General features: G+C 48.2%; 11 protein-coding genes and 3 long non-coding RNA genes across 56 annotated transcripts; 11 read left to right on the forward strand and 3 right to left on the reverse strand.

Moving 5' to 3' along the window:
- The first annotated feature begins 200 nt into the window (after positions 1-200).
- Positions 201-154,863, forward strand: LOC110353386 (uncharacterized). Of its 2 annotated transcripts, none has more exons than XR_011804907.1 (3): positions 201-349; positions 81,461-81,587; positions 153,663-154,863. It is a non-coding gene; the product is annotated as an uncharacterized lncRNA (long non-coding RNA). The 2 variants fall into 2 exon arrangements; XR_002403818.4 differs by lacking the exon at positions 153,663-154,863 and adding an exon at positions 141,250-144,694.
- TRIM29 (tripartite motif containing 29) lies at positions 130,112-155,365 on the reverse strand. Of its 8 annotated transcripts, XM_072027673.1 has the most exons (10): positions 155,268-155,365; positions 154,155-155,184; positions 146,741-146,836; positions 145,270-145,503; positions 144,666-144,864; positions 141,002-141,085; positions 137,956-138,015; positions 136,685-136,786; positions 135,514-135,590; positions 130,112-132,490 (listed from the first exon to the last, which is right to left on the reverse strand). In XM_072027673.1, exons 2-10 carry the CDS (start codon positions 155,013-155,015, stop codon positions 132,428-132,430), a joined length of 1,776 nt encoding a protein of 591 aa, XP_071883774.1. In that variant the 5' UTR covers positions 155,016-155,184; positions 155,268-155,365; the 3' UTR covers positions 130,112-132,427. The 8 variants fall into 8 exon arrangements, with proteins under 8 accessions (XP_071883774.1, XP_027300123.2, XP_071883775.1 ...); XM_027444322.3 differs by having other exon boundaries at positions 136,685-136,783; positions 154,155-155,330; XM_072027674.1 differs by having other exon boundaries at positions 130,112-130,230; positions 154,155-155,330.
- Positions 155,366-182,659: 27,294 nt separating this feature from the next.
- OAF (out at first homolog) lies at positions 182,660-193,330 on the forward strand. Its single transcript, XM_027444212.3, has 4 exons — positions 182,660-183,089; positions 190,471-190,605; positions 191,125-191,305; positions 191,770-193,330. The coding sequence occupies exons 1-4, from the start codon at positions 182,859-182,861 to the stop codon at positions 192,042-192,044; spliced, it is 822 nt and encodes a 273-aa protein (XP_027300013.1). The 5' UTR covers positions 182,660-182,858; the 3' UTR covers positions 192,045-193,330.
- A 3,558-nt stretch (positions 193,331-196,888) lies between these two features.
- POU2F3 (POU class 2 homeobox 3) lies at positions 196,889-238,154 on the forward strand. Of its 3 annotated transcripts, none has more exons than XM_013103115.5 (14): positions 196,889-197,346; positions 201,146-201,199; positions 201,928-201,996; positions 212,326-212,360; positions 225,498-225,602; positions 227,127-227,229; positions 230,119-230,201; positions 230,321-230,503; positions 230,853-230,994; positions 231,824-231,960; positions 233,178-233,339; positions 234,732-234,798; positions 235,285-235,417; positions 236,259-238,154. In XM_013103115.5, the coding sequence occupies exons 1-14, from the start codon at positions 197,061-197,063 to the stop codon at positions 236,296-236,298; spliced, it is 1,599 nt and encodes a 532-aa protein (XP_012958569.3). In that variant the 5' UTR covers positions 196,889-197,060; the 3' UTR covers positions 236,299-238,154. The 3 variants fall into 3 exon arrangements, with proteins under 3 accessions (XP_012958569.3, XP_012958570.3, XP_071883909.1); XM_013103116.5 differs by having other exon boundaries at positions 196,893-197,346; positions 235,306-235,417; XM_072027808.1 differs by lacking the exon at positions 201,146-201,199 and having other exon boundaries at positions 196,897-197,346.
- Positions 238,155-241,610: 3,456 nt separating this feature from the next.
- Positions 241,611-244,428, forward strand: LOC101802115 (TLC domain-containing protein 5). 4 transcript variants are annotated; one of them, XM_013103114.5, is made up of 3 exons: positions 241,611-241,731; positions 242,349-242,548; positions 243,120-244,428. In XM_013103114.5, exons 2-3 carry the CDS (start codon positions 242,353-242,355, stop codon positions 243,656-243,658), a joined length of 735 nt encoding a protein of 244 aa, XP_012958568.3. In that variant the 5' UTR covers positions 241,611-241,731; positions 242,349-242,352; the 3' UTR covers positions 243,659-244,428. The 4 variants fall into 4 exon arrangements, with proteins under 4 accessions (XP_012958568.3, XP_027300020.2, XP_027300018.2 ...); XM_027444219.3 differs by having other exon boundaries at positions 241,625-241,731; positions 242,352-242,548; XM_027444217.3 differs by lacking the exon at positions 241,611-241,731 and adding an exon at positions 241,851-241,938.
- Positions 244,429-245,271: 843 nt separating this feature from the next.
- Positions 245,272-253,786, forward strand: LOC101801660 (TLC domain-containing protein 5). Of its 8 annotated transcripts, XM_027444215.3 has the most exons (5): positions 246,628-247,278; positions 247,506-247,564; positions 248,121-248,199; positions 249,390-249,589; positions 249,953-253,786. In XM_027444215.3, the coding sequence occupies exons 4-5, from the start codon at positions 249,391-249,393 to the stop codon at positions 250,489-250,491; spliced, it is 738 nt and encodes a 245-aa protein (XP_027300016.2). In that variant the 5' UTR covers positions 246,628-247,278; positions 247,506-247,564; positions 248,121-248,199; position 249,390; the 3' UTR covers positions 250,492-253,786. The 8 variants fall into 8 exon arrangements, 7 of the variants coding, with proteins under 7 accessions (XP_012958562.2, XP_012958566.2, XP_027300017.2 ...); XM_013103108.5 differs by lacking the exons at positions 246,628-247,278; positions 247,506-247,564; positions 248,121-248,199 and adding exons at positions 245,272-245,644; positions 245,830-245,943; XM_027444216.3 differs by lacking the exon at positions 248,121-248,199 and having other exon boundaries at positions 246,627-247,278.
- Positions 253,787-259,754: 5,968 nt separating this feature from the next.
- ARHGEF12 (Rho guanine nucleotide exchange factor 12) lies at positions 259,755-334,093 on the forward strand. Of its 4 annotated transcripts, none has more exons than XM_021274916.4 (41): positions 259,755-260,858; positions 290,090-290,113; positions 290,597-290,685; positions 292,273-292,329; positions 299,498-299,596; positions 300,073-300,122; positions 300,954-301,011; positions 301,698-301,876; positions 302,507-302,584; positions 303,228-303,347; positions 303,965-304,099; positions 305,281-305,352; positions 306,131-306,223; positions 306,844-306,954; positions 307,445-307,543; positions 308,175-308,217; positions 308,615-308,720; positions 309,537-309,674; positions 310,154-310,186; positions 310,950-311,067; positions 311,803-311,908; positions 312,143-312,355; positions 312,812-312,941; positions 313,093-313,128; positions 313,754-313,908; positions 314,166-314,312; positions 315,072-315,157; positions 316,809-316,934; positions 317,730-317,844; positions 319,164-319,264; positions 319,517-319,594; positions 320,991-321,066; positions 321,478-321,645; positions 322,152-322,239; positions 323,099-323,188; positions 323,340-323,416; positions 323,799-324,026; positions 325,889-326,374; positions 328,047-328,363; positions 329,110-329,182; positions 329,793-334,093. In XM_021274916.4, the coding sequence occupies exons 1-41, from the start codon at positions 260,827-260,829 to the stop codon at positions 329,801-329,803; spliced, it is 4,641 nt and encodes a 1,546-aa protein (XP_021130591.3). In that variant the 5' UTR covers positions 259,755-260,826; the 3' UTR covers positions 329,804-334,093. The 4 variants fall into 4 exon arrangements, with proteins under 4 accessions (XP_021130591.3, XP_021130592.3, XP_071883884.1 ...); XM_072027783.1 differs by having other exon boundaries at positions 259,756-260,858; positions 310,950-311,064; XM_021274917.4 differs by lacking the exon at positions 292,273-292,329.
- Positions 334,094-344,529: 10,436 nt separating this feature from the next.
- Positions 344,530-505,185, forward strand: GRIK4 (glutamate ionotropic receptor kainate type subunit 4). 4 transcript variants are annotated; one of them, XM_038167658.2, is made up of 20 exons: positions 344,530-344,676; positions 401,344-401,475; positions 448,665-448,829; positions 454,725-454,822; positions 457,241-457,406; positions 460,468-460,646; positions 463,379-463,432; positions 471,792-471,953; positions 476,127-476,279; positions 476,735-476,839; positions 482,030-482,137; positions 482,858-483,061; positions 489,884-489,997; positions 494,561-494,670; positions 496,315-496,488; positions 496,839-497,004; positions 498,795-499,020; positions 500,321-500,449; positions 502,943-503,061; positions 503,526-505,185. In XM_038167658.2, exons 2-20 carry the CDS (start codon positions 401,394-401,396, stop codon positions 503,889-503,891), a joined length of 2,880 nt encoding a protein of 959 aa, XP_038023586.1. In that variant the 5' UTR covers positions 344,530-344,676; positions 401,344-401,393; the 3' UTR covers positions 503,892-505,185. The 4 variants fall into 4 exon arrangements, 3 of the variants coding, with proteins under 3 accessions (XP_038023586.1, XP_071883886.1, XP_038023588.1); XM_072027785.1 differs by lacking the exons at positions 344,530-344,676; positions 401,344-401,475 and adding an exon at positions 444,021-444,147; XM_038167660.2 differs by lacking the exons at positions 344,530-344,676; positions 401,344-401,475 and adding an exon at positions 444,051-444,176.
- Positions 505,186-514,634: 9,449 nt separating this feature from the next.
- Positions 514,635-535,881, forward strand: TBCEL (tubulin folding cofactor E like). Of its 3 annotated transcripts, XM_038167576.2 has the most exons (9): positions 514,718-514,742; positions 517,708-517,857; positions 518,700-518,768; positions 520,076-520,215; positions 523,415-523,596; positions 524,672-524,928; positions 527,038-527,164; positions 527,620-527,736; positions 532,451-535,881. In XM_038167576.2, the coding sequence occupies exons 3-9, from the start codon at positions 518,759-518,761 to the stop codon at positions 532,767-532,769; spliced, it is 1,152 nt and encodes a 383-aa protein (XP_038023504.2). In that variant the 5' UTR covers positions 514,718-514,742; positions 517,708-517,857; positions 518,700-518,758; the 3' UTR covers positions 532,770-535,881. The 3 variants fall into 3 exon arrangements, with proteins under 3 accessions (XP_027300092.2, XP_027300093.2, XP_038023504.2); XM_027444291.3 differs by lacking the exon at positions 518,700-518,768 and having other exon boundaries at positions 514,635-514,742; XM_027444292.3 differs by lacking the exon at positions 518,700-518,768 and having other exon boundaries at positions 514,667-514,742; positions 517,711-517,857.
- Positions 535,882-540,074: 4,193 nt separating this feature from the next.
- TECTA (tectorin alpha) lies at positions 540,075-564,050 on the forward strand. 3 transcript variants are annotated; one of them, XM_027444324.3, is made up of 23 exons: positions 540,075-540,277; positions 542,718-542,851; positions 543,805-544,092; positions 546,506-546,643; positions 546,961-547,126; positions 548,816-549,228; positions 549,513-550,083; positions 550,644-551,236; positions 552,364-552,937; positions 553,887-554,497; positions 554,817-555,378; positions 556,713-556,912; positions 557,595-557,978; positions 558,600-558,886; positions 558,968-559,248; positions 559,356-559,466; positions 559,568-559,770; positions 560,149-560,312; positions 560,426-560,674; positions 561,270-561,432; positions 561,718-561,805; positions 562,024-562,140; positions 562,409-564,050. In XM_027444324.3, the coding sequence occupies exons 1-23, from the start codon at positions 540,214-540,216 to the stop codon at positions 562,507-562,509; spliced, it is 6,462 nt and encodes a 2,153-aa protein (XP_027300125.2). In that variant the 5' UTR covers positions 540,075-540,213; the 3' UTR covers positions 562,510-564,050. The 3 variants fall into 3 exon arrangements, 2 of the variants coding, with proteins under 2 accessions (XP_027300125.2, XP_027300124.2); XM_027444323.3 differs by lacking the exon at positions 540,075-540,277 and having other exon boundaries at positions 541,679-542,851; XR_003492472.3 differs by lacking the exons at positions 540,075-540,277; positions 560,149-560,312; positions 560,426-560,674; ... (2 more) ...; positions 562,024-562,140; positions 562,409-564,050 and having other exon boundaries at positions 541,673-542,851; positions 559,359-559,466; positions 559,568-559,590.
- A 154-nt stretch (positions 564,051-564,204) lies between these two features.
- On the forward strand, positions 564,205-568,039 carry SC5D (sterol-C5-desaturase). Of its 2 annotated transcripts, none has more exons than XM_038167673.1 (5): positions 564,205-564,330; positions 564,917-565,134; positions 565,873-566,005; positions 566,346-566,446; positions 566,608-568,039. In XM_038167673.1, exons 2-5 carry the CDS (start codon positions 564,925-564,927, stop codon positions 567,028-567,030), a joined length of 867 nt encoding a protein of 288 aa, XP_038023601.1. In that variant the 5' UTR covers positions 564,205-564,330; positions 564,917-564,924; the 3' UTR covers positions 567,031-568,039. The 2 variants fall into 2 exon arrangements, with proteins under 2 accessions (XP_038023601.1, XP_038023602.1); XM_038167674.2 differs by having other exon boundaries at positions 564,236-564,330; positions 564,920-565,134.
- A 4,219-nt stretch (positions 568,040-572,258) lies between these two features.
- On the forward strand, positions 572,259-612,891 carry SORL1 (sortilin related receptor 1). 2 transcript variants are annotated; one of them, XM_038167690.2, is made up of 48 exons: positions 572,259-572,581; positions 579,522-579,638; positions 579,940-580,065; positions 580,352-580,513; positions 581,391-581,458; positions 582,088-582,268; positions 583,882-583,983; positions 584,109-584,278; positions 584,368-584,560; positions 584,639-584,756; positions 585,325-585,398; positions 587,059-587,147; positions 587,253-587,431; positions 587,991-588,177; positions 588,898-589,026; positions 589,199-589,284; positions 590,400-590,572; positions 590,782-590,913; positions 591,592-591,683; positions 592,167-592,413; positions 592,747-592,885; positions 593,066-593,239; positions 593,405-593,518; positions 593,899-594,021; positions 594,655-594,774; positions 596,934-597,056; positions 597,212-597,319; positions 597,564-597,695; positions 597,906-598,037; positions 598,785-598,919; positions 599,159-599,314; positions 599,534-599,683; positions 600,162-600,290; positions 600,949-601,075; positions 601,650-601,819; positions 602,020-602,132; positions 602,391-602,495; positions 603,467-603,539; positions 604,369-604,451; positions 604,677-604,773; positions 605,388-605,572; positions 605,834-605,953; positions 606,054-606,218; positions 606,678-606,852; positions 607,077-607,183; positions 607,860-608,052; positions 608,347-608,559; positions 608,982-612,891. In XM_038167690.2, exons 1-48 carry the CDS (start codon positions 572,366-572,368, stop codon positions 609,047-609,049), a joined length of 6,570 nt encoding a protein of 2,189 aa, XP_038023618.2. In that variant the 5' UTR covers positions 572,259-572,365; the 3' UTR covers positions 609,050-612,891. The 2 variants fall into 2 exon arrangements, with proteins under 2 accessions (XP_038023618.2, XP_071883773.1); XM_072027672.1 differs by having other exon boundaries at positions 572,261-572,581; positions 596,931-597,056.
- LOC110353382 (uncharacterized) lies at positions 572,959-901,344 on the reverse strand. 11 transcript variants are annotated; one of them, XR_011804905.1, is made up of 18 exons: positions 898,128-901,344; positions 894,308-894,364; positions 860,297-860,468; positions 837,387-837,454; positions 836,587-836,699; positions 832,221-832,327; positions 823,420-823,579; positions 801,645-801,706; positions 792,825-792,856; positions 786,844-786,923; positions 784,374-784,577; positions 766,892-783,486; positions 763,361-763,417; positions 762,856-762,985; positions 760,654-760,731; positions 754,214-759,965; positions 575,299-575,382; positions 572,959-575,053 (listed from the first exon to the last, which is right to left on the reverse strand). It is a non-coding gene; the product is annotated as an uncharacterized lncRNA (long non-coding RNA). The 11 variants fall into 11 exon arrangements; XR_011804897.1 differs by having other exon boundaries at positions 762,856-768,066; positions 769,806-783,486; XR_011804904.1 differs by lacking the exon at positions 763,361-763,417.
- Positions 901,345-901,490: 146 nt separating this feature from the next.
- On the reverse strand, positions 901,491-910,858 carry LOC139999427 (uncharacterized). The gene is made up of 3 exons (XR_011804906.1): positions 910,200-910,858; positions 905,870-909,093; positions 901,491-904,113 (listed from the first exon to the last, which is right to left on the reverse strand). It is a non-coding gene; the product is annotated as an uncharacterized lncRNA (long non-coding RNA).
- Positions 910,859-937,012: the final 26,154 nt, after the last annotated feature.

A 937,012-nucleotide genomic window follows, 5' to 3' on the forward strand; every position in this document is an offset into this window, starting at 1 on the left:
CCCTATTCACGCCTCGTTTCTTCAATCTACTAAAAATCACCCCAATTCTCTCCCTTCCACCTGAGATCGATGTGCTGCAGAGCTTTTTGCCCAGGTGTTTCCAAGGCCCTGGGGCTTCACAGGCAGCACCTGGGGGCACTGTGCAGGGAGGGTATTTATGGAGCAGCTCGGCCCCTCCTCAGCTTTTTGTATGGCAGCTACAGGGCTGTCTGCTGCCTCCTGTCCCACTTGGGCTCAAGCTTTTGGCTGTTTTTATTTTGTGGTTACATCTCCCAGTGGCTGTAGGGGCAGCCTGGCTTCTGGATCTGCCCGGCTCTGCCTCCCTCCATCTCCCAGCTGCGTGGATAAGGTAGGAAAAGTTTCTGTTGCTTCTATTTTTCTGTCTCATGCGCCTCCCTGCAGCCTGGAGTGCTAGGGCAGGCAGTGGAGAAGTGCAGCAGATCTGTCAGTGAGATAAGTGTGTTTTAAAGAGCAGTGATATCTGTCAATGAGACAGCAGCTGCACAGGAATTCATTTCCATCTCTGCCTCCTGATCTGGCCCAGAAATGTCGATGCAGCACTTTTCTCTCTGTGGTTGTTTCTTGGGTGTTTTTTTCTTTTTTTTTTTTTTCTTTTCTTTTTCTTGCTCTGTGTATCCAGGGGCTATAACAAGGGAAGGACAAAAAGCTGGAAGAAGCTCTGATGACTGTGCAGCCTAGCCCCAGATCCCTCCCTTGGCTTTTTTTCCTCGCTCCATAGTGGCAGATGAGTGGAAGTTTACCAAGGTTGTGCCTCAGGAGGTCTTGATTTGTTATAAATAGTATCAAGGGGAACAGCTAAAAATTCATCCAGAAATGCCCATCTGTTGGCTTTGAGCTTGCAGTCTGTCCCTCTGCCCCTCCATAAGGCCAGGCACTTCCTGTGCACCCCAGCACAGCTCAGGGTCCTGTTTGGGGATGCTGCAGGGCTGCATGGGGCAGGGAACAAATAAATGGCTTTTGTGAGATGTAAAATGTGGCAGGGGTGTTTCAGTATGTGCTGAGGCCATTTAACCCTGTGGCTTTGCTAATGTTTTTCCCACATCCCAGTGTCTTGCTCCTTTGCACCTCCTGGCCTCTCAGGGTGCCTGTACCAGAGATCTCCATTAGCACTTTGTGCTCCTGCAGCTCCCCTGGGTCAGAGTGTAGGGCAGAAATTGGGCAGGGGTTCTGGTCCCCTGTGAAAACCCCCATCCAGCTCTGAAGCCAGGATGGTTTTGCTAAAAACTGGAACTTTGTATCAGTGTGAGGCCATTTGCAATCGCTTTCTGCAAGGCTTAGGAAAGACACCCCTGGATTTGGTGGCCAAAAGTTGGCAGGTAGCCCTCTGCATCTCCAGGCACCTGCATTTGTCTGAGTAGATGCTCCCCTGGGCCTGGTAGTTCAGCCTGTTTGCTGGGCTGCAGAGCAATGCTGTGGTGTCTGATAGCTCCAGACACCCTGGGTGATGTTGATTGAAGAGAGATTGGAAAAAGTTATTTACAAGCCATCTTTGCAAAGAACGAGAGGGGGAAAAAGCAGCACATGTAGCTAATGCAGGCAGTGGTGTGATTAAAAGCAGCAGGCTGAATACTTTCCGGAGTTACCTACCCTTTCCATGGGTGCTGATAGCCAAGATTGAAGGCTCAGTGTTTCCAGGATTCGCTTAAAAAAATATATATGTATTTTTGCTGGCCTGGGTGGGGTGGAGGGAAATATCTGCTGAATGTATATGTGTATTGGGAGTGCACTTGGTGTTTCTGCTCTCATTTGCAAGTCTGTTTTAAGCACCTGTCCTTTAGTCTGTGTTACTGCATGCAGTCAATCAGCCCGGTGCTGCTCTCTGCAATGCAAACAACATACATCATATGACAGGGGAAGTTAGAGGAATGCTTTGTTACCTGGTCCCGGTCATTTGCAATGCACAATAGTAGCTGTGATGCTGATGAATGCGCTTAAGGCTTTAAGTGGGAGCAGCGCAGCTTTACCCAGGCTTTTGGCTGGGGTGATTAAAAATGTTCATTGCTTCAAGTTAGGAATGTGGTGTAATGGCTGTTTCTGCTTGGGGGGGATGTTAAGGGGGCAAACACTCACCTGGTGTAAATTGGGAGAGCTGCTCTGGAGTTGCATCCTGCACATCTGAGCCTCGAGTCTTGTTTCAGTGGAACTAGGCTGATTTATGCCAAAGATCCATTTCTAAAACTGTTTAAAGCTTAGCATCCCTCTCGCAGCATCCCTGTGAGATGAGGATTTATTGCAGCTGTTTGAGAAATGCAAATTTTTTCAGGAAATATGCTTTTTCATAAAAATGCTTTTTCAGTTGGTGAAAATATTTCATGAGCATCTTTTAAGGTTTTGATGGGAGATAGAAATCCCAGAAAGCAAAATATTTTGAGCTTTCTTTTTAGAGCCCTGCTTTTGCCTATGGTCTCAATTATTTACATTTTCTTCATGATTAAAACTGATAAATGAAAACTGGCAAGTTTCTTGTTCAGACAGAAAGGGGTACTTGAGAGAAGCCTTTTTTTGGTGAGAATTATGTTGTGTTATAGTGCTCCAGCCAGCCCTGTGGCAAGCCTAAGATTAAAATATGAAAATCGTGGGTTTGGTTTTTATTTGGTAGTTTTTCATTAGCGTCTGCAAACCAGTCCATGGTCCCCCTCCTGGTTAAAAAACAGAATCAATACCCAGGAAGGGTCAACCAGTTTACAATTCATTACATGTATGTGTTTCTAACTGACAGTGCAATTCTTGTTTCTCATTTTTCATGTCAACTGTTTCTTGGAAAAACAATAAAAGAAAGAGGAGCAGAAAGACAAAGACAGAGATTTATCCAAGTCATCAAGTGAAATGAGAGCTGACAGGTTCTCTAATGTTACATGCCCAGAACAAAGAGGATTCCTCACTCTGCTCTTCTGTAAATGTTTGAGAATCCTTTGTGTGCAGCTCTGCTATTCACTGGGAACTTCAGCTGCAGGATTCCTCACTAATTCCTTCAGAAATGTGCCCAAGATGCTCCTTGGCATTGCAAGAAGCGTGGCAGATCAAAGGCAAGCAGCAATGAACTGTTTGGATCCTTTCCCATCTTTGTCATTGAGTGTACCCAAGTTCCCCCAGGCAAGTCAATGTTTTTGCCTTGGTTCTTTTCCTTCTTGAAGGAAAAGAGTACAGGCAACTTTGGGCATGGTGAAAATTCAAAATTTGAGGGAGAAATCCCTGTTGGTGAGAAACTCCTGTGTTAGAATTGCTGTTGATTAACTTAGACCAAGTATCTGACCACAGGAACCAGGTTTTAATTGAGTTCAAAATGTTCCCAAGTTCAGAAGTGCTCACAAGTGCGTTTGGAGGTCACAGCCATCTGCAGTCAGACACGTGGAGTCAGAAGTTATAAATCCAGGAACAAAATCTTGGTTTGTGGTTCACACTTCGGCAGATGGAGACAGATTTCCTGGTGCTGAGGTTGCAGGGAGCATCAGAAGCTGGTGGGGATGTTACTTCAGGGCTGGGCTACATGGCTAAGGGGGAGATATAAAATAAGGCCAAGAATTAATAGAGCCATGGAAATCCTGGGTTGTCTTCCTGCTGTGGTGCCAGCTCTGCTGTCATTGATGAAGCTTGTCCTGCTTAGAAATGTGGGCTGAGATCTCCCAAATGAAAAACTCATTGATTGGAGGTGGAGGCTGGGCCTGGGTCTGTTCCAGAGGTGGTTTTGGGTCCACTTGATTTGATCAAGTGTCTGGGAGGGCTTGGTTAGAAGAGCTTTGACCTTTGTAAAGGGCAGACAGGGACTTTTTCCACACAACATCTTCCTGAAAGGTATTTTGAGGCAGACTTAATTTATCTGCAATGGCTGGAGGGGGGGAAAAAAGAAGTAATTTGAGTTTGGGCTGATTCCAGCATGGTAGGTCCCTTTGCATCCCTTCCTGCCTCTCTTACCCTGCGTGATTTCTACCTGGGAGCTCAAGTGCTGAGGGAGTGAGGGGCAAAGAGCCTCCATAATGTTTTCTACCCTTTTCCCTTGAGCATACAGTGCTAGTATAGATTTATTCCAGTCTTGCCCTGTCCCCATAGGATAAATCAGTCTAGAATAGACCTGAAATGCTTTTTTACTCTAAAGAAGCTTCTCTTAGAAGTCTCTAACTTCTGTGCAGCTGCGTTTTGCCTGCTTTGGTGCATCAGGAGTTGGACCCAGCTACAGATTGGACAGTAGGTGGGACACTGAAACTCCTCTGGACTCTGGTGGCTGTTGCTCATGTGTCCAAGGATTGTCTGGACATGGGCAGTGAGGGCAGGAAGGGAGGTGTTTCTCTTCTCCACCCTAAATGGGAACTGCTGGAGGGACTTTGCTTTGTGACACCAGGCACAGCCCCTGCTTTTGGGGACCATGTGCTGGTTTTCACATCGTGTGTTCCTTTGTATGTGGACAAAACCCTCAATTTGTCCTTCTTGGTTCATTCTTTGCAGAACACTCATTTCTTTATTCTGTGTATGAAAAACAGAAGAAACAATCTTAGAAATATGGGGTTGGTGGGACTTCTAATCCATCCCCTATCCCCTGCACAACTGACTAGATGACACCAACCCTGGCAGATGTTCTTAAAATCCTCCTCTGACAAGGGCTCAGCCCCCTGCCTGAACAGTCTGTTTCTGTACTTATTTTCCCTCAGCACTAGGAAGTTTATCCAACCAACAAACCTAAATTTACCTTTTTTCCTATTTCCTCCCTTGCAACTTCACCCTATTCTCTTCTGTTCTGCCTCTAGTGGCCTAAAGGATAATTGCTCACCTCCCTTTTCAGACCAACCTTTTACATATCAGAGGTCTGTTATTATATCCCCAGTTCAGAAAACTCTTATCTGGGCTGAGCAAACCTATTTCGTTTGACCTTTCTTTGAGGTTGCGTTTAAGCCTCCCATCCTGTCTCCTGGGTGAGCTCAATGTGCGAGCTGTTGATACGGAGCTCGATGTGAGCTTTTGCCCGCCAGAATTTGACTAAGCAACTTGCTTCCCGTGGCTCCCCGGGCTGGGAAAAATCACAGATATTTACAGCCCTGTGCTAAAAGCCCTGAGAGCCTTTTTTTTTTTTTTTTTGTGTTGCTGAGCCCCAAACCAGCTGCTCAGCTGCACCAGAGCACCTTGCTCTGCCAGGGGGTGGGCAGCCAGCATGGGCTGCTTTTTCCCCATCTGTTTTTTTGATGCAAAAAGTTTCTGTTTAGACAAAACTGGGTGTTGGGATCTGCCCACATGGGCTGGAGTTGGTGTCTGCAGAGCAATTAATTCCCCTGGCCACTCAGTGCTCAGCTAAAGGCATGGAGATCAGTCGCATCCCTCATCCCAAGAAGCTCTGGATCAGTTCTCTGCCTTGATTTTCCTCCACTACTGTTTTTCTCTGGTTAAATAGAATTGCTATCACCGCAGACAGATTCAGTTTCCATATTAGCCGCGAAAATATGCAGGAATAAACCACTCATGCGTCTCATCTCTTACAGCAGCACGACTTCCCTGTCATGTTCTCAATGTTTTCCCCTTGTACTCGATGTTTGCAAGGCCTCTTTGCTTTAAGCCATGTCAGCCACAGGCCCCGAGCATGGTGTAGCTACAGTTTTCTTTCACTGCCTTCCTCCCACTCTCCTCAGCTTGAGTGTTTAATTTGCTCCAGACTCTGAGCAATTTTTGGAGAGCACAGTTTATATTTGTGTATGCAAATAAGCTGAGCAAATATGCTAAGGAGCGCCAAAGATAGATGGGTGCACTTAAAGCACACGCCAGCCCACAGCAAAATCAGCCCAGGCCGTTTTGGGCTCAGTTAACCCTTCTGCCTTCACAACTTGGAGTCTGGCGAGCAGGCAGGGCTGGAAATGTTCTCCCAAATCCTGCGGGGCTGCAAGCAGCCCAGCATCACTGCTGGCAGCGGAGATGCTCAGTGCCCTGATCCTGGGGCTGGACACGATGCTTTGCCTGTGGCTACTGCACTTATGGATTCAAATATTGTCTTTCATGTCCCTTTTATTGTTGGACAAGCGGTTCCAGGAGCTGTGAGTAACGCAGCCAGCTTTCCTCCAGGCTTGTGATTTACGTTGGACTCTCTGGTGTGTAATAAAATGCACGCTCCCAATGCTCCGTGCATGGTTGGAGTCCATAAAAGCTCTGCCCCGTGGATGCTTGGATGGCCAACACATAGCTGAGCTCCTGTTGCCTTCTCCTTGAGGGCAGGGAAAGAATTTGATCCTTCTCTAATTATCTGCCAGCGATTATAAAACTCACACACACACCAAAATTGTTTCCTGTAAACTGGTAGATCTGTCAAATTAGTTGAAATGTCTCCTGAAGAGCACCAGCTTTCCTAATCTGGTTTCCTCCCTGTAGGAGGGGAAGTGAGAGATCATTGTCGTTTGGGGAACTGATGGGAATTGCTGCTGCCGAATAAGCTGTTCAGCCGGAAGCCTTCCAGAAGAGCTGCCTGCATGGACACTCTTCTGGAACAGAAGTGACTTTGCTGTAGCATAATTACTAATTACTTTGGAGTGTTTTTTTATTCTGGAATGAAAACCTGCTGTCGTGATGTCCTCTGGGAGGCGTGATGAAGTGGTTTCTCCATCAGTCACCGCTCAGACAGCTTCCTCCTGGAGATGGGGTTGGCTGTGAGAGGACAGCAGCAGTTCTGGTGCTGAACCTGCTCAAGCTTTCAGGACAGAACCTGAGCAAGCTTTTGCGGTGCTTAAAATAAAGGGTCCTTTAACCTTGGAGCATGTGGAAGGTGGTGCGGATTTCATTGCCTTTTTTTAGCCTGGTTTCTTAAAGAAATGAGGCTTGCATAAGTGGTGTCTGTGTACATGCTTCTCATAACTTCTGCACCATTAGCCTGTTTCAGCCACATTTAGCAGAGGACAGGCTTCAGGTGTTGGATTGCTGCAGGTTTGGGGCTCAGCTGGGGACAGATTGGGTGGCTCCTGATAAAACACCAAAGCATCTGTGTACCAGAAGGGCTGGGTTCCTTCCCCATCAAAAGGAAAGCTGACCACTGGAGGCAAACACCTTCCCAACACCTTCCTCCAGGTCTGGTCCTCGTGTTCACAAAGACCTATTCCTGGTGCTGCTTCTCTTTGGCTATGGCGAATGGTACGTGCTTGCAATCTTCAGCTGCTCCCCGTGCTTCACAAGCTGTTCTCTAATGCTGAAATGTAGCCAGCTCTGGGGAGGACGAGCTGTTGCCCATTTTCTCCATTCGTGTGCTGTCCCAGCCTGACTCACAACCCAGGCTCGCTCACAAGAACACTTTCCTTGCGGTCCTCCCACTTGTGATTGTTTTCACGGAGCTCTACAAAAGGGGAGCTCGGCAGCAGACGTCCCTAAACGGAGTCAGATGGCATCTCAGGGTGGTGTAGCGGTTCTGCAAATGTGTTGCTGTGCTCGCAGCCAAAACCAGGCTCATTAGAAGGCCTCGCTAGACAGTGCCATCTAAATCCTTCCCCCTCAGGTCTGCACAGCTGTAGCATGGAAGGAGAGGAGTGGAGGAGCCCTTGTTTGCAGGGCCCCATTGCCAGAAACAGATGCTTCTGAGATTAATCTTGCTTATGTTGCATGGAGGAAGACAAACCTATGGCTACAGCTGTTTATCTGCTGCTTCATCGTGGTGAAGGGGAAGAGGAGCAGATCAGGCAGGTTCGCAAAGTCCAGGTGTCTGCTTTGGGTCATGCATGGATGCAGTGCTCCCTACAAGCACCTGCTCCTCTTGGTTCACTGTCTAAGGTCCCTGGATAACTTGCTCAAATGCAGATCTGGTCCTGGTCTTGTCCTTTAACTTTCAGATCCTTCTTCCTCCCTGCCGATGATCAGCAACAAGAGGTCCCTGAAGTGATAAAATCCTAAAAAAACAAACAAACAAAACAAAACAACAAAAAACAAAACTCATCAATGAGTTTTCCATCAAAATGGAAGGTGTCTGGGGTAGATAGGTGGTGATCACCTGAAAAATGAGAAGCCCCAGGGCTGGGAAGAGAAGCTTTGGAGTATAAAAAAAAAAAAAGACAGCTCAGCTCGTCCCTGTAGGTAGATCCTAACTGCACCTGCTGAGGGGAGATGTCTGGATGGAGCCCTCAAAGTCCTGTACAGCGTGTGGGGTCGTTCTGCACGCAGGACCTGCTGCTTCTGGTCATTTCATCCACATGGTAGGGATTGCAAGAAGAGTAGGGCAAGTGCTGCCCATGGAAAGGGAGGTTTTGGGGTCTGGGATGAGCTGTGTGTGACTGCAGAGCTCCTGCTGGGGAACGGTGACAGGCAAGTGCCTGCTGGAGGGGCTGGCACCTTCCGTGGGCTCTGGGCCCTGTTCCCAGCTCTGGGCACAGCAGGAAGCTTCTGCGTGTGTCCGTGTTCGAAAGCACCAGCCAGGCACAGGGAAATATTGAAGGATCTCCTGCCCAGCCCAGCTCTTGTGTTTTATTTGTCAACATTTGTGTTTGTTTCCTGACACGGAGCGGGAAACATTTGGTCAGTGCTTTGGCTGAGGTTCCCAGGCTCCAGCTGCCGTGTCCCTGGTGATGATATTTTTGCCTTTTGGAGCTGTTTGTCTGCAGGCCCTGACACCTAATGAAGCTGTAAATGCCTGGTGCAGCCCCTGCTCCGGGCGGGGGGAGCAGCCTTCTGCTGCCAGCAGCCGTTCTGCTAGCTCAAGCAGCAAAGGGGTCGTCCTTGGGTGGGGGGAACGTGGTGAAAGCTCTCCGCAGAGCTGTGAAATTCTGCTCCTTCGGCGTGGCAAATGAGACGATCGTGCACTGACTTGTGGAGAAGTAAAAATAATTTGCCGAAGCTTATGCTCAATGGTCCAGGTCTTAGTGTGAGTCTTAATAATTTTAATGCAATTACCCTTAGGATTGTGGACTGATGAATCAATGCTCAGAGCAGTGATAAAGGAAGACTTGGGTGTGTTTGCTCTGCTCCCTTCTCCCCTGCTTGCTGGGTGCTGATGTGAGGGAGCGTGGGTCTGACCCAGCACAGCATGGTAAGCCTGCAATTAAGACATTGAATTCACCCTTGCTATCACTTACTGGCCTGACAATCAGAAGTGCCTGGTTTCCTCTTTGAATAGAGGACTCAATTTGAGCTCTCTGTGCCTTTGCAGTGTTGCTGCTGTGCTTCCTCCACTGCCTTACTCCGTGGTGTAAGGGGCAGAGCTGCTTGGTGCAGAGCCCTGCAGTAACCAGGAGCACAGGTGGTGTGTGATCTCGATGCCCAGGTGCTTTGCTAGCTTAATTCTGTGTCAAATGCTCTGCTGCTGCTCTGTCACTTCTTGGCATCAGTGTGGTGCCTGCAGTGAGAGACGGCTTCGTGCAGGGAACTGCCGGCCCTGGGAGCGAGATCAGGAGCCTGCTGCCTTTGCTTTGCAGGCGTGCAGAGACTTGTTCCAGTTTATAGCACCAAAGATGTGTCCCAAATATCGAGCCATGACACCTCTTCTGTTTCTGCTTTTATCGCAGGCATCTTTTGACCTTAAGCAAGTGTTTTTTCTCCCGAGATTGAGTTTCTCCATCCTTGAATGGGATCTCTTGATCCCTTTCCACCTGCAGGTGCATGGGGTTCAGCCTCGCTGATGAAGGTTTGTAGTGTCCTTTGGGGGCCCTGGACAGCAGTTGGAGCACATAAACACAAGCTGTATAACATTGTACTTGATTTTTCTCTGAGAAGAACATCGAGGCTGAAAACATCAAATAGAGGTTGCTTTAAATAACTTCAGCTCTCCCTGCTTATCCCTCTATCTTCAAGCACCTCTGACTTGCTCTGCATGACCCGTGGCTCTTTCCATGCACGAAAGCTGTTGGTGGTAACTGCAGGGCTACTCTTATTTTTTTGGTCTCATCACAAGCTGTCTGTCTGTATGCATTATTTATGATGCAGTCTCTAATCCTTGCTCTGACTACACAACACTGAATTTCCACGAGAGCTTCGCCATAGTGCAGTTCTCAAAATATCAGAGTGCTTTGTGAACTTTAATGAGTTTCTATTTGCACAGCCACTATATCTATTTATTCTTTAATTATTTTTCTTCAGTGATTTCCAGTTTTCTAATGATTTTTCTATTAGTACAGAGACCAGTGTAAAGATTGAGCCAAAGCATTGTTTTTTTTTCTTTAGCTAAAACGTGTTTTTTCCCCTTCTAAAATAACCCATTTTTCTAAAAACAGCAAACTTATTCCAAAAGCAACTTCCCCAAAAGAATTCATGGAAGATACAGGCCCCTGGCATGCAAAGCTTTAGATGAACTGAGCTTGTGGTGAGTCCTGAGCTGAAAATGGGGTCATAGAGCAAAGTGCTGGGCTGCCCACCTACACATCTCACCTGCACTGCCTGAGTGAACCTCACAGCAAAGGGCTGCATCCAAATCTGGCATGACACCAAAATGAGGAGCCAAAACTGGAGGTGAGGCTTCTCTCAGGTCTGTGGTCGATGGCCAGAAGCTACTGAAGCAACAGGGTGTGTTTGTGCGTCGACATGCTTAAAGAATTGATTCCTTCTGGCAGGCTCTTGGAAAAGGCAGCACATGTGAGCTGGTGCTGTCAGGGGAAATTGGAGGCTCGCTGCTGTTTGACAGGTATATTATTCCAGCTGCCCTCGACTTATTTACAAAACAAGGAGCTAAGATCCCCGAAGTGATGCAAGTCAGCACTCCAGAGCTGCAAGAGGCCTGTTTTTTTTAGCCCTTCAGAGCTGGCCTCGATTTGCTTGACATTTGGAATGGATGAAAGAAGGAAGGAAAAACCTTTGCTTCACAGCCTGCTCTCTCAAGGAGACAGACTTGAACTGAAAATGCTAGGAGGGGAAGAACCGAGGTTACTTCTCCCAGCTGGTGCTTCCCCACCACCACGCTCCTCCAACCAGCTCGGTGGTGGCACTGGCACCAGTATGAGTGTCCTGATGTCAGGGTGTCCAGCAGCAAAGGCCCCACAGATCTGTAGGGCTGGGAGCAGCTCTGACCCCAATAGCACAGCCACGGGCACTGGTTCATGCTGTGCCCTGAGCCCGTGGGCTGCCAGCTTTAAGAACCCTATGTTGGGAGCCTGGATTTATGGATTTAGCCTCATCAGGCTTGAGGTCCTTCACTTCCCTCTTCAAGCTGTCCAATTTCAGCTCCCAATCTCCCCTATTTCCTTTATAGCTCTCATTTCTGGTCCATCTTTGGCCATCTTGACAGGTTTTGTAAATCACCCTGGGAGAGTTTTTCTTCCCTGGCCACTGAGGAGGGCTAGAAACACTGGGCTGCAGTGCCTGGGATTCAGTGATGTGAATGTTTATGCTCTTGCTGCATCACAGCTTTTCCAGGCTTGTTTTCAGGCAGTTGAAGCCTGAAGAATTGGTTTTGAACAGTGGCTTGGAGCCTGCCTGCTTGAGGGAACTTCTCTGCACCCTTGAAGAATCACCTAATGCGGTGAGATGGAGCTGGCTGGCTAAGTGTTGCTTCCCTGCATTCCCAGAGAGGAGCTGGTGACTTTTAGAAAACAGGATTTTGTGTCAAATATTGATAAAAGCTGTGCCTCTGCCTTTCCAGATGCCACAAATCTATCAGAGCAGAGGGGCTGAGAGGCCCCTCACTTGATGCTCTTGGCGAGAGCTACATTAAGATAAAATCCTGTCCTTGCCACAAACCTTCCTGTAGGACATCTGTCTCATTTCCTTCTGTATACAAAGCAAATCCTTGCTTGGCTAAGTTTACAGAACACTTCAGCAGGATGTTTTTTCCACCCAGCACAGCCTGGTCTGGGTTCCAGGTGAGCAGTGTAGGTCCTGCGCTCCGAATACTAACAGGCAATTCACTTGGCTTCTTCTCTGGCATGGGTTTGTGTTTTTTTTTTTTCATCTCTCCTTTCTGAACGAGGAACAGCAGAGCCTGAGCACTGAGAGTTTTTGTACCCAGACAGCTCCCTGCAGGGCTGGGTTCTTCTTCATCAAGCTGTGTGCTGCCGGAGCTGTTTTCCTGGGGTAGGGCCCTCGGGGCTGAAGCTCTGCCCGTGCAGATGTGACAGCAGCCCCCAGGGGCTCTCGCTGCTCTTTGGGCTGCTTTGAAGCTGGCTCTGTGTGCTGTACGCATGCAGTGGTGTCTTTGTGGCAGGAGAGGTACTCGGGCATGTGTTTACCTGTGTGCTTTCACCGAAGGTGGCTTTCCTGCTCAAGGTGTGTTTGTATGCACAGGAGCCCTCAGACAGCGGTGAGAGGCAGAGTCCTTGGAGGATATGGGATGATTAAATGAAACATTCACTTACGTGTTCCCGGAGAATTGAAATGGGAATCAGCTCCGACTTGGTAGCATATTCAGCTCATGTCTCCCATCTTCAAACTCCAATGCAAAATTCATCAGGCTACAGAAAACTACTGAGACATCCTGGGAAGCGCAGAAATCGTGCTGTCCTGAGAGGGGAAGCACAAATAGACCAGGATAGTGTCTACAAAATGAGAACACTCGTTTTGCAGTGTCCCTTGGCAGGGTGGCATTGTGGATATGCTTCAGTCCAGGTGTATGCTTCTCTATCCATCTCTGTCCTGGGAGCATGGGCATCCATTTCAAACTCCCTAGCTGTGCCCCCACAGCTGGCTTTTTCCCAAAGAGGCTTGGTGGTAAGGATTTGCAGTGCCCTTGGGATGAAGGTGTCATCTGTGGACTCTCCTGACCTCTGAGGCAAGGAGAGATGGAGTGTGTAGCTGGCCAACACAAGGAATTTTCATTAAAACATGTGAAAACCTTGCTGTTTTTCAGCAGTGATGAGGTGGAACTGCACACATGCACAGAGACCTGGGCTCAGCCCCGTAGGCAACAATCTGAGCTGAGAGACTGCAGAAATGAAGTCACTGATGTGAATTCACATGCCCCTGGGTTTGAGGGTTTTCCTCTGCTTGATGACAATACAGGGAATTGAAGTTGCTTTGAAGACAAGAACACAGGCAGTGTCTGGCAAAAGGGGGATTTGCCACGCAAAGGCTCTGCAGGTTCACGTGTTCTTGTCTCTGGTGGGTTTCATCTCAAAGCTGGTGCCTTGCAAGGGAATATCTCTCTTGAAAGAGCCCCGCAGCCCTAGATTTAAAAGCTAAATGTTGACATGCTTCGTGTTCAGCCCTGCTGGCCTTTGTGTGTGAATTCTGAGTGTTTTGTGGGCAGAAGCAAGCAGGGGATGCTGCCTGGGGGTGAGGGGAGCTCCTCTGCAAGAAGGGTGCCAGAAACCTCCACCTCCTGAGGGGATCCCATGGGTGCTGCACTGGAAAGACCCCATTCTAGGGGAATATGCTTGTGCTGAGCAGATTAGATGTGGAAATGCAACTCTGTATTTGGGGACTGGGGGGCTGAGACTGGTGCTCTTCAGAGCAGCGTAGCGCTGCAGTCGTCCCTCTGAAGCTGGAGACATTGCATCCTTGGGTTGTTGCCCTCTGTGCAGACTGAAGATGCACGTGTGCCTCCTGAGATACTGGCCTGAAAGTCCTTGCTGGTGCCTCAGCACCCAAAACATGCAGGTTGTTCCCAGGTGGGATGTGGGCTCTCTGCCTCTGCTCATCGCTGTTACTAATAGGAGGTTTTTAGGCCACCACATACTTCTGGATGCTAACTTGGGACCTGAAACCATGTTTCTTTTTCCCTTTTCTCCCTGTTTTATAGCTCACCTTTAAAATCTCCTTAGGGAACAGAACAGGCACAAAAGCAGCACAGAGGGCAAGAGATTATAGCATCCTTAGTGTCAAAAATAGCTGCCTGAAAATTCCTCATCCTGCTGCTTCAGGCTAAAACATGACCATAAGTTTGTGTTCCTGACTTTACAAGGCAGTCTCCTTCTCTCCACAGCTCCTGCAGATGGGTCTGGCTGGTCACTGCCCTAAAGCACAGCTGGGGTTGTCTGTTAGCTGGGGCTGAATGCAGCCTTCCCTCTTTCACACCTCTAAATCCTCAGGGCGAGTTTTGCCCAAATGTGTAAAAAGGGGACATAACCTGATCAGGGCGTGAGGAATAAGCTGAATTTGTCAAGAAATTTGGGTGATGGAAAGCAGAGCAGCTTGCTTTGGTGCTGTGCATGGGTCTATTGCTTGAGACTTGCACAAAAGGCATGTTGCAGAGCAAGGTTTCTTGGCTTATCCTCTTCTTTTGGCAAATGCCATTATCCCAATCCCCAGAGCAGAATTATGAGCCCTGAGGATTTCTTTGCTTCACTAATCTCCTTGGCAGCCCCTTTACCAGAGGGCCAGGCTGCCAGCATTAAACCCCTCGTGCTGCACGTGCCCTGGTGCTGAGCATCGTGCCTGCATCCCTGCAGGCGGAGCAAAGCATCCCTGCAGCTTGGGTCCCAGGGATGCAGTGGGACTAACTGGCACCAACTTCCAGTTTAGGATGGCAAATGCTAGGGGCATTTGCTATCCTAATACTTCTGATCTTTTGCCATTGATACTTTGATCAGCACTGCGTGCTTTGCTGTGGCTTTGTCGCTTGCCTCAACTGGGAAGAGTGGAAGAGATTAACGGGAGCCCATAGAGCCTCACTTTATGAATAATTAACTCAGTGAGCAAGGGAGGGGCTTGGAGAGCAAGTGAGGAGCAGGGGTAAAGAAGGGGATGGAGTAGGAAATGCAAGACCAGGTCTTTCAAGCTCGGAAGGACCCTAGCAGCAGCTTTCATGTCAGCGTGTGATGTGGCTGCTTCTGATCTGAGGCAGGGAGCTGGGAAGCACAAAGCTCAGCCGATTGGTGCGAGCTGTGACCGCTGGATTATTTATGTCGTCCCCCCCCCTCTCTTTGGCAGAGCTTCTTTTTAACTGGTGCTGGAGGCTCGCTCAGAATGCCAGCCATGCTGCTGACAGCAGTTGCAGGGAGTTCTTCCTTTGAATCGTAATGAAAGTCCTGGGACTGCTGTGGCTTTCTATGTGCTTTTACTTTTTTTTTCCTTTAAATAAACTTATCGCTGTCCACAATGTTCCAGACGTGAGATCTAACGGGGAATGCGAGGCTCGCAGAGTCCCAGGGCTTCTGGAAATCAGGGCGACAATCTTCAGATACCTGACGGTGAAACTATTTGAAGTGTGGACAGACTCGTGTGTGCATCCACAAAAGATTTCTGATGTTCAAGGCAGGAAAGTAAGCTTTTGGGTATGGATGTGAGTCCATGTGATATTTTTTTTCAGATTGTGAGTGAGAACGTGGGACTTGGGGGGAAGGGGGAGGATAATCTACCTGCAACCCAGAAAAAGGTGGTGTTCTGGAGTGATTCAGGAGTTTTGTTATGAAATTGAAAAATTAAGGGCAAAGGAGGTCTGCCAGCATTGATGAGATCCTAAACCATCCAGGCAACAGGGTTAAAAGCTTATAGATGTGGAAGGTAGGGCTGTTTGTAAATAACTTGAACAGCAATATGCCTCGATGGAGAGTGGACAGGGCAGAAATCTCTCTGGAAGCCCGTTTAGGTCCTAACATGAAATAAATATACGCCTGTTCTCCATGTGCAGAAGACCAAGTGATGGGTTTCACTGCTGGTATTTAGAAGGACCCTGTTTGGACTTGACCTGGGAAGCAAAGATTATGATGGGGATGAGGTCTTTTTCTGTTAGTAGTGAAGAAATGATATTGGCAATAAAAATAGTTCCATTTCTCCTAGCCTGTTTCCCTGGGCTTTGTGGGACCGTGTTATTTGATTCACTTTCCGGATTCCATTTATTTTTCTTGATGAAGTTGGAATTGCACGTACCAGAGATATTGGTGGCTGTAGGGGGACAACCTGCAGCCTGACACGAAAATAAGAGATGGCCCAAGCTGTTTGAATTGCTCACACCTAGTCAGGTCTTGAATGTGAGTTATTCAACCTGGCATCTTCAGGCTGAAAGGACCATGCTACATGCTCCAGTGCTGTAAGCCGTCAAATTTCCTCCTTCAAAGCACATTCAGCTCAATTTGTCTCCAATTTTACATCTCTTATTTCGATGTAGCCCTTGATCAATAGGTTTTCTTCTGTCCCAAAAATAAATTGGTCTCCAATTAAGCCCTTGTGCCTTGGAGTACATCCAGATAAAATTGCTCTACTTCCTGTTTCACTTGTCATAGAGAGGAGATGAAGATTTCTTTTTAAAAGCCTCATGCAAATGTTCAGCTCTTGCTGCTGTTCAATAAAGTTGATCATTTTGCTCAGGAAATATCAATGCAATTTTCCACACCACTAACTTAAAGATTGCATCTCGGCAAATGCGTCCATTCTTTTTCTCCAATTTGTGGGGAGAACAAACAAAAGAAAGAAAATGTCTGATGTCTCCCTGACAAACGTATTAGTAGCTTATATAAATTGCCCAGAGTCTGTCCAGAATAGACACCACCAATGCATTTCTGCAAGTCCCTATTCCATCTGTCTCAGCTAGAGCAGCGATTGCAGAGCTAGGGAATGTCTTTCCACCCCATTACATTTCCTGGTGAAATATGTGAGAATTACCTCTGATGTTAGTAGGAAGCCATCAGGACATAAAACACAGAAAATGAAATATTAACTTTCCTATCCGAGCCAGTAAGGGCTGTTATGTTTTGTATTATAACACATTAAGGTGAAGTTACTGAATGAGAAATAAATAAATAAAAATCCTCGGCTCCCATCTAGGCAGTATTGCACATAAATGACACTGATGGTAGATGATAAAATTGGAAAGTTGGGGAAAAAATAATATATTCACAGTTTAGATGACAGTGAATATAAAGACAGACTGAGCTTAAGTGGAAGTTGCAAAATATCCCCGAGAAGTCTTATTCCCTCCAGATTGCTACAAGTTATGCTGGTACATATAAATTTGCAACGGAAAGAAAAGCAAAACCTTATGGATCCATGAGCTAAAAACACCTCTGTGTAATGCCATTTAGTTTATGGAGTTCATGGGGAAAATTCAATATTTGTCATCCTTTCTGGTCTCCTTTTCCTTGTGTGACAATCCTGGTTAGGGACAGATTGCCCCGTACTGTGCCTGGGGTGCAGGATCTGGGCTCAGCTGAACCTGCAGGGGCAACAGAAGCATCTTGAAGGCCAGCATCCAAACTTTTAAGGCAGGATGGGTAAAAGATGCTTTTGTTCACTGCTTTTCCTTCAGTATCTGCTTGCTTTATCACTTGTCTGCACTGAAGAACTCCTTTTGGTACTTAAAGGGAAAGCTAACTGGGAAATAATCCAATCCCTTTCCTGTCCCTCCCCACCCCCAAAAGCTAAATATACCTACAACAAAATGCTGCTCATTTCCATGAGCCTCAGTGAGAAGGATAAATGCTGGGTCGTTATCTCTAATTGCCTCATTTTGTTGCCTAGACTTAGATTACTTGCTCGGGTAACAAGGACCTCGTCTCTGTTTGGGGTTCTTTGGTACTGCAGCAATTTCCTTGCTGGAGAACTTCTCTGTTTTGTCTCTGAAATGTAAGGTTTGAGGCCACATTGCAGAGATGTGGTTATCTGATTTCAACAGGAATTGTAAGCTCAAGTGCCTTTAAAAGGCTCTTGCTGAAGGTCTGCTAATTAAACAGGCCAGGGATTTCAAGGACTGGGGAGAAAAAAACAGGTGATAAACATAATTCAGTTGATAATGTTCAGGATTCAAAATGATCTTCAATTAGTTAGTGGGGTACCAGGTGTTCTAAAGCAGCTAAATGAAAGCTGATGTGGAAATGAAAGGCAGGTGATAACATCAGAGGGCAGAGCTCTGCCGTGTGCTGAGATCAGAGCTTTGGCTCAGAGCAGGAGTTCCTATCTCCAGCGAGCGGTCCGGGACCAGATGGGCTTGATGGAGGTGCTCTCAGCAGGGATTTCTCCTGATGAATGCCTCGGTGGTAACATTCATCCTCTGTTTTAGTTCCTGAGTGTTAACTTAATCTCTGGAGAGGCTGCTTTTTCACTTGGGGGTTGCAGGGGAGTGTCGTGGGCACTGGGCACACTTCCATTTTAGAAGGAGAACATTTTCAGTGGATTTCAAGATATTTTAAATCAGCTGTGAGTCTTGTTTTCTTCTGGTTTGGTTCTTAGAACTGGTGGCTCTGCAGAAGTTATCAACCATGTGTGGGGCCTGAGAAATCCTCCTGCTTCACGGGACGACCACCCTGCCTCCTTTCCTGAGTGGCAGGGCTTGCTAGGATGCTCGTGGTTTGGTGATGGGAGAAGAGGAAACCATCTTCCAGCTCGTTCTGTTTTCTTAGGCATTCAGACTAGCTCACAGCATGCTGTCTGGAGCGATTACCTTTGTCTCTGGCTTCCCTGCTGGAGGAAGAGATGAACATAGCTGGTAAATTACAGAGCTCTGTGCTGGAGCACCAAGGCGCTTTCATTGCTACAAGTTGTTCTGCTTGTCTATGGCCCAGACAGTAAACAAATCTCAGATCATGGCAGTAATGGGCTGATCTGCAGCTGTCTCTCCACTGGAGCTAAGGCAACTCGCTGCTTTGGCCTTTCATCTAAGTGCTCTTGACAGACAGTGCTTGAAAAATTGTGGGTACCTCCTGCGGCACGGCCGGCTAGGAGCGATCTGTCTTGGAGGCTGGTGGGAGGGAAGGGAGACCTCAGCCCTCGTTTATACAGAGAATGCAAGATCCTGCTCCGCTGGGGCCACAAACCAGAAAATAATGCATGCAGGCCCTTGTAAATGTTTGCATTATAGCATGGGGGAATTGTATCAGGCTCTGTGATGAGCAGAAAGGAAAGGCTTTTGGAAAAAGTGGGCAGCAGGCTCCTTGCTGGCTCTGTGCATGGTAGCAGGGGCACCTAAGGTGCTCTTGTGCCCTGCTCTCTGTGAGCATCCTGCCTCTGTGGGACCATGGTTTAACCCTGGCTGGGCCCCTGCAGCTCCACTGTCACCAAAACCTTGTCGCATAAACCCAAAATTGCTTTGTCCCTCCCCATGCAGAAAGTGGCCCTGCCTCGTGGAGATGCTGTTTCTGGGCTGCAGTCCCTAACTGTAAGTGGAGGAAGGGGGAGTGCAAGTGTCTGTCCAGTCCTGCTGCCTATCCTTCAGGGTTAGTGTCTGTTCCTTCCAGTATTCCCTTCTGTGTTGGGAGGGTTCTCAGAGCTGTGTGGCAGTGGTAATAAAACAGCTGGATTGTTCCAGCCTTCTCCCAAATCGCTGCCCTGCAGGCACGGAGCTGCTTCAAAGGAAAGCACGGTCCTTCACGCTCAAGGAGGGCTTTTCTTCCTTAGCTGCTATCCATCTCTGTTTTCCTCCTCACTGACACTTCTCTTCAATTATCCCTCCTTCAGCAACCTTTTACTGCGGTGTTGGATGGGCACCAGAACATCTGCTGGGTGCTCTTGAGCCCATTTGAGGACAAAGCGAGAGGCAGGCAGGGCTATCATTTACATGTTGATCTGAATACGCTCCGTGCAGGGTACAGCGACCATTCAGCACTTCTATTGCCACGTGCTCTGCTTCTACAGTCCCTTAGCCAAAACAGTGGGTGGATGTGAACTGGTGCAGGAGAAAATTGGGAGCCAGGGATGGGGGTTTTGGGGAGAAGGAGGGAGGAGACTCAGCCTTGAAAAAGCTTGGACTGCTGGGGAGGCTTTACCTGGTGCTGGGGAATTGGGTGTGCGATCTTTCCCTCTCGGAGCAGTGTGTTGTGGTGCCTAGCCAGAGAAATCAGTCTGGTAAAAGCAGCCGTGAAGATGCTGTTTAAATGGAGAGCATCGCCCATAATTTCATTTGAGGCCTTTCCAGGGCACGCTTTGTTCGCGTTATGCTACAAAATCCATTTTGATTAGGAGGCTTCCAGGGGGCTAACAATAAGAAACAAAGCCGTAGAAAAGTGCAGACAAAAGCCACATTCCGTCATCAGAGGCCGTGTGAGGTCCACCAGATCTGTTAATGCCCAAAGCCTTGCGGGTAATGAGTCCCACAGAACGAGAGCCCTGAGGAATTGTGCTTTGGAAGTAAGCAGTCAGCATACACCGAACGGGGAGCTATTTTTACAAGCGTTTTATCTGCTGTTAAGGACACACGAGCTGGAGGAGATAACTATCCCTATAATATTGATTAGTCCATTATATATCCAGAAGTGATTATGGTTTGCGGTGCTCTTGTTTCCCCGTGGGAGGGAATGCTGTCCTGAAATCCCTGTCTGTAAGCACCGGGCTGCCTTTGGCAAGAGGTAATTTATGATAAAGCTTGGAGGTCTGGCTGGAAACAAATCGAGGGGGTGCCCGGGGTGGTGTTTTGGCAAATCTCTGCAAGCTCTTATGCACGATGCTCTTCCTACTCTTGTGATCCATCGGTGCCACTTCTGGTTGGGCTTCCTCATGGATGGGGCTTTTCCTGGACTTTCAGTTCCTACTTAAAAATTAATTTAATTTCCAGGTCATGGAGTCTGTGGAGATGTTTGGGATGTTTTAAGGCTGACAGTATGCTGTTAGTTTCTGCTAATGTTACCCTGAAACCCTCAAAATGCACCTACAGAGGGTAGAGCCGTGTCCACGGCTTGATAGAAATGCTTGATACAACCCATGCCTGGTAGTAACACGGTCACTGGGGAGTTTACAACCCTATTATGTTGGAACAAACTGGGTTGAATATGGTGAGAAAATGGCTAAAAGGGGATGTGCAAAGAACAACCTCCCAGCTTTATCCCCTCAATGGGGTCATCACTTGTCCCTGGGAGTGTTTTAAGGTGCACAAGGGGAGGAGAGGAAGGAAATCCAGGTGCAGGTGTTTCACGGGATCTGAAAGTGAAAGAAACTCAGAGGTGTGCAGGGTGCAGCAGCCCCAGAGGTGCTGGGAGCTGCTTGAGACAGGGAGGCAGCACCGACACGCTCTGCTATAGGAAGCAGGCTATTAGCAGAGGCCTCTTAATCTCCGCAGTAAGTGGAACACACTGCCTGATTACTTCCTCAGAGAAAACTTAATTTCTTCCCGGAGAGGTGAGAGTGTTTTGTCTGTGCTGGGATTCCTGGGGCAGCCAGGAACACGAGCTGGTAATCCGGCAGCAGCTGGGAGAAGCAAAACCCAGGAATTTTGTCTCACCTCTATGAGCAAGGCTGTCCCTGGGCTGGGGGGAAAATGGATCCAGGAGGGCCCATGAGTGGTGCGGGGTGCTGTGCTGCTTGGGGTGCAGAGGTGTAGGGGAGCAGAAGGGAACTAGGAAGATGTGATGTGTCCAGCTGTGCTGGTAGGGCTCTGGCCCTCTTAATTCCATCCCAGAGAAGCCGCTGTGATCACTGCCAACTAGTCTGAGCTCCAGATTGCTTGTATATTCTGAAAATGTCTGCACACTTACCCTTGAGCCTGGCTTTAGGAGCGTTTTAGGTTTTGAAACCACACCTTGGTCTGTGGGGAGCAGGTCTGAGTGTCCCCGTGTTTCCCACAGAGCTCTGCTCCCTTCAGGGGGACTCCAAAGTGCCCCAGGTGTAGGTTTGCCTGCTGACGGTGTGATAAGGTGGAAAGGCTGTTGTTAAGCTGGGTTTGAGGAGGGAAATGCTCATGAATGTGTTGGGAGAGTAGCACAGCACAATTCCCAGGGTCCAGCAGGGATTTGCTTGCTCTTGTGGGTGACTCCTCTGTGCCACCAGTGTCTGTGGGCATCTGAATTAATCACAGAGAGGGCTCAGACAAAGATAGGCAAGTGTGGAGCCAGCTCTGCTGCAGGATCGCCTTCCAAAACCGGCTGTGGATTTATTCCCCCTCTGGGTCTAGAATCACTATGTAAATTCCTTCTCCCCATCCTCAGCGCCTGCCTGCCGCATCCGAAATGCGGCTGGGAAGTGCCAGAGCCGGTGATCTACGGCTGCGCTGGCAGCAGTGCGGAGAGAAGGGATCCAGAGGAAACAGCTCGGGCTCCCTCAGCCCAGCATCCCCGAAACAGCAAGAGATCATCGCTTTGTGCAGGGCTGTGCTGCAGCCAGGGCTCGGCAGCTGGGGCGAGCACAGCGGCAGGAACGGGGATGCTGCTGGTTGTGCGCTACCACGTTACCAGCTCTGCATTTTGAGTAGTTGCGGTGCACTTAACAAGGGTTTGACTTCGCTCCTTTGTTGTTTTTCTGTTCCCAGTAATGCTTCACGTGGAATATATCGATTCCATTTAGCGGCGAATTCCTTCCTTAAATATTTTTTTATGTAATGTCTTGCACCCGTTTACTAAATGGCTTTTGCAATCCTTGTGTCTCAGTGGCACCAGGAAAGCAATTCGGCTTAAATTGAACTCAGGGAAATGGGATGGAAATTGAGGAAGGAAAAAAAGCACAGGTAAAGTAAAGGCAGGGAGTGAAAGAGGTGGATTTCTCTTAGAGGAGTGAAAGAAGGGAAAAAGTGAGAAGAGACAGAGACGTGGAAGTGTTGGTGCTGACTCAGGGTTATCCAGTGTGGTCAATGTTTGGGATGGGAACAAACATCCTGCTTGGCAAGGACAGTGGGAATTTTGCTTGTGAGTTTCTCAGCAGGATTATAGGGTGGAATTTTCCAGTTCAGCACTACGGGCGTTTTGGGCTCTGAGAGGTGAGGGATGGGGACAGGTCGGGGTTTGCTCATGTCCCGAGCCAGCTGGGGGATGGGAGGTGCACACAGTCTGTGGGACCACAGCACTGATCCCAAGGTTTGGGAGATGGATGGCAGCGTTCCTGCTCCAGAAGGTTCACGTCTGCCCTCTCCCACAGCAGGATACATCAGTCTTGGGATAATTCGGGCCCGCAGTGCTTTGGACCACACTGTACAACTTGTTTGCTTTCATTGTCTCTTCCTCTTATCCTTTTCTATTTTTTTACAGGGATCTTATTGTAGGTTTGATCTGATTTTTCTGCTTAATTGACAGGGATTCAATTATCTCCCTGAATACAACTGTCATTTACTCAGCAACAGAATTGTCAGGCATCTTCTGAAGTAAGGGGGGGGGAGAGATGAATGTCACGTTTCCATCCCTCCCTTCCCCCTCCCCTTCTTTGGCTCGTTTCCATCCTCAGGTTCTGTTTTATTGTTGTTGTTTCCATCGGAGAGCAGTGAAACACAACACGGAGATAGCAGATAACGAGGCGGCAGGAAAGGCTGAGCTGCAGCGGGAGCAGCTTGTTGGAGTGGGCTTCCCTCAGGAAGGGCTGCGGGGCTGTACCACTGGGGTGAAAAGCACAAGAAATAGAGCAGCTGGAAGGCGTCCTTCTCTAGCAGGGCCTGGGTGGCCGAATCCTTGTGTAATGTGGAGCAAAGGGGGCTGAGAGTGGATGCTGAGAGCCCAGGAGCCGCCACTGTTCCCCATTTGCTTCCTGGAAGGAGATGAGCCCAGCTAATGGCATCTTGATATTTAAAACCAGGCAGGAGTTTGAAGCATCTCGCTCTTCACTAATTTCAGAGAGCTGTTGAATAAATGCTCAGGTGATTAGCTGAGGAGGTCTGAGCACCTCCAGCTATGCTCAGGTCCTTGCCCAAGCCGAGCACCAGGTCTGGTGGCCGCGGGACATGTCCCTGAGCTGCTTGGCTCAGCCTGGCAGTGCCAGTGGTCCTCTTGGGACGGTGATCAGCTCTCACCAAAATCCTCTGCTCCTTGCCCTGTTGTAGAGGAAATGTAGGCAAGGTTTTGCCACTTGCTGCTTCGCTCTCTGAGTTCACACAAACCAGGAGCATCTTCCCCAGGGTCCCCTGGCGTGGCTCCCAAAGGGATCCCTGCCCCTGAGCGCAGCCAGAGGGGCTGCTTTAGAACTTTCTCAAGCCTTTGAAAAAGGAGAGAGATGTCTTGGAGGCAAAAGAAGCACCGAGATCTCCGCAAGGGCCTTGGCTTCGGTGCTCTCAACGTTTCCATATGCCTTGTAATTAAATTGTAAGTAAAAGTAAGGAGCCGACTGCTCCGCTAATAGCGGCGAAAGGAGGCAATCGTGCGACTTCCATCTGTCTGCAGATATAGTTTATGGTGGAAATACATTAGCAACCTGGAGCTGTGTGCCAGGCTCAATTAGACTAAACAGGATCAAAGGGCACCCTGGGCAATAAATATCCTTGCGGAATCAGTTCGGAGTCTTTCTATTTATTGCTGGAGGAGATAATAATCATTAGCGAGCTGAGGTGATATGCAGCGACCGAGGCAGGCTCGGCTCGGGGAGGGAGTGACATTACATTAGAGGGTAAGAAAGCACGTCCCCTCGGCAGGATTACAGGCAGGATGCAGTTATCTGGGCTGCCTTTTATATTCCGCCAGAGTTTGGGGAAGGAATATAGCCCATATATCGATTGTGGGGCTGTAATGGGAGAGAGGTGGCTGAGGTAATTGGGGAAGTGTTTAAAATGTACACCGGGTAATTGAAAGCTAATATCAAAACCCAGCTCAGGCAGAGAAGAACCTCTCCTCTAATGAGGCATAAGGTGAAAGGAGATTGACTCTGACTTGTATTGCTACTCCCAGAGAATTGCTTTGCTCCACTGCTTTTAGGTGCCTCTGTGTGTGCATGCATGCCCGTGCTTTTATTAGCACGCTTGTAGGTAACATTCCCGAATCAGCAGCAAAGCTGCTGTGACACTGGCTACGGAAACATATACCAATTGTTTCTGTTTGGTCACGGCCTTGTAAAAAAAGGAGGGGAAAAAAAAAAGCTGAACTAAATCCTCTTCCACTTCAGAAGCAAATAAAGAGGAAATCAAAATATTTTAGTATCAAGGCTTGCTTTTCTTCAAATTTTCTCCTACTCTTAAAAACCAGCCCAGCAAAAAGAACTATCCAGAGGGAAGGAGTGTTTTCATACGATGAGCCTGTTATGCTATCTGAGTGAGGATTCAATGATCCGCTTATTCGGGCCGTGTTTTCTGCTGCTGTAACAGTCACTGAGGGAAGAACATTGCTGTGAGATTTCACTGCCTCTTCTAGCTTCATCCTCTGCTCAGACTGGATTTTTGGATGAGCTCGGTGTAAGTATGGAGGCAGATAATTAAATGGCCATATTTTAGAAAAGCTTTCTCAGGATCAGAGGGAGGCTTCTCAGGAGCAATGACAGGGCACAAGTTGTCCTACCCCAAAATGTCAGGAGGCAGCAAGCCCGCTGTCTTGGGGTGTCCCTGCCCTTGGCTGGCAGCTGGGGAGGGCACGGGTCTAGCAGGCACAGAAGTAATTCTGAGAACCTGGTGCCTAATGAGCATGTAGCTTGCATCTCCCTGATGCAAAATTACTCCTAATGAGAACCCTTGTGCTGTGATGAGAAAGTGCAGCCCTCGATGGAAAGCACTTGGGAAGTCAAAGGTGTCAGTGTGGCCCATTGGGGGACACCTGCTGACACTGACCACAAGGTTTTTGCACTTTTCTTCTTTCTTTTGCACTTTTTCTTCTTCTAAGGTCCAGGCAGGGCAAGCTGCCTGTTGAACTCAGCACACCAGGCAGGAGACCTCACGAATTCCCTTCGTCCCTCTCCCTTTCCTACTTCCAAGGCCAGCAATTTCAAAAGACAATAAACAAACCACAGGCTCTGCAGTCTGTAAGTGAGCACCAAACTGTTCCTTCCCCGGGCTGATTTGCTTTTCTGCAGAATTTCCCCCTTCTGCCCATCTGTCTGCTCATGCCATTTGGCTGCAGACGAGCTCTTTGCTGTGCTAGCAATGTGCCGGGGATAACAATGCCCGAGCTCTGATTTAGGACATTGGGAAGTGACCAGGGTATCTTCGTGGTGATATATACACCAACTTTTGATAAAGGACGAGCTAAAACTGCCACCGAGTGTACCAGGTAGTATATTCTCATTGATTCAACGTCTGACAGGCTGTCTTACAGCTTCCACCGTTAACCTTTGTGGCATGCAGCACATTTCTGCTCTGTACAACGCCTTCTTCCAATTTTCCAAGGCCCATTACGTTCTGCTCAATGCATGTAGTTACACCCAGAGCAATGCTGAAAACAAGGGAGATGCACACATTGTATGCTCTATAAAAATATTTACCTCCTGCTTCTTGTAAATATTGTTCTGCCTTCCTGTATCTTTTTCTGCTGGTGTTCCTACTGTATTGTCGCTCTGCTTATCAAATGTGATCCCATTTGCACGCCAGCTTGCTTAATTTCCAGTTTTAATCTGCTAAAGAGCATTGAGCTAACTTATTTCTCCCTGTGTTTCCTCCCAGATATAGTCCAAAATATTTCTTCTCTTTTCGACCTGCAGCTCAATAATTCTTATCCTTCCAAGTAAAAGATTGCTGGTTGTCCTGAAATAATTGATTTTCTAGTGAGATCTTCAAAAGTTGTATTTTCTGACAGAAAATCTTTACCTTCCAGTGCACTGTCCTGTGTGCTTCCCATGTCCTGTGTGCACGGGGAGGAGGAGGAGACGGTCCTAAGGGGTGTTGGGGTCTTTAGGGACCAGGGCTCCATCTCTGCTGCTGGGTATGACTTGTGTCCCACCATGGCCATCTCCTGTGCCTCAATGTGCTTCAATGCAAGCAACGAGAATAAATAAGTGAAAAGTGATAAAGCTGGGGATGGCCCAGCCTGTCTTCTGCTCTGTGTAAGCAGGGGGGTTGCAAGTCTTTACATCCCCTTGGATAGGGGTTCTAATACATGCAGTAAGGTTTAGTGGTCTCAGCTCATTCACAATGAGAGGGGATGAAAATATTTTTAATTGAGAGCCTTGTTTATATGTCAGAGGGTGGAAAAAAATCCACCTACCCGGTTACGTTTTGTTTTGTTGGCTCAGCATTCACATTTTTGGTTACTTCTGCTGTTGGGAATGCCCTGAGATTGCTGTCTCTGCAGGCTTCAAATGTCTGCTGTGGCTCTAGGAAAGCAGTAATGCCAGATGTGAATTCGTATGGTCAGTTGGAAATTGATTTGGGGAAGATAAAATACACCAGCAACACATTCCGACAGTTCATCTAATGGCTGTGAGTTTACACACTTCCATATCTTGATGCTCTTGTTTTTCGCTAATTGGTGTTTCTTTTTTAGCAGAAGCAGTGAAACAGGGCATTCTTGTTCTATATTTACTAAGTTATGCTTATTAAAAGGAATGTAATTATGGGAAAATAAGAAGAATCTGAAGAAAAACCTGATTCAAATGATGGCCCAGGGCAGAATTTCTGGATGAGATCAAACAAACCCTCAACTTGGTCAAATGTTTTTCCTCCTTGTGATTAAATTCTTTCTTTTACCTCTTGCTGGATGGGGAGTATTCTGAAAGATACTGCAAATGCTACCTGAAATTTTTCTACCTTTCCACAAAGCCTTGGAATTCTAATGGTTTTAGGAAATATTTTGTTCTTAGTCTGCTAGCAAGAGAAGCAGAGCCTGCTTCTGGTTTTGCTGTTGGGCTGTGAGATTATTTGGTCCCAGCTGTGGATGCAAATGGATGATTGGGGTGCTGGATGTTCTCCCAGGATCTCCAACCCGAAGCACTTCCATGTCCATCACCTTATCAGTAAAATGCTCACATTTCCTGCCTCTTTTTGTGAAGAGTTGGGAAATCTGTGGTTTTGTTTTCGCTAACTGCCTATCCTTGTCCAAGCACTGCAGCCGGAGGCCGGTTACACTAGGTGCTAAAAAAAAAAAAAAAATACCAACCACTGGTCTCTAGCCCAAAGCATTTCATCTAAAAGGATGATGGCTTAACAGCAGGGTTTAGAGGGCGATGCTTCATCCTGTCAGCCTGCTCTCCTTCTTGCTGTCCACGGTTAAGATCTCTGTTCAGCAGCGGAGCTTTGAGGAGAATTATCTGCACGGATGCTGCCTGGTGGGAGGCTGGAAGGGTTACGAGCCCTGCTGGACCTAAACGTAGACCTGGGGGGAGGCAAGGTGAATGCTGCCAAAGCTGTTGTCACATTCTCTCTTGGTTCATGCTGGTTGGATGTGGCTGTGTACGTCCCTGTGGGCTCTTCAGCAGGTAGCAGTGCTTGTTTTGGGTGGAAAAAGTGAGGGGAGGTTTGTTCTCACACGCAGTTTTGGCTGCCTGGGCACCGACAGAGATGGAGACAATTCCTTCAGCCCGCTGGAGGGTGTAAGGATGTGGCGGGGAAGGGCAGGCTGCTACAGGCACGACCATCAGAGAAGGGCATAAATAACTTGCCCTTGATGCTACCAAGCCCGACCCACCCCAGACATCTCCTTTGGCTCCCAATTCAGGAAAATTTTGCTTTATTTTTGCCAGTCCTGTCTATATCGAGTAACACTCGTCTTGCCATCTCTGAGGGCATCTCTGATTCTTCTGCTCCTGTAATTAGAGCTGATTTAAGGAGTGGGGGAGGCCACCTATTTTCCTGTGCTGGAAAACACAATTTGTTGACTGGAACTATTCGTGAGCTCACGCCACATCGGACTAATAATTTTCAGCAGAAAGAGCTAAACATTTTGCACGACTCCAAATGCTATGATTGCACATACAGGGGCTGTGAAGGATGGGAGGGGGGAGGAAGGCATTATTTCCATGAGAAAGTGGTTTATTTTCAATAGACGTGAAAAGAACATTTTTAGCTGCTTCAGTTTTGGCTGGCATATCAAAATAATTGTTCTGCACCGAACTCAATTTCTAGTGCTCTTTGCTGTTGTATGATAACCTATTTGAGCTGCCATTTGGGGCAATTTGGACTTGAAGCTGGCTGCGAGGTGAACAGCAAACCTTGCAGCAGGCTTTGGGGTGGCAGATGAGTCCTGTCTGTGGCTCGTGGGGAGGAGCTCTGGTTGTGACCTCCCGTGTAACCTTGGGGATTATTCCACGTGCTGCTGGCTGCCTGCAGAGGAGGGTGATGCCAATGCTGCTGGCAGTGGGGTTGCTGGGTGTGTGGAGCCTGGGAATTGGCTGGCAACTGGTTCAGCTGTGACCCCAGTGCTGAGAACTGGTCCCTTCATCCCTCTGAAGCAGCAGGTCGCAGCCCCTTTGCTGCCTTTCCCTATTGCCATCCCTCTGGGGAGACTCAGAGCGGGCTGCTGAGGCTCCTATAAAGCAGCAGTGAAGCTGGGAAGGGAGGATATGGGGGAGGCAAGCAGGGAAACAGAGCTGGAAGCCGGTGACCCTGTCTGACCCGGCGTGCTGTGCCTCCAGAGGCAGATCACCGCGGATCAGTGATGCTCGGCAGCTCTGTCAGCAAGCCCGAGCCGCTGGGGTGCTATTTCCAGGGCTGATATACGCTCAGGCTGCTCCGCTCCGTGAATTGCTGAGACATGGATTCCTGACAGGCACATAGCAAAAGGGGAAATTAGCAATGGATAAAGTGAATTAAACATAATAAAAATAAAAACGTCCAGCCGGAGCATTCATCTATTATACGAACAGCTTTTCAGCTCGGGGAATAGTTGAGGCGGAGAGATGTTACATAATGCAAAAGGCAGGGCCTGGATTGAAGGGAAGAGCTCTTAAGGTTGTCTGTTAGCAGGCTGCTAGCATTGGTACTGAATAAATTGGGGCCAACGAGAGCTAGCCAGCAGCACAGATGACGGGATGGCTCTTGGCACCGGGCTCGGGCACTCAGCCCCTTGCCACTTGATTTGGGAAGTCGAGATTATCTCAGCAGGAAGAAATGGGAACGAGTCTGAGACCAAGGGCTGCTGCCTACAGTAATTTTTGGAGTCTGCTTTTCAATTAGGGAGAAAGGGAAAACAGAGGATGTCTGAAGTAGTTGTGATTCAGTGAAATTGGGGAGGCTTTGAGATGGACTGGCTGGCACAGGAGGCTGAGGATGGAGCCTGGGGCAGTGGCACACACCCTGACACCTCCCTTTCCTGGAGAACAGGGAACATTTAATGTTCTAGGATTGCTTTCTGTTCCCCAAAGCTCTTCCTCCTTCAAGATTTGCTCTGGTTTTGTGATTCTTTCCTCCCATTTACATCTGAATGTTGAACAAGTTCAACCCCATCTTTTTTCCCTTTGGCACAGCGTGGACATTCAGTATCCCTGGGTCTGTCCGGCTCCTGCCACTGAGCTACAGGCTGCCCTTGACCGAGGCATTTCTGTTTTATTTTCCTTTAAATGGCAGGGTCATCTCCTGAGACAGATATACACAGTCCCCAGGGCGTTGGGGCTTTGATCTTGTCAATGTTCTTTTAACAAAACCTGACCTTTAGAGTTATGGATGGGAAGAGAAGAGCCCTCCCCAGCCTGGCTGCTGGAATAACACGAGCTACGGAGCTTTCTCCGGCGACGGCTGGCGTGGAGGGGATGGTTTTGCCCTCCCACATAAGTGAGCTCTCTCAAACCACCTACTTGCAGCCTATAATTTTGCGCCCATCTTAGTTGTGCTTTGGCTGAGATTTATGGCACGATACGAGTTTATTTTGTGTAGCATCTTTTATACAAACACTGTTCCCTGGACTCCTCTCGGCGGCAAATAAAATGAGTCAGTGCAGAGTGTAAATTAGAGGAAGCGGTGGTTTGGAGATGCTGGCCAGTGAAAACACGCAAAGTATCCAGTCATGATTGGCAAAAGAAGGAGAGAAAAGCTGATGAGGGATGGGGAAAAAAGGTGCATCTAATCCTGAAGGTGAGGTTTTTAACGTGAGCAGGACAGCTGGAGGCAGGAGGGATGCGAGAGCAGCTGCTCCAGGAATCTGGTGGAGGTGTGTGCCTGCAGCCAGGGGGAGAGGAGGGCCATGGCACTCCTCCAGGAGTGCTGGAGAGGAGCAGCACTGAGCTGGTGGAAGCCACTCTGAAGATGAGGAGACATATGCTAACTGTGTGTTGGGTGCTTTCCTAGGGTGCTGCAAGACACAGCACAGCTGGAGCCTGTCCGCGTGCTGCCTGGCATGGCGTCTGTTTCTTGGTGGCATCTCGGACTTGTAATTTCTTTCTTAAAAAAAAAAGGAAAAAATAAATTGACTTGTCATTGATGTAAAAGTGCTTTAACAAAGCCCCACCTCGGCCAGTAAAACCTTCTTTCTATAAAACCTCCATTACATGGATCAGGTGCTTTGCTCTCCAAGGCCCTTAGCACTGTCCCTCTGTCCCCCAGGTGTCCTGGTGGCAGTGCTCCCATCCCTCGGTGTGAAGGGCAGTGCTGGACCCACCCTGAGGCCAGAGGCATCGCCCCAGGGAAGGATCAATCCTCCTGGGCTCGCTGTGCGCCTCTGAGCAAGGCACAGCCAAGTGGCAGTGTACAAATGTAAAATAATGAGGTAGCAGCAGAGAGTGTCTGGAGCAAGCGGGGAGGAATGAAGATGGATGACTGTAGCTAAGAGACAATTTGAAAAGGGATAAATACAGGCAACAAGTTATTCACCACAGCAATTTGTAAAGAGTGCTGAAAACCTTCAGACAGGATTGTTTCACATCACCTCTTTTTCTATTTGCAGCCTGACAGTTCCCGTGTAAATGGTGCTGATTGATGGCTGCAAACCAGTCCCTTAATCTGTTCCTCTGGTATTGATTAGCTCCCAGCATCCAGGCCTGGGGTGCTGGAGGCTGGCTGGGAGGCTGAAGCCCCAGAGATGCTGGAAGCAGGGTTATGGGGTGGGAGCCTGGCCCTGGGGTTCCCTGAATAAGTCCTGTGGGGCAGGGGAGGGTTACTGATAAGGAACTGTGGTTAAAAATTAATGGTGTGAAGCACAGGGAAGGGTGAGCAGGAGATGGAGCATTTCCCAGTTCTCCAGTTGGGATCTGCACCGACTCCTCCATCACTTGGTCTTTTTGTGCCTTGATTGCTGGGGTGTGGGGTGAAGCCGTGTAACACCCTGACGTCCCAAATACGCTTGTTGGAGCGCGTTAGGCTGGGATAATGAAAGGGAGGCAGCACCGTTTGGAGCGGGGAAGTGAAGTGTAGCAGCGAGGACAAAATGCAATTACCTGCTCTGGGAGCTGGCTGTAGCACCTAAGTTAATCTCCTGACAAATTACCTTTGGATTTTTAATTAATAGAAATGCACAAGAATCGTAGAGGCTGAAAGGAGCTTGTTTTCCTTCATCTCTTTTAGTTACCCCCGATGTAGGCAGCACCTTTCCAGCAGCAAGCCCTTTTCTCTGCAGTCCACATGGGCCAGCCTTGAGCCCAAGAGCTGGGAACTTGTCCTGGGAGCCTTGTTTTTTTTCCCCTGTCGTGGCTGTGGCCTGGGCTGAACTTCTTGTGTCATATCCTAGGGCTGTGAGGATCACAGTCAGCACCAGTATAGCTGGAGCAGCTGGGGAAAAGGCAAAAAAAAAAAAATAAAAAAAAAATGATGTGCATGAAGATGTATTTAATTTGATTTAGCGTTTTCCTCAAGGAAAGAGGGGAAACTGCTGTGAGCTGTGAGAGCAGGCAGGAGCTTTGCAAAATGAAGACAGAAAAATTGAAATAGGTATTGTAAGAATCCTTACATCAGCTGGGCAGAGGTGAGAACTGTCCCATGGTAGGAGGACAGCGATTTTCAGTCAGCACTGCTGGTAGAGGCTGGATTAACTCTAGCTAAAGGTTCTGTGGCTGGAAACAATAAAACAGATGATGCTATCTTCAGAGAAATTGCAGAATTGTCTCCCAAGTGCTTCATTGACCTCGTTCACAGACTCTTGGAATGGGTTGTTATACTGCAGAGCGAGCAGATCCAGCCCCTGCTGTCCCAAGATTTGCTTGTAGTGTGGAGACCTGCAGATTTCTTCTTTGCTGTCACTTCCACGCGATGCAACGCGATTTGGGATGCAGAAGTCCCTGTCAGTCCGGTCACCTTGCCCTTTGCCAGGAACGTGACTCACTGCAGGAGCATCTGGCTGTGACTCAGCACTGGGATAAATCCAGCCCTCCCCTCTGTCCTGCAACCAGCACACGTCCCCTGGGGCTCTGAGAGGAGCCAGCCTGGTACAAGTTGTGCTTTGGGCATCTCCAGCAGGTGCCCACTGCTCCATGACAAGAGAATTCAGGCAGCTCTTGAGCAGCCTTTGAACACGGGGCTGTGTCATTCTGAAATCAGTGCAGTGGCTTCAGCACAACTGTGATTTCAAAAGCAATCTCAGATTTGAAAGTGTTCCTCTAGCAGGAGCAGCCATAATCTAAGTAAAGTCTTGAAAAAATGGGCAGCACTGCAGAATGTCCTGGCTGAAAACTGGTCAAAAAAACACCTTCACCAAAGAACTTCAGAAAACTGCGAATGTTGTGCCCTCCACGTGAATCAGACCATGTAGAAGGAGCAATCTGCTCAGCTGAGCTCATCTTCAGTGTGTCCAGGCCTTGCTTTGCCTATAAAATCATCCCTTGGAGGAAGTTTCTTTCTGTCAAGTTCTAGGAGTGCAGGTCCTCACTTCATCTGAACTCCTCCTGTCCTTTGAAGGCTGATCTCCAGCCCCAGCTCCACTGGGGGTCTGCCTCTTTGCCAAACAACAAAAACTCAAACCTCTTCAAGCAGCATCAGGACCTGGGGTAGCATTCCTGAGGTCCTCTGCTGTACAAGGTGCTACCTCGGGGGCATTTCCTGGCCGTGGGCTGTGCAAGGAAGAGCTGTGAGCTTTCTGGGACGTGGGGTGGCAGGCAGTGACCTTCAGGGCCGTAGTTTCTTTATTTCCACCAAAGAGCTTAACTAGGCGTTCATAAAGCAGTGAGATTTCGGAGTGAAAAATTCCAGCTCCCCTGCCGGGAATGCTCATGAATATTAAAAATCAAATAAAGCCTGAGTGAGAATCGTCCCTCAAATTTGCCTCTCCTGGTTCTGTCTTCAGAGCCTGCTGCTGATGCTGTTACCCCGTGGAGGAGGCCTGTTGTTACCTAGTGTTGTGTGCAGACATTTCTCTCCCCAATTTCTCTCCCCGAAATGCCGTAGTAGGAAGACACAGTACTGTGGTGTGGGGCTTTGTGCAGCTTCTCCATGGCCAAGAGCATCCTCCCTGCTCCTCCTGCAGCCAGGGGCAAGGTGGGACCTGGGGGCAGCGTTCCCATGGGCTGGTGGAGAGGTTGTCCTGATTTTGGAGGCCTTGGAAAGGAAAAGCGTGCATCTGGGAAGGAGAAAGTCCGTGATTTCCTGAGCTCTGTACCAGTTTGTCTCTGTATAAATATATATAAATTGTACTTTGTTTCTTTTCCCTGCTCCTGGAAGCCTCCCAGAAATTCTTGCATTGATGGAGCTTCTGCAGGAACCCAAAGTACCGAACATATGTGGAGGTGGGCTTGGTGAACGTGGAGAAAGTGAGGAGAGCCAGAACGGGCTGGGGTCCTTGGGGCAGCAGCAAGGGGGCATCCAGGATCCCTTTCAGAACTGTAGACTCCCAACAAGTCCCAGAACAGCAAGGTTGTGTTTTGGGACTGCAGCACAGCCCCTTCTGCAGGTCGGGTGTTAGCAGCGTGGAAGGTCTCAGGGGGGGTGGAAGCAGGAGGAGCATCCTGCTCCGTGCCGCCTCTGCAGCAACCTCAGGGTGCACAGCACTTGGCACTTCTTGCCTCTCCAGGACTTTTAGGGTCAAAATCTAAAAATCTAAACATCGATCTGTTTCCCCCAAGTCACCATTTGGCTTTGCTTAACTCACGATTGCTCCTTAGACTATTTAATTCTCTTCATTTCACTCCTATTTCTTGCACGATCGTATCAATAACTCCTAGGCCCCAAGCAGTGGAAATTCTGTTCCTTCCTACAAGAAGCCTTCACTGCTGCCCTTGGCTGGTCTATCTGCTGTAGGTCTCTTAATATTTCTGACATTCACATGCCTTAACTGTCAATCCCTTTTTTTTTCCTCCTTTTTAACTTCTAACCATCTGTCCAGAAAAAAATGCCAGGGCTGCTCCCACTGCTCCTTTCTGAGCCTGAATCCAGATTTCCCCTGTGAAGTCCTAGCTTTTCCCACAGCTAGCTTTTATCTTCCTGGAATGGCTGCGTTCCTCCTTGTTTGTTTTTGGCTTTGGCCAGAAATCCTCTCCCTGGGAAGAAGGCTGGCAAGGGGTAACAGGAGCAGGAGGCACAGGGGAGGGAAGTTGTCTGCCTGGAAGAGAGCACGCTGTGGAAATGAGTAACCTCAGAGAGCTGCGGTCTGTTACGGCAAGCAAATTGACCTTGTGTTTAAATGGTTATTGTGTGGACTCCGAGGGGAATATTGGCTGCAAATATATTACTGACATAATTAAAATGTAGTGACTGCCTGCTTCTTCCGAGTGCAGCGGGCTTGCAGTGGAGCGGCAGGCACGGAGCTGTGGGGTGGGAGGAAGCCGTAGCCTCCCCTCCTCGCCTCGGTCCTTCCCGTTGCTATTAATTTTCATTATGGAGGAAATGAAACTCAGCCCAGGAGACCCCCTTTGGCTCCCAAGGAGGAAAGCGTCGCGCTTTATGGCAGGAAAATGCACTTTAAAATGCCTTTAAGCCCCCTTGCAGACCCATTTGCGGTGGCAGGTGGCTGCTGCTTCCCCTGGACGCAGCCCTTGTCCACCTCCAGCTTCTCCCCGTGGTGTTCCTCTCCATGCTTCAGGGCATCAGGCGGCTTCTCATTAATTGGGGTCAGGGAGAAGATTTCCCTGGGGAACGGTTTCGTGTCCACCTGCTGTAAGGCTTCCTGCGCCTTCCAGCAGAGCCCTCGGTGCTGGCTGTGGGCAGGGACCAGACTGGGTTAAACGCCCGCCTGCTCTAACCCAGCCTGACAGTTCCAGGGCTCGAACGCTTCCCGATATCTCAGGGACATCTGTGGCTTTCAGTGCTGCCTCTGAACTGGCTGCAGATAAAATAGGAAGCTTTGACCTTCTCTGAAGCTTTACCTTTTGGGGAAATATCTTGCCAGCAAAGGTCTGATGGAGTCTGTGCTGAGGTGCAGCAGAAATTTATCCTATGGAGTGTGAAGGCTGACAGTGGGGCTGGTTTGCTACAGGAGGCAGCTCACTGTGACCTTATTATTATTTTTTTTTTTCAAGCAATAACACTCCAGAGGGCAGCAGGACCAGGGAAGGAAGGTCTGTGCGTCCCCAGGGTGGGGTACCCTTTGGTGCCAACAGCCTCTCCCTGCACTGCTTTGGCAGGAGACAGACATTTTGCGTGCTGAGAAACCTCAAGAAGGTGGGCAAACGGGGAGAAAAGGATTGTTCTGCTCATCTTACAGCATGGCGAAGCAACCTGTCATAGTCACGGAGGGGACTTGATAGAGATGAACACAGATCTCTGGTGTCCCCACGCAGTGCTTTAGCCCTGCGGTCATTTCTGGTGGCACAGATGATGAATGGTGCTCCTCAGCACCCGGTGGCAGATGCCTTCCCTCAGCCTGTCCTTTCTAATCTCTGGGGAAAGTGCAGGTTTCCCCGTCAGGTTCCTAATCAGGGAGCTCAGGGTTTCCAGAAGCTGCTCCCTTACATCCTGCTCTCCGCAGTGCTGTGGACAGGGAGTTTCAAGGGCTCTTTGAACTGCCAGCAAATAATCCCAAGGCACCAACTTGTCCTTCAGTGACTCCCCCAAGGAGCAGCTTGCTCAGAGTCAGAGCTGGCAGGAGCTTGAAAAGGAATTTTAATGGGGGCTGCTGGTTTCTTCTCAAGCAGCAACTGCCCTATGTCCTGCTCCAGCAAAGTGTCTGGTCATTTAGGACTCATCACACCCATCCTCTGCCCGATCCATACATTTCCCTCCCTCCCCTTATGGATTTGAGCAGCCATAGCCAGGGACTGCAGCCCCAGCCAGCTAACGCTGTCTTTGGGGGCAAGCATTGCTTTTCTTTTTGTTCTCTCCCTTTCTTGCTGGCTGGCAATTTCAGATGCAGCAATGTCTCCTGTTGGGGTTTTTTATTGACTTGGCCGAATTCACATTGCATTAGCGATGCAGCAACAGCAGCGAAGCTGCAGCGATTCGGAATTCAAAGGCGAGTGCGTTCAGACTTTGTGAATAGCTGTGTGCCAAGCTATTCTCATCTGAGAGAGGGAGCCGGGTCAGGACGGGTGGAGAAGTTGGAGGGCTTTGGGAAGGAGGGGATATGGGAGCCACCGGGGTGAAGTGGATGAAGCGCTGCTGCAAAACACAAAGCACTTCCTAAATACAGCAGTCGGTGAAGGCAGTGCAGCTGGCGACCTCGTGCCTTTCTGCTGCTCCTCTTTCATGCCCTGCTGCTGCTTTCTTGCTGTGGAGAGAATGACAACAGAAGGGACCGCGTGGCAGCCAGCTCCAAGGGGAGAAAGGGTTTTTCCATAGGAGGTGGCACTGAAAGTGCTGTGGTCAAAGGACATCCCCCTGTCGGATGGAGGGGGTTGTGGGAGCAGGGCAATCTCCATTTCTTGGAGAAATAAAATCTGCTTAATGGAAGAGGCTGCAAATACAAACACACCTGTAGAATTTCAAATACGAACTTCCAGATTTCTATCCAGACAGATGGGGGGGCTGGGGAAAACCAGCCTGGCTGCCTGTGAGCTAACACTGGGTGCCTAGAGAAACAAGGGGCAGCAGCTCTGTACTGTCTGGCGAGGAAGCAGAGGTCAGTTTTTCTCTGCTTTATGTGGGTTTCAGGCTGCTTTGCCCTGTGACTTACTGCGTGTGGTCTCTGTGGATCTCAGCACTCCTGTGGTTTTCCTGTGGGAGCCAAGAAACCAGCTCTTCTCGGGGACAGTTTGTGTGGGTAGAAGGATGGGGAATGGCACAGAGCTCCCTTGGCACAGCTGGTCAGCAGCGAGCCCTGCAGGACAGCAGCAAACCCCAAAGCTGCAGTGAGCAGGTGCATCTTGTCCTGCACAAACACCATGCTCTGAGCCTGCTGACACACCAGCAGCTTTCCATCCCATTTTTGTCCACGTGAATCCAGGCTGTGGAGCGCGCCCTGGCAAGGGAGAGGCCCCTGAAGCTTTCTTGCACGAGTTTCCCTGGACCAGGTGTGACTGACAGCCCCAGAGAGGGGAAATCTCATCTCTCTGATATTAAACTTAACCTTTCTGGGCTGCACTTTAAACAGCTGTGGAATTACACTGTCCCTCCTTTAATCGCAGGGGGGTTTAAGGTAATGTTTTTTGTTTAATGCTGCAGCTCTCTCAGATTTACTCCTAATGGGATGGAGAGGGCAGGGGAGGCAGGGAAGAGGAGAGCCCCTCTCCAGCCCCCACACACAATGGACAAATCCTCCCCCAAACCTCACAGCCTCAGGAGAACCCAGCCCGTGAGCTTTCTTCTCTGAGCAGTTTTTGAATGTCCCCGTTTTGTGTTGGAGCCAGTTATCTTTAATTAACACTCCTACATTCTCCCTTCCTCTGGTTTCCAGACTTGCTAATATTTCTTGGATCTCATTAATGTTTTTTTTTCTTTGCAAATTCACTTTTTCTTTCCAAGTCAGACATTTTAACAGATAATGAGTCTAATTTATTTTTGGAAAAGGAAAAAAAAAAAAAAAGAGAGAAAACTGACCTTCTAGGACTTGCATTGCAATTAAATAAAAAGGGGAGGGGGCTGTAAAATATTGCCAGAAATGGCTGTGGGAACTGAAGGAAGACCCATCCATCTCCCCAGTCAGTTCTCAGCTTTTTTGCACAAATGGATAAATGACCAAAATCCTGGCCTCTCTGCAGCAGGAGTGAGATACTCCTTGAACCCCCAGCTCCCTCAATCTGTTCCTACATCCCATCCTGGCCGTTTTTGCCACCTCGTGCCTTGAGGACAAGGTAGAAGCCGACAGGGCTGAGCGTGTATCTGTTGGCAGCACGGAAATAAGCGATGCATTATTAGAGGCTTAAAACTTTAAATACCTCACCTATAAATAGCTGCCAGCAAGGTGAGCTGGCGGCGGAGCAGAGTCGGGCGGTTCTGCCCCTTGTGTCCTGTCCTCAGGCAACCCTCGAGGTCCCTGGGGTGAGAGCTGCCTCCTGAAACAAGGAGAGGGGCTCTGATGTGTGCTGGGTGCCTGAACGCAAACAGGTAATTGTGTAAAACACAGAGCTGGGTGAGATGGGAGGGATTTTGCTGGAGATGTTTGCAGTGTGCAGCATTCAGGGCAATGAGCTCCCTGGGCTCGGTGCCTTCCCCAGAGGCCTCATTCTTGTGCATGCTCTGAATTGTGGAAGCAAAGAGCAAGAGGGGGCAGCTCATCGGGAGCAGCTCATCACCAGGCAGGGCACAACACCCCTGGGTACCTGCTGGGTGCTGCTGCAGGAGGGGCTTGTAACCAGTCCTTCCTCTGGTGGAGATGTGCCCGGAGCAAATGCCAGCTCCTGGGACAGAACCACAGCTGGAACTGGAGGAGAAAAAGTCTTCATGGCTCTCTGCTGAGAACATTTTGGTCCTCAGCTTCCCACCTGCAAAGCAATGCTCCCGTCCTGCCGTTCCCTTTCACCATCAGGGTGATACTCGTGGCTGCTGTTCCTCCTTCAGCGGCAGGTGTAGTGCTCCCAAGGGCAGCGTGTGGGATTTATTGCTGCCCTCAGATCTGTCTCTGAGCACAGGCACTGGGCCACCAAGTCCTTCCCACGTGGGCTCAGGATCAGGCCCAGCTCTGCAGCTGAGCCTTTGAAAGGCAAACAAAGGTAATGAGAGATGCTGCTGGAGATGCCAGCGGAAGAGATTCAGATAAAAGTTCATCGGAGGAGATTTTCAGGACCTGGGAAGGCTGATAGATCCCATTGTTTAGCCTAGGGCTGCTGAATGAGAGGTTTTATCTCCAAAACAGGCATCCGCTGCTCGTGGATGGGATTGAGTTTCTCCACAAAAGAAGCGTGCAGCGGAGGGGAGCAGGGATAATGCAGAGAGCTGCGAGGGGGGATGTCTGCATCAGCTCCACGGGCTTGGGTTTAATGAGAATTGCTGACCTGGCATTTCTGCTACCAGCTGCACTGAAATCCAATGTGATAAAGCATGGGGTGGTTGGAGCAGGGGTCAGTCTGCTTTCCCTGCCAGTAATGCCATGGTGGGGCTGGCTGTTCCTGCCATCCAGCTTGTCCTCAGGGGGTCAGGCATGGCCAGGGATCCTCAGAGATGCCCTTAAGGGCTGCAGACGTACCCATGCAGCACAAAAGCCTTTCCTCAGCTCCTTCCCCCACTGCTTCTCTCTATGCCTGACCCTTTCTGCATCTTAACGCCTCCATCTCACACCTAGAGGATCCGTAGTGACTTGGTGGCTCGCTGTGTTCAGCTGGCCAGGAACAGGCTCTGAGAGCTGGTGGCATGAAGTGGGGCAGCTGAGCTCTGCCCTGCTGCTGGGTGAGCCCTTCCCAGCTGCTCTGCTGCTCAATCTGTTCTCCCTCCTGGTGCCAATGCCCTTCAGATCTGCTCCTGGAGCCTACTGCAGAAGGTCTGCAGAGCTGAGACATCCTCTGAGCGCTGCAGAGATTTGGATGTCCTCCTCCCTGCTGCTGACCTGCTCCCGGAGCAATCCTGCCAGGGAGAGGCTGCCGAAAGCAGCCCTGCATCGAGGCAAAATCCCAACCTTGCTCCATGCAGCAAAGCTTTCTGGTCTCAGAATTAACGAGGAAATCACAGACAAGGAGCTGCCTGGCTGGCTGTGGGGTTGGTGTCTGAGCTGACAGAGTAAACCCAAGTGTAAGGCTGGAATCAATAGCCAGGGCAGTCCGAGGAGGAGGAGATGGGATTCATTACAGGAAGGATAAAACAGATATTGCCCAACCAGCCTATGGTGTGTGCAGGAGAATTAAAGACTTTGACTCTCCAAGCACTGATAACAGAGAGGGGGATTTGCAGTAGATGAAGTCCAACCTGCACAGCTTTGTAAAGGCTTAAACAGAAAGGGGAAGACAAAATTTTCCTCTTTTACTGAGCAGTTTTCTCCATAACTTCTTTTCCATCCTCTGTAGTGCAGGCAACCATAACCTCCTGTTTTTGTTGGGAAATAAGACTTTTTTTTTTTTTTTAAACTTCTGATTCAGCATCTAATCATTTTTTCACTCCTTGCAATGTCTCCATCCTCCTGTTCCTTGGGTGGGATGTCTGTGGCCACCCAGTACAATCCGTGCCTGCTCTTGCTGTGACTACTCTGCTGAGCTTGGAATAACAAGAATACTTCCAGTGTTTATAATAAGCTTTGTATCCCAGCTATGGGCCAGCACCTCAGGGTGTAGGAGCTGAATAAGTGATTTTTTTTTTTTGCCTTATCTGCTCGGTTTTGTGCACTTCCCAGCACAGAGGAATGACTCGTCCTGGGCTTTGCATCCTGTGGGGCTTGCTGGCCCTGGTCTCACATATAAGCTCTCAGAATAACATAACGAAGTTTGTGGTACGTGTCCTGTGCCACCATTCCAGTGCTGAGATTCAGCAAAATCCAGGGAGTTTTTTCAGTGGGTTCCAGCTCAGGAACTTCTGGATGGGGCTGCCCCTTGTACAGGATAAGAAGCGCAGCGTGCCTTTCGCAGCTCTCTGTCCGAGGTTATTTCGTTCTGTGCAACTGCAGTAACAAATCTTACCCGCAGCCACCAAATTTAGCAGGCTCTGGTGCCCACCCCAGGAATCTGCGCTGCAGAGCAGCCAGCCCTGATGGCAGGGAGGGAGAGGGAAGCCAGGAGGATGGAAAAGCGAGGAGTCAAGAGCACTGAGCAGAGGAGGCAGGCGCTGCAGGGACCCATCTGTTCTCGTTCTTGATTGCTACATGCAACGGAGATGATTTTTTATTAGTGGAGTTGTCTGGGAGCTTTGCTGGGATTCCTGATGAGCTGTACCTGAAGGTTGGGTTTTGTGCAGAAAAAACCCTGTAGTTTAGATAGAAGCTGGCAGCTGAACAAAAGTAATTCCCTCGTCGTGCTGCAGTGTGTGCTTGCTGGTAGAAAACTGGGCTGGTGCCCATCCACAGTGCATCTTCCATTGAACTGGCTGCATGGGTGAGGAGCCTGAGCAGTTTTTTTCCGGTATTTCCTAAGCTTTTTTCCCCGAGCTTCACACCTGGTGGGTGAGACAGGCAGCTGCCCCGTGGCTCAATGAGGATACCTCTCAGCGTAAGGAAAATTCTTGGCAGTGGCCTTTAAGCATCCGTGTGTCTCCTAATATTTCCATACCCATGGGTATCTGAGGAGTGTGAAGGCTTCTTTTTAGCATCTGTTGTGCTTAATCCCATAGGAGCCTCCCATTTGGGTAAAAAAAAATATAATTTTACAGCTTTTTCTCTCCGGGGAGGTGGGAGAGAAGAGGAGATAAAGGATTGGGGGAGCAGGGGAGAGGTGATGAATGCAGCGGTGTAAATGGACAGGTAACGGTGCACGTACAGAGGGGAGGAAGAAAATAAATGAGACATTAATCTGCTTCTGGGAGGGGTGGATGGAGTGAGGAGCTGAAAGCAGAGCTGGCCTCTCGTCTGGAGCTCTCTGTGTACCTGTCCCAAGGGGCGGCCTCATCGCCCACCTCTCATCCTTCCTGAGTGATAAATGAAAGGGGAGGGGGTCTCATTTTTTCCCCGTACACAGTATGTGCCCAGACCCCCTAGCATGCAGAAGAGGGCAGCTCAGAGCACAGAAGATGGATGGCAACTTTGTGCAGGGGCTCTGGCAAAGGGCTGTGTCAGAATGATGAATATTCCCAACACTTTAACTGACTGGAAAGAAAGTAGTGGAGAAACTCCCCCAGGCATGGCCATAGGTCAAGGAGAGGAGAAGATAGTGCAGGAACACTGAGATTAACTTCAGGGAGGGAGCCAAGGAGAGGGGGAGTTTGGCTGAGGAGCTATTTTTCATCTCCTCCTCCCCAAGGGACATTTGTTACACGGGAGGGGGACGCCTGTGCGTCAGACACAGCAGCAGGAGTTCGAAGGAGGGTGATGTGCCGTGTTGCTGTGTGCTCCTGCTTGCAGCCAGCCAGCGAGCAGGGCTTTTTCCCCACCCACCCCACGCTGGTGTGATAGCTGGGATCAGCTGGCAACAGCCAGCTCTGAAAGCCTGGAGCTGGGCGTGATAACAAGGCTGCTTCACGCAGCCCAGCTGATTTTTCAGCTTGGTGCTCGATGCCAGCCTCTTGTCCTGCATCCTCAGCCTTGGGGCATCCTGGGGGTGAGTGCGGGGTGATAATGTTGGGACCCAGCTCTGCAGGATGCTGTGCTGCTGGATGAGGAAAGCTGTTGAGCTGGCTCTGTCCCTCCCTCCTGTTGGGCTTTTGTGCAGGGGAGTCGTGTTCTTTCAACTGGGCAGCACCTGGGATTTTTTCCCCTGCCACATCTATCTTCTCTTCATTACTTGCGTGTAGCAAGTGCTCCCCTTCCCAGGGACAGGGACAATGTGGCAGCCTCAGCTAATCGCTGATTAAATATTTCATGCTTCTGAGCAGAGGGAAGCAGGGTTACAAGTGTCTTGGCGGAGCACAAGTTCTCCCACTTTGCTCTGAAGAGGCAGCAGAGCTCTGTAGGGCTCATTGCTCCTCTGGGACCAACGATCCTACCTACACCTCTTAGGGCAAACCCCTCTGCAAGCACCAGCAGCAGCAGCTCCCTGTGCTCACGTTGAGCCTCAGGCTCCTGAAATCCTCCTCTGGCCTTTTCATTTCACAGTGGCTGGGGATGACATTTCCAAAGGACGTGGAAATCAGGTGGGCACATCCCGATGGGGCATGTGGGTTCTGTTCTGAGATAAGACCAAAATGAGCTATTGGTTTTCTGTGAATATCCCTGTGTATAACCGTGCCAAAAGCTGCCTGATCTTAGGGCTTTTCAACGTGATCCTTGCTCCCTCAAATCCCCAGATGTGCCTTCCCAGGAGCTTTGGGGTCTGTTATCCCAGGCCATAAGAGTGCATGGCTGAGCTGACACCAGCATGGGAAGGCACAGCACCGTGCCGGGGATGACAGCACCCAGGGAACCCGGGGGGCAGACTGCCTGCTGCTTGCTGTGTATCGCAGGGAAAATAATTGCTTTCTACATCAAAAACCTGTTGGATGTGCCTGGATGGAAGCAGCACAGTCAGCACCACGAGGCGCCGAGCACGCCGGGTTAGCCAGCGCGTGTTTGCTGGCGGAGCGCTGAGCGCCTAACACGAGGGCTGGGCTACGAGGGTTTTGTACCCCTGTGATGTAGCTGCCAAATGGAATTAATAATGAACAAACCCAGCCCCGCTAGATGCCGGGGAGAAGGAAGCAGCTGTTGTTTGTTTGTTTTTAATGGCTCTCAGGAACAGGAGGCCATAAACAGTTAAATTTCTCTTGACAGCTGGGGAGTGCTTTGGATGCCTAACAGCCAGCGCCGTGGGTTCCTTGGCACCTCCGCCTGTTTCCCCTGCAGAAGCCGATGTTTTGCTGCCCATCGCTTTCTTGCCTTGATCAGAGGAAGAATACAAATGACACCTTGATGATTACTCACATTTTCAAACGCTGTCCAACAGCAATAGCTGTCGCCTTTCATAACTCCGCTCCGGGCTCCCACCGCCCCGCGCCGTGGCTGGCCCACAGCTCCTGCAGCAGCCGAGCCCACACGTGTGATTTCTTGCAGTTTTATTTCCTGGAGAGCAGTGGGTGAGGGAGGGGGATTTTGTAGCTGGTCAAGTCATTTCTATCTGTGAACGTGTCTGGAGGATGACAGAGATTTGAGGAGTTCCATCAGCTGGGAAAAAGCTGGGGACTGATGGCACGTGCAGCAGCTTCCCCTCCAGGCGCTCAGCGCTTCCACGTGATGGTTATCGGTGAGCAAATGTGCTGAGGTCAGCTCTGTTCGTGTTAGAAAAATGCTTTTTTTCCCCAAATTTCCACCATGATTTCATTAGGTTCCTGAAGCTGGAACAGGGCAGCGTTTCGTAGCGGGCGAATATTCTGCAATTAAGTATTTTGGGAGTCAGTTTTATGGTTACTGAAATGATTTATGGATTAGTACTGAATTTGAGTAGTTTCGGCTGGAAGGAGGGAAGGGGTGGTGTGGGGAGCCAGGCCTGCACAACTAGTCAGGGAGCACCAAAATGGTACAGGCATGGGGCTGGCTCTGTTTTTTTTTTTTTTTTTTTTTTTTTTGTTTTTTGTTTTTTGTTTTTTGTTTTTTTTTTTTTTCAACGTCCTGGTAGATTCAGGGTGCTGCAGAAGGCAGTCTTGGGACCGTGACTATCGTACGGTAGTATATCACAATCCAGGTGTGAGAACTGTTCAAATCAAGTTGTTTTATCCTCAAGATAACGTGATTTGGGTCTCAAGTCATGCTCCTTTCCTGCTGAGAAGTGTCATAATTCTGTTTTCAGAGCAGGGCTAAGTGGCAGGCCAGGTGTGCCTGGGGAATATTTCAGCCTTGGTCTGTCTTCACCCAGTTTGCACACCAGCTCCCTGCAAGCAAAATGCACGTAGCTGGGGGTGGAAGCCCCGCTGTGCCTTCACCTGCCTTGGGAAGTGCTGGACGAGGTGGTCCAAGCACCGCAGGTGCTCAGCTTCCAAAAAAGAGAGGGTTAGCCTCGTGCTGCTGCGTGGCTTCCTCATGGTAAGGACTGCCTGCCTTCAAACCGAGGTCCTCGTCTGCCCTCAGCCTCTGAGACAGCATCCCTGAGTCAGCCCCTCCTTTGACATTTCTATTCCGAAACCTCTGCTTCTCCTCCCATCTCCCGGCTCTCCTTCCCCTCCTTTTGGCTTCCTGAGCGCGCTCACCCAATTTCTCACTCCTGCGAGCAGCTGAGGCCTCTGGAAACAAATTGGAGTGTCTTTGTTCCTCGGAGGTGATGCATGGCGCCAGCCAGCTGCCCTTCCTCTGCTCCGGTGTCCGCGCACACATGCTCACACACACCTTGACAGATGGCGATGCTCTGAGCGACTGCTTCAATTTTTACTCTTTTCTATAATCCACGGCTGGAGTGCCAAATACTTTAAAGCTGCTACTGCTCCATAGATCACCCCAAAGTGTTAGAGTCCAGCGCAGTTAATAACCCTCTGGAAACACCATCAATCAGCAGAGGAAAAACATCTAACAGCACACTCCTTAGCGCCCGGTGTGCCTGCTGCTGGCAGAGACAGATGGGGCTGCTTTTCTCTTCCCTTCTCCCTGAGCCCTATCGGAGATTTTCTGCCTGGAGTTTTTAGGCTTGGGGAATTTTTAGGTTTGGTGGTCGCCTTTTTTTCCCCGAGCATTGGATGTGTTTTCTCTGCTCCAAGCCACTCCATGTGCTAAGGGATGAGGGGCAGGGCTGCGTGTGTTACAGAGCTGAGGGTGGGATGGGGTGGGAGCTCTCCCTCAGAGCCCAAGCAGGTTTTCCTTTGGTGTTTTGGCAGAAAAACCTGGCAGGATGCCTCGGGGGAAGACCTGCAATGGGCAGGGAGCCAAGACCCTGCTGCTGTGTGGTGGGACTCTTAAAAACTTACCAGTCTGCTGTCAGGTGCTGGTGGGGTTTGCTGGCTGTGTTAAGGCAGGGAATGTGCCTCGTTGCTCTTATTTCCACAAAATAAATCCCTTCGCCTACTCCACGCTTGCCTCCTCCTCCCCTTGGACAGCAGGCTCAGCGTGTAGGGGCTGTTCCTGCCTACGGATGCATGCAGTGCCTAGCACAGAGGGATTTTTATCTTTGCAGAAGCTTCTAGACCCTTCTACTCAGAAAGGATGCTTCCTTGTGGCCTTATTGCTGTTTGCAGCTCCTTCCTGTACCGACACAATTTCTCAGCTGGGTAGCTGGGTATTCTTTCATCTGTAACAGCCGCTGTGGTCGCAAGTGCTGAATGCCACGATACGCACTTGTCCCTAGCCGGAGCAGCAATGTGGTGCTTGGCAGGTAATGTTGCCTGTCCCCCCGTGCAGCCTGCCTGCAAGGCATCATTCCTCTGAAAACGCTCCTGCTGTGGTGCTGGGTCAGGGTGCAGGATGGGGGAACCAAGCCCTTCTTTCTGTGCACTGGTATTCCAGCAGCACTGCTGGGTCCCACCAGAGGTCAGGGTGCTGGGTGCTGCGCTCCGGGGCTATGATGAGAGAGCCACGTGTGAAAAATAAGTCACAGTGCGGAAAGGGGTCTTGTCTGGGACAAAATAAGAAGCAGAAGGTCTAGGTCTGGTTTTACTTACAGGGTACGGGCCCCCATTTTGTTCTTCACCAGCTCCCAGGTGTGCCCTCTCCCCCGGCTTCCCCCACATTCACCCAGTCAAGGGAAGGCTGCCATGCCCCGTGAATTCCCCCTAGCTGCTGGAGGACGTTCCTCTCCTTTCCCCAGACCTGTCTCTGAAGTCAGGCCAGATGGGGCATGCGCAAGGGAAAGAACAGCTTGGCTCTCACTGTGCCTGAGGAAACAAGCGTCGGGCAGATTGTGGTGGGAAGTGAGAGGCTGAGCAGGTGACCCCCGCCGCAGCAGCCTGTTGCTCTCCTCCTGCAGCATATGATACCTGCTATGCCAACCTGCTCCTTCCTCAGAGGTAGGTGCAGGGGCCAGATAGGTGCAGGACAGCTTCAAGTCCTCTGCTGGAGATCGTTTGCAAATCTCATTAAAGGGTAGAAGCAAGCAGGTGGCAGCACAGACCTCAACTCTTACCCTTTGGACAAGGTGCTGGCCCGGATCCTGATGCTCCTGACCTTTCTTTCCTCACACATTGCTTTGCTCCCCGTTCCCTTTGTAGCTGTAGCACCCCATCAGTTTCCTGCTCTCATCCTGCTTTGCTTGTTTCCTGATGGGTTAACAGCATATTAACACGCTGCCTCATAGCAGGATGTTTGGGATAGCTCCGAGTCCATCCTGAATTATTAGAAGCAGATTTTATTGGCCACATCACATCGCTTCTGTCATTTCCTTTTGGCTCCTGTAATGTTCGCGGGATGTATTGTTCATTCACCTTAAACAGCTGCGTGTAAAAGACCTCCAATCTCTTTAAGTACTCGCTATTGAAAGCCAACAGGACCCCAGTGATACGGAGCTGGATCCACAGATCATTGCGTGCAGTATAAATAACTACAGAGCTAAGCCACTTAATTAAGCACTGTCTGTGCCCGGTAGCAAGAAAGCCCTGTGCTGTATCATAGTGTGTGTACGAGGTGATCAAAAAATCTATATCAAATACCGAAAAAATTCCTCAGGATTTATTGAAGTGGATGTAGTCTCCACGCTAAATGGCATGGCCTGGGCTCCTTGAAGAGCTCAGGAGGGAATATTGCCTTGTCCAGGGCCCCTTTCCTCCTATCCCCATCCCGTACTCTTTCCAGGCAATATTACGTGCTGATCTGAGCAAATGCCTGCAGCATCACCTAGGAGGCTGTGCTGGCACCAGGTAGACAGGCTGTGTTGCTGCTGAGTTGGTTTTATTTGGTCTTAAATATGGGAAAAAGAAAGGGTGCTGAAGGAGCACTGGCAGGGTTGCCGTTCCCTTCTCTTGAGAGCCTTATCCTACAGCAGTTGCTGGCGTTGAAGCCAAGGGTTGGTTTCAATTACAGCCCGTTTCTGAGGCAGGGACACTAAATCCAAACCAGCTCTCTTGGATCCTTAAGCCCTCCCCACTGTCCTGGCCCCACGGCTGATCTCCTGCTGCAGTTTTCCAGCTGTTTCTGCCCTGCTCTGGCATCTCACCTCCACCTGATGCTGAGGTATCCTGAAGCAACTCTACCATAACGTTCAGGATCTGAATCCAAACCCCACTTTTTTATTGTCTCTGGTACTTGACTGGTCTTGACCCTTGTGATCCTCAGCTGAGATGAGAACTGAGGCTGTCAGTCACATTTTGAGAACAACTTTCTTGTCTAACTTTGCTGCTTCTCAGTTCTCTTGGCTCTAGAGAATTCAAGCCTAAACTAAGGCACGGGCAGTGTCGATGATGCTTTAGCTCCTTTTTCTTGTGGCTGACAGCACTGCAGGCCCGTCTTGGTGAGATATTCTCATTTACGTTTTAAAACCAACATAATCCCAGAAAGAGGCAGGAAATCCTGGACCAGTTGCTTTACCTTTTCCCTCCTTGCTTGGTCTCTCTGTTGGTCTCCACTAACTCTGCACCTCAGCTCCCCTTTCCCAATTTCCCAAGCCAGGTACATGAAAACCACTCTTGGTTTAGTACCGAGTTGTGCTTCTAACCAACCTGTTAGATTTCTCTTTTGTCTTTACAAAGGCAGAAGAGAAGTGGCTGAGCATCTAATGCACTTGTCTGTGTCGTTACGAAGTAACCATAAATAAAGCAGATAGTAAAAGCAGTCTTTTTTACTGTCTTCAAATAGTGACAGGAGCTTCCTGGAAAATTACCTTTTTTCTTTTTTTATTTTTATTTTTAGTACAAGTTAAAAGGGTTTGATATTTCTCGACATCTAATAAACAACCACTTTCTCCTCATTTTTCCATCCACTGAAGTAGGAGTAATGAATGCATTTTATTACTGTCTCGAGAGAAGACAAAGTATCAGGGATCTAAAGCTTTATGCTTTCGTGTATGGAAGGAGACGTGGAATAGGGGCAGGCATCTTCTTCCATTCCTGTAGTCTGGCTGCTGTCGGGGAGCTGTGCCTGACAATCCCCATTTTCCACCCTGCCTCGAGAATGACTGAAACCAGTCTGTGCCGTGTTGTTCTCCATTGAAAATGGAACAAAGTGAACAAGCGCTTTTGAGATTTCCCTGCAGCAGAGGATGCTAAATATATAAATACTTCAAGATCCAGAAAGTGCTGTCGTGATAGCCAATTAGGCTATCAGAAAAAGAGCCCTGGGAGAGAGTAGAAAGGAGTCAGGTTTGGAGAGGGGAAAACGGGTGTAGCTTTGACACAGCTTCCTTGACTTCACCACCGATGAGTTTCTTCATCCCTTTGTGCCTCAGCTCCCCACCTGCAAAGCAGAAATACTGTTTCACGTACGGCATTTAAAAAGGCTGCATGTCCCTGGATGAATTTCCTTTATCAACCATTTCTCGGTAACAATTTCTCAATAAACAGTCACTCGGGGCGTGCTTTGAGGCTTTTGTCAGCACCAAGCAGGATGCTTCGAGGAGGAGGAGGCTGCAGCGCACGCCGAGCCCCCTTCCCTGCCTGCAGCTCCCACCTCCCTTGGGAGAGAGAATTGGTGGGAAGAGAAGAATAGGAGCTCTCACAGCTAAGAAGGGTGAAGCAATTCTGCGGCAAAGGTTACTTTCTTTTCCTAAATGGAAATGTGTTTATGAGCTGAGAAAAATGATTTCAGGCAGCTCAGTTCAAGGGAAAAAAAAAGAGAGAATAAAGGGATCGGGTGAAAAGCAAGTGTTTAGAGTTACTAAAGGTCTGGAGAAGCCATAATCACTGAATACAAAGTTCAACCTCATTTCTTTCCCCAGGGCTTGTTGAATGAGGCTATCAGGGACTCCACGTAGAGCTCGCAGATGCAGAGGTTTTGCCCCGCTGTGGAGGAGCACCAAGCTTTGGTGCTTGCTGAAGGTCCCTGGCTGTCATTCAGCGTGGCATCAAAAGGAGGCATGGCCCTAAATCATGGTGTCACTTTGCTGCTAGCTCGGTGCCAGGTCCCACCCTGGGAATGGTTGCTTTCTTGTGTGATCCTTAAATCCATAGTTCAAAGGCATTTAAGGTTCTGCCCTGTGCTGCCCTGCAGGCCAATTGCTGTGATGGAGACTGGGTTTGGGTTAGCCTCTGTATCCACCCTCCTTTGAGCCCCTTGGGATGCCAACAAAGGTCCCTAAATAATGTACACGAGTGCTTCTTTTAGCAATTGCTCTTGACTTGGGATGAGGCATTATATAGGATTTATTGTCACTGTTTCTGACAGAAATCAGACAGCGCAGCTGAGGCCTGCACTGCAGGTGCTGAACCGCAGCAGGAAAGAGCCTGCTCTGTTTTAGGGTTGGTGTCCTCTCTTTCATAGCACCACCTTGAATTTAACAAGTGCAGAAAGCTGCTGGCATCTTCCCTCTCTACTTCAAGCCCTTCTCGTGCCCACCCCAAGGAGGCAGGTGGCACTTCTGCCCAAGAGTGACGCTTTCAGAGAATGAAGTGACAGGTAATGAATGCACCAGCATTTAGGAGCAGAATGGTTGTGTGCAGGGGCATCGCTGGAGATGGGCACAGCAAGGAGAGGAGTGACCCCATGCCCTGCAAGCCAGCAGTTATTGGGGCCTGTTTAGTGTTGTGAAATACCCCAGAGAAAGGAGCGTGGACGTGCAGCAGGACATTTGTTGTTGCAGTTAACCGAGGGGCTCGTGACTTGGTCTCTATTCACAGGAGAATTTTTGCTGCCAGGGAACCATAGATCTGCTGGCTGAAGCTGTGGATTAGGCTAATAGGAGCTTAGTGGGAAATCAGGAGGTGAAAAGGAGCAGGAGGGCTGAGAAATTAGATCGTGTTCCCCAGGGCCTTGGTGCCAGGCTGGGCCCTGCAGAGCTCAGTGACATGAGGCCGTGTGCTCGCCAGGATGCCAAGGGACGGATTTGGTCCCAAAGTGGTGCCATGCGGGCTGTGGGGAGGGAACGGGGAGGAGAGGATGGAGATGGGGCAGGGAGGACAGTTTGCAGTGCTTTGCTGCCTCAGGTTGGGCTACGATCAGGCAAAACGTGAGGGCTGGGGACCTCTGCAGGAAAGCAGCCCCCCGATGAGGGCCTGGCCTGGCGCTACTCGCTGGGCCGTGAGTGTCTCACCCATGGTGTTCTGCTCTCGTTTTGCCTTGAGGAGCAGCAATTCTAGCTACGGCTTCATACATGCTCCAGCCTCCATCACTATGGTTACTGGTGCTCCACCAGTGCCCTGGGCTGCTGTGGACACCAGCCCTCCGTCACATCAAGCTCTGCATCCAGAGTCACAAATGGCCAGCACAGACAAGGGTGGTGTTGATTTTTTTTTTTCCAGTAGTTTATGGGCCAAGGAGGATTAAGTGACTTAGCCGGGATCTTGCAGGGCTTAGTGGCAGAGCTGGGAATAAGCCTAGACCTCCTGCTCCCCCTCCAGTACCTCCAGCTCCTTTTTCTTTGAGGAATCACCCGAGAGCGCAGGCTGATGTGCTGAGACATGAGTAGGTTATCGAGCAGCCAGCTGCAGGCACACTACCCACCCTGCCAAACCCCTCCTCGTGTCTGAAAACCAACCTGACCTCGATCCACCAGCCCCTTTGCTGAAGGAGGTGCTGGGGAAGGCTCGGTTTCCAAGCCCAGCCTCCTCCTCCGACGCCGTAGCTTTTGTTAAACGGAGCGCTTAAACACATCGCTGCGGATAAGCTCGGCGGGCTCCTGGAGGGACAGGGCTGTGGCAGCTCAGCTCCCTTCCCGGCTGCATTGCAGTGACATTTGTCAGGCCGGTGTCACCCAGGGCAGAGCCGTGGCTCCGTGCTGCTCTCCTGGCCACTCTCCCACCACGGCCACGGGCTGAAGCTCCCCCAAGACATTGGCCTGTAGGACCAAGCTGACATGTCAAGCTAAATAAGTTCAGGGGCTCCTCGTGCTTGGTAATTCAGTGGGGTGACCTTGGAAGCCACTGGCGGGAGGGCAGGAAGCTGTTCCAGCCTGACAAAGCAGGTTTTCTGGGTTGGCTGGCTAAAACAGCGTGTTTCTCCCCAGAGCAGCCTTGAATAACCTCTGTACTGTCTCCTTGAGTTAAGTCAGCCCAAGCAGCATCCCCCACTGGTTCGTCTCCATCCCACTGCTGGCGTTTTCCCTTTCACAGCTTCTGTTGGTGACGGCCATGCTCGGCGCTGAGCTCTCACCCATGCTCCCCTCCAGCCAGGAGGAGCCCCAGGGTATGGCGAGGGACATGCCCTGATTTTAGGAGGTGCCTGTCACTCTGAAGGACAGCTCTCTCGGGGTGACAGCCTTTCTCCTGAAAGTCCTCCGAGGCACTGTGCAGTCTGGAGCTTCTTTTTTTTTTTTCCCTCTCTTTTTTTTTTTTTTTCTTCTTCTAAAACACTCCGTGAGCAAACTGAATGAATAAGGAAAAACATAGATGGTGAAGATTATCTGACGTTACCTCGTCTCCTTTGTAATCCTGTTTGCAGGGATGTGTCTGAATATTTAACAATAGATTAAATTATGCTTCCTTTTCTTTCTGTTAATGAGGTAACCAGAAAAAGCAGCGCCTCTGTTGACAGTGCTAAATTGAGAAGGAACAGACAAATATCCAAGTACGTTTTCCCTTTTCCTTCATCTGTGGTCTTCATCACTGGAGGATTCTTGCTCGTACATTCTGCTGCAGGAGTCATTTGGGAGGTCAGGAACCTCGTTCCTCCATCCATTTCCTTGGGTAGGCAGCAACAGGAGTTTTAGAGAATAGCTATGGCTTGGGAATTAGAGTTTATTATGTTTTGGGTGGATCTCTGTACTTCCCTCTTTCACCATCACCTTTCATAACCAGCCAAGGAGATTTCTAGCTCTGAGTAGTTATTTAATTGAGTGTCAGAAATCTTCAGAGGGGACCATCAGAAGTATTTAAAATAAAAAAGAAAAAGCAGAAAAGTGATGCTATATAATCTTGAGTAAGCTCCATCTGTCATATCTGGCCTTTTACTGTTTTAATACTACTGATGATTCCAGGCAAATGTTGTTGAATTTATGTTGAATTTATCTGTGGTCTAATTAGCCAGTAACTTCAAATCCTTCTCATTGTAGAAAGCAATAAACAGGTTCCACCCACTTAGCCATCGCTAAGTTAGCATCTGTCAGGAGACAGGACATTAAGATCTGAAGGTAAGAGAGTGAACAGAGCCACGCCGCTCTTCAAAGGCCTTCAGATTCACAGGAACTGGGAAAGTTTCACTAAAATCTTCAGAGAAATAGCAGGGGAAGAGCCCAAGCTAAGAGGCAGAATGGGAAAAAGAGTAAGGGGCACTTCCAGGCTGTCCTGGATCCTCGTGCCTTGCCCCCACCACTAGCAGAACCCCGTACTGCTGCCTCCTGCATGCAGTGCTCCCGTTCTCCAGAGCATTTGTCAGCTGCTCATTACCAGGAGCCTGGGATTGTGATGAGCACATCACATTACCCGCATTACGCCTTGTCCTTTCAATTGAATTTTCTCTAATGTTCTCCTTTATCGGCAATAGGCGATGAAGTTATGGGATGCTGTAAAACCGGGGCTGTTTACCTGCCTGGTTAACCACTGCTGTCCTCCCCTCTCCAGCCTCCATCCCACCCCACACCGACCCTACAGCTTTCCATATTGCCACATCTAGAGGCAGATAAAGCAGCGCCTAACCCGTTAAGGGAGGAGCGTGATGCTGAGCCTCGCTGGCTGAGTTTGCTGCAAGCTACGAGCACGCCTGACTGCCACGCAGCAATACATTAAGCTGTGGGGATGTAACTGCAGCTTTCAGCTCCATTTTGGGGCTGCCAGGCATGGTTTCTGATCCGCTGCGTGCCCTTGAAAAGGCACTCGGGTTCTGGGTTCAGGCTGAAGCAAGGAGGGTTCAGAAGTCGCCTCACCCATCTGACGTTTCATCTTCCCAGGTGTAAACCCCCAGCAGGGAAGGGGAACAGCGCTTTGTGGTGCTGCTGTGTGATGTTAACTGGGTGTTGTCATTGACAGCGATGCGTGGTGTGGGAAGGGAAATGGAGCTGTGTGTGAGCTGCTCCTGTTTTGCTGCTGTTGGTGTGCCCATAAACAAATCCAGCATTTCATGTAGCAGAGAGCATCCTTCACCTAATCAACACAGTAACAGGGAGGTAATTGTTGCAGCTGAAAGCTTTAACTCCCTCAGTTTGTGGCTCTGGAAGGGTTTGGGGAGTAAAGGACAGCACAGGGCTCATCAGCAGCCTCCTCGTGTGCTCCACGAGCCAGGTCCACTATCCTGAAGCAGAACCAGCCTGAGAGCCCCAGGTGTCCTTCTTCCCCCCTAGAAGTGAGCTACGATGCTGTCCACAGATTAAGGAGCTGCCCAAAGAATGGCTTTAGCTGTGAGTAGGGAGTAAATGTATTTTCCTGGCTTCTCTGGTGAATGTTAATGTTTCATCCCTGGAGCGGTGAGGTTTAGCACAAGATCTTCCTGCGGGAGCCCTGTTCGAGTGCGCAGTAATAGAACTGATAGCCCAAGCATGAATGGAGGAATTTGTCAGAGGCTTTATTTGCAGTTTTGATGGAAATAAACAGAGGTGTGAAGTGTTTTGGAAAACACTCTGAATAGCTGCTTCCCAGCAGCCAACCACAAACTGAGCACTGTAGGTGGGTGAGCGCTATGGGAGGGACAGGGTGAGGGTTTTGAGGAGCTTTAAGGATGGTTTGCTCCCTGTCCTTCCACAATTTACTGTCACAGCTGCAGAATATCCACATCCACAGAGCAGAAATCATGCTCTCCATCCAAAGGGATGCACCTTTCCTTCTGTCTGCATTTGGCTCCTTTTGTTTGCTGACATCTGGAAGAATTACTGTGAGGCAACAGCCCCTTGCCCCCATCCCAGCCATGGGAGCTCCATGGTCATGGGCTTTGTGCTGCACATCCCCAGCCTCAGGGACGCTGGGGGAAAGGGGCTCCCCTCCGTGGAAGCTGTCTCCTTTGCTTTTGTAAAGGCACCATATGGAAATACAGCACAAAACTTAGGCCCTCAGCACTTCTTTAATCCTCTTCAGCAACACAGGAGTCGTTCTTTATGCATCCCGTAATCAAATTTCTCTGGGTTTATCTGTCACTTGCAGACCTTCATCACCCTTACCTGGGAGCAGGGGGAGATATCCCAGTGACTTGTCACACCAACCATGTCCTATTGTTCCCATTTGTTTGCTGAGCGTGAGGGTGGAGAGGCATAAATATTAAAATCTACCTATTATATAGCCAGGCCTCCGTTGATAAATGATGTATAAAATCAATTTACAACCCAGGAATAAAAAGCATCCATGGAAGCGGTTGCTAGCTCCAGGTACTAGGAAATTATTCCTCCATAACTTGCTCTGACTGGAACTCATTACACACTCTGTCCACAGAATGATTTTGTTGTTAAAAACCATCACTCAGAGCTTATTTATCCCCTCTCCTTGCAAGCCTCTTGGAGCGCCTGCTGCCTGTAAAGCAAGGAGGTGCACGGCTGTCCTGTCCTGGTGAGCATTGGGCTGCTGGTCTCATGTGCACCAGCACCTCGATGTGTGCAGACGTAGATCTGATAAGTCAGGATGGAGAACTCTTGGCAGCAGGGATCCAGCTTCATAGTGACCTTCAGGGACACCCATGTTGCCACTGCCTTCTGAAGGATTGAGCTGAAATTTAACCACTTTTTATCTATTGGGTCATGCTCGCAAAAGGGAAGCTATCTCCTGCCACGGCACAGTCTGGAAAAAATACTTCTCCGATTCTCCTTTTTTTTTTTCTCTGTGAGGCTGCTTTTGCTGTGAGTTTTAGGGGAGCACTTTCCATTTTATGAAGGAGCAACAGCAACACGGGGACTTCAGAAGTCTGAATTTGAAACAAAATCTTCCACGTGCTCCCATTGTATAGCTGGGGGAGGCTGGGGTTGGCTGCTCCCACAAATGCTCTGGGTATTCAATGCAGGGACAAAAAGAATCAAAAGAGTTTCTTGTGAAAGGTAGTTTGCCACCAGGCCTGCGCTGTCTCATTGCTGATGTTTTCACCCAGTTTTATGGGTCTGAATGATCCAACAAGGAACATTTTCCTCTCCATCACAAGTTGGACCTGCTATCCAGCTGTATTGTACCTAGAGCTCTACTCTGCTCACAGAAATACGTAAAACAGAGGCATTAAAATTGACTTAGCAAACAAGGTGTTAATTTAGGCTCTCCCCCCTTTACGGGAACATCTACACGGGTAGGTGCAGACAGACATGAGCTCATTGCGCCCTTGTTCTGATCTGGCTGGAGGCGAGCCAGCTCTGGTGTCTAGAAGCCATAGAGCTACTTTAGCTAATGAGGCCTTTTGAAAGACGAGGTGTGTGTGTTTGAGCACAGCACATGTCGGCGTGCTTATATGGCTTCCAGCCTTTCTGGAGACTAAAACCTTTCACAGTCCTTGCTCTGAAGCATTCTGCCAAATCCTCCAGAGATTTGCAAGGTTTGAATAGAAAGGGTAGAAGGAGGCAAGCCAAAATGGGAGAGAGGTAGTAGTGAGAATTAAAACTTGAGGTACTTGGGCAACAACAAATCAGGGACTCAATGTAGAATTCCTGCAAGTTAGTACAGTTTCCTCCAAGGTAGGCCTTGTCAAATAGACCTGTTGTCCTTTTGACAGATGGCCAGCTCTGGCTGGTAGAGCAGCAGTGTTGGTGGCTTATCCTTGGTTTCCTCTAAGGCATTTGGCTTGGCATCACCTGACATTTTGATTAAGAAAAACTTTCACGGGGTGGAATTAATAGGGCATGTTGTGGATGGATGAGAGCCTGGCTCAGCGATGGAGCTCAAAATGCAGTTGTTCAAGGAACAATATCAATAAACAGGGTTGTTTCAAGCAGGTTCTCCAGGGATGGATTATTTTGGTCCACAGCTATTCAATACTTTTATTAATGATTTAGCTGATGATCCATGTCCTTTGCAGGGCTGGATTGCAGATGAGCTAAAGATTTGTGATGTTACACTGTGACAGTAACTGTATTATTTGTAAGGTGAATTGCATGGTTAAATGGTCTTAATCTAAAAAATTGCATTCCAGCACCTAAAAGCACACAGTGCCTCAAGGAACTGGGATCTCAAGGTTTGGGAGCTCGTGTGTAGCTGGACTGTTTTACCTGCTGTGTAGCGCTGCTTCTGCCACCGAAATGTTACACAATATTCTGGTGTCAAAGCCTCTCTACAGCTCAAGGAACACAATTACACGCTGGCTCAATAGCATCCTGCTCACAGCAAAACTAATCCCCAGCTAAGTGGGTGCAAACAAGGGGAGAACCCAGCTCCTGAATGAGATGTTCTCAAAGCGCAGACTATTTCTGGGGCCAGGCAGTGACAATTCTGGTGCCCTTGCAGTCTTTGGCAGAAGTGACACATTCTGTGGTGTTTTTAGGGTCATTGTTGTGAATAGACCGTGTCTGGGTTAGCTGGGTTTTATCTGGTGGCTGTGGGAAGAATGTTTCAGCAGCTCTCCAGCCAGTGGCAAAGCTGGTCGCCTTCACTTCTTCATTCCTTGGTTTATTCTATTAAAAAGAAAAAAAAAAAAGTCTCGTTAAATGTAGCAATAAAGTTCAGTGAATTAAAATCAATGCTGTCTCCTCCTCGCTGTGCCCTAGCTCTGGGGGTGGTGGCTTTTGGAGCCCTAGGCAGAAATCTTTTGGATGAGCACTGTTTTGTGCTGAGATACTGTTTGAATAGCCAAGGAAACCAGGGCAGGAGAGGAGGGCTGAAAGCAGAGATGAATGTAAGGCTTGCTGGCCCTGGAGTAGTCTATCACCAGCCTGTCATCACAGTGTGATGGCTGCATCCTTGGGCTAAATCTGTCCCGTTTCCCTGCTCTTCAGGGACCTCTGCGCGCAGCAGGAGGGTTAAAAACACAGAAGTGACGTAAATTAAAATCCAGCCTCTCTGAGGGGTGCAAGCGGTCATGAAAGCTGCTCTGCTACTGTTGATCTTCCCTCTTTCAAGAGGCACAAGTGTAGGAAAAGCTTCTCCATGTTCCTTTCTTCCTCCTCTCCTCTAAGGCAGGGGTTCACGGCATTCACCTTGTTAAAAAGCCATTCCGTTGTAAAACGATATCTCTTAATAACTATATTAATTTTAAATGCCAGAGATATAGTCATAAAATTTCCTTGTAGGTTGTAACAGCCGGCCAGCCCTTTATCCGGCGTGCTGGCAAGCCTGAGACTTCTCCCAAGCCCCTTCCTCTGCAGGTACTGGAGATAACTGTAGGGAAATATTTTACAGCAAGCACTGTGTTTGAAAAGGTCAATGGCTGACGTTATTGGGAAGGGAGGAGGAGGAGGGAGAGGGATCTTCCAGCCTCTCCTGCATTAAGTTACTTCGTTATTGCACCTCCTGCAAAGAAACAGGGGAGCGAGGCTTTTCACGTGGCGCTGGATGCTCAGGAAAGGGCGATCTCAAAGTCACCGTAGCCTCTTCAGAGCATCTTCCATGTTTCCAGCAGCTTCCCATGAGCTTGGATTTGCAAGCTGAAAGGAAAACCATTCACTGGTGGATTCCACCCCAACCTGGACAACTTCTTCTGGGGCTTTGAACCTTTCTCTTATAAAAGAGAAAGGTGCTAAAGACTGTTTTTTTTTTTGTTTTTTTTTTTTTAGTGACAAAGCACCTGGTCAGCCACCAGCACTGAGCATAGTAATGTTTGGGGTGTAAAGGGTTTTTAGTGGAGGAGGCCAGGAGGAGACCTGCAGCCGCCTCTTCTTTGTGCCAAGGGAATCCATCATCAGAGAGCTACGGACACCGCAGCCAGATGGGCAGCCCAGGTGTGCTCCAGTTGTGTTGGACAGGAGGTAGGGGAAGAGTTGGCCTGAAATCAGCCCAAATATCTGCCATGATCTCAGCCAGGAACGTCATGAGCCTTAATAACCGCTCAGACTTCCCCAGGCTCCGCACGTTATGGGACTAACAGCGAGTGCTGTTTTTCTCATAGCTCACATTTGCTAACCTTGATTTTTCTAAGCTGGTCTGGAGCCAAAGCGGTGGGTGATCCTGAGATCGGTTACATTTTCTGCAGCAGAGCTAAAAGAACATTAGGATCATGTACTCCAGCCTTCTGTGTAGCCATGGCAGGAAACACGTACCAGTAATCCCTCCACCTAGCCTGTAAGATTTCCATGAGTAAGAGAGCTTTGTGGTTATTTTTTAAGGTGAAGATGGGCAGACTGAACTCTGAAGACAGAGGGACCCAATCTGCTGCGTCCCCTAGGCCAACAGCTCCAATGGCTTATTGCGTTTTCTGCTGGGAAAATAAATAAATGAACCCTGTCCTATTTCCAGCCCGAATGGCTTTAGCTTCAGCTTTAAGCCACTGGTTTTTGTGATGCCTCTGTCTGCCAGATTAAAGAGACCTTTGCAGCCTGTGAGGTGGGTTAGAAAGGCCAGCAAAGCCATTCGCTCTGTCAACAGACAAATAAAGCCTGGCTTTGCTTTGAAGTTCAGCATCCCCGAGGCTCGTACTCATCTCTGCGGGGTCTGGACATCCTCCCCCAAGGCGTTTATAAACTCGGGGCTCCTTGTTTCATTCAGGGGGGTGATCCAGCAGCCCGTATTTACACAGCCAACAAAAGGGGTAGGTCAGCAGCAGAAAAGCGCCGGGCCTTTTTCTCCCTCCTCCTCCCTCAGACAGGAGTGCCGGTGAGAAGTGGTACTCAGGTGTCAGGATTTTTGTGAGCATTGTCAGCTGCTCGTGCCTAGAAAGCGAAGTTAATTGGAGGGCTTCAAAGCAGACTGACAGCTGGAGTGTAATAGTGTCCTTTTTTTGCCCTGGCGCAGCCTGTGGGTACTCTCGGCTTTGCTATGAATTGCTCAGTCAAGTGCCTTTTGCTGACATCTTCCCCGTTTCACCTTGTATATTAAATCTCTAACTGCCAATTTACTGCCGAAAGACCAAAAGAGAAGGATGGGAGCCACCTAATCAAGGACATGAGGTTGTCAGGATTCCTTGAAAGGTTGAGGCTGGCTCGGTTTAGGTCAGCTCGCGGCGGCACGCGGAGAGCTTTGCTAGACAAGGAGCCGGGTGTGGGGCTGCAGCTGGGTGCTGCTGTGCTGAATTCAGGCTTCTGCTGAGCACACCTTCACTTGGCATGTGGGTATGGAAGTGGCACACAGCAGTGCTGTGTGTGGGCTCACATCTCAGCAGGAAGGCAGGCAGAAAAAAAGAGGGCAAAATACACCCTTCAGTCACAAGCATCGGGTGCTTTGCAGGCAGCGTTTTGCTCAGTTGCAAGTTCGTGTTGGATCAACCCTGCAAACTATGCCTAAAAAGCATCGTGCACAACCTTGAGGTTGGCTTTCAACTGACAAAGATGAAATTACCCGGAATTCTTGTCAATACTCTTTTTTTTTCAAGGAAAACCACCTAATTTCTTTATACCTGGTGTTCTCCAAGTGCTCAGGCCCATGGGGTTGATGTCCGAGTACCAAATCTGTCCTAAGTCTGCAGCAGCATTTTGTGCTTTAGTGGTAGGTGAACAAAAGGCTTTAAGCACTCATGACTCTCGTGGTTAAATTATGGGTAGGTGTAGCTCCTGCTTTCTGACAATAAAAGATAGAGATGAAATAAATAATTAAGAATGCCGGGGAAAACTGGAACTGGAATCAACAGAGAGAGATCCATTCAATCTCTAGTACCTGGACCTTGAGGGAAGTCAACAGAGTGGTATCAGAGTCTATAAATTTTTTACAGAAAGTCTGACTGCTTTTAACATTGTCACTTTTGATCCCAAATGCCCGTTTGGATCACAACAAACAAGTAAACATTCTTCTATTTCCTACGTCTGCCTGCTTCTCCCACACCTGTATATTTCAATAACTTTATGCACGTACCTGAATATTCAGCTAATGCCTGTTAAAAACGATGAGTGGCCAGTTTCTCCGTGCCACGGCAGAACAGACAGCCTCTGAAGCCAGGGGTCAGATGAGGCAGAGAAGGGCCGTGCCACCACGCGTGCTCTGGCTGCCCTCCCGTGCCAGCCCCATGTGCTGCAGGAGCCGGAGCATCGTCCTGGGTGCTACCTTTGTGACAGGCGAACCTGAGCAGCAGATTTAATCCCAGCTGAGCTGACAGCAGGTCCTCTGACAGCCCAGGCAGCTGCTGGTGTCCGCCCTCCACCCCATCACCCGTGCTGCAAGTAGGGTGCTCGCTGCTCGAGTTTTATGGCCCACATCCATGTGTGACAAGGAGCCGTGCCAATCACTGCCTTTATTCTCCCACCTGCAGCTCTGCTAGGGGGAATGCTGGGCTGATGGCTGAGCCTTTCAGCATCAATTCTGCTGCCTGGCTGGGTGAGGAGGCTGCTGAACGGCGGTGGCACTCCAGCGTGAGCCAGGCAGCTCTCTTGGGACCCATCTCACTGCCCTCTACAGACCCAGGTATCTGGGGCAGGCTTTCCAGATGAGCGTGCTGGTCTGCTGAGGGCTGCCTGGCCCAACAAAGTCATGCAGAAAACGTCCACAAGCATCCACGACATGGTACAACCTCTGGGCTGCGTTCAAATTAGTGGCTTCACGGCCAAAGCCTATCAATCACCCTGCATTTGTACCATCTAGTCCTCTTCTCACAAATGGAATAGTTTCAGGGCTTTATCTTTCTGCCAGCCTCCTAAAATCTACGGGCTAGAACTTCATTGAACATAGCCGTGCTCATAACTGGGGGAAAAAAAAAAAAAAAGACTCATTTTCTAAATGTTTTTCACCATTGGATGCTTCATCTGAGTACCGAGATAAAGCCAGATGCCTCTCCAAGTCTCCTTGCCATTAACTTTCTCCACCTGTACGCTGACAGCAAACTGTCATTTCAGTCATCTGTCAGTTGTCATTCCAGCTGCCCTTCCTTGTACCTTTCCAAATGTACTATATTTTCCCTGCGATACGGAGACAAGGAGAAAGCTGAGGGGAGTTATGATAGAGGTTTACAGAATCACGAGGACAGCAGATAAGTTGAGCTGCTATTCATCAATTCCCCCAGCACTAGAACTAGCGGAGCACTCATTGAAAATAGATCAGTTTAAAGCAGACAAAAGGAAGCGTTTTTTTATGCAGTGGGTTGTTACTTTTCGGAATTTGAGCGTGATGCTCGATGGACTGTTTTGGTTGATCACCTCCCTTGCCCAGCTCCCTAGGCAAAAAGCAGGGAGCGGAGGGGACACGGTGACTGTCTCTTCTCAGGGGTAATTCAGCAAGCAAAGATGATGAATTTCACAGGCTGGGCAAGCGAAGTGGAGCCGTGGCTGGCGCAGAACGGTGACTTTTCCACCCCATCAAGATCACCTGCTGGCTTGGAAGCCTTCTCCCTGGGTGCAGTGCTGGGGGCTCTGTGCGCTGTGTGGATGAGGAGCAAGGAGGTCGTTTTGTAACTGAGTCACAGCAGATTGTCTAGGCAGACCCCTCTGATCTGAAGGTTTCCATTTATTTGTATGCATTCAGGCTGCTTTGACCAGAAGTTGAAGTGCCTGGGAAGGGAGAAGTAACAGAAGTGCCTCCCTATGGTGGTGGGGAAGTTGCACGTTCAGTGCAAAGCCTGAAGCTGCTGCTTTGGAGTGCAAGCTGTGGTAACGAAATTAAACTTATGGCCTCTTCTGGGAAGTAGAAGGCATCTCTTTAAAGTAAATACGAGTAATCTCTGTGGCTTTTGGAGTCCTCTAAAGGCAATGTTGAGGTGAGCATTGCACACCCCGGATGCTGCCTGCTCGAACCCAAGTGAATTAGGGCTCTGCTGGTCTGTTCCCTGCCTTGGGTGGTGGGCAGGTGGGAGCTAAATCGATGTGGCTTAGGCTGGGCCATCCTCCAGCACCAGGAGCAGGAGGCTCCAAGCTTGCACCAAGAAGTGGTTGCCTGCAGTGTGCCGGCTTCTGGGCCCCAGAAAAAGCTCAGCTTGGGGTTTAGCTGGTGTCTGGGAGCAGCCAAGGGCTTTCAGCCAGCTCAGGAGATGGGAAGGGCATCGCCTGGCTCTTGTCTCTGATGGCTTTCTTGGGAGCCATCTCTTTCCCTCAGCTAAGGGCAGCAGGGTTATTTCTTTGAATGGTGCCTTGTGAGGAAGGAGGAGGAAAAAAAAAAAAAGGCAGCACTAAGTCAGATACAATAATTTTCAATCTGAGAGTTATTTAGACTTTGCGTGTCCTTTGTAAGACACAGAAATCCTCGGTATAAGGTTTAATGGCTCAAGGGCCGAGAGAAGAAGGTAAATAATTCTTACGCTTGATATAGAGATGGTTTTCTCCTTGTTTGTCAGATATGATAGATGTCACCCACTGGTCGCCTATTGTTATTCTGTTGTTGCTTGTCACAGTCACACCTTCCATTGAATCCTATTCTTCTCTCTCTTTCCTCTCTTTCTCTCTTGGCACCCGGCTTGCAAGTAATTTATGTATGACAATATGAGACTAATTCTGTTATTATGTCAAAGGGAAATTGAATCTGGGGCTTTAGAGCTGCATCTGGGAGAAATCTTCAAATGAATCTGGAGTGCGGGAAAACTCCATGTTCGATTCATTCGCTTGTCACACTGCCTGCCAGATTAAGTCATTATGAAGGGCAGAGGAGGAGAAACGAAGAAAAAAAACCACCGGAGTTAGACTGAGGAATGAAAAGGAAAGGAGGAGAGGACAGAAGAACGAAGACTGAAAATAAAAGGGACAAGCTGAGATGGCAAACACAGTAAACTGATATCAGTAACCATTCAGATAAACCTTCAAGTGCGTGCTTAACATCAGGTGAAGCAAACGTTTAGCTGAGTAAAGGGCTTAGCTGGGTTTTACCGTATCGGTGAAAATGGAAGCAGAAACACGGGGCTGATAGGAGAAGGGTCAGAGTAAATTTAGCAAGGCCTTGGCTGCTCTGCAGGAGGAGGGTTTTTTGCATTGCCTAGCAGGGCCACAGCCGTACAAGCAGTAGTGGGTCTGTGTTCAATAACATTTCATTTAATGCTGCTCCTGCCCTCGTTCACTGGCATCTGAGAGGTTCCTGCAACTTCTTTTTTTTTCCCTTTTCAAAACCCTGAGAACCACAAAGATGCATCCAGTCCACAGCAATTTCCACCTCCCTTCCCATAAATACAGCTTAACGAGGCTTCCCTCCCTGGTGCCTTTTTGGCCCTTGGTCTCTCTGCTCGAGGCTGAAAAGGAGGAAGAGACGGTGGCAGAAAGAAGGATCTTGTCTGCTTAACAGGTGAGGGAGAGGCAAAGCCACCCAGCAGGTGCTAAGAGGTAGCTTTTGGTGTTTTAAAGCTGGAGGGAAGTGAGGCAGGTGAGACGGCAAGGTCTGAGATAAACAGCAAGCACAAAAGATATCAGGATGTGGATTTCATGCCCGAGACCAAGGTACCTGAGTTGAGTTCCAAGTTTTTTTCTAGGCTGAACCCAAAACAACTGATTTAACTAAGACTTCGAGTTTCCCTGAAGGTATCCCAGCCCTGCTGAGGAGCTGGGCTTTAATGCTCCAGGGCCTTAATTGCCTACTTATAATTTGGAGAAGATAATCTTTTGTTTTTCCCATCCACACAGCCTGCCTTCTCTGTGCACACAGGCAGTGCTTCCACTTTATCTCTTCCGTGAGATCAAGATCTCTGCTGAGGAACAGTTGTAGAATAAAGCAGGGTAATCAGCAGGGAAATGTATTAGAGGGAAGATGTGTAAGGCAGTTTCTATAGCAAGAAAAGGAAGATGCTGTATGTACCAAAAATGGGCTGACATGGCTTCGGCTTTTCCCCGTAGCTGGAATACTAAAGGATATCCTCTGTCTCTTTTGCCAGGTAGCTTGTGCTACATTAAAACAACATGTTGAAGGAGCAAAACTCATCAATACCCTTTTATTCCCTGTGCTCGGCGAGCTGTGCTTTGCTGTGCCTGAGCTGTAGCTACAAAAAAACATCCTTCTCACTTGGCATCTTGGTATTAACGTGGCTCTGCGGCCTCCTTCGTGTTGCCCAGGCACAATTTGCATACAAGCGTGTGCGTGCACATGTGTGCATGCTTAATTACCTTGGGTTTGTTCACGATGCCTTTTTGCGGGGCTTTGCCCCCCGTCTGCTGTAGAGTTGTGCTAATCCCGCGTGTGGAAGGATCGGCAGCTCCACCACCCTCCCACACCTCTCCCATTCACCGGCATCCATCACTTCAGTTCTTGATGCTGCTTTACTATTAATTGGCTTGTGTAATCTCTGAGATTGTTATTTATTAATAGATTGTTCTGACTGTAGGAAAGTTCATTATTTAAAGCAGGAGAATGAGAGATCCAGAGGAACAGATGGATACATGGAAGTATCAGAAGAAGAGCTAGTTAAAATTCTAGGCATGTGCCGAGCTTTGACAAAGGATGGAAAACAGAATCAATCATCATTATCTAGGAGAAAAGCCATCAGTCTGTGTTAAAAATAAGCACTTTGTGTATTAAGCCCGTGATGCCAGACTTCCAAGAGTTTTGACTGGTAGCTGCAGACCCCGAGGTTAGACAGCTGACTGGGGAGCACTGCTGGGCACACAGAACAGCAGAGGAAAAGGGAGGAAGAAATGTAAGCTGGAAAACGCAAAGAGTTGCTTTTGATGTCCATCCAGTTCTGACTGGCTGTAGACAAGAGTATTCATTGATGGCTGTGTTAAAAAAGTCCCCCCTGAAATGCTTGTGCTGTTTAAAACTAGCGCGAGCCTTTCAGCTAGCGGTTAAGGGCTGCTTTGTGCATCAGCTGGGGAAAGCAGGCTGGGAAAAGACCCCTAATCTGTATCCTAATAAAAGAACTTCCCCGGTTGAATGATTTGATTTCCCACCAGGCTTCTCAGCTGTCTTGGCAAGGTGGATTCTCCGTGGAAACTCTGATAATTGCCTGTGAGCGCTGGGAAGGTGTCAACGCTGAATGCGGGGAAGCGTTGGGTGGAAGGAAGGGTTTGCTGGTGAGTCAGCCAGGCCTTGAAGGTGGGTAAAGTGAGTCAGAGCCAGGCAGAATTACTGTCACACTGAGTCGATGACAAAGATGAGACAAGAATCCAGGATTTCAACCCTGGACAATTCTCCAAAGCCCAGCTCGCACTGGTTCCTTTTTTTTTTTTTTTTTTTACCGAAGTTGTTGTTCTGGTACTTGCAAGCAAAAGCTTTCCTCCGCAACAAATACAAAAATATTAAACATTATATCTCTGTTGGACCCCTGCATGCAAAAGCAAAGGTCAGTTCCATTCTGAACCATTGCTAAAATGATTCTAATTGCCTTCAATTTCCCACAGGGGAATTTATCTGCCATTAGCAGGCCCTGAAATATTCAAATGCAACAGGCGAGCCAGCAAGCAGCGCTGCTCTGAGCTACCCCGCAGTAATTGGTTAATGGCAGAGCTGCTGGGTAAGAGGTAAACAGATCTGCTTTTTTCTAAACCTGAGGCTTGTGTCATGGCTTTTCCTCCAGACAAGGTTTTTTCTGGCTGCGTTTGGGATGCACTGAACCCTTTGTGTATTTCTGGACCAAGGCAAGGCACACGTGACATCTGCTTTTTTTCTCCGTGCTCGGTGCTTGCCTGGACTCTGAAGTGTTTGTCCATGCACAGAGAAACCAGAACCCAGACCCAATCTGTGTAATTACCTAAAGACCTTTTTTTTTCTGGAGAGAGACAAAAAAAAAATCTTCTTCAGTTTCCTTCTAAACTTGGAGATTTCCTGGCATGTAACCTCTTAAAACAGCAACGCTTTTCCCTCCCCCAGTGAGCACTGCTCCCTTGGAGCCATTTATGGTTTTTAAACTCTCGCTGTCTCCTCAGCTGCTGCTCTTTGCTTTGCGAGGGCAACCGAAGATCATCTAATAACGTACAATTTCACTTTTCCTTTTTTCCCCCTCTCTTATTGAGCGCAGACAGATTGCTCTTAACCTACGCGTCCCCTTCATACCTGGCTTCCTTTTTTATACCTGAAATGTCAGAAAGGGAGGAAATGAATAATGCTTTGTGTTCTTAACATCTGCATCTTTTACAAGAAAGGGGCGGGGGAGAAGCTGTGTGAAATTTTTTGTGAAGATCCTTGCAGAGTTTCTGTAGGAATTAAGGTGATGGATTCAAGCCTGTCAGAGCCATCAACGCTTTTGGGAGACGTTTGGCAGAGCACGGCAGAAGAAAATGATAGCTGGACATGCGGGAGATGAATCCCGAAACAATTTATTTGATGTTTTCTTTTAGTCCTTGCTTGGGGCAAAACCATGACTACTTTCCGTGAGTTTTGTCTGGGGCAACAGAGAAATAACTATTAGATATGCAGAGGGTTTTTTGCCACTGATGATACGAAGGGGCCTTTCTCTTTCTACATACTAGATAAGACAGCTGGTAATGATAGCTGAGTTGTAGGAGATGCTGTGTGTTCTCTAGCAAACGGGTAGTTTTAAAGTGTCCTGGTGAGAGTAAAAAAACCCAAACCAACAAAAGAAACAAAAAGAACAACAGCAACAAAACAAAAAAGACGAATGCTAATCTGTCCTTCCATATTGTTTTATCCTAATATCTGAAAGAGAAGAAGTTTACGACAAAAACACAGCTCTTTAAGTCCAAACTTGGTCGAGATTAACCATAGTTCTAGATGCTGCCACTGCCTGCAGCATGAGCCTCCCCCTGCCCAGCCAGACCAACACAGGCCACAAATAGCACTTGCTGGCAAAGATAGCCCAGCAGAAAGCAGATAAGTGGGTGTATCTGGGGGTTTGCATTAGTTTCACAAGCTGTCTCCTCGTTCTGCTGTACCCCTCTTTGTGCACGACGGGGCTAAATGGGGGAGAGGAGCCGAGGGCGGTGCAGTTTGGGAGGTGACGTGACCTTATCAAGGCTCGTGTCGAGGCTGTGGCCAAGCTAAAAAGGGTGCTGAGATGTGTACCCATCCCCTGGAGGAGGCTCTCTTTTCGGAGCTGGTTTCCATGGAGGTGGAGTGATGAGTTGAGTGGTGGATGAGCTGGAGGTGGGCTCCGTCTCCCATCATCAGTTTCTCACCCAAGCAGGCTGGGGAGCTCAGCTTGCTCAGGGCTTCTTTTGTCCTTCAGAAGAGGCACCCTAGTAGGGGGAAAGTAATATCTGCAAGTGCTGCCAATCCTTCAGAAAGGCAGTGGATCAACCCAAGTTCCCATCCGCCCTTGGCTCATAAACCATTTGGAGCGTGGCCCTGAGAGACAGGACACTTCTCTTTAGCCTCCCCTCAAGGGGAATTTGAGTGGGATTGGTGGGGGTGATGGATGGTGGGTTTAGAAAACGAAGTCTGAGAGATCAATAGAAGAATATACAACCAATGCATCATGCAAGCTCTTCTTGTCTGTGCAGCACTAAATCAAAAATAATGAATGGCAGGCTTTTCAACCTTGGCACCTCCAGTCTTCCCCAGTGGAACAGCAGCCAGTGACTGATATGGATTATGCTGCTTTCTAGCATATTTCCTTTGCTTTCCTAATAGTCTTGGCATTGAATCATGATGTTCTGTTTTTAATATCCTTTCCTTCCTCCAGTGCTACCTACCTCTATCCCCATGTAATTTCCATCTTGCAGGCGCCTTGCCCATCTTACACTCCCTTTGCTCGTCGTGTATCGAGGCAATCTATTGCAGGCTGGGTTCCTCTGGAGCTCGCGCTGGTTTATTTCTTAATTTCCGAGTGAGTTACCTCTCCCAGGGGCTCTGTTGCAGCCGTGAACAGTCAGGTGCATCAGGAGCTTTAAATTCCTCTCTGGTTGTGAGCCAGTTCCTGCCGGTGCTTGTCAGACCCAAGACTTCTCTGTGTAAGGGAAATGCACAAGCAAGGAAGGAGAGGACATTAAGGTGGCACAAGCTCACAGCCTGGGCTCTCCACCACCGCTGCCCTAAGGGAGAGCAAATGACAGCTGGAGTTCCTCAGGAGTTAAAGTTTTTGAATCCGAGCAGGAATTCACCAAAGAGGCACGGAGATTGACTGCCCTCTTCTATCATCCCTCTTACCTTTGCAAGGTCATTTACACCATGAAAAGCAATTGCCTTATTTTATTGCGTTATATATTTGTAATAAACTCTCTTGGTAGCAGCTAAAGTGACACTGATCTAAGCACTGAAAATTTCCTGGATCAGATCTCTCTGCTTGCTCCAGTGGGAATATTTACATCCCTCCGTACAGCTCGCTTGGCCCAGCTGCAAATGACGAGCGCCTTGTTCTTGTGCTCTTGACGTAAATCAGCTGCAAGCTGTGCCCAGCCCGTAGACTTATGCCATTGCGACAAAAACACGTGAGGATACGGTCAGAACATTAGCTTGGCAAAAAGCTCCCGAAGTTACTCCTAAAGATGGTGTAGATAAACCTACTTTGCTTTGTCGGAAAGGGGATCGGTCGTGTCAGAACAGAAGAGGCCAGGAGCAAACTGCTGAAGGGCTTCGTAAACATCCCATTATGTGCCATGGAAAGCCAGGTCTAGGCTTGTGTTTAAATTAAATATATATATATATATAAAGCCTTGAGAACCATATGGGAAATTTCTATTGCATTACATCATGACTGCCCCGAAAGCAACAACAAAATTATCATAGGCTTCTGGAAGGACAGGATTGAACAGCATCTTAAGAAACAAGTGCTCCAAAATTTTATTACTGGATGGGGACAATGAGAAAGGAAAAACCTAATTCAAAATCATGACAACAGCACACCCCTGGAGAGAATGCTGAAAACACACATCCAAAAATAAACTCCAGCAAGAGAGAGAGAGAATAATAGAATTGTATCTTGATCTGGCTCTGAATGAGAACTTCTAGAAAGAAATAAGAGAGGCAGAAGATCTGTGTTATCTATCAAGTCAATTGATTGTTGTATCCAAAGCTTGGCTCAGTAATAAATGAGGATGCCACTCATCTGGGTTTCTGGTCTATTTAGAATATTTTTAGAACTCTTTACAAAAAAATATTCTGATTAATCTCTTGAATTTTCCTTTGCTCACTGAGACTTAAAGCAACATCGGATGTAATTATCCTGTGACTGGAAGGGATGTAATGAAGGCAGATACAAATCCTTGTGACAGCTTAGAGCGGCAGTGAGAATATTTATCCATCTAGGAACTAAAAGGATGAGTGCTGTGTTAGTGCCTGAGCCTTTTTCAAGCAAAAAAAAAAAAAAAAAGGGGATTTAGCTGCCAGTGTGGGCAAAGCTGGTTTTTTCTGTTTTGCAAACAGAGGAACTGAGGTGGAGTCGGAGCCCCAGAAAGATGCAATCACAGATCTCAGTCAGGCCTGGTGTGGTACCAAGAACCCAGATCTCTGCATCCTACCTTAGGGCTTCAAACCTTCCTCCTGATCCTCAAGCAGCCCAGGAATTGGGTTTCTCAGCGTGATAAAACCAGCTTTCCAGGGGCCAAGAAGATTTTGAGGGCTGTGTTTTTTGGGATGCTGAATCTTGAGGCTGGCTCTTGCACCAAGCAGGCTGGGCGCCTGAGCAGATGCCTCCTTCCCTCCCCACGTGCACCCAGCTGTTCCTGCCATGTGTCTCCCCCTCCTGACACCCCAGTGCAGATGTCTGGACAAGGAGCTGGTGCCTGGCTGTCCCTTCAGCACATCTCCTGCAGTGCCTTGCAGCCTGAAGAAGATAAATGTTTGTTAAGCCGCACCTGCTTGCTTGAATAATTCCCCACTAAAGGAGGCCACTTACCAGTAATTCATTACCAAACCTTTATTAGCATAAACAAGGCTGTGAGAAGTAAGCGTAGATTTCCCTGTTCCTTACAGTTTATCAGTTGTGGTTTCTATTAAGATTTACCAGTACATCCTCCCCTCTCTTGCTTTCCCACATCTCAGCTCTGCAGCATAATCTTGTCATATTGTGGACATTTATATCTGTTTTCCTGGCTTGTTTTTATGCGGTAGACTAAAGAGGAAAAAAAAAAAAAAAACAACCAACAAACCAAAACAGAGCTTTCTCATTTGGAGGAAAGCAAATGTGCAGCCTGCAGTCTGCTCAGCATCACCTGGCAAGAGGCACGCAGCTATTGCTCAGCATTTCTCCCCCAGCTCTGCAGTGCCTGTTCCTCCCTCCCAGCTGAGGGTACTGGCTGAAGGGTGAAGGTTGGACCCTTCGGTGCCACCAGGTAGCTGCAGCAGCCTGGGTGGTTATTTCCAGATAAAGCTTGTCATAGCTGGACCGACAGATAAGGTGTTCTCCCTCCCTGTAGCTGCGAGCTCTGGCCCTTTTGGTCTGCTGCATTAGAAACCTTTGAGGCTCTCTCTTTTTCCTTTGCGTGGCTGCTAGCAATTTAGAGAAAATAAAAAAAAAATGTGGTTTGCTGGTTAGAGTTTGGCAAATCTATGCTAACAAGACAAAGTAGATGTTCCCAATACCCATTTTGAGGTTCTCTTACCACAACGTGTCGATAATACATAAGGAGCAATTGGCGGTCAATGTTGATCTCCAGTAATGATTCTCTGCAGCTTGAGCCAAAAAGCCTTTGGCTTTGTAAAGTTTGCGGAATGAGCATAGGAAAAGAGAAATGATGATTATTGTCCACTCCGTTCTCTTGTCACCTCTGGTTGTGGTCTCTTTCAAAGCTGCAGGTGTTTTGTCCTTGCCTGTTATCCTCAAGACATTCCTGGAAGCTATCTCGTTTCTTTTGCAAAAGGTTTATTGGCACATCCCCTGCAGTCATTAACAGGGATACAAGCAGCATCTAAGCTTTGTCCTGGCTCACAGTTCTGGCTCACTGCAGTCATTCCTGAGATTTCCTACATGGAGGCATTCCTGCCTCCAAATCTTGTGCTGAAATCTCAGCAATGAATGGGTTTAAAGAGCTGCGATGAGCCATCCTGTGACAGGAGCTTGTAGCATCCACTGCGAAGCTGCTGTCACACCTTATACCAGCCAGGGTGTCAGGAGAATTGTCAGAAAAACTCAATCTTTGCATTTTTGTTTCTTTTTCTTTCCAGTTTCTAACTTAAACCGCTGCTAAGAATACACGATGCTACTTGCCATCTAGAGCTGAGGAGGTTCCGTACCAAAAGTGGTTTTCCATCACTTGCTGCATACTTCTGAAGCCCTCGAAGTGCAAACAACTTCTGCTCTTTCTGTATGCATTGTACTCGTTCTTTGTGGAGCACATTATGCAATGTACCTCTTAAGATTCTGCTCCCTTGTCACAGCAGAGAGTGATCTTAATAGAGGGAGATATTTTAAATGAGCGTTGCCTTAAACTTTTCATAGGGAAGGCAGCATGTGGGGAAAACAATGAAACTGTACCTAACGCCGTGATTCACTTTGATTTGATTCTTGAGCTTATAAACCAAAGAACCCATGTTTTGTAAGTAATGTATGCAATAGACCAACTTCTCAGCTGGAGTAAGCTGGCAACATGCTAGGGTCATGGGAAGGATGGGTTTTGCTGTAGCTGAGAACGTTTTCTGATGTCAAGTAGAAGTACTTCAGTTTCTAGGGAATGTGATCCCATCTGCCTAACATGGAGGAGTCAAGTGAGCTGAAAGGCACTAATTGGTTCTCCCATCAGGGGAAGATTTGTGCTTTCAGCTCTGTCCCAAGTTCAATGTCAAGCAGAGAAAAGAGCTGCAGCTCTGCAACCGATACCACGGGACAAGCAGTGGTGCTCGTCCTGTTCTTTTCTTTAACTGAAGCTGTGCCTCAGTGAGTGCTGCTCCTCACCAGGACCAGGTGCTGCTTCAGTGTGCTTTGATTCTGGGGAGCACCAGGTCACTTTGGGGTCCCAGGTCACCAAGGGAAGCGTCTTCTAAACCAAGAAGCATCTTGCAGAGGAGGTGCTGGAAGCCCAGAGAGCATTGGCTGCCCCCCTGCCTTCAGAGAAGGTGCACACCATGGTAAAGATGCAGTTGAGGACCCCCTGCTCTTAATTTAAAGACGGAGAAGTTGATGAACGTGAGTCTTTCCATGTAGTTTCTTGCTGATGGTGGGATGGGGTGGCTTTTTGCTTCAGTTGTTCCAAGTCGCTGTGCTACAAGGAAGGAGCTGAACGTCCCCTGTCCTGTCCGGTCTGCCCCTGACCTTGGAGGTTTGGGAGAATTGTCTGTCCCTGACTCTCGCCTACTGCCTTAGGCCTGGGGGGTGCACAGCAGAAACGCCTCTCAGATCAGAAGGAAAGATCCAAAAAGCCATTCACCACCGTGATTACATCAGTGCATTAGCAGGAAGCTGGGGAGGGTTACACAGAAGAGTCCCCTCCCGACTGCAGACCCAGAGAAGCAGGATTAGAAGGAAAAACTTGAGAGGGGAAGGAGAGGAACATTTTCCGTGGTATTTTCAGCCAAAGAGCTTGGTCTAATCCTTGTCCTCCCCTGAGGCTCTGCATGACCTTAAGCCAATCGCTTCCTCGCGCGCTAAGCAGGGTTTGATTGCGTTGATCACTTCAAGTCTCAGGATGGCAAACGCCACGCAAGAGCTAAGCACTAATACAACTTTTAATCAAACGCAGCTACAGGTGCTTTACTGCAACCTTTAGAGAAGCGGTTCCTCCTCGTGCCAGGGTCCTGTGGGAGGGAAACCTGCTGTCACCCCCTGCCAGCCCAGGGCTCAGCACCTCTTGGGGTGAGGGAAAGCAAAGCCACTGCTCTTGTGACACCTGAGGTCAGGTAATGCCTGGCACCAGGAGACTTAGCCTTAAATATATATGTATTAATCACTGGAAACCCTTTTTAGTGACCTTTTGGAGAACTTGCCAGCAGTCAGGGTGCTCCTGTCCTGGTCTGCAGCAGGAGAGCAAAGGTCTCCCAGAGTGATTCTCTCGTGAATCATTCGGCTTCTTTTGCTCTGGCCCAGCACCAAACCGTGTACAACTCCAAAATACCTGTTCACAGGGTGGGAGCAAGGAATTAAGTTTAGTGTCTGCAGAATTGCATGCAATTCTTCTCCCAAAGCCGTGCACTGCAGGGAATAGAGAAGAGTGTATGTTATGCTGACATCTTCCAAACTCACCAAGAGATACAGCGGCTGTTTTAGACTTGCTGAGACACCGTCAAGCAATTTGGCTCTGCAAATGGGCTCTCAGGCTTTAAGGGCTCAGTTACTCGGGGTGATGTGAGCAGCATTTGTTCTCTGGAGGGATGACGAGGAGGGGAAGGTGGATTCTGTCTCCCACAGCTGGGTGCCCACCACCAACTCACAAGATCCTCGGGTTTCCTCTCTATAGAACGGAGCCATAAATTTCCTGCTGTCTTTGGAAATCCTAGGATGAAATAGGGAAGCACAAATCAATGGTTATGGGGAAGAAGGGAAGGATATAGAGCAATATAATTGATATTCTCATTTCTCAGGCAAAATGATTTAGGGCTTTGTTTTTAAAGAGCATTGAGATTTATAAACTCACAAGGCCAGGCTGTCTTCTGGTGTAAATTGTCATTGCTATTTCAGTTAACATCAGCTGTGATTCTGGGCCATGGCTGAATTTCTGTAGCTTATTAATAGGACTCTGTTGACTGTTATCATTTGGTTTAAGCAACACTTTCTGTCTCATAGTCTACATATCTCGAAAGCCATTCTTCAGCTGGGGCTGTGTTGATAAAACTGATTAGCAGAAGGGAGGGAGGAAGAAATGTGTTCATGGTGAAAAGGGCAGTACATCAAGCTAAAATGCTGGAGAAATGCTGAGTTCACAGAACGCACCAGGAATTATTAACCTTTGCATGAAAGCTGTGCTGCACAGCGGTAGGAAATTTGCCTAAGTTGGACTGCAGCATCTCTCTGACACCCCTTGGCATACGGGGAAAATAACCGCAGCAGCGTTGATGGAGAGCCTGATTGTTACTCTTCCTTGACATCTTCATCCAGCTACTTCAGAGCACCCCTGCCTTAATTCAGCCATGAAACAACGCTTGGCTCTCCTTGAATCTTTGCCAGGTAATGTGTTAGAGGGGAATTTCTCTGCGCAGCAGATTACAGTGGGCCTTTCCAGTATGGGCATGGATGCTTTGAGAGTCTGGAAAGAGTTTTCAGCCACACGTATGGATTCATCTGGAGGCACTGTAAGAGCATCCCAGTGTCTGTCACACACCTGTGACAGGCTAACGTGGTCAGATCAAGGTACATCTGTACCCACGTGGGGAAAATTCAGCTTTGGCGACCTCCAAAGAAACCATTTTGGGGTTAGTTGTGCCCTTCTGCCCTTTTATAAAGCAATGCGTACATCAGTTCTGGCGTGGAAACCAGAACATAATCAGCTCTTTGGAGATGTGCACAATGAAGAGTTTGAATCCTTTTGAAATAAAATGTTTTGGCTTCGGATGCGTTCAAATGTTTTGTCTTTCCAAAAATAAATAAATAATGTCGCTTCCCTTCCTACCTCTTCCCCTGAAGCTGCATTATTTAGTAAATAAAGTAAAAATCTGGTTTGGGGAAGAAACAAATCCCTTGAAAATTAAATAACAGCTTAACAGGCAAGGTTGATTGATGTATTGTTTGACATCTAGGAGGTAGGCAGCTATCTAGATGTGGCGTGTCTGGCTAAATCGCTTTCAGTCTCTTTTCAGAACGTAGTGTTACCAAAGGTTACATGCTCGGGAAAATAAAGCATAATTGCTCTGCATCACCATCTAGAGAGCACAGTTAGAATTAAGCCTCTACATTCTTGCCAGTAAATGGTATAACATCATAATTTTGATGGGTATCCTTTCTGGTTTTAGTGCTATTTACTCTCTAAAGCAGCCCCTATTTATAATATATATTCTATTGCCACATCTGCTTTGTCCATATGGAAAAGAATTTTCTGTTTTTACTCCCCTTCCATATGGAGTAGGAGGCGGGCTTTTGGTGAGTGTGGGCAGGTTAGAATGGGGATAAATAATAGGAAACACTCCCCGTGTCAGCCACCTTAGAAGCAAAATATTTTGGCCTGCTCCAGAGCTGGCCTTCTCCCAAAGGGAGCTGTGATCTACATCTCCGAAGCGCTTGAATATTGCCAACGACAAAGCGCGCCGCTGAGACGCGCGTTGTGATTCACATTGTGTCGCGCGTGGTTATGTGTTGCTACAAGAATTAATGATGAAATGATGAATGCTGAGCTTTGTTCCGTCTCTCCGGGAAAATGCCTCTATTTGGCTAGGGTGCATTGTAGGATTACTTGTTGTTACCGAGGTAAAGTCCCGTGGGCCAAGGTTTCCCTCCTGACAGCCCGCTGCCGCAAGCTGCCTGGGGTCTTCCTGTGAATAATGGCACGTTTGCGTGTTTTAATCAGCTGCAATTTTGCAAACGGTTTTTATGATTTAGCAAGTCCATTAAAACTGACATTTGTTCTGCTCTGACACTCGTGAGGAGCTCCACAGAGCATAAACACTGGAAATTACTTGTAGGGAAGAAGATATTAAAATTCCCCAGCCCTTTCGTGCGCTTGTCTGAGAATTTCTGCTACCTTGTGCGGTGCCAGCTTGGAGCTGAGCCACTTGGTGTGTGCCTGAGGTTTTTCTCTGTGTGCTGACTTGGGGCAGGGTGCTCCAGGCTGTCGTAGAGACAAAACACATGTATTTATGGTGACGTGCCTCCTGCGTGCTTTGCAGAGCTATATCTTAAGGCTGAAGCAGAGGCTAAGTTGAAGTGGATGGGGGACGTGACCCTTGGGAGCAGAAGGGTTAGTAAATGCAATGTGTCTTATTAAATGTGTGTTGTGTGAAAACAGCATATGTACCAACTGTTCCTTCCCATCGTCTCCTCTATTTATGACCTGAATTTATCCTAGTTCCACAGTAGATTCTTTGCAGGTTTTGCACAAGGCTTAAACCAAATCCCATCCATATTTCTGTTGAGTCCAGGGCAGTTTCAGAGTGAAGGTTGAGATTGGTCCCCTCCTGTTCTCCATCTAGCCCTGTTTCCCTAGAGAAAACACGTTCCTGGAGTTCAGGTCCTGTCTGTCCCTCCAGGGCTCCTCTCCAGCAAGAAGACCTGCCCCTTCATGTTTGAATATCAGCTTGGCACTAAAAACGAGTCCTCCAGAAGCCTTGTGTCTTTGATATGAAGCTAACATCAACATTTCAGCTGTGAAACACAGCCTGCAGATTGACAGCTTTCAGGAAGCAGGTTTTTTCCATCCCTGATGCAGTTCTTCTCACTCATCCTATTCAGACAGCAGTACGAAGCCCCTCTTAGAGGGAAAGAGCTCTCCAACAGCGTCTGGAAATGTATCAAATAGTCTTTTTTTTTTTTTTTTTTTTTTTTTTTCCCAGCTGTCATTTTTTTGCACTGGTTTATTTTGTGCATTTTTTAAAAATGTTTTTGCATATCAGTTGTGGATTATTTCAAGCCATACCTTCTCTTGGCATGGAAAGCTTCTCTGAATTTACAGCTGTCACAGTGGTCCTTGCCAGGAAGGGCAAGGCTGGGGTTTAGGCAGTTGAGCTTCCACTGATTCCTCTGAAGTTCTTTCCAGCCTCGCGTTTGAGCATGCGTGGACTTTGTTTCTGATATTAGGACTAAAGGGTTGTTCTTGTTTTCCCCTCTTAAATATTTAACTGTATTTACTATAAAACCCAAACAAATAAACAAAACCCTAACTGGCAATTGTATAAAGGCTTGGTGGGCAGTACGAATATACCGATAATGGCCAAGATATAATTTCTCGTGCAGAGGGCAGTGCTAATTGCCCCTAACTCCAGCATGACCTGTGGGTAAGCCTGGGAATGAGGCTGGCATTGAGGGGTGGGCAGGATTTCTTTGGCAGGTGTGTGTCCTTCAGGAACAGATCTGTAGGTGCTAGATCTTCAGTGGGGATCTTGGTGGCATCTGTGGAAGTGGGAAGCGCTGGGAAGAGACAGATCAGCACGTAGGTGGCTGTCTGAAGTTACCAAGATACAGGCAAATGCCCAGCTGGGGGGGAATCTGGCTGGCTGGAAACAGCAACTTGGGCTTTGTGGGAGGGGGGGAGGTGATGAAAAATGATGGAACCTGTTGCGAGACGTTGAGAAGCGAGGACTTGTCTTGATTAGGGAACATGGAGGCTGCAGGCTGTGACTGGTTTAAAAATAAAAATAAAATCTAGCCTGATTTCATTTGAAATATGGTGAGGAAGGCCACAGGATCTGATCAGAGGCTGAATGTGAACCCACTCCAGAATTCCAGGGCAGCTTCTCTGTTGCTTTTCCCACCCTCTTATGGGCTTCTGCACTTCTCAGTTCCCTTCGACCACGAGCAGATGAATTACTGCTCGTCTTATCCGCTGCCAGCAAGGAAAAGCTCGTGATGTGTTCCCTACCTCGAGGGCAGTGTTACCAGAAACTTCCCCTTGCTGTTCCGATCGCTCCTGTTGTACTTCAGAGCAGCATGCAGCAGGATGTGCCTGTGATACCTGCAGCCTTCATTTGTAGTCCTAGGAGCTTTAGATAAGCATCAGGAGCTGGATCCTTGGGCTGTGCAAATTGGCTCCATTTCGCCGCCGAAGTAAGTAGAGCTATTCTCTGTTAAAATACTCGAGAAAAATCTCACTTATCTGCTCCCTAGGGCTGAATTAGGTGAGCATCACATAATCTTTAATGTCTTTCTCCTCCCTCCCCCCTAGGAAGACAAGGGAGCCCTATTATCGCTAATTTTCCTGATGGGAAGCTGGGGTCGGGCAGGCTGCGATGTGCATGCCGTGTCTCATCCCGAGGCCCCGCGAACTCTGCGCATCTCCTCTGGCCTGCCAGGCCCTGCTCCTCAGCCACGCTTAGGTGCCTAATTTCTCCGGAGGTGTTTAGAGGTTTAATCCTTTTAAAGAGGCGATTCAAAGTTGCTGGCTGAAATAATCGCATTGGGTTCTGTATCAAAGCAGGAGCTACACCTGGAAGTCAGGATTAGCAGGCTAAACACCACTCCTGCTTTCTCCTCCCCATTAGTAGAGAAATCCCCGAATCAAGTGCCCAGCCTCTTGCAGTCCCAGCTTTCCCAGCTTGGTGACTTCCAGTTATTTAGGAAGGACCTTTCCTTCTCCTTTTTGGAGCCTGAAAGCAAAAGCAGCGCAGGCTGGCAGCTAAAATTCCCCTTACAAAGGCTTCCTTGCTTCTGCTCAGCTTTAAACTGTCACCACAACGAAGCACCAGAAATGAGCAGATTGAAAAGCAAAAGCTGTGTGATGCTTGATGTCTTGTAATGTGTTAACAAGCCCCAAATTTACACTGTCAGTAAGAACCCCCAAGGAAAAGTGGAAGTAATTCCAACCAGGGGAGTGTCTCCCGTCCTGCTGCTCTGGCTTTCACTTCTAATTTTGGCAAACAAAGTAAACACGGAAAACACAGTGTTTGTGCAAATTGCTCTTAGAGAAATATGGACTTATTCTGAGCTTCTTTTGAATTTGTGTTTTAGCCTGTGATTGCACAACAAAAGGAAAAGTATTTTGAGATCAAGGCTGAAAAGGAATTGCTGTTTGCCCACAAAATAAATGGTGCGGTTATCTTCTCATCTCCGATCAGTTTTGATTTAAATTAATCTGCCACTTGAGTGTTCAAATCCCTTGGGTTGCCTAAGAAATGATGCATCGAGCTGATAACATGAGCTGTCTACATTCTGCTCTGGAGCTGTCACCGTTCCAGCACTGCAGACCCATGTTGGGGTGCTGGGGGGCTGCTGGCACCCCCCATGCCCATGCTGAGTGACCCAGGTAGGGTTTAGAAACAGGTCTCGTACTTAGAGCAAAATACTCATTTGTCCCCTGCACTAATCTCAGTTCTCTACTCTTTTTTACTTTTTATATTTCTTATCATGGAAGCATTCGTTGGGGGATTTAGAGGTTAGGAAACCGATGCACCTTATTGCCACTGCAGGAGCGCAGCGTGCGTGGAGGTGCTCTGCTTTCTGCAATCTCTGCTGCCATCGTTCCTAGAAGCAATTGAAAAGGGAGAGAAGCTGGAAGAGGTACAGAGGGGCCATCCAGTTTGCAGTGCCACAAATGAAACATTATGAAAAATGCCTGCCAACTGAGAGAATTTATCATCAGGGAGCTGTCAATCAATTGCAGAAAAGTAAGGGGGAGAGAGGAGAAGAAACAATCAAAAAAAAAAAAAAAAGCACAAGTCCTTTTATAAAGCCCTTATTTTAAGTAATGTTTGCTAAATTACTTTTTTCTCTCAAGCTCAAAGAATAAAATATTGGTTCTTTTTTTTTTCTTTTTCTTTTTTTTTTTTTTTCTACTTTTGATTCTCAGTTCTGGAGTATGTTAACATTTTTTTTAAGGGAGGAAAGAGATGAAAGGATCAGTAGATATTGGGGATCCCAAAGCCACAACAGTCATCGTTACGCCCCACAGTCAAACACGACTGCCCCTGAGCTAATGGACCTGCAGAGTTCAGTGGCTGGAAAGGGAGATAAATATTCAGGTCTTACCTTTAATGCAAAAGTCTGTGAACAGAGATGACATTTCCTGTGTGTTCTCTGCATGTTCAGCTCTTCCTTGTATTAATGTAAATAGAAAAAGAGCTTGGATCTGAGGGAGAGCTGACCTCACCTCCTGCCCTTCCTTATTTTTGACTGACAGGCACTGAAATTGCTTGGTTTGAATGTCAGGAGGAAGAGGTGCAATAATACCCTTTGATATTAATCATCATAGGTGCATGGGAAATAAAAAGAGGGGAGGCATCAAAGTGAAATAAAAATGCAAACTAAGCTTGCACATCTTTTGGCTTGCTAAGGTTATTAGGTCTTGCCTCTAGTGCTGTCCTGCCTGGTATCCTCATGCAAATCCAGCCTGCTTTCCACTGCTTTCAGGCTTTGCTGCCCACACAAGAAAATTGTGTGGTGGCTTCATTCATTCACTACTGCACTGGCACTGATTTTATTTCAGTCGTGCCCTCCTCTTCCTGTGCTGGGAGGGGGAGCAGAGACACGTTGGGTTTTGTGTTTGCATTTCAGCAAGTGCTCTGCCTGTAAATCTTTACTTAAAATCAGGAAGCAAAACCAGCTTTCCAGTGGCTTTCCCCCCTCTTGCAGCACGAGAACATTCAGAACTGCAGTGTCTTTAGTAAATATCCCGTTTCTTCAATTTCCATTTGTCTGTTTTTAAACCAAAAGCAGCAGGGAAACTTCTAGGACATGTGCAGCTTGTGGACATGAGTCTCCAAGTGTATTTATTCTTTGGTTGCAGAGGTCTGCGATCCCTCCAGGGTTTTTTTTTGTGCCGTGACTCGAGGGGCTTGGAGCAGATCTCAACAGGCAGCGATTGCAGGGCATTCATTCAAAGCAGGGCAAAGGCAATTTTTGATGGCCAGGCAAGGCCATCAGTTGGCTCCCGTTGGTAAAACCGAGGCCGTGCCATTTAATTTGCTGTGTAGGTTTAGTTGGGTATAGGGAGCTGAACAAAAGCCCAGCTAAAAAGGAAAATGAGCCTGGAACAGAAAATCCGGAGCTAACTAAGAGGCATTCAGCACCACTACAGCTATGGGCTCGCCTTTTTTTGTGACTGTTTTACAGATGTGCTAAAAGCCTAAATCAGGTGGCTCTTATGGGTTGCTGATTGCCTTTGCTGTATTCAGATTGCAGGGCACGGAATATCATCCTCAAACAAGGGTCTCATCCGGAGAGCTCCAGGCACGCTGGCAATGGGCAGGAGATGCAATCTTACCACTTCTGTATTCCGGACAAGCGGTGCCAACGCTTCAGGTCAGCTTTTCACCTCCCTTTTCACCTCCTTCTGTTCCTTGGTGGGATTTGGGCTGAGGGTCTGGAGATATTGCTGATAAACTCGTGAAAACTGCAATGAAGTAAGAAGGTGTTTGGGAGAGAAAGTGGACAGAGGTGATTCCTATTTTGTGTTCTGACTGCGAGGCTGGGAAGGAAGGAAGGAAATCTTGAAACAAAATGTGATTGCTTTTTCAAAGCCCTGTAAAGCTTCAGCTCAGTGTAGGAGATCATGACAAGGTTAGATCGGTTCTTTTATTTAATCCAATCAAATTCATTCTGGGTCCTGATTTTCTAGCACAGCATGAAAAGTCCCTGATGACTCTGATACAAGTCTGTTATTACCTAATTGCTTTTCCATAAGGCTTTCACCTGATAATTCAGATATTGTTACAGCTGCTGAAACCTGATAATTCTTCTGCACTGCAATCTGCCTATATTTATTATTACTCGTGCTGTGGGAACAGTTTAAGGCTCAGAGAGATCAGGTCCTTGTTAATGACTACTGCTGCAGGCACCATGAGAGACATTCAGAAAAAAAAAAATCACAAAAAATCAAAATGTGTTGAGGAGGAACATCAGTGTCCCAGGAGCTGGACTCGATCGATGATCCTTGTGGGTCCTTCCACCCCAGGATGTTCTGATTCTGTGATTCTCCCACAAGGCCACTCCATCAGCAGCGTCTAAAAGAGGACCCTGCAATCCTAAAAGTGACTGGCAATATTTCATGCTAAGCACTACACAGTCGATTTGTTCAATACTATTTTATTTATTTATTTATTTTTAAAGTCTCTACCTGGGAGTCTGTCCCAGGCTTTCCCCAAGCTGGTGAGGAAAGAATTTCTCCTCGGGTTGCTCAGCAGTTAATGGCTCTCGGAGGGACGCATCCAGACTTTTGCAGCTCATTAGAGGAGTCATTAAAGGCTTTGGTAATTAAGCAGAAGGATACCGAGAATTTGATACAGCAAATTCTTCCCATACCTCTTTGTACTCAGCAAAGGTTTCTCTCTCCTTGGATCCCTGATGGTGTTTATGGGTTCTGCATAAACATATTTATCGCTGTGCCTGTGCCAGGGAAGGCTGGGAGGTTCTCTGCAAGCAGCACCTCTGCAAGAATCATGGTATTATAATAATCCATGGCTAGGGCCTTGGGGTGCAAAGCAAAGCAGGAAGCATAACGTAGAGGGACAGGACAGGGTGCTGGAGCTGACAGGTCTGAGCAAGTCTTAGTTGGACCTGAGGGTTGCTCTTCAGAGTAAGGCAGCTTTGTCTTTTGACTTGTTGCAGGGACTTTGAATGTTCAAGGACAGCTTTTATTTTATTTTATTTTATTTTATTTTATTTTATTTTATTTTATTTTATTTTATTTTATTTTATTTTATTTTATTTTATTTTATTTTATTTTATTTTATTTTATTTTATTTTATTCCCCCCTTTGGACATGAAGTTGCTTACAATGCCTTACTCTCCTGAGTGATGCAAGTGACACGCTCTACTGTGACATTAGGAAAGCTTTTGGCAATGCTTCCTAAGGCTTTTTAACGTGGAAACTGAGCAAGTGGACTCTGGATAAACAGCTTGTTAGGTGACAACTGACTGTGATAACATGAAGCGGCTGTAACTTGGGAATGGGACGGTTCAGACTGAACACTGGGAAAAATATCAGTAACAGGTCCATGTGAGATTGAAATTTGTTACCTCAAAAAGCAGAAGAATCTTAATCTCTGCAAGTTTTTGAGAGGCAAAACCAGAACTGAACTGGTCTGATTGTGATAATCCTGCCCTGAGCAATAGGTTGGGTTAGGTGCTGTCTGGAGGTCTTTTCCAACCAGCTTCATGTGACTATGAAATGCCGTAGTGGTTCCATGTAGTGGAAGTCAAAAATAAAGTGTTGGTAGGTGTGAAACTCAGAATTAACCCCCCAGCCTGGCTGCCTCTGTCTGAACCACTCAGGAGGCTGCTGTCCCTGGGGGTGGGCAGGTGGAGGGACTGGCTGCCAGTCCCGCAGAAGCAGTGAAGTAAAACACCGTGCAGCCTCCCCCAGAAGGGGGGATGTACATGTAAATCTCCATCTGGATCCTAATAGAGACGATTAACTTGCTCAGCTTCAGCACAGCGGCTGACGGGCACCGTGGGTGTCTGCAGCAGTGCGAGGAAGAGGAGAGATGGGCACTCGGGGAGCTCCTCTGCTCACGCAGTCATTATATACTCAGTTAGCAATCACAGATTCCTCTGAATCCCACGGCTGATCGGTAATTTCCACTTGCTCTTGTCGTCTGAGCAGCCAGTGTCTCTTTATTCCCGGCCCCGTGTCACTTCTCTCCGGGGGGCAGCTAATCACTGGTTTCTCTGTGAGATGGAGAGGGCTCGATCTTGCTGTGGCCTGCCGTGTGCCGAGCTTCCCCGCTGAGCTGCCCTCCTGAAAATGGGCAGGGCAAAGTGTGAATGCTCCAGGGAATCTTTCCTACCTGTCTGACACGAGTTGGGTTCTCTGCGGGCCTGCCTTAGGCACCTGCAAAGCAGCCCTCGTCTTAAAAAACTATGAGCAGAGAAAGGATGCTGTCAGGAGAGGGGACGTTAGGGGGTCGCCTTTGTCAGTCAAGGACATTAAGCCAGGCAGAAAGGGAGCAGGTCCATCTGAAGATGTCCACAAGGCCAAGTTTTGAAGGAGTGCAGCCTGGCACATCACCAGTAAATGAATGCAAATTGCCTTGGATTCATCTACATCTTCAGACCTCGGTTAGCCTGTACCAGCTCATGTTATAGCCCACCTGACTTGGCGCTGGCTGGGCTATAGATGGGGGGTGACAGTGTTCCTGAAACAGTAAGATCCCCTAGAGGAAGGTGATTTTTTACAAGAAAGTTTTTAACCTGTGGAATTTTACAACAGAATTTATTTATTTATTATTTTTCTTGAGACGAGAGGCTTGTCTGGAGCAATCCTGAGGGGTCATCTCGCTGTTAAGGGTGGTTTTTCCTCTCTTCCATCAACGACTCAAAGTATCCTGGCATATTAGGGAGCCCTTTGATAGCCATCTGCCCTTCCCCAGGGTTTTTATGGGAGGGAAAGGCAGTCGAGTGCTTTTTTCTTGGCTTCTTCTCCATCTCCTGGAGCGCTGCACAGGGCCTGGCAGCCAGGTGCAGCAAGAAGCAGGGGGTGAGGATGGGAAGGGGTCGTTGGGACCCCTCTGTGTGGGAGAGGAAAGCAAGCAAGCCCTAAGCCAGGCAGGAATGGATCTGTCCTTAGGCTGGAGCCTGTCCAGAGAGCTGTATGCGTTTAGGCAAAGCTAATGTGACAGTTGCTGGTTTCTAGACAAGGACTGCTCTGGCCGGATCTAATAAGAAAAGCAATATATAGTGTGAAACCAATACAATTTCAGCCTATGAAGGAGCTACCCAAGCTATGTAGGCCTGAAGGATAAATGTATAAAGCTCCCGCAGCTGCCTACAGCGCTGTACGTGCTGTCCATGCTCCATGACAGACACAATTATTTATTGTTTGTCTTACACCAGCACCTAAAGGCTCCCGCGGGGACCTGGACCCTTGTGCAGGGAGAGTTGCTGTCATAAAAACTTTGCACATCGAACTGCTGCTGGGGAATTGAGACCTGGCACAGCTTGGCTCTCCCCCAGCAGGCTCTGATGGTGATGGCTTGAGATGTTTGAGATGCTCCTGGCTCATGTTCCCTGCAGTAGGAACGCAGAAGCTCTTGCTACAGTAATGGTCAGAAATGGGGATGGGGGGGATGTGGATCAGGGCAAAATGCTGCAAGGAGCTGCCAGCCTGAGACCTGAGGCTTAGCCAGGGAGCGGGGTTTGGGCACTGCCTGCGGGGATCCCAAGCTACAGCTGAATGCCACAGCCGTGAAAAATGGCAACAGGAGACCTTCTGTACAGCGTCAATGATTTGTGTGGGCCCTTGTATTTGCTTCAGGAAAGTCAAAGGCAAAGCTGCAAACCCCTCTCTCTGTGCTTGCGACTCTGACAGATTTCCCAAAGCAGATTTTTAATTAGCCCCTCCCTCTGCAGTGCCCTCTGTAATTGTCACCCCCAAAATTTCAGGCTTTCCCCTGCTACGTAACAGAGATTTAGCAGCAGAAGGCTGGAGGGGAGCCCTCATATTACTGAGACTTTAACGAATTATACTACAGAACATTAACTGGTATGCCATAATGTATTATCATAATTAATTACAACTAAACTGCAGTTGTCGAATAAATGAACAAAGTACATTTCATGATGCATTATCCCTGCTTTTTTATTGTTTGTCCTCTTACTTGTTAAGCTAAAAATAATCAGTCTTTTGCAGTTGGTCGTCTTCTTGTCATGTAGTTCCACCACATCTGTAGTGTTTCAGGGAGGCTTTTGTGTGCATGTGCCTAAAATGAATGCGCTAACAAGCATGAACATATTAATGAAAAAAAAAAAAAAGCTCTAATGATAGCAACACAGAGGTCAGGATAACTTTCTTTTTTTGTCCTTTATGCAGTAATATAGAAAAACAAAGTGTTGTGGTGTTAAGTCAGGCTTGTGCTATTTTGTCTGCTTTTGTCAGAGGTAAAAGAAAAAAATGGCATGCCATCCACGCACTTACTGCAAGGAAGAAGAGCAATAATAAAACAGGCCCCTCAGGTGATATATAGACCTTCCTCTAGGTATAGGAGACAAGATCTTTGCAGATAATGTGTGGAATGACCTTCCCAAGGTCTTCTGAGCATGATCTTCAGCTTCCAAATATCGGCAAAGCTTCACTGAAGGGGCTGGGCTTCATCTGATTTACTCCAGTTAGAGCTCATTTGGCAATTGCGGATAGCAGGAGGAGAAAGTTATGCCTTGGGTTAGTCAATTTGGTGGAGATCATCAGGCAGCCCAGTCCTTTTCCATGGGTGTGATTGAGCTCTTCTTGTTCAAAATGGCCTCATTAGCTTCTAAAGAAGAAAATTGATCGTCTGAGCACTAACCTGGTGGAGCAGGGGGAGGTTGTGTGCAGAAATCCACAAACTTGGTGCACAAAAACCTTGGGTTTGAGTGCGTGCGCCTGCGTGAAAACACCCAGAGCCAGCTGTAAGAGATACAGTGCCACTTTTATAACCAGGGCAGGAAATTTCCCTGCTGAACAAAGCCTGTATCTGCCCCTGAACACTGGCACAAGTCCCCAGGCAGGTCCAGGGCCGGTGGCTGGCACCTTGCCCCCTGTGAGGACGCAGCAAGGAGCCCGAGCTGCTTCTCCATCACTTGCTGTCGCTAGGTGGGCACCGTAATTTTCTGGGAGGCAGATGCTCCTGTCAGTTGTTTTGTTTCCTTGCCAAGATGCATGTTACCTCCGGGAGCCCTTAGGGGTCCATTTACCAGGGATAATTAATTAAATTAACAGCCTTTTGTAGGCGTGCTGGAGGTTCATGTAACAAGTGTGCTTTGAAACAAGGCGCTGGATTCCAACAGCCGTTGGTAAACTGTGCTGGTTGAAGCTCTCTCGGCCACATCTTTCACTGGCATTAATCAGAAAGGAGTCAAATTCTGCCAATTTACCTTTTGCAAAGACCTGGCCCCTTTTATCTTTCCTCTTCTCTTTCGTATTTTCCCCTCTCTCGGCTCGGTATAGAAAATCTGTTTTTTCACGCATGCCAAAGACCAAAATCTTTAACCACTCCCTGTCAGCATGATTGCACATTGATTGTTCATCATCTTTCATATAATAGAATTAGGCCTCATTAAAATAATCTCTTCCCCCATGAGCCAGACTTGTTCAGTCTCCTACAGCCTGCCCAAATTGCCCCTTGGTCTAATTAAGGGAATCGACCATTTGCATCCGTTCTCTCCTCCTTGGGAGACGAGGAGGAGGACGATGGGCAGGATGAGGTGCTGAGGATATCATTTCCCACCTGAAATAGGAAACAGCTGCCAGCTATCCCAGTAGCTTCGTGTTTTAGCAATGCTGGCCCTGGTGGGTTGTAATTATCCACGCCGCCCAGGGTCATGGATCATCGCCCTGTAGCGAGACAGGCGGTTTGGCAGAAAGGTCAGCGGCTGCAGGGCTGCCTCCTTTCCTGCTCAGCTGCCAGGCGGTCTGCATGCCAATGGGCTCCGTGCTGGGTGCTGCGGCTTTGTTCGGCCTCGGAGCTGCTGGGATGGGTGAGACCAGGCAGAATAAAACGAGGGTTTCACCCAAATCTCCACGGGCACCGGGGAGAACTTCAGGCAACTGTTTGTGTGGGGGTTTGGAGAGCAAAATGTGTACTCTCAGGGCAGATTCTCTTTTGACCAGTCACTTGTAGGAATGGAGGCAAAAATAGGGGCAAAAAAAGAAATATCACCTTTTTCTTTTTAACCATTATCCTCTGTGAAGAAATGCGCTCATCTCATGGCATGGACTTGATCCTCTCCTCCTCCTACCTCAGTTTTGGGCTCCTTGCACTCAGGCTCGCAGCTGGACGGGAGGATTGTGGCGTTACTCAGGGACAGCAGCTGCTGACGTCCCTTGGGAGGTTTTAAACAGTGAGCAGCTCTGCTGCAAGGTGGTGGCCGCCCACTTTGCTCATCCAGCTGAGCTCAGAAGGGCCCTAGGTAGGGCCAGGTCAGCTGGGGAGGGATTGGGGCAATTTTTAACATGCAGCACTGGCTCCTGCTATGGAAAAGGGTCCAAGTGTGCTGAGTGGAGCCCAGACTGCAGGAGAGCTGGGACCAGGCTTTGAACTTTGCACTTGCACTACACCCATGTTGGGAGGAATCAGGATGCTGCAGCTTTGCAGCTACTTATTACGTATCCTCCCAACACAGCAAAGCTTTGCCTGCTTTTTTTGTAGCAATTCAGGATACCAGGAATGTCTCACAGCACACCGCCAGGCTGTGCCAGGTCCCGTGTTACACCTGCGTCTTTTTACTCCATGCCCCGCCGATAAGCAGCAAGATAAAACCACGGTGGCAGCTTTCTCGTGCCTGCATGGTGCTTGCTGATTATGCCAAAATCCCCACGATCTCCTCTGCACATCTCACATATCAAAAGTCCGCAAATGCAGGACACGCTGCTGGCTCCAAACGAGAGCCCCTGGAAAACTAATGGCGTGGGATCAATTTCTTTAGCATTAGTGACGTTTTTATATCACCTCACAGCTGGGTGACTCTGCCTTTGTGATATAAATAATCGGCCGTAATAAAAATGAAAGAGCATCCGATTTGCTGCAAAAAAGACTTATGATGCAAACTTCAGCAAGGTTTAATGGAGAAGAACGCTAAGGGAGAGAGCTGGGTGTTTGGTGAAGGCGATGGACCAGGACTCCTGGTTTTCTTCCCAGTTCTGGCATGTGGTGCACTGCCAAGGCACTGCAAGAGTCAATATTCTGGCCTCTTGCTTCCTCCGGAGCTTTCTGCATGACTTTGCCTACATAACTGATTTATCCATGGTCTCTGACTAAAGTAGAAACAATTACAGAACTCGAGTGTTGTGATTTATCAAGGCTGGTAAAGTGCTTTCCAAATGAAGCATTAAAGTCAGAACATCATTTCTAGGCCTCCTCCAGATGCTCTGTCCCCACTGCTTTTAAGGTCCAGATGGCAGGTTGGTCTGAAAAAAAAAAAGTGGACGTAGGTTTTATGCTAATGGTAGGGTGGCAGGCCTGAGGGAAAGCCAACACTGCCAGAGATGGAGAAAAATGATCTGTTGGTAGGGGTTAGCCTTGTGCACGAGCTGTATTTTGGGAGAATTAAATCCCCACCTTCAAGGCTTTCCTCTAAAGTTCATCACTGAGCCGCAAACCCATGCTGAAGCAGGTTTTTGGTCCTAAAAACAGCTGAAGCAGGGTTTTGGTCCCCCAAGTGGTAGGAGCTCCAAGCTTGCTGTTATTTAGGGTGTCTTGTTCTCAGTGAACCCACCAAGCCCAGATGTGCCACGGCTGAGAACCTGAACTCCCTTTGGCTCTGGGCTTTTCCCCTATAGCCTGAAAGCTGCAGAGGGATTGGGTAGGAGAACACGGGACTGGAAGTGGCTGAGGATGGGTCTGTTCTGTGAGCAACCCCTTTCTCCTCTTCCCTTGCCATGCTGCCATAAGGCATGATGAAAGGGCAGTGAGTGCAGCTGGGCTCTGCCTGCCACGGGATTCATTTATTTTCATAAAGGAGTCAAATTTCCACCGTTACGTTTTCATCTACAAACCATCAATATTTCAGGGCTGTGGCAAAGCCCCGAGTGGGGGAGGAGAGCTCCCTCAGTCTCAGAGGCTCTTTTCATAGTTAAAAGTTCACTGCAGAAAATCTGATGCTTAATAAATTGGAGCCTTCTCTGCTTTAAATCATTTTTACAGCAATTGCGGAAGAAAATATAATTATTACAAACTGGTCATTTGTTACTGAGAAATCTCATTAAATTGACTCCATGCTGGAAGGTTTGGTGAGGGGTGAGAGGGGGGTGAGAGGCAGAGACCTGACAGAGGGGTGGGAGAGAAGGCTCTTAATTACAGATTGATTATTTCTTGTGATTGAATGTGAAACGTAATCAGCTCATCCTTTCTAGTGGGGCAGATGGGAGCTTCAGGGACCTTTTTGTCTTCCTTGACCCACCAGCGTGGCATACTAATGACCTGGGGGTGCAGGGAGGAGCCGGTGCTGCTGAAGCACGTTTAGGTGAAGTCGGGCTGGGACAGCAATTTAATGCGGTCACGTCTCATCATCATGTCTCTATTTCACACTGAACTAATCCTCCTGTACACTACAACCAGTCTGCTTTGCCCCCATTCAGGGTAGGTGCTTGGATAGACACATCCGAACCAGCTTTGAGGTGTGCTTGAGGAGCTGGGAACGCACTGGGCTTGCTTCTGCTGAGCTCCTGGCTAACGTGGAACTTCAAAAAACCTCCTCTTCTCTGTATTCTCGGTCCCACCAAGAGTGATAAGTGTGTATGAATGTGTGTCTGCAGGCTGACCGAGTGTGCAAGGTGGCACTGCTCTGAAATGGGGGGCGGCTGCAGGAGGGCACTGCCCCCTGTAGCAATCCAAGCTCCCCGATCATCCCCGTGCCGGGTACCCGCAGCCCCGGCGTGCAACAATAAGGAGGAAATCACTGCTGCTAAGGGGGACGTGATTCCTCTTATGTTCTTTCAGAGGAGAAGAATATTGTGTGTTTTGACATCGAAATGGAGCAATTGTTTTTGCAAAATGATTTTTCTCTAGTTTTAGACCTTTTTAGTGATTTCTTCTCTTGGATTCTTAAAGGAAAAAAAAATGCTGAAATATGACAAATTGATAGACCATAATGATCTAATCGTGTGTGATGTGTTCTTGAGAAAGAACAAAACGAAAAGCAAGAATCTATGCTAGGGTTTTAGGAAAATGATTCCCAGACATGTAGATTGCCTCTTATTAGGATTAAGAACAATACCTAGCACTTACCAGGGTATTTTCCTTCACAAAGATCCCCAAACTTTTTGCACTCCTGAGTGTAGAAGGTTATTCAAATATTGGAATAGTTGTTCAATGGTAAAACCAAATATTAGTGGAATACATTTTTGTCCAATTACCAGTATATGCATAGGATCTCGGGCAACAAAGCCTCCATAAAAAATTCATAATGGCTCAAGCACTCAGCCAGCTTCAGGGGAGCAATTATCTTTCCTTCATGGGTTAATACATTTTGCTTAAATAATAATAATCAGAAATAGTTGTAGTGACAAATAAATATAAAATAAAGGTTTGACAGTTCTGCATTTTTACAAATGCTTCTGTTAACTGAAAATATTCCCTAAACTCACCTTGACTTTGCAGATATTTCCCCTTGTTTTGCAAGTGTTCCTTTTCTGTTTCTGGCTACATCTCAAAACCAACAAAAATAACGCACACACAAAACCACCAATAAAACACCTGAAATGCCACCCAGCTTTGGGATTTAACATTTTATCCCATTTTGCATCTGAAGTAATTGAAATACAGAGAAGTAATTTGCCAGACACCGCACACAAAGGAGCGCACGAAGCTGGAAGGAAACAGAACCAGAAGTCCTGGATTCTGATCAAAACGGGGAAGAATGGTGCATTTCAAGGGTTTGGATGAGCTCAGGGCCCTGTGTGGTGTTTCTGGGAGCTGGCTGTGAGATGCCTCTGCCTACTTGCAATGTTCTGGCCAGTTAGCCACGAGATGATGCTGAGCAGCCAGGTTTGGATGGGCTGGTGCTCTGCAGTGCCGAGCTGTGCCGTGCTGTTGAAAGCAGAGAAGTGGGATTTAGCACCGTTATTTAGAAAGGGAAACGGGCCTTTCAGGCACATAAATATGTATCTTTCTCCGAGTGTGTGGTAACATGAGATTGCAAGCTTATCTTGTGCCGTTCCAGGCTTTTTCATGAGCGATGGCTTTTTGCCTTGCATTCAGCAACGGAGCAGTCTTGCAGCTGACAGTGGAGTTGGCTTTACTTGGGTATTTTTGGGAGACCCAGCGAAGGGACGGTGACAAATATGATGTCCCATGACTGCACAGATGCAGCACTGTCCTTCAGCAGCGTTGCTGTGAGCAGCTCTGCTCCTGGAGGCCGGGGGGAGCCGCTTGCCGAGCTGCTCGGGCTGCAGTGAGCCAGGTTTTCCTCTGCGCTGCCAAACCTTGTGGGTCTCCTCTCGCCAACGCCGAGAGCTGCCAGCCTCAACGCCAAGCAGGATCCGTGCTGGACTCTGCACAGGGCAGCCTGGTGGATGAGAGGGGTCTGAGTTACTTGCAAGCAACTGAACAGGGGGTGGGTAAGCAGCTCCTGGATGTTAAAACTAGTTTGGGGATTGATTCACGCTGCAAAACCCAGCTGGACACTCAGGGGGACTCTTGGAGGCTCCTGAGGCCAGTAATGAAATGGGAAAGCTACAGTCCTCCTCTCACTGGATGATAGCAATAAATAAATTAAAAGGCTTCCCTGTTTAGTCTTAGCCTCGTAACTACAACATGAGCAAAGCTAGGGAGAATAAAAAGAAATATCCCTTGGAAGACAGAGTCTGGAGAGCACCAGCCTTTCCGATGCGCCCCGCACACAGCACACTAAACTCATCGGGACGGCAGGATTCGCGTAGCTGAGTTGTGCAATGCACCAAAAAAGAAATAGCACAGTGCCCCTGCTGCCCCCCAGCAGGATTGGGATGCACCTCATGCTCCGCACGCACGGTGGCAGGGGGATGTCGGAGCAGCCCTGGCTGCGTGCTCTGAGCCGCGTGCTGCTCTGCCTGTTGTCTGATGTTCGAGCTTCATCTCAGCTGTGACAATCCTATCTGATCATTAATAATACAATAATGAAATAGCGACTGGAGAGACACTTGGATAATCATCTGAGCAAAGGCTCATTAGTGCTGCAGAACAATCTCTGCCGTGTAATAACAGATCCCAGGAAATTTCAATTAAAGCTGGAACTCTGTTGCAATTTCATTTTATTTCCAGCCAGACAGCGGATGGTGTAATTGCAATCAGCCAACGCAAGGCAAGCTCCTCTAACTCAAACCTTCCCATGGGGCAGGAGGTGGGCTGGCTGGCTGGATGCTGTAGGTTGGTAGGTTTTTTTTTTTTCCCCTCTGCATTTTGTTTCACTTCTACCTTCACAGGGCAAAGTGTTCCTTACAACATCGTACCCTCTTCTGTTGCTGTCCTGTCTGACTAAATTGGGGTGTTCCACTTTGGGAAAGCTTTTGCAATATTCTTACATTCTGTTTCCTTACATTGTTCTGACAGCACTTGTCTTCTTCTTGTAGGGTGGGATGCCAGCCCCCTGCCTCAGTGCCTCCAGCTTCCCATCCTTGTCCTTGAGCAGGATAGCTGTGTCTTGCTGATATACAGCAGAGGTCCCCAAACCCTTTGTCCGTTCAGATCTGTGGTATTTTGCATGGCTATTAGCTGGCAGAACTCCAACGTGAGTAATTGCATCCCGCGTTCTCATTAAGATTTTCTCTGCACGTTCAAGTGGACGTTGAATTCTCCTTCGTTTCCTTGGCTGTCCCCTTCTGGCTTGTCCTTGTGTCCTGCCTTACCCAGCTGCTGTGCTCCACCTTGGGAAATGAATAGATTATATGAGCTAGGCATGAATTTAGTCATACACTGCCTGGAGAGTGTGTTCAGTGATTGAGAGGACAGTTATCGTCCCCAGGGAGCAGCCACACAGATGTTCATGAGGGCCAAATGCAAAGAACTGTTGTTCCTCTGCTACGAACCCCCCCCTGGCACAGGGGTGCTGTTTCTAAAGGCCCCTTGTCCTCACGGAGCACCCACCAGCCCTGGACACTGGGTGCCACGACATTCCCCAGAGCTCTGGAAGAAAAGGAGCACGAGGGCAGACACATAGGAAACATGGGCTGTCCCAAAAAGGGGCTGAGACCTCGCTTCATGCTGAATCAGAGCTGGAGGAGGTGCCCAGCAAAGTTTCTGGGGAGGAGGGGAAATCTCAGAAGCCATAAATGTCTAGCTTTACTTGCGGAGATGATCATTTTATGCAAACAAGATGTGCTCTCTTGCTAGAGGTCTACTTAGCAGTCACCTGTGGAGGCAGCTACTGTGAATGTTTGGAATAGAAAGTGGCTTTTGTTTTAATGGTTTATCAAAAACCTTATTTTTTTAACTTGGCTTTTCCTGTAAGCAGAAAGATCTTAGTGGAGCAGAACGACGGGTCAATGTACATGCAGCAGGCAGCAGCATTTAACTTAACTCTTCCATGGCTTGGGCTTTTATCTGGAGATGCATAAAATCAAGTCTCTTAATATCATCTCTCCCTAACTTGTAGAATCACTTCTTGCATTTCTGTTCTTCCTTCGGTATTTGCTGGCAGTGCTCTCTGAGATGAGCAAGGGGCTGGATGGATCCACAGCCGTACCCAACCCTCCCGTCCTCATGTTGTTACAGAACTCTGCATATCCGTGTTAGAGATGGGGCTGAATCCCAGATTTTCTGGACCTCAAAAGGCTGAGAGAGCACCACAGGGAGGAATTAAACCTGGCATTTACAGGGACTTGATTGTTAGAGGCGTGTTTTCAGTGCATGAGCTGCTCACCTTCTTGGAATTCTTGCTTTGTGCTCAAGAAGAAAATACATGTATATCTTTGTCCTCCTTCTCCTTGGTTCTTGCCAAGGTCCCTTGGGGGAAAATTCCTTCCCGACCACAACCATCTCCATCAGCTGCACCCTCACAACCCGGAGGGGAATTCTATTCCAGCCTCAGATTTTCTTTCTTCGTGATTCATTTGTGCGGTGCTGGACTCTTCCCAGCGGGTTCCACCCCCGTCTCTTACAATCGGTGGTTTTGCACCTTTACTCTCACAACTGCTGGTCCCAACTGGCCGCAGACCTTCCTGTGGGTGCAGAACCCGCTGGTGCCTCGTTTCCATCAGCTCTGCCAAGTGCTGGGAGGCTCTGGCTCGCTCCCACCCATCCGACAAGCCGTAGAGGTGCGAGGTAACGAGAGACAGGAATGCCTGATAGCTGAGAAGGAAACTTCAGGGAAGGGAGGGGACAGCTTGTGTTGGATGGGAGAAAGGGAAGAGCATTCCAGAGAGCGTGCTGGCGAGGAGGAGAAGTGCTCCTGGCACGGGAGGTTCATTGAGGCAGAGAGAGGGTGCCAGGGATGCTCTGGGGCTGCACGAGGAGATGCAGGCACGGTGCCCCAGGTTGCCTTGGCAGAGCTGGTGGCCCAGGACTGCTTTCCCTGCTCTTCTGCTCTCCCTCCACGTCCCATGCTAGGTGAAGCTGTGCATGTTCAACCCGGCTGCTGAATCCTATCTCCCCCTGACAGGTCTCTCCTCTTGCATTTTGGCTGCGCTCGTAGCGCCTGTCACGTCAATAAAGTATTTTTCTCATTTGAATTTATATGAGCGTTTGTTTATCCCTGTGTAGGAGCATCTGCATGTGAGAGGGAGTGTATTTATTTCTAGAGAGGGATGTGCAAGTGTTTACCAATAGCTGGGAGTTAGGAACGTGTTGGTACACCCGTGCCCCCATACTAATCTTGTTCTATTGATCCCCCTATTGATTTGTGCAGCACCCAGCACACTGCTGTGACTGAATGTTTCTTGTTCTGATTTTTCAAATGTGACAGCAGCTCTTGTTGAACCGCACAGGTTGCTTAGCACCTCTGAAAACCAAGCCTTAAACATATGCTCCAATGACCATAAAAGCAGCACGGATTTGCACGGCTCCCTTGCAATCAGGCTCTCCTTGCAGTGCACCTGTGGGCAGAGTCTGGGGGTGCTGCTGGAGCATCAGGTCCTGAGCATCCAACCTGCCTCACAGCCTTCCTCCCCACCTATGCCAGGGGCTGGTTCTGCTTTCCGATATTTTTTCTCGTGTATAGTTTTTTTTTCTCTAATTAGCTGCCCGTTTTCCCCCTCTCACTTTGATCTTGTTCTGGTCTGCCCGGATAATCAATAACCTTAATGGAGAAAATGTGCTTTTTTTGGCTTTGAGATTTCTCCTTCCTTTCTTTGAAACAGTTTTTGGGGGGGAGCGAGCCAGAGGAGGGAAGGCAGATTACCATCATTTTACCCATCTTGTCACTTTTGTCTAGACCACTTCCGTATCTGGTTCTTGAGAATAAAGATGAGGAGGTGTTTCGTGATCTCTCCCTCCATCTGCTCGCTTCTGCATCTGCAGATCACTGATCCTTGCCCTCAGCCTCCCCGCAGGCTCCCGGTGTATCCAAACGGGGCTCTGCTGTGCTCAGAACCCAGCAGTAAACTAAAAGCACGCATCCCACACAGAAATGGGTCACATCCAGATTTGCTTCTAGAACACGTGCACGCATCTAGCTGAATTTACACCAGGGACAGATCTGGCCCAGCCATATGTCCCAGAGCTAACTTGCTTCCCTCCCACCTTTCGAGACTGCTAATGAAGCACTATCCCCTGCAGAGAAAGCAGCGTGTTAAAATAGGACTGTCGCATCCCAGGGGAATGGGTGTTAGCAGCAGAACAGAAGGAGAGAGAAAGATAATGGAAATCGATGCGCGTCAGGACCTGATCTGCGCTATTAAAATCAATAGGAATTTTTCAGGGCCATGAAATTTGAAGTCCGGAGCACAGTCTAGTTTTCAAAGTATCCGAGTTCAAGAGTTTTCCTTGCGTTGAATTTTGTAGCTTCTATTTTTTTATTATTTTTTTCTTTTTTATTTCCTGATCTATCTTCATTTATTCTGATTAACAGCTGCAGCAGCTGGGGTAGCTTGGGAATCTCCCTCCCTGCTGTAACCAGAGCACCCCGGTGTGCCTGAAGCGCGTGTGCCTGCTGGGGAAAGCAGAGCGGGGAGGGCAGGCTTTAGCCCTGGCTGCGTGCTGGGGAGAGGAGTGAAGGGGAAAGAAGGAGAAGTTTGACGGCATCACGAACAGAGTCAACACGCTTGTTAGCTCCTAGATCATCCTCTCCTAATTATTATAATTAGCGATTTGATGAGGATCTGTTGACATAATGTTCCTCAAGGGAGAGTAGCGAGGAGGCTTGCCCAAGCCTTGAAGCCACTAAACGGACTGCTACAAACAACATTTTCTGTACAGAGCAGGGCAGAGCACAGGAGAAGGCATGACTGGTAATGGGGAGCCCGACACGCCTGGATACTAGAGCCTGGTTACAGCTTGAAAAATGCAGCATCTCACCAGCTCGTAAGCCAAAACTGCATTCAAACCTTAATGGTGAAGAGGGTGAAGGAGATGCTTGCATCCTGACTCAGAGCTGTCACCGCTGGTGTGCAATGCAGCATCTTCGTTTTGGAGTTTTATGATGGCTACAAGGAACATTTCGACCCTTGGCTACTGATGTAATTCGATCAAAAAGGAACCAACAGGGGAGTGGTGGTGGGAAACAAACCTTTAAATTCCATATAAAAAGAGATAAAAGCGGCTGGCTTAAAGGATTGCATTGAACCTTATTTAAGAACTTTTTTAAGGAGCAGAAAAGGAATTTAGTGCACACAAACTTTTCTACCTTTTCCATCAAAGGGTCAGAAATTCTCATTCGGGTCCAGATCAGAGCCAGATTCAAAAGGTCACCAACAGGGGGGAAAACATCTGAATAGGAGAGGCAGGGAGCGAGGCCAGCTATGCGGCGTCCCCAGCATCCTCTAATCACATTTCCCTCCGCTTGCCAGATATCAAACAGAAAGGAGCGTTTGAAATAATACATCCATTAAGATACCTTCAGCGCCTGTCAAATTTTGCTCTAAGAGGATTGTGCTTATTACACAGCGGTAAGGTTTTATATTCTTAAAATTCCTTTGGAGCAAGCAAAATGAAAGGAGGTAGGAAGAAAACATGCCTCTTTCACGCCTAGGAATGGGGCTGGGCGAGCAATTACAGTTCTGCCCTGTGCTAGCCTTCAGCAAAGGATGCAGGCATGAACAGGTTGGTCTCTACCTCTTAAGGGACTGTTTCTGCCTCTCTCCTCAGAGGGAGAGAGGCAAAAACCTGAAATAAGAATATGGGAGCATCAGGGACGTGCAAGGGTTTGGGGATTTGGGATGCTGGGGCACTGCAGTGCCCCTGTTTGGCCAGGAGAGTAAGAGGTACGGGAGCTCATGCAAGGAGGGAACTGTCCCGGAATGACCTCGGGATTCACTTTTTCCATTGTTTTGAGCTCTATCTGCTCGCTAATGCTGCTGGGCCTGGACAGGGGCTGTGAAGTTACTCCTGTTGCTCGGTGTGGGTGATGGAGCAGCCTCTGTAGCTCTGCTTCAGACAGTGGCGAGACAATAGCTGCTTTCTGGGAGGACAGCTGAGGCATCCGATGGCTGCAGCCCGTCTCTTTCCTACCTCTCAGCTTGCTCCAGTGGCATCTTCTGATCTTTCCCTCACTGATCCTCTCTTCAGCTCCTGATCTTTGTTGACTACCTTGGTTCTTGTTTGTAGTTTCAGACACTCAGGCTTAATCTTGGCTTCAGATGTTGGCTCTAACTTCAAGGCTTGCCCACCTGCACCCGTGTCCTGTACAACTCTCTCTCTCTGATGGCAGATAAGAAGAGTTGTCCATATCACAGGTTAGGCAGATGTTCTCCCTGACCCTATGAGATCCTTCAAAGAAAGACTGTAGGATTGCTCTGTGTTTTTATTGTTAGAAGCATAATCGGGCAAATCAAAACCCTGAGCATGCACTGAAAAGATGAAAAGCTCTGAGGATGAAAAGCATTATAAAAAGGGGCTAAGCATTTTTACTATAGATCAATGGAGATGCCTTTTCTTTCTGAATAACTCTGTTTCCCTGGGAGTCCTTCCTCAGATTTGCACCTCTGCCACTTTGGACAGAAAGAAACCACCTCTTCCTTCCTCTTGCTTTTATTATTTCGGGCTGAATCTGTCAACAGACGAGTCTTAACAGCCTACACAAGCAGTAGTTTTATTTAACATAATGTCTTTTCCTCATCATCACTGTTTTTCATTTAATCTTTCAAACCCATAATTATCTGATATTAATGTTCTCATCATTATAACGTTCGTGGGAAGACAGCGGGTTTTTGTCCACAGAGACTAGGATCTTGGAAATTAATATAATACTTGTTAAGGATTGATTTCAACCTTGTAGGTGCCCACAGCCAGAGGGACCCATCTGTTTAAAAATATCAGATACTAATTACCCAAAGAGCTGTTATTTGGCTGTAGGATTGAGTGAAGTTGTCCTTCATACGTCATACCCACCTACAGATCATTTCAAGCTTTGCTGTTTTTATGTGTCTTAAAAACCTTAAGAGAGATTTTACAGCCATTCAAGAAGGGAAAGAGTGAAAGTATCTTGGAGCTGAGCTATACAGACCCTAAAAATGGCACCTATTTTTTCCTGCAATGAGGCATTAGGGAAAATGGACACCGGTTTGTTCCCACCTTCCTCCAGAGCTCTGAGAGAAAGTGGTGGCCAGATTTGGAGATGGGTGACAATGCAATAAAGAAAAAAAGGCTGGTTTGTTTTTTCCTATAGCCTGTGAAGCTTTAGAGCTGCAGGACGAAGCTGCCTTCCTGGTGTAGGCGTTTCATAACCACAGAGCCTTTGTTGTGGGTCGTTGCTTTAATTGTCCTGTACCCCAAGAGCTATGGAGAAATCTGGCTGGCAGGGAAATGGTAAAGGAAGGTTTTGCATCCTTCATAACGCTAATGCTGGATCTGACCCATCTGCTGAATGCAGAGATATCTCCACCCTTTACTTTCTCCATATATATGTTGAAAATCCTTCCTAGAAAAAAAAAAAAAAAAAAAAGAAAAAAAAAAGCAAAAGTTGACTCCTGGCTAAATTAGGCTCCAAATAGATGTTTCGCATCTTCCTAAATTGCTTACATTTCTCCATATGGTGCTCAGCCCACGCACTTGCTGTGCTAGCTGGGTGTGACGCAGCGCCGGGAGATGTGCAGCACGACGGCGGCAGGTACGCGGCGCCGGGCCGCAAAGACCCAGATTCATCAGCCTGCAGCAGGACGCCGTGCTGCCTTCGCTGGGGAACAGCTAACTTGGCTACAGCAAAGCCAAAGAACTGTTTAAGGGGAAATATAGACCTGCATTAACAAAGGGATGACAAATCCCCACTTTTTTTTTTTTTTTTTTAGGGTTTGATTCATCAGCAGCCAAACACTTCCTATAAAATTTCATTGGATACCCCATAAAAATATAGGTAATAAAGGTGTCACCTCTTTTTTTATGAAATAGTGAATTATTTAGTGGAAACTATGACTTGAAAGCTGGGGCTGTTTAAAACCTCATGACATACTTAGCTCATCCGTCCGAAGCATTTCAGAGCTTTCCTTTGCAAAGAACGGGGTTAAAAAAGAGCCAGATTTGTGCCGAGGTCAGCGTGGGGCCCGAGTGGACTGATGCAAGCCTTGGCACCTCCACCACTTCTGGTTGCTGTGCTAGAATTCGCAGGAAAGTGGATTTTAACCTTCCCATCTAGAAATGGCTGGGTGAGAGCGCTTAGGGGTGATTTTTTTTGTTTTGTTTTTGTTTGGTTTTCTGTTATTCCTATGAGAAATGTCTTTTTTTTTTTTTTTTTTTTTTTTTTTTTTTTTTTTATGGCTTTGTTAAAATTGTTCTGCAAGTGAGTGTGCGCACACATGAGATTAGGCGTGTTCGCAGCCATTTTTAGAGCATGTAAAACATGGTTTTAAAGACGTTTTTGCTGTCAAAAATAATTTCTGTTGTGAAAGTTTTCCTCTACATTACCAGTGTCTGATTCCCCCAAAATGTAAGAAACCTTAGTTTTTCTCCTTTTTTCTTTTTTCCTTTTTTTTTCCCCTCAGTGTTGATGAAAGCATTTTACTCCAGGAAAATCTATTTGGTAGAAAAAAAAAATATTATTGACTTCCATGTTCCTTCTTGCACATAATCTCCCCTTTCTGCTCGCCCTTAAGGTCATGCAATAGCTCGTGTTCAGCGCAGCGGTGTTATGAAGGATTAAACCGAGGGGAGTGAAATGGGAAGTTTTGTGTGCAGAGCTGTCTGCGGATGCTCAGCTGCTCTATTTTAGGACTGGCACTCGTGCAAGTTGCTCAGAAACGTGCATCACCACTATTCCTGTGAACTCGAGGAGCACTCTTCATCACGCTGCCCTGTGGTTCTGTAGGCTGCTGGAGGGCTCCACACTCAGAATTTATTTGCTCCTGACAACCCTTTTTGTATTCCCTTCCAAATGCAGCTATCAGGATCCCGTGCTGACCCCGTGAGGTAGCCAAGTATCCATCTTCTTGCCATTCCCCACCACTGTAGGGTCAATAATTAAAGCCCTTTATTCTTATCCTTGACGTAGCCCAATAGTGGAAGTAATTGGAGACTCCCACGGGCCCCAGTGGAAGTCTGCGATGGCTGCTGGTAACATTAATTTTCTTCGTGTGTCGTCGAGGCAAGTGCAGAATGAGCCTAATTAAATTCAGAGAATCAGAAAAAGGAAGGAGCTGATCTTTTTTTTTCTACCAAAAGGCAATTCACGGCCAGCAGCGTTCGATGATGTTGGAGGTGAGAGGGAAAGGAGAGATGAGAAATGTTGGACAAGTGGAAATTGCTTGTCTAGGACAGCAGGGAAAGCAGCTGGGACCACAAAAGACCCTGGGGCCTGGACTGCCCACCTTCCCCAGAGGGCCAGGGCTCCTGAGACGAGGAGCAGGAGAAAGGAGAGGACGCAGCTTCTGTTTGCCTTGTGTCAGGCAGGGCTGCAGGCTCAGTTCCCGGGCTGACACGGGGATGCTGACGGCAGTAAAATGATGGGACTTTGCATTTTGTTGTGCACAGCTCATCAGTTTGCAGGTCTTCAAAGCATTCTGCAGACCCAATTAGCTGTTCAGGTCTCCTTTCCTCTCCTCCCATTGCAGGAAGGATGGGAAAGATCACTGTCTGTCCCAAAGTTTCTCCCCAAAATTTAATTTCCAGGACTAGTTTTGGTGGTGGTGTATGAGAGAGTTTGGGAGAGGAGGAGAGCAAAACCGAGTGGAAAATCCAGGAGTCGTGGCTTTCTCTCTGCTTGGACAGATCAAGATGTGTCTTGCTCTTGGGATCTATGTATCTCTAAACCAGGACTGTAAATGTCCCAGCCTGATATTTAGGGACATTTTTTGTACCTTAGTATATAATCTTCAATGTAATATGACCATGGAAAATGATGCTCTTTCATCTGAAATGATCTTTTAAAGGACATTTTTCTCTCTCCCTTTTATTCCTCCCCGCCTCCTGTCTGCAGTTTTTATTCATTTTCAGGGCTCCTTGTGAAAGTATAATGAAATGTCTTGCTCTGACTCCGCTCTCAAAGTAGCCAGGCTGTGCCTGTGTCCCTCCCTGCCCCTTTCCACAGCTTCATTGCTCTGGAGGTGGACAGAAACCTTTTCTTTCTCAACCCAAATATATTAGTGGAAGCTTTATATCTACTTGTCTGAATTGATATATAGCCATGTGTGTTTAGAAGTATTTAGCATTTTGATTGTAGTTATCACCTGTGAATTTTTTCTTTGTTTTCTTTCTTTATGTCCCCTGCTTCCTTGCTTGGTCCTCGCAGGCTGAACGCTTTTTCTCTGGATTGAACAGACTCTGTTCTGAGTCTTAATGCGATAAAATAGGCACGGTTTGGAACAGGGGAAGGGAATAAGGAAAACTTACGTCCTCAGATGAGATGTGTTACTGTGGAGGTGAGCGCTCTGCTCATCTGCCAGGATGCAACTATCCCATTTTGTAGGAAATCCAAAGGGCTGAGATATGCCCAGGTTCCAGAGAGAAGCAAGGGTGAGACGAGAGCAGAGCTGGACCTGTTCTTACCTCTCCTTGTCCTCATACTCCTGCTGGCATGGAGGAAAAAGGAAGAAGGCCAAGTGAGGGCAAGCTAGAAGTGAGGGCTTTGGAGCTGCTAAGAAAGCTGGCCAGCTCCATTTCAGAGGCAAGCAGCTGGCTGGAGCTGGTCAGAGGAACAACTCCACCATCTGAACCAGGAATTCCTTTCAGGCCAAGGCAGGGTCTCCATTTCAAACCTTAGCCCTTCGCATTAGTTTACAGGATTAGGGATGCAGAGAGCTGGTGATAAAAGCACTGTTAGTGATGGGTTTTAAAGCAGGAAAAAGCAGGCTGAGAGTTTATTGTCCTGGAGGAGCCTCCCCTCTCCCTCTGCCACTGCAGAGAGGGCAAAACACTCACCTTGCAGCACAGGCAGAGGTGTTACCCACCCCACGGCAGTGAGAACAGGGTCCCCAGGATGGTGGAGAGGTCTTCAGTCCCGTAGCGCTCTTCTTCATGCACTAATTGACTCTACCCAGCAGCCCTTCTATAACCAAGCCCCTGTACGCACAAAACCTCTCCAAAATGCGTGTTGCACTGCCAGGAGGTGGTGCTTTTTGATCAGGGGAGTAACATCATTAAGGATGGAAGATCTTGTTGCAGCTTCGTCAGCTATTCAGCGCCGTGGATGTGCTGGAGCTGCCCTCCTGGCTCCTCCGAGAGCAGCTGCTCCTGTCTCTGCTAGCTCAGAGCTCGTGCGTGCTGCAGGAACAGCCCTGAAAGAACAGCAGCAGCGTTGCTCTGAACTGCCTGGCCACCACAGGAGAAAACTATGGGATGCTTTCATACGAGGCCTTAATTAATGAGCCCATACAGAGAAGTAGCAAGCTGAAGTGCCCTCCCTAGCATTTTGCCTGAGTCTGTCAAGTCCTGTGAAGCTCTACTGAAATCCAGGCATTCGATGGGAATTCTCCTCTCTGTATACGTGTTTTGTTGGAGTGTTTTTCAGCACATGGCTGATACAAAATGACTAGTCAGTGCTGAGATCCTCAAGGGCACTGTGCTGTTATCAAAGCACGGTGTTACTCTAATCCTAGGGAACCACCAGGATAGGATCTGAGATCCTGGTGCCACAGCTGCAGGCAGCCTTCCCTGCTGGGCACACAGTGCGCATCCCCAGCCCCCTGCCACCCGAACGGCTGTCCCCTTGGAGCAAGGGCAGCTCTGCTCTGGTCCTCGTTGCTTTTTTTTGCCATGGAGATCATCCCACGGGAAGCAGAGGGACCTCTCTGCCATTGCACCGAGGGGATGGTGCCAGCCTGGGCAGCGTGCTCCAGTCAGGAATTAGAAAGCATTCTTGGGATCCCTCATCTAGAAGTGTTTCCAAACAATACAGTCACAGTTTGGGAGCTGGGAAAGCTGGGGAGGGCAGTGCGTCTGTCGTGTTTTCATCCAGACATCTGCTGGTGACCCCCACAGGAGAGCAGGAGCGGGCTAGATGGGGGCTTGTCTTTTCCAGACGAGCTGCTCGTGTTATCTGCTAATGACGCTGGCACAACCAGTCAGCTGTAACCTCTGGGCAGATAAAAACCTTGCTCAAGCAGCTGTCTGGGAAAAGAACAACAACCGAGGTGTTGCCAAATGCTTTTCTTTCCTTTCCCTTTGTTGCATGAAAATTCTTGTCAACTGCAAGCACGAAGAAGGGGAAGAAGTTTAATTCCCACTGAAATACTGTTCGCTGTTTGGGTTCCAGTATATCTTACCAGCACAGATGTTCCTCTGTCGTTCTCCCTCTCCTGAATGGCTTTCAGAAATAAATTGGGAATTGGGTGATTCACAGCACTTTAGAGCCCATTTTGCGAGGAAACGAGCAGGACTTTGCCAGGGCTGCGTGGGCTGGATTCACACCTTGGTCTTTGCTGCTGTTTCCTGGGGTGGTTCCGCGCACCAGCCGCTGCCAAATTGCTTCTTTACAGCGGTGGCTTTTTGCTGTGCCTGGCTCGTAGCCCTCGAGAGGCTGTTGTCAGTCATCCTGCTCCCTGGCACAGCCCGAGAGTCCCTGCTCATGGGCGTGCGTGCACTTGCACGTCCCTCCATGGGAGCTTTGCTCAGCTGCCAAAGTTTTGCTCTTCTTCCACAATATTTATCTCAGCTGTTTTCTTGTGTTGCTTTCCCAATCTCAGTGTGCACCACGAATTGTAGGACAGGGGCAGAGAGGGAGGAAGCAGCGTGTGCCCCTCAGGAGAGCGGCAGCAGGGGTTTTGGTGGGGATGCAGGGCAGCTGGCTGGCTCCGCACACCGCCTTTCCAGACCCCAAGTTTAACTCAGCAGTGCCTTCTCCCACTTGTGTGTGGAAAATAAAGCATGCAGAGTGGCATTTCGCAGTGCTCTTGTCTATATTATACTCAGCTCCAACCTGGTGGTCACTTTCCCCTGGGGTGCAGCATGACGTCCCGTTCTCCCAGTGCTGGAAATGACGGCGTGTGCTTCGTGTGTCTGCATGGCTTCAGGCAGGAGGTGCGTGTGGGATGACCAGAGGGCGTCTTACACCTTCCACTCCTCATTTTAATTGAGGTTTTGAGGGTGGGAGAGATTTTCCCATTCGAGTTCTTGGTACGCTGAAGCCACACGGGGATGAGTTCGTTGGCAGCGTGACGCCTCCCGGACAGGCATCGTGTTCCAAAACGCCAGCTGAACTTTTGGTGGCCGCAGATGGGATCAGAGACAAGAAATGTCATCAGGCACAGACCTTTCCCTCTCGCCCCCGGGTGCTGAATTAAAAGCCCTGTTGCTCAGAAGTGCGAGGTAACAGCAGGCCAGCCCTGCTCTCTGCTGAGGCAGTCTGTTCTGAGCAAGGGGGACTGCTGCTGCTGAGCTGACTTTCGCTTTGCCCTTTTCACGTTGCATTTAGCTCAGCGGGGTTTTACATTTTTGTCACTTTTAGAGTGGCTCGGCTCAGAGACCTTTGTCGAAACCTCCCTCTGTCGTCTCTAGGGGATGCATCCACAGGTCACCCACAATGGCAGGTAATGGCCAGGAGAAATGGAGGGAGAAGCTCAGAAATGGGGGTAAAGAATAGAAAAGTGGGCGAGTGGGATTCCCCAGTCAGAGGCTGAGCACAAATAGTCTCTTTTATCACACAGAAGGGCTCTAAAGCATTTTGTCCATGCAGGTTACCCGGTAGGAGAGCAGAGCTGGTCCCAAATGTGTGGGTGAAAGGCTGCGGACAGCCCCAGCAGCAGCTCAGGACATGCAGAACCACCCCCGGTTTGTTTCATCCTTTCAAAACGGGGATGTGAACCAAGAATCAGGGAATTATCCCAGCAAAAGCAGTTTGATAATCCATCACGGGCTGCAGTCCCTCCTGTGGTCGGCTCTAGAGGTTCTGGAGATGAGTTCTTGTCGTTCTCGGTCCATGTCTCGTTGGTTTAAGCTAAAAATGGACCTGACAGATGGGTCTGTGAACACATTTAGTTCAGACATGAGGTGGTTTTTATAAGGAGTGATATAACAGGAACAGACACAAACTCACCAAGCTGTTTAGGTGGACCTTCATCAGTTGACAAAACTGTAATTGTTTGCTTCAGTGTTGATGTTTAGGTTTTATCAGGTAAAAAAAGTAGAATTTAAATAATTTCACAAGGAAACATCAGAGACTGTTATGCTAAAAATGCCAAACCAAGACATCTCATCATCGTCAATATTCTTTTATATCCCCCAGTCAAAATTAGTGCATTTTCACAACATATTTTGATTTTGAGAGAATGACATTTTCAAATGGAAAACGGTGCCATTCAGTCCTCACATTCAGTTTATTCAAAAGGAGTTTTGGTGGCAGTTTCAGCCACTTTGCTTTCTGTGAATACTCCGTGATTGCAACTTTCTGAAACATGTTTAATGGCAACATGATATTTAAAAATAGTTTCTAACTGATAAATCTTGGCCTAAATCTTGTCAGTTAAGAGTGTCTGGGAAGTGTATTTGGAGCAGCTTTGATTCTTGTCTGTGGTTACACGGCATATTTTAAATCCCTGATTGGATAAGCATAACTCTCAGCATCAGATTTCCTGTATAAATGTTTATGATTATGAAACTCTGAATTTGTTTTTTAGGGATGTTTCTGCTTAAAGTGGTGTTTAATACATTATTTTTTTCAGGCCATTCATTAGCTATGGTTCTTAACAAAAAAAAAAAAAGAAAAAAAAAAGCAGCCTCTGGGCACTCCTTATCTTTCAAGCTTTTATCCATTTTCTTTCATTGCCCACATTTGTTTGTTACTTATACCTGTTGTGCTTAATTTAAATTGAGATCGCAAGTGCTTTTTAGCAGCACTTATCTTACCGTGTGTATACACAGTTCCTAGCGTAACAGGAACCTAATCTGGATGGCATTTACTGGCGTGCAAATAAATAACGATAGTGAAATAATGCTGCATCTTTATTGTAATGGTTGTGCTGGTGACTGCTCATCTGATATTCCGAGCATATGTTAGACAGATTTATTAACTGGGTCTTCTCACTCGTACCTTGAAAACGATGCCTCCTAAAGGCTTGCTTTAAAAAATGGTATTTAATTTAATTACAAACACTATTTTTTCTCTCAGAAAGATAGATGAGTTTGCATCACTTCACTTTAAGGCTGAAATCCTTTCATTCAGGAATGGAGGTAGGGATATTTTTCCTCTGCCACGATCACCAGACTCAGTGATGCCTACTTTAATCTGCATCCCATGACAGCCAAACCTGGTGCTGCTGTTTCAGAGGACAGAAAGTGTGTGGTTCCCAGTAAAAGCCAGCAATAAAATTACACGAGGGCATTCCCTTCCACCCACACCAGCTATGGACAGGAGAAAACCCCTCTAAAATGAAAGGAAGTCTTTGGGCCAGCTGTTATGAGCTTCGGACTGAATCTCTTGCACTTGATTTATAGGCCAAAGCAGGAGTCTGTATCCCTCTAAGCCTTTTATCCTGCAGAGCTCAAGATGAGAGCTAAGATGCTCTGCCTCTGAGAACACGCCCTCTTCTGGGGCAATCCTAAATTCCTGCCTCTGCAGCACCTCGCACTCCGGAGTTCCGCTGCCTAATTGCACGTATGTGAAAAGAGTATTTCCTTTCATCAGTTTTAAATGAATAGCCTTTTAATTTAATTGGATTCTTGTATTATGAAAAGTAAAACCAGGAGCCTCCAGCTGACCTCCTCTGTGCCATTTATTACCTTACATGCCTCTATCATGTCACCTTTTATTCATCTCCTCCCCGACTAATCTAATCTTAATATTTTTAATCTCTTCTAACAGAGAATCCTTTGCAAGCTCCACATTATTTGCGATATGGGTCTCAGATCCTGAGACCTGCGGTAGAGCCCAGATGTTCTAGGCAAGCTGTTAACACTGAAAACGGTGGCAAGCATCTAATGAAAATTACACGGTGATGTGATGAGTTATTCCAGCTTTCTGGATCATTATGGTGACATAAATGGTCTTTCTGCTAGTCTTAGAATCCAATACACTAAATCTTATTAATAAGCGTCTCCTCAATTGAAATCAATGATGCATGGCATTACCTGACATAAATGAAGATTTGAGAGAGTGACCTACAGCCACAGATTGGCTAACAGCGAGCTATCAGGCTCCGAGCTGCTTATATATTGGGAATAAAGGCCTATAAACAGCTTTGCTCTGTGTTCTTTGGGAGCCATTTCCTACCAGTGCTTTCAAAAGATAATACCAGCCCAGGCTGCTACCGTGGCATAGCCTAAAGGTCAAGTTTAATCGATCCCAAAGCGTCTCTGCTTCTGGGGGATGCCTTGGTGTTGTTCCCAAAGGAATAAATCCCACTGCTCTGTCCCTTCCCCTTCCACCCCCCCAATCCATAGTGATAGCAGCAAATATAGAGGTTTACGGGACCAATTTGCGACTGGTTTCTGGGGGAGGAGTTCTTGTCACACTGCCTCCAAGCAGCACTCAGAGCGCTCCCTGTTCCCTCCTGCTGTTCCCAGTGGCGTTGCATTTGAGGTCCTTCTAGTTCAAGCCGAAATATACCCCCTCCATGCACATTTCAGGCTGGATGAACCCTCTACATGAAGTTATTCCAAATTTAACCATTCCTATTAAAGTCGGTGGAGTTTTTCCAGATTTCAGATGGGATAATTGGTATCCGAGCCTGGCTGTTTTCCCAGAGAAATAGCCTTAGAGGACCGAGCCATTGGGCTACCAGAGCAGCCTGTGCCTCCTGCAATAAACGGTTCCAGATGCTAGGGAAGAAGGCACCAGTGGATAACTAGACCCGTTTCCCCATGGGGAAAGCTTTTTCCTTGTACATACCAATTAGAGGCTGGCCTGACCACTGAGGCATAAGGGTTTGCATCTTTAAAAAAAGTAGGAACAAAAGCTGATTACTGAGTTCTACCCTTTGTCTTTAAGTTGTCTTTGTTGAAGCTTAGTGTTAATTGCGTAGCATTTAATTGTCCTGTATTTTTATTTGTAATCCATTTTTTCCACCGATCAATACAGTAATTCAGATAAAAGATTGAGAATCAGAACCTCAGCTAGAGAGAATTTATCATTATGCTATTGATCCCTGTGGCATCACACTTGGCTTTAACAAATGAAGCTCTTGTCCATATGATGAGGGAGAAAAAATACTAATACAAAATGGAATAGATGCAAAGAGCAGGGAACTGCAGAATGGATTTAAATAGGAGTTCATATGTTTATGTGTGGCCTGTGTGATCCAAACAGGAACTGCTGCATTGTAGCAGCAATCAGCTCTTGGCATCCTCTCAAAACCCCTAATACAATAGCAAAACAGAGCCTTCAGGACTATTCACAGCTCTTTTAATCATCTAACCATGGGCATAAATATAAATACAAGTGCGTGAAAATGGTATGTGTGTATCTTTATATATTATGTATGTATTGTTATTAGATCCCAATGAAACACCAGGAGACTGCCCTCATTACTTTGGTCAGTAATTACATATAAGCTGATTGCATCAATCATCTCCCTGTATGTCCAGCTGAGGCTGGTTTGTAGCTATTTACAAGGTGATGGCAAGAAGAATAGGAAAACAGTTCACCGAGCAAGCCTGTGATTATTTGGCTTAGCTCTGTGCTAAGGCTTCCTTGGCTTGTGTGACTCAGCTGCTCTGGGGTGTGCACGTACTCACAGCCCCTCCAGGACCCTCTCCTTACTGCCTCAATGACAGCACACCTTCCTGATGTCTGTTCCAATTTTTCAGGGATGGCCTTGAAATCCCAGTCATTTAACAGGAGGTACCAACAGGAATTAATTAATGGTAGGACTTTAATTCCATCACATGTATCCTCAGGACTGTCTGCCCCTGTGCAAGCACACACACGCTCCCAGGCTGTTACAGGATATATCTGTGAATACAGGCAAAGCAGAAACGTGATTTTACATTCACCCTCAACTTGGACCCAGATCAGCATCAGTTCCTTGCCACAGGTTGCCTCTAAAACCTTGGTCACATCACCCAGTGTCACCAGGGCTTCGTTCCCCAGTGCTACCCCAACGCCCTGCTTACCTTAGGATACTGTAGCTTGCTTTAGAGGGGTCTTTTCCTTACCTGTTTGGAACATAAGCCAACATAAAGAGGTTGTTATAGTGTTAGTTGGAATTGCAGGTGTTGAAAATTTGCACCAGCCCTTGTGTTTGCCTGCAGTCCCCTCCTGCATGCCATTGTTTTCTTGTTCAGAGCACAGCACCCAGCCGGTCGTGGAGCTGGATGCTGAAATGCTTCGAGGTCCCTTTGGCTCCTGCTCCCCTGTTGAAACCACCATGAAAGAATTATTACGTTGCGATTTTAAAAGGAAATTGAAAATTCCCTCTTTACTGCCTTCTAAATGAACCCTGTAACTTTTTCCCTGTCTGTTAGCAGCGCTATTCAATTCTCTCCCTGTCAAACCGTACTGGTGAGGAGCAAGAGTGCAGGCGGTGGCAGGAAGGATTTATTGGCCTGTCTGCAAAGGACCCGGCTCCCTCCTGCGATCTTGTGTTGTGCAGGGCTGGGTCCAACCCAGCTGCCAGACTGAAGAGCAGACTGGGATGTCCACCACTGCCTTCCCAGTTGCTCCGTTATGTCCCTTGTCTGGGGCTTGCCACGGCTCAGCCCAGTTAGTTCTGCGCTGAGTGTTGGAGCTGATGACATGTAGTCCTCAGAGCCTTGTTTTCTTTCTCCTAGAAAGGACTGTGTGAAGCTGCAGGTTAGAACTGGAAATCTCAGCTCATTGCAGTATTCATCTCTGTGCTCGCTGAATCACAGTGAGGAAAGCTTTTGGCAGTCTTCTGCCCTCCTCTGCTGTGCACCAGGTTCCTCTTCCGTACCTGTTTGGAAGTCTCTCTGAAACAGCCTGATTACTCCTGTGAGCACAACGAGCATCAGATGAACACAGCACCTGGATATGATCACTGTAAATTTTCAGCTTACACTAATACGATGCAGGGCTCGGGATTAGAAGCAATCATCTGGCTCATCAAACCTCGTCCCTTGCAAATATGCAGTCCCATAATGGATGTGTCCGCGAGCATCTTGAAAATCTCTTCTCTGTGCACAAGTCTTGGAAACATTCCCTTAGGATACGCACACACTAGGATAATACATTTAAAACGAGACCAAAAGCTCCCCAGCTACAGAAACCTGAGGGAAGAAAGCAAAACAGATCAAGGACATCAAAAATGTCCTAAGTTACTGAAATAGCAGGGAATTTGTTAGGCAATAAATGATACCATGAATCTTGCACGTGGGCTGAATGTTGAGGGTTTCCGTCCTTCCGCTGATGCCTTCATTACCAGTCACTCACAAGAAAATGACGTGGGGCTGGCTGGAAAGTGAGCCTGTGGTGGCATTTAGCCATCTGCAGCCAGTAGGGAAGGCAGAAGTGAGTCCTGCAGCCCTGGCTGCGCCTCAGCCTTGACTTTCCCCCTTGTTTTGTTGCTTTGCCAAGACATGAACACTACTGAATTCAGTGCAGGAGGGTGGGTAACATGTCCCTGGGTCGCTGGCGTGGCAGGCAGTGTGATGCAGGAGCTGGGACAAGCGGAGATCTGCGTGCTGTCAGCGCCACGCTCGCTGCGGGGCTTGGCTCCGGCAGGGGAAGGCACAGTGGGAAGGGTGGCAGCTGTCTGCGGCTCTCCAGTCATGAGCTTAACAGCCTGATTAAAATATTAAGAAAGCAAGTGTCATCAGAATGAAATACTGCACCCTTGCCAGCAGAAATCCCTGCGTGGCTCACAGCGCTGGCTGATGGGCTCCTTCAGAGGTTGCAGTGCCCAGCTCCGCGGGGAAGTCACCAGCCAGGGCACCAAATGGGTGCAGACAGCTCCTGTGCCATGCTGAGAGCTGCTCAGTCCCTGGGGAGAGGGCTCTGACCCTTCTCATGCTGGTGCCAAAATTGTGCAGAGCTTGTGTCCGAGGCTGGAGAGGAGGCTGGGGTGCAGAGCAGGACAGCAGGACAGAACCCCTAAAGATCTGCATTCAGTTCTTTATTTATTAATTCAAAATGAATTAATAAATAAAGATCTGAATGCAGAGTTTGGGGGTTATTTATACCTCAGCACCATCGGAGGTGATGTTATTACTATAATGGGATTGCGTTTGTAAGTCAGATGGATACCACTTGTGTAGTGCTTTTGCCCAGGAGCTTCAGGTAGAGCTTGGTCCCTCTGGTGCTGACGGAGGAGGAATGTCTCCAGGAAAGATGGTCTTCTCAAACGGTTTAAATTAAACATGCCAGGAGATGGAGTGAGCACAGACAGAAAGGAGGCGAGGAGCAGGGGTGCTTTATCACGACAGGCTTCGGATGCAGCCCCTGGGTAAAGCTGCTTGCTCGCTGGTTTCTTCACCAGGATGCTTTCGGGAGGCCTCCAGTGTGCCCAAGGGTGCACTAGTGAGCCCTGCCAGGCCTCCAGAGGCCTCTGCATTCCAGGAAGAGTCCCTATTTTGCTTCTAGGGTGCAAAAGGAGGCTTGTAGGGCATCCTAGAGGAAACTGGTGCTGGAACAGGCTGGGGAGGAAGCAAAGGGGTGCTGAAACATGTTTGTAAGGCACACGGGACTTTCTTCACACACACACACAGCCCTTGCTTGTAAGGGTAACACAACAGAAACAATTAATATAATGTCAGCCAGGGGCTGGAGTGCAAGTCCCAGCAAGAATAAATAAAACCCAGGCTAATCTGGCTCAAGGTTCAAACGCATTCCTGCCCAGATTTAACACGTGTGCACACAAAAATCTATGACAAAAACAAAGGTGTTACAAGAGCATATGAGGATCTGGGAGAAGCGAGCAGCTCAGACACTGCTGAAGAGGAGAGAGGGCTGCAGCACTCCCAGAGCAGGCAGCTCAGCACCGTGCTTGGTCCCAGGCAAAAAACTCAGGGTGTGCTGGGCAAGGAGGAGATGAACTGCAGCCCAAAAGTGTCCTTTTTTTCTTTTTTTTTTTTACTCTGCTGGTTTAAAACACAGCCAGGTGATGCTGCCTAAGGGGCAAGCCCAGTTCTCGTGTTCACCTGAGCAGCTCTCACTGTTCCCAAATAGTTTGAGTCCAGCCCTTCTTAACTGGCCTTGGTCTCCTGTCTGTGCTGTAGCCTTCATCCTCTGAGACTTTAGGAGGTGGAAGCACTTGGCAAGGTGTGCACAAGCCCAGCATCTTCTGGAAGAGCATCCAGGCTTTCCCAGCCCACCAAAAAAGGGATGGAAGTCAAAGGGTGTGAGATCTAGAGAAAGCAAACATGTTAACTAACCTTCCAGGTTTGTTCTCCAGCATTTCTTGCTGCTATCCAGATGGGACCCTCTCCAAGTGGATGCTTGTACAACTCCCGAGGGGCATTAGCAACTCTAGATCCGCATTTTAATCTTCATTCAATTTATCTTCTCTTGTATGGCCCCTGGGGACCATCGCAGAGCTTTTAGAAGAAGCGGTAATGGGAGATTTAAAAGCATGGAGAAAAAGACTGAAGGGACCAGGGGGTAGGAGAAGGGGTAGGAGATGCTGACCCCAAGAGGAGAACTTGAACCAAAAGTTTCTCAGCAATGCAGATGTGAGCAGGGTGGCTGGTGGCTGCTGTCAGAGCCATGCTCAGCTGAGGGAATATGCAGGCATGGCTGTGTTGGAGACAAATCCTCCCTTCCAGCTCTGGTGTTCTGAAATACTCCAGAAAGAAAACTCCACACTCTCAAAAGCAAGCCGCAGGTTTTCCTGAGCTAGGAAGTGACTCACTCCATAAATGCAGTCTCAGAAGACGAGTACAGGACTCAGGTTCTCATCCAGGTATGGCTGTGGGAGCACTAGAAAATCACTTAATTAGGGTTGTGCAGGGAAGTGCTTTCAAGATCTCAGATAATCGGCTTGTTCTGTGTTTGTCAACTTTTCAAGTGCAAAGCGATGCGAGCGCTTGTTGTTCAGGAGCATGGCCTCAGGTCTGTGCTAACCACTTGCAGCCGCTGCAGGCAGGCTGTTTGGGGACAGCAGCACACAAATCTGCTCGGCCCCGCTGCAGGAGGCTCAGCTTGGTGCTCCCCATCAGGGCTGGGCTGTGTGATACTCATCTGAGCACCGAGGTACAGACAGCATGGGCAGCATGTTCATGGTTTTTTGGCAGCGAAGCCGTAGCTTCGGGTAATTTCAGCCAGCCAGCAGGGCAGATCCTTCAGCTAGGGTCTTTCCCCAGCACTCAGCCATAACACGAGGCTGGCTGTCTTTGGCAGTGCCCAGGAATAATGCTCTATCTATTTCTATTTGCACAGTACAGGGAAAACTGGATAGAGAATGACAGAAGAACAAAACAAATCCCAAAATAAGCTCCTGTCCTTGCCTTTGTTCTGTTACTGGATCCCTTTGGCTCCGTTGTTTCATGGTGGCTGACATTCTCTCTTGGGCATAATCATATTGATTACATTAATATTATTCTGCAGGATTAGCCGTGTTGTTCTGGTGCTTGGGAAAACAAAAGCAAAAAAACCCTCCTGGGCCTGGCTAACTGGGTAGAAGGCTCTCGTAAATAGAGAGCACAGGTCTCCTGGGTGTTGGTTTGGCTCCTTCTCTAGGGGGAGGAAAAGGGGGGTGATGAAGGTAAAGAGACGCTGCAAATGTTGAGGTCTGTGACTTGAGGTCTTGTCTACCTTTGCTCACCTTCCCATGTGCCTTCCTTCATCTTCCTGTGTATAAATTTGAGCACATCCCTAGTCCCCACCCCGGTGCTTCCGTTCCACCAGGGAATTTTCTCATCAGCATTGTAAAATGCCTCATTAGGAAGGAAGCAGGCAGAGCAGGCTTTGCTGAGACAGAACCTGGGGGTGCAAGATGGGTTCTTCTTTTGGTCTCAGTTTTACCAGTGGTATTTTGCTTGAATTGACCTAGTACAATCACCTTTCAGCTATGGGGGGGGATTAATATTGCTATTTTTTGGCCTGCTTGTTGAACTGGGTGACCACAAAGCTGTCTGTTTTGATCACCAGCTCCCAAGACCTGTAGTAATAAGTACTAACCAGTTTCTTCTTCCCCATTTATCGTCCCTCTTTGTAGATCTATCAGGCACTGAGCTCGCTTCTCCAACACCCTGTTGCATGAAAGGAGTTGTTCAAATTGCCGTATATACATGCACAAAAATCCTGATCTGTTTGTCTGGTGGGAGTAGATGTTTCTCTTAGGAAGCTCCAAGTGAAACTTGGTCCATTTTCTCCTTCTGTCTTTCCTCTGCACTGGCCTGAAACAGACAGTTTCATCAGATTTCATTTTCTTGATTTTCTTCTTAAAGCTCCAGCTCCAGGAATCATGTGTTTATCTTTAAAATCAAGAAGGAAAACTCTCTAGCTCCCCCCTTCCACTTCCATTAAAAATTCTAAAAGCTATGTAGCCTTAGAGAATCGCCTGACTAAAGACATGAAAAAGAATTGCTGATTTATTTATTATTTATAGATCTCATTATATTTTAACTCCAGGGGGTGGCAAATACAGGATAGACTCCTTTAAACAACTTGTGGGCCCTCCAGTGGTGCTCGTCATGTTTCTGCACCAAGGAAGGTAGCAAAAAGCAGTCCAAGCAGCGATGCTGAGCAAGGACAGGTAGGAAGGGACAATTTTTATGCAATGTGATACTTGTGGGGATGAGACAAGTGACAGTGCAGGCTGGACAGGACAGATCAGGATGATATGCACTGGGATTTAGCAATCTGGGAGCGCTGGAGCTGGCCCAGCACCACCCAGCAGCGTTGCAGAGCTCAGTGTTTTTAAGCAGCTTCAGCCCTGTGAGTTTTACATCCCTTTTCACGCCTCCTTGCAGTGTCTTTGCACGTCCCTTGCACCGGCTCCCAATTCCCTATGTGACACTAAAGGTGTCTCCCAAAGCTGACAATTAAATCATGTACCTGAAACGGGTGCTAATGAAGCACGGCTCTGGCCTCTTCATTACAGGTGAGAAGCTGGTGTGACTCCAGCAACCAAAAAGCCAAACCTGTGAAATGCAGAAGTGCAGTGCCCGAGGTCTGCAAAGTGCTCTGTCCTTGTGCCTCATGGAAAAGGTCACCCCAGACAGAGCTCTCCTCCTGTCCCACCACAAGCTGATGGAGCCACTGCTCCATGGAGCCCTCCAGCCATAATATCAAGGAGCTGGGACCTGCTACAGACCTCCAGGGTGTTCATAACAGGGAAAAACACCAAAGCAGAGGGAACAGAGCTCCATGGAGGGGGCTGAGACCAAAGCTGCTGCTGTAAAGGTGCACTATTGGCCTACTATAGGACAGAGCTGTGCATACAGTATGATGACCAAGATTTTGCTGCCTCAAGGTTGTCTCCACTTCCAGGAAAACCAGATGGCAAACCTTTAACTTTAAAAGATGGGAAAATATGTTCCAAAGCTGCTGTGGCGTGCTGCCTCTGCCCACGGCTGTGCCTCTGGGTCAGAGCTGGGGAGGGACGGGCCACCTTTCAGTCTGGTTTCGCCTCTTTTCTCCCACTGTCCTGTTAAGCAAGCAAGGGCAGAGGAACTCATAAATAAAGCCATGGATTTAGGGCAGAGCTAAAATCTTATTTGAAAGGATTTGCTCTTGATTTCATTTTTTTGTTCAATGTATTTTTATTAACAAGTCTATTCAATCAGAACTGCAACTCGTTGCCTCCTGTGCCTGGGAGATCTTTTCTCAATGTAATTTGTCAGCTGGATTCCTTCCCGGTTGTGCTCCTGGTTTTTCTCAGCACATTCTGATTCCCCCGTTTTTTTTGCCAAAAGCAGACGCTTCCTATTGCTGGGGCACGGGAACATTTCAATCATCATTTTTGTCCCAGACACATCCACATGCACATATATATATGTATGTATAGGCATACACATCGTTAGTTTTTCCCCTTCTGGCCTCAACTTTTAATTGAGTTTGCCGTGAGTCCCTGACAACATCAGACAAGAAATTATAGTCCTATCATCCACTTCGCAGAAATTGTTTGTGAGCCTTGCCTACACGGGCAATTCCCTGCTGCTGCTGTAGCAATGCTGGCAGCAGGAGGATGCACCGGCACGCTGCGTTATCACCCAGCCAGTGAGGTCGGGGGCAGAATAAACCATCATCTCCTGCTACCCAGAGTCTAGAAATATCAATTTTCTGGCTTTTGATATGCAGAGGGGAGGAGAACATCCTGGCTTTGTGAGGAGCCCAAGTTCTTGTTGAAATTCTGTAGGAGAAAAGGGGAGCTGATCAGAGGAATGGAACTTTCTTGGGAGGAGACATCCAGCCTCAGGAGTGATGGATTGAAATGGAGCTGGTGCTCAGAGCTCCAGGCTAAAGAGGGAACGAGGCAAACAAGGTGACTGCTGCAGTTCTCACTGCGCTGCAAGACAGCTGTTAGGAGCAGGGCAGTATAAAACCGTGTCAGAAATAGATACCCCAAACCTTGTTAATCTGTACTCAAATCCCTCCATTCCTAGGGCCCTGCAAGACACACGGTACTGCTGTCGTGCTGCTGATGGCAATACAAATATGGGCCTGAAAATATGAACAGACTGGTGTCCCAATTATTTGATTTCCAGCTCTGACCCTTGAAGCTTTCACTTTTCTCTGTTCTCAGGAGCTTTGTGATGATGGCAGACAGAGGAGTGGTGAAAACCAGCAGTTTCCTACTGATTGCAACTCTGTATGAAAACTTTGATTAAACTTTTTCCAAATCCTACTTGTTAGCATAATTTGGGTGGATTTATGCTGTGTCATTGCAATATATCTGATTATTTACGGGAGCTAACGGCCGATTACAATTAACTTTGATGAATGTAAAGCTTTCTGGAAGGAGAAAAATGTCCCCTCCCTTTGCCATAATTTATGCTGCAGGTTAGTTCGTGAGTGCAAATAAATAGAAGTAGGTCATAAACCATCCTGACTTAAGGCAATGGGAGAATCTTTGCATTACCCATCAGGTGGTGTAAACCAGAGAAACTTCAATAGAAGTTGAAGAATTTGCACAGACTTGATGCAGTCTGAGGATCTAGTCCCTTATCTTTTATCTGTTCTTTTCTGGTTTTCTGCTGATTAGAGATTTACTAGATATCGAGGCAAGAGGGAAGGGGCTAATTTATGTAGATTTATGTGCACTGGCAATATTTATATAGGTGCTAGTGTGTGCACACCAAGAGAATGGGGGAAAATTGTATCATCCTCAGATGTCCATAGCTAGCAGAAACTGTGATCCCTGGAGAGGCTTTGCCCTGGGAAGCAGTTCTCCATCTAAGCTAAATGAGAAATCAATTTAACCTCAAAAAAAAAAAAAAAAAAAGAGAAATATTGTGCCTGAACAGAGCAGCTTTGAAATGAAAAAACGCCCAGAGAGGTTTGCAGTTGAAATTGTGGGGCAAGGGGAAAGGAAGGTTTGCCTGGAAGCTGGACGAAGCCCGTGGCCAAGCCCTGAGTACCACTCCGTGTCCTCGTGTGTGATCCGTGGTGGGAAATCTGTGCCCTGAGCAGCTCTGTGGTCTCGCTGCCTTGTCAGAGAGGAGGCATCACGTCTTGTTTGGCATGAAGGGGGCTGCACGCTATTGTCTTGGTTCTGCTAATGACCTACGGATAAAAATCTTGCATGTAGCGTTTCATCGGCTGTAGTAAATGTTCTTTCTTTATTAATTCTGTTTGGGATCAATAATTAATGCTGCTGACTCCTTTACAATTCCCCTCAGTGTGAGAGGAGCATGGAGGGAGGATAGTATTTCATAGCTTTACTGTCAGAAGAGCTTTGTTTTCCTTGAAGACCTCTGCAGTCCCAAAGCACATAAAGGTTCTCATACTACCAAAGTCCTTTCCTTGTTTAGGGTCAGCAAGATCCTCGTTTAAGTAGGCTGGCAAGGTATATAATTGGGCATATAATTCCCACCTGAGAGAAAATGCAGCAAATGCACTGAGCAAAGGTCTCGCCATCCCTCCCTGGTCTGCTACAGCATAACAGAAAGACTCGTTGTGCAGAAAGTCAGCTTTGCATTGGTAGCACAGGCAGCAACAGAGAGGATTTCTCTGCCAGCAGCCATCTCCCCACTGCTTAGCATTTTCTGATCAAGCCTTTGGAGTCTTTTTGCAGCGATCACCAAATTTCAGGTTTGGACTGCGCAGCCTACAAGCCCCATGCCACCGGTGATTACGAGGTTGTCGTTCCTCTGTGACATCCCGCTGCTAACAAAGCAGAGCGGGTCTGCTGCCAGCCTGCAGGTGGAAAGAAAGGCTTTGTGGTCTCTTGTCAGCCCCTTGAGCCATGCACATCCCTGAAGCATCTTTTCCATGAAGATCAGTGTGAATTTGATTCTGTATTTTAGAAAACAAATAGGTCAGGACTGGGGAGACAGAATTTCTTTAGCCACTAGCTAATTTCTTTCGCCCGTTAGCTCCCCTCAGGTCAGTCCGTGGCACATCAGGGTTCCTTCTCAGCTGCCTTTCTGACTAATGCTTTCACCACCAGGAGAGAAATCCTAAGCTTATAGGCTTATTTCTCTTGCAGACAAAATGCCAGGATGGGTTCTTTGTGCCGGCAGCGCAGCCCTGTCTCAGCCACACTAGTGGCTGTTGACCCTGCTGCGGGTAAAAGGAGGGTTTCAAACAAGTTGGCAGGGTATCAGACAAAGGCTCGGTTAATACCACACAGCTCAATGGCCCCTTTCATGCAAGAATAGCAAATGGATTTTGCACACACTGTTCGAGCAAGCTTGCTTCCATCCCTCAGCTAGAGATGCTGTCATCCTTTCACGTGGCAGGGAAGCAGGCACTGAGTTAGAATAAATTTTTTCTCAGTTCTTGTCTTTTCAGATCATTCCATTTTGGTGCTGTCTTCTCATGTAGAAAATACAAGAAAATTGTGAACTTCTCCATTCTTTATTTTTATTTGCCGTGTTAAGGGAAAGGGATATGCTGGGACTTTCTCAAAGCTGATTTTAGACTGCATCTTCTGCTTTCTTGCAAAATGTGTAAGCAGCACAGTCTGGAAAATGAAAAAAAAAAAAATTGAATGCTTTGGATCAGAAAGATACTTTTGCTGGAAGTTTGAAGGAGAATGGGTAGAGCTGGTTAATATAGCAGTCTCCTACAGCAGGGACTAACTACTGATGGTGAATCTTTGCACTTCACGGGTACCACAGACGGTGCTGCAGTACAGAACCCCAAAGCCCCAGTTCTTTAAGCTGCCAGAGGAGATAGAAACTGGCTTCCTCCCTTTCCTTTCCCCTCTGCACTTGATGAAAACAAGCCATCCAACCTGAAAGAGCTTTGCTGAGCTCTGGTGTCACTTGGTGTGGTCCTTGCAGCTCAACCTGCTGCTGGGCTGGGGACTCTGATTTACGGCCACATCCCCGCTAACACGCCTGCAGCTCCAAGGGTTGGCCAACACCCAGCTCGCAAATCCAGCTGAGAAGCTGTCGTGCCAAATGCCTTGCATCGATTACTGAACTGATGTCTCCGTGGCTGCAGCTCGGTGACTGCTCCTCCCGAGCATGTCTTGGCTTCTCTGCAAGCCCATCATTTATCTGCGCCGCGAGGCGACAGACACATTTGCTCCAGTTTTGCTTCAAGGTTGCTTCCTTCGTGTTGCACAGATGTAGGAGACAGCTCATGGATGAACTGATCCTCTTCCCTTTGGCTTTGTCCTGCACATGGAGACAGCAGCTCGCTGGAGCTTTCAGCCCATGGATAACCCAGGTCCCTGCACAACCTGCTGGAAATTCCTCCTGCCTCTGCTGTCCTTGTCATTTGTCACTGAGGTTTCCACTCGCACCTACGGGCTTTGCCAATGGTCTTTTTCTTCAGGTACCTTGTCGCTTCTCTTTGTAGTCCAGTTGTCTAGTTCCTGGCTCACGTTAAAGATCTTCCAAGAGATCTATAAATTCAATGAGACAACCAGTCCTCGCCCCATGTTTGAGCTGGGCACAGGGGCCGCATAGTATCGATGGCATTAGCATTGCCTTGGCCATCCTCAGCATCAGCAAGCAGGCTCCTTCCTGCTTCAGTATTCAGTCCTCTTTGTTTTCCCCTCCTCCTTCACCGAAGGGGTAAATGGGATTACGCTGTGGCCCTCCAGATATTCGCAGGCCCAAACCATGAAAACAATAGAGCTATCTGCCAGCGTAAGTGAATATGGGACTCGGAGTCTAATTAGATAGGGAGACTGGGAGCAAATATGTAAATACCAAGATGAGTATTGTAAAAAATATTTTTAGATATTTGTACTGCAGGATTTCTTGATTTGCTGCTGGGGCTGTGAGGTTTATCTCTGTGGTCTCTTAGGAAAGAAAAAAATTACATGCAAAGCCAACCAGTGTTTGTCTGGTTTTGTTTTTCAAATATTGTGCTGCAAATAGGGAGGGCAGGTAAGCAGCACTTGAGGAATATGAGGGAAAGGAAAAAGAAGGTCTCAGAGATGCTCGGCAGTCTGATCTCTCTGAATACTGTGCACGTGGACATAGACACGTTGTGACTGTATAATATGGGAAAGATGTATAATTCAAATAGATCCAACAAGGGTGCTCTTCCCCCTGCCACCCCCACATCTGCAGAACCCTAAGCAACGAGAGAGACTTTTATTTTTGAAGTTAGAACTAGAAATGCCTGGCTTGGAAGAACAGTTTAACAATACTGCTTAATATAATGGGGCAAGGATTAATAGATGCAGGGGTATGTGACCCTTTGGGGTCCCTAAGGACCTTGTCTGGGACCTTGAATGTCCAGATACAGGAACATGCTCAGAATGCCATAGAAATACACAGATTTTCTGGTGGAGACATAACACCTGGCAAGTGGGCCCAGGACATAGCTGGGGTACCCAGACTGGGGCTAGCAGAGGGCAGTGGTTCCCTCCCAGTTGGCCCTTCCATTTTTCTGCCTGCCATCCCGATCTCCCTTTAGCTGCTAGGTCTTGAGTCACAAGCCAAAGCAGACCTCAGATGGAGGGTGCTCTCCAAAATCAGAGGGATTTGGGGCTTTAAAAGCTGCTGGAGCATCAACCTCAGGCAGGAATTTTTGTTCCGTGGCAGGTAACAGAGTTTGTAACACGCTGATGGGCAGAAATCAGGGGAACTGGTCACACTGGTAATTCAATTGCCATTTGAGATCACCCAAACAACCTGTGAAAAAGAAGTTGCCTAGAGGAAAGTCTGGCCTTTGAGTAAAAGCTGAAGGAAATTACTGTGGTACCTCAGGGGAGTCTCTGAAGAACTGATTTAAGATGGGGTCAGAATAGTTCTTAGTACAAATTGCCCTGTGTAATTTTGTGTCTGCCAAGTGCCAGCCTATCTCCACTCCCTAATCCCTACATCTCCAAGAACCTTTCCTCCCATGATCTCTTTTCATCCTCCTTTCCTGAACTGTTAACCCACCTGCTTTAAATACAAGGCATCTTTCCCTTCTGCTATGAAAGGCAGACTTAGTTATCCTGAAAGAGGAAACTCCATTTGAACAAAGCAGAGTTTCTACTTTGCTTGAGCTCCAGCTATCCTTCCTCAGCCCGCCAGGGACCTCCTTCCAGGCAGGAAGATGCTTAGCAGTGGAACTGCATCCCAGAAGCAAAATTATAAATGCTCTGAAAGGAAAAGAAAAGGAGAATAAAATCCAATGAGCTGGACACTTGTTTCATTTGCCCCATGACCATGTTTTTTTTGTTTGTTTTTCCTGTGGCATATTTCTCACCAATTAGTAACAATAGGAATTTAAAAGGAGATTCCCTCCAGAAGCAACAAACTAGGCTTAATCATGTTGACCAGTAATGTTTTATCAATGTTAGCCACAAGAGCCACAGGAACCTGTGGTGTGGTGCCTGTTCCCTTTGTAGGAGCCCTCCCCATCACCCCCGATTTGCGAGTTCATCTCTCAGCCCTCGGAAATTGTCACCCCAGCTCCTCCAGGACCCGGCATTGCTCTCTCCAGCCCACTGCTCCTACAAGAGCTGGGTGCCTGCGTTTCACCTCCAAGCTCCATCCAGATCCAGCTCCTGCCCAGGCTGGGGGTCAGGGCTGCACCTTCTCCCTGCCGTAGCTGCAGCGAGGGGAAAGGCAGGATGGAGCGGGAGCCGCGAAGACGTTTTGCCATTAAGTGGTGTAATTTAGTCTCTGCTCGATGTTTTGATTTTGCCCAGCTGTGTCTGTGTGCATTTAGATTAATCCTGTTAGCTGGCAGGAGCGGGGCTGCCTGCTGTTTATCAAGAGTGCTTGTGTGATTCCTATTTGATATGCAGTTGTCTTGGAGAGGAACTCGGCAGCCTCGCTGCTCGCTGGGGCTGGGCTCTGTTGGGCAGAGCTCTTTGGGAGTCCAGCAGCAGAGCTGCTGCCTTCCTTGGCGCTGAAACGGGAGGGAAAAGTGACATTCCCTCGGTCATTCAGAGGCATGGATGTGTGGCCATGGTGTTTTGTCAGAGCAGAAACTGGCCAGTTGGTCTGCAGCACTTTGTGATGCTGGGGCTGGCACTGGGGCTTCTCCACGTCGTGCTTCAGTCACTTGCCACGAGCAGACAGAGAAGTGGCAGGAGCATCTGAGGAACCAGACTCTCCCCATGCCAGGGAAAGTATGGACTTCTTGCTGAAATTAATTGCTCCTTTAACAAATTACCACTCATTAGCCAAGCTACTGTGACGATGTGCGTGCTCTTAGCCTGTCTTATCTGCAAAATGAGAAGACATTACCTTTAAAAAACCCCTAACGATTAGCATAAAGGAGTTGGCTTGCCATAACTCTGTCAGCATACGATAAAAAGTGATGCCCTGTGTTCCTAATAGCCATACTGATAAAACATAATAATACAGCACATGGCTTTGAAGTCCCGAGTGGCTGGTTTGGTGTGGGATATCTTGGCGAGTCTTACTGCAAAATGAAGAGTTCGGCAGGAGGTGGGTGCCCAGAATTGCTGTCCTGGGTTGGAGAGATGAGCTCCGCATTTTTAGTTGTACAGAAGGAGGTTTGTGACCTCATTCATGCACTTCATTCATCTAAGTCAGTCTTCTGTCCTAGACCTTTTTTGTTTTTAATCCTATGTAATATTTCAGTGGAACTTGCTGTCGTTAGGTGTGATGGAAGTGGAGCATCTAGAGAGGTTCAAATGGGGATTAATCTTTTCTCTGAGTAATGAAAACACAGAGTTATTACGTTAGTTATGAAGGACAAAAGTCCCTTATGCCTACTGAACATGAGAGTAGGCTGGGATGAGATTTTTCTTCTTGATTATTTCCCTATGTTTCCCACACAGCTGTTCTTTCAGCAGAAGCTAATGGATTTGGGAATATTCAGTCATTACATCTCCCTGAAATTATTTTTCTTTTAAGTATATCAAATAATAAAAGCTTCAACAGGGAAAATTTTCCCTTTCTTATAATATTTTTTTTTCTTCTTCAGAAAATGCATTATTCTGTTTAAGTTCCTCTAGTTCTTTGATCGGGTCTATTATTCCATCTTCCCATCATCTCCCAAGCATTGCACTCAAAATATTAACCTGATTATCCATATTCTGTGTATCAATAGTTGTTCTGTTTGCCATGCTGAACTTGTATAGCAATTCAAAAGGCACATGGCACGTGTCCAGCTGCCCGTGCACCAAAAACTGCCTTTGCCAACCCCCAAATCTTGTTCAAGAGCTGACATCTGAACCTGTGGGATTCCTGTCCCCAGCAAACTGCAGGTTCAGGGCATCCCTCCATCAGTCACGTTACTGTGGATGGGAGGTGGTGTTGTGCCCTAACCGTGTGTTCCCTGCACTATTAACACCCATAATCTGCCAAGCGGCTTCCGAAGGTGCTAAGATGTCAGCACAACTGTTGTTCTTGGAGAAAGGTTTTTACAAGATGTGGCTCTTTGCCGCCACACAGTCCTGAGCTGAGGGACAAGTGGATTCAAAATGGGATTAGGTATGTTTGAGGAACACAATCCCCTCCTGACAGAGATTAGGCCTCAAGTCTCTGCTTTGCTACAAACTCCTTTTTTGACCTTAAGCAAATCTCACCTCTCTGTGGCTTTGTTCCCTGTGGTCTTGGAATTGAGGATTCACATTTGCCACAAGTGCTGGGAAAATAAATGCACCAAGGATCCTGATGCTCAGCTGTTACACTAACAGGGAGCCACATCAGCCATGTCATTAGCAGGATTTAAAAACACTAATAGGGATATTAATTAAGGACATAAGCAAAGTACAAACTGATAGGGTTAGGAAAAAACAGCTCTCCCTAAACACAGCTTATCCCACATCTGTCTACCAGCATCCTCCACTGAAGCATCTGGTACTGTCAGATGGGTTACTGAGCCAGATGCATTTGCGCTGCAATTCACTCTAACGCTGTCTTTGTTCTTGCATCTCCTGACTGATTGCTCCCTAAAAGTTTGCATTTTCCATTTGCTCTGTGTCAGTGGGGATTGATTACGACAAAGCGGAATCTATACCCATCTCACATGGAAGCCTGGTACATACAACAGTCTTGATTGGGATTGAGGCTTGTTTTTTTTTTTTCCTAATAAATTGGAAATCATAATTGAATATTTCTGGCTGATGTTTAGACTTCGGTGATTTAGCCAAAATGGAGTATGATGAATGAAAGACAGGAAGAATTGCAGAAAATGTGTTTCCTTTTTTCTTGGAAACACGTGATGGTACAGGAAGGTCAATGTTAGAAATCTGCTTCGTAAACCCGTGTCTGTCTGCATTAAATGTGTATCTCAGGTCCCTCTTGCCTGTTTTCCTCCCCAGGAAGTTATCAGCACAAGCCCAGCTGTGTGTGCTTGCTAGTCCAGCCAGGTGTCCGCTGTCATTGCCATCACATGTCTGGGAAACGAGCTGCATGGAGCACTTTTTGGTGTCTCTGCTCAGCCCCCAGCACCCACAGACCCAAGCCCAGCACCTGCAGCTGAAGCATCCTGGCTGCTCCCTGCAGCTTTGGTAACGGGTTGGGACACGGAACTGGATGCTCTCAGTGATAATCCCTGGCCCAGGCAGAGCCAAAACTTGACAGATGAGAGCCACAGAAAAAAATAAAAATAAAATAGAGCTCAGCGTGCCGCTCTTGCTGGCATCTGTGGAGGTGCAGCAGGAGCAGGTCTGATAAAGCAGAGCCAGGTAGGGAGGGCTGTGGCCCTGCTGTCCCAGCCACCAGCTCCACTCAGGTCCTGATGTGCCTTCAGCACTCGCAGCAGCAGCCTGCCGAGTATCTTGCCAGGAACAGCTGACTGGCGTATTTTAATTAGAGGGAGAGTAAACTACATTGGAGTCCGAGAGGCTGACTTTTTCACAACGGCTTGGGGAAAATGGAAAGACTAGCATTTTCAATTTAAGGTTTAGTTAGATAATGCCTGTTGGTGCCAGTAGATTACAGAGTGGATATTAAATCCTCCAGGATTTGCAATGGGAAAGTACTCACAGAATCCGTAAGTAGGCAGGAGAGCATGGCTATGGAGCTATCGTCCCCTGGAGGTCCCGAGCGGGAAGAGAAAATGCGAAGTAAATCTTTTCTTTGAAGGAGGCTCTGTGTAAAGAGCACACATATGCAGGCTGTGGCCTTTAAAGGTTTCCCTGTTAAGAAGCTTTCTTGCTTCTGACAGCAGCCAAATGGCGTGTGAAAAGGTAATGGGGTCTGTCAAACTGCTGGAGCAGGGAAACGCGAGGCAGGGCTCCTGGTGCTAATGCGCTCGCTGAGGAGTTCAAGGCAGGTTTCTTTCAGGAGTCCCCCAAAAGGACGTTCTCAGCACAGCCCTGTGGAACCAGGACAGCTGTCCTGTGCCACTTGAGTTCCCAACGCAGATCACAGCAGCTCTGCCTCTTGGCTATTTCATAACATCAGTGCAAGCTGATGCTGGTGATGTGCGGGGGCTGGTGAGTGGGAGGCAGCAAAGCAGATTCACTTGTTGGTGACCTGGGATCTCTTGGCCAGTTCAGCCCACTCCAGCCTTAGCAGGGGGACCTAGGACACAGCAAGTTCTTGCTAGAGCTCACCAAGGTTCCCATAGGTTTTTTTGTTGCAAAACAGTGACAATCCTGTAATGACAAGAGCTAGAAAAGGGGAAGAGTTTATCCCTCATTACTATAACATGCAGGTAGTTTGGCAGTGCGTGGTGACTATCCTGGGACTAGGTACATAAACTGTATAACTCTGCCAGTTTAAATGCACTAAAATGCACAAATTAACCACTACAACCATCCTGGCGTGTTTGATCTGGTTCGAATGTTTACTTGCAGGTTAAGGGTGAATATTAACCTGCAAGGCTTCCCCTAGGAACAACTCTTTCTATTTAGAGCAATTGTTGCAACAATTCTTTCAAGTGATTTAACTGAAAGAGGGACACAGGAAAGAGTGGTTGGGTAGAAAGAACATGAGTGTTCTTCACCAGACTCTGCTGGGAAAATATTTGAGGTTGCAGTGAGCTGTTTGTATCAGAAGCACAGCAGGTAATGGCACGCACCCCAGAGTCCCACTGCCATTGCCAGTGTCCGTGAGCCATAAAGGACAGCTCGTGGGGAGTTAGGATGGAAAAGGTTCTTGTTGTGACGTGTTCAGGTAGCAGAATTACAGGTTATGTTGTATCTGCAGGTGATAAATGGTTCCTATGAGTTCCCAGCCCCGGTCCCACATGTGACATATCCCCGTACTTAACTTGGCATGTGGTAAGGGATGTCTTGAAGGTAGGTCCTAGACTAGCTCCCTAGACTAGGAAATTCTCAGAGCTGAGTTTGGGGTTGATTGAGAGCCTGCAGCTGGTGCCAGAGTGCCCGCTGCCTCCTTCGTGGTCTGGAGGAAATTATCTAGTGATGGCCCCAGGTCCATAGCCCCAACACTTTGCAAAGTGTTTTTTAGATTTTATCTAAAGATCAGATCCCTGGCAATAAAAACTCCAAATCTATCATAGACTTTGGTTTGAACATCCCAATAGTTTTATTAAGAATGTGTCCCTGCATTTTACGCTTGCTAATTTGCAAATTCAAACACTTTATTTCTGTGTTATCTTTGTGCAAAAGACTGGCAAATTTATGCCACAAAAATATTGCAAAAACATAAAGGTTCACAAGCAATTAGATTTTATTATTCCTGTTTATGCTCCTGAAGAATTGTTCATTTAAAAAACTTTATAGTCAATATGTATGAAGATAAAACAATGGTCTGTCTTGCTCTGGTGGCAGAAGTCAAGTGATTAAGTGAGCTGAATGAATTATTACAGACGATCAGCTTTGGGAGCTACTTGCTTTGATTCTTAGCTGACTCTCGCAGCCAATATCCACCCAGGGAGAGGCTCTGTCCCCACCTTATTTACTTTTCCCTCGCACTAGCTTGGATCATGCATCATTCTCATTCAGAAGCACAGAATTGTGTATGTGCTAGGAAAATTCAGCACAAACTTGCTGCTACCAGTGAGGGACTGTTTCAGTCTGTTCTCCAAACAGCCACCAAGCCTCATTTGCAGGCTGTGCGCTCTGGGTCATGATGGAAGCAGGGCTGCAGATGCTATTCCAAGGGGTGCTGGCTGCCTTGAAATCATCCTTTCCCGAGCACATGGCCCCCAGGTAGCCTACATCAGCTTGGGACAAGGGGGCAGCATTTCAAAAGGGGCAGAGGATGTGGGAGCAAGGGTTTTTTGGGTTTTAGAGCCTCCAACATCTCCTCTGGATGTGAGGACAGATCTGGCAGGTAGGGGGATTTGCAAATAGAGCTTGTGGGGAGAAAGAGCCAAGGAACTGGACCCAGAAGCCTGAATTTTCAGGAAACCACAGAATTGCTGGGGGTGAAAGAGGGAGAAGACCTCGATTTATGGGATTCTGGGTGATCTGGGGACCTCCTAGGGATGGAGAGCTGATGGCTGGCCCTGGGTCCAAGCTGAGGACGGTCTGAGCAGAGGGAGCCCTGGTCTCAACCCATGCTTCCAGGCTGTGAAACTCTTCGTGATGCCTCCAGGGTTTCCCTGCTTGTCCTCCCCCTGCTGAAGGTTCATTTCCATGAGGTTTATTGCTGCAGCCCCCCTGCCAGTCCTGCGGGCTCCTCAGCATCACGGAGGCCGGGGGTGCAGAGCGTGCTCGACGCTCGCTCTTCTCATGCTTAAGTGGTGGAACCGAGGCGTTCACAGCAATTTTAGGACAGGAAGGAGATTCCTCTCTGATTGCTTTTTAATCACAGTAATAACAGTAATGGAGGCAGTGAATGGAATTGATGGGAAGGAGCTGAGCTCGGCTCTCTGCTAACTCCCATGTGGGGGTAAACAAGGAGGATTTACTGGCTTCTCGAGTGAATCCGCAGTACCCTCGCTGTCCAGGAACGGCTGGCAGCAATGTTCAGGTGGTACCCCGAGCCCAGGAGAAGGAATATTCCAGAATATTCCAGACATCCTCTGGAAGCTGCCTGCCTCAGTGCCTCAGGTAAATGAGCAAACCTTGCCTGCCTCTTCCCACCCCCACAGGCACTCACACACAGTCTGCATCTAGCAGCACACGGGGGATTTATCCTCTCGCTCATAGACAAGAGAGGGCATCATATGGACCAGAAATCGGAGAGGTCGGCAGCTCTCCTTGCAGAGACCAGGCTGCTCGTGTGAGCCAGCACCTTCCTCTGGTGGGAAATGGTGAGGCTGGAGGGGGAGAGGCACCAAAACCTCAAACAGCCACAGACTGAGGGCTTGTAAAATGCCCTCTGCAGGGAAGGACTCGCATGGGAGCAGTACATGGGAGCTGGTCTAGCTGGGTACCAGAAAGCAGCGAAAACCAAGCCTCTGGAAACTGGGAGAATGCATTTTTGTTCTGTTGTTGTTGTGGGATTTGTTTGTTTTCGTTTGTTTTTCAACCCCCTTGCTCCTATAAAGAATATTTGGAAGAGACCTAAACTCAATGAGGCTGTTACGAGCACGTCAACACCAAAGACAGAGACGTTGTCCCCAGGGGGTTTTGTCAGACATGGAGCTTTCTCCTTTATTTCTGCAGTATGTGTTGCACACGTGAAGGGCCTGGTTTACATCAGCGCAGTCGTGTCCTGTCTGAGGAGATGGAATTCCTCTTGCTTTGCTGATCGAGACAAACACGATAAAAAGAGTTCATGCAGAACACACCTTGAAGCGAGGGACAGCAGGGGCAGGAGCTGTGCCCCCTCCCCAGCACCCCTGCTGGGGATGCCAGCAGGGCTGTGGGGAGAAGGATGGGGACACCCAGCCCGGAGGGAACGGGGAGCAGCTCCGCTCGTGTCGGGTTTTATCGTGTGTGCGAGATCTGAATGAGGCCCTCGAAGTGAGGAGGAGAAGGGGAGAGAACAGGGTGAAGGAATCGGGGCTGGGGAGGGGGCAGCGGGAGGAAGGGACCCTCGGTTCCTTCACCCTGTCATGGTCTCAGGGACCCCCGGGCACTTCGGATGTGAGCTGGTGCTGCAGCAGAGTTTGTTTAGGGCAGGCAAGAAGGGTGGGGATGTTAATATCCAGGTTCGGGAGGAGGGGGGATTGTGCCCACATTTTGGGAAATAGGAAGGAAGAGGTGGAAGCTTTCACTGGAATGGAAGTGACCCAAGTGAATGCAAGATGCCTGCTCAGGGGGGAAATAAAAAAAAAAAAAATAAGAATAAAGTCAGTGAGATTTCGGGGTGTGTGTTAGGGGCTTCTTCTGTCCTTTCTCTCACACTCGCTCAAGCCCCACAGTGCATTTCCTAGCAACTCTTCTATCCTTTCCTTTCCTCTCCCCTAACTCCTATCCTCTGTCCCAGTTTCTCCTTCCCGTCCTTCCTCACCATGCTACCCACTTACCCTCCGGTCATTTAAAACAAAAAACCAAAAAACAAAAAAACAGAATATAAAATAAATGCCATTTCAAGTATTCTGGAGCAACCAGCTTCCAGCCTCAGAAGTTTAGTCTGAGGTGTAAGGATTAAAAAGCAGTGAGCATCATTGCACAGGGATTAGCAGGAAAGTAATTTTCAGGGAGCAATGGGTGTGACCTTTCTCAGCCAGGCATTGCAAGCGTTTGGGGTGGGAAAGGCAGGGAGAAGCCGTTCCAAAACCACTTGAACAGAGCAAACCATGCAAAGGAGCTGTCAGGTCTCATTTTTCCCCTCCGCAGCTACGTGGCACCACTGGAGGGCTTTGGTCCTGCAAGGGGCCATCTGCTCCCCTCGGTGGGCTGCGCAGCACCCAACCTCTTGACTTTGTCCAAGGGCAAAGAAAATAATCTCAGGGAGATCACGGCAAGGTTAAACCAGCTCTGGCTGTTCTGCAGCCCAGGTGCTGATGTTTTTCATCTATCCGGGGGACAAATAAAAAGGACTGTCCTCGGCAAACTAATTCCCACTGCTGAAAAAAAAATAAAAATAAAAATCCACCAATTTTGTTTTAGGGGAATTTAAAACAAACAAAGAAACAGAACCGCCCAACACCTGTGGCACCTAATCAATCTTCTATTAGTAGGATGGGTTTTCTCTCTATTTTTTTAATTTGAAAGGTGGCTGGAGGGGTGCTTTAATTGAATAGAAAACCTCTCTGCCCCTCCACCTGTAGCTGGCCCAGGGCTACAGCAGCTCGAAATAGGTCCCGTTGCTGGATTTTGCTAAGCATGTGGAGCAGGGCTGAGCTGATGAAGGGCCTGGGGAGGGCAGAGTGCCACCACAATGGGACGGGGGGGTCTACGGGGGTCTCGGGCACGTGGTGGCACTGGCACTGCTCTGAGTGAGAGCTGTGCATCCCACCCGAGGCAGGGCTGAAGATGGGGCAGAGAGGCTGGGGAAGAGCTTGGCTTGTCACCGCTCCTGGTGGCTGGGGGCTCCACATTCCAGGAAGACCCCTGAGCCCCCCCAGCTTGGGACCTTCCACCAGGACTATAAGAGCTGTGGCCATACAACCACTCGGGACAGCAGGGCAGCTGGTAAAACAGAGCGAGGGGAAGGGGTGGGTGCTACCCAAGCATGCATGCTTCCCAGGAGAAGCAGAGCAGCCAGCTCTGCAGAGGCAAAGGGAAGGGTGGTGGCAGAGAGGGAACGAGGAGGTGGCAGCAGAGGAAGGGGTTACGTTGTTAAGGCCTGCAGAGCTTTCAAGGCGATTAGGTGATTTGAAAAAAAAAAAAGAGTCCGTGTTTCCTCTAGTAAAAGGCTATTCCCTTCTGCACCTTCCCTCTCCCTGGCAGAGATTAGAGCAGCAAGGTTAATATAGTAGCAGGTACATCCACGAAAATCCGCAGCTGAGTCTTCACTCCAAGTGCTGCCAGCTCTTCCCTAAATCTTCAGGAATCAAGGTGCCTCGTTGGAGGTGGCTCCATTGCCTTTGTTGACGTAAAAGGGGCGGTAATGTGACTGCAATGGAGAATTTGGGGCATGTGAGTTTGACCTACCTTCTTTTTTCCTGGCCGCCTACACTTCACCCAAGCGTATGCATCTTAGCACGCTCCTATCTTAACACCTTCAGCCTCCCGTCTTGCGGAGAGCACCACCTCACCTCGCTGCTGGAGCGATCGAATGCAAACGGTGTTGCTTTTTGATTTGCACATATGCTTTGCATAGGCTTCATTCCTAAGCCAAATGAGTCTGTGCATGATATAAAATCTCAGACTGTGACTCACGGCTTGATGAGAGGTTTCTGGGAGAAGAGGAATGTCACCTCTAATTTTACGCTTCTGACAGTGCCTTTTAATTGCTCGCTAACCTGAGAGCTCATGGGAGTTTTCACACTTCACGCCGTGCACAGTTATGTGAGCGATGGACTGGCTTGCACGGTGTTTATTTGTGCTCCCTGGCTGGAGAGCCAGAATTCCTGTGCATGGAAATTCGCACACAATGGTGCATTGTTTATTTGCACCTCCACATGTTGCGGGGCCCTGCATAAATGTTTGTGTAAACAGGAGCATAAGCGGAGGAGACACAAGGGCAGAGCCTGGAGGAATTGCCATTTTCCTGTCTCTCCAGCTCTATTTACCACAATCCCTAGCTGTCTGTCTTCTCATCAGGACCTACCCCAGGAATTTCATGCTTATCTGCACCATTACAAATAAGCAACACGTGGCAGAGGTGTGTTGTACAGCCTGGTGTTGGCTGGGGATGACTGCAGAGCACAAAAACCCCTTTATTAGCTAACAGTGCTTGTTGTTTGCACCGTTCAAGGTGAAATCTTTAGCCTGGATCTACCAATACTGGGGCAATCAACCGATTCCTCCTGTCGTCTTTGTTGTCCCCTGCATTGCAGTGCTTTAAACTCGAGGATTAACCCGTGTTGCTCCTCCGAGAAACAACTCAGAAAAATGCTGCCTTGGACACTGCCCTTGAGAAGCACCAAAACATCCCGAAGCATCTGTGAAAATGAGGATGTGCTTCCACGGGTGGTAGACAAGGCAGTGAGGAAGCACCTCGGTGTTGCAGCATCTGCTCTGCCTTAGGTTTGATCTCCTGCCTGGATGTCACTTGCAGGAGGTGTCCGTATGGCTGGGTGCAGTGCACCAGTTAATGCTGGGCATGGCAGGAGCCTGGAGGCATGGGCAGAGCAAATCCAACCCACCCTGCTGCTCGGTGCTGACTCCCAGTACCTCCTGCTCAACGCTCCATTTTGGTGAAATTCTTTTCATTTTATGGCTTCGATTTCCAATCTAATTAAGAGATGCAAGGGAGGTGGGGGCTTCATTTTAAAGAACTCCCTGTGGGCTAAAAAGACATTCCTCCTTATACAGCACAGTCCTTTGTAAAAAATCATATTTACAGACCTTTTAGAGTGTGTATTGCTTAAATACATGTTTAAGACTATTTTTAAAGCTAGATTATTGGCCCAATAGGCCATAAAAGCTCCTGCAGAGCTCCTGCAGCCTGGAGTGTATATTTCTATTTTGGGACTTTTTAATGCTCGTATTTATCAACTCAATTGTTAGGTTCAGGGATATCTGGTGAATAGAGGCTATAAAAATAAAATGGCCACTACAAGTGTATGCATGAGAGGGACAAAAAGGCCAGTGACGTTGTGGAGAAGTTAGCCAGGCTTTCTCTGGGGGGGGGTTAAGGCAAATTCGGGTTGTGTTCACAGAGCACAGCACGCTCATTGCCAGGCAGTGTGGATATTTTTGCTAGGGAGACCATACTCACAGCCACCAGATACCAATGGTAATAGAAACTTGACTTTCCCGACCAGATTTCCCAGTGTAACAGCCCCGTTAGGGAGGACAGGCTGGCGTCTAAAATCCCAGGATGGGATCTCCATCTGGGCACACACCATGAAGCAGTGGCTCTTTTACAAAGGTGGGGAGCAAACACAAGACAGAGGAGATACTGCAACAAACTGCTGTTCCTAGGAGATATGCTCGGCTGTCACACACTCAAAGACTCAAGGCTGGATTTTCTGAACCTGCTCCAGGCTGTCCAGGAACATCCCTGTCGCTGGCATTCATCTGCTGGAGGGGCCTTTTAAATTTAGCAGACATAGAGCTGCAGTCCTTGAGCAGCCACTTGCTAACTGCCGTGTATTTTCTCTGTTTTCTTCCTCCAGCACGAGAATGCCATCAATTCTTGACCCTCTCCTTCTTACAAGTCCTATTTCCAGGGAGCAGTAAATAATCTTTCACAAATGTATAATGAGAATTCAAAAAATAGATCTCAGCTGTGGAGATGAGGGCAAAATCTCGATCATCTTAATTCAGATCATGCAAGATCTTAATGCATCACGGTGCAAAGGGATGTTACGAACAAGTGGATGAACTTATGTGGCTGTGCATTGATTATCTGTTAACTGTGCGCATGTAAGAATAGAGGACCTAAAATACTACTGTACTCTGGCCCTTGTAGTGTACTGTTACCTGTTTTGTGGTAGCCGTGGAAAATGAGTGATTTGTAACTGTTCTGGTGATTTATCATCACTGTCTGACCTCTCATCTTTGATATTGTCAGCTCGCCGTGGGATGTAATTAGTATGATCCTTTTATATGGTTATCTGCGGCGTTACACAATTTGTGTTTTCGAGATGTCACAGACCACTAAGAGTACACAACATCCACGCAGGGAGGGAAAGTTCTGCAGATCCCAACATGTCTGCTGTAATATTTGTAGAGCTTTTGGAAGCCGGGATCAAATTCTAGACCAGGGCAAAATCCTTTCAAAATGTCATTTTGAAATATCGATTATTCCTACGACCCAGAGCTGTGGTGGCAGGGGGATTAATCTGTATCCCTGTCTGGATGCAGCTAACCACAGGAAAAACAGCAGAAGCTGCTGACCTGAAGCTTCTGCTTTCCCATTTCCAAAGGACCCCAGCCCTGGTCCCTGGAGCCTCAGGTATCCTGAGGACAGGTATTTCTCTTGCTGAAGCTGCGCACGTGCTTTCACACCAAGGGAATGTTTCTTACCAATACAGACTGCTTGGAGGATTTCCACGTCTGTGGCGTCACCTTTGCAGACTGATGTCTCACTATCGAGGGATAAGCTGTGACAACAGAAAAGAGCCTGTTACAGGTGGCTCCCTGACACCATCCCCGCCTCCCCTCGCAAGCATCGAGGCAAGCAGCAGGACTGGACGTGCCACGTAATTAGTATTGCACTGCTTGGCATGGAAATGCAGCCGGTCCTGGGGTAGGACACAACAGCCATCGGACAGGGGCCTGCTCCACCGCCCAGCCGGTTGGGAGAAGGGAGTGAAGAAGGGCTGGCTAATTAAAATGTCTGAGGAATGCAGGGAGGCGGAATGCAATCAGTCCAATTAAATTTAGGCCAAGTCCTGAACTCAGCACTCTGACTGCTGCGAAGAGCACTATAGGCTATTTAATTAGTGCAAAGAGCCGCGGCCTGGGTTTCATGTCAGAAATTAATGACAGTACCTCTGGCAGTGCGATAAGCCCTAGCCCCCTCCTGCTGCACCAGCTCAGCTCTGATTCAGGACTAATAGCAGCCCTGCTGCATCACAACCCGCTGCAGCACTGCCGGGTGATGGGCTTTGGGCTTTCCCCACCACCTCCCAGCTGCAAATTAATCGGGCCTGACTCTGCTTGGCAGGTGCTGATGCTCTTGGATTCAACCCTTGGTGCCCTTGAACTAGTTGGCAGTGCAGAAAGAGGATTAGGAGGCAGTGGACAGGGGACCCTGGTTCAGATGAAGGAGGATTGGCAGCTAGCACATGTTTTTTTTAAAGGTTGTGCTCCATGGCTGTTATTATTTTAGGGTAATAGCTGTTTTGAAACCCTGATGAAGCTAGGGGGTAAAGGAAATTAATCTCATGTTCTGGTGTTCCTCTCTCCCTGGTTCCTATGCATCAAAAATAATCTAAATTCCCATCTCTACGCCTTACAAACAAAATTAAAACCCCCTCCAACTACTCCCTAGATAAAACCACACTTTAGTAAAGTCCTTTTGCCCTGGTTCAGGGCTGTGTGGTGCTCATCTGAGAGGCTGACAGCCCGGGCAGGAGAGGTGGGCCAGCTGCAGGACTGCTCCAGGCCCCCTCGCGGGAGGAATTTATGTTAAATTCCTTATCACCTAAACGAGGAGCAGGAGGAAGGAGGGGAAAAACCAAATGCCTAGTACCGGTCTTAGTGAAGAGGCTCCCATCAGACTGTTTGCTGAAGTCACCGGGCGGATTCTGTCCCACCGAGGAGAACTGAAAAGGCAGCTTAGTGCCATTGCCTACTGGAAGACAGAAGAGGTTTTGTTATTCCACGGCGCTGCGTGCTGCACTGGGGAAGCCTAAGCACTTCAAAACACACCCTGTAAAACTACCTCCAGCCAGCCTGGGGGGAAATGGGAACTGGTGGCTTTGTCCCTGTTCTTTTCCTTAAGAAAAAGCAGATGAGAGTGGTGGGGTCCTGGTGTACACCGTGTGTGAGTGTGAAGAGGTCCCAGTGCTCCGGGCAGGGAGGGAAGAGCTTTTCTCTCGTGAGACCCAGAGTGCAGGTGTGACCGAAGAGCTTCCTTGCAGGAAAATTGCATCTCCAGGAACTGGGGTAGCGAGGCCAAACTACATGGCTGCCGAAGCACTTGAGCCTTATTCAAAGCCTGGTGAAATTAAAGCAAGGCTTCCTCTCCTGGCCAACTTGGGGTCAGGCCCTGGCTGCCAAAAGGAGTCTGAGAGCAGAGGCGATGAGAGGGAGAGAGCCCTGCCTGTGACACGGGGAGCGGGGAGGGCTCAGCTGTGGCTGTGAGCCACGAGAGCTGCCCCGGCTCGGGCTGAGTGGCCACGGATGCTCGTGGGCTGCCAGTGAATGAAGGCAGGAGTGTGAAAAAGCAAAGAAAAGACGGGAGAGAAAAGGGAAGGTGGGGAGCTGGGCAGAGAAAGCACGACTCGCTGCTGCTGGTCTGCACCGTGCTACCACTGAACATCCCCTCCCCATCGTGCTGGTGCTGAACAGGGGGCAGGGACATCTTTGAGAGCTTATGAGCTACATGAAAAGTGTATGTGAGAGGGAGAAGAGCAGCCTTGTGCTTCTTAAACTGCCTGGGGGGAGCCACAGTCAGCTCCAGTTCCTGCCCCCAGCTCCGCAGCTCGCCTCGGACAAGTTGGTGTTGGCACTCGTGTCGCAGCTGGGTAGGTGTCTCAGGGGCTTTACAAACTCTTTTTTCCATCTTCTTTTCACTGTTTGAACAAGGAGGACCGGTGCTACCCGCCCCTCCTATACAGGCAGTGCCTAGAGCAGAGAGACCTGGGCGCTGGGTGTGCGCAGGCAGCGCTGCTGACCCCGGATGGCTTTTTGGGACAGTGACAGGACAGCTGAGAGGGGAAGCAGAGGTCGGTTAGCCAGCTGGAAAGCTGTGGCACGGGGGGTTAGATCCTTTCAAACTGAAGGCGGAATTACCCGTACCAAGTGTTTCCTCAGTCGCTTGGAAGGAGGAAAATTCCCATGATCGTGGGTTGAAACTGGCTGTAAAACAAGAGCATCCAGTTCAGCAGTCGGCTCCTGGTGAGCTGGCTCCAAGGCCTGTGCCTGGCGTTGCTCTCTGAAACAGTCCCCACCGTTTTGGAAGCAGCCCCAAAGCAGAAGTCCGGGTTCAGGGAGGAAAGCCTGAGCTTTTTCTCTACATTTTAGGGGCTGCTGAGCAGACTTTGCAGCACTCACAGAACAAAATCCTCAGTGCTGCAGAGCTGCCTTTAGCCACATTAAATTGCCAACTTCAGTTTGCCTACCCGACGTGACTCTTTGGCAGAGAGACCTGCAGGCAGAGGCTTGGATTTAGAGCACGAGAGGCACCAGCAGAGGAACGTTTCTTGCTCACGTGAACTCTCAGCCTCTGAGACAGGTGTGTGCTGCAGGGCTGCACGCCGTGATGCAGCCTAGTGCTGCTGTACCCCTCTTGTGAGACATCAGACTCCCAGAGGAGCAAAAAACGTGATGAATGCTGTGAGCTGTTTTGCTGCCATCCTGTGGTCTGTGTTTCTAGTTCAGCAAGGTTTCTGTTGAAGCAGTTACCTCTCCCTTCCTATGCACCGAGTCCCTCCTGCTTATTTAAAGACCTGCAAAGGCACAACGTGATCTTTCCAACCTTCCTCTGGCTTTGGCCAAAATGTTTGCAATGTCAGGAGAAGAAAGCTCACCAGAAGAGGACAGAAAGGAGCGTTGAGCAGTTTGTTCCCTAAATTTTAGGCAGCGTTAGAAGCCCTTTATGTCTCCCCTATGCCTCATTTTGTCATCACTGCAGATGATGGATGCTCTGTGATATTGTCTTTAACGACAAGAGCAGTGGAAGGCTCCTTAAATTTAAGCAGGACTTAAAGACCTACAGGGTCAGCTCAAGTCCAAGCAGTTTCTTGGTGTGGGCCACTGCAATTAGCACCGAGCTCTGCTCGGGTAGCATTCCTCAGCACAGCCAGCATACGTGCTGCTGTGGCCTACGGCAGGACTTGCACTGATCCAACCCAGCAAGAAAAAGGGCGTGTTAGAAAACCATCACGAGATATTCAAGGATTCTGTGCACATTGTGCAATACAAAGGGTGGAAGGGGCCCTCATTTTTTTTTTTTTCTTCCATTTTATGGAATTCCTTAGAAAAAATGCAATCGAAAGCATTTCTGGACTTCTACACAAGACACTGCTAGGGGACAGAAAGCCCTAGAGGGTTAAATGATTATGGCTACAGTGCATTATTCATCAGATAATCCTTTGCTAGCCAGCATACAGGCTTAAGTGGGTCATGTCTCCTGTTTTGCCTACTGACTCATTCTGTTGCCAAAGTCCCCATCAGTGTGGTTGGAGCAGCTGGTTCCTTTCCATCACCGTGTTCCCATAAGGGATCATTTTTGCACCCTCACCCTGGTGGAGAGCCCAGCCCTGCTCAGTCCCCATTTCAGCAGGGAGGGACTTTGTGTGCAATCACATGCTTTGTTTTTTTGGGTGAAGTAACTTGATCGGTAACAAATAGAGGACGAGCAGCTTTGGGAAGCAAAATGTGGCTGCTCTCAGGACAATGTAGGTGTGTGGGTGGAACAAATGCTCCCCCAGCATTTGTATATTCAAAAGCCCATTGCAGGAAGCGATGGGTCACGGAGCTCCTAGCCAGTGTGCAGCGCTCACACACCTCTGCAGCTGTCTGCATCCAGAAAGTGGCTCCACTGGCTCTGATAACATGAAATAATAAACCCCATATCCAGCAGTCCTCGCTGATTTCCCCAGTCTCGTGGTCAGTCCTTTGGGAGGCTGGGATGCTGGGTCCCAACTGGGGATCGGTCATGGATCTCAGCAGCTCACCCTCTGGAGAGGAGCAGAGGGGAATTTGGGCACCATGGCCCAGAGCAGCGAGCAGCCTGGCTGAACCATGGCACTACTGCAAATGGTTTCCTCCTCCTCTCAGCATGTCGGGTTTCAGCCTTGTCCCAGACACACGTGACAATCTGAATTTTGATAATTTAACCAGGATCTGCTCCGTGTCCCCATGGCACCAGGCAGGGTTGCCCGCAAGCTGCTGGCCGTGGGCTGCTAACGGAGAATGGGATCTGGGCTCTCCCCACAAAACCCTACTGTTGGCAGAGGCCATATCACACCCCACACGTGCCTTTGAGGGGTGCCACCACTAATTGCAGGCATTTCAGTTCACCCTGCCATGATCTGGTTGTTCAGAGCAGCAGCTGCAGGCACCGGGAGCAAACCCAGGTGGGGCCTCGCTCGCCAGGGACCAGAGGAAATGTGGTCACTGATTTTGTGCCGTGCTTTCTGCTCTGTCGGTAACACAGGCGCTGCTTTGCCTAGGGCTGTATCACTCTGTGCTTCTCACTCTGGAGGTCCTGATGCTAATTTGGAAGTAGACAGCTGCCATTTTACAACTGAATGTGTTGAAAAGGGGCATTCGCTCATCTGGGAGTGTTCAGGCAACAGCGGGGCCATAAGCAAATCTCAAGGGCTCTTGTTGTCAGTGTAAGAAGTCAGAAAAGAACCCCAACCTCCTGCTTTTTTAGGACACATTACTCACTTCTTGCATCCTTTCCCTGCCAGGAAAAAAAAAAAATGTTTTCTGGTGAAAGTAAAATCTGAGCTCAGATAAAGCCTGGTGTAGCTTTCACATTTGATAGCACACAGGGGTGAGCTTCTGGTGGAGGTTAATGCTTACTTCGACCTGATAACGCGTGTTAAAACTCCCCTGTCTTCACAAACTTCCCTCCTGAATGAGTTCAGTTGTTCCAGCTCTCCTGCTAAGAGCCTTTGCTGCCTTGTTTGAGATGGAAAGGCAAAAACGGCTCAAAGCTTTGTAAGCTGGAGGCAAGACCTGGCATAAACAAATGCAGGGGGACCGATCGTGGTCCAGTCCAGAGGGAGCATTGAAATAAGTGAAGGAAACCAAATTTTGGGACAAATCACTAATGAAATTCCTTTCCTATGCTGAGCTCGGAAGAAAGCTGGCCACCATTGGGCTGCCTTACCTTTGGGAGACAGGAACATGGAAAATCTCTTCAAGTTGTCGGGTTGGTTCCACTCGTAGTTGTTCATCATGAACCGGTGGTCGCCTGCGGGAGCAGAGCAGGAGCTGAGTGGCCTTGAGAGGGACAGCAGGAGGGGAAGGGGACAACAGGCTGGAAATGTGTCCTCAAGCATGGAGGGAGAGGTGGTGGCGCCCCTTGGAAAGAAATTGCTCTACCCTTGTAATTCTGTCTTTGTAACTTTGCCCTAGGACTTGCTGGCTGCCAGGTCGAGCTGCCCCAAAATGAGCTGGCTGCCCAAAATTCTGGGATAAAAGAGGTTTAGCACAGCTGAAGTGTGAAGAGCGGAGGAACAGCCCTTCCGCCGAGATACGCTATCTCCTGAGCATCCACAGGGACACTCCAGGGCTGAGGCGTTTTCCGACCAAAGGACTGCTCCGTGGCTAAAATTGGATCCCACTTCAAAGGTGCTGGTTTGGGTTTGGCTGCTTTTGTGTGCTCAGCCTGTGCACGGAGCTGGCTCTCAACCAGCCCGTCTGGAACTGCAAGTAATGCAAGGCTGGAGAAAATCAGAGTGCTGGGAGGGCTCAGTGCGTTGGTTTGTCCGAGTTTTAAAGATGCTAAACCTGAGCTGCAAACAGCTCCAGCTTCCTGGGCTTTCAGACAAGGATGTTTGGTTCGAGCTTCATTCAAAGTGAATGAATCCTACCCTTTTGCCAGGCATTTGCACAGCCTGGTTTTGGTTCTCTGAGAATGATCCACAAGAAATGATGCTCTTTCAGGTCACTTGCTCAGAAAAAAAATTATAAATATATACATATATATATATATATATATATATATATATATATATATATATATACACACACACACATATATATATTAAGTCCTCAAGTCTTCTATAAACCTGTTGTTCTCTGCAACTTCTCTGTAAATTTGGTTCCCACACTTAGATAGTTCAATTGTTAGAATCTTAAGTCACTGAACAAACTTTTATGTTATTTCTGCAATTTATTTCTGTGCTATTTAAACTCCCTGGATGCTCTCTGATTATTTGCCTCCTTGCCACACTACTAAGTAGGTACCTGTTATGACAACTGAAAGAAAGTGGATTCCCTTTGGAGTCTGCTATTAAGCAGGTTTCATTCCATTAATATAATATTTCTTCCTGGGATTTTTTTTTACACTAGAAGATCAAGCTGGCTGCAAATGAATTTGTTGCAGTGACTCAGGGGGAGTCTGAGTTAATTAAATCCATTAAGTAATTGTGGAGTTATTTCCTTGCAGTCACTAGATGCCGAGTGCTGTCCTCTTTCAAGTGTAACTGTGGTTTGAAAAACGGAGAGCTGCGAAGTTTTGGAGCTGCACCTTAAATAACATTTCCCAGCTGAGTGGATGCCACTGTTCTTCTCATTAGGCAGACTCCAAGCTGTGTCCATTAAATCCCCCATAAAGTTTCTGAAAGCGCCCAGGTTTCTGGCAGTGGTAAAGTGTTGCCCTGCTCAGAAGTGCTTTGGCACTTGATTCCCACGGATTTCAAGTGCCATTGAGGATTTCAGCATCAGTAACATGGAGGGGAACCTAATTAAAAGTGATCAACTGATCAGGAGGTAGCCAGCCTTTATCTAGAGCTGCTGGAACTGAACATATGCATACTCTTGGGTTGTACAAATGGCCAAGTAAAGTATATTTGCTTCAGGATTAGCAAAAATCTTTGACTGCAATGTGTTGTTGCCTAACCTTCAGAAGTGCTGTGAGTAGTTGGGGAGTTTGGAAATTCTGCGAAAGTCCAAGTGAACAAAGGAGAAGAAAGAAAAGTGTACAAAAATGATTTTGGGATCATTTTCTTCCATCTACATGTATTAAGTTAGGGCCATATTTCTCAGCAAACCTTAGCATACAAAGTGTTGAGAATTTGACCATGTAAGAATTTGGTCAATGTAAGAATTTGACCAGCACGGCAGTGGTAAGTGCTGGAAAAGAAGTGATGTTCAATTTCTGCTCCTGTTTAAGTGTATGGGACTTTAAAAAGCTGGCTCCAGCTATGCAACCTCAGCACTTTGAATGGGACTCCTGACTTTTCTCAAACATTGGTTCTATGGACCAAAAATACCTTGTCTATCTCATTCATGTCTAATGGAAAACGATGGTGTTAGGTAAATGTTAATGAGCTGTTCGCAGTGCAGGCTCCTTGGGGCCAGGGACTCGCTCTTTCTCTCCGTACTGTAGGAAGGCAGCACGCTGTCGCCTGATGAATACCTGTGATTTTCATTACACGTTCACATGTACTCTGGGCCATGTCACCTTCATTCCTACTGCTATAAATTGCGAATGTCAGACAGGCTGGTTCACAGAACCCAGGCTCTGAAAAATGTTGTTTGTTCTCCAGTAATGGGTCCTGTGTTGTTCTGATCTGTGTGCATCTATTTCATAGATGTTTTTTTTTTTTTTCTCTCTCTCTTTTTTTTTTTTTTTTTTCCCCTCAGTTATTTCTTCCTCTCCTCATTTATTGTATTATCTTGTAATGTGCATCTATCTTTTCTGGAAGTTGGACAGATTTGCATGACCGCTGCCCAGGAAAAATGTGCTGTATTAATAGTAGAGGATTGTTTAATGAGTGCTGTGAATTGGAATGAAATAACAGTGATCTCACAGGTTTGCAGCAGAGTTCCTCAGCTGCTGGTGCAGTATAAAATGGACTTGAAAGCTATTCTTGCATCTTTTTGAGTCATATCTGGACAGCAGGGTGCAATTTACCCTCGGGTTACCTATCCAGCTTCTTGACCTTTATTGCTCTGCTATCTGAGGTTCCACAATTATTAATAGGCTATATCCTCATAGCAGCCCGGTGAGATAAGGCTTTATTTCCATCCCTATTATTCTTTAGTGCAAGAGGTCATTCAATAGGATTAAGTAACTCGCCCAAGGTTACAAAGGCCGTTTTTGGGACAGCTGGGAAGTGAACTGTGGTTGTGGGGTCCTGGTCTGGTGCTCCGTCCTTCTGTCCTACGTGGGGGCTTTGTGATTCACAAGTCCTCTCTGCAGAGCTAACTGGAAGAGGCAGAACTAACCGGAGGAGACAGATAGAAAGTGGGTTCAAAGGCTCAGAAGATTCCTTGCAGTGCTGTGGTATTGACCCTGCCCTCTCTATTTACATAAGAAAGATTACTCAGCCCTAAACACTGCTGAAATGCAGGACCCGTTGGGCACCCTGTGTTTGTAGGAAGCAAAGCTCTGCCCAGTGGGACCTGTGGAGCTGTGATCAGAGAGCTCTGCCTCTTCAACACCTAGCTTAACCAAAATGGAGACTTTTTCACTAGAAAAAAAACTGTTACGAGACTTTCAGTAACAGGTGCTTGTGGGACATTTCATGTTTCAGGCTGAAACTTTCTGTTGTAAAATGATATGTGGTAGCAGCACAGCAAATATGGTAGCTGAGATGGACAATAGATTTAGATAGATTCGATTTTATATATATATATATAAAATCAATCCTGCCTTCTCTATTTATGTAGTGAGCTACTGCATTGTCTTGATGTTGGTTGGGATCCCGTGGTCCCCTACACATGAGGTGCTTTAACTCCATGGCAGGACAGCTGGCTCCATCCCTACCTATGGCTCTGTCCAGGGAGGGATGGGGCAGTTTGGGGTACTTTGGATACTTTACCGTTCTCCATGTGGTTCCTCTCGATGAAGTTGCGGCCCAGGTCTGCCTTGCAGATCTTCTCCACGTGCCTCATGCAGACGTTGAGGAGGTCATCTCTGAGCAGCCCCATAGAGGGGCTCATGCTCTCCCCTTCAAGCAGCACGCTGTATGTCGGGAGGGATGGAGGGGGGACATAGTTCCGCATCAAAGCCCCAAACTCCTGCCAAAAAGAAAGGGAGGGATGTTACTGAGGAATACAAGATATGCAGAGGCTAGATCCTGAGACTGGCTCCAAATAATATGAAGTGCAAAGGAGAATAGTGAAGACTGAGGGTGGAGCAGTCAAATGTTTTGACTCTGAGCTTTAGCCACAAAAAAAATATATATATAAATAAATAAAAGGAAAAAGACAAAGAAATATGAGAAGAAATATGAGGCGTTGGCATGCCTCTAAGTTCATTCTTCACCTACCAGAGCAGGCATGCTTGAAATGTCAGGGCCAGTTCCTGACATCCATGTGCATTGAACTGGAGAAGATTGATGCTTCTTACACCAAATGGGGCTTTGTCTTTGGGACAAATCCCACCCTCATGGGAAAAGGGAAGGCAAATGAGGTGTTTCTGACCTGGAGGAAGAGCACGGAGTCACTGATCTGGTGGATCTGCTCCCTGTTCTCCTTGTCCTCCCGCAGCAGCTTCGCCCTCTCTTCCAGCTCATCCACAATCTCCTTCACGTTCTCTGATGCAATCTTTTCCCTCTGGTCCAGGGCAGCCTTCACTTCATCCCTCTGCCTCTCCAGGTCACGGATCAGCTCTTTGAAATGCTGGTCTACTGTGGCTTTCTCGTTGGTGGTGTAGTTCTGCAGGGGGAAAGGGTCGGAGAAGGGGGCAGCAGAAGAGATGTGGGAGAGGGCAAGAGAAATGAGATGTGAAACTTCATAGGGAGACACTTGCTAACAGGGGGATGCAAAGGGGGATGTGTCCTGGCATTCTCAGCACCCAAGACAGTGAATATGGAGACTCTGGATATGCAAGTCTTAACACCAGAAAGCTGTGCTGAAATAAATAATGTTAATTCTTGCAATAATTGTGTATATATATAATCTACAGTGCATGCTGTAGTGCATGCTCGTTATAAGAGCATATCTCTTCAATTCATGAACTGCACTCGTAGGTGTAAAAAATATGTGTTTATATATGTTTATATGTAAAAAAAAATGTTTAACCTTCTAAATCATGGCTCTGGCTCCTCAAGGATTTACGGATGAAATTTCCTTCCATTCCAATGGAGGAAAAGTGCCGAAGCACTTTCTACAAACCTGATCTCCACGTCCCTCTGAAATATTCCTCAGAGTGACTGTGGAGGTAACTATATTCAGAGCTAAAATTTCTAGGTCATATTTCCCATAATAATAATAGGAGTAGTAATAATAATAATAATAAAGCAGACGAAAAGCAGAACTGGCAAGCCAGTGTGTGTGCACCACATGAAAGGGAGAAGAACGGCTTTGCCTATTAATATTATGCAAATTCTCTGGGGTGTCTCCAAATAGTGTTTTCACTGCTCTATTCAGTTAGGGTGTAAATGAAAAAGAAAAACACCATTACTATATTCTAACCCTTCGTGTGGTTGAAAGGATTATAAAGAAGCCCTCCGTCAGTACGGAAATGAGCTATTCCATTATAAACAAGACAAACGCTGGTGTAACTGCATCTATTTCTGTTGCCTTATCTCTGCCTGGGCAATCCGGAGCCCTTCTGGAGTTGATTTTTGTAGGTGAGCTGGTAAGAAAGAAGCAGCACACCTTTGTTTCTGAATCAGCCTGGCTACAGGTGATGGGAGAGCTGTGGGAACCCAAGCAGGGATGTGTCCCGGGTGACTCTGTAAGGAGGCTGTGCTGCCGCCTCTTGGTCTCCTGCTGGGTGTGTTGCAGGATGAGCTCAGCAGGAGCTGTTGTTTCCAAGACTTGGAGTGAGGGAGTTTGGGAGAGCGACGAGGTAGGGACTAGGTGAGGAATGGAGTGAGTAAGAGCTGGGTATGTCAGAGACATTGAGGACAGGAGAAACAGAGAAGCGGACTTAATATCCCATACACACCTTGATGCGGTCCCTCTCCTTCTGCCACTTGTCCATTTCATCCTCTACCTCGATGATCTTCAGCTGCAGTTGCTCTTTCTGCAGTGAAAGCTCAGCCTGCGAGAAGAAGGGAGTCTCATGAGCAGGGGCAGAGGGTGGCCTGCTTCTAAGGGGTGCTGTGCTCCCACCGAGCACCCGGCCCTGAGCAGCAGTGGCTGGGAGGTGTGGGCTCCTGGCACTGCTTGAGACCAGGTGCTGACTGTGGACACCATCCCAGAGCTCCTGCCTGGGTCAAGAGGTTCAGTTCCCTCAGCAAAGCCAGCAGCAGAAGCACCCACCTACCCGGCTACTGTCATGGAGCTGCTTTTAATCACTTTAGAGTCATTAGCTGGAGGGAGAAGAGGCCTGTTTCAAAATTCAGCTGTGTGTGCAGCGAAGGGCCCATCCCAGGGTGTGCCTCTGCAGCAATAACAGTTTTCATGTAATTACGGAATGACGTTTGACGAGTGTTGCAACAAGAGGACGATGCCTCCGGCAGGAATTCTGTTTAGACAGGATTGTGGATTAATTTGCTCTGAATTGAGAGCTTTCATGTTATGATGAAGCTGGGGAATGCTTGGAAAAAAAAATATATATAAGAAAAGAAAAAAAAAAAACACAAAAGGAAGGGGAGAGGAGGCGTAGTCAACCATGCTTGGCTTAGATCAGCAACTTCACTGGGGTTCATTTGCATTTTGTTTTGCACTGCCTTCCCAGGGAAGCATGGCCCAGACATGGGAGAGGGTTCGTGGAGCTGGAGCCCAGGGCTGCCGTGCACCTCTGGATCAGCACCCGGCTGCTGAGCTCAGCCTCGCGCCGTTACCTCCAGCAGCCCCTCCCTCCATCACTGCTTTTCACCACCTCCCTGCCCAGCAGATCATGCCAGAGCCTTTGTTTACGTGTCTCGAGATCTTTCCGTGTTTCGTGTGTGGTTGATCGCAGCACGAGGGTAACTACGGGCAGTCTGGCTGTGCCACACATCCCCAGAGCTCTTGAGGAGCCATGTATTCCACAGTGGAGATGAGGCATATCAGAAAGTCTCTGAAAACCCACGGTACGTGTGAGATCCTTTGGTAAATGCCTGCATTATCCAAAAGCACTTATATTAGGCCAAAAGTTAAGGCAGGGGAGATGAGGGGTGGATGAACCCAGCAGCTAACACAGTGAGGTCTCTGCTGTTGAAGCACAAGGCGTAGCTCCCACTGCTTTGCCACCAGTCCAGGAACATAATACAACATGAAAACCTGGGTCTCCTCTCCTGATCATGTTTGCCCTCAGGGGTGGGAGTTAAAAAGTTTTCACTCCTTCATTCAAGGAGGAGAAAGGAGCATCGCGCCGTGAGGAGCAGGCAACGCAGTGTCAGCCAGCTCAGGCCAGGGAAATCAGCCCATCAAGGCTCTTGTCTTGGTGCCAATCACCCCGGTGTCTGAACATCCTCTTGAGCTTGAATCAAGCACAGCTGCAGCTGAGAGCCATTCTCTCTAGCTGTTCCAATTTAGAAAATCTCTATTTATAGAGGGAAAACAGTTTGGTGGTGGTTGTATTGCCCTATAAAAGAGCAGAAAGGGCAAACAAAAAGGGTAAATGCACTCAAAGGTATCTCAGTGCCAGGAGAGCTGCATCCTTATACCATCATTGCAATTGCCCTTCTTTGTGGAGAGTTAGGAGACCATACACCTTGACAGCCTACGGTAGCCAACTCTATGCAGCCATGAGGTCATATTCTACAGGGATTTGGGACAGACATGGGAGGGTTTCACAGCACAGATTCATAAGAGAGCCATGTGGATATCAAAATAAGAAAATTTGCTCTACTACTTATCAAGAAAGTAATGGAATGAGCTTGACCCTGCACTCTCCACATTTTCAAGACAGTGACTCAAAGGAATGCATGCTTGTGTCCATTCACATGTGTGCTGCAGCAAGACAAAAAAGTGTGCAACCATCTCTGCATGGCAGGGAAATGTGATGAGATAAAAGCACTTCAGATCCAGATATCCATCCCACTCCAGTAACCAATCTGAGATCTTACAATGCAAGCTCTTCCCTTGAGCCACAGAGCTACATCCAGATTATTTTCATTGTTTGCAAAGTAAAAAGAAGTCTCCTGAGCAATAGAAGGACTTGTTCCCCTCCTTGTCCCTAACTATCAGGATATTCTCATGACAAAACTGTGAATGAAATAAGATAGAGAGGGGCTGAAGTTTTCTTTTGAGAAGGGCAGACATTTCACAGCCACATCGACGTTCCTAATCACAACAAATTTGAAAGGAAATGTCACTGGAAAATTTTCCAGATGCTGGCTGTAAGGTGGTGATAACAATATTATACTCTTTATGGTACTTTTTAATTAAGACGGGTCTCAAAGGAATTTTGCAAACTATTACTTGCTCAAAAGTGGTAGCTAACTCTTAACAGCTTGTTGGAGTTATAATACCCCTTCACCCAGAAAGGTAGTTTGGGTGCCTCTGGGATGGGATGTAACAACTATTTAAGATCAGCCCCACACTACAATTTAAAGTAAGAATTATGATTTGCAAATGGAAATTACAGAGATAGTTCCAATAGCCAGAATGCAAATCTCACAGTCATCCAAGTTCAGCTTGGGTTAAAACACCCATAATGAGGGCAAAAGGAAATACTAGTACAGACACCAGGCAAGGCAGGGGAGATGAAGGGAGGCTCTCCATTGCATGATGGCCCAAACACAAGAACTACTCTTACCAAAATTACCAGGAAAAAGAAAAAAAAAAAAAAAAGAAAACATGAAGAAGAGGTCCAGGGAGACTATGGACTAGTACAGGAACTGGTGGCATGGAGGCAGATTCGGTAAGGAGAGACAGAGCACAGCCAGGCATTCAGCAAAGATGATTTCATGATGGTTTTAGGCCCTGTTTGATCTAAGGTGGGATGGCAGATTGATTTACAGTAGGGTCTCTCAGATTTTCTAGGGCCCATAGTCCCCAATCCCCCGCTACATCTCCCCACCCCATTGTGTGAGACTCAGGTTTAGAAGTTCCTAGTGAAATTTTATATAGGAGCTGCACCTATCTTTGGAGAGGTCACTACAGCGCAGAAATAAAAATAGCAGAGAAAAAGATCTAGGAAATACACATTTAAACCATTAAGTTTGACTCCAGCAAGCTGAGAAATGCTGGCACTGAGAGTCTTGGAGCTAAGAGAGGATCCCCTGCTACAGCCTAAATTAATTAGGACAGTCATGAGGCCTAAGTGAAAGTTCAGAATGTACACCTAAACATCCACAGCTGAACCCAGCCCTTGTGCTACAGGACCTGGAGATGTGAGATTATGACTCTTGCATCATGATGCAACTCATTTTTGCAAGGCAGCAATACAAGCATCATCATGTCTTAATGCTCTGGGAACCCAGTCCCTGAATCAGGAAACACCCCTGTGTCACCAGCCTGGGAGAGCTATGGTAATTACCCGACAGCAACAGCCAAATGCAATAATGAAGCCAGGGAAGAAGTGTTTAAACTAGTTATCCCAGTACAGGGCTTATATTGGAAATGGCATGGCTGAGAAATTAGTGAATTGCTTGTTTGAGATGATTTCTGCTGGATTTGCCATAGGTTTTTCAGTCTAAGCTTGCGTCAAGCAGAGGCAGGTGTCGGTGGGCTGTGACTTCTGCAGACTCTGTCAACACCCTACAAAAATGCCAGTGGTAAGCATCTTATTTGAGGCTGTAAAAGGCTCTCTGCTTTGCACAGTTTGAAGGAGGTGGAGGATTCCTTTCCCACAAGCTGGCGGATTTTCCCTGCTTTCTGCTCCCACTGTAGAGGCACTAATGCAACAAATGGGCAAAGCTTACTGTAAATCACATTTTTCTGCCAGGCCAGGCAGAACGGCGTGCAGGTAGCCGCACTGCTGCTGTGGGAAGAGCATTTATTTTCAGCTGTGTCCGCAGAGCAGCCACAGCTGGTGTAGATAAGGTCTTGTGGCCACACTGTGCCCTAGTGGGAAATCGTTCCCATCAGTGGGAAAGGTCAAAAATCCTTCCACACATCAGCACACTCCTGTGTGCTGCATATTCAGCCAGAACAATGCCAAGAAGGCCCAGATGGGAACCCCCCTGCATCATCTCTGCGGATGGTTGCCTTCAAAGCCTCCTTTAGCCTGTGAAATCTCCCCTTTTACAAGTTGGCTCCCCTTTCACAAGCGGCTCCGTTGCAGCCAGGAACACCCAGCTCCCGTTCCTGCCCAGCGGTCCTCTGCTGCCTCTTTAAACCTGCTGCACGGTGTGAACTTTTCTTTAAAGGTAAAGAATTAAAGGGGAAAAAAAAAATAAAATCAAAGTGCTTTTCGCTAGATCTGACCCGACACGCTGAGTAGTGAGGCTGGCGATGGAGAGTAACGCCAGGTTATTTGCAGCCCTGTGGCTGGCAGGCATACGTGGAGTTGTCTCCTTCTGAGAACAGGCCTGTAAAACAGGTTCTGAATGAAGGATCCCCTTCCAAAATGAAGGATGCTGTCTGCAAGGGGGGGCTCCAGTTCTGCTGGTAAATCAAGCTGGCCGGAGGGGTTTATCTGAGTGTACAAGCTGCTATTGACAATTCTCACTTCTCAGTAGAGTGTGGTTATTACCCAGCCTCAAGGATTTTTTTATTTTTTATTTTTTTGTGGTCGTTTCTTGTGCTGATTCTGGGGGTCATTACTCATCCTTTAAATCTGTAGCAGGAAATAAATGCAAAGTGGATCTCGGGAAGGCACTGAATTCTTCCTTTGTAAAATAACAAATACCACTGGATAGAAACTCGGAAAATAAATCTCCATCCTCTGTGCCCAGTTGTCTCTGTCTGACCCCTTGTGCCTTTGTCTCTTGGCTTCTCAGCACCACGCCAGGAAGGGCACGAGGGGCTCTCACCCTCTGGAGGGGGGTGCTGCTGTGCTCCCCCTGTGCAGACAGAGATCCCACGCTTTGCACTGCCTGCCTAAATGCCCTAACCAGGGGGTGACTGCGTGCTGGCTTGTTTGCATTCCTCTCCTCTTAAGCTGGGCTGTCTGTCTGCATTGTGGGGCAAACCTGACACTACAATACAGTAGTATTTATATATCCTTGCTACAGGCTTGTAGCAGGGATAAATTCATGAAAGACACCGTAATATGCATTAATTCAGCAATATGGAAGGAATAGGAGCACAAATACTACACGACACTTCTGCAACCCAATTGCCAAGCATCCAGGCTAACTGCCAAGTTTCAGATCATCACAGCATGGAAATCCCCCAGTTCTGCAGGAATCCCCTCCAGGTGTGGCATCACGGTATGGCCAGGGACTGGGAGATCCTTGCAGATAAGCCAGGTGCTCCTTGGCACTGGGTGGAAGTACAGAGCTGTGTTCTGGTCACCAATCGAGTGCTACATCTAGCAAGTATTGAGGCAGCAAAGCTCCCCTGGAGCTGCTTGGGTGCCAAAAACGCAGCAGGGCTGGGGTTGACCTGGTGTGGGGTTTGTGCTTATTCTTTCCACAAAGGCAGCAGCACCGGGCGCACTTTGCCACTCTTCCAATTTGTGGTTGCGTTCTGGCTCAGCTGATTTGCAAGACTTGAAAAGGGATAGGTGGTGCACACAAGGGCCTTGGAAATGCCCATTCCTCTTTGTGGTTCTTGCTGAGCTGTATTCTTCACCAAGGGTGAATACATCAGGGCTAGGAATAAACATTTGTAAGCAACAGCTATCCTGTGAATTGCTTTTGTCTGAGTGAATGCTCGCTCAGGTTACAACACGATCACAACTCCTTGCACATGTCTATGATTCATTGATAAAGCCCTAAATCCCCTAGGCTTAGCAGCAGCAGAATCAGCACAGGAAAGGCGTGGACCTAGCGAGAGTAACGCAAATACTCTGAGAGACAGATCAAACACCATTTAAATCTCAGTGAAGGTTCCTCTGCCCAGATCTGCTTCCCTGTTCACAAGCAAGGTGTCGTAGGTCCACCCAAACACAGGGAGAAGGCTCTGGCCAGCTTTGGTTCCTCAAGGGAGCAGCTGTTAAATTCTCAAAGGAAAGGGCCAAGAGGAATTGGACAACCTGGCAGACACTAGGCACAGCTTTATGAAGGTTAGGCATACGCTGCGGAGTATTTCCGAGCTGACATCAAAACACGAGAACAAACAATCATGAAACAAACAGCGGGCTAACAACCCCTGCAGGAACGTCTTGAAGAGAGACTGTCTGAGACATGGAAGAAGCCTTGTCTGGTTTCAATAAGGCTGCAAGGTGGAGATGGCATTGGAAGAACAAGCCAAAAATTGTGCACAGGAAGACAGAGAAGAGCTCTGAAAAAGATGCTCCTCCAGCCCAGCCTCATGAGTGAAATCTTCCTAGCACTGTAGAGTTAAATTGTTCCTCTGAGTTCAGGGTAACTGCAGAATTTCCACGCACAGCTACTTGTATGTGCCTGTTTACCACATCAGAGCTCTTGCCTGGGCTGTGATTAAGACTGGGATTTAGCAGGTCTCAGTGCCTGTCCAGTTCCTGACATGGGCTGGTTGTGTGACTCTAGGCAAATTGTTTTATGTTACCGTTTCATTGGGCTCCTTTCTGTAATCTCTTCTGTCCTGTCTGGAGACATCAGAAGGTCTCCAGGCCAGGACATGCTTTTGCTACAGATGCGTGCAGCACCGAATTGTGGTGAGACCCTGATCTTTACTGAAGCTAGTGGAATAATCTTACATCCACCCAGAAAGCAAACAGCATGGGACTTTAGGCAAACAAAGGTGGGAGACTTCTCATTAGTGAGCACTGGTTCCCATACCAGTCCCATCCCTTTAGATGTCCATCTTCTGAACCTATTGTAGTAACACTTCAGGGAAAATTAAAATGCTCTGTGTTTGCACCAGGTTTTTTTCTTCATCTAAGCTTCAAAAGGCTCTTCCCATAGGTGGGGCTCAACATCATTATCTCCATAACAGAAAAGACAAACAAGAAAGCAGGAGCTCGCTCCAAGAAGCTGAGATTGCAATTTTCTGCAGTAACCGCAAACCGGAGCCGCCACTGGTCGCACTCTTGGGGTCCTGAACCTGAGCGGTGCCCACCTTGCTGGCTGGGGGCAACGCTACACAAACACTGTCAAAACCTGAGGCAGAGTTTTGGAAACTGGATGGAAACCAGGTTCTCTACCCCACCTAATGACCTGGTGCTCAGCCCCACGGCTATGCTGCTGGAACCAGTCTTAGATGAATGACGGTCCCATTGCAGCAGAACCCATGCAACATCACTTCTCCACCAAACGCTCCCCATCCACCACCCTTCCATCCCAAAATTACACTGAACCGTGATTTTAGGAGACCGTAGGCTTGAGAACAAAAGCCGAGGTGTAGCATTGAGACCCGTTGGAAAGGCCGCTGGGAACACGCAATGAAAAGAGCATTACCTCTTTACCCGCTTTCTCGATCTCCACCGTCACCGTGCTGTGGTTCTTGTGCTCCTGGAACATGCAGAGGTAGCAGATGCACATCTGGTCTGTCTGACAGAACAGCTCCATGGTCTTCCCATGCACAGGGCATTTTCTTGCTTCAAAGTCCCTGATGGGGTCCAGGAGCTGGTGGTCCCGGAAAGCCGCTCCCTCCAGGTGGGGCTTGAGGTGCAGCTCGCAGAAGGAAGCCTGGCACACCAAGCAGGACTTCACGGCCTTTTGCTTGTTGTCGATGCAGGAATCGCACAGCACATCCTCCAGCTTCACCCTGGGCCGCGACCCGGCTGCTCTGTCGGGCACCTTGTTGAAGGTGGCTCTTCTCAGGTCCCCGGTCTCCACCAGAGGCAGGGAAGACTTCTTCATGTCCCCCATCTGCCCGCCGGAGAACAGCGGCTTCCTCCCTTCCCCTTCGTTAGGCAGGAAGCTCTTTTTGGAATCCAAGGAGAAGAGGGACTTCCTGAGGTCGCCTTTATCTGCGAAGGAGAGGGGGGGTCTCCTCATGTCTCCTATCTGTCCGCTGCTGTACTGCATCTTCTTCGAGTCTGCCGAGTCCATGCTGAAGTAGGTCGATCTCTTCTCATCGGACGACTCCACAAACTGAATGATGGGCCTCTTCCAGTCACTCCCAGAGAAGAGGGAGCTCTTGATTTGCCCCGTCTCCAGAGAAGTACCGCCAGTGCCCTTCATTGGCTCCTTCTCCCCTCCACCAGGGTTCGAGTTCTTCTTCACTTCTTCATCTTTTTTGGGGGCGGACGGGCTCTTCACATCCTCTGGCTTGCCGGCGGTACCATTTGTCCTTGCTGCGCTCCCCGTTTCCATCGTCTAAACAGGGCGAATTGGTTGGCTTTGCTGCTCGGCCCCTTCTCCTGTTCCCGTCTCCCAGCCCTCTAGGAAGCGGCTCCGTCCGCGTGCCTGCCCGCGGTTGTCCCAGCAAGGAATGACGGTGGAATGCAGGGAAGTTTCTGCCCGAGTGACGCACCCGGAGCTCCTGCAAGGAGGAGGAGGAGGAGAAGGACGCCCGGATTATGCTAGGTAGAGGCAGGGAGAAAGGAAGAAAGAAACAGACGTTACCAGGGATCAGAAGCTACAGCTGTGCAGTTAATTATACAAGGCGGTCCACACCCAGGAACATTCTTGTCTAACCAGGTTTGGGAGGAAGGGCTGTTTATATACATAGAAATGCTTGGAAAAAAAAAAAAAAAAAAAAAGAAGTCATTTTCATTAAGATGTAGCAACCAGTTCTACCGCTTGTTTCAAAAATAATTTTGCTCGTTGTTGCCAGGAGCTGAGGTTACCTCCTTGCAGAGATGGGCAGGGTCGGAGAGACCATGAGATGCCGAGGATGGGTTTGTTAACTGGGTCATACACATGCACAAAAATAATTATGGTTGTAATTAAAATGAACGCCTAGAATAAAGCATTCTTAAACCAGGCTCCCCCCAGGGCTTACTGTATTCACTGGGAGAGGGAGGGGAAACATGGATAATACTGGGTTTAAAAGACCCCTCTTACCTTTATTTTGATTTTGATGTTGGGTTTGTGCGAGGTCCATCCATCTGGACCTGGGAAGAGCCAACCCGTGTATTAGAGGAACATAGCAGACCCAAAATAAAACTCAGCCAGAGTCCTGTTTTCCCACAGGCCATGTGATCCCCACTTAGGTGACTAATAGAATAACCCCCACTGCCTATTTCATTGCCTGCTCTCAGTAAAATACGGGTTCAAGTGTGCCTTCTGCAGCTCTTCCCATAAACATCCACTGAACTGAGAGACGCATACCTGGAAAATGAAATGTTCTACAACTAGATGGCCAAAATATTTCATGCAAGAACAAAAGAAATGCAAAAGAGTTTTTAAAATAAGTCTTTCTCTCTCCATTAGCTGTATTCCTGGAAAATGCTAAACTTCTTGCCCGAAACAAATATATTCAGATAAAACAACTTAGGTGGTTTTACTTTTTCTCTTCCTCTGCTTTTCCCTTCATTTTTCACCTCCCTGACTGGCAAAAAGAGGGTACATTGGATGGGAGATTCAGCAAAATCATTTCAAAGCTCATGAAATGTTCCTTTCATTAAAAAAAAAAAAAAAAAAAAAAAAAAGTCCACACCCCATAATGGTTCGTATTCAGCCAACTGGAATCACAGATTTCAGAAGAAAAAGGCTCTTTATCAGCACTGTTGAATTCCATTAACTTCAAAAGAAGGAGGTGGACCCTACACTCATTTCATATCAATGTAACATAGATTATGCTCTGAACTTCAGTGAGATTGCTCTGAGATTAACACCCAGGCTGTAAATTAACCGTGCCTAAGATTCGTGCTTAATTTCTTCTTCTTTTTTTTTTTTTTTTTTTTTTCCAGAATGGAATGGTGTTACTGCTGGAGAATGTAATTTTTACCCTGCAATAATTTCTCATTAGAAATCTGTAGCAGCCCCCCTGCTGGAAGTGCTCTAAGCAGTAGGGGCAGGATCCAGGTCTGTGCTTTGCAGCCCTTTTTTAGGTGTGGAGGAAATAGAAGTGCAGCCCAAAACAGGAACGGCGTACATTTTGGATCTGATATGAGAATGAGATATCCAGGAAGCACCAGCCTTATAGATATGATTTATAAGGGCTTTGTCTATGCAAAAATGAGAGAAAAAGAAAGAGGGAAAAAAAAAGGCCTTCAACTGAGCTGCATTTGGAATGCTGGCCCATGGAGTCAGCCCCTCTTGCTGCCTGTTAGGACAGTAGTAGTTATGGCTTGCTCTGCATGGGGAATAATTCAGTAAACACTATTGTTTTGGGGTAATAGTTGATGGGAAGTGCTCCCCTTTTGCAGTGATGTCTAATGGACAGGTTTTTATCAACAGGAGTCTTTCTTGACTCAGAAGTCATTCGCTGGTGTAGGAAAGGGCAATTCTACTTTTTAAAAACAATGCTCATAAAAGGAAGAGATTGGCTGGCACATCCATACATACGTATTTCTTTCCTCTTGGCTTCCCAGGCTGAGCTGATCTTTATAACATCAACAGTCCTGGAGATCTCCAAGTAATTAAAAATACTGCAGGGTGGAGGCGCCTGTTCTCACGTGTACAGAAAAGGCTCAGCAGAGCTTTTCCAAGCCACCATTAATACCTAGGATACAAAAAATATCTATATGAGGAGATCTGACTTGGAAAAGGAATGTCTTTGTTTCTCTAGCTTTCCCGACTCCTTGTTATTTTTTGGACTACATAAGGCAGACAAAAGCTTAAGGACTGATTATTATTTTTTTCATCACAGTTTTACCAATGCAAATGCAAAGTAAATGAGTTTAATGCAGCTCTCCCAGGCAGACTCAAGAGTAGCTGGGCTCAGGATGAGGTTGATTGAGTTGGAACCGTTGTAGGCTCTCGTGGCAGTCCGTGCTTCCATGCAGCCTCTGGTTCTGGGCTGTTTTTTGAGTAGGTTGGGTGGCATCTGTCCTTGCTTCTTAGTTTTGAGGATTCTCTGCTTAAATTCACCGTGCCGGAGGACAGTCATGTGCAGATGTACTTGTGCAGACTAATGGAGCCAAGTACAAAGTGGATTTCTCTAAGAGCAACCTGTTTGCCTGTTTCCTGGCCTGAATTTCCCTTGAATCTGCAGAAAGCAAGCGAGGCTGTCCCTCCGTGTACACAGGGAGCATTCCCCGCTGCTGCCAGGCACTTCTGCCTAACGCCACTTTCACTGGTCCCTGCTCAACCTCAGCTTACGCTCACACCATCCCACAGGCCTGGCATTAGTGCCTTGGGCACGTCCTGCTCGTAAATACTTGCAAAACCGTGGCAGGCCCTTGTGTGACCAAGGAGAACTTAATGCATCACCACAGCTGCCACGCGTCCTGGGACTGCAGCTCGGCTCCGTCGCCAGAAGCCAAGCCCACTCTTTCCCCATCATCTCTCTGCACCTCCTTGTCTTTGCTTATTTATTTTCACTGCCAAAAAATCGCTTGCAGATGGGGCCCACCTCCCACTTGTTATTTCTGGTTTGTGCTGGGAAATCAGCCGTTCACACCTGCCTGGAAGTTGAGGTGTTCACAAGCACCATCACGCTGGCCAGTTCCGCCAAGGGAGCTCGGGAGGGCTGTTGGGGTGACAGGGCAGGCTGCTAGTTAGAGGGCAGTTCATCAGACAATCTGTGTTTCAGTTCTCAGCCGTGTTTAGGAGGCTTGCACACACACATTTATTTCAGGCAATTTGGGAGTCAAGGTAAAGTACAGACCGGACTTCTCTTTATTGCAGGCTGTATCTTTGCACCTCCCTGGAGGGTGGCTCCTGATTTCTCTAGCATGAGTTCACACTTGTGTAAGCACCAGCTATGATTTTTGCACCGACCATCCCTCCATTTCCTGCAGAGGACAACTGTCTCCTATCTGGTGCACTGCGTCAGGCCGATCACACAATATGCCCATGTCTGTGCCTCTGACTCAGAGCATCCACCCACGTTTGGCATCTGCAGTGCCTTTCATCTGAAAAACTCAGAGCCTTTTTCAAAGGTTCACAAATTAAACTTGACAACACCTTTGCAAAATAGGTCTGGGTTGCTAACCCCATGTAGCAATTAGGGAAACTGAGGCATGTACTGTCAAACTGGCTGAAAATTTTCAGGGAAAATGAAATATTTGTTCTGAGATTGCTCTGCAGCCTTTTGCTTGCTTATTCTCCTCTTGTTATTTTTCATAACTGTGATCCCTAAATCCTTGATTATTTTTTTTCTATTCCCTGATGTTTTTGTTCTTGATTTCAACTTCATTTTTTTTTTTAACTGTATATACACAGGTAAATTTATGTCTTTTATTGCTTGTACTGAGGTGTTTCTGCTGTGCAGTGTGCTGCACAACAATCACCATCAGCAGGTACCTAAAAAAAAAAACCTCCCCCGGAGTGAGAAAGTGAAAAAATTGGGTCCATTTCAAACAAAATAGAACAGAAACAGTTAAGCCAACCCTGGGGCACTCCTTTAGACAGGCTCCGGAGTGGAGCTGCAAACACCAGTGTCAGATGAAGTCATGGGGAGTCGGTGAGAATGAGATCAACCAGCCCGTGATTCACTGGTCCCAGTTCTCCGGCCGAGCTAGGAGCAGGGAACCTGCCTGCTCTGTGCTCTGCCCACTGCTCCATGCTCCCCTACACGTCTTAAGTCCTTTTTCCCTGCTTCTCATCAAATATATCCACAGCTCAGCAAACTCTGTGCTGAAACACACGCCGGCTGTCCCTGCTGCAGGAAAGCCCAGGGCAGCGACCCACCAGGCGTGCAGGCACCTCCGGGCTCCGTCCAGGCATTACCAGCTCCTGGTGCAACAGCAGAGCAGGCAGAACGAGTTCAGGGCTTCGTGCTGCTTTCACGGGTATCTGATTGTCAGCGACGCAGCCAGATAGATCAAGAGAGCTACCCTGGCATGAAGAGAAAATAACGACGCTGCAGGTGTGCTTAAAGCAGATCCGCAGAGATTCTCAGCGCCGTGATTGACACGAGATAAACTCCATTTATACGGCGTGAGCTCGGGTACTTGTGAAAGCACATGTGATAGTCAGCTGTGCTTGTCTGATGATGAGATGAAGGGACGGAGAAGTGAATTAGGAGGATCCAGTCGTTTGAGGGATGCGTTATCACCTTACGGGGCGTGCTCAAATGAGAGCTCGGGGAAGCTGGTCGGGACCTGGCTTCAGAAACAAAGACCAGGATTTTTGAGGCAGTGTGAACACCTCGATAGCTCCTCGGTGGCAGGCCAGACACAAGCTTCCCAGGGCTTAAATCAGGCCTGCAGGCTATGAGCTGGACCATGGGGAATCTTAATTACTGGAACAAGTTGCAAGCGGGACAGAATGGCCCTTGTGCAACAGCGATACTCGGCGAGCTGCGGCAGGGGTTGATTCACCAGGGAGCCAGGACGAGGGCATTATGTGGGGGATACGTGGTGCTAGGGGACGACCCCTTTCTAGTGGTTGTGCTGAGTCTCGTCTTTGAAAAGGCTGAAGGGAAAACGACGACTCAGCATTAAATTCACGTGGAGGACAGGAAAGGGAATTCCAGCTTGGGAAGGAAATCTGGCTTGAAGAGCAGTGCCAGCGTGAGAGTGAATAGGGTAATTTTTTTCGGTAAAAACTGCAGGTTTGGAATGAGATTTCTAGAGATCACAGGAGCAGAGTGCAGGGATGGCCTTTGAAACAAACTCTTGGACACCAGGATCCAAAGTGGCTTCGAGATGAGCTTGCTGCAGTCATCAACACGTTGCATAACAGTGGACGGATGATACTATATGCCTTCAATGTGCTTACAGGACTTGTTGCACCATGTTCATATTGTTTTTAATTAATTAATTAAGCCTGTGTTTCAAGGCTTCTGCTTGCTGGTTGCCTGTAGAGGCCAGGAAGGATTTTTTTTTTTCCCTCTTTGATGATTAACTTGGTTTCTGTGTCATTGGTTTTCAGTTTTTGTTTTCTTTTCCACCTCCTTTTCATGCGCTGGAGATTGGCACAAGCTGAGATGGGGAAGTTGGGTGGAGCTGGTCACACCTCTCGGGTGCCTGCTCAGCACTAAAACACAATCTCCAGATTTGGGATTGGGAAGGACTGTTTCATGGGTCGATTGGCAAGGACCACTGGAGCTCTTTGCCTTCTGTAGGCTGGTGTACTCGCTTTTGGCCTCTTCAGAGTGGGGTCACGGGCAGTTTTTAGGGCAGGTTCAGTAACCATGCAGATGTGATTTCGTGGACTTGGGAGGTTGGGATTTTGTTCTCCATCTTTCTCCAACCTGGAGACGTTAATATTATGCATGTAAAAGTGACGATTCATATAATTTGATAATAATTAAAAAAAACATTCCTTGATTTGTAGGCAGAATGGCATTTCTTCATATCTGGATGTGTACAACAGATTGTACCAATCCTTCCAAGAAAAAAGATTTGGTCATGGGGTGTAGGTGCTAGCACGGGTCAATAGCCCCCAGGAGCTCTTTCTGTGCTCTCCTATGCAGACGTTGTTGTTTCTGTGATGCTTAACGGTGATAACCTTTAGCAGAATTTGCTAATTGTCCCCAGCATTGGGAATTATTTTGTCAGCTCTAATTCTCTACGAATTTGGATCCCAGCAAAAAATGCCCTCCGTCAGTCTGCAAGGCAGGGGAATGCCATCCCCATTGCATGCCTCAGGAAACGAAAGCCTGCCAAAGCTGAAAAACTTCAGCTTTCTAGCTGTCCAAAAGCAGGGACTGGAAATCCCCAAACAGAAATATCTTTGTCCCTGTCCCACTGCTTGAAATCACGCTTCCCCTCCAGAGCCTATTTTAGTGGTCCATGAGACACGACCGCAGGAAGTGAGCCAACGAAGGGATTTCTGATAGAGTCAAAATACAGGATCCCAGGCTGGGAGAGGGTTGTGGGCACCACTGTAAGGACTTTATTGTGGTGGGAGATACGTGACAAGTCAAGGGACTGGTGGGACTGGTGGGTTTCCTGACATTGAACTGGGAGGAGGCAGGTGGAAAGAGGAGAAACGTGGCTGGGTGAAGAAGGGCAGAGCAAGGACAGCCAGACAAGGCAGAAAAAGGGCAGAGAGTTATTAATAGTTTCCCAAACACGCTAAATACTCTGAAATCTTCTGGATTTGGCAACATTGAGCAAGCTTCCCTCCAGGCCATGGCTGGTCCTAGCACGGGCAGCACAGAGGGCACTGCAAGGAGCTCTCCTTGGCCTGGAGACAGAAACCACGGCTCTGTCCCTCCCGAGGTGACCTGGTGTGCGTGGTCCCCAGGCAGCCTAGCATGGGATGGAGAGCAGGATGGGGCAATTCCTGCCCTGGAGCTGCTTCCTCTGCTGGTGCTGTGCTTGTTCATGGTCTGTGTGAGCGGCTGGGGGTGGCAGCGAGCTCAGGGCCTTGTGGGATCAGCGACTTCCAGGCTAAAAACAAGTGTTTTCTCCCCAAAATCTCTCTTCACCTCTTTCAGGAGCCTCAGTGTCTTGAGTCTCACCCCTCCACAGAAAACTCAGCCTCCTGAGACCTGCCTCCCCTCAGTGCCTAGAGGGCAGAGGAGCCTTGGACAATTACCTACAGAGGTTTGTGGGGCCCAGCAGGGCTAAAGGGGCAGGAGGCTGCCCCAGCCGGCCTCCCCAGCCTCCAGGGTGGCTTTGGGGGAGGCTGGGGGTGGCCCAGGTCTGTGTCATCGCTGGGGTTCCTGGAAACCTGAGCTTAGGACGGAGGGAAGCCTGCGTAACGAGGCCACCACACACAAGAAGAGGCGGCGAGCTTGGCTCTCGTGTCTGGGCATTCAGAGGAGTTCTTGTGCTGAAAAGCCCCTGGGAAGTTAGATGGGAAAACATGCTGGAACAAGGACGCTTATTCACCGAGTGACTGAGCACGGCAAACATCCAGCGTGTGTGCGTGCGTGTCTTGGGTTACTCCCCCCCTTCCCTTCCTCTTTAAAAACAGGGAAATGGCAGGGCAGAAAAAGAGAAATGAGAGCTGGAGGGGGAGAGACAAAGGAGAGGGACAACGCTGAGGGAAGCAGGAAGGAGAAAGGGCTGAGCAATGCTGAGAGAGAAGCATAAAATCTAGATACGAGGGTGAGCCTGGGGCCTGAGCGTGCCTTGCTCACTGCCAAAAAAACTGTGGGATAACCCGGCAGGAGCCGAGGCAGGGCCAGGGTCAGACCCAGACCTCGAGGAGGCTGAGCATCGCCACTCTTACTCATCGGCAGCACACTGCTGCGTGCCGTGCCCGGACTTGCTTGTCCTTGGTCAGCAGTATCCCTCGGCAGCCGAATCCCACCCTCTGGTTTTAGGGTGGTGGCAGCCGCCTGGGAAAGGGCTGCGTCACGCCGTCCCCTTCTCCAGGGGAAAAACAGCAGGGTCAGCAAGCTGCCGGGGAGGCCAGAGAGGTTGCTCTTCCCCCGGCAGCAGCACAGAGGCTGCGTTTTGGTGGTTTGGCTGTGTTGGGTGGGGATGGGAGCAGGGGGCAGGCAGCCCTTGACACAGCTCGGTCCCTTGGCTGCTCGTGGCCCGGTGTTTGGGGCTTGGGAAGGGCTCTGCGATCCAAACACCAGCCCTGGCTTGCACAAAAGGGAGTGAAATTTGGCATCCAGGGCGAGCAGCGCCTGTTGGAAAATGTCTGATGTTTGCCTTGGAAAGGATCTGGGGACAGGCTGATCGTGGTAGCTCTTACATCACCCGCACTGAGCTCATGGTCCTTCAGCACCTGTTTACGCCTCCGTCCAAGCCCCACTGCTAAATGGCAGGAGCTCAGCCCCCACCTCTGCTCATCCTCCCCACGTCCCCCTGCTATCCCAGCTCTCTGTCCTGCCTCCTGCCTCCCTCTGGCTGCATCCTTGGTGCTGTGAGCAGCCCAAAGGCTCCCTTGCACCCTCAATCCCATAACAGCCCTCCCTGCAACCAGCTCCCACCTTCCTCCCAACCCCACTGAGGCCTCTTTGCTCCACTCCTGTGTGGCCCAGAGGCAGAAGCAGCAAACCTCTGAAGGCTTCTCCAGCTGAAGAAACCCCCCAGCAGGACCTAGCTCACAGCCAGAGGACAGAATTGGTGCCACACATGGGCCACGGCCACCCCCTGCACCCTTGCCCATGGATACCTGCCTGCCCATCCCATCCTCTCACCCCAGGGCAGGGCTTTCTGTGTGGCTAGCACAAGCAGCTCTCCTCCAGACTTGGTGGCAGCTGTGTCACCAAGTCAGCAGCTCTCCATGGTCAGCTAAATGCCCGTGACGAGGCACAGGGTGGCATAAAGGACACCGGCAGTGGCAGCAAGGGGCACAGCCTCTGGCCAGGCACCCGCCAAGCTCCCCGTGTGCCACCCAGCTGGGTGGCTGTGACTGCTTGCCATGCAGAGCAGGGGGGCCAGCCAGGTTGGGAAACTCTCCTGCAGCTGCATGTGAGCTTTGGAAGGTGCCCAGCAGCCAGAGGGCCCAAAAGCTCTTGCATTCCTGCCTCCCCACCTCGCTGCCTCCTGGCAGAGCCCGAGCCTGCCTCTCCAGTACCCAGGAGGAGCCTGGTCTCCTCCTTGGTGGTACGGTTGTGAAAGAGGAGAAAATGATGGGGGAGATTCCCAGGCGGCTGGCACTGCAGCTCCACGGGCCGCAGGAATGCCAGGGAGGGGAGAAGGGAGCAGAGCTGCTGCTGGTCCTGCACGGGCAGGGAGCACCCGGAGCTTGGGCAACGCCGGGAGCCGTCCCTGCTGCTCCGCCTGGCTCCGTGCGTGCGCTGGCTGCTGGTCTTCATTACATTAATTGCGTTGCACTTTAAGGCTCCGTCAAGTCCAAACGCAGCCCCGCGGAGCGTCACGGGGCTGGCTGGCACCCAGCAAGGAAAGCCGAGGGGGTGGAGGAAGGTTGGGTGAGAAAGCGGCGGGCCCCAGGGAGCTGCAGCTCTCCTGGCGCAGGGAAGGGCGTGCTTGCCCATGCCTCGTGCTCTCGGGGCTGGCAGGGGCAGCGATTTGGGGTGAGATCCACACGTCAGGGGAACAGGTTGCCACCCAGGGACACCTCCGTGGCTGCAGGAGAGGGAAGGAGCTGCCCTCACCCTTGTGCTTGTGCCTCTCCTGGGGCTGTGGGGCTGCAGGGGGGTGGAGAGGGGTGGTTGTGCAGGGTGGGCACACGCACAGGGCACCCTTTGTGTGCCTAAGGAGAGCTTGTGCTGCCCTGCACTGTGGGAAGAGCTGATGGCCTGTGACAGGGTGGCTGTGACAAGGTCTCAGGGGCATCGCCGGAGGGATCCCACGTCTCTTACCCCAAGGGATTTTGGCACCCAGCTCTTCCTGGGCACGTGGTGCTCACATCTTGCTCATGCAGCAAGGGGAAACAAAACTGTGACCAGGGAGGTCCCTCCCAGTGCACTTTTGGTGACTTTTTTCTTTTTATTTTTATTTTCTTTTTATTTATTTTTTTAATTTAAATTTTATTTTATTATTATTATTATTATTATTTTTATAGAGCAGGGCTCTCTGAGCATCCTGACAGCGGGAAGCGCTCAATGTAAGGGACCCCCCAGCTGGCTGGTACAATAACCTCCCAGACCTGAGATGGGAGCCCCAATTGCCCCCAGGGATCCCCCAGGACTGGGGTTTGTGTGCGAGCTGGGGAAGCAGGGCGAGGGAGCTGGGGATGGGCGAGCTCCTGGGGGGCGAGAGGGCGAGGGCGAGCATCTCCAAGGCAGGGCGAGCATCTTCTCCAGCAGGGCAGCATCCCCGTGGCAGGGCTCTCCAGCCGCTAGATGTCCTCCGTGGGCCGCACACGGGTGTCGGGGGCCCCACAGGGAATCTGGGGGCTCCAGAAACGTGGGGGTGTGGGCAAACCCCCGGGACAGGACGGGTGTCCCCTCCCTCACCACCCTGCCCCGAGGCAGAGCTCTGCTCCCCCGGGGGCTGCAAGGGGGGGCATGGTGCTGAGCCCCCAGATTTGGCTGTGGGGTGGATTCCTGGCTGCATCCATCCCTTTGGGTGCTGGTGGGAAGAGGAGAAAGGGTTTTTCCTGTGCTGCTATGGAAGGCAGAGGATGAGGCTGGAGCTTTGCAGGGTTTCATCTTCCCAGCCCGTGTGAGCTCTGCTAGGAAGTTAAACGCATCCCCTGCCAGTGATGTGCAGCCAGCACAGGGAGATGCTGAGCTTGCCCAGCACAGGAGGAGCAAAAATATCTGAAATATCTTTCCATCCTGCACCCCGAGCCCCTGTCTGCCCCCCAGGGTCCCAAGCAGGGCTGGCCAGGGGACTCCCCGTGATTATTTGCAGCAGGTAGCCAGGGGCTGACAGGGCGTCCTCCCTCCTGCTGGGAAGCCCCAGATGATGGGATGGGGAAATTGGGTTTATTCCTGGCAATCCCAGCTCTCCCAGCCTTGTTTTTCTCTCCTTAAAAGACCTTTTCCCTAAGTGTCCCCGAAATAATACTCGAGAGTGAACGCTCTTGCCTCTGTAGGGTGTCAGCAGGGTATTTCCCAAACACCTTGCAGAGCACAGCTAGCAGCTTCCCCGTCAGCATATTCCCCCTCGTTGGAGTCAGCGAGTCCCCCCCGCACTATCTTATCAGCACACTCATTATACCCTCAGAAACACAGTGTAAACATCGCCAGCAAACTGCACTCGATGACAATTTCCTTGCCAAATAAGCCACTTCCCTGCTTGAGTGATGGTTATGAGAGAGGATTTCTGTAACTGCTGCTGTTTGAACAAGTGCGAGGTAAATACAGCTCCCTTTCTGGGAGCTCACAGTGCACCTGCTCGGCCGAATTTCATCACAAGCAGGGGTAGGAAGGTGTCTGAGAGCTGCTCATTAAAATACTGGCAGCTCACCGCCGCTGCTTTGTTCAGTTTCTAACCTGGAATTTGGCTGAGGGAGGAAGATAACGCTCCGGAGGGAGCTGCCAGGGGAACTTTCCCAGCCCAGGCTGTCAGGCAGTCGGTTTTACAGCTTATTCCGAAGCGGGCACCTCCAGGAGTGCAGCAGGACGCTGACACGGGCTGTGCTGGGAGGAGATGGGCACTGCTGTGGCTGAGAGAATCACAGTGCTGCTGCTGGGCTCCGGTCAGAGCAGAGGAAAATAGCAGAGCCGGAGCAATGCCAGCTTCAGCCCCTGCCCGTCTCCACTTTCATTACCAGCTATGGGGCTTCGAGCAGTCCTCGGGCTGCTCTGCTTTGCAACAGGTAATGCAGCTGGATGCAGGCAGGCCAGGACCTGCTGGGGATCTCGAGTGCTTCCTGTGCTGCTTTTCAGCATTTCAGCCCCAGCACAGCCAAAGAAAGCCCCTGCAGCCTCCCCTGCTGCTTACAGCCCTGCAGAGACCCAGCCTGCCCCAGCACAGTCTGCCAGGGGCTGAGCGCCGCGCAGCTTGGCCGCATTGCTGGCCTTCCATTCAGAGGGAGAGGGAGGCTGAATGGGGTGAAGGGAAGAAAACAGAAACGAAATTAGTCTCCCAGCTGGTAGCAGAGCTTCCGTGCTCCGATTGCAGAAGGCTGCCCAATTCCCTCTCCCGTTACAGGCTTTGCTGCAGAGCCTTGCAGCTCGCTTTTGGCTCTCCCAGCTCTGCAAATTCCTGCTGCAGCCGGGGCTGGGCTGCCTTTCTCGGATGGGTTCCTTCCCACCCGGCTCTGTCTGGGGCTCCCTCTTTTCTCCCAGCTCGTGTTTCACAAAGATTTATTCCCCCTTCCCTTCCGCGTGTAAATAACCCCAGCGATGGCCACAGACGGTGTGTGCTCAGCCAGCAGGGCTCCTCCTGACGCAGCCAGCGCTGAGCTCAGCCAGCGGCCCCATTCAGCAGCCTTGGCCTGGCGCCCACCTGAGCGGGCTGAAGTCATGCTGGAAGGATCGTGGAGGAGGGCAGGAGCATCAGGAGACGAAGGGGAGGGCTTGCAGAGAGGAACTCTTAATCCAGATTAAAGGGGGGGGGAAAGAAAATCCCCCTGATGCTCTGCATCGATTGCTTCGCTTGGTTTCTTTTTGCAGGGGTGATGCAATACAATCGGAGGTAATTTTTGTGCCCCATGGTGACCCCTGTGACGCATCAGAGCATGGTACCCGTGCATGGCATGCCTTGTACTATTGCCCTGTGTCCAGCCCTTTGCACTGAGATATCTGGCAGCTGCCCTTGCTACAACTAACAGCAAGGTTTCAGAGGAACTGCAATCCAAGCGTAGCCCTTTGCTTTTTCACTCTGTTTTTGGGGCTGGGGGAAGGAAAGCAAAGGCAAAGCCTTGCCCACTCCGTGCTGAACCCTGATTTCAGTGGAGCCCTCGTTCAGGGAACTGCATTTCATCACCTCTCGCAGCGTGCCTTGCTTTCCAGGCAGAGGATGTGTTGCACCACGCCGTGCAACCTCTGCCTGGGATGAGGTGTGCAGAAACTTCGCTCGGAGACGAGTTCTGAAAGCACAATTCCCTGCAGGTAGAGACAGCACGGAGCTCACAGGGAGAGTCCTCCAAGTCTTGACACATCATAAAACAAATCTAGTGGGCTTAAGGTCAGTAGGGGAGCCTGGCATCATGAGGGGGCTGTGCTGGAGGTTTTTGGGGTCAAGGTGGGACATGGACGGGGTCCTGCAACAATTATTACCTGACACAGGTTGAGAAAGTGAGTTGGGACTTAGGAAGTGAAAGACTCTGACTCAGCACACCAAACCAAGGTCACCAATAACTGTAGGGAATATTCTGGCATGGGGCAGGGGGTGGATTTCTTCACCAGCGTTCCCCGAACCTGTGAGGAAAGGTTCCCCAGGACTGGATTTAGATAAACGGTGAGGGCACAGTTCTGAGAAAGCAACCTTGGATTCGGAGATTAGCTGCTAATTCAATTAATGTGAAATGGAAAGGCAAACAAAGCCTGCAAATCGGGCTCTTGGTTTCAACTAGGCAAATCTTTGTTGACTGAGGGAAATCCACAGGAATGAAAACTGGACTTGGGAGCTCAGAGAGGCTTGCGATTTTTCAAAGCCCCCCCCCCCAAAAAAAAAAAAAAAAAAAAAAAAGCAAAGTCGAAAATGGGTGAGAGGTGTGGGGGCAGGGAGAACCTTCCCCGGGAGGTTTCCAGTTGCAGCTAGCTGCGAAACCACCTCAAAGGGATGCTGGCAGCAGGATGCCTGCAAGGGATGTAGAAACAGGCCAGGTCAGCAGAGAAGGCAGCAGCTCAGAGGTCGGCGTGTGGAGGAATAAACGGGGCTGGTAAAAGCCGGATGAGTAATCCCACCGTGGGCATTAAAACGGCCGGCCCCAAGTTCTTCGGGTGCAGAACAAAAGGGGTGAGCAAGGGAGGAAGAAATGGTGATGCTCTGCAGTCAGTGAGGGGTAGAGATTGAGGCATGTCTAAATATCGCCTTGGAAGGACTCATTAATGGGAAAATGGGGCTAAACGCGGGGCAAGTGAAGGCAAGGGTATCGAGGAGAAAATTGCCAAGTTCCTGGTAGGAATGAAATTAAAAGCTTGTTTTGTTGGGGGTGTAGGGAAATACCTTCTGCCCCCTGGTTGAGGCTGCGTGGAGGGAATCACAGATCCTTCACCGGGATTTCTGACAAGTCTGCCTCATCTCAGCACCTCCATGGCACCAGAGACCCAATTTCATGCCTACGTTTGGAAAAGGGGAGGGGAGAGGTTAGCCTAGCTGAGCACAGAGCTGCTAACTCATCCTCAGCGGGGTGTCAGGGACGACTTTGGGAGCAAGATGTGTGAAGGGAGCCTGCGGATGAGAAACAAACTGCTCCGCGGCCACCTCGGATGAACCACTTGTTTTTCTTTCCTGAGATGACTCAACTTCTAGATGGATGCTGAAAAAAAAAAAACAAAACAGCCTCTAGCTTGCTCCAGGGGGTGAAGCTCGAGCTCTTTCCAGGAAGGGAGCACCCAGTAGGGTTTCTCCTAGGGTGACTGTGTCAGATCCCCTCCTGCTGCCGGAGGAGGAGGCTTCCGAGAAGCGCCGATGCTTTCTGACTGCAGCACACTCGGGGCTGCCTCCTCCGCTTCCCTGCTCGCTCTCTCGCTGCCCTAAAAGCTCGCAGTAACCCGAGTCTGTCCTTCCCCTTTTCCTTACTTTCCTCGTGCCCGAGCACGTTGCAGAGCAGCCACGGGAGGAGGGCAGGGAGAGGTGGCAGGAGAGGGGAAGGCGTGAAAAGAGGAGAGAAAAAGATAAGAGAAAGGGAGAGAAAACTTTTATTTTCCTGATTTGGGGGAAATCTCTCCTGATTCGGGGGAAATCAGGTTCAAAGTGTCCCAGCAGGGCCCTGCACTCTCTCTGTCTCACCAGCAGGATTAATCATTACCCCAAAAGCAATGCTTCCACAAAAGCCTGAAAGAGCAGCATATAAAAACCCGAATGCCTTCAGTCACCAGCTCCAGCTGGATCTCCCTTCTCTGCCCTGCCCTCCCCGTGCCTTGTGGCTGCAGGAGCAAGGTGCTGGGTGCCACACGTGTGTTTGATGCTCCTGGCACCAGGACGGGTGGCAGGGGCTGTGCCACCAGTGCCAGGGCTCCCCTCCTTGCTGTGTTTGCTGCTTCCTTGCTCGGGACCTTCTGCTGTTTTGCTTCGCTGGGATTTGGTCCCGGAGAGGCTGTGCGTGAAGGCAGGAACGGGTCCGGGTGTGTTTGGGGTTGTGTTTTGAACACAGCCCCCTCTTGCTGACCCCACCTCCCTGCCCCTTTTCCGAGATGCTGGCCTCTTTCAGCTGACAGCGGGTTTTCCTGCCAGCCTTGTTAGCTGGAGCTGGAACAATTTCCTTTGAACTCAGCTTGAATTAACATCGCCATGGCAATGGGATTGGGGCTTTGTCTCTTGCAACCTGCCCTTCACCCGCAACAAGAGGTCCCGCCAGGAGGTGGGAAGGGCCCAGGGTGCCACGCTGGCCCACGCCACCACTTCTCCTGGGGGAAAGCAGAGGGAGAAAGCCCAGGGCTGGCTCTGCTCCCTGCAACGTTCCCTGGGGAGAGGAGGCTGCAGCAGGTCGGCGCTTGGTTTAGATGAGTTTGCAGCATAAAAGACCTGGAGAGTTAACGTGTGCTGGGGGCGAGAGGAAAGCAGCACCTTTCACTTCACCCTAAATAGTCGCCCCTCTGCCCTGCGAGTGCCACCCAGTGCCACCCATCAGCCTCTCCTCCCTCCCCAGGACCCCTTTTTCCAGCACCTTGACCTTCCCAGCCTTGCCTTGCCCCCCAGCCTAGGCACCCAGCCCCAGATAAAGGACCCTTTATTCCCTGTTTAGCACCAGTGGGCTCTGGCTAACAATGTGGGGTTTTCTCCTCTCCTAGAGCGAGAGGCTGGCTTTGCAGCCAAGTCTGTAGGTGGGAAAAAGAAAAAAAAAAAAAAAGCAAAAAAAAAAAAAAAAAAAGCGCCTTTTCCTTTGAATGCCGGGTAATTTCTCTGAGAGCTGCCTGAGGGAAATCAAATCTCAGTTTCTTTTTTTTTGGGGGGGAGGGAGGTAGTAAGGGGAGCTGTAAACACGGCAGCAGCCACTTCCCTTCCTCCTGCTCTTCCTCTGGGTCGGGTGCCCTGCACCAGAACAACCCCGGGGAAGGCAAAACCCTTCCTGCTCCCCCCCCGGGGATGGGCTGCAGGTGGCCGGGCAGGGGAAGGAAGCCCCAGACGGATGCTTTGGGTCCGGAGGGGTTTTGCTGGGCGTTAGCTGCAGTCAGGGTCATCGCAGCTGTGGTCCCCTGAGGGGTTTGGGGAGCTGAGGAGCAGAACCAGCTCCTCTCTCTGCCCCGTGCCATGTCTGGGGCTTCGTGGGGTGCACCCCAAGGCTCAGGGCTCTCGGTGCAGGGTTTTGGGGTGGCTGTGGCTGCTTGGGTTCCTCTCCTGCCCCCTTCTCCCCCCGCAGGGCTCCTTCTCCCTCCAGCTGGGCCGCAGCAGGCAGCTTTCCTTCCCTGTTAATGAGAAACTCCTGCACTTTGTCCCTTGAAACGCAGCCACGTCGGCCACGTGATTGCGGGGAAGGGCTTCGGCGAAGGCTGCGGGGAAAAAGAGGGAGGCGAAGGGCTCAGCTGGCTCCCCTCGCACACCCCGTCCTGTGCCAGGGGCCGTGCCGGGAGGGGAGAGGAGAGGAGAGGAGAGGCTCCAGCTGGAAACCAGTTGCTGGGGAATGGGAGCCTGCCCGGCCTCACCCTGCTGACCCCACGCTGACTCAGCGGCTGTCTGCGCCTCTTCCCTTCCTACCCAGGCAGGGGAATTCAGCCCCGCACCCCCACCACCTCCCCCAGCCCTGTCCTCAGCTGTGATGAGCACATAGCAGCCGCCGTGCACGTACCAGGGGCTGTAAATCATAAACTGGGGGGCAGCTTCCTGGAGGGGGGAGCAGGGGTCAGCCCTCACCTCCTGGTACAGCTGGGCCTGTGTTTGGGAACAGATTTGGGTCAGGATAAGGGAAATCCCCAGCCTCAGCTTCCTGGTCCCCGGACATCACAGAGCTGCTCGGCATCCCTGGGGGGGCAACTTTCCCTGCCAATTCACCCCCCTGCTGCAAAAACCTTCCCTGAGCCAGCCAGCAGGGCACAGAGCCCCTGTGAGCATCCCTCTGGGTACAGGACGTGCGCCACCAGCCCCGCACAGCGCCGGCCCCGCCGCCCCCCCGCCGGCCCCAGCTCCTCTTATCTCGAGCTGAAGGCATCTCGTCTCTCCCTGATACGGACGAGGCTGCCCCGACCCCACTGTGGCTCCGTGCCAGTCCCGGATCCTCTTTCTCTTGCACTTCTGCCCCAAGAGCTGGGAAGCGAAGAGATTTGGGGCTGCAGACCTCCTGCGGCAATGTGTGATGGATCCTCGTAGGGTTGGCACTCTCAGTGGCTCGCAGGCTGCCCAATATCAGGTTTGGTCCTTCACCAAGCTCTGAGCTTCGTGCCACAGTGCCCTGGGCAATAAAAAGGGGGCTTCCCAGCTCTGTCTTTTGGTTTTCCTTCACGCCACCCTGCTGCCATGAAGGATTATGAAATAGGATGAATTCGGGATTTACCCCCCAGCAGGACCAAAAGGGACATCGTAGAGTTACTGCTGGAGCCGAATCCTTTCAGATTTTGGGGTATCAGAGATTCAGATCCCAGCTCTTTGGGTGAGGGAGGGCTTTGGGAACAGGCAGCATCCCAAAAGGTGCCGCTGGTTTCTCCCACGTGGCGCAGGGCAGGCAGAAGAAGGGCACGGGAGGGAAGACAAAAACTCCCCAGCTCCGAAGGCTCTTGCACTGCTGCTTCCCCCACCTCCTCCTCTTTAGGGGGGCTGCCAGGGGGGAGGCAGAGCAACAGGAAACTCTCAGCCAGCTGTGATTTTTCACCAGAATCCGAGAAACCGCCTGGAAGCGGCAGCTGCGCTCAATAAAGCTGGGTCATTAAAATGACACAGCAGCTCCACGGGGAAGGGGAGCCAACGGCACCAGGAGGGGAAAGCCTCTTGTCTGAAGTGACTGGGGACAGAGCAGAAAAGAAAAAGGCCCTTGGAAAGCCTGAGGAGGGAGAAGGAAAATAATCCTCAGCTCCCTGGCCACGTGCCCAGCCGGTGAGATGCCGCAGCTCTTGGCCACGGGTCCGGGAGCTGGGGGCAGGACGGGGCGGTGCAGAGGGTTACCTGGAAGAGTTGGGTTTCCTCTGCTGGCCTCGTGCATCTCATGCTTTGTTATCAGCCCCCCCCGGGGAGCCCTGGAACCGAGGCCAGGCAAGGAGGGGAAGATTTTTTTTTTTCTTCTCTGCTCCAGCCGCCGAACGCCACATCAGCAGCGAGCTGCAGGATGACCTCGATGAGGAACAGATCATCCCCTGGCCTGCCGCCACCTCCCTGCCTGCGGGGACACCGGGACCTTTTTAAATAAATAAATATTTTTTTTTAAATTTTTTTTCCCCATCTCATTTCATTCCATCCCCCTTGGGCTGCATCAGCCTTGAGTTTTGGGGATGCCGAACACCCGCCCACCTCCTCCACCCCAAAACCCAGGCAGGGAGGTTTCGGTGGAGGCACCCCATGACGGCGGTGAGCCTGTTGGGTCACTGCCCTGCCCAGCCCCAGCTGGTGAGCCCAGTTTCAGGCTGATCCCACGGTTAAACCCCCGCATGGCTTTGCTGAGACGTTTACATAAAGTCTCTTTCCAAAGAGCTTTAAGGCCACGTAAGATTAGGTGACACAAAATGCAGGGCATCTGTCCACAGAGGATGTGAATGGTCCTTTCAGTCAGCCTGTTGCTTTTTTTTTTTTTTTTTTCTCCTTTTTTTAAATTTTTTTTTAAAGCTATTTGGTTCAGTGGGCCCTCCAATCCAACAAACTGCCTAATTTTGCATTAACGTTCCAGGAAAGCACAGGAAACGTTTCCAGCTAAATCTGCAAGAAAAATATTTGCATTTCCCTCCAGGCTGATTTCTAACCTAGATTGCTGGGGTTTGGGGGGGTGGGGGTAGGGGGGCTGCTTTTTAGCAAGTTTCCACAAAATAGATATTTCGCTTTACTCTGGAAAAAAAATGAAATTCAGACCACTGCAGATGCTCCAGTGCCAAATGACTTTCAAGCATGATAAAATTCTGAGATCCGAAGCATAAAACATATGGCACTTTGCTTTGGAATAAGATTGAAAGGGAAAAGCTCAACTGTAAAGCTGAGCTGAGGACATTTTATTATTCAGAATGCTATGAAAAAGTGTTTTCTTTTAGCCAGAGGAAGACAGAATTGTGAGCGGGTCTGTTTTCTGAAATTGATTTTTTTTCCGAAGACCAGCAGCAGCCTTATTATTTATTTGCATTGTGGTCGTATTAGGTCAATTATGAAATCGCTTAAATGAAAACCAAAAGCTCCTTAGGAATTTATTTTATGTGAAAGTGTGGATGAAAATGGAAACAGCCAACCAGATTTTTCCAGTTTAAGAGAGAAATATTAACCACTGCCTCCCTCTGCAAATGCAGATTTGGGGCAGTTTTGCCTTTTCGATCTGGGAGGCGAAAGAGGGGGGAGGCGTTCGCTGCTCATAACTGGAGGGGAAAAAATCCCCCGGATATGTCATTTTCTTTCCTTACCGTATAGAAGAAAGGTTTAAATGGAAAAAAATGATGGGAAAAAAAAATAAAAATTCTGATTGATTCAGATCTCTTTGAGCCGCCCCGAAACGTGGCTCTGAGCCCCCGGCCAGCATTGCTGCGTCAGGCCCCACAGCGTCGGGCGAGCGCGCTCAGCCGTGCAGGGATTAGGCACATTCCCACGAGCTCCTGCTCAGCCGAGCATCCCCCAAATCCCTCCATCCCCCAAATCCCTCCATCCCTGCTGCACCGGGACACCAACCATCCCCAGAACCTGGGGCTGGGGGCCCCTGGGGCTCCCCCGAGCAGCGCTGGCTTTATCCTCACCGCCTTACTCTTGCCCTCTGCGAGCTCCCCCAATTTTGCCCTCCTGCCAGCCGCACGCCGTGAGCCAGAAGCGGCTGTGGCTCGGGGCTGTGCTCAAAGAGCAGTTTCCCTGACCCCGTCTGCGACTGCAGATTGCCCCAGAGCACCGTGCCTAATTAACCTTGGTTTGTTCTTTGTAGCTGCAGGTGTTTTCCTCGCTCATAAACCCGTCCCGGTCCTTTCTCCAACTATTCACATCTTTTGTGCGCCGTGATTCTTTTCCAAATGTCCATTTTATAAATCACTTTAATTAGTTTTATATCACTCTCTTATATTTATATCACTTGATTTAGTTTTCACGCTGCTTCCATTACATCCTATATGTTGCTTTGATTTTATTTATGGTGTTTCTAGTGCATTTGCATTACTTTCCCGAGATGGATATCATTCTGGCTGGATTTACAGTGTATTTCTTCAGTTAGATTTATATCGCTTTAATTAGATTTATATCCCTTTAGACTTTGAGGGCTTCTCTTAGATTTATAATATCTCTTTTACTAGGCTTGTCTTGCATAGGAGATTTGCATCCTTTTTTTGTTTTAAAGGGTATTGCTTAACTCCACACCGGCGTTGTTTTACCAGGACTTTGGTCAGTGTCCCAGTTAGATATATGAAGCAAGAGCTCACCACCAGTGCTTCCATCCCCCATCCCCCCCAGTTTCCACTGGGATGGTTCCAGCATAAATTGTGCTGATGTAAATTGTCTAAATTAGCCTCTTCCAAGTTGGCACCGGCTTGACTGTAGTGGAGATCTCACTAACCGGATTGCGTAGAGAAACCAGGGAGAGTCCAGTGGCTGAGATGCCATTTCGTTCCCTTCCTTTCCTGCCCTAAACGCCCCCATCACACGAAGCTGAGCATCCTCTCCCAGCACGGCAGCAGACCAGGACTCTCCCAGCTGCAGGAGCAGCCTCCACTGGGGGGATGTGGGCTCCAAGCTGGGTTTTCCCTCCCCCCAAGTGCCCTAATCAAGAAGAAACTGGGTGTTGAAAGAGCAATACCATTTCCTTCTGCACGTTTCTGTTTCAGAACATGAAATTCCCAGCAGGAGGGCAGCAGCAGCGCTCCCTTGAGCTGCTCTTCCCCCGAACAGCCCCCGAGGACCTGGCTTTGTGTTTCCACCCAGCTCTGACCACATCAGCAGAAGAAATCAGCTGGAAGGGCTCCAAATCCACATGCTTCGGAGCAAAAGCCGACCTCTGGCTGAGCAGGGTCAGTGGACATCCCTGGGGGCTGCTGGTTCAGATGCTCGCAGTGGGATATTCGGCTGCTTTCCAGCAATGTGGGGCTCTGTCGCAGGGCAGGATGGTGGACCTCTGCTCCCAGGACTTATCCAGGTTTGTCTCTAAACCCACTGAGGGCCTGAGCTGATGGGAGTCAATTTTTGTGAAGTTTCCCAGCCATCAGCACTCAGTTGGCAGGGGGGGATGCGCCCAGGGGTCTCAGGGACAAAACCAACCTCCTGAATCTCTTCTTGCCCAAAACACAGCAAGACCCCGGTGCTTACTGCGTGTCCAAAAAAAAGTATTAAAAGAGGATTAAAAACAGTATTAAAAGAGATGCAGCACTCATCCAGCTGCAGCTCTGGGGGCCTGGCCATGGGAGATACCTGCCAGCAGCAGAGCAATCTGCCCGGTCACCTATCTTATTATCCCATCCCTTCCTCTTTGTTTTCACTCCCCCTGTGAACAGGACAAGCCCCGTGAGGCACAAAGCAGCGAGGGAGGCGAGGAATGTGTTACAGAAAGCCTCTTGTTTGGTAGTTGAATCCAGATGTGAGGGGAAGCGGCGGAGTTTGCACGAGCGGGACAGAAAAAGGCTGGAGCAGGAGCAAGGCGCACGCAGCTGCCCTCCCGGTTACCCCATGAAATGCTGAAGGGAGCTGAATTTGACTCTTTAGGAGCAAATTCTGGACCAAAAGGGCAGCTGGTCCAAATCTTCAGCGCAAGGGCCGACCCACAAGGAGCACAAAATCCTGCTTTTTTACCCCAGGGTGATGTAACTCTCCATGAATCCACCAGCAGGAACGGGGCAGAAGCCCCCTGCCCCCTCCCCAACTGCTCTTCCCCACCCTCTGCCTCTCATCCTCCCTGCAGCCGCAGCCGACCTCTGCATAAACGAGCGTGGTATCCCAATTAACGTGCAGCTAATCAGGCCATCGGCATCTCTGGAGGAGAGGCTGCATCCCAGGCCTTGGCTGCAGAGGTCTGAGCACGCTGCTGCCTTCCCCGTGCTCTGCCACTGGGCCCCTTTCATTTAATTACGCCCAGGCTGCCGTACGCCTCAGCCTTTTAATTGCCCAGGGCAGAGAATGGGGCGAAAAACAGGTTGGAAGATGGATAAAAAAAAAAAGGATAGAAGATGCTGGGTATTGTTTTAAGACAGTAAAGCTGTTTATAAACACCACGGAGAAGCCAGCTTCATGTAATTGCTGAGAAAAGGAGGGCATTAAGGGGGGGCAGCAGGGAACACCCCAAAGGGATGCGGAGGAGCTCTTAATTAACAAAAAATGACTCGGAGCCTGATTCACCTCTGTAACAGCAAGATCCCCATTGAACACCACCGCTACAAATCCTTTCCCGGAGCTTCAAACCAAGCCATAGGTCTGTAGGAATAGTCCCAGTTGTAGCTGGGATTTAGTCAAAAATTTGGCTGAATTTAGGGGATTGGGAGGGTAAAAAAATCCAGCTAACTCTCCCTGAGGTCTGTTAGTGCTGTGGTGCTGGGAACAACAGAATAAAGCTGACTTTTATGTGTTCACATCCCCAAAAAGAGTTGCCCTGATTGAACACTTCAAAAAGCACTGGTGATTCTTTCATGTATCTTTAAAAGTAGAGTTTGGCATGGAAATGAAAACGAAGGATGGAAGATTAAATAGATCAAGGCAGAGAGTTTGGGTCGGATCCCTGACCTCAGTTACACCGCTTTTAGTAGAAATTAACACCAGCACGTGGAGGCTGAGAAACTCGGGGACTGAACAGGCAGCAAAAGCTCGTGCTTGGTTGGTTTTCATTTGGAAAGCTGAGATCTCCCAGGCTCTTCTGGAGCACGGCTGGGTGGGTTTTCGGAGCACAACCACGAGCCTGTTCTTCCTCCCTTGCCTTTTTGCTCTCCTGATCCCTGTCTGCGCAAGCAGCCAGCCAGAGTGCTGCAAGAAAAACTCTGCCTGGCTCTCAGTGTGTGCGCACAGCTCGGTCCAGCAAGGGAAATAAACCTGATGAGGCCAGGGCAGGGGATGGAAAGCCTGGTAAGCCACAGGCAGGCTGCCCGGCGGAGGCTGGGAGGCTGTCGGGATGTGCTCGCAGGGTTAGCAGCCTGCTGAGGGCTGCAGCACCAGGATGTTTCACGGGCTTCTGCTGAGCTTTGCAGGCACACAGATGAGCTAACTCTGCGGTGTTTTCCCTGCTGAAAGCACTGCAGGGAGGACTGCAGGGCTGGGGGAAGCTCCCGGAGAAGCGCGTGGCCCCAGGACCATGGGAAGGCTGTGCAGAGGTGTGTGCAGCAGCTCTGATGCCAGCTCCATCCATCTCCTCCACCAGAGCAATGCACAGTTCCTTACACACAGCCGAATAAATCACATCAGTGCTTCGTTTGAGCTCTGGATTGGAAAGGACTCTGGGCAGCATGGGTCCTGAGCACTCCAGCAGGCACTAATTGCCCTAACGAGCTTCCCCAGGCCTTCCCCATGCTTCCCACTGCTCCCCCAGCTCCATTTAAGCTCAGACCCAGGTTCCCTGCCCTTTTCTGAGCAGCTGGAGTGGGACAAGGCAGCATCTCCTCCCTGCATGGTGATGTGAGCAGAGCAGGGACAGCTGGCACAGCCCCGTGTCACCAGGTGAGGGTGGGAAATTGAGGCAAAGACAGGGGATGCTGAGGACACTGGTCAATATATCAGATGTAAGAGGGACAGGCGTGGTTGGACCTGCTGTGGGGCTCAAGTAGGGGCTGGGGAATGGGGTCTGAGCTCTAGCAGGGCTCTGGAGGCAGGGCAGAGGTCCCAGCAGCAAGGTATGCCCTGGACTTTCTGTGGGTGCTGCAGCTGGAGCTGTGCCTTCCCCCGCTGTTTCATTGCCCATGAGCTTCTGCTCCACACCATGCATGGTACTAGAGGCAAAGATAACCTTGAAAGGTGAAGAAGGAGCCTTCTGAAGAGGCAGGGAGGTTACGTGGAGGAGGGAAAGCTTCCTGGGAACCGCTGTGGCTGCTGATTCAGCAGGCTGAGGGGAACCCCGCGGGCAGTGACCAGGCTTGTTTCCCAGCAGCAGGGAGCTGGGGGACCTGCAGGAGGCTTGGTGCTGCATCTGCACCAGCCCCTTGCACCCCTCCTGGCACCCACAGAGCCCCTTTACCCCTGCCAGCCTGTAGATGAGGACAGGAGGCCACAGCTCTGCCTCTCGCCCCTCTGAAGGTGATGGATACAGTCCCTGGCGAGCTGTTCTTCCCAGTGCCCAGCTCCCCGCTGCCTTCCCGAGGTTGTTTCTCAGAATAAGTGGCTCATTCACAACAAACATCCCCGCTCTTTGATGTATTGCTGGTGCTGTTGTTGCGGTGCGTTAAGTATCTTGGTTTCGTGCTTGTAATAAGGAAACTGGCCGCAGAGCCTTACTGTAAGCTGATGAGAAAGTAGCAAATAATTATTGCTCTCTCCTCCATGGGAGGGTGAACTTCAGATGCTAATGGGCTCTGGAGTACTGGCAGCTTACTCATGTTGGGGTGAAACAGCAAGGACCTTCATTTTCCTTGGTCTTAAATGCTCCTGTTTTGGGGAACAGGGCAAGAAATACCCTGAAGTGCGCAGGAGGTGGTTGCAGCAGCCTGATTTTGGGCTAAGGGAGGGAAAATTGCATTGTGTGTGGGGCGAGGGACAGGGCAGGTGTATTCCTGGAACAGGAGAGGATGCTGCAGGTGTTTATACCTCATCCAGCTCAGCACCAAGTGGGTGGCAAGTGGTGAAGACAGGGTGGCAGCAAACATTTCCATTCAGCTGGTAAATTTGCATGGGGTGCAGGCAGGGCTCTTGCAAGCAGCTTGCCCACAGAGCCCGAGGTGGGATGCTGGAGGACTTCTCACACTTTCTACTTCTATTTTCCCCCCTGCCTGCTGAGGTTCTCAGCTTCTGCAGTCCAGCTCTCAGTGCGCACAACTCCCTCCCCAGTTTTCCACGGTGCTGGCGTGACACTGGGCTGTAAATGAAGTTTTGAGGTGAGGAAGAGGGAATGAAGACTTGCAGCCTGGCCAGATATTAGTGGTTTTCCACAGGGATGACGAAGGATGCATCCGAGGCACCGAGGCGAGCCCCGTGTCGAGCTAATCCCCTGCTCCCACGCACTGCCCTGCTGGAGCTTCACAACAAAGTGCAGCGGAGAACATTTTCTTTTACCAGCATATTTTTCCTTAACCTCGTTCTCAAGCATGGCTGAGGTATTTTAATGGAAATTTCCTCCCAGTAAAAAGGGCGGCAGCACACGCACGCATACCAGCGACGAGATCATTAACATTCAGTAAAACTATATGCAGCTCAGCAACTGCTCCTGCCGTGGGGGCACTGAACCAGCAGGCAGTTTCCTTCCCGATAGCTGGGAGAAGAGGTTGAAGAGCTGCTCCATTTTAGCAGATGTATAAACAGCAAAGGTAGAAGAAGCTGACACCAGCGAGGAATCGGTTTGGTCACTCAGGCTTGTCCCAAAGCTGTGCTTCCTCTTCTCCAGCTGCCCTTCACGGCCAGTAATTCTCCAGCCCCCGCTAATGTGCCCAAACATCCCTTCCTGGGATGTGACCCAAGGTGTCTGTCCCTTCAACAGCAGTTTTTTAATCCCAGCAGAGCAGTATTTCTCCTCTCCTCTGTTCCTTGGTAACTTTTCTGCTCTGACTTCCTAATGCCAGTGTTTTGGTTCCCCACCCCCTGATATTTCTTGTCTCTGCCCATTCATTTTGGGGCTGGGATTGGATCTTTATTCCAAGAGTCAAGGATCGGTTGTGCCTTGGTCAAATTGCCATCTGCAGGGCTAGGGTTTCTGGTGATGTGCTCAGCCTTGGAAAGAGCCCTCTGGGGCAGTCCCCTTTCTGATTTCCTTCCCTCTGGGAGGTACCAGGAGATAAAAATGATACCCCTCACTCCAATCCAGGCAAGGATGGCCCTAAATCACTTATTGCACCCTAGGGTCCTGGTATGCAGTGGGCACTGCTGATGCCTGCAGCCAGGAGCGTGTTGCTGTGGCTGTGCAGGGAGCAGAGGCTGTAACCTCACTCACCTCCCTTTGTCCTCCAAAACAGACCCAGGACCACGCTGTGCTCCAGTTCTGGGGGCTCAGTGGTGAGGTGCTGGACCCGGGGTAACCCCATGGTGATGGGGAAGCTGATCCCAGATTTGAGCTGGGCAAGGAGCGCAGCCCTTTGGCTGGAAGCTCTCCAAGGGTTATTTGTGCGCGCTAACCTCGTGGCACTCTTCCTTCCAGCCCCTGCTGGGGTCCTCCTGTCTTTTTGCATAATCTCCTCTGAATAAATAGACCGTGAGTGGGGCCTTCTGGGCAGCTTTTGTCAGGAGGAGCTGGTGGGTGTACGTTTCTACCTTGTGGGCCCTCCCTCTCTTTCTGTGGCAGAGCCGAATCGTTTCTTTCCTCCCGTTTGCACCTCTTAACTTTCTCTCCTTGCCTGCTCTGATTTCTTGGCCCTGCTATTGTCCTGAAAAGCATCTGGAGGGTATAGTTTGTGAGAAAGCCCTTACATTTTCTTACATTTTCAGTCTAAAACTTAACTTGTGCAAGGTCCCATAAAATAGTTACTTGGACAAAAGTGATCTCTTCTCCTGGAAGCGTGGATTTAAATGGTCGCTCCTAGACATTTCCGTGCTTCTCCTTGCAAAGCTCTTTCTCTGAGGCCCTAATCCTGCTGCCACAGTGACCTTTGTGTTTGCAGGGAGACCTTTTGAAATCAAAGGGGCCCTTCACAAGCATCTGCCCATCTGGAAGCGATTGCAGGAGTGGGCGGGTGAAGGGCAAATCTGGAGCCTTGTGGCTGGGCTGCGGAGTCTGAAGTGCCCCAGGTCTGCGTGGCTGGGAGAGAGGGGACAAGGAGGGCCCGAAGTGGCTTGCACGACATCCTCGGGGGCAGGAATACCTCCGGTGTGCCTGAGAGCAGCCCTGTGAGCCTCCTGCGTGCAGCGTGAGCCCGAGCAATCATGTAAATGTTGTTTGATTCCCAACAACCGCATGTTTAGAGGACTCTGATTTGTGTGTGTTTGTGCAAACAGGAGCGCTGGGCTTTGTTATTAACGCTGACCTCTCCTTTCCAACTGCACTTTGGGGATAATTATTTATCCCATGGAGTAGAAAACAATAATAATAATAAAAAAAAAAGTGCAGGAGAGCCCAAAAGCTGCCCGGCTCCTGCTGGAGCAGCCCCCCCTCCATCCTCCTGCCACCCAGAGCACCGGGGCTCACTGCAGGGCGGCTGCTTGGGCCAGCTTATTTTTTTTCTCGCCCTCGGGCGAGCTCTGCCTCTCTCCTTTTTTTTTTTTCCCATTATTATTCCTCGCTCCCCTCCTCCCCTCCGCAGCTGGGGAGCAGCTGCGGGCCCGGCCTGGCCCTTTAAAGGCGGGGCGGCGCGCCGCTGCCTCTTTAGGGCCGGTCCTTGCCTTTGGGGGAAGGAAGTGTGGGCCGGGGGGGGGCCCGAAAAGCAGCGGCCGAGGGCTCTGCATGGCCGGGGGGGGCGCGGCGGGGCGCTTTTCCCACGCTGCGCTCCGCGCCCCCCGCCCCATGCGGGCCGGGGGCTGCCCCGAGCCGTGCGCGCCCCGCCGGGGGTAACGGTGCGGGGCTCCGGGGAGCAAAGGGGGGGGGGGGATGCTCGCCCCCCGGCTACCTGCGCTTCCAGCCCTGCTGTGGCTAGCGTTAGCCCCGCTGCCCGGCTCTCCCGGCCCCGCGGCTAAGGCTGAGCTGCGGGTGCGGGTGCGGCTGCCCGGGGGGCAGGTGGCGGAGGAGAGCCTGCAAGCCGACAGCGGCTCCGACTGCATCAGCCTGGAGCTCCGCAAGGCCGACGGCGCCCTCATCACCCTCACGGCCGATTTCAGACAGGTGAGGCTCCGGGGGAAAGCCGCAGGGCGGCCCCGGGATGCTGAGCTCGCCCCGCGGTGGAGCGGAGCGCCCCGAGCATCCCCTGGGTGCTGGGGAGCCCCCGCTGGGGTTTGGTGCTGGGGGGGGGTCTCCGGTGGGTCCCAGCTGGGAGACGGGTGCAAGGGGCTGGGCGCTTTGAGCCTTGGGGTGGTGAAGAAGAAGCTTGGGGCAGGAGCCTGGTGCTCACTTGGTGGGGTGATGCTGTGCAGGAGGGTTTTGGGGAGCCGGGATCTGCCTGGAGCCTGGGGAAACCCTGCTGGGGGTCCGGGAGCCCGAGCTGTGGCTGAGGATGGGGTCCTTCAGAAGTCCTTCCACCGATGAGCACTGTTGGGGTCTTTGTGGTGCACCCCGCAGGCAGCTCCTGGGCATTTGGGCAGGTTCCTGGCCCCCTGTGGCACTGCTGCAAGCTGGGCTGCCCGCTGGTGAGCGTGGTGGGGAAGGGTTTTGGCAGGATGGGTGGCAAAGCCTTCTCCGTGCCCGGCTGAGCGCAGCAGGGCTGTGTCTCCTCACTGAGCCGAGAGGAGATGTGGGTTTGGGTGGCAGACAGCAGCGGGGCCAGGGCAGGAGTCCCCAGGAGCTGAGGCTCAGGTTCATGGGGCTCTGCTGTGCCTCCAGGACATCTCGTTCCAAGTGATGGCTTTGGGGAGCACGTGCATTTGGGGTGTGGGCACTGTTTGGGTGGCAGCTCGCTCTGGGACTGGCAGAAACCCAGGGGTCCTCCTGGCCCCCTCCCAGGCCACTCTGCAGGGAGGTGATGCTGAGACCCCCTGCTTCTCAGCAGGAGATGGGAGCTTTGGGGCCAGCGTGGCGTCCTTCAGAGCACCCCCAGCCTGGCTGGATGCGGTGAATTTTCATTTCTCTTGCTTGGGGATGAGCTGTGAGCTGCTGCGTGGGTGGCACGGCCACGTTATCTCGTTCCAGCCCTCTGCTCAGGCTGTTTGCTGGGTGGACTTTGGTTCATGGCAGGAGGAAGCTCAGCCCCATGAGGTAGGACCGTGGTGTGCCCCGTCCTGCTGTGAACCTTGGAGCCCTCTCCCAGGCGTGTTCGGCTGGCTCTTCCCCTTCCCACTGCGAGTTTTGGTCCTGGTTTCCTCGTGAGGCTCTTGGATTGCCCTTGGCCATCTGGAGGGAGCAAGGCCCGAGATGCCTTGAGATGCTCGCAGAAGCCGTGGCATTTCGGGGTGTGATGGTGTGCTCTGTGCCAGCACGCACGCAGGGAACCAGTGCCACGGCTCCTGGGGGAGCACGGGGCTCCGAGGAGACACCGCACCCCAGGAGGCTTTTAAACCTCAGGAGTGCAAAGCTGCACGGTGTGTTCCCGAGCAAGGGAAATCCCAGCTCTGTGCAGACCTTCTGGGTGGGCCCTTTGGGATGTGACGTGGGGGATTTAGGTGTCCTGTTCATCCCTCCAACTTTTTTCCCCTGCTAATTTCAGCTCTTGCACGGGGTTGCTGTCAAATCTCATCCCCAAACCCAACAGCGTGTGGTAGCTCTTGTCCTGCTCTCATCCTGCTTTCAGCTGAGCTGCTTCTGGGCAGGTTCTCTGAAGGTTTCTGTCTCATTTATGTTGAATGCTCAGCTCCATGCAAGCCCTCAGCTCCTGGGAGCACACAGGAGACGGTCCCTGGAAGGCTTGCAAGCATCAGCCTCCCAAAATCTGCTCCTAACCTTCAGTTTTCCAGCAGTTGGGTGCTGCCTGTCTGCTCGTGGCTTTGCTGGAGCAGAGCTGAAGAAAGCCAGAGACAGAAGGGACCGAGGAGATGGATTTGTGGTGCAGTGAGTAATGATGTGAGCAAGCAGCTGCCTGGCCAGGCTTCCCCCTCTGACCTGTTCTCCTGGCTGCACGCAGGCATTTCCCTGCCCTGCTGCTCGGCTCTCCAACGTTACACAACTTCTCCCCTCCAGAGAGAAGGTCTGGAGGCTCTCAGCCTTTGTGAAAGCAGCTGGGGTTGTTGATCTGGGTTTCCCAAGCAAGATTGTGTGGTCATGCTGTGGCCAGGATGCTGGCTTTCTGCACAAATGATTTTTCCACTCCTCTGGCTTAAACTGCAGGGGGTTAGTCCAAAGGCAGATCTATTTTTTTTTTTAATTCTTTGCTGACAAAGAGTTGCTGTTAGACCGTGGGCTGGAGAGGAGAGGAGTTACAGTGAGCTCATGGCTCAGTTCTCCCTCCTGACCCTGGTGGAAGCTGAGCAGTGCTCCAGGGGCACAGTTCTCCTTTCTCCTCCATCCCTGCCTCCCATCCAGAGCTGAACCTGGAGGAGCAGTGTCCTCAGAGCACACCAGCCTTTATTTCATTCCCTAGACCACCGCAGACTGGCCTTTGGGGCTCCAAACTGGGCCTTGCTGTTTTCTGGGTTTTTGAACTATTTCTTCCCAGGCGATCCGAATGGGCGCAATGAAAACCCTTCTTTGTCTACGTGGCACCGTCAGGGACAAAACTTCTGTAAAAAGGATCGAGGGGGTGGATCAACCCTAAATGTTGAGTCTGATTCCAATAACGTGATCTTGCCAGTTGTTAAACAGCGGCCTGAGAACGAAGTGGGCGGTTCTAGCCCAAGGTCAGCACACAGATGGAGAAAAGTTTCTTTTTTCCTTCTGGTTGCTGGAAAAAATGCGTTGGAAGTGGCTGCTGGTATTGTAATGCTTGCATCGCCAGTCCTTTTGGGGTCCTTTGTTAATAAAGCTGGAGTTCTGTGATAGTCAGGGGGTGTGGAGGCTTTCCTCGTGCCAGGGATTAATTGTGTTAAGTGCTAAATGACCAGGGGGCGCAGGGAAGCACGTGGAGGAGATGGTGGCTGTAAAATACAGGAGGCTGAGCTCTGCCTGCTGCCAGGGCTGCCCTGTGCTCATGCCATGGCTTTGGGCAGGTCGCTCACGGGGCAGGACCCGGTTTGGGAAGCAGCTCTGGGATTTACTCGTTGGCATCCCTCAATTTGTAGGTGCTGAGCGTGAGGATGCTTCACTAGGGGATGTTCTTCCAGGCGCTGGTAGGAATGAGGCTTTTTCTGGTAGGAGAGGGGTTAAAAAGCATAATCCCCTCCGAGTGCGGGTAAGTCAGCCGGCTGGCCCCCCAGCGAGGATGCAATAACACATGCTCTGTGCTGTACAAGCAAAACAACTTCCCAGCCAGCTCCAGCTGCTCCCCGGGGGAGTGCAGGCAGGGCCACGGCCACAGCAGAGGCTGCTGGCACGGCTGGGACCTGGCTCTGGGGGTCCCCAATGTCCCCAGCTTCCCTTTCCTTGTACCCCCCCCATCCTGCTCAGACGTGGACAGCAAAGACAAAAGCAGGTCCCACGGCAGCGCTGAGCTCCTCGGGGGGAGAGAAGTTTGGCAGGAATGCTGCCTGGGTCGGAGGGAGGGAGGCACCGAAATAATTTATTTCCCTGGGAACGGGTTCGCTCCACGCCGCGTGAAGCCGAGGCGCCGGGCTCGGCTCTGGACCACACAGGCTTGTAGGGCTGCACGGGATCCAGCCCCGAGATGGAGGCTGGGTTGTTCCTGCACCCCAGACGGCAGCCCCCAGGGGGCTGGCTGAGAATGGGGAGAGAAAACTGATTTCTCCATGCCTCCACGCAGCCTGGTTCTGTGCTGGAGTTTCATACAGGCAACCCAGGCTGGTGGGAGCTGGCTGCACGGATTTCCTTTCTCCCCATGCCCCAGGAGCCAAGGTTGTGGTTCCCTCCCATGGCACGGCAAGGATATGGCCCCAGAACTGCCTGTTCCCTGCCCCGCCAGCGCTGTGGCCAGCCCCAGACCTGAGCTGTAACCGTACCCAGCACAGCAGCGCGGGTCAGGGCCAAGGATTCTCACCGCCCCCGGGATGAGTTCATCCGGAGAGTCCCCGCGTTGCAAGGCGATGCTCTGTCGGGGCTTGTTCCCTGCTGGGAAATTTTGCAGAAACCCAGAATTGGAGGTGCGTTTCGCTGCCTTGGCACCGGCTGATCCCGCTCTTCCTGGTGGGAACCGGTGAGGTGCCTGGGGAAGGGAGGGGAGGGCGCTCTCCAAGCACAAAAAACTTCGGTGGCTCTTTCCAGGTGAGAAGCGTGGCATGTTTTTGGTGTGAGGAGCTTCGGTTCTTGCTCCAACTGGTGTTGTGTAGCCAGGGAAGAGAGAGCAGGGAAGCTGGGCACGGGTTTGAGAGAGGGAGGTGAGGCAGGACCTGGAGAGAAGAGGGGGGCTGACCGCTTGGTCAGGAGAAAGTGGCCCCTGCAGGGCACGAGACTCCCAGAATATGGTTAGCTTTGCTCAGGGATCCACAGGGAGGATCAGTTTGGGTTTGTTTGGAGCCGGGTAAAGGTGGGATTTCTCTCATCAGAACAACACGTGCCTTAGGAGCCCTTCCTGACTTTATAGAGACCCCAAAAATGATGGGAATAAAGGGACTGAAGGTGTCCAGCAAGCTCAGCTCGACCCCAGGAGCCCTCTCGCAGCGTCGCTGTGTTCCCAGGGAGCCCTTTGAACAGAGCTGCTGGAGAACAGAGGTGGCCAAAAGCCCTGGGGACACAGGGAGGAGAAGAAATGCCCCCTCCCTGGTGTCCTGAGCCTGGCGTGCGTGGGATTGCAGCTTTGATGGTGGCGGCTCGGGGCAACAGGGTTCGTGTAGATAAGGATCTGGCCTTGCTGTTTGATCTAGGGGCAGCCAGGCGCAGAGCCGCCTTGGTTCGGCACCAAGGGGCGAGCCTGCTGCCTGGGGGGAGGAAAGGATGGGTCACGGGCACTGCTCCCCCTCCGGTTCCTGTTGATCTTTACAGTTTTACCCCCTGCTCCCTTCTCCTCCAGCTGTACCCCGCTGCAGCACCACCTTTCCCTTTCTCTCCCTCCTCCCCTCCCTTTCCAAGGGGCTCTTTCAGGGCAGTTTTTGCAGGGATCTTTACCCGAGGTTCCGTGGACCTGTTGGCCCATAAATCAGTAAGCACACACAGGCAGGCAGATAAATATTTAGAATAGCTGAGCGGCAGCCCTGGGCTGCTCGCTGGCTGGGGCTGGAGGCACTGTGGTGCTGTGCGGGTGCTTGTGGTGCTTCCACCCTGCTCCTGCTGCCTGCCTGGGGCTGGAGGAGGGAGCAGAGGCTTGTATTGATGCCTGAGAGCTCCTCGTTTGCTCCACGGGTGGACTGTTGTGGTCCTGAGCTTGGTCCTGCCTCCCTCCTGAGCTCGGGACCCTGGAGCTCGCAGCAGCCGGGTGCTGGGCTTTGGAGCCAGAGCCAAGGACTTGCAGTCGCACGCATCGCTTGGGAGCTTCAGGACCGCTCGCAGGGAGAGTGGTGCAGATCCCAAACCTATCGTGACAACGAGAGGCAGTTGGGTGACTGATGTCTAGCTCTTGGACCCACACGTCGGAAGGATTCATGGGTTGCTCGGCGTGTTCTCGTGTTGCAAAAGTCGCTTCCAAGCTGGGAAGCGCTGCGCTGTTGTTAATCTCCTGCATCTCCTTGAGGTTTGCTGTCCCCATTTGCTTTTTCCAGACGGGTTCAGAGTGAATTGAGATGAAATCCACATGTGGAGGATGTGCCAGGGTGAGCTGCTGGTTTCAGTCTTCTTGGACCAGGCAGGAGCTCGCAGCAGAGCTCAGCTGGGAGGCAGCTGGACTAAGCACAGATGGGAACGTGGCTCCTTCAGTGGTGCCAGGGGCTCAGTGGGAACTGTCCCCATTAAAGCAGGCAAGAATCATGATTGAGTCATAACATCACATGCGTTTCTCTGGAAACTTCATCCTGGATTTTTCTTGGTTGGTGGGAAGTTTGGGAAATGTTGCTTTCTTCTCCGTCCCCCTGCTGTTGTACTGTTCCAGCCGTAACCCTAGCCATTTGAAAAAGCTTAGCTTCTCTTTTCTCATATTATTTTTGTTTCCCTTTGTGTTTTTTATAAATGCCTTCAGATGCTCTTTTAAGACCCGGGAGAACGCAGCAGCTTTGAGCTGCTGGTGATGCCTCCCAGGCGATGCTGCACTTTCAGATGTTTCCCATGTCTACACAGAGGTGTCAGTCAAACCAGAGCACTAAAGGCAGTGATTAAGAAACCCTCATGTTTGTGGGCAAAAGCAATTGGTATCCATTTTTCCGAATCCCCTTCATGTCCTGTTTTTGTGCTTGAGTTTTTGGTGCATACAACAAAGGCACCCAGCAAAATCCTTTCCCCTGTCCTGCGACCATCCCAGATTACAGCTGTCCAGATGTGCACCGAGTTGTGCATCCTTTTCTTGTGTGGACAGGGAGTAATTCCTCCTCCAGGACACCAAATTGCTCAGAAGCAAGTGAGGGAAGGCAGCAGAGGCAGATCGGGACTTCTCGCCCCCAGTAATGCATGGAGATAACAGCTATGTGATATTCATTTAACCAAAAGAGGTTTGGGCTGTGCTCAATCTCAGCTTGTTATTAGCTCGTCGGTGAAAGGAGGACCTTTGCTGTAACGAAGACTCGGGATATTTTTAGTTGGTGGCAGCAGATGGAAGCTGTGACCAGCTGCCCCCAGGGGGCTTCAGTTACAGCTCGAAAAGATTGCGACCTGGGGGGAAAAAATGGGCCTCCCTCAGTGCGTGGCGTGATGGGGATATGGTTACGGAGGTTCAGGTCCCTGTCCTGCTGCTGTAGGAGAAAATCCTCCAGCCACCCAGTCCCAGTAGTCCTGGTGCTGCTGTGCAGTGGGATTTTTGGACTGTTTCTTGTCCTTTCACCCATTTCATGCTCACCCCCGTGCCTTCCTGCCCACGCTTGTGCTTCCTCTTGCCCTTTCCCCTTTGCCTTCTGCTCGCACACCAGTGGCCCCTAGCAGGAGAGGCCACGTTGCATAAACTGGAAGCAGCAATTGGCTTGTTTAACTCCAGCAGTAGCCCTGCCTCTGGGGTTGGGGAGAGCCTTTGGGGCTTTTCCAGGCTGAAGGGCAAAAGAAATAGCCTTGAGCAGCGTGTGGCTATGTGATATCCTCTCTTGATAGCGGGAGAACCCCAAGCGGTCAATCTGAAGGTGAGCATCTCCTCCTGGGAGAGGACAAGACTCCTGGGAGGCTCACCTCTCCTTGTGTTCAAGGACAAAAGCCTCGAAAAAGCCCCAGCCTGCTGGCTGAGGGAGGCAGGGATGTGGGATGGGAGCTGGCAGCGACCTGTCCCTGCCCCGGTGGGATTGCGAAAACCCTTACAGCAGTTGTTACGCTGCAGGCTGGGGAGGGATGGGACCTGGGAGAAGCCACCTGTGCTCAGGGAGCAGAAATATGAGACCTTTGACTTTGTTCTTTTGGCTGGAGCCTTTCTGCAAGACCCTGACTTCTCAACTCTCCAAACGATGCCAAAGGCCTGGGACTAACGGCGATTTTTTTTTTTTTTTTTTAATTCTCCCTCTGCCAGGAGGTGAAGATCTTCCGTGCCTTAATCCTAGGGGAGCTGGAGAGGGGCCAGAGCCAGTTCCAAGCACTTTGCTTTGTCACCCGACTTCACCGCAACGAGATCATCCCCAGCGAGTCCATGGCGAAGCTGCGGCAGGTAGGAGGCAGCCCCGTGCCCCAAACCCACCGGGGTTTTTTGGAGCTGCCTGGAAAACCTTCCCATACAGCTGCCTCGTGGCTTGCCTGGCTGATAGACCTGCCTTTGACCTCCCCTCCTGCTTGAGGAGCTCGGCATTAAACTAATTTCAGTAATAGTATTGATCCTGATCTGCTAATAAACATGAAGGGAGCATGATTGAGTTCAGCCTGAATCAAAGGGCAAGCAGATGCTTTGAGTAATCACCAGGCAAGCTCCTGCCCGACATTGTCCAGTGAATTAATTACTGGCACCATCCATCACGACAGAGCATTGATAAATGATCCCAGGCAAATGGGAGCAGCAATAAACCATCACGTCCAACATCACCCAGAGGTTTTGTACACCTCCCATCCAGATGGGATGCGCTCAGAGGGAGCGTCCACTTGCACATCTTCCGATGTCGGTGTGAAATCCTGACATGCTCCAAGGGGTGATTTGTGGTTTTCTTTATTTTTCTTTTTTTTTTTTCCTTTGCAGAAAAACCCCAGGACAGTGCGGCAGGCTGAGGAGGTGCGGGGCCTGGAGCACCTCAGCATGGATGTAGCCGTCAACTTCAGCAAAGGGGCGCAGCTCAGCTCCCACATCCACAACGTCTGCGCAGAGGCCAAAGAAGCGATTTACACGCGAGAGGACGATGTCAAATTTTGGCTGGAGAAAGGTAAAAGTTTCCTGTGGTTCGGGTAGAACTGCTTGTGTCAGCGAGCTGGGGTGCTGCTGTGCTCTCCCTGGTGACCTGCAGAGAACATTTCAGCTTTTTGTTTGCTGTCTGTGCCGTGGGCAAGGCGTGGGCACTGCTTGCTGGCATGCCATGCCGTGGTCATTGGTTCTTCAGCTTATATCTGACCTTGTTGGTGTCACCCTCCTCCTGAACCTACCTAGGCAGCATTTCCAAGGCAATCTTTCACCTGGTCCCTCACCCAAAAGAATGAATTCTTTGCATTCTTGATACCTCCTGGCCTGTTTCCCCTAATGCCCTTTCCTCTCCCAGGGTTCCCTACCCAGCCGCGTGCCCCACCACCCCCTGAAAACATTTTTGGGCTGGTTGCACCTAGCACGGCACTGGTTCTGCACCTCCCCTCTCCTTCCAGCACCTCCCTGAGCAGGATTTGCTTCCTCCCGCAGGGGTGGACGGCTCCATGTTCGAGGTCCTGCCGCAGACATCCGACCTGCCGGACCTGCAGCGCTGCAGGCTGTGCGCGGACCGCTGGAAGCCCTGCATCTGCAGCTACTCGCTGAGCATCGAGTGGTACCCCTGCATGCTCAAGTACTGCAGGAGCCGCGACGCCACGGGCAAGGTCTCTTCCTACAAATGCGGCATCCGCAGCTGCCAGAAGGGCTACACCTTCGATTACTACGTGCCGCAGAAGCAGCTCTGCCTCTGGGACGAGGAGACCTAGCAGAGCCAGGCTCAGCTGCCTCCTGCCACCGCTCGCGATGCTGAGGGCCTCCCGCAGCATCCTGCTGCGAAGAAGGAACGTGGTTCACAGCGGTGCCTTGTGCCAGGATTGCTCTGTGTGTGCCTTTCCTTCTGCCCCCCCCGTGGCTCCCTCCTGACCCCATACCTTGTACTGGGATAAGCGGGCTCGGCTCGCTGCGTGGTGAAGCCGCAAGCAGGAGCCGCAAGTTTTGGGGCTGAAGCACCAGAAGGGCTCTGTTCTTCCCTGCTCTGGGGGTGGGGGGTGTAAAGGGGGGCACTTCTGGCCAGTTTTCAGCCTCCAGCATCCTGAAGGGTGGCCAGGGCAGGGAGAGGAGCAGTCCTTGGGGTGTCAGACATCACCACGGACTTCGCCACCTCCTGGTGACACGACAGCATTTCCCGATGGGAATATGGCTGAGTTATGGGACCACATCCCCTGAACAAGGAAGGTACGAATCCCACCCAAAAACAGAGCCTGCCTGTAGCTTTTTTTAGTGTCTGCCTAGCTGGTGTGTCCTTCCCGTGGCTACGAGATGCCCTGGGGGGATATAGCCCAGCAATTACTTCTGCCCCAAAGGGCTGCTAATTAGGGCTCGAACTTATCCCTATTTAGACTAGTGAAGGCCAACTTTTTGTGTTGGTTCTGGGACTCTCCTGCTAGGAAAGAGACATCTGGAGATTTGTGACTGCCATCGTAACCTTGTGGTTGCAAGGGGGGATGATCCCAGATGGGCATTGCAACCGTCGTTTGGAGGAAGATAACGTCCTACACCTACATCCACTTTTACGTCCTACTCTGCCAGCTATTCACAAGAAGCTCTTAGTTAACTGGACTGCTTTGCTGTGCCTTGGTTTCCCCTAAATGTAAAGCAGGGACGACCTTGAAGCTGACCCTGGCCCTGGTGTGTACCTGGAGGACATCAGACAAAAAGTGCTGTAGGAGTGCTGCCTGCGTCCCAAGCCGTCTTCCACTCAAGTTTAGAACAAGCAGAGAGGGGAAAGAGGCTGTTGGGGTCATTGCGAGCCCCCGTTCCTCCTGATGAAAAGCCTTCACAATGTGCCTTTTTGCCTAGAATCCAGGAATTTTTGACAAAAATGAATTTGGTCACGATTATTTTTGTATTGATCAGTTAAGGGGGGGGGAGAAGGGAAAGGTATTTTAATATTGCAACATGAAGTAAAACACACTTGAATGATTTTTTTAAAAAAACAAATTATTTATCATTTGTAAGGTAAAAATAAACTTTTTTTTTTTTTTTTAAAGCATGCCTGGTCTAAAAGCCTCTCTCATAATCTCTGGAATTGGGGTTGGGAATTGCTCTCTGCTGGGTGCCAAGTTTGTGCCTTGGGTGGTGGAGACCTTGGGGCTGGAGGGGGCGCATCCTGCATGAGCACTACTCAGCACGGTCCTGTATTGCAAGGGTACCAGCCATCCAGTCCCTTGTGTAACTGGGAGCTCTGGGGAAGCAAAAGAGCAGTGATGGGGACAGAAACTGCTGCAAGGGTCAGGCAGGCTGGGGTCAGGGGGGTCCCAGGGGTGTGTGTGGTATGGCTGGGGAGTTTTCTGGGACCAGCAGCATCAAATAATCTGTTTATTCCTCTACAGCTGAGGGGAGATGAGGGTGGCAGAGCCTGGGGCTGGTTCAGAGCTCCCAGCTCAGTGGTGGATCGCAGGAGAAGCATGGAGTGCTGATTCCCCCTAGTGTGGTGAGGGATGAAGGTGTCTGCAACCTTGGCCCTTCTGCACTGGAGCAGCTTACTGGGATTGCTGCTGCTCCACTTACGTGGTCAACATTTACAGGGGTTTGGTGCTGGCAGGCTGCCCCTGCTTGCTGGAGTTAAATCCAGTTGTGGGGAAAAAAGGGAGAGGATAGCAGGAAAGCTGCAACCTGCTCAAGCCCTGTTCCCACCTCTACCTCCTGCACAGGGTTGTTAGGAGTGGGCACGAGCTCTGTCTGGGAGCCTCTTGGTCACATCCCAGAGAGCTGACTGATTATTTTTAACAGTGAGGCTCTGGGGTGCTGGGATCATGCACAGGGAGGCTGCTGGATATGCAGAATGAAGGAAGAAAGGCAGCCCTTAAGAGATATCTCAGCTATTCTCCACCTCTTTTGGCCAGGGGCACCTCAGGGAGGCACTGCCAGACCAGATCCTCTCTCTGTAGGGTGACCGAGGAGCCTGATATGAGCCAGACCCGTGCTCAGCAGTGCAGGTTGTTGGGCGTTTCTGGGGCCGGTGCTGTGTCATGGGAGCTCTTACCCAGGCCAAGTAAGTGAAGGACGTGAATTCCATAACAACAGACAGTACGTGCAGAGCAAAACTCGATTGCTGCTGCTGGATTTGTGCTCTGGGTCTGAGGGGAGCTGAGAAACCAGGGCACGTCCCTAAAGCCTGGGGGCTTCATGCCCCAAATTGCAGTCTTGGTCCTTGTGAGAGCTCGCGATCTCCCCGTCCTGCAAGAAGAGAACTGCAGTGCAGTGCAATTGCCTTTCCAAAGAAAAATTCTTCTTCTTGATATAAATAACACCCCTGAAGAGCAGCTGCTGCAGGTGGAGACAGGAGCAGTGCCTGGCACAGAGAAGTCGCAGTTGGCCGGGAGCACTGCTATAAATCCTCGCTATTAGGAAAAGCAGGAGAGGATTTTGTAACATCTTTCTGCAGTCTGTGCTTTCAGACCCATCCACGCTGCAGAAATCAATTGCTATCTGCAGAGCCTGCCTTCCTCCAAGAGAGGAATGAACACTGGCAGCACGAGTGGAGGAGCACATACACGTGCTTAGGGTGAGAGCAGATGGGTCAGTCACTGATGACCATGGGGAAAATAATCAAAAGAGCAGTTGATTTCTAGCAGCAGCATATCTGCTGGCTTCCAGGAATAATAATTTCAGGACAAAGTTAAAATAAAGCTGCCTTTGCCTGGGGAAGGTGGTCTTATTCCCTCAGCAGACAGGCCTGATGGTGCTGTGGTCCTGCCTCTCTTTTGCCCCTCTGCTCACTGCAGAGTTGTCTCAGGTAGTTTAATGAGAAAAGCATTTTTTTATTATATATATTTTTTATTTTTCTTTTTCTCTGACCACAAAATAAAAGCCAGAAGCAGCTGGAGGGTTCCTGGCTGCAGCCGGCGGTGTCTGTAGGGCCAGGAGAGGGCACTGCGGGCCTGCCTATGGCCGGGATAGCATCTTAGGATGCACAATGACACCTGCCAGCACCCCAAAGGGGACAACCTGGGGCTCGGGGACGTGTTGCTGGGGTCTGGGAAAAATAATAATACGGATAATAATACAACAAAGCAACAGGGAGCAGAGGGAAAAGAGCTGCAGCAAGGGGAGCCGCCAGCTGGTGTGTGAGATGTGCTTTTTTGGGGGTGGAAGGAGCACGCTCATGGCTCCCCCCCAGCCCTTACAGAGCCTTTCTCCTGCCCCTTGGAGGCTCTTCAAGCTGGCGAGGTGCCACCAGTAAATCCATGTCTGACGCAGTGCGGCCACCCGGGCGCGTCAGCCCTCGCCGCGGGGAAAACCCAGCCATGGGGGTCAGGCTGGCAGCAGGGGAAAAAAGAGCAGCAGCGGCCCAGGAACGCCCTGGGGAGCGGGTCTGAATGGCTGGGGCTCTGCCACGGAGCGGTGGCAGCAGTCCAGCCCCTCCAGCAGCTGGGGACAGGACGAGGTGTCTGCGCCAGCCACCCCGTGTCACCTCCCTGCTTCCTGGAGCCGCTCTGAGCGCAGCCCGTAGCGCTCCCCCTTTAGTTCCTCCATCCTCAGACCCGGGAGCCTCCTTTTTGCTTCCCCCTTTCCCCAAATTTCCTTTTTTTTTTTTTTTTTTTTAATTCTTTTTTAACACATCCTTGCTGCCTGCTCCCCTCTCCCGCGGGCCCTCCGGCCCCGCAGCACCAGGCTGGGTTGGAGCTGAGGCCCGGGGAGCCTGCCTGCCCGCCCACCCATCTCCTCAGAGAAACCTGTCTTTCCAGGGAGGGAGAGCAGCATGTGGGAAAGCCGAGAGCCCTGGAACGTGAATTAGCCAGGGAGAGATGAATGTGCGATAGCTTGTACCTGGCAGCTACCAATTGAGCGTGTTAACACTTTCAGGAGGGGGTTGAGCAGGGCTGCAGGAGCTTCACGCAGTGCTCCCCACCACCCTGGGCATGGTGGAGGGGCACCCAGGCGGCAAATATGGCACCCAGACCTGTCAGGGTGACCGCTTGTCCCTGTCACAGCGCGGGGAGCAGGCCAAGGGCCTGGCCTGCCCGCAGCACAAGGCAGCTGTAGGGGATTTTGCTCCCTGCTTTCCCTGGAAGTGGGCTGGATCCTGCAGCTTCAACCAAGATGGCGGAGGAGGAGGAGGAGGAGGAGGAGAAGGAGGAGGAGGAGGAGGAAGAGGAGGAGGAGGCTGTTTGCCCCTCCATTACTTTTCTGGGGTGCTGTCTTGGCACAGCTGAGGCAAAAGGAGTCCCTGGGTGCTGACCCTGTGCCTTCAGCAGCAGCAGGGCACCTCTCTGCCCCGTGCTGAGCTCTTCATATGGCACCCCTCACGTTCAGCCCAGCCCCACAGCAGCCAAAGACCACGCCGTGCAGGCCACACTCATGAGCTCAACCCAAGCAGAGCCCAAAATTTATCAGAAAAAACATGAAAGGGCTGCCTCGCGGGGGGCTTCTCTGCCACCTTCCCCGCTGGGTGCTGCCCAGCATGGCTTCATGCCTCTCCCAGCTGCAAAGGACAGAGCCAGCAGCCTCCTTCCCCTCACCAGACGGCTTTGGGGCTGGTGTCAGAGCCCCTACAAAGCCCCACGAAGCCCCCACGAAGCCCCCACGAAGCCCCCACGAAGCCCCCACGAAGCCCCTCTCCGGCTGCCCGGCGGGCAGGTGCTGCGGGGCGCATCCGAGGCGGTGCGGGCGGGCGAAGCGCCTCCTTCCTCCCTCCTTCCCACCCCACCCCACACCCTGGTAGCGCTGCAGGGACTCATCCATTCCCGAGTTACTAATATGCAAATGGGTGCTTTTGCATGGGCCGGGCGCCAGGCTGCTGGGTGTCAGGGCACCCGAGGGAGCCGGAGGTGGGGCGAGGCGTGGCGCGGCGCCGCATGCTCACCTGGCCCTGCATGGCAACAGGCAATGGAGCTCTAGGTCCCTTGGGGAGCGGACCCACGGCCGGTTTGAGAGGCAGCGGGTGGCAGAGGAGGGAGGGCAAACTGGCAGCCCCTGGCAACCTGGGGCTGACGGCAGGAGGCTGGGCGCACCGTGGATTTCCCTCCACCAGCAGGATGGTGAACCTGGAGTCTGTGCACGCAGGTAAAGGGCGCTGGAGGAAGGATCGGGCTGGGGCTCACCACGCAGATGAAACGTGGGCTCGGGCAGGAAATGGGGTTGCTCCGGTTCCCGTGACCTTTCTTCCCTCCTTTCCCTCCTCTTCTCTCCTGCTGGAGTCGGTGACGGCAGCCAGTGCCTGGTTGAGAGCCAGCTGGGGGATGGATGCTGCCCTGGCCCTATTTAGGGGGCTGCCGAGCCGTGCCCACAGCCTGGGAGCGCTGCTCAGGCTGCCAGCCCCAACATGGGTTGTGGGGCAGAGCACAAATATCTCTTGGGCAGCTGGAAAATGGGCAGGTAGTGCCTGACCGGTGTCCTGAGTCACTGGGATAAAGCCAGGAGGAGTGAGAGGGGGGTAAAGTCCCCGAGGGATGCAGAACGGGTGGCAGGGGGTGGGTGAGTGTGAGCGAGGGATGGGACTGGGCTGGAAGGAGGAAGGTTAATGACAAAGAGGGAAAAATGAGCCAGGGAAGAGCTGTGGGAGGGCGAGGTGAGTGAGGAATGAATGAATGGGGACACTCAGGAGGAGTATCCGCGCCTTGCAGGGCTTTGACACGGAGGCGCAGCCTCACGTCTCCGCAAGCAGCAGGGGAAGCAGAGCCACGGCTGCCAAACGCCTCGGCGCTGTGTGGAGCTGGGGCTCATCCCGCGGAGCCACTTCAGCTCCTGCCCTCTTCTTGAGCCCCCGTGCTGGAGGAGAGGGAACATCCCGAGCACGTGGGGCTGAGGGCAGTGCTGGCACGAGAGCTGAGCAGGGCTATGGCATGGGATGGATCCCGACAGCCCCTTCTGTGGCATGGGGGGTGCTGTGGGCAGGGGGCCACGTGCAGGCCGAGCAGGGCGGCGTGCGAGCCCGACTCGTCCGAGCACCTGCGATGGGCGTGCGTGCGTGAGCGGTGCCTCTCGGGGCCGCATCCCCCGCAGGCTCCCCTCCGCCCATCTGCTTTGCTTGTGGGCGACTCTTTCTTCATGAGAAGATTCCCCAAATCGATACTGTGCCCTCTGTCAGAGCCGGCGGCACCGCTCCCAGGGTGGATTTGGCCGGGAGCTGCGCACGCTGGGTGCACGCAGAGCCCACCTGCCCCCACAGCATCCCACCCCGCTGCCCTCCGAGGGGTCCGAGCTTCACGCCGTGGTTTTGCAGGGAGGGAGATGAACCTGGGCCCAGCTGCTTTCACGTGCCAGAGCCCAGGGAGCTTGTTCCCATTGCTGCAAAGGTGCAGGCGTGCTCAGGCTGGGGGTGCCGAGCCCTCTTTCATCCCCACTGCACAAAGGGACTGGGGGCTCTGCTCGCCCCCTTCCCACCCAGAGGCTCCCCCCAGCAGAACCTCCTCCTCTCCTCCTTTCCTCCTCCTCCTCCCCAGGCGTTTGGGTGTTCTCAGCTTCCTGCAGCCTCCGCGGGGGCTCGGGCACAGAAAATGCAGCAAAATTCACCAGGCTCCAGGTGCTGGCCCCAGCCAACCCAACTTCTCCCCGCTACCACCACTGGCTTTCGTTTTTTCCTCCTAAAGCCACCAGGCTGGTTTATTCCGGTGCCCATGTCAGGACAACTACTAGGAATAAGGGCTTGGGAAAGCTTTATTTGCTGACACCATTTGTTTCAGCCAAAATATAGATGCAGATATATCCCCAGAGAACTGTCTGCACTGGTAGAGTTTCTTTGGTCTGGGTAAACAGACCAGACTGCCTCTTCTCCAGGGATGTTTGCTAACTGAGGTAGAGCAGCACATTTTTAATATGGCCCAGGCCACAGTGGCGGCTCCTAATAGGTCTGTGGTTAAGTGTTAGGCAGTCCCAAGTTGCATTATTTTTCCCAGAGTTTTTTTTTTTTTTTTTTACTAGCCTGCCTGTATATTTTTACTAGCCTGGGTGTATTGCAAAGCGGTGTGGTAGGAGCCTACATATTTTTTTAGCCTCAAAGCCTCGCAGCCCGTTTAGTCTTTAGAAATTTTGCCACATGTGGGGGTTCAAATCCAGCTGAGCTGTGTCTCGCTCTCCCTGGTTTAACACAGAGGACAAAGAGGAGGAGTTTCCATCATCCTGGCTGCACTTGTGTGGGTCACCCCTCTGCATCTGCTCCCTGTTCTCAAGGAGCCCTTGGAGGATGGCTGCTGCAGCAAGGTTATCATAGGTGTTTGAAAGGTGGGCAGCCCCAAACGACTCCTATCAAGCAGGATTAGATCAAAAGGACTTATTTTTTCTTCCTGTTTTGTTGTTGGCTTATTTTTTCCCCCCACAATGTATTTAAACTATAATAACTTTGGTAGGTTTATGAGTGGAAATTGACTCTTTGTGACACTAAAACTCTTCTGCTCTGTGTCAGAGCATCACGGGTACCTCGTTATCTCCTGACTGCAGGAGGAGGGGATTTCTCTGATGGCCTACAGCTGGTGTGTAAGCACTGGCAGCTGCAGGGTTATTGCTGCTGGGGGCTGAGGGTGGCTGCTGGCAGCCTAGGGCCTCACCTGGCGTGAAAAGAGACAGGGCTCCGAGCACCAGCCAGCTTATTTTACTGCCCATACACAGTACAAAGTGCATGGGCTGTGGGAATTGGCTCCCTTGGGTCACTGAGGCTCCTGCAGAGCACCAGGAGGGTGCTTGGGTCCATGCAGAGGGGCAAGGCACAACTGCTGCTCATCCCTCCCTCTGCCCCTGTGGTCCTGGGGATGCGATAATTTTCTTCTACTAAGGCACGTTTGTAAATTGTGTGCCCACAAGGAAGCTTGCAGGAGGGCTTTTTTTGTTGTTATTTCTGTTTTTTGTTTTTTTCAAACGTGCAGCCGTTCTTGCCAAACTTCTATACGGGTAAAGGTTTTCCCTATTTTCTGAAAACTTGGCTTTTCTTAAAGCTTCTTCTTGGCAGCAAGCAAAACTTTGTGCTTTGTAGACTGCCTAAGTTAGGGTCCCTTGGCAGTGTTACAAGACAAGAAGATGTTTATAACTGAAGATAATTACTCTTCCCGCAGTAGCAAGGCTTAGAAGCCCCACTAAACGTTCACGTCTTAATTGCAGAGGGATTGTTTGAAAAGCAACGCTTTTCTCTCTCCTTTTCCTCCCTCGCTGCTTAGACAATTTCAGGAAAGGAAGTTTCTGAAGTGCGTGGATGTTGCTGCACTCCTGTGGCGTAAAATCTTACCTTTTTTTGCTTCTTTTAGTCATTTACTGAGGGAAAAAGTTTTCCAAGCTTTAGCCTAAATAAAGTTATTCTGTTTGGGCCAAAAAGCAGAGAGTTTGCCATTTGCACACCGGAAGTTTCAATAGAGGGGAAATAAATAAATGAAAGCTCTGCCCACTTCATCGTGAGTGATAGAGGGAAAGTGGAATAAAAACTTAGGGGTCTCTCTTCTCCCTTTTGGCCACTTGGAAATAACGCAAGGCACACATAGGAAAGAGGAAAAGCTTTGCATGATGCCTTTAAGAAGGCTTCCACCTGCCTTTTCTACCCCAGCAAAACCACAGCAAACACTCGCCCCGCTTCCACGCTGTTGTTATTCCCCGATGCAAATCGGATGCCTCCTGTGGCCGGGATTGGCTGCAGGGAGCACATGCAAATCACTCGGTCGGCTCTTTATAAAAATATATTCTTATCTTTTTTTCCCCCACCCCAACCAGCCAGCCTGGAAAGAGTTAAAATTCCCATGCAAAGGGGAGAAGAGGGTGAGGGGGTGTCCGACTGAATTTGAATAGATATTCTTCCTTCTCTCACCCAGTGTGTACTTTGCCTCTTTTAAGGAGGCAGGAGCAGTCCAGTGCAAAGTTGACTATTCCCACCCTTTTCTTTCAGCTGTCCCCGAAGGAGAACGTGGCCCCGGGTGTGGTGGCAGCCATCACTTCAAGGGTAAATGACAAATTTATTGGCCTTGGAAAGGATGGAGGGAAGCGTGGTGGCAGTGTTCTCCTTGGGGACATTGCTCTGTGGTCTGAGAGGGCTGTGAGCACGTGCGTGCGGGGCAGCACCTTGCCAAGAGGTGTTCTGGGGAGAGCAAGCGGAGTTTGAGAGGAGGTGAGAGAAGAGAAGAGAGCTTGCTTCCCTCCCTGAGCATCCTGCTCTGCTTCTGCATCTCCAAAGCTGGCCCTGGCCGATTGCGCCCTGCACAGCACCAAGCTCTGGCCCGGCTGCACCATCCCCAGATAAAAAAAAAAAAAAAAAAAAAAAAAAAAGGAAGGGATGTGGGAGAGGGGAGAAAGCTGGGAGGGATCCCCTGCAGGTGTGGCAGTGTCACTGGCTGCTCTGGGAAGCCTGCATAAAGCTCAGGGGAGAGGCCAGCGGGGCAGGGAGGGCTCCTGGTGCTTCCCGAGCCCCTCACAGTGCAGGAGGTGAGAGGCACAGCAGCGAATTGAGGAGGGGGGAAAGGAGCGAGGGGGGATGCAAAGAGCAACAGGAGGGAAAGTGCATCCTCAGAGCTGATGAATATTCTAGTGCCTGTATGTTGAGGAATCAGAAATTTGAAAGTCTGATGGTTTATTATAATTACACATTCATTTGTGCTGTTTAGTGGAAGCCACATGTGCCTGTTGCCTGGGACTGTGACCTGTTATTAAAATCAGTTGTGCCATCTTTTCCAGAGATCAAGATGAGCGGCGATGCGGCGGATTCCACAGACACTCGGCACGAGCCCGACCAGGTGGAGCCAGGTAAGGAGGGTCTGGGACACGGGGGGGCACCAAGGGAGGGAAAGGGATCGGGAGGGCTCAGGTGCTGGAACTTTCTGCCGGTGCTTTGCTCCTGTTGCTGCTGCCTTGCGTCCTTCCAGCCAGCCGGGGAGTTGATCAAGAATGCGCTCTGGGCTAGGGTTGCATCGGTATCTCGATCAGCATGCAAGATCCTTCTGGGAGAGCACTGAATCGGTGCGTGGCCCTGAGGTTTGAGCATGGAAATACGCTCCCTTCTCTCACCAAATGAATAATGGCACCGAAATGGTCCCGGTCCGCTCAGCTCAGCACAAACAGCTCTCCGTTGTGCGCAGGGTTTGTGTCAGGAACGTTTCCCCAGACAAAACTCCCAGGGACGAAGCCTGTTTTGGCCACGTATATGTAGAAGAATGGGAGGGACTTCTGGAATAGTCAAATCCAGCTTGGTAGCTCCAGCCAAAATGTATTGGTCTTCTTCTTGAGGCGTGATTGGGTTTCTCATCCCCACTACTCCCACCTGATGCTCAGCCTCTCCCTGCTCCGTGGCTAGAAGCCTCAGCTCTCCTTGCAGATGGAAAGCTGAAGAACTGGGCGATCCCATGAAGATAACAGCACTGGCACTACTGCTGATTGCTGCCAGTTTGCCTACCAATTCCTGCACTGCCACAGGGTGTGAGATACCCCCCAAAAAAATCCGTGTCATGTTTTCCAGTATCACTTCTGACTGCCAATGCCCTCAGTGGGTTGAGTGCAGGATCTTGAGGATGTGGCTTATGGTCAGCCTCCTTTCTAGGCAAATAAATAGCAATAAGAAAGGCATTAAGCACCCACTGGTTATAGTTGTAATATAAGAAAGGTTATTAGAAACAGTGAGACTCATCTATAGGCTTGGAAATAAACACTCTTCAAAACCAAAACTCATAGAGGCAATGCGGAATTGTTCTCTGAGTCATGAAGAGCCCTAAGCTTGGGGTGGGGGCATGTGTAACAATAGCTAAAAACTTCACATGGGATGATTTTACTTCTCCTTTTATCGATTAAGAGGATTTAGGAAAAAAAAAAAAAAAAAAAGAGCGAGATATCTTGGTAAAGGCAGAGAAGCCTAGGCATGTTTTAATGGGACTAAAACTGCCCCTTTATTTACACCGTACATTGAGGTCTAGAAATCCTCCGAGCCCTTAAGTTGGGTTATTTGACATAATCTAAGGCAGAGATAAAATCTGGTTCTATTCACGTCCGTGAACTCCACTTGACTTTGGTCAGGCCAGCCTCTGTTCATGGCTTTCAGCTGCCCCCGAGCTGGTTTTCTGAGATAAATCATCCAACGCCGCCCGGCAGCAAGCGTGTCCCGAGCCCTTCCAAAGCTCCCCGCTCACATTTTGGGGGAAACTTCCAAGGGGGAGGCAGCGGCTCCCCAAGCACCCTGTGCCCCAGCAGGGGCTGCTGGCTGGGTGCAATGCGGTTTTTGGTGTAAGCTTCCCAGCCAGCCATTAGTGTGAGCTGTAGCACCTCTTTCTAGTGGTAATTGAGAGGAGAATGCGGAGAAGTGGAGGCAATTTGTTTTAAAATAACAAAAATGTTCAGCACTGCTCCGGGAGCCTTCAAATCAGGCAGGGAAATCAGAACAAGTAAATCTCCCTCATTTACAAAAGAGTGACACTTCCCTGCGGACTGATGCAAGCAACTTGTCTCAATCAGGCTCTCCTCCAAGGCTTTCCTCCAGCGGGACTGGTGGAGACCTTACAAGAACACACGTTGGGACTGTGGGATGAGAGGCTGCAGCTGATGGGATCCTACAGGAGATTTGGGGCCAGAGCAGCCCCATGCCCTGCTGCCACCAGTGTCTTTCAGGGCCTCATCCAGCCCCAGCAGGACTCAAAACCAGCCAAGCCCACGGAGGGCTGCCTCGATGCTGCCCCAAAGCTTTTCCGCCCCTTTGTTGGGTTTTTCCCCTCTTCCCGAGCATCCCGTTTACAAACAACAGAGGGCTTTGTGCTGAACTTCCCTGAACGTTTTTATTTTCCCCGATACACGTTGTTAGAGGGACATTTACTGCAAGAGTGTTTCGTTTACCAGTTTCATGTGGGAAAATCTATTTTCCAATTTCTGATTAACTGAAGACCCATTTCCCAGTGAATTGCACCAATGCACTGCTCCCCAGGAAATTTGTTCCCCCTGGAAGGAGAGGGCAGTTACCAAACTACCAATATTACAGCTTATAAGGGCTGGAAATCTTTCTAGGTGCAGATCTACAAAGGCCTTTCATCACCAAAAGATGTAGACTGGCTCCAAAAAGAATTTAAAATAATAATAATATTAAAGAAAAAAAAAAAAAAAGGGAGTTGGGTGCCAAAATGCTTTTGTAAACCAAGCCCTTGATCTAAAACTGATGCCTAAAGATCTGATGGGAAGTGGCAATAGCAGAAGCATAATCTCATCCTTTCATATCTCCGCCAGTTCTAGGCTTAGAGGGGGAAAAAAAGGGTAATTTGGGGCATTATTTTACTTTGGAAGTGTTTAAAATAATTGTGGGACTTTTTTTGAGAAAAAAAATCAAAATTTTTCCTTTTTCATAGGAGGCTAGAAAAGCTTTCTTTTCTTTCTTTCTTTCTTTCTTTCTTTCTTTCTTTCTTTCTTTCTTTCTTTCTTTCTTTCTTTCTTTCTTTCTTTCTTTCTTTCTTTCTTTCTTTCTTTCTCTTTCCTTTCTTTTTTTATTTTTCCTCATCCACACCAATTTTATAAAAAAACAAAAAAACAAAAACAAAACAAAACAAACAAACAAAAAACACTTCAAAGCTTTTAGTAAGATGTCCTCCAAAATTCTACATTTCTTTGTATTCCTTTTATCCCCCTGTCTGCTGGTTGCAGCGAGGTTCTGCCATGGTAGAAAAAGCCACGACCTCAATAATAATTTAAAAAAAAAAAAAAATAGGATATCCCCTACCCACTCCTGCAAATCCTAAGCCCTCCCTTGCTTCACCCCTGCCTTTCCTATCGCGGCACGTGTGTGAGATGCTCAGGTTATGCCCGTGGAGCCGTGCCGTGCCGTGCCGTGCCGTGCCGTGCCGTGCCGTGCCGTGCCGTGCCATCCTCTCTGCCCTTTCCTGCACGCTGCCAGCGGAGGCTGTGGCTGGGCTCGCCGGCAGCCCCGCGGACTCCATGGGGGGTAATGACAAGCGCGAGTTTTGCGCTTGGCTGCGAGCTCTTTTCATCTTTTTAAACTGATGAAAGCCATGCCAGCAAGTTCTGGGTTGAGTTTTTTTTATGGGAACTGTGGGGGCTTGGCACTGCCGAGTGTCGCCCCTGGTCTTCCAGCCGAGAGGCAGAGATCTCCCCCTTCTTGTGGTTTATCTAAGCCCTCTGTATCTGATGCAACAAAATGCTGAGGTGGGACTTGCCTCTGTCTGTCTGTTTGTTTGTGTCAGACACTTGTTCCCCGTTTATCTGCTTGATCAAAACAGGTTACACCAAGCAAAGCTACTTCCCTTTGATTTCATCTGTTGAGGCTATGGGGGGGAAGCCAAAGCCTTAACAAAAGGGCGATAGGGAAGCTCTTCAAACACAACCATCGGTAACTGAATAGCTGCGGGCGCTCCGAACATCTTCCCTCCCCACCCTGCAACACGGGGAGCTGGACAGGCTGCCAGGAGCCCAGGGCAGGGTGCGCGATGGGCATCCCGGTGCACGGGGAAGGGAGCGGGGCTGCGGGGCTGCACGCAGCGTGGGACGGCCCTACAGTGGTCCCACGGCCCTAAAGCAGCTGGTGTCGCTGCCTGGGATGGTGGCGTGGCAGTGTGCACAGACGAGGCGAGGAGTGGGGTTGTGTGGCTGTCATTCCTCTCCCCCAGCTCAACTCCAGCCAGCTTGTGGCAGTGGAAGGGTGGCAGCAAGAGGTAAAAGCCCACCTCCAAACGCTGCCACCAGGCCCCTCCAGGTACCCCATCTCCTGATGTCTGTCCATGCTTTCTGCATCAAAACCACACGGTGGAAGACCAGAGCCCTCGTTACAGTCTCTCTGCCACCTGTTCCCTGTGCAAATGGGATTTTCAGCCCCAAAGTGGGGGTCCCCAGCTCATCCCCCCCCCCTTTTGGCCGGGTGTAAGCTCCCTGCTGCAGGCGCAGCTCTCCCGGGGGCTGGGGTCACCGGTGTTTGTCGTATTGCTGTGGCAGGGCTCTGGGCTTGCTGGGAAGGCTTTCTTTTAAACTTCACGGCTTATGCTCAAACAGGATACGGAGGCTTTCACCTCTGCATCTGCTTCCAGCTCAGGTAGAAGGAAACGTGCCCAAACCACGCCAGCAGCGTGAAATGGGTCGGGGGGTGCTCAGGCTTTGCTCTGCTCGCAGACACCCCCCAGCAGGTGAGCCCGGGGATGCCCAGGCTGAGCCTTCCCCTTTCTTCTGCCGTTACCTCTGCAGACAGGGCTGGAAATGGGCCGTCAGGCCAAAGACTTTTGAGGAAACTTGGCCTTCCCCAGCCCCACGCCGAGCCCCGTCCTTGGCCGTGCCTCTGCTCGCCAAGGCCAGCTCTCCCCGGTGAACCTTCCCTCCGAGCCTCCAGGATTTCTCTCCTCTCTTTCCCCCACAGCCACGAACAGCCCCAGGACAAGTCCCAAATAAATAAAAGCAGCAGCAGCAGCCGGGCTGGAAACAGCTGGTTGCTATGGCAATTGGGCCTGCTCGGGATTTGCATAAGGCTGATGATTTTCATAGCACAGCCACATTTAAGGCAAGCAGGAGAAATTTCCATATTCCCAGCTCCGAGTCAGTTGGGGCGTGGGGGAGGCCAGGAGGGGGATATTTGAAATTCAAATGAAGGTGATTAGGGTTTGAGGTTGGGTTATTTTATTTTTTTTTCTTAAACATCCCATTATGGAAGAGGATAAAAAAGGATGGGGAGGGGAAAGGGGAACAAAAGGCTGGTTTGACTTGAATTAGAGGGGCAAAGGAAGAGCTGGTCTGATCTGCCTCTTGCCTCTGGTCTAAGAGAAGAGACTTGCCCTCTCCCAACACCTGCAGGTGAAATGTTTTCCGTGGGAACAACTGCTGCCCTCGGGTTTCCTTCTGGAAGCTGCCCGAGTCTCCCACACTCGCTGTCCTGCGTTCCCCCCGCGCCCTGCCCCACACGAAGGGTACATCGCGCCCGGAGCTGCGGTGGCACCAGGAGGTGGGAGTTGCGTGAGGCTCACAAAGGAAAGGCAATTTTATGTCCCAGGGGGTTTCCACCCAAATGAAACGCTCGAGCCTTCGGCGAAAGCTTCCCCTGCAGCCGTGCAGCCCTCTCACTGAGTCAGCCAGCACACATTCACTTTTCCTGCTAACCAGCCCTGACTTTCCCATGGAGATGCCCCGATGCCCCGGTTTGGTCTGTTTGTGTTGTTAGTGCAAACAGCAGGAAAGCTGCAGCCCGATTTGGCTGCCTTGAGAACTTCCCATCCCGCTCAGACTTTCCCTTGCTCCTTTTAAGTACAACTTCTGGAGCAAACCTTGGGAACAGGGAGCATCCCGGCAGGGCAGGTAAGGGTGCAGGGAACCAAGTGGTGTCTGCTCAGCTGCGCTTTCTGCTCCCCATTACCACTGGGCACAGGTGGGGGAATCAGGGCCAGCCACTCGAGTGATGACAAGGTGATTTAAGAGAGCTTGTCCCAGCCAGGGCTTGTGCTGCTTGTTCTGCAGAAGTGGCTGGTCTGGCTGCTGGGAATGGCAGAGAGGTTGCTGATGGTGTTTGCTCGAGTATCCAAAGCGAGCTAAATTACTGAGGAGCTGAATATTTTTGGCTTAATAGAACCCCATCCATCTCAGTGCAGGTGAATGTTTTGCTTCATTTATGGTGTGTGGTTCGAGTGTTGTTCATAGCTATAATGAGTGTCGCTGCTCTTCTCTTTAACTGCTCTTGGATGTTGTTTTAACTTTACATTGTGTTTTTGGTGAGGGACTGGATTCTTGCACCAGTCAACGTGAACGAGTTAATTCCTTAGCCTCTAGAAAATGTGTACTGAAAGGTGCTCTGCATCTGGCCTGCTTTGTCAATCTCTAACGGCATTGTGCTTTATCAGCTGGGGTGCCAGAATACTTCAGGATAGGTGAGATTAATCTTAATTTGAGATATTCAGCACTCTGAGGCTGAAGCCTGACCTCCTCACCCCGGGCGCCTTGTGGAGTCAGCGATGAAAATAGGCATCAGCAGAAGGTGATTCATCTCTCTGCCCTCTGTCTTGGGGGCGAGGTGAGTTGCCCTCTGGAAGCGCCGGCTTCCTCTCCGTGGCTGTAAAGGCAGCCTAGAGCAATTGGCTGGGAATTAGACACCTAAAAGTTAGACATCTGAGCCTGAATCCCCTGCCCGGTGTCTGCCTGGCACTGTTCCCCCATCGCCGTTCAGCTGTTCCGAATTTCCCTCCCAAATGCACGGGCAGAAAACTGATTCCCTGTGGGAATTCCCCAACACCTGCTGCAGATTGAAATCGCCTCCTCATTCCCTGTCCCTTCTGCGAGATCAAACTGCGGGGCACATCAAGCGTGTGGCTGGGTGGGAAGGGGAATGAAGCTAGCCTTCTGCTTGCGGCCCTGCTTTGTCGCTGGGCGAAAAGCCACGGGCGGCTGTCACAGCCCGCGGGTGACATCTGCATGTTCCTGCATATGTTGGCCTCGCCGAGGCGAAGCCGAGCTGCGATCTTGATTTTTTTTTTCCTTTCTGCCATGGTTGGGGCTTTTATCCTCAAGAGCCGGACTGGCTGGGCAGCTTCCAGTGGGAATTGGGGCGCGGGGGCTCGGTTTTCACAGCACGCGAAGCCTTCCAGACAGGGGGGGAACAGCAGGGGTGGGGGGAAAGCCGTCCGGAACTGAGCTGCTGCTCCCATCCCCAGAGAAACCTCCCCAGGCAAACTCGCACCAGATCTGATGCCAGTGCTATGCAAAACAGCTGCCAGGTGAACCAAGGAGAGCAGCGCGGCCCTCGGCTGCCGTGCTGCGGGGAGCCGGCGGAGCTTATCGCTGCCTCTCCCCCTCCGTCCAGGACACCCACGGAGAGGGCAATGGATGGGGAAGCTCCTGGGAAAGGTAGAGCGAGGAGCTCAAAGCAGCCCTGCTCCCTTTAAATCCCAGAGCTTCCCAAATTTGCTGCAGCTGAAGGAAGGGAGGGCCGTGGTGCCTGGCTGGCGTAGCTGGAGCACGTTGTTGGCTGGTGCCGAGCTCCACCAAAACGAGCGGCGTTCTGGCAGTTTGCAGCAGTTGAGAATCTGCCGCCACTTACACTTTTCTTTCTTTTTATCTCCTGGAGCTAGGAGAGATTAAATCTTAAGTGCAGATCCGTGCTGTTTGAACAGCCCGTTCCTTTAAGGAGAGAAATGACTCCTTCAGCGTGGGTCCTGATGTTGATAGAACCGGGGAGGAAAGCAGCCTGTTTTTTACAATATTTGTAGGAAAGTCAGCGATTTAGCTGGAACAAGAGAGTTGTTATCCCTATCACAGCCAAACCTTGGCTTGCAGATGAAGTCATTTTAATTTCACTCGCCACACAAGCTTTTGCTGAAACAGAAAAAGCTGAGATTTGTTTGCAAATAAATCTGCGCGCAAACACTCACTGATCCTGCTGAAAAGCTGCAGAGATTTGTGTATCCAGCCCCCATTTACATAACCACTGGGAGCAGAAATCACCTCGCCCAGTTTTAAATATCACACTATTGGACATCTAAGCCTGAACTAGTTGCCCCTGGGTCCCTTTGTAGTCAATAAAAAGAAATTGTCATCTCCAGAGGGCCATTCATCTCGACTTAGATAGGCGTCTAAGATAGGTCAGATGAATGGCCTCTGGAGGTGCCTATTTCTCCTCGTTGTCTACCAAGACAGCCTGGGGCACTTATCTCAGACTTAAGACACCCAAGCTACAAATGGGTTCCTGTTGATCTCCATGCATATTTCCAGCATGTTCCACTGTCACGGAAAATGAGGTACTCCCGAGCACCTGCCCTCATCTGGGGCGGGATGTGGAGGGTGCTGAGGCTGGAAGGAGGAGAGGAAGGGAAAAAGAAGTCTGAGGGCTGAGCTTGTTGGTGCAGGGAGGGAAAAGAGAAAAGTGGGAAGCTTGGAAGAGGAGGAGGGGATGTGCTGGAGAGCTTGAGCTTGGGCGCTTTGAACCTGCTGTGTGTTTTGGCAGCCTCGTTTGGAGAGTTTGGCTCGTAGTGGTAGGGATGCAGCACGAAGCTGTGCTCCAGCCGCGCATCCCGGGTTCCAGGAGGGATGTACGGTGGTGACTCAGAGCCCTCAGCACTGGGACCCAGGGATTTCCCTCCAGGTCTTTGAATCTTGCCTCATCAACATGCTGCACTTGAACGTGAGCGAAAGCCTCACATCCAAGAAAGCAGAAGATTACCTTTTCCTTCCTGTTCTATTTTAGCAACTGGGAACTGCGTTTCCTTCTTCTCTCCTTCTTGCCTTTCTCCCCTTCAGCTACTGCCCTCAGATTGCATCAACCCCCCGTGGGTTGCAAAGGTAGAAACTGCAGGCCTTGAAGATCATCACGCAGCCCCGCTCAGGTGTGTGGATGCTGATTGCGATCATCTATTAGCGCTATCAGCATTCCCATCGCTTAGATGAGCAGTCGTTGGCTCTCGGGGCTTGGAGCTGGAGCGCAATGAATGAACAAATTCCTGGGGCGGGAGCAGCTGGGGAGAGGTGGTCAGGGGGCAAGTGGCCATGGCCGGGGGGCTCACGAGTGCCTGGTGGGTCAGGGGTGGCAGCAAGAGCAGGGAACTGCGGGGAAGAAGAGAAAGACCTGAGATTGGGAAGAGAAAGAAAGCTTTGAAAAGCAGGTCGGGAGGAAGCCAGGAGGGGAGGGCAGGTTCCAGCACAGCAGAAATGCAGACGGGCTGGCGGAAAAAGGAGCAGACCTGGATTGGGGTTGAGTTGCAGGTGGTGAGAGGATAGAGATTTTGGAGCGGGGGGCAGCGGCGTGCTCTGGTTGTGCCTGATAACGAAGACCTGCAGCTCAGCCTAACGAGAGCAACAAAGGCAGCTCAGATTCCAACGCTGCTGCTGTTAACGTGCTGCAGATAAAATCTGCAGAGCAGTTTCTAGATAGCAGAGAACAGGGTGCCATGAAATGGTTCGAGTCGGCTCTAAAAGCATTCTGCCATCCGTGAGTAATTGTACCGAGAACACTCCCCCTGAGGATCTCGGAGCCCTGGTGATTCACCTGGGAATAGTACGAGCATGGCACGAGCTGAAGGACTGCCTGCTGGCTCGGGGTAGAGGCTTGCTCGGTTAAAAGCAAGCAAGTCAACGGGAGAGCTGGGTTTGCACTCTTGGGTTTGCACTCCTGCCTGCACAGCCTCCCCAAACTGCTTTCCAACTTCTTGCAAGAGCCACGAACTCCCGAAAAACACGATGTGTTGAAGCTTGATCAGATCACAGGGCATGGGCTACGCTTCATGGGGAACGTTATACTGGAAAAAAAAAAAAAATAAAAAAATAAAAACAGGAGCAAAAGGCCCCCAGGGGCTTGTGGTGGTGGGATGTGAACAATTTCGGAGTATTTATCACAAACTCGATTGGGCTGGAAGAGAATGACTTAGGGGATCGGTTGCAAAGGGGAAGGGAAGGGGTTTCTTGGGGTTGCCTTTGCAACTGAAGAGGCTTCGTGGAATCCCTTAAAGCATTCATATCTGTGGAGCGCACAGCCTTTCCTCTGTGATGTTCTTGATGAATTTGGCAGGTGTGATGGGGGGGGGGGGGGATGTTTATCATCAAAGGGGAATGAGTGAGGGCCTGTGCGGTACCTTCAGGCTGAAACCTGTCTGATTTTCCCCCTGTGCCTGCCAATCTCTTTTGGAATCAAGGAGACGCCTCTTGCGCACAACCCCACGGCACCCTCTGTTCCTTTAGATATCCCGTAATTACTTGGTACCACACAGGTTCCTAAAGATCCCTGGTTAACAGCCTCGGCCACCTGTTTGCTGGCCTCTCCCACAGTTAGCTCTTGCTTTATGCACGCTCCTGGCTCCCGGATTTCCCTGGAGATTTGCAATATCCTCCAGTTCACCCCCGCTGGAAGCTCCCTTTGTCGGTGAGCTCTCCCCCACTGCTGCTGCCTGGCCGGGTGTCTCCCAAGCAGAAAAACTCCAGCAAAGGCTGGTACCACCAAATGCTGCAAAAGCTGCCCTCGTGCTTCCCTGGCTGCTTTCGCATCGACTCCACCTCCCCGCTCCTCTCCTTGCTCTGATGCTAAAGTGTGCTGGGCAAGCAGTGCGTCTTTGGTTACGTGGTTATGAGCTGTGGGAGGTTTAGATGGATGCTCTCTGCCATTAATACTGAGACCTTTTTCTGTCTGTTTTGTTGTAGGAAGTGAGCAGAATGGGCTGGACTTTAACAGGCAGGTAAGATGCTCCCCGGATTCTCCGGCTTTCTCGAATTACAGTTCGTTAACTGCTCATCTTGCTGAGTCCCAGGCAGCTACTGCTAGGAGATACAAACTCTTAGGTCACAAGCTGCTATTAAACAGGCCACAAAAGTCCTTCCTGATTCCCCTTGTGGGACAGCGTGGCAGATAAAACTTCTGGTTTGCAGGCCTTGCCATTTCATAGAAGTTCAGTTAATTATAGAGTTTCTTAAAGTCACCCTTTGCTCGAGGCTTTTGCTGGCTTTTTAATTTTTTTCTGATGCCATTTAGAAACAAAAGAGACCTCGGTTACACTGGCGAACGTGCAAATCCCGCCCCAGAGCTCCATGCATTTGCACCGTGTGCGACACTGGTGCTGAAAGCACTGCGGTATGCAAGTCTAGGAGCATGGGCTGACTCACAGGAGTATCAGCAAGGACTGCAGATGAGGTGGTTTGAGGTCTTGGAGTGCCTGGGTCAAGACCAGGCCTGCCTACAACGGCAGATTCCTCTTTGCAAGACGGTGGGGAAAGGGACAGCAGATAAATGCAAGCGTGTCTGATAGCAGCAGCCCTGGCTGCAGCACGTGAGGCTCTGGCGAGCTGTTGTCTTTGCTGTTAGATGTTATCTGCTGGCTTCATGCAGCTGAAAACAACCCCTGTCTCATGGAGTGCCTGAGACTTCCACACCTGGCTCTCTGAAATCCCTGAACCTCAAAGCAGAATTGCAAGGGGAGGCAGGTGACAGCCCTCCCCAGATCCCAAATTTGTGCAGAGACGTGAGAAAAAGTGCCGAGTCCAGAGCCAAGGACTGTTGTGGTCGTCAGTGGGGCTGGGCTCAGAGCTCGCAAACAAAAAGAGGAGGTCTGGAGAGCAAAGGCACCCACCTGCTGCAGCGCCCTGGGGAGCTGGAGCGAGGAAAGGCAGCAGGGCTGCAGCTCCACGGACAATTACTAGCGTTTGAAGCAGATGTTGGCACTCCTAGCAATCCAGCAGCCTGTCTGCTTCCAGCTTTGCCTTCCCCGAGTTCAAGGGTTGCGATCCTTTGCAAAGGCTTCCTGCTAGCAGCAGGTGGGCAGCTGATGCCTCTCCCGTGACTTCTCTGTCCTCCGAGCTTGTTTCGGTGGCTCTGGTCCGACAGATGTCAGCAAGCTGCTGTTTGTTTGTTTGGTTTGGCTGCTCCGGCTCTGGGTGGGTTGTTAACTTCCTATCAAAGGTGTCTTAACACGTTCAGCCATCTTCCAGGTTTTTGGAAAACCCAGCTGAAAACAAAAAGTCTTGTGTCTCCAGCTCTGTGGATTGCAGAGCCCAAAGCACAGGCTTTCTACAAGCCAAGAGAAGAATCCAATCTGCTTATAACGAGTGATAAAAGAAAATTCCCTCAAGATAGAAATAAGCTCTGAAAGTACAAGATCATTACATGTTGCAAACTTTTCCTATGGCAACACCACAAAGATGTTAGAACTGGATCCTGGGCTGAGGTTAATCGAGGAGACGTTAGTGATGGTGGTGAAGCAGCGCTGGTTCACACCCGCTGGAGATTGGACTCATTATCTTCAAGGTCCCTGTCCCTTGCATGCCACTGAATGAGAGCTGCTGGTAAAGGAGGGAGGCAGCCTCATAGTCACTAGGATTTGGGCCAGAGTCTGCTCAATTTAAACGTCCTGCTCCCAAAATGAGGTTGTGGTTGCATGGCACCACAAAGTCCCGTTCATTCGTGCCAGCACACCTGTGTCACCAAGCAGCAAACCAGGTGGGGAACTGATCAAGGCTAAAAAAGCAAAAAGCTCCGAATAAGCTCATTTTGGTGGTGTTTTTTAGCTGCTTTATAAATCCAGGCTGTAGCACTGTGGGTGAGTGGACGCAGCGGGTGCAGGACCTGCAGGCAGTGTGGCTCTCTGTCTCCCTCTCTTGGCCCTCTCCAGGGCGAGTTGAGCCATTCTTGGTATTATTTTAAACCAGACTGAGCCCAAACGCACACCGGTTGTACACTCACGTTTCGGGTTGACCTCAGCTATTGGTGAATTTATCTTCAATTCAGCAAATAGATGCCGAGCGATGAGAAAAAGGAAGAGGGGAGATACGGGAATATCAAAGTGTTTTCATGTAAAACCAGATGCCGAGCTCTTTCATTACGGGTGGAGGTTGGTGGGTTTTTAATTTTGGTTTGGGGTTTGGGTGTATTTTTTTTTTTTTTTTTTGTTACCTTGCAATTCAGGTTTTCAAACCGAAGCCAGAGCAGCATGGTTTGAAACCCAACTCCAAGCTGAACGCGAGAGCTGCCGAGCTCTCTTTGACTTTATTTGGAGTGCTGGGCGCTAATCACTTTGAAGATCATAAATCTCACATCGTTTAAGCCTCTCCCCCAGTCTTTGTAGATGGCCTACATTTCAGGTCTGTTTCCCTCCCCTGTTATGCTCCAGGCAGGAAGGGAAGGGTGGAGTGACCTGGTTAGACCCCTTACTTGCCTACCCGTTCCCTGCTGCGGCTGCTCTCACCCAGCGAACGGGGAGGAGGGAAACTCTTGCGGAGTTTGAGGTTTTCTCGCAGTTTGTGGGTCAGCCCTGTGCCTTATGAGAAAGCTGCCTTCTGATCCCTCAACCTATTTGGCAAATGTTCACTCCCCCCCCTCCCCGCTTAAACTCTCCTCCCACCTGGATGCAACAGTAATTTGTATGTGAATGAGAGGGGAAAGGGTGTGTATGGAAAAAAGAAGCATCTTCTGCCTTGCCTATCTGGTTTGGCTTTTTATTTAGGGAGTCTAATGCTTGTTGTTTCCTGTTTATATCAAGGGAAATGCAAAGAGAGCGTAATAAACTTTCACCTTCAGTGCTGGCAACCTGGATAGGGACATCTGCTTCTTAATGGGTTGGGATCGTGTCCAGAGTGTGTCAAGGAGAGGAGCGAGGAACTCGGCGGTGGTGGCTTCAGAGCCTTCAGACCGGGAAAGGTCTGGCTGAAAGCGTTGGAGTCAGAGCTTTTCTTCTGTCATGTGGTGATCCTCACCAGGTGGTGATGCTCTGGTTTGTTTTATTTCCCCCCTTGCTAAATGCAGTGGTCACACTTCGGGGAAATACTGCACGGTTTGTTTTCTCTGTTGCTCTCCAGAGAGCTGTTCTGGAGAGCCGTGTATCTTGCCCTTTCTCTGGAGTTATAACTCCATTGCCTTCTGCGATCCGCACAAGGAGCCAGGGCTGATGGTTTGGGGAGAAAACAGGTCTTGTGTGTATGGTGTGCGTGTCGGCACCCAGTGCCATACATCAACCCATAGCTAGGGAAGAACAGATTCAGGATCACTGGTTTCTTTTCCACCAGGGAAGTGATGTGTAGGATTGTGGCACTTGCTGGCCCTTGCAGCAACGTGAGCACTGAAGGCTCACATCTCCTTCCAGAGGAGGGAACGAGATGTCCCCTCCAAGCCCCTCATGCTCTCAAGCACAGAGCTGAGCTCCAGAGCTGGGGCAGAACGTGTCCCTTCTGAAATAAAGCTGAAAGGTTTATTTCAGGGCAGGAAAGGATCTGCGTGTGCTCTGCGTCCAAATATGTCATGCAGTTTCGTTCCAGCAGAAGGCTAACCCTCGCAGCCAGGCTGTCATTTCATTAATGATAATGACAGGTCTGATATTTGCACCAATACAGAGGTGATCCTGCCGTGAGACTTACCAATATTGCAGGCACTCATGTGCCTGAGTAGCCCAGGGCTCCGCATAGCTTGAATTTTCCTCTTGGTTCTTTATTACTTTATTTTCTTTGTTTGACACCCATTAGGGGATGTAATGTGGATACAGCCCTTTCCTACAGGCCTCCTAGAAATAGGATTTTGGGAAGGATTTACCTGAGGAAAGGAGGGAACTGGGAGATGTGGTGGTGCTGCAGGAGAGATCTTCAGAGCACAAAGGAAAGCGTCCAGAGTAAAATCAGGAAGCAAGATACACGACTGAAGTGGGCTGGTATTTCACGTGCACATGAGCTCTATGCTTAAATTCCCACATCGGGTCGTACTCGGTGCCAGTTTGACTGTTCCTTAAGATGGTAACGGACAGATTTCAAACCCCTTCTCTTCCAGTGACCGGTCAGCATCAAACCACTGAGCTGCTTAAGATTCCCAGTCAGAGGTACTCAAGCAGATTTTTTTGGGGGGGGGGGGGTCAGCTGAATGTGCCTGCTGGTATACCCCAAAAGAGCAGTGAGGAACTGGGCTATTGGAAAAATTCTTCCCTTCCAAAAGGATCTTCCCCCCACCCCAGGATCTGCTTCTCTAACCTCACCTCCCTGCCCTGTCCGTGTCTGGCAGAGTCATTTTCTGATGGACCTTGAATTTCTGGGGTTTGGGGGGCTTCCAACAGTTTTTTAGAGGTAAGAGACTGAGTTGTCTCAGGCCTTCGCAGCTGATGACCTGTAGATGTGAGAAAGGAAAGCAGGCAAACTGCATCTGCGATGTGAAATCACAGGTGGCCCTTCTTCAGAGCCATTAACGCCCTGACCTTGCTGGGTATTTTCCGCCCACACGTCTGAAGGTTCTTTGCTAATGAATTTAGCATCCTCCAGAAGGTAGGGAGGTGTTTAACCCTGTCCTGCAGATGAGGCAGACGGAGGCTGACTCCCTGGCTTTTCCCAAAGATGCTGAGCACTGTGATTGCTGCTGAAATCAGTGGATGCTTTACGGGAGAGTTGCCTGTGGACATTGAGGCTTATTGTAATCCAGGGCCTTGCTCCCTGGCGGAGCTGGGATACGGACTCCGATTCTCTGATTCATAGTCTTGTGCTCAACCACAGACAAGTTCTTCCTCCCCTCCATCCTTTTGAAGGTGGAAAGAAGGGCCCAACTTGCTAGGTAGTTTGTTATTAATATCTGGGATGCAAAACTCCCTGCAGATTTAATTTTGCTCAATCAGGGCTTCCCTCCCCCCGGCGATCTCTCTCATAGTTTTTCATTCCACTTTGAGTTCCCACCTCCCCCCTAATCTCGTGTGTTCCCTATATGTCATTTCTGTTCCTGCTTGGCTCTTCCCTGTGGGTAGTTCAGGTTTCAGTCTGCCCTCCAGATTTCCATCCCAGTCCTGTTTTGCCCTCCTCTCAAGGGGAGGTTCACATCCTGCTTCCTTCTCCCCTCTGGGGATCAATTCAGATTTCACTCTCTCTTCTTCTCCGCATTGCCCCAGGGTGTCAGCCTAAGTCTTGCATCTGCTTTTCGTCTCTTGAGCCTTCTCGAGTTGGAAGTGGGCCCAGCTGTCCATATCTGCCTTGACTGACACTGGATCTAAGCTGAGCGCTGCCTTGGCCTTTCCCTTTTGAAGTTCCCTTGCTCCGTCCTAGGGATAGACTGATTGCATAAATTTGTATGTGTGCTGGTTCTTCATTGAAATGCAGCCCTTTGGGAAAGCATCAGAGAAAGCCCTGGCTGGAGGGAAAGTCCTCTGTTTCTATATCTGGCCCTGTTTTGCTTAGGACAGATATGTAGAGGAACCTCTTCTGCAGGCTAGTTTTGTTTTGGAGCCTTGCAGATGAGATTGCTGGGAACAAACTCCAAAACGTGCCGGTGACTCTCTTGCAAAGTTTGTAGGGGAGGAAAGAGAGAGAAGTAGGAGGAAAGGTTCTGAACCCCACACCCTCCGCTCCCAAGGGATGGATTGAAGTCACCAGATTTGTTTGCTTAGCCAATAACTGCTGACAGCAGCCCAGCATCACTCCTGAGTTGGCAGGATTGTGCCTGGTTCTCAGATCCAGCCACAGCCCGTTCACAAACCCCTGCTTTCCTGCTTCAGGCTCCCAAAGAGCAACCTGTATTTAGAAGGTATTGCCCACACATGTTGCCTTGGTCCACTGGCAATATATCTTGTGCTGCTGTTTCCAAGCTCTCTTAGAGATGAAGCAGAGACAGACTGGTCTTCTCTTTGTCCAAATTCCCTGCTCAGCTGGGCTATCGTCTCTTAGTGAATATTTTCTAAGCTTGCAGGCAACAAGCCCTGGTTTCATGGACTAAAGCGACCTATTGATTGTTTCCGCAATAGAAACTGAGCTCAGGGCATGGATGTCACTGTCAAGGTGCTTTTTAGGTTGCTTGGCACCTTTTTAAGTGGTGAGCTGCATGAACTACCATGCATGGTTATGACTCTTCTGCCTGCTGGAGAATGGCTCATCGGTAATAAGGAGAAGACTCCAAATTCTTGAAGGCCTTTCATCTGGTGAGCTCCAAGAATTCAATCAAAAGCCTGCACCACCCAGCGAGGGTGGGGCCCTGCACCCATTTTGCAGAAGGGCAAGTCATAGCATAAAAAGGTGAAGGTGATGGGGTTTCAAGCAAGGCCTCTAATTTTGGAAGCCTGACATCAGAGTGCACTTTCTCCCGGCCCAGAGGTGCTGATGTGCCAGCTCTCCATGTGAAATCAGTGGGTGAGCTGGAGCTGCTCGGCCCCTTGGGAGGCAGACGCTGGGTTTTCTCTCGCAGGACACCCTCTCGCCTGCTTCCCCGGCACGTGGAGGATGCCAGAGCCCCCGAGCTGGGAGCAGAGAACCGGCTCCCTCTTCCCTCAACCTCCAGCCTCCTTCCTTCCACCCCAACCGAAAAATTATGCGATACTCTCCAGCAAAGTTGATCTTTCTCACTCTCCCTTTCTTTTTTAATTATATGACTTGTGTGCGCTTAATGCAATTCCTCTAGCTGCTCTCCTTGTGTCCCAGTTCCCCGGGGCGCGGCAGCGGGTGCCAAAACTCCCCCGAACCAATCAGAGAAACCTGCGGAGCTGGGATGGAGCCAGCCCCAGTCACGGGAGCCGGCTGGTTCCAAGTTCATTCCTTTTCCAATGTGGGATGGGGCGGAAAGCGAAGGCTCCCTGCGCCACGACTCCCGCGTCTCGCCCTGCCCTGCGCGCGGATGACTGAGCCGGGGACGTCGGTGCTGTGCAGCAGGGAGGCAGTGCCAGGTATTTAGGTGGTTTCTGACTGGTTGGCAGCCAGAGGGCACAGAGAATACAGGATCAGCACGGTCTGCTCCCCCCTAGGCAAGGGATTCACGGGAAAGGGGAAATTTTTCACGTAGGGAATTGGTTAAAGGTCTGGTTCTGGCCCCCGTAAAAGACCAATAAGGCAATTTTGCTGCTGACTTCAACAGGAACATGACGAGGCTCCAGGGAACCTGTGCAAGCATGCAGGAGGGCATGGGAGAAGCAACGAAGCCTGGCATGTGTGAAATCGGATTGATAAGGAAAGGGGCAGGGATGCAGCCCAGGGTGGGAGCGGGGAAGATAAGCGCAAAGGTGTAGGCAGAGGTGGAGTTCTGGAGAGCTTTGGAAGTTGGGCAAGTGGAATCGGGAGATGCAGGAGCAGTGCTGCAACGCTCGGCGAGGCTGGGGCAGCAGCAATGGCAGCACCTCCGGGCTCAGGGCTGGGGAGGAGAGTCCTGGAGCGGAGCCGTGGGAGAAATCGCAGCCTTTACGGTGGTAAAACAATTTTCCATGTTCTGTTTGGAGGTTCTCACCATTCTGACCAAGAAAATGGCATCTTCCCCTCCCCCCCCCCCCCTTTTTTTTTTTTAAATACTTCCAATTTGGCACATCCACAGGCCTTGGCAGGGAAGGCACCACATGCCTGAGTACCAATAGCAAGAGCGAAGATGCTCCAAGCTGTTGCTTTCCAGCATCCTTTTGCCAGCTCGGTGCTCTCTGACCACAGGTCACCACTCCAAGCCCTCGCTGTGCTCCTGGGGCTCACGCAGAGGCAGCACAGACGTGAGCACAGCCTCTCGGGGCAGGTGCTCACCCCACCTCTGCCTTCAGTTCTCCTCTCCCGTGCCTGGTGGCTGCTCTGGAAACCTGCTGTGCTGCACGTGATCGTTTGGAGGCTTATCGCCCGGCGTGGAGCAGAGGGATGGCTTCTTTCTTTTTCCTCTTCTCTGCTTCAAAGCAGAAACACTTGGGAAATGCTGCATCAGAAGGCTTGCGAACGCAAAGCCGAGCGTGGCTCTGTTTGTTTCCCTTTGTGAAGCGCGTAGCTCGGTTACACTTAGTTTTGATTTCCCACCCCCACTTTTACTACGGCTCCGGCGCAGCCATTCACGTCCTGAGCTGCAGCTCAGAGGGTGAAGCATATCAGATCAGACCTCAATTAACAGACTCAAACGCCTCAAAGCTCTGATGCAGGTGTGTTGAGGTTAGGGATTACATTCTAATTTTTCAGTGTGTTGCCATTACTGAGTTTTAGGATGTTGTCTGCTAAGCATTCAGCGTGGGATTAATTCTGCTTTTGTCATGCTGACAGCTTCTGAAAATCCCACTCTTCACCGTGAAAGGATACCGAATTTTATAGGGTGAATATTGTCCTATTAACAGGAGGGCTTTCTGCTTTCTTCCTGAGTGTCTGTTAAGCCTCGCTGCATGTGCAGGATAGTACATGTGGAAATAGTAATTGCAAGCCCATTATTATTATTATTGCTATAATTCATTATTAGTGTGTGTTTTATTTTATGGTGCCCACGTGTGCAGGTAATTCACAGAAGTACACTTACGCCATTGGAAGGTGGGAAGGCTCAGCTGCAATAGCCTTGGATCCAGTTTTGATACCTGTTTCCATCGTAAGACTTCCTCCCTTGACTTCAGGCAACCCAGTTGTGTGAAATAATGCTTTGGGAGTGATTCAGCCCAGGAAGAAATGTGCTGCTCTCCTTCACTGAGGGGCAAGCGGCTCCAAAGCCTCTGCGCAGCCTCTTCCCAACAGCCGGAGCCCTTTGCAGCTGCAGGGGGAGGGATGTGAGCAAGTCCAAGTCTTAAACAGTTGTGAATTGCTGACTCTCAGATAAGCCAGATACGAGGGCAGATAAATACCTGTTTCAAAGAGGTTGCCGTCTAAATAGAAACTGCACAACAAATCCGATTGTCTCCGGTTTTACAATGACGACCGCAGCTGCTGCTGGAGGAGGCTGGCGTGGCTTTCACTGCCTCTCTCGGGCAGGGTAGGGGCACCCCTTATCTGGGTTTGGGGAGAGCATCCCAGACGGGTGCAGAATCAGCCCGTCCCACCTTAGCATTGCTCTGCCATCCTCTTCACTAATGTCACCTGCAAAGTGCTCCCAGCCAGCAGCAGATGCTTGCTGGCCTGGGGACCACGGCTGGTTGCTTGGTGCTCGTTAGCTGAATTGCTAATTGATCCTGTAAGCACAGGAATGCCGTGAAGCATCCCAAGCCACCTCGCTGGGTTACACCAGGAGGCTGCAGCCTGGGCCCTGTGCAACCGATGGCATCCTGCTGTGGCCTCATCGGATCAGGTGTGGGTCAGTCCGTCCATCCGTCCGTCTGTCTGTTTGTCAGACAGCCTTCCACACGCTGAGATCGGAGCTGCTAACGTGAATCTTTCCAACTTCCTCGTGTAAGGCTGGCTTTTTACAGCTTTGCAATATGTCTGCAGGATGTTTTCATGAGCCGAATGTTTGCCAAAAGTTCACAGATCAGTTACAAAACAGATGTACTTTTTTTTTTTTTTTTTTTTCCTCCCCTTCTTCCTACTGGTAAGGAAGAGTTTGTGCAGTAATTGCAGGCAGGTTGGGAGATGTTTTCTTCATAATTCTCCTTCTTATGAAATGTTTATGAAACACCTTCCACAAATCAGTTGCGCAAGCAAGCTGAAGAGCTTTGATCATTTTCCATCGCCCTCAATATGTTTCTTAGTTTGTTTTGCTTTTTGTTTTTGTTTTCAGGCTAGAGATAGGTAAGAACCAATCCATCATTGGCCGTGCCCAGCAGACGCGCTAGCCAACTAAGGAAGGGACTCCTTCCATCCAGTCACCCTTCCTGTGTTTTTCACAGGGATTGCTTGGGGGCAGCTGACCCTATTTTAAGGCTGTGAAAACATCCACTGGAGATTTGCAAGTGTGATTTCTCTCCCCAGCCCTCGGCAGCTCAGCGTGCGGGTGCCGCCACCTGCCGTTACCTGCTGCCCAGGGGCCCCAGCCCTGAGACTGCCCAGGTGCCTCCGAGCACTGCCTTTTTCCCCCCTCCTCTCTTCCAAGTTCATTTTTTTTTCCTTCATAGCATTATTTTCCCAAACCCCATAGGACAGGAAGAAACTGAGGTTTATTCTCAATGCCTTCTTGTTCTTGCCCTGGCCACAATGTAAAAGGAAAGGACTGGGGGACCACAGCAAGACCTGGCCCTGATTTTAACCCAATCACTCTTTTTTTTCGTGCACAGTCATCTAGCACGGATCTCAGCAAACACCTACACGAGCTGATTTTGTTTTAACCTTCTTTGGTTCCTTAAGGAAAACTCTCACATTTGCAGAAAACAACAGCAAACGTGTGTCAGATGCACTGGGAAAGGAGAAAGGCAACTCCTCCCCTCGTTTTATTAGTTTGAAATTTACATTATTTTAAGGGAGTCTCATGATATTGAGTGGCCTCGCCCACAATGTGTGTGGTTTTTTGGGGTTTTTGGTTTGGTTTCTTTCTAACGTACAGTTGGTAACAGTGCCGGTTTAGCTGGGGAAAAAATGAAGGTGCAGGATTTGCATAAACCATCCCCAAAGTTTTGGATATGCCCCGAACTCTTGCTAATGAACAATTAGCCAGCTGCAGGCCTGGTGGGGAGAGGAAGAGGAGGGAGAAGTAAAATTGAGCCTAAAACCAATGAAAAAAGGTGCAGGGGAGAAGGATTTGTCAAGAACACCCAGGTTCCCGCCCACTGCGCAGGAGAGAGCCAGAGAATTCCAGGGCCGGGGGAAGGAGCAGTGGGAGATGTTGTTGTTTTTAAATGGGGAACCGGTCCTTTGCCAAACCCACCTCCCGTTCTCATATTGTGCGATGCCGGGATGCAGCTACACACCCCTTTCGGCCTGGAACGCTTCCAGATCATTCCGCTTGGCAGCTGTAAAAATTGATTTCAGTTTGGAAATGGCTTGCGCTTCGACAACACTCCGCTCCTATCGGGATCGTAACCCAGGCGGGATCAAGTGCCTCGTCCTCTAACACGCGGATATCTTTTCTTTTTGGGACTGTTCAGCCTTGGATGACTGCATTGTACGAGGCAGACACGCGTGAATTGCAAGCAGGAGTAGCATTTATTTATTTATTTCCACTTTTTGGCTCGGATGATATATACCTGTATTTTTTTTATATATTTTTTTAATGCACCTTCAGGAAAAGAAAGTGCATAAAACCATTTCCCTGCGGTGACTGGATGGCTCAAGGGTAACGGTGCATTCTCCCGAGCCCTTTGCCTAACATTTAGTAACTTAAACACTATCCGCGTTGATAGTGATCAAGAAGCTCTTTCCAGCTGATTTTTTCGCCAGGCTAAGCGGGATGATCATGCCGACCTGAAAGGTAGGAAAGAACTGGAATTCACAGCATGTATAAGCCTTGTTGCAAGGAGCTGGTCTTATTGCAAAACTAGTTTCGGCAGTATCCAGAGCTGTAGTTTAATTGAAGGAGATGTTGTAACTCTCTTCCCTTTGCACAGTACCTTCCAAAATGCAGAGGTTAATGTTTATCGGGTCGGCTCCCTCTGATCGCACTTTCTCTTTCTCTTTGGGGCACAGAGGGGTTGTGTAGTTGTTTGCTTTACTCAAACTGAAATAAAAGATCCTTCAGCCAAGAAAACCCACATGGACCATTGTTTTTAAAGGGGCATTTCTTGTCCCCCTCTGCTGGTAGAAGGCTGCACAAAACGCCGGCAAACACAACCCCGCTCGAATTCTGGGCGATTTTGGGCTTGGGGGTTAATTTATGAGAGATAGCAAGGTTCAGTCCTAGTAGTAAGAGTGAACCTGAGATGCTGAGTCTGTGGACAAGGTTTTCAAGACCTTTCCTATATGTTTTCATCCTGTTCTTTCCAGTTTGGGGGAACCGGAGCCTCTTCTTGCACTGGAAAGGCTTAAATTAGGAGGGGACTGCCGATGTGAGCCGTCTTGTAGGCATGTTCATGCTCGGGGAAAAACTTGAGCCTGTCTGGGAACTGTTTGAGTGCATCTTTTATTAGAGAAAATGTGTTATAAGAGATCTCTATGACTTTTCTCATGCGTCTGCACAGCATCTGCACACAGACGCTCCTCAACTTTCAGGAATTATTCTAAAAACTTCTAAAATCTCCCCAGCCAGGTTGCTTCCTCTGAAGCTTTGTCTGCTGAAAAAAAAAATAAATAATAAATATATATATATATCAGCTAGTACAAAATGATGTAATTTTATTATTATTTTTAAATGTAGTAGCAATGTTAAAAATTAATACTGTGACTACCGTGTAAACCAAATATAAGGATTCAGTTCTGGTCCCTGGGTAAATTCTTAAGAACCCATATAAGAATGTGGACTCAGAAATAATGGTTTCTGTAGACTGGAATCTTTCTTGAACATTAAAGTAGGCAAAAATGACCACTGGACAAAGGGCTGACACCTGTGAAGTTTGTCATTTTTTTCCTCACAGCTTCTTTTAGCTAAGGAAGCAATTTTTTTCCTTGCCAGTACAGCAGGATTCCCCATTTCTTGTTGCTTTCTCATAGTTTGCTACATGTGGTGCCCACGGGTGGTGTATTTTCAAGTCTGGAAGGGTATACTGCTTTTTAAGGTCTTTTACTTCATGATCTTTCCTTTTCTTTTCCCTGGTACCACTCTCTGCTACCTGCAGAACAATGTGTGAGGCCATCTGCAGACACCCACTGTCAGGTTATGAGTGGTGATCTGTAAAGGGGAATTGCATCGTGTCTTCCTAACACCACCACAAAACGTCTTAGGGTTTTGTCTGAGGAAAGCACTCGCATGTTTTAAAGCCCGTGAAGTGACTGGAAACTTTCTCAAGTGTTTTAATTAATGTGATTTAATTGAGCAAACTGCAAGCTTCCCCTTGGTTTAGCAGAGCAGGAAGATTGTTCTCCTGTTATAATCGTAGAATCATTCGGGTTGGAAATGACCTCTAAGACCATCTAGTCCAACCTTTAACCTAGTACTGACATAAAAACATATAAACTGGAGAGCAGGAGTGGGGAACAACCCCTACCTTTCTGCAAAGCCAGAAAGGAGCAATAGGTCCTGATTTCTCCCCCTAATCTGAAAGCAATCCCTTCCCCGTCCCTTCCAGCCTCTCTAACTTCTTACCATCCTGTGGCCCATGTCTGTTCCCTAAGGCTACAACTGCTTTGCTCTTTTTTTTCAGATTAAAACCGAAGACCTCAGTGATTCCTTGCAGTCTACGATCCCCCCCAGGTCAGGACACCTTGTACAGGGATCATCAATGATGCCTGGAAGTCAAATCGCAGGGGTAAGTGCCTTTGAGGCATTAGGGGCTGAGTTAACGAATCTCCAGGGGAAAGGCTGGTTTCAAGAGACACTTGCCAAATTAGATGCACCTTTTGGCAGTGACAAATGAAGACTTGAGGACATGATGGACAGTAAATTGGCAAAGTCTCCTCCTCAGCCTCTTTTTGCAGCAGCCAGGAGACCTGTGTAATGCCTTGCCAAAGGATGCAGAAAGTTTACATGGGTTCAAAGGCAGACTGGACACGTACTTGGAAGAGATTTCCTTTGAGGGTTTTCTAAGCAGGCAAAACCACACCATGCTCAGGAAATCCCTTTGAGCTGAAAATAATTGGAGACTGAGACAATACCAAGGGGAAGTGTTGGATATGCTTGTCCTGGTCTTCCTCTTTCCTGAATGCCTGGTTAATGTCATTGCTGGAGATACAATCCCAGGTTAGATTAACTCCTAATCTGAGCCATCCTTGAATGTGTTGGCTCCAACTGATTTACATCAGAGAAGAAATTGATTACTTGAGTTTTTATTTTTTTTTTCCCTAAGGTAAAAAATTGGAGTTTAACACTTAACAATTGTTAAATTCTAATATAGTTAGATGCTGGAAGGCCACATGGCTGCTCAGTAATCTCTTCCCCCATTCTTTCCTGGGGTAATCAGACCTCTTACATGACACAGCCTTTTTGAAGTTCCCCAAGACTTCATAACAGTTCTTGAGAAGCTTAAAGAGCTCATCTTATAGAGCAATGAGCTCCTTCAAGAACACACCTCTCAGGAAAGTTGGTTTTATTGCAGCATTTTTCTCTCTACCCCAAACAAATGCAAACTCTTATCCCTAATCCCTACAAAAGACGTGGGACCCCAGGGATGTGAAGGAGCTCTGGGATGCACTCCCTGCCTCTCAGTACCTATTGCCTGCTCTGCTCAGTGCAGGGTGGGGAGTCCCCATGGCAAAGATGAGAAAACATTTTGGATGAGGTGGCTGTGGCTATTGCAATGCGTTTTCTGATGGTGCAGAGAATTGGGCACTTGCTGGGCTTTGCTTCTTTCCCATCCCAGCACATGGCTGGTGGGGAAGTCAGCCTTCTGTGCCAAGCAGGCTCAGAGCTGGGAGATGAGACAGCCCACTGCACCTTTTCTGTATTATTTTAGGGAGCTCATTCTCTGAAAAGAAAATATCTGTAAGAAACTGAGATCCAAGGGCTTTTGCTGTTGCTTCTTAATAAGGAGATTTTGATTTCCAGTCCCTCAAAAATGTTGTTTTTCAAGCATTAACTTTCTCAGTTAAAAGTAGACGTTCTCCCCGTGGATGTCTGTGTGCACAGCATTTTTCTTACAAAGCTGAAAAACTTCATATCCTTGAGTAGCTCTGGATCTGCAGCTCTCCTGTGCACGCATGTGATGTGTTGGCAGCTAAATGAAAAATGAGAAAGGGGTCAGGGACAGTGCAAAAGACCAGGGACGGGGGGAGATGATGCTGTGTGGAGAGCAGACGTCTCTGAGCGTTGCTGTTCCCTTTTCTTTTTCCCATAGGATATGAGCTCTCTTCATACCCTGCAGCAGCTGGTATTGCTCCCTGGTCACATGCAGTCAGTTCCCCAGTTTCTTCTCTCTCAGTCCCAGGCAGGGCAACAAGGTAAGAGCAACCAAAACCGAAAGGGGCGTTGTAATACATGGGCACGTATCCAGGGAGAGCCTCCCTTCTCCTGACTCTTGCTTTCAAGCTGCCCTGTTCGATTTCCCCATCTTGATGGTGCCTGGCCCCTTCTGCTGCCAGCACCCACAGCTCCTGCATCCCACGAGTGCCCCCTTGCTCTGGTGGAAGGACAGTGCTGGCACCAAGCAAAGAGGTCCAATCCAGCCAGGAGCATCGTGGGGCTGGGAGCGAGCTCCAAAGTGGGGCTGCCACTGCTTGTTCCCAACCTTGCTCCAAGGCACGGGGCGGGAGAGGACAGGAGAGATAACTACTTCTGAAACAGAGTGTAATCAGCATCATGAAAGGACAGAGGATTTAACGCAGTGCTTAAGAAAGACCTCGTGTTTCTATTTTTATCCCTGATATTTTCATGGCATTTCTCCAGCCTCTGGGACACAGACATGCCATTGATGAAGCTTCATGCTGCTTGTGGACAAACACAGACGTCGATCCATAACCTGGCAGATGCAAAGGGACTTGGGTCCTTCACTCATTCTCAGCACAGAAGTCCCTCTATAGGAGCCCAAATTCGGCATTAGAACCATAATGTCTCTGCAGCTCAAATGCAATTGTACACATGCTCTGCAAGAGAAATATCACACTGTAGGCAATTGGGAAGCCTATTTCTCATTGACAGTACATGCACTCTTCTCTCTGCCAAACAATGCTGAGCGATGCATCAAGAAACCACTTGATGTATATTTAACAGTAGTCTAGAATTTAGTTTGTTTGAGCTGTCAGGGTCGGGATAATCTATTGCTCGCTGCCCGATTTTATTCCTGTATACGAAACGCACGATGCTGGAAAATAGCATTTTGCTTCCTTTTATAGAACTACAATTTCTTCTGTTAAGTGACTTCCTTTGGCAGCTGCAGCCCTTCCAACAGATGGCCACTTGTTTGGCCATGACCCCTTTTTGGTTCCAGACTTGCTGCAGACTGGGTATTCTGGCCAGCAGCCAGCTTTTTGAGCAAGATCTCTTCCCTTTGAATGGACGATTGTCAAGTTTTAATGATCCTCCGCTGTGTGCGTGCACTGAGGGACTGAAAGTGAAGGCACAGCTGGGTTTTGTGGCACGAGTGGTTTGGTAGAGATGCAGGTGAAGCGCTCTTCATGCCGGTGAGGTGCGTGGAGTGTTCCTGAAGCCATCCCTGGGGCCACCCCTCAGGAATATAGGAACATCTCCAACCCTTCCTGAGCTCTGACTGATGGATGCATCCGTTCACGGATTTCACAGCCAAAGGGACTTGGTTGTGGGTTTAACCTTTCCAAGAGGCCACAAGTCTGGGTTTGATTTCAGTGTTTTAAAGTTCTTTTTTAGCCAGATAAGTTCCCAGGCCTGATTCATTATGCGCTGATCTGATTCACTGTGCAGCCCTTCAGACAGCTCATGCTGGCACGCTCGGATGAGAGGGTGAGAGCTCAGTGCTGCAAAGGTGGAAACAGGCAGCCAGGGAGATGCTGGGAATACTCTCAGCCAAAATATTGCTGCTGAAGACTTCATCTCACGAAAACACAGCCTCCATCTCATCAGCTGTCAAACCGGTGATTCCTGAATCCAGTCCATAATTTTCATTTGAGCTAGAGCTTAGCTTTTGCAAAGGTGTTCAATCATGTTTTTAAAGACTCCAAATGACAGAGCATCCGCCATGTCCCTAGGCAAGCCATTCCAGTGATTAATTACCTTCACTGTTAAAAATGTGCACCTCATTACCAGCCTGCATTTGAAATTCAAAGTTGTTCCAGCATTAGAGAAGGCTTATTGAAACACCAATCTAAATAAATAAATGGGATCCTGCACATTCAGATCTAAATTAAAAAAGAAAAGACGGAGAGGGAGAGAAAGATATTTCGGAGATGATCTTTTTTCCTTTTTCAGCAGAAGTCCATAAATGTCTATAGATTTCCCTATAATTGTCAGTTCCAATCAATTGAATATATTGCCTGTTTCAGGAAAGGTTATAAATCCTCTCTAAATTCTATAAGCTTCAACCACAACAGACTTGAAGAACCTAACTAAATTTATATGGAACTACATTGCTTTGGTCTCTACTAAATCCTTTAGGACATTCCCTGTAAGACATATGGGCTTGCGCTCAGCAGCTTGTCAACTGAACAATTACACAGTGTCCATAAATACTACTTTTTGTTAGTTTTATAGATTTCCCTTCTTTTTTTTTTTTCCTTTCATCACTTTGTGTCAGTGTATAAATTCCAAAAGAAATTCAATTTGTTTGAAATACAGTAGGGTAGAATAGAAAGGGTCAGATGGCTTTGAAATGACACTTCAAAATGAAATGCATAGTAGAGAGCAGATTGGGTAGGCTCATGAGATTAACTGTAGGATCAGGACGTTTTTAACATGATAAAGTGCCTGAAAGTTGGAGTCAGCAAAGCTCATATTGGAAATAAGATGCACATTTTCAATAGTTACAGAGATTAAGTACTGGGAGAAATCACCGCTAAGGATGTGATAAATTCTCAGCTACTTGACATCTGAAATCAAAGTTAGATGTCTATATAAAACGTCTGTGTCCTAGTTCAACCTCACGCAGGGATCAATGGCTGAAATATTTTACCTCCATCATCACTCTAGAAATCTCTTTCAGGTTAAAAGGCCATGGAAAGAAAGAGAAATAAACCCTTGTCAGTCTCATACCCCAGCTCAGAGCCATCCACACTTGCGATGGCCAAAATTCTCATATTTTGAACAAGAACAAGCTGACGTTTTCCATTCAGAGCTTCTCGAGGCTGTGCAGGGCGATGCTCAGCTGCCTAGGTGCTGATGAAGGAGCTGATCTGATCAGACATCTCTTTTTCTCTCCCCAGCTTTGCAGCCAAACCTCCTCTCCTTCCCTCAGCAGCAGGGCAGCCTTCTCCTCTCCCAGCCAGGACCCAGCCTGGCATCACAGGTAACTCACCCACCCTGAGAAGCTTAAAGCACTGCTCTACTGAGGGTGAATGGCAGTGAAAACCGTGTGTTTTTCTCTGTCGTTGTGACTCCCTGCATTTGTTGCTGCTGTTTTAACAGGCTGTGGGCCGTTCTGGGCTCCCTGGCTCATCAGTTGAACCTCACCTGGATGTACCCCAGCATTTGCAAGTGGCCAAGCACCTAACTCCGTCGGGAGCATCTGAGGAGCCCAGTGACCTGGAGGAGCTGGAGAAGTTTGCCAAGACTTTCAAACAGAGGCGAATCAAGTTAGGGTTTACACAGGTGAGTGGCCTCGTCCGTAAGAACATCGGTGTCACACATGGTGGGTTGGGGGATTCTGTGGCAGAGGAGTGGATGGAGGGTGGGCTGGGTTAGAAATAAATATCCCCTTCCAAATACATGGAGAGACAAACCTTTCCTAGTATTTCATTATCACGACCTCATCCCAAACCTTCAATATACAAAGGCTCAGGTGCATGGGGAAGACTCTGGTGGGAGGAGAGGTCCTTTTCTGTGGAGGGTGGGCATGGACACTCGGTGACTTCTCTTCTGGACAAGAGGTGGTGACAGCAGGGAGCTGTGAGGGGTTTTTTTTCTGACTTCATGTTATGATTTGGGTCTTCCCTGGCAGGGAGACGTTGGACTTGCCATGGGGAAGCTCTATGGCAATGATTTCAGCCAGACCACCATTTCCCGCTTCGAGGCTCTCAACCTAAGCTTTAAGAATATGTGCAAGCTCAAACCCCTGCTGGAGAAGTGGCTGAGTGACGCAGGTGGGTGACATTAGATGCAGAAACACCGCTGATTTTGACCAGCACAGGCGAGGATCCATCCAGGAGCCTCCCACAAAAGCCAGAAAAATTTAAGACCTCTGACAACAGACTTCTAACTTCTGTTGCTCACAGCCTAGACAGCAAAGCACATCTGCTTTTTTGCTTTAGCTATGTGGGCTTCCCGTTGCCACTTGGTGTCTGGGGCAATCCGCTCCTGCAGCCTCTGTTGCATGGCCTGGGGCAAATCTCTGGGCTAGTCCGTCCTGTCCCTCCCTGGGCAAACTGGCAAGAGTAGGCAGGGAGTGCTGTGACAGAGATCAGCCCATCAGCCCGTGAGCAGTGCCTAGAAAAGGAGGATATCACTGGGAGGGGAATCCCCAGCAGCAGCAGTGCGGGGCTGGTGTCCTCTGCTGGCTGCAAATCAGCGCAGGAGTGGCACTGGTCTCGTGTGCCCGTCAGGAGCTGTGTGTTTGACCAATTTACCACGTCAGGAGGTGTCTCAGCTACACGAGGCCTGACCCTGGGGAGGTAAATCAACATCCTTAACTGTGTGACGTTAAAACGTCAGAAAATCTGTGGTCCGCATCAGAGCATGGTGGAAATTAAGATGGAAGAAGAAAAAACGGTGTTTTTATTAACATTTTTATCACTTATATTTCTTTATTGATTGATGGATCTGGAAGTGCTGAAGGAGTTTTAAGAGGAATTATGCATAATGTAGGAGCACTTCACTTATTTAGGGAGGTGCTGTAGTCCCCAGAAAGGATCTGGGAATGCAAATAACCTGTGATCTTCTTCAGTATCTCTTTTCCCCTTTCTCCTTCCCCAGAATCTGCTCCTTTGGATTCTTCCATGAGCACTCCCAATTCCTACCCCTCAGTGAACGAGATGTTTGGACGGAAAAGGAAGAAGCGGACCAGCATTGAGACCAACATTCGCTCCACGCTGGAGAAAAGATTTCAAGATGTGAGGGGAAAATGTTCCAATGTGTTGTGAACTGTCCCTGGGTTTGCCATTTGCTAGGTCATAGTAGCAGCACTAAATAGTCAAAAGTAAATAAATATATAAATTGTTTTGACAGCAGGTTAGAAAATGCTCAAAGGAGTTCAAGGGAAAAGTCAAAGCAAAGAAATTAGGCCCCATTATTTCCTTGGTGGATGTTTTGAAAGCAATTACAGTTTCAACACCTGTTCTCTTGCACTAATCAGTGCTCTGGCCAAAGCTGACCTCCTACACCCACCTCTTGGCAATTGGGGTCACCCCTTGGCAATTGGGGTCAGCTGCTGGCCCCAGCACTGCAGAGATGTGGGTGCCTGGCTGAGCAGCTCCTGCGAGTGCAGCAAGGAGCAGAGCATCGCTCCTCAGGGTGCTGCTGAATCCTTTCAGAAGCAGAGCCCATCACCAGGACCGCATCACCCATTGAGAATATTTCCTCAGAACTGTTTTTGACCAGCCCTCATTTATTCCTGTTTTCTCCCTCATATCTGATCATATCAAATTTTCCTCCTAAGACTGTTGATGAGAACAAAAGGCAGTCATTTTCAGGTTGTTATGGGCAGCTCATTTTTTAGCTAGTACGAAGCGCTCTTTGTAACAGGAAAACTGTCTTGGCATCTCCGTGCTGGGTATTATTTTTCCCTTGAAGTCTCCAACTCAGATCAAAAACCGCAGAGCTAAATGCTGTCAAATGCACCAGAAAATAAGTGAGTCAGAAAAAAAAGGATGGGTACTATTATTTCCGTTTATAAATGAGGGATGGAGAAAGACAAAGATGAAATGGTTGTTGTGAGATGGTGCAGGTAGGTGTACAACCAGCACTCGGAGCTCGTGTGTCCTGTGTGGTGATAAGAAGACCACCAGTCATTAGCTTCCCCTCAAGCAATGATTTAGGGTGCTGTTAAGATCAAAGAGCTTGGTGCTTTATGCAATAGCAGGGCCAGGTACTGACTCATCCCCGCTGATTCCATGAGATCTGATGTTGAATCAGAGGCTCTTTCTGGTTCACAGAACATAATCTCTCACCCAAATGTTTACCCTTTGCCTTAGAAGCAAATATTCTCCCCTCTCCAGTTTACTTCCAACCCCACCCTCGTCCTCTGCCTTTCCAGCAGCAGAAGCAGGCAGTGATGCTGCAAGTTACAGACCTTCGAGGCTTTCTTTAACCTCCTGCCCTTTCTTAGCAGAACCCCAAGCCCAGTTCAGAGGAGATCTCCTTAATAGCAGAGCAGCTCTCCATGGAAAAGGAGGTGGTTCGGGTCTGGTTCTGCAACCGGCGCCAGAAGGAAAAACGGATCAGCTGCCCGATGCCGTCCCCCATCAAATCACCCATCTACAACTCCAGACTGGTGAGAGACTTTGGGCTAAGGAGCTGCATGTGCTGCTCATGGAAGGGAAAAGGGGATATAGAACTGCCTTTATAGAACAACATTTTGCATTCTTTTAATGAAAACACTGGTAAGAAATCACAAGAAAAAAATGCACGTTTCCCAGAAAGTATAAGTTGGTCTAACTGCAGGATAATTTATCCAAATAGGGGTGCTATCCCCAAAATTCTCACTCTAAGACTGGCAAACAAAACCTTTCCAGAGTTAATGGAGGAGGAATTCAGCATTCCAGAGAAATAGAATTACATCCAGTGATGTCAATTTGGTTGAGTCTGAAACCTGATAGTAACCACTTACTTCACAGTGTGGTGTTTTCCATCTGTTTAGAAATGCAGAACGCACTTCAGCAGCGCTATTTGTCCTTCTCCCTCATTGTACATTCACATTTTGACAAGTGTATTTTCATTGCCAGGAAGGATGAGAGAAAGAAGCTGCTGTGAGAGTTAGTGAAAGCATGTCCCTGTAATCAGAGTGGCTGTTCTGGATAACAAGCTGCTATTGCATTTCTGCTACTTAATAGTTGTTTAGTTGCTTCCATGTAGAAAAGTGGCAGGAACCTCCCTACGGTGTTGTTGGTGCTGCAGCACATGTGAGTGGGAGGAAGAGTACACACGCACAAGCAACATTTTATCTCGAAATCTTCTGGGTTTTAGAATTATCCATTAGAAGGCAGAAAAACATCACAAGAAGCTTGGTCACTTGTTGCACAACACGTTTGGGCTGCAGTCGCAAACACAAAGCGCTGCTTGCAAGCCGTGAATTTGTGAAGCAGCAGCTTTGGTGACTGGCTTCCCCGTGAGCGCGTCGCACAAAGTATGGCTTTGCTCATCAGTCTTGCCTGTAGTTAAAGTATCACGGCTGAACACCAGATGCCCCAGGCTCGCTTTGATTACAGCCACCAAATTAGTAATTGTCACATGAGGATTCTCACCCATCCAGAGCTCCTCAAAGGAAAAGGGGTGATTTGTGCCCGAGACCAGAACGAGCCGGGGTGTTTCTGCATGAGAACATCCAGTCTGAAGCATCCAAAGGGCAGGGGCTCCTCCTGGCTGGAGCTCAGAGCTTTCAGGAAGCGCAGCAATTTCAGGCTTTTCCACAGCTGATCCATAAACGTAGAGCTGTGTGGGGAGTATCAGGCACACATCATACTCATCCTGGTTTCTTTGCCCGACCCTAGATATGGGAACTGTGCTGGCAGAATAGAGCGTGAATAGAAGCATTGGTGGGAGGCTCAGATGTAGATAAGTCTGCCTGGGAGCCAGCACACTCCAAAGGGAACACGAAGGAGTGGCGTGTTGTGGTCTGCATCCTCGGAGTGCCAGCTGCTGACTGTCTGCTTCTGTTCCTCCCCAGGTCTCTACCTCAGGGTCCTTGGGGCCCCTCTCTGTCAACCCGGTGCACAGCACCATGCCTGGGACAGGTAAGCCGTGACAAACTGTCTCCCCCCTGTTCCTTCCCTCCTTCCTCTGCTCTTGCTCTCTTGCTGCTTGGCTTCCAGGCCACCTCTGCAGGCCCCTCTTTAATAGACCTTTGGTTTGGGGCAGGGAAATTAGCTTCATGTAGTGGGTGGATGGGGGATGAGAAGAGCTGAGTTTTTTCTTGTCTGGGACAAAGACAAGGAAAGCATCCTTGGGCATTGTAACACTCCCAGGATAATCCTAGCCAAAAGTGACTGGGGTGGTGAGGTTTGGGAGCCAGGCACGCACCTGGAAGCCAACCAAGAGGGTGCTGGGGGGGCAGGTAACTGCATTTCTTCAGAGGAGCAGTGGCAGAGGTGTGGTTTGCTCCGACAGAAACCAGACAGAGCAGGGTGCAGGACGAACAGGACAGTGGAAGGGCTTGGGCTTGGGCTTTCCTTGGCAGGAGAAGGGGATCCCAGCCTCACTCTGCTCTCTCTGCCGTGCAGTAACATCATCGTGTTCCCCAGGGAACTCCAGCAGGCCCTCGTCCCCTGGCAGTGCACTCCATGCCAGCAGCCCCAGCACAGCCCAGAGCAACTCCAAAGCTGCAATGAACTCATCCGGCTTCAACTCTTCAGGGTAAGGCAGGGGGGCATGTCTCACTCTTTGGGTACTGGGGGGCTTGAGAGGAAAGCAGGGGGGCTTTAGAGAAGAGCTTGCAGCCCAAAAACAAACAGTAAATCCGGTTTGCCTGAAATACTGTGCTGGTTAAAAAGAAAAACAAAACAAACAAACAAAAAAAAGAATTGGATGGAAGCACTGTCCTTAAGGACTGTCTTGAATTAATTCTGTGTGTGGAGGAAGCAGAGGAAGGCTTATTTTGCTGCTTCTGCTTTGATAAACTTCTCCACAGCCAGGTTTCTCTCCGGTAGTGCCAACCAGAGAGCTCTGCTGCAGCGTAATGATCCCACACTGGCAGATAAAACAAGAACAGCAATTTTCCTCTGCCCTGCCTTTAGATGCTACAAAAGGATTAAGCCGCACACAAGGGCTCAGAGCCCTTCTAGTTATTTCACTGACTGCTCCCCTGCTGCAGCCTGTGCTGCTGAGCTCTCTCTGTGCTTGTAGTTTCCGCGGCTCCTTGCACGTGGCACCAAGGCTGCTATGTTAGCAGGAAGGCAACCGAGAGCAGAGGGCATTACGTGTAGCTTCTGGGCTTTCTGAGTCACGGAGCATCCCGTGCCATGAATCAGACCTGCTCTCACCCAGAGGAAGTCCAGCAGCGTGTGAAATCCTGAGCTCCGTGCAAGCTGCTGCTTAGAAAGACGGGGGCTTTGCTCCGAGCTTCCTACGGGAAAAAGGATCGCTTGCTGGCTGCCAGGTCTAAGAAGGGTCACAAACAGAATAGGAATGATTGATATTTCAAGGGAAAAAGTTAACAGCATGCAATTGTAGCTCTTACTCCCTGTGTCGCAAACAGATCTTGGTACCGATGGAATCAACCTACCTACCTCCACTGAGATGACTCCTCCACCGTGTGTAACAGGAGCTCTGACTTCTAGCTATGGACCAACTTCTCTAGGAACAATGCTTGGGGCAACATCTGGCGTTCCAGTGCCTTCAAACTGCTGCCAAATGAAGGTCTTGTTTAGGGGAGCCCAGAGCAGCAGAACTCTCCAGGGACTCAAACTGCAGCTGACCTTCCCCAAGGATTCTCACCACCACCAGTGACATTTTAGTACTCTGCCATGCATTCACTTCGAGAACGAGCCCTTGCTTAGCACTATTAGCATGAAACACTGCCCTCTGCTTGCAAATCTCTGCATTCACACTGGATTGCCTGGCAATCCCTGATCTGGAAGGATTTCTGTGTCAGGACCCTCTTTTTTTTTCCCCCTCACTCATTTCAGAGCTTCCCACAAGGAGGGTCTGCCATGCTGTTACTATCACGCACACGTACCATAACCCCCAAACTGAGCCGAGGTTACCCAGTTCATTTCACCAGAGACCCGTATCTAGATGTGAGCCTTGGTTTTCAATAGACTTCCAAGGTCAATGGCACTGTGCTTTATCCACCACCAAACCTGCTTTGCTTTGAGCCCTTCTGCCCTGTTTCTAAAGTTTGTTTCCTTTTCCTTTTTTTTTCTTTCTTTTTTTTTTAAAGTATTTTAGAGCCTTTTTTTTTTTTTCCTTTAAAAAAAATTGCCTCCTTTTGCAAAATCTGTGTCCAGGTCTTGTTATTGCTCACAGCTGGCCTCGCTGGAGGATGTCACTGTAGTAAAACACTGGGTGCACTTCTGATCCAACTGAACACAACAGCGGTTTGTGTTGGTTTGATGGGACGAGGATTAGTCTTGGCCTCCCCTTCTTCTTTCTTTTATTCATCCTTTGGGCTTTATCTGGTACCAAACGAAAGCAACCTCTCCGGAGCAGAGGGGTGTGTGTGTTGTGGTTTGTCCTGAATTGTAAGTGATGTAGCCGGCCTGATCCCTGCAGCGTGCCCTTCGTTCCTGGGGGACAGGTTGTACTGCTCAGGTGTGAATCTCGAGGATTTTGTGTGCAAGGTTTCTTAATATCATCAGACGCCAAAGCGTAGGAAGCTTCAACTGTCACAGCATATTGCCAGGGAAATCGTGGTTACTTGCAACTCGCCTCTTAAGAAGAGGCAGATATTTAATTTTGTAAAAGCAGACTTGAGTAATACAAATTCCTGGTCAGGTTGTCAATGGGTACAGGTAATTAATTCAGTGAAACTAGAGTAAATGAGCATTTGGTTCAGAGGTTGTAAATAGACATTTTTGAGTAGTAGTCTTTTTTTTTTTTTTTTCAATTACTTTTTTTTTTTTTTTTAGGCAAATGTGAGCTTTTTTTTTTTAATAGTAAAATTTATCCTTTGTTACTTCTTTTGGGGAAAAATGTATTTGATTTGGTTGTTTCTTATCCTACTCCTTCAGTGCTGTGTGATGACACTATTGCCGTAGTGGGTCTGTGGACCTTAAGAGTTTCTCACTTACCTTTATACAAAGTGTTGAGTCCTACAAGCACATTGTACGTGGAACTGCATTTTTCGCTTCAAGTGTGGTATGGTATAGAAGCAGACACTGATAACAATGAGAAAGGATTGAAAAAGATTAAGGTAACATCTCTTGAAAAATAGAATTTGAGAAATATTTCCTTTTTAAATATTAAATCACTTTTAAAAAATGTTCTGACATCAGCAAAAGCAACAGCAACAAAGAACGGAGAAACTGTATTTCTGTTTCCTGCATTCCCCACATCACCCATTTACCTCTAACTAAAACATTTTCGTCATACCATTTTTTTTTTCAGTGGAAACATTAAAATTAAATGAAACTTTCTATTTTTTGCAACAAAATCTGTTGTGGTTTAAAAAGCATTTTCTGGTGGGAAAGCAAGAAATGTAGGTGGGAAGTATTCATCTAACTAATTGCTATGGCCCTTCTCTCTGCCATTAATTAAATGCTCTTACATGCTTGGAGGGTTGATTTCAAGCCTTGCTCTCTATTGCTTTCCAACTTTATTTAGAGATGGGAAACAAATTATTTGAGTATAATTATTCTAAAGGCTTTGACAGGTTTGGTACAGCCACGAGGGTGGGTTTTTGTGGCATGTTGTTTAGGGTTCCCATTGCCCCCTATAGCAGGGACTCTTACCAGACCAGTATTGTGCAACTGGAGTAGGAATTATTCGTGATAGGAATTAAAAAGATATTTTTTTGCACTCTGTGCCTTAAGCACGGGATTTTTGGTTGGGGGTCAGGGAGAGAAATGAGTCATGAAATGATCCTCCAGCAGTACTTCCACGTGGCTGGGGCTTGGAGGAGCGATGCTGCGCATCCCGAGCATGAGGCGTGGGTAAGTGGGAAACTGGTGATCCCCCTGGAGAAGCCACCTCTGCTCTGAGGCCTTGCATAGAAACACCTCCCTCTGCACTGAGGATCCTGCACATTAGGGTGAAACAATCAAGCTGGGGGGTTCATGCCAGCCTGAGAAGTGATTAGCACGTGGCTGCACCGAGCGTGCCACCAGGCTATGAATAACGTCAGCAGGGGTTGGGTTCTGAGCAGGGCTGAAAAAGAGCTGTGGCTGTCACCTGCTCTGGCACTAAACAGACCCCTGAGAAGATCCCGGAGTCAGCAATAATTTTCTGATCCTTATTCAAAGCCAGCTCCATCCGACAAAGGTGCTCAGGTAGCACGAAGGGGCCTTGCTGTGGCCTCTCCCTGCTAAGGTGCAGAATTCTTGTAGCTAAAGCTGTGCTGCATACTGGAAACGTGTATCACGCTGCTAAGACAATGACTCTAATATTTACAAAAATTCTGGCAATTACAAATATGTAAAGGCTAGCGTAAGGGAAGAATGAATTTAAACCTGATTCTGTGCTTTCGGGCCACCTTTCTTAGCTTACAGCCTATTCACTCACTTCCTGCATGACCTTGGACAAACCACTTAATCCCCATTAGGCGATGACAATCCTCTCCTCCTCCCAGTCCTCAATTTGCGCAAAACAGCACAGGTCACCACTGACGAACATCACAGCGGATTCTGCTGCCGTCAGAGGAGACATTTATTATACTAAGAGGAAAAACTCAGGTTTCAAGCTCATTTGTACTGTGAAAAATGTCCGGTTATTTTGTAGACGATTAATTAAAAGCTCAGAAGTGGCTATTTTGATTGCCTTCATAACCCTAGCCTGCAAATTTTAAACAGCGTAGCTGGTAGCTGAGCTGTTGATTTCAGAGGCAGCTGAGAGTCTGCTTAAGCCCTCGGTGAAGGGTCCCAGAGGTTTATGAGCCTCTTTGCCAAAAAACAAAGAAACAAACAAAAAAAAAGAGAGTAGCAAAAGGTAAATTACCATTTGCAATCATGTATTTATAAGTTTCTGTACATGTACGTATTTTAATAATATAGACAAGATGCATCAATATCAAAATCCAGCTGTTAACTAATATTTCATTTTCAGAAATTCCCCTACATAATTTCCTCCCACAAAAGCAGCATTAAGTACATTTTCAAATAGGAATCCTGAAAGCTGGGGAGGGGAATTACAAAGTTCTTGGGTAGCGGCACCTGCACATTAGTGTTGCAGCTGAGATCAAAGCCGTGCTGTGCCAGGTGTCGTGCAAACACAACAGGAGAGCTGATATCCGCTGGGAGGTTTGCCGACACAATAAAGTGGCTCTCAGGTTTATTGATAAACCAGTCCTGAATGGGAAAACAAACCTAGCAGCTTATCTCTTTCAGAAAAAGCTACGGTTGGAAGGGAAAGGTTTTCATTCCCCTGTCTTCTAGGAATAGCTCCAATCTCTCAGGAGCAGCTAAGGGATTAAAAAATACACAGGGCAGGAAATTCCAGCTTTCCAAGACCAAGAGTCACCTCCCACAGCCATAAATAAACAACGCAGGGAACAATTGCTCACAAGCAGAGGTGCCTCATGGTGGCTTCAAGAACTGACACCATCTCCTGGGCCTGACCTGCTGCCAAAGCAGCCCTGGTGCCCGACAGCAGTCTCCGCACCCCGTCCCTGCCTCTTTGAGGAGAGCTCCTCCACGTTAGGACTCAAGCATTAGTGATGGGACCCCTGTAGTAAATGAAGAGTCGGTTGTCAGCTGTCCCCCATCTCTATTCCTTCTGAGAATGAGGAGTGCAACCCCCTTCATCTTTTATCTGTTGTCTGGTCACTCGTAAGCTTGCTGGAGAAATGAGCCAGATCCCCCTTCACACAAAAACCAGGGGAAGGACATGGCATGCTCTTGGAAGTTGGGCTCCTGCTCTTCTCAGCCATAGGCAGCTAAATCAGAATCCTCAGAATACATGAACAAGTTCTCCTGATTTTCCTCTCTGCTGCCAGATGTCAGGGTGCACGTAGGAGATGCTAAAGCCAATACTCGTGGCTGACATCAAGGGCGACCCCTCCATGCGACTGCTGCAGCGACCCCAAAGCACTGAGCGAGTGTGCAAGGGGCAGGGGGTGGGATATCAGGATCCAGAGGTTGTGTCCTTCCTGGTACACCCAAGCTGTTTGGCTGTGCCTGAGTTCAAGCAAGATTGGGAAGGGTTGGAAATGGAATAATTTGCTGTTGGTATTTCTACTCATCCTCTGCTTTTCCTCCTCTGCTTTCCACCTGAGAGGAGTGAGAGCAAGCAGGGCGAGCAGGGCTCAGTCCTTGCCCTTCCCAGTTTTCCCCGTGACCTGAAGGGTGTCTTTGAGCATTTTCTAAGTGTCTAAATGCTCCCTTCGGGTGCCCTCATCATCCCTGATGCTCACAGCCTTGGGGCTTACCTTCCTGGTAGCATTAGTGGAGAGCCTAACCCTAGCACTCCTACACAATGCCATCAGAAGCTGGGCTTAAATTCAGGCTCACTTTTATAGATCTGGGTAGCTTGAGCCTGCAGGGCTAGAGCTGCAGTGAGATCCCCCCCCCCCAAAAAAAAAGCACCCTTAGGTGAGGTCCTAAAGCTCTCCGTGATTGCTTCCACTCCCTGCGCGGAGCTCTGTAGGAAGGTTTGGGGTTGCTGGGGGCACTGAGTTTCCTTCAGGCAGATTTTTACGTGACTTGAATGAACAGAAACAGCGTGGCACTGACTCCAAGCTCATCACAAGGACGTGGAGGAAGTGCAGCCCTTCATGGTACAACCCCCTGCCCTCATCGTTTGCCCCATCATTTGCCCCATCGCTCGTCCCATTCCCTGCGTCCTTCCTCTTCCTCTCCCTCTCCCCTCTCCTCCTCTTCCTCCTCCCTCCATGCAGTCACCTCCACCAAACCACGCAGGAAACTTCATCAGGGACTCCAGAACACTTTAAAAAAAAAAAAAAAAAAAAAAAAAAAAAAAAGGAGCACCTCCCCTGCTTGCCTGAGCACCTTTGTTCCGTGCTTTCTTCCCCTCCACTAGGACGCAAAGCTGCCAGCCCGGAGGTCGGGACTCTTGCGGTGAGGAGGCTCCCCAAAAACCTCTCCCGATTTACTCCCGCGACCCTTTTCCCCCTCGGGGCAGGGCAACGGAGGGGCAGGAGGTGCCGGCCGGGGGCGGGGAGCAGGGAGGGACGGGGGGAGGATAAAAACCTCTCGGGGAGCACCAGCGCCGCCTCCCCGGGCGCTCCCGGAGCCCGCAGCCGGTCCCCAGTGGCCCTGAGCTCGGTAAGGAGCCGGAGGGGGCTGCCCCAGCCCCAGCCCCTGGGGGGTCCCTTCCTTCGGGGGTCCCTTCCCTGGAGGGTTCCAGCCGTGCCCGAGCAGGGCAGGGAGCTGTGGGATGTTTTGGGGCTGTGGGGATTTGTTCCCATTGGTGTTAGGGCTGTGGAAAGGAGGAAGGGTGTGCAGGAGAGTGGTGCTAAAGAGGGTCCAGCTCTGTTCTGCAGGGTGCTGTGCTCATGGCAAGGGTGCGAAGCATATCTGGGACTTTTTTGGTTGTTTGCATGTGGCTTTTTTTTTTCCCCTTTTCTTTTTTTTTCCTTCCTTCCTGTTTTTTTTCCACATGAGTAAGCAGGGCCAGGTGATCACCCCTCGGTGACGGAGCTGCTGTGCTCACAACTTGCTCTCTCTGCCTTCAGCAGGATGGTGTCCATCGTTCTCGAGGTGGCGTGCAGCCTGCTGGCCTGGCTGTCCCTGTATGCCGCCTGCTGCCACTGGCACAGGCACCGCTCCCATGAGTGGAGCTGCCGCTTGGTCACCCTGCTGCACGGCGTGGCTGTCACCTGCCTCTCGGGCTATGTGGCTCTCCTGGATGGCCCCTGGCCTCTAACCCATGCAGGTATGTTTGGAGTTTTACCCTGACACACGTCCTTGTCATCTGCTGGCGACACGACCCCCCTGGTTCTGTACACGACTTTGTTCAACTCCCCGGCTTGTTCTCCAGCTCCTAGCACTTCTTATTTTTAATCTTGCTGCTGTTCTCTTCATGTACTTACTGAGGACTTTCAGGCTGAATTTATGGTGCTATTACTGCTAGGTGTGGCAATGTGGAGAACAGACTAAACGCTGTTTGCATCTTGAAGGGCATAATAACTCCTGGCACTTGACTGTGGGTTTGTTCTTTTCTATCGTTAAATCTCACATAGCTCTGCTGGTGGGGTCAGGCTCTCCCACCCTGCTTTCTGAAAGGGTGGAGAGAAAAGGAGAAGCCAAGCGTGGTGGGATGGGATGACCTGCCTGGGTTTTCTGGGCAGGGTGAAGGGAGAGCAGAGCCAGGTGTCCTGGTTCATGTCCTGTAGGATAACCACGGAAAGCAAGGAGGAAAGAGGCATGCTGGCCACCTGTTTGCTATGTATTTTAGAAGTCTGTCTTATTTAAGACCCCAGGCTTATGCACGTCTTTCATTTCAGGTTCACCAAACACACCTCTTCAGATCCACGTGCTGGCCCTGACCTTGGGTTACTTCATCTTTGACCTGGGCTGGTGCCTGTATTTCCAGACGGAGGGGGACCTCATGCTGCTCCACCACACGCTGAGCATCTGTGGCATGATCATGGTGCTGGGGCTCGGCAAGTCTGCCACGGAAGTCAACGCAGTTGTTTTTGTTAGCGAGATCACCAACCCCCTGCTGCAGGCCCGCTGGTTTCTGAGGGAAATGGGCCGCTACCACACCTTGCTGGGCGAGGTGGTGGATTTCTTCTTCGTGCTCCTCTTCCTTGTGCTACGCATTGTGGGGGGAGCATTGATCATGTACGCAATGCTGGCGTCCCCTCAGCCCAGCTGGCTCCTCAAGGCCGGGGGCCTGGCCATGTACCTCGTATCTCTGGGGTTCCTGGTTGAGATCTGCCACTTTGTGAGGAGGAAAATGTTGAAGAAATTCCCTTCCTGGACAAGCCTGAGGAGTACGAATGCACCTGTGAAAACGAACGGGCACCTGACAGCTCATTAATGGTGGTTGTGGAAGGGGCCCTTGGGATGGCTCCTGAGGCCCATTTTGGTGATGAGAACTCCTGAAAGTGGCACAGAATTGACTTTCTGGTGCCAGCAGCTTTCTGCCACCCACAGAGAAGATGAATCAGGTGTGCAGAAAAACTGGTAGAAAGGAGATTTAAGTGTAAGTGTGAGGAACTGAGCATGTCTGCTGCCTTCTCCAGCAGCGGTGCAGCCTCTAGCAGGGCATTAATGCTGGGCCTGACCGGCCTGCAGCTATGGTGTAGGGCCAGAAAGTCTAATCAGGAAAATACCATCCCCTTGCTGGTGTAACCAGATAGTGGGGTGACCTAGCCAAGACTTAACTCAGCCTCACTCTTACCTAATCCAGAAACTGGGCAAAACATTTGACCAAGAACTTGGATGAAAGTTTGAGAATCAGAGTAGTCGTAGGAGTACAGTGGAGTTGTCGTTTGTGTGAAACGATGGAAATGGAGGGTGAGGCTATGTTTTACCTCATTGTTTTTACTGACACATTTCTTTTTATTTAGATGCTTGCATTCGAGCAGATATTGATCTCAGAGCACTGTGACCTCCCTGAGTTTGACTCTGGCGCTTACAAGGCCCTGTTCCTTGCAAACAGGAATCCAGAACTGGGGTAGTGCTGATAAACTCCATAAGCAGGTGTTTATCTAGTCTTGGATTATTGTTTTTCTTTAAGTAGGCACTTTTTGTGTGAGAGATGATAGATCTGAGTCCTCTCTGGCTGCTCTCTGTTCTGGGACTGATTTATTACAGATCAATTAAGCTGAATGCGAGGCCAACAAGAATCCAGTGCATGCCCACATTGTCAGTGGTGACAGGGACATTTAGGCAGATCTCAGTGTAACGTCCGCTCCATACCAGCAGGTCTCGGAGTATGGACCAGTTCTATTGTTGTCTTTACCTCTCAGAATTGTGTTCTGACTTTCCCCTGGGGTTTTAATGTGAATTTCCCTCGTTCTGAGGCTGCAGTTTGGATCCCTCCGCTTCCCATAAAAGCCTTGCTTACAGCTGGGAAACAAATGGCCTCGAGTTCCCCTCAGGCTCAGCGAGGCTGGTTGCCTTTCCTTCCCTCCTGCTTTTGAAGACTTCACTGAGAAGAGCATCTCTATAGACCTAGGGAGCCCTGAGGCTGCTTGTGTGGCACTTTCTCCTCCTGCTGCAGAGTCACAGGAGGGGAAAGGTGGCGGTGCTGCTGTGGTGGGGTGGTCCCAGCAGCTCCATGCCTCCTGCCCTGCCTGGTGCTGATACCTGCCTTGGCTGGGGGCTGCAGGAAGGTGTCTGGAGAGCTTAAATGGCATGAAGTAACTTTAGAGGTGCCCCCTGAATGCATTGCAGTTGTGAATCCAGGCGAGGAGGTGGATTAATATGGTCAGAAAGGCAGGAGGCTTGCACTCCTGATGGGTCTCCAGTGTGGCGTTGGGGGCCTGGCCTGGGGAGGTGGCAGCTCTTGGAGTCACTGTGCTCTTGTGAAAACTCCCCTGAGTGATAATAATTCCAATAAAGACATGTTTTCTTTTTAAAAAGAAACAATTGCTGTAATTTTCTTTTGTTCTGCGTCTTAAGGAGGGCAACTGAAGTTTTTCCTGAGCGAAGCAGGCTTGAGGGAAGGCTAAGCATGCCAAGGCCAGTAGTCACAGGCAAAGCTCTGGCTTGTGCCCTTTTGTGCAGCTTGGGAAGCAGAGAGCTGGTGGGCAAACAAGCCTGGGCAGAGCCATGGGCTCTGGCTCGAGGTCTGGAGGATGGATGAGGGTCAGCTGAAGCTCACAGTTGTGACTAATGAACCCATAACCTGCCTTGCCAATGAGTCAGGCGGTGCTTGCTCTTGATGGGCATGGGTCATGGAGCTCCTGTTAAATTTTGGCCGTGGCCTACTTCCCAGGCTGCCTCCTCTCTGCAGCACTGGTGCCTTTGCTGCTGTATATTCCCAGTTCATTTCTGGACAAATAGTTTCCAAGTGAAGGTAAGCTAATAAATCCTGTGACCCTCTTGGTGCTATAAGCTCTTGTTAGAATAGGTACGGAAAGAAAAGGAAGAACTGAATGATGAGCAAGGGTATAGCTATACTATAATGGGCAGTAGTGTGCAAATAACTGTTAGGAGAGGTTCCTGTCCTGAGCTGTTTTGCTGAATGCTATTCATCTGCAGGCAAAGTAAGCCGGTGGAACTCAGCCTACCTATGGAAACAGCTGACTCTGCACGAAGCAAACAAGAAAATTAGCGTAGAAACTGCACCTAATTTCTGGTACAGTCCACTGGGAGGTGAGTTAGCTTGCCACCTTGTATCTCACTGTATGCAAATATTTCACATCATATGATCTTAAAAATATAAAATAAATACACAGAAAACCCCTCCTCTAAAACCACCTCTGGCAGTAAATAATCCTTGCCTTCTTGTGACTCTGTTCTTTTGTGACCGTCTCTGCTGTTCTTCCTGCCTGCTCAGTTTCTGTGCCGTGAGTCAACATTAGTCCTGTAGCTTTCTGTGTACCCGTGCTGTTCTTTATCCTAAACTGAACGTCAGAACAGCTCTGCCTCATTTGTCATTGAGGCTATTAGGGCTGGCCTGGTGCCTGGTCCAACAGAGGTGGAGGAAAGCAAGATGAGACCTAAGATTTGTCAGGGAAACAAGTGTGCTATTAATGCTAGTAAGGATGTCGTGTTGAAATAGCAGAAGGATGAGCGTCTCGTAGCAATAGGAATTGTGCCTGGCTTGAACTGGAAAGGTGAGATAGGGAGATACCCAGCTGAAAACAGGATGGTTACAAGTGTCATGAGAGGCTGACATGACACTCCCACCATTTGTATTTCAAAAGGTAAAACCCGACAGGATGAAAATACATACTAATCCAGGGTGTGAGAGATTGCTTTGATTGAAACTTAAGAAAGAAATAAGTCTGCTGGTCGGAGGAAGATATTTTTGTGAGCTACTTGAAGCACCCTGTTTTGCTGCTCTGTGGGGGGGGGGAAGGTGGAAAAGAGGTGTGTTTGTACCGAATGCTTGCAGTGAGAAGAAATTACCAGGCTTTGCAACTGCTGCATAAGCACAGGCTGGGAGGGTAGGCTTAGGGCAGGGGTGTGTGCTTCCCCAGCCTGCTGAAGCTGCACGCTCTGTGCTGTGCTGGCGATGAACCCCGCGGGGTACGCTGCTTTCACGCTGCTGCGGTTCGGCAACTCCCGCAGGAGAGCCAGCTCACGTCCCCTCCTGCCTGGATGCGAGCAAGACGCGGCCGTGGCCGTGCCTGTTATCTTTGGGACGCGAGATGAGTGATGCCGTGGCTGCGTGGGGCTCATCTCCCATGCCCGCAGGCCAAAGGGATGCTCCGTGCGTGCCTTGTGGCTGCCTCGCTCCGCGAGCAACACCCCGCTGACCACCAAAACCAAGGCCTGTGAGGACCGGGGGGGGCACAGCCCTGACCCCAACCAGCCCTTCCTGGGGCTGAGGGTCTGGGGGCGAGCACAGGGCCCCTTCCCCAGGGCCAGCCGCCGTCCCTCCGCCCCGCCAGCGGGCGCCCCTCGGCCGCCGCCGCCGCTTTCTCTTCCCAGGCACGGAGCGTGGCCCAGCAGCCGCGGCGGCGGCCGAGCCGCTTCCCGCAGGTGGGTTCGTGGGGAGGCCCCTGTAGGGCTGGGGGGACCCCCAAGGGCCCTCCACCACCCCGGCCCTACAGCCCCGGCCTCGCTTGGCTCCAGCAGCCGGCTCCGGGTGCAGCCAGGCTGGGGAGCACCGAGGCAAGGCCCACAGCGGGGCCTCCGGGGGCTGGAGGGGATGGGGCCTGTGCACGGTTATGGGGTGATGTTGGGGTGTTTTTTCCCTTTTTTTTTAGAAAAAGGAGGAAGTGATACTTCTCTGGAGATGTCCGTCAGGGGTTGAAGCTCTTTTGGGGTGAGCTGGGCTGGGATTTGAGGCGCGTTGGGTTGTGCTGCTTTTATTCGTGGCTCCGGTGCTGCTGATAATGCAAACGCTGCTGCTCCTTCTAAAGGGGTGATATGGATAATAATATAATTACCGCCTGTTTTAAAGGCTTTTGCCCTTTTCAGTGTGCAGTGAGAGGCATGATTGACAGATAAAATATATATTGTACATGCTAATGACAGGCATTGAGCTTTGATGTGTAATTGAAAGAAAGCCCCTTCCTTTTTTTTTTTTTTTTTTTCCCTAGGGAAATACAGAAATATTTTTTTCAGGTGTAGGTGTGGAAAACACCTCGACGTGCTTGCCCTCTTTTGCAGGTTCAGGTGCCCTTCCAGCAGGCTTATTGCCCTCTTCTGCAGGTTCAGGTGTCCTTCCAGCAGGCTTTTTGCCCTTTTTTGCAGGTTCAGGTGCCCTTCCAGCAGGCTTATTGCCCTCTTTTGCAGGTTCAGGTGCCCTTCCAGCAGGCTTTTTGCCCTTTTTTGCAGGTTGGGTATCCTTCCAGCAGGCTTTTTGCCCTTTTTTGCAGGTCAGGTGTCCTTCCAGCAGGCTCCTCAGCCCATCAGTCCCTTCTGTCACATCAGGATTCCTCCTGCCTTACCCCGACTGTGAGTGCATATGGGCCTCGAGTACCAGGGATGCCAATGGAAACGCCCAGTCAGAGCGGTTAATCACATCCTTATTTCATCTCCCCGTGTTCCCGAGGCCCATTAAAGCGTAATGGTTTTGTTTATCCAGCCTCCTAAGTCATGCCTGGTCACACTTAAAACAGGCCAGGCAGGAAGGTCGGGAGCTGCACCTCTGACTCTGCACCATCCGTATCCTCTCGGTGTTCCCCAGCTGCGGTGCTCAGCGAGCCCCAGGACCGGCGGTGCTTTTGGCACAACTGGAGACCTGCGTGGCCTGAGTGTGACTCAGCTTCTTTTGCTACACTTCCCTGAATGCCCAGAAATGAGACGTATCTTGTATGTCTTGGAGAGCTTTTATAAACATCAACAAGCATGAGGGAGGACATAGAAAAGAAGGACTGGTTAAAGAGTCTTTATGGGCATACCTGCTAATCCTGTTGCATCAAAAAGATTTGGAGGTCTTGGTGCCAGAAAAAAATGATGTGAAGTCTGCAGGTGGGAGAGTTCAGTGTGTGGACCTAGCAAGAGACTGTGTTTTTTGGGTTTTCTTGTCTTTTATTGCGGTAGAGGAGGAACCAGCCTAGCAAACAGCAGGTGGGATAAGTAGGTCTGGTGGGGCAACACAAGCAGACCATTGAAGTGCAGACTACGTGGGCAGGGCAGAAAAATGAAGGGGCTGGAGTAGCTCTGGATCAAAGCCTTGTCGCTAGATGTGGAGCTCCTCAGCCTGTCCCTCAGGCAGTGCAGAGGAGCACTAAAATATCCCAGCAGATCCTGCACTGTAGACTGGTTGGGGAAGTCACCTGAGGTGCGTTCCCAAATTCTGACGTGTTTTCTCTTCAGTGAGCTAGGAACTCACTGTCTTGCAAGGAATTGTTTTCGATGCATGCTAATAGTTGAGGGGGTGCTGGTGGGGTCTGTGTGCTGCTGGCCCCATGGTGAATCTGCCCAAATTGGCACGAATTACTCTTTGGTGTGGGCCTTTCTCCAGAGAGACTGCAGTTCCTCTGCAGAAAAAAAAATAAAATTGTTAGGAGCAAACAACACCATCAGGAAACAGCCCTGTACGTGCAGTGCTGGGATGGCTGCTGGTGAAATGCTCCACAGGGTGGTGTTAATGTTGAAGGTGAGTCCTTCTGATGCGTTTTGTGCTTCTGTTCCTGTGTCAGGATGCTGTTCGCCCTGCCCCTGCGAGTCGCCTGCAGCCTGCTTGCCTGGCTCTCCCTCTACGCGTGGTTCTGCCATCGCTACAAGCACCGGAGTTACGAATGGAGCTGCAGGCTGGTCACGTTGACCCACGGCATCCTCGCTACCTGCCTCTCTGCTTACATTGGCTTCATCGATGGCCCCTGGCCTTTGAGTCACCCAGGTGAGTGGTGAATTTGTGCTCCTGAGCCCTCCAGTGGGTGCTGGCACAAGGTGGGATTTTCCTGTTGCCTTGATACATAGCCCACGTGAGGGATGTTGGTTGCAGGGATATCTGAGGTGCTTTGTGGTTGAAGGTACTGGAGAAAAGGGGAGACTGGTGCTGTGTTTTGCTAGCATAACGCCTCCCCCAGCTGCAGTCTGGCAGAGCGTGTGATCACGTTCTGACTCCTCTGATGGAGCTGTGACCAGTACGGGACAATATCAGCCTGCCTGTGCTGAAGGTGAATCCCCTCTCCCCATCTCAGAACCTGCCTGCTGGTTGCCTCCTTGCTCTAAAGCTCTCCTTGGTGTCTCTGTGTTTCAGGATCACCAAACACAGCTCTCCAGGTACACGGGCTGTGCCTTAGCTTGGGCTACTTCCTCTTCGACCTCTGTTGGTGCGTGTATTTCCAGACAGAGGGTGCCCTGATGCTGGCCCACCACCTGGTGAGCATCCTGGGCATCACAGCATCCCTGGCACTCGGGGAGTCGGCCGCAGAGGTCAACGCCGTCATCTTCGGCAGCGAGATCACGAACCCGCTGTTGCAAGCCCGCTGGTTCCTGAAGGAGACGGGGTGCTACCACAGCCTCACGGGCGACGTGGTGGACTTCTTCTTCGTGGTCCTCTTCACCGGGGTGCGGATCGGAGTGGGAGCCTGGCTGATGTACTGTGAGCTCGCCTCTCCCAAGCCCAGGTGGTACATCAAGCTGGGCGGTGTCATCATGTACGCCGTCTCCTGGGTCTTCATGGTCAGCATCTGTCGCTTCGCTAGGAGGAAGAGCATGAAGAAGTACCACGCTTGGAGGAGTCGGAGGAGTGAGGAGCTGTACTTGAAAACGAACGGCCATCTGAAAAACCACTGACTGGATGCTGAGTAAAAACTTCCTCGAGTTCACGGGCTGGCAGGAAGGGGATCATGCCTGAGATGCCACTGTCGGGAGAGGAGCCAACACACGTTAGCAATTCTGGAGCCAAATTTATCCCTGGCATAACTCCATTGAAATCCATGGAGCTGTGCCACGGATTCATCGGATCTGCAGTGTTTGGCCTGGCAGAGGCTAGCTCGGTGTGTACGTAAGCATACGCTAAATGATAGGGGTGAAAGAAGGGCTAATTTTACTGACTAACTGTAACTGGTCCAGCAGTGCAGGTGTAAATAGCAGTGTTAGCAGCTAACTCCTTCGGCATTGCTATGGTCTTGGAAGAGATGAGAACATAACACTAGATGTCGATGTTCAGTGTCCTGTACAGTCTAGGCAGCTGGAGTGACGACGTGCTGCTAGGAAGGAGTGTGTTTTAGTGTTTTGTGGGAGCTGGGATTCTTGGCTCTTCCACCAACTTGTTATGTGACCTTGGGCAAGTCACGTAACTCTCCAACTCTGTGCCTAATTTCCCCATCTGTGATTTGGGGGTGATGGAGCCGATCCATCTGTGTTATGCACTTTTAGATCTTCACTTGAGAGGTGCTATGTAAATGCAGAATGGTGGTTGTTACCTGCACTTTGTTCATTATCCCCATGGTTCCTTTGGGAGAAGTGGTTCTGGTGGTTGAGCTAGAGCGTGACTCTAGAAGGAACAGTATTTTAAGCAGGTCACTCTTTCCTACCCTAATTTCTTTCAATAACTTATTTAATAACGTATTGGTAACTTATTTTTCAGTAGTGTCCAGAAGCTCTGGTCAGCACTGGCACCTTGCAGGACTCGGTGCTCCATGAACACACCCAAAGATGCAGCCCCTGATGGGAAGCGCTTTTGTGACGTTTTCCCCCCTCTTCACTCCTGACTGTTAAAGCTCTGCCCACGCTCTCTAAATTCTGCTCCTGGCTCCGTGAGTGACCAACGCTCTCCTTTATGAGAAGCCCCATCAGGACTTGTAAGTGGTTTTCTGACCTCCAACACGGGCCCAGCACTGCTGTGTCTGCAGAACAGCAAACTTCCCTCTGCTTTATTTATTGGCCCAAATGCAGGCATAGTTTGGAGCAAGCCTGAGACCCAGTGGCTTGTCCTGAGACCCTCAAATACCTTCCCCAAGCTGTAACTTCTAAAAACGAGAGCAGTAAATGTAGGGTGCATTTGCAGATCACTGCAGAATAATCTGTACTTGCCGTTTCTGGCAGCCTAAAGGGAACAGGGTGCAGAACCCGACTTGTAGTAAAGGCTGTGTGTGTATTTCTGTTGCTCTTGAAGGTGTCAATCCAGATTCCTGTCACTGTGTCTGAATCCAGAGTCTGTCCCAGCGTTTAAAGACAGTGGAGGACTGTAGGTGGAAGTATAAATACAGCTCACTTCAAATGAGCATTGATGTTTTTTCCAAGGACCACAGACAACAGTTTTGACAAGAGTTTCTTCAGATCCAAACTGGGATTTTGGGTTAAAGAGTAATCAGGATACATCATCAAAACCCACTAGGTAGGGTGGGAGAGACACCCAGCTCCAGATCTGTCCTCTGCCCTCTTCAAGCCAGAGACCTAATCTTGGCTTTTCTTCATCTGCATTGATGCTTTGACCTCTGGGCTTTAGATTCACTTCTCTCTTCCTGATTAGATCTGGTTCACTTGATGAAAGTGAATGTTTACAGGGTAAGAGAGATTTATTTTATGGCCCAATAATTAAAGAAATGAGAGGCACAGAACCTGGCATTTTTTTTTTAAGAAGAGAAGTGTACTTGTCCAGAAGAAAACATGTTAGTTATCTGTCTGGTTCCATTTACAGGGGAAAAAAAACCTGCTGCCCAGCTGGCAGCAGCTGCTGTTTGTTTCCCTGTGTGTTCTTTAAGCTCTGTGCTCAGCACCAGGGCTGTCGTGCTGCTGCCAGCCTTGCCTGTTGCAGCCAAAGGGCTTCCGATCAGCAGAGCCAGCTGGTGATGAGCTGGTCCTTCAACCCAAACTTGACTCATTCGGCACAGCAAAGTGATGTGACTGCCTCGGAGGGAGGCAAGAAGGGCTAGTCAGGGCTCGCCGGTTCCTTCCCAGCTCTGCTGCAGGCGTGGGATGTGTCAAGGAGGCTTTTTGCCTCAGCTTACCCCCCTCGTGAAGTGGGTACAATATTCAGCTACCTCGTGGGGCGTTTTCATCTGTTACCACTAAGCCACCTTTGAGTAAAGCTTGGTGGTCTCTGTCAAGCTGCGCTGTATCGAGGCGAATTGCTGTTGCTTGGAGTGAAGCACTTCTCTCTGTGGCCCATATTTAGTTATTTCTAACCTGAACGTGACACTTCCCAGCATCAGGCTTGTTTAAAAGCATGACTGCAAAGTGCTTTGCAGCAGTGCTTATGGGTAGGAGTCGAAACAAGTGAGCTAGACATCCATATAAAAGTGAGCCCAGGTCCTTCTTGTTCAGCTAGACTCCCAGGTTAAAGAAAGGATGCCTGGAGGGTGTTCCCTACTGAGGACTGCAACAAATCTGGAGTCAGAAGAGTTTCGGCAGCCAGCCTGACCAGGGAATAAGGGCTAAGATCGCAGGGAGGGCTTTCAGCAGCAGGTCCTGAGGAAGCGCAGCTGAAAATGGAGCCTGTTCATTTCTCAGTGCACTTGTCTTGCCCAGCAGGAGCAGTTTCCTGAGCAGACTTGGTGATTCGGACCCCAGCCTCTGGTGAGATTTGGTGTGCAGCTTAATGCGTGGCTGTAGCCCTTCTGTGCACAACCTCCCCAAGCAGGAATGGAGAATTGGGATGCCGGTTAGTGATTGCAGGTATCTGTGAAGCACTTTGCATGAAAATATTAAGGTAATGCATTTAATGGCTGAGGGGCCTCCTTCTTTGAACTGTGAGGAACTGGGTTGGAAGAAGTGATCAATGTCGAGGCTTTAGATGTTAAGCAAAGGCACCAGAAGACAAAAGGGCAGTTAGGAATGGCTCTGTGAGGTAGAGCTAGCAGTGATGTTGCAGAGCAAGGCTTCGTAGTCTGCCTGGTGGGCTCCAGCATAGAATCACAGACCCAAGCAGAAGTATAACCTGTAAGCTGTGGAGCACGCGGTGGGACCTGTCCTCAGGCTAGTCCGTGGTGCCTGCAGCAAGTGTAAAAGGAAACTGCAGAACTAGTGTGAAATAATAACCTGTGTTTGCATTACTGTGTAATAGCAACTAATGTTCCACCAGTGAATGGTGTAGATGCTTTGTATTATGTTTTATAAAATAAAGATTATTTAATTATATGAGGAATTTGGTTTTCTGTCTTTGAATGGAGTTCTTCTGTGTGCTGCTGCATGAGTTGGCGTTGAACAAAGCTGGGGGCTGAGAGGTGCTGGTCTGTCACTCCGTGTGCTCGCCAGGGTATTGCTTACATGCTGGGGGGCTGCTTTCACTCAGGGCCAGAGAGAAACTGCAGATCTGTGCAGCTGCAGGGAGCTGTGTACATCCTGTTCTGTTCGTGCCCCAAAGCTCCCCAGGCACTTTGTCACTTAATCTGCTGTGGGAGGTGCGAGCTGCCAGGAAGATGCTGCGCAGGGCTCAGATCTGTTCACACGGGGGTTGCTTCTGCCCTTAATGCGATAGCTTGGCACTTGGAAAGCCAGTGACATGGGGAACATCTTCATCAAATGTGATTTGGAAGGGTGTCCTTTCAAAAGCTGTCTTCAAATGGTGCTCCTGAAACAGGGGAGGAAAATGTCAGAGTGGTGCTTTCAGTGAGACACCCAGGCACTGTGCAGACCCGGAACCAACTCTGCCTTGCTTATGATCACAGTATTTGCCAGAGATCTATCATGCCAGAGTCTGTTTTCTATGAACAGCTAAGTGAATTTTGTTTGAGTGTAACCCTAAATCTACCTCAAAATCCTCCAGCACTGTGGAGCAGCTGTGTAGTGTTGAGTCCTCTAGAGTTACTGGCCTGTTTAACACTCTACAAGCAGCCTGGCTGCATGGTGAAGTGGTGTCAGGGACTTCAATAATTTATCCTGGGAGTTTGTTTAACCTCTGAGGTAGTCTGCAATCGGAGAAGAAAGCACAGTAATGTTCTGCAGCTTTGCTTTGGAGCTCCAAGCATCTTCCAGGTTTCACAACTTCAAATTACACACTAGAATCTAGTCTTAAGTTCATGAGCAAAGGTGCTTCACTGCAAAAAGTGACATCTGCCTCTGACCCAATTTATTTCATTTTACGTCTTCCCATTATTTCTTTTAAACCCATTCCTTCCCCACTGCCTGCCACTAGCTTCTACTGCAGGCCCTGCAGTGGAGCTTTATAAAGCTAACTTCCTTTTGGTCTTCTGCCCTCTCTTTATAATTAAACTCCTTACTTGTATTTGAAGAAATTGCTATTTTGTGAAATTGGAGGCTTTATTCCCTTGCAACAGTAGTCCAAACACTGCTCTAAAAGCATGGTGGTTTAGGTCTTTAGAGTCTGGTTTTAGACTAATACCAGTGCTGTCAGCTGGCCTGTTCCTTGGGTATAAAAGATAAGAGAATGCTTTAAGCTTCATGGTAGTTGTGTGTATGCTCCTGATAGTTGCAGACTTTGTATAGCTTAGCTGGAAGTAAAATAACAAGTCTGCTGCCATTCCTAAGGAAATCAAATTTCAGAAACCAAGAGAGAATTAGAGTCAGCATTAGCCTCGCGTTGCTTAAGCAATTTCTAGACAAGGAATAACTTCTTCTTGGTTATACCAAAACGAACTAATGCTTTTCTCTTTCCAAGTCAGCTTCAATATGTGCTCTTGTAAATCTGTGCAAGAGAAGAAGGTGTCAGCTTTTGCTGGCTTTGTCCTGTTTCCCTCAAGTCCCAGGGGCAGTTTGGCAGCTGGTAAGTTGGCAATCTTAGGCATCTTTAGAGAATGACTTCCAGAAGCAACTGAACAGATCTGGAAAGTGTGTGCAAAAACTTTCACAAAGTTAGAGCAGCTTACTGGTAGCTAATCTCACATGGAAAAGAGAAAGTGTCCATTTCTGTTGGTTTTCATGTGTTACAAGCTACAGGTTTTCAGGAAAGTTTGTGTTATGTTGTTTAAATCCTGTATCACTTCAGAAGGTGAACATCTGTTCAGTGTAACTGATAGTCCTCAAATGTGGTAAGAAATTGCATTCTTTATTTCTTTAGATTTTACCCTAATAACAAATACCTCTTTTTTTCCAATTAGAGGGTGTTGATTCTAGCAGGCAGCAAGAAGAGTCCATGGCAGAACGTACAGCAGCTTTGTCCTAACACACACGCTGCTGCTTTATTTATGCTGATGTGGAAAGAAAGCTTAGTGCTATAAAAATGCTTACTGTGATGTGGCTTATCCAGGTTTAGGCACTTAATAAGCTGTCACAGTGGAAACCCTGATAGATTAGCCTATCTGTATCTCAACAAAGTCAGCAAAGTATTGCATGTGTCCAAGTGACTTAAAAGCATGGACCAGCCCTGTATGCATTTCCAGCATTTCCAGCAAACTGGACACAAAACAAGCTGCCTGTCTCTGTAGGCAGTGAATCGTGGGCCTATTTTAAGGCATGTGAACTAAAAGGCTTTGAAATATCATAGCGATGTGGAGTGCAGCACGAATTCATTATTATTAATATATATTTTCTTTCAAATTAGCAGTGCATCAGCATGGCCATTAGTGGCTGTTGGATCAGTCTTTGCATCAGCTTCTGAAGCAGGTGGCATCCGTGTCGCAGTGTACTTGGTGAGGAACAGCCCAGCAACAGCTGGAAAATTCAGTGGATGGCCAAGCAGATAAACTGTCTGAAATCCAGTGTCTATCATAACATATTCCACTCTCTCAAAAGCAGAATCTCAGCAATTAAGGAAATCCCCCACAACTTCTCAGCTGGCTCAGCAGGATCTCAAATGAGAGGAGTTCCCTGAAATCTTTTTTTTTTTTTTTTCTTTTTTTTTTTTTTTTCCCCCAGAGCCTTAGTAATTTGTGGCATTATCAACTGAAGTCTAAATACCAGTACAAAACCCTGGTGCATTCTGACACTGGTTTTAAATTGATTACCTGTAAGCAGCAAAGCACAAGAGGCTGAATTCCATGATCTGCGCCTTTCAAATCATACATAACTTAAGGTTAGAAGAATCCTTGTCCATTTCATTTTTATAATGGAGGTCAGCAAAACTCAGCTAATAGCCCATCATGTCTGAGTGGCAGCAGGCAGTTTTACAAAGCTATCTATTCTTTACTTAAGGTCTGCAGGGGATCCTTCGCACTCGCAGGTAAGGTGCTCTAATGCTTGATTATCCCATCTGAGATGTGGTACAAAGTTTTCCCAAAAGAATGATTGCATTCACTGATGCTCAAAATTTGAAGACAAGGCAAAGCCTGATACATCTGGCATCACGGAGTTAAAAATCTATTGCCTTTTGCTGTTTTCCCACCTGTGTTTAGACTGAGCCCATAGTGGTGCAACTCCGGATCAGAGCGCAGCACCTGGAGCACCAGAAACTCCAGAAGCTGACTCCGGTTTCAGGACTCGTTTCAAAAGCAGCTTGGCGGTGAGAGGGCCCTGGCTGTTAAAATGCCGGAGGAAGGTTTCAGATGAGAGCAGCCATACGAGGATCCTCCAGCAGATGGCATCAGGTCCCCGGGTGAGCCTCTGGTGCCAGGCTGGGAAATGAGGTCTGGGAAAAAGCCTCAGTGAAGCCTTTCTGTTTGGGTATGTCTTTCCAGGAGTCCTGTATAAGGCATCTCCAAGGATTTTTGTGCCATCCTTTACTTAAGGCACAATGGGAATTTATAGCTCACAGCACTCGACATTCTTCACATCAGGGTCCTCATTATTTCAGCTGTTTACCTCTGCTCTGAACCCTATAAAAAATACAATTGGGGGGACGGGGGACATTGGTGCTTGGCCCCAGAGACACGGAGTGATGAGCTAAATGTGCAGCTCCCACTTCCAACATCTACGTTTGTATGACAGTCCTAGCTGTAAATTCAGGCTAAGTGAGGACTTCAGAGCTACCAAACGAAATCTATTTTAATTGGTACTGCACAATGTAATTGCTTATCGATTTTTTTTTTCCCCTGGATTTCACATTGTAAAACTGCCCAGGCAGCAGAAGTGTCATAAATAGACATGTATATTAACATCAGTACACAATCAGCTTCCCCACAAAAATAATCATGTGCAGGAAGGAGAAGCAATTATGGTATCAGAGTCTACTTTGGAATTGTTTTATTATTGCTTTTTCTTTTTAATTGTGGCATTAAGCGTAGCAATATGAATGCAGCCCATTATGAGCAAGAGTTAATCTACTGAACAATATGCTATAAGGGTTTTATGCTTCCTTCTTGTCTTTGGTAGAGTTTTATGTGATGCTTCTTTTGACAATACTGAGTAGATTCTTTGGCAAATGTTAATCAGTGTCACTCCACTGAGTTTTATGTCCTTTTACTGCAGCTGAAGAAGCTTCCTACTTTCCTACTCTTTATTTTTTTATTTTTTTAGGATTTCCTCCAGCTAATTGTTATTGTCATTATTTTGTCACGCCCAATAAAATATGATTAAAGTAATAAAAAAGCATCAAGGCCTAATATGCAAATGCTGGGCCTGTCCTGAAATAAGAGGTCTCCCCAGAGCCTTCCTCTCTCTCAAGGCACAGTACTGCGTGTTCCCTGCCATAAAGGCAGGGAGGGACTTATTGCAGAGAAGGTGCAATAAAGAATGCAATAAAGAGATATATGATAAATATAGATAGATAAATAGAGATATTTAGGTACTTCATTAACACCAAGCAGTGTGTCGCACGCTGCTGCAGCGTTGGAGGCGGCTGTGGGTGCACGACTCGCACCCCCCTCTTTTTCTTTTCTCAAGCCTCTATCTTCCCCAAAAGGAAACCAAAAGAGGAAGCGTAAATGCTCTGCGTGTCTATGTCAAGTACCATCTAGAAAATGATTTCATCCCACACTTCCCCTCTTTGCGCCGAACTTCTTCAAAACAGCAAATTCATCAAGCTATCAAAGAGCCCCCGGGCTTCCTGATCCCGGCTCACGTCTCCGCACGAGGAAGCAGCTCCACGTCGGGGTCCCGTGAGCGCCTTGGGGCAAGGTATGGTGCTTACTGCCACGTCTGCGCCTCCCTCCCCAAAAACCTCTTTTCCAGGCTCTTTCCAAGTGCAGTGCCTGGCTTTGAAGAAGTGCGTGGAGGTAAGGCTAATTAAAAAGAAGGAAGGTGGCCGACATGACTGGGATTAGCTAATAATATTCCTATTTTGGCCTCTTGTTGGCATCTGGTAGGAGAGGCTGACGTGAGCCTCACCCCAGGGCCTTGCCCAAGCTCTTGGCTCTGGGAGGCCGGGCAGGGATCCACGTGGAGCCGTCCCCTCCATTTCACATCTGGTGGTCACTGCCTTCAGTTCGTGGCCACGCGAGGCTCGGTGGCTTGGAAGGTTCACGAGCTTCTGGTATATGGACACACTTATCTAGGTGTTTGAGAACAAGTGTGCCTGCCTGAAATCTGCTCATTTATCCCCACACGTTGGCAACAGATTTGGGGATTAGGTAATGAACCTCCAGCTCAGCATCTGGTCTGTTACCACAGTTTGCCCCAAATGCAGTGTCCCAAACAAGCCGTGCTGTTTAAACCCTGATGGCATCGATGCAGATGCTGCTCCAAACATTTATTTGTTGTACGTGGTGTAAGCACCAAGGAGCTACAGCCAATATCGACGTGGGTGTGTTTCTGGTGGGAGCTATGCCCCATCCGTGCATCTTGAGGTGCTGCTGTGTAAATATCCTGCATTTATTTATTTATAATTTATTATCCTGCTGCTCACCCAAAGTGCTGTGGGAGCAGGAGCGGCCTGAGGCGTGCTGGGGGGCATCCATCGCGCCGGTTTTGGGGTTTTGATCACCTCAGCTGTGAGAAGAAATCCTGAGGAGACGCGTTGTGTGCAGGGGTACGGGGGGAAGGAGGGTACAGGGGGATGCACATAGGGGCTGTGGAGGCTGTGATGGAGGGGTGTGAGGGGATGAAGGCTACAGGGGGATGCACACAGGGGCTGTGGGGCTGAGCTCCTGCCCCCGCCGCCTCCCCGTGCCACATTTTCCACACCGCGCATCGCCGGCTCCGGGCTGGAAAGAGGAGGAGGAGATGAAGGAGGAGGAGGAGGAGGAGGTGGAGGAAGAGGAGGAGGAGGAAGAGGAGGAGGAGAGGGCCCTGGGGGGCGGAGCGGCGGCGGAAGGATCCGGCCGGAGGGGCGGGGAGGAGCGCTGCGGCCGGAGGCTGAGCCCCCCCCTCAGGAGGCCAGGGGAGGCCCCGGCTCGCTTCGGCCTCCACGGGGAGGCTCCGCTCCCCCCCGGCAGCAGCGGGGCCGGGCCGGAACCGGGAGGAGGAGGAGGAGGAAGAGGAGGAGAAGGAGGAAGAGGAGGAGGCAGCAGGAGCAGGAGCTCCCCTCGCAGCAGGACTTTGCCCCGCCGCGCCGTGCCCGAGGCCTCCCCGCGGGTAGAGGCCAGGAACGGAGCCGAGCTCCCCCCCCCCCTTTGCTTTTCTCCGTTTTTTTTTTTTTTTTTCCTTTCCTCATCGCTCTCCGGTTTTATTGGACAAGCGGCGAGAGAGAGGCCGGGCATGGAGCCCCGGGCCTGAGGACAGCCGGACAGACACAGCCTGACGGACAGACAGGCAGCCGGGCAGCGGCTCCCACCCGCCCGCCCCCCCCTCCCCTCTAAACGGGCGAGCCGGCGGGCGGGGGGGGGGGGACACGGGGACACCGAGGGGACACCGAGGGGACATGGCACCCGGCTTCGTCTCGGCGACCCCCAGGACACCGGCAGCCGGCGGGAGATAGAAGGAAGGGGAGAAGAAAAAATAACACAAAACAACCCAAAAACAGCGGCGGGGAGGGGGCACCGCCTTCCCTCCCCCCCCCCCCCGGGGCTAAGCCCCCTGCCCTAGGAGCACCTGAAAGCTCCCCTGAAGCTTTCCTCGCCCTGCAGACCCTTTTCCCCCCCCCCTTCCCATCTCTGGGGGAGCAGCTTTCTTATTATTTTTTTGGATTTTTTCCTTAAACAATTCCCCCCCCCCCCAACTTCCCCTCCACTTCCGTGGTCTGGATATTCTGAGTGACTGCAAGAAGAGTTTGGGATTTCTTTTTTCTTTATTTTTTTTCCTTTTTTTTTTTTTTTCTTTTTCCTCGCCCTCGAACTGAATTTCTCTGTGCATGCCTCTTCTGGAGCGAGGCTGGAGCCTGAACCTCGGTGCGTGTGGGGGGCCGAGCCTCAATAATATTCCTGCACTAAGAGTAAAATGTAAAGTGGATAATACGACTTCTTGCCAAAGGCTCCAATGAGTGGCACACAGTCCACAATCACGGACAGGTCAGTATGAAATAAGTTGTGTTTTTTTTTATGAAGTTTAGGCTCTGCCTGGCACTCGCGTCCTCCGCGCTTTGACTTCGGTGACGGGAGGAGAAAATGGGGATTAAATCGTATTTCTGGGAATCGGGATCAGCACGTCCCTGGGGTGGCAGGCTGTCAAGGCGCCGGGGTTGGCTTTGGAGAATTTCAAGTCCAACTGCTTTCACACCTGCCAGGGCTTCTCGTTCTGCTCCCGGCTCCCAGGCCGGCGCGGTGCTGGTAGGAAAACCCAGGGGAACCGCTCCTGCGCCAAGCAAAGCAGGAAAAGCAGCACGAGTTTAGGGCACGGCTGAAGGCTCGAGCTGGAAAGCTGAGTGGAGGACACGCTTGCTTCTCGGCAGGTCAAGCGCCGTAGCCTTGCACGGAGGTCACATCAGGTGAGGGCAGGAGGAGCAGTCGCCGAGCAGGAATGGTGCTGGTGGCTGCACGACCGTAGCAGCCAGATTTTTCCTGCCCGAGATACCTGCTCGGGCCTCTGGGCTCCCCTGCAGGTGCTGCCACGTGCATTTTGTTAGCAGGCTGGGATTCTTCTGCTCCGATGCTGCTGAGGCAGGTGAAAAAATGTGTTTTGTACGTTGAGGGGAAAAAAAAATCCAGTAGGAAACTCCTTCTGTGCTTTGGAGATGGAATTTTAGATATTTGTTTTGGTGAGAAGGAAAAACAGCTTGGTTTGATGCTAGCGAGCAAACCCAAGTTCTCTTTTATTATGGATTTCATTGAGTTTTCCATTTCTGTGAGCGTTTGGTGGTTACGGTGCAAATGTGTGTGAGATGAAGGCCTCACCTCTCGGGCCTTGCACGACCAACGCGAGCAGCTCTGGCAAAGGAGGTGAGGCAGGGCAGGGACAGGGATGATGCTTCTGGGTGCCTGAGAGCCCTCGGAGATCCCAGGTGTGGGCAGAGAAGAGCAGACGTAACTCACCTTTACACCTTTTTGCAGAGGTTGAGCAGGACAGCGAGGAGCCGCGTCGAGGCGGTGTTTATTTCTGTGCTGTTCTCAGAGCAGCGAGACTTTGAGATGAGCTGCGTAATATTTTTGTAGCAGCAGAGGAGGTGAAGTTGTTGCTGCCTGCTGTTTCAATTCACTATTTCTTTTTTTTTTTTCTTGTTTGTGGTGTATGTGTATGAACACTGCAGATATTCTGGAGTTGCAGGACACTTTTCTACATCAGGCAAGACGGTGGCAGTGAAAAGAAGGTGATGTTTCAGTGGCTTTGCAAGAACATTGTACTTAAGAGCATGTATCTTAAGGCAGGCTGTGAGATACCAGAAGGAACAGCAGGATTTTGGTACCAAGAAGCAGTTGTGTTGCATGGGAGGGGGAGCACGAGGACAGGGAGTTACATTTGCTTGTTAGTGAAAACAAAATACTTCCTATTATTGAACTGGAACAGCCAAATTAAAACTGTGGCAGAGACCAAAAAAAAAAGAGAGAAGTCTCCATTTTCTTTTCCTTTTGGTTACGTGGAAGCGCCTGTTTCCGTTCGGTGACCCGTTCGGGTTTTGGTTCAGGTGACTTTTAATGCCGAGGATTTTGTAATGCTCGCAGGCTGGTGGGGACAGGCTTTGGGTTCCCATTGTGCCCAGGAAACCTCCGTGCTGCCTCTTTAGGTCCCGCTCTCAGGCTTGGAATGCAAAGCAGGTGCAATATAAATAAACCCCGAGCTCCTGGTGTCACTGGATCCTCATGGCACAAGTCATCTGACGTGTTTAATGCTCCCCTTATTTCCCGGTGACCTTCCTTAGTGCGACCGAGTTGGGAACTGCCTTGAAAAGAAACCCAAAAACTCAGCTCGCGCCTCTGCCAAATGGCATTGGGAGCATAATGGGGCAGCATGGGCCTGTGTTTTTCTCCATATTAGCTTTCTGTAGTTGCCTTTTGGGTGTGCGTAGCTGCTTAAGACAGCAAATACTTCCTTTTGTGTCCCATCGGGTGAAAATGAAATGAAATCCTGCGTGTTTTGGTAGCTCTTTGGCGTTCCTGGTGTCCAGGTAGCACTTGTCCTGTCCCTCACGTGCCCTTCGGTGATGAGGTCATGCAGGGCACTGAAGTCTGCAGAAATGAGGAGGAATGAGGAGGAACGGCCGTTTCTGGTGCTGCTCTCTAGCCAGGATGATAAAGGAGATTTTCATTAATTGGGAACTTTTTTTTTTTTGTCTCATGGTGTTTTCTTCCTTTTCCCAGCAGATTTTAGTAGCTGCCCATCTGGCACAGGCCCTTCCTGGTCAGCTTCTCTGCTTTTGGAGAAACATGCAAAGGGTGCAGGCAGAAAAAAAAGGATTAATTTATGAAGTAGCACTTGAGATTTAAGAATACATGAGATTTAGGAATACGTGCATGAGCAGAGGGTATCCCAGGACAGCCGTGGTGTCCTGGGTGGCTTCTGCTGCTGCTGTGAGAGCTGCAGACCCCCAGGCAGTGCCATCTACTTCCCCTTCTTTCTTTCAGGATGTTCTTGTACTTTGTCAGCTGCTTTTTATAACGCCGGTGCCCAGCGGACCATATCACACAGTTCATCCTCAGTCTTACTGCTCTGCCACCTTGTCTGTAAACATTCACGCCCTCTCAATTTAATCATCTCTGAGCTCTCCTGGGTTTCCTCGGAGGCCTCCCGGGGTGGCATTTATCTTGCTGAACGTGGTGAGATTTTGGGTGGGCGCCTGTATTTGAGCTGGGGGTCAGATTGCCTTTGGGGTTGAAGGAAAACAGGTGAAGGGACCCGGAGCAGGTGGGTGAGACCGAGTGCCTCCAGCTCTGGGTTTAGGATTTAGGAGGGAGCTGTGCCTGTTAGCCTGCAAATTCACAGAGTTTTGTCCTCAGGCTTCTTCGTTATTGCTCTCACCAGGCTGGCTCCTTCACAACACAAACTCCCAGCACCCAGCGTTGCCATTTGGGCAGGGGGATGCTTCCCAAAGTGCCCCCTTGCCTCGCAGCAGAGCTCTGCAGCCGCCCTGGGCGTTGCTCTCTGCGTGGCAGGCGACACATGGCCGGCCGAGATAAGGCTTTTATTCTCCGCAAGGACGTCCCGGAGCTGGGATGAAACCCAGCCCTTCGCAGGCCCCGGTTGGCCGCCGAAGGATGATCACCACTGGGCTGTATCCTGTTATGACACTAAAGAAACATTTGTGTGCGATTAATATTTTTTGCCTCGCAGTTAACTCTATTTTTCTTCCTGTCGCTGGTCCAAGCGCTGCAGAGCGAAGCAACTGCACGGCTCCAGGACTCGGCCGAGGTTTCTCCCTGCTTGCTGAAGCCCTCCGAAAGCAGGGATGCTCTCGGGTGTCTTTTTGGGAGACCTGAAAAAGAGAGGTTCCCATCGGAGGAGCTTTATTTATAACCCTGCTGTAGTTTCTGTTGCTACGATTGGAAAATAGGAGAGGTAGAATTTACACATAATTATCCTGGAGAGGCTTTTAATTGCTGATTCGCTCCTCGCTTGGTACTAAAATAGGCCCTAATTGTTTCTTATCTGCTGAGATGCACTTTCGCTGTCTTTGGCTGTTTGCAAGTCCCCTGGTAATTGGGGCTCCTTTAACCCCGTGGTGGGGGAAGAAAGCAGATTTTCTTCACCAGGGTAAGAGTGAGAACTTCTGAAAAAGTCACACCTCACTGCCACCGAGCAGCTAGGTGCTATTACTGTGTGCTTTCTTAATTAGTGGAGTTTGTAAGATTATTTAAGGAAAGCAGGCTGCGGTGAAACATCCATTTCTATTGACTAAAAAGCATGATTTTAGGGGTGAGTGTCCCTGCCCATGCAGGTTGCATTTAAGTAATCTTTAAGGTCCCTCCCAGCCCAAACCATTCAGTGATTCCCTGATAATGGGCATCACAGAAAAAGTTCTTGTTTTCCCTCTGTTTCACTCTGTTTGTAAATCAGCAGTTGACATCATCGGTGCGTAACCTCCTTTTTTATTTATTTCTTTTTTTCACTGAAGCTGTCAGAAGGGGCTGCTGGCTGTGATGTTTACTACAGGCTGGGAGAGAAGCGAACGCTACCAGTTGGTGCTGCATAATGTATTAGGGTTTTTACTAGAGACAGAAGTTGAGGTGAGCTTGATTTTCTAGTTTTGAATAGAGCTGTGGGCGTCGTGATTATTTGGGTGGAGGCAGGAATGATATTTCATCTGTTAGCCCAATTGTATAATTCTCCCTGCACACAACTCCTATTATGGCATTTATTAGTGTTTCAAATGGGCAGATGGGGAACCGGACCGAGATGTTGGCTAGTTCAGTTTCAGACTTTATAAAAAAAATCTTGTCCAGATCCGCAGGAGTCAGGGCACGATTCGTTTAGCTGCAGCAGTACTTAGCAGAGCTAATTATGGAAAGCCTAGAGGGCACGGGGGATTGCAGGAAAAGCCTGGAGAAAGGGTTTGGTGAGCTGAGCTCTGCAGATAGATACCGGGGCTGCCTCTGCCTCCCCGTTTCTTCCTGGGAAAAACATTTGCACGTCAGAGTGCTTCAGGGTCACGGTTTGCTTTGGTGATGTCTGCTGCCGGCCTATAAAGATCCCTGGTAAGAAGTGGGCACCTTGGAGCAGTTCCCCTAGGACTGATGAGCTCTGTGGGTGTTGTTGGTCTGTGTCCTTACACCAAGCTTTGCAAACCTGACCCCTGTGCTAATGAGCGTGGCACGTTTAGGGGAAAAGTTTGTTGGTCCTAGGAAGACTGCTCGGTGCTGCTGCTCCCTGGTTGCTCTCAGATCTATTTATACATCAGACAGTAAAAACAGTGATTGAGGCATTGAATTTAGGCATTGAATATTATTTGGCAGCCCATCTGAAGGTGATGGAGAACAGGGATCACACCTGTACCCGTTATTTTACATATAACTATATCCCAAGATCTTTTCGGGTTATTTCAAGAAGCAGGTCTCTGGGTGAATTTGTGCTCAAAGTGCTTCGTGTGAACGCCGTTTGCTGAGTATTTTCAGTGTTTCTTGCTGCCCCAGTGCTTTCCTGAGAAGCTTTGGTGTATAACCACGGGGATTTCTGCCACCAGCTCTTTTTCCCCCCGAGTTCTGGGTGGCATCGCTTCCCTCTCAGGGGTTACAGCCTCCATCCCCCACCCTGGCCAGCAGCGTGGTTATGCAAAGTGTCTCAAAGAAGTAGTGTTTGCCTTGGTCTGGAGACTGAATTCTCCACTTAAACCTCTAGGTGGTCCTTCTGGGTCACCGGGGAAGTATGTTGGCTCTGCTGCTTGAAAGATAAGCTTCGGTTTTTGCTTTCAGGGCTTTAGCCTCCAGGTTTCCCACTTAATACCTCTTTCTCCCCCCTGAAAATTGTTGGTGGGAGGCTCAGTGATGCATCCCGTCTGTATTATCCTGGAGTTTGGAGGCTGGGTGATCCGAGATGCAGGTAGCGATGCTCCTGGGAGCATTTGGAAGGCTGCACAAATATTCCTATAAGCACTCTTTTTTTCCTGCACTCTCTCTAATCCTGATGTTTTACCTACCTGGAGAAAACCAGATTTTGCTCCAGTAAGAGACACCAGTAGCACTAAGAGAAAATAAACCTGAGTGCATGCTTTCAGCTAGGTGATCCTGTGTTCTGTTCTGTTCTGTGGCCCTGTTCTGGATAATTACTAGGTGGAAAGAACAGAAATGTTAGTTCATGTCTCAGCTTGATGAAACGAAGGGTCAGGAGCCTGTATGTGGATAATGTCTCAACGTAAGGACAAGGGAAGGAGTAGCAGTGGTCCTGGTTAAATGAAAAGGGATAAAAAACCTGCAAGAATGTACGAAGGATAAAGGCAGGATACCAAGAAAAGGTACAAAATAGGAACAGCGCATTTAGAAAAAGGCAGGAAGAAACATGGTTTACTTTTTTTTTTTTTTAATTAAAATAAATACATTAAAATGACAGGAAAAAGCAGTGTCCTTATTTTATGTTGAAATGTAAGCATAATTATAAATAGTATAAACAAAACAAACAATGTTCAGGCTGTGACATTCCCAAATAGTCTCCTAAGCGTCGCTTGTGCTTTGTTATTATTCTGCATCCTTTTCTTGAGTATTTTCAGCGTTTTGTCTGTTTGACTTTTAAGACCAATGGGCAGGAACCCTTCCTCGCACAGCGGCACCGCTTTGCGAAGTCTGGTAAGTCAGAAATGATGCTGTTTACATTTGCTGGCAAATGCTTCAAAATTATCTGCGGGGCTATTTTCAGCTTTGTTTTGACAACGCTGAAGCTTGTGGGGCTCTGCGATGCCCGTCGGTAAGGGACGTCGTGAAACCGGGCGCTGGAAAAAGCAAATGAATGGTGTCATTGCTGGGGCCGAATACGTGAGCTGGAAAAGACCCGAAGGCACAGCATGTGAGTTCCTGTGCTCCCAGTAATTGGGTTGTAAGCCACCCGAATCGTTGTCACGTTGGTTAGCCGGGTGCTGTCGAACGTCCTGCTGACGGTAGGTGCTGGCCTAGAGTGTGCTTAGGTCCTGTCTTCTAAGCAGTTCAGAAAAATTCATGTTTTTAGGATGAGAGCTGCCCCAAAGATGGGCTGAGCTGCGTGAATTGACCAGAAAGGGCCTCTTTTGTTGGCTGCAATGACGTTGAAGTGTTGATGTTAGGAACTTAGGCGAGCATCCCAGGGTATGGGAGGTCTGGGTTGCGTGCAGTTGGCACAAGAAATAGGGTTTCTGCCAGGGCAAGGCTTGAATTGATTTCAGTCTGCTCATGAAGTGTATATGAGGAGTCTGCAGAAAGGGTGGTGGAAACCTGTCTTTTTGTCCACGTCCTGTTCCTCCTGGAAACCGTGAGCAGCAGCACAAATAATCCCGTTGACGTGAGAGGCTGCTTTGGCTTCTATTTGTAAACTCTGAGCCTCGGTTTTGTGGTATCGCAGGCAATCACGTTACCAAGAGCTCGGTTGCCTTCCCACCACGAACCAGTAACCTAGGAAGAGCCAGGTGCTCTTTTCTGGAGTCCTGAGCGAGCTGCAGTGCTGGAGGAGCGTTGGAAGGCTTCGGTGGGACCTGAATTGACCTGCGCAAGCATTTCCCAGTCTGGAGGACGAGACCCATCTGAATAAAGCTGCAGTCTGCTCCAGGAGAGGTACAGGATTGGGAGTCCACCCCTCCCATAAACATACAAGCTCCGACCTGCAAGCCTCCCTGAAGGATCTGATGGCTGCTTGCAAGTCTTTGTACCGTGTTATGATAGTGGCTGTTGGTGTAGCTTGTTGGCAGCACATCAGACGAGGCGGCTCCTCTCGGTGCTGCTGTGGCACAGAGGCACCATCGCCTGCCCCCGATGCGCCCAGCTGCAGGAGGGCACAACGAGGAGCTGGGAGGGAGGTTAAAGCCACCGGGAGAGCGTCGGGGAAAAAGGGGGAGAAGGAGAGAATCGAGAGAGAGGAGCTATAATGAGCACAGAGCAAAAGGAAATAGGAAAAAGCTGCAGCGTAAGACATGCGAAAGTCAATAGGAAATGAGTGAGAGGGAGAGAAACGGGAGAGGTGGTGGCAGCGGCCAGATACGAGGGAGGTTTCCTGCCTGTCGCTGCCTCCCGAAGGCACACGCCAGCAGCAGAGGGCCAGGACCTGCTGCGTAAGGCAAAAAAAATGACAAACGGTGCCAGGACCACAGCCCTGCTGACTGCTGGGGGGGGGACGGGAGGTGTTTGGTGCCTGGCTACCCCCTGTTCCTCCAGGAGGGTACTGCGGTGTCTTCCGAAAGTGTGCTCTGCTCGCAGTGCCAGCAGTCCCCCGTAGCAGTATCTGAGCTGTGCTGGTGGCAGTCAGTCTTGTTCTTTGGGTACGTGGCTCTCAAAGAGGAAAATAATGTGGTTTTCTGAGCTGTGCAGATAAGGCAGCTCTTTCCACCCTCTGAAAAATTATTATGCACAGCCTGAAAGGAGATGATGACTTCAGCCAAAAGCAAGTCGCTGTTCTCGGATCTTAAAAGTGTGTTTTTTTTCCCTGCTGCTCCAGAGCATGTAGCCATCTGACCTGTCTCGGGCAGCATCATAACAACTTTGGGAAAAGTAGTCAGGGGGTGCTGTAAAAGAGAGGAGAGGATGAATTTGTACGATGTGAACTCCCGAAATGATGGGGTGAGAGGGAGCGACGGCTCGCCAGCAATACCTGTGTCAAGGAGAAGAGTTCTTAGACAGCTCGGAGATCTCGCAAGCTGGCAATTTGTTCCTGCTGTATGTTGAGAGACACAAAATGATAGGTTGTGGTTTGCCCTGTGTAGTCCCTGTGGTTTCGGCAGCGGAAGTGGTTCGTGTGGGTGCAGATCGGATCTTAGCAAACCGACGAGCTCGATCGTTTTGGCTGATGGAGGTGGAACGGGGATGCTGCAGAGAAAGCCATCCGCACGCGTGGTGTTTCCCTCGGTTCTGTCGAGGCCGTGCCAAAGTCTGCAGGGTGCTGCTACCACGGACACCTTTGTCATGGGTTTCTTTTCTCCCTTTGAGACTCTGGAAAGTGCCTCGTGATAGCTTGGGGATGGACACGGGCTCGGAGAGAGGTTTGCTTGGTGTCTGGTCGAGTCGCTGCAGTGGCAGGTGCCGTGGTGTGTGGGTGCAACGATCCTCTCTCCGCAGCTGGGAAGTACAAAGCAGCCTTCAGATACTCCGGAGAAATCCCAAGTTTTGTGCTCTGTGAAGTTCTCTGCAACATTCAGCCCGCTTGCATTACGGACGTTGCTATGAGAAGAAAAGCCTGGAATACTTTAAAAAAAAAAAAAGAAAAAGGGGAAAAAAAAAGAGCAGGCATGCTTCTCTGTTCTTCCAGCGTGGAAAGATGGAGGAATGTTGGTGATAGCTTTAAACTCCGGAGCGGTGTTTACTTTGGATGTTACCCAGTGCAGCTTCAGCTGTATGTATTGCATAGCAAACCTTGACCTCCTCTCCCTTTTCCTTTTAGCAGGCTTATTATCAGGGTTTGCAGTCGTCGGGGAGACGTTAACGGTGGTTTTTTGGTCTCTGCACCTGTTCACCTGCGCTTCTGCCTCCCTCTCTGTGGCCAGGGCATCAGCACGGCGGGCTCGGGCCAGGAAAATAACTCCTGTCCCTGTTCCTGAGAGGAAGCAGCCTTGCGACAGGTTTGAGTTTGGGGCTGTCTGCAAGCCTAAATGCTTTTTGGCTGGAGTTCAGCCAGATGGAAAGGACCTGCCCCTTTCCCCCTCCTTTCTTTTTTTTTTTTGAGCAGCGAGGCTGCCTGCTTCCTGCAAGGACGGGAACATCGCGCTGGCTCGGCGTGCTGGAATTCCTGCTCCAGCTGCTGCTGCTGGCCGACGGGAAAATGGCTCCTCCGGATCCGTGAGGTGCTCCCGGAGTACGAACGGGTTTCCATCAGGTGGAACAGCAAGTGACTTCAGCAATTGTGCGAGTTTAACGCCTCCAAATGTGCCGGTTCCTGTAGTTTTGTTGGGAAGTCGGAATATATTGTCCGCAAAATGAGTGTTACGCTAGGGTGTAGGGATTTAGGGCTCTCCCTCTGCCTTCCTTTCTCCCTCTCAATGAAATTTCTTTTAAATCAAAACCAAAATTGGCCCCAAAAGATCATTTTCAGCAACTAGATAAAGAGGAAAAAATAACAAAGAGCATACAAATAACGAACTTTAAAGAAAGAGGGGGGTGGAAAGATTTGTAATTAGCTGCGAGGACAGGCACAGAGGGGCTCTGGACACTGCACACAAGGAGGGCCCTCCTCAGGGACCTTGTTTATTTAAATCCCTCCATGAAATCTCTTCATCTCCAAGTCACGTTTGGATCAGTTCGCCGTGGCAGTAAATTTAAAACCCACTGATTAGCTGAGAAGTCTACTGAAGGATCAGGAACTCCATATGGAAAGCTCGTTTCCTGCGGGATCTGAAGATCTGCCTGCGGGATCCGTGAGCACCGCATCCTCCCTTTGTCTCCATCACCTCTCCAGCTGTGGCCACGCTGGGTTTAGCTGTCAGTCTGCATGAGTCTGGCAGGAATAACCCATCTGGGGGCAGCCCCTTGGCACCGAGGAGCGCTTGGGCCGTCGCTGCAGCCCCAGGATCTGTTTCTCAGTGGCAGCCAACCCAATTCGGTCGCGTGATAACGCCCAGCAGCAAATGAATTTCGTCTTGTAAGGCTGCGCCCCTCCTCTGCTCTCCCCCTCCTCTCCCTCTTTTCCATCACGTGGAGATGTTTGCTTTAGATAAAGCACCTCTGGTGACATCCTCGTGCTCTCCGTGCCGCGCGGGGTCTGATTGCAGATATTCCCTTTTGGAACCCCGGGCAGAAAACGCCTTGGAGAAATCGCTTTACTGCAGGTGGGGCGTAAATGCATAGAAAATCTTTTCCTTCCCGATGCGATGCCCTGGGTGCTGATGTTCCCCATGCTTCATTTTCACGTTCTCTGCTTCCTTGCACACGTGGGATCCTGAATCATCGCAGCTGCCTGCTGTGGTGCTGCACAACGTTTTGTTTCATCCACCGAGGGTGTTTGAGCGCGAACAACCACTGATGGGTAGCCAACGTGTTCAGTAATAGTGGGAATCGGAGAGGGAGGGCTGTGTATTGGCATTTAGGGCATGCTTTGATCCAACACTGAGGGAGCTGTAGGTTTCTTGCAAGCATGGATGGCTTTCAGCCGTAGCTGCTAGGATGGGCGAGTGCTTTCAGGTTTCTGTAGGCAAGGTGCGTGTGTTCCCTGCTGAAAGGGAAGTGCTAATTGAGTATATTTGATGAAATGCTCTCAGAGAAATAGCTGCCGTTGTTGTGTTCGGATTTGCTGGGCTGCAGAGCTGCTCTCGCTGCAGAGGTCAAAGCAGGAAGCCTCCTGCCTGGCGGCAGCGGTGCCCAGCTGGTGAGCAAGGACGAAGGAATTCGGGTGAATCACCTCCCAGGCCCCATCAAGGTGTAGCCCTGCCTCGTCGAGGAAACACACCGTCATAATTACACCGGTGTAACGAGCTCCGTGAGCGCTCTGGGTTTGGGATTGGAAAAGAAAACTCTTGTAATTACAGTGGTAAAACTTTCGTTGAGAGATCCCAAACCTTCAGTTTCTTCCTGACCCCTCGCGTGGCTCCGGTGGCGCGCTGCAGGCACGATGCTCTGCTCCAACGGGGAGATGGAGGGCCCTGGAAAAGACTGCTCATTATGCATTGGCTTCAGGGCAAAGGAGAAATTGTCAATAGGACGGACTCTAAAATAAAATTAGTTCTGGGGAAGCTAAAGCAAACCGGGATTTGGCTCCCAGACGATGTCTGGAAATACCGCAAGCTCGCAGCATCAGTGCTTGTGCTTCCCTTGTCGTGCTGAAGCAGTGGGAGGATGAACGGAGGTGGTAGTGCCTTGAGGAAATGGATCTCTGCGTTTTCAGAGTCTGGGGCTGTGAATACAGGTACTGCCTTCTGCTTGGTTTTCGTCCTCCTTTCAGCATTTGGAAACATGAGGCTACAAATGGGGAACACAGGAGTGATAAAGCAGTGCTGACTGTCACTTGTGGGATTGAAATTGTGATTCATATCCTGACATTTTGGGTCTTTGTTGTAGTATGAAGCTGGGGAGAGCTGAAATCTGCAGTGATTTGAGAAGGATCTGCACAGTTCCTGGGAAAGAATGAGTCAAGCTCTTTTTTTTCTTTTCCCGGTTCTCGGTACGTTGTGAGCAGTTGGTAGAATTTATTAGGCCTCAAAGTATTTATTACTGAAAACTTCCTGCTCTAGAGCATTCCCTAACAAGGTGTTATCAATTCTAAAACCGTGTTATTGGTCTTGCTTTTTATCTCTTTAGATTGTAACACAATTTTAGCAACTATGTTCAGCAGCCTGCTGTGAATGAAGTAGACTTTGTCTCAGAAAATGGGGCGTCCCTGTTCTCATTTTCCTCCCTTTTGAAAATGTGAGCTATACAATAACTGCTTGTCTCCCTCTTTGATTTAGTATGCTGCTTTGGCATTGATTCACATTTGAATTTAGTGACTGGCATAAATTTTGCGTTTTGGAGCTGTTTTTCCCCCCCGCTATTGCAGGCTGACTGAAATCAGTTGAACTTACTTCAAAGGCAGGATAAGCAAAAATTTGTTTTTATACGGGCTGTTTCAAAATGTTTAATGGCTTCTAAAATTGCTCATGGTAAAAAATTAAGGAAGGAAACAGTGTGACCTTTAAATGAAGCTCCATATATCCCATTTTCCTATGCCAGAAGTCAGCCCGGACAATGAGAGATTGAACGAATTAGGGTTCGTGTTCATAAAGGGTCTTTTGCTTTTTGCTTTTGCAGATAGGTATTTTTTTTATTTTCATCACAGATTGAGCAGACTTTACAGCTGCCTTTTAATCAGTTCCCATATTTGAGCCAAAACTCTTACTTTAATTACTGTCTGTTGGAAATGGAGTAGCAGTTGTGTGTCACAGCAGAAAATGGTGGGTCCTTCTGTAATTCTTTTTCTTTGGTTAGCAGATCTTTACTTCAGCAAAACCTCTTATTAAGAAATGATTAAGCTTGATAATTGTGCTTAGAGTTGTAATAACTTTGGCGTTTTCTTAAAAATAATATTTTTTAGCAGTGCTTTTTGCCGAGGGTTAATGCAGCCGTGCGTTAAAAACAGACAGATGTGGTTCGGTCTTGCAGTGATCGACTCTAAAGTAGGTTGCCCGTCTAATCCCAACGTGTGCTGATAGCTGCTGCTGGTCATCAGCTGGAGCAGAGGCAGAGGATTTGTGCACCGATACCTCCGTGAGGTCATGTCTCGAGTAATAAATTGGGAGCTGTTGTGTTTTATCCTCCACCCCTATTTCTGTACTTTTCCACCCCGCTGAGTTTATCTGCTTTTCCAGTACCTAAATCATCCTTGCTCGTTTCTTTCTGGGTAGTTCTCCTCTGGAGCTTGTCTTACGTTTGATTTCATCTCCTCGTTTCCTTTCAGACAGCTTTCAGTTTGAATTTTGCCTGGTTTGAGTTTTTGCCTGGTGGGTGTTAGAGTTTCATGTAGCAGGTGGTGAACCTGTGGCCACTGCTGTGCTTAGAAGTAGAAGGAGTTTCTTAAGGGATTTTCCTCTGGTGTCCAGGATCCTAAAAGCTTTCGGGTAACTCATGTCAAACTACTCTGAAACCTGGAAGTCTGCAAATCTTTTAGTTTTTTTGTCCATTGGTAGTGCTCAGTCCAGCTTTCTGTCCCAATCCATCGTATGCACGAAGCGGCTGTGGCTTGTTCTCAGCTCCTTGCATTGCCACACAGGCATCTCTTCCTAATCTTTAAAAAATAAAAATAAAAAATTACAGATTTAAGATGGAATGGCTGGTCAGAGTCTGGGTAGTAGTCATCCTTCAGCGATTGCTTATCTGCTCTTCTCCTGCAGAAATAATTCCCTGTTTCTCTACCTCAAGTTTCCTATTTCTCAAACGAAGTTGAAGTAATTTAAGGCAGGAATAATGAAAGGTATGTCTACTACGTGAAGCAGCATCTTTGCAAAATTATTTGTGCATTAAGCCCTTCCATGAAGCATGCTGGAGGTACATCTGCTAGTCCCAGGGTGCTGGGAGCAGGCGGAGACAGCTGGAAAGAAAGCCAGAAAGTGGCTGAGGGGTCAGCATCCAGCCCACAGACATGGGTGGTGGGAGACCGAGATGGGTCTGGAGCAAACCTCAGGAGTGCACGACTTGAAAATAAGGCAGCAGGCGTGGAAGAGGTGTGGTTTCAGCGCCTGAAGTCACAAGGAAGAAGTGTTGTGGTGTGTGAGGGATAATTCTGACCCTTGTATAAGAACAAAAATTGGAAGTCTTGTGTGCGGCTACTCAATAAAGTGGATTTGCACCAAATAAACGTTCACCTTGCTTTCCACCACTACGGTGAAGTTCACTGGCTCTGATCTCTCCGCAGCTTCTTGGTGGGGTATTTGCATGCTGAAGAGCTGCCTGCTATTTTTGTGCTTGGAAACACACAGCTGTTTCTCAGTTACATCCAGAAGGTGCGGGCGATCTAGTGGGCTCCGTGTTCTTGCGGTGTCTTGCTGAAAGAGGTGAGCTTTCCTGCAGATCTTTGCCTGTACTCTCAGATTTATTCTCTTAAAAAAAAAAATAAAACAACCCTATGCTAACGAGGCTTTTGCAAGTTCCTGTTTATTTAAGATGAGGGGATATCTTTTGTTGCCTTATATAAAAGATAGGAAAAATCAACATCCTGAGCTCGCAGCGCATGGCTCTGTACCACGTTGAGACCCCCCGTCGGGGCAGCTGGACAACCCTGCTGCCCATCATGATGATCCTGTAGGGCTAAGGAGGTGTCATATGGAGCTTTCTGTACGTTGATGTGCTGTGTTATAATCCTAGGGGCTCACTGATGCGAGATGCACGCCTCTCTGCCCGGTATGCTGGTGGTGTTTGGACCGAATCCTTTTTCAGGACCAGATTTCTTCATCCTCTCTGAGCTTCTCCTAAATAGTGAGAGGTTTGGCGCCCCGGTGCTCAGCCCTGGGGTGTTGAGGCATCGCGTTTTGTGGCCCACACTCCTCCCGTGATGGCAGTGATGAGATGTGGAGCTCTTTTTTGCCGCACGGATGCTGTTTGCAGGGGTGTGGAGCCCGTCCCTCGGGGACCACTTTGCTTCCGCTGTAGGGAGCTCTGGGAAGCTGCTCTTTTCCCATGCCTGGCTCCTTATTGGGGTAAAGGTCTGTGAATGCCGCATAAATATTTACCATATCCCATCCTAACCAGCTGAGAGCTGCTGATGCTGTCATTTAGCAACAAGGAGAGCTTTGCAGGGTGTGTGGTTTGTGCATGGGGGTAATAAGTAAAGAGCAGGGGGGCCAAATTTGTAGTTGCTCGACAAAGAATGGCACAGCAGAGGGAGGAAGACACCGGGAAGCTAACCCTGAAACGCAGAGCCTTATAACTTCCAGTGTGAGGTGTTAGAAGCACTTAAAAGTAAATTTTCGGTCTGAATGTTTCGTTACGTTGGCTAAATGAGGAGCATCTGCTAATTCTTTCACCGCCTCCCCTGTGTTCATAGGAGGTGTTTATTTAAATGGTGATATCCCATCTACAGTCCCAGCCGTATCTTAGCTGCCTCTCATTTCTTCTAAAAACCTGGTTGTGCCAGACGGTCTTCCTAGCTTTTTTTGGTCAAAGATTTATTTATTTTTTTCCAAGCTGTTTTCTTCTTATGTCCTGTGGCTGAGAGAGTCGGGCGGGAAGGAAATCTGGGAAATCAGAGTAGGAAGCAAGATAGAAGCTTCCATTCCTGAACCTTTCTTGTTTTTACATTGTTTCCTGGCAGCTGCGTTGGGTCGGACTTGAAAGGAATGCATTGTGTTGCCTTTTATTTTTTTTTTCGCAAAATCTCTAGATAAAATATAAATCAAAATTAATACAGTCAAATTATAAGCTTGGTGTGTACCGGAGCCAAAAACTGCAGCCAACAGTTGGGTCTTGCGTCACCGGGCTGTGTGGTTCTGTGATGGTGCTGGATCATAATCCCGGGGAAAAATCAGTTGTTCCTCTGCCCATCCCTGTCGTGAGCGAGTCCAGAACTTTGTCTCAAGTGCTGATGCGTGCCACGTTTGTGGGATTTTGATCCTGGACGTAATCTGCTACAAAAGATGATGGTTGGTGCTTCAGGAAGCAATGTTCTTCCAGAAATTGGGTATTCCAGGAAAGGAGCAGGCTCTGGGCTGGCTCTGCTTCCCCCGGCCTCCTCGGCGCTGGTTTTGCAGTGGGAAGGAAACCTCAGAGCAAGAAGTGAACAAAAGTGCTGGGAGGCTCAGGAGTTAGAAGCTCATTCCTGTAATAGTTTTCCAAAAATGTTGCTGCTGTGTCCTGGGCTTAAATCCCTTCTCTACTTGATACTTGCGACACGGTGAGATTTGAGTCTCTTCACAGTGTTTATGCCTTCCTTGTGATTCAGAGAAGGCTGCAGGACCTATTCCTGAAGCTTTTAGCACTGTTTCATGGTACAAATGCTTTTTTTTTTCCTTTACTCACTGACCTGAGGGGCTGCAAACCAAAGACTTCACCTCCAAATCCGAAAAAGCAAGCGCGGAGTTTTGCAGGGAGGTAATAAATCCTACCCTGCAATGTTATACCTGTTGTTAAGATTGTAAAGCAACTTAAAGATGTTAACCCAGTGGTGTTTTGCTCTCGTATGGCAGGGAAACTGAGGCACGCAGCCATGAAATGTGGGTTTGTGTGGAGGGGAGTAGAGCTTGTTGCAGGGGACAGCAAATGAATGAGCTGCTCTGAGCAGTGAAAAGGGGGAACGCTGTGTTTTAAGCAACATGCAGTTTGCTGAAATCAGGTAAATCCGCCTGCTCACGGCGTTTCATCAGTGCTTCGTTTACCAGTGAGCATTAGGGACACAAGGTAGGAAATCCTGCATTTTAAAACATAAACCAGCTTTCAAACTCCCTCTGCTTTGGTACTCTCTTTAATGTCTCAGCAGTGGCTTTTTGCGCACGTGATTCTCGCTCAGGCATGAGTAAAGTGGTGATGAAACTCTGCCCTGGGATTTGCAACGATTTTTCCCTCACTTCCTAAGGCTTTGTGATTCCCTGTTTGCTTAAAAAAGGCACTGGCCATTTTTTTCCGTGCTTTAAGTCAGATACCAGGAGTGTTAAAGGAAGAGGTGCTCGCCAGCGAGTAGCTGAGCAGCTGGCTACTCGCTCTGGTTTTGTTTTTTCCTTTCCTCCAGTTACCATTTTCTTTCTGAGAGCTGGCATTTTCTCGTCTGATTCGCGAAATTCCTGGAAAATGAAGAGCTGAGCAAATCTTTCAGAGTAAGAACCAACTAAATACAGCTTAGGACTCTTTAGAAAATGACAATGCACGCCACAGGGAGGATGGAAGCATGGAAAATACAAGCTCAGGCTGGGAAATTGCTGCATGTTTAGAGCCGTGGAGCAGATAGGGGTAGGAGTTGATTTCTTTGGCTTCCCGTCTGCTGTGTAATTGTAGCCTTGGTGCAGTTGTGGCTTTGAGGTTATATTTGGTACCAGCACGCACTGGACTGGGCAGCACACGAGGTACGGTGAGTGCACTCTGTAATATAAAAAATCAATCCTGAGTGACTCTTTATTAATATATTAAAGTGATTCATGCAGATTCATCTGTTTAATAGCCCCCATGATTTGAGGAAGACGTGGAGGTTAGGGGTGGCAATTCAAATCCTCCTCCCCCAGATATTTCCTTTGAATTAGGTGTTTTTTCGGCAAAGGCTGAGATAGAAATGGTGCTTTTTGGTGCTTTTTCCCCTCTCGTCCTTCTGCGTGTGGCGGCTAACGGAGCGCCAGGCATCACAGCGCCCGGGGCATGGTTGGAGCCCTGGGAAGATTTACATTAATCAAACACAAACAGACAGTGTAGCGTGAAGAAATTTCTATCCCGCTAGCAGCGCTCACAAACTTAATTAGGTTATTGGGGCAGAAAAAGAAAACAGCCCCTTCACCCCTCCGGTCCTTCTTCCCCAGGGCTGGAGCAGCCTCGGAGCCGTACGAGCTCGCTGCCCCCCTGCTCTGACCTCCCGGTTCCCTTCCTGGGATGACAGAAAGAGGCGTGCTTTCATTCTCACCCCTTTTCCTGCCCTCCTCTCTCCTAAAACAACACCGGGGCTCTGTTTTCCTGCGGCCGTGTGCTTCTCAGGTGCCACGCTGGAGAGGGGCGTTTGGAAAACGCCCGCAAACAGGAGGCGTAACGTGGCACGGCTGCGAGGATCCAAGGAAAAATCTGGCTGTGAGAATCCAAACCCTTTGCTCACATGCCTCATGCGAGGCGGTTGCTTTGATTGGGGATCTGATTAAAAAAATTAAAAAAAAGCAGAATATTTTTGCACGCAAATGCCTAGGCACACACACAGAACGCATCCAGAGGCACCACACACAGCTAGGTGCCTTGCAGGTAGGTGTTGCTCCGTCCTTTGGCAATGCAAAATGTTCAAATCCCAGCTCCCTGCTGGCTGTGCCGCCTGGAGCAGCTCCGCGGAGGAGGTGGGAAGAGGAGAGGTGGAGTTTGGTCCCATCCCTCGAGTGGTCAGCCGGGCAGATGCCTCCCAGGGAGGCTGGATAAAAAATAAATCGGCTTCGCAGGGGTGGTTGAGCTCCTCCAGGGGCTCGGTCTCAGCGTGCCCCCCCTGGGAATGGGCCTTTGGGATCTCCCTGTTCAGCTGTGTCTGGTGAACCAGGTAATAGCTGAGTCTTTGTTCCTTTTTTTCTGCGCTCCGTGAATATGCTGAAAGATGAGAAAATAGCTGCCTTGAATGCAGAGGAGAGGGGAAGAATTTTTCTTTCACTGTCTGTCGGAAAAAGGAGGGTGGGAAGGTGTAGGTTTTTCTCTTGGAGGGCTTTTTTTTTTTTTTTTTTCTTCTTTCCATTCTTTCAATGGCTGCTCTGTGAACCTTAGTTACTCTTTTGTGTTTCCATTGTAAAAAATTTGCCAATTAAATATGATCGTCGGGAAAATCTGCCTCGGCATCTCAGCTGAAGAACAAAGGTTTTGACAGCTGGGAAAGAAGCCTTGGGTGTCGATGCAGGCAGCGGTACCTTCCTCCCAGTTCCCCGTGCTGGATTACGTGCACGCTACCAGAGCCTTCTCGCCAGCAGGCTCAGGGGCTGTGCTTTGATGAGCTGAGAGCTGAGGACATTAAATCCTGGTGCTCAAGAAACCATCTTTGAGGTGCGTTTTTTTTCCCCTGAAACCCGTTTTGTCTGAAATTTTCCTCTTTTTTTTTGGATTTTACTGTCTAATGTTTAAAAAATTAAGCAACCCGCATCAGCAGAGCATCTCCAAAATGCTGCTCAGGGCAGTGCTGCTGGTGCAGGATCGAGACAGCGCTAACATAGCCACAGCCACCGGAGCTGCTAGCGAGAGCTGCTGCTGATGCAGGGCACGAAGATTTGATGTAAAAAGGGTTTGGCATGTGCTAACCCCTGCTAGGGCTTCTGTTACACACAGTGTGTCTACATTTATATATATATTTATTGTTTTTTTTGGAGTGGGTAAGCTGTAAGGTGGAGAGATGCTCATTCCCCAGGCAGGCAGGTGCGTGGGTGGCTCGGCCACCGAGAGGTGACCCCGAAATCCCGAGGGACAAATCCCAAGGGACAAATCCCGAGGGACAACCCGCAGGTATTGCAATTGGGGCCGTCCCTGCGGCGCTGGAGCTGGCGGTGCCCGCGGGGAGGAGGCAGCAGGAGCTGGTGGCAGGGCAGGGGGTGGGGAAAGAGCTGATCCAGCCGCTCCCGAAGCGTCCCATAGCCCGATGAGCTCTGCACCGCTGCCACGTCTCGAGGGATTTCGCTGCCATCACCTCCTGACAGCCGGTAGGTTTCCTACGTGACTGATTTTTTTCCTTTCTTATAGCTTTATTTGAAGAGAACCAAGAGGGAAACGCTCACACAAACACATTCGGAGACCCTTTAATAGCCGGGTGTTTGACTCATGTTGTTCTCAGGGTCTTGAGCCATTTTACAAGCAGCGTGGCTTCACTACTGTCTTTTTCTGTTGTTCCTTCCATTTTATAGTAGAAGAAACGGGGCTTGATATTACTGTGAAATCCTAATCCTGCTGCCCCAGCCCTTTACGGTTGGTCTCTTTGGATTTATCCTGGGACTTGGAAGGGGAGGATGAAATGCTGGGGAGGAAAGCTGCCTGTCAGTGGCGGTGTGAATTGTTTCACTTTTCACTCCGTGTATCCCGAATCAGTCCTTTGCCTTGTGCTTTATGGGCGAGACCTGCGTTTCAGGGGAAGAGGAAGTAATGGCTCTGTGTGTCACAGACACGGCTTTGTTTTTCTTAGGCAATGCAAATAAGGTAGCTGTAACTGTAACTTCAGTGGATAGCTCAGCTAATGTCTGTGCCGTTCACTTTACATCACGCACTTTCTTTTTTTTGTAAATTCTGATGAACAGGCACATGCAGTTGGGGGAAATTTTCCATGGTTGATTTTAAAATCAGAGTTTATACCAAGAGAGAATCCTTCCTTGGAAGTGCTGAAGCGGATAACACAAAATGTTCAATTAGCTGCAAATGCTTAATTTGGTCTCAGGTAGTTGAGACTCGTGATGTCACGCTGATTTGGTCGCCCTCGGTGTTTGCATCTGCCTTAGTGAAACCAGGAGAATTAACTAAGTTAGAAGCTGAAAGGCTACGAGCTAATAATCCTCTGCACAGGTTAAGCAACAATGTGGTAACGATTTCTTGCTCCTCTCTCTGCTACTGCTTTCGTTTGCCATGTAGTGCGTGCATCCAATTTTTCCTCGGTGTAAATTAGGCCACTGGGAGCACTTTGCCTTTGGGTAGTTGAAGATGTATTAGCTGTAAATTAGTTTATTGCAGCTGGCAAATATTTAGAAGCTTTGCAAAGGTCGTAAGGGTGAGTGTTGTCTGCACATCCTATGCAGGATGGGCGTAGTTTGACCAAAGGTTCACGACTGGGTGGGAGAAGCAAAGGCAGGGCTGAAACTGCTTCGTGGTTGAGCGCTCAGCTCTGAGCTGATAAATTCCTCCTGATGAGCCGGCAGGTCTTGGGTCTGGAGTGTTGGCGTTGGGTTTCTGGAGCGGTTGATGCACGTTAACCTTTAAAACAAGCTGCCAGGAGAATCCGAGGTAAATCCAAATGAAGACAAGGTGCTCGTGGAGCTGGTGTTCGCCATGCTGACCACATCTCTTATAGGGGTAACATAATGACCTTCTGTGCTGTGGGGCAGACAAACTATCCTGATTCCTTTTCAAAACCTAAATCCATCAGTGAGGGTGTTGCTGATCTATGTTCTGCTGTTAAGGTTTCCAAATTCCAGTAAAATTGGTATCGAGACCAACCTGCAGCGAGCTGGGGTTGAGTCAGATAGGAGCTCGCGGTGCCAAGGAGCAGGAGGACTTAACCTTGCTGGTTCTTTTTTTAAACAGCTCGTGAAAGGCACATCGGAGGAGAGTAAATATTCCTTAATGTGATGTTAAATACGCATAAATTTAAAAAAAAATAAAAAATGGAGACAGATGGTTTGTCTCTGAAAGCTACAGAGGGAGAAAAGTCCGCTCACCTCTTGGAGTCTACGCTGAGAGCTGGGTTGCAAGGGCTCAACCTGTCCTGCATCCCCTGATGTTTATGTCAGATCTCTTTCAGCAGGACCAAAGCTTCTAATTCCGAATTTTGGCAGCTACTGGGGAACAGAACCGATTTCTTACCGGTATCCAGAGCCCGGGATACGCGTGGGTCCCACAGGCAGCGGAGGTGCGGCGTTCCCGTGCCAGGCACTGTGCTCACTTACCAGAAATGTGAACTCTGGGCCAAATATTCAAATGGGGCTCTGAACCTTGTACATATATTTGCAAAACTTAAAGCTGGATAATTGGACTTAGTGTTACGGTCTTTTGAAAGCTACATTTCCAGTTGTATTGCATGCGCTGTTGTGTTTTTTTTTTTTTTTTTTTTTTCCTCCTCCCTTTCTAATTGCTGTCTTTTGCTGTTTTCAAGCCCTGCTTCCACACAGCAGCCTTGTTGCTGCTTCCCAACGACCACAAGCGAGGCACGGCATCAATAAGGAGCTGGGCTGGGTGCCTAATGAAATGCAAAAAGCGCTGGGGCAGCGTCAGGAGCCATCTCCCAGCCCTTCTGCATGCGCCGGGTGACAGCAGATCCCACGGCACTCGCTGGCTTCGGGTTCCTACGGTTGATTTAGGAAAATCAAATGGTCTGCCGCAGCGCCCCGCTTCCTTTGTGCCTTGCTTTGATTTTCCCGTGCATCTAACTAGAAAGCTTTTGCAGACTCCGTGTAGGAGGAGTGGTTGCAGGGAGGCGGGGAGCGGGGCTGCCTCCATTGAGCCAGCTCTGTATTGCAATTACTGGCAGGCCAAGCAAACATTTCATTTCCCCGTAATTAGCTACAGTTTACGGAGGCAGGTTAATTTGGCCCGCCACGCCCTGTCTGCGCAACAAGCCCTCTTGCTTTATGGGATTCTTCCATAGGCAAAGGGTTTTTTTAATGGATTTTAATGGATTTCAGAAAAGAAAATTAGGGAAAAAATCACAGCACCCATGTTCTGCGCTATTTCCCCCCCCCCTCAAAGAGCTGAAGCTCAGGTTGCCAAGATTATATGAAAATGGGGAGAAAAAGGCAATTTTGGAGCTCCTGTTATATTGTCATGCTGTGTTTATCTCAGCTGCTTTGCCTTATTTCAGCTGCTTTCCCTTCCTTCAGGGAAGCTTGGGCTCTCTGTGCCTGGGAATCTTTCTCTGTCGCCTACTTAAAAATAAATAAGCAAGAAAAGTGGGTCATAACTTCTGAAATCACAAGGCTTGACCTTTCTACTGTACGTGGTCGATGCTGCTACATGCGTAATGCGAGAAAAACGTGCAGCAAATGAGTGAAGAAATCAGGGGCAGTTCTTCTTTGCAGAGCACTGGATTTTTGTTTAATTTTTTATGACGTTTTCTGAAGGTCTTTTAGAAAATATTGGGCTTTTTTTTTAAAAAAAACAGTTTTTTTTTTTTTAAAAAAAAAAGGTTTTCTTAATGTTTAATTCATTTATTTATTTATTTCCATTTCAAAGATGTGAATCTGGCTTTCCCGGCGGTGGAAACCGACTGAATTAGGAACTCGTAGCCAGTCGCATTGGGAAACCAGCAGAAAATCCCCCAAATCTGGCAACCTCTCTTCTCCAGCAGTTGCTGAACCGTGTTTTGAGGGCAAACCTCATCCCCACTGCTCGACTCTTGCTTCTAGGCTCCACCTGAAGGCAGCAGGGGGGACACACGAGCGTCTTGGTTTATTTATGCTCTTTTCCAGTGTCCCCCTCCCCAGCTCTGGTTTGTTTGTCTGCTCCTACCCGGTCGTGGAGGCAGGAAACAATCGGTGGCCTTGTTGGAAGGCTGGAGCTTCAGGCCCCGAGATGCAAAGCTGATGCTTCTGAGCCTTGGAAGTCGGTCAGGAGCGGCAGAACAGTGCCGGCTGCTGAAAATGTCTCCGTCCCCTCCCCTTTGTAGAGTTTCTGAGGGGACTGAGAGTTCTCGCAGGGTCCTGGCTTCGGCAGCGGAGCAGCACAAAGGCCACATTGAGAATAGCTGCTGGGGAAGCCCTCCTTCCTTGCCGGCCCTGTAAATGCAGTTCTTTCTCCATGAAAAGCCCTGACATCAGCTCTTGGAAAAATCCAAGTGCTTGTGTCATGGAAAATAGCTGAGGCACTTGCTTGGGCTGGGACTGAATGAGCGGCCTGTGGATAAAACTCCTCTGGAGATGCTTTCCTTCTGCCCCTTCCAAGTGCTCCTGTTCCTAGAGAAATAGAAACCCTTCCCTCCTGGACGTGGGACAGCGAAGGGCTTGTCAGAAAGAACTAGCACGGGCTGCAGGAGACTTGGACTCTATAATTTAGTTATCTGTTTAACAGACTTTATTGGAAGCTTCTTTAAAAGCTGAATAGATCTAACTGCAAAGTCAGATTTCCAAAAGGGAAGAGTTTTGATTTAGATGGACGTCACTACCTGCATCATCAGGAGATCCCATGGACCTCCTTGGATGGAGGCAGCATCTCCATGTTTTTGCAATACATTTCATGAAGACCTACCTTTGCATTCTGGTTTTCTTTCATTTTAATGTTTTTTTCCCAAAAAAACAGTGCAGCAGCACTCCTTCAGAGCCCTGACCTTCTCTTCTTAGGCCCTCAGAAACCTGCTGGCTTTCCAGACTTGCAAAAAAAGCATCCTTTTCCCCCCTCAATTTTATCAGAACTGATCTTAATCTCATCTAAATGCTTAACTCAGCGCTTCTGGCTGCCGCAGTGGTCTCTTGTATTGATCCACCAAGAAGCACGTTGATGGGCCATGGCTTTATGTTTCCTGGGTTCCTTCTGCGAAGGCAGAACTAAGCCTGCTGGCCAAGCCGTCGGTAATCTAAAGCTAATAATGCCACGAACGATTCTTCCATGAGTCATTGCGTCAGCTGGGGTTGTTGCCTTGGACTCCTACAAAAATAACACGCAAACTTTTATTGCTCAGCTCGGTTTCGCCTCCTTGTGCACTTGCTATGGTTTGAGGATCCCTACATCAGCTCTGGGTGGTCCCAGGGATCCTTTTGGTGCCCTCCATCACTCAGCTGTTACCTGCACCTTGCATTGTGCTCTGGTTGGGGTATTTTTTGAGGAAGAAAACTGTTTTCCTCAGCTTATTTTGTCCTTTGACATGGGGAGGAGATGGTAGTGCACCAAAGACCCAACGTGTTGAATCGGTGGCATCCACAGCAGAGCTGCTGTGGTTGCAGCTGCATGTTGTGGGCAGGGCAGGGGGCTGGCAGCCTCGTGTCTGCGTTTTTTCTTGCTTGCCAGTAGTGGCCCACTTGCTGCATCTGTGTTTCTCTCGATCCGCCTGTCATTTGCTATCTCATCAGTTCCTTTTACTCGCCCGCCGCCCTACACAGAGCGCGCCTACCCCTTTTTGTGGCGGCAGAAGACTGCCTTTAGCTCTCTATGAAGGTCACATTGGTACTGCTTTTGTTCGGGTCGTGTCAGCACTCTGCCACAATACCTTTCTCAGGGCTTTTAAGCCCAGCAAACAAGTGGCTGGTGGCTCTGTGCATCTGCAGACCGGGGGAATATGAATATACAGATTTTATTTTATTTTTTCAAAATCAAGTTGTGAAACCGGTGATGTTTAAGCAAACAGGCTTCAGTCCTTCCATTGCAGGATCTCTTCGGGGCAGATGAGGAAGAGGAGAGCAGGATCCGGCTCTTCCTCCCAGAAATAGAGGGGGCAGCCGACCGATTCTGTCCCCAGCACCCACGGAGGTGGTGCCAGCAGAAGGCCTCCCATTGCCTCGTCATTTGGTGCAAAGCTGCTGAAGTAGGATGTAATTTTAAATAGCTCCGCTTTGGGGCTTTTATTCGGGACGAGGATAAAACTTAACCTTTGGTTTTCCTCTTCTAAGTGTGTGGACAAGACGGATGACCTGTAATTATTTCTCATCTCTCTTGGGTTTGGGGTAGTTGGGTGCCTTTGTTTCTTCTTTTTTCCAAATGCAGGATTCTCTCAGAGGGTTGGTCGGCAACGAAGCAACGCCTTATTTAAATGAAACTAATAAAGCAAGGAAGGAGCTTCTATTGCAACTGTTCGTCTCCTAATTAAAGATTAGTTCCGTCAAGCAAGCAGTTTTGGGCTGTTCTCTTTTGTGTGGGTTTCACAACATTTCTTACTCATCTCAGCACAAGTTGTAGTAATTTAGGCTTCCACCGAAATACACACAAGCTTCATTTCAGGCATGTGAGTAGTCCTGCTGAAGTAAAGGGAACTAAAGTTAGGCACATGAGTAAATATTTCCAAGGTTGAGGCTCTCATCTGAATCTAAATATTTTTTTCTTTGATCAGGTTTTGAGATAGCAAATACTTGAAATCGAGCAACGTTTTAGCATGGGAGGGGAAAAAAAAAAAAGGCAAAACAACAACAAAAATCACACCAAGAAACCTAACATGGTTATCTGAGCGCTGTGCTATTTATGGGCAGATATATTTTCAACCTCCAGGGCTGGAATGGAATGCTTTGGGCTGCAGGGAGCTGGGAATCCTTCCTCGCTCTGCTGTGTTTTGACACACGAGGTCTTAAAACTATCTTTTTTCGCTCTTGGCTCAAAGGTAGCTCTTAGGCAGTGGTCCAGTACTGAGTGGAGCATGCATGTGTGAGCTAACTTGGGGAAGTGTAACTTTTAATCCGCAGTCGTACTGGTTGTAGGTACATTTTTTCTCACTTGGCTTTCCGGTAAATAGATTTTACTAATGCAGCATGACTAACAAGCCATACTTTTCGTAATTTGATGCATTTAAATTGCCGAAATTATTTGACCCAGTATTTTAAAAACAGAATGTGACTTGGCTTTTAATTGTTCCTGGTATTTGGGAGTCGAGCGAGTGGAACAGCTTGTTTGAAAATGTGCTGATGTTCATCACTTATCAGACAAAATGTCTACGGGGTTTTATCGTGGAGCCTAAACTTGCCAGCTCGATCTGGAATTAAAGCTCCAGCTGCTAACCGCGCCCTGCCGTGCCTGCAGCCTGCCTGGTGTTTGCAGCAGTGGGTGAAATCCATTTAATACGTTATAAATGGTGCTGAATGAAATAAAGCGGCGAGGGGAGGCTCGGTATGACTTCCCGGCTTAATGCGGTGTCCCAGTGAAGGTCGGTGGCACTGGGACACAAAGAGCCATGGAAGAAACTCATGGGGGGCTCTGTTGTGTGCTCTGTGCTCCGTTTATCCAGTGGCACCGTGCCATGGTGTGTGAGGGATGCAGTGACTGGGACATCTTCAGCTGGGAAATGTCAGGTCGCGTTCTGCTAGGGCTTGGGGAAGAGAAAGGGAGCTTCTCCTGGCTGGCGTGGATCTTACAGGTGTATTTATACTCTCAGCCACCTCTTCCATCTCTCATTTCTGTGGCTTCACGCCTTGGTGGGCTGGAGCTGTTGCAAGCCTTGGAGGGGAGTTTTTTGGGGGTCTTCACCTCCAGCCCAACCAGCCCTTTTCTTTGCTGGCAGCTTCACCCAGCACCTCTGTAGCCACACTGGGTGCAGGATCATCAGGGGACAGGGACTTCTCTGCTCCCCCTTAACGTCAAAGCACAGGAAGAAATCCTGAGGATTTCAGCTGGGGCAAGAATACAGCTTGAAAAAACTTCGGTGTTTCCTTTATAAATAACATCAACAGCTTGTGTACAGTAAGTTGAAACGCTGATCGGAACTCCTAGACCTCGAAAATCCATCATCTGCACTTGGTGCTTGAACACATAGTAAATAGCTCGGAACCAACCAAAACAGTGCAGCGGGGAGCTAATTTTGCTTTAGAAATGGTTTCTTTTGCTGTAGGAGCTTAAGCCTGGAGTTCTGGGTGCTTGAGAAGGAAGCCTACGGAATAAAAGTTTTCCCCCATCAAAGTATTTGTTAGTGGTGCTAGGAAATTTTTATGCGACTCACAAGCAAGTGCATTAGATTAAAAAAAAAAAAAAAAAGAAAAAAAGTATAATCTTAACCATCTTTCCCTGCCTTTGAAGGGATGATGGTTTGTCTGCCCCTGGGTTTCTTTGTTTTCCTTTCTGCTCTTTGAAAGCGATGTGTGGTTATTGCTGCATCTGCTCACCGTGCGGCATTCGGGCCGGCTTGGCCTGGGATGACTTTTGTTTTGCTTTGCTTTGGGCTTTTTGGGCTTTTGTCCCACACGGAGCAGCTCTTTGCTGCCCAGGATCCACGAACGGCAGGGCTGGGTGCTGGGGCTTTGCAGATGGAGCAGCGCGAGGAGAGGCTGCGCTCACAGAATTGCCTGGGTTGGAAGAGACCTCAAGATCATCGAGTCCAGCTCGCTGCACCTTGCTTATCCGAAGCCGTCGATTTCCCAGCTTCTGAGGTGAAAACAACGATTCCTGGCTTTTCGTGGGGGAAGAAGAACCAGCAATTCCATGGAGTCTGGGTCCACCTTTCCTTTAACCGAGAAACTTCACCCATCGGTTCCTACAGCTCATATCATCCAACCTATCCATCCCCGTGGTTTTGAAGCCATCGGAGCGTTTCAGCTGTGTTTGCTGCTGCTCTCTAGGAGATGGCAGGAGTCTGGCTGCATGTAGTTATTGTCAGCAGCAGGCACACACCGCTGCCGGTGTCATTGGAGTTTCTCTTGCCTCGTGTGTCATCGGGTGCTCATCTCGGAGCCTTGCGTAGGGGCTCGGCGAGCGTGAGCTGGCCAGCGCTTCGTCTGCCCGCAGTTAAGTTGTTCTTGGAAGCGAGGGATTACGTTGGGTGCTTCTTCGCTGTATCCAGTTATGTTTTCCAGGTAATTGGGAAGGAGTTCGCAGCTCTCAGCCCGTGCTGCTCCCGGCTGGGCCGCTCAGCGTGGCACCGAGGACAGGAGGACGGGAGGTGCTCCTCCTCGGAGAAAGGAGCCTGAAACCCGAGGTGTGCGTCGGGGCAGGCTTGTGGGCAGTGCTCGAGGCATCTGTGTTGTAATGCTGGAGGTGCTCCTGGGGAGCGCTTTGCTTCTGCCCGTTGGAGCAGCTTGGTTGGGCAAGGCTCAGCTCAGCTGGATGCGGTTGGAGGTGGTGCCTTTGGGAGCGTCCTGCTCCGGTGGCAGGTTTGTTTTCAGCTGAGGAATAGTGTTCTTTACTAAATAGGTCAGCTAAAAAAAAAAAAAAAAGGCATTTAATGCCCTGTTAACTTCTGCGGTATTAGATTTGTTTTTACTTGAGTCTCCTCCTGACCCTCACCTCGTTGCTTTTTGGAAAGCCTACGTAAACAGGAAAACCCAAGTGCAGTAAGGATAACTGGTGTGTGGGGGGGAATTATCAGCTACAAGTGTAGATGTACTCGTCGAGAACAAAAGGGGATTGATCCTTTTTTCGTCAGTACTCATACAGGTCTAAATGTTCGTATTGCTTTCCAGCCAAAGGACCTGAAAAACATTTAACAAGTAGCCATGGCGCAGCTAAATTTCTGAAAAGTTTTGAGAATAAAGAGTTGTTTTAAAAAAGCAGAGCTTGGTACCTTAATTTAGGTGGTGTACACCTTGCTCTGTCATTTTTTTGGTGATAATTCAAGGGGAAAAAATCCTGGTTTGATGTCTTACTTGGTTTTATACGTGTTATTTATTAATTAAAAAATGCATATACACTTCTGCCTGCCTTTAACTCAGAGTTCCTGTTGCTTATGTTCTTTGTGCGTCCCAGAAATAATATTTGGAAGAGTTAATAGAATTTCAGCTTCACTTTGTGCTGCTGTACTTGTCTCAAATTTGGCAAGTTCCTAGTTTCATGAAAATAGTTCGAGGTCTTGTTAGGAGACGTCAGCGTGAGCTCTGATATTCCTGGACACCACAGAACCCACGTGGGAGGGACGTAATGGGAATGTCGCAGCTCCAGGAGAATTTTCAGTGGGATTTTGGGCTTTCTTGGACACCAGGAAAAAAAAAAAATCAAGTTATAGTAACTTGTATTGTATGGAACTAGTTGTTAGGAGGGGAAGGTGATCTATGAGCTGCTACGCTCTGATGAGGAAGGCCTACTGGACACGGGATTTGGCGGCACGAATTCAGCTTCTGTTCTTTGTTCTGTTTGAAACCTTAATCTTGATATTTTTTTGCCTAGTTGAATCAATGAACTAATAATTTGCTGAGGCAGAAGAGTAGAAAAGCCTTGGTTGTTCTCTTTGGAAGACATTACAGAGGTGTAAAATAACTTTGTATTTAAGAATAATTGTAGATCAAGCATAATATTGAGAACCAAAAAATCAAAGACAGTTCATTAAACTTGTTGTTTCTTCTTTTCAGGTTTCCTCTCAAAAAACCTACAAGGTGAGTAGCTGCAGCTTAATTTTTTATCTATATTACAAATTACGGTACAGCATTTTTGAAGGAGGAATGGGGCTTGAGATGGGCAGAGAAACGATGCTGTGCTGGTGCATGATGTGCGGACACTTGCTTCGGGGGCTGTGGGGTGGGTATTCTAAGTCTTTTTGCATCTCTAAACATTTACTGTTTGGTGGGAGAGGAGGTGGAGTTAAGACTCGAGGAGGTTTTTCAGTCTGGAACTATTCTGAGGGAGATGATTTTTCCCCTTGACCTCGCTCTGGGAAGAAATTCAGAGCTGAACCTAATGTGTGCCTTCTTATCTAGATGGCCTTAGAGGTCATTCCCAACCTAAATGATTCTGTGATTCTATGATCCAAACTTCTTGTTAGCAAACAGAACTAGTTAAGGTAATTTCCAGAACTAGTTAAGGTTGAGCAGTGCTTTTGTGGCGTGATAGTCAGGATCATCTGCTTTGCTTTGACGCAGACACGGCAGCATTCTGAGCAGAGAGTCTCCAGCTGACAAGAAGCAGAAGGTTGAACGCTGCAGCAGCACACACGACTTCGATCCGACAGGTAAAGCCTTAAAACTTCACGGCTGAAGATCTGGGCTTTGATTTGAAAAGTGCTGGGGATTGGAATGAAACCGGTTTTAATGTGTCAACAAATGTGGTTTGTGAGAGTCGTGCTCTTCTGTGCTTGCAAAGCCCTCCGGAAGCATGCAGGCATTGAAATGAATACGGGCTTGCTTTTAAATGTGCTCATCGACAAAGTCGCTGTTAATTATGCAAGAATAAACCTAGATTAGTGGTATCAGTGAGTAATTATACCTCCTTCCTCTTTCAGAAAAGTTAGTCTGAAATTTCAGGAGGCCAATACTGTAATTAGTTGTGAGCAGTTCCCTGGCTGTTTTAGTACAAAATAGTGTGAAATCTGAGACCTTATAGACTCGACTAGCTCTGGTATTCCTTGTAAATTTTTTCTGAAGTTTAGTGGATTTTGAACCATCTCCGCAGAGGGAATTTGTGCTTTCCGACATGCTGTATTTTAAGATGAACTTCTGTTTTTTCAAGGATATGCTATTCTATTTTTTAACCTTCTGAAAGGTTGGATCTGGGTCAGCTTGGTCAACCTGTCCAGTGCTGTCATGGAAATTAGGATGCATGCAGGGATTCTTCCTTCCCTCTGCGAAACACTAACCCAGTGACTACTGTGTGTGTTCATGAAATGCATGACAGGCTCTTGCCTGAGCCTCCTGGCCCCATGCAATGTGCTTTTTTCATGTCTGTGCATTCTGCTGTTTAGCCCAGTGATTTCCCTGGGGCTTGTGGAAGAGACAAGAGTTGAATCTAAAGGTTGTAGAACTTGTAGAATGTGTTTTTGCACAAGGCATTTGAAGCTGATGTTTATAAACCGTCCTGTTCGTTAATGCTTCCTGCCACTAGCTGCATGACTCCTTCCTAGTGTGCACAAAATAAATTAAAATGGGCTTTTAACATTATGTTTAAAAAAAAAAAAAGTCCTTTAAGGGAGAGAACCTAAATTAGTGGTTGTCTTCTTTTCCTTAGTCCTTGGGAATACAGAACGTAAAATTATGTTGGCTGGGGGAGGTCTCGGGCTCTGAAGTTGGTTTGCAGAAAGAATTCTTCAGAAGCAAACTTCAGGAATCTTCTCATCTTAAATTGATGAAAGTAATTCCGATTTGAGAGCTGCTGCCTGGCACCACTGTACAATGGTTATGATGTGGTCTAACGGATGAACTCTGTACTGTAGCCTTCATAAAATTCCTTTCTTTTTAAGGGGTAAATTCAGAATGCTGAACCACTGTGCACATGTTTATTACTTACTCTGGAGGTGAATGTTACCAGAGTTTCTATGCTTGGACTGTTTTTTATCCAGAATATTTTCTGTAGTTCGTAACCAAGAACTTCTTTTATTGTCTCAAATCCTGTAATAGATTCTTTGTGGTGTTACCTGTGTCTTCATGCTTGTATTATTCACCCCTTATTCCAAGTGTTTCGCCTACGTTTTGTTCACATCCTATTTGTGTTTTGCACGATTTAACCTAATAAATCAGTCTGTGTTTTTCATTGATTTTTTTTTCTCATGTTTGGTCTCCATATTTTCTATATCTCTTTCTCCTTTTCTCCTGCTCTCGTGCAGATAGCTCCTCCAAGAAGACAAAGTCTAGTTCGGAGGAGAGTAGATCCGAGACGTATGGTAAGCTAAAGCAGCCGCTGCAAGCCTTGCACCTTTGCAGTCTGCTCCATGCTTTCTGTCTGTGCACCCGAGGCTTTTATCCTTTACGTGATCCGCATGGTTGGCTCTGCAGCAAGGAGTGGGAAACTGGGTTTACGTGTTGCTTCAGTGTATCAGCTTGTAGTTCTTGTAGTGGCTGGAAACTAACCCGTACATGGCAAGCACAGGCTGGCACCTATGTTCTCCTGTTCTCCGTTCCTAACTGGGAAAACCTGGTGGGGCTGCTGTTCTTGGAGATCTTGTGCCACCGAGTGTTTTTGGCATTGTGCGAAGACACGGCTCGTGCTGGACTCCAGCAGAGATTTTGTAGTTGGAGAAAAGTCTGGGTCTTGCTCTAACTGTAGAGGTTAATCTGGGTGAGCTGGTAACTCGTATTTTGCATTGTCTGTAGAGGATCTTTTATCAACTTATTTTTATTTTTCACAGAAGTGAAAAAAACATAGTTGAAAATATTTTTTTAAAATGTGAGAATGTGAACTTAAATCATTCCTCATACGAATTTAACCGTTCTTCATTGCAAAGTGGGGCTAACTTCCCTGGTGCTCCTTTATTACTCTATTACTGTGTAGTGAGCATGTAGGCTGGAACAAATTGGCGTATAACAATTTGGGATAGGAGTAGCTCCACGTCATTATGTTGCCAGCACACCTTGAGCGGTGCTGCTGGAAAGTGTGCACCAAATGGAGCCTGTTTGCTCATCTGCCCTTCTTCGCCTTACATCAGAGACGTCAGTCTTCAGACTGTGACACTCTCTCCATCCTACCTTTATGCCAATGACCTGTTGAATTTGTGATCCCTATTTGTTCTGGTATTTAAAATAGTCTGTGATATCTTCCGATTTTTCTCCTGTTGATAATTTTGCTTGCTGCGTAACCTTCTGTGGGCTTTTGGACAGAGGCACCGACTCTTCCAGTATCAGTTTTATTATTTCACTAGAATAAAACTGCCAGGTGTTACTGTGAACCAACATCATAAACCAGCTGTGTAACACAAAATGATGCTGGCGTAGCTCTGATTGGAAGGAACGTTGAAAAAAAAAAAGCAAAACAAGCAACAAATGTGTAGAGTTCCTTCTCAACCACTGTAGCCCTTCAGTTGACACGGTTTAGGGAGGTGTGTCTGTTCTTCTGTCAGATCTCTCTTAACTTTCCCTGGAATTTGGAATCACATTTCTTATTAAAAACAACCCAACCGACCACAACCAGCCAACCAAACGGGGTAATACAACAGTTATGCTCCTCGGGGTGTGAGACTTCCACAGAGACTGCAAACAGGTTTGGAGAGAGCTTAGGTAGGGCTGGAACCTCATCCCAGAGAGACCTGGCCTGCTGCAGCTTACATCTTCCTCCTCAGAAACAACAAACAAGGAAACAACCTGCTCAGAAAGCATGTAGTTTAGGATGTTTCTGATGAGCTTATGCTGAATCCCTGACTAGTTCTTCCCTTCGCCAGGTTGGTGCTGGCTGGGGACAGCGCAGGTTGACTAGCTCCCTATGGCTTGAACCTTCATTAGGTTTTGCCTCACGCTGCTTACCCATAATATACTGGAGGTGCTGTCAGACTATTCTAGTTTAATTACAGGAAACATTTGGTATGCTTAATGGAATGTATCTGTGTTTATACTTCTCCCTCAGTCTGTACAGTGTCCTGGTTTTTCATGTATGGCAGAAAGAAACACGACTTCCGAACTTAAGCCTTCACTTCCCCCAAAGTTTCCTGCAGATGCTCTGTCCGTGTCCAGTATCTATGGGAGCAGTTTCCACTCATCCTTCCTTTCCAGTGGCCTTTTCAGTTGTGGACCTTGCCCTGCCTTTTGTCTCTACCCTCTCCTTTTCCCAGGTTCTGTGGTATGTGTAGAGAGCTTTGCTGTTTGCTTTGGAAGGGACCAAAATATTTAAAGACCTGCAAGTGGAAATACTGTACTGATATTTTTCTTGCTGGTGACTGGATGGTTACTGGCTCTTTTTTGGCTAGCCCTTGGAAGGTGACTAATAGAAAAGTCTTGAATGACAGCAGAAAAAGGAGGTGTGGCTCCGTGTGTTTGTTCTTACCTCTCAAAATTCTTAATTAAGGAGCAATAGGCCTGAATTCAAAGAATATAAGTGGCTTGGCTGGGGAGAGTGGTTAGGTAGGGAAATTGTTCTGATAGACAGAAGTTGATTTATAGCCGTATCAAACTTAGAGGGAGGTGTTTTCTCCCATAAATCCAACCATCTCGTATCTGTGTACTCAACAAGGTCTAGCTGATGAGAAGAGAGATTGAGCGTAATTTCAGGTATGCTGTAATTAACTAATTAGTGCTATAACCATCCACTATGCTTGACACCTCTTTCTTGAAATAGAATTCCCATCTCTTAAACAAACTTGAAAATTGATTATAGCTTCGGGGGTGAGAGGTTAGATATTGGTTACTTGCTTCCTAAAGATACCTTCCTTTATATTTACTAATTAGAAGTTTCTGACTCCGATGCTGGACTAGACCTTCTGCATACTCTTCCGCATATTGCCTCCAACTTTGGGGCAGGTTTTTAGCTCTTTTTTGTTTTGCAAATCCAGATTTTGCCCCTGTTGACATGTGTTTAAATCGAACCCTGCAGAATCTGTCCTTACTCTTCCTGTTTTGTTCCTCGCGGTTCTTGTCAGCCTTGTGTCTTTATGTTGTGACCATTTTTCCAGCCTCTTAAAAGGACTCTGGGGAGCCCCTCATCGCTCCCCTTATAATAGCCAGAAACGGCTCGGAGTGCAAGGGGCACTCGACCACAGGGATTGAATGTGTCGTTGCCATGGGAGCAGATAGTCCTATTTTTAATGGTTAAAATACATTGTTCTTTTCTTCTAGAAAGGTTACCAAGCTTTGTTTTATGAATGGTTTTCAGTGCCATTGTTATTAGCAGCCTTATCAGGACATTATATGCTGCAGTAATTTCCAACAGGATAGTTTCTGCTCAGGCTTTACATGACTTCTGTTACCAAGTTAGTGGAAGAATCTGAAGAATGCTGCAAATATGTCATTTGGTATGAAGAACATGGTGATAACTCGAATGAAGTGAAATGCAGAATTTCATGCGATGAGAAATTGTCGTTATAAAAGCCGATAGTTTTATTTATTTTGTGGAGCAGGGTTTCTGGAAATCTTTGATGGAAATAAAGCCTCCCAACTGAAGTGAAACAGTTGGACAGTCTCAAAACCCCAAGGAGTTTGTTTTTGTTTATTGAATGATTCATTTCAAATCACTATATTAAATTGCATTTTCCCATTGTGGCCTCATGCCTCCAGGGAGGTTAGAGTTCACGAGGCTCCTCCCGTGCAGTGTCCCACACAGTTTGATCAGAGGAAAAGCCCCATTATGTTATGGGAGATGTAATTCATGGCTCCATTCTCTCTTGTGAGTTAGGTTTTCAGAACAAACTCCTGCTGTATTTGTTATGCCCTGCTGGGGAATTGAAATTTCGTATTTAACTGAATAGCTTCAAAATATTTAGGATCCGTAGAGAAGAAGATGAATGGTCTCTTAACTGAAGAAGTTCATGGACATTCAAAATGTCTCTGTCGGGACTGTTCAGACAGTCATTTTCACCACCATGTGTAAGTGACCTTGAGAGGCTGGGACTTTACCCTTTCCTGCTACCCAACAGGCTCACTTGTAAGGGGGCTGGAGAAGTGGCCACAACGTCTCGGAGGGAATAGTGCCACCTATTGAAGAGCTGATCGTTTTAGCTTTTCCTCCAATTCCTTTTTTCGGAGACTGGTAATTTCTAACAGCTTCCACTTCTAATCTTAAACCTCTAACTACAGCTAGTAGCAGCTGATGCAGTTAGCTGCTTTGCTGCACTCATGGCTTGAGTAACAAACAAGTTTGGGGAATTGCAATATGCATCAAGATGAAAAAGGATTTTTAAGATTCATTTTTCTTCTACAAAATGTTATGAATCCACTCAAAATACAAATGTCTGATTTATTTTTTTTTTTGTACTTAAAGCACAGTCACAGTGATGTTTCCTTATTTCAAGATACTGTCATGTGAAAGTGAATATGGGACTAAGATAATTATTGATTTGATTTGAATGTTGTCAGTGATGAGTTCCTTTGACCTTGTAACTTTTCTTAAACTTCAGCTGGAAAAAAAATGAAATACCTTGGTAAGGTTCTTCAAAAAGAAAGACTCATGATTTCCATCCAGGAAACACTGAGAGTTGGAACACCCAGGCAAGGAATGAATGAATCGTGCACCAAAAGCTGATTGCCACTTGCTAACGTGGGCTCTTCGGTGTTGCACCGACCTCGTAGACTTTACTTGAAGAGGGTGAAGTTGCTGCTCAGTGTTTTAAAGCACGAGTTCCTGGAGGTACTTGTGATATCGAGGCATGGCAGTAACAGCTGCTGAAAACCTCACGCTGTGTGTCACTGGGCTCTGGGTGGTTTGTGCCATTCTGGAGTGTCTAATGAGGTGCTCAAGGTACCAGATCTGGTGATGCAAACACCACGGCTCTGCTCTTGAAGTTCCCCCACGAAGCAGATTTCAGGTGGAATGTGTTTTATACTGAAAGAACAAAAGTGAGCGAATGACGGGTTTGCTGGGGAGGTCCTGTGTGGCTCTGTCCCCACAGCACAGCACTGGAAGCTGCTCTTTTTGGGTTACCTGCCTCAGCCTGGCACTGCTGTTGAAGCTGCCCTGGTTCTGCAGGCAGCGGTACCTTCAGAAAACTTTCACATTCATTAAAATCACCGTAAAGCTGCTGCATATCTCCGTCAAGCATGGTGTCTCAGCTGGCCTGTGTGGTCCTCACTATTTTGTGTTAAACCCTTTTATATCATGTTAGGGAAAGGGCTAAGTGCTTATTTCTGATCTGAGGTGAACAAATACAGGAAAAAGGCAATCCTGGAATAATTTGGGTTCTGTTACCTAATTTCTGATACCTTCCCATTGTCAAATTAAAAGGCGGTCTTGGGTGGGATTGAGACCTGTGGTTTGAAACTGTTTAATTCGATCATTCCTAGAACTGAAGCCATACTCTGCAAGGCCAGCTTTTGTTGCATCTCCTAACGCACTGCCTCTGCCTTGGCATCACGTTAATTCCGGGAGGGAGCTTATCAGTAGCCTAGATCCAAAGGTTGTTGGTGCTGGTAAAGAGAGAAATTCCGTGGAAGAGCAGCGAGTACACAGGGCTATGCTGTGCCTTTAAGCAAGGAAAGTTCTTATGAGTCAAAAGATTAGTTAGTGTCTTACTCATAAAACCTGCACGTCTGGCAGCAAGGTTTAAAACGAGCTGTTTTTATGAAATAGCATATGTTCTCTTTCCCACACCCCGCCCTGGGGCATCATTCTTGTGAAGTGAGACTTGAAGAAGCTTGGTCATATAGAAAAATGGGAGGTACAAAAGGGAGAGGCATGTTCTTTCACTTGAGCATATAAAGAGGGTGTGAAAGGTGGTGTTTTTTTTCCTCTTGTCTGCTTTCCCCTTGCATCCATTCCATCAATTTACTGCGGATTGCTGCGGATGGAGTAATTTGTTTCTCCTTTATCAGCACAAGGGGAGTTAGCAGGATGGGATTCTGTGACCAGATGGCTGCAGAAGTGCTGGAAAGCAACCTTTTCCACCGCTCCCACACCTGTCTTCGTGTATGCCACACTCAAGGAGAACAGGGCTGACTGGGTGGACAGTGTTTGCACTTGAGGCTCCTCATTTCCATTAGGAGTTGCTCCAGAGACATAAAAGGAGCTGTGCTGGTACAAGAGTGATTTAAAGCATGGATGTGACTCCACAGCCTCTTCCAATTCATTCCTTGAAAATGATTCCAGCAAAGGCAGCTTTGCTGGGGCAGCATCTTCTCAATTTCCTTTGCCCCCTCCACGCTAAATGACACTGCTGCAATTTTGGCAGCTGATGTGGAGGAGAACTCCAAGTCTTTCTCGAGATGCTGGTGTCAGAATTTCGCCTGATGTGGCTTCAGAAATGAAGCAGCAAAGCAAGCTGTTAGAAAGCAGGCTGATGTTTAGTAGCTAGTGGTTTCTGCTATGTAAATAAAAAAACATCCTTGAAGCATTTTGCAGAGTTCCTAACGTTGCTTTTCAAGATAAAGGCTCCATTGTGGTAGGCTTTTGCAGCTGCTCTTAGGGAAGTGCTCTGCAAGGAATATGCTGGGGCTGCTGCTTTTTTTTCCCCTTTTTTTTCCTTGTTTCATTTTCAGGTGAGCAGTAGACATAGCTATTGGACTAGATGATCGTAGAGGTCTTTTCCAACCCGGATGAGTCTGTGATTCTGTCTAGCACTTCACCTTCTCAAAGTGCTGTACCTCCTGAGGACATCTGTCTCTGCTGGCTATTAATGTTCACAGCGTGCTGAGGATTCCTGGGAAAACAAAAGACAATTTGCCTTTGATGTCACACAGCAAGTTAGAGGAGGAGCAGATTCAAACTCACATCTCCTGGGATTTTGGCCCAGTACTTAGCCCAGTAATAGCTCAGTGGGAAGCACGGTCTTGATTTCAGAAGACTAGTTAAGTGTAGCACACGTGGCTCGTGCTTTGTTACTGCTACTGAGCTGCTTCTCTTGAATATTCTCACCTGGAACAGAAGGTGCCCTGAGATGAGATTTTTCTGGTATCAGCACAAGCTAATTTTTCAGTATTAGCACAAGCCATTTATGCTAGTTTGAGAGCTTTGTAACCCGTTTATTTATTTATTAAAAGTAGCTTGTAAAAATCATTTGGTGCTTTTGATGGTGTACGGGAACATGACAGCCCCATGCTGCACTTTGAAGACCTATTGATACAGACAGAGGGAAATTGTGCTCATTGGTTCGTGGACATTGCTGCTCCTCTTTACAAGCTGCTTTTACCTCAAGTTGTGTCTGATGTGCCAGAGCTGTCTGCATCTCTGCTGTTGTATATCTCTGTTTTGTGTAACTGAAGCAATAAGCTTGACCTGTCTTGACATTCCTATCTGTTTCTGGACTGCTGCCCTGTTTCTGTCTCTCATATATTTTTCCCTCTGTTGTCTTGTACCAGTTTCTTTCAGTGCTCTGTGATTATCTAGGAGGATAAGGTTTTGGACTGATGCCTAGCTTGTGTCTCTTTGTATTTCTCTCCTTCTCTTTCTTCTGCCCTTTCCCCACCTTTCTTATGCAGGTCTTGTTCAGCGGTGTGTTATTATCCAACGGGATGAAAATGGATTTGGGCTGACAGTCAGCGGAGACAATCCAGTCTTCGTGCAGTCCGTCAAAGAAGGTAAGCAGACATGCTAAATATGCTAGCCAGAGAGCAGCCTAGAGGGTTTTCGTGTGAATCAAAGAAATATGTGCATGAGTTGGAGGAGAAAACTCCAAATTCTTTCCTTATGGGTGGGATGGCTGTAGCTATCACAAACTTGGGAATAGATGTGCAAGGACAAAGAGTGGCACACTGCTGGGATGCAGTGAACCGCCCCTCCTGTGTCTGATGGAAACGGAAACTGACCTCTTGCAATTGAAGGGAAGTAAGTTTATGCCTGGTAAAGCGGTGGATTGTGGTTTAGCCTAGCCACTACAAAACGGGAACAGAACTACTTTAGTGTAGATACTCAGAGATGTTAATCTGACAAAGAAAGAAGAAGCTTGGGTGAGTGTGGGAAGTAGCTTTGCATGGAACTACAGAAGTGCTTCAGCTGTTTTTGGTTTGTATGATTTGTATTGAAATTGGAACTAAATGGTTTCTTGCCCCTGTAGATGGAGCAGCCATGCGGGCTGGAGTGCAAACAGGTGATAGAATTATCAAGGTAAGGGCATTCACATCATCCAAGAAACAGATCCTTTGTGTTTAATGAGCTCTTTCCCTGAAAGAAGGTCATTGAAGGCTCTGCACTGATGTTTGCTTTTTGCCTGTGGGATAGAGGAATGGTCTACGTTTCCCTGTTCTGGGCATGTACAGTAACCACTGAAAGCCCACTGCTGAATGTTAGTTTTGTTTTGGATCACTCTTATTTCAGAACCTCATTGGCAAGTTCAGCATCCGACAAAGTTCAGTTATCACATGTACAGAGAAATAGAGGCATCACGGGAGAGGAGCAGTGTGTGACTGATAATTACCTGCAAATAAATAGTTGTCTTGGATTTTATTGTTACTCACATAAACTGCACCCCAATCAGTGTTCCCTTTTAGTCCCAAACAACTAAGAAATTAAGTCATTAGCTAAAATGATTATCTAAATCAGTGCTGCAAAATGATGGCTGTGCTAGAGCCGCTTTGACACAGATAGAGCTGGGATTTCAACCAAGCATATAAATTAATGAATAAAGTTAGCTACCCTGAATTTCCTTCTGCCCAGTCGGAGGTGGGTTGCTTTCTCACGTTTGGTTGCTTATTTTTCTTTGGTACGTGTGTATGGCTTTCTTTTTGTAGAGTTCTGCTCGCTGAGATAAACTTAGAGGGAGAAATTGTTTCTCTGTTAGTGTCTTGAAAGACACAGTAATAGAGATGAGAAGAAGAAAATATTGTTGCTTGTTCTATTACATTGCTTATTGTGTAGTGTGTGGGGACCCAGTGGGATTTTTTCCTTGGTTAGAAATCAGGAGCTAACCAGTGTTTACTTTCTCTCTCATATCCCCAGGTGAATGGCACTCTTGTAACACACTCAAACCATTTGGAGGTGGTAAAGCTGATCAAGTGTAAGTAAAGGCATGTTGCTATTTTCGTCACTGTGCTCCTTGAAAAAGCATGAAAAGCATAATTTTAAAGGCTTGATGATTGATTCAGCTATCAAGTGACAAGGACAATCACATCCCATGCTGAGAGATAAAGGGTGTGTGTAAAACAGGCAGTGAAGTGAAACATGGGCTAATTTTGACTTCTTGGACTTGAGCTGATCCATGTTCCTGTAGTTTCTCCTTTGCTTGGAGAAAATTACCATCAAACCTTGCCCATGCATCTTCCAATTTTGATTTCACCTTAAATGCCACAGCTATTCAGGCACTGTTAATGCAGATTACTTTAAGTTGATTACAAAGTCCTGACATTTCCAAATAAGTGAATTCCTGGTTGATTTTCTTGTACTATGAAGAAGGTGTTAGCAGTTCCTTCCACCCCGGCACAGTTTACTTTGTGGTGTGAGCCTATGCATACTGTAAATGTAACCTGGTAGATTAGAAATTGCCCTGCATTTTCATTAAGGTTGGCTATCATGAAATGTTTTGGATTATCTGATATTTAAATAGAGATTTCTAAAACTGAGCTGACAGTGCTCAGCGGTGTGAAGAGCAAACAAATGAAGAATGGTCTGAGTTGTGTCTCTAGGGGTGAGAACCTTAGAAATCTGCATGTGTGTCTGAAATGTGTCTTCTTCTTCTCCTTGCAGCGGGTTCCTATGTAGCTCTCACTGTTCAGGGGCGCCCACCAGGGTCGCCCCAGATTCCCTTGGCTGAGTCTGAAGTGGATCTGGCAGCATTTGGGCATATGTGTCCCGTCATGACATCGCCCCATTCGCCTGGCACATCAGGAAATACAGAAAGGATTACTAGCCCAGTGCTTATGGGGGTAAGATCTAAAGTACTCTTTCCAAAGAAACAGTTCAGCAGTGGAAAAAATGTAGTCATTTTTCTCAAAGGAATTGTTTTGAGCTTCTTGCACAAATAATAAATTGGAACTGCAGTATTTGTCTGGCCACCCAGTGGGCATTTAATCACATGGGAAAAAACATATTGCAAGGAAATACTGAGATAATGCGAAGAGAGTTGAGAGGTTATTCACAGGTTGTCTTTGAGACAGGCTGCAGTTTGTATGGTGTGAGTTGACACAGTGTCTGCTCAAAGCCAGGTATTCTGTAATTTCTTTTAAAAATTGGGCTGTAAGACATGCAGACATGACAAGAGTAAGGAAAGCAAAGACGCTTTTTTTTTTCCTTTCTTTACCTCTTTCCTTCCTTCTTTCTTTCTTTCTTTCTTTCCTTTTTGTTTAACATAGATAGCTATGTTCAAAAGTAGGAGTGAGTGATTACATTCTACATAGGATAGGATTTGCAGAAACTTGAATTGCCTTTTGTTGGTCTTTTTCTGGGCCCATGTTTAAGAAGTAGGCAGAAAGCAGGCATATCCATTTTCCTTATCTTCCTTCACTCCTTACAGCTCCACCAAAAAAATGAACCCTTAATTTCTCCGTATTTTCTAGGAGGAGAATAATATTGTCCACAACCAGAAGGTGGAGATTCTGAGAAAGATGCTACAGAAAGAGCAGGAGCGGCTGCAGGTACTGGAGTTGTTGCATGCATGCAGGAGAGGTGGAGGGAAGGGGCTGATGCAAATTAAAAAGATGAGTTGTTGAATCACTATTAAGTAGCTTATTCAGCATTCCTTTGCATGGCTTCTGTTTTAGTTTAGCTTTTCTATATACTGGCCTAACATCAGAGATCTGTCTAATTGCTTGGACTGGTCAACTCTTGAATTTTTAATCTTTGACAGGACTGGGAAAAAAAAAAAAAGTGGTAGTTTAAGTGGAAACGTACATACCCAGTCAATCTGGTCTAATCCTAGGACGTGTAAGCATCTTTTGACTAACTGAGAGTGAGTCATTTCTCACTAGGAGCAACAATTGGCCCTGTGCTCCTCGGTGGTGCTGAGTTATTGTGTCTGCAGCTGTATGCTCGATGCGGTTGTGATTAATTCAGTAAATCTCTAGAATGGAGTTATTTTCATATGGCACAAGGCAGAGGAGAGCTGGATAAAACAGACATTCCATAGCAGTTATCTGATATGACAGTAGGTGTGCAAAGGTGCTGTTTCTTATTTTAGATGTGTTAATGGAATGAAGATTAGTAGTAGGCTAAGATTAGTTGTAAGCTTTGATATTGAGCAGATACTGAGTGATGAAAGCTCATAAAATTACTTTTCAGTCTCTGCAAGAAGAGTACAGCCGATCGTCCAGCTCACGACTGCTCAAAGAGATACAGGAAACAAAGAAGCACATTACTCAGCTGCAGGAGCAGCTGTCCAAAGCCACAGGCTGTACTCAGGTAACACAATGTGTCAGGCTTCTCTGTGGTATGTTCTGGTTGAAAATTCTTGGGGGATGATGGTGTTCTGGGCAAGCAGGAGTTCCCTGCCACACTCTACAGTGCTTGTACAGCCAGATTGCACCCTCTAGAGTTGAGACTGGTAATTAGGCTGGCAGAAGCTGTCAAGTAATACAGTGGAATGGCAGTATATGAAGTGGGCTTTACAATGAACTTCAAATCAATCTATGAAGAACTGCTTTTAAAGCAGTAAGTGCAAATTGTGAAGTATATTATTTTGTCAGTACAACCTAGCAGAACCCTCTGTAGTCGTTCTTGCCATGAAGAATAAATAACTGGAGGCTTAAACCAGCTTTTTTTTTTCTTTCCCTTTTTTAAGTTGTATTATTTTTCCTCTTTTTTTTCTCTGCCTTTAAGGTTATAAGTCCTGAAAACTTGGTGTGATTTTCTATTGTCTTCTCTTAGAAGAACATTGCAACTTTTTAAAAATACATGAAGGAAGTTTAATAAATAATGTGGGCTGTCCAGGTTTTAAAAGAGCTAGTGTTTGAGTATAACAGTCTCTTGAAATATTTTACTTGCTGTGTGCTGCTCCCAACTCACTTTTATCTTTCTAGGATGGAGTTTTGTCCTCCAGGTCAGTGACAGAATCGCTGCAGATCAGTGAAGTGGAGGCAGAGAGTGGGGATGGTCTGTGCAAACTAGATTACAGCAGTGACAGCCCGTCCCGACCAAACAGTGACATTGCTGATGTGAGTACTGAATGACACCATGACTTTGTTTCTATACCTCTCGGATTTGGTTTTCTCGTGCAGATTGTTTAAGTTTGTATTGTTCTGTGTATTATAGATATGTAGTGTCTCAGTAAAGGTGTGTATTACTAGGGTAGGCTTCTAAATACACACCAAAAATATTTCCCTGAGGAAGCATACTATATTGGTTTTCCATTAGGGACTGAGAAATAAATAGTGTGGGTTTTGGGTTTTCATCCAGGATTAGATTTTCCTGGCACACTCCCTGTAACCAGACAAAGAAAGATGGATGCCAGCATCTTTCTCAAAACTGAGAGATGCCAATTAGAGTATCTTTTAAGAGCATGTTAATGTTCCAATTGCGGTAGCTGTGACTCAGATCCAGTCACTGGGCAAGTTGCCATGAAAGTGAGAAAGAGCCTTACTTTTACCAAATAAGCTTCAATTATTGCCAACAGTAAATACTCCTAGTCTGTTCACTCATCAGTTATCAATCTGTGTGCTCGTATGGTCTCCTTATTGCAGTGCCTTAGCACCTAATCCTTAATTAAGCTGCTATCTGATTAGCGCAAAGGAATTGAGACTCTTTACGCGCACTTTGGCCTAAGTTTGTTGTTTAACTTATGGAGGTGGGAGCTAAATCTGTACGAGCAGTTGGAAGGGAAAGGAAGATGGGTCAGATGTGCCTCCAAAACATGAGCACAGATGACTCTATTTTGAAACACTCCCTCACCAACTCCAAATCTGACTAAATGTCACTCGTGTTTGTGTATAATAAATGCAGAATAGAATTCAAAGCTGTCTTCCTTAATTCTGTCAGAGTTGATGATAAGTGATCACTGGAGGTGATTGACACACCAAACTTGCAAGCATTTCAATCCAAAGTGATGCCGAGAAGCTTAAGGACTGGGGGTAATGGAAAGCTCTCGAAATTCATGGAGTCCAGAGTGCTACAGTTAGGGTGAAATAACTGCATGCAGCAATACAGGCTGGGAACCAACAGCTGAGCGGTAGCCCAGCTGAAAAGCCTTGGTTATTACTGTGGGCACACTGAAGATGAGCCAACAGCTCATGCTTTTTGCAAATAAAGCCAAATGTCTGCAGGGCTACATGAGAAAAAGGATTGCCAGGAGGTGGAGGGAGCTTACTAGCCCACTAGTAGTTACTTTCTTCTTCCCCAGAGTCCTCGCAGTGGCCTGAAGGAGCGGGTTTATCTGGATGAGAGCCCAGAGAAGACTGAGGTTCAAGATACTGTGAGTCCAAACCATAAAAAATAACGACAGCATCTCCTGTAATGGGCCTATTAACATCTTGTTTTCCCCCGCTTTCTAGATGAAGCACACATAAACTTAGCTTTAGAAAATGAAATGCAATTAAAATTGTGCAGGGAATGTTAATTAGCTGAATAAATGTTTATGGAGCTTAAGAGCAGGCCCATTTAGAGACGAGAAATAGATAATCAGCAGTAAAACAGCTGGACCTAAAATAGCTGTTGTACATGTTTTATTCCTTGAGTCCAACCCTAAATGAAAACCAGTCTTTAGGATATTCAAGTAATTATAAGGCTGGTATTATCAGGGATGGCCTCGAGAATGGATAAAAGTGGAACGTAGCAGGAAGTTCTGAGCTATCTGAAAGTACTGCTGTCTTCCACAGGATGACTTCTGAAGTATTTTTCCTTCATTTGCATGACTTTCTGTAGTCATATTTCTCCATTTGTACAAAGCTGTCATTTGTCATATGCTCCATGTTTAATGTACTGAGAAGTCTGCAGATGATGCAATTGGTTTTGAGTCATCTGATTTGACATTTCTGAATGCTTCCAACTTGGGAGAAATATTCTAAAGTGGATCTCGCAACTATAAACTCGGACAAGGTTGACTAAAGGCACATGGGTTTCTTTTGCAATTTGAAAAGAAGAATTAAAGTGATGGTAATATTTTTGACTAGGTAAAGAAAGTTTACTGTTGCAAGACACTAACAGAGCTGTACTTTTCATCCTTCCCTTCTCATGTTTCTGACTCGCCCCAGGATTCTCAGTCGAGTGTTGGAAGTCCTTCGTCCCGCATTGGGCCTCAGATCATTGGAGCAGAGGATGATGACTTTGACACTGAGCAGGAGCAGGTGGGAATGACTTTTAGCCCTCAGTCGTCCCTTCTTACTACCTAAACCAGAATTCTGTTTTTTTTTTTTCTGTGCGTAAACTGAAGGACTCCATTGCTTCTTTTTATTTAACAGTTTTCATGTGGTGAATTAAGAATTAAGGCATATGATTCTCATTACTGCTGATCATACCAAGTAGTAACACTTGGGGATTTTATGACAATATGCCGTCTTTGATTCTTTCTGTTACTCTTTCTTCTTACAACTTCAAGCTTTTTAGAAATTCATTTGCCTTATTTGATTCCCTTTCGTTTATTAAGTTTCTATTAACAGTTCTGCATTATTGTCACAGCAGTATAGCTGCTATGGCTTTTGACATACTTATTCTGAGTTATTTTAGCTCTCCTTTGCTCCGAGCTATATGTCATTATATTGTAGTCAGTGTACAGGGGTGTATTTAAAAGAAATATTCCCATTGTAAACTCTTCCTGGGATGTTAGAATGGCATTGCAAAGGCTCTGGAATTTTTCAGTTTTTATTTTAATTAAACAAATGAGGAGCTAAGCTGTAGGAAGAAGCTTGTTATTTTTTGCACGGTAGCTTTCTTGAATAATTCAAATAGTTTCCTTGTATCTCTGCAGATTAATGGACAGTGCAGCTGTTTCCAAAACATTGAGCTCCTGAAGTCTCGCCCAGCTCACCTTGCTGTTCTTCTGCATCATGTGGTGTCCCAGTTTGACCCTGCAGCATTGGTAAGATGTTCTGGAATTGTTTTTGTGGCCAAAATTTGGAGTCTTAACCTGAGTATTTCAGGATCTCCTTGTTCTTGTGTAGCATCACCAGTGACACTGCTGGATCAGCAAGGAGAGAAATACAGGTCCTGTGCAGGCATGAGGGTATTTCAGATAAAGGAAGAGAAGGGCAAAGAGAGCTGTCTTCCTTACATTCAGCTGTTTACAAATGAATATTTAGCTCTAGAAAGCATTTAATTCCAGCCTAAGGTAGTGGGATTAGTTACCTACAGGGAAGGTCTGATTTCCATCTCTCTTTTCCCTTCCCTCCTCCACTGATTACAGGGTCAGTGATGAGCTTACCTGTGAAGTGTAGTTATCTGAGGGTAACTAGGAAGTCTCTCAATCCGGCAATGCTGAATTCTTTGAAACAGAGCAAAGGAAGATTTGAGTTAGGTGTGTTAGAAGAGTTCTCGTGGTATCCCTTAATTTCTTCTCCTCTTTCCCACAGTTGTGCTACCTTTACACAGACCTGTACAAGCAGACCAACTCCAAAGAGACTCGGCGTGTCTTTCTTGAGTTTTACCAGTTCTTCTTGGACCGAACTGCAGTAAGTTCCAGATCTTTCTCTCGTTTTTGTGTATCCAGGAAGTTGACTTTTACCATTCTCCTGAACTGGAAGAAACTCAGGAGTTACATAAGTCCTCCAGAATCAGTAGTGTTTTTTTGTTTTTCCTTTTGTTTAAAATGATACCACTAAATACGGCAAAATAAATGATAAATAGGCTCAGATGCCTGGGTAAGTCTGTATGTCACAGAGAATGCATTGTCTGATAGGAGAAGTATTTCTGTGATGTGTAAGCTAGCGTTAGTTGTTCTACATTCCCTTTTTGTTAATAACCGCTGCGTATATTGACGTGGCAAGGATTGGGCCATTTTGTATGTCTGTTGGAAAGCCTGCGAAGCTTCTATACCATCATAAATTAGACTACCACATAGTGTAGCAGCAGCTAGTATCACAAGCTTAGATAAAATAATTGTGTAATATAATACATATTTGTGTAGTATAATACATATTCAAGATGGGAGCCTCCTTCATTATAACTTTAGGTGTTGAGGTTGTAGGTTTTGTTTTTTAAGGGGATTGTACTGTACGTGTTGTGTGTTTAATTGGGGTGCTGTTTGTTGTGTATGTTCCCCCAGTCTTTTTTTTAATGTCTGTCCATTTGTCTTTTTAACAGAATCTTAAAGTTCCAGTTCCAGATGAAATCTCTGTAGATCTAGGTAAGTCACTGTCTACTTCTGCAGCTTCTAGCGTTGGAGGCAGTCCAAGGAATTTTCTGAAATGCACTTGGGGTTACTTCGGATACACATTATCACGTGTTTACAGGAAGAGACAAATAAATATTTGTTTCTTACAGAGGGCATTATGCTTGCTGTAATGCATGCATTAATAGTGGGAAGCACTGGTCACATTGGCATGTCTATTTTTTAGTTTAATACTGGATGTGACTAAATCTGTTTACACTTAATGCTCTAAAATTCAATTATCAGTAAGTGAAAGGCAAAAGGGTACTCTTGGATGGGTTAAAGATGTGTATGAGTGACTTTATTCTAAGGTAGCATGGGCTATTGCTGTTCTCAAAAGAATAATCTGTTAACTTTCTCTTCTGGCTTGCAGACAAAAGAAGGCCAGAGCTCATTCCTGAAGAGCTTCATCGCCACTATATACAAACTATGCAAGATAAAGTTTGTCCAGAAGTTCAAAGGAATCTGGAAGACTTCAGGTAACAGTTGCCTGTGCAGTTTTAGTTAAATTCATACCTGCCCTCAGTCAACATGTCCATTACGGGGGAAGTCCAAACTCAAGGGATGTAGTAATTCATCTTGGACTGAACAGGAAGGTGGCACTGAATAGGTCCTACAGGGTCACCCTGATCAACACTTGAATGTCTTTTGACACTGTGTTGCAAGTAGTTCTTTGCAAGATCTTTGTTAGAGATTCGTTTATTTATTCCTAGAGGTTATTTTAGGCAATTTCAGAATATTATTACTTAGGTGATATTACATGAATCTTTCTTACTAAGCTAAGTAAGCTTACTAAGCTTACTATGTTTGTAATCGGTTTATATCTTTTTCTTTTTTTTATTTTTGCTCTCCTTTGGACAAGAAATAATTCACTTTAGAGAGCTGTCATGAGCATATGGTAGAATTTAATAATTGATATGCCCTTTTGTATACAGTTGCCAGCATTCTGTGCCAACATGAGATGCTGTAGCAAAAGAGATAATGGACTTTTCCACAGTTAAAAGTGTCTCAGTTCAAGTAGATGCTTCAAATGTACAACTTGGGATACTGCAAAAAGAACAGCCACTTTTGCTTGACCATTGCCATGGCTACCTCTCTTGATAAATATCATACAACTTTATTAGCTTTATTTTACAGTGAATGCAAATGTTGTGGAGAACTGTGATGACCCCTCCTTTCTTATTCAGAAACCAATAACGCAACTTGTTTGACATTCTGAATGTCAAGAGGTTGCCTTCCCTTGTTACAAGTCACTACTCAGTTTCAAGTGCTGCTTCCCTCTCTCTGTATTTCAGGCAGAAACGTAGTATGGGATTGACGCTGGCAGAAGGAGAGCTGACCAAGCTGGATGCAGAACGGGTTCGTGATCGGAACGCGGTGGAGAAGGAAAGAGCATGTGCAGAACAGATTATTGCCAAAATTGAGGAAGTCTTGTGAGTATCAGCAATCATAATTGTGGGAGGTTAAAACTGTTGCACCCTGAATCTTACAGCAGCAGAGCAAAGGAATTAGTAACTAGAAGTAATTTTACACTACTACATTTATATTGCTTCCCCGTTTTGTTACCAAAGTGTATTTCAGTAATGATAGTGAAAAATATGTTAATATTTAGCTGAAGTCCATATACCTTTTTAAGGGAGGCTACTGTTCAGATAGCAGAGGCGTGCATGCTTTTGTTGTTTCGTGCATTGTTAGGTCAGGGTCCTTCTTCTGGGTTGTAGAAACCTGTAGTTTCATAACCTGTTTTTTTTTTTTTTTTTTTTTTTTTTAACTTCATTTTTGTTTTCTTTTCCTGGGGCTTTTGTATATGCCAAAGAACACTTTGAACACTACTGCTGACGCTCTGGATGGATATGACTGCCTGTTAATAGTTAGTTTATTGTTTCCTTTTTACATTCTCTCTTGTTTTTAGGATGACATCTCAGCCTTTGGAGGAAGAAAAGAGGTAATAGAAGTTGTGTGGGCTTAGTCTGAAGTAAGAATCCCGTTGCTGATGCTTGCTCTGCTGGCTCTGTCTTTGCTGAACAGAACAAGGCAGCCCTCTGCTGGCCATGGCTCCAAACTCTCATTTTCTAAATCTGCTGGCATAATTAACTTGAATTTGAAGTATCAATCTTTTGTTTCCAACCTCTTCTTGTTGTGAAGTTTGTTTCCTTTGTTTCAGACCAGAAAAAGTTACTGTTTCTGAGAGCTCATCTATTTCTTTGGTTTGGTTCTGTAGCTGCTTCAGTCCAGTCTAATATTTATGTTATGACTTTCCCTGTTCAGTTTGTTTGGCACCCTACAACCAGCTGGTTAGCATTTACTACACTCATTGCAGCTACTATACCTTTTACTGTTACAGATTTTTACTGTAACTCCCGGAATATGGCTTCGGATATGTGCTTAGTGCATGAGCTTAGGACTTTCTGTGTAATTCTTAAAAAAAAAATATGTATTTTTACCTCTTAGGCTCGTATGCCTTTCATAAACTGCATCTGTTATTTACAAAAGGATAGATTATAATATTGGCTGAGTATTTTCCATTGTATGTAACACGTAGTTTCATGTTAAAACAAACAAAATCACTCAGCTTCTTTTAATCCAGAAATGGTTCATTTCTCCATGGAACCTTTGCATTTGACCTATTTCATTTTCTTGACAAGATGGATTGTCCCCAGTACATTTCTCCTTAACATCCATCTTCTTTTCGCGTGTTTATTTGGCAGTTCCACAATGCAATACGTGATTCTTACTTACATGAAGCACCTGGGAGTCAAAGTTAAAGAGCCTCGGAACCTGGAGCAGAAGCGTGGCCGTATTGGTTTCTTGCCAAAGATCAAGGTAGTAGTGTTGTGACCAGAGCACATTTGTTTAAAACTGTCTGACATGGGTGCTTCAATAGAATTCAGAATAGACATTTGCATGACACATTACAAGTTGGTATGATTTTACAGTCTTCATTGCACCAACAGGATATAGCATTATCAATCTGCACAGAAAACCTAACGGTTGAGATTGAGTTGTACATATGTTTTCAGACACCTCAATTATAAATTAATTACCTTCCTTTTCACTGTTGAAGACTTACTAAAACTTCGGGTGATGTTTCACATATTACAATATTAAATAATTTGAGGACCCCATTAAAGCTATCAGAACTCAGGACCTCATTAAACCCATCAGTCTGTTGACTGGTTTACTTCTTTTTTTTCTCGAGAAAGTTGCCCAAAAACAAAGGCTTTGTGGTGCAGGAAAGCTACTTTTCCTGCCACCCACATTCCCCCATTTATATAATGAGTTCTTTCACCAAAACTTCATCTCCATGGGTGTGTTCAGTTATCTCCCACGGTATGGCCATGTGTCTGGTCACAGCAGCTATGTGCTTTCATCAGCGTTCAGCCTTCTTTGAATGTTAAGGCTGTCATGAGCAGTTCTGTCCCCCTTTATGACAAATAAACTTTTATTGTACCAAACTGCTGCTGCTGTTTTAAAGAATTAGTCGTTATCTCAGTAAATAATTGAGTCTGAAGAAGTGAGTTTACTGTTTACTCTGCTTTTCTTTGTTGTATATTAATGCAGCAAAGTATCAAGAAAGAGAAAGAAGGAGATGAAAAAGGAAAGAGAAGAGGCTTTCCGAATATTCTTGGCCCACCAAGGAGACCAAGCCGACACGACAGCAGTGCAAGTATGTCAGACAAGGAAATGTATGCTCCCCAGCTACTTGTATGAAAGCCAGTTAGTCTCTGCTGTTTAACAAGAACAAAAAATAATAAAAAGACTTAGTAAAATTTTTGATTTTAAACCATGTTTTTAAAGACAGACAAATCTTAATTAAAGTAGTTGTCCTGAAATTCATCTTTTGGTTACTGGGAACAGGTAAAAGCTCTTCCAGCAATGTAATGACTCTGTGTTTGTTTAGTTGGCAGAGCCATGGAAATGCAGAAGCAGCGCCATCCAAAGCACTTACCTACAGCGTCTTCTGTTAGCCCAGAACCACCAGATTCTGGCAAGATGCGCCAGAGTGGGTCCTCCAGTGATGGAACAGATGCACCCTACGCACCTGCCAACCCAATGTCTCCTTTGGCAACGGGTCCCTTTTCATCTCCAGAGGGAAGCAAGGACAGTGAAGCAGGTTAGGATGATACCACTTAAGAGGGACTATTGAAAATTGTGTTGTGAATGGGATATGGAAGGCACACTTCTAATGCAAGAAGCCTGACAAATTGGACCATGTTTCTATGTCACTAGACATGATTTTCGTGGGTGCTTAGTTATGTTTTCTGACTCTGGTTCAAGTCAGGAAGTCTTGTCATGGCCAGAAATTGTTGTCTGGTGGCTTCTGTCATGGTGGTGTTGGATCATCCAACATGAAAAAACCATTCCCCGGATGCCTTCTTTTGTAATCACAAGTCACTATTACCTGGTAACACTTACCATGGAGATTTTTCTTGCCAAGCTGCAAATTCACTTCCTCTAGCTATAAGTTGAAATGAGGCTGTGAATCAAGAGGCTATGAAGAGATTGTGAAGTTCTCTTAGGTACTCTAATTTGATACAGTTCTTGACATTTTGTACTCATTTTTTCATAGGCTCAAAGCAGACTGGAGAAGCACCACCTGCTAATGACTGTGTGGATGGCACACCCCGCACACCTAATAATACTTTTGAATTCCTATCTCCCTTGGAAAACTTGCCAGAGGAGGAGGGAGAATCTGAGAGGTAACTGAGTGCCCTTCTTGCTTGGATGGGGCAGTGGCTGTTGGACAGCTGTTGCTGGACAGGCCTGTACTCTGAAATTATGCTGGATGTCTGAGTGGGGGGAAATTCTTGCGTGGTTCCCTCATAATTCCTTTATTTCTTTTTTTTGTAGAGTTGTCGACATGGGAACGCCAAAGCCTTTTCGCAAGTGAGTGTGCTTATAACTGTTTGAGCTTCACTGAATTTATTGAGATTTTAATAGGTTATAAAGCTGAGTGCTGCAGCGTTCATTGTTCTGAGGCAGTATGATTGCCTGCCTGATCTTTCCTGTTCTTAAATAACTCATATGAAAAGAGACATTGGCATCTGTGTATAGGACAGGTGGAGCAGATCATATGCAGATAAGCTCTTTGATCTATGGGTGAAATATTTTAAGTGTTTTATCTACTGATTTGAATTGATGGGCTATGGAATTGAGATTCCCAGGTTTTCTTTTTAAGTGAGTGTGTTTCTGTTAGCTCTGTATCTGCAGATAAGCAGAGGAAAGAAATTGTAACCTGCCCTTTCACTGGCCTGCTATTTGGTCTTAAGCAAATTATTTTATCTGTATCATTAAAAAGAGGTTTATGAAAATACTGGAAGAACAGATATTCACTCTTAGTTGTTCTGTAAAGGACAAAATTACAAAATATGTTTTGTAGCTTCTGACATAGCTTACTGGAGAGTGTATTCATAATGCTTTACAACTGCTATAAGTACTTAGATTTTTCTTCTTTCTTTTTGACATCCGTGCCTAGAATGGGAGTTATCTGACCTATTTTTAATCTTCTTAGGATGGACAGTGTCGGTTTTGCAGATGTACAAAGTGAAGATGAGCTGTATGATTTTGACACGGACATGGACCCTCCCAACTGGCAGCAACTTGTGAGCCGGGAAGTGTTGATGGGGCTGAAACCCTATGAAATCAAGCGCCAAGAAGTGATTAATGGTGAGATGGATATTTTTTTCTAGCTCACCAAGTTAAAATCTTGTCTTGCAGAGTTTGAGAGTTCATAACATCTAAAAGAAAGTCTCTTTTCAGCAATCTATCCAAAGTAGTAGCCATGTATTACTTTTGGTTTCCAGAGTGCATGTCTGTGAAACTTGTATTTACTACTGAAAAGTATCCTGAGATGGGGCTGATCCCACATTGCTACACCTCTTCAAGTCAGTAGTTAACAATCCTGCCCTCCCCTCTCTCTTCAGAGCTGTTTTACACTGAGAGAGCTCACGTCCGTACTCTGAAGGTTCTACATAATGTTTTCTACCAGCGTGTCACCCGGGAAGGGATCCTGAACTCCAGTGACAAGCGGAAAATCTTTTCAAATCTGGAGGATATCCTTGGGCTTCATGGTAAGAGTAGCTGAGATGCTTTGCAGCTTCACAGTTTCAGCTGAAATTCAGGATACAAATATCTGAAAAATTTATGCAGGTGAACAGGCAACAAGAAGCAGCTTCCTATAATGCTTCTTCCTTTCACACACAATTCTCCCATTTCTAATTTACAAAGATATTTTGATAAAGTATCCAGTGTTTCAGATGCTCGCTTTTTTGTATCTGTTTATGCAGACTCTCTTGTGCTAGTTCATGTTTTGATGGAAAGAGCAATGCTTTGATGAATGGTCTTTCTAGGCCAATGCTCCAAAAGCTATAACTGTTGTTGAAGAAATTATGAAAACAAGTGAAAGGATTGATGTCTTGCAGGTGGTTTTGAGGGGTCACCCTTTCTAATTGTTTAAAGAAAGGGCTGTTCAGAGTCAGAATTTCAGCTCTGCCACTGAATAAGTTGTAAAATGTTAGGCAGGTGGCTTGAAATGTGTTCTACATTATTCTTGCGTTTTTAAAAGTCAGTGATATTGAGCCTAAGGAAAGATAAGACTGGAGAGGTTCTTAAAGGTCATTTGAATACAGGTGAGATAGAAGTGCAAAGGAGGAGTGTAACGTTTTCGTAGATATTCTGCTAAATTTGTTATGTTGCAGGACACTTTAAGTAATTGAAATAATTCTAAGTCTAGTCTTTTCTTCAAATAGGTGTTATTTTAAAATAAATGCTGAAAATCAAACACAATTTAATTGATATTAAATCTTCTAATCTCTTTTTTTTCCCCTAAGTTGCATTGAATGATCAGATGAAAGCAGTCCGAAAGAGGAACGAGACTTCTGTTATTGACCAAATTGGGGAGGACTTGCTTTCTTGGGTAAACTCCATTTTTTGTACTTGAAAATACATTTCATAAAATGGGAATCAGAGGTTAATTAAGGTCATTCCCAGCTAATAGGAACTGAAGCTCTGAGAGTTGTCATTTCTATGGAGCCAACACAGAGCTAGAGAAAGGGTGTTGAAGAAAAGCAGGAACAACTCATAGGATTTTAATTTGTCTAGAGATGGAAGCCATTTAAAGAAGAAAAAACATTGCCTCTTGATGTGTTGGTAGAATAGAAGCTTAGTTCTGGAGACGTAAACCGAGAGTAGGATTTTGAAAAATGTAATAGCACAATTTATTGCAATAATATTGAAATATGCCTGTGGTGCAGCTAAAGGTATTTTAAAATACTGTTTTCCAATCCTAGAATTTACATAGCTGAACCTCTTCAAATTTGTAGCACTGTTGCAGGCATCGTTTCAGACTCCTGAGATCCAGATGACGAGCAGGAGAGATGTAAATTCTTTAAAAAACAGAAACCAAACCCATCTCTCTTGAGAGTCTTCTGTTTTGTTGTTTGTTTTCAGGCCTACATAATTTAGGATTTAAGATTGATCTGCTTATTCTTTTCAGCTGTTCATGCAGAAGTCTCTTGTGAATTATTATTTTTTTAATCCCACTGCTTGTCTACTATTTCAGAAAAAAAAAAAAAAGAAGATCAGACGTGGCTAGTAGAGAAACACCTCCAACCCTCTCAGTTCTCCCCTGTGTGCTGTGAAAAAGCAAAAAATACCTTATGCATTAATTTTTGAGCAAACTAGAGCAAGCTAAGCGTTACAGATTGATAGTTAAATTTTTTTGACTAGTGTCTGGCTAAGTGACTGAAACAAAAAAAACAACAAAACAGGATCTTGTTCTGCAGAGTGAGTATTTTCAGGAGTTACTATAGTGCATCACAGATTGGGTAGCAGGAATGGGAAAAGTTGGAGTGACAGATTAGCCATCTGTCATCTGCGGCACATTTCTCAGCCCTGCTCATGGCCATCATTTTCCCCTGCCATGCTTCTATAATATTTTCATTTAGGAAATAAAAGATTATGTTATATTTTGATCTTTAAGCATGGGTATCCCTGAGAAGCAAGACCTTTGGTCTTGGCTTTGCTGGCCAACAGTGTGGTAAATAATCCCTTGTCATTCATCTGGGTGCAGTTTTTTCCACTTCTCTTACAGCTAACAGTGGAGACATGGCACTGTATTCTCTCCCTGAATCAGCAGCACATTTATAGAAATGATTGGATGTGGTAGGAGCTGGAGACAGGAGAACTGTAGAGTTTGACATGTAAGGGGTTCCTCAGTAGACTGGGATGACAAACCCGTAAAGCCTGGATGTTCAAAATGCTGTCTTACATAGAAATACTTCTCATGCATACATAGAACTCAAGGGAACAGCACAAAGCCGTGTCAGGGGAGATTGAGACTGGATATTAGGAAAAAAATGTTTACTGTGAGGGTGGTCAAACACTGCAACAGGCTTCCTAGGAGGTGCTTGATATTCCTGTCAGTGTTTGAGGCATTTGGATAACACCCTCAAGAACATGCTTTGAAGACCTTTGTAGGTCCCTTCCAACTGTTCTGTTCTATTCTATTCTATTCTCAATTGCTGAAGTTGGGTCTAATTTTGACTTTTTGTGGCTTTCTGGCACAGTTTAGTGGAGCAGCAGAGGAGAAGATAAAACACGCAACTGCCACGTTCTGCAGTAACCAGCCCTTTGCTCTAGAGGTCATAAAGTCGCGTCAGAAGAAGGATTCCCGTTTCCAGACTTTTGTGCAGGTGAATTTTATGCAAGGGTTTGAGCTGCCTGAGGGTGCGGCTGGTGGCCAGTATGGGATAACGAAGGGCTGGAGATAAAGTTGCTATCAATAATGAGATTATGCTTAACATTGCCTTCAGATTGGGATCATTTCCAGCACTGTATTTATCTCTTCTAATCATTTCTGGAGGGAGAGGACTGCATAATGTCCCGTTGCAATGCAGGAAGGAAAAGCTATCCTGGGCAGGAAAATTGCATGTCACTTGGGGTGGCTGTTTCCTAAAGATGAGTTCTTCTGCGGGGAAAACTGCTTATAGCAGTGCAATTTTGAAGCATGCCACAGTCAGAAGACAGATGCTGTTACACCTATTCAGCCCACCAGGAAAGGGACTCGAATACTTGTGGCATTTGGAGAGGAGAACATTATCTTCATTACCACAGGCTGGGAAGAACTGCTGTAATATGAGGGTTGACGTTATTTTGAAAAATGTACTGTAGTTTTGCTATAGCTTGAAAGGCTAAACTGATGTCTTCCCTGTATGGCAGTGACTGAGATTGATTGGTGATAGCACCAGGCCTCTGTGAAGTAATGAGGGAAGGAAGCTGCTGCTTTTGTGATGAGCCTCTCCTATATGTAATTGCAAATGGAGAGGGGATGTGTTGTCTGAATGATAGATCTTGGCATTTCTTGTCTTGTATTTAATTACCAGAAAGTGAAGTAATAGACATTTATGTGATGAATAGATGTTACACGTTCAGGTAATTATAGTCTTAATAAAAATGACAAATGTAGTTATTGTGCTGTTTAATTTTAGGATGCTGAGAGTAATCCACTGTGTCGCCGGTTGCAGCTGAAGGATATCATTCCCACAGAGATGCAGAGGTTGACTAAGTACCCACTTCTGCTGGATAACATTGCTAAGTACACAGGTAAAGCATTTCCACTAGGTCGCCCATGGTTGGTGGTTGCATCACAGCAGGTTTTCTAAGCAAATGTGATTTCAAAGCTTGTATTGAAGTACAGTTCAATTTGATGGGTCACTGTTTTCATTGTGACCTGACTGGAGAGCAAGTTAAAAACAAAACAAAACAAAAATCCAGTCTTTGTTTCTCAATTAAAGTATTTCTTTTTCATAGGGAAAAAAAAGGGGGGAGGGTGAGAATTGCGTTTTGAAGTAGGTGAATGGCAGTCAGTCTTGGGTCTAAACACCTCGAATACTGTGTTCAGTTTTGGGCTCCTCACTACAAGAAGGACATCAAGGTGCTGGAGCATGTCTAAAAAAAAGCCTAGAGAAAAGGAGGCTCAGGGGAGACCTCCTTGCTCTCTACAACTACCTCAAAGGACGCTGCAGCAGGGTGGAGGCAAAAAGAGGATTAATAATACTGCAAAATGCCTTTTCACGTTTACTAACCAATACCTGCTGCAGTCTAATTTCATTACTCGTAAAAAATATACTGCGCTTACAAGTTCACTCTAAACATAATTAAGAAAGCATGTGATACTCCATTATCCTTGATGTCCTTGTTTATTTGCCAGTTAACTAAATGCATAATGTGGCTTGTGGTAGTGAGAATTGATGGGGTTCACCTGTGTCTATCTGTGTATAATCAGGAGACATTGGCTGGAAAGGTGGCTGTTGTTTGTTCTTCCTGTAGTGCAAGACTGGTTTTTATAGTAAGGCTACATGTACATAGCCAGAGATAAATATTTTTTTAAGCTGTTAAAATAAATACAGAGTATCTGGGTGGAAAAGGTTATTAGGTAGCAACTTTTTGATATTCTCTGTTTATATTATCTTTGTTTCTCTCTTCCAGTGTAAATAAATAAAGAATTAATGCAGAAGCCACTGGTCGCTTGCTGAAGCAGCCACTCAGCAAAGCTGGGACTTTGGCTAGCTGGCTGTGTGAGACTTTAAGTGCTCTCTTTGTACCCCAGTGGAGTCTTAGTAAACTTTTTGTGTTACTCAGAATACTTCACTGATTCATGTTTGTGCAGTGAACAGTTGTCATAAGCCCTTTAAAAAAAGAAATAAAAAAGTGCAGTCTGGGCTGTCTGTGGTCATCATCAGAGTAGGGCAGACAGAATTCTCTCCCATCATTTCACCTTTGAAATGGAGTGCTTTTATTGATAGGGTGTTCTGCAGATCTGAGTTCCCTTTCTCGAATTTTTGGACGGCAAACTGTGCTAGATTTGTGGCCTTTTCATCCTTTATCGGAGGATGTTACTGTATTTCCTTGTCCTCTTACAGAACTGCCTGAAGAGAAAGAGAAAGTGAAGAAAGCAGCAGATCATTGTCGTCAGGTTCTTAACCACGTGAACCAGGCTGTCAAGGAATCCGAGAACAAGCAGGTAGGAGGTGAACGGAGTGAGCATCAAGGGCTGGGGAGAAGAGAGACAGATGAAGAGAAAAAGGCTGCTTAAGGTGGCTAGAGTCTCTGTGCTAGTGACTGTATATTGTGCTTAAAGGTGCTTTGTGGCCCACGTGTTCCTGTGAGAGCAGGAATCCCAGGCCTTTGGGAACCTAGAAGTATTCATGATTGCTTGCTCTCTGGCTCTAGTAGTGAGTTTTGCTTATCAAAGTGACCAATGCATTTTTTTCAGCATTTGGAAGATTATCAGCGTCGTCTTGACCTCTCCTACTTGAAGCAGTCTGAGGATCCCATGATGGATGAGTTCAGGGTAAGTCACGACACTGAAGTAATTACTCGGTGCACCATTATTGCAACGCTGTTGTTCAATCTGTGGCTCTTTCTACTGCAGTCTTCTGATGTACAATCAAATGGCCTTTGGCATATACATTTCTGTACAAAAGTTAAAGTAATTAGGTTCAGAAACTTGAGTTTTGCTGTCTTCCTGAAGATCTCTGTGGATGTAACAACATGGTTCTGCATATAGAAGAGCTGATAGAGCTTGTAAGTTGTGTGAGATAAATGTTAAGGGCCTGCAAGCTAATGCACTTCTGTATCACGTAGGAGCTACTTAGTGGATGGTAAATCTTAGAGTGGGTATGCCTGTCACGTAATCACGTCTTAGTTGTGCTGTTGAAAATGGGACGGCCTCAGGGAGCCATTAGATTAGGCTTTAAAAGAAGAGCTGATACAGGTGCTGATGAGCATAGGAGATCCACAGGTATAGCCAAGTAAAAGCCTAAATCCATTGCTACAAGTACTGTGGCTCCTACAAATTCTTGCAGTTCCATTAATAAAGCTGGTTGCTTGGTGTCAACTGATGATAAATGAAATGGGCAAAAACACCCTCAGAGTAAAATTAACTCTAGGAAGCTTTCATGTTCCAGATGGATGGTGATGTTTTGATACTTTAACCCCATTTCATTCTGACCACTATCTATGTCTGTCTCATGCATAGATTCTGTGTTGTTTATTTATCACTCCCCTATCTTTCCCAAAGTCAGCGTGTATTTTTATATGAAGACTTCTCTGTAAAACTGTATTATGTAGTCTTCCACAAATAAACTTGCAAGCATTTAGTTAGGAAATGAAGAACTTACTGGCAGTTACAAAATCTTGCTGTTATTGATTGTAGACTCTGAGACTTGGAAGGGATGACTTGTGAAAATTGTCACTTCTACTTGCCTGCAGATCTAAATGTCACAAGCACTGAAATGTCTGAAGAATCCATTGACATTATAAAGTCCATCAGATCATTGGAATGATTTTTATATCAGTGTGTCATTTGTAGGCATACTTGACTTGCAAATAGAGTGCTGAAGCATTAACCTGTTATAATACTAGAACTGCAAACTTTGTGTGGGATATCGGAAAAACTCCTAGAAACCAGAGGGCAACCTAATGCATTAGGAGCTTGACTTGGCACCCCCAGTATCTGCAGAGCAGTGAATGAGGAAGAATGACAACAAACATCTCTCCCGAGATTTTGGTTTACAAGCATACCTCAGTCCTGATCCACGTTTCTTTTTCTATACTAGGCTTAGCTGCTCACTTCCACACTGGAGTGCCTGTCTGTAGCTTTCCTTCTGAAATTCCCATGCTTTACCGTTCCTTGATTCTGTAGCAATTTCATAGTGCTATTTTTTTTTCCTTTCGTTTGCTGACAGAACTTGGATCTAACAAAGAGAAAAATGCTTCATGAAGGACCTCTAACTTGGAAGGTTAATCGCGACAAAACTATTGGTGAGTCCCGTTCATCAGCTGATGTGGAGTTGGGTTTGTATGTGTTTGCCGAGAGGGAGGGAGAGAGAAAGCATTTATGCAGTTTCCAATTAGGATTTGTACTGCCACCTATAATAATGTGTATGTGTTTCTCAGAGCTGATTAAATTATTCTTGTCAATTCTGAAATGTGCTGGAGTATCATTAAGGCCATGCAGGGACACAGCAGTCAGTCGTGAGATGATCCAATCCCATCTGTAGCTCTCTGCTCTAGTTTTGATGAGGAAGATTTGCAAGCTTTGCCTAGAATGGCATAGCACTGATTAGTGCCTCTGCATGAGTAATCAAAAATGCAGCCTTTTTCTTTCTGCAGGGGTGTGATAGAAAACCACGAATCTTTAACTCATTCTGGGTTCTTTTGCGCTCTGTGCAGATCTCTACACTCTGCTCCTGGAGGACATTCTGGTGCTGCTGCAGAAACAGGATGATAAACTGGTCTTGAAGTGTCACAGTAAAATCTTGGCATCAACAGCTGATAGCAAACACACCTTCAGTCCTGTCATCAAGCTGAACACGGTTCTGGTTCGTCAGGTGGCAACAGGTCAGTGTAACCAATGGGGAAAGCAAAGGAGGAAGCCTAAAATGAAGATTAGATCAGTTGAGGACAGTTGGTTTTGTCTAGAGTTCCACAGCAGAACATGGAGAAATGCGTAGGCTTAATTCTTGGTTGTCCAACGTCTTGCTCTGTAATGCTGTATGAGCTGTTTAACTTCTCTGCATCGTTAATAACCTTTTTAGGCACAGCTTGAGTTATAAATAGACCTCTAAGTTAAAGTAGTCTGATTTTATTAGATGAAAGGTACTCTAGAAATGCAAATCATTATGAGGGAACAGAGGGGAAAAATGTGTCTCAAAGCAGTTTGAACTAACAGACAAATCTCCTGGACAGAGAAAGATTTATCTTTGTATATGGTAGCATTATAGGTTTATTTCATGAACTCTTCTCTCACTGCTTCTGGTTGGGGTTATGTCCAGTTCTAGGAATTTTCAGAAAGCTGTGCAGAACAAAGCATCTAATTAAATTCCTCCCTCCCTGTGTTGCTCCAGATAACAAAGCTTTCTTCGTCATCTCCATGTCAGAAAATGGCGCTCATATTTATGAACTGGTGGCACAGACAGTTTCAGAGAAGAATGTGTAAGTAATTGGTTCGGTTCCATCTGCTGTGTGATTTGTTGCACTTGAGAGAACTTTTACATCTGCTTGTGTGTAGTAACTCTGCAGGTGTCCATGAATTACCTGAGCTCCTTATCTAAGCTTAGCTGAAAACATAACTGTTTACCTCCATGGGGTGTATCCAAGCATAGTATCTCCCAGCTTCTAAAAAGCAGGGAGAGGGTGAATACACATAAATGAGTGTGCTTATATATACAGATATGTATAAAACAAAAAATCATACCCTTGCAATTCTGGTCTTCTGTGACTGACTGCCAGATAAGTCACTGAAATCATCCTGCATCTTCCTGCAGAACCGCTTTTTAGTTTTGCAGAGTTTGATCCTGGCATCATCAGCATCCACAGTCCCTGCATGTGAGGCCCTCCCTACACTTTTTCCTCTCTGGTACAAGTGCTTTTCCTCCAATCCATAAGCAGGGCATAGACTTGTGTGATATGTAGCAACTGCTGTAGTGTGTCACATATTAAACTATTCAATTCTGTGTGAAAGGTTACTGAATGCTTTCATATGTATTTATATATAAATATAACTGCTTCACTTGATGGCTCCTGCTAAGGTCCTGTCATTCATTTCCTTCTGCTGAGCAGTATCCTGGTGAGGTGAGCATTAAGCTGCGGTGTTTCACTTGTGGCTGCAAGGTATTACTGAGGCACTGACTGTAACAGGATTAAAAAAACTAATGCAACAATGCAACAGGATTAGTCGTTCCTGTTGATAAGAAAAGCAGTGATGATATTAGCTGGATTTAAAAACTGTTGAATGGAGCAGTATTCGTTGTGCTTCACATCTTGCATATTTTTATTTGATATGTTTATACAGGTGGCAGGACCTTATAGCTCAGATGGCAGGGACTGTGAAAATGGAGAGCACCAGAAGAGTGATTCCATTACCGCAGTCGGGACCTGGCGAGTAAGTAAAAATAGCTGGAGGAGAAAGGGCTGGTGTTCTTTTTCTGGTAACCCCCCTTTTACTCAAAGACTGTCAGCCAGCACTCTGCTTGTCATGCAGTAATTCAGATACAGGTGACTAAAAGCTTGTGTTTGTACCTTCCTCCCTGCAGAGAAGAGCGTGAAGAAGAGGAGCAGCAGAAGCTCAAAGAGCAGCATGACATTCCTGCCAGTAGTCTGCAAAGTCCAGGTAAAACAGTGGGCCAAGTAAAAGGTGTCCGTAAATTTGCTACATAGAGAACAAAGCCATATTCCTTGTGTCTTGGGGCAATTTTGGTAGCATTGGCGTTTTTATGGAAAGGACTGGTTTCTTTATGAGTCATGTGGAGAAGTGATACTGAACGTCTTGGAAACATCCCTCTTAGTATTTCCATCTCCTTTATAAATTGCTGAGTAAGAATCCTTTTTCCCCAGGAACAAATCAGCCTTTTACCAAGCCCATGCTCAAGAATTGTATTTTTCAGTGTTTGCAGAAGCACTGTGAAAAAGTTAATGTGAAGCAGAATTTTCTGCAGTTTAACATCATATTTTCCATAGTTGCTTAACCCGAATGTATGTTTTCTATTTACTAGACAAAGATTTGGGCCTAGACTCTTCCTTGATACTGAATGCTCAGACTTCTTCACCCACCATGTCCGAAAAGTCGGAGGTAGAAAGCCTTCTTGTGACAGAAAGACAGTTTGATAAAGTGCAGCAGGCAGACCTGACGCTTAAAGATACTTCTACATGTTATGAACATGCAGCCACCGATTTACCGTCGGTACCAGGAGGGCAGTGGGCATTGGATGCCTTAAGGAACTGTAAGTATCGTGGAGCAGCATCTGGAAGCATGTGGTTTGGAGGTGGAGATTGTTAGGTCAACCTTTGGAATCAGTAAGCTAAAATAATGCCCACTTCTATTAAATAAAAAATTTCTTTGTGCTGTAGCACAGCGTAGCAAACCAAAGTGGATCTGACACGAAGGAATTCTGAGTTCAAAATTCATATGCTGGGCCATTTGGATGCAGGTATCTTACTGTTTTGCTGTGGTTTTCCCGTGTATAAAATGCGGGTAGTAATGAATCGTTACTTACTGCCCAGGAAGTGCTTTGATGACAAAATCACATTGCAGAGCTTTGTGCAGTGCTGTAAAGTGTCACGGCTAGTCAGCAGTTTTTTTAAGAGACGATGCAGTTAGCCGGTGGACTTAACATTCAGAGCACCAGAGGAGTAGGAGAAGTTGCATGAGTTGCAGAATATGTTTCAGCTTTTCTTTTTTTTTTTTTTTTTTTTTCAAAATCATGCAAATGAAGTTGGATATTTTACACAAGCTTAACAAAGTCTAGGTTCAGATCTTCTGAGAGTCTGGAAGCTGTTTGGGTATAATTAGATTGACACTTGTGTGTACTGAAAGGACTTTTTCCCAATGCACAGATAATTCTGTAAGATCGGTTTTAGATTTTTAAGTGTTTCCTCTGTTTGGTGGTACACCTTTCAGAGGAAGGATGCAGGGCTCCGCAACCTACCTGATCAGATCCAGCATTCCGGTTCCTTGATTTTCTAAATATAGCTTCCTAAAATTTGAATGAATTCATTACTTCCTATCTCTCTCCCTGGCAACTTTGAAATGGACGTAAAGTCCCTGAATTGTACTTGAAGGGAATGGACTGTATTGCTTCTCTGTGGATCATTTGCTGTTACTAAAATGCAGAGCATTCATATCCTTGGCCCCAATTCCCTCTTCTCCCTCTCTCTTTTTACAAGTAATGACAGTCTTCTGCAACCTAATAGTTTACCTCGGATCTTTTGATCCATTTGTGCTTCTCCTTTTTATAGGATTCAAAGCCCTCTTCTAATTCTGAGTGCTGTACAAATGTTCTTAGGAGGTATTCTTAGAGGCAGGTGATAGAGAACCTTATTAGTAAGAGAAGCGTGTAAAGATGGTCTTAGTGACCTCGCATCTCATAACTGCTCAGGCTTCTTAGAGCAGCCCTCTAGCAGCAGCTGTGGGTCACTCACGTTTTGACAAGAGCCTTCCTCTTAGGCTGTTGTGTTGAGTGAACTCACAGCTTTTACTGGGAGCTACGTGAGCTTAGTGTGGTGAGAACGAGCAGTGTACTTAGGCTCTTGGCAGCACCGTATTTCTGTTTTGAACGATGTGTACTTATTATGAAGTGTTTGGCTGGGTTCATTTGAGAGCTAAAGGAATGTGGGTTGAAGTTCAAATAAGCATAAATTTAGATGAAATTTTAGAGAAAGTGTCTTCTATGTTTTGATCTGTTATTTGATGTCGGGTGGCATGTTCTCAATATGCTGATTTCTAAGGTGGGAATCCCCTGTTAGTGCTATTGCTTTTTAGTTCATTTAGGGGCAGGTAACACCCGGGCACTCACCTGCACTACGATTCACTTGCTGGGTAATTTCGGTAGATGATTTCTCTGTTTCTCCTAAGCAAGATGGAACTTGTACTGCTGTTTTTGCCTTTACTTGTAAGATGAGATGTGGAATAAGGTATTGGTACAATGCTTCAGACCTTTAATTTATTTTTACCCATCTTTTCTACCATGAACAATGAGAGGGCTGGCTGCTCTGAGATCTCTCTGCTTGGCCTTTTTGTCTAGTTTAATCACTGTTAGGGAGATTACGGTCTGTGAAGCTTTTCCAACGTTATCTCTACTTGCAGTGGACTTGCTGAAAAAACTGTTGGTACAGCAGCTTGGCTTTTCTGAGAAGGGGACCCTTGAAGACCGGCAGCGCTTTCCCAGGTTTAGGACCGTCTCTCAAGAAGCCCAGACGGGGAGTGGAAGTGAGCTTGGACTACAGCACTCTGACGATAGCAAATTCCACCAGCCTGGAACAGACCGCATGCTTCCAAGAACCGAAACTCATGAATCCACAGCTAGTTATGGCCTCCGGACTTCAGCTGAATCACCAGCTTCAGGGGATGCCATGCAGCTGATAGGGAGAGACCCCAGATCGAGTAGTAACTCAGCAATAGACCGCATGAGTATGAATCTGGAGATCTCAACCGCAGAGCTGGAAGGGGTGGGTGCTGATGAGAGCGGGGAGCATTTTTTTGACGCTCGAGAAGCTCACAGTGATGAAAATCCATCTGAAAGTGAACTAATGGAAAGGAAGGAAGACGAGGATGTGCAAATACGGATCTCAGGTGAGCATATTTCATTCCCTCGTTGAATGATAGGCTGTCCAGATTTGACATTAGAGACCTGAGTTCAATTTTAAATAGGAAATACTAAAGAAAACCACAGAATGTTTTCATGGTGATGCTTCTCCTGCTGATACAGTTTAGGACATTTATTTAAAGGTAGTTCTCTCGTCCCTGGCAGTTATTCTAGCCCCGAAAAGGGCTGTACCTAATTATTTTTTCTATTTCATGAAAGAAGAAACTAAAATCCTGTGGGGTTAATACATGGTGACAAACTGTATTTACAGAGCTTATGGGCACAGTGCAAGCTCTCGATTGCTGTGGGCACCACTGGATCATATTGTATCCCTGCTGACTGTTGGGCCCTATAGGGAAAATACTGTCCCTGAAGGCAAAGCCCTGCCTTAGTCCCTACACACAGAGCCCCCGTGACTCATGCTATTTTTTGTAGCTATTGTGTTGGGTTCTCCTGACTGAGCTTCAGAAAAGAAACTTAGAGTTTAGCTTTGCATTGTAATTGTCTCCAGCGACCTCACCCTCAGTCTGAAGCTCTTAAAAGCTTATCATTATTTCTATTATTATTACATTTGCTATATTTGGCAGTTACCTGAGCGGCATCTCAAAGCATCTCTCTTCTACCCTTCAAGAAGGTTGTAGAGCTGTTAACTCAGCAGAAAACTAGCTCCAAGGCAGCAGCTGTAAGCACCTTCATGGGACTTTGCTCACTTTGTGTTTGGAAAGTCCTGTGATTTTGATCAGCCCGAGTGGTGACCCTGCACTAAATTTAGCACACAAGTTGAGGTGTATCTTGTGCATGTTGTAACAGAAGTAGGTACTAGCTGGTAGATTCTACAGGACTGTTAGTCTTGAGATTTCTTATCTGTGAATATGAATTTATGGATTCTATCATGAGGCAATAAATAAGCCAATTTGTGACTGTCCAAATGCTGCCTTCCAAGTGTATTTGTGTTTCCCTGAATTATGGAAACATTTTAAATTATTAAAACTGAGCCAGCAACTTGAAGGATCTAATTTACTTGTCACCACTTATGCTGTTTACTTTCTTAACTGTACAGGGACATCAAAATTAGATTGACCTGTTTTCAGTCATTTCTGCTTCCACATGCTGGCTTTGCTATAATATTGTAGAGAAGTTATTCAATATAATGCTATTAGTAGGTGCAGTTGTGAGTGCGTTTCTATCTGTAATTGCTTTGTTTTTTTAATTATCTTCAGCCGGCTAAATGTTGAAGCTAACCCATCTAAGGGGATGCTCAGTAGTGTAACCAGTAAGTGTAGGCTCCAAATCTAGCAGCCTGGTTTGTGGGTACCATTAGCATTAAGTGAAGGTTTTTCAGACATTATATTGGAAACAGACAGTTTGGAAAAACAGGAGGGAAAGCAATTAGCTCATCTAATCACGTAACTCTCAAACTGCAGTCCAAAAACCAGCCTTGATCTCTAAAGTCCCATTCAGAACCAAGCTAGTCTGGTCTAATATAATCGCTATTCTGTGTAGTGTTCACAAATGCTTTTTCTTATCCATTTTAAAATGCCTCAAGAGATGGGCCTTTCACCACTTATCCTTCTTAAAGTCTGCTTAAACTGTCTACAGGTCAGTGGTTCTCGGTGATTATGGAACTGAGGTGTTCATAAAAATCTGTTCTCTTAACAGGAAATTATTTGATCCTTGATGGATATGGAACAGTGCAGGAGAGCTCCACGGATGAGGAGGTATCATCTCTAGTTCTCCAGTGCACTGCAGGTGGCCACACCTCTTTGGACTCTGCCCAGCAGCAGCCTCTTTCCCCACGGGACACGCAGTCAGATGGAGGAAGCTCCCCGTTTGCCGAGGAGATGCTGGTCTCACGCTGGGGGGGAGTGGAAGAGTCCTGCTCAGTTGTAGCAAGCCCTCACTTCTTGTCTTTAGAGTCGCGTGTGCAGATGATGCAGTATATTCAGAAGATAGAGAACAACCTTGAAAAGTTAAAGGTATTGTATGTTTCCATTTGCAGTATGAAGAGTTTTCGTATTCCTTAGATTGTGTTTTAGAAAAGAGCTTGAATATAATTTTGTGGAGGAAGGCAGACAGTCATGCCTTTTTCTGTGTTTGGCTCTGGAAGCTTTTGAAGGAGAAACTTGGTGCCATTTTGCTTTCATTACCTTGTGGGGTTACAAGAAACTAGGAGTTGTAGAGGCAGGAGGTATGTATATTACTTTGCATTTGGAGAGATTCCTCAGGGGTAGGACAAAACTGCATTTCTGCAGCAGTGGAGTTTTGAAGGGACCACTAATGTAATGAATGTGACTTACCGACACGTAAAGGCTTGCTGAATCTGTTGTGTGCTGCTGCTAAGGTTAAAAGAAGGTGGTAAGTTGCAGGAGGGGAATAACAAAGTTTTCAAGCTTACTATATCCAAAATAATTTTTTGTATGTACTGGGGCTTGTCCATCCATCACAACAATTGCTGTACTGACATGTTAAGTCGGCAGCCAGACAATCTAACTGAAATCTGAGGAAGAGGTAGAATATTGAATGGGAATGGAAGGCCTAATAAAGGTGCTGCTAAAGGAGTTGAGATCCATTGTGGGTCACAGTAGCATCATGGTTGATTCCAGTCACCCGCAGTCCAACTTATCTTTTCCCGTGTGAAGCCCTCTTTGTTCACTTGATAAAGGAGAAAAAGCCACTTGACTTTCGGTGTTCTTTTTTTTTTGTTTGTTCATTTGTTGTTTAGGAGGTTGAGGAAGACTACATCATCCTCCGTCGCCAAGGGCTGGCTGGATCAGCCTCCACAGGAGAGCACTCAGGTACGCAAGCACACCTTCTGCACTCAGTAGCATACACCAAGTTGGCATCAGGCATTAACCAAAGAGCACAAAGTCAATTTTTAATGTTTCACACACACACAGAAAGAATTTCATCTGCTTCAGCATCTCTCACAGGGCTGAGGCTGTGCTGATTCCAAGAAAGGTCAGTTGAATCCACTGAGATTCACGTGTGCAGAGGAGTTTGTTCCTTCCTCTGAAAAGGTTGTTTGTGAGCTATCTCACCCCTACCTGCCAAAGACCGACATCTAAGGACGTACAACTTCTATTTCAAAGAAGGCTAGATTGGTGTAAAGTCCCAAACGAAGATTTTTGAACATGTAAAATGATTCCAATCTGTCCTTTCTTTCTCTGGGGTGTCTCTGATACTGTGTAAAGCAGCTGTCATGGGCCTTTTTAAATTTGCCTTAGGCATCCTCAAGATGCAATTGCAGGTATTACTAACAAAGGTCTTCAGGTTAAATGTGCTTTCTCTCACATTAGCATGCTTTCTCTGTTAGTACCAGTGTTCAGAAATGTTAGGCATTCATCTCTCATTGCACCCCCTCCCTTTCTCATCACCACCCCTTTTTTTTTCTTTCCCCTCCATCAGAGAAGAGCTAGTCATGTTTTCAGGAGTGGCTGAAGATTGGATGAAGAGTATCAGGACCCAGCACCTATTGTCTTCCGCGTGGACTCTGAGACAAGAGGGTTCGGACCATCCAAACGTGAACCATACTCTAGCGAAGTGGGCATGGGTGCTTTTCCTGTGGAGCATCTGCACTATCTTGTCAGTGAGGGAGCCTGTTCTATTCTACTCCTCCTCTCCTTGCTACCAGAAATTCATTTTTCAGAAAGAAAAACCAAACCAAATGTACAGAGCTTTGGGTGTAGGATATAAAAATGTATTTAGACATTTAAAAAAAAAAATCAATGTATTTATTTGACTTCATTCCGTGTATCAAAAGCACATTTTAATTTTTTAATCTGCCTTTTTTTTTTTTTGTTCTATTTTAATTGGGTAGTGACAGTTCTAGCCCTTTGCATACAGTACACCCTGCCTCCCACTGCTCCTGAACCAGGTCAGGTCTGAGGGGAGAGGGTGTGCCTGTGTGCAGGTGTATCTTTACTTCACTGGACTGGACTCTGCACTCCCTGCTGGCAATCAAACTGCCATGCGAAGAGCTACTTATGAAGGTGTTAGGATGACTTGTGGCTGGAACTATCTGTATTAAAAAACTGCATGGGAAACACTCATGTCACCAAGCGTGTAACAAGAATTTTCCATGCACTAAATAGCCAGGCACTTGGGCAAACTTTTTTTCCCCCCTCTCCCATTAGAGGTCTCCTTTGTTGACATGCAAGATTAGGCTGGGAGAGGAGAAAGATAGGTTTAATTTTTTTCTTGACTTTGTTGGCTTTGATCATTGTCTCCTTTGTAAAGTGATAAAAATACTTGGACCTGCAGCACTTTTGTAACTCTTCTCTGGATCAAAAAGAAAAAATGCAAACCCAGAAGTGTTTCAAAGATGTGGGGCAGATGGGTCTCTGCCCCTGATTCACTACTGAATGAATAAGGGCTGCCATTTGAGTTAGCCACAGGTACTGCTGATTATAGGGCCAGTAAATTTTAGTACCTGAAAGTATGTCTTGCTGAGGGCTTGGGGTGTTATTTTTTTTTTTTACTTTATTTTTTTTTTTTAAACACTGATTTGTGCCAATGTGTTCTAAGTGAAACAGAGATGTGCAAAGCAAAGAAGGCTGAAACAGCTCTCTAGTACTTCCTTAGGCCTGTTCTGATGGGTTTTGCTGTTGTAATTCCTTCCAGTCTGGGAACAAGATGGTAAATACCAGCCTGCCAGCAGAGCTAATGCTGGACAGCCTAAGCTCGCTGTGCCTCTGCTCTGGAGTTGGCCCTAGGGCAGGCACCTGCTTGGCACAGGGTGGTTCAAGCTGTGTCCCCAGTGCCACAGACCAGTAAATCCCATTAACACATCAGAACTGCAACAGCAGCTGCGATTGCGTGGATCGCGAAGTGCTGAGAATCTGCCTTTGGTCAGCGTAAAGATCACACTCCCTGCTCCGTTAAAACAAATGGTTTCTCTTCAGCTATTGGCAAAGAATCAGAGCTCTCTTTTTTTTTTTTTAACTCACGCTGGAAAAAAAAACACGGTTCTTGTTCTTCCAGTTAGAAATAACGTGAGGGATAAATTCATGAAAAGACAGACGGAGGTTGAACAAGAAAGGATTTGGGACCTGATCGTACGATGGAGCCGTAAGCCCTTGCAGAGCAGGGAGGCGTTTTCTCTCTCTTTTTTTTTTTTTTTTTAAGAACCAATTGCACAAAGTGTCATTTTTCACCAGCAGGAGCATTACACTGCCAACACAAGCCAAAGTGTTCTCTTCCATGCTGGCAGGAGCTGCTTCTTCCTTGGGACCCACTAAGGCCTGTCCTGCTGCACCTGCATGAATATACTGTCAGTATTAGCCGAGCGCTTCCTTTCTTACCTGGTGGGACCTCCCCCCTCACCTTCAGCCCTCCAGTTCCTTTGGTTATAAGCATTTAGACTTCCTCTGATAAGCCCCCAAAGTAGAATGCTGCCTTCTGCTGATGTGGCATCTTTTTACCTGATCCTGCCAGAAAAAGAGCTGGGCTGTAGCCAGATTTGGTGTTCAAAGCCCTTTTTTTTTCCCCTGTAGACAAGGACTCGTGTTCTCCCCACCCTCAAATCCCCTTGGTCAGTTGGCACGATGCTGGGCTGGGTTTACACACTCCAGAAACGGGAGCAGTTGTTACGACCTTAGCTGTCTAAAAGCTTTCCAGCAGGCTCCCATGCTTGATTGAAAGTCATCATCAAACCGAATTAAACAGCTTGCTCTGGCTTTTCAAGACTCCACTGAAAACCAGCCAGGCCAGGACCTGCAGAGGCCTGGTTGCTCACTTCTCTTCCCTTGTAACTGAAGCCAAAATCCGTGGCTCTCTCCTTTCTCCAGGTTGCATGAATTTTCAGGGTGCTCAGATGGGTCGTGGAGGGGCGATCGCCCACACAGCCTCTGACTTTTCCACTTCTGCTTAAGCATTTTGTAGCATCATCCACCGCTGTGGTGTCTCATCCCTGAGGGTGTAACAGCAGTGAAAAAGCAAGCTGGGAATGCAGAGCATTCATTTTGCCATCTCATCCTAGCGTTTGGAGCTGCTGGAGTGAAGTTCTCCACCATCCCCTAATGGATGTGGGCCAGGAGGAGGTGAGGTGCGGATCTGTCCCTGTCTCCTCTTGGGATATAGAAGGGGAAACAGCCTCGCTTTCTGCTAGGCTGGTGGCGATGGCAGAGGAGCCTTTGGGGTGGGTGGCACAGGCAACGTGGTGCTTTCAGGAGTGTTAGAGAGGAGCAGCCCATTTGAACCCGGTTGTATGGAAACTATGAACGTCACGCTGTGCTCTGTCCTGGTTGGGTTTTGTTTTCACCTGGCCTTCTTACACTACATCGATCATCCTCACAAATAGGGCATTACTCTAACAAAGATGATGGTGGGGTCAGGGATCCTTTATCTCCTGTGTGCGGTTACCTGAAATGACGAGGGGTTCCTCGTTAACTCTCTAGCACATCTACTGTACGGCAGACCTCAGGCCATGGCTTGCTGTGTGGAGGGAGCTGGAACTCAAATGCACTTTTCAGGATTCTCATTTTTCCCCCCCCCTCTTTAAGCCATAAGATTACCCTGTTTAAAATTCCAGTTCCCAGTGTAAGAAAGCATTTTAATTTGTTCCTGGCTGGTGATTGTACATTCCCTTTTTCAGACTGGACAGCAGAGCAGGACGGTGATCTCTGGTTTGTTTGCCCCGGCCCCTCTGCCCCAATGTTTTTTTTTGTGTGTTTGTTTTTTTTTTTCCCCTCTCCCAGTATAAGATGAGCAAGGGTTTCTTAGCATGGGAACAAGGATGTAGTACAGCAACCATCTTTCATGTCCTTCTGAGATGTGCTTTCTCTTCTCTGCTATTAAGGGTTCTTCATGGACCAGAAAAAAAAAAAAACCACAAAAAAACATAAAATTAAAAAAAAAAAAAAAGTGGGCTGGGTGCTGTCTGGAAAGGGGAGTTTCCTTCTCCCCTGGAGGGGTAGAGGAGGAAATGGCAAGCTGCTCTTTGGCCACTCTGGGTCCTTGAACGTGCCGTGTCTGCAGGGAGGGAGATTTCTTTAACATCCTGTAGGTGGGATCAGAAGGGAGGATGTTGGAAGGTGAACCTGAAGAGCTCAGAAGTCTAGGTGGGTTTGGTCAGCTTTCAGCCAGCACTGTTCCTATCTCCATAAAAGAGATGTTCTGAGTTCCAGACACTGTCCCCGTTGTTAGAAGAGGGGTCTGATGCTTCTGCAGGTGGCCCTTGGTTGTGCTCTCAGTGCTCGATGGTATCTGGTGTTGTTTTCTCTCTCTGTTCCCCAAAGAAATCCCTGACCTCCCTCCCCGTCCCCAAAGGTGCCAACTGACAAGCAGATGTACTGCAAAAGGGATACTGCAGCCAAAACACTGCTGTTTTGTTTTGAATTAAGTCTTTTGGAGCTCTCTTCATACTAGAATATTTTTATTTTCTTTGTACAACATACAATCATGTACTCTTAACAGAGATTTACTTTAAAGAGAAGAAAAAAAAATCTGGAAGTATTCTTTAAAAAATACACAAAAATCTTTATTAATAATCCTGTATTTTTACTGATTATGTTTGAATGTCTAAAAAGACTTTATTGTTCTAATTATCCAGATGTATGTTTGTAAAATAGCTCTTTTATGACTTAGCTGATAAGGTTGTATGTTTCTGGAATTAAATATTGGTCACTTAAAAAAAAATATCTGTTTTCAGGATCTGGGAAATAGAAAATTTAAGCGTTTCAAATATCATTAAATAAGCTTAAAGGAAACGTGCTTTGACTGCTGGATTTTGGGGTGGTTTTATTTTAATGACTTGGAGCATTTGGCAGGACAAGCTGTCCTGACGGGCCAGGGAAGCTTTCATTTGGTGACTTCGCAGGATCTGTAGCTGCTCTGGTAAACGTGGAATTCCCAGTTCTCCCAGTTAGCACCATTTGTGTGCGCTGGGGCTCCTCCTGGAAGAAGGAGCCTGAGCGATGCTCTCCTCTGCTCAGGAAGTGTTTGGGCCAAATGGCTCTAGGCAATGAGTTCACTGTAAGGACCCCAACCTCATCCCCATCCTAACCTCACAGCGCAAGAGAGGGATGTGCCTGGACTCAGAGAGCATCAGCACGTCTCATTTGGTGTGGCTCCTCCAAAGGTGGGTGCCCAAGACGGTCCTTTAAAATGAATATCCGTAGGAGAAAAACAACTGGAAAAAAGGAAAAAGCGTGGGTGTGGTTTTAGCAGCATCATCATAGGCAGGCAGCAATCTGATGGGGGTGTGGACGTGGTTTATAGTAAGAGTTAAGCTAAGCCCGGGCAAAAGAAAGTTCCTGAAATCACAGCAGAGCAGCGCCTGCTTGGGAGCTGCCTGTTAGGGGGGTGGTGGCCGGTTCCTTGCCACACGTGGTCTCTGTTGGATGGGGAGGGATGTCCCTGTGTCTTCCCTCTAGTAAGGAGGAATTAGGACAAAGCACAAACCACAAGAAACCACAGATCTGCCGCTTGATCTGAGCTGAGAAGGATGCTTCAGGAGGCTCCCCACGGTAAGTGATGTCCTGGTTGTTTGGCACAGCTCGCAGTGCTCTCGTGGCCATTCATCGCCTGTGTTTCTGCAATTGCTGGATGCGATTTGGAGGTGGGATCTTGCCATTTGCAGTGAATTCCTACCTGGCTGCAGCACTTCTGTGTTCCCATAGCTCGGCACCTCACCTGCTGCTGTGGTTGTTTGTAAGTCTCTGGCAGCGTGGTTTGAAATCCAACCAGAACAATTACCCAGGGAAGTTAAGTGAGTTGATTTTATTAACTTACAAGCTTATTCTTGTTTTTAAAGCGGAATCTAACCATTGGGGCACCAGGGGCTGTCAGTGTGTAGCCTTTCAACGTGATGTTAGAGCTCAGTACCTTGCCAGTTTTCATTATTGAGTCTTGCTGCACTAATTTTTCCCCTGAAGCATAACTGCAAGCGCTTGCTGTTCAGCTGGAAAAAAAAAGAAAGCTGCACCTTCGTATCAAATGTCAGCCAGGGTTCGTCGGGCTTAAATGGTAGCTTGCTCGTGCTCGGTGTGAATTTTTTTTTCCTTCTGCATGCATTTGGTTTTAAACTTTTTACCTTTGAAGAAGTTCGGTTTCCTCCTGCAAGTTCTTTTTGAGGCTGCCTTTGAGCAGACAGTCTCAAAAGCGTTCACAAAGACAACGCGTATGTGCGAAGCGATGTGTGCAGCAGAAGGCTCGTGTTGTGCCTGGCTAGGCTCTGCTCTGTTTTACCAAGTTGGAGTTTCTAGAAGAAGAAACTTCCCCCTGGTGCTTGGCAGCCCTTGCCTCCTTGCAAGATGTGGGCTCGAGCGCCTGCGGGGACATCGCGTATCGGGAGCTTTGTGTTAGGCAGCACTGGAGGCTCCTCGTTCCCAGGCATTTGCTGTTTTGTTTTTTTTTTCCTCCACTAGGATCAAACAGGAATTTGAAAGAGAAGCAAAGCTGAAACTTGCCGTTGAGGGAACTTGCAAATTTTTTAATAGGGAACATCTGTGCTGTGGGTTTTGTGCCAGGGTCGCTGTTTTGCTGTGTTATCCGCAGAGGATGCTTTCCATGAATCCCTATCATTTAGCAGTGTTCCCATTCTCACCCTTCCACTTCCCTGGTAAACGATGTCCCCACATTTCTGGTGGTCAAGCCAATAAAAGCAATTGAGTATTTTAAAAAAAAAAAAAGAAAACAGCACCCAAACAGAAAACAAACTAAAGCAGATAGACTTCTGAATATTGAGCTCTCTTTTTTTTTTTCCCCTTCTGCAGTATGCATGTGAAGCTTCTTGAGAGATTACTTTATTATAATTGGTAATCTGAGCTCTATTATGCTTTCCTAATGATGCTGTTCGTGTTTTGCCTATTTAAATGTTATTTTATATATTCCCTTTACTGCGCTGCTGTAAATAAATGATTCAAAATAAACAGCTGAGATTCTGCTTTGTGTCTGCTCCCGCAGCCTGTGCCCTTGAATCCCAGCTAGGGATGGGGAAGAGCCGTACCGCATCTTTTAGAGCTTTCACACCCCCGATCGTGGAATTAATCTCTCCTTGCTGCCTGCCACAGATAGGGGAAGAAAACACCGGCGAGGATTCAAGGAGCCTGCCTTCGGATGGGTTTGTGTCGTTTCTGGGTTGTGTGTGAAGTATTGCGGTCATGCAGCGCGCTCCCAGAAACGTTGGAGTGCTTGGTAGTGGCTGTGAATATTTCTTCCGTGGCCATGCCTGGCTCTTGTAGCCGGAGCTGATGCAGGTTTTACAAAACTGCAGCCTGCTTTGGGATGCCGAGGTGCAGGCAGTGCTTGCTTTGTAAGGCAGCTCCTGAGCCACCCACCTCCCACCCATCCTTGGGAAGTCTCTCCTTGCCTTTACCCAAGGGTATTCACCTGGGTGTAGGGATCTTTACCCACCTAGAGGTATTTTCTGCTCTTGCACAGCCACTCATTCCTGGATTGTTGCTCTGTAGGGTTATTTATTGTCCAATTAGTGTGGCCGTTCTCTCCTACCAGCACCATCCCAAATGGCAAAAGACTTCATTCCGTTTTATTCCAGGAGCATTTTTGGCGCGGGTGACTTTGTATTTCCCATGGATTGTCTATAATGACCTTTTCTTTTTATCGACTACTCGATGCATTTCAGGTCGTTGCTGTTTTTCTTCCCTGAAAATATTTATGAAGGCTGGAAGAGAATGGAAGTTGCCTAGTCCCTGGCACGTGTTCCCTGCCAGTTGGTCTGGTTATTGTGCAGGCGAATGCATCACCAGATAGATGAAGCCAGGCAGGGCACGGCTTTCAAAAAAATGAAAGCTTGGATGAGTTTGCTTTGTGTGATCCAACGTTTAGGTGTCAAGTGCCTGAGAGCAGTGGCACAGCACGGGATTGATAGCTGCTGGGTGTCTGCGCTGAGCTGTCGGCTCAGTGGCTGCTCCAAACTTTTTAGACACCTGTGGTTTAAAGAGGAACCCTCCTGCATTTCTCCAGCACAAACCGATGAACCATCAGGGCTTCCTTCTCTGCTTCACTCGCCGAGCATCTCTTCCTCCCCGTCTTCCTCCCCAGATGGGCGTTCACAGCTGCAAATCATCAGCTGGGCTTTTGGCAGGATGAAAGGCCCAAAATATCTCTGCCGCTTTCTTGCAGTAGTTTGTTTGTTTCCAGATGTCTGCGGCTTATTCAGCGTGAAGTATTTTCCCTGATCAATATTTTAACCTTCTTGTTGATATTTACTCAGTGCTGCTGAATAAACTGCATTAAGTGGAGCTCCATGGATGGGAGAGTAAATCTACATTTCTATCAGCTCTCTGGAGGTTTTGCAATAATTCATATTATCTGAGTTTATTGTTATACTAGGATAATAACGAGCACATTTTTCCTTCCTCCTGTCTCTTGAAGCTTCAATTTGGATGCCAGAGCTGGTGCTAAAACAACATCTCAGCTCTGAATTAGCATGGAAAGGAGAAAGCTTCGCGCTGGGCTCGCCAGCTCCAGTTGGAAACGCTTTGGTTCTGGCGTTATAAAGATGTCTCTGATGGAAGTCCACCTGTCCTCCCTTCGACCTTGGTGACGAGAAGGAGATTAAGCCCTTCTCTGTGGGTCTTCGCTTCTGAAATGGTTTCCCCTCCTCCTCCTCCCTTCTGCCCTCTCCTCCCCAAAACTCGGAGGCCTGATGAGAGCGCAGGGGGCAGCAGCGGCGCCCTCCCTTTCCTCCAGCAGTTCTGGTCCTTGCTTACTATTCAACACGAGAAGCTGATTAAAGAACTGCCTGTTCCGTGTTCTGCCGCGCTTGCCCTTTTCCTAGTATTTCACCTCCAAATATTGAATTTCTGTTTGTTTATTTATTTACCATAACTTCCATCCTGGGAGAAAGAGGCTCGCAACGTTTCCAAAGCCTCCCTGCCCCATTCATCATCATCATTTCAGCAGCTGCGCGCAGCCCAAGTCAAATAGCCTCAATCGTATCTTACACTGAACTTTTTTTTTCCCTTTATCCCTGTGCAATTTCTTTATTTGGCTGTAACAGAACTGCCCCTGTCGCTGCCAAGCCATTGCTTATCTCTTGCATGAGCCCCACACGTCCCCATCACCAAACGGGAGAGTTACCGGGTGCCTCCCAAGGCTCCTTGCCTGGTGAAGTGAGCATTTAAGGGCACGCTGGTGTGTCCCAGAGCAAGCCACAGCTGGATCAGGGACTTCTGGGGTGAATTTTGCAGCCCTGGAGAGAATTTTGCAGCCCTGGAGCCTCAATTTTCCTCCCAGGGCAGAGGGGACATTGGGCACGGCAGAGCCCAGAGCATCCCTTGCTGCCTTCCCTCGCTGCCATCCCTCACTGGTGGGCCCATCACATCTCTGAAGTCAGTTTTCTTCTTCATCACGCTCTTTGTTTAATTATTTCTCACCTGAAAGTCTCTTGAACCTTCTGCTTTCACCGCGTTTCAAAAAAGAGGTGGTGTTTTTTTTTCCCCCCCTTGCTTTATAAACGACTGCTTTTATTTTTCTTTGGTGTGTGAATGGAGACAACATCTTTTGATGGCAGTAATTACAAGGGAGAGAACACCAAACAGCAAGGAACACAAAGATCCAAATGAAGATAAACGCTCTGCAAGTAATCAGCCCAATATTTATTATTGTCTGAAGAGGCTGGATCGCGCTGCGACGGCACCGGGCTGCCACCAAAGGTGCTCGGGGATTTGCCCTGCAAGCCCGTGTGATGCATTGGGCACTAACTATGTATTTATATAAAAAAAAAAATAATATATATATATATATATAATATGAGATTAAATGGGAGCCACACAACACAGGGGCTGCGGGTGCCTGCCCCAAATCCAGCTCCAGGATCGCAGATGCCGTTCCTGACTTGAGCTCCCTTCAATTCACACCCATTTCCTTTTTTGCATAAAAAAGAAAGCAAACAAACTGTTCCACAAAATGTTCCTTATTTATCTAACTCGTCCTACCAACTTTCTTCGAGCCATCTAAATATATATATATAATTAGATGGGCTTTTTTATGTAACTACCACGAGATACTTATTCCACTAACCAGTTCTTTCAGAGCTGCTCTTATCTATAAAATTATCTAATTTGGACATATTCTATTACCACTAGAAGGTTGTTATGAATCTTGAAGGAAGGAAACCTGGCACGTCTGTAATAGATTTACTTTTTATATTTCAATCGAAAGAGGAATCTTGCCTTTTGCAGCGCCTTTTATCCCCGCCATCTCTCAGCGCTTCGCGCGTTTGACTGCCTCTTTATACAGTGGTGCTGTTATTTACTCTGCTGCTGAAATCCAGACACCTATGAAGATAAATGTGGCAGTTGTTTAAATGATTCACGGCTCAACTTGGTGTCAGTCTGAAATCAGAGCCCCTCGTCGTGCAGCTGAGAGGGAGAAGGTAATTTAATTGCTCGGGTGCGTAACAGGCAGCGAGGCGCACGGGGTGGTTGGGTTTATCCAGGCTGGATTATCACAGGGGACAAACCCTCTGCGAAAACAGGGGCAGAGCCACCCACCTGCGTGGCACAGCCTTTTTTACACCCTGCATGGATGCAGGGAGCAGGGCTCTGCCCCCAGCACCTCTCGGGGGCTTTGCCATCCAGCCCCAAACGGCATTTTCTGGGTCATCGCAAGCAGCTCTCAGATAGCCTCATTCAGAAAATGACCGGACTCTATTTTAAAGCCAGTCGGATGCTTTCCCTCCCCCTGATCTCCCCACACACCATTTTTTTTTTTTTTTTTTTTTTTATCAGGAGGCAGCTTCAAAATCTCCCTGAAGGTTACGGTCTTTATTCCCCAACCAGATTTATTTGCAGGCAGTTTAAACCCCGTTTGTTCCCTCGCTGAATTATCTCGAGCACAAAGATACCAGAAGCTTTTAAATAAAGCACAACTGTCTCAGAAACCGGAGAGAGCAAATGAAATTGGAAATAATTGGAACCCAGCTATCTTGGCTCAAACTTAGCGGCGAGACTTGTGGCAGGAGAGCCGGTTTTTTTTTTTTTTTTAAGAGGAGGGGAGGAGAAGAGCAGGGCTCAGCACATCAGCTGTGATGTCCTGAGTGATGCTCCTCGGATGGGACCGGTCCCAATACTGGTGTAAAGGAGGCTGTGTGACCGTGCCGTGCCGCTCCCTGCCTGGGTAGGTGAAAATCGTGGTCAAAATATCACAAAAAGCGAGCCCACATGTTAGGAAATGCTCTTCTGTGCTGGGAACAACAAATCCCTGGCCTGGTGTGGGCAGGGTCCTGGTGCAGAAGCGCAGGGATCTCCTTGTGGCTGCTGTCCTGAGGGAATGATGTGCACAAGGGATGAGCTCAAAGCACCCCGTGCCTGTTACCTGTGCGTCTTATGAGTAATTTGTCTCTGAAGCAGAGGCGTCGCTTTTCTTTTTTTTTTTTTTTTCTTTTTTTTTTTTTTTTCCTCCTGTGAAGTTGTTTCTCTTCCTCCAGCTTATTTCGGTTTCCTCGCAGCAGGAGGGGAAGATGAATTCCCAGCTACCAGCAGCTCATCGCTCCTCACGCAAGAGTCCGGTTAATTGATGGTGTGGAAGCTTTGTTTTTTTCCTCGCCGTTAAAAAAAACAACCAAACAAACAAACAAAGTGGAAAACCGAGCTGCAGTATGGCAGGGAGAGCTGGAGCATTGCAGCCCATGGGGATGCTGCTCGGGAAGCCGGCCCTGGCTGCTGCATTTCTTGTCTCACTGCTGGCTGCCAGCACTAGGGGATGCCTCTTGCCCACCCGTGTCACTGCTCGTGGGGCAAAGAGGAGATTAATGCTTCATAGGGAGATTTTAGGAGGTGGGTGGAAGAGTGTCTCGTCCTGTCCTTCTCGGGCAGGGCAGGAGGAGAGGGCACGGGGCCCTGGCTGGGAGCAGGAAGGCTCTCAACGAGAGCTGGGATGCGTGGGGAGAAGGTGCAATCCTTCCAGAGATGCAGTGGTCCTGCCAGAAGTGCTGGGGCTGGGAAAACTGCTCCTTATGGGGAGCTGCTGCTCCGGTGCCCCCTCCATCCCACCTGCCTCCATCCCACCTGCCTCCATCCCTCCCCACCTGCCTCCATCCCTCCCTGCATCCCACCTCCTTCCATCCCAACACCCCCCATCCCTCCCTGCCTGCATCCCTCTCTCCATCCCACCTCCATCCCCCCATCCTGCCCCTAATCCCCTCCCCTATTTCCTTACCCTCCCACCTTCCCCATCCCATCCCATCCCATCCCATCCCATCCCATCCCATCCCACCCCCCTGCATCCCTCCCTCCCCGCATCCTTCCCCATCTCCTTTCCCCTCCCCACCCCCTGGCACCCCCTCCTCGCCCCCTCCTTACCCCCTTCACCCCCTCCTTTCCCCACGACCCCCCTCCCCACCCCTTGCCCACCCCCCCCCGACGCCCCCCGCCCCCTGCACTTCCCCCGCTGGCCGCCGGGGGCCCGGAGCCTCCGGAGCGGGGCGGGAGCAGCAGCGGCAGCCGCGGGCAGAGCCGCGCCGTGGGCAGAGCAGCGCCGCCAGGTAGGGACCACCGGGGGCTCCCCCCGCATCCCACCGGGAAAGGGCTGGGGGGGGGGCTGCACCCCCATATATCCACCCCCCCACCTCGGGGGTCGCAGCTCCGGCCAGGGGGTGCGCACCCGAGACCCCCCCCCCCCTCTCCATCATACCCGGGGGGAGCCGCTCGGCTCGGCGCTGAGACGTGCCCGGGGGCGGCGGCTGGTGCTGGGGGGTGCCCACCTTTTTTGGGGGGGGGGGCTCGGCTCGCTTCCCCCCCCCTCCCCACCTTCGTGTTGTTTTCCGCAGCGTTTTAACGCGGCGAGAGTTTGCGCCGGCTTTGGGGAGAGCTGAAGTTGAGGGAGTGCGGGCTGGGGGGGCGCAGGGGGGGGCGCAGCTCCCGGGGCTGAACCCGGAGACCCCCCCGGGGACCCTCGGCAGAAGCCCGGAGCCGGTCGGGGGCTGCCCCCTGAGCCCCCCGGTGCTGCTGCCCAGCCCGGCTGCCGTGGCCCTGGGTGCAGGGAGGATGCTCTGCTGCAGGCATCCTGCCCCGGCACACCAGGATTTGGGGTTTGGGGTCTGGGGGCGCGTTCCGGCGGAGTTGGGGCTCGTGAATAATTTAGAACATGCCAGGCGCTCGTGGCGTGCGCAGACGTGCGGGCTCGCTGCTGGCACAGGCTCTCGTAAATGAACCCACTGTGGGGGCGAACTCCGCGCGGGGACCTCTCCCTAGGCCCAACTTCATCCCAGGATTTGGGCACTGCCCACCTGAGATGCCCCAAGCACCGTCCGACACCCACCAGCCCTCCCCTATTTCCCATCCCCAGCCTGGCAAGACCGAACCCCAAAGGCTGAGACCCTCGGGGAAGTTCCCCCCCAAACCGCTCAGCCCCGCTTCGCCTCCCCCACGTGCCCCCATGGCAGCGAGGCGCTCCCGGAGCATCCCCGGGGCCCTGCTGCTGGTGGGCAGCGATGCTTTGTCTGCCCCCAACCCCACCAACCCCTGCCAGCTGCGATCCCTTTGTCTCCCTGAGCTTCTCCTCCCAGGTTGGGGGCAGCAAGGACGGAGCCGTCCCGGGGGTGCGAGCATCCCCACGGAGCCGCCGGTGCTGCCGGGGCCAGGACGTGCGTGCTCGCAGGTAGGAGGAGGAGGTTTTTTGGGCTCGGTGCTTTTCTGCTGTGGTTGGTTTCGTTCTTCGTTTCAGCACTTAACAGGAGCGTGCTCTCCGGCAGGAATCTGCAGTGAGGCTCCCACCACGCCAAGGCGTTTTTAAAGCGTCTCGCTGCAAGCCTGCCTCGGGGTTTGGGCATTTGGGGGTTTGGAGGGAGCCGCCTGGGCAGAGGGATGGATGTGGAGAGGCTGAAGCTTTCCCCGCCGGTTCCCATTTGGGAGTCGGGGCTGATCAGCAGAGCCAGAAGTTGGGAAAGTTGCCGTGCAGCTCGCTCGGGTTCGCAGGGGTTTTCCTTGCTCCTGCCCGGTGTTAATCAGAGCCGTGGGCAGGGAGCTGTGCCCGGGACGTGGGGCAGGGGGAGCCGGCAGCCTGCGTGAGCAGGAGCACAGCTGTAGGTTTGGCACAGCGAGCGCTCCTCCTGCCTTAAAACAGCCATTTCAGGCAGCCCCGCTGGGGCTGGTGACACTGGTGGCACCGGGCAGCCCCGAAACGAGGTGCTGGGGTGGCTGGGGGGGGGGCAGAGGGCACGGATGCGGGGTGAAGGCAACCAAGGGACCCCGAGCAGAGCCGCCTGCAGCTCGGGCAGAGGCTGTGCTGCTGCTGCCCGCTGGCTTCTTCTTGCTGGAGATTTCTTTTTGCAAACGGTGCAGGGAAAAGAAGCCAAGGAGCGCTGCGGGCTGGCAGAGGCCTGGGGGCACGCGGCGGGCAGGGGGGTGGCAAGGCTTTGGGGAGCCCCGCGGGGACCAGGCAGGTAGGTATGGGGACGTGTGGGGGGGCTGGCTGGGAACGGGGGTCTGTGGGGGTGAGCTGAGGGTGGGGAGGGGAAAAGGGGACGAGCACAGGGGTGACAAAAGCTGTAAGGGACTGGGTGCGTGCTCAGGAGCAGATATTGCTGGGCTATGCGGGCAGAGAGCTCACCCCTCCGACAAACTTCTGCTTCCTTGAAGCCCGTTTGAGCTTCATTTCGCATTCGGTCGGTGCCGAGGCCGTGCAGGTGCTCAGTGCCTGGCCCTTTCTAAAGGCTTGCTGCTGGGGCTGGGCTGTGGGTATCGATTCTCCCTGACCCTGGGGGGAGATCTCCGTGCACGGCTGTCGGTGGGGTCAGATTTTGTTTTGCAGTAAGCAGAATGTGAGACGGGAGTTTCTGTAAGTCTTCTCTTTTAGTGGCTTCGTGGTGAAAGCTTTCTGTAGGAATGGATCTCCTGGCTTTTGGCTGTGAGGAGGAGACTGCTGGCACTGCTGCAGAGCTGCTTCTGTGCACAGGGGAGCACAAACTCCGCTTTGGCTGCCTGGCTGCTCCCAGCAGAGGCACCGACATGGTCCTGGGTCCTTGGATGGGAGAAATGAGGGGCCAGGGGAGGAGAAAAAGAAGTTGCAGGACCCATGAGGAGGTGCTGGAGGTTCCTTGCAGCAAGTTTCCACCTGCCCTGTGGGTCAGGGGCTGGAAGGGCAGCAAACACAAATGCTTTTTGCTTGTAATGGACCACAGGTGCTGTAAATCTGTAGGTCCCAGGTGGTTCATCCAAGGGCCCTGAGTAAATGGGGTGAAATCACAGCAGCTGTTGGCAAAAGGGATGGCTCTGACCCCATGGGGCACTACAAGGCACGGTCCCAAGCGATCAGAGGGAGCTGCCAGGTACCCCAGGAGTGGTTTTACAGAAATCAAGCAAACCTGAGCAAGGATATGAGGCAGGTATGGTAAAATTATCACTAAAATATTCTGATGGGTCTAACCTCTGTGGTCAAATCACCATCGCTTATGAGAGGACGGATGTGCAGCAGGGAAACCTGCCTGGTGCTGCTGGCGGGTTGGGAGGTTAATGAAAGGGGAACCGAGGACGTACCGACAGACCTCATTTATTTGGATGTTTTCATTACATTCAGCCCAAAGAGACTATTTTAGGAAATAAATAGCAAAATGCAGGCAATAAATAGCTGGGTAAGGGGAAGAGTCCGGAGCCAGCTTTCCTCGTTAAGCTCTAGGAAACAGAAGTGGAATGGAGGAGCGCAGACAGGTGATTATGGGAAGGTTCCTCGTGCTGAGGCTGGGTTTATTTGTTATCCTTAATGATTTGGAGGTGGAAATGGATCAGAGCTCGGTGAGAGACAGAGAGCATGCCAAGGGAAAGGGCTGGATTTGCTGCTGAGCGTTTGGAGGAATGAACAGGTAAGGCTGCCACGTTTGAGCACGCCAGTGGTTCGGGCTGTGCTCGGGTCGTAACTCAGCCTGGAGCACCCCAAGCGTGTGAAAAAGGAAAAACTGGAACAAATGGGGCTTTTTTCTTGCTGGTGTGGCCAGTGGTGCTTCTGTGGGGCTCTGCCAGGAGAAGGAGGGGGGACAGGAGATGCTCTGACCCAGCAAACTGCTGCCTGTCCCGGGCACGGCGTGCTCCAGTGGTGTCCGTGGGTCTGTACCCAAACCTTGGGCATCAGACCAGGGACTCCTCCTGCTGGAGCCAGGCAGCTGCCCTGGATGGGGCCGTGGTCATGGGCACCCCCAGCGGGCTGGCTGGCTTCCCAAAGGACACAGGGAGCCCCGCTGAGCTCCCCCAGCTCCTTCCCGAGGGGACAGATCCCGTGAGATGGGTCCGGGGAGACTCGGGAAGTGCATTTGGCACAGGGAGGGAGCGAGTTATTGCCAAGTGGTTCAGGCGCGGGTCAGGGAGAGGCTGTGGGCTCACGGCGGTGCTGGAGATTATCGAGCCTGGAGGATTCGTGCTCCTGCCCGGCTGCAAATCCCCGAGCCAGGGCTCCGTCAGGTGACGGGCTTCGATATTTATTCCGGCCGTCCTTCGCGTGGCAGCGGCTGCATAATGCAACGCCCGCGCGGCGTCTCAGCCGAGCACCCGGTGAGCCCTCCAGCGCGAGGGGATTTTCATCTCTGCTGAGATCTCCCGGCTTCAAAGTCTGCAGAATTTATTTGCATCCTTCATGAGGAGGAGAGCCAGGCATACGTGTGTTTTTTTTTTTTTTTTTTTTTTATTCTTCATCCTCTCCGTTCCTCCCCTCCCCACCTGCTTTCCAGTTTATTTGGTTAGCTCAGCGTCAGCACAATGATGTGGAAATAAAGCAAAGGAGCTTCGTCGTGGCCTTATTGCATATGCATAAATGAGAGAAATAGATCACCCGGCAATCCCTAGCTAGGCTACCATTAAGGGAAATTCTCCTGTGACCTTATAAACCCTGCTTTGCAAGGGTTTGTAATGAGTCTGCAGAAATTCATTCTGGGCACAAACAAGTCATCTGAGGTCTTAGACCCCGTGAGCACAAAGTAATAATAACACTAATTTCCCACCCACTCGGGCATGTGCTCCTGGAAGGCTTGGCTGTTTTTTACAAAGCAGGTTTTTCCTTGCTGGGGCTGTCACAGCGGGTGGGAGCGAGGGTGAGCGGCTGCGTCCCCACCTTGGAGAGCCTCGTGGAGCCTTCCCCTGGTGGGGCTGGGGGCTGTGGGGTTGTAACTCTGCTCCAGCAGCTGCTCGGCTCCTCACCTCATCGTGAGGCTGCACCCATCCCTTCCTCCACGCACATCTGACCCTGAGAGCAGAGATAGCCCAGGTCTGAGCAGGAGGGATGGACTGATAAAAAATCCTGCAACATTCCGTGTTCAGCCTCAAGATTATATATTTTAACTTTTTGCTGGAAACCAGGGCGGTTTTGGTTCAGTGGCAGAAGCTGACGTTTCTCTGAAGAATGCGCTGCCTTTTGGTGCAGTGGGTTTATTTTTTGTAGTGCTCCCTGGCCCTGCTCAGAGCCAGAGGCATGGCAAGGCGAGTTGGCACCGATGCTTAGGTCCGTGGTGGGATGTGCGCTGGGCATTGGCCTCGTGCTTTCCTCATGTAGATGATAATGAAGAAGGAAATTGGAGTGTGTGAAGGCATTGCTCTGCATGTGGCTCATCCAGGGCACAGTGGTGGGGTTGGGGAGTACCGGAGCTCCTGGCAGAGCACGGGGCCGCTAGGACGTGTTTGTGTTTCTCTGAACCCAGTGCTCACCCACCAGCTGTTACACATGCCAAAGCTTCATTTTTCATCCCAAACCAAGTTCATCAAACTGTGCTTTACTCCCCTTGTACTCACTACTTGCCCTCGATCTGTTCTTTGCTCTCCTCTCCTTCCCCATTTTGCTCCACCTCGGGTGTGATCCGCTAACATCTGGCGTTGAAGGGCTGTGTGTGTGCACGGACAGCGCTGAGAGCAGGCTATCACATCTCTTTTTAGGCTGAAAAATGTTTGGGGCAGAGACTGTGCTAACGTTCACAGAGCATCTGGTCCTCTCCAGGTCCAATTCATCACTGTCTTGCAGTTTGCATTATTGTTCACACCAAGGGAAAGTGGGTGTGAAGCTGGAATAATAATGTTTCACACTTGCTTTGCATTGGTTTTGATACACAACAGCATTTTAACCTATCGGGAAAGGCAGAAAGCAACCGAGGAGACGGTGAAACTAGAAATTGAGGAGAAGCCTACAAATAAGGAGTTAATTACCTCTAGTGAAAGAAATACCCCTGGGGTCAACTCTGTACCAATGGCAAATGTAAAGTCAAGGTGGGATTTTTATATTTGAATGTAAGGGTTCAGGTTGTGCAGGAATTGGTGGGTCTGTGCATACGAGCAGGGCTCTGTAATGGTTCTCCTGACTTCTACCTGCCATAAATCTTAAAACCCCACCTCGAGCATCAGTGGGGAGCAGCGATGTTCTCCTGAGTCAGCAGAGAGCCCTGAGTGATGTCTCTGTAGCGTGATGTGCCCTGCTCATTACAAAAGGCACTGATGGGGACACTAGCCATTAAATGTTGTGGTTTCTAGTCAGTGTTGTAATCTCGTTAATGAAACCTAATGACAAATAAAAAAGAAGGAAAAAAAAAAAGAAAAAAAAAAAAGAAAGAATTTAATGCTACTTGGCGTGTCTGAAGTTGTGTGCTCGAGAACCGGTGCCTCTTGGTGTTAGGATGGTTGGGCTTCCCAGGAGTCTTTCAAGTAACATGTCTTTCGCTGATTTGGACTGACGTGCCTTTTGTTCTGTTCCTGCTGGGTGTTAAACAAGATTTAAGTCTCCTCAGTCCCTATTTAGTTGTTGAAGAACATCGCAGCCAACACAAACGCAAACAGAACTGTCTGGTTGTTTGTTTATGCAACAGATCATTAGAAAGTCTGTAGGAAAAAAAAATGTTCTGGTCTGTTAGATAATTAATCTGCATTTTAAGAATTGTCTAAAGACATATTTGCAAGCTAGTCCATTGAGCTGCTGTTATCTAGTCAATAATCCCCATATTTAATAGTCCCTAAGAATGTATTTCCATAATGTGCTGCAAACAGTTGAGAAATCTGCATCCTTTTTGTCTTAAGATGTCAGCGCTCGCACATTTCCTATGACAAATTTTTTTCCCGACGATTGGTGGAAAAATCCAGGCGTGTTAGCTTCCAACTGGTAGGGCTGAGAAGAGGGAGAGAGGAGGCTTCTTAAAGCAAAACCCGGCTCCGTGTGCCCTTGAAAATGGAGGGAGTTTGGGATTTTCATCTGGTGTTGGGTGCCGGAGCCCTGGCGGTGCTGCCCAAAATGTCCTGGTGGGTTTGGGGTGTGGGTGGGGGATTTTGGAGGTCTTTCCTTGACCCACGGGTGTCAGAGCAGCAGGGGCTGTAGGTGCAGGTATGAATGCTTTGCTTTAGGAACACAAAGCGTGGTTTGGGACCCAGCCTGCCAAATGAGCTCCCTCGTTTTGCTTTGGGCCCTGACAGCGATGAAATTCGCTCTTGGTATTGGAGCAGGCTCTGGGTTTGGGGTTTGTGCGGCACAACCCATGAAGCTGCGCTCAGGTGATGAGCGTGAGGGTTTTTGAGCAAGGGCGTGAAGTTTAGTGGAGTTATCAGTTGTTTATTGTAGGGTAGAAAGGGTAAATGTGCAGACAACTCAGTGTGTGGCTGGCATGTGATAATTTACTAATCCCCGTTAACGAGAGCAGGGAGTAAAACCCACACTTGGAGAGAGGAACCCCTGGGAGCTGCCGCGTCAAGGTGAGAAGCTGGAGCTTAATTTCATTATCTTATCACTAACTGGCTGGTCCTACGCCGTGGTGTGAATTCTCGGGGAGTGTTGGAGCTATCTTTGGCAGCCCAAGTAAAGAAATAATGAATCCAAGTCAGGAGAGCATTGTGTGCAGTTCTGGTATCTGTACTTTAAAAATGATGTTGGCAAACTGGTGAGAGATAAGAGAAGAACTACAAGGATGATTTGAGGTCTGTAAAGCATGCTGGAGAGAGAGGCTGCAGCTCAATCTGTGTCTTTTAATGAAGAGAAGGTTAAGGGGGGATTTGATTGCTGTCTGTAAATACTTAACCAGGGCAGGAGGCTCCACGAGCCGAAGGTTCAAAGGCAGGACACGGTTCTGTGGCTGGATGCTCGGGATAAATCAATTCAGATGAAGAAAAACAAAGGCCTGTTTTATTTTTGTACTGCTTTATCGTTAGGCACAGGGGCGAATTACCTGTGACTTTGGGATATTTGGTGTTTTTAAATTGAAATGATACATCTGCAGGAGCTGCGTTGGGTCAGCAGCATGCTGTGGTGGCTTGCTTTGGGAAAACTCAGCAGGAGTAAATAACAAATAAAACAAGGTTTTCAAAGTGGTTGTTTTTGGCCTTCAAATCTTTTAATTAATTTTTTCTTATTTTTTAAGGCAGAAAGCCACACGCACCAGGGAACGGGGCTGTAGCTTGGAGGAGATGGGGGTGGTGTCAGCAGAGCCTGTTTCTGGGATTTGGCCAGAAGCTGTGGCATTATTAACAGGGTGCTGCTGGGTCCGGGCACGTGCCGACCTTCTGTTATATGGTCAGCGATGTGCAGCAGGCACCCCTGGTTTCTTGTGCTCAGGGGTAACACTCTTCCCCTGCTGGGCCCTGGTTTTCCATCCCAGCAGCTGCTGTGTGGACATCTGCAGGGTGGGTGATGAGGTTGTGATTTTGGGTGGCAGCATCCCAATTTTTTCCTATCGATGTTTCATACCGGTGCATTGAAGCAAATGAAATCAGGATTCATCTGTACGAGGGAGGGATTGCCATTTGTAAAGCCACGTTTTGCTTAAGTTAGTAATATTGTAGCTGTTAATTGAGTGTTCATTGATTGCCTGTCGGTGTCTGGATGTAACCTGGTACTCCCCTTTCCGAGGGGTGCCACTGATAAACCAGCACCGCTGCTCTCGCACCGCGTGGCTGTCTCGGCTGTTCGTATTTTTCCCCCCCAGTGATTCCATTTTACCAGCAGTATAATTAGTATCATCTCCTCCTCTTTGGAGGCATCTCAGCCTGCGTGCCAGCCTTGTTCTCTCGCAAGTACCTTTAATGCACCTAATACTTCAAGGCTTTTAAGTGGCCTGAAACGAGAATTTAACCAGGGGATGCGTTTGAACGCGGTCCAGGAGCTGTTGTCTGGGAGGATTTAGGGGCCTGGTTTCCCCAGAAATTGCTTCATCCGTTAGAGGTTCTTTGTTGCTGAAGGTTCAATTATGGGAGTAAATAGTGCTTTACGGGGGAAAAAGAAAAACCAAAGCCTAGCATCACCCCGCTGCCGTGCGGGGAGGCGGCGGCAGGAGAGCTGCGGGGTTTGATGTAGCTCCCGGACCCACGAGTCCTTGAGTGCTTCTGTAACACGAGGCGAGGAGCTGGCAGCACATCCCAGTAATCCCCTGCACTCAGCGATGCTCCTCTTCTGTATCCACTGCGTGATCTGATGCGTCCGAAATAATTGCATTTTTTTTTTTTGCAAAGAATGAGACTCGCGGCGTGACGCGGGGCCGGCGCCGTGGTTTTGCATATTCAATTTCTTCGGCCAGAATTTGCAGGAAATCTTCAAGATTTGCAAGGAGCTTTTCTGAAGCTACTGGCTGGTCTTTAAGATCTTTCTGCTGCGTGCTTGGTGGACTCGAGCACTTGGGAAAGATTAATTAACCCTAGGTGAGAAACTGTGATTTAACATTTATATAGGGGGGGAGCGAAATTAATATTCCTGCTGCCACGCTGAGTATGTTTAAACTTCTGCTTTTGGCTTGTCTGACTTGGAATAGCTTCTAACTAGTACAAATGATAGAACAATTTATTTTGGATGATGAGTTATGAGAATATTGCTCATACACCCAGAACACGACATTTTCAATCACATCTTCATTGCATTGGTAAAGGGGGAAAAAAAAATGATTTTCGTATCTTGACATGTTTATCCTTTGGAGACTGAGTCAATTATCGTATTGTAGAAGAATTCGCTCTATAGCTCTCAGGTCTCTGGGAATATCACCGTGTCAGGAGGGAGATCCTGCAGGTTTTATTCCAGCTGTTGCAAAATGGGAAGGATGGTGTGAGTTAAGCGATCCCTCCAGGTGACACCCAGGAATAGGAAAACGACTTTATGAAAGTGTGGTGCTGGAAGATAGGAGTTAGAGCCCGTTCAGTTCGGTGGAAAAGCTGTCATGAGGCAGCAGATCTGTCCTCAAATGCTCTTCTGGTTCCGACTGCTTTAATTTCGTGACTGGAGCCACGCAGACAAAGTCTGAGAGGGGCTGGGAGTTACCTGCCCAGCGTCTCTGTGGATTTATCACCACACTGCGAGCAGCGGGCCCTGAAAACAGGGGGGGCTCTGGCCAACCTGGGCTCCTGGGGACCTTGTCGTAAGCTCTGAGCAATGGTCCCATTGCTGCCAGGTGGCGCTGAGAGTCCCCGTGCGCTCCCTGCTTGCTTTCCTTCCCTCTCCAGCCCCGACTTTGGGGTACAGGTCCATAGTCTCCTAAATCCCTCACCACAGAGATGCTGTTCCTTCAGCATCTCTTTGTATTGCGCTGAGCTTTTGGTCTCTTGCTTTTGGGCTTCCTCTGGAGGCTCAGGGAGTGGGTAGAGATGCTGGAAAATGCTGGGAAGGGGCTGTTCGTGTGGGGCATTCCCATCACTGTCTCGTGGTGTTGCAAAAAGATGAGCGAGTTCAGCCCAGCTATTGATCGGTGTCCTCGGAGAACAGCTCCTCGGGCTTGGACTGCCAAGCACGAGCGCTGCCGCCTCCCAAAATGCCTTTGAAAGAGCAAAAGGGGTTAGGAAGGAGTGATGTATTCAGCCTCGTTCATCTTTCATGCCCAGGGGGAGCTGTGATGCCCATCTCCTGCCTGCTGTGGGGTTGTGCCCCGGCTCCAGCTCCCTTTTGGACGGTGCCGGGGCAGCACGGTGCAGCTTTAAACTTCCCTCTAGGGCTGCAGGAAGCAGAAAGTTATCCTCCAGCAGCTTGTTAAAACAAAGCTTGGGATTCTCTTACAAACTCTTGAGCTGGGGATCTGGGGCTTTTAGAAATCATGAGACGAATGATCAAATCAGCTTTGGCTTAAAGCTCTTTGTAGCCCTTATCTGAGGTAATTGATGGAATTTGTGTGTTGCCAGTAGTGGTCCGCAGGGTTCATCCTGCTTCAAATTTCAGCAATTTGGGTTCTTCTCCATGTGCTGGCTGTTCAGTGGGGAGCTCCGCGGAGGAAAGCCCATCCTCGCCTCGCCCTGCATGCAAAGCGCGGACGAGATTGCGCTCCCAGTGTGCGGCAGATAAAGGCGAGGCGATGCCACGGGAGGCAGAAATCCTGTTCTGAAAGCACAACCCAGCTCCGCTCTCTCCTTGGCGGTATGTTGAGCAAATCTCCAGCCAAAAATCTCCGAGCCCATTTTGCAGACGCTGGTGTTAATGCAGCCGATGCGCTCCGTTTGCTTCCATAAGTGCAGCTCTTAAAGCCATCACGTACGGCCGAGAGAGTTGCTGCCCCGCATCCCTTTGGGATGGCGACGTCCAGAAGGGTTTTCCAGGACAGTGGAGGCGATGGTTGGGTTGTTTCTGTGTCTCCGTGCAGATGTTGGGACTGGAAAGTCCCCGTTCCCAAGCTGGTGTGTGTAACAGCTCTCCAGGTGAAATGCTCGAGCCGCAGTTACACAGATGGAAGTTTTGAGCTATATGCCTTGGCTCAAGTGCTCCTGTTTCTGTAGGTTTGTTTACGTGGAGGCTTTGTGCTGGCTTTTGATTTTCCCATTATTGAGGTTGTTATGTTTTTATAGCTTTGCATTACTCACTGGTTCCTTTTATTCCTTTCAAGTTTGCCAGCCATGACTAATGAAGAGTTTTGCTGCAGCCCTTTTCTGGAGTGGAGGCTCCAGCTGGGTGAAGGGGAGCCTCCTGCTTTCCACCACCCGAATTTGGCACCGAGAAGCTGGTGGGGGTCCAAGGAAACATGCTGCCTCTTCCTGGGGCAGTTGCAATAGCGTTTATTTTATTACCAGGGTGCATGCGTTTACCAAACCAGTAAATAAATGATTCTTTTTACTGCTTAACTTTTTTTTCAAGTGAAAATCTGAAGCAGTGAGCGTGTAAGCAACTGGCCTGGCTTTGTGGTGTGAGTGTCCCTGCGTGTTTTCCCAGCTCCAGTGTAGCCAGCGACCTGTTTGGGCTCATTTGTTGCAAACACTGCTGGTGTTTTCTGTTTGTCAATGGCCACAGTCACGAGCACTGGCCCGAAACATCTCAGCAAGGTCAAATGCAGCAACTTACACCTGTGCTGGGGACAGCTGAGTTATTTCTGCTTGACTGCAGGGTTGGTGCCATCATTTTTGTCTTCTCTCAGCCTTTTTCATGCAAGGCTTTATCTTCCACGCTGAGAAGCCTAGCAAGTGACCTGGAGGCTGTTGTGCCTTCTGTTTGGGTCAAGTCCCCACACCCCCACCTCCTGCAGGTCGGACTGGTAATTTCTTTGCATTTTCAGAGTCAGACGGCACTGGGAACCCTCCTGGGGAGGGGAGAGGATGTGAGCAAGAAAAAAAGTTGAGCTGATGTGCCCCCAGAGGACTGACCGCTTTGCAGTAGGGGCACCTCGAGCAGTTGGGTATTTTCTCTCAGTCCCAGGACACTGAGGAGTTAGGATGGAGATAGGAGAGAAGGGAGCAAAAGGAGGAGTGCTGCCAGCAGTGGGGTTTTTGCTCGGTGTTGCTGCTTGCAGAGGGTTAGCAAGGAGATGTGGAACACGGCTGTGCCATGGCACTGCCCGCGGTGCATTGCTGCAAACAACTGCCCACCTTTAGGTGAGGGTGTTACCGTTCCCCTTTTCTTCACCAAGTCCTGGAGTTATCCTCCAGGAAAAAATGAAAACCCCGGGGCAATTCGAGAGCTGATTGAGCACCCCCTGACCCTGCTCATCCCCCAGACCTGCCGTGCCGCCCGCTGCGAGCATGAAGTCACCGCTCTGCAATGACATCCCTGTGCATGTTTCCTCTGCCAGCCCTCGGCTAATTTTATTTCATTTTCCCCCCCGTACATCCTTCTCCCTTTCTCACATACAGCCTGTCGAACCAGAGCTGCATAATAGACTTTTAAAGGCCACTTAACGATGCAAACTTAAAAGCGCAGGGAAGGCATGGTGAGACAGAGCAGAGGAGCTGGCGCAGGGACAGGGGAGATACCAGGCTCATCTCTGATCTCTGAGAGCCTCCTGCAGAGCAGGTGAGTGTGGGAGGGCCCCACGAGAGCAGGTGATAAACTGTGCCTGGGAGGGCTGTGATTACTGCTCCGCATCCGCACCGTGCTCGCCCCAGGGGCCCCGCGCATCCATTCCCTGCTCTGGCTTTCCCAGCTCTCCTTTAATTAGGAGGGCTGTGGTTGTCGCGAGCAGCCCGGAGAGCAGCCTTTCTCTCTGCTGCTTTTCAAGACCCAGGCACGCTGAAAAATGCGGGGCCAAGTGCCTGTTTTGAAGGCTGAGAGGTTTGGGAGGGAGGGAAAAGAAGGGATATCCGCAGGGAGGGCTCGGTGGTGCACGACAGTCGGTGTCACCGTGCAATCCTGCTCACTCCTGCTTGTGCAAGCAGCCCCTAAGGTCATGGCTCAGGGAATTGCGATGCTTTCTGTGTCTTTTCTGAATGGGGAAGCTCTTCTGACATGGGACATGAATCCCTGAGCTGTGTGGGCAAAGCTGTCCCATGGCTGTGGTGCACCTACGGAGCGCTCCGAGCACCGGCACAGGGTCTGGTCCTGTGGGATCCCAGCACAAAGGGGTAAATGGCTGGAAAAAAATGAATTTGGTGCTGGAAAGCGTCTATGGAGTTCAGCCTTATAATGGTGGACAAGCTGGCTTTGTGACCACCTGTGGTAGGATGTGGAGTCACGGCATTTTTAGGGTCTTGAGTTAGCGTGAGGCGGTGTTAGGAACAGCAAGTGCTGCGGGTAGATCCATTTCAGTTTGGCATTTCACTCCATCTTCCAAAAATACTGTGTTTATATATTTAAAAAGGGAGTTGTCTTTGCGAGAATTTGCATCTCTCTGACCCAATGTCACCCTCGTCAGCTGTGAATAATCTGGGATGTAGAAACAGGTAGCTTCGGACAGGCACGTGGCACCTTAATTTTTAATAAAAATTTCAAATATTTCAAATATTTCCTTTTTTTTTTTTTAAAAAAAGTGGAAAACAGATTGAGATGACTTTTTTTAGCTGAAGGAAGCTGTTGACTTGTATACTTGGATGCTCCCACTGAGATGCCTAGCTTTTGAGTTTTAATTCAGTGCACATTTTTCTTCACTTTCTTGCCGGTTTTTGTACTGAACTTTGCCCTGTGGGTGGAACCGGTGTTAGCCTCGTTAAAGCATCTAAAAGCTCTAATTATTGGAGAAATGGCTTTCGGTGGATGGGAATCATCAAGCCAGCTGCTGTGTATATGTTGGCTATTTTTTTTTTCCCTAGGTGTGGATGTGCCTACTTAATTTAAACAACAGGGAGCGTGCAAGTGTGGTGTGATCGGTGTCTGCATTGCCTGGTCGAGCAGAGTGAGGGGTGTGAGAGCTCGTGTCATGCATTATTCCAGTCCAAGAGAGCTCAGAATTGTTTTGTGTTTGGGGCATTGTTATTTTGCATCAGAACTGAAGTAACAATGGAATATTTTTAAAAGGCACAGGGTAACGTGGAGCCTCCGGGAGCAGTTAGTCAGTGAATATGAAAAGGCACCGGCCCTAATGATGACAGGGGAAAGTTCTTTATGGGATCTGGGAGCAGAAGGCAGGGAAAAAATGGATACAGCCTGCAGAGGCACAGGATGGAATTCATCAGGGGAGCAGGGCTGGCAAATAATTGCATATGCAGTTGTTAACGTCGCGGATGATGGGTTAGGGCTGGCTGCCCCATCCTTCTTGGGCAAAGTGTGTGTGAGAAGGAGAAGGAAGGTTGTGAGAACTAAAGGAAGATAAAGAAGTGACATGATGGGGGTAGGAATGTTAGAGTGTAGCCTACAAGAATGAAAAAGAGGAGGAGGAAAGGTGGTGTTAAGGAGGAGGAGTGCTGCAGAGATGTGCTGAGGGCTTGTCCTTGCTCCCTCTGAGGCCCGTAGGGGATGTGGGTGCAGTTGTGGGTCCTGGGCCTGAACTACAGACCGTGTTGAACCAGTAACACCATTTTCAGAGCTGGGCGTACGCAGGAGGCAGGGGATCAGAGCTGGGCAGACAGGGAAAACCTCCGGGTGTAAGGGAGGTGCTGGGAGCAGAAGGGCTGCTCGGCGGTCCTGCTTTAGCAACAGCAGTGAGATTTACTGCCTGCTGTGCATCGTGGCTACTCGGAGAGCTTTGCTTCTCCTGCATTCCCTTCCCACCGTGCTCCTGTCTTTCCCCATCTATTTCTTTGGTAAAATCCCAGCCCGTGTTGCCCTGGCCCTGCCTGGCGGTCGCTGGGTCCCAGCTGTCTGGCACGGTGCTGCTTCGCTCTCCTCCTGCCTTCCCGAGGCCACCAGGCAGCGTTTCAAAGTTGGGAGATTGAGGCTGAACTCCGCTGTCCACAGTCAAAGCGTGAAAATAACCCTTTGGCAGCAGCATCTCCGGAGGCAATTAGCTCGGCTGGACAGAAACTGCCCCCTCTGGGCTCCTGGACCTCAGCACCGGGCTCTGGCGTGGTCAGCGTGTAAGGAAAAACGAGGCCATTGCCTTTGGAGAGAGGCTGTTTGTAACTGCTTCCATCTTGCTCGCCAGTTTGAGACCTTAATGCCCAGAGCTCCCATTTGTGCTCTTGCTTGAGCCCTGCCATATGCATGGGCTGGGATGGCAACGCAGCGAGAGCAAATTTCCGAGCTGGGCTCGCGGAGGGCAGCTGAAATCAGATGGCCCATCAGTGCTGCTCTGTAATGTTTGATTTATTAAAGCATGGAAACCTGCGGCCATCTCGGCACTGAACACATGCCCGCAGGACTCCACGAGAAACAAGCTCAAAGCAAGGGAATGAAATCTTCTCAACAGCATAAATTGCAGCAAGAAAAACTGAGGCTGGACATCATCAGGTAACGCCGCCGAACAGTGGAAAGAGCAAAGCACTAAAACAGATTGCTAAGGGAGTTTGGGGAGTTCCTGCCACTGGGGATTTTAAGGAACAGGTTAGACAAATGGCAGGTGGGCTGGCGGAGCTCTTCCTTCCCTCCCTGGGTCTGAACTCGTCCCCCGTGATTCCTGCCAATGCAAATGGGACCAAACTTTGCATAAGAAACCATTATCAGCACCTCTGCAGCCTGCCTTGCGCACGCTGCTGGGGTTCTGCTCCCCGTGGCGTGCAGCCCTTTATTTTCAGGCAGGCTTTATGGAAATTGGGCCGGGTGGTGTATGGAAATGTCGCACCTTGAGACTTTCAGCACCTCTGGAAGGGTAAAAAAAAGTTCGGAAAATTAAATATTTCTGTCAAAAGCATGATAAATCTTTTGCTGTTTGGGAAGGTGAGAAATTAAAATTGCAAAGCAGGGAGCGAGCCAGCGTGCGCGGAGGGGCTGGCTGGGGCTCCTGGCTTCAGAGAGGCTGTGCGAGGGAATCAGCGGGGAGACGGAGCTGAGCCGTGCTCGGAGGTCCTCGCGGGCACGGGGGGGATAGCAGCGAGCTCTCACCGTGCAGCGCTGAGCCTGCTTGTGTCTACAGCTATTGGAGTGCCTTACAAGTGTTTTCCCTGATGTTTGCAGCGCTACGATACGGGAGTGCTGAGAAGACTGGGGGGCATGTACGTGTGTGCTTTGGCTGTCTGTTTTAATCTGCAAAATCTCCGCAAAGAGAAGTTGGGGAGTGAGGTGAGCAGCGGGTTACAGATGAAAATCCAATTTACAAATATATGAGCAGGGGGAGAGGAGAAGAGGAGGAGCGCGTGGGTCTCCCGGTGATCCGCTGAGCGCCGTAATGTGCCGCGAAGCTTACGGATCGGGCGTGCGATGGGATAACTTGTAACTCGTCCTCCCTTAGCAAGGAAAATCACAGGGTGTTTTATTTGGTCTGGAGAGACTGCAGTCTCTGTCTTAGAGGGCTGTGTTGGCACTCTCACTGTACAAAGCACAAATTATGTCCTCCCTGTGTAAGAAAACCGCTCTTGTTCAGCCTTTTCTGGTCTGCTGGATCCCTAAGGCCAGGTTTTGCTATATAAAGCAGAAGACATCGTTGTGTTTTATTTCAGACTGAAGTACGTTCTTGGGGAGAGAGCTGACGTGTTAACCTGACAAGCATCCTTACTGCCATCGTGTTCAGTTGCATGTCTGGACATTCACACGGGGGAAAAAACCTTTGGAACAATGGGGTGACAGTTCTGGGGCTGCAGTGAGGAGCAGAGCTCTTGGGGACAGGGTGCAGGCAGCGTGGTGTCCCCATTTCACCAGGGATGGAGCAGTCCAGAGGCACCCCAGGACACTTCCAGCAGGTGCCAGGAGCCAGTTCTGTGTTCCCAGGGGTCTCACCCTTTTCCTGCTCAGCTTCGGGGGCTGAGCTTATCCTGCAGAGGGTCTGGGGACCCCTTGGCTGTGTCCCCAACACTGGTGGGGATGGAGCAGGGTGCCAGGCTGCAGCCCCATCCCTCCCCTGAAGCGTGGCCCTGGCAGCTCCAGCGCCTCCGTTACTCTGGCAACTAACTGCGATCAGGCAGCACCAGGCAGCTGAATTCAGCCCCTTGTTCCAGGAAAAATGCTCTCATTGAAGCCGAGCCCCAGCAAAACCCTCCTGCCTTTCTGCCGAATGGCACCGACATCCCTGTGTGCGCCCAGGAGCGCGCGCGGGGCTGGGGAGCCGCTCGCCCCATGCCACGTTCCTGGAATTTGGAGGTGGCCAAGTCCCAGGGAACCAGAAAAGGAGGAGAAGGGTGAAAAAGAGCCCGGGCATGGACAGGGGAGGGAAGATGAGGGAGAGCTGTCACCGAGATAGAGGGCACGACGTGTGCAAGAGCTGGAAATCGTGCCCCTGTCCCGCGGGAATAAAGGAGGTCTTGCAAAGCGCTCGCTCCTCTCTCTGCCTGCCCGTTTGTCAGCTTGAAACGGTAACAAAGGCACTGGTGGCACTGGGGATGTGCTGCTTCTCTGGGATTGAAGGAGCTGCCCAGAATGATAATTGGGTCTTTTTTTCATTTTTTTAAGAAGCTAACAGGCTACTGCACAAAGTAATTAACTGGACAGATGGATACAGCAGAATTTGTAAACGTCGACAGCGACAATAAGGCACATTTTTTATAAAGGCCTTGTGTCAGCAAAAGGGCTCCAAGTTCGGGCTGGCTTTCAGGAAGCCAGCTAAAATAAATGAGACTTTTAAAAATTAATAATCTTAATAGCTACATAGGATGCAGGTGTCTGGTGATGGCTGCAGGGATAGCCAGAAGATGGAGGGGAGAGCAAACAGGCCAGGATTTCGGTGTACCTTCTTGCTCGTGTCTGTGTTTTGTTTTGCCTATGGAGACATCCCTCCTTTGTGCACGGAAAGGGGTCGTTCCCCACCAAATGTAGGAGAGGACTGAAAAAATAGAGTTGCTGCAGTACCAAGCCTAATGGATGTGTTTCAGATTGTCACCTGTGCTCTGCCACTGTCAGGTCTATTCCCGTAAGAAATGATCAAAATGCTCCATGTGCCCCTTCTGTGCACCTCCCACATGTGCCCCTCTGCCCTTTTACATGCAAGTCTGGGGCTTTTCCCCTGCAAAGGGTCCATCTCTTTAATCCTTGCCATTTTCTGGCCTCCCGTGGCAGTGAGCTCCATGGGTTTAGTTAAGCGTGGGTGTTTTATTTTCCCTTTGTGTTTCAGAACTGCTGGTCATTGCCTACAGCAGTGGCCTCCCACTTGACGGGCTGTCAACGTGTTACCAAAGGCACATAAAAGAGTAAGCGGAGGGCAGGGCTGCTGGCAAACAGCTCATGCAGAGCTTGCTTGGGCAGTGCTGGACCAGGCAGCACCCTGCAATTAGTCTGTGCTGGTGGTGGCTGCAGCAGGTTATTGGCCCTGTACCGATGTCAATCAGTCCGGCGAGCTTTGAAGGATGCCATCCTCCAGCATCAGCGTCCCAGGAGACGTGTTAAAAGTTAGGTGAGAAACCCATTTTCCCTGACAGCTCACTGTGTATCGTAAGAACATCCATCCTCCGGATGAAATATTGTAGACACAGGGGAAGAAACCTGTTGGAAATGTGTCCCTGGGAACACAGACAGCAAACAGGCTCTCGGGTTTATTGACATCTCCAGCCCTGATTTTTATATTTTAGCACTTGCTGCTTTGGCCCTGGAGCTCCCCTTCCATGTCTCACAGTGCTGATGCTGAGGGATGGCTGCTGAAGGGACATCCCAGAGCCCTGGGATGTGTTCCCCATACCCTGAGGGACGTAACGGGGCAGCTGGTTTGTGTTTTAGCAGCATAAATGTGTGTCCTGCGTGGCTGGAGTAGCGTGGGTTACAGTAACGCCACAGTGAGCCCAGTTGCTGCGAAGATTTTGATGCTGGAAAGCAAAAACCCAAAGCAAACATCTCCCTGCTTAGCACAGGATCTTCCTTTGCTTTAATTAGCAGGCAGGGACTGGGACAAGTTGTACCCACTGGGGAAGCAGGGGGATAGGGGGAAGGAAACCACTAAAATCTGGCTTTCTATTAGCGTGGCAGGCTTTATTAGAGAGAGGGCGAGAGCAGCACCGGAGGCAGGCGGTGTGCGGTGCCTGCTGAATCCGTAATGACCCCTCCTCCAGCTGCAGCACCCCAGTAAGGGGGATGCAAAGCATTTAACAGATCAAACACTGCCAGGGAAACAGGGCAGAGCAGTGGGGGAAGCTCGCCTAAAAGAGGCTCGGCTAATCAAGGTAACTGATTTATGGGATTGTGATTACAGCTTTCGATATGCTGATGACAGAAGCACCTTTCCTGGGGTTTGTGCTTCTGGTTTCCTTTTTCTCCTCCTTGTAGAGGTGCCCTGCTGTTCCCCCCCCTGAAAAGAAGTTCATAATTCACTGCTGAAAGTGGATTGTTTTGATTAATTGATCTGAGAAGGATTTTTAAAAGTTGCATTGGAAAAGAGTTTGTTTTTCCTCTTTTTTTGCTAAGAAAGTCCCATCACCTCTGCAGAAGGGGGGGAAAAAAAAAGAAAAAGAATGACTTCCTGGGTTTTGGATGTGAAAACTTGAATTAGCGAGTGCCCGAAGCTGCAAAGACCAAGGATTATGCAGTTGGAATTTATTTATTTTGGAAAGGTTTGAAGTCTTTCTGGTGCTGGATGTGGCAAAGGCTAGGCATAATTCCCCCTCAGGACAGGTTAATCCGTTTTTCTTTGCAACTTCTTCCAAATCTTCTTCTGCTTTGGTTGGAGAGCAGGTCTAAGAGTGGGCATGGCAATTCTATCATCTTCTGAAACAATCCATAAATTTTGATGGTGATCTCAGTTTCTAGAAACCAAACTTCAGCAACCCCCTTTCAGAGGGGCCACTAGGCTCTCTGTGGGCTACAGACAAAGGACCCAGCATACCGAAATCTTTTCCAGCCTTGGTAGTAAAGCCAGCTTTACAACAAATTGCAAGTTGTGGATGAATTGTCTGCAATTAGTCTAACTGCTCATGCTCTTCTTATGGGAAAAGCCTCTAGTCATTTCTGAGTGGCTTTACTGTTAAAAGATGATGCAAACAGGTAAAATCCCATTTATCTGGAGGCTCTTTCCTAGGACTGCTGTGAGCACGAGAGTTGTGCATCCACTGGGTTTTTGTGGTCTGTGCCAAATCGTTCAGGTCGCTGATTCATAAGAGAGAAAAGACTCCTGACTTGAGCATAACAGCTCTGCTGCAAACTGCTTTCATTCATTACGGTTGGGTAATTACTAGGCCCTTTTTCACACCTGCAGGAGCTGCTGTAAGGCAGGGAGCAGGGGCAGGACAGGAGCCTTTCTGCACACACAGCACCCTCGGTGGGATGCTTTGTGCGCAGCACTGGGCTCTTTCTTGCACTTCTGCCAATCGCTGCACCTTCTGCCAGCAGCAGATAGATGGAAAGGAATGGAAATATTTGCAGTGAGTCAGTGACAGCATCTGGAATAAACCTGCGATGCTTTTCCTGGTGGAGGATTTGGAGGAGAGCAGCCCAGCAGCAAGGAAGGGCCAGGCTGGGCATCAGCGCTCAGGCAGAGAGGAGCGGTTCCGAGCTCTTATCAGAGGAAACTTCTTCAGGCCATTAAGCGGAAGGGAAAGCAGTAATTTTTTTATATGTAAAATATATGAATCCTGTAATCAAGCAGAGTATTAGCTTGCATTAACAGCCTGGAGTAGCGCTGCGTCCGTGCATTAAGGCAATTGCCTTGCAGGTCAGGGGATCAATTGCGCCGGGGAGAGGAGGCAATTGCAGGTCACGTCCCTGCTGCTTGTCAGCCCCCTTGGCTCCTCCAATTTGTGTGTGTGCAGGGCAGGGAGGGCTGCTCATGGCCACCACGCTCAGCTCCTCGTGCAGGAGCTCTCCTGAGATGCTTGTCCCCAACGCCTTGCAGGGGAAGCTCCTCTGCCCTAATCCCAGGCTGATCTGGCTGGACATCGCCCGTGGCGTGGAGGAACCCGAATTATCCCATCTGCCTCTTGCTCGGCGTGGGCTTGAATAAACCTGGGAGAGCTGGAGGAGGCTCCAGAATGGGGAAAAATACATAACGTGGAAAAATAGTTGCTGTTTTGGAGGTGACAAACAAAAGCCATGTTCCTCCTTCTCACGGCCTCTTTTCCCTTCTGCTCTTTTTTTTTTTTTTCGTGTTCTTTCGTTTTGGTAAAAGCTTTTTTTTTTTTTCCTCCACTAACCCCTAGTAAAGGAGATGGAAACTGAGAATGTTACTTGAAGGGCTTGTGGGAAAAATTGGAAACTTCGTGGTGAGGGGGCTGAATTGCAAAAATTATCAATTTTTGGAAGAAGGCCATCCTCTTGACAAAAACTATTTGAGAAATTCTCCCCGGCTCTAGCTGCAATGTGTTTTGGCCACCATCCTGTGTAATCACAGATCATTATTTCTGAAGCACGGATGCTGCCTCGTCTCTGAAATATTGTACGTGGGGAGTGGTTGGGCAGCAGTAGAGCTGCTCTCCCCTCCTGACCCTGCAGGCAAGGTGCAATGGCTCCCCTCTAACCCCAGCATCCCACTTCTGCAGCCGGTCTGAGGACAACCTAATTTATGGGCTCCATAAAACGCTGCACGCTTTGCCTGGTGGAGATTGAGCTTTGCAAGATCCTGGGTTTGCAGGGATGCTATCCAGCTCCTTGGTCGTGCCTGCAGCACGGTGTAGCAGAGCATCATGGCTGTTGAGCTTGGTTTTGGAGGAATAAGGAGCTCTGGTCAGAGCATGGCTGTTGTCTTTCCCCACCTTGCTGCCACCTTCCTTTGTGTAAAGCTCTTGGAAAGTTTAGGAGATGATCAGAGTAAAAATGAAGTGAATTAAGGGATGTTCTGCATCATTGCTTTGAAGCAGGACTCTTCCTTCCTCCCCTCTGCCCCTTTTCCTACCATCGCTGCCTCCATCCCCAAAATCCTCGTGCTCCTGCTGTGCTCCTGTCTGTCCCCTGGTCCCCAAACGTGACCCAAGGTCAATCTGCCTGACCTGGGCTGCTGACGTTTTGCAGCAGGGCCAGAGCCTGATGGAGACATGGCTTTTCTTAGACTCTTGCTCATGGGTTGATTATGCAGTTTAAAACTCTACATCTCCTTCTATTTCTTCTCCCTGAAGCAGACAAGAGCATTTTGAAAATGTTTTGAAGTGCCAGTGACAGCAGCACAATGCCGGTATCGTTCTATTTAGTTGCTTGCTTTACCTCTCCCGCCTTCCCCCTCCCCTCAGCCTCCACTCCTCCCCGAACACCTGCCTTTTACCCAATTTAATTTTCACACCTCCTCCCGCTGCTGCTGTCCTTGCCAGTTATCTCCGTGGTTCTGCAGTGGGTGTCTCTCCCTTTTTGGAGCAATTGCCTTGGAGATTCCCGTCCCATCCCAAGCTGGCTTCCGTGAGCCCAGGAGATCCGGTCCTGGAGCTGACCCAACCACAGCCTCCCTCTGTGTCTTGGGGGAAAAGACCTCACATCCTCATCAAGAGAACACTAAAGCATGAAGTTAACTCCCAATTTGGGCTGAAGCCGTGTTGGTTTCAATATGAGTAAGTCTGTTCATCGGTGTGGTTGTGTTACTGCACCACCAACATGGGAGAGCAGCACCTTGGGTGCAGTTGGTGGCACAGCTGCTGTCCCAAAAGCACTGCCAGGGACTGCTTCCCCCAGTTGGGAAGAAGAAACCTTATTGCTATAAGACATCTTTCCAGCTCTCTTTTAAGCTTTGATGGTGAATGTAGGGAGAGTGGTTAGCATGGGTTTCCTTAGTGAGGCATAGCTGTTCCCACTCTAAGCACAATACCTTACCGTTCTCCTAAACGTGCATCTCCTCCTGATGGCAGAGCCCATCTGACAGTCACTTTAATGTATTTTCACCCTTAAAACACCCATGGGCTTTCAGTCAGACCTCCTCTTGGCTTATTTTCCTCCTTGTTCCTGCGAGCCCTGCACAGCAGCTGGAGGAGAAGTCATCTGCTCCGGCTCATACACCAGCAGAAGTGCTAACAAAGTCTCAGCTGAAGGGTCAGGCAATTGCACTTCTCCTTCCCCAAAACCAGAGCCAGAACCTCCAGGGCCCTGGGGCCTCACCAGCTGCATTTGGCGAGCGTGATCTTTATGAATCATGATGGCCAGAAAGGCGAGGGCCCAGCATGAAGCTCCAGCTCCGGTCTGAGTTTGCAGGATTGGCAGTTAAGAGGAGAGACAGAGACAATGATGTGCTCTTAACAGAGAAATCTGGAGCCATTTGATCGCAGGAACTAATGTGCCAGTAGGGATGCTTTCTGCTCCAGCCTATTTTTCAGACTGCTCTTACCTTTTAGAGCAGGCTGGGAAGGCAGAGGCAGAATAGCCGGGCTCAGAGGGGCAGTGGCTGTGCAGAAATCCTTTGCCAGAGGTTAATGGCCAACAGGCTGCTCCTCACTAGATGCGGGACCTAGTCCCCTCTAGTTTAGTGTCCAGCACAAGGCTAGTGAGGATGTGGTAACTCTTGTTGGATCCTGCTTTATCTCCTCAGAGGATTTTCCTAACTCAGCTGGGGCAAGGCTAGAAGAAATGGGAGGGAAATGTTGGCACTGCTCTGTGCGGACACGCAGAACCTCATAACCGTGATGATAAGGTACAGGTTTGTGGTACAGAAAAAGGAAAAAGCCTCAAAGCACGATGGTCACAGCAACATATCCCCAATTAAAATGGATGGCTATTCCCCAGTTACTTTTCTAAATACTGATTTTGCTCTGTCTGTAACACTTAGCACTCACGTGAAATAACGTGCTGTGATCTGGCCGTCCCTTGGAGGCATTATTCCGGAGAGAACAAGAATTTCTAATTTGCTGCTGAGGACACGGGGGCAGAGAGGGGTGGTGACACCTCCAGGGATGGCGAGGCAGGATGAGCATCCAGGCCTCCCATCTCTCTGTCACCACCTTGCCTTGTTTCTGCTAAAATCTGAGCTGGTGTAATTGCAGCAGGGCAGCTGGCCTGCGTGTCCTGAATCCTACCAGCAACACCGCTTGGATCCCTACCTAGCTGAAATCTCTGTGTGGAAGTCTGCAGCCCCATGCTGATTTATTTGATAAAGGATGCAGTCCAAGATGGTTATGAGGGACCTTGATCAAAACCACAGAGGTTATCCTAACTGTGAGGAAGAGAAGATGGTGCCTGCACAGCAGGGCTGCCTGCAGCTGGTAACCTCCCGTGTGTCTCCAAGCTGTCCTTCCCAACCGAGGAAGCAGGGAAGGGGGAAAAGTGCAATTTTTTTTTTACTAGGTTGAAAAGAAAGCAAAGTATGAATGGTCATAATTTAGTGGGCTCTTGGGTGAATTTGTATTTCGCTCTGATTATTGAGTGCATTCCCTAATTGCAGCAATAAAAAGGAATAGTCCATCTTCTAAATGCAAACGGTAGCGCTGATTGTTATTTAATTAGTTGATTCCAGTGGTCGAGGGGTGAGCTTGGAATTACAATTGCATCTTGTATTATTTCACTGCGATTGCCGAATTAATTAGGAGAACAATGGGATTCTTCATTGTTGACGTCTTAAGAACTTGTGAGAATAACTTTAAGACTGAAGGAATAATAAAAGGCCGTAATGGGTTTTTCTCCTGACACACGGGAGACAGGAGGGAACCGTAGTGCCCCCATCAGCACTTTCTTTCCCTATTGTAGAAGACGAGATGTTTACAGAGAAGTTCCTAGCCTTGCTGGGAAGAGCACCGGAGTAATTCTGCAGGAGGGAAGAATCAGCTCTGCCACTTGACAGCCATACAAGTGGCTGTGTGTGGAATAGCAATAGCCACGGCGTGCTCAGCATCGGGTGCGGGAGCACAGCCTGTCATTGGGATGACACGAGAGCGTGCAGTCCTACAAGGCGGAGGGAGGAGCACTGCATGCAACTCTCGCTTGCCAGGGTGTAATGATCACCATCACTTCATCATCCTTTCCCTCTTCCCCGTGGCTGTATTTGACTGAGGGAAGGTTGGCAGGGTACCCAGGCAGGGAAACCCAGAGAGTGATGCTCTGACGGGTGGTGCTGCTGCAGCAGGTGGCCTTGCTGCTGCATGACTTTGATTTTGTGTGGTGTCAGGGGGCATGGGGCTGCCGAAACTCCTCTTTTGCCATGCACCAAGCTCCCCTGGGCTTTCTTGCTCCTCTGCAGTCAGCCAGGCTCGCAGGAGATGTGCTGTGAAGCAATGCACAGCGGCACCATGATTGCACTGCTTGTGTGGTGTGACGGTGTCAGCCTCAGAGGACTTCTGCTAATGGGATCTGAAGACCAAGCCCCACCTGACAAGACGAGTTCAGACCAAAAAATTGCGTTGTTGCATTTTAAGTACAAAGCTTCCTCTGTGATGAGCAGACAAAAATGCATGGATGGATCATTTGGGCAAAGCCATCAGGAAGGACAAGGTAATTTAAAGTCAAACTTGAGATGCTGACGTGGGTTAATTCCTAAGTATTGTGGAAAAATAGCCCTTGGTATTCATTGTCACACAGTATAATTGAAGCTGAGAGGAGATATTTATGTGGCTTATCAGACTTTTTACGAAGTTGTAAGTGTAAAAGCATAAGTGAATAGAAAGTTATACATTCTTGTGCTGCAGGATATGACCTAACTTCTGCTTAATGAGAGCTGAGCAGAAACCTAACCTCAGGACAAGCTGTCTCTCCTCTGTCTCTGCTCTTTCTTCTTCAGCACTCAGTGCTGGCTGCTGTCAGCCCATGACAGCCAGACCAAAGGGACCACGAGGCTGACCCGGGGAGGCTGGGTCCCTGCTGGGAAGCATTATCTGCAGCTTAATGACCTGCTGGCCCTCCACCCCACAAGGTGCTGCCTTTCAAGGCATCCACCGTGGTGGTTTTGCACAACGGGGGAAGAATCAGGAACGTGTCCTGTCCTCCTTGCTGTGCTGATGAGGATGACTTGCACGTGTGTCAGAATATTGGTCCAGAGAACAAGGTCTTGTCCTCTCCCACATCCATCCAGGCGCACTGTCTGGGAACGCAGACTTGTGGCAAAGTGTGTTTTCCTAAGAGCTGCGAAAAACTGCAACAAAACAAAACAAAACCTTCCTAAAATGAAAAACAGAGAAATCTGGTAAAACTGAGGCAATTTGCAAGTATGACCATGGAAGTGGTGGGCAAGAGGCATTGAGGTTTCTCTCTGAAAATGGTAGCTTTATTGTTTTTCCTCTCTTTTTTTTTTTTTTTTTATAATTTTATTTTACTCAGAATGTTTCATATAATGGCCTTTCAGCTGGTTTATTGTGATGTAGGTTTTATTGTAGCCGACTGAGTGTTTGTGGGGATATTACAGCCTTGCAATAGAAGAAAACACAAAACAGGTTTTCTCAAAATACATGGGGGGCATTATTACGTTAAAGTAATCATCTTTCCTGACTGAACTTGCCTTCCCCTTTCGTGGGTGCTCTGCTGAGAGTTGCTCCTTTCTCATGTATGTCCTTGTATTGTCAGGATTAATTTTGCAGGGAGAGAAGTCTTCATAAGCCAAGTTTTGTCCTTTTCTCCCTTTTTAAGTGAAGGAAGATTTTTTTTTTTTTCTCTCCCTTGCCAAAATACTGCAGTTTGCATCTACTGTTGCTCTCTTGCATTGAGCTTCCCTTCCAGGAAGGGAATGAGTATGAGCTGTATGAGTTCCCTGTGTTAATTGTAAGTACTTTAGGGTAGGCTCCTTACATCCCCAGTGTCCTGAACCGGTGGTGCAGGAACGAGGGAAAAAGTGTGTGTGCGTGCAGGGGGATCGGGAGACAGGCTGTGGTGGTGTGAGGGCACAGCAATGGGGAGTGGAAATTGTAGGGAATAAGTTTTTCCTGCCCCCTCCTCTGTTTTTGATGTCAGGGTGCTTCAAGCTCTGTTTGCTCACATCAGAAGGAAGAAGCTTGTGGCGTCGGTTTCTTCTCTTTACTCAAAATTGGTTTGAAGTACAGGGCAGAGCAGTTTTTGCAGTATCTTCTCTTTGTAGTCTGGCTTCACTCTTCTCCTGTCTCTTCTTTACTTCTCAGCCTATTTTCTCGCCTTAGCTTCTACTTGTACCTGACAAGTGAATGTCTCCTCTTCCTCCCCCGAAGTACCTTTTCTCTCTCTGTTCACTGTTTTTCTCTCCAGACTCCAGAACATCTCTGATCTCTGTTCCTGCACTGCTAGGTAAAATGACTCGTTCTTTTCCCTAGCCAGTAAGTGTTCAACTCGGACAGGGTTGAAGGGCAGCTCTGCTCAGGCTGTGATGGGCAGGGGATCTTTTGGATTTGTAGGCTGTGCTGGTACATTTGGGAATTTGTAACCTGCAGAAGAAAGGGTATGTTCCATTCATTCCCAGAGGGCAAAAACCAAGGGCAAGGAGAGAGTGACCCGACAGGGACATGGCTGAGATCAGCCTCGCTGGATGTTGGTCTTGATGGCCATGAGTCCATCAACCAGGAGCTATGGAGATGAAGAAACCTCAGGGGAGAGGGGGATGAACTGGAGAGATGAAGAAAGAGCAGCAAGGAGGAGGAAAAAAAAAAAAAGAGTGATACTCTGGAGATCTGGAAAAGGGCCAGAAAGAGCAGTGTATGAAATACCAGTGAACTGACAGATAATTTACAGCCTCCAGGAGAAGAAATGGAAAAAGAAAAGGGGAAAAAATGTCTTTGTTGCAAGGAAGCAAGTGCTATGGAGGAGAATGGTGATATGGGAATACGTGGAATCTTCTTGCCTCTTGGGTTTCCTCCTCTTTCTACTGTAGTAGTCCCAGGCATCCTAGTCAATGCAAACTGCATCTTCCTGAGGATCTGAGGGACACCCCTGTGCAGGAGCTCTCCCCTGCCACCAAGGAAAGTTTTGGGTCAGACAAAGATGGAAGGGGCTGAAGCTGAGCCCTGAACAGGAGGCACAAAGCAGGAACTCAGGCTACCTGCTTCTGTTGCAGATCGCAAAGGTTGACTTTAAAGTTAATCCAGCAGAAGGAGATGACTGAAGAAATCTGGGGGAATGGCAGCAGGTTTGGGCTTGGGGCAGCAGACCCGACTATTTTCTTGGTACTGGTTCTAAGGAAGTTGACTAGGAAAGGTTCCCTCTTAGATTTGTTGCTTGGAGAGTCTCATGAATGGTCATTGGTGGTTGTCTTGGCCACAGTGACCATGATGTAGTTGAGTTTAAAATCTTTGGTGACAGGAGGAAAACTGTCCCAATTTTCAATAAGAGTAAGAAAGAAGACCCTAACTAATTACAGGCCTGTCAGTCTCACTTCAGTGCCTGGTAAAATTATGGAGAAGATTATTCTGGGAGTTACTGAAAAACACTTGAAAGACAACACGGGTTGGTCACAGCCAACATGAGTTCACAAGGGGAAGGTTTTATTTAACTAATTTAATTTACTTTTATGACAAGATTGCCCATCTAATTGACCAAGGGAAGCCAGTAGATGTAATCTTGTGAATTTCAGTGAAACTGTTCCTCGCAGTATCCTTCTGGACAAAATGTCCAGCACACAGCTAGGCAAGTACATAATATGCTGGGTGAACAGCTGGCTGATGGGTCAGACTCAAAGGGTTGTATAAATGGGGTTACATCAAGCTGGCGGCCAGTCACTACTGGCGTCCCCAGGGCTCTGTTTTAGGGCCATTTCTCTTCAATGCTTTTATAAGTGGTCTGGAAGCAGGACTGGAATGTGTAATAAGTTTGCAGTCAGTACTAAATTAGGAGGAGCTGTTGACTCCCTGGAGGGCAGAGAGGCCTTGCAGAGAGATCTTGATGGAGTAGGGCTGGGCAGTCACCAGTGGGATGGAGTTTAACAAGAGCAAACGTGGGATTCTGTAGCTGGGATGGGACAATCCTGGATAAATATATAGACTGGGGGATGAGCAGCCCTGTGGAAAGGGATCTGAGGGTTCTGGTCAGTGTCAAGTTGGACAGTGCTCTCAGACACAGGGTTTGGTTTTGGGGTGGTCCTGTGTGGAGCCAGGAGGTGGAAGTGATGCTCCTTGGGGGTCCCTTCCAACTCGGGATCTTCTGTCATTCCAGTCTGTTCCCTTTTGTGATTCAAAACAATAAGTTTAAAGACAAGGCATGCTGGGGGGGAAGAGGAGGGAAAGCTCTAAGTAATTTCTTTGTCATTTGGGTTCAGAGTTCCCTACAGCTCTAAGCTGGAGCTGTTGAGCGAGCAAGTTTTGAGGCATATGGTGACACCTCTCATGCTGCTGGTCCCTGCTGTTCCAACCAGGATGGCGGGGCTGGCAGTGAGGAACCACGGCTCCGGCACTGCCTGCCTCTCCAAAGCCTCCCTGGCAGCTGGGTCTCTGGTCTGTGCTGCAGGACTGGTGCTCCCTGCTGGCGTGGCACCTGCTCAAGCCTCCTCTGCAAACATCTCCTCCATCCCTGCTCAAATAAAATCGCTTCCTGCCTCCTTAGCTCCCCATCTCCCAGCTCCTGGGACTGCCAGCTGCTTCTCAGTTGTGCATGTCGAGCACAACCCTTCAAAGCCAGCATGTCCCCATGTCGCCCTTTGCCATAATTGACTTTTGCTGAATAATTCACCAATGCTGCATTTTCAGGTACAGTGTCTGTTCTTGGAAGAATCCCCATTTAGGTTAATGGGAAGCAAGGTACTAGGAAAAGATGGGGATGCAGTGGCGATTCAGCATCCTTACTGCTAAAAAAAGGGTCTAGAGAGAGGTTTGGGATTTTGGGAGTAGCACAGAGGATGTGTCCAGGTAGTTCAGTCACTGTCCGATCAGCCACTGTCTCCTTTGACAGGAATATAGATGCAATGGTTCTTTTTCACTCTGTCTGAAATTGCTTTGTAATAACAGTAGGAGTTGGAAAGGCATTTTTATTGATTAAACAATTGAGGCTATTTGTCTTTACAAAACCAAAAATACAGAGGTGTCTTTTTCGTCCTACGTATACATTATACACATTTATTATATGCAGCAATCTCTGTAATCAAGCTGATGTTTGTGATGGACTAGTTTATAACATTGGGTTGAGATGGTACAACATGAACTGAAGTGCAAAGGAAACCTGATGTAAATATGCCAGCTAACAAGAGCTGGAGTCGAGCAGCCTGTGAGGACGGGGAGGGAGACCAGGTGCTGGCTTCTGGCAGGAGCCGAGTGATGCAAGTGAAGAATTACTTTTGAAATGTCTGCTCCTATTCTTTCCACCAGCAATGCATCAGCGATTTCCGAGACATCCCTTTGATCAAACACCATTTCAGCTATTGGAAAATTTGTAGCTGCATCTGTCTCTTGACCCTTTTTGCCAATGGTCCTGCATGATTGCAGAGTGCCAGCGTTTCTCTAAGGCTAAGGCAGGAGATATCTGCAGTACACGTGTGTCTGTGCAGAGGAGGAACAGCCCTGATGCACGCAGTTTTGGCTGCTTTGCCTTTGTAGTCCTGCTCTGGGCCTTTCTCTGCCCTCCCTCTTGCTTAGTTTTTATCAGTTGGTGGCACCCATGGTGTGACAGTCCCAGTGTGCTGGTACAGATCCAGTCTTTCTATTTGTGTCTGTACTAGTTCCTATGTAACTGAGTGCTCAGGAATTATCTGACTGCATTTATTTTTATTTTATTTTTTTGTTTGTATTTCTTTTTTTTTTTTCCCTCCTTCCATGTGTTTCCATGTGCTTCCATGAGCACACGAGTGTTTTCTGCAAGCAGCAGGGAGGTGGTGGGGAAGCTTGGGTGCCTTGGGGCACATACGGACTTTCAGAGGTCAGTCACTGACGATGCTTTGTGTAACCTTTTCCAGCTGTCAAACGCCAGAGCTCTCTTAGCATCGTGTCTGCCTGCATCCCCAGCTGTGGGCTGCTAAAAGGGGCTTATTTGGGCAGATCTGCATTTTGGTTACAGCCAGGATCCTTCAGGGGGCTGTGTTTCCCCTTTGGTTCACACCTGCACATTCCCTTACCTGCCTCGCTAGGCAAAAACAGCCCAGGAAGGGCCCCGTGCCCAGACCGTGGGTGGTTTGTCCAGACAGAAGCGAAGCAGCTTGAGTTTGAATTATTAAGAGATCATTCAATTTTCAGCACTTGATGCTGGCCGGTTTGTTCTGGTTCTTTAGGTCTCGGGAAAGGCTCAGCCGAGGCTGGAGGACTGAATTGATGGTACTGGGTTGCTCGCCCAGAAGTGGAAGCTGTGGCGTACAGGCTGGAGAGGCACCAGTTCAGCAGGAAGCGCCTTTGTAGGTGTGTTTGTTTATGCGGTAGCTCGAGTGCACAATATGTCTGTGTATGCCACGGCTACCTTCATCTGCAAGAAGTGCAGGGCTTGGCTGAAAACACTGCGTGTGGCACATATGTATGCGTTGCTCTGTTCTCTCCGTGTGACGTGTTGAAGGAATATTGGATGTAAGCCCAGAAGGGGACCTTCGGAGATGTATAGTCCCTGTAATCACAGGTGTCTGTCTTGGTAAAACTTAGCAAGCACCATCTCAAAACTACTATTTTATATATTATACTATAAATTGTTGCTTTGGGGGAAGGCTGTGCTAGATCCTTGCTGCTCTAATGGATGGGAACACCGGCCTTAATTAATTCTGAGCTTGGTTAGCCCCATTCATTTTTGTGCCAATATTATCCCTGCACATAAATACTCATACAGAGGTGTCTTGGTTACTTCGTTTGGGTTTTGCTTGAGATTCCCATTTAGAATGAAGTGAAAAAGGTGCCCTTGCCAATGCTGTTCTGCAGGGGATGATTTACAATTCCACAGAGCCCCACTTCAAAAGAACTCTTCAGGCTTTCCCAAGTTAAGATGATAATGAGGAAAAACAAATACAATTGATAACAAAAAGGTACCTTGTGAGAAATGTTCTTCAACGGAAATGTCTTTTTTTTTGATGTGACAAGCTTTTGTGTGTGTATGAAGCAACATCACAGCTTTGATTTTTGCATAGTTGAAAAACCACCAACTTTGTCACGTTCTGGGAGGGAGGGAAGGAAATTGTACCAGAGCAGAAAGGCGTGCGTTGGGTCTGTTTGGGTGGAAGCTGCCAGAGGGCCAGAGGAGGAACCGCCACTTCCTGCACATGGCTGCAGCTTTTAGACTGAAGCCTGAAAACAGATGGCTGGAAAAATGTTAACTTGCTATATTTGGTGCCTGAGAAGCTTTCACCTGAATCTTTTTATACAGCACCTTCAGTAAACGGTGTGTTCTGGTCCCTGGAGCATGGCAAAGGGTGGCCAGATTCACCACCTGTCTTGGCCGTGCTACGTTCAGCATGGAGACAGCAGGACTGTCTGCTTTGTTTTGTGTTTGTTTAAATCTCGTTGTTGTATGCAGATTTTTATACAGTTATTTCAAGCATGCATGGTTAATCTTGCAGTATAGGTATTTGCTCAGTGATGGGTGGAAAAAATTCCCTTGTCACCTAGTGCTTTGTCACTAGCAAACCCAGCTGGATCTGCACCAACACCTAGGGTGGGTGCGATGAGCACCTGGCTCTGATTTCCATCTATTTCCCATTGTGAATCCTTGTCTCCCTCCATTTCTTCTGAGCTGAGGTGGCCTTTGCACTATTTTCCTATCTCCTCTGTCAATGTAGTGGGGCACAAAAAAAAAATAAAATAGGACGATGTAGGTGGTGTGTGTGTGTGTGAGGTTGAGGGCTAGGTGAAGGGCTGAGCACGAATCCCAGTGGCCACTTTGTGCTCTCTGGCTGGCTGTGGCTGCTTGCAGGGCTCAGGGCGCTGGCTGCCTTCCTCCTGCAATGGTTTAGGATGCATCGAGTCGTCTTTATTCCACCACGGCATCCCTTCATACCCTTCTTGCTATGTCTGCCTTAATTGGATACCGCAGCGGTAATATATGTTAAAATAAATGAACTTTTTACTGCAAAAGGGTAAGAGAAGAAAGAAGACAGATGATCCCTCAGCAACAGCTGTTTGGAGAAAGAATCCCACAGAAGCTGCTCCCTTCACTAATTAGAAATCTGCTTTCCTTTAGGAAGGATAATGTCTACGTTCTTGACTCCTGTTCTGGCTTCTAATTACTTCGAGGAGAAATGAATAAAGACTCCGTTTCATGTGTTTCACTTAGAGTTGCTGAGGCAAAGAATGCTGGATGGAAACGTCTTCTGGAGATGGGGAGGAAGAAAAGAGAATGAGATAAAGATGTCAGAGGCGGTTACTGGCACTTGAATAAGAGGGATGGGGGGATTGTGGTTGCTCCAGCAGGAGCTGCAGAGCACTGGGTCGGAAACGCTGCTTGTGCTGGGGAGAGGATGCTGCTGGGGAGGAGGACTGACGCTGGGCAGAGCAGCCTGTTGCTGTCAGCAGGGACACAGGACCAACCCACGTGTGAAGCTGGATCTCCATTTCTAGAGGTTTCATTGAAGCGAGGCAACTGCAGAGCGCTTTCAAACAGCAGCCGAAGGGAGCCTGTTGCAGGCTGTGGTGGGTGGCAGCCAGCGAAGGTGCGGCGGTGCTGCAGAGCAGGAGGAAGGTGAGTCACCAGCACGCGAACCTGCGCCTTCCCAGGGGCTGTGGCTGCCTGGTGGTGCTCAGCACCCTCCCGTTAGCTCAAGGTTTGCTTCGGAGGGAGGCACAGAGGGGAGGAAGGCAGGTACCTCAGTACCCTGCCATCCCCGATCGTCCTCGCTTACGGTGGGAGTTAATGTTGGACACCACTTCGGGGTCCTGGCTTAGGGATTAAAGCACAGGTGGTGGCTGTTTGATGTCTGGTGAATAGAGCAGCTCATTGCCAGGGTTTCTTTAGGAAACTCATCACCCAAAAAAAAAAAAAAATTGCTTAGAAAAATGGAAGGGTGAAGCTAAGATTCCAGAAGAGAGTAAATTGTGCTAGTTTGGCACCTTATAAATAACATGCTTTGATTGTTTTCCATTAAGAAATAATTTTGTTTTGAAATGTGCTTCATCTTTTTATTAAGGCTATAAATATTGAAATTGGAACAAAGCATTTTATTCAGCCTGAAACGATATTTTCCCAGCTGGCTGAGGAGCAGGCGGCGAGGCGCAGGGCGTCCCTCGTGCCGCTTGGATAAGGGAAAGGCACCCGGGGGTTTGTTGGTCTGCAGAGGTGGTGACATGAGCAAAACCTCTCTCTGTCTCTGCTGAACTTCCCAAAGCCTCGAGCAGGTGTTAGTTTGCAATTCAGCAAAGCAGCAATTCAATTACTCTGGGCAATAAATTTCAGGGTATGTGTTGGAAGCTCCATCACTTCAAGTAGCAATGTTTTTCTTTTTCCTCCCAGTCTTTGAGCTCGTATCATCAGCGGTGGAAGTAATGAAGCCTGGTTTCCTATGGATTTCTTTCTCATGGTTGGATTCTTTGATAACTAAATAAGTGCAAGCTTTGACTGAATACCTTGGCCATGGAAAAAGCTTCAGAAAAGCTGTATTGTGTGTGTAAATTCGCTGTTAAGGAGTGAGCTTGCGTTGCATCCTGCCCCTCTGTGAGGATGCTGAGGGACTGCCTATTGTCTGGCAGCTCTTTTTCTGAAACCGGAGGTATGTGAGGGAGCTGGCTCCATCGGATTTGGCTGCAGGTGGCTAGTGGGTTCATTCCTGGTTGTGGGCGGCTGGCAGACAGCTGCTCGGCGGAGCTGGTTTCCATAGGAGAGCAGGTTAGAAAGAGGTGGGTAGGGAGCGATCCGAGAGAGAGGTGCCTTCAGCGTGACCCCGGGGGAGGCGGCAGAGCAGCTTGTGGACTGCCAGGGGGAGGAAGGAGCAGGTTTTTTACTGGGGAGTGGGGTTGTGGGAATGAAGATGTCCTTTAAAAGTAGTGACAGACAGGATAAGGCTGGGGCAGGTAGAATCGGAGCTGCCAGCTTAGCCGGCGGAGGGGGGTTAGATGCGTCAGGTTTTGTTTTGGGTGAGTAGCACATCCACGCTTATCAGGGGTTAGTTAAACGGCAGGCAGCGCATTAAAAAATGATCCATTCCTCCGCTGTCGACGCAGCCTCCATAAATCACTTCACCTTTTCAGCGTTAGTCATTTCCAGGAGCGTGCTTAAACAAAAGCAGCGACGAGAGGCACGCGGGCGCCTGGGCAATGCGAAGCGAGGCACACGCTGCTTCTCCTGCACAGACACCGGCCCTTCTGCCGAGCCTGTGCTCGGCTGGGTGAGCTCCCCCGGCTCTCAAGTTGAGGGTGCTGCTGGCGTTCTCCTGCTGCTTCGTCTTCGGCAGCCAGCAAGGGAAAGAAGAGAAAGCGGGGCGGGCAGGCAAGATGAGGTTGGGAGAGTAAATTGACAAATCTCCCTCCGCAAATAACTGTGGGTAAATTGATAACTGGTGACCCAGATAAGCAATTAACACAATTGGTGGAATTAACTGATTGCAGAGCTCTCCTTTATGTAGAGCTCTGTCCTTTCTGAAGGGTTGTGGGAAAGAGCTGTGGACAATAGACATCTTCAGAAATTAACAGTGACTTTCAAGCAGAATAGATGATTAATGAGAATTTATTGCACTTGATGGGCAAATGAAGCACCTCCAGTTTTCTTGTGAGTGATGTTCGCTTGCTTTTCTCCAGTAAATGATCCAGCCACTCCAACTTGGCTCTGAGAACAATTAGAGGTAAAGAGAGGGGAGAGAAGGGAAGAACTGGTCCCTCTCAGCTTGATTTATTATCTAACTGTTTTGTAACAAGACTTCCAGTCTTGTAAAATATTAAATACATCCTTATATTCAATATCACATTTTGAAACATTTCATGCCTCATTTGCCACCGGAGTCAAGGACAGCTTCACATTTTTCATGGCACAAGGCCCAGATTTGTCTATTTATTTATTTTTAATCACTACATTTTTCTTTATTTCTTTTTTTTTTTCACCTGTATCAATTTGGATTAAATCTTGGCAACCATAGCAACCTATTCCACTGGGTGGTTTCAGGTCTGGAGAACGTAGGAACCTTGTTGGCTTGGCTTCTCCCCCATGGGATGCTGAGCTGTAGCCATCTAGAGAGGATTGTGGTTCGTAGGGATGGGCGAGGGGTGGGTTTGTGCTGAATGTCAGAGCGAGGCAGGCAGCTCTGTCTGTCACTGGCAGTGTCACTTCTAAACAAAAGGCTATTTTGTTTAACAGCTCACGTGATGTAATGAGGGGGATTAAGTGGAATTCGCTGCCACAGTTAAAGGAAGCAGCACGTAACTCCTGCTAATTAGCAAAGGCTCAGTATTTGTCTTTGCCTGCATCTGTGTGGGAGTTTTTTGATTATTGCGTTTCCCATTGGGGAGCAACAGCTGAATCCTGTCGCCTTCTGCATCAAGTCACCGATGCGCACAGCGGCTCTGCTCCTGTCTGCAGGTAGGGATGGCAGCTTGGGATGCGACAGAGCCAGCACTGTGTCTTTGAGACTGGAACATGAGCACCTTCCTATTTCAGGTGTCTGACCTTGTGTGCATCATTCGAAACTCCTGTGTTGAGCCGTGGACTTTCTATGGGACTATTTAAAAAGCCAAGCTCTATGCAGGCTGAGCGGTGAAATGTCTTTGTTGGCTAGGGATCAGATATTTTAGGGTTCAATTCTCATGTGGATACCTCATCTTGGACCCATCCCACCTATGTTCAATGAGGCATCGTCTCCCTCTTAAGCCAACAGACAGGAGCTGGTCTGTGGTTCCCCTGGAGGAGGTATCTCAGGTGTGAAGCATCCCCCTGGGCTCAGTGTCCGATTTCTCTTTACAAAATCCTACTTCTTCCAACTGGAAGGTGACTGCACATCTTTGTCTAAGAAAGTACAGTTGGAGCCACTTGTAAATAACTGGAGCTCAAGAAACCCTGCCTGGAAATAACACATTTTTGAAGAGCGAGAGTAATTAGAAACTGAAATACCTCCCCGAAGGCTTGCGGCCAATTGTCCATGAATGGCAACTCTACACTGCGATCGGATGCTTGTTCTGAAAGACGTGCTCTACTTGGAGTTGGATTGAGTTCAAGAAGGCCCATGGCTGGTTGTTTTGGAAGGGGGCCTGGATGGCTGCGGGGATCCTCGCTGATCTGTAAGTGGGAGCTGGATAAGCAAGAGAGCCGTGCATTAACATGTCTGTTGGTGGTTTTTTTTTGTTTTTTGTCTATGAGCTCTTTCAGACTGCTCCAGCTTTGCCACTGAAGCAGAGTTCTTGACAGAATGGCCAGGAGAGTCTGAAGAGTTTGGCTGGATGGAAAATTTCGTGGTGAACCTGGCAGAGGTGTTGCCCTCCCGGTTCTCAGGGGTGCTCTTCTATCCACTTAGAAGCAGGCAGCACCCAGAAATTAAATCCTCTCAGGTTTCAGTGATAACATCTCCCAGCAGTGGGTACTTGGATGCCCTGGGGCAGGTGGTCACCAAGGCATGGAGCCCGAAGGGAGGCACTTTGAACTTTTGGTCCGTGGCAAAGGGCTCTGTGAAAGAAGAGAGCTTCACAGATGATAAACAAATAGGCTTTCTCCATAGGAAAGCTCGCCTCTGTACTGGAGAGCTTCTAAGATTTTGGATCAAAAAAGCTTCAAAGCTTTTCTTTTTAAATGAAAGTATGGATAGGAGTCAGGGGCCTTATTAGTTTAGGGACTCCTGAATATCCCACGAGGTGTTTATCTGCCTCTTTTAGTACACAATATCCTTTGAAAATCTGTCCCAAAGTACTTGAATCACTCCTGGAAATGGAACTTACGCCTCTAAATTACCTGGTTGCATGAAAACATTATCCATGGCTTCGGCTTTTTCTAATAGCCACATCAATTAAAAGCCTTTCAGCATCTCGCCGCCAGCAGACCCCTGTGTACGGTAGGAGTGCGGGAGTTTAACTCAGGCTGCTCTTTATGATCCCCGTGCTTTGCAAATGAAACAAAATTTAGTGAGGGAACCTGTCTTTGTTCCCCTCCTTCCCATACAGCAAACTAATTGAAAACAACATGAATGTTAATGATGCATTTCGCATTTGGAAGTTAGAGGGGTGATTAATATATTGTAGAGTGTATATTAACACCTTCTCAGGGGCATAATGAAGACGAAATATATGCTCTGAGATGAGGCTGTTTATTTCGCGGTGTGTTTCCTGTGTTCCACCATCCCTTTTCACATTGAAATACAAGCTTTCCGATCCAGAGGGTTTTGTTTCAAAGCATAATTTTAAATCAATCAATAAACTTTTATGTCTTAATCCTTTTTTCCTTCCCCTTTTGGTTAGGTGGCTGAAACAAAGTGAGTGGAGATGTGAGGGAGGCAGGAAGGGGGAAGAAAAGCGAAGGGATGATGTGAAAGGCCAGGGAAGCGATGGGTTCTTGAACTCGAAGCTGTCATCTCCTCGTGTTGGTTTGAAATGATCTGTTATTGGAGAGAAGGCTGATAGAAGGTAACCCGTTAGAGTCCAGCAAGGCATTTTTCCTCCTCCGCTCCTCGAGTGATGGCTGTCTCCACAATCCTTGTAGTGCTTTTTTTTTTTTTTTTTTTTTTTTAATTACTGTGATAAATTGCTCTGAAGTCTCTGGCATGGCTGGAGGCTGAAGCTTTTGATTAATCTACAAGGCAGCCGGATGCACTGAGTGCACCCATGTGGCAAGCTGCGATCAGCTGGCCCCTGCTGGTGTACCAGTACCACGGCTGCTGGCTTAACTGGGCTGCTGTGGCCCGGGACTTCTGGAGGACCTTCCTCGTGCATGCCCTCACTCTGCAACTTTGGCTTCTGGAGCAGTTTGGAAGTTGTCACCTTCCACAATTCGTTGTATGAACGGGCGTGTAATTTTCCCAGAAAGCTGCAGTTCCTCGAGCCCTGCATTTTTCATGCAACATCTGCGTTTCTTTTCTAAATGAGAATAAGCTCAGCTATTTGTTTATGAAAAAAAAAAGAAAATGGAATAGACCGAAATGTTGGTGTTTGCCTCTTGCCGTGTCCTAATGGGCTTCCTGAGGACCACTGAAGGTGATGAGCATCTGTCTGTTTGTGTCCCTCCATAAAAAGTGCTGGGAAATGACTGCTTAGCAAGATCTGGCCCTTGTGCTGTAATGTTGTTGTTATTGTAGGTGGAAGCGTGTGGTTGTGGCTGGTTCTGTAACTCACTTCGGGAAAGGAAGGAGATCACGCAAGCTGTAACACGTCTATAATTAAGTACAATGAACGGCTATAAAACAACAAACACTTTTAAGTGCCATTCTTGGCCATATCTGAATTATTTTTCTCCTTTGGCAAAATCATTAAAGGAGAGGGAAAAAAAAAAAAAAGCAAGTGTGTATCAATCCACTCTGTGTGTTTGAAAGGTTTTTTTTAATTATTTTTTGATGAATGAAAATTGAAATGTGAGTATGGGCACAAAGTCCCGGTAGGAAGGGCCGAGTTCCTCCAGCCTGTAGGCAGCCTCTTATTAATAGCACCTGGCACTGCTATTCCCACCGGACTGGTGATAAAGAACCCCAATTCTGACATTTTTCTCAGAAGAGGAAGGGTGGGGGGGAAGAAGCAACCCATGATAATTACGACTCGGCAAGCCCAGTATTTATTGACTTTCTGAATGCTGATGAATGAAAATGTGCTTCATTAATTAAAACACATAAAAATGCCTTTTTTCTTCAGAACTTGCTTTTTTTTCCCCAATGCTCTGGCATCCCTTTAACTCTACTTTTCTCTCAGTTGGGTTTGTATGAGACTAGCTCCATCTCTGTGTGTTTTGCCTGCAATGATAGTAGGCTCAAATTAAGCCTCTTGAGCTTCTTGATTTTCTTGGCGCTGTCTCCCCGCCTTAGGAGCAGTGTCCTGTGGCTGTGTCCATGATCTTAACCCACTGCAGCTTGGCTTTATCTTAAATGGTTTCCTTGTTTGGGTCTAATTAATCTTCTTATAGTAACAGAGCCCGAATGATAGAGCTATGGATTTCAGCAGTCCACTTGGGAAGATGTGAAATTCAGAGCGATTATACCAAGAACATTCCGGCCAAACCATGTCATCATGCAGGATTGTGTAACAGAACAATTTTATCCTTCTTCTGTAATTTCCAAACCAGCTGTGGGAGGAGGCAGGATTTACTGCCGCTCTTCTCTGGCAGGCAGGGTTGTTCCCCTGACCTTCTGCTCCAGCAGACGTTCGAACCTGGACATAAATCTGGGGCTACTGCTTCTCCCAGGCATCTCGGTGATCTCACTGCTGCCTTCTGCTCGCTGTTGCATATCCATCTGTCTGCCCGCCTCTGCTCTTGTGCTCACTACCAAGTTTTTTGGGTCATGGGGCTGTGTCCTTGCTTATCTAGTTTGGGTTGTGGCTATCAGGGAGCTGGAAACATGCATGAGAGGGAGAATTACGCTTTCATAGCTTTGGTGACATACTGGGTGTGTAACTTCGTTGGTCTGAGGGAAACTTGGTGCTTTGGAGAACATCAAGGAGGGATAACTGGCTGGAGCTGGGTTATAGTAGATTAGGAAAGTGGGATGGTGCAGGAAGCCCTAGGGAGATGCCAAGGTGTGGGTACCATCTGTATCCTTGAAATTATTGATTATTTCCTACAAGGGAAACGCTTTTAGAGGAGGGAGAGGTAAGGTCCTGTATTGCCCAGCTGCTTGTGGTCAGAAATTTCCCAGCCCTCTTCTGTAGGGTTCTGTAGGGTTTGGCACAGTTGATGCTATCCTTCTGTGCTGTACCAGTGTCCGTATTGTGTTGGCCCAGCTGCCAGCGCTCAAAAGCCCATGAGGGTTACAAGTTAGTGATGGCTTTGCTCAATGATCTTGATGAGATCAGGTGGGTTGATCCAATGACTGCATCGGCAATTGAAGTGTGCAGGAATGGTCAGGCAGGAGCCATAAGCGACTACTCGTGGAGCTATTTGTGCCTGGAAGTTTCCATACCTTGACGCAGTTGAGCAGAGTGACTCCGAACTGTCACAATCCATAAGCACAAGTCCTCATTTTCAAGCTCTTTAGCAGCCTGCAAGAGCTGCTTCCAGAGCAATAACTCAGGCAGTAAGGAGTCCCTTGGTTCAGCTCGGTAATGGCTTGTAATGACTCCAAGGGAACGATTTCCACCTCCGTAATCCTCCCAGCCATACCCACCTTCTGCAGTGGCATGTGTGAGGGATCACACCTGTGTCCCTCGTGGAAAAGCTGAGCACGGTGGCGCTGGTGGGGAGCCCAGGTGCAAATTAGAGGGGGTTTCTGTTGAGGAGTCGGATTTGGTGGGTGGGGAACAGCTCTGGGGCAAGAGAAGGCAAAGGGCTCTGAGCTGGCTGATAGAGCAGGTACTGGAGCAAACCTGAATGTCATTTTGGAAACCTTGAACCACAAAATTCAGTCCAAGAGACTATTAAGACCAGGAGGAAGGCTCAAATCAATGGGCTTTGAGTGAATTCCCATAAAAAGGAATAATCAGGTTTTGACTTTGTAGGCACACTGCAGGAGAACGTAATCCATTGTCCCCAAAGGAGCCGTTTCAGCCCTACTCTCATCAAGACATGCAAGGATTTTAAAACCTTCCAGGTTTTAGTGGGGTTGGAAAAGAAAAGAAGGTGGGGGAAGGTGGAAATTAAACCACAAATGTTCACAATAAAATGGTCAGATATGGAGGTGGATGGAGAAGAAGAGAGCATCTCAATTTAGTCTCTGGAGACCAATAACTTTCTAGGGCGTTTCTGACTGCTCTTAAGTCTTCTGCCTGTGTGCTGCAAAGGCTGAAGTCGATCAACTGTTGGCATTTTGGTGTATTTTGGTGTCAGATGTTGTGATTCCCACCCAGCTAAATGCTTGGGTGCCCCCCACCTTCCCATATGAGAGTCATCTGTGCCCAAAAGCCAGGCATTGAAGTGAGCTCCGTGGTGGTGAGCACATGCCTGGATGTTTTGCTGGAGCGGGGCCAGAGTTCCTGGCATCTTGTCGAATCCAACCTCTCCAGGCATATGTTCTGCAAACGGAGAGGGTTCCCACCTCAAAGCTGAGCTGTGCCTGTGTATATATGGAAAACTTTTATTTTTTTTTAGTGATATTTAATTTTTCTGGGGTGTTTCTCATCTCCAACTCTCAAACCTCTTTAGATAATGAGCTGTGACCTTGTCAGCACGAGCATATGTTGCTGTGCACTCTGAGAATGAGTTGAAGGCATCTTCTCTCTACGTAGCTGGTAAGGAGTCATCACAATCCACCTTTGAAGCAGTGTCGGGACTTCCCGGCAAGCGTATGGCGCAACAGAAAAGGTGTTTCTGAGGCTCATTTGACTAGATCCATGCAGTCCCTATAGGCATGAGGACCTCATAGGGAATATTTCCCATTTCGTATAGGGGAAACGGTAGGAAGAAGAGGCAGCGAGTTATTTAAGGATAGGGAACAGGGCAGTTGCAGAGCTAAAAGTGGATTTCTGGAGTCCCAATTCAGTAGACCAAACCACCACGCTGCGCGTGTTATCTTTTACAGGCTCACTAGCAGGCACCAACATGTACCCACCCACACAGTCTTAATCTCAGTTGCTGTGTCAGACATTGCTGATGGGTGAACCCTGAAAACTGTGAGGCAATTTTGGAGGCATTGCCAAAATTTCCCTGGCTGTTAGTCTAAGAACGTCTGCCCCTTGGGTCTACCAAACCGAGCTAGGAACCCTTGGAGAAGCATCTGTTATTTCTAGCAGCTCATTTCCTGGGAAGTGGATTCCCCCACAGACTACTGAGCTGTGATTTTGTCCCCTCCAGTCTTGTACAGAGCCTAAAATGGGAATGGAACCATGAAACTTGTGCCTCTCCCCACCCTTGAGCATGCCGAAATTGGAGCCTTGTTTCGGTGGGTGGAACGGAGCGTGCGGCTGAGACCAAATCCTCTGTACATGTATTTTCTCAAACCTTGCTGTGTTGGCACGTGCATCGGGTGCTGCCAAACACAAATCTTGTCTGAATGCTCTGAAAATGCTGTCATTATTCCTAGACCTGCCGGACTCCTACTGAGTGCAGACATTAGGAGATCAAAACCTGAAAGGAGTTTGCCAGCTCCGTCTCGTGAAATCTTGTTCGTAGTGTTTTCTTTGGCTTGTTTCAGTGGGAAGAAGAAAACTGGAATGTTTCAGAGCTCGGTGATCCCAGGTTGATGTCCTGGCAACTGCAGGCTCCCTTTGTGGTTCTGGACAAACAGTTTTGTCTCTTTGTGTCTTCTGCAAAGCGAGGATGGATGCTGGTACCGAGGGCTGGGAGGAGAAGCAGCATGCCAAGCAGGCTGAGGAGGGATCCTGGTGTTTGCTTCATTCTGGCTCTTGCTGGTGGTGAAACCAGGTTTATTTGGACGTGGATGTTCAGCAAGGGCAGCTTGGGCTCCTTTCTAAACCCCAGCACATCTACCCGCCAAGAGCTGCCGCCCAGCTTTGATACTCTATTTGCAGATGACAGAAATGAATTGTAGACACAGCGGATGGCTAAACAGATTAGTTACCACGTCGTTAATTACCTTCAGCCCAGCGCTGTCCTGGACGAGGCTCTGAGGCAGAGCGGTGACCTGACGGTACTGGAGCCGTGTCGCGTGTCCTGAGCCGTCAGCGGGAGAGTTATGAGAATCGCTCGAGCTGGTAAATTGCTGGCAGATGCTTTTGTTTGGTGTGAGGGAGAGAGACTCTGCAGAAGGAATTTGCCTCGCGTAATCCATTTGGATTGGGTTTACAGTCATCTTCTGCTGTTATTGCTTTTGGAGTGGCTTTCGTATGCCCTGTCCCACTGCAGAGGGGGATAGGAACGGCCAAGCTGCCTGCAGGAGGAAAAGCTCTGTGAAATTCAGTGGAGATGGCAGTGGTGTTAAAACATTATCTTGGCATTTTACTAGATGTTAGTCTTCTCTCTGAGCTCTGGCTGGAAATTTAAGGCACGCGATGTTAACGGCAGCATCTTCTGGTGAGCACGGTGGGGGCTGCCCTCTCTCCTGGGTTTCCCTTCTGACTTTGATTGCTGTGTGGCCGTGGGCTTGTGGTGGTTTGGCTGACAGAAGCTCAGTGTCTGGGGTGAGGTTTTCATTTGGAGTCTCAGGTAAAATAACTGATGAAGGCCGGTGAGGCAGAAGAGCAGGGCGTGGGTTTACTGGGGTTTGAGGGAGGGAAATGTGTTCCCAACACAGCTGGAAAAGTGCTCCTCCAGCTTTCCAACCCCCAGGTTATTCCTGCCTGGATGTGACGATGCTGTGAGTCTTGCAGAACACTCTTCATCACGAGACCTCAAATCCCTTCACCGAAGAGGTCTGCAATGTGATTCTCTCTACGTACGGTGGTAAAAGTAATGCGTTAAGAGGGAACAGTTTATCCAAGCAGCAAAACTGGGGCTAAAGCCTGGTTTCCTGGAAGCTGGAGTCTTGCTTTGCCTCAGAGGACCCATTGCATTTTCCAGCTCTTGAACTTTCCTGGTACTTTGATTTCGGAGTCAAGCCCTGCTGCTGTGGGAGGTCAGCAAGCTTATACCTCTTGTTCATGAGTGCTTCCTGGCCCGTTAGCTTCAATGAGCCCCCATAAAGTGCTCCTAACCCCATCTCCCAGCATCTGCTCTGTGCTTACAATGGCAAAATCAAACACGGGTTTATAAACAGTATCACCCTTCTGCTGAGCAGCTGCTGTGAGTACCGCATGCCAGTGCTTTTACTCTCATAGATTGCTCGCAAAGCACGGGCAGAGGTGTCATAAATTTGCCAGGCTTTTTTTTTTTTTTTCTGGGATATGAGAGCTTCTGTAGCTTTAAACAGCCCTGGGGAAAAGCAAGCCTCGTGGCTGATTTGGGACTGTGCTCTCCCTAGGATCACGTCCCTGAGCATCGTCTGGTCGTGAGTTTTGCAGGGAAGGGACTGCAAGCACAGAGGCTTTGCTTATCAGCCAGCTGGGACGTAATCCTCAGATTAGTGTGGTCAAACCAGGTGTAAGGGCTGAGTGATATCAGTGAGCCAGCCCGGCACACGGGCTGCTCCGGGAACAGCTCTGTACTCCTGTCTCCTCCTGCTAGAGCGCACAGCAGTTTGTGTCCCTCTGCTGTTCTCTGCCCCCTGCCCTCTGGCTCTCAGCTATTAACAGCCGAAGTCTGTTTACGGCAGCCTCTTTATTTTGTTCTCCAGCTCCTTTCCTTCAGTGCATAACCTTCATAGACCCCGAAAAGCCATTTCACACCATCCCAGACATCTGCCAAGTGTGTTCCTGGCTCTCTGGCTGCAGCTAACACTGTGCCACCCTCGCTCGAGCCCCTGTGCTAGCTGTGGGCATCTTCCTCATCCCCCAGGCTGGGTCCGAATCTCTCGGTCCTCTCCTGTTGAGAATAGCGGGGCTGGCTGCGGGATTTTGGTTTGATTTGAGCCTCAGCCTCCCTTCTGTATATAGCAACACTGCTTCTGCTACTGCCCTGCCAGGGTGGGCGTGTTGGGCCCTGAGAAAGCCAGGTACCCAAGCTCTTTGGCTTGGTTCCTCTGGTTGCAGCGAGAGGTTTTGGTGCAGGTGAGGACATCCCCAGCACATCTGCACTTCCCTGGGGGCATCCTGGGCTGGTCCCAATGTAGCCACAGCAGCTCCTGCAGTTTTGTTCTTAATTGGTGTTGTGGCACGGCTTGTCCAATGTCTGCTGATGGACACTTGAAAGAGAATCGCGGCTCTGTGGGGACGCTTCTTGTTCATTAGGGAGTTCATCACTTGAAAAAGTCACTGGGGTGGAAGGACCTATTTCTGTCTGTCACAAATCCCTGCGGCTCGTGAGCTAAAGGTCAGCGTGGCAACCTCCCCTATTTAGATAAGCCATGAAACCTCCCCTTCCCTGCTGCCAGCCACCCCTTGCTGGACCATTTTTGGCTATTTCCTCCTGCAGGAGGAAGCAATGGGTCTTGGAGATGTTGGTGCTCGGGTTTCTTGCTAACTTGGAGGCTTTTCTCATGTCCCAGCCATGCGCAGATGTTGCTTCTGCTGACCAGGAGCTGATTAAATGCAACACATCGAAGTCAGAGAGAGCTGGAGATTGCCCCTGCAGCTGCGATAGGCTGACAAGATGCTGCACAGCCCCAAATGCTAGTCAGGCTAAAATCAAATTAAAGTTTCCCAGCATGATATTTTAGGAGGGGAAGAAAAAAAAAAATAAAAGTAAAAGGAGATAGGAAAAGAAATACCCAAAACAAAAAAGCCCCCCATGGAGTTCATCTGGTGGATGGAGTTACATTAAGTGAATGGAAATTAAAGGCTTTTCATAGAGATCTTCAGCATAATTTGATGGAAGACTTTAATTATTTCAAAGTGTCTAAGAAAAGGAGCTTGGAAGGATTGGGTGGGGGCTCATAAAAATCTCTCTTCGCAAGCTTTTTGAGCTGTTCTTGGGCTGAAAGGCTGCTGTCAGCTCAGGAAAGAGGGATTGGAAAATCCTGTGCCCCCCGTTCTCCCCAGAGACCAATTCCTGCCTGAGTGGCAGTCGCTCTCACAAGAGGAGGCGGGCGAAGGAAGAGCAGAGCCTGCAGTGCTGCCAAGCAGCTCTCTACCAGCCTCCTCGAGGCACGTAGGATGAGGAGGGCTCCTGGCCCTTAAGGTGAAGACAGCAGGCTGTGGTGGGCTTGGATCTCTCTTGGAGTTTCGGGCAGCAGAGCCAGAAAGCACATCTTGCTGGCACCCCAGGGAGATGGTCCATTGAAGTCGTAATGCTCAAGTTGTCACCCATCCAATTCTCCCTTGGACAGCCCAGGAATTAATGGGTCTTTGTCTAGTCTCCAGGTTGACATAAATTCAAGTAGCTGGAGACCGGCCATCCTTACCCTGGGACTTGGATGCTCTCCTCCTGTCTCCAGCCTGCTGCGTTTGAGGCAGAAACGGGGCTCTTCAAGCCCTGACTGCTCGGCTTTTCCACCTCCTCATCCCCGTTTGGAGCTGTCCTCTTCTTTCTCCACCTACACCTGCCAGCAGGGTGGCCCGATGGCACTGCAGGAAGGTGAAGAGGGGGTTGGAAATGTGATCAAGGAGTGTTTTTTGGCTGAGCAGAGCAGCCCCAGCCAAAATGCCCTGCAGGGCAGAGATTGCAGGATGCTGCCCAGAGCTGCTCTTGCTCGGACAGATCCGTGCTGCGCTCCTGGACTCCGGTGGAGGATGGCAGTCAGAAATGGCATCATTACAACAGAACTGGGAGTGTTGCCTAATTTGCTGCAGCCCCAGGGTTGTAAAGCACCAGGTAATTCCCATCAGACCCCCGGATGTCTTTCCTTGTCGTATTGGTTCTTGCTGTCCCTTCCGATGGTGTGAGTGGCCCTGGTGTCAGTGTGCCTGCAGGGGTTTTATGGGGCGGCGTGTGCCCACCAGAAACTGGCTGGGACCCTCCTGAGGTAGCCGAGGTGCTGGTAGCAGCACTGCCCTGCTCTGCAGGGGTGATCCAGGGATAAACACAGCCAAGGGAGTTGGGGAAAATGGGGCTGTAAGTAGGTGAGATGGGGAGGAGAGAGGGATCCGCTCCTGGGGGCTGCATTGCATAGGGGTAGAGGGCAGGTGCTGGTTTCTCCTGCCCTGAAGATGGGCAGAAAGGGGGCGAGGAACACGACCAAGTGGCAGAGGCAGGTGAGGCTGATGTCTCAGCAGCCCATCGTCCGAGGGGCTGGGGAGCCACAGGGCTGGGAGGCACCCCTAGGGATAAACGTCCCCACCAGCCCTCCAGAGAAATGGACTCGGGTTTTTGGAGGCTTGAGTGATTCAGGGACCATGCAGCAAGGAGAGAGGCAGAAGGCACAGTGATTTCAGAGAAGATTGACCTGGAGGGGCAGGGCATTTGTGATGTTGAAGGGCACTGCCACTGTTCATCCCTTAATGAACAGCTTCTGGGAAGCACCATCACACCGGGTCCTACAGGGTGATGTGGCTGAGGCCATCCAGGGCCCAGAGTTAATCCAGCACTTCACGAACAAGAAACGACGTGCTGTTTATGCTCTTTCTCTTCCTTGGTGTGTCAAATGCTTTCCGTGCCCATCTTTCTTGGCTGCATCTCTGCAGGAATTTGCTCGAGCAGGAATTTGTGCTGTGCGTGTGGCCAGGCTCCTGCGGGGTGTCCCTGCGGGTCGGGGGCCGTGCACTTACCCAGCGCTCTGTCATCCTGACACCTCCCGAGCCACCTTCCTCCCACACCGCCTCTCCTGCGCTGATGCACACAGCATCAAGCTGATGCTTGGGGAGAGCGAAATGAGCCCACAGGTCGAATCCGTGGCTGAAATCCAGGTGTGAAATTGCCCTCCTCATCTCAGCAGAGGAGCCGCTTCGGTAGCGCAGCCGTTTGAGCACAGGAGTGCTGGCTGCAGGCGGCTTCATACACAGCATGCCTCCGGGTCGGGCGTGCTGTTTGTGTTGCAGAAGGCGACCGAGGCGACTTTTGCTCATTTTGGCTTTAATTTAAGGGTCTATTTGCACGCCGCAGGCTGCCCTGGTGCTGATGGCACCGGCGGCTGCGTGCTGGGGTCACCGTCTTGGCACGCTCTTTGAGGGTTTGTGGTTTAAGTGTTGGTGTTTGGGGGGTGCCACTGCTGAAATGCCCCCCCATGTCTGTGCTTTAACTTCTGGAAAAGTCAGATGAGCAGTGGAAGCAGGGACGAGGGCCTGGGGCTGAGGTTGGACGTGTGGCTGCTTTCATTCACCACCAAAATGTCCCTCTGTGCATTTGTCCCTCCCCACCAGCAAAGTCCAAGCTACTTTTGGGAAAGGATAATGTGGAGAGGAGCGATAACAGCTTTTCTTCAAGGGGTGGGAGAGGGACGAGGCTGCTGTGCTGGCATCTGACGGCAAAACCAACTGGGCTGACGGCAGCAGGGCAGCTGGGGTGGTGGGAAGCCTGCTGGGCTCCAAACTGGTTCAAAATGAGCTGGGCTGAATCACGACTGCTCCAAATTTCCTGTGCTTGGAGGGAATCTGAGCTGAAGCAGGTCCCAGAGGGTGTGGGGAGAAAACCTGAGCAGTTCCTGGGAGCTGAGGCAGCCTTGCTCGTGGTGTGTGCCTCGTGGCAGAGCTGAGTGAGCGGTAATTGATGATTTCTCCTATATTTGGGGCATGCATAATGCCTTCCCCTTGTGGATGCCTTGGTGCCTATGGGAGTTGAGCTGAACTCGCAGTTCTTTCTCCTCTGCTGGAGTGTTATTTCATGAGGCTCGTAGTCTGATAGAGGCTGGTGGTTTGGGGAGCCTGCATCTGCCTGAAATTTGGTTGAAAATTGGTCATCAGATTGCACGTTGATTGGGAATGGGCACGTCAGTGGGTATGGGAAGCACGGCTGTGTAAGGCACACGTGCTCTGGTGCTTGAACAAAACCAGCAAACTGTGGATCAGAAAGAGCAAATTGAGGCTGTCAAATGTCTGAGCCCCCTTGGCTCGTCTGGCCAGACCGCGAGCTGAGGCTTCGGGATAACAGCTGCAGAGTATGGGATAACAGAATATGGGGCTGGAGTTTGGATGGATTATAGGTCAAGATGCAAACATTAAAGTTGGGCTAAGGCTGGCTAATGAGGACAACTTATGCTTATGGCTGGAAGAGAATGATGTGATTGGGGTTTTCGGAGCGCTCAGTGTGGGCATAACTTAGTCCTTTTGTACTTTCCTCATTTAGCCGGAATTGATGTTAAGCCAGTGATGAGAACGGCTGAAAAGCCAGCCCTGGACAGGGTTGCTCCTTGCTCGGTTTGGAAATTGGATGTCGCTGATGAGGATGAGTGCTCTGGGAGCAGTTCTGAGAACGCTGCAAAGCCAGGAGCGCAGGCAGCCTGATTAGAGTGAACTGAGAGCCATGGCAAGCAGAGGTGTTCAGAAGGGATTTATTCTGAGGGCATATTTATTTTTCACGGCGAGGCATCGTGCCTCTGCAGACCTGCGTGTTGTGCTTTGTTGGTGAAGCCGAGTGATCTGTGCTTGCTCCACATTGAACCCCAGGACACAACCCACAAGCACGGTGTCTTTCTGCATATACCACGCTGCAGAGAGGAAGGAAAGAACTAAGGAGAGGCCCTTTCAGGCCCTGAGATTTATCCCATACCTAACCCTGCACAGTGAAGGTAAAGTGCAGGCTCCGTTTGAAGCAATGGTGAAACTCTCTGCCAGGTCTGGAGTTTTACTCCGGGCTTTCTGAAGGTCAGGATTCATGGCAATTTAAAGATCCTGTTGGCCTCCGGGTGCAGCAGAGTTTAGGAGCTGAGATCTCTCGCAGGGGTGGCTCAGACGGGGCAAATTCTCTGCAAGCGAGAGGGCTGATGGCGTTTGGCTTGCAGGAGAGGTGATAAATAACTTACACAAAACCACATGTGAAGTCCAGAGCTGTGCACAATTTATGTGTGTTATGGCCATCAGTGAAGCCAAGTGTCCAGATATTAGAGAAACAAAGGAGAAGCCAGACGGAGCAGTTATCTTCAGGCGTGTCAGCCTCGAGTGCTTTGTTCAGAAGCACTTCTCGTATCATCAGGCAAGCTGCTCCGTGCCCAAACTCCCCGCAACGCAAAAGACTCCACGAGAACAAGCACATTAAAGGCCACGAGACGGAGAGAAGAGGATGGTGAGAAACTGAGAGGTGCCAGAGCCAAGCCTGGGGAGAAGTCACGTCTCTTGCTGCGTTTTCCGCGCTGTCACTAGGCAAAAATACCTCTCTGGTCTTTTGCTCAGCTCTGTATCAGCAGAATAAGAATAAATTCCTAATAAGAATTTTCCTTTGGCAAACATTGCCTCTCCTCTGCCTGCTCACCGTTCCCAGCAGCAGGGTGCTGCTCCAGGAAGGAGAAGCTCTCTTCCCAGCGAGCTCTTCTTAGAAACCTGTCGGAGAACCTCATCCCTCAGGGTCCAGTGCTGTACATGTCCCGGTGAGAGAGGTTAGTGTTTATTGTTTTTTGGCAGAAACATCATACATGTGCACTTTGTCCGAGTGGCACTCCTCACCTGCCCAGGGATCCCCTTGCTCTCCCCTCTCTCCAGCTCCCCGTGGGATCTGCTCGTCCTTGCAACAAGAAGGGGAAAAACGCCAGTGCTGCCCATCCTGCTCCGTCCCCCTGGGACCTGCATGTTTCATCCGAGCAACCCAGTAGAGCTGCACCTCTAATTGGATGCTCTTTGGTGTTAAACTGTTAATCAAACACACAGGTTTCTGGTTCGAAGCCTTTTTTTTTTTGTACTGCTTATGTTACAAGCAGGATTAAAAGCTTCTCATGCAAATTAATTCCTGTTAAATGCGACATCGGTTGCCGGCTTGGACTCCGGTTCTGCTTTCTTGTGCAAGACTATTTATTCCTGGCTACAAACCATTACTGCCCCAACTCAACTCTTTTGCATCTGGCTGTCGTGTGCAGCCCTGCTGTTGCATGGATGTCCATCTGCTGGCTCCTGTGGTGGTTTTCCGTGGGTACCTTTGGTTGTGCAGGTTTCCTTACCCTGGTCTGCAGAGATTTCCCCCATGCCCCTCCTCTGCTCTGCAATTTATCACCACCCATGTGTTTTGTGCATGTTCTTACGTTGGCATCTATCCTCTTTCCCATCTCCTTTCAAATGCGTAGGCTTGCTGTCTTCCAAGTGCACACCCCAAAATCAGTGCCCCATGACGATACACAAACCAACCAAGTCTTCCGAGCATCTTCAGCCAGTCCCAAGCGGCTCCCTCCCAACCTCAAAGAGCAGGATTTTGGAGCTGGAATGTATCAAAATGTTCTTTGGGCGATAGATGGCAGATTAATCTATTTGTTTCACTTACAGGTTTGGCAGCTGTAAAAAGAATCAAAAGTAGCTTTTTTTGGCCATAAACCACTTCTTGCAGGTTGATTTGGTAGAGGCTCCTTTGTTTTCCTTTCTTTCCCCTCTTGAATCTGCCAGGGATTTAAGTGAAATAAATAGATTAATCTTCTTTCTGTAGCCCAGAGATCAGGTTGATGCATTTAAGAGCTTTTTCTCCCCCCAGACTCCCGAGATGTTCACGGATCCGATTCATATTTTAGAACTTCCTTCATGTGTAAAGAGACTCGGCGGCGGCAGTAATTCTTTGCTACCAGCAGTAGTGCTTGGTGGGTTTCTTCTCTTCGGAGAGAGCTGAAGATTTTCCATCAAAGCTTTTTTGATAAAAGGAATTTTTGGGTGTAAATATCCATCTTTGAGGGTGGGGAACGCTGAAGATCTTCAAAGGAAAAGTGGGTATTTTTCAGGAACGTGTGTCTTCAGGAAGGTTCAATTGCTGCGACCCAAATGGCTGAAAGCAGCTTCCCCAAAGCGCGTGTATTTATCAAGAAAGAGCTCTGTGGAAAGAAAAGCGTGGCAGAACTGGAAAAATCACCGGTTTCGAGGAGGATGGAGAAATGATTTTCTGAGCAGCTGTTTTCTGCAGCAAAAGGGCATCGCTGTGAGAAGGCCTCGCGGAAGGGGTCTCGGCCAGCAGTTCATTCTTAATACTGGCACAGGGTGATGCTGGGCTCCTGGAAGCTCTTTTTTCCTTTCCAACACGTGCAGTCACATCACGGCTTGGTGGGAAATAGCCAAGCAAGTCTGAAGCACTGGAGGTTTCATGCTGTCCAGGTACCTGGGTCTTACACTGCTTTGGGATTAGATACATGACCACTAAAATTGTGTCCTCTCCCAGCAAGATTCACGTGGCAGCATCAGGTTTGTTGTGCACTAGGACAAAACAGTAATTTCAAACCTCTGCTCTTATTTGCCAGCTTTTCAAGTGAAACAGCAGTTGGTTTTGAGGCTCTTTGTTTTGTCTGGTTAAGCTTTTTATGAAGCCAAGGCTCTGGCTGTGATAATTTCTTCTGGGTCCCCCAGGTCTCTTTGTAAGAAGAGGGTTGTTGAGCAACCGAGATGCTGCTGGCCCTGGAGCTTCCCCGTGCCACCATGGCTGGTGGTAGGTGCCCCATCCTAAAACCCTCGATGGTTCGGGGCTGGATGTGGAGCAAACCAGCTGCTCCTGGGCACCAGAGGTGCTTTAATGGAAGCGATGACCTGCGGAGGGGGCAGGATGCTTCTGCTGAATAAGTGTGGGATAATGGTCGGTAGGAGAGCCCCGGCCCCTTTATACGGGAGGAACAGCTGGTGCGAGGATGTATGCTGAGGCTTTCATGTGTGCCAGGTGTGGGAGGCAAACAGAGCTCTTCCTGCTGCTTTTTTAGGTGATTTAGTCTCAGGCATGGCCAGAAACTTGATCCAAGGTTAACAGCCCTCATCTTTGTAACGATCATTACCAGTGGGCTTAAAATGGCCAAAACATTGAGGTGAAGTCAAGAAATGCAGCTCCTTAAATCCCAGGAGCGGTTATGGTGAGGACGGCTCCGGCCTGTGCGTGATGGCAGCTTGCTGGCCTCAGCTGGAAGCAAAGCTGCCGCTCTCCTCCCACCTCCAGACGCTCCCCTTCCCCCAGCCTCGTCGTGATTTCTCCTGCAAGATAACAGCTCCAAGCCAATTAAGAGTGTCTGAAGTGGGTAGAGCAGACGTCGCTGTGTGAGACCACAGTGCTTTTAACTGCTATTGTTTGCTAATAAAAATAAATTGTGGGCACCAGGGAGGAAGAAAATCCCACATGATCTGAGCTTTCTCTTTCCTTTTTTTTTTTTTTTTTTAATTTTTATTTGTATAAACTCTTTGAGATGTGAATTGTTAGAGCCAGGGATGCTTTTGGCATCTGATCTCTGGTGGTGGTGCTGGGGTGCTTTGGCTCCTGGCCCTGCAGCCCCTTGCACTGTCCCCATCCCCTTGCTGTCCCCGTCCCCTTGGCTCAGCTGCTCCGATGCAGATCACCGCTTACAGGCTGGATGCCCATGGTGCTGTACGAGCCCATCGTGTCTGCTCTGTTGTTTTTTTCATGCTGTAGTGTTTGGAGGCTTTGTGCTCTGCAGGGTGAAGCAGGGCAGTGAGACGGGGGTGCAGCACGCGGGCAGGATCCCCCGAGTGCCTCAGCCACCGCCTGTCCTTGCGGCATCTCCGAGGAGAGAATCGGCTTAAGCCAGTCCCCAGACTAACATAAGCTGCCCCAACAAATGAGTTTTAATGCTATCAAGTCGCTGCCTGTAATGGGACTTCTGTAAGCATGCCTGGGGAGGGCAGGGGGGGGCGTTCACACTCCTAATTCACTTGGCTATGCCAATAAAGCTTTTGGATAGTGCCCGGCCCTGCAGGGTCTGGTAGGTCGCACGAGGAGGCTGCAGAGGAGGAGATCTCTGAAGGAAGCCACCCTGTGCTTAGCCTGGGACTCGAGCCCCCCAAATCTCCTTGTGTTCACAGCCCTTGGGGTTGAAAATGCTGCAGAAAATTTGACTTGAAGGCGGCTGAGCCCATACGCAGCTCGGATGAGGAATTAGAGTGGGTAGGTATTGTTTTTATCCCTAAGCAGTGATCGCAGAGGTTGATCAGGCTTTGCTAATGCTGGGGAGGATTGAGAAAGGTGAGGCGAGAACTCAGGCTTGTGGAGAGAGAAAGCTAAAGAGAATAATCCACGGGAATGGGAAATGTCAGGAACACACGTGTCCTTCTGCTTGGCTGCCTCCAGAACTCCCTGCGCCTTGAAGTTCCTTGCTGCTTTTTCTGGAAGTCACGAAGGGGGAAAGGAGGAAGAAAAAAAAAAAAGATAAAAGAACACAGCGAGGAAAATGGAAAAAAATCCATTTCAGGTATCAGCTGAGCAGGTGGTTATCTCCAATATCACCTCCCCTTGAATATCACCTACTGTGGTGCTGGCTGAATGTCCCTTCTGTGCCACCACTGGCATGGGGCTGGAGGTCCTCCTGCACCCCAGCGAGCTCACCCAGCACGAATATTGCAAGGACAATGCGAGAGGAGGGAAGGCATGGTGGCTGAAAGTCAAACAGCCGCCTCCGGAAGGAGACATAGGAACACAGAAATTGCCAGACTGGAACCGAGCTGCTCCTTGTATTGTTAAGCCTCCCTTTTCAGAGCTGGCTGCTTCCAGAAGCGGGGCGAGGAGGCTTGCCCCAGGGGTGATTCTTCCAACCCTCGAACGCAGGGAGTTAGCCTGTGCCTTGCAGCATGAAGGGTTTACACACCATCCAAAAGCTGATTTTCTCTCTTGCTCCTTCTTTTTTTTTTTTTAACTTTACTATTGTAATAGTAGCTATTCATTCTCTTTATAAATGCCTGATCCTTCTCTCAATCTCGCTGAGGTTTTGACTGCAACAATACCTAGTGGTAATGATTTACCCATGCTAATTATGCATTTTGCAGAGGAAAACATATTGTTCGTAGCTTTAAATGGAGTGATTTTTCAGTTTAATTGAACTTACATCTCTGTATCCCTGGGGCAGGCTCGCAATTCAGTTCCTCCCCTCCTCCTGAGCCACGCAGGCGCTTTCTCAAGCCCAGCACCAGTCACCTGTTGAAATGTTTTTCAGGTTCTTTCCCTCTTGTCAGTTCCATTTAAATCTGAGGCTCTCTGCAGATGAAGCTTTGCAAAAGGAAACAGCTCTTTGCCTGTTGGAAGAATGGGAGAGGCTCCGCTAAGTTGTTTGTTGATATTTCCTGACAGCTTTTCCGAATTCCTCGCTGTTCTGCAGCTGTTAAATTTGTTGTCTCAGCTGCGAGGATTACTCTAGCTTTGCTCGAGCTGCGTTTTCTCACCATTCATCAAGCTTCTGGTGTTGCACAGAAAGATCCATCAACACCAGAGCCACCTCCAGAGCAGCGTTTGGGTGGAAGTCTGCTTCCCCTGCCTGGGACTGAACTCGCTGCCAATTTTTGAAGGGTGTTTGTGGTTTCTTAGCGAGCCTCAGACCACGGCGGAAGGGTTGTGCCGTAGAAGTAAAAGGAGGTTGGATCAGGAAAAGGCGTGTATTGGGGTTTTTGAATGCCTGGGCACATGGAGCAAGGCTTTTGTGGGGCAGGTGCATCCTTGGAGGTGCTGAGCAGAAATAGCAGTGCACCTGGATTTCCTGAGTGGCCTTGGCAGGTTGGGCAGGGGGAGCAAGAGGCAGAGATGAGCCCTGGCTGGTTCTCAGAGGTGTCTTCGCTACTGGAGTGGCAGCTGCAGGAGAGATTTATGCTGTGATTTACCATTTTATTCTCCCTTTTGGCTCTTGCTGTGCCGGCGAAGAAATTTCCTGCAGAAATCTCAGCGTATCAGGAGGACGTGGCACTAGCAGCGGAGAAGAGCACCATCTCGCACGGTCGTTAAAAATGTATAAGTAGTTTCAGAAGCGAGTTGCTTCCTCTGAGAAGCAAATCGTTCATAATTCTGCCTCGTATTTAGAGACTTTTATCTCCAGAGAGAGCTCCAAACCGTTCGGTACAGTCTTGATTTATTTTATTTTATTTTCCTCCTGAATTTTCAGAGCTAAACTAGAAAAGGGGCTTAACAGGGGAAAGAAAAAATCACGTGCTTGTACTGAGCAGAGAGGAGCTAACAGCCTGTCCATGAGCCACCACCAGCTTTCCAGCAATGCAGGCACCACCTGGAGTGACCTTATGAAATATTTTTTTTCCAGCTGTCCCACTCATTTTGGGGGATTCAGAGGCTTTGGGGGGGGATATAGCGGATTCAGACTGCTTTATAAGCAGCTGTCCCTCAACCAGGCTTGCTGGCTGTCTTAGCAAGTTGCCAGCACAGCGAAGAGGAGCCACGAATGCAGGAGCTGTAACCGTGCAGGCTGAATTTAGTAGAGGAAGTTCATCTGAAGCATTTCCAGCAAGCTGTGGCGAGGGTGAGTCGGGATAAGTCATCTTCACAGGAACAAGAATTAGTGTGGTGAATCGCTGAACATCCCTGCTCTCTTCTGCTCATCCTTGGCTTCCGAGGTTTCTTGCTTTGTGCTGTGTGAAAGCAGAATGCCATCGCCGTCCCTGCCCGTGAATAATTTTAGTCTGCATCGGGCAGACCACCCGGCCATACCTGTGGTGTGTTGCTGAAGCTGGGCAGAAAATGTTTTAAGGCTTCTGATGGGGCAATGACAGAGGCAGATGCACCTCGCAGCCGCAAGGAAGCAAAAGCTGTTGGGAGCATGACTCGCTCAGCAAGGCAGGAGTGACTCGACAAAGGGTTTGAATCGTGTTTATGGTGCTTTCGTGGCAGAGTTTAGAGAGGAGGGAGCAGGAGGAACTTGGGACACCGGGGAGATGAAGAGAGCCAGAACTGAAACGTCTCTCTGCTCCTTTGAGAATAGAAACCCCAATGCTAGGCTAGGAAGAAAAATCCGCTCTCTCCCCTCCCTCTCATCCCACGTCTTGAGTTCCTCTGTTTATTCCCACTGCTCGGCGGCTCAGGTGTGGTGCTGGGGAAGTGTCCCCGTGCTGCACTCGGGGTTTTGCAAGCACCTCCATCCACCAGATGGGCTACAGGTGGTGGGAGCCCGAGCGGTTCTGCTGTCTGGTGAACCCCAAGGTGTATTTCTGTAGCTGACAGCTGTTCCTTGGGTTCGTGCTCGAAAAGCAAAGCTCTGGGAAGCTGCTCTTAGCGGTGGGTAATGTGTTAGGTGAGCGCAGCATCCCTCTGTGCTCCATGTTCTAGGTAATTACAGCCCCGCCGCTCGCAGAGCAGAGCACAGCGGGCGCCCCGGATTTCTTATTTGGCTTTGCTATTAACTCCGGGCTGGGGATGCAAAGGCAGCTGCTTGCCCATGGATCGCGTGCTTTGCCTCTTCACCACACCCAGCTGCAAACAGGAGAGGTGGCCTTGAGCTCTGTCCCTCAGAGCTGCAAGTCCTGGGTCTTCTGCCTGCATCCTCATGAGGTTGCCTTTGGCTGGACCCCACTTTTTCTATTTTTTCCTCTGCCTTTCCTTGCTGTAGCCCCGAGGTACAACGAGGCTGCTGCCTTGTCCTTCGCCATTGCTGCCTTTTAGATGCAAACTGTTTGCTGCAGGTGGGCTGTTGCATTTACCTGCACAAAATTAATTCTCAAGACTCGCATGCAGCCACGTGGGAGTGCACCCGTGGCGAAGGAGAACAGGGGGAGTGCAGCCCCAGGCTGTCATCTCTCCGTCCTGTCGCAGGAAGGAGCTCAGCACGATGATGAGGAGATTTCTTTTAGCATTGCCATCTTCCCAGGCCTGCCTGGTTCTGCATCTCTGCTGAGAGGTCTGGGAGGGGATGTGTGTGGTATCGGTGCCCGTTCTGCAGCGCCTGTGCGGTAAATTTGACTCGATCCTGCTGTTTTTCTGTCTCTTAGAAAGTTTTGAAATAACGGCTTCAAAGCACTCAGATGATATGTTGCTCCACAATCTGTCTCTGCTGCTGCCAGTGCTTCTGAGGAGCCAATTTACCATGTGCTTAACCTTTTAGGGCTTTTCCCCCGAAGGCATTACTATAACTCCCACTGAAAAAAAAAAAAGAGAAAATTGCCATTGCCCTTTGCAGAGGTGGCTAATGATTTTTAGGTGATTTCTGGCAGCTTCTGCTGCATCAAAATGTGCTGAGCAGGCACCTCCTGAAAGCAGGATGCTCCGGAGATGTCCAGCTGGCACCCGAGCATGGGGTCCCCTGATTTTCTCTGGGCTGAGAGCACTGGGGCTCAGCTTCCCGGTAGTGATGTGATGCAGGAGACTGACCCCAGGACCTATAAGTGGTTCCTTTTTCAGCCCCTGCATTGTCTTCATCCCTTTGGCCACCTCTCAGTATTTCTTCTGCATCCATTCCCTGCCTGTAAAAGGGGATTTGCCCCTCTGGGGAGCGCTGAGGTGAGGTGGCAGGGATCTAAACAGAGCCTAAAAGTAGCTGCATTGGAAAACCACAAAGAAAAAGCTACAACTTTCTCGAACAAAACTCCTGGTAACTTCAAAGGCAGATTAAAGACTTTGCCTGTGTCAGGACTTCAGCATTTGGCCCAGGAATTAGACAAATGGAATAGCGCGAGAGCGATTGCCAGAAAACTGGAGAAGGGAGAGATAAGGTAACATGAAATGCTCAGCGTCAGCATTTAGGGACATTAGTGCTTGTGGAGATAATTTTATCAACATGAAGGACAATAATTAAGTAAAATCTCTGTGTCGCTGTTGAGAGTGGTGTTTGTTAACAACCTGTTCAGCTGTGCTGTGCTGCGGGACAAGGTGTGCCAGTACCTGCACTAGTGATAGCTCTGTGGGTTCGTCACGTATCCCTCGTTGTTTTGTCATTTTGGACTTGGAAGGTGTTGGGAATGGGGCTGCCTGGTGGGAGGAGAAAGAAAGAGACCTCATCTTTGGCTCGTCCTGAATCCCAACCCTTCTGGGCATGAAGGGAAGGGAAGGAGACGGGGGCTGCTGCAGTGTCAGGAACTGGTTTCTGGTTTGGTTCCCAAAGTGACTCAGTCCCTGCCTCCCATCTCTCGCTGCGTGTTTTGCTCTGAAAATGTTGGGTCCTACCCTAAAAGCCGGAGTCAGTGTAATATTTAAGTAGCTGGCTGCTTTAAATTTAAAAGAAAAAAAAAAAGAGAAATTAAATAGATGTGACTCAATATTGATTTCCACTTGTTTTTGTGGAAACTCTAAAAATGCCAAGATGAAATATTTGGACTTTTCCTTGGGTTTCTTTTCCATATTTTGTTAGAAGCTCTTCGCCCAGTTTGACTCGAATTCCTGAATAATTCATAGTCTGTAAATAGCTTCCTCCTCCTCTGGTAAATAGACTCTTTGTCCCCCTGCCTTGGCACGCTCCGAGCAGTGTCATCGTGCTGAGTCGCTGCTTGGAGAGCCGGGGTGCTCACGGTGTGTGCTCTCTCCGCAGAGTTATGTCATGCCCAGACCACCGAAGGGCTCCATGAGGATTTATAGAAGATGCCCCGTGTCTTGGCGCCTCTGGTGCTCCTTCTGCTGTGGCTGATGAGGATCGCTGCCAGCCCCCACTCCCTGAGGATCGGTGAGTACAAAGCTCGCTGCGACCTTCCTCTGGCTGCTCGGACCGCTCCGCGTAGGCGTGCTCGGAGAAGGCTCTGCCCGTGTGGTTTTTGGGCTGCTGGTGGTCGTGGTCGTGGCTCAGATGGGGCTGGGTCGCTTCCAGAGCTCCAGCCTCGTGCCTGCCTTCTTGAAATGTGGTCCCCGTCTCGTAAATGCGATGCGGTGTACGGCGAGCGTACGCATCTGCATTGATTTTTACGGGGGTAATGCTCCCTGATGGGAATCGCTCTCTGTATAAATGTGAAGTGAAAGTCACTCCTCGAGGAGACACTGAGGGATGAGGCTCTTTCCCCCACCCTGCATTCCCCCCTTGATGCTCTCCTAAGCTCCAAGCAGAAGGGAATGGTTTTCTGTTGCAGATTTATTTGTCCCCGTGTTGATGAGCAAGGAGTGTTTGAGCCCAAACTGAAAGTGTCACGAGAACATTAATAACTCCAAAATGCTCTGTTTGTAAGAGAGTCCTCGCATTTGTTCTCCTCTGGGCTTTATTAAAAAGTGTTCAGGAAGAGGCACCGTCGTCTTCACTCCCTGCCTGTGCGGATTAGGGAAAAGAAATGCATCTGGAAACCTTGTAATGAAACTTGCTTCACAGCACTGACACCGTGCTCTGCTGTTTGGAAAGCAAACTGCTTCTCCTGCCTGTTCTCTCTGGAGCCACTAGCTGTTTTTATTAACTATTTGTTGCAGATAAGCTAATCTATTCCCGTCCCCATTTGCAACTTTCACAGGTGACACTTGAAATAAAATTACTTCTCCTTTTTGCCAGCAGAGCATGGAGCAACTCAGAAATACAGCGAGGGAGGGTGAGTGCTGGCAGGAGCCGGGGTGGTTTATAGCCCCAGCATCCCTGATTCATGTGGAGCACTTGTGCAGGACCATCTCTGCTCCGCGGGCTGCATTTCACATCGATGGGCAGATCCTCCACTTGGGGCAGGGGATGGGGATGGGGGGGTTACGTGCCTGCTGTGGCTCAGTTTGTGCATGCTCAGGGACCTCCTGAGGAATTCGATGATGGCCACAGTGAGGCCAAGTCCCTGCTCATCTCTGGGGGCAGGTAAGGTGAAGTTGGGGTCTCAGTGTTTGGGACACAACCCACAAGCAGCTGCAGAGGTGGTAGGAAGTCCTCCTCCCTCCGTCTCTTCCAGGTATTGGTTTTGTCTTCTGGACCTGGTAGCTGCTACTGGTAAAGGAGATCTTGATGCTCTGCTGGGGTTTTAAGTCACATCCCTAGTATAAATGACTCTTGGGTATCATTCACGTGTCCAAGTTGTACTTAGCAGGGATGCAGGGTGGTGAACAGCACAAACACGCTGGGTACATGTGAGCCTCTCCCCGTCAGCATCGTGTGCCTGCAGAGGCCCAGGGCTGCAGCAAATCTCTGGTGCTTTGGTCTTCATCCCAGAGACGGCTCTGCTGGTGGCTCTGCACTCCCTCACACTGCGGTCACGCTCCCTTGGACCCGTCTCTCCAGTTTTAAAATCATCGGGCGTTTAGGAATTCTGTGCTTTTGACTTTTCTTGGCAAAAATAATGGAGCTGCTCCAGAAATCGTTGCTCTTAAAATTACAGCACTGTCTATGATAACTGGACACTGGATTTCCTTAGCCTGTGGAACCCTCCTAGGACTGAAGAATTTGCATTTGGGTGCTGCAGAGGGAGTGGAGAACTCAGGATTTCAGCAGAAGGAGTAATGTTGTGGTAGGAACAGTAAGGAGCAACTCTGAACCTTCTAAAATGCACCAAAGGTCATGGCTTTTGTGCCAGGTGGTGTTAAATTTTGGAGTGGCCAGAGACCCTGCGGTCAAGGTCCGGGGGTCTCCAGGTACCTGCCACCTCCTGGGAGTGGGACACCAGCACTCCTGACCTTGGGTGAGCTGATGAAGGAGAAACAGCTTCTTAAGGAGTGACTCTAGGGGTTTGGGACCCAGTGAATCCTCCCCCACTTAAGTCTAAAGCAACTTCTCTGAAAAAATGGAGTCTGAAGCAGATGGGTGAAGAGCTGAGGAGGGGTTGAGGGGTTTGGGGTTTTGGTTTTGTCTCTTTGCGACACAACTTTATTTTAAAAATATATCCAGCCAAAAAGTTAATAAAAAATAAAGCACAACATAAAAGGAGAGAAAAATATTACTGGCAGCCCTGAAATCATTCCCCAAAGCATGCTTTTGGCAAGGCAGGGGGATACGGTATCTAGCGACATAAATCAATGCGCTGCATCGCGAAGGGAAACAGAGCAGCACGAGCCTTTGAATATTCAAAGAAAACGCAAGCTAACATTCAGAATAATTCTGAGAGCCATCTGGTAATGGACCACTGAAAGGCGCAGTTTTATGATCAGTGCGTGAGGTGAACGCAGGCAGTGCCCTGCCCTGCTTCCTCCCCAGGTGGCTGGAGAGGTTATTGCTGCTGGGCACGGCTGGAAGGAGGCAGGATGGTGCTGAGCCTGGGGCACTCGGCTTTTACACCGAGCTCTGAGCCCCCCTGCGGCTGCTTTCCTGGGGTTTCAGGTGGCTCTTGGTCCTGACACCTCTCGGTGGAGTTTCTGCTAGCGGATTGCTTCGAGTACACGCTGAGGAAGGGCTGCGTGTTGCATTGCAGGGAGCTTCAGAGGCATCGTCTGTGCAAAGCAGTGAGCAGAACATGGGCTGTGGGTGACCTTCCTTGCAGCCTTGCTGTGCACAGGCACAGCTTGTAGCCTGCTGTACACCTGGAGCTGTTCCTGTTCTGTTTCTCTCCTCACTACACAGGAACTACCACTGGTTTGGGCCTTTTTTTTTCAGCATTTTTCTCCAGGCTTAAACTCTGCGTTCCCTTCTGATCCCATCCTAGAGAAAGTCTCCTAAATCGTGTTGTCTGGGAGACCTTTGTGGGGAAAAACACAGACCTGCATGCTCCATCCACGATAGCTCCTCTTTTCAAAGAGCCTCTTGTTTATCAGTCAGCTCTCCTGGTCCGTGTCAGTGAGGTTTTCTCTCCATAGATGCTCAAATATTGATTGAGATCAGGGGATGGAGAAGCAGGCAGGACTGGGCATATTCTCAAATACTTTCAAATGCTCCAGGAGATGTGTAGGGAGCGCCTCAAGACATGTGGTGGCCTTTGAAAGGGCTCGTACACATGCTACCAAAACGTCCTGGGAGTGAAACCTGGTAGCTGGTGCTTGCCCTTGCAATCGTTCTGGTGTTTTTCTACCCCAAAAGCACAGAAAACATCAGCTCCCTCCTGCCCGCCCCACAGGCAGGCAGGGATGGCAGATGCAGCATGCTCTGGGCCAGCATCTCCTCCAGCTTCCTGCAGCTTGTCCCGTCCCGAGAAGTAATCCTGGTTTTGTTTTCTGTTTGTTGACTCGTTACTCAAAAGCGTAAATTTACTTGAGTTATTTACTAAGTTATTTACTTGGTCTTACAGAGCAGGCTGTCAGGGCCCTAAATTGGTATTCTCTTGTGAGATTCACTGGGCGCTCATTTAACATTCATACACAAGCCCAAGCTGTGATTTATTCACAGCACTGCCCTAACTAGCCGTAGGCTCAGCATCCCTGCCACATTGTCCACAGACAAACTCCTTGCAAGGCCTTCAGCCCCTGAAGTGCTCCTTTCGGTAATTGTCTCCATCTGCCTGCCCAAAGCCCTCCCAGCTTCACAAACATCCCGCAGAAGCATTGAGCCCCAGCATTAAGGATGTTTTGTGTGGTGAAATGTAGGGTTCGTCTACCCCATACCTAATGCATCCACCATTTGATCAGCGGAGCAGTTTGCGTGGCTGGCCCAGGGCTCGTGGTAGGGCTTTGTCCACCAGAGAAGTCTCCAAGAGTCCAAAGTGGCCATGGGGTGGGACCAGGAGAGCCAGCCTGGGACGTTTGTCCTTGTTTCTAGGCACGGTTCCGAAAATCTGGAGTTCCAAAAGGGCTGTGAGTCTCCTACACCTGCTCTGCTGCTGGAACTGTAATGTCAGGAAAATGTTCCTGGGATCCCCCAGCACCTGTGGGGTTGGGGAAAACACTGATATTTTGCTGGGTGTGCTGAAGGAGGTGGCAAGAGGCAGACAGGAGCCTTGCAGCCAGCTTTTTCTGCATCCCTGTGTCTCCCTTCCGTACGCAGCGCTGCTTTCTGGCAGATCGCAGCCCTTTGTGGATGATAGCGATGCGAGTGCAATAAACTGCTGCTCACCAATTTGCTGTTCCCCGGCAGAGAAATGGCCTTACCCTGGCTTTGAACCCAGCAGCCAGGCTGCTGCCATCAGCTGAAAGCAGGGAGACGACGGCTGGGGCTCACGTGGTGGTGCTGTTGCTGGAAAACCTTTCTGCTGGTAATTATGATGAGTGTTTCATAAAACAAAGCTGCTGGCAGGGGCTGGGTGCCTCCTCTCCTCCGGTCAGTTGTCTCCTGGGTACAGGAGGGGAAGCACCGGGCTGGGAAGGCAGCGGGTCACCGAGACACGTGCGATTATCCAGCTTCTCTGTGTGCAGACCTCTTGTTTTTAAAGGCTTACAGAATAATTTAATTTGGAGAACTGAGAGCTGTGCCCACGCTGCGCTGGTAGGAGGGAGGCTGTGCTGCAGCTGGGTGACATTTAGGTGGGGGGAGCTGCTTAAACAAATGTGTGTCGGGGTCCCAGTCCCCAGGAGCCCCAGTTTGAGGCTTGCTGGAAGTGCCCTGAAGTTGCCCATTTCCCAGGGACCCTCCTGGATGTGGCCACCAGCAGCCCCAGTGTCTGAGCCCTGTGCTATGGGTCCCCGAATTTCCTTCCCCTGCTCCATTTCTGCTTCGCTGGGCTCATCCGAGCGCTCATGTGTAGGGTTCGCCCTCTATTGATTTTATTTTTTTAAAAGGCTTTCACAGGACCTTCCTAGAATCTGAGCGCCTAAAGAAATAGAGAATCGGGCAGGAGGAGCCGTATCCACGTCTTTGTTGATGCATGACTTGCTAAATTTGTCTGGCTGAGCCATTATAAATGTTTCATTTCCCCCAATATTAAAAAGGCCCAGTTAAGTTCATTTAGGTGAAGTAGATCGGTAGTTATTTGTCATTCGTTACCGAGTGGGGAGAGGGAGAGAGAAATACAATATCAATTTGTTAACTATTTGCCCTTTTAATTTTGTTTTCGTTATTCTTCCAGGAGAGTGATATTTTATTTATGTTTTCTGAGTTCCGTGCATAAATCCTTATTTAGAAAAAAATCACCCGTGGAGATGCCAGGCCCTTGGAGCAATTTGTTGGCTACGAATCCTCGCGCTTGTCCCCAGATGTCCCCTGCCTGGGAGGCAGGGGTAAGGGGTGTCTGTCTGTCTGTCTCCAGGCTGTGCCTTTGCCACACGAAACACAACGAGCTGCTGCTCCACGGCTAAGGAATCCAGCCCTGCTGATAATATGAATAATGAATTATAAGCAGATTTATATCTCGGATCAATGTTACAGGGCACGGCGTGAAAGGAGGCATGGACTCGGTGAAACGGAGCATCTCCTGGTGTGTTTGCACCTCCATGGAGGAGTTATCTTCCCTGATCTGCTCCTAGTGCCGGAGAGCCAGGCTACGTTGCACACCCCGAGAGGCCCCGAGCCTTGTTTTGATTCATTATTACATCCACATGCACGTTGCACAGGTATAGATCTCGGGGCTGGGAAGCTGCCTGGCCATGCTGCAGCTGCTAATTCAGCAGGAAGTGGAAAATTTGCTGGAGAAGAGGGGCTGATGGCTGCAAATGTCACACAACACCCTTACAGGCATGCTTCTGTGGCAGAGGATGGACACAGAGAGGTGCGTGTACAGAGCTCTGCTCTAGGGGTCTGCTTTTTGCTCCTGGATGCTGAGGAGTGTCCCCGAGCCAAGGATGGAGATCTGAGAGCCACACCGCCTGCTTTCTGTCTAAATACCATCCCAGCCCCTGGGCAGCACTTTGTGTGTTTAGCCACTCAGACATTTTTACCAGGGATCTTTTTCTTTCATAGAGTGAAAGCTCGTAATAGCAAGAGCTACTCTGTCATGCCTTTCATTATTTTTTCATATATATATATATATATGTGAATAAAAAAGTCAATTACATGAATGAAAGATGCTTGGTTCCCTGCCTAAACAGCTGCCAAAATTAATTCCAGCTCGGAGCCAAACTCGGCAAAGCTGGATTTTCTGCAGAAAGCTCCTTGAGATAGGCTCGTGCGCTGCTCCGCGTTACCGACTCCCACTGCCCAGCGCCTCACCCTCGCCTTTGCCTGTGGCCAGTTGAGGAAGGATGGATTTTACGTGCTCTGGGGTGAGCCTGACTTCACGACAGAATAAAGCAGAATTAAATGTCCCTAGCAGCCCCTGGCTGGAGCGAGCACCATCACACTGCAAAGCCACGCTCATTTGATGGAGAGCAGCTGTCTTGGCAGCTCAGAGCACCTGAAAACTCAGCGCCGGCGTCAGCAATACTTTGAGCTTTAAATTTGTTCCTCCCTGTGGACCAATTACCTTGCATTTAAAGCACCACCTGAATTGAGCAGGATGTGGACAGGAGCTGTGCTGAGTTACACAACTGGAATAATCGCGCAGGGTAAGCAAGCCCTCGCTCCAAGATGCAGCTTCTGCTGCAAGGCTGAGGCCGGGGCACCTGGGGCTGAAGGACGTGGTTGCTCGTCCTCAGGTGCACGTCCCCAGTGACTGGGGCACGATTTTAAAGGTGTTTTCAGGACATGAGGTGGAGGATAGCCTTGCAGCTTGAGGCAGCAGCCCAAGTTCCTGAAGGTGAGCTGAGCTGAAGCTGGAGTCTTTGCTCACGAGCTGTGCTAACCTTCCCGAGAAGGCAAGCTGCAGGGTGGCAGATGGGAGGACAAAGGCAGCGAGGCGACTCCAGCTCGTAACAGCCTGTTGGAGCAGAGCGAGGTCCCCATACTGCGAGTGTAAGGTGGGGTTTCCTTCTGTTTGAAGCGTGATGCCTTGTGCTCCGAGGTTCATTCCTCCTTCTCCTGCTGGGTAGCTCTTGGCAAGTCCATTTGTCCTTGCCCTGCAGGGCTGCAGGCTCAGGGAGCAGCTCTCCTGGGTGCAGCGTGTGCGGCAGGCAGCTGGGTGAGGTGTTAAAGCCCTCCTGCAGGTGTAAGGCACTGCAGGGCTGTCGGGCAACCTTCCCAGAAAGGATGCTTTTGACCCAAAAGGAGGGCGCTTATCTCAAGTGCCCCCTCCGCAGCTAATTGCTCGTGGCTCCGTGCAAGATAAGCACAGCCTGGAAGGCTAAAAGCCCAAATTGTCCTGGCTTATGTTCAGAAGCTCTTGATATCCAGGTGTTTTGAACCTCTAGCACTGGAAAAAGCCCCAAGACCCGAGGTGGAGAGCAACCTGCTGGTGGAGCAGCTGGGACTGATCCTGGCACTCTGCGAGGGGCTGATCCTGCCCTTCCCCACGCAGCCTGCCTCCTGCCTTTGTGCTCCTCCTGCTCCTGCCCTCCCTCACCAGGACCTCACCGGGCTGGGACTGAAGCTACTGGCTGAGGGCTAGGAGAAAGAGCTCAGGAAAAGGGATGGAAGACCTTGAAAGAAGGAGTTTTGCTTTTCTGTAGGGTGTTTCCTATGGAAAGCACGGAGCTGCGGGCTGTGCTAGAGGGCTGGAGAAGCAGTGTGCGTGTGGGAGGTGAGGGGAGAGCACCCAGGGCATAATTCCCACCTAAAGCAGGAGGGATGGGTGTCCTCAGCCTGGATTTTGTTTGTTGCTGGGAAGGTCCAGGAGGGTGAAGTCACATCAAGGGCAGCACCATTCCCCAAAGCCCCCTGGTGCCCCCAGGAGCATTCAGCTCCCTCTCCACAAGAGGTCTGGGGGCGCAGGCTCCTGCCAGGGGGAGCAGGCTGGGAGCAAAGAGGCTCTGGGAGCCAGCAGAGACCTCCCTGCAGGGGGAAAATGCATCCCTGGGCCACGAGGGAAGCAGGGAGCAAGCAGGGCACAGGCTGCAAGGTTTTCGCTCTGTGGCTTGTAGATAAAAGCACAGTCTTGGGCAGAGAAGCAAAGAAGGCAGATGCTGGTGTGTCGGCACGGAGGGGACCTGAGCAGGGAGCTGAAGAAGAGCATCAGGGGGCATCTGCTGTGGAGGAGCAGCTTAGCCTGACAAGTGCCAGCTCTGCCTCGAGCCCTGCCAAGCGAGGCCGGTGGCTGGAAGGAGGCTGCAGGGAGGGATGGCTCGTTTTCCCAAAGACACCGCTAATGAATTCCTCTTGCACCTCCAGACGCTGTAGGGATTTGGAGAGGCTAAACGGAACTTGATGTGAAAATGATGGCTGAATGTCAATTCTGCTGTCGAAGCCAATTTGGGAGCCGGAAAGTGCTAAAAGAATTAAGATTGTTAAATGGAAATAAGTCTACTTGGTAGAGATGAAACAGGGTTTAAATGAGTGAAATTATCTGTGGATTACCCTTATTAGAGCACTGCCTTATTTAATAAACTGACTTTTAATGTGCTGTAGGGCTTTTGGAGGAAAAGCTTAGCCTATGGGGTACGTGCATGAAGGGAAGGACGGGCTCGGCCTCCATCCTCCAAGAGCCACGAGAGTTGAGGGGAGGTGATGGTTTGCCCGTGAGTGCTTTGTGCTTTGTGAAGACCTTGCTGACTGCTGGGTAAGTGGTTTGATCTTTGCTCAAGCTTGGGCACTTCTTTTGCTGGCTTGCTAGGAGGCTGGTTAGGCGATACCTTCTCTGGGTACTGCGTGTCCCTGCGTGGCTTTCCTAGCACGTCGTGCTGAATAAATGTGGTCAGCCCCCCCCCAGGGCTCTGGGAGGGAGTGCTGCAAGGGAAGGAAACCTCGCTGGATGCAGGAGGAGGGGAAGAGAGCCCAGGAAATCTTGAGGGCTGCAATTTCATTATGAAGAGAGCCTAGTAATTATTAATAGGCCCTGATTATCTGCTTCTGCAAGAGCGGATCTGTTGCAGGAGAGCAACCAGGTGCTTCTAGCTAACTTTAGCTGCCCACCTGACTTAATGCAGATGTCACCTGTCATCGCACGTGTTTCTGACCCATCTCTCTCTAGCGACAGTCACGAAAGCATAATTGCTCCAGATGCTTCTAAAACCGCCCACGGAGGGAAGGACCTGACCTTAGCCTGAGCAGTCAGCTCGCAGCTCCGTGTGGCTCTGACTTTTGCTGCTGCAGATGAGACCTGAGCCTTGTGCCTTACAGCAGGCTGGGGGAGAGGTACAAAGGGGTTTTTACCCTCTGCCATCTAACTGTGGGGTTTCACCATATTGCTTGTTCTGTACTTGGAAAATCCCAGAATTTTCAAGCAATTTTAGGGCTGGGGCAGCAGGGAAGGGTCTCTGTGCGCCCTTATTTTGTCTCTGGCTGAGGGGTTTTCAGTTCCAGCCCTGTGCTCTGGCACAGTACAGACAGCAGGGCTGATCAGTATGTGCTGTGTCCTCTGCAACGAGTCCTGGTTTCATGTTGCAGAGGTGCAGGCCAGGCTGAATACCGAAGATCTAGCCCTAGGCTCATCCCCCATGAGCTTAAGACTTCTGTGATCTTCTTGCCAAGCCTAAGGGTAACCAAGTCGGAAAAGTCACAGCGTGGTGTCAGGTTAGATTTGTCTGAGGATGTCTACATTGGTTGCAGATTCCAACCCATTCCCAGCTCCAGTTTGTGGCTCTTCTGCTTGGCAAGACAAAAAATGCACCAACCTGTGCCCAAAAGATATGGTGATATAGTCAGCTGTCCCATCTCGCTGCTCAAGAGTTTCCCAGTCATCAGCATCCTACAGGACTTGTGCTTCTGAATACGTGCGCACCCTCTGTGGTGTCCAACAACACGTTTGACAGATCCACCTTGTACCAGGTTTGATTCACAAGCATTTAATTTTAGCATGGCAGGATGCCCCTAATCATTCTTGCTCCTCTCCTGCCACTGCGGAGTTGTTTTCTGGCCGTACCCAGCTGCCCTGTGCATCTTCCCATTTGACCAGCGGCAAAAGTCTGCTCTGTCATTTGGCTCCTGCACTTCAGAACATTTTGTTCCGTGTCCCTTGCACAGCTTGGCAAGTTGCGAACCTTTAGCATTTATTCTCTGCTGTGGTTCTACCCATTTCGGTCGCATGTGGAATTTTTTGGCATGCTCCTTTCATTGGGGCCCTGGTACGGTGGGAAGAAGTGCTTCATTTTCCTGGGCACGCTCAGAAATGGGATCTGGGTGATCACACAGCACAAAGCAAAAGAATGGTTGAGTTGGTACCAAAATATTGCAGTATTTGTGCAAAGTCTTAGCTAACCCATGCCAGAGCCTCCCCAGCTGTGCGGGTTTGTTGCAGGAGCTGGTGCTGGGCTGTAGGGGCTCAGTGGGGCTGCAGTGGCTTCCCCTGGCACCAAAAACTGCCTTGTCCAACTTGGCATGGCTGAGGAGCATTGCTAGGGTAGGACGTGGGGCTGAGCACTTGGGTTTTGGAGCAGAAAGCTTGTGATCATCGCAGTGGCTGAAAAGCCTCTTCTCTCATGCGTTTAAATCCCATGGAGCATCTCATTAGAAACAAATGATGCCTCAGGCAAGCGGAGCTATAGCGAAGTAATCTTTATTAAGCACCCTCAGTGGTCAGAGTTACTTGATGAGCTCCAGAGTTTTATTTGCAGGCAGCTTTGGGTTGTCATTTAGCAGGGAAGCTCTTTGAACTCCCTCCCTTCCCCGTCTCTAGGTTACTGTTTTCTATTTCTGTGTGTTTTCGGTCCCAACAGCCCTGCAAACGCTGCTGGTGGAATTGTTGATACTGGGAACAAAATGAATGGAGGAGACGGGGTGTGCACAGCTCAGCAACACGCAGCCAGGCTTCAGGAAGGGGATGTAAGGTGTCCTGAGTGCATCACAAATTGCACTGGGGGGACACAGCCACAACTGTTTCCTTGGGAATTGGTGCCCACAACCCCTGAGTCGCTAGGGGAAGTTTTTCTCTGATTGCTTCACTGTGTATATTTGGGGCAGGAGAGCAGCAGCTCCTCTTGGGGCCATCCTCCCTGCCTCTGGTACCTGCAGCAAGCTGCATGGCCGTGTTTCTTTCATCCCTGGGCTTTGCAAGCTCTCCGCAGGTGATAGAAAATGAGCCGTAAACTGTAAGCACAAAGGGCAGTGACAACCAAAATAAATTGCAAACAGCATCCTGCCAGATGCTGTGCATCCTGCTGGAGGGAGAAGGTGCAAACAGCTCTGAGAAACGAAGCAGGAACACGGGGTGTGAGCATGAAGGTGCCGCTTGCCTCAGCCCTGCTGCTGACCCCGCTGCTCCTCTGGGGCTCTGCTGCTGCCCGGAGCTGCAGGGGGTGTTTTTAGGGTGACATGGAGACAACCCCAGCCTCGCCCTGTGCTTCAGAGATATCAGGGCATCTCCAGGTAAGTCCGGGAAGAAAAAGGAGAGAGAAAAATTCATCTGCGGCCACTGTGCTTGGCTTTATGAAAAGGAAATGAAACGAAGGCAGGAGGCTTGAGGTCCGCCCGTGTCTGTCTTGTCAAGCATGTGAAGCTGACACAGCGATGGAGTCATTACAGGCTCCTGTGTAAATACAGCCTCCTTACTATTTTTTTTCCCCCCTATAACATGTCTCATTTACTTGATAGTCTATAATAGCTCTGGAGGAGCAGTCACTGCTCAGCAAGTCACAGCCTCTCCTCGGTCATCTCAGCCAGCTCCAGTGCTCACGGTCCACGGGAGCTTTTTGGCAGCCAGCCTCTCGCACGGAGGTCTCTCAGCAGATGCTTTCAGACCCCCAGCTCTGCAAGGTGATGGGGACGGGGCTGCTGGGGCAGTTGTGCATCGCTGGGGATGGCTTTGAGCTGCTCGTGGCCCCTCTGCTGCTTTCTCTTCTCCTCCTGGCCTGGGTCCTGTGGGTTTTGGTGGCAAACTGCAAAGGATGGGGGGCTGTTTGTTGTCCTGGGAGGAATGTTTTTATTGCGAGGATGTGGGGAGCAGCTTCAGGCAATAGTTAGCAACGCAGAGAGTCTCTGAGCAGAAGGTCGTGCCACCAGGCGTGCTTTGACAGACGTGCCCCAACACCTAGGGAAGCAATGAACCTCCCAGAGGTCTGGTGCCTTGGCTTAGGAGGCACCTCTAGAGTGGAGCATGGATGCTTTCTAACCCAGGAAGGTAAAACTGAGAACAAATATCAAATCAACCAAACCAAACCTCCAGCAGAAATGCCAGAGAGAGCATCGGAGTGACTAACACCCAAAGCCCTATTGAAAAACAGTCATTTCCTGAACATTGCTGCACACTTTCATTGTGAATGTCCTGGCTCTATTCTTTGCTGTCCCCCACCTCTCCATCTGGAAACAGTCCAGCGTTATTCATGCTGGAAAAGGCAGAACTGGCTCTCTGTGAGCTGCCGGAGCTACAGCCAGCACCTGCAGGGAGCGGCGCAACAGGTTGCTGTCTGCTTGCCTTGTGTTTTATTTATTTTATTTTATTTTATTTTATTTTATTTTATTTTATTTTATTTTATTTTATTTTATTTTATTTTATTGCCAGCCTAAAGGGAGAGGAATCTGCGGGCAGTGGGGGCAGCACACCCGCAGCCACGCTGTAAGTGCAGCTTTCCAGGGCTAAACCTTGCTGCTCTCCCGGGAGGTGCAGGAGCACAGACTCCGCTGTGCAACGTGATAGTTCACAGTGGTTCACTCTCAATGCTCAGGATATTATCTCTCCTCTCCTGGTTTTATACATCTCTTTACCAGAGTGGAGTCAAGCAGCCTCTCCAGTGCTTCCTGACCAGAGCTCCTAGCCACCCCGAGCATCCTTCCTGGTGGTGCAGTGCTGCTGAGGGGATGGAGTTTGATTTCAGGTGCATAAATGGAAAATGCGGTGGAATTAAATTCAGGCATTGCTTTTTCTTGCACCTCTCTTTTCTTTCCATTCTGATTCTGGCAACAGACTTCAGCCAAGTGCACAGCTCGGTTCAGAGACCTTTGGGCTGGCTGCAACATTTAGCCACTTCCAGACGCAATATAAAACACGGTCTTTCCCTTTACAGAAAATCTTTGCCTAGCTAATAAATCTAAAGGTATTAAGTTGAAAGCTGAGCATTTGGAAATATATATGAAAAGCTAGCATAGTTTATATGTGTTTTTCTAGCTGGGAAATTGAGGTGTGAGTGCTGAGACTGAGCAGACTTCTTGTTGTGCAGAAGAGTTTGTCTCCTGGGGAGCAGCAGGGGCTGACCGCTGCACTAAGGGACAGGGCTGTGCTCTTCATTGGCTTTTTTTTTTTTTATTTTAATAGGCCTGGGCATGACACACCATGATTTGGATTTTAGTCTCAGCTCGCTAATGTGCTCCCTGACCTATGGTGGAGAATAGCACATAATTATTTCTTTACTTTGTGCAAGAGCTGCATTAGAAAAGGCAGCCTAGGTGATTAGTAGAGGAGGATTATTTTGTTTTCCCTGTCTTTTGGTTTGGTGAGACTGGATTGCTTGGCTTTGCCATTTGTGGGAGCCCTGAACCCCTTTCCTGTGTTAAATCAGTTAAAAGGGGAACCAACAGCAAAACCCTCAGTCTGAAGCAGTGAGGGGTCGAAAAGCCGGGGCACGTGTGCTGTATTGGCACCATAGGGAGGCAGGAGGTGAGCAGCCACCTCCACTCAGCAAAGCAGAAATGCACCGAGCAATTTGAACGGGACTGTGAGGCACAGAAATTGCTGCAGCAGGACCTCCTTTCCCTCATATCATTCCTCAAAGTCAGGCTGATCCCGCTCCGCACTGCGTTTCCATGAAAGCTGGAGGATGCTGAGCATCCTGCAGAAGACAGAAACTCTCTTTTAGGCTGGGATTATTCGACTAATCTTGTGATTATGATGATAATCCCCTTTGCAATGGTGTCCCTCTCCAAGGAGTTCTTCCCTTGGGGACTTCCTAGTCCCAAATCCCATTTTCCCTTAATGCTGAAGTGCTCTGTATTAAATTAAGGCTCTCCAAAGGATCAGAGGTCTGCAGGTCCTTTGGTATTTATGGCATCGGCGTCTCTGGTAGCTCAGCATTATGGCCTGCTGCCGTGCTGACCCCCTTGGGGTTTGGGGTAGGGATGGAGCCTGAGAGGCTCTCCTCTTGGAGATGGCTTTTCAACCTCAAATCTGTGTCCTAGCAGCAGAGAGGATGAGATGGAGCTGCCCCACCAGCCGTGGGCAGTGCTGCAGCCTGGCCAGTGGTGTCTGGGTCCTGGTGGATGGTCAGATATTTTTAGAAGGGATTTTTAGGGCATCCACAGAGGGCAGGTAGCTGGCATGCCCCTGCCTGCGAGGGTGGGCAGGGAGGCAGTGGAAGCAGCACTGCTCTCCAGGCTCTAATCCCTTCCCTCTCCTACTGCCAGGTGCTTGGCGGCAAATAAATATTTTGCTCACAACTCATTGGAGGTGGCACCTAACCAGATGTGCTCTCACTTGGTATGGCAGGAGATTTATTTGGTTGTCCATTTATAGCTTATTATTTTCTTCTCTCTCCCCCCCCCCAACTTAATAGCAGTTTACTATCCACCAGGGTATACATTTTCTTCTGATTAAGTGCCATTTAGCCGCTGGCTGCTTGCTCATTTTACTTTTATAGACACATTTACAGCGGCACAGACAGAGGCACCAGCGCCTGGGAGCGAGGGGAAGGAGAATGGAGAGGCACAGCAGCTTGATTAGATTGGATCCTAATAAAGTTTCTGGCCAAGCTGCATCACATCCAGATCCCGAGGCGGAGGTGCTGAGGGTGCACAGCCCCTGGGACAGCCGTGCCGGGTCTGGCTGGAGGCTTGTCGTGAAATCCTTGGCCATCAGGGGTTGTTTGAACTTCCCGTAGCTCGGAGCGAGTCTCTCCGGGGCGAGGAGTGATTTCCCAGCTTTCGGCAGCTGCTAATTAGTTGCAGATGATGAGATAATTTATAAAAATTAGGAGCGCTTTTCTCCATTGTGCTAATACCGCCTGGCAATAAAACGGCTCTTTTAAAAGGGTGACTTTTCTCTAATGCAGGGATCAAGGCTAAAAATACACCCGTGTGTGCAGCCGGGGCGAGGGAGCGCGCTCCTTAACCACACACCACGAGGTATTCCAGAAGTTCATCTCAAGCGCGAGAACGAACTCAAATTGAAATGCAAATTTCGGCGGCGGCTCGGAGCGCTGTTTGGAGAGAGAAAAAAAAAAAATAATAAAAAAATAAAAATAAATGTTTGATCGTGTCACCTTGCTGGCAGGGCAGTGGCGAGCCGCTCTGCAGCCTGCTGGGGGGGAAGGCAGCGCCGCGGAGCAGACAGCTTGCGTTGCGGGGGGGTTTTGGCAGTGCATCAGTGGAAGGAAGGGAAGGTCGCTTCTCTCCCCGCTCTTCCCCAGGAGCAGCGGTGACTCACTGCCAGCGCATGGCGTCATGCAGCAGCGGTGACTGGCAGGGAGAGAGCTAAGAGGGATGTTTTGTCTCCTCTGAAGTGTGCCTGGGGGAAACAGGAGACAGGAGAGCGGCAGGGAAGGGTGCAGCACCCTGAGCTGGTTAACCAGGGTGTAGGATTCAGCTCCCCGTGCCACGCCGGGGTTTGGAGGGCTGCAGTGCTGGGGTGTTGCTGCTGAACCCCCACGCTTGTCCCCACCTTCAGGTGTTGTTTGCCCTTGAGCTCGTCTAAGAGCTGAGCCCTGAAACATCCACGTGCGTTTCTGGCTGGTCCAGGGGGATCCGAGGAGCAGGGGCGGTGCTGCTGTAGCTGCTGGGAAGCCGGCGTTCACGAGGCTGAAGGATGAATTTTCTGCAAACTCCGAAGGCCTCCGGTGCTCCATCAGGTTTCTAACGATTTTGTCACGGTGTTAATCCCGCAGGTGAGTGGCAGCATTTTGATATCAGCAAACAAATTACGTTTCCGCGCAGATAATCCAATCTGGAGCCAAGCAGGAGAGCAGAAAACAATTCATCAGCTGGTAATGGGGCTGCAGCTTTTGGGCAGGGCCAGACTCAGCCACTGTGCAGAAGGGAGCCTGTGCCCGGAGAAGCCCTGAGCAAACCCCAGGTGTACGGTGAGTGTGTGTCCATGCTGTACAAGTGAGCACTGAGAACCTTTTTCCACTAATTTTCCCAAATTGTGATGTCCACAGTTTCCAGCTGAGGTGGAGCCCCCTCGGTGCCACTGCTGCACAGTGTTATTTATAGAAGGAGGCAACGTCTGTACCAAAGCCTTTACAGGAAAGGAAATTGTGAGCAGAATGGGCAAGGTGGAGAGCATCACTGGCTCTGCCTGTCTCCTGCTTTGACACCTGGGGAGTTTAAGCTGGGTATCAGCAAGAATTCCTTCACAGGAGGAACAAGCATTGGAACAGGCTGCCCAAAGGTGGAGTTGCCATCCCCAGGGGTTTTTAAGATCTGTGGATGTGGCACTTAAGGACGTGGTTTGGTGGTGGACTCGTAGTGTCAGGTGATGGTTGGATTTGGTGATCTTGTGGGTTTTCTCCAACCCAAATGCTTGTATGCCTCCATGCTGGTTTTGTTCAACAGTGATTGACATGTTGAGCTCAAAGGATGTTTCAAGTACAAAAAGTTTCCATACATTTTAAGGCTCTGGCCAAGCAGAGAGAAGAGAAAAGCACTTAAGAGTTATTAAATATATAAACAACATCGCTTTCAGAAGTTTCCTAACCTGAGAGTAGCTGAAGGCTGGGAAGCTATTAGTGCGAATTATTGGATGGACTTCGGGTTTGACGGTAACATTTGTTCTAACGGTCTAGATATGAAGCAGAGGCACAGAGAAAATGAAAGGAATCGCCTGTAGCAAGCTCTCAAATTAACACCTGCAACTCCCAACTCCCCGGCTGGTACGCCGTCCTTCAAGACTGAGAGGTGCTGAAATCCACCGGGCTGCGAGCAGCAGGCAGCAAAACCTTGCAGCAGCACAGAAGCGTGTCAGCGGGTGCAAGGGGCCAAGCAGGTGCCAGCAGCTGGGTGCAGCACCTGGAGGGGGGAGCAGGTTGCTGTCTGCTGCTCGCTGGTGTCCGTGTGTGGAGCTTTTGGTGCTCGGGGCATCTGGTAGTGATTGCCTGGGAGCGTGGATGCACATGTAGGATGGAAAGCAGCACTGCCTGAGCATGAAATTGTAGCAAAAGCTTGCAGCAAAGCATTTTGAGGAGGCCTTTGCACAAGACAAGCACTGGAAACTACTGCTTTGAAATCACTCCCAGGTTTTGGGGAAGCAGAATTAGTTTAAACCTAAGTTCGTTTGTTTGTTTTTTTTTCTCGCATGAAAAAATGCCCTTCTCCCATTTCCATAGTTTCATGTTCATTTCTTCCGTTTAATGCCATCCTTAAATATCTCCTTCATCTCTAAGTGATTTTCTCTCGCGCTTTATGGCAGAGCTATCTTGCTCTCCCAATCTCTCTACCCTCTCATGTGTCAGTTTTAGTTGCTGCTTTTCTAGGAATAGCACGTTACGCTCCTTCAGCCTCCACGTAGATGTTGACACATAATTCTTTCCAGCATTTTATTAACCTCCTTTGGATCCCTGCTAATTTCAACATCTGTTTTTATTGTTGTGGGTGCCTGGCTTTATCTTTCCGTATGTACACGTAGTGCTGTGAGAGTAACCTCGCTGAGACTCCATTAGGAGGAGTTATGTCCTGGCCTAATGTTATCCGTGATATGCCTCTGAATCTTTCCTTATTGCAAGTCCTTTTCTAATTCAATCTCCCCTACCTCTTTTCTTCAGCCTTATTTTTCAAACCAGAAGCCTTCTGATGCACCCTTGATGCCGAAAGCCCAGGAGATGAGGCTTGGTGATAGGTACAGGCAGGAACTGTCCTAGCTGGTGCTGGGAGACGAGGACTTTTCTTTTCTTTTCTCTGGAGGTTTTTTTTTTTGATGTCTTCCTCCCTGTGTCCTCCCAGATGCTGGATGCCTGACTATTGCCAGAGACGGTGTGAAGTCTTGCCTCTTGTAGTCCAAAGGAGTGATCTGAATAATAATTGTTAACCCGAAGGATGCCAGCTCTACAGGTTTGTAAATATTTGAGGCACAGAGAGGCTGGAAGCTGGCACGAGTCCTTTCCTTGCTTTCCAATTTGACAACTGAGCAGGAGTGCAGCAGACTCTTTTCATCACTCTTGCAAGAATCTTGGATAGCATCTGGCTCTGGCCTCATTGAAGCGGTGTGGATCAGAGTGTTTAAAGGAGAGAAAAAAAAAAGTGGGTGAAGGGAGGCAGCTGATGTTTGTATAGGGCCAATTTCTGAAGAAGCACTGAGTGTCAGGGCTTTGCATCAGGCTTCTGCAAGGAGCTGGGGTCTGGTCCAGGGAGGGAGACCTGAGGTGGGTGGGTTGGGAACTTGCTGTGGCAAGAGACGAGTGGGGATGAAATGCCAGTCATTGCCAAGCTCTCCGTGGGTTTCAGCAGCAGCTGGACGAGGCAGAGAAGGGAAGGGTGAAGCAGAGAGATAATGAGGAGGGAACCAGGCCATCTCTCATTAGCAAATGATGCTTGCTGCTTGGAAGGAAACAACACAACAACTCAGTCCCGTTGCCCTTCAGGTCAATAAAATGAGCACTTACTAATGCGTGAATCAGAGACTCAACAACTTTATTACATGGGTAAAATCAATTGCCATTATCTAGCTCTCTTTCTATTGATCTGTGCCGTGCTATGTCAACATGTTCTGGCGGGTGGCTACGAGCAGACAGTGGCCCACTTAATACGCGTCCCCGTGCAGGGTTGCTGAGGCCCATTAGGAGATGTACAGAACAAATTGGCCTCTTTCTGCTGGGTCAGAGCTTCTTGGGGTCTTCCCTTCGGGCTCCCTGCAGGTGGGTGCCCCATGGCCATGCTCTGAGCCAGGGGGGTGCCGCAGCAACGAGGCCACAAGCTAAGCAGAGCGGTCAGCTTGCGATGGAAAAGGCCATGCAGCCTTGCAAGAAGGGCTACCGGGGTAAAGCTGTAGCTTCAGGACTGCTGCTGAGAGCCTCGGATGTAAATGACAAAGTAGCTAATAAGGCCTAATTGGCTATTAAAGGAGGAAGCAGCCCCGGAGATGCAAAGGGCCAATTAACCCCAGGAGCTGGGAGCGCGGCACTGTATCACTGAGCAGTGGTGTGTGCAGGAGCCTCTCAGAACTGGGCACAGCAAAGCACTGGAGGTCCTCACCAAAATCCTTTTGAAATACCTCAGGCGTGCAGCAAGTTGAGTGCTCGCTTGCTTTTGTAGCTGACTGAAGGCCGGGTGAGCGGCTGCGTCTGCGGGCACACCCAGCGCAGATCTCACCGAAATCCTACGGGGATGAAAGGTGCCCTCAGGAGATGAAACACCTCCAATGGCTTTTTTATTATTTATTTTTTGGATCTGCTTAGCTCAGAGGAACTGAAAGCTGTACCTGGCGAGACAGATCCATGGGGAAGGCTTTTTCCTGCGTGTTGCCGTGTGTTAGCGGTGCGTGCTGATGCTGGGAGGATGCTGCAGGCTGTGCACGACGCAAGCACTCACTTAAACCAGGTACGTGGTGGTGCCTACTGGTGCAGCAGCCCCGGGCAGCTCTGCCAGAGGATGGCCACAAAGCAGCAGGGAGGTTCTGCTCTGGTAACCGACGGGCCTTGGGAAGCCGAGATCATCTCACGAGTGAGCCAGCCCAAAGCCTGGTGGAGGTGACGGGGGGCTGGGAGCTCCATCAGCCATCTGGCCCCAAAACCTCTGCTGAGGTCTGGGCCACAGGGAGCCTGTGTTTTGACACAGGCTTGTCACTAATTTGACTAAACAAATTTCATCTAATGGCTTTGTCTTCTAATTGCCGCCAGTGTGTCTTATTAAAGGAAAACAGATGCATAATGTTGCAAAGCAAGCTACCTTTTTTCATCAACTATTTTTTTATCTGCTTGGAGAGCGCAGGCAAGGAATTGGTGCATTCGACTAGGAACTGGGACCTGGCGATCTCTGCTTAACGTGACCCGTGGGGCATCCCTTGGAGTCTCTGTGGGACAAGAGACTTGTGCTGGCGACCTCTGGTTTGTGCACATGTTGATCTGGAAGTGAACCAGCGCGAGCTGAGGGCACAGACTCACCTCCTTCCCCCAGCAGTGGAGTTAAGGATGCCTGAGGAGGCTTTTGCATCAGCGTGGTTGCAAGCAGTGAGAGCTGCCAAGCTGCTCTTTGCTCTTGTGCTGGAGTTTGGGCTCCCAAGAGCCAGGACAATGCATTGGGCATGGTGGACCAAGCCCCCCATGGCCTTGGGGTCTGCTTGAGCCTCCATGGACTTGAGGTCTGGGGAAAGAGGGAATTCAGGGGTTGCTTTCCAACTCGACTTGACTTCTGTCTCACAGAAGAGACAAAAGCCGCTTTTCGCCAAATAGCCTGAAGTGCTTTGCTGAAATAATTTCTGTTATCTTTTATCTGCCTCAAAGGAACACTTAAAAAATTATCGTGCCCATAGCGGGTAACCTGATGAGCCTAATTTGGTGCTATGAAAACACAGCCACTCGCTGCTTCCCGTTCCATGTTCTGGCTAATTAGAAACACCTCCCCTGCTAGCTTTTGCCCGCTGCGCAGCGTTGCGTGTGTTCAAACACCCCATCAAGAGCAAGAGGTGTCTGCAAGTGTGTGTCTTGGCTAATACGTTTGTGGAGGTAGGAGTTGACGTTGCTAATAGCCAGCCCTACAGAAAATAGGATGTGGCATCTCCAGCTGGAAGGGGGAGCGTGCATCTCGCTGCTTCCCCAGCCCCAGGCAGCAGCGTGCAGGGGGAGCATTGCTGTTTGCTTGTCTCTTTTGCCTCGAGCTTTTGTTTATTTCAGTAACCTGTTTGCAGGCAATGTTGGAAGGCTCTGGGGGGAAAGGAAAAAGTACTTGTAGGGCTGGGGAGTCGCTTTCTGCAGCTGGTTGGAGACTGTGGTGGTTGAGGAGGATACGAGAAGGATGGTACTGCAGGGCTTGGCCTGGATGAGCACAACTCAGGGTCGCTGCCACTTCACGAGGATGCCCAGAGGGTGCAAGGGGATGGCATCCCATCCCCAGGGCCCTCAGAGCACCGAGGAATGTTTGGTCCCCCATCGAACAGGTTGTTTCCCGTGGCCACTTGCAGGTGCCCTCAATACACCTCATGTCAGCACCTTTACTACAAATACCAGCAGTGGGGGAAGGGGATGGGAGCTCAAAGGAATCTGGCTGAGGTTTTCACTGAGGCAACAAATAAACTGGCGGCTGTTGCTGGTCTCGTCTCCAAATTGTTGGTACCTGGAGCAGGGCCAGCTTCTCCTTTCTCTGGGAGACACCTACTGCTTCTTCATGGAAATCTCTGATGGGACCTGGGGAGCAACACGGCCTTGTGCTCGCAGAAAGTGGTGGCACATTGCAAAGGTTAATTGCATTTGGCTGGGGTGCCGCTGCAAAGCAGCGTTTAGGGATGAAAAATTACTGCAAAATTGAATCCCTGGCATTGCAATAGCCTCTGCCCCAGGTGTGCAACGCTCCCGCCCCCTCTATCTCCGTAGGGGGAAGCGGGCACATGGTGTAGGTGCCTGGGTAGCAGTTTACAGCAATATTCTCATCCGTGTTCACACCCAGGCTCTCCCACGGGTGAGCATTCGCACGCTGACGAGCCTCAGAATATTACCGGTTGCGCCTCTGATGGCTGAGAGCATGCTGCAGGTTTTTGCTTAAACAAAATGCGATGTGTTGAGAAGCTGCACGCATTTCTTAAGGAAAATGAGATGTTAGCAGGAAGTCTGAAGCCAAACAGAAGGCTCTATTGACCGTCGGATGCTGTTGTTTGAAAGGCTGCTGCAGGTGGCTGTTCGAGCGGAGTGCGACACGTAGGGTTGGTCTCTGTGTGTTGTTGTTGTTTTTTTTTTTTTTAGACAGTTAAGAAACCAATAAAGTTAAATTGGTCGAACTGTCTAATGTGATTACAGCGAGATGGGGATAAATGTGGTTTCATTAGATCTTGTTTTGAAGTAGGAGACTGTCATTTTGTGATGGAAAGCCGAGATGACAGGGAGTATTGGTATTTGAAGTGCCTTTTTTAAGAATGACCTGCTCTGCCTTTTTGACATCAAACATATGTATGCAGAAAGAGAGCACTAGTTTATTTTTTTTTTTTTCTGGTGCAGCAGAAAATGGAAAGTTCCATTTTTAGTCTTAATTTTCTATCAGAGCATTTCATGAGGGAGGGGAGAAAACCTTGGGATAAAAATGCCTCAGTGTGTTTTTGGCGGGGCTGGCGCACGAACCCTGGACCGAAACCAGAGCGGAGCTGGCGTGGTGGAAGCTGCTCAGTTGGTGGTAGGACAAGATGCTCTTAGATCTTTTCTCCCTCTCCTTGAGGTTTCGGGGAGATGGAGACTACATCTGGGTATAACACAGTCCTTGACCCACCTGGAGCAAGGAGTCTGAGCTGTGAGACTCCTGTAGTGCGAGCAGTCCCCTTACCCTCAGCACCTGATAGAGACCCCGAAGTTGCCCCGTTGGTGCCTTGCCTGGTGGTGGGAGAGGGCTCAGAGGTGATGCTCAGCTCCAGGCAGGTTTCATTGCCCCCTGCCTCAAATTTCGCTGTCAGTTATGAACTGGTTCAAAGGGACAACCCCGAGACTGCAATTAGGAGCTCTCTAGCCTTAAAAACCCCTTTATACTGTGATTTTTTCACAAGTAGCTACAAAGTAGATTGGTGTTTGTGCCCCCTGTTGTCTCCGTGAGGCCAGCTCTGGCTGGAGCCACGCACAAATCGATCTTTCCTGGTGGCTGGGAAGGGAGAGAGATGCAACAGCTGGTGCCCCCTGAGCAGGAGGGGAAATCTGGGAGGCCGTGGGTAGAAAAGAACCGAGGAGGGCAGGACAGAAAAGGGATGGCCTGGATCCTGTTATAGAAAACACGATATGCCATTAAATGACTAATGCTGATGGAAAATGTAGCAAATGACTAATGTTGCAGGCAGAGTAATTGTTTGGAGGACTGGCATTTCTAGTATGGAAAGATTTAGAGTGAGCTTTCAGTAAATAAAGGAGAAATTGGTACTGAAGTTCAGGGCCAAGATTTGGCAGCTGAGATTGGAAAAGGGGGAGCTTGCTTTATACGTTTTAAGGAAGGGAAATAATTCTTCTGGCTGTTTTACTTAATTGAATAGCATCAAGAAGGGCTGGACCAAAAATCTCTGTTCAATAGAACAAAGAGCACAGGCGTCACCTCACCTAGGCTGCTCGTGGCAAAAAGCCCTGGCCATTAACCCGTGCCCTGCAGCGCTAACGGGGACCTTCTGCATCCCTATAGAAGTGATCACAGGTAAATATGTTTTGACTCTTTTTTTTTTTGAGCTGGTACAAGCATTAATTAATTTGGTCCGTGGGCGATCTGTGGTGTAAGTGCTGGAGCAAGACTGCTCGTGCAAGGGTTTCTGGAGCTCACCGTGTGCGTGGTGGAGCAGGGGCAGCCTTTCTAAGCTGTGGATGTTCTCCAGAGAGCTGGGATTAGTTCATTTCCTTCACTCGGGTTGGGGAGCTGTGGCAAATGGGAAAGCCTTTGTGATGGACTGGCTTTGTTTTAGTCCATAATTGGGATTTGAGGCTGTCTAGGAGAGCGTGTTTGTGTAAACTAATGATCCCATCTTGTTCCCTTATCCATCGTGATCTCTCTTCTTCACCATTACCTTTTCCACTGGGCTAAATCAAAGTGCAAAGCTCTGGTTATCCAAGTTAATGACCTCAGGATACATAAGACTGGCACAAATTGGGTGCCATCAAACAGCAGCTTTTGACCCTCGTTCCCCGAGGCTTTTACCCAGAGCGTGACCCAGGACATCCGTGGGTGGGCGCAGGGAAGGGGTTCGTTAACGGGGGCACACCAAAGGCTCTGATAAGCTGCCATTTGGGGCTTCTGTAAGGTCTGTGGAAGGTTTCTGGCTTCCAGGGGGGCAGGCTTAACCTTTTCTTCCTCATTTCTCCCCAGACTGCTGTGGTGAGAGCAGCTGAATACTGAGCACAGTGCTCTGGACCTGGAGCCTTGGGTTCAGCTCCCTGCTGCCTCCAGCCTTGGTCAGTATGGGGCCGGGAACGGGGCTGTTTGCAAAGCCCAGAGTGACACCAGGAGCTCAGGGGGTGCCCAGTTTAGCAACAGACAGCAGGACGGGAAGGGAAAGAGCTGATTCTTTCCCATCCCAGACACAGTCTGGTCGGTGGTGGTGCTGGCAGGGAGCCCATGCCCCTCGGTCGTGGGAGCCCGCGAGCGCCGCGCCGAGCCGCGGGCTGCTGCCGCTCTGATTAATGCTGCAGCAGGGCTTGTTATGCTGGAGAGGAGCCTTTACTCCAGAGACATTAAATATTAATGGCAGCAATAGAGACACAGATAAACAAGAGCAAGTTATAAACTGTTCATTCTGAGGGCACCGGTGTTAACTCTGGCAAACTCGTGTTACAGACAGCTCGGGAACACGGGCCAAAGACCAGTGCTGCTGTTAAATCCCTGCATTTCCACCTTTCCTTAGAGTTCCCGAGTGTTTACCCAGCTGTGCCCTGCAGCAAAACCTTGCCACCCACCATCAGGTCCCGGGTGCAGAGGGACAAGGTCTTCAGCCTGACACCAGTGCTCATGCTTGGTCTGAGCCTCCCCAGCAGCTGACATCTGTGCCGGGTTTTCTCCTTCTGCTTCAGTGCCTCTGGTCTGCCCGGGAGTTTGTTCTGCAAGTTGCTGGGCTTGGCAGGTAGCTGAAGGCTTGCCTTCAAAAATCAGCCTCTGGTCTCGTGTCTCATCAGGTAGCAGGTTGCACATGTGCAAAATATACCGCTTAGTGGTGGAAGCTTCTAAGGCCGGTGCATTAACATCAGCCGTGTGGGTGGGACGTACCTCCAGGAGCTGGGCATGGAAGAAAAATGCTGAATATTTCCAGTGCAAACTCTACCAGCAGCAAGCGTGTGTTTACCGTTCAGATTAACCGGCTGTGAGATGAGAAATGAATGTAAACCCGTATTTAGTAATGCAAAGTGCTGCTGACTGAACTCAAACCGCAGTCGTTTATAACATCACGGCAACATTTCCACTGTGATAAGCGATGGATCCTTCCAAGGGGTGGGATAGGAAAGGCTGCCTCTTGGTGGTGTCTCACACCAGGAACAGCTGCATTTCGGTGTCTTGTCTGGTTTTGGTTGCATTTTTTGGCTGCAACCCATCGCTCAGGGTTGGATAGGTAGGTGAGAGGGGTGTGAGCCTTTGGGCCAGGCTGCAAAGTGCTCGAGGTGCCTCCTCGAATGAGCAGCCTAAAAACCACTTCTTGCTGAAGAACTCGGGCTGGAAGGAGCCAGGAGGGGCTGGAGGTTCCTGCTCCTCCCGCAGGGTGAGATGATGAAGCTCTAATTGCGGGCAGCCACCAGGCCACAGCCGCGAACATCTCGCTAGGTGACCGGGGGAACGCCAGTGAAGCAGAACCGTGGAACTGGCCGGCTGCTGGCACGCAGAGCAAAAGCCATCATAATTAATATAAGAGAAAACAAACCCCAACCAAGGGCTGCAGAGGGAAAAGAGCAATAAAACGAGCTCTGCCCTGCCATCCACGGGCTAACCAGGGGGGTTTAAAATCCCCTCTCAATAATGCATTCAGCAGCAAGGCAAACCAGGCTGGGAACCCAAAGGTTTAATATTAGGAAAAAAAAAAAATCAGGCAAATAAGACTTTGTTTAAAAATTTGCTCCATCTGTGAGAAAATTATATTCAGTTTCTTTTTTTTAATGCCCGTGGGACAAATGCCTAATTTAATCTCTGAATTTTCACCTGGCCGTACTCGGTGCGTTGCGGTGGTATTTGTGCAGACCTTTTCAAGCATTCATAGATGGTGGAGAGAAGGTGGTTTTTTGGTTCAGGATCTAACCAGTCCTTACATATACAGTACTTTCTTCTCTCAACTGGATGTCAGCACGTGCCAAAGCCTTGGCAAAGTTTCTACACCATTCCTGAGAATAATTTAATGGTACTTGTTACCTGCCGGGGCAGCCCGTACAGCGTGTAACTATAAGCATGCTGCTAATCAAACCATGCTTATAAGCAACCTGCGGAACTCTGTTGTAATAGATTATCTGTCTTCAAAGCATATATCTATCTTTTATTGACTTTCGTGTTTACAGAGAACATGAAGGATACATTCCAGCCCTTTTTACACATGCTTAATAATCCATATTGATGAATCTTGCCCTAGGTGTCCAACATTTTTATAAAAGCTTCAGTAATTAGCTCAGTAAAGCAACACTTCATCTTCTGTTTGATGGAGCTGGTAGCTGCTATGAAACAGAGCCAGTGCGTGCGCTCGGTCCTTGCTGAGGACGGCTTTGGGCATTGGGGCGAGCTGTCAGAGCTCGGTGCTCTCTGCCCTTTGATGTTCTCAGACCAGGACTCGGCTCCTTGCCGCGAGGTCTGTCCATATGCTGTCAGATGTTGGGTTTCCTGCACGTGCCATGCAATGGAGACCCAAGTCTGGATCTCTGCCATCCATCCGTGTGTCCTGCCCGAGCTGTCCTTCCCTTGCTCTCAACCCTGGCAGCTTCCCCCACGTCCCTGCGTGCGCCGCTGCGGCTCTTGGAGCCCTGCTTCACCGCCAACGGAGAGAAGGGTGTTTTAGGGGATTGGATGGCGTACTTAGAACTTGGCCCTCGTCACTTATATTTATGTTATTAATTCACTCCCCTGCGATAATTGGCTATTGTACAAGGCCCCCGTCATCCTCGCTGGTTAGAGCACTTTAACGCAGTTTGTCTCGGCGTGATTTATGGCCCTGGTGCTCTAAGGGTAATTGAGGCTGCTGCTGCAGCAGCTTCTTGAGGAAACTCTGAAGGATATTTCAGAGGGTCAGGGGGAACGAAGGGTACACACAGGCTGCAGTTAGACATCTGACTCGTTTTCCCTTGCTACCTGCGAAGCCGGCAGAAACATCTGGAGGTCGCTTGTGCAGAAACACCTGCCTCAGCCCCAGAGAGACACATAACCACCTCCTCCTGCACAATATAAAGCTTACTGTCTCTTCTCGAATGAGACAGCTTAAAAGGGTGAGAAAAATATGGAGTGAAGTGTTTGGCTAATGCTTGCTTTCAATGCACCAAGACCTGTTATCATTATTCCTTCCAGGATGGCTTCTGGTGGCATGGCTGGGAGATGGATGGAGCTATTGCAAACACTGCGATGGGAGCCGAGCAGCGTGCAGGCAGGGGAAGAGGGCTGTGAATCTCCTGGAAGTGTGTTTCAGCCAAGATCCTACATAGGCAACAGATGCTGTGCTGGTTTAACTGTTGATTTTTATAAATCCATTTCACCCTTGCTTGGATCCGTGGGTAAATCGCTGTTCTTTACGGCCACAGCGGTCGCACACGGCTAGCCCCACTTACTGCTAGGGGCTGCGCACATCCAGGCAGGGAGGGAGACAGAAGACCTTAACGCCGAGCTGTGAGCCTCAAAATAAGCCAGCCCCTTAAAATCAGGCACCGTAGATCATTCCCTCTAGCTCGTGGCTTGTGTGTTTGGCTCCAGCCACCACAGGCGAGGTGCACGCACAGCCCACGGAGCTGGAGAAGTCACTGATGTTTCCAGGCTCTCCGGTGTCACCTCTCTGTGTACCCAGCATTAGCTGGCTGAAGTTATTTGTGCCTGACTTTACCTGGGAGCTTATTCTGCCCGACCTTTCCTTTTGGAGCTCAGCTGGCGCTGCCCACCCAAGCAGGGGGACCTGCGACCCGAGGAGCTGCCGGGGCTCTGCTGCAGCTCAGGGTTCCTGTTCCAGGGGGGCTCAGAGGGCTCAAGTGAAGAAAAAGGAGCCCAGAATGCAAATTCATAAGCTGAGGAAATTGATGAAAAAATTAGAGCCAAGAGAGCAGAAACTCTGGGCATTTTGTGATCAATCCACATGTAATGGAGGCAGAAGAACGAGGAGAAAGCTGAGCTGGAAAACCTCCCTTCTCCTCCTCCTCCCCCCCTGTCAGGGATCAAACCCAGGACTACTCCATCAGCCCATAAAGCAGGCTTTTTAAAAATCATTGTGTGAATGTCGTACACCCGCAGTAAACACAAGACAGTTAACGATAGCCATGCCTGGAGCCTGAGTTATCGTAATACCATTTGTCTCGGTTATTGCAAAATATAACCTGGTGCAGAGCTTCGCTGAAGGGATCGTAAAGTTGGCGTGAAAGGGCTGGAAACAAAACAGAAAAGAGTTTTACAAAAAAAATAACTAAATCAGCCTCGGCTGGGGAGGAGGGCACGCTGGAGGGACGCTGCAGTTGTCAGGTCTGCGGCAATCCTGCCAATTTGCTCCTTCTCCGCACTGCCGAAACAACCTGCATCGGCCCCGGGAGGGCACGGTGCCCTCCGCCTTCCCAGGCTGAGCTGGATCCCTGCAGGCTTTGAGCCATTTTGTGAGCAGAATTGCTCAGTGCTTAAATTCTTGAGCCATTTGTGAGCAGAAGTGCCCAGGCAGGTGATGCACAAGCAGCATCTTGCTTGCAAAGCATAGGGGAAAGGGCAAGCTCTGCCCTTGCAGTGGCTGGGACGAGTCCTCCTGCTCATCCTGCGCCATGTGGATGTGTCCCAAAAGCAAGTCACCGTCACCCTGGGCCACCACTGAGTGCTCACATGGTGCTGAGAGCGGGCTGGGGATGAGCAAGGAGTGGTTGGAGCAGCACAAAGCCTTGTGCCCTACCTCTAGTACCAACCGATGGACCTGGCCCATGTCCTCCATGCGCCCTGCGAGCTGCCCATGAGCCTCTGTGATTTTTTTTTATTACGTTATTTATTAAATTCATCTTTACCCAACTCCAAAGCAAACGTTGAACTCTTGACTCCCACGCTTTAGGGCGGACCTGTCGGTGACAGGGCTGTTTTAAAGAGGAAATAATTTCCCACTTGGAGCGTTCTCTCTGAAGGTGGTGAGCAGAAAGTTCCTGCCCAGGAATAGCCCCCAAATGAAATCTGTCTCGTGGAGAACCGGGAGGTCTCCTCTCATCCCCCCAAGTTTATTTATAGTTAATAAGACTGCTTGTTCCCTGGATCTACTCCAGGCTGAAACCAGGCTATAGATTTTGCAGTACTTTGGAACGGGAAGCCCCAAATTAAATGAAACACATTTATTTCGAGTATCTGTCTAGGCAGATTATCTGGTAGCAAAGACGAAAGAGGAGATGTCAGGTATTTTTTCTTTTGTCTTTAAAAAAAAGTAATAAGAGATTTTAGGTGATGCTGCTCATGTGATAGCCGCAGACAGCTTTTTGTGTGATATATTGTGTAGATATTACTTTTTATTCAGCCTGACGTGTATAAGCCATGTATTCAATCTTGGTTTTGTGAATCTTAGTTTTGTTTTTCCCTGCACTAGGTCTTCCATCCGACACAGCAGGGGGTAAGGCACCGACTGGTGGTGCTGGCCTCTTGCAGAAAGCCTTTCCTTCCCCATCCTTCCAACCTCGAGTTGGGCTTTCCTCTGGCACCTTGTCCTCTGCGAGGTGGCTCAGCTCTCAGGGCTCCTTGGGAAAACCCCGGTGTCCTACGGGAAGGGGCAGCACCGTGCCTGGCTGGGAGGACTCCAGGGGTGGGGATCTGGCCCGGTGCTGTCTGTAACCTGTAAGGAAAAGCATTTTCCTTTTGCAACTGTTGGGCTAATTGTGTTTGTCAATTGTAGACTCGCTCCAGAAATCAGTAAACAAAGGGCCTTTGTTTGCCTGTACTCGATGAGCTGCATTCCTACAAAGCCTTCCCTTGTCCCTGCAGCAAATAGAGGTAATAACAAATCCATATTTCTGCTCGCCGTGTTTTCTATTATCAGGATGTCTTCAGTGAGATAAAACAGGGAGCAAGAAACCTAACTGCTCTCTTTTTCCTTCTACCTGGGCGTGTGTTCTCGTGTTTTTAATTAACCTTATCAACTCGGCACTGCAAGCACCGCTTCGCCAGGTCCGATGGCAGCTTGTGCAGGAGGCTGAGCCCCACCGGCTGTGCCTGGTGCAGATCAGGGGGGAGAAATTTTCCATCACCACCAGTCTCAGAGCAGACACTCAGTAGCTGTAACCTTAGAGGTATCAGAAACCACTTTGCTGTCCCCACTGCCCTTCATCTCCCCCTCCCTGGGCTGTGACAGTGATTTCTTTTGTTTCTGTCATCCACATAGGTCTGTCTCGCAGATGCTCTCACCTGTCCCCCTGGGGAGTTAAAGCTGCACCGAGGCTTTGCAGGGCATGTGATTCTTCTTTTTTTTCTTTCTTTTTTTTGTGTGTGCTTTAAGCAAGCAATATATATTCAAGACTAAAATTAAAGATACGCAGGAAATGAAATTGCTAGCGTTGCTTCTGCTTGGCAGGGAAACGGTTTCCGTCCTGGCTAATGGAGGAAGGGTGCTGGTGGCTGGTCTCGGCTCCAGAAGCTCCAAGATGGGAGCAGAGCAGCAGCAGGAGCCTCAGGCACAGGAGAGGAGGAGGAAGGACGGCTGAGTGAGGCCAGGGATGCTTTTGAAGGTGCTTGTACTTTGGCTGCATCCAGGCTCCGCTCCATCCCCTGGGTTTCCCTGTCGTCTGGCTCAGCTGGACGCGTGCCCAGCCCTGGATGGGGATTGTCACCAGGAGAAGTACTGGGAAAAGAGGCAGAGCGCCGTGGCTCTGGGAAATCTGTGCCAGAGCCGTGCACATCTCTGGCGTCGTCTCCCCGGGCGCGCAGAAGGAAGAACATCAGGTTAAATAAGCTTTTTTGGAAAGGAAAAACCAAAGAGCGAACAAGCTCGGAAACTTAAAGCCAGGGGTTCAACTTTCTCTTGCTGTTGGTTAATTTAATGTGAAATGCGAAGAGCAGGGATGGGAGAAGTTGTGGAGAGGTTTCAGGATTGTCTCTAAACAAAGCCCGGTGCAGTAGCCCGAGGGCTACACGAGGCTGAGCTCGGTGAGGTCTCTGTAAGAGCCGAAACCTGGCAGCTTTCTGGCCAGCTGCTGAAAGCACCTCGGGCTGCGGATGCTGGATGAGGAAGGAAAAGCAAGGAAGGACCCCAAATACCTGCTGGTTGCAGCCGGGGGGCTGTTTTGGAGCCTGCCTCTGCTCGTTTCCCAAAATGCCATCCCTGGGTGCCCGCAGACATCCCGACCTCCTGGGGTTCGGTACAGCCTTGGCAGTCCTGGGGGCATCGCTTGGTTGGTGCAAACCAGCAAATGGTGCTGGGAAATGTACAGGAGCTTCTTGATGTTTTTACTTGAAAACTATGTTAATGCAACAGTTCTAAAGAAGATAAAGAAATGGGGCTGGAGGTGAGGAGAGGCACGCATATGATTTCCAGTTGCTGCTCTCGTAGCTTTCTCAGTTTGAATGTTTCCCCTCTGATGTCTGAAACGTGAGCCTGAATCCAGGCTTTCTCCGCTCCCTCTCTGTTGACCTCGTCAGAAACACTAAATGCAAGCAAAGAAAAAAAAAAAAAAAAAGGAACAATAAATTGTTTCATGTAACTCCAGACAGGAAAGCCCTGCACTTTCCCTCCCGGGCAGCCCTTCCATCTGTTACCTCACTGTGCTGGCTGCAGGTTACCTCAGTAAGAAAACTTAATTGAAGCAGTGTCGTGTCAGGAGAGAATGATGCTTCCATTTTCCCAGGCTCACTTCTGTAACCTGTTTTGCTCTTAGCAGAATTACGCCGGGCTTCTCATCTTGTCAGACTTCTCCCATCTTCTTTCCAATAATGAGCTCCTTTATAATACGTTTTATTCTCGCACGGGCAAAAGTGTTTGGTGCTGTTGCTTCCTTTGTTTTAATAGCTGTGTTGCAGTAGGCGAGGAACCGTGTGTGTTTAATACGTAGGTGCATAATGAGTGCTGCTGCTGACAGGTTGGACTCGACTGAGTGTGCGAGAACAGAAGGATTATCCTCCTGCTCGTTCAGACAGGGAGATGACATAAGGAAACTAATAGGAGGTTTTTAAAGGTAGTTAGAGGCTTCACTGGCTCTGAGCATCCCCTTCCTGTCATTACGATGTGAGGTAGGGAGCTGATGTGCTTTCAAAAGTTATGGCTGAGCCCGTCCTGTGCACGTTCTGCTCGCTTTATGGCTGGGGCAGGACCTCAGTCATTTTTTTTAAGCACCTTTGTAGCACGGGAAGCACAGCGAGCTAATTTGGCTGCCCCAGGGGTGCTGATGTGCTCGCTGCCTTTTCAGGTGCTGCATCGCTTTGGATAGCTAGAGAAGAGCGATACAGACGTGGAGCACAGAGCTTGGTGTCTGTTTCCTGCCTCTTGCCTTTAAAAACCACTGTCCCAGACAGCGTTTTGTGCAGGTGGGTTTCCCTCCCTGCGCCCCTCCTATGGAGAGCACATGTGAGGAACAGATCGGAGGCGGTGGTGATGTGAGGATGAAACCCACCAAACTCCTCTGTGCTTGCAGGCTCATGATGAAGAGCAGAAAATGGGAAGCTTTGGGGCTCTGGCTTTGGCCAGGGCTCTCTCCATGCCTCGCCCATCACATCCTGAGAGCCCTGTGGCACCCTCTGCAGCTAGAGCACAGCGAGGGCTTGGAGCCCTTCGCACCACACAGCCCGATCCAGCGCCTCCCTGGGGCACCCTTCTGTGCCGAGAGGCTTCTTGAACTGCTTTCCCATGAAAAGTCCTTGCACGTCCCTCTCCTCCCTTTTCGGAGTCAATATTAGGAAGTGGCAGTGAACGGGGGAGCTGTGTTTATCCCGCCGATGCCAGGCAGACAATGAACCTCGTCTCGCCCAGATGGCACAGGCTCTCCTCCAAACAGGCAAACGGGGCCGGCGCCTTTGAAACGGGCCCAAACGCGCGCAGTTACGGTGATGGGATGGCAATTACAGCGCCTCCAGTGACCATCTGGACACACAGACTGATTTTCTACTTGGATAGTAAAGCCTCTCCTATGTCTCCAATATTAGCCGTGTATGGGGATGCTAATTGATTTAATTGAAGCTCTGAATGTTGAGCCGTGGGTCTTGCCAACCTTTTTAGGCTAGGTACGTGGCGGTTTTTAATATCTGGGGTGAGAAAGGCAGGGTGGGCATGCTTAATTTCTAGCTGGGTGCAGGAGGAAGGGATGTTCGAGGACCTCAGGTCTGAGACATGCTCTGGAGGAGAGGGGAGGTGAGGCTGCTGCCTCCAAGCTCCTGCAAGCAAAGGGACAGGATTTTACTGCTCCTGGTAGCACTGGAGTCCCATTAGCCTGATGGTTGGTTGGTTTTAAACTAAAGTCATCATTTCGTGTTTTATTCATATTTACACACACACATATGTATTAGATTTTGGTTATATAACAAATGAAGTTATGGCCAGGTGATTTACATCTGCTGTACTGTAGCAGTGTCTCGTAGCTCTTAACAGGAGCCACGTACCAGCTCCTGCACAAATACCGACACACAAAACAAAACAGGCATTTAAGAGATGTAACGAGAGCTCTCTGTGAAAAAAAAAAAAAAAAAACTATTTACTGGGCTTGTTTCCATGAGAAATTTCAATGTCTTTCGTGGTCTGAAACAAAATAGTTTGGGCCTAAAAGACATTGTCAGGGGTTTTCTTGCCAACAAAAGATTACTGGGGTCTGTCTCAGTGTTTTTATTCCTTATATGACCTTCTTCTAGTAAAAAATAAATGAATAAAACAAAGAGGAAACAGCCTTGTGGTAAAGTTACCCACCTAAAGAAACAGCAAAAAAGAGATCTCATGCATAAGTGACATAGATGGGACTGGTTTTATTGGAAACTGTTCCCAGAGGAGCGCGGGTTATTGCTTAGCACCAGTGATGTTAACGTGCTGCTCGTTAACATGCTTCATGGGGTTAAGGATGTGCAGGGGTGTAAGACGTGATGAGTGTTCCCCAGGGTAAGTGGGGTCTTTGGCACTTCACCTCCTCCCATGTCGCTTTCTGCCACTCGTCTTGAGGGAAATGTTTGGGAAATTTTATTTTCCCTGTGTTTTCTCCTGTTTAAAGTAGGAGAGCTGTAGTGGCATATGGCCTCTATTTCCTGTCCGTTTTGCTCTATCCAGACTCCTCATTAACTGCTCAATCGGGAACGCAAGAAAGCAGGCCAGGCATTTTTTGGGAGAGGCATGTTGAGTTTGGAAGGAGCAAAGCAGCTCAGAGGAGCTGCAAACAGCAAAACTTGGCCCGAAATCTTAAAAGTGCCGCGTAGGAGCTGAAGGATGGGGCATGTCTTGCTGATGAGGTTTGGTGTGAGCAGGTCCACGAGGGCTGCAGGTAGGCACTGCAGCATCAGCTATCCTTGGGAAGAGATGGGGGTATGGCAGCAGCTGATCAGAAGCAGGACGACTGCTTCAATGGAAAATAATGACCATCCACAGTGCTTCACAGGAGCCGAGCATCAACCCTCTGCACAACTTACCCCGTTAAGCCCTATCTGAGGGGTTACAGCAGCACATAGATGCCTTGTTGACCTCTCCACGTGGAGGTTAATCCAGCATGAAGCTACCAGGCCCGGTGGGACGCCCCGCTGCTTCCACACCTAACAACCCTGCAGGCTGCTGAAAAGACCGGTAGATACCTAATCGATGTATCTCAGAGCTCAACGGGCTTGTAGGGTCAGAGAGCAGGCAGATGTTCCCCAGCATGCAAAATGTCCTCTGTCACCACGTGAGGATGCTGCAAGGCTCCCTGGGGGGGTGGTTCGGAGAGGGCTGGCAACCTGCTGGGTTGGCAACCTGCCCCATGCTGGGGCTTGCTCGTGTTTCTCCAGGGGGGAGGCTCCTGCCAACTGCCTCGCACAGGAGGCTTCAGAAATCATCTTCCCTGGTGCTGGTGCACGTGTTAATTGGACTTGACAGATGCTAATGAAGACGAGGCTGTAGCTGAGAAAGGGTAGAAGGAAAGTCACAACTCTTAGGAGCAAAACAAAGAAGTCCAAACGTCCTGAAGTTACACAAGTGACTTCAACGCTGTGCCCCAGGGCAGGGCTGCTCCAGGGATGCAGATTTTGGGATGGGGAAGATGCACGTTCAATTCCCTCTTCCAGATGACAGGCAGGTCCTTCACACCCTTGGGGCTTTATAATTGCACGAGCCCAATTTTAATAAAACCCCCTGCAGAAATTAGATCTTTGGTTGGGATTTCACCCCCTTGGGGCAGGATCGGTGTGGAAATGCCACCGCCAAATTGAGCTGCAGCCGTTTTCTGCCTCTGCTCCCCACGAAATGGGGCTGGCAGCACTTCTCCCTCCCTGCTGAGAAGTGGCGCAGGGGTTCTTGCCTCGAGTGCTGTGGGCAGGTGGGTAGGTGCACACTCAGTTGACCTGTGACTGCGTAATGAAATGAACAGCCTTGTTTATCGGCATCAAATCAGCTGAAAGTGGCATCTGGCAATTGCATTTGTAGCATGCTCAGAAGAGGATGCTGTGTGCCAGAGGCAGCGTTTCCCCGCGCTAAGAGCCTGCACAAGGACCCAGCGCCGCGGAGGTGACTGGCACCCTCGGATTAGTGCAGAATAACCTCTTAGCAAAGTCATCCTGCACGGCTCCAGGGAGGATAGAAATCCTCCCATCACGGCTCCTTCAGACGTGTATTTCCTGATTGTGGGCTCTCATATTTTTTCTTGTAATTACCAGCAAACTGCCTGAAAAAGAGCCGAAATGCTTCTCCCTGCCTGGCAGGAGCACACCACCCACTGATGAGTCAGGGGAGGAAGAGCTCCCACCGCACGGTGGAGGATACTGGGGGAAAGGGATGGGAGAAAAGAGGGAAGAATAGCTGCCAGAGAGTTGTGGAATAAATGACATTTGTTTAAAGACACATTAGAAGATTAATGACGGGAGTTAAAGTATGAAAGCAACAGGGCCTAAGTGAGGTATTAATGGAACCCATTTTCTTTGCCATCTCCTGCAGGAACTCTTTGGAAGTACAGAGGGGAAAAATCACTTTACTGTAATAACTGTTATTTATATAAGAGAACAACACTGGATGGATCAAAATGCGAGGTTTCAAGGTAATAACTGGACCCTCACAATCATTGTTATCCATTTAAAAGGCAATTTCTGGGATAGTGAATAGATGGAGGGAACAGCTCCAATCCTGTGACTGATTGTAAACGAGGTTTATTTTATTATTGTTGTTATTAGCCAGTTCCCAATCTGGTAAGATTATGTTAAGAAAGAGGGAAAAGCCTGGGAGAGCTGAAGGGGCTGATAATCATCCTTGCAGAATTTGCTGGGACCACTTGATGGGCTCGGCGGTGACTCAGGGCCGCGTCTTGGCTCCCCCCAGAGTCAGTGCCAGCCGTCCCATTGCAGCACCCTTGATTCACATCCCGTAAGGAGCAGCAAGCACGTAGAAGGCACGATCTTGTACTCCCCATGAGCAGCCCCTTCTCTCCGCCTGTAATTCACTTGGGCAGGAGGTGACTGCGGCGAGGCCGCGGGCACGGCGTGAGTTACTGGTGCCAGCCGGGAGGAGGACGGTGCCCGTCCCCAGCCACCATCCATCCATCACCCGCCGATAGCTGCGTGCCCGTCACGTATCCGAGCCACGTGCACTCCCAGCACAGCATCTCCTTTGGCAGGAGCAGGCTCGCAGGCTGAATTCAGCCCCTGCATTGTCACATCCGTCGGTGGCACGAGAGGGCATGAGCCCAGCCCTTTGCAAGCATCGGGATGGATTCATGAACAATTCATGAGAACAGGCCAGGGGAAGCAGGGAAGGCTGATAATAACGTTCTCCATGTGGTCAAAATATACCGGTAATTAGACCAGCTTGAGTTTTTAATGGCCATAGGGTTTGGGAGGGGCTGTGAGAGGTGAGTGGGAGCAAACCCCAGCCCCCAAGCTGGCTTTTCGCTCAAGGTCGCTCCCTTAAGCACTCGAGGTGTGAAAACCTCCCAGGCTCAGGGAGGAAACACTAAAAAGTTACAAAACAGGGAAAGGAAGGGTCATTCCTGTTTCCTATCGAGTCTCACGGAGGGAGATTTCACTAGGACCAAGGCTTTCCCCTTTAACTCTGTGTGCTCCTTGTCAGCTGAAGCGCGGAGCTGGATGTGATGCGGGTGGAAAGAGGGATGGCAAGGAGGGGTTGATGGGGATGGGAGGCCTGAGTGTTGGGTGTGAGGCGGCGGTTTGCTGTCCTGGAGGAGGCCCTGGGCACCTCTCACGTGGGCAGAGGACGGCAAGGCAGCGCTGTTTCTCCAGGCGAGTCCTGCTGGCTGGGATAATGAGAACAAATCGGATCAGCGAGGGCAGTGCACGCAGCTCTCTGTCTCAGAGATGTTCTCAGCATTGCATTAAGGTGCCTTTTTCAGATTTTGAGATCCAGGGGGATCGTGGTGCCACCTGCGGCTAGCAGCTCTAGCTGTCCAAGTGACAGCAGCAAGAACAGCCCCCAGCAGAGAAATCCAGGCTGCCCGCGGTGGGAGCCCCCCACCCCGGTTTGTGCCCAGCCTTGACAGTATCGAGATGTCTGGCTAGATTCAGCTCCTCATTAAGGTGGTTGGACGTAGGAGGATTTAATGGTCTGAACCATGACTTTATTTAATTAATCAACATAAGTGTTGCGTATTTCTAACAGAAACCACAGCCTATGGATAACTCTGTTGTTTAATTAAGCTTATCACTGTGAACCCGATCCCGTTCCGTGCTGCATTAATGTAACTAATCCAGCATCCTCTTGAAGAAGCATCATAATAAACTGCAGGGGATGTAATTCACTCTGCTCAGCCTCTGCTTTACAAGACAAGTGTGGCTGGTGCTGGTGCGTCTCATTTGTGACCCAGTGTTGGTGCCAACTTCTCTCTGCTCCCGCGTGAGCGCGGTGCTGCTTCCACCACCCCTCGTACCTGAGCTGCTGGAGTCTGTGGGATCTTTCCCTATGGGTTTCTTCCATCATGTTCACTAAGAACTTTTGTGTCTGGTTTGATTTAGTCCGTGCCGCTGAGCTTTTTATTTATCCTTGCTTTTTATTTTCTTTCTTTCCACCCTTTCCAGTTTTACATATTTCAAACTTTTCTCTTCCACGTTGCACAGATGCAGGGGAATCCGTAATGAGCTCCCAAGCTGAAAGCAAAATCCATTTGCCTAAAAGTGGTTCTTTTCCTACAGAAACGTGGTTCTAGAAACCTAGAGACACTGGGGGAAAAGTTTGAGTGATGTTTGAGGATATTGCGGTTACTTTCTGTTGTGCCAACGATTCTCCAGGCGGTGTTTGTCACCCCGCACAGGCACGCTCTCCAGAGGACAAAGACAAATTGCCTCAAGCAGGGATGTTATTGCGCATCACTTCAGGCACGAGAAACCCTTAGGTCTCTGTAGGTTCCTCGTCTTAAAAAGTAATCTAGCAACAAAGCGGAGCTGCTTTTTTTCCAAATGAGAGCACCCACATGAGAATGTAATGTACTGTAACTGATGCGCGTTACCTGCAGGTCTCAATTCATTTCAGCTTCCCTGCGTACCCACGTGTTTCTTGGCCTCTTTTGAAGGGGCACGGCAGTGTTTCTTTGCTTCGTGGAGGTACCCCGGGGAGAAATATTCAAGGAAGTTGTGTTAGAGATGGTAGAATTTGCAGGAGGTGTCAGAAGGCTCCGTGCTGAAGGCGAAAGATGGGCTTCTGGAAACCTTGGTGGTGAGACTGTGCCTTTTCTGCTCTAAGTCTGAGTCTTGGTGTTGAGCACTGGCGTGCTGCAGTCCTGCATTCAGCTGCAGTGTGGATTCAGCATTAGGGAAGTGGGCACAGGCACTGCCTGGGGGTTGGACAGGAGCCACTGTACACAAGCAAAGAAAGAAAAAGCCGTTTTCCATCAACACATCATCATTTTCGTATCAATCAGGTATACAAGCTGAGTGTAGATGAACTAGCATTTTGCTACTACAAGGGATGCAAAGGGAGGGAAAACCATGTCAGAATCCCGGGCAACGAGAATTCCTGTCTTGTTCTCCCATCCAGAAGCTGAAAGTCAGGGGAAAAAATGCCGTGAGCAGAGCACGCCAGGGAGGAAAGGCAGGAAGACATTAAAGTAACCTATTAAATCGCTGAGGGCTGAGTGGCAAAAAATAAATAAATAGAGGCTGTGTAGATTGATGGAAATTGGATCTGAAGGGCTTCCACATCTGGTGTGGCAGCTCTTTAGCATCTCATTTCGGTGTGACTCAGCAGGAAAAGTTGTTTTTTTTCTGACAGTAAAACAAAGAGACGAAAACGATCCTGAAGGGCTCAGGTGTCATTGTTTGGTAATTGGATCAAGCTCTTCCATGTCACTTCATACATCTGGGCCATCTGCAGCCGGGGCGAGGTTTCCAAGGTCACCTTCTCCCACCCTTGCTCATCTTTTGCTCAGCTTCTCTGCAGCCACCTCCTCCTCCCAGGCCACGCTCTTCTCTTGCAGCTCTGTGCACCAACAGCTGGGCAGCGTGGGGACAAGGAGGTGCTGGCAGGTAGGACGTGGTGCTCCCCATAGGGCCAGGGCATGGAGCACTGACCCAAAAGGCCAACTTGTGCTTGTTAGGGCCAAATTGCAACCTGTTTTAGGGGCCATGAATTGTCCTCTGTGCATCCCGACCCTCTCGGCTGCTGGTAAAAGCTCCATGTGTAGTTTGAGCCTTCCATCCATCCATACCCAGCCAAGTAGCACTGACCAAGGTCTTTATTTATCTTCGTACACGTATCTCTCAATTTGCTGCCTCTCCTGGAGCTTCCAGTCTCCCCAAAGCTCAACTAACGGCTCTTACTTGGCTTTTGCGATGCACCTGGGTGCCTGGGGGCTGAAGCAGAAACATCAAGTTTCAGTGGCACCAAATAAAAAGGCTGAGGTGCTAGAAAAGGGATTCTGAAGTCTTTTGGCATTTTACCTCTGATTGTTTGCCATGTGGTCTTACAAAACCTTGGGGAGACGCTTTATCTCACCGCGCCTCTGTTTTTCATCCATCACAAGCGACTGAAAACCATTCCACCTATCATTAGTCTGTCTCCTGTCTCTTAAGGCACTGTCATATTTGGGATCTGCATCCAGCATGGCAGGTCCTTGTCCTTGGGTATAGCTGGTAGAGATTTGTAATAATAGCAGGGGCTAATGATTTGTAACAGGAGCAGAAATGGTGCAAAAAAAAAATATGGTGTAAAAGCAGAACCCCAGATCTCTTAGTACAATTTTTTTTACCTCTTCTCACCTTGACTTTGGGGACACATCCAAGGCTATTTGCTGTCGCTGTGTATGGAATTAATCAGCTGGCTGGGGGGAGCCTGGAAGTGGGGCCTGGTACTTCTCTATTCCATCACTTGGTCTGAGCTGTGCCTCCTCTGCAGTGCGCTCGTGTTTGCCAACCTGGGAAAAATCAGCAAGCGGTGCCAAAACCCCAGCTAGCATCCTTGAAAGGAGGGAGGTGAAGAAAGAAGAGCAAATCCGCTCTTAAATGCAAAGCCACCAGGAAGGGCTAAGGGAAAAATGGTCACAAATGGCCTTTTCCAAACCCCGCTTACATAAATGAAACTCCACTGGCCCTAAATTCCTCTCATCCTGATGCGTTCTGGAGATTCAAGAAACGGCTCCACCTGCAAGAGGAGCAAAGTGCCCGTTTGGGCAGCGTTGCTCTCATTACATCGTTGTCGATCCGTAAATCCCAGAGCGCTGCAGAGAGCCGCGTGCGCTGGAGCAGCCTTGGCTGCCACTGAAATACGGCCACCTCTGGGGACAGAGCCTCGGGCTGTTGTGATGATCTGTCTTGTAGGTACAGAACATGCTTTATTGTGTGTATGTGACCGGGAAAGCGTGCAGCATCGTCTGGGGCTCTGCAGCCACTTCCCAGCCTCCAGAGCCCCATGGCTGCGTTGTGCATTGCCACCTCCCCGATCTCTGATTAGAGCTATAAATCCTGGTGGATTTTCCCCATTTGTTTGTTGGTGTTTATTTATTTTTTTTTAAGCTTAGAATTTTCTGCATTGTTTCTTCCTTCGTTATTGTTTTTTTTTGTTTGTTTGTTTGCCTGGCAGTGGCACTTGGGGTTTGCGTGGTTATTTTTCTTGTATTTATGCTCTCTCCTGACTTAATTAAGATCTTGCTTCTTTACTGGGCTTGCCAAATTTGCTGGCCCCACCAGGTCTTCCCACTGCTCTCTTCCTAAAAACCACAGCTGCTGCTGGTCACCTGGGACCAAGAAAATGGGCAGAAAACCTTGCTCGTGAAACTCAACTTATCTTGACGTTACTGAAGCAAGAGACAGGCAGGAAAACCATGTTCACAACTTCAGTGGATTTAGGCTGCTTTCCTAAGAAAACAAGATTTAGGCACTAATATCGACTGTGTGTGGATAGGGGTAAGTGTCCGGCCAGGAGCTGCAGTTCTGTGGCAAAATCGTCCCCTCAAGGGACCTCGTCCCCTCGAGGCCTCCAGCATCCCTTACTTCCAGAGCCCTGACTCTGTATCCCCTGCCTCAGCCTGACCCTGCACCTCAGGGAGGTTCAAGCAGCCATCTCTCCTTCTCCCTGCTTCTACTCCTCGTTTTTGGGAAGCCCTTCGAGAGGTTTCTCAGGGGATTAAATGCGACTTATCTGGCTGCAAGGACGTTATTTGAATTTGCAGCTTGGGATTTATTGGTAGCTGTGGTCTGGGGCCGTGGAAACCCCCAGCACTTTGCTGGCTGGCTTTGGAGGAGCTGGGTTTGTTGTCCTGCTTCTGCACAAGAGGAGAGATCGAGGTCTGGATGTGGCATTTCCATGTCAGAGCCCTTCCTCGTCCCTTTGTGCACCTCTGCTCCTGTCTCCAAGCTCAGGTGCTTTGCTGGCTGCCTCCTGGCAAGCTTTGTATTTGGAAAAAGCAGGCGATTGCGGTGGGAAGAGCAGGACCTTGTCTCCTGAGTGGGTTTTCCTCCTTGCACATGAGCAAAGGAGCGAGAGGATGAGAGGAGACCTGTCTTGCAGATGCTTTTTCCTTGCCAGAGGACTCGGCAGAGCTTTTACCTGCCCACAGCAGCATGGCCAAGGGGTCCCCATCTCTGCAGAGAGAGCTCGAGGAGGGAAGCAGCAGCATTGCCTGGCTCCCTGGAAACTTCCCCCTCCCAGAGACTGCCATTCTGCTTTTATGTACACAAAGCAATTATTAAAGAAGAGAAAAGGGAGGCTGCATTTCAAGCAGCAGAAACTAAAGCCCTGAGCTGTTTTTATCACGTCTCCCCTTCCCCGTCTCTCCTGAATTCGCTCTCTTTGGATAGCAGCAAGGAGAGGGAAGCTCCATTTAAATGCAGATTTCAAATGTTGGCCAAGAGCAATAAATAGCCCTGCGCTGCGCTGATCAGACAAACATTATCCAGTCTCTTTGTCTGTGAAGGAGCGAGTTTATGTTTTTAGATTTTCTTTTTCCTCGATGAGATCTTCTCTCCTCTCCGAGTGATAGCATATTGACAACTTTTTATTTTAATTTTAAGCAGCACTTCAGAGATTATAATGGCAACACAATCCCACCTGTTTCTCCACTGGAGCTATACTTGGCAGCCCCGTAATGAGGAAGTCTGCAAATTCCCAATCGTTTGCTGTATTGACAGCCTGAGGGGTGGATGCTGCATGCAGCAGAGGGAAGCCTGCAAAACGAGGCAGTCCTGCACCCATCTTTAGCCTGTTGTCCCCCTAAATGAGCCCGGAGCCTCTTGTTGGTTGAGCTAATTTGGTGTTAATGAGGTCAGGAGCAGGCGCAGGTGGGTCTGGGGTGGTGATGGTAGCAAAAGGGGTCGGGGAGCAGCAGGCAAAAGGGCAGGAGGAAGAAGAAGAGAAGGCTTGGAGCTGTGGGGATAATTTCTCATGGCCCAGGGCATCTCCTGGGGCTGGTGAGTCCCAGCAGGACACCTGAGGACATGTGAGCTTTGGAGGCTTTCTGCTGTGTCTTGGTTCCTGGATTCAGGACCAGGATCGGCTCCTGGGGGTGGTGTTGGCTCTTTTAAGTGTTGAGATCTGGTGGAGCTGAGGTGACAATTCTTGGCCGTTCATCCCAGGAGCACAGTGGGTGTGTGGACTGTGCTTACAGTATGAATTGGAAGAGGTCAGAGGTGGGATCTTACCCTGCCAGAGGAGAGACCAGAGAAATATTGTGGGGGGCTTTGCATCTTCCTAGCTCAGAGGAACAGTTATGGATGGTGGAATCCCATATCTGCTCAGCCAAGCCTTGGCTAAACCTCCATCTCCAAGCCACCAGAGCAGAGATGTGTTTGCACATATTTGTGTTTCTGAGCTTGGCGTTACATCTCGGCGGCATGGAGAGCCTCTGAGGAAACCCAACAACGCTTAATAAAGTTAACGGGGAAGGTCAGCTGCACTCTGCTTGTCGTAGCAGTGTACAAACCTCCCTGTAGCATCTGCTCCCTGCTATTACTATAAAAATGCTGCTTCGTTAGATGTTGCTCGGGCCATGAATTAAGCAGGGATATGCAGTAAAACTGGAACCGTGCTGGGCTTGTTGGTGTGTGCATGCCGTGAGCCTGGTGGCTGGCACCCTGGGGAGCTGCATGGCTTAGGGGAACGGGAAAATAAAGGTTTTCTGCTTTTTTTGGTGCTGCTTGAAACCCAGCTGAGGATAGAAATGGGGTGAATTTGGGTGTCTGTGAACTGGCTGGTGCATTTAATAGGGTGAGTTGCTGTGTCTCAGCTGTTGAACCACGCATGCTGACGGCACCACCGGTCCCCCATCAGCTTTTTGGCCAAAGGCAGTGGGACTGAGTTGTTCAGGGCAATGAATGGCCGTCCTCCTCTTGGAGGAGATGATTCTTCAGGGCAAGAGGAGAAAAGCAGAGTTGGAGCACCTGCCTCTCGTACTGCTGTGGCTGCTCTCTGCCTAAGAGGAGTGGAAATGCTGCAGCCAAAGGTCAGCTCCCCAGGGCACATAAAGGCAGCCACGTGTGCCCGTGCCACGGGTCAGGGCTTCTGGAGTTTAAGGAGGTCACAGCTGGGGACAAAGCTCATCTGGACAAAGCTCTCGTGTTCCTGTGTCCCCAAGGACTGGGGGATCCCGGAGGGGAGCGTGATGGATGGGGGAGAGGCGAGGGGTGGATGCTGTGGTTCCCAGAGGCACCGTCGTGCCACCTTGCATGTCTTTGGCTACCAGCGATGCCTCTCTGCTGGTCCTGGCTATTGAATCACCAACTCAGAGTGTTTAATTTGAAATTTGGGCTTGATGGAAACTTCAAATAAGAGGTCCCTTGTTGCTTGAATCCTGAGTGACCGTAAGCCAACTGTTTCCAGTGCACATCCAAAGCAATAAGCTCTTCTGGCTTCTAGCCTCTGAGATCAGTGGGCTTTGTCCTAGATGTAAGGAAAACCTGGGCATAGCGACTAAAATAAGAATTATTACTCTAACAAGGAGTTTTATCCATCATGATGGGAATATCCCATGGAAAAAGACGTTGCCAGCCAGCTCCTCCTGAGAAAAGCTCAGCACCTCCGGTCCTTGCTGGCTCCACTTGAGTCTCAGCCCCTGTGAAATCCTCTGCAGCCCGAATCGAGCATCGCCAGCCCCGGTGCTCTCAGCTCCTTCTGAAATATTTCCCCCATAATTCGTGGCGAAGGCAGTCGAGATTGGAGACATTTATTATGACGGGGAAGAGAGAAGTGATTTTTGAGGCCAACAAAGTTCAAAGACTTTGCTGTAAGTTTTCAGGATTAAAGATTTACTTGATGCAGCTTCCCATTTTTAATAGACAGGAATAGATGAAAGGGAATTTATATAAAGATTTTCGTTCATACTTAATGATGCCACTATTAGATGAGCTTTGGCACTGCATCCCAAGACATGAAGTTTTAAAACCAACCTTTTTTAAACATTAAATGACCTTTTCCATCCTCTCGCTATAATACATAAAGATTAGCTTGGTCTCATTACCCAGTCTGTCCTGGGGACTGGTTTAATATGTGGTTAAAACTAACTAGTCTCCTAGAATTCAAGGAAACAAATTGTGTGGGGTTTCTGCAGATTTTGTGGGGTTTCTTCTGCAGGAAGATTGGAGACGGTGCTGCAGTTTGCTTGGTGATTGGTCCCCATGTGCCACCACCACCTCTATCATGGCATTTGGGCCGTCTGGTTTCATCCTGCGGTGTGCAGAGAAGAGGGTTGGAGCCCCAGGTGGGCTGCAAATCTCAGTTTCTGTCAGAACTGAACAGGCAATTTATGTATTTTTTACCAGCCATAGGGAGGGTTTCAAGATTTCCAAAAATAACAATGAGGAAAAAAAAGAGAGCCATCATCCAGAATAGAGACGTAACATCCCTGTGCAAACATTTGTACTTAGCTGACCCGAGGAGATTATTAGAACCACTTCAGCTTCAAGTCTTTCATTTTTAAAATGTGTTTAACTATGTAGTGGTGGAAAAGCAAAGTGAACTTTGTTTGGAAAATGACAATTGACGTGGAAAGGCTGTCCGGCTTAGTGACTGTTGAAGCCCAAAATTGCAGAATAATGAGTGTAGGGTGCTGACGCACGCTCCCCCCGCCGGTCTCCAATTCTGCTCTGTCAGCACCTGGGAGGCAGGAGGCATTTTGTGATGCTCATCTGACTAAGTGCAGTGCTCTACCCTTTCCTGGAAGCAGAGCCAAAGAGAGAAGTGCACAGACACCAAACAGCTTTATGGATGAGAAATGGGGACGGTTCAGGACCTTCTGCTGAGATATGGGGATGGTTCAGGACCTTCTCTGCCTGCTGCTGCTTTCCAGGAGAAGGGGGGACCTGAGTAAGCTGCTTGGTTGGCCCCTTCCTCTCCTGGCTTCTTAGTAATTAAGAGCGGTCACCAGCCGCATCGACATCTGACAAAACTTGTGATCCGTGCTCCTGGCCTCGGAGGAAAAGCCCAACCTTTTTCCTTGCCTAATGAGATTGAGATTAACGGCCTGAGCCTGCAGATAACGCCAGTGTGCGCGTGCCTGCGGAGCAGGGAAGCTGGTGTCGCCTGGAGGACCGGCAACGTTCGCCAAGACATCTGTGCATCTCTTCCGAGAAGTATTGCTGCATCTCTCCTCATCAGTCCTGAGTTCAGCCACGTTCCTATAAAACTTGGGAAGAGCAGGAAGAGGAGTTCCCGAGTGGGTGTTGGTGGGATGCGAAGTAAATCGGGTTAAGGGGGGGCCACCTCTGCCTCACTGGCGGGGTTGGTGCCCAGTTATCTTCCATGATGCTTATTTTCTGATTCACAAATGGTGCAGAAAGGTGAATTTCGTGGCTGTCCCTTAAATTATATGGAATGCAGGACTGCTGGACACTTCTAGAGTCCAGGTACACGTCCGTCCCTGGGAAGCAGGCAGCTCTCCTTTTATGTATGGCTGTGCTACAATCCCACCCGCATTTTCTAACCAGCCGTGTGCTCCCAAGATTGAAAATGCAAAACTGGGTAAATAAAAAGGCAGAAAAGGGAGGAAAAACCAGCACAACGATGCATTTCAGAGCTTTAAGAAGGCAGCCAGCTGCTGCAGTGAGCTCCACAGTTCCCTGCCACACAGCCCAGCAGAGCCCCACTGATCTGCACGTGCAGGGCTTGCTCCAGCCCAGGCAGCAATTCTGAACGACGTGGCTCCCTCTGGAGTGACTTTAGAAAAGGAAGACAAGTGTCGGTGCCTTTCTGATATACCCCACAAAGCCCAGGCAACCTGGAGGAGACCCCACAGGCACTGGGGGGGCTGCAGAAGCTGCGGCAGCTCAATGAAAAGCTGTGATTAACGCTCGGCTCTGGCTGCTTGTTGCCTTCCGTCAAGAAAATAAAAATACTACCCCCTACAATCACCCTCTGCCTAACACAGATTTGAGTGGGTGGGCCCAGGAGCTGAGTTCAAGAGTCAAGTGCTTTCTGTTTGAAAAATATTTGTCCCTCCCCACCCACGGCTGCCCACGTGCTTCCCAAAATATTCCAGCTATCAGCAATGATGGGCTGCTCTCAGCGCAGCACCAGCGCTTTTTTATGAACAGAACGGGGCTGTTTGGGGACGTTCTTTCATTATTGGTGTGTCGGGATGTGGGGCAGTGCCCTGGTCAGTGCTGCCGGGGGCGGCACAGCCAGGGGTCCCCCTGCGGGAGCATCTGGAGCGCGCAGGTGCTGGCACCACCCGGAGCTGAGCAGCGTGGGCAGCCACAGCATGCCGGCAGGTAACGCGGCCGCTGCTGCGGAGACTTCACCGCCCCCGTGTCTGGCAAGGCCTGGAGGTGGGCGAAACGGTGCGAAAGGCCGGGCGCAGGAGGGAGGATGCGCTGGCAGGAGCAGCGACGCTGCTGGCACGGCGCTGGAGAGCCTGGGGGGCGCACGGCCGGGGGTTTGGGGTGTGTGAAGTCCTCCTGAGCCTAACCTCTGCCATCCCCTTTTGATCCCGCAGCTGCCATCCTGGATGACCCGATGGAGTGCAGCAGAGGGGAGCGGCTCTCCATCACCCTGGCCAAAAACCGCATCAACCGCGCGCCCGAGCGGGCGGGGAAGGCCAAGGTGGAGGTGGACATCTTCGAGCTGCTGCGGGACAGCGAGTACGAGACGGCAGAAACCAGTGAGTATCTCTCCGTGGGGCTGCTCCTCCCCTGCTCTTCTCTCTGCCACCTCTCTGGAGGCTCCTGGCACACTGCACTCGCTGCAGAGCGTAAATTTATCATAGCTGAGGCTTTGACCCAGGTCCCACCATGAGCGTTGCCACCGCTCAGCTCAGCAGCTCGGGACAAGTTATTTTCTTCACTCCGTGTGTCAGTAAACAGGAGCAGTGATACAGGAGGTGCTGCTCCGTTGTAAAGCCCTCGATGGTGCGCAAATAAGAGACTCTGGGCAAGTTCAGTGCAATTAAGTTATTTTTAACACCCCGCGGAAGGCTGTGTGTCAGCAAACATGATGGCTCTCTCAGAGCGTTAGATTGGCAGCGGATTTGTTTACACAAAGTGGAATTTTCAAGTGATGTTTGAAATCATGTGGATTGAAAAGAGCTATTTTTGAAAGAGCAGCACGCCTTCCATGTTACTTAAAATCCTCTAATGCAAACAGGTCTCTGGGATAGGTGTTCGTGTCGATGCCCAACGTGGTAACTGCACGCTGGTGGATTAAAAATCCCCGATGGTCAACATCCCACAGACCTCTTGGGAACCAGAGTGATAGAGGCCAAAAGGATCTGCAAGAGATTCTTGTTGTAAAAGGGAAAAATGCTTTGCAAGATGATAGCTTCTTTTTAGGATGTTTTCTGCAACAACCATTGAGTTCAGGGGAGGACTACGTGTTTTTTTTTTTATTACAAGTTGTCTTGGAGAAGCTGGAGAAATCATTTAAATGAGGATTTTGGACTCATTCCCCCATGGTTCTCACTCCCAAGCCTGCGTAGCCTGCAGGGCATCCCAGGAAGGCACAGCAGGGTGCTGTGGGTCGGAGCAGGCTGCCTTTTCCTGTAGCTTTGGCCTTGGTGCTGTGCAGTCCCGAGCATCCCCATGCCTGGGAGCCCAGCAGGCAGGTGCAGCTCCCCAGGCAGCTGGCAGGATGGGCCCAGCAGCCTGGCATGGCCAGCAGGTAGCACCTTCCTTTCCTCAATTAGCATCATCATTATTTATAGAAGCTCTCAGTTAATAAAGTGCACGTCAGCAAGTACCTGGGCACCTATTTATAGCGCCATTCGCCCATCAGGCAGGCTAGATTAAGCTCGTCACGTGCAGCAGCGCAGGGGGTTTTTAAAACAAGCACTTCTGTCTTTTTGGATCCCTCTCTTTAGGGTTTTTGTGGTCTTCCCATCTGGTGAGGATTGCGCAAATCCAAGGACTCGGGCTGGGTCACCTGTAGGACGGAAAAGGGACGGGAACAGCCTGTGTGTTCCCGAGGCTGTGCCCAGCTTCTCCCAGAAAATACTCTCCGTCTCCCAGCGAGCCTTGTAGGAAATGAGAAAATTGCCAGCTTGCTTTAGCCTGCTGTGCCTTTGAAGGAAACAGTTTTCAGATCCATTCATTTTCCTTTCTCCTCAACCCGTGCCGTGCAGCAGTGTTTCTGCAGGCTCGATCACCAGGTGACCCCACAGCTGTGGGGAAGATCAGCAGCTTCTGGGTTTCTTTGTCGCTTGCAATGTTGCTCTGGGTTTTTTTCTGTTGGGATGTTTTTCTAGCAGAAGAATACTCATTTGCCGAGGAGGAAGTGTTATGCGCAAAATTGTTGATTTCAGCAAATGTGGTGTTTGGGAGAACGTGGAAATGGGATAAGTGGGGAAGAGGCAATTTTCCATTTCGAATTTCTACCTCGGGGAGATTTTCTTTGTTTTCTTTACTTTGATTAAAGAACATAAGAAGTAGAAACTGGAGCAAAACGACTTGATTTTGGTGAAGTGAGAGCTCACAGCATCCTGCAATATGTTATTTGCCTTTTCTTCAGAGGGAAAAACGTCTGGAAGCATTTCTTACAGGAGGAAAAATCTGGGTTCTGCATGATTCCGCCATTAATGTCACTGAAGTTATTCCTGATATATTCTGCTAGCAGAGGCAAATCAGATCCTGTAACTTAAATACCAAGCCTTTCATGGCTTTCAATTGTCTGACTTCAGTTTTAACACTGCACTGATATTTGTTATTGCACGTAATATTAATAAAAGCACTTTAGGTATTCTAACCTATGGCTGCAAAGCAGTTGGACGGCTGTTTAATAATACTGTTCTCAAATCTCATGCCCTTTGAGATCCCCTTTAAATATCACAGCACGTTCACCTGGCCGCCCTAGGAGTGCTGCTGCCACGTCCCATCGCGGTGTTATGTGTGCAGCTGGAGCTTCAGGAGGGGAAAGACTTCTTGCGACTTGGTTTCCAGCTTGGCATCGAGCTATTTTCCTTCCCTTTTCCTCCTGACTGACTCAGACTTCTTCCTGTCAGGGACCACAGAATCACAGTTCCCGTAGCAGGTAAAATCTGAGTCAATCTTAATCATATTCCTGCCTGATTTGCTGTTTCGGCTCTGTGTATGAATGAAGGCAAACACTGACTGTTCCCGTAAGCGACACCTGTAAAGCCCCGTGCTTGGAGATGAGTTTGCAGTGGAAGGCTGGGGATTGAGCTGTTCTGCCCTTCTGAGTAAAGCTTGTTTTCTCTTTGTGTTTGATGTTTCAGCTCCTTTTACAGAGATCCAAAACAGCTCGTTTAATCGTGTCTTTATCTAAAACACCTTATTCCTTTTGATGCCAAGGGAGGGACAGGTTTTCTACTTGTCACCCTGTCCCCTATCGTTTCATCCTTCTTTTCAGCATCCCTCTGTTGTTAATCCCAACATTTCAGGGCAGGCCAGCAGTCAGAGTGAGCAACTAGATGATTTTTAATTTCTATTTATTCACACCACTGCTTCAGAGCCCATTCAGTGACATTGGTTTGGATGTGCAAAGAACCGTCCCATCGTTTTTGTGATCCTGTTGGATTTTGCATTTAAGGCAGCTGCAGCTGATGAGGTGGTTGTGTTGCTGCTAGGAAGCACGAAGGGTGCTGCAGGGAGCACTCTGGGCACTCTCCATGCCGCTCTCTCTTTAATCACTTGGTGTTTCTTGCACAAGAAGCCCATCCTGACCACTCCCCGATGTTCAAGATCCCCTGATTTATTTTGCAATCATGGAAACGCTGAGGTAATTGCATCCCTTCCCTGCTCATTTATTTTCAATTAGAGGCAAGAGGCTTCTTCGCCTGCCACCTCCAACCCTCGCAGCAGGTATCTGTGTGCAGCGAAGGAGGTGCTGTGCCTTGCACCACAGGGGGATGCTCACACTGGAGCACTGGCAGCTCTGCTTCCTGCAGGCAGGGATCACGTAAAGGTTTCCAAAATGCCCCGAGGTCTTGGGAGGGCACTGCCTGACCAAGTGGGTGTGTGCACGTTTGTCTTTGAACCCCAAAAGGCACAACAACAAATGGGTAGTTCTTGCATTATACGTGTCTGTGCATCCATGTGGATGGTTTTTGACGTTCACATGCACGTGAAGTCACCCTGGGGTCTGGTATTTGCTGGGATTTTGAGTTCTGGAGCACGTGAAAATTGGATGCAACCTTGGGCAGAGGTATGTGAGTTTGCATCGACCGACACTGTGTCCTGCACTGCACACAGCCTGCGTGGCACCCGTGTGCTGGGGTACAAGAGGCCAGGAGTGGCAGGGGCTGTGCCAATGTCTGGGTTTTACCCTGTGCAGTTATCAGAGATGGGTTTTGGTATCGAGCTGGCGTTCCTGAAAGCATCTGTCTGAATCCACCCTGCCCACGGTGGTAGCAGGGTTAAGACTTCTCCTCCTGCAGAGACCAACAGCACCAGGTAATGTTGTGAAATGGGAAACGTGTTTGGATTACAGGAGAAGCAGCTCTCCTCGACATGGTCGAGGCCTTTGCCTCGGGCACCTCCGCTTTGTTTCCATTCACTTTCCTTAATTTCGCTGGATGTTACACCCTTGGAGAGCGAAGCAGGTTCTTTTTCTTCTGACAGCTGTTGCATCTCCGTTGCTATGGCTACTTAACCCACTTCTTGTTCTCCACGGGCGAGATGAGAAGAAAAGTGCTCGCCAAACTTTCTCCTGCGTGCTCAAAGCAATTCCCCCCCCCAGGACTTTTGCCCCGCTGACCCTTGGCTGAGCAGGGCTCGGCAGCCCCTTCTTGTTGGTGCTGAGCAGCAGAGCACCCAAGGGGCCGCTGCTGGCTGCTGAGTGCCACTGAGACGGCGTGCGGGGTTTTCAAATGCCAGGGCTCTTACTTGAAAGGCTCTTCTTGAAGAGGTATAAGTGCCTGTAAATTTTTAAGCAGAGAGGAGAAGCGAGCGCTGGATTCCTTTGAAGATGCCACAGAAAAATATCGCTCGTGTTCTGCTTCAGACTGAGATGGTGCAGGGCGAGAGCGTGGAAGGGAGGAAAACCCCAGAGAAGATGTTTGCATATCATGGGCACTTTCTGTAAGAAGTCGGGACCTGGAAACGTATGGAGGTTTTTTCTAAGTAGTGCTTGGAGAGATAAAATAAAAATCCCCAAAGGGACAAACTAAACCCTCAGCTTTTGGCTTCGTGATCCAGCCATGAAGCTGTGGAGGCTGGAAGGAACCACCTCAACTGTCTGATCGGGTCCTACTGAACACGGCACCCAGCCCTATATCCTGGTGGTTTAAAAAATAAAAGAGAACAAAAAGCAGCACAGTGTGTGCCCTCACCTCCTGTCCAGTCTTGATTTAAGGACCTGAAGCTGATAGAAGACCTGCTCTGCTCCGTGGTATGACAGTTCCGATGATGAATTCTCTTCACTACAAAAAAAAATGTTGAATATGTTGTGGTTTGAGTTTTTCTAGCTCCTCTTTCCAGCAGTTGAACACAGCTAATTTCTTACAGCCACCGATATGTAAACCAGAGACCTGAAGGGGCTGCGCGCTGGGACGCACCAGCCGTGCCGTACTGAGGAGGCAGCATCTTTAAAACCTCAGCTTTTTGATATCTTGGCTTGGTTTTACGCATGACAACGCTGTGAGATTGCTCCTGACAGTGCTGATAAGTAGTTGTGGTGCCTCGCTTCTCCCCCGTGGTATGGTCTTTCTCCAGAAATAAGTCACTCGGTGCTTATTGAGGAAACTCAGCCTTGTCTGCCTGTTGTTCCTGTGGCTTCTCCTACCCAGGGAGAAAGGATCCAAGCGTGGTGGTGCTGAGGCCACGGCTGGCAGCAAGCCTTCCTGAGCCCTGGGATCCAGGCATGAGGGGCTTTGCCTTCTGTTTGCAAGCAAAGTGCTCCAGAGCAGCGTTTTGGAGCGGCACGGCGGGTTGGGATTGCAGCGGGCAGGTGCCACCAGCTGGGGTAGTCCTTGGAGCGCCACTCGGCCGAAATGTGTGCTGCAAATTAAAAGGACAAAAGGTTGCAGTTTAGCCCGGGAAGCTTGAGGGAAGAGATTTAACTTCTTCATTTTGTCAGGGCCTTTTTAGTGTTTTGCTAACCTTGGTGGCACGGAGCCAGGAGATCAACTACTGCCAGAAAAAAAAAATAAAAAAATAAATCAAACCCGGTAATGTGATTCTTAGCATTGCCACTGAGCTCTGCAGAGGATGAGGGACCAAATTCAGACAAGTTTGTTTGCTGCTGGAGGATGCTTTGAAGCGAGGTCACTGCTGCGTTTAGTGGCCTCCATAAACTTCAGTTTACATCGTCCCTGGTGCGTAACCGTGGGGGCCAAGAAAAGCAAAATTTTAAGAGAGAAATTCTTGTTCTGAGTCGGGGATGGGGATGTGGGGTTTGGGGGGGATCTGGAAATTCTGGGGAGAGACAGAGAGATGGATGTTACAGGCAGGGTGACTGCTTCAGGGGGATGTGGTGGGTGCTCAGAGGGATTTGGGGGACACAAATGGCACAGAGTGTAGTGTGTGTGTGCAGGAGGTGATGCTGTGCCAAGCAAGGTGAAACAGGACGGGGTCTAATGCACGTTTCATCTCTCTGCTACCCACAGTGTGCCAAATCCTTCCCAAAGGGGTGGTAGGTGTCCTGGGACCTTCCTCCAGCCCAGCCTCCAGCTCTATCATCAGCAATATCTGCGGGGAGAAAGAGGTAAGTGGGCAAATCCCGTACTGGGGCCCCGCAGAGATCCTGCCCCCACACCCTGTCCTGCACCCACCAGCTGCTGGGCACTGCTGGAGCTCCCTGGCGCAGCGTTTGGCCTCCCTTGCCCTTGTTTTCATCTCCATCACCTTTTCCTTCAGCTTCCCTCATGTGCAACACCGATGTCAGGGTCAGTGCTGATGGGTGCAGAGACCCCAGGTGCTCTGGAGGATGCAGATCCCAGTCCAAGGGATTTCGTGTGTGTTCCTCTGTGCACTTTTTGCACAGTCCCCTTGGAAAGCTGCACCCCTTTCCCTTTGCTGCTGCTCCACCAGTGCGAGCCCTATAAATCTGTGTCCAGGCTGTGTGCCTGATTTAGTGCTTTACAAGCCTTGAACTGTTTTACACTGATCTAGCTCTGGTCATGGGGAAGAAATTGAGTTCTCCTCTCCCACTTCATCCCTTTAAAGCCAGATAACGTCTCTCAGCCCTTCGGTGGGCTCTGCCTCCAAGCAAGGGGAGTGCCTGAATGTGAACGGAGCACTGGAAATAACTCGCATTCACAAAGGAGTGCTGTCCTTTGTTCCGTGAGAACTGCAAGTGTTGAGGAGATGGAGGAGGTCTGTTAGACCTAGTGCTCAGGGCTACAGCAGGATGGGTCTCCTGAGTGTATTTTGCAGTGTTTTCTGCAGTTAAACGCCCCAGACACGTGCTCCGTCCCAGGCAAAGGCAGCTCTGCAGTAAAAGATTTCAAATGTTTTTCCCCTAAAATTCCCATTGAAGTCCCTTTATTTTCCCAGAAATGGAAGGTGAGTGCTAGCACACTTCTGAGGTACTTGATTCTTGAGTGCCATCCCAGCTGCCCTCCCAGTGATTTATATCACAGGAGCATCGCTTGGTGCCGTTGTGCTAAATGCAGTGCAGCAACCCGGCTGGAGACATCACACTCACAGAGCTGCACAGGTGGAGGAGAGAGAAAATGTCCTGTAGTGCTGCTCGGGCACCGGCTGGAGGAGTGACGGGGCTGATGGAGCCTGTAGGAAACCTGGGGAAGGCACCTACATCTCCTGCGGTGCCTTGTCTTCCAAATATTCCCTCCCCTCCTGCCCAGGGAGGGGAGTTGCAGGGGCAGAGCCCTGGGGAAGGAGAAGGGGGCTCGGAGAATGAGCTGCAGCCGGGCTGCCATCAGCTCGGGGTGGTGGCTGCTGCAGGTCTCTGACTCAATCTGGTTCCCAAAAGGGATCAACAGGCTCGTGCAGGAGCTGCCCTGTCTGCTTTGCTTCCAGGAATTTGTCTTTTCTTGCGTTCTGCTCCTCCCCTGCTGACAGAGCTCGGGGTGAGGGCTGCAGCGTGAAATCGAGGCAGATAGCAGCTTCTTGCTCCTCAACTTTCCTGTTGCTAACCAAGCAGCTTACACTGTCAATAAAGCAGCCATCACAACCTACTAATGGCCTTTCCCAAGAGGGGAGAGATGGGAGGCACGGGATGATAGCTTCTGGAAGGGCTAATAATGGAAGAAAAGAGGACTTGACAGTCCTCTAATGAAGCAGAAGCAGATGTTTCCCTTTCTGGCCTCCATTGCTTCCAAATAATTCACTCAGCAAAAGGGAAATGATGTTACTGGCCCCCACTTGGTGCCCCCGTGGTGCAGGGTGGCAGCGGAGCTGCTCGCAGGGAGCCCAGGGGCTGTCCCACAGCGCTGTGACATCCCCGTTCCCCTGCTCCCAGCTCTCTGGGAAGCAGCATCCCTCTCCCTCCTCCTGCTCTGTTTGATTAACGACAAGCACAGCGTTAGCAGGACTCGTGGTTAGAGCCCTATTGGAGCTTACCCACTGCACAGCCACCTGTTACCCCTCTGCTGATCAAAAAAACCCCAAAGCTTCTGGCTGCTGCATCTGTTCCTCTCTCTCACGAGCCTCAGCGGTGCAGGGTCATCGTGTTCCTCCCGTCATCTCTCCTAATTACCTGGGCTGCAGGCAGAGGTGGCCAGGCAGTGCTTCAGCCAGGCAGCAGAGCCCAGCACGGGCTGGGCACCTGCCTGCGAAGCAGCCTCCGCGTTCACCCAGGCAGCAAGCCCGAAACGAAGTGCGGCCCCGGCTGCAATTAGTACCCGATCTCATTAGGCTGAAGTCATCCGGAATGGTTTCCTGTGCTGTAATCACCAACCCCGTTGCCTTTCTCTGAGTGGCTCAGCAAGACTTTTCCTGATCCACTCCTTCCCGTGGCTGCGATAATTATTTTCCTCTGCTCCTGCACAGACCCCACCCTCCTCTCCCTACTCCAGCGATGCTTCTGCGGTTTTATTGGGATATTTCGCTTTCTGCATGCTGTGCGTTTCGCACCGAAGGTCCTTTATGGTAGATTTACTTGTTTTGATTCCTTGTTTCCCTCTCTAATTATATCCCCTTTCCCCTCCTCCCCACTTAGGTTCCTCACTTCAGAGTGGCGCCGGAGGAGTTCCTGAAGCTGCAGCTCCAGCGCTTCACCACGCTCAACCTCCACCCCAGCAACACCGACATCAGCGTGGCCGTGGCAGGAATCCTGAATTTCTTTAACTGCACCACCGCCTGCCTCATCTGCGCCAAAGCTGAATGTAAGTCAGTGCCAGGCGGGGTTAGCAGCCCCCCTGCTCCTGGCTGCCCTTTTTTTTTATTTTTTATTTTTCATCTCCCTTTGCATGCTTGGTGCCTGTTGGAGGATGACCGGGGTGGCTGGAGGGCTGTGCTGCCTGGCTGCTGTGCAAGGTTTTGTAGCAGGGGTTCTTCGGGCAGAGCAGCCCGAAACAAGGCAGACCCCCCCCCCCCCAGGGCACGTTTTCCACCCTGGTGCCCCATGGAGGTGTTTGTTGGAGGAGGAAAGGGCATGGGGAAGACTCGCCCGCCTTCTGTTGGACTATCTGTAGTGTTTTGCTTGCACAGATGGGTTTTTGGAGGGGGAAAAAAAAAAAAGTCTTAAGCTTGTTCCTGGAGATTATTCTAGGCGATTTTTCACTTTTTTGAAATATCTCTCCCCAAACCCACGTGCAGTTTGTGGCCTAAAAGCAGGACTTGATTAATAGCCTCTACATCGCACACCCTCCTGGGCTCGGTAGCCATACATCTGCTGGTAATTGTGCATCTGGATGCTGGAGTGTTCACCTCAACGAGCCCAGATTCATCTCTGCATAACTCTCCTAGCGTGGCAGGAGCAGGCTCTGCATCCCAGAGCTTCGAGCAAAGCATGTCCTGGGCCTGGAAGGTCAGTGTGTGGCCAAGTGGCTGCTACGGAGTAGCCCAGCCCATTTTGCTTTTAATTTCAGGGAGCCAGATTCATTAGTACTAGAGTTTATGTTACAAACCGGCCTAGAAAGGGGCTTTGAGGGGGTGCATGGATCCAGTGAGAGCCCTGCAGTGCTGGCAAGAGCTTAGCAGTCTCTGCTGGTGGGGCTGAGTATCGAGGAGAGGCAGCATCCTTCCTAAATTGGGGCAGGCAGACTTCACACCGCCAGCTGGGCTAGTGGCACACTGTTGTTGCAGACTCCTGCACAAGGACAGAAGGAGTAAGACAGTGTTTGCCTTTTCTTTTTGCTTTATGCACTGAGGAGATGACATCCTCAGCATGTGTAATCATTAAATTGCTTTTTGGTAGGCTTGCTCAGGTTTTACCCCAGCCGAGGACCTGACCCAAATCCCACAATTAAAATAATTCAAATAGTCTTCTGCGTTACATTTAGCGCTGGAATTTTTCATTGTGTAACCCTAACCTTCAGAAAAAAAAAAAAGGGAAGAAAAGAAAAAAGGAAGGAAAAAAGAGGGAAGAAAAAATAATTGGGTGTCCCGACCTGCCGTGCAGCGTGCTCTCAGTCCTGCCCTTGCTGCTGCCAGGCACAGAGCACACACACACCAGCTCATAGCCCTTTTCCCCAGCTACCTGGAAAAATAAAAATTAAAAAAAATAATAATAAAAAAAAAGCCTCACAGGTGTCTCCACTTGAATGCAGCCTGGTGGTAGTGTGGCTCTTCATTTAACTGGATCAGAACCTCAGGAGCCAGATGCTGGCATTAGGTTATCACCCTTTTAATTGAATCAGCCCCGTTTATTTTCTTCTGGTGTTCCTGGGTAAATGCAGGATGAGCTGTGCAGCCCAGAATCCAGCTTTGTGTAGGAGCACAAGCCCTTGTTTTCCCCTAGGACAAGCAGTGCTCCTAGGCACAGTCCTTAGACAACTGACTCGAGGCACTCAGGGCTTTGGGAAGGTTCCCCGGAGGCAAATAAGGGACTATATGAGCTGTCTGCTCATCAGTGAGAGGATCTTGTTTTGAAGGATGTTATTATTTAGCTCCCTGGAGGGAAAGTCGTCGCTGTTTTGGTTAAAGTACAAGGCTGTGTGATGGGACTCTTGGGTCCTATCCCGTCGTGCTTGTACTGGCACTGGAAGAAGTCGCATCCTTCCTCTGAGGACTGATTGTTTCTGCTGGCAGAAGCAGAAAATGACCCTCAAAGTCGATGGAGTTAGGCCTGCGTAAGGGATGTGGAATCGGTAGGTAGCTTGTGGATTGTCCTGACCTGGGAGGCTTTGTGTGAATCTACAAAATCCCTGGCCTGAAAAGTCAACTGCAGAGCAGCACCAGGGTGGATGCCATCGTAAGAGCTACTCTGCAAACTGTGACCACCAAGGGGAGGGAATAACAGCCAGGATTTAGGAACTGACCATCGGGGTCAAGGATTGCACCAGTAGGAACCCCACAAGCAGCAGAGGCACCCTGGAGGAGCAGCAGAGAGCTTAGAGGTGGCTCGATCTTTCCCCTCCAGTCTTCCCCCCCTGTTTTGTGAGTTTGTGAGGATCAAGAAGAGATGTGATCGAGAGGAGCCTTGGCTGCTGCTGAGACCCTCGCTGAGGTGTTAGCACGCTGCTTTGTTACCTTGGGGAGGTGCTGGGAGCCCGTGAAAGCAGTGCTCTGCTGCTAACCACGTTGGGTCAGGTGGCTCCGTGTCCCCTGGGCTCCTGCTGAGGATGGGGAAGGTGAGGAGCAAGGCTCTGACCCAAGCCTGGCCCCTCCGTTGGCTGGTCCTGGCGCCTGCTCATGGTTCTGCTCCTTGCATTTCCTTCAGCTGAGCTTTTCTCCTTCCTTTTGAGCCACGCTAGCTGTCTGTGCCTTGCTAATGATTAAATCCTGTGGCCTCCGGTCAATCAAAGTTGACAGAGGAGGTTATTTCCCGAGGAAAACCAGCAGCTGGCTGGAAGAGACAGATTCTATCAAATATTCTTCCTCCGCTACGAAAAGCTGCAGCAGGAGCTTTGACGTCTTGTTAGACATCAAAGCAGCCATGCTGGAAGGAGCCCTTGCAGTGACCTCTCTGCAGGGAGAAACTTCAGCCGGCCGTGCCGGAGGCGAGAAGGCAGAGGCTGGGATAAAGCCGGGGGGGTTGCAGGCCTCCCTGCTGCAGATACTCACGTGGAGGGGCTCCATCCATCCTTCCCCGGTCCTTGCTGCCCCACAAAAGGAGCCTGGGCTGCAGCCACCTCTCCTTTGTCATGTGCAGCCGTGGGGCCGCTTCCCTTCAGGAGTGACTGTGGGGCAGGGTAGAGCTGCTTTTGGAACCAAGCCCAAACCATTTATTTAGACATATATATGTCTATTTCTTTATTTTCTCCTCTCCCTTTTTACTTGCAGGCCTTTTAAACCTCGAGAAGTTGCTTCGCCAGTTCCTCATCTCCAAGGACACGCTCTCGGTCCGAATGCTGGACGACAGCCGGGACCCTACCCCTCTGCTGAAAGAGATCAGGGACGACAAAACAGCCACCATCATCGTGCACGCCAACGCCTCCATGTCCCACACCATCCTGCAGAAGGTAGGTGCCGACCAAGCACCACGGCATCAGTGCTGCTGCTTCCAACCAGCCAGAGCCCGCGTGCAATGCACGAGCGTGCACGTGCAGGTGTTACTGATAATAACATCTAAAAAATCCATCGGTGATGCTGGAAATGCTCTCTGCCGAGAGAGGAATCGTCCCTGATGGAGTTTCTGGGGGAAATAATTTCCTCGTGCTTTTCAGGACTGTAGAAGCAAAGGTTTAATTGCTCGGAGCTGGTGTGTTTGCTCTCTAGAAGCGGTGCCTGCCCGTGGCTCCTGGTGCCATCAAACAGCCCCGGAGGGCTGCTGAGCGCTGTGAAATTAGTCAGTCAGTCCAATCCGTTTCCTTTTTTTTTTTTTCCTCCAAACACATTTCTAACTTTTTGCTTCCTCTCTGATTGTCTTATTAACCAAGATTTTATTTTAATCGTGTTTATTTTTAAATGGTCTCTTGCTGCAATTTTTAGCATTTGTTTTGATAGCCTACTTCAAAATTGAGCAGTGGCTCCAGATGGAGCCCGAAGTTGTGTGTAGTTCCCCACATCCTGGAAGGAACAAGAAGTACTTTTTTTTGAATCAAGGCCGAATACAAGCAACGGTGTCCCCCTTCCCTTTGGCTGCTGTTGCAGGCATTACCCACGGTGTCCTCTTCATGTAATCAGGGCGCTTCAGCACCATCTCAGATTTATCCCTGATGACAGCCAGCTGAAAAAATTAGCGTGGTTTCATTATTCCCACCCTAACAGAAGATTTTTATTCAGCTTCTTGCAATTTTGCATTTCTAAATACTCACTTTGGGGTATCCTGGGGGCACCTCCCTTCTTTTTTTTTTTTTTTTTAATTTTGGATTTTTTTAGCCCTGGTCCCCATGTCAGGAGCCATAGTGACTTCCCACAGGCACACGGCAGCGTTTGGGCACCTGCAGCCTCCCTTCTCCTCCCGAGCATCCTCCTGCCACCACTGATGGAGACGTCAGAGACTGCCGCGATTTTTCAGCAGTTCAGTAAAACCCGGTGTAATCTTCCCAGCCAGAGGACTGGAGGAGTGAGAGGCTGTAAATAATGAGCTTGTGGTGTGGCGTTCTCGCACCTGGGGAGGCTGGGGAGTGTTTTTTTTCACGGAGCTGCAGCCGGAGCAGGGGTGAGGAGCTGCGCCCTGCCCAAAGGTGACCGAAAGCAGGAGAAACGTGCCAGCGTTTTGAAAGCACCGTGTGTCGGAGCTGCCTCGGCACAGCCGGCCTGCCTTTGGACGATGAGGGAAATGGCAATTTCTCATCTCACCCTCCACATATGGTCTGGAGACACATGGTTGCTTCCTCGATTACCAGCCTGGCCCGGCCGCCCACCTGGCCGCGGGCACGGCGAGCGGCTGGGAGCGCTGCTGCGGAGCCGCTCCGTGGCTGCCTTTGATTTTCTGCCCTTGAAATCAAACAGGCTGACTTCAAAGTAGGTCACAGAGCACTGACATTATCGCTGTCCCCAGCAAGGGAGAAGGGAGGGACATGGGTGCCATGCTTTATTGTGCAGGAGGCTGGAGACGAGGCAGTTTTTGAAAAGCCGTGGGGTCGCGGTGCTCTTCGGGTCAAATGATTTTTTGCTGTGGCCTTTTTGGCACCTGTTTGAAGGACACAGGGTGCTGGTGTGCGACTGACGGGCTGGGCACAACCAAAGCCACCATCGGTCCCTCCCTGCCTCCATCGCCTCCGGGTGGTCTGGGGCGATGGGCAAACCTCCTCGTCAAGGTCCGGCAGCTGATTTGAGACCAGCTGTGCTTGGCAGCGAGACACAGGCTGTCGGGAGGATTTGCAGATTAATCCTGAGCATCTGTTTCAACAACCAACTCCTGGTCTAATGAGAACGTTGGATTTTGGAGAATAACTTCAATGATCTGGTCTGTGGTCTCCAGAAGAGATCATCCCACAGACAAATCCACGTCCTCCCTGCATCCCCATGCGCTCTCACCCTCTTCTTTTCTGCTCCTGAGGCCATCACAACCCTTGTTAAATTCTGGAGAGCGGTTGGAGTTGCTGGGTTTCATTCATGTTAATTAATTTTCGGGACTGAGGATCGAATCTGGCAGATGTATGTGGGGAAGGCACTGCTGGGATGGCTGTCCTTTCTCTGTCGTTCCACGGGAGCTTTTCCAGTCTTGCTCACAGCATCCTGGTGCTTGTAGCAAAAGGAGATGAGCACTGAGCCCTTTCAGCTGCTGCGTGCCCTCGTTATGTTTGAAAATTACATTAAAAAATTTCCCTCGTTAAGTCGATAGTTGAAGAGGAGAGAAGTAGTACCAATTAAGCAAACCTCACCTAACCTCTCTTTCCTCAAAACACAGCAAAACCAAGGAACATCATCCAGGGGCTCTGGAGGCTTCAGGATCCCATTCAGGGGGCTGGCATGGGTTGCTGGGAGGGGGACAGAAGCTTTTGCTCCCAGGGGTTTCCTCCTAGCAGGGTGTTTGTGTGGTGTGGACCCAAAACCACAGGGTCTGGAGCTACAAACGGGTGCTTTCTTCATGCCAGACACCCCGTGCGGGCGCAGAGAGGAGACCTCAAGGTAGGTTTGGTGCTGCTGGACTTAATTCCCCATTGTGCTGCCGTGTCCCAGCCGTCCCGACACAGGGAAGCAGCAGGGATAAGGATGGGAAAGGAAACGTGGCCCCGTGTCCGTGCTGGAGCTGAGATGGAAGATTGCCAGGCTCAGGTCTAATCTCTTTTCCTCTCCTTCGCAGGCAGCCGAGCTGGGAATGGCGTCTGCCTACTACACGTACATCTTCACTAATCTGGTAAGACGTTTTTCACAGCTTTTCTTGGATGTGCGTGTCGAGCCATGTTAATGGGAGCTGATCTCCCCGACCCCGGGGAGCACGGGGAAGAGCTGCCTACGTGCAGGGCGGCGGGGGCAGGAGCTGGGGGGGGTCCCCACACAAACCCCATTAGCTAAAGGAAGGCGTGGGGGGGGTGAGAGCACTGCTCCGTGCTGTGCAGCGGGGTTTGTGGGTGCAAAAAGGGGTTTGGAGAGATGCGATGAGATTGGGGGTCCACCAGGGGATGGGTGGCTCCTGGGTGGTTTGGAAGGGGCACGCTGGAGGTGTGAGCGCAGGATCCTGCTCCCTGCTCTGGGAGAAGAGCAGGATGGAGGAGGGATGGTGCTGTAAATGTGGAGAGGCAGGGTGGGCATGACTTCAGCACAGCCCCTGGTGACTCGGCTTTATAGCTGCTAATAACGCTAATTGGGGGGATTGTGTGGCCAAATCCCTGAGCGCCGGGCTTAGGAGGCAGCAGGGGGAAACCCAAAATAACCATCAGAGAAACTTCTGGTGCTGCAGGAGGCTCTCCAACGGGCTGCCAAGTGGTGGGGGGAGCGCTGCCCACAGGGAGAGCGGGACCTGCCCGGGGCTGCAGGTGGGGGCTGCTGGAAACCGGAGCACGCGGGACGGGCTGGATGATGAAGTGGCGGTGCCTTCCAGCCCCCGGTGATACTCATAGTCTCTAATTTCTATTAATATTTATGCCAGGGTGTGCTTGTGCCAGGAAAGCCGAGAGCTGAATCACGCTTTGTGTTTGGGTGGGAGACAGACGGGAGCGGATGGAGCCAAACGTGTGGGAAGGGGAGCTCGAGGGAAGGGGAGGGGAAAGGAGGGGAAGGAAGGGGGTGAAAGCCAAGGCAGCAGTTGGGGTGGGATGGGGAAAGGTGTCAGAAAAGGCAAAAATACAAAAGAAGGGAAAATCCACGTTTCCTACCTGGGCTAACAGCATTTTGGTCCTGCTCAGTCCTTAGTTCCTGACCTTGCTCAATACCAGCCCCACAAGGAAAAGCTCTGCTGCTCTGACTTATCCTCATGTAAACGCTCAGCACTGGCCAGGGAGGGATGGACCTGGGGCACAGCTAAGCCCCGGGACCTGAAGATCATTTATTTTAAGGCAGCAGCTTCTCCTCTGCGGTTTCTCACCCCTGTGCCACCCAGTGGAGCTGGTAAGGAGCAGAGTCTCCAGCCCATGTAACCCCTGCCCATCTCACACTGCAGCCTGGACACATACAGCATTGCTGGAAAAGATGCTAAATTTTGGTTAGTCTCAGCCACAGTGGGGCCTTAATCCATAATTTGGGTTTGTCAGTGCTACTGTAGTAGACATAATCAGAGATCTCCACTTGCACATCACCAGCACAATGCAGTCTGTATTCATGGATGGTGCTTGGACAACGAAAGTAACTACAGAAATTAAGCTCCTCACTGCTTAATTAAGCTCATCACCACACTAGTTTTAAGCATGGGTGTGATTAAGCATTTTCTTGGGGTCGAGGGGTGATGTTTGTCTCTGAAACCCATTCATCCAGTGTAACGAGGATACGAGGCAGGTGAGTCAGAAACGAGTTTTGTTGCCATTTGTTCCCACAGGATATTGTTGTTTCCCCTGTTTTATTTCACCACTTTATCCAAAAGACCAGCCCAGAGCAGAGCTGACTGAAATTTTGGCAGGGCCTACCGAAGAAGAAAGGTGACATCGGGCAAAACCTGGGCAGATGGGCGAGGTGGTAAAGGAAATTAGTAATACTTAAATGGGGACGAGAGATGGGAGCGAGCAATTTAGACTAATAAATCTGGAGGGATTATCAAGCCCCTAATGAACCCTCTGAGGTTTTACAATCACTGCCTAATAGAAAAGATAAAATCAGAGCGAGCTGCTGCGAGGGGGAGCAAGCAAGACGAGGGCTTTAAATGGGGAGAGAGCCCATCAGGAGGGGAACAGACGGTCTGTGCAGCATTAAGCTACCTGAAGATGGAAAAACGGGCCAAAAAAAGGATGGAAAAGGGGCGAAAATACGGAATTAAACACCTGCCCTGCAGCATTAGAGGGGGGTTCTGTTCCTGTCTGCTGGCATTAATTTTATTTAACGAGCATATCCCGGCCGGCAGCCAGTTCTCTGCGGAGTGCTGCGTGGAGGCGAGCGGCCACGGGCCCTCTGCCACCAGCCTGTGGGGACAGGACCGGGGGTCCCTGGGGTCCTGGGGTGCCATCGGTGCTCGGAGGGGAGGCAGAGCAATATGTGAGAGCAGCTGCCAGCCTTTGGCACGAGGCTGCGGGAGCAAACCAGGAGGAAGCCCTCAGCCCCCAGTGTGTTTCCATTGGAGCCGAGGCGAGCAGCCTGATGTAAAAATATCCACGGGCTAATTTACTGCGTGCGAATTCATTATCAGCCGCCTTCAGCCAGCTCTGGGGACCCTTTCTGTCAGCAGCAGAAGCTCCACAAATTTTCCTGGAGCCCAAATGAAACCCGCAGATCAGAGCAGGGCTGCTGCCTGCTCCTTCCCCGTGTCCATCATCTGCGTAAGGGTGCTCTCAAGCCAGGGTGCGACCGAGCCCCCTTTTGTCCTCGTCCCCCTTGTAGGATGTCACAGTGGGACCTAAGCTGAAGAACAGCACTAGGCAATGTCTGAGAGGGGAGGGGTACAGCTCAAAGCCCAGCTGACAATTTGATTTATGATAATGCTGCTAATAAGGCCAGTGCATAGGTAAAGCGTGGCAGGCTGCTTCGAATTGGGACAAAAGGAAAAAAAGAAAAAGTTTCTCCTGGTGCTAGAAATCCTGGAGATCAGCAGTGCAGAGCAGAAGGGGTGTTGGATGCCTCCAAAATCCTGCGGTACAATTAATTCTTGTAGCTTGTTAATTCTCTGTGGCTTGTTGTTGTTTTTGTCTTTTTTTTTTTCCTTTTTTATTTTATTTTTTTTCAATATAACATATGGACCCCGGGCTGGGCTTAAATTTCAAAACATTTATCAAGGAGATTAGATGGAAATAATTGAAACAATTAAAATTATTACTGTAAGGAGGGAGGTGTAAAGGAGTTTTACTCGTGCTTTGAGTCAGGCGGTCTATTGAGTGGCTGCAGGTTTGTTCCCCGACAATATTGTGCGGAGGTGTTGTTGCTGATAAAACAGCTGCCGTATTCGATTTCCAGAGCCCAGATAAATCAGCTTGGCTTTGTTTATTTGTTTCCTATTGTTCCTTCTTTGTTAGTGGTTTATAAAGAGCTTGCTCCTCATATAGGACGAGTTTTCCAAAGCTCAGTTGTCGCTCTGGATGCCCCGTTGGGACCGGCAAGCCAAGCAGCATCCAAATGGCCCAGGAAATGTCACAGATTTCGGCTCCATCACGGGCTGTGGTGCTCAGCCCCACTGCACGAGGTCTGTAGGCATCCCTCAGTCTCTCCTAGGCTCTGGTGCAAGTGAAGGGCACAGACTTTCTTGTTAGGTTTTGACAAATTTCACCCCAAAGGCCAGCCTACCTGCCCAGCTCCCTGTAGCTGATGCAAAGCTTTTCGAGGAGCCTCGGCCGTTCCCAGAATTTATGGTGGGTTCCCTGAATTTATGGTGGATAAATTCCCTGAATTTATTGTGTTGTCGGTGACACGTGGTAGGAGGGCAAACAGATCGGGTTGGTGCAAGGATGCCAAAGCCATTTCTCCTTATTTTAGCTAGCAGGAGAAGAGGAGGAGTTCGGCAAAGCAGCAATTTGTGCCTCTCTGCGTCTTGCTGCCTGCCTGTGCTACCTTTTACCTGTCTTGCATCTTCTTTGTGCATTGTTCAGAGTCCTTTAGGAAGCCCAGCGCATGTTTGATTTCCAGTTGTTGAGTAAATCATTCTCTCAGATCCAGCCCAGGCCCTCCGCTGTGAGAGCAAACCTACTTTTTTTTTCCTCCCTCCTCGTGCTTTCTCATCCTATTTGTCTCAGCCCCCCTACCCCGTTTCCACATGCCGTCCCTTTCAGGCCCCAAACTCTCACTTGACCCCTTCTTCTTTGAGCCTTTGTCACTCCTCAGCCCCAGTCTCCCTGCGGGGAAGTCGAAGTCGCTCTCTTGCACTAACGATGCAGGCAGCGTGTTTTCCTAAAGTGCTCTGTTTGAAGAGCAGCCTCCAAAATCCAACAGCTCTCCTTGCATGAGGAGATAAAAGGCCTGTCCTTACCAGCACATGGCTCCGATGCTTTTGTGATGCTTCAACTTTGGAAGAGCAACCAGATTCTGTAGGGACAGCTCCCCTGAATCATCACCAAGTTCACCAAGATCCCGGTTCCCCTTTAACTACGTGAACAGCCAAATAACACGGTGAGTTGGGTAGGTCATCCACATCCACGTATCCCCTCAAAAGGCCACGATTCGTTCCCATGATGAGGCTTTTTTTTTTTTCCTTCCAGAGAAATTGATTTCAATGCGTGGTCCATTATAAACTTACTGACTCTGTCGATAGTTTATAAATAAACGGAGCCTTTCAAGAAAACCATAAAACGCTTAACATAATATCGCCCACTTCAGTAAATAAGTAAGTGTCTTTTTGGAGGAGCTTAGGAGTGATTAGCATGCTCAGCCCCGAGGATAGCAGGATGCAGAGTGCCAGGCTGGGAACTGTAATCAGAGGTTGGAGGGTGACAGCTTTCTGAAGCACCAAACACCCTTGTGATGGAAGGTTTGCCAGCGTGAGGTCTTAATAATAGAGAAATGGAAGCCTTGGCCCAGCGTACTCCTTCCTATCCCACATAAAAATAGAGGAGGAACAGGACAGCGTGTTCTGGAGCTGCTGGTGTAAATCAGCATCTGTCAGGGGGGGACGGATCCTTGGCTGGGATGGGGCTGAGCTCAGTGCAGGCAGCTGAGAGCTGCACCAGGAGGCTCTGTGGGTGACCACGGGCTGGGACAGCATCAGAGGGTCTCTGGGGCTGCTCACCAGCAGAGCCAAAGCTCCAGCGAAATCCTTGCGGTAATTAAGAGAGGAGGATAACACGTGTGTGGGTGTGAGCAGAGGGAGGGGTGAAGGCATCTTGGTGTCAGTGCGGTGAGCAAATCCTGGTTATTGCAGGGCTTTGGGGTGAGGTGAGGTGGAAGTCTGACCATATGGGTGAAAACAGCAGCCAGGGAGGACCTGGGCAATGTTCACGGGGTCTGCTTTGGTCCACGAGTGGGTCACTGAGGAGCAGATCTGGGAGGATGCTTCATGAAACTGCTTGAATTTAAGCGATGGCTTTGATGCTTTGCACCAAAGGGCAGGTTGCTGATCCCTGTCTCCTGGAGGCTGAGTCCTGCTGTCAGGTTTTTCACTGCTTGTTGTTTTTTTTTTTTTTCTCAGCACCTCAGTTTCCTCCTCTGTGCAATGGGTACAAAACCACCTGGCAGCTGTCCCTGGAGTGTTGCTGCTATGAAGTGGGCACGGAGCGATGTGCCTGCACCCTGTGGTTTTGTGCTCCTCACAGATTGGAGATGACTGCGTGTAAATCTCCCAGCCGTAACTCACCGCCGGTGACGCCACAAAACCCGAGCTCGTGGCTTTAAAATCATGAATTAGCGAGCTTGGCCGGGTGGCTTTTATTAGGCAGGTTCTCCCAGTGATCTAAACGCTCGGGTCGCTCCCAGGGTTTTGTCTGCTGCTGTGAAGTGAGAAGGCAGGTCGAGTGCCGCATGGAGCACGCCAACCCAAGAGTGACTTCATCCTCTAATAACTCCTCCAGTGCCGTCTCCCAGGGAACCCCTTTGTATTCAATTAGCTAATGTGCGCCTAGTGCTTTGAAAATATGGAGTGCCATAGAATCGCTAAGTGTTGTTATTTAACGGCACATATTTAGCGGTTGCAGCCCTGTAGCAGAAGTCAGAAAATCTGCACTGTAATTGCCTGGCGCTGCTGCAGACTTTGCTGTGATCTGAGCAAAGCCTGGGGACTTTTCTTCTCGAAAAGTTCATTAATTCTGGCTGCGGACCTTCAGGGCCTGCTTTTTCTGCCATCTCAGGAAACAGGATATTGACTTTTGGTGGGTGTGCTAAAAAACCGACCTGGAGAGGGGGGAGAACTCAGGCAGCCAGGATTTGTATATCTGAAATTAGACTTGGAGGCAGTTTTTTATGGTCTTTGTGCCTCGGGTTGCAGGGGTGGCATAAGGGAGCTGGTCCAAGATGTGCTGGTCAGGTGTGGTGGTTGTTATGGGGTAAGGAGGAGAAAAATCATTGGGAGCAGAATAGAGGAGAAGAGAGAGGAGGAGAGGAGAGGAGTTATTTTGTGTCAGCTCTGCTGTTGAAGATTCTTGCTGGCTTAGGTAAAAGCCATCTTCAATGTGTCTTGTTGAGTTGACCTCAATGAGCAATTCTGGGATCTGACACCAAATCCCTGCGCGCCCTCTATGGAGCCATTTGCCTGTCTGAGCTTTGTTTCAAAAATACAAACTGTATTTCTCTACCTCAGTCTGAAAAGGTGGATGTGCTACTGCTTGCATGCAAATACCTGGCAGTGCAGGGATGGGGCTCACCTCCCGTGGTGCCCGTGTGCTGTCTGAGCAGGACTGCAGCAGAAATGGGGCTTTCTGCAGCTGGAGTTTTGCCTGGAAGTAGACAGATACAGAGAAGAGAGGCTGCAGGAAAAGCCAGAAGCTTGCAACGAGCATCCACCTCCAGCACAAGCTGGGAAAACGCTGATGTGAGGATTTTCACCAAACAGATCCGGGGCTTTTCGGTGCACAGCATCTCGGTTTCCTTCTGCATGTAGGGCACTCGGGAGGCCGCTTGCCCTGTGCACTGTTTGCCTCGCAGCTCTGCTGGGGGAGCTGTTGTTTTGCAGGGGCTCGGCGCATCTCCTGCTGCTCCCTTTGCATCCAGGAGCTCCTCGGGCCCCGGTCCTCATTAGCCATCTGCCCTCGCTGCGCCGCTTGACAGGATGCTGTGGGTAAATGGATAACCTGTCAGCAAGGCAGGAGGATAATATCATTCAAATGAATCAATAGTTCACAGGCAATTTCATGTTACCTAACGTTAATGCGGTTGTGTCCAAAACGCACTTAATCCTGGGTCTGATCGCGTTCTCGGGGGAGTTTGCCAGGCTGGAGCAGTCTTGTAACTCTGTTTTTTGGAGATTTACAGGCATTGTTCCTGCGCGCACACATACGCAGGACAGATAAAAAATGACTTGACTCGCTGAGATCTCCTAGTCCACGGAGCCAAAAGACATTCATATTAGTGATGGAAGAGATTGGGCACCCAGCAGTTTCTGAAACTATTACTCCCACCTTCTCGCTCCATTTTAGCAATTAGCAAAAGAGAAATTAGTGAGGAAGGCACCATTATTTCCTGCTAATAGGACGGGGAGGGCTGGACGCTCCTCCAGGAAGCCGGTCCTGCTGTACAACCGCTTCCATTGGCATCGAGCTCTCCCTTTTTGCTTTGCTTCATTTTAACACCGTCCTTGGCCAGTTTGCTCCCTCCCCGGGGACGTAGGGTTTTCTGGCAGGTGGCATCTCCTCAGGGCACCTGGAGCAGCACCACAGGATGGTGTTTTCCATGCAGCCTGTCTTGGTTTATTAGCTTGAGCTTGGTGTTTCTGCCTTGGCACGGCGGTGGTGCAGTGCCGTCGCTGCGCGCCTGATGTCTGCAGCCCAGGATGGGGTCTGGGTCAGGCGCTCTCAGAGGATATTAGGAAGAGCAAATGGCATTCATTTCTTTCCAGACGTGGCCCTTCACACTCTGGTGGTCTTGCTGGCCTGGGGATTCCTCCTGGTTGGGGTTTGGATGGACAGCCCGTGCCCGTGTGCTCGCGCCATCTGGGGCTCCCAGCTGTATGGGAGCACTTGTCCCGGAGATGAGAGCAGAGCTGGGGCATCCCTGAGATCCCCTAGGGATGCAAGGTGGCTCTGCCTTCCCCATTGCCCTCTGTCAAGAGAGAAAAAGGCCTCTGGCTCTTTGTTTGCAGCGTTCCTAGCAGGTTGCCTGCTCTGCCTGAAACATACCCGGTGCCTCCCTGCCTGCGCTGAAGCAGGGAAGTCCTTTCTGCCAAGCCTGCTAGCACAGCTCAGGTGTGGCTGGCAGAAATCACAGCTCAGAAATGAGCTTTCCAGAACCTGCTTTGGAGGATTTAGGGTCTGTTTTGGGGAAAAAATAGAGTGCTGGACTTGGTTGACATCTTCATTACCAGCCTGCTGAGCCCCATCGTGGTCAGCACCCAGGATTTCCTTACAGGCTGGTGGGAGGATTTCAGGCCCAGCTTGGAGGTGGTGGGTTCCTGTGCTTTTGGCTGCATGGCACCATCTTCCCTTCAGTTATGTTGTCTGGTTTTGAACTTTTTGGTGCCTGTTTTCTTTCCTGACCCTGCTTTCTGTTTTGGGCTGCTTTAGGAGTTTTCCCTCCAGCGCCTGGACAGCCTGCTGGACGACCGAGTCAACATCCTGGGGTTTTCCATTTTCAACCAGTCTCACGCTTTCTTCCAAGAGTTTGTGCAGAGCCTCAACCAGTCCTGGCAGGAGAACTGCGACCACGCTCCTTTCACTGGCCCGGCAGTAAGTAAAACCCTTCCATCGCCTCGGTGAGTCAGAAGCTGCTCTCATCCATCGGGACCGTGGGGCAAAGGAGGGAAAGACCAAGGAAAACCTCCCCCTTTGGGGTGAGAGACCTTCGGGAGCCATGTGGATGGAGAGCTTTAGAGGGCTTGGTTGTACTTGAACGGCTGTGCAGTTTTAAATTAAACCTAATCCAAATTTGATTTGTATTTGGGTGTGAGTGCAGGGGATGGTGAAGCGTTTCCCAAGGGAAATTAGTCCCTGTGTATTTACCTTTGGAAAGTGGCTTGTGCAAGAGGAAGAGGCAGTCTGGATGCACGTAGCGTGGAAAAAGCTTGGGCTTAGGCAGCTGCCACGAGGCTGTGCGGTGCTGTGCGCTCTGGCATCTCCCTGATGGGTGCAGACCAGCCCTAAAATCTTCCCCAGGGACTCCTGGAAGCTCAGAGGGTTTGCACAGCAGCCTTGCCAGATTAGGATGCAGGGGGCTGCGGCTGGAGCTGGGGGGAGGGAGGCAGAAAATGCCATCAGTGGAACCTTGTGCAGCTTTTTTAATGAACTCCGAGTCTCCTCGACAAGCTGCAGCAGCAGTGTGCTGCTGAAAATCTTATTATCACTACAAAGTGATCTTAAGCAGGGAAAATAAGGAGCTTTCTGCCCTTTGTGTCCATGTCCTATTGGCTTGACATGGTGCTCAGGCCATGCTAAGTACGTGCCTGGGAGCCTCCTGCGCTGAGGCAGCTGCTGCCTGCCCTGCTACATCTCTGTAGGGTGGCTTCCAGAAAGCTTTCCCTTTTTTCTGGTGGTTGCAGGACTGTTCCGAGGCATTAAAAATAGATTTCCTTCTAATAGCACAAGGGTAAGACAATAGGCAGAGGAGTGCTGCAGGTGTGATGGGGAAATAAGAGAGCTCATTGCTCCTTCTTACCCTGCGTTGTCCTAAACGACCGGCAAAATCTGGAGGTGGAAGGATGCAGGTGTATGCCTCATTGCAGCACTTCTCTCTTTTTTTTTTTTCTTTTTTTTTTTTTTTTTTTTTTTTTGGAAGAGTGAATTAGTTCAGAGCTGAATGGAGCTGTTTGGTTTGTGAGCCTGAACCTCAATCACCCATCAGTGCAGTGCTAAGCCAGCTGGATGCTCCTTTCATTCATTCCTAAAGCACGTTCAGCATACAACAGGCTTCCTCGTGGTCCATGCATCTGGAGAGGGGGCTCAGCCAGGCTGCACCACCCCAATCCTCAGCTGCTCCAGCCCAGGAGCATCCCAGGACCTGCCTGAAGGCTTCCCAAGCTCAGTTGTGTGGCTGCTCTTGGCGCATGCCATGCCCCAGGTGATGAGAAAAATATCTGAGGCTGTGAATATTCAGAGCGGGGGACAGGTGAAATATTCCCAGGTGGGATGTGTTTCCCCTCCTGCACCTGCCAGGTAAATCCCCTTCTCCTTCAGTGTGCTGGTGGAAGTCTGGCAGGTCTCATGTCCTGGACGTCCCCTTTTTCTCTTCCTAAAAAGAGAAAAGGAAGCTCAACAGCTGGAAGTGACAGGAGGGAGGTTTCCTGCGAGCTCCAGGATCCAAGGGCTTTCTTGAGGGAGCTGAGAAAGCATCTGAGGAAGGAGGAGGGAGCTGCTTGCTCTAATGCCATTCTCATTAATCACATCGCAAAGAAAGGAAATCAGAGAAAATCATTCAAATTACAGATGGCTAGATTAGGTAATTAGAATTTAGGCTAAAACAGATGTTTGTAATTAAGTGTTTATGTCATTGAATAAAATCCAGATTGTAAAGTCTATTTCACAGGATTTTAATGGCTTTAATTCTCTGTGTTATGTTTGGGGCAAAGATACAGATGACAATGTTTTAGTAGGAAAAGAGGAAAAAAAGCCTGGCAAAACCTGGACTAGCCAAAGCCGCTCACATTTCCCTGGAGAGCAGCTTGCCTTTAAACACGGCCTTTATGTGGGGGATTTCTGTACCTAGAAAATAAAGGGATGTCTTTCACTTAGCCATGTTTTACCCATGGTTAGCGCCTGGAGGGGATCTGGGGTTGGGAGGAAGGTGTGCGAGGAGCTGTAGGGTGCTGGGGAGGAGGAGATGGGGGCACAGGGGTGCTGCACACAGCAAGTCCCCCACTTGCAGCCCGTGGCAGAGCCGTGACCTTGCAGAGACACCATGCAAATCCAACGGGGATCGGCAGGGATCAGCCGATGCGAGGAGGAGAATCGATTTGTTAGCAGGCAAATTGGCTCGTGGTGACAGTGACAAAGCTGGCGGCAATGAGAGCGTGAAAGAAGTGAGAGGTTTTATGGGCGACGCGAAGAAAGTTGGGATTTCCTGGCATGTAGGAGGCAGCTGGAAGCAGGGAGCTGGTGTCCTCCCCCAGGTAACCCCACAAGAAGGCACCCACCTACCCCCAAAAAAGCCAGAGACAGAAGAACAGAGAAGATTTGGCACAGGGATTTACCAGCAACAACAATAATAATAAAAGAGGTCCATTGAGGGCACAGGAGGGCCTCTTGTTCCCTATGGAGATGGCTCAATTTTCTGCATCACAACCCCCTCCCCGCTCCCTAAACTGCTTGAAAAGCACACGGGAACCACCTGAAATCCCAGCAAATTGTTCGAGGCTGAGGATAAAATATTCCAGTCAATAATGTCAAATGCTTCACCAAGATTTACAAGTCTCTCACTCAGCAGCTAATAAGAGATCATTAACTGCTCGGGAAAAAATGGAAATCAAAACCCAACAGGAGGCAATTACAAACACAGGGCCGATGTCCTGATTTGGTATGAGATGGTGAAATTTTGATGTCATAGGGGTGGTTGCATTTGCTGTCACAACATTTTTGACTGGCCAACTGCGTTGAACGTGGTTCCTGATCCAGGAAAGCAATTGCTAATTGTGTATGGTGTAACCAGAATGGGATCCGGTCCACAGTCAAAATTAAATGTTTGCTAAAGAGCTTCATTGATCGGGGGCCAAGGATGGGACAAGCTGGAAAATCAGACCCAAGACTGCTCGGGGCTCATGGGGAAGGTGCTCGGATACTATTTGAGTAAGGCAGGAGCATCAGCTACGTGCAGGAGGAGAGATGGAGCAAACGTGAGTCAGTCCCAGGGGACAGGAGTTGGAAAAAGGAGGGATTACGGGTGCTGTTAGAGCTACAGGTCGGGGTTTTGCTGGCATTAGGCTGGAATCATGCCTTTTTACTCCTGCCTGCTTGTATGTTTTAAGGCTTTGCACTGCTCGTTACCTGCCTAAGCCCGGGACATTGCAGTCGATGAGGTTCCACCACTGGTCTGCGTGAGGTCAAGCAGGGTTAAGTCAGGCTCTCTCTGTCCAAATTAGCGATGTGGTTGAAACCCGGGGTTCCTGGGGAGGATTGAACTGGGTGAGATTGTCCCCACAAGGCAGCTGGCAGAAGTGAACAAAGCTGAGCAAACTTCGGAGGAGGAAAGGGGCACGAGGCTGCAGCTGAGCTGCCCGAAGTCACCAAGAGGGCAGGGCAGGGGACAGGAGCCCCCGGCTGGAGCTGGCCCAGCCCACGGCCACAGCTGCAACTGTAAAGGATGCTTTGGGAAAGAACCATGAGGAAATCATAGCCTTGGCAGTAATGAGCTGCAACAGCTTAATTCCAGCCGAGTCAGGAGGTGACAATAATTAGAAGTGAGATCTTAGCCACGCCAGTGAACACAAGGGAGCAAACGGCCAATTATTGACTAGATCAAACCCCTCAGAACGACGGCGTGGGCAAAAGGCACGGTCTGTGCGGCTGGATGGCCGAGGAAATCTGATTAAAGGCAAACCGAGCAGAGGTGGGAAGGCGAGGGAGCGAGCTCTGTGATGCTGGACATTGCAGTGCCACTGCAGTGCAGGTGACAGCAGGATGCTGGAGGCGGTGGCACGGGACAAGACGGTCTCTGTTGCACCAGAAAGCCAAGATGATGTTGTTTGGGAAACAGCTCTATGAAATCCTCATTTCTCATGGATCTGGCACTCACAGCAGTGCTGGAGGAATGATCCTCTGGCCCCTAATGATGGTTCATGCAGCCCAGTTGTGTTTCCTCCTGTGGGTGCAGGGTTCCCCTGGGGCAGCAGATCGAACGGGTGTCCCCAGAGGACCAAAAAAACAAAGCTTGCTTAGAAAAAGTGAGTTTCTTTCTCTTCCTTTCCCCCGCAGCTCTCCTCCGCCCTGCTGTTCGACGCCGTCTACGCCGTGGTGAGCGCCGTGCAGGAGCTGAACCGGAGCCAGGAGATCGGCGTCAAGCCCCTGTCCTGCGGCTCTGCCCAAATCTGGCAGCACGGCACCAGCCTGATGAATTACCTGCGCATGGTGAGCGGGGCTGGAGCTCGCCGGCAGCGAGGGGTGGGCACGTGGGAGCTGGCACAGGTCTCGGGCACGCAGCATCCGTCTGTTTGAAGCCAGCACTAGCAGTGAAAAGAGAGGAGATCTGAGGGCTGGTTTGGTGCTAGCCTTGGAAGTACATGAAAACTCCGTTTTTCAGGTTTTGCTGCAGAAAAGCTGAAGTTCAATGATTTTTATTTTTTTTTTTAAGTGGGAATGTTTCTAAGCGGTGCGAGTTCTGTTTTGAGTGAACTCGGGCTGATGTGAGGTTGTGCAGTGCAACTGCTTAGAGCTCGGTGGCCAGAGGTGAGCTGCCTGTGGAAGGCTTTGGGTCCCTTTGAACCCAGAATTGTGCTCCCTAGGATCAGGCTGAGTTTATCAATCTCACCCTCAGAGCGCGTGCCCACCTCGACGGGCGCTGTAACTCACTCTCTCTTGGACAGGTAGAATTGGAAGGTCTCACCGGCCACATCGAATTCAACAGCAAAGGCCAGAGGTCCAACTACGCCCTGAAAATCCTGCAGCACACGCGCGGTGGCTTCCGACAGGTGAGGGAGGTGGTTTGGGCTGCTGGGGACGCGCTGGGTGCATCCTTGCAGGATTTTGGCTCAGGATATTGTGGGTGAGGGGGGGACAGACCCAACCCCTGGCAAGAGGAGGTGTTCAGCAAGCGACAAGGTCGCACATGAGATGCTTTTGTACTCAGGCTCTCGTTTGCTTTTTGGCTCAGTGCTTGTCGGTTCCTCACTGCATTGGTCCTTATTCTATCCATTACCCTCTCGCTTTTCAAGTGATGTCTTCAGTCAAAATTAAGGATGCTGTGGGGGCCGGAGCTTGGTGCCACTGGCATCAAACTGTTGAGATTATGTGACACAAGTCCAAGGAATTAGGCTTTCACTAGTAAATCCAAACCTCCTTCAGGAAAAAGGGGAAAAAAAAAAAAATGAAGCCCTTAAAGGAGACTTTTTGTCTGTCTTATTTCCATGCTGACAGCACTACAGCTGCCCTTTTCTTGGAGATTGCTGTATCCCCTAGATGCTGGCAGAGAACAAAAGCTGTTGTGTCTTACTGTCCTGTCCCACACCAGCAGAGCGTTCTGGCTTTAGGAAATCTTTTGGTCTGGCAGCAGTGAGCTTTAGCCTCGGCAGGACGTTGCCTGCCAGCCCTTACCTGTCAAGTGACAGCTCGGCTTTGATGCTGCCTTTAGCTGGCTCCGGGTGAGCCGGGCTCAGGATGGCATCCTCCCCACAGCAGGATCTCTTGGAGCACCGATGCCCTTTGAATCATTACCCAAGCCCATCACGCTCTGAGTAAAAGTGACAGCTCCAAGCCCGGCTGCGTTAACAGGAGCCTACGTTCAGCTGAAGCAAGGGAAGCAAATGCTGTAAGCCTGGCTACGACTGCTGCATTTTCCACGTGGCAGGGAGCTGGTGTGAAGTGTGCAGGTCCTCCTGGAGCAGCGCTGCTCAGGGAGCTCCACGAGGGCTCTGAGAGCTGCATTACCCCTGGCAGCCCTGCCCGTGTAGCTCAGCTCCTCACTCGGGTGACAGAAACATCACAGAATAAGCATCCCTGCTTGGATCTCCCCTCCCTGGGCAGCTGAAGGTGCCAGGTTTCTGCCTGTACTTCAGAGGGTGCTGGCTCACTCTGTGCTATCCCTGCTGACCCTTTCCCTAGCTTGCAGGCTTGCTTTGGGGTTGAAGGGTGGTCCTGGTTCCCATCCCGCTGTGTTTGGTGGCCGCGAGCCCTCTCCCAGCAGTTTTTCTGCCTAAAACCCGCTCCGTCTGCCCACAGCAGCCTTTCTGCCACCTGCTCTCCCCTTCTCAGGCAGCCCCACGGAGGATCTCGCCTAGCAGCAGGGCCACGTGGGACCTGCTCGCAGGTTTTAGGGGCTGTCACCCACGTACCCAGCTGGGATGGTGGCCCCAGACCCTGCTGTGGTCTCCTCCATGGCTGCAGAGGGAAGCCAAAGCCCTGGAGGCTGCAGCCTCTCCACTGCGCCATAGGTGGTTATCTTCTGCTCGCCAAGCAGGCTTCCCGGAATGAAAATAACTAAATAAATCATTAGAAATCATTTAATTAAACCCATCGCGAGGGGACAGGGTAAGGAACAGGCATTCACATCCTGGGGGCAATCTTGTTCCCAAGGGTTGCATTAGCTGATTTGTCCGGGCCCTCGTTTGAAATGCTCCTATTCCCTTCTTATTTTTAATCAAGCTCACGCTCTCTGCCCATTTCTCTCTCTTTCTCTCTCCCACCCTCTCTCCTTCCATCTATCGAAGCCACAGGGACTTCCAGCTCATCAGCTTTGATAGAGAATTCACCGAATCTTGAAGCTGATCCAGGTCTCAGCCAGCAAACAAATTAGAGACACTTAGATTTTAAAATTTGCTGTTGCTTTTGGGCAAGGAGAGACAGGGCTTTTTGACATCCAATTCTTAATACATTTATGTAATGCACCGAACGTGTTTTTTCCTGATTTAGCTTAACTAGTGGAAATTTTTCCCCAGCCATATGAAAGCTGCTCTCTGCTCACAGAATGCCCGATAAAGCACAGGCTCATTAATGTGTCGGTGATCCATAGATCTGACAAGGACTGAGTCGGTAAATGTCATCTTTTTATTTTCTCCCTTTCTTTCCCCATACAAAACGCATCGCTCAGGCTGCTGGGCAGCGATTTGCGCTGAATGCCGAGCTGAGGTTTGGCAGCTCAACGAGAGGGAATGAAGAGGGGCTGGGACTTGCCTGGCCCTGGGGCAAGCGAGAGGAGAGGCAGGGGGGGAGCTGGAGCCCCACGAGGGGCAGATCGTCCCCAGCTCTGGCTGCGATGTCCTGGCGTCTAGCTGACTGCTGGCATCCAGCTCGGGAGCAGTGGAAGTGACGGGGGTGCCTAATTGCAGCGTTGATGAGCTGCAGATGAGCTACCAGCTGATGGCTCCGGGACCCTCCGCAGTCCCCACCGCATCAAGCCTTTTTGACGGGGAAGCGGCTGAGCGGTCTCGGCGGGGCTTGCTCCTCTTTAGCAGAGGTTCAGAGACGGATCCTGCAAGGGGGCAGCGAGCTCGGAGCCTGCCAGACACCATCCATCCGTCCTGCCTGGGTGATGCCAGGTGTCATTTGTCTCCTCTGGGGGACAGGGGGGCTCTGGGGGGGGGCTGCGTGTGTGCCCCAGGGATGGACAGGTTTCTGTAGCAGGCTCTCTGCGTGTCCCCTGCTGACTTTTACCCTCTTGCCTCCGTCTTGCAGCGTCCTTCAGGAGTGCCAGCCACTTGGCAGCTTTGTGCAGCGCCCTCTGAGGGTTTTCCTTCATTTGTTTGCTCTATTCCCTTATCCACCCCTCTCTCCAGCCATGAATTCCCTCCTTTCTGGGCTGGCGGAGGCACTGTGTACCCAGTACCCACTTAATTACATGTCCTACTGGCACAGCCCCTTCCCGACAGTGCCGACAAGGATTTCCAAGTGTAGACCTGATGAGAAATGGGAGCAGGCCACAGAGGAGGGGAGGTGATGGATGTGCTCCTCAGGACGGTGCTTGCTAATTGTAGCCCAGAGGGGAGCTGGCTTCGCTGCACTGGAGACCTGCCTGGTTTAAGACATCCACGTTCAAGGCTGGCTTTACCTTAATTTTTAAGTAAAAGAATTAGGGACTCCTGAAGTTTATGGAGAGGTCTCGCCGTGTTGTCTCTCGCTGCCATTCGGACCCGCGGGGCAGCGAGCAGCAGACTTCATTAAGATCATTAGTGCGAGGGGCTTTTTGTCATCCTGTGCCACAAGGAGCTCGCGAGCCCAGGCATCATTAACGGGGCCGTGTCTGAGCGGAGCAGCTGAAGGATTAAGGGAGCGAGCCACACTTGCGTTGCTTTAACTGCTGGTAATTTTCTCCGGAGATAAGAAATCTTTAAGTGCCAGCGATCCCAGTAATGCCTTGTGCAGAGCAGCTGATTTGAGGGGCCTCTCCTGCCTGTGGGGACGGGGCAATGTCAAGTCCTTGCTTGTCCCAGGCTCCAGCAGCTGCTTTTTGGGGTGGTTTGCCCTGAAATAGGGTCTTTGCTCCCTGCTGTCCACTAGGGCTTGTATCAAGAAAGGTCTCACAGAAGGTGCTGAGGGGGCTGCAGGGGGCACGTACAGAGCTTTCTCCGTCCGAGCCGTGCTGCCACCTGCCCCCAGGTGCTGTAATCCCTCTCACAAAGGTCTCGAGCTCCAACTTGCAGCCAGGTAGCTGTGTCGCCCCTGCTGCTCTCTCGGGAAAGCTCTGCCATCGTCGTTTCAGCTCCTCCCATCCTTGGAAGCCCTCCTTGGGATTTTTCAGCCTGTTTATTTCTGGCTGGTTTCTATCTATTTATTTTTGCGCTAACGCTGTCGTTTTAGCTTCGAAAGCTGTTCTACCTCTTTGCTATGGGCCTCCTCCACCCGCTGTATTTTTACAGACCAATCACTGCCTCCACCAAAAACTCCCGCGTACTAAAAGCTCCTAAGTCCTAGTCCCGAGCCTTAACGCCACAACCATCTTAACCACGTCTGGGCAGAGCGTTTGATTATCCCCTAACGCGCTCAGCAGATGAATATGTTTTCTGTTTTCCAGAGGCTCTTTATCCGTAGCTAGAGATGATTAAAATCACCTTGACATCCGTCTTGCAGGAAGAGGGGGAGAGCTGAGGATCCCCGCCGTCTCCTGCCACGTCAAGCTTCAGATGTGGATCAGCACGAGGAGACAATTAGTGGCACTGTCACCCTGCGAGGGGACAGTCAAACAAGCCAGGATGGGGTGGAAGGACCCTGACACACGGCAGTGCTTGGCTTCAGTGCTGTGTTCAAAGCAAGGTCAAAGCCACTGCGCTGTCAGAGGAGGAGGCAGTCAATTAGTCTCAATGTGCCAGCAGGGGAGGGAGGAGTCAGAGAAGAGCGAAGGCTGTTAAAATTAAAGTTAATCTGTCACTAATCTCTGCTTGTGAAGTCTAGGAGGGGAAAAAACAACGAGGCAATGTTTGTGACTGCTCCCAGGCTCAGAGGCAGGTGGAGCAGAGGGGGTTGTGTTCAGCAGCCGCTGCAGGAGGTGAGCACCTTGGTGCAGAGCTGGGCGAGCCCCCTGTCCAAGAAGAGACTGGTAAATCCCCAGTTTGAGGCTCTTGTTCCCAGAGATGAGTCCTGCCCTGCAGTTTGACCGTGCAACCAGGATGCCCAAAACCTGCTCCAGTACAGCCATCACCGTGCCTCCATCCCCCATCAGGGGCTCAGCGCCCCCGTTCTGGGTGCAGCCCCCAGGGGTGCTGGCAGCATGTTCAGAGCTCCTTGCTGGAGCCCTGACCAGGAAAGGATTTGCTTGAGCCCCACGTTCATGGAGGAGCTGTGAAGACACGTGTGCGTTTTGGGGTCAGCCACCACCTCTCTGAGCCACGCTTCAGTGGTGTTGGAGCACTTTGGCTGGGCCAGCTCTTCAGCAAGGGGTGGGCTGGGACCTGGTGGGATCAGAGAGGCTCTGCAGAAGGAAAAAGGGAGAGGAAAGGGTCTCGGGGAGAGCGAGCTGGCCTCTCTCAGCTGCAGGTCTACAAATGAGACAATAAAAGGCTCTTCTAGGGGGCATAAGGGAGCAGGATCCTGATCTGTATGCTCAGTAACGGAGTGTTCATAAATACCTTTTACAGGGCCAGCCGGATGCTTGTCAGTCACCGGAGCCATATGGTGGGAGTGTACAGTGATTTGTCCTGTAAATTCCATTATCGTGCTGCTTCTCTCTCCAGATCGGCCACTGGCACGTTTCTGAAGGACTCAGCATGGACAACAGGATCTTCTCCTCCAACATCTCCGACAGTCTGTTCAACACCACGCTCATTGTCACCACCATCCTGGTAAGCAAGGGGGTCACCTACAGTTCCCATTAGCTCGTCGCCAGCCCGGTGCTTGGGGGTGTCAATCAGCTGCAGTATTATTCTCTCCTCCTACCCCCCTCTGCCCCCAGCATGCAGTGTTGCACACTGATTTCATAAAGAACAGACGATCAAATCTCTAATTACAGCACTGAGGACAATTCATGACAGTGTAATTAAACTCAAGTTGATGTTTCATATGGAAATGATATTTGATGAGTTCAGAAGCAGCTGGGGAGAGGGCTGGAATGGGGATAAGTTGCCATTTTACATTCATCTCTGAATGATGTTCTTGTTCTGTGTACAGCTGGTAAGTTGGAAGGGACAGTTGTCCCAGCTCCCCATAAAAATTACTAAAATTGGCTAAGATGGGTGCAACTTTCATGAACCAAGACCTCACAGGTACAGGCAATCCAGGCAATTACCCTTATAGAAGTTCCCTGTCCGGAGCTGGGCTGGTACCCATGACTTTTTCCAACACTTCTGCTGGAAAACCCTCAAAACCCCGAAGCGCTCTGGCCATTATTCCCTTACATCCCACTAAGTTTGCTGAAAGAGAGGCCGAGCTGGAAAAGTCATCCCAGGTGCTCCATCCCAGAGCTTTTGCATCCCAGCCTGGGCAGGGAGCCCCTTCCCCGCTGCTCCGTGCTGCCGGGACGCCCCGGCTAAGATGGGAATGACAGCTGCCCAGTTTCGATGCAGGAAAACCCCTACTTAATGCTGAAGTGGAACCATCAGGAGCTGGAAGGCAACGACCGCTACGAGGGCTTCTGCGTGGACATGCTGAAGGAGCTGGCCGAGATCCTGCGCTTCAACTACAAGATCCACCTGGTTGGTGACGGTGTGTACGGAGTCCCCGAGGCAAACGGCACGTGGACAGGGATGGTCGGGGAGCTGATTGCTCGGGTAAGTGAATTAACAGCTCCTTTTAGCCGTGCTTCAGTGGGACTTGGCTACAGCAAAGCCTGGCGCTTTATTAAGTGCTCCAGGAGGCTAAGGATGGATGGGGGTTTTCGTCTGCGTGTAAGGCTCTGACCAGAGGATCCCTCTTCAGTGTTTTCTCCTGGCTCTGTAAATGCATTTGTTGTGTCAGTGTGACAGTGTGCAAAGTCGTGGTGGGTGTTAGGGCCCCTGGGCGCTCTCAAGGCTGTTTGCTTTGCCTGCACTCAGATCCCGGCTCGACACCGAGTGGTGTTTGGTTATTTTTTTTTCACAGCAGAAAAAAAAATAATGGAAATTTGACATTAGGAAAATGTGCAGGTACCGGCAGGGTGGGCAGTAGAAATCAAAGCAAGCTTGCAAAAAGGCACTGTTTGAGCAGGGAGGGAAGGGGGTAAGAATCCCATTTCTACCCAGAAAAGTTTGGGCAGGTTCATTTCAGCACCTCAGCTTTCGGTATTGTTTTTGGAGAGGAGCAGTTTTTGTTTGCTCGCTGTGCATGGATCGAGCTCTGTTCACGATTCCTCTCCGTGGCAGTGACGTAGCCCGAGAGCCACCTGCTTTTGCTGGGTCTGGCAACTTCTTGCTCCTGTGCCCCGCTCCCTGCTCTTTGTTTTCCTCCACAGCTGAAGGTCCTTTAAGCTCCTTCCCCGGAGCTTAAACACAGTTGATGAAATGCTCCAAGATCCCTAGTAAAACAGGCATAGCCAAAGCTAACATTAAGATTGATGCCATTTAAACCGATCCTTCCTCGCTGGGTTCCGCGCTGCCTTGTCATTACCGCCGTGCCTGCGAGGACCCGGTGACAGCTTCTCAGCTGGTGGCAGCTCCGCGGGGAGGTGTGGTTGTGATAATCCTCAGCGCTGTGCCAGAGGAGCACCCGAACCTCCCTATCATTACCCTTACATCAGCAGCGTGTCCTGCTGCAAAGCAGGGGAACAAGAACCCGATCCCATCCCTGTAGGGCGAGCATCTCTCCATGATGCCCCCCAGCATCCCTCTGCTTCTCCCCCAGCAGGCAAAGGGGGCCTGGCTGATGCTCCCTCCTCCCTTAGCAGCTCCGTTTGAGTGTCCCAAGCCAGCTGGGACACCTCTGGGGCTGAGCAAGGTGCAGGATACGTGCTCAGGTCCCCATTCAACCAGTGCCACCTCCTGGGTCACCCTTCCTGGCACAGCGCGAGCTCGGCACCAGCTGAGATTCCTCTGGTGAGGAGCCTCCTGTTTGCAAATGCTCAGGGCTATTGGCACAGTTTTTATCCGCCTCTCGCTCTGTGTATCCGCACACAACTACGTGTCAAACGCTTCTGCAGCAGTTCTTCTGGGAGGCGAGGAGGAGCGGGGTGTGATGTGTGAGCTGGGCAGGCGAGGAAGGGAACAGACCCTTGGGGTTTTTGGCCTGCTGGCCCTGGCAGCGCCTCCCCGTTGGATGGGAGCTCCTGGAGGGTGCTTTTTGGTAGCAATAAGTGTTTTAACTTCATCTTCACAGAGAAACAATTTGTTTCTCCTTCAGCTCGAGCTTTATTTAGGAGGATTTTTATTTCTGCTTCAGCAGGGCAGAGCTGGCAAATCTGTGCGAGGCTGAATCAGAAATCAGAGACGAGAACAGGCGTTCTCTGCTTTCTTCTCTCTAGGCCCTCCAGAAGCTTTATAAGGGTGGTTTCAGCGAGTTTTTGATGGGTGCCATGGCCTGGCAGGGCAGAGCTGGCCGTGTGCGTGCTGCTTTCCATCCCACCTGGAGGCAGAAGCAGCAGAGGACGTGTTGGCCACCCAGTTCCTCTGCCAGGGGATTCATTCCTTGGGCACTTTTCTCCCTCCAGCTCAGCTCCGTGCAGCCCTGAGCACAGAGAGGGCATTAGTTAGGACACAAACCTGCCACTGGGGTCAGAGCATCCCAAATCCTACCCAAAAGGAAAGCTCTGCACCCGACTCTTTATGCAGTGCTGTATTACTATAAATTAGGGGTTCCTTCCTCACCCCGATCAGCTTCCCATGCAGTGAGCTTTGACCAGGGTGCATGGAAGTGTGCAGGACCAGCAGCTATGGGCTATCTGGGAAAAACGTTTCCTATTACTGCTTCTGGATTGACCAGCTATTGATTCATCCCTAAGTGCTGAAAATTCTCTTACAGCTAATTGCGGGCTGTGGTACGAGTGAGACGCTTTCTGTACAAACATCCGTGTGTTGTTGACCCAAATTCACAAGGATGAATCCAATCGACCCGCTCACAAAACCCTTTAGGAGCTGAGGAGCACGAGGAATGGGATGTCTGGGGGTTAGCGGAGGAGCTGCTGAGGTCCTGGGTCCGGGTCAGCAGTACTGGGATCGGGAACCCTGTCAGCGTTGTGGACAGGAGAAGGAGAAGCAGCCTGGGAGAAGTCACTTGGAAAGACTCAAACCCCTTCCTTAATGAAGATATCACAAATTTGGAAACAGCCAAGCTAAGCGGTTGCTCTGTGCACACGGGGCAGGGCGGCTCAGCACTGATCCTAGCCCTCGAGGGAGCAGGGCAGCAAAGCTGCTCTCGGGATGGAGCAGGCATCCCCGATAGCCCCGCTGGGTCTGGCACGGACAACTTCAGCCTCCAGCAGCTGGGCTGACACCTTGCACGCCTGCTATCCATAACAAGCAAACGAGGGGGAACAGCAAATCTTCCTCTCGCCTATTGTTTGCCTTTGGAGCCTTCGGGGACAACAGCACGGGAAGAATTACGCCTCACTTCTTCCTGCCGCGGTACGGAGCCCGGCTTTGCCTCCCCGATGGTTGCCTTGTCTTCCCTTTCTCTTCCCCAGCACGTCCTGAAGCCGAAATGAATTTTGCTAGTCAGCTACAAGCCAACGAGTGTATTTTCCAGGCGATGTGACAGCTCTCTCTTTGTTCCAGCACGGCTCTACTTGCTGGCTGGGTAGCGGAGCACCTTGCTGGCTGTGCTCGGTGCCTGTATTTCGCCTCTCAGCACGCTGCTGGTGCTCAGCACCCTGCGCTCCTCCCGAGGAGCTGTGGCTGTGCCCGGGGGGTGCCTGCAGCAGCCACAGCGCCTGCCGTCACCCACCTCGGGGCTGCTCCCGGGGAACTGAGCTAAGCTGACAGGAGATGGTGTGGTTTTGCCAGTAGGCTTTACCCACAGGAATGTGATGCTGGGGTTTTCCTGTGAGGCCTCCAGGTGCCTCTCATCCCACCCCCCCGCACGCTCACCTGAAGGACAGCACAGCCTGGGCAGGAGCACGCTCCATGGGGATGGAGGAAGGGGAAAAGAGGGAGAAGTTCTTCCAAAATTGGCAGAGTCCTGCAGTGGGTGTTGGTGTTCAGCGAGAAAAAGCTGTGCGTGGGTGACGGGAGGGAGGGAGGGGGGAGTCTGTGTGTGCCGGGGGGCTGCCAACGTGCTGGGGGGGAATGGTGGAGGTCGGTGGTGTGCTGCTGATCTTGTCCTGCACATGGTGTGCACGCTCACATCGCTGTGGTGTGAGCTGGGTGGGTGTCCCTGCCGGCCCTGGGTGGCTTTTGGGGTCGCCGTTCCCCCTGTGTCATCCCAGCTGGCTCTTGCCAAGGGCACAGGAGCGCCGGGCAGAGTTTCTCCTCCTGCCCCTAGAGATGGTGCAGGGGGAAGGCAGACCCGAGGCTGGTGTCTGCGCTCATTACTGATCCTCTAACGGAGGGTGGCAGCCCCCAGGGCTTTCAGGCTGTCGCTTTGCATACGGCAGAATTCAGACATCCTTCAAAAAAAAAGCAGTTTTGAGTGACCCTCACCTGGCCCTGGTTTTAAATGCAAGAATATGCATCCCTGGCTGCCTGCACAACCCAAAATAGCTCCTCTTGGATCAGATGGGCAGTCTGTGCAGCAATCCAGCCACCAAACTGTGCCACAGGACAGGTCTGCAGCCCTCAGGGTGAGGGAACAGAATAAGAAATACCTCCCCCTGCCCTTGGTCACAGCGTGTGCTGTTGGCAGTGCCAGCAAGGAAGACACTTGTGTGCCCAGGGGATTTAGGAGCCGAGGTGCTGTTGAAGTCAGGGACTCATCCTCCTGCAAGAAATCCCAGGTTTGTGCTGCAGGAGCCATCCTCCAGGCATGTTTCACACCAAAGCCTGGTGCAGCTCGGACTCTCCCCGCTGGCTCGAGGCTCGTGGGTGGCAACAGGGCTGCAGCAGGGCCGCCCACCCGGCCCTGATGTTTTGGGAATTTCGTCAGGATCGTTCCCGGCCGGGCTGCGCCTGACGTCAGGCCCCATTCATCACCATTAGCCTCCAGATGAGCCTTGTCAGCATCCGCAGCGAGGAGGCGGCTGCCTCCTCCGGACTGGCAGTCCCCGCAGTTTCCTCCGTCAGCCTGCTTTAATTGTTGTTCCTCCTCAGGAGCCCGGCTCAGCCTCTGTGTTTAACATCTTTCCTCTCGCCCGGTGCGAGTTTTGGCCTTGTCTGAGCGGTGCTTTGTTAAAGGAGCTCCTCTTCCCACCCCCAAAATGCTCTGGGTCCTCTTCTAAGCCGATTTCATGCTGACATTTAAAGCTGCAACTGTGCCGACGGCTGAAAATCCCCCAGCGTTCGCCCCTCTTCCCCCCATCCCTCGCCTCCTGGTTTCCCTTCCCCCAGAGCTGGGCCGCGGCTGGAGCGCAGAAACGCGAAGAAAAACCCCGTTTCTTCCCCAAAATGCATTGTTCAGGCTATAAAACGCTAACTCCTACCCGTGCTCAGGTGGGGAGGGGAGGAGAGAGCCGAGGGCTGCAGCGCTGCCTGTAACCAAGATACGCTGACCCCGGTGAATCACACCCGTCGGGTGCACATCAGGAGGCGAAGGAGAAAGCATGAAATGGATGCTGGGCAGGCAGGGAGAGCGCCGTGTACCCTTCCCAGATCAAAGTTTCTTGCTGTCAGAAGGCAGCCCTGAAGTTGCATCGCTTCTGAGCCTGGAGAGGAAGAGGGAGAGGGAGCCCGAGGGAGCGGAGCCGCGGACGAAGCCACCAGCAGCCAGGTCTCTGCCAAAGGAGGAGGCGAGCGGGGCCGTGCGGGGGTACCAGCAGCCTGCAAGGGGCTGGGGCTCTGCTGCTGCCTCCTGGGAGGACAAAAGTTGAGCAGGGAAAGAGCAGAGGGAGATGGGCTGTAATTGCCTTCACACCATCCAGCACAGGCAGCCCGTGCCCATGGGATGTTCTCCAGGTGCCTCAGCCCAATCCTTTAGCACCCCGTGGCACTTTTTGGAGAGCTGGGAGAGGAAAGGCATTGTCAGGATGAGCTCTATCTTCACCAGGGGCTCTGCTGGCGGAGCTCTCCCCAGGACAAGGGTACCTGCAAAGCCTTTTGACATAGACAGGAGAGGGTTAGGAAGCTGGAGGCTTTCCCCGCAGATAAAATTCCTCACGTGCCACGTTCAGCGGATGAATTGATCCCATCTTTGTAATCTCCTGGTGTTTACAGAGGGCTCAACTGCTCACACACGATGCTGTGATTGCTGGTGCCTTTTAAAAACCCTGTGGGTAAACTGGCTAGGCAGAAACCCTCCCCAGCTCGTAACTCACTCCCGTCTGCACCTCCCAGGAACCCGTAATAGCTGCTGGGAAACAATTGCAGAAATCCAGCAGAGGGCTTGTCCAATAAAGCCGTCCTGTGAAATATCACCTTCTCCGTGCCCCCTGCCCCTCACCTGCTAGCGGGCAGGCTTGCTGATCCCTTGCTTTTCTCTCCCCTTTCCCCCTGCCTGCAGGCTGCAGTAAGGCTGCCCTTTGCTCCTGCAGCTCCTGCCTTTTCTTGGCCCGTCCTCCCCATCTGCCTCGAAGTGGTTTTTGGGGGGTGCAGGAGCGAAAGACACGGGCAAACCTCAGCCAGGAGGCACTTGGCCCTGTTTTTTTTTCCTCGGGAAAGCGAGAGCAGCAGGGGCAGAGAGCGTGGCACGAGCGGTGCACCAGCAAATTTGCCTTTGAGTGGTGCATTTGCAAGTAGGGCATGGATCCAGGGAGATAAGCCGCATATTTTATCGGGTCTTCAGGCCTGATGGTGCTTTAGCTTCTGCACAGGCCTCATGAAACTCGGGGACAACATGTGCAAATGGCTTTTCTTCCCCCCTCCTCCCCTTTTTCTTTCTTTCCACATGCATAATTGCCATCCTGCAAAGCAGGCAAACAAATGTATAAGAGAATGGAGGAGGTTTCATTTTTATAGAAAGCAATTACCGACATTAAAAGAGCTACAGTAATAAATATTATATTTAAAATTCAAATTCCTTATCTATATTACAAGGGTATTAACGTTGGAATAAATTCTCCCCCCCCGCCCTCCCCATCTCATTTGGTTTGCAAGGCAATCTGGAAATTTTTACGCCAGTCCTCCGAATTTTTTGGAGTCGGAGCTGCAATTTCGGGAGTCTGGGTTTGGCAGGCTTGTAAACTTCATGGCTCGGGGTTTGTGAGCAATAAAGGTGCTTTGTTGTGATTTCCTACCTATGGTGCTTGCAAGTAACAGCAGCCTTGTCTGGAAGGGGGTGGCTGCATTAAATGGGGGCTGTGGAAGCGGGAGGCTGCAACCCACAGCTACAGAGAGGTAAAGAGTGGTCTGGAGCACGAGGTGGGTTATGCTTTGGGGTGTCTGGGTGAAATACATGCAGGGTGAGCACGGACATCACCAGGAAAACTCCTGCTGCTTTCCCCAGAGCCACGTCTTGCCCTGCAGCAACGCACCCCGTCCCATCGGGATAGGGCACCCACCTTCCAGGAGCGGGTGCGTGGCCCTGGGCGTGCTGTGCCCCCTTCCCTGCCTTTTCCCAGGCTTGGGGTCCTCATCTCTGCTCTCCTCTCTCTCCAGAAAGCCGACTTGGCAGTGGCAGGGCTGACGATTACAGCGGAGCGGGAGAAGGTGATTGATTTCTCTAAGCCATTCATGACTTTGGGAATTAGCATTCTCTACCGAGTTCATATGGTAAGCGACTTATTTTATAGCCATTTACGTCCCTCCATTATTTGCAATGCAAACGCGCCTAGTTACAGAAGAACAGTGAATGACTCATAAAAATATTTTCTTTTCCTATTTAAACACAAATGTGCCGGACATTTATTTTCTTTTTCACCCCGTGTCAGCTCAGTGCTTTCGGTTCCCATTGCTGAACCCGCAGCCCTGCTGGCTGCCTCCTTGGGCACAGCTCAAGGGAACCAGGAGGTGCCCAGGGTGCTGCTGCCTTGCAGGGGGGCTCTCAGAAACCCTTGCTCCTACATCAGCTTCGGGGGGGCGGAGCCCCCAGGAGGGGCTTTGCAGCTCCAAGCCCCCATTTCCCAGGTGTTGCAGAAGGTGAGCGCAACGGGACGTCCTTCTGTCCCCAACCCGGGGCTTTGCAACGTGCTTTGTGCGATGCTGAATGGGTTGAGAATTTCAGTCCTGGTCTCCTGTCAACCCAACAATAGCAGCCAAAAGGATAAAACAATTAGAGCTGCCTCTCCCTGCCCCCTCTCTCCCTTCGCGAGGCTGCTGGAGATGCAGTGTTCTGCACGAGCATAAACAAACTTGCGCACGCATCTCTCCGCGCTGAGTTGCTCCTGCCAAGAACAAACAAGTAATTAAAATCTAGTTAAAATTCCATTTCTTCTGGTACGTGCAGAATTTAGGATCAGTAGTTAACCGATCAGAAGGAGCCAGACCCTTTAAGCTTCGGCAGCTCAGCTGTGAGCAACTGTCCCTGCCCTGCTACCTTTCCCTTCCTGCTGCCAGCTGCCCCGTGCATCCGGGGGTGTTCCTGCCAGCATCACTTGGCTGGGATTATAATCAAGTTCCTGACTTTCTCACATGGGTTTTAAAGTTTGGGGATTGAGTCCCGTGTGTGTTCTGCCTCCGATCAACCCCACAACCTCGAGTGAGGTCCTGCTCCCCGAACAGCCTGAGGCTGATGGGGTCCCCCCATGGCAGGGGGTCCCCAGCTTCTCCTGCTGCGCTGAGGAGTGGGGCTGAGAGCTGGGCAGAATTAACTCAATATCCTGGTAAATATGCATTTAACTCAGAAAGGCTCATCGCTCCCATTTTCCTGGAAGGATGGGGTATGCAGAGCAGCTGTGGGCGGCCGCCCTGCCCCTCCTTCCCCTTCCCCACCCCAGCAGACGTCTCCGCAATGTCAGAAATTGCAGCTGACGTATGTTCGTGGCGGCACAGCTCCGACGGAGGCTAATAAATAACCACAAATGCATCGCTTGCCGAGGAGTAGCCTCCGTGCCCTAGTCTCCTCCCAGCCTGATGACATTTCATTTTAATTTCCATACAACTCCGCTTGCTAATGCTTTCTCCCCCTTTTCTCCTCCCCACCCACCCGGCCCAGCCACCACGCTGCGTCTCTTATCACACATAACCGAAGATGGCAGCTTTAAATGGGGCTGTCATTTTTCTCAATTCCGCTCGTTGTGATATAATCAAGTATGGATTTCTGACGCGGGGGCTCTAATAGGCTTTCTGCGAGGAGAAAAGGCTCGTTTTGTTTATTGCCTTCCCATCCTGGTGGGCTCTGCAGAGGGCAGGAGGTGATGACGGGTCCTCCTTGGCAAGTCCCTGGCGCTTTTTTCCTGCTTTGTTTGTAGCATGCACTTGGTTTTGCTCACACCTGCCTCTGTGGAAGGGATTGAGGGACATTGAGGGACCAGCTTGCACGTGGTCCTCGGTCATCAGCCCTGGAAGCCTTTGCTGTGCTCTCCCCTGAGATGGGAAAGCGTCGATTTAGTGAGCACACGGGAAGAGCTGAGCTCAGGGCAGGTGAACTGAGGCTCGAAGGGGCTCTCTGACTGCTGCAGGAGATGCAAGAACTGGGGCACCGATGCCACGGCTCCTCCCCAGACAATCCCTCCAGGCTGTCCTGGTGCTGCTGGGGGGCAAACAAGGAGCTCAAAGTGTCTGCCATGAGCCTGAGCATCGCTGAACCCAGCAGGACATTTGGTTTCCTCCTCTTTTCCCCACATGTCCTGCACAGTCAGACTCTGACCCCAATATCTGCCCCCTCCAGAAACCCACCGCCTGTCTGGCCAAGCACGAGGACTTCCAGGAACCCCCGAAGAGGGTGAGTGAATCCCTCTTGCCTCCTTCTGAGGATCTGCGGGAGGCCTTCATCAATTATTGGGCACTTTGAACGTTTCTATTCCAGGCAAAATAGCTCTTCCAATTAACAACGCTGTACTGGGACCTGCTAAAAATATCTGACAGACACCAGATATTGTCAATCCCATCTTCAAAACAGACAGATAAGAGAGAGTTTGTGCCCTCCGTGGGAACAGAATATCTTTATTCTTATCCACGACTGTGAATGAAAAGAATATGTAGCAGCAGCCTGGAAATGACTGAAGAGAAGCAGAGCTACTACTGCTGCAAGTCACAGGAGAGACTCGCTGCCAAGCCTGAAACTTCGAGCTTCCAACGCAATTTCCCTAATGAGCATAATTTATTGACAAACTGCCCCGGAAACACGGAGGAGATGTTGAGGCCCTCATTACAGAGAGGGACTTTGCTGCAGGAGCATCTCACGAGGGGGCCTCGGCTGAAATGCCGACGATGCCTGGGAATTCCCTGCTGGTTTTGGGATGTCAGGAAAGGATGAGCTGCTCGGAGATGGGTTTCTTTTGGGAGAAGCTCCCGTTTGCTTGGCTGAGGGCAGGAGGAGCCTTCCCACCTTGTGATTCCCCTTTCCCAAGCTCATTCCTGAGCCTGCAAACCCCTGTGGAAGGCGAGGCAGAGGAACGAGCCTTGCTCTAGGTGATGAAGGGGATTAGGGGGGCATGGGGCACTCAGGAGAGCTGTGTGGTTGCTGAAGAAGCTTTGGTAACACCCACCCTTGGCTCCCAGTTGGCATCACGAGTCGAAAATGGGCACGGGAAGGTCTGTACCACCAATTCCTAACTCATCTTTTTGTTACGAGGCTTAACAAGCCACAACCTCTGAAAATACTACTGTAGATCCCAGCTTCCAGCTCCTCTCGTCCTTAAGGACGAGATGTTACGGCGGAGTTCTTTGTAGGGCAGAGTTTGCTGTAGAAGGTTTCGGAGATACTACGGTCCCAGCTGGTGACTGGAGCTGAGAATATCACAGCATCCTAGATATTTTTGTCAGAGGAAGGTCTCTGTGCAACAACTATTGCCTTTTCTAGCAACTTCTCAGTCTTCAGAAGAATTTCGAGACCTTGTGAAATTCAGTTTTTGCATAAGTGTAGGAATATTTCAGTAGTAAAACAGTCTTTTTATAGAAAAAAGGGAATTTAAAATGCCCCTCTTGTCTCTGTGTAAGGAAACAAAACTCGTCTATGTTTCCTGGGGACTTTTGTGAAAACAGAAAATCGTTCACTGCCTTGGGATTAAGTGCACTTCTAAAATGCTTTGGTCTACCCAAGGCACCGGGCTTGCTACAGCAATTGCAGTGAGGTGGTTTTTGTTACCGGCTGCTGTTTATTACTTTACGTGTGCCATGAGCAGAGGGAGGCAGTGGATTACAGAAAAATGAGGGCTCCAAACCCTGAAGTCTGAGGTTTTGTGGTGCAAGAACTGACTTTGCTCACCTCTGCGCAGCCTTAACACAACCTTTTAGCCCCACGTTAGGAGTTGTGAGTTTTTGCTGGGAGCCTTTTGGAGGAGACAGTAAGAGAAGAGGAATGCTGAGTCCAGTGAATGGTGCACGGAGCTGGAGGCGGCAGCAGAAATGCTCCCAGCGGAACAGGAGGTGTTCAGCTTGCGAGAAACTTCCAGAAATCGATCCTCCCTTTGTACCGACGTCGCTAAACTCGACGAGATTTCGGTGGTGGCAGTGTCCTTGTGCAGCTTGGGAGGTACTTTGGGAGGAGGAAGGTGTGCCTTCCCAAGGTGCTGTTGCTGAGGTAGAAGCAGGAAATTCTGACGCATCCCGAAGATAAAAATATCGTGTTCTCGGAGATAAAAGTAATAATTTTATTGAGTTTTGTACAGCAGGAACATTTCAAGGCTAAAGAAAGCAAGCCAGAAATATTGCAAAAAGTGTTTTTTTTTTTCTTTTCTTTTTTGCATTAAGATGTTTTCTCCCCACTCTGTCACTCCCACCCACCCACTGCTGGCACCCAGGGGCGCCCCTTTGCAGCCACCACGTGTGGTGTGAAGCCTGGTGGGTGACCGTGGGCTCCCCCCTTGCCGATCCCGCAGGTGAGCGGTGCAGCACGCCCTGCCAGCGAGGAGAGGGCTGTGGTTTTCATGCTTTTCCATCAATTCACCTGTTTGTTTGCCTGGAGGAACAAAAACCCTTGTTTTTGTAGGGGGGGAATAGACTTAGGAGAGGGATCCCAGTGGGGAGCTGCTGCAGGGCGCACTCACTCGTGGCTATGTCTCACCCCTGTGAGACTTTTGCAAATCTCCATTTTCTTTATTTTATTTCCCTTCTGTCACTCCCAGCCACTGTCACCATCAGGCCCGGTGTGTCTCTTTGTCTCCTTTTTAGAACGAATTGCTCGATTTATAGAGAAAAAAAAAAAACTCAAACTCACTTTTGCTTCCTTTCCAGGGCCGCAAGCCTGGCTACTTCTCCTTCCTGGACCCCTTTTCCCCTGGCGTCTGGCTCTTCATGCTGCTCGCCTACCTGGCCGTCAGCTGCGTCCTCTTCTTGGTTGCTCGGTAATGTGGCCGCCACCGCCTTTCCTTTCCTCGCGGTGCCATCTAGCGTCACGCTCCCAGCCCCGTGGCGAGGGGCCGCACGTGGGCACGTCCCCAAGGCCACCAGCTCAGGGGACACAGAAATAGGGGCAGGGTGGTCCCAGCTCCTAGCTGGGGACGGGGACTTTGCTGGGAGAGCATCACCAGGTGGCAGCGCTGGGTGGCCACGGGCATGGCTGGGTTGGGGGGCACAGGAGCGTGCGTGGCCCCCGTGGTGCCAAAAACTGCCTGGGAAGAGTGGGAAGGGGATCGGGATCAGGGCAGGGGCTGTGAAAATGGTGCTGCTGGCTGTGGGTTCTCGGATGGCAAGAGAGAAACCCAGCGGCGTGTCTCGACCGCGATGGGCAGATGCCAGCGAATGCGTTGAGAGATCTTAATGCGAAGTGCAGGACGTGTGTCAGTCCTTCAAAACGCAGTGTGTACAGAAAGGGAAGTTCATTAATATCCCTCCAGAGCCTCCCAACTGACGTGCAGAGCCTCGCCTGACAGCTCTCAGTTCATTTTCCCTATGACTAATTTAAATCAGCCTTAAAAAATGTCACCGAGTGCTTTGCGCTTCTCCGCGGCGCGTCTCCCATCGAGGCCCGGGGTCAGCGCTCCAGGGGCTCCTGACCCTGCAAACTTCAGAGCACTGTCCCAGCTCAGTGCTTGTCCTACTGCCAGTCCTGGGCCCCAGCACCAAGTCTTCAGGAAATAACCTCCATAACCAGCACTGCAGTGAGGTTATGGGAGAGGCAGGGCTGAAAGCTGACAGCTTTTTGGGTGCAATGCTGCACAAGCTGGCCCAGCCCTGCAGCTGTACTGCAGTATCCCCAAAATAAGCTGCCCGGCTCTGCTAACCACCAGCGATACAATGAACTGCAGCGTAGGATTTAGACGACTTTCTTAGCAACCAGGGAACCGAGCATTGAAAACAGCCCAAAACGAGAGCCGGGCTGCCATCACTTCGGTGACGTGCTGTCATTTGTTGCAGATTCCCACCCCTGTCCCATCCCTGTGAGTGCTGAAAGCTCGTGGTGCTTTGAAACACCAGCACCTGGCTTCAAACCAGCCCTGGGACCTAGACCCAAACCTTCCTGGGGCAACCAGACCTTCTTGGAGCAACCTTTTGTGACAGTTCTTACTTGATGATGATGTTCGGCCAAGTCTTACACGTTTTGCTTTGGAATTTCCCCTGGATGCTCCTTCTCTGGCAGGGAACACAGCAGGAGCTGCCTGATTTCCATTCCGCATCGAGACCATGCGCTTCTGGAATTATTATTGCTGCTCTTGTCTGCGTTACAAATTCACACGGAGGCCTTCAGCCTCCCCGCAGCCCTTGGCCAGGTTTTAGCACAGCCTCTCAAAACTTTTGCAAGTCTCACAACAAAACCTCTGGCTCCTGAATCACAGAGCAGGCATTTCACACAGCTCTGAGCCCTGGGCATCAACTGACAGCAAAGAGCTTCCTCCTCAGAAAAAAAATCTGCTTCCAGGAGAGTTAGGGCTTTTCAGCTTTCCTTTCTTTTTTTTTTTTTTAACTTTTTTTTTTTTTTTTGCTATTTTTCACCCGAGTGCCCCATTTCCTGGCAAGTTACCTGAGCTACCTGTTATTTCTCCTTTCAGGCTGACGCCGTATGAGTGGTACAGCCCCCACCCCTGCTCGCAAGGCAGATGCAACCTCCTCATCAACCAGTACTCGCTCGGCAACAGCCTGTGGTTTCCCGTCGGGGGCTTCATGCAGCAAGGCTCCACCATCGCCCCCCAGGCGTTGTCCACACGCTGCGTCAGTGGAGTCTGGTAAGGTCAACCCTCCTCGAAAGGAAGGCAGCCCTCGGGGTCTGATGGAGGCAGGGGATGGGGATGGAGGTCAGACCCAGCCTGTGGAGAAGTTTAGGTTGGAAACGAGGAGAGATTTATTCTCAGAAAGAGCAGTCAGGCATTGGGACGGGTTGCCCAGGGAGGTGGTGGAGTCACCATCACTGGGGGTGTTCAAGGAAAGGTAGGACGTGGTGCTTGGGGACATGGTTTAGTGGTGACATTGGTGGTAGGGGATGGTTGGGCGAGGTGATCTTGGAAGGCTTTTCCAACCCTAATGTTTCTATTCTCAGCTCACCGTCTCTCACCGCCCTCTCTTCCTCTCTCCCTAGGTGGGCCTTCACCTTGATCATCATCTCCTCCTACACGGCCAACCTGGCAGCCTTCCTCACTGTGCAGCGGATGGATGTCCCCATCGAATCCGTGGATGACCTGGCTGACCAGACAGCCATCGAGTACGGCACCATCCACGGCGGCTCCAGCATGACCTTCTTCCAAGTAAACCCCATTCTTCTGCTAAGCGGGGCAGGGGGTGCGGAGGGCACCCTTTGGTCAGCTTTGGATGCTGCCCCAGCCTGCCAGGCCTCTTCCTGGTGTGTTGCAGCCTGGTTTCTGGCATTGAGGAGACATTTGGGGAGCTCCCTGGCTGTTTGGTCGCACGGGGCTAATTCCATCATGGGTGGTGATGGGGTAAATGGTGGAGGTGGCACAGCAGAGGCCAGGGAAGGCAGGGATTTGTGAGGCAGCAGCCAGCATGCTTTTGGGATGCTGGAGGACTAGGCTCATCTGTGCTCATCCCAGAGGAGCAGACCTTCCTGCTCAGACTCAGAAAGTGACTTAACGTTTGGAGTTCCCCACCACGTAGGTAAGAAAGCCGTGCACGTCCATGTGTCAGCGATGGCATAGCGTGGACCTCAGCAACCGAGCGTTTGCGGTTGTATTTCCACGTCCCTGTGCGTGTTTGATGTGATCTTAGCTTCTCTGTGAGAGTCCCTCAGGTTGGGTAAGCAAAGAAATGTTTGCAGTCCCCTGGTAGGCCAGCTTATGGAAATGTGCTGGTGCAAAGCGGAGTTTGCAAGGGGTCAGGGACACTGAAAACACACAAGTCAAGCATGTGCAAACTCGATACGTGCTGTTTAGCCCAGTTTCATGTCTGGCTTCCCTCCTGGATTCAGAAGGGAAACAAATGAGTGAATCCTTTCTGCGGTGCTCTGATGGTACACAGAACTGCTCGAGGATTATTTGTTTATTACATGTTGAAATACCAAGAGGAGAGAAAGAGAGAAAGCTTTTCCCACTCCTCTTTTCCACTGAGTCTGAGCTGAACTGGGAAGAAGCCTGAGAAACATCTCAAGTGAGCCTGAGCTTTTCAGCCTAACTTTCTGCCCTTCAGGGGTTTGGCAAAAAGCTGCTTCTAAGCAGAACGACACATCTAAAATGAGCCGAAGAGCCCAAGTGAATAAAGTGTCTGTGTACAAGGCACTCGGTTCTTCCCAGGCAGACTTTAAAGGCTAAAACCCTGTCTGTGGCTCTGCACTGTCTGGTGCATGCTGGAGTAGCTGGTGGTGGGAAATAAATGAGTGCAAGGTGCTCCCAGACCATTTGCAGCCCCGTTCGCTGGGATCCCTTTGCCTTGGGTGTCAGGATGGTGACTCAAGCACAGCAGCATGTTGAGTAGGCAAGGCTGAGGCTGTCCTTGCCCTACAGCACCTTGCTTTGCATCCAACCTCCATTCAGCCAAAAGCCTCCAGTTCTCATGAACAGGCACTTCGATTCCCTTCTGCAGCAAAATCCAGATTTTAGGGAGCAGCAAACTCCAGAGAGCTTTGACTCTGTGCCCAGACCTCGGTGCTCATTTCGGGCTGGTGGTGTCTGGCTCTGGTGGCCTGCTGAGCACAAGGGCATGGGAAGCGTTCAGTGGCTTAAAGAAGCCATCCGTGAGCTGTTTCTTCTGGCTGATTTTGGTTGTTTGCGATACAGTTACGGAAACTGTATTTTTTGCAAGCTGAATTTATGCAAAGAGACGTGATGGAACTAATTGGGATTAGGTATGCATTTCATGCCCAGCCTTGCCAACAAAGTCTCAAATCCACCAAGACATTTGGGCCTCTAAATCTCATTGGAATAACTGGAGGGCAGGCAGCCGTGTGCGAATCAGGCACCGGATCTGTTTCGACTCCCTTTTCCCGTCACGAAATGGGACCCTCGTTTTCCAGGAGGGTCTGATTGGGGGTGTGCATCCCCGTAACGTGCTCCCACTTATCCGTGCTGCCTCCTCTCTCCGGCAGAACTCCCGCTACCAGACGTACCAGCGGATGTGGAACTACATGTACTCCAAGCAGCCCAGCGTCTTCGTGAAGAGCACGGAGGAAGGGATCGCGCGCGTGCTGAACTCCAATTACGCCTTCCTGCTGGAGTCCACCATGAACGAGTATTATCGTCAGCGCAATTGCAACCTCACGCAGGTCGGGGGCCTTCTGGACACCAAGGGCTACGGGATTGGCATGCCCGTCGGTAGGCAGTGAAGACAAATTCTAGTCCTTCTCCGCTGTCAGCAGAGGACCGGAGCATTTGAAAAGGCTGAACCGGCTCTAAGGCCGAGGTCACGTTTCACGGCTCTGCCCAGGGTCATTTTTTTTTTTAAAAACTCAGGAGGAAAATCAAATGCACTGCAGCTGATGGTGCACGCTCAGGGCCAGATGTGCGAGACCCTGCTCTGGTCCGGAGCCAGGTGACACGTGACTGCGGCTCTTTAAATGATTCGTGTGAAAGCTGTTTCAAAATTGCTGCTTATTTTCTGCATATATGCTCTTTGCTGACTGTTTCCCTTTTGAACCAGTGGGGTTTGAATCGTTTTGTGCTTCTCGTTTCACCTCAGAAGTGCTGTGAAAGTAATGCTGGTGCAACTTCTGTAGTGTCTTAACAGCTGGTGGTTCTTAAAACTCCCCGACAGAGAGAGAATGGGACGATTCAGTCCTATCTCACCTCCTGATCAGGTTCCACCAAATGCAGGGCTTTTGTCTTTCGAATAGGAGAGCTAACAAGAGAAGCCCATCTCCCAGGGCAGCAAAGAAAAGGATGTAGCGGTTGTTATCCAAAAACGATCGCTGATCTTTGGGCCAGTCTCCCAGGCTCGACGCCTGGTCCCTGACCCCTGAGCACCCCGGGTAGCCACACAAAGTTGAGCTGAGTGACGCAAGAAGCCTCGCACAGGCAGCCACTAGAGCTTAGCTGACATGAGTAAGCTTGTAAAGTCACGGTAACCCGATCGTGAGTACAAATCCGTACTTTCATGACTAAATTTGTTCTGACATTGTCTTGTTAAGCAGTGAAATCGTAGCAGATAAGAGGAGCAGAAAGCTGCTCGCTGGGACAATGGTGCAGAGTTACCGGGAGAGCTGCTGCCGTTCCCACGGCCCTTCTTCTGCAGCTCTGGCCCCAGGAATAACGGGGCCTGCAGTGGGGCTGGGTGCTGAGCATCCTCTCCCGTGAACACAGGTTGGATCCAGCGCCGTTTTAGTGCACCAGTTTGAAACAGGAGCCTTAGAGCAAGCCTAGCAAAGCTCTCCCTGGCTACAGACTCCTTTAAGTGCGATATTTGGGTCTTGGGGTGCAGGCAGAACTTTTGTCTGCAAATGAGGTGAATTTATGGACAGCCCCAGCAGGGGAGCAGGGGGTTTCGAGGGCTGGCACGGAGCAAGAGAGCTCCCAAGGTGCCGGGAGGAGCGTTCGGGGCAGGCTGGTGGCAGGGCAGTGCGCGGGACCGAGGGGTGGACCGGAGCGGTGCCTTAGCGCCTGCCTCTTGCTCTTGCAGGCTCCGTGTTCCGCGACGAGTTCGACCTGGCCATTCTCCAGCTGCAGGAGAACAACCGCCTGGAAATCCTGAAGCGCAAGTGGTGGGAAGGAGGCAAATGTCCCAAGGAGGAGGACCACAGGGCCAAAGGTACGCTGCGCCCCCCGCCCGTGGCTCACTGTAGGGACCAGGAGGTAGGAGAGCATCCTTTAGTGGTGCAAGGATGAAGGTCCGTCCGCACATGTGCACTGTTGGGTTTTCTGCCAGAGAATCGCTTTTTCCCCTTCTCCTGACCCGAGGTTCCTTCCTTCACAATTCAAGGAGAAAGCCAAACAGCTCTGCGGTGCCTCATGCTGTGTGTTTTTGCCTGGGGCAAAGAGAGCGGAACAACCAAATGACAAATATTGGAGGCATATGGAGGGGAAATTAGCTTCTAATGAATGTCTGCAGCATTACATGGGAAAATGGATGGCTGAAGGGATCAGACCAAAATCCTGGGTTCCTGCACGGGAGATGGATCTCCACCGCAGGCCCGCTGCTTAATGGCTCCGAGTGAAAGCGCCTTTCAGACAGCTGAGGGAAGGGACACAAGGACTTTATTACTACATCTGTAAACTGAGGAGCAAATTCTTTTGGGTAATGCTATCCAAATTGCCATAAAAGCTACCACATTAGGCTGATGTCCCAGCGTGACAGCAGTTGCCAGCTTCCCGCAGTTGCTGCATTTTTTCCTGTTGGCAGTCGCCCTTTCCTCGGCGAGCATTTTCTGGGAGGCCAGCAGTGCCCAGCCGCAAGGCGAGTCCTCTGACCTCTCTGAGTGCAGACACAGAGCCGAGCTGGCTGCACGACTGTGCTCGTGTTTTCCTGACATTGCAGCAGACGTCGGGGTGTGTGTGCAGCTTGCGAGCTGGCTGGATGAGGCCCCAAAGGGATGGGGTGCTGCTTATCCCCCCTACTGCCCCACATGTAGCCCTAGGTGGTGGTTTGGAGGCAGGAGGTGCTGTGCCAAAGCAACAACCTAATAAAATAGTTGGTTTGAAGGCAAGCAGGCAGGATGGAGGCTCTTCTTCCACGTACCTAACCACGGAACAGGGATTGGAGAAGGTTCTGGTGGTTTGTTCGCCTTGTTAATAAATCCCCAGCTGTATCCTATCAGAGAGAAAGCGTAGGTGTTTTCAAGGATTTGGGCAGGGAGGTAATAAAGGGGATAAAAACTGCCCACAGAGGAAAGAAATCCCTCTCTGGTGATCTTGGAAACGGGTATCTGATCCGACACCCAGGTGGAACCATGGAAGGATGAAGAGAGACTGATCCTGGCCTTAAATTCCGATTTGAGAGATGCTGGGAGGAGAGGATGGCCTTTATCTTGGGTCTAAACTGTGATTATGGGATATGTTTTCTGCCCTGTGATGGCTGTCTTAGTGGAAACGTCTCTGCGATGGGCTGATTTACAGAGTCACTGGATTGCTCTGGAGGCAATGCCAAAAGAATGATGGAGAAGGAGGGAGAATTGTGACCTCTTAAGTTTTAGAACAAAACAGGTCAGCGATTTACAAGGATTTTGGTGAGATTTAATGTCTAAAAGCCATGCAGAGATTAAGTCAATAAATCATTGATTCTTGCACTTTGATTTAATGTTACAGAGGGGAGAGGAAGGTTTTTATAGATGCGCTGGTTGAGTAATGGCCTCATACCGTCACCTCGGTGCAAAACACCGCATGCTTTTTAGTAATCAGCCCAATCAGGAGCCCTGGCCACTTGAGACCCAAACCCAAGAAGCCAAGGAGAGCAGAGCTGGTTTTTGGGCAGTGTGTGCTGAGAGGCAGGCGCTGCTCCCTGGATCTGCTCCCACCCCAGCACCCTTTCGGTCCCGTCCTGCAGGGCAGTTTTGGGGGGACAGGAGTCACGGTGGGAAGCAAGGGGACATCCCTGGCATGTGGAAAGCTCAGGGTGGGTTCCTGAGGGCTGGGTTTTCCCTCCAGCAGTGAGGTTTGTGTCCTACAAGCTGTATAGGACGGGGCTGGCAGCCCCTAACCAGGTACCCCTGGGCAACATCCCCATGTGGCCACCAAGTCATGTCAAGTAGCTCTGGGTTGTGGTCTTGTCTGGAACCTCTCCTTGATACGGCAACACAAGCAGCTGTAATCATTTTTCACCAGCACTTTGTAATGTGATCAAAGGAGGTTTTCTTAATGCCAGCCTCCTTTAAAGCCCTTTCTTGTCTTCCTCATCTCTGCCTCCTTAACAGCATTGCTCATCTGCTGTCGCAAAGTTCAAAGCAACCAGAGCTGGGTGAATAATTTGCAGGGATTAATGTACCCGATTGATCTCCCGTTTTTTCCCCCCTGTTTTCGGTTTGTCCACAAATTGCTTTGTACTTGCCTCCAATGTATTTGCTGTTTATCTGCAAAATCATCATTTCTGAGAATGCGTCTTCGATCGTGCAGTTATTGCAAGTCATTTGGTTTGCCATCTGAGTCATGCAGCCAGCTATTAATAGGACAAGTGCTGGCTCCATGGTTTTGGTCTCTGGCTGGGTGTGCGCAATGCTAACAGCAAAGGGTTGGGATTTCTGCACAACGATGCCTGCAATTTATGTTGCACCTGCCTCCCCACAGCGCTGTCCCTTCTGCTTTATTTCAGGCCTGGGGATGGAGAATATTGGTGGAATCTTCGTGGTTCTCATCTGTGGCTTAATCGTAGCGATTTTTATGGCAATGCTGGAATTTCTGTGGAGCCTTCGGCACTCTGAGCAGTCAGAGGTAGGACCTGAAAGTGTCCCGAGGGGATAGAAGTGCTTATGGCATTCCTAGTGCTGAGACCTCAAACACAGGAGAGCTCTGGGTAGGGGTCTGAAGTTCAGGAACATCTCACCTACACCTGCACCCTAAGATTTGAGGTTGTAGGGATGCTCCAATGGCTGCTGAAGGGATCAGAGGTGCACAAGACCCAGGTACTGGATCCAGGTTCCTGGAGCCTGGAACATCTGAGAATTTCTGCCTCCAACAGGTTTGGATCCCAAGCTGATTTGGAGATCCAGAAGGGTCTCCACCAAGAGGTGGAACCTCTTGGGCTAAAACAAGCACGAGGGTCCAAGTGCTGGTACCAAAACCCAGTGGCCAAACTCAAACCTGAGCCTGTAGCGTTTTGGTATCAGGATCTGGAGCAGAAGCAGGGTGGCTGGGCTTGCAGCACGGTTAGGTGAGCAGCGTGCTCTGCCTTCCAGGTGTCGGTGTGCCAAGAAATGGTGACGGAGCTGCGCAACATCATCCTCTGCAAGGACAGTTTCCACCCCCGTCGGAGGCGAGGGGGGATGGCACGGACTCGCCCCGTTATCCCCGAGGAGCGCCGAGCCCGCAGCACCACCACGCTCAGCAACGGGAAGCTGTGCAGCGGGGGAGAGCCAGACCCCCTGGCACAAAGACTGGCACAAGAAGCTGCCCTGGTCGCCCGGGGCTGCACGCACATCCGCGTCTGCCCCGAATGCCGCAGGTTTCAGGGGCTCCGGGCACGGCCGCCTCCGGGCTCGCCCGCGCAGAGCGAGGAGAGCTTGGAGTGGGAGAAGACCACCAACAGCAGCGAGCCCGAGTAAAGCCGGGGGGCAGTTGGGGGGAGCCGGGGTGGGCCGAGAGGGTCCTGTTCCATTTTACAGAACACGGACTTGTACAATGTCAAACTCGTTTTTAAATTAAAAGCAGTTACCCAGCTTCTCCAGAGCACGGCAGGCCGCCTTGGGGCTGACGCACGAGCCCGGCTGGAGGGTGGGCTTTGGAGAGGACGCGCGGCTCGCCGGACCCCGAGGCACCAGGAGCGAGCTCCTCCGGCTGGGCTGCCTCCAGCAGCCGTCCCCACGCAGCTCCCAGGTGGGAAGGAGGGGACGCGGTGGGTAATTCGTGTAGCAGACATCGCCCACCCGGGGGGGCGAGAGTTCTTCTTGGAGCTTCTCCATCCCAGGCCAGCAGGAAGGCCGCTGTCTCCCCATCACACAGACTCACAGCGGGGCGTTCGCATCGGGCGGGGGGAGGGATTTTTTTCTTTGACGTGGACGAGGGATGGGAAGGGAGGAGTTGTTATTTCGTTTCGTTTCATTTGGGGTACTCCAGGACCTAGTCTCCGAGGCACCAGGTTCCAGGTGCTAAACTTCTTCCTTTCTAGAGCGGGGCGGGCGGCCTGAGAGAGGGAGGAAGGGATGGGACGTGCTCCCTGCGAGGAACAGCACGTGCTGAAAGCCCATCCGAGGAGTTGTTAACGTACATATATATATACAAATATATATATATACATAGATATATATATATTAAAATGCCAAAAACCAACCAACCAACACAGTGAACTCAAAGAGGCCTTGAAACGCCTGGAATTTCAGGGGTTCTGTGTCTTTTGTTTAGTTCTGGGGTTATCTTCAGCTTTTTCATTTTTTTTTTTTAAATTCCCTTCTGTTTTTTGGGGTGTGGGTCGGGGAGCCCTTGGAGGAGGGGGAAAAGAGAGCAGGGAACGGGGAGGGAGCACCCTTCCCACCAGCTCCCCTTGCCCGTGCCCCACACAGTGCCCGGGGCAGCTCGCTGCCCGCGTCCAGCAGCGACGGTGCCGCATGTGGTGTCAGAGAAACCCCATCGGGGTGGGATCTCGTGCGAGGACAATATTCACCTCCCTAGCAACAGCAGCAGCTCGCCCTCCGCTCGGTGCAGACGTGGGTTTCACGGCGACGAGTTGAATTTTCTGATTGAAAAAACAAATTCTATGCAATTTCTGATTGTAAAAGGGAAGAGAGGAAAATGGAGAGGGGCAGGGGAGATAAAGCCTTGAGTGAAGGTACATCCTGTTCTCGAATTGTTTTCTTTTCTTTTTGTCTTGAATGTACTGAAATAAAAGATGTCCTTGTATAATTATGCTTATTTTCCTCTTCTCTTCCCCGTCCACACTCAAAAAAGTCACGAGATGGCTTGCTTGGGGAGAGACCCAGCGGGGAGGGAGGAGGTGCTGTGGCTGTCCCCAGGTCTCTGCTGCCTGACTGCATCCACGCCCAAGGTGCTGCCGTTATCTGTACCTGAATGGGAACAGGAGACAACAGAAAAAAAGAAGCTACAGCCTTCCTAAACCAGTTAACTAGTGCTGAGGTTTAGGTGCAGCAGGTCAAACCCGTGGTGTTATCTCCTGCAGGAGCTGGTGCTTCTGAGGACGGGCAGGGAGCGATGCCCTGCTGGTGGTGGGCATGGTGGGGTTGTTGATGGTGTTGATGGTTTCCAGCAGTGCATGAAATCAGTGTCCTCCACACAAACAGCAGCAAAACGTGCACAGCAGGAAGGAGAGGATTTAGAGCTTGTTACACAGGACGTCATGTGTCATGTCCACAAAGGTCCCTTCATGCCTCCACATCCATAAATCCACGGGATGTTAGAGGATGTTCGCCCCGCTCTCCATGGCCAAGCGGAGAGGTGACGGTGTCAGCGTGAGGCTGGAGATGAGGCCAGGCTCCACCAGAGCCCGGGGGGGCACAGGGACAGGTCCCCAGCTGGGGCCAGGCAGCAAAGCCACCACCTGGAGCTCGGCGAGGAGCTGGTTTGGGCTTCCCAAGTACCGAGAGCAGCGCCAGAGATGTCTGAGAGCACGCATGTTGCTGCTAAAGGCCGACGTGTTTGTACGAGCAGCGGAATATATTCATCAAAAAGAAGCTGCTTTTTAAAATTTATTTACAGATTAGCAGAAGAAAAGGCTCCATGAATCATTTATCAGACCTGATGTTTTTTCACCCCATCACCAGAGTGAATAAAGAGGGAGCTTGACGGAGCCAGGCATTATTCCTCTGCTTCTCCAAAGATCTTGCAGTCATCTCCTCAGACAGGGGATGTCAGGAAAAAATGATGAGAAACCACCTGGTTTCTCTCCATCTTTGCTTTTTATCTCTCCTGTTAGCTTGTTCCACCTATATAGCATTTTATATCTACGTCTGGATTTTAAGGAGACTTTTTTCATGTCCCTCTCACAATCTTTTTTTTTTTTTTTCCCCTATGTTCAGAGTGTTTGCATTCAGAGCAGAAATGTGGTGGATGGATAAAAGCTGCTGTCATTTTGGGTACCTCTTCTAGTGTCTCTGGAGTGTCCTGGATTTTCAGCTCACTGGTAAAAACCTACAGGTTTCACCCTCTGGAGGGACCCCTTGCAGAGACGCCATTCTGCACATCACCTGGGGATTGTGTTCGGGTGCATTTGCATGCCCGGGATGGGTTTACATCTCTCGTGGTCTTTCTCTCCCACTTTCTGCTCTCATCTTTGAAACTATTGTGGGGCTTCTTTTGCTCGATGCTAATGCGGTTCAAGATCTAGAGCGCTTTGCTGTCCAAAAGGCACTTTCCCAGAATGGCTGTCTCCTGATAAAACTTGAGTAATTCTAGTAAGATATCTCTGCAAATTCCACCGGGAGCCAAAGATTAGATCAATTAACATGTAATACCTTGCTTTCTCCTTTCTTACCAGTTTGCTTGATCTTCCTGCTGCCCCCCTGGCTGTTTTCCAGCCCCCATTCCCGGCTGGCCCTGCTGCACTCAGGCAGGTTCCTAACCAAAGGGATCTCTCCTCCTGCGCTAAAACCCCACATTTGTGGTTTTTGTCCAGGCAGGGCCATTTTCACCTAATGATACAAAGCTGCTTTATCCCCTGAGGTCACACGGGCAAGGGTATTAGCAAGGCTGGGGGGCACTTACTGAACCAAGTAGCACAGGCAAAATAGAAAAGGGTTTTTCTGTGTCCTGTGAGAGATGAAAGATAGGAATATTTGCAGTTATTTCAGATCCACAGAAAGCTTCCCTGCTTCTGCCATGCCAAGTCTGCTTCTCTCCTTGAACCTTAAGTGTTTCACCAGCTAAATAACCCAAAGGGCAATGGAAGAGGCAAAGAGAAGAGCTGCTGGTGGGGTTTGCTTTTTTTTTTGCTGAGCTCCTGAGTTGCAGAAAAGGTCTGGAAGACCCAGCATCATATATGAGCAGGTGGAGATAAATGTAGTGCTGGGAAGTGCAGCTGTGGGCACAGGGTGATCAGTTTTTGTGGTTCTGGGGTGATTGTCTGAACGGCAAGGATACCCTTTAGGAAAAGGAGGAGACCTGTGGGCGAGGACTCCTTGGTGCTGAGCTTGTTTCTAAGCTTAGGAAAGAGTAAAGAAGCAAAGATGGGCTGCTGCAGTGGGTGATGGTGTCACAGACTGGCTAACATGAGTGAAAGAAGTCCCCTCCATCAGCTCCTGTTTAGCTCTGAGATTAATTACCTGCTATGTATTTGTTTCTCGCCTGTCCTCCACCTGTGTACATACCGAAAGTGATGAAATTTCTCCTGGTGCATAAAATATGGCTTCAACTTGAAGGAAAAGGCAGCCCTGCCCATCAGATGGAGAGCCAGCCTTTGGAGGCCAGATTGTAAACCTCGTCGGCCGGGCACGTCTCCAAAGCCAGGGAGATGCCCTGCTGCCCCACGGGCATAGAGGGAGGCAGAATCAGGCCAGAGATGTGCAAAAGGAGTTGGAAGCAACCATGGGGAAGGAACCGAGGAGCTGCAACGTGAAGGGAGGCGGCAGAGCAGTGGGGCAGCGTGCTGAAACGCCTGCTGGGCAGAGCACAAAGCACCCACGGTTCCAGCAAGCCCATTAGAGTCTGATGGCCGCTAACTGATTGAAAATACAGAGCTGGGCTCTCCTGGGTACAAAGTAGCCCTGATGAATTCGGTATAAATAGGCTCCTCGGGAACTTGATACCACACTGGGAAAATCAGCCCCGTCCCTGCCGGATCAGACAATGGGCAGGTTTATTCAGCTTCCAGGGAGGGTTTTTTTTTTTTTTTTTTTCCTGCAAAGGGGAATCTGCCGTGCTCCAGCTGAGTTAATGGGCTGGTTTGTGGCAGGACTGCCACAGCTCCTCTCTGTAAGCAGCCCAGGAGGATCCCCTGCCCTGCCACGATCCACAGTGGCCTCGGGGCTGGCGGTGCACAGGGACGTGCAGAAGAGCAGCAGCTTTCCAAAAGCCCTGCAAAGGCCAGATCAGAACAAAATGAAGGAGGCTAGCGTAATTAACAAAGGCTTTCTCCTCTGCTATGTTTAGGTCTGCAGTTATCAATGTAGCTGGCAGTTCCCAAAGACTGAAATGACAGGAGCTGGCTGTAAAAGAGATAACTGTCAGATTAGCCAGGACATATTTCCTGCCTAGGTTTTCTATATCATGCCTATCTTGAAATATCTCCATGTATTAAAGGCGCTGCGTGGCCATTTGTGTTTAAAAAAGTACCCTTTGCAACGTGATAAACAATGTTTTATTGCAACTGAAAGACCGAACATTTCTTGTGTCTTGACTTAGGCTGCTTTGAAATATTACATTTTTCCTGCTTCAGTCACTTTGTGTGGACCAAGGCTCTTTGTTGTTCTTATTGTGGCGGCTGGATTTTCGCTTTCTCGGGTATTGAGCTTAGGGTACTGGGGAGAAAAAATGCCTGGGCATTGGTGAGGAGAAGGCAATTTAGACTCACCATGGGCAAGAGCCATGCTCTTTCAAACCTCTTATCTACCTTCTTTTTTCTTCCCCTATCTCTGCCTTCCAAGCACCTTTCTCTTTCCTATTCATCCCCCAAATGCTCCTCCTCGTGTTGCTCAGCCTCAGAAAGAAATGTCTCCGGTCGGCTTTTGCCTGAACTCCCAGGAAACGTTCATGAATGTAGTCCTCTGGCTTTTCAGGCTTAGCTCTTGCTGAGCCGAGATTTAAAGCAATTTATTTCTAAGCCAAAAGCGAATGCAAATGAGGGGAAAGAACTGGGGGAGGAAAAGAAAAAAGACCTTTTATTCCCAGGTGAGCACTAAGATGACTGATCTGTCTGCCTAAAACCGATTGTTCTTCCAGAGTCTACAGCAAATACCCCTGCGCGTTCCTGAGAGCAGCTGTAGACGATGCTCTGATTGTTGCTTGCTGAACTAAACTGGGACAAGTAGACGAGCACACAGCCTCTGGTTTTATTCCCTGGCCATGGATCAGCCACGATGTCTTTAGCCCTCGGGCAGCCGAAATGGAGGTCATGGCATGGTAGGGAGCCAGGCATAGGAGGAGGCCACCAAATGTCTGTGCTACAAGGTCCTGCAAATCAAATCGCTCTTTTGGGAAAAAAAAAGTTTGTTTGCTGCCCATTTCAAACAGCCCTGGCACACTGCTGGCTGTGTGACCGGGCCAGGTGGATGGATATTTCTTTTTGAAGTTAAACTTAAAGCATAAAATGCTTGTACAGAGTGCCTTTGTGGAGAAAGTTGCTGGTTTAGCAGATGAAGTAGTTGCTCTGAACAAGCTATTCCATTATAATTCCCTCAAGTGGACATCGTATTTCAAGGGAGAATCATCATTCTGGAATGAAGCCCCTATTTTTTCATTTTTATTTATTTTATTTCTTTTTTTTTTTTGTCCCCAAGGAGATGTTAAAAAGCAGCAGCAGGATGGCAAACCAGATGGCCAAAATGCCACCAACCCCAGCAGGTGTGACAGGTGATGCTGTCACAGCAGACAGCTCTGGAAACAGCCCTGTGCCGCCCTGGGTCTCAGCTCTGCTGCATGAAACGGGGCTGATCCAAGTCCTCCTGAGCCTCACGGTGGTTACTAAGTACCCTATCGAAGAATAGAAGTGAAGGAAATGTTTTGGATTAATGCGTAGGACTGGAGGGGGTCTGGCAAGGTTTAATCTGTTCATGTTTGCAAAGGACTCTGAAAGCTTGGGATGAAAGCTGGTGGAGATTTGCCAAGTGTTTGCTAACATTAATGGTTAATTATTATGAATGCTGGCAGCCTACATGCTCAGCCAGCATCGTTCTCCAAGTGAGATCCAGACCTGTTATGGAGTTGTTATGCACACACGACAGAAAGAGACAGCTCGCTCTTTCTGCCCTGCGCTCCCAGCCAAAGTCCCATTCCAAAATCAGAGAGCAGCAGCACTTCTAGGTCTCGTCATAACAACTACTTACAAACCCAGAGCATTTGGCAGGAGAAGACCTAGCCATCTCCATGTCTCCACTCATTTCTGTCTGCTGGTTCCCTTTTTGCCTGATTTAGCAGAGTGGAAGTAGTGATCCACGTGGAGATACGTCCCAAACAGGGTGGCAAGTGGGTGTCACACACTGCTGCACTGCACGGGCAGATCTGAGCCATCTGGAGAAAGGTGCTGGGCATGACTCGTGCCCGAATTTGCCCTTGTTAGGGCTCAGGCTGGGTCAGCAGGAGCCTCCTGGGCACTGCAGGTGAAGAAGAAAAAGAGCAAGGCTGCCCAGCTGCCCCCAGCACGGCGAGAGAAGCTGTGCTTTGGTGGAGAGGGTGAGGGAGCAGCCAGCCAGCGAGTCCAGCCCCGAGCACGTGAGATTTGATTTGCCAGATATAATTTGATGGCCGGTAGCATTGCAGAGGCACCTGAGAACCTGCCTTTATCTAATAGTAGTCATCCAGAAAATGAAATCGGATGAATAAAAGGCTCGAGGTCCGTTTGGTCCTGTGAACACGGCTAGCAATTCCCAAACTATGAAAATCCAATTGATCTTCAGTCTGCACCAGCTCTGATTTATTTTTATTTCTCCATTTGAATTTGCAGCCTGAGTTTCTGGAGCTGAAAGCAGCATCCTTCCTATCTTTTGGCTACTGATAGTATTTTAGAATTATGACAGCAGAGTAATGTTTGCTCTAAAAGGTAACTTCAAGCTGCATTAGTCTCAGATAATTGACAGAGACCAAAGAAGTGATTTTGGGAAGCACTTGTGCGGAACCAAAGATCTTAGTGAATTGTTACCTTAAATTAATGGTGTAGCGAGAAGCTGCTTGGAGTTGATCAGCTGGCGGTAGTACTAAATGAAGCCGGGCTTTAAAGTTATTAGCCAGGCAGCCGCGAGACAGTGCTGCTGTGGATTTATGTGCTCGCTTTGTGTCTTATGGAGCCCAAATCCACACTGAGCTCCGAGTCCATGGGACTTCCCTGACTTCAGTGGGAGCAGCGAGAGCTCTGCATCTCTCAGGATTGGGCTCTCGCATGCTGGAGCTCGGCTAGGCCAGCGTGGCTAACAGGATTCACACCTTTAGCACCCTCCTTAATCCCCAGACAAAATGCAAAGTTCTTCTCTCAACACTTATTAAAGCTTCAATTTTATTTCTCATTATTAAATCATTAAATTGGCCCAAAATGTTTAAGTTAAGTGAAAGGAAGAGAGATTTGTGAGAAAACTGAAGACTCTGAGGAACTGCTGAATAATCTCTGAGGATGAAGAAAGCTGCGGTTGCCAAACCCATAAGCAAAAGGATCAAAAAGCAAAAGAAAAGTAGAAAGTTGTAGGTGTTTCAAATCTCCCCCCATCTTCCCTAAAAACCTCTGGTGATTTCAATGGGGGGAGGGAAATTATTCTCGTAAGGAACAGTCTGCCAGATGCTCCTGCCACTGCTGATGCCATTAGCTTGGTGTGCAACCCTGCATGGTTCTGCGATCTCAGTGTGTCCCCACGTGTGACACTGATGTTGCTTTCCTGGGCCTGCCGAGTTCGTTATCAGTGTCAGCTGGGAATTAACTGGGTTTAGGTGCCTCAGACTAGTATGAGGCCCTCTTGCTTTTTAATTATTTAACATTTTGAGTAAGTAGCTGTTTGATTATTTTACAGGCTGCGTTTGATTCTCTGCCTCAGGAACTTTTTCAGAGTATATGTATTTTATTTTATTTTATTTTATTTTATTTTATTTTATTTTATTTTATTTTATTTTATTTTATTTTATTTTATTTTATTTTATTTTATTTTATTTTATTTTATTTTTTTCCTGCAAGATCTGATCCAGATCTGATGGGACTGAAATCAGGGGAGTCTGGGGCTTGTATTCTGGCTGTTAGCAGTGGTTCTCTTCTGGTCTTGGTGTCTACAAACCCACGTACCGGCTCAGACCCTAGTAAGTGCCACCCTTGTTGGTGGGCGATATTTATTTGTGGCACATAAGAAGTGAGAGTCAAAGGGGAAGGACTGTGACTGGAACTTTTTTAGATATTGAGGATGTTTTTCCTGGTGAGGTTGATCACATCCAGCTCTCAATGTATGATAATAATGAAATGGGGCTTGGATTGCTCTGTCACATGAATCTCACTGGACCGTGGGCACGAACTAGCTCCAGCATGGATGAGAACTGCTGTAGGTATCCCCTGCCCGAGCAGACGTGGAGTGAGCAAGCTGAGAGGTGACTGCAGATCCCATGGCCCTTTTAATCCTAGGGGAGGCAGCTGTGGGAAAGAGAGGAGCCTGCCAGCGAGGGTCACCCATGGCTGTAAAGGCTTTGGCAAGCGAATATTTGTCTTCTAAGGAGGAGTAGATTGAGACCCATCAAACTTATTTCCTTTGAACAATGAGGCAGGCAACAGATAAGTGCATTCAGTCGGCACTAGCCTGGGCTGAATTCAAACTGGCACCTAGAGGTGAAAGACTGTATTGTGTTACCAGCTCTCCGACTTGTCCAGTCCCCATTAAGATTGTCTTTAATTTAGGCCAGGGAATGCACCAGTCACTTTCTCACACTTGCAGCACTGACCCAGCAGAGGTTAACACAGAGATCTGTTATTATCTGCTTGATCTGTAACTATAGAAAGCAGCTACTAAAGTGTATTTCAAATCCAAATGTAGCCTGCTGGTGCCAGTTACCAGCTAAAGTATGCTCTTTCTCCCTTCTAGCTACTAAATAGCACAGGTAAGCTGTGCAAAAAAAAAAAAAAAAAAAAAAAAAAAAAAAAAAAAAAAAAAAAAAAAGTACAGATTGTTAGAAAAAGAGTGTAGCCTCTGAATGCAATAGAGTTCTTTATCTCACTGAAACAGATACGAGAAGTAGCAGGGAAAGGAAAACCAAACAGAGACAAAGCTCTCTCCGGAATGTATAAAAAGAACCAAATAAGCCATTCAGAGCATGCGAGGAGATGTTTTTTTTTAACGGAGCGTTAGCAAGGCAATGTTCATCTCTGCTAGCCTGCCTAGGAACAAAATAAAACCAATGTTGTGTCAACAGGGTAATAAGAAAGAACACCAAAGTGTTTTTCTCTGTATTAAAGAGAAATCAGGCCCATGAAAGCCATGCATATATTTCAGCAGTGACAGCTTGGGCTCGGTAACAATGCAGTTTACTGCCTTAAGGAACCTGGGGTTGACAGGGTGGCATATAGCGGAATTGTAAGGAGATATAGCAAGTGATTTGGACTGTACTACCTGAAAACCCTGACACCTTTCACGTAGCAGCAATGGTAGAATTTTCCCCAGGATGCATAGCAATAATGTGAATCTTTCATAATTCTGCATCAGGCAATGTTGGGCAGTAAATAAGTCTTTCTCCACCACAGTCTTAAAGATGCATACCCAATGCTTTATGTAAAAAGCTGCTGTGTGGGAACAAAGTCCAAGCATAGAGGGGAAACAGAGAAAAGGAGACAAAAAAGCTGAATTTCAGGAATGGTAATAGGCTGGGGCACTTCTCATTTCCTTAGTGCAGCTTTTAACTTTGCAGTTGGTGCTTAGATAATGTGCTGATGGCTCTAACTGATGGCCCAGGACAGGGCAGTGCCCGTGGTGAGAGAGCTTGGGCAGGGCTGGCAGCTGGGAATGCCCCTGCCTGTAGCAGGACGTTCAGGCATTTCTGACCTTCCTTGTAACCCTAGTGAGGACGAGGTGGGAAACCAGGGAGGCGTGCTGCCAGGCAGACTCCTCTACCATGGCCTTCCTTCACCAGATTTACTGTCATGCCTTGTCCAGTACCCACACAAGGGATAAAAAAGGAGAGAAACAGGCAAACTGGTCATGTGGGACTGCATGTTTCTGGCAAGGGCGTGTAGCTAGGTCCATGCAGGACATGCCCAGGCTGTTTGTGAAAGTGATGTCATGCACATAGGATACATGTCACCCTATGTGTTGTGTTTTATGCACTGGGATATGGTTTGTGTTTATGCAGTGGAACGTGGTTTGTGTTTTACGCACTGGGACACAGTTTGTGTTTATGTATTAGGATATGGTTTGTGTTTTCTGCGCTGGGACATGGTTTGTGTTTTATGCACTGGGACACGGTTTGTGTTTATGCACTGGGATATGGTTTGAGTTTTGTGCACTGGGACATGGTTCATGTTTTACACACTGGGACACACTTTGTGCACTGGAATATGGTTTGTGTTTTATACACTGGGACGTGGTTCTTATTTACACCCTGGGACGTGATTTACATTTATACCCTGGTCTCTGTGCTGTGTTTATGTGTTTATGTTTGTATATATTTACATGCCACCACCACCGCGCCCCACACACCAACTAGGCCGCGCATCCCCGTTGCCATGGCAACGGCGGCCGGCCGGTGTCACGTGCCGGGGGGTTGGGAACCGGCGTCACGTGATGTTTGGCTACCGCCGAGCTCCTTCCGGGTCGATGCGGGACGCGGCCGGGGCCTGGGTGAGCGGGGCCGGGCGGGGGGGGAGGAAGATGAGGAAGAGGAGGAAGGGGGGGGGGATGAAGAGGAGGAGGAGGAGGCCGGGCTGAGCCCCCCTGTGAGGTCCTTGCCCCCAGGCTTGGCTTGCTGTGGGGCTGCAGGGCCTGAGGGTGGTTTTGGGGCGGTTTCTGGCAGTTTTGGGGCCCAGCACCCCCCCCCCCCCCCCTCCAGCCCCGCCAGCTTGAGGCCGACCCCGTCCCGCAGCGCCTCACAGGCAGCCTCTGGGGTGGTGGCTTGGGCTGAAAGCGAGCCGGGGGCTGCCTGCTGGGGGTGTTTGTGCTGCAGGAGCGCTCCCCGTGCTGCGTCTCCCACCTGGCAGCCCTCAGCCCGTGCTGCTTCCTCCAAATGTTTCTATTTTCAGCCACAAACCCGCTCCCGAGGCGTTCAGGTGGCTCCGGAGCCCACAAACCCAACTCCCAGGTGGCTCTGGAGCCTGCAACCCCACTCCTGCATGGCTCTGGGCACTGCCATTAACGTTGTCATTCTCTTCCAGGGGTTCTTGTGCTCCTGGTTGCCTTCCAGCCCTGCCTCCGAAATATTTCTGGTGTCATCGCTGTGCCCTCCTTTCTCTTCTCCTTTCTCTTCACCCCCCAGTTGCAGCAGCCCGGTGGGTGTCCCTCGGATCTCCACCAGCTGCAAGCTCCTCTTTGCAGATGCTTGGCAGTGTCACTGGGGCCACAGCCTTCCAGCTGAGCTTAAATGCAGCCAACAAAGACTCCTTGTCAACATCTTTCAGAGACCGAGGACGTCTCTTGCAGTCTCTGCTGTCACTTAGAGAACCCAGAGTTATTTTAGGGTAGGAGCTGTTCTTGCGCCATCAGTAGGACAACGCTCGGGAATGGGCACCTTGCAAATTACACTGCTGTGCTCTCGTGCAGGCAGCATTCGTGTGGAATGCGTCACGCTTTCCTGGCGTGTTCGTTGCTCCGAAGTAATGGTGGTGATTCAGAGAAGCCACGTGTGATGGGTTATTATGGTCAGTACGAAATCTGACAATGTAGCTAGTAGAGAACTGCCCCTGACGTTATCGTCCCCTGGCAATGGCAATGGCTTGCGAAACTAAAGCTTGAAGAAGACAACTTTTGTAATTCAAAGGTGCTAAACGTGTCTGTTTGAGGTTTGTTTCAGTTGTGGAATATTTTCATATTGCAGCTGAAAATGTGATTTATTTTTTCTTTCCCCTAGTTTGATGTCAGAGTGACTTTATCGTGTGGAATTCCCAGCTGGATGTTTGCTCAGCAGATAAGCAGGAATGGAGGAGGTCAAAGAGCTGCGTGAAGGACAGAAAGCTTTGTGCACGGGGGAGTTCTGTGATTTTGGGCCCAGGAGGGCTGCGTGTGCGTTTAGAAAGCAACGGTTGTCTGTCCTATGATACTGAGCTCCAAAGCTGCTCTGGATTGAGGATCTGTCAGCCTAAAGCCTTGGCTGGCCGTGCAAATTGTTCCTGCCATACGCTGAATGGTGTGGCGTGGAGTTAAATACCTTGCTCCTGACACAAACTGTGCTTTCAGGATTTCATTTTCAGTTGTAGCTGCATATTGGCCAGCAAGCTGAGGCTGAGCTGTGAGTTGGCCAAGTTGTTGAGGGCTAAAAAAGGTGTGCTTCTTTTAGATTAGCAAGCCTAATTCTTTCAGGCTGTGTTTGTAGCATGTAAACTATGTATTAGGTAAAAAATTATAACGGGTCTGTCAGCTTGCTTCTTATTATATCAAAGTCTTTTGTGATGGGGGAATTTTACGCAGTCTGATCAGGAAGAAGTGAAGTAGAGCTGGTTAAGCAGGTGAGTCTCAGCAAGGGGAGCCTGAATGCTAGCTAAAACTTCTTTGTTTAAGATTTTATACCTGCCGTTGCCAGTTTGCCAGATGTAGTGTCCCCCATGAACACAAGGTGAGGGTTTCTGGCAGGCGTCCTGCAGGTGCAGGTTGATGTCCATACAGACGTGAGCTGGGTTTTGCTGGTGTTCTCACAATGAAGTTGTGCAGTACTTAGGCTAAGTGCTAAGGACGAGACCCTTGAGAGATCCTTGGTGATTTTACTCTCAAACTCGAGTACTTCCATGACGCCCCGCGGGCCAGCTGATGGAAGTCTTGCTAGCAGAGGCTGCTGAGCTCCGGGCTGTTTACTGCACTGGCCTGATTTTAAAAAAACAAACCATAGGTTGCTTTACATAGTATCTTTATAAACGAGTAGGGTGCTGTGGATCCTTCTTGTCTTCCCTTTTTTTCCCCCATCCAAAAAGCTACGGCTGAAGCCATCACCTTCGTTTTGTCTGCCTAGCTGGAAGGCAGGCACCTCTGGGCTGAGGCCTCTCTGTATCACTCAGGTGTAATCAGGGTGCATTGTTATCTGTCAGAGCAAATGACTGTGGCTAAGTATTAGTGACAAAAGAGTTGTTTTACATCAGGGTGTAAAGATCAAGCCATAACTTGAGCACCTAGCAATTAGGATCCCCAAACCTGATCTTGCCTAATGGTCCTGAGTGAGAGAGTAGGGAAGTGACGGGATGAAAATACCCTTCCAAGCAACCTCTTGCTTGATCATAAACAGCTTTTTGCTCTTTCCCCATCCTTGCCACCCTACAAGTGTGGCTGAGAATATACATACGAAAATCTCACAGTCCTCTTGCGAGACACAGAAGTAAAATCTTTTGCAGCTTGGAGTCTATTATCTCTCTGTTTTTTTTTTTTTTTTTTTTGTTTGTTTGTTTGTTTGTTTGTTTCTTTTCTTTCTCTTTTTTCTTGGTCTCCCCCCACAAGTAACGTATCACCGTAATCTTAAATTCGAGACCTGTTAGACTAACCTGCAGGTGAGAAGAATGAAGATGTATGACCCAGCAGGTCACTTCAGGTCCTGTGTCCCTAAAGACCACTGTTGCAGGTGATGACCAGCTGCTGACTGTTTGTGTGCACTGTTTTCTCTCTTAACTAGAAGTCCAAGAAAGGAGCATGGACCAGCCCAGCGGAAGGAGTTTCATGCAAGTGCTTTGTGAGAAATACAGCCCTGAGAACTTCCCTTATCGTCGTGGTCCTGGCATGGGGGTGCATGTCCCCGCAACTCCGCAGGGTTCACCTATGAAAGGTAGGAGCCTGTGGGGTTTCAGGTGGGATCTGTTTCACAGTTGCTGTTGCCTATGTTGAAAGAATTGCCCTGAATTGCACAGAAAAAGGAAACATCGTGCTGTATTATAAAGTGTTTGCTACGAGAGAGCTGAGACTGTATTCTAACAAAGACAGAAAGTGGATCTGGTGCCTGAAGTCCTACTGCCTTCCTTGTCAGCACAGCAGAATCAGAATCTTTTTGATGAAAAATGGAAACAAGACCTTGTGCAGCACCAAGTTTTGAGGGCTAGGTAGTCCCTGCTGCTTATTTTTTTCAGCCTAGTGATATTAACTGCTTTATTAGCAGCTGTAGCAACGTGCATTTTGGCAGAGATGGCTTAACAAATGCAAAAAACTTGATCCAAATGTGAGGTTATTTCATATGCTGGTAGTATCACGCAGCAGTGCCATCAGCTTGCATTGATGTCTGTAGGTACAGAGGGAATCCACTGCACACGGGACTGGATTTTATGTCGAGCCAAGTGATGAGCTGCAGAATCTCCAGGACTTTTTTTGTGACAAGTGGCTCAAGTGAATTTGTGGTTTGCTTTGGCTCGCTTCTCAAGGCATCAACTTATCTCTGCGACTGCTTTTGCTGATCTAGTGGAGAAATCCTCTCTCCCCTTTGCTTCTGACCTTACTGCCTGAAGGCATTTTCAGACGGATGTGTGTCTCAAGTGCTGTGCTGCTCATGTACGTCCTTCAGCCTTCTAGACTGCAGAATCTATGTTGCTACTTCACGTTCTTTGAACTGGATCAGTTTGACACCCTTTAGTCTTCCCTCCAGCTCTGATGTTAGCATTTGGTTCTCTGTTTGTACAGATGACTGAGATGCCCATTTGTCCCACCAACCTGCCGCTTCTTTGTTTAACCTCTTGCCCATGTTGAGCTGTAAGTCTAGTTTAATTTTCCGTCAGGTCAATTTGTATCATAACCAGCCCCAGAGGGGAAAATAGCCGTGGAAGTTAGCTGGGTGAAATGTGCCGTAACTGAGTTTGACAGAGGAGAAAAAGGGGCCTGAGTTCAGCTGAGGATAAAACGTACAGCATGTCACTCAAAATTAACACAAACAGAATCTGCCTGATGGAATATTCAGCCAGGGCTCTCTGTCCTGTGTGCCAGCACACGCCTACCTGGGTTGTTTAGATGGGGAAAACAAAGCAGTTGTTTGTAAGTCTTAAATTGTGATGGAGATGTGACCTGCAAGTGCATCACAACTAGTGCCCAAAGTACAACACTCTCCTTTAAAAAAGCCTAATGCTAGTGAGCCAAATAAAACAGAAAACTCAGATCACTCCAATTACTGCCTGCTGATAGAATCCCTTTCTGTTCATGTCGTTGTCAAGCATTAAAAGGAGAGAAAAAAGGCCGTTTTTTTAGGAAAAAGCTTGTTGCTGAATTTTAGTAGATTTTGATACTCAACAGAGATGAGAGAGCTGTATTGTATGTGGAAGAGAGTACGCCTGATGGCTTGCATTGCCTGAATTTGGATTTCTGGGGTTGACATGGTTTCCTGTGACAAATCCATACCTTTTTAGTTTGTCATGGTTTGGCCTTAGCGAATCAAGCCGTGACTGTGCTCTAAAGTCCTTGTCTGCGGAATAACTCTAAGAATGTTTACCTGCATGAGGAGAGACTAAAGCGAAACTGAAGCAGAAACATGAAGGGCAGAGCAGAGACCTTAGCTTTTCCAGCCTCTTCTAGATAGCTGAAAAGGAAGAGCTTAGAAAAGAACTGCTTAAATATATCCTTGCCCGAAGTGGGCAAAGTACAGGAGGATAAGGAAGTCTGGCTCTGTGCAGCTAACAGTCGGGCTGGTTCTGTATCCTATCTGCAGCAGCAGGTGCCTGAGGAAGAGCATAAGTTCTGGCGAGAACTGATATGAGGCTGACTGTAAACTACAGAGGACTGGCCTGTCCCTGCTGCTGTGCTGCAGACAGAAATGCGTGTAGTAACTGAAGAGCATCAGTACTGGTGGTATGGCATGTTGAGATGCAGAAAGGCTTCCTGGTTTATGTTGGTCACTTGTCATAACATCCGTATTTATCCCAGTTTCTCTTAAATGTATGTAAATTGTGGAATTTCTGGTAGATCCTTCTGTTTGCTGAATTTCACACTTATCTCGATTGCACTGGTTGAGACGAAGGTGTTGGTTGCGATGCTGACCATGGGGCATCTTTTCATCTATCCTCTTTCAGACCGTCTCAACCTTCCAAGCGTGCTAGTACTGAACAGCTGTGGCATCACCTGTGCAGGAGATGAGAACGAAATCGCCGCCTTCTGTGCTCATGTGTCCGAACTAGATCTTTCTGACAATAAACTGGAAGACTGGCATGAGGTAAAATGGTTACTTGTGCATCTGTCTGAATAGCTTTGATGACTACTGTCATGACAGCAAATGCATCACAGGTCATAGGAGTACTTCATTCATATAAACGAGTTAAATTTCTGTTTATTTTGTGAGTTCTTTCTATCATCTATGAAGATGATGCTTATTTACTTTGACAACTACAGAGCCATAAACTTGATGAATTTAATCCGTTTGAGCACTTGACTCCATTTGCCTCATGACTTATGATCTTGGCCTCTGGGTGACAAATATATATTTTTTATCGTGCAAAGCACTGGAGCTGGCATTTCCAAAGTCAAGAGGTTAATGAGCGGTGCGGGTTTTTAACAGAGTAAGAACCAAGGAAGTCTGAGGAATTGATGGAGTTGGTTTCCAGCTTTGCCACTGATTCTGTGATGCTGGGCAAGATATTTATTTATTCTCTCTCCTCTTTTGCTTTGGCATCTGCAGAACAGGTTTAATAATATTTATATCAAAGGATATTTATGAAGCCTCATTAATTAATGCTAAATGCTACTGTAAAATGCTCGGAAGTGCTTGGCTGGAATATGCTTGATAAATGCAATGTAACCTGAGTAAAATAATCACAGTCTGTTGTTGTTCCTTATTGACTTATGTTCTGCTTCTCTGTCAGTGTTTATCCCTTAAAGAATAGGAAAAAAAGAAAAAATAGAAGAAAGGACGATAGAAAAAATGAGAAATGGGGAAAAAGAAAGGATGAGCATTGTAAAAAGTGTCACGAGTTTCTGTCCTGTTAAGCTCCTGCGTATTTGATGTGTAGCAAACAGTGTCTGCAGAAATGTTGCTGCTCTGACACAGAGGCTGCCCTGCCATGAGGCCTCCCCTCAGCCTGCTCTGCTCTGGACTGAACAACCCAAGGGAATTCAGCTGCTCACCTTGCCCTCTAGGCCCTTCACCACCTTTGCTGCCCTCCTTCAGGCACTCTGTAACAGTTTTGTCCTTATTACCTTGTGCCAAAGCTCCAGGCAGTGAGGTGAGGCCGTGTGATAAGGCTGGTGCCTCCTGACTTGTTTTACTGTGACCCCAAAAAGCCTCCCACAGCAATGAGGTGCTGCTTGCCTGCTCCCTGTTCTGCCTCTTCCCCTTGGTGTGGTGAGCAGCTGGGGTCACACACAAGCTTCATGCCTCCCACCCTGCTGTTTGTTCACTCTTTAGGCTGCCCCTGGGCAGCACAAGGTGCTGGCTTCTGCACGAACTGCAGAAAAGCAGGAAATGAAAGGTTTTCCATGTGCTTTAGCCCCTTCCTCTGAGACGGGATTAGGTTTTCTTAGCCTGTCTCCAGCAGATAAATATCTAGGTGGCTTTTAAAAACTGCTGGTGATGGGGATTGCAGACCCCCAGGTAGCCTGGTCCCATGCTTAGCTAATAACTTCCTAGTCCAAACCAGGTAACTTAAGTCTCCCATGCTGCAAATTAAGGGAATTGCTCGCTCCCCTGTGCTCAGCAGATATGGAGGAGCATTTGATGCTGTTCCCTTCACAACAGCCTTTTATACCCACAGAGGGTATTAACGCTTTCCTGTCTCCTTTTCCAATTTTAGTATAACATTGAAAAAAATCCACTTAGTCCTTCCTTTGTTTTCAGGCCATCTCTTTCTAAATCCTGTATTGTTTTTCTTGCTGTGATGTCCTTCCAGTTTGTCTACTCTGTTATTAAGGCATAGAGCCCAAAGCATGACCTCACCTGAGCTGAGGCTTTGTTAGTGCAAAGGGAGGCAGGGTGTTTGCCTCCAGCATCACGTACGTAATGCATGAATTAAGGCTTTGCAGGAGACAATTATCCTCTGCTAGCAACTGGGCCCTATTGTATGCCTGTGTGTCACGGTCTTCCCAAATCTCCTCCCATCCCAATCGCTCTGTGGAGTGGAGCTCTCCAGCCAAGCGTTTTGTGACCCCTAAGTATTTTCTCAGTGAATGCCCTTTCCCAACTCAGGCTGTCCTTGAACTGCACTTCCATCTGTTGGCATTCAGGTGGCTTTGCTGTGGCCTCTGCTCTTGTACTGCAACGTGACATCAGCTCTCCCACCTTAGCATCATCCACGGATTACAAAAACACCTACCGTTCAATTCTTTTGCCAATTGACAACGTAACGAGCAGCAATCTGCTAGAAAATGCCCTCGGTATGTCTGCTAGTTCTGTATTGAACTCCTAACTGAGAGTGATATTCCAGGGGCTGTAAGTCCTCAGTTTGCCTATGTGACGGGCATGCAGAGGGCAGCAGGCGCTGTCGTTCCATTAGGTGACTTGTCACTGAATCAGTTACCCAGCCGAGGAGGAAAATTAGATTGACGTGATGTGTTCTTTGCAAATTGGTGCTGCCTGGCCGTTCTGGTCACTGAATCATTTTTAGGTGGCCACAAATTGATCATTTAAATAACCTCTTCTGGTATCTTTCTGGGTATTGGCAGTATCTAGGTCAGCACCTGCCCCTATCACACGATCCATTATGTTTCCTGCACTCCACCTCCGTACCTCGTTGCCTCTGGTTTTTCCTTTTCTGCATCGTTCTTCCTTCCTTGTCTGCTCCTGTGCCCTCAGGTACACAGAAAGTAGCCCCAAGCATTGGTACCTAACGTTTGGATTGATTGTAGGAAAGCTGCTGTTTTCAGGGTAATGGGATCAACTAAGGAACTCATCGTGTGTGTAGGATGAGCTTCTGTCTGGCCCTCACGGCGGGCAAAACAGCGAGGGCTGGGGCTGGTGGGGAGCAGTGGAAAGGTGAGTGGGAAGTGGAAAAGTGATCAGCGACAGCCACAAACTCAAGGGATGTGCCCGTGGCCCCCCCTGCCAAAAGAGGGGTGCAGCAGCTCCCTGAGCTGCTGGCTCCTGCAGTGTGGGGCTGCTCGAGCGTGGTGCCCAGGTGGATTTTATGGCCGCTCCCAAGAGACTTGCTTTCTCTTATCAAGCTGCTCCGAGAGTGTAATTAAATGAACTGCTGAGGTGAATGAACAATTAACCAATCAATTTAGATCAGTGAATAGCTGGAGTATGAATTGCAGGTAGTTATCCAAAAGCCTTATTTCTCTCCCCCGCCCCCATACAATTTCCTTGACTCGTGGTCACTCCAGAGGGCCCCCTTTTGGAGATGGGACATTATTGCTCGAGGTCCAATTACTGCCTGATACGAATTTCTTTCTTTCTCTTTTTTTTTTCCCTCCCCACTTAGGTCAGTAAAATTGTGTCCAACGTCCCCCACTTGGAGTTTCTAAACTTGAGTTCCAATCCTCTCAGTTTGTCCGTTTTAGAGAGAAGGTGTGCTGGGTCTTTCGCTGGTGTTCGCAAGCTTGTGCTCAACAACAGCAAAGCTTCGTGGGAAACAGTCCACACGATCCTGCAGGAATTACCAGAGTAAGCACGGGGAGCTGGGCCTGGAAAGGGGCACTCACTGCACGCAGGTTGAGGCTGTGTCATCAAATCTCGTGGAGAAGGGTGTGAGGAAGCAAGCGTGATGGCTAATAAAACACAATTTCTTTGGGAGCTTGGGAACGGGCCAGGGGAACACTTTACACTGTCATAAATGCTGAACTTGTGCAGTGCTGCAAAGCCCACCAAGGCTTCTTCTCCGAAATTAAAGACTGGTGTTGAGAGATTGCTAATGATGCTGACACTGGAGGAGGTGACACTCTTGCTTGTGAGTCACTGCAGAATGAATGGCGCAGCGCATACCTGTGCTAATGGCTTTTGAATGGGATGGAAATCCGAGGGTCTGGCCACTTGTCAAGTAATATTTCATCGTGCTTTGCTGTGCAAATGTGTTCGTTTCTGTGGTTTGGCCACGGTCCACCTTAGCAATGGCAGTCAGCTTCGCCAGACGTCCTCAGTGGCTTTAGTTTGATATCAGATTCCTCTTCTTACAGCTTTGTAAGGGGAGATGATGGCAGCAGCACATCCCCCGTGGCCAGCATATGCTTAACTGGGAGGCAGTTTAGTTGTCTGAAAAGTTAGTGAGACCTATTTTTTCTTTCTTGAATGGGAGCCTTTGGCAGAACCAGTCATGTGGGTAAAAAGTCTCATCTATATTGTATGAAAGCACCTTTTAAAATGAAGTGGTGAGCACTGGGTGTAGGTACCAGTCACTAATGGAGCTGGGTTGGTGGCTCGTTGGCCACAAATGTGGAGCAGCCTCCCAAATGATCTGTTACACAAGTATTTGTGTAACCAATAAAAGTATTTGGTGGGCCAGGAGGACATGTAGAGAGGTTTTTCATCTGTTGGGGAAGCTTATGGATAGGAGCAGAGCAGAGAAGTAGTTGAAATACTCCATTTGGAGGGGTGAGGGGCCCTCTCTGCCCCGAGGTTTCAGGTCATGTAGGAGCCGTTAAAGAAAGTTGTGTTAAAATCACACGTGTGTCCCTCTACCCGAGGTGTAATCATTTCAAAAGGTATGCTAAGGTGCTGATACGATCCTTCTTCCCCTTTGCAGCTTGGAGGAGCTCTTCCTGTGCCTTAATGACTATGAAACAGTGTCTTGTTCTCCGGTTTGCTGTCAGTCTCTCAAATTACTCCACATAACTGACAATAATCTTCAAGACTGGACTGAAATTCGAAAATTGGGGATTATGTTTCCATCACTGGACACGCTTATTCTGGCTAACAACAACCTCACAACCATTGAAGAGACAGAAGATTCCCTAGCAAGGCTGTTCCCCAACTTGCGATCCATCAATTTGCACAAATCGGGTGAGTGCCTTGAACTGGTACACCTGTTGTTCTCAGTGGAAATGATGGCAAATCAGGATATTTCCTCCCAAGTAGGTGAAAAACACACTTGGTGCTGATTGAAGTGCCTGTTGCTGGAGCTGAGATGAAAATGCCCAGTTACCTTCGGCTCAGTCTACCCTGGCAGATGCACTGAAGTGCATTGACCTGAGGAATGCAGCGTTAGGAAAGGATAACAAGCAGGAAATCCACTTGCTCATTTCTGTTGGCTTTTCCTGCTGCTTTTGGTAGTTAGTCATTACCTAAACGATGAGTCAGAGCAAGGTGGACTGGTAGTTATTCAAACTGAGCTGGCACAGAGCTTTTTTCCTTAGTAGTTTCCTTCTATTTTCTGTCCCTGCCCCAGGAGATTCTGGCTGGAGGAAAGATAAATAAGTGCCTGATGGTGCAGTGGATGAGAGAATCCCATTTGCCGTTCAATCTGTGTTTTATCTTGGGTGAAATGAGCACACGTGTAGGTACGTGGCACATAAGGACCAAGCATACATCAGCCAAAGCTGTCCGTCAGCCATGCTCAGTTATTGGAAGCTCACCACAAGTTGTGCTCGAGGTGACTTGACACTTCAGCCCCAGAGATTTTCCAACTGATGCTCCAGAAGGAGAATAAGGAATCGGTGTATTGGGCAGCGCACCCTGTGCTCGGACAGGGGAAGCTGCATCAGGGCTGTGATGCACTTGTGAGGTGGCACGTACGCCACAAGCTCTGCTTCAGAAGTACTTAATGCATCATCACCTTTTGTTCTCTACAGCTTTATATGCAGTGCAACTGACAGTTAAGTGTTCACCTAGGTAGAAAGTACTTTGTTAGCGTGCTCTGCAATGTAAGCATCAAAGAATCCATATAAAAAAGGCTTAAAGCTAACCAGAGGAAGAAAAGCTTGTTAAGCTGGATTTGAAAGCACCGTGGCACTGAGGAGCAAGTGCTCCCATGATAAGTAGTTTTGCAATTTTGATGCCAGTTCTTTAAGAACCCGGGGTTCTGCATTGCATTTTGGTGGTTAGGGAACTGTTGAGTAGAGACCAGAAACAACAAAGCAGAGAATAATGCTGAGTAGGGAGAGGTCCTGAGCAGCGATCCTTTTAAAATTGTCTCAGCACCCGAGGAAGCAACCCAAGCAACTGAATAAAAACAATTAATGGTGATCAGAAAGACGTCAGATGGCAAGTTAGTGGATGTGAACGTGCTACAAAACAAGTTAGTGCACCAAGTATCGATGCAGGTGCTTTTGGACTCCTCCCTTTTGTTATTCTTCACTCCTTGAAATAGCATAAAGGACATTGGTACAGATGCTGATTGAGTATTTGTTATTTCTGCCTGTGTGTGCATTTTTTTTTTTTTTTTTTTACAGAAAGCTGCAGCACTCCAAAATTCTGTCATCTGAAACACAAAAGGATATGCCCTCTTGAAACTGGCACCTCTTAGCAGACCCTTTTAGCTTAGTGGAGATCAGGAATGAGCTAATGATAATGCTTTTTTTTTTATACTGACGTTGTAGCAGAACAGGGTCACAAAGGGATGAGGAAATTTGCCTGTTGGCGACATCAGTTTCTCCTTCAGATGTGGCCGTTTCTCTGCAGTGGCTTTGTCCCACCTACAAGAGCCCTGTGGCTGATAAGAATTTTGTTTCTGCTCTGAGAAGAGCTCCTGCTTCTGAGCTGCTCAGTGATGCACAGTTTGGGCTTGAGTTTAGCATTTTCTGACAGGTTTATCTTAAACAAGACCTCTGTGTTTGTTTGTCTGTTTGTTTTAGCCAAAAGGTGGAGTGGCTTTTTTTTGATATTTTCTTTACTGTATGGATGAAGCTGGATGGTGTGTAAAAGCTAAGCTCCCAAGTCACCCATACAGATCATCTATCCAGACTTGTACAGCAGCACGAGAGAATTCAAACTACTGCATCTTGCAAGCAAATGAAGGAGGTCTTTTTGCTCATGACACGCTGAAAACCTGACTTCTCAAAGAAACTTCAGTTGACAATTGCTTGTAACATATGTTGTTTGTCTGTGTCTGATAGTCTCGGATACATAATTCATTACCTCTGAGTGTTTAAGCAAATCTTCTCTTCCAAGCAGGTCTGCATTGCTGGGAAGACATCGACAAGCTAAATTCTTTTCCCAAGCTTGAGGAAGTGAAATTACTAGGAATTCCTTTGCTGCAGTCCTACACCACGGAGGAACGCAGAAAGCTGCTAATAGCCAGGTCTGTTGCTTGTTTATTCTGCTCCAAGACGTGTTTCGTGACAATGAGTGGCTGGGAGCTCCTAATTGGAGGAAGAGGCTGTTAGGAGCTGGGCTTTTGTATGAAATCACCACTCAGAAAGACTGGAGCTGGTTTTTGCTGTTTTAGAAAGAAAGAGAGGAGTGGAAATCTGTAGCTTAACCTCTCAACTACCCAGAGAAGGATTTGACTGTCACGCACACATATACACATCATACATTCATGTGGTGAAATGAAAATGGTAATGCTTGGTTTTGAATGTGCTTGGAAGCTGCGTGGCATTCACCCTCTCTCCTTCTCGAGGGAGACGAGGCTACGTGGCAGGATTCTCCTGATGATAACATTGCAGCTCGTAGCTTTTGGAGGGGACAGTCCTGTTGGTCACCCTGTCTGGGTTTCCCTCCTTTCTGACCATATTTCTCGGTGTCTGCAAGCAGGTTGCCATCCATTGTCAAGCTCAATGGGAGCATTGTTGCAGATGGGGAGCGAGAGGACTCGGAGCGATTCTTTATCCGGTATTACATGGAGTTCCCAGAGGAGGAAGTCCCATTCAGGTACGAATTCGTTGTCTTGGAATGGAGAACGGGGCAGAAAAAGCAGTCAGGCAAAAGGGAAGGTGACCAAGCAGTTGATGTTACGTGGAAAATCTGGGCTAGCTGGTCCATGACAAAAACATCCCTCACACCCTTCCCGTCTTGCCCTCCTTCTGTTTTAGTTAATGCCGTGACATTAGAGCGTTGTCTGATGACTTGTAGAATCACTTTGGCGTGAAATTCAGTCTTAAAGTGTCCACATCAAGTGCCATTACACAACATGACTGTTCACTTCATGATCTTCATTACTTCCTGGCCTCCCAGCGGCTAGCTTCATAACCCACCTGTGTTTGGGAGTCCCCAAAAGCCAGTTCAGATCATGCTCTCCGGTGCCAGGCCAGGGCATCTAATTCTCTTGACCATCTGGTGTGTGGAATAAGGCTGGCAATGGGAAGCTGTCCCCTCACTTTGAAGCTTGCAAATCACACGTCTGATGGTTTTTCCTTGCCAAAAAGTATGCCCAATGACCTGTTCATCTTCGTAAACTAATGAACTTTGACAGCTGCTGTTCGGGCAGTATCTGCACCAGCAACCAGCATCTACTTACTGCTTCTTAATGGGCTGAGGAAGGATCGTGGAGTGTCCAGCCACTGCCTTGATGTGCCTTTTGCCCTAGGATCCCCATGTGCTTTTCGAACAGTGAAGCTTCAGAGCCCTTTCTTTACAGAAAGAGAGCAGGACAAGAGCGTCGGTGTGTGTGTGTGAGCTGGCAGGGGACAGACAGAGGTAGGAACGAATCGAGGAGCAGGAGCTTAAAGGTATGGCTGGGTAGGGAAGGCGAAGATGTGAACAGAATGTGTTTGGTGTTTACGCTGGTCAGTCAGTGTTTCTCTTAGCTTAACTCCCAGGTAAAACTGCCTCTTGTTTTTCGGAAGAGCTGTGTATGTGACCTGCCAGGACAGTGAGGGCATCAGAAGGCTGGAACAGGGAATTGAGGGCACGGCGGTCTGTAGGAATACTAACAGGTCCAGCAATTGTAGTATTTGCTGAAGGCGTGCTGGGGTCAGTTCTGAGGCGCAGGGTACTAATGTAGTCAGGGAGACAAGACAGCTGGAGAGCCCTCCTGGGCCTTGTTCTAAGGACAAGTTCTGGCTTGTAATTTTAGAAGCTCTTGAAGCGGAAAAAAAAATGAAACAACGGTCGGAAGGGATAGCAGCACAGGCAGAAAATGCTGGGGAAAGGGAGGGGAAGGGGAGGCAGGGACTGTGAGCTCGTGGCACTGTTACTAGAATGGATTCTTTTCCATAACATCTTATTTCTAAGAAAACTGCTTTATGTCTCGGTGTTCATGGCTCCAGAAGGAGAGAAGAGCCAGGCAGGTGAGCCCAATGGCTGCAGCTGAGTCCTGCTCTTTGGCAGACAGGGCTCTGGGTGACTTGGAAAGGCAGCTGGGGGAAGGCAAAGCAGCACCTTGTGCTCGTATTTTCAGTTACAGACCAGGAGAGAAACTAAAGAGCAAGCAGTCCTTTGATCCTGGTGGGATGGCTGTGCTGCCTTTAGCTCTCAAAGAAGGATTTGAGGAGGGGAGGGAAGGTAAATACATAGCTGGTAGGCTTGGAGTGTGTGCCTGCTTGTTGCTGTGGGCTTTTGCCTCTAGGCATTGCAGTGGCAGCTGCCTTGTGTGTCCAGGAGCAATATATTGTGGAGAAGGACGGGCTGTGTGTGCCCGTGTAGTCACACAGAACCACACACAGCTGGGTGCTTAACATATTCTGGCCAGGTAAGAAATCACTAACACCTCACCCATCCCACGAAGCTGGGCTGATCTTGACCAACAAGCCGTGTGCTCTTACAGTCAGGTACAGGAGAATTTCTTCTGCCTCTTGATTCCTTAACCTTTAAGCCCTGTTAGTGTCCTTTTCTCAGTCAATGGCCTCTTTGTCTGAATCCCTTCAACTGTGCAGTGTATCCAAGAGACTTGTGCGGCCGCTGAAGGGGGTTATTCTCTTCTGGAGGAATTGTGTGCCACTACGGAGTATTTTCTAATGAGGCTGCAGATGGCTGCGAGTGTCCCTAGTGCCGAGGGCCGGGTTCAGCTCCTGGCCCCGTGCTCAGCAGCCCTAATAGGACCAGAAAGCAGGCAGCGGGATTTTGCATGTGCTCGAGCTCCCTCCGCTTTGCTCCAGCTCTAGTGTGGTCCCTCAAGGTGGTTTGTAATTAGAATCGAATCAGGGCACACGCACGTTGCTGCTGGGAGCACGGCATCTGCATTGCAGTGCTGCCTCAAGCGGAGGAAGGCGACACAGTGGTGCTTGGAAAACACGTAAGTGAAGCAGCCCCCCTCAAATCTATCGAGGCAGAACATGCGGCAAACACGCAGCGTGCTCTGTCACGGCAAGCCTCCCTGGTCGGGCTGCGTCTTTTCGTGGGCTACAGCTCAAAGGATCGGGGGGAAAAGAGTGAAATAAGCAGGAATAATTCTCTCTGGGTGACGTGGGTGAGGAAGGAGTGCTGAGCCTACAATCCGATATTGGCCGGCTTCTTGAGTGACGTCTTTGTGTCTGTGGGCTTTTAATGAGTCCTCAGCGTGTCTGGTCTGCTGTTTATCTGCAGAATATCAGAGGCACTTTTAGTCAGGCTCGGTTCTCCAGCATCCTCTTCTCTGGCAGCCAGCGTCTGTCAGGCTGCGAGGGTGATTACAGAAGTCTCCAGGGTGCCTGTTACCGGGGCACAAGGAACCAAATGAGCAGCGTGCCTTTGTCCTTATTGATTTGAGGGGTTCCAGTCTTTCAGACTCCCAACTTTCTTTACAGACTGCAGTTAGAGGACAAGGAGCAGGCTGCAAAGCTTGTTCTGCCTTTCCTCGGTGTGAGAAAATAGCAGACAGCGTTGCCTGGTCCTCTGCATATTTACAGCACAGGTTTGTGTAATCGTAGCCCATTCTTCTCCCTCTCAGCCCGCTGGAGGTTTGTGTCTCTCTCTGTTCTCCCCAGCATCAGCCCCGTTTGCTTTTAGCCTGTCTTTCAGGGAATTGTTGGGAACTTAGAGCCCTGACAGCAGTGAGTCCTTGCAGCCCTGCACACTCGCTGTCCCTGCCTCACCGTGTGGCTGTTGCTTCAGGTAACACACAAATTGCAGCAGCACTACAGCCAGCACGTGAGAAATTGTTGCCAGTTCACAACGTGAGGAGTTGGTGAGAGTTTCAGGGGCATCCCAAAACGGGCTGAGGGCAGCAAGGGGAGGTTTGCTCCCTTCCCCATCTCCCATCGGCTGTTTGCTGCTGGCTGCGTCCTTCTGGAGGTGGCAGAAGCAGCACCGTGGTGAAATCCTTCCCCTCGGTGACACACCAGCCAGTGCTTGTGCTCACTGTGGGCATAGCCAGCAGGTAAAGCACAGGGAGTATTTTCTCCTCTCGGCACTAAGGGCTCTCCTAAATCGGCCTGATTCTATCAGCCAGGTGACTGCGAGAGCAGGGCAGCAGCCTGCGTTCGGACACTCAGCCCCGGTGAAGGCTCGCTGTGGCTGCGAGACGAGGGAAATCCTAGTGCCTCGAGGCCCTTACCTCACTCCCCGGCAGACAGAGGGGCTGCTGTTCGGCAGGAACATTCCTGCCTCGAGCAGGACTCCCTGGGGTCGCCCGTCCTGCCAGGTCCCGTCATCTCTTGACAGGGGCAGTGACACAGCACCGATCACATTCGGCTCAGGATCGGATTGGGAACAAAAAGCTTTCTGTACGGCATGTAGTGGAGGGCCTCTGAAACGTTACCTTTCTCTGCAGCTCTCGCTCTTTGTCATTGCAATTACAGTGTGGGTTGTGTTGCCCTACTGCCCTTTTCCCAGCCAGGCAGCAGAGAAGCAGAGATGCTGCATCCCCGAAGGGAGCTTTACCTGCTGAAGGCAGCAAGAGGGTGAGAGGGGCTTTCCATTCAGAGGATGGCTCCTTGGGCTGGACCTTGGAGCCATTGCAGCTCTGCCAGTAAAATCTCCATGTCATTTCTTAAAAGACCAGTTGTCAAGAAGTCCCCCATTTTTTCCCCATCAGTTTCCAAACCATGCAGCAGCTCCCCTTTGTCTGGCAATCTTCTCGTTCCTCTACTCAGTGGAGTAAAACATTTGGGACCTAAGTGTCCTCATGGACAATGTCAGGAATTTCTGAATATCAAGTCAGCCCGTGAAGCCACAGGTCCTGGGCATCTCAGCTGAGGGCTCTGTCACTTGTGGTACCGCTGGCGTGGTTATGGCACCCCTTAGGGAAATATTTGCACTGCAGCAGGACATGCAGAGTCTTGTGTCCTCTCTTCCTTGCCAATCCCACTGTAGTCACGGTTGGTGTGTCCGAAACTGTAGGAGCCCAGCAGAGAGCATTGCTGTTAAGCTTTCCTTAAAGAACTATTCTGAGACCAGTCAACTCGAGCGTCTCGCTTGGTGCTGTGGTGCACCTGGGGACTGCGAGACAAAGCAGCGGGACTGGATGGGCTTTCTGCTTTGTATTTTCTCCTGCTCAGCGTCTTGCTTGAGAAATACCGTGTGCTCTGTGAAGTGTCAGGCTAGCTGAAGAGAAAACAGACTGCTGCCAAGCCAGATTTATTCCTAATGGATGTCTGTCTGGGTTGTCTGACTTGAATCAGGGACAAATGTTGCTTCGTGTGATGAAAATACAGCTCCCTGAAGTACCAGAGGGACTATGTATATGAGGGACTGTCCCGTAATTCTGGACTTCTTTTTTTTTCCTCAGGTATCATGAGCTGGTCACGAAGTATGGAAAGCTGGAGCCCTTGGCAGTCGTGGATCTTCGGCCGCAGAGCAGCGTGAAGGTGGAGGTGCACTTCCAGGACAAAGTAGAGGAGATGTCAATCCGTCTCGATCAGACTGTGGCAGAATTGAAGAAGCACTTAAAAACTGTGGTGCAGCTGTCAACAAGCAACATGCTGCTCTTCTACTTGGACCAGGAGGCTCCCTTCGGTCCCGAGGAGATGAAATACAGCTCACGAGCGCTGCATTCCTACGGCATTCGAGATGGGGATAAAATTTACGTGGAGCCCAGAATGAAATAGCCTCTTTCGACCTTGTGCGTGCATCTGTGTGCACGCACGCACCCCACACGCCCACACACATGCATTTAAGGAGTTTTTTGCAAGGTTTTTATTTCAGTCGGTTGGTTGAGGTTTGGTTGTGTTTCTATAGCAGGTAATGTCTTAGCCCAGAGAGCGCCCTGATCTGAGAACCATGCCCGCCATCCACTGCAGGTGACCTTGAGGTGACAATTGACTTCCGTGCGTGTGTTTCAGTGTGTGCAATACCTTGAAGGTTTCTTTGATGCTCCGGTATACTCGTGATCTGGCATGAATGGTCAGTTGCTCAAGCTAAAGAATGCTAGGGCCCATAAGGGTGAGGGTAGCTCGGTGCAGAACTTGACCTGTTTATTTTTTCTTTTTTTCTAAAAGAAGACTTAATTTTTTTTGGCCGAGCTATTCAACTGCAGCTTGAGCAAGCTGAAGAATTTTATTTTCTTTCTGGGTGCTGTCTCTTACCCTTTTGTCACGCTCAAGTTCCCTGAAAAGATCTAAAACAGTATTCGGTTTGAATCAGAGCTCAGGTATTCAGCATGTCCACTTAGCTCCACTGCTTGCTATGAGTGTGCAGGGTGGGGGGAAAGAAGGAGACCCTGTTAGAAAGAAATGATTTCTGTTGCAAATGCATGCCTTAAATCCCTGCCATCCTATTCTGAGTGTGGAGAAGGAGGTTTGCTTTCTGTAATCATGGCACGTAGTGTCTGCAACCTGTGGCGCTGGCAGCCTGGAGGCAAAGCTAGCCCAGCCGTGTAGTTTGGGAAGTGAATTTTGGAAGGTGGTGGATTGGCATCGCTTCGTTGGAGGAGCTTCTAGGGTAATGGGTCAGAAAGGTGTTGAAGGGCACATTTCCCCAGTTGGCTAGGAAACATCCCCACGATGCTGAAAGATCTTCCAGTAAGCACTTAACCTTGCACCAGTTTGTACTGAAAGTGGAATGGCTAAAATTGCTCTCCTGGGAGAGAGCAAGGCTAGAGTTGAAGTTTGTTTGTTGATGTTGCACCAGAAATGAAACCTGGCACTTTCCCTGGGGACCCCTGGCTGTGGGGTCCCTCTTTAGGGTCCAAACTAGCAGAATGTGTTGACTTGGATCAGTTTCTTAGCCGGTGAGTCCAAAAGCACCTCCAGTCACGTTTCTTGTAAAGCAGGTGTTCACTCTGTCAGCCTCCCCCACATGCACCTCGTAGGCATTGTGTGCTGCTGCTTGAATTAGCCCCCTGTTCCTGCTGCAGAGCAGATTCCCTTTCCCGTGCGATGAAACCCTCACTCCTTGGTATCTCTTGTAAATCAGACAGCCGTTTCACTCGACTGTGTCCTCCCTCGTTCCTCTGTCATCCTGACAAGTCGAAGACTTTTCACGTTGCCTAGTTATAAGAACTGCATAAAAAGTTTTTGAAGCTGTGCAGCGAGGGCTCTTGTTACACTCGAACTTCTGACCTTGATTTTGAAATGCTTCCTGTCCCCACATGCACTTTCTTTCCCGAGATGCTTTTGTCCATGCCACTGAGCTCCTTTGTAGCCTCGGAGCTGTGTATTTCTCTTAATATTTTACCTAGTTTGTGGGGTGGGGTAGAATGGGGATAAATCATTATCACATAACCTTCAGGTTCAGGATGTAGGGACCGTTGGGAGGGGGAGTAGTTCTGCATCCACACTAATGATTAAAAAAAGGGAGGATTTAAGACAATGAATTATTCGTGCCTCATCCCCCGGCCAAAACCATCAATTTCCTGGCACCGTTAAGACGAGCAATAGGAGATGGAGCAAGAGCTGCCATAGGTAGCATAGAGGCTGCAGCCCGTAGCTGCAGAGCTGTGTACCCCTAAAAAAAACGAGCGGGGAGATGGTGGCAGTGTAATATAAGATGACGCTTTTATAAGCTAGAGCTTTACTGAAGATGTATTTTCCATTTGGGCAGCGAAAGGCACTTGCTGCCTTATAGCCGAACTCTTAAGCCAACACTTCTGTATGATATATACATAGATACGCATAGGAAAAGTTGTGTTTAATAAGATATTTTGTTATAAAACAAAGTTTTATGAAGATATGGTTGTTTAATATTAGAAGCCTATTTCTCCCGTTGACCTCCCGTTTAGGTACGTTATCCATCAGCCGCTGCATCGTCCGAGTTAAGCGACCAAGGCAGATGGAAAGGAATCTCTGATCTAATTCCATAGAGCAGTAATTGCCTGTGTGGGTATATTTATGACGTTGTAACTGGTATTAATGAGATGCTGTAATTATTGACCAACTTCCTCAGCACAATTAAATGTCTCGGTTGCAGAGAAGGAAATAAACAAAGTCCATTAAAGAATTGAATGGGATTTTAAAGAAGACCCAGCTATGTGCTTGTAAGTTTGTTCGCCCACTAAAGGTTACGCTCGTCCTCGTAGCGAGCGGTGCCGTCGCCGCGCCGGCTCAGAACTGGCAGGAAATGATGGTTTTATTGACACCGGGCCTGGCAGGAACTGGAAGATGGAAAAAGAGAACACCTCGTGGCCTGCGATGTCAACACGTGCTGGAGACTTGGCACCGCTGCCCAAATTGGCTCCCCCAGTCTGTTTGGGGCTGCGGTACAAATGCTGGCTGCCTCGCCGTGTTGTTGGGGAAGGTTGTTCCTGGACGGCGTTCTCAAGCTGTTCATGCAGCCAGCACAGCACACATTGGGGGTATCCAAACCCCTCGGTTGGCTTCCAGAGGAGAACGAGCCATGTCTGAAGCCCAGGAATGATTTACACATCCTCATGATTGACTTTGAAAAGTCGGGTGGAGTGGCACACACGCAACACACCAGAATGCCCCGAATTGGATTGCTTTCCTCTTGTAATGCCTGTCGGGGAAGGGATGTGTGTTTGGGCAATGCTACTGCTTAACGTGGCTCGGGGATGAAGGGGAGGGCTGTGAACAAGAGGGATTTTGGGGCCAACGGCGGGCTCTGACAACGAAGGAGGGTCCCGAGGTGGCAGGAGGCTCGCTCTAAATGCAGTGTCACGAGGGGCTGCATCCCGGTTTTGTTGACGTACCCGCATTGGCAAAAGGTCCCTGGTTCTGTCACATTCCTTCCAGAAAGCAAAATACAGGCTTGCAAGCTTCTCTAGCTCTTGTGTCCTTTTATCCAAGCGCTACTTTTGTCAAGAACTGTTTTGTTGTTCATGCTAGTTCATGCATAAAGATCTGCTGCGGGCAGTCTGCGCAGTGGAAAAAGCACCTGGTTCGTCAGGAGCTAGGGAACAGCTCTATACCAAAGTTTTGCACGGCTCTGCGGATCGAGATTCGATGCTGTGCTGTGTTTTTGGGGACGTTCCTATTGAATATCCACGTTTTTGACCAGATGTTGCAAGCGTGTTGCCGTCCTCTGCTCCCTCCCTGTGGTTTGCCACCAGTTTGGTGGGGGGATGCCCGCATCCACCTGGTACCAGACGATACAGAGCAGTCCACGGGGGGGCTCGGGACAGCTCGGGAAAGCTGCTCCCAATACCTCTTGTTGTTTTGGGGATAAGCTCTTGGTTTGCCATCACCTGCTTGGGTCTGCAGTCACGTTGCCTCCCCCCCTCACCATTTTCTGCTTGTAAATGAGATTCCCGGATTGAAAAATGCAAACGATCTGCTGAAAGCAGCCCGGAGGCTAAAATATGTATTCCTGGCAGCTGTGCCACCCTCATTTGATGGTGGCGCTTCTGCAGGCGGTAGCGAGGCGCCGTCCCCAGAGCCCTGTTCGAGGCGGCTGCGGCCACCTCCAGGAGTTGGACTCGATGAGCCCTGTGGGGCCCTTCCAACTCGGGATGTGATTCTGTGATCTCAGGCCTTTGCCGCTGTGATTGCTTCGCTGCGCTTCCTGGCATCTTCAAATATGATTTAAACATGAAGGTCTATTCTCGCACCCTATTAATTATGCATCCGTGTGTAATTTTGAAGCAAAAGGGAAAGCTGTAAGTCTATCGCAGGTTTTGTTCTGGGTTCTCTCTTGGGGACTCCGCTTCCCGCGCCCGCAATTTGCCTTCGGTTTGCTCGCAGACCGAGCAGTGGAATTCAGGCCACTTAGGTAATTGGTTTGGATCAGTTCAATAAACTTCAGTTTTTGCACAAAAAAATAAAAAAGAAGAAAAAGTGTCCTGAGCTTTGACCTTCCTTGCTCCCTGAAGCAAAATGATTCCCTCTGTCTCACCTGTGCACCTCTGGGAGAGGGCGAGCTGCCGAGGCTTTTTGCTCCGCTAAATGATGTGGGATCCTGGAATAAACCCTCACCAGGGCGTCCTCCTCGGGCTGAGTCCCACAAAAAGGGGATGCCACATGGCTGAGCACTGTCTGCCGCACCTCGTCCTTTACCGCTTGCTTTTCTCAAGGCTGGCCGTGGGATGGAATTTTCTCTGGAAAATAAATGGATAGCGGCTTGCTCGGCTCCCAACGTGCTCAGCACCGCAGGGTGCGAGCATCCCCTGCCAAAAGAAAATCGCCTAGAAGGGAAAGTCTTCCCCAAAGAGGCGGTGAAACCTAATCAAACTTCATCAGTGTAGACTTGCCCAGGACAAACAGCACCAGAAGATTAAACTGAAAAAGGAGCAGAGGGAAACCTGCCGGCACTGGGTTTTCTCTGTCTTACAAACCAGGATTAGAGTCACTGGGTTTTCCTTTGCTTTTAACTTAAAATGTGGATGGGAGGGAAGGGAAGAGCCAGGGTGCACAGAGCGGCAGGCTGGAAGTAATCCAGGGAATATCAGAGCCCTAAAGGCACTACTGGTCTAGAAAAGAAATAATAGTAATAGTAATAATAATAATAATAATAATAATAATAATAAAATGAAAGCTTCCTGCTGGCAAGGCCATGTTTGGAGGATAAAGGGCCACATTTGGGGGGATGAAGAGGAAGTGAAGTCTGGGATTTGCTGTGGCAGTGGTGCTGGAGGGAGGATTTGGCTAAGCTGGCCTTTCCAAGGAAGGGGTGAGCTACCTGTTTTTTTCCATTGAGTTTCAAAGCTTGGGGACGTGGAAATGTGCCTGGGCTTTGTCGTTTTGTTTTTTTTTTTTGTGTGTGTGTGAACCAAATTAAATCGCCGGAGATCTTCTCGCAGGCTCCAGCTCAGGCTGCTCTGCTCCCCGCAGCACAGCTGGAGGCTCGCAGCCCGCACGGAGCTGGCAGGTGTGTGACAGGTCCTCAGCTCAGCCGTGCCTCGGTTTTGTCCCTTGAGATAGATGCGGATCAAGCAAAACCCAAGTCCTGCGGAGATGTGCAGCCGCTGGAGGTGGAGGGAAGGGGAGACGGAGCAAGAACATCCCTGGCTGCTGCGGGCGCTTGCCCACGAGCCGTGCAGCCCAGAGGCAGGGAAAAGCCCCATGAAAATTGTAGTTTTTATGGGGGAACCAGGGCTAAGGCTCGCAGCAGTGCCCCACTGAAACATCCCCTTTGGCTCAAATAAAACCCAAGTCGGTCCCTGCCGAGCAGGCGGCAGTGGGAGCAGCCACGACACCCTCTCATCCTCTCCAGCACCCTTGGGGAGCACCTACGGACGCACTGGGAGGCTTTTCCTCTCCCACCTGTAAAAGCAGACGTGTGTTGTGCTTGAGAAACCGGAGCAAGACTTTGGTGGAAAAGTAAGAGCATTGAAGCTTTGGGGGCACTGCCTGTGAATGGTGCTCTAAGCCTCGCACTGTTAATGCTAATCCTGTAACACTATATAGAGGGCTTTTTTTTTTTTCCTTCACTTACACAAAGGAGGAAGGGGCTCAATTCTTTGAGTTTTTTTTTTTCTCTCTCTTTTTTTTTTCTTTTTCCTTTAGCAAAAGGCAATGCTGAGCAGAGCGGCCGCAAGCCCAGCTCCGGCTAGCTGACATTTCCACCTGCACCCACCCGAGGGGTGAGCATTTGGGGAAGAAAGCGGCTCCTCTCCCTCTCCAGGCCAGAATCTGATCTCCAGATTAGCCCGCCGGTTATCAATAGAGGCACCGCTTGTGATTTGCAACTCTACACTCCTCCAGCCCCGAACCAGCATTGACGAAAAGGGACTTTTCAATTGCCAGAGCAAGGGGACCGAGACGTCGCTCCACTCATCGGCAATAATTGGCCAAAGAGCAGCGGCATGCGTTCTGCGTTGACCTAAGCCTTCTCCCTGTTCTACCAAGACCGGTCTAATATTTCAGACCTCCTTGCTCCTCTCGCCTACGAAGCAGGTGGGTAATTTTTTTCCATACCTAAAAAAAATTAAATAAATAAATAGTATTTTTGTATAGGGCACGTTAAGTGATATCTTTATGTGGCACCCGAGCGGTGCTGGGCTTGCTTTTGTTCTCGGGCTGCTCTAGTCCCTGCTAGTCCTGCCTGCTCTTTGCTAACAAACCCACAGCAACTGGGATTTGCCACCTCTAACATCCTGTTGCTTGCTTTCTGCCTTCCGAAGTAGGGAATATGGTGAAGCTTTTCCTTGGGGGAATGAGTTTTTCTAGGAGCTAGGTCATGGGCGGCAGATTGTGGCCGTGAGCGGTGCCCTGAGCAGTGGGGCAGGGAGAAACTCCCCTCGCCCGGGGCTTTGGGCTTCCCAAAGCCATGTCCCCTGCTGTATCCCTGGGCTTTATGTGTGAATAATCAGAACTAGCCACATCTGTTGCTCCCTGTTGGTTATAGGAATAAATCCCACGGGTGAGCTGCAGAGATGCTGTGTTTCGTGGCCATCGTGGCCATGAAATTGCAGCTTATGGGCCATAGGAAGGGAGGCTGATCCTGCCTGGTGTAGGCAGGCTGCACACGAGGTTTAGGGGTAGTTTGAAGCCGCTCATCTTCTCCTGCACGCACATGCTGGGAGCAGTCGATACCTTCCTGCGAGCCGTGCCCGAGCCGTGCCTACGTGCAGCGAGCGAAAGCGACGGGCGAAGAAATCAAAGCAGGTGTTTTAGCGATACCTTCGATTGGATTAATAATGACGAACAAATTGCATTAGGCACGGAAGGAATTAAAGCTGGCACAGGGCTTCGCTTCCCGTTTCCCAGCCTCGTATCTGCTCCTGTCTCGCTCATTGATTCCTGTACAGCAAGAGGTGCCCAGCTGTGTAAATGTTTGTGCATCCTTCATTGCAGCCCGAGGTGTTGGGGATCGCTGTGCCAGCAGCCACCCTGGGGGGCTGGTGGGGCCGTGGCCCAGGGCTCCCCCCTGGGGGGCAGGAATTGCTTCCGAACCATGGGGACACACCGGGCTCTTGGCAACTTCCCGACACCTCCTGAAATTAGCAGCTCTTCCATGTGGTTATGGGCTTGTCGTGACATACCCGAAGGGCGATCTCCCATTAGCACCAGGGAGGTCTCCTTATGGCCCTTAACGAAGGAGGCATCTCGGGTCTGCCTGGGGGCAAGAGACCCGCAGCTCTGCACCACCCGGCGCCTGGTTGGGGATGGGATTTCCCAGGGGAGTGATGCGTGTCCTCCTTTCTTTCTGCCCTTTAGGATGAACAAACGATCGTTTCTCGGGACCTGGGTGGCCCTGCTGGTGATGACCGTGCGGCACCAAGGTGAGTACCGCTCCCCGGCTGAGAGGGGAAAGCTTCGGAGCAGTGCCGTGCCCTGGGACCACGAAATACGGTGATTTTCACCCTGAAAATTCCCCTTCCCTTGGTTGGAGCAAGTGCAAGGGTGGATTTAGCATTTCCCCGGGGCAGAGGGCTGGCGGGTTTTAAGGGTGAGGGACACCCGGGGAGATCTGTGCGCCCCTGTGGGTGAGCACCGGCACCGGATCTGCAGCAGGGACAGAGCGCGTGGCGGAGATGGATCTCCCGCCTGTGCAAATGGCCCTCGCCTCGTTGAGAGCAATGAAGCACGGGGAATTTAGGCTAAATGAGGAGCTGGCGTGCTGCTCTGAATACGAAGTCAGCAGCAAAGCCGACGGGTATCCGGCCTCGCTGAGCACTTTATGTATGGGTGCGTATATCGGGGGGAGGTCTGTGTGCGCACACAGGGTGCGTTGGAGAGGTTGCAGCAGTCTTGCCAGTGCTACAGAATAAAGTATGAAGAATTTCTTACGACCAGCCAATGCCACCTAAGGAATCAATCAGTGAGCAGCAGCAAAATGTCAGGGTTTGCTCATAGCCAGGTTTTCCCTTGGGTGCCTGCTGGGGACGAGCGGGAGCAGAGGTGCCCATAGCCTGGTGGGGTCTCAGGGGCATCTGCAGCAGCTCCTGCCCAGTTCTCACAGCTTTGTGTGAGGAGGAGGTTTGGAAAATCAGGCTGGAAGAATCTTGGTGACCTGCCTGGGGTCGGGTAGGAGCCCTGAGCTGTGGTCTGATAGGGTGGTGAAAAGCGCAGGAGCAGCTCCCCAGTCTCATGGGGTGATTAATTTTGGTTACGTGCTAATTTAAAGAAGGGCAAGCTGAGTTGCTACGGACTGGAAAAGCCACGTTAGGTTGGTATTGTGGCAGATTTGCACCCTGTGGCCAGTGCTGGGCGTGGGGCTGACCCCAGGACCTCCAGGATGGAAACAGGGAGCCTGGAAATACTGAAGACGTTCCCCAAACTGGCGGCTGAGGTGCCGTGGGGCTGAGCTTGTCGGGCACGAGCCGGGGCTCTGCGTCCTCAGGCGGAAAATGAGGCCGCCTGGTTCAGCCATGAGAAACGCCACCCAGGCAAAAATCATTATCGGCGGGGCCCAGCGGTGCTCGGCGAGGCGCCGTGCCGCATGCAAAGCGCCGCGGTGCTGCTGAGGGAGCCAGCCCTGGGAAGTTTGTGCTGAGCTCCCTGTTTAGAGAAGAAGTCAAATCTGCGTCTGGGAGCTCTGCCTCGGCTGTAATAACCCGTCAGTTGTGTAGCAGCTGTGAAATGACTGGCTTTACAGGCTGCCAGCGAGGAGTTTTTGGATATATCTGTGAAACCAGGCTCGCGGACGCTGTCAAACGTCGCCTCCCTTTATGTCTGGCAGGGCACTTGGGTTGTGTGTGTGTTTTTTTTTTAGGATGCAGCCAGGTCAGAAAAGGTTTCCCCTTGTTTCCATCCCCCTTAAGGCTGGGTTGGAGACACGAAGAGGGGTCAGCCGGTGATGCTGGCTGGGCAGCCTTGAGGAGGATGCTTGAAGAGAGCATCCCGGCCCCATCCAGCAAGCTGCCTGCAGCTGGAGGCCTCCAAGGGGCACAGGTTGGGACCTAGGAAATAAAAGCATGTCCCGAATCGAGGTAAACAGAGCCGTGATTGTTCGGAGCCCGGTGGCTCCCAACAGCTGTGATCGAATATCACGAGGGCTGTGCGCTGCTCTTCTACATCAAAGAGGGGAGGAGGGGGAGGAAAGGGCACAAAGTCCCCGTTTGCTGGGTGAGGAGCCACGCTGGTAGGCAGCTGACAAAAACAGGGGATGAGATGATGGCAGAGACCTGGCAGGGGCTGCAGCGGAGAAGGACACGTGCCCTGGGGACAGAAGTGTCTGCTTGTGACGAGAGCTGATTGGAAAATGGATTTTAGTCTGGTAGAAAGCAGCAGGCTTGTGCTGCCACACATCAAAAGCATCTCCTAAAATGTTTCCAGGAGAGGCAGTTACGCTCACCAGCAGAGCCTTTTAGCAGGAAACCTGCCCGTGCCAAGAAGGGCACTGCCCCTGGTGCTCCAGCCCTGCTTTGGGGGCTTTGGGGGCACGGGCAGGAGGAGCGTGGCCATGGGGTTGCCTGGGTCTCAGTTGGTCTCTCTGAGCACGGCATGAAGCAGCACCTCCGGCACATCTTGGGGGCAGCAGGGCTGTTGTGGGTGCTGTAGCGATGTGAAGCTGAAGCACAGGCTTGGGCACAGTCATGCAGAAAGCAAAACGTGCTGCTGGGAGCTGTAAGCGTGGCTGGCTTGGCCCCAAAGGACCCTTGGGCGATGCTCTCTCTCCTGCCCCTGCCATCGGGGGCAGGAAAAGCCACGGTCCCCACCGTGCCCTCTCCAAAAAGTCAGGACTTAGCCGTAAGGACTCCCTCCTCTCTCTCCTCGCAGATCACGCCATGGCGAGCCTGTATCCCTTCTGGCACAACGACACGAGGACACCCAAAGTCGATGATGGAAGCTCTCCCGAGATCAAGCTCTCCATCCCGTTCATCTTTTTTGGAGCCCCGTACAGAAGCGTTTATGTAAGCGGAGCAGCAGACCTTCCTTTTATTCTTTTCCTAGCCATTAGCTGCTGCATTTTAAACGCGCTCTCGCTGTCGTCAGGAATGGGAAGATTTATTAGCACCCACCTGACAAGTTCTTAGATTTCATGAACTGATAGGTTTTATGATTAAGAAAGTCAAAGGTATAGTTAATGGGCTAATGTTCAAGGGGAAGGAATATAAAAGGCAATAAATTGTCTTTGTAGGTGATTAAATGGTACAGCAAAGCTCAGGGCTTGACACAAGGAACATTATTCCTGTTACATGACAAGAAACAAGAACACGCAGAGACCCACAAGGAAAAAAGAGGCGGTGGTTTGGCCGCACGTGGAGGTGCCCACGACAAGGGCAGGCTGCTGCTGTTTGCAAGCGATGGAGCAGCAAGATCCTGGCAGAGGGAAAAGGGGCTCCTGCAGGCGGTGCTCGGGGATGGTGAAGCTGGGCAGTTTTTGTAGGTTTTGCAGGGTTTTGTCCTGCCTGGGGCTTCCTGCATGCAGCCATTGTGACTGTGCTGGCCTCCACCAGTAGGGTGTATGTGCCTCGATCATAGAATCACAGAATCAGAGTCATGAAGGTTGGAAAAGCCCTCCAAGATCATCTGGTCCAACCTTTCCCTACTGCCAATGTCACCACTGACCCTGTCCCTAAGCACCGCATCCAGCCTTTCCTTTAACACCCCCAGGGATGGGGACTCCACCACCTCCCTCAGCAACCTGTCCCAATGCCTGACTGCTCTTTCTGAGAAGAAATATCTCCTAATTTCCAACCTGAGCCTCTCTTGGTACAATTTAAGACCATTCCCTCTTGTCCAGGACTTCTCATGGGCTGCCGTTCCCATCAACCATCCCCCTCCGAAACGCTCACCCCACGTTTTCTGATGCCCCAGCAGCTTGCTGCTAGGGCTTTCTCCAATCCCCCCGTCCTCTTTATAGGTCAACAACAACGGCGTGATCTCCTTCAACGCCCTGGTCAGCCAGTTCACCCCGGAGGCCTTCCCCCTGACAGACGGCCGGGCCTTCGTCGCGCCCTTTTGGGCAGACGTGCACAACGGCATCCGCGGGGAGATCTACTACAGGGAGAGCACGGACCCCGAGCTGCTGAGGAGAGCCTCCAAAGACATCCGCAAGCACTTCAAGGACATGTCCTCTTTCTCTGCCACCTGGGTCTTCATCGTCACCTGGGAGGAGGTCACTTTCTACGGAGGGAGCAGCACGACGCCGGTAGGAGCACTCGGCCGTGTGCCTCGATGGGTAGTGTTAGATGGTTGTGCATCCATCTGTGTACAAATATACACCGGGGTGTAAGGCTGGGTAGGGCGCTTTGTTCTCCTGTAGCTGGGCACCAGGGTCCTGTCCTTCTGTCTACGAGCCCTGCTCGGTGCTCGCAGAGCTCCAGGGACAGCATCGGCTGGCAGGCAGCGTGCCAAGACATGGCTCTGACGCCGCTGAGGATCATTCAGCCTCAATCATCTTGTGGCTGTGCAGATGCCAGCCTCCCTCCGTGCCTTGAGCACAGTGGTAATGCAGAGATATTTTTGTGGACGGGCACCTCGGACTAAAAGCCTTCATGCAGGAGCCCAGGTTCTGCTCCAAATGGTGGTGGCTCTTCTTGTGGCACAGCGCTAATTCCAGGGGGCAGCAAGGGCATCGGGTGTAAGGGAGGGGACAGCTGCTCTGAAAACCTGTGCTTGAAACAGAAAGGGGAAACTCAGAGGGGCTGCTGGCTGCTCTGTGCTGACAGCTGACCCCTCCAGACTGACCAGAGCCACACGTGGATTTTGGCTGTGGGCTCTATTTCCATAAGGGTGCGAGTCCCATCGTTGAGGATAGCGATGGTGCTGAGATGGTTTTGCAGACATGAAAGGCTTGCAAATTGCTGCAAGCAGCTGGCACAGGGAGATCTGTGCCACTGGCAGGACCTCACAGGAGGCTGGGGTGCAGGCAGCAAGTAAGATCTGTTTCCCAGACTGTTGTTTGGGAAAGTAATTTTTAGTATTTGTGTGCATTCTGCGAGTGCCAGAAGTTTGCCGTTTCTGTCTCGAGGAGTTGGCTCTGCTAAACAATTCAGCTCTTTTCCATTTGTTAGAGAGGCTCAAAATTTAATGCATATTTGTTGCCAGTCCTGGCAGCACTTGCAGAAAAAAAAATACATATATATATATTTGCAGACAGCAAGCAATATAGAGGTTCGTGTATTGCCCGAGGAATTACATTTGCAACACAATGCAATTTATTTTGTTATAGAGCAGTCTTCCCACTCAGTAGCGGCCAAGGCTCGGGGTTGGCACGTGGAATAGCACAATGCAACTTAAGCAGGAAATTCATCGCAGTGCAGAATCGCTGCAGAAAACAATTTTGCGAATGTGGCCTTGGGGATGCTGCAGTTGCAGTCTCTCGGTGACTCCGGAGCAAATGGGTTTGGTTTACAAGAGCTTTATTTATTTATTATTTTATTTTTCATAGGGTTAGGGTGCTCAATGCGTTTCTGTCCACAAGTGGCAGACTGGGAAGTTTCTGTGGTTCGTGAACGTATTCCTAATGAGGAATATTGGAGATCTGCAACCTCCTGGGGCCATCAGAGCAGGGTCTGCCCCTCTTGGTGCCACAGCAGAGGCAGAGTATGCTCCGGCTTGGAGTAACGTGCTGTCTCTGCTGGAAAGCAATCACAGACCTCCAGGCAGGGTGAGGAGGTGATGGGAGACAGAAAACTGCTTTGTCTCACTGTGCTGGGGACATTCTGGGCGTGCTGTGGTCTGCAGTGAGAGTCCCAAGGGCTGCCCACAGCCCTGGTAGCAGCGCAAAGAAAGACATTTTCTGGACATCAGGTCCAGAGGGAGACCTCTGTAGGAGGTGCAGTGCATGCTTTGTCCTCTGCTGTGATTTGGAATGGATCCAACATGTTTCCATCACCCCTGGAATGATGATCCATCACCCCTAGTATTTTGTGATTCTCTGATCTTACCATGGGTGAATCCTGCCTCTGGATTTACATGGATAGGGGACACCTGCAGGTATCCCCTCCGTGCAACTGCAAAATGAAGAGCTCGGTTTTATGCTGCCCTTGTTGGCCATGCTCTTCCTGTACAGGGCTTGCAGTTTTTTGTATTTATTGGAGTGTTTGGGGCTGGAAATGCAGAGTCATTTCAACCAAAGGAAGGGCCCGATCAGCAGATTTAGCAGGTAGAAATGGGATGTGGCAGCCAGGCAAAACACAATCCACACGGCTGCCTTGGCTGTAACGCACCGGTAGCGTTGTGGAATATGGATGCAGCAGGGAACTGGGTAAGAAAACACGTCAAGGAAGAAAGCTAAGGCAGGGTAATGGAAGATAACAGGTCACAACAGCCCGAGCCCTGCTGAGGGCTTGTTTTCCACAAGCTCATTCTCTTGCTGCCATCTATTGGCATTGAACTGGATTGGAGACAGCACTGCTGCCTTCCCAGATGGAAGGGCTGGTGGGGATGGGGGCAGCTGGCATCACAGCATCAAGAGGAAGCATTTTCGGGTCCCATTCTGCTCCTGATCCCAGTCCCTGCCGTGCTCCTGCAGCTCTCCCAGGCTAGGGATGAGCGTGGCAGAAGGGCATCAGGAGAAAAGCCACCTCACCTTGTGACTCCGTTGATGTTTTCCCCAGGTGAACACTTTTCAAGCTGTGCTGATCACCGACGGGGTGTCGTCCTTTGCCATATTTAACTACCAGGAAATCAGCTGGACCACGGGGACGGCCAGCGGAGGGGATCCCCTGACCGGGCTCGGCGGGGTGATGGCCCAGGTGAGGCTCTGGGTCCCATGTCCTCAGCTCTCCCCAGCTCTTTGATAGTTGCCCACAGCTTCCCTGATGTAATTTTTTTGCATAGATTTAAACCTACATAAAAATGTAAACATAGATCTGTACCGCTTGTAGTGCCTGCGGAGATTTTCACTCACATCCAAACTACCTGAAAACTGAGATTCCTGAAAAAAAAAACGCTTTGAGATGAAAGACAGCATACTCAGGATTTATTGCGAGCAGAGAGGGGCAGAAATGCAGCGTTGTTTTCCTGCGAGGAGGATGGATGTGTGATGGATTTTTTTCTCTCCCTGTGTTAGGCTGGCTTCAACGGTGGAAACGTCACCAACTTCTTCAGCATCCCAGGCTCCAGAACCCCAGACATAGTCAATATAGAGGAAACGACCAACGTTAATGTGCCTGGGCGCTGGGCTTTCAAAATAGATGGCAGAGAAATAGACCCGGCCAACGGCTGCAGCCTGAGAGGTAAGAGAGAAATAGCAATGCCTTTTTACAAGTTTTGGGGTGCAGAATGGCAAAAGGTCATGGGGACAGAGAGGTTTGTCATTTGTCTCTGCGTGGGCATGTCTTGTCCAACTCTGGTGCATCCCTATGTGCTGACTCTTGGACGGCTGGAGAATGAGCTCACAATGCACGTTTTTGGCCAATTCTCAGTGTGGATGAGACCTGACTTGGAAGCTCTGAGAAAAACGAGAGGGGCCCATAAAGCTTTGGGAGGCTTCAACCACCAGTGAACAAAGCTGTCGCCAGTGCTTGCTTGGTTTCACTCCCGTGGTTTCGTCAGCAAGGCGTTGCTAAAAGCCTCCGTTTCTGCTGCCTGGACGCACACAGTCCAGGGCTGATGGGGCTCGAGGGGTTCTCAGGAACCAAACAACACCTGGAGGTTGTCTCGATTAATTGCTGCAGTGCTGATGGAGATGTGAGAAGTACCTCAATAATTTTCTTAGACAGGGTTTTCCATGAGACTATTTTATTCGTGAGAAAGACCTGGGGACGGCTGTGCCCTCTTGTCCCTGGGATGGGGAAGCTGATGGAGTGGTCCCATTTCCCTTGTTTCTGTGGGGTTTTTTTTTGGGGCGTGATAAATTCCATGCTCCTGCACCAACTGCAGTGTCTGTGCATGCGTCACTGGTGGCATGGAGATGGAAAGGGATTAAATGAGACATCGTGGGGTCTGTGCTACGGAGAGACCACTGCATTTGACAAACAAAGCTGTCAGGAGCACCCGCTGTACTCCTGGAGTCTGTAACGAGGGAGTTGTCACTTTCTGCTGGATGCTGGAGATGTCACAGCTCTGGGCTGCCCTGCTTCCTTATGGCCTGGTTTAGGATTGTTCCAAAGACGACCTGGATGACCCAAAGGCTCTTGCAGCCCCAGAATGGTTTTGGGTTCACCGATCCTAAAATTCCAGTTTGCTGCAATCGCACGCAGCAGGATGGTTGGTGCAGGAGCCATTGCGAGCAGATCTCACTTAAGGAGATGTTCGTCACAGGGAACTGTAAAACAGCATTTTTTTGTAGCAGGCGGGGAAGAGAACAAAAAGTTTAGGAGAGGTAAAGCAGAGGCAGCGTGCGCGGTGCAATCCGCGTGAAGGAGAGGTGTGAAAGACAGCCATATGGAGGGGAGGAAGCTCACACGGGTGTCTGCCACCCTTACTCTGCCATCTCCTGTCTGCTGGCTGGGGGATCGCTCATCGGATCCCACGTGTGGGGTGGAAGTTACTTACCAGCAGCTCCTTGGTCTCCTAACACTATGAGCTTTTTTGGACTGGGACTAAATTGCTTCTGGTAACAGCAGAAGGACTCAAACCCAGGAGAAATAGCCCACCAGTCAGCCAACCCACATGGTGCTCACACCGACTGCTGCACTTTGGTGTGGGAAGGTCTCAAAAAGGATGCAGGGCGCACTGCAAGCTCAGCTGTGATAGCATTGCTTTGCCAGCAGCGTGCAGAAAGCGGCTGAGAAGCCCGGCAGCACATCTCTTTGTGGGCATACGACCTGCAGACCTCTCTGTAGGACCCGTAGCCTTGTCTGAGGAATTCATGTTTTGATGTAACCATGCCTCCAACTGTGGGTGAGGTTCCTCCGTTAAGAAAAGTGAAAAGTGATGCAGCACGTTGTGTTTTTTTTTCTTTTTCTTTCATGCAATTTTAGGACAGTTTCTCCGTCAAGGGGAAATCTTCTGGGACAACTCAAACTGCACCACCAAGTGCCGCTGCCTGGACTTCAACAATGAGATCTTCTGCCAGGAGGTGGCTTGTGGCCCCTTTGAAGAGTGCGAACCAAAGATCAAGTTCTTCCAGTGCGTGCCGGTGGAGAGCAGCACCTGCGTGGTGTTCGGAGATCCGCACTACCACACCTTCGACGGCTTCCTCTTTCACTTCCAGGGTTCCTGCTCCTACCTCCTCGCCAGGCAGTGCTGGCCAGGCTCCCAGCTGCCCTACTTCAACGTGGAGGCCAAGAACGAGAACCGAGGCGGCTCCTCCGTCTCCTGGCTGAGGGACATTTTTGTGGAGGTCTACTCACACAAGATCGTCCTCCCCAAGGGCAGCTTTGGGAAAGCAAAGGTAAGAGCCTCATTGAATGGGGTGAACTTGGTGGGTTGGGTCCTCCAAGGTGATGGTGGGACTGTGCTGGCAGCCCCAAGACCCTGGGATGGTGCTTCGTGGCTCTGTGTGTCCCTTGGGGTGGAAAGCACTGGTGGCAAAGCCATGGGTCAACAGAGGCCTGAAACTTACTGATGGCTGGCTGACCTTCTGCACCCATCTGTAGACACAGGGTTGTACTGCTCCCATCTGAAACCTCTTGCTATTTCCTGCAATGTCTCAGTCATGCGGTTGTGTTCCTGCAGGTGGATGACTTGGTGGTGTCCTTACCCATCTCCCTGGAGCTGGGAGCAATAAAAGTCTACCAAAGTGGCTTGTCCACAGCTCTGGAGACCGATTTTGGCTTACTAGTGACTTACGATGGGCAACACTATGCCTCCGTCTCCGTTCCTGGCACGTACATCAACGGCACGTGCGGTCTCTGTGGGAATTACAACAAAGACCCCGAGGACGACATCCTGCGCTCGGACGGGAGGTTGGCCGTGTCTGTGCCAGAGCTGGGCGAGAGCTGGCAAGTACCTCACCCCGAGAGAAAGTGCTTACCCGGCTGCGTGGAGAACTGCAGCATCTGTGACGCCACCACCGAGTCCTTGTATTTCTCCCCCGAATATTGTGGCTTCATCAACAAGAGCGGCGGGCCGCTGTGGGAGTGTGGTGCCGTGGTGGACCCCACCGCCTTCGTCCACAGCTGCGTCTACGACCTGTGCAGTGCACGGGATAACGGCACCGGGCTGTGCCAAGCCGTGCAGGCGTACGCCGCGGTGTGCCAAGCCCTGGGCATCCCGGTGGGAGAGTGGCGCACCCAGGCGGGATGCGGTAAGTGTCGGGGTGCTTGTGGGTGCCTACCTTCATACCTAGGAGATAATTTTGATGGGAGGAAATCTCAGCAGGAGATAATCCCGATGGGAAATAATCTCAATGGGAGATAATCTAGATGGGAGGAACGATGAGGAGGGAGTTGCTCAAGGCAGAGTGGGTCTGGCAGAAGCCAATCGATCCCAACCCTATGTGGTGTGAGAGTCTGGTGATAGCAAAAGGGTAGAAAAGGTCAGGCAGAAGTTGGCTGCTGTGATGTTGGAGGCTGGACTGGAGTGCAGGCTGGCTGGCAGCACACTGCTCAGCCCACCCACATTTTTTGGCATTTAATTGCTGCAGGAGGCTTGACCGTGCTGGGACTATTTTGGAGAAGCTTTTGCTTGCGTTAAGGGAATAGGGAAGGCACAGGAGAGAAATGGCAAGGCCAAGTCTACTGGAAAGTGATGTCCCTGGGTCATTTCACACTGCCACTGCCGTGGGTCAGTAGGAACGAGGTCTGTGGCCCCAAACCACATAGTAACGTGCTCCTCCTGTTGTTTGTGTCCCCTCTGCCCCCACAGCAGAGGCCGTGCGGTGCCCGGAGCACAGCCACTACTCGGTGTGTGCCAGCAGCTGCCCTGCCTCCTGCTCGGACCTGACGGCCCCGCTGTCCTGCACCTCCCCGTGTGCTGAGGGCTGTGAGTGCGACGAGGGCCACGTCCTCAGCGCCGACCGCTGCATCCCCGTGCAAAATTGTGGTTGCGACGTGGACGGCCGGTACTACGCCGTCGGGGAGTCTTTTTGGGCCACAGTGGACTGCACGGTGGAATGCCAGTGCGAGGATGGTGGGGAGGCCAAGTGCTTCAACATCACCTGCCCCGAAGGAGAGGTCTGCACTATAGAGAACGGCTACCGGGGCTGCTACCCCAAGCGGGAGAGCCTGTGCCTGGTGGGGCAGAACCAGGTGCTGCAGACGTTTGACGGCGTCGCCTTCCCCTATCCGCTGGAGCACTCCTACACGCTGCTCAAAACCTGTGCGGAGAGGCCGGACTTCATCGAGGTGGACATCAGCCAAAAGAAGCCAGGATACATTCCCAATGGGCTGCGTGTTGTGCGGATCCAGGTGGTTGGCCAAGAGGTGAAGGTCGGAGGAACCAGCCTGTCGGAGGTCAAGGTAAAGGTGCCACCGAGGGTTGGGGTGGGAGGCAGTGGCTCATGCCGTGCCACGATGTCCCCTTGGGGATGCTGTGGGTTCATGGCCTTGGACTGCTCCTCCATGTCGGGACCATCACAAGTGCCAAAGTCCATCCACTCCCTCCAAAGTGAGAGGCAGAAGGACGGGGATCGTGTCCTCTCATGGTCCTTGCCCCATAGACTTTCCATCCGTGTCCCTGGGTGGGTAGAGGCAGAAGGCAGCAGGTACTCACTGAGATGCTGTTCTCATGGCACAGCCCATGCAAACCACATCAAAGAGCTAACAAGGCTGGGGGCAAGCAGACAATAAAATTAGCACCCATATGTTGCAAGCTCTTGGATTTTGATTAACAGCACGGTTGCCAGCAGAGCTGGTGGCTATAATGTTGTTACGGTCAGCAAAATGGCTGTGGAAAAGAAGGAATATCCCTGCTCAAAGGTCTCTGTGCCTTTTGCATCCCAACCTTACTTGTTGGAACTCCATATTGCAGCTGAGGTTTTGCTCTTTGTTGTGCTGAGCCAGGAAGGCCACGGGAGAGCAGGTGGGATGCTGTTGGGCACTGTTAAATGGAGCAATGGGTGACATTTCCAGCCAAGCCTCACTTGCCAAGCACTTACTAGCCAAGCATTTATCAGCAGTGGGTGATGGTGCAGGATGAAGAAAGGGCTCGGTTGGGTCAGGCAAATCTGAGCTCTAGGTTTCATTGGGAGTGGACAGGGCAGCCACTGTCCAACTCCCCCAGAAGGAGCAGTTTGGTAGGGGAGGAAAGCAATACTGTGGTGTCCACACCACTGGATTTGATATAGTGGTTATATAGGATATAACCCCTGTTATTCCCATTGTTCACTAAGTCGAACCTGGAGGCTTTCCTAAAGTTGCTATTTTCTTCTCCAATTTGTTCTTTACTGAAAACACATCCTCTGTGGGGCAAAATGCAAAAGGGGACAGCTACATCCTCCCACTTGAAGGAGGGTCCTGGCCTTCAAGTACTGAGCCTGGGTCAGGAAGCATTTAGTATTCTCATCACGGTGCAGCCAGCAGATGGGAATGTTGTGCAAAGTCACATCATCCTTACTGACACATTGTGATCCGCTTATTACTTGCAGGTGAATGGTTACGACGTGGAACTGCCATATTTCCACCCTTCTGGGCGCCTGGAGATCTACCGTAACGACAACGGCACCGTGACGGAGGCAGAGGGACTGCTGAGCATCGGCTACTACAACTCGGGGCTCCTGGAGATCCGCCTCTCCACCGCCTACTTCAACTGTACCGGGGGCTTGTGTGGCTTCTTCAACGGCAACAGCAGCGACGAGTTCTGCCTGCCCAAGGGCAAGTGCACGGACAACCTGGAGCTCTTCCTGGAGAGCTGGACCACGTTCGACGAGATCTGCAACGGGGAGTGCGGGGACCTCCTCAAGGCGTGCAACAACGACTCGGAGCTGCTCAAGTCCTACAGGAGCCGCTCCAACTGCGGCATCATCAACGACCCCACCAACAGCTCCTTCCTGGAGTGTCACAGCGTGGTCAATGTCTCGGCATACTACAGGACGTGTCTCTTCCGCCTGTGCCAGAGCGGAGGCAACCAGTCGGAGCTGTGCGACGCCGTGGCGCGCTACGCTGGTGCCTGCAAGAACGCCGAGGTGGATGTGGGCCAGTGGAGGAGCCACAGCTTTTGCCGTGAGTCTGGGAAAAAATTTAATTATCTGGGGCATTTTTAAGTATCCTCAACACCTTGGGAAGGTCTGTTTCTCAGGAGTTTGTGGGTGTAAAGAAGTAGACTGCATTTTTTTATTTTTTTTTATTGGGCCACCAGAAATTACAGCCTCTCTTCCCCCTGTTGTGCACCTTGTGCATACCCCTCGGTGGTGTTCCCCCATAGAGTAGATGGAAAACCCTCAACAGCAGACCAACTGGTGGAAGAGAGGCTTGGACCTGGCTGGTTTTCAGGAGCTCCACAGCACCCCAGCACTTAGGGCAGCATGAGAAGTCTGAAATCAGGTGACCGGTGTGTGTTAGAACCACAAGGTCTTTTGAACCCAAAGATGAGGACCTGCCACCCTGTGGACCGATGGCAGTTTCTAAGCAGTCCCTTTGCCTGCAGAGACAGATTTCCCAATTAAGCAATTTCATGGTGGCATTTCAGGAGATGCGAGGAGCTTTACGACGTGGTGTAGGAGCATTCCAGAGCCGCAGATGGCGGCTGACAGTACTGTAAGCCATCACCGGAGGATAATTCGAATAAGGCGTGTTTTTAGCTGTCACTATAAACTTGCCGTTGATGGGAAAACATTCATAATTCAGCAGCGAATGTGAAAAATCCCCAGCATGGCAGCACACAGTCGGTGGGATGCCTCCACTCTGGAGGTTTTAGAGAGGCATCTATTTGGGAAGGCGGCACGTCCTCTGGGTTAGCAGGAGGAGGTTTTGCTTGGCACATCTCCAATGTGAGGAGGGTGATGGCAGTGAGGAAAAGGGGTCACAAAGGGGATGGGAAGACCAGGTGTTTGGGAGGGTGCTGGGACAGCTTCCCCTCTTGCTTTTTTTTTTTAATTTTATTGCAAATGGGTCACAGCTCACCCCGTGTCCACATTTCTCTCTACTCACACACTCTGTCCAACACCCCCAGCCCTCGCATGCCCTGAAAACAGCCACTTTGAGGAGTGCATGAGCTGCGTGGAGACCTGCGAGACGCTGGCCACGGGCCCCGTCTGCACGGACACCTGCACAGAGGGCTGCCAGTGTGACGAGGGCTTCGCCCTCCGCGGCTCCCGCTGCGTTCCCCGCGGCGAGTGCGGCTGCAACTTCGAGGGCCGTCAGCTGGCCACCAACCAGACCTTCTGGATGGACATCTCCTGCCACTTCCTCTGCTACTGCAACGGCTCGGACAACAGCGTGTACTGCGAGAACGTCTCCTGCAAGGACGACGAGTATTGCCTGGAGGAGAACGGCCTCTACTACTGCCATGTCCGCACGGACGCCTCCTGCATCGTCTCCGGCTACGGGCACTACCTGACATTTGACGGCTACTCTTTTGACTTCCAGAGCAGCTGTGCCCTGGTCCTGTGCACCACCATCTCCCGGCCACGGGCCGAGAGGTCGGACACTTTCCCCACGTTCACCGTCACGGCCAAGAATGAGGACCGGGACACCTCCCTGGCCCTGTGGGTGAAGCAAGTGGAAGTGGAGGTCTTCAACTACAACATCGTCATCCACCGCGCCTACAAATACACCGTGATGGTGAGCGGGGGCCATGAGGGGCAAGGAGTGGTGGTGGGTGCAGCATCTACGAGGGGTTATTTCTTCCTTCCACCCTCCTAGGTGGTTCCCTGTGCACTGTTCGTTGTGTATCAGTAGATTTTCCAGGTTCAGAAAGGGCAAATCTTGGAGTATTTGTCCCTAGACCACCACGTGGCACAGCTTTTGGAGAGGGCTTCCTTTTTGGCTGCCACGTTTTGGAGGCTGGCTCTAGGCTGGTTGCTTCAGCAGCACCTCGGTGTCCTGCTGCAGAAGGTTTGAGCATCCCAGCTCACCAACCACCTCCTTTCCTTCCCCGCAGATCAACAACGAGCGGCTCTACCTGCCCCTGAAGCTGGGCCAGGGCAAAGTGAACATCTTCGCCTTCGGCTTCCACATCGTGGTCGAGACCGACTTTGGGCTGAAGGTGGTGTACGACTGGAAGACCTTCCTCTCCGTCACCATCCCACGCAGCTTCCAGAACCTGACCTACGGCCTCTGTGGCCGCTACAACGGCAACCCCGAGGATGACCTGGTGGCCGCGGGTGGCATGCCAGCGTTTGGTGTCACCGACTTCGTCCAGAGCTGGGCAAAGCGGGACACCTTCTGCCGGGTGGGCTGCGGTGACCGCTGCCCTGCTTGCGGGAAGGTGGAAGGTTTCTGGAAGCCCCAGCAGCTCTGCAGCCTCATCCCCAGCCAAAGCGGTGTCTTTGCCAAGTGCCACAGCAAGATCAGCCCCAGCTTCTTCTACAAGAACTGCCTCTTCGACACGTGTGTCGATGGGGGGGCCATGCAAACGGCCTGTGGCTGGCTGCAGAATTATGCCAGCACGTGCCAAACGCAGGGCATCGCCGTCACCGGCTGGAGGAACTTCACCTCGTGCTGTAAGTGCCACCCTGCTAAGTGCCATGGGACCAGGAAAGGGCAGGCTGATGCCCAGCTTCCATCCCCATCCATCCCCATCCCCGCCAGCATCAAGGGAGGAGTTCAGGAGGAAGCTTTCTGCCACATGTGCAGTGCTGATGCTTGTTTTTTGTGTTGGTGGGGCTGAAGGTCAGCAATTGAGCAGTTTTCCCTTAAAGCAGCCCATACGGGCACAGCGGAGGGTTGCCATCCCCACCTTATTAGCCATCTCTGAGTCCTCAGTGTGATCACTAGCATACAGAAGAGATAAATCGTGAGCCCTAGGTCTGCACAGGCATCTCAATGTCACACTTGTCATTGTGTCAGAGGTGATCTGGAACACCTTGGGGCCACAGCAGGATGGGCACATCCTCGCCCCATGGACACCCGCCTGTCCCATGCAGCAGAGCCATGGGAACTGAGAGCCTGTTCCCCTGGCACTTGGGGCATCAGCACCTGGGGTTCCCTTGTTTCCACCCTGCAGTCCTAAAGCAGCAAGCGTCCATCCAGTCCTCGCCAGGGTTGGATCTGTCCCCATGTGCTCCGTCCTCTGGGTGTAGTTTTGAACCGTGTGTGGCACAGCAGGAGCACGGATAGAGAAAGGTGAAGCCTCAGGTTCAGGAGGCATCATCCATCCTGCTGTTGTTCCCCAGGAATTTTATTAGTGAGACTCACAGCCAGGAGTACATGTTTGCTCTAATGAAGCCGCTCGCTGTAGTCAATAAGATTACAGCACAACGTCCAATTAAGCTCCCGAGGATGGGCTCCGTGAGTCTCCCTGGCAGCCGCTCTATCTGGCAAATCAGCTGGGAAGTAATTGTCACCGCTAACAAGACTGAAAATTAAATTTATGTTGTTCTTCCTCCTAACGAACAACCTCCTGGCTCCAGAGGCTCCCTCAGGGCAGGGTCCATGAGCTGTCACCCTGTGTGTCCTGCCCAAAAGCACCCCAGTGAACTGGTGGCATCTTTGGGTGCACAGCAGCCCCTAGGCTTTGAGGTCTGATGGATAAGGATCAAAGGCCATCTGGTAGCAGCACATCCCCTGGCATGTGTACCCAGGCAGAGGGCATGGGAGCTCCATATGCGGGCTGGGGACCCCCAAGAGCTCTTTGGGCACCGCTGTCCTCCAGCCCCAGGGTCAGCAGGAGCCAGTGCCAGAGGGTTTGTGCGCTGTGCGCATGGCCAAGGCATGTAGTTTGTGCGCTCCCCGTGAGATGCTGGCTGGCAGCCGGTGATGTAAGGAGCTTGTAGGAGAAGTCAGTTTTCTCCAAGGAGCTAATCTGCATCCCTCGTGTTCTCCCTGCACGTCACAGCCGTCAGCTGTCCCCCCAACAGCCACTACGAGAGCTGCGTGTCCCTGTGCCAGCCGCGCTGCGCCGCCATCCGGCTCAAGAGCGACTGCAGCCACTACTGCGTGGAGGGCTGCCAGTGCGACCCTGGCTACGTCCTGAACGGCAAGAGCTGCATCCTGCCCCAGAACTGTGGCTGTTACTCTGATGGAAAATACTATGAGGTACATTGGGAACATCCTTCTTGCCGTGCTGCCTCCCAGCCCCTGCATGACATCCCTTGAGGTGTCGCGATGTGCCTGGTCACTGTGGTGTGCGGGGCAGGTGTTTAGAGGAGACCAGCAGGGATCACACAAGCAGCATGTGCTGACATCTCCAGCTCAGTGTGAATCAATACAAGCTGAAAAAAAAAGGGCAGGAGGTGCCAGGGGGCACAGGGAGACAGAGAAGAGGGATGTCATCCCTGGCATGCCACTTATCCTTCTGTCCTGGTGGCATTGCTCACATTTTGTGTTCCTTCTTTTTTTTTTTTTTGGTGTTATGGTGAAACTGCTCTGCACAGAGTGTCTTTGCCAAGCCAAGCACACATCTGTGTGCTTTTACCCCATTATTGTCCTATGGGGTGCTTGGTGGACTGGATTTTGGCAGGCAGGGCACAAGAAAGGGACAAGGAGGTATTTACAGTGCTGGGCACAAAGCAGATGAGGTCACCATGGCAGTGGAAACGTGCAGTGTCCTCCTGCTTGCAGGTAGCAGGGATTTTAGCAGCAGTGCACAAGCATTCAGTGTGTCATCACCAGATTTCCTGCTCTGTGTGGCAGAGGAAAATAAAACCGGGCTGAGCATCCACGGAGGGTCAGGCAGGGGTCCCTGTCCCTCCCCAGGCGTGACCCGTTTGTCTTTCAGCCCAAGCAGCTCTTCTGGAACGGGGACTGCACGCGGCGGTGCCGCTGCTTCCGACGGAACCTGATCCAGTGCGACCCGCGGCACTGCAAATCGGACGAGGAGTGCGCCTCGCGCAACGGCGTCCGCGGCTGCTTCAGCACCCGCAGCTCCTTCTGCCTGGCAGCGGGCGGCGGCGTCTTCCGCACCTTCGACGGCGCCTTCCTCCGCTTCCCCGCCAACTGCGCCTTCGTGCTCTCCACCATCTGCCAGAAGCTGCCCGACTTCTCCTTCCAGCTCATCATCAACTTCGACAAGTGGTCCTCGCCCAACCTCACCGTCATCTCCCCCGTGTACTTCTACATCAACGAGGAGCAGATCCTCATCAATGATAGGAACACCGTCAAGGTGAGGTCTTGATGAGGTTTGGGCCACGGGGGACCAGCTCCTGAGCGAAGGGGCCAGCCACCCATGCCCATCGATGAAGAAGGGCAGTGTACCAGTCCCCATGTGTGACCGAAAGGCCACGCAGGTCACTGGTAGCAGTGGTACCAGCAGCTCCTTGCAAGGGATGTGACTGCTGTCCATAGGACTTGACAAAGTGATGCCAGCCGGGAGGAGAGGGATGACAGGAGGCAAAGTTTGTCCCTGTATTTCCGTCCTCCTGCATGTGGGGAGGTGCAGCTGTTGTTTAATTGCTGGGGGACGCAGGCCTGGTCTTTTAGGGTAGGAGAACTCTGTACGTGGCTGTCTCGGTGGGAGAGGAGCCCCAGCTAGAGCCTCTGCACGCTTGTAGGGCTTACCCACTTCAGCCTTATGCAAGCATCTAAGAGTAACAGGGGTTGAGTGAGATCTGTTGGGAGAAGGACAAGGTGAAGGAGAAGGCCCAACGGCTCAAGCAGAGGCATCATGTTTTCCTGTTTGGGGTACTGGGAAGCATTTGCAGAGATGTCTGTGGGTGGCCAACGCTCCTGTCCAGCAGCAGAGGGGACAGGAGGGACGTCAGCCTGATGTCCTCTCCCACACCAGGTGAACGGCAGCCACGTGAGCATCCCCTTCGTCACGGGGCTTTCCACCAAGATCTACAGCCAGGAAGGCTTCCTGGTCATCGACTCCGGCCCCGACATCCAGATCCGCTACAACGGCTTCAACGTCATCAAGATCACCATCGGCGAGCGGCTGCAGAACAAGGTGTGCGGCCTCTGCGGCAACTTCAACGGCGACCCGGCGGACGACTACGCCACGCTGCGGGGCAAACCCGTGGTCAGCAGCGTGCTGCTGGCGCAGAGCTGGAAGACCAACGGCATGCAGAAGAGGTGAGGCATCCCCACCGGGCACGGGAGGGAGCGGGACCAAGCACATCGCGAGTTCCCCCGCGACGTGTCCGGTGCCCGCAGCTGCAACGAGCTGCAGTACTCCCAGTACGCCGCGTCCTGCGACAACGTCCGCATCCAGAAGCTGCAGAGCGACAGCTACTGCCTGAAGCTGACCGACATGAAAGGCTTCTTCCAGCCCTGCTACGGCCTCCTGGACCCGCTGCCCTTCTACGAGTCCTGCTTTCTGGACGGCTGCTACAACCACAAGAAGGTGCAGCTGTGCGGCTCGCTGGCCGCCTACGGCGAGGCGTGCCGCACCTTCGGCATCCTGGGCACCGAGTGGATCGAGAAGGAGAATTGCTGTAAGAGAGACGGGGTCCTCTGGGATCCCACAGGGGCATCCCATATGGCGCCCATCCTGTGGCCTGAGGATAAAGGTCCCGCTCGCGGCGCTTCTCGTGCTGTTTAGCAGGAGTGGTGGAAGACCCCTGCGCGGGCGCCGACTGCCCCAACCGGAGCTGCGAGCTGGATGACGGCGGGGAGCTGTGCGGCTGCGTCGAGCCCCCACCCTACGGGAACAGTGAGCACGTCTGCACCGGCAGGGGGAGAAGGGATGGCTGGGGTAGGGTCTAGGTGTGCCGTGTCCTTTCTGGTGGTCCCGTAACCGTTCTTCTGCCCTAGACACCCACGACATCATCGACGCGGAGGTGACCTGCAAAGCCGCCCAGATGGAGGTGTCCATCTCCAAGTGCAAACTCTTCCAGCTGGGCTTCGAGCGTGAGGGCGTGCGAGTCAACGACCGCCACTGCCCCGGCATCGAGGGCGAGGACTTCATCTCCTTCCAGATCAACAACACCAAGGGCAACTGCGGCAACCTGGTGCAGGTGGGATGGGGCAAGGAGCCAGGGTGACTTCTCTCAGAGTTTTGGGTCTGAGATTTCATTGTCCAGCTGATTTGTGTCCTAGCCTGGAGGATTAGGAGGAAGAAGAGGAGTTGTTGGGAGGCTCAGGAACCTGTGAGGTCCCTGAGGTCTTTGGGGTCAGGGAGGAAGGGGTGGTCTGAGCCGGTGACACTGGAATTGCTGGGTATGGATGCTCCCTAGGGGAAGGTACTGCAGTGGTACACAAACCTTTGGGGCCAGAGGTGGTATTTTGTAGAGATGGAAAGCCCCCGTGGTCACACCGCGATGCTGAGGCACCCATCAGGAGCAGGAGGTCAGAGACGATCAGTCTCGAGGGGTACCGTTTGCTCCCTCCCACAGTCTAACAGCACGCACATCGTGTACAAGAACACGGTGTGGATCGAAAGCGCCAACAACACGGGCAACATCATCACCAGGGACCGGACCATCAACGTGGAGTTCTCCTGTGCCTACGAGCTGGACATCAAGATCTCCCTGGACTCGGTCGTGCGGCCGATGCTAAGGTCAGAGCAGGGGGAGTGATGCCACTCCTCCTGGGTGTGCACGTGCAGCAAGGTGATGAGGTGCGAGTAATCCTTTCGGTAGGTCCAAGCCTGTTCTGGTTTCTTGTCGTTAGCGTGATTAACCTGACCGTGCCGACGCAGGAAGGGAGCTTCACGACCAAGATGGCCCTGTACAAGAACTCCTCCTACAAGCACCCGTACCGGCAGGGGGAAGTGGTGCTGACCACGCGGGACGTGCTCTACGTGGGGGTCTTCGTGGTCGGGGCCGACTCCAACCACCTGATCCTGATGCTGAACAAGTGCTACGCGACCCCCTCGCGGGACAGCAACGACAAGCTGCGCTACTTCATCATCGAGGGAGGGTAAGGGAACTGGAAGGGTAAGAGAAAACGTGTAGGTTGTGATAAAGGCAGCGTAAAAGGTAAAGCCCAAGCTGTGCTGAATCAGAACAAAATCAGCAGTTCGTTCACAACATCCCTTCAGCGGGCAAACGTTCAGTCGTTTCCAGGAAAGCCGGGCTCCATCGTGTGCAATGGCTATTTGGGAAAACAAATGCTGCAAGGAGAACGTCCTCCCCTCCTTGTCCATCTCTCCCCCAGCATTTATTGCTCAGCACGGTGCCACATGGGACGGGATAGCCCTTTGGCCAGTTGGGGTCACTGTCCTGTCCAGCCAGGGCCAAAATATCAGCCCAGGCTTGGTTATAAATGGAAAGCATCGTGCCAGAGGAGATACTATGATGATGGTTAACTCTCTATCAGCCAAAACCCATACATATTGTAGGGATGAGTTATGCTGACAAGTGGGTCCCATGATGCGCCCATGGGTACAATGGGACCAAAGAGCACTGCTACAGCACCTGGGCAAGAGGTCTTAGGGGGTGAGGGGAGAGTAAAGTCCCTCCAGAGAGAGTCCTGATAGCAGGAGCACCATGGCAAGCATCCCTACCTTGCACAGGTGCCAAAACATGAAGGACAACACCATCGGCATAGAGGAGAACGGGGTGTCCCTGACCTGTCGCTTCCATGTCACCGTCTTCAAGTTCATTGGGGACTACGACGAAGTCCACCTGCACTGCGCCGTCTCGCTCTGCGACTCAGAGAAATACTCCTGCAAGATAGTAAGTGGGGCACGCACTGTGGGCTGGCTTGGAGAGGCGGGTCGGGACTTTTCTACAGCTCTAGAAGGACACCATGGGCATGGCTTATGTGTGGTTCAAGAGGTGACCAGAGATCGAGGAGAAAGCTGGGAGGACCTCTGGGTGCGGGGAGGAGAGCTCTGCCATGGGCAGGTTGTCCATAACCTGAGCTTTGGCTGCATTGGGTGTCTTTTTGGGACCTGGGTTGGTCAGAGGGGGCTCGGAAAGGGGCTGAGAGTGATGGATGTACCCCCTGTCCCTGCCCAGAACTGCCCCCAGCACCGGCGGTCAGCCAGCGCCTTCGCCCAGGAGGCCCACGAGCAGATCCTCTCGGTGGGACCCATTCGGAGGAAGCGTAAGTGCATGTGGCCAGGGGAAGGGCACAGCGTGGGGGTGTCCGCCTCCCACCGGGACCTCTGTGGCATGAGGTGATGGCAGTGTCCCAGGGGAGAGCGAAAACCCCGGTAGGACTTCTCGCTGCAGGAGGGAATGGGGGTCCGAGTGGCCAAAGCGGGGGCTGCTTGGGGTCCAGCAGCATCGTCCCCACCCGATTCCACGTGTTTTTGCCCCCAGGATCAGACTGGTGCGAGGACAACGGCGGCTGCGAGCAGATCTGCACGAGCCGAGCGGACGGGCCGCTGTGCAGCTGCGTGACGGGGACACTGCAAGGGGACGGCAAGAGCTGCAGGGGCAAGTCCTGAGGGTCTGGGGTGAGATGGGTGGGGGGGTCTGCTCTGAGACAGAGCAGCAGTGTGGGGAAGGTGGCATTTCATAGCAGGACAGGGATGAGGCTCGGGCTGTGGCTAGAGCATCAAGGTCAGTGGTGACGTGTGCTGGCGGTGGCCTCTTGGCTAAGAGGTGGAGCATCCAGAGGGTCAATTTGGCAAAATCATCTCAGGGGATGTGTGCTGTGTCTGTGCAAGTCTCCAAGCTCACAGTCTCCTTCTTGTCTTAACAGCCTCCAGCTCTTCGGGGGATGTCCGAGCCCGAGCGAGCCTTGTGGTGGTGGCACAGCTGTGGCTGTGGCTGTGCGTGGCTCCGCGGGACCTGACCTCGTAGGTGTGGCTCCGCTGCCCGGCCAAGTACTGTTCTCGCGTCAGCCTGAGTCTCTGTAGGGTAGGAGCCAGCACCCCCAGCAGCGAGCCTGCCACCGGCCTGGCAGGAGAGGGACTCGACCTGGAGAGTGGACGGATGAGCACCTGGATGGGCATCGGAGGCACCGTGATGGCAGAGCTGGATGCGTGTCAGGATGGATGTGGGACTTGGTTTTTCCTTTGCAGCTTTTCCCAGGCTCTCTTTTGTAGCACCCCATCCCCAGCACCCCTGTTAGTGGAGCAGGATGGGCTCAGACGCATGCACTTGCATGTGTCCTTGCCCTCAGAGGGGCTCCCCAGGGAGCAGGACGCATCGGTGAAGCACTCGGATCCAGCCAGAGGTAGGTGTTTTGGTGCAGGTGATGGACCAGAGGAGCACGTTTGGATCAGAGGACATCAGCACACCTCAGGAGCACGGCACCTGGTGGCTCTCCCGAGAGGGGAGCCATCAGGGTGCATGGTGGAGAGCCAAGTGTGTTCCTGGGGTTTTGGGGAACCCAGATGTACGTGGTGGCCTGTCCTGATGCGTGGGGAGAGGCCACGGGGGTGAGCCTGAGAAAAGAGGGCTGGAGCCAAGTCCTCTCGTCGTGGTCAGAGCCGTCACGGTGTCTTTTGAGGGGAGGCAGCAAGGTCGGGGGCTGCCCACCCAGGACGGCACCAGGCAGGTGGTGGGCTCGGGGGGCCGGCTGGCGCAGGGTGGGGGCTGTTTCTGTGGGGGACTTGTCTTGTGTTTGTGTTTTGTGACACGGCTGCGTGAGAATAAAAAGTGTTGTACTCCTTCGTAAGCGGTGTGGTCCTATGTGGCATAGCTGAGTGGGGACGAGGCCACGAGGGGTCTGGGGACCCCATGGGGGGAGGACTGGGCCTTTTGGGGAGAGGTGGGCAGTGTGGTCATACCACCCAGGCAGGCAAACACACAGGGAGAGGAAGAAAGCCAGGGAGAAAAGCAACGAGGGAGCAGGAGACAGAGGCGAACAGGCACGAGAGAGCAGTGGAAGGGCACCCAAAAAAGACGGGGAGGGAGAAAGCAGCACAGCAGGAGAGGGAGAAGCAGAAATAACGAGACAGATGGGCAGACACAAAGGGAAGCAGACCTCAGGAAAGAGGCAGAAAGCGAGAATGAAGAGGCAGAGAGAAGGACAGAGCCAGAAAGCTGGAAAAGAAAGCCCGCCTGCGGTGGGTGCAGCGATTCCCAAAGGCCCACACGTCCCACGCTGGGACCACGGGGCTGGTATTAGGGTCGGTCTCTGTCCGTGAGCTGGGGATAAGAGCACAGCCCTAGCAGTGCTGGTGTGCAAAGCGGGACAGAGGGAAGGCGGGTGGGCAGTTATAATGCTAAAAAACCCACCTGGGGGGGCTGGCATAGTCCTGAAACAAACCCTCCTGGGGTGCAAACGCCCCCAGCTCGGGGGCAGACCCTTCCCCTGGGCATGCCCGGGCTCCCGTGGGTCATAAAACCGCTGAGCACCAGGCGGGATGCACCAAAACAGCGCGGATTTACATAAAAAAAAAAAAAAAAAAAAAAAAAAAAAAAGGGTTTATAGAAAATCAGCTGATTCGAGCCCGAATCGAAACGGGGTAAAAACCCCACGGGGGACACACATGGGGACACGGGGACCCGCGGCCACCCCCGCCCTGTTTTTCCCGCGCCCGCCAGGCGGGGCCGTTTTCCCGCGCCACGCCCCCTCGTGACGTCACCGGCGGTGGTGGCGCGAGTGACGTCACGTGGCGCTACCGGGCGGCGCTGCCCCGCCCCGCCCCGCGCCGCGCTCGGGGCTGCCGGCAGGTAGCGGGGGGCACGGGGGGGATATGGGGGGATACGGGGGGCATGGGGGGCACGGGGGGGCTCGGCACTAAAGGGTCAACGCGATCGGGGCCGGGGGGACCGGGGGGAAACCGGGAGGAGCCGGGGGAGGGGGAATCGGGGGTGTCCAGGGGGATTTTGGGGGGATCCGGGGGGATTCAGGGGGATTTGGGGGGGTCCGGGGGGCTACATGGGGGTCCATGGGGGAATCAGGGGGGTCATGGGGGAATTGGAGGGATTTATGGGGAGCCAGGGGGAAGCGGGGTGGAACCGTGGGGATTCAGGCCGTGGGGGATGTGGGGGGGGGTCCGGGGTAATCTGTAGGGGGGAGCTGTGGGGGACCCATGGGGATCTGGGGGGATCCATGGGGGAGACCCCTGGGGACCCCGGGTAGGATCCGAGGGGACCCATGGGGATCCAGGGGGCATCTCTGGGGAGCTGGAGGAATCTGGCCCTGTGGTTAACCTGGGGGGCCCTGGGGGGATTCATGGGGATCTGGGGGGACCCCTGAGGGTGCAGCTCCCGCCCTGCCGCTGCCCCCCTGCATGTCCCCATCCCCGTCCCCCAGCAGCGACCATGGACCTGGTGCTGGAGGCCGCCGACCGCCACCTCCTGACCCCCTACGTGTACCCCGCCGGCTGGCCCGAGGAGGAGCCCTGCCGGCAGCTCCTCAGCCTCTTCGTCATCACCAACCTCGGGGCGCTCACCCTCTACCTGCTCTTCGGCACCCTCAGCTACTACTTCATCTTTGACCACGAGCTCCAGAAGCACCCCATGTTCCTAGAGGTGGGTTCCCGGCTTCCCAAAACCCAGCCGGCCCCCTCCAGGGTCCCCTGCGGGACCCTGGTGTCCTGCAGACGGTGCCCCTCGTGCCCACCCAGTACAGAACAGAATGGGATAGGGATAGGGATAGGGATAGGGATAGGGATAGGGATAGGGATAGGGATAGGGATAGGGATAGGGATAGGGATAGGGACAGGGATAGGACGGCTGGAAGGGACCTACAATGATGGTCCCATCCCAACTGCCCGACTGCATCAAGGCTAACCAAAAGTTCCAGCATTTTATTAAGGGCTTTATCCAAATGCCTCTCGGACACCGATGGGCACAGGACCCCAAGCGCCTCGCTGGGCAGCTCGTTCCAGTGTCCGAGTGGCCAAACAGGGCAGAGTGGCCGCATGGTGATGTGACATGTGCTCCTTGATGCCCAGCACCCAAAGGACGTGGCGATGGCTCTGCACGCAGTCTGGCCTGTCCAACAGCCCCCAGACCCGTGATGCTGTCCCTGCCTCTGTTCTCTGGCTCCCCCATGTCCAAACCCCCTTCCTGGCCCCAATCTGGGCACCAGCACCCTGCTCACCATACCCTTAGCAGGGCGCTGATAAATATCAAGCCATGCCAGATGCCACCCTAAATACCATCCCTCCCCGCCCGGCCGTGGCCTCGATGGGGCAGGAAGGGTGGCACGAAGCTCCCCGTCTTCCTCCCATGCCCTGACCCATCCCTGGCACTGCCACCCCGCAGAACCAGGTGCGTCGGGAGATCGCCTACGCGCTGCGCTCCCTGCCCTGGATCAGCGTCCCCACCGTCGCCCTCTTCTTCGCCGAGGTGCGGGGCTACAGCAAGCTCTACGACAACATCGAGGACTCCCCCTACGGTGAGCTGCTCCCGTGCTCTCCATCGCTCCCTCCATAAACGCCTCTGCTTCCCCATTCCTCACCCCGGGACCTGTAGACACCGTGTGCCTGAGCCCCCGCACCCTGCCAGCCCGTGCAGGGTGATGGCCAAACCCCTGGTGCCTAAGGGGACGGGACGGCCGCTTTCACACATGCCCTGCCCTCATTTGGTAGCGCTCCTGTCAGCTCTCTCAGCTCCCAGTAAACCCAGTTTCCCCTGGTAAGGAGAGACTGGTGAGCTTTGCCCTGCATCTGCTCCATGAGGCAGACCCTGACCCTGTGCACACGTGGGGGCTGCCACTGACGTGTCCTTCCCCCCAGGCTGGTCAGGAGTCTTCCTCAGCATGCTGTCCTTCCTCTTCTTCACCGACATGGGCATCTACTGGATACACCGAGGCCTCCACCACAAGCTGTTCTATAAGGTAGGGACCTCCTTATAACGGGCTGGCATCCGGGCCGGGGCTGAGTTGTGCCACCAGGGAAATGGGGACGGGTGGCCCAAAAGCCAGCCCCAAGGATTCTGGCCCGTGACTGTCTCAGGGAGCACCCCACAAGGGGCCCCCCACGCTTTTTGTCCCCGCAGCGTTTCCACAAGCCCCACCACCTGTGGAAGATCGCGACGCCCTTCGCCAGCCACGCTTTCCACCCCGTGGACGGCTTCATGCAGAGCTTGCCCTACCACGTCTACCCCTTCCTCTTCCCCCTGCACAAGATCACCTACCTGGGCCTCTACATCTTCGTCAACGTCTGGACCATCTCCATCCACGACGGCGACTACCGCGTCCCCCGCCTGCTGCGGCACGTCATCAACGGCTCGGCCCACCACACCGACCACCACCTCTACTTCGACTACAACTACGGGCAGTACTTCACCCTCTGGGACAAGATCGGCGGCTCCTACAAAAGTCCCACCTCGTTCGAGGGCAAGGGCCCCCACGACTACCTGCGCAGGCTGCGAGAGAAGGGCCCCGAGCAGCCCAACGGCGCCGTTGACAAAACCGACTAGATTTTGGCCTAGGCCGGCCGCCACGGAAAGGGGCCAGGCCTCGTCCTGCTGCTCCCGACCCCCATCGGACTAAATTTCCCCGTACAGAGCCCTCACCTTGCGCCAGAGCGCCTGACGTGGGTTGATTTTTCAGCACTGACGGGCACCAGGCCTGCAGATGGCTCCCCCCGAACGCTGCAAACGGGTCGGCCTCCCCATCCCCTCCTCCTGGCACACAGACACCTTGCTGCTATCGTGCTGCTGCTGCTATCCAGGCTCCTTCAGATACCACCTGCCACGTCCTTGCCCTGCGCCAAAATGTGCCCTCCCTGCTCCCCGTGCCCCCAAACATCAGGTTTTGGGAAGCCTGGTGCCCGCCCTGCTCCCATGACGGCGCTCCCCAGCCTCTCTCCGTGCTGCAAAGCTCCCTTAAAACCATCCCCTTCGCCACCTTCAGCTACCTGAGTCCCTGCAGTGGGTGTTGTAACAGCACCACAGCACCACGAGCACGGTGGTAACGTTGTGGGGGGGGTCTCTGGCCATCCCATTTCATGAGCTGCCGTGGAGGCTGCAGCATCAAATCGCATTGAGACAAGAGGCTGATAACACCAGGCACTTGGTTCTCCCATCGCAGACACCGATGTTTCACCCACGTGCCTCTATTTCATAAAAAAAAAGCCACCCCTACCTTGTTGCAGCTGCCGTGGATCCACTCGATGGCACCGCAGGCTCCGGGTGCGAGGGGATGTCTCGGCACGGGGCGCAGCTTCCCCGTGGCTTTGTGACACGGGGACACGTTACAAAAGGGCCGGCGTGTAGGGCAGGGACAGACTTTGAGCCCCGTGGGCCCCTCGAGCTCCCCGAGGGACCGCGGGAGGAAGGGCTGGGGCTGGGGAGCAGGCGGTGGGAGGGAGCCCTGGTTCGTGGCAGGTCCCCCCCTAACAGCTGACGGGCTTACTTGGAAACCCGGCCGCCTGGCCTTGGGGTCAGGGTGGCCGTCAATAAATCCCACTTGCCAACTTTGGTGACATCTCCAGCCTCTGTTCCCAATTCCATTTCTCCCCGGTAGCACCTCGCTCCGTGCCCCACACCGATCGCCCCCTGCATAAGGCACAGGGGGGCCGTGGTCCCAGCAGATGCACCCCGAAGAGCAGCAGGAGCTGCACCAGCCTCGTGCCCTGTGCGGGTGCACGGATCTCCCCATCGCCTCCCTGCTGCAGTCATAACCCCAACCCCATCCCATAGCTGCTTTTGCCTGCTCCCAGGACCTAGAGCCAGCCCCAAGCATGGTGCCTGTCACCCTTTTTACTCATTCCCCCATCAGAGGGCTCAGTGCCTTCGGGGAGCACCTGCCTGGGTCGGTGCCACGCAGGGTGACCGTATGGCACTTGGCTTCTTGGGGTGCTCTGGTGTGCAGGGACATGGACAGACACCTGCACCCGTTCTGGGACCAAATACCCCGCTGATGGGCACCACAGACCCTCTGCTCCCCAAACAACGTGTTTCCCTGCCCCCACAGCACGCTCCCATCTCCCTGCGCTCCCCTCCCCGCGCTTTCTCAATCCCCCCACGTGCACACGAACTCTGCCCCTGCACAACTTGGAGGCCAGACAAGCACCAAGGGTCAAGGCAAAGCCTGGATTGAACACAGGGACAACAGCACGGGGCTGGGCACGAAAGCTGGGGGGGGGGGGGCCTCCTCCCTCAGGAAAAGCCTGGCACCCGTCTCCCTGCCCTAGCACGTGGCACCCCTGGGGATTTGCCACCCTCTGGCCCCACCAGGCGTGGGTGGGTGTTCTTGCAAAGCAAGCTGCTGATGATAAATCGGTGGCCTGAGCCATACTAACCCCCCCTTGCATCCCTCGGGGCTCACACCCAGCAGCCTTGGCCCCAGACACCGAGTCCCAGCTGGTTAAAGGACCTCAGATTTTCCCACCTGCTGCCACTCCATGGGCTGAGTAATGCCTCCTGGGCTGCTTCTTGGGGCTGAGATCTCCTAGCCAGTAAATAATATAATAAAAATAATAAATAAATATAAATAAAATAATAAATATAAATAAATAATAAAATAAAGTAAAAAAAAAAAAAAACAAAAAATAAAATAAAATAAAATAAAATAAAATAAAATAAAATAAAATAAAATAAAATAAAATAAAATAAAATAAAAAATAAAATAAAAGAGGGGACTATGGCATAGAGCACCCACATTTTCCTCCAGCTGAGCCTGTGATTGGTGCCACCTGCAAAACCACGGGGAGAGCTCAAAGCACTGCCACGATGCTGTTACGGTCACCACGAGGGTTACTGCCATACCTATTCCCTGCAAAACAGCCCCACAACAGGCACCACGTCCCCTCGTCCCCCTGCCCAGCTCCCAGCCCCTTTGGGGAGAGCCCTGGGGCAGCATGCAAAGCCACTACAACCCATTAGCCTGCAGGGTAACACAGCCCTGAGCTGGAGCTCTCCCCACAGCCAGGCCTGAAGGCTGTAGGAAATGATTTTTTCCTCTGGGTTTCCAGCCAGGGATTCTTGGCGTGAGAGCGCAGCGAGGGGAGTGGAAAGGATTAGCGACCCGCAGGGCTCCGTCGGTGCCCCATTGAGAAGTCTGGCTCCCCGGCACAACAGCAAATTGTTCAGCTAAAAGCTAGGTGGCCTAGGAAATAGACACAGAACTGACTGCTCGGGTCTGTACCTTGCAGGATTTCCCAAAGGATGGGCACTTTTCACAGTCCCCACAGCACCAGGCTCAGCCCAAGCTTTACAGCACGGCTCCTTGGGGTTCTGGCCAGTGTTTAGGGATGGGATCGCTCTGTGAGGCAGGACAGCTCGCTTGGGGTCTGCTCTCGAGTCCAGCAACACGCAAGGCATCCCTTAAATAACGGGGAGGAAGCAGGAGGCAGGGGCTCCTTACCTCCACTCGGAGATCCCAGCCCCTGCTGCTGATGAACTCCAGATGTCCCTTAAAATCAGCTCTGCTGCTCCCCCTCCCCTCGACAGCAGGGGACGGATCATTATGATTGTTATTATTTCAAAACCTTACCTTGGCAGAGGAGAACCCTATATTCCCTGCTGCAAAGAAAGAGCCATTCATCTGTTCCCAGTTACCAGCGCTCAGCCCCCTCGAGGGGTCCTACACGACACTGGGGCCGGGAGGACGAGGGGGAGCCCAATGCACACCCGATTCCTTGCTTTGGAAACTGTGACCAAGCCAGTTCCTCATTTCCTACCTGTTCCTGTTTATTTATTAATTATTATTTATTCATTATTTTATCATGTTCAGCTGCTTCTTTGTCTGGGAGTTCAGGGCAGCTGTTTCGGGATGGGATCCCACAGCTTTTTGGGATTTTTCTCCCCTGGCCACCACGTCCTCTCCAGCCAGAAACCCATTTTATGGGTTTGTTCAAAACCAGAATCTCCCGCAGTCTCTGCCCTTACCCCGGTGACCTGTGATCCTCCGGAGGCACATTACACGGAGTCAAGATAGCTAAAAGCTTTATTAGGAGGGCTTCTAATTGTATCGACTCCGTAATTGAAACACATTAACTAGGTTTCTAGGTGAAAGGTTCCTCAGGGAAAGCTCCGGGCAGCACTGCTGCTATTAAAGCCAGCGAGATGTGGGGGTCCCAGATTGCCTGGGGGCTGGTCGAGGGACTGATGAGCAGTCCTCCCCGCACGGCCAGTCCACAGCCATGGGCTTTGAGGGTTTTCTCATGGCGTTAGGAATGGGGTTTAGGTGCCCTGCACCTAAAAACCCATCCAGCACAACATTGCCCATCAATACGACCACACGAGCCCTTGGCAAGGACGAGTGGGATGCTCTCTGGAAAGGATGCTCCAGAATTTCTCCTTGCAGCTTGCGGGCACCTCGAGTGAAATCCCCTCTCCCAAGAGCCAAATCCTTCTCCTGCACCAATAAATCTGGGTTGCTGCCACGGGCAGCAGCTCTGCACCATCCCCGTGTAGCTGTACATCATCTCTGCCACAGGGATGAGCTACGAGGGCCATGCAGGCACATCACCTGTGCCGAGTATTTTATGGGGGAGCGCACAGCCAGCTGGCTTGGCCCTGCACAGAAGGAGCTTCTCCAGCAGCTGGAAACCTCCTGCTGGGGTGCTGAGGGGCTGGGGATGAGGAGGGGACCCAGGGCTGTGGCTCCCCCTCTGCACCCAGGACCTGCACCTATGCCACCGTGCGCCCTGCTGGCCCCTTCTCCTCGTGCCAGGGCCAACGGGTTCCCTACAAAACTGCTTACCCCAAAAAGCCCCCAGCACAAGGATGGGGCTGGAGATAGGTTAGACACAAAGCTCTTCGGCTGGCAAACGAGGTAACCTCCACAACACACACACACGCTGCACGGCCTTCATAAATCTTCTGTTAACCCTCCCTACAGGTGGCACCAGTGACAGCCTGGGCCCAGCTCCCAGTAAACCACAGCCCAGATGCAAGCGGCACTGCCCACAGCCCCGGGACCACATCCTGCTAGGGGTGGGCAGAGGAAATGTGCACCTCGTTTTTTTTTGGGGTGGTAGGGAAACCTCATGCACCCCCAGAGAGAAAACACTGCAGCCCTTTCTTTACACATACATGTGTTTATTTATTTATTGCTGGTTCTTGGTTGTGGTTGTGATTGTATGTTTTTGACTGGGGTTTTGACTGTGCGTTTTGATTGCTCGGCTCTTGATTGCTTATTCTTATGGAGTTCTTATTATTATTTTTCAGTGTGCATTTCTGACTGCTTATAATCTCTTGCTGCTTTCTGACCACTTTTTTCTCACCGCTTTCTGACCACTTAATTTTTACCACCTCTTTCTGACTGCTTATTTATTCTTGCAGCTTTCTGACCTCTCATTTTTTCTGTTTGTTTTTTTTTTTTTTTTGACCCATTATTTTTTCTCTGTTTTTTAACCCATTATTTTTTCTCACTGCTTCCTGACCCCTTATTTTCTCTCTCTGCTTTCTGCCCCCTTATTTTTTCTCTCCACTTTTTGACCCCTGCTTTCTGACCATTCCTTTTCTCTTGCTGCTTTCTGCCCAGTTCTCCTCACCACTTTCCACCCTTTTACTGATTTACCCTCACCTCTTTCTACCCCCTTATTATTCCCCACCTCTCCCCCCTCTCCGCGCACCCCTTACCACCTAGCTATTTAAACCCATTTTCACCGCTCTTTTTCGAGCATCCCCGGCCTGAAACCCCCTGGGCCGACCCCCGGAGCCCCGAGCATCCCCGAGGGGGGCAGCGCTCCGGGGGCGGGGATGCGGAGCCGGGGCTGCCCGTTGCACATTCTCTCCGGGCGGCGGCGCGGCGCTCCGCTCCTCCCGGCTCCGCACGGCTCCGCACGGCCCCGGCGGCACGAAGATGGCGACGGCGAGCAAAGCCGGGGCTCGCCGGGCCTGGGGGCTCCTCCTGCCTCTGCTGTTGCTCTTCACGACGCCGGGAAGCCGAGGGAACCGGGGGAACCGGGGGGGACCCGCGGCGCTGCTCCGCGCCCCGCCGCCCGCCGCCGCCGAAGCCCCGCGGAGCCGCCGCGCAGCGCAGCAGCGCCCGCCGGAGCCCATCCAGGTGTACGGACAGGTGAGCCCTGCTGCCCCCCAGCCCCTCCCCGACACCCCCAACCCCACCCGGAGACCCCCACCCCCCCCCTTGAAAAAATATATTAAAAAAAAAAAAAAAAAGCGATTCAATGAACCAAGCGGCGGAGCGCCGCGTTACATCACCCCCTGCGCTCCCCCCTCTGCCGGTGTCCCCGTCCCTCTGTGCCCCCCCCACGCATGTCCCCAGGCCTGGGGACACAAGGCTCCCCCCCCTCACCTCCACCTTCCTCCCCGCGTGATTTTTTCCCCGTGCTCCAGGGATCCCCCTGGAGCGGTGGGCACCCCCCCATGGGGACCACGACCACCCCCCTCCCCAGCTCAACCCCCCCTCCCCATGGGAAGGGGCTGGGACACGCTTACAGGCAAAGCATCCCCACGCAAAATCATCTCTGTGCACGGGGGCTGCCCCGCTGAGAGAGGCCGGCAGCGAGATGCTGGGCGCTGTTGCCACCGATTTCCACCTCTCCTGTTGTTCTCAGCCACCTTGCCCTGCTCAGGTCGCGGTGCATGCTCACGGGCTCCATCCCACCCAAATGAGCAGCAGGAGATGCTGGTGGCCAAGGGCACGCAGCGGTGACACCGCCAGGTAGCCCCTTGGCTAGCGCACAGATGGGACAGCGAGGCCCTGGGGTGGGTGGCATCACCTAAACGCGCCCGTGTTAAACATCCTAACATGCAGAACCCAGGTGGAAGGGGTGACCTTTGATAGAAAACCTTGCTGTGTGATGCGCCATGCCCTTCTCTGTAAGGATTTGGTGTTTCTGAGCCGTTCCCCGTGGCTTTTCTAAAAGAGGGGGAGAGGAGCTGCTCCTCAGCACAGCACGGGAATTGCTGCTGCTGGAAGCGCCCCTGCTCAGGGCTCAGCTCCTTGGCAAGTTTTGCAACTGGGACCACAGCCCCCCCTCCCCCTTTTTCCATCACTTGAGGGATGTGAAGGAATTACACCCAGGCTGCCTGCCGCGGGAGGCTTCGGGCTGAAACAGCCCATCCTCTTTCTTGTTGTTTTTAATCTCCATACGTCAGACTAAATGATGTTGCCTCATTTGACCCTCCTTGCTTACGCTGCCCGTGTCCCACCACAGCCCCAAAAGACTGCCCTGGGGTGCACAGATGAGGCACGCTGCAGGTGAGGCTCTCTATCCTCAGCCACATCTGTTTGCCTCCTTAGCTAGCACTTAACCTTCCCCAGACCCTATAATTTCCCCTTCTTCCTACTTCTAGAATAGGCAAGAGCCAGCCAGGGGGCAGGCCAGGCTCCAGAGGGGCACGGACAGTGCCTGCGCTGCTCCTAAAGCCCTGCTCCCTGATTTTCAGGCCAGGAAAGCAACTCCTACCCCCACCTTGAGCAATTCCTACCCCTCCTTGAAAACCTGCTTCGCCTCCTCTTGCCTCAACATTTGGCTGCTTTAAAAATATATAAATAAATAAAAATGTTGCGACCCTATTTCAGAAAGAAAAACATTATAATTTGCCTCTCATCTTCAGTAAGAGGCTTTTTGCCCCCAGCCTCCCCCACCTGCCATCCAGCCCTCCTGCATGTCTCGGGCATGAGCAGCCTTGAGACATACAGCGAATTTGGGAGGCTGTGGTAAGCCCAGTGACATCCAGAACAGGACAGAGGGGAAGCAGTGGGAGTTGCACATCAAAGTTAGCCTCCGTTGGGTGATTTCCTGTTGCTTTAAGCTTTCAGAAGGGATTTGCCTGGAGAATTGAGTTGCTCTCACCAGCGGTATCATGCGCAGGTTGAATACCAAAATTTGCCCTTTTGCTGCTTTGGGGTAGGACGTGAAAATGTTAAAGCTTTGATACCGGACATCACTGAGCTTATTAGCCCAAAAAACCACTTTTGAGTGGTTTGGGATGCAGCCCCTCTCCCAGGCCTTGCAGTGCCTTAAATCATGGTCTGCTTTAGAAAAGAAAGGAGGAAGGTAACTGCAGAAGAAACAAACACAGAAGAAAAAAAAAAGCCTCGTACAACGATGCTCCTGCTTCATCACAAGCACCACACGAACCCCATCTCTCCCGTGTCTCTGGTGCTCCTCTAATGCCAGAGGAAAATCAGACAAGCAGCCTGTAAAGGAGGGACACCAGCAAGGGGACAGTGCTTGGAGCGAGCCACCGGCACAGCAGGGGACCCTTATCTGGGGCGCATCCTGCTCCCGTGCGCTTGGCAGGTCGCTCAGCCATATGCTGCACCTTGGCTCCTGCCCCGAAGCTCCCTGCTCTGCCCCAGCCCCGAAGCAGCCTCGTGTGGAGGTGAAGGGCAGCGTGGCGTGAGGCTGGTGCTGCCTGTCACCGCTGCAGGTGACATGGCCAGGGGACCAGAGCAAGAGGGACACACCGCAACAGCCAGAAACAAGGTGGGGAAGGCAGTCCAAAGCCCTCGCTGCTGCTCAGGAGCCAGACGCAGCTTGCTCAGCACCTTCAGGAACAGGCTCGGACACCTCTTGCCCTAAACGCCAAGAAAGACAGAAACACAATTCGTTATGTGGATTCCCTCAGCTCACCAGCAGCAGTCTCCTCCTCACCCAGGCTGCACACACGGCTACAAGCAAAAAGCTTTCCAGCAGCTCAGCACCCTCAGGCCCAAACCCCTGGGACCTTCCAGGCTTTTCTCCAGCTTTTCTTACTCCAAAGCCACAACTTTGTGCAGTGCAAGAACAAGAGGCAAAAGAAGCTGCAGCACCAGCTGCCTACCTGGGTGCTGGCTCCAAGCATGCCGGGGTCTCAGCAGCAGCAGATGATGATGATGGTGATGTTAATTAACCCCATCTGCTAGTCCTGGGAGGCAAAGGAGAGGATCAGGGCTAGGGACAGCATTTCCCCTGCAGCTCCAGCACAAACACACCTCTAGCGCTGAGCTGCAGAGCGCCCATTCCTGTCTCGATGGGGTTTATCAGCCCTCCCTCACCAGAAGCAAGCAGCTAGCAAGAAATCTTTGCTGGAAGCCACGCTGGGACATGAGACATCTCACCTAACCACAGCTGCTCCACCAGGCCCCGTGCCTCTCCCCATGCTCCTGCAAGCCCCTGGCACCCCCTGCCCCTCTCCACAGCCATGGGGACCCCAAAGGACGCCCTCAGCTGGTAGCGCGCATCCCTCCGACACACAGTGCTCTTACAGATCACCCAGAATAACAGTTTTCCCTGGAGGGCAGCCTCCTCCCTGACTGGAGGGACCTGTGGTGCCAGTGGGCAGAGCTGCATCGAGGTATCTGGAGCCCCTCAGTGCCTCCCCGTGCCAACACGCAGCCAAAGTGGCCCCCGAGCACAGAGAGCGAGAGATTTTTTTTCTTCTGAGGCCATTAGCACATCCCCAAATGTGAGCCCACCTAGCCCCTGACGACCTGCAAAGTGCCAAAGAGCCGTTCTTCTTTCCAAAGACACAGAAAAGTGCTTCGCAGGGTAAAGCCACCCAGCTATGTGAGCGGAGAAATCAATTGCACTACATCGGATTTGAACCGTACTTAATTTTGACCTAGATTGCTGGCCCTGCGGAGACCTTCCCGGATCAGACGGGGACCTTCTGGTGGCATCCAGGACAACACATCCTGGCACTGGTCCCCAGGCCCCCTGCCCCTTCCTTCCCAACCCCAATTTTCCCCCCTCCATTCCCCCTTTGCCTTTCTTTTAGGCACAGCAGCAAAAGGAGAGCTCTGTTGGTGGTAGCAGAGAGAAAACAGCTCTGCAAGCAGATGATTTCGGTATTAGCAGAATTAAGATGGGCCTGGCACTCTCTGAAATGAGTCACCCGTGTTTCATATCAATGATTTCAGGCCCTGGCATTTGCAGTCCAAGCCACAAGCAGCGCCGCGGCAGGCACAGAAGGTATTTTAAAATACCGTGGCAGGGATCGAAGCAGATGCTCGGGAGCCGAGCAGAAGGAACGGTAACGGAGCTTCAGGGGGAGCACACGAGGAGCTCAGCGTGCCGTGGATGCAGCAGGCACACGGGGTGGGTGCTGCCTCGTGGCTCCCCGTGGTGCCAGACCATGGCACAAACCTCGCTGGGGGCACGGGGAGGGACGGGCTAGCACCAGCCCACTGCAGCTTCCAGCAAGCCATGGGGCAAGAGGTGCAGATCCTACACTTCCAAAGCCCTGAGCGACCTGAGCAGCAGCTTTGCTTCTGATCCCGCTTGCTGTGTCCCCATTCTCCGGCTAACAGGAGCAAAATATTTAGCCAGGGCCTTTTCTGCATCCTTTGGCATTGCTCTCTGAGCACCCTAAGCAAGCAGTGGCTCACAGCTCATGGCCACAGCTTGCTGGGGGTTGCACAAAGGTTTCAGCCGAACCAGCAAAGCACCCACACCATGCCTGCAGGGCTCGTGTCCCCCCTCCTGCCAAGAAACCTTGAAAGTTTCGGCAGCAGCTCAAAACCGCAGAGGCCCGTGGCTCTCCAACGGGCTCGCTTATCAAGCCCTGGTAATAGCCTATTAATTATTCAGAAATTTTCTAGGAACCGCATTTGTTTTTAAGCATCTCATTTTCGTTACGTAACAAGGACGGAGGAAAAAAAAACCCATAACCCTAGGAGGCTTTTTTTTTTTTTTTTTTTTTTTTGCCTTGTGCAGCCCCATTTTTCCAGCACCGAGGGCTCGCACCACGTCACTTCTTCATGAAAAGCACGTGCTGAGGTGTGACAGCAGCCAGGCCTGAGCAGCTCCTGCCTAATAGCTCACACGAGGTGTCCGTGCTGTTGTCACGCATCCCATGGCAGTGCCACCCCGCCCAGCACAGAGCACCTGAGCTTGGGGTCAGGCTCTGCCCTTCACACCCCAAGGAAGCTCCCACCTGCTTGGCCAGACATCAGCTCCAGGGGATGCCCTCTTGTCCCTTCCCAGCTTCCACGTGTTGGGGGATGCTGCTAACAGGAGGAAAACCAAGCAGCCTCCTCTGTGCTTTGGCTCCAGTTCTCCCCTCCTGGACTTCATCTGGCACCTCACGTACTGGGAGGACAAATTAGAATTTCATGCATATTTCATATACACTTAATCACTTGGCAGAGACCAAAACACAGCCCCGTTAAGAGGAAATTACGCTAAATGCTGCTTCCATTAGGCACCGGCCATTGCCTCCTTTTAGGTCCGAGCAGCTCCTGGGGAAGGTTCCTGCACCAGGGGAGCCAGGGACGGTGACATTGGGGTCTGCTGAGTGAGTGTCACCCCTGCAAGTGGGGACAGGTTGCTCAGGGCAGGGATAAAAGATTTTATTCTATTTCACAGGACACATCCCGGTCAACCAGGCACCAGGAGCTGTTAGCTTGGGGCACGAGGCTACCCAGAGAGCAAGGATGGGGAGTCCTGGTTATCACTGCCCTGAGTGCCACATCCCCACAGCACTTGGGATCACCAAAATTTCAATTAATGGGGGACTTACAGCACAGGGCAGCCTCCTGGTGCCTTCAGGCTCTTTGGTAAAGCCCAGGTCAGCAGCTTGCAGCTGCCCAGAGCTTTCTGCTGAGCACAAACCTTCAGCACCACTTCCTCCTTCCTCCCAGGCAGGCAAACCTCAGCTAACATCAGCTCAGCCTTTATATAAGGGCTCAGCCCTAATTAGGCTGCCCCAGGTCCTGAACACTAACGAGGTTCAGCTGCTCCTCGGGCAGCCCAGAGCCCTGTCCCAGCCCTGGGGTGTGCCCAAACGTCCCCAGTTTCCCTTCCCCAGTGACAGGTCCCCTTTTTGGCTCATGGGGGAAAAAGCTTTAGATGTTCCTCGTGAGTTTAAAGCCAGGCACAGGTGGGAGCCTCCTGATCTGGAATATTTATATATTTTTTTTTGGGGGGGAACGGTTCTGGCATCAGATTTCTGGCAGAAAAATGTGCAAAGTGCTACTGAACATGCCGTGGAGGCGGTGACAAACCCTTCCTGGAGAAAATGTGCCTGGGGGAGGCCAGGCACCCCTTGGCACTGCCTTGCCTTCAGGAGCAGGCACTGGACCCCTGCAGGGACCCTGCACCCACAGCCCCCCTCTCCCCAAACTCCGACAGCAATAAATCTGAAGCCACCGCTGGGAATCACAACTGGGAATCTGAACAAAATAACTAGAATAACCAAAATATACCTAAAAAAAAATAAAAAAAAATTAGATGTGATGTTTTGCTTTTAACAGGGAAAAAGGGGAGACCGGGACTGTGCCGAGCTGAGCTGGGCACAGACCCTGGGGTGCTTCTCACTGCCCCCCCTGCATGGTTTTAATTTGTTTTTATTATTATTTCTCCCCCTTTGCACGAACCCATTATATAAGAGGGATTTGGAGACTTCTGTTCCACTCGCCTCCCCCCCTGGCAGAATAAAACCCTCGTTTTTCCCAAGCATTTATTTTCTGGTCGCTGGGGGGGGGGGAGCAGGAGCTGCAGGGCATCAGCCCTAAGAAGGGCTTAGCCCCGTATTTCTGCAGCTTGCCTACAGACAGCGGGGTTGTGCAGAGCTCCTGCACCTTCAGCTCCTGCTGGAGTGGGGCTGCGATGGCATCCCCGGAGGGACCCTTCCCTGCCCCAGCACAACCTGGGGGTCATTTTTGTTCTTGTCATCCCCCAAATCCTCTTTCACCGAGGAAAAATATGAGGAAAACGAACCCCTTCAGACACATAGGTTTCGCCAGCATGTTCATAACAGATGCTCCTTTACCGCCTCCTCCCCGGGGAAGTCTTCTCGGTGCTTTAACCCTGTGGTAGCTTGCAGCGAGTGCTGAGCACCTGGCTGGTACTCACAATAAACGCATTCCCAGCTCCAAGGAGCTGGGCATGAAGCCCCCAAGCTTATTGCCTTCGGGGTTTTCATCTCACGGTTCGAATGAGCTTCCCCAAGCCCCAGTTTGGAGGAGTTTCCCCAAACCCCGTGCGTTTCCCGGGCTGAGCCGGTGCCGGCAGCCTCCCCCGCAGCCCAGGCTGACGGCGGTGCCCTTCTCCTCCGCGCTGCAGGTCAGCCTCAACGACTCCCACAACCAGATGGTCGTTCACTGGGCAGGAGAGAAGAGCAACGTGATCGTGGCCTTGGCTAGAGACAGCCTGTCTTTGCTGGGTCCCAAAAACAGCGACGTAAGTACCGCAGCCTGCCCTTCCCGCGGCACCGGGCGAGCGTTCACAGCCTCCTGCTCCGTGCAGAGATGCTGGAGAGGCCCCCAGGTTTGCCCTGGGAGATAAGCATAGTGTGACGATGACCCCACACTATTTTGGGGTCAATTCTGGCACAGCAGACCCCCCAGCAGCACGCAGAGTGCTGTACCCCATGGTGATGCTGCCCGGCTCCGGCACGGAGCAGCTGCGGGTTCCTTCTTGCTTCACCTCTGCCTTGGCACCGTGTGGCCTCTGCCCGCTGTAACCCAGCGTGTTCCTCCAGGTCTACGTCTCCTACGACTACGGGAAGAGCTTTAAAAAGATTTCGGAGCGGTTCAGCTTCGGGGACGGGAACAGCAGCGCCGTGGCCATCTCCCAGTTCTACCACAGCCCGGCCGACAACCAGCGGGTGAGGAGGGACGAGCCCTTGGAGAGGGAGGGATGAGGGCATCTTTATCCCAGCTGAAGCTCTCATAAAGTGAGGTGGGATGTCCTTGCCCTGCAGCAGCTGAGCTGCCACTCGCCATCCCCATGGATATTCCCCTCTCCAAAGGAGAGGGCAACTGGGCCAAGGTCCACAGTTCAGCCACCCAAATGCTCCCCCAGGATCTGTCTCCCTCTCCCTGGTAGCTTGTGCCCTGCTCTGATCTCCAGGAGGCTGACTGCCTGTTTTTCTCCTTCCTTCCTGCCCCCAGTATATCTTTGTGGATGCCTTCGTCCCCTACCTCTGGCTCACCACTGACTTCTGCAAGAGCATCCAGGGCTTCTCGATCCCCTTCAGGGCAGCAGACCTCCTCCTGCACAGCAGGAACCCTAACCTCGTCTTGGGCTTCGACAGGTCCCATCCCAACAAGCAGGTGAGAGCTTCTACCCTGGCTTCACCCTGACCCCTTGGCCCCATTTCCCCGACTGCTGCAGTCCTAACCCACAGCTCGGCCAGGAACGGCCCCTGCAGCATTAAACGTGGGCATAAAATGTGGTTTGGCTTTGGATCTTGCATAACAAATTGCTTCTCGAAAACAACCCCTTTTTATTTTTTTATTTTCCCTGAAGACACAGGGTACAGTTTGTAAATAATGACATCACCTTCAGATACGCACACACACGTGGCATGTGTGAAATTTGGAGGCTGAGCAAGCATCCCCTAAAACATGAGCGGGGAGTGATGAGCAGGATGCGTGCACGGTCCCTCTGAGCACCCTGATGGGATGGAGCTGGCTGCGAGCAGAACCTGTCCCGGGCAGGCTGCTGGGGCTGGAAGCAAAAAATAAAATGCAAAAATCCCAGCTCGGGAGCCACCACGGTGCTTAGAAAATAAAAAAAAAAATCAGGCAGCTTTCAGGGACGAGGGCCCTGTGGAGGCTGGGAGCTGCAGAGGGGCTGATGTGCCTGCGGGCGGGCGTGTTTATCGCTGCTGCTGCTCTTGCTGGCGCAATGCGAGATGCTATCTCTGCTCTCTCTGCTCGTGAACTTTGCCTTCTTTGCAGCCGCAGATGGGCAGTGACAGCGCGCTGCTGGGCTCCGTGCTGCAACCGGCCCCGAGAGGGTGGCGGCTCTACCCGGATATTTACCCGTTACAAAAAAAAAAAAAAAGAAGTTATTTTTAATTCGGAGTTACTGGAAAACCAAGCGGCTCGGCAGGCAGGGGGAAATCCTCCTGGTGGGAGGGATTCCCTCTTGTGGGTTGCTGCAGGGTCCGTGTCCCCCTGGCATCTCTCACCTTTGTCATTGCAGCTCTGGAAATCGGATGATTTTGGCCAGACCTGGATCATGATTCAGGAACACGTCAAGTCCTTTTCTTGGTACGTGTCATGGCTTTGTGTTCCACCCAGCTCCTGCAATCTCCCCACTTTTTTGGGGGTGCCAAGGAGCATCCAACCCTGTCCCAGCACCCAGCGGCAGCCCGGGCACCGACTTTCTTCTTCCCTGGCCACCGCAGCTCCCTCCAGCAGGGCAGCACCGAGCCCTCCCGATCCTGATCCCCATCTCCGTAGTTTCACCACACGCCTCGCAGTATGCAAACTTGCCATTTAATCTAGATTTCCATCTCATCTCCTCGGGGGCACATCAGAAGGGACAGCACTTGACAAACAGGGCTGGCGAGGGCTCCGAACCCATCGTTCCTGGCCTAGAGCTTAATGAGGAAAATAGGAAACACAGAGCGCCGCGGTAACTTCAGGAGGCAAACACACCTGGGCAAACATTGCCCTTGCATTCCCTGAGCCATGCCCGGTCCCTCTCCCTTTCACAGAGCTCCTGTGGGCACTGCAGAGCCTTCTCCTCCCTGAGCTCCCCGGGCTCTGCACCTTGGGGGTGCTCCAGCTCCCCCCACACTTTGCTTGCTGAACGCTTCTCTGGGAAGGGCTGTGGCTCCTCGGTGCCTTTGGGAGCGCAGGAATGATAAAACCTCACTTTTTGTTTTTAATTCCAGGGGCGTCGAGCCCTACGACAAGCCAAACACGGTGTACATCGAGCGGCACGAGCCTTCTGGGGCTTCGACTGTCATTCGCAGCACGGATTTCTTCCAAACCCGAGAAAACGAAGAGGTGATCCTGGAAGATGCTGAAGACTTCCAGCTCAGGGACAAATACCTGTTTGCCACCAAGTCTGTGGTACGTACCTGTGGATAAGGCAGTGCCGAGCAGCTCTGCTGTCTCCTACCCTCTTTTTCATCAAGCTGGGCAGAAGTAGGTCAGGCTGCCAAGTGCCGGGCCCCGGGAGTATGCACGGGATGCCTGCAGAGGCAGGAGGAGGGGGGCCGTGGCTCGGTGGCTGGAGGCCACGTGTCAGTGAGGATTATGCTCAAGCATGAGCTATGTCCAAGCAGCCTAACGTGCTCCAGGATGGCGAGAGAGCTGGGCTGTCACTTTGCTTTCCTAAGGGAAGGGGGTGGCGGTGGATGACGGTGGTCCTTTTTTCCCCTGGCAGCCCAGTCCCCCTCTGGTTTTGAAGCTGTCAGCCAGTTTCAGACAAACCCAAAGGGAAGCCTGAAAGCATCAAGCTCCCTATCGGTGCTTTCACTGTTGGCAAATCCTTTACAAAGGAGCTACAATGCTTGTTCTCCCTCGAATTTAAGGAGCACCATCCTTTTTACAAGATGCAAGCAATGCATCCCCCCCGCTGCTGCCACCGAGGCTGTTCCAGCAAGCACTTTGTTTGCCCTTTGGGGGTGGCTCCTTGCACAACCACGCCGTGGTTCCTCAGCAGCGAGCAGCAAACACATCACCGTGCAGACGACAGCTCAGAGGAGGGCTTTCAGTTTCTCAGAAATCTCTCCTGCACCTCCTAGGGCCCAGCGCCTTGGCGCTGCGCCCGCCCTGCAGCCTGCAGATTTTATCTGGGCGCGCTGCTGGTGTCAGGGGAAGCGTGGGGACATGGAGGTGCCAGCCCGTCCTGCACAGCCTTCGGGTTCATGGGCAGCACCCTGACAGCTGGAGCTGGTTTGAGCCATGACATTTTGCAGCACGACCTCAATTTGGGGTTTCCTCAGGGTTGTTTCTGCTCCTGGAGAACTCCTGGGGTGCAGGGGCCACTGCCACACTTTCTCCTGCTACTGGCTGGTGCTGCACCAAATCACATTAAAATTACCTGTGCATGAGGACCAGTAGGACCTACTCTGGTGCAATCAGCCTGGCTGGAACCCCCTGGTTTGGCGATGGGGGTCCCATGCTCGGGATCTGCTCCCTGCACCAAACCTTGCCGCGGTGCAGGGGAGGAGAGCGGCCACGTCTCGGGCGCGGAGGCGCGGGGACCTCCTGACTCCTGCTCCTCGCCATGGGAGCCGTGGTTGCTTAGCGATGCAGAGCCTGGGAAAAATCAGGCCGCTTATTTTTGGAGCCTAAATCTGGGTTTGGGTTCTTACCGTTGGCAACCCACGTGAAATGTGTTGCCCCCAGCTTTTGCTTTTTTGGCTCAGCGCCGGCGCCTTTCACTTGGTGCAAATCATTAAAAATAGGAAGGTGAGGACAGGCTGTTCTGCTTCAATCCAGCCTCCTTCCCTCCACCTGACCTGGCAGAAGGGGCAGCAGGAGGGATGCTCGTGTTCATCGCTGCTGCAGGGATGCCGTCACCATCCCTGCCTTGTAGGTTCGGGTTCAGGGAGGTGGGCAGCGGGTGCCAGCTCGCTCCTCAGCCACACCATCCATGGATTTGCCCGATTCAGCCAATTTCAGGGCATTTTCAGGGCTGAAATCTGCTCCTAATGTTTCCTTCTGCTCCACCACAGCGTTTGCTGGGTAGCTCGCAGCCGCCGTCGGTCCAGCTCTGGGTTTCCTTCAACCGCAAGCCGATGCGGGTGGCCCAGTTCGTTACCAAGCACCCAATTAAGGTAAGCGGTGCCATCCAAGACGACCTCCCTGCTGCAGGGCAGAGGGAAGAGTGACTGCTAAGTGGAAAAGCTAAATTGCCCTACACGTAAATCCTGCTCGTAAGCCTCCCGTTCACATCCCGCAGGAATATTACATCGCCGACGCATCGGAGGACCAGGTGTTTGTGTGCGTCAGCCACGACAACAACCGCACCAACCTCTACATCTCGGAGGCAGAGGGCCTGAAGTTCTCCCTGTCCTTAGAAAATGTGCTGTACTACAGCCCGGGAGGAGCTGGCAGTGACACCTTGGTCAGGTAGCGTGCTCTCCGGCCAAAATCTCAGTACTTGTCGGCTGCTTTTGGTCCCCAAAGGCTTTAGAGCTCCCTGTTGCCTCCCCTCGCAGGTATTTTGCCAACGAGCCCTTTGCGGATTTCCACCGCGTCGAGGGCGTGCGGGGCGTCTACATCGCCACGCTGATCAACGGCTCCTTCAGCGAGGAGAACATGCGCTCCGTCATCACCTTCGACAAGGGGGGCACCTGGGAGCCGCTGCAGCCCCCGGCGCAGACGCACTACGGGGAGAAGACGAACTGCGAGGTAGCGCCGGGCGGAGGGGGATCGCAGGACTCGATGGGACGAGGGGTGGATGCCCACTGATGCGCTTTGCTTTTCCAGCTTGCCCAGGGCTGCTCTCTCCACCTGGCCCAGCGCCTGAGCCAGCTGCTGAATTTCCAGCTGCGCAGGATGCCCATCCTCTCCAAAGAGTCGGCACCGGGACTGATCATCGCCACCGGTACCGCTTCTCCTCCCCGGGGCTGCACGGGGAGGGCTCAGGGGCTCCCTGCTGTCAGGACACCAAAAACTTAGTGGCATCTCGCTCCCACATGCACCAGCAGGAGGGATTTTACACAATGGCAATTACGTTGTGCATTTTGCTGCCCCGTTCTCCCAGTAATTACAGCACGTCCCTGTCGCTGCAGCACGGTGACATTAGAAACCTTGCCCACTTCACTCTGTTCCTCCTTCCTGCCACTATCCAAGTGAAAGGGGGCTTGGACATGCAGAAATTGCTGTTTGCTTCACTTTTTTCCCGTAGAAAACAAGTTATGGAACATTTGCAGAACTACAAGCACGTTTTGTTTGATCGTGTTTATAGCCATATGCTTTTCCCCAGCTGCTTTTAAAACTTGTAATGGTCCTTAAAATATTCGGTTTTAAAGCATTGGCTTCTATGGGGAAAAATCAGCTCCTCCATCACTGCCTCTTGGCTCACGGACTGAAATAGTTTTTGAGGTGGCTGGCTTCGTTTTAAGCAGTGCCTTTGTGTACCTGGAGAGGAATGATTTTTCTCATTCTCCTAGGCTCCGTCGGCAGGAACATGGGGAGGAAAACCAACGTCTACATCTCCAGCAGCGCCGGGGCGAGGTGGAGGGAGGTAAGGGCACCTGCTCACCAGCTCAGCCGCAGTGGCGGTGCAGCAGGCGGGATGTTGATAAGAGCCGTGCAGCCCCCAGGCACTAAAGGTGACCTCCGTGCATGCATCAAAGAGCTGGAAGATGCTGAATGCCCCTTGAGATCAAAGCAAAAAGGCTTTTTTTTTTTTTTTCTTTTTGTAGGATGTACATTTTGTAGGATGTAGATGTAAGAACAGGCACGGTGGAGGGGAGCCTCGTGGCCAAGGCAGTGCTTCACGTGCAGCAGAGCTCTCCTCTCTCTTTGTATTTATTCAGCTCGCAGGACGTGTCCTTGGCCCGGGTCATCTGGCCCCTTTTAGACGAGCCTGACAGCCAGGGCTTTTGCAAAGGGGCTGGAGAGGCTCCAGCATCCTCCAGCAACATGGGACGTTGCCCTCAGTTTACAGGGAGCTCGATGCTGTTTACTGAGTGGGTGTTCTGGTCTGCGGGAGTATTTGTGGTCTGCCCGCGCGCTCTGCTGCGAGTGTAATATGGTATTTCAACATCTGCAAGCTATTTAGTCCTGTGAATTAACCGGCCTCCTTTTCCTCCCCTTAAGTGCCGCGCGGTCTGGGTTAGTGTCTGGGCACACCGCGGCTCTGGCTGCTGCCACAGCACCCCTGGGGCTGGCAGCTCCAAAATCCGCCTGGGGACCCGCGTGGGGATCCAAAGTTTCCCCTGGTGAGATCGTTGCAGTTCTGGGCAGGGAGAATATGCGGAAAGCTGAGACTTTGGAGTGCTGTGCGCCGAGCTGCTGCACCACCCGGCCCCTTTGTGTCCCACGCAGAGGGGCAGAATGACCCCGTGCTGTTGTTTGCCAGCTGGAAGCACAACACAACCTTTGCTTCCTGGGTTTGGAGGCTGCTGGAAGGCTTTTGGCTCTGCAGATCCCTGGTTTGGTCTGAAAAAGCAGTAAAAAGGAGCCGGTGTGCTTGGTACCCTTCACGGGATCATCCCCGAGCACGTTAGTGCACACTGCGAGCAGAGTCGGGCACGTCTGTGCTTTCTGTTTTGAAGACGAGCTCCCTGGGGAGGAAAGCAGAGTGGTTTTGTGCTGGGGCTCACTGTGCAGAGCAGGGGGGGGGAGCAGGAAGCACAACAAGTTTCTTCCTGGGGGCGGATGCGCAGACCATCTCCGGGGCTTGTTTTTGCTTGCCGCAGCTCCATTTCTTGTTCAGCTCTCAGGAAAGCTCTCAGCCCAAGAAGAAGCATTTCTTGGCTGCTGTAGAAGTGCAGCGAAGCCCTGCTGGGCTCTTGGGCATGGCACAGAGGTGGGGAGCAGGAGGGCGAGAGGTTTGGTGCAGGAGGAGGAGAGTCCAAGGTGCAGCACACAGCTGTGTATTTAGGGAAATGAGGCCAATGGCAGGAGTTGGCCCATACGCAGCTGAATTTCTGGTGCCTCCAGACACCTGGAAACCCGAGGGGTTCGTGTGGGTCAGACAGCAGCCCTGACGTGTGCTTCCCAGCAAAGCTTTCCCCTGGATCCAACAGAGCTCTGCTATGGGTGATCTCAGCATTAAGCCAGGGACATCCTAACATGCGTGACCAATTCAGGGTCTCAACACTGGGATATGCAAAATGCCCTGACGCCCTTTATCCCCATGCCCTGATGTTCTCCCTTCACCCCCGTTTCTCTTCCAGGCACTGTCGGGGCCCCATTATTACACCTGGGGCGACCACGGGGGCATTCTCGTGGCCATCGCGCAAGGCACGGAGACCGACCAGCTCAAGTAAGGGAGGCACAGTGGAGGCTGGCCTCAGGCTGGGGCTAGAGGTTGCCCTGGGGCAGGGAAAAACTTGCCCACTGCGGACATCCTGCTCCTTTTTTTCCGCAGGTACAGCACCAACGAAGGGGAAACCTGGAAGACGTTCACCTTCTCGGAGAAGCCGGTGTTTGTGTACGGGCTGCTGACGGAGCCCGGGGAGAAGAGCACCATCTTCACCATCTTCGGCTCCTACAAAGAGAACGGCCACAGCTGGCTGATCCTGCAGATCAACACCACCGACGTGCTGGGTAAGGGACACCACCAGGGCTGCAGCGGGTGCACGAGAGCCGTCCTGGCCCAGGTTGCTCAATTTAATAAAGCTCTCGCCAAACCCCGGCTGGTGCCCACACCGTGCACCCACCCAAAAACACCCATGTCCATGCAGACTCGGCTGCTGGAGATGCTCGCACCCAAACCCCCTCCCTCGTCTCCGAGGGACTTGTTCAGCAGGAACAGAGAAGAGCAAACCTTCTGAAGGCTTGTGCCCATGAATGTTTTATGACCCGCTTCAGCTTTGATTGCGAGGCAGCGTTTTTAATCAAAGAGCAGTTTAAGCTTGGCAGAGGAATTTGCTCGACTAAAATCTGCAGCGGATTCCCTTGACGTTTTGTTAGAAGCGGAGCTGTCTGGCAACCAGAACGGCTCCACGAGGCATCACAACTTCACCTCCACCACCGTGGAGCTGGGGGCCGGGCGAGAGGCTGGGGTTGGCACCTCCTCCCCGGGGACCCGGCACTCTCCTGCTCCCAATCCTTCATTCTGGGATGCCTACGCAATTTTTTAAGCCAACCTTGTCCCTTCTCGTAGGGGTCCCGTGTACTGAGAATGACTACAAGCTGTGGTCGCCCTCCGACGAGCGAGGCAATGAATGCTTACTGGGGCATAAAACCGTTTTCAAAAGGAGGACTCCTCATGCGACGTGCTTCAATGGGGAGGATTTTGACAGGCCTGTCATGGTCTCCAACTGCTCTTGTACAAGGGAAGACTTTGAATGGTAAATACCAATTAATTTCTTTTAGTCTGGGTTGTAAGTCTGAGATAAATATCTGTGACCAATCGCTCAAAGTGGACAAACATCCAATTTACTTAGCTCTTTGTATCGCTGCTTGATTTTATAGCGAAGAGGAAACTAAATAGACTGAAAACATCCTTTCATTAATAATGGGGCATGAGACTTAATTAATGTCCCTAGAGCCTTTGGGGAGCCTCTGAAAGGTTCTTTAGAAGAGGAAAGTATTGTTAATCCATCACCTTCTTTCAAATGACGGCAGACAATTTGCCATCACGTAGAGATGCTCTGCTAAACAGCCTGCTGACCCTGAGCAGGAGCAGCTGGCCCTGCTTTATCATTTTATCTGCAGTGTGCTCAGCAATGCAACCACACAGCTGTCGGGATTCGGAAACGGGCTCTGACAATTGGATGCAAAGCTTTGGGGTTAGGAAGTGAGCGGGGCGCTCTGGCTCCTCTCTGCCTCGCTGCCTGTCCCAGCCCAGGCTGCCCAGCCCTGGGGAGGCTTATTTGTGAGGTGTTTGTGAAATGCCCCGATGGAAGAAGCTGTCTGGGCTGTACGGTATTGGTATACAGCTAAAAATTGATAATACATGAGTGAGAGCTTAAAACTTCTTTGCAAAAATAGAGGGGAGTAATAGTACAGCACAGTGACACTGGTTTCCTTCCCTCCCTTCCCTCCTCACCTCGTTTGTCTCCTTGCAGTGATTTTGGCTTTAAGCTGCGTGAGGATTTATCATTAGAAGTCTGTGTCCCCGACCCTGAATTTGCTGGGAAGCCGTACGACCCGCCGGTACCTTGCCCCGTTGGCTCAACTTACAAGAGGACTCGAGGGTACGTGTTGTGCTCGGGAGGGGAACTCGATCCTCTCAGTGCTGGCATTTATGCTGCTGGTGCTAAAACGGGTAAAACACACACACAAACACTGGATCGCATGCTCAGCCATACATCACAACATCTAATTTGGAGCTAAGGACCATGAACTGCCTGGCTCTGTGTGTTGCAGCTACCGCAAGATCTCCGGAGACACGTGTACAGGTGGAGACATCGAGTCCCGGCTTGAAGGGGAGCTTGTACCGTGCCCACTGGCTGGTGAGTACCTGCAAGACAGCCTCATTCAGACACCTTCAGCTCGTGCCTGAGGTGTAAATTAGCCACGACTACTGGGGACCAGGGCAGAGGCTGCCCTTTTATCCTCACACACCCAGGAAGACATCACCTCCATCCCTGCGCTCTCTCCTCTCAAACCTATGATGCACTGACATGCTGCCGTGCCTGCGTGCTGCCAGCTATTTGCATTCTGCTCCTCGCAGCTTTAATTTAATCTGCCATCACGCAGCAGCTCGAGAGTGATGGCTTTGCACAAGGCTGGCACCATGCTGCAGGCAGGGCGCACCCGGGGCCCTCACCACATGTAGGTTTCCTCCTTGCCCAGCACCAATGTGATTTCCACCCCTCCGAGCCCTCTGCAGCTATTTGGAAGCTGCTCAGGGCATGCTGTGACAGGCCCTGGTGATCAGAAAATAAATCTGCGGTCCCTTCCTGCCCCAGCTTTGCAGTGCCATGTTCCCAGAGCGTTTGTTCATCGTCTTTGGATACGTGTTGGCTTGTGCCATGGTAACCCTTGGGTGTACGGTATCCATTTCCTATCTCCATATAATCTCATTAGGGGTGCAGAGCCAGAGCTACTCCCTGCCATCAGCCTCCCTCGTTAATAGCATTATCGGGCTTCGCTTGTAGCGTGCTAACGCCCGGGAGACTTTGTCCTGGGCCGGGTTCCCATTGTGCACCACCCTGGGCACATCAGGAACACAACCCCACGCTGGGATAGCTTCTGCAGGGAAGGTGTCCCCCGAGACAGCGCTCTCACCTTTTTTATGAGAATTTGGAGGAGCAGAGAGCAGCATTTTGCTCCTAATTGCCAGCATGCTAATGTAGAAAGGAAGCGGTCACAGCGCTTTTTGCCATCCTTGCCTCCTCCTTCGGCCCTCTGGATAAACAACGGCTGGAGGGTTTTCCTGGGGTGCGAGTAGGGCTATTAGTGGATCCTAATCAGCCTAATCCCACTAAGACAAGGGCCTTTGCCTACATTATGCCATGGAGCCATAGCATGCAGGCAGGAGGGGGGAAGATAAAATGCCCTTGCACTCCTTGAGCATCCCCAAAGGGCTTGAGGTGCCCGGGTGATGAGCGCCCTGTCCCCGCAGAGGAGAACGAGTTCATCCTGTACGCCACCCGCTACTCCATCCACCGCTACGACCTCTCCTCGGGCGTCAGCGAGGAGCTGCCGCTGGCCGGGCTGCGTGGGGCGGTCGCCCTCGATTTTGACTACGAGCACAACTGCTTGTACTGGGCCGACGTCACCCTCGACATCATCCAGGTGAGCGGGGGGCTCCTGCTGCCAGGGCAGGACTGAGCTGAGAGCCTCATTTCAGGCGTTTCTCATCGCTCAGCTCTCTGTGCAACTTGTCTTGCACGCCTGCCTCTGCTAATCTCGAGGCTGGGAATGTTCTTGCTTTTTATTAATGTTAATTTTTCTATTTCTTTGTCTTTTTTTTCTTTTTTTTTTTTTCTTTTTTCTTTTCCCAGCGTCTTTGTCTCAATGGTAGCTCTGGGCAGGAAATAATCGTAAGCACCGGGCTGGAAACAGTGGAAGCCTTGGCCTTTGAACCTCTCAGTCGGTTGCTGTACTGGGTCAACGCTGGGATTCCCAAAATCGAGGTATGGCCACATCACCCCTGCTGCAAAGAGGAGACTGCAGCAGGGCACCTTTGGGGCAGCTGGGCCCCAAAATACTGCTGGTTTGTTGTGACTGAGCCCCAGCCCTCACCGGCAGCATGGCATGATGCTGCTTTGGGTCTACAGGACCATCTAGGTCGGAAAAGACCTTCAAGATTATCAAGTCCAACAGTCAACCTGACCTACCAAGTCCCACCACTAAACCGTGTCCCTTAGAGCCATGTCCACACATCTCCCAACTAGCTCCAGGGACTGGGCTTCCACCACTGCCCTGGGCAGCCCCTTGTGCGCCCTCTCCTAATATCCTAATAGCCAACCTGAACCTCCCCGGTGTAACCTTTTCTGTACATCCTACACTTGTTGCCTGAGAACACGATAATATTCAGCCCTGAGGTCAGCTTGTGAGGCCAAAGAGGGGGAAAAAAAGCAACACCCACACCCAGCCAGGTGGGTTGCAAGCAGAGCTCCTTCAGTGACACCAAACTGCCGATAAATTCACCACCCCACCATCTGTTATCATGCACCTTAGAGTACCTGCTCCTTGTGCCTGTGGCAGCTATTTTATTAGGATGCACTAATTAAATGCCCCAGGTTTCACAAAGCTTTAGGGGGGCAGCAGCCCGCAGTAAGCACAGCCCTTCTCTTTCATCACAACTCCAGGTTGCCAATCCCGACGGAGACCTGCGTCTCACCGTCCTCAATTCCTCCATACTCGAGCGACCCAGAGCCCTCGCCCTGGTTCCCCGAGAAGGGTAAGAAAGAAACCACCCGCAGCAGCCACGTCCCTCGGTTCTCCTAGGTGGCACCAGGCAGACCAAGCCCTCCCCTTCACCACCACATTCACCCGAGCAGAACCCAAGGGAGGTGCTGCAGGCAGGGCTTGGGGGTGATGGGGAGGCACCGACAGAGCCTGGCTGCACTCCCGTGGCCGGTTAAAGCACGAGCACCACCCCGACAGCTGCGTTGGCACCTTGCAGTGCTCCCAGCTCTTAGACACAGCAGTTCACAGCTAGGTAACCTCCAGCTGCACTCATGCCCCAGAAACTGCAGCTAAATTAGCCTGCCTTCTGCTCGCAGATCTGCCGCTCGCGCTCATTTGACTTGCAAAGCGCTCCTTTCCCAAAGGCACGTCTTGCAAGAGACGGGGAATGTAAAGCACTCAAACACCGCCTGATAACCTGTTCCCTCGTGACATGGGTTGTTGTTATTTCGGGTACGCTCTCTGCCTGTTGCAGGCTGATGTTCTGGACCGACTGGGGAGACTCCAGACCCGGCATTTACAGAAGTGACATGGACGGGTCCTCGGCCGGCTGCATCGTCTCGGAGGGCGTGCGGTGGCCCAACGGCATCTCGGTGGACGACCGCTGGATCTACTGGACCGAAGCCTACATGGACAGAATCGAGAGGGTGGATTTCAACGGGCTGCAGAGATCCGTGATCCTGGACAGCCTCCCGCACCCCTACGCTATTGCTGTGTTTAAGGTATCGCTGCAGCCTCTCATTTTGTACACGTTTCCATTGCACGCACACTGCGGCTGCTGCTTGCGTTGGGCAGGTGGATGCAGAGCCTGTAGCACTTCGGGTTTGGTGGGAAGGAGCTAGCACGATGCTCAATCTCTTTATGCTCTGGGTGTGTTCCCACAGCCCCCCTGAAGCTAGCAATGTCTGCTTCCACTCATGCTCAAATCCCGGTTCAGGTCTTCCTCATCTTCCTCCCCACGGGCTGGGGAGGGTTTGCACGCTGCTACCCCGTGACCACAGGGTGCTCAGGTGCTGTAGTGCAAGGGGACACCGACAGCAGGGCCTGCGTTTCAGAATGAGATCTACTGGAACGACTGGTCGCAGCTGAGCATCTTCCGAGCGTCCAAAACCAGCGGCTCCAGGATGGAGACTTTAGTCGGCCGGTTAAACGGGATCATGGACATGAAAATATTTTACAAAGGGAAAACAACAGGTAATGGACTGGCTTCTTCTTCAGGTGGGCGTAGGATCTCCAGAGGGCTTTTCCCAGCCTGAAAGAGACCGAAAAAACTGGGGTGCGAACCTAAAGCGGGGTTCTGGGTGGGATAGAGCTTCTCGTGGGGTCTGAAGCCTCCTGCCCTCATGGTGTCCCCAATCCTTCCCCCGCTGCCAGGGCAGAACGCCTGCATCACCCACCCCTGCAGCCTGCTCTGCCTGCCCAAGTCCAACAACGGCCGGAGCTGCAAGTGCCCCGAGGGGGTTTCCAGCTCCGTGCTGCCCACAGGGGAGGTGAGGTGCGACTGTCCTCGTGGCTACGTCATGAAGAACACCACTTGCCTGAAGGAAGGTAAAACCGAGCTCTGTTCCTGCTGCTGCTTTTCCTTGCGAGGTGGCAGCTTCTATTTCAAAGCCTCTCCTGCTGCCCTTTGGGCGAGGAGGAGAGCAGCCCGCTGTCCCAAAACACGGCGTCATGCCTCCTGCCGGCTTGTTTTTGTTTTCCCCTCTGCACCAGAAAACACGTGTCTGCCCAACCAGTACAGATGCTTCAATGGGAACTGCATCAACAGCATTTGGCAGTGTGACAATGACAATGACTGTGGGGACATGAGCGACGAGAAGAACTGCCGTGAGTGTCCTGCGCTGGCGTTCGCCCCTCCAAATTTAGATGTCTGCTGCAGCATCGCTGCACCTGAGCCGACTGCTTATACTCCCTGTGTAGTCAGGGGGAGTAAGAAGTGCTCCTGGGGATGATATCCCAAGCTGGCTGGGCAACTGGTGCCCTGCAACATTTGCCCCTTGACTTTTCTGCCCTGGCTTGCAAGCAGTGGGGCGGGATGACTTCCAGCCCCGTTCCCCAAAATTGACATTGACATCGAAGCGGTGCTTCAGGCTGCATTGAGCGAGGCTCTGCAGGATGCTTTCCCTCTCCTTCACGCATGCCCGTGGTGGCAGGATCTGTCCCCTCCCCACGACCCTGATCTCCTCCTCCTCTCCCCGCCACATCAGCCACCACCGTGTGCGACGCCGAGACCCAGTTCCGCTGCCGGGGCTCGGGGACCTGCATCCCGCTGTCCTACAAATGCGACCTGGAGGACGACTGCGGAGATAACAGCGACGAAAGTCACTGCGGTGAGCGGCCTCCCGGCCTGAAATTTCCTCCCCTTTCCCTGTGCGAGGGATGAAAGCCTGATGTCGGGCAAGGCAGTGCTGCCTCAGATCCCCTTGTGTTCACCCTGGCCAAAAACCACCTCCTCCCACCACGTTCTGGGCAGGAGATAAGGGATGGAAGAAGCCAGCGAGGCCGTGCAGTGATTCCCCTCTCGCTGCGGTCTGGCAGGGAGGCTTCTGTGCTGCTGTCATCCAGCTCTCCCGCTCTGCTCCTTGGGTTCCCCTGTAACTCGAAGCCAAATATTTGGGAGAGATTAAAGGCTGACCTTGGGCAGCCGCCCAGCAGACGCATGGGAGGCGTGGGCTGCTCGGTGTTCCCGTGTTTGCAGCCATCCATCTCCAGCTCAGCGATTCAGAGAGGTCAGTGCTGAACTGAAGGAGAGAAGACGCTGGTAAACAGAGCAGGATGGGACCCCTGGGTTGTCCAGGGCTAGGCACAAGGCAGGAAAAGCTGCTTTTAGATGGCTCTGCTTTGCAGGGCTGTTGCTTCTGAACCATCAGCCTCCTCTCCTCGGTCCATAGCCTGTGTGAAGTTGTCCTCCTCCTCTCCCCTAGCCCCCAAAGCACCTGAAAAGCGCCTGTGCTTGTTTGCAGAGGCTCACCAGTGCAGAAGCGACGAGTTCAGCTGCAGCTCAGGGATGTGCATTCGCCTTTCCTGGATGTGTGATGGCGATAACGACTGCAGGGACTGGTCTGATGAAGCCAACTGCACGGGTAAGCACTTCGATGTCTTCAATAACCTGCTGCCATCACTCCTTAAGGGCTCCCAACCTCTCCAAACAGCATTCGAGGGGTTTCACTAGCATGGCTCTTGGTGAGGATGTTTTTACACCGTGCTTTGCACCACCATGGGCTGCTCCCAGCACATCCTCAGCAGCCCGAGGTGCTGCAAGGCGTTGTGCCACGGGGGCTGTGCCTTTGAAGGCGCACTGAATAGCGAAGCGGGGCCGTGGCCGCCGGGCAGCCAAAGGATACTTGTGTGCAAAATGGGCTCCTTTGTTGCAGCGAGGCAACAAACAGGGCAGTGTGCACTGATCTCCTTTCAGAGCTTGAACTCTGACCGGTTTCTTGCCGTTAAGCACGTTGCAGAAAACAAGAAAGCAAGAAACTGCAGAGAGGCTGCAAAGGAGAGGCAGATCTGGTGGGGAAGCAGCTCCTCTTGTGAGTAGCCTTGCTGTTCTCCATGGCTTCAGAAATCTAAAGTGGGTGGCAGAGCTATGGAGCCACAAGTGGCAGATCTGCTCTCTTTTTTGCTTATAACTCAAATCGATGCCACCTGGTTGCAAGAAATGCTAGTCCTCACCCTGTACATCATGCCCTGCACCTGGGAGCCTCATGCTCTGAAATCACGGCACTCAACCACCCCCAACACCAGTGTAAAAGTGACTGTCTGCTAAAGTCAACAGCCAGATAGAGCCTACTCCTCATCAGAAAAGCCAGCTGATAACAATGCATTGATCTTTTGCTTTAAAAGTAATAATAATACCAAAACAACAACACACAAACAAATGTTTGCACGAGGAGAAAAGAGTTTTGAGAGTAGGCAGCGCTTTGTTCCAGCAGTGAAAGGCATGAGGTCACATCATAAAGCAGTACACAGGAGAGCCCAGGTAACAACCAGCGTCAGAACAGATGGGCTGATGGGGTTAGGGGAGCCCCCAGGGGATGGGAGCCACCGTGCTGAGCTCCTGCGTCTCCCCCTGCAGTGCTGAACCTGCCTGGAGCACGCAGGGTTTGCGGTGATGCTCTGGGGACGAGGGTGGTTGATATTCCGTGTGCGTGGCTGCACGAGGAGGTTTAATTTATATTGGTAGCACTTATCTCTCCTATGAGTTTCTCCAGAGAGAATTGCTACGGGAACGGAACCTACTTCAAAATGCGTATCGGGTTTGTAGAGCCTAAAGTTGAAATTATCTAAGAGGATCACAATTATTTGAGAAACATTTCATCTGACTCCACTGGCTGCATTTATTGCTCTTATCTAAAATAATTACATTTCACACTGAATGCCTAATAGAATATTACTGCCACAAAACTGTAGCATTCGGAAATATCTGCAAGGACACGTCACTAGCTAACCTGAAATTCACCAGCATGCAATTTAATTAAGTTGCACATTGCTTTTCTTCTCGATAATGACAAGTGCTCTCCTGGTTGAAGAGCAGCATTTGTCTTTAAAGCGACAATGTATGCTAGGCTTCAACCAGCATCCCCCACAGGCAGATATGTTTGCAACAGGACCCTAAAAAAGACCAAGGCTCTGATCTCCTTGAAACCCTGTCCTGGTTTCAGCTGGGATAGAGTTAATTTGCCTCCTCATTTTTAAGAGATTTGTATTTCTAGGTTGCTGTGGGAGCACAGAAAAGGCTTGCCTGCCTTAATTCCAGACTGTCCCCAATGCCCCTCGGTGTCACCCATCCCTGCTCACTGCCCCTATCCTAGGGTCCCTGAACATCCTCTTCCACCCTGCCAAAGTTTTGCTCGTTTGCTGTGACATTTCTTGCCATCTGCAGCAAGATGCAGCCACAGTCACTTGTGCCCACACTCATCTAGGGTTAGGATCAAAGGGAAAGAGGCTCCTGATTTGGAGAGCATTAGGACCCCTCAGGAGCCTCTGAAAACCATCCCAGGGGCACAGTGGTCGTATGAGCAAATACATCAGAGAGAGAAAAAGACATGGCATGGCCTGGGGAGACCCAGATTCCCAGCAATGTGTTGCCTGAAGCCCTTTGGGTGTGAACTTGTGCTGCAGAGATGCGAATCCGTGCTGGGATCCAGCACGATGTGATGTGCTGGTGCAGAGGGGAGGGCGCAGGGCTGCGTGGTGCTGAGTGCCCCGTGCTCAGCACCGCTCCCTGCTCTGTTTCCAGCAGTGTCCCACACCTGCGAGGCCTCCAGCTTCCAGTGCCTCAACGGCCACTGCATCCCGCAGCGCTGGGCGTGCGACGGCGATGCCGACTGCCAGGACGGCTCCGACGAGGACCCAGCCGACTGCGGTAGGGCACGGGGATGCTCCAGCAAACCCAGAGAGATGACTCCTGTCCCTCCAAAAGAGGGCAAACACGGGGAAAAAGGGAATCGGGGCTGCGCTGTGTTTTTTTTGTATGGGAAAGGAAACCAACGAAATCCACCTAATTCTGATTTTTTTCAGAAAAAAAGTGCAATGGCTTCCAGTGCCCCAATGGGACTTGCATCCCGACCAGCAAGCACTGCGATGGCATCACCGACTGCTCCGATGCCTCGGATGAGCAGCACTGTGGTGAGTACCCAGGGGGGCTGGTGGGACCTCAGCAGCAAGGGCTGCCAGGCTCAGGGCATGAGGGAAAGGGGATCAGGACATTATGGGGTGAGGGCAGTCTGTGCAGGGATGGTGCTCAGTCTGTTGGTCCTGAAAACTTTCTGTAGCTCCGTGAAATCTGGACGTTGCGCTTGGGTTTGTCCAAATCAGTGTCCGCCCTGCTGGCAATCCCTGCCGAGATGCCATCCCCTCCTTTTTTCCCCAGAACCCCTCTGTACCCGCTACATGGATTTCGTGTGCAAGAACCGGCAGCAGTGCTTGTTCCACTCCATGGTGTGCGACGGCATCGTCCAGTGCCGAGACGGATCAGATGAGGACGCCAACTATGCTGGATGCTGTAAGCGTGATATCGCACATCTCAGGGCACTTTGTATGAGGAGGGCTGGAGACAGAAGGGAAAGGAGGCATGGGGAGGGCACCAAACCCTGCCAGGTCACCCAAACAGCGGCTTTGGACGCTAATACTTTGCTTTCCCAAGTCCAGATGCCCTCTGCGGGTGCACCTTCCTTCCTCCTCCATGCTAACCCTCTGGTTTCCCTCCGTGCAGCCCAGGACCCCGAGTTCCACCGCACGTGCGACCAGTTCAGCTTCCAGTGCCAGAACGGCGTGTGCATCAGCCTGGTGTGGAAGTGCGACGGCATGGATGACTGCGGCGACTACTCGGACGAAGCAAACTGTGGTGAGCAGTACCTCGAGGTCCCTCGTCACCCCCTTTGAATTTTGGGGCCCAGAAAACAGGCTTCTTCTGCTCCGTATACCCACACATGCATGCGTGCACCATCCCACTTGCACATTGCAGAGCATCTTGAATATACATCGCTGTCATCTTCCTCTTACTGCAGGTAGATTAACTGGAGCACACTGAAAATCCGATACGGCAGGCACACGTTGTGCTTGACTAAGTCTTGTGTGACCATATTTACTCCACAGCTTCCCAGCCCGAAGCAGACAGGCAGCTTACAGCCAAGCTCAATATTTATCAATGTTCCCTCGGTAGCTTTAGGAGCTGTGCAGAGCCAGACGAAGCAGCTGCGGCTTCGTTTTGGAGCGCCAGGGTTTGCTTCTCCCTTCCTGCCATGCTCTGGATGAATTTCACTGTCAGCCCTGGTTTTGAGATCGTAGTTGCTGTCTGGCCATGGAGCACCCAGCACGCAGACAGTGGGGTGGTGACACCAGGCCAGGGAGGGCTGGGAGGAATGGGGATGCTGGAGGAGAGAGGACCCACAGTTGTGCAGGGGGGATACTGGGGTGATGCTCTCAGGGCTGGTGTTCCCATGCGGTGGGAACACCATGCGGATCTAACCCTAACCCTAACCCTAACCCTAACCCTAACCCTAACCCTAACCCTAACCCTAACCCTAACCCAGCTGTGCTGAAGGCTGCTGAGATGACACTGGGGCTCACGGGGCTCTCCTGTCCTCATCAGAAAACCCGACAGAGGCCCCAAACTGCTCCCGGTACTACCAGTTCCAGTGCGGGAACGGCCACTGCATCCCCAACCGGTGGAAGTGCGACGAGGAGAACGACTGCGGGGACTGGTCGGATGAGAAGGAGTGCGAGGGTGAGGACCTGTGGTGCTCCGTGATGCTCTGCATACAGGGGCTCCATGGCCCCAAAATCCCCCTTGAACAGGCATTCTGCCTTGTTGAACCCCCTGCTCATGAGCTGCGAGGAGACGATGCAGATAAAACACGGGGCTTGCGCTGCCTGGCTTGCTCCCTGCTCCCCCCTACCACGGGGGCTGGCTGGGTGCTGGGAGCAGCCCCCGAGAGCCTCTCCGTTCGTTCGGTGTCCTTTCAGGCTCCCCAGTAGTTCCCGTCACCGCAGCCGCCCCGCCGACGTGCCTGCCCAACCACTACCGCTGCAACAGCGGCGCCTGCATCGTGAACAGCTGGGTCTGCGACGGGTACAAGGACTGCACCGACGGCTCCGACGAGGACGCCTGCCCCACCTCCCGTAAGCTCTTCTCTTCCTCACCCTCTTTGTCCCAAATGCCCGGTGGCATCCCTGCCTTGCACCCCAGCGATTTGCATCGCAAGTTTGGGCACCCCAACGGGAGCCATCCACCTGCTGGATGGGAAGACATTGCCATCTAGTGGAGTTGGGACCCGGGGACGGTTTTCGGTCCCTCCTGCTGGTGGCCGTGGGTGCTCTCCTCACTTCTCCTGCCCGCAGGTCCCAACGTGACGGCCACCTCCCCGGCGCCGCGGGGCCGCTGCAGCAGGTTCGAGTTCGAGTGCCAGCAGCTGCACAAGTGCATCCCCAACTGGAAGCGCTGCGACGGGCGGCGGGACTGCCAGGATGGCACGGACGAGAGGAACTGCCGTAAGTGCGGGGACAAGAGGGTCTTGCCTGGCTCCTTCCCTTGGGATGCTCTTTGCGAGGATGGGAGGATTTATCGCTGGTGGAATCCACGCAGTAAAAAAGGAAGAAAAAAAAAAAAAGCACCCAAAAAGCACTGGTGGCTGTTCCATCAGAAGTCCAGCTGTGGATTTCACAGAATGGATTTCATTTCATTTAGGTTGGAAATACCCGTCAGATCCTCAAGTCCATCTATCACATAACAGTTCCAAACCATGTCCCTAAGTGCCACATCCACCCATCTCCGAGATCCCAAGATCTAAGGAGGTGACTCCACCACCTCCCCGGTGGCTTAAGCCCCAGGTTCTCCTGATGGTGGCTCTTTTGTCACGCCAAAACACTTAACCAGAAAGCTCTTGCACCAGCACCTGGCATCTCAAACAGCCCCGTGCCAGTGCGGGACCCTCGCGGCGCTGAGCCCTGCGCCCTTTCTGCCTTGCAGCAACGCACAGCACCCTGCCGTGTCCTCAGGGCTACAAGTGCGAGGACGGTGAGGCCTGCCTGATGGTGGCAGAGCGCTGCGACGGGTACCTGGACTGCTCAGATGGCAGCGACGAGAGGAACTGTACGGGTAAGCTGCCGCCCGCTCCCCTTTCTCCTGCAAACCCCATTTCCCAGCCATTTTCCATCGTCACCACCACCTCTCTTGGCACCGTGGGGATGGGGGGATGTGTGCTGCAGCTGGCCCCGGGCAGAGAATCGTCATCGATCACTGTCTCTGCCCAGCTACGAGGTGCACCACAGTCCTACCGACCTGCTCGGGGCCTCAAGCATCAGTAAGGTTTTAGTTCTTTAATTAAATATTGATTGGGAGAGGCTGGTTGGTGCAGGGGGGAGGCACTGCGGAGATTCATGCGGAGTCTACACCCAGGGAAAACCATCTGTTTTCCTTTGGAAACTTCATCCAGCCAGGCTCTCTCCTTGCCCCAACACATTGCTGTCCAGATTCCCAGCCTCAACTTTGGTCCTTCCACTGAACATGAGATGGGACATGGGCAGCCCCACAGAGGGGCCCCGGGTGGCTCACGGTGACAGCACAGATCCATTGCACAAGCAGAAAAGTGACATTCCTGCTCTGCACTGCCCACCCTTCCCCACCTAAATTACACATCCAATTTGCATGGTGCAAACACTCCCCTCAGTCACTTCACTGTTTCTACCTCCCGTTTCTGTTCCTGGCAAAGGGCTTGTTTCCACCAGCAGACTGACTCCCCCTCTTGCTCCCCCAGACGACACGATCGTGTACAAAGTCCAGAACCTGCAGTGGACGGCCGATTTCTCCGGCGCTGTCACTCTGACATGGGCTCGGCCAAAGAGGATGTCCTCGACCTCCTGTGTCTACAACGTGTATTACAGGTACACCACTTACTGCCTGAACCATGGGTGGTTGTGGCAAGGAAAGGACAGGAGAAACATGAGCAGAGGTAGCAGCACACACGTATTTGCAGCAAAGCACCGTACCAAATCGAGCCCCAGAGGATGGAGCTTTGCAGTCTATTTCTGTTTGGAAAATCTTCTAATGCTTCGTTGCAAAGCAGACCCAAAATAGCAGCAACTAGGGGACATTTGTGAAAAGCTGTCTTTGTTTCCTTCAAATTGTTTACTCGGACAGAAATGTGGGTATATTGGGTTTTCTGTTTCTGCTTGGGTCTCGTCTTTGTGGGGCTGCTAACAATGAGAACAAAGTCAAGAAATTAGAGCACAGCGGTTATAGCAAACCTCAGAGGACGGTGCTTAGGAGGCGCCGAGCTATGTTTGGTTCAAGCTTTGAAACAGCAGCTTTTCAAGCTGGTGCCGTGGCTTTACTGAGCAGAAAACCAAGCAGCAAGCCCTTAAAACACAGAAAAAATGATTTCATCCTTTGGGGCAAGCTGTGTGCCCCTGTGTTCCTGAACGTATTCCTGACTGCAGGGGTCTGACTCTTGTGCAGGACTGTTGGTGAGAGCATCTGGAAGGTTTTGGAAACCCACAGCAACAAAACCAACAGCGTTTTGAAGGTCCTCAAGCCTGACTGCACCTACCAGGTGAAGGTCCAGGTGCAGTGCCTCAGCAGAGTCTACAACACCAACGACTTCATCACCCTGCGGGCACCCGAAGGATGTAAGCAGACCTGCCTGGCTCCTCTCGGTTCAAGCTGGAGGTCAGATTACGAAAGGGTTGATCAGGCCTTGGGACACAACTGCAGGAGATAACGTCTGCCCTCTCCCTTTCTAGGAGACCCTGATCACCTCCTGCTGTTCCCCAGAAGAACTGGACACACCGCCTGTGACCGTCACTAACATTTTTGTTTCTCTCCCCAGTACCAGATGCCCCTTTTAACCTTCAGCTGTCCCTAAAAAAAGAAGCCGAGGGGGTGGTGACAGGCTGCTGGAGCCCTCCTGTGAATGCCCATGGCCTCATACGGGAATTTATTGTGAGTCCCGCACCATGATTTTTATTTTTCAATTTGAAGTGGAAATCCACTGAGAATGCTGGGCAAGATGGGAGAGGAAATGAAGAAATGGTGCAGGGCTGTAGGTAGCAACACAGTCCTCAGGTTTTGTTTCAGTCCATGGTTTTCAGTCCATGGTTTTGTTTCTGGCTTCCTTCCTATGGTTGCGTAATAGAAAGACCTGTGGCCCTGTGCGACTGCTGACCATGGAGCCCTTACCCCTTGTTTTGGTCCTCCTAGGTGGAATACAGCCGGAGTGGATCCAAGGAGTGGTCCTCCCTCAGAACCACCAAGAACTACACTGAGATCAAGAACTTGCAGGTCAACGCGTTATACACGGTTCGAGTGAGTATTTTCAGAGCTCTGTCTGCAGGAGCACTCTGCAGGAGCTTGTTACTCTTTGCTAGGCAGTCCAAGTCCCACATAGTCAACTAATTGCTAAAAAAGTGTGCAGTTAAAATTCTGCCCTTTAATGTCAGCCCTCAGCAGGGGCCTGGCATTTGTGCCAGCAATGTGTATAGTTTTAAGCCCCGAATTATGGCCCTTGATTTGCTCCTCCTCCCAGGAGGCCAGGCTGTGTTATGAAATCTGTGCTGCCCATTCCAAGCTCACTGCAACTGCACCAGATCTGGGGCGGAGATAAATTTGGTCCTGACTATTGCCAGGAAAAGAAGCAGATATGCATGTGGGGAAGGCGTGCACATGGGAGAAGCTGGGTAATTATAGGCAGAACTAATAAGGAGAGGAAATGAAAATCTGCACAGCCAACCTTGGGAAAAGTGTACTCTGCCCCTGTCCATCCTCCATGAGCAGGCTGAGCACGGGTACTTGTGGGAGCTCACTGGGAGCTGGGATAACCCCCCATGCATTAATGTTTTTCTCTGGGTCAGCTGAAGTGAGTCTTTCCTTCCATGTCTTTCCTTCCCATACTACCTTGTTTCCAAATAAATCTTTGGAACTGGATTCAGTTTTCGCATGGGCTCTGCAGGCACGAATCTTACCTACACCAGGGCTGATCGATTCCAAGGCTCCTTATCTTTATAGACTTTTTTATAAAGATCTCATCAGAGAGCGGTTATCTGCAGAGAGGATGCACCTCCCTCCTCTTAGATTCTTTTAATTGACTTAAAGTAGTCTGCTTTATCTCTGTAATAAGCATTTTATTGCCAAGTAATTAAATTATTGCTTGCTTCAATGTCCTTTTCCCATGAGCTCCACCATGTCCATACCCTTGCTCTAACCTCGCTCTCTGTTTGCATTATGCAGCGTTGGTGGCATACATTCGTTCATATTAACTAACCGTCTTATTTGCAAAGGTTGCTGCAGTGACTAGTCGAGGAGTGGGAAACTGGAGCGATTCCAAATCCATAACCACCATCAAAGGCAAAGGTAAATGCTGTTTTGGCTTCAACCAACTTGGTCAACGCAGCAAAAATACTGAATGTAAGCCCAAAGTGTTAGTATCAGCGCACATAACCGCCTCCTCTTTCTTTACTTTTCCCTATTGAGCATCTGGCATTTTTTAACAACTTTGCTGTACCTGCTCACTTAACTGGGGCCACCTCAGAGTTCAGTGGCAAGTCTGAACAGGTTGTTGACTCTTCCTCTGAACTCAGTGGCATGCAGGATGCAAGTCCCTCTCTCCTGGACTGCAGATGGATTGCCACTGACTTGTGTAGGCTAGATTCTACCTTTGGATAAGCACGTTACATTACCAGCAATTCCTTCAATACCATTAGTTGAAAGGCTGCTTGCTCATTCTTCTCCCTCTTAGCTTATCACTATGATGGTTGCTGCATTTTGTGTCAGACCGCTAAAAAACCACGGAGGTTCCCAGAAACGATCACATCGTTGCAGGCTGACAGTAGATAAATCCAACCAACACGATAAATCATTTCCCTCTGAAATGTTTTTTGATAAGCCTTTTGAAATTGTTTGTACTCCTGGCAAGTTTTTTTTTTCCAAGCCTATATTCTGATGTCAAAATTGTCTGCTATCTAATTTGTGAGATAAAAGTGCACCCTTGCTATGTTGACAAAGAAAGGAAAGAAAATACCGTGCTACTGAAAATGCAGGATTCTTTGTAGTATGGAGAGATGGGGATGTTCTGGGTCTGGTTGGTGACTGTCATAATGAAAGTCTGCATTTTGCCTGTCCTCTCCCTACATGTTTGTTTTTTTGGGGTTGCAGTAACAGCCGTTTCTCCCTTTCCTTCCAGTCATTCCTCCGCCTGTCATACGTGTTGAGGGCTACACTGAGGACTCCATAAGTTTCAGCCTAAAAATGAATACTAATATCAAGGTAAAATTTTAACCTTTACTTCTGCAACTACAGTAAAAGAAAAGACCTGGGTTGGATATGGGATAAATACTGAATAAGATAAGCCAGCACCCATTTTAGTAGCACAATTGCTTTCGGAAACTAATTATCCCATGCCAATTTATTGGAAAATACAATTTGGAAACTTAAAATGGTGGCTCTTTTTCACTGAATACAAGAATAGCTCATGTAAGCTCATGTTGACAGGTCAGCGGTTACGTTGTGAACATCTACTGGACATTTGATACGCACAGGCAGGAAAAAAGAACTCTGACCATAGAAGGAGAAAAGTCGATCCAGAAAGGTAAATTTAGATGTAAAATTCTGCTTAAATCACCTCCAAACAGAGTGTTTTTACTGAAAGCCACAGCTATTTTATTTTATTTTATTTTATTTTATTTTATTTTATTTTTTTTGTAATGGCAGCTCAGTTCAGTACTTTCTGTTTAGGAAAGAGTAAATCCTGCAAGGACAAATCGGCAAATCCTTAGCCTCTATTCTTAGGACTTGGAGATTTCAAGGAGATTTGGGATTTATCCCCTAGAGCTGCACTAGCCTTTTCTCATCACGGGGACTTTGTTTGTGATTTCTTATCTACTCAGCAAAAGGTCAATGATTTCTTGGGCTGGTATACAGTACATGTCCCTGGTAATCAGATTATTTTCGGCTTTGGAGAAATAACTGGTGTGCACAGTCAAGATACAGGAAAACATCCCAATACAGGCAAGCAACAAGCTGGGCTAGATACCCAGGTGTTTCTGTGTAAAAGAAGTTACCCAGAATGAATGAAAACACAAACCAAGGGAGAGAGGATCCTGGCTAAGATTATTTAATGATGCTGACCATTTCTTAAAGCTCTCACCCTGCCATTGCAGTGCTGGGCGTCACCTAACAGTGCAAATCTCTCCTCTTGCTCAGTGGCCAATTTGACAGCTCAGACGCCCTATGAAATTTCTGCTTGGGCTAAGACGGAGCTGGGTGACAGTCCTCTGTCCTTTGTACACGTCATGACCGGTGGGACAAGACCGGCAGCACCAAGTCTCAAAGCCAGGGCCATCAACCAGACTGCAGTGGAGTGCAACTGGACTGGGCCGAGGAACGTGGTAAGGCACCGAGCCCTTTTCTCGCCACCCAGGATGGGGTCTAGCTTGGAACCTCAAAACACAAGAAATCTTTAAACAGGATTGTTTGTTGGGACTGAATTCCTTGGAAAAATATATGTCATAAAAGTAGGAAAAGTGCTTGCTGCCCCTGAAACAGGGTCTTTGCATCATGTACCTAAAAGCAACAGCACACAAAAGTTTGGGTGGGAGCTCCCTGCCACAACGAGCTTTGTACCGTCCCTGTCATCTCCTCCTCTGTAGGTCTACGGCATCTTCTACGCCACATCCTTCCTCGAACTGTACAGGAGCCCTCACAACACCACCACGACCTCCCACAACATCACCGTGATCGTGCAGCGGGACGAGCAGTACCTGTTCCTGGTAGGCTGCGTTTCTGGCCCCTCTCCTACCCGCGCTACGGGCCGCAGTCCGGTACCAAAGCCCGAAGGCACCCTATTAACTGCTGGGCCGTCCCTTCGAGGTCCGTGTGATGTCTCCCTACCAAGGGCCACCGTCTGACTACGTCGTGGTGAAGATGATCCCTGACAACCGGCTGCCCCCCCGGCACCTCCACTCGGTGCTCACCGGGAAGACGTTTGCCGTCATCAAGTGGGAATCGCCCTACGACTCGCCCGACCAGGACATGGTAATATCTCACAAAAACCCTGGCTCACAGACAGGTCCACTGAAGGAAATTCTTTTTCTCAGCAAGTTTTCCACTCCTAATCTGGTCCCGAGGCTTTAACAGCAAAGGTTTAGGGGTATAAATCTCCCCCACAACACTGCAGACTTTGACATGGCACAGGTTTGCATTGCATCCCCATTGTTCATTAAGAAGTACAACCTGAGGTCTTCCTCCTGCCCTCGTATGCCCCAGTAACTGCATTTTCTCTATCTGTAAGTAGTGATCTCGGGCAGGGATCCAGCTAATCCAGCAAGAAGCCTGAAAACCAACTTCACTTCCCAGGTTTCTATAGGGTGCAGGCATGCTTTAATGCCAGTTTTGCCCCCCAGTCTGATGTCCTAATATATGAGTCTGCTAGCAAGTCTGCAGGAAAGTAAGGTCTCCTGTCATTCACCATGCGTGCCTTCCCTCCCCCTTCAGTTGTATGCTGTTGCAGTTAAAGATTTGGTAAGAAAAACAGATAAAATCTACAAAGTGAAAACGCGGAACAGCACGGTGGAGTACACCATAAAGAAACTCGAACCGGGAGGCAAATACCACGTGATTGTTCAACTGGGAAACATGAGCAAAGAATCCAGCATGAAGATTAACACAGGTAAAGGAGCAAGTATTCATATGAAATGCTGCCCTACCATAAAACCCACCGTCAGACTCCTACCAGGTCACACCACAGCACCCTCCCCTTGTAAGCCGTGCATTGGGCTGATCTCTTAAAACCCACTCCATTTCGGAAGTGGCCCCCGTGCTGTTTCTCAAATGGAAGAAAAGTGTTATCACTGTTAAAACCTAACCTGCCTGCTGGTTTTTTCTCATTTGCAGTACCACTGTCTGCACCAGATGCCTTAAAAATTATAACAGAAAACGACCACATTCTGCTCTTTTGGAAGAGTTTAGCGTTAAAGGAAAGTAATTTCAATGAAAGCCGGGTAAGTGGCACTCTTCCCCCATCTTACAGGCAGCGTTTCAGTAAAAGCAAGAGCGGAGTCGCTTGCAGGGCTCCTTACACAGAGTCTTTAAGTACAACAGGAGGCTCTGCTCCCCTGGGAGTCCCTGATGAGCCCTCCACATAGAGCTCGCTTTAATTTGCATCACAACCATGGCACTAGTGCTGTTAGATCCAGCCGGTCACCTTTTAAGAACATAATTATCCTCTTGAAAAAGGTCAGCTAGCATACTTGCACAGGACTGGGAGCAGGCCACTGCCCTACCATGCTGGGAAATGCATCGGTAGCATCTGAGAATTGTTATTTAGGCTTTGTTAGAAAATCTGCAATGTGCTCTCTGTTGGGGCATGAGAAAGTAGAAATGTACATCAGAAAAAAAACATCATGATCACTGGGCTCCATTTTTTGGATGGCCTCGGGTGGCTGCTAAGAACAGAGGGAACCAGAGGCCGAAATCTCCTCTCTGACCTAGCCAAGGTCAGTGCCTGCTGCCAGGCGTGCCTGGAGGAGGCTCCACTGTTGTTCTCCCCTGGCTGGTAGCCTGATGCACTTCATCACAAAGCTTCAGCAGGAAAAACAACTTTCAAAGGCCCGTCAGAAGCAGCAACGCTGACCTCTGCAGCCAAGCCATTTGGGGTTTGTGTTTTTGTTTTCTTAGGGTTACGAGATTCACATGTTCGACAGCCTGATGAACAGCACGGCTTATCTCGGGAACACCACGGAAAACTTCTTCAAAGTTTCCAACCTGAAGATAGGTCACAACTATTCCTTCACAGTTCGGGCTAGATGCCTGTACAGCGGGCAGATGTGCGGGGAGCCGGCTACGCTTCTCTATGATGAGCTAGGAACCGGTAAGACACTAACATCATCCCCTCTTCCTCAATTAACACTAATTAAAGCCTCAGAAGCTGACCCAAGGAGGAGTTAATACAATATTACACAGCCAATCACTTGGTGGCTTAGTGTCCTAGCAGGGCAGGATGGAAGAAACCATCCTGCGATTTTCAGATGTGAATATTGTGGCAAGCTGGCCATGTTTGGTTGGGTTTGGTCCATTAACACCCCATCAGGGCACTGCAGAAGTAGCATGGGGAGAAATCTGGCATTGGTTGCAAATAGTGCTTCCCACCCTCCCTGCTCTGTAGGTGAAGACTCCTCTGCATCAAAAACCGACAAATCCACAGACGTAGCTGCCATCGTGGTCCCGATCCTGTTTGTGCTGCTGGTGACCCTGGGCATTGGGTTCATCGTGCTCTACACGAGGCACCGCAGGCTGCAGAGCAGCTTCACCGCCTTTGCCAACAGCCACTATAGCTCCCGCCTGGGCTCAGCCATCTTCTCCTCAGGGGATGATTTAGGTACGTGGAATCTTGGCATCTTGGTTGGAAGTGATTTGGTCTGGAAAATACCCTTATGATCATCAAGTCCAACTGTCAAACTAACAGTAGCTCTTGGTGTCATGCCTTGGGATTGCAGGGCCTCCAAATCAGCACAAGACCTAAACCTCTTTCTCATGCTTTAGGCCATCCTTGGCATGAAAATCTCCATGGGTTTGATCTGGTTTTAGGAGGATAAGCCTGGCCTAGGATATATGTAATTAGTAACCTCACATAAACAGCTCCCACTAATGATAATCAATTAAAACTTGGATATAACAAATACAACAACCAGCTAAGGGCCACATGCTGATGCATTAATTTGGGGGACAGTTTTGGGGCCAGTTTAGTTGTACCCAATGAAACCAAGGGCAGCGTAACAGAGCTCTGGGTTTGTTTTCCAGGAGATGAGGATGACGAAGCTCCCATGATAACTGGATTTTCAGATGATGTCCCCATGGTCATCGCATGAAGCGCATTTCTGACTGTAAAAACCAAATGGTGTAAATATTTTATTTGATAAAAATAGTTGATTGTTTATTTTAAAAATGCACTTTGAGTTGCAATACGTTATTTTTATATGGGCCAAAAAATTTAAGAAACACTTTGTAGTAATCAACTGTGAATTGCAAACTAGGTTGGTTTAGTAACAAATTGCTTTGATTTAACATTGATTTAGTCTTACAAGGCTATGCTTGCTGGGCATGCTTTTAAGTCTGTGAGATATTTTCCGTTGACTAAATTGGCTACTCATTTTATTTTTCTAAGACAAGAATAAATTTATTTTAAAAAAATTCAGGAGATTATATATGTAGAGAGAGATAAGTAATATAGTCCCTGAAGGTTTTGCTTTTACTTTAAAAAAAAAAATCCTTTGGACTTTGTTTTATATGAAAGTATTTTTGTTGTGTTAATTTATTGGGAAATCTGCTTAAGAACAGATTTCCGAAGTCGTCAGACATTGTACACATTATTGTGTAGAACATGTGCCACTTTATCTTGCAAGGCAGTAGTATTTTGGCATCCCCATCATTGTTCTCACCATGAGAATAAGAATCTTTATTTTTTACCTATTTTTTCCCTCACTGAAAGACACAATCTTTCCTCAGTCATCCCTGGGCAAGCGCCCAGTTTATGCAATTTTGACCTCACGTGCAGGCAGAGCTGCCCGCGCCGTGCTGCAGCCCCCCAGCCATTGCCCAAATCCCTCCAAAGATCACCAGCAGGTGCCAACCCGTTGGCCGTGCCCTGATCCGTAATTTATGTCAGTAATGTCACTGCAACAAATCGCCATCCCCTGACTTTGAAGCGCACACCTTAAAACGTAGCCTCTGCAGAGCTGCGTGGAGATGCTAGGATGGTGTGGGACGGAAGGGGGAGCCTCCACTGTGTGCAACTGGAGAAGAGCTTCGCTTACAGATTCTCCACAGTCGTGCAGAGCTGTAATTACTGAGCAGCTCGATTCATCTGGTTTACAGCAGGGATTCGGTGCTCCTTCAGTAGAGTTTCCTAAAACTAGCTGTAGTCGCACCTTCAGCTTTAGAAGCAACGTAGATGTAATATATTCCTATCACTCCTCATTTCACCTTTACTGTAGACATAATACTGGCTAACAGAGCTAAGCAGTAGAAATGTCTGCTTCCCATTGTCGAGGCTGGTTTTTTTGGTGATAGCAAAATGTGAATCTCACCACGAATCCCGCTGCTCGCAAGCCCACGAGCATCAATACGAGCGGATGTCTGCGGCTCACACCTGGCCGCACTCTATATATGCAAAGCCCAGTAAAAATACAGCACACTGTCTTGTCATGCTATTTTCTTTGTTTAAGCCAGAAGTATTTTTGCTGTGTAAATTACATTATAATTGCAGTCTTCCTACAGATGAGATGAAAGAGGCCAACTATGTTTTGATACACAACTGATCCATTTAATTTCACTTGCAGAAAATGTTTAAAGAGATGAGGTTCTGTATGGTTTGATACGCTATAGAAATACTGACTCTATTTTTAATTATTGGTGTTCTCAATCCCGGTGACAGTTTATTCCCCCAAAGTTGGGACCAAACCATAACCAGATTTTATAAGTAGCAGCGAGCTTGCCAAGTTGCAATGTTTTTACCTTGTTAATGGGTCAGGTGCTGTTCACAGATTAAAATGCTTATAATTCAACCTAGCACGTAGATCTCAATTTGTCTGGAGTCACAGCTACAGAGAGAGCAGAACCTGACCCAGAGGCAAAACTGTTCTAGAAGTGTAAAGCAGAAGATTTAACATATTTCTGCAGGGGACAGCCTGAAATCAGAGGTAAAAAGCATTGCATTCCGTCCTTATTAAACAAATATTTCTGGCACAGGTAACTGAAAACTGCAGTATAGTATCCCAGAAGATGGTGCCTCTCTGGTGAGAATTAATAGCGGTTAAATTCTGCTACTTTACTCCCCTAAGGGAAAACCCTGCTCAAATAAGGGGAGCAGAAGTGAGCCCATCTCGTGCCTGTATGTGGAAGGCAGATGCCAAGGGGGAACCTCGAAACCACTTTATATTCTGCAGAAATCCCTTGGCTGGATGCTTTCAGCTGGGGACGGGTCACTTCTGGTCACTCTGAAAGGCTCCTTTGTGCCGCAGCAAAGCGACGCTCGCACGGTGCTGAGCCTGTTGCCAGCGAGGCATTTTGCTGGAATACTATATTCCGAAAATATTCCCAGCTAGCTGCGCCTCTCCAATGCAACGGGGGTGAGGGACACCTTGGCGCTCGCTCTGCAGTCGTCCCTGCATTGCACGGGGCTCTGGGGCACTGCAGCCCGCAGTCCTTGTGCCAAGCTGCACGCCCCAGGGCGCTTCTTGCAATGCACAGACGCTCCCTGCCCTCAGAGGCTTTCCCTTCAGGGCAAAAATCACCACTGTGCTCCCAGCAAAGCAACTTTACAGGGCTAGTGTATTTGTATTTTATACATAAATAGAGAAGTCTAAGCTCCAGGCGGGGAATAAGCAGGATAGATGCAGTTCTGGGTAAATTGTATATTTTTATGAACTTTTGAAGCACGGAATCTTGTTCACAGAGATGTATATGGGGTGGGAGGGTTGTGGTGTATATATGGTACATGGATGTGGATGCATATTTTGTTCTGGTTTTGTTTCAGTAGCCTGATGCAATGTGACATGAGTCCTTACCCGAATTTTTGGGAGGTGACTTGGGTTTACCTGGCAGTAACCCCATGAGATGTTTGGACCCATAAGGAGAAAAGGAGTGGGGGAGGTACGTGGGCTAAGGAGGCACTTCTGGTACCTCGTGTTTGAGCCCACCTCAGATGCCAGCTGGTACTCTGAAGTCCATTTGAACAGAAGACTAAGGCTGAACTCTAAGATCAGGTGGGCGCAGCATCTGCCCCGAGCACAAGCTTATGGCTTCTCAGCCACTCTGCCAGGGCTGGCACCCCAGGGACACACCAAGAGGAATTTCAGAGAGGGGTAAAGCGTTTTCTATTGACCACGGGGGAAAATTGTGCATGCAGAGATTTAATGGCAGAATAGCTGGCGTGCTGCAGGTTCATGCCCCAGGTAAGCTTGCCCTAACTTGTTCCATCTTCTCCTGCCTTGCCACAGTGTTAGCAGCAGGGATGTGCGGGTCTAGTACTGGGAAGACAGTTCTCCTTGGGTCAAGATCAAGTTACTTATAGATATATATGGGTGCACACCCAGATGGAAAGAGGAGGAGAGCACACAAGAAGGATGGAGTACGTGCGGTGATGTTCTGGGTGCCGCTGCCATCCTGTGGCCTTCCTTGGCTCTAAAAGACCTCCGTGGTGGTCACTAAAGGTGACCACATCCTGCCAGTTTCTAGAAATCCTGGGAGAAGTGACCTGAGAGCCCCAGGCAGGGGCTTCAGTAATCTGCTGGTAAGATGTAGAACTGCATTCAGGAAAGACCAAAAGAACCTTTTCCAAATTTCAAGTCTCCTTCAAATGGACTTCAGAACTGAAATGGTGCCGTAGAGGTGGTTACTGTGGGTTCCAGAGAGCATCTTCATTTCTGGTACTAATTGTGATGTCAGTAATTAGTCTTGGGGCAGACTACGAGCAGCCAGTCTCTAATGAAGTTTTTAGACGTAGTGTCAACTTCTGATCGGGTTCCTTAATTGAAGTTTAATACTATTTGAATACCATTTGAATTGCTACTCCGTCTTTTTTTTTTTTTTTTCTCCATTCACTGATTTCTGCTGTGTTATTGTGTTATTCTTGCACAATTTTGAAGGAATTTTTGTCTGTCAATTTTTTTCCACTTAATAATGATAATAAAAACGGACTGGGTAAATAGAATGACTCCTGATCTCCATAATTATTACCTAGTCCCCACGGTTCCCACACCTCTTCTCCAAGGAGCCAGGCAGTGAGCACCACCTTGGGGGCCAAAAAACCTGTGGAGCCTTTCTGAGTTTCACATCCATGCTCACTGAGCACCATCACCAGCAATAACCCCATCTGGTGCCCAAACCACACGGTTTTCCCTGTGCTAGCACCCATCCTTTCAGCAATCCCATCCCTGTGCTGCATTCCCATCGCTGGCTGAAACGCTGTATGTGCAAGTTCACCTGACACCCCGGCAGCTGAAAGCGAGCAGAATTACAGCTCCCAGAGAGGTAATGAGCAGGCAGCAGTCTCTTCACACGTACCTCATTTTTTAGCCTACATAATTGGAAAGGCAACATGTGAGCTTGGTGGACATAATTGAGGCATGCACGCATCTTAAGTGTTGCACTTCATTAATGTTTAGCTTAAGGCAACGCTAACAAACAGCCATTCCTTCCTCCCGGTTGCCCCCTTCTTCATGAATGAAGCTGATTTTTCCCTATTGTTGCTGGAATAGATTGCTCTCCCCGGAGGTACGAGAAGCGACACCTCATTCCCATGCACCTACTTTCCTTCGGAGCAGTCTACGTGACTCTTCAGCCTCAGCACCCAGCCTCACTGAGAAAATCCTGATGGAATAAAGGCTCGGCACAAAAGCGATCTGATTAGGCTTCCTAACAACATTTGCAAATTACTTTTTTTCTAAAGGAAAAATTTTACCCCTATTCATTTACTGCCTTCACTGGAATGGTGCGGACCAAGTTACCTTGTGACCGACTGCAGAAATATTGCTCTGAGAGCCTGAGACACAGCCTCTCCCACCCCAATTCCACTCCCAAACCTCCCCAGGCTGCCCAGGGACTTTTTGGCACGGCCCCGCTGGCTCTCACCTGACTCACATCTCCAGAGCATGGCCTGGAGAGCAGCAGCTACAGCTGCAGACTGCGCCCACCTGCCCGGGACGTCTGCACTGCGGGTTTTTCCTGCCCTTTCTCTGACTCTGCATCTCCCTCCTTTTTCTTTATGACCTTTCCATATTATCTCACCCTTAAATGCAACCAAGAGATTCTCGCAGAGTATAGTACCCTCGCGAGTAGGTGTAGCTGTGCTCTCCAGCACTTTAGGGTTTAGTTTAATTAGGCAAAACTCCTGATGAACAATGGCACCTTCATAATTGCTAAGTGTGTTGCCAGTTCCAAAGAGATGTCCCAGCTTTGCTCATTACATGACCCTGAGACACTCAAAAACCACAGAGGAGGAGGGTCCCAGCCACCAGAGGAGCGCACGGAGCAAAGCCAGCCAGGTGTGCGTGCGGCACGGCCAGGATTGCAAAAGCACTTCCCAGCGTGGGTTAAGCATTTCACAAAATAGATGTGCTCTGATCTTGAGAGAGCACAGCTGAAGGTCTGGCTCGCTGATCCTCTTTTGAGTAAGCAATCTGAGTTTCTTGTGCCAGACACCCGAGTGGTTGTGTTTAGCCTTTCTCTGCAGGAAAGATGAAATAACCGAGGATATTTCGCAGCAAAATGCAAGCTGGAATTTAGGACGGGGGAGCCAAGAGCTCCCAGATAGCCCAGCCCCTGCCTTAAGGAGGAAAGAGAAGGTCTGTGTGGGAAGGAAAGAGCCATGCTAACCATCACAGCCCTGGCTCCTGCCATGAGCCTCTCAACCTGCCAGAAGTGGGATGCAAGAGAAATGGCAGCCCAGGGCTCTTCCAGGACATGCAATTTCTTTCTTCCCTGTAAATTACAGGCAGCCAGAAGCCCACATTCCCCCAGATCCTCATCACTGAGCTTGTCTGATGCTCAGCAGCTTTGCTCTGCCCAGGCCCTGCAGCGGAGCTGACCGTGTTCTCAGCACAAGCACCTGCCTGTGGCCAGGCTGGAAATCATCACACCGCTTCCCAGACCGACTGAGGATGATGAGAACAAGGCAGCCACAAGGGGAGGAAGGCCAGGAGGCCAGGAAGATGGTCAGCAAATGGCGAGCAGGGCTGTGAGCTGAGCAGCAGCTAATGAAATACATTCTGAAACCGCTGACACAGCCTGTGCAGGAGGGGAACGTGGTATAGAGATGCAGGATTGGGGACAGAGACAGACAAAATACGACATTCCCGTCACCCTGCTTCATGGCTCCAGAGAGGCCCAGCCAAAGGAGAAGGCCAATTTCCCCTGGATCTTTCTGTGCCCCAGGGAGGGAAGCAGATGCCCTCCGAGGAGGAATTTGGAACCTGAACACGCCGTGCTCAAACCTTTTTGGCACTTTTTCATTCACCTCCCACTGCAAGAATGGCTGCTTGAACATTTCGTATTTCCCCAGCCCTGAGATCCCAAAGGGTAACAGCAGGGAGATGGAGAAGAGGTCGGGGGCTCCTCGTGCCACAGCTCTACACAAGAGGCAGAATCCATCCCTGCCAGGCTGAGGGGGTCCCTCTGGGTCCCATCTGTGGCCAGGGCTGGGGCCCAGCAGTTCAGAGCGTGCCCTGCCCCAAGCAACCCACTGGGGCTCCGCCGGCACTGCGGCAGCGTGGCACGTCCTCACCCGGCTTTGTGAAATCCCACGGCTTCCCTTTCCCCCGTCGTGGCTTTTCTTGAGATCCCGCGGAAAGCCAGGAACAGAAGCCCAGAGGCCAATTCCCAGTTGTTTGTTTTGTCACAAGAGCAGCTTTATTTTTAATCCAGTTCCACTTCGCAGTGGCTCTCTGCAGCTCATAGCCGGCATGCCTATGTACCCAGGAAATTACCACGGCAGGCTCTGAGCTAGTCAAGACAATAGTGCCTTTGGCTCCTCCATTTGGATCAGCACCATCTGAAATGTACTTTTCCTCCTAAACTTATTTAACCTCACAACCAAGAGCCGCAGCGAAGGCGAGCTATTTGTTTCGAGACCAGATCTCCTGGGAGAACGGGCACAAAGAATAGCAGGCAGCCCGGAGAGATGGAAGAGAGAAAATTGAGAAAGGGATTCGAACGCATCGCCCTTGGAGACCGTGCCAATGACCTGCTCGGGTCCAGCCATCATAAATAAATAGACTCCGTTTATTGTCTCGCCAGGCCGGCGAGCACGGTAATGCTTGAGCTGGGTCCAGCGGGTGGGGCCACGGGCCGGCACCGTGCCTTCGTGCTGCGCTTGCTGAGACAAAACAGATGTCGGTCACCCAGCGCCGGTTTTGTCGTGTGATTTGCGACGCAGCCGCTCGCATGCGGCTGATGGGAGCTTTGTTAGCGCTCCCCCCCCTGAAACCGGAGCCAAAAACGGCTCCCGTGGTGGTGAATCCTAAGCAAGTGGCAACAAAGCCTGGCGAGCGGGGTGAGGATGAAGCTCTGCGGGGATGGAAGCACCGCGTTGGGGTGCCTTCGGGGCAGCCCGACCAGATGCTGCGCGGTGCTTCGGGCAATGAGCGAGAGCCAGAGCGCAGGGCCAAGCGGGCGTGCAGAGCTTTGGGCATCTCCTTCCAAACCCCAACCCATCCCTCAGCATTTAACCTGTTCCGTGGCCAATTCAACCCAAAAGAGAGCGAATTCGTAGCTGGTCCTGCTGCCACCCACGTGCAGTAGATGGCAGCAGAAGCTTTAGTCACCGTACCACCAAACTCACCAGGATTCCTGCCCCCCCGCCCCCTATTTTTTTTTTTTTTTTTTTTTACTTTTTACTTTTGGTGGCCTCAAAAATTATTAGTTCCAGATGAGCTCCTGCCATTGTAATAGTCCATTTAACCCGATCTACTCTGCGCGGAGTCAGTGCGAGTTCAACTGCAGCGTTTGCACATGTAAACTATCCATCAGAGATATTTCTGCACGGCTCTGGGCATTCCTCGTGCCGCCGAAAAGGGGAAAAGCAAGAGGTTAAAGCTCACGCACGAACCCCCTGTCTTGGCCGTGGGCAGCACTGGCACCTTGTTTGCCTCTGAGCCGAACCAGGAACCTCAGCCCCATGCCTGCCTTTGAAGATTAGCACTAATAAGCCAAACCGGTGGGTATTGGGTTTTATAAGGAAAGAGCGTTTCAAGTCACGTACACTGCTATTGTTGGACACAAAACGTGTACTGTCTCTGCCTGCAGTGACTCTAGTAACCGCTCGGTGCTTGTCTTTTGCTGGGATTACCTTTATTTTTATACTATATTAAATTTACCTCCCTCTATCTTTCGGGCCTATTAAAATTGATGACGCTTCCCATGGCTAAGGAATGAAATTATACGCATATATAGTTATAAAACCTATTTGTGCTATTTTACCGTCTTATTCAAATTTTATTCCTTATGTGGATTACGTATTCAGAAATGATAATCAAAACTCCCAGATTTCCCTCCCACTGGAATAATAAGCACACCCTATATAAACAGGCTGCATACAAGAAGTACATTAAATGATTTGTTTCTCATAAATGAAGACAGCTATAGCAAAACATGTGCAAAATTTCACCTTGTTTGCTTTTGTAACTCACTGTACACACAGCCTTTAACCTGAGGATCTCTGAGCACTCGGCGCAGTTTAATTAAGCCCCACAATGGCTGTGTCGGGGACTATATTAGGTGCTGTTCTGCTGATTCTTTACAGATGGGGGTACTCAGAGACCAAACTCCCTTCTCCTTATTCTAGATCTCCTGAAAACTCTTCCATGTGGCTTTTCCAAGGACAGACAGAGAATATACACACTAAAAACCCCAAACCACCAGGAAAACCCAGTCTCCCTTGAAGGCTGAGCCTTCCAATAGCATGTTGGTCCCTGCAAAGACCTCTGGGCAGGTCGTGCTCCATCACTGCTGGTGGAAATCTGTGCTCCTGCCACACGGAGCAGCACGATCCTAAATAATCTCTCACGGGTTTCACTGGCTGGTCAGCAATATTTTAAAACCTAAGGCCATGCCCTAGGTATTGAGAGCCAGACTCCATCCCAAACTTCAACTTGCCAGGCCCCAAAGCTGCCCTTCCACTGCGGAGCCCAGCTCTTGACTCCCGACCCCCCATTTTTCCAGTCTTCTCTCCTATAGGATCTGAACAGAAACCACGTGCACTGCTGATCCAAATGAGAGGGAATTCACCCTGCCCGTGACATCCATCGGGAGGCAGTGGTTTTTGTGGGGCAGGAACCACCCAGACTACCCAGCCCCTAACCCACCGCTTCCTTGATGGCCTTGGGAACGGGCTAGTGACCAGCTCTGGCTGAGGTATGAATAGGTGCTGAAGTAACTCAGCTTTTCCCAACATTGTTTCAGCTTTGGCCGCTTATCAGCTTTCCATCTCTCCCTTTTCCTTGTTCCGTCCCCCTCTCCTGTGCGAGCTCCTTTGTTCCCATGTTTACAGTAGCATCGATTTGCTGTCAGAGAGCAGCGTGGCCTTGGAGTAAAAAAATGCTGCTTCTCCTCTCAGACATTGGGGAAGGGGATGTGGCTCCACGCAGAGCCTTGCCTGCCCTTCTGCCGACTACATGGGTTTTATTGGGAATAAATCTACATGACCACAGGGCAGCCTTTTGGCTCCGGACCCACAAACCCTCGTGGCCCAGCAGGTGAGGCTGCTCGCAGGCAGGGAAACTGAGGCAGAGAGAGATTAAGCACAAAGAAGCGAGCAGCAACATGGAAACTTGGTTTCCTACACTCTTATGGCCAAACCATGCCCTTTTGCTCCTCTTTCCTCTAGCCAAGACCTTCGGTCACGTTTTCCTGTTACAACCTGATAAAATTTCCTCCCTGGTGTCTAAACCAAAGCACGTGTTACAGTTTGCAGTGAGTGCTGGTTTGTCCCTGATCTCTTCAAACACCCTGGCAATTGCTTTCAGACACAGAGCCCCTGGCACACTGGGACCTGGGCACAGCCCTGCACACCCGTGTCACTTGTAAAACCTTCCACATGGATTTTAGCAGCGAGGAACAGTGCCACTACATCAGCCCTGGCCCCAAATCCTCAGCATGTTTGCAGAATTAACCCAACACAAGCAGGGACAGGACAAAGCTCCCAGCAGTTGGGGCTGAAGCAGCAGCTCCCCAGGTCCTCCAGCAGCGTGGCACCTAGCCTGAGCATCACAGCATCCACAGTGCTGGTCCCAGCTGGGCTCTGCATCACCCCCACACACACCTCCAGCCCCCTCAAACCTCCCACAGCCACTGCCCTGGTGTGGGGCAGCTCTAGACCCCAGCAGGGTTTTCCTGGAGGGCAGAAGCCCACATTTTTGCTCTGGTTCCAGTTTCCCAATCTCCTCTCTCTCCCTGTCTCTGCTGCTTTCACATGCTTTTGTTCAGCCCTCCTGTGAGAGGAGGGGTTTGAAGGGGTGACAGGTCTGTAAATATATCGTATTATCTGCAGAAAAAAAAAAAAAAAAAGGTAGAGCAGGAAGAGTGATGGATATACTCTTCCCTCCCTGCACTTGGGACAGATGAAGGAAGATGGCAGATAATTGCTCTTTATTGTGCCCTGGGTTCACCTTAAGATGAAGGAAGTGATAAGATTTCAATTAATGTCATTTAAGATTCCCTGCAAGCTGTCCTGGCCCTTTCTTGGCTTCTTTCCTCCCCTGAAATGGTGGTCCCTCAATGCTGCTTTTGTAACCCCAGGGGACCGCCCTGGACGGGCCACGTCCTCACCTGGTGAGCACTGTCAAGGCGCCATCGACATCAGCGGAGCAATGCTAATCGAGACCAGATGACAATCCCCCTCCAAGCCCTCTCTCGATTTATTATAGGGCAGGGTAGATAAAATACTTCATTATACAGAGCAGGGATCGTTTTGCAGCCTGCCCAGGACTGAACCGAGAAGCTTTCCTAATCAGTTTCGCCCATCAAGATACCCTGGCGCAGGAACTGCCGTGCCCGGGTTTCGGTGCAGGACACCTTATGCAGAGCCTCGTGCTCTCCTCGCAACCCGCATCAAATTCCTCGGGATCACTTGCTTGGAAAGAGAGAACACAGCAATCCATGGAGCACGGACAGACCTGGCTCCTTGCTGAATAATACACACACCCTCGGGCAGAGTGAAATCTTCATTAAAAAAAAAAAAAAAAAAATCGGGAAAAAAAATACACTAAAAGAAAAAAAAAAATAAAGGTCAAAGCTACCTGTAAGAGTTTGCATAATAGAAACATCTTAGTTTGGATCTCATGTTATCTAAAACCAGAAAAAATAATTGGATCACCAAGGTATTCCAGGACCAGACCCAAAATCTTGATAGCGCCCAAACTGATCACTTCAGCTTTTCAAAATGTCTCCTCGCAAATATCTGCTGACACGCATTCCTAACACCTTGCCTTGTTACTGTGCCTTTATGGAAAAAAGCTAAAGTTTAACATCAAGAATGGCTCCTGGCTTTCACAGACTCAGTAATTCAAATAAATGATCTATTTCTTTTTCCTTTTTTTTTTTTTTTTTTCTTTTATGAACACTAGTGAAGAAAACACCGACAAAAATCCCCCGGAGCAGCACAAATAGCTGAAATTCTTGTTTTTCCCCCCGCAGACACGCTAATGTTTATCGTCCCCGAGAGCATCCATTTTCGCTCCTCTCCTATATATACCCGCGTGACGTTTCCATATGTTCTTTAGCTTAGCTCCCTGGTAACGCAGCACCCTGCCGGGGAGGGGAGGCCGGGCACGGAGGGCTCGGCGCGGGAGGCCGGGAGCGGAGGTGAGGCTGGAGGCCACGAGCCAAGGTCCTGACCCGCCACCGGCGCCACCATTTTCTTATGCCACAAAGCAGTGTGTGGCCCAGAGCCGTGGCTTCGTGTGGCTATAGCCGTCCTTGAGGTGTGAAATCATTTTTTTGGGGGGGGAAAGGTGGGGAGGGGGACAAGCATCCATGAACGCGATTAGAGGCTTAAAACGTGCGAAGTCTTTTCAGGCTCAATGAACCAGCACGCTGCTTTCGTTTTGGCTGGGCATATTTTGCACCCTGATAGATGTTTATTTAGCCTAATTAATTGCCTTTTCCATCCTACAAGGGGTCTCTGCTTGGCTCTCCCAGGTGTGAGCAATCCCTGCAGGCGCACAACCAAGGCGCTTCCCGCAGTACCTGGGCTGAAACCTCACCTGTGCCGACACTGTACACTGGTAGGAAGAGGGGACGGGGCTGAGCTGAGACAAAAACATCATCTTCAATGGACTAAAAAGTCCTTTTTCTCCTCCCAGGTCAACACCGAGGCATTAGGTTTACCTGATCTGCTTTTAGAAGTCGCTCGGGGTGCGGAGCTATGCAAAAAGAGGAGAAGGCTGTGTTGTAGTGGCCTCACCACTGAAAGGCAGGCTGGTGGATGGTATTTACACTTGACCTCTAGGATTTAAGACCTCCAGCTAAATAGAGGCAAATAACAGGGCAAAAACAAAATGGGAGGGAATCCTTGAATAGCAGCAGTAACCATCCCAGCACACAGCCACCAGACAAGTGGCCAGGATGGTAATTTGGAAATGGAAAGGATGGAAAGGATGGCCTGACCATGACTCAACTTGTGAGCAGAGACCCTACAGTACCCCTACAGGACCCCTACACACCCATACAGGAGACACTTTAACACAAAACACACTCAGGGCTTGAAACCTGGACTTGCACCGGGCAGCTAACGATCACGTTTTCCTGCCCTCGAAATTCTTCACCCAAACGTCAAACAGGATTTTTATTATTATTATTATGAGAAGTTTTTCAGGACAGGAAAACCGTTTCCTGTCCAGACCAGACACCGACTTCCTGAATGCTTTCAAGCAGATCATGTAATTTTACGCCCCTATTTGTAAAATGAAGATGATCAACTGCCTTTGTCTGTCTTGTCTATTTAAACTTACAAGCTCTAGTCCTTAATAGATGCACGTGGCCAGGCATAACTGTGCCCTGATCTCATATAGCACTGCGGCAACTCTCATAAATAATGACAGAGTTACGAAAGTAGGATTTACAGTAATGCGTCAGAGCGGGGAATGACAAAATTGCACGGGTTTACTCTTGATTTACATCAGAATAAACAAGGCCAGACTTTTGCCCTAATTCTGCAGCAGGACTCCAGTTTGTGCGTCTACTTTTTTCCCCTTCTAACCCCTCCCTGCCCCCACTTCTTAGATGGAAATTCATTTATTTTAGAGTGGTGAAACTGCACACGAACGTTTCCCAAGCCAAGCGGCCCCACGGGCTCTGCTCAGGGGAACGGATGAGGACGGGACGAGGGGCACTGCAGGGGGAGCCTGGTGTGTGTCTGCCTGTGCATGGCCACAGGACAGCCCAATGAGTGCATCATCCCCTGGGGAAACCCACTGAAAATACCTTACTTCTGCTCTGGGGAGAGGAGCTGAAATGGTTAAACTGACTGCTTTTAGGATAAACTCCGCTTACATAGAAATTTTAGGGAAAAAAATCTTTTTTTTTTTTTTTCTCCTTTTTTACTACTTTTTGGGCATGCGCCACAAATGCAAATGCTCTGAAACTGGAATTAGTGCTCCCAGGCTGGTATAAATAAAATGGCTGGTCTCGTAGCCGGCTTGAGGGCAGGAACACTTGGTGCGGTGGCACAGGGCACTGTCCTGTGTGCAGTGCAAGGGGGCTGATGGCAAAACCCCACAGCTTCCAGCCCCATCTGAAGCACAACGCATGCTGCCTTTGGTGGCATCGACTTCCCCGTGGGCTCTGCAGAACCACCACGGTGACCCCCATGAAGCCACAAATCGGTGCCCTCTCCATGCAGGGGTAACAGACGGGGTGGGCTGGGATGATGGTCAGGGTGATGGGCAGGCAAACCTGCTCCACCATCAGGCAAGCACTTCTAACAACTGAAATAGGAATGTTTTTTATAGCGGGGGGCTGAAATACCACAATCGGACTCGGTTGGGCTTTCTGAAGTGGTACTTTCTGCTTGGAGGTGTTTGCAGGGAGCAGGATCCCGCCGGCTCCTTGCCTTTGTGGGGGATACAGCACGAGGTGAACCTTTCCACCAGCCACTGGCCCCGCTCCTCTCCTTCCTCCTACGGGCACTCATCACAGCGTGGTGGTACCTCGTTCTCTGCACACCATGGACCTAGATGGCAATAATCAGCACAACCAGAGGAAATCGGTTCTACCTGTTGTATTTCTGCAGGCAGAAGGTAATCAAAACCTGCTATAACCTACGTTGTCCGAGAGGAAAACCGGCCCTGCTCCGACCTGCCAACTCAAGCAGAAGGCAGCACGGCTGCTAATTGCCTCCGACCCATTAGGGCAGCCTGCACGGGGGAAGATTTTGGGTCTAATTGCCCGCGCGCAGTGCTCTGCGCCACAATTTGCTCCGACACCGCAACCACATTAATTGTCCCGGCCAGCGGCGCCTCTGCTCCTCATTTCTATGCCGACTGCTCCCTCCTCTTTGGCTGCCCGAGAAATCCCCGGCAGCCAATGGGCAGCGCCTTCCCCATTCATGTCCTAGCAACAAGGCCTGTTCCAATCTCGCTCCGGCAAACTGACACCTGAAAAATGACATCATGAAGAATAGGAAGGCAGCGGGGCCAGGCCCGCTCTCTTTTTTTTTTTTTTTTTTTTTTTTTTTTTTTTTCAGCTGTCTGCTGCAGAGTTCATTTGAGGTGTTTCAGTCTCGGTTCTTAAAGCTACACCACGCGAAACGCCGCCCGCGCTTCTCTTCTCCCCTTTTTCCCGAGCCGGGGATGGAGGTTAACAGCCTGCAGGAATTGCGTTTCATCCCTCTGCCCCTCCAACCTCTCCCAGTGCCATGCTGCCCATCACCGGTCCTGCTGCGACCGAAAGACAAACCCCAAATCCACCCCCAACCCCAAAATCCCTTGTAAATCCCCCCAAACTGCTCAGCATCACATCTCCACTTCTCTCTTCGCCACCTCAATAAAGCAAACTGATGGGAATACCTCCGACAGCCCGCGTGAGATGGACACAAACCCCCGTGCAATATTTTCTCTATCCCTTTACTCCCTATCTCCTCCAATGCATTGTGCTTTTCCCGGGGAGGGAGGCAATATTTTCGGATACAGACAGCCCTCCGAGGCTGCGGCGTGCAAAAGGAACACCGAAATCCGTCGCTGAAAGGGTTTAGCGGAGGCTGCACGCTGCTTCTCGACGCAAAGATCAAAACCTTTCGCTTGCCTTCCCTGCTATCATTTTTAATTAATGAAGGCAGAAATGCCTGCAGATACGGAACCGGGGAGAGAACGCCCTCCCTGTCTCTGCACTGTATTTTCTTTAGGGGGAGGAAAAAAAAAAAAAAATGGCAGCGAAAAAATCGTGATCAGCAAAGATTGCAATCATACAGCAGCTCCAGGTGATTAACTGCAACAATTGCTAATTTTTAGAGGAGCCGTGGGACACGGGGATGAGGGGGTTACAGCTCAGGACCAGTCTGCAATTTATGTAAAACATTTTAGCGCACCGGAAAATATACAGCAGAGAAAATCCAATTCCAGATGATTCAAAGGCACAAAGACAATGGAAGAAAAGGACTAAGTTCAGCTCATTTAAATGTTGTTAATTGTTCATTCCCATAGTGAGACGGCTTCTTCTGCAAATGAGAGAACAAACCCTTTAACGTTTTTGTTTTTTTTTTTTAATTATTTTTATTTTTTATTAGCACCATGCCAGGACTGAAGTGAACCCAAATAATCTTAATCACTGAACAGTACTTGCTGTTTTATGGCTTTTTAAAGAAAGCAGGAGAAGAAAAAGAAGAAAAGCCACAGATAATGCACCACTGGCACAAAGAGCTGCGCGGAGGTTGGAAGTCACTGCAATATGCTCCCAGCCCTCTTGGAGGTCTCTAGCACCGCTAGAGAGGAGCAGAACGGGGAAAAAAAACACCCACCCTTTGGGGGAACAAAGTTTCATTGATTGCTCACCGGTGAGGGCTGCAGCGGGGTGGCTGCACCTCCAGCTACAGGCTCCCGTTATGCTCTAGGTGTCCACCACTTCATTTATTTATTTTCCCGGGCGTTTACACAAACAGTGTCCCATGAGGCAGCAAATAGTTATATTACAGCCCCAGTCCGGACTAAATTTTCAGCTCTCGAGAGCAATCAGCGCTGGCAGGGGAGGCTGAAGGCTCTGGCAGGCTGCCCTCGCGCCTTGAAGCCTCCCTTCTCCTGGCTATGTAAGGAGCGAGGAGGAAGAAGGAGAAATGTTGCACGTATAAATGCAAACACTTAGCAGAGGGAGAGAAAAACTCCTCAAAACGCTGCTTGTCACAGGCAGCGTGGGGCATGGGCTTGGCTCGCTGTAGCCTCCTGGGAGCAGGAAGGGCAGCAGCTCACAGCCCGGTCCCAACCAGGCTGCAGTAGCTCATAAATACACGCCAGGTAAAGCAAATTTTCTAACAACACTCCTACAAGGATGTGAAGCTGAACAACAAATCCCTTTGCCTTACAATTTCTGCCCTCACGCCTCCTGTTTCAGCTCCAGGATGAAGCCCTGGGACCCAGCATCACACTAGGGTGCAGCCCTGCTGGGACCCAGGCAGGGGACGGCAGGATCAGACTTCTGCCGGGGTCCTGAATTCCTAAAAGGCTGGCTGCACAAAGAAAAGAGCATCCATTTCCCCAGCAGGAACAATGCTCGAAGCGAGGAACACACTCGTAGCCGTATTCTCCCTGCCAGCATCAGTATCCCTGCCCAGTTAGGCTACGGCAGAGGTCAAGGCTCTGGCTCTTCGTTAGGGAACTGGCCAGCTCGTTTAGCTTTCCGCAGCTCAGTTTCTACCACTCCCCTGCAAAATGGAAATACATTCGATATTTGCAAATCGTCGGGGTCTCAGAGGAATCACTGTCATTAATAGCTCCATACATCACGGACAAACATTTGTTTTTGTCGTTAGAAAAGACGGGCTCCGTAAGCTGAAACACAACGTCTCCGCCGCATGCCCGGCAGTGTTTGTGCCCTGATCCAAAGCACGCCGAGGGAAACGGCAGCCTTTCACTTCGTTTCAATGGAGTTTGGAACAGGCCCCTCATGCAATATGCATTTAGTCATATAGTGCTCGCAGAAAAGGATCCTGAATGAGACAAAATATCTAATCAACCGCATTTACCCCATGCTTCAGTCACCCACCTGCACCAGGATTATATTTGATAGCATGCAAACTGTACCAGAGTTTTCTCTATAGCATCAATCATGATATTATGCTGCCGCGTTCCGCATTGGTTAGAGGAGCAATTTATAATTTGAGATGACTTCAAGTTAGGAAGCAACTGATTACAGAACAAGAACTTTATAACTCCGCAGAATTATAAACCCACGACTCGAGTGAATCATGTGCAAATTTAAATGGTGCATCATTAAGATGGCTGCCGTATCCCCCTCTGGAGGTAGTAAAATATGCTAGCAAGAGCTGTGGTGGATCCTGAGATCTTTATGAATGAAAATGTCATCCTCAGTACATATGCCGTCCCATTGCTTGGGAGTGGAAGGGTGCTATTTAAAAACCTCAAAGTACTTCAGTTGTGCGGGGGTGGTCTCCTCTTTAAGGTGAGACACGGATCTGACAACAGAGCAGAGCTGGAAGGAGTCAGGAGAACTTCTGATTTTCCAGGTAGAAGCTACATTCCTCCCCCCGATGCTAAAAAATGCAAGATTTGGGGAAATCTTTGCATGGTGGGTGTCAAACAAACAGTTTTTTTCCTGATTCTATTCAGCATTTTCCATAATAAACACGATGGAGATTATGTTCCTTAAATCTGCAGACAACACAGAGAGTGCCAGTGTATGGAAGGGCAGAATTTTGTGACAGAAGTTTGTGACTTCTGGACCAACCAGGCTGGGATAACTTGCCTCCCAGATGGGTCCATCTCCTGCTCCTGAGCTCAGCCTAGACTGCTGCCCCAAACCGACGCCCGGCTGCTGGAGCCATGCAGTGCAGAAATCGGGGTAATTCCTCTCTTACAGGTGCTGTATCACTCACAGAATATCTCCTTGCAAAGCTCTCCAAGAATCCTCTTCCAACCTAACGCGTGCTCTGGCACTCTGGACACCCTCATTTCCTTATTATCCTAATTATCCTCGCTTACTGGCAGATCACCTCCATGTTTCTGTTTCCTCCTCAGGAGGGTAAAACCCTACTTGCACAGGTATACAAAGCCACGCAGGTTTTATTTCTGCTGGCATGTTCAGGCACTATCCTGGATTTGCACATAATGGACAAATCCTTCAGGGCTGCGGCTTCCAGGAGGCAGGGAGTGCCTTTATTTCCAAAGACTCACTTGATTTCTAAAGAAAATCTTCTCTGCCCCAGTATTAGGCCTTTCCATGTACTGGTATTGCAGGTATAAGACACAAAATGGCAAATCCCCGATAGCCACAGCTGGGTATCAGAGAACTGCACTCACATTTCCCTATTCCACAAGCATTTTAATGGCTTTGGGGGCCAAATTAATGTGAGATCTGTTTTTTCTCAAGGCATCACCATCACCTCAGAAGTGAAATACCGTGAGGAGATCATAAATGTGTCCTTGAGGTGTAAAGGAAAGGCAATGAAAAAATATGAGCACAAATAAAAACACTGGCTCAGGCTGCACACCCTGAATATTAATATTTTTCAAAAATACTGCCTTCCTTTTAAGCTTAAGGATATATTGCTTTATAGCTAACTGTTAACCTGACACTGACTGATAAAAGCAATCATAACTTGAGGTTATTCTCTTCCAGAGAATGCTTTAATAGCAACTATATTAATAAAGAGAAATCACAGGGATTTTCCTGGGGGTGATGCCACTATGGCCCCCGGTAGCTGGGCTCACACCAGCTTCTGCCTGGGCTCTTGCTTTTTGCACAGGTGGCCCAGGACTTTGTCAGGAGTGCATTATTTGTCTGCAAATTCAAATATTTCATAGCCAGGCGTGCCAAAAATCAAACTGCCCATTCAATGCTGCTCACCTCCCTTTGTGCCCATGCATCACCACGTGAGCTGTCTTTGCAGGGCTGCAGAAGGAGAAGCATCAGGCAGGCTGGATGGTGAATTAACCATCATTATCGTAACCCTGCCCAAAATGCACCGAGGACTGCACTCAACCTATACATACTCTTCATGTACTTATTTTTCATTTATGTGTCAGAAAGCACGGGGCACGAAATGCAAAGCCAAACCTGAGCCAAACGGTGCAAACCCCACGCCAGTGGAGCCCTGCCTGCGGGGACTCCACGGGCAGCAACCGCCAAGGAGGTGGGGGAATCATGAGGAGTCCCCTGGCCAAATTTACATCTGGGGAGGTATAAAGGGAGCCTGAGCCCAGCAGAGGCTGGGAGAGCTCTCCGCAGTCGAGCATGCAAAAGGAGCAGAGGGAAGGCGCTGTAATTTTGTGTTTTCCTTTTTTTTTTTTTTTTTTCTTCCCTTTTCTCTTTTCTCACAGAGTGAAAAAAGCCTGGCCTAGCTGCCCGTGCCAGAGCCTGCCTCGAGTTTCTGTGTCCCCCCACTATTCATCAGTGATTACATGCCCCCCGAACACCTGCGAGAGCAACTCATAAAGCCAGCATTCATGGGTCCTGGCAGCACCAGCATGGGAACTGCAGGCTACAGGGCGACAGTCATTGTATCTCCAGATAAAAACATTCTCTTAGCAAGGCCTCTGAAAATAGAAGCTGGCTGCAATTTCAGTTCGGCACCACAGGGTATTTAAAAAAAAAAATAATAAAGAAAGAAGGGTTCCTTCACCTCGGTCCCTTTTAAAGTCAGTGGAGAGCATGGCTGCGGTGCTGTCGGGAGCCCTCTGTGCAGGAAGACTCCCGAGCTCTTTGCTGGTGGGAGCAGAGAGCCACGGAGCTGTTGTTGCCCTCGCAGAGCCGAGCAAGCTGCCCTGGCTCAGATGGGGGCTGCTAAGGTGATCCCACTGGAAATATCAGCGAACTTACAGAAAACTGAAGGAGCATTTAAAAAAAAAAAAAAAAAAAGCGTCCACAACTCTTTAATAATGACGTGCACAAGAGGTAGAAATAGCAAATGCAGACCTGTGCTTCTGGGCATTTATCTGCCATGCAGTGCTCAGAGCACACCATGCCCGAAGCATGCACACACCATCCAGCCCGAGTTCAAACCCTGCATGAAAAGCCCCTGCTCAGTCCCCTACGCTGGACCCTTGAAGAGCAATGGAGCTGAAAAATGCTTTGCTGCATTTTTTGCCGAAATACAGCAGTCTCCAGGGGTGGGGAGGCTGCTGGGCGAGCCTGTGGCATTGCTCAAAGCCACAAAAGAAGCAAGAAGAGGCTGTGAGGGCACCTGGAGCCTCACAGCAGTGACCAGGGTGGAGCTGGGCTCTGGTGTAAGAGGGGCAGCATCCCTTGCCCACAGCAGAATGCAGCAGTGCAACACATGAGGAAGATGACTAAGGATGACAACAGCTTTTGGGTGGGAAGATTGGGTTATGCCACGTGATGGCAGGGCTTACTAAATTATCCCATGCCCAGGGTAAACCCTAAAGCTGCCATGGTTGTGAGACTGAACTGCACACACTCAGAGCCACGTCCCTTACAAATGTGTAGCTCCCCTCCCATCCTGCCCCGGGGATGCCACCTGTACAAAATGCAACGCCAAAACCCCAAAAGAGACCACCAAGTAGTTCCTGTATGCTGTTCCCCAGCCTGATGGATATCTTAACTGTTGTCATTCCTGAAAACGCATTGAAAACATCTGCATTTTTAAAAATCTGTTCACAGATCCACTTGACACTGACTTCCCAAGCAGCCAGCCTGGGGTTCACCTCATCTAATATTTATCCACCTAAAAAATTCAGCCTCTCATCTGAAGCAGCTATTAAACTCCCTCCCTAGTCAATGGAGAGCCTCCAGAGGGCTGTTCCTCCCATTAAGACCTCCTAACCACAGGAGGAGAGCAGCAAATAGTCACACACTGGAAATGCATCAGAACTAACAGTTAAATGAGCTCAAGACAGGAGCACCAGAGGGATCTTCAGTGGTTGCACGAGGGCAGAAAGCTAATTCTGTACCTTGAGCAGGAGGGGAAAAAAAGCTTTGGCAACATCTCACTGGTTGAATCCACCCAAACCAAGTCCCCTGTAATTTTTCAACCATGATGCTTTTGAGTTATTTGGATTTTTCCTGTTTGCAGCAGATTTTTAGGGCTTTTAGACCCTGCATGCAGGCAGAAGGATGCACCGAGGAGGGAACAGGACAGACCTGAGCTGTCAGAGGGGGACCGAGGGGCATCCCCTGACGTGAAGAACCATGCTGCAGGAGCAGAGCAAGCTGCCCAAGGAAAACCCCAAACCCCAGGTGGGGACAAACCCTTCTCCAGCACAGAACCGAGGGCTCAGCACCACTGCATGACCCAGCACTCTGTTTTAGGAAGGGCTGATCCACCAGGTGCACCCTGTGCCGTCCCAGGTCATTATTTCATCCTGGGGTCCTTTTTGCAGAGGGGGAGGAGGATGCCTGCAGACAGGTATCTCCACCATCAGTAAATTACACCCTACATCCCGAGCTGTCTCCAAATTCTGCCATTTCAATTCGCCTGCAATTCAAGAAAGTGGAGAAAACATCTTCTTTCAAAGAAAGAAAAAAGGGGAGGAAAATATGCAGCAAACTCTCCTGTGTGTGTTTTTGACTTAGTAATATCTGTAGCCAATTTTCCCAAGAGACACAAACAAACACATGCCGAACCAGAATATCAATGAGGTCTTTTTTAGAGCAGGCACATTAAAATGCAAAACAGGAGATAATGAGATAAAGCAGCGAGTTACAGGTTTCTTAATTCCAGATTTTTAAAGCCCACGAAGTAGGCTCTCGGAAGAGAACTGGGTTAAGCCTGGCGGAGGGCTTGGCCGGGGGGCAGCACCTCCAGCTCGTGATGACGAAGGAGCAAATGGATGAGGGGCAGAAAAGAGGGGCAGAGAGCAGGGAGGGTGTGCCAAGGACCCTCGGAGGTGCAGGATGGAGCAGCTCTCAGCTGCGGGTTAGCAGGGTCTCCAGGTGTGCAGCAAGCATGCACGTGCCCAGGATGGGGAGATGAAATGAGCCCCGTTTTTGTTGCCTTGCTGAAGCCTCTGAGGCTTTCCTGGGCTCACTGTGGCCAGGCTGAGAGGCAGAAAGGTGGTTTTGTTTCTCCCCGCAGAGCTCTGTCCCCACTGAATAAGAACTGCATTTTTTCCCATCCGCCTGCCTGCCCGTGCTCCCGCAGCCCTGTAGGTGACACTGTAAAATTCAGGGTCACTTTGAGGAGGTGACATTTTGGATCCCGGTGCCAAAAAGATCATGAAAGGAAAATTAAAAGAAGAATGAATGAGAGGAAATGGAGAGAGGGGGAAAGTATAAGAAAGAGCCATTATTTAACCAGACCTGGCCAAGGGTAAAGGTTTTAATTCTTTCCAAGTGCCATATGTGGTTGCCTGTGGGGGAAAGGCAAAGCCATATTTATCTGACTGAACCAATAATTCATATCTGTTTCAGAAGCCGACTTTGGTGGATTGTAGATCTACAGCTGTTCCTAGTCTAGGTCCAGACTTTCCCGGTGGGAATCACTGTAGCAACACGTCTGACTTATAGGATTCATATGGAGGGGGATAGGAGACCCAGAACTGTAAATTCAAACCGTGTGTACATTACTTCTATGTATTCAATTCAAAAGCATTTAGAGCTTTTCAAAACAGCCCTTTCACTACAGGAAAACTCCCCCACACTCACAATTTAAAGGAAACAGATCTTTCATGTTTACCCTTCCTGTTTCTTGTAGGAGGTCTCGAAATAAAGGTAAGAATGCAAAAGCCGTTTTATATTTTTCCAATAAAATGCCGAGCAGTTGCCCTGGTGCGGAGGGGGTGTGTGCGTGCACGCGTGTGGAGGGGGATGGGGGTGTTACATGCTGCTGGGGGAAATTCACAGCGCGGCGATTAAACAAAGAAGGCTCATGAAATATTTTGACTTCCCTCATTTCGCTAAACGCCCTTTCAACATCGAATTTCTTGCCGGGTTTGTTTTCCAGCACACGCATCCCATGCAGCCAACCCCAGGTCCAAGAGCCATAAGCGTGTTCGGTAGGGACCAAGTTCACTTCAGTCCATAGAGCTCTAATATCTTTGGCCATACAAAGGGCTTGGCATATCCTTTTCCCTGGACTCAGGAGGACCCCATTTCTCCCTGGGGAGGCTCAGCAGACCACCAAAGCCCCCCCTGTGCCTGCTGAAACAGCGGCTGTGCTCCTCCCTGGGGACAGGGGCTTTGCTCCTTGCTGAGGTGAGCAAATATTTCTCCCTTCCTTCCTTCAGCTGGGCTCTGGGAGGGTCATGAATTGAGTCTTGTTTACTACAACAGGCTTTGGGATCCTGCGTTGAAGGTGCAGGAGGAACGTGGATGTTATTGCTGCGAGCAGTGGTACATGAGTGGTGGGTTGCCCTGGACTGCTGCGTATCCCGAGCATTTGATCTCATTTCTGTTTGCTTTATGTCTTTTTGCTTGTTTCATGTGTTATGTATGATTACCATGTTAGGTCTCATTTCTTGTTAAGCCAAAGAAAATAAAGAATTTTGAACTCAGAGTTAATATGTGCTTTGAGTGCTAGAAAATAATCACCGCTCTGCTGTTCTCCAGATCCCCAAAACGACAGAAACCTCCCCAAACCAGGGATGCCGTGCTCCTTATACACCACCTGTGGGTTCAGCTCATCTGCTCCTTCCCTCCTGCCCTTCCTCTTGCTGAATCACCATGCTTGTGGTCGTTCACCCACTTCACGAGATACCAAACAAACACCAGATTAAAAGGGATGCAGCCAGCTCCAGACATTTTACAATCCAAATTCAAGACACCTTGCACACTGCAGAGGAACACCAGAGAAAAATGTTTTCATTGGGTTCCTCTTCCCCTTCTCCTAAACCCTTAAGCGGGTTGGACTTTGTTCTCCACCACACTCTGCAGCACAGACTGAGTAGTGCAGGACGAGGTGCTGGCACCCTGCAGCATCCCCGGCAGCCTCTCACCTGCTGCTGCAGAGGGTTTTGCTCACACTTTAGCAATGCTGCATTTCGAGGCAGGAGTTATTTTGGCTGCAGGTGAGACAGGCACTTCCAGCAAAGCAAGAGATAAGAGCAGATATCTGCACAGCATGAGAGAGAGATGCGAGATGGGCCAAGGGTGCTGAGTGCCTTGGGATGAGCATCGCCAGGCTGAGCTCCCTATGGAGGTAAAAAATCTAAAAGGGGCCGTAGACAATCAGCCAAAAAATGATGTTTATAGCGATGTTCAGACAGGTAGGAGAGGGGCAAGATGGTAACTGCTGAGGGGGAGGTTAATGCTGGGGGTTTTTAAACCTGAAGGTAACTGAACTGCGATGCAGTTTTGATCCAGATGTCAAATCTCTGTTTCCTGTAATATTCGTTGCCTACAGTCTTTGGCCTGGAGAAGCATGTGGTTTACTTGAAACCATATGACAGCACTGTTTTACTCCTGGAACCAAATGTTTAAAAATGTAATATATCAGGGATAATATAGATGCATTTTAACAGAGGCATGGAACTTATATAGCTGCAACATATTCATTATCAGTCCAAGCCCTCACTTTGGCTGAGCAGTGCTAACATCAGCCAGCCAAAGAAATACCTGGGCAAGCAGGACTGGGAAGTATTTAGGATATTTTAGCTGCAGCAGTCCTAGCAACGGATGAACATTTTGTTTTACTGCTCCTACTCCCTCCCCTCCTGACAATATCAAGGAAGGGCTGCTGCTCAGTACCAATAACTCTTCCTTCGTGTGTCATCGAGGGCAGGGGGGAGAGTCGGCGGGACAGCTCAGATGCTTGGCCTGAGATGAAAGCTGGGCGAGGGGCAATATTTCAGTCCTCAACCCTCTGTAAAGCCAAAATCCGGTGGTACTGCTGGCCCTGGAAGGGAAGGGTGGATGAGGGTAAAGAAAGAGGGGAAACAATTATAACTGCAGTTTTGGCCCAGCACTCTTCCAAGGGAAATGTCCCATTACATCCTATAAAGGAGGTTTTCATCAAGAAATACAGCCAGTTAAAGTCCTGTTTTCAAAGCCTTTCTCGCTCTTTATTGGCAAATTGAAGCAGACAGCAAACTGCTTCTTTTTGAATTTTCCCTGGCCGAGGAGTCACGTTGTGCTCCGTGATAGATGGGACCGGGAATGACAAGTCCTGGCAATTACGGGATCAGCGCTGGCTGATTCTGAAGGAGGAAGCTCTCCACAAGGGTTTCTTTCCTCTACGTGTTGTTGGAAGGCTGGAGTAAGCAAAACTCAGAAGTCAGAGTTGTCAATAGCAGTCCTCAGCACCCACATTGGGCTGGCCATGTGCACTGAGGACCAGTACCAGTGGCTGGTGTGGGGCTTATGCAACCCCTGAGCCTCAAACAAAGCATCCAGGCAGTGCCCCTCTCTCTGGACAGAACCCCAAAAATAGCTCCCGGTAGGCATATCTTTCCATCATTCTCTCTCTGTTTTCCTGTGTCCAACATTATCTTTGCTAAATATATTCTTGCAACATTTTATTTATTTTGGGTCTAGAGCTCGGAGACCTCCAAGGGTCTCCTCCTTCTTGAGGAATTTTACGAATAAATCCCTGGCAGAGAGCTGGAAAAACATGTTTATGCTCTTCATATGGGAGGTGATTTCCTTCAGATCCCGGGCTGTGCATATGCTCTCCATCATACAGATCACAGGGGGATTTGCTCAGAGTATCTCGACAATTGCAGCTGGTGTCAGCCCTCCCTGTGGGAGCTCCGAGCAGCTTGTGAAACAGGGGGCAAGGCGAGGAATTCCGCGAGATGACACTTGCACCACCTCAAACAGGGAGGGTGTCCAGATTTGCACCCTCCATTACAGTAGCCTCCAAAAGCGCCTCTCAACACAAACATCACCACCGTGCTTGTGGTCTCTGCGGCTGCAAGGGCTTGCAAGCACCGTGGCCGTGTACCCAGCAGCGATGCTGGGAAGCCTGCCTCAGTTTCCACCTCACCATTACACCCCAAATGATTGGGCCTTGCTATGCGGCACCCCTGGATATTGGTGGATGAGAGGTGCTAAATAATATTTCTACGGAATAAGGAAGAAAATCCCACTACACAGCTTCTGTCCTCATGCTGAATGCAGGGAGAGCTCCCACTGAGGTCCCCATCAGTGGACCAGTCCCTCTGGTTGAACTGGACCCAGCAAGGACCAGCCCCCTCCCAGGCATTCTAGATGTGGCCGGACCAGCACATCACTAATCCCACTTATTTTTGGGTTTGTAGGGACCCCCTCTTCCCTTCTGCAGATCTGCTGCCCTAAAGCAGACCTGCACAGCACAGGAGTTGAACCTGACTGTCTACAATCCCCTAATGCCATAAATTAAAAATAATAATAATTTAAAAAAAGAAAAAAGTTTGGGGAGGGGGGGATTTAATATTTTCCTTTCCTTTCCTTTACCCAGCTTGGCTATTCCCCACCCCCTCCAGAACGGGTCCTGGAAGTGGTTTTTGCCTTTTCTCAGGTGATGGGGGAGGGATCCGGCTGTGGACCCGGAGGCCCCAAACCCTGCTCTGACTTTGCTGCCTGAAGCCCAGAGCTCTTAGAAAACACAGATGAAAGGGAAGCTGGGGGAGGGCTTCAGGCTGGGAGAAACAACCCTCGTGGCAGGTCCTTTGGCAGGGGTCAGGCTGCAGGACACAGAGGAGATATATTAAAAGGGGAAACTGGAGGAATCTAAATAATCAGGCTCCCCACCGGATAATGCCTTGACAAGAGGAGATGCTGCGAGAGCCAACGAAAACGGACTTGCACAGAGGGGCAGAAAAGCAAGACGCCCTCTCCAAGGGGCTGGCGAAGCAGGGGGAGATTTGGGCAGCGAGGGGAAGGGCTGAAATCTGGAAGGAAATTAAATAATAGCCTGGAATTCCCAGGTGAGGAACAATGGAATTAAAAACAGAGAGGCCCCCAAGAGATGAACAAATCAGGAGCGGGAGGTGAAACGCAGGGAGGGAGGCTGGGAGGCTGTGATGAAGCCCACGGTGGTGGCCAAATTCTGGGCTCCTTCCCCACGTTGCCACTGAGCTGGTGCCTGGTACTGCCAAACACCCTGAAATCTCCCGAGAGATGCCAGGTGCTTACTCCAAACCTTCTTACAACCCACACCCACAAAAACAAATTAAAAAATATCAATTATCCCCATGTGGCAGTTGCAGAGCTGAGATTAAAACTCACTCTCAAACACCATCGCTTTTTACCCTATTGCATTCCTCTAAAGGGACTTTTAGGATTATCTAAGATGCCCCTTCATGCTGTTTTTGCTGGGGTTCACACAAAATGAAGCCTCCCTGTTGTCACATCATCTCTAGAGCCTTTGCCATCATTTCGTGTGGCTCAGCTGAGTGGCAGCAATAGTTAAGCTGTAAATATGGAAATGCTGCGTACAAGTCCCAAGTAAAAGCAGAAATGCTGGCTTTGTGCACAGACCTTTGGGGAGTTTGCAGAAAGATAAGGAATTAAATCTATGCCTGGGAAGCCCAGGAAACAGCCCTGAGTGTGCAGGCCATTCAAAAGGCATATTTCATGGACTATCCATCAGGAAACAGGTTGGGAAACAAAGATCGGTGGAACAGCTTAGATAAACTTCTGACATAGGTGTTACAAACTGATGGAGCTATGCTGACTTCAACAGATGTGTTTTGCTTGAGGACATGGTCCTTAGGGGGTCAGAAAGTATTGACTTGGAATGAAACCACGGATTTTTTGGCAATTCTGTGCTGTTTTAAAAATTCATGGACGAGCCCTGAAAGCACTTCACCAATAACCATTAATATTCCCAGAGGAGAAACTGAGGCTCATGGAGTGGGACGTACTGAGCCACAAAGTGACACAATGCCAGAAGAAGGCAAAGAACCCAAAGAGCTTCCAACATCTCCTTGTTCTCCATACTCACAACATCCACATAGCGCCCAGAGCCCGAGGAGCCCCACCACGTTAATACAGAACCTGCTTTGCTCACTGCCCTGCAGGAGGAATAAAACACCTGGACAGCCTGCCCCACGCTCTTTAGGAAGTGGGGATGCAGACCTGAATTTCTGATTTCAGCTGCTCCCAAATATTTAATCATCTTTCTTCCTGAAAGAGAACAGGGCTGTCAGCAAACCCCTGCATTCTTCTAACACTTGTCCAGTTTGTGTTCAAAAGCCTTTTCTATTTCCTCTCCTAGTGCCACATGCTGCTGTGTCAACATGATACAGGGTCTTCCTAAACAAAGGAATGTGTGTCTAGAAACCATCCACACAGAATGATAGCCAGAACCCTGCCAGCAGAAAAAAAGGAGGTCCCACACTCCTTTTTACAGCACAGCTTAAATGGGGAGAGGAGCACAGGGATGCAATTCCTGTGTCCCCTATGCAGTAGGTAGCACCAGGTAACTGCAGCCAGACCCGTAACGTGTTTAGTTCTGGGGTCTGACATCAAGAGCACTGAGCCAGTCCTCCCTCCCCGGATCAAGGTGAAACAAAGGACATGGTTTGCAGCTGCTGACATGTTTCAGATGCAGGATGGGTGCCTGATTGCATGGCTGGGAATGTCCAGCACCCCAAAAGGTGTTTCCAGGCAGGAGCCTAGGGATCATCTCTGACCTGTACAACACTTCAATATTCACAGGGGAGTTCGTTTTCTTCCTTCCCTCTGCTTAGCAGAAACAAAAGAGCAGATGAAGGTGAGCATAGCATTAATAGGAGGGGCTGGCATTCGTTCTGTGCTCATCAACAGCAATAAAGAACCACCCGTGAGTCAAGAGACCCTGCTCCAGGCCCAGCTTCACTACCTACTTGCCCTTTCATCTCGGCCAAGTCATTTCCTCTGTCTTGTTGACTTAACTCAAGCTGGTTACGAGGCTGCAGCCAAAAAGGTTTTCATCAGAAAATATGGTTCAGAGGGGAACATATGACCTGCAGCTGAGCTCTGTTGGGGTGTGAGACCATTGGATTGCACAGTGGCATGCCAGACCTCATCATTACCACATAGGAGATATTCAAAAGACTGCCAAGGATCTGCAGGAAGCATATGCATTTGTTTAACATGGTGGTAGTCCTAGAAGGAAGCTCAGGAAACATCAAGCCTCGCTGGAAGAGGCACAGCCCTAGAAAGCTCAGGAAGAAGAACACACTTGGCACAGCCCATGCCAGGCCGGGGTTTTTCCCCGGGTGTGGAGAAGAAGCCCTGTGTCCCATCAGAAAGGGAAGGTGAAGACAAAGCCAGCGTCCCTAGTAACTGGATAACCTCCATCTCTTACACCTTGCTTATCACTCCGAGATCTCGGCTGAGCAGAAGGGAGAGGATGTGCCTTGTACCAAGGCTCACAGCCAGTATTCTTCCTCTCTGCATTTCGAGTTCCTTTGTGTTTTAATGTAGGTCCAGTGTGACTTTTTAATGATGTATATGACCCCTGTACTGCCTGAATCTCAGTGTTATTTGCATCTGTCATGAGAGCAAGGGAAGCCTCTTTAGCCGGCTCAGATCTGCCAGACTTTCCTTCTGAGGACTTGGCCACTTCATTTAGAAGAAATCCTAAATATTTGTTTTAATTGCGAAATGGATTCTCATAAACCAGCAGGCCTGTGTGCTATCAGGCTTTGGATTGCATCAACCCTGGCATGTGGGCTCATAAGGCAGATGGTCAGGGAAAAGCACCTTGGCACAGTCTTCCCTGGCATCTTCCAGACAAAGGGCTGCACCAGGGACTTCGCTGCCATCGTGGCGCAGAGAATTTTATCTTTCATCGCAGATTTTCAAATGCTGAATCCAGCAGGGTGCTAAGCTTCTGTCAGTCTCTGTCAGCCCTTCACTCCCAATGTCTTTCTCCCCACAGTCTGGCTGGTGGGGGAGTGAGGTCTCTTGGCAAAAGTCACCGCCGTGGCTCTGCTTCCAGAGCCGCCTGCAGGGCTGTAGGCAGAGCAGCTTCTCTGTCTGCACCCCTTTCCTGCTCTCCTTTCCTAGAGGTTTTGACTGGCTCCATCCAGATACTGGCCAAGCCCATCCACAGAAGCAGGAGGCTTCCTCAAGCCCTGAATCTGGCTGAATCTGACCCCAAACTCAGTATTTCTAAGAAGTCCCACCCCAGACAGTGGAGGTGGCATTCAAGGAACTCTGCGGGTTTTCTTGGGGACAGGCAGGCAGCTCTGTGCCTCTGGGAAGGGGAATGCGCATCCAGCAATTACAGATGTTTCCTTCTCCCCTCATTTTCCTGATGAAAATGAGCTTTCTGCCATTTCTGCCTGTGAAGCAACGCAGCTCAGCAGATGAAAATTTCCTATTTCAAGTCTTTGAGAGATGAGGGCATCACACTTAGGTTGAGAAGAAAGTAGATTCCTATGGGTGCACGCAATATTCCTTCCCGTCCTTCCTAATAGCTGTACAAATGAACCTCAATCTAAAATGACATGAGAAACCTTTTTATGCCTTCTTATGCCCGGCATGGCCAATTTACCCCATTTTAGAAGATCCAGCACAGGCAATGTCACAAACACAGGCTGTTAAAGTGCCAGCATTTGAAGTATTAATTTAGCCCAGCACATTAAGTCCACAGATCTGTCTGCCAATTATTTTAGATAATTGTAACTACCACCACAAACAGTTTGAGCCGAACGGGATCTGCAGTTATCTGTATTCCCCCCACCACTGTAAGTGAAAGGCATGAGAAGTAAAACTGTCAGGGAACAACTTAAGGCTTCTATTTCCCCAGGGGAACATCCAAACAATTTCTCCAACTACTTCAAAAAATTGATCGTCTGAGGAAAAAGGGAATGGACGATGTCAAATTTGTTTGCAAACAGACCGAAAAGGGGGGCCTAGAAACTGGAGAAAGTGCTGATGGAGAACATGTTAAGAATGAAGAAAGGGAAATTAGGGTAGCAGACAAACTGTAGAAATAATTAAGTGAAGAACAGAGCTTGCCCAGAGAAGCCCGGGTGTCGCTGTTTTATAAAAGAGCAGAGGTGTTTCCTTTGCTTACAGGGATTCCACCTGTAAGATGGGACAAGAAAATTCATATTGGATGTGATGGAGGGAAAGTTAGGGAGAGAAAAGCCAGCTCTCCATCCCCAAATCCTTGCCAGTCCTGCTAAGACAGTGGGACAGCCAGCACAGTCATGGGCACGCAGAGCCCCAGCTTGGCTTCATGGACATCCCAGCACCCAGCTGAGGAGGAGATGTCCCCTCTGTGCCCAGCAAAAACCCCGCTGAACCCACATTCACCCCACATCCACACCCCACATCCACCTCCCCGCAGGAGAAGGCAGCGCTTGGGTCAGAAATCCCCCCGCAGGAGGCGGCACAAGGCAGCGGGGCAGCATTTGGGCTACCTCTGGCACCGGGAGGGGAAACCTTTGGGAAAAAGGGGGTGGCCCAGGGTTGCAGGGGGGCTGTGGACCCCTAGCCCAGCAAGCTGGGGGCCGGGGACCCCACTGCCCTGCCGGCAGCAGCACCAAGAGCCGCTAGAGGGCTCCTCGGGCAGCCAAATGCGACAAACCTGATGGCTGGGACCTGAGGGTTAAACGCCCTTCGGTTTTTATTTTATTTTATTGTCTTTTTGCAGAGGCTGCCAGGTGACCTTTCGGCCATCGTATGGATGCAGGGCTCAACCCCCGGCCCTTCCAATGTCGCTGCCGCGGGTCGGGGACCTTTGTGTCCCCGTCGCGGCCACACCACGGTGCCGACAGAGCTGCAGCAGGAAAATTGCTCCTTGCAGAGGCTCCGGCACTGCTCTGGAGGTCTTCCATCTCGCTCCACATCAAAACGGAGCCTATTTAGCATCTAATAAGTCAAGCACAGCCTGGAGAAGTCTGATTTTCAAGCCAGAGTAGCATCTTGCACCCATTTGAAATGTCCATTTGGAAATTCAGTGTGAATAACACAAACATAAGACAGATGCTGCCACTTACCCAAATGTCTTGGAGGAACAAATGGGAACCGAATTTGAAAGCAAATGAAGCAACCAGATTGTAGCTCTTAAGTGGACTATGTACTATAGCGAGTGAAAAACTTGGCAGGAAGGCATTAAATGTTCACCGCTTTGCTTGATCTACATAAAACATAAATGTCCGCCTATTTGCTAGCTCTAAATCTGAAGACATAATCAGAAGCAGGTGACGGGCAGGAGAAAGCCCATTTCTTTGGACCACAGCTCGTACCCAGCTCCCTCGGGGACCTCCCTTTCCCTGTCCCCATGAGGACGGCTCGCCCCAGAGGGCCAGGCACAACCCGCAGGGCTGGAGCACCACGGGTGGCAGCAGCGTGGGGACGCACAGTGGCAGCAGGTGCATGGGGAAGGTGCCGGGCACGAGAAAAGCATTGTCACCACCACTGCCTCGTCCTGAATAATCCTGCTCGGAGATGCTCCAAGCAGAAGCAACGCCGACATTTGCCGAGGCGGCGAAAGCAGCACGGCGCCGCTGACGGTTCGGCGGCACGGGAAGGAAATGAGGTAGAAACGGGACCGGCTGAAAACGCTGGTTTTTGTAGGAGAGTTATCAGCCACCCAGACACTGAGCATTCACTCCGAGAGCACATTTAGTGCAGCTGGCATTGTGTTAGACTAGACTTGCTTCGTGCAGGAAATACTGAGCACTTGGACGCTCCGAGCCAGAACTGGGAAAGCGTCCAAGATTACATTCATTCACATCTGCTCCTGCGAAGCCAGTGCAAGCCCTGTTTTAGCATGTAGTGTAAACAACAGCATCACTAGTGAAACACAAGCACAAGCAAACGTGCATATGCTGCGGGGGCCATCTTGAGCCCGGCACCTTCGTAACTGGAGAGGCTCCTTGTCTGGCAACTGCAGGGAGGAGAAAATGCCTCCTGCATGGGGCTGCAGGGTGATTTCACAGGTGAAGCTTTACCAAGGGGGATATAGCAAATGAACCCCTGACAAAGGCACAGGGGGGAAAAAAAAGTCATTGCCCCACACTTGCAGCCTCGTTGGACTTTTCCTCACTTTTCCCCATCACCTCTGTGGAGCAAAAGCCCATTAAACGCTTCCATTCCTATTTCTGGCACCAATAAATCTAAATTTTCAAGCTTGGCAAACCAGGTTAAACAAGTGGCATAGAGACAAATGATTCCTCTAAGATAACGTACAACTCTCATTACCCACGGACTTTTTTCGACCCCCCCCCAAATACTGGTTTTAAAGTCCTGGAAAACCGAGGCTTTCACCCCCTGAAATAAAGGCTCCCCCATTTCAATGTAACAGAGCCTTCCCTGCAGCATGGCGATGGATTCTTAGTCCTTGCCATATAAAATGCCTTGTGATGCAGCAGTTCCCTTCCAAACTGGGAGCAAATTGTGAGTTTGAAAAATGCAGCCTCCCAAAACAGCCTTCAGAGAAAAATCTTTGAAACGAGACTTAGCAGCCAGCACACACTCAAACAATCTAATAAATAGCATTCAGCTCAAACTCTCCAGCACTGCAAGGGAACAGGAGAACAAAGGGATTTGAAGCATGGATTAGATCATTCCAAATGGTCTCAACATTGGTGGTTTGGGGGTTTTCTTTTTTTTTTTTTTCCCCAGCCTTGTGGCAAAGACTGGATTTGAACCGTTCAGGACAATGTTTTGACACAAATATTTAAGCTATTTAAAATAAGTAATAACCTTCAGTTCCCTTGAAGAGTATTATATTAAAAACAGAGAATGGGATTAAAACAGATTAGCTTCCGACGTTTCTTAATGTGGCAAACAGCATCAATCAGATCATATCAATGAAAGCTGACAGCTCAGGGAAATCCAGAGGACCAGATTCTTTTAGAAAAATGAGATATTTGATCAATTCTTTTAAATTCTTTTTTTAAAGCTGTTAGAAACTGCATTGACTTTATAAAAATGTAATGACAGCTCAGCTTTTGTTTAGCATAACATCCTGAAAGTGCATGGGAACATTAAATTAACGCCACTGGGTAACACTGCGCGCAATATAGAAGTAAATACTACTGTCAATTTACTGTCCAAATACTATTGCCCATTGATTTTCTACTCGGTGAAATAAGCGAAATGCCTTGCTTGCAGTCCAAACTCTGATCTTGCAGTTTCACGCCTGGAGACAAACTGGTGCAGAGCCCTAGCGAAATCCATCAAGCCACGAGGCAGCAAGTGAAAGATGAGTCCCAAGGCAACGGCGCGAGCACGAGTGCCGAAGTCAAAGTATGCAGAACTTCCCCGTTACCTGCCCCTGACCCTACCCACAGCCAAACCCACATTTTCCCACTTTTTTCCTCAGTTTTCTCCACTAGCATGTGACCTGTCCTGCTGCATGTGTCTGCCGGTCCCTAACTGCGACCCACGGGAAGAGCTGTGTGAACACGGCGAGATTTTTTTTCTTTCTTGCGCATATTTGTTAGGCTATTATAAATGAAGTTATTTCAGGCAGACTTCCAGCCATTTTGGTTGTTTTTCCTCATGTGCTGGAGTCGCCTCGACACTCCTGATATGGTTGCTAATAAGGGAAAAGTTTCAAACTTTTGCGTCATTTGTAAATTGGCCAACGCCGTCCTGCACCCAGGCAGCACATGCATTGAGCCCATCGGGAACAACCCAAAAGTTCCTTGGGGGCCAGGAGAGGATGGGTGAAAACCCAGCAGCACGACAATGCCACTGTCACACAAAGGACCCAGGTGATATCCATACTATGGATGAAGCAACTCGCTAGCACAATCAAATTAAGCAGGAACGTAGCAGAGCCCGGTGCTTAAAACGGCATTATCAGTGTGCTCTGTGGGAACCAGAGATTCAAATCCCTTTGCATTCACTTGGCATAATCTTTGAGAAATCTCTCTCCAACTCTTTTTAAATAAATCCTGTTAAATTCCGCAGAGAATTGTCCTTATCTCTCCACACCTGTGTGCCAGCCTTATTTTCTTCTACCTTTTTTCCCCGTGCTTGGACAAAAGAGAGCGTATCTGTGTGTGTCAGTGTGTATGTACGTCTGAGATGAACTAAAGAGACAATTATCTTCAGCTGAAAATAAACATCATGAAACTATAGATGCCTAATTTTTGCACCTGGAAGATCCTCTTACAGCTATTCACTACTAATCACTCTTAGCTAATAAATGAATAGAATAACTAATGTGATTAGAGTAATTTGCCTATTCATCAGGAATATTAAATGAATAGAATATTTTGTATTTGACTAGTCTCTCAGCATATCCCTGATACTGTAATTAGCCTCGTCTCTACTCCTTTGGCAAAAACACCTCATGGCCTTCAGAATAGGAGGCCATTCGGTTTATTCTGCCTTCCTGGACAGATGGACACCATGTTCCATGGACAGACCTTCCACCAGATCAGCTGCATCCCATCCCATCAGAAGAGACACTGAACTCATGATGTAAAGGAGCTGGGGCAGAAAAGAAGGATAAAACTCTGGTTTTATTCCATTAAACATATATATAACTATATATTATATATATTGGGTGTATATTATACCCAAGCATCAAAAGGAACAGACTTCACAGCACCATTCCCCTGCACCTGGGAGGTTACACTGAGGGTTGGGAACGCATCAGGGCGATGGGGGTGACACAGAAACTGGTTCCCAGCTGTAACAAACGTGGGTAAGTAAAGCATCCATGAAATTCTCGGCCACCACGATGCTCATCCTAATTTTCTAGTTGTAAATATGGCAGCTCTCAAAAGACATCTAGGTGAACTTCCCGACAGGTAATAATCCTGTTAACACATGTCAAGAGGGTGGCTGCTGTGCTCTAATCTAGCAGAGGAATCAGGCTGGTGTTAAACTATTTAAATTATAATATGTAATAACCAGTGGGCAGGTATTTAAACAAGGATTTAGAATATAAGTACATATATATTTATATATATTTATCTAAAAAAAAAAAAAAAGAAACATTTGTATCTAGGATACATTTTCTCAAATCCATACAAGATTCCTTGAGAGAAGACAGGGAAGATTCAGAAAAATAAGTCTGATCCTTGTCCGTTTCTAGAAAATAATAGGAATCCATAGTACAATACAGAAAAGATGCATTAATAAAATTGCCAAAGATGATCTGTCACTTCCTCTTAGTAAGAAGCCAAAGCATTTTATAAAATGCATTTGCACTTAACCAGAACGATATCATAATCTTCCTTAGTCATATCTTTTCATGCCTTCCTGATGCTCCACAAAGCAGACATCAAGGTTTTCAGGAGACATCCTCAAAATGCTGCATTAAAATTAAAAGGAGAAGAGGCTGCATCTAAAAGCTTCACAAACAGAATCACCTTCAGCGAAACCTTGAGCATGAAACACATGGCATGGTGCACGTTCATAGCAGGAAAGGAAATTAAGAGGAGAAAACAATGAATTATTGAAGGCTTCAGGGTTCTCTAGTCTGTCTGGATAGATCTAAAATCAAGATGTCACTATGATCTCTTTCGAGGTCTCTTGCTGTCTTTGACTGGAGTGATGCAGATGTGAGCCGGTTTTAATTCTCTGAGAAAAGACTGGGGCATATTTAGGGTTCATTTGGATTTTGCCTCCCTTCTTTACATTAACAGCAGTATACCCTGACCTCACGCAGTCCCAAATCTTTCCTTTCTGTTCATTTGTCTGGTTTTGTTTGGTTTTGTTGCTGCTGCTCTTTTATTTTTAATCGATATTTGCAGAGGAAAACAAAGAACTGGAGAACTTCAGATGTATCACTGGCATTCTGGGCAGGCAGCAGTCTTGACCCTTGTTAATGACACCCAGCTGAATTTACACCTTAGCTCCTGGGTGTCCAAATGCTATGGCAAGCTCTGGATTCCCATTTTCAAGGCGGGGCATTGTGTGCCACAATGCAGGCAAAAAGCTACCTGGACAACATCCTTCAGGGCAGAGATAAAGCAAAGTCCCTTCTAAATTCTCTTTCATCTAGTGTTATCCATCATAATAGTTTCTTTCTCACCTACCCACAGCTTCTCACCATTATTTAGCTTTCTACTTAGACTAGGAATTTTCACTGGGCACCACAAATCAGTTGCACTGATTTGCCTAAGTATTTTTAATCTCCCCCTCCACACACCCCAGATTTCTCCTTTCAGATTGCTTTCCGACTGCAAAGTGTAAAACACTTTGATTCCTAGGTTGTTGTGGGAAAATGCTATATGAATGCATAAGTTATAATAATAATAATAATACATTACAGTGATAATGATGGATGTGTTTTAAACAAAGCCTCTGGCTGCCAGTGTGGAGGAGCTATGGAAAAATCAAAGATAATCTTGCATGAGGAGAATTGTAATGAGAAAGACCTGGAATATGTTATCTCTCTGAATCGCTCCTATCTGCTCGCCCAGGAACAGGATGCCCCAGTTTGGCTTGCAGAGTGTGTCAGGTCTCCAGCTAAATTTAGGGCCAGGTGCTGGGCTGGTGGCAGCTGGTACAGCTTCAGCAGCAGGAACAGAGCCACATGAATTCCTTCTGGGGGCATTTGTATTGCAGCAGGGCTCAGCTCCCCAGCCCCGTGGTGCTCAGCACCAGCCCACCCTAAAAGCCCTTGCCATGTGAATAGGGGAAAGCAAACAGAAAGGGAGTGAAATCCTGGCCCCAGCCACCCAAGGGATCAACAGCAGAGCTGAGAAGACCTCCTGCACTCTCTGCCTCTCCTTGGCGTGCTGCCCACAGCACTATCCTGTCCCCAAGCAAAAACCTGCACTGCGAATTGTGTTTTCCTGCTCAGCAGAGGTGGGTTGAGCTGTGGTTTCATACAGCCTGGTGGCTGGAGCCAAAATATGGACATTATGTCAAACGCATCGCCTGCAGGACAAAGCAGAGACTGAATCCACCGGGACCTTAGGAGTACTGCAATTACACGGGTGACACAGATGTACTTTTTTTTTTTTAACATGAATGTACTTCCAGGGTTGACACCAGCTGTCCCAGTGTAGGTACAAACTCCTCAGGTCTGTTCCTTCAGCTGTTTGCCAAAGGATTATCTCTAACACAGGTCCGAACATGGGCAGATTTACACCACAATTAACCCAGACACGTGCAGCCCTGGCGGTTACACAGCACCTCCTCCACCACGGGGGATCTGGATGAGCCCAGAAATGGGGACAAGCACCTCGTCCAGGCCAGCATCCCTCCTGAGGGCTGCCGAGAGCCACTGATCCTAAAAACAGAGGAACACCCTTGGTACCCCAGAGGGCAGAGGTCTGTGCCGCGTGCCCGAGGTCTCATTTCGGAAGCATTGCGGCGTCTGGGTGACCGCAGAGCGAAGTCTCTTCAGCACTACAAGATGTAAGCTAAACGATACAAAGCAGCAGAGCCTCCAAGCTCCCTAAAAGCATGCTCAGAGGCTTAGTCAGCCTCCTCCCCACCAGAAACAGAGCTCCTGTGTGCAAGCGCCACCACTCGGGGCTTGGGGAGGGGGCTCGGGGGGGCTTTGCTTGTGGCCACCACGCTGAACGTGTGGGGAGCCGACATCCCGATTTCATCTGCTATCTACATCTCCCCACCCACAGGACAGCTTCTAGGACCCTGAGAAAGTAATCTCATGATTTATTAGGTTTTATAACAATGGCAATAAGCAAGGCAGCTTTTTAAGCAGCTAACTGAATTGTGATGTGCTTTTTTTTTTTTTTTTTTTTTTTTCTTGCAGCACAATGTGGATCTATTTAGCCTTATAGCTAGAATTGCAGCCTTTCTTTGCCCATGAGAAAGCCTGGTAAATGGGATTTGTGCTGGAAGCTATAGGGGAGAATATCTTTTAATTAACCAGGAGGGCAGCTCGGGGAAGATCTAGCACCATCTCCTAGCTGTGTTTCCAGTCTCAACGTGAGAAAAACATACAAAGTAAGGCAGAACAGTAATTGCAAATCAAATTCCTGATGACTTAGGTTCCTCTCCCCTTATTTAACTGGGCTGTGAGCAGGGACCCCGGTACAGGTGTGGCTTTGCAGGGACCCCAGCCCACCTCTCCTGGGGTGCACTGGAAGAGGATTCACCCCCCTGCTCTCTGGTGGGCCTGATCCTCAGGTGATGTAAATCTGATTGACGGAGGTCAGGGAAGTGATGCTGCTTAACAGCAGAGGAAGGCAGTCTGTTTATTTTCAAGGCAAGGCAATCCAAACCTCTCATTACAGCGCTGGTGGGGAAATATTTTTCCTACGAGCACACCGAGCTCCTCTGTGCAGAAAGCACCAACTCTGCATGGGTCCTGCTCCATCACCAGCACTGCAGGGCTTGGTGGGGCACAGCCCAGAGGACCAAGGCTCAGGCAGTGATGCTGACCTCGTCCCCATCCCTACCCCCTTCACACCTGCTAGACCATTTTGCCCGAGGCACAGCAGTCCCACCAGGAATTCCATCCCTGGGATATTCAGAACTGCAGCCAGCTTGGAGTAGAAGCAAACCCTCCAGCTTGGGGAAAAGCTGGAAAGATTTGCCCTAGGAAAGACCAGAGAGCTACAGCAGAGCTCCACAAATAGCGCTGCCACCGCAAAGGCTTCACTGGGAGCCCTCACCTTCTGGGAGACCGAGCGAAGCAAAAACGAGGCACGAGTCCAAGGAAAACCAAACTTCATTAGCACCAGGACTCGGGGAATCGATATTCGTGCTTCCAGCGTGGACGTTAGGGATGGACCCGAGCCCGCAGCCTGCACAGCGATACCCCCACCACTTCAGCTCATTTAGTCCTGGAGCACGACCAGGTCCATCCCTCCTGTGGCCCCGTCTAGCTCTCCATATTGCCCTGCGGTGTTCTTTGCCAAGTCTCACAGCGTTTTACTGGACAAGGCTTGCGAGTTAAATTTACATTTTATTTGAACAATGTTTCATCTTGTTCCTGTGTGTCTCTGCTGGTGATGAGGCAGTAAGAAGCTGATGAAATTTATTTCTGCTCTTTCTGCCACACTGTATAAATAAAGGAAAAGAAATAAAATACTACTCCAACAGGAAGTGTGAATGCTTTAATGCTTTGTTTAAATATGCAGTTGAGAGACTGTATTTATCATACAGCATCTGTGTGCATCTACAGCTGAAATTTGCTCTCCAAAATTAAAAGACCTGATTTACATCCATTTTATACCTGTGCCACACCTCTGAACTCGGCGGCTTTCCTCTTAAATCCTTGCTGGGCAAGGGTCACACCCAAAGTTTTGCAGAAACGGCATATCCCATCACACGCATGTTCTCAGGTACTGTGAATTCTAGCTGGCAGGCTGCATTTCCCAAGAATAATCAGTGTATATATACACGGTGTGAGATTTATATTCCCTGCATCTTTGACTATATACAATAAGATTTAAATGGCACAGGCACTAGAGAAAGTGGACAGTAAAGCATACTGTATTTGCAAATAAACATAAAGCAAAATGGCTTGACATCCTATTTCACTTAAAATGTAAATGGTGAGCATTCAGAGTGTGATTTACAACCTTTTTAAAAGCACAAATGTTTTTCTTTTAGGCCCCCCAACTCAGTTGCCACAAATCAGGAAAAATCTTTGCGGCATCAGGAAATCCCCCTTGCTGGGCTTCTCCCGCCTTTTGTTGCAGTCCAAAGAGCCAGACATGGATCCCAGGGATCAGTTTTCTTGCCATTTTTCCCCCTGGTGTCTTGAATTGAAATTTGGCTGCTCTGCAAGCTTCACGCTGCAGGCTCGTGGACGGAGGGAGAGAAAAGGGAGAGGAAAGGACTGCAACACGGGTCGTGCATCGCCCTACTGGAGCAGCCCCGTCTGGGATCAACCCCTTCCCAATCCCAGGGATCCTGCCCTATTGTTGCCCTTGCTGCGTGGTGGGTGCTGTCAGGCAGCTCCAGCTTCCCCAGGCACTCTCCCAGCTCAGTGTCCTGCTTACCCCACCCTTTTAGTGTTTTCCAAGGAGCTTCCAAACCTTTCCACGCCAGCTCCCTCCTCACCCACCCCAAACCCAGCAAAGGTGATGCCCTCAAGCCCCCGTGGGGCTGCCCTGGCTGTTCCCCCATCAAAGCACCCGGCAGGTACCCAAGCTTTTCAGGACAAAGCCATTCAGCTGCGCTGGTGCAAAACAGCAGGGATCACGCTCCAACACTCAAAAACCCACACGTCAACAGGGTCTCCTGCTCCAGACCACAGCACACATCGCAGCCGTCATCTGCTCCTAGCAAGGCAGGAGGCAAATAAATAAAACCTTGTGCAACAGGCTCAGCAGCACACTGGGGTCTCAAACCTGCTCCTCACCACCCTCCTCTCCTTCCCCAGGTGCTGGGGCTGGCAGCACCCTGATTTGAGGGGTGCAGGGGCTTCCCTGGCTGTTTGGAGGATGGAGGGGGCTCGGAGGGACCCGAGCACGGGCAGGCAAAGCCTGGAGCTGCTGCCCCGCTCCTCACAGCACCACAAACCGCACCCTGTCTTCTCAACCCTTAAATCTTTAATAACCTTTCTTTTCTCCACTCGGAGCACAGAAGTACAAGCGTACATCTTAGGAGATCAAACCGAATCCGTAATTTAACCAGCTATTAATAAGGGTTAAATCTGCCGGCTGCCATGGCCCCCTCGCCCGGCTCTCCCTCGTCCGCGCGCACACGATCAATGGAGCGGGAAGCCTGAAGGGCGTCCATTTTGCAGAGCCGTAATGAATCATTTTTCCTTAGCAAATCTGGCAAACTTCAATCCTCGTTCCTGCAACCTCCCTTTCACATGTCCAAGCCCTCTGTGACACATCAAATTTAATGAGACTGCACAGACCTCAAATAAGGCACTGTAGCACTGCTGGGATACTTTATTAAGGAGGATCAGACAGAATGTGTTTGCTGTTTAAGAGCCTTTAAAGGCAAATTACACTTCTTTTTGGGGGGATGAGAGGGGGGACGGGGGAAGCCTCCCATTTTTGTCCAGCCCCTCGCCCTCCTCGAAGGGTTGTTCTGCAGGCCAATTCAAACAGAGCATTAAGGTCTCTGCAAACAGGGAAAAGCAGCAAAATTGGCAGCAAGAGCTGAGACCAGCGACATTACCGAAGGTTGTGGGGTAGGACGCAGACAAAGAAACGTGTTATTTCACAAAATAATCATCACCATAATCTGCCTCCGACAAGCTGTGCGAGGCAGCGCTGCCGCACCCTGCCAGCAGGCACTGCCCTGCGAGGCTCGGTGCGAGGCCACGTTAACCCTCCCCGGGCTCATTTTGGGAATAACTCTCTGGAAAGTGCGCTGTTTGAGCTGAGCCTTCCTTGGGGAACCCCAAAATAGCCATTCTGGGGGACAAAGGGGAGAACCATGCGTTATTTTTACTGTAATATCTGTGTGTGTAGCAGCACAAGACCTGTTTCAATACTGCACGTGTGAGGTTTCATGGCAAGGGAGGCTCTTTGGTTTTGCTTGTTGGGAATTAAGTATGGGTGCTACAGGAGGTACAGGATGAAGCCCTCCATGACTTCAAGTATATTTATTATTATTATTTACAACCACAGCCAGGTAGGGACACAGCTTTGTGGGCTCTCTCGCTTGGCAAACCCCATTCTGCATCACAGCTTCATGGTGCAACTTTCATTTCAGAGCATGATGCTCCCATGTCATAGCAACCTCCTTACTCGATTCTGAGCATCTCTTTTAAGATCCTCGTGTTCAGCTTCTCTGCACCCATCTCTGGCTCTGTCTAGCTCTGAAAGGAGGCACCAGGCCAGCAGCATGAGAGGTTCCTACAACAGGAGCAGAGACTGATGTTCTCACTATATGCTGGCCGATGGAGATGTTTGAAACCCAACTAAAACACACGGAGAAATAGAGGAAAGTGAATTTTAAATAAAACTATTTCTTTAAGCACGTAGCCAGGCTGCTGCAATGCATCACCTGACGAGGCTGCAGAAAGCCAAAGGGTCTATCTTAGCCTACAGATTCCAACTTAATTGGGTTTTATAGGAAGACTTAAAAATTGGACTGGCTTTCAGAGAGCTCTCAGGGGTATTTTGTTAAAAGCAAAGCAAATATAGTTAGGAAATTTGATGTTCCAAAGCTGGCTTCATGCTCTACAACCTCAGAAAGCCGCTCCCCCAGGGCTGGGGGAAGCCCCAGGCCAACACTGGGCTCAGAGGGCTGCAACATGGGCTGGAAGTGTGGGGTAGCAGGGCTGTCTCTTCCCCAGGGTTCAGCTCACCCGTTTCAGCTTTTAAGCAGTGTGCCAGAGCCACGCAGTGACCAACCTGCCCATCGAGCCAGCTGCAGGGATGCACGCCTGCTCTTACAGTCCATGCTACACGAAGACAGCCCATGTACCCAAAGATCCTTATATGAATAGAAGAGACAGAGAACATTCTCATTTTAACGAAGTAAGGACGTAGCCTCCCAAAACTCCACTTAGAAGAAAAGAATTCAGCAATGCTTTGGTTGCAGAATAAAGACGGAGATGTTTCCTATATCAGGACCACTTAGGCAGAGTCTGCAAAAGGTCCATGGGAGTTCCTGGCTTCATTTAACTTTTATTCTTCAGCGTTGGCAAGCTAAGGAGGTCTGGAGCTTTGGACAATGAATTCAATGGTGAGTTGGATCCAGGTTGCGTTTTATCTGAAGCACCCACATTTGGAGTCACAGGAAGAGTGTGGTTAATGGATCAGTTTAATGGCATCAGTTCTGATCCATCTCTAATTAAGGGCTCTGCCAGGAATACAGTCAAGCAATTCTAATGGCCCAGAGGAAAAATTGTGAAGTCAGGTAATGAAATTTGCTTATTAGACAAAATGGGAAGAAAGAGTGCAGGGGCACAGAAATCAATATGGTAAGCAGGGCGGTAACATTTAGAAAGCACTGCACATGGAAAAAAGCATAGCTAATGAAGTTCTCTGCTGAGAAGTGTAATAACTCTGATAACAAATCCTGCACTGATAACATCCTTGAAGATGTTCACCTGGAAGAGGTCCAGTTTGAGCGAATTTCCAAACAATTTATTCCATGTTCCAGCTTACTCAACTGAAGAATTTGACCAGCTCACACTTTTTGTGACTCATGGTGCTTTTATAGACCACTCCTGCCATGTCTCCTTTAGAACTAGTTGCCTTTCAGTGGTGTGTAGAGCATAATATGCCTAGCACTTGTTAGCAGTATGGTAACATGACTCAAGCGTGCTGGTGAAGATAGAGGAAGGCAGAGTCATCCCTAAGCTTTGTCACAAATTGGGTGGATGTTATAATGGACACATCAGACCCCAGTGTACATATGACACAACTATTCCCAAATTATCAGCTACAGCCCCTTTTTTTTAACCAAGGACCATTTAGATCTGCTCCCACCTTATCCATTACTATGGAAAAAAAAAAGTATATCAAAAGCCAGAGAGAAACACAGAGATTGCCAAAAGGAAAGAAGTCGTTTATTGTGTGGTGGTGCTCTACAGAGTGATGGGCAGGAGATATTTGCAACTGGGATAGTTACAGCTCAAAAAACTTTCATCGTAGACTGGTAGGAAAAGTAGGGAGCAAACCTTTTTGGCAACCTCAATTTTGGGGGGATTGCATTTTTTTTTGTTGTTGTTGTTGGCTCTTCTCTCTCTCTCTCTCCTTTTTTTTTTTTTTTTTTTTTTTTATTTGTTAGGGTTTTTTGTGGACATTTTATTTTATTTTTAATGGAAAAAGAAGTTACCTCAAGTTTATAAGCTGTAGCAGTGGAGCAGAGCCCTTTGTGTCTCGATAGCCCACATAATTGCGCTCCCCCCTCGTCTCAGCCGGTGGCAGAGGAATGTAGGTGGAATGTCTTTACATAGAGACCAGCTCACGCAGGGACTGCACAATAAGGGGAAGAAACAGGAGCCAATCTAAGTAAAGGATCAGGCAAGCACTGGAAGGAAAATAATATTGGGCTGTCTGCTACCACGTCGAACCCTGTGAATGCCTCCATGAATCCTTTGCTTCCTTCTGTCTTAAAATGTCCTCCTCCCTCCCAGAGGTTCAAGGGACATATCTTGTTACAGTCTCCTTTTTAACACTTAACTTTTCCCCCCTCTAATGCTACTTCTTTCATTCTGCTGCTGCATATATATTTACTGGCAACGGAAAAAATCAATAAAGGAGAAGGAAATGACTTGGCAGCCTTCCGAAGTGTTAAAATAATTCTAATTTCTAATTGAGCCCCATTGTTTTTAAACAATATTGCCAGCAGTGCAGCTAAGTAGCTTGGCCTCAAATTTCAAAAGCAACTGGTGATTTGGGGTGGCTTGGATTTTTTGGGTCCCACTTGAAGTCTCCTTAAAGGGCCTGGTTGTTGTTGGAACCATCCAAATTACACCTCTCCCTGCATGGCAGGAGCCCCTAAAAAATTCAGCTGTGTTGTCCCAGATCTAGCCCTGCAAGCCTGCAACAGAAATGTAATTTGAGGGCATATTTCAGTGCAGCAGCCCTAGGTGTGACTGTGTGTACCCATGAAGTTGGCTTTTACCAGAGAGAACTTGGAATGATATTAGCAACAAACAGCTTGAACCAGGTGCATTCCAATCTGTCAATTCTTTGTGTAAATTATTGCTATTTAAATATAGACTTTCAGTCCCAACTGTAAAATATGCTGGTGCGTGCTGTGCGAGACCATATACAGCTAATCCTTACACTGGACTGCTTACTGGGGCTAGTGGTAAACTGGAAACTCTTCTGCGGGTAATTCGCGGTTTTCCACATTTTGTTGTTGTTAGTGTTTTTAAAAATCAGAAGAAACAGCACTGAAATGCTGGAAATTCTGAAAGATCCTCTCTGTTCCCTGCACAAAACAGTTCTTCAGCAGCTCAAAATGGTTTCACTTTAATAAAAAAACAAAGTGCTTCACTTCAATTTTGACTTTTTTTTTTTAATGTACTTGTATTATACAAAAATGGCAATGAAAAGTCATTTCCAAATGGAAAATTGAAGTGTTTAATTTTAAAAAGGATGGAAAGCATGTCTCAGCTTCGCTGGAATGCTCCATCTTGATTTGAAACAGAGTAAATAACTATTTTTTCTTCTCAAAACAAAGGCTTTTTCTGAGGAAGGTAACAGCTTAAATGAGAAATGTCCCATTAGAGAAATTTCAGCTGCTTACAGATTAGGAGACTAAATATCCTGGCTCCTACCTACACGAAGGGGAAGGAGGAGACCTCAGTGCAATTTGGCAGAAGAGCGTCCTCTGCCTTACACCTACCTTGCTGCCTGCACAGAGCATAAACCTCCACTAGAGCAGAGCAAATCCTGGGCTGTGCTTTTTGTCCAAGCTGCCTCCCTCCAGCACCAAAGGAAACCACCATTTGTGCTGCCACTACTGTATTTTCCTGTGTTAAATGCCCTTTAGTACGCTGGTACTCCAAGGCCATCCATCATTTATATAGCAAGTGACCAACACGTGTAGGACCTGGGTTTATTACAGTTCTCTCTCATTCTCCTGAAACGTACCTTTGACTGAACTGGGCCTGGGTACATTGAGATTTGTGCTGAAAAGAGGAACATGCAGAGAGAAGAGATGTTTGCAATAGCAGATGCTGGTTTTAAGTTAAATCTCTATTGATCCTTGAGCTTCACCTTCAGCTTGAGACTCTTGGAAGTTGGTTTTCACATCCTCTGCCCAGTGACTTCCCTGCCACCAGCGTGTGCCCAACCAGGTACCAACCACCACCGAAAATCCAACCTCAGACTTCTCCAACCAGCTGGGCAGCCTAAGGCTAGGCATCATTTCTAAAAACCTGAGCCTAAGTTCTCAGTCCCCACAAAAGTATTACCAAAGCTGTGTCAGCATAAGCATAAATGATGAGTAAATTATTCTGTTGTGTTGCAAAAAAAAAAAGATTCCTAAATTACAGGTGTGGTCATGCTATGGATGATGACCTTTGCCATGCTCCTCCAGTCCAGCTGAGAGCAGCCGCTCTGCTCAGGCTTCCCTTCAGCCCACATGCATTATTTCTGCTGGGAACACGAATAAACCACACAGGAAGGGGGTTATCTGCCACAACTGAAGGGCCAAGGGGCTTATGTGAACGGCGACACAAAAATGTGCACCTCTGTCCCGTCTGCTGCAGGGGGCCTGGGGAACGGGCGCTCCCTCTCCCAGCCGTAAAGGAATGAGACGTCGGGTGGGAAACATCTGCCCTTCTGCTCACTCTGGTGGGGTTTCTGGGTTTATTGGCAGGAGCACAGATCCACATGGCACGCATAATGTAGTCCATTGTGCGTGTACGACCACAAATAGGTTAAATCAATAAAACAGAGAAACCTCAGTTCTTGTATCAAATACCATCCATATCTAATGCCTCCAGGATGCCTTCTGATCCTAGAAGGTCCTGCTAATTTGATGCCTTTGCTTCCTGGGTATCCCACAACACTTCCCAAAGGAAAGAGCCAAGATATTAGCTTTCCTTTACCAAAAAAAAAAAAAAAAAAAAAGGCAGGGGGGTGGACTTGTGAGAACGTAGGGCCAGTGAAAAGTTTCAGCTTGACCAACCTCAGCGTCTCCAGTTGCCACATGTCAGCGAGGACAGCCCGGACAGGCAGCACAGCGTGCCTCTACCCTGACCTCATGGGAGCACCAGAGGGATGAGGTGGGAACATCACATCCCTCTCTGGTGGCCCTGGAAAAAGTCAAAAAAGCACCATCTGGGAGGTGGGACTGTTACACCACATCGCACAGTCAACCCAGTCACCCTCAGATGGGAAGCAAATTCATCTAAATTCAACACTGTGGAAACTATATCCATCATTTCCACAGCTAGTGTAAAATGGGTGCCTTTCCAGCTAATTGAAAAGCAGCCTAATTTGGAGGAGAGAGCAGATTTAAACCATCTAGCAGTGGTGAAAGCCCTGTCATCGTGCTGCCCGCTCTGACCACAGTTGCCCAGTACCAGGTCAGCCTTTATTTCATGTGAGTTGGCACCGAGAGAGTTTGCTATGTTTCAAATCAATACCAAATGCCAGCATTTGGCAAAAACCTTAGAACAGAATAATGATGATGGGATTAGAAAAAAAAAAAAAAAAAAAAAAGAATTCATAAAAACTAAATTAAAAATCACACCTCGCTTCACATTGGAAATTGGACTCAGCCACCGCGCTGTTTGGAGCAAGCCTCTTTAAATGCAGTCCATTGTGCAGGGAAATTCTCCCCGGAATCCAGGTTTCAAGCACAGCATTACCCTGACTCCCTACATTCACAAAATCCCCAGAAAAATTGCCGCATGGCAGAAAAGGCAGCTTGCTGGCAGGTACGGCAGGGGTACGTGTGTGTTACAGAACAAGCCCCAGCAAGACCTGCTCAACCGGGGAAGGAAAAGCTCCGGCCGAGGATGGCAAAGGCAATTCATTTCACAGCTCCTCTCCAGCGATGGCTGATAGCAGATAATCAATGGTCTAATTTTTAATTTCCCCTCTCCCCCAAAGCACACGTATGAGGTTTGAGTGATGGCCAAAGGAAAACAAGGTGCTGCCATTTTGTTTGTTTGCCCCTTCCTTTCTCTTCAGGTCCTCATCCCAGTAGGAAAATAGGAAAGCATGGGAAGAGTGAAGAACCAGCTCACAGTGAAGGTGAAGCAATGCTGGCCTTTCTGCTATGAACTAACACTCCCCACCAGCCCTCGATATTCCCAAACTAACAGAAATACAAACAAAAATCAGAAAAGGCTTTTATTTGCCCCCTCTCCTTCTCCTCCTCGCAGATCGATAGTCAAGTAAAAGCAGGAGGGATGACGGCAAACTTCTGCACCTTTTGTTCTGACTGCAAGCTCTCCAGAGCAGGAGATTCTCCCCTTTAACCCTAGTCTGGGCAGCAGGGAGCATGCTTCAGAAATTCTCGAAAATAAAATATTAATTTCCATCTGTTATTATTCCTGCACACCTTCTTTAGATTGAGGGCGTTTGTTGCGAACTATCCACATCAAGGGAGAAACGGGGGGGAATTGTTTCAGGTTTATACCTTGTAGCACAGAACTACCACGGACTCTGCCATGGTCCATGGTCTTGCAAGGAGCTGTAGAGGGAAAAACAAGAGCTGAGCAATCCTGCAGGAGGGTTTCTGTACAGGTGCGGAGGAGCAGCCCTTGGGGCTATAGTCCCGTTTGTGTAGTTGGGTCTTTCAGGGAGAAAGGACAAGGGGTGAGTTTTCACTTTTTCTTAGAAAGAAAGGGAGCTGGGACGAGGCGCTCTCAAGGGGAACGGGGCAGCGGGGAGGCAGGACCCCTCCCTGCCAAGTACTCAGGTGGAAAAAAACGCTGCCGAGTTATTTGCCAATAGTGCTTCTCGTCTGGGAGTATAAAAGGCTCCAAAAAAAAAAAAGAAAAAAAAAGACCACACAATAAAAAGGAAGGCCTGTCTGAAGTACCATGTTTTACACATTGTTAGACTGCAGCAATCTGTTCGAGTAACCCTTTTAAAAGGGGCCATTTCTGTGTGAAAAGCCAGTTGTGCGGAGCTGGGAGGCATACAGCTGCAGACAGCTGTGGGGCTGGTACTGTAACTGAATCATTTTAAGAGTGAACTCTGGCATGTCGATGGGAGGCCCGGGAAGGGTAGCGCGGCCGGGAAGTACAGTTTGCTTCTGTATGAGCAGGGACACAGCCACCTTCTTGCACTGCTCAAGTTAATGAATGCAGGGCTGGTTGGAAAGAAATGCCTGCAGATTTCTTTTTTTCCCCCCTCCACTCCCTCACTCTTTTTTTTTTTGTTGTTGTTGTTGTCGTTGTTGGTTTGTTTTTAAGCACAGTAATTCTGGCCACGGAAAAAGAAAAAAAAAGAAAAAAAAAGAAAAAAAACCTCCCTTTTGACCCCTGCTTTCTGGCACATTTCCAAATCTCCAAGGATCCGACTGGATGCCGGTGTCATCCTGGGCTGGGAGGGATCAGCCTGCAGCGCCCAGGGGGAATGCTGCTGCTCTTCAGTGCATCTAAATCTTTCCACACTTTCCTGTAAGGACAAACCACTTCCAGAAGGGTGCATCTGTTCTATCTCCTTAATCTTTCCGACATTACACAACTCACACACACAGATATTTGGAATTAATAAGTATTTGGAGGATTCAGTTTTTCTACACATAACAGGGTCCCAGCTGAGCAGGGAAATAAGGGTAAAGTCACATTAGGATCTGGTCTGACATGTTAGAAAAGGCATCCTGATGCAAAGCTGTTAGTTTCTTATCACTGAGAAAGCAGCTAATAATCAGGTAGAAGGTGTCTTGAGTGAACAGGAGGCACATGAGGTGGCCAATGGTTGTTGAAACAGGTGACAGCAAGCATGACACACCAACACAGATCAGCTTTCCTTCATAAAAAGCAAACATCAGATGCACTGAAATACCCACGTACCTGATGTGCAGAAGGGTATCATTAAAAGCTAAGGATCAAACCAAGACCACAATTTGCTCTAAAGATGAGTCTGCTGGTGAACGAAATAAGTCTCGTTCAGCCATTGGCCAGCAGGTATGCAGTGCCAGTGAGTGGGTAAAAATAATAGAAAAAAAAAAATAAGTTCTGGCTTCTATCCACATCTCCAAGTTAGTAAAGTGGGAAACCAATGTGGGATGGATAACCGTCTGTTTGAACTCTACCCACTTACAAGGTGGTGCTTCCGTAGAGATGTCGGTGGGGGAGACGAGCGAAGCGCTGGCTGCACTCAGAGGAGGAAGAAAAGGATCAGATGTGGGCAAAGAGTTTGGTTCATGTTAAAGGGAGTATTAGAAGCCCAGAGGTAAAGAAATGAATTCACTAGACTGACATTTGAAGGGTTAATGGGATTTAAGCTTTGATCTTTCAAGAAAACATGCTGAAAACGTAGCCCAAGGCATGTTCACCATTTTGTTTGCTAGTAAAACAATGCAATTTGATTTTTGTTGGCTTGTTGTTTTTAAGTGGAACCTCATGGGTGTTCTGTTAAATTCAGCCCACAAAAGCAATTTGTGTCATTTTAATGCAGCTCCTGTGTTAGAAATGTTTGTTTTTAAATGCAAGTTTTGTTTTCATTGTTTGCACATTAAAAGCTCGATCAATAAGAAAAGCAATTCATGATGTCGTTCCTCAAAATTCAACCCTTATCTACCCCATAAATTGGGGCAAATATGGAAGTGTAAGAAATAATGAAAGCTCATTATGTTGGAATATGAAAAGAATAATTCTGGTACTTCTCTGCTTTGAACTATCACTATCTAGCATGTCTGTTAATATTTACAGGACAGTCAAGTAAAGATACAGCCCTGTGACTGATAGGATGGAATAGAGCATTGTGTACTGGTAATTTGTTACATTCTAGTCTGCAGACACGTAGGCATAACTTTAGCTTGTTTAAAATGGAAGAGAGCCCTTCTTTTCTGCAAGAAACACATATCAAAATATTTACCAGCCAGTAAGTTTTTATGTATGCATTCTTAATAAAAATGATCCCAATTCTTGTTGAACTTCAACAGCAATATTGAGCTGCTGCAAACGTTGTTTTGTGTTTCTGACAAATGAAAATGATTGCAAGTGATTTCATTAAGCACTTTGTTATCAGTCTGTTCCTTTCAAACTGAGAGAATTTCATAGTAATTCTTTCATTAATAGGTTTTAATCATCAGAAACACAAGAACATGGGAACAACCTCACAGAATATATAACATGAAGAACAAGATCACAGTATATGCTGGGGACAGCAGTAGAGAGGAATCAACAATTTTATTTCAGAGTTGATGACTGGATTCTAAACGTAGGAAATCTTCCAATGATCTTGAGGGAATCAGGATAGGGACAACTCCCATAGCAAAGGTCAGACTTGAGCACTACAAGATTTGGGTTGCATCTCCTGATCTGCTACCAGCCTTGCATCTAACCTTGTACAAGACTTTCTACCTTGTGGAGCTGCCATTTTCCAACTATACCCAGGGAATAACGCTGCAATGGGTTTCTTTCTCTTTGATATTTGAAACACACTTAGAGATTCCTTAGCTGAAGGTGCTAGAAAGAAGTCATTATTGTTATATTTTTATAGCTCATTCCTTCCTGCAGGGTCCCAGAGGTATTTTAAAGTCTCTGTAGGCTTGGGTAGGAGGGAACAAAGAGTGCCCTACCATATTCTACTCCCCTCAGGTGGAAGCTGGCAACCCTGTAAAAGGTGTGTATCTAAATAACAATTTTGTAGGGCTGAGCAAGAGAGACAGATCTATGCAACTGGAAAAGTGAAACCTGAGTGAATATCATCTTCCAAATCGTTAAGGGTCAAGTACACTGTAATCTCCTTACTCTGACAACTATGGTGGAATATAGAAGATAAAACCTTGTTTTCACCTTTCGGGGGAGAACAGCCCCTCAACTGGTTGCATCAATGGCAGGAAGACCACCTACTAAGTTGTGGCCCTTCATTCAGCTGCAAAGTGTCTTTTAATGATAACAAGCCCCTTAAAACATCTCCAAGCAGACTGGCAGATTGCACATCAGTAACCAGTAGATTGGTGTAAAACAACAGGTAACAACGCAGAGCAAGAGCAGAAGTCACTGCATGGCTCAATGTGGAGCTGCACTAGTGTCCCTCCATTCACCATGTCTCAAGCTTCTTGCTCCATCTTCCCTAAAGGATCTCTTTCTTATTTAAATATATTTTTGCTTAAATAAGAGCTTGGTGTTACAACCAAGACCAGCGATACTTCAAAGTACGACTCCACTTGCCTTCACACCTCACAAAATCCCATCGACAAGGTAAAATTGATAAGGAAAACTGCCTACTGCAACAGTATCTGAAGTCGCTGTAGAAGTTTTACTGCTTAAATGCATTCAATAGCTGCTTCAGCAAACATACTCCATTGAGTGTAGTTGAGAAAGTATACGCAGAGTGTTTCGGAAAAGCAGACAGCCATGGCTTGGCTGTATTTCCAACTACATTGGCATTGCATTAATTAGCTGATGACTAGGCAGCATGCTGCAGCAAACCACGCTCGGCAAAGACATGCTGCTGCTCAAGGCTAGCATGGTGTAACTCCTAGGTTTCTTAATAACGCCACCCCACCACTCAGCAGACAGATTGCTGGTTTCCAAAAAATAACTACACTGAGAACATGCCACAGGAGCTGCTCATTGTCTGAAAATCAAAGATGTGACTATATTAGTTTTTTGGCCAGAATCCCAAAATTACAATGAAGTCTACAGTGAAATGGGCACCTGCTTGCTGCTTCCCACCACCACCACCCCCCATAATGAGATGACTGCACTTGAGTCAAACATAGTATCTGCTTGAGAATCAGAGAGAAGTGACTGTGAGCTAAACCTCTGCCATGGGGAGGAGATGCTCCTTTGCAATCAGAAGGTGGCTGCAAAGTTTGACTCATTTGGCCACCCTGTCTATCCAGGACCACTCTACTTGGACAGGGAAGCCGGACACAAGTATCTAGGGCAGCGTCCACTTCCCAGATTGTTCCCCACCAGCAACAAACGGCCAGCATGAACCAGGGAGAAGGTGAGGATATGCACTGCAGCCCCTCAGGCAGGACCTACTGCCGTTCAGACAGTGGACCAAAGGAGGCTGTGCCCTCAGGCTGCTGGATCCTGGCCACAGGCTGCACCTCCCTGTCCACCACCTCCCCCTGCCATCCCACATACTACTTGGCCACGGGGCCATACAACTGGGTTTGCAGACAGGGAGAAAGTGACAGGGCTACTCTATTTGCCTAAGTACTTGAGGCCAGGAGTATTCACATGACTGATCTGAAAAGCCCTTGAAAGCAGCTCTGTTAGGTAGCAGAAACAAACCCGCATGATTTAAGTGGCCACTCCACTCCATGCAAATAGGATTTGAACCTGAGAGGTGCAGCACACCACCAACTCCCATTTACTCAGACCATAGCTTGGAGCATTCAAAAGCTTTTGGCACCTCACAAATTCAACTGAGAACAGCAAAAAGCTGGTGATAACTAATCTATATGCTGGAAGCTGCCCTCATAAACCATTTGTTAAATAATTTAGGAACAGAAAACAGTAATAATAATAATAAAAAGAAGCAAAGTCTACTCCCAGATGATCTACAAACATGAAACAACACTAAGTCTGTGAAATAAACTCACCTAGCGCTACTCTCATACTCCCCTATCATTTCTTTTGATTCAGCAGCTTTCTTCCTTTTGGCATTTCTGGCTGGCAGGGCTGGATGTACTTGGTTAGAATTCAATACCACGAGGGGTTTTAGCAACTGAAAGCTGCTTTTTTCCCCCCCTTCTCTCTTCAGCAGCTCAACAGGAGGTAAACAAAACTTCTAGAAGAGTGACCTGCATGATTAAGGTCGGCCGAGTTTAAACTGCTTCAGTCCTCAACAGGACCCACCAGTAAAAATCAGAAGCTCCCTTTACTTTCTGCAACTAAATTATAAAGGAAGACTGAAACTGCCATTTCAAATCTCTGGATCAGCTGAAAAATACCCTGCAAAGTGATAGCAAAGCTCTTGCCAGTGCTCACTACCATTTGGTAGGTGTGTTTGTCCCAGCTGACTGCTGCGTGGTGCCAGATGCCAAGAGAAATGCAGATCATACAGGACAGGTGTGTACCATCATTAACTTGGATGAAGCACTGCATGGAAGAAGAAAGCAGGAAATAGAAGTATCAGGAGAAACGCCTTTCATGAGGCTTAAACCAAGACCCAGGAAGAGTAATAAATTCAACTTCTTATTGGCCCTGATCCAGTGGTGCATGTTACTTTAAAGATCAATGTCATCCAGTTGACTTCAGTCAAACATCTGCTTTCTGCTGCCAAGGGTGGTCAGCTACTGTCATGGCTTCAGTCTCCCTTCTGAAGCCATCCCTTGGCAGCAGCAGCAAAGTTCTGAACTACAACATCCAAACCTAAAGCCCTTTCAAAAGCATTGCTAAAAGTTGGGGGAAAAAAAATATTAACAGCAAGGAGACAGATGGTGCCATAATAAAATCCTCTATTCTTACTTATTTCCACTGCTTTTTCTTATCAAGACAGCTTCCCCCCAAAATATACCATGTTTGCACTTTGCATGTTAGATGATCCAAAGAAAGGACTAAAAACCTACCCAAGCTGATGGCATTAATCTGATGGCCTGACGAAGCTCAAACCAAGAACCAGTTACTAGGAAATAAAGACAAACCATGGCTGCTGTCCAGAAGAACTCATAAATCTAACCATCTCCTGCTTGCTCTCTTGTAACAGCTCTAATATTTCTTCTACTTTTACTTCTTGAAGATTGTTCATTATTATTACTTTCACCCCTTAGCCTCTCTCAGGATGTCAGCTCCATCTGCCACAACATATCAGACTGAATTTTAGCAAGTACTGTTCAGGTGTTCACTTTTCCCTTCTTGCTGAATTCTTATACTTGACATAAGACTTAAGAATACATATATACACACACATATATCTATTTAACAATAAATAAATATATTATCATAAATAAAGTCTCCTCACCTCCTGTCTTGTCTGCCTCTCAATTCCCAGTCACTCTTGTCTCATCCTTCATTTCCTTCTTACCTTGGAATTACTGAAAGCAATACAAAGATGATACATCTTCTTGCTTAGCAATGTTTTTGCTGATCATCTCAGCCACCACTTTAGCTTGTGCATTAGCAACCAGAGAATAAACTCTAATTGTTTTGACACTTCACCACTTGGCAACCCTTAACACAGCTAGGACTGTAGGCTTCAGCATTCAATTCTGCTTCTATGAGCAAAGAATTTCAGTCTGTATTGACTTGTACTTGGCTTCTCCCTTACAAATGTTTTCTGAACTTCTTTCATCTTTATCTTACTACTGCTAAGCATGTCATTTTCCTTTCCCTATTATTCAACAGCCTTTATATTCTTATGCAGCCCAATTTTCTGCCAGCATCATATTTTCATTTATGTCAACTGGATTACATGTTACTTCTACCTGCCTCCAAGTTACTGCCTTCTTTTAATGTCAGATAAAGTTATCATGCAGCAGACTGCACAGATTTTATTCAGCAATTGCATTCCTTTATGTTTTCAAATTGCTAGCCACAGTAGGCTGTAATTCTGCTACAGTATAAAGTGTTCGGCGAGACACAAAATAGAAATATGGGAACTGGCACTAAGAGTTATGGTCAGCTGTTCCTCCAGTGCAACATTCTCTTTCCAAGAATTACCAGGACCAACAGATTGCACTGAAGAGAAATCTAACATTTGTGGGATGACTAACCTGTCAGTAGGTGAGGCTTTCTCTTTTGTCAGATTAATTAGCAGTCATCTCCTTCCTTTAAACATAAGACTATAATCCTTCCAAGACTCCCAGCTTCATTTATTTATTTTATTACTGTAATTGGGTATCCTTCCTATATTGTTATGGCTGGCGTCAGTAGATGGCACTGTGACATACACTCTTTCAGGTTCTTTTTTGTTAGCCTGCAAGCAAAGGTTCAGTTTTACAATTTTGTGTGTGTGTGTGTGTTATAATTAGTTTTGTTTATGCAAGATTCTGGAGTCCTTCGGGAGAAAACTGTGGAAGCAGTGAGATAATTTGCTTTCTGCATTTGCCCTGCTCTGATTGAGGTCAGTTCTTGAGCCAGAATCAGTCTCTGGGTACCAGTCACTGAGGTTAGGCTGAGATTCCTCTAAGAAGGGATTATCCTGCATATTATTTGACGACTCTTGCTCCAATACTGGTACACCAGTCTAAATAGGGCAATTAAACTGAGAATGTACCAGTATTCCCCTCCAGTAGGAAAGCAATCTGCAGTGCCCAAGCTATCTTTTTGCCCTGTGACAACAGATACATGTTGCTATATTTAGAACATGACTCTGGTCTCCAAAGCAGCAAGAATGGTACATGGAACTGGAAAAATCAATCTCTGAAGTCCTTTGCTTTCTGAAGTTGGATGTCTAATGCTTGAGACCCAAACTACAAATTCAGGAATTCACGTTCAAGTATTATTGTGAGCAAACATGGTTCCTTGAATGACAAGTCAAAATCTGTTTAAGAGACATGAACTATGGCTAGCATCCTCTTAAATTCACTAGGACATGGAAAAACCTGTGGAATGTCAAGACAAAAAAAAAAATTGGTGCCAAGACATGAACTGAAATGCCTTCAAATGACTTGATGGCCAACATTTTCAGTGTCAGATGCCTTAACATATTTCCTTTTTTTGAGGGAAGAGAAGAACAAAAAGTGTCATCTTTTATCTAAGCTTAAGTTAGGAAAAATGATATAATGATACCTAGAAATCTCAGAGAAGGCACAAAGCTCTATTGAGCTAAGTGCTTTTCAAATACAAGATAATAAATGGATTTAGATGAAAATTTCAACTGATTTCTTTAAAAAAATCTTTTTATGAAAAAAAGATGATGAGCAAGAATGGTTAATGTTTATCAACAGTTTTTCACAAAAGCACCTTCAAAATTTCCTTGTATTTTACTTTCTCACTTTTAAAGCACCAAAATCAGCTCTATCTTTAAAACTTTGTTAATGATTTAAAGGAACCGCATGTGATGAATGAAAAAAAAAAAAAGCAATACATGAGAAGAAAGGAGAAAAAAGACTAGTATTGAGGAATACCAACAAAATATTGTTAGAATAAACATATTTTGTAAATATAAACACATGCACTCAGTGCATTGTGTGAAATGTCTTTATGACCTCACAGGGTGAAACGTCCTTCATAAGAGTGATGATAATTATCACCAATAGTTGATTAGCAAGTATCAAACTAATAAAAAGTGATCAGCAAATATAAATACACTTTCTATAAACTATAGAAAACTTTTATGGAAAGGTACCAGTAAGCTAATAATTCCTTGCAGCAACGAAGCTTGGTATTCTACTTCTACGTAACTTTTTAATCAAAGAACGTCAGAGGGAGAACAATAGTTTCATAGACTTTCATATCTGACCATGAAGAATAAAACAGGCTCTTCAAACTGTGACTGACCAGTCATAATGAGACTTTTAAAAAGTTGTAGGCTATTTACAGGAAGGATTTTGTATATCAGAGACCCAAGAAACGTAGCTGAGAATTATTTTCATTTAACATGCTTACAGCTAAAGTATTGGCTTCCATTCAACTAATAGAAATGTTAGTGCTTAGAGCCTGCATGCCTTGCATTCTTGCTGTAATACAATTCTGTATTAAAATCTATTCCAGTTGCTTGATTTATGAAAATTGTTAAAATGTGCTGCATTCGTACAAAGCTTACAGCATCAAAAGAAAGAAAAAAAAAATCAAGACAATCAATTTTTAAGCTAAAAGAAAGAAGTGAGAGAGAGCATGCTCCTGTCCCTATCTAATATGTGACACTTGAGCCCTTATAAAAGTTGCCTGTATCCAAAATGTGACAATTTTATTTCAGAAGGTGACGATGTTTTAAGAATTTGTTGCAACTTGTGGACAAAGTCGTGGTTGATTTGCTCTCCAGAATTCCTTGGATTTTGTAATATGTCAATACATCATGTTAATGCAAGTTTTTAAAAAAGGAGAAGAAAAAGCAAAAGCTCCCTTCCTTTTTAAGTATGAGTAATCTATCCAAATCCTACTGAGACACACAAAGGAACGCCGGCAATTTTCCCTTTCATAAAATGCGGACTTTCTTTAAATACTTCCTCCCTACATTTTCAAAGCACAGTTGTATGAAATGAAGGGGAAATGACACCCTTACCCATTGAAAAGGAGATTATGTAAAACTGGTTGGAGAAGCCAGCCGTGTTAATGCAAATACAAGTATGATCTTATTCATAAGTTGCTATTGTGCTAGAAGAACATGCGTTTCTTAGATGTGTCTACCTAAAACTCTGTGCAAGGAGAAAAACATTTTTTCAGGATACGTTACTCTGTTTTGCAAATAAATATGAAAGCCAAAAGATCACTTTAAGGAAGTGAAGGGCTTGGTTTTCATTGTGCTGAGCACTCGATTCCACTTGAAGTTAATGAGAGCAGTCAGCAGCCTTGACAATAAGACACTACAAGGATTTTGCATGCCCAAAGGTGCTGGAGACACTCTGTGAGGAGCCAGGGCCCAGCTCCTTTCCCACTCGTGGCCTAAGTTTCTTTGTGCTGATAGCAAGTGCCTGTTGTTTCTGAAGTAGCCTGTCCCTAACTGGTAATTTACGAAGTCAACCCCCTACTCTACTTTTTCAGTGCCCTATACTTCAGATTGCATTGGGCATAACCCCTAAAGCTGGCAACTTCTCAACGCATCCCTCAGGAAATGCAGCCAAGCCATTCCCATTCCCTCCCAACATCCTCAAACTGATTACATGCTGCATTGGGATCTTACTCCCCATGAGTGCCATTTGAAAGGAGATCAGTTCAAATCCCAGCCCTAATCATGAAGGTGCGAGTAACCGTAGACTGCTTTTGAGCTCTAGACGAAACAATGTCTTGGAGGCAAAGAGATCAGAAAGAAAAGCAACAGTTGTAAAATTAAGTCCAAATGAAATCTAGCACAGTGTATGGATTCAAAGTGGAAAACAAAGAGGTAGGTTCATGAATGTGTCCTTTTGCTAAGAAAGAGAATATCAAGTATATCTGAATGAGGTATGTATGAAATGAAGGGGATGTGATGCCCTCAGCCATTTAAAAGATAATGTATAAGTCATTGAAGAAGACAAAACTGCATTACCACAAACAGCAATATGACTTTATTCCTAAACTGCAGTTGTGCTGAAGGTACACGTCATGGGGTTTTATACATTGTATGTGAATATGCAAAGCCAATCACAGTATATTTTTGAAGTCATTGTACAGGGGGGTGTGATCCTTTTTCTTCTGTCTACCACTTCTTAGTCTTCTTGGCTTTCCATGGAAGGTCTTTTTAGTAGCACAGGGAAGCCCGAGGCCTTGGATGTGTGTATTTAACTTTTGATAGGTAAAGAAGGCCTAATTAATCTTCATTATGTGGAGTCTTTTGAAATAGATGCCTACATTGAGTGCCCTTCCTGTTCAGCTCTGGTCCAGATGAGTTTCTGGCTCATTCTGTAGGACCCTGGGGTCTTACCATACTACAGGCTGTTCAGCATTTGATGAGGAAATGATTATACATTCTTCCTACCCTTTTCGACTTACACGTATGACAGCTGTTACCAGTCAAAACTGTCTTTTGTTTGTTTGTTAGCTAAAGGTAGCCCAGGCCCACCTAAAACAAACATCCTCTGTTAATTTTTAGTGATAGGAACTTATACAGAGAGATTTGGTTCCCCCAAAACACGTTTTTTCATATTTTGTTTAAAAAGGACTAATTAAAAAAAAAAAAAAAAAAAAAACGCAGAACTATTTGATAGAAAAATCTAACCAATTTAAATCCCCCCCCCCCTTTTTTTATCAGTATCTCAAAAAAAGTAAAAAAAAAATTACTTTTTCCATCGTGGCACCATAGATCTGATATATCTATAAGAATATAGTCCAAGAACCAAAGTTTTTCAAGCTAAAAGGAAACAAAATACTTGCAAGTGTACTTGAACAATGTCAGTGCAAAGAACTTCAGAGCTTGACTTCACCAGTTTGAGGCCATTTGAAGGTAATTGCACCAAAATGGAAAAATCCCACATTACTCAGATACCTAAAGGCCTTAGCAAGCAATAGAATAAATGGTTGAAGTGAGAAAAACAAAATCAGCTGTGAATAAAGGTCTTCGGAGATGCGTATGAGCTCATAAACAGCTACACGCTGGAAATACCGATTTCCAAGCATTCAGTTACTTTGCTTTTTAGATCAATTTCCATTGGACGTAAGCACATTAGATCATTGTCCGCAACCTTTATTCTAAGGGGTCATATTTCTAACTGTTTATCAAATACTTTGACTATAATGTGACATACACCCAATACCCAAGAAAAGAGATGGTGTGGGGGAAGCTTACTAAATTTAGGAATTTGCTCTTTTTATTTACTATTTTGACAGAATCAGGAAAAGTAAGTTAACTTTCTCCCTCCCTCCTCCCCACACCCCACCCCCCAGTTTATTCTTTAATCTATCAAAAGAATTATTAAATCTTTTAAAAGATCAAGCACGCAGATTCTTCACAAAGGTTGTCACAATGAATTCATTTGCAGAGCTTTCATCCCTTCTTCCCCACTGTGCCGAAATAATGTTGACTATTTTTCGCTGTCTCTCTTGCTTGCTGTAAAGATCCAGTTGCAAAGGTTGTTGCAAGGACTCGATCTCCCACTCTTTTCCCACCTGGCACCAATATATCCTAGAAACTAAAAACGCAGGTGTTGATACCTTACTGTTCCTATGTCATCCAAAAAATGATTTCATGAAAGAAGTCTTTCAAAATGTGGTTTATGATATTGCAGAGCATAGTAAAAGAATAGCAGTTACGAGGTTGATCCTTAAATTCCATTTTCTAATCGTGTTGCTTCTGTTTTATGAGAGCAGATCTTTTTGTTTGGTAGCCTCACTAGTACAAAACAACCCTCTCCTTCTACACCCTTTGTCAGCTACATAAAACACCAAAAGCTATAATTTCTTTCAATTAGTTAGTAGAATTTGAAATTGATAAAACAAACCACAGAAATAATACATGCAGAGACTCAATCGAAAAAACATATCATTCTACGTAGTTTCTTACTGAACCAGAGTGTCTTCCACCACATAACTTGTAAAGCAAAGAAGGCATGTTTTAGACCTAGGAATTTCATCATCTTATGGACTGGTCATCGTCATGAGAGGGATTTTCAAATGAATTATTTTTTTTATAAAGACAAAAAAAAATCTTCGTTTTCAAAATTCTGAGTTTCACCATATGTCAAGTCAATCCTATCAGAGCACCAAATTATTTTTTTAATTATTTTGTCTTTTAATGGGCTGTGGAGTTGCAGTGGGAGTGCAGCCAGAGTAGTTGTGTACCCAGTTTGCCAGGTCTACTGCTTAATGGGTCACGTTCCCCCCACAACACTGCACGTGCATTATGATTGAGAGCAGCCAGGATGATCACAGCAAGAGGAGCAGAGGAGGAATGCAGGAGAGAGTGTGATGCTGGTGATAAAGGAGAGCTACAGATTGTTTAGTCTCTCACGTCATAAATCCACCTCTCTTACTGATTACAAAATACAATTTTTAAAGGACTCAGAAAGAAGGGATAATTCTGTTTTTAAAACCCTGCTCTTTGATCTAGGAGCATCACATTTATCTTCAAGCTTAGCCCTCAACTTCTTGTAAAACAGAGGGAAATAGCTTGGGACCACACTGTTGTTTGGAATAACTGTGAAGAGATGCAGAGAAAACCACATCGTGTAATGGGAACCTGTAAAATAATTCTATTAGAAATAGGATTTTCTAATTGTCATAGGCATTTAACTTCCATCAATTCCTGACTCTTAGCTCCACAACTGTAAAAAGAGAAAAACAACCTACAGACATGACTTTGGTCCCTAAGTGTTCACAGGTTCAAATTCATCTGTGTTTTGGTTGCCCTGAGGTCAGACACTTTCACAATGGAGGCACTTTCACATCACAGAGGATGTTCTAGACTCTCAAAAAACAAGTATGCCAATATAATAAGACAGTAAATGCACACCTTCAAAACTGCACAGGCTAACTGAGAAAACAGGACCTTTGTACATTTGGAATGGAGCTGTTTCATGATTTCTGGAACTAGAAATACTTGTAGAAGCCCATCACTTTCCGAGAACTGCTCAAGCCTTTTCAGGAAAAACAAATAACTTATTTCCCAGATAAATAGTACAGACAAGAAGATGTTTTCATAGGAGAGATGAAAGGCATCCCATCCAAAGTTAACTGAATACCAGTGGGAAGATTCAGCTAGATTTCACAAGGCTTTGGCTCAGACTTGCAGCTCATCGCATAACCCTCGCCCCCTAACACCTCCAAAATAACCCTAACACTTAGTATCAGCGTGTAAAGCAGACATTGCTCATTAGAAAGACATGAAATGTGATGTGCGCTTTTTTGTTTTGTTTGTTGTTAGGATTTCTGTTTGGTTTTAATTACCAACGAGCAAGTTTAACTGTGTCTGCTCAGTAGACCAAAGTATTATGAGTTCCAAACTACCACCAACTCAGAGCTCAATGCAGCACAGTAATGAAAATGTATCATATCTGACCTGTACATTAATTAAGTGAGCCTTCCCACATGGTCAGCTTTTCATCTCTTTAAACAGAAACGATAAAATAATTTGCACATAAAACCTTTTGAATGCCTCCTGTAATATAACAGGAGTCTTGCAGGTCTTCGCATTTGCTTTAAATTTTAGAAGAGTTCCAATCTTCTTTGGGAACAATCAATTTTCTAAGGATGTTTTGACCCATTCTATGTAATTTTATACAATCAAGGTCTTGCTATATATTTCTACAAGCTGGGAAAAGAAAAAAAAAAGAAAAGAAAGAGCCTTATTGTCTATTAAGCACTCTAGGTTCTCCAATATATTCTTCCATTACTACTTTTATTATGATTAAATTTCATGGAACTATTCCATATGGGTCTTGATTTCATGTGTCCCTGCACCCAGAAAACATTGATTATATCATAACCGCAGGCTTTGTTTTCCAAAAGGTTAATTTGTTCAAGGACTCCACAATAGGTGGGCACTGGAGAAATGTGCACAAATATGCTTTCTACCATACCTCTGTGGAGAGATTAAGGTTCGAGCTCATTTGTTCCTAAATCTTTCTTGACAACAGCTCTGTTGATAGTGAAGAACAGAATTGTTCTGCTCTGGATGAGAGTCAAGAGCTCTCACTAAATCCTGGAGTCACAGAAACACTTCTGAGGAATCAATCTTGTTTAGCTGGTTACTGAAATAGAGCCTAAGTCAACTTATTCTGTCAAAATTTAGAACACAACTGTTCATGGTTGCTAATTCTTTGCTGATTTTCTAAAAGATGCAGTGCAGAGGGATCATAAAAATCAACAGGAGCATGTTTCAGCTCAGAGACAGTCCTGTCATTGGCAAATGCTGAAAATTGACCTTGTTCCCACCGCTCGCTCCTCTGCCCAAACACAAGGTCTCTGCTTTCCCCGTCCCATAGTTGGATGTGCCCATGTTTTGGCTGCTATTGCTTTGTTATTTGCTGCTCTCAGCAGCTGTAGGCAACTATTTCCTCTATACCATCTGCCCATCCTGGATTGCTTTGCTCTCTCATGCTGTGCTTGAAAAAAAAGATCTCAGACAAAGCTAGGGTAAAGAGAGCACAAGCAGTATCTTTACCTTTGGAAGAGAACAAAGTGGGTCCTAGTTCTGTTCACACAGGCCAATTCCCTATGCCAGTATCTAAAAGTTTCTGGAGTCATCCTACATTATACAATCCTTCTTCACCTTACCATACCAAGGTTTTTGTAGTCTGGCATACCCACAAGCATCTTGAGTCTAATAACCAAGGTGAGATCGATAGGGTGCCACGAGCACACAGGCTCAATGCTCTTACTGAAGTCCTTGATAGCCACTGTTGTGTGGCAGAGCAGATCACAGGCTCTCGTGTTCCTTCAGTCCTGCTTTGTCAGCTGCCAGCTTCAGTTCCATCATCTGTCTGCTTCATTAGCCTGCACATTTGCATTCCTCTTCCACACCCAAATAACCTCATGTGGCATTTTCAAGTAAGCAGAGAGAAGCCACCAACACAGTACAAGAGCTTAATTGGGAGATCACATTGTGATGTCCTGCCAACACCTTCATACTCCTGACTTACTGATATTGAAAGAAATCGCAGGATCTAAAGCATGAAGAAAATGAAATTACCAAATAGGGCAAAAAAAATCCTGAATGGAGAAAATGATAATACTGTTATTTCAAGAAAAAAAAAAAAAAAAAAAAAGAAAACAATACACTTGGCTTTAGACAAAGCAGCCATTAGCTTAGCTTAATATATAGAATTACACTACCTTGCAAAATATATTTTTTTTTAAATTCTCAAACGTTAGCATTTAGAGAAATTCCTTCTTGGCATGTAAGTCCCATAATGACTTTAGAAGTTTACTAGACTTATACGTGCATTTCTACAAAAGGAAAAATGTCCAGCTCTGTGGTTGTCAGGGACCTCAAGATCTGGTCCTGTAGCTATGCATGTAGTCCATGAAATAACCACAAGAAGTTTTCCCATCCTCTGAAGCCATGCACAGAGATCTCTCCCCATGGTACCAGTCATGATCTTCAGAACATTACATGTGAGCCTATTACTAATTTTGGCAGTTGGAAGAGTTGAAATGTGCTGCAGAGCAGCAGAAGTCTAGAGAATTCTGAGCTCCACTACAAATTCACCCTGACAGAGTCACAGGCCAGAAAGAGTAGCCATGGAGAATCATTTACCTTAAAGTTAAGCATATGCTAAAACATTTCCAGGACCTGGGACCGTAATGTAAAGCAAATGCAGGCACCCAACAAACTGGATGTGATGCTGCAGACCTGCAACTTCAGGCTGCATTTTGTATCTATTTAAGGGCTGGTTCCAATTCTGTTGTATTAATTTTAATTTAATTTTTTTTTTAAATGTTGGTGCTGAAGCTAGCAGAGTATGTTTATCTATTAAAAAATGTACGTTAATATTGGAGGTCCCATACATCACCTAGACAGCGTTATGATTAATAAAGTAACGGCAAAAGAGGAAAGAAAAAAAAGTGACAGAACTTCACATGACCACAATAAATTCAGATTGTGTGACAGACGCAGTAGAAAATCATATTGTCATGAATAGGTTAAATCCTACAGTATTCAGTTCCCTCAAAACAGTGAATTCACCATTGACTTAACGACCGGTGGAATTAAGGCTTAGAGCTTGCTCCGTTCTCCTCACCAGCAAGAGAAGTTATTTGTTCAGTATCCCACTGCCCTTCCCACATGCAGGCAGTGGCTGTAAACCTGATGCCATGAAACCCAGGCCAGCGTCCCTGCCTCCCCCACAATTCACTTCTATGCAGCCAAGATTTCACTCAACATATGGTCTAGAATTTACTCCCATAAATCATTTTGACTGTCAACTCCTTCAGCAGATTGGGTCAAACCCAGAAAAGACTTAGGGGGTCTTTGGGTACCAAAGCTTTTAGCAGGGACCCAAGGTTGCCTTGACTTGTAGCCAGCTATTGCTGGGGAGGAGCTTCAGTTCCCTTTTTCTACCTGAAAGCTCCCACATTTCGGTTCTGCAGCAAGTCAATGGCCAGAATTGATTCAAGTACATCCAATATGCTCAAGGTCTGCTGTAGGATCTAGAAACTAGATGTATTGACATTCATTTCCGTGGATGCACTCAGGCTGTACCAATCCTACTATAATTTTCTGGCTGCTCACAAAAATAAAACAAAATGTAGATAGAGCTACCCTCTTTTGGGAAGAAAAAAAAAAAAAAAAAAACAGCTGCAAAAGAGGTAGGTAGTGACACCTTTATTTTACAGTGATGCACTTGGTAGAGCATTTACCCAGTTCATTCAGGTCTGTCCTCAGCATTAAGATAAGTTTAAATAAATCCAGAGCCTTCCAGCAAGCCTGCCCAAGCTATAAGCACAGCAGCAATTTTAGAGCTGAGCGACAAGGGAGTGTAAGGGCAAATTCAGGAGGAGCAGACGAGTGTTAGCACATGCAACGGGGAAGGAGAAGCAGCCCTGGGCACTGGTCCCTGCTTTCTGGGTGTTTATTCAGGGGCTGTTTAATGTAAAATGCATAAGCTGTCCTGAATCCATGCATTTGTTGTTAATGGCACTTGAAGTCAAAAGCATACTGATTCATTTACTGGGGAATAATCATTTACTGTATTAGCTAATCTATTTATCAATATCAAGTCAATTATTATAAAGCATGAAGAGCATCTAGTAATTATGCAATGTAAACATAAAGAATGGAATCAGTAAGCAATTATATTCATAATTCAAAATGTTGAAAAACATTTGTAATTGCTACATAACACAAAGTCCACCTTAAAGAAACAGAAACATTACTCTCCGAATAAAGATTTTGCGATACCATGACAATTTACTTTGTCAAGAGTATAAATATTCTAATGGTTAAAATATTGAGTAATTTCTTTAACGCCACTGTACACGTCAGCTGTGCAAGCATATACATACAGAAGTACTTGTACATATCAAAGGATAAGTTGCAGCCAGCATTTGGAGAATCCTACAGCCTATGGTTTGGATCCTCCTAAGGTATCCTTCATAATAGGTCTGCTGAATTCAAAAGGAATATTCTTGTGTATAAAGATTTTCAAATGCATATTTACATGAATAACCAAGTGCAAAACATCTTCCTAAAAAGCCAGAGATCCAAACAGGAAAACAAAATATCAGTTGGCAAGAAATCCAAGATGAGCTCGGTAAGAATGTAAATGAAAACCTTTCATTGTCCAGGCAAACACGCAGAATATGTCTAATCTAATTTAATGATTCCATTGAATTTAATAACTTCATGTGTTATTAACCTGGAAAAGGAGGTTTTGCTGTGAAAATATTTTTGGCTGTATTGCAAAAATTATAGCTGCATTAATTGCTACAGTCTCTCAGAACACCCTGTCTTTAATGTCTGGCTAACATAGTACATGAGAAAAAGAGCCTTAAGTAAATATGGTAATCTTCCACTTGCACATTTGCTTATAAGCACCAAATCAGCCACACTAAGCAGGTTGTTTTTATTTTTTAACATCTGAATCTGACCAGTTCACTTATTAATTCCTTTGTATACCTTTCATATTAGATTGCCATTTAACAGATGATTTACTTAAGCAATCAATACTAAAGGTTCCAAGAACTGCAGTCATCTTATTTCCAATAATTTGTAAGCATCATATTGAGGTCACCTAGCCTATTCCATGCTAGAATTAGGAGCTCTGCAACAGTGAGCAAATTTACTGGTCTTAACCTTTTTAAAAGTTATCAGTACTAAGAATAGCACAACATTACCATGCACTCATTTTTTAATGGAGTTATAACAGAAGAATCTAATCTATTCATAGTCCATATTACTTCAGCACTCACATCCCTCTTTCCTTATCCTTTCTGCCATACATAACATATAATTAGGTAATACTGTACATCCATGGTATACAAGAAAATATTGGCCTATATTGTCCTGACTCAGGGTCTCAGGTTGAGAGGGCTATCTAAGTTTCTTTTCCACATGGGCTCTTATAACTCAGCCGATCAACACTCAGAATTTCTTTATTGGCCACTTTACCAGCAAAAAAACCTTTGCTAACAACAGCAAAGCCCTTTTTTTCCCCCCTCCAAGATCTCCTAAGCCCTATCAGGTATTTTCTCACATACAGTATAGGGAATCGTGCATCTCCCTCAAGACAGTCATCTTGAAGTAAGTGCCCAGCTAATGGAGACTCTCTTGTTTCACAGAAGAGGTGGAATCAGTGCTATGAAAGCAGGAGAAATTCAGCTTGCCTTTGTGCAATACACCTACTGACAGCATGCAGAATAGCAGGTAACAGTGGAGCATCGTACTCTTCGCACCATAGCCATGGTTACAAGAGTAGTGTTCTGCCCTAGTGGACATGCACACAGCTGAGTTTGGTCAGTCTCTGCTCCAAAGAGTTTACTATTCAATGACATGATTTAAAAAAAAATAATAAAAATAAATGCATTCTTCACCGTCTTACAGATAGATAGTTAAGGAATGAAAGAAAAAAGGCAAACAATGTGCCTTAGCAGTCCCAACACAGGTAACAGAAAGGACAATTGAGGTGTTTAAAGCTAACCTATTTTAATTGACAGGTCATTTGTTTTTTAATACCCCGGATAGGTACAGGATTGCAACTATTCTACAGACACATTTATTATATATGTATAAACCCAAAACATACAGGGCTCAGAATTCCTTATTCCTCCTGTTTATTCTGCACATGAAACTCTACAGACTGGCTCATCAGTTACTAATAATATTCCCAGATGTACCAAAAGTGTGTTTTAAATAAACTCTGCAAGAAGGACTCATCTGGAAATTTTAAAAACCTGACAGCAGCAATGGGCAAGGTAGTAAATCCTTTTACTCCCTCCTTGGAAAAACGCCAACAAGGTGATTTCCTCTCAATAGGTAATTTTACCCATTCATGCAAAACCCAGGGTGGGTCTTTGAAGCCTTAGTGGACACCATCAAAATTAAGGTTAGCCTATAAGCAAAATTGCTTTGGGGTCTTATGTCAGCCCAGCCAAATGGAAGAACATTTTGTTGTCTCAGTTTTGGCCAGAGAAATCTCTGTCAGCAAAACAGACCAGGTTTTTTTTTGTTGTTGTTGTTTGTTTGTTTTTTTTGAGACTTACACTATTTTTGGAAACCAGCATAACTCTTCTCTTTCCTACTTGCCCTTCTAACACTTGTCCATGTTATCGCATAAGACAGTTCGACCAGCTGGACAGAAACAGACCATCTTTGTCAGTGACCGGTCACCCAGAATTTAGTGGATAGGGGAAAAAGAGCAGGAGAAATGGATTTCCACACTGCCTAACTCTGCTGGTATCAGGGCCACAGAAAGACATCGAGGAAAACTTGCAGTCATTAAATAAACAATGTGAAACATCCTAGGACAAGTTACGGGACAGTGCAGTCTCCAAATTTGAGCATTCATAAGCATTTACTGTTGCATCTCTGGATATTCTTCAAATACCAGCTTTTCTCTTGAAACTAAGCCCTTGGCAATGATGCCGATGAATTCCACTGGTTATGTTTGGTGGGAATACTCTTCTGGTCAGTTTTAGAGAAATCATAACTTGCTAATCCTCAAATAGCATGAGGATCTTACAATGTTGCACTGCTCCTATTCTTTTTTTCCTCCTTGTTATTAAAATTATTATTATTGGAAATGAGCCAAACTCACAGTTACCGCACACTTGCAAATATACATCCATTTTGTGCCACAGTACTGCTCAGAGTGCCCCAGTCATACAGAGCAGTACCCCACACACTACAAAATGCAAGCAAGGGAAAGCTTTGACACACAGTTCTTACATCCTGCATCCTTCCTTCAAAAAGGTCTCAAACTTGGTTAAACCTTGAAACAAAACACGTTCTCTAGTTTTATGTTCAGGTATGATATCGCTACTCTCTGGCAACGATGGCTCAGCAGGATCCAGAGGTAGAAAGGGGTGAATTTCACATCAACGCATCTTTCAAACTGCTGTAGGAATTAGAAAGTAATTCCAGTTAACCCCCAAACCAAATGTCACTGCAGTACATTTCTAGTAATATCAGAAGGCACCAGGGGGCACAAAGGGATGAGCCTCTCTTGCCAACAAGCTTTAATTTCATTATTTTTTAACTGTCTGCTTTCAATAGTCTCTTGACAGGAAAGCAAAACAGGAGTCAAAACCTGAGATGCTTTGCAAACCAGGTAAAAGAGACTGCCTCCCTTCTCCCTTCCCTAATCCTTGTCACCCTCCTGGCAGCACTCGTCTGAAATGGTGCTGTGTGGTGGTCCCATCAGAAAACAAAGTAGCCGAAGATGCTGAAAATTACAGCTTGCTCGCTCCTCCGCCCCCCACGCTCACTGAATGAAGGGGAAATGGTGGGGTTAAGAAAATAAAGTTCTCTCCCAGTAACGCTGCCACATAATGAATACAGCATTATTATGCAGAAGGCCTCTTGAGACATCGGCCTAAAAAATTCCACTGAAAAAGGAAACACCTGTTGGAATATTAACTAGGACAAAGTCAAGCAAGGAGAAAGAGGATAGGTGGCCAAGAGGTTGGAAAAACTAGGAGGAAATGTTGAAGAGATTTTTCTTTTTTAGAAGTGTAACATTCCTAATATTCAAGTTCCTAAAACAGCAAACGGCATTTTCTTCATGCAAGCATCTGGAGGTAATGGAAAAGACAAAATAAAGCCAGCATTAGGTAAGGGATCTAAGTTTCTGGGAGCACAGCTACTTTGGGCATCCTTATACACTGTGACCTATGGCCAGGCACCAACAGGAGCAGCTGGTTTGTGGGCACTAGAAACCATTTATAGCTCCTATTTAGTAAGATAATATTTTTAAAAGACAAATCTCAAGTCATTTGCAATTCTATTTTGGCCACAGGAAAATATAATAGATTCCAGTTTGCGTTCATATGGTCTCCAAGCCTCTTGGACAATGCCAACAAAGCTCATTCCCCAATACCTTGCCTGGGGAACTGAGGCACAGGCTAAGATTAACCAAAACATCTTCCTATGGGTGAGACAAGCGAGTTTCCAGCAGGCTGGGTGTCCCACACATCTCAGAGCATCTCTCTGAACCAGGCCAGTGTCAAAGTGTCAGAAGGAAGTTTGTAGGCCAAAAGGAAAAACTTTCCAACTTTTGGTGTTCAGGTATCCAACAACTTTTCTGCGTAGCTCTGAGCAATTAAAGCTTGACTGCTAAAGACCCTAAGATAATGGAGATGGAGAGAGTTCAGAAAGACACCTAAGGACCATCACAGTTGTGATCCCAATGCTGCAGCCAGCACAGCAAGGAAGCTGCCTGTGACCCCTGATACACTTCCCAGCTCCTGCTATTCCCTACGCAGTTTTTCACCAGATGAGTGTAGAAAGGAGACCAGAGTTCACCCATTTTACGGCCTACGCTGCCTAACTGGAAGATGAAGATTTATCTGGACCCTATCTTGAAAAGAATATCCAATTCAGACTGAATTTAGCAGGACTTCGAACAGGTTCGAGAGCACTAAAAAGCACAGGAGCCTGCCTGCAAGAGCACTTACACTGTGCTAGGAAACATGATACTTGGTTGTAGTGCACTTGTAAGCATTTTTTCTCCAATACTTTTATTTTAAAGGGAATAACGTTTCTTTCCATATAATACACTAGAGAAGTGTCTTAATCCTCTTGTAAAAGTCCCTGCAGAGCATGAAAATAATGTGTTTCAAAGGTTTAAACTTGACATATCGAGGGGGGCTGAGGAGCCCAGTGCTTTGCAGGGCAGATATGCTCAGATATATAGCAGAGGTCTGTAGCCTTCCAATACACAGGGAGGGGAATGCTTAGCCTTCCAGCATCATAAATGTGATGCCCGTTTCTAGAATCTTGCCCTTTTGAATATGCTGGATGCAGAAAATAATCACGATGGATGGAAAGCACAAAGCTTCATAGCGATTCTTTCAGCCAGGCAGCCATTTCCCACTGCCTGCCTCAGGAAGAATAATAATAAAAAAATAAAAAAAATCAGCCACTTATAGGGATCTTTCTTGGCAGCTTAGCAAAAAAAAAAAAAAAAAAAAAATACACACCGCAGCTTCAGAGCAGCACTTTCAGATCAGCCTATACACCACACCCAGGATGTATGAACACCATCAAAACCTCCACTGCAGCATATTGATTATCCAGCATAGCCTCGCCACAGAAATAATAAATGAGCAAGCAGCCATCCTCAGACCTATTGACTGGGAGGAATAAAACCTCCCGCCTTCCTTCCTGCCTGCTCTGCAGAGCCGCTGCTCCCCACGCTCTCCAAGCGAGCAGCCCCACCCTCCTCGGAGGTACTGCTATCTTACAGACGGCTCATGCTCATCCCTTTTATAATGAGCTTCAGCTTATCCTGATTACCTGGAAAGCACATCAGCCTGTCATCTCCAGCCCCGTTAATCTTTAACCCTCTGTACGCTGCCTCTGCCGCATGATAGTGGTGCAGAATGAGACCGAACACCTAATTCCCTTTGGGCACGGAGAATATCAGCGGCTACTCACAACATCAATTTGAAGCCTGAATGACTGGGAGCACTTTCTTAATAACACGCAAGGTTGTTTCTTTACAAGAGCAGCTGCTTTCACACTCCCAGTGAATATTTTAGCAGAAGCACGTGTGTGAAGGAGAGAGCAGAAGCGAGTGTGACTGTGGGCGGATGAAAGGAAGGAAACACCTAAGGGTACCTATAGGGAAAGCAGCCCAGTCTAGAGGTTGCAGGGCTGGCTTGAGCATCACGAGATCCATAAAGCGTGCATGTGACCTTGATTTGCCAGTGCCTCTGTTTCCCCTTCTGTGCTTTGTTTATTCATACTGTAAATATTCCAGCAGACGCTACCTCCCCCTATGTATTTATCAAGAATATAGCTGGGGGCAGGGAGAAGTGATTTTTTCTGCTGCCTATGGACTAGTAGCTCCTATACTGAAAATCACACAGACAAAATTCAATTTCATACGATATTTGTGTAATTGGAGTTTTGCTGCAATTTCAATTGGGGGCTGCATGAAAACAGCTCTGTAAGGAACCACAACTAGAAAAAAAAAAAAAAAAAAAAAAAAAAAAAAAAACTGTGGGAGAGGCTATTACATATGCAACTGCAATAAACATATTATTGGTACCGATAATAACAATAATAAAACTGACATGCCCAAGACATGGTGTGCTTTTAGGTTATTTACTATTTTGCATTGCTCTTGTTAACAAACATTGAAAATAGAAGCAAAATAGTCTTTAGAGATACCAGCACTAAAGTAATCAAAGCACAAATAACGTAAAAGCTGCATTTTATTTTTTTTTTCAGCCTAGTTTCTTAAAAACGATGTGTTGGTTTCTCTGGTCTCTGTTTTCATACTACTTCCCAAACTTCGAACTTTCTGGCTAATTTCAAACAAACCAAGAAGACAGAGTAAAGGCCTAAAGGATCCTTCCTTTCATGCAAATTTCAACAAAATATGGACCTGATAAAGGCAAGCAACCCTGTGAACATCTCTATCAAGAGAAAGAAGTTCATTCTTAACTCAACTTTAGCAAACCCACACAGAAATGGTGCTAGAAATCAGGCTTCTGCAGTCCTCTAACTCCAAACTACCTCTATTTCAAACAAATATTAAAAGAAAAATAGCATAACAGAGTGGGCTGATAACATGAGGACAAGGGAGGGACCCAGAATGTGGAACAGCTTCACTCTGACTGAAAAAGGGAAAAACCTGGAGACAGCAAGAGGAAGACTTCCACTTTGCATCCACACAGCACAAAACAAAACCTTTTCCAAGTAACTCCCTCAGGACTACTGCAATAAACCTGATCAACCAAAGAGGTGCTAGAGCAACTCAGACTTCAAAAAAATAAATATTTAATAACAGATTTGAATCACAGAGTTCCCAAATACCTCCATCTCCCTCTAAGCTGTCTGGAAATAAACAGGTCAGTCCTCTAAAAATTAAGATCACAGAGCCTCAATTAAACCCCTGAAATCACAGAAATGCACAAGTCCGCTTATAGAAATCAAATTTCAGGAAATTCACTTAAACACACGTTATAAGCGCGCCATGGAAATCACTGTGGAAGAAGCCCAGATGGCTTACCTTGGCGCAGGGAGGACGAGCTCTCCACGTGGCCATTTGCTTCACCTCGGCAGGAGCCAGGCTGCCCTGGCTTGCTCCACGGGGGAGCAGCACACCTGCCCCCACGAGCCCCAGCTGGCCTCCCTCAAGGCAGCCAGGGAAGCAGATGCCACCTATCACCCAATAAATGCTTTTCTCCAAAAAATAAAATGTGTTCTCCAATTGGAAAGATAATGTTATTGACTAATGTGGAGCAATTCTAATCAAAAGGCCTCATTTCCATATTTTTTTTTCCAGCAAAAATATAGTGACCAAAGGAGAAAGACAACAGGACATTCTTTTTTTCATTTAAGAAATTTTCTTTTTCTTTTTTTTTTCTTCCTTAATACATCACCACATCCAAACTCACCCAGCACCTGTTGACTGCAGAAGATGAGATATCTTGGGTACTTTACATTTTAAATCCATTGTACCTCTAAAAAAATAGGCCTGTGGGATGAGAAACTGGGAACAGAAGCAGCATAGCAGAGAGAACTTTTAGAAACATTTCAGCCACACAAAATCCAAGCATTGCATGCTGAATAACAAACAGGATCAAGAATACAAAAGGAACATTAATTCAAATAACATTAAAATACCATTGACTGGTGTGTAAGTGATTTTCAATTTAAAAGCCAACATGCAAATAATCCATTTTTATAGGTTCATTGTACTATAATCTTTATGCATCTTTTTTCTGAAAGAAACTTGCATATGGCAATGATCACAGCATACACCACTGTACAAGTAAATCCCTGTCCCTTTTCTATGGAAATGGTGCCAATTTCTTGGTGCTGATGTGCTCAGGCAGCCCACCACATGCAGTGACCTGGCCAGGTTTTGACTCTTCAGGTGTGCTTCAGCAGTGTCCGAGCATCCAAAACACAGCTGCAAGAAACCCTCTCTACTCATTTGCACCATTACCTGATGACATTTCTGTAGCTCCAACTCCCCTGGAGCACCTATAAATCTTTCTGTGATTTAAAAGGGTAATCTTTCCTTTTGTAGAGCAAAAGTTTCTATGATGAAATACTATAGCCTTTTAAAATCCACAATATTGAAGGTTAACTTGAGTCTAGCAGGAAGGAATACCTAGTTTGCAATATAAGCACAATTTTAGGAAAATAAAAATGAATTTGGAGAATTTAAATTTGGCCAAAGTATAACTCCATGGCACAGAACTATGCATGAGACCACGAGCTTTCAAAAGGGGTCCAGATCTTTACTCTTATACCCTTGGCAAAATACAGGAATCTAAACCTTTAGGTTGTCCATATGATGGTGAGTGTGCAGGAAGGGAACAAGAAAGGTACATGGCTTGAATTAGAAACACTGCGTTCTTCTCCTGTGTGACAATGAACAAGTTGTTTAGTCACTTGGTGACTGTTTTCCCCATCTGTGGAAGAAAATAATGTTGAATGCTCACTTTGCCCACACAGCATTACGTAAAAACAGTTTTTAAAGGTACATTTTCGAGCATGGTAACATCATCAGAAGTTACGTCCTGGGAGTCATTCTCTCAGATATTCATGCAAAGCAATGCCTTTTAAGAGTCAGGGGGCTCTTTTTGCAGCCTTGACAGATTTGCATTATGGGTTAATTAATTTTTGTCAAGGGCTTTCAGAAAGTCACAGAAAAAGGCACTGAGTAAATGGAAAGTCATTATTAATAGTGCTGAGATGAGGCCAAAGAAAGCAGATTTGGATCAGAACCTGTACGGCTCTAAGCCTTGGATTGTTTGAATCTCTCACAATAGTAATTAATGAAAGAGACTGCAAACATTTGTTTTTTTCAGACAGAATTATTACCTTGATACAAAATGCCTGAAATCACTTCAAAGCAAAATATTTAAGTTGTAAATATATCAGAGAGCACTGAAAAACATTTGAATTTAATCTCCCAAGTTGTGCTCCACACTTAGCTCTTCTTGTACTGCTTTTATTATTATAATCTTGATAAAGGCACTCCGAGGTGAGAAACAGAGCTTAATAATTCACACCCAGCTGTAAAAGGCAGTACTCAGGCAGAGCTCTAGTTGTGAATTATTACACCTGAAGACACATCCTGGAGTGTGCTCACCACCATATCTGGTCTCAGGGGTGGGAGAGAAGGAAATGGGTAGGGGAAAGGATGCTGCGCTTCTGTAAATACATTTTTAAAACCAAGCTACCACTCAACCACGTTCAGGTGCTCTTCTGGTGGAGAACAAGCCAGAGGGTGGGGGATCAGGGGTGAGTGCAGGTGTAAGCCATGCGGGGCACATTCAGCATCAAACTGCTGCTGGTTGCATCAGCCTAGCAACTGTTTATGCAAACAATCTGGCTGACTCATTAAAGTACTGCTCTGATCAGCTATTAACTGTAACTGACAGATTAAGAGGAGAACAGCATGAGACAGATACTTCAGAAGTGAGAGCAAAACATACTGGGAGCTTAATCTATGTTTTAATTCCAGCACCCTGCTCCCCGCCCCCAGCCCTCTCCTTTGTCGCAGTGACTTCCCATGGCATGTTTCATATTGTTTAGTGCATATCTTGGCGCCCACCTAGACAGCTTCGCATTCTCGGCAGCACCCGGTGGCACCCACATGTTCATTTGACATTCCAGGGAACCCATTGCAAAAGCCACACATTCTTCCTTGCCTTTCTGAAGGCTGCTTAGATCACAGATGCTGCTGGTATCACCCACTGTGCTTCAATACTTCTCATGTCCCATGCACATTCTTTGGGGTCTAATCCTTTCAAATAATAGTGCTTTCCCTAAGATGTTGCCTGATACCGATGAAAAAAAAAAAGGGCTGAGATAGATGCTTGCTCTTTTTCATTCCCCTAAGCTGATAGACAGGACTTGTCAAAGGCAATCAAGACAAACAGCTCAAAACTGCTACTATTCTATTACATATTTCATGTCTTCTGTGTAGCAGGGAAGTCCCAGCCCTAAAGAATTTCCCCTCTGAATGAGAAAAACTTCCAAAAGCCCCATCTGGTTCTCACACAGCACACGATTTGTGGAACTCATTGCCCCAGGACTCTCCAGTCTGTTGACAAAAAGGGATCTTATATGTAATTAGACAAATAAATAGAAGGCCACCTGAGCTACTAAGCACAAAACCAAAAGCTACAGATTGACAGAAGTTAACGGCATGGCCTTGAAAAACACGAAGGTGTTGTTGGCCTTGGTCTTTTCTGATTCTGACCATCACTTACTGGCTCCTGCTAGAGGCTGGAAGCTGGTGGACAAGGGCCTTGGGCTGAGCACAGCACAGCTGATTTTATGGGCAACCCCCAAGCAAGTACAGCATTGGGCTGAAACACTGCAGCACAGGGGCCTTGGGATAAGCTCAGCACCCAGGACTGCTTTAAATACCAGCTAAGACTTTGCTCTTCCCCTTTCCCATCCCTTTCCTCTATCTCACTGGGCTTGATTTCCAAAATGGAAATATCTGAATTCTCCTCTTTTTCTTTTTCTTTTTTGTCTTCTCCTTTTGTTGTTGTTGTTCTGAATGAGAAGAAAAACTTAAGTTAAGCACCCCTTTGCACTGCACAATGATACAACTTCTATTCCCTTTTCACATGAGCCACATCCTCCAAGAACACCATGCCAAACCCAGGTATGGCACACAGCATAATCCAGGGCTGCCCAATACTCTACAATGGTTCAAACAGTGCAGATGCCCCGTTAAAGCTGGGCTGTGGGGTCAGGCCGGTGTGAACTGTGATCCCCTTAAACCTCTTCTCCTCTCCTGGGATGTGCTGGAAGCATTAATAGAGCTGCAATGCAATTAGCCATTAAGCCTAATATCCCATTAATAGTTGCCAACAGCAGATGTGTGAGGAAAGCCAGAAGATCAGGGCAAGTGTATACCAGTATTTCTCCTATATACTCCGGTTTTGAGTGGTCTGCAGTGATTTTGGGATGAGGGGTGATCTCTGTAGAAGGCCTGGGATCTCTCTTCTCACCAATGAGCAGTTAGACCCATGTACCTCGCTGACTCAAAGAAGCAGCTCTGAGAGAAATGGAGTGCATAAGTTGGTCACCATCTTTCCCATAAATATTACCCAAAACACTTTATTTCCTGCAGAGATAAGAATATCTCCCATCTTTATCAGTTCCACATTGCAATCAATATGGTCTGCATTTAAAACACACACACAAACACGCATCTCTCTATCTCTCTATATAATGGATGTGTTTCAATACATACCATGTATATATCGCATGTCTTGCCACACTGTGCAGGATTAAGTGCATACTTCCACGGAGAAATAAATAAATACCCAGCAATTTCTCAATTTCTTCCTGCTGTGTGGCAGTGGTGAAAATTGCTTAGAAATAGGACTATTATAAATATTCTATATATAACCACACATTGTGGAGGAGTGGGGGGAAAAAGGGGAGAAGGTTCATATGTTTGAAAAATGTGAACACAAAGGAGGGCATAGAAACACATCCAGTCATTTCCACCTCGGTGCTATTTATAGCAGCAGTGTTACGAGGTGTTTGTTTAAAGGGGCACTGGCAGAGTGTGGAAGGACCTAGCCCTGCTTCGAGGAGGCATGCAAACAATATTAACTTGGCAAAAGAAAGGCGGACTAATCTGGCCCCAAAATTGTGGCTGTTCTTGCTTTCTTTCCATGTCTGTAAGAATTGAAGTTTTGAACTGTATTTGCTTCCTCATTAACACTTTTATTCTGCTAGCCTGGGGAGGTGGCTTACTGGCTTTGGGGTCGGGCCCCGGAATGAAAAGAGAAGAAACAGGGAAATTAGCAAACATTTCTGCCGCCGCACTGCCAAATTTCCCTGCTTTAGAGCAGGCATTGGCAAAGGAGTCAAATTTCAAAATGTTCTGGTTAGCTCCGCAGTTGGTCGAAAGTAAAAATGAAAAATATTCGCTCAAATGCTGCCAATTCTTCTGTGAATGTGTTTAGTTTTGAAATTCGGTAGAAATATTGAAATAATTGGGATGCAAAATTCAACCAGCTCCTTCGAGAATACTTTGCTTCTGAAGAGTTATAGCACCAACCCCTGAAGAGCTCCCTATTGTTCCCTTGTGAGATGCCATATGGAGTAGGAGGGGTGGGAACTCAGGGGAAGAGTTATGACAATGAAAACAAAAACATAAATAAAATAAAGGAAGTTCTGTGTTCTCTGCGGGGACATGACTGAGGACTCACCAGTCCGGCCACAAGCAATTTCTGCTCCTCAAGCCATGCGTGGATGGGATGGCAGCAGCACAGGAGGGTTCTGCAGCCCTGAGTTAGATTCGGGCAGGCCAGCGAGCGAAGGAGCATCCCCAGAGGCAATCGGGGTGGCTGTACGCTGCTGGAGTCGGCTCCTCGCCAGCTCAGTCCCAGTGGCCAGACGAGTTCTCTATATTTTTACTCATTATAGGGAATTGCAGCAGCCCCATGACAAGAATAAGACACTCTACTTTGGGAGGATGTTGAAGCAGAGATCCCCATTCATGTGCCTGGCTGTTAACAGGAGTGAAAAGCTACCTCAGCGTGTCCTTTGCTGCTCAGAGCCAAGGGAGGACCCTCTCCTTTCTCTTCTCCTTCAAGCACAGGGCTCCCCCAGAAGCCTACAGAGATGCCTACAGCCCACGAGCCCCCTGGCATGGCTGCGTGCTTGGAGCCCACCAAATATTTCCAGTTGTGATGTGCTATTCCCAGGGGAGCTGAAGTGCAGGTCCTTACACAGCGCTCCAGTCCATTAACTCCTAGCTCCCAGGCACGAAATTTGCTCAGAGTCCTATCGACACTGGCAGAAAACGCAGTAACTGCTTAGTAATAAACCCACCAATTCCTCCGACGAGAGCTGCAATATGGTAATGAACGTCTCCGCTCGCTTTTAAGAGGCTGTTTTGTAACTGCAACTGATAGCTTTTTTAATAAGCTTATAAAACTCTAAGAAAACGTTGGGCCTTCGTCACCTCTCGCATAAACCCAAGTGAAGCAGGAGGCAGTGCTGGCAGAATCAGGCCCCATTGAGGGCAGGCAGCAGCAGCCCCTCACCGCTCCTCCTGCCCAGCACCTTCAGCCCACGCTTTATTTTATTAAGGCTACGGGGCCGCTAACTCCAACAGCCTTGTTTTCCGTCTCCCAAAGGACTTGTTGACACACAAAAGCTGTCCTGCTTTGGCTAGGCTATATGGCCTGGAAATAGAGTAAAGGCATGCCTATGGGCAGGGGAAGGAGTCACAGTGGTATAAATCACTTTTCCACTAGTACACGCTGCCTGCCGTGCCACTGTTACTGTTTTTGTAAAAACAATGCTTATGTCTATATAAAAACTGTATAGAAATCTAGTCATAAAACAAAAGCTATCAGATTGTCTGTGCTTAATTATATGCTTTAATTGTTTAACTGCAGGGGCGTTTGGCAGTTATAAATACACAGTTAAAAAAAAAAAAAAAAAAAAAAACAAAACTTGAAAGAAGTTGAATCAACCTGAGAAAATAAAATATCATCCTACGAAATGCTTGATATATTGTTACTTTGATAAGTTCAAACAAGTGTGACTCACTATACAACCATTCTATCAATTCTGAACAAAAAACTGCATGGGATTATTATGCTTTTAATCCAAAGAGCTGGGTATTTGGAATTCCTCAAGCCCTTTGTGGTGTCATATTAGCTAGGCCAGTCTCTCATGAAAAGAATGTATTGTTGAATAGAGTTGAGTCCGGATCTCTGCTCCATTGGGTTGATAAAATGGCAGTTGATTTAAAAAGAACCAGCTTGTCTGGAGAAAGGATTAGCAGATTAAGAGACTGCATGTAATTTTTTTTTATGTAATGTAAAGTTACATTTCATAACTAAAAGGGATTAATTAAAACGTTAATAGAAGGAGAGATGTTATTTTTCCAGGGACAAATGCCTCACCACACATATGAACATTCACTTTAGTTGCTGCTGCCTCAACAGTAGGAAATGAAACGCTGCTCTCTGTAAGAGTGGGCACAGAAAAGAAAGGCGAGAGGTTTGTGTGGTGGCTCAGCATTTTATTTTCCTGTTACACTGATCTGGAGTTCAGAACAGAAAAAGAAATCCCTGTGCAGCTGTGTGTGTGCGTGTGTGCATATATACTATCCCAATCCTTTTTTACTTGCATTGAAGAATAGGGGAAAAGTACTTTTGTCTGATGCATTTTCTGTATAACAGGATCCTTTCCATTCTTTCCATGTTTTGCTTCTGCTTTTTAATTTAGAGAGCAGATTCTGCTCTCCTACACGTACATTTTCAGGGAGTTAGGAACAGTTTTGCAGCAGGGAGAGGTGGACAGGACCACTGGAGCGGCTTGTTCTGCAGCAGTAATTTGCAGAAAAGTTTCAGACCTTGCCCATAAAAGCCCTACCTGGGTACAGTGTTAGCACTGTTTACATTGAAAACTTCAAAGTAAATCACACCATGAGAAGCTGTCGAATTTAAAACCTGTGTCACAAAATTTCAGCCCATCCTAAAATCCTAGTTTAGGGCTGTGCTGTTTTGTTCTGGTTTCTTTTCTTTCCTAAGAGTGAATTTTTGTCTTGAATTTTGGACTCCCCAGGTTTAACTGACACTTTTGAGTAGCTGCTGGGGAGTTGGCTGAGGGGGGGGGGAGGGCAAAAATAGGACCCCAGCACTGTCTCCCAGCACCTCCAGGCTCACTCATCCTTCCCTCCACCTAAGCTGATAGGCATCTTCTCAAATGCAGCACATGCTGCTCATCTGCCTGATTCAGAAAAAAAAAAAAAATCAATCAAAATTTGTCATTATTTTCAGCTTTCTCCCAACTGGGCAAATAATTTGAGGATTGTATCTCACCCCCTACTCTCCCCCCCCCCCCCCAAGAATAACGGCAGATGATTTCCCTCAGCCTGTCATTTATTGCTAGCACTTAAATATACCTGTGCAATAAATTTTAATTATGTTATAAAGTTGTTTATTCACCGCCTTAAGCAGTTGTGTACAGATGTGCATTGATGATGCCATAATGCAAGTAGGAGAAATTTCAATTCACACTTAAACCATCCTTCCTTTCACAAAAAAATCTGGACTACTTGACAATGTGCTATAACAAAACCTACATTATTGACATATTTATTTAGACCAATGGCTAACCTATTACAATGATTTGGCACTGATAACCAAATTTTTCAGAAGAAAATGCATATCTCCTCCCAGATCACAATGGAAAACCTTAATGAGGAAGTTTCTTCCTGATCCTTTCCTCAGTTGCTATTTAAACTATGCCCCGAAGTAGGAGGCTTGGTGCCGGTTCTTTGCTAAGAATAGCATCCCACCCATTTTACTGCAGATGTTTCCATTCACTGTACAAATGTTCAATGAATTTTTCAATCCCACCAGATTCCTGGCCTCAGCCATGTCAAGAGACAAAGAACTCCACAGGTTTTTGTAAACTGTACAAAACCCAGTTCTTTTTAACCATTCTGAATGTACTGCAATTCACCTTCTCTGTTCTTTTATTATTTACTTCTATGTTCTCTGAACAATCTCTTTCAAGAAATTATTCTATTGAGAACTTTTGCAGGCCCCTAATTATTCCTGTTGTCCGTCTCCCAGCTGTTTCTATTTATTCTGCATCCTACTTGTGTAGGAGTGACCAATGCCATGGGACACTGATATAATATCTTTATATTTTCAATATCATGTTCCATACCAGTAGGGTTTTTTCTACCGCTTCACTGGTGTTTTTCTTAGCCACTGCTGTGGACTGAACAGTGATACCATTGAACCGTTCAGTTACAGACCTTTGTTTTTTTCCCTTCAGTGATAACTTAGATAGATATGGGCTGTCCAAATATGCTTTTGAAGAGTCCCTTGGTGTTGTCAGCCAGGAATTTCCACCCTGCCCCTCACGTTTCCATTTTTCCATGTAAGGTTCCACTAAAAACCTTCAGCTTCTCCCAAATCAACTTGAATCATCTCTGCATTTTCCTGCCTTACTTCTCACCTCTTTGCCAACTCATCAGCATATATATTTAAGCAACTCCAAAACTCCAGGCACTGCTTTTTTTTTTTTTTTTCCATATTAAAAATGGGCCATTTTCTGCCCTTCTTGGGGTCTGTGTTGGGGGGTCTTTTTACTCATGTCTAATCCACGACAGTGCTTTACCAGTCAGCCCTCGGGTCCTTAGTTTCCTCGGTAGCCTCTTGTTAGGGACTTTGTCCAAAGCCTTTCTGCATGTCTATATGAATTATGTCAACCAGCTTTCCCTTATTCACTAGTTTGTTGACCTATTCCCAAGAGTCTGTTATAGAGATGTGAATTTCCTTTACAGAAGCTGCATTGGTTCATCTGTATCATATCAAGTAGTTGTTACAGATTTCTATTTTAAATAATCTCTTCATTCAGCCTGCCCAGTGCTTAATTAAGCCTTGCTGATTTGCAATATGCAGGATGAACATTTCCAAAGAGGCAGCCTTTGCAGGCTTCCCATAGAGTAGCTGATTTGAGCAGGATTATCACTTTTTTCAATAGCTTGGTCACATCTTCCTCATCGCAGGTATGTGCTCTTTGGTCCTTGTAACTTGTTGTTCTTTTACTGTTTGTCTTACAGCAGCGGATCACAGCCATAAACCAGGCCTTCATGCTGCTGAATGCTGCACAAAACCAAACCTCAACCTCCATCCTCACCTTGGTGCTCCCTTCTGTCACTGCAGTGCGTCTTCCCCTGCTATCCCCTGTCGTAAGAGTTAATAGGTAGGTCTGACTTTTATTTGTCTGCAATATTGTTATTTTCCTTCAGCATTTTCTTAACCTTCCCCAAGTCTAACAAGTATTTTCTTTGCAGTCCCACTGTTTCTAGCAAATCAATAAATTCTCTGCAAGTTGTTTGCGTCTTTATGTGCTCTTCAAATTCCCCATTAGCCTGTCTAATTTCCATCTTGTATTTTAGCCAGTATTGTTTATATCCTATTCTGCTAACGTCACTTGAGCTGTTTTTCCATTTTCTGGTGATATTTGTACTGTGAAAAGCACAGTCTGACGGGATTATTACCCCTCTTTAAAGTGCTGCTGAAGTATAAGAGATGAATGGCTGACAGTATTAACGCTACATTCAAATTGTCTAGCACGATCCATTGCAGGGAAACGTCGGAGAAGTGCAAAATATCAGTAAAAATTTGCAGATTCTTTTTAATTAGATCAACCCTCCCGTTATCACATAACCTGTACGAGTCAGATTTCTACCATCCGGGAGCCAGAATAACAGCAGTAACCTTAGAGTTAAAGCTTTCTTCAGCTCTACGGAGCACCATGATAAGACTTTGGCATATCCCTATATCATTTTATGCAAGCCAGACAAGGTGATTTATAAGTTATTCTCCCTGAGCTTCAATTAATTTCACTTAGGACATTTTCACAGTTGTACAATAAATGTTTAAATTAAGACATTTCCCTGCTCCCCACTCTGCCACGCAATGGAATTGAATATTAACCGGTTATTGGGTTCCACTCATGGCCTGTGCAATTACAGATAAGAACATCGATCTGGCAGGAAAACAAATTGGCTCTTAAAAGAGGGCGGTTTGGATCTGACAGGTTAAGATGATTAGGCAACGCTCTAATGGATTCTGTATATTATGCCTGGACATAGGCAGGAAGCAGACCATCCACCCCATGCCTGGATAACCAAATAATTACCCACTCTCATCCAGGAAACCCACCTTGCCAATTACCGGCTAGTTGGGACCCATTGTTTGCTACCTGAAATAATCTGTTTGGGACTAAAACCAGCGCCCTGTTGCAATAGGATTTTATACTACTGGGTTGATAAAGCAATATTTGAAGGGAAATTTAGAGCAAGTGACAGGGACTGGCGCTATCTAATGACTAATGTAAAGAAAACCCCATCCCACAGTGACCTTATCATCTAGCTGGGTTCTCAAGTAAAGTGAGGGCTTTGCAGCAGCTTTTAGGCCCACAGACAAACAGACAGGTCTGACAGAGGTCTGGAGGAACTGTCGCTACCTTGCAATTTATAAAAGGACACTGCTGCAGCTGTGAGTGAAAGAAATCAGAAGTCTTACACGTGCGCTATCTCTTCCTTGGCCTGCAGCAAATCACATAGCCTTTCTGTGTCCCGTTCCTCTGCAGGGAGCAATAAGTCATGGGGGAGGTGGGTTTTTACTAGGGAAGATAGTGATTGTCAAGAAAATCATACTTTTGCAAAAACTCCTGGCTTGCAAAAAGTGTTTTTCCAGGGAGGGTTTGTTTTTTCTGCAGATGTGACATAGCCCAGGGAACCTTCTCAGATTTCCAAGTACAGCTCTGTGAACAGCTCAGGCCCCCAGGCTGAAGAAACCCACCAGCAGAGTAACCCAGCAGGTTGCCTTGGGTCTGGGACCTCTGGGTTTTCACAGCAGAAGACCACTGAGCTGCCCTTGGGCTTCATTCCCCATAAGGGAGGATACCAGACTTTGGGATTTTTATTCCCCGATTAAGTATGACATTACCATAATATTGAAAACTTCTGGGGACATGAATTACCATCCTCTCAGATAATAATGAAAAGTCAAGTAGGTATATATACAAATATATATATATATGAAAACATATATATTATATATATATATTTTCTAGAAAAGTGAGATTCTACAGTTTTAAAAATAGCATCATGTTTTACCTTTTTCTTTTTTCTTTCCTTTAGGAGAAACTTTGTAATATACAAGTTCAAGCACAGTCACCAGCAGCTGCTCCTTTGGCAGCCACACTGAGGCTCAGTTCTAGTTACTCAGCTATATTCGGATTTAACTGAACTAAACTACCCCCACACCAAGTTGCACTGGCCAAAGACGTGGCCATGATAAAAAAAAAATAAAATAACTGATCTATAGTTCCACACAACTCCTGGGCAGGACAATCAATTCTACACATTTCTTGTCTTCAGAAAGGTCAGTAGTCATGTTATTAATGGGCTACAAACACAGGCTACAGATTTCTGTTGCAATTGCTGGCTGCTTTTTCATTTTCCTGCAAAGCAAAGCTGTCTTCTCACTGGTACATATTCTGTGATGGAGATATGACCCTTTTACTGCAAGGGCTGGAGAGATGAAATGAAAATCACCCCAGATATCTCAGTAATATCTTTCTCAAGACCTGGGAATGGTATTTATATGCAGGTATCTTAGTCACTGGTGGTCATGATGGTCCCGGTAGTATCAAGAGACCCACTTCAACCTGAACAGTCTTATAGCACAGATGGCTTTCTATCAAGGATAAATTTGGCCCAGACTGGCAATTGTACCATACAGAGAATTGAGTTTCTTGATAATGACACTAGGCTTTAATTTGATAATTTAGGCTTATACAGGAAGATATCTTGTTCCCAAATAAGCGACATTATCACCGCTATGTCTTCCTTCGGTCCGCCTACCCACCTCTCCCTCTCCAGCCTCCATTGGGTTAGCAATGCAGTCAGAAAAGAGGTTGCTATTTTCATTTTGATGATAGTCAGAATGAAGCATGGCTTGTCATAGTGGAGCATGAATTCCCGTGACACCAGATATTCAGCAATCTCACTACAGTACATCAGGCTTCAGACTCCTCAGGGGAAAAACCTCATGGAGAAAACCAAAACAGATCAGAAATCAAATATCAAATTGCTGCTTTCCATTGCTCAAAGTTCAGGCTCGGGATTATAACATTTTCATGTTCTTTGCAAGGTGGTTTACTGGATTTCCTTCAAGTCTTAGTTTCTATAGCATTGCAAAGGGTTTGATTTTTTTTTTCTATATTTATCATTTTATAATAGGAAATATATTTAACGTTTTCTATTTGGCAAAACAGAAGATGTAAAGAAATGAGAGAATATAATAACAACAATATTTCTCCTTCCCTTCTCTCATTTTGTCACTGTTCAGTTTTGAAAAACCTAATGAACTTGCAAAGACAAACAGGTTCTCTCTTTTTTTTTTTTTCCTCCAGATTCCTCCCCTGTGTTGAGGGCCATCTGTAGCTACAATGAAAGACATTTTCCACTCAGTTAATCCAGAGACTAAACCTTCCAAAACTCTCTACATGTTTTGTGTTAAGAATACATTGTGAGATCCTGTTATCGGTGCAGCTTGAGATTCTGCAGTGACATAAAATCTTGTAGATAATACAAACTGAGCTGCATTCAGAAAGCACCTGATAAAACCAGCAGAAATTCAGAAAATCCACTTTTTTAACCAAATGACCTCCTTGTCCCTTCCCAAATCTATGTGTAGTCCATGACTTTTTATGAGTAGTTTGGCTTTACACTTGATCCAAAGACCTTGAAATTGTTTGAAAGATTCCTACCGACCTCAGCAAGCCTAACATTAATCTTGGAGACTACAAAGGACCACTGCATCCTTAAAATAAAAAGATGGAGATTTGTGCCAAAAATATTTTTCATTTCATAGGTACAGCTGCCACTCGTCCCTTGATATTTCTATGGTGCTCTGGAAACTGGCTGCAGCATTTGGCTATAAATCCATATCTTGTCCTCAGTGGTAAACTTGTATTTAATCAGTATCTGATTCTGCTCTAGTAAAACCAGCGGCAGATTTGCCAAGGAGGTAAATGGAGGGAGGATCAGACCCTTAATGAATGCCATTTGTTAAGTCTTTCAACATACCAATGCAGTGTGTGCCATTCCAAATAAATGGCTGCTCATTTTATAGCAAAACATACAAACAAAGTAGTTTTAGGGAAGAATAATCACAAGAAAGGACAGATTATAAATCCTAGCAGTGAAACTCAAGCATGATAAAGCCCACAAATGAAACCAAAACGGGCTGCAGCAATTTAAGCCAGGTTCATTAAAACGTGTGCGTGATGCTACAAGCTTGGGGCTGTGCTGAGCTTGGCTGCATAAATCACCCCAGGGGGCTACACCAGGTGAAGGAGGACTTGGCTCTTCACTGCAGAAGGGACATATTCTCAGGGACACCCATTGGGCACCTTCCTGATGGGCACAATATTACATTTAGAGCTTCCTTGCTGCCACCACCTTAACCTCACTGCCAGGAGGAGAGTTTTTCCTTCTTTAGATTAAGTCCAAATTGGGCCTGATAGTTACCTAATTTATTATTTTTTTTTAATTGAGCTGGTCCATTTATATAAGTAGATTCAGTACTCAGGAAAGCAGGCTTATTGATCAAACCCGACCTATTTTCTTGGTCCATCCACCACTAACGTGCCATGCTGCAGCAGCAACACAAACCTGCACTGCGCTCCTCCATCAATATCCCTCATTTGCTCCAGCAACGACAAGATGCATGTTCAGTGTTTGAAGCCTGTTCAGTCATTGATCTTATTAATAAAATTGTCAATGGGAATAGATGGGTAAATTATTATCAATTGCAGAGACAGCTTTTGTAACACAGGCACACAAGCTTGAGTGTGCTTTCAGGGCTGAAAGCAGCAACTCATTTTTCATAGGCCATGGAGCAGCCAGCCAGAGATAGCTGCCTTTTGTTGCAATTCTGCATATTCAAATGAAGAGTGTAGAAATGAAATGTCATAACTGAAGGTGTCTGTAACCTATCCCTGTGCTGCTTAGCTCAGTAATACCTGAGCATTTCAAAAGAGAAAAAAAAAAAATCCAAACAAAGCAAAAGCAATTCCCAACATCTCGATGAAGAAAAAGATGATTAACTGCCTTGAACAGGAGGGGACACACATACACCAAGAGATTTCATGACTCCACAGCAACGCCAGAGAAAGAATTCAGCCCTCCTAAAACACAAGCCAGTGTTTTAACGTTTAGCTCCTTATTCTACCCAATGCCCTTTTTTGAAAGGAAACATTGGGAAACACATGGCTGTTGAGTGGAAAAGCTGTACAGCTTCACAGCCCTGTCCCAGGCTCTCTAGCCATCCAAGCCTTCTTTAATATATTTCTTTATTGAAAACCAGCACCCGTGTTCTGAGGAATTGAAGTCAACATTCTATGTGACACTCTTTCTTCCAAAATAATATTGCAGAAATTTGGTATTTATCAGAAGAGATTAATTGAATCCCAACAGTACTGTACATCAAATAAAGGAACAGGGCCCCTATTTATCTCTTAAAGTTCTAAAAATGAAAAACATCTAATCACTAGTTCCCTTTGATGAATGCCTCATTGTTCGCCTCTACGGAGAGGCATTTCATATGGCACTGGCAATACAGTGTTGTTGGAGGGGGGGGTTGCAAGATTGCTTTGAGAATTTAAGTATAATTACATTTATGTCCAACCAGAAAGTATAAGTTTCCATGATACAGTATTTTCTTCTTTTTTTTTCCTCCCCCCCCCCTTTCCTTCCAAAGGAAAAAAAAAATGCTCCTAAGGCGGAGCAAGCGGAAACTAATACAATTAAATACTTTGCTTTGCCTGCCAAGGACATTTGACTGCTACTGTGCTACATCAGGTATGTAATGAAAGGCAAATGACAACGAATCTTAATGTGGTGGGGAGCTTGGGTAACTGTAGTTTTATGTCAGGGATAGCTTGCTAGAGAAAAGCTGCATTGTATCTAGGATTAGCAGAACTGCAGGATTTCATTAATGACCGAACAGCTTTTTAGCAAAACAAAGATAGTTAGGGAGTAAAAAGAGAACATGACTAGAATGTGTACCACTAATTGGAAATGTATATTATCTTCACTTTGTTAGGGAGGAGGCACTGGGGTGCTCTACATTGTCATCTGGAGAATGTCAATTTGTACAAAAGTTTTCCCAGATTGGGATGTTCGACTGAGAGGCATCAACAGTTGGAAATGCCCAGGTTTAAAGCAGACAGATTTACCAGGAAACATGCTGGAGCTGGGTGGGAAATGGGTTTCCCATCCTGCTGGCATTGGAGATTTCAAATCTCCACCTCCTCATCATCCTGAACCAAGAACAAAGGGACGACCTCAGCAGGTTTTGCACACAGATTGGATTTCTGCCGTTTAAAAACCATTCCTCTATTTTCAAACCATAAATTACATTTGCAAAATGGAATAGCCTTTCAGACCAGGGAACGGAGACTTCACCTTGGACAGTTGCATTTTTTTCCCCCCTCAGACATTTCAGCGACACTTTCTCACAGGCAGCTTCAGTTCCAGTTAGTTACTATTTTAATTTGCAAAACAAACTTCACTAGAAAACTACAACTCATATCCTACATGTATAGGGCCTTGTGAAGTCTATTAAAACCAGCAGGAATTTCTGCACTGAATTTTGTCTTGGGCTACATTTCACAGTTGTTAGTTCAGTCTGCTGCCAGTGAACCCTGAGCTTTATTTATTTATTTATTACCTATAGAAAATATGATGTCTGTTATCACATCCAGCAACTGCTTTATACAGGACAGTGAAAAATACATGGAAAGGAAAAAAAAAAAATATGGGAGGAAAAAAAAACACACACCTTTTTTTAAAAAAAATAATTAAAAAATTATTAATGGGGCAGATCCTCCTTATATATTTAGATCCTTTTGCAGGGTTTGGGGGTGTGAAATTAACACCCACTCCAATGCTTTTTTACATGGCCAAAGTGGTGTAAAACAGCTCAAGTCAAATGACAATTAAGCTTATTACTTGAGACAGCTTTTTTTTTTTTTCTTAAACTGCTTGCCCTTGACCACTAAGCAGAAGAGGGGGGGTGGTGGGGGACGACACGGGGACTCCTTAAGACAATTTTGAAACAGTCCAGTACTTTTCTGATCACTTTGCAAAGTTGAAATATGATTACAACCTTTTTGCATACAGAAAGAACCCATTTAAATGAAAAATTAGCTGCCTTAACAGGTCAAGCACATAGTTACATTAATGTTGTGTAGAACAATAAATCAACTTCGATCTCCAATTGAAAAAATGCTAATTTAGTTCAGTGATTCACTGATTGTACTTCCCGTGCGCCCCAGCGATAGAAATCTTTTCTTTTTATTTAATGCGAGACAGTGATTTGACGGCCCTCCTAATGGTGCTTGCAGACTATCAGCATTTCAGTGGAATTCTGATCATGGTTTTAATATTCCATGCAGCTTTGCCCCCTCTGATTTCATGCTGAAACATTAACAAGAGCTGACACTGGAGATTAGAAGCAGACAGCTGGAATGCCAGGTCTTTGTTGCAGCATGGACATGAGCCAACATCGTTCAACCGCAGCCAAGAGGGACCTGGGAAAGTCTTCTTAAGAAGGGGAGGTAGAAAGGGGGAGACAAGGTAGTTTACTGAAGGGCATATACAAGTAGATAATTGCAGAGTCCTTTCATCTTTTAAAGCCAAATTCTAATCAATCCTGGTTTATTAAGGGGAAAGAGGGTCATTAAAGGTAAATTTTGCACTGGAAAAAAAAAAATCACCATTTAAACTCAGCAAGCATAAAAGTTTGCATAGAAAGCAACTGCATGTCCACAGCCACCTCTAATTTGTCTGCTTAACAATCGTGATTATTTGCAGTGCTTCTATTTGAAAATGCAGTGGCGGTCTCCTTTAAAAAAAAAGATTTAATCCACTTAGTTCCAGGTGAATAAATTGAGAAATAAAACTGGATTTATGTGCTGGTGCAGTGTGCGAACTGTAAATTCCCAGGCAAAAAGGAGGAGGTAGTATAACATAACATTCTTGTGTCTAATAAATTGTTTCCTGAGAACAGAAACCTAATAAAGATACATAATTTCATCCAAACCATGAAGCAACTCTTATTCTTCACACATTCTTCAGAGAGAAACTTAGGGAGAAGACGAGGGATGCTCTATGGCAAAGCTTTTTTTGTTCTTTTCTTTTTTTTTTTCTTTTTTTTTTTTTAAATAAGAACTTTTGAAATGTAGAAGTTGTAAAGGGCAAACAGAGCAGATATTCAAACCCCGGTTTGTGGCAAGTTCTCAGTAATAAGCTGAGAAAGAAATTTCAGAACAAGGCAGGACTGTGGGAGGCTTCTGGGGAAGAAGCTTATCACTGAAAATTATATACCTGGAAGAGCGTGGTAGCCCAGGGGCAGGGCTCGAGTAAGTGGTTTATCCGGTCTTAACCAAATATGTAACCTTGGGCAAGTCACTTAATTTCTGCATCTCCCTTTCAAGCTTTCTCTCTCAAGTGCATGAACTTTTCCATTTTCTGCAGTAAGCCTTGATAGCTTGCCATCTCACAGCTCGAGCACACAATAATACTAATTATTTCTCCCAACAACTTTTTATCTCTCGCTACAGTTATCAATTATGCTGAGCCTGAATCAGATTGCCTACTGTGTGTCAGGCTATCCAAACACATAGAGCTCGCAGTCTAAAAACCAGGGGCAGATGACGGAGTGCGAGGTGCAGATAAGGAGCTTGGTCCTTCAGGATCCCCTGCCAGAGGACAACGATGGCAAGGCATGAGCTTTCTTGAGCAACTCCGTGCTCAGGGAGAAGGGCTGAGCACAAGGATCTTTACAGGGCAGGGACTGGAGTGATTAATGTGATGACTGCCCTTTTATTTACTTATTTAATAATTCCCATCTGCCCTCTCGCCAGCCATTTCTAGCTCCCTTCCTTTTCAATCTTAAAGAGTTGCAGAATAATAAACAAAGAGCAAATATTTGCACTAATAATCAAAAGGTGATCTGCGGACTCAAAATATTAGTAAAGAGTGCATGAATGGCAAGCATGCCTTTTATTATGTTTCCCTTCTATATTACCTTCCACCAAAGGCATAACACTGTTTCCTGAAAATGATTTACAATTCCATTCTGCCTCCTTTGATTTCTGTACAAGCCTGGAACAACTCTCCCAGCTCCGTAGAGCGAGCACAGATTTAAAAATCCCGCTGTTAATTATTAATCCTGATAACAGCTCCTGTCAGGTCAGTAAAACAAGCATAATTGGGTCTGCCTCACAGATGGGGAAACTAAGGCACGGGGAGGAGTAAGGGCAGCCCCACCGACAAGGAGGCAGCCCTGAGAGGGGTGAGAAAAACAGGGTTAGCAATAGTTTTGCTGGTGTCCCATGGTCATCTAGTAAAGGTGAGGTGACAGGTCCAGTCCACGGCTCAGGAACAGCAGGAAACCTCCCCACAGCAAAGCTCAGGTGAACTGGGGAACCCACCCGTGAGCTTAAATGGAACCATGGAGGCAATGGGTGGAGGCCCCAGGTGAGACTGTTAATGACCGGTGGTGTTCTCAAGTCCCTGACCCATTGCAGGAGGGATCCTGCTGGCCTACTAAAGAGGGTATTCCTCTACCTGATTGCCCTTGCTTAAAAATAATAATAATAAAAACAAGCATGTTTCATTTCCCTTTTGAATTTGTCTGGCCTGGTAACAAGCTTTTGTGCGTATCTCTGGTAGATTAAATGGCCTTTTGGTATCTAGCATTTCCTTCTCATGAGTGCACCAGCAGAGTGCCAGCATGGAGTAATCAAGCCATCTCTCTCTATTCTTTTTCCTAAATAGCTCTTTCAGTCTGTCACTGCGAGAGCCTTCCCTTACACCTCCAACTACGTCGGTGGCTCTTTATAAGAAAAATGTCCCTATCAGAACTACGTACAGGGCCGACTCCTGTAATGACTTTCTGTAGGGCTGGAAATACCCCTCCTGTCACATCTTCCTCCCTGGAGGACTTGTAGGGGACCCTTACCCAAAGCCTCCTCTGAAGCCATGCTTTGAAACACTGCAAAGTTAGCACCACACTGACTGATGGGCTGAGAATGGTCTCATGGTCCCTGTCCAGGGATAAACTAGAAAGCTGTGACCATGGATATATTACTAGGGATAGGGCATACATAGTCTGATGATATTTCTATGCCAACAAATGCCTTTTTGATACCAATATAAACAGTTCCTACAGCTCTAGACCTTGCCGTCATACCTGAACTTCCCAGCACAGTTCTGACAAAAAAGCTTCTTGCTTCCCCACAGGACTACATCCCTGTTTGATCTCACTTTTCCCAACCATTATCCTTTCCACAGCCACACAAAGCTCCTTGTGATGTGCTGTTTTGGGATCTTCTGAGAAAAGGTGCTATATAAATGCAAAACATTATCATTGTTTGTCAGGGTGCCTCCTGTTGTATCTGCCTTCCTTCTGCTAATTGATTAGCTGTTGTCTAGACTTGAGCTCATTATCAGGAGTGCTAAGGCTCAGCATCATTTACTTTGTAGCTAAGTCAATCTGTGAAAACAAGTGGTAGGCTCCAAATTGTATAAGGAACACGTTCTTGCAGATGTAAATGGCCTGGGAAGGGAAAATAAAAGCTGAACTAGGTAATGAACGGAAATGGAACGGCCATCATCGAATCCACGAATACCATTGACCTTTCTCAGATTTACATCATTATCTAAAGTTCACCAGAGACCTTCCATGCTTGTTATCATTATCCCTCATTAGAAGTCACTCTAGAAACATTAACAAGCTTCTGAAATGCTTGGCTAATTGCTTTAATAAGGCAATATCAATACTAAGTGATAGTTCCCATGATTAGATATAAGGCGGGGGCCCTTCAGGCTGCTTTCTTGGGTTTTACATGCTGTGTTGGGGGGCCTGCAGAGAAAAGGCAAAAGATTTTCAGAGTAGAGCACTCATAGTGGATATAAAATGCTCTGATGCTGCTGATGGCAGCTATGTTTTAAATAACCAGGGGTACACCATTGTGGTCGATAGAGGATATGAACGCTGTCTGGAAGATGACTGCATGGTCCTCCATCTAGAAATACTTTGGCATGTGTAAGGCTTCCAAATTTAGAATGGGAAGATTGGTGAGTTTCCAAGGCAAGCCATTTCTCCTACAATTGTACAAAACAGATAAAACACATACCTATATTTCCCCAAGCTTGATCCTCAGCCAGCACAGACTAGCAGAGCTCGGTTTTACTCCAGCAGAACTTCCCTGATTAAGCAGGTAAGCACCTGGCCCACAGCGAGCCCAAGAAATTTGCACTAACAGTTCTTTCAAGGATGAATTTCATTACTAGAGACCAAAGGTGGACCACATGCAAACACATGCATATCAACACATGCACATCACACCACTGCCATTCCTGAAACCACTTAGCAGGAGGCATGCTGGAGTCTATAAAAAAGGAAAACACAGAACTTGAAATGCATCATTCCCAACAGACTCTGCTGGACGTAAGCAGAGGAGCCAGTAGAAGTTTCCTTCTGTATTGGGCTGCCCCCATGGCGTGTCCCATGTGGGAACACACCACGCTTCCCATCAGCTGTCTGTCCAGCTCCTTTCACCTGCTCTGGGTTTAACCATAAAATTTTTATAACGAGTATTTCTGTATGCCTCAACTCTACTCTCCTGGGTAACTGTCCCTAATTTCCATTAAAGCTCATGGGGTGCTTCCAGGGGAGGGCATAGTCCTTCAGGAGGGTCTGTCACTATGAGGATGAACCGTTTCTGTGCTACCTGTCATTTATCTGTGTCTTCTAAAATGGGAGGATGAAACAGGTACTAAGAAGTTGTGAACCATCACTAGCTGTCTGCAAACTTATCAGCTCTCATTTGCTGATTTACATTCAGTGCACAGACTTGTAATCATTTTAAATGAGAAAAAAAAAAAAGGAAAAAATACACATACAACAACCATCAATACATATTTAATGAGGTTCGATAGCTCTAAATTTACTAGGATTGATCTCAGCACAGAAAGGCTGACTGTTCAAACTTACAGTAACTTGAGTAAGATTGCATGAGGATGCACAAATACACCTTCTGTGGCCCAGGAAAGGCTTGGGACTCAGTCTGCTCCTGGCTCTGCTGTGAACTTCTGGAACTGGAAACAAATGCACAGAGGCCAGGCCTAAAATAATGGAAGGTTTTGCTCCTGTGGAGCCATGGCTACCTTTAAAAGGCCTGATGCTAAAGGCTGAGTCTTTCTGCCAGCCTCAGTCAACTTGCAAGTCTGACTCTGAGTCCCCAGTGTTGGAAAGGATATCTATGTAAGCATACAGGGAATTTTGGAAATAAATAAATAAAATTTATTATTTAGAAACATATAAACAAAACAAAACAAAATCAAAAGAAAGCTGAAGAAAGGAGTCGGTGAGGCTTTTCTTTTCTTTTAGCTATCTTTATGGGCTCAAATAAATCCCTAGCTTCTGCTGATGATCTTCTAGAACTGAATACTAATGTCTCTTTTTTACAGTCTCAGTGGCACAAAACAGCAGTGGCCAGCCCAGTGCCTTGGCATGAGTTGGAGTTCTAACAAATGCCTGAAACATTAAATCAGCGCCCTTCATCAATCACTGGGCACCACTGCCTACTAATAAAAGCAGGCATGGGAAATACCTTTTTTCCCTCCTGAAATACTCTGTTCCCCATACCAGCCCACCCTTCCCTGAAATCCTCCTTACTTTTCTTTCTCTCTGAAACAAGCCAGTGCTAGGACTGCAACAAACGAGTGCTTTACATACAACTGACTGCATCATTAGATCGCTGATTTACCTGAAATTATTAAATTTTAAAGTTATTAAATATCGAAGTAGAAGTGAACTCATGCACAGGAGAAAGAGGGATGGAGAATACACAATCAGCTTGCATTCCTCCAACTTCTGTTTGTACCACGCTATTAACTTTTATAGTATGACGCTGCCTTTTGCAAGGGAAAGGAGAGCAGAATCAGGCCACCAGGGAGTGGAATAGGTAGAGTAACTCCTTCTATTTAATGGCAGACATGAGTCAGCTTCATTATGGGGACAAAACCACCTTATTTCAGGAAATAATTAAGCATTTTAAGAGCCGGATATTTCCATTTACTGATTTGTATCCTCCTTTGGGGACTGGTACTAAGCTGAGATGCTTCTCTAAGACACATCAAAGATGAGATGCTTCCAGGATAGACTTTGGTGCTTCCAGAAGTTATTCCAACAAGGGGACAAGCTGAACTTCAGCTTTGCTTGGCAGCTCGCTGCTGAGCCTGTCCCCAGGCATTGACAAGCTCCTGTGCACTCGGGCAGGACCAAGCTGTCTCCAAGGCTCTCAATGCCAGGAGGAGGCTTCTGCGCTCGCAGTGCTACAAAACCTTCAGCTTTTTCAGTAACAGTGACAACTTCTGCAATTAGTTCTGTGTTTTCTGAGGCACAAGTCTGCAGCACATATAAAAAGGGAACAATAGGGCCCTCCCAAAATAGACTGGATTTCATAACAAACTAAATACTGAGCTATTGTCAAAGACTGCTATTGTATAGGGCCATGGCAGAACATTTGGCTCCAATACTCAGAAGTGAGGGCCATGTCTATTGCATTATAAAAAATGCTATGGCATCAGTTTTCACTTTGTGATGGTGTTTACTTGGCAGATAATAGCAGACAATTCCTCTGACCATCCTGACAGCTTCAGCTGACCAACATATCCAAGTTCAGGTTTCTATACTAATGAAGAGAGTAATTGATTTTTTTTTTCAGTTTGTTTTTATTTCTCAAATCTCTGTGAGTACTTTTAGGGGGGAAAAGCCATAAATAAGATCATGGATTGAGGGATATTTTAAATATTGATGAACTTGAACAAAAAATAAAAGGAAAAATGCCGATTTAAAAAAAAAATAATGTAATTTTCTGTTTTTGGCAGGGTATATTTTATTAATACCTTCACTTCAGCTTCTACAAGTTATGTTAAAGTTCTTGAGATCAAGTGGTCATAAGCCAAATAAGGAATCAGTAATTCCCTCCTAGACAATATATCTGCTTTGAGTTTAGCCTGCCAGTAGGTATTTTAAATGTACACTTGGAGGAAGTGCATCACTTTGAAGGGAAGCCCACTGAAATGAAATGAACTCTGAGGATGAAGTGTTGCTGAATGTGATTATACACAAAATGGATGGCTTCCATCAGCAAAAGACAGAAGCCTGGAACCGCATCCAAAGCCAGTTGAAGTCCATCAAAAGACTCAGCGACTACTGATTTTAGTGACTGTGGGATTAACCCCTATGTTTACAAGTTACCAGAAGCAGAAGAACATAAATTTGCCTCCCCAGGAATCCTAAACCTGGTTTGTGACAATTTAACAACAACAACAAAATAGCCCCCAAGATCTTTTTGTTTCTGGATCTCCCAGCCCATGGTCCACGAAGTGCATTCCCCTGTTACTGAGCTTGTTTGTGCAAGTACACTCTGGAAGTGAAATAGTTACCAAACTATTTAAACTATTGTGTGTGGGGAGGATCAAACTAGCATTTTTGTTCATCAATTCAGATTAAAAATTTAATTTCATGGTACAATGAACCCATACAGAGTTATATCTATTAAGGTCACCTATTTCTTGTACTTCAGCTTACTTTAGGTATTGATGACTGCAAAACTCTTTAGAAGATAAGAATCGCAGCTTCAGACTTCTCAGCTCTCACAGTTTTAATGTAAGACACAATTCTCCTGACTTTCAAATACCTTGTACTTTATTTTTTTTTTGAGTAAGGAAAAAAAATGCTCACTCTCTCTCTTTCTCTCTCAGTTGCTGCCTGGAATTTTTAAATAACGGAGATCTGGCTTTAATTGAGGCTTTCATTGTTTGAAAGGGAGCTACAAGTATTTCTAAACTAAAATATTTGCATAGTTTCTTGCTCACTCTGCCCAATCCTGAGAGGTGCTGGATATCTCACTGCACTGTCCCTGCTACAGAACACAATTACTATCCTGTTGCTGCAATAGAAAAGATTTGAAGAAAGGTCTTCTGAATACATATTTAACATCTAAATGTTTTCCTTGCTGTCTTTGGGCCAAGTCCTGGTTTGATTGTTACTCAAACAAAACTCCCATTCATGTCAAAGCAAGCCAGCCTTTCATTAGCTCAGGAATTTAGCAAATTTGTGGTTAGTGCATCCAGAAATTGGTAGCATTTAATTGATCAAATAAAATAATTTTTAAAAGGGATTTTCACCACTGAAACAAAGATGTGTGGCCATTTGGAAACACTTCAGAATAAACTCACTATTTTAGCCAATCTTTTTATTTATTTTTTTAGCTCTCTGGCTCTTGAGTGCTTATTCCTGCGTACTGTCAAACACATTGCCTTGGAGAAGTGGCGTTGCCCCAGTGATCTGTGACTTGAGAGGTGATTTTTGATACGGCCATCCCGCACTCACAGAGGGTCTTGAAGATCAGGTCCCTATAACATCCTAGTAGTAAAACGGAATCAAGCACAGGAGATTGCATTTTGTGGGGCAGATATTTTCATCATCTTTGCTCTGACCCATTCAGAGTACGATGCCTCTTGCACCACCTGTGTGACAATTTCTTTGTAGGTCCTGGTTTCATTTAGGATTTAGTTCTGGACCCAGACTAGGAGCGCAGCATGTTCTGGCACAATTTGCTTGACAAATCAATCCTGTCTGTTATTTCATTTCTTGTTATCCTCCAGGTGTGAACAAATACTTGCTTCAATTACTTTTTTCCAATAATTTTCCACGGGCTGGCACTGAAATGACTAGTCTGTGATTCTCCACTTCCCGGACTTCACACCTCCCCTTCACAACTTTTTTTTTTAGAGCGAAGCATCATGTGCATCCTTTCATAGTTGTTTCTTCCCTCATCCTCCACATACACTTAAACATAGCTGCTAACCTTACAGAGATTGCATCAAGCAGTTTCTAACTAATAAAGGATGAAGATCATCAGGCCATTCGAATTCCAGACACCTAACTTTCCAACACCATCCTGCTTTATTCAGAGCTGCTAGCTGTCCCTCTGCCATAAATATTAAGTGTGATGAACAGGTGACCATAGCCAACCTTTAGAGAGACCTATGCAAAAACAAAAAGAGGCACTAAGTTCAGATTTTTCTCCATCACACAATGATACCACGCTTTTTTTTTCCACTACATGATCAATTTTTTCCTAGCTGGACATCAACTAGCACACAAGTATTGGAAATGGTTAGAAATGTTTCAGTACCTTTATATTCATGATTGCAATTTTAAGTTTTAGGCTGTTCCTTGAAAAAAAAAATAAAATAAAGTATATAAATAAATAAATACCTGCCTGTCTGAAAAATATATGTAACTTCTACTGTTTGGAAAACACAGAATATGGTCAGATGAAATTTAAAACATATCCTCTTTTTTGAAATGCTGTGCCAGAATTGTATGGGTGCATGTACATACATGTCTTGTATTGTTTAGTTATGGTAGGAGAGAAAATACGAAGCAGACCTCAGCAAGGTTTTGGGACTGCTGGATCTGCCTTTTCTCTTGTAAATCAGAAATGACTCCACTGAAATTATGTTCTCAGACACAGCAGCGTTAATCTCCAACTCTAATTGCTGTCATTCCACCCCGTCTGTGATTCAGTGCTCTACAGCAGGGTAAATCTCTGACTCCACGTACCTACGCACTCCCCACCCTGTACATATGCCAGGGACCCGTCCTGTGACTAGATACACCAGCAAACTTGATTCTGCAGTTGATTCAGTGCAGAAACATATGCTCGTTTCATATCTAATCTGTGACAGCATATGTGTCTTTTATCCGCTGGCCTCGGGAACTGGAGCGTATTTGTGCCATGCGCAGCACCATTAGGTATTTTGTGCGAGCATGGCTCTGAAAGAGCTCTCTTGTCTCCAAGCTGGTGAGATATTTTCACTGCTGAACTGGAGCAATCTCCATCCTCCTCTTTCTGGCCAAAGGGGAATCTACAAAGATAGCATTCTCCAGCAGCTGGAATGACTCACGGCAAGGCGATGGAGCCATGGCGTCTCGGCATGGGCAGCTATTAATGGTCCTCCCCTGTAGCTGGCCCTGGATTCAGTAACGCGATTATCCACGCTACCATATATCAAGTTCATCGTGTGAATGGGTAACCCAAAGATGAGTTCATGCAGGGGTGCCAAAGGGAATGAACAAAACACCCCCCAAAGCTGTAAACTGCCTGGGCTTTGCAACAAGGGGGAATTCATCTGCCTGTGGGAGAAATGATCGTTTGCTTTTTTTTTTTTTTTAATTGTACTGCAGCCAGGTAAACTGAGAAGGAGGACAACAATCAACAATGCGTTCAGGCAGGACATTAGACACAAGCGGGAATGCTCTTTTTAAGGAAGTTTGGAATAAAAAAGAAAGTGTGGGGCCAGTTCCCACGAGGAACATCCTCCTCCTTGCTCACGAGCAGGCTTGGGATCAGCCAGAAGAGCTGGCAGAGCCTTCATCTCCCTGCCTTCCCTCGGCACAGGACCATCACGGGCTGCCCGAAGAAAATGTGGTGCTTTGTGGGGTGTTAAGCGTTAATAGGTAGCAGCAGTGGGAGGGGAAAACAGGACAGACTGCAATCTAATATTCTCTGGTGGTTTCAAGCTGCTGGAATGGTCTTCTAGGCTGGATCAGATAATAGAAAAGAAAACGTGTGAGTAGGGCTGGGATGGACCTGGTTTGACCCTCTTTAGCCTGAACTCCAACTGTCTCCGGAAAATGTGAGGAATTAAAAATTGCTTTGATTGTCCTCTGAGATGCTGCCCCAGCGTGGGGCTAGCACAGCTGGGGCTGGGGCTTCCAAGCTTCCTTCCCACCGGAGATGTAAAGGAGCGGCAGCGTGCAGAGGTGAAAGCAGCAGTTCAGCAGATTTGTCCACCTGTGACAAATCGCTTCCTTTAAGTCATTTCTGTTCTCCTCCTCTGGATCAATACTACTTCTTTGGTACCAAACTGCTCAGGAATGGGTACTGATTTATTTTTAATCATTTAAAATGTTTTAACTCTAGTCTGGACAATGGGATGGATTAAGAAAGCCTTGCTCAATTAAGATTAATAACCTATATACTCTGCTTCATTAAGTGAAAGGAGCTCTTCGTAACCTGAACATTTCCTTACCTGGCTGTTACACAAGCAGTTTGGTTCATTGTAATTGCTTTCTGAGACTCAATTGTTTTCAAACAATGAAAACAGTCACTGCAAGCACACTGCGTATACCTTTTGGATGCTTTAAGGACTGTATTTTGACTTCAGTTCCAGTTAAATGGCAGTAGAGGCAAAATTCAAATTGTTTATTTAATTAGCTGCCATATTTGTCACATTACTAATTAGTGTGCCATACCTGCTCTGCTTAAATTCAGATATTTGCTCTATAAAAGGGGAGAAAGAAATAATGGTCATGGGGTGATGTTTGAAATAAGGTGTCAAAGCAAATCCTTTGGTGCTGCAAGGCAAGTGCTGCTGCAGTCTCCCCCTGTGACACTGGCATCACAGCTCCACTTTTCAGTTTTTCTGCCTCCAGAAGGGGCCAGGAGAAGCAGGAGACACTCCCCATCCCCTAAATTTCCGTCACCTGCCCCTCATCCCCTCACTCATGCTGCCCACTGTCTGGTAGATGCTGCAGGATAACGCGTGGTAAGGCAAGATGCTGGCAGTCAGAGGCAACAGAGCTCTGGAGGCTTGTTTTGCAACCTGATCTGAGCACTGCTGGCTGGCAGGAGAGAGCAGTGCCACTAAGATTTAAGGAGTACCTTGAAGAGTCAGAATCAAGAAGTTTACTGCTTCTGGTTCTCATATCCATCCCAGTGTTATTAAACACAGAGCCTGCACAATGCAACCAACAATGGCTAAGACAGCAGCTAGGTTTTGCAGAGAAATAAGTGAACCTGTACTACGCCTTCACCTACTATTCATCACCTTCATCACTCTCAGCCCAATCTGCCTGGGACTATGATGGATTTACAGCAGGGATTAATTTAGGTCCCATCTCACGAAGTTCTCACTCCCTGAAGCTGCTTTGTTTTCCTTTGAGTTTTGAGCTCATAAGCTGATCTCCCTTGGTGTTTGGAAGGCAGGTTAGAAGAGCCAGTGGGGCTGAGAGAAACTATAGATTTAACCTGGATCTAATTGCAGCAGTTTGACATCTTGTCTTTGTAATAAATCTCTCCTGTGTCGTCTCCCCAAGTCAGAGAGGAAATGGGAGAAAGAAACAGCAGCAGAAAAGAAATGAAACAAAGCAGGACCAGCCTCCTTTCCCTCTGTATTCTCACACACAGACACCAGCCCAGCCAGCTGAAATTGTAGGATATACATATATCTACTTCTAGTGTGTCTCAGACAATGCAAAAAGAGAGGATACCAAAGGGCAGTTCATCCCAACATATGTTTTACCACTGAATTGGTGCTTCACTGAGAGCAGGTCCTGAGCTACCAGACCAACAAAGCTCTCTGACATTTACCCTGCCCTGCCTGACACCATCCCATTGTCTATTGGCACCAACACCTGAAACATCACCTCTTCAGGTAGGCTGTGGGGCTTTACATCGGCTAAACATTCAGTGGAGATTTAGTTACACAGAAAGAAAGAAGCAAATGGGCATCAATCTTCAGGAAAAGCTGTCAGGAGGTGATGTCTGCCCTCCTGCTGCAGGAGGCTGGGTTGGTATATCTGACCCATGGTATATTTGACTTGGAGATGCCTGGAGAGCCACGGCCAAATTTCCTTATGGCATGGGATGGGTTAAACATGAGCACTGGAACATGACTGTGGAAACACCAGGTATTTGGGGATATATATATATTTGTCACAAACTGTCCAGCCTGAAGCAAAATGTCTTAAAATGCCAGCCAAAGGAGAGCTGATTTTTTTAAGAGCTCAAGTGTGTAGTGAATGCCTGCAACCTGCTTCAAAAACATAGCTGCTGAGGGCAGCTGATTAGGAAGAGGACATCAGAGCCTCGGGGCACAATTAACACAGCCCCTTCCACCTGCTCTCCCGAGCCTACAGCAGGGATAATTAATAAACCAGTACCTGCGCATCACAAGGTGCAGACTGGCTTAGAAGCCAAAAAAGGATCAAACTGGATAACTGAGGATCTGGCCACAGACACCCTGAAGGCTGAGAAAAAGCCTCAGTGCGGTCCATCGCATCAGTGTTTCCCAAGAAATGTTTCATCACCTGTGATTTCAGGGCCAGGACTGGTGTAGCAGCTCCCGAAACCTGAAGCAAAACGAGAGGGCAAAGGGGCTGACCTGGGGCTGGGTGCTTCCATGGTTTTATTTTGCTGGGAAGATATCTGAGTTTTTCACTAGGACCTGAGCAGACCAGGACGTGGATGTCTGACCTTGCACGGCTCTCACCAGCAGCACGGAACAGCTGAAGGACTAACTCATAAAGCAACCTGCAGCGATCGATACGGGGAGACGAAGACCTGAGAGAGCCACGTGATGTGGAGGGAAGGATTATTTCCCAGGTAATACAAAGAAACTCTAACGCCAGAACCCAAGGCAGCTTCCAGGAGCAGAAACAGGACAGAGAGAAACAATATCAAGATAAAAATGTCACAAAAGGATCAGTGTCCTTTATCTAGCCTTTTCCTCAGCTTTATGCCCTGCTCAGCCAGGCATTTGAAGTGAACAGTCTGCAGGGTTTTTAGCACAACAAACTTTACTGTGACTAAAAGCATCGCTGTGGCTCTACCCTCAAAAGCAATGGCAGGAGGCACGGACCCTTCTTCGCTGCTGAGCAAGGGTCAGCTTCTCTTAGATAACACAACAGCAGCGGTCAGGATTTTTATTAGCCTAGCCTGAACCCACCTTAGAGTGGCTAATGACAGATCCCCAGAGCTTCACCTTGACCTTGACTTGTCTCGCATACTCTTTAATTGTAGGTAATTATTTTCTACCCTTTGGGTTACGCTGTGTCTTGTGAAGGGACTCTCCGAGAATGGAGCAGACTGCTTGATTAACGTAGATAACCGACTGAATTGCAGTAACATGGAATTTGCTCCTACATACTGCTTATATTTTATTCTTACTTCCCTCTGTTGCTGTTAGGCATGTGCATTTGACCTAGTACATTTATGTAAGTTCAGGTGTCTTGATTTTGGTATGGTGATGCTGTACAATTGTGCCTCCTTGCAGCTATGTAATTTGTACTATTGTGAATGAGAGGTAATAATAAAAATATTAAAGACTTGGCCATGATTTTTTCAGAAGATATACATATATTCTCATTGTTTCAAATCTTCAGACAAAAATATTCTTTTTTACTTTGAGGAACAGAACAAAACACTGCTGTTATAAATCTCTCCCATTTCCCCCTCTTATCTCTTGTTGATACTATTTCACCAGTGGAAAAAGGAGAACAACTTGCTATAATCTACCTGCATTTTTTAACAAGCTTCCTCCTGAAATATCCATTTTAATAACTTTTTCTAATACTTTTGTGTTTTTAAAAATGGAAGAGTAAAAAACTGAGCAGAGATAAGATGTTTGAAATTATTTTTGAAAGAAAACAATGCTAAAAGGTTTCCAGTATTTTCCCCAGTACCTCATCACTTCTGTCCTGCAGACAGCCAGACAAGAAATGCATTTTGTTTGCAGTATATGAAAAACTGTAAAGACACTTGCATTTCTGAAATAACAAATAACAAGTCTGCAGGGGTTTTTGGGGCAGGGAGGGAATAGGAGAAAGAACACAACTTTCTTTGAAGGTTAGAAAACATATATCCAGTCCTCAAGTTCTGCTTGTGTATTACCTATCTGCGCATCCATCTGTTATGTATACTGGATTATCCTGACCTTTTCGGCATTCTGTATGCTGATTATCTAGCAGCTCCATTCCTCCGATGATTACAGCCCCCTCAACTTGTGAGAAAGGGCTGGGATAGCCAGTCAGTCAAACTGCAGAATAATGAAAAGGTCAGGCCGGTATAGCATACAACCGTATTTCAGAGCCTACATCAGGCATTAAATTTTGGTACCTCATCTTCATAAGGGAGACGGTAATGAGGTCAGAAATCAGCACAGCAGTTGCTAGACTGCAGGCAGGACTGGCAGGGGAAACCAAAATCCAAAATGCGCTACAACCCTGTAATTTTTTGGAGTTGTGAGCACAAGGGCAGAGGATCTAGGTAGTTCTTACACCTGGTTTGAGCTGAAGATGTGATTCCTAAGTAATGAAACAAGAGGCAAAACCGAGCAAATTCTACAAAGTGTGTCATTAGTAATGGGGAGTGGAAGCCAAATATAAATTTTCCTCTTTCAGGAAAAGGAAGAAAAACAGAGCTCGGGGCTGGCTTAGCGAACTACAGCAAGCTCCAGGCTGGCTGGTCCCATCAGGGTGGATGTTTTTTGTAACAAATGACAAAAATATTGCTGTAATACCAACACAAGTTGTTCCACAGTTAGAAATAAGAAAACACGGCCCCTGCACCCCACTGCAAGATGTGCTTAGGATATGGCTACTCACCAGCAGTACACACAGAGCATTTTATAACTTTAAAATGCAGATCTCCCAAGGCACACCAAGAAATACATCCTGATGTGGCTGCTCGTAACCAACCATTCAGCACCTTTAAGTCTGATTCATCACCTGCATCTTCAGACTGGCCAAATAAAGCTGTGGAGCTGACAGGAGCAAGCCTTAGCAATGGCATAGGCAGACCTGGGAAACTGCCCCATTTGCTCTTTCCTCCCTTTGCCACTTCTGTCCCAGAGCAGAAGTGCTGTAAGCCTCTGAGGGAGCACTCTTGATCCATTTCAGTGCAAATTCAGCCAGAATAACAGAAAAACAGCACAATAATAATAATAATCACCAGCCATTGGGAGGTAATAAACAGCTTGGGAAGTCGGTGTGCTAAAGCACTGAACCCAGCGCCACAACCACACATCCACCCGCAGGCATCACATCGTCAGAGGAGGAACTGCCTATTACTTTTTGCACTACAGGGGCTCTGAACCTGCTTTAATCCTAGATGCTGATCCTAAACATCATGTAATAATGCATCCTAACAAAATGTAGCAGGCCTTCCCCATGTCCAAGAAAAATAAATGAGAAAAGAAAGAGAAGTGAAAAGTATAAAGGGGATTTGATGGGATTTGTGTGCCAAACTCCAACAGGCTCTCCTGAAAATCCCAGCTTAAAGCAATAGACTTGTATTCTAGCATTTCTTTCTCCTGATGTCAGTAATGATGACTGCTGAATTAGTTTAAAGATCTCACATATTGCTCCAGGTTTTGTTTATTCATTTGTTTTCTGCATTTTGTTCTCAAAAAGTTAACAAAGGGAAAATTCTGCTGCAAAAGAAAGGAGAAGAGGGAAGATAAATTCAGAAAGAAAAGACTGAATTTTCATCCCATTTAAATCCACAGCTGATAATGGAAAGTTGTTTTAAATGAAGGAACTATTTGAAAGATTTGGTTCCTGTGTTCCCAATTATGTACTGCATATTCCAGAAACAGGTTCAAGTGCAGGGCTCTGGCAAAGCTTATGCTTAAAATTCAGCACAGGCCTGAAGTCCATTGACTCCAATGAGACTTTTGTATATTCACTAAAATTTAAGCATGAGCCATGCTCGGGAGAGTTGAAATTAAGTGTGCAGCTAAGGATCTGCTTAAGTGCTTTGCCTGGGTGGTGCACTCAGTGCTCAGACCAGCGCAGGAGTAGGCGGGGTCGGGGCAGTAAATGTGCTGAGAGATCAGAATTTTCCCCACAAAAAGTGCCAGAGACCTCCTTTAAATTTTGGAGTTGAACCATCATTAGATCCATCCAAGAAAGGGCTATGAGCTGTACTCTGAATTTCATCTGAATGAAACATCAGGAACTGAAAACACCCAACTTAGGCTGGAGAACCTGATTCACCATGAGGTGTCCACCTCCCAGTTCACCCATCATTGCAGCATCTGGGCTGATGGCACATTCATTTTTCATTTCTGGATTGTGAGCAGGATGAAAACAAAACATTCAATGAAACCACACAAGAGGCGTTGAGTTTGGTAAGTCAGCCCTTGATGCAGAGGAGGAGTTCCAGAAAGCCAGCACGGAATTTCCCTGTGGGATTTTTTCTCATCTGCTTTGGGGGACTCCAGACCTCGGAGGAAGTGTGCAGTCCAGCAGCTAAACCACAAACCTGGCCACAATCTCAGCTGTAACCTTGCCCTTCCTGAATTACTCTCTGTGACCATGACCATACCACCTCAGTCAGACCTTTCCAGCTCAGGACCCTCCACGTGTCCCCATTAACCTCCAGGGTGCCAGCACGGCGCTGGCAATGTCCAGATGGGCTGCAAGAGCACTGCTGACCCTTGGTTACCCAAAGCTTTCAAGGGAGACACAGGCCCTTCGTGCTGTGCAATAACATGAACACTCAAAAATGCAGACAGTGGTCCGAATAATATAAAAACCGAGTGTGTTATTAGTGCTGTCAATTTAGCCAAGAATGTTATGGCATGTGTGTCACTAAGAGAGACAGAAGCTATTATTGAAATGAGATTAGAATCGTTTTGAAACATCAACAGTGGCATTATAGTTGGTAACATTTCCATCTAAAATAGATGACATTGATGCTATACAATCAACAATGCCACTGGGAATACGATATAGAACAGAAGACTAGACTGTTTTACTCCATATTGATTTTCCCTTAGTAGTTTTTGATTAACTGTCAAATCAATTAGCTGTCCCCACCCAAACATCATATCACATTGCTATATTTTTTGGTGTCCCCCTCACAAGCCCCCTGTTCCATAGCAAACAAACACGAGAAGCCTGGACTCAAGTGCTCAAAAGTGCTCCGAAATAGAGGTTTTACAGGCAGAGATAAGTCCCTACAGATAGCCTGCTTCTCCTCATGCTGCTGGAGTCCAGCCATGTTTTTATTGAATCAGGTTCTGAAGCTGTCTAAGGCACTAAGAGATCTGATTATAGCCTTGCCATAATGTCCTTTTAAAATAAAATGCGTGGCATTTTCACGGTGACATAATGTTCTTTTGGCTCAGAAGAGACAGCGTGTCTAGAAGTTTTCGACCGGCTTGGCCTTCCCATGTTGCAAAGGGAAAGCATCTCTTTGTCTGTCCATCCACCCATCCGTCATCATTTCACAGACCCTATATGCCCAAACACCTCACCAGCTTTATTATATTTATTGTACATCAGCCCCACACTATTATTATCCTTGTTTTACAGAGATAAAACAGGGATAGTAATTGAGGAGGCATTGAGGAGAATCCGAGAGAGAGCAGGGAATGTACCCAAAGCCATAGGAAATCTCAAAACTTTACTGCGGGCTTCCCCATGACAAGGACTCCTTTTTTCCTAAATACTCCAGTCCAGGTGACGGGACACGTACAGCAAGGAAAAGAGGGTTTTAAATTGGGAAACAGCATCCAGGGTCCTAAACCCACCTTCCCCATCGGCAACTTGCCCCTAGTGCAAGTGCGCGCTGCACCTGGCTACACGCAGAGGTCAAACAAAACAGTGCACACAGAGGGAAGCAGGCCCTGATTTTATTTACTGGGAAATGCGTCAAATGCCAGAGATACACAGCAGCCTATCTTTCTTTGCTGCCGCTATCTCTTCCTCCAGCGCTGCAGAACTTTCTCAAGGTTGTTTGGCTGCCTGTGTCTGCGTGGAGGCGTCTGCACGGCTCAGGCTGCCGCTCACCCAGCTCCTGCTTTGCCTCTGTGTAACCCTGACCAGTGGTACGGAACCAGAAAGCTCTGTTCCAGAACAAATCTAGACCTGAACTTCTGAAAAGTTCAGCAGCATGCTGGATCTCATCTTTTTGTCACTGCTTATTCGTTAATCCCATCTCTCTTCTCCCATACCTTCCCTTTGTTTTTCCCATTCAAACAGTGTCCATTGTAGGCAATGAAAGTCTCCCAGGGATGCTGGACCATCTACCACACCTACCAGGACTGATAAATTGGACAATATATATTACTATTTGCACTGCATCGGTGCTTATAAGGCCCAGCTGGGACCAGGCATCTTTTATGTGAGTTTGTACAGACGCGCAGCAGAAGCCAGCTCCAGCTGTGAAGCTCTGGCAGCCTGAATGGGCATGGCAAGGCGAGGCAGGGAAAGCTCAAAGTCACACAGCAGGTGAGTGTCTGGGACAGATTCTGGGTGTCTTAGTTCCCAGTCCTGTGCCCCATCTATCCGATCCATCTCTTTCTCAAGAGGCCGTCATGATGGATGCCTCAGACCAACACGCAATAAGTAAACACCTCTAATAAAGACCTCCACTGTTCCATTAAAAACGAGATCAGCCAAACAACGGTACAGTACTTCATTCCCCCCCTGCCCGCTCCCTGGCACTTCCCAGTCTCCTAATGAGGGAAAAGGATCTTTATCTAAGTCAGAGCTGCCCCAGTGTTAGGTGTAGGGAGCCACAGTGAAACCAGCTGCTGCTACCATGCCGCCAGCCAAGACTCTCATTTGTTTTGGCTAGCACTGAAGAATCAGCTTAGGCATCTTTGAGAACAAAATGGTGCATGGAACCAGTCCAAGCTGCAAAAGATAAGAAGCAATAAGAGTCGCAACAGATTATTTGTCTGGTAAAACAGAAGGAGAATTCTATCAGAAGAAAAAAAAAAAAAAAAAAAAAGAAAAAAGAAAGAAAAAAAAAAAAGGGAGGATCCTGGTCCAGTGCTGCTAGCATAAGTTCTGTTTGTGGTGTGCCAGATGATAGCCTCTCGGGCTGCACAACAGGTGCTAAGCTGCAGCTATTTCTGGCGAGGAAGAAATTGCTGCTGCCGAAAAGGAATGGCAGAGGAAAGCAATTTCTTCACGACTGCTGTAAAGAGGAAGGTGCTGCAGCAACGATCCCTGCCACCGCGGCAAGGTCGGAGGGAAGGGATGCAGGGATTCAGCTGGAATATACATGGGGAACAGCAAACCGAAATAACCCAGCTTGCTCTCCTGAGAGGCTGGAGAGGGAGACTGGGTTGAAGATTAGCCACAGCCTTCCCCAGCTGATTTTCAGCAAGACAATTAACCTCCCTGAAACTGGGCTGAGAAAGGCTTAGCACCTTTGCAAGCATTTGGGATGAATTTGGCCCAAGTTTGCCACCTCCTTTACTTAGACAGGAGGAGTAAGGGGAGTAGAAGTGAGAAGGTACGTAGCTAAAAGGATCTAACCAAACAGGCCCAAAAGAAATGGAATATTAACCAAATATAAGCTTCATAAGCAGTGAGCAAAGACTTGCAAAAATTCTAGGATTAGGTTCTCACCTGGTTAACACCAGTCTTGCTGAAATAGCCTTAAAGGACCTAGTCATTTTTATTACGTGAGGGTCTAGATCCCTTCCTTAGTCAAATGTAAACACTTAGAAGTACTGTTTTCCTTTTTAAGAAAATCCTTTGTGAAATTGAGATTTAGCACCACCGTCGTTACAAGCCTGGCAGTGACCTTCTGAAGTTCCCTTCCAGAGCTGGGTTCATTTGAACCCATCCAAGCCAGGAAACAAAACCTGGAGTCAAGGTTCTGATCAAAGAGCACCCACCTTCAGCCTGAAAAAAACTGAGCTTTCACGTATCTTGTGCTAAAAAAAGGAGCGTATGATAGCAGTATCTGAAGGGATGGCACAAAGAAACTCGGTGTGAAGCACGGTTCTCACAGCTGCAGGTTTCTGAAAGGAGAGCAGTACTGGACTCGTTTCACCCCCAAACAGGGTTTACAGTAAGCATTTCATTCCTGTGTGATTTCATGTGTGATTTCATTCCTGTGTGATTTTCAGCTCCTGCTCTGGTCTGGAGAAAGGGTTTGTGTGCCTGGAAATTTGTTCTTTTTTTATTTTGTTTTGTTCTTCATCTCCATGAGATGATCCAATAAAAGACACTGCTCCTCCCTATGAACCTTGGCTCCCTTAGCAGCATAGAGCATTTTTTTAAAATTCAGGATGTTAAAGTCTTTATGATAAACACATCTCTGCAGCCAAAGGGATTTTTAATCTCACTTGATTTACAAGCATTTCATTGCATTTGAGTATAACGTATTTTAATAGCATGGTAGAAATTGCAGCAGGGGCTAATTAGAGCAACTAAGTTAGTTAGATTTCTGTGCATTTGGAAAACAGGCTGCATCCTTTTAATAGGATAATCAAAATGGATCACCCCAACTTACCGAGTATCTCTGTAGATACCCGGAGTACTTCTACATGTAGTCTGGAGGGGGGTAATGGGACAAGGATGATTTATCCCTGCGAGTGACACAGCCCATCCTCAGGGTCAGATCCTGCAAAGTGCTGGGCACCCTCACTCCCCACTGAAGTAGAAACAGGCCTGGGCAGCTCAAAACCTGGTGGTGCTGAGCCTTGAGGATAAAACCCGTTGCTTTCACTGCCATATTATTAGTCAAAGCCCAACTCACCAGCAAGACCTGCTGTTTAGGATTTTTTAAGACTCACAGTCATGGTCTTAAACTAAATTACAACCCATTTGGCCTCAACCAAATTTGACTTGCTTCAATTCCATCAGGCTGTTTTGAATTTTTCTCGACTTGCAGTCCTAGCCTACAACTAATGTGAAACACATTGGGAAGGTCAACAAACCTGTCCCTGCCTCCCTCCCCTTGTCGCCGTTCCCCAGAGTAAGGTCTTTACACATAGACCCAGTCATCCTTGGTTCCTGCTGCAGCCAAAGGAGAGAGATAACCACATTTAGAGTACATCATTGGTAATACACTTTGATTTTAAGTGGCAACCAACACCATTCTGTACCCATGAGGGATGATCAGAGCATCACACCCGGTGCTAAGAGGATAATCCAAGGCAGTTAGGTGGGCTGGGATTTTCAAGAGCACGTGCTGCTGCTCAGGGCTTGACCAAAGACCATACCCCCTGCTTTCTGCTGCTGCCTGTGCAGCTGCACTGACCCTCCTGAGCCTCGGTGGACCTGGTTCTGTTCTCCTTTGTATGAGGTAAATTATCTGACTTCCAGCAACTACTAGGTTTAAGAAAGAAAGGGACAATTAAACCTGCTTTCTATAGAAGTGTTTTCCCAACGGTTTCCTACCTTATAACTGGGAAATGTTCCACCTGGGTTTAAAGAAAAAGCTGGGGAGCATCTTTGATCCCCTTTGAAATTTCCACAGAAGGCTTTCATTTAATTTTCCAGGCTTCTTTGCCTTTCTCATGTAATAATAGCTGATATCATTTAGTGTAAAGCACAACAACAGCCATTAAAAATGGTTATTAGTCTGGAACTGCCTTCTTAATAGGAAACACACATGCCACACTCTGGGAGTTCAATTTTTTTTAATAGACTTCAAGGTAAATACCACGGTGAGCCTTATTTTTTAAGGGGGGGGGGGGGGGGGAAGAGAGGAATATGTTTGCTTGGGCTGAGCTCGTGCCCTTAGGCAGAGCCTTGGGCAGGAGGTGAAGCAGCCCCACCTGCCCTGTGCTCCTCTCCTCAGGGGGGCCCTGTCCCTGAACCCCCTCCCAAAGGCCCTGTGCATGTTTTCTGCTGGAGGGGAGGAAGATGCATCAGTTCTGCAGCTCCGTCCTCTGCGGCATCCAGCTGGTGCAGAGGTGTGCAGCCATGGCTCAGCACCCTGATGTCTCCTCCCTCTGCTCACCCTCTGCCCGCCTGCTCCTTCCGCAGGGCAGAACAAAGCCTTGGCAGAAGTGGGGTGCCCCACAAAGTCACCCTGAGAAACCTCAGCTAGGCAAGGGATTTGCACGCTCCTGAACTGTGGCGTTGAGACTGAGGGCAGTCTTGCCTTCATGCTCTCGACGAGTGGCCAAGTGCCACTTGTAGAGCAAGAAAGCCAAAAGTTCCTGCCATGGAGAACAGTAAAACACTAGCTGCCAACCTTCAGCACACCAAAAGGCTTCAGTGCAATGCAGGACTACGCACCTACCATTTAGAAGTAACGCTGGTGCTTAAAACCTTTAGAAGTTCCCTATATTTGCCCTTCCTTCTCCCATTCCCCAAGCTAGCATTTCAAAGGGGAACTTGGGATCTTGTGAGTGAAAATAACACCTGGACACACTGCAGAGCAAGGACATGGAGGAGCTGGTGGCTGCTTGTCTTGGTGGAGAGACTCTAAACCCACAGCGTGTCCATTGTTTTCAGTTCTTTACCTTACCTAATTAAAAATATCCCCCTTCCTTACAAACCTACTTAATTAGCAGGATATTTTATTTGCACTGGCAGAGAATATCTAATGCATATCCGATGTTTGCATTGGGGTTTGTTGTTGTTTTTGCTCCTTTCATCACCTTATAAAGGCCACGTGATGATTGCGTGATGCTGAGACTTTTGACAGATGTAACATATGTGCAACAATATTTATCATTTATTTAGCATGCTGGGTATAGCGGCTGGCAAGACGCTGCCATGCCTGACTTAAAGGCTGCTGGCATTTCCATTAGACAAAATCCCATCACGCAGGGGGTTAAGAACTCAGGCATTTCAAATCGCATCAGGCTGAATCATGATTCAAATCAGAAAAGCCAGTTTTGGGTTCACTACGGGCTGACAAAGCGTGGGGGGGGGTGTTCAGGGGAGCAGGAAGGGATGGCAGGTCATGAACACATCCCTGGTTCCGAGCTGATGACCAGGCTAATGCAGCCCAGCTCCTGCCTCAGCACAATGGGGGGAAGCAGGGGGTGCTGCAGCATTTGTGTCTAGCTCTCAGCATTTCGAGGTGGGATTTTGAAAGGCGTTTGTACCCTGGCCTAGCTGCCTCGCTGCCGCAGACAGCTTTGGTGGAAGCAGACATAAGCCAGTAGTCATCCGCTTTGAAAACCCCACCGCAAAGCGTCTGACAGTTGCATTTCCAGGACCACATGCCTGCCAGACACAGAATGCCTCCTGCCACGCACTGAGGTCCTGCAGCTCTTGAGAACACAGGGAAACGTCTGGGCTGACCTACGCCGAGGGCAAGAGGCAGCGGGACCAGAACAGCCAGACCTCAACCCCTTTGTACCTGCCTTGATGTCTGTCAGGTGAAAACTGAACATGTGGATGCCTCAGATCCACAGCCAGGGCTGGAAAGGCTTGCTCAGCGCAGACAGCGCTCCTTCAGCCATCCTTACGAGCAAGCTACAGCTTATGGATTCAGTGATCATTTCAATTTGCTTTGAAAAAAAGTATATATATTAAAAAAAGAAAAAAAAAAAAAAGACAAAGACTGCTGGTTTCCTCTGACCCCAGCTTCCTGAAAAGAAACAAGAGGCGCCCTTTAGCTTCAGCCCCACCGCGGCTCTCTGTTCTCATGGCGCAGCAACATACCACACATTTCATAATTAGGGCGCGAGTGAGAGATAAGGCCGTGGGTCTGAGCACACGAAAGGAATGTGCTGGGTGTGGGGAGACGGCGCTGAAAGGGAGAGGAGCTGGGGACGGGCTGGAAGAGGCTTGGGAAGAGCAGCGCCGCGGCAGGGGGAGCCGCGTGTTGGCGCGAGCGTGCGTCAGAAAAACGCGCAGCTTCTCTCCAAGCCTGCCCTTACCAGCATTAGAAAGAGCCTGGTAGAAAGACTTCAGTTCATTTTCTTCCTTATTGTGTGTAAACACATCCGTGATGGAGCAAGAAATGCTTTGCAGCACTGCTCACGCCAGGAGGGACTGAGCCATGAGAACCTCTGGTGGCTGCTGCCACCATGGTCCCATACCCTGCCTGTTCGGGGCCAAGGGACCCTTCTGCACAAATTCACTTCAGGGGAATATTTACAAAGGCCCAGTCTGCATTTTTGAGGGCTTTTGTATTTGTTTGTTTTAAATAGCCTTGGTTTTGGCATCGGAGTCTAGGAAAGGGAACCGCACTTCTTTACAAGCCTCCAAAATGAAGAGAGGCACTGGCGCTGGTGGAACACGTGTGGCTCCAACGCCAAAGCACACTTCTTTGGCAGACTTAGAAGATAATATTAGCTGCTGAGCAAAACCAGAGAAAAGCCAGGAAATACAAAACGAGAGCAAACTACTCAGCCTCTGACTTCTGATGGCCTCTCTGGTCCCTGCTACCAAGGCAGTGGGTGGCCCTTGTTGGGTCGCTTAAACTCTTGGTGCTCTTTTTGCCCCTGGTACCTTGGGTTTGTTTCCTCTGATCAAAATTCTGGGCTCTGAGCCCATAATGCTCGGTCCACTGCAATTCTGACCATTCTGGGGACTTACACCTGCTTCTGGTGGTCAATCCTTCCCCTCCAGCCCATAATGCTCACCGACCACAACCAGAGACAGAGATGCATCCGAATCTCGGAACCATATTAAGGTTCCTAAACATTAATAAACACACATTAACTCTCAACCTACACCCTTCCACATACCCCCAGTGTAATTCCTTGGCTTGCTTTTAATCTTAAATCTGAGGCTTTGCAGGAATGGCATTTTTTGCTCTGCGGCTGCGTGAGACCGTCAGGTGCTGGCGCAAGCGGGGCTCCTTTGTCTCGGATAAAAGGAACCATCCTGGTTTACGCTGCCGCAGCCCCCGACGCTTTGTTCAGGAGGGCCTCACGTAGGTTTTTGTCAGGGATAAACCAGTGAGAAATGACCTAAAAGTAGTCTGCGGCTCTTTTATTTTTAATATATATTTAAATGCAGTGTTTCTACCTGACAGCCCCTCTTCTGGGTGTTTTCTCCTCTGGGCACTGCAGCAGTGGAAGCAATACTTAAGCAGCAGGCTGACTACAAAGACGCTTGTACCAAAGCCTTGCATTTTACTAACAAAAGCAGCACATGAACCCCCCATATAAATGGTGTGGAGCATTTTCCTAAAATCAATCAGGCACTATTATTCGGTTTAAGCCCAATCTCATTGTCTACTTCTTCCTCCGGAGGCCGATTTCTGCCAGGTAGAAAATTAAGTTTCCTTTACTTTTCTTCCCTACACAATTTTTCAGTGTTTCAGCACTGTTGTTCGGTGTGGGAAACCGACTTCCTGTCTCAATAAACAAGTGCACACAAGGCTTTTCTGGACACATAATGGGGTCTTTTTTGTCCCCCCCTTTTTCTTTTTTTTTTTTTTTTTATTTTATACAAAAATCATTCCACACTTAACACATCAATGAAGCCACTTAAGCTCTACTGCATCTGAATTAAAGGGGGAATTGTGTGATCAAAGAGTGTGAAGGAACCACACATGGAGTTCTTCAGACACTTTACTTTTGTTACATTTGATACATAACAAACCCAATAAATATGCTTATCCCAGTAGCCAGTTTCATTATCTCATATCCTTATGTTTAAGAGCATTTCCTTTAAGAGCTTTGCTTTTTCCTTTGTTTTACAGCATCATAGTTTTAAGGTAGTTTATGTTAAATTAAGATGCTAAAAAGATAGAGAAAAATGTATTTTTTTTTCCCAGCTATGCTCAAACAAGACCAAAAATCCCTCTACTCTCTGAGTTTTACATTGTGCTTCTATTGAGCAGAATATCTCTGCCAAGGCAGAATACAGAGACGTGTTTAGTCACCTCAGAAAGGGGTTATTAGGGACAGGACTTGCACATGGCATGGGAGAGAAGGGAAATGTTTCCTAAAATCCTTTGCAGTGATTTTCTGCATATTCAGCAATCTTCCCTACATTATTGATCACGTTGCTTAAATAAATGAAAATTTCATATACCTTTCTTGGTGCTTGCAGTTCTGGGAATAATTGGAGATTTGCAGTTAACAGCATTTCTCTGTAATTACATCAAAATAATGAAGATTAGAGCTGGCCCTTTTTTGCCTCCCATTTCACATGGAAGTGACCAGTTTCTTCAGCCAACGAAGAAGCTGCAGAATCTCATTTTTGGAAGTGCTCGTCTTTCATAGTTAACAGTCAATGTCTTACTGGTCAAAGGCTCTGCTTTTAGAATAACTCTCACTAAACGAAAGCAGGACCTTGCTCAGTCCCCATAGTGAGCAGGCTGTATCATATAGCACATTTAAAGTCCATGCTGAACAGATGACCAGCACCAATGCTCATGTGAGGAACCTGTATTTACACAAGGACTTTCAATAGAATTGCTCTCAGAAACTGCATGCTCAGAGCTACACATTATTTGGTCTACTGCAAATAATGATTGTAAAGCCTTCAGGAGAACTTATTTGGAAGTAAATGACAGGTGCTTTTAGCAGAGTTGCTCATTAAAAGGTATTTTAAAATGTAATTTTCAAAATTGCCTTCATATCTTTTTGTTTTTTCCTGTCTCCCCTCAATCCTTTCCCCAAGGAGTCCTGAGAGAAAAGCTGGAGAAAAGATGTTGTATCCATTGAAATACTGAGATCAGAACCCATTTTAGTACACACGCTTTTTGCCATGGAACATTGCTTGCTTCCTTTTCCAAAACTGAATTAAAAATTATCCTGTCCTAAAACTGTAGATTGAACCGAACACATCTATATGTTTCTCATGGACTTATGTGAAGCAACAACAGTGTGGAAAGAGCACCTGAACTACCAGGAGGGGAAAAAAAAAAAAAAAGAAAAAAAAAGAAAAAAAAGTATTTTCTGCTCTGTTTAATTCCCATCATTAAATATCATGCTTTTGTAATGAGCACGGCCTGGTTATAGCTCCCTTTGTTTCTCCAAGCAGTGTTTATCTCTTGTCGCTTCCCAAATGAAAACAACCAAACAAAACAACCCCCTGCCAACAAGGCAGAGCCTAAACTTCTAAGTAGGACACATCTTCATCTCCTCACTCCAGCTGAGCTCCCACCAAAGCCAGTAGGGACTCTGCTCCGTATGGATGAGATAAGACACGCAATATTTGACCTTGTGTCCCTTGCCCGTAATCTATAAATGCCTTTTATAGCTCTGAGACATCAAACTGTCTGCTAACAGAGGTTTTCAGCTCATCTCTGCCTACCACAAGTCTAACAATGTTTTTGACAGAGTTTTCCTTGAAACCCAGTTCCTGAAATACCAAAATCCGTGAGAATATCACTTTCATTAAAAGGGGGAAAGAAAAAAGAGGAAGTCTTTAACACTCATGGTTGAGGAGAAAGATCTTGTAAAACATAACCCAAAGAGAACTGGAAATTTCAAAAGCCAGAAGGCAACGGGAATAAATCCTATCCATTACGTTTCTAATCTCACCGTTTTAAGACTCAGTGTTGGGCACCTGATACTTGACTTCTGAATGCATCGGTTTGCAGCAGAGTCTGGTTAATACTAAAAAGTAATACTAAAATATCAACAGAAACTGCCATGCTTGCCCTTCGTTTGTGGTGCATGGGGAAATCTTTAATTGCACACATGGTGCACACACACATGACATTTTCAGTATTTTTCCTTCCTCCATTACTTTCTTCTACACAAGCCCACACTGGTCATTAAATTAAGACGTGAAAATTTTTAGTGCTCAATGGCTGGGTGGCAAAAACTTGCTCTAACTCCTTAAAGCTTAACATTTATAGATGGTGCTAAATATCCATCCTATGCCCATGTCACCACACCTAAATAATCTAATTGAAACAAACAGGAAGAACGTAAGAATGTTAAAGGTGCTTTAATTCTCTCTCTCTCTTTTTTTTTTTTTTTTTTAATATTTGAAATCCTCACTCAATTTTTGACTTTTGTCTCATTTTATAAACTGGAGCTTTTTTAAAGTGGCTGCACCATGTGTGGTAGCCCAGTAGCATCGCTGCTTCTAATCAGCTTCTGCTTCTGAGAAGATATGCTTCTGGGCAAACTAATAGAGGAATAATCAGATACCAGCTTTTGGAACAGCCTGATTACAGGAATTTGAGGAAAAGGGTGGAAAGTCTGTAAAATCTGGCTGAAGTCCTTGCAAAAACACTTAAATGTAATGAAACAAACCAATACTTAGTTTCTTACAAATTAAACTGAGAAAACAAACCACAAAGACCCACTGATGTCTCACTAAACCACTGCAGATATTTGGTCTAGTAAAACACTGCCTCCAATGATTAAACTAATTCCCCATTCATTTTTTTTAATCCTCATCTAAATCGTGAGGCAAATGTCAAAATAGAAGTGGATATTTGAATGGGTTGGTTTGGTTTGTCCTGCTATAAGAAATAAGGTCTCCCTAGTCGCGTTAATTCAATTAAGCTTAAAAACTGCCCTGGGAGGAATGAGAGAAAAAAAAAAAAAAAAAAAAAAAAAAAAAAAAAAGTAGAAAACCTGTCTAGTCCATATGTAAAATAAGGTATGTCTATAGGTTTAAAAAAATATAATGGTACTGTCCAAGAGGACAGAGATGATCTCTCATTGATTTTGATGTGACACAGGAAAATTATTTAAGCATTTAGTTCAGGGTTTCAAACTTTTCCTGACAGTACCCACAAAAGTGTCTGCATAGCTTTAGAACTTCAGGTTTCCCATTCACAGTTTCAACGTTTCATTCACATCCATAAGTTGCAAATCCTCAGTCTTGATCTGCAGCCATCATTGCTTCTTATCCAAGAAAAAAATACTACTATTAAAAAACAAACAAACAAACAAAAAAAAAAAACAATTATGAAATAAGCTTCTTCTACAAGTGCATTCAAACTTGAGACATTCATGCGTGGTTTTAAGAAGGGTCACTTGCCAATGAGCCGTACATTAGGCCTGCAATCATCCTTGCAAGCAGAAAACAAGCAGTCGACTGAACCCTTCCACCAATGTTTTCTGTACTAAAGTAAAAATTCCTCATACCTCCATGCCATACCTACCCCATAGAAGTAGCTGAAAATCAGACATAAAATCTGGAAGTCATCATGTAATAAACTAAAATAATAAGATGCGCATCAGAGAGAAATACCAAAAACAGATAAAAATTAATGCTTTTCACTTGATGCAAAAATTGAGGTAATCTGAACAAGATTCTGAGTTGTCCAACAATTGTCTCCTGCCAAAACCAACATTGGGAACTGCAGACAAGGAGCTCTTCCACTCGCCTCCCCTGGAGCAAAGTCCAAGGGCATTTTCATAGCACGTGTTCTGGACTGTGTGTGCTCTGTCAAGCTGGACTCTTTTTCAGACATGGATGACCCACCAATGTGATGAGCTGTTAGTGGTAAAACTGCAGCTTCAGTTCCTCCAGATTGGTGTGGGAGGCCGCTGGGGTTAGGGGGAACTGAAAAGCTGCCCTCTGACCTCTGGAATAGGAGTTAGAAAAGCTGGCATCTGAGCTAGAGTCCCTTTCCCAGAACTACACCTTAACCTTCAATGGTGTCACCAAACCAGTACAAAAAAGTGTGCAACTTATATTCACGTGGAACAAGGACATGAGTCGTATGAACCTACCTCTGGCAGTCCCACCACTGCATCTCCCCCTCAGAAGACTGGTCATTGCGAGGAAAGATTTGTAGCACAGGATATAACTCATCGCGAGCAAAAGTTGGAATCTGAGCCATGACATTTTAATTTCAGACACATTCAAAGGTAAGAGAGTCACTCTGTTCTGACTGAACTTTAGATAAGCACACTTTGTGCCATGGTTTTAGTCTATTCACAGCATTCCTCACATTTTCACTGCAGTAGGAGGACAGAGAGAAACAGAGAGAAAAGAGGGAGAGACGGAGAGAGAAACAAAGGAAAAGAGTGTGAAAGAACAGGAAAGAGAGAGAAAGAAGCAGAGAAAAAGAAGGAGTTAGGTTTACAGGAGGTGTTTTATTGTGTCAATACCCAAAGGCTGGATTCAATAAAACCTCCATCTGGCTCTCACACAGAGCAACCTCCTCTAAGACCTCGCAGCAGCCCTCCTCACCTCCACAGTCAATTTTTGGAGGCTTGTGAAAGCTTGCATGGACTTCCCTCCTGCCACAGCAGGACAGGGCTTTTTATTGAGTCAGACCCATAGAAAGCATCTCTCTGCTTACACTCATTTCTGAGATTAAGGGTGACTTCAAACCCAGAGGATGTGCCAAGTGTGCTTTAAAAAACTTGGCTACGGAGAAGCAACTACTCCCCATGTGCCAGAGCACCAATAAAGCCAAAGGAGCTGCTGAAACACTGCACGGAGATTTTACTGAGTGAGGTTCCTTGCTTGGCTCATGGAGGGGATGGACAAGCTCTTTAGGAGGGTCTCCAATGGCCTTACAACCTACAAACAAATTTCCACCCACCCAACTGAACCTTCAGTCAACAACTTGTCTGTGGCTGAATCAGTGCAGGGTTAAAACCCCTCAGAACCACTCAGGGCTCCATCCCACCATCCTTGTTTCCTGATCTGTCACAAACTCAGGTGCCAGGACCATAAGCACAAAATAAGAGCCTGGAAAGGCAACAAGATAAATGATGCACATATCAATAAGCAGAATCAATTAATTAAATAGGTCCTTCAGTTCTTCCTCAAGTAAAACAAATGTAGACTCCCAGGGACACTTTTTTTTTTTCTCATATTGTAAGATTTGATCAATAAATCTTGGGTAAAATGCTCCCTTCCCTGCCCCCCAACAAGTAGTATTTTAATTTTTGAGCCCGTTAATTCTTTCTTTGTTAAGTCTCACATAGCCTGTTCTCCTCCTGACAGTGCATTTCATAGCTGGCATTTTGGCTCCCATTTTGTCTCACAGCAAAGACACACAGACAGACAATAACAGAAAAACCTATTCCTTTCTTAACAGATAACACTCGTGTCTTGTTACAGAATTTTCAGGCTGTAAATCAACTTGAAAAGCTAATTTAAGGATATTCACTTGCACTATTCAGGGCTGTATAAACATTCCAAATTCCAATTTTTCATAAAGACATATGCGAACATTTAAAAGGGATTTAAAGAGCCATTTTGCAGTTAAGAAGATCTAGATCCAGCATTTTATTTTTCTTCAATGAGATTATCATGTAATATTAATATACAGAAAAAATATTTTCAGTGCCTCTATGTATTTATGAGGTCCTAAGGGATGGCAGAATTCCTTTAGCCAGGAGGAAGGCTAGAAGAAACTGCAAGAATAAGACCGACTGTTGAAACATCAAATACATGACAGAATTCACTCATACGCTGCAATTTCTGTGAAAGTGCTGCGGTGTTGGTTTTCACTGTATCTGCTAGTTTAATTGTTTCTGCCTGTTCATTTCTTTGTCCGCCGAAACCACTAGCCTAAGGGAGATTTAAAAATCAAAAGGTAGGACCGAAGTTGAACAGGAAATGAACACTGGTGTTGCGGCATTATTAAAGTAAAAAGCAAAAAAAAAGTTCAGAAGTGGCTCTAGGAGCCGGCGCATTAGCAAATGCTTTAAGTGCCATCTCCTCCTCTCCCTGCTCTTTTTGTTGTTGGGCTGCTGCTGCGAATAAAACCGAAATCCGTGTCGCGGAGCGTCCTAGGTTTGTAAGTGTGGGATGGGAAGAATGTGTCCTCTGGAGGCTTTCCCAGCTCACGCGCACCGAGGACCCCTCTAATGAAAAGATCTGCATTTGATTTGGTGCAATCACAACCGTATATTTTCCCCGTGTATGCCTTACCCATGTGGGAGTTTGTGTAGACAGAAAGCTCGAGCGTAGAAAGAGAGCAGCGCGCGGATTTCTATTTTCGGAGGGGGAACGCAAACTGAACTCCCAAAGTTCAGAGCACCTCAGCCCGGCAGGCTGATTATAGCACGAATGGCACACTTAATGAAAATAAACAGAGCTCGCATTAGAATCCAAGAGAGGGATTTTTTCCCCCTTTTTTAAGTGCACTCTATCTCTCTCCTCCACTATCTCTCTTTCCTTTTCTCTGATCTCCAGGACAAAAGATTCAACCATCACAGATTCAAAACCCAAGCAAGGAGGATATGTACTTAAAATACCACATGGCCAATAAAACCTATTTTACAACATATCCCACCTTTAACAAGTAAATCGACCAATGTAAGCAAAAACTCTGACCCAAAATCCTTTTATAAAATAGAAAAGAAAAAAAAAAAGAAGAAGAAGAAGAAGAAATAAAACAACAAAAACCTCAATTACATCCATTTAAGCAGCCATACCATTATCAGAAAAAGTACTCTGATTTCAAAAATTATAATGCTGGCAGTTTCACCATATAAATGTGCTCCCTAACCAAAAAGTATGAGGCCACAGATTTCAGGAATTAATTTGGGTTAATTCGAATGGCAAAGATGAGGTAGGCAAAATAACAAGCAATTACCTTTTCCTGCCTTTGAAGAACAATGAATTTGGGACTGGTCCAACTTCAGAAAGAGTGATTACAGATTTTATGCTCAGACAAACCTCTACCTTTTTAATAGATGTAACATATATATCTGTGCCCGTACCCTATATACGTACCTTCTCTGTACATACACTTATCTGTATTCTATAACACTCTACACTTGAAGGATTAATTAAAGATAAAATTCAATTATTTATTACATTCCCTGCTAATTATTTTTGAAGCTCTATAAAGAGAGCAGGAAAGCTAACCAACACAAGGCATAATTAAGCAGAAAGGCAGCATTTGTGTGGTCACTTGGTGAATTCGACATGCAAAACGTTTATCATTTAACCATTTCCTTTATATTGTGCATCAGGGTGGAAGCATTTGAAAGCAAGGCAGAATTACAATTTTGACTTAAATATATTTTTGAGGACAAAATATCTCTTTCTACGACTATCGACAATCACTTTAGTGGATAATAAGCAACGTTAAATAAAACATGTAACTAAATAGGCATTAAAGACCTTTTACATACTTGGAAGAAAAGAAAACAGTTTTTTCTTTTCTTTTTTTTTTTCCTTTTTTTTTTTTTTTAATGCCGCAGACTGCAGGCATTTTGGTCTATCTCTGTCAAGTGCAATTCTTTCTTGATGAATGACAAGGTACGATAATAGGCTGCCGTTACCAGGGCAACCAGACAGCAGAGCTGTGTGCCTTGAATTTTGTCATCTGAAAATGAAACCAGAAGCAAAAGAAAAGCTGAGAATCTAGCGACAGATTAACTCGGGGGGGTGCGGGAGGAGGAAAGAGAAAGCAAAAGGGGGGGCAGAGGGGGCTAGATTACAAGCAATTAAAATTACTGTAATATGTAGTGTACATGTGCATGCGTGTGTCTGTATTGCAATTTCAGCTACCGTTTGTCGATAGGTTTTTACTCATTTTCACTGCCACTCCCTTTGTTCCAGAAATATGTAGAAAGCTTTAAAAAGTACCTTCCAGCCAGGCCTCTCCAGCATATCCACCTCTCAATAGGTGTCTCTGCAAGACTGTCCCCCACCCTGCTTCCCTCCCAGTTCATCCCAGTTCATCCCAGTTGCTGAGTGGCTGCAGCTGGGAGCTGAGGGTGGGGAGCCCACTCTTGTGTCTAGGACCATCCACGGAGCCTTTCAAACCATGGCTAAAGAAGATCCCCCAGCCCAAGACACCCCCTGTGGGGTTGCTATTGATGAAGGATCCATCCAACGCCTTCGCTGTGGGCTGGGGACCTCTCCCTGAGGTCTTCTTGGGTCCAGCCCCGCCATGCAGGGCCTGGTTTTGGGTCACAGACACAAAGTTAGAGGGTGTTTGGCAAAAGGCTGAAAGCAGAAGGACCCAAGAGGAGCCAAAGTCTGACCTGGGATCAGCTTTCAGACATCAGGGCGTCTGGATCTGGGCTTAATTAAAACTGTTGTAGTTTATCTTCTTCATTCCCCAAATATGAATGAAATAGAATCAAAAGTGGGTCTTAGACTTAAAAAAAAAAAAAGCCTAACCTGCAAAGCACAGTATAACATATCCACGGGCCTTCACAAACACCCGGGAAGCTTCACAGCTGAGACAAAACCTCTGCCTGCCTGAGCCATGTTAGCTAAAACCGTCTCGTGTTTCCTCAGCAATGTAACCTGAGGCCTCATAATATTTCTTGTTTCAGGGTCACCATCTTCCGTACTCTTCACGGATTTTACAGATGTCTTCTCTTCCCAGCCCCTTGGGTTATAAGGCAGAACCTCCTCCTACCATTTTGTGGATGCTGTTGATAAAATAAGCCTTCTCTAATTTCTCTGCTGGCCCTCGGGCAAAATTCCCCATGATCCTTGCACGGGGTGGGTGAATCATTAGGCTCTCCTACCTAAGAAGTAGGCATTTCTGCCAACTTTAGAGATGAGGAAACTGAAGCAGCGAAGAGCTGCCTGACTCAGACTCTTTGAAGTCGAGGGGACTCTTTGGTTTTCCTTCAGCTCGCTCTGGACCGAGCTTTAATGGCCTCCCACGGCTCGCTGAAGTGCACTGGGGAATACGGGCTCCTGGCTCACAACCTCAGGCCTCAGTAAGCCAGATTTCTTCCCAACAAACTTTCTCTTAACACGCTGGTTTAAAACGTAGTTAATTCAATTAAATAAGAATGCAAAGCAATAAATGTTGCTTAACCAAAATTACCCCACCTTTTCACAGGAAAATTATACTCTAAGCACGCCAGTTGTAAAGATGACATGTTCTTGAAATAAAAATTCATCACCTCTGCATGTCTTCACATGGGGAGATCAGTGCCCTGATTTTTAAGGTATCTAAAGGAAGTGACCATACTCACAGTTTCTCCATAGACTTCCAGCGTAATGGGTTATAGCAGAATGACTTAATTTTTTGGCATCTTGACTCTTTGAATATTTTCCATGGAAAAATAAAGTGATTTTTTTTTTTTTCCCTCCATATCATCACTTGTATGATTGACTTTTTTGCCATGACAAGTCCAGGATATTTCAGTTCTCCTGATTTATTTTTGCTTGACTAGTATCCTATGACTGTGTCTACATGGCATTGCAGAGAGGAACCCCTGCTAGCTCTGGCATCAGAAGCAGTCTAGTTGCATCAGCAGCTTCGTTCCACATGGACTAATTAGCTTTGGTTTTCAGGCGAGATTGTTGCATTAAGTACAGTTATGCTAAGTTTTGGAGCCAGATTAATTTCATCTATATGTTACTTATAGCCTCAGCATCCTGCATAGGTAGCAGGACGCCAGCAATTGCTTTTTCAGGCTGAAGGAGTGACCTGGCTACTTCATTTGCCAGCCTTGGTTCAAGCAATTGGTCATGGGGACAATTACAAACTTGTATTTATTGTAAGTAGTTCCAAACCCTTCATTTGAAGGCTGGTTTATCCTTTCTGCACATCTTTTCCACTCAGTTTTCAGGAGGTAACAGGAGTCTTTATTAGAATTTGTCTGCATTACCAACTGGATTTATAAACTGTCAAGGTCTTATTCTTGATGATGTTACCTTGTAACTCCCAAATGCAAAAAGTAATATTTAGACTCTTAATTTTTCTGCTTTTCCCTTCCTTTCTGCATTCTCCCGTTTCTCCTTCATGAGAGAGGAGGAAAAGTAGTTCTGCTTTACCTGAACCAGGAATTCCCAAAAGTCATTGGGCTGTGTGTTTGGAGAACATGGGCAAATACAGCACTTTGCCAGCTACTACCTGCTAATTCTACTTTTCCCCTACCACATAGGACCGAGTAGCTCAGGTGACTTTTGCCATGTGGCATGTCTCACAGCTGAATGGCAGAATCATGGAAGCCCTTTTTTGGAAGTCCTCCTTCAAGCCTTGGGCACCCCTTGTACCTTCCTTGGCCTGTTGGAGAACCAATAAGGTCAAAAGGTCCTATATGCAAACTTCTCAAAAAGTTTGTCCATTTACAGCAGAGAAACTGTCACTGGAATTGTGGCAGCATCTGCAGGCTCTCTGAAGAGAACCCAAATTATGCTCAGCATTGTGTAAACTTATAGTAAAAGATGGTCTTGCCTGCCTCACAATTTACATAGGTCAAAGAAGAAGCTTGGATTACTGCTGGCAAGGAAAAATGTATTTTTTTTTTCCTCCAGTTTAACAGATTGCACAGGCACACACACACATATGAGAGTCATATTGACTAATTCTAAACTGCTTTTGCTAGCTCTGCCGGAGCCCACAGTTGGCCAAGGCTGTACCAAGAGAACAGCCAGTGGGAGTGCATTGTGTTTGAAAGATGGGGACTGAATTAAGACCTTAGTTTCAGAGCCATGTCTTAACCACTAGACCATCCTCCTGCTACTTCATAACCTGCCTTCCCTGCACCTCAGTATTAACTCAAGCCAAAGCTGAATTATGGCTCTTCTTATCCCTAGTGAGTCAAAGGAGCTGTGGAAGAACAAGCTGGAGTTTACTTGGCCTTGTGCATCCATCAGCAACATGTCAGCTGGCTTCCAGTTGTGGAATCCTTATTAGCGGTGATGATGGAAGAGGCACATGGAAAAAGGCGGGGATTTCAGAGCCCTCCATTGAGCCCCGAGAGGTGACAGCTCAACAAATCACCTTCAGATTTGTGAATTCAGCAGATTGTTTCTGGAAGTTGTTGAGAGAAAATAAATATGGAAAACCACAATGTCATTTCTAAGAGTCACTTTTCAGAGCCTGACCACATTTTAAGTATCTGTTAAGTGATGTCCTTTCTCCTACCATGCTTCTCGCCAAAACCAACGTTGTATCAATCTTCTGACAAAGACAAGCTTGACGCTGGGATTCCAGACACCAAAACAAATAATACCACCTACAGCCCTCATGAGTCACAGAACTCATGTGATTTTTCAAAAAAATACACTACTAATTCTTAGTATCAGAGGCGCAAAAAAGGAAGTAACTCAGCTAGTAAGGCTTTTCCATTTGTGAATGATCCTGTGTTCCAGTGAGAGAGAATGATTTATAAATACCCCAATGAAATAACACAAAGAACACATCTTTATATACACAATGAGTTTCTTATCTGGACCCAAATCCACACTGCATGGTTTTGCCTTACAGACACCCTCTTGGAGAGCCATCTGCTTGTGACAAGGTGCTCAGCATCCTTTCATTTCCTTAATTTCCACTGGAATTCCCCTGCTCTGGATGGGAACCAGCTCCAGTCTCAGTTTATCTATCCTAGTACGTCAACATGGCTGTATGGCTTCCAGACCACAGCTGGCTCGGTTTGGCCGTGGTCTCCTCGCACCTGCTGGTGTGGATAAGTCCTCTGCTGCTTGTGCAGAGCCAGCTCTGGTGCATCCCGTGGCTAAGCATGCTCTTTGCAACTTCTCCAAAAGCCCTTCCTGAAAACTACCTCAGGGCCAAAAGCAGCATTTACAAAAGAAAACTGGGGAATAATGATTCTTTTGGAGAGACGTAATGCTACACTTACATACATGGCATCTGGATGCTCTGGTTATGGGTACATTAAAACGTATTTGATTGCTGGTATTAAATGAGAGCCTTCCTAGTGCTTCTTACTCAGAGTGCAGTGTCCAATAAATTATTTTGGAAATGGCTTTAGACTTTTGCAATAATAGGTTTTTGGCAAGCAACAAGACTCTTAAAAGAACCACTTTATCATTATGAGAAGATCATAAATGAGAGTTAACTCGCAGATATGGTCGTTTGCTAACCATCAGAGGTAATAACAAAATATGAGCCACTTTTAAATGGACTGCCAAGGAGGAAGCTAGGGAAAAAAAAAAGCCCTGTCACCAATCCGCAGTAGACCAACAAATGCAGGCAAAATGTGTAGCTCTCTGCAGTCCAGCAGATCCTCTTTCTGTCAGATAGTATTGGCAATTTTTTTTTTTTCCTCTGAGAAAAAATCATGGGTGGAGAGAACTGTCTTGTGGGCCTCATCCCCAGTGGACACGGAGAACACTGTGCTCCTTCTCTGCCTCTGTTTTTATGCTTCTGAAGGCAATTTTCAAGTTTTACTTTCAGTCTTCCCTTCTCCGGAAGAAAAACTAAAGCAAAATAGTTCCCTCTAGCTTGCCCCACCTCCAAAGCCAGGATTTCTAAACCTTTAGCCACTCTTGCTGCTTTCCACACACACAGTCACTACTTTCCATGTCACTACTGAAGCATGGACCAAAAAAAGGCACTGCCTGCACCCCAGGATGGCCTTGGTTTGGTAGAGGGGCAGGTTTGCTGCTGGCTCACAGCATCCCAATTTGCTGACTTCACTGACTCCTGCTGAGACAGCTGGTACTATGGTTCTATGTTCAAAATAAAGCAACTGCTAGTCTTCATGCATGATAAAGTGGCCCTTCAAGAATAAAGCAAAGTCCAGCAAAGTGGCGATCAAAACCAAATCCGTTGTTTATGGAAATGTGCTACTCTGAAAAATAACTCTCAGATGCCGCGGAGACGGGGACTGTATTGATGCAGAATTGAGGGACTCAAGCTGTAGTGACAAAGGAGACCAAATATTTGGAGTATGACAAGAAACAGCCTATTCAATTAACTTATCTGTTTTCATAACAGTTGGAGAGTCTCCTACATCTACATTGGTAAGTGGGCGGGGGGTTAAGATAGCTGTCACACTTTGATAAGTAGGCCACTCAGTTATGAAAGATTAAGGCCAGAGATGCAGATACAGCTGAGTGTAAATGAGACTCCCAAGAGTGAAGATCAAAGTTAGTAGGAAAACCCTAGTAAAGCATGAAAACCAAACTTCCTACCAGGAATTTAAGCATGAAGGGCCATGGTAACTCTCAGCTCCAAGTCCAGAGGCTGAAGACCTCATTGGAAGCTGCTGAAGGGCTTCTGTGCCAAGCTTAGGTAGTCCTCACTGAAAACAGCCAGGAAAAGAAAGGTTTCTCCTTGTCCAATAAAAGAATCAACTTTGCAGGCTGGGGAATCAAGCTAACAAGCTAAGAGAAGATACAGCTTTGATATTTCTTGGCATTTTCCTCCTATAAATATGAAGACCACAAGACTTTAATTCTTTGGCCAAGAAGATGCTCTGGTGAGCAGCAGTTTACATGTCTACAAACAGACAAGAACCCTCTGGGCTTTTTTTTTAAAGCTGTTTCCTTCCTGGCCCCACTTGTTAAAGATTTCGTCTCTCTTGCTTCACTGCATTACAACTGGCTAAGACTTTGCGGGATGTATGGGAAATCCCTTCCACAACAGGGTGATATTTATGCACCCCCATCTGTTACAGGAGAACAAGGTGCACCCGTCCAAGTTTCATATTGTGTTTATTGCAGTAACTGCACGTTCACTCCTCAACTGCTAGAGTCTATAGCTTCCTGATGACATCCTGGCAGGTTTTCATTACCGTCAAAATAGCCATGTTATTACCTTAGCTATTTCCCTCACTTTGTGAATGACTTCATTTGAAATTTGGGGCAAATCATTCCATTTTTCCGTGCCTGTAAAATGGGGGTTTTAATAATTATTGTATTTACCCTAAAAACCGTAACACAGCCGTTAGGCCCATCTAATCTGAACATCTGGTGATCTATTGCTCATTACCACATTGTAACCATTAAGTTTGTGGAAATACGGTATGTAAGTAGTGGAAATGAGGTCTGTGCTGATGTTCTGGTCAGAGGGAACAATAAGGGAAACACTGAAGAGCTGGTTTGGCAATGGCACTTCTCACTTTTCAAATCCCAGACTCCTTTAATTAACTTTTCTAAAGCATGTGAAGAAAGAAGGGTGGAACTTCAGGCCCTGCTCGTGGATGCTCATGTGCTCTGATTGCAGCACAACTTCCCTCAAAGGCTCTTTGCAACAGCTGCTGCTTGTTGCTGCTCTCAGTGGAGGGGGAGCAGGGGTGTATGACTCTAGGAATGACAGCACAATTGCATGCACTATCAGGTCCTAATCTGGGTTTAAAAATACTGTTTAAAAAAAAAAAATAATAATAATAATGAGCAGAGGAGCGTTTTGAGCAACCTAAGGGATAGCACGGCTGCACCCTGCATCAGCACTGGCAGGGGTGGTGAGCTGGGGGCAAGGAAGCCAAATTCTGCCCTCCACTGTAGCTGCACTTCAATGACTTCTACCCCATGGGCACTTCATAGTGGGGCTCACTTCTGGGGCCTCACCAGTGACCCTTCACTGAGAGTGAGATACACACAACCAGCTTAATACGGCCCAGCATCTTCCCTTGTACAGCTGCACTGAGGGATTACAGCAGGAGACGTATCCATTCCTGGCTTACTTTCCCCCTTTCCCATGTTTTTCTCCTCTGTTTTCCCATTTCACTCTCATTTTTCTTACCGAGTTGCTGCCTCTTTTGATCTCCCATTAAATAAATGTCTCTTACTTCAGGGAAATGAGTTAGATGGAATATTCCCCCTTCTTACACTTCACTCTGGCCACTGCGAATAAATGCCAGCCTCAGCCCCACGAGGGATTTCAGTGTTGTCACTGTAACTGCAGCAATAAATCTGGCAGAACGAGGCAGGGGCTTAGGTGCCACTGCAGCTGAGAGCAGTGTCTGGAGCTGGGGCTGATCTAGCTGACTTTATTAACATTTCAACCACAACACGTGGCATGCACGTCACCATGCTCTAGCTCAGTAAGAGCCCTGAATTGAAGTAACCAGCTCAGTCTAATTTTGTTCTGTTGCATTTCCACCCCACCGTTACCTGGTACAGTGACATTAGCTCTGGTAGCCCACACCTCCACTCGCAGCAGAGCCAGCCTCTGGGATGAATTTCCAGCAGACATCGCCACAGATGGCACCATTTTGTTGCCCTCAGTTTTATTCAACGCTCCTCCTGTTCCTGCAGAAAGCCATCTTCAACTGGGTGCACAAAAAGATTTCATCAGCAACTTCCAGGAGAGCTGGAATGATTTACATCAGCTGGGGATTGAACCAGATTATGTTTAGCTTTAGTCCCCTGTTTCAGAAACAACGATGTTATGAATAATCCTTTTATGTTCATACATCTTGTATAAATATCTGAAACATGTATAAAACTGAGGAGAGGAGGGAATTCATTAAGGTGGTCCAGGGGAATATTATTCTGAGAAATAAGGGACTACTTAGGAGATTTAAAATTATTTTATCCTGTTGCTTTTAATTAAGAAAAAGGGGGAGTGAGGAGTGTCTGAACTAAATATATGGAGAATTTTCCAAACAGTGAGAGGTATTAGTTTGTGAAAGCGTCTTCCTGAGGAACTCATGGGAGCATTAGTGTATAGGTCCAGCTGCCCTAAAAAATGCAGCATAGCAATTCTTCTGTATTTTACTGCAGAATTCCCAATAGGCCAGGTCCAAATCTGGAATCAATAGTAATCCTTCAATAGAGTTCAATGGACTTCAGGGCAGGCCCCATGTGCTCATTATTTAAAGTAAATAAAAGGGAGAAATAGTGAGTCAAAATGTAACACTGGCAGTGATTTTAATAAAATCCCCCTCATTTTTTAAGAGAGACCTACTTAGGCCAACTTTTTAAGACAAAACAGTGCATGCATTGAATTTTCGGATCAATTACATCATGTCACACTGATTTCATCTGGTTACCGCATGTTATTGGTGGGAATGTAACTTGATGCAGCTCAATACAGCTTGTGGCATACTATGATTTATTACAATTTAAATGATAAAGCACCCAAGAATGTTCAGGCAATTGGATTACTCCATTGACTGAATGTTCAGACATCTATTTTTAGAGGAGTTGTCAGTTTGTGCAATATTAGATGGACTGATCCATTGATATTGAAGGGCCAGGGGAAATTCCTTTATCGCATAGTTCTGCTAAATGTTACCTTCTGGGTTTATTCTTTTTAAATGGTTTGTGTAGACCTCGATGTGACAGGATTTTAACCATCAAAGTGGGACCGAGTGCCCAAAATGCTTCACTGGATCTCCCAGAGGAAAGATTGGGAAGCAGGATAAATCAAATCCAAGTCCAAATTTTGCCTGAAATTTAAGGAGAACCAGGGCATGGGATCTGGTTTGGCTACATTTTCTAGGGGTGTGTCAGTAATGATCATCACCGTGGGATAGGAACAGGACTAGAACTTGCCTAGAACACACGCAAGTCTGGGGATGCCAAGTGCTTGGTTCACACCATCCCATGCCCTCGTAAATTATTCACTAGATTCCCAAAGCTGGAAGCTGTTTGGACCCACAGCTCTAGACAGACAGACAGGAAGTGGAAAAAAGATGTTCCTTTCTTTTGTTTTACAAATATTTTTAAACGGGCTGCATGCCAACACAAAAATAACCAGGGAACTGGGATTGTTCATGAATAACATGGCACAACAATAAAAGGTTGGGCATTACTGCAATGGATTCTTTAATTCAGCCAAAAAGAGAAAGTGCTAAAATCAACACAAAGGGATCCCATTAGACCATTAGTAGATGAAAGGCTGGTTCCAATCGCCTTGGTTTACTCAGCTGGATCTCTTTAGGAAAACTGAATGGTGAGGTGGGGCCTAGTTCTCCATTTTTGTGTTCCTAAGCGTAGGCTGGGGGCTGTGGGTGTGTGGAGGTAGGAAAGGAATGTGATGTGTGTGCTTGGAGAGATAGTAATAACTGCTGGGGCAATCCATCATATATCAGATGAAGCCACCTCTTCAATGCACCAATTGGAGAAAGTTGTGTGAAGGCTCCAAAAATTTATTCTTTTCCTGACAACAAACTCCTCACTTTACACTAAAGCCTCAGAAAGTTCTGGGAAATAGATTAAATCAAGTTCCAAACTTCCTCTTGATATGGCTAAAAATCATCCAGGAGAATGGGCTCGACTAATCTCAGCAGGAACAAGACCTCCTGCTGATGAGTTCTGGGTTTAGTGTTTTAACATCTGATTTTACTGTCCATGGGTCAAAAATATTCCTGGTGCAATCTTGTCAATAACAACAGAGTCAAATAAAGAATTTTTTCCCAATGTGTGTTTTTTGCATCAACCAAAGTCCAGCTCTTAGGACAGAGGCAAGATTCTGGCAAGGTAGTGGATAAAGAGGAAAAAACCCAAACTCCGAAATAAACACATGAAAAAGAGACAAATACAAAGAAAGAGCATGTTTACGTGCTCATTCTTTTAAACATCTCTATTTTTGCATCTGTTGTAGCAGTGAAAATGTTTGTTTTTAGAGATGATACATTAATGTGCCCACAGTGCTGAAGATTTCCAGGATTAATTGCCTGGAGATGGTTGGGAGGCAGGGGGGAAGTGACTAGAAAGCCCGTTACCTTTGTCTTCTGTTTTAGCAACGAGCAGGGAACAGTTGAAGTCCATACCAAAAGGTATGCTGAGATGTAACAAATAGGACAGGCTGCTACCAAAATCAAAAGCTATGTTCCCTGTAAGACTTACGTGAATGTGGTCACTCCATTAACTACTCTGGAGCTAACGAAGTGCAAGGCCCCTACCATCCGATCTAGGTTAGCACTTCACTGTTAGAATCACGTCTTCTCTTCCAGTTGCTGCTTAGCCAGGGTATTCCCTGATCTTTCACACCCCTCATGATTTTACCTTGTTGTTTTCTCTCTCTAAAAAAGGTCTGGCTGTCAATCTACCCTGCAAGGCAAAGTTTAATGATAGGAGAGAATATGTGCGGTCAGTGATGGCTTTGTGATGATATATAATAAAATCAGGGCTTCTCACATACCAGCTATCTAGTCCTGGGTCAAAGCAAACAGAACCTGAAGAAGTTGGGGTTTTTATTTAGCAAAGCTTTGTCTGTGCACCTTTTCCATGTGAATTGTCTCATGCGGGTTAATGATCCCGTGTGAGTTAGCACAGGAACTCTATTTTGCAGGCCCATAACCTCAGATACCACCCATTTAACAGGAGCTGACTGGCATTGCAAATGTGTATGAACACTTCCTTCAATTCACAGGGCCTCAGAAGCTTTAACCCCTGAGCTCAGGTGCTGACGGGGGTGTGGATGGAGCCTGAACATCCCTCTGGGAGTGATGGGTCCCCATCCTGTGCCTGAACTCAGTGCAAGGAGCAGCTTTCTTTGTCCCAGAGCTCAAGCGAATGGTGCAGATAATTAAGGAGTTTGTGCTGAAATTAGCCTAACGTGACCCAATAGAGGTAAGAAAGCTTCCCTACCTTGGACGTAAAATCCTTACAGGTGTAGAAGCTATTCAGGATGTCAGATGGAGCACATTGAGCATTAGAAGCTATTTTATGGGGAGAGCTAAAGCTGGGTAGGAGTCAACAAGTTGCCGTGCACTGTGCTGAGGGGCAGCTTTATCCCTCCACTGCTGCATTACCTATAATACGTGCTTCTTCATGGGCACAGAGGGAAAAGGCTGTAAAGGAAACATTTTAAAACTAAGGGTGCATTAGACAAGTGATTGCAGGCACTGTGATTTATAGCTGTAGTAATGGACCGGATCACAGAAAGCTGAAATCCAATTATCAGCTCTGCCATCTCAGGCAAAATGCTTCAGCCAAACTTCCTAATCAGTGCTTTTAGGCTGGGTTGATTTTGAGAGGTGCTGAGCACCTGTCTGCCCCACACGCTCCGCACGGAGCAACAGATCCCAGCCACGTGGAAAGCAAACCTCCGTATTGAAAGGCAGGCTCCCCTCCCTGCCCCAGGGAAAAATAAATAAATAAATAAATAAATAAAAATAAACAAACAAACCAAAATGTAAATCAGAAGATATTTGATTCTGCTGTGCTTGATATACTTTCTAGATAGTTGGGTTGAAAATTAAAAGCCTTACTCCATGTCATCAGGAAAATGAAAGTGCAGAAAGGAGGGCACGGGGGTAAAAATCCTGAAAATAAATGACTTAATTCTCTGTGATTTCTCCCTGTGTGAATAAGGAGCAGGAATATTTCTGCACCACCCCACAAAAGAACTTGTGAAAGTTAATCCAGGTCCATGCAGAAAGTGCCTTGAGAGCCACAATGTGCTGTGGAAGTGATGCATGACTAAGCAATGAGGTACAATCATATGTGGAAAAAAAAAAATCTATGTACTGCTCCAGGTTTTATAGCATTAAGGCCTGTGTTGTCTTCTGACCAACAGATACCTTCCAACCTGGATCAAATGCATCCCAGAATATTTTGTCTTTTTACTTCTGAGCAGAGGAGGTATTTCCAACAAGTGTTGTCTCTTTTGGGGTATTGAAACCAAAATAGGAATTAAAAAAAAAAAAAAAAAAGAGGAAGGTTTCACACAGCTTGTGCCAAAGGAACGTAACTTCTCCTTGGACATCTGTCCCTGAACAACAGAGGAGACCTTGGGTTTATATCTCAGCTGAAAAGATAAATGTGCAAACGCAGCTCCCCCGCTGTCCCGCTGCACATGTGGATGTGGAGAGATCCCCCATGAGAAAAATTTATTTGAAATTTGGGGCAAGTTCTTCCTAAAACAGGGAGAGGGGGTAAAACATGGAGCTTTATTTTTATTATTTTTGTTTGCCTTTGCAATATCAGTTTTTATGCCATGATGGTAAGAAATAAAAAGCAGCATTTGGCTGCCCAAACAATATGGGGGCTTTACATTTTTATTGAATACTTTTGGCAATTGTACCAAAATGTCATGTTTTTACTGGGTTTTGATCACTATTTTTAACTTTTCTATTCATATATTCCAAAAGGAAGCGAACACTGACGTAAAGACAGCGAGCATAATATTGGGAATTCAAAGCCGTGGCTTCCCTCCTTCTCCAATTATGTTTAAGCATCTTTCAAAATCCACATTAAAGCCCAAAACTACACACAGGATGCTAGGTCACATGAAAAAGATCAAAGAGGGATGAAGGAGAAAAGGAATTATGCCAAAGCTGTGCTGTTATTCCTGAATTACCTACGAAGCGTGGGAGAGAGAGGAATACAGATTTTTTCAAGATTTTTTTTTTGTGTATTTTGGCCTTCAACAGTGAAATGCAACGCATCTTTTAAACCACCTTGCCCTGCTAGACAGCTGTGAAGTGGAAACAGAAGGAAAGATTTGAAGGTAAATTTTGATCCGTCTGTGTGTGAGGTGCCCCCCACCAGCCCTCGTCCCGACGCAGTGGTTCCCAGCCCCAGCAGACCCCAGCCCCAAGCACTTCGTCCCCTCCTCGGGGGAAACCAGGTGCTCCAAAAGCAAGGGGGGACCCTGGGGGAAAGGGCAGGCAGGGGTGATCAAATGAGACAAACACACTGCAGGAAACTGATTTACACATTCACCTTTTACTGGATTCCTTGCGAATAACCAAGTATATTCTTTGCAAGTTCAGACATGATACAAACACTTGTGTGCACAGGAAAACCAACGAAACCAAAGTCCACCAAACACTTTTTTTTTTTTTTTTTTTTTGATTCTTTCCACTTATTTTTTTGTCCTTTCCAGCGAGGCTGGCATCCAGGTGAGTCTCAGACTTCATATGGAAACAAGTTCATACACTGCAGCAGGACTCTTCAGCTCCTGAATGTCTGATCCTTCACAGCATTTCTTGCATAATTCATCTTAAAACTGAAGTTACCAGCAGGGCAGTCAAGTGAGAAGTATATAATGGCCTGTGATCATCCGACAGCCTTCCAGGGATCAGAAGCCACCGGTTCAGCTTCTTGTAGTAGACAGAGGGAGCTGTTTGGAGACTTTCTCTCAGGAGCTGACTTAGCTTATTCTCTCTCCTCTTTGCCATACAGAACACCAACTGGTGCCTTTTTTGTCCCATCTTCCAGAATTATACAGCAGCAAACATCACCAGGTGTCGGTCAGCGTGGTGGCTGTTTGACATGAGTAGCTGTGGCCTGAGAGTCAGCAGCAAGAAATACATTTTGCCAGAGCTAATCTACTCCTTGGTCCTCAGAAGCCCAAGCCATCCTTCGACATTTGCTGCTGGAGGCCTCCTTACTTAAAGGACTTAAAGCATGAGAAGCAGATATCTCACAGCAAACCTGTGTCCATCCTTCTATTGCCTTCCCTCCCTCCCCACCTCCTCTCACCCCCCCTTTAATTAATCTACAATTCAGACCCAGCGCCCCATTACCAGCCCACTCTGTTCAGACACCGCTGTAGGTGCAGCCCTGTGAGCATGACACTGGAGCACCCAAACAGGAGCCAGCAAATAAATGGTGCTGGAACCATGAGGCATTCGGTCTGGGAGATTAGAGGGTCTTTGGCTACAGTGTGGGAAGAGCTGTTAAATAAAAACAATTGCAGTACAGGGTCTCAGCCTTCCACAGCCCCTCTGACTACCTTGTAATTCAGAGACCTGTCTTTCATCTTGAAAACCTATCTTTTTTATTTTTTAATTGGTTGTAATGTCCTCATATATCAAGCATAGTTGCAAGAGCATTGGGTGAATGGCAGGAAAAAAGAAAAAAAAAAAAAAAGTAGAGAAAAAATGCCTGACTGGCTCAGAGAAGTAACATATTCTTTCATAATTACATCTGGGGGTACATAAGAGGGTCCCCTAGCATTTCAGTAACCTTATTCACAACCTGGAAAGTACCACAGAGGAGGAATGTACACTATTAAGCACAGCAGCCCCATAAACCAGGAGGCATGAATTATTGCTTTGCTAATGATGTGCTATGTTTCCTTGGGCAAATCACTTCACCTTTTGGTGCCTTTTCTCCTCATATTCCCTCCCATCTACCCTACATAAATCAGTCTCCATCTTTTTTCTTTCTTTCTTTTTTTTTTTTTGAGCAGGGAAAGTCTCTTAGCACAGAATCAGACCGTCATGGAAGGGGTCGGGTGGGCAGGGACCTTAAAACCCACCTTGTTCCAGCCCATGAAATGGGCACAACCCCTGTCCCCATCCCAGGTTGGCCTCAGCCCCATCCAGCCGGGCCTTGGGTGCTGCCAGAGATGGGGCACCCACATTTCCTTGGGGCAGCCAGGGCCTCGCCACCCTCTTAATGATGAATTCCTTCCTTATACCTAAGCTAAACCTGCCCTCTTTCAATTCACCTCACTGGATCGGGCACTGGGTGACTTCGGGGTGCACACCAGCTCCGTGCATAACACCTAATTAATCACAAACCCTAATGTCTCACCCCACAGCATTACAGGGCTGGGAGCCCATGGAGCCCACATGCCCCATAACCCTAACACGGAAGCCCAGTCCAGTTTGGGCTCAGGGTAAAAGCAAGAGCCAGTGCTGCATCCAAAAGTCTGGTGCAAATCCCCTCCCGTTACTGGAAGCGTGAGCCCCGAGCTGACATTTACTTAAAACGGGAGATGTTGAACCCACTGACAGAGTCAGCTTTTCAGACATTCCTTTGTTCAGCAGGGGAAGAAGTAACCCTGAGCATCCTGCGCACAGACAGCAAATTGCAGTCTGCACATGCATCACAGGAACTCGTGTGTACGTTTAGATCGAGGAAGTATAATGAGATCTTCTGAGCAACATTTGATGCACTTAATTACTGGGAACACGCCTCCCGGAGTTTTCCAGGAGCAGCAGCAGTGCCCTGCAGGTACTGGTCCAGGCAGCCTGGTCCCCTGTACATCGCCAGCCCAGGAACACATTCAGACACTGATTCCTGCCAAAAAACTCATCCATCTAGAGGGAAAAGCGTCTGCATGGCATGATAGCTACAGCCACCCTAAATGAAGAACTAAAACTCCCCTGATGGGAGCAGAGTCCTTCCCAGTTTGGACCACTGGCCTTAAATTAGAGCAGAGCACGTTAAAGCAGGGGTCCCAGGCCTCTCCTAGACTCTGCCAGGCATTTCTCAATGTCAAGAAATTCAAAAAGCGGGCGATCTACATCCCTAATTAGCTCTATAAAAAGATCTCGGACACCAGCATTAATTTACCAAGTCCAAATCAAAGTGAGTCAGCCCCATCGCAATCAGCCCCAAAATGGCTCCTAGCTGATAATTTCATCTTTTTAATGGATTATTTATAATAGATCTGGCTTTTCTGAAGCTGTGATTTTTTCTCTCCATTATTGGCTAATATCGAGAATTTCAGCTGCATATATTCCCTTCCCCTAAATACCTAATCACTTTATGCAGAAAAGATTACCTTGGCAAAGAGTCCAATTAAATGTGCAACTATTTGTAACCTTTTGTGCTATCGGATCAGGTGGCGAAGCAGTGGCAACGCTGGAAAACACAGCGTCTTTGGGAAATGTAGCATATTATTAGATTTGATGAGATCCATTTTCTTGATGGCTTCTGAAAGATCTTTGTGCTAATTAGCTAAGAATACCGCTGAATTATTTAATTATCTCTACTTTTGTGCAATAAAATATGTTGTCATATCACACACACTATCTTGCTGGTGCTGTTCCTACTTAATGATGCCTTTAGAGTTAGCGATTTCCTTTGTTCTCCCTCTGCAAGTGGGTTTTGGTGGTGCTGGAGCAGGGGAGGTGCGGAAAGGGGAGGCAAAGCAAAAATATCAGGTTTAGAATAAAATCTTATGTGTGGGAAAAGCTTTACATGTGTTTCTCTAGCTCCAGTTCCCTATGCAACATGCAAAACGTGCTTCGATGCTACAGCAGCCCCGGGTTCTTACTGCTAATGCAACCAGGAGTGCTTTCCAGAGGAAGAGGAAAGAAACTATCGCTTCAAAAAAAATAATAATAAAAAAAAAGAAACAATTTAAATCAACAAGGAACGTTTTTAACAAGGAAGAGGTAAATTATGATAATTACTCTGACTGGTAGGGTCCTTAAGCATTACTAATTAGCATTTATTGCTTGGATTATTGAAACAATGTGTGTATTCCCAAGAGTGAAGAAGAACTGGGATGCTCTTTCCTTCTGAGCCCTGGGAAAAAGGCAGGGCAGCAAGAATGCGGCACAGTTGGCAGAGGGGCTCCTCTTCCAAGCACTGCGAGCAGCAGCCTGCAGAGCTGCACAGTGACAGGGGGAAACCTGAACCTTCTGCAAGCCCCCGTTTTGAACTTCTTAACTTTATACCTGCGTCCCACTTCACTTGCAGAAAAGTGAACAAAAATCAGGGCAGCACAAAAGAGAAGTGGCCGTTAAAATAGTCAAAACCATTAGATTAAAAAAAAAAAAATCTGCACATTAGAACGGCAAATTAACATTTACCTTATACTCTGAGTAGCACAGAGCCTTCTATTATTACCAGGGTTGTGCACAAACATACTATGAATAAACATTTCATCACGTTAAAGTACTGAAGTATGGCCAAGGACTTCATTGCAGAGAAATGAAAGAGTTAATAAAATCAACAAAAAAAGAGATGTATGCTGCCATTTTCAGCTAGCACTCCGACTGGGCTGGTAGGACTTTGTGAAGAGGCTGCAATCAGAGTTCAACCTATGCTGCATTTTTGGTGTCAAAGATTTATAATGAGAATAAAGTTTTGAATTAGATATCAATTAGAAAATAATCAATCACCTAATCAGCACTAGCCACTGCACAGTATCGCAATATCTCAGCTAGAATTTGGTATCTGGCCCAATAAATCCATAAATCCATATATACTTTGGAAATGATTCAGAAGGAAAAGACAGAAAAAGTATTCTTCATTTCTGAGCTACAACCCTATGCAACTTTAGGTACCGTTAACCCTTGAAATAAAAGAGCAACAATGGAAAACTGCAGAATGCCTTGGAGTTGTTTTTTTTTTTTTTTCTTTACTGCCACCAAACCCCATGCCTTTCAACTTGGGAAAGCAAGTCACAACTAAGCTGCAACGAGGTCAAAGTCACAGAGCTAAATGTTACAGTTGCTGCTCAGACAAAACTCCCAGACACCAGAGTTTTGCTAAATTTGGGGGGAGGGGGTTAAATGTATTTTTCCCCAAATATATGCCTTTACTTTGTTTATCTTTCCCCTGTTTTAATTATTTGCATTACATGTTGCACAGAATACTTGGGAAAGCATTAAACTAAATTTCATGATAATAAATAAGATATATAATACTAGATATTTTTAATTTAAACTAGTATTTTTTTAGTGCTGAACAAGATTATCAATCCTTACTCAGCCTGATTTACTTATGCTGTTTGTTAAAGCCCAACATTTATTTTTCTCTGCCATTTCCCTCTTAACGTATAAAACTGCTTTTTATCCACAGCTTTCTTTTATTCCAGTGAAAACATAACTCTGGAGAACGATGAAATTATCATCAAATAAATGGTATAACACTGACACAAGAAAGCCTTGTAGTTATGTAAAAAAAAATAAAAATTAAATAAATATATATGTATATAAAGCAAAAAAAAAAAATAAAACCAAACCCCGGCATCCCTCCTTTTGTCTGCAGGAGGTTAAAATGCAGCAGGAGAAGTTCTGGCTGCGTGGGTTTGCAGGGGAAGGTTTCTACCTGGGTATTTGCACCGCGATTCAGCCCCGGGACCGCTGCCATTTCCCCAGCTCGCCCGCCCAGCCCTGGCCAGGAGCCCCCTGAACCTGCGTGCCCTGTGCCCGGGCTGGCGGAGGTCGCCTGGGGGAGGAGGAGGAGGAGGCAGAAAATGCGATAGATTTCGGGAGGGGGATTTTTCTCTTGCAATAAACCTCGCCTTTTCCACTGGAAAAGGAAGGTGGGTGGCGGAGGGGGGGGCAGCGTGTTCTTCCTCCCCGTTCCAATTCCTGCCGATGATTATTAATATATATATATATTTTTTTTTTTAATCGCTATTTTTAATTCCCCTTGGCTTTCCTCTCTCGCCTCGCCTCCCATCACCCAGGCCCCTGCTCTCTCCAGCCGCGCCAGCCCTTTCAAACCTCCAGCCCCTCTAATTGATGCGTCTGGGCGAGTCTAGACGGGGAGCGATTGAACCGGCTCCCAATTATGTTCTTCACTGCGCCGGAGCGGGTCCTGCCCCTGCAGCAGCAGCAGCAGCAGCAGCAGGGCGAGCCCCCCCCTCCTCGATGTCGTGTCCCCCCCCCTCCCTCTCCCTTTTCCCCGTGCCATTGTTTTGCCGCAGCCCCGCGCAAGTCCCGCTCCGCCCCGCGCAGACAATAGCGCGGAGGCCGGGGGGGGGCAAGGGGGGGGCTCCGCGGGGTGCGGGAGGATGCGGGCGAGGCCGCAGGACAAAAGCCGGGCCGGGGAGGATGGGGAGCAGTAAGGTTGTTCCCCCCCCCCCCCTCCCCTTCCCCATAAGGAATAGGGTGCCCTTAGGGGGGGTACAAAGGTGGGCTGGTTGAGGGAGGGGTGGGGGGGGCAGGTGATAAATAAAATAAAGCCGGCTTCGGGGAAGGAGGACGGGGTTGGGGAGGGGGGGGGGAATATAACGCCCGAAATTGAGGAGGGGAAAAAAAAAAAAAAAAAAGGCTTTGTGGGCATTGTTCTGCCGAAAAAATAAATAAATAAATATTAAAAAAAAATAGGCGGGGGGATTAGGGAGTCGGAGAAAAAAAAAAGAAAGAAAAGGAAAAAAAAAAAAGTTAGGAACAAAAATCACAAAAATCAAGCGACAGGCAGAAAACCTTTTCCAGGTCGGTAGCTGCGCACCCCCGGGACCGTCCATAGCCTAAGCTAGTTCATGCCGAGCTGCCACAGCGGCGAGCGAGTTTTGGTGCATTGTGTTTGAAGTTCAAGCATTTGCATTCAGATATCAAACAGTAATTCGGTGCCGTAACAAGGTACAGTAACTTCATTAGAAATCGCCCCGCACAACAGAGATAAGCAATACAGTTCCAACCATAATTAATTTTACAGCGGTTTAAAAATCTAATAAGAAAAACAGCAGCAGGAACATTTTTAACATTTGCCATTTACAGATCGTTTTGACCGAAAAACCAGGAAAGTTTTCAGTTCCAGAAAAGCACTACAACAAAACTTCAGCATTTGCTCAATATTTTCTTTTCAGTAATTTCCAACCACCGGTACATGCAACCATTTTATTCTTTATTTTCGAGCTAACAATCAGGAAGATCCGACCCGTCCCCTGGCTTTTTCATATATATATATATATTTATTTTTTTTTTGGCCTTTTTTTATTTTTTTTTTTTTAAACCCACGGAGCACATTTCTAAGATTAATCGTTCAGTTTTTAAACTTGGAAGCATGAGGCATGCTGGGATTTCAGCTGAGGTCAAGCACCAATGTACCGAGCTGTTACTGTTACGCTCTCAGGGTACTCTGTGCTGCTCTCAAGAAGGAGGAAAAAAAAAAAAGAGAGAGAGAGAGAGATGCTGTATGCACTGGCCTGCAGCAAGGCAAGTCTCTCAGTATGAAAACACAGGCATGGATATTAATACACCTACATATGTAAATATATATACATATCTAGGGTTTTATTTACCTACATACATATTCATACACACGTATCGTCCATATGTGTATCTATACACACACCTCAATAGCTGTATTTACATGCATCCATATCGTGTATATCTTATCTACACGCGCGGATATAATAATCGCTATATGTGTACACACATACACCCCCATATCTGCATCAGCTGTAAAATTATCTCCGGAATATACACACACAAAAAAAAATCTCTGTCATCCAAACGCTGGTTTTAATTCGAGATGAGATTTTTTAAGGTAAATGGCCACAACCACCGCCCTACTATTAGCTGATCAGCCCTAAGGAGGAGAGAGACACTTATTTTTTTTTTTTTCCCTTAAAAGGTCTACCAAACACTATTGTATGTGTGTGTATACGTCTCTATATATACGCACGCGTGCACACATATACATAGATATAAGATATTTTTTTTATAAAATAAAATAAAGATGTCAAAGCACAACTCACAGCTCCCAAGAGCCTAACCCGTGGATTTAAAAGCTAAACATCACAAGTTAGGGTCTCAGGGATTGAGAGGGGCGCAACAAACTATTTCTTGCAAAAAAAAGGGATCAAAAATAAAAGATAAAAAGGAGAGAGAGGAAAAGAATAGCAGGCAAGTTCAATTCATGGCTCAAGATTACAAAACAGGACACACAGGTGGAAGGAAAGAGCTTCTCTAAGGACCCTCTGTTGAGAGAATACATTCCATTTTTAATCGTTTATACAAAAATGACAAGGCGCGGCAGGTTCCTTACAGCTTCCAACAACGTCGCTTGCGACAAATACATTAAAAGTCTCCGCATTTAAATAACGAAGAGGAAGAAAGGAAGGGAAGTTCGGGGCAGTGACGGAATTATTTTCATTGTTTCAACGAAAAGGAATGCAGAAATAAGAGCAGGAATATGCAGGCTCTCCCTCCAGCCGCCTGGCACAAAGCATGCAGCAGCATAAAGGCGCTGCCTCCCCGCCCCCTCCGCCAGCCCCGCGGCCGGCAGGGATGGAGAAGAGGAAGAAAAAAAAAAAAAAAAAAAAAAAAAAAAACCCGAGTCGCAAGAAAATCAGGTAGAAACTCACCACTTGGAAGCGGGGGAGGCTCCAGTTCTTCAGCGCCGAGAGCTGGGGGGGAAAAGCCCCGGCGGCGGGGGGCGGGCGGGCCCCCGGGCGGGCAGGGGCAGGGGCAAGGGGCAGGGGTAAGGGCAGGGGTAAGGGAGGGCAGAGCCGGGACCAGGCTGGGTGCCCGCCGGGTTTTGACACCCGAGCGAGCGCGGGCGAGCGAGCGAGTGCGAGCGTGCGGTGTGCGCAAGCCGGGGGAGGGAGGCGAGGGGTGGGTGTGTGCAGCTGGGCAAGCCGCTTGCATTTTTAAAACATCTTTTTTTTTTTTTTTTTTTTTTTTTTTAAGGGGAGAAAAAAAAAAAAAAAAAAAGGGAATATATCAAGGAAAAGAAAAGGGGGGAAAAAGGAAAAGGAACCGAATTCCTCCGCAGCACCTCGCCTGCCGCCCTCCTCCCTCCGCGCTCCCACCGCCGCCGCCGTTGTTATTATAATTATAATTATCAGCGGCGTTATTAAAGCGGGGGGGCTGGGGGGGCCGCGAGCTGCGGCCCGGCTCCCAGCCCCTGCATCAGCTGGGGCCAGCCGGGAGCCAGAGCAAGCCCCAGGCTGTCAGCCCCGGCCGCCCTCTCCCTTGCCAGCCGCGGGCCGGGCTTTTTTCGAAGGCAAACCTGGAGAAAAACCCATTTTTTTTTTTTCCTTTTTTTTTTTTTTTTTTTCCCGGGGAGAGGAGGGTCCCCGAGCCCCGCGCACACCCGCACCCCCCCCACCCCCCCACCCCGCACACACACACAAAAGGGTCTCCATCCTGCACCGACTCCTCTCCGAGCACCTTGTGCAACCCCAGCCAATGGAAATTTACGCCGGCCATAACCGAGAGCAGGATTTCGTCCCCAGCTCGCCACCTCCTTCCCCGCTCTTCTCCCCCTTTCCCTCCCTCCCTCCCCTCCCTCTCTTCCCCCCCCCCCCCCCTTTCCTCCCCCCCCCCCAAATAAATAATATGGAGCTGCACCCTCCACCCATCTCTGGAGCTGCTTCAGGGCCCAGCGGCAGAACCGGGGGGAAGCCCGAAGGTGCCGGAGGGGGGGGTAAAAAAATCCCAAATTTCCGCCGCTCCGCGCCCGGCGCTGCCCAAAGCGGCCCCCCCCGGCCCGGCCCCGCACGGCCCCGCACAGCGGTCACGGGCCCCATCACCGACCCGGCGGCACTCCCTCCGTCCTTTTCTCACCTCAGGAGTCTGAGCCCATTCACCAAAGTCCTTCCTCGTCCAGGATCTCAAATCTTTGCCTTTTTTTTTTTTTTTTTTCCTCCTTTTTTTTTTTTTTTTCCTCCTTCTGGATCAGCCAGTCCCGACATCATTAAACTACAGTCCTCCTCTTCCTCCTCCTTCCTTCTCCCCCTCTCTGTCTCCCCCTCGCTCCTTTTTTTTTTTTTTTTTTTTTTTTTAATTTCAAAAAGGGGGGGAGTAAAGGCGGGGGGGGGGGGGGGGACGGCTGGTGGGGAGGGGGGGAGTAGACATAGCTGCATGAAGTGGCTGCCTTTTAGAAAGCACATTTAATCTTTACTGGCTCCCCTAGGCTTCGATGAAGTAGAAGGGAAAGGAGAGGAGAGGGGGAAAGAAAAAATCCAGGCAAGGGAGGCTGTTGAGGGACAGCAAGCATCAGGCTCAAATCAACGACCAGATGAAAATGTACTAGACCACACTGCCCCCTCTCTTCCTCTCGCTCTGTCTCCGTCTCTCTCACACACTCTCACTCCTGGAAAGCTTCAGTGTCTGGTTACAGACTCTTTTGGATCCTTCCCCCCCCCCCTCCCCACCCTCGCCCTTTGCCAACTATCCTAGAGATTCCTTGCATGCCTACTTAAATCTTTAACAGAATAAGGACCCGGCTCCCCCCGCCGCCGCCGCCAGCCTCGCACACACACCAGCCCGGCTCCCCCCTCCCCAATAATCCCTTAAGCTCCCGGGAGAAACCCCACAGCCCCCGGGAGAAACCCCAAAGCCCCCCAAGGAGAAACCCCACAGCCCCCGGGACCCCTCCGGCAGCCGGCTGCTGCCCCACGCCGCCATCCTGCGGGGGTGCTTGAAGGGAGGGGGGGGGGGGGGAGGCAAAAAAAAAAAAAAAAAAAAAAGGAAGGGGGGAGGGATGGAAGGGATAAGGGGGGGAATAGGGGGACCGCAGCCCTTCGCCTGGCATCCCTCTGGCTGGATCTGGATTTTAAAACAATAAAATCCGCCGCTGCTGCTGCTCTGTCGGCTTCCCCCCCGCCGCCCCCCCCCCGGCACGCTGCAGCCCGCAGCCGCCCGTGGAAATCGCAGGGAGGCAGCAGGCTGCCTGCCTCATGCCCGCGATGACTTTCGAGCTGCCAAGCTCCTCTCCTCGACCCCCCCCACCCCCCCCTCACACACACACACCCCCCCGAGCCCTCCCCACAAGCCAGCCCTCCGCTCAATGGCAGCCCCGCTGCTGCCTCGCAGCCCGGACTATATTTGCAAGATGTGCTAATTTACCAGCTATATGCCCTTGGATTTTGAAATGAACTCATCAGTCACTGCTCCTAGGACCGATGCTCTCCCTCTCTCTCTCCCTCACACACACACACACCCTCCGCTGCAGACATGTTACTCATTCTCCAAGCATTTCCTCTCCCAATGTCCGTCAGACGCATATACACTTCATTGATCAAACCAAATCCCCTGATAACGATAAATAATAATACAGACAGTTAACATCAGCGGGGAGCTGGGGGGGGGAGAGGGGCTGACGACTAAATCTGCATTGTGCTTTTGGAGGCTGGTGCCTGCAGAGCTGCACAATGCGGAGCGCAGGTACACCCCACAAGACCCCCACCTTGCCATGTGGGGCCTCACCTGCCACCCCACATCCACCAGATCTATGGGGCTGGGGTTTGGAAACACGCCACCAGTGCCCTAGACCTGCCCCTGTACAGGCTGCTGGTGGGAGCAGGAGGTGCTGCTCGCCATAAAGCACCTAGCACTAAATCAATAGGGCAGTCTCTTTGTTACGCCGGGCACTGCACAGGTGCTTTTAGGACTGCAGCGGTGAATGCAGCTGGATATCCACGGCTCCTGAGGGTGCACAGGGAGATTTTCCGAAGCACCTCCCTTAGTTCCCACTGAAATCCTTTGTACTGCGGACAGCCAGCACCTATGCGAGGCACCAGGTTAGGGAGGCGGGCTGTTAAACGTGCCTCTGTGCCTTGCCAGGTATTTTCAAGGGCTTTGGTTTCGGGGTTTTTGTGGCTTTGCTTCCTAGTTCTCTGGGGCTACAATGGGGGAGGCAGGGGAAGCTGCCTCTTGGGATTTTGGCTAGTTCAGCGTCTTGTGTGGGTCTGGCAAAGAGAAAGTGACTGCAGTGTAAGTGTTCGGGAAGTTGGGGAGGGTGGGGCTATCTAGAAATCTTTGACTCACTGGGGTAACTCCCTGAACACAGGAATTAAATTATTACTCAAAGCAGGCTACATTTTATGAGCAGCAGCCTTAGAATGAAATTCTGCATGCATACAGAGTTTGAAACGAGTAAAATAAACATATGGAAATACGTATACAATACATAATTCAATTATTGGGTGCAATGCAGAAGTCCCTGGGTGATAGAGGAGGTGGAATTATGCAGTAAAGGCAGTCCAGGAATCCATGCATACAAATTTTCTCATTTATACCGACACAATCCTGATTGACATCAGCCTAGATAGGGGAAGAATCAAACCCTGTGTACTGAAGGATCTAATCTTTGGGAAAAGTAGACTGGATTAGAGAGACGGTATCTGCCACCATCCTTTCACTACCCGTACAGATACCATCCTCAGCATCATAGCAGTAGGTAAGATTTTGCCATCACAGAGAATTATTTACACCCATTGTCTTTTTCACGTTCCCCTGTCTTCCTTCCAACAACAATAACAAAAAATGTTTGATTTTTTTTTTTAAAGTTTTGCTGCAAACACATAATTTCTTTACACAATTTAACCAAGTCTTTGGAGGATACTTATTTCAAGCAGTTAACACCTGACCCCAATTTTTGTGGGTAATTAGTGAGCTAGATAACCACACAAAGTGGGTAATTATTTAGTACCCAAGGGTACTGTACAAGACGGTAGAGGCTGGCAATGTTAACAAAAGCACATCTCTAATTATTGTATCCATACTGGTGATGTTTTAAGAAGAGTTACTCCATCTAATGATCCATGATAAATCAGTAAACTATTTTGCTTCCCTTAGCATATATGGCTGGTCTAATCAAGGGCAGTATGTGAGGGCAAAGCAAAGCCAAGCCCCAGCTTCGGACTATACACAGACCTCGAGAGAAGCCAGAGGCATCCACTTGGAGAAGTTGGTACGACTGGAAGCATCTGCTCTAGAACAGCAGCCCCAGAGCCATGACTAAGAGCTAACAGTTGGTTGAGCTGACTTGAGAAGCTTGTAGAATATGCCTCGGGGTCTACGTCTCGCTTGGCAATGTGGCCATGCTGGGGGATCTCTGTATGCAACAAGAACCCTAGTCGTGGCTTAGCAGAGTTCAGCCTTGCTAATTACAAATCACTTTGAAAGCTGTGCAAGTGAGGTGCTTTGTGCCTGTGGAAGGTCAAGGCCGTAATGCAAGAAGGTAGCATTGAAAATAAAAACAATACAAAAAACCCCAACCAAATCGTGTTGGATAAATTTCAAACATTTGCCATCTCTAGTGTCTAAATTTCAAAAAACACATTTCTCACATCGAAAATACTAAATCTTCATTTAGTATTGGGATTAGTATTAGTATTGGAGTTGTGTTTTTTTTTCTCTTTTCACAAATTTAAGAAGGGATGGGAACTATCTATTTCGAAATACAGACTAAATAAAGAAGATTCAGCTACCAAAAAAAAAAAAAAAAAGTGGCTTTGATCATTAGGACCACGTGAAGACAGGAGTTATGTTGGAAACAGATTCGTAATCTTAAACACAGCAGTCACTATCCACTGACCACTATTTGCATCATTACACACACTTAAGGACATCTTCAAACCAAGGCATTACGCTTAGCAGCGAAGCACTTTCCTTTTTTAATTGCTTTTATGAATCATCACTAGCATCCGGACACTTTATTTACTGGAGTCCAGCAACCTTGTTTTTCAAAGGCTTAGACTCCAACACCTAAGGGCCTCCAGGCTGGCACAAAGAAATGGAGGCGTCATCCTCTTTTGATCATAGCCACGTATTTAACTCAGCTTGGGACTGTGCAAGCCAGGCACTATAGAAGCAAACCCAAACAGCAACATCACCTGACACTGTGACTGCCAGGAATTTGGAATTTAAACAGAGAAAGTCTGAGGGATTTCCCTAACTCCCCGTATCTCTCTTTTGTTCTTTTATTTTTTATCAGTTAAAAAAAGTTCAACGGAAAGAGGCCTGAAAATTGTTCTTATATTTTAAAAGGGACCAAATGCCTGTGGTCCATTTAGTCCTGAGCACTCCTGTTCATATCACCAATGTGAACAGGTTAAAAAGAAAAATATATATATATTGCCAAAACTGGGGATCAGTTTGGAGCAGCTGTGAGGTGGACACCTGTCCACTCTGAACTGCCCCAGAAGATTGAAGCTTCTTTCATGTGCTACAGGCCATTTAATAACCCAGCAACTTACAGTGTTTGGCTGCTACCATGCTGAGGTGGGTATAAATAAATTGGTATCCCCTTCGCTAATCCTCTTAGGGACCCAGTTTGCAGGAATAGTTCTCATAGAAATGGAGCAAGAGGAATTTTGCAGAGAGAAGCTGGAAAAGAGAAAGGAAGAATGAATTTAATCGTGGACACGGGTTCAAAGGAAACCTCGGTAGCTGCACAGTTATAGGAGAAAGCAGAGTAAAACCAAACTATTACTATTTTTTTTCTGAAATGAATTGGAATTAGTGGTTCAAAGAAGACATAGGAGAAGGGATGCTCAGCCAGAGGGGATGCTTTAGGGACTTAAGCATTCATAAGAAAACCTTAAGGTCTTTTTGAGACAACTCAGTAACTTCACTACAGACCAACTTGAGCCCTTCATTCTCCTGTAGTAGAAAAAATAAAACGGGTGATTTTACCATACAAATGTTATTTAGGAAATAGCAATTCTGTCTCAGCTATATGGGCAGCATATATGAGAATATAGGAGAATAGCTTAAGAATTAATACAATATCTTCAGCAGAGGCAAAAACATTTACTAATATAGATAAAGAGTTCTAACACAGATTGAGGAAGGGAACAAATTCAGTGTGGGGCACATTCAAGGAAAGCAAAGTTGGGCAAAGTGCCATGGTTTGGGCACGACCAAGTGAGGAGTTTGACAACCAAAGGCTTCTAATTTGAGCGTCACTGTCTTGTATACCACTGTCCATTCCACATCAAGGCAGTTATAAAATTGTTTTACCTCTTCCTGCCTTGCTTCCTACCATACATAAAACCATCACAACAAAGCTTACCGTGTCCACAGAGAGTTCTGAGGTCCTCAGAAGACAGCTGCTATGTCCAGATTACTCTCGTTATCCTCATCGGCTGCCCTGTCAGTCGACAAAGAGGGTGGATTGTGGTTGATGGCCATGGAGATTCCTTTTCATCACCAACAATTCCTTTTAATCTAACTCACCCACCAGCTCTCATCTCCAAACCCAACAAGGCATATAACAGTAAATCACCTCACCCAGGCACTGCCCCAGCTTGGAGAGGGGATCGTTGTATTTTTTCTGCCTCAACCCAATTCTGCTAAGAGGTTTCTCAAAGATCTTTGAGCTGCAACTCTATCAATTCCTAGATAATGGAGGACAATTAAAGTAGTAAGGTGCCAAAGCCATAAAACACTTCTATCCCAAGGTGAGGAAAGGAAGGAAAAGGACAAACGAGGGAGTTTCACCTCCTGGTGCTGCAGTCCTGGAACTCTGCACCACTCAGTGCCCTCAGTTTAAAACCAACTTTGGGAAAACGGGAGGAGTTCAACAAAAGGTCAGTGGATGTGACAGAGATTTAAAAGAAAGGTTACAGAGATGAATTCATCCACTATCAAAGAAAGAGCATGAGAAGCAGGAATGCAGTACCTAGAGTTATGTGTGTTTTGCCCACGGGGAGTTCATAAGCTGCTGTTGTCCGTGAGTTCTCCTATACATACCGGATTTAACCAAACCCCAAAACTCAAGGTGAAACTCAAACTTCTCTGGATGAAGTCACGCAAAAATGTACTACATCTACTCCTGCATGATTTGCCATTTCCATATTGCATAAAGCACCTGAAACCCCTCATATTTCACATGGTTTCAGGTCCACAAGAAGTTTCAAATAAGGCTTGATTCATTCAAAACATGACCAAAGCTCCAAAAACCTCACTAAAATTTCATATAAATATGGCCATTTTGAGCTGGTGGTGATAATTCTTAGGAGATGAGGTTTCATACTGAAAGCCTGACATGTTTTTTAATACTTCAGTTACTAATTAATGGAGCTTTATTAATCTGTTAACCTACAACACCCATACAAAAACTTCCTCTCTGATGAGCATTTTGTTTCTTTCTTGACATTTGTTAGAAATTTCATGGAACCATTACATGGGAAAGGCGGTGTCCCTCAATCAACTTTTTTGTTGCTTTACTTGAGGGTCACACTGTAAAAAGAGGTCAGAGGGCAGAGCCTGCTTCTTGCAGCCCACAGATCTGCTTCCATCTCCTTTCCATTGTGGAGCCTCTGTCCTACAGTCTATGTCCAATTTTCCCCTATATAAATAACATATTTCTGTGATTCTGTGATACCTATTTCACTTGAGAAGGAAGCTGCGATTCTGAGCCTTTATGTTTGTGAAGAGCTCTGACATATTACAAGGAGCTGACAAACCTCGATGCATGGTCATCCTTAAATATCCCCCAAGACCTGTCAGACTCAGCTTTCCTCACCAGTACGCACTTTCTTTTTAAAGAGAGGGCGGAATTATTTCAAAGATAAAACAAACAGAGATTGTTTTTCAGCTTTTCTAGTACTCCGGCTACAGCCTACGGTTGCCACAATTTTTAAAAATAAATAAATAAATAAACAAGGGGGGCATGTTTCTCCCAACAAAAGAACACTTGTCTCAGCTATTGCTTAAGAAGCAAACCAAAAGGTAGAACACCAAAATATTTTCTGTTGCTCGGTGGTGGGCACAAGCCGCCGATCCCTGGGCCGGGACAGGCAGAGGCTGGCACAGAACCATCCGGATGGATCCCAAATCGGCGGTGACAGTGGCAAGAACCCAAAAGACCTGTTCCTATTCCCGGGCCTGCCGGTCGACGTGCTAAGTGGCTTGGGCAAGTTTCTCCGTCTCGTTGTGCTCCCTCTTCTGCCTGCCTTATCTGTTTAGGCTCCTGGGACAAGGAGTCTCCTCTCACGGGGTATTTACAGGATGCCAAGGCATTTAGGTATTGCTGTCAAATAAATAACAGGCTTGGGAACTTTAACACAGGGGAAGGCTGAGCGCAAGTCTGGTCTCCCTTACCTCTTGTGAAACCAGAGGCGGAGGTCTTAATATACAGTAACTCCTTTTTGGTTGCTTCACCGGTGTTGAGAGCGTTATTAAAAATCAGAAAGCCGTATATCAAGAGGCACGTGACAGCGAGCAGGAATGCCAGAGCGTGGAGAAGACACGGCAACCTCAGAGGACTTACGTTTGGCCCGGCAGACACCGCTCAGCCTCTGCACGCCAGAAATAGCCGCGGGACGCAGGCGCAGCAGCCAGTCTGCCCGCTCCTGGTGCCAGTCTGTGCTTCTGCATCACTTCACATTGCAGCGCAGGCTCTATTACACCCGAAGTTTAAATTTAGTCGTTTTTGTAACACAAAGAGACAGTGCAACGTTTTTACGACAGAGAAAACGAGGAAAACAAATGGAACAATCTGCATATGATGTTATTTAAGTTACGGTAATAAATGACATTCTTTAAATAGGATTTTTAAAGTGCAATGATAACCTTTTCTAGTTGATTGTGCTCTTCTAAGAGTACTATTAGATTATAAATATTGTCAATCTTAACTCTACAGCTAATGAATGTATCCGTCAGCATGGTGGTAGCCCACATGAAACGTGTTTTAATGTGGATATTCGGTGTGCTCACTTACAACTCCAGTATGAGACAGAACACGGCAAGCTGAACAATTCAGATATGATCAGTACCTCTGTCTTCACAAAACTCCTTCTGCGGAACAAGGACCTCTATTTTATAGACAGTGACTAAAAACAAAGAAAAATAAGTGACTCATCAAAGATCCCATAGGGAGTCTGTAGCAGAACATCAGGGTCTGCACCAATGGCTTAATCAAAGAAATAAATCGTTCCACTATAATGGTCGAGGCTGTGCACAGTCTTCTCCCCATTAATAATAAAACAAGACAAGCCCCACGAGCTGAACACAAACAAGAATCCCTCACACTGCAGAGGATTTTAAAATTACAAAGCTAATTCACCTGGCAGCTAGGAGAAATCAGATCTCCTCTTTCCCAGGAGCAGCACACACCAGCCCTGACAGCAAACACCTACTCCTGGGTGCCCGTGGCTGCAGAGAACCACGATTCTGACTCTGGTGCACAAAGAAACCCTTCCCAAACCATCCCGTACCTGGGATGGATCATTATCAACACCTAGTTTTTATGGCCTGACCTGCACAGATGGCCTCATGCTTCGTGCTAGAAGGGGCTGTCCGCATGTACCAGGTCCTAAGTCATCGTTTGATCACTTTTCTGCTTAATTGCTGTTTTTAATTACTTCCATGGTAACAACAAAAAGTCAGTCTAGGAATGGAAAACAATTCTTTGAACGGCTTCTGCCTTTTTCTTAGGCTCAAACTACTGCTGCACAACCCATTCCCGATTAATATGGGGCCCTCACGGGAAAGCCACTGCCTGTCTACTGATTTCATTTCCTACATCTTCTCTTCTTAAAATCACAATACGAGTCCCCCAAAAGCAAGGGCAAAAGGTCCTTTATTTTATCTTTACAAGATGACAGTGTTTTTTCCCTTGCTATTTTCTTGCAGGAAGATATATTAGCACTACATTTGCTCCTCCACGCGGTGGGATTTCTTAAATAAAAACGTATGTTACATACGTACGGACTTGGAACCAGAGCTGCATTAGCCTATTAACTATCCACATTTGCTTCAGACTTGGCCAGCCACCTAGAAAACCTGCCAAGACCTTTCTGGCAGCCTTTTCCCAACAGTTCCAGGAAAACATGGAATATTCAAAGAATTTTAGGGCCTCCCAGCTTCGTTTGTCACCACTCTCCTTGCCCACTTATAACTAAATCACAGGCAAATTGCTCTAATGCCCTATTAAAGATTTAAAAATGGCCTTTCTCCACAGCAGGGTATCTGAGGACAACTCCACGCTAATATATAATGCAGTGCCCACGTTCGTCCGTAACGCGATGTGGCACGAGGCAAGGAAGGGGGCTGATTTACAAACTTCGACCTCCACAAGTGAATTTCTGTCTTGCCTGGGGTTTTTAAACCTCCCTCAGATGCCCAGTCAAAGGAGAGATTCATGTTCCCCTCATTGTTACCGTGGCAAATTACCACTGGGGTCTCGGGCCTGTGTTATACAGGATCTATCTCCTTTTAAAGCTGTGGCAGGAAAAAGAGAAAAACCCTGCTGTCCGTACTAAGAGCAAAAACTGGCCCACTTTTAAAAAATTCAAGAGAATTATGCTTTAAATAATTTGACGAGGCTTTCTTATTACACGGAAGAAGCCTGCCTGTGATTTCAGACAAGTAGTCTTCCCTAATTCCTAGCACTAATTTACACATTAGACATTTAACCCTTGACTTCAATATGGATTGCAAGTTCACAGTGACACCACGCACCCCACATCCCTGCTCTCATGGTCCACTGCATCCTTCCTAGGTGCCTTTCAGCACCCCTGGACTCAGTTCTGGCGCAGGCCTCTGCACACCGAGTGTTAGGATTTCACCTTGCATCCTATTATTCTCAAAACTTGCCACTCTTTGCTCCTGAAAACCTCTTCTAGCACTTCAACTCTGCAGTCACTATAGGCTTACAATTCTCTACTTCAAAGGCATGTGACAAACATATCGAGAAAACATAAATAAAATACTTGCCATCACCAAGATAATATACGTATTTTGCAATTCAAAATTGCCCCTCTATTGGAAAATAAACCAAATGGAGCATTATAGGACACACTGCACTAAAAATTGCACCGGCTGATCTTGGATTTCTTCAGCCCCTTTAGCTGAAGATGGAGGAGACTTCGAGACAGGTCCCTAATTCTGATGTACAGCCCTGAGCGATCCCTTTAGGCAATGCGGCCACCAACATAGGGCCCTTGTGGATTTATTACAGCACTATGGTTACAGCTTGCTGACCGGTGACTTACATCCTTGAACCCTACAAACAGACATGATTCAGCAGGCAAATTACATCATTACTAACATAGTAAGCAGTAGACACTGATTTTATTTTTTCCATTAAACCTACACTGTTCAATTTCTCGCTCAGTACCCATTTTCACACACAAATGAAGGGAAGCACGTGACTGAAACATCTCCATTCTCTTAATAATAACTTCTCCTTCATAAATAAGTTCTCCTTTCATATTTCAAAAGCTATTGGAAAGGCAATTTCCAAAATCAACTCAAACCACAAGATCTGTAGCAGACAGCAATTGTGCCTTGCCTTCTTCCCTTCCTGTTTCCTTCCTGTTCTTCCTCTCTTCCTTATTTTTTTTGTAAAATCCTGTCCTCCAAACCTAACCACCTCACTTATGGGAGGAAATAGAAAGCCAAGGGGAAGCTGCGGCATTTGTCAGACTGCAGACAGCACTATTGCAAACCGCTCTCTGGTGCCACAACTGCTACTCCTTGTCAGAAGAGATGAGAAGGCACTTCAAACACAAGGGAAAAAAAAAATCCTTTAAAATACACCCACATCAGGGACATTAATCCAGGAATGGGTTTAACCTTCTGCTTGCAACAATTCCTTAGAACTCACTAACAGCAAGGAACACAAATGCTGCCTGCAGCGTTCAGGGGACTGGGTGTAGGTACCCCAAAGCTAGAACGTCCCCGAGCAGCCCCAGTTTCCAGCCAGCACCATGGGAAGAGCCAGCTCAGGCCCCCAGCAGCAGGGCTGTGTGAGTGCTGCACCATGCCCAAGCCCCTCTTGCCCCGCAGCAGCCACTCTGTGTGACCAGCTCCTGCGTGCCAAAGCCCAGCTCTAACCTCAGGCTGCAAAGTGGGTGTGAGAGCAGAACCAAGCGTAAGCCTGGTGCTGAAACTTTTACTACTTCTGGTAACACCAGCGTTCCAAGAAAATTATTTAATAAGGAAAGAAAGTGTCCCAACACATGGTTAGGTGCAGACTTGCAATCCTGGCTCTTCCACCCAGCCCTTCCAGTGATGCTGCCTGCCCCTGGAGACATCCTTCACCTCCCTCTGCTTTTATTTCTGTACAGAGCCCACACGAGCCTTCCCCATCACACACAGCGACTGCAAGGAGCTGCAGGTGGACCACGCCGCTGGATAACTCCTTTCAATGCTGCTGTACCATGGTTATTCAGTATGCGAGCCGAAGGGAAAGCCAAACATCTATCAGCTCTTCATTTTATTTGTCAGTGGTGAACTATGTGCTTAATCCTTTGCAAGGGACAGACGCGGACTGGGGCAGAACCCAGACTTCTCTCGCATACCTTCTCCAAGAGTGACAAGTGTCGGCGGCTTTGCACAGTCGAGGGCTGTCCTTCCCACTGGTTCTTCCCTGGTCCCGAACTGCTGCACTTCATCCTAAACCCTGACACGTGAAGTCTAGACTCAGCTCTAAAGTTATCAGCACAAATTAGCAAAGTTCTACGTATGGTTATTAAAAACTTAAGTATCTAATCTGTTCTAGGCTTGCAAACTTCTTGGTCCCATTAACTGCTAAAAGCAATTAGGTTCATTTTTAATTAAATACTGGTGAAAAAGAATTGCTTTTTAAAACATTTTCTATTTGTCACCATTTAATTTCACTGCACGTCTCCTTGTACTCACTTTGCAAGACTACCAGAATTTCTCGCTCTACCTCCTCATTATTTCTTTTCTTTTCATTATGATGTAAATTTGTTTTCCTTTCTAAGGGGCAATGGTTCTGGGACATTGATTCAGATACCTCCATGCTTGGGCCCATTTTTGCTGGCACCTTTTTGAGCTACTCATCCTCAGATTTGGTAGTACAGCTCCTGCTCTGCATGCCTCACTGTCTTTGGTTCCCAAAACATAGAGGGTACTCACATGAAATTCATGTCAATACCATGCAGGATGTATCCGCTCCACATTTATTACAGGATCAAGCCCTAAAACGTTCAAAAAAGCTTCCATTGATGGCTTTATCTGTGGATCTAGGAACACCAGGCAACGAGGTCTGACTGCCTATCAGGGATTCAATGAGGAAAAAGAAAAAAAAAAATCTTTCTTTACCAAACATTTGCCTGACTGGTTAAGGCTTTTTTGGACTTTGTCAGTTGCACGTGTAAAAAATGGCCCATTCACAAAAAATACTCTTATACTACAATTGTTAGACATGACATTTACACGTCACTGTTAATTATAAATGACTTGATCTTGACATTTCATTAATACATTATGAAAGCCATAATGAAACCCTATGAGCTGTGTGTCACACCTGTAACAAAGACAAGCTTTAGAGAAATCACAGTCTTGTCACCAGACCTTGGCAAAGGGTGGAAGAAAAAAATGGCAGCGGGGTGACTCACGCTCGAGGTGGGTTTATCCTCAGTGGCCCGAAAGGGGCGAGGGGAAGCCCCCCACCCCAACATTTGCTCCTCTGTGGCATGATGCAGTAGCTCAGTTACCTGAACACAAGAACCTACAGAAACATAGATGGAAAATAGAAATTAAGGACTCTGTAATGGCCTACACTGCTTTAAATGGTATTTGTAGAAGTGATGATGATTGTAGTGGGCTTTTTTCTTAAAAAAAAAGTGGTGGTATGTTAAGAGGTGGCTGGCAGGAGACTGTGCATGGCTCCAGAACCTATCCTGCAGCCCCCAGCAAGGCCCCCACCTGGAGGCTGACAGCTCCTCCCCATGGTGAGTGCCTACATCCTTAGTGGCAGTAGGAGCTCCTCTCCTGCTTTTAAGAAAATAATTGTTTGGAATATTTTTAGCTGGTGGGATCTCATTGGCAGCACTCCTCAGACAAGCTTGGGTCACCTAACTGGAGAGAAAATTGTTTTCTATGGATGTGAGAAGGAAGCAGGGAGAGACAGAGCTATCCAGGAGCCACTGCATGGACCACACAATGTTGAATTTCAGTCTCTTTCCTCATCTGCCCCAGAAACCTGATTCTTGAACTTATTTAACCGAGAAACAGGGCCATGACATTGCACAGACGCTAATTTCACTCTATCACATGTAAAAACTGATTTGCCCAAGGAGAACACATTTTATATTTTGAATGTATAAATCTAAATATATGCACCTGGGACTGCCTGCAGATGAGTGGAGGCAGGGCAACCAGAAGTTTTGTCTTGTTTAAAAAAAGAAAAAGAAAAAAAAAAAGGAGGGAGGGGCTCCAAATAAACCACTTTGGATCTTCTGCTGTTATGGGAAACTTCCAAACCTCAGATTTCCTTTCTGTTCCGATTTAGACTGGAAGCTTTTATCAAAAAGTTAAATCCTGGTAACCCAACACCATGCACATAGGAGTTTGTCTCTGACTGAAGTCTGAATGGATACAGAACTTATCTCAAAAACTCACACTGCAAATGTTGAACTTCATCTGGTTTCATATCTAACCACCAATCTATGGAAAGGTGAAAGCAAGAATGAGAAAAAAAAAAGTTGGTCGAAAACAGATGTGTGTTCAGACCTCTGCTGTGGCCTAAGGCTGTTCATTTCAGAGAGATGAGCATCTGAATATTGAGCTGGTCTATGCCAGCTAATTCTTTCATTTTCCAGTTGCACTGTGAATTGCAATCAATATCTACATCTAATTGAAAGGACATAATTTTCCCGTATAGGTTATACTTGTTGACTCTAACACACGCAAAAAGAACTTCCTCCTTCAGTAATTTACAATTTCAAAAGGAGAGAGTAGCAGCATTTCTGAGGTCTGGGCTTTGAATCTGGGTAATGAAATTGTCTTATTTTTAACTGTCTGAGCAGCTTTCAAGCAGAAGCGTGTTAAAATTCATATTAATTTGTGCAGTACCCTATCATCATCATAATTTAGCTCACAAGGTTGCTGTGCTTGGAATTCCAGTTATGACATGAATTCTATACATTTTATACAGATTTATAAATGGCATCAATAGAACACTTAGGGCCTTATTCATTAAACAATGAGTCATTCTGGCATTCCATTCTATTTCATCCCTGTTCTTGCAAAACTTTTATGTACAAATTTGACTGTACTTAATGCATCTGATTTAGCAGCAGAAGTGTTGCAGCATAGTTTCAGCTGGGTGTGGAAACAGATGAAAGGCATTGTTAAAAAAAGAGAAAAAAAAATCCCTCTAACGGTTAAAGTTTTTGAATTTCAGTTTCCTTTCCAAAAGATCAGCATTCAGGGCCCAGGAAAAAGCCCTTGCCTCAGCTTTCTCACCGGCACAGGTTGGTCCTCTCCAAGGACAGCTGTGAGGCAGCTCGGAAGACACTTGAAGGTCTGCAAGTAATCAGGTACCAATTTCTGTGGATAACCAGAGTCCCTCCTTCTTGGCTGGCACCTTTCACAACTATCACAGCCATACGAGAACACAGAAGCAAAAGAAAATTTGCAGTAGTGTATTATTTCAAGTATTTTCTTGCTGCCCAGCAAACCAAAAAATTACTACTGAAGACAAGGCTTCAGCAATTATTCTTTAAAAAAAGTTAGTGGTGTTGGAAGAGATATGGCTAAACCACAAGAGGCTTAAAGACTTCCCTCAGAACAGAGTTTATGACTGTGGCACCAGAAAACTCTAATAATGATGCTGCAGGACCACAACACGAATTTTCAGAATAATTTCCCTGATGACCTAGAGCTTTCATATGGACTGGTTATATTTTGTGTGTGTGTTTTAAAGGAGAAGTGAGTTAAAAATAAAAAGAGTAAAACAAAATAAAGCCTGTCACCTATCTTTGAGGAACACGTCTGGATTATAAATAGTGACTAGCAGCATGCCTACCCAGCAAAATATAGGACTATTTTTTGGTAATCTTGATCTGGGCAGAGCACATGAAAACTGCAGTGAAGTCATCATGGTATGGGTTTTAGCATGCTCTGGCAACCAGAGTACAAGGTCTTCAGGGACACGCTGGTTGCTTGCCAGTGGGATTCTGTCTGAATTGTTCTCGTTACTTCATTAAATCCATTCAGTCCAGGTAAACCTGCATAGACCACAAACCGCTCTCCGTTTTATAGTTTGGACACATCAGCGCGTCTGACTGTATTTTACCTTCTCTTTGTCCTTTCAACTCTCCTCCTGACTGCAGGGGATATATGGCTGTAATTTCGGGAAAGCTTGCTGGAGCAGAATGGTCTCGGAAGTCACCGCTCCTCTGTCACGTTTGATTGGGGTTAGAAAACAGTCTCCCAAGTTGTTGGGAAGGGTGAGGGCACAGATACACGGATGTACATAAAACAAGGGAGCCCACTGGCTGTCTTTTCATTGGAAACCATTCCAAGACCTCATCATTCCTTGGATGCCTGCAGTTTTCTTCCTTAAGTATATAGGCATCAGCGCCTATTTTTGGTCTTTATCCTTAATAAGCCACAATAAATTTGGAATCCATTTCACTACATATTCTTGCACATTAGTGCACCATCTACCAAGCCATCACCATGCCAAGAAAAGCACAATACTATTTGCACCCACTGTCCATAAGGGAGAACAAGGATGTGTGCTCAAATAAAGCGTACCATCTCGTTTTCATTGGTCCTCTCACCAGGATATTTCTGGTACTTCATTTTATATTACAGACTTAAAAGGACAAAAACCAGATGAAAGTTTAGATTTCATTATCATAGGACAAACAATTCTCTGGGAGGTGGACTGTTTCTTTTTCACTCTGCATTCCAGTGGAAATATTCTCTTAAAAACAGTTACTATCTCTCCTACTATTCACAGACTTAACTGAATAAAAACTGGGAGTGGAACAATAATGGAAGAGAAGGAAACTAGAACACTTTTGTCTGTTCATTGTGCAAGCTGAGAGAAACAAGACAGGCAATTAAAGGAACTGTTCAGGGCTAGACACCTTGCTTTTGCTTCCTCCTCTTTTAATCTACAGCTCATGAGTTGTTCCTTTACTCACTGCAAAAGGTCCATAATTGTAACACTGCCATATTCTCCTGGAAATCTATTTAAATGGCATATGATAGAAGCCATATGATAGAAGCTTAATTACATAGAGGGCATATGGAAGGCATATGACATAAGGACATATGGAAGGCATATGATAGAAGGGCATCCGAGGACATATGATGGAAGTCTAATTAATTGACAATACATTCCTCTCATCAGGGGGAGAGCTGGAATGCTATTTTGTTCAGAAGAAAAATATGCACATTGAATTATGCTTATTGTTAACTCCAGAGTACCACTGACCATTCTCATTTTTCATTATTATTCCTTGTTCTTTGGAGCAGAGAGATTATTTGATTTACATATCCTTCTGGCACATAAAGTTGAGTCTGATAGCCACAAATATGTGTGTTAGCACAGACAGTATATACATTTGAACCTTACAAAGTTCCCTTATTCCAATAGAAAGGAGGTCTAAAATTCAACAACCAAAAAGGAAAAGAAACAGTTATTTGGGAGTCGTTACCATCCATTCATAATATTATTCCTAGAAAAGTATCAGACAGGTAAAGAGTCGAGCATTATGGAACAGGGCCCATTGACTCTACACTGGATGTGGGACAATGCAGCTTGTTGGATTCACATCAGCTGAAAATCTGCACTTCCAGCTACGAAAAGATTTATGGGGTAGAGAAATGAGGTACTTCCTAAAATATGCCAAAGATTGCTCTTTTTTACCTAGCTGCATATGTTTAATGCATGTGCCTACATGAGACACAAGAGCAGTCATGCGTTAGCCCTGATGCTTGCCTTGTCCTAAGGAACTGCAGAGTTACAAAATGCAGTAGTGATAGCTAAAACATCTTTGGAAACAAGATGAAATAAACCCCACTAGTCCACTTTCAGTAACACTCAGGAAACCAACGTCTTCTCTTTGCATTCAGTAAACAAGGGTATGCAGATATTTAAGATTTTAAGGGCCATTTTACCAGGAAAAAAAATAAAATAATAATTAAAAAAGCTTACTTAGGTAAAAAAAAATACCTCAAAATATTGCTATCATTTTTATATTTTTCAGATTAGCATAAGGAAGTGAAGCATGTGCCTTACCTTTGTTTTTATTAAGTAATTTAGGAAGTTTATCCACTATCATATAGTCTCTCGTTACCTCTGGGAACTCCAACTGTGGCCAGAATCCCCCAGCTGTATAGGCAAAAGCCACCTGTTCTGGGCCGCAACCAAGCATTAGGGCCACCAGCCTCATCCAGGCTGCCACAGAGCCCAAACCCTGAACACTGTCATCGTGAAGATCTTGGTTCTTGTCCTCAAATGCTGAGCATTACAGGATTTTCAGGCCTCAGATACTTAGACTAATAAAATACTAGACTACATTTGCAGATACAAATTTAGGTACACTTCCTGCATTTTAGGCACCTAAGATACATCAGAAACATGGTCTCTGGCCTGTTTGCCCAGAACTGCAGGCTCAGCCTGTGTCCCTTCTCCCCACAACAATTCTGGGGCAGCTCTGCAACTCTTTACCCCAAACTGCTGCGAGGGAGGAGCAAACCATCTCTACAGGACGTGTTCAGAAGCATCAGCCTTTGAAACATCTAATTTAACTGTGCAAACCTAGGAAAGAAACCTCAAGAATCACCATTTTAGCTAACTGTAATCATTACTGGATATTCCCTAAGAACAGCTCTCCCGAGGACTGTGTAGATTTAGGTACTTTCACAAAAACCCTTCCCAGTTTTATCTGGAAGCATCAGCACCAGCCTCCCACCTTCCCGAGAGGCAAGGTGTGAGCCAGGACTCATTGAGCTCCAGGGCACAGCCTCATTTATCTGCTGTTGTAGAAGTAACTGAGCCAGTCAAGGACTAACAAAGAGGGAAACCTGCTTGCAAATCGCAGTAACTGATACAATCCAGGATGTTTTTTCGTGTTACCTTTGGAGACTTCTGATTGCTGACCGTGAAGGCAATAACACTGATGTGTTGCCATGGTGCTTTTTAGGAATGTTACACATTGCGTTTCTTGAATGCTAATAAAGGAAGACAAGCATTACTCGTCCACTGAATTTGCTAAATGCTCAATAATATAGTACCAGTAGGTTAAAAAAAAAAATGCTGACAGAATGAACATTTTGGAAGTTCTGGAGAGGCAGAAGAAAAGAAAAGGTTTTCCAGCTCATCTTACCTGCTCTTTCCTGTTCCACGTGTCCAGAGCAAACATTGCTGAGGAATTATGGTCGCTCATCACGCCGCTTTGTGCAAGACCCAAGGAAAGCTAGGAGGTTGTACAGTTATCTCCCTTGGTGTAATTCTAAACTATACAACCTACTACCTCAACCTGGATGCATGCAGTCAAAAATGCTGAAAGCTACCCACCACTTCACAGCCGACATAATGTCAGGGGTTCTAGTTAAAAAAAAAGCGTCCTCAAAATTCCCAGTGCGCTAATTTAGAAGTAATGGATGTGTTGCTGGTGAAACCACACCAAAACCAAATGCAGTTCTCTGCACTACATATGTTAAGACACGATAAGCCATGGTTATTTCTGCTAGGTATAAACAAGATCATGGTCACTTTTCACACAAGAAGGAATTTTGTTCCTGGCCAAAAAAAAAAAGAAAAGCTTTTTCCCCTCCATAGCAGATGCATCTGGACTACAGCACAGAACATATGCATACATTTTCTAAAGCACTCAGAAACGTTTAGGATGAGATTTGTTCTAACATGTCTTTTCCTTTTTGAACACGCATAGCATTGACCCCGGAACATGCATCTTGGCTGCTGAATGTTGAAAGGATCATTGCAGAAGTGGAATTAGGAGAACTGCAACAGGGGGTAGACCATTTCAAGTAAATTTTAAGTAAACTTTACCCTTGCATCAACTCCTTGTTAAGATTAATAATCTTAGAAATGCAATGCTGAGCCTGTCTCAGTAGCCAGAACAAGACGGTGCTCCCTTAACAAGGAACACATTACATTTTTTACTTGTATTAGTTCACAGTCAAACAACCAGGATGTTATCTTTGTGACTCATTCCCATTACCCACCAAGCTATTGCTTAAAGCAGTATGCTGCCTATTTATTAGAGCTTACAAACAGGGATTAGCATCTTAAAATATGCTAGTGCAAACAGTGGAACTGAATCGGTCCTGAGATCCTGCCTCTCAGGTGAATGCATCCTCAGGCACAGCAGCTCTGTGCTGGAAGGGGATTACATAGGAATCAAACCTCATGAACGAATGCTGAGCTGTGCTGAACAGATAGCATCTTGGTTGCTCCTATTTTCTTAGGATAAAGTAGCATTGCTGATTATGAAAAAGCCAGTGCCCTACCATTGTATTCAGAACCTGTCTAGAAAAAAAAAGAAAAAACGAAAAAAAAAAGAGGAAGGTGAGAAATAAAATAACTCTGGAATTCAGCGTGCAACAGTGGAAGAATATCTGGGGGAAAGACAAAACAAAACAGTATTTCTGCAAGGTTTAAATGTACATGCTGTTGATAGTATTAGTGAATTTTCTAATGACTCCATATTCAGGAAAGTTTGCTCAGCTCTGGAAATCCAACACATTATTTGAGTTAACAGCACAGTGTGGTACCATAACAGTAGAGTCACTGTTAACCGTTTCATTTCTAAGCACAATGATCCAACCACAAAACTGGATCACGAAACCATGGTTCTCTGGTCCTGCTCTCCAACCAGGAGCTTTATTGCTGTCTGAAAGCATCCTGAACCATCCCAATTCCTTGACATAATACCATCCTTTCTGTGCACTGAAATCTGCCCTCAGACGTGAAATCCAGTGATGTAACCAGTAGAGCTCTATGGAATCCAATGAACCTGTTCTCATTTAGGGTGGCAGAAGATCTCAAATCCCACTCATTTTCAATGTGACAAAGGAGGTGTAGCTCCCCTTTTGACTTGTAAATGTCCTATATCCCATTCTGCAGCTAATGCAGTTTACGTATAAACTACACCATTTCAGTATCACATGGATAAGCTCCTCATTTTTACTACAATTTATCTTTGTTGCATCTCAGTTTTGCCATAAATGTTAGATATTACATAATTTGAAGCATTTTTTTAAATGATTACCTGTATCTGATCATTATAATTAAGGAGAGCACTGTTAACATCACCGTTGCGATGAGACTGACAAAGGCACACTTTGCAGACCAGGCAGTTATAAAGCTGAGCTGAACAAAGAATCCTTCAAGAATTTGCTCCAAAATAGTAGGGAAGAAAATTTGCTTTGTTTCATTTTATTCCCAGCTCACTAAAGGTCCTTTCATAGATGTAGGAGAAAATTCTTTATGAGCAACACACTCAACTTGAGCCTAAATAACCTCATTTTTCCTCGGGTTGGCAAATGCCACCGTGCCTGTTTTGTTCCTGACTCGCCACCTCTCCTTGCCTCCCTTCCACTGCAACCTCAACTTCCTCTTCATCGCCACACTTACAAATCCCTGAGCTGTCAGCTCCGTGCTGGCACTTAGTCAAGGAGCGTTCTCGCTCCCTCCCTCGCCGCTATATCGAGCCGGGGAGCTGTGCCCCGCTTGGCACGCGTCCTTCCACTGCAAGCACCAAGACCACCGTGATGTGGTCGTGTCCGTGCCTGGGACGAGGTCCTCACCAATAAAATACTCTCGTCCAAGTTCCCACCTATGCCAAAGCCAGTCTGCACAAATACAATGGTAATAAGTGAGCCTTTATGTAGACCTTATACAACCTATGCCTGCTTGAGAGCTACTTTACAGAGAAAAAAAAAAAAAAGAGAGACTAAGATAAAGCATTTATAAACACTCAAGTAGCTTCTGTCCCAGGGTCTGATACCATGCTCACCCTCCAGTCAATTTTTAGACACCTCCACGACCTGCTGCAGAAATTATCCGGGCAAGTTTCCCCATCTATGAGAGCCTGGACTCAGAATTAGATACTCTGCTATCAGCACTCTGAACTCAGATGAAGCTCGGACAGATGAAAGTGTGTTTGCACCCCAGAGGAACAGTAACTTCAAGCAGGAAAAAAAAAAGAAAAAAGTGTTGCACATCTAGTCGTGCCATCAGTTACAATATCTGCTGCTGTTACTGACATGAGGAATTGAGACCTAATATTAAAACAGAAGTCACCTAATTGCCATCACCTCAGCACCTTCCCTACATCTGTCAGTGCCTGGCTAGTTGGGAACTACCTACAAGCCATAAAGATTCCTCTTTTAGGATGAGAGCAAGAGAGACTCACAGCACCGATGTCTACTGAGACACTTTCTTTTGGTGGCGTGACTCTCCCTGTTTGTTTTCTGGTGATTTTAGTCAATTATGTCTTTACCCAATTAGCACAATCATACCTAATTATGTAATTAGGGTAAATATGTAATCTAATGACAATGTTCAATTATGATACATATCGATGTCATAAAAGTTCCTATTAAATATAGCGGTAGGGAGAATGGCATCACACAGAGCCGTGCGTTCTATATAAGTTCATGTGCCCCAGCGCCTATTGTTCGTGCACCCTTTTAGGCCCCTCGCTGCTTCAGAATCTGAAAAATGATTTCACACGTCTGTGGACAAAAGGAAATCTCCGTCCCAGCCCAGGCAGTTCTATTTTAAAGCGACAGTATAATCTAAAAACGATGCCCTTTACTCTGTGTAACTCTGACTTGTTAAATACACGCCGTAGCTGCAGCAAACCTCGGGGAAAACCTGTCCTCCAGTGGGAACAGGCAGCATTCGTGCTCGGTGATTTTCAAATGGGGAAGACACTTCATTCTAGCAGTTCCTCCCAGCCAGATCTGGGGCTTTTGTCACCAAAATTAATGGCAGCCCATGCCACTGACCTCAGAAGACCTGAGATCAAGGTGCAGGCTTGGTCTGGACTAGAAGTTGTGCAGAAGTGTTGCTTGTTTTACTGCGTGTTCCCTTCATGGACTTCAGGTGAGAGCAGATCTCAGAAACCTGCTTCCTTTATTCTGCGCTAGATGAATCCAAGCTTTACATTTAATTTCCCAAGCCAACTAGCAGAATTCAAATCCAGCGCTGATTTTAAGGATTTAATGGCTAGAATACTCCATTTTTCTAAAACTTCCTTCTGTGCAAAGCAGCAATTTAGTCATGTTCTACAGAAAAGCTGCTCTTCAGAGGTTACAACATCCCCAAATTATAATGACACAGAAAATAGTGCCCCATGTATTAAGCCCCTTCAGCTATCCCACACGTGTGTGTGTTTACAGACCACTCATTGACTTCACAGGGTCAAGATAACAATGATGCCAGCAATGGAAGCCCGGTACAAATGAGTTCAAGAAAGCAGAACTCTATTTTGTTATCACCAGCAGTGAAATCATCATCTGACATGTGGGTCTGAATCTTTATGGCTGTGAAGGATACTGGAAGAGGAAGAACCCACCTTCACTTTCAGATCCCAGGCAGGCTGCTGCCGGGCTAGCCAAGGAGGGGGTGGGAAGCAGAAAATCCTCATGAAGCAAACATACTTCCTGAAGTCATTGAGAAAAAAATAAATACCAAAACCCACAAATGATATTGTTCCAGTTTGAGGTCTGAAATCTTGTTTGCTAAATTTCAGCCTGGAGTGATCCGTTAAAGAGAGGACTTTCAAAAACCTCAGCCTGATGCGATTTTACAATGGAAATGCTGACACGATTCCTACTGATCAGCTCTCCCCGTCAATTCTATTCAATGCAACTTTGCTGTTGGGACTTGGTTGTGACGAGGAACCTCAAGAGGTTCAAAGTTTATCTCTAGGCTCAGAGAACTCTCCTGGAAGCCTGGCAGGTGGACTAAGGAGGTCGGGAACTTCAAGAGGCTGCAAGTTAAGGCAAGAAGTCTCCTCAGCTGGGCTCAGCTGAAAACCAGAGCAACTATAATATTTTGAAAGCTCTCCAAAATTTTTCAAGGCATTACAAAAATGGTCTGCGCCTGAATTTTTAGCAAGAGTTACAGCAATCTGAAGATTTACTCAACATGACATTTCAATATCTGGTAGTTTCTAGGGGAAGGGTAGCCACACTCTCGCTCCCGAACCAGACATAGCTTTTTGTCAGCAGCTGGAGCACAGCAGCAGCAACTCTAGACGACCCCAAAACCTCATATTTTTTTCCTAAGGCCTGCCCTGTGCTTGAGCAGTGCCCTCTGGTTTTGGTGTGAAGCTCGGCGAGCCCAGGTTGAACACTCTTGTTCGAGATCCTGCACAGCACGCCGAGGACCCAGAGCCAACGCTGGTTTTGCACACACAGAAAGTAAAAAAACTTGTAGGGGATTACCAGAAAGCCATATAAAAGCCTGGTGCCACTTCCATGGTGGCATGGCGAGGCTGCTTTTCACCGTGATACCGAGCATCTTCAACCAAGGACACCTCTCCTCCTTCAGGTCACCTATGTTACGGAGACTGCCTGGCTCAAGGTGTCTGCCTCTCAAACATCCGTGTCTAAGAACATCCTCTCCTTATTTTCTCCCTCGCTGATTAAAAGCAAATAAACAAAGGGAAAAAAAATCAGATTACTGAAGTAGTTATTTATCTGCCTTTTAAGAGTTTAACAAGATTTGATTATCTGAATAAGAGTATTTGGATAAGGTTCAAATTCCAGGGTACACAATTACATTCTGCTTATCATGATTCCCATTTGCCACTGCATATGGTTATACTAATTACCCGAATGCTATTGTGTGCTCCTCTCTGCTGACAAGGGCTTACTGTGCTCCACACCAGACGAGACTGGGAAAAGGGGGAGCAGGCAAGTGAAATAATTTTTGCACCCCAGTGGGTGCCATCTAACACGCTCGTCTGCGAGCAGCATTACAAGAGCTTTCAGGGAAAGATGTCATTAACAGAAACGAGAAACAGTCTTGTTGTTTTGAGGGAGAAGGAGACGGTTTACCAAATCTGAAGAAAAAGAAGAGTTTGCTTTGGAAGAGGTTTGTTTTTCTTCCTCAGACAAGAACTACTGCTTCTGGATTAAACTGTAACTCTGGCAAAATGAAACACGCTTGTAGTAAAGCTCCCGCAGATGCAGACACAGCCACGTAGTTCTACAGGAGGCATTTTTTTCGCCTCTTGGGAGGCACTAAAGCAATGGCTGCATATTGATAGAGAATGGGACTGCATTAATTAAGGTACCACGTTTTTTTTTGAGAGGATATTGTGATTTTTTCATGTCCCCAAGGCCTTCCTGGTACAGTCTATGTGCAGATGCTCTGGGTTGTTGCCAGCTACAGCGACTGCCTTCTATTTCCTTAAGTTCCTCTGCAACAGCAAACTGGGGGAAGCTTCCAGTACTTCCTGCCCTGAGCCATTTTGCAGCATGCCCGTGCATGGCGATGTGGCCGCTGTACCCTGCATGGCACTTGGATCAAAGCTGCTGCATAAATGCGAGCTCCTTATCAGCAAAGTGAGGAAAAAAAATAATAATAATCCTAAGGAAAATACAGGTAGAAGCTCCACGGACTCCAATTAGCTTTTTTTCCGTCCTAAAGGGAAGATGCATTTCAAGGTTCTTCACATCATTTTGTCAGACTCGAGTTTCGCTCTAAAACTTAATGAAGTGCAGTGAAACACAACCAGCAGAAAAGAAACACAAATGGACGCTGAGAACACAACACGGTGCTTCCCGAAAAGATGAGCCGAAAAACAAAGGGCAGAGGGAGAACATCAGAGGCTATGGTTAAAAAAGGTGGGGGTACCTTTATGAGAAAAAAAGCTAAATTAAATTAAAAAAATAGTAAAATGTAAGAGGAGCAGGAAGAGGGGAGGGGAAGGGCACATGAGCTAGTGGCAGGGAGGCAGGAGCTGGAGCCAGGCCATGCTAAGAACTAAGTTTGGTTCCAGGAGGGCAGTTTTAGCAGCATCAAGTGAACAGGTATAGCAAAAGAGCACTCGGGTACAAAGACCTGAGCTACACATCAGAAACCAGGGCTCTGCCATGCTCAGAGAGCGATGCTGGTGCTCCTGGCACAAATGCTCACCCTACCAGTGCCCACGCCGGCATCTCCCCTGTAGCCATGCAGCAGAAGAAGACAACGGTGTCCAAGAGGCCTCTTTGTGCAGGACCCACAGCATCTCCAAGCAGAGCTGCCCCTTTTTCCTTGCCAGCAGCAGAAAACCAGCAGCCCCCAGCACACGTGCTGAGCCTCAGAGCAGGATGCAGCAGCTCTCCTCCCAGCAGCACGGCCGACACCTCAGTCCCATGCCTGGAGGCACATTTCTGCAGTTTGCTTGCTAAGCATCCAGCCACGTGTAGATCCAAGTCTCTCACCCAAAGGAAAAAAGCTGGATATTGATGAGCAGATCCCAACATAGTCGGTGAGAGACTGCACCGAAATATGGTACAAAAGAAAAGCCCGTTTCCTCTTTCCTCTCCCTAGATTCAAATACTCGTTTTCTAATCCAAAAATATGCTTTCAAATCCTCCACAACCCCAACTGGAGCATCTCATTTTGCAGCACATCTGCCCAATTTCTTTCCCACAGGCTCTTGGCACTCTCAGAGCAATGTCACCTGAAGCGCCAGCCTCCAAAAACATCAGTGACAATTTCTGGGCTTTTCTCAGCATATTCTGCCAGGTGCCTGACGTCTCCGGATGGCTTTCCAGGGAAGAGGCCACCATGCAGACGTACGCCTTATAGTGGGAACTGCATTTGGCCAGATTTCTCTTTGGAGGTTAGACTAAATGAACCAAGACTTCCTTTATAGCCGTAAATGTAGGAATCTAATGCACTGAATATTTAGGGTGTTTTACAATAAAATAGTAGTAGTAATAATAAGAGCAATAATAAAAGGAAACAAACAAAAACCATGGCAAGCCTCTAGCAAAACCAAATCTCACTGCCACCAGTAAATGCAACCTCATCCTGCCTCTGTCCTAGCTCATGATGAACGATGCTCGTTCCACTGCGGCTGAAGCAACATCCACTAGCGAAGGGGAAAACAGGGGCAGGAACCAGCACCGGGGAAGTTTTGGGACACTGGGAGCCTCCAGGGCCCATGTTCTGGGCCGCACGTCTCAGCACTGCTTCAATGTGGCCTTGCGACACGTTTGCCTGGAAGAGATGTGTCCTTCACCCTCTTCAATCACCTCTTACTGTCCATTTTACGAAGAGCCAAAGCACCGCTTGTGGACACGTGCCACAGGCCCTGCACAGAAGCACCTGGAGCCCACAAGACCAGAGATAACGGGTGCCAAAAAAAGGCTGCACAGCACCGCACGGCCCAGCCAGCAGCAGGAGATCTGCTGGAAACCACACACCTACTGCAGCCACAGCTTCCCAGCTTGGTGTCCTACACGTGCAGGAGGGGAATATTGCCTGCTGAAATGCACGGGCATATAAAATGGTCAACCGTGCATTTTTTGAAAGAAACGGAAAAAAAAACAAGTTTAATTCACAGGGAGAAAGAAAAGCAGTTAGGCTGCAATTTTATTAGCAGATGCCTTCTTTGCCATCATTTTATGTTTCTATAATAAATAGAAAACACATAGAAAACCCTGGAAATTCAGCAAGGGGAAAAAAAAAAAAAACATTTTTGGACTGCAGCAGCGTGTGTCAAACCAGCCAAGTTCAAACACAGAGAAATTTAAAAGTGGAAATACAGACCAAATCTTTGGGTAGAAATAACACTGAAAGCTGCTGGAAAGAAACAGTCAGACTTTATTTTGAGTTCACGTTCTAATTATTTTTGTACAGAATCTGTATGTTGGGGTTTTAAAAAAACTTCTTCAAAAATAATTGTTCCACTTTCGCAACTGAAAAACGTTAGTTTTACGCAGCAGGTTTTATATTGCCTGCTTACGTGGTGTTTTTTTTCCCCTGCTCTACCAATCTTTTGGAGTTTATAGCGTGATTTTTTTCCCCCTTAAAAACTATTTAAAAAGAATTAAGTGCCGTGAAATTAGGAGGAACGGGATTCTACACTAAACTAATTTTAAAGGGAGCGAGGAGTTGGAGGGGCGATCCCTGCTCTGCCACAGAGCTGCGAGCCTGCAGCGTGTCCGGAGACTGGAAGTTACTGGCTATAAAGACGAGCAGAGGCGCCTATTGCTCACAAACAAATCGCCGTCACGAAGCGAAGAACGGATCCCCGTTACTTTATCAATGCAACAATTCTCCCCGCGTCCCCACAACCTCGGCATTCGACAGCCGAAGAGCCACCTCTGCCCCTGCCCCACTGCCAGACCTGGTAACGTAGCTGAGATTTCATTTCTTCGGGCTGATGGCAAATACCTTCCCCCCCGTCCCATTTTATTCAGGCACAAACGAGCTGCTGGCTTGTCTGCGTGTATTTTAACACTAACCAAAGCTGAAAACTGATATGATAATTGCAGAACACGATTTGCAGCTCTCATTTTGTATCTCTTAAAAGGAAAACGGGAGGAGGGAAGAGTGGGTTAGACGGAAGACACAAACAGCAGAGTTCAACATTGCCAGCTGAAATGCAGAAACACACCACTCTGTGCACTTGCCAGACAGACACATACCTATAGATACAAGCTTGTGTGGAATATGACCACAAGTTCGGATCTACGGGTTTGTGGCAACAGGCATGGAGCTCTTCTGCAATTTGCTAGGTTTGGCTTTTATTTTTTTATTTTTGCCCCTTTTTTTTTTTTTAATAGAGGAAAACCATTTCTGCAAACGAAATTTCAGAGCTGTTAGTAAGCAGCAGCCTTCGCTCCCCTCCGCACCCCAACACCCCTTCTCTGAGGGGGGGAAGAGTTGCTTATTGCCTTTGCTATAACACCAGCTCTGCTGCTACAGCTTCCCTTAAAAACTCAGCAAAATAAAACAGATCTGAAAATAAACAACATAAAGAAAGAGGTCTGCCTTTCTCTCTTACAGCTCCTTGGCTGGCCAGGACTGCTGAGGATTACACAGAATTAATGGCCAGCGCCGGTGGCTATCGCTAACGGTGTAGCAAATTCGGAAAGAGCAGGTTTCAACGTACACAGCACTGCTATACACATGCAAACCCCCACCCTGCAAAAAAAAAAAAAACAACAAAAAAAAACTTGTCCCGTTTCCATTCTGGCAGCCTGGTTAAAACAGGCAGAAGAAACAACTGCGTAAGAGTTGTTTTAACTTTCAGAGAAGTCATTACTGAGCTGGGGTGCTATTTTAATTCTGTTTTTAAAGAAGGAAAAATAAAAGTCCTTTCACTTTACTAACCAATCCAGAAAATTCCCCCAACTCCAGCTCTCTGCTGTCTGCCTGCATTTCTTCATACAATGACAAACATAAAACTGCTTTAAAAGTTTTCCTAGTAAGTCTTGAAAAATAATCGCGGAGCAAAGTTTTGTCTCTGCGAGCAAGAAGCGTCCCCCTCCTTCCCCCAAAGTTTCCAAGTTTCTCTCCCGCGTAACTAACATTTCCCATTAATGAAATTTTATTGGGTGGGCAACTGGTGGGGAACGAGGCCGAATAGCAGGCTGGCTGTAAGCTCCAAAGGGAGGGTTTTTGAACAAAATCAGTCAGAATAACTGGTGCCTAAAGAGTCACAAAATGTTCGCTCTCTACCTCTTCTCTTTCTTCAGAAGACAAGCGAAATCAATGCAAGCTAATATTATTCTCTATAAAAATGAAACAGTCAGCACTTGGAAAATAATTTTGTTATTTGGATGCTTTTAAAAAGTTCTCCCACTTCTTGTGGAGGTTCTTAAAATAAAACACTTCAACCTTTCCAGCCTGGTAAGTATGCAATTAAAATATACAATTTTCCTTTATTGGAAGGCTGCTTGAGCTGGGTTACACGAAACTCCTGTTCCATCCAGCACCAGAGACGTTAAACTTTTGCCATCTGTCCAAAGGTTATCTGCGAAATTGATTGTCTAAATTTAGATTCCTACACTTTCTACTGTGATACCTACCTTTAAAGTATCCAGCTTTTCCAAAGTTTTCAGTGCCCGAAATTCCTACCAAGAGCAGAAGCTGCAGGCGTGGAGCATCTTTGTAAAACCAGCAAAACTTTTAGGTAGGACCCTAAATGCAATTTGGGAGCACCCGGCTTTCGGAAAGGTCTAGCCCTGCAATGTGTGCAGCAGTCAAGGCAATGGGTCGGGGAGCACGTGGTCCTGCAGACAGAACAGAGTCACATCACGCACAAATCCACGTATTGTGCACTTCTTTGGAACCGAACTGCAAACGGAATATAACAAATGTTCCCCTACCAAAAATAACCCAAATCCTCCAACCACGAAGCTCATTTATTTCGGGGAACCTAAGACTGTCATTCAAATTGCCTCTTGACCCTTCTATTAGGGCCTAATAGGCACAGGATCGGGATCAGGAACACTGCTGCTGCCTCTATCAGTATTTCTTACAAGGGAAAGGCTTTTTTCCATCAGCCTTTTGCACGTCACTCCCATGTGATAATGCAATGCTGCATAACAGAGAGTATTTTCTTTAGGAGCATATTCATTTTGATCCTAATTTTCTTTACCTTAATGTGTATATGTATATATAATGTATATAGGAGGGTATGAGAATTTGCACGTATCCCCTGCTGGCAGAGAAATTCCTGATTTATTTGTATGAGATGGGGAAGTACTGGGCTCACTGAAGCACACGTACTATGCAGAGGTTACATTTTTACTAGGTTTTCATAGTTCTAAAGCATTTTTCTTTTCCCTTAATATCTCACAATCTCATTTTCTAACCACTGGGGTATAGTTGAAGTCCTTGAAGGAAACCGAGATGTACCATTTGGGTGGCCTGTGCATACCTCCTGTGGTAGGACATGTGGCCTCAATTCTTACTGCTCTGAATGGAGGTTGCAGGCACCCAACGCACTTCAGCAACTGATCTTTATTAGGGAATTATCACAGCTCTTCTCAGAGGCAGAACTAAGCCAGACCTTCTAAGAGCCCACCGCAGGCTCGTAAGGACAGCTGTTAGGTGTTGACCCAAAAAGAAAAATATAAATACGCCCTTTATTTAGTTCCTGAACGAGGGCTGATCTCTGCTGCAGTTCTGGCCCAGCAGCTCCCACTGCCTTGCTACCTGACGGGCTTTCACAGAACAAAAGAGAACAAGTGTTAGGATCCATCACCATAGCTTCAGCTGTTAAAAAAGGAAAGAGAGAGAGAGAGAAAGCAGAAATAGCTATCTTTAGAAAAGCACCTATGTGTGCCAAATAAAGCACTCCGGCAGGTCCCCGCTAGGAATCCGATCGACCACTTCTGCACTCCTGGGAGCCCTGGGGAAAGGCAGCTGGGTGGCACAGACATTTCATTCAGTGGCACCCACACGCTGTAAAGGACGAGTGTCCAGGAACCAACCTGTTTCTTTTCATGCATTTTGCAAAACAAACTCAGGGACAGTTTCTGAAACTGATAAAGGCAGCAGCAAACGAACAGGGTTTTGTGTTTTGCTTTTTTTGTTGTTGCTGGTTTTGTTTTTAAAACATATAGATCATTAGTATTTTTTCAATATGTACTGCTTTTTAAAAAAAAAAACTATTTCACTTACATCCAATATATTCGGGGGGGTTGAAGGAGACCCACAGATTATACAAGACCTGGGTTTTGAAACAATTCCCCACATTGATTATTGTACATTCCCCATACTGTTATTGTACCTTTTGAAAACCTGATGAACATACACACAGTGGCAGAAAATCTATGATAGGCAAACAAATCAATCGTCTTCACACTGCATTTGACTAGAATGCTAAGATTACAAACAAAAAGCCCCAACCTGTACATTAAGGATCGTATTCTTTACATGAAGGACTGTGATATCTTTATGCCAAGGATATTCTGCTTTACTGTTAATTTTATAACACGTCGACAATCACAGGAGCAACAAGGCTTTGGTTCTAGAACCTGGGGCACCCAAAAAAAAAAAGTAATACACCTTTCTTTAGCATTAAACCAGTATAAGACTGGCATTTTCTGGATTTATAGCCAGAGGAATATAGAAGGAAACATGTAGAAATAAAGTCTCTAAAGACATAACATTGGTTTTGGTCTGTGGGTGGTATTCTTGCAAACCACAAAGCATAAATGCCCTGTCCAGGAAAATCGATCATTATGGAATGCATTGTGTGCCTGAGTAAAAAGCTGTTTGCAGCCATTTCATACTTCTGCCACGAAAATAAGTCAAATAAGAAACACGACCACTAAATAATTCCCATTCTTCTCCCTTACCACCCTCCCTCCCCTCCAGTCTATTCAGGCCTATAAATATATATTCATATATATTCATATATATTTATGCACACACACACTCTATCATAGGTATAAAGACCTGAATCAACAGATTTCTGTACTTAAAATAAGAAGACATTATAAGAAAAAGAAATATACTGACTTGAGGATCTACGAGAAACCAAATTACCTCAGTAGCAGCACTTTACAAGATTTCTTATCGAACGGGCGCTGCCATATTGCTAGGCCCAACTCTTCAAGGAAAGTATTCTGGAAGACAAAACATTTATGGATATTTTCATGGCAAATTTTCAAGAAATGGGTCCTACCTTTATATACCCAGAGGCTACAGCTTTAGAAGCAAAAGGATCAGACAAGGTCCTAAAAGAGAACTTACTCCTCCCCCCTTCCCCCCGACTTCCCAATTTTAATTATTATTCTTATTTTTTTAAGCTTATTTTCCCTGTTACACCTTGGATCGCTCCGCTCCTGCCCCCCCACACACAATGAGTTAAATCCCTGGAAATAAAACATTTCTTCTAACACAAGCATTTACGAAGTTTGCCAATTCTATCAGCACCAACGCGATTAAGAAAAATAAAGCAACGTGGAAGTTGCAGCAGCAAATGCATCCCCTGCTAGTTAGTAACACGCATCAACTTCTTAAACCGATTAGTTATCGTATATAGATCCTTATCCAATTAAAGTCTGATAAAACAGAATCAAATAGGAGGATCGTTACCTGCTTTTGAGAAGGTTCACCAAGCAAGCATTTTAAGCTTTTTGACTCTTTTAACACTGATACAAGGAATAATTATTTCTCTCTGCCGATGCGATTGTTAAAAGAAGAGAAACCCCGGATTGTGGTGGCTTCGTGGATGCTATTCTTTTTGCACCACAGCAGGATTCTTGGCTGCCAGTCCAAGCTGCTTTCACTTGCCAAGTTTTAAGATGCCGGTTTTGCCTTTCATTTTATTGTTCCTTTCGCAACGTTAAAGACCGACTTAAAAAACCATGCACAGCTGCTATCGGGGAGGGGGGGGAATTATTTGAATTTTGCACAAGAATGGAGATGAGGAAGGAGCGCGCGGTGATGTAACCACAACGACACCCACAGAAATATTTCCAATATTGGGGGGGGGACGGACTCACGCTCCGAATCCTGCCGTTTCCCTACACGCAGTTGGGATCTTAGTGTAAGAGCAGGAAATAATAAAAGCGTCCAGATCTACGACCAACCATAGCCGCGCTAGAGGTGGAGGTTGATACTTCTCCCCCCCACCACCACCCACTTTTTCTAAATCCACTTTCTGCGGCTTAAGACCATTCTTCCTCACTGAGGATTTCTTCCAGGGGGTGCAGGGAAGCAGAGGTTGGGGAGCAGCCGAACAAAAGGATTCCCCCCGCTCGCGGACGCCTTCCCCACCCTTTCGCTGCTTCCCTCTGATAGGAGCTCGCCCATGCCCCAACGCCACGGCCTCTCCTTTGACGCAATGCCACCGTGAAGAGGCTCAGCATCACGGCGCAAAAGCTTCCATCAAAATTCAGTACGGGGCTGCGAATCCTTGCACCAAGCACATTCATTTCTCGTAAGCAAGTCCTTTTTTTATTTTTTATTTTTATTTTTTTTCTAGAGGAGGTAACGTAAAAGGAAGATGGGGATAGATTTTAAAAATCCCTCACTTCTCTCTCTCTGTGAATTTATTTATTTCATTTGACTTGATGTAGGAACAAAACTACCGGGACTGGTACCAAAGCTCAAATGCATTTAACTGAACAAACAGCCACAGAAAGTTGCTTGTGATCCTTCTCAGACTTTAACTGGCCATTAAAAGTGTTACGGTGGCTTACGGGCGATGTACGTGGTAAGGCACAGAGGGATACAACTCTTCCATCTGCAGGACTTCAGGCACACACACAGCCAGTCCGAACAACTGCTGCTCGATACAGATGTTGGAGGGGGCAAATACTTCTTATCTGGGTCAAGAAAATCCCCCCTTCCAACACGGTGCCGTGGGTACCCACAGAGCCAGCCCTGTGTGCTCAGAAAGCCCGCAGGACAGTCAGGGAGGCTGAAGAGGACTATTTTTCCCAGCACAGAGGTGACTGTTTGTACAGCCTGCAAGGCAGAAAATGGAAGCTGTTTCAAACATCCAGTAATCAAGGGTGAAAACAGCTCTGACACCAGCTGTTATATGTGCAGAGGTTTATGGCTGGCTTTACAGCAGAACTAACTGCAACTAGCAGAGGATGGCTACACCCCCGGATTTCATATTTTAAGAGGGAAAGAGACAGACTACAGACAACCTAAAGTTCCTATGAAAACCAACAGCCTTCGACAAAAGCAGCGTGAATTAATAAGAGCGAAAGAAAAACAGAAGCTTTGTTCTAAAGTGGAAGCATAAGATGTGAAATTTCAAAATCAGATGGCTTGGTCTGTGATTTCTTTCATTTAAATGAATTGATCTGTTGCTAAACTGCTGCTCCTGTGCCAAGAAACTTTTAACTCTTTCGGCTCACAGCTCGCCGTGTTTTGCTCTTTGCTCTCCCCTCCCAAGCGCGCTACGATTAAAGCAGAAGGCAGAAATTAAAAACAAAAGGGGGGAAATAAAAAACGAGAGCATAAAAAACCGGGGGGGGGATTAAACCCACGAGCGCATAGAGAAGACAAAAGAGGCGCGATATGGAGCGTAGCGGTGCTTCGTTAGAACTTCGGACTGGATAAACAGCGCGGTTCGTGTTCCTACAGCGCTGCTAAAACTTGGAAAGGAGACAGAAAGGCCTTCAACCCTCACAATTCCACATCCAGCAACAACTCCGGGGCAAACCCAACAGAAACAGGGCTCGCAGCAAGAAAAACAAGAGAATCCCTGTCCTAATTCATTGTAAACATTCACTTACCGAGAATGCCTTAAGCATTTCCAATAGAACCCCCTTTCCTACACGTGTTCGCCTATGTGGAAAGGAACAAGACAGCAAAGCGAAAAGCTCTCCAAAGCAGCCCGAAAGATAGCTGTTTTGGTAAAAATTTAGGTGAGAGTTCCTAGTGCTTTTCCATTTTGCTTTGCGTTTGTTTTGCCCACTTAAAAAAAAAAATAAAGTTAAAAAAAAATAAAAATGAGAAGAGACATGTCGTAATTAGAGATAATTCCAGGGGAAAAAAAAATATTTATGTGCAGAACGACAACAAAAAGGTATTTCTCTATCTACAGATCTCCCACTCTCCAGTTCTGCTGCAGTTCCCCCTGAACTGCTGCTGCTTGCTCCAATCTGCTGCCTGCTTAACAGCGGAATGACAGGCAACATCTGTTTGTATAGAAGCCAAAATCAAGCCTTCAAAATTTTTTTGGCTCAGTTTCTTTTTTTTTTTTCTTCCCTCTCACCCCCCCTCATTCCCCCTCCCCCTGGAAAGCTTAAAAAAAAAAAAAAGAAATAGAAGGAAAAGAAAAAGTAAAAGCACACAGAAAGGGTTGGAAAGCAGCTCAAGTGAGGCAGCAACTATTTTCCCTCGAGTTATTTCAAGGTACAGTACTTCGAGGATAACTCTTTCCTCTCTCTCCACCCGCCGTCACCTCCTCCCCTGCTCTCCCCACCCTCCAGCCTTTCTCTTTGCCCCACGCTATTAATAAAGTATCGCACAAACTGGGGGAAAAAAAAAAATCCAACGTACCTGGATCACTAAAAGGCCACTCCCTCCTTTGGGGAGGGAGGGAGGGGGTTCTTCAGGAGGCAACTAAAAAAAAATTGGACGGGGAGGGGAATAAAGGGATGGCTCGGGGGACAGTCGTGCCACAATCCTCTCGCCCTTTTCTTTTTTTTTTTTTTCTTTTTTTTTCCCCTTTCCTCCATTTTATAGCCTATAAAATACATCGTGCGTATTTTCAAAATAAAAAAAAAATATATATGTTTTGAAATAAATAAATACGAAAAAAAATAATAATAAAATAAAATAAAAAATCAGCCCGGATCCAAACACAATTCAAATGACTAACAGCGTCAGCCTACTGCCAATTCTGTGGCAAATCGGGAGAAAGCACACTAATTCCACATGCTGAGATGTGAACAACTGGAAGGGAACCAACTCTCTCGAAGTCACAATGAGAAGTACTGCGGTGCCCCCACCCCCAGCCCCACTGCCACCCCTCGCTCGGCGTCCCCCCCCCCCAAGTGCCCTCCTCCCTCCAGGAAAACAAATAAATTAATAAATAAATTAATTAACGAAGCCACTAATTTAACAAAAGGAAAGGGAGAAGGAAAAACAACCACGAGCCCAACAAGCGGAGCTATTTTAAAAACTCGGGGAATGTTTTATCCACTGGTGATTTGGGACAGCGCTCACACACAGACACACACACACACACCCCACATAGAAAAAAGAAAAATAAATTAAAAAAAAAAAAAATCAGACAAGTTGCTAAGGAGACTTGTGTAAACTCAGCACACAGGCACATTTCTGGCCTTTCCCCCTATATTCCATCTCGTATTCCGATCACGCAGCACTGCGGCACGATTGCACCAATGCACTGCATTAATCTTGGCCTTAAACGGGCTGCCTGGCAAAGCGCACGGGGTGGATGTAGCAGCTCCCAACTCCCCAAGTTAAAGGCAGAGAGGGTGGCGGTGGGTGGGGAGGGCCGGGGGGGCGGGAACCTTCCTTCGGAATATAAAATATAGGAGCCGAGCTTAGTAAGGGAATTTTAAAGAGGAAGCATTATCCGGGCATATAGAGAAAGCTGCAAGCCTCCCCGCGCTTGCTCGCGTCTCTCTCTCGCTCCCCTCGCTCTGCCACCTCTCCCAACAAAATCCCCGTCCCCTGGCAGATGTCTGAAACCCTGCCAGAGCCAACAATGTGGGACCCACTCCCTGCCACCAGACGCTGGGGGCCGCAGACTGCCTCATTCTCCCTGCACAGTGGGGTCAGATATCCATATTAAACAACCTTTTTTTTTTTTTTCCCTCCAGTCTCTGATGTGTGTGTTCCTGAACGTTTAGAGATGGTTTGTTCACCTTCTGCTTTTAGGAAAGGAGGTGATTAAATCAAGCCTGACCCATTCAGGGAAGGTGATGGTCGCTGCACCCATTCCTCACTCCTTGGCTGGGACAAAATTCAACTTTTTTTTTTTATTATTATTATTATTATTTACTTTTTTCTCTGTTCCTTATTATTTGGGTGCGGGAAATCTCTTTCTGGAAGCCCTCCTTCCGTCTCTGACGGTCTCAAATCCTCTCCCACTGACAGACAGCTCGGGACAATCGTTCAGCACCCGCCTTTTGCTTGTCGCGTGCGCCAAATTTCACGAGATGAGGATTTCAAGCCTCACGTGAGGAACCCAGTAATCTACAGAAGGGGAGCCCACACTGCCCGAATGAGCATCACCTTCACTTTTTACCAGTAAAAATGAGCAAAACGAGTCCTTTGGTCAGCCTCAGCGCGTTCCCACACCAGAGCTGAGCGTGGTCCCAGCACGGCCAACATCCCACCAAGGTGCCACCCCACCCAGGCTAAATATCGTCACGCAGCGGGCTTGTAGGGCCGAATGCTGATTCCCTGCCCCAGTGCTTGCTGTTCACACGAGGGACCCAAGCCCCATGCTATGCAGGGTGAGGGTGCCGGGCAGCCACACGTCCCACGGGCTTTGTCTCAGCTGCGACGCACGATGCGGATGGATAGCTGTGACTAATGCTCCTGACAAGGCACAAAGGAGGGACAATATGGAAATCTGAAAGGAAAAGTAGAGTCGGACTCCGAGCATCATGTGGAGAAAAGAGAGGCTGGCCATCAAGAGCAACTCTACCGGTATCTTCCACTTAATCTAATGACAGTCTCGCTCCTAAGAGTATTATCGCGGCACCCAGTGGGGCCAGCTCTGGCAGCGCGCTTTCCTTTCAGCTCCAAATGACAGTGTGAGGGCATTACCAGCAAAGGAGAAAATTATAAAGTTCTAATCGCTAAATGCAAGCTCTGAAGCAAGTGAATCTGCAGCACTGCAGAAGAGACAAAGAACAAAATGCCTGTTTTAAAAATGCCTCTCTGGGGGTAAGTGGTTAGGAGGATACGGGGCCACTCTGAACCTAAAGTCCCTGAAATTCAGAGGTGTCCAGCATTGGTCCCACTCATCATTTCTCATTCCTCATGCATAGATGTGCAGGAAAGTGAAATATTTGACTCACCTGACTGCTTAGCATTGTTTGGGAAGAACCACCTGTAATAAAAACACCAAATGAATGAGTTAAAACTACCCATTTAAAAGAAAGGTTTGCCTTTTTTGCTTTAACAGGTAAGAAAAAAGTAGGAATATTATAAAGACACTATCTCCAAACCTTGTAGTGTCTTTCCCAGTTAAACAAAAGCACACAAAACAAACACATCCCTTTCCCCAGCTTGCTCAGTCCTGTTGCACAGATGCTCCGAACCCAGCAGAGTCAGAGCTGCCTGCAGGACTTCACCGTTCACATCCACAGCTTTACAAACGGCTGAGATGGGGTTTAGGATGCTGTAGCACTCGAACTGCTTGCCAAGGAGCTTCTCACTCCCACAGCAGAGCCAGGAGAAGGGAGCACGGCACAACTTCTCATAGGTGTCAATGCAAAAATCGGTCCTTATAACTTAAAACCAGGCAAAGAAAAGGGTACGAACCTAGCTAGGAGTGCTGGAGAGGATTAGGGACCGCTCGCACACTTCTTTCCCCTGGGTGAGCTGCGGGGGGGAGAGCTGCCTGCAGACATGCAGACCTTCAACCAGCCCGGCTGAGCTGGGAAAAGGATATTTGCCTTTGCCTCCAGCGAGCCGTCTGTAGTTTGCCTTTGAAAACCTCATCCCGCAAAGCAGACATATCCAGCCCTGCCGAGGCTGATTCAGTCTTTCATCACGGAGGTGGATAACCGAGCCCCGCGGAGCCCTGCCTCGAGGAAAATGCTCGGCACTGGGCAAAGATCCCGAGTGTGCTACACCTACACCTACACCAGCTCCGTCAAAATCCGCACTGCCCATGGAGAAGACGATTTGTGCATAGCCCAGGCATAACTTGAGCATTTTTCCAGAATCGGAAGGTCTCAGCCTGCTAAAGAGCTGTTAAATAAACCATCAGGCCCAGTAAGATGGGATTCGCCAGGCACCAGGATGGGTAGAAAAGCAAGAATTACGGCAAGGTAGGAGCCAGAAAAATGTGCCAAAACCACCGCAGATGCAGTACCAGGTAGTTACCATGCCTTCCCAGCCCTGGGTCCTATGGTTTTCACAGGAATTTTTAGTGTTGAGGTTGACTAAGTGGGGCCATATTTTTGTTTTGGTTGCAAATTGAAAGCCGCTATTTTTATCCACAAGTCCCCCAAAGCATCTGTTTCTCTCTCGCTATTTGAGACTTCCTTTTATAAGACCTAGTTAGAGGTATATCATTATTTTTAAATGTTACCCTTTGCAGTCACACTGACTTTTTATCATCATTACGTGTGTCATTAGCTGTCTGTTGGAACTGTGTAATCTGAAGATGAGGGAAGAAAACCCTTGCAGGGGGTCTGAGCGTTACCTCCCCTTGAGCAAATATTTTGGGATAATACCTACGATGTGGTACAGACTAGAGCATCCCCGGTGCAAAGAAAAGCAGTCTCATTACAGGTCAGTCTTTAAGGTCACCCAGAGATAGAAACTGTCTGGAAGCATCCACAGAGCAGGTGAAATCCCAAGCAGAGAAGGAAAACACCTGACTTGTTCCTAGCCTGTAGTCAAGTCACAAACATCTAGAGAAACCTGTGCAAATACCGTCTGTCACTGCAAGCACTGCATTCACAGCACGTTCTGTTCCTCCCAAAGAGCAAAAGATGGGTATAGATCAAATTGTTTCATGGACGGACACTAGGAGAGCAGAGAATGTGTCTTACAGGTTATGCGGAGCCACAAGTATGGCAGATGTGACAGGGTGGTAGTTTGGGACACTTTTTATTGCCTCGTCACCAATGTCCCCAGGTGACGGACAAGTAAATAAGATCTGGTTTGGGTTACGCTTTTCATACCTCTTAAGGCCTTCTATAAATAAATAAATAAATAAATAAACAAATAAATAAATAGAAAGCTGTCCTTTATATGCCCTGGGAGATTCTGAAGGGGAAGAAAAAAAAAAATCTATCTTCTTCCACCCTGAACTCAAAGCTGTAATGGAGAGACCAAGGTATGGAACAGCAAATTTGAGACAGAATAGGAATGGTTCCTGAGAGTGGGAATAACCTTACACTGTAAGGGAATAAACCAGAGGGGTGCAGAGGACCTTTTCTTGATGCAGCTTTGACTACCCAAGCCCCCTTCACAGCTGCTTATTCAAAAAACAGTTGCTGTGAAGGCAAAACCAGCTCCAGCACCCTAGGTCGCATGATGCACCCAAGGATTTTCAGTCTTCTTTTCATTATCCAGGTGCCACATCACGCCAAGGGAGCGTGGATGAAAAGTTATAGACAACCCTTTGGACAACCATCTCCACTAGGACCCAGCACACCTTGGAGGCACGCAGGGTGCTGAGACCACAGCGGGCACGCGCGCAGCTCACCCGGGCTACCCAGCCCTACCAGGAGCTGCCACTGCCTGCCACGTGCCCCCCGGGGAGAAGGTTTGCACACACCTACACATTCCTTCTGCATTATGCCATGGGAGGTTCACTCCTTTGGCCACCGATTCACTGAGCTCCAAGCGAAGCAGCCGTCCAAAAGCCGGAGCAAAGACAAAGAGCTTGACTGGCATCTCGCTGGATTTGGAAGTCAGATATAAATCACACGAGAAAGACGATTTGTTAAACGCTGTTTATGCGATTCCAAACTTTCAAACAAGAAGCACTACACCCCCAAACAGGACGCCCGACCCTGTACTTTACTCTACAAACCTACAGAAGTCTCCAGCAATTGTCCTTCCTTCCCTCCTGACACAGCTGGCAAGTGTCCACACCAGGTACAAGGGAATCAAAACCTCAGCCTTCTCCATCACATCGTGACTGTTATTTGCTAAGTCTTTCTCCAAAGAAGCAGATCCCAATAATCAAAGCTACTGCAATTAAAACTAATTAAAATACAGCCATGTAGGCATACAAATTGTCTCTTCTTGGCCATACTTTTAGCATTATTCATGGACATTCATTCCCAGGGCATCCAACTGAACCCAGAGAAAAATGTACCCTACCTTCATTCCCAGTACTGTTAACCTCAGCCATCCTGAACCAGGCTGCTTCTTGCTGTCATCAGGCTGACTAAATAGCATTAATTACAGTGCTCTTCAGACTTGTCTAGCTTTTGTGCCTTTATTTCAAATTTAAATCTGTTTCATCCCTTGTAGCTCCATGGGCTGGAGCACTATTTTAACTTGAAAGTGAAGATTTTCAGAAAACAAGCTGAGTCATGGATCAGGAGCTTTCAGAACTGCAAGTATTTCAGTAGTGCAGTATTAAAATCACAAGAGCAGAGCACGATGTTTTACAGGGGGAGAAGGGAAGAATGGAAGCATAGAGAGGAGGAATGATTTTCCAAAGCTGACACAGAGGAAGTGCACAACAGAGCCTGGAATTTATCTCACATCTCTTGGTCGCAGTCCAAATGCTTAAACCACAAGATCATCCTTCAGGCCTGGGACACCAGCAGAATCTTTAACTCTCATACTGCAAGATCCTCAGGCGGTTTTGATGATTGTTTTGTAGAAGTGGCGTCCAACTGTATGGCCTAGGACAGGATCCGGGTCTGAATGCACAGTGTTCAAAGACAAAGAAACAGGAGTTTGGGACCAGTCTGTGAGTTTTTAGGATCTGATTTGGGTGTTTCACACCCCGGCTGTGACGGAGCACTGCATATTTCTGCCTCAGCTGTGCTATGAGGGTTGGCCAAGATCTGAAAGCAGCCAGAGAGATTTTTCCAGATGCAATGCCCTCCTGAGAGTAGTGACCCCCTGCTGCTCCTTCCCTGGACCACCTCAAAGTGGCCAAAGCGAAACAGTCAGAACTTTTACCTCTATTCTTCAGGAAAACTCTGCAAAGTAGCGAGAGGAATTTCAAAATAATTTGGGAAAGGAGTATTTAACCACAAACCAACAAGTTTTCTTGGAGAAGGTTTGTGGGAAGCAAGAAAGGAGGACTTCTGCTGTCCATAACATTGATTTTTAGTAGGTAGAGAAGTGCTCCAGCCCTATTTCCCTCCAACATGGAAGCAGCCAGAAAATGACGTGAAACCTGTTGATTATCATAGCAAGAGTGATGGCTAGGGAGGGAAGGAAGGAGGGGTAAAAAACATGTGTCTACATGCTCAATACCAAAGCGAGGAGAGCTGAAGTGAAGCAGATGTGTATCTGCAAACTGCCAGACTTATTTAGCAGAGGGGGGGGAAAAACCCTCACGGCCACTTGTCCACCTCCTCCTTGGCCTGAGAAAGGACTGGTGAAACAAATGAGGTCACAGCTTAGCACACATCATCTTGTCACTTAGTTAAGAAAAAAAAAAAAACACTTTGCCTCTTTCAGTTTCAAACAACTCAAAGAGAAATTGTTCCACAGCTTTGGCTTTTTGGCTGCATGTCCCCTTAGAGCAGAGCGCAGCAAGCATTTTATCTCATCTCCATTTTCTAAATCCAGGTCAGCTCGATGGATGGCTGTGCTGCTAGCAATACCTCCACGACATGCCACATCACCCAGCCCTGGCTTGAAGTCAGCAGCAACTTAGGAAACGCTGAAAGTCTAATTAGGAAATGGAGGGGGGCAGAGTTGTCTGTGCTTCTTACACCCTGGTCCTGCTGAGTCACTGAAGGACAAGGATCACCCATCTTCGGTGATGGGTCACTTAAGGAGAAAATCCTCTGGGGCCATGATCAAAAGTCGAGAAAATTCACCTCCTCAGCTGCTGGCCAAAGCAAGAGGAGAATGCAATGTTCATTAATACCATGCTAGTCCAGTATGACTACAGGACTTGCTGTTGGTAAGAGGAAACAGGGACGGAACAGCCCCAGAAAGCGGTGCACATGCTGCTGTTAAACTTTCTGGAGATACCACGATGTCTCTCTCCAAGTTACTTACACAGCTAAGATCAGTGCAATCGGAGTCACAAAGTGAAGTCCAAAACTAGCCCTCGCAGTTCAAGTCATGTAATATTTTCCCTTTCCTTGCTTTTGTGGAGTTGCCTCTTAAAAAAAGCCCAAATGATGAACACGCAAAGGACAGTCTCATTTGTCATGGCAATGTCTATTGCTGGGGATTGGAAGAGGAAGAGACAGAAGTGCTTCAGACCTGCTTTAGATTAGGAAGAGACAGGAGAAATAAAAAGAGCATCTGACACCAAAATAAAACTATTTTGGTCACTGCCATCTCCCTTATTCTAAATGAAGCAATTGTGGGCTACGTTTGTTTTGCATTCATAATTAGCAGACAGAACAGATGGCAAAGGCGTCACTTAAAGCCACACGTCCGACAAAATAACCCAGGCTGCCAGTGCAATTTTTCACGAGGAACAAGGAATACTTTCCCCTCTTCTTCCCATTGAAACGTATCCCAAAGAAATGAGGCCAGAAAACGTTTGCATCAAGTAGGGGATTCACCGCAAAAAGGAATCCATTGTGTTTTGGAGTGTGTTGATTACTGGCTGAGTGCAGAAAAAAAGGGCAATAGCAAATGGATTGCTAAGAGTACAAAAAAATAGGAATGGAAACTAGCAATACATTGCCAGCAGTATAACAAGGGGTTCAAATAAACATATACTCTCTCCTCCCTTTAGTCTTGTGGTTCAGGCACAGGCTGGGGCTCAGGACATCTGTGTCTCATTTAGGAGACAGCTGAAGAGGAGAATCTCCATCAGTGAAGGCATCTGCTGTCCCACGCCCATACCTGACCCTCTCGGTGTTAAATCCTCTTAGCCTCTCAATACCTATCTCGCTTTAAGTGTACTGGAAAACCCACTGACAGGCAGGAGAAGCAAGGCGCCAAGTTTAACGCGTTACCCATTGCAAGCACGGAGCTCGTCAGCACCGCCAGGAGAGGCAATTTCACAAGAGGCCTGGAGCGAGGCCAAGGAGCGTGAAATGCGCGTGTGGCACTCCCATCCCGTTTCCTCTGCCACAAGCACAGGCAAGGAATGAGATATCCCCAGACCACACATTCTTGCTGAAAACATTTAAACGCTGGTTTTTGGTCTGTTGAATAGGACCGTGCTGTGTTTGGCTTGTGACACCCAGGATACAGGTGTGTGAACGTCTGGGAGGAAGAGCTCCTCCAGGGGATCTCCCTCACAGCTCATCTCGTGTGACAAAGTCCCTTTGTTAAGTTCTTAACCTCTGACAAAGCCCCAGCAATTTAATCACAGCGAATATCCTTGCTTGTTGGAAAGAAAAAGGAGGGAGGGCTAGCGATACAGTTTCATTCCTTTTACAGCCTGGTGAGGTCCTCCAACAGCCCTGCTGATGGGCTACAAGAGGATTGTGGCACACCATTCTCCGAGCATTATGGATAAGCTGTTCCTAGCATGCATGACTGAGCAGTATCAGGACACAGACTGATGAGCAATATAATAATAATCACGAGCCTTGCCTCGCTCCTATTGCAAACGTGCAAGTAATCGTGAGCCTCCGCAGCTACTGCCGCCTGCAGCCCTCCTCCCTGATACCATTAATATGGTAATAACACCATGAGGCTTGTCCGGCTAGCACAGCCACAGCCCTCTTCTCTCAAACACAGCAAATGTGCTAATAATCGTGTGCCTCAACAGCGCTGAGCTCTCCTCTCTCTGATGTTGTAGCTGTGTTAATCACAATAAGCCTCGGTAGCCTGCTCAGCTGATGCCCAGCAGAACAATGCCTAGAGAAAAAGCAAAAGGAAGAGAAAGGAAAGGGCTCAGACCTGGGGAAAATCTACAGGTGCCTGGGATGGAGTCTAGACCTAGGGTGAAGGCAGATATTTTTAGGAAAATCATAGAGCTAGAGAAAGAGGCTAGGTACCTACAGAAGAGCTAAGTGTCTAGGAAAGCACGGAGACCTAGGACAGACCTCGGCAGGCCCCAAAGCTACCGTCACCACCTCCTCCCTCCTGCTAAAGACCCTTCCAAAAGAGAAAAGCCTCCCTGGGGAAGCACAGAGTGAGAAGGCCCCATCAAAATCCCCAGGGTTTCACTGGGAGAGGGACGGACGGGCTGCCCTAACGCATCCCCTTTCGGCGAGGCTCCCAGGATGGCAGCGATGCTCTGAGCAAACTGCAGAGCAGCTCTCCCCCAGGCCTTGCCTTCCTCGGCTAACTTCCTCTCCATCCCCCAGAAGTGTGCCTCAAACCACCGTGAATTAGAAACACATCCAATAACATCAGCACCGAGGCAGTGGTATTCACGGAGCAGGACTGAGGCACGCTAACACAGACATTTCTTCCGACGAGGCAGCACAGAAACTTTTTTGGGCAATCTCGGTGGAAAATCTCTGCAGGCACCGCTGCCCCGCTCACCATCTACTGGTGCAGGAAAGGGCCCAGAAGTTTCAGCAAGCTCCACAACATTTTCATATACAGCATTAAGGACATTCAGCTTTGTTTACAGAGAAAGCACAGCCAGTATTTTATGGGTGAAAGCACTTAATACGAAGCAGCTATATTAATGCAAGATAGAGTTTGTTCATCTTCCTAAACAAGATGGTTTTAACATTTTTGGACACCTTGTTCCTATTTTCTTTCCGATGTACAGCAGAGACTTAACTTTGCTTTTACTTTTATCTGCAGTTATCTCAACAATCAGAATCAGGAAACCGCTCAAAACACCCTCCTAGAGCTGTAGCTGCTGGGAATTCCCTTCGGGTTTGTAACAGAAGGAAGAGCTGCCACCAGTTTACTCCTTCCACATTTCTATGGCTTGCAAAGAGGCTCATGAAAGCTTCACAGGAGCTACAATGCTCCCAGATGAAAAATCACACTGTGAGAAATCTGCTCCGATGGTCTCAGGCTCACCCCACAAAATGACCCAGATTCACAGAAATCTGGGGATCTGAGGTAATTCCCAAAATTGATGTCTCAAGCCTCAGTTTTCTGTCTCACCCAGTTTTCTCTCATTCACGTCCAGCTCAGACCTGTCCAGGAAAACAGTAATCCCACTGAAGCCAAGGGTAGCTCTAAGACTTCAGGAAAACTGGTAGACTTCTCATTTAGGTGCCAATGAATTCAGCAGATTAACAGGTGTCGAAGTATTCACACACAAGCAAAAGGCATTTGGACCCAGAATTCAACTGCAGCAGAACAAGGTGGTATGGATATTATATAGGTGCCCACGTTATTTCTCAGTTCACAAGCCATATTATCGTGCTATCTACACCCGTATGCATTATCCACCGTGTTACACAGTAAGGTACTGAGATACCTTAAGAAGGCCTGAGCAGTTCTCAAAGCCTCTTGAAAATCAAGCTATTGTATTGATTTTTACATTCCTGAGTGCACCAGAAAGCCTCAGAACTGCGTATTACTGGACACTTTTGACAAGAAGACTGTGATATTACTCGGGGCTTGCAAAATATAGATAAAAAATGCCCTCACCCCAACATTAAGACATAATTTCTGATACCAACTGTAAGGTTTCATTGGCTTTCTTTCATGCTGTAACAATAAATTCTTGCCCAAATTTCTCAGGAGGGCAGAACCCAAATCCATTTAGATGTACCCATGCAGTAATAAATAAAATAATTATTAATAGGTTACTTAGATAAAGGCTTTCCATCTTAGGGCAGAGGCAAGTATTAGACAATTAATCATCAAGTTGGCATTAACTTATCTTTTGGCACCTACAGTAAAATGTAAATCTAAAATGAGCAGTAGGGGGGAACAAAGAAATAAGAAGCCAACAATAGTTTTGGAAATGGATGACAAAATCCAAATGTTCTGCCTCACTGCTGCTAAATTAAGCACAGTGTTATCAGTGCAAAGATTAAAAAAAGAGAGATTTTCCTCTGAACCTTAAGTCACACTTCTTAGCTCCACAGGATATGACAGCAGTAGTAAAGACGAGAAAATTTACTCACCCTGAAAATGAGTGGAAATAAAAAAAGGATCTGCTCAGGTCTTGATTTCCCCAAATGCAGTTCTGTAGAGTAGAAGAAGAAAGGAGGACATTAGCTTATTGCATTCAGCAATCAAAGAAGTGATCCCACGCACACCTTCCCTTCTCAGGCAACCACTTTTGCCTTGCTCTACCTTCAGCATTTTCCCCCCGGAGGGCACAGCACAGGGGATTGTGGCCAACCTGCCCTTTTTATACATTGCTAAGTGGAAAAGGCTCCAGCAAGATCCCGCCGTTAGCTGCGCATTGTTCTGGGAATTATTTTGGTGCAAAAAAGGCTGAGAATTTTTTTTCCCTGCACCTTCTATCAGAGGCTCTCAGCCACTGAACAAAGATTTAAGAACTTCATGTAGAATTGACTTGTCTCCGATTGATTTTGTTTAGCTTCCTTTTCAGTAAAACTCACTTTTTCAGTTCCAGAAACACAGGCATGATGTTCAATGTATGCATCAATTTGGATATTAAGGGATGCTGAGTTCCCCGTGATTCCTCCACATAGAGCTGAATGACACCTTCTGGGCCTCACACTCCACACGCAGAATTAGAAGTCAGTGAGGTTCTTATTTATGTTTTTCTGGGATTTTTGCAGAAACAAAATACGTCTCTCAACACCTTTGTCCATATGATACAGCAACAACTCCACGGAAGACACCATAAGGGACTTGATACTTTCCTAAGCTTCCTGAGAAATTATTTATTCTCCTAATTAACATTAAACTGGGGGAAATCTAGGCCTTGGTTTTTCAGCTGCTCCAGGACTTTGTTTCCTATTGCTGTCGAGGTCTTGGGCAAGCCAAGGACTCTTCTGGTGCAGCAGTTCCCCATCTGCTAAGGTCAGGTAGGAGGCACTGCTCTCATTTGTGGCGTTCAATATAACGGACCTGGAAGCTATCTAGGCACTAAGATGGAGAAAGACACTTAGGTGCTCTTGGGATCAAAAGGCAGATCTGCTGTAATGGTTTTTGGATTATAAAGTTAATCCTAGTCTTCACTATTGACCCGTTCTTGGTAATATCACGTAATCAACCTATATCACCGTGTGTTTCTCAGATAAACCTGACGATATGTTCCCCTCAGAAGAAAACCAGTGAGAACAATTAATACTTTGTAAAATACTGATAACAAGATAAATATTCCACATGACAGTTTTACCCCAAATCCAGATGAGAACGAGCAAGGGAAATGATTACACTCGTTTCTTTCAAAACTACAAATAATAAACACTCAGTTCAGTTTCAAGCCAAACGTTTCGGAACCACCTGTCGGTGTTTATTTGATCAAAGTAACTGTTCTCCTTCCTGCCCCGGCACAAGCAAATCTGCGCCCGGTGAAGGAGCCAGAAGGATGGATGTGCTCTTTGCTCCTCCTGAAAGCCATTTCATTAGCAAATGAACTGCGAATCAGGCACGGGTAGAAAGAAATATTTAAACTATCCTTGCTCCTGCCTTTAATTTGAGATATCTTAAACTACACTTCCCTACAACGAATGCCCCAGGAGCCCTGTAGCATTCAAGGCTCTCTAGAGGCTATAAATCCAGCGCTGCCAGAAGGCACAAAGGCACCTGAGACACGGCAGCTCCAGCAGCCCCGCAGTACCTGAGGACATAGTGGTACGCTTCAAAACCAGGTTCAGTAAGCAAAAATTAACATATTATTCTTAGAATAAATAATTATAATCAGCAGGACTACTTAGGCATATAATACAGAGCCCATTGCTTCTCACAGAACCTTACAACCCACCCAAATGAAAATCTATTATTTCAGTAGATCCAGATGCTATACTTAATGTTCTCTTTCCTTCTGGTTCCCTTTTGCTACTAAGATATCTGAAATCCAGTAATTCAACTTGTTTTGATCTAGTGTACAACCCCCCAGGACTTGGTCTTAGCTGCAAAATCAGTTCAGAGGCTGTGTTGTGTTTCCCAGACTTGTCCAGCCACAAATCTTGTCCACTCACAAATCCATAGAAAGGAGAGGGGAAATGTTTCTGAAACTCCAAAGAAAGAGAGGATGCAGCTTTAGGTGTTTTTTTTTTTCTTTCTTTCTTTTTTTTTTTTTCCCACTGAATCTTGCATTCATTAATTTCATTTCAAGAATGAAGTCAGATTTTTTTTTTATGTGGTTGGTTATTTGACGAGTGAAGCATTAGATTTGTGAGTTGTTCTGCAAGCCAAAACATGCTCCCTTTCATTCATAACACTGAGCTGCTCTGCGTTAAACAGCCGATTATCATGAATGAAGTGGGTGTAACTTCCTTGAAATCCTCCAAAGACCTGTCAAAGCAGAGCTACTGCAGCTCAGTTTTCTCCTTGAAGCGTACAGATCATTGGTTTAATTGTTCCACGCTGATCTTGAAATATGCTCTCTTGGTTCAAAGCATCAGGCAGTATCACTTTTTGAAGAGGAAAGGGGAAGGGTGGAGAACGGTGCCTCGGGATAAGAGAGAAAAGTGGGTATATGTCTCAACCACCAAATTTAGATTTTCTTTTGGAATCTAAATTGAGCTTCATCCATTTAAAAGTGTGTCAGACAAAACCTTACAAATCAAAGCGCTGGCCTGTTTTGCATGGATAATCAAGAGCCTCTGGCTTTTTGTAAGAGGAAACGTTTAACCCTAAAGAGAAGAGGACTGATCTCATGGTTAACGTGCTGGCCAGTGACTTAGAAAATCTGAATTTGACTCGAGGTCTGCCGCTCTCCATTCCATTTCAACCCTTTGGGTGCAGGCCCAGCGTTATCTTTTTACAAAGGGACGTGCTAATATTTGCAAACAGCCCCTGTGAGCCTCGAGACAGAAAGGTTGCACACACACAAATAAGCAAACGTATTGCAGTCGGTGTCTATGACCTCGTTTAATATATAGATCTTCCTAAGGATGGTCATTGCCCTTGATGGAAAGACCTGCAGCATCTCAGCCGCTCCTCTTATCACGCCTTAGGACACCAAAAGACATCTCTTGGCCAGTAATAAAGAGCAATAGCACCACTGACTCTGGCTGATTGATTAAATAGCTGATCCATGCCCGATTTCTTGCCTAACACTTCTAAAGCCTGGCAAGCTAGAGACGAGCACAGAAAACTCAGTAAAGAAAAACCAAAACCATGAGTACTAACACGCTTGCAGGGGTTAGTCTCGGGAAACGCTGGGGAAAGCGGCGCCAGTGAAAACTTCAAACTTCTGTATTTCAGCTCAGATTTCCTGCTAAATTTCATTATCTCACCCACAGCCAAAACAACAACGAATCTTGATGGTAGGCTCACAACAACAGTTTTTACACATCTCTTCACAGTTATAACACTAACAAAGGCTGGTGCCTTTGGGGGGGAAATAAATAAATAAATAAATAATTGGCCAGCATTTTGGAAATCTCAGAACCGGTAACATGCTTCAACCAGCTCCGGAGACAGCACCACTTCCCACCTGCTCCCAATACCTTCGTCCCCTGCCCTGGCAGAGGTGACATCCCCCTGGGACCATGCACGTTTGCCCGAAGCCTGGGCTCTGCTGAAAGGCAGACCCCGCTCCTCGAGCCCCCAGTGCAGCAGCCTCGTGGCAGGGCAGGTGCTCTCCCAGCTCCGTCTTGCAAAACTTCAAATCCCCTCCTTGCTTATCAGCAAATGGAAATCACGAGGCCGTGTCCCGAGGGTTTGTTCTGCTCCCATTAAAGCAAGCGAGAATTTTGACACCGGTTTTAAGCAGCAGCAAGAGCTGGCTGGCGTACACGCCGGTCTGACAGGTTGCATTTTCGTTCCCATTACTATTATGGGCACGAGGATTCATTGCCATTTATCTTTAGCTGGCGTTCGGTCCTGGATTTAAACTGCATCTGTGGTTGCATTGCTGTGAAATGTATCACTGCTTATGACTCACGCTGCAAAGGACACGTTTGTAAACTGACCCACCATTGACAAAATCCTCTCTTTCTTCGGTTGTAGGAGGCAAGATGAGGCATAGGTTCCTCGTCTGATTCATTTCCTGAGGAAATTTTTACTCTCTGCATCTTTTTCAGTCCTTATTCAGTCAGAGGGTAGTGAAGTGATTAAAACAAAATCCATGCTTGACACAGGCTGGAAGAAGGATGCAAATTCTTTTAAAATCAGTGCTTAATTAATTGCTTAGAAAAACAACCCATTGCCAAAAATGTGGGGGGTTGTTTTTAGGCTTTTTTTTTTCTTCTTTTTTTTTTTTTTCCAGTTGAGAAAGCTTTTTCAGTGGGGGAAAAAAAAAAATTAATTACAGGCAACGGCACACAGCAAAATGCACGAAGGACAAATCCGGCACCTTTTGAAATGAGCCCCTCGGAAGGAAGAATTAGCAACCTGGACGGAGCTCCAGGCTACTCCAGCTCTCCTGCGGCTGGTGCCCGACCTAATTCACTTCCAGCTCTGGTCATTCCTCACAACACTGCAGAAATCCTAGGAGAGCTGCGTATCTAACACCTCTGACAAACGCAGACAATGACCAGAGAAATTAAAACTGCCAGGAATAAAAGCTAGCACAAAGAGAGCCCTGAGGAAAGTGCAGTAAGTTTCTTGACAATTTTTATCTACCTGATTATTCGGATCAAGGCAGTACTAACCAAGTCCAGAGCGGGGTGGGGATGTGAACAGTCCCCGGGGTTTGGAAGGCTGCTCAGAACTTGGCTCTCGGGATCAGGCTCCCTTCTCCATCCTATTAAGGTGGTAAACGCTAGCCTGCGGAATTAGGGAAAAACCCGAGCGTGCCCCTTCCCTTCATTTCTTCTCCCTCTTTCTCTCCACATTCTTCTCCTCTCGTCTTTTTCCCTGCGAGCACTGAATGATGGGATTTTTGACATCAGAGGAAAGTCATCCTTTCTCCACTCCCCCAGCTCCTCTCTGCTTCCTCCTTACCCACGGCCGATCGTTTGCATGCTCCATCCCCACTCCAAGAACGGCACCAGCTGATCCGACCGCAGCTCCATCTAACTGAGCACCCTAAATCCTGCCCAAACTCGACCAGACCGAGTAGTTCACTCACCCCAGCAGCCTTTAAAGTACATTTTGTGACTGCCACACAGCTGGCAGCAGCTAGAGCAAAGTCATTGTTTAGTCAAGGTAAAGCGACCTCTATTTACTTAGCTCAGCTGCCTACAGGGAATAACTGGATTCGAGATTAGCGAAAATTTGCTGGGAAAGTTTCGCTTTGGCCGGGCTGACGCTTACTACAATCAGCTAAATGTTTGGTCAGTCCGTGCCCTTTCTCCTGCAGTTTCTCCAGCCCTTTGATTTATTATCTGTGACTAGACAGCGAATGACCCCATCCAATTTCAGCGAGCCTGTGGTAAGCCAAAGCCAGAGGAGAGACTTGTGTAACGGGGTATATTTTCTGATCCCAAATAAATACCCCATTGATTACCATCAGCTGCCAGGCACCTGCCGTAAGCCGTTTATTCATCTATTAAAAAACAGCATTAACCAAACCAGGCCCCGTTCTACCTGCAGCATCCCATTTGCCCCCTCGAATAACATTGATGCAGGAGCTCAAGTTGGTTCCAGCTGTGCCCCAGGGGCTGGCGATGGGCAGGGGGGTGGCCGGAGGGGCCGAGCACCACCCCAGGAACCGCGCAGCACGGGGTGACTCAGGCGTGACTCTGAGTCACGGCGCTTCTCCTGCTTCCTCCCTGCTCCAGGGGGGTGGAGGTAGGAATTTCCTGCTGGCCTCGGCCTTGTAAATCACGACGTCCTGTTGCAGCAACGCCGCCGCCGGGAGGGCCAGCGAGTGGGAGAAGTGGAGCCGCTGTCCAGCTCACCTGCTCCGGAGGGGAAAACAGGGGACCCGCGACCCCATTTGGGGATGCAGGCCTGAAATGCACGGAGACATCGTGGCAGGTCCCTCGGGTCCCCTTGCTCCACGCCGTGGTTCAATTTGCAGAGTAGCCCCGACACCTTCAGACACCTCGCAATGTGACAAGCTGTGTGCTGTCCAGCCAGCAGCACAAGGACCCAATTGTCCTCTTATAAAAACATGAATTACGCCGATATAACCCAGTTCGTTTCTCTGCCTTCATCAAGGCAGCACCGTAAGTGAGGAGAGAATCGAGTCCGAAATGTCTGTGCAGTATCTATCCCCTACACCTGTGAATGTGAAAAAACACTTTTGGTGGAAGTTCTGGGACACATCCAACAATTAAACACCACCCTGTGAAAATATTCCCAGTTGTCCTTCAAAAAAGCTGAATTTAATGGCAACTGTGGCTGGAGGAGTTTCCCTATCACAAAAGAACCCGAAAACATAGATGACTTGTACCACAATAATGCTGAGAAAAGCTAATGCATAACTGAGAAAATGGGCTGTGAGTAATTAGGAAGGGAGGGAAATGTATTAGCCAAGTGAAGCCCCCCTTCCAGAACAGATCTGACCTATCCACTGGTTAAAATCACTCTCTGGAGGAAGAAATTGAACGATGGAAAGGAAAAGAGGGATGCTGACAGAGATACTGAGCAGAATTCCTGGTCATACTCCGGGGATGGTGAGGCAGGACCACTTTTAGCTTGCATCAAATACATGTGCAGGAGGAAAAAAAAAAAAAAAAAGAAAAAAAAAGAAAGAAAGAAAAGAAAAACCAAGCTAAGTACACCACGGGAGTCCTTCCTTCAGCCTCTACACGCACACAACTGGCCTGACAGACGGCCCTGATTTACTCCACAGGCTCACCTGGTACACAGACCTGTTGTACGGTGCTTAATTACTTTATGTAGAGTAACTGCTCAGTACCACACAGGGACAAATAATATTATACAATAACATTAATAATGCCTACTACAACAGGATTATATCCTTTCAGCTATCCTGGTATAGCTATGTGACTTGCCACCAGGTGTGGACACAGTGGGATTTTTCAGCCTCTCTCTCCATATTTCCAATCACGTACCTTTGCTTCAGTTTAATTTCATCCCTTCTAAGGCTACCATTGCTTTAGCGATTGCAGGGAAAAATATTACAGTTCAGCCAATGGAGACACAAAGATATGCGTGCAGGGAAATCAACGCTTGAAAATAGGACTGTTAAAAGCATTTTACGTTTCTGATACTGGAGGTGGAGTTTGTGGAGAGTCAGAAAGTAACTGACCAAACAGACCAAAGTTGAGTGAATTTTGGCGCTTTCTTCCAAAAGTAGGGGTTTTGAGAGAGATCAAATGGTTCCTTTCTGACCTTCGCATCTTATCTAGGAGGTGACAGATCCTGAAGCATCTTTTGGAGCATATCATATCTGGGCATCAAAGACATCTAAAAAAAAAAAATTCACAAAAGCTCCTCTGCCTACAGACAGAAGTATAACCAGATACAACGACAAGGAAATTGAAGCTAAGTAGATTCTGACCAAAAATAAGACACTCATTTTTAACGGCCAAAGGCAATTAACCTAGGAGCGCTCCTGAAGGACAGCGGATGGTTTTCCATCACTCGGTGTTTTTACACCAAGGATAGATATTTTTTATCTAGACAGATGTGGTTCAGACAAGGCAGCCTTATGGCCAGCGTTACACAGAAGGTCAGAGCAGACGGGCGAGGATCCTGGCTCCTCCACAACCTGCCCAGCCGCTCACCTACTGACTCCCCGGCGCTGCTCCCGCAGCACATAGCCTTGTTGTTCACAGTCTGTTTCCCCACGGATGACCAGACCTGACCCTGCTGAGATTACAAAAGCCAAAGGGTTCAGAAGTGAGGAAAACAGGAAATCCAAACAGTGAAAATCTCAGCAATAACGTTTCCTAACAAAGACCTTCAGATCTCACTCTCAGCCAACAGCTGTCTTCGTGACGTCCAAAAAGGATGATGTTTAGTGCGGTAAAGACCGTCTTTCTGCCACTTATTTTTACCCTGTTTATTTTTCTATACTGTGACATTTTCCTCCTTGTTAAAATCTTGGTCATAAATGAGGGTGCTAGCCCAGACCTAAGAAAACATACACAAATGTATGGACTCCATACGCTGCAAACCCACAGGATGCAATTCGCCCTCCAGAAAACCAAACCAAAACCTGTGCACCACACAAATTCCCCTTTGGGCTACTCCTTTGGAGCACTTCCCCTTTGGAGAGCTGAAATGAGATGTGCTGGCACTTCACTTACTGTACCACGGGGTCAAACACCGCAAAGCAGCTCCAAACGTTATCCGGTGGGGAAGCAAGAGCAAAAGCTGAAGAGTGAGGAAAGCTTAATTTTGAAGAAAAATGTCAGGTTTGATTGCGTTACTGGTTTTGTATTTTAGATCTTATCCAAATTTCCTGACCTCATATCACATACGTGCAAATCGCACGCATGGTCGTGACATCCATGTGAGCTTTGTGGGCCAAATCAGGGGCGTGGTGTAAAGTGGTGCAGCACCTGTGTCACTGGGTCATAGGTGAAGACCTTGTCCTAGGTCTTTGCAGAAAGCATTAAGAGAATTTAAGGTGGCTGAAGAGGTAGTTTCAGTTTTAAGGTCTGGAAGTTGCTTTGCACTCAAATTTTAAATTTTGTCCATTTTTTTAGGTGAAATTTGACTTTTCTCCCCGGCAGTACGGGCAGGGCACGTGTGTGCCATTACACTGCCATCTAGTGATGCGACTTTGCAAGGCAAAAGAGTTGGCAAAAGATGGCTGGCCACCAGCAAGTGCCAGAGCCCAAGTTGTGAAGGGAAGGGCCAGAATTAAGTTAAAGTAAACGAGACAAAAAAAGAATTGCAAAAGGCACAGCCAGTGGTGGCCCCTCAAACACGTACAGGGAAGAATAGGATAACGAAGTGCATGCAAGACGGGGTTGCAAAGGAGCTCATCCATTATCCAGCTGTTACCCATTGCAGGGCTCATCGGGAGAGACAGTTTTGCAACTCCAGGTCTCAAAGTCCAGTTTCTCGGCTGATGCTAGCTGCCCTTGCTCTACCACGCTCATGTTCTGCCAAGCTCATGGTCAAGCAAAGCCTGCACAGAAGCTTTTCACAGGAGCAACCCTCTTTCAAGCACCTAAATCTCTTTGGCCATCTTTCTCCCAGCCTTACTGGGCACATTTCTCAGTATTACTCCCTCCTGAACTCAATGCAGTTGTATCAGGAGATCTGGGCCAAATTTATTCTCTTTGTAAGTGATTTCAGTGGTGTCCACCTTGGACCACTTTGTCTCTATCCACAGCCATTACTACCGTGAATCAGCATCCAGAAAGATTTCCTCAGCTGCTCTTCACACTGCTTGTAGACGATCCTCGTGCTCAAGGGTTGGACAGCAAAGCTAAGGCTTAACACATGAACCTGAAATGAACTGACCTTTATGAGTCAAAATCCCAATCCTAATGTTTTACTCATCTTGAGGATATTTGTCCTCAGTGGTATGTGTGTCAGAGGGCGTGAAAGTGAGAGTGTCTTGAGGTTAACAATTGTTCATACTCATAGTGGATGAATCATATGATAACACCACAGCAACATCCTGTATAATTGTCGGGAGCCTCTATTTCTGGCAGTGTGTCCCTAGGCTGTCTCATGAGTAAATGTTATTTGTGCTTTACTATATAAAACCAAAACCAAACAAAATTATACAACGGGACACTATTCTGCAGGCACTAGCCAAAATCACAAGTGCCTAATTGAGCCTTCAGTAACCCTCTTCAGTGATAAATTGTGTGATGAAGTTAATAAGACTGAGATGGATATCTCTGCTCTTCAGCTGATTAGTACATGAGCAACTCTCCACATGTGAGTAACAATATTTGTGTTTCCTTAGCCACAATTGAACTCAGTGGGACTATCACATACGTAAAGATCTGGGACATCGCTCGCGAGGCAGTGGGTGCTGAGGGAGCGAGCGTTGCATTGCATTGCAGCTCAGAAGATTTATGTTTTCCTTCTGGACAGCTACAAGCAAGTCGCTCCCCCTCTTTTCTCCCTCCCTGCCGGCTGTTCAGACCTGCTGTCTGCGGGCTTTGCTGCACCAGGAGCACGCCCAGCCCGCTGCACCACCCCAAGCACGTGCGTACCTGTGGAAAGCAAAATCCAGCACAGCAAGCACACCACAAGTTGGATTCAAAGCAAAATCCTTCACCTGCAGGAAGAACACCGACTCTCCGTACCATCCTCAGCACAAAAAGGCACCAATTTGGCATGGAGCCCCTGTATTGGGGTTTCAGACATATGTTTCTATGGCACCAGGGCTGCCCAGATAACCTGCTCGGCTCCTCTCGGGTGCCTGTAGGGTGCCTGTCCCGCAGTCCTCCCTTGGGATGCGCTTCCTCTGGACACTCCTGTAGGACGCACACTTAGGGCAGAGGCCAGTTCTTGTTTGCCTTTGGAAGGTGATGGCAGGATTTTGGCTGGCGGTTTGTGACTCCGAATCCGAAGCAGCAACAAAACAACGCGCTGGCAAACGCAGCTAGCTTTTGTCCCCTGATCACAGAGGCTTCGAGGGAAGCACGGGTAAAACAGCCTGGGAAAAATCAGGCAAATGGCACAACCACCTTTTCGCGTGGAATAAAGCTCTCAATGCCATAAACCTATCCCATTCAAAAATTTCAGAACAAATATTGATTTCTCATTAGGAAAAAAAGCTTCTTGTTTTGATGGTTCCTAGCTTTAGTACTACATGCTCATATCTTCAAGAAAAATCCAAAAGCAATGCAGAGTTTTTTTTCTATCTTTCCATACTGAGCACAGACTGTATTATAAAAATAGAAAATATTATGATGAAATGGTAAATTCCGTTCAAATGTATTGTTTTTGTTTTGTTTTGTTTTTCCTGAGGGAGGAGAGGGACAGGTAAAGAAAAATCTTCCTCCTGAAAATTTCAAAGCACGATCTGTTTCTGAAAACAGCTACAACTGAAACCCTTTACAAGGACTATCTTCTGTGTAGCTCTCATAACAACATACTTCTCAAACACCATCCAAGTTCACTAAAAGAATGCCATTATTTTTTCATTTTCAATGGAAATGCCTACTTTTGGTGTTTCAACCACCACTTGCAGTAGGAATTTACCAGATATTCACACGAATAAGACTGAGATTTTTAAAACAATCTAGGGGGCTAGCCACACATCTTCCACAAAAATTAAAGTATACTTGACTTCTTTAGATTATGATGAGATTAATTTTAAGGAAGTCTATTTAATATTAAAGTAGAAGGGCTGCTATTAGAGTGGGGGACCTGAAATCTGGCTCTGCTCTGGGTTCGGAAAGGATTTTAAATTATTTAACTTTGTGTCAAAAAATACAAAATAAATAAATAAAATCCATCAGGAAAATGAGAATATGGGCAACACAAAGTAGTAACAATTTATGAGGTCACATTTACTATTTTGCCTTCAAATCTGTGGATTCCTCGCTTGCGTTTTGCTGCTCCCAGATCCCCGCTCTCCATCTGACCTGTGTCAGCCCCCAACCCAATTCAGCCCCCGTCTCCCCAAACCAAAGGTTTCCATAAACCGCTCGCTGCAGCGCCGGCCTGAGCATTCCCTGCTACAAAGTACGAAAAAAAAAAAATCCCATCAAATTCAAAAAATATCTCTGCTGCCTCCTCATTTCCTGGCGGCAGCCGGGCCCGGAAATAGCTCCATTTCCTGAGCAAGCTGCTCCCCGGGGAGCCGCAGCCCGGCTGCAGCAAGCAGCCACCGCAGCTCAGGGCTGGACTAACTCCTCTCGCTGGGCTGAAGTTTGAGCTGGAATTCCAGCTTTATGGCATTTATGGTTAGCGAGGGATGCCCAGGAGGATAAGGCGACAGGGAAAGCGGGACGGGGTGTAAATAGCAAAATGAGACGGGAATAAAGTATGTGTTTTGGGGAGGGAAGGGTTATCAACAGCCATATTTAATAGGCAATGAAATTAGGGGCAACCCTGTAGTCCCCCCAATTTTAAAGGGAGCCTCCTCAGTCTGTACCCCATATACAAGGTTATCAATTTGGTCCTGATTATTCCAAGCAGTGTCTTTTCCTGCAAAACAGCCACATTCAGCAAGAAACACAATTTATTAAGACAAGGCGAAGGCTTGGTTTTAGCAGAGTGGGAAGAGATTTAATAGTCCGGAGGGAGGGGGAGAGATGGATGAACACAGACTACTTCTGAGAAACTCTGCAAATAGGTGGAGCGATTCGCAATCCAATAAGCCCCTTGGGAAAGCCTTATCATTCCTTCCCGCACTGGAAATCCATTCTTCCATGGCTCTTTGTGGCCAGAGAAGTCTCTCTAATTAACCAAAGAGGTGCAAAGTCCAGAAGAGTTCATACACCTTTCAAGCAGTTATATTAGATTGCTCATCAATGGAGAAGCTAAGCTGTATTTTGGTGTTTTTACCACGTTACCTTTGCAGTTCCTATGGGAGAAGAGCACTCGTGGCTGCAGAGACAGAGAGCCACCTTGGGCATAATCATTTTCCAGCTGTAACCATCTCAAAGTTGGATTTCAATTCTCATCTAACTGTTTAGGTGCTTTACATCACAAATGAAGTGAGAGAGGCATCCGCAGAGGTAAATCAACCAACCCTAGAGCGGAGGGAATGATGGACACTAGCAGGAACTCTCCTGGGTAGCAGCTTGGATTTAATTTATTTATTTATTGCATTTTATTTATTGGATTTTATTTATTTATTGTATTTTAGATTTTAGAGCAGATGGCTTGGCCTACAAACTTAGTCAAGAGAAATCTCACTCATACAGGCAAATTTAAGGAAAAAATAATAAAATGTCATAACAGAAGAGCCCAACTCCCACTGAAATTAAACAACAACTTCAAAAAGTGGCTGTCAGCAACCTCAGGTCACGCAGTGAGTTTGCAGCTGGGAACCACGGGTTCCTCAGAGCTGGTGTGCAAAGAAGCAGGCCTGGACCTGACTTCAGCATCTCCCACACAGTGGATGTCAGTTGATAAATCTGTGCCGAGTTTAATTGTTGAAAATATCACCTCAACCTGACCACTGTGTAACCCAATCAATCTGCTGAGCCTTCACATTTTTTACCCACAAAACATCTTTGCTTTGGTAATTATCAATCACCCTTATGCAGAAAGGTTCCTCCAATTTTTTAAACTGCTCAATCCTTTGAGAGACAGATGAATTTTAATGATTTAGATTATTAACCTAAAGGTTGATCCAGACTGGGAGGAACAGAATAATTTGTTTAATCATTATTATTATTTATAATTATTTAACATAGGGGAGAAAAATATCACCTTAAATGTCATCATGATGCTTTTTAATTGCCTCAGATGAAATTCAGAATAATCATTGCTCTGCAAATGTATACAGATCTAATTTTAAATACCCTAAGACGCTGGATATTTATCTGAAAAATGCAAAGAACATATATTCATTACTGTATAGGCAGTTACAAAGACGGAAAAAATTGATCAACCATGTATTGAAAATGAATTATTTTCCCAATTCACAACTGGGCTGTAATTTGACTTGAGGCAGAAAAACAAGCTGAGCCAGGTATTTTTTCGTATTCCTTCATTCCAAGACTTTAGTACATGTCCTCTAGCAAAGTGTGTGTTTTATGGATACTTAAGAACATAACTTTGTGTGACCATAATTTGTGAAATATGTGTTGCAGAGAAGTGTAGTTAATGGTCACAGGGAGGGATGCCCAGCATATGGGGAATTTCAGCAGATGAGGAATATTGGTACACAGGCCCATAAGGGATTTTATTGTTTCCAAAGGGATTTTTTGTTTGGAACCTGAGGGAGATGTGTATGCATGCAAACTGGTTCTTGAGATGAAGGACATCTCGATGTAGGGCCAGCATCTCAAAGGAATAAAAAGCATAAAAATGGGATATGGGAAAGGCAGGATGGGATTCCCCGGAGAGGTCCCACACCCGTGCTTGTATGCACACACCACAATTTAGCGATGATGCACCCAGTGTGATTTACTATCAAATTCAAGCAAAATGGAACCCATTTTTATTTCCACATGGGAAAGACACAGTCGTTAATAAATAAAAAAAATAAAAAAAAGGCCTCTTAGAAAATAAACACAAAGAATTAAGCAATCATCTTTTCATGTTTTCAGATAATAGCAAGCTTAGAGCATGAAGACAGTCATGCCAGTAATTCTGACTCCAACACTGAGCTGATGCTTTGGGAGAGAACAGAGTTACTCTGCATCAGGACACGGGACCGTGAAACTGAACTAATTCAGAAATGCTCTGAGCAGCTGAGACGGAAACAAATAACAGTTTGTGTGGAGTTAGAGAAGAACAGCCATCGTTAAGTGGGGACGATCCTGAAGTTTCAGTGCTACAGAGCTAGCCAGACAGGGAGAAGATCTTTTGGTTGAAACAACGCCATACCCTCATCAAAACTCTCAGTTCAAACACACTCCAGCACCTCAGCAGACACCAGCGGTGTCTGATCCACTGGCCCCGGTGCCATCCCTTTGAGCCACCCAGAAAGTCTGGCTCCAGGAGGTGGAACAGCCCTGGAAGATCACACATTGCTCAGGCTACGGCAGCACAGAGGAAGAGCTCCAGACCTGAAGGTCCATCACCAACTGATCCAGCAACAGCCCAAAAGACAGCCCCTAGGGCCACGCGGTGGCACCCACCACCCCCAGAGGCACTGGCTGGATGGACACGCTTGGCCACAGCATCTCGGCACCGCAGGAACAGCCTTCTTGCTGACGGGAAACCTCCAGTAAACAGCAGTGAAAAAACTACGGAAGGAAAGAGCCGTCAGGCTGCCTGGGAAGCCAGCAGAGGATCCAGCAGCCCAGCAGAAGGTGAGAGGGTGCTGGGCGTCACTGCAGGCGAGCCCCTGGTTTCGCAGGAGCTCCAGCAGCACCCCACGTTTTGCTCTACCTTATTCGTGCTTCATTTTCCAAAGCCCTTTGTTTTCTAAGCCGAGTCAGATCAAGGCCTCCCCGTTTCCCGTCCCATCCATGTCTCCATGCCCCTGCTGCTGCTATCAGAGCTGGGGCACAGGCACTCCAAGTGCCTCGTCTCGGGGAAACATTTGCATTTTCATTGGCACAGGTACAGCATTCAGAATTCTTTCAGGCCAGGCCAATTAAAACAAGCTGAAAACTGCTGAGTGAAGCAGTTTCAGCGAGGATCTGCTTACATTCCCCCTCTGAAAAAAGCAGGGGGCCCACTTTCTGTAACTCTCTCCCTCTCTGCACAGTGTGGGTTTTGCTTTTTTTTTTTTCTTTCCCTTTTCTTTTTTTTTTTCCCTTTTCTTTTTAAGGTGGAATAACTTGTGCCCTTTACAGAGAGGCTCTAAGAGATGGGTGGCAGAACTTGGCAACGCGGCATCATTTTAAAACCGGAGCCCGGTCTCTAACACCAAACTAAAGCATGGGAAAAAAAAAAAAATACACCACCAACAAAACTGGTAACTCTCCACACATTAACACACTTTACCTCCCTCACAAACCTTGCCTGGCATTTTCTTAAAAAGGAAAAGAGCCACATAATTAGCAATCAGTTGAAGCCTAAGGCTTTTCTGCCACCACAGAGACTATTCAGTGCTTACTAGCTCTACTAACACACTCCTATTACCCTAGGTTTCTTTTTGGACAGCCTCTTTCAAACCTCAGCTGCACTGTAAATGCACCCTGACAGGTTAAAAGACACCATTTTTACTCCCCTGAGGAAAAAAAAAATATCCCATCCTATTAGTGCTGCTTTATTTTAAATGGATAATCCTCAAGCGCTGGAAGGCACCAGGTTTTAGGAGCAATGAGCTGCCTCCAGGAGTCCCAGGGAAGGAAGGACGTGCTCTGGAGAGCCAGGTTTCTGCACACACACCCTCAGCCCAGAAGCCTGGCAAAAAAACTGCCGAGGGCAGTAGCCTTACCGGAGGCAGCTGTGCTAGTCACGGTGGCCCCTCTTCCACACCCTTGCATGCCAGGACCCGGTGTCAAGGTCGACTGTCCTGGAGAAAACACCTGCAGATGCCCTTGTATCCATCTGGGAAAAAGTGGGCGAATCCAGCACAGCAAACCCCAGCACATGGCTTTGCATTTGTTTTCATCTCCCAGAATGAGGCCGTGCCAGTCGCAGACTCTGGGTGAATTTATTTGAAATATGTAAGTAAAGCTCAGAGCTGATCTGGGTTTCAAACAACCACGGGATCCGTGGGAATCCAAATAAATATTTCTTTCTGCTCAGTTTCACTTAAAATGATCTCACCTTGATAAATAAGCACCGGGTTTATGCAGCAACCTACACGATACTGTTCACACCAAAGCCAGTGCACCCAGGAGCTGCTACAGTATAGCTGGAATCCAAATCATAATGCAACGCTGACACATAATCTGCTCACCTCCTCATCACAGCATTACTAACATGTTAATAAGAGAGGATAAGAGAGACAAAGCAGGTGACAGCTGGAGTAAACATTGAAAGATCTGAGGCAACAGAAATGGCGAATTTCTTCGATCATCCCTGAGAGAGACGATTCTCTTCAGTTCCTCTCTATTTGCTTTCCGAGCCCTGCTCTAGGAACGAGCTGGCCCAAGGGACTGGGAAACTAGGACACTGTGACTATTCTGGATCAAAATCCTTTCCTTTTTCAAAGGCTGCCAGGATGCCCTCTTCAGTGACCTCCAGCAGCAAAACTTGTCACCTGCTACACAGGTGACTACAGAGGCCATTTATTGATTTAATTAGGGCAGACAAAGGAAAGGCCTAATCAGTCCTTGAACACACGGATCATACAACGAGCGCCCTGTGATCCCAGCTCGGCCCGGTTAGAGAATGTGGGATTATCGATCTTTAAAAGTGCAAGCAGGTCCCCAGCTTTAATAACAACAGATAACAGCGTCTGACATTCACGTGGCAACTTTTATGCTGAGGTGTCCCAAAGTACTTTACAGCTCCACCTGTACAAGGGCACCTCTTCTCAGATATCCTACAGGCCCCAAACAATCCCCATCCCTCTTATCCAAAGCCAGCAACACTTTTTATCTTTCAGAAATCCTTCCTGGTTTCTTTCCCTCACCAGCCAACCTCATTTAGTCTCCATCTTAATCCAGAAAAAAAATAAAATAAAACAATAACAAGCAAATATATTCCAATATCCTCCACACAGAGAACTCTGCCCGAGTTCTGCATAAACACAGGTTGGGTTGGATGGGTGATCTTTGGGGGAAATCCAGGTACCACAGAGAGCAGTGTAAAGAAAATCACCGTGGCCAAGCTGTTTTGGTGGGTCAGGACTGCCACCCACCTGGGACACTTGGCTTTCTAGTGACATTCGCTAAGGGCATCACCCTTGTTGGGATTCTCCCAGCCGTGCCCTACCAGGCATCCTTTCCTCCTGGCCCACAGGGGGAACAGAAAGAAAAAAATAAAAATAAAAAGAGAGGGGATCAGGAAACACTCACTTGGTTATGTCCTGAGCAATTCCCAAGATGCGAATGAGCCTAGACTTCCTGCTGTCCCCTCAAATATGTTATTTTCCACTCCCACCTTTTTTCCTCCTACTTATCTCCCTCCCCCCTTGCCTTCGGAGGCTGACTGAGTCAACTAGTGCAGATTAGATGCCAAGCAATGCAGTCTCTGTACAAAGATTCAACTCCCACAGACAGGCTGGAGAGATAAAAGCAGTCTAGTCAAACACTGTCCAGAGACAGCACGGGGAGAGCTGGGCTTCCAGGGACTCTCGCTGGGTGATGGCTTGAACTGGTGACAGTCCAGCAACTGAACTGCAAGTGCTAGAGGCACACACACTTCGTTCTGGTGCCTGCGTTCAAATACAAACAAAATGGGGCACGTTTTCCAAAACGATCACTTTTTGGAGATAAGCTCAACTGATGGAAACCCTGATTCACACTTCAAAGACTGCTCAGAGGTGCAGTGAGACAGCTCTCCTCCTAACACTGCTTACTGGGACCTGATGCTCCCAGTCGGGCGATGACAAACACCAGGTACAACAGCAGCAGGAACACTGTGTTCCCTCGCTGTGGATATACTAATGTGCACACACCTTCAGCCAGTGGTAGCTACACAAAACCATTTCTCATGCCACTAGGAAGTACTTTTACAACACAAAATGACGGCCATTTAACACCACACCGGACTGCTCAGGGTTAATGTTGTAGTTCTCTGAACCCACAAGGAAAATCTGTGTTTGGAAGGCGATGTCCCATGGGGAATAGGGACAGAGCCTACCTCTGCAGAACCTCCTTCAGCAGGTATGCAGCTTGCCCATCTGCAGTTGTGCCACTCAGCCTACCTTGTAACGCTCTCCTGCCATTTTAAGCATCATTATTTTCCCCTTGAATGATACGCGGAACATTGTGGCATTCGGCGGGGTAAACGCTTCGGTGGCAAAGGGCCTGTCCCATCTGTGGGCCTCCAAATGACCCTGAATGCAGAGGCACAGAAAAGCTTTCCATGCGCATTTGGCCCATCTCTGGTAATAAATGAAGCTGAAGCAGCAATACAAACATTATTAATTGCAGGTAATAGAGGGTGGGCGCAGGTCAGGCCGTAGCATCCAGGGGATAGTCACTAACAGGAGCTGTCATATTTATCACTGGCTTCTTCAGAGCCAGTGTTGGTAGTTGGAGACAGAGCACACAAAAGGACTATTCAGTGCAATCCATGCTCTGAAATAAAACAGATGCGCTGTGGAAGTTTGCAAACTCCCCAGCACAGAAGGTTGGCAGAGCTCCGCTCCGTAACTAGGGCCCATCTCCTTGGCAGCATCGGGAGCCCTTCCGCAGCCCCGGTGCCAGGGCTACTGCTCATGCTGCTGAGATGAAGGGCAGGCTGGAGGACAAAGCACTTAGCCTGGCAGTTAAAGGGATGAAGATCTAAACCAAGACTCAGTGCCCACCCGAGCGTTTAAACCCTTCCACCTATTTTGGATGGCAAGGTAAGGTTTGCCTTTGCTTTTTCCTCATTTCTGGCAAATTACCGAGCAGAATGGGAAAGCACATTGCAGTAAAACCTGGCATCTGTCTCGCTGCTTGCTTTAGTCTATGTAAAAAGAAAACAAGGTCAAGGTGCAAAGAATGTATTTAGAGGTCAGATTTCAGAGACCAGCATGGCATGAAGCTGTTTTGATGATCTAGTAAAAGAGAACACAGTAAAGCAGGTACAAGATCAAGGATTGAGTTGAAAAAGGTCATTTTTCTGTCTGGAAAGAGCAAGGGAAGATTCAAGTGCTCTAAATAAGAGGGGGGGGGGGGGGTGGAGCATTCCAGATTGAAATTAATTTTATACCCATTCTAAGACCAATCCAAAATGCTTCTGTTCGTAGCTGGTATTTCAGGAATGAATACAACCAAAGGCACCTGGTCTGGTTTTACGGACTGGAACGCTTTTGGAAAGCAATCAGATACGATTTGGACAAAAACAATGGAGGCCCAGACACAGAGGCTGCCCTGGGAGAGTATACCAGCTGTCTGCTCAGTTTCAAACCTCTAATCATGTTCTTGGAGAGAAAGCAAGGGGACCTGTTAGGGGCTGCTGAGCTCTGTGCTCGGGGCCAGGTCCAGACGGTGGAGCCAGCGAGCACGAGTCCTGCCGCGCACAGGCAGCTCCATCGCCTTGGACGGACATTTCTGGCACCAGGACAGTAGCAAACAAGGCCGAGACTCCGAACAGACAGACACCGAGGCCTGGGAGAGAGACAGAAGGATGAGAAACGGCGGCGCGAGCAAAGATGAAATGCTGGAAGTCAGGAGAACAGCGGGAGGAAGCGTGGCACCTGCTGGCACCGGGCAGAGGGCCGCAGGTAGTGGGTTGTAGGGCCCGCCGTCAGGCAGCATAAAGCAGCTCCATTTCTCGCTGGCAGCCTGTGCCCAGGCACAACAGCTTCAAGGCCACGCTCCAGCACTCATGGTTTGATCCCCAGTGTGCTGCCTGCGTGTCTGTGATGTGCTGGGTGGATAGCTGGGGAACCCAGACCAGGGGCACTGCCTCAAAGCAAAGCAACCCCCTGGAAATAAATGTGTAAAGCTATCAGCTCGCCCTCCTTCAACTCTGTAGATCCTCTCCCCTGCTTGTAAACTACCTGGCAGCGTTCGACGGCTGGCAGCCTGCAAAGCCTCTTCTTCACAACCCATCAGGAGAAGTGAGGATTCTCCCTGCTGATTTACCTGGGCCATGCCTTGTCTCGCTGCGAGGTGTCACACGGGGACACCACAGCTCAGCTCACGTCCATCCCAACAAGATGCAGGCAATGAGCTGAGGCCCCTTGTTAAGGGTCTGATCACCTTGGACTCCGCAGAAGATCAGCAGTGTCTCCAAAGCTGATTTCACCCACCCCTATATAGGGCCTTTTGTTGCTGCCACTACGTAGTAAAATGCCAAACATGGTTCATACCAATTCCACCTCTCTGTAGTGTTTTGTCAGCTCATCATACCCTTACAGAAACCCTCAGGTGCTGGCAGGCACCGTGCTTTCCAGTGAGGCCCAGTCAGACGGTGTGGCCTCACACGCCTATTCAGGCAAGTTTACATGGCTCACGCTGTTGCTAGCTTTAAACACACGCACTTGAGATCAGTTTTTCCACTCAGAAGATAACCTCTACAGTTCCCTCCCCTTCAGATAAGCTTCAGAAGAAGAGAAAATGAAGTAATGCCCTCACCACCCCAAGTGCATGTGGCCTGCATACCAGCTCCACAAGAGCTCCCGCACCAGGACACCCCATGCAGAGATCTGGCAGCTTTCTCTGCGGTGTGTTCAAAAGCCTGAAGGGATGCCCCGAATCTGTCCCCTTCCTGCTGTGCCCTGGCCTGTGATTTCAGGAGAAACAGGCACTATCAGAGCAATATTCAATCTGCCCAAAGTCTGACTTGCCTTCTGCGCCACCTTATTTCTCTCCCCTGACCCAAAGGTTTGCTGGGAAGAACAGGGCTGTGATCCAGGCCACCCAGACACACGCTTAGTGTTAGGAGAAATTTGCAACTAACGGTTTGCACACAGAGTATGAGAGAATAAGAACTGCTCTGGAGCATCCACACTACAAAATGCTATGCACCTGAAAGGTTTTTGGACTCCAAGTAAGCCACAAACATGAAGTGGTTCATACTGGCACCTGGTCTTCTCAGCAGCTGAAGATGCATAAACCGTGTTGAAGTTAACTGAAGGAAGCTGAGTCCTGGTTATAGAAACAGCAAGGAACTTAAACTTTTGAGCACGAGTGAGTCAAATTTAGACAGCCAGATTAGGGCATAACTTCTCCTGAAGCCACTCAAGGCACAGGTTGGCACCAATTGAATATCTGGCCCTATCTGAAACTATTTCAAAGAAAGCAAATTGCATTTGATTTCTTAGGAACTGCCCGAGATCGTAGCACATCACTGGCATCAACAGACAGAAATCAAAGCACAGCATACTTCATGGAGTGAATCAGAGAGCAAAAGAATTCCTGGATTTCTAAGCCACCATGAAAGGTTTTGATAGGCTTCAGTTCACTACCACTATTATAATTATTTATATTTTTCAGAGATCTCATAGCACTCTCAGCACTTGGTCAATCAGAAGTCAGAGCTCACATCCTTTTCCAAGCAAAGCACCCATTAGGGTTAATGCAAATACCTAAAGGCCATCAAAAAAAAAAAAAAAAAAAAAAGGCAGAAAATCCTGAGACGTCTCAGTTTGCCTCATTACAAAGCACTTTCTGAAGCATCTTTTCATCAACCATTTCATTACTAGAAATTGTTTGACCTAAAACAATTTAAAATTTTTTTAAGTCTTACAACAGTGTAAATCCTTTCTGAAACAAGTGATTTTCAATTGTGGGATTTTTATCACCTTTAAAACCATATGCATGCCCAGATGTAGTTATCATGGATGCTACTCACAGAGGTCTGAGAGTCCCTCTGGGGGAGAAGTTCGCCGATCACGGCGGTGACATGTGCGATGCACAGCACTGCTGCTGCCGTTGAGCATGACTTCAACCTTGCCTCGACGATCCCTCCTTTGCGGTGGCATTCCCTTCTTATCCAGCTGCCAAAAGGAGATCTGAAATGAACATAATAAACATTCATCAGCTATGGCTTTTTTTTTTTTTTTTCCTGCTAAGCATCCAAAAACATATCCGAGATAAACAAACAAAGCAAAACACTTGGCCTGAACCAAATCCTGGCTCCAAACAAATCTGGATAAGAAATTTGTGGTTGAGATCTGTCATATTAAACCCAGCAAAGTAAATCTACTTCAGATGTGTCCCTTGCTGTGATATCTGGACCCTGGACCATTTAGTGGGTTGGTTAACATCTTTTGGCATCCTTCTGGATGTGGCCCAAGGGTAGGTCTGTGCTGTGGGGTGAGGGACGCCCCAGTTGTGTCTGAGGATGGTATTCCAGTCCCAGAAACACTGAGCAGTGTAGAGGAAGACACATTCATGTTGGTTTTGCATGAGTAATCCAGTTTCTGGGTTCAGAGCATCTGTGTAACCTCACACCACAACTAACTGAAATCAGGACTAGCTTAGGGATCTATTTCTCCTCATGGACGTGCCCTTAGGCCTGGACACATCTCACTTACCTTTAGCATCCTGCCTGAGGTACCTGAGGTGAGAGACAGCCCCGAGGCACTCACACAGACATCAGCAATGCAGGTTTGGAGATGCAAACCTCTCACCACTAGGCACAATGCCTTATGGCAATCCAAGCCAACGGTCTGAGCCAGCCGGTGCCTCAGGTCCAGCTTTCCTTTGTGCTGCCTTATCCTGGCAGCTGTTTGGCTCCTACCCAAATACGGAGCACCTTGGGGATCCTGCATCACAACCCAGGCTTTCCAAGCAGCATTATCTGCTAAGCCGTAAGGACACGTGCATGTTTTCAGTTCTCATGCAGAGCATCTTTCCTTCCCATTGATTTTCCATCTAACTTCCAGAAAACACAAGGGATTTGCTGCGGCATGTGGGACTCGAGGGCAAGACATCACAAAAATCAAAGAGGGTGAGAGGCTGCGGAGATCCAAAGGGGCTGTCTTGGCTTCGTAGTTTTCACCGAGTTCAAATTTTGCCTAAAAGGAATTAATTAACATTGGACAACCCCACGGCAATTCCTCATCTGCTCTGAAACAGAAGAGCCCATCACTATGGTGATACAACATTAAAAGCCTGGGTCCAAAATGTGATTCTGGCAGGAGGACACGTGTACCAAGCCAGAATCCGAGCTCCTGGGCAAGCTGGTTGGAACCCTGGTGGAGCTACTCCAGGCTTACCCTGGGGTCACTGAGACCAGCCCTGGCCTGCAGCCTTTGAGGAGAGCTCCATCCTGTCGTGCAGATGGCTCGCCTTCTAATTTGGAGGGGCTGAATGACTTTTTAAAACCTTTGATTCCTCACTGATGTATTCACTTCAGGAGACACAAAAGTACAAAATCTCAGCATGGAGCGACTCCCGTGCTTTCTTTTTCCTTCCTTCCCACCCCTGCTCCCCCCACACGCTTTGTCTTTTCTTTTCTTCTTTCCCTGGACAGTTTTATAATTTTGGCATGCCGCCAGAACGTCTGTCCTTGTTAGCTTGTGCTGGCTGTGAAACACCTGCAGCCCATTAGAGCAAGGGGATGAAAAACAAAAAAAAAAAAGTCAACTGTCATAGGTAAAGTAATGACCACTTATTTCTTTGTTTTAACACGCTAAAAGGACAGTCGAGAGGGGAAGGAAAAATTGACATAGCTTTACCATCACACCTGCCATTGACTGGCCTCAACTGGAGACACCGGGTCGTATTTTTATCTGATGAGTGCCTCCAGTAAATAGTTACACCTCCATACCAGTGAGGGCTCCAGTTTATTCAATATGACAAGTGCTTGCTGCATTTGAATAGTGCCTTGTGCACCTTTTTTAATTTATATCTTTATTATGAACTAAATAGGCGTTAGGAAGAAAATTCCCTCTAGGCAGGTTATAACTAGGCTGCCTACTGCCATGTCCCTCTCACACCCCCGTTGGTGCTGGCTGCAAACACCTACAGATGCAGCAGAGCCTCCTAAATGGCAGGGCAAAAAGGGTGCAGGATGGGACAGAGGAGTCCCAGCAGCAGATGAGAGGCCAGCAGGGGAGGGAGGTGATTGTTCCCCTCTACTCTGCCCTCCTGAGGCCCCACTTGGAGTCCTGCATCCAGGTCTGGGGCCCCCAGCACCAGAAGGATGTGGGACTGTTGGAGTGGTCCGGAGGAGGTCCCAGCACTCCATCTGACCCCAAAGACCCACTGCAGGACTGTCCATCCACAGAAGAAATGAGCCCAACATAGGATTACAAAATCCTACCTCAAAATATGTGTTGGTACACGGGGACGGCTGGTACTTTGTAAAGGTACCTGGTGCCTGATGAGATGTCGACAGTAAAGAGATCAAGATATCCTTCAGATCCCCCACTGGGTACCAGTGCCACAAATAAATAAATAAATACACCTGGATTGAAGGAAAGGGCACAAGCAGACATCCTGGTATAGACGCCTAGCTAAAGCTGCACGCATCCTCGCAGGGGATGCCAGAGAGATGGGGTTTGGTAGGACAGCCAGAGGTCTAAATAATTTATCATGCTCTTGAACTTTGACAACAAAGTAGTCTAAATGCAGCTCCAAGAGTTTTGCTACTGACAGCAGACTCACTCTCTACAGACTAAATGGTATTTCAATCCCAACAGCCCATCCAGTGAAAATGCCACAGCCGTGATGTCAAGAGACCCAGGGTTCCTTCCAAAACTTTGCTGTGTTTTAATCAAACTTCCTTGTCTAGCTGCAAGGCAGTTGAGACATTTACCCCAGCAGCTGATGTTTTCAGTTCTGCATCAAGTGGAGCGCAGCCATTTAAAAAAGAGAAGAAAAATTTGTCACCACAAGGGATTCTGCCAAATATTCCCACTGCTGTCCTGGAGCATGGAAACACAATTCTGCTGTTGCACACAGGTCTGACTATTTGCATTTTTAATAATTCAAGAGTTTAATTAGTATCATGGCCTTAATCAGAGGCTGAAAATACAGCTGAAGTCATCAGAGCTTAATTAGTTTAAAAAAAAAAAAAACTGCAGTCTGAAAATGTCTCCACTACCATGAAGGTCTGTCCTTAGCTTGATGATTTAGGGTTCATATGTACAGAACTTGTTGACTCTGGTTTCCTGGGTCAGTACACCTCAAAATAAGTCAGAATCCTCAAACAATACAAAGTCAATGCAGGGGTCTTCTCCTGTTTTTGTTTTCCTACAAATTGTTCTACAGCTTTCTTCAAGTAGACTTAAAAAATCTGAGCAAATTGAAGAGAACCTCAAACTAATCTGGGTTCATTCCCCAAGCTGCATGTGAATTTTCCCTCCATGGGAAGTGCACCAATCTTAGCAAGAACATCAGCAAGTATCACTGGACCTTCCGTCAAGTCAGCAGGAGCACAATCCTGAGAGTAATATCTGTGTATGGCCAGAAAATTCACTGTTTAGCAATGGGAGCACAGAAGCTGCCCTACGTGGCAGCTAACACAGCCCCCTTGCAGCTCCAGATGGGTGGTGAAGCACAAGAGGGGTGGTGCTGCTTCCCTTCTCGAGTGCAAGGAATGGACGAGGTCTCGAGGGGAATTATCATTGATTTGGGCCAAGGGAATCTGAAGCCTTGGCAGCAGCCATCCATTTACTCACCGGACAGATTGATAGCATTGTACAGGACATCCTGGATGAACTTTTTCAAACAATATGTGATTTAATGGTGGGATTCATCACCACCCAATGCTGTGGAGGCCAAATATATAAACAGGTTCAAAAATGGATTAGCAAAATTCATGGAGGATAGGTCAATCATAGACAATTAAATATGGTAGTCCGGATGCAAATTCCAGTTCAGGAAGTTAGTCAGTCTCATGCCCTTCCACCTCTGATTTACTTGTAAAAAGGAAGTCAGAAAAATTCTCCCGATGCCAAAACTGTCCCTTGGCTCCGCGCATTAACTCGAATCACAATACATTCTCTTTTTTTGGCAGGGGGAGGGGGTTACATTTTCGTTCAGTAATGATATTACAGCATGCTATTTATCTCCCTCTGCAGCTCCTGAACCTCGGTGTAACCTCCCATCTCCCTGTCCCCCTAGGAACATCACCAATAAATTAGTGAAACCTACTGGAAGGTGATAGCAATCACAGATACTGCTAAATTCCATTTAGCGAGGAATAAGGAATCCAATCACTTATGTACATAGGAAAGGTCTGATAGTCTCATACTGTAAAAACATTTTGTCCTTGGGAGTACTGGACCAGAGGAAGGTGCTGGAAACTCAAGATGGGAAAATATGAGCTGGTTTGTCCACAAGGAAAGTTCTTAGTAACCCCAGGACAGTTAGCGTTTGATTTATTCCCTGACACGTGCATGTACAGGGGCTAATTTTATAGATATAAAATACACACAGGGTACATTGCATACTGTGCTGTTTTGTGTCGCAATCCCCTTTGAATCCTGCTCAACTCCTGCAGACTGTTGACCCAAAGAGTAGCCCATGGCACAGGTTATCCGCCCTCTGCCTTCCTACCTGCTTCATTTTTATCCGTTGTCTGGTTTTGAGGGTCTTTAGGGGGGTTGCTGAAGAGCAAAGGACAAGATGACAAATGAGCTAACACACAGCAATGGAATGTAAGTGAGTCTCAGCTATTTTTAATTAAGAAGCGATGACAGCTGACTAAATTCCCTGACACTGCAGTTAAAGGCTCCCTGACCCAGACATTATTGGGCACACTCCTAAGACCAATATATATTGGTCCCGACGGTGCTTCTATTATTGTTCCCGCCGTCTCGACAGATGCAGGACTAACAAAATCTATGTCTATTATCAGCATGCAAATAGTGAGATAAACGTGTGAATGCTTATGAGCCAGAGGAGGCAGCAGGTGAGGGGAGGACAACGAAGGTCATTTTCGAGGGAGTGCTGAAAGTGCCGATGCTTGGCTTCCAATAAACGTTCAAAAGGTTTCGACAAATTTAACTGCCATTTTCAGTTTTGGTTGGTTAAACCAATGACAGATTGACCAGGAGAGAGGCAGAGAGAACAGCTTCTGCGGTAAGGCAGATAAAAGATAAGAGGCAAAGCAGTGCAATCTGTGGACTGACTTCTCTCAGCCCACAGATCACAGGGAGGGCTCCACTGAATTCTTTTCTTCTAATTCCCAGACCAGAGAGCCTGGCAACCTGGGAGGGGAATCTGGATTTTGAAGGCTAGGAATTCACCTAACTGCATATAAGGACAGAGCTGAGAATAGAGTCAAGGTGTCCAGCTCCCACTACCACAACAGACTGCCTGCCCTGCAGTGCAACAAAGCCACAAAGCTTGGGTTACGCAAAAGGTTTTGGCTTTGCCTTGCTTTACCTGTCTTGGAAAGATGTCAGGAAGAAGATACCAACCACAAAAAAGATGATATAAAACTCACTTTCTTCCTCTGGGCTTGCACAAGCAATGAATCCAGCAACAGATCACTTTGCCTTCAGCTCACTCAATCATTTTAATAGGACAGGCAAAGAAAAGATGCCCTCCTACCCTTCCCTTTCCAACGGATCGTGGAAAGGAGCAGTAAGCTGGCACACGCGGCAAAGTCAAACACATCACGTCCCAACTTGGCGTGAGCGAGACAAATACATTAAGGAGCATCATCAGGAACTTTCCACGATGGTTGCATGGAGGGAGGGGGGACAGTGGCTTTCTGCTGTTGCTAAGACAGTTCCCCCACCCTTGCTCTCTCCCAACCCAATCCACGGGCATACTGCTCCCATTGGCTCGCCGGCTGCATCGAATGATCATGACAGGTTTTCCTCCTCCTCGCCCCATTGGCTTCTGCCTATGGCCTATTATCAGGGGAGAGCAAATCAGACACGTAATCGATAGTTTGCGAGAAGGAGCAGGGCTGCGCGATGCTACTTTGCATGAAATCTCTCGCCGCCTATGGCTCTGCATGCAGATAAGCACGGATTAACCGTATCGGCCGCGCTCGCAGAGGTGAGCACGGATGGCAGGCTGATAGCAAAGCTGTGCTGCAGTGAGCTGTCAGCAAAATGCAGATGCTGCTCGCTCCGCTCCTGAGCTTCAGGCCAGATCACAGAATCACAGAATTGTAGGGGTTGGAAGGGACCTCCAGAGATCATCGGGTCCAACCCCCCTGCCAAAGCAGGTTCCCTAAAGCAGGTTGCCCAGGTGGGCGTCCAGATGGGCCTTGAATATCTCCAGAGGAGACTCCACAACCTCCCTGGGCAGCCTGTCCCAGTGCTCCATCACCCTCACCGTGAAGAAGTTCTTTTGCATGTTGGTGCGGAACTGCCTAGGCTCCATTTTGTAGCCATTGCCCCTTGTCCTGTGCCCACAAACCACTGAAAAGAGGTTGGCCAAATCCCTCTGTCTCCCACGCTTAAGATATTTGTAAACATTGATGAGATCCCCTCTCAGTCTTCTCACAAAAAGATGCTCAGATCCTGGCCTCGTAGGTAAGCCAGCACGGCTCAAGGGTTCAAGGCTCTCATATCGTGCCTGAGCACCGAGCTAGCTGCACACAGACAGCTTCTTTTCGGTAGCCCACCTGAACCAACATCCCCAGCTTAGGTACTCCTTAGGGCAACCAGCTCTGAAAACAACAAAATGGTGCATAGCAGGGGGAAACCTTTCCTGCAGTGCTGTAAGTGATGCCCTGTCCAGCAAGCCTGTAGGGTGTTACTCGGTCTGAAGGCCTCCAGAAGCCTTCTGAGGTGGGCAGTAAGCATGGAAGCACTCCGCAAGGCCTCAGAAAGCTTCCCTGGATGAAAATGGGACAGCTACAACAATAGTGCTCCTTGGTCACTGCCGGCCTTCAGAGGCTCGGGAAGAGTGGTTCCTACACCTTGCAGCATCCCTGCAGCTTGGCCCTCCCACCCGACCAAAAACCCAATAGTGGGCAGAAAAACACAGCAGCAGTGGGACAGTTTCCCATGGCCACCACAGACCAGGCCAAGGCCTGGAACGAGACGTAGAGAAGAGGCAGATGAGTTGCAACAGGTTTCCAACTAGAAGTAACGCTGGCCTGAAACAACAGCTCTGAAGCACCAGTGCAAAACAAGCACACATTGCCAATGGCTTTAAAACCAACTGCAAAATAAAACTTATTTATCATGGATGGGGACCTCAGACACCAGGGGATAAGCGCATTACCAACTTAAGTGCAATTAACTACTGCATTGACCTGAGGCCCTAAAGCTTTAATTTCCCCAAGCAAAGCAGCTGATGAAATATCCCCAGGCACATCAGGACGCTGGTGAAATAGCAAGCCCTTGGCTATTTTCTTTCACCACACAGGTGACTCAGCATCCGGCCTAGAGAAGAAAAACTGGCGTTTCTTTTTCTGTTCAGGACTGCAAGTGACTGGCAGCAGAAGGAGCTCAGGCCAATTTCTAGCCTGTTCCTAATAGACACACATTCAAATTAAAAGAGGTCAGTGAACCTAGCAAGCCCGTCCTCTGCGGTTGGATGTACATACATTCGATGTACATCATCCTGTGATACTAGATCTTCCTAGCATGGACAGTCCACATGCTCTCTGTCCTTTATGATACGCAGGTCCATTTAGGAAGAGTTGTAACTTAGACTGCTGTAAAATAATACAATTATGAGGCAAGACAGAGGGAAATCTTCTATGGAAATTTCCACAGCCAACCTATCTGTTTATTTTGGGGGGAGCTGTTGGACACAAAACACTGGGGTGGTTAAAAAAAATAATCCTAAGTGTCTGACCTGAATCCGTTCATATTTTTGACATCCAAAAGGATGGTTTCTTCAATGTAAGATAGAACTTGAAGTTAGAGGAAGGGAAGAGAAAAGAGCGCACATAAAAATCAGGTTCAAATCCCTGCTTGGCCTCACTCATTAAGGACTTTGAATAAAGTCTACAGTTACCTAATTGGCTTCAAGTATTTTGGGATCTCTCTCCAGTTTGTACGCTCTAAGTTTCATCCTAAAGCAGAACACGAAGAATGTTCTGAGTTCTCAAAAACGTCCATGGCTTTGGACAAACACATTATACTCAGCTTCAAAACAATTCCGTTCTCCTTTTGATCTTATGTAATAGTCTAGATGTCTGTGTTTTGATTCCTCCCAATTGTGCACTCGAACTGCTACAGAGCTCCATGAAAGAAAATTAATGGACTGGAAGGAAACCTACATTTTATTTTATTTTATTTTTATCTCTTCTTAAACCATGTGCCTCCTTCCCTTCCAGAAAAGAAAAACATTTAGCAACAACTGAGTTGATAAAAATGAGCTCAAATAAGACATCCATCCTATCATAAGTTAAACCTGCTTCAGACACTCAAGAAGAGAGAGCCTATGAACAAAGCCCTGTAGATCAATAAAAACCTCTTAAATAAAATGAGAGCTCTTTCAGACTAATTCAAGAAGCGACCTACAATGGAAAAGATTCTGTCTCTGACAGCCCAGGATCAAACTTCTTTTCTAGTCGCTGTTAGTGCCTACACAACAACATTTATCTGGACCTATTAGATTTGCTGTAGATGGAAAAATAATTAGATTCTTACCATGGACATGTAGAAAATACCCAACACAAAGGCAGAGCTGTTATAACCTGTGCTGCTTTGACTGTTACAGCGGTCAGTTGACTTTTAATTGCTCATTTCCCCACCTAAGTCATAAGGGGTGCTACCTTACCTGGAAATACGTTCAGCCCGGAACGACCACGTTGTACAAGTCCTCAGCAAGAATGGCACAAAGGGTGGGTGTGCACTTCTTCACCTCCAACTCTCAGCAGGCACAAGCTGGGGGAACAAGAGGAAGGAGTATGTGAATATGAGCAATAAAATGATGGATGATCAAACAGTAAACACAAGGAAGGGGAGGAAATGAAACCTCTCTGACTCTCCCAGAGAAACGGGGTGCTCAGACCATTTTCTGCTAGCTGTTAATCCCACAGCAATGCTGAGACATTGGACAGATTGAAGGACTGTACAGAGTGGTGTGGGCAGAAGAGACAAAGCTGGAGCTCAAGCAGAGGAAAACTTGTGTTCACAGCTCTGTTTGCACACCCCAATTCTGCTTATCATGATATACCTGCTTCTGGTTCAAGGGTTGGATCTCAGGGCTTCCAGGCTGCCATTTACCACCAGACTGGCATAGCTGATGGAGAACAAAGAGTCAAGAAACCTGAGAGCCATTTCTGAACCAAGAGGCTTTGTTCAACTGCGTTTTCGGATTTTGAGTTTGAAAACTTTTCATAATTCCCAAAGTATTTCTTCTCAGATTTGTCTTCCCTTAAAAACTATTGGAATGTCAGCATTCTTGTAATTTTTGTTGTAGAGAAGAAGCTATTTTCCAAGTGCATTTCAGAATTTTTACAAGAAACAATCCAAGAACATAGCCACCCTTTCTTAGCACGTTGTGTAACTGTCCACGAAGGGTTTTAAGTTCTGTCTGTATCTGCTTCTGGTTTGTTTCCCAGCTTCATTTCGTTAATACAATCTCTCAAGGAGTCCATATCATTAATAAAACCAAACCACAGGAATACTTCTCGTAACTGCTCTATTTCTCTGATGTCAAAGGCTAGTAAAAGGTCTCCAAACTTCAATTTCATCTTTTAATAGTTTCACCCAAGGTAACTCGATGTTACTGGTCCCATTTTGCTATTAAACAGAGGCACAGAAGAGTGATAAGAATGGTCCCAGGCCATAAAACAAGTAGAAAAGGACAACCAAACCCTGAGTCCTGCTCCACAGCCTCCCGCTCTGTCCCAGTGGACAACATTCTTTCCTATGATTACTAAAAATATTGGGGTCTTCTGTGAAACAGAGCAGGATGCTAATTTTTGAGGTGAAATGACCAACCCAGCATGGGAAATCATATAAGTGAATACAATACTCTCAACTTCCTGAGCTATTGTACAATAAACAGCTTAACAACTTGTTTCCCACAGAGACACCTGTATTTTAGGAATAAATAAGAAGCGACACATGCATATACATAGCTACATTTTCTTTTTTTCTAGCTGTATGCATACATCTGTAACCGAATATGCACAAACATAAAATATATGCACATATACATACGTATATATCAAAGCCATTAAAATTAGAAGGAACTTTGATGTTTGACTCAGCACGGTCTAAAAAAATGCACATAAGCATAAGAGCCAGAAAATCCTGAGTTCTAACCCAAGACGTGACTCACCGGGTCATCAGGAGCAGCTCAGTACTTCTCACCGCCTCGCTCTCCCCGTCTGCAAGACGCAGCTAATTACACCACAGGGCAGCGGTGGGAACAAACTGCCCGCTCCGTGCGCAGTGCTTCAGGCACATAAAATGCAAAGACCTGCTTGGCTGAGAGCACAGAGCCAAGACGCCTCCTTCAAGGTGCTTTTTCGCCCGTGCACACCTTGCACCTGCCCCCAAAGCTGAGCTTCCCAAGTCTCCGCTGGGTAAAGCATTCTCCTTTCCTGCACACATGCCACCCCACAGCACTCACCACAACACCTGGCTACCTAACAATTACAGTTTTATAATTGACGTGCAGACACATCCAAATAAACCAGGATGCGATGACTGGATGCCTCTGGTACCAATGCCAGTTGCTCTCATGAATGCTGACTCTTAAAGCAGAAAAAAAAAAAAAGACAAAAAAAAAAAAAGAATAAGCAAACTAACAAGTTTTCTAGACTCATTTGTTTAGAATGACAGATTGACAAACATAGTATTTTTTTTAATTATTTTTTTTTTACAAACAGCTTTTTATAACTCCTAACCCAAAATAAGCCCTGACCCAGCTGCACTGCCATGTTAAACAGTAATTACTCTATATAAGGCTTACCAAATGGGAATATTTGTGGGCCAGTGGAATGAAATTATTTTAGGACTTAAACAAACTTTCTTGGGAGTGGTGAGACTAGCTGTGGGTAATGTGGTGTACCTAAGAAACAAGCAGACACAGGAGGGTTTTTTTCTTCTTCTTCCAGGCCTCCATTAAAACTCACTAGCTGACATTAAATGACTTTCCCAACTTCTGCTCAGGGAAAAAGATTTTTTTTCAAAAGTAGAAGTGAGATTTGTTTACCCCTCTAAAAAACAGGCTTCACTATGTCACCACACACACTTCGTGATTCTCCCTCAACCTGGCTACCTCCCTGCCCAGTACAACACCCCCAGACATATGGCAGCGCTCAAGCAAGTGAAGGTGCAAAGCAAGATTCTTGTAATATTTCAATACAGTGGGGGCTGGTGGGGGAAACAAGCCTCATCTTCAGCTCTTACCTACCATTTAGATTGATTCGTCATGAGCTACTGTGCAATCGTAGCTTGTCAGCCACTGAAATGTCCATTGTCAGGCATTTTCCTGGCTGGGACTGTCACAAGAACCCTCACCCTCTTCCAACCTACCCCACAAGCTCCAGGGATGGTTCTTGGCCACCTCGCTGCCACGAATGCCAACACTCCGTGGAGACACGGAGGCAAATTGAACTTTTTCACTTAACCTTTGCTTGAAATGGTGCAAAACTACATCAACACACGTTGCACAGTAATTTTTGTCCCGTCTACATTAAGGGTGCACTTGTGATCTTCTGGCAGCATTTGGGCCCACCAAGTCCATATTGCTGGGTCTCAGAGAGGAAGAGCCCATTAATCCCAACTCCCTCGCCCTCCCAGTACTCGGTGCATCATTTCAAAGTGCCTGGTTTTGAAGCAGGTGAGACAGCACAGCCCAAGGAGAAGGGAACAAAACTCTTCTACCCTGGGGCATGTCCCATCTTGTAGGAGGGTGGGGATCTCGGCGGGGAATCCTAGAAGAAGAGGCTGACAGAGCTTGCAGAGCGGCAACGCGCAGTTCAAAAAAACTGCAAAAATTAGTGGCATGCCATTCTGGTGCAAGTGGCAGTTTTCCAGTTTCCAAAATATCCCTCCTCCTTATGTCACGGTAAAACAGTGCAAAAATGGAAAGTGGTTTAGCAAGTAGGAACATTACAATTCAAAATAGAATCAGAGAGGATTAAAGCAAATACCCAGACTGTTCTAACCTGTGTTTACGGCCCAAATACTGTACCAATTCCTGTTATTTTCAGGGGTTTCTTCCTGTGTTGTAACATTCTCTCTGGGATTAAACTTGGCCCATGCAACATATGACTCATCTGGCTGCAAGTCCCTGGGCATGTGCAGCAGGTTTTGCAGATGCTCATCACTCACAACCCATCCTACAACCCCGGAGCCCGGTGCAACACATCACATGTGGGTTTTTGCTGGAGGGGTAGGAAGAAAATGACAGCATCTGCCTAACGCTAAATTTTCATGCTTAATTAGGGACTTCAAAAATAAGTCCATTTTCTGAGCAGGATGGTGGGTGGAAAATAAAATAAAGCTAGTTTTTTTTTTTAATGATTTCAGAGAAACACAAGTCCATTTTCTAGTTAACACGCACCCTTGCAGCCAGGAATTTCAAGTTAGAAATTCGTTGCTATGGAACTCGCGTTATCTGCAGCACCAAGCGCTGGCGATGGCCAAGCTAATCCCAGGTGGCACTCCTCTGCCTCCACTGATGTAAAACAGATTCCCTGTTTTCAGGTTTGCCTTTCATTCTACCTGACTTTCTGCATTCCAGGAGATAACTTCTTTTTATGTTTCTGTCTCTGATTAGTTCTTTGAGTTACCTCCCCGTTACATGATTATTCAGCGCTGAGTCCACCCTGCCATTCTTCATTCTATTTCCATAACCTGCACAAGTGCCAGCACCCCACGTACACTTAGAGACATAGTGGTGCCTTCAGGTACAGTGTGAAATTCACAGGTGAGATCGATTTTAGCCGCAACAAATCACAAGATGTGCAGGAGCTAATGGAAAAAAATAAAAATTCAAAGAATAGAAACAGAGGAAGAAAGAGAAAAGAGGTATCTATCCAGAAGCAATGGACCTGTGAGCCTAGCAATAGGGTATAAAGTTTCCTAGTTCTTAATTGTCAGCCCAGTTCACAATTACTAAGGGTCTTCGAATAGAAATAAAAACCCGATCACTTCCATTGAGTGAATGCTTAACGTCTCACCTAAAAACAGCTCCTCCTTAGGATGTTTGCCAGTAGGAAGAGCGACCGTGAATTGGGGTTGGCAACTTCCATTGTCCAGTTCACAGAGGGAACCTCACCAGTATTGGTTGATCCTAAAAGAGAAAGAAATTCACACTCAGTAGTGGAATTAGATGCGACCTCTACAATTTTCTGAGCCATTGACTGCTGGAGATCCCAGCTCTGTTCACAACCTGAAAGTCTGATATATGCCTAAAAAGAGTAGTGCATCCAGGCCTAGAGAATGCAGGTATTTCAGTACACTGGGAAACATATGCAAGTCCAGCTGAGCACAGAGGATATGCCTGTCAGTATAAAGTTAATTAAGAGCCACAGCCTCTCGCTGAAACAACGCCTGAAGTCAGTACAGGCTGTGCTGCCATCTCCAGGGTTTGTGTACTGAAATCAGCAGCGGTACCTTGGCAGAAGGTGCATAGCTCCAGGTACTTGTCCAACTTCAGGCATTGACCTCACCTGTAGGAAGCAGAGCTTCCTACGCAGAAGCTGTGAGCCATCACCTCGAGGTTCTGCTGACTGCCAGGAGAGCCAGACTCCTACCTTCGGAGCCCCGGATTCACTCCCTCAATGCTCTGCTGACCGAGCACAGCTCCACGTTTACACTTCTACTTTCATTGTCTCAGACCAGACTCGTGTGAATATAACTCTCCGTCTCTCACGTTTTAGAGCTATGAATCTACAACCATCCTTTAGAAACGATCATGGTAATTATGACAGAAATTACAAGATAGATAAACAGAATTATGGCAAACAAATACACATACCATTTGTTCTGCTGGGCTGCTGTAAAACACTCAGGTTTGTTCCTTCTCTCTCAGTCACCAACCTTTAGCTACATGGGAGAAAATGAATGTAAATTAAACTCAAATTTTATATCTAGTTGGTTACTGACACTTTCTAAACAGTGCTAAACCTCTTAGCTTGTTTGTGCTATAACCCCAAACTATAGGGCCAACAGAGCTACAACTAACAGCTGGGCTATACTCTGAATTAAATTATAGGAAGAAAGTAATAAATCTGCAGCAAAAAAAAGTCTGCATTCTGCAAAAGTTGCTTAACTCCCTAAGGCCAAAGTGTCCCTTTCAGTCTAAATCTTTGTGAGCTACGTGTGTGGCAGATGGCAGCTCCTTGCAGGACAAGTAATACACCACGGTCTTACAGCACCTGTGTACAAATATTGCATGAAACCATACAAATATTCATCACTTGATTTCCACAATAACTGTGTCAGGTAGGTGGATCATTAACACTACCCCTAATTTTACAGATAAGTAGGCTGAGACAGAAGGGTGGAGAGGATTGTCTACAGTGAATAAGTAACAATGAGAACTGCAAAGGCTCCTCCCAGCTCTGAGTCCAAGCAGGGTTTGTTTTCAATTAAAAAAAAAAATAATCTTAGGCATAGTTTGGCCCGATGCCAGCTGAAGTTTGCAGATTTGAAAACAAAATAATCAATAGGCTTCAGTTTGCACCCCAGGCTTATAGCTAAGGATGCGTTTATGTTACACTAAAAATGTGGCTTAGCTCAAGTATCCATTTTTAACCATCAACTGAAGTGAAAACATTAATTCATGCAAATCAATATTCCCTAAACAATGTTTTGCCTCCAGAACCTTTTTTCTTCTTTAGCATAAACTCTTATCTAACATAACCCATTTAAGTATCATATCTGCAGAGTTTGGCAATTAGCTCTGTAAACTGTTTTCCTTGAATGCATGGAAGGTTACATTACATAGCGAAGTATAAAGTGCACACTGTGGTGTATGAAAATCTTTGAACAATGATTATCTTTCAAAAAGGCTGGGATAAGGGCCAGACTACCAAAACAAATTCAAGCCAGCTATTAGAGGTCTACTTGTACATCCAAAGCCCCCTCTTGTTTCACGTAAGTATCCACTTTCAGTACGTCTTAAGGATTTTTTAAATGCAATTGTTTAGATATGATACGCACAGACTGCATTTTCCTGAAAACACAGCCAGAAAAATCCAATCTGCCTATAAATATGAAAGCAAATAGGACATGGGTGCAAAGGATGGCACAGAAAGAAAGAGGGGGCCGTACAGAAATAGGCAGGTGAAGGCAGGACATGGCATGGGGGGCACTTCAGAATCTACTGAAAGTGGGGACAAGGATGGAGAAGCTGGACCTATCTGCCAGCTAATCCACAACAAACTCATGAGCAACAGAGACCTGTAGAAAAAAAGTATTTTGCATGGAGGTTGTAAAAGATTGCTGAAAGTCATCTAAGCCACCCTTCCACTCATCACAGGGCTAACCTCAAAGCTGAATCTGGCATTGTTCATTATGCCCTGAACATCCCTGGGGATGGAGATCCCTCAGCCCCACTGGGCACCTGCTGCAGGGCCGCACCACTTCCCATTTTCTTGTTTCCTCGGTATTTGCAACAGAGCCACGAATACACTACAGGAGCCCAAACTCATCCTGTGTGCTACCCTTTAGACCAAGCAGCCTTTGGTGATGCCCCAGAAGGGAAAATAAGAAGGACAGCTCTGCTTAGGCTCCTTTCTACCTCTATGCAGAGCACCATGTGGGGCAAGAGTGCAGTCATACAGGGCCAGATGCTCAGCACATCAAAATCCAACAGCTCCAAAATCCACGAGCCTTCAGCGTGGCTGTGCCGCTTTCCATCAGTTGACGATGTGACCTACATAAGGAAATCTAGCTTGAAGCAACGGAGGAATATAACCCTGATTTATTCCAAATACATTATATTTAACGCTGTCACTTAGCTTTTACATGCCAACATGCAAGCTCAGGAGACAGACACGTTTGGATACTCTCAGCTGGGAATCGTGTTCTTGCAAGGCTCCTAGATGATGCACATACTGTCTCTATTTGTGTTCACCCTTTCCGATGGCATGGTGCCCACGAAAGAAGCTGATTAGCACTTGCCCTGGGCTATCAAGGCAAGGCAATGGTATGTTTAGATCAGCAAACTGCATAACAATATAAATGTCATCTATTCTACAAGAAGCTTTGGCAGTATTTGCATCTCGTACTTCGTTGCATGTATGCGCCAGAAAAAAAAACTCAAAGACTTGCAGAAGAAAGACAGGCAGAGGATTCACCAGCCCTCCCAGTTGCCAAACCATGCTGTACAGCACTGGATGCATCATTAATCCCCAAAGACCATCTATGGGGCGTCAGATTGTATGTGACATGAACAGAACTGGTACATACATATATATATGTAGCCTTTTTTGTTCAGCCAGGCTCACAGGCAGAATAGGAACCACAGTGCGTCTGGCACAGCCTGAGACATGATCTGTACACTTGCCCAGAACTGATGGCACCCAGCCTAAACAGAATAGCCCTGGGTGGTCACTGGCTGGTTGTGCAACGTCTCTGCTGACGGGGCAAACTGTGGCAATACCTAGCAGATACAATGGAGAATGGGCTGAGGACACCGAGCTGGGGACACTCGCTGGAGAGCACGCCAGGCCCCTAATGGCCTGGCACTCATTAGCGTCTGATTGTTACTGGAGACCTATAGGACATGAAATGATGGGCTCACTCCAATTCCTGGTGGGCAAATGTCAGCACCATTATCACAGCGAGCATCCATCTTAGTGGCCTTCCCAAAGAAGCCAAGGGCTGAACGGGAAGAAAGGCTGATCTATGTCTCATTGTCAGCGCAGGGGACTTTCCAGGACAGCCGGGGTGAACCAGCAGGGTTCAGAAGTGCTGCCTGTACAAGTTCTGCTTCATTCTTTAGCACACAGGACGGGATGTAAAAACAGCATATGTAAAGCAACAACGAGGTACCAAGAGAGCGAATGCTGTCAGACAAAAGTAGGAAAGGCAATTGTGCAGGTAAGCAGAAAAGCACCGGAGAATGGCACACTAAATGGGTGGTGCACTCAGATCACCACAAATCCCAAGTACAGAATTCACCGATGCTGGAGCAAATTCAAGGAGTGTTTACTGAATTTCACAGGTCCTTCTCTATAGTTTCCATTCCATTCATAGAGCAGGAAGCAATGGCAGTGTTAAAGGTAACCCCAAAACCTTTCGGTGCCAATTAACCCAACAGTTGGAGTCTTCTAACAGCTCCTCCAGCACACCCAACAGCTTTCTGCACCATTTCTATAAATTGACCAAATCTTGCCCATTGATGACTGTTACTTGCTTTATCAAAGTTTTATTTTCAGGGCAAACATGCAAACCACTCAAACTGATTGTTGTTCCAAGCCCTGTTTAGGAGCTGGGCATCCTTCCCCCCGATATTCCCTTTGTGTTGGGTATAACCACTTTGAATTTCGATCTCGTTACACAAGTCTTTGGCCAACACTAGAACTGCAGCACACAGCAAGACTGCAGAGTGACTCCTAAGGAGATTATGCAGTGTCACTTAGCATTACATCTCTATTTGAAAATGAAAGTTTTTCATTCTTAGTTATGGGAATGTTAATCAGAAAAGATACTTTGGCTTTCTAATATTAAAGCAGAGCCCTTAACTTTCTGGGAATCTTATGCTATTCACATCCCTCATAAAATTCATATTTACACTGCTTTATTTCTGAAAACAAAATTCCTGAAAACAGAAATCTGTCTGAAATCCTTCGTTTGGTAAGCAGTACCCAGATGCATTAAACTTATGCTGCATAAAAGCATGCACTTTGTACTGCAGTTTATGGGAGAGAGATATTTAAAAGATTATGAAATATTGTTGTAGGGGGAAAAAAGAAGGTTGGATCATATCCATCAATATTTCAGTATAAATTGTTGCGGCACCAGAGTTACACGCTGCAATTATCTTTCAGAATGTATAGCTCCTAGCACTGATCTTTATGTTTAAAAGAAAAAATGGTTTAATACTTTGTAAATGAATGCTAATTAAGATGTTGGGAAAAACTCTGTCATCTCATCACTGAGAAAGGAAACTAATGCACCTTGTGCACTTGCTTAAAAATTCTCTTCTACTCTGACCATATCAAGCATAAGAGGCCTTTCATGTGATGCACTTGCCAACACAAATCTTTACACAAAGTCTGATTCTTTCTGTCTATTGACCAAGGATCAGCTTCAGATTCGCACATCGAGCAGTGCCACGCTCTATATGGAATCCTAACCACGTCAGTGGGACTAAGACGAGCAAGACAACCGGAGTCTAGATACAGGAAAACATGTAAAATGACTAGGATTTCCCTCAAGAGTGCTTTTGTCTTTTTTCTTTTAACAGAGAATTATGTTAATATGTCAGTCAGTCATTTTTGGTTTGGGTTGTGTTTTTTTTTTTTCGCCATTGCATTGGACCTTTGCACAGAAATAGTTCCCAGTTGCCCACCCATTCATCTACCTGCTTCCAAAGCGTTTGATAAATCATTTGGGGGTTGATCACACACTGCGTCAATACTCGGTCTATTTATGGCATGTATATTTAAGATGATAAACAGGGCAGGTTTTGCAATGGTAATGCGGAACAGAAGAAGAGCCCAAACAAAGAATGTCATTGACATCGCTGGGTTTTGGATCAGGCCCACTGTGAAGCTGAGGATGGAATAAGAAGCAGGATGGCTATTCCCTTCCCGTAAATATGCAAAGTTCTCTTCTCACATACAATGGAAACAGTTCTACACTGATGTAGATCATGGTCCATGGATAATCAGCCCACTATTCACTTCCCCAGCTTTGCGGAAGCGTAATCAGGAAAGCATTATGAAGAAAAACCTGCCCTGCAGGGATAGACTTGCTTTAATAATGTTTATGACTTGTCCATATTGTATTTATGTCTGGAAGTTGATTTCTTGGGTTTTCCCACCCTTCCCCCAACTCTCAGCCCCGAAGACAATTTGCAAGCTGAACCCTTCACTGGGATAAATGGGGAAATCTCCAGTGACTGCGATGGACACTGCTCTGCTCTCTGCAAGCTCAAGATCAGATCCAGAAATGATTCTTGATTTTATTTAACAGACAGGCCAGAGCTCACCTTCCCCTGAAGTGACTGACCCAAAAACAAGCCCATTCTCTGCAAATTAACTGATCTGACCGAAAGTGCAACACTTACTTTGGTCAACCGCTGGCTGCCTGTCGCACTTGTCTTGAAAATAGTCCAGAGCCAGGCCACAAATAGCAATAATAAAAGAAAATGATTGAAGACTTCCCCGGTACCTGCCAGGCTCACAATTTTTATTGAGCCTTACAAATGTGTCATCAGTACTCGTTCTTCTATAGCCATCAATCTTAGTCACCCAAATCCATCAGAGAAAACAAACCCCGGAGAGGAACCAATCTGCAGAGCAATTGCAGAAAGACGGGCTGCGGGAAAACCATGCAGAAATTTGCTTCAGCTGTGTGCTCGCAGACATTTTCCGCAGACAGAAATCTGCTGGGCTTGCTTTTGCTCTGCTATTCCACTCTGATTTCACTGCTCACTTTTGCAAAACCTGCCTCAAACTTCCCAATTTCCCGATGTTTCCAAAAGTCACCAAACTTTCAAGCTTTATTTGTGTGGCTGTTAAAATTTGCTGTCATTCAGTGGCGTACTTTGAGATGAAATTTCAAGGGGAGAAGGTATATCTGACAGGCATTTCTTGGGTTTGGGGTTGGGCTGTTGGTTTTTTTGTTGTTGTTTCATTTCACTGCTGTCAAAATGCTTTGACTAACTTGGTGTACGGCTCGGAAAATTCCCAGGTACCACAAACCTTGTGGTTATCTCTTTGTTTCAACTCAAAGCCGTGTCCAGCAATGGCCGAAGTCACTGCACAAAGCATTTCAGACTCTCCGGGACTCTGCAAGGAGATGGAGCCGTAGCAATCTCTTGCAACGCCTCTGATGTGCTCTACTTAGCATCAGGCACGTGCACACAACCTAGGGCAGGTGTGGGGAGCATCTATTGCTCTTCTGCCCCACACCTGCATGGGACTTCAGTCTCTGCTCCATTTTACAACACTAAGGTTCATCTAGAAGACATCAAATACACAAAGAAGTCATGTTTTCACTCTCCTGTGCTCTGCTCAGCACCCGTATGTGTCTACAAGAGCAGCCCCTGAAAGCCACACGGTTTCTTTTTTATTTCCCTCTTTCATCTTTGCTTATTTTCTGCGAAAAAGTAACCCAACCTTGGATTAGTATAAACCTAGCCAGAAACAAAAACCCTCTTGAATTCCTCTTCATTATAAATGGATTGTCAATGTGTTAAATAAATCAGTGAAAATGGAAATCCAAAAATAAATAGCCATCCTGCTGTTGCTATGACAACTCAAATTTTTTACCTGGCCAGAGATTTTCTGTTTCACAGTTAGCGATCGCCGGAAAGGAGGGGCACATTGCTCGAATCCTGGTGCCCTTCACCACCTACCCCCAATATAATAAAAGGGATTATTTGGGGTTACTTTTTAGCAAATGAGGGAAGATCAAAGAGAGGAGCTGTTTCTCATTCCCGACAGGAGAGGCTACGTACACACACCGTTCACCACAACACAGCTTGTAGCAGCGACTCAGCCCAGAAAGGACGGAGAGCAGAAAATGTGCCAGCAGCACCACAAAGGCTTTAATCTGGCCCTGCTATGCTAAATGCAGGGCATGTACGGAATACGATTAACATACTTTAAAACCGTATTTTGGCTCGTAGGGGAAGGCAATTTTATTTCGGCGAAAAAGCAACAACATCTCAGAGCATCAGCAGGAAGCAAATATATTGCGACCTGTGCTGTCACGCGTGCCCGAATGACCCAAAGCTGCCTTGTCCTGAAACCAGCCCAGCTCCTTGCAAAGCCATGGCCAGGAAAGCCCAAAGAAGTGAAGAATCGGGGCCATGCGTTACAGGGAATTAACTTCTGGGTTGTATCTGCCATGTAGGGTAGGGAGAAATGCTCTCTTGTCCTCTGGGATGGCAAAACAGGGAAATTTGGTGGAGGGGAGAGCTGCTGCAGGGACCTCTGGTGCTGCAGAGCTCTGAGCTGAGATCCCTGAGGATTTTTTGGCCAGCTCAGAAAAGTCCCTCAGAGCTCTTGGACTTCATTTACCTGCCATAAATGCTCGACTTAATGCCCCCATGTCTGGAGGCTGGGCTCAGTAAGAAACAGGTCAGGCCAGAGAGCTCCTTCACCTCTAGGCAGGTAAACATGTCTGCAAACCAGCCTTTCCTTCACCCCCAAAAGTGACAGAAGAGCCAAAACCTCTGAAAAGTTCCAAAATTCAAAATGCAGTTAAGAAAAAAAAAATCTCCTGAAAATGGTGTCACTTTGGTATGTTTCCGTTGGCCAATTTCTTTGTAAAATGTTTACAGTAATAAGACGAATTTTCAAAACAACATTGTCTTGACCAAAATATTTTCTGTAGCTTGGAACTTTGTAACTCGCTTCCAGAAAAACATGCAGAATTGGGAGCAGAGGGGGAGCAGCACAAAACGAAACCGCTTTGTCTGAAAACTCCCCATAAACCAGCATTTTCCACCAAAAATACCTTTTGGCAGAAAATACCTTGACCAGTGTTAAACTGAATTAATTAATCCCACTCAAGATCTAATGGTAACAAAATGCTAAATACTCCCCAAAACAGACAGAATAATGCTGGCAGTGAAATGCTAAATTTGCATGGAATCATACACAATGTACCTGGACACGCTGGGTATTTTTTTTATGATGTTTTTGCAGTTTTCTACCAAATGCCTGTCTGAAATAGCCCAGGTCTGCACCCAGCTACCCGTACTTTATATAGGTACGTATAGCCACAGACGTACACACCACGATTGTGAAAGTGCTCTAAACAAATATGGGTGTTTGCATCCCGACTTGCCCAAAAAGCAAAGCAGACTGTTCAAGCAGCAGCCGGTGAAAGCAAGCATTCAATTCTGCTCGGAGGCTCGTTTTCCTCTAAATGGGCCTCTCAGACTCAGTGACAACTCTTAGCTGCCTGAGAAAAAACACTGGAATAGAAAAAAAAAAAAAAAAAAGAAAAAAGAAAAAAAAAAAAAAGGAACCTATTTTCCAGTGCAAAGTAATCCCTGTTCCATTGCCATGGCACCAGACATCCGTCTCTTTCTTTCATTGACCAGACGAGGTCCTCCTCAGCCCCTCGCTTCTTTAATTTTTTTTTTGTTCGTGTGTGTGTGTGTGTGTGTGTGTGTGCCTGAATTTGTTTCCTTGGTAGGAAAAGGAGTCATTAAAGTATTAGTTTAGGTTGATTGATTCTTCGGGGACAGAAGAGGGTTGCGGGGCTTTGTAATCTCTGACATGATCTGAAAACAGAGGCTCTTCAGCATGATACAATATTGAAATAATAAAAGGAAGATGCAGCCTGCCTCCCGAATAGCCAGAGAGCACAGTTTGCAGGCTGGGAGTCCAATCTCTCCCATAAACTTTGTGATTTCTTCTGAGAATAGTGAATATTCATGAAACGAAGGAGGAGCATAATGCAACCTCTTTCTTTTTGCTTTACAGCAGTTGGTGTACAGGGAGCGATCCTGAGATGCCCTTTGCCGTGGCAACAGCTGAGAACCTGGTTGTAGATTGCAGCAAAACGTATGAAAAGAAAACCAAAAACCAACCATGGAGTCAGGTTAAAATCAAAAAAGAAGAGAAATAACAGAGTGCTGAAGAGCACACAAACACACTGCTGAGGCTACCAGACCCACCTTAGCTCTGCCTCCGCTTTTTTGGATGCCCTCGTGTCCCCAACCCCTTCCCAAGGTAAGAACCCCCCCGGCTGCCAGCCTCCTTGGGAGCCCCCTGAAAGTGCCCAGTCACGGCTCAGCATCCCTGCCTTTGTTCAGTACATTATTGGATTGGTTCCTTTTAAAAGATGTATCTCAGTTCATCTCCGTGTTCCTAGGAAGCTGCAATTTTTCCCGTGTGCAGGAGATGCTGCAGGTGCTTGGTTTTTTCAGGACTGATTCAGCACCTTGGCAGGATCTGGCTTCTGGGCAGCACGGCAAGAAAACCCCCATGCAGCTGGAGCTGCTGCCTGTGCCGGCTTTTCTGCAAAGGGGAGAGAACCTGTGCTTACCGAGGGCTTTTATGGGAAAAAAAAAATAAAAAACAAAAGAATATTTCCCCCTCACAGAAGGATGTGTTTCTGGCTGAAACCTCCATGGCTCTTTCTTAATGAATAATTCTGTGTAACCACCCTGTGCGCTTTCCCTCCGACAAGCGTCCTGACAAGACAGATGGCTCACAATTGCCTAATGCCATGGTTCACCTTTTTTATTTCATAAGGAAAAAAAAAAATCAATTTTCTGTGGCATCCGCAGGCCGGTGCAGAAGGAGGCAGAGAAAGGGAGCGAATGTGCATGCAGCGCACACACAGGCTGCGCTGCCGACAGCGCACGCGCCGGCACACACACACACCCCAAATTGATTCCCCGTGGCTCCTGCAGTCTGATCAATTTTGCATTCAGCGCAGACCTAGAGTGAATTTATTACTCTTCGGAAACTTTCTAGCAGGAAGGGAGATGGATCCATTACGGCAAAGCCCAGGGTTTCAGGCAGACAACCCCTGCAGTCCCCCTGCAGTTTGCAGCCCTCGGCCCTTTCCGCGGTGCTCCCCCAGGAGGGAAGAGGGCACCTGATTTAAGCCCAGCGGGTTCGATCTGAAGGGTCACCCCAGTGTTACCGGCACTGTGGCATTTCCCAGGGGCGCTGTTTGGCACGGAGGCCCCGTTACACCACTCAGACTTGGATATTTAGGTTGCGAGGCACAGCGAGAGGGTAGGAAAAGGGAGAAACGGGGAGGTGAGGGGACTTAAAACCCACAGCAACAAAACCAAGACCCTGAGCCCAAACCACTTAACCCAAAGCCCTTCATCACCCCCTTCCATCCCCTTCCACCCAAGGCCAAGAGGACGCTTGGACACAGCACAAAGTCACCTTGCCATGGCCTGGGTGCTTTGGCATTGATGCCCTCGCAGGAATTTGCTCCCACTCCAGTAAGGACAACGCACATCTCCCCCAGCTGACAGATCCATGAAATGAACAGGCCTGACACTTCCATGTGCAGCAGGGGCCAGAAGAAACCTTCTGCCATGGCAGGGCTCCGTTTCAGGGTCAGGATGGGAGAGGCATGAGGAAATAAGGATATTTTCCTATTCCAGGAGAATCTGACCTCCAGGAAGATTCTCCAGCTCATTTTTTGTACAACAGCGGGTCCCACGTCCATGTTCCAGCCCTCTGGCCACGTGCAGCCAGAAATTGCAGTGAAAAGAGCCCAGGACGAAGGAACAAGGAGAAAACACCGTTCATCTCATCGCTCTCCCTAGCCAGGATGGATGGCAGTAAGGGAATGCTGCTGCCTTAAGCTGGGGGGCATTACGAGCTCTCTCTTCGCCTTCAGCTCTCTCTCAATTTAAAGCCAGTTTGTAATTCAATACCTTCCCCAGAATATTTCCCTGCCTCCTTTAAAACGTCTGGGTAGAGGTTATGAACTCCAATGTGATTACTGCTGCAAAAGAAAGAGGAATATGACAGAGCAAGATGGCAGATATTAGACAATTAGTCAGGAACATGTCTTTAGCTCAATGACCTTTATGATTAGATTCAGTTTCTGGAAGATGAAGCTCAGATATGGATATAATGTTGGCTGCTTGCCCCTACCTCTGCTTTGAGCCAAACAAAATCTCTGTACCTACACCCAGAAAAACACCGCAGTTCTCCCAGCCCAAAAGTTTCAATCCTCAGCTCCCATTTCTTCTCCTCCCCATGTACCGTGATGGATTTGCTGTTAGCTAATGACACCAGCCATGCCAGACGGATCGGGCACCTGATCTGCAATTTTTTTTGCCTGGTGGTGCCTTGCACGACCCTCCGAAGGATGCTCTGATTTTTACCTAGGCAAACAAACCTCGAAGCACCACAGAAGCAGAACGGCAGCGTTTCACACCTCAACTTCTCGTAGGCACAAACGCATCCACCACCAGGTGCCAGACAGGGGAGCACCCATCTCCCCCACTGCCAGCCCTGCAAGACACACCAAAAACAGAGCCCCACCGAGCAGAGCTGAGCTGCACCCGGCCACGTGCTGCTCCAGAGGGGCTCCCTCACACAGCTGCAAATTTCCACCAGCAAACGGGTTACACGGGGCCAGTCTGATGCGCAGCAGAATCACAGCTTGCCATATGATGCCAAAAGGGTCTTTCAGCAGGATGATGAAAAGTACCCCACTACCAGCAGCTTTGCCAAAGTCCCATTGTCTGCGCTAGCCTGCAACACCGCGGCCAATTCCGCAGGCTACCAGAAGAGGGGGATCACATACAGGACTGACCAAGAGGTGAGATTACCACCACAAGCAGTTTTCCTTGCACAGATTTTTTTTTTTTTTATATATATATAGATTTAATCTTGCCCTTTCCCCTTCCAACTCCCGCTGGCAGAACCAGTAAGAAGAAAAAAAAAAAAAAAGAAAGAAAGAAAGAAAAAAAAAAAGAGAAAAAAAAAGAAAAAAAAAAAAGAAGAAAAAAAAAACACTTTTCCAGGAATCCCTGTGCCACGGGAACAAAGCTGCAGTCAGTGGGGTAAGGTGATAACATCGCAATTTATTGTGGGGTCAGTCGAAATAGCACGGTGTTAAATTAAACCCTGCTATATTCAATAAAATTAGAAATGTTTAGTTCCCGAGACAAAGTAATAATGGAAGAAAAAGGAATAATAATGAAAAAGAACGGGCCTCTGAGCAGCTTTTATGGACCTGCTTCAGGTGCTGTGCACAAGTTGCAAGGAAGAAGCCTGATGCTGAGGAGCGGGGCCTGGCTACAGTAAGCTGAGGTAGAAATCAGACATATTGATCTTTTTCTTCATCCTTTGGAGAGAAAAGCAATTCAGCACATGCAAGGCACTGAGCAGAAACGTTACCAGTACTCCCCGAAGTGGGGCAGAGCCCTGTCCCTGGGCTGGCCCAGACCTCGCGTACCCCACAAGCAGCTGGTACCCGAGGAAAACCCCTGGGCTCTGTGAGAAGCCACCAGCAACAAGAATTTGTCAGCTTTTCCTCCTCCAGGCTGCAGCTTCATGAGCTTCAAGGTACTCTCATGTCCTAAAGGTACACGAGGAATTGCAGTCGTACTGACAGAAAGGGTTTTCATACTGGTTTACAGCAATGCATCCTTTTTGATTTGAAGAGCCTCCTTTTAATTTGAAGATGTCTCATCTAGGGGACCCTGCCATAAGAAAGGAGTGGATCAGGCCCCCAAATCCTGTAGGCTGCTTTGCAAATCCCTGTCATAGTCCTCAACTCCTTCCCCATCCCTTCTAGCAGGGCAATGCAGCTCTTTAGGCACCATGGGCCAGATTCCCTGCTGATACAAACGAGAACCAAGGAGGGATGGATGCTGATTTATTCGAGGTGAAGCCCAGGTGCTTCCCCCCAAAATTTACCCTACCCAAACCTATTTTCACTTTCACAAGAAGCTGGTTTCAGAAATCATCCAGGCAGAGCCCTGGGGAGCAGGGGGAGAGAGCCGAGCCGAGGGGGCTCCCGCTGGCTCCCAGCACAGGCAGGGGGAGCGGGGACTGGAGGGGGCACCCCTGCTAACCCCCGAACAATCGGATGAGCAATCTTTGTCAAGAACAAAAGACATCTGCTGAGTGAACCAGGAATTGACTGAGAGCAAGGACAAAGCCAGGCGGTGTCACATGGCGCGCCAGTCTGCTCCAGCAAGATGCCAGGGTCAACGGCAACTAATGCGCCCAATAAGTCAAGAGGAATCAATAATGCTAAATAACCCGGTGTCTTCTACTTGAAGCAAATCAGCGCAAATGCAGTTAAAACGGGCCCTGAGCTGCCCACACGGCAGGCTGAAATCCGATTGAAGTCCTTGTGACACCGAGGCACCGGGGGTCTGAGGTTCCCACCGCCACGGTGAAATATCTCTTGGAGCTCGGTGCGCGCGCAAGGCAGGTCTGAGTGGGGATGTTTGTTATGCATCTTTTTTTTTTTTTTAGAGACCTAAAACGAGGAGAGCAGGGAGGCACCGGGTGTTTTTAGAGACACACGTGTTACCCACGCAAAGAGGCTGTTTAATAACAAACCCCGCTTCCAAACCACCCCCTCACCATCAAAGTACATTCTGGCTTCTCGATGCTGTCTCTGCTTTGGTACGTGCACATCACACAGACACACACACCAAAGGAGCTGGCTATACAGATGCTGAAAGCAGAGACAGATATACCACGGGGAAGATCTGGGCATAAACTCCCAAAGGGTCCTCATTCAAGTCCCTGAAACTCTGCCTAGCTTTGGGTCACGTCACTCAGCCCCTCCGTGCCTCAGTTTCCCCCTTGCAGGACAGGATGCGTGAGGATAATGCTCAGAGAACGAGGGCACACCCTGGTGTCATGGTAATACAGGCCAGGCAGGACCTACATTTCCATGAGAGTTATTGGATGTTTGAACCCAATTCTTCACAAACCCTTTACTCAAAGTTAACTACAACTCCAGGAAGCAGCAGCCAGACCCTAGCCAAGATTCCAGCAGGTCCTTTTCCCATGGCAGGCTTGGCACACAGGTGATGCTCGCTCGGTCCAACCTCACATGCTGACTTGGCAGGAGGTATCCAACTAATGGATACCTCAGAGCTAAGGCCAAGAACAAATCTCCCTTCCTTCCTCTGGATTCATGCTCAGATTGTATCCCTCAGGGAAACAAGCTCACTTAGTAATAATTTCTCCAACCACCCATAATTCAGCACAATGATTCCACTTCTATATATTGATAAAAATTAACATCAATCTTCCCTTACTAAATCTCACAAAGCTGTGGAACAATTACATATCTCTTGGAAACATCCTAAAAGTTCTGAAATTTATTAAGTTTCATATTTTGGGATTTTTTTAACCAGATTTTCCTCCCCAAAAACTTTTGATACAGATGAGAAAATGACAAAGAACAACATATTTAAGTTTGTTTCTATTTTTAACAGCTCATTTTCTGTCATTAAAGCAATGTGCATCTTTCTGGACATGTTCAACTGTTCCTGGAACTACGATGTGAATTTTATTGTTCATTTCCTTTTATAAATTCCACTAAGACAATACAAGTGAGACTATTTGAGCCTAGTATCGCTCCCAGAAACTTTCTGGGCTCCAGCACAGCGAGAGGATAGGAGGTTAGATGGCACAGCTCAGTAGGGAAAACCACAATCCAAAATACACCAATGAACCTAACCAAATCAAACCCAGAAATACAGGAAAGGGAGGCAGGGCAGAAGGCGGCAATCCACATCTAAGAAAGTAACTGAACAGAAATAATCCAAATCAAAGAGTAACAAAAGAGCAGCCCAGCACACGTTATCGCTGTCTCTGGCATCTCACAACCGTCCAAATGGTTCATTTAACCTGTCCCTTAGTGCCACTGGGAACAGGATGCAAATTTTTATGCAAGTCAAAATGACTCATCACTTCAATAGCAGCATCTCGGGCCGAGTCAGCAAAGAAGCAAAAATTAAAATTGCTAACTTAGATAAGCAGCAAAGCCGCGAGCAAAGAGGAGAGCACATCAAAGCACGGCGCCGAAAATCCTTCCTAACTATGTGACCGTGTGCCAGAAAGTCGTGCCTTGGCCTGAAGGAGCGAACAGCCCCACGCACAGGCCTGCTACCAGCCGAGCAGCAGAGACATGGAGCAGATTTCTGCAACCTGCAGCCAGCAGCCTCCTGCAGAGTGCTGCTGTCGAGAGGAAGAGGCAGGAAGAGTTGAGATTTCCCCCTGTGCTTTCCCCTTTCCCCACCATCCACTCTCAAATATCACAAAGCATCGCTGGCCTTGGTCATTCGTACGTGTTCCTCCATCCCGAAATTTGGGACTTGCAGGTAGAGGAAGGCGGATGATTGCCTCTCTGCACTCCAGACATCAAGCACAAAACACTGCTTAGAGGCTTTTATACAGCAGGAGCAGGGAAGGAATTAGGAAAGCAAATACCAAAGAGGCCCCAGCGCTTCTCTGAGCCCTGTAAAGCAGCTGGGTGAAGCATTTCAGGAGGAAGAGGACGAAGCAGGGATATTATTGTTATTATTTATTATATAACATCCCATATTGCAGCATTTTCAATTCCCCCACAACCACCCCCTGCAGCACTTACACTGTCACTCCGTTCTCATGCTGCCCTAGTTTCCCAGCTTTCTTCTGTCTAGGTAAATATACATGCCCCATCTCTGAAGCAGCTGAGTACCTATTATATCCTGCTGTTTCTCCCTCGCACTTATCCTATTATGCTATTACAGCTGGTGCAGGGTCGGGTGTTTTCTATTTTGTGACATAATATTGTGGGCCCAATTCCACCACCACTAATACACTATATAATAAGGGTGAGACGCGCAGGAGTGCTGGTAAGAGCACTTCATGTGGCAGGAGTCAGGGCTACAAATGGTTAGGCTGCTATCACTCGGCAGGATCCAGGATCTGCTCATTCCCACAGATACTGTTGTGCCTCCCATTTAGCTATAAATGACCATTTCATATATATAAAGACAGCACCAACCTAAAATAACAACCATAGCAAATACAGCCAGTTAATATGTGCAAATAGACACGACCTGGACATGTAGCAGACTGAATATCCACCCCCCTCTCTGTCTGCCCTTTGAGCAGAGGGAATATTATTCCAGGACTCCTGTACCCAGCCCCTTCCACCTCCTGCAGGTACCTGGCCAGCAAGGCAAAATGAGCAGTGCCAGTGGTCCATGGGGTCCTTCCCTCCTCCCAGGCATTGTGCAGGAGAATTTTTCTGACTTTTTGTCCTTAAAATCTCCACGGATGTTTTTATTGTTGGAAAAAAATCAAAGCACCCCTCTGGGATGCTCTGCAGCGGTCACTGAGTCCAGCAGGAGTTTGTTGAGCTGGTGCCCATAAGATGTCTGTTAGGACACATGTAGAAGGTAACAACAAGGATAAGTGTTAACTTACTAAACTCAGTACCAACAAAGAATAAAAGTCTTTGAAAGTAATGGGAATTAACTGCCAGTAATTAAAACCAGCTTCTGAGCTAACGCATATGTTATTTTTTAAGAACAAAGGAGGTTCCTAAACCTCTTTTTCAAAATGCTGCTTCCAGGGATTCGCCTACAGCCCCAGAGGAAAGCCACTGCAGTGCTACCACACCCAGATCTCAACTCCCAGAGCCCTGGGAACGAGAGCAAAGGTCCTGGACCAAGACTGACATCATGGAAAAGGAATAACGAGCACATTTGCATCCTATTTAAAACTATAAGATGATTTCAAAATAGCATAATTATCTATTAGTTAAGGCCTTTTGTCAAAATCCCATTTTTTAATATGGAATATAATGAGAATATAAATCATATTATAAATGTCATATTCATATCTCCTGCTATGGCTTATAGTAAAAGTCCCGCTTATCAGAGAAAAAGAAGAGATGCAAGCTGATGAAGAGCAAATTCTGCTTTTGGGCTCCTTCTCCATCCCTGACTTTTCAAGAGGCCGCTCTAATCAGTCTCCAGTGCTACTGCAATAGGGAAATAAAGCACCGTGTCTAGTCCTTAATTCTGAAGAACATGGAAGCTACCAAGCCAAAGGGGACCGGGAGAGCACTAAAAGACACTGCATAGGGAGAGGAGGGATATTTGTGGTACTCACGGGCTTTTGCTCAAATCAGCGCCATCCCTGAGCTCGGGGGCTTATCTGCACTGACAACAAAATCAGAAAGTCACTCATAATTTCGGTTAAGTGCTAAGAGCATTAGCCACCTCCTGTCTGGACCAAACCAGCCCAGGGAGCAGGCTGAGGAATTCCTGTATCTCTTCCTGTGAATAGTGTTGAGGACTTAGCTGCAGCTCTCTAGGAAAACGCAGAAGCTAATGAATGCTGCTGACCTGGCAATGACTTCCCTGACATAGCCAAAATAGGCTCCCTGACTAACTGTGATGCAAAATGCAGCATCAGTTCACGGAGAACTAGTCCAAAGAGTCCGGTGGGTTTTAAAATAAGGAGATTAGCACAGTGAACTCACTTTTGTCACCTACCGTGCCATTTGGTGGCTGATTTCAGCCAGCAGCTTCTTGTTTAGAGGGGAGAAAACCCCACTGTAAATACGGAGTAATCCACACATGAGGAAAAGTTTGATCCAAAGTCCATCAGAGGGCCCTGAAAGCCTCCTAGCAGCCTGCTGGCTGTTGAATCAGCTTCCATGAAGGGGAACCCCCTCAATAAAGACTCTTCAGGAAGGATTTTTTATTATTTTCTCCTGAAGCGAGCATTGCCTGTTACTAGGCACACCAGATTTGACAAAGGTTTGACTGGTGTAAAAGATTCCAAATCCCATCGGCTGTTATTTTATCCAGAGCAGCCCAGCAGCAGTGACACCAAAGCAGAGTCATCTCCCTCAGTCACCCCATAAACCACATTGCCAGCAGAGTTCAGCCATGACTTCACCATCCCTGCTGGGTACGGATTTAGCCCAACCACCCTTACAGTGTAATGGGGCTCATTTTTTTTTTCCACAAATTGTGCAATCCTATCAAAACACCATGGCTTTGCAAATTGCACCTTACAGAGATCTTGACGTAACTTTCCCTTTCCTTAGTTTGCACTTCTTGCCAGTGTCAGCTGATCTTTTATTAAAGCCCAAATCAGTTCCCAAGAAACACACTCAGCTCTGGACTGCGCTGAAACCCGTCCCCCAGACTCCAAGATCACACTCGCAACTTAGGGCAATTTCCTAACTTGAGCTTCTTCTCTTTTGTTCAACAGCTCTTGTGGCAAGCATAGCCACGTAAACCAAAGAGCAAAATCTGAACTGCCTTTTAGCTGAAGGACTCGGTAGCAGCACAATGAAGAATGCAATAATAAAACTCTAGCTTGTTGAAATAGCACAAATTTTAAACTTACTGTCTTAGGCAAATACCAGTTTGTACAACTATAGATGAGAACCAGGTTTGCAACTTCTATTTCTCTTGTAGTAAAATCAGGTAGCATCAGTCAATGCCCTTCTTTATGGTGGATTAGCTCATGAAAATATCTGAAGTCACCTCTTTTCTTCTTACTGTCAGCCTGTAATGTCACAGAAAGGAAATTATATTCATAGTTTGTAAGCTTTTTATCTATATATGTGCAGCCCAGGACTTTTTAGCTTGGTAGTTGTCATATCTACCTTGTCTGGCTATCCTGGGACTGCACTTAGGACCACCAAGGGTAAACCACCAATTCTGTACAGCCTGGTCTGGAGGGTCAAAGACTGAGAGACAAGACAGACCCAGTCAATTTGAGATTTGGGCACTCAAGGGATGCATGATACACACTGACCAACACGCTGTACCCTTCTCTGAACAGTGGGGACTGGCTTGGGGCATCACAGCTGACCTTGTACTAACTGTGATGATTCTAACGTTGGACAGAACACACAAATAATCATAGCATGACCTAGAGAGGGGGAAATTCAGGCAAGTCTCCACTAGCAGCACCGTGTCACATAACTGAGCTAACTCCAGAAGAGCTATTATGCCTGTACACCAGCACAGCTCCCCAGAAATGTAAAGCCACCTTAATCTGGCATAACTGGCTTCTGCATCAGCCAGGCTGGTCCTGCCTCAAGTATCCGAACTGACCTGCCTGCAGTTTGTCCTCTGTACACTACAGATACCCACCGAGTGGAAGAGCCAGCTGGTGAGTTCAGGGGCCAGATCCAGTTCATGAGGCAGAAAATCTGGTCCCGGGGGAGGCTGGCTGATCAACAGGGCCAGCCAGACTAGGATTTCTGTGTGCCTGCTTAAGTGCGTGAAAGGGCAAGACACAGGTCAGCAGCACTTATTAAGTTGCCAGTAAATCGGGTCATACATCAGCCACATACCAGTGGGTTACACAAACACATGTTTACAGAGCTCGACACGTGTAATTGCAGCAGCTTCAGGCTGGACCATTCACACGAGCACAGCCACATGCGTGCAGAAATATCTTCTGTAGGATTAGAGACTAGTTGTGCGCGTAGCCTGCCCCCATATGATCTGTACATTAAGGGAAAGATTCGCATTTGACGTCTGTTTCAAATTGTAAGCAGCCCTGCTGCAATTAATCACAGCTCGGTTGATAAAGCATACTGCACTGAAATGCCAACACGCATTCTGGGAAACTAACACTGTCATCTTTAGCCACAACAAGTTTATTTTAAACCTCAGAACAATGAAGGTTTGTCACCGAGTCCCCTGTCTGATCCACTCATGAATGCAGCTTTTTGAACAAGTAAGCAGCAGATGGCCCAAAAGTTCACTTACCAAGGTTTAGGTTTTGCTAGCTCCTTCTGGAAGGAGGCTTCCAAGCCAAGGATGTGTCCTCAAAGTAGACATGTTGCCTTAATGACTGAAACTATCAGGCCAATATACAACCTTATAACCCATACATAACCAACACAACCATTAAAACTCCCTCATCAGCACTCAGGGCAGAGGGTGTGCATTATGTGATGTGTTAGCTTTATGTGCATATTTAATTGCTGAGCACTCACAACATGATTTGATGAACTAGTGAATTAAACTAAATACTGGATTGATTTCTGCCTTTGAGCCAATACTGGCATTTCTTTAGTTCTCTCTCCCCATTCAAATTCTTCTTTTATAAAATTTTACCCACTTTACCTACAATAGTCACCAGCTCCAGCTATTGGGAATTTTGTAGGTATGGCTAAAATACATCATGTAAGAGCAAGGCAGAAGTATCTTTTTTCAGGAGCCATGAACCTAAATCTTGTCCTATAGGATTTGTAATAGATCCTAAGATATTTAATGTTTGGTATGTTGTTTGTTTTACCAGATGTTAATATGTTGCCTGATCATTCAAACAGGGAACAGGTGTAGGAACTACAAAGAATCCTAATAAAATATAAAATGTGCAAATAGAAACATGTACATTCAACAAATAAGCAGAGAGGGGCAGTGTGACATTTGCACGCAAGGCAGATTTCAGAACCTTTAGTTACGAGAATTTCATCCAAAGAGAAAAGAAATTAAATTCATCAGGCATGTTGCCCCACCCCAGGTCCTGTGCCTCCTGACCTTGTTGGTTTGGTCTTGCCCCATCTCCACAGCTCTCAGCCAGCCTCCCAGAACAGAGCTCATGATCCCACCACCTGGCCTCCCACCTACCACGACCACCAGCCCAACGAAGTGGATGCTCACCATTTCCCAGCAGCAGGCCGCCTGCACCCAACAAATCTTGGGACAGTTCAGGTCGGATGGGACCTCAGGAGGTCTCCAGTCCAACCTCCTGCTCAGCACACGGTCGGCTTTGAGATCGGGCCAAGTTACTCGGGACTTTATGCAGTTCCTCATGCACCCTCTTGTTTACAGCGAGACAGAATCCTCCTCTGGTAATCATCAGCACTGTTTGATTTCCATTGCTCACTGAGTGTTGCTGAATTTTAATGACAGCTGGGCATTTTTCTGAGCTGCAGCTTGTACCTGACTTACTTTTTTTTTCTCTTACCACTCACCCATTATTTATACAGAATTCAAAATGTATAACAAGGGTAAATGAAATCGCTTGACACGATGTTCTAACTCAAGCAGTTTATCGGCTTATTTCTCAACAAACCAAGCAAAACAAGAAAGTTGAGGGAATGAGGGAAGAAGAACCACTGTTACAGTGAGAATACCATTGCAGGCTGGTTAGATACATGCTCACTTCCAGCCAATCTATCTAGAGCCTTGCAAAACACGCAGATATACTAGGAAAAAAATCTTTTTTTGTAGTCAATACTGAAGAAATTAGATTTTAGGGGGGAAGTTCATGTTGAAAAGGTGATGACTTGGGAAAGACTGGGAGTATTTCCCATGCACTATAGGCAGGACTATGAACCAGAGATGGAAATCAAGCCAGGTGTCATCAGCAGAATGGAGGGAGGTATAAGCAGAACCAAAGCCTGAAGCAAACTCTGTAGAAACAACCTGACTTGCAACTGACTTACTGCACTCTCAGTATTTAAACTTAAGACTGGCCCATTTCTTAGATACTTGGAGCCAGATTGCATTTGTGTCCAGTATCCTCTCAGCTGATCACATCTTCTCCCTACACAGCATGTTATGTAGTCTCTAAATCTCATTCCCTTATCCATTGGCCATCTAATGCTGGTTAAAGCTGGACAAGACAATGAAAACTTGTGAAAGTCAGGAAAACTACAGTTTTATTTTTGCTCTGGTAAGAGCCTGAGCAAGTCTCTGAACCTTACAGAGGTGGCTGCACATTCTGTAGAAACAGAAAAAACAAACCAGGACCTACAAGGTGACAAGCATCTTCCATTAGACTTCAGTCCCTTCTCAGTCTCTTCTCAAACCATAGGCAAAAAATGTTGAAAAAAAAAAAAAAAAAACAACAAAGGAACAAGTGGGAGGTAGAAACATAGTGCATTGCCCTTTTCAAACCTAAAACTCACACCCAAAGTCCTCCAGCAAGATATCTTGTCAAAGTCAATGTAAAGAAACAAAATAAATGTCCGTGATTTTCAGCACAGGCATAATATTTCCACAATGACTACCTTAGTTCAGAAAAATCTATTCACATAAATAGAAGTGGGAATTCCACACCATGGAGGGAGTAAGCTGTTGACTAGATTTCAAGCATATAAATAAAATTGAAGCTATACCACAAATAATTTTCTTTTTGAAATCACCTTGTGGCAAAATGATATCCTGCAAAGCTGAAATGATGTTTGGAAATCTGAATTAAGACGGATATTTGAACATATGAGGCACTTCTGACACAATATCGAGATATAGCAATTGCCCTGAGTTAGAATGAAAGCAACAATTATTAAAAAACTCTTCTCCCTGTCTTGCCAATATGGTCACATGAAAGTTTTCTCTTGTGCTAACAGACTAACAGCTTTCAAAGCCCTGTTTTTGTTAAAGCACATCACATGTTTTGAATAAAGAATGAAATCTGCCAGTACAAAGCTCTCAACCCCGGGGAAGACCAGAGGAAGCAGGACAGAGGCCCTGAATGTTTTAGGAACTTCAACTTGCAGCTGAAGCACATCTCCCACCGGTGTTGGGCACTGTGGCAGTTTTCACCTGATGAGGGTCTGTCCCCTTACGCTCTCTGTATTCAGAATTGTTTCAACAGACACAGTTAACCACAGATTTGAACTGATTTACTCGAAACCAACATAATCTTACCCATTAGTAGGATAATTGTCTGGCTAGGCTTTCACTCCACGCTTCTCTCCCAGCTTCCCATGGCTAAATGAGTCCCTCCAAGCGGGCTTTTCCCAGTGGAAGTTAGTGTGTTCTTCCATGTCCTTTTTTAGATGCTTCCCCCTTCAATAGGATGTAACCATCCTATTTTTCTACCTACTAAACTGAAACCACTGTGCTCCTACTGAAGATAGAACGGAACATAAAATTCACGGCAATGACTTGTACAACCCAAAAGGCCAGCAGGTGCAGTGGGTTGTCCAAGCAGTGAACTGAAGTGGTATTGCTCTACCTGTGTAAGTCTCGGGTGGTACCAGGACACGGATTTTGAATTAGCACAAGGTTAGTAATCCAGTGGTTCAGCTATTCCTGAAGTGACTTCTCAAGGGCAGCTCTCCTTGCATTTTGGACTACAGAAACCTCCATGCCTATGAGCACGTAATGCCACGCACATCAGAGTACGAGAACTGCCCTGTGATTCACTACCAAATTTCACTGACAAAGTGCATATGGGTGAGAAGAACAAGCACATCTAAGGACCCCCTAAGTGAAGGTCCTCAAGAGAAGAGCCTGAACCTGAACCTTACCTGAACCTCAGTGTAGGCCAAGGTCTCTGGAGACGAGGCAGCAGGTGAGATTCTCTTCTTGCATAGGTCTTTCAGGGGACTTCTGGCCCTGGCTCCTGCCTTCAGAAGAATCCAGATGACCTTCTCCCCTTCTTGTTTATGAGGAATTCCCACTGAAGTCACCAAGTCACTCCTATAGGAAAAAACATACGTATTTCTATGTAGAGCAGAACTATAAGGATTGTGTTTCACTCAAATTCAAGTCCCCCATGGAAAAGTTAAAGGGTGCCTGGGTCTTGAGCTGATGCTCTGCCCACAGAACATTTCAACCTCAGATTATAGAATGGGCCTGTGACAAAAATAAAAAGACACCCTTTTTTATATTAAAAGCAGTACAAACACAAGTCACCTTGATAAATGAGGAGATAAAATACATTTTAAAAGTTAAGTACATAGCCAAGCTTTTCTGCCTCTACCCAAAACAGGTCTCTCAGCCTTTACCCCAAGGCTCTACCAGTTCTCCAGACACTTCTCCTGAATCACTTTTTTTCTTTTTTTTTATGGGGCCAAATGTTGCTGCTTTTGCTCTGGATAAACTTACTTTTACTCCCAGGTAGATCTACCAACTCAGACATCAACAGTTTCCACGGACACTCTGGAAAGTCCAGAAACTCAAAATTCCACCCCAGCTCTTTGCACAGGACAATATTTGCCTACCCAGCCCTATCTAAAGAAAAAAAAAAATCAACTAATTCAAGTATTTGTTGCTAGACAGGGAAGGCCAGACTCTGATCTCACTTCCACAAGCGTGAGTGTGGAGTAAGGACTGAAGTTCAGGCTTTACACCCGCGTGTTTACAGTCAGCATCACGTCACTCGGTGGGCATCCACCAGCAGAAGTGTAAAAGGAGAGCTTTGCATAAGATAAGCCCACAGCCTCAAAAAGCAAAGAAACGAGCCAGGCCTGATTCTGCTGCTGCATCAGTATTCAGCAGAGGTTTCAGCAGGCCAGGTCGGTATTTACACTGGAGTAAGGAAAGTCGGGATTAGGCACCATCTGTCTCAAAGAGGCGAGCGACCAGAATTGCTCTACACATCTGAATCCTCCTCCCCGTATCTTTAATCTCTCGCACGCTCCAGGTTTTCCATTCAGCTCCAGTGACAAAAGATTTTACAAAATGACAGTCCAGATTGAGAGAACAGAAATGACAACCTCTGACAAAAGAGATACCAAACTTTTATCAACGGTAAGAGCTCCTTCCACACAGCCACCGGCCTGCGGTGGCAAATATAAGGCAGATGTCGAATGGAAATTAAACATTGTGCTCCCGGGGTGGCCTCAGCCGCTTTCAGAGCTTGATTTAAAACAAGGCCAGGGTGCTTTCAGCATTTCTTCAAAAAGTTTCAGTTCTAAAGATATTCCAAACAGACCCATACTTGACCTAGAACTTGGCGATGCAGGACAATGCACGTGTGGAAAAGGACGAACACAGAGACTAAAAGGCGAGTTGGCTGTACGATGGACTAAGAGAATTTCTTCAAATCACTCGTCCTGCAGCATTCAGGGAGTTAAAAGTGAATTCAGGTGCAGTATCTTTTCCCCTTTCTTTCAAAGTAAATTCACTGCAATCGTTCCCCAGTTGGGAGGCTCGGGCACGGGGTGTTCTGAAACACAACCCAAAGAGGAGCCGAAGTGCTCGGCAGCTTACCGAGCATTTCTCTGCAAGCTTCTCTAAGACTCAGACCGTATTTACATCTGTGAAAGCACTCTGCCTGGTGTTATTAGGCAGAAGAAAAACACGACCAGACATTTGCAATGACTGAGATATTCAGACTCAAGGAGCACAGATTTGAATGGTCTGAAGGGTTTGCCTTTTATAATTTCTGGTAATACAACAGCTCTGTCAACGTAATGTAATCACAGCCTTTTTAAAATGAAATCCCAAGACTGCTAAATGTACTCTAGTTAGGAGAATAAGCAGAAATTTAAGCACCAAAAAGATGCTCGTATTTACAAAACCAGTTAACAGCATAAACTAAATAGCATAACTAAATACTGCTTCTATTGTGTTAGATTTTTGAGACCAAAAAAAAATACCGAAAGTGAAATTACTGCATTATTTACAATTGGAATATGTAAATATGCTTGTACTCTTCTTGGAAGCCATATTTTAGAAATATTTTCTTTCTCTAAACAATTTAATATCAAACGGAGTAAAACGAAAAACTTTTGAGGCCACGACTTTGTAACCTCCCTAAAGTTTGGAGCTGGAAACGCTGGCCTGTTCACACAAGACAATCAAACGCATACTTAAATGGCAAGTAAAGTCCTGGATACATTTCCCCCCCCCCTCCTCATGAAAGGAAGAAATTGTGACAAGATTTTACTTTTAGATGACCTGACAAAGCAGCACTTTCTGGCACGAGCAGGACAGTCGCTCGCCCTTTATTTCCCAGTACGAGATTTAATCACCTGAAACACAAACCTCACCCTACACTGAGATATTTTCAAATAAAACCAACTTGCAAGCAGTCTCTCTGGCCTTTTTAACAATCATTTTCAATTGCTTTAAAACATAAAATATAGATGGATGGATGAACGGATGGACAGCTAGAGAAATGCTCTCAGTCATGCTTCCTCCCCCCCACACCCCTTAAAATTGAAAAGCATCAGTATCCAAATAGCAACAGGAAATTTTTACCTTGTGGCTAAATAGCTCACTGTTCACTTTGCAGCTGCCTCTATTTTTTGCTGGGCAAAACACCAATACAAAAGTCTTTCCTAAGAAACCAAGCTTTTGACATAAGGGCAGCGACAAACGCAAACCTACAAAGAATTTTTCCCCCGTCCTGTCGTTATAATTCCTAATTTTGTGGGATGTATTGCTGGGCTGTTTATCATAACAGTGTGCAATAAAAAGGACGACTAACTCTTGCAATTTTCTCCCTACTCCTCCCCTTGACAGGGGCCACTGATAGGGAAAGAGGCTCGGAAAAGCAGAGCAGTGAAAGGCTAAGAAACAATAGGCAACCATGGCTTTGACAATGCAGCCCTGAACCCTTTTTGCTCCCGCTGTGACACTTGCATTCAAGAGCAAGGGCGGCTGCCATCATAAGAATGGACAATGGCATGAGGAATACAAGGGAGAGGGGGGATAAAAAAAAAAAAAAAAAAAAAAAAAAGGAAATCAGATGAATTCAGAGCTAAGATGGCAGAGCTCTCACCTTTTCCGCTTTTTTCGAGTAATCTGGATGGAGACGTCCCGCAGAGAAGAGATAAAAAGGGTGTGCTGAACTGTTGGATGGTTCTGAAGACTTCTGCATTTGCAAACGCATTTTAGAACTATTTGTAGGGGTATATATGCTGCATGCCATCTCTCTGTCTCTGTCTCTCTCTCTCTCTGTGTCTCTCTCTCTTCTGTTTTATGTCCTGCTATCTCCATCACACACCTCTAATAGTATGAAGACTTTCTGCCCATGTAAGTAAGTGAGAGTGTGTGTTCCTTAATGTTTGAATCAAGACACACGTCTGCATGCATTTCTAATCTAAGGAGCCTATAGCAGTTACTACAACTATCAATTAGTCAGCAATAGCTTGAGATCCCCATGTGTCTGGGTGAACAAAGGTGAGAAACACATGCAAATAGTACTACAGCACCTGGGTCACGTACAGTAACTTAGCTAGCAACAAATAATTGCATCTGTTTCTGCCTTTTCGATGCTTCTTGCTCGTTGTTATGTAAAGTTACAGGTTATTAATGTGAACAGTAACACAATTAGGCATGGCATTGTATATTTTCATTTGAACAACACAATAAAAGGAAATTAAGCTTAACTAGATGGAAATAAATGGTGACTTAAAGGCTTTAAACTAAAAGATTCTCTGATCTGTAGCAGTGCTTCCAGTTTTTGATCAATTGTTCTTGAGTTAAAGATGCAAATGAAGTAGATGTATTTGGACATTTCATATATATTAGATAAGAAACTGATTATTCCAGAGGAGACAGAGAGGATGCCTGATTTCCTGAAGTTAAGTCCATAAAGAGGGTAAAGTAATCTGTTACTATCTTTTTTAATTAAGCGAATGTTACTTTTAAGAACATTTAAAGGGTGTTTTTTCCGATGCTTTAGACTTAAGCCAAAAAATTAAGAAGAAAGATACGGTACCTTTTACTGTCTCCTTCTTCTTAATCTCAAAAAAAATGAGCCTTACCTTTAAAAACTGTCAGAGGTAAAACGGACTTAAAAAAAAAAAAAAAACTGGATGAAATGAAAAGCAATAAAATAAAGCTCCAAAATCCACCAGCACCCTGACTCCGCCACAAGACGAGACGGAGCGAGGCTGCTCTCCAGGAGCAGACAGCTTTTCAGAGGGGACAATGTATTCTGTGGACAACGGTATTTACACGGCGCTGATGAGAGCGACAACGGCTCCCAACTGTAATTTAATTTGCAGAAATTATGCCCCGCGTTTTGAAGTGCGGGGAAGCCTAAAAATTAAGCAGTTTGACGGGAAGAGTTTGTTGCATTTTTTCCTCTCGTTTAACACGCTCACGGTCCTGCAAGGACGCACGCTGTCGGACCCTCTCTCGTTAGCTCCCTTTCTACTGATAGCAGCGTCCTTGGGAGGCTGATTAGTGACACCAAAGGAAAAGCATTCTTCCCAATCTGGGGTTCTGAGAAAGTGACAAGTTTATTCGGATTTAGCTGGCATGAGGAAAAATAAAATGCATAAATCTGAAAATGAAAATAGCAATACCTCCTTAAAGAAATCACTCCCCAGCTCCCTCACCTTTGAAGAGCAGGCTGGTGGCTACCAGAGCGCAGCCGGCCACTGCTAACCACATAGCAGGTGCTCACAAAGAGGCAAGGTTAAAGAAAAGCTGCGGTAAAACAATGGCTGTGCCCACTGAAGCCCTGAGAGCCAGCGTCCCAGAGCTGCCCGTACCGCGCACAACGCAGCGGTGCCGGGCTCTCCAAGCCACGGGCGCTGTGCTGAGCCCCCATGCAGCTTCCAAACTCAGCTGCTGGGAGCTGCAGGCGCTATGGAGACGGCAAGATTTCCAACATGAGCAGAGTTTATCGCAGGCTTTTTGCTCTTTGAAAGAAAGCCACCGCCGAGAGGACCCGGCACAAGGCGGGCAGCGGTGGCCGCGTCGCAGCTCCACCAGCAGCAGCGACCCGCGCACGGTGCCTCTACCCGAGGTCCCATCAGGCAGACAAAAGCATAACAAAAACTACCAAATCTCGCCCTTCGCCGAACAATGAGACCTTAAAATATACGTGCGCCGGGGTATTACATGCAGAACAGGCAGGGGGAGGGGCGGGGGGGGCGAGAACCACATTTCCCATCGATGCATTTTTATTTCTCGGCGTCTGCAAAAGGCAGCTCCTGCTTTAATGTGAATTACCCAGCTCCTTCACCGGGCCAGGCTGCTGCCTGCAAACGTCCATCTCAGGTGAAAAGGAGCATTCGTTTAGGAGCTCAGACGCAAACTAATCGCTCAATACTTATCTGGGGTTGGAAAACAGGGAAATGGGGATAGCAAAAAACTGCGAGCTGTCCGGTGGCTGCGAGCAGTCTTTAGCGAGGCAGCTAAGGGAAGAAGGCAGCTACAGCAGGGAGCTGCAGGTTTTCACCACCCTGTTTTATGCCCGATTCCTCCAGCTCGTAGCCTGAGCTCTGGCACCGGCACTCCTTCAAACGCACCAAATTCTGATAAAAGACGACAGTTTTCTTTTCAAAAGAAATCAGTTGAATAGACATCGCAAATTAGATGTAATGTAATCGAACAGTCTTCTTCATCTAATCTGTCTCCCTGTGTAATCTAGCCCTTCTACCAGCACCAGCGTTTGTAATAGCCATGACATCGATTCAGATCTCCCATAATGTTATTTCAGTTCTCCTATAATGTTATTTTGGTATTTTATTCTCAAATGAGACTACAAGTTGGGTGGCTACTTTGCATGCAAAACTCTCCATCAACTCTGTGAACGATTCCGAGGGTAAAGCCAAGCCGACCTGCACCTCTCTGCCACGTTTTAATTGCTCCGTTTCGTAATCCTGCAGACAATTCCTAGAGCACAGCACAGATTTTGAAACCCACAAAAGACCAACGGGAATTTAACACCAGAGCTGCCCAGGATCAACAATGAAAAATGAAAACCACAAAGGTATCAGATAGGATCTGCCTTCAGACACAGGCTGCAAAGAGATGAAATCTTGTCAGCACACAATGCTGATACATTTTTATGTTTGCTGAAACGCAGAATGATTTCCTTAAAAACAAGCGTTCGAACAGCATCCACTCGGGCTTTCCCCAAAGAAAAAGAAAAAGAAAACCTCTCGTATTTTGCAGGACAAGCAGGACTCACAGATTAGTGGACAAATCGGTCTGCCAGGTAAATGACAGCAGCTGAAAAAACAAACAAACCCTCCCATACAAACAAATACATTTGAACGTAATAAAAATGTTGACAACAGTTATGTGATTAAAGCGGTTGGTTTTTTTTTTTCATTTAAGGCCTTACCATTGGAATAATTTTAAATTAAGTGAGAAACATCAGCCCCTTGGGTTTTGCAGAAGAGATTTAATTTGTAGAAATAGTGGTGTGGGTTTTTTTAAATGTAGCTATTTTCAACGTTGCAAGATAAAGCTCTCCTTTTTTTTTTTTTCTAATTTTATTTTAAGAATAGACCCCATTTAGGATTTCACATTGTAAATCTCCCTATGTCTGAATGCTGTTACAAGGTTTGACAATGAAAGAATAATTCATGTCAGACAAAAAGAGCCCTTCAATCAGCTTCATGCAGCTTTTCTCCTGCAGGGCTATGCCAAAACGAATGTGGAATCCTGAACTGAACCATCCATCACATTTCCCGAGTCTTTCAATTAATGACACTGCAATCAGATCGATGGCGTGTAATAAGAAAAGAGCTTTGCATTTCTATACCTATTAATTCGCTGAGTAACTCCAGTGGTAAAACGTGACCAGAAAGGGAAAAGAAAAGAAAATTTCATCCTCCTAGCAAGATTTTGGGGGATGTTTAAGCCACTCTGTACAAGCCTCAATTCCCCATTCCTGTCTCACCCCTGAGTCCTGAGTGCTCAAAGGAAAAAATCACACAGGCTTTTTTTTTTTTTGGTCTAAAAGCAGGACAGGCTCCTTTCCAGCCAGGTTTTTTTTTTTCTGCTGCTGCTCAGCGTGTGAACGAGGAGCCCATTTTTCTTTCAGGCTCCTGTTAGCCAGAAATGCCCTCGGTGTGAGCCGAGCCGTGGAGCAACGCCGGCACTCGCAGGGCAGGACTCCGCAGACTCCTTCTCCGGTGCGAAGGCAGTAATTAGCGACAAAATTTCCAGATCACAGAACATGCCAAGGATGGAGTTACCTCACGCAGTGATTAACCTCCAACAAAACGAGGTGGGGGAGAGAGCTGGGCAGGGGGTGAGGGCAGACGGGACAAAAAAAAAAAGTCTACCAGCGACCACGGGATGAAATTAGAGTGACCTCACGTCAGAGAGCTGGCATAAGATTTGGATTGATGACAAAAATTATCAAGGCTTTGCAGAATGGAGCTGCCAAGCACATTTCAATCCCCTTCCAGCAAACGTCGTGGGTATTGTTTGGAGGAGCCGAACACTACAGGAAAGAGAAAACCGCAATTAACCAGAACATTGCGTTTATTAAAGGGATTTAATTTGGAATTGTCTTTTCTTTCATAAGGTGGCTTTTTGGCCTCAAAACGCCTGACTTACAGAATAGCCTCTTTTTGAATATTATTGCTTAAAAAGCTGCCCAGGGCCTCCTTGGTGGGCCACACGGGGATGCAAGAGCACCCACCCAAAGGCCCCACCACCTTGGGGCGGATGAGCAGCCGAGAAGGAAGGAGCCAGAGGGTGCCACATGAGACCAGGACACATCTTGCCCGCGGAATTGATCCTCTTGTGTTGGCTTGGATAGGAAACTGGATGTGAACTGCCCCTGATAACGTGAACCCCTACCTCTGGATCAGACGAAGCCTTCGAGCTGCCGCGCCGACGCTTATGTCAGCAGCTTTGGCTTTGCCTCAAAGGAAAGGAGCTGCAGCTCTAACAGGAGATGGACCCAGGTCAAAGCCTGCAGAAAGGCTTTCTTTTGGGAGCAATAGACTTTCGGTGAGGTTATGTGTTTTGGAAGTCTTCAGAAAGGGAACATAAGCCCTTATGTGAGAAAACGAGAAACGGGACGACGGTAAACAAGTCAGGCTTTTCAGGTTCACTTCACCAAGCCTTTCAAACATCAAAGCGGGCTTTTAAGGGATCCCTTTTGGCTTTCCCTCTGAGAATCTTTTATGGTCAAATTTCAGCCATTTCAGGTTTCGGCAGCCCCTCCCCAGAGCCCCTTGGTAACGCTGGCCCTGACCATGCCCGTCCGTGCCACACGGGGAGCCAGACGCAGCCCCGGGGCCTGCAGGCCCGGGAGGGGAACGGGCAACACTGGGTGAAACGGGACGATGGCCATGAACTGATGGGCAAAGTAACTCCTACTAAACACAACAAGAGTTGGCCACTCATCACCAGTCAACCAATAAATAGATAAATCACCAAGAAGTGAAGAGGGCACCCCGTTACCCGGGCTGGACGCCAGCCCCGACCACCTCTCCTGACTTACAGGGCACGCTGCATCGACAGCGACCCCAACTCATTTTTGTGTGTGCATCAGACAGGGTGGTGCCTATCAGCCCGGGCAGGCTGCAGGAGCTGGAGGGGATATTTCTCCCATTACACCAGCTTCTCACAGGGAATATGGGACTTACAGCCCCATCTGAGATTCACAGCCCCGCTCAGTGCCCCGCACGGCCCAGTCGCAAAGCACAGCGTGTGCTCCATGGCTTAATAGCGTACCAACGCCTTGTCTGCTGGCAGGTCAGGGAGAGGGGGAAAAGGGGTGCTGCCTCAAGCCATTATTCCAGCACTGGCTGCCTTCCAGGAGCTTCAGAAGGCACAAGCAGGCTTGCTTACATCTGCTACCCTCTGCTGTGGCTGCAGACAGACTTATGGACTGATTTTTTTTTTGCCTTTTTCTTTTGTTTAAATGAGCTCAGACGTGCCTGCAGTAGGTATTCGCAGGATTCTTTTCCTCTTCTCTCTCCAAGGAGCTTTGGGAGAAACCACTGTAAATGAATTTGATGAAGAGAAGGCGTCTATAATTGTTTGCCTTGCTCAGTGGCTGGGGCAATGGCAGCATCTGGCCTTGCGGTAACGCAGCTGTCTGCAAAAAGCTTGGAAGCCCCTGGCAGCCCCTGCCAACAGGAACAAAAAAAAAAAAAAAAAAACATCTACCCGCCTGGTTGTGGTACAGAGAAGCTCACAAAATCCACCCGGACTGTTCAAAGTCACGGCCAAATCTAAGCTTTGGGAGTCAGCCCTCATCCCTCGGGGCGGGATACGCTTCTGGAAGTTTAGCTACAGAAACACGGAGCTTCAGCTAGCAAGGTCCTGGGTTCAATCCCTGCTGATCATAACATTTAAATAATGCCATTATTCAATTTCCTTCTTTCTACTGAAATAGTAACTAAAAAGACACCTTCACAATGCTCCTGGTGCTCCAGTACATGATTAATACTACAATTAAATCTCATCATTAAAACAATCAATTCAACAAGGACGCAGCTAGGCAGCCACCACCTATAAAAAACTCCCTCGTGTCTCCTCCTCGGCAAGGAATCCCATCCTTGGCATTCTCCAAGTCCCCCATCAAGCTGCAGCTCTGCAGCCCCTCCTTTCCACTGAAATAAAGGCAGGTACGTGTATTCAAAAATAATTATCTGACAACGCAATACTAGTAAAAGGTATATAAGAAAAATAAAGGAAAACTGAAGGTAAGTACAACAAGAATAAGAATCCACCATGACAAGAATAGGAATCAATCTTTATTTTTAAAAACGGCCTTCAGACTTTAGGACTTGAGCAATCTAACAGCTTGCAGACAGAAAGGAACAAGTTCGCTGGCTTTCCTGTAACTGTCCATTTAGAAAACCCAAATCTGCTTTAGAGACAAACACACTTTGCTCAAGATTCAGCTCCTTGACCAGAGATTGCTATTCTAAAACCAGAAGAGCAATTTCCATGTTTCCAGTAGAAACAACCTTAATTTTAGCTCCTCAGTAGTAGAACTCCATTAATGTTGGACTCACAATGCCCAGGTTAGGTCTGACTACCCCACACGAGGCACCACCTGATAAGTCTCTCTTAATATCCTTAAACTTTCATTGAGGACAGAAATATACAATCAAGGTGGAACCTTGTTGAAATTCCACCTCAAAAATTAAAATTCACGACCTGTTCTTTTTAATCATCAACAAGCTGCACCAGCTAAAATAAAAGTCAGTGATGGGTATAATGCCTGCATAAATAGATGCACTTTTTAATACGTGCAACTAAACTTTGAATTATATCAATGATGACTCTACTAAAACACCATCCATATTCTCACTATAAAGACAACCACACTGTCCATCTTTTTTTTTTTTTTTTTTTTTTTGGAAAAAAGCAGCTCTGCTGCCATGGAAGGTTTGTTCTAAACCAAAGCTTGGTTGTATATAATAATGCAAAAATAATGTAAGCATTGCTATCATCTGAGCACTATGCCAGTACTGTAAACTCTAGATCCCTTTTTTCTCATTCACCTTGTTGGAGACCCAGCATGGCACCTCCAAGCCCTCCTCACTCATTTATGGATGTGGCTTCACAACTCCATCCCTGGGAAACAGAGCAGAGCCAAGTGGCCACCCACCAGATGTGGGTCCCTTGGCCATGGACTGATCCCCACCTTCCCACTCTCCATTCAGTCAGCATCAACCCAAGACAGCATGGGACATTCCCTCCTTCCCCAGCGTAACACAAGGGACCTGCACAGCTCATTACAGCTGAAGAGGCAGATGAAAGAGGTCCACTAACCAGCATCTCATGGTCCTAGCAAACCGTGGTCCCATCAGCTCGCTGGGAGACGAGCTATGGTCTAGCCAGGCAGCTACCCTATCACCCACCCTCATCCCAGGTATGTTTCTATATAAAAAGAGAGCACTGCATGCAGTGAACACCATCAGGAGCTGGCCAGGGCCACGACAATCATGCTGCACCACTGCAAGCTAAACCTGCTTCCTCCTCCTCCCATGTTTTTGGAAAAGAGCAGAAAACCATCACCACCCTTCCCATATACTTGGAAGGTGTTAAAACGTTCTGAGGATGCGTGTGGGACTACAGGGCTGGAAGAGGTCAGACCTGGCTTAACTTCTCAAGGGTGGGGATTTCCAAAAGAAGCAGGGATGTATACTGGAACAATTCTGCATTTGCTAAGCACGTAAATGAGCTAGAGAGGCACAGGGACCTTTTGAAAAGGCAGTGCCTTGAGCTGGAATGAAAAAAAGATTGAGGAGCACTGGGTTAGGAATCATAAAGATCGCTGCAGGGTGGGGTGGGGTGGGGGTGATCCCAGCCTCCCATTCCTCATGATGCCATGGAATAAAAGAGAGCACTTCAGTTTTGTTCTGGGCTCTCTCCCCCAGCTGATCTCATCCTCAGATAAAACAATAGAATCACATACACAAATATTGGCAGCACTCAGCCTTGTTTTTCACTGCGAGCCCAAAGGGCATGCGGCAGTGAAATTGCAAGCTCTTCTGAGCATGCCTAATCAGTTCTGCCTGCCAGATTTCCAATCTCTGGTGGCCAGTTCTGTTCCCAATTTATACAAAAATGCAGCTTCTAGTACGCGTGGTGTTCTGAGGACAAGCTCCGGTCCTCGGGCCCATCTGAAACAGGAGAAGAACACACACGGAGGGAGCAGGCACAGAAAGTTCATTAACTGGCCTCTTGATCTCCCTGCTGGGATCTCTCCTCAAAAGCAGGGGGCTTGGCAAGGACAGCTCACCAACGGGTGGGCTTCTACGCTGTGCCTCCTGGAGGTGTAGCACAGAAGGTGGAAGACTTAAACCACATCAGGACTCCCAGCCCCTCCAAAGGTCAGCAAAATTTGGAGGATATTCTACATCAGAGAGCGAGAAGAACCACCCTAACGCTCATCAGTCCCACGCAGCTCAGAAAGGATGGGCAGAAGTCCATCGTAACCCAGACAGGTGCAATTAGCTCTCCTTTCCTTCATCAGGGGTGTTCTGTTTACTCATTCATTTCATCAACACCAATATTTCAGTAATGCCAACTGGCTTTTAAAGGACCTCTTTTTTTCCTTCTTTTTTCAAGGGTTATGTAAGTGCCTACAGATGCTGTGAAGATTTTCAGAAATTTCCAATAAATGGGCTCCATTCCAAAAAAAATAAAAAGCGCTGCACCTTTATCTGCATCTTTCAACATCTAAGCAGCTCTTAAAATACCATCATTATGCATTTAGGGCTGGCACTACTCATATTAATGTCTGACACCAAAAATCAGTTCATGTCGTCTCCCTCAACAAAGAATAGGAAGAGTAACACCTCCGATCAACAATTCACTTCTTCCTAATCCAGGATCTAGCACAGCTAACACAGTTCACCATCTGAATGTGCCTCCATCAGTTAGAAAGGGAGCCTAACTGACCAGCATAGCCATAAACTCCTAATTTTTAGACAATATTAATCCTCTCCAGAGCATCTAGCTCTTGTGTGAGTAACATCGTGATTTCCTACAGGGATGCAGCAGCTTAAAATTGATACAACCCATGAAAATTCTACCTCATTGGAGAATGACACATTGCAAAAGCCACTTGTTGGTATCTCAGCCGTCCCAAAATGACTTCTTGACAAAAACCGATCTCTCTCATTCCTTCCTCCAACATCTCGGGAGTGGAAGCTTGTAAGAAAGAGGCTGTGGACAAGGTAATTTATGCTACTGAAGCAAACCCCATCTTAATTTCAAGTGCCTAATCCTTTCCTTGCATCTCTTACCTTGGTTCTCACCTTCTTAGTGTTCTTTGATCTCACACATACTCGTGTATGTGCATACACACACACGCTTGGTCTTGACAGATATGAGGATAGCTCTTACAAAAAGGAGCTTAATTTTAAGTAACACCAGAATTCCAAAAAAAACAATCTCTTTACATTTCTGTGTGCTAATGAATAAGTCCTATTGACTCAGAAGCTGAGAAGCGGGATAACTTGAGGTACTACCAGATGAGTATCAGATTGATGCTGATGGTTAGTGAGCCTGAACTGCGAACACAGATGTAGCGGCGTTCCTGTAAGTCGGCTGCTGCATGTTTAAAAGGGAAGTCACTTCTGCTCCGGGAGTACATTAGTCACATGCAAACTGTTGAACCTGGAGAAATAAAACTTTCCCGACGGTCACAGTAGTCGCCGTATGGAAGGCTTTATTACCCTGGTATTAGCCTGTAAAATTACAATTATTATTGAACTCCAAACTAACCACTGGTGTTTTGACTCAGCAGCCTTCTGCAGCAGAGTACCGCAGGCTGACCGCGCGCTGTGGATATGATTCATACCTTGGAAGGCACAATATGAGGATTATACACTGCCTCGGCTCGCGGGAGGATGTGTGTGAGTTTTAATACCTGTGCATCAGAGCTCAGGAGAAACAGATCCTTGGTTCCCCCCTGACTACTCAGAGAGCGACTCCCTTTGGTCTGAAGAGGACTTTTGGAACTATATATTCTAATGCAAATTTGATTAAACTAAAATCTTCTAAATGGATCAGAAGGGGTGGCCCTACAGAACAAACACGGGCAGTCCGAACCCTTCGGTTCACCACAGGGCCTTACACAAAGGGGGGGCCAGCTACGCTAGAGGAGGTTGACACAGCTCCACCGTTTGTTTCCTGGACACTTTCTGCTATTTATACAGTCACTAAAATTGGATACCAGGTCACTGTATGATTTTCCATGCTTTACAGTCCTGTTTCTTCCAGTAATTCACTTTCGGGAAGTGTGGTGAGAAGATAAAGGTAAAACCTTCACCAGCTCCTGCGCTACCTGGTGAGCTTGCTCAGCCCTCAAAGAAAAAGCCAGGAGGAGCCCCTGCAAGCCACGGTCAGCCTGGGAAAAGCAGGTGTGGTTTTGCTAACAGAGCAGAGCTTTTGGCCCATTTTTTCAGCTAAAAAGCTGGTACAATGAAGCTTACAGAACTGGTAAAAAAAAAAAAAAAAACATATATAAACCGTGATCAGAGACTTAGGTTTCTAAACCGTATTGAGGTTGCAAAAACAAATTGACATCAACATATGGGGAAAGTCTGAAGTTGCAGCAAACATTCGCATATGTGAGAAACTTTGGCATGTAAGAGTCCCCATTAAATTCAAATATACAATGCACAAGATTAAAGTTATTCAGAGGCATTAGTGTTTGCAAGATCAGGCCCTGAGATTTCTCTGTGTAGTAACAGTTACTTTAGGTTTAATCTGTTATTGCATTAATATCTATAAAGAGCATATATAAATACAAATCAGATGGCAGCTGCAGTCTCACTGAGGAAAAACAAAAAGATTGGGGGGGTAGGGGGACTAACATTTCCATGATGTCTTTAAAATGCCATGTATTTTAGGATTATCATCCTGCTCAAATTGCAGCTATTTTTTCCGTACACAATACACACATTTATATATATATATTCGGGACCGAAAAAGGCAAAAGAAATGAATTTCAGAGAGAAGAGGCAGACAATGCTGATGGGAATAAATTGCTTCGAAATGGACAGATTGCCCCTGCACAGAGGAGCAAGTGATAGCCTTAAGTACGGCAACCCCCCTCAGGTTTCTGTGAAAAGCCTGATGTGCTCTGCTTAACACTTAAGAAAATTCACTTGGGAATAATGACCTTTAATTTATTTTGGCTACAGTGATCTTCATCTGTGCTTCTGTTAATCTCACTCTGAAGATTTCAGGGTACTTTTTAACTAGGGACTGACTCATTCTCTAGCTGCCTAGTAGTTAATCTGCTCAGTTATTTCCCTAAATAACCATCTGCTCTACCTTGTATTTGTCTCACTCTCCGACTATCTTAGTTCTTGGTCTGTCCTGCTGGCTCATTCAGCACTCTTTAAATTTCTCCTCTGGCCTTATGTCTGGTTGCTTATGTTTTGGACAGACAATAGAGGTGATACAGGCCATTATTCATGAGAAGCTTCAAGTGTAACGTGAGAAACATCTCATCTCCTGACCCCTGTTAGCATAAGAATTGCTGATAAAATTCTGGACTGAAAGAGAAGAATCTTCTGGGAAAAATATAGGCAAAAGTTTCACTTGAGAGATGTGTTTTGTAAGAAGAATCCAGATGAGTTTTCTGCCTAAGGACCAGATCTCACTCCCAGTGCACTTACTGGAAATCCACGGATCAGCGAGGGAGGGACCTTACACGCCTGTGAAATTTTAAGGCAAAGGATGCTCTTTGCCACTCCTCCAGCTCTGTGCTCTTGCATTTTATTTTTTAATCCAAGGACCACGAAGTGATTTGCAAACTTCAGGGAATTAAGCCTTGCAACACTCCTGGAGAGGGTGTAAATGTAGTTCTATTGATCCTGCATCGGGATCACCTAAGTTACTGACTGAACAGATCTCTTTGGATCATGCGTTTTTACATATCACCAAGTTAAGGAGTTTTAACCAGTTTCAGCTGATTTTAAGGAGTTAAATCTGAAAGAAGTGGCTGTGATGCAGTAGAAAAAATCGCCCTTCAAACCAGTTCTGTCCTCCACAGTTACTTAAGGGTTGGTCAAGCCTCCCAGCTAAACAGGGTGAGACCTGGCACAAATGATGGCATTGGCGATGCCAATGAGTCAAAGCAACTGGCAGCAGATGGTCCCACTTCATCTTAGCAGAGCCCATAGGGTTTGTCATCCAGCCACAGAGCCATGCTCAGTGTTCAGGTGCACTCTCAGGGCAGCCCTCACGCCCCCACTGCATGATCCCAGAGATTAACCTGGGGTTGATGCACTCAGATCTGAGATATGGGCCAGCAACAGAAGGGGATGGCTGCTGCAAATACCACAAATAAGCCCCTGGGCCAAATGCTGGTGCAAATTAAAACTGGGTGATGGATTCCACAGACATTTCCCCACCCCAAAAGGAAGATGCAACAGACCTGGGAGAAGCTTCTTGTATACACCCCGAAATGCTTCTAGACAGTGTTGAAATCTGCAGCACTGAAAGGTTTCTTTATGCTACTCCCTCGTGCTGCTGCACAGTGCCCCTGCTAACAGCACAGGACTTTCAGCCAAACTAGTCGAGAGCTCCTTGGATCACCAGCACTGAGTCACTTCTGGGACACCAGACACCAGCCCTGTAGCTGCAAATAGCAGTGCCACACATGGCTATAGGTTAGGACTCCTTCTGCAAGAAGTTCAAACTGCAGGAGGAAACTTTTAAACCCCCATGAGTAACTATTGACAAAGGGGAAGATTTGCGAATGCGTCGGAGCCCAATTCTGGCAATCAATTTAACAGCTCAACAGAATGAAATTGTGAAAAATACTTTGAGAACCTATAAAAAAACACCTCTGAAATGCACCAAACTCCATGAATAAAATGTAAGCACCACGATCTTAATATCACATTGTGCCAGGACTAGTCACATCTTAACACGTCCCTGAGGGGGAGGTGTTCCTGCCACCCTTTTACAGTTGAGTGAAATGAGATGCAGAGGCGCATAAATTGACCCGGGGTATAAATCATGTCTGTGTCAGTCACAGACCACAATAGTTCTTGGTTTTCAGGAGAGTTTTCAGTGCAGTAGATCTGGCTTTCAGCAGTGTTCTGGGTTTAGCACAAACTATACCAACACTGCTTTGAAGGAAAAAAAATATTTAAAAAAAAATGGCAAGCAGCAAACCAAATGAGCAGTTAATATTCTTGGATAGATTAAAGGAAAAAATCTCCACGTACATATTCAAAGTCCTCCAAAACAAAATCTAAACATACTGAGAAATGTTTATAGATGTTCAAACTGCTAAAGGCATGCAAGAAGCTTCCATTTCAAATATCATAGGTCAACAAAAAGGAATATGTGAATTTCCAAATGTTCTTTGCTTGGCTGATCCATCAATATGATAACTAATACATACTTAAACTCCTCGATGTACTCCCTGAAATTAAAACAACCAGATAGCACAGAAAGAGCTTAAATAACCATTATCAATGGATTTCAGATAAAAATCAAGAAATAATTTCACAAAGATCGCCCAACACAATCAAATGAAATAGCTTTCGAAATGGGACGGGGAAGTGTGAGCTGACAACCAATTACACTTCTCAGGCACAGGCAACAGAAACAGAGTCTGCCCAGATTAAAAGCTCAACCAAGTTGGTCCATGCTATCCTCTAGGTGATGGGGGAAAAGACTTCAAGAGCCTGAAGAAACTAAAAACTTTCCCCTTATCAGCAGCATTCACAATGGAGACGGTGTTTGTTCAGAGACAGGGTTTAGGCAGAGGCTGCACATTTTCTCTCCCTGCTTTGGGGAAATGAAGAAGGCACCAGCCCAAGCTACTAGCCCTGTGATCCCACTGCCTGGACACACTCACCTCCTCGCCCCATAGCGTGTCCCCAGCAAGCGGTAGCACCTGGGGCAGGACAACAGATTGTGGGGTTCATATGTGGAAATGCAGAAAAAAAAACAATTTAATTATACTTTATAAAGTGTTGTTCTTTTAATTTTAGTATCAGCCAGAGGTTCCAACTGGAATTAGGGTCCCATGATGCTGCTGACACTCCCCAGTCCAGGTCCTTAAGGAAAATATCGAACAACCTCAATTGGCCCCAGCAGCACGCACGTTGGGAGCAGTGGCAGAGCAGCCTCACCGACTAGCTCAGGGGAGGACATTTCAAAACAAGGCAATTCAAAGCACGGGTCAAGGTTAGCGCTGAATTCGCACACACCAAGTTGGAGAGGAAAAAAAATGCTTCTCCCTGGGCGTCTCTTCCTGTTAATCCTGTTTCGGCGCTGGCCGGCCCGGCCGCCCCTCGCGCTCTCCTCTCTCCTGGGCGGAACCCTGCAGCTCTTTGATTTCCTTTCATATTCGCAGCTATGTCATTTCTGGCTGACCCTTCCCAAACCTCGGATGTTTTCCTCTCGGAGCTGCAGGAGCTTTATGTACGCTTATCAAGAGACCTGCCTGGGAGCTGGGCTGGCCTTAAGGTTTTGAGGGTCTTCAGCGACTTTTGGACAATTTTGAGAGGCTGGGGAAAGCACGAAGAAAGCTGGGAACCATTTTCCCCATAATTTGAGCCTTTATTTTGCTTTCCCCCTACGTGCACCCAAAAGGATCCCACCACATATTTTTCTGGCTGTAGAGCCATTACTTTCTTGTGTAATGGGCCAGTTGCTCACAAACACCAGTTACTGGAAATCGCGCACAAAATTGTCCCATCTCCACTTCCCGCTCTTCTCTCCCCCTCCACCCCGAGCCTCTTCTAAAAAAGAGCACAAATGACTATCATTAGAGATGAAGCTTGTGGCTGGTAAAGTTCTGGCTGCTTTAAAAATCAGGCAGAAGAAGTCAGCTCAGGCCAGCTTGAAATACAGAATCGCAGGAGATGGCCAGGCCACCCTGGGCTTTCCGAGAGAGAGGAGCCCAAGCTGCACATTTCTAGTACAGATTAAAATCTTGGTGTTTCATTTAGGGTTGTTCAGACCCAGACTATGGCTTAGCCTCCTCTCCACATGAGATTTGACTGCTATAAGGGTGCAGCACTGGGGGCTAATGGGAGCTATTGGGACACACTGCAGGTGACACATTTCCATGAACAAAATGAGGAGAACAGACTCTCAGGGCTCCTCATAAATTCTGGCACAGAAAGGCACGTGCTATCCACTGAGTACATTTCAGAACAATATTTCCTGAGGCATTTCTGAACGCTATTGATTTACATGCAAAAGATGATGCTTGGAGCCATGCAAAAGGACCGGATGACAAAGATGGAAGAACAATGCATCAAGAAGCAAGCACAGACCCTTTCTCTTCAAGTTAATTAAAAGAAACGAGTCCTGATTCCCTTTGTGGGACACCAGGAGGGTACCATTCACTGCTCAGGAGCTAATCCTGATTTACTGCAGCAAACCAGAGCGACAGCGCCCAGCATCCGACCCATTCCAAGTTGTAACCAGAGACTTCAGCACAAAGCTCTCCACGCGGGCAACAAACTTGGATCAAATTTTACTAATCACCTCTCTCTTTTCAATCCATTATGCTGACCATTAAGATAATCATATGAATTTGTAAGTCTGAGATGGGAGCCATGCGAGCCTCCATGGCTGTGTTTCTATGGAAACAATTCCCCGGGCATCCTCGGCCCACATTCGGTATTCCTGTCTGTCTGTCTCGTTCACACACTCAAAATCCCCCTCTTCCAAACACTCACTTCAGGAGGGCTCTGCTTTCTTCTTCTTCATCCACTGAGCTGGACATAAGAGGGCTGCTGAGGTGTCTGACAGGTCACCCAGAGAAATCAGGACAAAAAGGGCAGCACGCTTTCCACTGGCTCTTCTAGCACTTGGCCTTTTTGGAGTAACTGGCAAGACTGAAAATGAGTCCTAATTATCTTTTAGTGGTTTGGCCTCTTTCATCCCTCAGTCAAGAACACAAATGAATTGCAGTGGGAATTGATATCTGTAGCAACATCCACCCAGAAGCTACCGCACTCTGATCTGCTTCCTCCACTCCCCAGCAGCACCTCCGAAAAAGCAACCCCTGTGTGGAAGGTGGCAGCTTTTGAGGTCCACGTGCAGCCAAGCCACATCACACTTGGGCCCAGGGACAGGGTAATTCCTTACCCTAATGGACCGAGGAGCTTGCAAAGCAGCCAGAAATTAACTTCTTGCTTAAAACGTGGCCATAATGGTTCAATTAGCACTCTGTCCTTATGAAGAGCACCGCATCCCAGGCAACTGGACCTCCATCCCTTCCCTTCTGAGACTGTTTCACAGAACAATGGGCTTCACACTTAATTTTCCTCAGTCAGCCCGCATTTTTAATTGCTCAATCTCAGTGCAAGTCAGTCTCCCTGGGCCACCGGGAACAATTCCTTCCTTGTGCCTGCAGCGTGGCCACCGCTCTGAGCAGCTCAGCAAGGGCTCGAGTTGGGGTTTCTAAGGCTGAGAAGAGAAGCTGCTATGCCCTCTTCCAACAAGCTAAACTCCCTAATTGTCTACTCACAGCCTGCTCCTCATTGTAACTGTTGCACAATGTGGATTAGCATTCACTTGTGCCGTTATACCTGCAGCTTCTCCGGACTTCTCATGGCAATGTCCCTCCTTTTTCCATCTGTATTAAGCTTTCCTCTGCTGGCTTCAAAGCTCCCTGTATTTCTGCAAGAGCAGGTGAAGAAAAAAGGTAGCAGATGTGTCCTTTCGGTCCATCCTTTTGCCGACATTCAGCTGAAGCATTTAAAAAAAAAATTAATCTTTTTGGCACCGGCTCTGTTTGTTAGCACTTATATCCACAACAGGCATCAGCAGAGGTACTACAAAAAGAAGATGTCAGATTAACTTCTGCATTTAAATACTATATCCTGAATACACCGGGAATTAACTTGCAGTATTTAAAGCACCAGTTGCCTCCCTAAACTGCTGCTTCCACTCCTGGTTTTGCCAGTTTGAAAGCAGCGTATGGGCCGCATTTTTAGACAGTATAATTTGGCACAGGTCCCTCGGCTCCATTGTTTTCACTGGAGCTGTGGTAAGCTACACCAGATGAGGATATTGCTCCAAAAAGCTTTTGCTTTAAAACAAACACACAAACAAAAACAGGTTTAGACAAGACCGGGGATTTCGGAGCTGCATTCCTGTCTCCAGAAACTTCCAACGACTTGCAGTAGTCTTTGCTTAACCAAGCCACAAATTTGTAATGCCTTTAATCTTCCCATGTAAGTCAGTTCCTCTGCTCCCTTAATCGTTTTTGTTGCTCTTCTCTGAATTCTGTCCAATTTACCACACAGCACAGACTCCATTACATCTGAAAGGCCAGAAGTATGGTGTACAGAAGCTCATTTTCAAATTCCATGACCTCAATTCTTGGGAGGATTTCAGAGACCAGACACCAGGCTATAAATGAAGAATGTGTGCCCGTATAGCTGGTAATTTAAATGCATTTTCTGTGAATAAATCTACTCGGTACTTTCTTGATCTGTACAATCTTCTGCCATAGGGGCCTAACATAAAAATACTTCAAAGGCTCGAACAAATTCCCTCAAGATGTGATCTTCAGCATTTCAAAAGCTGAAAGACATAGACAAGGTTTAAAGTGATCATGATATATTTTCAAGGTAACACTCTTCAGCAACTCCTGTTCACCCGTTTCTTGAAAGTGAAATTATCTCACCTCTCTCCTTATGTATCTTTTTAACTTATTGTCTATCTTATGAGCAATGTGAAGATGAAGTGAATTTGACTTCTGGGTAGGGTTTACTATACCTCATTATCTTTAAACGAAGCACGGCGATGCTTCCTGCCCTCACGTGCCTACTAGACGGTCCCAAATGGAAATCCTGCAGCCACAGACCCTCACCACTTCCCTTCCCTCTGCAGCACTAAGAAAGTTTAGGTTTGGGTTCAAGTTTCAGCCGCAATCTCTCTCCCCACGCTGCACTGAAACAAGACCCTGCGCAGCAACACTTCTGTGAAAGATTATTTTTGTGTTACACCTCAGTCCCATCTCTGATATCAATTATACAGTTTGAATTTTCAGCCAAAAGATATTTTGAAACCGATGCTATTGGCTGAAACCAGGATTCCTCGTGTTCCCCAAGTAGTTTTATAACAAACTCTCCTAGGCTGCGGCATATTTAATGAGAATGCAGATGATCAATTGCAGCCCGCCTTGCACGGTTAACTCAATCAACAAACTACTAATGACTCCAGCATGTTACAGTTTTTTTGGCTAATGAGAACCGTATTGACCAGATTTTTCCCGTTCTCCCAGGATCAAACGCCAATGTGGAACGAGTTCTGGTACCACTGTAACATTACCCTGCGAGCCAAAGGCTGCCCAGCGATAGCAGGACACGGCCTGAGTGTCATTAGGGAGCAAAAAAATCTCCCGGGCTCACAAACCAGCCTCTCCAAACCCTTACGGAGTAGGTGTCTGTCTGGGGAAACCAAAGCCCTGAGGACCACAAAGCTGCAGCATGAGCACAGAGCCTCCACACCGGTGCACCTCATTTCGAGACAGAGGTTTTTGTGGCTCCCACCTCTCCTCCTCCTCCTCCTCGCTGCCTTCTGCTGCAGGATAATTTGCAGCAGGTGAGAGGCCAAGACACTCCGCTTCCTCCTTCCTTCTCTTCTGGGCTGCCATTTCCCCTCTCCCCCCTTTCTTCTACTTCCCTCCCTCTTCAAATAGAAGCTGATTGACCATTTTGTGCACAGACACCCAACAGCTGACCGTACACTAAGTGAAGAGTGGTATTTATTGCCCGAGGGCTCATATATATATATATGAGGCTGAGGGCTGAGATGGGGAACGGCTCACCAGGCATGATCTTGCCGGTTACCAGCCACTGTTAAATAAAGATTTGCTCCCCCAGAAAGCAATGGAAAGAATTCCAGTGACTTCAGTCATCTTTGGATCAGGGCTTTGTTTCCTTACAAAATAACCTTCCCTTTCCAGTACGGTCTGATTTCTAAAATGACCCATTTCTGAAATAGACTTTCCATGCTGTACCCTGGAGAAAATGCCCCAGGCTGACCAATTTCTCTCCATCAAGAGGAGACTTTGGGTCTATTTGTGTCCCCACCACCATCTAGCTGGGGGATTTGAGCCATTGCCACTTCCTTGCTCCAGTCCTTCGTTTCCCCGTGTTAAACAGGGATAACATGGAATGCTTTGTCCTCTGGCAAGCAACATTGCTAAAGAAAAATAATACGACTAAAGGTGTTATTTGGCTTTTGATCAGCTTCAAGCTGCACCACCTGATAGCCACACACTCTGCCATCCTTGCCCTTCCCTGCCTGCAGCCAAACCAGAACAGAAAGAAAAAAAAAAAACCTCAGTGGGTAAAAAAGGGAGATAGAAGTACTAATTAGCACTTGTGAATCAGCTGGAAATGGTCAATTCTCCAAAGCTTCTTTTCAGACTCAGCTAATTTGCTACTATCATTTTGAACCGAGATCGCGGAAAACGTGCCCAGTTCATCAATAGGGATTGTGTTCCTTCTTCCTTAAGAGGTGCTCCTACACACCTCTCTCCACTTTGAAGGGCTTAAATATTAAATATCATTCAGCCAAGACATAGTGGGGGTCCACGCTTGACTTCATTCCTCTCTTAACAATGTCCTCAGGCCAGCCACCAGGAATTCAGACACTTAATGACTTCCCTGGGCTGAGAACTCTTCATCGCGGGCATGCCTTCGTCTTATCTACAGCGGGAAATGTTCCCGTGCATTTCGTGGGCTGCTCTGACCACAGCACTCCTTGCTTCGCTGACTTTCTCCTGCATTATTCTCCGGGTTAAGGCTTCGTAGCCTCACCTGCAGGCCCAGGCACAGCCCTGTTCTGGTAGCTTCTTACTGCCTCTTAACCTAGCCTTAGCTTTCAGCCTGCAAGCCCTACGCCCCTCACTCCTACCCTCACTTCCACACCATCACCTTCTCTCCTAGACCATTTGCACACAGGTTTCCAGAGTCCAGGCTGATGCCTGCTCTTCCCCCAGAGCTTGCTGCTATCCTCCGAAAACCTCACACACTCCTTTCCATCCTCCTTTTTTCTGAAGGACATAAGCCAGCAAGCTAAAAATGGCCACTGGAAATCTGCTTTCGCTGACTTACTCAGCTTTGATCTCCTTCCTCCCCTCGCCCTGTACAAAAAGTTTACAAAGAAAAACCCAGAGCTGGGTCCAACACCGTGTGCTTTAAGTTGGTTCTTGTCTACTGCTAGCAGATAGGAGCTGTTCCCTACCTGCAAGGTTTAGGAAACGTCCAAGTCCCCCTTGGCTTTATTCTCAGGGCCATCAAGAAGCCAGTTCTTGAAATACCCAGCTGGTAACTCCTGGCAGTAACTTTACTAAATTAAAGTTACAGTAAAAAATAACTTTGCCACTGCTTTGGGTTTTATCTGGAAACTGAGCATGGCATTAGCACAGCCAGCTTTTGTACTCCACAGCTCCTTCCTCAGATTACTCAGGAAGGGAATAGCAGCAATTAATGTATGGGTGCAGGGCAAGAAGGATGAAGTAAGCCATCGATCTCGTACTCCAGCTCAGGGTGAGCCAGTTCCAAGGAGTCCAAGATTAGCACCTGTATCTCATATCCATGCCAAGTCCTCCCCTTGCTCCGTGCCTCAGTTTCCCTTCTCAGATGAAGACGATGCTGACTGCGAAGCTGCACTGCATTCTGTTTGACAGAGCCATTAAAATCCACAATCCTGCCCTCTTCTTCCCATGAGCAAATCCGTGGAGACAGCGTTATCAAGTAACAAACTGCTACACAAAGTATGTCTCTAGGATACGTATGAACGAACCAGCATGCAGGCATTAGATAGTCCTACACTGATTGCACTAGCTGAGCCCTTGAGGTGTTTTGTTCTGTTACTGATGCTGCCACAGACTGCCTGCATGACCCTGGGCAAACCATTAAATCTTTCCCCATCTGTACAACAGCACACCAATCCATCCATCCTTCTTTTCTCCTTCCTCTCAGGGCTTCTGGCAGAGCGAGCTCTCAGGGCCAGAAAGTGACTCCTTCTGGATGTGCCTGCAAAACAAATAGCAAACCAGCAATATTTGTAATAGTGGAGAGGCCCAGACTTACAGGCAAACCCTAGGAAACTGCTTACCTAGAATGGATTGTGACTTCTGAAGCAAATATGTGAAAAGTAAGGGATTTTCTGCCTGCTTTTTGCCATTTTTTTTTTTGCCTTCAAGTAGTGGAAAGGAATGACTAGGAGGTTCTCTGGACAAATCAATGAAACTAACACCAAACAAATGACCTTTCCTGTGTCTTGTAAGTACCTGTCAACCTCAGGAGTGCTACCACAATTGAATGGAGAGATTTAAAGCCAGACTATTCATTAGAGAACAAACTATTATTCTTGAGCCTTAAATGAATTGGCTAGTGGCCAGCCTTCCTTACAGCCTAGGTACCACTAGGAAAATGGAAAGTGGCTGCTATTTGGGTTTGCACAAAAGCAAAGAAGAGAAAAGTCTTTTAAGAAGAACAAGAGCTGGGCTATTCAACTGATGAAGGCCTGACGCCCTCACAAGATGGCACGAAGGGTAAGCAGATACACAGCATAATGAGGGGACCATGAAAACAAGCACAGGTCTGTAAACACCAGAGATAGCCTCTACTTTACGGCATCACTATCAACTGATTAACCACACTATAATGAACGCATTCATGGAATAAAGAGGCTGGGGGGGTGTCTCAATAACTCCAATTTTCTGTTACACAGTAGATACTAGTGACTTGCAATATGCAGTTCTGAACAAAAAGCCAAATTATTCTCTGATATCGCTCACATTTGCATTGAACGCTAACATGTCAAAGTAGGAGTTACAAATCTCACCATTAATCATCTGTTTTGTATCAAGTGATAAGTCACCTTTATCTCCCCAGAGCCCTTCTCTCGGGATAACCTCCTTCTCAAGTTCCTCTCCTAAAGCTGTTATTTATGATGACTAGAACAAAGTAAAGGGGACTGACATGAACTCTGCCATATAACACTGCACGTGGCTATCCTGTACAACCAGGAATGGCACCTCAGCTAGCAAACCAGCCCCTGAACAAGAAGAGCACAGCTGTATTGGTTCTTCATCACACCCAAGTTAATTAACATTGCCAATAATATCCTATTGAAACAAAGTTATTATTATTATTATACTACTATAGAAACTTCAGGATTAAAAGTCTACTATGCAGAAGAAACTGCAAAATTGCTGCAGCAGAAGTAACTGGCCCCACATCTCACTTTTTTCCAATTCCCCATCCATGCTTTGCACCTTCCTCTAGTGTGAGCAGCAAGAAATGCTTGCAGTGGCAGCACTGAATTTTGCTTACTCTGCTGAGTTAGTTCAGGGTTACTCTGCAAGTAGGCCAGAATCTTACAAGATTACTTTCTTCAGTCTCACCACAAAGGCAGCAAATAAAACCATGTGCAAGGAGTTGCCTACCTCTCCACACCACACTTTTGCCAATGACACACAAACTGCTGTAAGGCAGCTTGATGCTGCAGCCACCCTCCCCTTCTTTCCCTGCACTGCAAGATTTTGCAGATCACAAAGCAAATCCCACTTTCCACGTCCCGTTCCTAATGTCTTTGAGGAGTGTGTGCTTCAAGTCCTGCCCTCCACATTTAATGTGCCTGGCTCTCCTGCTTTCAGGCTGGGCTATCTCAGCGTAGGTGTTTTCCAGCTCAATTGGCTGGGGAAGAGGCACTTACATTGATAAGGTCTCTGACGAACGTCATCTTCCCCTTTGTTCCAAGAGGTTTCTGCCACCACATTCCTGCCACGCTTTTATTTACTCACCAGTCCAGTCCGTTTGAAAATTTACTGTTCTCCAGCGCATTAGCGGAAGCTCGTGGTTGCTTGTGGTTTGCAAAAAGGAAGGGTGCATTTCAGATGACACGCAGTAAAACAGTCAGACCATGTGTAAAAATAAGATTATACCACCCGGGCCAAGGTTCCAAGTAGTCCAGTTTAGGCACAGATAAGGCAGTCTGAGGAGGCTTAGGATGCAAATTGAGTGTTTTTTCTTCAAAAACTAACCAGCTGCTGAAGGTGCAAAAGGCAGGCTTTTAGGATAAGCTTTATGGTCCAATTTGTTTCCATCAAATTCTGCTTGTGATGCTTTAGCTGACTGGATCCAGAATCTGTTACAGTAAAACAGGTCATAGAGGATGTGGAAAAAGATATTTCCATTCTTCAAAGGAAGGAAAACAATTTTTCATCTTTTCCAACTGGATACAGTTAAAGAAGATTACAGCTGGTATGACTGCTCTCAACAGCCTGGCGTTTGACCTATAATTCCGTAAAAATATAACTAACCTTTCATATATTCACTGTCAAGAATTCTTCCCCACATGCTCTTTGTTCTTCTCAGCCTACTTTACATGGAAATTGTACCGTGTGCTAGATGTGCAGATGAAGACTCCTTGGGCTTATTTCATGATCAGACAGAGCAGATTAAAATGAACTGAGCAATATCTGGTCATCCTACCTATCCGAGAGAGAGCCTTCAGTACAAACAAGGGAAGGGGAGGATGAGGAAGGAAGGCTGGTGTCTCTTCCTTCGGTGCAGGCATCTGGAAGAGCACTTCGGGGGCCTGTTTGTTGTAAGATACCCACCAGCAGCAACTCTGCACAACTTCAACAGACGTTCACCACTCCCCAGAATGAACCCACATTGTAGGAACACAAATGTGGAGGTGACAAATCAACCTGCCCGCTCTGCCCTCCGACAGCACCGTGGCACCATGCACGATGGCACCACGTTACAGAGCCTCCTTTACAGAGTCTCCTTTACACACAGACTCTGAAGCCGAGGGAGACACTTGTGCAGAAGCCTAACCTTGTGTGAAGGTGTTGACAAAGCTCAGAGAAACAGCCACCCAGCACAGAGACTTCTCTCTCCCCCTGCAACAAAGAGGGACAGAAAAAAAAAATGCAGTCTGGAAGCTGTTTCCCAGCACTGCTCTTTGTGTAACTGTAGCAGCTTTCACAGAAGTATCTCTGCAGGCACAGGAAGGTAAATTAACTCTTCTCTGTCTGTGAAATCAGTAAGAGTAAGTTCAAAGTCAGCCTTACATGTGACACCAGGTGCAGCCTCTGGTGTAGCAGTCCCTAAAGCTCTCCAAGCACCTGGCCTGCAGCAGGTCCAAAACAGTTCAGAGAGAGATCCCTGCCTCTCCATGCCAGGGAAAAATCCCCTGGTCTCCTCAGGAAGTCTTCAGCCTCAGCTTGGCCAGCTCGTCAGAGCTCACAACCACCCAGCAGACAGGGATTGCCTCGTGCTTTTTGGGGTTGTGTTGGTGATGGCCCCGATCTTGGCACAGGACGGAAAAGCGAGGTTAATGCAGCTCGGCACAGAACAGGCCCTATGCATCTCCTTGCCTGCCACTTTAAGTTTAACTTTCTCTGTTTACTTTTTAATTTAATGTATTCTTTTGATCTCTCTTTCTCTCCTTTCTCTTGTCTCCCTGAGTTTGCTGACACAGTCGAAGCATGACAAGCTCAGACAAGCTAACCTACTTTTTCTTTTTCTCTTGTACATGTTAACGCTCCCACTCTTCTACCTAGCATATGAAAGCACATTGCAAGTATCATTATAATGATACTTCCAATCCCCCTGTGAAGTAATTCCCCCAGCTGACAGGTGAAGAAACCGAGACGCACGGAGCTCTTAAATTACTTGCCCCTCAAGCTTACAGAGCAAGCCAGCGACACAAGTGGAAATGAAACCCAACAGACTTCTGTTTTTCTGGGTCCCCATCTCTGAAAAATTATTATACTTCCACCCATCACAGCTCTGTCAGATGCCTCCATTTCTAAATAGAGGAGTAAAAGCAAAACTTTAGGTATCCATTACAGATGTACACATTTTGGTAATTTATTTGCAGCCAAGGAACTCCCATTGTTGTATCCTCTGTGTCTTCAGCCTGCACTGCAGCCCGACAGCTCAGGTCCAAAGGGTCCAGGGTGCCTCAGAAAAACTAAGGCTCAAGGCATGTGTTAATGGAAAGGGGCTACAACACAGCTGCTTTCTCTAGCCCCATGTCTTTATATTGCACAGAGCAAGGTTTCCTTGCACTAAACGATGTAACGTGCTCCATTTTTCCTTTTAGCCTCAGCTTCCATAAAAAAAAAATCCAGATACTACAAGGAGCAAATTATAAATGCAAAAGCAAACTTTGGACAAGCCACGAACCAAGTCTCCATGAAAAGAAATCACTTTTGTGGCGAGCAGGAGTGACCACAAAGGGGCTGAGCCCAGTTTAACTGGTGCATTGTAAGCACCCATCATTAGGTCAGTGCGAATTAACTCCTGTCTGCTCCAGTGTAGACAAGCCCATGGTTCTTCTGTATGTGCAAGAACACTCCCTTTGTCTCTTCTGGAGCCGTTATACTGAGCACACAGCATGTACCACACTTGGGTCCTGATCCCTTGGGAGTTGGATACATGCAGCTCCTGCGTGCATGCAGCAAGGAGCTGCTTCAGGCTGCTCTGTGAGTTGAGTTACTTGCACACGTACCTGCAGGGCTGGGTACAACAATGACCTGAAGCCAGCTGGCATCACCAGGAAGGCATTCTCACATCTCACAGGCTGCTGATAGCCAGAAGTTTCACCCAGAGTCTCTCACTAAAGCACCAGGTGGATCTCTACGTGTGCACTTCATTGCTAATGTTTAATTATCTCAAACACAGCAATATCCACACTGCTCTAGAAAGAAATCCATTCTCCCTTTGCTCTGAGCTATGAATGCACGTATTCCATAATCAGCCTGAGAGACCAGCCATAGGGGAGATGTACATCTGGGAAGCACATGAGAGGCCTTCTCACACAAAAATTATTTTGCAAAGCATCTCAGGCCCAGCTTCAGGTGTCTTCCCTTCATTTGCACACTGGAAAACTTGACTGATGCTTTCAGTTTTTAAGATATTAAATAATAACCACCCAGCTACATTACTTGAATGCTTTTCATGCCTAAAATCTCCCGCTACACCTTATACGTCTTATCTGCAGTATTTCTTTGACATCCTAATACTGTTCCTGCCATTAGCCATGGGACTCAGTTCTCCCATCGCTGATGTGAGGTTGCCTCAGGGGTTACACCGGGCACACAAACACCTTCCTGGGACAGAAAGTGAAGTACCCTTAGCTGAAAAATCCCAAGGCATCCAAACCAGCAACTACGAACTGGATTCAGATGTGTTTTCAGTGCTGAAACAGCTCTGAGGCTTTCATGGGGTTACTGAAACCTGTGATTTTCCTCATATCTCCAAAGAGGAGAATTCCCCCTGCAAAGCAGCTCCTCAGCACGGCACTGCCACCACCAGTGACCCCAAGAAGACAGCAGGCACGATCCTACAGAAAACCCACAGCAGCCAGCACTGCTGCAATGCTGCCTGGTGATGGGCTCCAAGATGAGGGTGGCCCACAGCAAACCGAAAAGGCTCAGTGTCTGCACACCTAAGATTTAATTTTCCCTTCTTCACTCCTCTGGCAACAAAACATCGTGGATCTGGCACCCTGGGCGAGGCTTTGCAAAGAGGCATGAATAACATTTCTTGTTTGCCTTCTCCTGACTGCTGTCTTCTGGACTTCAAATGAGCACATCCAACACAACACATTGAGCCATAAAATTCGACTGAGGCTCTTCAGCATTGTAATTATTACATTTCTCCTCTTGAATTTCCAAACCTGTTCATTAGGTCCTATTCCATGCAGCTGTGAGAAAAGACAAATGAAATGGAAGGCCGTAACGATACTAAGATGAAACTGAGCCTCAGAAAAAAGCCAAACCATCCAAACCAGAAACCCTCACCCTATCCCCTCTGCAGTAAAACTGAAGATCTTTGCCAAGACATGAGTTTTGTGCAAACAGACATAAAATTATCACTCTGCACAGCGTGAGTTATACCTGAAGCTCAAAAACACTTTCAGTCAAATGATGGTGGCAACACAAGGATGGAAGAAACACTGAAATCTTAGGGTTTCTCTTTCATATTATAGACCACCCAATATTAACCCATTTTGATTAAAAATGCCACTCTTGGGTGGCAAAATGGGGAAATAAGATTTTGAGCGACTTTTTTCCAGTGATTTGCTGCAAAATACCATGAGGTGGGGTCTAGCCATGGTTAGCATCGGAATCTGTTCCCAGCCAGAGATAAATTAGGCCCTGAGGCACCCTGCTAAATCACAAGGGTGGCTGCTACCATGGCTCGGTTTAGCATTTGTGTTTCTCCCTCTCTCTTTCAGGTTTTCCCAGGAGGTCCAAAAAAGAAGAAAAAACATTTACAGGAGCAGAAGGTCTTTTCTGTGCTGGAGACGTCTTTCTTTTCTTCCCTCCCTCTGTTTTAGGAGGGTGGCGATGCTATGAAAAGACCGGATCTTGTTTTACTTTATTGCCATTAGGGGCAAAGTAAAAAGAGAGAGACCTATAAACACAAAGATGCCAAGATACAAGGAGCCTACATGCTTGAATGCCCAGCCCTGGCTGCTTTGTTCCATGAGTAATAATCGGTATGGTGACAGAGGTCATATGTGTACATTTGCCACAATGGAGAAAGAGGAGGTGCAAAGAGATGCACTTTATGCCAACAGCCCACTTCGTTTCCTGTGGCACAGCATCCCTTTGTACCTTGCACAAAGCACAAACCTTTTTATTCGCATTTCTCCACCGGATGGACACCTTCTGTTCCGCTTTTCCTCTCCAAACCAGTAGGTGCTATTGAAATGCTTCTGAAAGTTTCAGTGCAGAAAATGTTTGGGGCAACAAACCCAAACATTTCCACCTGAGTGCCACAAACGCACGGCCAGTAACAAGATTTAACTCTAAACTTTGAATCCAGGCCAGGGCGGTTGAAGTTTCTCTAAATTCAGTTATCCCAGGCTAATTTTGTGCAGTGGCTCCCAGCACAGCACCTGGAAATCTCATACACTGCAACTCCGGAGATTTTGCATTCCTCTGAAGCTTGACCTTCCCAGCTGGCCCCGCTGCCCTGACCCACAGCAGTAACCCCTGGCCAGGTACCTCTGGGTTAACTGTTGTGAAGCACGAGCTCTGAATGTCCAAGGAAGGCAGTAACTTTGCTTTATGTGAAGTTCATGTTCTGATATCGCTCCTTAAATTTGCCCCTCTCTGCTGAAGAGCACAATGAGCTCAAATCCCAACACCAAATGTTGGGCTGAATTGCAGTTTCAGTGAGATAGCCCAGGAAATCATTCAATACCATCACATTCCAGATCCAGGGTTCGCTCCTTTCTGTCCCCAATTTCAGAGGATTTGGTGGCTGGGGATATAAAACCCAAGCAAGGTAGGAGGAAGGGATGTGTAAAACACTACGTGCTCTATCCCAGTCCTTGCAAACATCCCCACAGCACGGTACCAAAGTTTTCCATCCAAGTTTTCCACATCCCACTGCAGAGCACGATGCTCAGCCTTTCTATGGGGGACCCTGGAAGCAATAAGCTTGCCCTATAGAAATCCCAGACTATTGATGAACTGCATGGGGCAGGGGGGAAAGCCTGCAGCTACACAGTCAGGTCATGAGAGCAAAAACCACTTATTTCAATAGAATAATGAGAGCGGCCAGGTGCTTAATCTCAGTATTTGTAGAGAGTTTCGACTTACTTGCTTACACATCATTTACGTTTCACATTACTGTCCATAAAAATAAAAAATAAAAATAAAATAAAAAGAACAGGAAAGAACATGATAAAGTACAAAGTAAAAAGTTTAAATAAAAATAAAGCCACCACTAGCACTGTAGTCCAAAATGAGTTTTCAACACAAAAACAAAGGCTTTGTCCTTCCACATTCCACAATACAAATCTCAAAACATTTAAGCAACGATGCTCAGACCCAAAACACTTCCAGGCCATCAAGGTGAGACTTTTGACTCAGGCTCATAAACTAGGACATGGCTGAAAAAGGTTTAGAAACCTAGCAAAATTTTAATATCCATTCCAGCCTGTGTGACCAAAGGGATTATCCCGGAATGGCTCACCTGATTAGTTATACAAATGCCTTTCTTTTTTTTTTTTTTTTCCTTTTAATCCAAGACCGTGCAGAATGCCAAATGGGAGAATGGAGCGGGCTGTGTACTGGAATGTCTGAAGGCTGCAGACTTGGGATTTATATTCCATGTTGAATTCATTGTTCTCTCTCCTACCCCCGCTGCCCTCTAAAAAATGCTGCAGCCATGACAGAAATAAATTAGCCCGAGGTACAGGTCACACCTTCAAGGGCAGTAAGCGTTCTGGGTAAAATCAATAGAGAAGATGGGAGTCTCTAGCAGCTGAAGCAGAAAGAATGACACATTGATAGCTTTACATATACCCAAACAAAGGCACTTTGGAACAACCCCGGTCCCTGCTGCCTTGCGAGCACAAAGCTCGGGTTTTTTCAACCACCTGAACCCCAACAGCAAGACAGAGGCGATTGAGAAAGGCGCCCGTTTCTTTGGGGAATTTGCATATTGATGCAGAAAAATCTGCTTGTTTGCATCCCTGCCCAGGAAAGGGCTCCAGATGCTGAATTCTGGGCCAGGTTGCAGCTCCCACAAACTTTCACAGAGACCAGAATCCGCACACAACCTTGGCTGGAGTTTTGTGGCCCTGTGAAGCCTCTCAAGGGGCAGGAGCTGAAGCCTCAGACAAAAACTCCCAGGAACTTTGGTGAACACAGAAATGAGCCCGGGAACCATCACCACCAGACTCTAACACTACGTGTTGCATTCATTATTTTCACTCCTGATTTTAAAGCAAGGAATAATTTATTCCAAATCACCTACAGTCTTTCAGAACCTTAAACCCGAGCTTCAGTACTTACAAATCACAGTTTGTCTAAAACTGGGTGATTTAAGTTTCACAAGGACGTGGAACATAGTAAAAACCATTAGACTTCTGCATGGATATTCCTGACACCTCCATGGTGAGTTGAGTATTAACCCTCAGAGCACGACACGAAACCTTTTCAGACACTTCATACCTCCCCCGGGGTTCCAACCTGCATTTTCAGGTTCCTAAAAGCTTTAAAGCCCGATCTAAGCTCCCACAATATTTCTAAAAATAGGACACAGACTCCTCGGTCCCTCGGGAGTTTCTGAAATTGCTGCCCAGGAGATTTCTCAACAGGCAGAGCTAAAAGCTCTTCTCCTCGTGTCCCCCCGAGACAACTCCAGCCCAAGTACAGCGGGATCTAAAACCAAACGAACCCTGATTTTATGCAACGCCAGCAAGGGAATGCCAAATACGTAACTTTCCCCTTGCCTCCTTGTTTGTTTGCTTTTCCTAAACCCACATAACATTAACATGTGCATTGTTCTTTGATCATTAGACTCCCGCTTCTGCCTGTGTTGAAATCCCGTGCAGTGTTGAGCTGTATTTGTACTTACATTTACGGAGCCTGTGAACAACATTGTAAATGGAATTGTTTTCATTCCCAATGCTGCCTGTGAAAATAAATGGGAGGATTCACCATTAACACCAGCGCTGCATTAAACAATTACCTTTTGCATACAGTCACTGCCCTGTCTTATATCTCAAACACGTAGCAATACCTACAAATATCTCTATTCAGGGAAAAATAAAACTAAAATCAACCTCCTGAGGAGAAGCGTTCCTCAGACATCACCTGTGTTTTGCTGCTGCTCTGAAGGCCTTTGTATATTTGGATGGCTCCTTGAAGCCACCAGTGCAGAGAGAGAAGAAAGAGATTGCTTCACTTTAGTCCCCAGAGAGGAGAAGGCAGCTTTGAGTCTGTAAAATCAGGTCCTGGGGGCTCAGCTGGCTCCACAGGAGCTGAAGCTCCGCAAGGGGCCGGGACTGGCTTGGGAAGAGGCTTCAGCAAGAGGTGACTGATGGAGCAGGGTGGAGCTGTGAAAACCCTGCTGGTGAAGATGTTAAAAGCCTTTTAGAGAAGTCACAGCAGCGCTCGTTGGGAAGTGTTACTTGGAGGCACGCAGCCTCCACCAGAAGTCGGAGGTGAGGGAATCGCTCTTTCCATGAACTTGCAAGGATGCTTTTAGCTGGGCCGCGGGCTTCCAGCTCCTCCTGGCTCACCCCCTGCAGCTACTTTCAGAGAAAGTGGGGAAAGAAAGTGGGGCACATTCAAGATCTTCCCAAGAATGACCAATCTCACCTGCCTCCAAACAAATATCAGACAGAACGGTCTACGATTACTTGCCTTGCTGTTCCGTTGTGTTTTACATCTCCTCAAGGACAGGAGCATGGGGCAATAATCCCCATTACTGCCTGAGATACTCTAAAACACTGCCTGAGGTACCAGCTTTTGCTCCGTGCTTCCATGTTAGACATTAAAATAACTAAATAAAGCATTTGTACACAGTGAAATGCAGCACAAACCATGTGCTTCTTCAACAGAGATGCCATGTCACCTAGCGCAGCTTTCTCTAAAATAAATCCTCCCCTATTTGTTCTATATTTCCATGTGTTTAGCAATATGGGAAGTCCTGCCCAGCTTTAGAGAGCATTCCCAACAGAGGCTGACTCGCTTCTCTGAGTGACTTCGCCAGGGTGTTTGGGATGGGTCCTGACATCCTGATACTCAAAACACTCAGAGCAATCGCCGTCTCCAAAAGAGGATGTCTCTGTGACAGCACTCAAACAAGGAGGCTGCCACAAATAACTGCTCCAGAAAGCTAAGGCTGTTGGGTTTCTGCTCTGCGCATCCCAGGACTGAAACAGACTCGCAGCAAAGGCAGCAGGACACATCCCATTCCTGCACCGCCAGCTTTCTCTATTCACATTTCCCCTCTGCCTGTCGATGATGGCTGGTTTCAGAAGATATGCCTTCATTTCAAAGAGCAAGATCGCAGATGGAAATCAGAGGAGATCCATGCTATAAGTTTTTTTTTCCCCATTTAAATCATTAACGAGTAAGGATTCAGCACAAAGATGGAAAAAAAAAAATAAGGATAAAAGAACAGTTGTGGATTTGTCTTGGGAATACCTGAAAAGATGGAGGATGGAAGGAGAGATGGGTGAGAGGCTAAACAATTTGTTGGCCAAAATCTGGCTGCTACTCCTGCAGCAGACCTTACTGCACGTCACAGGCAGGGTTCTGGAGATCTGGGCTCCCCATCCAGAGAGATGCTGCACACTTGTAACTTCTGCAAGTCTACAGTCTGCAAAATCTTAACCCTAGGAGGGGAAAAGAAATAATCCAAAAACATTTCCTGTCCATTATATTTTGCATGTGAAGTGTATTCCTACAAAACTGCTGGATTTGGACACCTGAGAGCGAACAATAGAATGGGGCAGGCCATGTGCCACGTGCTGGATGAGGACGGTATTTTGCCTTTCCACTGTCACTAAAAGGATCCAAATTAAACCTGTAGGCCTGAAAGGTCCAAAAGTTGGGGCCTGAAACCCAAATCTGGATGTGCATTTCTGAAGCCTGGGCTTATCGCTTCCCTGCAACACAAGGCATTTTTTCTTCAAAAAAAACTATGCAGAGAAGCTTCCAAGAAAGCCTCCCGGTTGCCCTCCCCATTTCACAGCTAAGGAAATGGAGGGACTGCACGCACGGAGGGGAGGGAGGGAGGGAGGGAGGGAGGGAGCCTGCTGCGGCCACACCGCGCCTGTGGCCATCTGCAGCACACCCCTCGCTGCCTCCGTAATCCCCTGCAGGTTGCTAAATCAAAGAGGAGAAATAACGCAAATAAATTTTCCCAGCCTTCTCACATCAAAAAAAAAAAAAAAAAAAAAAAAAAAAAAAAAAAACCTTCCTAGGATCTCAGGGGATAAGGGAAAGGAAAGATCAGAGAGCTTCAGCTTTGGTCATTTGCAGATTTCTTCTGCTTGGCCTGGCTGCTCCCCGTCCCTCCGCGTGCACGCAGCAGGTAATCCTGGTGGGAACCAGCTGAAAGACCCCGTGTCACCCACTCGTTCTTACTTTTGCTCTCCCCTCACCCTTTGCAAAGATGAGATGCTGTTTTTTTTTTTTTCTGCAGAGTTTCCAGCTGTGAGTGGTGAGCAGCAGCACAACCTATTATTGCACTTGGCTAATGCATTATGCGCTCCCAACCCAGTAACTAGGAGCACGCATCGTGACTAACCTGTTATCCTTTTCCTGAAATCCTTTGCATAGGGAATCAGTTTCCAGCTTAAAATACCCAAGTAGTAAACATACAGCTTGTAAACAGAGGGATTTCACATTTGCATGTATAGTTAGTTCTTCAATTATCTCCAGTTGTGAAAATTCAGAGGATTTGCCTACAGACGCTGCACGCACTTCTCACACTTGGAAAATTAAATGCTAATTTTGATAAGCGACATAACCTTCCTGAAGAGCACTGCAGGACATAATTTAACAACAGCAACTACCAAATGTTTCTGACTTGCTTCAAACAATCATTAACCACAGACAATTTCTAATTATTTGAGTCCATTTTGCTTCTTATTCAGTGGTCATTTTGTTTCTTGACCACTTGGCCTATGTTCAGAAAAATCTCCATTAGGGAGCACAAAGTCTCAAAAGAAAAATTACTCTTTCCTCTTTCTAAGGCTGGGATTGTTTCAAACCCTCAAGAGATAGGAGTTCTAAATACATCTTTAAAGCTAAAAAAGTAGAAAGCCCTTAAAAAAATTAAGAGCACAATAGCCTGTTACATTGAAACATGCTGTTATCAAATAAAATAGCTTTCTCGCACCCTTCTGCTAGCAGTTTTGCAATTCATTTTCCAGAAAAAAAAAACTGCAAACATATTAAAAGACAAAACATCTACGCTCAGACTGGAAATGATCACATGAACAAGCCACAAGATTTGCTTGATAACATTCAGAGTTTATTATTCAAGACTGAGTCTCATTTTCAGCTCTAAGGGAGAGGGCGGGGAGAGAAGGGGGAACAGGCTTTTAAAGCACACTCTTGAAGTAAAGGATTGCATTTGCAGGAACCACTAAAAAGAAGAAAGAAAAGAAAGGAAAAAGTAAAGAAAGCACACCTCTATGCTACCAGCAGCCCAGGCTTTCAAAAACGAGGCTTAGCTCCCCAAAATCTACTCACTGCGTTTCCACTAGAGCCAGGTTTACCTTAGCAGAGAGGCTGAGCCCTCTGAGAGCTGCTAAAAACTTTCTGAAAGTTCAGCTCTGCTGCAGATGGGGAGGGACACGGGAGAGCAGAGAGGAAAGCACTAGCCCCGAGCCCCAAGCTGCTGGCACAGCTGCTTTCCCTGCGCCCCCCTTACTGACCTACGAAGTCTTCGTTTCACAGGTAGCAAAGTTTGTCCTCCTCCTCCTGCCAGAGTCACGCGGGCATGCTGCGCGGCTGCGAGCGCCCTGCTCTGCAGAAGAATATTGTTTCCAGCCTTCTCGTGACTAAGGAGAGAAAGAAAAATGCAGTCCGGCCAGGTACTGTTTCTTCGTGAAAAGTAAATCCGGCATTCTGGAATGAGTTCAAACATAGGGCTTGACAGGCAAAGGAGAAAAGCTTTTTTTCACTGAGCATGCTTAGTCCTGCACAGCCTGCACACTTAATGAACATTACTTCCTTCCCAGTGGTTACTCCTAGCAGAAATCCACACCCCCTCCTCTTTCAGAAGTCAGGAATGCAGCTGAAACCAAAGTCCAGAAAACATGCCCGACACCCAGACAAGGCCCCACAGATCAATAAACTCAGGTTGTGACCTGCAGGTCACTTTGTCAAACAGGACATCAGGCTGAGTTTTTTCTGCACTTGGTATAGTTTGCTTTATGCTTCGGCTAATGCTGCTCGCTCCCCAGAGAAAATAAAACGGCCCCGGCTTTTAAAGAATGATTAAATGCTTCGATAACAGATGGGAATTCTCCTTCAAACCCTCTCGTCCCAAACCTGCTTTAAAACAAGGAAAGAACGCCGCATAATGAAGTTGATCAGGAAAAAAAAATTAGGTCGTCAGATTCCTGAACAAAAGTTATCTGAATTTGTCCTAGGTGAAGACTAGCTGGTAACAAACAGGCAAACAAAGCCCTTTCGTTTGGTTAGGGCCTGATCCTGTCCTGTCTGCAATCCCGGGGAGCTTTGTCCTTCCCTCCAGCGGGAATCGTGCCGGAGATTGGGATCACAAACGCATGGGTTATTTTTAAAGCTTTTCCTTATGTTTCAAGCTTTGCAGTTGCTTTCCAATATTCTCTACAGGTCACACTTCGCTCTCCCCGGTTCTCATCCCCAACAGGATGGGGAATTCGGCCTTTTGTAACGAAGCCTGTGCTGGCCCCCAGTGCCGTGTCCCAGCCTCTGTGAAAACACCGAGCATCCGATGAGCTATAACGAAAGAACAGAGGCCATAATGTGGTGGGAGCAAGGAGCACTAACCAGAATTAAAGCCTGGTGGGTTGTTACCATCCCCAAGACCCCTAAAGTGATGAATACCGCTCTGCATCTTAAACTGGGTTGGAAAAAAAAAATCAGGACCTCTGTGTCTGAGCAACCCCAGCCTTCATGAGGCTGCAGGCTCTGATTCGAGCAGGACAGGCCATGGCAGGGCCTTAAACCCCTGGGCTCCACACGTCCCAGGCCTTTAAAGCAGACCCAATGTAGAAAGCAAATGTTTCTGTACTCGCACGGGTAAGTTTCAGGATCACCGGGAGGTCTCTGTTGCTCCTAAGGGCAATCCAAAAAATTTTAAGAAGTTTAACTGCCTACACATCCCTGCTCTTCCTGGTTTCGTTCAGGATCATAAAAGAAAAAGCCCCAAAACTGCGTGACAAAAACAAGCCATGGTTGCCTAATTTGAGATTTTGGAAATCCCCAGAGAGCGCTTCCTGCAGATTTGGAGAAGCAGCAACTTCAGGCTAACCAAACCCCAGCGTGCCAACCTAAAGACTTTTCCTTTTGGCACACTTCCAATTCATATCCTGAAGCTTTCCTGGAGCCTGGGAAGTCCCTAACAGGACAAAAAATGCTGGAAACTCAGCTGGATTTTTATCCCTGGCCATCTCAGACACCTCCCGTGGCTGTGGAGGCCAGCTGCCCACGAGAACTCGGCCTGCCAGGGCTTCATTAACCACGAGACCTCAGAAGCAGGCAGACACAGTGCCACTTATGACTAAAAAAAATTACTCAAACTCAGAATTGATGAACCCAGGGCTCAAACACACGCTCACTTAGCAAGCTGTGCTGAGTTTAGACATCCTTGTCTCCCTCAGTAGCTCATTACCACTCTTGCGGCCCAGCAGGACAAGCAGAGCACGTGAAGGCCGTGACGTGGCGTCCAGGAGCTTCCCCCAAATTCCCACCAGGAGCAGGAGCCAGATGCCATGCGTTATCCCTACAGAGCTCAGCCAGCCCCATAATGATTGTGGTGGAGCTGCCGAGCACCTCGAGGCTGCTGCGTGGTGCTCAGGAGCCATTTCCCTTGCCGCCTGTGAGCCACAACGGCCCCGCTGATCCCCTTCATGCCCAATTACCCACAGCAGTTGGCACGGCGATTTGTTTCGCACAGCCTTGGCCTCGCTTGCAGACGAGCCCCGTGTCCAAACGGGAAGCTCTCTACCTCCAGTTTTCCTTCTCAAAGGAAAAATTATTTGGGGGCACTCAAGTCCCCAAAACTCCGGCCTGCTGGGAACTGTTTGCAGACCACATGGAGCACGGCATGCCAGTGGTACGAGGCCTGGACCTCCAAAAAGCTCCATATCGTGTCCTGCCACGGGATTACTGGGTTCTTTGAGGAAAATCAGGCCCAGCCCTACCTGCCTCTGAGCTGGGGCTTCAGGGTGCCATACCAGAAAGCAGTCCGAAGTGAATTTCAGGGGGCAGGAGGCTCTTAAACACACTTCTGGATGCAATTAGGGCCTTTAAAGAGCAAAGAGTTGGGCAGGATTGCAAAAGAGCAGAAAGAGGAGACTTGTCCTATACCAAGAAGCTATTGGGTCTCCAAATGGACCATCGGCAGCTGGAGGACAGCCTCCTGCAGGTATCCATGATTCAGGACAAGGACCAGGGAAAGCCTGGATAAACGAAAAGCCTACAGAGAAGTGCACAAGCTTTAGACAGAGGAACTCCTTGGGTTTGGGGCTGCTGCCTCTGTATTCAGTCTAACCATTAAGCTGTGCCCCGAGGCGCAGACCTGAAACAGACTTTGGCGTGGCATCAGTCCCTCCTGGGGTGAAGAACAGAGCCCACCAACGCACATTCACCAAGATCCAGTAGGGAACTGTTGCTGCCAGTCCTAATGAGAGCCAAATGGCTGCCCCTCCCCGAGCTAACAGCTCCAGCTGGGGCAGCTTTGCTTCTCTTTTCCCCCTAGGATGCATAAACTGCGTTTTTGCTCTCCTTCCTGACACCAGAAAAGGCTGGATCGCTTCCCACTGTACTGTGAGAGCTTGAAACTTGGCCATGCTATTTACAGCATCTTCTTTGCCCGGAGGAATTGGAGCCGCAGCGTGATTTTTCCACCATATGCAGGCAGCAGGCACGGCTGCATGTGCCAGCACCGCTACCCGGCGAGCTGAGCCCTACCTGTCGGTGCTTCCCTGTGGCTGCTCCAAGTCCTACAGCGAGAGATTTCCCCAAGGCCACGGGCTGCTGGCGCTCAGCTCCATTGTTCTTGGTGCTCCAATGCATCCCTCCTTCAATTGTTAGCGGGAAAGGACAAATTAAAGAAAGACCCTGAAGGGTGGGGCTCCTTTTCTGGTCTTCTCAGCAGAAATCTTAAGCTTTTGGCTGCGCAGAGGTTTTTCAAAAGGAGTGAAGTGACTCAGAAGCCTGAAATCTATTGATTCTCAGCGGGAATGGGGCTCCCAGATTCCTGCTGGAGCTGCAGAAGAGCTCGTTCTGCCTGGGAGCGTTTGGAGAAAGAGCCAGTCCTTCCCACCTCTCCTTTAACCACCCCTAGAGGGGCTGTGGGGTTCCTGGGGGCCCTCTGGCTGGTGAGGTACAACTCGGGGTGAGTTTTAGGATGCCAGCAGTGGGGCTGGCATCAAGGAGCACAGCCAGGCTGGAAACCTCCCAGACGACAAACCAGAGACCTCGCTGGCAGAGCAAGCAGATGTGGGTTCCCGAAGATGTTTTTTTTTTTTCCTCTGCTTCCCATTTGACGCTCATTCCTACCTTGCACAGAGGAAAATGTGACCCAGGAGACCTCGTTCCTACAGACACTCAGCCTGCAGGCGGGCAGCACACCCCAGTAGAAGGGCTTTGCCTTGCTTTAGGCAACGGTGTGTAGGCAAACGTCCCCAGGAGAGGTGCCCCCAGGAGATCCCAGCACTGGGATGGGGGAAAGGATGCCACAGGATGCAGCTTTCGAGCCAGTGCCAGCAAAGCAAGCTGTCTCCAAGCAAGGAAGATATAACGTTGAATTTTTGCCCCTTTCTCCCCTCTCAGGGCTGGCACAGTAACATTCAGCATCCACATTACAGAAGGGTTTTTGGTGGAGGTGCAGTGAAAGCACCGAACGTCAAGTCTGAACAAAACGCTGACCTGCTTTCGGGTTTTTAGTGCTGATGAAGTATTAGAAGAGTAAGACCAGATGTCTTTCTGAAGTTATACTTGGGTTTAACCAAAGTACCTGGGCTCAAAGGCAGGAAACTGAGAGAAACCCACAACTGTACACGAAGATATGAGCAAACTGTCTAAAAATTATCTTTCAACTCTAGGATCTATTATGATAGAGGAGCTGTTGCCTTCATCTATTGATAAAATATTAAATAGGAGTAGCTGGCATGTTTTCCAGAAATCAGCAGGTAATCTAAACATATTAAACCAGGAGAAGGTTTCACTTTGAAGGCAGTGCAGAGAAGTTGCCTGCTAGGACAGGGCTATGGGGAGAGCAGCAGTTCCCAAGCCTGGGCTGGTTTTCCACCTAACTTTGGGTGAGACTCTTCACATCTCTGATCAAAAGTAATCAAAGGAATTGGGTGTAATTATTACAAAGATTGCTATGATAGATCTGAGACAGCACGGGAAAAAGGCAATAGATAATGCAGGAAAGATCCAACCACAGCTGCAAAACTCCCAAGGATTCAAACTCAACATTACATTAAGATGTAAAGCAAAAGAAAAAGAAGAAAAAAAAAGAGCAAAGCAAGCAGGCTCTCACACCACTCAGAAATGTTTTGAGGTGAGTGTCCCACACCAGGGCGAGGGCAGTGACACCTCCAGAAGCACATCCCTGCAGAGCAGGGCACAAGATGCCAGGAGCCACCCCGCTGGACCTATTCAGTTATTCGAGCTTTTCAGAGTCTTCTTGCAGGATAACAAATAATGAGGACTTCCTAGGACAACCTCAGGTTTTCTGTTCCAGGCAAATAAATTTGATCAAGGGAGGAGAAAAGACAAACTGCACTAGCAACAGCATTGAGCTCAGGGAACTCCATTTTTCACAGTTCAAATGAAACCCAAGGAGAGTTGTTACAAGGCTAAATGTTGTGTGTGCACAGGTACATATGATAAATACTTGCAGAAAGATGCTGCTGCAGTGCGATGCTTCTGAAGGGGCTGTGCTATGTCTTTACTGAAAACATCCAAACTGCAATAAGACATGATACTTTAAAAGGGAAAAAAGGAAAAAAGGAAAAAAATCCTGTCTACCTTAATCAAGATTTGGTAGTATTTTCTGATATAAAGGGAAAACGTTTAGAGTTTTGCTTCTGATCAGGTATAACTAAAGCCATTATCTCACACAGAATCAGTGGGATGGTTTTACCAGCATAGGAGGACTTGCCATTTATCAACCTCTTTGGGATTAACGACTTTGCTGGTTCCTAACCCCAGCAGAGCCAGCAGTCTGGTAAAGGTGCTGGTCAAGCAGGGCACAGTGCAGTGAGTATCAGCACCCAAACACGAGACAGTGAAGAGCAGATACCCACCAGCACTGCAAGGGACAGGTGGAAAGGCAGGAGGATGCTTTCAGATATCACGGGAATGAGATTGGACCCTGGAATCTAATGGTAGCTCCCCCAAAACCCAGACACGGTCGGGTGGTGTTTTTTTGGTGGTGGTGGTTTTTTGTTTTGGTTTGGTTTTTTACTCTTTTCCTTGATCTTACATCCAAGGATGGAAGATTTCTTTGAAGGGCAACTACATTCCAACATGAAGCAAACACCCTACTCTGTGGCTTGCCAGAACCAGAACCTCAGCCCACCAGTTCCTGTGTGCAGACCTCCAGACTCAGCTCTTCCCAGGCACTTTCCAGGAGCGAGCAGCAAAATCAAGTTCCATATTTCGTCCGTCAACATCTCAGAGGAAAATGACGACTGTCTATAGACACAACAACAGAGCAGAGACATTAAATACAAGGCAATAACACACCATCTCCCCAGTCACCTCCCTCAGCTAAAAGCCAGCACGGTCTGCCTTAAATTTCAGCTCCGAGTGCGTTTCACAGGATACGCATCATCCCCACGAAACAAATGGATCCATTTCATTTTTTTTTTCCACTTAACAGTCACTGGTGAGTTCAACTTTGGCACTCCAACAAAAAAAGGCTTCATTGCCAGCACGCACAGTGCACTGGAACCAGAGCGGGGTGAGAGGAGTGGAAAGTCATTTATAAAGCAAATTCTGCAGCAGAGAGAGTTATTGGGCTTTACCTCTGGATTATATGTTACATTTCTTTATATAACATTGTGTTTAACTCATAACAGTCTGTGGGGGAGAGAGGGAGAAAGGTAAAAGTTTAATTTTCTTCATTTTCGTTGAGATTTATAACAAAAGGACTATATGAATATTTAATTTTTTTTTAATTAGAATTTTCTATGGATCTAGGATTTTACCAGCTTGCTCCTGAGGCTCATCGCCTTGCTGAGGGTTTCCCCAGCACTTTGCAAAGACATGGAACAACGTGAAAATCAGCAACTGCCCCCAAGAAGCATCCGTGATTGTAGGGGGGTCCCTGGGAGTAGCAGCCACACAGCATCACCAGGAGCCAGGCGGTCTCAGACGGACCAAAAAAAGAAATCTGAGACTGACTATTTCAAGTGTGACCACCATGATTTGGGGAACTTTGATATAATGTAACAGTATTTTACTTTACGAGATGAAGAAAGGGACAGCATGATTCTTTATCATCCAATCTGAAATTAGAACTGATAGTATGAAAAGTTTCGATTTTGGTTATCCTGACACTTTACTATCAAAAAGCCTTTATTCAGAAATTCCCGAACAGCCTGAGCTTGCACCACGACATTTCTTTCTTCTGAAAGCATCTGTTGTCTTTGTCTTCTTTTCCCCCAAATACACATTCTCTTCCTTTCAGACCACTGCCCAACAGCTCATTTAATCCAAGAACTTTCCTTTCTTCTTAAAACCTCATCCTTCCTTGGGCAGTTGGCAAATTGTCGTGGCTTATCCTGGTTAAGTAGTTTGCAGAGTCAAATTGAGTGCCACAGCGTGTTTGTCTTACATCCCATGAATTTACAAGTACCCTGTCCTGTGAGTGCTGCTGGCTATTTACGTGGCTCTTGGTGTTTTTAACGTGCAAACCACCACCGTGCAGAATACTTCTCCTTTTTGATCAGCTCTTTTACTGATTTAGTAGGATTTAAAGTGCCTGGGTGCATTCACGTATCCCCGTATCGCTGCAGACCTTGAAGTAACTACCTCGGTAACTGCCAGGGAGCTGAAAGCCTTTCATTTGTTGCAGAGGTAAATGCAATAAATACATACACATCTCAGCAAAGCTTTCATGCAAACGGAATTTTGTCTTGTGTTTACTTGGAAAGCACTTTAAAACGTACTCCTGCCATAAATACATAATTGTAAAAAAGTCAGCGGGACTGCAAGACTTGGTATTGAGTGCTACACCTAGTGGTAAGTGTTTGCAGGATTTGTGGCTTTTCTGACGTTTAAACAAATAATTACACAAAAACAACGTTTAGAGAAACAAGTCATAATACCAGGAGAAGGAAAGGAAAAAACACTCCAGAACGCTTCAGATACTTAAGCAGGGGGTCTATTCTTCCATCAGCATGCGAGAAATTTATGCAATTAAATTATAATCATTAATGAACCTCACCTACGAGCACAGCCATACATCAGAAGAAAAAGCAGAGCTCCTCCAGCTGCAGCTTTGCTGTAATGAGGCAGGAGCAGTACCTGGTGCTCAGCTCCCCTGCTCCACACTATGAGGAGATGCTATGGCATCTTTCTTGTTTACCTGTCTGCTGACCCTTCAAAATGCTTAAAATACCTCAGATGTAGCAGCCATGCGAAAGAAAGAACAGCCTGCAAAGTACACAGCACTCCACACCTGTGTTTGAAGGCAGATTGCTATCAGGAACTTCAGAAATCCACACTTGTACGTTTTAAATGCAGTGCCTACAACTCAAGGTATCGCATATATGGGTTGGAAAATGCAGTAGGTGTAGTTCAACGATCTCGTCTCTACTTTCCCTTAATGGCCATGGGACAAAACCAAGGCAAGGTGCTGGCAGCAGGGACCGGCACCTGCATCCCGCTCCCTGGGGAGCACCACGGCACTCGGCTCAGGAGTCCCGGTCCCATTTTAAGGTCACCAACTCGCTGGGTTAGTGACCTAAAAAATCCCTCAAGCAGGCAGGCAGAGCACAGTCAACCCAAACCAAAAGCTCTCGTTGAAAATAACTTCTGGGGAAAATAAATAAATAAAAATCAGGAGAAAACTTTGCCTTTCTTCTGTATTAGCAGCTTATTTTCTTTCTATTTGAAACTTCCAGGGGAAAATTATTTCCTCATCAAGGAGCCTTCTTCAGTCTGAACACCCCTGCCTGGTGTCACAAGCCCACACCGCATCATGTGCGGCAGGAGGCACAGTCAGGAGAGGACACACAGGTAGGAAAGAGGCAGAGGGGTCTGAAGCTTCCTCTCTCCTTTCCCTGCTGAAAGCAGCTGGAGGACCTGGTGAGACAGACCCAGCCCTGCTGCATGGTTAGTGCTGCTCGCTTGCCAGTTGGAAGGAGACCCAAGTTTCAGGGGTCAAAACTCTTAAGTAACACTCCAGTTTCCAGCTCGCCTCTCCCGAGACGCAGCAACGCCATCCAGCTCGCTGCGGACATCGTTTCCTTTTTATGTTCCTCGATTTTCAAATTACTGAGGAATACAAATGCCTTTACCAGCCACTTCCATGTGCTCAGTGTACTCCACAGTTTCTGAAAGGATTTCCTAATAAGCCCAGCTTACCTAAAAATCCCTTTTTGTTGGTGGTGTGAGCGTGCCGAAGCTAAGCCACCGATCACAGAGGAACCAACGGGGTTTGGTGTCAGGCATGACACAAGCCTGCAAGTCTCAGAGCATCAAGGGAGCTCCTGTCTGAATCAGAAGAGAAGCGAGCAGCAAGATTTCTGTGAGATGTTATGGTTTGGGTAGATGTGAGGATCGTTTTGGAGCACACTGGGCTCTTGCTGTCAGCTTGCTGGGACACTGTGCCCCTTCCCCTGTCTGGTCCTAGAGGACAGCCACTTTTATGAAGCACGCTGTACAAGGAGTGACTGCCCCACAGGTAGCTCACGGAATACAAAAGCATCTCTACACCACACCGTAAAGCTTCTGGCACACCATACGCTGCTTTATTCCCATTACCCAGCGCCTGTTACCCCGCTGTGAGAGGGGCTCCAAATACAGGTTGGAACTTTTTGGAGCAGAGACTCCTCGTGACGTTCTCTCTACTTTCTGCTTACCGTTCCTCCCCCTTGTCTGGCTTCAAGTGCTCAGAGGAACCTGAGGCAATGGACGAGGTGAGCCTTGGAGACTTGGGTGCCTTCACGTGGCCTTCAGTGAAACCCCAAAGCTCTGCCCTTTGCAGCACAGGGCTGCTGGCACAGGCTGCCCACACAGGCGTTTTCCTGCTGTGTCCTTCGTGCACCACTGAAAGCCTTTGAACCTGAAACACTCAGCAGAGCCGCTGCCACTTGAGTTACAGGCACAGCTCCAAGGGCTGCTAACCCATAATATGCCATTATTCCTTAACCTGACCGGCCATCAAAGGCAAACACACTTCACTTTTGCACCACAACATTTTTTTCTTATTGACAAAGAGAGCAGAGATTTAACCCAACTTACTCTCACACTCGTGTATCCTTTAAAAATTAGAAGAAGGTTTAGTGCCAATACTGTCCTGACAGATCTCAGCCTAACTTCCAGGCAGCCTAGGTATGAAAGAAACCAGAAATCTTTTATGATACTACCACCAGAGACGTTTAGCCAGCTGACACTTTAACATGCTTAGGAATATACAATCATCACTTCAGGTAGTCGTGCTTTTCAGGCAATAAACCATGATTTGCCTTGTCCTTCACCTGCATCAGGAATTTAATCCACTTCACTCAATTTAGTGACTGTCCTCTAAAAAGAGGAGCTGGAAACCCAGGTAATTAATTAAGAACAGAGCGTGAATTTGTACTGGAGAGGGAGAGCGCACCAAGTAGTTGTATGGGATTATTCCAAATTTAAAGTTTCTAAACTGCCTGCACTACAATGCTGGGAAAAAGCAACTGGGTTATAAAAACTGTTCCAGGACAGCAAACATTGTGTGCATACACAATACACTTCCAAACGCGTATCAAGATCAGGAGATTAAACACCCTGGAGTCAGAGACTTCACAAAGAGACAGTGACTCCCCCGGTATTTGTGTCTCCCACTGTTTTAATTCAGCCACATCTTTATATATTTTTATACCTTTCTGCCTCCTGTTAACATTACTGACAAATTAATGCATTAGGATTTGCATATCACAAAGCAAAAAGAGGACCTGAAGCACTGCGCAAACGACACGTGGTTGATTTTAAATTGCTAGGGCAATGTTAACTACCAGGGAAGTCCTTTTTTTTTTTTTTTTTCCTCCTCTGCCAAAAGGTGATATTCCTATGAAGTTCCAGGGGAACTCCGAGACCTTGTTCTAGGAGTAATGACTGAGGTGTGGAAACCATCTGAATTTCTGGGCAGGCTGCGTGATCACCCCAGATAAATTACATCAAAGCCTGGGATACGCGGCCAAGTTTCTTGTGGAGTTTTGAGGCTTGCCCAGCCCCGGTGGTTAACATCTCGCTGAGCAAAGCGTGCCTTTGAAGCTGAAGGAATCCAGAAAGCTGCTGGGATGGGATCTCGAGGTGGGCCATCCCTGTTCCCCACCACTCTGCCCTCACCCCATGTACCGAGAACGCACGGAGCTGGTGGATGCCGGAGCTGGAGACACATTCTCGCTGGGTTCCAGGAGGTGACAAGGTGCCAGTGCCCTCCAGCTCTGCAATGCACACTCAAACCTGCTGGGGAAGAGACACCAGAGCGTGTTAACCCAAGCAAAGCACTGCTCCGCTCTGCGATGGGAGCCCCTTTACGGCCTGAGAGCTTACATCAATCCCTAAATATTTAAGGACACATCTGCATCCAGCCACTCTGGGCTTATGAGCGTGCTCAGGGGCGCCTTGAGCTGGCCTCACACAGGAGCAGCAAAGTTCAGGGAGGGAGAGCCCAAACGTGGGGCTCAGCACAGGTCTGGAGCAGAGAAACCCCTTGGGGACCCAGCACGGGGACGCTCGAGTGGCACCACGTGCACTCCCTGCCCAGGCCTGGGCAAGGCGGTGGAAAATCTGAACTAATAAGCTCCCCTGGACCCAGCTCGGCTCTGCGTGCAGCCATTCATGGAGTTCTGCTCTGCATCCTTTAGCGACCCTATTATCCCCGTTTCCTCATTGTCTGGGGTTTCGGTCGCCCCATTATTTCGGACAATGGAAAACAGACCGGGCTACGGTACCTTCCTTGACATTTTAACACCCACCCCTTTTCCTTTCTCTCGAAAGAAAAAGCAGCAGAGTTCAAAAAAATAAAATTAAATAAAAACCATATCTCGGGTTCTGACCCCAAGGCTCTGATCTGCTTGGGCAGTCTGACAGCCCGAGCAGCTAAATGATCTGCCAGAGAAAAGAACTCCATCCACGTATATATATTAAGCTCTTATTTAACAGCTAATTAATTCATATTTCTATAAACACGTACACCTCTTTATCCCAAGTTCCGTAAGTCAGCACATTTTTTCACCGCAGACTGCTGCAGCCCCCTTTTTTTCCCCTCTCCAAACTTTATTATAAAGCCCCGAAGTTCACAGAGTGTCTCGCTATTGTTGCTTTCAAGAGGAATTCTCCTCCCCGCCTCCTCCTTTCTCTGGCTCTCCGAGGCACCACATGGCACAATAAGAGCCCTTTCATGTTCGAGACTCGCAGGCGTTGCTGTGGAAACTCGCCCAACCTCACCGAATCCCCAAATAAATAGTTAAAATTAAAAAAAAAAAAAAGAAAACCAGAGAGACCCGGCGGGCCTGGCTGCAATCTTATCTGCACCGTGCTGGGGGGACGAGAAGAGGCCAAATAATAACCTTTCGCCCAGATTAGTCACCCAAAAGTGGTGGTTGGTTGAGGCAGGAGGATGGTTGGGCTGTTCCAACAAGGCTGTGGCTGGAGCAGGAGCACAAAGACGCGGAGACGCAATGCAGAGCGCGGGCAGCCGGTGGCATGGGAACGGTGCTGCGGGGTTTTGCACCGCTTACCCCTCTTTTCTCATCCCTCCCGGGCTCCTACAAGCACCTGGGGATAGACACAGCTTTGGAAGGAGTTTATCTAGGAGGCAATAAGCAGCACAAAGTGGCATTAATTGCTACCTCGCAGGAAACGCTGCTACAAAGAGAAACCCATGCTTTCCCCATGAAAAAAAAAAAAAAGCTTTTTTTTTTTTCTTTCCCTCCCCTCCCTCTACGTGCTCAGACAAGCCACCGCTCGAGGCCCCCAGGATCTGCTATTATCAGTTAAGTCACGTCTAGTGCCAGGCAAAAGGTCATTTCAGGTCAGCCCCGAGATGAAAGGAAGGGGTAATGTATGTGGGAATGCGGGGAGGAGAGGGCGAGGGGGCGAGAGAGAAAAAAGGGAGGAAGGAAAAGGGATGCGAGAAGAGGAAGAGAAGGACAGGCGGAGGGAGGGAGAAGCCGAGCAGGCTAAAAAGGAGCGGTCCCAGCGCCAGGAAACAAATAAAAAGCCCAAACCGCAGCACCTCTGCTGACACGCTGCACCAACTCGGCTCCTCGGCAAATCAAAAGGCTGCCGCATTTGCCGGGGTCATCTTTTTAATTCATTCTTTCAGGGAGGTTTTGCTGGTTCTCGTGGATTTTTTTTTATTATTTTTTTTTGGTTTGTTTTGTTGTTGTTTTTCAAACCTTTACTGCTGAGAAAGGCAAATGCTCACGGCAGAAAGGACGAGCCATTGTCTGGGGCGTCTGCTCCAGCTTTCTTTGTCTGCGAAGTGCAAGAGGTAGAATGAGAGGTAGAGGCTCCATTTTTTCATCCCCCCCTCCACCTCCCCCTCTTTTTATGCATCTAAAAAAATCAATTTTGCATTTAGCAGCGAAAAATAAAAATCTCACACTGCTGGGGCAGCCAGCCCAGGCGGCATTTGCCTTTTCTCCCTGCTCCCCCTTCCACCTCTCGGCCCCCCTCCGTAAGGTATTAGGCGGCTCACATTTTCAGCCGAGCCCATCAGTCATTCCTGAATCCCTTCCAAGGTTCCCCCTCCACCACCCCGGCTCCCTCCGCCTCCCCCTGCTCCCAGCCCTGGCTCTCCTTGTCTAACAAATCATTTTTGTAGGACAAGCGACTGGCTCACGCCGAGATTGCACACACAACCCAGGCACTGCTGACAAACCGTCAGGGGAGGAAGAGCTGTAGTGGTGTGGTTTTTTTTTTTGGGGGGGGTTCCTTTATTTGTGAAAACATTCCCATTCTGGGATGCTCTCCTCAAGCTGACCACGCTGCTTTGGCCTGAAGCTTCACCAGGGCACACCTTAGGACTTACCCCACACAAAATCTCCCCTTTATCAGCGGGTGGTGGCACAGTGGGATCCCTTTGGCACAGCCTCACAAAAGCATCCTTTGTGCTTTCTGCCTGAGGACAGGTTTTCGGGCCAGGCGTGCAGAAGGTGCTGCTTTTCACCCCATCCCCTTGCCCCTTCCCCATCCCTGCACACAGATTTAGTGTTTCCTACAGCTGGGTAGGAGGGCAAGCTACCTGGGGACTGCCTGCTGTTTGCTCTGTTAGCAGCAGGACGCTCTGTTTGGTGGGCTGAGGGTGGTTCTTGCACTACCTGGAGGCTCTGAGGAGTTGCCCACAGCCAAATCAAGCTGACCCAGGGTCCTGCAACTGCCCCCCAGCAAATATTCTCCAGCTGGGACACCAGGGATGTGAGGCCACGCAGCCCGGCCACCAGCCTCCTAGCACAAGCTGTAGGGCTAAAATAGCCCCGGCCATGCAGAACGAGGCCCAGGTGAAGCCTCTGGAAGCTGCTGCTAACGGTGACATTCCCATACAAGCTACATTCAGCATGCTTTTATTTTCATTATTGTTCTGGCAGACATTTGAACCGATCAATTAAAATTCATTTTCGGATTTCGTAGGCAGAGCCCTCCGAGGTACCAAGCACCTCCGTGGCTGGAGCTTGGAAGCCCAAGGTTTCAGTCCCATACCTAATTAAGCGGGATGAATTAGGTTCCCTCTCTCCTCCCGATGTTCTTCATTGACAATAAATTACACCGTGCTTTTTTTTCATTCACTCATGCTAAGTTCCTCGCAGACGTGCTATTCGTCCTCGTTTGTCACTTTTATTATGGCGCTAGCCAAGACGTGTAGTCGCAGACCCGTAATCAATCCTGCTGAGCTCTGATGTCTCCCTGCAACTTCCTGCAACTCCAAAAAAAAATCTTACACAATTCACTCCTTACTGGAAAACCCTGGGACTTTTGCTTGCCTAAGGATTTTCTCCTGCTGAAAGTTAAGACACTTCCTAGCACCGTTTGCCCCTTCTCAGAGCTCTTCCCCAAATAAAACCCACTCCCTGCTTTACTGAGACGCCAGCTCCCAAAATACAGCGATAAAGCAAATTCAGATGTCCCTTCTTGACACAAAAGCCGCTGCAAGCCCAGAGTTTGATTTCTCACATCCACATTTCTCCAGCTGTGGCCCTCCAAAGGGTTAAAGCAATGGCACAGTTGTGGATGAAGACAACGGTGCAGGTGTGAGCGCACTAATTGGGCAAGGGAACAATAATGAAAGCAAGAACAGGGGATGGAGGAAAGGGTTGGATTATTTCGCAGCAGACACAACAATTGCAAGCGCCAAGCTCTGTGAACAGAGGTAAAACCAAAACCACAAAGTTTAGTGGCTTGATGCTGCCCCATGATCCTCGCTGAGCCCAAGGAGAGCCATGCCACCAGCAGGGCCAATTCGACCCACCCACGTTTGTTTGCCACATCTCGAGAAGTACCCGGAGGGCAAACCTCCAGCCCCAGCTCAGGTTCTGCTGGCCAGGTTCTTGGGGCCACGAGCCCCAGCCAAGCCTCCAGCTGACAGCAGAGCCAGGCACCGGGGCTGCGATGGGAGCGCACAGCTGCGGTTTTCAGCCAGTGCCCAGAAAAAAAAAAAGTTTGAAGTTTGGCTCAGGTTCTGCAGTTCTGAGGAAACAAAGATAAATATTATTAATGATTATGAGCAGGTAGGCAGAAATACCAGCAGGGGAAGATAAAAATAAAATCCCCAGCTACAGCTCAGTCCAAGTTCCTTCCCTGATTTCCCTGCTGCTTGGCTCTGTTAACGCAAGAACCACACGGAGAGCGGTGTTGTTCAGCACACACGGTGGCAGCCACCTCTGAGCTTCCAGCAAGCTACGAAACAGACAGGGAAATGCAGAGAAAGACCTTACAACACAGCACCACCCCAAACTGCAGTTTTAAGGCCACATCTGGTCACCTTTAGGGCCAAATCATTGGGAATCAGGGAACGTTTCCGCTGTCCTGCACCGCCGAAAAGCCCAGCTGCTCCATCTTGAGCTCAGGGCACGCTGCTTCACCAGAGAGACAGATTTATTGGGAAGAGTCAACGTGCATTAGGAGAAGAGGTCTGGAAACCATGACACGCAAGAAAAGCCTGAATGACTTACTGCTGGGCTGAAAAATCGCATGAATTCGAGAAAGGAGGCTGGGGGCTAGTGGTAGGGCAGGTGGGATGCACAGTTACAAATACCTCCAAGGTTGGCACAAAAAGGAAGACAATAATAGTCACTTAAAATAATAAGTTTCTTATCACCAGCACAAGGAGCATGGGATTTGCTCACCAACAGGTTCAGCAGAGCCTGCAGCAAAATCCGAAGTGGGACCCCAGGTGCCAAGGGGCAGCCCGGACCCTGAGATCCTCCCCTGGGGAGCATCTCCTCAACCCTGATGTCTGTAGAGCAATTTCAGCTCCTCCGTCATGCAGAGGTGGCAAATGTAGGTGCAGAGGTGAAATCATGGGAGTCACCAAGCCTGGAGAGGGGCTCTCTTTATGAAACCACCTTTTTCCTTCTCATACAAGCATTGAGTGGAGCAGAGCAGACCCAGCACAGCATTTGCTCATTGCAGCTAGCAGGGAGTGAACCTCCCAGACTTTTAAAATAGGAACAGCAAAGAACTTGCAGTGAAATTAAAAATGTAAATGTATTTCTGATACCAGTTTCGGATTCCCTCCCCCCAGCCCGCTTCCTGAAAATTAGTGTGTAAGCCTCTGCCACCAGATTTCCAAGATAGCTTCCTGTAATACGACTGGAGGCATATGCCATCAGCACCTGAATATTACTTTGTTGTTAGGCCCCAGCCATATGTTTCCTATTTAAAAAAATTACTTTATATCACAGGAAGCCAGTTTTTCTTGCAACAATAGCAGAGGTTCGTGTAACCGTTTCACCCATAGAGGGAAAAATAAGGACTAACCACCGACTACAGCAGCTTTACCAAAGTGTAACCCCTTTTTTTTTGTCCTCATATTCACCAAATCTTATGTTCTGATTAATTTATGCAGTGAAATGGTGCTATTGCAGCAGCAGCCAGTGGAAATTAAAAGACTTAAGGATATGAACAACATGTTGGAATGGTGTCAGCTTCCTCGGTCCCCGTGCCTCCCGCCTCCAAATAAAACTCAGCTTCACATAGGGACAGAAAACTTGCCATCAAGCAGAGTGTTTGGCTCTTGGACAATGGGGCACCTCTCCATCAGGAAAACCGAGGGCACTTGGCATACAGCATCTGAAATTGCGCTCGAAATACCTCCTGATGCTACCCAAGACCACAACGTGGAGTATCTGGATTGGAAAACGGATGGGAGCTTGCCAAAAAGACATTTTTCATTTGAAAAGGAAGGTCTCTTTCAAACAACATCACTTGCAGTGACAGTGATTATTTCCCCTCCCGAAAAACATCCCGAGTATGTTTCGGTTTGACAGGCGCCGCATTGCTCCACGCCCGGGGCAGAAGCCAGGCAGCACCGGGGGAGAGGGAGCAAAGCAACTCCCCTACAAAGGGGGAGCAAGCAGCATTGGAATTACGCTTCCTGATATCTCATTTCTGGAACCTAAATCATTTGGGTTTTCAACTACAATATTTAGTGTTTGATTTCTAGCAGGAACCAAAAAAAATGTCTTCCTCAGAAGCTCTTCTGGAAAAGCTCCACATCCCCTTCCTCCTGTGCCAGCTGGCCGAGCACCCAGAAACATGGCACCAGGCAGCACTTGCTTGGGGGTATTTATTTCCCTTCGGTACCGAGGTAGACATTCGATGTGTCTCTTGACAGAAACTGAAGGTGTAAAAAGACTTAAGAAAGTGAAAACGATAAGGCAAGCTTTCCAGAGACAGAGGGTTCAACATTTCGGTGGTTTCGAGGTATTCGAAAGGTGGCAGGTACACCCACTTTACGAGGGGTAAGGGAGCAGAGTCTCAAACTTATTTCAATTTTCACTCAATTAGAGCTGGGAGTTTTCAGTCGCCATTGTCAGAAGATTTCCAGGCAGATGCAGCAGAGCGCTAAAGCTGGTTCGTCATCGAATTTAGGTTGTCAAAACATATATTTGAGTTTGAGTTGAAAATCTCAAGGTATTTTTGGAAAAATGAAAATATATGACAAACTCTGCCTCGTTCTGAATACAAGCATTTTAGGTTTTATACCCCAATCTAGATTTCCTCCTGAGGAATAAAGTACTGCTCAGAGCAGAGAACTCTGGCACACGCAGTCTGTCCTGGCCTCGCCACGCTGTAACTCAAACTTGTCCCTCAAATTCTCCCAAATTCAGAGGCAGACACCAGATACCCGTTCCCTCAGAGGTTTGGCTGAGCTTCCCTCAAGATATTTTGATGTTTCCAGTCCTAGATGAAACCACGCGACTCCCAAATGTGTGAAAATTAGCAAACAAATACTTAGGGTTAAAAAAAAAAAAAAACAACTGTGCCAAGCAGATATTTTGGACAAAGCTTCTGGTTGGCTCCGGGTGTGCGCGAAGTGGTTCAAGCCACCATCTGCGTTAGAGACGGCAACGGGAACGCAGACACAACACGGCGGAGGCAGCTCGCCCTCGCCGTTGTCTTTCAGCCTCTGGGAGCTCTGCCTGCATCTGGCAGAAAAGTTGATCAACTTGGGGTAGCTAATCAGGCCGCTGCAATTTCCGGCCCTTTCTTTTCCCAGATTCCTCAGATCAAAGTTCAAGTCCCAGAATTATTATTCCCCCGAATGCTTAATGAGCTCCAACCGAGGGACACCAAAGGCAAAGCTAAAACATTGACCGTGCACTTCATTGAGTTTGGCCAATGTGGCTAAAAACAGGAGGGTGGGATCCATGGCATGCAAAACCACAATATACAGACTTGTATTTTAATCCAATTAAGATTCCTACGCGTGAGAAGGGATAGCAAAGTGCTTCGGTCACTTTGTAAAGAGACAGCTGCTTTCCTCGTTGCTTTCCCCGTATTAAAATTTCGCAAAGGTAGAAGCGGCCTTGTCGTCAATCATTTCTGAAGAACTCTCTTTTGGGAGAGCAGCAGAGCCCCACAAGCACAAAAGCTTCCTTGAAGACTAAAGTTCAGGATGTTGAAATGCAAAAGTCAGATTTTGCCAGGAGGCATGATTTCTGAAGCCAGATGATTCCACCTCAGATTAAGTTATTGAAGATCTTTGCATGCAGAAACATTTCTTTGTTCTGGCAAACACTCCTCGCGTTTTCTATTCACAAACGTGACCCCTAGGAAAGGCAGCCAAGATTCTTTTGCATTATCAGGTCAGAATGTTCGGGGCCCAATTATTTTAATAGTTATTAAAAAAACTGACAATGGTTCAGTACGCCAGCGAGAACAGTATTCGGGGACTTAACAAGTCACTCACTCTAACATCTGGCATGTTCTTTCGAGAAGACTAAACACATGGAGAGTCTTGCTGCAAAAGTCAATGGAAAGGAATGATAATTGCTCATTAGAATGCCTCCTCCACAGGTTATTTTTAACTTCCTCTACTCTTTCTAATCATGGTGCATGCATCAGATGATACTGAAAAGGGTCAGTGCCTAGGTTTTTCCTCTCCAAAAAACACACTTACAACAAAGCCTCTTTATGAAGCTACAGATTCACAAGGCACACGGATGGCACCTGTTTTGTTTTTAAACTACAGGCAGGGGCCCAAAGCAAACACTCCCCAAGCCCCATGCCCCCCTCAGCCAGCACCAGATTGCAAAGGCAAAGACACCAACTATAAAAATCAAGAGCGTTCTTTTAATCTCTGATGAAGAAAATCCTTTTCCCTTTCCCTCGGCTTTAAGATCACCACGCATGGCAAGAATCTGAGATGCCCCCTGCACGCAAGACATAGGGCAGGGAGAACAAGGACAGAGCCCTAATATCAGGAGCCTGATGTCAACAGAGCAATAAAGCAGAAGCCACCAAGTGTCGAATGAAGCAGAACAGCTATTTATCCAATTCTGCAGGAAGAAAAATTCTGGCTGAATTTCCACAGCGTATTTCACCATGTTTTCAAGTCTGGGGGCTGTAGGGTTTTTGCAACCACAAAATCAGTGTCACCAGAGCGTAGCCACGAGCGTGCAGAGGAGAGTCAGCAAACTGGTGGTGTCTGCACGCTGCTCTTGAAAGGACGGGCTGTGTTAGCCCAGCTTGGCAGGGATGCCTTTATATCCCTGACTGCATCTCCTCTGCCTTTCAGGCGGTGCAATGCAAAGACTTCCCAGCTCAGCCCCGTCTGAATGGGTTCAGGTCTTTTCGCTGAACCCATCACCGTAGCATCTGAGCCTTTGTAACTGACACAAAAACTATTTCCATGGGTCACCCCACTTCCTCCCAGCCCAGATACATTAAATTTCTTTTTTTTTTTTTTTAAATGGGGGTTCAGCGGAGCATTAGGAAAAAGGGGCGATTCTTTGTGGTGCAACATCAAAGACTGCACACAAGGAATCTTGTTCTGAAGCCTCTCACCAGGAAAAGCCAAGCAAATGAAAAGCTCACATCAGACAGCTAGAAGACAGCAAAGGCAACGGACCTAGAGGCACAAGGAAAGCCTAAATCCAGCGGTTTACAGCCAAGACTCAGGAGGCCGGGCCCTTACTTAAGGCTTTTTAAGACAGCATAAAGCCGTTTGAAGAGGAACTGAAGGACACGCTCCTAATGGGCTGCAATTCGTTTGTTTATCTGTCTGTTTTTAATGAAGGCACCACAGAGCCTACTGGAGAACATCCCAGCTTCACTTGGCGTTGTCCCGGTCGTCCCCTGGAAGCGCTGCCACCACATCAAACACAGCCACAGCTCCCTGGGACCGAGCCTTGGAGCCCAGTGCAGGACCCGAGCCCCGGGGGAGGCAGTGGCCAAATGCTCCTGGAATCCAAATCCACCATCGGCAGCCAGACATAACCCCGACGGTAGCTGTGCAAGAATCCTTCCCTCACATCTCCAGCACCGACCTGTCCCTGGAGCACCCCAGGAGGATGAAATGCAGGTGGAGGAGCCGGGCTGAGGCACCGATGCCCTTCAGGCTTGGGAGCTGGAGGCCACCCATGCGTTGGGTGCCCTCTGCTCCAGCTGGTCCCTGTCTGCAAACCACCTCACCTCCACCTACCTGGGGCTGTGAGGGGATTTTGGGGCCAAAACAAGCCGTGGGGTGGAGGGGACAGGCTGCAGATTGTTGGCAGATTTGGGCATGAGCCCCCCCAGCCTCCCCAAACTCAGCTCTTCTCCCACACTTGTTAAACCCCCCCTGCTCCTCCCAGGGGGGTATTCCTCATTAGCACCGGGTTTTGCTGCTCAGAGAAGCCAGCCAGGGTGGCAAACGAGGCCGAAAGGGCCCAAGCCGAATGAACCCTCCCTTCTGGGTCAAGTTTTCCTCCAAGGCCAGGCGGGCTCCCCATGCACAGTGCAACACTGACCTCGTGTGGCTGCTGCTCCCTCCTCAAGCTGCCAAGAGCAGCGAGCAGGGGCCTCTTCCCCTCTCCCCTTCCTGCCAGGTGACCACTGACATTATCTATTTGATAAATCCGAGCAAAGGGGCACAGCAAATCCCCCCTGTGCGCACCCCTCTGCTCCCTTTGTCCGCGGGGTGCCCGAGGGTGAAGGGGCGGCTTGGCCTTCACTCCACTCCTGGCATCAGTCCCAAGACAAAAGCTTCCTTCAGGAGATAAAACTGGTCCGTGCCTGGGTCAGAAGAGGTCCAACCAGGATGTACAATCATTCCCATAAAGTGTACAGTCGTAATACAACCACCATAGGATGTACAATCACTCCCGCAGACACCACCCTCCTGCACAGCAGAGCGGGGAGGCAGCGTGTTCGGGCTCTTATCACAGCTCCCAGGTGCTGAGACAGCTTCCATCATGTGGTTCCTTCTGTGATAACCTTGCAGGAGGAAGGAGACAGCAGATCCTCATTGGATTTCCCCCTTCAGGACAGGGGTAAGCCTATCTACACAGCTGAGCTGGGCAGAAGCAGCTGATGGCAGCCTCAGCCACCCCCTGGGTACCACCAGGGATGCTCAGCAGCCCCTAACCCTGCACCGCCTCGCTCCTGGGAGCCTCACACGTTCCCAAGAACAGTTTGACTATCCACAGAGCCTACTGCCTCCAGGTATCGGCAGAAACTTGTTGTTGTTCCTGGCTGGTTTCAAATATTTGAGGAGCTTCTGAAAAAAAAAAAAAAAGAAAGAAAAAAAAAGCCTGATGTTAGGAGCCTTTAATAGTGAGCTCCAGCTGCATCCTGGATGACAATGAGAAATCAGCAGGGGCTCACAGAGCAAAGTTAAATCTGTCTGATAGATCTGGATGACCCCAAAACGTCCCAAGGCCCTGCAGGTCCACCTTGGAAGCTGTACGGAGATACACTTGGCCGATAGCCATAACCTGCCATAGGGAAAGTCTTCCTCTGCTGTGCCAGTGGGAGATTGGAGGAACCAAGAACTGCTGCCCATGCCAGAAGCTGTTCATCAGTTGGGTTTTTGGCCCTGTACAGAGCAGTGGCTCCTGCTGAGCTGAGAATTATAAACCTACATCTCCACTCCCTGCCCGCCCCTCATTTCAAACACTGGGTTTTAAATGATGCATAACCCTTCCGGGCCTTCTGCCTGGGCACAGAAACTTTCCCATACCAAGGGAATTAAAAACTAGGTTACACACACTTGTCACACCAGAAAGTTCCTTAAAGCAGCTGCAAAAAGACCTCATTTGGTCACCTCTCATCGGAGGTCTGTGACCAGCTTCCCCGCAGAGGCTGGAGGTGTTCGATCACAGCCTTTTGGTGGTCCAGCCAGCCCCATGTGTTTCACAGGCTCATTCCCCAACAGCTATCAGCCTTCCCAGAACTTCCCAGGGTGAAGCCATAAAAGTCTCGTAAGATATTAAGCTGACAGTACACCTGAACGCATACATTCATTACTCTGAGCGCTGGATCCTGAACTGAGCACGTTGTAGCTCTACCACCCCTGAAGGAAGCCGGGTGGTAGCGGTGATACTCGGACCTGGAGCATCCCAAAGTACAAAAGCTCAGGTTTCCACATGGGGCATCTTCTTTGCCAACTCCACATTATTTAAAGACAAGGTAGAAGCACTCCATTTCTTTTTTTAAAGCCCTCTCCTCAACACATGGTATACACGTCATTGATACACAATTAACTGCATGTGTGCAATGACGGAGACATTGGCAGAAGAAATGTACGTCTAAAGGAGAAGAAAAGCAAAGAGACGTGCCGTGACATGTTATCATTAGGGAGTCATAATTTCCTTCCTGTAGTCATACAACAGCTGTCACTAACATCTTGAACACAGACCATGTATTAGAATACCATAGCAAATGCCTTTTCAGGCGAAAGAAAGAGAGGGCATGTTAACTGGGTGAATAGCAGGAAGAATATTTTGACAGCTTGAATGCATTAACCTCCCCGTCGAACGCCCACAACCTTTGCTAGAACTTTGCTTGGTAGACACCTTCTGCGTGCCAGGCGAGGAGACGGGGACTCGATACATCCATCGCAGGCACAGCCCGAGGCCTCGGCTGCCAGGGGCTGCTTTCTGTAGGCAGGGGATGTGCAACATCCATAGGCACCTCTGGGGAGCATCTCTCCATCTCCACGCTCCCAGCTTTCAGTGGGGTTTTCAGGAGAATAAAGTGAATGTCGAACACAGCACGACGTCCTGTCTTGTGGATAGAGGGAATGGTACCCCAGGTTGATGTTACACATGAGAATCTCTCCTCTAGCCTTGTCTTCAGGAGGAGGGAAGGCATTTTCTCCATCTAGCTAAGAACCTGGAAACCACCACAGAGGTCCCAAAGATGCTCCAGTTGGTGTTTCAAACAGAAGTTTTGAAACTTGGTGTTTCAACCTAAGCAACTACATTCCTTGTGGCTTCTGCCTCAGTCTTGTACCTTCTCAGAAAGCCACACACCACCTCCTTCAGCAGGAACCCATCTTCTCCTAGCAATAACGTCAGCCAACCCATTTTAAGAACAGGTTTTAACTCACATGAATAAGGACCTCAAAGGTTACCATGATAGGGACGTGTTCAAACACCTTGAATGTTCGCCATAAGTAGTTTATCCAAGGCAGGCTGATTATTAAAGCTTTCAGCACAGTTTATTCAGGAGTGCTAGTTCTCATTACAAGGCAGGCTGCAACAATTCATCAATCCTGAGCAAAAGATAATTAATCAGCACCCAGAGCCGTTTTTGCAAATACAAAGCCTGATTGAAACAAACCAAAATAAGAAAAAAAAATAAAAACCCATGACAGAGCTGTTGGCACTTGCCAACTCCTCTTGATTAAACTTATTTTCACCTCCAGGTGCATACACAGGATGAGTTTTGTTAATTAAACCTGCCAGTCAACTCATTATGCATTCAATTAAGAGAGCCTGATGCCTTGATTTTATGCAGCTGGCGGGCTGCATGGTGACAGACTCACAGGCCTGTGTTGTCAGAGTGCATGAGTTCGAATGGGGAAGGCAGAAGAGAAGCTCCAAAATATGGCTAAGTGCGATATTTGCTAATTGGACATCCTCTCAGTGTGTGTTTTATTTATTTTTTTTCCGAGGCTGTAACGGATGGGGCTGTTTAGCAGCCGTACAGCCTGGCTGCGTGTAAGGGGAACTTGCTGCAGAGAGGGAAATTTTGCGTTTGTCTCCTTTGGAAAGCCGCATAGATGCTCGGAATATTCATGATAGACGCTGGCAAGGTTAAGAGACGAGGAGAGTGGCACCTAGATGCCATGGTGATGAATGCTGCGTGAATAGATTAGACAGAGGCCCTGAAGCTTCTATAAAATGGTGGGGGTTTCATTTAGATGAAAGATAGCCTTTATTCTTAAGGCATCACACTGAGAGCCGGCAGATCTGGATGCCGGCCCTGGCTCTGCCTCAAACTCCTTCCATGACCTTGAATAAATCCCAGAGGTCCCTGCTGACAAGGTGTCCACAGTTATATCTTTCAAGAGGCAACCCTTAGCCCCTCCGTGCTCCTCAGCTACCCACCGGTGACTGAAGGCTGTTGCCTCTGCAGTGCCTACCGCTCCGAGCTATTTATATTCCGCTTCCTAGGAGCAGACAATGTCGCTTGTTTTGTGCTGCAAGAAAGCCGGTTACAATGGATCTCCGAGCCCAGCCGCCAAACAGAAGGAAAGCCTGAAACGTCTGCGACAAAAGAATTTGGGGCTGCCTGCAACAGCTCCGCAGCCACCTCGCAGTGACATTTGTGAGCCTTCATGCTGCCCACAAACAGGAGAAGTGACCTACAGAGGTGACCCATCTGCGTGGCTCTGAGCAGAGAATTAATTTCCTTTCCCCTCTTTCTGTTGTTTCCTTCAGGTTTGAAGGCTTTCGTATAGCTTCGAGGACAGACAAGAGGCACACCATGCCACGCCGACGTTAATGACATCCTTCTGTTTGTGCTGTATGGACACAAAACATGGGATATTTGGTTTGTGTTCCCAGCCAGAGGCCAGGAGATAATTTCTCCTCGCACACACCATCTCATTTGGCTCCTGGGGGACAAGGGATCTCTGAAGCATTAGCACCTGAGGAGAGGTGAAGACAAGGTGCTGGCACTGTGCTATGCTCCTGAGGACACCCCGTTCTCAGAGGGATTCTTTGTGCAGCCCTGAACTGATGGCCAGTTTCAGACCAAGGAAGAATTTTCTCCATGGCTCAAATCGTCAGGGACAGCTGGGTTTGCTGCTTCACCCTGCCTCAGACCATGCTCCAGTTCTTATTATTAACTGGGAATTTTATTTCATGCACATACCACCTATGGAAAGGCTATGGACACCTGCAATGGCATTGATTTCCTCTGGCCTTTTTTTTTTTTCCATAGTTCTTTATGACCTTTATGGCTTTTCATGTCTTCACTGCAGCCCTTTAGTTTGTTACTGGATATTTTGCAACTGACAGGGAATGCTCCAGATGTTTCGTGGAGCCCTCTGAGCTACACCTCCGTCCTAGAGCTGACTGGAAGTGTGAGGAACTGAACTTTGACCGAAGAGATCCCATGAGTCTTGTATGTTTTATCAGACCACGGAACTGAGAGGGTTTTGTTATTATTATTGTAAGCTGCTTTGCTATCTGGTTTCACGTCCCCTGCAACTGCTGGAAGCAATGGCTCAGGCTCACGGGATGCCTAAGGACACAAAGAAGCACCAAACACTTGGTAAATCCCAACAGCTATCTGTAGTGACCTAAACCCCAGTGTCCACCAACATGTGAGAACTGGTCCAAATCCAATATCACTCTTCCAGACCCCAGCTAGATGCAAATCAACCACAAGTCAAGCCTCTGCTCCCTTGCTGATTTTGCTGTTAGCAGCTGTGTCCCTAGCAAAACTAGCAAGGCAATTAGTGGTTGGCAGTAGCTCTTGCAGCTGGTCTGATTTTTTTTTAATTTCAGCTTCCATTGAGATGCACTAGTTTGTCAGAACAGCAAAAAGAAAGTGAAGGATTTGGGGTCAGATGCTCTGTGCTGGGACCAAACCACAGCACGGACTGTGGTCTCAGAGAGACTCTGTGCTCTAGCCAGCCAAATACCCTCATGACTTGAGTCTTACTTGGAAAAATGTCATGCTTGGGGTCAAATCTCTTCTGACTCAGACTTGGACTGGAGCCTTCCACGTGCCAGGTGTGAACCTGGCCCACTGGGCCAGCAGCTGCTCCATGCAAGGAGTTTCATTTCCCTGTGAAACCTTTCTAAAACTCATGGCTCAGCCTCACACCTGGATGGAAGAAAGTGACAGAACCTCAGGCTTTTTGAAGCAACCTGTCATTCTTGAAGTCCAGCCAAGTGTGGATGTTTATTACCTTTTCCAAAGGATGATGGTTTGCAATTCCACCCACCTGTGAGCAGTTTATAAACACATCCTGACCCAGAGCCCAGCAGCTGGTGCTGAGCAATCCTAAAACAGGACAACACTTTCTGCCTCAAAACTTCCAGCACAGGAAAGCAGAGAGGTTTGCACGGAAGATATCTGGAGTCTCTTAGCAAGGACTTCCAGCTGTTTGAGCTGAAGGCAGCTCTGAACAGATGCTGCATCTGGCTCCCCCAGTGCAGGAACAGGATCTGCACCAGGAGATCCTTCCCCACTCTGTCTTTCCAGCCACTGATGGGATTTTCTCAGTTGGAGGTTGCCCCAGCTTAAAACTAAAGCAGAACAGGGCAGCTCTTGCATGGCTACATGCTTAGTACCAGGAAACAAAGTCCCATGACCATCCCTTCTCCCAGCCACCAGCACCCCTGCACACATCAGTCCTACAGAGCCCCTCCTGGGGCACCTCTCCCTGCCCCAGATGAGCCTGCAAAATTTCCATGTGTCACCTTTTGCAGCTACTGGAAATTTTCCTGAGAGCTGGAGCCCTGCCACAAACACATTCCACAGAAACTCCCTATCAAAGCCTACATGTGCCCTCCTGGGGAAAATAATAAAAACAAAAAATAGGAGTCCTGTGCTTTGTCCATGCTCCGAGGCACCCCCAAAGAGAAGGGCTCCTGCATTCACCGAAGCCAGGCTGCTGGAAGCTGTGAGGTCGTCTGCTCTGAAAGTCTGCCCTTTGACTGGACCAATGTTACTGCCAGAATGATTTGCTTGGTCCCTCCCCAGGATCTAAAGACTAAATGCTCCTGCCACCTCAAAGAAAATTCAAAGTGAATATAAAAAGTGCTATAAAAATAACAAATAGTCCGAGAGAAGTTGGAAGGCCTTTTTCCATCCCATCAATGTAATTGCTGCTGTCCTCTATTCACAATCATTTGCAGAGATAAAATAGAAAAAGAAAATTACCAGCCTACAACTAATTGCTTTCTTCCCCTGACCTAGAAAATAATAATAGTTTGCATTTCTATAGCTCCTTTTATCCAGAGATCTCAAAGCACTCCGCAATCACTTATTAATCATTGCTCTCAGACCCCTGAAAGTTGGGGAACCGCCGTGCGGCTCCTTTGTACATGCCTGGAGATGCACAAAAACCCCATGGCACAGCCACACGTGGGTATGTGTGAACCTGGCCGAGCCCCTCTGCCCAAGCAGGGAGCTGTGCCCACAGATGGACTCAGCCCCCCTCCCCTTTATCCCCCCGCTGCCCACAGCGGCACAAAGAGGGGGTCCCCTCTCCAGGCTGGGGGGTCACAGCACTCCATCCTGGCTCAGCATCCATGAGAACAGTTTTGCAAGGATCCTTGTAGTGCTTTCTGTGCTGCTCCTCTCTCCCCATCCCCATCTTGCTCTCTCTTCTGGGCTAGAGGATGCTGTACAGGTTTTATGGCACTTTTGCCAGGACCAGGCTGCGCTCTGGCTGTAGGGTCAGCACGCCCTCCCCATAACACAGCCTTTGGGCAGCTGCAAAGCGAGCACAGGAACAGAGAAAGGAAAGGCAGAACGTGTCCAGGGCCTACCTATAAATTCTTCTCATCCTCTAGAGACTTAACATTGTTATTTCAGTTCCTTGTTCCTTTAGGCAATGATTGAAAACGCCATCCTTCGCACAGGTCATTGTCAGCAAATTACCGCTATCTAAAGACGAGGAGGCAATGACTTAAGTAGCAAGGCAAGATTAACATAACCAGAACAAATTCAGAGTTACTGCACTTTATAGTGCCAAGTCCTCATTCCTCCAGCTCTTCCCTTCCTGAAACACTTTTTATTACCCTCATGGCGTATTGTGTCCAATGCTTAACCAGATTAAAAGCACGCCTGAAAGAAGACCATCCGTTTTAGCATATTAGAGTAAATGAAATAATAATTGCTCCCTTACCACTCAGACTTTTTATCCAAGAACTGTAATAATGTTTTACAGGTGTTAAATTAAGACGCAGTTGCTGTAAGGTAGGAAATTTCACCCCTTGGTGGAATCAAGAGACAAAGAGTCGGCCACGGTACGTAAGGATGAAGGCGCTGCACGCTCTGCTGAGTGGAAAACACACCGGGTTTGCAAGTGTTACTGAGCCAGCAGCAGAGCAGCTTTGGAAAGCACCCAGCTGAACCAGGAGCTTCAGTTCTGGTTTCAGAGTGTCTCGAGACCTTGCAGTTCCCATTATTTTCCAGCAGCAGTGGGGTCCTCAACACCCTCCTGGAAGTGCAGTCGGACCCCAGCCCCTCTCAGCCACCCGCACCCCACTGACAGTGTAGGCTCTGCCATCCCAAATCCCCTGCTCATCCTCTTGTCAGATGGCTGCCTAGCACAAACCCAACTCTTGCAAGAAATGCCCTCCTCTGCAGAGGTCTGAGCATGATTTCTCCCCGCTGGCAGGCAGCAGAGCTGCCCTACAATTCACACCCTGGCACGGCCACGGGCTGGCTCTGCCAGAGGATTTCTGGAGCACTGCGAGCCTCACGGGGCAGACTGGAGGCACTCAGTGACACACAGGAAAATGGGAAGGAGCCTTCAGGTCTTGGATGTCAGCACTGTAATGGCATTGTTAAAAAATCAAATCGATTGAGATCAGCCAGGGTATCAGACATGAAGCTCATCAGCATCGCTAAGAAAGTGAGGTTAATTTTGTGCCAGCATTTTAATGCTTTACCCTGGGCCAAGTGAGCTTGCTTAACAATAAAAAGTTCTAATTCTTATTCTCATAAATGCCCAAAATACCCTCATCACACTCTGAAGAGTTCCCTTGCACCATTTAAAGCTGAAGGGCCACATGCTGTCAGTAGGGGAACAGGATGGTCACCACCTGCAGGTCCTCTGCCAAGGCAGCACCTGAGCCAAAAAGCTGGGATCTCTGTGCTTAACGCATGCAAGCACTGCTCAGAAACAGCCAAAAAGCAAAACTCAACTCAGGGACTGGGAACTGCATCAGGAGAGATGAAGGCTGGAACTATAAAGTGTTCACATACTGGCTCAATACATGGTGTACCCACTAGATGGGGCAAAAAGCTGCATTCTGGTTTAAAAAGGTCTCCAGGCCTTCCTTTCACTGCTGTGCTCTTTGAGCAGGGAGGCCAGCCAGAAGGTGTCTGGATACTGAGCTGCTTTTGTCACCTCCAGGTCCAGAAGCCCAGGATCCATTAATCCATTAAAAATGGGTAAGAATGATGGGAAAGCTGCTACTGAGCTCCAATAGGGCATCCAGAAAAAAAAAACCTCAAGGTTCCTTGCACACTGGGAGGGTCATTTCCAAAAGCTTTGCTGAAGAACACCCACAGGATGAAGCTCAGGTATAAGGCAGGTATCAGTTTTACCAGCTGAAATCCCAGTTACAATCACACCATAATTCCAAGCCATCCGGTCCAGACCAGCAACCAGAAACCAAAACTTTACAGGCACGCTCATCCCAAATCTCTCTTCCTAGCAATTCCTGCAACAAACAGAGGGGACACTGGACCCCAGTCTGTATGCACCAAAATAACACTGCTATTTGCTGTAACCACACACCACAAAGGAACTTGCTGATCACCAAGTCTCCTCGCCAACAGAAAAGCCATCACCCCACACCCAGAATTGCCAGTTGATTAATGAAACTCCCCCCACCCCCCTTGGAAAGCTTCTGTTCTTCTTTGCACTTTAATATGACTGGTTTACAAGAAATTAAACTTGTCAAAGCTCTAAGGAGGGGGTGAGAACAAAGCAAAGGCAAACAAACCTCTCCGAGTTACTGTGTTCTTCCACCCCACAGCCAGGAAGATCTGATTCACCAAAGCAGTTGCTGTGTCCCCATAGCTGCTTTTATAGGGTAGCCAGGTGTCTGTTGGGAGCCTGATGGCTCGTTGCTTGTTAACAGCAAACATTTGTGCAGAGCCTGGCACAGAAGTTAACTTTTGGCTTCCCCTGGCCTGCAGGGACTCAGGACTTCCAAGAGATGTCTTGAAAATGACCTCCTTGCATGGAAAAGTCTGATTCAGCCCCAAAATGGAAAGAGGTGGCTTGCTGTAATCCTGTAATTGCTGCTGAAATGCAGCTGCCCCTGGTCAGAAGTGTGCTAACCTTCTTGTGGGGATAAGTTCGAGGCAGAAAATAAGACATCCTCAGCCCAGACTCAATGGGACAGCAACCAGGCTGAAAGCTAACCCCTAAACTGAATCCGAGCACGTAGGAATGAATGAAGCCATTTCATTTAGTTTGTCTTGCCGTGGATCAGACTAGCTGGCTTTATTATTTCTGTGCTGAAAGCTCTCGTGTACCTCTGAGGATGGCCATTCATCACCAACCAGCCCCAATCCTGTCTCCACCACCGCTGCCAAAGCCCCGCACGGCACTCCGAGAGGCAGCGTTTGGCTCAGGATCCCATTCCAGCTAAGGACACTACTGCAGCCCTTTTAAAGGTCCCACGTCATGTCTGAAAACCTCATCTTCCATCACACGCTTGGCCTGCCGATACTGCACCTTGATTCATTTCTTCCCCTCCTTGTTTTGTAATACATAATTGCCAAGTTTTCAAGGAGAGGGATAAATGGAAACAAGGCATTTGAGGTCTGCATTAAAACCAAGTGCTCTCATCTCTCTTTACCTGACCTGCTGCAAACTTCCTCGGCTCTGCACCAAATCAATAGCACAGTGCACAGTAAATAGCATCAAGCAATCCTACTTGGTATGGAAAAAACAGAAAGATAGTCCATACTCACATGCCCGAGGGGACCTTTTGCTAAACAGGTAGAGGCATCTCACCATGGAGACGTACGTTTCAGCAGAGCGGCTCTCAGCCTCCCGAAGACATGACTGGAAAACATTTCCGTGCGATATTCGGCAGTAGAAGTCCCTTTCAGCACAGCTAAGTCAGGGGAAGCTGATCAGAACTCATACGTCTGCCTTCCTTATGGTGTCAAACGCAGAGCTGAGGGAGGAAGACGGGCATCTGCCTGTATACGTTATGAGGATGCCTCATCTTGTGCCCCATCTGCTGCACCACTATGTGTTTCGGTTTGTTGGGTTTCTCTGCTTTGTCAAAAAAAAGCACTCAAATATTGTGCAGAGCGCAGTGAAATCATTCAGCAATAAAGGAGAATTTCCATACATGCCATAGCAGCTCCCCTTTTTGAAATACCTCTGTGGGTATATTGGTGGGTCGGAGACTTTAACCTCTGGCAAAGAGCTTAGGAACAGCTAGACCAGGAGAAAAGAGGGTTTGTCCCACTGTAACTGAGCAGCTCTGACCTTCTTATTCACCCCAGTGAGAAATAGTTTGCCAGACTGGCTGTAATTTTGGTGCTTTCACTACTACATGATTTTTCTTTAAAGCAAAAACGAGAAGAATGTGCTGGGATGCAGCTGCAGACAGAAAACCTCATCACTTCCATCTCTTGCCTGGAAAATATTGAGGTGTGCGATCACACTTCAGACCTAATAGTTCTGGGAGCGGACCCTGATTTGCCCAATATTGTTTGCAGGCTGGTTTAAACTCCATGGAGCGTGAAAGGACAGGCGGGACCTTGCCCTCCTGGGAGGAATCTGTCCTTACGTGGACCTCTCTTTCATAAGAAAGACCAAATGTCACTGTCTCAGGGCATCTCCTCTTCTGGGGGCCTCAGCCATATGGTCTGCAGGCTGGCCAGAATCATCTCACGCTATATTCGGTGTATGAAAATAGGGCTCCTGCCTCAAGAAAATAAAACAATCAAAAATTGAAGGGGGAATTGTTCAAGTATTCCAGCAACTCTGGGGAAGAAGAAAATCGAGGAAAGGCAAACAAGAGCTGTACACCATTCCTAAAGCTCAGCAGACTGGGATTTGGGGGATAGTCTAGAGGGATGTGAGGCTCTCCCCGAGCTTTTTGAGCATGCAGCAGAGAGGAAATACAGTATTAGCAGCTAACACAAGAGGGAAGTGCAGCACCAAAATCCAGCCCATTGCAGGGAAAGAGCACCAGGCTTGCTTCAGCCTTGGCTTGGAGGTCTGTGATCACACCCTGGTGGAAAAGAGCTGGGTCCTTGCATGGTAGCGCCTTTTCCTCCCTCCCTTTGCAAGGATGCCTGGACCCAGGAAAAATCTCCCTCGGCCACGACCTGAAGGGGCCATTGCTCCTGATTTTGCTGGGGCTGAAAGCTCCTGCACAGCTGCACTGATGGCTCTCACACACAATATTCACCAGGCTCTGAGCTCCCTCCTGCCCTGGGCTCCTGTCCTGGCCACCAAGCCCTACAGCAATCACACCTCCAGCTTCTCCTCTTTCTGATTTTGGAGCCAGCCAACGCTTCCCTGCAGCTCTCCTATTAGGCAGCTGCTTGGAGCTCGCTTGGGATTACTCCGGGGTCGCTCTCAGCCCAGCCTAACAGCCAGGATCCCTGCAGGGCCGGGGGCCGTTTACACACACCGAGTGGAAGAGGGATCCAGCTCAGGAGTAGGAAGCTCAAAGCATTCATCTCGACTTTGTGTTCTTTAAAATGAGATGTATACAGTGTGGAAATGTTCCCCGGAGTCAAACAGAATGAGAAACAGATGGGAAATTATTTGCAAACAGGAACTCTTTTCTTTCCTTGTTGGCCTGCTTTGTTTTGTTTACCCCTCAAAATCCTAACCAGAAACACCAGGAGGATGATACGGCTGCAAGCTACTTCTACTAGCAGGGCTGGGTAAACAAAACTACAAAGCACTGACAAAGCAACGCACTGATTTTTACGTGATGCTTTGAGCACGGCATCGAGCCTTACCTCGGGCCCCCGTCCAGCAGAGGCTGATGCACGGGCTTGATTTCACTGCTGGGAGTGCAGAGAGGCTACAATGAGCAGGAAAGACAAAAAAAAAATAAAAATTAAACATGTGCACTCCCAGAACTGTGGCCTTAACTCGTAAATCTTAATTGCTCTTCTTGCAGATGACACGAGCAAGGTTTATGCTGAGTGTCATTAATAGAGATGAGAGTTTGGGCCAAAAGGACGGAGCGTGTTTAATTTGCTGCGTTGCTCAGCCAGATAAAGGCAGTAGCAGCTGAAATCAAAGCATCATGTAAATTTATGCTCTAAGTAGGAATGCAACATTTTAGTAAGTGATTGCAAGGAGCTACACATGGAGCCGCACACGGCGGAATTTAATTTACAGAGAACAGCCTCTATCTTTTAGCCATTCGCATAATGAAGAATTAAATATGAAACAAATTGCAAACACTTGCAGCTGAAGCAGGAGGTTGGATTGTGTTCGCTCACATTGAAATTACATCTTGAAGGAGGATCACGCCACAGAAATACAGCTACAGTGGACGTACACATACACGTGAAATAAACCTCTTCTGTAACACAAAGATGTGCACTACTAACGTGCTGTCTTCCAGATAAAATTGTTATCAAAAATATTAAAAAATAGCCTCTTATGTTCCTAGGTATGTTTGATGAGTACATTACTAACATTTCTTCAATTTTTGCTTATTCCTACCATTCCTCCTTTATTGCTCTTTTATTATTTCTGTTTCAATGAACCTCACAAAACCTGATGAACTGTTTTCACTTTTGCTGGTAAGCACTTTCCCTCTGTTCTCCACTGAAAGGCTGCTGCAGTGTCCGAAAAGATGAAAGCTAAGAACCACAAATAACTAAAGAAAAATGAGGAAAGGAAGCAAAGCAATCCTTAGAATCACTCAGCTGCTTTTAGGTTGTTACTGTCTCTGCGACAAACCAAATCACCAAACTTTCTACCTTGTCAAATAATTCCACAGAAGACTTAGGAAGATTTCAAATGATGATACCCCCCCCCCTTCCTCTCCTTATCACTATTAAATCACACAAATACGTTTTTTCCTTGGAGTAATCTGACAAGAGCCCCTTTAATGACACAGGAATGCAGCTCGGCAAATCACAACAGAACTGCTCCTTGCGACAGAAGGACGAGTCAAGAAGAAAGGCCTTTGCAGGAACGCTGCAGATTTTGTGCAACCTCCAGCACATCAGCATATTTTACTGTGTGTGGGAGTTGGGGAAATCCCAGCAGCTTTCTATTGTGTCTCGTTATTTCTTGGCTTATACCCAAGCAAATAAATAATCATAGCAATAAACTAGATTCATACAAGTGTAGCAGGAACAGACATGAAATCCAACAGATAAGATAGCCAGTGCTCAAGATGTTTCTTGCACATGGGCCAGACGCTCAGAGCCCATTAATCTTTTGTTTGCTCAACTGTTCCCCACTACCAGAGAGCAGGATTACACAGCGCAGACCATGACGGGAACCAGCTAACCATGCTGCTCCAGCCCAGCCTCGGAGGATTTGGTAGCAGTATGCTAATTTCCTGGTGGCTTTAGTTCCCTTTGAAAATCCCACCTATGGCAGTGAAGAGCTTCTGCAAGCGGCCGCGCACAGCAGGCGGTTCAGCACTTCCCCAGCCAGTTGCACGGCTGCCACGAGCACGTCTGCAAGGAGAAATGAAAAGGAAGCTTTGCTGCTTGCATTTATTTGCCATACCTATGAAGAACCCGGTGCTGCAGAGGTTAGGGGAGGGCGAGCTCCATCCTTGCACAGCCTCAGCCACTCCCTGCTCCTACATCAGTGTTGTTTTGTTCCGTTTTTAATGACCCACAGAAGCCCATTCTGCTCACGCTGCCAAAGGAAGCTGATTTGGTCCCTGCAGGCAAATTCTGCTGTCCTGTACTCGGAGTGTCCTCACTCCATGGGGCCACCAAAGCACAAGAACGGGGCTCCAGAGGAGACGGCCTGGCGCAATAAATCATTTCCTACTCACCTCCAGCGAGAAAGCCAGGGGTCGTCCTCACACAGAATCCCCCATTGCCTTCCAACCAGAAGTAACTCAAAACATTTCCAAATACATGTCCTTTTGCCTGCCTTTTACACTGAGAACGGGGCTTGAGAGGAAGGCAGGCTGCACTAGGTGTCACCCCTGCCCTCTGCTCTCCGAGTGAAATATTGCTCGTGCCTCGCCATCCAGCTCCACTCCACAGCTCCGTGCACAAACGCAAGGCTTATGGTGAAATCAAAGCGGGTTTTATTTGTAACGAGGAAAATACACTCCAGGCTGGAAGAAAATCCAAGCCAGAAAAGCAAATTCTCCAGTCCCTCCGGCCAGCTGGGGTCCCGCAGGGCCCAGCCCCAGCTGCTCCCTGCCGAAGCCAGCGGGGTTTGGAGCGAGGGGCTGCGGCCCCTGGGCCATAACCACGGGGTTTGGGTTCAGGGGGTGATCCCACAGCCCAAACCTCACGGCGGAGGGCTGAGGTTAGGTAGATGCGGTGAAGGGTGAGCATTTGTCCTCCTGGACAAAACCCAGAATCCTGTTCTCCCCCAAGCCAGCTGCTCTTTCTGTTTTTTTAATACTCTGGAGGGACTCAGATGTTGCGGTGATGAGAGGAGAGGAGGCTCACTAAGTACCTAGGCAGACGGATGCTGAGCGAAGGAAGAAAACCATCCCTGCGGGACAGAGCCACGGCTAAATGCTTATTCCAGCCCAATGACCGAATCCTAACCAGGTAAAAGAGCTGGACAGGGGAGTTTTAGGCTTTAAGATTGAGCTGCTCTCAGGAATGCTGTTCTGCCACTTTCCTGATGCTCTCCAAACATTCTGGGATGGGTGCTGAGCACAAAGCCCGAGCGGTCACAGCGCTGCCAGGGAGCAATAAGGAACTGCAGAGGAGATGGGCCGAAGGTTGCTGAAGTCACCTTGGTCTTTGCTCTGTAAAAAAACCCAACTAACAATTCCAGCACAATTTTCATGCAGTTTCGAATCAAGTGTACAGCAGCTGTTCATTTTTCTGCGATAAATCACCGTTTCTTGACGTTTGGAAACTCGGGAGGCCCAAAAAAAAAAAAAAAAAAGAGGGAAAAAAGTGCTTAGGGTAGACTCTTTTTATTTTTAATTATTTAACGCTTTCAGATGCTCAGCCCCAGAGGTGTGTCAACACCACAGATAGTACAAGGACCAAAGCGAGATCCTGGGGAGGCTGCCGGCTGTCGCCCTCCTCCCCCAGCTGCAGATGGGTCTGAAGCTGCTGTGTGGGGGACCTGGGTATGTAAAATAACTTAGGCATGCAAATAATTGCAAGATCAGGCTCGAAGTCTAGGAAACGGCGATCTTGCAATTATCTGCAGCTCTCGCTCAGTGTTTGCCTTACTTCTTTGCTCTTTTTCTTCTCCAGGGCTGGGTGGGAGAAGGGGCAGGCTCGTCCCCGCTGCTTCTCCAGGGGTGTTGGCCCCAAAGGAGCCCCACATCCTGGCCCCGGGGCACCAGCGCTATTCCACTCTTAAGAATCCAGCCACCCTTTCTTGAGCAAGGCCTTTCTGCAAGCATCTGACCCCATTTTTTTTTTTAAGGGAGGGAAGTTGTGAAGGAGGAAAGCAAAGCCTCGGCTCCGTTTCCTGCTGTTGTGCTGTTTATTTCAGAGTATTTCCATTGTTGGAGAGCAAACCCTTCGCATGCCAATGCGAGGAGGTAGCATCAGGCTGGAAAGGCGGCTAAATTTGGCTCAAACTCCTTCGGAGCCTGACCTCTTCCCATTGAAGTGGACAGCACGGCTCCCACTCGCTGTCCAGCGGGGCATTTTTTGCACCCCCTCCGATCACTTCTGCGTTGCCTTTCTTCCACCCGCGAAGGAAGCGATACAAAGAATGCCCTAAGAATGCCTTCTCCTGTGGGTAAAGGGCTAATATTTGTGTTTCACCGAGGAAATGAGTAAAAGAAGAGCAGAGAGAGCCCCCAGCAGCCTGTCGCCACAGGGACTGGCACACGCGCCCAGCTCAGGGCACCCGGAAGCTCTTGCCTTGAAGTCGGGAAAATGATTAACAGCACCCAGTTAAGCACCCAGACTGATCGCTAGGTTCAGGCCAGCAGAGGGAAGGCCACATGAAAAAAAAAGGTCTTGTGTAAAAACCTGACAGTATTTTAAAATAAACCACACATTGCAGTTTGCTTATATGCACAGCGTTTTCACGCCTTTCCATTTTTTCACGCAAAGTATTCTTCTTCTAGGTGACTGCAACTCAATTTTCCAGGTGTTTCTCTTTTTTAATCTGCTTTCCACTTTTTTTTTCACTTTTTTTCCTATTTCATCACTAAGACAGCTTTCATTTTCAGCTTTCAATCAAAAAAAAAGAAAAAAGTGGGAGGCAGCATTGTCTCACCGAACGCATTCTAATGCAGAAAAGCTCAGCCAGATCCAACGCAGAGGCACTCACTAAAGTCACAACGACCAGAGGTGGTTCTCAGCAGGCCCAAAAAAAAACCATTTCCATCAGGTGTGCAGCAACTTTACCTGGTGGACTAACCACAGCGATGCACTCGGCTAGCCTAGGTGTGCAAACATCTTATTTCTTTTCCTTCTCGTGTCTTGTAGCATTGCTGATGCTTCCCGTGGGGTTACCTGTGGCAATTCATCTTCAGGCCCAACCAACAGAATTTCAATACTTTAGCTTGTAGAAAGTGATTTTTTTAATTGATCATACAAATCTGTAGCAGCTAAAGGAAAGGGGTTTGGATCTGGGCAAAGTCCTTGGAAGCTGCATGCTCCTTGCTTTCACCCACCGACTTTATAGCGGGGGCAAAGGAAAGAAGAAGTGTCTCAGCAACACCAGGGGAATTCACAGCGACCTCTGCCCTCCCTGCACCTCTGGGGAAGGCAGCAGAAAGAAGTCCTGAGCACAGATCCGCTGCAGCACAGGAGGGGAACAAGCCCAGAGCTGCGAGAGAACGTTCCTGCCTCCGACACAACAAAATGGGAGCGGGCTGTTTGTTTTCCCTGATGCTAATAATCGCGGTGCTAGGCTTGTCGTCGCCAGCATTGCTTCCTTCCCCAACATAAACTACCGTGTTTTAAAGCGGGGCCTCTTGATTGTTTTTATTTATGTGCAGGGATGGGATTTCAAGCTGTTCTCTACAGCCCTGCGAGCTGGGCCTGCTCTGGGGAGATGAGGGGGTGATGTGCTTGTCTGTCCAAAGGAGGGATGGCAGGGGGCTGTGTGCTGCAGCAGAGGCAGGAGGGGATGGCAGGAGGCACACAAAGGAGAGGCGAGAGCAGGAGGATGTCTCTTGCCAGGAGAGCACACGTGTAAACCCCTGGGTTTGAACTCAACCACATCAACCCGTGATCTGAACCGAAATGCAACCAGGGAGGCAGCAGCGTCAGTCCCACCCAGCCCGGAGGAACACGCAGCTTTTGTGTGGGAGGGCAGCGGGGAGAGGAGCAGAGCTGTGTCCCGGCGGGCTTTAACCGGGGCAGAGCAGTCCCTGCCCTGCAACTGGAGAGCTTTCAGGCCATATATTCCGCGTGGTGGCCTGGAGAGGGCCGAGGAGGATGCAGAAAGGCAGGATGGAGGTGGAAAATCTGGAGCGCGACTCTTTTGCCTCTAAGTAGGTGTAGTTTAACCACCGGTGCTACCATTTCAAAGCCGTGCCAAGCTGCACACTGAGCCCCTGGAGCCCCAGTGCTGTGCAGGGTGCCCGACCTCCCCTCCATTAGGGCAATCCTG

The sequence above is a fragment of the Anas platyrhynchos genome, chromosome 25 (genome assembly GCF_047663525.1).
Source record: "Anas platyrhynchos isolate ZD024472 breed Pekin duck chromosome 25, IASCAAS_PekinDuck_T2T, whole genome shotgun sequence".
In the NCBI taxonomy this organism is placed as follows: Eukaryota; Metazoa; Chordata; class Aves; order Anseriformes; family Anatidae; genus Anas; species Anas platyrhynchos.

Bases quoted from the DNA above. Each gene is read 5' to 3' on its own strand.
- TRIM29 (XM_072027673.1), bottom strand. From the start codon at position 155,015: ATGGAAACGGGGAGCGCAGCAAGGACAAATGGTACCGCCGGCAAGCCA. The intron at 144,865-145,269 runs GTCAGAAACACC...TCTTTTTGGCAG, and splicing joins ACTCCGTGCTCTTCCTCCAG to GAGTTTGGGGCTTTGATGCG. The intron at 141,086-144,665 runs GTAAAGTATCCA...CTGCTCCCGCAG, and splicing joins GAGGAACCACATGGAGAACG to GCGACCACCGGTTCATGATG.
- OAF (XM_027444212.3), top strand. From the start codon at position 182,859: ATGCTCGCCCCCCGGCTACCTGCGCTTCCAGCCCTGCTGTGGCTAGCG. The intron at 183,090-190,470 runs GTGAGGCTCCGG...TCCCTCTGCCAG, and splicing joins TCACGGCCGATTTCAGACAG to GAGGTGAAGATCTTCCGTGC. The intron at 190,606-191,124 runs GTAGGAGGCAGC...TTTCCTTTGCAG, and splicing joins CCATGGCGAAGCTGCGGCAG to AAAAACCCCAGGACAGTGCG.
- POU2F3 (XM_013103115.5), top strand. From the start codon at position 197,061: ATGGGCCGGGCGCCAGGCTGCTGGGTGTCAGGGCACCCGAGGGAGCCG. The intron at 212,361-225,497 runs GTAAGATGCTCC...CTTTTTTTTCAG, and splicing joins GGCTGGACTTTAACAGGCAG to ATTAAAACCGAAGACCTCAG. The intron at 234,799-235,284 runs GTAAGCCGTGAC...TCTGCCGTGCAG, and splicing joins CAGCACCATGCCTGGGACAG to TAACATCATCGTGTTCCCCA.
- LOC101802115 (XM_013103114.5), top strand. From the start codon at position 242,353: ATGGTGTCCATCGTTCTCGAGGTGGCGTGCAGCCTGCTGGCCTGGCTG. The intron at 242,549-243,119 runs GTATGTTTGGAG...CTTTCATTTCAG, and splicing joins CTGGCCTCTAACCCATGCAG to GTTCACCAAACACACCTCTT.
- LOC101801660 (XM_013103108.5), top strand. From the start codon at position 249,391: ATGCTGTTCGCCCTGCCCCTGCGAGTCGCCTGCAGCCTGCTTGCCTGG. The intron at 249,590-249,952 runs GTGAGTGGTGAA...TCTGTGTTTCAG, and splicing joins CTGGCCTTTGAGTCACCCAG to GATCACCAAACACAGCTCTC.
- ARHGEF12 (XM_021274916.4), top strand. From the start codon at position 260,827: ATGAGTGGCACACAGTCCACAATCACGGACAG. The intron at 321,067-321,477 runs GTGAGTCCCGTT...CGCTCTGTGCAG, and splicing joins TAATCGCGACAAAACTATTG to ATCTCTACACTCTGCTCCTG. The intron at 324,027-325,888 runs GTAAGTATCGTG...CTCTACTTGCAG, and splicing joins ATTGGATGCCTTAAGGAACT to TGGACTTGCTGAAAAAACTG.
- GRIK4 (XM_072027785.1), top strand. From the start codon at position 444,036: ATGGTAGCAAAAGGGGTCGGGGAGCAGCAGGCAAAAGGGCAGGAGGAA. The intron at 444,148-448,664 runs GTGAGTCCCAGC...TTGATCCCGCAG, and splicing joins CAGGGCATCTCCTGGGGCTG to CTGCCATCCTGGATGACCCG. The intron at 463,433-471,791 runs GTAAGACGTTTT...GGGCTGCTTTAG, and splicing joins CGTACATCTTCACTAATCTG to GAGTTTTCCCTCCAGCGCCT.
- TBCEL (XM_027444291.3), top strand. From the start codon at position 517,725: ATGGACCAGCCCAGCGGAAGGAGTTTCATGCAAGTGCTTTGTGAGAAA. The intron at 523,597-524,671 runs GTAAGCACGGGG...TCCCCTTTGCAG, and splicing joins ATCCTGCAGGAATTACCAGA to CTTGGAGGAGCTCTTCCTGT. The intron at 527,737-532,450 runs GTACGAATTCGT...TTTTTTCCTCAG, and splicing joins GAGGAGGAAGTCCCATTCAG to GTATCATGAGCTGGTCACGA.
- TECTA (XM_027444323.3), top strand. From the start codon at position 542,534: ATGCAGAAAGCAAAACGTGCTGCTGGGAGCTGTAAGCGTGGCTGGCTT. The intron at 554,498-554,816 runs GTGAGCGGGGGC...CCTTCCCCGCAG, and splicing joins CCTACAAATACACCGTGATG to ATCAACAACGAGCGGCTCTA. The intron at 559,771-560,148 runs GTGGGATGGGGC...TCCCTCCCACAG, and splicing joins ACTGCGGCAACCTGGTGCAG to TCTAACAGCACGCACATCGT.
- SC5D (XM_038167673.1), top strand. From the start codon at position 564,925: ATGGACCTGGTGCTGGAGGCCGCCGACCGCCACCTCCTGACCCCCTAC. The intron at 565,135-565,872 runs GTGGGTTCCCGG...GCCACCCCGCAG, and splicing joins AGCACCCCATGTTCCTAGAG to AACCAGGTGCGTCGGGAGAT. The intron at 566,447-566,607 runs GTAGGGACCTCC...TTGTCCCCGCAG, and splicing joins ACCACAAGCTGTTCTATAAG to CGTTTCCACAAGCCCCACCA.
- SORL1 (XM_072027672.1), top strand. From the start codon at position 572,366: ATGGCGACGGCGAGCAAAGCCGGGGCTCGCCGGGCCTGGGGGCTCCTC. The intron at 585,399-587,058 runs GTAAGGGCACCT...TTTCTCTTCCAG, and splicing joins CCGGGGCGAGGTGGAGGGAG to GCACTGTCGGGGCCCCATTA. The intron at 606,853-607,076 runs GTAAAGGAGCAA...TCTCATTTGCAG, and splicing joins CAGCATGAAGATTAACACAG to TACCACTGTCTGCACCAGAT.